General features: G+C 42.7%; 1 protein-coding gene, 3 non-coding genes and 1 pseudogene across 6 annotated transcripts; 1 reads left to right on the plus strand and 4 right to left on the minus strand.

Annotated features, from left to right (window-relative positions):
• The first annotated feature begins 194,983 nt into the window (after positions 1-194,983).
• Positions 194,984-826,918, plus strand: LOC124795068 (neural cell adhesion molecule 2). 3 transcript variants are annotated; one of them, XM_047258875.1, is made up of 14 exons: positions 194,984-195,116; positions 300,810-301,018; positions 426,771-426,881; positions 473,210-473,416; positions 524,012-524,163; positions 547,505-547,649; positions 553,166-553,296; positions 579,911-580,070; positions 628,672-628,965; positions 689,065-689,367; positions 746,587-746,726; positions 757,195-757,360; positions 818,895-819,163; positions 826,703-826,918. In XM_047258875.1, exons 1-14 carry the CDS (start codon positions 195,073-195,075, stop codon positions 826,823-826,825), a joined length of 2,454 nt encoding a protein of 817 aa, XP_047114831.1. In that variant the 5' UTR covers positions 194,984-195,072; the 3' UTR covers positions 826,826-826,918. The 3 variants fall into 3 exon arrangements, 2 of the variants coding, with proteins under 2 accessions (XP_047114831.1, XP_047114832.1); XR_007016641.1 differs by lacking the exon at positions 826,703-826,918 and having other exon boundaries at positions 757,208-757,360; positions 818,895-819,023; XM_047258876.1 differs by lacking the exon at positions 826,703-826,918 and having other exon boundaries at positions 818,899-819,062.
• Positions 202,636-202,719, minus strand: Trnas-gga. The gene is given in 2 exon segments: positions 202,636-202,670; positions 202,680-202,719. It is a non-coding gene; the product is annotated as a tRNA-Ser (tRNA).
• On the minus strand, positions 202,941-203,014 carry Trnat-ugu. Its single transcript has one exon. It is a non-coding gene; the product is annotated as a tRNA-Thr (tRNA).
• LOC124796503 lies at positions 506,192-506,309 on the minus strand (annotated as a pseudogene).
• Positions 780,908-780,982, minus strand: Trnaa-ugc. The gene has a single exon. It is a non-coding gene; the product is annotated as a tRNA-Ala (tRNA).
• Positions 826,919-1,153,433: the final 326,515 nt, after the last annotated feature.

The following is a 1,153,433-nucleotide window of genomic DNA, read 5'->3' on the forward strand; positions in this document are numbered from 1 at the left end:
TGCATAAGGCTGATATACATAAACTCACGTTTTTGTATTTGTTTACTAACAGCCGCTCATGCAGTTGCAGATGACATGATGTACGCCAAGAAAAGCGGCAACAGAAAAGCACAGGAAACATGCCGCAAACAGCGACAACAATCCTCAAACCATGCTGTTACGTATAGTAAATAAGGTATTGTGAATGTATTCACAGAAAACAACATTTAAAAACCATACATTACGTATGTAAAATTGGTTTACAATGTTTTATAAGTACGCTGTTTCTTCGTGTTGGAAGTAAAGAATCCACTGATGATGGCGGTATTTGTCGCTAAACTAGTTTGGGGAATAAATAAACAACAAAAGTTTCCCATCAAGATGGACACACAATTCCCATAGTATTGTGCAGTAAAGCGAATCGTCGCTGAACACAATACGACACAATGATTCCTGGTCATGCCACTACTCTAAAGGCTGTTGTTGGTGAGGTGAAACGTGGTTTGACCGGAGAATTAGCGACGAATATGCCTGCCCCTACGTTCCCGTACAGTACAACATCGGGCCACTGACATATTTGAATGCCCCAAAATCTGGATATTGTGCGATTCAACCAACCGGTCAAATGGAGGCCCCTTTTTCAACTATGTCTGGTGCTGATACCGCCGTCCCACACGAGTGCGCAGTATCTCCATGTCCCTCCTACTAGACCTGGTTACACCACTAAACGCGGCCACCGCTAGTGCACTCTGGTGGTCTTGATACCGCTCACAGAAAATTGGAACTCTAATCATAAATATGCCCGCCAAAGGCGTGTGCATGACAAAATGCACGTAAACGTTGCACATTTTTCACGTTACATATGGGTTTCATTCCTACGAGACTTGTATGTGTGTCTGCTATGGTTGCTTTTTCCACACACTGCTGTGAGGACCATTTATTGTTAAATATCGTATTAATGGTCAAGAGGTTGATATTAGCTAATTACTAAATAATAAAACAATGTTTGTTTCGAAATCAAAGAACAGCTTTGGTGGGAACATGATTTACTTTAAGAAATTTACGGGGCTGTGGACCCATACATAGAATGGACTAATGAAACAGTCGACTGAAATTCTAACCCAATAGAGAGAATACGTCAAAATTTAATAAAGTTTACATTAATTAACACACTGTACAACAGTCTTTCACTAAGAAGACTATTAATAGCCTGTTTATTATCAGTAGAGAGCGAGTGACATATCCTTCCCACGTGACTTAAGCAGTATGGGTGCAGGATCCCATACTTTGTTTAGGCTGCTGCCTCTGTTCCTCTTGATTAAATTTTCTGCCACTCTTTTTTTTTATTTGCCCCATATTATACAGTTCAACAAAGTCCTCACCTGCGTCACTACGATGATAAACTGGTTTTTAATTTATTCCTCACAGGTGAAGCAAAGTTGGGCGACAGCTGGTATACCGTGGTTTCCCTCAATTAGGGGTACAGCTTGTAGCCTTTAAGATCTTTGCTCAATAGTTAGTTCTTGTAGTCCAGTGAGACTGTCAGAAAAAAAGCCTGTACCTTGCAAAAGGTGGGGTAGAAGATTTTATTTTTTTAACTCGTTCATATTGTTGGAAAGGTTAGAAAACCAAGTTATGCCAACAAAATTTCTCTTGGGAAAACTTTATGCAGTCAAAAAACTTCGAAAAATTCGGAACTTTTTCAGTTTTTCAAAATAGAGCACAAAATTATCTACAAATTTGATTGTTACCATTTTTTTCTACTCCCAGTATCTAAGGCGCTACAGCGCGTCAAAAAATACCAATTTTTCAAATTTCGAGCAAAGAATAGTTGGTCACATTTTCCACGATGTAAAGTTCCGTAGAAATGATAAAGTTGTGACTCTACTTTCTGCGTTAAATTCTGTAAAAGCTGGGAGCACTAAAATTACTCCTGTTGATCCTTTTACTCTTTTCCAAAGGATTTGTTTAATGAAAGAAAGTGAAGAAGAGTTAAAAGCCTTTCTGAAATATGAACTTGCTCCTTACCCAATGTCCCTATTCTCAGAAAAAGGCATGCGAGAAGGAACAAAATCTACATTCTACGATGCCTTCGTTCCAGTGGAAGATGTGAAGTCAGGTGGACCGAGTAAATTTTTTGTCATTGATGGAGGGTACCTTATCCACAAAGTGACTTGGAGTCGAAATGTTTGCTTCAAGTCAATAGCCCAAAGCTATGTTTCTTACCTGCAACGTCACTTTGGATCTGAATTTGCTATTGTATTTGATGGGTATACATGTGAGGGAGACAAATGTAGCACAAAGAGTGCTGAGAGGATTCGTAGGTCCAAACAAGATTCTTCGGTTGACGTTGTGGTTGAGTCAGAGATGGTGAACCAGGTCCCTCAGGACAAGTTCTTGTACAACGAACGAAACAAGATGCGTTTGATCACACTTCTTGAAATCCAATTTCTGGAGTGTAGCATTGAAGTGCACCAGGCACAAGAAGATGCTGACGTTATAATTGTAACATCTGCCATTTCAAGAACCAAAGATTTTGGAAGTGTTGTCATTGTAGGAGAAGATGTTGACCTGCTTGTGCTCATGAACGGTTTTGGGCAAGGCATTGAAAACTTATCTTTCTTAAAGCCAAGAAGCGGAAATGCAGAAGACGAGTGGTTTTCCACTGCATCTTACAAGTTTGACATTGAATATATTCTGTTCACTCACGGCTTTAGCGGATGTGATACAACATCTGCATTTTTTGGTCTAGGAAAAATTAAGTGCTGCAATATTGTTGCGAAAAGCGAACACCTAACCTCAGCGCTTTGCACGTTCAATAAACCACATGCTACCCGTGAAGAAATAATAACAGCAGGAGAACAGGTTACTATCGCGTTGCCCGCATCTCGTGGTCGTGCGGTAGCGTTCTCGCTTCCCACGCCCGGGTTCCCGGGTTAGATTCCCGGCGGGGTCAGGGATTTTCTCTGCCTCGTGATGGCTGGGTGTTGTGTGCTGTCCTTAGGTTAGTTAGGTTTAAGTAGTTCTAAGTTCTAGGGGACTGATGACCGTCGATGTTAAGTCCCATAGTGCTCAGAGCCATTTTTACTATCGCATTGTATAGTGGAGCTGTCAGCAGCTCCCACACACTAGACCATTTGCGGTACCAGCTATTCGCCAAGTCTGCCACCAAAACCAAACTGAATCTTGCACGGTTGCCATCTACACAAGATGCTGCACAACATCATTCGTTGCGGACTTACCAACAAGTCCAAAGTTGGATGGGAAACTGGGAACCACCTGAGAAGTGGGGCTGGAATCACAGTGACCACGGTCCAATACCCGTTATAATGAGCCAAGATCCAGCACCTGAAGCACTTCTTCACATTGTTTCATGCTCATGCAAGCTGAACTGTGGCGGAGCGTGCTCCTGCAGAAAAGTGGGTTTGAAATGTTCTTCAATTTGCAAGAAATGTATTGGGGTCAACTGTGAAAACGTGCCAAAATTTTTATATGAAGACAGTGAAGAAGATGTTATGGAGGATGTTGAGGAAACCGCTGACGAAACCAACGAACTTGCTGAGGCTGACTCGCTGTTTAAAGAAGAGGTCAATCTGGGATCAACTCTATGTACAGCCCCTTAATTCGTAATTCAAGGTATTTCTGGTGACACTGAGGAACCTGGCCCATCAAAACGTTGGAAGTGATGCTCATATCTGTCTCAATTGCGCTTAAGTGCAATATTACAAGTATTACACACCCAGAACTGTCAACATTTTTTAGTAACAATGTATTTTAGTTGTAATAAAGCTACTTATGTTTAATGTCAACTGTGTGGCTTTTATACACAAGAATAATTACCTACCTAATTAGGTTGCCTATTGCAGCTAATAATAATTCAGATTCCTGAGACAACTTATTTTGTGTGTGTGTGTGTGTGTGTTTATGTCTCTTAATGATGTATTTTTATATTTATAGTTTTACAAATACCAGGGCTGAGGTGGCCCATAGTGAACTTCAGGTAGTGATGTAAGAATCACAATAGTTGGGTGCCCAGCAATCCTCATGTTGCATACAGAGAAATTGAATGCCTGAAAGTGAGGTGGTAAATTCCAACTTATAACATGATGTATAATGTATTTATACTACACAAACAGAAACTGAATAAATAATGTTCAAAAATTAGGTATCTTGCCACTATGCACAAAATTTGAAAAATTGGTATTTTTTTAGGAGCTGTAGCGCCTTAGATATTGGGAGTAGAAAAAAAATGGCAAGAATCAAATTTGTAGAGAATTTTGTGCTCTTTAAAAAAGAAACTAGACGCCAAAGCGATAGGAGCAAATGAAACTGAGATATTTTGAAAAAACTGAAAAAAGTCCAAATTTTTCGAAGTTTTTTGACTGCAGAAAGTTTTCCCAAGCGAAATTTTGTTGGCAAAACTCGGTTTTCTAATCTTTCCAACCATATGAACGAGTTGAAAAAATAAACTCTTCTACTCCAACCTTTGCAAGGTATATCTACTATTTGACTGCACTCACATTTTGGTTGGTGTCCACAGAGTGATCGCGGGAATTAGTCCCCTATGCTTGACGAAGGCATCTAGAGAAAGTTTCGAAATATCGATTAAAACTCAACGGCTAACACAATACTTGCAGACTACCAGTTTTGTAGAGAAACCCTGAAGTATCACAGACTGAAGATTATTCTTTTCGGATCCACTTCCATCTTCTGAAATACATCTTTCAAAAGTTTTGAGGTGTTTACTTATTCACTGAAGCTCTGTTCTTCCTGAAGTGTGTCGTGCGCAGAAACACTGTGATTAGGAAATGCCTCGGGCTCCGTTGTTTCTTTGTTCACTTGCTTCGGATGCCCAGCTAAATTCTGAAAAGGTCATGTCCACCTTTTTTCACTTTACATGTGTATGAACTCCATCTGCAGTGACCTAGTCGCCAGTGGGATGGTGAATCCGAACGTACCCTACTTAGGAACCAACTTAAAAAAAGGCAAGTTGTAACGCAGCCGTTGCGTTTTACGATGCCATCACATTTCCTGTTTAGGAGTATTGCCTGTAGGTAAACCGGACACCCAGCGAAATGTTAAAACACAAATTTCAAGCACACGTAGTTAGAGTGCTGTATCTTCACGCGTGTGTATTTGAAATGGAAGGACTCTGTAAAAATCGTATAATCAGTACTGTATCTTCACATGTGTGTGTCTGAAATGGAAGAACTCATTAAAATCGTATAATACAGCCAAATTGTCAAAGGTGTGATCAATAATATTTATAGTAAGAACAATCAGTGCTGCATTAACATAACAAATAACATGGTCACAGAAAAGCATTCAACCAAACACAGACAAGCACACCCACACTCACACCTACTCACTGACTGACTGACTGACTGACTCACTCACTCACTCACTCACACTACGTTATTATTAAGCATGCGTAAGAATAATTCAGATGCTGAAAACAAGGGAACTATCAAATTCAGCCGAGCGGTCTAGGGCGCTGCAGTCATGGACTCCTCGTGATGACTGGGTGTTGTGTGATGTCCTTAGGTTAGTTAGGTTTAAGTAGTTCTAAGTTCTAGGGGACTGATGACCATAGATGTTAAGTCCCATAGTGCTCAGAGCCAGTTGAACCAGTCATGGACTGTGCGGCTGGTACTGGCGGAGGTTCGAATCCTCCCTCGGGCATGGGTGTGTGTGTTTGCCCTTAGGATAATTTAGGTTAAGTAGTGCGTAAGCTTAGGGACTGATGACCTTATCAGTTAAGTCCCATAACATTTCACACACATCTGAACATCATCAAATTCACTTAGCCGGTAGTACAATGCTGAGAAATGGCAGTGATGCCTTTGCAATACGTAATGTTACGAAACTGTTTCGTGAAGCTAAAGTGAGTTTTATGTTAACTGATCCCTTTGTCACTTGTTGGTTTTACAGCTCATAAATATATATGAAAAGGTCATTGTTGAGTCAGTTCTACAGTATTAATATATTTTGTTAACCGATTTTCGACTTACAAGCCCATCGTCAGACTTTAACAATCGTCGCCAAATATGATAAAATATTACTGATCAACAGCTAAAATGATGTTGCACGCAAAGAATCAGGTACGAGCATAGAGTAAGTCACCTTTGACCGTCTACTGGCAATGCAATTAAAAATGTTAAACACAGTGGCAGGTATACATTCTGGGTGTTTAAATTCAGATGAACATCAGAGTGAGAAATTAATAGCATCTGATTTATAACATCTTTAAACAACATCAGCCACTGTCGATGATAATAATAATAACCGTAATAATTATAATATGCATAGCATCTCTGAAAAAAGAAAGACTTGCTTTTGTGGAATTTTGTTGTTTTGTATACAATTAAGTATAGTTTATGGGAAGAACGAAATAAAGTTTACGCTTTCGCTACTCTCCGTTTCACGTTGAAGTTTTCGTGCTTTTTTTTCCAGACGAATGTGTAGGATTCCTAATTCATGTATTAGTTAACGAGTTAACTTCTGGTCTGGAAATAAGGCATACTTACGCTGCACCGAAACAAAAATTTCGTTGTTAAATGTTAGCTTGTAGTCACGCTTATTTGATTTCGTCACTTTCCCAGAGAACGGATTTAGTGTGGAATGCCCTAATTTCTTTGCGAAATTGTCTGAATTTCGGCTTGTGAAGCATTGTCAGGTGAAACCACTTTAGATCAAGGCCGACTAACTTCACAAGCAAGCATTGCCTTGTAATAACACAGCAAATTCAATACACTGGCATAAAATTATTTTTTCTTTAAATTCTTTCTCAATTTATTATGTAAGTTCGTTTGAAACATCTCGGCCTATGCGTCTGCATCTGATAAAAGTAATAAATAGTGTCACCTGTTGTCAGTGTATGGAGATATTTCAATTTTTCTACTGTCTGTGCGAAATCGTAATTTTTTAATTATTTCTCAGTGATGCAAATAGTAGAGCGTATAATACGAGATACAGCAGACAGAATTACCCAAGGTCGGTCAAATTTGTTGATGAACAAGGATGCGAACAGGTAGCCGTTGTAAACGAATGGTTGTGTGTACCACGGCTGTGAGCAACAGAACAGAAATGACCCGATTACCGGTAAAGAGGAAAACGTTGAAAACGTTGAAAGCGTGGAAGATGCCGTTCGACGCCATGGAGTATTAGCCACACTGTTACAATGGAGACACTGCGAGAGAGAGAGAGAGAGAGAGAGAGAGAGAGAGAGAGAGAGAGATGCCAGTACGCCACTCAGATTACGATACCAACTTCGCCGGCCGAAGTGGCCGAGCGGTTCTAGGCACTTCAGTCTGGAACCGCGAGACCGCCACGGTCGCAGGTTCGAATCCTGCCTCGGACATGGATGTGTGTGATGTCCTTAAGTTACTTAGGTTTAAGTAGTTCTAAATTCTAGGGGACTGATGACCTCTGATGTTAAGTCCCATAGTGCTCAGAGCCATTTGAACCATTTTTTTGATACCAACTTCAACAATGCATACATTCAGCAACACAAATGAGTGTCACTAATTTTGTAATAGTGAGTTTTTGATATTTCCCAGACAATTTTAATTTGAAAAATAAATTATTGTGAGACAAAGTTAGGTGTAAACGTAAACGATTGTAGTTGTTTTCTTCTTTTCTTCTTTGGTGTTCTCCACTAGTCCTTTTTTTTGTTAGAGGCAATAAAATTCATTGCCTAAACCAACGGCTACACCCCTGTCCTATTTGACCACATCTTGCGTATGAAACAAAAATTAAAAATAACCTTCACCCCTTACTCTTCTATGGGCCTGTGCCATCTGCTGTTCCTTCCATTACTTGTCCCTACCGGGGATACGTATCACAGAGTGTAGACAAAATACTGAAATCCTGCAACTGTAGGATTTCCTAAAGACCCAATTACTAGCCAACAGTGGGATAAACAAAAATAGTCAACGTAATTGTAATGTGCATTATATTGGTCAATCAGGTAGAAACATAGCAACTAGGCTGGCTGAACATGAACACAGCTGAAGGATGCTGAATTATGACTCCAAGGTAGTTGAGTACGTACTGAGTAAGGACCACAACTACCAGCCAGTCCTATAACCTTCATGTAGCACAAAAAGGCCAAAAACGTAATTTGTTGAAAGTCCCGGAAATTGACAAATATCTGGTCCACTGTCCTTATTTAATATTAAAATGCAGCTCAACACTGGTTCTCTTCTAAACTTCACTTAATGTTCACGATTTTCCAATGCTTCCCACACTCAATTTCATTCTATTCCTCTGTTTTCCTGTACTTATTTATTTTACTATGGCTGTGTATGTACTCCTCATATTCTGTCACTTCAGTTGTGAGTTCTATCCATTATTCTGTCCCGTACCATTTCATATGTAAAACTTCTTCAAGTTGTTCTTATCACGGAGCAAGGTGGGACATTGGTTAGCACACACGACTCGCATTCGGCACGGCGACGGTTCAAGTCTCAGTCCGGCTATCCGGATTTAGGCTTTCCGCGATTCCCTGAAGGGTTCCAGGGAAATGTTGGGATGGTTCCTATGATAAAGACACGGCGAATGTCCTTCCCCACCCTTTCGTAATCCGAGCTTGTGCTCCGTCTTTAATGACAGCACTGTCCACAGGACGTTAAACTCTAATCTTCTTTCCTTCTTTTGTTCTTCGGCACTTTTTCCGTACTAATTTTATTTTACTAGAGTTGTTAATTTAATTTAAATTCTTAGATAGGCATCGGTCTTTCCTGTTTAGTGTTAATGTTTTTCTGGCTTGTTCTCTCCATATTTGTTTAGTGTTTAACCAGTGGCGGCTTCTGTGTAAGAGCACAAGAGCACGTGAACATCCTAACTTTTGACATCTTGGGGATTTATTGGTTATTTTTCTACAAATGCTGCTAAACGTAATGCAGATGCGGTAATCTCAAATACACGGCAGTAAGTCTACAGCACTGTGCTACGTATTGCTCCTTAGACTCGGTGGAACTTGGCATCAGAGTCGCGAGCACACCTTCGCTTGTACACGTTTTAAGGAGCTTCTGCACATGCGCAGATGGTGTGACATAATTGCCTTACTGGTCAAATACATACGGATGTGATAAATAATGTGCACGGTTCACAGGGTGCGCTACTAGTCTATCATTCAACTACAAGTTCAGGTCAATGCCACCAGGTGGTAGCACACTTCAGCGGACTTTTATCTACGTTCGTTTGGAATAAATCCCCCGCTAGGCGGCAGCACACTCCACAGATATGCGAATTAAAAAAAAAAAAAAAAAAAAAAAAAAAAATGGTTCAAATGGCTCTGAGCACTATGGGACTTAACTTCTGTGGTCATCAGTCCCCTGGAACTTAGAACTACTTAAACCTAACTAACCTAAGGACATCACACACATCCATGCCCAAAGCAGGATTCGAACCTGCGACCGTAGCGGTCGCGCGGTTCCAGACTGAAGCGCCTTTAATCGCACGGCCACTCCGGCCGGATATGCGAATTCACTCACTACGTTAAATTAGATCGGACATCAGCATATGTCATAGTTATTCTGACAGAAAAACCTATTTTGTGGGCTTCTCAATGAGATATAATGCATTAAGTTTGGGATTTTATCATAGACTGTGGGAGGAAATTTTGTTTCCTGTTAGTGCTTAATAGAGGTTCAACCGAGTTCATGTTGACACTTCACAGGAAAGCTGATTCCTGTACAGTAGACGACAAACAGCTCCAAACACTAGCTGCCGTTGGCGGAAATCTTATATACAAAAAGGAATTGTAGTAGTTGATCAGTTCTGAAACTGAGCTCTGGAATGGAAGGGAGTAAACAAGAAAGCGAGAATGTCTCTAAACATTCGTGGATCGAGCAGAAATGTTTCTCAGGAAGAGAGCTGACAAATAATATAGATAAACGATGTGATCGCATTGTTGGAAGTAGACTGTTCTCATGAATGTTCTCGTTTGCAGTAAATTCTTTTGTTGGTATAGTGAATAAAAAAGGAAGAAGTGACACCTCTTCAGAACAACAGCAAAATTACAAATAAAATATCCACATGTAGCTAATTTCGACTCTTACGCTGACAGTAGGAAATATTAAAAAGAACTGTCGATGAGCATGGACAATTTTTTTTTCTGTGGCAGTTAAGCCACAAAAAAAAGTATTGAGTCGAAGTAGCAGCTATAAGTGTGATAAGCAGCACCAAACAGCAAAGAATGACAAGAATGTAAGCTGTATAGAAAGAAAACTCTGTCGTGATGTCCGAAGACGAGAAAAGACTTCACCAGAAGAATCAAAAGTTCTTTAGGAAAACGTATCTAAATTGTGATATTGCTCTCCAACTGAGATTGAATTCACTGGAAATTCACAAAGGAAACGCAATACTACATTGAAATCAAAAGTGTGTAATTTTAAATAGCGAATCAATACACAAACATTTTGCTAGCTCTGCAAGGTTCGCAGAAGAGCTTCTGTGGAGTTTGGAAAGTGGGAGACGAAGTACTGGCAGAATTAAAGCTGTGAGGACGGGTCGTGAGTCGTGCTTAGGTAGCTGAGTTGGTAGCTCACTTGCCAGCGAAAGGCAAAGGTCCCGAGATCGAGTCTCGGTCAGGCACACAGTTTTAATCTGCCAGGAAGTTTCATATCAGCGCACACTCCGCTGCACAGTGGAAATCTCATCCTGGAAACGTCCCCTAGGCTGTGGCTAAGCAATGTCTCCGCAATATCCTTTCTTCCAGAAGTGCTAGTTCTGCAAGTTTCGCAGAAGAGCTTCTGTGTAGTTTGGAAAGTAGGTGACGAGGTACTGGCAGAATCGAAGCTGCGAGGAGGGGTCTTAAGTCATGCTTGGGTAGCTCAGATGGTAGAGCAATTGCCCGCGAAAGGCAAAGGTGCCGAGTTCGAGTCTCGGTCCGGCACACAGTTTTAATGTGCCAGGAAGTTTCATTTTGGAATATGTTTCCACAAAACGGATATAAAGCACAAAGCGAGAGGAAGATACGGTGATTGTTTTAGTTGGGGGCAACTATGTATGGCAAGCACACAATAGAGGAAGTAGGAACGACGCCGAAGTAAGTAGAAATGGGCCACAACTCTGAACGACTCGACCATGGTCTTGCCAAGGGGACCATCTCGCCATTCGCAGTAACCGAAATGGAGAACACGATGAGTCTAGATCTATGTCGAATGCTTGTCCTGTAATTTGACAACTGCACCACCTCATTCGATAGCGGAAAAGGGGCGCATTTGTGTAAACTGTCTTAAAGAATGCTTTGGTGTTCCTGGAAACAGTCGGTTTGAGAGACAAAAACAACCTGTAGAAGGACATGTGTTGAATCACCATCTGCCTTTATCAAATGCAAATGATGTTGCTAACTACACAAATGAAGTGTCGCTGTGCAGCGGAGATACCAACTGGTGAAGTCTCAGGATAGCTGTTGGGAACCTGATACGCATCTGCGACGCTAGTAAAAAAATTATTACAGTTCAGTTATTTATTCACAATGTTTAAGAGTCGTCGTTCTCCTGCAGCAGTGCTGGCAGTTGCTAATTCAGCTGCGAGGTGGATTCTAACTGACGTCCATAGAGTGAGTTCAGTGTTCGCATTCCCTGCAGGTGATGTCAGCGATCCTGGCGGCGTGGCGGCTGCCGGCGAACGGGACGGTGGCTGCCCAGTTCGAAGTGGTTCTCGCGCTGGCTGCGGAGTGCACTCGGTCCCACTCCAAACTCTACGATGACCCTTGATGACCCATCCGCGTTGTTCCTGCTTACGGTAGTCGTGTGGTTGGCTGATCTCCTCTCTATCCCTGATAGGTTGAACAGGAACGCCCTGGTTCCCGGGTTCGATTCCCGGCGGGGTCAGGGATTTTCTCTGCCTCGTGATGACTGGGTGTTATGTGATGTCCTTAGGTTAGTTAGGTTTAAGTAGTTCTAAGTTCTAGGGGGCTGATGACCATAGATGTTAAGTCCCATAGTGCTCAGAGGCATTTGAGGAACGTGAACCCAAAGAGGCCCTGTTGCTGGCTTCAGTATTGAGGTGCGGTACTGGCAGCACTCTGCTATGTGGTGGTGTCGGAAAACGGACAGTTTCTCCATCAGTAGATGGCACGCGGCGAGTAGCATGAAGTTCGTTCGGTGAAGGCCGTCATCTCGAGCGCATCTTCCGCTAACTGTGCATCAGCGTCTAGTACATAGTTTCACTACAGTATCGTATCGTGGAATAGGGTACTATTACTGTGAATGACGTCGATCTCATCGATCAACTTATGGAAAGAGCTGGAGAGCTGGAGTACTTAAAGGGAGCTATGACGCAAAGCTCGATTCACGACGACCGAATGTGTCCTCCTTATTCTGCTACATTCACTTAGCAGCCTGTTAACTGATGTTTCAGTCCCTCACTATGTGCTTTTATGAAGTAAGTATAGTTTCTTGCAACATATCTTACGAACTAACGAATACGCTTGTCTCGCTCTTTTGGTTTTCCGTCCTCTTTCTCCGTTGATTCACTCGCGACATAATGGTGAGCTTCATGCTTCAGCCTCTGTCTCTGGCATGCCTTGAATTTTTGAGGCTATGCGAGTGAGTTTGAATAAGTTTTTTTCTAATTTAGAACCCATAAAATTCTGTGCAATAACAGCTGGGTAGAAAGAAGTGGACGGTGCTAAACCAACTGGAGAAAGTATGAGATATAAATATATGTAGAAAACTTAATAGTAGATGTAGCCTTCCTTTCCTCCAATAATCTCGTCCCTTGAACAATTTCAAATCCATAGCGGTCTCAATGTGTTACTGTCTGCATGCAGTTATTTTCAGAAAAGTTGTTCTACCATTCTACCAACATAATTCTTCGGTAGCACACAGGGTGTATCATATTTAACGGCGAGAACTGACACTGATGCATGTTGGTTGGCTGATCTGGGGGAGGGGAACAAACAGCAAGGTCATCGGTCCCATGGGGTGAAGGACGAATGGGGCAGGAAATCAGCGCTTTTAAAGGTACCATCACGGCATTTGTGTGATACGATTTAGGGAACCCCGGTCACGGGTTTGAACCGTCGTTCTCCCGTGTGCTAACCATTGTGCCACCTCACTCGGTCGGACACACAAGTACGATGACAGGACCAAATTGCTGTAAACATGAGTCCACAGGCGAATCGTTAGTGAGATAACAACTGATGTGCAGCTACGAGCCGCAATTGACTTCATATATTGTCCTAGTTAGTATAAATGCAGCTCACATGTAATCGTGTCTAGGTGAACTGCTGTTTCTTCTGCTGTTAGTTTCAGTAGCTCTCTCAAAGAACCTTCATGCCTCCTGCTGTATCTTTCATCTCCTCAATGGCCTTCCTTGATTCTCCTGAAAGTACTGCTTTTGTGTTCGGGTTATCTGATAATGTTGGTTTTCCGCGGTTCCTTCTGTATCACTTACATCTAATTCCAATTTTCTTGTCCCAAGAGTGACACCGCCTTGTTCTTTTACTTCTGACAGGACTCATGCATTGCGGTTAATGCAGAGGGGACATTGAACTCTCATATTCTTGTGCTAAAAATCTGCCGTACATACAGGCCGGAAAAAACCATGATAGTACGGGCCAAGGGAGTCGAACCATGCAAAAATTTACAGACAACCGTACCGTGAAATGCACCGGTAAGAACAGCGGTTTTAGAAAGACACCAATTCAGTGATGAGCGCACAAAGTTTGGTCTACTAAGCAAACGTGTCTGAGTGGGTCTAGATGTGACAGCTGGTCGCAACATGCCAGGGACTTGCGCGAGTGAGCGCCAGTAATTTCTTTTGATTTTCCGGCGTTTTTGCTATCTGGTGACAGGAATATCGAGTATTTGCTATCAAACATAGATATGAGGAAAAGTGTTTACAACTTATTTTGTTTCCTTTTTCACCATTTTCGTAGTTTACAGGTACTGATCAGAACCACCTGCACATCTAATAGAGGACATCAAGGAGTTCACCATTTATGACGGCTGTAACTCTAATGGAGACTATTTCAGTGACGTGTCTCGATGTCTGCAGATGAATGTCAGCCCATTCTACCTCAAGAGTCAACAACAGGGAAGTGGTGCTATTGGATTCTGAAACGAAGTTGACGTTTTGACTCACCCCAGAGATGCTGAATTGGATTTCAGGAACGTTACTGTTTACAAACCATTTCTTCGCATATGCTGCTATTTAACAGGATGCACTGATATGCTATTGCAAACAATCATCGTCTCTGGACTTTTTCTCTGATGCTGTAGTGTGTGCTCATATCCTTCTGCCTTTATCGCTTTCTTTTGTGCAATGATGGGACCACACCCTAATCACGAAAATCATCCCCACGCCGTAACACCACTTCTTCCATACTTCATTGTTGGTACTACGCTTGATGGCAATTAAAGTTCTCCAGGCATTCGCCAAACCCAAACCGTTCTATCGGATTGTGGTAGAGCACCCAGTGTGATTCATCATTCCAAATCACTCAATTCCAGTCATCCACTGTCCAGCGGCATCGCTGTTTCTACCACGTCAACGAAAAATGTTCAAATGTGTGTGTGAAATCTTATGGGACTTAACTGCTAAGGTCATCAGTCCCTAAGCTCACACACTACTTAACCTAAATTATCCTAAGGACAAACACACACACCCACGCCCGAGGGAGGACTTGAACCTCCGCCGGGACCAGCCGCACAGTCCATGACTGCAGCGCCTAAGACCGCTCGGCTAATCCAGCGCGGCCACGTCAACGCTCAGCATTGGCCATAGAAATGTATGGCTTATGAGGAGTTGCTCAGTCGTTGCCTCTCGTTCTTTTTAACTCCGTACGCGCTGCCACTGTGCTAGCTGGACTACTGGTAGCCTTTCCAGCACACGATTGATTCGTTCCCCTGACTTTTAAAAACTACATTCCGCTATTCTCGATGTTCCCTGTCCTTCGGTAGATGGTCTTTTTTTCTTTTTTTTTAGATGTGGTTGCTCCTTCGCTTTCCCATCTCACAATCGCGTCACCAAAAGCAGACATATGCAGCTTTAGAAAGGCTGAAATTTGTTACTTAAGTGAAATCCAATGAAGAGTTCATCTTCGAAACCACTAAGCTCTCCTGACCGATACATTGACAGCACAACATTATTCGTCTTCTTTTATCCCGGCAGGTCCGTCTCTCGTGGCATTAGTAATTATATCCAGATACATTTTGAACGGATAGCATTCCTGTCTACTGCACTTATTATATGCAATATCTAAACCTTAAATATGGCTGCGAAACAGCAACTGTGTAATTCTGAACAGATTGAAAAATCTGCCAACCAGTTGCAAATAAAGGGTTATTATCCCTTGACTATGGTTTCGATTTGTGTAAAAATATGTTCTTCAGAAGCATTGAGAAGCATTGACCTTATTATATGATAAGATGCCACAATAGACTGGCTGAAGCCTAGCGGCTCTTGTCATAAACGAAATTGATGGAACGGATAGACGTTAAATAAAAATATGGCATTTCAGTCTTTGATCGCTATTTTTTATTTTCAATGACCAGTTTCAGTTATGACAGCGAACTGATAGTTTTGTACTGACGAGTTACTCTGTAAGGGCTATATATGATTTGAAGATGGGTAGCTCGCCTGAAACCGGTCATTGAAAATAAAAAATAGTGATCAAAGTCTGAAATGCCATATTTTTATTTAAGGAACGATCGCGGCAATCCCATTAAGACAATCATGTCTAGTTTTGATAAATGGATAGACGTTGACTGTGGATATAGTATCACAGGCACAGTCCCTTTGACTGTACAGATATGTCACTAAACCCGTCCAAAGATGTAAACAACTATGCATGAGCAGCGCCTATTGGACGGAGAGGGGGTGTCCGACAGCCCGTCAGTTCCAGTCATTCCACCACGAAGCAGGTATACGGCTAGTGCTGTCCGTAGTTCAACCATTCCTAGACGGGCAATACAGCGGTTCGATCGCGTCCGCATTGTTACTTTGTGCCAGGAAGGGCTTTCAACAAGGGAAGTGTCCATGCGTGTCGGAGTGAATCAAAGCGATGTTGTTCGTACATGGAGGAGATACAGAGAGACAGGAACTGACGATGATATGCCTCGCTCAGGCCGCCCAAGGGCTACCTACTACTGCAGTGGATAACCGCTACCTACGGATTATGGCTCGGAGGAACCCCGACAGCAACGCCACCATGTTGAATAATGCTATTCGTGCAGCCACAGGACGTCGTGTTACGACCCAAACTGTGCACAATAGGCTCCATGATGAGCAACTTCACTCCCGACGTCCATGAAGAGGTCCATCTTCGCAACCACGACTCTATACAGCGCGGTGCAGGTGGGCTCAACAACATGCCGAATGGACCGCTCAGAATTGGCATCACGTTCTCTTCACCGAAGAGTGCCTCATATGCCTTCAATCATACTATCGTCGGAGACGTGTTTGGAGGCAACACGGTCAGGCTGAACGCTTTAGACACACTGTCCACCTAGTGCAGCAAGATGGAGGTCCCCTGCTGTTTTGGGATGGCATTATGTGGGACAGACGTACGCCGCTGGTGTTCATGGAAGGTACCGTAACGGCTGTACGATACGTAAAGGCCATCCTCCAAACGATATTACGACCATATCGGCAGCATATTGGCGAGACATTCGTCTTCATGGGCGACAATTAGCGTCCCCATCGTGCACATCTTGAGACTGACCTCCCTCAGGATAACGAAATCGCTCGACTAGGGTGGCCAGCATCTTTTCCAGACATGAACCCTATCGAACATGCCTGGGATTGATTGAGAAGGGCTGGTTATGGACGACGTAACCCACCAACCACTCTGAGGGTTCTACGCCGAATCGCAGTTGAGGAGTAAGACAATCTGGACCCAGTACCTTGATGAACTTGTGCATAGTATGCCACTACGAATACTGGCATGCATCATCGCAGGAGGACGTGCTAGTGGGTAATAGAGGTACCGGTGTGTACAGCCATTTGGACCACATCCTCTGAAGGTCTCGTTGTGTGGTGGTACTACATGCAGTGTGTGTGTGATTTTCATGAGGAAGAAAAAAAGACGGAAATGGTGTTTACGTTGCTTTCTATTCCAATTTCCTGTACAGGTTCCTGAAGTCTCGGAACCGAGGTGTTGCAAACCTTATATATATATAAAAGAAAGTTTTGTAATACAAAAAGTACTGTTATTACATCACATGAGGCCACAATAGATTTAGATGAAACCGAGCGGTACTTGTCATAAACGAAAATTGATGAAATATGAGTTATTGTAAGTCAATAAGCCATGGCTGTATATATATCGTTTATGACATGAACCGCTTGGTTTCAGCTAATATATTGTGGCATCATGTGATTTAATAAGTCCAATGCTTCCGAAGAACATATTTTTACAAATACCGAAACCATGGTCAAGGGATAATAAATATTTATTTGCAAGTGTTTGGCTGATTTTTCAATCTGTTCAATAAAATTTCTTTCATGCTTCCTCAACATTAGAAAAAATTAAAACTATTGGACTTAAAATTTCATTTTTTTTCCTTTTTGAAAGGTATACCCACCATTTCACTTCACACCAAATCAAGTGAGAAGTCATGCTAATTGTCAATATATTGGCGTATTACATAAATGCTTTCGCATTTGCTTTTGACGAAAGTGATGTATGTAACCGAAGACACATGTTGTGACGATGACTTGTTGTCTACTGAAATTTAATGCGTTTTAATACTTATAGCACTTGATAATGGCCTAAGGCCGAAATGTAGATTGTGGGATAAAGCCTGTTGTAAAGTCAAAAAGTTTTATGTGACTGTGGCTCCACACAAAAGTAAAACCATGAATTAAATTTCATTGTTAAAGTAACTTCCAAATTCCAACAAACTTACTGCAATGCTGTTCCTGCATTACGTCGTCTTCTCTTATCAAAGAAATAGCAGTACCTTAATTTTAGCGTACTTTATTCATCTTCTCTTAACGAAGAAATAGCATTACGTTTCTTCCAGCGCACTTTATTCAGTAGTCTGCTAGGCCGAGTAAATACAACGTATACAGCTGTGGGTATCATTTAAAGTTTTCGTAGCTTTGACCTACTGAAACCATTATCTTCAGTTGATTTAATTAGTAACTGTAGTCTTTAGCATAAGAGTTATTAGTTGGGCCAAGTTCATTTAAATGCACACACTCTCATGCAGTCATCGCAGTTTGGCTGTCGTTCTGTGGCCTTAACTCCACAATAGTGCACTTACGACCTATGGTTATTTAGAAAATCTTTCTCGAATATCATCAGTTGGTTTTTCGCTACCCTGTATATTTCCGAGACTTTCACTACTTCTTCTTCTCATAATTATTTGTTACGATCGTTTCGTAGCAAGATATTTCAAACTCATTTAATCTACATCTCCATACACGTGATTACTCTGCTATTCACAATAAAGCGCCTGGCAGAGGGTTCAATCAACCACCTTCAAGCTGTCTCTCTTCCGTTCCACTCTCGAACAGCGAGGGAAAAACGAGCATTAAACTTTTCTGTGTGAGCCTGTTCATTGTTGTATTTATGACGTAAGTCCAAAAAATTTCGAGGCTACGGTAATTTAAAAAAAAAAAGAGGAACGCTAGGATGGTGGTTTTAATGCTTCAGGTGTTCTACATACTCTATTTCTACTCTGAGTACAATGTTCGAAAAGTTCATGCAAACATGTAAAACCGTCAGAAAAGTCTTATTGATTTCATTTTTTTAAATTTTGTTCAACTCGCACATCACATATTCTTGAATGTCGCTTTTGTCGTCAGAGCTTTTACCCTTTGTGTGAATATCTGTAATTTGTCTTTTTGTGGTACGTTCTTGTTGATAACACCAAGTCTTGTCACCTACAATGATTTTTTTCCAGGAAAGACCTGTCCGTGTTGTGTGTTCCAATCAAGAGCGGCAAGCATTCCCGTATCGTCGTTTGTGTTGGAGAGTCATGCTGTGCGGGCCAAACTTCGCAGATACTTTTCTCTTCTTCGAAATATAGTGGAAAATGTCTTGAAACACGATGTAGAGATGTTGGTCCACAGGAATTTGTGACACAACAAAGTTGAGAGCTGGTGTACAGTTGTCCACTATTTAGTTGACATAGGGCTGCATACCTGTCGTGACGTTCAATTTCTTGCTTCACATAGAAGAGGTGCTTCTATAGGCCCTTCTGATGATGTTGACGACTCTTCCTTTTCTGCCGGACGGAGTGGCCGTGCGGTTCTAGGCGCTTCAGTCTGGAACCGCGTGACCGCTACGGTCGCAGGTTCGAATCCTGCCTCGGGCATGGATGTGTGTGAGGTCCTTAGGTTAGTTAGATTTAAGTGGTTCTAAGTTCTAGGGGACTGATGACCTCAGAAGTTAAGTACCATAGCGTTCAGAGCCATTTGAACCATTTTCTTCCTTTCCTTACAATTTTTGGTGTAACGTTTGGTTCAGAATTTGAGAATTTGATGTATCGGTCTCGTAAACTGCCATACGGCCGGGAAGAAGGGTGTGCTGACCGCATGCCCCTCCACATCCACATCCATTGACGCTGGTGAGCCGGCCGGAGTGGCCGAGTGGTTGTAGGCGCTACAGTCTGGAACCGCGCGTCCGCTACGGTCGCAGGTTCGAATCCTGCCTCGGGCATGGATGTGTGTGATGTCCTTAGGTTAGTTAGGTCTAAGTAGTTGTAAGTTCTAGGGGACTGATGATCTCAGAAGTTAAGTCATATAGTACTCAGCGCTATTTGAACCATTTTGAACGCTGGTAGGCTCAAGATGAGACGGCGGCCGGTCGGTACAGTTACGCCTTCATGGGCTGTTCGAATGGAGTTTAGTTTTTAGATTTTATAGTACTCCGTATTGTTAGTTCAAATGGCTTTAAGCACTACGGCCTTGACATCTGAGGTCATTAGTCTCCTAGACTTAGAAATACTTAAACCTAACTAACCTAAGGACATCACACACATCCACGCCCGACGCAGGATTCGAACCTGCGACCGTAGCAGTAGCGCGGTTCCGGACTGAAGCACCTAGAATCACTCGGCTACAGTGGCCGGCTGTTAGTATGAAAGTGGGAAGAAAGACATTGTATGAAATGGCATAGCATGATGTGTAGCCTACAACTTTAACCATTTCTACGTAGGCTAGTAGAGTAAGAAATTTCCTAGCCACACTCTTCATTTCCGTCCACCTCGCCTGGACGATAAAAAAAAGGCACGAGTAGTTGCAAGGACGGGAATGATTGCGCCGAGGTAAGGAGCAGCAATTAAGCAGCTTAAGGCGGAACTTCGCGCAATACCAGGCCGCATTTGAATACAGCAGGGCAAAGTTATTCGCAGAACACGCCCCAGCTCTCCGGGTAATTGTACGTTTTCGTGGCTTAGCAGCGTCTGCGCGCGGAGCGCTGTTTAATACGGAGGACTCGTTAAAAGTCGTTCTTCGTTCGGTATGATAATCAGAAGATTACACCTAACTTTTATTCCAGCGCTTCATTTACACTGTAAATGTGGAGGAGGAGGCTGTGTAGCGGCGGACAGGTGGGAAGCACAGCGAGCGGGGCCCGTGCGGGCGACGCAGGCTCTTCGGCGCTGCTCGCGAACCGGTCGTGTGTTGGCGCGTTCGCGTCGCCCGCGATCGCAGGTGGCCGCACGGCGAAGGATTTACTGGTAAAACTATTTCATTTAAGGGCGGTAGTGGAGCTTTTACCCGAAAATTAGAGCGCTATAAACGTCGCACTGAAATAAAACCTGTTCTCAACCTGGTAGTCGGTGGCGGCGCCGAAGCAGTAGACTTAATCCCGGCCGAGATTAATCTGCGGAGCATGCAAATGTACAGTGGCCGCCGGGTCGCGTCCTACCCCCAACCCCGCCCCTCCGACCCGCCTACCAGAGCTCTCTGCCTAACACCGTGCCGCTATTTACAATCGTATCGCGACTCGCCTCGTCCGGGGCCATTCCACGCGTCGCAATCCGCAGCGCCAAGCCAGTCCGGCGGTGGGCCGCTGTTGCTCTGCAGGCCGGGATGCGCGGCAGGAATTTACCGGCAGTCCGTGATGGAAGGCAAAATAGCTCCACGTCGCGCGGTAATGAAGAAAGAGTTACGGCCGCCGGTCCGCCTACCCTGCACTACGGTGCAGTACTCCTGCACCGAACTCTTCTATTTTTGCTTTCCTTCTTTTATCCTCTTCCACAGGTTTCCGCACACATCTGAGCGTGAAATGTGCACTATGTTATTCGACTGATCGAACTCCATGGCAGTGATTTACTACCGAAGAAAGTACAAAACGTAGGTGCCCGAAGAGACCCAAGATTAGGTTGTACGAGACCGTCGTAGTTGTGGCCGAGCGGTTCTAGGCGCATCAGTCCGGAGCCGCGCTGCTGCTACGGACGCGGGTTCGAATCTTGCCTCGGGCGTGGATGTGTGTGATGTCCTTAGGTTAGTTAGGTTTAAGTATTTCTAAGTCTAGGGGACTGATGACCTCAGATGTTAAGTCTCATAGTGCTCAGAGCCATTTGAACCACTTTTAGACCGTCGTACCAAACGCTGAGAATAAAGCCTAGTTTACACGACGACATCAGATTGCGCCACTCGTCCCGTGGAAAGAGTTGCACGCAGATGGTATCATATTTGACAGTAGACACGGCGAAACCACTATATACTTCGGTTTCGTCGTTTTGTGGGTTCCTGAGTCGTGTCTGAAATGAACGTTTTGGCAGGTGCATGTCGCACGAGTTGTAAAGTTAAAGCTTTTTGCGTGGAATCGCTGCATAAGAAAAAAAAAATAAGAAATGTGTTTCCATACGTGAATGAATGAACAAAAGACGTCAGCTCGGTTGCTCAGCATCCGTGCTGAAATAATTTGAAATGGAAGACTCAAAATGTTCTTTTACGTATCTTAGAATGTCACCAGAACTGCCAGCCAGTGTGGCCGAACAGTTGTAGGCGCTTCAGTCTGAAACCGCGCGACAACTACGGACGCAGGTTCGAATCCAGCCTCGGGCATGGATGTGTGCGATGTCCTTAGAACTACTTAAACCTAACTAACCTAACTTCTAGGGGACTGATGACCTCAGATGTTAAGTCCTATAGTGCTCAGAGCCATTTGAACCATTTGAACCATTTGAACCATCACCAGAACTTAACATTTCTTCTAAAGAGGGTTAATTATGATTTAAGTAATAAAGATATTGTAATGCATGAAGCACTGTCGCCAGAACTGAAATTACATCTCACATTGCATGCATTACAATCGAAAACACTGGGCATGCTATAAGATGCGGTTTTAGTTGATGACGCATTTTCATTAACACCAATAATTATTAACAGTAATAATTATTAACATTAACAACAGTAATTATTCGAAGCTGGCCGCATTAAGAAGAGAATGGTTTGCAAACTGCTCTCTTGAAGATAGATCTTTGCAGTGGCAATATTTCAAAATTCAAACATTTATGAATGGAGAGCACTTCTGGGACGTTTTAAATAGATGAATATTGAATAAAGAATGTAGCTTCTTTATTCCTTAAAAAAAAAAGAGTGAGACAACTCGAACGATGGAATTTTAGTCTTGTAGACAAGAGTATTTCTACAGCTAGAATTAGATTTGCTTTTATTTTTCTTAATTCAGTTGTATATGTGCTCCTAATTCAATAAATTTTGCCCTACAACTCAGATGTTGCCAAACTATCTATGTTCTGATCGCACATGACGGTCCCAGGAGCAACAATATGTCAGTAGTGCGACCTCCAGATAGAAAGAAGAAAGCAGACCACAGCAAACTATCCCACGGAAGATGCCTTAGAGCAAAAGAAGGCGAAACGCGTCTAGAAAAAATAAATTAATTGCAACAGAAAAGGCGGCTTTATTTACAGAAGTATTTCTATGCTTGCTGCGGAGGATGGACACGCAAACAAACTTGTTTCCATTTTAATCTCATAAATTCGTACAACTTTGCTGGTTGAGAAAGGGATGTACAGTACTCACCATGTAAAGTCTCGAGACAGATACACAGGGGGGGTTGGACAAAAATATGGAAACACAGCGAGAAATGAATACTTTAGTATAAATGCGGATCCTGGCCAAATCTGCACGTTGCACTGCTACACTACTGGCCATTAAAATTGCTACACCAGGAAGATGACGTGCTCCAGACGCGAAATTTAACCGACAGAAATACGGTACTGTGATATGCAAATGATTAGCTTTCCAGAGCATTCACACAAGGGTGGCGCCGGTGGCGACACTTACAACGTGGTGACATGAGGAAAGCTTCCAACCGATTTCTCATACACAAACAGCTGTTCACCGGCGTTGCCTGGTGAAACGTTATTGTGATGCCTCGTGTAAGGAGGAGAAATGCGCACCATCACGTTTCCGACTTTGACAATGGTCGGATTGTAGCCTATCGCGATTGTGGTTTATCATATCGCGACATTGCTGCTCGCGTTGGTCGAGATCCAATGACTGTTAGCAGAATATGGAATCGGTGGGTTCAGGAGGGTAATACGGAACGCCGTGCTGGATCCCAACGGCCTCGCATCACTAGCAGTCGAGATGACAGGCGTCTTATCCGCATGGCTGTAACGGATCGTGCAGCCACGTCTCGATCACTGAGTCAACAGATGGGGACTTTTGCAAAACAACAACCATCTGCACGAACAGTTCGACGACGTTTGCAGCCTTACATTTTTCGTAGTTACGTTAAACATACCTCTAGTCAATGATGGCTGGACCATACAACAATCGTTCCGGGTCCGAAAGGAGGTCCTCTTCTATCTCCTTCAAGTCCACGGTTGTCCTGCTGGCCTCTTTGACAGTTGTCATCCACTACACTGCTCATTCTATACGATTTTCGTCCACTTTTGTGCAGAAGTTGAAACAAGCCGGTTCGATCTCAAGATCGAGCAATTTCATGATGTTCTTAATGCCTGTTACGCTGTCGCTAAAATTACATTTTGCCACGCTGGCTGCGATTTCGACTATTTATTCCCCACTGTAAGTGGTTATTACAAATCGCTTTGTAACTCGATAACGGAGTGGCTGGCGAATTTGAGACGATCACTGCAATAAAGTAGACATTCCGAAAAAAAACAATTTTTAGAAATTTTCAAAGAGGACTACTCCTCATTGATTCTTGAAATTTTCTAGCCGTAAGGAGTACTCGATGAAGTTTCGGAGCGGATCAATTCCATGGCCTTCCTGCAAAATGCCGTCAATATTTCGTCTAAATTAGGCAAAATCTTAAGTAAACATCATGTCAAAGTAATATTCCGCCCACTGCAAAGACTTGTACTCTTGTCGCTTCGGCAATGGACGACCTGGTATTGAGGAGGTTGTAATCTAGAGAATACCTTGCAAGAGTTGCGAAGTCTACGTTGGTTAGACAATGCGCACTATACGTGAAAGGTGTTTTGGACATGACCGCCACACTTGCCTTTCGCAGCCGAGCATTGAATCACCACAGGACATTCCATAGATTATTCTGCCACGGAAATCTTGGCCTATACGAATTTCTTCTGGGATTCAATAATTAAGGAGTCGGTGGAAATACGTTTGCCGGAAGATCTGATTAAGCGTGAATTTGGCTTTCAACTGGATAAGGCGTAAGACTCGGCGATTAATATTTTAAGAAAGAAAACATTTTACCACTACTGACAATTGTGTTATTAATCTGACATCTGTATTTTAGCTCTGCGAACCCACATTCTGACAGAGCATGTGCATTTATGCATGCGCCTGCTAGCCTTATGTGGATCAATAATCTAAGAAAAAATGGTTCAAATGGCTCTAAGAACTATGGGACTTAAAATCTCAGGTCATCAGTCCCCTAGAACTTAGAACTACATAAACCTAACTAACCTAAGGACATCACACACATCCATGCCCGAGGCAGGATTCGAACCTGCGACCGTAGCAGTAGCGCGGTTCCGGACTGAAGTGCCTAGAACCGCTAGGCCACAGCGGCCGGCAATAATCGAAGAGGGCGTGAATCTCGACAGAGGTCGCTCATGTAGCGGCTGCCTTTGCGCATGCGTCTCCGTGTCGGTTTTTTGTATACAGTTAGCGATGTAAACTAGAATTTCAACACATCTTCAACCAACTCCTTCTCCCAGGCAAATCGATCCGCTCCGATATTTATACCTCTTATCAAATTTAATCCTTTCCCACCAATCCCACTCCATATCAGGGGTTTTTCTCCCTCTACACCGAGCCCTATCCCTTACTTCTTGTGCCACTACTCTCCCCACACACAATTACCCCTCCTCACAGTCTGTCCTTCCCATTCTCGGCATTCCCACTACATCCTTCACCTCCTGCAAGTCATCTCCACAGTTTTCATACTTAACAGACCCCTACCTCCTTATCCACACTTCCCGAGCCTCTATGGAACATATTCTCTCCTCCCAGAACACTTTTCATCCAGTGGAGGTCCTTCAGATGTTAAGTGAAAGTGCAGTGCCCCGGTGTTTTTTCGTAGAAGAATTTCATCTCATTGCAACCGTGTTTTTGAATTATATATTCTATGTCATTTTAGCTGTGTGTCATTAATTTTTTTAACTTAAAATAGCTCTCGTATTTTTATTCTTCTGTAGCCTTTGTTATCTTTTTATGAATATTCTTGGCTAAGGAGTATTGTCCTTATGGGCCGTGGAGGATGAAATAAAAATAAAGAAAAAATTATTAGCATTCTACAATGCTTTACACTCGTCTGAAGGTGGTTAAATAGTTTTCGGGTAAAATATGGCTGCAAGAAGCTGACGTCATCCTGCCGGCCGGGCTGGCTGAGCAGTTCTAGGCGCTACAGTCTGGAACCGCGTGACCGCTACGGTCGCAGGTTCGAATCCTGCCTCGGGCCTGGATGTGTGTGATGTCCTTCCGTTAGTTAAGTTGAAGTACTTCAAAGCTGTAGGGGACTGATGACCTCAGAAGTTAAATCCCTTAGTGCTCAGAGCCATTTGAACCATTTTTTTTGACGTCATCCGGCTGCGGTCCGTAAACTTCATGGAATAGCACTGCCCCTTTAATCGCAAAAGCCTTAATGCAGCACTCGCCTCTCCGCACAGTAGTAGCGTACCCTCCATACCGACCAAGGAGGTTACAACTGACGGAGGAGACCGGTCACCCTGTGACCACGCTGTCGGCCGATGATATCGGGCGACCTCTGGCGACGGCATCTGGCGGTATCACTGTGATCGTTGTCTTGACAGATTCGGAAGCGCAGGAAAGAAGTCGTTGGTGAAATTACACTTTCCACATGCGACGTAGCAGCGACAGAAACAACTGGTGCGGCAGCATACATTGCGGCACGGCGTCACTCGGCAAGTGGCAGCGCTAGCGAGCGCCGTTTCGGGGGTCAAACCGCCTGGCTTGGTGGTGAGTGGGCTGCGGTATTGGCAGCGGCGCGGGCCTCGCCACCGCCTGACTCCGCACTAATTAACCCATGAAGCATTAAGGGCGCAGCCGGCCGGCGGCTCCACTTAGGCTGTTCCTCAACCCCTCCCAAACCCCCTCCCCCGCCGCCAACCCCTCCCACCTACCCCCCCTCCCCACTCCTATCCCCAACCCCTCCTCCTAACCTCCTGCGCCCCACCGGGCGCCGCTCACTGACTTGTGGCCTCCACTGTATTTACAGTTCGTGCCGACCAATTAATTCGCAGCGCCTAGTTCGTAATAGCTCGTGTAAACTAGCGCGGTCTAACGTGTTTACCGGCCGACGTTATGGATCCGCGGCGCCGTCTCGGATCAAGAGGGAAACGCGCAATTACTCCGTGAGGGCGCGCGGACTTCTCCGTGTGCAGGCGGCTAAGCACCTGGGCGAGCAGTCGCGCCGCGCCGAAATGATCGCGCTAATTGCACCTGCAGTCGACACTCACCTGTCGTTTCCTGTAATGGTGAAGCACATAACATTTTCATCTCAAACAGCTTTTGACACTGAAGATATGCGTGATGTCTTTCGTTGAAAGGAACTCATGAAAAAAAGGACCAGCAGCCTTTTCACAACTTCATTAATACCTAAGAAGGATGCATACACTGTGGTATTCTAAATAAACATTGGAATTAGGTAGTTACGAATTTTGCTTGCAACCACTCGCTATGATACGGAACGAGTCAGTTTTGCTTATGGTACATCCTCTCAGCCGGAAATTTGACCGTATGCTAAGCATTGACATGATTTATTAACTTTCTTAATTCTTATTTGTTTAGGTTTTCTTACATGCATTCGTTGATTAGAAGAGTGGAAATGGAAAACATTCTCAGTGCCAAATTTGAAGTTTGCCAGGAAAATGGAAAAAAATATATCTCTCATTATACGTAAATAATTGGTGCAGTAAAATTAGTTGGACAAAGGATTGTGGTGAATAGAAACGAAACTTCCAAAAACATTCTATGCTATAGTTTCGGAGGACAAATTGGGATATCATTTAAAGATTTGATTGTCTAGCGTGGTAGTGAATGAAACTAAAAGGAAAATTTGACTTGTAAATAACAGATTTCAGCTATCACTCGTCCTTTTGAAATATTATTGGCAGATCTAGATTTCAGTTAGAAACTAGCCATTCTCAATGTACTATCATTTTTGATCAATGCATGTAATGCCTGTTGGTCGGGCTTCATCCACAGTTTATTGAATACTCAGTACTTAATATTCAATAAATTGTGGATGAAGCCCGTCCAACAGGCATTACAGGCATTGATCCAATATGATAGTGTATTGAGAATGGCTAATTTCTAACTGAAATCCAGATCTGCCAATAAAATTTCAAAAGAACGACTAATGGGTGAAATCTATTATTTACAAGTCAGTATAACAGTCGCTGAGTGCAACAGCCTTCTGAATGGAGGGTAACCTGATGAAAAAGAAAATTATTTATTTCAAACTTGTCGACTCTGTCAGTTGATGTTTTGTTCAATCTATGTCAAAGATCGGATGTGGGGCTGAGTTTGCTTAACTTCCAACTTTATTTGTAAGTAACAATGTAAATTGTGTTGTTTTGACCACCTTATAAGCAAATTAGCAATTCTGTACCATTAACAAAAAGTTCAGTTTTAAAGTACATTTTAATCTGGCTTGTGTCTCGGCTAAGTGAAATGTAGGGCTGTGTTTTCGGAATTTGTGAGGTGAAGAGAAACAGTAACCGTCAGTGTTCCTTCAGTAAACGACCAAGAATTTGACGGAAACGAAGAACGATCTGGCACTCTTCCCAGTTCAGGAGTTTAAATAGTAATTAAAGGATACTGAAAAAATAAGGAGGCCTTTGGATTGTAAGCATGTAAAATTTGTTATCTAGAAGGCAATGGTTCTGATGGTACCTTAAGCGAAAAAAAGGGGGGAAGAAAAGCAAGACCAAATAGACACATTGAAACGCGTATGTATTCATTACCAGCGATGGCGAGGCATGACAGAATCTCTGGCCAGAGAGTTATTTATCGTTGCTAGTCTGCGCTTGACTGCGCGAGAGTGCAGTTGTAAGTTGTACTCAGTCGGTAGTTGTGTGTGAGGAGTCGGCGGGCGTCGACATGGGTCTCTGGTCACGGTTCGGGACGAGGTATATTGTTAAATAAGAAAGAAATGATGCGTGAAAGAAAGAAATTAAACAGAAATGGGAATTTCACCTTCGGAATGATCGAAAGAAGATGCAAACCTTGTGAGGAAGAGTAAACGGATCAGGATTAACAAGCATTAACAAGAATATACTATACACATCGTAGAATAGCAGTCTTAACTAATTTTTTCTTTCAGAATACAAGGCGATTGATGCAGGCTGTCAGACAGAACTACACATCTTAGTTTTAGTGATGGAATATGCTAGAGACAAGGAATAGTTATGTAATGAGTAATGAAGTGATTTTTTTTGCAGATGATAATGAATGCTGATGAATAATGATGAAGAATATGCTACTATGGATAATGAAGTTTTTCTTTACAGGTGATGATAATAATGGAGTTATTATAATATAGATAATGAAGTGATGGATGATGAAGTTTTTTCTTTACAGATGAGGATAATGTGGAAGTTATGTATTCATGCTATGTAGTTATTTAAGTATTCGTTGCAGTTCGCTTTGACAGCAGGTGTTATATTGCATAGTATAATGACTGGAGGTTTTGGAAAGGACAGCTATGGAACACATTTTTATACACATTTCACTACCTGTTAATTCGAAGTTCACTACTTTTCAGCATAAAATGCGTTTCTTCTATCAGCTTAATAATCCATTTTTTTATATATTTTTGCAGGAGAAATTATTTATGAAATTAATGTGCTATAAGCAGTTGTTCATTAAATCTATGTCATTTATGAATGTGATTACATATACTCTACTTGTTTCATAACCTTGCTACAGCTGACTCATGACGAATGACGTTACACATTTTCATTTACATGAACAACCCAGAAGCAAATTTTTTTTCTCTTCTTGCTTTCCCCTATAATTACCCAAAGCAATGCATTGCTAACAAAAAAAATGTATTACCAGTCCCAAATAATGATACCAGTTTAAGAGAGTTCTGAGTAATACTGATTAGCTCTGAATAGTATGTCACTTGAATAACGAATGCTACTAATTACTGTATGATGATGACCAATGATTAATTAATAATGCTTTGTAACTGAGAAATGAATGCTAATGCTACTGATTACTGTATTGGGATGACCATTGATTAATTAATAATGCTTTGTAACTGGGAAATGAATGCTACTGATTACTGTATTGGGATGACCAATGATTAATTAATAATGCTTTGTAACTGGGAAATGAATGCTACTGATTACTGTATTGAGATGACCAATGATTAATTAATAATATTTTGTAACTGGGAAATGAATGCTACTGATTACTGTATTGGGATGACCAATGTTTAATTAATAATGCTTTGTAACTTGGAAATGAATGCTACTGATTACTGTATTGAGATGGCTGATGATTAATTAATAATGCTTTGTAACTGGGAAATGAATGCTACTGATTACTGTATTGAGATGACCGATGATTAATTAAAAATGCTTTGTAACTGGGAAATGAATGCCACTGATTAATTAATAATGCTTTGTAACTGGGAAATGAATGCTACTGATTACTGTATTGGGATGACCAATGATTAATTATTAACATTATTCTGTAATACTATGTTATTGACTACCTCCTGTTTTAAGTAATGACTTCTGATGATTTGTAATTAGAGAATGAGTGCCAATGTTCTCTGTAAAACAATTAATGAACATTTTTCTGTGATACAACATAGATGGTACAGAAATGTTCAGTGACTGGGCTATGAATGCCGCAAACTACTAATGTAATTCCCAATGAAGACTAGTATGTGACTTAATGTCCTTCACCTTCTGACCTAACTACCCTGAATTACTGCAATATCCATTTGTCCTGTATATCCTCTTGATCATGGAGCACTCTATTTGGTCTTTGCACTAATTCTACGTTGGTGTGCCTTGAAAGAGCGTGGTGTTGACATGACATGCTGTCCACCACCGTGAGCGATGGAGACGTTATTATGGTCCCACTGTTTGGTGCAACTGATGTACTGGCAAAATGATAACATGGAATATTACTACGACATTTCAGTGTCTTGGGTACGCTGATAAATACTTCTGGGAAAAGAACTTCAGATTGTCTCACTTGGTGTTGTACTTCTGTGGAAAGATATGGACTTTCAGTGCAGCTGCGTGCAACCTAAAGTGCTACAACCATGATGCAATCCTTCCCTTTCCTATCCTAATTCTTGTAACATAGTGAAAATCAATTTTTGTTGCTAACATCATTTGTATTCATGGCCTATACATTTTTTTTTTGATTTGCTGATATATTCTGAACTTCAGTGCGTGTGCACTTTTGTCATTTTTCTAACATAATTTCTACTTATTGTATATACATTTCGTGATTTGCTGATATGTGCTGAACTATAGTACATGTGCACTTATGTCACTTGTCAACATGATTTTTTTTGCCATTACGTTTATTTGTTGTGGAAATGCTAAAGAGTTTTTCAGTGCGTATGCACTTTTGTCATTTTTCTAACATGATTTCTACTCATTGTATGTGCATTTTGATTTGCTGATATGTTCTGAACTACAGTACATGTGCACTTATGTCATTTGTCAATGAGATTTGCACTCATTATGTTTATTTGTTGTGAAAACGTTGAAGAATTTTTCAGTGCATGTTCACTTATGTCATTTGTTAATATGTTTTGTACTCACATTTTGTTATTGTCTAATATGTTTTGTACTCGGTGCATGTGCACCACATTTACTTCATGTTCTACATCTGTATATTCTGTGATTGTAAAGTTAATTAGTCAAGAAAAATTTGTTGCTCATGGCAAGTCCAAATGACTCACCATCGCTGCCAAATTTTTGCCCCCCCCCCCCCCCCCCCCCCGCAGTGGAGGGTTATGAAACGAGTATGTATTCATTACCAGCGATGGCGAGGCATGACAGAATCTCTGACCAGAGAGTTGTTTATCGTTGCTAGTCTGCGGTTGACTGCGCGAGAGTGCAGTTGTGGGTTGTACTCAGTCGGTAGTTGTGTGTGAGAAGTTGGCGGGCGTCGACATGGGTCTCTGGTCACGGTTCGGGACGAGGTATATTGTTAAATAAGGTAATGAATCAGCATTGCGCTCAGCCAATAACATCTGTTAATTGTAATTAATTTGTTCAAGAAATGCCCCAATAATAATTTTGTTTTCAAAGCAATCATTTTTAAGAAAAGAATCATTCCAATTGAAACAATATTTCCTATGCTTTCACTCCCAGAATCAATTTATCAGGTTAATTATTGCACAGGGCCTAAGGTCAGCGATGCTGCCCTATATTGTGGGTTTAAGGATTAATCTTCATTTCTTAATTTTTGTGTCGAGTTTACCTTTGGGTCATTATTATTCTATAATTCTTGTGGGGAGCAAACATTTGGCTCGTTTTCATTATCATAGAATTTTCTTTATTTCTGCTGGGAGGTTACGTTTTACAGCACGATGTCCATTCACATTTAACTATTTTCCATCATTTTTGTGGGGAGGTTACACTTGGCTGTATTCCGATTAACATTTAAATATTGTCATTTTCTTTAATTTTTTGTGGGGAGGTTACAACATTTATTTTAACAGATGGAAATGGAAATGAAGTCCCATGTTTCTTGACAGAGCGTAGGGGAACGATGCGGGAGACCCGCACCGCCGTACTAGGCAAGGTCCTAGTGGAAGTGGTTTGCCGTTGCATTCCTCCGACTATAATCAGGATGAAAGATGATGATGAAGACGACACAACAACACCCACTCATCTCTAAAAAAATCAACAGTGTTTTCAGCGCCAGTACGGACGTACCTGTTTCACGCCAGGAATTCCCACAACCACCAAGGAATGTAGATCTGATGATGATGTTGTCTGTAGCAGATCGATACCGGTCACCCACAAATAAAAAGGATAAACTTGTACGCGACCACGACTGTGTTTAGTAAGTAAAATAATTAAGATAATTGACAAATAATAAGTTCATAGAAAAAGGTGACGTTTTGAAAGAAATCTCACGTCAAAGAAATCTAGAAAAGGCGTGCACCAAAAATAGACTTTTGAAGATATTGCAAAACGGCTACATATACTGATAGATAATTAAATTGAGGATGCTGGAAGCACATTCCGATCAGAATCGTATTTACCATTCTCAGTTTACGACTCCTGCCAATTTGGAAAAAAGTTTCGAGAAACATGCGTTTAAAGTTTTGGGTACATTATTTTACAGTTAAGTTTAACATACCTCTAATCAGCGATCCCTGAACTATACAGTATTCATTCCACGTCCAAAAGGAGGTCCTCCTCTGTCTTCTCCTCTTCGGCAGTTTCTGTCATTCGTTGCCCTGCTCGCTCGATATTCTTTATGTCCGCTTTTGTCGACAAGTTGTAACACGTTGATCTGATCCCAAGTTCGAGCAATCGTAATTTCCATAACGACGTTAAGCAGTTGTTGAAATTACTTGCTGTCACAATGACTGCTTTGTCGACTATATTTTTCGGGTTGTGAATGGTTTCCGAAAACCTTTTTTCACAAATCGCCTCATAACTGAACAACGAATTTTTTGGCGACCTTGAGATGAACGCTACAATAAAGTAGACATCCCAGAGAATATTTTAAGCCGAAAAATTAACAGTTTTGAAATTTTCAAAGAGGACAATGACCTTAATAGAGACGCGGCGTGCTATCGAACGATGGCGAGACTGAAGCGGGCACAGCGAATGCTTAGTCAACAAACGAGTATGTCGATGCGGTGAGTACCAGTGACGTCACCGCCGCCATCCAGCGTATAGAAGTGTGTATAAGCTGTCCTTTACATGAAAATGGCCAGGGAGTGCTTGGTCGAAACCTTGTGGTATTTTAACCACTTGACGCAGCTGGAAAAGCAAGAACATGCTATTCGATCAGGTTTGTTTGTTATCACACTGAATGAGCTTGATCGCCGTGTGGTAACGACTAGATGATATCTAGTTTCGGTTGTCTTGAAACCACCTCCTGATCATGTTTACAGTACAGTTGGAAGCTAATGCAGCGTCAACAACAACAACATCGATACTACGCTTATACTGTCAACAGCTGAAGGCTTGCTCAAATGGCTCTGAGCACTATGGGACTTAACATTTGAGGTCATCAGTCCCCTAGAACTTAGAACTACTCAAACCTAACTAACCTACGGACATCACACACATCCATGCCCGAGGCAGGATTCGAACCTACGACCGTAGCGGTTGCGCGGTTCCTGACTGAAGCGCCTAGAACCGCTCGGCTACACCGGCCGGCGCTGAAGGCTGCTCGAAGCAAGACCGACAAGTTACGCATCGTAACGATGTTGCGATGATTAATACTGCATTAGATGCCAATTATAGTGGAATCGTGATCTGAAGATAGTTGTTACTCAACCTAAACCGGTTGTCATCTAGGTTTTATTGCTTTGAGTTGCGACCAAGACCAGTAATATTTATAGTAATTGATGAGGTTCGCTTTGAGAAGTGTCATAGATGAATCTTATAAATGTGCTAAAATTGAAAGCCAAGTATTTGCTTCCATAAAAGCTGTTCAAATAATTCAAACGGCTCTAAGCACTATGGGACTTAACATGTGAGGTCATCAGTCCCGTAGACTTAGAACTACTTAAACCTAAATAACCTAAGGACATCACCCACATCCAAGCCCGAGGCAGGATTCGAACCTGCGACCGTAGCAGCAGCGCGGTTCCGGACTGAAGCGCCGAAACTGCTCGGCCACAGCGGCCGGCAAAAGCTGTTCACTTCTACATGATACGCAAAAAGGCATTTGAAATAGCCCATCTTGAAATGCTAGAAGTTACTTACAGTTTGAGCTACAACAAACGTAGCAGACCTTAAATCTTTGTCATATAAAGTAGGGACATGAGGAATAATTTTTAACCTTATTAATTTAGACCTATATTCCTGCTGCACTTAACGTGTTTTTATGGCAGTTCACACAGAATTGCATTTCAGGATCTACCTTTCCTTCAAGGTGCAGTATCCAGATACAGTAGTGATATAGAACAACAGTACATAAACTGGTCGGCCGGTGCACTATCGCCACTTTGTAAGGTTTCAGTTGGAGATCATACACAGCACTATGAGGCTCTAACGGCTTTCCAGTCTGAAGCGCAAAATAGTGCAACGATTTGCCTGGACTTCTTTCCAAGGTCGCTACTAGCACATCTATTTTGTCTAAAACAGAAGTCCCATCTGCCAGAATTCCAAGAACGGGCCCAAGCTTACACAGCGATCACAGCCCGCCCCATAGTACTGGATCCCGTGTAACATCGGCCAGAGCTTGGTTCGCACGAGAAAAACCTCGTATACGCGACCTGATAAAAAAAAAAAAGTCACCCCTGTGTAATGCAGAAATTGACCACCAGATGTTAAACAGTAGAATGGGTCGTCCAGTAGATCTCACTGACTTCGAGCGTGGATTAGTCATGTCATGCCACCTGATTAACAGACACATAAAAGGCATTTCGATTCTTCTAAAGACGCCCAAATCGACTGCTGTTGATGTGGTTTTAAAGAGGAAACACGGCCGTAGTTAAATCACGACCACGTAGACTTCATGTATTGACGCTGAGGGACCGTCGAGCATTGTGGAGGCGATTGTAAAAAACGAATGAAATTAGTGGATGGAATCACTCGGGAGTCCCGAAATGCTACTAGCAGTCCATCTAGCACAGCGAATGTCAGAAGGGAGTTAAAATTAATGGTATGTAATGGTCAAGCAGTTCCTCATAAGCTACACATTTAGGTAGTCAATACTAAGCGATGCTTCTGCCTTATGATATGCCTGGAGAACATTATATGCCATGATGCGTAGTGCCAACAGCGAAGTGCGAAGAACGGTATTTTCCGTGGTTAGGATGTGGTCCCCGCATTGCCCTTAATAAAAAGCTAACTGCCGAAGAACACGAACACATTTTACATCATTGTACACTACGTACAACAGACGAACAGTTCAGAGACATTCATTATTTACGTATCGTACATCAGCGTGACAATGTGCCCTCTTATAAAGCTGCATTTGTAGTCAATGGTTTGTGGAATTCTTGAAAGAGACTGACCTGTCCAGAGTCCCGACCTGAACCCAATTAATACCTTTAGGATTAGTTAGAACGTCGACTTCACTCCATATCCAAAGAAGAGCGGCGCGTTTCGTCACTGGGTTATTTGGTAACCGTGATAGCGTTACGGAGATGTTTAATAAACTCAAGTGGCAGACTCTGCAAGAGAGGCGCTCTGCATCGCGGTGTAGCTTGCTCGCCAGGTTTCGAGAGGGTGCGTTTCTGGATGAGGTATCGAATATATTGCTTCCCCCTACTTATACTTCCCGAGGAGATCACGAATGTAAAATTAGAGAGATTAGAGCGCGCACGGAGGCTTTCAGACAGTCGTTCTTCCCGCGAACCATACGCGACTGGAACAGGAAAGGGAGGTAATGACAGTGGCACGTAAAGTGCCCTCCGCCACACACCGTTGGGTGGCTTGCGGAGTATCAATGTAGATGTAGATGTAGATGTAGATATTCCACGGTCCAATATCTCCCCTTGGTTTTGGGTCTTGAGGGAGAATGGGCTACCATTCCTCCACAGACATTCATACACCTCACAGAAAGCATGCCAAGCAGAATTCAAGCCGTCATATAGGCGGGCAGTGGACACACCTCGTATTAATATCCGATAGTCGGTATCATTATGCTTTTGTTCAGATTGTGTATTCCAAGCCAGCACACAAGATCAGTATAGAAGTCAAGACGGTTATGAATGAATGATAAACACTCGAGGAGAATGTAATTCAGTATTTAGGTAACAGGTTCATCCGAGCTTATTTCAAATTTTCACGAGATGGGGAGAATCACGTGCTCGTAGTTGCGGTGTGCGTTTACAACACACCACATAACACAGCCATGAATAACTAGCATTCGAAACTCTAACTTAAATGAGAATTCAACTTAAAGCAGTCGTCTATAGTAATATAATTATTTATAATGACGGTGCACATCTTTCCCAAGTTTAAAGATCCTCCGTAGTATTTCGAATGTGAATGCTTTCCGGTTGTGAAGAATGCAGTAGAAGCAACTAGCACCTATCTAAAGTGGTTACTCCTGATAACAATAAACGTCGTGAAACTACTTACCACATTCGCGAATTTGGGATGGAAACCACTCTGCGATTCATTGAATGGAGTCCAGCACACGAAGGATTTGAACATAATTCTCGTATGCGAATATACAGCAAACGTTGCGTCAATATTGTTTACTTCCTTATCATAATCGGATGGGCCAACATTTTCATGCAAGCGATGAGGCTCGTTGATTGGAATTTTGTCGATGGGTAATTGTTAATAGCTTGTTAATTCCATTCACACTGTTCAGTGATGAACCTACCTTCACCCGCAACAGTGAAAACAATGATATTTCTACTCCGTGCAGAACTAGTAATTTTAGTGGCCAGCGTACCACGTCCAAAATTACTGAGTTGGATTCTTATCTTTGACGACGGACGAAAAGTTAAAACTGCAAAGGAAGTAAACACAGAAGTTATTGCTCATTAAAATTTTAAACAATCCCGCTTCCCTTAAAATATAAGTAGCCCCTGGAAGAGCCACTCAGAATGTTGCAAAGGGAGCCACAAACTGTACTTAATAAGCTCATCTACTTAAACTGCTTTAAGTTTATGTGTCCTTCACATCAATCGCTGGCTTCAGTAACATGTTTGAATGTTCTTGTCCAATTTGTACGTCATTATACAGCTTTAATTTTTTTTACACAGAAAATTGGATACATGTTTATTGTCAGCCTAGAACAGCATGACACATTATCATGACTTACTATTTTCAGAGTTGTAATATTTTCGCTGGTGTATCAAATGAAATTAAACCAAAAGATCGTCTATAGTAATTTAAAAAGTACCACATATTCTCAGCAATAAAAGTTCAGAAAATACAACAGAGTCTGAGGCGAAACATAAGTTTCATGTTTTATAGTCCATCGTTTCACAGGAGATGCTACAAGACAACCTCAACAATTCTTGATAACATGGCTGCTGCGCGCCAGTAAACCACAAACATAAGGCTAACCCCTCGCCCACTAAGAGTTTGTGCTGTGTTCTGTCGCAAAGGATGTGGAAAATGGACTGGAGGCTCTTCGTGCATAATCCTCATCGCCCTAGGTTACCAATATTCAATAGCGCGGGTAATTTGTAGCACAGGAATTACTGAGAAACAGCACTTGTTGATTTTTCCGTTAAACTGTGTGGCCCCATGAGTCGATGACACACACTTCCCATCCACAAATTGGTACTGAGGGCAAAGCTGATATCTTGCTCGAGAAGATTCACCTGCCAAGTGGTTGTCCCTATAATTTTCCATCCCAATCTGTGTGAAGCCGGCTCCATCCGGAAATGAATGGCGGGCTGTGGATTGCGATTCTTCAGTGCTCCATCTTAGAATCCATTGTCCCGACTGTAACCTGGTTTGGCGGTCTTGTCGGCTGAGAGGCCGGATGAGCTGGAAGTTATGTAAAAAAGTAACAGCTCGAGTGGAATTGACCAGTGAAGAGCGTGGTTTATTCCTTCAGAACTTTCATTTCTTGGCATTGTCGTCTGTGCGAAGTTTGCCACGATTCATTGTCTTCGTTGCGATTCATCCCGCGTGCACAAGTCACTGGACTGGCGTACTGAGCATTTCTTTTTCCTTGATGTAGCAGGGAGTTGAGGATGTCGCTCGGTTTACGTAACACGTACCAGCAGACTATCTCGGTCAGTCAAACCTTAGCAGAATACCATGTGATACCACAACGGCTGACGAAGGAGACAGGTGTGAGCGCCACGTGTGACAACAGCATCACTGTCTAACAAGGGGACCGCAGCTACTCGCCACCACTTTTCCGCCATATTTATAGTATTCGCAAGGCCTGACCAGAAATGAAAGTGGCAGAAATGGAAGCTACATATGGGCAAGCGATGGGGCGATGCGCGGACCACTTTTGTTAGCGGAAGAGCACGGAACTATAAACCGAGGGTCGTGGGGTCGAGGCACAAAACGGGAACCTTTTGTTTCAATTTTTACGTGATTTACGCTTAAAATAAAACAAAATAATGTACAATAAATTGTTTTTAGTAATATTTTCATAAAAGATATGAAAAAGAAATGTAAACTAGAATTTAGGACTGTGGATTCAAGCAACGATGGATGAGTACGTGGCAAAGTACAGGAAGGTCGTCATTATTTCATCACAATCTGGGAAACCTACCACAGCCTCATTCAGAACTCGTTTGATTCTTGTGACGAAGGCCTAAGTTCAGGGGAAAAATTATTTTGCTAATTACTCCGTGGCGGGAACAGACATATCCACAATTATAGGATTGGATTTTTCGTGATGAATAAGGACTACCATCACGTAGTATTAACATCATTCCTCCCAAATGCTCTCCCCCCTGTGCAACCCCCGATGTCTGTTTTTATTGTCAGACAATGACATTTATCAAAAAGCTACAGAACTGCTCTCATCTCGTAAAGACGGAAAAAGATTGAATCAAAATACGTATCATTGTACATCACCAGGTATCCTCGCCAATATTTGGCGAAATGATCCGTTACGCATGGTTTGCTGCCAAACACTGCACTAAGTTCGTTTGTCTTTAGAAGTCTTTAAGCTATGAGGTATTTATAACAGATGTGAGATGGCGGGAAAACTGATACTTCCCTGTTTTTTTAGGATGAAGTCCTCTAGCATTCCTTACAGTTCCTTTTTGGAAATTTACTTCGAGTCCAAAATTTCTTTTGCCTTTTTTTCATGCCTTTCATGTAAATATTAACAATTATAATATTTTAACATTATTTCGATTTATTTGCTGTGTAACGTACAACGTAAAAAAATAATAAAAAAGTTTCCGCACAGGGACTCGACCCACCGACGCTCTGATTACTATTTAGAACGCTTTCCGCTGCGCCATCTCCTGCCTGGAAACTTCGATAACATAAGACGTCGCCCGACCCTCGCCAAAAATGTTATTTTTTCTAACTCTTGGCCATCGGGATCTCTCACTTCTGAAACTTTCAGTTCTGGCCATGCCCAGTATGTACCAAAATTTGGACGAAATCGGTGATGACTAGGCGCGGTCCTCTCGTAAGTACAGGGACAAACACAACCAATAAGGAGTGTCGAATGAATGTTGAAAGAGTACTGGTAATGCACGATAGAAGTAAAATGATAGGCCACAGCTCGTCAGCCGTTTCTTACAGTCATGCGTTTATCCTCTTTTCTCTTGTTTCGACATGTACCGGTGGCGGTTGTAAATTCCTGTAGGACTAAACTGCTGAGGTCATCGGTCCAGTCCATAGGCTTACACACTACTTAATCTAACTTAAACTAACTTACGCTAAGGACAACAAACACGCCCATGCCCGAGGGAGGACTCGAACCTCCGACGGGGAGGGGGGGGGGGGGGAGCCACCCGAACCGTGGCAAGACGCCCCTGACCGCGAGGCTACCCGCGTGGCAATAGGTACCATCTCAAGTAATAGTATGTGACACATTCATAAAGAAAAAAAAAAGAAAAATTCTGAAAAGAAACAGTGCTTATCTCATTTCCCCTACTGTTTCAACAGGATTTTAATAAAATGAAAATACTTTCTTTCCCTCATAGGCGTCCGCTAGGTGGGGCAAGAGACATCACTCTCCCGCTCCTGGGATCTGGGTGGTGGCTTTCTATTAATTACTGAATTCATTACAGTTTCTAGTAATGATTATCTGCTACGCTGCTGAACTGCAGATTAACATTGCCTGGAGCAACGGGAAATATCGTGACTTTACCAATGATTACCTATCTCGGGGATTTTTTTTTTCTATGTCGTTCATGAGAAGTTGCACTGATTCCTTGAGACCGTGGAAATCTCAGTGGTATTCTGCATTCAGGGTGAATGCGAACCTTGACAGAACAGTGCCAATGTAGTTTCACTGATGTTTTCTCTGTTTCTCCGTCATGATGCTCTTTTAGAGCCGGAGAAAGAAGCCGAGCAGACACCCTGAAGAACGGATTCCAGTACAGATCTAAGCATGGCAGCACTATACGTGTCTGTCATCCGTACACAACCTATTCAAGAACGCCTCCTCCATTTGTTCCAAATCGGAATCTCAGTAGTAGTTTATCGTTGTTCTATGGATGAAGTAGACCAGTTATGACTTGCAAATTCTACATTCAGTTTTACACGGCAATGCTTTTGCAGCAGACTCTGAAAAACGCAGATTTCTGTATTTTATCCAGGAGTCCAAATGCTTCAGTCGAAAAGGAAACTCTCATTTCATGCCTTAGTGGAGAGGGAAAGAATTTCAATTCCGAAATATGTCCTCGCCAGGAATTCGAAATTCGCAACTCTATTGAATGTAACACAGCACCAAGTGCTGACATAGACCTATGAATTCTTGGTTCGATTGGTGTGACTAAAATACTGCGGAAATCTGAAGAAGCGACGACTGTCTTGTTTCAGCCCTGCGATGTTAGAAGACGATTCTACCGGTTAATTTTAGGGTAGAAGTGGAAGATTTATCACGTTCAGCTTGTCAGATATTGGACCTAGGCTACATTTTAAGTCTCCAAGACAATAAATTTATTTTTCAAAACACTTTCATTTTGTTCAGTTTTGGTTATGACACTCAGTATCAAAAAGGAGGAAGCATGAAATGGATGACCTAAATCCACAGACGGCATTCAAAAAGTGTAGTAAGCGTAAGAAGTTTTATAGATGACTCAGAACAAAATAAGGCAACGGCCTTGCCACAGTGGATACACCGGTTCCCGTGAGATTACCGAAGTTAAGCGCTGTCGGGCGTGGCCGGCACTTGGATGGGTGACCATCCAGCCGCCATGCGCTGTTGCCATTTTTCGGGGTGCACTCAGCCTCATGATGCCAATTGAGGAGCTACTCGACCGAATAGTAGCGGCTCCGGTCAAAGAAAACCATCATAACGACTGGGAAAGCGGTGTGCTGACCACACGTCCCTCCTATCCGCATCCTCAACTGAGGATGACACGGCGGTCGGATGGTCCCTATGGGCCACTTGTGGCCTGAAGACGGAGTTCAGGACAAAATAAACCATTATTAAGAGTTTACAGCCTGTTCCTCCATTTCGAGTAGTATTAATGTTGGTTATTTTTTTTTGATATTCAATAGGATTCTTCGAGTCGTTCTGACCTTTATCTGTGTCAGATTTTTAATGTTCGCTTCATATCACATCATGCGCTTAAAAATAAATTTCCTGTAAAAAAATTTTTACGCCTTATTTCATATTTCGTTGAGTACGCTGGTCTTCGTCTATCTCGTCGAAAAGGTGCCTTTCATATTAATACTGATGAGTTTCCATATACTATTAAATATGTTTACCGTTAAGATACCAAACTATTTAATGCTAAAAATAATTCTTTGTTGAAGTAAAATAAGTTTCGTGTAACTCTTCCTAAATTTAATTCCTAGGGCACAACACGTTTTCTAACCCCGAATCAGTTACATTAAAAATGGCAATTTGAGAATTCTGCTCCTCTTGGAATAATTTGTACGAACGCCCATGCTTTCATTTCCTAGTTCCTTGGCGGAATCATTCCACTGTCATTTTGTATGTCAATTCACCTACAACGTAATGAACCAACAGCATCTCGCGGTGTGTTTGTCTCCGTAGTTCTTCAATCACCAAGCCTATGTGAGCAGATTAGATGTACCTTTTGTTCCATAGCAGACGGTATCGTTAAGGACGTGCGAAAAACAATAACACAAAGTACATATTTATAAAAAAAGGGAGATGCTAATGTTCCCTTCACGTATCCTAACTGAAAGGTCCTGATCGACTAGGAATAAGGTAAAACGTCTTAAACATACTTTCATTTAGGAAGCGTTTTTTAAGGTAGCTGTGTCGAATTGCTGTATGTTTTGTACTGCCAATTGAAATGGCATTATAACTTTTAAAGAAAATAAAGAAATTGATGTTGCCATCTACACATGAGTTTTCATTAAGAGCTTCTTTATCATTTATGATTTTACTTCCATTTCGTTAGGTATACAGGTGTTCTATTGCCATGTAATCAGTGTCTTTATTGCTCATCACCCAAATGAAGTGCTGGCTCATAGCGTGGATCGTACTGTCGCCGGAAGCAGTCAGATTCATTAAACCCACAACTTCGGAGTTCACCACTCTCGTGCCGGTTCCGTGTTTACAGCGATGTCAAGAGAGGCGAAGCAATTTTTATTTCGCGTCAAGACGTTTCCGCTATTCGTTGCGTTCTCTCCCAGATTTGACTTCTTAATTCGTTTCCCAATACCAATTTAGTAACAACAGCACGAAAGTAATTACTGTTCTTGAAAAGTTAATGAAACGTCATAGTAAGAAGAGGAGGGTGAGTCGCATTAGGAGAGAACATCGGCCTCATGAAAACAGGAAATGAGAAAGTCGCTCGAACTGTGCTCCCTCAGCAGCGAATGAAGGGCGCTGTAAGAAACCGAGCATTATTACCAAGGTCGTCCAGATTCCATCGCTGTATTATGGAGAATCTGACTTCGCTAATAAGGAGATGGGAGGAAGCTTAAACACCCCGTCGACGGCAACGTCATTACACGTGCAGCACAAGCACGGACAGCGTAAAGATGTGCAAGCAAATTGGCGGTGTACTTTTAAAAGGGTCCATTCCCAAGTGCACCTTCATCGGTGTACGGAAGTCACAGAAAACCGGGGATGACCAGGTTGAAGTTCGAACTATTCCTGAATGTTGAGTAGAGCGCGCTATCACTCCTAAGGGCTTTGCTTCAGTCTGTTACTAATTATATTGACGTCTGAGTCTCGAAATCGGTCTCAAAAAATGGTTCAAATGGCTCTGAGAAGTATGCGACTTAACTTCTGAGGTCATCAGTCCCCTAGAACTTAGAACTACTTAAACCTAACTAAGGACATAACTCACATCCATGCCCGAGGCAGGATTCGAATCTGCGACCGTAGCAGTCACGCGGTTCCAGACTGTAGCGCCTAGAACCGCTCGGCCACCCCGGCCGGCGAAATTGGTCTCCATCGCTAAGAAAAACATCCCGTAGATTTACAATCAGCTTTCAGGGCATAAACTAAGAACACTTTTCAGTTTTCAACGTGTCGATTCCGTAGAGATAGTGTTGGTCCATCTGGCAAACAACAATCCGCATTGAAGCATATATGCTAACATATATCCTAATGGAATGAAATGCAGAGAAAGCTAATCTCAGAACAAGGAATATCCTCCGCCATCCCCTTACAGTGTTTTGGAGCGTACAGATGTAACAATGTCGAGCCGGTCGTTCAGATTCGCATCTCGTGCTACATCCGCTCCGTATATTCAACTAAGGATATGAGAAAAACAATTTAATGTTCCATTTGCGGAAGGACAGTATCTGTTCCTTCCTGCGATTGTTATTATTGGTCAATGGTGTCCGATGAGACATTTCTCTTTCTCTAGATTTCATACCCAATTGGTGCAATTCACAACGGGTCGAAAATTTGTCTTATGGACCCCTGACATGTCTCGGACAATGACAATATTTCTTGAAGAATTCTAGACAGGAACAATTGTAAGAACCTTGTATACTTACAAAAAACGTACGTAATTTCACGAACTGCTGTATCACATCGAACACTAGCCTGTTACAAAATTCAAGACAAACAATGGAGTTCTTTAACTGTGCATTGCAAGACTTTTGGAAGATCTTACAAAGTTGTTTACGACATTTGTTCCTCTTCAGTAAACGATACGAGTGAAACCACAAACCACAGACGAACGTTTTGATATTTTGATACGTTCATTTTTATCATATATATAAAATAGTGTTCACACTTCATCTATTACTATGCAAGCAGAGACGTAAAACGGCAAAAAAAATTCCGTATATACAGGGTGAGTGACCTAACGTTACCGCTGGATATATTTCGTAAACCACATCAAATACTGACGAACCGATTCCACAGACCGAACGTGAGGAGAGGGGCTAGTGTAACTGGTTAATACAAACCATAAAAAAATGCACGGAAGTATGTTTTTTAACACAAACCTACGTTTTTTCTTAAATGGAACCACGTTAGTTTTGTTAGCACATCTGAACATATAAACAAATACGTAATCAGTGCCGTTTGTTGCATTGTAAAATGTTAATTACATCCGGAGATATTGTGACCTAAAGTTGACGCTTCAAACCTCCGACGTTCAGTTGCGTGTTGTAACAAACACGGGCCACTGTCGGCGAGCAGCATCTGCAGGGACATGTTTACGATGACGACCGTGTTTACGAGTGTGGCAGTAGTGCACTGTTGTGGTTTGGTCTAGCTGTCGCAGTGTCCGCATGTAGCTCTTGCTGCTATTGTTATTCTGCATTCGTTTCCGCACGCAGACCAACTGTAGTACACCGTGTTACCAGACGTCTGTGATAGTGTAGTGTTGTACGAACTGTGACCATGGTGTATTCGAACTCTGAAAAGGCGGAGATGGTACTTATCTATGGCGAGTGTCGACGAAATGCATCTGAAGCCTGCAGGGTGTATGCAGAACGGTACCCGGACAGAGAGCATCCAACATGCCGCACATTGCAAAACATCTACCGCCAACTGTATGCAACAGATATGGTCATAGCACGCAAACGGGTCCGTAACAGGACCGTCACAGGAGAAGCGGGTGCAGTTAGTGTGTTAGCTGCTGTTGCCATGAACCCACACATGAGTACACGGGACATTGCAAGAGCCGGTGGACTGAGTCGGAGTAGGGTCATGCGCATACTGCATCGTCACTGCTTTCACCCGTTTCATGTGTCGCTACATCAGCAATTACATGGTGATGACTTTAATCATCGAGTGCAATTCTGTCAATGGGCATTAACAGAGAAAGCGTTGCAGTTCTACCTGTTTACCGATGAAGCGGGTTTCACAAACCACGGGGCAGTGAATCTACGGAACGTGCATTTCTGGTCCGTGGACAATCCTCGGTGGCTCAGACAGGTAGAGCGACAGCGTCCGTGGACTGTAAATGTATGGTGTGGAATCACTGGCGACCACCTCAGTGGTCCTCACTTCATTGCAGGGGCCCAAACAGCTGCAACATACATCGCGTTATAATGAATTCTACTCTGTAAATGATGAAAGTCTATGTGAATGCAGCTTGCCGCTAACTTGGTGTAATGTTTTGACTGTACAGAAGTGTATCTGTCGCCTTTATCGCTCTTTCCCTTTCACACAGAAATCGGTACAATAAAGTCAGGGCTTCGTGTTTTCTAGTTAGGCTGATCCGTGAAAAGACAGACAAACAATTATGCTAATGGAGGATTCTGAGTAATTTCTCGAGTTCCATTCACTCTCTCTCTCTCTCTCTCTCTCTCTGTCCTTTATCTGTGTACAGTTTAAATATATTAATTACGTGAAATCAGCCTAGTAGAATCTCTGGTGGTGCCCTTCGTCTTAATGTTCAGCGGCTGGCTTGCTGGAAAAGATCTTTACATTTGTTATTATTATTAAGCGCTGCATTCAGTTGGGAAAATCGATCGTTTGAACAATTCGTTCAGTTTACGACAGATCTAAAATTTCAGATGTGGACGAAGCCTTTTTGGACGATTTATAAAAACTCAGGGATTGCAGGCTCTCTTCGTCACAGCTGAAACTTCCCAATCAATTACAGGGCCCAGACAATCATCAGTGATTCAGACAGAGAACTCATTCATCGTTCACTCTAGAATAAAATGTTCACAAACCTTATTTCTGAGGAAAATTGTATATTGAATCCATTTCCGTACATGTTCCGTTTTCTGTTAGTTCCAAGTCTCATGTAATTTTCTTTTACAGGTTTTTACTTCTCTTTATCGATCACGCTAGCGGCACAAACTTTCCTAGCTCGCTTTAGCGCGAAGAAGAGTAAATAAATCTCCTTTAGCAATCAGACAATCTTCCAACCGATACTTCCGAAGCTGTTTCTCTCTCTATAATAACCATGGAGCATACATTTCTGTACCTCTGTTGTTCCAAAGAATAAACGTACTAGAAAAATACCTTGGCGTCGACGAGCTGTCGGCGCATATATTACTAGAAAATCTGATCAGATACTTTTCAAACGTAAATAAATGTGGATGATTTGATTGACCATTATTAATTATTGCGTGGTAGAGGGTAATTTTCCGTGGGGAGGTTACAGCGTTTCTACAGAATGATCTGCCAACGTTGCTCGAAAATGTCCCACTGGAAACGCCTCGACGTATGTGGTACCAGCACGATGGTGCACCTGCACATTCCGCAATTAACACCAGGCTGACCCTTGACAGGATGTTCGACGGGCAATTCATAGGACGTGGAGGACGCATAAATTGGCCAGCCCGTTCTCCTGATCTTACACCTCTGGACTTCTTTCTGTGGGGTAGGTTAAAGGAGAATGTGTACCGTGATGTGTCTACAACCCCAGAGGATATGAAACAACGTATTGTGGCAGCCTGAGGCGATATTACACCAGATGTACTGCGGCGTGTACGACATCCATTACGCCAGAGATTGCAATTGTGTGCAGCAAATGATGGCCACCACATCGAACATCTATTGGCCTGACATGTCGGGACACACTCTATTCCACTCCGTAATTGAAAACGGAAACCACGTGTGTACGTGTACCTCACCCCTCATGGTAATGTACATGTGCGTCAGTGAAAAAGACCAATAAAAAGGTGTTAGCATGTGGACGTAATGTGCTGTTCCAGTCTCTTCTGTACCTAAGGTCCATCACCGTTCCCTTTGGATTCCTACGTAATTCGGTGCTCTCCGATACACACGATCGAACAGCGGAGGAGTGGTACTCAAGCGTCAACTTTAGGTTACAATATCTCCGGATGTAATTAACATTTTACAATGCAACAAACGGCACTGATTACGTATTTGTTTATATGTTCAGATGTGCTAACAAAACTAACGGGGTTCCATTTAAAAAAACGTAGGTTTGTGTTAAAAAACATACTTCCGTGCATTTTTGTATGGTTTGTATTAACCAATTACACTAGCCCCTCTCCTCACGTTCGGTCTGTGGAATCGATTCGTCAGTATTTGATGTGGTTTACGAAATACATCCAGCGGTAATGTTAGGTGACTCACCTTGTATAAACTGGGGTTTACTTAATTTTTTATACCGCAATTCTTATAAAATATTTCCCTTTCACCGTAGAATGCATCATTCAGATGCGACAGACGATGAGGGGAAACGAAATTTCATCTCTTAAGGGTGGTGTAGAGGCGGTGCAATTCACGAAGACATGGTCGTTGTACAATATTTACCTTGCATAAAATTTTTTCGTGAAATGCTGTTAACAGTCTGGGCTGCGCTACACATTTGCTCTGAAGACGATTTGCGTTACTCTCATTTCAACACACAAACTTCTTCTTTCCGTGTAGACACGTATTACTCGCCTCATTATCGGGCATGGATGTCTATTAACGTTCACTTGCAATGTTGACTTCATTTTAATGTTCGTACTATTAATCAGTTGCAAATTAGAACATATTTTTTGATACCAGCAAGTAAATACGATATGTGGTAGTAAAATTTCGTGTAGGCAGTGTTGGACAGTTTTAGAAATGTTAGGAATTGTGCTATTTAATATATAGCGGTACTAGTTTATATTTTATTGACAATAACATTAAATGTAGACGTAAGATCCCAAAAAATGGAAAGAAAGAAAGAAATAGAAGAGGTAACGTTTTCCTATTTTTCGATTTGTTTTGTTGCAATACGTTAAGAAATAATAAAAATGTTTTCGCACCGCAAAGAAACTCATCTCTGACAACTTTACAGGACTAACGACACCCCAACAGCAGCATTTTATATTACTTTTGCTAAACGTAGTCTCTAGAGCTGTCCTCCTTTCTGTTGTACTAGTTATTGATAGAATTTCGCATTCTAACTACACAGGTTGAACGTTCTGAAGTGAAACATCAGCTTATGATATCTGGAACCCGCAGGAACTAATCCAAATAAGACATAAATTAGAATGTCAGCTTCATATCTCATTTCCTAATACAAACACAAACTGTTACATAAGGTAGAAGAGCATACACATTACGTCACTACAAATAGCTGTTCCAGTTCAGACTTTGGTAATGTTAAAACTATGACAAAAGACGTCCTACCGCAAGTACCCATCTGGTTTCGAGCTAACGGATATTTACTCAAGGAGAGTAAATCTCAACAAAGTGTAGTTTAAGAAAATTGCCAGTTGATGACTGCTTAGGTAGCTTTAAGGTTTTTGGCTTTGTCGTTGGTAGTAAATTGTTTTGGGATCCACACATTAAATATGTTACTGAAACCTTTTCTAAAGTAGTATACTTGTTAAGAAATTCAAGCATTAATATACCTTTGGCTTACGTGAGATCTGCCTATTTTGCTATGTTTGATAGTATTATATCCCATGGGCTTTTATTTTGGGGCAATAGCACACATGTTCATGATATTTTGGTACTTCAAATGAAAGTTATTCGAACATCACAAACTATGAAAATCGTGCCCACTGCAGACAATTGTTTATTGACCTACAAATATTAATTGTAATAAAGTTATATAGCTACAGTATTCTCTTCTATACAAAGAACTACTTATCAGAATACCAGATTGGACAGTATCTGCATCCTCATTTCACTAGACATAATAGCTACACTGACATACTTTACTGCAGACTATTTAAACCATTAAACAGTTATGATGTGGATGGTATGAAAATGATCAATAATCTTTCTGTAGAATCAGTAGAATCTAAATTCGACTTATTTAAAAATATACGGTACAGTTGGTCATCCATTTATCCTTTTTACTAGTTAATGAACTTTGTTGTTGTTGTTGTGGTCTTTAGTCCAGAGAATTGTTTTATGCAGCTCTCCATGCTGCTCTATACTGTGCAAGCTTCTTCATCTCCCTGTACCTACTGCAACCTAGCTCCTTCTGAATCTGTTTAGTGTATTCATCTCTTGGTCTCCCTCTACGATTTGTACCCTCCATGCTGCCGTCCAATGCTAATCTTGTGATCACTTGATGCCTCAGAGCATATCCTACCAACCGATCACTTCTTCTAGTCAAGTTGTGCCACAAATTTCTTTTCTCCCCACTTCTACGCAATACCTCGTCATTAGTTATTTGATCTGCCCACCTAATCTTCAGCATTCTTCTGTAGCACCACATTTCGAAAGCTTCTTTTCTCTTTTTGTCCAAACTATTTATCGTCCAAGTTTCGCATTCATACATGGCTACACTCCATACAAATACTTTCAGAAAAGACTTCCTGACACTTAAATCTATACTCGATGTTAACAAATTTCTCTTCTTCAGAAACGCTTTCCTTGCCATTGCCAGTCTACATTTTATATCCTCTCTACTTCGAACATCATCAGTTACTTTGCTCCCCAAATAGTGAAACTCATTTACTACTTTAAGTGGCTCATTTCCTAATTTAACACCCGGAGCATCACCCGATTTAATTCGACTACATTCCATTGTCCTCGTTTTGCTTTTGTTGATGTTCATCTTATATCCTCGTTTCAAGACACTCTCCAATCCCTTCAGCTGCTCTTCCAGGTCCTTTGCTGTCTCTAAGAATTACAATGTCATCGGCGAACCTCAAAGTTTTTATTTCTTCTGCATGGATTTTAATTCCTACTCCGAATTTTTGTTTTGTTTCCTTTACTGCTTGCTCAATGTACAGATTGAATAACGTGGGGGATAAGCTACAACGCTTCCTAAACACAGCATCCCTTTCATGCCCCTCGACTCTTATAACTGCCATCTGGTTTCTGTACAAATTGTAAACAGCCTTTCGATCCCTGTATTTTACCCCTGCCACCTTCAGAATTTGAAAGAGAGTATTCCAGTCAACATTTTCAAAAGCTTTCTCTAAGTCTATAATGAACTTTATGGGTTTGAAAATGTCACAGCAGTGGTAATTGTTTGGAGAGTGTACCGTAATATCTTTAACGCTGTTAATTTACGACGATCTGTTGAAATAGTTTTAACTTAAGTGTCACACTTTATTGGAAATTTATAGAAATGTATTGCAGTTGTAACTTATACAAACCTTTTTGTGTATTGTAATGTATATGGTCAGGGAAGGGGGGGAGAAGGTTGTTCCATATGCCTCGTGACGATTGTGTGCAGGAGGTCGAGCGGTCAGCAGTTGAAACGGGGCATCTAGGACTGCCGTTAAATGACAGAACAGGAAATCAGGTACAATAAAGAAAATATATTTCAGTGTATGGCATACAACGGGCGCGCCTAGGGTCGGAAGTTACCAAGTATAGGTCAGTCTAGGAGGTCGAACAATTAACTGAAATGGGCATCGGAAGGGGAAGCGGTTCATGTTAACTTACGTTGGTGGCCGGTCGTGAAAAGCAGAGCCAGAGGATCTGCCTTCCGAAAAGGCGTCTGTTCTGCTCGAGGTTTGGATTACAAGAGACAGAGAGAGGCAACTTCCGCACCGCAGAACACTCTAACGTCTACGGACGTGACCTGTATCCCACGCACGCTATTGGCTAAAACCAATGGCCTGAACTCGCTAGCAGTTTCAGCAGAGGGCTCAGGGCGTCTCTTGTCAGCAGCTTTAACTGGACAGAACTGCCTCGGTTTTGAAAGAAAGGCAACTTGTATCACGTAGACACAGCGTAAGGTGCTCTAGGAGTAAACTTGTAAAGATTTGACTAGGCCTTTGAAATGAATTTCTTAAACCAATTCTGTAAAATATACCTTGACTGGCTGCCACCATGTATATAACTGGACGTTGCCTATTGCTGTAACAATTATTTATTTTATTTATTTAGATGGATTTAACATATTGGCGCAGAGCATATAAGCTACTGCAGATATCCGTAGTGGAAGGATCTGGTTGCGGCTATAGACTAAATTTGCAAAGTCAAAATTCCGCGTCAATAGAAACTAAAGACGAGTTTGCGTCCCAACCCAATCATCTACTTTAAAAACTTCAGCACGAAAGAAATCCGTGATTACTACAAGAAATATGGTATAATGGTGTTTCGGGTGACACTATAGTGTTTATAGAGTAAAAAAAAGAAAAAAAGTCTTAAATGCTCTATATCCCTGGCTTCAACGCCGGTAGCAATCAATCACTCTCACTACTGAATTAATTCGTGGCTCTTAAAAGGTTGAGCTGCTCGGAGTGCCACTTAGGCGAATGAAGATGTCTCGACGTTAATGCAGTTTACTTTGCGGCTTTCTACCGAAGTCCAGTCCGCCATTACCACAGATTTCAGAAACCAGTGTCAGTGCAGAAGTTAAGAAACTTACGAGCTGTCATTTACTTGTTTTCCCCAAAAAATAACGTGAACTACAGAATCATAACAAACGGAAAAGTGCTGTATCCGCTAAAGTGTCGTTATTAGCTCATACGTAATGTTTATAAAGTTATTTCACAAATCTTTATTGCTTAGTTATACATGACGACAATCACTGGCTCCATTGTTACAGTGACAGATGTGAGCTGTGATCGAAAATTCCAACAAAGCCAAATAAAAACAAAAATTGTAAAGTAATATTTATGAAGGGAACGACTGAAAGTAAGCTCAATGGAAAAAAGTTGACAGCTGATGGTTGTAGAGACAACATCGCTGTTACGGGTAGCCTGCGGAAACCAGTTACACATGTTGGCCACCGATGAGTTGTGTGTACAGATCGTGTTAACCCCCTCAGCATCAGTTAAGTCCTGAAGAAGGTGCACTGAAGCACCGAAACTGCTAGCGATATAACAAATAACATCTTCAGGACAGCTGTAGGTGTTCCATTTTATTATATGAAATATTTGCTACTCCATTCAAGGACTACTCTGGTTGCATTGGAGCGCTGTAGATGATACGGAACTGGTGCCCGCCGTAATGCGACCTTCCGTCGCTAAGTCATGGCAGTGTGTATGACCCAGTAAGTTGTCTGGAACAGCGCAGTAAAAATGAGTCGACGTGGAGGCGTGACAGGACGGCCGAATGAATGGATGGCTGTGCCCATGTCCACACTGTAAATGAAGTTACCCAATACACAGGGTGAACAATAATAAAACTGAACAACTGCAGGAACAGATTCTTGACTGGAAATCTAAGAAATAAGGTCATACGAAAATGTATTCGGAAACGGACGGTGTTCGTGCAACGACAACAAATCGTCCTGGAACACAGTACAAAGTTGTATCGCATCCACGTCCCAACAGATGCTACAAGTTGCCTTCAAGGGATGCAATGCAAGCGTTCACACATGCACCATGAATCGGCGCACGTTCCGGTCTCCCCCCGAAAAGCACCATAGGCGTCATGAACACACTATTGAAGGGCCCGCACATCAGGAACTGTTTCAGTATACACAACCCTTTCCAGATGTCCCCAGAGGCTTAAGTCTGATGATATACAACTTTCGGGGAAGATGTTGAGGTGTTGGTGAACTGTAGTGTGGAAGCGAGGAGGTGTTCCGTCGTGCAGAAAGCACATAATTTGTAGTATTGCCAAAGGCACATTCTGAAGCAGCCCAAGCAGAGTCGGCGCGTTGTGCAATAATGAGCGGTCCAAGTATGTGATCGCCACGAATCCCTTTGCACACATTTATCCCGAACCGACGGTGATGAGACGCTTCAACCACTCCCAAAAGAGTTTCTGTAGCCCACAGACGACAATTATTGATTGATGATGCCATTTCTGGTAGAGTTGGCTTCGTCGGTAAAGAGTACTGATGACGGATATCCCATAATTGTGATGGTCTGGCGGAAATGGCCATTGATAAAATCCTTCCCGTAGAGGGAAATCAGCTGCTGGTAGTCCTTTCACTCGTTGCGGGTGATAGGAATAATAGCGGTTATTCTGCAGAACACACGTAATCGTGCTTTTGGCTTACAACTTGTTGGCTGTCCATTTGCCTGGAACTTGTTCGAGGTTTCGTCTCAATATCCTGTAGATCCCGTCCCTCCAAATCTGCTGTACGCACAGTCGGCTGCCTCCCTGCACGTTCGTCAGGCTTAAAGGACCCATGACCGCACGAATCCCCAAAAAGAGCTTTAAATGTTGTGTGAAGGATACTTGTTTTGGTGTACCAGTGCTGCGTCTCGCCAGTATCTATCTGCTTCGCCGTACACAAACATATGTCGGCTTGTTCCAGACATGATTACCGGATCGTTCTCCTGCCCACAGTACTCTGCGCCAAACATAAAGCCTTCAACACACAAGGAACACACGGCATGTGGTCAGAGGAACTGTCATTCGTCAGCATCATCTACCGTGGCAACTATGCATTTTCGAAGACAAGTTCATAGAAACTTTTTTCCTCCATTTCCAGTCAGGAATCCGTCACTGCAGTTTGTCGGTTTTGTTAATGTTCAACCTGTATTGGTGTATTACCGTGGAATGTCCAATGAGTGTATTAAGAATGACGTAACATTTGTAAACGCGCGACATGTTAGAAGTCGTGCAAAGATCGGAGACGATTTTTATGCCTTATCAATAATAGTCGGTTTCAGACCAGACAGGAATTACCGCAGTCAGTGGATGCAAGTTCATCATTCCGAATTAAACTGCATGCAATGAAAATTTGGAATCGGACACCTCGAAAAAGGCCATTGTCCAAAAGGGAACATAGAGCTGCACGGTATCACCGTGCTAAGCAACACAGAAGCAGACAATATGGTGTATCGATAGCTACGATGCCACGGCGTAGGTGCAAGTTCGTAGGTTGGCGCTACGAAACCGACACCGACGGCAGCGCCCTCTAGCCGGCGCTGTGCAGCTCTACGAGCGCCGCTCCAGATTCAGCCCATTTGATTCCGAGTAGGCGACCAAGCAACATAGTTTATATTTCATAGTGGGCGAGCCAATACAGATTTTGCCTTTGTAACTTCTAGCCGGGGTTAGATTTGACTTATCTACAGCTTCGCACCTACGTGCTCATCTCAGCCAAAGTTAAGTATTATCAGTTGTATATGTTCATACACCAGTAAAACAGTTGTAACCTATACGTAGTACACAAGCATTTCACCGTTTCCTGCTCCTACTCACTTCCAACATCCAGCCGAACCTTCAGTTTACAGGAACAGACCCACGCGCCGCCTTCCAGGCGCGATACAAAACAATAGATGACTGGGGACGTGCAGTATCATCCGACGAGTAACGATTTTACCTCTTTTGGAATGATGCAAGGCTTCGAATACAACGACAGACCCACAGTGTGTAGAGGATAGAGTTCAGACTGCAGATGACTCTTTCGTATTTTCGTAGTTTTGGTACTATGACTTGCGTTCACTTATTAATGCCAACTTGACTATGATCCAGGATGATTATTTCAGCATTCTCAATGACTAAGTTTCACATTTCTTTTACGTCTTGTTGTTGATTACGCTATGGACACCCCTTTCTTCCTAGACGACAGTCACCCTGTGGCAGTTCGACTACCCCGCTAAACTAGAAATTTGGTAGCCCTACGGAATACAATAAATAGCGGGCTTCAGGTGCATATGGCATATCTGAAGAAACTCGTGGATGCCCTTACTCGAGCGCGCACGTATGTGTGTATGTGTTTATGAAATTAATTACGTCTTTTCTTGTCATTCAAGTTTTAATAATTTTCGAACTTTTACCAACACTTGTCTCAGGAAACATTCGCATGCGTCCTAAAGACCTTGCCATCATGCACCCACACCATCGCATCATCATCATCATCATCATCATTCAGCAGCCGAACTGAGGCCATTATGAAGGCTAGCGGCAGTGGAGTACGGTACTAGCATGAGGTTTCCTAGGGATGACGTATTATTTTACATCGGTGTGCTAATCATATCAGTATTTCACTAGAGGAACCTCGTAACGGAGATGTGCATGCACTGTGACACAGCTTAACGTATCGTGTAAAATAATTTCACATGATGTACTAGAGAATAACGCCTAACAAACTACGCTACTTAGCACTAAAAATGTTACATACATTGCCTGATAAAAGAAATGAAGCACCCACACGTTACATAGCGATGAGAGAGAGAAATTGAAGTGATGATAAGCGTTTCGTTGAGGAACGATCATTCTATCCCATTTGGCCGAGTATCCGCTCCAGAGCCCTTTTTTGTTTCTTGGATGGACAAAAGCGTCCTTTCCTTCCCTGTGTGAGGAAGTATCACTTTATAATAAACGTTTCCACGGAGGAGGATCATTCTGTCTCTTTAGAACTCTTAAACGCTGGTTAGGCGTACTGCCTTCTTGTGTGCACTTTTACAACTTTCTGCTGTTGAACTTGGCGTAATACTGACCTCTGATGTGTACCCCATCTCTCAGTGGTCTTAATCATTCGAAGATGTTAAACTAGTATAAAATATGTATAAAAAAGATTAAACAATTAATCCATCTTAAACTCAGCAGTGTTACTCAATTGTGGTTGTTATACTGTTCCATACACTCTTTGGAGTCCTTCAGTCATTCTCTCTTGATACTGAAACTCCCTCTAAAAGTTAGCGTAAATATTACGAAAATTACACTGAAAATTCTCGGAAATCGCAGTTATCAGTCTTTCGTTGTGTACCGCATAGCAGTTAAATAGGTGCACTCCTTCACACCAAAGACGTTTACTGAAATGCTAAAGAACGGATAAACTTTTCACTGATTTTCTGATCAACTTGTGAGAGGTGTGACTCACCCTACGCCATCGCGTTTGACCTGCAACAGTGTGGAGTCTATCAGTATTCGGCCAGTGTGTCAATTTATCGGAAGCTTCCAGCGGCGTGACGTCAGTAAATCTGGCAGACCTGTCGTTCTACCGGTCCCGCTGGGACCAGCTGGTCCGTGGAGAATTCACGAAAGCCCCTGCTTCGTCCGATGACCCGCAACGCTGTTCCCCACCGCAGGTAGCGCGTTAACCGGCGCTTGCGTTTTCTGCTACTAGCTGGAAATAGCGTCCCTATCCCGATAGCGACGAATGGACTGACCTGTCCGTTCCTCCGACTTAAACCGCATCGAGCACGTGTGGGATGCGTTGGGGATAAATATTACCCCAACGATCATCAAGCAGTTGTTTATCGCACTGTTTTAGGAATGTAAAGCTCTGTCACAAGAAGCCCTTACGCATTTCGAGTCCGGTAAGGAAGCACGTTGCAGAACGCGCCTTGCCATCCGTAGTAACCACAAATCCTATTAAGAACCATGTCCCACCTTTTGTTATGTCCAGGGGACCGTCATAAATCGGACTGATTTCAGTGTAATTATTGTCTGAATGAAAGTGACGTTTCTTATAGTCTCATTCAATATTTCGTTTAGTTACCTTCTTTATTAAGCTGAAGTAGTTATTTGTTTGTATGGTCCCAGTTTCATTGAGATGTGGTACTTGGAAGTGACTTGTCATGCGATTGTTACTTTCGTCCTTACGATTTGGACACCAGTTCTAATTTTACTAATTAGAAGGCCCGTTCTCACAAAAAGAAGTAATAGCTGCGGATATGGGCAGGTACGAAATAAATCTTCAATACAGGTTAATAAGAAACAAGGAGAGGAAAATGCGAGTGCATTATTCGTAATCCAAGCGTATTCATTATACCTCGTTTCTAACCAAACTAACGAAGTCTATCTTTCGCGCAAATCATGCATTAAAAAGAAAACAGAATTAATAACTGAAGTTACATGATACAAAATCTACAGATAACACTGTGTGGTGACGCTTCCGAATTGCTATTGCATTTTACGCATAATCTCTACGAAGGTTTCCCACAGTGAATAAAATAAAAACACCTAGAAACTGACTCAAATAACCGTAAATTCCAATGTTCACTTTGTAAATCTCTCACCGATCCTGGTATCATTAATCATTGTATGGTAAGACAAAGGATTTGGTGCTCGCTTACCACCTCGTAGTGAGCAAAGTCTCGAATTAACGAAGAATTTCCTTGTCAGCAACAGCATGGTAACTCGTAAAGAGTCGTGGCAGCTAACTCCAATCAACGCATTGAAACGCTAATTTACGAAAAATTGCATACACCGAAACATATCATAATAAAACATTGCAATGTCCCACATTTATGTAATAAATGAGCAATGAAATGTAAGGAGTAGTTGGCAAAGGCCATGTCGGAATAAGCCTCACTCGAGAAAATATTTTAACTATAAATTTCGGGAATTAATTTACATAATGACACAAATAATTTGACTGTGAGGATGTATGTTATGAGAGAAGCAATCGAAGATTAAATCTCTGTTTCTTGCACAACCTCAGCAAGATAAGAACATATAACCGAAATGTCCCAGCCGCAGTAACGACTATAGCATACAACGTCACTTACCCAAGTGTGACTGAGCCAGCTGCTCATAGTCCTTTACTTAGGACAAATCGTTTGCCTTTGGTCACATATCCATCTCATTTCGACAGTCACTTGCCTTATTGAACCACAGTTAAAGTGGTATTTTTGGCCGACACCAAAGCCAGAGTATGACCAAGAAATGTAAAACCCTTTATAGCATATGGGACGCTCTTTCTCTCTTCTCGCGCATAGCAGATACACACGGCTGGATAATGAAATTATATGAATAATAAATACAAGATAAAAATATAGTTATACACTGTTAGTGAGTCAGTCTCATACACTATGGCCTTTCAATTTTGGAAACAATTGTAATATTTAGTTTGGCGTCCCTGTTGCACATTTTTTAATACACGACACAGTTCGATCTCCATGGATCATTTTCAGATCTATGTAGTTGCATCATCAACCCGTCGTGGCTGTATCAGAACCATACCTCAGATTACTGTAAGAAACTACAGGTACACAGATTTGAAGATGATCCGAGATCGAAACACGTCTTGAATTAAAAAATGTGCAACTCTGACTGAAAAATAAACGACATCTTACAACTGTTTTGAATATGAACACAGTTGATGTTCTCTCGCGACGAATACGTCGGTCGTAGTGACCTTTCAAAGTGTTTGTTGAGCATTTTATGCTTCGCAGCTAATGTAAATGTTGACAAGAAGCGCCGCAGCTATACTACAGGTGCTCTTTTTATTTGGTCATCAGTCTACTGACTGGTTTGATGCGGCCCGCCACGAATTCCTCTCCTGTGCTAACCTCTTCATCTCAGAGTAGCACTTGCAACCTACGTCCTCAATTATTTGCTTGACGTATTCCAGTCTCTGTTTTCCTCTACAGTTTTTGCCCTCTCCAATTCCCTCTAGTACCATGGAAGTCATTCCCTCATGTCTTAGCAGATGTCCTATCATCCTGTCCCTTCTCCTTATCAGTGTTTTCCACATATTCCTTTCCTCTCCGATTCTGCGTAGAACCTCCTCATTCCTTACCTTATCAGTCCACCTAATTTTCAACATTCGTCTATAGCACCACATCTCAAATGCTTCGATTCTCTTCTGTTCCGGTTTTCCCACAGTCCATGTTTCACTCCCATACATTGCTGTACTCCAGACGTACATCCTCAGAAATTTCTTCCTCAAATTAAGGCCGGTATTTGATATTAGTAGACTTATCTTGGCCAGAAAAGCCTTTTTTGCCATAGCGAGTCTGCTTTTGATGTCCTCCTTGCTCCGTCCATCATTGGTTATTTTACTGCCTAGGTAGCAGAATTCCTTAACTTCATTGACTTCGTGACCATCAATCCTGATGTTAAGTTTCTCGCTGTTCTCATTTCTACTACTTCTCACTACCTTCGTCTTTCTCCGATTTACTCTCAAACCATACTGTGTACTCATTAGACTGTTCATTCCGTTCAGCAGATCATTTAATTCGTCTTCACTTTCACTCAAGATAGCAATGTCATCAGCGAATCGTATCATTGATATCCTTTCACCTTGTATTTTAATTCCACTCCTGAACCTTTCTTTTATTTCCATCATTGCTTCCTCGATGTACAGATTGAAGAGTGGGGGCGAAAGGCTTCAGCCTTGTCTTACACCCTTCTTAATACGAGCACTTCGTTCTTGATCGTCCACTCTTATTATTCCCTCTTGGTTGTTGTACATATTGTATATGACCCGTCTCTCCCTATAGCTTACCCCTACTTTTTCCAGAATCTCGAACAGCTTGCACCATTTTATATTGTCGAACGCTTTTTCCAGATCGACAAATCCTATAAAAGTGTCTTGATTTTTCTTTAGCCTTGCTTCCATTATTAGCCGTAACATCAGAATTGCCTCTCTCGTCCCTTTACTTTTCCTAAAGCCAAACTGATCGTCACCTAGCGCATTCTCAATATTCTTTTCCATTCTTCTGTATATTATTCTTGTAAGCAGCTTCGATGCATGAGCTGTTAAGCTGATTGTGCGATAATTCTCCGCTTGTCAGCTCTTGCCGTCTTCGGAATTGTGTGGATGATGCTTTTCCGAAAGTCAGACGGTATGTCGCCAGACTCATATATTCTACACACCAACGTGAATAGTCGTTTTGTTGCCACTTCCCTCAATGATTTTAGAAATTCTGATGGAATGTTATCTATCCCTTCTGCCTTTTTTGACCGTAAGTCCTCCAAAGCTCTTTTAAATTCCGATTCTAATACTGGATCCCCTATCTTTTCTATATCGACTCCTGTTTCTTCTTCTATCACATGAGACAAATCTTCACCATCATAGAGTCTTTCAATGTATTCTTTCCACCTATCTACTCTCTCCTCCGCATTTAACAGTGGAATTCCCGTTGCACTCTTAATTTTACCACCGTTGCTTTTAATGTCACCAAAAATTGTTTCGACTTTCCTGTATGCTGAGTCTGTCCTTCCGACAATCATATCTTTTCCGATGTATTCACATTTTTCCTGCAGCCATTTCGTCTTAGCTTCCCTGCACTTCCTATTTATTTCATTCCTCAGCGACTTGTATATCTGTATTCCTGATTTTCCCGGAACATGTTTGTACTTCCTCCTTTCATCAATCAACTGAAGTATTTCTTCGGTTATCCATGGTATCTTCGCAGCTACCTTCTTTGTACCTATGTTTTCCTTCCCAACTTCTCTGATGGCCCTTTTTTGAGATGTCCATTCCTCTTCAATTGTACTGCCTACTGCGCTATTCCTTATAGCTGTATCTATAGCGTTAGAGAGCTTCAAACGTATCTCGTCATTCCTTAGTACTTCCGTATCCCACTTCTTTGCGTATTGATTCTTCCTGACTAATGTCTTGAACTTCAGCCTACTCTTCATCACTACTATATTGTGATCTGAGTCTATATCTGCTCCTGGGTACGCCTTACAATCCAGTATCTGATTTCGGAATCTCTGTCTGACCATGATGTAATGTAATTGAAATCTTCCCGTATCTCCCGGCCTTTTCCAAGTATACCTCCTCCTCTTGTGATTCTTGAACAGGGTATTCGCTATTACTAACTGAAACTTGTTACAGAACTCAATTAGTCTTTCTCCTCTTTCATTCCTCGTCCCAAGCCCATATTCTCCTGTAACCTTTTCTTCTACTCCTTCCCCTACAACTGCATTCCAGTCGCCCATGACAGATTTTCGTCCCCCTTTACATACTGCATTACCCTTTCAATATCCTCATACACTTTCTCTATCTGTTCATCTTGAGCTTGCGACGTCGGCATGTATACCTGAACTATCGTTGTCGGTGTTGGTCTGCTGTCGACTCTGATTAGAACAACCCGGCCCTACCTTCCTATTCATAATGAATCCTACACCTGTTATACCATTTTCTGCTGCTGTTGATATTACCCGATACTCATCTGACCAGAAATCCTTGTCTTCCTTCCACTTCACTTCACTGACCCCTACTATATCTAGGTTGAGCCTTTGCATTTCCCTTTTCAGATTTTCTAGTTTCCCTACCACGTTCAAGCTTCTGACATTCCACGCCCCGACTCGTACAACGCTATCCTTTCGTTGATTATTCAATCTTTTTCTCATGGTAACCTCCCCCTTGGCAGTCCCCTCCCGGAGATCCGAATGGGGGACTATTCCGGAATCTTTTGCCAACGGAGAGAACATCATGACACTTCTTCAATTACAGGCCACATGTCCTCTGGATACACGTTACGTGTCTTTAATGCAGTGGTTTCCATTGCCTTCTGCATCCTCATGTCGTTGATCATTGCTGATTCTTCCGCCTTTAGGGACAATTTCCCACCCCTAGGACAAGAGAGTGCCCTGAACCTCTATCCGCTCCTCCGCCCTCTTTGACAAGGCCGTTGGCAGAATGAGGCTGACTTCTTATGCCGGAAGTCTTCGGCCGCCAATACTGATTATTTATCAAAATTTAGGTAGTGGCGGGGATCAAACCCGGGACCGAAGACGTTTTGATTATGAATCAAACACGCTACCTCTAGACCACGCGCTCTTATTATGCTACAACTGCTTTCGTTGTACGTGAACGTCTTCAGGTAATAGAAAATTCACCAAATGTCTTTGACTGGAATCCTCACGATATATTTTAGGAGGTGGTGCCCTGCAGCTCTCATATATTTGAAAAACGTTATACTAACGCATTAAGATGCTGGTAAAATACTTTATTTATACAACCAGCTTCAGTCTTCTGACCATCCTCAGCTTCTTTCGTGATCAGCTGGTGAGTCGTCTCTGTGTGGTATGATGATGTTCATAGTGTTAAGTCTCTTGCAATTTTAACACGAATAAGTACACTCCCTCGCACAGTTTTTATAGACTGACGCCTACCGGCTATAACAGACAATTTTCTATTTTTTGTGTCACACAAAGTGACAATTAGACATGTTTGAGTCATGAGAGTAGTAATTTATGCCACTTTGTGAGATTCAGTAAAAGTGAATATTGGGGAAATTTCGGTCACCGTAAGACGTACCTATCAAATGGTTCAAATGGCTCTGAGCACTATGGGACTTAACTTCTGGGGTCATCAGACCTCTAGAACTTAGAACTACTTAAACCTAACTAACCTAAGGACATCACACACAGCCATGCGCGAGGCAGGATTCGAACCTGCGACCGTAGCGGTCGTGAGGTTCCAAAGTGTAGTGCCTAGCCGCTCGGGATTAGCCGAGCGGTCGGAGGCGCTGCAGTCATGGACTGTGCGGCTGGTCCCGGCGGAGGTTCGAGTCCTCCCTTGGGCATGGGTGTGTGTGTTTGTCCTTAGGATAATTTAGGTTAAGTAGTGTGTATGCTTAGGGACTGTTGACCTTAGCAGTTAAGCGGATTTCACACACATTTGAACATTTTTCGTAGTGTCTAGAAACGCTCGGCCACCCCGGTCGGCGACGTACGTATCAACGAAATTAGTGCGGTTGAAATAAAGTAACGGTGGTTTTTACAAACATTTTTTAAAAAAGTTAGTGGATCGTACGTGGAAGAGTAGTATGAAGTTTTGTGGGTGTCACTCAGACGAATGTAGACACTATTAATCCCGTTGCGAAGTTTCGTCGGACTACTTCCCAACGCACAGGTGGATCTCCCCTGTAATACGGTAGCCACAGAGAGCACCGCTTTTAATCAATCGTCCAGTAGCTTCGCTGTGCGGCGGTCGGGACCACACAATGCCCACTAGTCGCGGCGGGAACGATACGCGCGCAATGGGCGAGGGTTCGGAGCCTCCACGGTAGTATCCGCACAAACAGACGCAATCAAGCGAGTCGGCGATAAGCCGGCGGGCGCGTCGCCCTCTAATTGTGGAATTGGCGGGCGTGTCCGCCGCCCGACGCTGTGGCCTGCCCGGTCCGGCGGTGGCCGCTGCCGCCGCTGCGGCCTTTCAGCGCCCCAGATTGTGCGCCGCTAACGACCCATTTAGCTTGCATTAACGCCGCGGCGCTCGGGCGCAAAGAGAGCCCCGCAGCGTAGCGCAGCCCGGCCCGGCGGAAGCGGAAGCCGCAGCGCGCCCGACAACACTGTGTGGCTGCCGACGGGGGGCGCGTCCGCCGCACCGGCTCAGCGCACTGCCGGCTACTGTGCGTTCTCTCCAGTTCGCACCAGGGCCTGTGCGACTCACAAAGGGACCTTCCGCACTGACGCTCTCCGGTTTCCTTCACACTTACAGGATCTGTTCAAATGTTCAAATGTGTGTGAAATCTTATGGGACTTAACTGCTAAGGTCATCAGTCCCTAAACTTACAGACCACTGAACCTAAATTTTCCTAAGGACAAACACACACCCACGTCCGAGGGAGTACTCGAACCTCCGCCGGGACCAGCCGCACAGTCAATGACTGCAGCGCCTTAAACCGCTCGGCTAATCGCGCGGCACTTACAGGATCTGAAGGCACGCGTGGTCGGCGGTTGAAGTCTGGGGAGATGGCTCTGAGCACTATGGGACTTAACATCTATGGTCATCAGTCCCCTAGAACTTAGAACTACTTAAACCTAACTAACCTAAGGACAGCACACAACACCCAGCCATCACGAGGCAGAGAAAATCCCTGACCCCGCCGGGAATCGAACCCGGGAACAAGGGCGTGGGAAGCGAGAACGCTACCGCACGACCACGAGTTGCGGGCGAAGTCTGGGGAGAGTCGTGGTTTATTTATTTCCCTTCCCTCACTTCCCCTTCCCCTCCTATCCCGACATAAATATATTCCACTGTCTGGTCTAAAGAATCCATAAACCAGTTAGTGAACGGAGGGAAGTGGCACAGTATTGTTGGCGCACTGGATTCTAATTCGGCAGTACTTGACACTTAATAACAATCCTTACTGTAATGATTCTCTTCCCAAAAATTACACTACTGGCCATTAAAATTGCTACACCATGAAGATGACGTGCTAAAGACGCGAAATTTAACCGACACGAAGAAGATGCTGTGATATGCAAATGATTAGCTTTTCAGAGCATTCACACACGGTTGGCGCCGGTAGCGTAACCTACAACGTGCTGACATGAGGAAAATTTCCAACCGATTTCTCATACACAAACTGCAGTTCACCGGTGTTGCCTGGTGAAACGTTGTTGTGATGCCTCGTGTAAGGAGGAGAAATGCGTAACATCACGTTTCCGGCTTGATAAAGGTCGGATTGTAGCCTATCGCGATTGCGGTTTCTCGTATCGCGACATTGCTGCTCGCGTTGGTCGAGATCCAATGACTGTTAGCAGAATATGGAATTGGTGGGCTCAAGAGGGTAATACGGAACGCCGTGCTGGATCCCAATGTCCTCGTATCACTAGCAGTCGAGAAGACAAGCATCTTATCCGCATGGCTGTAACGGATCGTGCAGCCACGTCTCGATCCCTGAGCCAACAGATGGGGACGTTTTCAAGACAACAACCATCTGCACGAACAGTTCGACGACGTTTGCAGCAGCATGGACTATCAGATCGGAGACTATGGCTGCGGTTACCCTTGACGCTGCATCATAGACAGGAGAGCCTGCGATGGTGTATTCGGTGCACGGATGGTAAAACGTCATTTGTTCGGATGAATCCAGGTTATGTTTACAGCATCATTATGGTCGTATCCGTGTTTGGCGACATCGCGGTGAACGCACATTGGAAGCGTGTATTCATCATCGCCATACTGGCGTATCACCCGGCTTGATGGTATGGGGTGCCATTGGTTAGACGTCTCGGTCACCTCTTGGTCGCATTGACGGCACTTTGAACAGTGGACTTTACGTGTCAGATGTGTTACGATCCGTGGCTCTACCCTTCATTCGATCCCTGCGAAACCCTACATTTCAGCAAGATAATGCACGACCGCATGTTGCAGGTCCTGTACGGACCTTTCTGAATACAGAAAATGTTCGACTGCTGCCCTGGCGAGCACGTTCTCCAGATCTTTCACCAATTGAAAACGTCTGGTAAATGGTGACCGAGCAACTGGCTTGTCACCATACGCCAGTCACCACTCTTGATTAACGGTGGTATCGTGTTGAAACTGCATGGGGAGCTGTACCTGTACACGCCATCCAAGCTCTGTTTGACTCAATGCCCAGGCATATCCAGGGCGTTATTACGGCCAGAGGTGGTTGTTCTGGGTACTGATTTCTCAGGAATTATGCACCCAGATTGCGTGAATATCTAATCACATGTCAGTTCTAGTATAATACATTTGTCCAATGAATACCCCTTTATCATCTCCATTTCTCCTTGGTGTAGCAATTTTAATGGCCAGTAGTGTACATAAGAAAACCTCTTGCGGTTCCTACCCTATTTCTGTACTCCTCTAGCATCAGGAATTGTTAATGTACTACAGTTTTTAAGTTCAAAGAAAAAGAAATCACTTCCTAAAAAGTTCGATGTATCCTTATGCATTATAGAAGTGGATGTATGTGTGTATGTGTGCTCCAGATCTCCTCTTAAATCACTTGATCGATTTCGACCAAACTTGGTACATACATCATTATCTGGAAGGAGCCACTGTGGGGGTAAGAAGCTCCTGCCTGTCAAAGGGATGGCGGTGAGGGTGAATAGAGAGCATAGCTCAGGAGACGCAAATATCCATACTTCATTCATGCAGTATTTGAGAATGAGCTCATTTAGTGACTTGCAACAAATTTTACACACGCAGTTTCAAACCTTTAGAGGGCCTTTCCATTGCTGACTGTGCTGGTGTAAGCTGTCGCCAGCACACTTGTCGGCGAAAACGTAGCTCGAAGATCGATAGTAGGCGCTGGATCAAGCACGCCTGTGACGAGAGAGGCCTGAGACACACCGTCAAGCAACGAGCCGCAACGCCCTTTCGACAGCATATATTTAGGTCGCCGCCGCTGACCGGATGGCCTCACTGACTCACTCTTCTAGTTTGGCGGGTATAGTTCATTGCAAGTTATAACAGTACGTATCAACCAGATTAGTGACCAAAGTGGAACTAGCAGTGATGCTGAAGTTTGTAATAGCAAGATTACCTCCCCAGTAACTGAGTGGTCAGCGTGACACAATGTCAGTCCTAAGGGTCTAGGATCGATTCCCAGCATGGTCGGAGATTTTCTCCGCTCAGGGACTGGGTGTTGTGTTAATCATCATCATTTCATCCCTATCGACGCACAAATCGCCAAAATGGCGTCACATCGAAAGACTAGCACCCGCCGAACGGTCTACCCGACGGGAGGCCCAAGTCACACGACATTTACATTTATTACCTTTATTGTCTGCAAGAGGACTATTACTGATGAATTTGTACCACAAAAAATGGACTCTATTGCAGTTAAGTAATACTGTCAGTTCTTGCAAACCCAGGTGTGCATTTGTGTTGTAGAGAAAGGATACCCGCCACTCATAACAACATCTTCTCCCTTGCATCCTTCGGCACGAGACTCTACAATGACACCCCTACAAAGTGAAGAATGGAAAACAACATCCTCGGCACTTTAACATTCCACTTAATTGTAGCAGTGCCTCCTTACGTCTCCTTCTCGTTACATTGGCAGTTGCATAGTATTTTGTTTACAGAACGCCTGAAACTGATCTCCATGATGAGATTGAAAATATCCATTTCAGTTGTTACTTTTTTGCATCATGAACACGAACGGTATACCTGAAAATAGGAATATAATTTTCCCGAAACCCGCCATGTTCATAATAAAACAAATTCACAAACGAATTGAATATTTTCCGTCTCACACAGCGGCAGTTGACGAAATAAATTTGATAAGAGCGCCTCCTATCTCTTTTGTCTACATACTCGTGGAGTATGTCTCTCGATGTGCTTGACTTAGTGACGTAATGTCGTAGAGGCATTGTGCGTCGTCCTGGGTGTGTACCTGATAGACACTGCCGTACGTTTCAGAGCTGCAGCATACTGGATGGAAAAGGGACGACAACACAAAGTGCAGGAAATAACTGAATAGACACAACTTAATGAATGACGAAATGACACCTGGCAGACCGAGTGGGACACTTCAGAGAAAGGACGCAGAGTACGCACATTGTTCCCGAATATCCGGAAACGAATGAGCATGAAGTATATAGATCCGACAAGTGGTATGGTCCACTTTCCTACAGTGCAAGGATCATACCCACAAAGTCTCCATCGTGTTGGACTAAGTGTTATAGACTTGTCCACATGTGGAGAAATCGGCACAGTGGGACACATCACATTATATTGCGACATGTTTAGACACGTACGACCACAACAGCACCACAGTGACGCCCGACAAAGGACAAGACAGCCGGATGATCGGTTAGAACTAAACACTATCTCAGACAAAATTCACAAACATTCTATACAGCATACAGACCGGAACGAGCATACGTGACATGGAGAACAGGGAATTACCCCACAAGACAACACAACACATGGACCGACCATGGAACAACCACTGACTCGGATGCCTCAACAAACTCAAAACAAGGTAACATGGATACATAGAACAATGTAAAAGTAAATATTAGAAAAAATGAAGAATCAAAAGTATATATAGAACATTAGCCAACGATAGAAAATGAATAAAGCTTGTAACTATAGATAAATGACACGTAAACAATTGTTAAGTTTAATTTCGTAACAGGTTACATTACAGAAATACATTGAGCTAAAATTTCCTGTGGAGGTGAGACTCGAGGAACCTCCGATGCTCCACTCCCACAGGAAAAGCCACATCATTGCTAGTAATTATTGAAGTATGTCATACTACTGTCAAATGTCAATTAAGCTGTTTGTTAAATTTCCCATTATAGATCACTTTCCACAATGAATTACTAGAAACTGCAGGATAACACTAAAATTAATATGAGAAATCTATGTTAATATAATTATTAGATATAATGAAAAATTTGTAAATAACATAATTCAATATAATTTGAACTTAGATCCAAGCAAACTTCTGCTCCAACAAGAACTGGCTCGAATTGCTCCTATGCCCTCCCACCTCGTCATATTCTAATGAAAACCTCCCCTATCATTTATTAGCTTCTTCTTAAATGAACAAATTTTTCGGTTTTCATTTCGTCATATTATGTTCATTTTATACCAATATTAGCTCATTATTTGTTACTCTATGTTTATTGCTAAAAACAAATTTTGTTAGAAATATGCAACAATGTACTGTAACATTTTTCCGTTTTCATTTCCTCATATTATGTTCATTTTATACCAGTATTAGCTCATTATTTGTTACTCTAGGTTTGTTGCTAAAAACAGATTTTGTTATAAATATGGAACAATGTACTGTAACATGTAAAACTGTAAAATATACGACCTGCTTTTTAAAACAGGCAGTAGGTTTTGAAATTTACGATAAGTAAAATAAAAAGAAGTGTTAGTGATGTTTCTTAGGACCGTCTTTGGGCTATAGTTATCTAATGATGATTTTCGTTTTATTTATTTTAATGTAATTTTCGTAGACTAGGTAAGTTGCAGAACAGTACTACATGTGAGGACTGTTGTGCCTGGTGTACAAACACAATTAGGTTATATTACAAACATTTATTTTCACAACAACTGGTGAGCTCGACCCCGTCTATTTCTTTCGGTTACACCTTTCACATGCCCTACTAAGTGAGAAAACAATAACATGTCCATTGTAAATAACAATCTAGTGCTTAATTGACAGGGACATCGTTCGGACAGTAGATTATGTTTAAATTGTATGCGAACATAAAATTCACTTGAGGATTGGTGTTGTGTGATCATTAAAGTCCATTTTATTATCTGTATTAAAGTGAACGTCCTAAATGTACACAGATGGACGTCATTTCCGTGCTTCGCCAAAATACATTATAACAGAGACTAAAAGGTCACGAGATTGCGGTACACACACAGCGTGCTTTCTTGCTTTCTTCCCTTCTCGCTCTCTCCTCTCTCTCTCTTTTATCCCCTTTCGTTGTTTCTTGTTTTATTTTGCAGCAGGATATATCTACCGTCACAACTGTAATTTACATTTTCATAAACATTGCAAAATAGTATTAAAGAAGGTACTTATGCAACTATTAACACAGTATGCTTTACTGCATTAGTTGTAATGAACAGAACAGAGGCAGCAACAGCCAGCTACACCGATTGCAGTTTGAATTCATAGCTGCGTTGATATGATACAGATGTGAGATGTCGCTCACTCGCATAGTTATTATTTACTTCCAATGGAAATTAATTTCATTAGGTAATTAACGTGCGCTTTGTACTTTGCTGTGTTCAGTGCAGTGCGTTTAAATGAGCCGGTAAATAATATCGCTACCGATATAAATTTTTCATTTCTGCAACGAATTAATTTCGTAGTGAAATTGGTCAAAGTTAGCTCACAGCAAATTTCATGGCGATCTGAATATAGGTGGTAATGAAGAAGCGTAGGCTTATGCAGGTTATGGATACCGACAGGGTTATTAATGGTACCTTAATTATACTCCACGAGTTAACTAGTTTCAAGAAAACCAAAGCAGAAATACCTACTGTCACTTCTACAGCCGTATCAGCAGGACACCATGTCGCTAAGGAAAATATGGGGGATGTCAGCAAAATATTGACTGTTCGTCCATTCGGAGCCGCCACACAACCAAGGAAAGTTAAGAAGAAAGTCTTGCACATCAAACTAGTGTTACGCTGTGCCGTGTCACTGATAGTATCCATGAAATCTTTTGCTTTAAAACATTCACTAGAAAAATAAGAAAATTATCCAAGAAGGAAGACAACGATGACATTCTCCTCACTTGTCAATTTAAACGCTACAAACATTTATATAAAAATTAGTTGAAAAGAACCAGGTCCGCTTAGTCTTTTCTTCCAGTTGTTCCGCGAACTGTAAAAAAATGTGCAATTATTTTATTACAACAGCCAACTTGATTGAATTGTGATGACATTAACTGCATTTGGTGATTCGATTTCGAGTGCAAAGACGAACAAGTATATTAGTTGTGTAATACGTGAACACAATATAGTTGCCCGTGCAAGAGACAAGAGCTTTTTAAATTCACTCCGCAAGCGGAAATTGAAATATTTTAATGCTGAATAGTAAGCTGAACGACCTGTATTCTTTGTTCGAATGCTGAGTTTACTCTCTCCTTTCCGGTCAATATTTCTGACTGTGATGTTCTTTAGAAGCTTTTTTGTGAGGTCATTGAGCGAACTTAAGAAATCTTTTGGGACGTTTACGCTTTCGTCGCGTTGTATTATTGTATCAGTGGATTCAAAAGCTGTTTCTTCTGCTGGTGTCATATTCTGTGCTCGAAGCATTGTCAGTTGAACCAGATCATTTTATTGTTTCTAAAATACTTCGCGCATGTAATCAGTTTTAGGTCATTCCTTTGTCTTTGCTGCATTGTACAGCTCATCGCTTTAGTCGATTTTGCCGGTGCACGGAGAAGTGCGATATGTGCCATTACGGAGTTGTTTTCTAGAGTATTCGATGTTATTATAGTTTTAGACCATACGAGAACATTTGCTAACATTAAAAAACAAGGTTATATATATATATATATATATATATATATATATATATATATATATATATATATATATATTCAACAGAAGACTTTCGATATTCTTCTATAGCGTTCTCGAACTTTATAGGTCTATATATGTGGGTGAGTTTGTGAGGAGTGTGTGTGTGTGTGTGTGTGTGTGTGTGGATGTGTGTGTGTGTGTGTGTGTGTGTGTGTGTGTAAGAGAGGGGGCTTAAAATTACATTGTTGTTGTTTGTAGTGTTAATATTGCAAAGATGACACAGGACACTGGAGCTTCATAAAATTTATCGTGATCTCTAACGTTTCAAAATCATGATTGAAATGCAATATGTGCCTGCGCTATTTTAGCTAATGAAGGGCCATCAACTTCGAGAAAAAACATTGATACTGAAATAAAGATTAACATAAATTCGTATTTTCTATATGTTGATACATTTCATGAAAGAAAAAACAGTGACCTACACATATATTTTAATGTTTATATTATACAGGGTGAATATATAACTAGGTGCGAAAATTACACGAGTAACATAAAATTCATAGATGAAAATTACCTTTTAGAGCGAGCCCGCGATCAGGAAGACTTGAGGAGATAGCAGCTCAAACCAATACTGTAGCTTATTTTACCCGTTATCTGGTATATTTTCGTTTCATTCATTTAATAACACGCCAAAACGTTGAGTATAGCATTCGCTGTTCTCTATAGACAGAAAGTTTCACAATTCCTATTACGGGCTTCTGCGAATTGCAGAGCGTTCTTTATGCATAAAGTTTAGATAAGAAACCCATGTTCGAAAATGTGCCATTTGGATGTAAAATGAGCTTTAGGATCGAATCCCTTTCAAACCTCCCGCTAATCGTAATAGTACGTAATGATAGAGCTGCGCAACGACAAGGTATTCCAGATTGACGTAGTCCATCACATCACGTTTTGTACAACTACAACAACGGCAGCGAGAAAATGGTACGTGGTAGATGGGTTGACTGAGGTGTTCCATGGGAGCTCACTAGGGTTTGTGGACCGTGTACATGAAAGCATGCGTCGCAGATGTGGATTGTGTAACCAGCAGCAGCAACGCCACGTGTAATAACTACTGTACAGCACACCGGTCAGTACATGCAGTGTGCGTACCGTGAAGCAACAGTTTTATAAGTGATCTCTTAGAAGTTGTTTTATCTGGAAATGGTACATTTTCGGACAATAGTTCCATATCGGAACTATGTCTGAGTCCACTATACAGTTCCTAGAAAACTGTAATAGGAATTTTGAACGCCTTGCACCTCTCTCAGTATTTCACATACTTCAGTATTAATTACTATATGAATGTACAGCGTTTCCACGTAAAACTGAGCGTCAAAGAAATTTATGGTTGTCATCTGTTATGCATGGTCATGATAGAAATTTTTCAAGTCGCAATTTCTTGACTTTTTTGAAAGAAGAACGGGATCCTTGAACGAGTTGAAATTGTCAGACATACAGGACTGAGACCGGGGCTACCTCCACCGAAATGGGAGGTGAACCATTGTGGAACGTGAAACGAACGAGTTACTGGTGGTACATTAATGGTATGACTCAGTTATGATTCAAAGTCGGATGGATCAACAGGTATTGAAAGGCTTGTGTCAGAAATTTCTACACTGTGAATATTTTTCAGCTCATCTATATCATTTGTAGCGGTGCAGAATATTCTCAGTGCACACTGGGAGAAGAAAGAGATTATGTAGGATACATGCTGGGAGAAAGGATAGGTAAACGGTAGATGTGCTATGTCATCCAGGAACATGTTGCTGGAAGGAGGAAGAGAGAACAATTATTGTTGGGACTGACGATGTTTAGAAAGCGCTAAACAAATGATCGAGAATATTGGAAGCTGTAGAGAGCTAGATACGAAAAGATTTTCACAATGTTGTAAACGGCGGAGGTCAAAGTAATACCTCAAGAAACACAGTTTATAGACGTACAGCAAAAGCTGACAGCGTTCAATCTTTTCATTCAGAGATTTGATTTTATTACACGGATACTGGTTTACGCTTAAAGCATACACATCGACACACATACCCCGCAAGCCACCATACGCTTCATGGCACTACCCACTCGTCACCACAACAGCCTTCTATTTTATGCAACTTTCTATTAATAATTTGGCAATTGCGCACAATGGCTACATCTTCACTTTGAAACAAATTCTTAGTGTGTTCCTGATTATATCTGCTACATAAGGATCACGTGATCATGGGAGAAGTTGTATGAAGTAGCGTTCAGAAATTGAAGTCGATTTCACGTATGAGGAGTACAAACATGAAATGCTGAAGTTAGTTGCTAAAAACTAAAAGAAGCACAAAATTAAAATTCCTTATCTCCTCAACTCACATTTTCAAATTAACAAGATAAGTAACGCAGTGAATTCTGCATCCAAGATGCACAAAGATTCGGAAAACTGCGAGCTGTTGCGAATATAGGTTCTGAGATATGAAACTGAACCTTATACTACAGCAGATGTGACACTTGCATCCTCAAACTGCACAGTCTGCTATAGCAGAAGTGATACTTGCATCCTCAAACTGCACCGTCAGCATGGGACGACAGACAAGAAGCTGATACTAGTAAACACAGAACTACTCCAAGGAAAGGAGCGATGAGAACAGAAAATTCTCCGTATTCAGCTCAAACGCTGAGGGGGAACGACTGTAGCCCAAAGTGATGAACCAGAAAGTGCCTCGATGCATAAAAACAGAGGGAAGAAACACTGTTGAGATGGTGGTAATTTTTGCCGTTTTATAAAAACGGAAAGGCAGGATTCTTGTTGACATCCATGTCATCACCATCATCATCATCATCATCGTTTCCAGCCTCTGGCCGGGTCTGTATGGAACATAGGCCTCTCCATCGTCTTCTGTCTTGCCACCATCTCTCCGTCTTCACCTTGGTTCAGTCTTCTCCTTCCTTCTGGACGCATTACTCTACTCCTTTCAGTCGTCTGTCTTTCGGTCTTCCTCTTGGTCTCTTTCCTTCCAGTTTCATATCGTGTATGCTCCTGTGTGTCCTCTTGCTGATGTTGACATCCATGTCGATAGATGATGAAGTATCCTCGGCTTATCAGTCAAGTGCGACAACATTTCGACAAGTTTTCTACTCGTCACCTTCAGGCGAAGTATCGAGTTCATGTCCAGTTCGTTACTTTATAGATGCTGGAACCCACGCTTCTCTCACTCATCTGCAACGGCTGGGCCAATCACACCGCTCCAGAAAAGGCGTCGGGGCCGTTGATACGGGAAAATCGTGTACGCCGGGAGTCCCCACTCCCTCCCCTCCGTCCACGATTTCCCTCCCTAAAGCCGTCCGCAGCACCCTTTCCGGAGGCGGGTGATTCAGCCGATCGTTGCAGGCGAGGTAGAGGAGCCTGCGTTCCAGCGTCTTTATACGAACTGCACATGAACCCGACAATTCGCCTGAAGATCTTGATTTCGAAACTTGTCGATACCTTGCCGCAGGATGACGCTTTCGCTGATATTCTGAGAAGTCTTCACTGTCAAAATTAACCGGGAAAGCCTCCATTCCCACATACTGATAGATATTCGTCACATCTGAAGTGGCCACCTGCGGCTAAGCCATCTTTGCGGCCTCACATCACTTATTACCTGCTGCACCAGACTTCCATCCAACTCGAAGCAAACTTTATCTGTCGCAATTCCACAACAAATGTGGGATGTCCAAGAAACCGCTTCCTTATGTGAGAGCTTTTGAGCCACCAATCAACAAATTATACGTATATAGGTATGGTGTCTGTTCTTTCGGACATGTCCGAAAGAACAGACACCATATCCATATAAGTATAGAGTTCTGGCAATACCGGCCATGACCTTCTTCTTCTGTGTAGATGCACACACATATTACCCGAACTCTTACGGGACTTGGTAAGAATGTCTTCCACGAGTAATGAGTGTGTTGGGTAGTGACACTACGAATGTAGTGTGTGGACGTATAAGGTGAGACCGTAGGTCTCGCGGGAGGCGTGCGTGAGATAGTCCCTGTAGTCGCACTATCCTCTGTGCCCTCGGTGGCTCAGATGGAGCCGGCACGGCGTGTTCGTTCAGAGGGTTATCTGCCCTCTGTAATAAAATAAATAAGAAAAAAACTGAGTTAATCGATGAACAACGAACTTAAACGGATATCTTACGACGTCCGCACTGAGCAGATACAACGAACGAAAGTGAACAAAATGAGGATAAAAAAAGATGGATAGAGCGTCTGCCATGTAAGCAGTCGATCCCGGGTTCTAGTCCCCGTCGGGGCACACATTTTCACCTGCCCCCGTTGATATACATCAACGCCCGTCAGCAGCTGAAGGTATTAATACATAATTCTAACCACCAAATTGTACTGCCTGCTTTTATTTAGGAAATGAGTGTAGGTGAACTGATACAAGGCACAAGATCTTTACCAGTTATGTTAAATCCTTTACACCAGAAAATGGAGCGAGCGAAAAACGGCTGTCCATATGCTTCCGTCTGAGACCTATTTTATCTTATTTTGTTTTCACAGTTCATACTCCATGTGTACCTTGTTAGATTTAGGATGGTTCTGCTTTCTGTAACAAATTTTCTCAACAACGTTTAGGGAAAAAGAACTACTCGTTCCCTTCAGGGGTTCTCATGCGAGCTTATGTAGCATTTCCGTATTACTCACGCTATTATCGATAATACTGGTAACGAACTAGCAGCATGACCCTGAACTGCTTCGATGTCACCATTTAATCCGATCTGATGGGGATCACTCGAGCAGTACTCGAGAATGAGTCACGAAAGTGCTCAGCACGAGGTATCCTTTACATATGAGCTTCACGTCCCTGCAATTCTCCCAATAAACCGAAATCAGGTTTCTCCTCCCCTCTATTTCATGTCGCATTGTAACGTTAAGCCTAGATATTTAATCGATGTGGCTGTGTTAAGCAGCACACCATTAATACTCTGTTCTAAAATTATAAGATGGTTTCTCCTACCCGTCTGCCTTAATACACACTTCTTTCACATTTAGAGCAAGCTGCCAGTCAACTCACTAAATACGAGTAGAAATTGTGTCAGACATCCCGTACCCTCCCACAGTCAGTTGAAGACTACAATGTCTCGCACACTACAGCTCATCAGGAGAGAGACGCAGACTCTAGTGAAACGAAATCTGAAGTTTTAAATTCCGCTCCGTGTTTAAGAAATCGTTCAGGCAAGAAGATAGTATAAACATACCGTCGTTTGACCACTGCACACAGTCCTGTATGGACGACATAGTAATCTTCATCTCTGACATAGAGAAACAACTCAAAGAGTTGGAAACAAATAGGTCGTCAGGCCCCCATGGGACCTCATTTCGGTTTTACAAAGGGAACTCTATGCCAGCAGCCCCATACTTAGCCTGCATTTATCTCGAGTCTCTCGCCCAGGGAATATCCCTAGCGACTGGAAAAATGCGCAGGTGACTGCTATATACACTCCTGGAAATGGAAAAAAGAACACATTGACACCGGTGTGTCAGACCCACCATACTTGCTCCGGACACTGCGAGAGGGCTGTACAAGCAATGATCACACGCACGGCACAGCGGACACACCAGGAACCGCGGTGTTGGCCGTCGAATGGCGTTAGCTGCGCAGCATTTGTGCACCGCCGCCGTCAGTGTCAGCCAGTTTGCCGTGGCATACGGAGCTCCATCGCAGTCTTTAACACTGGTAGCATGCCGCGACAGCGTGGACGTGAACCGTATGTGCAGTTGACGGACTTTGAGCGAGGGCGTATAATGGGGATGCGGGAGGCCGGGTGGACGTACCGCCGAATTGCTCAACACGTGGGGCGTGAGGTCTCCACAGTACGCCGATGTTGTCGCCAGTGGTCGGCGGAAGGTGCACGTGCCCGTCGACCTGGGACCGGACCGCAGCGACGCACGGATGCACGCCAAGACCGTAGGATCCTACGCAGTGCCGTAGGGGACCGCACCGCCACTTCCCAGCAAATTAGGGACACTGTTGCTCCTGGGGTATCGGCGAGGACCATTCGCAACCGTCTCCATGAAGCTGGGCTACGGTCCCGCACACCGTTAGGCCGTCTTCCGCTCACGCCCCAACATCGTGCAGCCCGCCTCCAGTGGTGTCGCGACAGGCGTGAATGGAGGGACGAATGGAGACGTGTCGTCTTCAGCGATCGCTTCTGCCTTGGTGCCAATGATGGTCGTATGCGTGTTTGGCGCCGTGCAGGTGAGCGCCACAATCAGGACTGCATACGACCGAGGCACACAGGGCCAACACCCGGCATCATGGTGTGGGGAGCGATCTCCTACACTGGCCGTACACCACTGGTGATCGTCGAGGGGACACTGAATAGTGCACGGTACATCCAAACCGTCATCGAATCCATCGTTCTACCATTCCTAGACCGGCAAGGGAACTTGCCGTTCCAACAGGACAATGCACGTCCGCATGTATCCCGTGCCACCCAACGTGCTCTAGAAGATGTAAGTCAACTATCCTGGCCAGCAAGATCTCCGGATCTGTCCCCCATTGAGCATGTTTGGGACTGAATGAAGCGTCGTCTCACGCGGTCTGCACGTCCAGCACGAACGCTGGTCCAACTGAGGCGCCAGGTGGAAATGGCATGGCAAGCCGTTCCACAGGACTACATCCAGCATCTCTACGATCGTCTCCATGGGAGAATAGCAGCCTGCATTGCTGCGAAAGGTGGATATACACTGTACTAGTGCCGACATTGTGCATGCTCTGTTGCCTGTGTCTATGTGCCTGTGGTTCTGTCAGTGTGATCATGTGATGTATCTGACCCCAGGAATGTGTCAATAAAGTTTCCCCTTCCTGGGACAATGAATTCACGGTGTTCTTATTTCAATTTCCAGGAGTGTATAAGAAGGTTAAAAGAACGGACCCGCAAAGTAACATACATCCTTAACATACGTTTGCTGCAGAATTATAGAATATATTCTAAGTTCGAATGTGATAAATTTTCCGGAGCCCCGAAAGCTTATGTCCATTACTCAGCGTGGTTTCAGATAGCATCGCTCATGTGAAACACAACTTGGCCTTCTCTCACATGATATACTGCGAACTGAGAGCGATGCCTGGCAAACCCCATATTTCTAGATTTCCGAAAAGGACTGACACGGTACCCGACTGTAGACTGTTAACGAAAGTGCGAGCGTACGGAATAAGTTCACAGATAAAGGAGTGCTTGAAGACTTGTTAAGTAGTAGAACCCAGTATGTGGTCCTGAATGACGATTATTGGAAAGAGACAAGGGTACCGTCAGGAGTGCCCCACGGAAGCGTGATAGGACCGATGTTATTTTCCATATACATAAATGATCTGGCGGAAAGGGTGGGCAGCAGTTTGCGGTTCCTTGCTGATGGTGCTGTGGTATACGGAAAGGTGTCGAAGATGAGTGACTGTATGACGAAACTTGGATAAAATTTCTAGTTGGTGTGGTGAATGGTATCTGGCTCTAAATGTAGAAAAATGTACATTAATGCTGGTGAGTAGGGAAAACAGACCTGTAATATTCGCATATAGCAAATGTAGTTTCCTACTTGACGTAGTCACGTTGTTTAAATATCTGGGCGTAACGTTGCAAAGCGAAGTGAAATGTAACGAGCATGTGAGGATTGTGGCAGAGAAGGTGAATGGTAGACTTAGGTTCATTGGCAAAATTTTAGGAAAGTGTGGTTCCTCTGTAAAGGAGACCGCAAATAAGACGCCAGTGGGACCTCTCCTTGAGAAGTGCTCGTGTCTTTGAGAAACACACCAGGTCGGTTTAAAAGAATACATGGAAGCAATTCAGAGGCAGGCTGCTAGAATTGTTAGCATTAGGTGTTGCGGCAATTCTTCGGGAACTAAAATGGTGGGAAGGCGACATCTTTTCGAGGAACGCTATTAAGAAAATTTAGAGAAGCAGCACTTGAATCTGACTGCAGAACGACCTCTGCCGCCAACGTAAGGACCACGTAGATAAGATGCTAGAAATTATGGCACATACGGAGCCATCTAGACAGTCGTTTTTGCCGCCTTCTATCCGCGAGTGTAACAGGAAAGGAAAAGACTGTTAATGATACTCTGCAACTCACCGTACGGTGGTTTGCGGGAGTATGTATGTAGGTGTAGATGCAGATTCCTGCTCACCCTATCCTTCATATGTTCATATAAACAGAGAACGAAAGTGTCCTTATCATACTTCTGTGGGCCACTCCTGACAATACTTCCATGTCCGATGAGCACTGGGTTCTATTACTTATAAATTTCAAGCCACTCATACATCCGAAAACCAAATCCCTTTCGTCGGACCTTCCTTTGCAGTGTGGCACTATCATAACTGCTTTCTTGAAGTGTAGGAATAAATAATAATAATAATAAATTACAATAATAATCAGAACAGGAGTACTTACTGACAAGCATGTCAGAAGGTGTATGAGATGGAACCAACAAGAAAATATTGACGTTACTGGAGACAGGAGGGAGGTTGCTGTTTTATTACGGTGGATGAGGTGAGCGTGTATGGTGCGCGGCCTAGGTGAAGGGCCGTCTGAGGCAGGTTTCCGTGAGGTGCAGTGCGGCGCGATGTGATCCTATCTGGGAGTGTAATTGAGTGCCGCAATCCATCAGGCGCGTCGAACACCGGCCGCGGGGGACGCTGTGCTGTCCTGCGCCGCGACGCAGGCGGGGTCACACGCCAGGTGAGCGCCAGCGTCGCCTCCCCCCTTCCCCACACACCCCTGTTCCTAGGGTCACTGCCCCTCGAGACCACGCGTGGTCGAGGACGCAGCGGACACCTCTCCCGATGCCGCTCATGCTGGCACTGACAACGCCAGCAAGTGAAAGTTATGCGTCATCCTAATGACTTGCATAGTTTGTTAATTAATTTAGAGAATCCGTTTCAGTTGATTAATTACTTATTGAAACCACGACCGGTTCCACGCTGTTAAAGTCCCATCTTCAGGTGTATGAAATTATTGTATTTGGTAACACATAATATGCCGTCGGCTCAGTCAGTGCAAGAGCTCCAAACACAGCATAATGTCAAATCAAACACTTACGGCCGACTAAAATTTCAAATTGTTATTTTATTGGGTTACGAGTTTCGGCCATATATTACACAGTCTTCGGGCTTCCTGACCAACGTGAGGGAAGGTATCGACCTTTGGTCCATTCAAAATAGCGGCCAGCATTCAAAGACTGGTATCAGTAAAACTGTAAATACACTACTGGCCATTAAAATTGCTACACCAAGAAGAAATGTAGATGAGAAAACGGTATTCTTTGGACAAATATATTATTCTAGAACTGACAAGTGATTACATTTTCACGCAATTTGGGTACATAGATCCTGAGAAATCAGTACCCAGAACAACCACCTCTGGCCGTAGTAAAGGCCTTCATACATCTGGGCATTGAGTCAAACAGAGCTTCGATGGCGTGTACAGGTACAGCTTCCCATGCAGCTTCAAGACGACACCACAGTTCATCAAGAGTAGTGACTGGCGTATGGTGACAAGCCAGTTGCTCGGCCACCATTTACCAGACGTTTCAATTGGTGAAAGATCTGGAGAATGTGCTGGCCAGGGCAGCAGTCGAACATTTTCTGTATCCAGAAAGGTCCGTGCAGGACCTGCAACATGCGGTCGTGCATTATCCTGCTGAAATGTAGGGTTTCGCAGGGATCGAATGAAGGGTAGAGCCACCGGTCGTAACACATCTGAAACGTAAAGCCCACTGTTCAAAGTGCCGTCAATGCGAACAAGAGGTGACCGAGACGTGTAACCAATGGCACCCCATACCATCACGCCGGGTGATACGCCAGTATGGCAATGACAGATACACGCTTCCAATGTGCGTTCACCGCGATGTCGCCAAACACGGATGCCACCATCATGATGCTGTAAACAGAACCCGGATGCATCCGAAAAAATGACGTTTTGCCATTCGTGCACCCACGTTCGTCGTAGAGTAAACTATCGCAGGCGTTCCTCTCTGTGATGCAGCGTCAAGAGTAACCGCAGCCATGGTTTCCGAGCTGATGGTCTATACTGCTGCAAGCGTCGTCGAACTGTTCGTGCAGATGGTTGTTGTCTTGCAAACGTCCCCATCAGTTGGCTCAGGGATCGAGACGTGACTGCACGATCCGTTACAGCCATGCGGATAAGATGCTTGTCATCTCGACTGCTAGTGATAAGAGGACATTGGGATCCAGCACGGCGTTCCGTATTACCCTCCTGAACCCACCGATTCCATATTCTGCTAACAGTCATTGGATCACGAAGAACGCGAGCAGCAATGTGGCGATACGATAAAGCGCAATCGCAATAGGCTACAATCCGACCTTTATCAAAGTCGGAAACGTGATGGTACGTATTTCCCCTCCTTACACGAGGCAACACAACAACGTTTCACCAGGCAACGCCGGCCAATTGCTGTTTGTGTATGAGAAATCGGTTGGGAATTCTCCTCATGTCAGCACGTTGTAGGTGTCGGCACCGGCGCCATCCTTGTGTGAATGCTCTGAAAAGCTGATCATTTGCATATCACAGCATCTTCTTCCTGTCGGTTAAATTTCGCGTCTGTAGCACGTCATCTTCGTGGTGTAGCAATTTTAATGGACGGTAGTGTATATTTCCGAAGGCCTCACTCTATCCAGATTCTACAAAGCAGTTTGAACAGTCGTTTGGTTTTAGAAATTCCGAAGGAACGTTGCCTATTCCTTCTGCTCAGAAACTGGCTACTACCCCGAAAACAAAACCGCGAGAGTTAATAATTAATTCAACAATCGGAAAATGTTTTTAAAAAATGTGTTTTATGTGAAATATACGAGTGAGTCCGTCAAGTTCAAGAAGTGCAAATTTCGGCGTCGACGCACAGTGCCGACTGGGAAAGCTTCGTCACCGCCCAGGTAGTTCTTAGCGAGAAGCCGGCAGCGCTCCCGCCTCCTCGGGACGGAGACAAATTTCTTCAGCTGTCCCGGCCGTTCCCGTAATCCGTCGAGGCCGACTGAGAGATCCCGCCTCGGCCCGCGGTTTGGTGGCGGCTCCTCCCGTCCGCCTCGGGAAGCAATATAAATTTTCGACCGGGCGCAGCGGCTATCAAAGTCCCGCCTCCTCCGCCCGGACCTCCGCCTCGCCTTTGCAAAGAAGACGTCCTACGCTCCGCCTAAAAGCGAGTCTTAATCGCATCAGCGGATAAGCACAACACGCCGCTGAACGGATTACACCGGATGAACGGAAAAGAGGACTCGGAAAACCTCTTTCGGTTTCTCGTGCTCCTATAAATAAATGCATGGCGCCCTGAGAAGGTGGCCGCTCCGCGCCGGGTCTTGCTGACGCCATAAGACGGACGCGGCGCTCAGCGCAAAAGAGGGAGCCACACTGTTCGTGCACGGCGAGTAATTCCACTTTTATCTGCGGCTCGGGAGTGGTCCGCCCGCGCCGCGTCAGGAACCCGTTCCGGCACGGGACTCAAAGACGTGCTGTCGAGCTTTCCTATCATTACAAGGATCTCATCCTTACAAATATTTGTTTTGTACACTACTGGCCATTAAAATTGCTACACCACGAAGATGACGTGCTACAGACGCGAAATTTAACCGACAGGAAGAAGATGCTGTGATAAGCAAAAGATTAGCTTTTCAGAGCATTCACACAAGGTTAGCGCCGGTGGCGACACCTACAACGTACTGACATGAGGAAAGTTTCCGACCGATTTCTCATACACAAACAGCAGTTGACCAGCGTTGCCTGGTCAAACGTTGCTGTGATGCCTCGTGTAAGGAGGGAAAGGCGTACCATCATGTTTCCGACTTTGATAAAGGACGGATTGTAGCCTATCGTGATTGCGGATTATCGTGTTGCGACATTACTGCTCGCGTTGGTCGAGATCCAATGACTGTTAGCAGAATATGGAATCAGTTGGTTCAGCAGGATAATACGGAACGTCGTGCTGGATCCCAACGACCTCGTATCACTAGCAGTCGAGATGACAGGCACCTTATCCGCATCGCTGTAACGGATCGTGCAGCCACGTCTCGATCCCTGAGTCAACAGATGGGGACGTTTGCAAGACAACAACCATCTGCACGAACAGTTCGACGACGTTTGCAGCAGCATGGACTATCAGCTCGGAGACCGTGGCTGCATCACAGAGAGGAGCGCCTGCGATGGTGTACTCAACGACGAACCTGGGTGCACGAATGGCAAAAGTCATTTTTTCGGATGAATCAAGCTCCTGTTTACAGCATCATGATGGTCCCATCCGTGTTTGGCGACATCGTGGTGAACGCACATTGTGAGCGTGTATTCGTCATCGCCATATTGGCGTTTTACCTGGTGTGATGGTATGGGGTGCCATTGGTTACACGACTCGGTCACCTCTTGTTCGCATTGACGGCACTTTGAACAGTGGACGTTACGTTTCAGATGTGTTACGACCCGTGGCTCTACCCTTCATTCGGTCCCTGCGAAACACTTCATTTCAGCAGGATATTGCACGACCGCATGTTACAGGTCCTGTACGAGCCTTTCTGGATACGGAAAATATTCGACTGCTGCCCGGGCCAGCACATTCTCCAGATCTCTCACCAATTGAAAACGTTTGGTCAATGGTGGCCGAGCAACTGGCTCGTCACAATACGCCAGTCATTACTCTTGATGAACTGTGGTATCGTGTTGAAGCTGCATGGGCAGCTGTACCTGTAAACGCCATCCAAGCCTTGCTTGACTCAACGCCCAGGCGTATCAAGGCCGTTATTACGGCCAGAGGTTGTTGTTCTGGGTACTGATTTCTCAGGATCTGTGCACCCAAATTGCGTGGAAATGTAATCACATGTCAGTTCTAGTATATATATTTGTCCAATGAAAACCCGTTTATCATCTGCGTTTCTTCTTGGTGTAGCAATTTTAATGGCCAGCAGTGTAAATAAAACTGCCTTTTCCTGCTGTTTGTTACTTTATTTATCCCATAGTCGTTTCGCCTTCTCCTGTTCTAAGGCATCATCAGTGGGATCTGTAACGATACAGTTTTGTTAGTTATAGATTATCAAACAGTACACTTCGCGATTTTTTGTAAAAAAAGTAATTACTTATGATTTGCTGATGTGCATTTCCTCAAATATGGTTTTTAGATCGCACTACCACTTCTGTTCAAATGGTTCAAGTGGCTCTGAGCACTATGGGACTTAACTTCAGAGGTCATCAGCCCCCCTAGAACGTAGAACTACTGAAACCTAAATAAGGACATCACACACATCCATGCCCGAGGCAGGATTCGAACCTGCGACCGTAGCGGTCGCGCGGTTCCAGACTGTTGCGCTTAGAACCGCTCGGCTACACCGGCCGGCACCACTTTTGTCACTGCCATATAATCACGTCTTTGTGTTCTCGCCTTCCACACACTGTTCACCATGTTTCTCACTATTTTTTGTGGTGGGCTATTGTTCTTTTTTCACTTGTAACGTTGCTCTTGGGGGGCGAAAATAAAAAGAATTGTTTTTTTTTTATGTTGAAAAAGTGAATATTTTAGTGGGCCACTAGGCAACAGAATCAGGGATTGATTACACTGTTATAATAACATACGTTGAGCATTAAATACCTGAATAAGAACAGCATAATGTTATATTTGAGGCCGTTCGGAAGAAACATTACCATTTCTGTGCATTTTTATAGTCGCGATGTAGTCACCCGGATCAACACTAAGGAACCAGAAGATTTATACACTTAAAAAAATACAACAGTACACAATTAAAAAAGAGTTGGTTCAGAAATAATAGGAAAACGATAATGTTTCTTCTGCCTCATGATGCGTTCGGCCCATCAGCGTGATCGTAATTTCTGGTGATAAAGTAACACAAAATAATTGTCATTCAGGTAAATAAGGAGATGGAAATCATCAAGGTTAATTTACTAAAATAAGCCCACTTATCTTTAACACACGTTTTTTAATGCTACGTACCTTTTCATATTAAATTACAATAGATGACCATTGTGGTTAAATACTTTATACATAACAGTCAAACTGTCCTCTTGATGCTGTCTGTTCGTAATCAGTTACAAGAAACTACATGTTTCCTGATTGGAAAAAATAACAATTAGCATATTGACTCAATATTTTCAGATAAAATATAAAATACAGTTGCGGATCGCAGCAAGTCCACGTCCGCCTTTCATAGAATAGAAACAGTAAAAGGTGAGGCGCCAAGTGCCTCGTTTGTCTTGAAACAACAGAATTCTTTTCTATACCATTAATCGATACATGTTCATAGAGATTTACAGGCTCCGCGCAAGAACGGCAAAGATAAAGAATAATAAGACTCTGTCGCTGCTATGCGAAATTACCGCCTTCTGCAGTTTAAGTGGTGTCAAGCGATAGCTCATTGGAGTGCAGGGTGGAGGTCCGTCGTGTTTTCTGATGAAGGCTGGTTCCGCATCGGTGCCAGAGATGGGAGTGTGTTGGTTAGAGTGGGGCCAGTTGAGGGCCTGAAACCATCGTGTCTGCTTGCTAGACACACTGGACCTACATCTTGAGCTATAGTCAGGAGTGCGATTTCGTAAGACAGCAGGAGCACTACCGTGGTCGTCCCACGCACCCTGACTACAAATTTGTACGTCAGTCTGGGGGTTTGATCTGTTGTGCTGCCATTCATCAGCAGCATTCCTGGTGGTGAAACTTCCTGGCAGATTAAAGCTGTGTGCCCGGTGCCGGACCGCGACTCGAGCTCGGGACCTGTGAGGAAGAGGGGGGGGGGGGGGGGGGGCGTGAGTCGTGCTTGGGTAGCTCAGTTGGTAGAGCACTTGCCCGCGAAAGGCAAAGTCCCGAGTTCGAGTCTCGGTCCGCCACACAGTTTTAATCTGCCAGGAAGTTTCATATGAGCGGATACTCCGCTGCAGAGTGAAAATCTCATTCTGATTCTTGGGGGTGTTTTCCAAAAGAATAACGGTGGTCCACATACCTCTCTTGTAATCCAACATGCTCTATTGTGTGTCTATTGGCCTGATCGATTACTTGATCTGTCTCCAGTCGAGAAGATAAGGGATATCATCGGACGACGAGCCCAGCGACATCCATAAACAGCAATAACCGTCGGTGCATTGACCGAACAAGTGCAACAGGCATGCTATTTCATTCCACAAACTGACATCCAGCACCTGTACAACAGGCACGTTTGCATGCTTGCATTCAACATTCTGGCAGTTACACCGGTTATTAATGTACCAGCAACTCACAGCTGCTGTGGTTTAACTCGCGCTTACATTAACCTGTGATGTTTCAATGCTAATCACTTACCTCTGTTATCTAGACTTATGTATTCCAGAAATTTAATTACTCTGCATTAATTATTTTGGGTCTTATGACCTTTTTCCTCATTGTAATTTAAGCAACAAGTCACCAGATCATTCTAGCGCCCTATTCGGCGTTGGCGTAAGTCTCCTCAAGTTAAAGGAAGACCTCAGCTGTGAACACTGGCAAGGGATAGTCGATGAGAAAAGTATTATTGCTCATAAAACATGGAAAATAATGCAGTTCATTCATGTTATTTCATACATCAGTTACACAGGTCTGTGACATAAAAATTGTTTAAAACTTATTAAGTGATTTGTATAGTGTTTTCAACGCTGATTTCGGGAAAAATAGCGAAAAAATTCTATTACGTACAGTTATTTCACAAACTGCCTGTCTAGGTTTAGCTTTCTTTCGATATTTCAGCATTCTAGTGACTTTGAATCTTGGTTTTTAGGATTACAAACAGTTATTTAACCGTTTTTATACTAGATATACGTAAAATAAAGAGTAATTAGGAGAAAGCAGCAGTATTTTCATGTCAGTGCCTGTCTGTCGCGCTGTCCCCCCCCCCCCCCCCCCCCCCCCACGCCATCACTAAGCAGTGAGCTTCTGCTATTGTCCTTCAGTGCACAGTACCTCTTCACTTTGTGATCTTCACGTCTTGTTGTTATGTTGTTATTAGTGCTTAAGTACTGACTGTTTTCTTGTGTTGTGAAGTTGTTTTATGGACAATGGAGAAGCCTACTAGAGGATGTATAAACTCGCCAGACTGCTTCTGCTACATTTGTGGTACCGGTAACTGTACCGTTAAAAAGCGTTTCACAGCTCCTTATACGAAAAAACAAGACAGAAATGACAATGTATTTCTTGAACGTAATGGCGAACTGTTGAAGACAACAATTTAATTTACTAGTCCACTGCGAAACAATGTAAAGCATGTTACTTGTTTGTTCTCCCGCAGTGTTAGATATTTTGAAGGACGTTATTACCTTACCGATGTCTGACAATATATGGGTCAATAACAGCAATACAATCATGTTTTCAGTGGTTCAGCTGCGCTAAAAGACTCTGCTCGCCTTGGAAAAGTATTATATGCGATTTCGCAGTGAACTTCCAGTTCCTGTTATAATCAGGTATTATCTCAACATGTTTCCAAGGAACAGCTCTGCATTCTCGGATAGTGATTAAATACAGTCTTACATCTCATAGAAATTTCTGTGTAAATGATGATTATAGGCTTTGTCTCATCGGAAATATGTGTTTCACTTCTTCAGTAATCTCGCGCTGTCATTCAAAAGTTTTGGGTACCGAAGCAAGCTTCACACAATATTTACACTGTCTATTACAATAGTCTTACGACTACTATTATCATCAGGATCTGCACACAGTTCCTCACACACCATATCGACAAGAAATGAAATGAGCGTGTGGTATTGTTGGCCGTTAAGGCCCCGTCTGGGGAAGTTCGGCCACCGAATGCAAATATTATTTCAGCCGACACCACATTGGGTGACTTACGTGCCTTTGATGAAGTAGAAGTGATGATAGGAACAACAAAACACCCAGTCCACGAGCGAATAAAATCTCGAACCCGGCTGGGAATCGAACCCAGGCTCGCTGCATGGAAGGCAATCACTTAACAACTTTTTTTATTTTTAATTTTTTAAAATTTTTTTAACAGTAAGGAACTGAAAACTAGTAAGTGCACTCGTTGCGCCGAGTTGTGGACGCACATAACTAAAAACATGCTAATAGTTGTAGAAAAAGGCATAAAGAATGAGAGCAAAGTGCGGGGCTAAGGGAACCATGAAACAAAACTGAAGGGTGGAATCCATACCACCATTAACCAGTGCTACATCTTGCACCGGATGGGAAACAAAAACTGCGAAGACCTTTCCGCACCGGGGACAAAAACAGGAAATGGGGCAAATACTGCCACAGAGTGTGAGGGTTCACGACGAAACTCTCAATCTGCTGTATCATCCAGGTACGACTTCTCGTAATGACCAAGGTAGATCCCATGTTGTACCGTGTAGTGTTCTATCATCGTCTTGTAATTTTAGCTTCTCTTACCCGTGATGTTCCAGCTACGTGGAGGGTCGTGGAACGCACTCCACAAATAATTGGAAAAACGCTGTCGATACTTTGGGTTACGGAGGATCTTGCAATGTCGTTCCTTGCAAATAGTTGCAAAAGTCTAAAGTGTCCTTAGCGCCGTCTTGAAACAAATCATGCACTACATGTCCACGAAGGCACGTCATTGCATTAGTTTTAGTGCGTGGATAATACGTCTCATCCGGGAATAAGATAGTCTTGGGGTCGATATGATTCGGCGTTACTCGAAGGAAGTATGCTGATATTTGCCTCACTAAGTGCCACACTGCTGCTGACTCGCCACAGCTAAGACGGTGTTCATCGTTGTCTTGAACGCCACAGCTCGTGCACGTGGGTGAGTCTACCACGTGGATCGCATGTAGTCTTGATCTGGTCACCTGCTTACCGTTGACAGTGATATACCACATCGCCGTGACGTCAGTGTTCAGTGTTAGAAGGTGAAATGTCCTCCACACTTCTCGCCAGTTGACGTTCGGGTGCTTCCTCTCCACGACGTTATCGGGTCGTCCACGTTGCAGGACCCGATAAACCGTCTTTGCCGTTGCCAGTTGAGTCGCTGGTAAGGCAAGTCGAACGTAATTAAGTTCGAGGTAAAAGACACCGACGTAGAAGAGCGAGGAGGGGACGTGGTGTATCGGCACAGGTGTCAACAGGGAGGGCGGTGCTAGTTCTTCTATTAACAAACTCGTCAGACTGTCCGGACGGCGGTGCCATAGTTTGACTAATGAGCTCACAAATAGGGCGATGCTCTGACATGAACGTGATAAAGGCCAAGCCTTCCCCGATCCGGGGGAAGGGTGAAAGTTTCATATTTTATCTTGAACAGCATTCCTGAACTCACGAAGGACCCAAAATGCCGCAAGTATACGGCGAGCTAACATCACCGATATAGGTAATATCTGGGCGATGTGCGGAATGCGCGACAATAACTGTGTGTTGACATACTGGGTCCTTCGGACGATGTCCAAGGCCTCATAGGCGGTTGTTGGCAATTCCAGTCCAAACATCTCGTAAAAGCCGTCGAAAGTTGTGAGCAGCGGTCCGTCGTATATCGTCTGCAAAATCAATGCCGAGACATTTCAAACTATCTCTGAGCTGTAAGGGGGTGACACTGTTCTCAGACAATCCGACCTCGATGTCCATCGCCACCGATTTTGCGACGTTGATACGGCTACCAGTGGCCATGCTATATTTCGCTATCCAATTCAGTGCGCTAGCGGTGTCGTCACCGTTGCGGATGACAATCACCAGATCGTCAGCGTACGCTTTACACCGGAAAGTGTGGCCTCGTAACGTCATACCCGTTAGTCGTTGGCTCAGGCCGCAGAGGAGTGGTTCCATGGCCACAGCGTAAAGTAAAGTGGACAGCGGGCAGCCTTGGCGTATCGATCGAGAGATGGTGAGGGGCTGCGTAGGTCGGCCGTTGACGATCACCTTGGACGTCGCGCCACGTAGTAGTCGCATGACGACAGTGACGAATGGCTGTGGGTACCGCATACGTTGGAGGACCGCTTCCAAATAGCCGTGGTCCACTCGGTCGAAAGCTTGACTAAAATCAATTGCCGCCAGTGCACCCTTCAGACGACATGGCCTTACCAGTGAGATCACGCCACGATATTCGCTGAGTGCTGTTTGAATATTAGTGTCGCCTCCTAATGACATTTGATCGGCTGAGATAACATTTCGTAAGGTCTGCCGTATCCGCGCCGCCAACAGTCGAGAAAAGATCATAAAGTCGCAGTTCAATAGCGTCAACGGTCGGTAGTCCTGGAGTCGTGAGCCACTGGACTGTTTGTGAATAGGAATAATCATCCCTTCCACAAGGGCCGCAGGGAGGGGCACTTCCGGGTATAGGAGTTCGCGACAGATGTCGGTCCATCAGGAGGCTAATAAATATTGAAAAGTCCGGTAAAATTCCAAGGGGAGGCCATCAGGACCCGGAGACTTGTTGACAGCTCCTTTTCTAATGGCGTCGATCGCTTCTTCTTCTGTAATTTCTTCCATCAAGGCCGCTTCCATTGCCGGGGTGACGGTGCCGTAAATCGTCTGAGAGACGTCCTCCAGTGCTGTCGGATCAGGGGTCTGAGCGGAATAGAGTTGGGAGTAATGATTGTAGAACGCTGTGTTTATGTCTTGTTGCGTGGTGAGGCGACGACCGTCCTCCGTGTCGATGAAGCGTATCAGCGCTCGTTGGCGTCGTTTACGTTCACAAAGGACTTGGAACACTGACGGGCGTTCGCTCGGTATCCGATCCTTATCCGATCCTGCGTCCTCGAGCGGATGACTACTCCCTCTAGGTGGCGTCGCATATGAGCGATGATCTGAGTATTAGCACGGTGGACCGCCGTTTGTCGTTCTGGAGACGGCGCCATAGCATCGCAGTCGCGCAGTACCCTGAAGTAAAAGACTATGTCTACGCCAAGTAGCGTGGTCGCGACCGTAGGTTATCAACGTTCGCCTCAGTACCGGTTTGGCGCAGTCCAACCACCAGCGGCTCGTTGTGAGATATGCACGGAGGCGATTTTCACACGAAGGCCACGTATACTCAACTGGTTGGCGGCAATGCCGGTACGACAGGTGAGCGATGTTTAATTTCCACGGGCTGCGGCTTCTCCACACTTGTTGCCACCGCAGGGTGACGGCATAAATGTAAGCGGAGTAGTCCGAGAAGGCTGCAGGCTACAGTTCCGCATCCTGTGTTCCAGTGGCGAGAGAGCGTGAAACATAAATCCGATCGATACGACTGGAAGAGTGACTTGTGAAGTGTGTGAATCCCGGTCGGTGGCCGTGAAGATGTTCCCAAGTGTCCACCATCTGCAGATCTCTAATTAGCGTCTCGAGTTCCGGGCACGGATTATGTCGTGGGAGTTGGTCTCTGGGCGCCAGTACGCAATTGTAGTCACTTCCAAGCACCAGATGGTCGTGGCGGCCTTGAAAGAGCGGGGCGACGTCTTCCGCAAAGAATCGTGAACGTTCGCGACGTTTGTCCGTCTCGAAACGTGCGTAGATATTGATAAGGCGGACACCCAGTACTGTGAGTGCCATTCCTCTTTCCCCAGCCGAAACAGGATATCGTCCGCCACTATCCCTTCCCGAAGAAGTACAGCGACACCGCTGCCTGTAGGGGAAGCTGGAGAGACGCAAGCATCGTAACCGTACATGCCTGGGAAGACGTCGACGTACACTTCCTGGAGAAGGGCTATATCGATGGGAGCAGAGTTCAACATATCCTCAAGCAAGGATAACTTAGCGCGCGTCCGTATAGTGTTGATGTTTATAGTTGCAACGCGATACGTTTGAGGTCTATCCATAGCACCCGTGTTGGCCATCAATACCCCTATAAGGCTGTCTTGTCACTGCATCTGATGGCGGGAAAGGATCAACACAGGTGGGATAAATTCTCTCGCGTGTCGTCCGACACGATGGGCAAGGAGTTTTCCTCACAGTCGTCCGCCCAGTCGCCATGAAATACCATCGGCTGTTGGTGGCTGTTAGTGGCTGCTGCGGCACTCGGCGCTGACTCCATCGGCTCTGCTGGCTGGGAATCGGCAGCGGATGTCTGCTTGTGATCCTGCTGTTCTGTGGGGTCGGAGGGGCTGAAGCCGACACCACGGCGGTCTGTTGAGTTTAATGTTACAGCGGCCTCTGTACCGCCGGTACCGTCGTCGGAGTGTCCACAGTCCATGCCAGACGATCGCTGCAAACACTCTTCCGATGGAGCACGCCGCCGTCTCTTGTGTTTTCGGGGGGAACGCTGTTTACGGACGTGTGTTTCAGTATCTGAATGTGGCTGGATTTCTTCAGCTGCTCCGGTGTCTCGAAGAAAAGCCTCTGTCGGCACAACTGGTGGGTCGATGTCCTGGCACCCACGCCTTCTTGCAAGGTCGGTCGGTGATTATCTTCAGGTGGGGGCGCCGTTGTAGAGGCCGGATCCTGTACTGCAGAATCCATTATGGTCTCGCTATCGGGGGCGGCTATCGGACTAATGTGGTCAGAATCGGAAAGGGTTGCTGCCCGTGCAACTTCGGCGTAATTGAGAGGAAGGGTCGTCACCTTAGAAGGAGTCATAGATTCACCTGTCGGTATTTGAGTAAGCCGTCGTCGGAGACAAACCGACCGGACGTGCCCTTCTTGGCCACAACCAGAGCAAGTGCGTGACTGGCCGTCATACATAATGATCGCCCCACATACGCCGATGACAAGATATGACGGTACATGTTTGGTCAGTTTAAATTTGATTTGTCGTACCCCGTTAAGAACGGGGTACGTTGTAAAGGTGGTCCATTTTTCGGCCATATGGCTGATCACTCTGCCGAAGGGCTGGAAATCCGCGGTGACTACGTCCGGTGGTACTTCGAAAGGGAGTTCGAAGACGCGTATCGTACGGAGGCCAAGCCCCGCATGATCGATAGAGTCTGCCCCAGTATGGCCATCAGAATGTTTGAATTTAAGATCGTTCGCATGTGCGCGCACGATTCTGTTGCGCACCTCGTCATGTACTAACCTGACGTAGACAACACTGCTCGTGATAGAGAGATGGATACCAATTATGTCTCGCGGTTCAATTTTAACGTCGTCACGTAGAAAACGTTCCACTTCAAAAGCTCGCGGTCGTGCATGATCGGGTTGAAAACTGATCTTGATGGTGGTTTGTCTGTATGAATGTGCCATGTTGCGTCGGTAGTGATGGACTCTAAACTAGCGACAACGCACCAGTAAACAACTACGGGCACTCGCCACCGCGCGGACGGGACGTAAACAAGACGTCCTCGCCGCAGCGCTGCGGAAATCGGACTGACAAGGGAACCTCCCCATCGCACCCCTCTCAGATTTAGTTATAAGTTGGCAGAGTGGATAGGCCTTGAAAAACTGAACAAAGATCAATCGAGAAAACAGGAAGAAGTTGTGTGGATGAAAAAAATAAGCAAAATATGCAAACTGAGTAGTCCATTTGCAAGATATGCAACTTCAAGGGTCATAAGCATGCAGGAGCGCCGTGGTCCTGTGGTTAGCGTGTGCAGCTGCGAAACGAGAGGTATTGGGTTCAAGTCCTTCCTCGAGTGAGAATTTTAACTTTTTGTTTTGAGACAATTATTATCTGTCCGTCCGATGCGATCACTTTTTCTGGAGTGATAATCACATTCACAAGAAAACCTAAATCAGGCAAGGTAGAAGAATCTTTTTACCCACTCGCCAAGTGTAGAAGTTAGGTGGGTCGACAACATATTACTGTCATGTGACGCACATGCCGTCACCAGTATCGTATAGAAAATATCAGACGTGTTTTCCTGTGGAGGAATCGGTTGACCTATGACCTTGCGATCAAATGTTTCGGTTCCCATTGGAGAGGCACGTCCTTTCGTCTACTAATCGCACGGTTTTGCGGTGCGGTCGCAAAACACAGACACTAAACTTATTACAGTGAACAGAGACGCCAATGAACGAACGGACAGATCATAACTTTGCGAAAATAAAGAAAGTAAATTTTTCACTCGACGGAGGACTTGAACCAAGGACCTCTCATTCTGCAGCTGCTCACGCTAACCACGGGACCACGGAGCTCCTGAACTCTTGCTGTCGCATATGTTCCACATGGACTACTCAGTTTGTATATTTTGCTCATTTTTTTCATAGTTCCACACAACTTCTTCCTGTTTTCTCGATTGATCTGTGTTCAGTTTTTCAAGGCCTATCCACTGTTCCAACTTATAACTAAATCTGAGGGGGGTGCGATGGGGAGGTTCCCTTGTGAGTACCACTCAGCTAAGCAGGCGGACACTATATCGATATTCAACAAGCATGACATACCATTTAATCGCCTGGCGAAGATGAAGAACTATATTCAAACACCATGGTAATACTTGCGGCATAAATCAGTTAACTGCGGAGCGTTTCTGTCCGTCGTCGAATTTTAGCTAAATTATTAAGTACTGTCCCCCACATTAGAATTTCGCGAAACCTCTGCCCAGTAAAATTGGTTTGAAAAGTGATGGCAGAACTGGTTTTCTATAAGCTAGAAACAAACTGAGCGCTAACATCATTTGTGCGTTCATTGCAAGCGTGAAAAGTGGAACAGAAAATCGTCTTGGTTTACAGTTGGACATTTGTTCGTAATCGTGAAGACGTAAGGCGATATTTCGCTGTAAAATTCTTGCATATACAACTACTACACAGGAAAGCTATCTACAAATTAAATCGATTGTTCTCGGTGACAGGATCAGTAGCTGGCTTACCACGCAATGTCCACCCTACTTCAGTAACTAATGAAGTAAGTCTGCAGCTCGTTGCAGTGGCGTTAGTTCACTCACCCAAGAAATCTATAAGAAGAGCTCCTTTCCAACAAAAGTTTAATGAGTTTGTTAAAAACTTTATTTCTGAAGCCTTATAAGGCGACATTACATATTACCTATACGAGTATGATTCTGATCGAAGACGTTGATTCTGTGAGTTTTATGTAGTCCACATTGAAACTGTTTGTAATCTTACAAAACAAACCTGTGATTTGATGAAGCATGTCTGAACTTAAATGGAAGATGTAACAAACGCAGTTGCGTGTATTGGTCATCTGAAAATTCGTTATTTATTATTGAAGTGGAGTTAAATGTTGCTGGAGTTAAGGTTTTGGCAGCAAAGGCGAGATAAGTCCTTATTTTTTCGATGCGATCGTGACTGCTGGAAGGTATCTTGAAATGTTAAGGGGAGTTAGATCGGAAAATTTCTTTTCACATTTTCGGACTTTTATTTCATTATAAAACTTGCAATTTTCCGTTTATAAACTCACATGGGAAGGGCTTTAGTTTAATTTTTTTAAATATAATCTATACCGGTTGAAAATGTTAAAATTTTTACGTGCATTACATCAAGATCTAATAAAATCGGGAATTTTTTATATAGGCGGCTGTTGGTTATTGTGTTATAAAGGTCATGTGCAGAAGAGGATGGGCACTAGGTTGAGGAAGTTGTAACAAAGTTTGAGAGACAAGAAACTTTCTGATAGTATGACCATAAGAGGGAGGCTGAGCGACAAAATGATTGATGAACTACAGCAGTATTATGGGATGGCCATTAGAAATGATACTGAGAATTTGTTGAAAATGAAGCAGGTCGTATGGGCTACCTTCTTCCATAGACTGTCAACTGATGAAAAACCAGTAGACCACCTTTGCCCTCCTGTACCTGATTCATGGAGCAATTACCGCGATGCCAAATACTCAAAGAGTTCATACAGCCTTAAACATTCCATCCCAGCAGCAGTCATGGATACCATAAAAGCTATTTACAGAGACCTGGCAAATCCTGAATTTCTGAAGAAGTGTCTGCATGGTCAGACTCAAAATCCCAATGAGTCCTTCAATAATCTTATATGGACTCGCTTACCAAAAAATGTTTTTTTTTGAATGAAGGCACAAAAGGAGGGGGGGTTCAGTGATGCTGTTATTGTTTATAATGATGGCAACGTTGATATGGTGAAAGTATGCCGCGTGTGGGAATTAATCTTGGAGCAAACTGCACCAGAGAACTTGGACAGATGGAAAAGGTTCGTATTGATAAAGCAGATTATGCAGCACAGTTGGCCACAGGAAGTCCAGAAAGAAGAAAAGAAGAAAAAAACTTGGAAAAAGATCAAGAGGATGGTATGCAGTATGATTCAGGGTGCTTCTGAGTGACTAAAAATAAAAAAAATTAAGCATGTATTAAGTGAGTTACAGTCTTTTGAAACTTTAGAATCCGTTCCTGAAAATCTACATTTTCTGTTGCATTTTCCCCTAAATCTCAGAAACCACATCGAGCACAGTATTCAAATTTTCAGGGAGTAGTAACATACATATCCTACATGTTCTGAACTAAAAGGAGAACGTAATATAATGTATAATTAAAATTATTTATGATAAAGTACAAAAAAGTACACAAAATTTTAACCGTGTAATTAAAAAATTGTAGTTCCGAAAGCAGTGGCTGAAATGCATTTATTTTAGTTCAGAAGACTCGGAACATACAGTTTAATGTCCTGTAAAAGTTTTATGTCAATGGCTAGTGTGGTTCCTGAAATACAGGGAAGCCAAGTCTTTTTTAACACTGTCAGGAGAGGGCGTTCCAACTCCCCTTAAGAGAAGTTACTATTGAATTAGACATTACCAGTGTACTTGAAGCTGCACGAAACATCATTTTATAGCAAGTCGGCGCTCCATCGCACTACGTATTTTGTGCATTTTTGAACAGTAAGGCGTGGTAAAGTCAAATAGCCTCCAAGATCACCGGACTTCACAGCCCGTGATTTTTCAGTGTGGGAAATATTGAAAGACTACGTTTGTGCCATAAAACCGTTGAACCTAGAGCACTTAAGGGATGTGATTAAAAAAATTTGAAAACAGTTTTGGTAATAATGGGGGGTTGTGCAACAAGTTACGTTTATCAGTATTTAAATGATATGTTAAAAGTCTACATAACAACGGATGACACATTGAACAATCTCAGGAGGATAAACTACTTTGTATAAAGCATTAAAGCTACACGACATAGTAGTGCATTTTCGCTTAACTGGCGTTTGCTGTAACCGTATATTATTATGCAATCGAGTCGTAGGTAGTTCCTGGCATAGTGGTGCCTAATTTCTTACAGAGTGGCTTCCTTTGAATCCTTTAAATCGGAAACTAAGGACTAAGAGGAACGGTGAAGATAAGTTTCACTAATTTTTGAGTCTCCTTAACATCGTTTTGTCATGAACATTTTTTTTCCATTTTTTTTTTTCATTTAACCACATGCGAAACCCACCGCCTTGATAACTAAGGTGGGTTGTTAGCTTACTGATTTCAGAATATATGCAGCAAGTCATGGTCTCTTAGCCGTTGCGGCCACTCACAAATGGTTTGTTTGCGAGTAACTGCACCGTTTCCGTCCCTAGCCACGAGTTGGCGGACCAGATCTGTGCTATCACATGCTGCATGCTGCGTGCGTGGTTTGGTGTTTCATTTACAAAGTATTACCATGTTAATAATATTTAGTATGAATATAAAACTAAATAAAATATGAAGAAGATAAGAACTTAGTGAGTTAGAACGGAACGATATTACTTTACACGAAGAAAAGAAGAAAGAAAAAATTTTAACATGGTGAACTACAAGGGAAAACGATATTACTTTACACGAATAGAATAAAAAAATATACATTTAGTGTGAGTTGCCTATATTTGCTTGCCCTTGTAGCTTAGAAGCTTGATTAAGAGCAAGTAAACATTTCTAACACAGACAGCTTTGTCTACTTCAATAAGGGGCAGAGGCACTACAGTATTATGATTGGTTTGCATTGGTCTACATACACCCTTGTCTTATATAATACTGTTTTAGAACATTTAAAGTAATACTTAATAATGTACTCATACTGGTATTAACCAAAGCCTGTCACACTCTCTTACGACTGATAAAACTAATAACATGTGAATATAAGGATGTATAAATTTTGAGATTGGTTATTGCAACTAGTTTCATGCAATTACTAATATTTACACAAGTTTACTGATAGTTATACAATTAGTCTTCTATAGAGCCCTGACCCCATCTAGTTAAAACTGCATTAAAAAGATAAAAAACATAAAAGGCTCTAAGCAGTGCAATTATATATAACACCCATAACAGCGGGCACAGGCCCTTCAAATGTATCTACTTTGGGATTATAGTTATTGCATACATCGTTTAAAGTATTTGCACTCCATTCCTGTTTTGGGGCATCACAAATGTAAACAAATTTACTGATAGTTATACAATTAGTCTTCTATAGGGTCCTGACCCCATCTAGTTAAAACTTTATTTAAAAGATATAAAACATTAAAGGCTCTAAACAGTACAATTATATATAACACCCATAACAGCAGGCACAGGCCCTTCAAATGTAGCTACTTTGGGATTGTAGTTACTGCACACATTATCCAAAGTATTTGCACTCCCTTCCTGTATTGGGGCACCACAAATTTACTGACAGTTATTCAATTTGTCTTCTATAGCGTCCTGACCCCATCTAATTAAAACTGCATTAAAGGATATAAAACATAAAAGGTTCTAAGCAGTATAATTATATATAACACCCATAAAAGCGGGCACAGGCCCTTCAAATGTAGCTACTTTGGGATTATAGTTATTGCACACATTTTCTAACGTATTTGCATTCCCTTCCTGTATTGGGGCATCACAAATTTACACAAATTTACTGATAGTTATGCAATTAGTCTTCTATAGGGTCCTGACCCCATCTAGTTAAAACTGCATTAAGAAGATACAAAACATAAAAGGCTCTAACAAGGGAACCTCCCCATCGCACCCCCCTCAGATTTAGTTATAAGTTGGAACAGTGGATAGGCCTTGATAAACTGAACACATATCTATTGAGAAAACAGGAAGAAGTTGTGTGGAACTGTGAAAAAATAAGCAAAATATACAAAGTGAGTAGTCCATGGGCCACATAGGCAACATCATGCACAATGTAAGCTCAGGAGCTCCGTGGTCCCGTGGTAGCGTGAGCAGCTGTGCAACCAGCGGTCATTGGTTCAAGTCTTCCCTGGAGTGAAAATTTTACTTTATTTATTTTTGCATAGTTATTATCTGTCCGTTCGTTCATTGACGTCTCTGTTCACTGTAATAAGTTTAGTGTCTGTGTTTTGCGACCGCATCGCAAAACCGTGCGATTAGTAGACGAAAGGACGTACCTCTCCAATGGGAACCGAAAACATTTGATCGCAAGGTCATAGGTCAACTGATTCCTCCACAGGAAAACACATCTGATATGTTCTATACGACACTGGTGACGGCATGTGCACCACATGACAGGAATATGTTGTCGACCCACCTAACTTGTACACTTGGCGATTCTTCTACCTTGCCCGATTCAGGTTTTCTTGTGGATGTGATAATCACTCCCAAAAAAGTGATGAAAACATAAGAGTTTGTCACATAAACTGAAAATAAAAATTAAAAATTTTCACTCAATGGATGATCTGAACCAAGGACCTTTCATTCCGCAGCTGCTCACGTTACCACAAGACCATGGCGCTCCTGCGAGCCTACCGTCCTTGATGTTGTATATGTTGGCATGAACTACTAAGTTTCTATATTTTGCTTATTTTTTCACAGTTCCACACAACTTCTTCCTGTTTTCTCAATTGATCTGTGTTCAGTTTTTCAAGGCCTATCCACTGTGCCAACTTAAAACTAAATCTGAGGGGGGTGCGATGGGGAGGTTCCCTTGTAAGCAGTACAATTATATATAATGCACATAGCAGCAGGCACAGGCCCTTCAAGTGTAGCTACTTTAGGATATAGTATAATTGCCAAGGGTGTAGTAGGTACTAACGACTACAGACATTTCCAGATCTCTGTTTTGTGTCTGATTCCAGTCATTTCTAGTGTGGAGTTTTCATATAGCTGAATAACCCTCATAATTACTACCAGGCTAGATACTTCAATTCAGTCTCATTCTAGATCCACTTCACTTTGTGTATCAATTTCAGAATTAGTATCAGTACTTGTTGTTGTAGTGTAGTTTAGGCCTTGTGTACCATGAAGTCCCTGCCTCCTACCATTGGGATTCTGCCTTCTAAAAAGGTCATACTTGTCTGTAGAGACCTTGTCTGTTATGTCATTGAGTGTGTTCCATGTGTCTTGGTTACGTATTTTTTGTTTTATATCTGTGTCATCTAGTACTTGCCGTACATGCGTAAGGGTGTTACACGTAAGTGCAACATGTTCAGGGGTCCCCAAGTCCCCACAGACACACATGTCACTCTCGACTAATCCAACACGTGTTAGATGTACTGGGTATGGCCCATGGCCCGTTGAAAAGTGGACCATCCCACGGCTTGGATCTACATGTGTCAACCTCAGCCTATCCTCAATATCCGGAAAGAAGGAGTAGACGCGACGACCCTTGTCCAAGGAGTCCCATTCCCTTTGCCACGTTACATTACGCCATTTTCTAAGTCCCAGTCTGTCCATGATCTCTTCCCCAGTAATCTCCCACCTTATCTCCTCTTCCTTTTTGACGCCAATAGGAGGCAGCCCTATATTTTATTGTGATGTCAATGGGGTAGATTCCCATGACCACACACAGAGCTTCCGCAGATGTTGTGCTGAAAGCACCAGTCATTCTCAATAGCGTGCTTCTCTGTCCTCTTCTAATAAGAGTTTTATTGGTCTGCAGCACGAATCGCTGTGCCCAGGTATTTGCTGCAAAGCATGCTATGGCCTCGAAGATTCCTATGTGATATGTCCGTAGTATCTTTAGAGGCAATCTGTACTGCTTCGAATTCGACCTGGCCACCTTATGCATGATTTTACTGGCGTTATCTATTGTGAGTTTCATGTGTTCACTGAAATCGTGTTTTTCATCTAAGTATAGGCCGAGGTAACGCGTAACCTGTTTCCTTTGTATGTTAACATCGTTTAGTTTCAGAATAGGATTTCTCTGCAGTACTCCTTTGAGTAGTACGTAAACTGTTTTGTTTGCAGCAATACGAAGTTTATTTTTCCTACACCAATCGTGGATTTTCATAAGGAGTTGCGTGTCGTTTTGTTCGAGTGCAGCCCGTGAGTTCGCCGACGTCAGAAGTAGGAGATCGTCAGCATAAGCAACCACACCTCTTACACGGTGATCTCTGGCCATAATATCCAAGAGGGGCTCAAAGACGATGTCCCAAAAAATCGGGCTGCATATCGAGCCTTGTGGGCAGCCTTTACTAATACGTTTAACTACCTCTCTCGTGCCTCCTCTCCGCTCCACTACTCTACTGCGACAATAGTCTAGTAGACTGTTATATAGAGATGTAGGTAGCTGGATCTCTCTGATGCGAGCAAAGAGTGATGGCCACCGTAGATTGTCAAAGGCTTCAGCTACATCAATAAGTATAGCCATCACGTACTTGTCAGGAGTGCTATTCCTAATTTGTAGTGCTTGATTGATAGCATCGTCTATGCACTTCTCCTCTCTGAAGCCATAGTGGAAGGGTGTAAGGCCGGTAACACGTCTTTGTGACTGTAGCCTATCACGCAATAGCCTTTCCTGGACCTTAGCCAGTGTGTTTAACAAGCATATAGGACGGTATGTTTTAGGATCAGTCGGGTCCTTGTCCTCAGACTTTTTTTATAATGACCGCCTCAGCTGTTTTCCACAAATGTGGGATTCTACCTAGGCTTAAAGCATCATTAAACAATTTTGTGAGAAATGGCGTAATTTGGGTGACTGCCTGTTTTATTGTTTCTGGAAAGATTTTATCTGGGCCAGGTGCTTTGCCACTCTTAAGGTTTTTGATTGCGACTTCTTCTTGTGAGAATGGCAAAGTTATTCTGTCACTTACATAATTTTCCCTCATTTTCCGTCTAAGATCTAAGTGACACTGTTCATCCTGCTAATGATCGTCATCTGGCAGCAGTCTGCTTAAAAGATACTCAGCCGAACTCCGCCACCCCTACGTCATGGTGCCATCAGATTGTTTTAATGTTGAGAGTACAGTCGGTGCCCTTAGGCGTTCTGACTGAATTTTATACGGCTGCCCCCATATGTCTTTTTCTAATTCCGTTTTAACAAAATTTGCCCAGTGATTGTTCCTGGTTTTGTGTAATTTCTCTTTATATTTCTGTCTTCCATTTCTGTAGAGTTGAAGCGTAATTTGTCTCTCCGGCGCCGTTTTCGCGGTCTGGTAGTGCTTTCTTTTGACCCTAGATTCCCTACGCAATCTGGTTAGTTCCGCTGACCATGGCAGCTGCTTTCCGCCCTTATCATGTATTTTTATCATGTACCGTAGGGATAGTTGCACGCTGCGCCTTCTGTAGGACACTTGTTATAACGTGTGTCCTGTAGTCTACGCTGCCATTGATTGTTGACAAAGATGCTGCCGTGACCATATCCCTGAGTTTTGGCCAATTTGCCTTACTCATCAATAAACGCTAATGTTGAGCGTCCCTATTTTGTATGGACCTAGAACGGTTTATCCCAATGATAATGGAATTATGGTCACTACATGTGGCTCGGTCCGTAACCTCCCAGGTGTTGATGAATGGTATGGACTTGGTGTTCGCTAGTGAAATGTCAATATTGGTTTCGCCTCCTGCATGCCCACGAAAAGTTGGTGGTTGTCCTGCTTTATTTAATATGATTAAGTTGCACTCATTAATTACATCTATCACTGTTTGTCCCCTCTCGTCCGTTCTACTCGAATGCCATAACGTCGACTTTGCATTTATATCTGCCACAATTAAAAGTTTTTTTCTCTTCCGATAATTGAGCTATGTCCCTTATTTTATCAACAAAAGGTTGGATATTGTAGGAAAATTGAGCATATATTGACGATATTATCCATATATCTTGGCCTATGGCTATTTCGGCGGTGGCCACATGGTCAGAACATAGCTGAGCGATCTTCGTAACTGCAATATTTTTATTTAATACTATTATGGCCGACTTCGCACCAGATGTGCCAGCAACTGTTATATAATTAGAGCGTAGCTCTGGGATCCTGCCACCACGCAAGAGAGGTTCCTGAACACAGAAGACGTCAGCTTTTACTTCGCCCAAGAACCTGCCTAGTTCCATACTAACTGTGGAACCCCTCATACAGTTCAGTTGGATCACCTTCAAGGCGGATTTTCCAGAAAAAGAAAACTCTTTGACACAGGCTGTTTAGGGTCGAAGGAGACTCGTCCATATATTCTAGCCAGATACATAGAGATTATATACAGGTAATGGGAAACTCCTCTGTGGACACATACAGGTCTGCTATCGTGAAATTTGTTGTTTAATACGATGCTCAACATTGAGACTGAGCTTCGCCTAACACTAGTTGTTCGCTGCAGAAACCCTAACACGTTACTTAATATTTTATGTTTGAGCCTACTTATATTGTACAACTCTACATCAAAAAGTTTATAAATTCTTACATGTGTTTTTAGGGGAGTTATTTTGGTGTGGCTACTATAGTTTCTTTCTTGGTTATTGTACGTTGTTAACGGTTTCATATTCTGTGCGCTCTATCTGCCTTTCATATAGCTGTCTATATGTCGGACACTCAGGGCCCCCCGCTTTATTACATACCCTGTTTCTATACATACATGGTATACATCCCACTGTAGTTTCCTCTTGGCAGTCCAATGGTTTATGGTCTGTTTTCGCACATTTACCACATACTGTAGGTTTTTCACAGCACTTCGGTGAGTGCCCAAGACCCCAGCATTTAGAGCATCTTTGAACAGCCACGTAATCTTCAATGTGAAGTGACTCAAACTGTATGTAGACTCTTTCTTTTTGTAAGAGAAGTAGTCTAACCCTTGGTGTTACTTCAAGAATATTATTGACAGTTCGTCTTCCCCTTATACCTTTTTAAATTTAATTTTGAACTCATTTTGAAACTCCTCCTTGTTTATATGCTCACTGAGATTTATTTCATACAGCTCCTCTAGGAACTCTTCATCTGTAAGGGATGTTCCTACTCTGTAAACTGAAAGGAGAGGTCTGAATTTCCTAGGTTCCTCACATCTAATTTTTTTTGCTGTGCCGTTTTTTCTATTAGCTTTTGTTTGTCCTGTTGTGTTTCGGTTTCTATTATTACTGTATTTGCTGTGGATCGTATTGCCTTAATTTTGAGCTTGTCTTGCTTGGGGTTTACACTCTTTCCTCACGTATGGCCCCGGCATCTTGATTTGTTTCGGATTTAAAGAAGAGAGTACTCGACTGTTTGAATTTTGCCTGCTGTATATGCTCCTGTACCCTGTTTAATGGTCTTGTGCTCGTGGCAGTTACAGCCCAAAGGACAATGGGAAGGATTTACTTTCATTTTTAAGTTTCTGATTTTCTAGCTTGAGCTCCATAATTTCCGCTTCTAATTTTTGTATTCGCTCCGATGAATCGGGAGCTGCAGCCGCCGCGAGTTCTTTACGAAGTTCTGAATTTTCCGATCGGAGCTCCTCATTTTGTCCATGCTGCTTGACTTACCCTAGCGCTAACGCCCATATCTTATCCCTTACTTGAGATGTGATTGTGGATGACACTTTTTTCTGCTTTAGTTCTTGTTGAAAGTCAGCTAGAATCTCGTCAACCGCCTGTATCATTCGCGATTCCATTTCAGATCTTTGCGGAATTGATTCAATTGGATATGTCCGCCTTATAGCGCCTGTGTTTCTGGCCACAGGCGTTCCATCACTACTTCACCTGCTGTTAGACGCAATGGTGATATTTGTACCACGAGCCTTAGCGGAAGCCAGCTCTGCCCAGCTAGTTTTCTCCGGTGTCCGAGTATTTCAGACAGACAGGAGTTTGAAAACTATGAGAATACTTCCCAAAGTGCTAAGCAAGATATGACAGAAGTAGCATAATGTACAGATTATATAATTAATAGTTATAAATTAGCTTATTAGTAGTCTTACAACTATCCAAAAGAAAAATGTATTGGTCCTCCACGTGGCTCTCGTATTGTGCCTTGTTTACGTTGGTTAGGGAAGGCAATGGTGCTCACACTGTGCTAACTGCAGCGCAGCACGACAGCCAATCGCGTAACTACGTGCACTAGCGAAAAGCTATTACGTGATAAATAGCTAACAGCGGCCGTCATATAAAATCTGACAACTTTACAGAAAACTGTTTTCCATTAAAAACTGAGTTTTAATTACCATAAATGCACAATAGAGACCTAACGCAATCTATAGTTGACCAAAAACAGAGTTTAATTATTGCTGTTCTCAGATAAACAAATGATCTTGGACCATTAAGAGAAGTTTTTCAATCACATGTTGTCCATTTCCAAATCTCAAACTTCACAGGAATTAAAATGACAATTACTATGAAAACAAACTGTTTTATGTTCTTATTTGTGTTTACTTTGAGAATTGATGGTTTATAGTTGGATTCCCATCTTCCTGGTTCTGAAGGTTTTCTTATTTGACAGGAATAGCTTGGAGTGTTGCGATTATTCTATATCTGCACTGAACACTCCAGTAGAAATTGATATCACTTTCATTGATATTACTTAAGAGTTGTGTAAAAGGGCCTATTTCCAGTACACAAAGTGTTAGCAAGGTTCCCATTAACCTATCGCTTGGGATATAGGTATCACATTTATGTTAGAAAAACAGTACTAAACCGCTTCTAAAGTTTCACACGCAAATCGTTAGTGTTACTTAAAAAGTTTCACTTACTTTTGTAGAGGTCCTTTTGCAACATTTAATCGCGCCCTACAACAGTTTCGAAGATACACATCCCTCACATCTGGAGGCACATTTTTCACACACGGAGAGTTGCACCAGGTGTTTAGAAGGTTTCAGCTCCCTGTTGAGATGACGTTGAATGACAGACAGCAGTATTATAGTCTTGCTTCTAGTAACGGCATTGTTTACTGCGTTTCCCCGCGGCTCGAAATGTTTACAAACGGAGGGCGCACAAAACACGTCTACTAGGCTCGACAGCTTGGTAGGGAACAGTTGAATATAAAGGATATTCAATAAGGTGAGGCTGAAGCGTCGAACTTACATGAATATTTTGTAGTCGACCCATCTGTCACAATGGCCCGTGTGACACTAATGAATTAGGCGTATTTAATCGTAACACGTGTGCCACCAGCTGCTAGAAAAAGATTTGTTTGCACCTTATGTATCAACAACGGAGGAGAGAGGCTCCATGCAGCAAGGAATCCGGAATATCCTGACAAATGATGCATCATCTGTCACTCCCATCCACATTCCTTCCTCACAAGCCCTGAGAAGTAAACACGCACGATGAAGTCCCACACACGCGGCTAGCGTTACAACACAACTCTCCAGAGCCAGCGACTTGTACATCGCATTCTGCAGAGTCTTTCTTTTATGAAGAGAGCTCTCAACTGCTGCAGTATCCACTGAATTTTATATACATGAAAATAAAAAGCAAGCATTTTATATAAAGAACTGCGTTATTGCATCAGTCATTTAGTGTCCTTCGAGAAGCTTATGACATGTAGAAATACTAGTAAATGCTGAAATATGCTCGAGGACAGTAGAATTTGATATGTCATTTATGTACTATTCATTGACGCCAGAGAACAGGAAAACAACGCAAAAAAAAGAGTTTCGCTTTTTTAGTCCTCCGCACAAATGAACGCCTGACATTTCTTTCATATTTTCCATTCATTGTTTTTCTGAGCTTTTTCGGATTATTCTGCAGCAAGTTTATCCTCTCCCACACTCCCTACCGTCTGACTAACTTTCCCTCTGTTTCTGGACTGTCTTTAAGCATGACTTCACAACTCTGATTTTTCCTCTGTTTCATTTCTCTGAATCAGCTTTTTCAGTGAAAGGTTTTACTTCAGTGAAACAGAGAAAGCTTCCTATTTCCACTGTACTCTTTTATTCCCGTAAATGCGAAACATTCAGTGCTTGTCGGCAATGCGCATGAATAAAGACCATGCCATCTTCTGCTCTGGCTGACACGCATTTATTTTCAGTAGCGTTACAGAAATGCAGAACAGTTCATACGAAACATCTGACTGACGTGCGTTAATTGTACGGTTTCTGTAAAGCAGTACTATGTGGTATCCGTGTGTGTGTGTGTGTGTGTGTGTGTGTGTGTGTGTGTGTGTGTGTGCATGTATGTATGTATGTGTGTGTGTGGGGGGGGGGGGGCAGGTCGGTTTCCTGCGTGGCCGGTCAAATACTATAAAAAAGTGCAAGCCCAATCTAAAGTCTAGATCCGGACATGTGGCCGTCATGGCGGTAGATCTCTATTGCTCATAGGTTGGCAAGGTGTCAGTTTCGCTAGTCAATGAGATGGTACTTTCACGTAACCAATCAGAAGCGAGAAAGGATGAATTTCTAGCTTCGAAACAAACCATTCTCTTCTCTACTGTCGTAACGAATATTTCACTGTCTTTTCCGAGTGTGTCATGAACAGTACAATTCCAGTTGCTGCGTGTGAAACGAGCGGCAGCTAAATTTATGAGCTTGTTGAAAACTGACGGTTTGGTGGTGAGTTGGCAAAGCCAACGAATGTGAAAGCTAAAAATACTGCCAGCTGATCTGCAGCCTAGCCAAATGTTTAGGTTAGACTGGAATGTGTTAGTTTCATATTCTACGGATCGTTTGCACAGTTAATCGTAAGGGTATGGAACAAGTAGTTTTACATTTACATTACACATTCATTTGTAAATATGGCAACATGCTGACCGTTTAAAAGCATTTTTTTTAAATATACGTCTCAGCTGTGCGACTAGCCGGCCGGTGTGGCCGAGTGGTTCTAGGCGCTTCAGTCTGGAACCGCGCGACCGCTACGGTCGCAGGTTCGAATCTTGCCTCGTGCATGGATGTGTGTGATGTCCTTAGGTTAGTTAGGTTTAAGTAATTCTAAGTTCTAGGGGACTGATGACCTCAGATGTTGAGTCCCATAGTGCTCAGTGCCATTTGAACCATTTGTGTGGCTGGATTTGTGATATACCCGCAGAAAAAGTTTCAGTTCGCAGTACATGAAGAAATGTCATCGAGTCAAACAGAAGTGGTATCTGATTTTTCACCAAGGAATTATTGTATGTCCTCTGCGGTTCTTAATTTATTCAATCGATTCAGCAGACAGTCAGAGTAGCCCTCTTTGTTTTCAGATAATCCTGTTATTTACCGTCTCATAAAGTCTTCAGATGATTAACAACAACAGCAATTTTGCATTGTGACTCTACATAACGAGAAGTGTGATGTAATCACCGCGAGTGCTAAAAGGAATCCGCTAAATTTCGGTTATGCGATGAACCACACAAATCTAAAGACCGGAAATTCAGCTAAATGCTAAGGGATTACAATTATTATTAACTTAAATTACAGTGATCACATTGAAAATGCTGTGAGGTAAGTTAGCCATACGCTTCGATATGGTGGCCTTGTACTCAAAAAATACAACACGTCTACTAAAGAGACTGCTTGCACAACCCTTTTCCGTCCTCTTTTCGAGTGCTGCTGCGCGGTGTAGGATACATATCGGGCAGGATTCACGGAGGGCATAAAAAACGTTCAAAGAAGAAAGCTCATTTTGCATTAACGCGAAACAGAGGAGAGAGTGTCACGAATACAATGAGCCAGTTGGAGTGGCACTTTTTAAAGCAAAGGAGTTTTTCGTTGCGGTAATATGTTTTCAGGACATTTCAATCGCCAACTTTTTCATCCGACTGCGAAAATATTTTATTGGCGCCCACCTCCACAGGGAGAAATGATCATTATAAGAAAATAAGAGAAACTTCGTAAAGCTTCAAGTGCCCGCGCTGTTCAAAAGGGGAACAGTAGAGAAATAGCTTACGAATCGTGTGGCAGGCACTTAATTCAGTACTGCAGAGTAGAAAATATATAGGTGTAGATGTAGATATTAGCAATTTCTACCCAAGATCTTTTGCACGTTACAATAATAGAAATTATTCTGCGAAAGAGAAGGAGTTATCGAGGAGGATGGATATTCTTCAGTTTGTTTTCTATTTTTCTTTTGCTGTCTCTCACATATTCTGTATCACACAAATTTTCCTTGCAGTATTGTGCACCCCTTTTTGTGCTAATAACAACCTAAATGTGGAGTAACGATGATGGCCTTTTCTTCTGATAATGCAATTGTGTATATCATTATTTTTTCATAACTTCCACGAACCATTTGTGACTAACTTCATTAGGGAACCAATATACTATGAAGCAGTAATCAAAATAAATAACTCGTAAATCATATATCTGTAAGATGATAGCGAGTGAACACCACTTATTATTCTTGCAGCTCGTTTTTGAGCATTGAGGACATTTTTTTAAAGATGAGTAGCGCCGGAAAATTGTTCCATATGACATTATTGAATGAAAATATGAAAAATAGTCAACTTAATGGTTTGCCTCTCCACAATATTTACAATGATTCGAAGTGAAAATGGGGCTAAGTAAGTTGTTTTAGGAGTTCCAAAACGTGCTATTTCCAGTATAAATTCTCGTCAAAGTGGACACCTAATGACTTTGGAATTCCGCACTGTTTATTATTTCTTTATCTTGTAATACACTTATCATTGATCCCGCACTTCTAGGTTTGTGAAACTGGGTATGTTGTGTCTTTTTGAAACTGCAAATGAGACCATTCGCAGAAAACTAATCAGTGATACTTATAAGGACATAGTTTCTATTTCTTCTGTTGCTGACATCCATAAAATGAACTAATTCGGCTTGTTGGATATTAGCCGGAGGATCGTTTACATATATGAGAAACCAAAGCGGACCTAAGATGTCAGTTTCGTTGTGAGACGGCGATGCTAAAAATATGTGAAAGCTAAAAAACCTAGATGTAGTGCCAGACATCTGCAGCTTACCCGGGGTTTATGTTAGGTTGGAATGTGACCACCTGGTTGAGAGTTGGTGAAGCTAAGGAATGTGACAGCTGAAAAACCTTGTTATGGCAGCAGGCTGAACTGTAGTTTAGCACCTGAAGCTAAGGAATGTGACAGCTGAAAAACCTTGTTATGGCAGCAGGCTGAACTGTAGTTTAGCACTATTGTAGTTGGAATACGACAGTTTTAGTTCAAAAAATTAAATTAATAATGTTTATTATCACATACATTTCTTTCTTCCGAATATGTCACGAATTACCAGGTTCTTTCGCTACCGCCTTTATCCCGCATTGTGCGCAGGGTCGGCAGGGTTAAGTACGAATTTGGCATGGTTAATTGGAAGGGGTGGCCAGATGCCCTTCCTGCCGCCACCCCATATCCTCTGGGGACGGAATTAGTGTACCCCAGCTGTCTGCGTCTAGTGTATATCGTGAAATAGTGTGAATGTGTGTCAAATGTCTGCGCATCGTGTAACTGAGGCGGGACGTGGGGAACAGCCCCTTATTCACCTGGTATGATGTGGAAAACCGCCTAAAAACCACATCCAGGCTGGCCAGCACACCGGCCGTCGTCGTTAATGCGCCATGCGGATTCGATATGGGGATGTGGCGCCTACCCGAGCCCTGGAAGCAGCGCGTTAGCGCTCTCGACTGCCCTCGCGGGTTTATGTTGTAGTCTAATGATACAGCTTAAATTAAATTAATAATCTTGGTTGTCAAAATATTTGCTGGTTCCATCAAAATGTGCTACAATTCCGGAGGCTATGAGAAAACTCCTTCGTCCTGTCTCCTCTCTCATTGGCTGCATAGATCTGGCGCTAATATACCGCATTTCCTAGCCTCAGGCCCTGATCTAGAATTTTACCGACCGCCCCTTATAAGTAACTAGAAGACGAGGTGTAGCTTGTATGACGGCCATATACGGCTAACTGCCGTTGTAAGGGGAGATTATAATCATGGGGGAATGAAACGATGCGATATGGGTAAGAACTGAAAAAGGGGTGTTTCGGGACTTGGTGGTAAGAGTGAGACTGGAGAAAAGCTGGTACTCTGCATTAAACTTCATTTAATAAAAGTATATCCTCAGAAAATGCTGGAGACACGGGAAGATACGAAGTGGAGAACACATGAAAATACCACCAAGATTACGAGGGTCGTTCAATAAGTAATGAAAGACGTTTTTATTTGAATGCGACGGCCTTACTCCACCCGTACGCCTGCATGGTACCACTCCATTGGTCGACATCGGAGCCAATGTCTTTCTGCATCAGTATCCTCCCCATCATTCATGAATAGCTTCCCGCGAATTGCTTCCCCCATTGGGCCAAACAAATGGTTCTCCATTGCTCTTTGTGGTCTTTGTGGCGCCGAGAAAGTCAGCGGGCACACACCTCTGAATATCGCTACTGGTGGGCAAGTGTCTGGGTACAACCAACATACATACGTGCATCTATGCAGCGAGATGCTTGTTTGTGATCTGGCCGTCACATCTAATGAGAGTGCCCGCAAGTTCCAACGTTGCAGGAGTCATGGTTGTGAATTATTTAAATGTTATACTTTTGCTATTGTAATATCTTCTAATTAGTAAGTATTGATCATAAATACCTCACGTTGTTGGCTAAAGAGCGACCAATTAATGCAATGCAAAGAAAGCTTCAAATATGAAGATGGGAACTTTTTCCCTACACGCTATCAAGGCAGTAAGAAGTTCATATCTGAAGCTTTCTTTACACAGAAATATTAATCGGTAGCCGGCCGGGGTGGCCGAATGGTTCTAGACGTTCAGTCTGAAACCGCGCGACCGCTATGGTCGCAGGTTCGAATCCTGCCTCGGGCATGGATGTGTGTGATGTCCTTAGGTTAGTTCGGTTTAAGTAGTTCTAAGTTCTAGTGGACTAATGACCTCAGAAGTTAAGTCCCATAGTGCCCAGTGCCATTTGATCAAATTTTTTTTTTTATTAACCGTTCTTTCCGCACTCTACCAAATAACAACCCAGTTCTCGTTTCCAGTATCTATCGGTGGTACAATGGAGATCCCATTTTATCAGACTTAGGTCTATTTGTTGTCGACTGCTACTTACTTGACTTCGTGAATGACACGGTACCTGCTGTTGGCTGAGTCTCTCACCTGTATGGCCAAAGTAACCGCCGTGTCGTTAACCTCAGTGCAGCTCCCACTAGTCTCGTATGATACTCTAGAGCGGCAGCTCAGCAGTGGGGTGGCTCCCATGCGACCCACGTGTCGACCGTGCGTGCCCAAGCACCGTGCCCTCCGAGATGACGGGCCCGGCTCGGTCCCATCCAGACAGGACACGCGCGTGCTCGCGCCTCCCATTAATCACGTGGTCAGGCGCGCTGCCGCCACTATTTCCATCACCGGCCACAATGGCGCTGTCGGCGCCGACGCTAGCACAAAGAGGCGGGCGCGCTGCAGCGGAAAAAAATACACTGTTTCTCTTTCCTGTCCGGCGGATTTCCAGCCGCGGTTTTTCACCCAGGCCTCCTTTCTCCCGTCTTCTCAGCGTCCCTTATCATCTCTGCACTTTCCCGCTCCCTCCCTGACACACACACATAAACACACACACACACACACACACACACACACACACACACACACTCACAGGTATGTACTGCTTTTTTCACCTTGCTGCTTTTCGTGTGTTATTACTTACCTGTTATGGGCCGAAGGAATTCCATTTTTCAAATGTTTCTGGAGAAGACAATCATTAATAAAAGAGTCACTTTTTTGATTGAAGAAACGGATGTGCTGTCTCTCGCGCCGAGGTGAACATTTTGATGTATGGTCCAATTTGAAGCGACGGCTTGTGTTTTATCTAGATGTGAGTTATGGCACCGTAACACCTTCTGCTCTTTCGTTTATACATAGGTTAGCTGAACCTAGTTAAATACATCGCGCATAATGACTGTCAATGCTATGTATATTAGAAGACAAACGAACCACTATAAACCGCTGTCCCGGAACAGAAACAACTGTAGGTTGCCCATCTAATGGCTCCCAGAGGCAACAAAAATCTGATTTTCAATATTTATCGTAATTACTGGATGACTTTAATAATTTATGATGCCATCATAATCTGCTAATTAACAGGCATAATCTTTTGATAGAAGTTCACTGGTGTGTTTTGCCTTGATTCAGCGTAACTGACGTCTGGCAAATACCCGTAATTTATTATCCAGTATTTGAGAATGGCAACAGTTAACGAATTCCAGCAAACTTTAAACATAATTTCAAACCAATATGTAACTTTTCTTCTTTAATCCCTCCCATAGAATGATAAAAGGAAAAGGTTTATAGTTTACTGCATTTTCGCTATTCGCTCAAGCAAACTTCAGCGTCTGGCTTTACCTTCAAATTTGTTACTCGTTAACGAAGTTTGCAGACAGTATTTACATGTACCACTGAGTGAATATGAAAAATTATAGTACTATATGGAACGCAGGTCAGGAGATATGACACTGAAGAAAAAAATTTAGATTCTTGAGAAACCATCTTTTGTTAAAAATGAAGGGCAAATTGTTCAGACTGTGTTCATCTAGTGTTTCATAATGAGAGCACTTAGCGGTTTGCAGTAGACGTTAAGCATAATTTCAGATTTTTCCTAAACTTTTCCTCGCTTAGAAAGTTAAAAATGAAATATTTAACTAATTAACTCTTTTGTAAATTATTCAGATATTTAAAGCTTTTTACACAGGGAAGTTCGACTCTTTAAAACTGAGGCTCACTGGTAGATTACTATAACGTTTGACATTCGTTATTTAGTGCCTGTCTGGAATGGGAAGGCAACCTTTTTGAGGTATGATGCATTTAAGAGCGCAGTCCTTAACAGAAGAATTGTGGTGTTACACTTGCCTGCTGAGCTTATTCTCTAAGAAATATCTCCCAATGAAGGGGATGCCATACCGAATGCCCTTGGGAGCATCTGACTCGATCCTACTTTCAGATGTCATATAGCAGTCACTTTGAACATTAATCAATAGAAACGACTCATTGTGATGAAGACGATAAAGAAGGGCAGTTTGTTGTGTGGTTCGAGTTATGTTGTAGGCTAAGTTAGCTTTCGTCGTGTCTGTGGGTCTTATTATCTATAATAATAATAACGGCAAGAGTCCTAATTCGACTCTGTAACTGAGGTTTATCTTGAATTCAGGATTTACAAAGAAACATGAAACCAATACTAAGCACGGAAATCGGGGACAAAGGGTGCACTAGTGTTCAATGTCAAGCTCAACGGTTGTCAAGCATCAGTTAAAACGAGTAGCAAAGATGCAATCAGTGAAGCATGTATGCGGCTGAGACGAGCGAGGGAGACAAATGTTGGCAACGAGAAACAACTTTTCTCTACGACACGGCTGAACAACTATCTCGTTCTCATCGCGAGCACACGCGCCTGCTCAGGCTCTCGCTCGCGAGCATAGCAACTGTGGCGCGGTTGGGAAGGAGGGGAAATGCGCACGCACCATTTGGTCGCGACAGCATGGAAGAAGCGCCAACCGTGGAATGGGGGAGGGCCAGTTTTGACAGCGGTACCATCTAATAGTAGGAATGTCGAGTCGGCATTGTATAACAACGACAATATAATCGCATTGCAATCCCCGTTGCATTGAATCTTATCATTTTACACACAAAAAAAAACAAACGGTTTCTCGATAATATTAGCACCGAGTACAATGCTACTACGTGTATTACCAGGTGAATGTAAGCGGAAACTTAGAATGTGAAGGATCTGAGTTTCTATAAGACATTTATGTATTAAGAAGCCATCTGAAGAGAAGGAAGTCCCGCCGACATGACTTCGGACACCAAGGAACCCACTGTGGACGCCACTCAAATGTTAACTAATAGAAGTCGGACGGCTAGTAAACAAACGTCCACTGTGGTAGTCCTGGCGGAACCGAACTTCGAACCGTTTCCGTCACTGTTGCAAGAACTAAAGATCCAAAGGACTGGGAACGGAAGATGCTGGAAGCTATACTGAAATCCGGCCGACATGCACATTACGGAACGCCTTACTCGGGAATTCAGCCGACGAGCGGTAGAATGGAGACCTGTTGGGAAGAGAAAGTGGCGCAATTTCTCCTCAACACCAAGGAAGAACGGCAACTTGTCCGACGACTCCGACAACCCACGGCTACTATGTACAGTTCTGACGGCCTTGTGTAAAATCGACTGGCGAAGCTAGAGCTTTATGCGTCTGTCTATGACTGGAAGATGTCGAATACAACCACCATCAAGACTAGCTCTGAGCACTATGGGACTTAACTTCTGAGGTCATCAGTCCCCTAGAACTTAGAACTACTTAAATCTAACTAACCTAAGGCCATCACACACATCCATGCCCGAGGCAGGATTCGAACCTGCGACCGTAGCGGTCGCGCGGTTCCAGACTGTAGCGCCTAGAACCGCTCGGCCACTCAGGCCGGCAGCAAGACTAGCCTAACAGCTTTATCAAGAATAGAACAGACTGCTGAAAGTAGTAACTGACTTCCGACCGCGACCGACGCAGGATCACCCTCTTCTGACAACGCCCCATGAGAACAAGAAAGTTATTCGTAAAACTAAGAACTACATCGCCTGTGCTGAACTGAAACATCTCCCGCGAAAGCTGCTGGTACTGCTTACGGAATTATTAACAGCTGTCTTTAGCTGGAGTACTTCCCGGACACATGGAAGATAGCTCATGTTATCCAGATTCAGAACCCTGGGAAAGATCGTTCTCAAGCGGGCAGTTATCGTACCATAAGCTGTTGCCTACTAAGGGGAAAGTGCTGGAACGAATTCTCCTTAACAGGATCACCGCTCAGCCTGAACAACACAACAATCCGCCCAAACTGGATTGGTTTCCAGGCAAAGCTGTCTGCAGATCTTCAGCTTATCCGGATCGCTGAATTTATGCAATATAATTTTTTCAAGCTCAGCTCTACCCTCTACGTCTTCGCAGATATAGACAAAGTGGACGATAAGGTTTGGTGCCTACAGTTCCTACAGAAGCTTATCACCATCACGCCTATTTAGGACTGCTACGTGAAGATTTTGGATAGCTTTCTACACGACCGACAACTCTTCGTTCACAGAATGAGATTTTCACTCTGCAGCGGAGTGTGTGCTGATATGAAACTTCCTGGAAGATTAAAACTGTATGCCCGACCGAGACACGAACTCGGGACCTTTGTCTTTCGCGGGCAAGTGCTCTACCATCTGAGCTACCGAAGCACGACTCACGCCCGGTACTCACAGCTTTACTTCTGCCAGTATCTCGTCTTCTACCTTCCAAACTTTACAGAAGCTCTCCTGCGAACCTTGCAGAACTTGAAACGAAGAAATGTGGCACGAAGCATCCCATCCATGGCATCCCTCAGGGCTCTGTCTTGTCGCCGTTGCTGTCTAATATTTATAGTAACGACAGGCCACTGGAACTCAACGTATCCACAAGTCTTTATGCCGATGACACGGCTTTCATAACCACGGGTAGTATTAAACCGCAGCTGACTGCCCGCATGCGGCGACAGTTTGATCGACTTGAAACATGGGCTTTCCAGTACAAAACAATCATTAACGCAATCCTAACTACACCAGTCTTATTATAGAAAAACGGCCGATACAGGACGCGGAGTTATTGATCAGTGTAGACAGGAGACGCTGGAAGACTCAAAAATGGTTCAAATGCCTCTGAGCACTATGGGACTCAACTGCTGAGGTCATTAGTCCCCTAGAATTTAGAACTAGTTAAACCTAACTAACCTAAGGACATCACAAACATCCATGCCCGAGACAGGATTCGAACCTGCGACCATAGCGGTCTTGCGGTTCCAGACTGCAGCGCCTTTAACCGCACGGCCACTTCGGCCGGCCTGGAAGACTCAGTTTGAGTTACTTACAAGGGAACCTCCCCATCGCACCCCCTTCAGATTTAGTTATAAGTTGGCACAGTGGATAGGTCTTGAAAAACTGAACACAGATCAATCGAGAAAACAGGAAGAAGTTGTGTGGAACTGTGAAAAAATAAGCAAAATATACAAACTGAGTAGTCCATGTGCAAGATAGGCAACAACAAGGAAACGGTACAGTTACGGTTGCCGTGGTCCCGTGGTTAGTGTGAGCAGCTGCGAAACGAGAGGTCCTTGGTTCAAGCCTTCAATTGGGTGAAAATTTTAACATTTTATTTTCAGTTTATGTGACATACGCTTATGTTTTCATCACTTTTTTAGGAGTGATTATTACATCCACAAGAAAACCTAAATCGGGCAAGGTAGAAGAACCTTTTTAACCCATTCGCCAAGTGTACAAGCTAGGTGAGTCGACAACATATTCCTGTATGTGACGCACATGCCGTCACCAGTGTCGTATAGAATATATCAGACGTTTTTTCCTGTGGTGGAATCGGTTGACCTATGACCTTGCGATCAAATGCTTTGGGTTCCCATTGGAGAGGCACGTCCTTTTGTCTACTAATCACACGGTTTTACGGTGCGGTCGCAAAACACAGACACTAAACTTATTACAGTGAACAGAGACGTCAATGAACGAACGGACAGATCATAACTTTGCTAAAATAAAGAAAGTAAAGTTCTCACCCGAGGGAAGACTTGAACCATGGACCTTTTATTCCACAGCTGCTTACGCTAACCACGAGACCATGGCGCTCCTTAGCTCACACCCTCCTTGACGTTGCCTATCTCGCACATGGACTACTCAGTTTGTATATTTTGCTTATTTTTTCATAGTTCCACACAACTTCTTCCTGTTTTCTCGTTTGATCTGTGTTTAGTTTTTCAAGGCCTATCGAATGAGCCAACTTATAACTAAATCTGAGGGGGGTGCGATGGGGAGGTTCCCTTGTTAGTGTAATTTGGTTTATGGTTTGACAGTGGACTTCTCTTCAAAACACATGTTAAGGAGACGAAAAAGACGACACTAAAGATGTTACATGCCCTGATAACGATGTTTCTCAGCAAAGATCTCAACACGGTAAAGAAGCTTAAAATCTTCAAGACGACAGTACAGGCCACTCGTCTATATGGCAGTGTCGCATACTGAACAAATGCCTGAAGTGGCATTTTGGTCTCCCATGATGGACAAGTACAAGAGCGATTCACAGGACCCTTTATGAAAAATATCTTTGCGAAAAGATTTGCGACGACACAACTACCGTCATCCAACTGGTAGACTCCTTACGACATGTTGTCCGGCAACGTGAACAGGTAGACACCGCCGAATCACGTTTGTGACATAAATACAAGGCCCCCCGACAACTGATGGACAGTTAACACAAGAATCTGTCCTGCCCTACGTTAGCCGAGATGTTCAGCTACTTTTAACCTTCGACATTTATGATTCCACGGGTGGAAAGAACCCTCTTGAGTGTCGACCCTCCTCTCAAATTGTCAAATAAAGAGAAAGTTTCCTTCTACCACCTACCCTAAAAGGAGAGACGGCGGTAAGACTTCAGTAGTACCACACAACACACACACACACACACACACACACACACACACACACACACACACACACTCACGCCGCACTCAGACACAAAAGAGAAAGAAGAGGAAAGAAATCAAGTGAGTGTCGTTCGATTGAGCTACAAACTTGCACCACTTTTAGCAAAGACTTCTTCCCTTTCAGAGACGTGATTTAATAAAAGAATATTTTGTAGCTGCAGCTAGACAGTAATGTACACTTCAGGTAGAACAGCTTACCGTGGTGCTGTTATCAAACATGACAATAGTCGCACATGGGTTATGGCAGACGACGTTCGGAATCAGCTTGCAAAACCTTCGTGAGGAGTTTATTGTGTATTCTTAAGCGCTCTGTGTGTAGATATTATAGGCACATGGGAAGATGTGACATTCTTAGCAGTGATCTCGTAAGATAGGGAATGTAAATAAAGCATGCAATTTATTAGTCTATATGCTTACAGACATAGCGCCAGTGATATTTCGAAAAAAAATCGGGATTCGTGGAGCAACTGAATGGGAAAACGAAAAAAATCTTCCAGTACCTGGTTTCAGCTGATCTGCAGCTTAATGTAACTGATTTACGAGAAAGGGGCAACAAGTAATGCAACACATTTTTTTCTCGACCAGTTTCAGTTGAAAAAATGCGGAAATTTTTGAAAGACATCGTGGAATGTTCCCGCGTCTGCCCCTATAGTTTGATGAAGTCTGGATACTTGGCGGCGCTGTACGTGTCTTCAAAGTTGTGGTCTGTAATGGCTCACAATCAGACACCTCCCTTCTGAATTGGACGTCTCTGTTGGTAGTGCCGGTACAATCGCAGGTCATTTAGGTTGCTCAAAGGTATGTGACCACTGCGTTCCGCCATATAACGGCAGGCCATAAAGAGCAACGAAGGACCATCTGTGCAGAATTGCTTGCGCATTACAAGGCTGATCGAATATCATCACAGCCGATGAAATATGGCAAACTGAAGAAACGACTTTAGCGTGTTTGTCACCATAAAAATGCAAACGAACTTAGCCTTCTCCATTACAACGCAGAGCCTCTCACAAGTCTGCGCATTCAAGAGGAGCTCACAGGAATTCATGGGACTGCTCTTGCTCGTCCAGTCTGTAACCCGGATCTCGCACCTTCCGACTTCCCTCGATTTAGGCTAGTGAAAGATGCACTCTGCGGGAAGCAGTGGTGTATGACGGAGAGATTATTGATGCAGCAAGACGTTGGCTGCGACGTCATCCAGTAGAGTGGTACAATGTGGGAACACAGTCCTCCCAATAAAGTGGTATAAAGCCCTCTCACTGAACGGAAATTATGTTGAAAAATTGGGTTTTGCAGTCAAAGGAGTGGGGAATAATATGATGTGTTGGATTCCAGAATAAAACTAACTTGCTTTCGGAAAAAAGTGTGCTCCTTTAGTTATCGAATGTCCTTCGTGATAAATGCCGACACCCGTAATACACGTAAAAAGTAGCGAAATGTTGGAGCCAGATATAATGAGCTCGATTTCCTGGATATTCCACTGATTGCTGTCTGTTAGGCAGCAGCGATACAGGAATTAAAGTATAAACTCAACAGTCTCCATTAGCCCGCGAAAAACCGATTATTTCTTCCATGACAATTACTACTTGCCGCTTTTAGGTTCTGCAGTAGTTTTCAGCTTACGTAATACAAATCCTAGGACACTTATCAACTACTTAGACGAGAGGAAACTTTTCAGACCTTAAACACATTGGCTAACGAGGTATCGCGAAAAGTTCTAACTGAATACTTAAGAGAGATAAACTAAACAACCAAGACAACAACCACTGATTGCGTCCAAAAGCCCTATTCCCATGCCACCTGTGCGTGGATTGGCCGACTTTTCATCTTGAATCCGCCACGCGCAGGATTAGGGGGAGTAGGGACCGATTGTGACACGCACCTGAAATGGCGTAGGGTAAGTTAGTTTGTATGACTTAGTTTTAGGAAACTACGTTAGGAACTGCAGCGAATTAACGTCGAGGCCTGCCCAGTGCCAGGGGCATGCTCTTCGGGATTAGCTCGAAGAGCAAGGCAATTAAAAGTAGGTTTATATCTTTTACTGGCACACATGTAGCGCTGCAGAATATAGGAATTAGTTGCAGGAATTAGATATAAACTGTAGATACTAGAAATTAGATGCCCATTGTTTGTTAAAAATCAAACTAGCTGCGAACTAAGTATAAATGTATAGGTATTATGACCGACTAATGAAATAAAGAAGTGGGTTAACTTTGTATAATTATAATGGTTTGTTAGGAACGTTCTTGTGTATTATACATATTTCGTAGCTTAAAAGTGGCGATGTCAGTACAACAACTGTAGTTCATAGATACGCACTTTCACTGGAATTACTCAACTTGGACCTTTACATCCCATTACAAATATCAAATAATGTTAACCATTTGGGAACTGTAATTACAGCAGCTCCATCTCAATTAGTTCTTCGTTTAATTAATCCGGCTCTGGTAACTGAAATTCGCCCAAGGGCGGCGACATTCGCGGTACACGAAGGCGCGCGCCTACACCGGAGTACGTGTACTCGCAGCACGGACGGACCTGCCTTTAATTCCATTCATTCGATCAGATGAAAATGCGGCTATTAGTCTCCGCCCCTATCTGCGGCCGTGTGAATGCAGCGGAGGCAGCGCGGCGTGGCGCGGCCGCTTGCAGGTCCTCCGGTGGCAGAGTAATTACCGAGCCCGCTTCCCGGGGTCCTCCTCCGGCTAATCCATCTCTTGTTAATTCCCTCGCACGTAATCCCAGGCCGCCCATCTCCCGGGCATCCATCAAGCCCGCTGCAGTCCGTTTTTATCTGCGTCTTGCCTGGCTCCGTTTTATCCCGCCGTCGGCCCTCCACCGACCGTTTTCGGCGCGCAGGCGCCCGGTGACGCGGAGGGGTGACGCGGTCTTTTTCTTCGCGCTCATCTCGCCAGGCACGTGACCGGGGCTCCAACACGTGTCCTTAGTTTCTCATCCACAACGACTCTCGTCGGCAGTTTTCTCATATACAACTTCTCAAGGGTTCGCGAACTGTTGCCGAGTGGCTTCCCGTAGAGAGGATATTGCTTGATTCGCACTGGAACTGCAAAGACTGAATTAAGAATTTAGCATTTGTAATGCATCCATACATGTTATAAACATGTTGGTGTGTATGTTGGTGTATGTTTGTATATACGAGGTGGTCCATTGACAGTGACCGAGTCAAATATCTCAGGAAATAAGCATCAAACGAAAAAACTACATAGAACGACACTTGTCTAGCTTTAAGGGGGAAACCAGATGGCGCTATGGTTGGCCTGCTAGATGCGCTGCCATAGGTCAAACGGATATCAACTGCGTTTTTTTTTAAATAGGAACCCCCATTTTTTATTACATATTCGTGTAGTACGTAAAGAAATGTGACTGTTTTAGTTGGACCACTTTTTTGCTTTGTGATAAATGGCGCTGTAATAGTCACAAACGTATAAGTACGTGGTATCACGTAACATTCCGCCAGTGCGGGCGGTATTTGCTTCGTGATACATTACTCGTGTTAAAATAGACCGTTTACCTATTGCGAAAAAGGTCGACATCGTGTTGATGTATGGCTATTGTGCTCAAAATGTCCACCGGGTGTGTGCTATGTATGCTGCTCGGTATCCTGGACCACATCGTCCAAGTGTCCGGACCGTTCGCCGGATAGTTACGTTATTTAACGAAACAGGACGTGTTCAGCCACATGTGAAACATCAACCACGACCAGCAACAAACGATGATGCCCAAGTAGGTGTTTTAGCTGATGTCGCGGCTAATTCGCGTGTCAGTAGCAGACAAATTGCGCGAGAATCGGGAATCTCAAAAATGTCGATGTTGAGAATGCTACATCAACAGCGATTGCACCCGTGCCATATTTCTATGCACCAGGAATTGCATGACGACGACTTTGAACGTCGTGTACAGTTCTGCCACTGGGCACAAGAGAAGTTACGGGACGATGACACATTTTTTGCACGCGTTCTATTTAGCGACGAAGCGTCTTTCACCAACAGCGGTAACGTAAACCGGCATAATATGCACTATTGGGCCACGGAAAATCCACGGTGGCTGCGACAAGTGGAACATCAGCGACCTTGGTGGATTAATGTATGGTGCGGCATTATGGGAGGAAGGATAATTGGCCCCCATTTTATCGATGGCAATCTAAATGGTCCACTGTATGTTGATTTCGTAGGTAATGTTCTACCGATGTTACTACAAGATGTTTCACTGCATGACAGAATGGCGACGTACTTCCAACATGATGGATGTCCAGCACATAGCTCGCCTGCGGTTCAAACGGTATTGAATAGTATATTTCGTGACCAGTGGATTGGTCGTCGAAGCACCATACCATGGCCCACACGTTCGTGGGATCTGACGTCCCCGGATATCTTTCTGCGGGGAAAGTTGAAGGATATTTGCTATCACGATAGTGACAACATGCGTCAGGGCATTGTGAATGCATGTGCGAACATTACGGAAGGCGAACTACTCGCTGTTAAGAGGAATGTCGTTACACGTATTGCCAAATGCATTGAGGTTGACGGACATCATTTTGAGCATTTATTGCATTAATGTGGTATTTACAGGTAATCACGCTGTAACAGCATGCGTTCTCGGAAATGATAAGTTCACAAAGGTACATGTATCACATTGGAACAACCGAAATAAAATGTTCAAACGTACCTACGTTCTGAATTTTAATTTAAAAAAATCTACCTGTTACCAACTGTTCGTCTAAAATTGGGAGCCATATGTTTGTGACTATTACAGCGCCATCTATCACAAAACGAAAAAAGTGGTCCAACTAAAACATTCATAATCCATTTCGTACTACACGAATATGTAATACAAACTGGGGGTTCCTATTTAAAAAGAAACGCAGTTGATATTCATTTGATTTTTGGCAGCGCCATCTAGCGGGCCAACCATAGCGCCATCTGGTTTCCCCCTTCAAGATAGACAAGTTTCGTTCTTGTAGTTTTTTCGTTTGCCGCTTATTTCGTGAGATATTTGGCCCGGTCACGTTCAATGGCCCACCCTGTATATGGGTACATATACGTCCCATTTATTCTCCTAAACGTATGGACCGACTTCAACCAAGTTTATTATACATATTTCTTACTGAAAGACAGAAATCGCTGTCGTGGTGACAATCACCTACGTATCATAGTCCATGAGATATGACGTCATAAACAATAAGATTATTGAAGAACTGCCACGTCTTACATGACGTTCAAATTTATTGCTTCTGTTATACTAACTGTATTCACAATCATTTCGTAGACAGTATCCACATAAAACGCGAAATGCACCTACAAAATTTCTATCGCGGTGCGACACAGAGTCAGGAGGTATGACTTCATAAACACTGAGATATCTGAAATACTGCCAGGTCATGCAAGACGTTTATTACTTTTTTGCGGGTAACTCTATTCGATACACATTTAGCAGACAATATATACATATTCTACTGAATGTACTTACAAAATTTACCATTAATAAAATATTTCGGGCTATCATGCTGTAAAGCCAGGAGACCACCACATTCATTTTGATAAGACTCAAGTGCTGGCAGCCTCAAACGGATACCACGAAAGGCTATACAGACAGGCCATAGACATTGTGAAACACACCAGGAATCTTAATAGGAACGAAGAGGACGTGAAATTGAATGGAATGGATTCCGGTGCTGAATAAGATGTGCGCCAGTCTTCCACCATGGGATGATAGAAAGAGCGGACGCCGGCGGCCGAACGACCAATTGCGTTCGCGTATTCAAAACCTGTGACGTCACGCCACTGCGCGGAAGCGGAATTTTGCTGTACTTTGCTGTACTCAGTAGTGAGACAGAGTGTGAATCGTACTCTCAACGAAGCTATCATCCCCCTTGAAAATTTCATCCGCAGTGGGGGACGAAACGTCGGGTTTTAAAGTGAAATCCCGTAGACAACGGCACAATAGCCCGAAATATTTTAGTAATTGTGTTAATTCCGGCCGTGAAAGTTTACATTTTACACTTACAAAATTATATGACATAATCAAAAGATATGACGTTATGAACACTGAGACGCATGAGAAACTGCCGCATAGTGTATGATGTTTAAATTTATTGCTTCTTCGCTACTAACTCTATTCGCAACACATTTTGCAGACAGTATCCACACACACCGCTGAATGTACGTACAGAATTATCTCATGGTGTTACACAGAGTTCAGGAGATATGACGTCATAAACACTGAGATGCGTGAAAAACTGCCACATCCTGCATGAAGTTTAAATTTACGAGGTATATGACAAAAGTAACGAGACCGACTACAATGCGAGTGATCTGGCAACGCTGTGTTGTTCTACATTTACTTCATACTCCACAAGCCACCTCATGGTGTGTGCGGAGGCTACTTTCGGTACCACTATGTGATCCCTCCAACTCTGTTCCACTCTCGAATAGCGCGCAGGAAGAATGATTGTCGGTAAGCCTCTGTATTGGCTCTAATTTCTCGAATTTTCTGCTCGTGGACAATACGCGAGATGTATGGGGAAGTAATATGTTGTCCGACTCCTCCTGAAAAGCGCTGACCAGAAATTTCAGTAGTAAATCTTTCCGTGATGCGCAACGCCTCTCTTGTAACGTCTGCCAGTAGACTTTGTTTAGCATCTCCGTAACGCTCTCTCGCCAGCTAAGCGATCCCGTGAGGAAACACGCCGCTCTTAGTTTGACCTTCTCCATCAGTCCTACCTGATAGGGATCCCAGAGACACGAACAATGCTCAAGAATCGGGCAAACAAGCGCCTTACAAGGCACATCTTTCGTGGATGAGTTACATTTCCTTAAGATTCTTCCAATGAATCTGAGTCTGGTATTTGCTTTTCCCACTATCTGTTTTATGTGGTCATTCCGCTTAAGGTCGGTTTGGATAGTTATGCCTGGATGTTTGACGGCAGACGCAGTCTCCAGATGTTTGTCATCAATAGTTAAGCTGTAAGGTAGTGGATTTCTTTTCTTATGTAGACTGGTGTGTTCATCCCTTCCAGATGCATTCCAAGTTTCAGCTCCGTACAGCCATCACGTGATTTGTAAGGGCGCCATCAGTGAAGTTCTCTTTTTGTTGTGTGTTACTAAAATGGAACAGCGATATTTAGAGCAGTGTTATGCAATCAATTTCTGTGTAAACTTGGGGAATCTGCGAGTGTGGCCTTTCAAAAGTTGAAACAGGCCTACAAGGAACTTTAGTTATTGGGAAAACAAGTTTCTCGCTGGCACAAATAATTTTTGGAATGAAGATGAACCTCGCTCAGGGCAACCTTCAATTTCAGAAACTGATGAAAACGTCTTATGTGTGTGTGTTCTTGTGAAATCAGACCGACGTTTAACAATAAGCACAAACTGCCAACAAAGTGATTTACAAAGATGTCCTTCAAAGGCCCAGGAAAGACTGAATCGAGTGAGACCGGACATTGCGTACGAGTGGCAGCTGCATTATGACAACGCCCCACGTTACACGCCCACTCCCATTACGGAATGTTTGATCTCAGAAGGTATTCTTGTTGTTTTATGCCCCTCTATTCACCTCACCTCAGTCCGTATGATATTTTTATTTCCCAGAAGTTGAAAAATGCCTCGATAGGACATCACTATGGGATGCTGGAGAACATTTAAAAGAATATGACCGATGTGTTAGAGGTCCTACCAGTTGAAACCTTTCAGACCTGCTACAAAGACTGGGAACTGCTTTGAAGGAGTAATGTTGTTGGCAAAAAATTAAAAAAAAACTTTGCTATGCAAAAACTCAATCTAATTACTTTCCTCACACACCTTGTATTACTACTTTAATAATAATCATCCTCGCGACATATTTCGCACACAGTATCCACATACGGCCCTGCAAGATTATACAAGTGTATAACTCATAAATAAGGAGATATGACGTCATAAACATTGGAATACGAGAAAAAAATGCCGCATCATGCATGAAGTTTTAATACATTTGTTCTTTACTTCTAAGACACTCCTATAGCCGAGTTAAATTCCGGAAATCCCTAACACCTGGCAGCGGTTTTGACGGCCTGTAGCTGTGAAGCGCTAACTGCTGTAGGCGAAAGCCATAGCCGTCTATAAAGCTACGAAGGGGTGTTACTATAGAGACGTCTACAAAATCGCGTTGTAGGCACGCGAAGCAGTTGTACCTATACATTTGTAGATTATACATATTTCTTTGTGTGACCCTTCCATAATTTCAAAGATGTTTTCAGGAATACAAGGAAATGAATTTTCTTTAGATATTATACTACAAACGCAGTTCATTTGTTAGTTTCCATTTCTAACAGAAAATTTGCAAAATGAATACTCGGAAAACTCCCGGTTTCTCAGCTACTAAGTTCCTTTGAACACTGGAACGAATCAGATTTAAAATCATCATATAAAATCGAAGAGCAGCCCAACTTGTAACTGGTTACTTCAATCAGCCGCAGATGTGGATCCAGCATATCTTTGCGAAGGTATCGCCACAGAAGAACGTTATGTTATCACTCGAAAATGACCTTACTGAGGACTGAAATCACTTGTTTTAGGTTTCTTTTTCTTCTTCTTCTTCTTCTCCTTCTCCTTCTTCGCCTTCTTCTTCTTCTTGTTTATCATTTTTATGAATGTTCATTGAGAATTATATTATAATTTGGGAGATACCGATTAAACATCATTCAGAATCTACTGTAAGAAAGTACTTTGAGGATTACATTGTGTGATCGAAAGTATCCGAACAACCCCAAAAACATACGTTTTTCGTATTAAGAGCGTTGTGCTGCCACCTACTGCCATGCACTCCACATCAGCGACCTGAACAGTCATTAGACATTGTGAGAGAGCAGAATGGGGTGGTCCGCGGAACTCATGGAATTCAAACGTGGTCAGATGACTGGGTGTCACTTGTGTCATACGTCTGTACGCGAGACTTCCGCACTCCAAAATATCTCTAGGTCCATTGTTTCCGATGTGATGGTGACGTGGAAACGTGAAGGGGCACGTACAGCACAAAAGTGTACAGGCCGATCTCGTCTGTTGACTGATAGAGACCGCCGACTGTTGAAGAGGTTCGTAAGGTGTAATAGACAGACATCTATCCAGACTATCATATAGGAATTCCAAACTACATCAGGGTCCACTGCAAGTACTACGATAGTTAGGAGGGAGGTGATAAAACTTGGAATGGTCGGTCGGCTGCTCATAAGCCACAAACCACGGTGGTAGATGCCAAACGATGCCTCGCTTGGTGTAAGGAGCGTAAACATTGGACGATTGAACAGTGGAAAAACGTTGTGTGAAGTGACGAATCACGGTGCACAATGTGGCGATTCGATTTCAGGGTGTGGATATGGCGAATGCCCTGTGACCGTCATCTGCCGGTGTGTGTAGTGCCAGCAGTAAAATTCGGAGGTATTATGGTGTGGTCGTGTTTTTCATGGAGGGGGCTTGCACCCCTTATGGTTTTTCTTGGTACTGTCACATGACGGGCATACATCGATGTTCTAAGTGCCTTATTGCTTCCCACTGTTGAAGAGCAATTCGGTGATGGCGATTGTATCTTTCCAAATGATCGAGCACCTGTTCATAATGCACGACCTGCGGTGGAGTGGTTACACGACAATAACATCCCTGTAATGGACTGGTCCCCACAGAGTCCTATAGAACATCTTTGGGATGTTTTGGAACGCCTACTTCATGACAAGCCACACCGACCGACATCGATTCCCCTCCTCAGTGCAGCGCTCCATGAAGAATGGGGTGCCATTCCCCAAGAAACCTTCCAGCATCTGACTGAACGTATTCCTACGAGAGTGGAAGCTGTCATTAAGGTTAAGGGTGGGCCAACACCGAACTGAATTCCAGCATTGCCGATGGGGGGCACCACGAGCTTGTAAGTCATTTTCAGCAAGGTTTCCGGATGTTTTTGATCACATAGTGTACCTAGTCTAAGTGCCAAAGCCTTTACCTCATGAAATGTTGCTATTTATAAAATTTAAGTCGAGGAGGTACAATTGCTTTCTTATATTCGCTCATGTTCGTAACAGAAAGAGAATTGGCCACAAGGACACAAACATTTAGACAAGACTACTCCACTATATGCTGACAGTAATAGAAGAAATGCTTTCGTTACATAATCGTTTGAATGAAAATCACTATTTAATATACCACGTTTTTAAATCGGACTGAAAAGTGTAAAATAATCTCTCCTTGTCCCGTACAGATTCGCAACATAATGTAAATAGTCCTGAGAATGTGTAATTCTGACTTTTTAAAACGAAAACCATGGGGCGCATGTAACAGATAACATCAAAGTCGTGAACGTCCATGCATCACTTAATAAATAGTGTAATAGCAAGGAGTTGTATTATTCATGCATCAGTTATGTATTGCATGCGCCCAACATTTTTCGTTTTCAATAGTGCAAGAATTTTCTGAGGTGTTAAAAATTTAGAATCACAAACTTTATGTCTATGGGGTAAAGGATGTACATGAGGCCAGGAGAAATCGTTTTATATTTGAGGATCTCTTAGCAGACAGTCAGTTTGGCTTTAGAAAGAGTAAAGCGACCAGAGAGGCAGTTGCGACGTTGCGGTTCAGAATGGAAGCAAGACTGAAGAAAAATCAAGACACGTTCATACGATTAGTCGACCTTGAAAAAGCGTTCGATAATGTAAAACGGTGTAATACGTTCGAGATTCTGAGGAAAATAGAAGTAAGCTACAGGGAGAGACGGGAAAAATGAAATATGTACGAAAAACAAGAGGGAAGAATAAGAGTGGAAGATGAAGACTATAGTGTTTGAATTAAAAATACTGTAAGAGAGGGAAGTAGTTTTTCGTACCCTACTGTTAAATCTATACATCGAAAAAAGCAGTGACGAAAATAAAATAAACATGGAAGAGTGAAATTAAAATTCAAGGTGAGAGGATAAGATTCGCTGATGACATTGCTGTTCTCAGTGGAGGTAAAGAAGAATTAAAAAATCTGATGAATGGGATGAACGATCTAATAAATACAGAATATGTATTGAGAGTAAGTCGAAGGAAGACGAAAGTAACGAGAAGTGAGAACAGCGAGAAACTAAACATTAGAATTGTTGATCACAAAGTGGATGAAGTTAAGTAATTATGGTACCTAGGCAGCAAAATAACACATGATGGATGGAGCAAAGAGGACTTAAAAAGCAGACTACTATCTGCAAAAGGCCAAGACAAGTCTACTAGTATCAAACACGTAAATTTGAGGAAGATGCTTCCGAGAATGGACGTTTACAGCATAGAATTGTATGGTAGTGAAACATAGTTTGGTGGAAACCAGGATCCAAAGCATCTGAGGTATGGAGCTACAGAAGAATGTTGAAGATTTGGCGGACTGCTAAGGTAACGTATGAGGAGGTTCTCCACAGAGTCGGCGAAAAAAGGACAGGATGGCAGCACATCCGATAAGGCATCAGGGAATTGCAGATGGTAAAAACTGTACGGAAAGACAGAGATTTGAGTAAATCCAATATATAACTGAAGAAGTAGGTTGCAAGTGCTACTCTGAGATGAAAAGGAATTCGTGGCGGGCTGCATCATACCAGTCAGAAGGTCGATGACTCAAAAAAAAAATGTCGAATTTAAAAACGAGTTTTATTAAAAGCTCATTTATTTAAATAATTATTTTCTGCTTTTTAGATTTGTGAGTGTGTAATATTTCAATCAATTGCAAAGATTCTGTTGAGATTACATACATGCGGTAAAAATTATGTTTATTTCAATTTCTCGTCACTTCAGTCAATTAATATGTGGCATCTTCTTGTGTACATCTCACAAAACGACCGTGAACTACAAAAAAATTAGAAAGGTTGAACGGCTTAGAATCACACTTTCATTCCGGAAATTATCCGCGACTGGAACAGGAAAAAGGTACACGAATTGTCCTCCGGCACACACCAGTCAAGAAAACGAGTTAATACTGCATTGTCCAGTATCAAGTCTCCAACTCATCGGAAAATTTAAAATCAATTGCAAAGTTTGTACCAGCGGGGCAGACACGCAAGAAAGCGACGTAATAAAAAGCGAAAACAATTGTTCACCAGTGATTGTTAACTTTTCTCATTTACGTGCACAAAAATTAACGAGAATAGAAGAATTTCGCAAAATAGAACATAGCAGCAACGTCCCATTTATAATTGAATTCTTGCTACTAATTTCTCCTCTGAGTTTACAGTCATAGAAAATACACTTCTATATTCATAGAGCCCCAGAGAAACCGTCTAATGGGGTGAGGTCGGGCGACTTTACTGGCCAACGTACATTTCCTTTCCGGCCTATCTGCCTATTGCCGAAAGTACGGGTTAATGCTGCAGGAGCTGGCTCTGCAAAATGCTCCGCGGCTCCATGATCCTTCAGCCACATGCTCTCTCTGATGCGCAGGTGTACGTCGGCAAGCTCCCTTTCACGTGTTTACTGCACATTGTCCCTTACGACCTGACATAACTGTTATACATGGGTTTTCATCTGCCCGTCGCCTTTGGCGTAACGATGTTTGAAGAGGACACTTTTCGTTTATATCCTACAACACGGGCACACTTACGCATACCTATCCCTTACTCAAATGCGTTTTCGACGTCTGGCTGCTTAATGAAATATATTTCCTTTTGTCTCCGTCGTAAAATTTCAAACTGTGGACACTGAATTTTTGAATTCTCTGTAAAGCTCTCTTAGAATAACGCCCGGGGTCATTTCTGAATTAACGCCTTGTCTGACGGAAGCCTGTGACCTTATAATATTCATATAATAATTTGTTACAAGAAGCTAGCTTATTTATTGCTACTATTCACACCACCGGTTTGTTCATAATGTTATTATTTTTACATTTGATCGTTAACCCACAAACATTTTCCACATACCACATAGCGAACATTATGAAAATGGTATAAATATGTAAAAACATATGCATCATAGCGTCACGTGGTGAAAGAGACTGAAAACATAATGAAGACTCTTCGTGGATTAAACCAGTAACATGAATATTTGTAGTAATGACTCAATCCTTGCGTAATATACTATTCTACACCCAGAACCACCGTGGTCCTGGTTTTTGAAAGGAAATGTGGCCATCACCGCGTTAGACATGTACACCACACCATGGAGGCTCATAGATTTGTCGCTTATGAAGCGATCTAACAAGGGGGTGTTGTTCTGTGGTTCAACTTCATTCCTCAATGCTCACTGCATCGTGAGATTGTTGAAAGGTGTCATGAATTATGCATGAAACGTAACCTTAATATTTATGTGCACTTCCACGGTTTGCGAAAGCGCTGATCCATCCAGGCTGCTACCTTCCATTCAGTGGATACTAACTAGGTAAGACATCATGAACGTAACGAATCTAATGGAGAATTGCAGTCGATACAAACGGACGACACAACCATGAAGTTTTAAAGCCATTCAGAATGTTTTCTCAGTCTATCTAAGATAACCGATTGAACACCAAGGCTTCTTCATAATCGGCAATGAGAACCAATTACTTGACACGCGACACTACTACCATATTCTTGAACTGTGGTCTCCATCAACTACACACATACTTTGTGAAGTGTGCCACACAGCGGTGAAATAAAAGTAAGACGTGTACGTAACAAACTCTAAATACTCATGAAAATATCTTTTCCAGTTTGTAATTGCATCGCAACTCACTTAGAAACAGATAAATGAACAAATTGAAAGCGTTACACAACAGTAACTACGTCAAGATTACTATAGCGCTATGCTCAGAGTTGTTATTATTATTGTTACTGTTATTACTATTATTATTATTATTATTATTATTATTATTATTATTACTATTATTAGAGGGCCGGCCGGTGTGGCCGAGCGGTTCTAGGCGCTTCAGTCTGGAACCGCGCGACCGCTACGGTCGCAGGCTCGAATCCTGCCTCGGGCATGGATGTGTGTGATGTCCTTAGGTTAGTTAGGTTAAAGTAGTTGTAAGTTCTAGGGGAGTGATGAACTCAGATGTTAAGACCCATAGTGCTCAGAGCCATTTCAACCATTATTAGAGGGGTCAGAGACCTATCATTGACAGCCTGAAGCCTCTCAATTTTTGCCAGTTCAGAAGTAAAAAGTGCAGAACTTTGGTGATTTACAGACGATTTACAGACAGTAAGTATAGTGCATATAATCTGATTTAATTAATTGCAGATGGAGGTGCAGGGTATGGGTAGAGCAAGTGCCGCTATGGTGAAGGGTAGTGAAAGATAAGCATGTTTTGTAACAAGTACCTACCTCTACTGCAGGTAGTTAGCTTTTTTATGTGAGAAGGAGTTGTAGGTGGCTTCACGGTGCACCGCGAATTACTTTGTCATTCGTTAAACACACACACACACACACACACGCACACACACACACACACACACATATATATATATATATATATATATATATATATATATATATATATATATATATATATAAAAGTGCGCGCATAGACACGGAAAACAAATGTCGGACTCAGGATTTATAGATGTGAAAGCTGATTTTTCATTATGACAGCAATGAAAATAGAGACAATGAACTCAATATATTTAGAGCATGATATATGACGTGCACTGTCTGAAAGCAACATAAATGTAAGGGGCGTTCAAAAAGAAAGAAGGCATAATTACAGAAACCAGAAGTATTGAACATGGCTGTTGAGACACTTGTCCCACTGTGACAGAAGTTCCTGGAGCTGCGATGTTAACCAGTTCCGCACATACAGCTGGACGTTGCCATCCGAGGTGAATCGTTTGCCCTTCAGAGTCTTTCAAAGGGGACCAAAACTTGATCCCATCTGATTCACTTCCTGCAGCACAGGGCAACAGTGAATCAAACCGACCAGGCAATCTCACCCCTGGGGCCATTATGCTCCACGACAACGCAAAGCCTCGTACGGCCAACGGCGTCGTGGCAATCCTGCAGAACCTCAAATGGGAGGTTCTCGACCACCCTCCATACAGTCGGGACCTCTCTCCCTGTGATTACGCCAGTTTTTGTTCCCTTAAAAAGGCTCTGAGGAGCAGACGATTCACGCCGGACGACGACCTCCAGTTATACGTCCGGAACTGGTTAACATCGGAGCCTTAGGAATTTCAAGAGACAGTCATTCCCCACATTGTGTCACAGTGGGACAAGTGTCTTAACAGCCAGGGTCAGTACTTCTAACATACAGGTACTGGTTTCTGTAATTATGCCTCCGGCTCGTCTCTTTTTCAACGCCCCTTCTATATAGAAAGTTGTTAGACATAATTAGTATCGACTACCTCTTAGTTAGTAGCTTAATAAAACAACCCCAGCAACAAATATCATTGATTTTTTATCATTTTAAAAATAAATGTGCTGAAAGAAAATTATTTCGCTAATGTTGGTGGTGGTGGGGAGAGCGGCGGCGGGCGGGATAGGAGATGGGAGGGGTGGGGTTCTAGCTAATATCTACTTATACTCAGGGGTAATGGTCCAAGAAAGGTCGGGAACCACTGCCCTACGTCTGGTATTGCTTTATGGCAGCTCACGGACTAGGTATGCATCTCATTAAACGGTAAATTACAGTAATTTGCAGTTATCTCGTGCTATTTAGCCAACTGATGGTTTAACGGCTAGAAACTCCATTACTCGTTTCTGCCTGCAAGGACAGAACATCCACCACCATGAAAATTGCAGTGCAACAAGCGGTTTATGCTTCCCTGTGCTTTTACATACGAACATAAAATATGTGTATTAAAACGCAGAGAGATGGATTTACTCATATTATCACTATTCAGAGAGCATAAGCGTCACTAGGACCCATACTCCACATAGCAGAAGACAAACAAGGAAAGAACACATAGCTATAATTTGTTGACCCATAGTATACAAGTAGTGTTTATTTGAACGCAAGATTAATGTAATTAATGTTTCGACTTCGACCAAACACATAGCTATAATCTGTTGACCCATAGTATAGAATTATTACAGCTGTACCACAGCTGTAATGAAAAGATAAAAACAGTAATACAGTGCAATTTTCAGAACCATTACATGCGGTATTAATCTATACTTTCGGCAATCAGTGGGTCAGCTGGGAAGAAACTGCACATTGGACAGTAAGCACCCGGGATCTCACCTCATTAGATTATTTTTTTCTCTGATGCTACGTGAAGGCTGAAGTATATTCTTGCAGAGTTCCCACACGTACAGAACACGCAACGATCAGTTACGTTGATACTCGTACTAGCTCTGCTCTGATGTTAATGGTACTCTTATTCAATATTTATTGCTGCAATGACCAGATCATTAAAATACTGATTGCATCAACTTCTGTTTCATTTTCAGTCACACTCATTGACTCCTTGACTGCACTCATGTAATATGCGTTTTGACACGTTTGTTCTTAATGTTACAGAATTATTTATCACCCTTTTTATGCTGCACATGCCTTCCTATTCTCTTGGAACATCTCTCGATATAGTTCTGAAGGTTCTTCCAGAGCAGCATGTTCCTCAGCCTCGAGATACAGTTTCCAATTCTCACACTTCACAAGTAACAATTTCCGGTAGCACAGCACTCCATTCGTATAACTTGAAACCTGACGCGTGAGACCAGTACATAGTTTTGGAATAAAAAATGTAAAAAACAAAAAAACTCGTTCTGTAGCCCCATTAACGTGCTTCTTTCTTTGTTTGTCTTGTGCTATGAGGAGTATGGGTCCTAGTGACGCTTATGGTCGAGCTCAGGAGGACACGAATGTGGAAAACAATTTTGCAGATTGACGTGAGGGACATGTATGAATAATTTCTTCATTCAACCTCAGTATCACCGCCTCCACAGAAGGGCCGTCCACCCACCCACACGCAGCCACCCCCCGCCCCCCCCCCCCCCCCACACACACACACACAGCGACAAACTACCGGACATCTGGAGTGTTCAGCTAAGCAGAAACACCAGAAGATCCTGAAAAATACCGAGCAAAGAGGCCCAAATGGTTCAAATGGCTCTGAGAATTATGGAACTTCACATCTGAGGTCATCATTCCCCTAGACTTAGAACTACTTATACCTAACTAACCTAAGGACATCACACACATCCATTCCCGAGGCAGGATTCGAAACTGCGACCGTAGCAGCAGCGCGGTTCCGGACTGAAAAGCCTAGAACAGCTAGGCCACAACTTCCGGCAAAGGGGTCCAAACGTCGATTGTCTAAGAAGAAATTAAAAATGGCTATGATGCAGCCTAACGATTTAGTTTTTTACTTTTATCTGGAATACTGTTCAGTAAGCTCTACAGAAAATTGTCTCTAGAATTTTTCATTTAGTTTGGGCAATACACCTGGTGTCGCTCCTGAGAGTCGCCAGGCGCATATTTCCTGGTGTTTTGTAAGATATTTCCAATGCAGATTTTGCACTGTGTAGCAGGAGCCAGACTAAATAATTACTGTCATCTCTCTCAGGCGAAGGCGAATGTCTACAGAAAGCGTCGGTTTGTTTCCCGTTACATACAAAATTATTTTCAAATCTGAATTTTTTGCGCCTATTCGATAGAGCGGCTCCAGATTAGTCTAGTCCGATAATCGCTTTATCAATATGTATTAACAGGGCTAGCAAAACACGAAGAATAAACAGCCGTCCACAGCTCGTGGTCGTGCGGTAGCGTTCTCGCTTCCCACGCCCGGGTTCCCGGGTTCGATTCCCGGCGGAGTCAGGGGTTTTCTCTGCCTCGTGATGACTAGGTGTTGTGTGCTGTCCTTAGGTTAGTTAGGTTTAAGTAGTTCTAAGTTCTAGGGGACTGATGACCTCAGAAGTTAAGTCCCATAGTGCTCAGAGCCAATAAACAGCCGTCCCGTAGTGACTCAGCAGCGCTGCATGCTTGGCGGTCGCACGGGCCAGGGCAGTGGCGTCGCTGCTGGAGTACTCGTTATTCTTCGTGGTTTACTTTCGTTGTCAACACATATCGATAAAACGAATATCGCAATAGATTAATCTGGAACCGCTCTCTCGAATGGACTCGTAAAATTCCACTTCAAGAATGATTTTCCTCGTAACGATAAACAAATCGACACTGTATGTCGACACTGGGCGTGCCATGAAAGACGCGATGAGTATTGTTTGTTTGGGTTGATTACAGCAACACAGTGCAAAAATGACACTGCTGTTATCTGCTCAAACACCAGAAAAAATGGTCTGACGGCTCTTAGGAGGGGCACTCTGTATAGGCTTTTGAATGGACCTTGTAGTCGCTTACAACTTACATACACCTCCTGTGTCTTTGATCCCCGGTGCCGTGAAATGGATCTTTATTGTCTATACAGCTGCCGGCCGGTGTGGCCGAGCGGTTCTAGGTGCTTCGGTCTGGAACCGCGCAACCGCTACGGTCGCAGGTTCGAATCCTGCCTCGGACATGGATGTGTGTGATGTCCTTAGGTTAGTTAGGTTTAAGTAGTTCTAAGTTCTAGGGGACTGATGACCATAGATGTTAAGTCCCACAGTGCTCAGAGCCATTTGAACCATTTTTGAACGAGAAAGAACCTTACGACCCAAACGTCCTATTCGAGGACCCTGCTTGACTCGAAAACCCCTCACAGCTCGCCTTGAAGTCTGTCGTTCCCATGTCAACTGGCTAGGTCGTCACTGCCGAAATTTGTTATTTAAAGACGAGTCCACGTTTCCTCTGACGCAAGGTGATGGCGGTGTTCGTGTGTGGAGGCACCGTGGTGAGCGCTACTTACCAAATTTTGTCCAGGAAATCGACAGATTTGGCTAAGGTTCTATTATGGTATAGGGAACCGAACGGATCTTGTGGTTTATGGCCACCTCTCCGCCAGGTCGTACATCGAACAGATCCTGTCGGACCATGTTGTGGCTGCCACATCCGGCGGTGGCCTTGGTTTCCTTCTCACGTAATACAGTACGGACTCCGAAGATAAACTACAGAAGAAATTCGGCTCTTGCATAAGGTAGCAAAGGATTACAATATGATAATAACTAAAGCTAAAACAAATGACATTCCATGGAAAGGAGCATTTAAAAGCAAACACGATTATTGATGATCAACCGCTAGAACAAATAAATACTTTTAAATAACTGGGATGTGAGGTCTCACATACCACAAACAATGAACAAGAATACACCAGCAAAAATTTCAGCAATTGGTAGATGCTGTAAATCACTAAAAAACAAAAGCTTAACTCCTCCCGAGCAGGCCATGAAGGCCCAAAGGTTCCGATCGGCCGCCGTGTCATCCTCAGCCCACAGGCGTCACTGGATGCGGTGCGGATATGGAGGGGCATATGGTCAGCACACCGCTCTCCCGGCCGTATGTCGGTTTCCGAGACAGGAGCCGCTACTTCTCAGTGAAGTAGCTCCTCAGTTTGCCTCACAAGAGCTGAGTGCACCCCGCTTGCCAACAGCGCTCGGTAGACTGGATGGTCACTAATCCAAGTGCTAACTATAAATCACACTCTCCTGTAAAAAGTTGGAAAGGAGACCGCACTAAAATTTTTAATGTGACGGCAGTACCAGTTCTAATGTATGGTTCAGAGACTTGGGAGGTAACCATCAATCAGAGGAGGAGAACTGAGGCAAGGAGTATTAGTCTAAAATGGTTCAAATGGCTCTGAGCACTATGCGACTTAACTTCTGAGGTCATCAGTGGCCTAGAACTTAGAACTAATTAAACCTAACTAACCTAAGGACATCACACACATCCAAGTCCGAGGCAAGATTCGAACCTGCGACCGTAGTGGTCGCTCGGTTCCAGACCGTAGCGCCTAGAACCGCACGGCCACTCCAATATGAGTCTCCTAGGACATCTAGCTGGTTACAAACTCGTAGATCAAATAAAAAATAATGAAATACGAAATCAATTGAATGTCAAAAGCATACTCCAGAAAGTAGATGAGTACAGAAAGAAATAGCATAAGCACATTCAGAGCATGTCAGAAGAACGAATACCTATATTAATATACAAAGAAAAGCAATGTTGGGCGTCGTAAGAAGAGATGGACAGATCAGCTGCTTTATACTTGAAATTGGAACAGGCAAGGCTGGCTAAACCGAAACTGGACAAGATGACGATGATGCACGGAAATACGTGGGCCTATGGCGCGGGAGTCGACAGGGATGTCTTTCAAAGGATAGATATTGAACTAATGGAAAGGCCAGCGGAGAGTCCCCATCTAGGCCCCATCGAGCATACGTGGGACATGCTTGACAGGCGTGTTCGAGCTCGTCCTGCTCCGCGACAGACTCTCCAAAACTCTGAAAAATCTCTCATTCAGGAGTGGGGGCGGCTACCATAGGGTAACCTCCGTTGACTTAAAAGGCGTATGCCACGTAGGTGTCAGAGACTTTCGGACAGTACATGCATTATTGGAGCTCTCAAAGTCCAATTGAAAGCACATTTCAGGTCTTGTTATGTAAGTGAAGGAGGATGTAATGATGTCTTGTTGTGTTTTTAATTTACGAGATATAAAGGATTAATTTGGTAACATACCCAGTCATCAGTTATTGCTCAAATGAGCATGGCAGTCGCCCAGAGTAACGTTCCCCTATTATGAGTTGTGGGTTTGCTCTCCCATGTCCAACCTTGATGCGCTGGTGCCTTACAGTAACCGTGGCGTTTTTAGTAAATCAGAGGTATTCCTTCTGCGAGGGAAAATCGAGAGAGCGCTATTCTCTACGAGCTCAAATGAGCATGGCAGTCGCCCAGAGTAACGTTCCCCTATTATGAGTTGTGGGTTTGCTCTCCCATGTCCAACCTTAATGCGCTGGTGCCCTACAGTAACCGTGGCGTTTTTAGTAAATCAGAGGTATTCCTTCTGCGAGGGAAAATCGAGAGAGCGCTATTCTCTGCGAGAAGACACACGTTTCCGGCGTCTGAGGGAAAAATCCGCGGCCGCATTATTACCAGACGCGGTGCCGGGGGCACGCAGCTAAATGCACGCGCCGAAGCGAACTTCCAGCCGAGGACACGCGAGCTGCCGGCACTTAATTAAGGCCCTGGCACCGCTGGTAATGAAAATCTCCAGCACTCCAGGTGGTAGCGAGTGGCGCGGAGGGGCGCGACGGCAGCGGCGCCAGCGGCTCAGCCGTGGCTGGAGCTGGAACACGCCCGCACATCGACGGCTGCCTGCTGTACTGCAGTAACCGTGGCACGCGTCGGGGCGGAGGCCGAGGGCTCAGGCAATCTTCCTGTCAGCGGGAGACAGCCTTCTGTTAGGGCTGCTAATCAGCCAGCGCCAAAGTGATTTCTCTCGTGAAGGAGTGTCACTTCCCATCTGAGCTAACAACGACTGCGGGACTCGCCTGTATACGTTACGCGTCCTCCAGCAAAACTGCATACAGAATTACTCATCACTGCGTCACTTTTAGTTACTGCCAAGGAAGAAAGACGACATTCAGTGGCTTCTTCGGGAAGCAGTTCTGCCGTCGCCCTTCTTCACTTACGCAATACACAAGAAAAATCAGGGGCTTTGTCGGTCTAGTACGTAGAAATTGGTATATACAATACTTTACTTTAACCAAGCGTGTGGCCAAATAGGCCACCAGTAAACCATCTCTGGACATTGGCCTCCCGGAGACTGATTTGCGAGCAATCTTACGCCGCAAAGTTTTCGAGATTTGGGACACTGAATGGCGCAACCTGACCACACCAAACAAACTCCGTCCTAACAAGGAGACGACGGATGTGTGGCGGTCATCCATGCGAACCACTCGCAGGTACTCAGTTGTCCTTTGTCGGCTCCGCATTGGCCACACCCGCTTGACACACAGCTATTTACTGCGCCGTGAGGACCCGCCTCTATGTCGCTGCGGGTCGGCTTTGACAGCGGTCCACATTTTGTTGGCCTGTCCTCTTTTAAATGTGCTCAGGCAGATGTTTGCGCTGCCTGATACGCTCCCTGCCCTTTTAACAGATGACACTGCTATGGCAGGCTTACTTTTGCGTTGTATTTAGGCAGGAGTTTTTCTATCACTTAATCTAAGTGTTTGTCGTTTTTTGTGTTGAGTCTGGCCTTTGGCCTACGATTTTAGACTGGGTTTTTTAGTGTGTTTCTAGGTGGTTGGTTTTTCCTTTTTTGTCTCTATGGTCGGCCAACCACTATCACACTCTGTGTGATTTTAATTCCTTTTGTCTGGTCTCTGTCTGAGTCTTTCTTGTCCTGTGTAGTCTGTTGTCATCTCCATTGTTCGTTTTTATTTTGTGTGGGTGTTTGAAGTTTTGGAAAAAGGGACCGATGACCGTAGCAGTCTGGTCCCTTCAATCCCATAAACCAACCAAGCAAACAAGCGTCACATGTCTTGTGGAATGATTTGTCTAAAAGTAAGAAATACACTGACATGACAAAAGTCATAGGACAGCGATATGCGCATCTACAGACCCCGGTAGCATCTCGTATAAAAGGGCGGTGCATTGGCGGAGCTGTCATTTGTACCCAGGTGACGCATATGAAAAGATTTCCGCCGTGATTACGGCCGCAGTGCGAGAATTAACAAACTTTGAACGCGGAGTGGGAGTTGTAGCTAGACGCGTAGGACGTTCCGTTTCAGAAATCTTTAGGGAATTCAATATTCTAAAGTTCTATAGCGTCAAGTGTGTGCCGAGAATAACAAATTCCAAGCATAACCTCCCACGACGGGCAACACAGTGACCGACGGCCTTTACTTAACAACCGAGAGCAGCGACATTTTCGTAGCGTTGTCAGTAATAACAGCCAAGCAACGCTGCATGGAATAACAGCAGAAGTCAATGTGGCACGTACGATGAACGTAGCCGTTGGTACAGTGCGGCGAAATCTGGTGTTAGAGGGCTGTGTCAAGAGAAGACCGATATGAATGCTTTTGCTAACAAAACGACATCGCCTGCAGCGCCTTTCCAAGGCTCGTGACCATATCGGTTGGATGACTGGAAAACCATGATGCCGATTTCGGTTGATAAGAGCCAATTGTAGGGTTCGAGTGTTGCGCTTACCCCATGTAGCCTTGGACTCAGTTTGTCAACAAGGCACTGTGCAGGCTGATGGTTTCTCCATAATGGTGGTCTTAGTCTTCTGGTCTAACTGAACCTGTCCTTGACTGAAAATGGTTATGTTCGGCTACTTCGAGACCATTTGGAGCCATTCATCGACTTAATATTCTAAAATTTTTATGGATCACAATTCGCAATGTCACCTTGCTACAGTTGTTTGCATTTGATTTGAAGAACATTCTGGATAACTCGACCGAATACTTTGGCGATTTATGGTATGTAATCGACAGGCCTGTTCTTGCAAGACGTCCTGCAGCGGCAACACTTCCTCAATTAACGATGGTTACAGAGGCGGGATGGCTCAATAGTTATACAGTAGACATCCAACGACTTGTTGAATCTATGCCACGTCGAGTTGCGGCGTTACGCCGTATAAAAAGAGATCTGACATGGTATTAGGACGTATCCCACGGGTTTTACCATCTCAGTGTAGAAATAGGTCAGAAAAAAATTTGACGTCTCTGAATTATGCCAGAAATAAAATAATCAAAAGAGATGCCGATTGAGAACTTAAGGGTAAATTTGTAACTTAGAATATTAACGAGTACGGAAGGACACTCAGTTGGCATGTGACTTCGAGCGTCATTCACAGACCCAACAAGATTTCAAATGTGTGTGAAATCTTGTGGGACTTAACTGCTAAGGTCATCAGTCCCTAAGCTTACACACTACACAACGTAAATTATCCTAAGAACAAACACATACACCCATGCCCGAGGGAGGACTCGAACGTCCGCCGGGACCAGTCGCACATACGCAACAAATGTTTCTGTGTTTTATCTCCGACTTTTAAACTAATTATTTTGTTATGACGTGATGAAACTACAATCTTACGGTCATAACTGTGCGTTCTGTGATTGCTCTGAGATAGATGATCGGAGTTACAACATATAAAACATTAGCTCACTTCATTACAAGAACGATAAGAAGAGTTACTTAGCTTTATGCAATCCATTGACACAGGAATGAACCGAATATTTACAATTGTCTTTAAACAATAAAGCATCACTTGAAGAACACTATTACAACATCTTCTCTTGAAGTAGAAGTTCAACATTTAGAAAAGTACAGTTCCATCTGAAACTTGAATAGCATTGGTCTCCTAACCCGATGACGACAGCTTCCTCGGATCTCACGAACTGGGCAGAGCGAGTCCATACTCGATTCTGTATTGACCTCTGTGCCATGGCGCTGCGATGCTGACAGAGAGGGTGTGTCTTCAGGAGTGCCTCCCATTCACGATACTGATTGCAGCAAGTCATCGTCAGTAGTATCTATGCGCATTTCAGACTTTGATGTGGCACTGCGATCTTTGGACGATACTACACTTTTCATAAGGCAAATGACCATTCTTTTTCAATTTCTGTGTTATTTTCGAGATATTCCTTTTTAAAGTAGACCAAATGCTGGTCAGTTTGTATCCATTCGTCCAGCCTTCGTTTGGCTTTGAAAATTAGGACAAAAAATTTGCCTCAAGTGACTAATTAAATTTTTCTTAACTACGCTCACTAATTTCAAGGAGCAAACTTTTTCTTTGCCGAGCAGGACCTCATGCAGGTCAGTTTGGTACTCATTTGTCCCACTCTTCGTTTTGCTACGAAAATTCAGACAAAAAACCATTGCGTAATTTCTGGTCAGTCTTATTCGCTGAATCATATGACCAGAAATGTGATCATCCGCAATGTTTACAAGTACTGAGAGCGACTAACGAGAATGACGTGCCAAGAGAAAAGTGCTCGGATTAACCCATTAATGCCCGTTAATTTTTTTCACAATTTTGTGTAATATGTCATTCTGTAACATGTTTTGGTGCTTATAAATGGTATTTATTGTTATTTTTAAAATAGCTTCTTAGTAAGTTTTTTTTACCATACCCTATGATACATTATACGGTTAGTAGCAGTGGTTAGAACGGTGTGAACGTGCAAGAAACTGTATATACTATACTTACTGCTCTTCTTATTCAATACAAACATTTAAATGTAGTAACAGGTAAATTGTGTGTGTGATTTAGAAACAAAGTTTTCCGTTTAAAATAGCATTTCCTTACTTAAGCTCTAATTTGAAGATTGTTACTTCACAAATATTTCTCAGGATATAATTTTACATTGCACTTTACACAGTGAAACTCAACACGCTTACCACAACATGAACAACGACTTTGGATGCCTTGCATTTCAAAAAGGTGTGCAATATGTTGACCGTTGCACTATTCAGGCAGAATCCAAAGTAAGTTGACTACCGCTTCTTTGACCTGATTAGACTGCTGTAATCGGCCCCGATGCTGATCTAAGATATTTACTCCTTCCATACCACGGTTCATTGTACCAATAATGAAAAATTTATGCTCCAGCGTAATGCGTAACAGAGTCAAAGAATTGATCTTGACTAGAAAAATGCAGCTCCCTGGCGGAACAATATTTATGCAAAGATTTTCAATGACTAGCGTGCCAAACACTTTTTCAGGAGCATCAAAAAAAATGTTCAAATGTGTGTGAAATCTTATGGGACTTAACTGCTAAGGTCATTAGTCCCTCAGCTTACACACTACTTAACCTAAATTATCCTAAGGACAAACACACACTCCCATGCCCGAGGGAGGACTCTAACCTCCGCCGGGACCAGCCGTCAGGAGCATCAATTTTTCCTGATTATAGTTAGAAGGTTACTAGCTAGGTTTTAAACGGAAGGCAGGAGTTTAATTCTACTTGTCTGCCATTTAGCCTGTGTGTCAGGGCAGCAATAAAAGCAGTAGTAGAGTGTTTCGGAAGTGGGACTAAAATTAATACTGAAAGGCTGTCAATGATTAGACTCGCAGAAAACGTTCTTACTCTCTACCAATGTGAAGAAGAATTGCAGCACCTGTTGAATAGGACGATAGGTGTACCTAGGACAGTGTGTGGATTGAGAGTGGACCGATGAAAGACGAAAATATTGACTGAAATGAGATTATCGATATACTAAACAAATTAATTGGAGATGAGGTAGTAGACGAACTGCTGCTTTGGAAGCAAATTAACGCCTGACGGACGAAGCAAGAAGGGCATTGGGGAAGTCAAAGAGGGAGTTCTTCCGTAAGATTCGACGAGTAAATTCCTTAGAAGGTATTCATGGAGCATACTGCTGTATGAAAGTTTTTCATAGTCTGTAAAAGAAAAATAATCTAAACAGGAGAGGGTCGAAGAATTTGAGATGTGGTGTTACGGTAGTTTTGAAAATTAAGTGAACTTGTAGGGTAAAATATTTAGTCATCCACCGCTTCAGCAAAGACGAAAACATATGAATAACACTGATTAGATGACGGTAGGATATGTATTCTTATTTAGCGTAGCCTATAGCAATATAGATGAAACACAAACATAAAATATAAAAGAAACACGAAAAAAATACAAATGATGCATTAAACTAATTAACAGTTGTTACATGTCCAGTCATGGCTCGACGGAGCATCCATGACAAAGTCTTACGATCACCGGCATAGTCCCTCAATTTACACTCCATGACAATGTGCCAGTTGACGTACTTTGCTGCTCCAAAATTGTAGCTTCGACTGGGCTGCTTTATCCCACTTACTCCGTTTCCAGTTCGAATGCGATTTACGTTTCTTCTTCCACTAATGTCATGAGAAGTCCTTGGATCCCTGTAGACTGTCAATAAGACGTCGAACTTCAGACAGAATATTCGTAGTAACAAGTAACACGCCAGTGAAAGTAAGTCCTTAAGCTGTTATCAGCAAGCTGTTTGACCAGTTCCAGGGGTGGGTTTCTGGAACGAAGTCGGTTTAGTGTCAACCTGGAAATATCTTCATTTATGGGAAGTTGGAATTTTCGTTCAATTTGGTTTCTTGCCTGCTGTATGGCTGTATGGCTGAGTGTTGGAAGCCAGTACATTGCAGTAGTTCTTGGGCACCCACAGATTGTCATAGTTGTATTGACCGGAGCGTATCTTACCTACGTGAGGGCTTCTCAGCTATTCTGTAGCACAATATTCGCAGCACAAGCTAAATGGAGTTCAAAAATTCTAAGCGTATTTGCCTGTACTCGCCAGTTATTTCTTCACAGTTTGTGAGGTTGTTTGGTGTGTTTATTTTCCAAGGAGTTTTTTGGAGACGCTTTCTGACATATAGTGTCCTATTAAGAGTAGTTCCAAGACTCTGGTAGGTGAAATACTTTCGTAGTTCGTTGAGTACATTCAGTTACAATGTTTTCAGCACCTCTGAACTCCTTATGCTAAACCGCACGTCGTAAGTAGCCAGCATATTCAAACTTTTTTGTGCTAGAGAAAACTGAATAGCCAAAATTGCAATGAGTACCATTTATCCCTGAGTATGGGTGTCAACAGTTAACACTGTCATCTTCTGATCATTAACGAGAATGAAACACATAAAGAATCATTATTTATATTTGCCACTAAAATGAGGAAATGCTGCGTTTTTACACGTTTAAAAGTATTTGTTGTTCCATTATGACTGTATCGCACATACCATGCTGACATTCTAGGGCTTATTATGTAGCACATTCCACACAGGTTTTTAAAATAAATATTAAAAATCACCTTCTGTAACTAACTATAACGCTGCACGCAACATTCCACTGATGCTCTCTAGATTTTGAACTGCCTAACAGTGCACATTTCTGCACTTTTTTTACATTTACATGACGCGTTAAATATGTCATGGATCCACATTCTTTGAAATATACGGTTCAACTAATTGACACTAAAGCGTAGTAGCTAAGGAATGTAAATAATAGCAGAAACTATGTGACTCTCACATATGTGTCTAAATACCAGATCTTTTAAATTCTTTGCGCTGGTTTGAGGTTTGTCAGAAATATAAAGTTTTAAGTTTTGACCTCTAAGATAGTCAGTTACGTAGTACCCTTTCTTTGCTTATGTGATTACCTGGGACTACTAGTAAGTACGTTTAAGATATGTGTAAAGCTGTCGTTGAATAAGTTTAATTTTTTTCTTGTAGACATAGTAAACAGCAAAAAAGTTGCAAATTGGAAGATTTATTAAAACCCCTTTATTACGGTTTCAAAATTTACTAATACGCCTTCTTCAGAAGTAAATATAGACCGCCGGCCGGGATGGCCGAGCGGTTCTAGGCGCTACAGTCGCAGGTTGGAATCCTGCCTCGGGCATGGATGTGTGTGATGTCCTTAGGTTAGTTAGGTTTAAGTAGTTCTAAGTTATAGTCAGTAGTTAAGTCCCATAGTGCTTAGAGCCATTTGAACCATGTGAAATATAGACCACTGGATGACATGTTGTGGCAGAGGTAAGTTAAAATAAAGTTGAAAGGCGTCATTCAAACATAAAATTTCACGTCCATTATAAATTAAAACATGCACAACTTGTTTGTCATATGATATTTCCTGACCCTAGCTACTGCACGTCGTACCTCTGCCACAACATATAATCCAGTTTGTATTTCCTTCTGAAGAAGGAGTTTTTATAAACGCTGAAGCATGGTAAAAGGATTTTAATAAATCTTCCAATTTGCAACTGATGGGCAGTTTAACATTTCATTCCATGTCGCTGCTCCAGACGTACAAAAAAATGGTTCAAATGGCTCTGAGCACTATAGGACTTGACTTCTAAGGTCATCAGTCCCCTGGAAACTTAGAAATACTTAAACCTAACTAACCTAAGAACATGACACACATCCATTCCCGAGGCAGGATTCGAACCTGCGACCATAGCGGTCACGCGGATCCAGACTGTAGCGCCCAGACGTACAAAAACATTTATAACTTTCATTGTAATAGAGCGAGCTGCAGAAGGCAAACATTTTAGAGGAAAACGAGACGAAATGTTCCACGCAGGAGAGGAGATAATCGATAGTCCCATCAAATCAGTTAGGGGACAAAAGACCCCCTCCTCTATTCTCCATTCGAAAAAGTAGTTTCTGGGAGTAAATTGTAAATTGCGTGCTGGACTGGAACTCATATTCGGACGCCATACTTCCGCAGTTTAACAACCCGGTCATGCATCAAGGAAACTGGATGTCTCATCTTTCACCTGGCTGCTATTAGTAAACATTCATTCCGTTGACCACAGCTACGGTGACGTGTGGTCTGTCCGAACATCGTCAGCAGCAGTATGGTCATGCAACTGCAAGGTTACCTGAGTAGTGCCACTTGCCCCTCCTGTCAACCTCCCCGCCACCCAACATACACACCGCAAGCGCAGGACACACACACACTCACACACACACACACACACACACACACACACACTCAGAACGGGCTATAAATTACTCAGAGCCGGCGCGCGGCGTCCGTTGTGAAAGGCTTTGACAATTTTGAGCTTGCGGCTACTTCAAAGCCAGCCAGCGTTACGCGGCGGCGGCGGCGGCGACGGTAGTGGTAGTGGTGGCAGCGCGTAGCCCGGAGCACGACACGCGTAGGACGCAGGCGCAGCCACTGTTGCCAACGCAACGCTAATCTGGGACGCTGCGGTCGGCGCCGCCCACCCGCCGAACTGGTGTTGTAATACGCGCGGCGGCGCCCGCCCGCTCTACCCAAACCACGGCCGCCCCTCGAAATCCAGCCCACCTCACCTCACCTCATCTCGCCTCACCTTCTGCCACCTCGCCGGCCCAATTCGCTCGCCGCCACCCCTCCCGCTTCACCGCTATCCCGGTGAAAATTGCTGGCGGGGTTGGCTCCTCTCGCGTAGGATATTCGTTTATTCGGTGCCTAAATTTATGCGCGGGGCTGTGGCGGCGGTATTATGAGAGGCCGCGGTGGTGGAAACGGCGGCTGCACGCTTTTGCCCGCCGCCGCAGGCGTTCCGACCTCCAGGCAGGTGAACGAGCGTGCCTGCCAGGCCCTCCCTCTCGGCTGCGCGGCAACTCCTTCCTCCGACCCACTACTCCGCCCGCACTCGGCACTCACGTGCGTGGCTGGAATTAATGGGGCGGTGGGGGAGGGGGCGGCAGAGAGGTCGTGTGATTCGCTTACGTCAGTGACATTTGGCAAATATTACTATGTCAATAGCTCTTACTACCCGGGCAGAAACCGAAACGCTTCTCTTAAAGGTGTTGTGTATGCTGGAGGCTTACCCTCTTTGACGACCAATACTTCCAGGATGAAACTAAAAAGCTAAACAGGCCATGCAGACCCAACGGGACCGACCGGCCGCCATGTCATCCTCAGTCCATAGGCGTCACTGGATGCGGATATGGAGGGGCATGTGGTCAACACACCGCTCTCGCGGCCGTATGTCAGCTTCCGAGACCGGAGCCGCTACTTCTCAGTCAAGTAGCTCCTCAGTTTGCCTCACAAGGGCTGAGTGCACCCCGCTTGTCAACAACGCTCGGTAGACCGGCTGGTCGCCCAACCAAGTACTAGCCCAGCCCGACAGCGCTTAACTTCCGGAACCGATGTTACCACTGCGGCAAGGCCGTTGGCTCCAGGATGAAAGGGTGAATGTAATTACCACGTATCTTTCTAAAATCTATAACTAACTAGGAGCGGAATCAGATACTTTACATTTAACAGTTTTTGTAAAATAACAGACCACAATAAAACGCTCGTTAAAGTTGTATAGATTAATTTCCGTCTTTTGCAAACTGTAATAAAAGTTTTACTAAGACCAGACGTATTTCGCTTTATGTTAAATCATCTTCAGTGGTCACTGATACAATATGGCTTTTCCTCTTATAATTTTGTTTCTATGATCATGAGCAGTTCTCTTGGTTTACTTACTACTATAAACAGATTTTATTCTTTATGTTACTCATGTTTTTTTTCGTTTATTTACTGCATTCATCTACTTCTTCTTCTTCCTTGTGTATGTGCTGAGTCTTTGCACACAGTACTTTCACATCACTTAATATATTCACATTTCTATGCCGATAAGTGTCACAGTCCTCTCGCCAATTCGTATGTTTTATTTTGCTAATGCGCGATGCATTTGTCTTTTGTTCGTTTTGTTAGCTGTGAAAGCGTTTATTACCGCTCTGAATCTTTATATTTTCCAACTAAAGAAAAGGAGCGTCTGTGTGTGTGTGTGTGTGTGTGTGTGTGTGTGTGTGTGTGTGTGTGTGTGTGCGTGTGAAGGGAGCTAACATATCCTAGCTACTGCGTGCGTGTTAAGTTATTGCTTTATTGTGGCACAGAGGTGAAAAGAATAGAAACTGTTTACATCTTTAAGTAAAGCATGCGAACTGTTCATAATCATAAGAAACAGAACTGTAACAGAAAACATATTGTTAAAGTGACCACTGAAGATCAAAATGGCTCTGAGCACTATGGGACTCAACTGCTGAGGTCATTAGTCCCCTAGAACTTAGAACTAGTTAAACCTAAATAACCTAAGGACATCACAAACATCCATGCCCGAGGCAGGATTCGAACCTGCGACCGTAGCGGTCTTGCGGTTCCAGACGGCAGCGCCTTTAACCGCACGGCCACTTCGACCGGGCACTGAAGATCCTTTGGAATAAAGCGAAGCGTGTCTGGTGTTACTAAGATTTTTATTACAGTTTCAAAAGACAGCAATTAACCTATACATCTTGTATACGTGAAACTATGGAAAAAAGAATGTGAAAAACAAAGAAGGCTTCTTAAAGGTGTAAAAAAATCACCTTGTAATATAACATGACGTATCGTACTTGAAAATTACTTAAACTTTGTGTTTTGTATTTTTTATATTTTTTTCAAAGACATGCTTGTATATTTCCTGTTCTGCCCACTCACAGGGCAGAATGGGATGAAGGAATTTTTTGTGAAATTATTGCTTAGACGTTGTAGTTATTGGGAATCTTATCTTAAAACTAAGACATAAACATTATTGAACAGTTTAGACTAATAAATATGGAGACAAATAAAAATCATTGACAATAAGGAAATATTTTAATGTCATATTCAATGATTAATACCAAATTACTGTAAGTGTTACTTTATTGCCGGCAGAAGTGGCCGTGCGGTTAACGGCGCTGCAGTCTGGAACCGCAAGACCGCTACGGTCGTAGGTTCGAATCCTGCCTCGGGCATGGATGTTTGTGATGTCGTTAGGTTAGTTAGGTTTAACTAGTTCTAAGTTCTAGGGGACTAATGACCTCAGCAGTTGAGTCCCATAGTGCTCAGAGCCATTTGAACCATTTGTTACTTTATTGAATCCCATAGCTTTTACACCAGATGTACTTTATGGCTTGCGAATAGACAACAGTACGTCTAATAATAAGTCCTATTGCACAGTACAGCTCAGACCGTCAACTTTCTTCCTCACTTCCGTGTTGTTAGCCATTTCGTTCTTCTGTATGACAAGCTAATGGTCTGACATTCAGATACTTCATCGTTGGACTAGAAAAGCCTGCTCTACAGTGACTTAAGGTATGCTTCCATTTCTCTTTTTGTTCTGCAGTGAACACAATTTGAAATTTCCCTGTTCATTTGTCAACACTGTGGTTGGAGCTATTCTTAGCCTTATGAAAGTATCTTTCTACAGTTGTTTTTGGTACGTCAAACTTCTTAGGTGCTTTAAAAACCCCCATTTCAGAAGATAATATGGCTGACACTGCCAGTTCCATTGATTTGATAACCACTTGCTCTCTACCTGTCTTTCTAACGTAAGCGCACCCTATCTGGAAAAGCAAAGCGGAAGAAAAGGAGAACGCAATTTGAAATGTAATTGCATCAAAAAAATGAAGGGCCTGGACGAATCACTGCCCTGTTCTTCCCCGTCTCGTTCCGTCTCAGAAGCCACTTCATGTGAACAAATTTTATGGAACACAATAACTTACAGCTTTAAACGCTTCATGAAACAGCGTATAGAGAATGACATGCACTTCAAAACTATGTGTCATTTCAGGATATACAATTAAAATTAACGGACTATCTTGCGTTTAACAAAAGCTAAAAAAGAAGAAATGGGAGCTCGAGGGGCAACCGTTCACTTACAAGTCGCATTCCATACCAAGTTAAATTGGCTGTCGCGCCTTTCCTTCCATTCAGAGACGTAGTTACATGTCACTAAAGTAGATTTCAGCATTCTCCAGACTAGAAGACAGCGCAGTGCCTTTACCCGCGCCACCTGCCCCTAGTTTCTCCATATCGTTCATTTTTCCGCCTAAGTTGCTCGTTTTTTTTTTTTTTTTTTTTTTTTTTTTTTTTTTTTTTTTTTTTTTTTTTTTTTTTACAGCTTCGGTTGTTTCGATCACACTGGATTGTCTTCAGATCTAAGCAGTTGCGTAAGCAAAGAATCGTGTCTATGCAGGATCTACGCATCCGAATTCTGATGTGTAGTTCTTGCATAGACACTCCGGATTGCTTGCTCGACGACATAGTCAGATTTTTAGTTCCTGTATACTTACTTCTAGTTTCTGCGTTGACTTCGCTAGACCACGAGGCTACACTAAAATAAATACCCACGAGCAGATAGCTGCGTTCTTCGGAGGACGCCCTCTCACAGAATCTAGAAAATATTGCTACCTGTACCACTCCCAACAAAGCCCACCACAAAGCCATGATCACAATTGGCTGTCCAACTGAGAGCGAAATCAATTCCTACAAAGCCCAAGGCAATTTTTTGTGTAATTTGTGTAAAAGAGAAGCGAACGTAAGTTGGACTGTTTCCTTCGAGAACTGTAGTGTCTTACGAAGGCATCTGTAGAAGAATCTATATTTTGACTCAGAATTTTAAGATCTCTGAAACTTGACTTTTTTTCTCGTGCACGTGACATCGTTAAATGTGAAAGTGGTATTAAGTAATGTTCGATCGAGTCAAACAACTTCGGATTTGTTTTTGTTACTTATTTTATTGCAGTTATCCGGCAAGAATATTAGGCAATCCGTCTCAGCCTTTCCATTTAACTCAAAATTTGACATTCCACTATTTATACCCCTTGAAAAATATAATTTCTCATTTCCAGATAACGAAAAGACCTTTTATCCATCTCTTTCGAACGCTCACTACCTACCTACTTAAATTTCTGTCTCTTTTCCAGCCGGTTTGGGATGATTCGTCATTTATGCCATGTGCCCACTTGATCTCATTTATAGTCTGTCAAGGTCTCCGTAGTTTAGTGATCAGTAAATGATGAAGTGGATTGTGCGGTTAACAAAGTTGTATATGATTGACACTTCGTCTGTCGTTGGGAGCGAACTGGAAGTTATATTATTGTTATTGAAAATCAAGTTTGCCAATATCGCTAACAAGCCTTTTGAAATAAAAAATAAAAAAACATTAAATAAAATGACCGTTAGGGCAGTTATCATCGGATGATGACAGCGTAGATCTGTCGAAATCGGTCACAGTAACAAAAAGAATTGCTAGCGGTCTTAGAAAACTCGATTCTTCAAGAATAATATAACAAAAGCATTCGTAATATCACTTTCATAAATTTCCATGGTACACTCCAAGTAAATACATGAAATGACATAAGCGTTATTATATTCCTAACTCTTTTAAAGATACCTAATTCAACTTTTCCAATTATTTTCATTCCGACTCGACGTAAATTCTTGAAGAAGTAATAACATTTTCGAGGGAGATCTAAAGACATAGCTGAAAGCAGTTATTTTTCCAAGGGCTCCTTAACCACCACTGTGTCTTATCTGTAATGATAACTGGTATTCAGCTCAAGCAAGGCTAGTGTGTACTGCAGTGGCTCTTTCGCTGTCCACGGTGAAACTCGTGTTTTAATGTGACCATGACTATTAAAAAAAGTACTTGCGTGTGCGGACGAAGAACCATAAACTTAGTGGACTTGTACTGAAGATTTATTGCAGTAATGACGTAATTTGAAGCAGTGGTACAAATGGTGAACATTAACGCGAAAAAAAGAGAAGGGAACTGCTCATAAAGGTTCCAACAGACGTTATATTAACGTACCAGTAGAACGTATACTCGCTGGAGCACTCTGAAGTATGTGTGACTTGCTGTAAAGATGCAATTCGGTTGTATGTCGACAGTTGTGGATGAAGATTTCGTGCGCGAATTGAGGAAATCCCTGCCCATTCTACGCTGATGCCGCTGTCAATAAATTATTGACTCTCGAATCGGAATAAGATTTAGCTGGTTTCTGCTGGGCAGGAACATCTGAATGCTGCTTCATCATATGCAGGCGTGGAACGAATGTCACTCCAATCAAGATTCTATTCTCGTAATAACGTTGAGATTTCTCGGCATTTACAAGCGCCTCTGATTTTTGGAAGGAAGTGGGACGGCGGAATTGAAGTAGATAGACTACACATGAAGGTCAGCAAGTGGAAAAGGTGAAGAGAAGCTCTCTCTACGCCTTAAACAGCTCCATTAGCGACCCATGTGAGATGATATTTCTTGTCATCAGAGAACAGAAACTGGATACATTAGCGAATTTGGAACGTATTTTTTCTGAAACTTTCTAATGTTAAATAATTATAAGAAGTGTAGGAAAGCCGAGAGTGTTAAATATATGTACAGTAGATATGGATAACGGTTAAGATTTGCCTTGATCCTCAGGAAGAGGCGAGAGTAATTTACAGTGTCGCGTGTTGCCATACGTCATACTCTCAAAGGCTACGTATTTCAAGTTTTAAACAAAAATCATACGACGTTTTCAGTTTCTTTCGCTTTTTTCTTTAAAAAACGAATCACACGTTAGTCGATTGTGTATCTCTGTGTATCAGGTGACAAAAATAGCACTGTTTTCTATTTATTTTAAGATAAATTTGGTTGAACCATTGTTTTATAAAATGTTCCGTATAATCACAAAGTTATTCATTTTTCGGACACACATTAGGCAAACTGACATGAACTTGTGATTATCCTTTTGCAACCTCAAGTGAAACTCGTGGTCTTTTTTGTAAATTGGCGGGAACAGTAGACGACCCATCGACAATAATGAAAATTTTTGGGGTGTGGCAGTACAGAAAAGCTTTCAGATGGTTACGGAAATACGAAATGTCAACTTTTTAAGTGTTGAATTTATCCACTGCTAAATAACAGGTCGCAGCTTAACGGTTATTAACGATTGGCCATCAAAGTACACTGCCCCCCTTTTCCCAGCAAAGATTTGTTACAGCCATCTGCAGTTGGAAAACAAATTTTAGTGATGTTTATTGTCCCCCGTAGATGTTCGTGGTGACGTAATCTGCAGATAGAACACCAAGTAATCAATGCCATTTTGTTCGCTACAGTTTTAACCCTCTACAGCCTCATTTTGAATCACAAAAGTTATTGCCTCATGTCTTTATACTTGTCCGATTATCCTGTCTTTCACATTGTCAGTGTTTCCTTTATGTTCCTTTCCTCGCCTATTCTGAGGAGAAATTTCTCATTTCTTATCATTAATCTTAACTCAATACCACATAACGCTGTGCCAAAAAGATAGAGTCTCAGAATGTTCTTCTTCAAATTAAATTCAATTTTTGTTATTGGATGACTTCTTTTGAGCAAGAACGGTTTGTCCTAGGGTGATTTTTATGCCCTTCTCGCTTTCCCTCGTCATGTGTTATTTTGTTTGCAAGATAGCAAAATTTCTTCGACTTCTTGGTCATTAACTCTGATGTAAAGTTTTTCGTTAGTATCATTTGTGAAACTTCTCATTACTTTTGTCTTTCTTCGGCTCATCCTCAATCCATATTCTGTACTCACTGGACTGTTCATTCCATTCAACATATCGTGTAGTTCTTCTTCACTTTCATTGAAGACAGCAGCATCATCCGCGAACGTATCATTGATATCCTTTCACAATGAATTTTAATCCCATTCTTGAATCTTTCCTTTACGTCATTGCTTCTTCTATGTGTAGATAGAACTGTGTGGGAGGGAAACTGCATCCTTGTCTTACACCCATTTAATGTCAGCACTTCGTTCTTGATCTTCGATTCTCATCGTTTCTTTTTCTTTTATGTGCCTTTGCACACTATTTTACTTGTCTTTTCCTGCAGCTTACACTTTCTTCCCTAAGAACTTCGAACATCTTGCACTATTTCATATTGTCGAATGTTTTTTCTCGGTTAACTATTCCTATGAAATCGTCTTAAATTTTCTTTTTTCCATAATCAGCGCAACGTTAGAACTGCCGCTCTGGTTTGTTTAACTTCCCGTGATAGTCAACTAACAGATCCTATATTTTCTTTTCCTTTCTCCTGTGCATCATCCTTATCAGTAACTTTCATGCATGAGCTGTTACACTGATTGTACGATAGAGTCTCACATATCTGTCCTTGCTGTCTCCAGAATTGTGTGGTCTCCCTCATAGCTCTGAGCGGAACGCAATGCGCCGGGTGCAATTGACGGAGACGCTATCGATACCTCAATATATATCTCAGTTTTAGGCTTTAGAAGGTTGGATAGACTTTGCATACCGTCCACATCAGGTGTATAATTCCTGGTGCTACAGTCTTCTCAACCCGTTACGTACATGAGTTCCACGGTGCCCTTTAACCCTTTAGTTAGCAATGTTGCTCTCCATAATCATCAACGCTGCGAACTGTTTTCTGTAACATGTTGCTAGTTTCATCCTTGGAAGGCCAACGCTGCTTGTAAGCAATGTCTAAGTCCTCCTACACGCCAATATTCTGTTGACTTTGGTGAAAAGTTTCTGAATGGTTTGCATCTTTAACAGACACTGCGCAAGGTTACGTGAGCATCAGTTAACGCTGTAGCAGTTCCGTCAATTTTTGTGGAGCTGTTTCTTCTTGTGCTACGAAAACTACTTATAGCAGGAAACATAAATTGTTGGAGGTGAGTTGTTATACAAATGTGTTGGCGAATTCCTGCCTGGGGCATTGTAAATGGATTTACCTTCTCTGGGAACAGAATTACTGATTTTGAAATTGGATGGACAACAAGCTCAGAAGAAGACGAAGAAGAAGACGAAAGCAACTCTTGTGCCGGAGAATGATGTACTGTATGACAGTTTTGGTCTTGAGACATACTATTTGCCAAAAGGGAGATGTAGCCACTGCCTTCAGGAGTATTCGACGGTAAAATGTGGAAGCAGTGGAACTATACTGTGTTCTGTAGCAAAAAAAGAATTTTTTTAAGACAATTCACAGGAAATAGCGTAAAACGTACCCATTCGCAGAAAATATTGTATTTATATCGTAGTACCCATGCCACTATTGTGAGCAACGATAATTACCGGAAAATTTTGTGTTTTCTAGTTGTTAGCGGTAGCAGGTTATGCAGAAACCCACGGCACACAACACGTTGTAAGTGCAGAAAAGTAGTTGAAATAAAGGCCGGATCAGGGTTTATAATTTCCTGATACAATTACGAAAACTCTTTTGCCTATAAAGACATGAAAGGGTTTATTTCTTTGTAACATCGTGCTGTTGTTATTGAACCAGACAGTGGAGTATTACTGGCACCTTTTTTTCTAGGTAAATACTACATTTCTCTCTTTGACAGGTTATCTGTTCTTCCTCACTTTTATAGATGGAGAATACTAAAAAGGAAATATGTGAGCCAATTTTACAAGAATATCGATAGAAGTGAGGCCTGCAGTGAAAAGGACGTCACAAGTGATCAGTGTGAAACACGTTTCAGGTATTTCTTGTCACCCTGCCACGATCGCTCACTTTGCTTCGAACGGGGGGGGGAGTCGTTTTGTTTCCAGATATCGGCCCTCCGCAGTCTCTCAAGAGGATGTCACAGCAAAGCAAAGTGATTGGCTCTCTCCGAGGACGCGGGCTTTCAGCCAATTGCTCGGCGAAACTCTTGGTTTGCTTTCGACGAAAAATAAGTGATGACACTCGTAATGTTTAAGTATTTTACCGTGCCAGCAATGTCGATGGAGTACACTTCTTCCCGTTTGCATTTGAATGATTATGTTAGGCAGCTTTTGCTTCGGGGGACACTCTTCCTTCGAGAATCTCCAGAATTTATTTTTACTTTAACTACGTATAAAACCTTGAAAATACTGATATAACGTAGTTAACATTTTTCGTCAAAAAAGAGATGTAAAACGAACTTAAATTCATGCTCAGTGTAAGATCCTTCGAAATGTGACGTTGACAGTTATCACTGTTACTGTCGAGGCTGCCTAACATACTCTTAATTGTACTGATAGCACTAGTTCCCAGGAAGGTTGGAGTAGGTCATTCAGATTATGATGTCACACTCTCTAAGTGTGGCGGAATTTAGTAACCAATTAAGATAATTAAAACTTTCGAGGCCAAAATTAAAACAGAAATTAGAATTTATTAATGAGCGCTTAAATTTTCTTATCCGGTATAAGTAGTATTTTTGGAAATTTGTGGTTAGTTCCTATGGGACCAAACTGCTGAGGTCATAGGTCCCTGGGCTTACACACTACTTAAGCTAAGTACAACAAGCAGACCCATGCCGCCAACCGTGGCAAGGTGCCTGAGATCACGCGGCTACCCCGTGCGGCTTTATGTAGTACAGCTGGTGATCACCCTGAGGTACATTTCCATAACTTTTGTGGATCGCTACTCCATTTCATTAAGAAAGTAATTTTCACCAAAATGGCGCGTCACGTTCAAAGTACGACGTTGTGGCAACTTAATGGTACCTCCTGAATGGAGATTTGTTTATTTTCACTAGCGAACTTTTCAATAACACTCAAAGGTAGTGGCCGGCATTCGCTTAACTGACTGATTTCCTACAAGTCACGAGTGTTTCCTTGGTTCGTACTGCCAACCTACGGACAGTCAACCTACAGGTTGAGCGGTACGTTTCTGTTGTTTACCTGAGGGCTCGCACCATTCTCAGATTTAGTGGTAAGATCGTCCAGTGGATAGTCCGTCAAAAACTGAGCACAGATGAAGCATGAAACAGCAAGAAGGTGCACTGAACAGTGAAAAAAGAAGCAAAATAGAGAGAGTGAACGGTCCAAGCACAAGATGTGCAACACTGAGAGAACTAGCAGAGACAATGAGTCGTAGTTATGCGGTCACATACGTGGAATACACAGTGGGAAATCCGTGTTCAAATCTCCCTCGTGTCACTTTTTTTTTCACAAAATTATGAACTGTCCGTCCGGTCATTGACGTGTCTGTCCGCTTTATTCAAATCTGTGTCTGTGTCATGGTGTAACTTTCATTTGCAACAGCAAGGTATTAGGAAGAGACCTATAATGAAAGTCGATTCTGCACATGTACTCTATTAGCAGCCGAAAGGAAGTGTCTCTCGAATGGGAACCGCACGCGTTTGAAGACAAGGTGACAAGTCAACACAGTCCTCCACCGGAGAACACGTCTGGTGTGTCATACACGGCATTAGTGGCAGTATGTGTGTCGTATACTGTAATCTCTTATCGACCAACCTAACTTGTACGCCTGATGAGTGAGTGAGATATGCCTCGGTGCCCAGTTTAGGTGTTTCTATGAATGTGAATGTGAATGTGATCACATTCAAAGAAAATAATGAAAATGCGGTAGTTTGTTGCATAAGCTGCAACAAATGAAGGCAACGGTTTCACACATACAGTTTTTCTTATGCTCTGTCAAAATATGTGTTCTTACTGTTTTTGAAGGTTTTAATTTTGAATTACTTCGTTGTAAAATACTTCTCACCCATTTATTTGTTGTTTTCATTTTTCTGAGAAGCTTATGCGGCATCTCGTCTGCTCTCTCTATTCATCACATTTACTTGCCATCATGTTACCTTCCATTAGGAACATGGGTACACTCAACTACTGTTTTATGACTTTCAAATGATAGAGCACAGCAATCAGTCGTCCTTTTCTTGCAGGTTTCATTCGGCAAATCTAGATTTCGGCTAGTGCCTAGCCAATATTAATGCACCACTTCATAGTATCAATGCATGTTCTAGTGCGTCAGTGCTCTGTTGCTCGGACTTCTGTCACTGTTGTATCATCACATTTACTTGCAACGGTAATATATTCTTACCACATTACTCATTCTATATCAGTGTATAGTACGAAAATTGCCAACACTACAGAAAGAGAACAAATACGTCAATGATCGGAAGATTCATAAATTTGTGAAAAACAAGTAAGAGGCTCGAGCGAAATTTGAGCACGGATCTCATACCTTATAGTCTAACATGGTGAACAAGTAAACACGACGCCGTGGTTCTTCCAGCCCTTTCGATTTTGTACGTCCTGAGGTTGGATCGCTCACTGTTTCTATTTTTCTTCATTATTCGCAGTACCGGGGTGCGTGGGGAGGGAGGAGAGGGGAGGGGGTGGGAGGCGTGAGATGGGGAGTTTCTCTAGGCGGAAGTTCTGGCAGAGCTGCTGGTTTTGTCGAGCAAAACTGTTTACATTCTTCTTCCGTGCCAGTGATGACATTTCGATGCATCATAACTATGTTGGGAACTTGCAGTTAAGACATAGGTAATATCAGCAGATATATTTCCTCCAGCTCGAAGTCTTTTTCGTGTTTGATTTCTGCAGTGGTATATGTTCTAAGATTTCTCGTGTGTGATTTTTCCTTAATAACCCAACGCTGTCAGCCGGTCGCCTAACCTCTAATGCTCTCTCAGTAATAGCACTAGGGCATCTCATTTCAGAATTCCATTCCTTTATAAGTTATTAAATGTTTGATTCTTCTTGGGAACGTTCTCATGGATCTCTATGAAACAATGTATCTAGATTTGTAGCCGACTATTATTTAAGTGTAGCTGTTTCACACCACCTGTTCATAATTTCAATCAACTTTCATCACCGTAACTGTAATTAAGAGTGACGCCAAGGCGAATTACGCCGGGAGTATTTAAATAATTTCCGCAGCTATCGGCACACCGACCTGGGATAATCGGATGCTCGTTTTAAGCCACGGTTCCTACAATGCCTACGAAATCTCCATTAATTTTTATGTTTCTTCCTTTCAACGAATTAGATACAGATCTACCTGACACGCAAATCTTCAAAAATCTTGAGATTGCATTCTTCCTGACTACACCACTATTCTTCTGCTATCAGTATTAGTCTCCAGTTTTATAATGGCATCTCTCGCACGGGCACATTGATGTTCCTGCTAGACTTTTTGACTGTCGGACTTGAATATCCGTATGGAAAACGGTTGAACCGTACGAGAACACCTTGCTGTGCTATATTTGCCGACCAAAGTAACTCGCATGATGTGTCACTGCCAAGAAACATTGCTAGATAAAACTTGTAGCATACATTGATAGAACTGCTATAGTACAAAAGTTAATGAAATACGAAACGAACAGTAATGACTCCTGTATTCAAAGACAATAGTTGCAATGACGTCACCGCGGTATATGATGGTCGCCTGAATATTAAAAAGACTGGCACGTGATTTTTATTAGGGTGTGTGAACACAACGCACGTCAATGCATCTTCTGCAGCATGTTCCCGCTACGAGGTTGTTAAGGAGTTGTCGTGGCAAGGCTTTCCCTCCCTGCCGGATGGTCGTTGGTGAATGAAGACGTACTACAGTACATCTGCCCAATGCATCGTGCATGCGGTCGATGGGTTTCACTCGAGGGAACGTGCAAGCTAGCCCATTATGCGAAAATCGTTTGGTTCTAAGAGTTACTCCATCTGCACTATTCAATACAGTTGCGTAGTGCATCCATGAAAAGAAGCACGTGTGGAAGGAGCACTGTGTCAGAGTAACGTTGATCGGAGAGTGACCCATGTTCAAAGATATGAGGACAGTATGCCCACACCACAACACAAAAATGGTAACGTTCAGCATATTCTGGGTGGTTAAGTGTTCGCGTATGTGTGTACGTCCAAACTGTTGAACATGATCATTTTGGTTGTCCAGGTGTTATGGTGGGGTCGTATAATGCTGCATCGGCGTACTGACCTCCAGTTGCATTTCCATACACGGTGAGGAACTCGCTATTAGTAATCATGCATCGTCTTTTGTGATGTCCAGGGGAACATCATAGACAGTGGTGTAAGTATTGTCTTCAAAGAAAAGTGTCATTACGTTCATATAACTGTAGCACGTCATCTTCGTGGTGTAGCAATTTTAATGGCCAGTAGTGTATATAGGAGACCGCGCATAGAACTCTACAGCGCCCGGTTCTTGAGTACTACTCGAGTGTTTGGAATCCCAAACAGTTCGAAGGCAGTTTGCTGGTAGGTTAGATCGACCCACAAGACGACCTTTTTCCAAAACAACGTTTAAAAATTTAGTGAACTGGTATCTGGGGCTGACTGTAGAATGAATCTATTGCAGCCAATGTACATTCACGTAAGGACCGCGAAGACAAGTGAAATTAGGGCTCTTATGGTGGAATTCAGATAGATGCTTTTCCCTCACTCTGTTTGCGAGTGGACAGTGAAAGGGAGCGACTAATGATGGTACATGGTCCACCCTGCAACGTATGGTGGCTTGCGGAGAGTGTACGTAGATGCAGACGTAAATGTAAATGAATAAATTTGTGGTGTTTAAAAGATATGGTTTTCTGTGGAGTTAACAGTTTCTTAAGCTTATGTAAATCACTGACCATGCCTATTTTATTTGACATAAGGGAACAGAGGATAGTTGTTTGGAGATACGACAGTTAATGAGGCCTCGATTAGACATTTTCTCCGCCATGGCTGACATGCTGTATGACAGCTGGCATTGCCATTTGGAACTGTGCGATGTTTTCGGCTGTTTTTCCTGATTTCATCAGTTACTTGTGGCAAACAAATCTTTTTATACATTGACATTAACTGTCGTTCGATCCTCGAAAGTTAGCTGTCCCAGGGCTATCCCATAGACCGCAGGTACTGCTACGGCCCCTCAGCTAGCAGGCTATAGGCCACCCGCATTCCGAGGTTGCGCTAGTGACATGGCCAACCCTGTCGGAGTGCACTTGGCCGGCGCAGTATTGCCGCATAGACTCGGGCCTGGCTGCCTCAATGCGAAGCAGCCTTCTGCGCACCATTGCCCACAAGTGTCCGTGGTTACCTGCCTGCCTGTTCGTCTGTGGGTATGTGAGCTGCAACAGCCTGCTCTAAAGCAGTGGGCACCACAGGTACAGTGTGACCAAAGACACAAGGACCGTGGTCATGGACGTTATTCGCGAACAAATAACTATTGTCAGACTTAGTTCATGTGGGAACAACCGAACTTATTTTTTTTTGATAATACGAATATATTTGACTTTCGTGTCCTTTTAGTATAATATATAACAATTTTGTCTTTAATATCTTCAACATTTCGCGGCCCTGTCAACAACTGTGTAAATATTAATTTTAATTTTAATAATTAACAGCCTAGTTGCACTGTTTGCCTAGAATTTACCTAGGTTTCAGTCGGGATAACCCAATCTTCAGAATAACAGGAACTCCCCTCTTTCCATAGTGGACATCGTGAAGCTGAAACTACAAATCCGTAAATTATCGTCAGAGTTTCAGTACAGCACTCGTGGCTGCCGCATTGCGGTTGAAAAGTGAGGCCGAGGCAGTTCTAGATAAGTTTCATAGTCTGACGATAATTTATGGATTTGTAGTTCACGATGTTTTCTATGGAAAGACGGTAATTACTGTTATTCTGAAGAAGGTTGGGTTATCCCTACTGAAACCTAGGTAAATTCTAGGCAAACAGTGCAACTGAGGCTGTTAATTATTAAACTTTAAATTTTGTCTTTCTTCAGCCGAATTGTTTGAATACTTCCTTACATTAACTGATACAAACCTATTATTGTGCTTCAGTCAAATAGTGAGGAATCCTCTGGAAACAGATCTTTTTCACAGCTAAATATTATTGCAGAACTGAAAATTCTGCTGTCTTGGATATACCTGTATCTCCAAGCAACTCAGACTGATCGTCTTCAGTCGTGTTGCCGGCCGCTGTGGCCGAGCGGTTCTAGGCGCTTCAGTCAAGAACCGCGCTGCTGCTACGGTCACACGTTCGAATCCTGCCTCGGGCATGGATGTATGTAATGTCCTTAGGTTAGTTAGGTTTAAGTAGTTCTAAGTCTAGGGGACTGATGACCTCAGATGGTAAGTCTCACAGTGCTTTAAGCCATCTGAACCATGTGTTAGGCACAACATCGACGGGGTTTGGAACAACAATCTATTTTTGTGAAACTCTTCATTGACGGAGGCCCGAACATAACGTAATTCAACAATTGAAACGTAAACAGTATTTTCTGAAGTTAGTCAGTTACCAACGATTGGTCGAAGCAGTTACATGCATTGTTGTTGTGTTAGGCTTTTACGAAAATTATAAGAAAATAATAAAAAAAATTTAAATTAAAAGTTTCAGTCATTTTCACAACAGTTTTCTCAAGCAGCTACAGTAAATAAACTGCTCTGGCAGTTTCTGAGCTGCTGGGGTTTTGACGGCATCAAATGACAGTTTTAGGTCAACAGTAATGTAGCATCTCAACAGCACCATCTGGTGGTCGTTTCTAAAAACAGAGGCCGACCTTCTCACGAGTAAGGAAGGAGTTGGTTGTCTTAAACAGTTCTTTAGGTGAAGGTGTAGTTTGATATGGTCCCACTGAATGCCTCTCTTGTGACTCAAAGCAGCTCTTACACCCTAATTCCTCAATTATTTACTGAGCGAGGTGGCGCAGTAGTTAGCACACTGGACTCGCATTCGAAAGGACGACCATTCAAATCCGCGTCCGGCTATCCTGATTTAGGTTTTCCGTGATTTCCTTAAATCGATTCAGGCAAATGCCGGGATGGTTCCTTTGAAAGGGCACGGCAGATTGCCTTCCCCATCCTTCCCTAATCCGAGCTTCTCTAGTGATCTCGTTAGCATATGCCATATTATCCAGTCCCTTCACATATTTATCACAGGTTTTGACGATAACTCTCCCATTTACTATCAGTCCACATTAATTTTCAGAGGTCCAAAACAGCATATTTCACATGTTTATTTTTTTTTGTTTTCAATTCCAGTTTTCCCACTGTCCATGATTCAACTATAAGACACGTTTCTTCAAAATTTATTTCTCAGAATTTTCTTCTTCAAATGAAGGTCTACGTTGGATACTATTAGACTTCTTTTAGCGAGGAATATCCTATTTCCCTGTTCTGGTCTGCTGGTTATATTGCCCTTGTTTTCTCTGTCAAGTGTTGCTTCCAAGATAGTATAATCACTCTGAGAGTGGTATTTGGGTGGTATTTGTGCTTTAGGTTGTGTAGGCATGGGCTTACTTTGACAAATAATATTTATTACACGAAAATATCTTTATCTGTAGAGAACAAAATGGAAGTTTAACAAACTAAATTCATATACGTGGCCGAGCTACAGTCCCTGAATCATTTGGCATTAGAAGAACACAGCAGACGAATTAATTTCTATCGTTTTGTCCATCATCAGTCTTCTTACTGGTTTTATGTGGTTCGCCACGAATTCCTCTGCTATGCCAAACATTTCCTCTCAAAGCAGCATTTGCAACCTATCTCCCCAGTTATTTGTTGGATGTATTCCACCTTCTCTGTTTCCTCTACAGTTTGTATCCTATATAGCTCCCTCTAATACCATGGAAGTTATTCTCTGTGTCTCAGCAGATGTCCTATTAGATTGTCCCGTCGTCTTGTCAGTGTTTTGCCGACATTACTTTCCTCGCCGATTCTGTGGAGAACCTCCTCATTCCAAATCCTACCAGTCCAACTAATTTTCAACATTCTTCTGTAGCACTACATGTCAAATGTTTCGATTGTCTTCTGGTCCGATTTTGCCACAGTCCGTGCTTCATTACGAAACATTTCTGCAGTCCAGACGCACGTTCTCAGAAATTTCTTCTTGAAATTAGGGCCTATGTTCGATAATAGTAGACTTACCCTGGGGAGTAATACCAGTTTTGCTAGTACTAGTCTGCTTTTTATGTCCTCCTTGCTGCATTCGTCATAGGTTATTTTGCTGCCTAGGTAGCTCAATTTGACATTACTATACCAGGCTATTTCCAAGTTCCACCGAAAGTATCGAGACCGGTATTTCGATAATGACAAAGGAACTTTATATTAAATGACCACATTCTAGCACGCAGTTAAATTAAGTGGGAGACAGCCGCTCAGAACTTTCAATCGTAGGCAGAAGGAACTGCAATCACCCTTGCGCGACGCATCAGCAGCCCCACCTGGTGGACCTGCCAGGAGACTACGGGAGGAATGCAGGCACACCCTGCAGATAGAGCGGTGGTGCCTTGGCGAGCCGCAGGTGGTCATAACTCATCGGTGGCACGCCCCCGCAACCTCCATAAAACAGGGGCCACCGCACCGCGCCGCGCCGCTGCAGATAAAACCTCCGCCCGCTTGCAGTCCCGTCCGGCGACTACGGGCAACCCCCTCGACCGTCGTCCTCACCGCCAGTGTCTCTCTGCCATCCCTCCCTCCCTGCCTCCCTCCCTCCCTCCCTCCCACCAAACCAACAACCGACGTCGGACGGGCAAAACCGCGGCGGCCGCCGGTCGCGCCTCCCGCCCTGCCCTGTCCTGCTGTCCCAGAGGCCACTCGGCGGAAAATCGCCCGCCGGGATTTGTGGTACTCGAGTAGGAAACGCCAGCCCTTTGTCAGTTTCGGAGATTAATGAAAGCCGCGAGTCAAACGTGAAATATGTCTCGTGCGCAATAAAAGCTGTAGCTGCTCCTCGTGCTCATACATTGAATACAGAGGTATATATCCGCATAGACAATTCTGCTACGCATTACCACGCCTACGATATACTCACTATCCCCTTTGCACGAAAAAAAAAACCTTGCTCGATTTCCCGTGAGTTATCACGCAAACTGTCATTACTGCAAAGTTCTTTCCTCCTTCATTTCTCGTATCAGCACATAACAAGAAATATCTAAGATTTGAATCAGGATAAATGCCTGTAGAATGCCCAAGGGCGTGTGATGGTTAAGAATATTGACAGTAATATTTCAGTCGGTTAACAAATGATTCAGTAGTCTCCCCAACAGTTACTTCTGCATGGACCTGAGGCAAGCGGCTTTTAGTCGCAAGCTACACGAATATATACACATCAAAGAAAGTTTTGCATCACCTTGGTGCCGAGAGTCCCGGAACCTGTACAGAATAGTGGAACAGAGATCAACATAAACATCATTTCCGCCCTTTTTATTGCTCATCAAAACTACACATTGCATGTTGTACCACCATAGAGCGAGACCTTCAGGGGTGGTGCTCCTCATTGCTGTACACTCCGGTACCTCTAATACCAAGTGCATTGATGTATGCCTGTATTCGTCGTGGCATACTATCCACAAGTTCAGCAAGGCATTGATGGTACAGTTTGTCCCACTCCTTAACGGCGATTCGGCATAAATCCCTCAGAGTGGTTGGTGGGATACGTCGTCCATAAACAGCCCTTTTCAATTTATCCCAGGCATGTTCGATAGGGGTCATGCCTGGAGAACATGCTGGCGGCTCTAATCAAGCAATGTCGTTATCTTGGAGGAAGTCATTCACAAGAGGTGCACGATAGGGGTGCGAATTGTCGTTCATGAAGACGAATGTCTCGTCAATATGCTGCCGACATGGTTGCATTATCCGTCGGAGGATGGCATTCACGTATCATACGACGTTACGGCGCCTTCTATGACCACCAGCGGCGTACGTTGGCCCCACATTATGCCACCCCAAAACAGCACCTTGCTGCTCTCGCTCAGGCGTTCAGCTCCTGAGATTGACTGGTTGAAGACATATGCGACACTTATATGTGAAGAGAACGTGATGCTAGTCCTGTGCGGGCCATTCGGCATGTTGTTGGGCCCATCTGTACCGCGCTGCATGGTCTCCTGGTTGCAAAGATGGACCTCACCATGGACGTCGGGAGTGGAGTTGCGCATCATGCAGCCTATTGCGCACAATTTGAGTCGTATCACGACGTCCTGTGACTGCACGAAAAGCATTATTCAACATGGCACGTTGCTGTCAGGGTTACTCCGAGCCAACATCCATAGGTGGCGGTCATGCACTGCAGTAGTAGCTCTTTGGCGGCCTGAGCGAGGCATGTCATCGACAGTTCCTCTCTCTCTCTCTGTATCTCCTTCATGTCCGAATATAGCTTTGGTTCCCTCCGAGAAGCCTGGACACTTCCCTTGTTGAGAGCCCTTCCTGGTCCAAAGTAACAGTGTGGACGCTATCGAACCGCGGTATTGACCGTCTAGACATGGTTGAACTACAGACAACACGAGCCGTGTACCTCCTTCCTGGTGGAATGACTGGAACTGGTGGGCTGTCGACCCCCTCTGTCAAATAGGCGCTGCTCATGCATAGTCGTTTACATCTTTTGGCGATTTTAGTGACATCTCTGAACAGTCAGAGGGACTGAGTCTGTGATGAAATATCCAAAGTCAACTTCTATCCTCAGGAGTTCTGGGAACCGTGGTGATGCAAAACTTTTTGTGATGTGTGTAGTTCCTATAGCAGTCTGGGCACGTTGTCGTTTTCAGTTTTCTGTAATCTTGAAATCAGCAGCTCCTAATATACGTAGTTTCTCTCATTTTCAGCTTTTGTCTATCATCTATGGTGACATCACATGTACACGTAACGGATCATCGAGATAAAACAAAGTAACAAGACGCACGGTTTTATTTTTAACATAGTTGCCTTCTGTGGCGCTTTTTGGCAGTGAATGAACTATAAAGTTAGACAAATATGCAAGTTCTGAGTTCAAAGTCTTGCAGAAACGTCGTCGTTTCTTCATCTTCATCGTCGTTGTAATTTTCGCAGCCTGTGTTACGCAGCGCGCCTGTGTACAACTGAACAAAGAATAAACAGTGACCTTAATGAAGGAACAGCATTCGACAGAAAACCAGTCGATTTCACTCTTTCTCTGGTGAAAGAAAACCGCCTTTTTTGTGACCACATTACATTTTTTATTTACTTTATCCACCCAGACTCGTTTCACCATATTTACAAGTCATCATTAGTAGCGGTCGTGAAATATTACACGATTTTTATCGTTTTCACAGAAACGGGCCATTGTGAAATAAAACAAAATACCAAGCAATGTTGGCTGCAAAAGACTTTCGTATTTACTTACTGTTTTTTGTTTTGCTATATGTGTGTTGACATAAGTTTGTGTATACTTTTTGTTTTATTGCTTATTAATTCATTTTTCTTTTTATTTATTTGTTATTAGTGTTTTTTTATCATTTATATACTTAGAATAGGAACGCAATTTGTGATCAGCTGTTGGAATTTTTGTCTATTATAAGATCAGTCAGTGTAAACAGTGGGTAATTTTGAAGTAGCTTCTTTCCAGACTTTGTTTTGTATATGCAATAATTTTCTTGTAAAGTTACGAGGTCCCTTCCATTAGTTGTTTTAACTGTTCTTTAACAACATGTCTTCAGGATGAACTTCGACATATTGTCACATAGACGAACCTGTTAGGCTTTGAGCACTATGCGACTTAACTTCTGAGGTCATCAGTCGCCTAGAACTTAGAACTAATTAATCCTAACTAACCTAAGGACATCACACACATCCATGCCCGAGGCAGGATTCGAACCTGCGACCGTAGCGGTACCCAGTTCCAGACTGTAGCGCCTAGAACCTATTAGAACTGAAACATTATCGTCTCTGTTACTGCAGGGAATTGTCGAAAGTTTTCCATAATAATGTTTACTTTCTTTCAGTTACAGAACATTTTCAGCTGAACAGTAATATCAAAGCAATCAGTTCCTGGTATTGAAGAAAGTATCCTTAACTCACGGCACCTTCTGTTCATGATACTCAAGACACCTTCTGTTCATGATACACCTGTTCCACTTTCTCTGCAGAATCCTTTGAAAGGATTTCACGCTTTCATTCACTAATCGGCTGCACATCAAAACTGCAACATTATGAAGGCGGAGTGAAACAAACTTTACATGATACGTACTTCATGTTAGTCTTTCCACTCAACTGCGCGAGTTACAAGGTGTAACGACATTTACGTTCTTTATATGTAGGTGTTAGTCGGAGACCAATGACTGTCATGTAAGTATGGAATCTTTATAAAGTTTTCAGCAAAATAACACAAAACCACATGTAGCCTGTACCATCCTGAGGGCGTTCGTTTTTTGCCCTGGCCAGCACATTCTCAAGATCTCTCATTTATGGAAAACATCATTCTTTTGAAGAATGGTGTATTTGTTAAGATATCTGATTTTGATGGTATTAGAGGGAGCTATAGAAGCTACAAACTACAGGGAATAAAAATATTGGAATATCTCGAACAAACGCTGGGTGATAGTGCTAGAGATGAAGAGGTTGATCTAGGAGAGGAAGTCATGGCAGGCCACATCAAACGAGTCTTTGCCACACTCAAATTACCTAAAAGCTTAATCATCCGGCAGTAAATTTGATTTCTGTACTTGCTAAATGGGTTGTACAAAAAGCAGTAGCAACACTATTATAACTCCTACCAGACTTCATTGACAGACACTCACTGTTTTACATGCCCTCAATACAAGGTGGAGAAAAATTGTGTCACGAAATTTTAATCCTGGATAGCTGATGCTAGTAGCAACCAAAATTATTAGTGTTGTGTAGGTCGACAACGCACCATTTTTAAACTACGGAAACCTAGCGCACGCACTCCAATTGGCCGTGAAATTGATCTGTGGCGTTCGTCGGTTGACGGGCAGCGCTATGGTTATCGGTTCTCACGTACGGACGTCCCTCCTCCCGTCACTGCCCCAACGTGATACCCACACTTGTCGAATAGGTCTCGCTGTTTGTGTCCACCTCACGTCAGAGGCATTCACATGTAAACTTCGCTTCGGAGCACACACAGGTCATCTGTGATTTAGTCGTACAGTAAGCATGGTGGCCCAGTATTCGTTTGAAGAACAACGAGATATGGTTTTTGTTTATAGACTAGCCGACGGTAACGCTCATGAAGCTCGACGGTTGCAAGAGGAACGGCACCCAGCAAGACGCCATCCACACCCGCATACTTTTACAGCATTTCACCGGCGACCAGGCGAAACAGGCTCTTTAGCAGGACATCATGGTGATGCTGGAAGACCTCGAACACGACGGGACGCTGCATTTGAAGAGACTGTTTTCAAGAGCTTCGAGGAAGCACCTACGACAAGTACTCGAGCGGTTGGACACGACATGGAGGTCACTAATCGGTTACTCTGGGAGGTTCTGAGGGATAACAGCCGGCATAAATTTAGTTTCCACCCTGTCCAAGACTTAAATCCTGTGGCGGACTTTGAACAGAGGCTAGGATTTCGCCGGTGGTTTATGCGAAGTGTTGCACGAGAACCCGACTTCCCCGCCGTTGTGTTGTTTACCGACGAGTGCACCTTCCATCGGGATGGCATTTACAACACTTACTAGGCAAGGAGAAATCCTTACATCACGTACGTCCACGGACACCAGAAACGAGTTTCGCTCAACATTAGGGCAGGCATTGTGTGTGACATCTGATTGGGCTGATCCACCTACCTCCTCGACTTACCGGGACAATTACTTTCACTTTTTGCAAGAAACTCTACCCGACCTGCTGGAAGATGTTCCCCTGGACATATGGGTACGCGTGTGGTTGCACGTAACAGTCGTGCTGTGCGCGGATATTTAAATGAACTGTTAGACGTTCGGGTAATTGGCAGAGGTGCTTGTAGGACTTGGTCTCCATCATCACCAGATTTCACACCATCAGACCTTTTCCTGTGCGGATTCTTCAAGGTTCTAGTTCACCCACCCGGACGCGAATCATCTAGAAACGAAGAGGAATTAATGCAACGCATTCAACATGCCGTCAATCACGTCGAGGTAATGTCAGGAATCTCTGAAAGAGTTCCGCGAAACACCGTTCGACGTTACCAAGCTTGTGTCGCGTTATGGGGTCGCCAGTTCGAGCACCTGCTTTAAGTAAACAATATCCTAGCTACAAAAAAAAGTTCCTTTTCATGGCCGACACAATTTATGAAAGACTTTCAGTACGCGAACTAACAGTTGTTGCCGGTTTCGTTCCCGGTACGTCTTATCACAAGACTACAATGGATGTGTCCGGGCCCCAGTGGATACGCCCCCAGGCCCCCAGAGTGGAAGGCTGGCGCGCTACCAGCGGGCGTGCGGGTCGCTTGGGATGCATCGCGACATCAGGCAAAGCATTCGCAGTTATGCGTTGTCCAGAGCATCCGGCAACAGCGTAATCCCGCGGCTAATCGGAGCGCGTGGCGCCAAGTTTCCGTAATTTAAAATTTGTGCATTGTCGACCTACACAACATTAGTAATTTTGGTTCCTACTGGCATCAGCTATTCAGGATTAAAATTTCGTGACACATCTTTTCTCCACCCTGTATAATCGCCCCGCACATCGATCACTTTGCCCCACACTAATGGAAGGACTTGTACACCACCAGCGTGTTCATCTCTGTCGATGTCTCTCATGAAACGCACTATGCCACTGATCTCTTGTGTTAGCCGGGCGGAGTGACCGAGCGGTTCTAGGCGCTTCAGTCTGGAACCGCGCGACCACTACGGTCGCAGGTTCGAATCCTGCCTCGGGCATGGATGTGTGTGATGGCCTTAGGTTTACATAGTTCTAAGTTCTAGAGGACTGATGACCTCAGATGTTAAGTCCCATAGTGCTCAGAGCCGTTTGAACCAATCTCTTGTGTTGTAGCACGTGCCATGAGGAGGTTCCAAAATTTTGGTGAGCTGGTCGTAATCGCATATACTCATATCGGCAAAGTTCTAGTATTCTCGCTTCTATGTACCCAGGGGCTTCCCATGGGGTTGGCACAGTGTCGTGGTGGGTAAAAATAGAGATGGGGCCCCTCCACGCCCGCACCAACGTGGTGACCAAACCAAAAGTTCTACTGTCACCTCCGTAAACATGTTAGTTGTCTAGTATGTGGATCACAGGATGCTGGGCTGTGACGTTGTCCGTGCGTCTGGGTAAGGCTACGCATTAACACGGTCCATCAGGTGATAGATAGTGGACGAAACGCGAGTGAGGGTAGCGATTTGAAGAGCAGAGGAAAAAAAGTGCCATGGCTCGTGCCGTGGGAAAAAAACCTCTGCGACAGTGGGATGGGTAGTAAGAGCAGTAGTGGCTTACTAGCTGCGATAGTTCATGCAAGGTTGGATTTGTTAGTATAGGTATCATGCATCATTACCATGACAAGCGATGGCGATGTGTCCCAGTTGTTGCTGCTGCTGCATTCCTGGAACAATCAAGATCGTTATACAGTAGTGGGAGATCGGCCATAGATCATCTCACTGTGTGGGGGATGTGTGGAGCTTGTTTGCATGCAGTGTACGGTACGGCTTCCCTGTGTGGTGCCAGTTATTCGGCAGTGTTCTCCAATCCAGCTGGATATCCAGTAATGGGTGTGATAAACAGGGGCTCGCCTGTGCCGTTATGTTTGCGTATGCTTGGCCATAGATGTTATGTCCTTACAAGTATGTCTTTTGGTCTTTTATGTTTCCATCTATGGTTGTGGTCGTAGTTCCCCAGATTCAGAATAAACGGGTTCTGCGAATGTCTGGAGTTTCTGTATAGTCTTGTGGTGAGTTTGTGGATTACCTCCGTGAGAGTCTCAAGTCGGTATTCCCGGTGAAGGTCCGCGATGCGTGTGTATCGTGGAGCATTGCTTATGATTTTGAGTACTTTGTTTTGTATGAGCTGCAGACGGCGCAGACGTGTAGGCGCAGCGTATCCCCAGACAGGAGCTGCGTACGTCATCAGGGGTCGGATAAGTGTCATGTACATGGACCTCGACACCCTTCTGTTCAGTGTGCTACGCCTGTTGAGCATAGGATAGAGCTGTTTGAGCCTCGCGCTAGCTCGGTTGGTCATGTGTTGTATGTGGTCCCCCCAGAGTAACTTCCGGTCCAGCCAGACACCGAGGTATTTGACTTTCTCGCGGAAACGTATTGGGCGTGCATGTAGAGTTATTGGTCTGCAGTAGCGGTGTTTGCGCAGTTGCTTCGGTCTTCTAGTGAACAGAACGGCTTCGCACTTGTCGACGTTTACTCTAACACGCCATTTCTCCAACCAAGGCTCGGCCACTCTGAGTGCAGTCTGTAGGCGTGACGTAATGTTTGATGGTTTCCAATCTTGCGCAAGGATGGCTGTGTCATCCGCGTAGATTGCCATCATTGTGTTGTGTGTGGTTGGAAGATCGTTTATGTAGAGGTTAAACAGCAGGGGCCCTAGGATGCTTCCCTGGGGTACTCCCGCGTGTATACCGTGTTGTGTTGATTGTTTTCCCTGCACGTCAGTGTTGAAACTCCTGTCTGTGAGGTATGAGTGTATTAGACGCAGCAGCCCGTCAGGGAATCCCGCGTCGCTGAGTTTGCGGATGAGGCCGTTGTGCCATAGACGGTCGAAAGCCTTTTCGATGTCCAGGAACACTGCCCCTGTAGCTTTGTTTATGTTGAAGCCATGTGTTATATGTTCAACGACCCGTAGGAGTTGTTGTGTTGTGGAGTGGTGATTCCTGAAGCCGAATTGCTCCGGTCTCAGGATGTTATTTGTTATGCAGTGCCTAGTGATGCGTTTGAGAATCACCTTCTCAACAATCTTACTGAGCGAACTCAGAAGGCTGATGGGTCGGTAATTTTGTGGGAGGCTGTGGTCTTTCCCCGGCTTCCTGAACATCAGGACCTTGGCCGTCTTCCAAAAGGCGGGGAAGTGTTGGTGTTTTAGTATGGCATTCGTTATGTGTGTTAGGTACTCAGTTGCTTTATCCGTGAACTCCTGGAGGACACGGTTTTGAATGCCATCATGACCAGGGGCTTTCCTAGCAGCGGAATGCATTATAGCCCAGGAGACTTCGGCTGTGCTAGCATGTCGAATGTCGTCGCGCGGTGGTTGGGCTAGAATGCGTGTAACCTCTTGGTCAGTAGCAAGTGTGAACACTGGATCTGATGGTACCAGGTTCGGTGTGAATGACGCTGCGAGTGTTCGAGCCATTAGTTCTGCTTTCTCTTCCGCTGAGTATGCAGGTCCGTCAGGCCCTTGAAGCGTTGGGGTGTATATTTTCTCCCTGGTGAAATGTCGGGCTAGCTGCCATACGCCAGGTCGTGCGGTGTCCAGCCCTTCGAGTTTTTGATTCCACTGTTGTGTTCTATGTGTTTGTATTTTATCGTGTATGATGCCCTGTAGTCTGTTAATGTGCCGTTTGAAGTACGGACGCCTGGTGCGCTGCCATTGTCTCCTGAGGCGATTCCTCATTGAGATTAGGCCCAGGATTTCCTGGGGCAGGGCCGCACTGCGTTGTTGTGAGGTGCGATCAGGTATGGTGCCTGCCATTGCGTCCCGGACGGCGTTAGTGAGGGTTTCCACTGCCTCGTCAATTTGTCCTGTTTCGTTAATTTCGTGTATAGGTGGGATGTGGCTATCAAGCGTTTGCTTGAACAATGTCCAATTCGCACGCCCGTAGTCCAACATCTTGCGTTGTTCTGTGTGCTGCAGTGTTTCCTCGATGTATAGTATTACAGGTTGGTGGTTTGAGGGCAGATCGTTTTCAACGGCAACGTTGAGTGTAGCTGTAATGCCCTTGATGAGGGCCATGTCTATCACGTCTGGCCTGTGTCCCCTCTGATAGGGAATGTGCGTCGGTTCAGCCGGCGCTAGTGTAATGTAGTTTCTACCTAGCGAATGTTCGTACAGTTTTTTGCCGTTGGGATTTCGTATGCGTGAGTTCCATTCTGGGTGTTTTGCGTTCAGATCTCCAGCGACTATTACTCGCGGTGAAATGTTGAGTAATGTGCTGATATCGCGTGTTGAGATGCCTACAGGGCTGTTGTATACCGATATCAGCGTGGTGTAGGCTCCGTTGAACTTGACTCTGACGGCCGTAGCCTCGATTTTTTCCAGTTCAGGGAGCTCTATGTTTGTGTGCTCAATGTCTTTGTGTATGACGATTGCAGTTCCACCTGCCACGGCGTCGCCCGGTCGGTCGGTACGATAGACACAATAGCCAGGAAAGTTTAATTGTTTGTGCGGTTTAAGTTTAGTCTCGCTCAGTAGCGCGACAAGGATTCCCTTGCGCTCCATGAACGCGGCAAATTCTGCCCTTTTGTTGTGGATCGAGTCTGCATTCCAGAACAGGATCCGTGATAGTGTATGCGGGTCTGCGTTATGGGCCGGGTGTGGTGTATTATTCATGTAAGAGTGTGAAAGAGTGTTGTGATGGCAGTGTGTATGACAGCCCAGTATTGCCCGGGTTCGGCGCTCATGAGCTGGGTGATGAGTGTAGTGACGGCCGTCAGCACCTTGGTAAGGATTTGAACGGTCGTGTGTCGGGGGAATAGTGTTTCCAGTATTCCCCCAGGTGGTGTGCTGGTGTTGGGTGTGGCAACCTGAGGTGCTGTTGTGGAGTTAGCGGCCGCTTGTGCGGGTATTGGTGTGTTGTTAGGAGCGGCATTTGTGCATTGTGGCAGAGGTTGTGGCGCCTGTGTTACTTCTGTGGTGAGGGGGATGGTAGTGTGAGTTACAGTCTCGGTGTCTTGTTGACTGTTTTCCTGTGTTTTGCTGTTCCGTTGTTGCTGTGTGGCCTGTTGTGGTGGTTTCGTGTTCCCCGCCCTGTGTTTGCGTGTGCGTCTATTCCTCCTCTGGGCTTGGGGTTCGGGGGGTTCTTGTGTGGGTGTGTTTTCTTGTATACGATGCGTTTCTTCGCAGCGCGTGATTTCCGGGAGTGGGGTCGTGTTGTTTGGGGGCATAGGTGTTGGTACCGATGCTTGCTGGGTTTCAGGTGTTGCCTGTGGTTGTTGTGTGGCTGTTGCAGCGGTTGTTTCACGTGTGTGTGTAGGGCGCTGAAGTTCCGCAGCCTGTGCCGTCCCGCCAGGGCGTGCGACCGTGGCAAACGCTACCAGCGTTCCGCAGCCAGTCGCCCGGCAGCGCCCGGGGAGTGCGCATCAGGCGCTCCCGGCGCAGCCGCCCAGCGGCAACCGGCCGAGTGCCGAAGGGTTGAGCCTACTCCCCTTCGACGCAAAGCCGCGCAACCAGTCGCGGACTGCCGCGAAAGAGCTTCGGCTCGCAGCTCCCGGTAGCCTCTGGTTACCCAACGCCCCCAACGTGATTCTCACGTTCTTCTAGGGACTCTGAGGCAGTACCAGGGCTCCTTCACGGGACCAAGCCCGCGTGCTGCAGGCCATTCTTCTTCCGCACCTCCTTTAGGTGCCGCGCTTGCACGAACAGCGCATGTTAGCGTAAGTAGGGACCACCCACTTCCATAGGGAACAAGTTACACTTCTCTCGCCTTTCGAGAAAAGTAAAATTGTCGTTTCCCCCTTCCCACCCAATAAACAATCCTAAGTGCGAAATGGCGGACGCTACTAGCACTTCCCCTGCTGTCACCCGCAGCAAGACTGCAACACAAGAGGCGCGAGGATCGGCTGCACCCGCCGAAACCCGCGCCCCGCCCGCTACCGAAGACAAGGGAGCGGCTGGCGACGCTCGACAGCTTGGCGCGAAAGCGCAAAAGCAGCTCGAGTCGCGTCGGCTAATCACCGAACTTTTCGGGGCGGACGTCTCTCCCACCAAGACAGCTACACTAAACATTACCTTACATTCCCCTGTCACTGGACAGTCATGCACCATTCTCCCACCGGCGCCGCAGCCACAAGAAACCGAGGCAGCGGCGGCGGATGAGGATACAGAAAACCACTACACTGAGCCCTGGCAGGTGGAGGGCCCAAAACGCAGACCCAAAAAAACACCAGCACAAACAAGCGAGCAACCAAACTCGCTAGGCAACCGAAAGGCGCTGTTGCCTACACCCACTAGCTCATCTCAGGCTAGCAACATTAACACAAAACAAAACGCAAACACAGCTGTGGCAAACAACAACAAAGCACACAAAGCCACAGCAGTGCCCACACAACACAAGACTGGTTTCCCCCCGGTTGTTATACAAAACTACGGGAACCTTAGTGCCCTTAACACTGCATTCGCGGAGAGGCACATAAACAGCACATTACATGCAAAGTACTCGGGGGATAGGGCCTCACTGTACGTTGCCACAGACAAAGAATATAAAGATCTTCTGACCTTCCTCAAAGATCGGAAGATTGAACATTACACGTACAGAACGCTGGACGAGAGAACCCAGCAGTACGTGATCAAGGGAGTGGACCCTAGCACCCCCAACGAGACAGTACATGCGGCTCTTTGTTATCTGGGGTTCGACTGCAAAAGTGCCTCCCGGATGACAGGGTTCCGTACACACGCACCGCTACCACACTACATGGTGAGTTAGCCGACACGGCTGATTCCCGCGCCATCCTGCAGATAAAGAGCTTTCTGCGGATGGACGTACGTGTAGAACACTATGAACCACCCAACGTCCCCCAACAATGCAACAACTGCCAGCGGTTCGGCCACTCGGCCCTCCGCTGCGGCCTGGCAACTCGCTGCCGCGGATGCGCTGGCAATCACAGATCCAACACATGTACACAAATACAACCAAACCAGCGACGCTGTGCCAACTGCGGTGGGCCCCATGCGGCAAACTTCAGGCAGTGCAACTCATACAAACAGGCGCTGAAGCGAAAGCGAGACATAAGTAGGGTACTGTACGACATACCACGTCCAAGGCCAGCGCCGAACCCAGTAAGGAACGGCGTAACCTCAAGAACCACCACTTTGGTACCGGCTGGTTCACGGAGCACTTTCTGCGGGCGAGGAGAACCAGGGCGTTGCCATTCACTGGGCCGACCCTGGATGACATCCCTGCCATCCTGAAACACTTTCACTCATTCCGCCGCCGTACTATACGGCAATGATGCATCACCAACAGACTACGTTCCAGTTAAGTCTTGACTAACATACGTTTTTCATGTTTCCTAAACATTCTGTTAGAGCGCTTGAACTGTCCTCCAGCACGTTCAGACAGTAAACACTGCAACTGACTAAAGCACAGTCGACGCCGCTCACTGTATTACTTCAACAGATCTGCTATCGGCTACATACAACGCTCATGCTGTTGGCTGCATATCCTCCACGTGTCACAACTTCTCATCCAGCCGTAGTATTCTTCCCAGTGCCGCAGTTTTAATAGCCCCCAGAGTACATCGATGAACTTGTTAAGTCAGAAATAAAGAATTTACTAAAACTGTAGGTGTATCTCTTATGAAGTAAACGCACATTTCATATTATCATACCGACAACTCTGGCACGTCATGGCAATAGGAAAGAAGGAGGGAAGATTAGAATTTAACGTAACGTCTTATACGCGGAGAACAGGGTCGGATTACAAAAGGATGGGGACGGATATCGGCTGTGGCGGTTTCAAAGGAACCATCTCGACATTTGCCTGGAGCAATTCAGGGATATCACGGAAAACCTAAAGCTGGATCTCTGGATTTGAACCGACGTCCTTCCGAATGTAAGTCTTTTTTTCCTTACCATTTGTATGGTTGTATGGTTCAAATTATCATACCGACACCTCTGGCACGCGTTACACAATGTGATCAAAAGCATCCGGACACCTGGCTGAAAATGACTTACAAGTTCGTTGCACCGTCCATTGATAATGATGGAATTCAATATGGTGTTGACCCACACTTAGACTCGACGACAGCTTCCACTCTCGCTTGAATACGTTCAGTCAGGTGCTGGAAGGTTTCTTGGGGAAGGCAGCCAATTCTTCACGGAGTGCTGCACTGAGGAGAGGTATCGATGTGAGCCCTACACCAAGTCGGCGTTCTAAAACATCCCAAAGGTGTTCTATAGGATTCAGGTCAGGACTCTGTGCAGGCCAGCCCATTACCGGGATGTTATTGTCTTGTAACCACTACGCCACAGGCCGTGCATTATGAACAGGTGCTCAATCGTGTTGAAAGATGCAATCGACATCCCCGAATCGCTCTTCAACTGTGGGAAGCAAGAAAGTGCTTAAAAAATCAATTTAGGTGTGTGCTGTGATAGTTTCACGCAAAACAACAAGGGGTGCAAGCCCCCTCCATGACAAACATGATCACACCATAACACCACCGCCTCCAAATTTTACTGTGGGCACTACACACGCTGACAGATGAAGTTCACTAGACATTCGCCATACCCACACCCTGCCATCTGGTCGCCACTTCGTGTACGGCGATTCGTTACTCCACACAACGTTTTTCCGCTGCTCAATCGTCTAATGTTTACGCTCCTTACTCCAAGGGAGGCATCGTTGTACTTTTACCGGCGTGATGTCTGGCTTATGAGCAGCCGCTCGACCATGAAATCCAAGTTTTCTAACCACCCGCCTAACTGTCGTAGTACGTGCAGTGGATCCTGGTGCAGTTTGGAATTCCTGTGTGATGGGCTGGATAGATGTCTGCGTATTAGACATTACGACCCTCTTCAACTGTCAGCGGTCTCTGTCAGTCAGCAGACGAGGTCGACCTGTAGGCTTTTGTGCTGTACATGTCCCATTACGTTTCCACTTCACTATCACATCGGAAACAGTGGACCTAGGGATATTTAGGAGTGTGGAAAGCTCGCGTACAGACATATGACACAAGTGTCATCCAGTCATTTGACCACGTTCGAAGTCCGTGAGTTCCGCAGAGTGCCCCAGTCTGCTCTCTCACGATGTCTAATGACTACAGAGTTCGCTGATATGGAGTAGATGGGAGAACGTGGCAGCACAATATACCTAATATGAAGAAATTATGTTTTTGGGGGTGTCCGGATACTTTTCATCAGATAGTGTATGTCTTCTGCCATTGCAAATAATTCACCGTCACTGTACTGGGACAGAGATGCGTGAACGAATTTCACGAGTAGTGGATAAGACTCTTGACCCTGTGTTTAATGTAATCTGTGGTGCGCATGCTTGCCAGTCAGTTGTGCAGCGCTGGAGCATTCCTATTAGAGGCACAGCAGCGAGCAGTTGGGTTTTAGAGACAATCTGATATTTGCGAATCTGGGAGAAATTTTTTGAATAGTTTATTATGGATACGAAAACTTGTTTATAAATCAATTTCATTGATAGGATTGACGGAGGAGACTTTTGGAGGAATATTTCAAGGTAATCCATGCACGCGCAAGCATATAATGTTTGTTTGTCAGAACTGACAATTGAAGGAAGTTTTTATCCCTTAGGTTACTAATAACATACATGATTTGTGTTAACGTAATCTCTTTGGCCGGCCGTAGTGGCCGAGTGGTTCTAGGCGCTACAGTCTGGAACCGCGTGTCCGCTACGGTCGCAGGTTCGAATCCCGCCTCGGGAATTGATGTGGGTGATGTCCTTAGGTTAGTTAGGTTTAAGTAGTTCTAAGTTCTAGGGGACTGATGACCTTAGAAGTTAAGTCCCATAGTGCTCAGAGCCATTTGAACCATTTGAACAACGACGTCTACCGCCAAATAAGAGGGCCCGCTGAGAGGCTTCTGAGAGGCTTCGCTTTAATGTCTGCAGCCCATCGAACACAACTGCCACGCACTTCTTTCTTTATGGCAATTCTCAGCCGCACTCTGCAGGGCAGTGAAGATTCTCTTGCAGCCTTTTCGATGGGAAGTGTTCGATCACCCACAACAAAGCCATAATTGGCTCGTCCTAAGTAACATTTCTGTTCACATGAAATGCTGGATACGAAGACAACACTTGGGCACAGGCTACATTCTATAGACCAGTCTAGAGGATTATCAGAAAGCACAGGTGGCTGCCTTCTATGACGATGGTGTTGGAAATTTCGTATAACGCTCCGACAAATGTCTACGTCGGAGCGGCGACTATATAGAGAAGTATCTGGAAAGTGTAGCTAACTCTTGCAAATAAGATGTTTCTGATTTTCACTATGGTTTCTATTTAGCGACCGAACGGAAATTGCATTCTGGACAACCCTCGTATTTTAAGTGAGACACTTAAAATTCATATTAGGTAACTTTCATAGAGTACTTCAGTAAAGCCTTTCAGTTAAATATTTTTCACTGAATACACAATTAGTTCCTTTTGGGATTTAATTTGATTTATTTTCATTATTTAAAATTCAAGTTTCACTAAGATTAAAGTTATGTTTCATGACACTGTTCATATGCAAAACACATAACCAACTAACACCCACTTTTGATCAGCAGCTTAATACCATATCTAAAGCACACGTTACGCGAGGAGAAAGTTATAGCACTGATGAGCCACAACATTATGACCACCAGCCTAATAGTCGTTAACAGGAATAACAGCGGCGAAGCGTCGTGGGATGGAAGCAATTAGGTCTTGGTAGGTCGCTGAAGGGAGTTGGCACCACATCTGCGCATAGAAGTCAGCTAATTCCCGTAAACTCCGTGGAGGGGTCGATGAGCTCTGACGCCACATTCACTCACGTTCCAGATGTGTTTCGTCAGTGAGATTGGGGGTGGGGGGGGGGGTGGGCAGCACATCAACTTGAGCTCGCCACTGTGTTCCTCGATCCACTCCAACACACTCCTGGCATTGTGACATGGCGCAATATCTTGTTGAAAAATTCCACTGCCGTCAGGAAACATGATCGTCATGAAGGGCTGTATGGGGTCTGCAACCAGTGTGCGATACTAACTGGCCCTCATCGTGCCTTGCTCGAGTTCCACTGGACCCATGGCTGCCAACGTGTGTTCGTGGTGTTAACATTGGCACATGCATGGGTCGTCGGTTGCGGAAGTCCATCGTTAGTAGTGTTCGATTCACTATGTGTACAGACACACTTGTGCTCTTCCCAGCATTTAAGTTTGATGTTACTTCCGCCATAGTTAGCCACCAGTCCTGTTTTACCAGTCTGCCCAACCTACAACGTCCGCCATCTGTAATAAGTACTTATATGTATATGGTGTCAGCATATCCATATAAGTAAATAGTTCTGGAAGTACCGGCCATGACCTTCTTCTTCTGTGCAGATGCACACGTATTCCCCGAACTCTTACGGGACTTGGAAAGAATTTCTTCCACGAGTAATGAGTGTGTTGGGGTGGGACACTGCATGCTCACTCGTGTTGTAGCATGTGCCGGCAGTGGACAAGACAACGAGAAAAAAAGTTTGTTGTAGGTGTCCATTGGGATAAAATTAATTGTTGGTAAGGCGGGTGCCAGGTTGAGATTCATTGGGCGAGTCCTTAGAAAATACAATCCATCAACAAAGGAGGTGACTTACAAAACACTCGTTCGACCTATACAAGGTGGACGTACAAGGTGAGAATGTGTGTCTCGCGCCGGCCGGAGTTGCCGTGCGGCTCTAGGCGTTACAGTCTGGAACCGAATGACCGCTACGGTCGCAGGTTCGAATCATGCCTCAGGCATGGATGTGTGTGATGTCCTTAGGTTAGTTAGGTTTAATTAGTTCTAAGTTCTAGGTGACTGATCACCTCAGAAGTTAAGTCGGATAGTGCTCAGAGCCATTTTGTGGGTCTCGCGGGAGGCGTGCGTGAGATAGTTCCTGCAGTTGCGCTATCCTCTGTGCCCTCGGTGCCTCAGATGGATAGAGCGTCTGCCATGTAAGAAGGAGATCCTGGGTTCGAGTCCCGGTCGGGGCACACACTTTCACCGGTTCCCGTTGATATATATATAAACGCCCGTCGGCAGCTGACGGTATTAATATGATTTTAATTTCTGTAATAAGTGGTGTTCGTCCAATACGACGACATTTGGACGTGGTTATCCTTGGTTTCGCTACGTTCCACGTTTTGAAGGCACTCATCACAGCACTCCTCGAACACCCAGCAAGTCGTGCAGTTTCCAAAATGCTCATGCAGAGCCTCTGGGCCATCACAATTTGCCCTCGGTGAAATTCAGATAGATCTCGCTCGTTCTCCATTCTACACACGGACAGCAGGCTCATTGATACTACATGCACTGTGAGTGTGTCTCACTAGCAGTCATTTCTCGCCAGGTGACGCTGCAATCGCCTGGGCGGGTTTATATCGATAGTAAGTCACTCGTCATAATATGCTGGCTGATCAATGCAGATAAACTGCATAGGAAGGGTAGCCGAGCGGTTCTAGGCGCTACAGACAGGAACCACGCGACCGCCACGGTCGCAGGTTCGAATCCTGCCTCGGGCATGGATGTGTGTGATGTCCTTAGGTTAATGAGGTTTAAGTAGTTCTAAGTTCTAGGGGACTGATGACCTCAGATGTTAAGTCCCATAGGGCTCAGAGCCATTTTTTCTTCTTTTTTTGCATAGGAAGCTTACACATTGCGCAGCGTCACTCGTGTTGTAGCATGTGCCGGCAGTGGACAAGACAACGAGAAAAGAGTTTGTTGTAGGTGTCCATCGGGATAAAATTAATTGTTGGTAAGGCGGGTAACAGGTTGAGATTCATTGGGAGAGTCCTTAGAAAATACAGTCCATCAACAAAGGAGGTGACTTACAAAACACTCGTTCGACCTATACTTGAGAATTGCTCATCAGTGTGGGATTCGTACCAGGTCGGGTTGACAGAGGAGATAGAGAAGATCCAAAGAAGAGTGGCGCGTTTCGTCACAGGGTTATCTGGTAAGCGTGATAGCGTTACGGAGATGTTTAGCAAACTCAAGTTGCAGACTCTGCAGGAGAGAAGTACTCTGCATCGCAGTGTAGCTTGCTGTCCAGGTTTCGAGAGGGTGCGTTTCAGGATGAGGTATCGTTTATATTGCTTCCCCCTACTTATACCTCCCGAGGAGATCACGAACGTAAAATTAGAGAGATTCGAGCGCGCACGGAGGCTTTCCGGCAGTCGTTCTTCCCGCGAACCATACGCGACTGGAACAGAAAAGTGAGGTAATGACAGTGGCACGTAAAGTGCCCTCCGCCACACACCGTTGGGTGGCTTGTGGAGTATAAATGTAGATGTAGATATCGTCTGAATTATTGATACAGTGTACTGCAGCCGAAAATGAGGGTGAAACATCCTTTGTCGGTCACCAGAAGGCGCGGCAGACCCTTGAGGAACAAGTGAGAATGGACAGGCATACAGTCTGCCGTCAGCCAGTGCTCCTGCCCAGTCCGTATGTGACGGCAGCGAAGGCGCCTCTGGCCGGTGCATTCATTACCGTGGCCTGTCAAAGCGGCCGGACGGCGGCGACGTCTGGGGAGGGCCGGGCAGTGCTGCGTGGGCGCTGGCGGTGGCGCTGGTGGCAGCGCGCCCCACTAATGAGGCCAGCCGCTCGCGCCGCTACACGCTAATTGGGACAGTCGCAGTAATGAGAGCGTGTAGCGGCCGAGCCACGCCGAGCCACGCCACGCGGGGCCACGCCACGCCACGCCACGCCTGCTGCCGCCCGGGGGCGCCCCAGAGGCCCTGGAGCTGACCAGCGCGCCGATGCGTGGTGCAAAGGCTGTGGACACAATAGTGTCGTCCTCAGCGTCAACCTGAAGTTCCGTCATACCGGGCGACAGGTAGGAGCAACATACAGTGTGAATAGTTATAGGGGACTTCCCAATATCGCGTCGAGGCGCCTTTTGCACGGCGTAGTACAGCGATGACGCATGGACGCTATTCCGTGGAAGTGCTCCGCACAAATAATGAGGCATGCTGCCTCTATAGCAGTCCATAATTGCGAAAGTGTTGACGGTGAAGGATGTCAGGCACGAACTAATCTCCCATAAACGATCCATTCATTTCAGGTAGTTTTGGTGGTCAAATTATTTGCTCAAATGGTCCAGAATTTTCTTCAGTCCAATCAGGAACAATTGCGGCCCGATGGCATAGCACACTGTCATTCATAAAAATCCAATCATTGAATGGTTAGGAATGGTCTCCAAGTAGCCGATCATAACCATTTCCAGTCAACGAGCTGTTCATTTGCACCAGAAGTCGCAATCTATGCCATGTAAATACAACACACACCATTACGCGGCCATCAGCTTGCACAGCTTGTCGCCAACCTAGCTTCGTGGGGTCTGCGCTACACTCGAACCCTACTACCAGTACTTACCAATACAAAATGGGATTCACCGTTTTGCAGTTGTCTAGTGTCCAACGAATATGGTCACGAGCCCAAGAGAGGCGCTGCTGGCATTGTAGTGCTGTTAGCAATGGTAGTCGCGTCTGTTGTCTTCTGTGGTAGTCCATTAACGCCAGATTTCGCCGTACTGTCCAAGCGGATACACTCGTCGTACGTCACACATTGATTTCAGCGGTTATTTCACCCAGTGTTGCTTGTCTGCTAGCACTGGCTACTCTATACAAACGACTTCGCTCTCGGTCATTAAGTGAAACCCTTTGGCCACTGCGTTGTCCGTAATAAGAGATATTGCCCCAAACTGGGTATTTTCGGCACACTCTTGACACTGAGAATCTCAGATTATAGAAGTTCCTGACTATTTCCAAATTGGAATGTCCCATTTCGCGTTTAAAATATATTAGTTCCTGTCGTGCGGCCGTTATCTTGTTGGAAACCTTTTCACATGAATCACCTGAGTACAAATCATAGCTCCGCCAATGCACTGTCCATTTATACCTTCTGTACGTGATACTACCGCTTTCTGTATGTTTGCATATCGCTATCCCAGAACTTAAGTCAGCTCAGTGTACATGCCTGGGCTTCGCTGCCAGAGTCGAAATACGGGTTATTCAGAAGTACTTCAACTGCTTCGGATTGCTGTGCCAAAACTACAGTCGCGCAGTAAATAGACGCGTTTCAGTGGGCAGAGAATATCTCCACCTTTCTCACATTACGAGTGCCAAATGTGGTCACTGCGTGAAATTCATTTAAGTCGTCCTTGAAGGCGCCTGGGAAAGCAGGCACTGTAGATATCGGTTCATTGGGCAGCCTATATGTCGACGTGAAGTAATCGAATGTGACAGTATGGAGCTGATGCGTTTTGACATGTTTCGATATGTCTACCTCCTAGGGGCGGCTCTGCTACTACACTATGGTGTGTGTTACATATCTAAACTTGGAGCAATGCCTTGTCCACTGATACCTATCATTTTTTCTGTAGGTCTCGTAATCTTCACGCGGTTGCCTTCTGACACCCCGAAGGTACTTATGAGTAATCCTGCGTAAGTTCTCTCAGCGTGGTGCTGTGAGACAAAGATGTACTCTTTCTCTTCTTACATCTCCATAAAAAACCATAATCTGGACTTGGCTTTTTTTTCTTATGGAGATCGAATGAAGCGTCATTTCAATTAAGCATGCTGTGTACAACTTGTGGTGACAGAGTGACTCCACACATATAATTAAGGTTCCCAGGTAGCACTAATACATAACCCATTATTACAATAAAACAGAAAATTTAGTCACTTATAAAGAGTGTCCTTCTGGACGCAATTCTAAATAGTATTATCGGACGTAAACTCTTACCATCCTGATTTTTGTCTTTTAGAAAGGAAACTGTAAGTCCCTGAGGTTATGAGATTGTTGGTGGTAACCAACAATAATGAAATTTTTCTGCTCGTAAACCAATAATAATACGATAAGACTTTTACGTGAGATAGATACAACTAATAATTATGAACTACAAATGATACGAACAACAGTAGATCATAGATACAAGGTATGAGTACATCAGGTCTATTAAGACAACTATGGAACACAGTGGCTTCAGTGTAACTGGATGCAGCAAACGTTCATGTTCAACGTCCAGGATATTATGTACATTTAGTAAGGAATCAAGAACAAAAAAGTACCATAAAAAGGATGTACTAGTGACGGTGTATAAAGATGTAGTCATAATGTATGAAAAATATATACAAAGTAATAGCAGAAATGACAATACTAGCCGTAATGTAAAATAGTTTAAGAAACTATTCTAACAGATTATATTGTACAAGGGACAACCGCAGCCGAAAGAGGACATCTTACATCTTGACTAATAACCGCTTGGCTGTACTTGTAAAAAAATAAAATAAAAATAAAATAAAACAAATAAAAAATAAAAAAATAGATAAAGTAAAATACAAGATTGGGTTTAACGTCCCGTCGACATCGAGGTCATTAGAGACGGAGCACAAGCTCGAATTTTATCAAGGATGGGGAAGGATATCGACCGTGCCCTTTCGAGGCAACCATCCCGGCATTTGCCTGGAGAGATTTAGGGAAACCACCGAAAACCTAAATCTGGATCGCCGGACACGGGTTTGAGCCGTTTTCCTCTCCGAAAGCGAGTCCAGTGTGCTAACCACTGCACCACCACGCTCGATGGCTGCACGACCGGATACGTAGCCTAGCAACCACATCATCAGGTTTATCTGTTAAATTAGAAAAAGAGTTCGCTACAGTTGTGATCGAGCTATAGCTACAATCAGTACAGAAAGACGTTAAAGCTACAGCATGGAAGGTACAGAACTTCCCTTGTCTATGAGTAAACGATTGTTAGGTAAACGGAAAGTCTGGGTCTATGGTTCTTCACCCGCGCAGTGCATCTGGAAAGGATGACAGTAGGCCGAGCACTATTCATCCAGAGAGCTATAAATAAGCCGGCCAGTGTGGCCGAACGATTCTAGGGGCTTCAGTTTGGAACCGCGCGACCACTACGTTCGCAGGTTCGAATTCTGCCTCGGGCATGGCTCTGTGTGATGTCCTTAGGTTAGTTAGGTTTAAGTAGTTCTAATTTCTGCTGTCGGCTTGTTAAGCTACTGTTGCGGTGATCTTACTCGGTTGGTGCTAGGGTTGGACCTGGCCACTTACGTGGAGGCTTGGCAGAATGGTGTTCGCACCGGTTCCTCCGGACATGTGACTGATAGAGGCAAGTAGCCACATGCATGTTGCACCACCTCCAGGCGTGCAGGTAATGTGGTCGGGACCGCAGCTCGTGGTCGTGCGGTAGCTTCTCGCTTCCCGCTCCCGGGTTCCTGGGTTCGATTCCCGGCGTGGTCAGGGATTTTCTCTGCCTCGTGATGACTGGGTGATGTGTGATGTCCTTAGGTTAGTTAGGATTAAGTAGTTCTAAGTCCTAGGGGACTGATTACCATAGATGTTAAGTCCCATAGTGCTCAGAGCCATTTGAACCATTTTTTGAATGTGGTCGGTGTAGTTAGCACCGCAAGATTCTGTCGTGTTTACCGAAATCTAACTCGGTAACAGACCGGCTTGTCTTGATCGGCGTTTGTGGTGAGAGAGAGCCCTGTTAGTGATGTGTAGCTGGCGAGGTACTTGAGTTACGGCAAACTGCCGGTTGCATGCGTACTTTGGGTAGACTGAGCTGTAGGAGATAGCACGGTTAAAGACAGGGAATTTGGTAATGTTTCTAAAAATATCTCTAAATAGTATTGCAAGCGCAATTTAGTTGCCAAATCTGTATAGAAGAACAAATGGCTCTGGGCACATGGGACATAACTTCTGAGGTCATCAGTCCCCTAGAACTTAGAACTACTTAAACCTAACTAACCTAAGGACATCACACACATCCATGCCCGAGGCAGGATTCGAAATTGCGACCGTAGTGGTCGCGCGGTTCCAGACTGTAGAACCCAGAACCGCTCGGCCACTTCGGTCAGCCAAAGAGGAACAGTGGCCGAAGGTATCATTAATACAACTTTATAGAATAGAGTACTATGAGGGTACAATACTGATGAGGTCTGCTGGCTCCACTTTCTGTTCTCGATGTCACAGTTTTCATGTATATACAGGCGAACGAAAAAGTCGCACTTCGTGGTCGTACGCGATTCCTCATCCCAGTCCTAGAGAGAAGTGTATCAAGCAAAAACTATATCTAGCAAAAACTATACGCACCAATAGGTTTAACAGGAATGCGATTTAAAAGGAGCTCTGGCAACGCTTTAATTGGGCACAGCGTGAGCAAGAATATGTGACGTGTACTGGGCGCTGTGCTGGACCTCTTCCATTAGCTTAGTGAGGTGAGGCACTATCATGTGGAACGGATATGCAGACTAGCCGATGTTCGAGTCACGTTCGTGCCAAAAATGTTTCTTTCGATTAAAACATCGAACTGTATCCAGTTTACTCCTCGAAAAATGTTGTATCTTGTGTATTTCTTTCTGTTTCTGTGCCCTTTATTTAAACATTAAAATATAACACGAACTTATTACACATATAAACGACCACGTTGTTTCGTTTATGACACAAATAAAGCGAGCGGAAATTAATAATGGATGTAGCAACATCGTCCATATCCAATAGCTAAGCTACACTAGATTGCACCTTATGCTATGCACAATAACTCGATTCTGTACGTTTGGCGTCCAAGCTTGTCTTACCAGAGTCGATATGTACACTAAGAGCAACGTTCACTTTACAAAAGGTGTTCAAACCGCTCACCTTTCATTTGCAAACAGTTCGCCAATCGCTGGATAATACTTTGCTAGACTATGAGCAGCTCACCTGTAATCACCATTGCCGAAGCGGCATGCGAGCGAGTTATTAGATGGTGTACACCCATGGGTGGAGTAATACAAACTTGTTCCTTCACATAAGCCCACAAACAAAGATCTAGTGGATTAAGGTCCGGGGAGGCCTTAACATTGGACCCAAACGACCAAACCATTCCCCTGGAAACACTTCATTTAAATAATTACGCACACCCATGCACTATCATGCTGAAACCATAGATGTCGCCGAACACCACGTGGAGCATTTTCTAGTGCATCAGGCAAAATATCGCAAAGAAATGTAGGACACAGGGGCGCATTCAACTTGTCCGCAATAGGTAAAGGCCCGAAAGCGCGCCTTCCACGATACCAGCGCACAGGTTTATGCCAAAGCGTGTCTGAAAGTTATGATCACGGATAACATGTGGACTGGTTTCCGACCAATAATGGCTGTTGTGGAGGTAGAACACACCTTCACGAGTGATTCTAGATTTGTCAGTCCGTATCGCGTTATTTATAAAACGTTCGTTGTCTTCTACTTGGAGCAAAGGCCATTCACAAAAATGCACTCGTCGAATAAGGTGGTGAGTTAATTGTAATGATATGGATAAGTTCTGCATCGTGTCTTGAATATGTCTACAACTGCTTTGCAATATCATGGATACTTCGCCGAGATGGTTGGTGAACGGTTTCAAGATTCGCGCCCTCTGTTTGTACACTACGTCTAGTCCTTGGACGGCATTTGTCCATTGCTCGTGGACGAATGTTACCACTTTCCCGAAGACGTTGCTTCAGATGAAGAAAAACATGCTTATCTTGATGGCGCCTTTGATGGTACCGTGCAGCCTACGCACGAGCAGCAGCAGCAGCTAGGTTGTGGGAGGCTCCCAGCCCCAAAATCATACCGACGTATTCATCGTTTGTATACTCCATCGGAAAGCCGCCCTACAGCAACTTGACGGCACCAGTTATGTAGCCGGCCGCTATGGCCGAGCGGTTGTAGGTGCTTCAGTCTTGAACTGCGCTGCTGCTACGGCCGCAGTTTCGAATCCTGTCTCAGGCATGGATGTGTGCGATGTCCTTAGATTAGTTAGGTTTAAGTAGTTCTAAGTTCTAGGAGATTGATGACCTCAGATGTTAAATCCCGTAGTGCTTAGAGCCATTTTGAACCAGTTATGTTTGTTTACTGTGCAATCGGTAGACACATGCATGCAGTTTAGTGGTCCCACCTCTCATGTGATATGCTATTACCATGCGACAAAATGTTGTCCTGCTTATAAACAACGAGAACTAAGGAATGGACATCCAAAAATAATAAAAAGCCTGATGAGCATTCGCACCATAGCTCTATGGCGTATGTGGGTTTCCTGTCCCAGCAGTCTACTCAGTAAGCTACGACTGCTAACACAGTAGTGCGGGGTGATGCGCTGCACGATGTGAGAGTGTTGCCAGCTCCTCGTTTTCATACATTTATTTTCAAAATAAAACCAACCTGAATTTGTTAGATGAGATTTTGTCTTGAATCTGGTTGAGGAATCGCATGCCAACCTCCAAGTGCAGTGCTTTTCCTTCGCCCTGCATATACTCCACAAGCCACTGCGAATGGCGGAGGGTAGATCGTACTTTCAGTTTCGATTTTCTGTCCCATTCTATCAGTGTTGCCAGCTAGGGGTAAATTAGACATCTGTATGCACCCGCACACGCCGTAACCCTTTTTTTCCCGCTCTCATTGTCCGTACCTGAGATACGTAGGGGGGGGCGGGGGCAATACAGTTTTTTTAGGGCTTTGCCAAGCTGTTAGGTAGCTTGCTGCACGGCTCTGAAATCATTCGATGACTATTATCACGTGTAGTTGACAAGGACTCCACGCACTGAAATTATGGAACTGCTCACATCGCCGTCTAGTATGCGATCTACTTTATGGACGAATTACTTTTTTCCAAACACTTCCAACAAATCGAACTCTTCCATTCGCTCCTTAATACTGATTTTACGTTATTGGCCCATTTCATGTCGCTTGCTGACATTACCCCTGAATACTTGATTTACACGAGGTGCTTATTTGTTCAACCCTTTAACTTTTAATCAAATAATGCCTTGTTCTCCATCTGACTGGAAGCGCCAGGGACGATCAAAAATTTTTCCGTTTGAATGCGTTGCTGCAGCGTGTATGCATCTCGCCGTGACTACTGTGAGGGAATGTAAGCAACGACATGTAGGCAAGTGGTTCGTGTCGCCTTGGAACGGAAATTTTTATGGCCGGTTCTTATGACTTACATTATCTACATTCAAAGAGAGCAGCATTTCATTGCATCAAGTAAAAATACATCCAAGTCTTTCTGCACTTCACGGTCTAAGGCGCTGCAGTCATGGACTGTGCGGCTGATCTCGGCGGAGGTTCGAGTCCTCCCTCGGGCATGGATGTGTGTATTTGTCCTTAGGATACTTTAGGTTAAGTAGCGTGTAAGCTTAGGGACTGATGACCTTAGCAGTTAAGTCCCATAAGAATTCACACACATCTGAACTTTATTTTTCTTTCTGCACTTCCGTACTTTCCTGTATTCAACATCGTAGTCAACGAACGGTCTTATAGTGAGGCTGGTCGTATGTGATAAATCATTTCGGTGACTGAGAACATGTTAGGTCCTATTATACTTCATTGCAGCAATCAGCGGCACTTTCATTTCTGTACAACATTCATCGTCCAAGCATGAAATATAGTCCCAGTTGCGAATATGAACCACCTCCAGCTGTGTAACGGAATACGTGCATGTCCGAACGAACACTGCATCATACGTGTTCACAATACAGGCACTGTTACTCCGTATTCGCCGTCCAGTATGTTGGATTATATTGGTAAACTATTCATCGAACCACTCACATATCTGCGAAGATACTCAGTATGATCGTAGCTTGATTAGTAATCCAAGATGTGGTACTGTTTCGAAAGTCAGTCGGAAATATAAGGAAAGAGTATCTATCTGTTAACCTGCAGCTATTGTCTGCAGGATGTCGTGTATTAACAAAACTTATTTTACACGAATGGTCTCTTTCGTGCTTATTCTTCCAGAGATACTTATTTTCCTGTAGTGAAGTTATTATATTTGTGTTGAAAATGTGCTGTAGGATACTGGAACACACGGACCACAGTGTTTCAGTGTGGCATACGTGTTTATCTTTTTCACCAAGAATTTATTACGAGGGAGGCGGCGCAGTGTTTAGCACCATGGACTCGCATTCCGGATGACGACGGTTCAAACCCGCGTCCTACCATCCTGGGGCCGGCCGAAATGGCCGAGCGGTTCTGGGCGCTTCAGTCTGGAACCGCGCGACCGCTACGATCGCAGGTTCGAATCCTGCCTCGGGCATGGATGTGTGTGATGTCCTTAGGTTTAAGTAGTTCTAAGTTCTAGGGGACTGATGACCTCAGCTGTTAAGTCCCATAGTGCTCAGATTTAGGTTTTCCGTGATTTCCCTAAATCGCTTCAGGTAAGTGCCTAAATGGTGCCTTTGAAAGGGCACGTCCAGCTTACTTCCCATTCCTTCTCTAATTCTATGGAACCGATGATCTCGCTGTTTGGTCCACTTCCCCAAATCAGTCAAGCAGTCAACCAAGAATTTATTCCTAAAGCGGTGTTACTGTCCCCCGTAGCCTGCACAGGCTGTGTTCTGTTTTCTCGTGTTCCTTTACCCAAGTAGACAGGAGAGAAGCTAGCGCTAAGTCCGGTGATGGAGCGACGTAGCGTAGTGGCTCATCCCGCTGGCTGCTGGACTCGAAGAGGTTAATCTGAGCTCGAGGCAGCGATCTTCTTCTGTCCGGGTGGTCTTGGTCAGACCTCGCTTTGGCACCCGTCACATCGCCGCTCCACCCCTCGGCGGATTAACTGTTTGCCGAGGCGCGTTGCAGCCCACAGGAGGCTACAATGATTTAATTTCTGAAATGGGTCGCTTGTCTTTGATGTCAAAAGAGATAGTTCCCCCTCGCCTGACCGTTTTCAGTTGCTCAAAATTAGGCAGCGTCTGCGCAGTAATGGTGTTTCACTTTGACTGTCGGCGTCATGTATTTATTACATTAAATACTTTCCACGCTCTTACTGTTACTGATAATGATGATAGCGCTGTACTCGTAAGAAGAACGGTGAACACAGTAAATTACTCGTGCTAAATGTAGTTTTGTGAAGTATGTTTACAAATCGAAGTAATTTAGCCATCACATTTCTGTACGTAAAACCACTGTCGAAGAGTGGGTACGATTACAGTGCCCAGAAGCTATTAAGCTTCACTCCAGAAATGAATAATCCCTTGGCGTTGTAACAAGCGTAAATTATTGAGGGTATCTTCTTGTGTGTCTACACTTTGTAGTTGACGCACTGTATCTGTCGAAGATACCTTTGACAGATATAATGTGTCAGTTATTAAGTGTGGAATTATCACCAAATGTGCACTATTTTAACTGTGCCAAGGCACAACGTGTTTATATGGACTATGTTAAGCCACACTATTATTAAAATTATTTATGTTCTACATTTGTATGGACCATATATGAAGGAAATGTATTGTTGAACCACTGATGTGCAGTGTGTAAGTATTCTGGTTTAAAAATGACCGTTTTTAATTCGTCCATTTGCTATGATTATTCTACAGTCGTTTCTTTGTATTTTTAGTCGTTTCTTTGTATTTTGTAGTTCTACCGTTGAAGATTATTGCAACAGCCGAAACCGGTGGAGGATAAACATAAAACTATGTAGCTTATGGCACAAATATGCTTTTCTTTCAACTTATTTAACAGCTGAAAACAATCATCTAGTGCCAATATTGAATGGGCAAATAAGTTTCTTCCTATTTCAGTCTCTGCTAACAACGATGGAAGATGGATTGACCTGTGGAAGCTTATAAAGAAGAGGCAAAAATTCCAGTGACCACATAAGAAACTTTACAAATAAAAGTTAAACGTGTGTGGTGAAAAATACTCTTTAATTTTACTAAGCTTAATGCGAAAAAATCAATAATAGTTCGTAGCACATTGTATTCAGGCTACCTGCTACTGTGTGAAAAACCCTCTGTGTACCGGCGAGTGGACAGTAGATTTCTATATAACAGTCGACACAAAGTGAAATCTATCACTATTACGTCTACTTGAAAATTATAATCAACTGTCTAGTTAGTCGATATTCAGAGTTCCTTCGACATTGTAGCAGTAAACCTGAACATAGAAAGTGTATTAAGATGACGTAAATGTGTTGACGAATTACGCTTTCAACAAATTTATCGTATTGAACTATTTCGTTTACACAAAAATTGAGCGCTCTATTACTAAATGTTACGTATTTTATTTTCAGTAACGCACAGTGGTTCTTATATTTCGATTTTATTCACGTCAGAGAATGACGATATACTGACTGCTATAAATAATTATAGGCATGTTGTAATTGTAATAGCTTCCTGAGCAGGTTCACCGTACACCGTTGCAATTAGACAGTGAAATGCAGGTCACGTGTTCTCTCCATTGCTATTAGTTTGCCAGATGAAAACGTTTTGATTGAAACTGGTAGCAAATAAAGGCTTATTTTACTAACAGCTGTTAGTCGTTCATAAACATAATCTTTGATTTATCCATGGGGTATACGAGGTCTTGGATGTTAAAAACAATGTTAAAATATAGGTTCTACCACCGTTTAGAACGGAAAAGATCTAAATTTCTTCTAGTGGTCGTACATTGTGAAAGGTGGCTGAGCCTACGTTTTAACGTCCACAAATATGACTTTCTTAAAATTTATAAAAATTATCTACTATTTTAAAACTTTTCCAGTTAATACACAGCTCTGTGGGTTAGAAGCTCTTTCAGACTAACATAAATGTATTTAGGCACCTGACGGAAATCTACACGACCAAAGATGTAATTCCTTTCTCTCTTTCCTTGTTGCAGTTCCCATCGTGGATGTCCAGGGTGTTCAGAACAAGAAAGTAGCACTTCCGTGTGATATCGAGCCACGCAACAAGGAGGACCAGGTCTACATGGTGCTCTGGTTCAAAGAGGCAGACGGTGAACCTTTGTACAGGTCTGTATACACAGCGTGGCAGTTTTGTCTACTACTGCATGCAAAAGCAATTGTGTGTGTGTGTGTGTGTGTGTGTGTGTGTGTCCCACCGCACTCAGTAAATGTTCTCAGCATGAAACTTCCTGGCAGATTAAAACTGTGTGCCCGACCGAGAGCTTCTGTAAAGTTTGGAAGGTAGGAGACGAGATACTGGCAGAAGTAAAGCTGTGAGCACCGGGCGTGAGTCGTGCTTCGGTAGCTCAGATGGTAGAGCACTTGCCCGCGAAAGGCAAAGGTCCCGAGTTCGAGTCTCGGTCGGGCACACAGTTTTAATCTGCCAGGAAGTTTCATATCAGCGTACACTCCACTGCAGAATGAAAATCTCATTCTGTTCTCAGCATGCTTTCATAGCTTCTTTTAACTATTCGTTTTCCCTTCAGATTGCATATTTTCAAGGAATACTTCATCGTAATTTTTCTTTTTGCTGTCCTTTATGATTCGAATTACACAATCGTAAAATGTTAATCTGAATAAATTGCGCTACACGTGTTATTATTTTCTTAAAGCTGAAGGAATATTTCAGTTAATAAATGGGATCTGTTATAAGAACGAAGTCTTTCGCGAGGACACTGTAGTATAAATCATCCTCGGACTTCTTTTCGCACCACTTTCAGACTAAAACCACGAACTTTACGAAGAAGATGGAAGTAATTGTCGAAAGCTCCTGGTTTTATCCTGAACTGACGCAGTAATAAGTCTGAGAATGTTTTATGCAGGATATGTTATGGAGTAAATTGAAGGAAAATAAATCTGGTGTCCCTCATCAGTGTAAATGCAGTACATCCTGGTAGGGAATCAAAAAATTAATCTTTTTAATCGCGTAAATTGGCAGTGTTGCTTTTTTTTCTTCCTGTCTCCCTCTCCAGCCTTAATTTTCTACCTCGACCCTGCTCGCTACTCTTTTTCAGTTTGTCTCATTCCCTCTCTCGTACTAACCAATCGTGCACAGAAGTAAGAACGACACGCACTTAAACACTTAACGGGGCGTCAGCGGACTATATTTCCTTTAACGACAGCATATAAAATAAATAATTAAAACGTACTGACATGATGTGATACCACTGGCTCGAGAGAGCGTTCATAAATTCATTTTTTTCCCACCGGAACACGATATTTTTTTGGACACAGTGTACTGGTCAAATTTTAAACAATGACTAAAGCCAGATGTGGCCTGATTCCTATGTGAACAAAAATGATGATATCAATAATTTCAGTCGCCTCCTGACAACTAACAACATACGGAATAATTTCCTGGTTAACAGTTTGCTAACAGGGATGTGAAGTTTTGCTGTGGTTTGGCTTGGTCTCAGGCGCTCTAGTAATTCGTCTCCATTTCCAGTAGTTTTACGCGTAACCAGTAATAACTGTAAGAGGGCTTGCGCTGAAGGATAGCTTTGTGCGCCTCCGAACCGACGGCCCTCGCAACACTTGATGGATGAACCCTGCGACAGAAGATTAACGAGATGGCTTGCACCTGAATGGGATTACCAGCAGTCGATTTGGACAATTGATCATTCACTTAATGTCCATCTGAACACGTCTCTGGGTTCCTGTTATATTACTACCGACAACTGACAATGTGAATGACTTCTTCTTCGTGTGACACTGCTATCCGGATATTTATGATCGGTTGTAATAACATACTACGTTATGTGTAATTCAGTAATTAGTGTCTACTTAGATTTTAATGTAAATTAGTGCTGTGCCAAACTTAATAGATCTTGAATGTATCAATTACATCGAGTCAGAAGAAGTACTGACTCTGTCTCTTGTATCGTTATTGTTTTTTTAAAAATGTACCTTCACTTTGTTTATTGCCTCTTTGTTGGACAAATGCATCAGAAGCTGCTATCTTCCGCGATGCGTATTACTCTGTTATTCTTTGACTAATGCTTTTGTTAGCACCAATTCATTTTTCTAAATCAAATAAACTATTGAATCTTGTTCTTCGTCTAGGTTCGATTTCTGAAACTGTCTAGAGACTAATGTGGCTGTGTTTCTCCCTCCATTTCCGAAAGGAAGGAACCAGAATCACAATTACAGTGCTTAGTGAGCTGGTGATGAAACGTCAGAAGATATCCAGGAATGAAGATCTTACTGTAAGTTTCCTTAAATCGTACCTCCAACCCTTATATTCACATCGTAGGTTTTAATCATTACGGTATAAAAGGATTTACCATCACGGAGACGAACTTAATCACTGATTTTATATCATGAAACAGATTAGATCAAGAGCCGTAGGTATCCAGTCCGGTGGAATAAGACCACAAAATAAGTCGTTATGAAACATAAGCAACTATGGAACCTATAATATTTGAGTAACAGGGATCACCCATTAAACTACTTTGTATGCAATAGTGTCAAATAGTTAAGCTTAACCAACAAACGAAAGCATTTTCGTGAACAGTTCTCCGATTTGGCAAGAGGCAGGGCATCCGGTCACTCTGTAGCAAGTGCCAAATCCTATCACAACGATGCCGATCACGTGTAGGCGAGGAATAAATGCAAGAGGAAAGAAGAACAGAAGAAGACATTATTTTTAGATTACAGGAGTGTCTAGTAGGCTCCCACATATTCTGAGATGTTCTGAAGCCAGAAAGGTCCACTTAAAAAGTAACAAAACCGGAAATACTCTTCCGCAAAAACAAAAAAATTGCTGTTATAAGTGGTTACCATTACCTGCCATACTAGTATGGCTTTGTCATGGCATGCATAGTCGGCAGCTAGTTAGTCAAGAATTGCAGTGGCAGTTTCTCATGACGATTTGTGTTTGGGCCTGGACAAGTCTTTGATGATGGTTGACGGGTAGCAATGTGTTTCCTCGCTATTAACAAGCAAATTCTCTAATGGGTTCACATCCGTATAACACGCTGTTCAGTTCATGCTTCCAATATTCTTGTCTGAGGGAAATTTGCCTACGACACAAGTTCGTTGCGAATGGTCTTTATCTTTCATGAGTAAGGGGGTTGTTATTCGTGTATTCTAGTTATTTGTGTTAGCATGTACTTACCGAAGTTGGAAAACTGCAACCGTTGTGGGTTGCTTCTTTACACTGTCTCCTGCTCTTGAAGTGCGGACAAACAGGGATGACCTAGTAGATCTCCCATTACTGCGACAATACGTACTGTACCGGTATTGGCCATTAAATTGTTGAGTAAATTACGTCGCTACACAACGGAGCCGTAATAGTGGCGAGACTCTTACTGAAGATGACATTGAGCGGTTAAGCTCTGACCTACAAGACTAAGGCCACAAACGCTTACAGCAGTTACGTAAATTACGTACTCATTTACTCCATTAACGTGTGAGTGTTTAACGAATAACGAAAGACTTACTAAATAGCTTTGCGTGTACGGAATAATTCCTTACCGAATGATCCACGGGCACTTTCTCTATTTTCCAGTATAGCGCAGCGTGTTGTTCCGTGCATGTACACTAGCCCTGCTGATGTTAGGCAGTCGGAGAAGCATTCCAGAACGTTATTTTTAGCGTTAGATGTGCTGAATCGTCATTTTTGATTCATGACACAGGCATATTTCTATCACTTTGTAAGAATTGTTGGTGAACTTTCGGTTTCAACTGAAGCTGTTCATTTAGAACGAAAGAATTTGTGGCGTAACAACCGTACCTGAAACACAGCTGTGGCGGTTGTTATCAACATTTAACTGATTCAGCTGCGGAGCGCACGATGTTATTTGCATTAAGCTCTGAACTTAACGTTCATGGTTCACTATAATCTGCTGCTTTTTGCCATTCAAGATCGTATGGCTAAGCAGTTTGATAGTAAACATTAGTCTTTCTTGAATAAAACTACGAGGCCTTAAGCAAACATATTTACTAACATATTTTGTAAATATGAATGGCACATATTATATTGTCCTTATTTCCTGTATGATAACGCAATATAAATTACGGAATTAGTTCATGTAATTTGTTATCTTTGTGAATCTCATTCGAAAGAAACCTTAGTCAAGAGCAATCGAGCGTCAAACCTGTTTCACCTGCAGAAACTAGTTGTTCATGCATCATCGATGTCGATATCGTTCCAGTTTTCGTATACCTAACGAAGAAGCGAGTATGTGAACCATCAGTCGACAAACAGCAGCACTGGCTCTGTGCATCCGTTCAGTAACTACGTTCAAACATATTTCGTAGGCTGGATGTAGAAAATATGAAATATAAGAAGCGAATGGATCGTAAGAACGTTTCATGAAGATTTGTGTCATTAATTATTGTGGATTGCATTAACTCGTGCAGCGAAGAAAGCTTCCGTTTCAAATTCTGTATAGCAGATTTTCCTTTTCCATTTACTTCGTGAGACAAACTAAGGGATACCTCTTCAGTCAGGTTTAGGACCTGACGCTGGCCTATAATTAATGGCTGTGCCAATATTTCACATGAAAGCCCTATAGCTGTTCTGAAGAGCACGTAATTACGATGGTGTGGATAGACCTGCAACCCCTTACTCACATCTCTAACGTACTGTTTATCCTCAGTAAGTGTTCCTATTAACTACACGCTGGTTTTAGAATTTTCCGCTGAGCGACTGTTAAATGTGTCGCGGGTCAGCTACTGTTAAGTGGTGTCACTGGTGTTCAAATGGCTCTAAGCACTATGGGACTTAACATCTGAGGTCATCAGCCCCTTGACTTAGAACTACGTAAACCTAACTAACCTAAGGACAGCACACAAATCCATGCCCGAGGCAGGATTCGAAGCTGCGACAGTAGCAGCCACGTGGTTCCGGGCTGAAGCGCCTAGAACCGGTCGGTCACAGCGGCCGGCGGTGTCACTGGCGTCTTACGCAAATAATGTGTACGGGTGTGCATGTGTTATTGTTCGAAGCGGCCTTCTGGTAGGCAATGTCAACTTAGAAGCATGCTTGTCATTAGTGATGTTTTGTATCATTCAAGGAGTGTAGTTTCTCTCACAACTTCTCGAAGTCTGGTCTCCATCAAAGAAAATGATTTTGGAAATATGTTTCTGATATTTTATGGTGTACAGATGGTAATCATTTCTTGAAATGCGATCTTTTTTCACTCTAGTGTTCAGCTGGTAGCAGTAGAGTTGAAGGTAACTTCACGCCTCAGCCCACTTCATTTTCCCCCTAAACTCGAACATCATTGCAGAGGCTCTCCAGCTGTATTGGAATAGCATCTCACCGTCGAATGAAGTGGGGATCCTACCCGAAACCCAGGTATAGGTGCTTTAATGGAATGAAACTGTATGGTATCAGAGACCTTCACACGTCGCAGCCATCTATGATGTATATATTCAGGCCGGCCGGTGTGGCCGAGCGGTTCTAGGCGCTACAGTCTGGAACCGCGCGACCGCTACGGTCGCAGGTTCGAATCCTGCCTCGGGCATGGATGTGTGTGATTTCCTTGGATTAGTTAGGTTTAAGTAGTTCTAAGTTCTAGGGGACTGATGACCGTAGATGTTAAGTCCCATAGTGCTCAGAGCCATCTGAACCATTATATATTCAGACTGAAGCCACGATAGAAAATTTGTACCGAGGCTAGGATTAGTATGCAGGTATCCGTCTCGGTACGCCGATACGCGTTTCTTTTGAGGCCGAGGTGCTATTTCAGAATGACTGAAGAGTCTCTTCAACGCTCTTCGATATAAGCGGGAATATCAAGTGAGCTGAAGCGTGACTGGTAACTTAGACGGACGAGGGAGGTGTCCTAGGGTAGTCCCTGCAGTTGTACAAAACAACTGTGCCAGGGTGGCTGAGTGTTTAGTGCATCTTGTAACGCGCCCGGGGGTACAAATGGGGGTGGGGTCCCCTAAACTGGTGTTATCATTTCTGGACCATTTATTGACCGTGCGCCCTGTCCACACCACGTACCTGATAATCCCGCGGTGGTCGTATTGTCCTGCTCCACACTGCTGTTGGCTTGCCTGAAATTATCTATCGAAATATACAGGCGGTTTAGGGGACCCACTCAACGTTAAAACACAACACTGTCCTATGTCTGGTATGAACATCTATAGTCTGAGACGATATGGAAACCACAGGTTGCACTGTTTACACTCTAAATCGTAAATGTTTATCCCAATTAACAATCTTGATGATTAACAGTCCAAAATATCAATTGGACGAGCGTAGGCGTAACCGACAGGACGCGGGTGATTGTTCACGATGCGGAAGCCGAATGATAGCACGACAGTTCTTACGCTCGTCACGCATACACAGATATCTGGTACCAGTCCTCCTTGACACTAGTAATGATATTTTAACACTGGTCGTATAGTTAGTTTTTCAGTTTCTTAGTTCTCACTTGTACGAGCGTGCGCGTAACCGTCGCGGCGCGGCTGATTGTTGATAATGCCGAAACGATGATCGAACGCACGTCCTCACGCTCGCTACAAATCACTGGAACTTGACTGCACTCTTTTATGGTAACTAATTTTTACTGATTCACATCAGTTCATTCTGGGAGACCGAACACGGCGCGGATGATTGATACAGTACTGTACGACACGCAACGATAGTATACACAATATACCATCGGCGGCACTGCTCTTTTTTAATTACTTCTTAACGCACTTTCCTCTGAACTATTTCCATATTTTATCACTTTAATATAACAGCCCTTGTAGCAACACTTCAACTTCCATACTAACAATGCCTCTCACATGCAGAGCTACACACTAAAAACATAACAGTTCCGTCTCCGGTGCTCGACCCTACAGACGCGACTGCCCGCAAAGGTAGTCCACAACTAAGCCAGCGATATGACAATACGCTTACGATCTGCCTAGCGAGTAGAAGATCCGTGTTAGAATCCTTGCTTGCTACAAATTTTCGTTCGTCGCTTCATTTTACATATATACTCTCTGTCTACCTCCCCACCACCCACGCCACACACTCACAAACGCACGCGCATTCGTATTGCAAACATATGGCAGAATCTATACAACTAATTTCCTTTAAAATAATTTATCTCCTAGAAGGCTATATTCATATGTTAATAGACACACTATTCGCTGTAAATAGTGTGTTAAGTCTGTTGCAAAATTGTTGTCCAGAAAGCATTAAGTACTGTCGTAACCGGGTTATCGTTTGTTACGGCACTGTGCTAACGAAAGTTATGTGGTCGATGTCCTGGCCGCACCACAGTCAGAGAGGGGTGAGTTAATCAGTTGTAGCCGATAGAAGTGCCGTCTGAACCTTCTGTGCTTAAATCGCGTAGCATGTTAATAACAACTCTATTACGGAGTTCACGTCCGCTCGATAAGTCTGTACCTCACATGCCAGTAAGTGAACCCCCCCCCACCCCCCTCCCTTCATCTCCCGTCACCATCGCATAACATGCAGACGCCTATAAGTAAACGACACCTTGAAGGTTTCAGAAGTGTTCAAAAATGGTTCGAATGGCTCTGAGCACTATGGGACTTAACTTCTAAGGTCATCAGTCCCCTAGAACTTAGAACTACTTAAACCTAACTAATCCAAGGAAATCACACACATCCATGCCCGAGGCAGGATTCGAACCTGCGACCGTAGCGGTCGCGCGGTTCCAGACTGTAGCGCCTAGAACCACTCGGCCACCCGGGCCAGCTTCAGAAGTGTCTTCAGTCACGTCTGAGTGGTGGTCCAGATCCTTCCCATGTTCATTGGAAAGGAAATAATGTATATTTACTAAGATGGTATCTTTTCTTTCGGACATGTCCGAAAGAACAGATACCATCGGTGACCAAGCAGCTCGTTAGAATAAAATTAGAATGAAATGAACACCCTTCGCTGCTTACAGGCGTTGACATACGTCAACGGGGACAGTCCCCGACCGGGACTCGAACCCGGGATCTCCTGCTTACATGGCAGACGCTCTATCCATCTGAGCCACCGAGGACACAGAGGATAGCTCGACTGCAGGGATTTATCTCTGGCACGCCTCCCGCGATACCCACATTCTCAACGTATTGTCCTGCACTACATTCATAGTGCCCCTGCCCATTATACTCATTATTCGCGGCGCGTTGCCGACTCCCGTAAGAGTTCGCGCACTGTTTGTGCATTCGCACAGAAGAAGAAGATGGTCAAGTGGCCGGTGTGCCTTAATTATATATATTTACTAAGATGGTATCTGTTCTTTCGGACAATACGTTGAGAATGTGGGTTTCGCGGGAGGTGTGCCAGAGATAAATCCCTGCAGTCGCGCTATCCTCTCTGTCCTCGGTGGGTCGGATGGATAGAAACGTCTGCCATGTAAGCAGGAGATCCCGGGTTCGAGTCCAGGTCGGGGCACACATCTTTCCCCGTTGACGTATGTAAACGCCTGTAAGCAGCTAAGGGTGTTCATTTCATGGAAATGTCTCTACAAGTTGCGGATGCAATGGCGTATGCCCTGATGGCGAATGCTCCTTGTCGTAGCTACAGCCTGCAAATTAACCTGAAGCGGGCCGGTGCTTCAGCAGGGGCGCGGTGAGTGGGTGTATATCGGAGCGGCTGCGTTCGACGTCCGGCGGTCGGTGCACAGTGCTGCCCGGCGCGGCGTGGGCGACAGCGCAGGCGCCGCCCAGCCGCCCAGCCGCCCAGCGTACGTGCTGCCGCAGCTGCCACGTGTGTAATCACATTACGGCCCGGACAGATTACCGGCATTAACCAGTGTACACAGAGATGCACTGCAGCCCGTCACGGCGCGCCAGCCGCCCTACGTTGTCCAGACCCACCACCGCGCCGCGCCGAACGGCTCTCTCTACTAACTCGTCGTGCTGCCGACACCGTGCTTGATGCTTTCAACGTTTATTGGGATCTCCCAAGCAAACGGCTCCAATCGGATGTCTAGCCCGATGCTTAGATACACCTTTAATGAGCGTCAAGGCCGATTAGGAAAACACCATCGTTACTATCTTTGTAAGTTTCCATCTCCTTTAATCCTATCGGAAGAAAAAGACATTCGCCGGATTTCACGATCGTTACTATCTTTGCAAGTCTCCATCTCCTTTAATCCTATCGGAAGAAAAAGACATTCTCCGGATTTCACGATCGTTTCATCGGCAGTCATTATGCTCTTTGCCGAGAGGACATCGAGACTCATACCAGTAGCTGCTACGAAGTTATTGACTTGATTCCAGAAAAACAAGCCGGCCGGAGTGGCCGAGAGGTTCTAGGCGCTACAGACTGGAACAGACTGGAACCGAGCGACTGCTACGGTCGCAGGTTCGAATACTGCCTCGGGCATGGATGTGTGTGATGTCCTTAGGTTAGTTAGGTTTAAGTAGTTCTAGGGGACTGATGACCTCAGAAGTTAAGTCCCATAGTGCTCAGAGCCATTTGAACCATTTGAACGAGGAAAACAAAAACTACGAAAAATAAAGTGATGTTCCAACATAATGGACGATAGGACCAGCCACTTGGGTATGATATATTTTTATTTTTTCCATTACCCGTCACAGTTACGATAATAGTCACTTCTTTATGGCGAATAGTTTCGGACCATCACGTCCATTCAAACCGAAGCCTTGAGCATAAATGTAATCACATAGTCCGTCAATGAACATATGTTCATATTCGTCGTTGGAAATCATTACGTGAATAAAAAAGGCCCAACTGTACCGACTTACTGTCGTTTCATCCTCAGCAACCACGCGTCACTGGATGCCGATAAGGAGGGTCATGTGGTCAGCACACCGCTTTGCCGGCAATTGTCAGTCTTCGTGACCGGAGTCGCTACGTATAAATCAAGTAGCTTCTCAGCTTCTCAGAGGAGCTGAGTGCAGCTCGCTTGCCGACGGGGCTCTGCAGACGCGAATCCAAATGCTAGCTAACCCCGACAGCGCTTAACATTGGTAATATGACAGCAATCAGTGTTATACTTCGGCAAACCTTGTGAGTATGTGATATGATTTCCTTCCAGTTGTCCGCCCCCGGCAGCTGAGTGGTCAGTTCGGCACTAGCGGCCGTGCGAAGCGGAGGTCCGATACTTCCGCCTGTGCGGCGTGTGCGAGTGTTTGTTTACTTGTGGACTTAGTCTGCACGCGGGCTAGTAACAACGATCATGGCGAACAAGTACAGGAAAACTACATTACGATTCAATTTCTGCAAAGACGACGAACGACCAAAGGCTTTAGCAGTGGAACGATTCATTCGAGAGGACAAGATACCGCCAAACGATATTATCGGAATTCACCTATTCATCGTTAGTCCCACGGTGTATGTTAAGATGGTAAATGACGCGGCGTGTGAGAGAATTCTACAGGCGACAAAAGCAGGTCTCCGATTTTGCCATAGTGACGGGAATGTCGGCACGGTAACTGTAGAACATGCTGGTCTGGGTATACGGACAATACGTGTTTTTGAGCTGCCATTTGAGCTCCCGGCTGACGAAGTTATCGGGGCTTTTAAGCCATACGGCACAGTACAAGGTCACACAGCAGAACGCTGGACACAATTCGCCACATACTCCGTTCTTAACGGAGTGCGGCAGATCACTATTGATCTTCAGAAGCATGTACCGTCCTATCTGACAATTGGTGGTTGTCGGGCGGTGGTGATTTACGATGGTCAACCACGTACATGTTCTGGATGTGGCCAGGATGGACACCTCAGGTAGAACTGTATGCAACGGCGGATTACGCAACTGCCTTCAGATGTGCGGGAGCCGTCGCCGGCTATGACAGTACTACCGATCACCTATGCCAAAGCCCTCACTGCGTCCGCTGATGACCGAAAGGACACAGCCCCGGTGGAAGATCAAGATGGCACTCTCCGAAACCTTGTAGCAGACGTCGGGATGACAGAGCATGCTGCTCCGTCGAGCATACAATCTACGGCGACAACACCAGATGAGACCGAACTCCCACCAAGCACACCGATAGTACAAGAAGCAGTTCCAGCCACTACGGATGCTGTTCCGTCTGAAACGCACTCTGAGACGACATCATTAGTTTCGACCGAACTCCGCCAAGTTCAACGATGGGACTCGAAACACTTCCAGTTCCTACGGATGCTTTTCTGTCGGGCAGCCGTGATTCCCTGCAATCTGAGGACACGGACGGAAGATCACGCAAACAGCGTTCCCCGAAAAGGAGGAAACGGCGGCGTCGCACGGCATCTCCTAGGGATGACTCCCCTTGCCCCGACGACGATGTGCCTGTGGACCAAGACGACACAACAGCCTCTACGAAACAGGATGAGGCACTGGGAACTGTTCGATCCGACCCACAGCGGTCTGTCACATTGACGGTACCGGGACGTGGTGATGCTGAAGAGGAATCACAGCGAGTTGGCTCTCCAGACGCAGATGCTGTGGATATGGACACGAATATATCACAGCCTGAAAAGATGTGGTATGACGATATTGAGGAGGCGCCGGACGTCATACAGAGGCAGCCGGCACTCACGAAGACGGCCTAATAATTGCTGAAGGTGAAGGGAGAGGGGCGAGAGAACGTCTTCTACCTCAGCCCCCGGCGCCGGTGCAGGGAGATGTTGTTGCGCCTCGACAGAGTGGGATTCAACGCCATGCGAACCGTATTGCGACATTAAATATCAATGACCTGCGTTCACCGGCCAAAATACACCTATTGAAGGAAACGGTTTGGGCATCTGATGTGGATATTGCTTTGCTGCAGGAAGTCCACATAGCTGCACTCCCATACATCCCAGGCTACCAATCCTATTCGTCTCATGGAGATCACAATGGGAATGGGGTGGCAGTTTACGTGCGAGATGGCTTCCCAGTGGAAAACGTGTGTTATCTTCCGTCGGCCAGGGGAATGGCTTTCACGACGTTTGGGACACGCATCATCAATCTTTATGCACCGTCGGGAAACAATCGGCGGCGGGAAAGGGCACGATTTTATGCAGAAGACATTGCTCCACTATTCCATGGACGTTCTGAATGTGTAATAATTGGTGGAGATTTCAACTGTGTTCTCAGCCAGAAAGACCAATGGCCGCAAGCAAACATCAGCCAGGAGTTGCGAATTGTTGTCAACGACCTTGTACTTAGTGACACGTGGGAATTACGACATGGAGCTGCACCGGGATACACCTATGTGACAAGTCATTCGGCGAGCAGATTAGATCGCATTTATATCTCACGGGCTCATGCAAATGATGTCCAGGACGCGGAACGCTGGCCATTGGCATTTTCCGATCACAGCCCATACATCTGTACGGTGCTTCTTCCCCGTAGAGAGGTGTGGAACAGTAAGGCCCCGTGGAAACTAAACATTCAACATCTACATGATCCTGAATGCCGTCAACGGATCCTTGAGACATGGACGATGTGCGAGCGAAGGGTTGGAAGGTATGCGACGATGCTTGATTGGTGGCTGACTTGTGCTAAACCGGCGCTTCGCCGTACGTTCATCTCATATAGCAGGGAAATGGCAGAATGGCGCCGCCGTACCACCGACTTTTATTTTGCAGCACTGCACGACCTGGATGATGGCCCGCCGGGACAGGACATCTGGATCGAACGCAAAAGGATAAAAGCTAAACTAGTGGCTTTAGCTCGGAAACATCTTCAGGGAACCATGGTGCGCGCCAGATGTCACGATACGATAAGGCACGAGATTCCTTCCATGCACCACGTCGTGAATGAACGAAAGCACCGACGACGCGTTTTGGTACGGGAGTTAATCACCCGCGAAGACCGAAGAGTGACGCGTCAAGCGGACATTGTCTCTGCATTCGTCGACCATTACCAACACATCTATCGGGAAGAAGCAGCCTCTTTCGATGACCTCGACCGTATAGCCACGTCCGTCTCCCGTACACTGACGGTGGAAGCCGCGGGAACCTTACTGGAAGCCATTAGCTGTGAGGAAGTACATGATGCGATCGCACAAGGTGCGTTGAATCGGTCCCCAGGCATTGATGGGCTTCCTGCTGAATTCTATCGCGAATTTTGCAACGAAATGGCACCGCGATGGACGGAAATGTACAACGAGATGTTAAATTCCGATGCGCCTATTCCACCGGATTTTATGGAAGGCCTTCTGGTGCCAGTACATAAACCGAAGCCAGGAATTACGGTCACACATTATCGCCCCATCACCCTGCTTAATGCCGACTATAAGATCTTTGCACGGTTGCTAGCGTCCCGATGTCGTATGTTAATTCGTAGCGTTCTCTCTCCGGAACAGACGACACCGGGTGGATCGGTGAATGTGCAAACAGCTACTGGCGAATGCCGTGATGTGATAGCGCTGGCGGAGGAGTGCCGGCTTAAAGCGGCGATGGTGGCGATTGATTTTGACAGTGCTTTTGATAAGGTGCGCCACAACTATCTGTATGCTGTACTGGAACAAATGGGTTTTCCAGTCCGTTTTACTGGTCTCATTAGAAGGATTTACGGGGCCGCACAATCCTTGGTACAGGTTAATGGGCGTATAGCAGGGCCCATTCAAATTCGACGATCCATTCGCCAGGGCTGCCCTCTTTCGATGCTGCTGTTCGCGATAGCGTTGGAACCATTAATTGGGAGGCTCACCAATTCTCTTTCTGGGATGGAACTACGGGGCTACACCTTCAAATGTCGTGCCTATGCGGACGACCTCCTGCTGTTCGTTCGTTCTGAGGAAGAGGTGAAGACGGTCCTTGAACTGTTGTTGGACCACAGTGTGACGGCGTGTGGTGCAGTGAACATGAACAAATCGGCGGCAATGCCGGTGGGAAGGGGCCTTACGCGGGAAGAAATCAGTCCGTTTCCTTATGTGCAACGATTCCGCTATCTCGGCATAGACTTTACCTCATCTGTAAAACATACTGCAGCAGTTAACTACCGACGTATTTTACAGACAACACGTACCATGGTCCGACAACATCTCCTACGGCGCCTTGATCCTTTGCAGCGAGTCGAGTACCTGAACACTTATGTGGTTTCTCGAATGGTGCATATTTCGCAGATCCTGCCCCTACCACACACGCTCGGACGTCGACTTCAATCAGCACTAGGCTATTTCGTGATGATTGGGTCGCCCCTCAAGGTGCGACACGAAACGCTCACTCTCCCTACGGACAAGGGGGGACTCGGACTTGCGAATGTTCACTGCCGTGCGACGGCGCTCCTTCTAGCCACAATGTATAAGCAATGGCGTAGCGGGCGTGATTCCCTTACATCCCGCCTACTGGATTTCCTGGTTCCAGCGTCCCTCACACCTCCGGTGGCGGTGGGCAACATTACGCCACATTCTGCGCATGTCTCAACATTTATCGTGGAACTTAGTTATATCAGAGACGAGCTTCCGCGCACGAGACCGCCATGCGCGAAGGATTTGTATGTTTGGCTGCTACGACGGCTAAGTTGTAATGTAATTGAACTGAAACACCCCAGGTTGCATTGGCCGAAGATTTGGAGACATGTGCACCAAAAATTCTTTCCTACCTTCGTTCGGGCACTGTGGTTCTCTGTCGCCTGTGGCAAGTTCAACACCCACCAACGGCTCCATGCAATTGGACTATTGGACACTCCACCATGCCCGAAATGTCACCAAGTGGATGACGACCATCACCGCTTAACTTGTATCGCGGGACGTGTGGCTCCTAGGAAGACGGATGGTGGCTTGCTACCTCCGTGTGACCCCGCAACATATTACACCTGCTTCCTTCTTACATCCGGAGAGTGACTACTTTCCGGCGACTAAATCACAGTCGATCATCTGGATCAAAGGTTGGACGATCGCGTACCTCTATGGGGATACTGCCATGTCGCGACTTGACTTTTGGTATTTCTTGCAGCAAGCCCACAATGAGGTTCATAGATGGTCACACTATCGGAAAACCTTTGCCAACTATCTTCAGGCAGTCTTCCTCGACCCCCCAAGCAGTTGGGATGTGCCGGGTGCAGTCGGTGTGCACATTTGACAGCTGATGATGAACCTCACGCTTCTCTCACCACTCAATATGTAATGCACATACTATACGATGAAATGGTCTATATGTTCCTTTTAACAGAGTGGTCATTATTGAAAATAAATAAATAAATAAATAAATAAAAACAAAAAAAAGAAGTGGTCAGCGCGACAGAATGTGAATCCTAAGGGTCCGGGTTCGATCCCCGGCTGGGGCGGAGATTTTCTCCGCTCAGGGACTGGGTGTTATGTTGTCCTAATCATCATCATTTCATCCTCATCCACGTGCAAGTCACCGAAGTGGCGTCAAATCGAAAGACTTGTACCCGGCTAACGGTCTACCCGACGGTAGGCCCCAGTCACACGACATCTATCTCTCCTTCCAGTTTGCTGCGTTCGACTGGAAGGAAACCATACTATACGCTCATATAAAGTTTACACTTTGTAGTCAGGTAATGATTTCTAATGACGACTATGAACGTTTGTTACTCACATCTGTGTGATTACACTTACTTTCAAGGCTGTGGTTTGAAAAAGGACGTGATAATCCGAAACTAGTCGCCAAAAACGAATGACTATTTCCGCAACTGTGACAGATATTGTAAACAATAAAAGTAGAAATAATGTGATCTATTCATCTAATTCTAATATACCGTGTTTCGAATCCAGATCGAACTGTATAATTAAACGAAAGTGGTGAGGAAGAGCGCGCACTAGGAAGAAGGGCAAGGGACTGTCATAAGCTCACCAAATGAAATAAGAAATCCGCCCTCCATAGGAGCTCTGTGGTCACTTTGGGGCGCTGTAAATGTTTAGAACGGCTACCTGGCGGTGTATGTGTGCCAGTCGCTTGTATGGAATCAGCGCTGTAAGGTGATTAGACATGACACAATGGCAGGAAAGACCTGTCGTGGCTGGATGAGCTTATGATTGTACAGTAAATTTGTTTGCCCCATTTGGCTGTCTCTCCACGCGAACTATCCAACGTGCCTACAACGAATTGCTTACCACTTACAACGGGCACAGGCCGGAGACGAGTCTCATGCCCGGACAATGGCAGCCGCTTCCAGACTAGACAACAGCGGCCGCTGTCAGTGAAACCTCCTCCTCTTCGGCCAGTTTCCGAGCGATTGCGAACAGAAATGCACGTAATAGAGTTCTGTCATCGGGTCCCTAGCGAAAGCCTATTGCTCACAGGCTCACATAAAACTGGACATCTTCATGGGTAGCGCAAGTCTTGCTAAATGACCAGACAACACAGAAACTGAATAGCAGCTGATTGAAAGCATGTAGTGTGGTCTGACGAGGTGCAATTTTGGTTCTTTCCAAATTTTCTGTGTACTGACAATGAGCTGCGACCTTAGGTGGAATGGTCTTATAATACAAATGGTAGGAAAAGCCGATGCTAGGCTGAGATTCATTCGGACAGTCTTAAGCAAATGTAGAATCCACTAAAGAAGTGGATTATAAAACATCGTTCTAACGGTTATTGATTCTAACGGTTATTGACTCTTGTTCATCGCTCTGGGATCCTTACCACGTAGAATTAACAGAAGAGCGGCAAGTTTCGCCACGGAATCGTTTAATAAATTCGAGAGCTTTATGGAGGTATTTAACTGACTACAGCGGCAGTAACTACAGGGGAGACTTCCTGTATCACAGAAGAGGTTACTCCTAAAATTCCGAGGGCTTGCGTTCGATGAAGAGTCCGGCAAGTTTTTTGAAATGACCATGCCATAAAAATCAGAGAAATTAGACCTCACGCTCAGCCTGACTGCCATTGTCCCAGTCAAAGTGACCACCATTACGCTGAATGCATGGTGAACACTTTTGGACTAATGGTGATCAGTTGTCATAGTGACTGTCATTATCCCGAACATGGTGAGATCCACTAGCTCGAAAGCTTGGTATTCTTGAACAGTTAGAAAAATTGATGCGCTGACCTTGCTCAGCTCAAATAGTAATGTAAGATATTCTGGAACCATAGATGAAGAGCACAGGCAGAGTCCATATTCCTAGATTTCCAGAAAGCTTTGGACACAGTGGTCCCATGCAGACTATAATGGAAGATCCGAGTGTACGGAATATATTCTCAGAAACGTAAGTGTCTAAAACACTTTTCAACTGATATGTCCAACAACTGTTCATCAAAGACAAGGGTATTGTCAGGAGTGTACCATGGAAGTACCTGTTTAACAGGATCGCTCTGGTTCTCCATATACGCAAACAATCTTTCCTATAGAGCGAGCATAAACATGCCATTGTTTGCTGATGAGGCTGTAGCGTATGGAAAAGTGTCATCGTTGAATGTAGGAGGATACAGGATAACTTGTTTAAAGAATTTCTGTTTGGTGTGATGAAAGGTAAGTTGCGATAAATGTGAAAAAAATGTAAGTTAATGCACATGACCACGAAATAGTCTTGTAACGTTTGAATACAGGATTATTAGTGTCGATTAAATATGTAAGAGCAATACTGCGAAGCAATATGTAATGGAAAGAGCACATTAGAATGGTAGGAGACAAGGCAAGTGATTGATTTCGACTTAATGGGAGAATTATGGTAACGTGTTGCTCATCTATAAAGGAGACCGCATACCGAACACTAGAGTAGGCATTCTTGAATTCTTCTCAAGAGTTTGGGACACCCATGAGGTCCGATTATAGGAAGACATAGAAGCAATTCAGAGGTATGCTGATAGATTTGTTACCGGTAAGTTCGATCAGTATATGAGTACTTCGGAAATGCTTTTTGAACTCAAAGAGGAATCCCTGGAGGGGAGCAGACACGCTGCTGAGAAAGGTTAGGGAACCAAAGATTGCTATAGACAGTAGAACGATCCTACTGCAACCAACGTTAATTCCACATATGGATCAAGGAAACAAATCAGGGCTGGTATAGAAGGAGATAGACGTTCATTTTGCTCTCACTCGATTTGCAAGAGGAACAAGAAATAGATAACTAACAGTGGTATAACCACCATGCACCTTACGTTGCCTCGTGGTGTATGTATATTATGGAGATGTAGATGCACGTAAATGTATATGTAAGAGAAAGTTTCAGAACAAAAATAAAGTGTTAAGTGGATCAGACTGAGGATAAAGTTCGCAGACGAAGCAGTCCGTCTGGAAACAACAGTTTATTAGAAAACTCTTGAATGGAATGAACAAAACACAGAGCTCACAGTAAAAGTTAGAGGTAGACAAACTAAAGACCAAAGTGTTGAAGGGTAATGAAAGAGTGCACGAAGTGCTAAATGTCAAAATTAGGGAATACAAGACACTGCAAAACAGTCACAGTAATGTGAGTTGCGCAAACAAAGAAAGAATTTGAAAGTTGTCATTTTGCTTTCCGCCGCTGGAAATTTACTTTGCAATTTCGAGATTAAGCCAATGTCAAGCTTTAAAATAGCAATCTTAAAATAAAATTCTAAGGGCTGAAAACAAAACGAGAACTTTTAAAAATTTATGGAAGCTATGGACGCATATTACAAGGAAATAAAGATTTCTTCAATAAAAGAGCTCCAATGGTATAAAATATTGACTTTGAACTAAGGAACGTCATTGATTGAAATCGAATCAGATGTCAGGGAAAAAAACCTAGAAGAAACAACTTATAACTGTACTCCACTTGTGTTTCAAAATCTGTCACAGCATTTTAAAATGCGTACTGAAGAAACACAAGTAATAATGAGGGAAAAGTGTGTTAAAACTAAATTAGTGAAATAGGAGCAAGTCACAGATACTTTTGCTATGGCGTACTAGAACAGTTTATCCGCCACTGTAAGGAATAAGGGGTACAAAGAATAATTAAATCATTTGAGGCCCATCTAGAGGGCTGTAGGTACGTCGATATGAAAAGTTGGTAAAAAAAGTTTCATTTGTTCCTGAGAGAAGTGCATTCTATTTCTCAAAAACTACGAGGAAACCATTTGGCAATATTAATATCACTGAATGAGAAATTACTTTCGGAAGCAATGCCCGTAAACAGATCGCGCTCATAAATCTTCATAAACCAAATACCGTATGTTTAAATCACTGAAAATGCAAGCTGTTACACGGCTGAAATTGTGAAATATGTTTCCATAGGCAATATAAACTCGGTAGCTGAAACTGCAAGTTAAACGAGCACACTTTTATACTCTGTAGTGCAGTGGAGACCAGGTTTTCCGAGCGTGCAAGGTCAGCCACTCGCTATTGGCAGCTGGACCATCGCGGAGTGAAATACTCGCTACGGGGATAATACTTGTTCCCCAAGCGATGAAACGTGCGCGCCGGCGGATATTATTTTCCGGTCTCCTAACTGCACCGGGAATTGTGGTGGTGTGGACGAGAACAGGGAAGGGGTGGAGGGAGGTGGGGTGAGGACGAGGAGTGGCAGACGGGTGTGGGGTTGGAGGCCTGCGCTGGCGGATAAAATATTCGCGCCGAGGCTGTGCGCAGCCGGACGGCGCGCTGGGGTGGCGCAGTTTTCAGCGGAGGCAGATTTAGGGCAGCGCCGGTCCCTGCAGACAAATGGCGGGCACCGGACCCGGTGCTCTTAATGTGTCGGCAGCGGTCGCGGTCGTGGTCGCGCTCGTGGTCGTCGCCGATGGGTAGCGACATCTTCCCAGGGCTTAGCCCGGCGACGGTGCTTGTCCGCCCTCCAACGGAGTCTGTTGCACACTCCTGATTCGTATGATGCTAATTACTGTCCAGCTTTATGAATTGCCGAAAAAAAAAGAGTGCACCTGGAAACACGACATCGATTTTGATCCGATGACGGCATGTTCCATCCGGGGAACTTAGATAGACTGATAAAGGTTTCAGTGTCGTTTACGAACAGCTAGCGTAGTGGCTTATCTACCAGAGCGCCATATGTGTTCACCCTTTAACTGAGAATGTTTACAGCCGGAAGGCTCAATGTGTTACAAACGTGTGTGGCCGGACGGAGTGGCCGAGCGGTTCTAGGCGCTACAGTCTGGAGCCGCGCGACCACAACGGACGCAGGTTCGAATCCTGCCTCGGGCATGGATGTGTGTGATGTCCTTAGGTTAGTTAGGTTTAAATAGTTCTTAGTTCTAGGGGACTGATGACCTCAAAAGTTAAGTCCCATAGTGATCAGAGCCATTTTTGAAAACGTGTGTGAAGGAAGCAGGCAACTATTCGACGGAGACGCACGAGTGCTTCCTAAAGCCAAGTGAGCGAATTTGAGAGGGGCCTTCCGAGTGGTGGGAGGGTCCTTTCGGACAACTGCCACACAAGGTGGACGTGCTGCGTCAGTCGTGAAACGATGCTGACGGTCACGTAAGCATTCTCACATCCGTAGATGATCTTCTGTATGTTCGAACCGCACGGATGCTCACCAGAATCGTCGTATTGTAATGGCAGCAGTGGCAGATTGTACAGTTACCACAGTCCAGGTAAGAGCTCAGACATGTCAAAAAGAGCTGTTGCGAACCGGTTATTAGCAGTAGGATTATGGGCACCTAGACCTCTATGTTGCAGTTGCACCACAACACCGACGTGCAGAGCTCGACTTGTGGCGTCAGAGGATCACTTGGGCGATATAGAATGGAGCGCCCTGGTCTTCATCGATAAAAGCAAGTGATGATCATTTGGGCGTACAACGTAGACCTGGTGAGCGCTATCTCGTAGAGTGCATTCGTTCAAGACACACTGGGGTGTGATAAGCTACAGCTCTCGTCCATCTTCTGGGTTATTAGGCCGCGTCATGTTTCTTCTAAAAAGTTCAACGTTTCGACCTCTCTGCTGGGATCTTCCTCAGGATCTCTCTTCTAGCAGTAGTGGACACCAAAAGATCCTGAGGAAGATGGAAAAAAAAGTTCAAATGTGTGTGAAACCTTATGCGACTTAACTGCTAAGGTCATCAGTCCCTAAGCTTACACACTACTTAACCTCAATTATCCTAAGGACAAACACACACACACACCCATGCCCGAGGGAGGACTCAAACCTCCGCCGGGACCAGCCGCACAGTCCATGACTGCAGCGCCTTAGACCGCTCAGCTAATCCCGCGCGGCTGAGGAAGATCCCAGCAGAGGGGTCGAAACGTCGAACATTTTAGGAGAAATATGACGCGGCCTAATAACCCAGAACGTTTTAACTTCAGTGACAACGGCCACGATAGCCTGCAGACGTACGTAACTCTCGTCCATCTTTTGTGTTTCTGGAGGGGATTGTAAACGGGACTCTGACTACGTGCAGAACGTTATAGACTTGTTCTTTTTCCTTCTTGCAACAGGAAGATGATGTGTCGCTCTAACCCGATAGTGCTCGCACACACATTACCCTTGAAACTCAATATGCTCTGCGATACGTGCAGTAAGTTCCCTGGAGAGCATTGCCTCCGGACTTGTCTCCAATCAATCACCTGTGGAGTATGCTGGGACGAGAAGAAACTCGTGCGACCCGTCAACGAACTCTTACAGAACTACGTGAACAGCTCGAGCAGTTGTGGCGTAACTTATCTCAGGACAGTATTCGCCATCTTGTACGATCGACTGGATGCCAGAGTCAGCGCCTGCGTTGCCTCCTGTGTTACACGTTTGTGATGAACGATAGGAAATCAGTGGTGGATCCACTACTGTTTGTCATGCACCGAGAGGTGAAATAATGAAAATACCACAACTCTTCTTTTTTAGTAGGCTACACTGCGAAACACAATTAAAGTGTCACTTTTTCGACACCTCGTAACTGTCATTCCTCTGTGGAGGTGCAAAAGCGTGAGGCCTGCGATGTCACACTCGGTCACTCCGTCACCTCTGTTGACGCACGTTACACGTCCCAAGCAGCCACTAGCACATGGCACAGTCATTTTATTCAGTATGTGTTAATCTTCAATGTCGCAATCTCCTCCCCCCCCCCCCCCCCCCCCACACACACACCCGTGATCACATTACAGGAGGGCGCGACGGAGAAGGGTTGGAAGAGCACAAACAGCTTTTTCTGCTTCTGCAGAAACTGGAGTCACATTGCACTCCATTGGCGTATTTAGTTTTTGTAGATCCGTCGTATAGATGTGGATGCGGGACTGTGGCTGCACAATAACTCATAGAAAAAGGATACCAACAGCCGTTATTCTTCCTAAAAATATCTTATTATTTAAGCAAGTAGTTTCGATGCTTCCTTAGAGCCGTCTTGGCACCTATCCGAAAAACGAATGGAAACATCCAAAGACTGGCGCATATAGAACAGGTACTATATATCGAACTAGATACCGTGGAATTTTATTTATTCGACGTGTACGCGAAAAACACACGACAACTGACGATGCCCCTATCATACTTGGTGATAATACTAAGCACGAACAAGACTGATGCACACTGGTTGACGGTACACCTGTCACAGAGAACTGAAACCATTTTCTCACCCGCCAATGGGGTACCTCTGTAGGAAGTTACATTGTCTTTCGTGAATATCTTCTGAGTGCTTGCCAGGCGGTGAAATTATGTTCCACAACAAGACTTATCTCGAATTTGTGTAGCGCCACTCATTCCCAAGATACAGGAATACGAATATTGTTAAGCTCGTATGGCTTTGCTTTATTATTCGGCTAGCTGACCCACAAAATCTGCAAGCTGCCTCTCTTCGAATGCAAACATGCACATTTTATAGACAGCATAACGTAAATGAATGTCGATTTACATACCAACTTAGATATTTATGCTGCTGCACACCATTCGACATACCCGAAGATCAGTAGATAATTGCTCCAATATTTGCGAAGAATTTTACCGTTCAGGCAGGGATAAACTTTTTTGAATCATTCATGTCACCGCTATGTCAACGGAAACTCTCAACCTTAAGTACGTTTCAACTCCATATTTTTTTGTCAAGTTTGTGAAATGGTAATGTCTTTAAATTTGGCTCTTCTTTGTTTTAAAAATAGGTATTCTATCTCTTGGAAAACAAAGAAACAAACTTACAAAGTTTGTGTCTTTATCATAGTCTACGAGAAAATTTTTGGCGAAATTTGCGTGACGATCAAAATAGCTTATCATTATCTTCAACGTATCGAGATTGATTGAGATACTGGTCATGCGTTTGTTAGTGACGTAATCGAGACGGTAGGCCATGGAATTACTCTTAAATTTAATATTTGTGATATTCTAGCTCAAAAGAGACGCAAACTAACGTGTATTCCGTTGGAAAACATTTGGTACAATCATTTTTCAGTTAGCTTAGCTTAAGTTGTGACTGAGATTCATTTAATAATTTCTGACGAAATGTGATTTTTCTGACGAAAGTTGATTTTGTATTGCGTCCTGTACGTGAACACCGAATATATGTTCCCTTGGGTTAAACTTTTTGTCTCTTGAAACGTTCTGGCAGTAGTTATCTAGCTGCTATAACTGGAACTGTTCCCATGGCATTCGTTTCACAACACTTCATTTAAATCTTCACACAGACAAAATATAAATTTAGCACCTCCTGTCTTGATGAACTCCGCCCCTGTAGCTGATGTTTGTTCCCTGGTACTGCTATAATAATACTGCTCAAAAGAAGAAATTAATGTTTTTAAGCTGGTAATAGTAAACTCGTAGTTCTTGAACTAGTGTGTTTAGTGTCTCTGTTTTTATGTCTGTGAAGCACAATATCCCGAGAGGCGTCGACTACTCCCACAGCGTACGTAATTTCGTACACGTAGACAAGTTACTCTCGGCTGCCGACTCCGACGGTTGCCTGTAAAATTTTTGAAATTTAAGAGGAAGAAAGTTTCTAGAGGATCTTCTCGAATTGGAATAATGCGATTCCTATTTGGTAATTAGATTATTTTCTATGCTTTTGACCTTGTTATTGAAGCAGGTTCTGCAGCAAACATCGACCACCAAATATTCGAAGTCCTATACAAGCTTGTCGTACATTGCAGTTCATCATAGAATGTTCTGATCAAAAATAAATACGTAAAATTACCTTTGAAATGCACCTGGCTGTATTATGGCTGTTACTAAACTCGATATTAACGTTACATACCGCTTCTGAACCTCAAAAAACACAAATTATACAATATGGCGGCTAACAATGACTGTTTCATTGCACACACCTCATACACGTCCTCTGGTTGTTCTGTTTCGCGACAAAGACTCGTCACTTTCCGATTTTCTTACTTTTATTCACTCGCCATGGAGCAACGCTTAGCCAAGGAATAAATATTACGCCCACGCAGGCGAAACGCGTCACCTCGCGATACATATTAACTTTAAACCGATCGGCTACTTCATATGAATTTTACTCGCTAGTACGGGGCAAGGGATTTTATACTGCCCTTGGTGAAAGGAACGGTATAGGGTGCACTCAGCCTCTTGCAGGTAATTGAGAAGCTAATTTTATGAGATGTAGTGGATCTAGAAATTGAGAAGTAGGCGAAACCACCAGGGGAGCAGTGCACCGACCACTTGCACGCTCATACCACATCTCCATGACGCCTCAAGGCAGAGGTTGACGTGGCGAATGGCCGAGACAACCCTTGAACTATAAAGGCCTGACGAGGAGCTCGTTTGTTTTAATGAAACATTTTACGGATTACTTATGTCAACAAATTAGTCTGATCAGGCAATTCTGTTCTGATAAACAAAATAATTGTTGCTGCCAAAACGAATTAGTTTTCATACATGTAATTAACGAAGATGACAAAACGGTCCTTCATCATTTTATGGGTATCTTGTAACTGTTTGCTCGGGTGAATGTAAAGAAGAAATATAGATAATGTTTCGAGACGCTTTTGGAGCGAAATCGTTGGGATATTCATCTCTTATGTTAACGACCCTTCGGTTTACACACATCAAACACACTTAATTCTTTTTTGAAAAGGAGACGAGTATGGGATTAAACATACGTCGACAAAGGAATTTATAAGTAAACTGGTGAAAATTTTCAAAACTAAATTTGGAAGCAGTTTGAAAATATTTGTTCTAGACAACTTCCGTTTTATGGATAAAAGTTTAGAAACTCGTACTACATGAAATACAGTAGGATTACATACCTACCAGTTAAAACATATTTTTACTGTTATGTGAAGTCATCTGTAAATGGTCAGCATGCAGATGCACTTTAATATGAATTAATTTAATTGCTTATACACGGTATTTCGCAGTTTCTGTTCTCCTAGGGTATGTAGAGGGAAGTTTGAACAGAAATTTTTGACAAGGAAATCATGCCCTTAACGCACTTTTGGCTATACAATAAGTCTGAAGATCGGATCGCTTTCAAATCTCCCGTCTCTAGGGTCACAGACGGGGATGACAGCGCCGTCCTCAGTCCCTGTTGTAATTATGGCACCACGTATCGTTTTCGTCCGTCTAAAACAACGGCTGCGAGAAACTGGTGCGTTCGCAGCTAGCAGGGTCGACTGCCGTGCTCCACAGATGCGCTGCACTCTCGACAACGAAGGACGCCTTTCGTCACATAGAAGGGAAGCGGACGACGAGTACTCGAAACACTGTCCACGCCACAGGTTACTGTGGAGAACGCAGGTCCAGGTTCTTTGGCTCCGTAGTGTGCGTGCCATTAGGTGGGAATTTTGAAAGTGATCATATTTTCAGACTTTCTATAGGAGACCGTTACATTAGAGACATCGATTATTTAGCAAAAGCTGTGTACCGAGGCTCCGTCTACAATCCCCCTCTACAGGCCCTAGAAACCTAAAGTGTATGAGTCATTTCATATCACTGTAATATATAGCACAAATCAGTACTTTGCCACATAGACGAAACTGATAGGAGGGTTAAACTGAAAGTCATGAGCAACCCATTGTTAAATTCCAATTCCAACAATGTAACGGACTTTCTTTTTTGAAAAGGAGACGAGTATGGGATTAAACATACGTCGACAAAGGAATTTATAAGTATGGACTTTCAACCTTATGGTGCCACATTGCGACGCCATTACCGTCTATCACTTGACCACAGGCAATACTTGCAAAATTTTGGACATTTGCGTTTCGTTTAGACAGTTTTTTGTCACTGAACTGCTTCTTAAAGAGGGAAAAACAGCTGCAACAGAGACGTCTGCTTGGGTGCTAGCAGTGTTAGGAGAGGGGTGAAGCATTTTTTCAAAGACGAAAAACAAGTGTCCAAGATCAGCCTCGCAGAGATTGGCCACGGGCTGCCTCATCGGAACGCAAGAAGGAGAGAGAGTCGGCGAGCTCATTAAAGACAGGTGTGTTGTGACAGTGAACGAAATCGCTGCTAACCTTACAGTAGGACACAGTGCACTGCAAGAAATAATTTCAGGGTTAGGTTGCAGAAAAGTTTGTGCTCGTTGGGTCTCACGTTCATTGACCGAAGACCTCAGACTTCAGAGAAGAATCATCAGTCATAACCTTCTTCAGAAATTTCAAAATGAAGGTGACGATTTTTGACGAGTGTTGTGACAGACGATGAAAGCTGTAAATGAACAGATGCAAGGCCAACAGTACGTCAGTGCATAGCGTTTGAGTGTTTGGTGGAAGCAACTATAGCAGATTAGCAATAGAGCTCCGACTGACAACGTTCCCTGGCACATCACTCACCTTGTGCCCCAGGCGTCGGACTTCGTCTCTTCTGCAGGTGTTTCGTTGCCTAGTAAGGAGCTGGTTTACAAATGGCTCTGAGCACTATGGGACTCAACTGCTGAGGTCATTAGTCCCCTAGAACTTAGAACTAGTTAAACCGAACTAACCTAAGGACATCACAAACATCCATGCCCGAGGCAGGATTCGAACCTGCGACCGTAGCGGTCTTGCGGTTCCAGACTGCAGCGCCTTTAACCGCACGGCCACTTCGGCCGGCGAGCTGGTTTACAAAAGGGACAATAGGGAAGCTGCATACAATGAAAGTCGGGGTAATTTGGCGAAACATATATTCAGAAATGAACACTTACATTCAGAGGTAGCCCTGTCACATAATCATACATTATTACACCGGGAATGTAGCCGCAGGGCAAGTATACTAGCTGTAGGATAAACTGATACATAAAGATCACTCACAAACCTGTCTTCAGTATGAAGACTAGTCCCCAGACAGAAATAACAGGTAATACTGTAACTAGAGAAACCATGGGTCACGCTGAGAGCAACAGGAGTCTGCCAAAGAGTTTATTACGCTACAACCCGGTCTTCAGCGCTAGTATCTTGCTGTGCAGACATAGCGCTAACGCAGTCGCAACCACCGTAATTACGGAGTGCTTTAGAAACAATGCAAGTGGTTCCCGGGCGACTGAACCCAGGGAAACGGGAACCGGTAGCTATTAAATAGCGGTAGCTGCCGTACACTGTACTTCAAGGTGCTGACTCCTCTAGCAACTGCAACGGAATGTTGCTGGATAACTGCTCTCCGGGTTACTTACAGACTCGGTCGATGAGCTACAGTGCACCTCCACGATACGCGGTAAGGTCCCCGTAGCCAACTTAACAGGTGTGAGAGGCGGAATCGTTCCTGCTGTTCTGGCCGCCTGGAGTGGTACCGTTGCACCTCTCACTATGGGTGCCCTAATCTGGCGAGAATTCTCAGAAAGCGGGAGAACCGTGTGTGCCTCCGCTACCACAAGACTCCAAAGGCGATTTGAAATAACGGACAGAACAGCAAGCCAGAGTTCGCTATTTTGGGCGTTTTTTATATTAATTAAACGAGGAATGCTAAAATTATCCTGCCCCCTATAACTCATGGTCCTCTATGCAGACAATACCTCGGTAGTGTCTCTGGACTTGGGAAAATTAATTTAGTGGTATAAACTGAATGATCAAGCCTGATGAATTGTTCATCAATTAGTCGATTGGTAGGAGGTATCAGTTTACTCTGAATTTTTTATGGAGTTGCAATCCGTGGCCGGCCGTTGTGGCCGAGCGGTTCAAGGCGCTTCAGTCAGGAACCGCGCGACCGCAACGGTCGCAGGTTCGAATCCTGCCTCGGGCATGGATGTGTGTGCTGCCCTTAGGATAGTTATGTTTAAGTACTTCTAAGTTCTAGAGGACTGATGACCTCAGATGTTAAGTCCCATGGTGCTCAGAGTCATTTGAACCACTTTTTGGAATCCGTGATCAGGATTAAAGGAATAATTTTCTTCTCTCTTCTTCTTTGTGCTGAGGATTGCTCTGGACAGATGGTGCGGCCTTGCCACGTGTTTGACAAAGCGACTGCGTGACAAGTGTCTTCGTGCAGGTGGACTGGAGGTCTATCGTAAGGATATTTTCAAACTTGCAGAATGAAGGGAAAAATATATGAAAGGAAATGGAGACTATGTTGAACAGCGAGAGAAAAGTCTGTAGATGTAGTTGGTTTCTCTAAATAACAAATACACTCCTGGAAATTGAAATAAGAACACCGTGAATTCATTGTCCCACGAAGGGAAAACTTTATTGACACATTCCTGGGGTCAGATACATCACATGATCACACTGACAGAACCACAGGCACATAGACACAGGCAACAGAGCATGCACAATGTCGGCACTAGTACAGTGTACATCCACCTTTCGCAGCAATGCAGGCTGCTATTGTCCCATGGAGACGATCGTAGAGATGCTGGATGTAGTCCTGTGGAACGGCTTGCCATGCCATTTCCACCTGGCGCCTCAGTTGGACCAGCGTTCGTGCTGGACGTGCAGACCGCCTGAGACGACGCTTCATCCAGTCCCAAACATGCTCAATGGGGGACAGATCCGGAGATCTTGCTGGCCAGGGTAGTTGACTTACACCTTCTAGAGCACGTTGGGTGGCACGGGATACATGCGGACGTGCATTGTCCTGTTGGAACAGCAAGTTCCCTTGCCGGTCTAGGAATGGTAGAACGATGGGTTCAATGACGGTTTGGATGTACCGTGCACTATTCAGTGTCCCCTCGACGATCACCAGTGGTGTACGGCCAGTGTAGGAGATCGCTCCCCACACCATGATGCCGGGTGTTGGCCATGTGTGCCTCGGTCGTATGCAGTCCTGATTGTGGCGCTCGCCTGCACGGCGCCAAACACGCATACGACCATCATTGGCACCAAGGCAGAAGCGACTCACATCGCTGAAGACGACACGTCTCCATTCGTCCCTCCATTCACGCCTGTCGCGACACCACTGGAGGCAGGCTGCACGATGTTGGGGCGTGAGCGGAAGACGGCCTAACGGTGTGCGGAACCGTAGCCCAGCTTCATGGAGACGGTTGCGAATGGTCCTCGCCGATACCCCAGGAGCAACAGTGTCCCTAATTTGCTGGGAAGTGGCGGTGCGGTCCCCTACGGCACTGCGTAGGATCCTACGGTCTTGGCGTGCATCCGTGCGTCGCTGCGGTCCGGTCCCAGGTCGACGGGCACGTGCACCTTCCGCCGACCACTGGCGACAACATCGATGTACTGTGGAGACCTCACGCCCCACGTGTTGAGCAATTCGGCGGTACGTCCACCCGGCCTCCCGCATGCCCACTATACGCCCTCGCTCAAAGTCCATCAACTGCACATACGGTTCACGTCCACGCTGTCGCGGCATGCTACCAGTGTTAAAGACTGCGATGGAGCTCCGTATGCCACGGCAAACTGGCTGACACTGACGGCGGCGGTGCGCAAATGCTGCGCAGCTAGCGCCATTCGACGGCCAACACCGCGGTTCCTGGTGTGTCCGCTGTGCCGTGCGTGTGATCATTGCTTGTACAGCCCTCTCGCAGTGTCCGGAGCAAGTATGGTGGGTCTGACGCACCGGTGTCAATGTGTTCTTTTTTCCATTTCCAGGAGTGTATTAAGAGATTTACAAACTGTTGCTCTCTACTTCTGTGTGACCCACTTATTTCATTTCGAATGTCTGTGCTCGAAGTTCGGCAGTACGGTGTTGGCGAAGGTGTTTGTCTAGCGGCAATGTGGACAGAGAAAGGATGTAGTCTGCGACGGATAGTGTGTGAATGACAAAGAGAGAGGGAGCTGCTTCTGCACCTTCTGTCAGGGGAAGTGCGGCCTGGCAGTGTTGTGGAGTAGGGGTCTGCATCTGACGTTTATGCTTGCTCAAATTTCTAGGTGTAATTTCCCTTAAGTACGACAGACGTTGATGCAGCCGCTCTGGGCTGGGAGCGCAGCTGCACTCGACATCCTTGACGCTCGTTAGAGAATTTCATGCTCGAACTGGCCGGCCATCTAGTATAGTTACCCGAGCTGCACTTACTCGCCTGCTGTAGGATCAAGCCGAGCGAACTTGACGTGAAGGAGAGTGCGAAAGTGAAATTTGATTCAAAAGGATATACCCTGACTGCGAAAGACAATGACTGGGAGAGATTTTCATTAGTGTCTGATGAGGATGTCGGCTATATGTATTGTCCCAAGTGCTCTGTTCTTCTTACAGATCCGCAAGCACACATCTGCAGAGTGTAAGTTCTGAAGCATTACGAGTTTAACTGAAAGCTACGGTAAGTGAAAATGTTCGTAAAAATGTGTGCCGAGACCTCCGTCGGTTTATATTAATATTGGGTGTAGGATTTAGCGCTTTATGTCAGGAGTTTGTGAAGATCGGTTCAGAATTGGGACATCTAGACGTCGCCAATATTTTGCCTTACATAACTGCGTAGGCTTACGCGGCCAGAGTCAGTCGACATAAAAGTTTTCTGCGTATGGTTCCGCGTCATAATGTAATAACTACTGCTGCTGGAGAAAAGAAGACCCAGAAGAAGGCCGCTGCAATCTTGGCCGAAACGTCGGTTTTTCTCCAGCAACAGTAGTTTTTTACATTATGACGCTGTACCATAACCAGAAAACTTTTATGTCGATTTTGCCTTATGTTATGGTAGTTGCACGAAAAACTGAAAGACAGACTCATAAAATTTGGACGAGTATGAAGCCCAGCATTATCCAGGCCATAGGCGTTAATTTATGTGGATGTGTGCCATATATATGGACCGAGTGATACTTGTCGGAAAAAATATGGTATTGCGCACTCTATTTATCAAGATTAGACACCGCGAAATATGATGTTGGTGACAACACTCTTTTGTGAGAAGAAAAAATTTGAGGAATTTGATTAGAAGCACAATGAGAGGAAATTATTCCAATTCTTAGGAGTAAATCCCAGCATTTTAATGTGATTTCATTTGTCACTGACCGAAGCGATGACATATGTAGGACACTGCGTTCTTTCAGCCTTACGCATGCATTACGCATGTTTTGGAAACACATTTTCGATGGTGTTTATTTGGAAAACGGGTTTTCAGCGGTTTATTCCACGAGTTATGCTACCAGAGGTACTGCATGTTTCATGAAGAAAACGTGACGTGAATTCGTTTCGATAAGACTGAAGCAACAAAACAAGAACAGCTAGTTGATGATTCAACGGTCTGTAGTTAGGCAGTGCAATAAAATCATGGAAATGTTTCCGAAGACCGGCGTCTCTTAAAAACTTACTGGCTACGACGACAACGCTGCAAAAGAACTCGTGAAAATTTTAGAGCCATTAAAAGATGGAACAGGAGTACTGGAAAGCGAGAAGTTTCCAGCAGGTCAGTTTTGTTTTGTTATGGAGGCACCAACTGAAAAGCCATTGTAGTGCAGGGCTTGAAGATTTAGAGTTATGCTTAAATTACTGTTGACGCAGGTTTCTTGTTTAATAGAAGTTGCTTGTCCAGAAAATGAAAATTGCTCTTAACTGCAGAACCACAGTTTCAGTATTACAGATATTTCGCAGGTATAGTACAACTGTCGTATTATCGTCTACCAACTATAGGTGCTACGAGCGCCAAAAAACCGCTCACTGCACCTTATTTAGGAGAAAGTGGCAATTCGTACGTTGCTCTGAATAGTAACATTTCTGTGATAGCCTTTCCGATTATTGAAATTGTCTATGTCTGATTGAGATGTGAAAATATGTACTGCGCCACAAATATGTGATGAAATATCAGTTTATCATAAGGTAGACAAAGATAATAACGTGGTAGTAATATCTTATTCCGTTTTTGAGATACCTGTAAATATTTATTAGGTCTGTTGAGCGAATGTCAGTCGCACTCAGCACCCAAAAAATGAAGTCTCTGTTTTCGGAGTGACTGTGGGCCATACAATACTCAATGTTCCGATGACGCTGAATTTTATTTAATTAGCATGGATAGTGATGACGACGATGATTGGTTTAAGAGGGGAAGCGCAACGGTAGTCTCTTTCCAAAGCTATGCAGTTTCGTGAGAAAAATGTTTTGTATACCACCATTAAATGTGACTAGCGAAAGAAATTTCAGTGCAACAAGGAACCTTATCTCTGACACTAGAAGCAAATAAAGCAAATATAGTCGGAAACGAGTCGATACATTATAATTAAGGTAACATGGAATAAAACTTCCTGGCAGATTAAAACTGTGTGCCGGACCGAGACTCGAAATCGGGACCTTTGCCTTTCGCGGACAAGTGCTCTACAATCTGAGCTACCCAAGCACAACTCACACCCCGTCCTCACAACTTCACTTCTGCCAGTACCCCGTCTCCTACCTTCCAAGCTTCACAGAAGCTCTCGCAGGAGACGAGATACTGGCAGAAGTAAAGCTGTGAGGACGGGGCGTGAGTCGTGCTTGGGTAGCTCAGATGGTAGAGCACTTGCCAGAGAAAGGCAACGGTCCCGAGTTTGAGTCTCGGTCCGGCACACAGTTTTAATCTGCCAGGAAGTTTCATATCAGCACACACTCCGCTGCAGAGTGAAAATCTCATTCTGGTAACATGGAATAATTTGGAGATAGTTTTGTTCCTGTTAGATTTCTAATTTCTAATTTCTTAGGTGGTTACTTTCGGATATATACATTTTAGTCAATAATGCAGATTGTGCTATAAAAACAGTAGTATGATTTTTAATTACCATCATTACAAAATTTGGCAGTTACAAAATTTCCCTGTGAAACTCCAATTAGTTTCCAGATTTTCGTTGTCGCATAAAGCAAGCTATTTTCTCTTACGGATGGCAGTGAAGTCGCAGTTATACACCACCGCCCAGAAATATACAACCTAAGTTAGTTGATCTGAGTGTGGTTCCTTCAGCTGGTGGGAGAGTGTCAGGGGGGGACACCCGCATGAAGACAAGCACAGCTGCCACTAAAACAATCGCAGCGACAGGGTGGCGAGCGCTGCTCCCCGTACAATGCCTCATTCGACGACCACAGCAGCTCGTGGTCCTGTAGTTAGTGTTGCTACCCTTGGATCATGGGGTCCCATGTTCGATTCCCGGCCGGCTAGGGGATTTTCTCCACCCGGGAACTAGCTGATGTGTTGTTATCATTTCACCATCATTCAGGAAACGGCGAGAATACAAAGTGAAAAGTTTGGGATTTAGTACAGGCGCTAATAACCACGCCGTTGAGTATCACACGAATCAAAATCATGAGCATCAGAATCGTTCGTCCACTGCCTGTCCACCTCGAGCCTTCGTTATCGGGCAAGCGATGCCAGAGCGCGATGGGCTGGAGTGAGGAAAACGCCCTATTTACAGACCTCTATTGTAGACGCCGTAGCTATAGCGTGGCCGCCGAAAAATTGGAATGCTCGCCTGCACGGTATCTGTTTACGACATAGTAAATTTGCTGCCCGGCGCGTCTAAGTCCATCCCGCTTTTTGCGGAATCCAGGGCGATTATTACAACAGCTGCTTGCCAAGAATCCTGAGAGCAGTCGTGAACCCCAAGGAATGCATGAACAAGCAAGGTGAACTGCTGAATTGGAGTAGGCCTGTAAGAAGCAATTGTGGGACGGCTACTCTGCTACCAGACTTGACAACAGAAAATTCTGGCAGCCGAGTAGTCGCCCTACAGTTGCTACTTACAGGGCTACCTCAATTCAGCAGCTGACAACAGAAAAGGGAAACGATAGTGGGCCAATTAAGTCAGAAACAGAAGTGGTACTGTGAATTGTTTTGTTTAGCCACTCGATCGGACTAAGATGATGTTTAAATTACATTCTTAAGGGTTGTTTAGTTTTAAAGAAACGTGTTAAAGTTATTGGTTTTGCTGACTGATGTTAATTAACAAGTAACTGTTAAAGGTATCATGTCCTTTCTCATAAAGTTACTAACATAATCTATTCAAGCTTTTCAGTTCTGAAAAGTCTAAATATCGTCCTGTGGTAGATATTAGGTATTGTTTTAATTGTAAAGAAAAATGACTTGTAGTTTGACAAACAGTTGTTAAGTTATTGCTTTTTTTAAAAACAAAGAATAAACTCTAAAACAAAAAAGAATGAACAATGAGGCATCACGAAGAAATTATCCGAATGGGATAGAAATCGGTAGATGTGATGTATTTTACACACAAGCAAGTGATTACAATTTCAGAAAATGTGGATGATTTATTCAAGAGAAGGAGTTTCACTAAGTGAACAAGTCATTGACGCGTTGATCAGCCGCTGGCCCTTATACAGCTTGTTACTCAGCTTGGGGCTGATTGACAAAGTTGCTGGATGTTCGCCACAGGGATATACTGCCAAATTCTGTCCAGATGGCATGTTAGATAGTCAAAATCCCAAGCTGGTTGGAGGGCCATGCCCTTAATGCTCCAAACGTTCTCAATTGGGGAGAGATTCGGCGAACACTGTGGCCAACAAAGGGTTTGGAAAGAACGATGACAAGCATCAGAAACTCTCGCCGTGTCTGGGCGATCATTATGTTGCCGAAATGTATGCCCAGGATGGCTTGCCTGGAGGGACAGAGTGTGGTATAGATTATCGTCGACGTAACGCTGTGCTGTAATGGTACCGCGGATGTTAATCAAAGGGCTCTTGCTGTGGAAAGATATGGTACCCCACACCATCAATCCTAGTTGTCTGGATCTGGAATGGCTCCAGGCAGGTCCTCGCTGGTCACCGAGGCTCTTCGAAGCAGGACTCATTACAGAAGAGCATCACTTGCAATATACGTCCCAAATTATTTGCTGGATTTATTCTAATCTCTGTCTTCCTCTACAGTTCCCTCTAGTACCATGGAAGTCATTCCCTTAAGGCTCAACAGATGTCTTATCATCCTGTAACCTTATCAGTGTTTTCCACATATTCTTTCCTCTAGGCGCTTCAGTTTGGCGCTTCAGTTCTAGGCGCTTCAGTTCTAGGCGCTTCAGTTTGGAATCGCGTGACCGCTACGGTCACAGGTTCGAATCCTGCCTCGGGCATGGATGTCCGTGATGTCTTTAGGTTAGTTAGGTTTCAGTAGTTTCTAAGTCTTGGGGACTGATGACTTCAGATGTTGAGTCCCACAGTGCTTAGAGCCATTTGAAACATCTCGCTGTTCTCCTGGGCTTACGTTTCAGCAAGATGATACCCGCCCGCTCAAGGAGAGAGTTTCCACTGCTTGTTTTCGTGCTTGTCGAACCGTATCTTGGCCAGAAGGTTCTCCGGATCTCTCCCCAACTGAGAATCTTTGGAGCACTACGGGCAGATCCCTCCAACGAGACCAGAATTTTATCGATCTAACTAGCCAATTGAACTGAATGTGGCACGATATCCCTCAGGATATCAAAAAACACGGTCAATCATTACCAAGCTGAATAACTGCATGCATAAGGACCGGAGTTGAACCAACGTGTTATCGACTTCCTCAATTTGTCAGCTCTTTCTTTTGCGTAAGTCATCCAATTTTTCTGAAATATTCATATGTGTTTGTCTGTACATGTACATCACATTTACCGATATCCGTCCCATTCGAATAATTTGTTCGTGGTGCGTCACTTTCTTGTATTAGTGTGTATTTTCCGTTTAGATATTTATTTTAAAGGTTTTAAGTTTTGCTGTAAATGTGTGTTTGTTTAATTAAATATTTTTATATTGCTCAAACTTCAGTTGTACATTCTGTTTTGCTCCACTCGAACATCGCAGTGAAATTAAGATCCAATCCATCTCAAGAGAGCTGTTAACCTCCATCTATCAGTGGTCCAGTTCCCGAAACGGTCCATGCAGCGCTGTTGTGATGGTAAATCCGTTCCCCAGGTGTTGTGGGATTCCGGGAGGCGCGGCCCCATTGCCTGCAAACTGTGTGGCCCTCCCCTCGCCTCGTCTCGCATTCGCATCCCTGCTGCCCCTCCCCGCCGGCGTGTAGGGCCAGCCGCGGCAGCGCGCGGCCGCCACTTCATTAGCACCTCGGCCGGGCCCTGCTCGGCGGACTTGCAGATGAGGTGCGGCCTGTGGCTGGCCGCTCCGTACCCACGTCCCCCCAGTACCAGCCTCGCCACACGTAGACTGCCCGTGGAACTAAGTCCTCGCTATTACCGAACGAGGCAGCCTACAAACTCGCCGAATAACACTGACACAATTCCATTACTGGAGGAAGCACCTCCACTGAAATCGCTTCGTAAGGTATAGAAACAAGAGTCGGATTACTGGAATAATAAATTTCCGTGTTGGCGTCTGTAAAGCGCCATATAAAACAAAGGGAGCTTGACAAGTCGGCCATAGCGGAGCATTGCCTAGAAAACGGACATAAAATACAGTTCGAAAATACAAGAGTGTTGGCTCATGCGTCTACATATTGGGACTCCGTTGTAAAGGAAGCGGCCGAGATTCACTTTAAACAACAACAACTGCAACAGAGATCAGGGATAGACACTCAGCGGGGCATGGGGACGGGCGTTGGACATCGAAAGAAAGCAGAGTGAGATGCGCGACGCGGGAGCGGCAGTTTCAAACGTGGCGCCTGCCCCTGGCGCCACCTGACGTCACCGGTGCTGCCACGGGCAATAGCTCCGCTAGCTGCGCGGGTCGACTTACGAGCACGCGCCACGTTGGATCGATTTGATTGGCTGCTGATGATGTCAACATGCCTATATAAGACCGTAATAGCCCCGGCAGTCAGTGAACTCCTGACGACGATGGCGAAGATGGCCATCGAAAGCTCGAGGATCTTATTCCAATTGACACGGCTGGAAAACCGACGACGTTTTATTCATGTATGACGTCGCGAAAGACTTCGAGGACACGTCTAATTCCTTTTGTTATTAAGATTAATAGCTTGAGGTGCAAAAATGGGTGAAACACGAGGAAATACACGGCCCCACAAAAAAAAAGGTGAAGCAAACGGAAGCCGTGGCCGGAGGTCTGTGTAACTTGGTACCCGTAGATACCATCAGCTTGTATGCAACCTAGCGGGGAAAAAAATCCCTAGAATGTTTTGCGCCAGATAAACGAAAGTTAGCGGCGTGTTTCTAAATCTAAAAAGTGACAGCTACTCATATTTCACTACAGTCACGTAGGAATGATGTCTTTGTTAACAGCAACCTGGAATTTGAACGAGGTCGTGCAACAGGGCTGTGAGGAGCTGGAGGTTCCTTCTGCGATTCTACGGAAACACTTTGCAGGAATGTAACCACTGTACGTGGCTGCTTGCAGCGGTGGTCACGCAAACACACGGTCATAAGTAGACTGGGATCCGGACAGCGACGTGGCACTGCAGAGAGGAAAGATTTTCGTACTGCATCTCAGCAGCAACTCGAACAGCAGTTGCTCAACGCAATCAACAACTACAAATTTGTTCTGCAAGGAAAGCCCCGAGCTACGCCGTTTGCGACTTTATTGATGCTAGGCGAGACTTCAGTGGTGGATGGGGTGGAGATCTGTTTTCTGATGAAAGCCGGTTCTGCCTGGGTTCCCGTGATGGCCGTGTGTCAGTTAAAAGAAGGCCAGGTGAAAGATAGCAACCATCCAGTCTGCGGCCTAGACACACTGGATCCGCATCTGGAGTTATGGTCTGGGGTGCGATTTCGTATGAGAGCGTGAAGACTCTTGTCAGTGCGGCGATCGACTGATGTACTGACATTTGCGAATAGCATTCCAACTCTCCCACATACCGCTGTTGTAACCACGGTCAATGAAATTACATACCACAATCTGCATGTACTCCACATCTTGCACCATTATTCATTCTGTTAAAGTTGTAGCTACTCATCTGTGTACCTCAGTCTCCGTATCTAATAACTTTGACGCTGCAGTACGTGAGAAGGTAATATAGCGGCGAATGTATGCTGGAAGTGCTTTTGTGTATGGTTACTACCCATCTGATAACACAGTGATTTTATTGTTCTTCATCATCTCGCCGAGATTTTGATTGAAGATGCTGAGAAAAACAAGTTCTTTGAAGTTGTGGAGAGCTCTTTCACCGTATATGCATCAAGCAGAAATGTCGCATATTTCTTAGCTGTCGACAACTGATTTTACATAAGGTTGTACCATCTTCAACATTTCATATAAATACGGAAGTTCAGTGTTTTTTCAATAAAGACACAGCAGCCAGGTGGGGCAACATGTCAGGATCCTCCATGAAGTTCTTAATACTGTTTGATTCTTTCTGAATGAAATGGGAAAATTACTGTCACAGAAGACATAGACTGGTGAGCCCTGTGCTGAGGAGTCCAAAGGGGCAGTAAGTTCATCCTGCCTGGCGACGAAGTCAGTGGTAATCAAAATGGTCCCTACTACCCACTACCGGGCGACCGAGTTTTCATCGTGGGTGGCTCAAAATGGTTCAAATGGCTCTGAGCTCTATGGAACTTAACATCTGAGGTCATTAGTCCCCTAGAACGTAGAACTGCGTAAACCTAACTAACCTAAGGACATCACACACATCCATGCCCGAGGCAGGATTCGAACCTGCGACCGTAGCGGTCGCGCGGTTCCAGACTGAAGCACCTAGAACTGCTCGGCCACAACGGCCGGCTATAGATGGTAGGTGGTAAGGGTTTTAAAAACATTTTCCTTATGTTTTCGTAAAATTTTGACATATAATATTTGAAAATTAATTATTGCTGTATAATTTAACTCACTTTAACTCTGCTTTACAAATTGTGTATAGTAAAGTTACTTCCCTACTTTATAAATAACCATTAATGTGGAACGGGTGGAGTCTTACAAAATTGCAGTACTAAGAGAGAGATGCAAAAGTGGACAATGGATAAAACAGGGTGACCACCGCTGGACTAAGAGATAAAGATACAACACATACTCGGGTTAGAGGAAGATGGGCCAATGCCTTTTGGGAAAGTGCTATCCCAGCATTCGCGTGTACAGATTTAGAAGGTACCTACAGCTGAACGCATGCAGTACTAGTGCATTACTTAAGCATCGCCTGTTATAGAAAGGAGTAATAGGGGGAGATGTTGTAGAACCATATGTGTCGATCATTCGGAAGAAGGGGAGAAATTGTAGAGACAGACACAGAATATAGAAAGAAAGTTGTTAATGATGCTGAGGGTGCCAGCTATACCGAGATGAAACGTTTATGACAAGTCAGAAAAAAAGCCAGTTGCAAGTGTCATGACTTAAAAGTTCCTTCGGTAGCAGATAAAGGCAGGTATGGCTGAGAGGGTGCCTCTTCCTTAGTTACTGCCCCAAATTTTCTTCCCAGATAAATCAGAACACCTTGGACATTTTGCCTGGGAAGGCGAATAAGAAACGTACCGACTACAATGAATAGCTTCGAAAATATTCAAGAAAAATGGATGCTAGATTTTTCTGAAAGATTAATCCTCAATGTGCCGTGGTAGGTGCACATACTGTAAGCTTGTTATGGGGCTTAGGACGTCAAGACGTAGATTCCGAGGCATCATTTTTTTCAAAGACATTTTGTTGACTACGTACGTACCGCTGTTTGAGCGGACTATCGTACACTGAAGGCAGAATTCATTTAAAACTGCTTGGTTATGACACTTCAATTCATAACGTAACTTATGTCAGACTAAATGAAAGATTCTCTTTTTTCAAAAGGTCAGACTGTGATTGATTCTAAAACAAATAACCTACATGTGCGGGGTCGGTTATCTACGGACACAGATATACCTATTCAGTTTTTAAAGAAACAGGTGTCGGAGCAGAAAAACTAATTTAGAAAACTGTGTGGTGGAGTAAAATTGGAAAATAATTAGAAGCACTTATAACAGGCATTCTTTCGTCCTGTAATATTATAGATAGGACTTAGTACACTTACTTCTGTGAATAACTGACGACCATCAGATAAAGATACAATGAGGAAGTGGCACTGACATGCAGACTATCGGAATAACGTTTTAATTAACATACATGGAAAGAGTGTTCGTTTTTATTTGTTGAAACAATGCACTTGCAGCAAAGTAAGTTTTGAAATCTAAAATTCAGATGCCTCATCCAGTTAAGTAAGTATCTTTTTTGGCTGATCTGAGGACACTAACGAGTTCCATCTTTGATATTATTATTAAGGTTTGGCTATAGGTGATGGAGGTCCGTTGTGTTGTAAAGAGGAGTTATTTTTCTTGTGCACAGCACCAGTAATATTACATTTACATCTACATATTACTCCGCAAGCCACCTAGTTGTGTGTGGCGGAGGGTACTTTTGTGCCACTTACTGAGCCCTCCAACTGTGTTCCACTAGCGAATAGCATGTAGGAAGAATGATTGTCGGTAAGCCTCTATATAGGTTCTAATTTCTCGATTTTTTGCCTCGTGGTCATTACGCGATGCGTATGTGGCGGGAAATGTTGTCCGATTTGGCCCAGAAAGTTCTCTCTAAAAATTTCAATAATAAATCTCTCCGTGATGCACAACGCCTCTGTTGTAGGGATCCCAGATAGAGATCCCAGATAGACGAGCTTTACTCAAGAACCGATCGAACAAGTACCTTATAAGCCACTTTCTTCGTGGATAAGTTACATTACCTGAAGATTCTTCGTGTGAATCTTAGACTGGCATCTGCTTTTCCGACTATTTGTTTTGTATGGTCATTCCATTTAAAGTCGCTCTGTATAGTTACTCTTAGATATTTTACGGTAGGTACTGTTTCCAGCGATTTTTCGTCAGTAGTGTAGCTGTTCCTATGTATGAGCAGTGTGTTACATTTACTTACTTTCAGGATCAACTGCAAGAGCCTGCACCATTCATCAATCTCTGGAGGTCATTCTGCAAATCATTACTCTCTCCTGGCCTTGTTACTTTGTTATAAAGAACCGCATCATCTGCGAAAGGCTTTAAAAAACATCAGACACTTTCTGCTAGATCATTTGTATGTATTTCAAACAATAAAAATCGTATCAAACTTCCTTGGGGAACTCCGGAAATTACATCTGTCGATTTTGTTCCGTTAAAGAGCGACGTGTTGAGTTCTGGCTGCAAGGAAGTCTTGAATCCGATCCCAAATCTGCTCCGATACTCAATAAGCTCGCATTTTTCAGTAAATGACAATGCGGGACGGTATCAAATGCCTTCCTAAAGTCAAAGAACACTACGTCAAACTGAGCGCTCTAATCTACGGCACTGTGAAACTCATGAAGGCTCAGGAGGAGCTGAGTTTCACAGGATCTCTGTTTACGTAATCCATGTTGATTTTTATACGGGAGATTTTCATTCTCCAAAAACGTCATAGTGCTTGAGCATAAAACATGTTCCATAATTCTACAACAGATCGGCGTCAACGGATTGATCCTATAATTGTGTGCATCGGTCCTATGGCCCTTCTTAAAAACTGGAATGATATGAGAAAGGTGTTTTGCATTTCAGCAGTTGTATGGACTTCAGACAAGAATGCTGTAACGGACTTCGTTATGGAGCAAGACGCCACGACTTTAAGACAAAATATGCAGTACTATCAAACGTATACTAAGAGGATCTTGTTTATCTGTATCTACATATCGCGCAGATATTGAGACAGAAGAAGCAGAAATGATTGCTTACAAACCCAGTGACTACAATTATAACAAGAAAGAAACTTGTGATCCAGGAATGCAGGAAACAGAGAAAAATGTATCAAAAAAGCGGCAGTTACCATCAGCGTCAGCGTTATGTTCGCTTGCTAAATCATTTGTCTTCTCAGATGTCGTCTTTGTCCCTTGCATGTGTGGACCATTAAGTTCAGAGATGTGATGAATAATGTCAGAAGTTTCGTTGCCGTGAAATTTGCGAGAATCAGTTCAGTCGCAGAATAGAAGGGCTGCATGAATGTAGGAGTAAGTGCACAGTTATCACTGGCATTCGGATGCTGAGTGTACTGGTACTAGAAAGCAAGATTTACTGCCTTAAGACCAATTTAAGATTGGCAGAAACGTTTACCGTTTATCCAGACCATATCGTTCTGGGCTCATCAGCACCACAATTAGCGGTGTAACGGTTGACGTCTGGCCGAAAACTGACACAAGACCTCACACCACAATCACGATTGTGTGTTTTTCCTGGTGAATAAACGCCGGGCGCTGGTTTATACACCTAGTGTATAGTAGAGTGTTTAATGATCTCTCCAAAAAGCTATGTCGCGATGGGCTTGCCGACTATACAAGACGTAGTGGCCTCTATACAGTGGGCGCACTGGACAGGTTGTTAGTCATCCGCTTAACCCTCGCAATACCAACACGGAGAGGGCGGGGTTTACATCCGCCTTTCAGAAATTTTATCTAGTCAGTGACTTTATATTTTACATTTTTGGAAAAAAAAGTATTTATTGTTTTTAAGGAACTCTTCTACCAGATCCTATAATTTACTGGCTCATTCTTGGAGACAAGGTAACAGGAAGTAGCCACTTTTGGTAATGCTGTATACTCACTTAAATAGCGCCATTACCGGTTTAGAACCAACATGTTCATCATCGGACGGCTTGTTCACGTTAAGATACAATTTTGTTGTAGTTTACATAATTTTTCACTTTTTCTTTCTTCCAGGTGGTGAAAATTCCTTGAGGTGGTACTGCCTTGCAAGAAAAATATGATTCGAGAAACTGACTAACTTTAATTACACCTCATAACGATTTCAAACGACATAAGCAAATTACTAAAGTGAAAATGTTTTAGTTACTTACGTCAAAATTACTGTAATGCTGACTGCTTATGTTCACGCAGTAGCGAAAACTATATGAAGCACTTTTTTGATAAATATTTACACACATAGTGGAAAGCGCCACCCACACGCACCAAAAAGTCTTGGCACATGGAAGGATCTATACGAAGATGGCAATATCACAACCATAATAATGCCAAAGAATTACTCTCTTATACATATTTCTATGTATACATTGTTGTGACAGTAGAAAATCAGAGAATGCAAACATTTCATTACCTAAATGAAAAGTGATTACAATTAAGGTAAATAAAGAAGCTTGTCTGTTACAAAATGTCATTACAATTACATTATATAAATATTAGGGTATACACTTTTATACACTCACAATAACAACATGCAGACACTAACCCAAAATGAAATAGTGCATAACATGTAACAGCTTGCCTAGTTGTACAATACCTTCAACTAGCTATTAAATTTTAATGTAATGCCCATTGTTGTAATATTTACGTAGTTCTATCCCTCATATTTACTTTGCTTTTCCTGCATACCACAATATTTACATGATGCCACTGCAGCAACATTTAATAAAAAAGCTAGATTCTTTATAAGTTTATATTAGTTGTAATTACTTCTTATTTAATATAAACTTTAATTATTGAACTGCTCTATTTATGTGAATAAACAGCATTATCAAAAGTGACTGGTTGCTGTTATGTTCGCTGCAAGAATCGACCCGTATTTTGTACACAGCCACTGTCTCACAATGTCTTTTCTCGACAAATAGCAGATTCTATAATTGTTTTAAATTTCTCAGTTAAATTTAACCAAGAACTCAAGTCGGAGTAGTACCTGTCACTTTCCGCAATTAATTCCATAATCAATAACTTCACATTCGGGAGCTTACGCACACATCAGTAGCTCTTGAAAAAGTTGCTTGTGAGTAAGTGTCAATAAAAGTTAACGAGACTTGTATTTTTTTATTTTGTGGTGGTCGTTAAGTAGCCCTCTTGACAGCATACGTGATTAAAAGAGCATAAGTATTGCCAAGATTGTGTTAAAAGATATTTTCAGATTCTTACAAATCAGCACCTCTTTAAAAAGTATGTTGTTAATGCAAGTCAACAACAATCAACTATTTTTTTCTTTTTTCTAAGGGTCTGCATAAAGTACACCCTTCTCTATTTGGTAATGTGTGTTGCGGTTAATGCGTTGGTATTACCAGAGTTAAAAGAGCACACTAGCAGATTTTGGAGCGCTCACGGTTGTTTGTAACACGAATGGTACCAGGCGGTCACGTGAACCATCACCGCTCGTGTAAGTTATGGCAGTGTTATAGCGTGTAGATGTCAGTCGGTTGAACGCAGTCAGCAAAGTAATATGGATCAACCTGGAGATGCGACGGAAGGGAGCTGTCTTCTTTGGCCTTTCCCATGACTAAACCGCGAATGAAGTTGCTAGTTTTGCTAATGTATCAACGTTTACTCTCCGTAACATGTATAATAAGCATGGTGTACCGATCGCAGCCATATAACGTGGTGTAAGATCTGTGGTCGTTAAAATGCCGTAATTGACAGGGAGCTGAGTCGAGTGTCATGCCATATCAGTGACAATTGGTTTTAAAACCGAGACGAATTGCTGCAGTTGGTGAATTGTGGTCCATTTCAATCAGTTATCGTATGAACAATGCTTGGATAGTTTCTTGTACATCTACATCTACATCTACATGGCTACTCTGCAATTCACACTTAGTGCCTTGCAGAGCATTCATCCAACCAGTTTCACATTATTTCTCTACAGTTCCGGTCTCGAACGGCACGTGGGAAATACGATTAGTTAAATCTTTCCGTGCGAGCACTGATTTCTCTTATTTTATTACGATGATCGTTTCTCCCTGTGTTGAAGGGCATCAGATAAATATCGTCGCATTCGGAGGAGAAGGTTACTGATTGAAATTACATGAAAAGATCTCGCTGCAACAAAAAAGTCTTCGTTTTGATGGTTCCCACTCCAAATCTTGTATTATATCCGCGAAACTCTCTCCACTACCTCGCGATGAAACGAAACGAGCTGTCGTTCTTTGACCTTTTTCGATGTCACTCTCATTAGATACGGATCCCACATCGCACAATAGTACTCTATCAGAGGACGGACAACCATAGTGTAGGCGGTCTGTCGTCTTTTTATATCATTTCTGTGCAGGCACTATGAACCATATGACGACGACAATATGTTGCATGCACCGTTATTTTGACATTCGCAAAAAAAAAAAAAAAGCGATAGCTATAACTTCTGAAGAAGTGGACTAATCGCCTGAAACCGGTTAAAGAAATAAAATTTCTTTATTGTTGCTGATTATTTCAACAAATACTGCTGCAGTTGCTGAATATGGATAAAATATTAATCTATGTTATGCTAATAGTATTTTAAATTAATATATTGCTTGCCACGAGGCAGTTTAGTAATTTTATGGAGTACACATTAAAACTTCGGTATTGTGACCTCTTGTCCCGTAATCTAGTGGGGAGAGATATATCTATACGTAGATTTCTAAGGGATGCCACCCACAGTTCTGAGTTGATGTTCAAGTAGGTCGTTAAGATTTCCAGAACTGTATTTTTGTGAAGGCTTTGATATGACATGACAACAATGAAAAGGTATGCCCGGTATTTGTTACTGTGAATTGTGAAGCTATGAATTGTGTTTACTATCAAACCAAGTACTTTAAATAGATGTTTTGACTTTTTACTTAATACGTGTAGCCGGCCGGGGTGGCCGAGATTCTAGGCGCTACAGTCTGGAGCCGCACGACCGCTACGGTCGCAGGTTGGAATCCTGCCTTGGGCATGGATGTTTGTGATGTCCTTAGGTTAGTTAGGTTTAAGTAGTTCTAAGTTCTAGGGCACTGATGACCTCAGAAGTTAAGTTCAAAATGGCTCTGAGCACTATGGGACTCAACTGCTGAGGTCATTAGTCCCCTAGAACTTAGAACTAGTTAAACCTAACTAACCTAAGGACAGCACAAACATCCATGCCCGAGGCAGGATTCGAACCTGCGACCGTAGCGGTCTTGCGGTTCCAGACTGCAGCGCCTTTAACAGCACGGCCACTTCGGCCGGCAGAAGTTAAGTCTCATAGCGCTCAGAGCCATTTGAACCATTTTTTAATACGTGTAACATACAACCTACAGACAAAATGAACTTTTGGACCAATCTCCTGGAGTGCACTGCAGCCAATTTAGTTTCATTGCTGTCAATGAAATCCATGATATGGATTTGTGGGGAAATTCATGAGGGCTCTGAATTTAACTGTTTTTAGACACAAAGTAATAGTTAAGTCCCCAATGTGAGGCAGTAGCGTTGTTATTGTTTTAGTACTTAATATAGTTCAAAACATATTATGTCGTTAATAACCTCAAAATCCTCTCAAATTCTACTAAAAATTATATTGTTCCTTTTGAAAGAGAATAGGTGACTATTTTGGCATCCCCAAACGCTATAAATTACTTGCGTAAGTTTGAAGTTTTGTAGCTTATCGAAAACTGTATATTTTCTGGTCCTGAATAACTTTTGGATGATACGTTACAGCTCATATGCTATACATTAAAATTATACATAACTTTAGGTATTTTGGATCAATTTTACATGCTACTTGTTACGTTCGAATGATCTTCCGCTGACAAGCATTTTACAGGTTATCTGATGTTTAGTTAGCTCGAGTATCTGGCATCAAACTTCACTCCCCGCTGTTGTCTACTGCCGGTAATAATGAATGTTCGAGAGTGCGAGTGACTAAACTGGAAAAATATCAGGAAAACAATGAAAGAATCGTCAGCCGAAATTCCAAATGGAAAGGCCATCAAACAGTGTATAACCGCACACGTTTCTTCTGGTAAGGGATCATAAATTCTCAGTAACGGATTATTCGTTGGCAGTCTGTTATTACTTTCTCTCTTGTTGACGTCTGTCTGTACATTCTTCAGAGAACAGTTTTTCTGTTGGAAACACTTTTTGTGTGCCTTTAAAACAGACATTTACAACGCAGTTTTAGCGGTCTCATTTTCCTTTTATTCTGAGCCGAGAGTCCGTTATTTCTGTGAACGATGAATGTCTTTGTTAGCCATTTACTCGATTCAGCGAGAGCTAACCGTAACGTATCTGTACCAGTATCACAGCGAAACAGTAACGTGAGCAAACGAACACAAAATGAAAAAGGCCGGCCGAAGAGTCCCTGTGGGAATTTTCTATGAAAGCCCTACTCACTCAGAGCAAACATACAGGGAATGCGAGTTGCGAATACGTTGAAAGGGGGAGGGGCCACAGAAAAGTAAAAAGGGGCGTACTGTTGGTTTAAGCTCAAGGATGGCTGCGGCGACCAGCGGACGGCGAAGCCGAAGAGTAAACACGTCTCGGTGCGGGCGTTGCTCTTCCGCTGCTGTTTCCGTTTACGATTTTGGAAGCCCTCTCTGAACAACACACTACTCGAAAGCCATTCCCCGTCGGCACAGATATCTTGGCCGTGAAGGAAGCTATTCTCCGAAAAAGGTTTTCAACGGAACGTCACCACAGTATCGGCGAAGTCGTTATTGAAGTCACAGTGTTCCGCTATAGCCATCCGTGATTGAGAACTGTGTTCTCAGTACTATACAGCTACATGTTGAAACGCATTTAATTATTCATGTTACTTCCCTAAAGTACAGCCGGCCGCTGTGGCCGAGCGGTTCTAGGCACTTCAGTCTGGAACCGCACGACCGCTACGGTCGCAGGTTCAAATCCTGCCTCGGGCATGGCTGTGTGTGATGTTCTTCGGTTAGTTAGGTTTAAGTAGTTGTAAGTTCTAGGGGACTGATGGCCTCAGATGTTAAGTCCCACAGTGCTCAGAGCTATTTGAACCATTTTTTGAACTAGCCGGCAAAAGAAAAAAAAATAGCAGAAAACATTTATATAACTGAAACAAATGTCCGAATCAATTTGGCAATTGGCAACTGAGCTCAAAACTTAACAGAAATACAGGTGCTAAGTAAGAGATGGTGGTAATGGAGAAACAAAAATAGTTGAGCGAATGACTGTCAATGACTATCAAGCATTTCCCAAAATCTCTCATTTCTGCTATCTACAGAGGAAATCATTCACTGCTTCGGAAAGACACGTAATTCAGTGGTAACGAATAACTGTGTATTATGCCCACAATATCACATCCACTTCTATACTGTCATTAGTATCGATTTCTGATTGTTTGTTCTATTTTTGGCTCAATCAGAGTATTTGGACCCTGTTTTGTCGAATACAGTTTTTATGCACTATGAAGTACTTGTGACACAGCTGTAGTGTTGGGAGAGCTGTATAGACAATAAAGATCCATTTCACGGCATCGGGGATCACAGATACCGGAGGTGTATGTAAGTTGTAGGCCACTACAAGGTCCACTCGAAAGCCCTTAGAGAGTGACCATCTGAAGAGTCGTCAAGCCCTTTTTTCTGGTGTTTCAGCAGATATTAGCAATTTTATTTTTGCACTGTGTTGCTGGAATAAACCCACACAAATAATACTCATCACGTCATTCAAGCCAAGCCCAGTGTCGACGCAAAGTGTCGGTTGGTTTCTCGTTACCCTCCACCACCACCACCACCACTTCTACGACTACCACTCGCTCGTGGTTGGTGCATAAGTTGAGACTGGTCTGTTAGTGCCTGGAAGTTATCTGAAACAAGGGAAAAGAAAGAAGCGATGCTGACTGGTACAACGCGAAGAGCAAATTCGTCCGTGTACAAAAGTTTTTCTTTCGCGGCGTTGCGTATTAGTACTCTGAATAAGTAGGAGTGTTGCGTAGGTCATTGGAGCAACAAAGCCTCCCAATCGTATGGATAGTTTCCGTTCTTAAGAAAAGTCGTCCGAGAGATATACGCAACTGTAGACTTGTATCACCCACGTATGTTGTTGAAATGGCTCTGAGCACTACGGGACTTAACATTCGAGATCATCAGTCCTCTAGAACTTAGAACTACTTAAAACTAACTAACCTAAGGACATCACACACATGTATGACCGAGGCAGGATTCGAACCTGCGACAGTAGCGGTCGCGTGGTTCCAGACTGAAGCGCCTAGAACCGCTCGGCCACACCGGCCAGCCTACGTCTGTTGTAAAATTATCAATAATGTATTATGCTTGAGTATATCGACCTTTTTGCCTAGCTTCCAAAATGGTTCAAATGGTTCAAATAGCTCTGAACACTATGCGACTTAACTTCTGAGGTCATCAGTAACCTAGAACTTAGAGTTAATTAAACCTAACTAACCTAAGGACATCACACACATCCATGCCCGAGGCAGGATTAGAACCTGCGACCGTAGCGGTCGCTCGGTTCCAGACTGTAGCGCCTAGAACCGCACGGCCACTCCGGCCGGCTTCCAACATGGATTCCGCAGAGACCTGCATCTTTGTCTGTGACCATACTCTACCAACCATTGTAAAGTACGTGGCAGACTGTGCGTCCCGTTGTGACATACGTTAAAGATTTCTTCCTGTTGCATTTGGAAATGTTTAAATACCTCTGTGCGCGCCATGATCAGCCTAATTTATCTTAATCATTCCAAAGGGAGCTATGCATAGGGCGCTGTAATATATTTCTTGACTCCTCAGTACTTGTTATTGTAACTCCTTAAGCAGACTTTCACACGATAGCTGGCCTCTATCTCTATACGAGATTGCAACTGGAAGAACTCTTAACATGTAGTACCACACTAAGCGCTCTCTGTCTACGGACGGGGTCATTATAAATAAACTTTTGCTACTTCAAACAGTGTAGACGGAAAATATTTTACCGTGTGGTTACCCAACTTTATAGGGATGATGCACAGTTTGTGCCCTGCAGGATTTGCATTGTTGGTAGTGTTTTTAGAGCTTTACTTATAAAGCTGTTTTCTCAAGGTCCCCTTTCTCCACTGCGGGTCAAGAACATTAGTCGGAAGTACAAATTAAAGGGAAATTTAGGGAACTGCTCCTGCGAGAGGCCGACGGCTAATTGCACCATAGATTTTTGAAGAAGTTACCGTTTCCATGGCTAAGAATGTTGGACGCAAAGTGTCATCTTCATACTAGGTTCCAAGCTGACGTGGATGAAGATGGTTATCAAACAGGGCAACGTTTGTAAGCTGGGACGTAAACATGTTATGAATTAACGAATGATCCACCTCCAGCGGAAATTAAAATGTGTTTGTTTCAATTGTTTATTTCTTTTTTCACTTCCGCATGACTTTACAAATTTTCTCACAAAGTTTCATTGTCCTACGATTATTCATTTTTCATGGGGCCTTCTCAAGTACCGGAAATTTAATAATAACTACGCAGTGTATGTAGATTAGTGAAAGACGAGCAGATCGCCCGTCGGTCCCCATTATGCCACTTACACGTATTACTTGACCAGTGCGTTTCACGTTGTATCGAGTCTCGGAGTGGTCAGAATTTCCTTACTCGACATTAAAATACACGCGGGCGCTCGGTAGCTCGTTGCCAACCTCCATGGCGGTGCAGACAGACGACGGAGAATTTTCCCGCAACCAGCTTCACGCAAGCTGTTGCCGCCCTGCACCTACAAGTCACTCTTGCAGGCTGGCCTCATAAAACATTCGCTAGCCGTCTAACGGGCGCCGTTGTTACAGCTGTCATTTATTACTTGTCGTATAACCTGAAGTTCTTACCTGGCTCACAACAGAGGAGGAAAAAGAAGGAAAAAAGAGCTGCCGGGAGATATTTATTGGGCGCGAGGCTTGTGAGTATTTATAACTTTCTCCAGACAAACAGCGTTGCAGTTTGTCTTCGTTAGGACAAACACTGAATCAGAAAAATGCCACTGGGGGATTTGTACAACCAGGGCTTTCCTTTCGAAATGCAAATGTTGATGGGGCTTCCTTAGAGACAACAGTATCGTCAGAAAACGCTACGCTCTCTGTTTATCTTGAGTTTGTACTCACGCATGCCATTTCAGATTGTTTTCTCGAGCTGCTGTAGTGTAGAGCAAAATGTGGAAGTTTCTCGTATAAGAATATTTATTTAGTTCGCCTTGGGCATGTATTTTTGTGTAAAATATTCCAAACTGAAATGCATAATTCCATATTTTGAGTTTTATATCTATATGAAGTTTAAGGTTTCCCGTGGATGATGATTGTTTACTTTCTTTTCAGCCGCTCAGTCCGTTTGGGCCCCTGGTTCCATTTTGAAACCATGACAACATTGTCCTGTTTCTCTGCAGTTCTTCTCGTCGATAATATCAATCTCCATGAACAGTTTGGTTTTCTCATCTCTGTGACAATGATAGTTCTATCTTCCCATCAGCGATGTAATGAAAGTTAACAACGCTTATTCGACGTTACACACGAAGAAATGACTATGCTCAGGATTGCTGGACAGTGGCTACTGTGATGCGTAGATATATTTGCACACGATTCAATATCAGTATCATTACTTGAGATCAACGGATGTTATCAGTCAAGCAGAAGATGTAAAATCCGCATGGAGCGTGTTAGTTATACAATAAGTGTCGGACAAAAGCTACATCGGAATAGTTCCTTTTTCTTTCTCAATAGAATAACTGGCTGCGGCAGAGCGTTTTATCCTATGTGCAAAGCATACAACATTGAGTCAGTTGCAATCGCAGAAACTTTTTACAGCGACAACAGAAACGGCATCTGTAACGTAAAAATGAAGCATATCCTATTCACCCAAAATTTTTCTCAGATTTGTAACGTAATGATATACCTTTTGGTGCTCTGGAAACAATATGTAAAATCTGAGATGAAAACCAGTGTTTTCTCTTCAAAACAATTAAACTACATTATGCTACATTCTCTATACAGGCGGTATAGGCATATTCACCAACTGCGACATAATCGCGTGTACAAACAGTGATCCAATACTGTAAAATGCTTTTTTATTCCAGTCTATGATCACAAACGAATTCTTTAGACGATGGCCGGTTTCAGTCTGTAATGACCATCCTCAGATCTTTTTTACACCACGTCCTAAAGTGATACGGCCATAATGGCATCGTCAAAACATATAAATATGCTATGATGATTATATTTATATGTTTTGACGATACCATTATGGCCGTATCATTTTAGGACATGGTGTAAAAAAGATCTGAGGATGGTCAATACAGATTAAAACCGATCATCGTCTAAAGAATTCATTTGTGATCATAGACTGGAATAAAAAAGCATTTTATTGTATAGACATATATACCACGTAGGTATTACATTTAGTCTTTCTAGTCACTACTAATTTGCAGTGCTACTTCCAGTACTTACCGGTAACACACACTTAATTTAATGGCAAATAATTAATGACAAATGGTAAGCAACCAGTGCATACTATATTTTGAGAGGTGAAGATCGTGTTTTTCGTACAATGTGATTGCAGTGGTTATATCTTACTTGTGGTGTCTCTAGTAAACTATCCTTAAACTAAACACATTTTTACAAACTTAGTATCTCGTAAATTCATTTTACGGCTTTAATATTGTTAATGAGCACTGCGTGCAGAGTATCGGAGAAGAGACAGTTTTTGTGTTTGCCTATACATATAAAAGTTTTAGTAGTAGCCATTTTCTTTCACACACAAAGCATTAACAGAACGTCGTCCATATAAAACTTTTCGCTCTATTATGATGTGCAATTCTATATGTTCTTAAAATTCTTCTCTCATATTATACTTCTACAAATCAGAAAGATACAGCTAAGAATTAACATAGCTATTACAGGAATGCTACATGAAACCATTTACCAGTTGATTATAGTGACGGCTTTTTCCGCTTTCCGTAATCCAGAGCGGCTTGATTTAGCAGTGTATTGCCATTTTCTTCGAGACTGCAGTTTGCAAAATGCATATATAATGACAGGAAAAAAAGCCACAACACCAAGAAGGAGTTGTGCGAAGTAAACGAAAGTTGGTAGGGCTGCTTCTACGTCTGGAAGATTATGTCTGTGCAGATTTCGTGCCAGTCGCATAAGAGTGGCGCTAGTAGATTTACTATGAGAATGCAGATCAGGTCTGCTTTAAATACATGCTATAACGGTCATGACCGTTAGCTGAAATCTACTCTGTAGGAATCAGCATGGGTTTCGAAAAAGACGGTGGTGTGAAACCCAGCTCGCGCTATTCGTCCACGAGACTCAGAGGGCCATAGACACGGGTTCACAGGTAGATGCAGTGTTTCTTGACTTCCACAAGGCGTTCGATACAGTTCCCCACAGTCGTTTAATGAACAAAGTAAGAGCATATGGACTATCAGACCAATTGTGTGACTGGATTGAAGAGTTCCTAGATAACAGAACGCAGCATGTCATTCTCAATGGAGAGAAGTCTTCCGAAGTAAGAGTGATTTCAGGTGTGCCGCAGGGGAGTGTCGTAGGACCGTTGCTATTCACAATATACATAAATGACCTTGTGGATGACATCGGAAGTTCACTGAGGCTTTTTACGGATGATACTGTGGTATATCGAGAGGTTTTAACAATGGAAAATTTTACTGAAATGCAGGAGGATCTGCAGCGAATTGACGCATGGTGCAGGGAATGGCAATTGAATCTCAATGTAGACAAGTGTAATATGCTGCGAATACATAGAAAGATAGATCTCTTATCATTTAGCTACAAAATAGCAGGCCAGCAACTGGAAGCAGTTAATTCCATAAATTATCTGGGAGTATGCATTAGGAGTGCTTTAAAATGGAATGATCACATAAAGTTGATCGCTGGTAAAGCAGATGCCAGACTGAAATTCATTGGAAGAATCCTAAGGAAATGCAATCCGAAAACAAAGGAAGTAGGTTACAGTACACTTGTTCGCCCCTGCTTGAATATTGCTCAGCAGTGTGGGATCCGTACCAGATAGGGTTGATAGAAGAGAGCAACGCGCTTCGTTACAGATCATTTAGTAATCGCGAAAGATAGATAAACTCCAGTGGAAGAATCTGCAGGAGAGACGCTCAGTAGCTCGGTACGGGCTTTTGTTGAAGTTTCGAGAACATACCTTCACCGAAGAGTCAAGCAGTATATTGCTCCCTTCTACGTATATCTCGCAAAGAGACAATGAGGATAAAATCAGAGAGATTAGAGCCCACACAGAAGCATACCGACAATCCTTATTTCCACGAACAATGCGAGACGAATAGAAGGGAGAACCGATAGAGGTACTCAAGGTACCCTCCGCCACACACCGTCAGGTGGATTGCGGAGTATGGATGTCGATGTAGATGATATCAGTCAAGAACGCCTTTAAGGCAACAAACACTGCACTGAGTTTGACCGAGGTCGTAAAACAGGGCTACGAGAACGATATTGCAGAAAGACTTGGCATGAATGTAGACACTCCTGGCAGCGGTGATCACTGGAATGTACGGCCGCGAGATGATCAGGTTCGGGAGGGCCACGTGGCGGTACAGAGAGAGAAAATCATCGCTGTTGGCGTACAGTTCTGTCACATCTGCATCTGAAGCAGTAATCTGAGTGGCGGTTGACACCACAGTGACATAACTAATTGTTACAAACCGGTTACTTCAAGTGTAGCTCCGAACCAAACGCCCTGTAGTGTCCGTCTCACTGACTCCAAAGCATTGCCATTTGTCACTTCAATGCGTCAAGCGAGAGCCCATTGGAGGGCAGGATGGAGGTCTGATGTGTTTTCCGATGAAATCTGGTTCTGCCTCGGTGCCAGTGATGGCCTTGCATTGGTTAGGAGGAGGCCAGTTGAGTGCTTGCAACCAACCTGGCAGCATGCTAGACGAACTGGACTTACCTGGAATTATGGTCTGGGATGCGATTTCGTATGACAACAGGAGCATTCTCGTGTTTATCTCGTCAACCCCGACCGCAAATTTGTGGGTCAATCTGGTGGTTCGACCTCTTGTGCTGCTGTTAATGAATGGCATTCCGAGGCCGTTTCCGAGCAGGATAACGCTCGCCTACATACCGGTGTTGTAACCCAGTATACTCCAAAGTGTGTCGCCATGTCGCCTAGGCCTGATCAGTCACTAGATCCGTCTCCCATCGAGCACGTATGGGAGGACATCTGACGACAACTCCAGCGTCATCCACTAACAGCATTCCCATTTTTACTTTGAGTCATCAGTTTGATGCGGCCCGCCACGGATTCCTCTCCTGTGCCAACCTCATCACCTCAGAATAGCACTTGTAATCTACGACCTCAGTTATTTGCTGTATGTATTTCAGTCTCTGTCTTCCTCTACAGTTTTTGCCCTCTACAGCTCTCTCAAGTACCATGGAAGTCATTTCGTGATGTATTAACAGATATTCTATCATCCTGTCATTTCTCCTTATCAGTGCTTTCTATTCCCTTCTTCTCCGATTCTGTGCGGAACCTCCACATTAATTACCTTATCAATCCACGTAATAGTCAACATTTGTCTGTAGCACCACATCTCAAATGTTTCTATTCTCATCTGTTCCGCTTTTCCCACAAGCCATGTTGCACTACTATACAGAGTGGTCCATTGATAGTGACCGGGCCACTATCTCACGAAATAAGACTCAAACGAAAAAACTACAAAAAACGAAACTCGTCTAGCTTGAAGGGGGAAACCAGATGGTGCTATGGTTGGCCCGCTAGATGGCGCTGCCATAGGTCAAACGGATATCAACTGCATTTTTTAAATAGGAACCCCTATTTTTATTACATATTCGTGCAGTACGTAAAGATATATGAAGGTTTTAGTTGGACCACTTTTTTCGCTTTGTGATAGATGGCACTGTAATAGTCACAAACGTATAAGTACGTGGTATCACGTAACATTCCGCCTGTGCGGAAGGTATTTGCTTTGTGATACATTACCCGTGTTAAAATGGACCTTTTACCAATTGCGGATAAGGTCGATATCGTGTTGATGTATGGCTATTGTGATCAAAATGCTCAACGTGCTTGTGCAATGTGTGCTGCTCGGTATCCTGGACGACATCATACAAGTGTCCGGATTGTTCGCCGGGTGGTTACGTTATTTAAGTAAACAGGAAGCGTTCAGCCACATGTGGAACGTCAAGCACGACCTGCAACCTATGATGATGCCCAAGTAGGTGTTTTAGCTGCTGTAGCGGCTAGTCTGCACATCAGTAGCAGACAAATTGCGCGAGAATCGGGAATCTCAAAAACGTCGCGTTGAGAATGCTATATCAACATCGAATACACGCGTACCATATTTCTATGCACCAGTAATTGCATGGCGACGACTCTGAACGTCGTGTACATTTCTGCCACGGGGCGCAAGAGAAATTACGGGACGATGACAGATTTTTTGCACGCATTCTATTTAGCGACAATGCGTCATTCAGCAACAGCGGTAACGTAAACCGGCATAATATGCACTATTGGGCAACGGAAAATCCACGATGGTTGCGACAAGTGGAACATCAACGACCTTGGCGGGTTAATGTATGGTGCGGCATTATGGGAGGAACGAAATTGGCCCCCATTTAATCGATGGCAATTTAAGTGGTGCAATGTATGCTGATTTCCTACGTAATGTTCTACCGATGTTACTACAAGATGTTTCACTGCATGACAGAATGGCGATGTACTTCCAACACGATGGATGTCCGGCACATAGCTCGCGTGCGGTTGAAGCGGTGTTGAATAGCATATTTTATGACAGGTGGACTGGTTGTCGAAGCGCCATACCATGGCCCACACGTTCATGGGATCTGACGTCCCGGGATTTCTTTCAGTGGGGAAAGTTGAAGGATATTTGCTGTCGTGATCTACCGACAACGCCTGACAACATGCGTCAGCGCATTGTGAATGCATGTGCGAACATTACGGAAGGCGAACTACTCAGGGTTGAGAATCTAGCCGGCCAACCATAGCGCCATCTGGTTTCCCCCATCAAGCTAGGCAAGTTTCGTTCTTTGTAGTTTTTTCATTTGACACTTATTTTGTGAGATATTTGGCCCGGTAACGATCAATGGGCCACCCTGTATAATGCTGTGCTCCAAACGTACATTCTCAGAATTTTCGTCGTCAAAGTAAGACCTGTGTTTGATATTAGAAGACTTTTCCTGTCCAGGAATGCGCTTTTTGTCAGTGCTAATCTGCTTTTGATTCCTAACTTCAACTACTTCGTGATCATCATTCCTGATGTTAAGTTTCTCGATTTCTCATTTCTGTTGCTTCTTATTACTTTCGTCTTTCTTCGTTGTACTCTCAGTCCACACTCTGTGCTCATTACAGCATTAACCGCTCCTGTATTGATCGACCAAGTGCAGCAGGCACGGAGCTCATTCCCATAACGTCCAGTACCTGTGCAACACATGCACGTTTACGTGCTTGCATTCAGCATTCAACACCGGCTATTAATGTAACAGGATTTCACGTTTGCAACGACTTATTTTGCGCTTACATTAACTTGTGATTTTGCAATGTTAACAACTTGAATGTGTTACCTAGAAGAATGTATTCCCGAAAGTTTCATTAATCAACATTAATTATTTTTAGATTTTGCGATATTTTTCTTTCAATGTATGTGATAAAATGAAAATTCTTTAGGTAGCGTCTCCCAGAATGTCAACTAAGCAAAAAGTATTCTGCGGTTTTAGTTGTGCGATACCAAACTTGTTCAAGAGTTTACCACTCATACTAAAAAGGTAAAGTTATCAACAACCTGAAGGATGGTTTGAAAACCACAGTGCTTCACTAGCAACTTTCCTACTGGAAGATGCATGCTCTTGCACTCCCCTGAACTGTCTCACCCAGCCGGTTATAGGGGGACTTACAGGTAACGTGGACTCTGAACCACTATTTAATTCGATATTTTTCACAGTAGCGCATTAACAGGGGAGAAAGAAGTAAGTAACATAATCATCCTAGGACTGCCCGTGATATGAACCCAATACATTTCCAATCGATGTTAGACAATCGGGAAAGTCTTTTACGATCGTTTGTCTTAACTGATGGTGAATTTTCCAGGATGCTTGGTCGTGGTCCACGAAATATTTTTGTTACAGACGTTTCATCCAGAGCTGCGCTAGATATTTTCAGTTCTCCAGTCAGCAAGACTTACAAGAGAATTGGCCAATCCGACGAGTCGAAACTAGTCCTGAAACAATTTGTACGAGAAAAATACAGCTAAAGAAATATAGTGTCAAAATTTTACTTCTAAAAAGCTCTATATTTTTTAAAATTTAAAATTGTCGATTTATGCATTCGTATACAGTTATTCCGAATGTTAATCTGGCTGATAAATTGGCTGGAAAGTTATGTATTGTGCTGTGAGAAGTTGGAGATGCTTCGCTGCCTAAGATTCTTTCTCGCATACGTGATCTTCCAAGGGCGATAGTGGATATTTACGTTACAGCAAGCGAGAATGGGAAAATGGGCGTAAGATAACTAAACTGTGGTATGAACACTGCTTTTGGTCAATGACAGGTAAAATAATCTGCTTTTGCTTGATTCCTGGTCTGCCCATAATAATAGTTTTTATTTAGAGCAAACTATTCCTCCTAGAAAGTGTGTGGCATTGCATTTTATATGACCTGCAACCACTGGACAAATTCAGCCTCTGGAAGTTATTTTTCCTTGCCTATAAATCCTATTATCGCACTGTCTGCAGTTACGCCTTAAAGGATAGCCGGTTTCTCCATAACTTCGACGACAGACTGTTTCGCATTAGGTTGCAAGCCATCGGATTTCAACAATGTTCATCACCCCGTTGAATCAATGTGATTCTATATGCATTCATTAAGAATAGATACCTAGTTGAACGTTCTGCTAGGTTTGTAACTTCCAAGCTCACTTTCGATCTTGATGGTGTGAACCTTGGTAATCACTGTGGAGTGCCATTCTTCATTCGGTGTTCAAGGTGGAAGTTAATGGTTTGTTTTGCACATTTCTTGAATGTCGATGAGCTTTTGTAAAGCGTGCTACATACATTCCAAGAAGCTTGGTCTCTGCGTCTCCCGACACCTGTCGCCTACGGAGTACACATGTTGAGTAGTTAGAAGCTAATATTTTTCCGACATAACTGTTAACACAACACTTTTAAATGAGCCTTACTAGTGACTGAACTTGTGACCTTGGATTCAAGCTGTTCCTCGAAAATCATCGAGCTACCCACTTATACACTACTGGCCATTAAAATTGCTACACCAAAAAGAAATGCTGATGATGAACGGGTATTGGTTGCACAAATATATTATACCGGAATTGACATGTGATTACATTTTCATGCAATTTGGGTTCATAGATCCTGAGAAATCAGTACCCAGAACAACCACCTCTGGCCGTAATAACGGCCTTGATACGCCTTGGCATTGAGTCAAACAGAGCTTGGATAGCGTGTAAAGGTACAGCTTCCAATGCAGCTTCAACACGATACTTCATCAAGAGTAGTGACTGGTGAATTGTGACGAGCCAGTTGCTCGGCCACCACTGATCAGACGTTTTCAATTGGTGAGAGATCTGGAGAATGTGCTGGCCAGAAAGGCCCGTACAGGACCTCCAACATGCGGACGTGCATTATCCTGCTGAAATGTAGGGTTTCGCAAGGATCGAATGAAGGGTAGAGACATGGGTCGTAACACATCTGAAATGTAACGTCTACTGTTACGTGCCGTCAGTGCGAATAAGAGATGACCGAAACGTGTAACCAATGGCACCCCATAACATCACGCCGGGTGGTACGCCAGTATGGCGATGACGAATACACGCTTCCAATGTGCCTTCACCGCAATGTCGCCAAACACGGATGCGACCATCATGATGCTGTAAACAGAACATGGATTCATCTGAGAAAATGACGTTTTGCCATTCGTGCACCCAGGTTCGTCGTTGAGTACACCATCGCAATTGCTCATGTATGTTATGCAGCGTCAAGGGTAACCGAAGCCATAGTCTCCGAGCTGATAGTACATGCTGCTGCAAACGTCGTCGAACTGTTCGTGCAGATGGTTGTTGTCTTGCAAACGTCCCCTTCTGTTGACTCAGGGATCGAGACGTGACTGCACGATCCGTTACAGCAATGCGGATAAGATGCCTGTCATCTCGATTGATAGTGATACGAGGCCGATGGGATCCAGCGCGGTGTTCCGTATTACCCTCCTGAACCCACCGATTCCATATTCTGCTAACAGTCATTGGATCTCGACCAACGCGAGCAGCAATGTCGCGATACGATAAACCGCAATCTCGATAGGCTGCAATCCGACCTTTATCAAGGTCGGAAACGTGATGGTACGCATTACTCCTCCTTACACGAGGTATCACAACAACGTTTCACCAGGCAACGCCGGTCAATTGCTGTTTGTGTATGAGAAATTGGTTGGGTACTTCCCTCATGTCAGCATGTTGTGTGTGTCGCCACCGGCGCCAACCTTGTGTGAATGCTCTGAAAAGCTAATCATTTGCATATCACAGCATCTTCTTCCTGTCGGCTAAATTTCGCGTCTGTAGCACGTCATCTTCGTGGTGTAGCAATTTTAATGGCTAGTAGTGTCTTATGCTTCGGCAAATACAGTAAGGACACTTGTCCAATGTAGCTCATATTAACTAAATACGGCTTCATATATGTCACAGGGAGCTCGAAGGTAGAACCATATGAACTTCTCTCGCAGTACATTAAAATGGTCTTGGTTTCCTGACTCAAACACGCCTTTGTTTCATTGTTATAGCAACTAGACTTCGGCCAGTCCCCGCTTTATTGAGATGGGTGCGTCGTCTCGAGGCAGGAACCGCGCACACATCAAAAGCAGACCGCGGAAGGTGCGCCCGCCTTCATTTCCCGCGCTCTGCCAGAGGCGGGAATGCCATTTATTAAAATACGCAGCTCGGCGCAGCGCGACCAACGTGGCTCCGTTCCCCACGACGCGCAGCGATCTACCTGCCTGCCTGCCTGGCCGCCGGTACGACGCGGGGCTTGCAGCGAGAGACGTCGCTCTTCCGACAGCCTGCGCTTTGATTAAATTCCTTCCCGGAGAAGCGCCATTATTCATTTCCGATCTCGCCTGCTCCCCGATATAAAAAAGTATTAATTACGAATGACAAGACGGGTCTTAATATCCGCACCGGGTAGGTTACAGCCGCTGAGTGATGCGTAACACGTTCTTTCTGTTCTTCGGGGAAAAGAGCATCTGCTGTTGACATTGCAGTGGTATTTACTGCAGTGTAGCTACTACAAGGGGTTCATGAGTTTTACTATTTTAGCAGTAAAGTAATTGCTGATGGTCGAAGTAGAGAAGATATAGTTTCTGTGAATTGAAGGTGGATAAGAGAGAAAGGAAAAGGAAGATTAGGAAACTACCATTGTCAGTTGCATCGGGACATTATGCGGAATCAGCTGGGACGAGTAAAAATTTGTGTTGGACCGGTATTCGATCCTAGGAAGTCCTGCTTTGTGGGCAGTTGCGTGAACGACTGTGCCATTAGAACACAATCTCGGGTAGCCTCGGGGTCGATCTAAATTCCCACCTAGCGGTACCTATCCACAGTCCCCAGGCACATGCGAAAGTGCAGAAACCACACATTCATCTAACTGACTTGCCTCGACGGGCAATGAATTCACCACCTTCAGTGCGGATGCACAGTTGCGTACGATCTCCTGAGGGAATTTCAAAGTAGCGAGCATGGAGGACATGGATCTCCATTCTTGCTACTTTGAGACCCCCGCAGGAGGTCAAACGTAATTGTGCATCCGCACGGAAGGACATGGAAGTAGCATGGATAGCTGCATGAAGCCGGTCTTCGGACTGAAGACCACAACAAGAATGTGACATCCGTAGCTAATGGGTGTCAAAGAGTGCCAACAGTTACCTCCTTTCGAGTCAACTAGAGCGAATTGTCAAAACTGGCCGTCTTATCTGCACGGACTTACCCGAAACTCTTATCTGTAGCAAATACACATTTTTTCGTCTGTAGACCTTTTTTCTGTTTTTACTTGTAATGCATAAATAAATGACAATAGGATTCTAGTTTTGTGCTTACAATAATAAAGAGCTAAAAATTGTATTACCATTAGAAACGCTGTAAGACCAATCATTTCTTGTAGTTACAGAGTAACAGTCTTCAAGGAACACTGTCAATTTCTCCGCCAAATATTGAAGCCAAACTCTTGTGCTGTCGCTGTATATTAAAATTTAAAGGACATTTGACTGGTGCAGAAAGCCTGTAGTTTAAATGAGCGCCCTCTACTCTTCTAACGGATTTAAAAATACAGTCTTGAAATAATTTGAACATAAAATTACTAGAGAATTGAACGTAAAAAATACAGAGGATTCCATAGGTTCGCAAACAAATTTTATGAAAAAGGGAAACAATCGAAATAACTTTTAAGAATGTGTCCACGTATTTTCCATTAAACAATTGTAGAAGGAGATGGGTAAATGCCAGGTCGAAAGTATGTTTTAGGTATAAATTATTACAATATTGCATTTTTAAATCCACTAGCACCGACAGAGGGAACGAATTAACACTACAGTTTTATTACACTAATCAAATTTATTTTAACCTTTGATATTAAGTGAATGCGTATAAGTTTAGCTTAATTATTGACAATTCCGATAAGAATGGTTGCTCTGTAGCTGAAACGAATGGTACATCATTCAACGTTTGTATTGTAAATAGTTAGAAATTTATTTTAGTTATCTAATACTTTGGATATAGGATTAGCACTCCACTGTCATTTATTTTTATACTGCTTAACATACCTAAAGGTGGGAGATACAACCCGAAACCGGCAATTTGCAGTACTGAGAACAGCGATCGACCACTCGAAAACAAGTATATTACCTATATAGCATTAATTAACTTCTTTACATACAATGCGCTGCGCATATCAAGTAGACTTTCTCTCAAGAACATTCAACACCTGAGAGGGGACTCCCGAATATCTGTCAGATACGCAGTACCTTGTAGTTGCCTCGTCTTTACCTTTACAAATTTCTCTACCCACAAATTCCTTTAAAGGTAAGGTAAAAGTTTTTACTTGTTGCCGAATATGGTAAGAAGGTGAAGGTTCCACTAATGCTTTACTTTTCAAAATGCTGAATCATTTGTAGGCAGTCGGATTCTCCTAAGAAAAATTCCTTTCCATCCAGGCCTCTCTTCTAGAAATCATTGGCAGAATCTGCCAGTTGTTTCTTTTCACCGACCGGAAGTTGATAAGAAAGATTCCACTCGCTTTCAACAAAGAAGATGGCAGCTTTCCCACCGGATGAAGTATTCTTTCATGCTGAACGATTCCGCTCACTACTTCAAATGTTAGTTCATTTCTGCAGTGAATTAGTGGTCACACGTCGATGCGTGCAGTACTTCATACACACTTTGTCGCCAATCGTTCTGTAATATATTGTGCATTTTTTCAATGTTTGAAGATGAAGCTGCAGTGCTTCATGTGGATAATCTTAAGGAGCCGTGTAGTCCATTTCTTAACAGCTGAAGTGAAAGAGCTGACGCTTTATGCAGTCTGGAAATTTTGGATGGCACAGTTGTTAGATCGGCTACTGCTGCTACAGTGGCAGGTTATCAAGATTTAAGTGAGTTTGTACGTCGTGTTATAGCCGGCGCAAGAGCGATGAGAAACAGCATCTCCGAGATAGCGATGAAGTGGGGATTAAAAGTATGATCATTTCAAAAGTGTACCGTGAATGTCAGGAATCCGGTAAAACATCAAATCTCTGACATCGCAGCTGCCGGAAAAAGATCCTGCAAGAACGGGACCAAAAACGACTGAGGAGAATCGTTCAACGTGACAAATGTACAACCGTTCCGTAAATTGCTGCAGATTTCAGTGCTGGGCCATCAACAAGTGCCAGCGTGCGAACCAATCAGTGAAACATCATCGATATGGGCTTTCGGAGCCGAAGGCCCACTCGTGTACGCATGGCGACAGCACGACAGAAAGCTTTACGCCTCGTATGGGCCCGTCAACACTGACATTGGACTGTTAATTAGTGGAAACTTGTTGTCAGGTCGGACGAGTCTCGGTTCAAATTGTATCGAGTGGATGGACGTGTACGGATATGGAGACGACTTCATGAATCCATGGACCTTGTATGTCACCAGGGGACTGTTCAAGCTGGTGGAGACACTGTAATGGTGTGGGGCGTGTGCAGCTGGACTGATATGGGACCCCTGATACGCCTAGATACTACTCTAACAGGTGACACGTACGTAAGCATCCTGTCTGATCACCTGCATCCATTCACGTCTATTGTGCATTCCGACGGACTTGGGAAATTCCAGCAGAACAACGCGACACCCCACACGTCCAGAATTGCTACAATGTGGCTCCCGGAACACTCTTCTGAGTTTAAGCACTTCCGCTGACCACCAGACTCTCCAGAAATAAACGTTATTGAGCATGTACGGGATGCCTTGCACGTGCTCCTGCAGATTTATGGACAGCCCTGCACGGTTCATGGTGTCAGTTCCTTCCAGAAATAGTTCACACATTAGTCGAGTTTATGCCACATCGTGTTGCGGCACTTCAGCTTGCTCGCCTGGGGCCCTACACAATTTAGGCAAGTGTACCAGTGTCATTGGCTCTTCAATGTAGTTCATTCATTAGAAGTAAACACATTATGTAACATGAGACTGTATTAAGAGAACTATTTGTCGGAATAGGTTGACGCCTGGTTTACATTTATACAAAGTCGGTAACAATAGAAAAGTTATTGTCTTCCATCGAAAACAATTCTCCTTGTATAAATGAAAAGCTGGATCCGAGTATCAAACGGGAGTTCATTCACACTTATTTAAGTTTTGTGAGTAGTAATAAGCAGAAATTCGTTGGCATTTGGTCAACATATGAAATAAGCTTGTGTAACAAAAATATAGTTGCTCACTGCCCGCAGAAGGCTTTTACCTAGATTCGAGTCCAAATCGGCCTCTGGTGTATGCCTCTAGCCTGTGACCTGCCTTGATTCAATGTAAGCGATTTAACTCTACTGTGGTTGATACTGAAAATGCGGACTACAAAGATGCAAACACCAAACTAGGTGCCGCGCGGAGTGGCCGCACGGTCTCAGGCTCCACGTCATGGATTGCGTGGCCCCTCCCACTGGAGGTTCGAGTACTCCCTCGGGCGTGGGTGTGTGTGTTGTTCTTAGCAGAAGTTTGTAAGTCTAGGGACCGATGACCTTAGCAGTTTGGTTCCTTAGGAACTCACACACATTTGAACATTTGAACCAAACTAGGTATGTTACGCCATACTGTACAGTGGGAGGATGAGCTGTTTAGCATGCTACAAGTCTAATCTCTCGTGTCCTATAGAGAAGGGAAGCTCACCATAACATCACGCAAATTTTAACGAAATATCAGATTAGTGCAACGGAGACGTGTTATTGAATAATAACTATCAGTCAAGGCCCTATCAGGCGCGAAAACATGAGTACTAAATCACATATGGATATATTAATGTCTGCAACAGAAATCAACGATCAATGTAAGAGTTAGGTTTATCACAGTAAGGCATCAACATATCGGTGATTCATCTGAATTACCCGCTCAGGTAAATAAATCAACATTTAATGAATGGACAAGGGATTATAGTTGTGAAATCTAAACTAGTACAGATGGATGAGCACAATAAAATCATCATCATGAGAATAAATCATAGATTCTGGAAATGGCTGGAACAAGAATTAGTGGTTTAAAGAAAGAACTTGGAAAAATAAGTACGAACAGCAGCTGAATAACCAATGCGATTTCTAAGCTGAGCCGCCTGTTGTTACTATCGCGTTGCAGAACCTATTTTGGAACCATACAGGATGAATAATCAAACCCACTGAAGTTATTTGTACTTTTAACAAAAACTGTAACATCAGGGAAGATTTCGAGATCAAAATGATACCACACCACCAACTCATTTACGGCGAGCCGTTTCAAAAACATAAGGCCCAACAGTGTAACCATAAGAGTTCCTGATAAAATGAGCACTAGGAATCCACCTTTTTTTCACAACAGAACACGAGAGCACTCTTGCTTAATTTACTTACTTGTATAATGTCATCAACGAGACATTCACAATATTCCAATCATCAACTAAATACTTACAATCAAAATTTGTTTCTTCATCATGATAGTGTGTTTCACACTAGACTGGAAACATCACCTTTTAAATCATTATCATGTCTTTGAAAACTGTGCTTATGTTCTAAGTATTTAATTACTACTCGAATGTGACATGGTATGAACACCAAGAGAGTTGTACACGTAATCCACTGCGAAATATCAGAAACATATTAGCAATGAATTTAAGATGTTATTGCGTCATCGAACTGCGAACGTCGTTCGAAGCACGCTGACAGAGAATACTCTGGGAGACTCACAAAAGCTGTCATTCTAATTTCTCGGAACGCACTGAGTATGGGATAATGGCTTGGCTACGTCGATAAGAAACTGTAATATTTATTAATACCAATAGTTGTCATTTATGATCTCAGTGATGTACTCTCCCAGTGAGTTCCAATGTGGTTTGGCATTTCTGTGAATATTTCGAGTAATATTATTTTTGTTGAATATTTTCATCTGAAATTCTCTTCGAGGCACTAATCCATTGGACTATTTTTTATATCGTCAAGCTTCCAAATTTCTTAAATTAAATTACTACGTTTTTAAGACCGCACAAGCAAGTTTTAGGCCAACGTAAAAACTGTTCATTGTTCTATAATTTAGTGCTAGAGGGATGGGTACAAGAAAACAGAAAACGGATATTGCACTTCATTTCCGCCGAAATTCCCGATAATAACAATTATTAAATCTGATCGTACAAATTTTATTTAATCGATATGCACATTCAGGAATTATATACATTATTTAGTCATGTTGTTTGGCTGTGGAGAGTGGGAGAAACCCTGTCGCGCATCTCAGTTCACGTCTGCTTCAGCCCTCTTAATTCCGCGGACCTCGGCCCTTTACATATTAAAATGAAGAGATTACCCGAATGTGTTTAGGTGCCCCAAGTTTCAAAGAGTCGGCTCAGAAGTTCTTTCTGTCTCCTGGCCCGGTGCGCCGCCCCTTTACCTGTGGTCTAATTAACCCTCCGCTGCTACCCACCCCCTCCTTCTCACTCATTTTTGTGGAGAACTTCAGGGCGCCGCTCCACTTCATTACTACGTTAAATAACGAAATATTAAAATTACATTTCACAGCCACCTCCGAATGTGCCGACTTGTTACATTACGGTGGAAGACTTAATCCAACCAAGTATTAAGATCTGACGTAGAAACTTTGTTGCTCGTCTAAATCGCGTAAATTTCTTGCGACAGACTATGAAGCCAGCAAGGAGAATATTTCGGTTAAACAGATTGGTGTGAGCAGATAAATAAGTAAGTCGCCCATCTTTCTCACCTGTTGTCTTCGTATTACAGAATTATTAGTAAAGGAACGCTATAGGATCGTTTTTACATTAAAAATTAAGGTATAAATATTCTTTATTCCTTAGATTCAAAGTATTGTAATAAGTATACATTTAACTGTCGTTACTGTGGGAAAGTTAAGATTTGTTCTCTTTTTCAATACTGAATGAATGTCGATACTAAGAGAATGTTCCTCTTCAAAAAGCTTAACATCGTCCTGTTCGAATCATGATGAAGAAACAAGTTTTGATTGTAAGTATTTAGTTGATGATTGGAATATTGTGAATTCTATATCAAGTTTTCGTCTTCCGTTAACGCTTACCTCTCTGACATATGTATGTGTCTCTTGATAGGTTACCAGAGAACCGATTGGAATTTGTTGCATGTTATTGCTGCTACGTATCAATGTTCCACTGGTAAAGGGAAGCCTGCAAATGATCACATCGCCCTAGCTCGTACCTTCAGACTGACAACCCAGTTAGCAGAAGCACAAAGCGGGCTGCCTTTCGTACTGTCCCAGACACGTCAAGCTGACGACTTGAATCCACGAAATGAGGCTTGCCACATCACAAACGAAGCCCATTTTGAGCACGTGAGTTACAAACTTGGAGAGATGGTTGAAATGGTTCAAATGGCTCTGAGCATATGGGACTTAACTTCTGAGGTCATCAGTCCTCTAGAACTTAGAACTACTTAAACCTAACTAACCTAAGGACATCACACACATCCATGCCCGAGGCAGGATTCGAACCTGCGACCGTAGCGGTCGCGCGGTTCAAGACTGTAGCTCCTAGAACCGCTCGGCCACTCCGGCCGACTTGGAGAGATGATCTGTCCACTGATGTACAGTATGTTTTCAATATGTCTTGCAGTTTTTAAACAATCGTCTTCAGAAACCCTGGAGTTACTTACGTACCCTCCATCCCCAAACCCCTTAAAATATTTTTCTCATATTCTTATTTCTGACTAAGATATTAATTGAAATAACCGTACATTAATGTCTTTGAAATAATATTGGTTGTCAAAGGGTTAAACTAGATATTACACTTCAACTGTTCTGGCTTCTTCTTCTAATGTATAATATAACTGAAACAAGCCAAGGTCATATGTGAATTGCATGTCAGCTTAGAAATGGTTCTGATTGGAGCTAGGGATGATTTGACAATGCTACTGTGACATTGCCACCCTTTAGTAGTGTCTGATTTAATTTGGAGCTTCTGTGATTTGAACTTTTATAATTAATAAGTAAAGAAAATTCTGCCGCTTAACTTCTTATAAGGAAAAGACGAGGTGTTCAAATGCACTATGTCATCAAAAGTATACGGACACCTGGCTGGAAATGACTTACTAGTTCGTAGCTCCCTCCATCGCTAATGCTGGAATTCAGTATGGTGTTGGCACACCCGTAGCTTTGATGACAGCTTCCACTCTCACAGGTATACGTTCAATCAGGTGGTGAAGATTTCATGGGAAATGGCAGCCCATTCTTCACGGAGTGCTGCACTGATGAGAGGTATCGATGTCGGTCGGTGAAGCCTGGCACAAAGTCGGCGTTCCAAAACATCCCAGAGGTGTTCTATAGGATTCAGGTCAGGACTCTGTGCAAGCCAGCCCATGACAGGGATGTTCTTGTCGTGTAACCACTCCGCCACAGGCCGTGCATTATGAACAGATGCTCGAACGTGTTGAAAGATGCAGTCGCCATCCCCAAATTGATCTTCAACAGTGGGAAAAAAGAAGGTGCTTAAAAAATCAATGTAGGTCTGTTCTGTGATAGTACCACGCAAAACAACAGGGGGTGCAAGCCTCCTCCATGAAAAACACGACCACACCATAACACCACCGCTTCCGAATTTTACTGTTGGCAGTACACACGCTGGCAGATGACGTTCACCGGGCATTTGCCATACCCATACCCTGCCATCGGATCGCCACATTGTCTACCGTGATTCGTCACTCCATACAACGTTTTTCCACTCCTTTCTCTCCTTACACCAAGTGAGGCGTCGTTTGGAATTTACTAGCGTGATGTGTGGCTTATGAGCAGCCGCTCGACGATGAAATCCAAATTCTCTCACCTCCCGCCTACCTGTCATAGTACTTGAAGTGGATCCTGATGCAATTTGGAATTCCTGTGTGATGGTTTGGATAGATGTTTGCCTATTACACATTACGACCCTCTTCAATTGTTGGCAATCTCTGTCAGCCAAGAGACGAGGTGGGCCTGTACGCTTTTGTGCTGTACGTCTCCCTTCACTTTTCCACTTCATTATCACATCGGAAACAGTGGACCTAGGGATGTTTAGGAGTGTGGAAATCTCGCGTACAGACGTATGACCCGAGTGACACCAAATCACCTGACCATGTTCGAAGTCCGTGAGTTGCGCAGACCGCCCCATTCTGCTCTCTCATGGTTTCTAGTTACTACTGAGGTCGCTGATATGGAGTACCTGGTAGTAGGTGGCAGCACGACGCACCAGTATGAATAACATATGTGTCCGGATACTTTCCATCACGTAGTGTATTTTATACAGGGTCCACACAGTAAATGTATAACACAATATCTAGATCAAGAAGACATCTTCGCGAAGTTTGTAGTTATATATTTCAGCAGATCATTTTTCTTTGTCTTTACCGAAAACAGTTTTTTGACTCTTGACGTCTTCCACATGTATAGAATATTCCATGAAATGAATAAACAGGCTTATTTCGTTTCAAGAAGTCGGTCAGAAAACAGCCTTGTCGATGGTGAAGGATTACAGCTGAAATATCGAAAGGGCTCGTATTGATGTCTTAGATACACGAAAATTAATGGAGTAAATGTCATTTGATTTTCTGACAATTGGATATTAACTGACAGACAAAATGTTTGAAGAATATGGTTGTGGAAAACAAAGGTAATCGGTCGATGTCAAATTCCTAAGAACGTCTTGTTGTTGGTGGTGCAGTGCACCACTTCAGAGACGTCAGCGCACGCAGAATGTTCATCACATGGTCATGACTGCCGATAATGGAGAAAGCCAACACAACTTAAAACTACTAAAGCCTACATTGCAGTAAGAGGTCTATTAGATGCAAATGAATACAGCTTATTAACCATAATATAGTTGTGACTTTTGTAATGACAAGAAAGGATTATTTTAATGCTGACGGTAGCGTTTGCTATTGACTCATACTTAAATCGCATAGTTAGTAAAATGTAGAATTTAATTCAGGGAAAGTAACAAACTTTCAGACTATGAATAATGCAACGGAAAATAATCGAATCCTTCGTTAATAGCGATAGTAACTTACAGCCAGTTCTTATTGGAGTGGTAACGGCAAGGGCATTTGAGAGATCTGCATGTTATAGTCTTAGGTGGAGATTTCAATTTACCAGATATAGACTGGGATACTGAGATGTTTAGGATGGGTGATAGAGCATCGAGTGACATTATACTGAGTGCACTATCCGAGAATTACCTCGAGCAATTAAACAGATAACCGACTCGTGGACATAACATCTTGGACCTACTGATAACAAACATACCCGAACTTTTCGACTCTGTATGTACAGAACAGGGAATCAGTGATCATAAGGCCGTTGCAGCATCCCTGAATATGGAAGTTAGTAGGAATATAAAAAAAGGGAGGAAGGTTTATCTGTTTAGCAAGAGTAATAGAAGGCAGATTTCAGACTACCTAACAGATTAAAACGAAAATTTCTGTTCCGACACTGACAATGTTGAGTGTTTATGGAAAAAGTTAAAGGCAATCGTAAAATGCGTTTTAGACAGGTACGTGCCGAGTAAAACTGTGAGGGACGGGAAAAATCCACCGTGGTACAACAACAAAGTTAGGAAACTACTGCGAAAGCAAAGAGAGTTTCACTCTAAGTTTAAACGCAGCCAAAACCTCTCAGACAAACAGAAGCTAAACGATGTCAAAGGCAGCGTAAGGAGGGCTATGCGTGAGCGTTCAGTGAATTCGAAAGTAAAATTCTATGTACCGACTTGACAGAAAATCCTAGGAAGTTCTGGTCTTACGTTTAATCAGTAAGTGGCTCGAAACAGCATATCCAGACACTCCGGGATGATGATGGCATTGAAACAGAGGATGACACGCGTAAAGCTGAAATACTAAACACCTTTTCCAAAGCTGTTTCACAGAGGAAGACCGCACTGCAGTTCCTTCTCTAAATCCTCGCACAAACGAAAAAATGGATGACATCGAAATAAGTGTCCAAGGAATAGAAAAGCAACTGGAATCACTCAACAGAGGAAAGTCCACTGGACCTGACGGGATACCAATTCGATTCTACACAGAGTACGCGGAAGAACTTGCCCCCCTTCTAACAGCCGTGTACCGCAAGTCTCTAGAGGAACGGAAGTTCCAAATGATTGGAAAAGGGCACAGGTAGTCCCAGTCTTCAAGAAGGGTCGTCGGGCAGATGCGCAAAACTATAGACCTATATCTCTGACGTCGATCTGTTGTAGAATTTTAGAACATGTTTTTTGCTCGAGTATCATGTTGTTTTTGGAAACCCACAATCTACTATGTAGGAATCAACATGGATTCCGGAAACAGCGATCGTGTGAGGCCCAACTCGCTTTATTTGTTCATGAGACCCAGAAAATATTAGATACAGGCTCCCAGGTAAATGTTATTTTTCTTGACTTCCGGAAGGCGTTCGATACAGTTCCGCACTGTCGCCTGATAAACAAAGTAAGAGCCTACGGAATATCAGACCAGCTGTGTGGCTGGATTGAAGAGTTTTTAGCAAACAGAACACAGCATGTTGTTATCAATGGAGAGACGTCTACAGACGTTAAAGTAACCTCTGGCGTGCCACAGGGGAGTGTTATGGGACCATTGCTTTTCACAATATATATAAATTACCTAGTAGATAGCGTCGGAAGTCCCATGCGGCTTTTCGCGGATGATGCTGTAGTATACAGAGAAGTTGCAGCATTAGAAAATTGTAGCGAAATGCAGGAAGATCTGCAGCGGATAGGCACTTGGTGCAGGGAGTGGCAACTGACCCTTAACATAGACAAATGTAATGTATTGCGAATACATAGAAAGAAGGATCCTTTATTGTATGATTATATGATAGCGGAACAAACACTGGTAGCAGTTACTTCTGTAAAATATCTGGGAGTATGCGTGCGGAACGATTTGAAGTGGAATGATCATATAAAATTAATTGTTGGTAAGGCGGGTAACAGGTTGAGATTCATTGGGAGAGTCCTTAGAAAATGTAGTCCAGCAACAAAGGAGGTGACTTACAAAACACTCGTTCGACCTATACTTGAGTATTGCTCATCAGTGTGGGATCCGTACCAGATCGGGTTGACGGAGGAGATAGAGAAGATCCAAAGAAGAGCGGCGCGTTTCGTCACAGGGTTATTTGGTAACCGTGATAGCGTTACGGAGATGTTTAACAAACTCAAGTGGCAGACTCTGCAAGAGAGGCGCTCTGCATCGCGGTGTAGCTTGCTCGCCAGGTTTCGAGAGGGTGCGTTTCTGGATGGGGTCTCGAATATATTGCTTCCCCCTACTTATACCTCCCGAGGAGATCACGAATGTAAAATTAGAGAGATTAGAGCGCGCACGGAGGCTTTCAGACAGTCGTTCTTCCCGCGAACCATACGCGACTGGAACAGAAATGGGAGGTAATGAGAGTGGCACGTAAAGTGCCCTCCGCCACACACCGTTGGGTGGCTTGCGGAGTATAAATGTAGATGTAGATGTAGATACGCTCCAATAAAGAGTTAAAAAAAACACATGCATAAATGCTGTTGATCGTTCTGACGGCTCTGACAGATCCACAACGATAATTTTATGTAGTTTGGCTTAGCTGACACCTCAGTTTGCACTATGTTTGTTTTATTACCTTATTTCAGATTATCGATTTCGGGATATCCTGTCCCATCATCAGATGTGCCTTAAAACTCTTCATTAGAATATAAGGAACCATATAAAACAGACTGGTTCTATGAATGGTGACAAGACCTATAGAGGGATTACTGAAGAAAATAATCTTATTTTTGGTAGGCGTACTTAGGTTTTTAGGTGCACATAATGGTAGAAAAGTATTTCCCTAACATCAAGAGCAGAGAGACGTAAAAACTAGATTTTTATTGTAAACGAGAAAAAGCAGGGAATAATCAAAAAGAAACAGTTCTACTTCTCTTCCAGTCAAAAGCAGGTGTTCCGTATGAAAATAACACGTTAAACTAGGTGCGTGCAGCGTTGTTAACCACTATTAAACAATTATTTATAAAAATGTCCCGGTACGTACTTATTTCAGTCTTCTATTAGTCCATCTCCTCCTTCCCTTCACTCTTTTCACATCCTCCTCGCCCTCATTGTCCACGTCTTCCTCACGTCTGCGTCCATCTCCCTCTTTTCTCTATCTTTTTGTTCATCCCCTTCTTCTCCATTGTCTACCCACGTTATCACCCCAACCGCAAAGGAGGTTGGTAGTTATTAGCAAACAGTATTTTTTTTCAGATCGTAACTAATATGCTTACCAAATTTGCTTGAAATTGTCCGAGGAGTTGAGAATTAGCTTCTTATCCTTGGCTTTGCTCGTGTAAGCACGTCTCAAATGTATTTCACTTGCATTTAATATATTTTAGATATATTTGTACACATTTTACACACGAATCTCTAGCGACTTTCGCCGTACAGTTTCATTTTCACGCAGCCCAGTATTTATGACATCGTATCTCCTAAACTACCCGTCGTAATGGTGGTTTGCTGGTACGACCAGTCGTGCACGTGAATACAGCCTGTAAATAGTGTGGTGAATACAATTCGTAGTCAAGAAGTAATAAACTGAAACCACATGGTGGGACAGGTTTACTTTATGAACATGAAAATGTAGTAAGTGATTAACTACACCACTGGCCATTAAAATTGCTACACCACGAAGGTGACGTGCTACAGACGCGAAATTTAACCGACAGGAAGAAGATGCTGTGATATGCAAATGATTAGCTTTTCAGAGCATTCACACAAGGTTGGCGCCGGTGGCGACACCTACAACATGCTGACATGAGGAAAGTTTCCAACCGATTTCTCATACACAAACAGCAGTTGACCGGCGTTGCCCGGTGAAACGTTGTTGTGATGCCTCGTGTAAGGAGGCGAAATGCATACCATCACGTTTCCGACGTTGATAAAGGTCGGATTGTAGCCTATCGCGATTGCGGATTGTCGTATCGCGACAGTGCTGCTCGCGTTGGTCGAGATCCAATGACTGTTAGCAGAATATGGAATCAGTGGGTTCAGGAGGGTAATACGGAACGCCGTGTTGGATCCCAACGGCCTCGTATCACCAGCAGTCGAGAGACAGGCATCTTATCCACATCACTGTAACGGATCGTGCAGCCACGTCTCGATCCCTGAGTCAACTGATGGGGATGTTTGCAAAACAACAACCACCTCCACGAACAGTTCGACGACGTTTGCAGCAGCAGTGACTATCAGCTGAGAGACCATGGCTGGGGTTACCCTTGACGCTGCATCACAGACAGGAGCGCCTGCGACGGTGTACTCAACGACCAGACTGGGTGAACGAATGGTAAAACGTCATTTTTTCGGATGAATCAATGTTCTGTTTACAGCACCACGATGGTCGCATCCGTGTTTGGTGATATCGCGGTGAACGCACGTTGGAAGCGTGTATTCTTCATCGCCATACTGGCGTATCACCTGGCGTAATGGTATGGGGTGCCATTCGTTACACGTCTCGGTCACCTCTTGCTCACATTGACGCTACTTTGAACAGTGGACGTTACATTTCAGATGTGTTGCGACCCCGCCGGCCGGAGTGGCCGTGCGTTTCTAGGCGCTACAGTCTGGAACCGAGCGACCGCTATGGTCGCAGGTTCGAATCCTGCCTCGGGCATGGATGTGTGTGATGTCCTTAGGTTTAATTAGTTCTAAGTTCTAGGCGACTGATGACCTCAGAAGTTAAGTCGCATAGTGCTCAGAGCCATTTTGTTACGACCCGTGGCACTACCCTCCATTCGATCCCTGCGAAACCTTACATTTCAGTAGGATAATGCACGGATGCATGCTGCAGGTCCTGTACGGGCCTTTCTGGATACAGAAAATGTTGACTGCTGTCCTGGCCAGCACATTGTCCAGATCTCTCACCAACTGAAAACGTCTGGTCAATGGTGGCTCGTCACAATACGCCAGTCACTACTCTTGATGAACTGTGGTATCGCGTTGAAGCTGCATGGCCAGGTGTACCCTTACAGGCTATCCAAGCTCTGTTTGACTCAATGCCCAGGCATATCAGGGTCGTTACTACGGCCAGAGGTGGCTGTGCTGGGTACCGATTTCTCGGGATCTATGCACCCAAATTGTTTGAAAATGTAATCACATGTCAGTTCTAGTATAATATATTTGTCCATTGAATACCCGTTTATCAACTGCATTTCTTTTTGGTGTTGCAATTTTAATGGCCAGTAGTGTATTTTCCCTTCATCATTTTGTGGGCTTGTCATCAAATAAATGTTTCGTAAAGGTTTGATATTATGAGGAAAGTTTCTTGCACGTCACTAGGTGTCATCATTCTCTAAAGCTGGAAGAATTAAGTACAGGTATTCGGGCTACATATGTTTTTCACCCCTCAACCCACCCCTTTGATAGGTAAATGAGGTAGCCTGTGTGTTAATTCATGGTATAAGATATCTCCATTCCAGATTTCATCCATTTCTTCGCGCGCATATACTGTAAGATCTGCACACAAGTTTCTTTTCTTTTCTTTAACGCAATTTGTATGTTATTCACAAGTTTCAACGTCTATCTTTGCACACTAATTAAGGCCATAGAAGCATGGTTTTCTCCGCATGTACGAGGGTTGAATGAAAAGTAATGCCTCCACCTTCGTTAAATGGATTTGGATGGGAAATTTTTAATACATAAAGCGCAGAAATATTCCTTAGAATGTGATCTTTAGTTACCAATAGTCACTTTTCGACATAATCACCAGCCAACTGGATGCATTTCTGTCAACGATGAAGAAGTTTTCTGAAGCCGTCACGGAAGAAACCAACACTCTGTTCCCGCAACCGCAGTTTCACAGTTCTCTCAACCTCTTCATCAGAAGCATAATGATGTCCACGTAGATCACCTGTCATTATCGGGAACAGATGGATGTCAGAGCGTGCTAAATCTTGACTTTATGGAGGATGCTGCACGGTGGTGAGATTCAGTCTATGAAGATCTGCTGTGGTGGCACGTGAAGTGTGTGGTTTGGCATTGTCATTCTACAGGAAAACATTTCCCTTTTCCTTTCGGACCCTTGTTAGCCGTCGTTTTAGAGTTTGTAGCGTAGTGATATAACGCTCTGAATTAATTGTTGTTCCTCGATCAAGAAAATTCACATGGATAACACCGTCTGCGTCCCAGAACACCGTGGCCATGGTTTTTCCAGCTGAGGGGTGCGTCTTAAAATTCTTTAACTGGGGTGAGTCTTTGTGTCGATATTCCATAGACTGACGTTTCGTCTCTGGATCTTAATGGTGTACCCTCGTTTCGTCTCCTGTCACAACAGAATGGAAAAAGTAGTCACCTTAATATTCTCGTAACGCGAGAGGAGTCCCTAGCAAATGTCAAGTCTGTGCGCTTTCTTGTCAGGAGTCAGCATCCAGGGTACACATCGTGCACAGATCTTCTCATAGCCAAGCAAAGCAATAATATGATCCCACGTTCTCGTGAAGTTCCGATTGTGCTTGCGATTTCTCTCTGAGTGATATAACGATCGTCCTGAATCAATCTGTTAACATTTTGCTTGTCACAGGACGTTCAACTCTTTGTTTGTCGCGGAGGTCATATGTTCCCGCCTCAATATCTATAAACTTACTCGCCCAACGACGCACGTACTCACATCAACATAATCACCATAAACTGCTTCCACTCTCTGATGAAACTCCTTTGTGGTGACACCTTCTGCTGTAAAGAATTCAATGACTGCACGTTGCTTAAATCGCATTGACCGACCGACTGCGCAGGGTTCCATACTTTATACTGTAACGACACAACCGTTCAATGCTGAGGCTTCCTGCCAACTGGAGCTGTAGAGAAGAGGCTACGGAACAAGCCAGTACCTGCCTCATACCAATACTGCCACCTGTTGAAGAGTTACGAAGGTAGAGGCATAACTTTTCAGTCAACTCTCGTACTTCTGACCAAAAAGCAATTCTGGTTGCTAATGTCGGAAGTCTTTGTTAACCGCGCCTTTTGAATTCTTTTGGTGATATTTTCATACAAATTTTCATCCTTATTTATAAGTCAAATACAAATTTTCATAGACTAAGCTTTAAAAATGTTTCGTGTAACAACAATTTTGTCCCCTAATTCACCCCCTAAACGTTTGAATTTCCAGAACAACACTGAAACAGGTATCTTTTATTTCTAACCCAAGAGCCAAATATAAATTTTCGAAGATTTAGTTTCAAAAATGCTTTTATAATGAAATATTTCCATAACAACTTTGATCCTCCATTTTACCGTCTTAGCTATTGAATTTCCAAAAACCTGGAAGTCAAATACCAGTTTTCATAGATGTCGCTTTAAATTGCCTTACTGGTACTTCAACGATTAACTACAATGGGGAAAGCTTTCAGTCACTATTTTACCCCCTTAAGCCCTAAGTTTCCAAAATGCTGAAACATGTATTTGTTTAGTTCTGTCCAAGAAGCGATATACTAGTTTTCGTAATTTGGTTTCAAGACTGCATTAATAGCGAATGATTTTAAAAAATTTTCATTATTTATTTCACCGTCATAGGGCTGGAATTTCGAAAAATCCTTTCTTAATAGATGCCTACAATATAGCATCAACACCCTCTCCACATTTCAAGTTTCTATCCTGAGCAGTTTGGAGTGGGCGACAATAAAAGTGCGTCAGTCTGACCCTATTGCGACGCCTTATGGATTGTATTTCCAAAGAACGGAATCACCCCAGTTTTAATTTCGAACGGAGCCGCAAATACAAGTTTTAGTCGATTTAGCTTCGAAAATACTTTCATAATGAAATATTTCCGTAAACGGTTTCATTCACTGTTTCACCCTGTTATGGGCCAAATTTCCATTATCACTAAAACACATTTCTTTTTACTTGTAACCGAGATGACAAATACTAATTTTCACAGATGCAGCTTTAAAAATTCCTTAGTAGTTCTTTAATAATGATTTATTAGAAAAGAGTCGACTGTTTCTCCCTCATAGTGGTTAAATTTCCCAACATTTTGGAATAAGTATTTCTTTATTTCTAACTGAAAAACCAAATACCAGTTTTCGTAGGTGTGTCTTCAAAATTGCCTTAATAGAAACAGACTTTCAAAAATCCTTTCATCCGCAGCTTCACTGCCTTAGCGGTGGAATTTCAAAAAATCGCTTTTTAAACGACGACTACGGTAGAAAGTCAACTCCTCTCAAAATTACTAGCTTCTGTTCTCAGCAGTTCAGGCTGGGCGATGATAGTCATCTGGTGCCACCTTGGTCATTATGCGAATTTTAACACTTGATGACTGTTCGACGTATTACTCCGGTAACGAGGTACATTCTTCTGATTCAGACTCGTCAGAGTCGGAGCCGGTAAACTGTTGTAAGTTTACTACAAGTGCACAATAAAATTATGAATAAACCAGTATTTTTTTAAACTCGATGGGGTGCTCCAGTTGGACAGAATCAAATTACATTGAAGTGTAAATAACCCGCCGGCAATGTCCGCACCGACAACCGTGAAGCTGATAATATCTACCTTCCAATGCGTTAGAGGGTGATGAGCAATACATGTGTGTTACTGAGCGTGATTTCACGCCTCGTGACATTAAAACACTCGTGTACCACGAGGGGAACAGTTCATGTTTTCATCAGAACTGCGGAGCTACCACATGTAAAGCGTGATACCGCCCACCGAATAACCGTGATGGCCAATTGAGAGCGTGGCAGGTGATGGCGACAGCGGCAAGAATGCCGGCGCTTTTTAACGCCGGCCGGTGGCCCGACAGGCGGACAATATGTGTCCGTCAGCGCGGCCTGCCGCCGGCGCTGACAAAGTGCGCTCCACAGGCGGGGACCCCGTTCGCAGCACTCGCCCGCTGCCACAACGTGTCACAAATTCCTGCTACTGACCGCTCGCCTCTCGTCACCCTTAACCGTTCTCTCCTCCGATAAAATCCCCTCCTGCCTAGGATGCTGCTCCTGCACTTTACGGACGATTTGTGAACTAGCAACTGACGTCATCTCTAACAATAGGTGAGTAGGGGAAAGTAGGTTACAACTTGTCTTTTAGTACACATAGAGTTCTAGCGGCTTTGTTCGCGAAGACTATATGGTCTGCACAGAATTTTCTTAAATCGAATTTTTATGTTGTTCACAAATGGCAATACCTAACCTTCTCACGCTAATTGAGGCCTTAGAAGCAAAGTCTTCTCCGAATGTATTTCTGACCAAAAAATCGATTCTGTCAGTTGGAGTCCAATGTTTCTGTTAACGCGGTAATACCGAATGTCACCAATACTATGCTAGTAATGGTAGGGTTAACTGTATTTGAGCGCCATTGCGGTTAGGTGCTGATACTGCATCAAGCTACTAACGCTTCTGACAAGTGCTAAGTTCTCCTGAATCTTTTGGGTACTTGTAAGGCTCAACGATTTTTGATCATCTGGAAATAGTCCAGAAATTTTAGAAATTTATTGAGGCATTAAGGGGTTAATGATGCCTTTAGTGTTCTCGCGGTGACATTTCCATAGAAACTTTCATCCCCTAACACATATTTCTTGATATCTAACCGAAAAGTGAAATAACGATTTTTATAGATTTAGCTTTAAGAATATTTTACAGTAACCTTATTTTCGTAAGAAAAGTTCACTCGCTATTTCATTTCCTTAGGCGTTGGACTTCCAAAAACAGTAAAACACGTATTTTTTCTAACAGAGAATCAAAAACACAAATTTCCATAGACTTTGCTCTAACAATGACTGCATACTTTTCATTCCGTATTTATTCCCCTTAGGGAGTTGATTTACAAAAACACTGAAAGAAAAATTCTTTTATTTCGAACCAAGAGGCTAAATACCAATTTTCATAGATGTAACTTTAAGAATGCTTTAGTATTCCTTCAATAATGATTTAATTAAATAAACTTTCAATCACTCTTTTGCCTTCTTAGGTGTTGAATTTCTAAAAATGCTGAAACGTGTATTTTTTTTCTGACTGAGAAACCAAATACCAGTTTTCGTAGTTCCAGCTTCAAAATTTCCTTAATAGTGACAGACTTTCAAAAATCCTTATGCCCAGCATTTCACCCTTTTATAAATGTAATTTCGAACAATCCCATCTTAAACGATGACTACACTATAAGATCCACACCCTCTCCAAATTTCAAATTTCTATCCTTTGCAGTTTGGGCTCGGCGGCAGTAAGTGTATCAGCGTGGCCTTGTTTCAGCTACTTAGGAGGTAAATTTCGAAAAAGAAACTGTGTAACATGGATTTTTTCATTTCTAACCAAGAAATCACACACTAGTTTTCAAAGATTTACCTTTAAAAATGCCTTCACAATGACATATTTTCGTAAGATATTTCAACCTCTATTCCACCTTCTTAGGGGTTGAATTTCTAAAATCAGGGAAATGTATATTTCTTTTTATTTCTAACAGAAAAGCCAAATACAAATTCCGATACATTTAGCTTCAAATGTGCTAACATAATGAAATATTTCCGTAAAAACTTTCAACCCCTTTCTGACTCCCTCAGTGCTTGAATTTTCGAAAGCTAAGTCTGTGCGGGGACTGCCAGTTGTAGCTGATTACGCTGTGGGAAATGCACGTAGCAGTATTGGAATCGTTAAAAAGTTAATCTTGCATACTGTGTTCACTTGTATGCCAGTTTACAACGATTCACGTAGCCCCACTTACGAATCACATGGAGACCAAAATGTTGAGTGATTCATTTACCGCTCCTTACTATATTCATTAACAGAACACTAGTCCTGTTTTTTTCCGACTTGAACTAAAACATTGCAACATAAAAAACTCTCTTTAACGAAGAATTTCAACAACTTAAAATATTTCACTAATGTGAGCAATGGTCTCAATAACAGGTCGCAATTAAAAAGCGAAAACATACCTATTAAGAAAAGAAATCATACACGAAGCAGCTTTTTCTTCCTCAGCAGTGGAACATTGTTCTTGAGACAGAAACTGGACCCATCTCCCCTTCGAAAAGGAGTCTGAGTATAGCCCATTACAAAATGTGCATGTTTCGCGAGGCTCTTCTTCGCCTGATGAAGTCGAGGAATCTTTCTTATTTTTTATATTTTAGATTTAATTTTGAAATTTTTTTGATATGGTACAGACCACCATCTGTCGCTTCTGCTACTGCAACGTTTTTGCCGCTAGACGCTTTTGTTTCTTCTCCATAAAAAGTTTTCGTTTTGCAGTTATCTTTTCTTCTTCACATTCACGGTTTTTTCTTTAGCTTCGGAATCATTTTTGTATGGAAACGAGGTCGGTATCACTGGTTTGTCCTTTCTCTTGTGGGTGGTTTCGTTGCGCTTTCTTCTAAGTGAAGCTTTGGAGGAGGTATAAGATGCTTTTACGAACACGGTTTTGCCTCTTCCGGTATATCCGATTTTGCCCCACAGTGTAAGATTGATCAAAATATGATGCTAGAAAGTTAACGTTCACATTATGCGGAGGTTACAGAACTTAAGTACACTGAAAAACATGCTTCATCGAATTAGTAACAAAATAATTTTTTGTCAGGTACTATTTCTCTTCAAGGGACTGCTCAAAGAAGCGCCAACATTGAAGAAAACTTCGGCAAAAATTTTAAAAATGTCGGCAGGAAAAGCAACAAGTGGCCGCTGATGACAGTTATTTACGACTCTCAGAATGACGATAGTTCTGAGAATTATTAGACTGATGTCAACGGTACTCAAGGAAATATGAAGCTATCCTGTTTGACCCATATAACCGCTTTTACCCTACGTTCCCCTACTGGAAATGAAAAAAGTGAAGATGTGAAGGATATGAAGAAATCTTGGAAGTATCTTCTTTACTGTCCCATAAACTGAACTCATAGAATTCCCTACGTGTGCCGTAATTTTTTGTCCTGCTTTACAACTAATTTTCCAACGCTTCAGTACACTATGAAAACTGCTTGAAATCCGCCTTTCTACTGATCATGATTATCCTCATCCTTTCCTGACCTTTCCTCTTCGTAACAATAATACGTGGTCCTTCCTAAGTACACCCTACATCAAATAGTACACTCTTCCACAAGTATTCCCACTTATCAAGCTCAAACTCCTCCACTGCCAGCCCTCAAGCTGCTGGACCATAAACCCTTTTACACCTGTCTTCTTTTCCAAATTACTCTTTTCCAAGTGGATCGTTCGTTTTGATTCAGGGAAGAATTTCGTCTTCATCATTTGAGCTTCAATCTTAATTTGTCTTTAAAGAAACACAGTTTCTTTCTCCATAATAATAAGAAATATAAATACATATCTTTTTAATATAATGAAACACTCCTTGTTTATTAAATGTTATTTTGGAGACTGGAAAACGTTCTACATCTATGTCTGTCGTTGGCGAGAGAATGAAATAACAGTTAAGTGGAAAAATATTATAGAGAAGTAAAACGAGATAAACGTGTATGATGCTCGGAAACGCGCTCGGGCTTGTTCGTTGGACTATTATCCATTTATTGTAGGGGAGAGTCTCGTACCTTGGAGCACTACTCAGACTTCCGCCTGTAGCCAGCACTGCAATAGAAATTTAACATATTTCCTTTTTCTATTTTTAAGCGATGGGAAGCACGTTTAATTCTATGGATACGTTTTCTGAAATTGCTCCGGAAAATTGATGTATTCCGATTGTGTAAATATGTTCCAAGGTATAGCATTACCATGTATCTAGCAGAAAATATTCCACTAAAATTTATAAGGGTTGCAATAGATAAAATTTTGTGAATAAATTACTTAGTTTTTGTTTGTTTAAATAGACATATTTTCAGTCGGAAGTAAGCGACTCGTATGGATGCTTATGTAATAATTTATTACGTCACGATTGCTTAGACGTATAAAAAGTACATTCACATTACCGGTTTCGGCAAGTAGTTGACATATTTTGATGTGCTTAATCTTCTGAAAAGGCTCATATGTATATAAAGATTAAACGAACAACTATATTTGTTAAATCTGTGAGAAGATTTTAATGGATTAAACTCATGTGAAGACGACAGTTATTATACTGTACTTAGGCGCCTATCTCTTACATTATTATTCTCCTACACACCAACAACCAGTAAGTAAAATCAAATCAAGAAGAAATATTAACAAAATCCAGTTACAAGTTAAATTCACTTTGAAACTGAAGCTACTGGAAATTAACACTGATTTCCATTCCCAAGGCAGGTAAAAATGTTCAGACATTAACGAAACTCAATTAATTTGCAAATATGACAAGTTCCTTAGTAAACGACTATCTTCTGTTTCAAGTAGCAAGATGACGCACGGCTGGCGAAGTACTCCTTAAGCGCACACACGTTACATAACTAGTTTCAAAATATAGAGCGATCCACAGAAACCTGAACTACTTCAGTGGGTCATAATTTCCCTCCGGAAGCTCGTATAATTGGGAAAGTTGTTTTAATGATCTCAGTAGCTCTTTGGAAATCAGAAGTACCGCCCGTTGTTGGAAAGTTGAATGTATTTCTCCGCATAAAGTCTTCTGTCCGGATTAACGACGCACTTGCTCGGCGCATGTAATTTGTAGCCACGTCGGTCGCGGCTTGCGATGTCTGTGTGCAGCAAATTAGTGATTCGTTCGCAGTCTTTACCTGATAGAAACATACAGTACACACTTCGAGAGCGGTTTCTTACTGCGAAAACAAATTAGGAGGCAGACTCATTGGTTACAACGGGCATTCCAGGGAGAATTCAGTGTGTGCGATGTCCAACAACTGTAACAACTTTATCTATTGTTAGGAGGCTGGAGATGACTGGTTTACTAAACGGTGGCAGTGCTAAACAAAGACCATCCCCGAGTGTAGAGGTTACTGATAAGGCTCTAAGACGCTTGGAGAACTCCCTAAGATAACCGTTGTGTCGGTTGACCTAGGAGACAGGCGTTTCGTATGGAACATGTCAAAGAGCTGCGAAGATATAGGCGTTACAACCATGCAGAGTGCACATGATCCAAGCGTTGCAAGAAACAGATCATGAGAAAAGAGAACGTTACCGTCGATGGTTTCAGGGGTTCCTTATTCAATATCCCGACACCCTCTCCACAACTTGGTTTACAAAGGTGGCACAGTTCCATCTGTCAAGTTACAGCTACACAAAAAACAGCAGGTTCTGGGCTGGTGTAAACCTTAATATCATCCACGAAACAACACTGCATGGCAAAAAGATTGGAATGTGGTGCGCGATGTCAGTTTCAGGGACTGTTGCGACTACGGTATATATGGGCATCTTCAATGCGTTTATAGATTATATATATGGCGTCGAAGCTGCAGAAATTTATTTCCAGCAAGATGGGGCAACGTGTCACACGTTTTACGCTTCCATGCCACATATAATATGTTTCTTTGGTGTCCGAATGATCTCAACGAGTTTGTGCTCAACCCTCGCCCGATCACATGACCTAACTCCCCCCCCCCCCCCACCTTATTTTTTCTTGTGGAGGTATCTTAAAAGCTGTGGTATAAGAATTGGCCATAGACAGCTGCAAAACTCCGTGAGGCCGTTACATACGAAATGAACAACGTTGGCGAAAATACACGTCACGGAACGTCGCTGAATATGATGAAACGAGTACAGTACTGCAACGATACTGGTGGAGGGCACTTCTAAGTTTTGCTGTGAGGACTTTGTGTTTATGTATGTAATCTCCAAATTGTGTATTATGGTCTTCAGAAATTGCAAATGTGTCCCTTTATTGGTTAAAATGTTACGAGTCATTATTGCAGCTGAGGTTTATATGGGCACACTCTATGTACTGTAGCATTTTATTTGTCACGAAAGTCTGTTAGTGAAGAATTAATAATAAACTCCAAGTTGCTTCAATGTATTTAGTGTTGTGTAGAACTCGAGTTATTTATAAATGCTGCACAAAACCCAGCCTCCCTGTTGATTCATTGTGGGTGCGAAACATCGGCTGGTCAAATTTTTGTTGTCAAGTCTTCGATGGAAACACTCGAAAAACGAATACATGGTATCCAGATGGCTGCAGTATGCAAGTATCGATATATCTATCTGACATGAAATGCATATGGGGCCTGAAGATGGCATTATTGAGATACCGAAACTGATTACCTAAATAAAGTAACTGCTCAAAATGCACAGATGTTTGGGGATTTTCCTTGGTAACCATGACGTCATTTCTAACAACAAAAAGTGTAGAAAATGGCGGAAATTGCTTATGACTGTCTTTAGTGCGCATTACTAGAATTAATTCTAAACTCAGTCACTATACTGAAGACTGACTAAAATACATAGTGTGTTCCTAGGTACAAGATTCCCCCTAACAGTTAACACAAAATATGGAAAACCCAAGTCATTCTGTCTGAAGTGACTACGTCCGCACCATCTTACGGTAATGATTGTTTATTTTCCACTTTTGGTCAGTTTCGGCTGTTATGCCAGTTGTAAGCGGCGATTGGCCTATATGAACACAATCCATGAGCGGGTTCCGCCACCAGGACGCAGCAGGCGAACAAATCTTACAAGTAGTCGTGCATACAGTTTCTATAAACACTGTTTCTGCTAATACTTATTTTTTTTTGTACAAGTTGTATAGTTGACCCCTTGCCGTAACTTCATGTTTTATACGCTATTATTTTTATACGTTATGTTCAAATGGATGAAATGGCTCTGAGCACTATGGGACTTAACATCTGAGGTCATCAGTCCCCTAGAACTTAGAACTACTTAAACCTAACTAACCTAAGGATATCACACACATCCATGGCCGAGGCAGGATTCGAACCTGCGACCGTGGCAGTCCTCGCGGTTCCAGAGTGAAGCGTCTAGAACCGCTCGGCCACACCGGCCGGCATAAGTTATGTGATCAATAGTATCCGAACATCTATTAGTGAACATTCATATGGTGTGTGTCCGCTCTTCGCCGTTATGGCGGTTTGAACTCTGCTGGGAACACTTTCTGCAGGGTGTCTGAATGTCTGTGGGGGAATGCAGCCCATAATTCTTCAAGATCCGAAGCCAGAGAAGATAGTGTTGGACGCCGTAGTATCAGCGAAGTCGACGTTGTAACTCTTCCCGAAGGTGTTCCTTTGCCATCAGGCTAGTCCGTGTTATTCTCCACAACCGTTGCCTCACAGACGCTGTTTTATGACAGGGTGCATTATCATGATGGTGGGTAGGATCATTGTCTTCAAAATGCTCCTCTACTGTGAGCAGTACACAATGCTGTAAAATGTATTATATTCTTCCACTTTTAGAGATTTCTGAAACACTATAATGGAAACACACACTAACTGAATACATAGCCCCATACCGTTACACAAAGTCCCCAGCATTTCACTGTAAGCACAGCACAGATGGCAGGTAACGTTGTGCAGGTATTTTCCAAACCCAAACGCTTCCTTCGGATTGCCACTCGGTTCAAGTCATCCACTGTCCTATGACGTCGCCCTTTACACCGCCTCGATCGTCAGAAATGCGTAGCCTATGAGGAGGTGCTTGACCACTGTAACGCAATCTTTCTGATTCACAGCGCACAGTCATTGCGGTACCTGGACTGATGTTACAACTTCGGAATGCTCGTCGGATCCTATTAGTGAGTACATGAGGTCCGCATGGTCTTGTTTCAGCAGTGGTTGTTCCTTCGTGTTTCCGCTTCACAATCACATTACCCAAAGTCGACTTGGACAGCTTAATAAATGTCCCTGATGGATTACTTACTCAGATAACATCTAATGTCTAGACCACTTCTGAAATAGCTGGGATGGCCACGGTGGCCGAGCGGTTCTAGGCGCTTCAGTCTGGAACCGCGCGATTGCTACGGTCACAGTTTCGAATCCTGCCTCGGGCATGGATGTGTGTATGTCCTTAGGTTAGTAAGTTTTAAGTAGTTCTAAGTTCTAGGGGACTGATGACCTCAGATGTTAAGTCCCATAGTGCTCAGAGCCATTTGAAATAACTGAGCTGTCCTGACCGACGGATTGACCTGTTGCTGCTTCTGTACTGACAATACTCTCCAGCTCCTATTTATACAGGCGGGTCAATTCTGCGTTACGTGGGCATGTCCGGATACCTCTGATTTGACAGTGCTTGCTAGTGACTGCACAACTTATGCCCGTGAATCGCAGCTTATAATTGGCATACCAGCCGAATTCGGATGACGGGGGATAATAAATAATACGGTCGATGTTGCCGTCTCAGCAATTTTGTCATGGTATCTACCCGAAGGAAAGTAAGTCGCAGAGGTTGGAGATTTGAGCGTAGTTCCTTCGCAGTACGAAACGAGTATGTTAACCATTAAACCATTTAACTTGATCATCTCTGTAAATGAGGGAATAAAATGTCGCAACGCCGATGGTCGAAGCATGACCCAGATACAGAACGTTTGCTTTATAGTAGTTCCGAAATTGGTGAACGTGTGGATAACGTTCTTAATGCTCGAGAAGATGCCATTGCTAATACAGTGTTGCATTTCAGATCTTACAGTTTAATAGTGAAAAGGAAGTGTGGAACTGAGTCGCGTCATCCTAGATGACATATTACTGTCAAAATCAAACAAGTTATCGATTTAAAAATATCAATTAGGCTGACATTACAGGAAATATCATTGATCTCGTTTCACGAAACTGCGCAGCCAATTGGAATGCTGATCATTCACATTCACAGTTTTGTGGATGAAACTTAAGTACTCGTAAATTATGCTCTTCGCACAGTCCAGTTTTCTTCACCAGTAGATATTACAACCGTTTACTTCCCTTCAGGCAACCGTCTAGTCGCCTCAAAAGCCACGGAAACACCTAATGTGACATACGCAACCTCAACACCATTTCATTCAAATGGGTAATGCTGAGATTATAAAAATTACGAGGACTGATATGAAATGATGAGCTACGCCGTAGAATTGTTGACGACAGGAATTCATTTAAAACTCCATGTAGAAACGGAAATAAAATGGTAGTACTTGTTGGGAAATTACAGAATAACTTCCACGGTGCTATACAGAGCTGAAGGGAGCAAATATAGTAGGAAAGATATAGATTGGAATACACCAAACTAAGAAATTAGTGCTGTTGGATGAACTGCTAAAGAACGAACTAAATTGGCCAATGAGATATTCTTAAGCACACGAAGGTACATAACTTGTTGACTGTAAGGCATAGTGACTGTAAGTTAAAAAAATTCGATTTAGAACCGCATTTGTCATTTTTCATTCTAACTTCTTGGGAGTAACAGGGTACTTGTTGCCCTGTGTGGCACTCTGCGTACGGTGTGCTTTTATTAAAATGTTTCAGGACATGAGCAATCCGAAAACTGAACGGCCAGAATGTGTTTCATATTTCCAGTCCTGTATTTAATTGAATTCGTTTCGTGCGCAAAACAGTACGTACCCTGCGAGGTTTAACTGGAATTTAATTTCAGCGTTCAACGCGGAACGAGATGTATTTTAACTGCAACACAGATTTGTTAATTGGTTTTTATGTTTGTGCATTTACTTCCACAGCCGTTACCCACGACCGTTCGTCGGGATAATCAGATAGATGCCGTGTGACATCACGCGCGAAATAACATAATACTTGGTCCTGTAACATTTAGTGACTTTCTGGCTCATAAGTTACTTTTTCGCACGTTTTTAATGAAAGTTCTGAGAAGCCACTCTGTAGATAACTCTCCAGGAACGTTGGTGCGCAGCTAAAATATAATTTAAGGGCCCCCGCGGTTTTATCGTTCTCCATAAATTTCCAAGGAAAGTTGTTAATTTGTCGCGTCAGCCATCTGATTTAGTACTTTCTGCGGGACAAAAAAGAGATTCAGTAAAAATAAGAAGTGAAACGCACAGAAGGAACAATATGCGATGGCATGTGAAAGAATGGTGTCTCATGTCATGAATATGCATAGGGAGAGCTTTTTGCGCATTCTAGATGAGGATTTTGTAATGTTTGTTACAGTGAGCATATACTTATTCAATTTTTTCACCAGATGTACTACTTTGTTTTAAATCAACAGCCTAAATATATTAAATGATATTGCGAACATGTTTAAAATATAATTGCATCCTCACAAGTTACTTGTTGAGCGAAATATGGCAGATATATCAGACAATATTGCTCATTTCCTTTCTAGTAATGCAATGCAACTAAACAAAATGAAACTGCGACGAAGATAGAATCCGGAAACTGTCTGGTATCCGAAATAAAATTGTATGCTCTATTTTGAGGTAATTTCAATGATTAATTCATTGTATCTGGCGTCCTGATGATTGCAAATGCAAGTGGTGCACATGTTGCGCTTCGTGCCTCCATGGTGCTGTAAATTACTTAGGATAAGTGACGAAGACAAAAAAAAGGAACGCATACTTGTGAGATGTTACTAAGAGAGGAACCGTTGTATATGCGTCTTAGTTACAACGAAAAAAAATGAAGTTTATGTTGTATAAGAACTGTAAAAAATAAGAAATAGGATTAATTGGAACTGTAAGATCTATGTGTTTACGTGATTGTCTATTATTTGATCGATATTGCACATTGCCTGAAATGCAATATTCTTTCCGCGATGAAGTCTGCATCACAGTGCTCTTCAGTGATAGATTTCCTCTCTTACCATAAAGTTTCAGCATCTTCAGTGTTTTTTAAATTTTATTTCGATTGTTAAACAACAGGAAAACTGTTCTTTACTACTTGTACACATATAAATCACAGTTTTAAGAAATTATTTACAAATCTGAGAAACATACAAGCTGTTGTATGTACACCTCGTTACTGCATTCTCTAGTTTTTCAGGTTGTTTTATGTTTTGCAGTACAATTGTTTTCCTGTCACAGATTTCATCTGTAACCATATAAACTAAGGTGGTAAAAGTAATGGGATAGCGATATCAACCTATAGATGGCGGTAGTATCGCGTTGTCATTTGTGCTGATTTGGCTCAAATGAAAAGGTTTCCGACGTGATTATGTCCGCAAGAGGGAATTAACTGACTATGAGTCCGGTATGGTAGTTGCAGCTAGACTCCTGCGACACTCCATTTCGGAAATTGGTAATTCAGTATTCCGAGATCCCACATTGTTGACAGTGTGCCGAGAATACCAAATTTCAGGCATTACGTTCCGCCACTGACAACGCAGTGGCCGACGGCCTTCACGTAACGATCGACAGCAGTGTCGTTTGCATAGAGTTGTCAGTGCTGAGACACAAGCAACACTGCGTGAAATAACCGCAATAATCAATGTGGGGCGTGCGACGAGCGTATCTGTTACGACAGTGCGGCGAAATTCTGCGTTAATGTTTTTGTATGTCAGAGCTTCTGATTGGAGGTTTGAGGGACTTCGGCCGCTCACTTACGTTATGAAATGGAACACTTGTAACCGTTCTTGCGATGTTAATTATTTTATGGCTCCAATTTTCGGTGCTTCAGTGTACCATGTTCAGACCTTCCCCGACGCACCGAAACTGGTAGCCATATAATAAATAACAGGCAAAGACTGATGTAGGTGTTCCATTTTATTACAATGGAGTTAATGGACTACGGCAGCAGACGTTGCTATCAACACGACATCGCTTGCAGCGCCCCTCCTGGGCTCGTGGCCATATCAGTTGGACCTGGAAAACCGTAGCCTAATCAGATGAGTCTCGATTTCAGTTGGTAACATATGATGATAGTGTTCGAGTGTGGCGCAGTCCCCACGAAGCCAATTGACCCAAGTTGTCCACAAGGCACTGTGCAGTCTCGTGGTGTCTCCAAAATGGTGTATTTACATGGAATGGGCTGAGTCCTCTCGTCCAACTGAACCTATCAGTGACTGGATATGGTGACGTTTGGCTACTTGGAAACCATTTGTAGCCCTTCATCTATTTCATATTCCTAAACAATGGTGGAGTTTTATGAATGACAGTGCCCCACATCGCTAGACCACAGTTGTTCGTCATTGATTTGAGAAACATTCATGACAATTCGAGAGAATGATTTGGCCACCCAGATCGCCCGATCTATGTTCCATCCAACGTTTATAGGACATAATCGAGAGGTCAGTTCGTGCACAAAGGCCTGAACCGGCAACATTTCAGCAATTATAAACTACTATAGGGGCAGCATGTCTCAGTACTTCCACTAGGTACTTCCAACAGCTTGAGTCCATGCTATCTCGAATTGCTGTACTACGCAGGACAAAAGAGGTTGACACAATATTAGTATCAATCTCATGACTTCTGTCACCTCAGTGTAGAAATTAGTATAAAAAAAGTTCTTTACCTCGAAATTTTTCGAATGGTATTGTTGTGGTTAGACCTAACATAAATTAATAATGTGGAAGATCGTGTGTGTTTGTGTGTGTCTGTGTGCGTTTGTGTCTGTGTATGCAGTATGTTCCCTTTTATCTTCACTTTGATAACTTTTCACGACCACTGTTTACAAACTATGAAAACTAATTGCCAGACAGTTGAACAGTTGAATGTTTTCTGCGTAGGAGTTTTGAACGCTGGTGAGGTCTGTGCGTGTGTGTGTGCGTCCGTGTGTGTGTGAGAGAGAGGGAGACTGTATGTGTGTGGGTGTTTGTGGGTTGGTATTATCTGATAGTTCTTTGAAGGCAGAGAACAGAGTTCCGTTTCAGAGAGCTGTGTATTCGTTTATAATTTTCCTTCTTTGAATGATGGCTTTTAGTATTTGGTAGTTTTCCTCAATTATTAGTTTTCTTTGGAAGGGGGGTCTGTTGCTGCACATTAGTTTTCTTTGGAAGGGGGGGGGGGGGGGAGGGGGTCTGTTGCTGCACATCAGAATTTTGAAGACGGTGTACGTTGGGCTGTGTTTCATGTCCATAAGACGTTCAGTGAATGTAGAATGACAGTTGTTACTTTTAGGTGCTCTGCTGTGTTCTGTGTATCTAGTATTAAAGCTTTTGCTTGTCTGTACAATATACTGTATTTATTGGCAGTCCTGACCAGGAACTACCTATTTCGAAATTATAATCACAGCACAGTGTAGATCACATATTTTAGTCGGTGTACAGAATGATTCCTTGATGATGTTGGAAACTTTCAGGTTAGATGTCACAGACAAGTGTATCAGGACTGTGAGATAGTAGGGTAGACAACTTTCCACTGCAAAGTCTTTGGTTTTCATATTTTTGGAGGAGCTAACATGGACCGAAATAAAAAAAATTCCAGCAAACATGGGGTCTAGAATGTATACCTACGAGCTATGGGAACTTGTTCAGTAGAAGAAATATGTTTCACATTAGCAAAGATGAACAAGTGCACAAAGCCCTTAAAGTAGGCCATTTATAGCCTATGCCGACTGAACATTTTTTTCTTGTTTGATCCATACTACAACTCGAAAATTTATTATCCTGCAATCTCAGCAGCAACAGCGGTACAGTAACACGGAGACTGCTAAGAGAGCAACGGAGAAAAATTTGAAAGGTATTGCTGGGCGAAACGTAGTTATATTCTGTCAGCTGAACATCTGTAGCCAATAAAAAGGTTACATATTGTTTTGGAATGTTTCATCCTAATTAATTTTTACTAGCATCTCTTAAATATAAACGCTTTTTCAGGTTCAAAATGGTTCAAATGGCTCTGAGCACTATGGGACTTAAATGGCCGGCCGGAGTGGCCGAGCGGTTAAAGGCGCTACAGTCTGGAACCGCACGACCACTACGGTCACAGGTTCGAATCCTGCCTCGGGCATTGATGTGTGTGATGTCCTTAGGTTAGTTAGGTTTAAGTAGTTCTAAGTTCTAGGGGACCTATGACCACAGCAGTTGAGTCCCATAGTGCTCAGAGCCATTTGAACCATTTTTTTTTTTTTTTTGGAATTAACTTCTGAGGTCATCTGTCCCCCAGAACTTAGAACTACTTAAACCTAACTAAGCTAAGGACATCACACACATCCATGCCCGAGGCAGGATTCGAGCCTGCGACCGTAGCAGTCGCGCGGATCCAGACTGTAGCGCCTAGAACCGCTGGGCCACTCTGGCCGGCGCTTTTTCTGGATTTCTGTGGTTTGATTAAAGTAGTCGCACCAGTGACTAGAAGAATAACGACTGTGAAGGCCACACAATCTACCTGTACTCCATTTTATTGCATTATTCTACACGGAAATTTCATTCGTAGTTATCATTCACTGGTCAACGTGAATCTACCGTACTAATGAAAATTGTACGTGACAAAACCTTTCGCTAGCAATCTGAAAGCAAGTGCTTTTAAATTCGGATTGCAGCATCGTCCTTGTATCTTGATCTAGAATAGCCTTTGAAACCCTACCTTTGAAAACGAACATTGAATATGTAAATTTCTTTTAATGTGTTTTCTGCCACTTGATTTATGCTGAATCTGACTAATAGTAAACAGAATTTGAATACCTAGAATGGTTGTGTAATATCCAGAATGGCTCGCTCATAAAACAATCAAAAAGCAGTTTCTAAACGTTGCATACTGAAAAATAACCTGTTAGAAAATGCATCTACTAAATTTATATGAAATCCTTGAAATAAAATGTGTTTCCAATTGAATGTTAGAAAATTCGTGTAGGCCCCACAATTGTTTCTCACCTTTACAACAGACAACTGGACTCTACTCTGTCCGCGTAATACGAAGATAAGAGGTGCTGAAATGCATGTACCCGAAAAAAGAAAAGAATCGCTGCGCGGAATATTCCGTATTTTGTTTTATTTCAAGCTGCTTTCTCAAATTACACTTTCCTTATATTTTTTAAAAACAAATGCAGTTGCAGTTGCGCAAGGCATGACTGTGCATATTTAACCAGGTTTGTTTCTTTTAACAGTGAGGAATTGGGTTAGTGAAATATTTGTAAGTGACTGAAAGGGATATTCTGAAATTGAAGTCCTTTTAACAGCACGGAAGTATCTCGATCTCACATGAATGATAACATTTCCTCGTCATCGTTGTACACAATAAAAATGGCTTTTATGGACACTGTTTACATTACGCAAAATTTAATGTGGAAGGAAGATAATTAGAATACTGAACACATGCCTAATAATTCATTTTGGATACCAACACGTAACTGTTTTTAAACACCATAAAATAATTACAATAATTAATCGGCAAGCGCTTGGCGCAAATAATACTTGCAAATTCCCTTTTTTCCAAATAAACACCTTTACATAAAACCTTCTTAAAAATCATCCTTGAACCTCAATTACACATCAGGGAGTGTAAAAAAGTCATTCCCTGTGCCGTAGGTACGCCGTTCAACTCCTCACTGTGCGACGAAAGAACTCTCTCTCTCTCTCTCTCTCTCTCTCTCTCTTTCTCTCCCCCCCCTCCCTCCCTCCCTCCCTCTCTCTACAACTGACTCACGCGCTCGCTCGAGCGCTACTGAATAATGCAACTTCTCTTAGCCAAAGAACAGATATCATCCATGTGTTGAGGCATGCAAAGATGCACATAGTGGAAAACATACCACACTGATATATCTGACGATATACAATCCTTTCACGCGTTCTAAGGCCACAGTTAGAGAACAGTGGGGAGTGCCCGCTGCTAACTACTGGTTTTCATTCTGAACGTTTCTCAAAGCTTTCCTCGGAACCCCTGGCCTTGGCTATCGTGTTGAACTCACAATCCATTTTACGTAATTTTATTGCTATTTAACGCAAATAGTGAAAAGCTCATTGTAAAACATTCTCACTTTACTTGAGTAGAAGGTGTTATGGACGAAAAGATGCAGCACCTGCTGTTTCAGAACTATGCGGATACACGTAATATTTCGGTCGCTCTCACAATGCCACATTTAGTCTTTTAGTTCATGGCAGCGGAAATAGGCACTCGCGACCTGGCGCAGATCCGCTAAAAGGGACGCCGAGTTCAACATTTGCTTTTAGTGATGAACACAGCCTACCGTCCGGGGTTTAGCGTAATGGACGCCGTGCGGCCTCATTTCCATAGAGAGCGCCGGTTCCATAGCGCCGGATTCCGAGGTGCGCGCTAGAAGTGGTGTGTGTGATCCTGCGGAACTACCCGACCTTTCAGAGCGCCGCAACTATCACTGCGGAGCGGGTCAGCGTCTTTAAGGGGTCGAACACTTATACTCTCAAGTAGCTGCCACTTTGCTACTGAATGAACGTAAGTTTCATGACGTTCCTCTACATCTCTCTCAGAATATATGATCCACACAATGAAAAAAAGGGTTTTCGTTTTGTTGTGTCTCAGTTGCCTGTAAGGAACTCCTATGGTAGTCGTTCCTGCTAACATACTGACGTAGTGCCTACATCTACTACCCACATTACAGTGATATATCGGATCAGTAGTTGACTGGTAGTGCCAGTAATTTATTTTCTAATTACTGTCTATTGCTCGTACCAGAGCCACAAATTTCATCTACATCTACATCAACACTAAATTCCCGAAGCCAACTAATGGTGTTTGTCTGAGGTTACTTTTTGCACCACTAAATGAGCCCTTCAAACCTTGTTTCACTCGCGGAGAAGCCTCCATATTGGCTCAAATTTCTCGAATTTTCTCCTTGTGTTTATTACGCAAGATGTATGAGGGGGGAAGTAATACACTGAAGAACCAACTGTTACACTTGCCTAATATCGTGTAGGGCGCCCGAGAGCAAGCAGAACTGCCGTAACGCGACGTGGCATTTAGTCGCAAATAGTGCTGGAGGAAACTGACACCATAAATCCTGCAGGTCTGTCCATAAAACGGTAAGACTGCAAGGAAGTGGAGATCTCTTCTGAACAGCACGTTGCAAAGCATTCTAGATATTCTCAAGCGGAAGTGTTTGAATTCAGAAGAGTGTTACTGGAACCACTCTCTAGCAATTCTTGACTTGTGGGGTGTCGCATTGTCGTGCTGGAATTTCTCAAGTCCGTCGGAATTCACAATGGACATGAATGGATGGAGGTTATCAGAAAGGGTGCTTACGTACGTGCCATCTGTCAGAGTCGTATCTAGACCTAGACGTACCAGAGGACTCATACCACTCGAACTGCACACGCCCCACACCATTACCGAGCCTCCACCTGCTTGAAGAGTCCCCTGCTAAAAAATAGGGTCCACAGATTCTCACTGTTGTCTCCATACCTGTACATGTCCATCCGCTCTATACAGTTTGAAACGAGACTCTCCAACCAGGAAACATATTTTCAGTCATCAACAATCCAATGTCGCTGTTGACGGGCTCTGGCGAGGTGTAAAGCTTTGTGTTGTGCAGTTATCAAGGGTACGCGAGTGGGCCTTCGGCTCCGAAAGCCCATATCGATGATGCTTCACTGAATTGTTCGACGCTGCACTTGTTGATGGCCCAGCATTGAAATGTGCAGAAATTTGCGGATGGGTTGAACTTCCGTCACGCTGAATGATCCTCTTCAGTCGTACTCGGTCACTTTATTGCAGGTTCTTTTTCCGCCGCAAAGATGTAGGAGATTTGATGCATTATCGTATTCCCGATATTCACTGTACACGGCACACTCGTTCGGGATAATCCCCACTTCATTGCTATTTCAGAGATGTTGTGTCTCATCGCTCGTGCGCCGACTATAACACCACGTTCAAACTCAGTTAAATATTGATAACCTGCCATTGTAGCAGAAGTAACCGATCGAACAACTGTGCCAGACACCTGTTTTCTTACATTGGCATTGCCGGCCCCAGCGCCGTATTCTGCCTGTTTACATATCTCTGTATTTCAATACGCGTGTCTACACAAGTTTCTTTGGCGCTTCAGTGCATGTTGTCCGACTCTTCCCAGAAATTACTTTCTCGTAATTTCAGTAGTAACTCTCTGCATGATGCACATAGTACGAGCTAACATCCCAAACATGTTCGAGCACACATGCAGTTCCTCTTCGTCGCAATGTCTTGGTTCAAACTCGTCTAGGTTTTGAACCGCACTTGTCGCTTTATACGCCATAAATTAGTTACTTGTGACCCTTTGTTTAGTATAGCTGGCTGATGGCAAGTTTTCGAAGTTGTTTGAAACATACAAAGTTAATATAACATATAAAACAGTAATAATAATATTGGGACTAAATTAACGACCCCTAAATGATGAAGACCACACAGTTGCGATTTGGTTAGAATAAAGTTTATTTAGAAAACAAATTATCAGCGAGAGTCGTCGTATTCAGAGTTACTGTTACACTCGAGCTCATATCCGTTTAACACAGTTCGATCACTCACAATCTCATTGCGAAATACATTTTTAGTACTCCACCGCGTTATGTACCCGAAAAGTTAGAGTTCATACCAGCCGCTCAGCTGCTCACCGCTCAGACACTACGTCCTGCGATACCACACAACGTGAAATTTTCTAAGTCGTTTCACTTCCTAGCTATCTAAAAGCCGACGGTCCGCTTTCGCATATCCACCAGCACTGTCCCTCTGCCCAACTCCGGCCGCTTCTCCCGTGTGCCGAACATCGTCGCTCAACAGAGTATTGTGGTTTCCTTCCCTGAAACCGTCCATCTAATTGGCTACAGCTTATTCTACATTATTTTATATTTTAACATATTTAAATAATCAAAGCTTGACCACTTTCACGTTCTAAATAAAGTAATAATAATACCCATTACATAATAAACATTAAATTCTTTTACATAAAACCAGTACAATTTCCTTCTTAACTTTGAATGTAACGGCCAGTAGCCTTGCACCAATGTGCTTTCTGATAAATAAATACAGAAGAAAAGTAACTATTATGCACTAAACTTTGCAACAAATATTCTGTTACCTAATGATTCAATAAGGTGTCACGCTGTCATCGTTCAATGTGTTTTGTGTGGAGAAAATGATGATCTGATGCTTAACTGAAAAACTTATAATTTAAATTTACTATATCTTTTAAACAAATGAAGTTACAGAGTTAATACTTACAAAATTTTTCATTTTAATGATTTGCTTTTATATGAAACGTCGATCGTTAAGAGCAACCAAAGCGTTCAGATTTTAGCATTCAGGTCTTTGTTACAAAACCTGTTAATTTCACTTTAACAGTAAAACCTAAACTATTATAGATATTATCAATATTCGAATTTTGTTGGGAACATCATGAAAATCTAAGAAAGATAGTAGATTAAAGTTACTGTGGCCTCATTCCCTGAATTACTACAGAATTAAATAGTTTTCATAAATATTTCCTTTTATGGCCGATCTTAGGTCCGCCATATTTAACACCGATACGCCTCCCTGGGCACAAAAACCTCCTACGGGGTTTCCTCATGATGTAGGCTCTCGTGTGTCACACTTGCACACTACAGCGCTTAGGCCTGATCAGCCCGGCCTCATTCAGTGCTAGAGACGCCTGTGAATTTCCCCATCTCGTGGAGAGCCTGTGCTCTTTATGGCACGAGGCCCTGAGCGACTGGATTCGTTTCACATTTCCTGGAAGGCTGTCTCTTTCGGCCATATATTTAAATGAGAGCGAAATGCTCGTTAACTCACAAACGCCTCACTTGTAACGGCTGCCAGTGGATTTTGCTTAGCATCTCCTTAACGCCCCCACACCGGCTAAACGATCCTGTGACGAAATGCGAACTCTTCGCTGGATCTTCTCTATCTCATATATCAGTCCTAACAGGTAGGGATTCCCAGACAGGTTAACAGTACTCGAGAATCAGTCGAACAAGTGCCTATTAATGTGATTGTGGCATCTGCTTTCCCCACTGTTAGTTTAATGTAGTCACTCCACATAAGGTCGCTCTGGATAGTTACTAATATTTTACGGTAGCTACTGTTACCTGTGGATTGCATCAGCAGTTCAGCTGTACAGTAGTGGATTTCTTTTTATATGTGTGTACATTATGCTATATTTATTTACGTTCACTCAACTGCTAGAGCCTGCATCATTCATCAATTCTCTGGAGGTCATTGTGTCTTTTGGCGTTGCTACTTTGCTGTAGACAGCCGTATCATCTGCGAATAGCCTTAAAGAGCATCCTACGCTATCCACTAGATCATTTACGTATCTAGAACACCGATCATATCACACTTCGATGGGGTACTCCGGAAATTACTTTTACATCTTTCGATTTTTTTCTTGTAAGAGCCACATGTCGGGTTCTACAAGCAAGAAAGTCTTGAATCCAGTCGCCAATCTGCTACAATACTATATAAGCTCGTAATTTTTTTTTCACTAAACGGTAGTGCGGGACGCTGTCAAAGTCTTCCTGTAATCAAGGAGCACGGTATTAATCTGTGCCGTGGGCATTAATCTGTGCCGTGGTCTATGGTGCTGTGGATCTCATGGAGGAACAGAGCGAGCTGCGTTTTGCGGGATCTCTGTTTGCCGAATCCCTGTTGATTTTTATAGAGAAGATTTTCATCCTCAAAAAACATCATAATGCTTGAGAAATGAACATGCTCCATAATTCTACAACAGACTGACGTCAAAGATGTAGCTCTATAATTTTGTACATCTGGCCTACGGCTCTTCTTAAAAACAGTAATGACATGCGCTTTTTTCCAGTCGCTACATACACTTCATTGCTAGAGCGATCTACGATAAATTACTGCTACAAGTGGAGAGAGCTCCTTCGTACAGTCTTTGTAGAATCTTACATGTACCTCATCTGGTCCTGAAACCTTTCCACTACTAAGCGATTGTAGTTGTTTTAGTATTCCGCGACCGGTTATCTCAGTATCTGCCATTTAGATGTTCGTACGACGATTGAAAGGAGGGGCCGTGTTACAATCTTCCGCTGTGAAACGATTTCGGAAGACCGAATTCAGTATTTCGGCCTACTCTCTGTTATCTTCAGTTTCGGTGCCAGTATGGATACTGAGTGAATGAACAGATGATTTTGACCCATTTACTGATATTACATACCACTAAAACTTCTTAAGCTTTTTCAAAGTCGATGAACGCTTCTCTCCTTGCTCTCCTTACGCTCATTTTTGCTTCGTTCAGATTCTGTTTATCAGCTAGGTTTTCACTTATCTTTAATCTGGGATGAAGTTCTCTTTATTTATTTAAAAGTTGTCTAACATGGCTATTAAACCATGGTGGGTCTTTCCCATCCCTTAAGAGCTTACTCGGAACATACTTGTCTGGGGCTTATTGCACGACGCTTTTGAATTTTTTTCTCCATTTGTTCTCTACGTTTTCGTCCTTATCACCGAATATCTGATGCTGACTTCTCAAATACTCTGAAATTTGTGTCCCGCCGCTCTTTTTAAGCAAATTTAATCGATTGTCAGTAAGTAGTGAATCAAAATCTCCGTTATTGACACATCAAAACAGAAGACGCTCCACTTTGTAGCAGTGCACAGACCCACTGAGTAACGATTAGTGGATTTGTCTTACACAGGGGTAGTCAACCCTTTTTACTTACTCTCCCCCCCCCCCCCCCCGCCACTTTTATATCTCTGTTAATAGCAAAATTTTCAGATCGCCCACCGGTTCTACAGTAATGGTGCTTTAATAAGTAGGGAAGTAATTTTACTTTCTAAAATTTGTAAAGCAGAGATACAGCAAGATTAATCATATAGTAAGAATTGCTTACAACTACTCTATTTCACAATTTTATGAATGCCTGTTCAGAATGTTTCTAAACCCACAGCCGCCTACCACTGATCTAAGGAATATTTTAATTTGCCCTAAACTTTTTACACTTTTGAAAGAACATCCGCTCGAGAGACACGGATGCCTTGAAGGTGCTGCTACTGTCCTCACACTCAGTTACCGAATACGAAAGCAAATTCAGAGACTAGCTTGTACTTAATATCTGTAGCAAAAGAGGTCAGGTGCCAAGACCACATTCATGGATGAGCTGCTCGCTCTTGCAATCGAAATATTGTGGCACGTCAACAACATAGTAACGGAAACACAACCAGTCATTTGGTCTCTTTACTCCCCAAACCAACCAATTAACAACCAGCCATCCGCACCGTGTTGCTTACCACTTTGACCGTTACGATGACAATTTTGCACATTATTTACACTTGTAATCTTGCGAGAACCAAGAAGTTTTCTGACCCTAGAGACCGACATATGTACTAACGAAGACGCTTCGCAAGCCACACAACACCCCCATACAGTGAATGCTACTGAAGTTAGTTGTACGTTACCGTGACGGCCTCACGCTTACTGAACTCGTGACGAAGCGCTCTTTTAACCTTATCACACTTGATAAGAATCCCATGCGGAGGAGCAGTATACAAGTGTCGATCGAATGACAGTTTTGTAAGGTATTTTCTTCGAGCGTGGACTTCGGATCCTGACAGTTCTTCTAACGGGTCTGTGTCTGACATCTGCCTCTCTTACGATTGGTTTTATTTGTATGTGTTCGGCCTCCGTAAATCGCTCCATACGTTAAAGCATAGGCATGCTCCCAGGTTAGTCGGAGGCTATCCAATGATTTTTCAGCAAAAAAAAAACTATAGCGTTTTATTCAGCCTATTTATGGTCAATACTTCAAATGTGTCATGCTTACGGTAACTGCCAATTTTTTCACCAAATTTTGATCCCCTGCCTGTCTTTCTACATTTCGGTATAAGTTTTTAGCGTTGCGTTGCAATCTCTGCATCGTATGCGACAGACAACTTCATCTAACTTCCGACTTTACCCTCCAACTCTTACTCTGAATCGCTTCTTATATACAGTAGCACTGCTGTTTAACGTAGAACGACGAAAAGATTTTAATTATTTCGAACTCAAAAAAAAAGGAACGTGCAGTACCCAGAGCTTACCATGTTACCCATTTTCCATTCAAAGACTTCTTACGTCAATTAAAAATTGAAGTCAGTTTCTCGTGGACAGAGGAATTGGAAATATCAACCGTGAATAAGTGAGAGTGTTTGTGGTAAGATCAACCCCACATACATATGTTTCCTTGGCTTCATAACATGTCAGTACAGCGTTCAGTTACCTCTAAAATCACTCGCATGAGATACAATCACGACAAGTTCCATCCTCATTTGCGTAGCTGAAGAGTAAGAAATTCAGACACTTGTGATTGCAATACTTCAGACATTAATCTTTGCTTGTTGCTACATAGAGGATATTATCTTTCAGAAATGACGAAACTTAAGGTACCATTTCCTACAAGCATGCCTGGTTTTCTAATAAAGAATGGTAAAGCAATTCTTAGACGCCTTACAACATTTAGTTTAGTTAGTAACTACACTCCTGGAAATGGAAAAAAGAACACATTGACACCGGTGTGTCAGACCCACCATACTTGCTCCGGTCACTGCGAGAGGGCTGTACAAGCAATGATCACACGCACAGCACAGCGGACACACCAGGAACCGCGGTGTTGGCCGTCGAATGGCGCTAGCTACGCAGCATTTGTGCACCGCCGCCGTCTGTGTCAGCCAGTTTGCTGTGGCATACGGAGATCCATCGCAGTCTTTAACACTGGTAGCATGCCGCGACAGCGTGGACGTGAACCGTATGTGCAGTTGACGGACTTTGAGCGAGGGCGTATAGTGGGCATGCGGGAGGCCGGGTGGACGTATCGCCGAATTGCTCAACACGTGGGGCGTGAGGTCTCCACAGTACATCGATATTGTCGCCAGTGGTCGGCGGAAGGTGCACGTGCCCGTCGACCTGGGACCGGACCCCAGCGACGCACGGATGCACGCCAAGACCGTAGGATCCTACGCAGTGCCGTAGGGGACCGCACCGCCACTTCCCAGCAAATTAGGGACACTGTTGCTCCTGGGGTATCGGCGAGGACCATTCGCAACCGTCTCCATGAAGCTAGGCTACGGTCCCGCACACCGTTAGGCCGTCTTCCGCTCACGCCCCAACATCGTGCAGCCCGCCTCCAGTGGTGTGGCGACAGGCGTGAATGGAGGGACGAATGGAGACGTGTCGTCTTCAGCGATGAGAGTCGCTTCTGCCTTGGTGCCAATGATGGTCGTATGCGTGTTTGGAGCCGTGCAGGTGAGCGCCACAATCAGGACTGCATACGACCGAGGCACACAGTGCCGACACCCGGCATCATGGTGTGGGGAGCGATCTCCTACACTCGCCGTACACCACTGGTGATCGTCGAGGGGACACTGAATAGTGCACGGTACATCCATACCGTCATCGAACCCATCGTTCTACCATTCCTAGACCGGTAAGGGAACTTGCTGTTCCAACAGGACAATGCACGTCCGCATGTATCCCGTGCCATCCAACGTGCTCTAGAAGCTGTAAGTCAACTACCCTGGCCAGCAAGATCTCCGGATCTGTCCCCCATTGAGCATGTTTGGGACTGGATGAAGCGTCGTCTCACGCGGTCTGCACGTCCAGCACGAACGCTGGTCCAACTGAGGCGCCAGGTGGAAATGGCATGGCAAGCCGTTCCACAGGACTACATCCAGCATCTCTACGATCGTCTCCATGGGAGAATAGCAGCCTGCATTGCTGCGAAAGGTGGATATACACTGTACTAGTGCCGACATTGTGCATGCTCTGTTGCCTGTGTCTATGTGCCTGTGGTTCTGTCAGTGTGGTCATGTGATGTATCTGACCCCAGGAATATGTCAATAAAGTTTCCCCTTCCTGGGACATGAATTCACGGTGTTCTTATTTCAATTTCCAGGAGTGTATAAAATCTAGCCACAGACCTCTAGAGATGGTGCAATCTCCGTTTTTAATAGTTCATTACGACATTGTTGGTCTCTCAAAGCGATATGACTTCAAACACTTGCCTGTAAACATTTTTGAACAGAAACGTTTAATCCTTACTTCTCTGTTAAGAAATTAACGGGCTTTTTCTTTCTTACTTATAGTAAATGAATATAGTACAATTACTCAGTGTAACATATTCACTTGTGGGATTCTTTATTGTTGAGAGCTAAATAGTGTAACTCTTTGTGGCTAAACAGGCTAGTCACACCGGAGGCCAAATAAAAAAAAATAAAAAATTAAGTGAAAAGCCAAGTCATTTATAAATATTGTAAACAGCAATGGTTCCAGCACAGTTGAAAGATACCTGCATTGTACGCTGAAACTGTGTTTAACAAAATTTCTCGCTAACAATCTGAAAACTGCCTGACTTCCAGAGTTCGACTACAGATTCAGGTCTAGAATCGAAATAGTTACCCTAGTTTTGAACATTAACTGATGTATGAAAATTAGTCTTCAGGAAATTGATGTTAATTAATCTGAAATGTATGTGACTATCTGTAAATTAGCTTTCATAAAAGAATGATTCACAAGAATATTCAAAATGAGTAACTGTTAAGTAATTTGAACGTGCCCTGTTACAGAAACTCGTATGTTGAACATACATGAAATTTCACTAACATTCTGTTGAAAATGTTCTTTTAGGTATTACAACAAATAATTATCTTGCAACAGATATCTTGCTTCTGCCCTAAGTGCACAGTAAATGATGATTTGAAATAAGTCACTGTGCTGCAATTTGTCTGCGCATTGTTATTTCTATTACGTTGTTGTTTCAGCAAATTAGTTACTTAGGTCTCTTTTCAAAATCCTTAATTATTGTTCAGGTAAAAGTGCAAGGCGTGACAATTCAATTATTATCAAACACGTTTGTTTAAACAGTGGCGTTATATTTTCTGAAATATTTGTAACTGACAGAAGGAAATGCTTTGAAATTGATTGCTTTTAATGGCACAAAAGCAAATTCCAACTAACAAGAATAATCAACATTCCCTGTCACAAAAAGTTGTTTACTTGGATTCGTAATGTAGTACCATTTAACTAATCCAAATGGGAGAGGGCTATTTAGAATACTGAATACAAGTCTGATAGTTCTTCCCGACCATCACTTAGATATCCTCCCACACAATAAAATCTTTGAACGGAAATAATTACTGACCTCGCGCTTGAAGCCAACAAACACGTAATAAGTTACCTTTTCCTGAGATGTTCGCTGTTTTTACAGTCATCTCAAAAGTTATCGGTCGTCCTCAGGTTACATATCATGGAACATCTCAAACAGAAATCTTTGTGCTATACCTCCGCTGTCCAAGCTTGATCCAGCACCACGATTCCACAACTACTACTGCGCAAGCCAGCGATTCGACTCGACTTTCATCTGTTTGCTTGCACGCGCTTTCTTTTAATAATAGAACCTCTGGGAATCAGAGACTATGTGTCGTTCATGGGTTCAGCATGCTAAGATATTTGAAATAATAATATTACTGACAAGCAGATAATTTTCATTAAAGTTAGATTTAAAGTGGCACGAAGAGATAACGCACAAAACTATGATTTAATATAATTTCATTTAATGTATAAACCTTCCACAGTCCCTTGGGGCATGAAAGAAATTACTGTTAGATTTATCTCCGTTAAAAATAAAAGTAGTCTCTTAAATTTAACCTTTCAAGGCCGAGGTAAAGTGCCATCAGGTGATTGTCTGACGTAGTATGTACAGGCCATCCTGTCTACCCCATTGCATACCGGGACCAATAACTGTGAGACCCTTTCTGTTTCATTCAGTAGACGTGGACGTGTTACACATCTGAACTGTAACCGTCCTACAACGGAAACGATAAGATTACGCATTCACTCCCTTCTATTAGTCACAGAAGATTGTAACGGGAGTTCCCCACCACTCTACCCGCTTGTAACTAGTCCCTCAGCAGTTGCGTAGTGTTGTCAGTGAACACGTCCAGGTCCTCTGGAATTCAGCGCCACGGTGCGGTGTTTTCTTTGCCCACAGCTTCGACGTACGCGGGCGCGAGTACGGCCAGGCCAAGACGTGGTCGGCGCCGCGTGCGTTCGGCTCGCGGGCCTTCTTCCGCACGGCGACGACGCCGGCGCAGCTGCTCGTCGACGACTTGGCGCTCTCCGACGAGGGCGTCTACCGCTGCCGCGTCGACTTCCGCGACTCGCCGACGAGGAACCTCAAGATCAACCTCACCGTCATCAGTGAGTCTCACTTCCTGTTCTGCTTCTCGCCATGCTCTCCTTATACAGCACTGGAACACTGCCCTTGCTGTTATTAGTTAACACCTTAATAAACCAACTAGCTGTCAAACCCGGCGATACATGGGTATTCATTTTGTCAATTTTCTACAAGAAATAGATACGAATATGAGCTATGTTTGCAGTGAGTATCGAAAAAATTTCATTTCTATGTACTCGTGAAAACATCTTTGAAATTGTGAAACAATTTACTCATGATGAGCTCGAAGGGGCGATCTGTAGTGATTACTTAGGAGAAGAACTTCTTAGCCGAGACCGCTACAAGAAACTTTACTGTAGATGACCGGTTTCGGTAAAACTAATTTACCATCTTGAGATCTTCACACAGGTTATTACAAATATCTTCTACCAGCTAAACACAAAATCTTTCCATATCATTTCCAGGCACATAAACGTGAAGTGAATGATGCGTTGGCACGTCAAAATTAAAATTACTATGTGTATCACAATCCACCGAAACATAACACGTCACGCCTACCAGGGCGCCAATAGACTGTCAAAAGCCAATGCACGAGACAAACAGAACACAAGCACAACAGATTTCGCTGCAGTACATAGAGTTCATCGGAAAAAGTCAAATACGTGATTTAACCAAGATTTCAAATATATATTATTAAATTAATGTAATTCAGTGAGTGAGCTTCCGTAGGTGTGTGAGTCAGAATTGCGTTTTGGTTTCTGATGTTCAGTATTATTTAGCTACATACGTCCATGTACTCTACCTAAGATGAGGACTGTGATTAATTTTGACGGTTTTCTGTTGTTATCCTATGTAGTATTCATGGCCTGATATAGGCTATCACATCACCCACTGTTTTGGTGCACTAAATATGTTGCGTTGTGCCCTATTGGTATAATTTTCAGATTGGTTACCCTAACTTCAGATATCCGTTTGAATAACGCTGTATTCTGATTTTAATAATTTACTATAAAAATCTTTTTAGCATACAGCCTAAGTTCGGTTCCTCATAATAATAAGTTTAAAAATAATTGCTTTTCTTCGATAACTATGCTTGTCGCTTTCTTAGCGAAATTGCAGAAAGAAGGTACTTGCAGTTTTGTAATGATATAACGAAAGTATCGTAAGTATGGTATGTAGCGTTTCTTAGCAGTATTTTGTCATGAAGAAATGACCAGAAGTATAAACATTTCAGAGTTTTTTCTATACGTATGTATATTAGGAATCACGGTTGTTTGACTTTTACTAATAGAACCTATGTACTGCGGCGACACCAGTTGTGCTTGTGGTCTGTTGGTTTCATGCATTGGCTATTGACAGTCAAGTGGCGCCCTGGTAGGCATGACGTGTTATGTTATGAGAAAGATATTTTGGCGGCTTGTGATGTACCTAGCAATTTTAATTTTTACGCCACAATGTGTCTTTCATTTCATATTTATGTTCCTAGAAACCCAGTGGAAACATTTTGTGTGTAACTGAAACAGGATGTTTGTAATAACTTTTATGTGGATCTGAAGATGGTAAAATACTTTTAACGAAACCGGTTATCTACGATAAAGCTTTTTACAGTGATCTCAGCTAAGAAGTTCTTTTCCTCCTAAGTAAAGAAATATTCATACTATACGAATGTATAATTAAGAAACATGATACCAAAGATTTTCTGTACGCTGAAAGTAGCTGCTTCGCATGTCTACAACGCTGTTTTGCAGACGTTTCAATGACAAAGCTTCTTCCTAGCACTATAACTGCTATCGTTTTCGCCCATAGCCGTTTGCACTTCGCAAATGAAAGCAGTCGAAAGCGCTACAAGATGTCAGATATTTCCTTTACTTGACTCTTCTGAGTAATGTCTTAGAAGTAAAGAATAAATTAATTAAAACTTTATGCATAATGTGGAATTTTTCACGTGCCTCAGTATTTACGACATCATATTTCTTGAATGATGTGTTGTACAGCGATGCAGTTGTGTAGGTACATTCAGCAGCACATGTCGATACTTTCAGCGAAATATGTTACGAACAGCGTTCGTAACAAAAAAGTGATAAATGTAGACGCTATGCATGATGCTGGCTTTTTTCACGCATGTCAGTCTTTATTATTTCATATCTACTGATCTATATATCATAAAATGATATAATTTTGCAGCTAGATTCAGCGGCATATCTGAACACTGTTTGTATAGTATGTTGCGAATGTTGTTGTTGTGATCTTCACTCCTGAGACTGGTTTGATGCAGCTCTCCATGCTACTCTATCCCGCGCAAGCTTCTTCATCTCCCAGTACCTACTGCAACCTACATCCTTCTGAATCTGCTTAGTGTATTCATCTCTTGGTCTCCCTCTACGATTTTTACCCTCCACGCTGCCCTCCAATGCTAAATTTGTGATCCCTTGATGCATCAAAACATGTCCTACCAACCGATACCTTCTTCTAGTCAAGTTGTGCCACAAACTTCTCTTCTCCCCAATCCTGTTCAATACCTCCTCAATAGTTACGTGATCTACCCATCTTATCTTCAGCATTCTTCTGTAGCACCACATTTCGAAAGCTTCTATTCTCTTCTTGTCCAAACTAGTTATCGTCCATGTTTCACTTCCATACATGGCTACACTCCATACAAATATTTTCAGAAACGACTTCCTGACTCTTAAATCTATACTCGATGTTAACAAATTTCTCTTCTTCAGCAACGATTTCCTTGCCATTGCCAGTCTACATTTTATATCCTCTCTACTTCGACCATAATCAGTTATTTTACTCCCTAAATAGCAAAATTCCTTTACTACTTTAAGTGTCTCATTTCCTAATCTAATTCCCTCAGCATCACCCGATTTAATTTGACTACATTCCATTATCCTTGTTTTGCTTTTGTTGATGTTCATCTTATATCCTCCTTTCAAGACACTGTCCATTCCATTCAACTGATCTTCCAAGTCCTTTGCTGTCTCTGACAGAATTACAATGTCATCGGCGAACCTCAAAGTTTTTGCTTGCTCAATATACAGATTGAATAACATCGGGGACAGCCTACAACCCTGTCTCACTCCTTTCCCAGCCACTGCTTCCCTTTCATGCCCCTCGACTCTTATAACTGCCATCTGGTTTCTGTACAAATAGTAAATAGCCTTTCGCTCCCTGTATTTTACCCCTGCCACCTTTAGAATTTGAAAGACAGTATTCCAGTTAACATTGTCAAAAGCTTTCTCTAAGTCTACAAATGCCAGAACCGTAGGGTTGCCTTTTCTTAATCTTTCTTCTAAGATAAGTCGTAAGGTTAGTATTGCCTCACATGTTCCAACATTCCAAACTGATCTTTCCCGAGGTCCGCTTCTACCAGTTTTTCCATTCGTCTGTAAAGAATTCGCCTTAGTATGTTGCAGCTGTGACTTATTAAACTGATAGTTCGGTAATTTTCACATCTGTCAACACCTGCTTTCTTTGGGATTGGAATTATTATATTCTCCTTGAAGTCTGAGGGTATTTCGCCTGTCTCATACATCTTGCTCACCAGATGGTAGAGTTTTGTCATGACTGGCTCTCCCAAGGCCATCAGTAGTTCTAATGGAATGTTGTCTACTCCCGGGGCCTTGTTTCGACTCAGGTCTTTCACTGCTCTGTCAAATTCTTCACGCAGTATCTTATCTCCCATTTCCTCTTCATCTACGTCCTCTTCCATTTCCATAATATTGTCCTCAAGTACATCGCCCTTGTATATACCCTCAATATACTCCTTCCACCTTTCTGCCTTCCCTTCTTTGCTTAGAACTGGGTTGCCATCTGAGCTCTTGATATTCATACAAGTGGTTCTCTTCTCTCCAAAGGTCTCTTTAATTTTCCTGTAGGCAGTATCTATCTTACCCCTAGTGAGACAAGCCTCTACATCCTTACATTTGTCCTCTAGCCATCCCTGCTTAGCCATTTTGCACTTCCTATCTATCTCATTTTTGAGACTTTTGTATTCCTTTTTGCCTGCTTCATTTACTGCATTTTTATATTTTCTCCTTTCATCAATTAAATTCAATATATCTTCTGTTACCCAAGGATTTCTATTAGCCCTCGTCTTTTTACCTACTTGATCGTCTGCTGCCTTCACTACTTCATCCCTCAGAGCTACCCATTCTTCTTCTACTGTATTTATTTCCCCCATTCCTGTCAATTGTTCCCTTATGCTCTCCCTCAAACTCTCTACAACCTCTGGTTCTTTCAGTTTATCTGGGTCCCATCTCCTTAAATTCCCACCTTTTTGCAGTTTCTTCAGTTTCAATCTGCGGTTCATAACCAATAGATTGTGGTCAGAATCCACATCTGCCCCTGGAAATGTCTTACAATTTAAAACCTGGTTCCTAAATCTCTGTCTTACCATTATACAATCTATCTGATACCTTTTAGTATCTCCAGGATCCTTCCAGGTGTACAACCTTCTTTTACGATTCTTGAACCAAGTGTTAGCTATGATTAAGTTATGCTCTGTGCAAAATTCTACAAGGCGGCTTCCTCTTTCATTTCTTCCCCCCAATCCATATTCACCTACTATGTTTCCTTCTCTCCCTTTTCCTACTGACGAATTCCAGTCACCCATGACTATTAAATTTTCGTCTCTCTTCACTACTTGAATAATTTCTTTTATCTCGTCATACATTTCATCAATTTCTTCATCATCTGCAGAGCTAGTTGGCATATAAATTTGTACTACTGTAGTAGGCATGGGCTTTGTGTCTATCTTGGCCACAATAATGCGTTCACTATGCTGTTTGTAGTAGCTTACCCGCACTCCTATTTTTTTATTCATTAGTAAACCGACTCCTGCATTACCCCTATTTGATTTTGTATTTATAACCCTGTAATCACCTGACCGAAAGTCTTGTTCCTCCTGCCACCGAACTTCACTAATTCCCACTATATCTAACTTTAACCTATCCATTTCCCTTTTTAAATTTTCTAACCTACCTGCCCGATTAAGGGATCTGACTTTCCACGCTCCGATCCGTAGAACGCCAGTTTTCTTTCTTCTGATAACGACGTCCTCTTGAGTAGTCCCCGCCCGGAGATCCGAATGGGGGACTATTTTATCTCCGGAATATTTTACCCAAGAGGACGCTATCATCATTTAATCATACAGTAAAGCTGCATGTCCTCGGGAAAAATTACGGCTGTAGTTTCCCCTTGCTTTCAGCCAGCACAGCAAAGCCGTTTTGGTTAATGTTACAAAGCCAGATCAGTCAATCATCCAGACTGTTGCCTATGCAACTATTGAAAACGCTGCTGCCTCTCTTCAGGAACCACACGTTTGTCTGGCCTCTCAACAGATACCCCTCCGTTGTGGTAGCACCTACGGTACGGCCATCTGTATCGCTGAGGCACGCAAGCCTCCCCACCAACGGCAAGGGCCATGGTTCATGTTGCGAATAGATTTACAAAAACATTGCGGCAGTTTTTCACGCATCTTTGTATTCATGACGTCGTATCTCCTGGACTATGAGTGGTATAAAGACATATTTTTGTCGGTCCACTAAGCTTTTCATGGCTGCTACTAAACTGAAATGGGCTATTTAACACAGTTCCCATGATATTTAAGAAGCTTGAAAGTTGTTGACGTGAGCAAGAGTACGTCCAGGACCAAGATAACCAAACCCAGTACTCTCAAATTACTGATTGTAATGCACCAATACCAATAATATTTAGTGCAACCAGTGCTGAAGGACAACAGAATTGAATCCTCCAAACTAAAATTATCACGAAGTCCCCTCTTTAGTCTTATTCTGCTTCACTGGACGCTTCAATGCAAAGTGGATATACATATAGCATCGCCTTCTGGCTAGCTTCCGTCGTACTGCATTTGGGATGGACAAAGTAACTCACACTGTTATGCACACTTAGAAAATCACAAAAATACACGGTGTCTCTCCCAAGAGTCGTCAGGAGAATTTTCTCTGATGTTTCAGCAGGTACTTGCAGATTTGTTTTTGATAAATGTTGCTGGAGTCATCCCAAAACAAAAACTGCTCTTCACATGTTTCACGTGACGCGCAGCGTCGTAGCAAAGCGTCAGTTCGTTTCCCGTTACAAACAAAATGATCTTTAAATCGGAACTACACGCGCGAATTGGACAGAGCGGTCCCAAATTAGTCTACTACGATATTCGTTTTATCCATATGTGGAAACAGGAACAGTAAAACACATAGAATAATCAGATAGCACCGCTCTGGCTATCCAGAACCACTACTCAGTCGCTGCTGGAATACTTGGTCATTCTACGTGTTTCAGTAGCGCTGTCCACACACTTTGTTTAAACGAATATCGCGCTAGACTCATCTGAGACCACTCCGTCGAATGGACACGTAAAATTACTATTTAAAAATCGTTTTGTTTGTGACGGTAAACAAATCGATACTTTCCGTCGAAATTGGGCGTCGCATGAGACATGCAATGAGCAATACTTGTTTGAGTCACTATATGTGTGTGAGTGTGTGTGTGTGTGTGTGTGTGTGTGTGTGAGTGTGTGTGTGTGTGTGTGGGCGCGCGCGCACGTGCGCGCGTGCGTGGGTCATAAATAACTCCGTTACGTAAAAGGTCAATGTTTACTATAGGAGACATCCTCGTGGAAAAGAACAGTTGTTACAGCAGATACGGTGAGAACAAGGAGCGAGTAAGTCACTGAGAATTACGAATGTAAACTGGTACATCGGTGCTGTGTAATGTATAAGAAATGAAGTATATAATAAACATTGGCTGTTAAAACATCTGACATTCTAGCGTTGAATGATGGAAGTTCTTCTGAATAAAATCTGATACTGGAAATGGCTAGTAAGTTAATGTTGTATACTTCTATTTGGTGCTGTACATCGCCGTACACTATATCTTTCATTTCGTTCTTGCTAAACAAAGGTGTATTGTTATTAACCTGTGGTACAAGTAAATTTATTTAGAAAGCAATTATTTCTGCATTCAGATAATTAGTTATTTCACCCTCACACAATTATTGTTATGGGTGTATAATGGCCAGTTCTAACAGCGAGATGGTTTCATGCTGATAATGAAATGGTATGCAACGAAATTCTGTTCGTTTCTTGTCTTACAGGAATGCAATATACAGTTCTTTACTTTATATCAACATCTGGACAACACAAGGACGTAGCCAGGATTTCTTAAAGATGACATCAAAAGACACATTTTTTCATTTACTCTGAAGATTTTCATAAAGAACCGTAAACCATTTTATTAGAAAATGATCTCGGAGTTTTCACCACGTGGAGATATAATCTCGTTAGTTAAGAGCGATACATGTTGCCAAACCGCTAAGAAGCAGTCGTGCTCCAATGTCCTTCGTCCTTCAAAGTCATTTTAGACTCTTCTTCTTTCAATCTGGATCTGGACGAGCGCAAATTTATTGTGGACACCGTGATTATTACCGACAAGGCTCTTGAAAGAGCTCTCTATTCGAAAAGAACTAAAACAACTTTTGGTGGCGAAAATGCAAAGGATGCGGAATTATTCAACTTAACACTTAAACAATTTTCTCATTTAAGTAAGCATGTCTCACTGCTTGCAATGTAAGAACGATCGTTTTCTGCATTAATGAATGTCCCAGCACACAAAATGGGCATAAATGAGGAAAATTTTGATTATTATTTATTTATCTTACGGATTTTAGTGTCGGGATCTCCTAAGAGACGCTCAGCTCTCCTTCGATACAGATTTCTTCAGTTAAGCAGAGGGGTGGCATCTTTAAGAGAACTGGAATCTGTCAGGAATTGGCTGTGGCTTATAGTAAGGGAAGAGCCCCGGCATTGCCTGAATTGAAAATGGGAAACCACAGAAACAAAGGTCGCCGGCAGATGAATTCAAACCTCTACGTCTCCCTAATCCGAAGATGGCTAGCTCAAGGGCTCAACACGCAGAACGGATCATGTCGATGGGGAATTTGAAAAAAAAAAAAAGCCGGCCTTTGTACATTGTCTTAAAATAAAATGAAATGCATAACAACATAAGATTGAATTCTGACATTGCATGGTTTTCCTTTGTGCACGTTTAGTCATCTTATAGTGCATGAATGCATCCATATTTTAAGACTTAAATGCGTTCAGTTATCTACATCTACGTGATTACTCTGCTATTCACAATAAAGTGCCTGGCAGAGAGTTCAATGAACCACCTTCAAGCCGTCTACATCTACATCTATACTCCGCGAGCCACCTTACGGTGTGTGGCGGAGGGTACTTATTGTACCACTATCTGATCCCCCCTTCCCTGTTCCATTCACGAATTGTGCGTGGGAAGAATGACTGCTTGTAAGTCTCCGTATTTGCTCTAATTTCTCGGATCTTTTCGTTGTGATCATTACGCGAGATATATGTGGGCGGTAGTAATATGTTGCCCATCTCTTCCCGGAATGTGCTCTCTCGTAATTTCGATAATAAACCTCTCCGTATTGCGTAACGCCTTTCTTGAAGTGTCCGCCACTGGAGTTTGTTCAGCATCTCCGTAACGCTCTCGCGCTGACTAAATGTCGCCATGACGAATCGCGCTGCTTTTCGCTGGATCATGTCTATCTCTTCTATCAATCCAACCTGGTAAGGGTCCCATACTGATGAGCAATACTCAAGAACTCTCTACCGTTACACTCTCGAACGGCGCGCGGGGAAACCCTGCACTTAAATTTTTCTGTACGAGCCCTGATTTCTCACATTTTATCGCGATGATCATTTCTTTCTATGTAGGTGGGTGCCCACAGAATGTTTTCGCAACCGGAGGAGAAAACTGGTGATTGAAATTTCATGAGAAGATCCCGTCGCAACAAAAAGCGCCTTTGTTTTAATTATTGCCATTCCAATTCACGTATCATGTATGTGGCACTATCTCCCCTATTTCGCGATAATGCAAAACGAGCTGCCCTTCTTTGCACTTTTTCGATTTCATCCATCAGTCCCATCTGATGTGGATCCCACCCTGCACTGCAGTGCTCCAGTCTAAGGCGAACAAGCATGGTGTAAGCAGTCTCTTTAGTAGATATGTTGCACCTTCTAAGTGTTCTGCCAATGAAGCGCAGTCTTTGGTTGACTCTAACCACAACATTATCTATGACGTAGTTCCTATTTAGGGTATTTGCAATTGTAATCCCTAAGCATTTAGTTGAATCTACAGGCTTCAGATTTGTGTGACTTACCGCGTAATCAAAATTTAGCGGGTTTCTTTTAGTACTGATGTGAATAACTTCACACTTTTCCTTATTCAGGGTCAATTGCCGCTTTTCGCACCATACAGATATCTTATCTAAATCATTTTGCAAGTCGTTTTGATCATCTGAGGACTTTATGAGACGGTAAACGACAGTATCGTCTGCAAACAATCTAAGACGGCTCCTCAGATTGTCTCCTATGTCGTTAATATTGATCAGGAACAATAGAGGGCCTATAACACTGCCTTGGGAAACGCCGGATATTATTTCTGTTTTACTCCATGAGTTTCCGTCTATTACTACGAACTGTGACCTTTCTGAGAGGAAATCACGAATCCAGTCGCACAACTGAGACTGTGTTCCATAGGCACGCAGTTTGGTTACAAAACGCTTGTGAGGAACGGTGTCGAAAGCCTTCTGGAAATAGAAGAATATGGAATCAATTTGACATCCCTTGTCGATAGCACTCATTACTTCATGAGTATAAAGAGCTAGTTGTGTTTCGCAAGATCGATATTTTCTGAATCCGTGCTGACTACATGTCAATAAATCGTTATTATAGTATTACAAAAGAATAAATAGATTTTTGAAGAAACGGGGTGGGAGGGAGGGATGCACGACACAGTCGACTCTACCAATTCAGGTAGCACGCTGCAAAAATCTTTCAGGAACCAATGTACTATTGCATGTGCTGTCATCACATACCCCTTACCTCTTCACAAACCCTTCCGCATCTCTCCTTATTGAAACTGGTTTTCATAATTGAGAACCGCCTAGGTGACCAGATTGGGTACATTTTATTGTTGGGACTACTAATGGCAGATGATTGAGAAGGTTTTTTAAAGAAATGTAACCATCTCCATTTGGGTGACATTTTGTTGAGCAATGCTCTTTTTGTACGAAAAAGACAAATTCAAGTGATTTTTATTCACTGATTTTAATTTAATGTTCTTTTTAATACTGTTTACCGCTTCGGTGGCTTGTGAAATACTGAAATATGAAACGTCTAAGTCCTACCAGCCTCCAAATAATGACTCCACTGCTAACATTAAATTGCTGTTGATAGGTAATTAGGCTGTTATACTAGTACGTACATGTTTTTATCTTAGCGTAACGCTAGCGGACGAATCAAAATCGGATTTCCTTTTCTTTCATGTTACAGACTTATCCATGATTAGAAATTATTACAACAGGAAACAGCACAAAAAATAAAAGGGTAGCCCTTACATTAAATTCAGCTGCAAGTAAGATCTGAGCTGATTAACAAAATAACGGGCCCAAGCATGGCCAACAACTGGTCTTGGGTAATATAGGGATAGGCAATAGCCGAAAGTGCTAAGGATGTATTGGTAGTTCTGATCCATCGTTGTCCTGCTGACTGTTGACTGTGCGTACCTCTTTTTAGTCGTACGATTGAAAATCAAAATATCCTTCAATTTCACTATACGAGAGCTAGGCCGTGAGTAATTTCATTTAGGTGAAAGGGGGATCTCCGGATCCCATGGACACCCCCCCTCCCCCCCACCGTTTCTCTAGTCCGTGTATGATAGTTAAAATGCTGTTGTCACACGTTATGACACAATTCATTGGCTTTGTTGAAACCACTGGCATATTTTGTCATCTCACCTGGTCCCCGAAGTGGATACTCTTTGATGCCGATGTGCTACAGCTGTTTTGACGATCTTTGGGCCACAGCAAGATAGGAGTTGCTATCCTGTCAACGCTAAAACGAATTAACAAAATGCAAATTAAATTTATGCTGCCATCTGATGCGTAACCTTGTCATAATACACATGTTGTAAAATTCTGAAACTGTTTCAGAGTGGGTTGCGTGACAGGATTATGTTAGACAGGTACTGCAGACAGTGTTTGGCACTCTCAACAATGGCGACTGCGTAATTATGCGCTTAAATTATGAACCGCCAGTTTTATTAATACACACCTTTGAAATATTATTTGCTTTCATGCTTACATTGATTAAGCCAAATTTTGAAAATGGTTCACAGTTCAGATCACAAATAAAAGTTGTCAGCTCCACCTGTAAAACAGTTCATAGAACAGTCAACAATCACAGTCTCTCTTCTGTTCAAAATAATACGGAAAATAGTTCGGTATGTTGCCAGGAGAAATCATTCTGGTTCTATGTAGGTCGTTGTATTAGCAGCTCTATCTCCCGAAGTTTTATGCGCTAGGCTTTGAAAATTCTTGTCTTGCTGATTTTTGGTTCTTGTTTTTCTTCTTTTCTTCCACGTCGTCACCTCATGCGATGTTCTCTTCTGGGTAGATTTTCCAGAATTAGTTCTCCTCTTGAAATTGTTGTAAACTATTGCATCAATCGAGGAGAATAATGTTCGTGAATGTTCTGAGTTCTTGTCGCCTGCTCATTTTATTAGTGTATTCCTGGTCTTCACACAGTATCCCTGTGAACCTGAACTACTTCGCCACAAAAACTGCTCTGCCTCCCAAAAAATAATTCATTTTTTCCTAGTTGACTCCACACTCATGATTTCTGTCGAAGCACTTCTGAGTCCCGGCTAAGAGACTATACTTCAAAGCCGGCCAGTGTGGCCGTGCGGTTCTAGGCGCTTCAGTCTGGAACCGCGTGACCGCTACGGTCGCAGGTTCGAATCCTGCCTCGGGCTTGGATGTGTGTGATGTCCTTAGGTTAGTTAGGTTTAAGTAGTTCTAAGTTCTAGGGGACTGATGACCACAGATGTTAAGTCCCATAGTGCTCAGAGCCATTTGAACTATACTTCAAAACTTCGTGTTCTTTTCTTCACAGTATTCTGTCCTTTCATTACTTGTTCTTACTAAATGTAATAGATCTTCCACTTATATCGACACACGCCATCTCTTTGTATCTCAACACTTCCAAGTCATATCTTCACCGTCTCTTTCACTAATTGCTTCTGCATATAAATTTTTTTCATAGATTAAACTCTCCATACGGGGGCAAAAGCTTAAGAATACAGAGAGGTAACGTATAATTGCATTGAAAGAATAATATTACAAATTCGTACAAAAATTTTCATTAAGAATAAGACATGAAATAAGTAAAGGAAAATGAAATTACAGAGTAAATACAAATTTACTACACATTTCTGATAAATATTGACTGATGGGATGCTGTTTTGTGATTAAAGAACGGGGTGGAAATATGCCGATTATATACTTTGTTTTATTTCGAATTCTTCTTCTGTCTGGACCTTCCTGATCGATAGTAGACAACCTCACCTAAGGGGTGTCGAAGGGATTGCCTGCGCTGAGACGCTAGAGCCGCCGCCAGGCACCACTCTGCTGAATGGGAAAAAAATTTGGAAATTTGTGGTAAGGACTATGGGACCAAACTGCTGCGGTCATCAGTTCCTAGGGTTACACATTAATTAAACTAACTTACGCTAAGGACAACACACACACACCCATAACCGAGGGAGGACTCGAACCTCTGACGGAGTGAGCCGCACGAACCGGTGTTGAAGTCTCAGACAATTTTTATCGTGCCTGACAAAGTTGCCTCGATGGCACCGAGGGTGTTGCCGAACTGTGGGTTCTTAGAGAGACACTTTGCCGTTTTGTTCACGCACATTTCTGTTGCATTTCTCAAACGTATTATCTACCATATTGAAAAGTTCTTCATAAATTATAAGGCACATAATTTCAATGATACAATGAGATAACTGTTCTTCTCTTCACATTTAGTATTTACCATTACATCACACAACTTTGTTGGAGTCAATCATTTGTTTACACGTTTACATTTTCTGGTCATTTTTTCCTCCAAAATGATAATATCCCACTTGTTTGTCATAAAAGCAGAGATTAAGCATAGTGTAGGATATTAGTACCATTTAACTAACTTGCTAGCATTGTTTGGTATTTTAGCGTTTCCAGACAAACTTGTTTGGAACTCTTAATGCAGAAACTAGCTTATGACCGTCTGTTAACGCAAACAGAAAATAACTTGAAAGTCACAACGAAGTCGCTAAACATCCGCCACTTTAGCTTGTGTGCTGAGAGCAGGAAACAGGATATAAATATTGGTCAACATGCCACGATGTGTTAAACGAGTAATCAACATTATTGTCATCTCAATTAACACTCTTCACTATCTCGTATGTAAAACTTGTGAGCACAAAACAGAGTACTGTACCATGAGTAGAATACGCTTATGTCGGTGCGTAGTATTTTAAATTTTGCCTGCATACCTAGATTAGGGAGCAGCATAAGTTTCACATTATTGTACTCGTATAAGCAGCACTCCTAAACTTGCTTACAGTTACGTTTACCAGTCGGGGAAGGGAAATACTGGCAACTAATATGAATAGTTTTATTTACATTAAGCGCTGTAGCTGCTTGACATACATACTGATAATTGCTCCTACACTTTGATAGACGCTGAGAAATCCTGAGGAAATAGCTGGACAAAGTACGAAATCATTTACTTCCTACTGTAAACCAGAAGAAGTAACTATGCACCACAGTGTACTTTTTTCTGAATTTTCTGGACAAATCAGATGTGTTATAGAGTTAAACCAAAAAGCTTACGTTCAATAGATGTAATGTGACTAGTTTATAAGACTGAGAAAAGAACCTTTAGAAAGGCCTATGTGGTCAATTATTAACTCAATGATTTGGGTTTGTGAGGCAGTATTAATATTAGCTAACTGTAGTTGATAAACGTTCCGTTGTTTAATTTAAACAACATCTTATATCACATAATCCTGATAGTAAAATCTATTCCAGAAAAGCGCTATAGCCTCGAACACGTTTAATAGAGGAGCTAGCCAATTAATTTTAAGTCTCCTACTAATTGCTTTGAGTAGTAAATTGCGAACCATGCTGCTCACGTCCATCCCTCGAAGAAGTGGGCTGTGTAAGCCCGCCCCAGACTTTATATTCACTAACTTTGTTTCCTTTCTTCGAACTAAGAGGATCGGCCGACGAAGTTTCAGCTGATCATTTTACCGTAATCCTGGCCTCTTGAGAGGAACTTTAATTACAAAAATCATCCTTAGGTGTTGACTCTTTAATTATTCATAACGCGCCTGTCTACAGTTTATAATAAAGTTCTTTCTAATTTATTCATATTTAAAGCACGTGGCCTGTAGGAAAAACTCTTAAGGATTGGAAGTACTGGAAATTGAAGTAAACTGGAAGTATTGGCATTATGAACATTTATCGATTCAACTGATAAGCTCCATCTTCGTACAGGTAAAGCAGGCGCCTGGCGTGCGTAAATAATAACTTCTTTTGCGTAGGCACACTACTAAGAAACGATGCAAGCTGGAAAGGCACTTCGAGGTATGAGAAAAAGATTCGCCAGAACATATTTCGTTGTTTGGAAAAGTAGCAGGGCGGTGAAAGTGAAGCTGTCCGTGCTCTGGTTGGGTCTTCGCAGTGCATTATCTGAATACACTGATCAACCAGAACGTTACGACCACCTACCTAATAGCCAGTGTGTCGACCTTTGACACAGATAGCAGCGGTGACGCGTCGTGGCATGGAAGCAATGAGGCCTTGGTAGGTCGCTGGAGTGAGCTGGCACCATATCTGCACACACGAGTCATCTGATTGCCGTAAATTCCGGGGAAGGGGGTGATGAGCTAGACGCCATGTTCAATTTGTACTTGACTTCTCTGTTAGAATCTAAAACATATTTGTTTCACTGTTTTTGGAAACTGGACTCCCCCTCCCAGGTGGTAAAATGCGGGATGAACAATTTTAAGAAAATATTTTCTTATATTACAAAAATTTTTAAAGTTACATCTATGAAAACTGGTATTTCACATCTCGGTTTCATATAAAGGAGTATGTTTTAGGGGATGATAGTTTCTAGGGAAATATCACCGTAAGAACGCGAAAGGCATGATTAACAAAAGCACTGGACTACAGCTACCAGAATCGCCTTTTGGTTTCAAGTACATTCAGGAAAGGCAATGCTCCTATGGCCTTAATTAATGTTGGCAAGGTACTGCAATTCGTGAACAACATAAAAATTCGATTAAAGAAAAAAAATGTGTGCAAATTATAGAGTCTACGCGATCCAAGTGGCCGGCGCTAAGCTAGACAGACATCAGTTTGGAGTTCGTGTGCCATTCCTACGTCCAAACTTTAAAACGACGTACTCGGATGACTGAGGAACGAATGTCAGACTTAAATGTTTATTTTAATTTTTCCTTAACTGACAGCGTATCTTGGTCTCGCCAGTAGTTGTCATCAGGGGCCCAAGCTTTTTGCTTGGACGAAAACCTTCTTTATATATTTATCTTTGTCCGACCAGCTTATCTGAGAGGTTACATAAAAAATTTCAGAATAAAACGAATTTATTTTCAGCAGTAGAAAACGAAACGTGAGAAATTTCTTCTGTATCAAGTAAGTTAAAACAACTTTTAAACTAAAATCGTAATGGTAACTATAGACTAAAAGTCATCTCGAAACACAAAATATTTTCTCAACCTAAATTATTTTCCAAATTAAATGCCTAGGAGTAAAGTATGACCTGAACTATTGGAGCAAATGAATGTTGCGTCTGAAGTCCTGAGACGAAGTAACGTGAACAGTTGGAGAAAAGGAATCTTATTGTTGCAATGCTAAGGCATACTAACGACCTAGAAAACAATGAATGAGACATATTAGGAAATAAGAGAGGGAAAGACAGGTCTAGGAAATTTACCTCACCGAAAACTACTGTCTCATTGAAGTTTGATAAAATCGGGTATGAGAAGAGCCCTGTGCAGAGAGAATTTTAGTCGCATTGAGGATGTGAAGAGGGTTTGTTGCGATTTTTGCTGAAGATAACATTAGTTTTCGAAGGGATTAAACAAACAAATTTTATTTTCTGATAAGACTAAAATAAAACTGGAGATATGCTCTCAACATGTCATGTGAGTATAACAAATTTTAATAGATGATGATACAAAAAAAAAAAAAAAAAAAAAAAATTACAGCCGGCGGCGGTGGCCGTGCGGTTCTGGCGCTGCAGTCCGGAACCGCGGGACTGCTATGGTGCTACGTTCGCAGGTTCGAATCCTGCCTCGGGCATGGGTGTGTGTGATGTCCTTAGGTTAGTTACGTTTAAGTAGTTCTAAGTTCTAGAGGACTTATGACCCAAGATGTTGAGTCCCATAGTGTTCAGAGCCATTTGAACCATTTTTGAATCCAAAGTTACATATTGTTCGATGTTAATAAAAAAATTAAGACAATAAATCTTTTCTCTGTGTGCGTGTCATACACACTAGGCATAAACATGACTTTGAGAGACCGGATTATGCAAAGACATAGTTTTCGTTGCTCGGTACTGCAGAGTATCAGATGAGTTTCGAATCTTATGCCCCGTATTGTGGTACACAGTAAAGAAAGTAGAGTGTATGCAATGGGGAAAAAACGGGCTTGCTTGCCATTTCAGCAGACAGTTCTCTAGGTTATAGTGTCATACCGATAATACAACCGCCAGACAACAGGGGTGCAGGTCATCACGTAAAGACAAAGATGAAAAATATTCGGCCTTACGGAAGACGACTTTTTTTAGATCAAAATTGCTCTTAGTCAATGAAATTTCTCTGACCTTTCTAAAATGGATAGATTCTACATCTCACGTGCAATTATGTATTGTCGGCTAATGCCTGCTGGAGGTGACTCCAAATTTTTCTCACCAGTGTATGTACTTAGACGTTGGAGTAAATGTGGTGAATGTGGTGGTTAATATAATAAGTAACTCATTCCATTTCTCAGTTTTCGCAATAGGAAAAACCTTCTATTGCCAAGGTTTCTTTCAATTAACGATCTAGTCTTTCTCTATTTTTCAGCTATTTAGAACAGAAGACGTCAGTTGCGTTCTACAGTAATTGCACTAACCCAGCACCCCTGTCGTAACTTAACTAGCAATGGCAGCAGACTTGACCTCCTTTGAGAAATTCAGTTTCGCATTTCCTTTTCGATCAGTATTCAACAAATATGTCAGACGCTTTTCACAATACCTTTTAACTGTTAATTATTTTCATTAGAAAGTTGGTAACTTTTTGCGTCCCTCTGGTTCCAGCTGTTTAATATGTGTAATCGCTGTTTAATCTTTACCAGACCATTATAACTGCGTAGGCTGTTGTTTTATTTAGAAACAAATAGTTATTTTTATTTTTCAGTAATAATCTAATTTTTTTGCCTTGGGAACTATCAAACTACATCACAGAAAAAAATTGATGTATGTATTATGATATATTCCACATATGCCTGTGGAGGAAGCAACACATGTTGTTATTCATAATAATGGTTTCACACAAACATGATAGCTAAGAACAGAACTATGGCAGATGAGAAATCCATATGAAAAACGGAAAAAACTCAACCCTTGGTTGAGTTTGTCACATTAAAATACATTGTGTAACTATCAACGTGAAAACACACATTACGGGTGAAACTTCCTGGCAGATTAAAACTGTGTGCCCGACCGATACTCGAACTCGAGTTCGAGTCTCGGTCGGGCACACAGTTTTAATCTGCCAGGAAGTTTCATATCAGCGCACACTCCACTGCAGAGTGAAAATCTCATTCTGGAAACATCCCCCAGGCTGTCGCTAAGCCATGTCTCCGCAATATCCTTTCTTTCAGGAGTGCTAGTTCTGCAAGGTTCGCAGGAGAGCTTCTGTAAAGTTTGGAAGGTAGGAGACGAGGTACTGGCAGAAGTAAAGCTGTGAGTACCGGGCGTGAGTCGTGCTTCGGTAGCTCAGTTGGTAGACCACTTGCCCCCGAAAGGCAAGGTCCCGAGTTCGAGTCTCGGTCGGGCACACAGTTTTAATCTGCCAGGAAGTTTCATATCAGCGCACACTCCGCTGCAGAGTGAAAATCTCATTCTGGACACATTACGGGTGGTCAGCATTTTAAAAATTTTACTAGTGGCCCTATCATATGTTACTTCCTCCACACGGATGTGTGGAATATATCACGCTATACAAACAACAACTTTTACTACGATGCAGCTCGATAATACCCAAGAGTGCGAAATCAGCTATTCGCTAAAATATAAAGTAACGAGAAGTGATGCTTTTCTTTAGGTTTAATTTATTTTATCTGACAGTTCTATCTGCTTATCACTATAGGATCCACAGGACTGATAGAAGAAGCAGGGAATATAAAAACAAAAGCAACTCGTTTTTTTATAGATTCATTTAGTAAGTGTGAAAGCATCATGGAGATATTCAGCCAACACAGTGGCAGATACTGCAAGAGAGGCGTTCTGTATCACGGTATGTGTTTCTGTTAAAGGTTCGAAAGAAGAGTCCACTAATACATTGCTTCCTCCTGTGTATATCATGCAAAAAGACTATGAAGGTAAAGTTAGAGAGATCAGAGGTAACACGGGGGCTTACTGGCATATCCTCCGCCACAAACTGTAACATGGCTTGTGAAGTATATCTGTATGTTGATGTGGATGTAAAGGATTTCTTTCAAAACAAAACTGTCACCTAGGCAAGAAAATGACTTTCTTCAATAAATTCACAACAGCTGTGTACATCCAAAAAAAGACTACTGAACATACAAAGGATTACTGTACTATACTGAACCAGATTTCTCTGTGTAAATACGTGAACTGCTGCAAGAATAATTCAGATACTTGAATTAGCTTCTTTGCAAGTTTCTCCCTGGGTGAACATATTAAGAATTTCAGTTAAACTACGATGAATGTGCATACCCGCACTTTTGACTGCGAAAATGCCGAAGTCTAGAAGTTTTTCTTTCGTCATCCGGGGACGAGTTCCTGTCTTTCCTCAGAAACTTGCCAAGTCTAGTCTCTTTCGTTCGAAAGTGTGCTATTATGTATCCCAAGAACAATGAGGAGGATTCATTTCCCCAACAATACTGTCCTCCTTTCTTTACCTGATTAATTATTTTCAATTTCGTGGTTAAATGAGGGTATTTGCTATAACTTCCGAGTTCCAGTTGTGAGAACTGCACTACGTCTTTAGTTCATCATCCTTTATTTAATTAATCACGACTTGGTTTTGGCCTTAGCATTAATTACGAAGAGGAGAGCGAATCCAGAATCACTCCTCAAGTTGAGTATCACCTCGCGCTTTCCCTGCAAAACATTTCGAATGTGTTCTCCATCCTTACAGAATAAAATGTCCAATGCCGTGAATATATTTTATTTTACACTATTTCGTGTTATATTAGATTACGATCATTTCAGGTGTGCGTGTACAGCAGTTTTGGAATCTTTCTCACTCCGATCATCAACTAGGAAATTTCGGAATATAGTAATTCAGCTAATCTTTTTCTACATACTACACGCTAGCTGTCATCCGCGCCTACACTCGCATATCTGCAGTTTTCTTACGATGAGTGGTGGTAAGTAAGTAATCTTTTGTACGTGCAATAACGTCAGCTGCTCCCACGTGTCTGCCTGTTCGAGTAAGCATAGCACGATGCATAAATGCGCCCGCCCATCCCCCCCTCCCCTCCCCCTTCCAACTACTACAACACACGACGACGTGACAAGCATAAAGCGTTGCTGCCGAGCGGTGCCTACGGACGGGCGTCAGCAGGTGCTAGCATCGTGCTATCGAAGTAGTTATGTATACATTATACAGTGTGTTCATTAGCAAGAAATTTATTTTTTTTGACATGGTTGATGCTCAGTGATGTAAAAATGTGTTCTATCCCCCTGCTTCACACTTTAAGTGTCCCCCTTTTTTTACTTCCTAAAGTAGACTAAGTTCTTCCTTAGGGGCCAAGCAATCTCCAAATCAAATTTCCTCGAAATTGGTTCAATGGTTTAATCGTGAGAACGCTACAGAGTGACTTTCACACATACTGTATTACAGGATGGATTAAACCCATTGAGGAATGTATATGCGTTATATTCATTACCTTGAATCGTGTTATGTAGAACACATCAATCAATAAATGCCGCCGGTCGGATTGGCCGAGAGGTTCTAGGCGCTTCAGTCTGGAACGGCGCGACCGCTACGATCGCAGGTTCGAATCCTGCCTCTGGCATGGATGTGTGTGATGTCCTTAGGTTAGTTAGATTTAAGTAGTTCTAAGTTCTAGGGAACTGATGACCTCAGCAGTTAAGTCCCATAGTGCTCAGAGCCATTTGAACCATTTTTGAATAAATGCCTATTCACAAACATGATGAACTTCAAAAGTCAAAGATCATATTTAAAAAAAATCGTTTTAAAATTCAATCTTGATCGCACCACCCATGGCATTCTTCGAAGATGGTAGTTGGAGCACTCTTCTCAGCTGCTGTGATGGTCTGATGATGGTCATGTGATATGACCGAAACCGGTCACCTATGTTCTTGTAGCATACGTGGTGCGATCAAGACTGAATTTTAAAAAGAAAATTTCCAAAAGTGTTTATTAAAAGTGTTCAAAGATAACAGTTGTTTCAAGGATTAAATACATTTCACTACGTGCGTAATACCCGCAAATCAATAAATACTTTGTACAACGCACTTTGTACGGCAGCCTACATTCTGCTTCGTCGTTCAAGCTATCTCCATACCAAAATTCATTAAAATCCATTCAGCGGTTTGGTCGTGAGTAGGTAACAAACACACTTTCGCATTTACAAAACTCTGACTTCCGATGGCTTCATTTCTCGTGGTCTGATTCTGACGAAATAAAATCTACATGTTGCTCCAAGCTACGCTCACGTCACCTGTGAATACCACGAAAATTCCGAAAGTAGACTTGAAGATTAACGTATTGAAACAGACAAAAGTTACACGTGATGGTTTTAGATAAGAGAGTAAATCACCATTATTTTTTCGTGTTCCGATTTCGATAAATCACATGGTTTGTATGTTGTCTCAAAGCTGCACTCAAAACAGACGTGAAAAATGTGTCTAGCAGTTCTGGAAATTAGCACGTCAAACAAACAGATAGGCTCAACAATGTAATAGTTAAATTGTTAGTATAGACAGATAGATATAGATAAAGGAGCAGTTTCTTTATAAACATCCAACAATTGTAAATTAAATTCCATTGCATATAAACCTGAAAGAAAGGGTTTTGCGATGCCATGAAGCTTCAGTCCATCTCCTCGAGCAAAGTAAGTACAAGTTCTTAAAGAAGCTGTAGAAACGAAACTATTTTGCAGTCAAGTTGTCTAGCACTACTTTGCACGTGACAGTGGATAATAAAATAATTTCGTCGATAGAATCGTCAGATCTGGCCAAGGAATTTTCACCTTGCCATTCGAAAATTTAGTGTAAAACTTTTGCCCAAGGTATCGCTAATTTAGAAGCACTTAAGTGCTAACCACGGTAGCAACCCGACCGAAATCTCCACCGTAACTGGAAGTATCTGGATGCGATGAAAATGGCTAGTTCAGAATTGACAAAGGAAAGGGCACGAGAGACCACCTGCTGCAGCTAACGCTGCTGCAGCCAGGTCCTCATGTCCTTCCTGCCCTTCGGCGCCCAGCTCTTTTGTGTTCCAAGAGCTCCTACACCCCACAGCCTCAATGACTCAGTGTCAAAGGGCGCTGCACTGGCCAGGTGGACAATTACACCGCGAAACGTTGCATTTTACCCGTCCTTTGTCACCCTGCACTCCACGTCCTTGTTTCAACAGGACCAAGGGCCATCGGCACAGAAACAACTGTCATTCCAACTGTGCCTTGCCAACTGGAGACTTTCCAGTTGAAATTGTCGTTTTTGCTTTGAAATTGTCGTTTTTTGTGATTCTAAGAGGAAAGGTGAATAGTGCCTTAGTCTGTATTTTATCGTTTCTGTTATTCATATGATCTGTAGAAACAATATATAATGAGGAGCGAGAGGTTTTTTCAACTGACCGACACGTGAACAGCGCTCTACGTTACTTGCAATGAAAGGAGAAAATGATAAAATCATAGTGTCCATCGAGTATTACCTCAGCTATATTGTTAGATACCTTATTTCCTGTCAGAACGGTTACACTTCATAGGAAGTTAAGGGAAGTCATCTAGTAAAACGAAAGTGATATCTTCAGGAGACAATCTGTGAAAACTTCTTAGATTGCTTGCAAATGTTTCCGTCGTTTACCGTGTAGTTAAATCAACAGAAGATCAGAATAAATTTGCAAAATGATGTAGGCAATATGCGAGTACCTTTATAATGCGAAAGGTGCCCATTGAACTAAATTACAAAAAGCGTAAGCTCTTTCACGTCAGTATCAAAGGATCCCGTTACAATTCGGTTACACAATAAGTTACAAAGAAATTGAAAGTTATCGATTCACCTAAAGTTATAAGGATTACATTTGTTAATAACTAAAACTGGAACAATTACATAGAAAATGGTGCGGGAAAGGCGAACCAATGACTGCGTTTTATTAACAGAATTCTTGGAATATTCAACAAATCTGTTTAAGAGGCTGCCTACACTACGCTTCTCCGTCCTTTTCTGACCTATAACTGTGTGGTATTAATTTGTGGCAGAGGATCCTTACCAGATGGAAATGGCGAAGGACATCGAAAAAGTTGAAAGAAGGGCAGCTCTTTTGGTATTATCGCGGAGCAGGAGAGAGAGTGTAATGAATATGATATGCAATTTGTGGTATTACTATCGAAATGAAAGCGTTTTTCGTTTTAGCGAGAAACAAGAAAAAAATTGCTAATAAACATGAGCTGTAAAATGCGTTTATTAAGAATTGTGCGCAGTCATTCATCTTCGATTCTGTGGACCACATCTCTGCTGCAAGCTCTTAGCTTCCCATATTTTGGGGTGTGTAGTATGGAACAAAGGAAAAACAGATGTTCTGTAAACCTGGGACACTGAAATTCATACCGGATGAGGTGTGGGGACTTGTTCAGTAGAAGTGCTTCACAGCAGCGAAGATGAACAAGTATTCAATGCTCTTATGGTACGCATATTAGAGCCCATTTTCACTAGTCATTTTTTCATATTTTGATCCGTACTACATCCTTCCAAAATAAAGAAAGCAAAGAGCTTAGAGTAGAAGGGATGTCTCTACAGTAGTGAAGATGAACAAATGCTCATGGCTTTTCATGTATGCGTTTTAGGTCCCACTGAAAGATTCCCATCAAACCTCCTTGCCTAGGGACGCCCGATGAAAGTTGATGTCGTCAAGCCCGGAATCAAAACTGCGCAACGGATAACTGGGGAGGGGAGCTTGAGAGCGCTACCTAAAGAGCGTGCCCTTTTCTGTACGATACTAGGCAAGGGGCTGGAGGGCTCACACGCTAATGTGTGTGGGTCCCTGCATTCTATATCTTTTATTTTAAATGAATTCCTTTAACTTCACTTCCTTGTGATTTTTAAGGTATGTTAAAGATTGATGACAATTGATTACCTATTTATTTTAAACATTATCACTCGACTTTACAGCGATTACAGCAATTGTTCCAGTTTACAGATATTACAATTTTACAACTTATAGCTCGGGTATATTATATACCAATCTGAACGCACATTTCTACGGGCAAGACGGAATTGCGTTGGCCAAATGTATCACCAAAGACTCCCAATATTTTACATAGGACATCCACATTGTGAGGACGATAACGGGCAAACTGGGGACCAGATACATTAACACAGGGGGTCAAATTTCCGAAATGAAACGAGAACATTCATTTCCTTACACAATCCGAAGCTGGAAATAAAAGAATTAGTACAAATATTCAAATACCTCTCTTCCACGCGTGAACATTGAGACAGACACACTGAGGGCACGTCTGCTCACTTACCCGTCTTCTGTAACACTCCTAGCATATGGCGGGCACCCGGAGGTCTTCCTGGGCCCCGGTGGAGGGGATGGTCGAACCACTTGGCCGTGACCAACCTCTCCACCCCAGATCTTATGACACTGGAACGTCTTTGACTTTTACCTGCCTGTGCTGTCTCTCTGATCCGCTACCGAGGAGTGAGGTTGGCACTACTATACTACAGAACTACTTCGCAACTAAGATTTGGCCACGCTTTACGGAAAAGTGTGAGGAGGATTAGGAAAGTTCATGTGCAGATTCACATTCACGTACAAGATATGCATACTACACGACACATATACATACCTATTATGAAGCCTGACACATTTATTTCCACCCGTCCACATGGGTTCTGTTTCACCCGCGGCCGGCCGCGTCGTGCAATAAACTTGGCGGTGGAGCCGCCTGTGTTTGTATTTCCCCGTGCGAGCGAGCAGCGAAACCTGCTGCTTATAGAACTTAAACTACTGTACCGTTTCACCACGTTTATTGACATTCGTATCTCGTTTTCGTCCAAATTACCACTTCTGAAAGTTTGTTGGTGGAGATCAGCTCCACGCTGTACATTATCTCAAAAATCTCCCTGAAGTGTATCCCAAATCCCAACAAATATTTGCGTTTGTCATAAGAACTGCTGACATTTTCAGAAAAGTTTAATGCAGTTGAGCTCTACAGCTTATAAATGGGCTGAAGCCTGGGTCCAACTCCTACATACTCGCCCCTCTATGGACTTTCACTCTCTATGACACTACGAGTTTTTTGAAGCTTTTTAACCTAAAGATAGGAAGCAAATTGACAACCAAATCAAGTTTTACATGTAAATAACGCTGTTAAAAATGTCATGTCATTCGAATTAATCGCTGTAATTATTACAGAATACTGTAATTTATTGCAGACTTTATGTCGAGAGCTTCGCCCCTTCTTGTGCCATTTGCTTAACACGGAGACAGTTTCTGGGACTTTATAATCGACACGTTAGCTCAGAATCATGACAATGTGTGTTGAACTTTACGCGAATGTCCCTGCTCGGCATAACTAACTGCATCACTTCTCATTGTTTCCAATATTAACTCCCACGAACTAGCTTGAAATAATTTCACAGCAACTTGTGTGATCCGCTTGACGGCCTTTCTACCACACTGGGAGAGAAGCTTCGACTACAGGGATATCTCTTTTGCACAGTTTATTGGAAGTTTATATCTAACGTAAATATTCTTCCACATTATTAAGGTCTTCAGAGAAAAGTGAAAGCAAAAGGAAGAAAGAAATTTGCAGACCGAAACGGATAAGACTGTGTCTGTGTATAGTGACGGATATTCATGGGATAGAATGGGAAGAATTGAAATTCGTTTTTCTGTTTGCAATGCATTATAAACACAACAGGTTTTGATTACAGAAACCCAAATTAATGTGAGTGACGCAGCCATGTTTTCCGTATTATATTCTTGTAACTCACAGGGCAGGTGATACATGAAATACGTCAAATATTGTCGGAAAATTCTTGTTTGTTGTGGATCTCCTGGCAAAAATAGTGAGTAATACTGAGCTCACTATAAAAATTTGCCACTTAAAACGTATGTTTCATTAAATTCTTAGCTTATGACTTTTGCACTTGACAGATTTTAACGCTATCTATTTTAAGCGTAAGTCTAGGCTGTGTAATGGCAGAACTTATTGAGTCTTAGGATGTCGTTGAAATAAGTACTGTGGATAAAGCGCTTGGTGAAAATCAGAGCCGGCCGTTGTGACCGAGCGGTTCTAGGTGCTTCAGTCGGGAACCGCGCTGCTGCTACGGTCGCAGGTTCGAATCCTGCCTCGGGAATGGATGTGTTTGATGTCCTTAGATTAGTTAGGTTTAAGAAGTTCTAACTCTAGTAGACTGATGACCTAAGATGTTAAGTCCTATAGTGCTTAGAGCCATTTGAACCATTTTGAAAAATCAGAGTGACTGTATAAAAAATTTAGAACTGCTTTGTTTACTTATACGAATGAGGCACGAAACAGATATTTAAAATTTGGAGAATCCTATGTCTTACGTTAGTGTTCCATGCCACCACGTAAAAATGAAAGTTACGGTGTTTTCATAGAAGAGTAACGACAGATCTTTGTGACTGTATACGGAGTGAACCATCTAAAACTTGCACCGCAGATATTGCGCAAATGGAAAGTGCTGCTCAGGTACGGGTTTCATAGAATGGACTGGTTGTCAGAGGTAGTATTGGTAGCCAACAAACAGATTTTATAATACTTAGGAAGTGTACCTTCTGTGAAAATATACACTTTTTTTTTAATTTAACAATGCCTACCGACACTAACAAACTAAATGTAATGTGAATTAGAATGTCAGTGGTGTTTGATGCAGGATTCCAGTTCGTTTACGAGGTACCGTATTTTGAAAAGTTTCTACAGTCGCAATTGTTTGTGCCATTCTGTCATTCAACCTGCGTAGTTGCTTGGTACGATGTTTATGTTTCTTACAATTTGCTTGTGTGTTCCTTGAGTGCATTCCGACTTGCTAATCAGTTGGTGTGTGCCAGTCTAAGCAGTAGGTAGTGGGTGGACGTTGGGATTTACCAACGCAGAAAAATCTGACATGCCTATGGTGTATGGAGAGCGTAGGAAGAATGCAGTTCGTTTTAGTGCGGTGTATGCGGTAATATATCCCAGTAAAAATCAACCATCACAGCAACCATTTATCAATCTTTTCAACCAGTTACGTGAAAGTTGTAGTGAACCACCTACACAAGGTAACAGAAGAGGGGGAGATTAATGTTATTGCTGTCGTTGCAGTTGATCCACGCGTTAGCCCCGGCGCAATTACACGAATAAAGTGGTACGAGTCAGGCAAGTGTCTTACTCATTCTCCAATTATAGTTGCATGGAAACGATTACAAAAGTCGTGTTATTTTCCGTACATGGGCGTTAAAACAGGAGGATCCCAGATGCATCATGTATATTGTTTAGTGATGAAGCCACATTTACCAATCATGGCCAGATAAAGTGCCGGAACATGCACTTTTGGTCTGGTAACAGCCCCTCTGGCTTCGTCAGGCGGCACGTCGGCGTCCATGGAATATAAACTTGTGGTGTGGTATAGTGAACCATCGGCTCGTAGACCTGTTTTTCATAGAGAGAACACACAAGTATCACTGCCTCCTAACAGACCGTTTTCCACAGATGCCAGTAGACGTTTCTCTACAGACTGGGAGAAATCTGTCCTACGAACTTAATGGCTGTCCAGCCCATAGTACACGAAGTACTATAGTATGCCTTCACGAATTGTTTCCAGACCTTTGGATTGGATACAGAGGAGCTGTACCTAGGCCGGTCCAGTCCCAGGATTTCAGCCTGTAAACTTTTTTTTTTTTTTTTTTTTTTTTTGCGAGGAAAGCCGAAAGACGCTGTCTACGAGGACATACCAATGATGACATGCACCGACGTATTACTGAAGCATGCTCGGACACATCCGCTGAAATGCTAGCACGTCTGCAGCAGTCGTTTCATACCAGACTGGAAACGTGTTGTGCCACTGTCGGTGGTCTCTGTACTGGTCAAGATCCACACAGCCAGTGCATGCACTGGTGTCGTCCGTCAGTGTGTGCTGCGAAAGGCACGTGCAAATGTCGGCGTGGGAACTTTTCAAAATACTATATCTCGTAAACGACACGCACTATAATCCTGCAACAAACAACACTGATATTCGAACTTACTGAAATTTTAGTTTCGTAATGCCAATAGAAATTGTTCTATTTAAAAAAAGTGTATGACTGCACACAAAATACACTTTCTAAGTATTATTTCAACTAGTTGTTTGGCAAACAATACGAACCCCTGACTAACAATCCATCCTGTAAAAATCGACATCAAAACACTCTCCATTCCCGCAATATTTTCGGTGCACGTTTCAAGTTATTCACTCTGAATAGTAGAAAACTGGCGAATCAATAACAAAAAATATGCAAAACTTCTGACGTAATCAAATATAATACTTTCAATGGCATTGAAAGCTTGGCAGATAAAACACACTTTACAGTTTCCCAGATGTCTATAGATTAACTGTTCCACAAGCTCACTACAATCTGGATTTCGATCTGGTAAAAGCTTTACCGGACTGATGTTAAATGTCACACACTTTATATTAGATGGTCTTGAAACTCTTGGAGAAGAAGTGGTATTTGCCAACTTACCAGCAACGTATGACATTGTCAGTGACCAGCTACTACTAGTCAACTGACCACTGATTTCAGCTTAGCTAGGCTCATTGCCACTCTTTCGTGGAAAAGTAGGTTCTTCACCGACTTGGAAGAACAGCGTAGCCAATGGAGAGTACAGTCACAGTCTACTACCACAAATTAAACGGCTTCCCGCAGGAAGTTTGCTTCCTCCAGTTGCGTTAAGTATGTACATGAATGACAAACCTATAAATCCAGAGCAGGAGCTACTTGCTTGCCGATGACATTGTTCTAGCCACTTCGAGCTCAGATTTTAAATCAGTGAGAATACGCTCATGAATGCCATTAAACACCTTTCACGGTACTACAGCACTACCTTATACCAAATTCCTCAAAGACAGCCGGCCGGAGTGGCCGAGCTGTTCTAGGCGCTACAGTCTGGAACCGCGCCATCCCTACGGTCGCAGGTTCGAATCCTGCATCGGGCATGGATGTGTGTGATGTCCTTAGGTTAGTTGGGTTTTTTATTTTATTTTATTATTTTTGGTCATCAGTCTACTGACTGGTTTGACGCGGCCCGCCACGAATTCCTTTCCTGTCCTAACCTCTTCATGTCAGAGTAGCACGTGCAACCTACGTCCTCAATTATTTGCTTGACGTATTACAATCTCTGTCTTCCTCTACAGTTTTTGCCCTATACAGCTCCCTCTAGTACCATGGAAGTAATTCCCTCATGTCCTAGCAGATGTCCTATCATCCTGTCCCTTCTCCTTATCAGTGTTTTCCACATATTCCTTTCCTCTCCGATTCTGCGTAGAACCTCCTCATTCCTTACCTTATCAGTCCACCTAATTTTCAACATTCGTCTATAGCACCACATCTCAAATGCTCCGATTCTCTTCTGTTCCGGTTTTCCCACAGTCCATGTTTCGCTACCATACAATGCTGTTCTCCAGACGTACATCCTCAGAAATTTCTTCCTCAAATTAAGGACGGTATTTGATATTAGTAGACTTCTCTTGGCCAGAAATGCCTTTTTTGCCATAGCGAGACTGCTTTTGATGTCCTCCTTGCTCCGTCCGCCATTGGTTATTTTACTGCCTAGGTAGCAGAATTCCTTAACTTCATTGACTTCGTGACCATCAATCCTGATTTTAAGTTTCTCGCTGTTCTCATTTCTACTACTTCTCATTACCTTCGTCTTTCTCCGATTTACTCTCAAACCATACTGTGTGCTCGTTAGACTGTTCATTCCGTTCAGCAGATCATTTAATTCTTCTTCACTTTCACTCAGGATAGCAGTGTCATCAGCGAATCGTATCATTGATATCCTTTCATCTTGTATTTTAAATCCACTCCTGAACCTTTCTTTTATTTCCATCATTGCTTCCTCGATGTACAGATTGAAGAGTAGGGGCGAAGGGCTACAGCCTTGTCTTATACCCTTCTTAATACGAGCACTTCGTTCTTGGTCGTCCACTCTTATTATTCCCTCTTGGTTGTTGTACATATTGTATATGACCCGTCTCTCCCTATAGCTTACCCCTACTTTTTTCAGAATCTCGAACAGCTTGCACCATTTTATATTGTCGAACGCTTTTTCCAGGTTGACAAATCCTATGAAAGTGTCTTGATTTTTCTTTAGCCTTGCTTCCATTACTAGCCGTAACGTCAGAATTGCCTCTCTCGTCCCTTTACTTTTCCTAAAGCCAAACTGATCGTCACCTAGCGCATTCTCAATTTTCTTTTCCATTCTTCTGTATATTATTCTTGTAAGCAGCTTCGATGCATGAGCTGTTAAGCTGATTGTGCGATAATTCTCGCACTTGTCAGCTCTTGCCGTCTTCGGAATTGTGTGGATGATGCTTTTCCGAAAGTCAGATGGTATATCGCCAGACTCATATATTCTACACACCAACGTGAATAGTCGTTTTGTTGCCACTTCCCCCAATGATTTTAGAAACTCTGATGGAATGTTATCTATCCCTTCTGCCTTATTTGACCGTAAGTCCTCCAAAGCTCTTTCAAATTCCGATTCTAATACTGGATCCCCTATCTCTTCTAAATCGACTCCTATTTCTTCTTCTACTACATCAGACAAATCTTCACCCTCATAGAGGCTTTCAATGTATTCTTTCCACCTATCTGCTCTCTCCTCTCCATTTGACAGTGGAATTCCCGTTGCAGTTTTAATGTTACCACCGTTGCTTTTAATGTCACCAAGGGTTGTTTTGACTTTCCTGTATGCTGAGTCTGTCCCTCCGACAATCATATCTTTTTCGATGTCTTCACATTTTTCCTGCAGCCGTTTCGTCTTAGCTTCCCTGCACTTCCTATTTATTTCATTCCTCAGCGACTTGTATTTCTGTATTCCTGATGTTTGTACTTCCTCCTTTCATCAATCAACTGAAGGATTTCTTCTGTTACCTATGGTTTCTTCGCAGCTACCTTCTTTGTACCTATGTTTTGCTTCCCAACTTCTGTGATGGCCCTTTTTAGAGATGTCCATTTCACTTCAACTGTACTGCCTACTGCGCTATTCCTTATTGCTGTATCTATAGCGTTAGAGAACCTCAAACGTATCTCGTCATTCCTTAGTACTTCCGATCCCACTTCTTTGCATATTGATTCTTCCTGACTAATGTCTTGAACGTCTGCCTACTCTTCATCACTACTATATTGTGATATGAGTCTATATCTGCTCCTGGGTACGCCTTACAATCCAGTATCTGATTTCGGAATTTCTGTCTGACCATGATGTAATCTAATTGAAATCTTCCCGTATCTCCCGGCCTTTTCCAAGTATACCTCCTCCTCTTGGGATTCTTGAACAGGGTATTAGCTATTACTAGCTGAAACTTGTTACAGAACTCAGTTAGTCTTTCTCCTCTTTCATTCCTTGTCCCAAGCCCATATTCTCCTGTAACCTTTTCTTCTACTCTTTCCCCTACAACTGCATTCCAGTCGCCCATGACTATTAGATTTTCGTCCCTCTTTACATACTGGATTACCCTTTCAATATCCTCATACACTTTCTCTATCTGTTCATCTTCAGCTTGCGACGTCGGCATGTATACCTGAACTATCGTTGTCGGTGTTGGTCTGCTGTCGATTCTGATTAGAACAACCTGGTCACTGTTAGGTTTAAGTAGTTCTAAATTCTAGGGGACTGATGACCTCAGAAGTTAATCCCCATAGTGCTCAGAGCCATTTTGAACCTCAAAGACACAGGTATGTGCTTTTTATTTGAGTAGTAGGTAAGCTAGTGGGAAACTAAAGATTGTATGACCAGGTGTTCGACCGGAACACTGTGAGATCCATAAAATATTTTGGAGCGACACATAGTAAGTCTCAAACTTCCAAGAAGCACTGCATGAATTGCCATTCAAACTTTTCCATCTCGACCAATCTTCTGCAGAAACTGGCAGGATATCATTGGTGGTAGTCAGGCAACCTGAAACTATACTAACTAGTTCAATGGTATGCATGTTCGGTTCGGTATAATTCAACACAATTCAATCGCACCTGAAAAATCATAAATAGTTTGCTTAACATCCACCTCAGTCGAATGGCCTTAGCACCTTGCAGGAGTAACACCACCTCGCGTTCGAAGCGAAATATCTACGAATGAGGAATACAGTGGAAGAGGAGAGAATCCATCATTTGTAAAGGCGTGAACCACACCCACAAAGACTGAAGCCCAGGAGGTGTTTCATTAGAACGTCAACACCACTTGGAACCACTGCTGAAAAAGCTAGGTTGTAACAACGTCTACGACCTATCTTCCCTCTGGCTGGGAAAGAGTTCCTAGGACCTAACCTTCTGGTTCTGATGAAATATGGACTGACTGACATCCCTTGTTGGCAAATTAAAAGTTAAATCGGCAAAATGGGACTACATTGATCAAGATGATAATGCGAGTGTGGCGAAGACCAGATTGTTCATCACATGATTCGATGCCGAATGTATCCAGTTCCTCAAGGAATGCAAGTGAAGCGCCCAAGTTTTGGGCAAGAGTGACATGATCAATTCTGTATCATATGTATGTTTCTTGCTCAAGAAATAAAAAATCTCACAGTATGTTGAATGGTTTAAATAATACGTTTCCCCTTTTCCTCAGCTATGTACAATAATTAAATATCGGTGTACATAAGAGACTAGTGACGTCTTCTCCCGTGAGCTGGTCGTCGGCTGGTAGGCTTTCTGCTACCGACGCCTTGACAAGGAAATATACAACGTTCGTCTTCTCTGCTGTCGCTTGGTGGCACGCAACAGACAAAATAAACACGGTTATGAGTTTTAATTTACTATTCCTATTCTAAAACATTGACTGAAAAGCGTTGCACCTCTAGTCACAAGAGGAAGAGGAAGGGAAATTATGTTCGTAGCAGACACACTGATAAAACATGTCTTCAGCGGCAGCCAAAACCACGCGCCATCGTGATAACTGCAACTGGCGGGGTATCTGAGGTTCGTTCCTTTAACACATTCGCTGGAGAAGTTACTTTACTGTTGCTTTCAAGTAATTGTTGTAAGTACACTCATGCTCATAAATTACGGATAATGCTGATACATGGTGAAGTAACGCTCTGGCGGGCGGTTTGCGGGTTAAATCACCTCGGGGTATGACCATGCGGTGCATTTGACCTGCGGTCTTCGCACAGTGGCGCTGGCAGCAGTCCACATACCAGCATTCAGAGTACGGTGCAGCGAGTAAATGTGCAGACGTTTTCAGACATGCTTATGGTACCTGTATGTTGCAAATTGCTCAAAGAACACACATTGACGACGTTATGAGGGGTAGAATACTAGGGCGACTTTAGGCTGGTCAAACACAGCATGTCGCAGCACGGACCCTTCGTGTGCCACAAAGTGTGATCTCAAGATTATGGCAACGATTCCAGCAGACAGGAAACGTGTCAGGGCGCTTCAGTACGGGACGTTCACAGTGTACAACACCGCATGAAGCCCGATATCTCACCATGAGTGCCCGCAGACGGCCACGGAGTACTGCAGGTAGCCTTGCTCGGGACCTTACCGCGGCCACTGGAACAGTTGTCTCCAGACACACAGTCTACTGACGACTGAACAGACATTATTCGCCCAGAGACCTGCAAGGCGCAGTCCACTCACAGGAGAGCCCGTAAAGCCTGGTGTCAAGAACACAGTACACGGTCATTGGAAAGATGTCCCAGGTTATGTTCACGGACGAGTCCAGGTATAGTCTGAACAGTGATTCTCGCCGGGTTTTCATCTGGCGTGAACCAGGAACCAGATACCAACCACTTAATGTCCTTGAAAGGGACCTGTATGGAAGTCGTGGTTTGTTGGTGTAGGATGGGATTATGATTGGTGAACGTACATCCCTGCATGTCTTTGACAGAGGAACCGTAACAGGTGTATCGGGACGTCATTTTGCACCACCTTTTCAGGGGATGGATGATAAAGCACGACCTCACAGAGCTGTCATCGTGAAGGAGTATCTTGAAACAGAAGATATCAGGTGAATTGAGCGACCTGCCTGTTCTCCAGACTTAAACCCCATCGAGCACGTCTGGAATGCTCTCGCTCGAAGTATCGCTGCACCTCTTCAAACCCCTACGACACTTCATGAGCTTCGACAGGCAGTGGTGGAAGAATGGGAGGCTATACCACAGTAGCTGCTCGACCACCTGATCCAGAGTATGCCAACCCGTTGTGCGGCCTGTGTACGTGTGCATTGTGATCATATCCCATATTGATTGCTGGGTACATGCGCAGGAAACAGTGGCGTTTTGTAACACATGTGTTTCGGGACGGTTTTCTCTACTTGTCACCAATATCGTGGACTTAAAGATCTGTGTCGTGTGTGTTCCCTACGTGTCTATGCTAATAGCTCCAGTTTTGTGTAGTGCCACGTTGTGTGGAACCACATTCTGCAATTATCCTTAATTTATGATCATGAGTGTATAACAATGTTTTACTGATTAGCTTTGCTCCATAATACAGGAAAGTAGCCCAGATACTTAAATAACGTGCTGAAGAAGCAGTTGTATCTTTTGTAGAGTATAACAGTGATGTAGGAAATAAATACAAATTATATCAAATGTACCTGTTCTCCTAAAGACTTTTTTAAAAGCAGAAATACACTCTCAGAAAAAAACCTCCGTTCAACGATGGAGTTACCCGAATGAGGCGGATAGCGGTGAAAGTGATGTACATCTACTAACAAACAAATGATTAAAATTTCAGAACAGTTGGATAATTTTTTCAAGAGATATAGGTTGACAAATTGAGCAAGTCAAGAACATATTGGCCCATCTCTGACTCTTACGCAAGCAGTTATTCGGGGATAGAATTGACTGATAGAATTGCTGGATGTCCTCCTGAGGGATATCTTGCCAAATCATTATTGGCGAGTGAGATCTTCCAAATTCAGAGCTGATAGAAGGGTCTTGCCCATAATGCTCCAAACCTTCTCAGTTGGGGAGAGATCCGGTGACCTTACTGGCCAAGATGGAATAGAGTAAGAACGGAGAGAAGCAATTGAAACTCTCGACGTCTCCGGCCGGACATTATCTTGTGAAATACCCGCCCAGGATGGCTTGCCGTGCAGGGCATCAAAACCGAGGATAGAATATCGTCGACTTACGGCTGTGCTCTACGGATGACAACCAAGGGGATCGTGCTATGAAAAGAAATGACGGCCCAGACCATCCCTCCTAGCTCTCGGACCGTATGGAGGGCAAGTCAGGTTGGTATCCCACTGCTATCCGCGGCCTGTTCAGTCAAGTCTCCTTCGCTGATCATCGGGGCTCAGTTCGAAGCGGGACTCAATACTGTAGACAATTTCACTCCCATTAATGAGATTCTAGGTGGAAGAAGTGGCTGGCGAGTCCCTGGGCAGGGGTGGAAAACTAACTTGGTTCAAATGTCTCTGAGCACTATGGGACTTAACATCTGGGGTCATCAGTCCCCTAGAACTTAGAACTACTTAAACCTAACCAACCTAAGGACATCACACACAGCCATTCCCGAGGCAAGATTCGAACCTGCGACCGTATCAGTCGCGCGGTTCCGGACTGAGGCACCTAGAACTGCTCGGCCACCGTGGCTGACGGGAAACTAGCTATATGGTCCGTCACACAAGAGTAATTGGCTGGGGTACAATTTCATTCCATAGCAGGAGCCCTCTAGTTGTCATCCCTTACAGCACATTAGTACGCGGACGATGTTCTACGTCCTGTTTATTTGCCCTTCATGACAACCCGTCCTGGGCGGCCGTTTTAGCAAGACAATGCCCTTCCGTACACGGCTGGAAAATCCACAGCTTGCCAAACGCTACCTTGGCCAGAGAGATCTCCGGCTCTCTCGCCAGTTGAGTACGGTTGGACTATTATGAACAGGGCTCTACTACTATCTCGGGATATTGACGAACTTACGAGCCAATCAGACAGAATTCAGCAAGATAATTTCTCAGGAGGACATCAACAATTCTACCAATCAGTGCCGAGTCGAATATCTGCTCGCATAATGGCCAGAGGTGGACCAACATGGTAACGACCTGCTCAATTTTTCAAGCTCTGCCTATTGATTGAGTTATCCAATTTTTCTGAAATTTTAAACATTTGCTTGTCTGTACATTTGCATCACGTCTGCAGATTTCAGTCCCTTACACATAATTCCTTAGTGGTGTAATGTTTTTTTAATTTTTATTTTATGTTTTCCCTTTTTTAGAGTGTAATAATTGAGAGAGAAATAAATTTTACTAAAATGCAGTATACATAAAAGAATAAAATTATAAAACAGAACATTACACACTGCAGTGCTTGTACGCTGGTGCCAGCTTGGCAGCATGTTCTGTTCCTGAAGCTAGATTTTACGCCGCAGTCAAAGTTTATAAGCCATTGAAGGATTCTGGCAGCTGCCATTATACTGGCGCAGGTGCTTCCATTCGACACAGAATTGGTCTTTCATGGCGGGTAATACTGCCTAATTCTAGAACGAGAACTTGTTCATTATTCGCAAACCGTTAAAGGTTTACCACTTCGAACAATTCTCTCTGTAAGTGGTGCTTTCGTAGCCCAGTGATTCGACAAGGACGCCGTTTACAAGCCGGAACGCCAGGGGCGCTACCTGTTTTGGACAAAGATGAGTGGTAATTAGACTGTATACCTCTTCAAATACAATAACGAGAACGTCCTCTTTTTGGACATGTCAAGTTGACTTCTAATTGTTCCTTTCGTTTTACAAAGAACATTCTGTCTCTTCGGTTGCAGTAATTTGTGAGAATACCAGCTTTCTGTTTTATTTTTATCTAGTATGTAACCCAGATCCGTTATTAACAGGTAGATTAACGCAAATATGTACCGACTGGGAATAATTACTTCGCACAACGTATTAGTGTCACTGCCATACCTGTTCTCCATGACACATTGCCATCTTGTGTGTCCACCTTCCTATGAATGATTTTTTGCAGGAGGAGGAGGAGGAAGAGGTCATTAGAGATGGAGCGCGAGCTGGGATTAGGGAGGAATGGACAAGGAAAGTGGCCGTGCCCTTTCCAAAGAACCATCCCGGCATTTGCCTTAAGAGATTTCGGGAAAACACGGAAAATCTAAATCAGGACCGCCGGAAGCGGGTTTGAACCGTCGTTCTCTCGAATACTTAAACCTAACTAACCTAAGGACAGCACACACATCCCTGGCGGAGGCAGGTTTCGAACCGGCGACCGTAGCAGCAGCACGAGAGTCCAGTGGGCTAACCACTTCTATACCCCGCTCGGTTGTTCCTGTACGTGAACTATGAACGTCTAATTTTTTGTGTGGAATAAACTAAATCTTTGGCAGAGACTATAACAATGGTGAAACACGTTTTCTGTTTTTGTGTCTTTCTTTATCATAGTTAAGGAAGCGAAAATGTGAGATTCAGATAAAGGGTAGTTGTAACACGCCAGTCGTAATTCCAATGATGTCAAATATTACTTTGAATAACTTAACTAATTATTACGACTGAAACTTATCATAAGACGCCTTAGAGCTCGTTACATTTAGTTTCAGTTTTCATTTAGGAGCTCTCCGTCCTATCAATTGTATATATGAGTTTCGTTTTCGAGTCGCAGAATGTTTGTAACGTCTACGCTCGGGCGTACGTTAACTCTTTAAAGCCTGTACTATGGTAAGTTGACGGGGTTCACCTTATAAGAAAGGATTTTAGTAAATATGTTGACCGCGTGTACCTGAATGGAGGCAAAATCAGACTTACTCCCACTCAGTAACAACAATGATACGTCAAGCAAGTCTAAAGTGCAACTACACGTTAGAACGGGCAAGAAACATACACAGCAGATGCTACCAATTGTTAATAATACGGTCGCCAGCCTGATTAGGCATTAAGTGAGTTTTTTCCTTGTACAAGTGGATGTACGTACAAGCATAACAACACGTAGCAATACTGCATTATATGGTAAATTTTAGAACCAGAAAAATCTACTGAACTAATATTTTCCCTTTCTGTACTAATTTGGACAAGCTATAAATACACAACATTACACTATAATGATTACTACAAACTGCGTTTTGTCTATTGATCCGACTGAAATCGGGCATAGGTTACCCTAGAAATAGCACTTTTGAAACACACATACAATGTCAATTTTAAGAAGGGTAAAACACTGATAAATTTAGGTTTTATATTGACTTTAACTTTGCTGGTCAAATCAGTTCAGTACACTTCAGAATTTAAATGAATAGAAAAGAAAAGGGGGGTTGGGGGGGGGGGGCTGAAACTGTAATTGTCACTGTATTGAAATTCTTTGACTATTGAACTCATTAAGCACTCAAGGTTTCCAATATATGAATTACTACTCTTTTTCTCTTTTTTGTCTTATTTCTTGCCTATTTAACTACCATTATATTTGTCTCAAATTAATTATACTTCATTACTAAATCAATTTCATCATTATCTTCCAACTTTGTCAGACCTATGTTCTTTACTTGTATATTCATTAACAATAAAGTTCCTTAAACATCATTCTAGCATAGATAGGTCTGCAGGTAATTCTTATTAACATAAACTTTAAATCTTCATTTCGGGACACTCAGATTGCACAACATGTGGAAAGGACCCTGTCTAGGTTAGTGATGAGGATAATTAAATGGTAGGACAATTCTGGTAACAGTTAAGTTGTTATTGAACAGTCAGGAACAAAAGTAACACTGGTCCACACGAATACAGTACTAAATGTTTCAACCTGTTCGTGTCGATGCGGCGGTTGGCGGGCGGCGAGATGGCGAGGCGCACCGCACACGTACAATCACAGCTATGGCTCTTGATTTATCGGCACTTTGCTTCTTCTTAGCGTCGCAATCCTTTTCCATTTAGTGCCTATGGAATATAGCCATGCTGTATAGTCGTCGGAAACAGCACATCCGAGGCTCAATGAAATCACGTTTTCCAGGAGAGCCTCCTCGATCCAGAACGTGTTGCTCAGATCAAAGCCCAACTCCGACTACTACTGCTGAGCCCGTTATGCCGCGCTCGCCTGCCTCCACCTTTTACCGCTCCCCTACGGACAGGGTATTCACCAAAGGTTTTACATTCCACATATCCTAATACATTGCCTACGTATGGACCAGGCGCACAATTACAATTTTAAACATGTTACAATAGATTCAACATGGGTTACACTTCAATTCTGTTATAGCATTGCTTGAAATGTGACATAAATATTAATATTCACATCGAAAGTTGCTTACAGTTTCTTTAACATAATGACATGAAAAGAAAAAGAAATGAAATCAAAACATCGCTTACACTAATTCATCGAAAATCAGAAGAAAAAATTATTATATGTACAGTTGTTGTTACACATGCCCCTGTTTCCAGTAAATTTTACTAAGTACAAATTTGATGGGAACACTAAATTTTACATTTATACAGTGGTTCTGAATCTTTATGTGAATTTCCCATCCAAAAAGAATTAATACCACAAGCTTCCTTTCACTCACATTATATAGATCTACACTTTTTAACATATCAAGAACATTTACTTATCATTTACTTAAGTGCCTTTGGCACAGTCCACTCTCCTATCACAACATTATTTAAATAACAAATTACTCATTTTTACTAAATTTCTCAAAGAAATAATTTCAAAATCTGGAACACAACCACTTAACTACAAAAGCAAACACAAATATCTATATACACTATAAGACAATTTGTTGCTGCTTGCATTGAATGGCAGTCCATTTCGTTATTTACTAAAAAAACACAATAATATTTAGAAAATTACTATTATTCAGATTTGGGCAGTCCTTTGCACTGCATATTGTCACATCTCCTGTATCACACTTACAATTCTCCTTTGACTATTTATTTGCCCTCTTTGGTGTTTGGCAGTCCTTTATATTATGGCTCATACACTACCCATTTTTATTTTTGACAGTCCCATCTTTTATCTGGCTGATTGCATTTATCCTTTCTTTTCAGCCCTTTTTCTCCATACCTCTTTACATTTATAGTACAATTGGTAATCTGAAACTCACATAATTACATTAGTACACTGACATTGGTCTACCTAAGTTACAAAGGTTTGTTACATTTGGCATAAATTAGCTTCAGCATAATACATAGCATATTTACTGTAAATTGTTTTCTGATTGTACTTAGTTCACTCACTTCAAGGAACATACAGTTTCACGTCCACAATATTTCTTACACCTAAAGGTCTTTTGGATTTTGGGTAGATCAGGTAGTAAGCATTATCGTGTGGAATGTTCTGTATTATACATGGTGCATTATAAATGTATTTAAATTTGGAAATTTCATGGTTCAGTTCACTAGACTTTTCGTGGGTTTTTAAAAAAACATAATCCCCAATTTTAAATTTTGAAACTTTCAGATTTTTATCATGTCTTTTAGATCTAGATTCAGCTTTTTGCATTGCCCTATTTCTGACTAATTCTTTCTTTTGACTCAACCCCAAGCTTGTACAAGGCGGAAACTCTAGTTTTTCCTCAATTAAACTTTTACTTCTGCTGCCTAAATAAATTTCTTCCGGTGGGAACCCAGTAGATTCATGATGTAAGGTGTTCATGACAGTCTCAAAGTCCGATATAAACTTGCCCCAGGCCCTATGGTTATGACTGCAGTACGTTCTACACAATCTTCCGATTTCTCGCATGTACCTTTCAACCGGGTTGCTAGCAGGATGATAAGCTGATATATATTTAACCTCCACACCATTTTGCTCCATTCCTTCTTTCCAAATTTTGGATATGAACTGGGGTCCATTGTCAGATAGTAATGCCTTGGGTTTCCCGATGGTTCTGAAGTATTCGACCATCCTATTAAATACAGCTTTTGCTGTTGCTCTTTTCAAGGGGTATAATTTCACAAACTTTGAGAATACTTCCAAAATTACTAAAATATATGCACAATTTCCCGAAGTCTTTGGGAGGGGACCATATAAATCTACCGATAATAATTCTAGGGTGTCTTCAGGTAATGTACTTTGCATTGGACCTCTATTAGTTCTGTTTGGTACTTTGGCCCTTTGACAGACATCACACGACTTAATTCGTTCCTTTACCCTCTTACTGACACTACCAGCAATCACTACTACATTATTCAGTTTATTCAAACATTTCTTTGGACCACTATGCCCCAATGCTAAATGAAAATAGTCTATGACCTCGGTATCGAACTGGTGTGGCCAACATACTCTCCATTCCTCAGTGGCTAATTCTTTCCTCCTATATAAAATGCCTTTAAAGATTTTGTAATACTTCTTAATTTGAGGATACTGCACACTGTCAAAATTTACTTTCACAGATTTCCATGTCAGATCCTCATTTTGATGGTATCTTGTATTTTTACATATTTGTTCAATTTCCCTTTTTCCTGAAACCTCTTTCATATACCTTATCTGAAAAGTACTCTCTTCACCATTTTCATTGGGCACTTCACTCATACCATTAGGAAATCGAGATAACGCTTCTGCCACATAATTCTCAGTACCCTTAACGTAGCAGATCTCGTAATCAAATTGTTTCAGGTACAAAGCCCAACGAGTTAGCCTGCCATTAAGTAAACGACAATCCTTAAGAAAAGTTAAAGCTTTGTGGTCAGTATGTTGATGAGTTTATGGCCCCACAAATAATTTCTGAATTTCTTTAACCCCCATATAATGGCTAAAGCTTCCTTTTCTGATATAGTGTAGTTTCTCTCGTATTTTGTTAGAGTTCTACTTGCAAATACGATAGTCCTGTGTTCGATTTCCTTGCCATCACAGATTTCTTGGAAAACTTCTATACCAATTCCATAAGCACTGCTGTCAGTACTCATATGGAAAGGTTTTGACAGTATGGGGTGATGCAAAATTTTGTCATTCAAAAGTTCACTTTTTAAATTTTCAAAATCTCTCGCGCACCCTTCGGTCCACACAAAAGCACTATTTTTCTTAAGTAGATTATTCAAATGAGGACTATTAAAAACTTGCCCCTTGACGAATTTTCTATAGAACCCACATAAACCCAAAAAGGCTTTCAACTGTTTTCTGTTTCTAGGAGCTGGACACTCTGCTATTGCACTTAACGTCTCCGGGTCCTTGCCAATACCGGTCGTAGTAATAATGTACCCCAGAAACTTTATCTCCGATTTCACAAATTCACATTTCTTCCACTTAAGCGTCATGCCACCTGCTTGTAGAGCAACGAAAACTTTATGGAATAATTCACAATGCTCTTGCCATTCTTCTGCAGCAATCAGTAAATCATCTACATAAATGGTTAGCCGGGAACTCAGTTCTCTCCCTAATACAAAGTACAGTGCCCTAATAAATACTGCCACCGAAGTGCTAAGCCCAAATGGTACTACTTTATACTGATAGCATTTCCCAGCAAATAGAAAAGCGGTATATTTACGGGATTCTTTACTCAAAGGAATTTGCCAGTATCCGGCTGTCATGTCCAGACTGGTTAAATACTTCACATTATAAAATTTTTGAAGCATTTCGTCCAGATTTTCAGGTCTGTCTATTTCCTTTTTTACAATTTTGTTCAAAGTCCTGGCGTCAATAACTACTCTTACGCCCCCATCCCTTTTGTTCACGATGATAAGGGGACTATTATATTCGCTGCTACTCCGTTCGATTACACCCCATTCTATCATTTTATCTATTTCCACTTGCACAGCCTGCCTCTTTGATATGGGCATCGAAAACGGTCTTACAAAGAAAGGTTTATGCTCTATTGTCTCAATCTGGTATTCAAAGTTCTTAACTAGGCCAGGTTTGTCCGAAAATACGGTGCTGTTACTTTCTAAAATATCAAGCATTTATGTTTTCTGTTCGGGAGATATTCCCTTCAAATTTTCCACCATTTCTTTAAAATCATGCCCCTGCTTGTCACTCTCATTTATTAACCTCTGGACATGGTACACCTCATACTTGTTTGTCAAACCATCATTCCCTTGGTCAATCTCCAACAATAAAGAATCAATTTCTGAATCGAACACCTTCCCATTTTCCTCAAATTTTACTTCTAAATTCCTAGATGTACTATAAATTTTGATCACTTCCTGGCTACAATCAATAATAACCTTTTCTTTATCCAACCAATCTATTCCCAGAATCATTTCAGTACTCAAGTCTGGCACAACCAAAAAATCGTGTTCAAAGTTTTGTCCTTTTATACTAAATTCAGCCAAAATCTGGTTCTTTCCCGGCTTGCTAGTCTTGCCAGTAGCACCAACAATTTTTACACCCGTCACTGACATAATTACTATTCCAGGCTCATCACAAATGTGTTCGAAAAACGACTGGGAGATTGCGTTTATCTGAGATCCCGTATCAAGAAGTACCTGCAATTTCACATTATAAATTTCAACTGGTATTACAGTTTGTTTCACCGTCGAATGTTTTTCATTGTTGTGATCTTCCCTAAGCAAATCCGGGTCGACGATAACATCGTCCCAAGATATGCTTTTAACATTCACCCCCACCTATATCTGGCGGTTTCTTTGGTTCCGGGAGTTCAAAGTCATTGATTACTTGAACTCTTTGTAAAATAGACCCTGAGTCGTCAGGTGGCTCTTTCTTTCTTTGTTCGGTCTCAACATCTGGGTTTTGTTTTGAAACTTCGTCATCATTAGGTACAATATCGCAATCAGCTGCATCCCCATTATTTTCACCAGTACCGAAATATTCGTCATTTGAACTATCGTCCGAATCCGACCATTCTGGATCGCTTTCAGGTTCTAACATAAAAGCTTTTCTGAGACAGGCACTAAGTTCTTCCCCTGCGTTTTCGTCAGGTTTAGATTTTAACTCAGTATCCTCTTTCGGCAAAACGTCCTCATTATCAGCTTTACTCACAGCTACTGTTAATTCATATTTCGTGTAATCCTCGTGGACTTCAATTACTTTCAGGTAATTACCTGCTCCTTCCTCACGGTGCTTTTCGGTAGCAGCTCGCACTGTTGGCGGATCGTTAACAGAAGTTACTTCCTCGTCAATGATTAGTATTTCATCCTCCAATTCCTTCCTATCTTTAATCATCGTCCTATCGGCAGCACGCGTACTCAGCGCGGCGCTGTTTACTCTCTCCTCTTCAACTTTGGGCCACGTCACCTTATCGACGTCCCTATTATCTCCTTTTTCACTGATCAACTTCCTTGCCTCATACTCCTTCTTAAAATCCTCCCACTCACATTGCTTTAGGCCCTTGTACAGATCGTCGATCTGCATACACCAGTCAGTTACTTCTGCTAGATCATTCTCGCCATTTACTTTTTTGCTAATACTGCTAACCGCGCCTCTGTGTCTCCACCGTTTCATCTACTATATCCTTCGCCACGGAATTACCACTCGTAATGTATGCACCAGTACTTACGGCAGTGCTCGTATCTAATGCTGCCGCATTGCTATCGGTTTCTCTCCGAACAGCTGTTGTGCTAGGCTGGGCCATTACCCTCTGATGCTCCACTCGCCTGTTAACATGTAGCGCTCTGCGCGGCAACGATGACTCATTTATGCCCGCACCTGACGCTTGCTTCGCAACAACACGTTGCGTCGTTCCACGCCTGTCTCATAACTTTACTGTCGGTCCGGTAACATTTCTTAAATCGGGGCCGATATGTACTGTCCGCTTCCGTTTGGCCCGCAACGTTCGCGGAAATCAGTTCCCGCGTCATTATCATCTTCCGCGGTATACCCTCTACCGCGACCTAGATAACTTCCCCTTCCTCTTCCTCTGCCTCTTCCTCTCTGTATCACGTTGACGCGAAACCCTTCGCCGTCATTTCTCTCGTCATTATTACGATTATTCCTGTTACCAATATTTTGATAATTGGCACGACTTTCGCGCCAGTGGTTTTCGTCTTCGACCCTTTCGAGAAACGCTTGGAAGCTGCGATGATTGCTTCCCACGTATCTCTTCGAATCTTCTGGAAGCTTTTTATATAACTCCCATATTATTTCAGAATCGGATCTTCTTCCTCTTAAATGCGTCAACTTCCGGTACCAATATTCGCAGAAATCTTTTAAAGAATTCCTGCCCCTGTTATCATGAAGTTTGGCCATGATAAACTCGCGCCACAAATGATCCTGTTTTTGTTCGGACCAATATTCTTCCGTAAACTTTTGTTTAAATTCTTCGAACGTCATTCGTTCGGTATTCAAATTAATTCCCCAGCGCTTAGCGTCACCTGCTAAGGCGCTAATTACTACGTTTATCTTTTCCTGATCAGACAAGTGTTCAGGAAATATTCTCTCGCAATTTTTGATGAAATCTAACGGATGCCATCCGTTATGTTTCTTGGCGGGATCGAAGCGTTCCTCACCTTCCAATAGCTTCGTAATTGGTGTGCCATTACAGACAACACCGGGCCTATCTTTAATTTTACCCTCAAGATCGAAAATTTTGCCTTGAATTTTCGAAGTATTTTGTTCACATTTTTGTACACATCCGGTAACTTTCTCACCTAAATCTCTTTCAGTGTCTGAAACTGCCTTTTTCAATCGTGAGATTCCGTGTTGACATTCGTTTACGATCTCAGTTTTAAGACCGAAAACTTTTTCGTCTACTTTCGTTTCAACTAGAGGCTCTACTTTCTCTTGGATGTTGAGAATTTCAACATCAAACCTACTGTTAATATTGTCAATTTCCCCCTGCATGGTATCCATATTTTTGTTGATTGTGTCAATTTCAAATTTCATAGTATTTACCACAGAACTTAAATTACCCACTTTTTGTTCTACCTGTTCTATTTGTGTACTAATTTTAATTCCTTGTTCTTCGACCTGTGCTTTAATCTGATTACTTTGTGTTTTAAGCTGCTCGTCAACGGGTGTTTTAAGCTGACTAACCCTTGTTTTAAGCTGATCATTCTGTGTTTTCAGCTGCTCTGCAACGTGTGTTTTCAGTTGATCATTCTGTGTTTTGAGCTGACTAACCTGATTACTGACTTGTTTTTGAAGTTGATCACTCTGTCCTACAATTTGTTTGGTTAATTGTTCAAATAAATCGTTCATGATAAAATTTTCATACTGTTTTGTTCTACGGAATCAGTGTGTTCCGATCCTACCTCAAAAGTTTCTTTCGGTTCTTTCTTTATCTGTGGAGAATCAAACATGTCAGTGGATTCGTTCACGTACCCACTATCGTCTACAAAGTCATCCCCTACTTCTTGTTTTATCTCTTGCTGTGTTCGAGGCAATCTCGACACTTCAATCTGTGCGTTAACATGTTCGTGATATTGTATGTACGCCAATTGTCTTCCGCTAACGCCATCTGTTATCTGGCTGCGTACACTCCTGTCATTGCCAGCCGCATTTTCCATTTCGCTCGGCACATCTACTGTTTCTACGTTCTTGTCCATACTGAATGCAAATTACACCCCACTCCACCGTACTTGACGTTCACTGCTATTTACTTAACTAAAAATTATTGCAATTCGTGCCACTGAACATCCACTGCTCGGTATTCACATTAATTTGTGACCGATAACAATTGGATGTCCTGTCACCGGGAAGCCACTTGTAACGTCTACGCTCGGGCGTACGTTAACTCTTTAAAGCCTGTACTATGGTAAGTTGACGGGCTTCACCTTATAAGAAAGGATTTTAGTAAATATGTTGACCGCGTGTACCTGAATGGAGGCAAAATCAGACTTACACCCACTCAGTAACAACAATGATACGTCAAGCAAGTCTAAAGTGCAACTACACGTTAGGACGGGCAAGAAACATACACAGCAGATGCTACCAATTGTTAATAATACGGTCGCCAGCCTGATTAGGCACTAAGTGAGTTTTTTTCCTGTACAAGTGGATGTACGTACAAGCATAACAACACGTAGCAATACTGCATTATATGGTAAATTTTAGAATCAGAAAAATCTACTGAACTAATATTTTCCCTTTCTGTACTAATTTGGACAAGCTATAAATACACAACATTACACTATAATGATTACTACAAACTGCGTTTTGTCTATTGATCCGACTGAAATCGGGCATAGGTTACCCTAGAAATAGCACTTTTGAAACACACATACAATGTCAATTTTAAGAAGGGTAAAACACTGATAAATTTAGGTTTTATATTGACTTTAACTTTGCTGATCAAATCAGTTCAGTACACTTCAGAATTTAAATGAATAGAAAAGAAAAGGGGGGTTGGGGGGAGGGGGGCTGAAACTGTAATTGTCACTGTATTGAAAGTCTTTGACTATTGAACTCATTAAGCACTCAAGGTTTCCAATATATGAATTACTACTCTATTTCTCTTTTTTGTCTTATTTCTTGCCTATTTAACTACCATTATTTTTGTCTAAAATTAATTATACTTCATTACTAAATCAATTTCAACATTATCTTCCAACTTTGTCAGACCTATGTTCTTTACTTGTACATTCATTAACAATAAAGTTCCTTAAACATCATTCTAGCATAGATAGGTCTGCAGGTAATTCTTATTAACATAAACTTTAAATCTTCATTTCGGGACACTCGGATTGCACAACATGTGGAAAGGACCCTGTCTAGGTTAGTGATGAGAATAATTAAATGATAGGACAATTCTGGTAACAGTTAAGTTGTTATTGAACAGTCAGGAACAAAAGTAACACTGGTCCACACGAATACAGTACTAAATGTTTCAACCTGTACAATCACAGCTATGGCTCTTGATTTATCGGCACTTTGCTTCTTCTTAGCGTCGCAATCCTTTTCCATTTAGTGCCTATGGAATATAGCCATGCTGTACAGTCGTCGGAAATAGCACATCCGAGGCTCAATGAAATCACATTTTCCAGGAGAGCCTCCTCGATCCAGAACGTGTTGCTCAGATCAAAGCCCAACTCCGACTACTACTGCTGAGCCCGTTATGCCGTGCCGCGCCCGTGTGCATTTTCCCGCGCTCGCCTGCCTCCACCTTTTACCGCTCCCCTACAGACAGTGTATTCAACAAAGGTTTTACATTCCACATATCCTAATACATTGCCTACGTATGGACCAGGCGCACAATTACAATTTTAAACATGTTACAATATATTCAACATGGGTTACACTTCAATTCTGTTATAGCATTGCTTGAAATTTGACATAAATATTAATATTCACATCGAAAGTTGCTTACAGTTTCTTTAACATAATGACACGAAAAGAAAAAGAAATGAAATCATAACATTGCTTACACTAATTTATCGAAAATCAGAAGGAAAAGTTATTATATGTACAGTTGTTACATGTTTCGCTCGATTTTTTATTTATTTCCTTAATTCCTCGATGTATGTTTTGTACAGTTTTAAATAACTCAATATCCTCATTATTCTCCATGAAAGGACTTCGGCCAGTGAATAAATTTCTGCATTATTCAACTGAGCGCGGTATCTACTAAGTTTGTTAATTTCACACTTTTTCAAGTTCTTCCATTTATACTCGACTCTGCATTAACACTATTGTTCAAAGGTCATTTTGTTTCTGCCACTGCACTCTGTTTTCAATGAATGGAGGCTAACAGCCTGTTCCAGAATTCTCATTACAAAAATTTTATAGGATATATACGCTGTCTCATTTAAAAAATTTCACACTAGTTCAAATCGTGACTGTTACAGTTTTCCCCATATATAAAGACAAAGGCTATGCCGATGACTTTTCTCAAATACTAACATTTGCGGCCAACCCATAGGAAACTCAACATCTTCATAAGTTGTACAGAACAGAAGACACGCATGTTATGATAATCAACGCACACGACCTCCGAGTAGGCAAATTAGACGTACGGGGTGGCGCAGAAGTGAGTGGACAAATCAGATGGTTCAAATGGCTCTAAGCACTATGGGACTTAACAGGTGAGCTCATCAGTCCCCTTAACCTAATGACATCACACACATCCATGCCCGAGACAGGATTCGAACCTAGGACGGTAACAGCAACGCGGCTCTGGACTGAAGCTTCTAGAACCGCTCTGTCACAGCGGCCGGCAGTGACTGGACACTCGGCACTGATTTGAACAAAAGATTGAATTTACGTTTCAATACAGATACAAACAGCACATACAACTACTTTTTATGTTAGAACTGTTTTCCGCCTTCATTAATACATTTTAAATACTCTGTGGCATAGAGTGTATCACTATCCAAATCATGAAGAGACACCCCATAGGAAAAAATCGAAGGGTGTTATATCTGATGAACGTAGAGGCATGTCAGTCCCTCCCCTTCGACCAATCACTAGTCTTTGGAAGGTTTCGTTTAAATAATCGCGGACGGCAGTTGCACAATGTGGTGGAGCGGCATCACGTCGGAAGTAAATTTCTTCAAACTTTTCAGCACACGTCATAAGTCGTGGTACCGTGTAATTCTGAAGCATATCCAAATAGTTCTCTCCTGTCACTATTTCTTCAGAAAAGTATGGTCGAAGTACGTCACATGACGATACTGCTCCCCAAACACTAATACCAGGTTGATTTAGTGGTTATTCTAAAAAAAGAATTTGATTGTCAGTATACCAGTAAGTGCAGTTACGTCTGTTAACGTGTCGGCTTAACTTCAATTGGGCTCTTTGGACCACACAGTTTTACTAAATAGGTTAGGATCGTGTTTCTGTTGGTCAAGCATCAATTCACAAAACTGAAGACGTCGATCTGGATCATTCTTAAGAAACCCATGTAGTAAACGCGGAATGTAAAATTTAAACTTCTCTTTGCGTAACATTCTTTGCACTGACCTTCGTGATAAATCCAGCTCGCTTGATAATCGTCTGGTTGATTTTCGTGCACTTTGAGTCACAGCCAAACATACCCGCAATTCATTTTCCCTCGTAGTTCTGGCGGTTCGTCGGCTGCCAGATCCATAACAAATCCATGTTCTTCAATGTTTGTACTGACAATCTGAATACCTCTGAAAATGATTCTAATTTCTTGGAAAGAGTGATAACATGTGACGGATCTTGGATTTTCACTTATGATTCAAGCACTGGGCGCCAGCCCACGCACCGGAATGCCCCAACTTCACTGAGAGCGAAAAATGATTGAAAGTGATAAAGATGTTTTTAAAGTATTCATGGAATCGTGTTTCTGAGCTTGTTTCGTGAAGGTCATGCAATTAATCGAAGTTACTACGTTGAGGTTCTTGCTCAACTTCATGAGAAAATAAGAAAGAATCGACCAGATTTATGGAAGTACACAACACACAGGCTCATACAGTATTGTCTGTTAAGAAATTTCTGGCGAAGCGCAGCATCCGGTGTTAGATCACCCACCGGGATTCGCTTGAGCTAGCAACATGTGAGTTTTATTTATTCTCCAAGGTCAAATCTGCATTAAAAGTAGCAAGATTTCAGTCCGTTGAAGTAATGAAAGGTAAAGCTGCTCGGGTCATCAAGGAGCTCACAGAGGAAGGCTTCCAGCACCGTTTCCATCACTGGAAACTTTGCATAGAGAAATGTACGGATTGAGGATGGCAATTACTAAATATGTGTGTTTTTGAAATAAAATGTTTTATAGCAACAGGCCCCTTATTTTATAGTGACAACTCGTGTTTACGTCTATTGTCTTTAAACTAGTTTAAATTAGCTCCTCGTCCAGCCGGTGAAGGCCCAAGGAATGTTGACCGGCCTACCGTGTTACACTCCGTCTTGCAGCGTTATGCGAATGTGGTATGGCGGGGAATGTGGTGAGCACGCCGCTCTCCCGGCCGTTTTATTGACGTTCCAGACCGTGGAGCCGCTACTACTCACTCGAGTAGCTCCTCAGTTTTCATCACGAGGCTGAGTGCACCCCAGTCCACCCACCAAGCAAAAGCTTTGGCAGTACCGGGAGTCGAACACGGATCTTCTGCATGGCAGCCATCTACACTGACCAGTTTTTGTATTTTTGTTCGTTGTTGATCGTTGGGTTTGGTCGTTGCGGACGTCACGTGACATCCGTTAAAGCTCGTTTGTTGATCCTTCCACTCAACTTTTTATTACAGAGGCCAGCCAGCTCCCAGACCGAACACGCTGAGGTACCGTGCCGGCAGTCCACTCGGTTACGGAGGCGAACTCGAACCCATTTAGTAGTGCGTAATAATGTGCTTATGTAAAATAAGAGTGATAGAAACTCTTCATTCTTCATACTAAATGAGGTGGCTGTGTCCACTCAGATCTAGTCAGTCAATGTTTAACATAGTCTGTGCTACATTATTAGACTTTACGAAAGATATGTAGGTGAAAACATTACGTCTGTTTTAGAACAATATGTATGCATTACATATATATGTTGTGGTCTTCAGTCCTGAGACTGGTTTGATGCAGCTCTCCATGCTACTCTATCCTGTGCAAGCTTTTTCATCTCCCAGTACCTACTGCAACCTACATCATTCTGAATCTGCTTAGTGTATTCATCTCTTGGTCTCACTCTACGATTTTTACCCTCCACGCTGCCCTCCAATACTAAATTGGTGATTCCTTGATGCCTCAGAACATGTCCTACCAACCGATCCCTTCTTCTGGTCAAGTTGTGCCACAAACTTCTCTTCTCCCCAATCCTATTCAATACGTCCTCATTAGTTATGTGATCTACCCATCTAATCTTCAGCATTCTTCTGTAGCACCACATTTCGAAAGCTTCTATTCTCTTCTTGTCCAAACTATTTATCGTCCTTGTTTCACTTCCATACATGGCTACACTCCATACGAATACTTTCAGAAATGACTTCCTGAGACTTAAATCTATACTCGATGTTAACAAATTTCTCTTCTTGAGAAACGCTTTCCTTGCCATTGCCAGCCCACATTTTATATCCTCTCTACTTCGACCATCATCAGTTATTTTGCTCCCCAAATAGCAAAACTCCTTTACTACTTTAAGTGCCTCATTTCCTAATCTAATTCCCTCAGCATCACCCGACTTGATTAGACTACATTCCATTATCCTTGTTTTGCTTTTGTTGATGTTCATCTTATATCCTCCTTTCAAGACACTGTCCATTCCATTCAACTGCTCTTCCAAGTCCTTTGCTGTCTCTGACAGAATTACAATGTCATCGGCGAACCTCAAAGTTTTTATTTCTTCTCCATGAATTTTAATACCTACTCCGAATTTTTCTTTTGTTTCCTTTACTGCTTGCTCAATATACAGATTGAACAACATCGGGGAGAGGCTACAACCCTGTCTTACTCCCTTCCCAACCACTGCTTCCCTTTCATGTCCCTCGACTCTTATAACTGCCATCTGGTTTCTGTACAAATTGTAAATAGCCTTTCGCTCCCTGTATTTTACCCCTGCCACCTTTAGAATTTGAAAGAGAGTATTCCAGTCAACATTGTCAAAAGCTTTCTCCAAGTCTACAAATGCTAGAAACGTAGGTTTGCCTTTCCTTAATCTTTCTTCTAAGATAAGTCGTAAGGTCAGTATTGCCTCACGTGTTCCAGTGTTTGTACGGAATCCAAACTGATCTTCCCCGAGGTTGGCTTCTACTAGTTTTTCCATTCGTCTGTAAAGAATTCGTGTTAGTATTTTGCAGCTGTGACTTATTAAGCTGATAGTTCGGTAATTTTCACATCTGTCAACACCTGCTTTCTTTGGTATTGGAATTATTATATTCTTCTTGAAGTCTGAGGGTATTTCGCCTGTTTCATACATCTTGCTCACCAGATGGTAAAGTTTTGTCAGGACTGGCTCTCCCACAGCCGTCAGTAGTTCCAATGGAATATTGTCTACTCCGGGGGCCTTGTTTCGACTCAGGTCTTTCAGTGCTCTGTCAAACTCTTCACGCAGTATCATATCTCCCATTTCATCTTCATCTACATCCTCTTCCATTTCCATAATATTGTCCTCAAGTACATCGCCCTTGTATAGACCCTCTATATACTCCTTCCACCTTTCTGCTTTCCCTTCTTTGCTTAGAACTGGGTTTCCATCTGAGCTCTTGATATTCATACAAGTCGTTCTCTTATCTCCAAAGGTCTCTTTAATTTTCCTGTAGGCGGTATCTATCTTACCCCTAGTGAGATAGGCCTCTACATCCTTACATTTGTCCTCTAGCCATCCCTGCTTAGCCATTTTGCACTTCCTGTCGATCTCATTTTTGAGACGTTTGTATTCCTTTTTGCCTGTTTCACTTACTGCATTTTTATATTTTCTCCTTTCATCAATTAAATTCAATATTTCTTCTGTTACCCAAGGATTTCTACTAGCCCTAGTCTTTTTACCTACTTGATCCTCTGCTGCCTTCACTACTTCATCCCTCAAAGCTACCCATTCTTCTTCTACTGTATTTATTTCCCCCATTCCTGTCAATTGCTCCCTTATGCTCTCCCTGAATCTCTGTACAACCTCTGGTTCTTTTAGTTTATCCAGGTCCCATCTCCTTAAATTCCCACCTTTTTGCAGTTTCTTCAGTTTTAATCTACAGGTCATAACCAATAGATTGTGGTCAGAGTCCATATCTGCCCCTGGAAATGTCTTACAATTTAAAACCTGGTTCCTAAATCTCTGTCTTACCATTATATAATCTATCTGATACCTTTTAGTATCTCCAGGGTTCTTCCAAGTATACAACCTTCTTTCATGATTCTTAAACCAAGTGTTAGTTATGATTATGTTGTGCTCTGTGCAAAATTCGACCAGGCGGCTTCCTCTTTCATTTCTGTCCCCCAATCCATATTCACCTACTACGTTTCCTTCTCTCCCTTTTCCTACACTCGAATTCCAGTCACCCATGACTATTAAATTTTCGTCTCCCTTCACAATCTGAATAATTTCTTTTATTTCATCATACATTTCTTCAATTTCTTCGTCATCTGCAGAGCTAGTTGGCATATAAACTTGTACTACTGTAGTAGGCGTGGGCTTCGTATCTATCTTGGCCACAATAATGCGTTCACTATGCTGTTTGTAGTAGCTTACCCGCATTCCTATTTTCCTATTCATTATTAAACCTACTCCTGCATTACCCCTATTTGATTTTGTGTTTATAACCTTGTAGTCACCTGACCAGAAGTCTTGTTCCTCCTGCCACCGAACTTCACTAATTCCCACTATATCTAACTTCAACCTATCCATTTCGTAATTTTATTCATTTATTTTTATACCAGTTCTGGGAGATAATGCGAGTCAAAGCATGTTGCTTCTCAAAATAATCAGTTCATAGTTTCCAGAATGCTGATTAGAAAATTTATGGGAAAAATTAAAAAGCCATAAAATGAAAAAAAGTGGTCTGAGAGGGTATGAGAATAAATAAAGCGTTACAGAGAAAGGGCTGCATCTACTATGGGGAACTTCTGTGAACAGAATGAGGGTCAGAAAAATTTTAATTTTGGTTTCAACAGTTGAGGTTATTTACTGAACTGTTTCACTTCTGCTGGGAACCTACAGAAAATTATTCTTGTTGAATAGCGCACGCTTTTCAGTACGCTGCTTCAGAAAATGTTATCTACTTCCATACCCTATTTCCGTCTAGTGTTCACTGAAGGAGTATTGTAGTTCCTCCTGAACAAGTCGATATTATCAACAACAAATCCATGATGGAATATGTGTACATAGATGGCAGAGCTGGTATTCGGAGACACTTGAACGATGGTTTACACGAATTTCACTAACTGACACCCCAGTATGACCGTCCTTTTCTGGTACTAAGAATGTTCTTCGTGAGAGCGCAGGGTTGCTGCAAAATACTTCATGCGACATAATGGCGTGAAAGTGAGCAAAGATAGCAGCATTCAGTTTCTGCACATGATCTTGAACGTGATACTTCCATGGCAACTTTCTATCTGTTCTCAGCCCGAACAGATTTAAATAATCTATTTTACTATTACAAGAGTTAAGTGAAAACATCCGAGTATGTCGGGGATCATCGAGACAGGAAAGAACGATTGCATACCACACCCAGCACCGATACTCCAACAACGTGGTCGCAAGCATTCCCGTTAGCTACTTCTGTCGTCTCAGTGCCAGCGGTTTGTTGCCGATCGGTCACGCCTGTCTGTTCTGTAATCCTTAGAAGTAGCGGCGTCCATAGAAAATCTCACCAAATCCGAACTGCGTTGTGTCAGTCGTTTTCTGAATGCACAATATGTTCGATCTATTAAATTTTATATACAAATAAAGCATGCTTGTGGTGATAGTGCAATGAACGAGTATTTGGTGACGTTGCATGTTGTCAGCAAAGATGTTTTTGATTCATGACAGCGAGCGGCCTCTCACATCAGCCTAAACACATCAAGATGCTCATCGTAAGTGGGAAATCCTCCTTACAGCCCTGACTTGCCACCAATTAATTTTATTTATTCCCGGAACTAAAAGAGTTTTTGAAAACAGTTCGCGGGCGGTGAAGTCCTGAAACAAGCAGTGACATCGTGGCACAAATCCTTGCGGTAGACGAGTGCAACATGGGAACTGATAAACTGATCCCATGTTACAGTAAGTGCCTTGACAGTTATGCCGACTATATTGATAAATAGAATAAGTTACTGTAACTTTATAAATGAATTGCTTTTTGACGAAATGTTCTGTAGTTTCTGGACGAACCTCGTATAATACTAATAATGAGTGATGGTTTGTATACTAGCAATTTTTAAATGTTTGGGTGTATAATGGTGTAGATATGTATGTATGTGTAAATGTATGAAGTGCCCATATATAGGTACATAATGATTGTGTTTCTATTATTTTGCCGTATGTCGAATCATTATAAAAGTAGTAAAACTACATTTTTTTTTCTTTCTTAGCAATTATTTTTTGCACGATCTTAACTCAATATAGTTCTATAAAGAACGTTTTTGGTCTTGCCTTATTTTGCAAGAACGTAAACATGTCGTGAGTTGAATCAACGTGAGCGTGCCATGTAGAATCGTTCATGAGAAAACAAATAGTGGCACTCTTCATTGTTTTTCCAATGGCTTTATTTATGGTAATTACAAGCACAATTTTAGTGAGATGTGCTACCTTTCAAATTGTTTAGGCAAATACCTCGGTGAAATAGGTATTCGTGGAACCAAAACATTTTCCTCCTTTAGCTAAAGGTAATAGCCCTAACGATTTGTATTTCGGTCCTTATGCGTAATTTGTAAGCGTGTACCGTTACACAATCTGATCGCATCAAATTTCGCCTTAGTAGGACCGGAACATCAACAATAGTTATGACAAGGCACTCATGACAGTTACATAGAGTTCAGAAACTCTGTAGTGAGGTTGTTACAGAAGCATAGAAATAAGTAAATGCTGAATAGTTACTCAGTTTAACAGAATTTTTGTAAAATTATAAGAAAGCAATTTTGTTTGCTTAACTTATTAACGAAGATCAGAGAAAAATAGACATTATAAACTGCTAAACAACTGTTTAATTTATGTCAGTATTATCAAAATTAAATTACATAAGAAATTTATAATTACATAGTATCAGCGATCTGCTGCAAAACGGATGTCTGTTTCAAGGAGTCAAATGGGCAATAAAATAAATTGTGGCTTTTCTGAAATAATTAAAAAGCGTTCAAGTGATGAAGAAAGGAAAATAAGTAATAAGTAATTATTAATTCACTGCAGCGCAAATTTAGTAACATTTGTATCTGAAGTAATGTAAGCTGACCTCGCATGTCTGTCTGTCCAGGCTTACGATGTACAGCTCCCCCTCCTTCCCGTCTCATACCCCCCCCCCCCCCCCACTCCTTTTAACTGCTTGAGCACACAACGACGCTGCAGTCGCATCACCGCTGCCGAACAGTAGAGGAGGCTGGGCAGGAACTTGCATGTATACATCGTGCTATCGAAGTAACTGAACACTGAATAATGCGTACATTACGCAACCAAATTTATTGTTTTTTATTATGGTTCACTGATGTAAAAATAGATGTTCCATTCCTTACTTCACGCTCATACAGATCATCTATCTTTTTTTCCCCCTCTTTACATTACCCAGTGTTCTTTCTCACTGTTCAAACTATGTCGAAATCTAATTTCATCAAAACTGGCTCAACAGTTCAGTCATGTAAGCGTTGCAGGTAGCGGCCAGAGTTATTTTCGCATTTATGATATTACTAGGAATCGCGAGCTTATATATTAGTTACCACTGTGTATTCGTAAACCTTCAAGTCAACAACTGATTTTAATCTCGTGATTACAGATACTGTAACTTCGATTCACATGATTACTGTCATTTCATGACACCCAAGAAATGTTTCGAGATTGACATCACGTACCTTGATGAAGAACATTTGAGAACTTGTCTGTAAATCGCTTTATTTTGCTGTCGGTGGCAAAGAGCTTCCCGCCCATATATTTTGTAAAGCAGCCGTGACAGCTGCCACAGCTCGTGATTGAAGGAAACAATATGAAACGTAAATCAGGATGGCCGTGCATAAATCATAGCAATACGACGCGCTCAGCCGCTTCTAGTAGCGAACGAGATTATTTATGCAGATACCAACTTGCACAAGCATTTATGTTATTTAAAAAAAAAAAAAGAGTAATGAGGACAGATTAGGACCTGGGTGAGAGATGACTTTGACATTCTATTAGTACTGAATGTGTACCACAGCAGTTTTGTTTCTATTAACATAAAACAATTCTTCTACCAATAAAGTAAAAATTCTTCAAATATATGTTATTTTAAACAGAGAAGAAAATAATAAGGAATGTGACATGAGTGACAATAGAAGACTCGTAGTTCTCCTTATACTTAGAAAGTCAATTCAGTACTGAGAAATATTTGGACAGTCACAGGTTTGTAGACCTGGACCTGTACACCGTATTTCAAAACAGTTAAGCAGAATTCTGAGGTGACTACTTCTGGTATGAGATAGCAGACCTGCTTGACATTACTATTAATCACAAAATACCTTAAGTAGGAAAAGTAGCAGCAGCAGTACAAGGAAAGAGGTACACTACATTCGCTTTTACTTCACACGATACAGGACTAATTTGAACTGAACTAAATGATATGGACAGACAGTCTTCCGCTGAACAGAATGGAAAATGGCAACGTTACTGAAGGGCAGCAAATAGTTGAAAAATGAGTACATATAAACGGAAAACTACTAAAATTATGGTAGATGAATGAAATATCAGATGTGCAAGCAGATTTATAGAAAAGGCCGAAAAAAGAATGAAAATAAGGTCTAGTTTTGAAATGATTCGCTAGGGTAGAAGTTTTGTAATGTTTATCCTTGGGATAGATGTAAGAAATGTACTTAACTATTAGTCAGAAGAAAATCTTTCCTGCAGTAGGATGGGTTATCAGAAGCCCCCCGTGAAAAAACGCTAAAAAACTAAAAGAAAATGAATGATCAAGTTTTACTGTTAAAAGCGAAGGGTAAATATGTCATTAACAATCAAAACAAAAAATTACTTTCCATAAGTAAAGTTCACAAGATGGCCATTTAAACGTAAGCATTCCTGGAAGCAAATAATGAGTTTCTTCATGGCCCTTTTAAACTCTTTGATGGGAATTGCAACGATTTCTAGTTGAGTCTTTCTTTTCAACTCAGTGATCGTCATTCGGCTAATTGTGTGGACATGCCCTTTGATGTGACTCCACAAACAATAATCACACACTAACAGATATGGTGATCTTGATATTCACTGAACGTCGCCAAGCCATGGAAATACGGAGTTACCATATAGCCATCGGAAGTCTGTCATTTGCTGCTGTGGCTATGATGTGCATGATCCATGTTGCTGAAATGATGGATTACCACGATCGCGAACATTTTACAATTGTTCATCGACAAAAGTTTTTATTAGATTCGAATACATTACCGTCATATTTTCTCTTGCATCCTCGAAAAAGCGACACGCTATCTGGCTTTCACATGATATAATAAACTGTAACCATCATGCAATGTACATTGAGCAACTAACAGTAGATAAACAGCAGCTATTTAATTAAAAAGGGGAGGCAGTAGATTATTTCAAAGTAGCAGCTTCTATGTAATTTACTCAATTAAATTCACGTCGCGTAAGTGTGAAAGCGTTAAGGAATCTAGTGAGAATTTGTGTTAAAGGAGTATACACATTAAATTTCTGTGCTGTCTTTCTCTACTCATGTACCTTCACGCATTCCGCATCACTGAAGATGCTCCTCCTTGATGGGACCTACAGAATAAAAGGAATGCATAAATGAATGAACGAATGACTGAATGGATGAATGTCTGACGAAAACTGTGAGATGCCTCCTCTCTCAGAGTGTGTTTATTTTTGTAAATGGTTCAAATGGCTTTCAGCACTATGGGACTCAACATCTTAGGTCATAAGTCCCCTGGAACTTAGAACTACTTAAACCAACTAACCTAAGGACATCACACACACCCATGCCCGAGGCAGGATTCGAACCTGCGACCGTAGCAGTCCCGCGGTTCCGGACTGCAGCGCCAGAACCGCTAGACCACCGCGGCCGGCTATTTTTGTAAATATTACGTTTACTAGAACTCGGTTAATAACAGAAGTCAGTTAGCTGCTTTAAGCAATGCTACAGAACAAGATGACAGAGGGTAGAAATCTGGTTCCCATGCAGGAAATGGTAATAACTGGACCATATGGTGCTGTAGTGAATCAAAGGAGTGAGAAGAGCCAAGTGAGCTTTGAAAACGGACCTTCCTCGGCACTCAGTACGTAGGGAAAGCGTGTTCTGCAGCGAAACGCCGATTTTGCTTTATTCTGCATTAATTGCTTGCGTCCACATTTGGTACAACTGGTACTAGGAAGAGCCTAAGGGTCATCAGAGCTTCACTGCAACAATAATACTGTGCCGTAAATCAGTAAATTCAGCAAACAAATGAATGTTGTTTACTTACTGAAGATGTACAAACGGCTGCGAAGTCTTACGATGTAAGCGAGAGGTTTTGAATGGCACCAATCTCACCATACAGTGGTGGGATGTATTAGTAAGTTGTTCTTATGTGATAGTCGCCTTTACCAACCTCTAGGATTTTATTAACTTTTTGAGAGGAATCGTTTCGTGATACTAAACTGTTACTATTTTACCGTGTTTGAAGAAACGCATTTTAATGGCATCCTGAGACTTATTTCATATAAATTATCTACCTACACACCCCTTAGAAACACACGTCGCCTGCTTGCGTCCTCTAAAGAGTCAAATGCGCTAGAAAAGCTACTTCGAGAGGAAACATGTACAAGAACTTCACAGAGAATGGGTAGAAGGGAATCCTACGAGCCGATTAATTAAGATAATCGATGAAAGGATAATTTTAACCAGGTCAGTCTCAGTTAGGAAGGTATGACCAGTAGACATTACATGACGTAGAGTACTTTCTACGGAATCGTGGCAGAACTGTGAAAATTGGATGGGACTTTGGTACCGCGAATGGATTTTGCAAAGTGTAATGTCTGTTCACGCAGTTGACGAGTTTCCACGTGCCCAATATCTGAATTTCTGCTTTCTTGTATACCTGCATCCACCATGAAAAGGTAACATTATAGCGGACGATGTTAATGTTTTTAATTCTTTCTTTCACAGAAGTGCTGTCGCGCCTTTTGTTATAATGACTTCAGTTTTTGTACAACTTGAATTTTGTTAAAGTGAAAAACATTAAATTACTGTGAAGTATTGGACTGTTCGTTGTTAAGTCTACTGCAGCTACATGTTTGCTTTCCGATCATCCATTGATACCCAAAATGCTTGACTGTTTTCTGGGATTCAGTGAATATTTTGACCTCCTGGCAAAATCCTCTTTAGAGCTAAACATATCTCTTCAAAATTCTCAGTCCATGTCTTGATTGTGAGTCTTGTTAATGAGACTATGAGACAATTGTAATTATGTCGGAATTTCTGCTATGTCCGCAAAGTGAAGAATGAGCAATGGTTTTGATGGGGCAGGTGGCCTTTCCCGGATGCCACAACTGCCATAAAATATCACTAAGAATCAGTTTCTCTTTTAGCAGTAGATTGCAGCGTATGATGATTTGTGTACATTCTGTTCGTGTGCTTTTGTTAGGATAGTTACATTAGTTAGTAATTTCTGTATTTTATGGTATTAACGCATCTAGTGGAAAACTATACTTGCTGGACACTGTATAGAAAGTAATTTCAGTCACGCCTCGGGAGGCTCGGTACAACACTGGAAAACAAACCTTGCTGGTGAGAAAGAATGGAGACTCGCCCGCTCGGTCTGCATTTTGCAGACAAACACTATTGCTGTAAAAACACTATTGCTGTAAAAAGACTTTATAATAGATGTACGTTATGGATCTGCCCATTGCTTCATGATTATAAAAAATCAAGGAGTTACACACTGAGAAAGAAGCCACGGTTCTACGAGCTCTTCAGCGCCGCCACTAATATTTTCAAAATTTGTTGTTTCCCTGTGCTGTCCTACACTTTCCCTGCCATCAAAATACCAGTACTCGACGTCCCTCTCTTTTGTTTCTAAAGATAAAGCATAAATTAAGAATGGTAGAAAGACTTGAGGGAACTCATTTTCCTGCGTACAATGTTCTTCCATTTTGAAATAACCAGTTTATTTCATAAGCTAGCGAATAGCTAATGTTACTACAGTGGGCCTTATGAGGCTACATCACAGTAAAAAGTCTGTAATGCACGTAGTATGATATTCGTAGTGGGCTGCGCACTAATACATACAAAAGACTATTGGCAGAAAGATTCATATTTACAGCTGAGATAGAGTACCACAAACATATACTTTCTTTGTATTGCACACATGCCTTCCAGCTTTGACTCAAAGAAACAAACAGTTTCACACATTCTTAGTATCTTTTCAAGCCATGTTTACGTATTTCGTCAGCCTTGTTGACACCTACACGTATCACGTAATACCTAGAGTTCCTGAGGCGGTGTTTATGTTCCTTCGATCATACGCCACCTTAGGGTTCGGTCTCGTAACTAGTTTCCGAGTTCTATCAGCGGTAATCAGCATCGCACTACTATCCCACATTTTCGCTTGCACAGCGATAATTACTCGAGGTGGTGATATTTTTTGCCGTATCTGTATAGGCACGAGAGAATCTTCTGCATTAGCGTTAGTGAAATTTCTTTAACGATTCACTACTGCATACTTTAAATTGAAGACTACAGGTACTTGGAATTAACTTGGCCGTCTCCCTCTATAGTATCGGTTAAGTTATATGGTGTGTCACGTCTCGTATTAATCGAATTCGATTAATTTCACTGTGTGAAACGAAGTTCACCAGCAGAACTGATATTGGCGTCACATTTTTCTTGTAAACATGCCCGTATTGCCGAGTCCGTTGACGAATGCTCAGAATTTGTCGGTATAGAGGACGAGTATCAAACAGGTGTGGTAAGACACACTTTGTTTTTCAAGACCACAAAGTTATGTTTTATCTAGAATACTGGTAACAGCGAAGACTTAAACTGCCACTGCATATCTACTGCATATCTCTCCCTATCTCTGAACGAATTGAAGATCTGGCCGAGCGGTTCTAGGCGCTACAATCTGGAACGGCGCGACCACTACGGTCGCAGGTTCGAATCCTGCCTCGGGCGTGGACGTGTGCGCTGTCCTTAGGTTCGTTAGGTTTAAGTAGTTCTAAGTTCTAGGGGACTGATGACCTTAGAAGTTAAGTCCCATAGTGCTCAGAGCCATTTGAACCAGTTGAATTGAGGATCTTGACGATGACGTGGCCCATTGAGGACAACCCGTCGCCGGAAGTCTTCCCCGGTTGTCAGCTCCACTCTTCACGTCTCGCTGAGGAACCAACGCAGCGACAGCTACGCCCATCTTCGTGTAGTACTGGGTGCTGCCTGTCCAGTCAACTCTGATTTCTCGGTAAAATCTAATGAAAGACACGTGAGCGTAGCGCTGAAGTAATAAAAATTCAAATGTTTACTTTCATAAAGTTATCGTTAGATAATTACTGTAAAGACCTTCTATGTTTTGTATCAGTCGAGATTATGCACTAATCAGTCAGAACATTATGATCACGTACCTAAGAGCCGGTATGTCCACCTCTGGCACGGATAACAGCGGCGACGAGTCGTGGCATGGAAGCAGTGAGGCTTTGATAGGTCGCTGGACGGAGTTGGCGCCATATCTGCACACTCGAGTCATCTAACTCGCGTAACCTCCTGGGAAGTGGCCGATAAGCTCTGACGCCACGTCCAGTCATATTCCAAATGTGTCCCATCGGGTTCTGAACTCTCAAGTTAGGGGAGCAGTACAGCAATTGATACTCGCTACTGTAGTCTTCGAAGCACTCCATCACACTCCTGGAATTGGCACATTATACTTGTTGAAAAAATGCCACTGCTGTCGGGAGATATGATCGTCGTGAAGAGGTGTAAGTGCTGTGCAGCCAGTTTACGATACTCCTTGGCCATCATTGCGCAGTGTATGAGTTCCACTAGAACCATGGACCTTCAAGTGTATGTTTCCCAGAGCATAATGAAGAAGCCGCCAGCTTGTCTCCGTCGCCCAGAACAGGTGTCAAGGAGCTGTTCCCCTTCAGGACGAGGAATTCGCGCCCTCCCATCGACATGATGAAGAAAGTTTCGGGACTCGTCAGGCATACAACGCTCTGCCACTACACCAATGTCCAGAACCCATTTCAGTCGCAGTTGCCAATATCGTGATGTTAACCTTGGCACATGCATGGGTCATCGGCTGCGGAGGTCCGTTGTTAGGAGTGTTCGGTGTGCTGTGTTCAGACACACTTGTACTCTGTTCAGCATTAAAATCTGATGTTAGTTCCTCCACAATTCACCGCATGTATTTTTTTTTATTAGTGTGCCCAAACTACGACGTCCGACACGTGTAAAGACGAGTGGCCGCTCAATCCGACGATGTCTGGACGTAATTTCACCTTGGTTTCGTCCGGTGTTGAAGACTCTCACCACAGCACTGCTCGAACACCCGCTAAGTCGTGCAGTTTCCAAACGTTCTTGCCGAGCCTCCGGGCCATCAGAAACAGCCTTTGATCAATCTCAGATAGATCGCACGCCTTCCCCCTTCTACATACGGAGAGCGACCGAAGGACCATTCGACGGTCGTTCCCACTCCAGTCTCTTTCCGTCGGACAGTACATGCGTTTCGCCAGCCGTCGGCGAGTACTGGCGATCCGGACCTGACTGGCGCTGCGTCCCGACTCAAACCCCGACACACGACGAGCCGGAAATACTAGCGGTCGCTTCAAAGATAATACGACAGTGCTGTTATCTATACGCGCTGCTGCTGCCACTCAAGGGCAGGCAAGCCAGCAACTTAGTGACGCCAGTAAATCGCATAAGAAACGAGGTGACAGTTCCGTAAAGAGAAGCTGTCAAGCAAGAAACGGCATGAACACGAGCCGCGCGTGGCTCTCCTGGTTTATCTGCCAGTCTGTCATTAACTAGGAGCGGTGTTTTGTTCGCTAGGAAGCATTTACTGCGAGCGCGTCCGGTATTTACTAGTGTATGATACAGAACTATATGGAAGGTTTTATGGTAGTTAAAAGGAAGCATCAATTTGATGTCCATGCAGTCGGTACTTACATAATTCGTACTGATCCTTACAGAGTAGTTGTTGCGTTTCCAAAAACTCATCATATGCCTTAACGACATATATTTCATTAATTCTACAGAAACTGAAGCCATTGATATGTGTCTGTAAATATACTTACGTAACAATCAAAGCACCAAGATTAAAAAGCAATGTCCTACAATTCCTCGCATTCTGGTTGAAAGTAGGTTACATAAATTAGTATAAATTTTCTTTAGGATTATTGTTTAGGTATTCCTTATATGTGTGTTCTTTTTAAGGCCTGAAGATATTTACGATCAACATAACTGTCTTTAGTTGGCTACATGGATAGTGAGAATTTTAACAATATCTTTGGAAAATTTACAAACAATAAAGAAATTTGGTATTTTGATAGATATTTAAAAATCCACTGATACCGATCATACAATATCAGTACAGATCAGAGTACATTAAGCTTTTTGGAAAAGTCAGTTGAATTAGATGTGATGTAGCAGATCTGTTCGAGCCTAAATTTATCCTACGCATACGCCCGTATCTCACCTGTCCTTTCTGCTAGGCCAGTTACATACGCGATGTCTTATTTATAGGTATCTGCTGGTAAAATCCGACAGTTTACCGTCAAAATACGAAAGATAAAAATGTCGCTGCCGTAGCAGCTCCTTATAAATATCATACAGTACGCGCCTTACGAACAATCCGACGGCCTGCTTTCTGATAATAAAAATAGGACACCGATGATATCTTCTGCATGCAAACACTGAAGTCAAGTTGCTTTTCTCTTTATGATAATTGAACCGAACGTATTCGACATCATAGCCAGAGTATGAAAATAGGAAAGTCTTAAGCGTAACTAGACATATCGCCATCACGAAAGTATGCAGCAACTCATTTATATTAGTGAAGGACGTGAAATACACTGACGGTAACATGAGAACTACGTCTATTCTACGAAAGCCAACACCACTGTAACGAAGCTCCAATACTAGAGAATAAACTGTCAGTATGGTGATTATCAGCGATATAGGATACCGAAAAGTTTCATTACTCCAGTCTTAGACGGCAATTTATATTGAACTACTTGTTCCCAGCCCAGCATTATTATGGTACAGTCTGGTTAAATGGGCGGGAAGAATAGAGAAAGCACAGTTTCTGGTATGTATGGGAACTGGATATACGTCCTAATCTCCCCCTCACCTGTCCATCTCCTTTATCCTCTTCCTCCCCCCCCCCTCTCTGTCCATCTTCTCGTCCCCCTATCTCCAGCTTCTCCGGCCCCCTCCTTTCCCCTCCCTTTACCCATCGCCTATTCCCTTCTTTCCATTTCCATCTTCTCTTCCCCTCCCAATCCTCTACCCATCTCACCTGCCTCCCACCTCCTCGCAGCACCCCCCCTCACCCCCCCCCCCCCCCCACGTAGTATCATACACTGAAGCTCTCCTGCTGTTATTGCAAAAACAGATTCAGCAGTAGTAATCTAATCAGCCAACGAGCCATGATTACAACTTTCTTGTTTACTAACAGTGTTTCACTGAAGATACATCCGAGTACTCATTAGATTACTGTGTGAAATTTTTGAAGTGGTTTTTGGTAATAATGTTTCCTCTCTGTATATTGCGTATTCATTTGTATATTAGAAATAGATATGTGCAAATATGCACCTATTCGAATTCAACTTTGTGTCAAAATTTCAGAGCAATACGTGAAGACCTTTCGGATGTTTAAGGTTTGGTGTATACGGACATTTTAATTTTTTTATACATTATGACCCATTTCACTCAGTGCGTAAAAGTTGATTAAGGGACTGTGCTGAAGCCATATCGTCGATGGGTGTAACATGGTACCAACTGTTAAGAAACGAAATACGTGAATCGTGATGGACACTACGTGATCAAAAGTATCCGGACATCCTGAAAATATATGTTTTTCATATTTGGTGCCTTGTGCTGCCAGCTACCGACAGGTACTACATATCAGCGACCTCAGTGGTTATTACACATCATGAGAGTGCAGAATGAGGTGGTCCGCGGAACTCACGGGCTTCGAACGTTGTCACTTGTGTCATACGTCTGTACGCGCGATTTCCACACCGCTAAACATCCATAGGTCCACTGTTTCCGCTGTGATAGTGAAGTGGAAACGTGAAGGGAAACGTACAGCACAAAAGCGTACAGGCCGACCTCGTGTGTTGATTGACGCAGAGCGCCGACAGTTGAAGAGGGTCGTAATGTGTAATAGGCGGATATCCATCCAGACCATCACACAGGAATTCTAAACTGCATCAGGTTTCACTGCAAGTACTGCGACAGTTAAGCGGGAGGTGAGAACACTTGGATTTCATGGTCAAGCGGCTGCTCGTAAGCCACACATCACGCCGGTAAATGCCAAACGACGCCTCGCTTGGTGTAAGGAGAGTAAGCATTGGACGATTGAATAGTGAAAAATGTTGTGTGGAGTAACGTATCGCGGTACACAATGTGGCGATCTGATGACAGGGTGTGAGTATGGCGAATGCGCGCTGACCATCATCTGCCAGGGTCTGTAGTGCCAACAGTAAAATTCGGAGGCGGTGGTGTTATGGTGTGGTCGTGTTTTTCATGGAGAGGGATTGCACCCCTTACTGTTTTGCATGGCACTATCACAGTACAGGCCTACATTGATGTTTTAAGCACCTTCTTGCTTCCCACTGTTGAAGAATAATTCGGGGATGGCGATTGCATCTTTCAACACGATCGAGCACGTGTTCATAATGCACGGTCTGCGGCGGAGTGGTTACACAACAATAACATCCCTGTAATGAACAGGGCCGGCCGAAGTGGCCGTGCGGTTAAAGGCGCTGCAGTCTGGAACCGCAAGACCGCTAAGGTCGCAGGTTCGAATCCTGCCTCGGGCATGGATGTTTGTGATGTCCTTAGGTTAGTTAGGTTTAATTAGTTCTAAGTTCTAGGGGACTAATGACCTCAGCAGTTGAGTCCCATAGTGCTCAGAGCCATTTGAACCATTTGTAATGTACAGGCGTACCAGGCCTTACCGACCAATATCGATACCTCTCCTCAGTGCAGCGCTCCGTGAAGAATGGGGTGGCGTTTCCTAAGAAACCTTCCAGCTTCTGATTGAACATATGCCTGCTAGAATGGGTGTCATCAGGGCTAAAGATGGGCCAACACCATAGTGAATTCCAGCATTACCGATGGAGGGCGCCATGAACTTGTAAGTCATTTTCAGCCAGGTGTCCGGATACTTCTGATCACATAGTGTACGTACAAGGTATTTTGTAATTACAGTCAACATCGACATTGATTACCATTGATGAAAATTTCAAGAGTAGAATGAACAACTATTTCAACGGTTAGAATATCTCTATCATATTTTGCGCTTCAACCGAGACAGCATCTACATTTCGATTATCACTTGATGACTCTCTTCCTTTTAAAGATAAAAAATACTGCTCTAATTCTGCAATTTCACATGTCATTTTTGACAAAATCATGGAAACTTCAGAGTGCTTAGCGATTAGTTTTTGGGGGAGCTGGGAGATATTTAGAAGTAATCACGTAGCCCACGGCACTGCCATATTTAGGGTTTACTTCCTACTCTGGCAGCTAAAAAAAAGGAGATAATTTTGTTTTCATGGCTCCACATTGAAACATTCCAATACAAATCATCAGTGGTCTTGAATATGAAACGTTATTGAATTTCCTTTTTTCCATCTCGAGTCTACAAATTACTTGATAAATGAGTTAGTAGATATTAATTACAGTGCACAATATTAATCGTAGACAACACTAATGTAACGGCCAAGTGTGCGATGATATTTTGTAACAGAAATCAATTGTGTGAGACACATTTAGGTAACCGTTTTGTGCCACAGCGTGACTTCAGGGGGAAATTGTTTCGAGCATCAGATATTAATCATAGACAATTATAACATATACCTAAAGAGTACCATGACTTTTGTAACAGAAATCAGTGTCGTCAGACCCATTTATTTAAACATTTTCTGACAGTGAGTGATTTTGGGACGATATTTTGTCACAATTATTTTTGTATTACGTTGATAAGACTATACCATCTTGGCTATAAATATTACCGATATCAGATTACGCGTTAGGATACTCCAGCAATGACCTGCATTCATATGGAGCACGCAATTCCGTTGCCAAGAGCTACATCACGATTTACGTTGAAAAAAGTAAAATTTAAATTGTGATGTGTTGACTATATCGCATGCATGAAATGAAATACTGCATGTTAATATTTCGCTGCGTACGTGCCAGGCGCCGCCATGCATAATAAGCAGGTAGTAAAATTACTTTTCCCGTATTTTATTTACAATCTAAAATATTATGCAACTGACAAGGAGAGATGTTCGTCACAGAATTTAGAGTGAGTTACCTCCTGTTTAAGTACTCAGTCAATTTCTTACAAAGAACACAGGTACTTACATTTGGCAGCTGGAAAGTGAAGTAGGCCTTAATGCTTAAAGAAAGGTTTGGCACTGTCAGAAGTACTACATATGCCGCTAGCAAGCACTGAGTTACTCTTCCGTCAAAACTGCTGAGTATGTTCACACCACCGATGGGAGAGATTTATTTCTGAGAAAACAAAGAACAAAAATATTGTCGCTCACTATGTCAGTAAGTATCGGTATTCTACTTCTATATATCTATTCGGCCGAGTTCTGATCTTGAAAACGCGATAACACACAAGGTGTTTAAGTTCATGTGTTTTTTTGTAACTAAAAAAAATGTGAAAGCATTATTATTAATATAAATATTCGTAACGGACATTATGTACTCTTTCTGCGAAGTTATGAACATAATTATCCTTCAGCTAGTTACAGCAATGAGTTATAACTTTTTTAAATAGAATATTATTATATCTATCACGTATATGATGCAATTAAACCAATTCTGTAATAATTAGTTTAAAGCAAATTTCTATCAATTTTATTTAGGGTACTCGAAAAAAATCAAAGTTGTGGGAGTGGATGCGACATGCCGCATACAATATAACTAGCACTGGCTGTATGCAAATGAGTGTTCTGATGGGGGAATGTTCATTTAATTGAGATCTTCAAACGACTGCTCACTTTGCTAAATGTACAGTTCAGTGCACCTTCTAAACTACCTGCGGACGAGATGTAAAAATTTTTCTGTCTGGTCTCACGTAAAGTTACTAAATTATTTAGAAATCGTCTATTCGATCGCTCAGTTACCGGAATGAAGGATGGGGTAGATAATGCCACCTTGAATAGCGAACCTCCAACGAGGATAATATTACGATTCATCCTTTGAATCTTCGCACGAAGGCCGAAACGAGTAAGGAGTAAGAATATCAACTAAAATCACTGAATAGACTAGAATGTGTTATAGTTAGAAATACCTTCTTCGACTTCCACGAAAGTTTCTCGAAGCTGCTAGAACAACGAAGCTTTAGCAGCGACTAGAAAAAAGACACAGAGTACTTCCTAATCCTAGAAGGGTCAGATACGTCAAACATATACTGTCACTGTCAGTATGGAATACATTTTAAGGAGACCGTAAGTTTCCTGTGTAGAATTTGACATAGATCAGACAAACAGCTATCTTCTAAAAGTAATAAGGAAATAGGTAGCTTTACTGCTTAGCTAAGACCTAGTAAACCGAATTCGAGATTTCGAAATCAGTTCTGTGGTTGATTTCGAAACTTCCTAGCAAATACTCTATCCAGTCAGACTAAAGTGACCACCTTTGAAAACCCTGAATAACGACTCTTGGAGCGTGGACTGCTGATAGTTGTGCAGGAACGCCGTCAATGAAGTTCTGGAAGGCCCCGCAGGGATATGAAGCCATGTCGACTCCCGAGGCCAGACAGCTGCACTAGGTTTCTCGGTTGAGGATTCATGGCACGAACAGCCAGTCAAGTTTCTCTCGCAGATTCTCTATCTGGCTTAAACCCGGGGAGTCTGCTGGCCAGTAGAGAACAATAAACCCGCCCTGGTTCTCTTCGAACAAAGCACATACACTGCAAGCGGTGTGACACGTTGTACTGTACTGCTGGTACGTGCCATCAAACTGCATGAAGGAGTAGACATTGTCCCCAAGAATAGGTGCAAACTTCTGTTGATACGCTGGCCTTAGAGAATCACGAGATCACCCATGGAATGCCACGAACACTTTCCCTAAACCACAACGCTCCCTCTCGTGGCCTGGACTCTTTGCTTTCTGAGGTTTTGCGCCGTACACGCCACCGGCAATCTGTACAATCTCCCGCCTTCGTTACCGATGAACAACAGTAAGCTTCGGTGCCGCGGAGGCCCTTACGCAGCAACGTTCGCTGAACGGTTGTTGAGGAAACAGTGCTGGCAGCCACTTGGTTCATTCTGGCGGTCAGTTGCTCAATATGTACACGTATTTTAGGTCGTACAAAACTCCGAAGCCGTCGTTCACCTCTATGGTGCACTGTAGTTGACTCGGCGCCGGTTTTGGATACTGTCATTTTGTCATGCACGGTGTACTTTAACCACGGCGGCGCACGATCAGCTTACGAACTTAACTGTTTCGTAATTGCTTCCATCGAAAGCCAATGGTCATGCCCTTTTGGACGTCATATAAATTGCTCCATTTTCGCACTACAACAACCACGGCACTGGTTTCCGCGTCGCCTCGAGGCGCATTGTATACCCTCAACTGCCAGTACTGCCATCTGCCGTCTGTCAGTGGTTGTTGCGCACTGACTCGAACGTTCGGTGGTCATATCAACGTGACATGACAGGGGATAATGCAGCAAACCTTTGTTAACGCATAAAAATAATTGGAAACGAAAGGGAGTGCTTTACTATGGTTACTGTTCACAATATACACCGTTGAGCCAAAACACTATCAGCATCGCCCACCGCGAGATTGAATACCGCCTTGTGGTGTTGGGAGCACGTGAAGTGGTAAGCAAAGTATACAGGCTATCGGGAAAATCTCGTTATAAATTTCTAGGACTTGTAGAGTGGAGTATGTACATAACATTTTGGATAGGAACCCATGACCGGCCTTTATATGTATTTATGTACAGCGTAATTCCGTGATGATGGTACAAACTTTAAAGCATGATGGATAAATACCTCTGATAGTGTAGTAAATGTACGGTTGTTGCTAAGACTGTAGGGTATGCAACTTTCAGAGGTGGTAGTATGGACCAAAAGAAGAAAAAAAATGTATAGGAAACATGGGCTCTAAAATGAGCACTTGTTCATTTTCGCTAGCGTGGAACACATCTCCTCTATTGAGCAAGTGCTCATAACTCTTAAGATATGCATTTCGAGCACAGGTTTTCAAGACATACCACCACCTCTGAAAGTTTCCTAACGTACAACAACAGTGCCGTTACCAGTCAGAGGTATCAGAGCTGTTTTCGCTTATCAAGTTATTACGGAGTTACACTGAGTATATGTACATTTACAGGCGCCGGAACCTATCAAAAAAATGGTTCAAATGGCTCTGAGCACTATGGGATTAACATCTATGGTCATCAGTCCCCTAGAACTTAGAACTACTTAAACCTAACTAACCTAAGGACATCAAACAACACCCAGCCATCATGAGGCAGAGAAAATCCCTGACCCCGCCGGGAATCGAACCCGGGAACCCGGGCGTGGGAAGCGAGAACGCTACCGCACAACCACGAGATGCGGGCGCCGGCACCTATCACATTGACGCTCTGTAGCGTTGTTGCGTGACATTTCCAGACTTGGGTTAATGTTGTTGTTGTTGTGGTCTTCAGTCCTGAGACTGGTTTGATGCAGCTCTCCATGCTACTCTATCCTGTGCAAGCTTCTTCATCTCCCAGTACCTACTGCAACCTACATCCTTCTGAATCTGCTTAGTGTATTGATCTCTTGGTCTCCCTCTACGATTTTTACCCTCCACGCTGCCCTCCAATGCTAAATTTGTGGTCCCTTGATGCCTCAAAACATGTCCTACCAACCGATCCCTTCTTCTAGTCAAGTTGTGCCACAAACTTCTCTTCTCCCCAATGCTATTCAATACATCCTCATTAGTTACGTGATCTACCCACCTTATCTTCAGCATTCTTCTGTAGCACCACATTTCGAAAGCTTCTATTCTCTTCTTGTCCAAACTAGTTATCGTCCATGTTTCACTTCCATACATGGCTACACTCCACACAAATACTTTCAGAAACGACTTCCTGACACTTAAATCTATACTCGATGTTAACAAATTTCTCTTCTTCAGAAACGCTTTCCTTGCCATTGCCAGTCTACATTTTATATCCTCTCTACTTCGACCATCATCGGTTATTTTACTCCCTAAATAGCAAAACTCCTTTACTACTTTAAGTGTCTCATTGCCTAATCTAATTCCCTCAGCATCACCCGACTCAATTTGACTACATTCCATTAGCCTCGTTTTGCTTTTGTTGACGTTCATCTTATATCCTCCTTTCAAGACACTGTCCTTTCCGTTCAACTGCTTTCCAAGTCCTTTGCTGTCTCTGACAGAATTACAATGTCATCGGCGAACCTCAAAGTTTTTACTTCTTCTCCATGAATTTTAATACCTACTCCGAATTTTTCTTTTGTTTCCTTTACTACTTGGGTTCATATTCAAAATATTATGTACTCATTTTCGTCTACAAGTGGTAGTAGTTTGTAATGGGAATCTCCGAACACCCTGTACAAGCAGAGCACAGACGAATGACGAGTCATTCTGCCGACGATATGGGCCACAAAGCGGAAATCCACTAACATAATCGACTTTGACAAAGGGCAGGTTGTTATGAGCTGGCGACTGGGAACGTGGATCACGGGAACGGCGAAGCTGCTCGGCTGCTCGCGTGTTACTGTCGTGAGTTTCTACGGAAAGTGGATAGGGACGCTAAAACCACAAGTGAACGAGAATGATGCGACTGTCCACGCCTCACAGAATGTTCAGTCGGAGGCTTGCTCTGTCTATAAACCAGGATCGGCGACGATCTACGGCAGACCTGTGACAGTATAACGTTGGTGCAGTCTCAATTATTTTGGAGCAGACCATTCAGTGCACATTGCTGAACACTCAGCTCATGAGCAGACCAAGATGATCCCCCCCCCCCCCCCCCCCCCCACTGATACACTGGCACTGTCCGTTAAGATTACAGATAGCAGAGGATCATCAAGTTTGGACTTTGAATCGATGATAATATATGTCGTTGTGGGATGAATCACATTCCTTATTATACGAGGTAGATGGGCCTTTCTGGACGTGGATCATCCAGAGGAATGGGTGTTCAAAATCTGTACCGTGTCACGGATGAAACCAATGGAGACAGTATCAAATGGTTCAAATGGCTCTGAGCACTGTGGGACTTAACATCTGAGGTCATCAGTCCCCTAGAACTTAGAACTACTTAAACCTAAATAACCTAATGACATCACACACATCCGTGTCCGAGGCAGGATTCGAACCTGCGACCGTAGCAGTTGCGCGGTTCTGGACTGAAACGCCTAGAACCGCTTGGCCACCGCGACCGGCCGGAGACAGTATCATGCTACGGCGGTCACTCACCTGTGCCTTCATGGGTGCACTCACTGAGGTCACAAGGCACCATGATAGCTAAATATTACTGCGGACGACCTGCGTCTCTTGATGTCTTTCTCGACGGTGATGGCATTTCAGCAGGATAACTGTTAGTGTCGCAAGGCCAGAAGCGTGATACAGTGGTTTGCCACAGTTCAACGGAAGTCGCTGAATCCACGTCACGTATCATCGCTCTTGTGTTGCAGTCTGAAGGTGTATCGAGTCGCTGTTAAGTAGGTGAGCACAGAGTTTTGGTTCATCAGTGTAAATATAAGTGGCCTTCAAAAGAAGACGAGACAGACGAGAAGAAAACAAAACTAAGTAAACCGTTTATTACTTTAACACATCGCCATAGTTGTTAATATTGTTAATTAGCTAGTTAGTTAGTTGCATGTTCCATAGAGCATTTGAACGGTTGTTTTATCGCAATGATATGGAACCAGTCGGTGTACAAGTTATGTATACAGGATTAATGTTAACATTAACGAACTCATAATTATTTTTAGTGCTTTTCATACAACCAGACTCAATGTTTTTTTTCCGATTACCAGTTTTTAAGTAGAAATTCGCCAACTGAATGTAAGGAGTTGTCCAGAAAATATAGTTTAAAATTAAATTTTAAGCTGGCTTCGCTATAGACATTTTATCTTATTGGGCCAATGGTCAAACATTTTTGTTGCTGCATAATGAACTCCTTTCTGAGCCACTGATAGCTTAAACAACGGGCAATAAAGGTCATTTTCCCCTCTAGAGTTGCACGTATAGATATCATTGTCCTTCTCCAACTGGATGGAATATTTACGACGCATTTCGTAAGTGAATACATGTACAGTGGCACCCACATGACGTCATATTATTCTTACTGCTCACTTTCATGCACTCAGTACTTACATTTTAAGTGTTGAGTTCCAACAAAATTAATCCGTAGTGCATTATTGAATAGAAACATGAAAAAATTTGTCAGGAGGTTGATACGTTTTTATCAAAGATTAGCAATTATACAAAGAGCAAACGTAGCAGAACTTCTGTTTGAGAAGCTCATATGCTTCTACCCTATCCACAGACTCATGCCCATGTGCTACACCACTTGTTGGTATGACTATTTGTTGTACAGAATTGAATGTAATATGTTGTTTTTTTTTTCAAAACTAAGGGAGAGTCCATTTTCAGAGAACCACTTAATAATTCTTTGGAAAATGTCATTCACCAGCTATTCTGTTGCTTTATAACACTAGTATCGTTTACAAGTACCAATTCTGCTTTTTGACTGTTAAGTGGAAGATCATTCACAATATAAGGAATAGATGTGGACCTAAAATTGAACGGTGTGAGACTCCCATTGTGACTCAGTTTTTCCGGTTTTTTTGTCCTCAGTCACTAAAATTTTCTGCCTTCGTGACATTGTCTGGGTTATTCAGCAATATCTTTTGCACTCCGTTTGTTAAGTATAATTCAAGCCAGCTGTGTGTAAAGCCATCAGTTCCATAAAACTGAGCTTTTTAAACAGAGTGGTACGACTTATACAATCAAACGCCTTGTCAAATCACAAAAAATACCAAATTGCGACATATCATTATTTACAGCTTGTTTTATTTGACGAGTAAACGTAAAATGTCATTCTCAGTCGAGCGACCCTTCTCGATTCCAATCTTTGATATGACAAGTAAATTGCTTCCATGTAAGTGTGCGAGTACTCTTGGGTACACTAGTTTTTCGAATACTTTCGAAAATTATGTTGGAAAAAGACATTTGCCGTGAGTCAAGATGGTCAAAGCGTTCGTGGATGTTTCATATGGATTCATGATTGTATCAAGGGTGCACCACATTGTCCAAAGCAAATCGACGGCCATGAATGTCTTTCTTGAGGACTCAAAAAAATGTAAATCGCGTGGGAGAGATCGGGCCTGTATGAAAGCTGTGCAGGGGCGTCCCAGCTAAACTTCTGTAGCATAGTCGAAGCAACCTTGGAAACGTTTGGGCCCACATACCAACTTTCAGATAACTACCAAAATCCTCAGAGACGCTCGCCCCCTCGTAACGAGATTCGCCGACCTTCTCCTGCTGATAAATTGGAACTGAGACCACAGTGGGAGCCCATCTTCCTGCAAAGATTTCCTCGCATTCAGTGCACTCAATAGAATAACTACGATATAGTGTCAGAAAGTGAAACAGTGTCTATGCTGTAGAAGTTTCGCTGGGAAGCCAGTACACATCCTCTATGCAGCTGCGATCTCTTCCCATACATTTCCATATGGTGGAAACCTGAAAAAAACATTCGTAGCTCACGATTTTACTGGGACGAAGAGGTGCACGCCTGTATGCAATCATGATTCCGTAAGCAACCGCAAAGATTCCTCCACGTAATTACTGACCATCTTGCCTCATAGTGCTATAAACGTACAAACAGTTATGGTGATTACTTTTGAAATAATAAACATTTTACTTACTTTTTTCCCTCTGTTTTGTTTTGATTTCACTGCCCCTCATAAATAATCTAATGCACAAAAACGTAAGGATCGTAATGTTGATCCTAGATGATGCTGTTTTACAGAGAGAGGTCGCACCGCCAAAGAATTGTGAGGACATTGTAGAGTCGGACTGGCAGTAACTTTCAACGAAGTAAATGTAGCTTACTGCTGAAAGGTAGATGGATTGCCCCATAATCGTCAGATTCTCACAACAGGTGAGTAATCTCTAAGAGAGGCACAGCTGCAAAAAGCCTAAGAGTGTGCATCCGTAGCAACGGGATGAGCAAGTAGAACAATACGTACCAACAGCAGAAAGCTACTGTTTATGAATTGCAGAGAAATTTGATTAACCCAAGATGGAAGTACCTAAGAACACTCATTTGCCTGTAGAGTGTTTCTGTCCAGTCTATGACCCTTACCAGGTGGAATCAGTGCCGTAGAGAGAAATGCAAAGAAAAGAATGCTGATTGTTACTGTGTCGTTTATTAAGCTTGAGACCTTTACAGATGCCTTTCCCTCTCCAGTGGCAGATGGCACAAGAGAAGTCCCATGTACCGGGGGGTGGTTTACTGTACAAGAACGATTAAGCCGGAATACATTTCGTGAAACGACCGTGATTCAGAATTAGAGGGAATACCGAATTTTACCGCTATTCGTTCTTATGCTCTCCATTTGCAAATGAAACATCAAAGAATGAAATGGCGGGAACACAGAGATTTCTCTGAATTCATAACATGTCTATTAGAGTGCAGATGTATTTTGTAACAGAACAAGTACCGAGAACAGCCGCTTCAGTGGCGAGCCCGTCACTGTACGTCAAAGCCTCACGCTCCTGCAGCAGCTTGTTATTACCTGTCGACTGCAGAAACTGCCACAGAAATGAGAGAGCCAGTTTCATTCGCGGTTGCGGAAAGCGGAAAACTTTGGCTATGGCATTTACTGTAACCTAAGATTTAGAACTTAATAAAATGGGAAAACATGTTTTTCATTACTTACAGTCTCCGCAGAGGTCTTTTGTTGGCATGCCGTAAAGATTAAATACCACGAACAAATTTTTTAAATTTCTCTGTGATAGATTTTTACCGATTAACAAACAATCACTTTGCGCCCTCATATTTTTGTTAGCAAAGTACTGTCCCCGAAAAGAAATTTAAGTGTGTAACGATTCCCACTGTTCTAATACAGCTTTTGGAAAGATTTCTCTGGGGTCAAATAAATGTCGTGGCTGGAAATCCTATCTCAAATAATTCCAACTGGGAACCTCTCAGACCCACTATCAGCTCATCTAGTATTTGCAGAAAGGAACTGTTTTCCACAATTGGCTGAAACTCAAATGACGCACACTTATCAGGCAATCAAAGAATGAAACATAAATATATATTGTTCGTATTTTTCTATTAAAACCAGCCATTGGTTGCCTAGGGCCTACCTTTGTGCGGGATTGTTTACACATCAGTCCTATAGTCTCAAGTAGCAGAGTTCTATTTAACATCACTGATACGGAGCAGAAGTACTTCTCCCCCCTTCCTCCAAGACAAAAAACAATACCTCAGCTGCGCCATACCAATACTAATGTTACAGGTGACAGTGCCTCTAAAACGGAAGTACTAAATAGGGTTTGCCGAAAATCCTTCACTAGACCAGACGAATTAAGTATTCCAGAATTCGAATCAAAACAGCTGCCAAAATAAGTAACTTAGAAGTAGATATCCAAGGTGTAGTGAAACAGCTTAAATAGAATAATAAAAGAAAGAGTACGCGTAAGGTATATATCAATTATATCCTTCCAGAGTACGCTGCAACGACAGCTCCGTACTTAGCAATCATATACGACCGCTTGCTCTACGATAGATCAATAACTAAACACTGGGAAAGTGCGCAGGTCACACTAACAGTAATCGCTGAAGTACGGTACCAAATCATTGACATCGAGCAGCAGTAGCACTTTTGGAACGTATCTGTGTTCGAACATTATGAATTACCTCGAAGGAAACGATTTATTGGCACATAGCACGGATTCAGAAAATACCCTTCTCTTGAAAAACAACTTGCTCTTTTTTCTATAGACAAGTGACCTCATACTTTCAGATTTTCAGAAGATTTTTCACTCTGTTCCTCAAAAGCAAATTCTAATCAAATTTTACGCTTATGGCGTATCGTGTCGGTTGTGCGACCGGATTTGTGACTTATTGGCAGAAAGGCCACACTTCGTAGTAATCTGAGGAAAGTCATTGAGTACAGCAGATGGTACTGAAGGAATCGTTACAGGCTCTCTGCTCTTCCTAATCTACTTATATATGGACGATTTAGGAGACAATCTGAGCAGAGCTATTAGATTGTTTGCAGATGATGCTGTCATTTACGGTCTAGTAAAGGTATCAGAAGATCAAAACGAATCGCAAAATGATTTAGATATGATGGTATGAAAAGTGGCAGTTGACCAAATCGGAAAAGTGTGAAGTCATCCGCATGAGTTCTAAAAGGAATGCATAAAATTCCGGTTACATAATAAACCATGCAAATCTAAATACTTAGGGACTATAAATACGAGTAACTTAAACTGGTATGATCACGTAGATGATGTTGTGGGGAAAATGAGACAAACACTGCGTTTTATTGGCAGAAGTATTAATGCACGGTATGGTATCCATATCAGATATCTGACGGAGAACTTCGGAAAAGTTGAAAGAATTGCAGTTCGTTTCGTATTACAGCGGAATAGGAGAAAGTGTGTCATGGATATACGAGTTTTGGAGGCACTCATTACAACAAAGGCATTTTTCATGGCGGCTACAGCTTTTCACAGAATTTTAGTCACCAACATTCTCCCCTCAATGCGAAAATATTTCGTTGACGGCAACCTACCAAGGGAGAAATAAACATAGTAGTAAAATAAGAGAAGTTAGTACTCGCACGGCAATATTTAAGTTTTCGTTTTTCTCTCGCACTGTTCGAGAGTGGAAAGGTAGGAAAGTAGTCTGAAAGCGTTTTGATGGTCCCCTGCTGGACACTTAAGTGTGAGTAGCAGAGTAGTACGTAAATGTAGGTCCAAGTGCACCGAGGGATGATGGAGCTAGTCACTTTTTCATGACCACCACGAGATGGTTACAAGGTTGTGTGTATGTGTTGGTTTTCAGATGTGTGTGTTCCCTAAGGGATCAAACTGCTGAGGTAATCGGTCCCTGAACTTACACGCTACTTAAACTAACTTAAATTAACTTACGCTGAGTACAACACACATACGCATGCCAAAGGGAGGACTCGAACCTCCGGCGGGAGGGGCCGCGTAATTCGTGACATAGAGCCTCGAACTGAGCGGCCACTCCGCGCGGCCTGTGTGTTGGAGACCATAGCTCTCGAAATATAACGCTCCCTCACGCCAATATTTCGATACCTCTCAAAGTCCATAAGGTAGCAGTAAGCCGCACCGGCACGTCCCCTTAGCATACTGTGTTACGATTTCCATTTGAAAATTTTCAGTAACGTTTGTCGAGCCCAGTAGCCATCATGCAAGCGCAGTATTCTTCATCTGTAGGAAATGCTGTCAATTAGGAAAAAAGTAGAACACGGAGAAAAAGTCTCTTATAAGAATGAAATTTCAACCAAAAAACCCAACAGGCATCGAAATTCTGGGTACCGGTTTCTTGGCGTTCGGTAAAGACGTTAATCGTATAGCACTTTCCTCGTCGTTGTAGTTGCAACGATCTTACTGCTGCGTCCTATGTTGCCATATACTGGCAGTCTCCACTGTGCAACACATTTAAAAGGTCTCTGCTTGGGATCTCTGTATTCGATATCAAAGAGTTGTCATCGGAATATACCACTGAAACTCTAACATATTGCAATGATGACATGATAGTATTAATCGAGCCCGAGGGTGACGCCATGCTTTTGCATAATTACAGAGAGAGCTTATACGCACGTTTGGGCGAAATTTAAAACTTTTGCGTCCCAATGAGAAACAATTGCGTGATTCCAAAGAAGAGACCCTTTACTCTTGTTACGAGGTGTATATTACTTAATCGCTATCCCAGATACAGTACGAGCTGAAGGTTGCCTATCTAACCGATTCCAGCGGCAACAAAAATTGTCTTTCAATACTACGCATAATTATAGACCATCTTTAAAATGCTGGCATAATCTACTCATTAAGAGGTGTATTCCGTGTGAAAGGTTCACCTTAGCAAGAAAATGTTTACAGTTATAAACTGTGTATATGTCGTGAGGTAGTGTAACATACGGCGAACATTTACCCCGTATGTAGTCAGCCAATATTTGAGAAAGAGAACTCCCTGACAGAACAGAAGAAATGAGTCAGGAGGAAATCAGTTTGGACTTGAAAGAGCGATGATTATCGCTAAGTCTATTAAATTATTGCGATAGACTATTAAAAATGGATGCCGCAGAACGCTCTACGCCTTTCTGTGCACGAGTCAATGAGGGACGATTCATATATATATATATAACCGCGTAGGCCTACAGAGAAAGTGAAAAACATCAAACGCTGAGTCACAACGTGGAAGAGAGTGTCTGTTAAGTCGTTGTGACAGACGGCTGTTGAAGAGCATTGTGACGGAAATTAAGAGAACGACAGTTGTAAATGACACTGCGGAAATAAAGTCGCACTGGCGAACCCTGCCCGCAAGAAAACAGACGCAAGGAATTTCAGGGCGAGGGGAATTCCAAAAATCAAAAGCTCATAACAGGGAATACGTGATGCCGAAGCCATAGAACCTGGGCTACGGAGCAATTGTAGAATGTCATTTGGTCGGATGAGTATGTTTTTATACTGTTTCTAACTTCTGCCTGAATTTACGCCCCAAGTGCGAAATGTTGAGGATGATCGGTGATGATTTGGGCAGCCATGTTGTGTTATTCAATGGATCTTTGAAATGTCGCATTATGTGATCAATTTGGCGAGTGATTTCGATGCCATGGAACAATGTTTGTTTCCCACTGGCCTAGCTGTGCTCCAAGATGACAGGTCTATGTTCACACAGCTCGCATCGTCCAGGACTGGTTCCCTGAGCACGAGGATGAATTGGCTACGAAGTCTTTCGCGACGTATTTCTTAAATAAAAATCTCTCGGTGTACATGCCGCGTCAATTCAGGATAAAACTCCAAACTTTAGACCACTACCTCCATGGTCGTCGTCAGGGCTAAAACTGACTCTGGTCGAAAGCTTGGAGTTTTATCCTGAATTGACGCGGCACGTACACTGAGAGATTTTTATTCACGAGGATGAATTGGGGTCTCCGCCGGTCACCATAGATCGCTTCCTGCCTCCATCACCCTTACCTGCACTTGCCACTATTTTGAAGGAAGAATGGTATGAGATTCGCTTGATAGCGATAAAGGACCTGTATCTATCCATTCCGAGACGACTGGAGGCTGTTTCGAATGCCAGCGGTTTTCTTACTCAGACTTAGGTATGGTAATGAATTGTGTTTTTGTGTTTCCAAATTTTTGTCCAGTCCCTGCAGTCATATTAGATGTCATGCCTTTTACATATATAAGAAACAACAGTGGTCTCAGCACTGACCTCTGAGGCACTCCCGCTTAACAGTGCCCCAGGTTGTGTACATGGAAGATTCCTGGAGATACTAAAAGGTATCAGATAGATTATATAATTGTAAGACAGAGATTTAGGAACCAATTTTAAATTGTAAGACATTTCCAGGAGTAGATGTGAACTCTGACCACAATCTATTGGTTATGAACTGTAGATTAAAACTGAAGAAACTGCAAAAAAGTGGGAATTTAAGGAGATGGGACCTGGATAAACTGAAAGAACCAGAGGTTGCACAGAGTTTCAGAGAGAGTATAAGGGAACAATTGACAGGAATGGTGAAAAGAAGTACAGTAGAAGAAGAATGGGCAGCTCTGACGGATGAAGTAGTGAAGGCAGCAGAGGATCTACTAGGTAAAATGGTGAGGGCTAGTAGAAATCCTTGGGTAACAGAAGAAATACTGAATTTAATTGATGAAAGGAGAAAATAAAAAATGCAGTAAATGAAGCAGGCAAAAAGGAATATCAAACCTCTCAAGAATGAAATCTACAGGAAGTGCAAAATGGCTAAGCAGGCATGGCTAGAGTACAAATGTAGGGATGTATAGGCTTATCTCACTAGGGGTAAGATAGATACTGCCTACAGGAAAATTAAAGAGACCATTGGAGAAAAGAGAACCACTTGCATGAATATCAAGAGCTCAGATGGAAACCCAGTTCTAAGCAAAGAAGGGAAAGCAGAAAGGTGGAAGGAGTATATAGAAGGTCTATACAAGGGCGATGTACTTGAGGACAATATAATGTTAATGGAAGAGGATGTAGATGAAGATGATATGGGAGATACGATACTCCGTGAAGAGATAGACAGAGCACTGAAAGACCTGAGTCGAAACAAGGCCCCCGGAGTAGACAACATTCCATTAGATTTACTGACGGCCTTGGGAGAGCCAGTCTTGACAAAACTCTACCATCTGGTGAGCAAGATGTATGAGACAGGCGAAATACCCGCAGACTTAAAGAAGAATATAATAATTCCAATCACAAAGATAGAAGGTGTTGACAGATGTGAAAATTACCGAACTATCAGTTTAATAAGTCACAGCTGCAAAATACTAACACGAATTCTTTACGGACGAATGGAAAAAACTGGTAGAAGCCGACCTCGGGGAAGATCAGTTCGGATTCCGTAGAAATATTGGTACACGTGAGGCAATACTGACCTTACGACTTGTCTTAGAAGAAGATTAAGGAAAGCCAAACCTCCGTTTCCAGTATTTGTAGACTTAGAGAAAGCTTTTGACAATGTTGACTGGAATACTCTCTTTCAAATTCTAAAGGTGGCAGGGGTAAAATACAGGGAGTGAAAGCCTATTTGCAATTTGTACAGAAACCAGATGGCGGTTATAAGAGTGGAGGGGCATGAAAGGGAAGTAGTGTTTGGGAAGGAAGTGAGACAGAGCTGTAGCCTCTTCCCGATGTTATTCAATCTGTATATTGAGCAAGAAGTAAAGGAAACAAAAGAAAAATTCGGAGTAGGTATTAAAATCCATGGAGAAGAAATAAAAACTTAGAGGTTCGCCAATGACATAGTAATTCTGTCAGAAACAGCAAAGGACTTGGAAGAGCAGTTGAACGGAATGGACAGTGTCTTGAAAGGAGGATATAAGATGAGCGTCAACAAAAGCAAAACGAGGATAATGGAATGCAGTCGAATTAAGTCGGGTGATACTGAGGAAATTAGATTAGGAAATGAGACACTTAAGGTAGTAAAGGAGTTTTGCTATTTGGGAAACAAAATAACTGATGATGGTCAAAGTAGAAAAGATATAAAATGTAGACTGGCAATGGCAAGGAAAGCGTTTCTGAAGAAGAGAAATCTGTTAACATCGAGTATAGATTTAAGTGTCAGGAAGTCGTTTCTGAAAGTATTTGTATGGAGTGTAGCCTTGTACGGAAGTGAAACATGGACGATTAAATAGTTCGGACAAGAAGAGAATAGAAGCTTTCGAAATGTGGTGCTACAGAAGAATGCTAAAGATTTGATGGGAAGATCACATAACTAATGAGGAGGTATTGAATAGAATTGGGAGAAGAGGAGTTTGTGGCACAACTTGACAAGAAGAAGGGACCGGTTGGTAGGACATTTTCTGAGGCATCAAGGGATCACAAATTTAGCATTGGAGGGCAGCGTGGAGGGTTAAAATCGTAGAGGGAGACCAAGAGATGAATACATTAAGCAGATTCAGAAGGATGCAGGATGCAGTAAGTACTAGGAGATGAAGAAGCTTGCACAGGATAGAGTAGCATGGAGAGCTGCATCAAACTAGTCTCATGACTGAAGGCCACAACAACAACAACTACAACAACAATGATACTCAATGTCACAGCCATTCTTATTACTGCAGAGAATGATTTCATTCTCTCTGTCTTGAAGTTCGTATGAGAGGCACAAACCGTGAGCTACTCCGTTTATTCCATAATGCTCCAACGTCTACAGTAATATTTTGAGATTAACACAATCACAGAGACACCTGATGTTGATAACTTTTTGTTTAATATCTTCAGTGATGCGCAGAAAAATGCTAATATAGAATTTTCTGCTGTTAAAACACTACTAAAGTCAAATTGTAATTTCTGTAGAAAAGTATAAGAACTAAAACGATCAATTAATCTTATTCGGGGTGTAACGGGTGTAAGTGCAGATATTTCTATTGGTGACTGTGGACGATCTACTGAAAAATGTTATATCAGTATTTATGTCGTCTGCAGACTAATAATTACAACCATTACATATGTTGTAGGTTGGTTAGTACCTCTACGTACATGTGGCAAGACCAGGTAATTGATGCTTACTTTGCCGTCGACAGCCGATCAGGTGTTAAAATGTGGATACGTGGATGCAAAACGGTTAATGTATATTGACAGGCATCGTCTTCTTGGTGCACGACGTCTGTGCAGAAGGCATCTCATCATAAAGTTTGTGATGCGATTGTGGGAAGGCTGTTCGATAAAGAGAAAGAACAGCCAACACACTGATGATGTGTGCATATTAAGGTACGTTACGTAATCACTGGCGAAACAGAGGTGGCCCACAAAGAGAGCATCCCAGAGAGCTACAACACAAAGATGAACCGTTTCTCAGCTTTTAGTAGGATCAATGTGTAGTACTTTTATTTTTTGGGAATGGTAAAAGGTTATTTGATATCTATAATAATGAGTTAATCACCAAGTTTAATAGTTTTACACGCAAGATCACCCTTGATCCATATACATTCGTCTTACTGTTCATTAATTTTACCATGATTCTTGGTCCTTGATACTAATGGCAAAGTAGATGTAAAGTAGGATTTACCAATTTCTCTGTTACATACCTCTCCAATCTGAAAAGTGCGATAGGCAATTACATCCCTACTATTAAAAGTCTCGAGTCCTGGAACTGTTTTAACTTTTTCGTCATTGTAGCGTACTACTGCAATAGTTATCCAACCTTTACCACACTGCGCAGCATCCACTTTGGTAACTGTGAAATTCAGTACATAACCACAAAAGACAGAGGGACGCTGGAATATAACTTGCGCACCACACCACTAGCTGTAGTAATCTCCAAATCGTCGATAGCCTTGTAATTTGACAGGCTTAGTCTTCGTGGTGTACGGTGTGCAGAAGACATCATATCATAAAGTTTGTGATGTGTTTGTGGGAAGGCTGTGAGATAAAGAGAAAAAACGGTCAACACACTGATGATACGTGCTTATTAACGTAACACATATAAAATCATCTGCGTTTATTCCAGTTACAACCTGTACATGTACATATACAGCTTTTTGAAAAACTTTTGTAAACACAAATGACGTAGAAACAGGTCTCAAACAGTCTACATTATCTCTTGCAATTTTTTTATAATGCGATTTCACGACGGAGTGCTTTTGTCATTCAGAAACTTACCATTCCCGAATGTAAAACTAACATATACAGAACAGTCATTTAGTTACGTGCTATATACCTCATCGTATATATTTGAGTCCTTAGTCTTAAGCGTTTTCATTATTCGGTCATTGCCCCTCCAGTTAGTTTCATGGAGGTGTATTTCAGATAAAAGTCGGAGAAAACCATTTTCCAAAGAGTTATCTGATTCGTTGTACAAGGCAAGTTTCACTTAATTCATCTCATGTATTCAGAAAGTGATTGTTGAATACTGTACGAACAATCAACTTATCAGTACCGGTAACAAAAATATTTTTGCTACCTTCGACCTTGTGCTGTTGATCAGACATTTCCTTCACGACCGACCATATTGTTTTACTTTAATCTATTCTCGGAACTTCACAGAAGCACTTCTTGGAAGAAAGGATACTGCGGAGACGTGGCTTAGCGACAGTCTGAAGGATGTTCCCAGAATGAAAAGTTAACTCTGCACTGGAGTGTGTAAAGATGTGGAACTTCCTAGAGTCCTTCCCCGCTGAAGGCAAAGGTCCCGGGTCCGAGTACCAGTCCGGCATACAATTCAAATCAGCGACGAAATTTCATATTAGCGCATACTATGGTGTTGAGTGAAAAGTTCATTCTGGAAACGGCCCCCAGGCTGTGGATTAGCCACTTCTTCGCTGTTTACTTTCTTCCAGGAGTGCTAGTCTGCATAATATGCAGGAGAACTTCTGAACTTACGTAAAATTAGGAGGATGGGAGATGAAGTACTGCCGGAAGTAAAGATGAGGGGGCGTATCATCAGTCATGTCTGGATAGCTCAGTCGGAACTTGCTTGCAATAGGCAGAGGTTGTGATTTAAAGTCCCTGTTCGGCTCATAGTTTTAATTTGCTAGGAAGTTTCAAACCAGAGCACACTCCGCTGCAGAGTGAAAATTTATTCAGTAGGTTATTAAATTAAATTATGACCTTCAAAAAACATAATTAAGTAATAATCTTTTTGTTCATTTGCGGGTACATGTACTAGTACACATAGTAATCCCGCGCCACACAGTACTGTAGCTTGCTGCTACAGGAGCCAAAACCAAAATAGCGCTGCCCATCTCCCATCCATCGATGACCTACACCTCGTAGACTCTGATAAAAAGTATCCGGACACCTCTATATAATGCGGAATTGATCACTAGATGTCACGAGAGGTGATCCTGACAGTGCAAAATGAGGTAGTATTGTGTAGGGACGCATTAGCAGCAGAACGAGTGACTCACGGGAGCCCAATGACTTCGAAGTAAGCTAGTCACTGGATGTCATCTGAGTAAAACAAATACATCAAGGGCATTTGAAGCCTCCTACAGTGGTTGAAGACTATTTCTTACGTGATTCTGAAGCGGAAATGCGTAGGATCAAGGAAAATGTGAAGGAACAACCACAACTAAACCAAGACATGGCAGGCATCTTGCACTGACCGACACGGACAGTCGAGCTCTGCGGAAGATGAGTGTAAAAAATTGCATTATATCAGTGAAAGGGATCACTTTCAGTTACAGAGTCGTACCAGGAGTTCAGCTGGTAACAAGACTGTGCGTAGGCAGTCATGGTACGTTGACTGCACCAGCTCCGCGTAAGCCACAAATTTCTGTACCACTTAACGTTGGATGCCGAATCGAGTGATTTCGAGCAGAGAATCATGCTGTACTCCTTGAAAGTTCTATGCAAGTCATTGGGATTAGCGGGTGCCTAGAGGAAGTTACCTGCCGTCATGTGTAGTGCCAACAGCGAAGTGCATGGGAGACGTTGTTACAATATGAGCGTGTTTTCCGGGGTTAAGGCGTGGTCCCTCTGTTTCATTTAAGAAAACGCCTAATTCGGAAGGATATGAACATATTTTACAGAACTATTAACTGTGCAAGGTAGAGCAACAGTTCGGAGATAATGATTATTTGTGTTTGCTTGACAATGGATCCTGTAACGAAGCAGCATCTCTGAAAGAGTGGCTTGTGGACTATGACTAGTCGCTGCAGGGTTTCGACCTGAAACTGAAACAGCCACACCCTCTCTGGTTTCGGATCTTGAGGGAGAAGAGAAGGCAACACTCCTTTCATAACAATTCCAGTGAACGCGACCTCATTTTGACGTCACGTGCAAAATCGACAACCACAGTAACCGCTGTCGACTTCCATTAGCGTTCGGTACAGACCTCTCTCGCATGGGTAACAGTTCACCCACATCGTTAGCCGTTGCGAGAAGTCTTGTGAGACGAGTGTTACACGTAAAATATTCGTGACAAGGATGAATATGTATGTTTGTGCTCATTGTTACACATGCAGCAGTTTAAGCTTTACACTTCCTGCCCAAGTACACACTCGGATTTCACCACGTATTTGGAAATAAACAGCCAACTATTTTCACAAGCTGCGACATCGTCGCGAAAAAACAGTGACCCGTATATGTAATATGTTTCCCTTAATTTACATCTATGGTCACAAACTTTTGTTAACAGATTACCGGTTTCGGTCTTTAATGACCATCATCAGATCTGTTTCATAAAAACAAAGTCCTAATGTACTGCAGCCATAGTGGCTTGTTTTTATGAAACAGATCTGATGACGGTCATTAAAGACCGAAACCGGTAATCTGTTAACAAAAGTTTGTGACCATAGACGTAAATTAAAGGACACATAGCCAATTATTTATCCGCTCCTCCGTTCTCTAAACAGACGGAAACGTTAATTGACATCTCATATTGGAGAACATACTTGTGTTTCATTCATAAGAAACTCTCAGAATATGATAACATCACTAAGATGATTAAAAAGCATGCAGCAGGATGCGTTCCTATTTCCTTCGACTCCGTATACCAAGAGATTATCCATTATACGAGGGCTTAGCCATGTGATTTTTCGTCTCATGTCTCGGTTCTCATACTGCCTCTTGTAGGCTTGTGTCATTGATACGTTATTCACTGGCATTTAATAAGAAGGATGACGGTTTATGACACATTTTCAGTGCACTACTGCTTTCATACGTCATACTTAAAGTTATAATACCAAACAACTGAACGTCGATATCCAGTGTTAGGTATTGTTAACATTGTATGTGACGTCATAATGACGTCACGTTTGCAGGAGGTGGTGTGAGATGAGTGTTACCCAGAGAATGGGATGCAGTTCCTCTACGAGCATCAGCCACTTCATTATGTCCCCAGTAGAGTTCAAGCCGTCAACGTGCGAGAAACTCCACATTAATGTCCGCTATTAGGTGTCCGGATACCTGTTGTCACTTAGTGTGCACCTAAAGCTTCATTGTGCCATTTTCCCACACTGAGCAGTGAGGGAAAGTACGGTATAAACTTGCGGTGCAGAGGGTGTGGAGTGACAGAAGACTGTAGGAGAGTGCGGTGGTAGGCGCGGCGACGCCAGGGCGCGGCCGGGTTGACGCATTAGGGCGCTGTCGGCGGCGACGCGCTGCGGCCGCGGCGGGCGCCGGCCGCCGCGGATTACGGCTGAGCTGACGCGCAGACCGCAGACCGCAAACACTGCCACGCCCAACCCCACCCACACCCCACCCCACCCCACCCCACCCCACCCCTACAGCATGGCTCCTGGGGGGGAAGACGGAGCAGAGACAAAGGTGGCGGGACTCTCGCCTCACCTTGACTCTGCGAAAGCCGTTTTCATGAAGTGGAGACAGGCACGCCCGGCGCTCTTAGTGTGAATACGAGCCGCTAGGAAAACGTTTCAACAGGTAAGTCAAGACAACCTTCTGTTACATTAAAAGTAAAATGTTTTCAGCCTGATGAGGATAAGAGGAATTCCACTGCTAAGTACAGAAGAGAGAGCAGAAAGATTGAAAAGAGTACACCGAAGCCCTGTACGAAGGGGGGTGGGGGTGGCGAGCAGAGGAACTGTGTAGTGACGTAACGAAGAAGAAACTGGAATCGATATTGAGGGCATGAAATCAGAAAAAACTCAACGGAGCTTTAGGTGACTTGCGATCAGCTAAGGCAGAAAGGGTAGACAACATTCCTTGGTATTCCTAAAATAATTGCGGGGAATTGCAACCAAACGACCATCCAGGTCATATATAATCAATGAATTTGGAGACGTACCATCAGATTTTCCGGAAAATCTACAAAATCCTCAGTACAGCAACAGCAGAAAAGAGCAGCAACTATCGCACAGTCAGCTTAAAAGCTAATATTTCTGACAAGAATAGTGTAAAGGGAAATGAAAATGAAACTGAGGATACTTCACATTACGGTCAGCTTCGCTTTCGGGAAGTTAAAGGCATCAGAAGTACTTTTCGCACTGCGATTGATAAAGGCTTCCAGACTTATGAAAAATCGAGGTACTTTCATAGCATTTATTGCGCTAAAAACAGTGTTCGACTATGTGAGGTGGTGTAAGGATTTCGAATTTTCAGTAAAACAGATGTACGATGTAAGCTAGAAGAAAATATAGGTAACATACAGTAATCATCCAGAACGTTTGTCCACCGACCTATTATCGACACAAATCGGTCGCTGAAATAGCAGTGTCATCTGGCAAGGAATGACTGCTAGTGACGGTGCTTGTAGTATCAGTGACCGTTATGTCCGTGTGTTGGATGAGGAAGGCGCGATCCATCTGAGTTTGACTGAGAGCAGATTGTGATGGCGGAAGGGCACGAAACGAGCCTTTCGGAAACTGCACGTCCAAGCTGGAATCACGTCCAGACGGCATGGGGCTGAGTAGCCATGTCTCATCACAGATGTCGGTCATCATATGCTGAGCAGACTGGTAAAACAGAACAGGCGGTGAAATGTGGAGGAACTGACATCATACTAATTCAAAAATGTTCAAATGTGTATGAATTCCTAAGGGACCAAACTGCTGAAGTCATCGGCCCCTAGACTTAGACACTACTTTAAACTAACTCAAACTAACTTACGCTAAGAACAACACACACACACACCCACGCCCGAGGAAGGACTCGAGTCGTCCGGAGTGTCCGAGCGGTTCTAGGCGCTACAGTCTGGAACAGCGCGACCGCTACGGTCGCAGATTCGAATCCTGCCTCGGCCATGGATGCGTGTGATGTCCTTAGGTTAGTTAGGTTTTAGTAGTTCTAAGTTCTAGGGTACTGATGATCTCAGCAGTTACGTCCCATAGTGCTCAGACCCATTTGAACCTTTTTAAGGACTCGAACCTCCTGCAGGAGGGGTCGAGCTATCCGTGATATGCCGCTTCAAACCACGAGGGCACTCTGCACGGATCACACTTTAATGCTGAGAAGATTACAAGTGTATCTAAACACACGATGGGTCTCCGTAGACGACGACCCATGCATGTGTCAATATTAACACCAAGACTCGGCAACTACGAATGAAATGGGCACGTTTCCATCGGTACTGGACAATGGCATATACCTTGTTCATCATGCCGACGGGAGGGCGCGAATCTGTCCTCTTCCAGGGGAACAGCTCCTTGACACCTGAACTGTGGGACGGAGACAAGCTGGCGGCGGATCCATTGTGCTCTGGGACACATTCACATGATCATCCACGGGTCTAGTGGAGCTCACGCAAGTTACCATGATGGCCAAGGAGTGTCGTACACGGGTTGCAGACAACGTACATCCCTTAATGAGGACCATGTTTCCCGACGGCATTGGAATTTCTCAACACTAAAATGGCACTCTCACAAGGCCAGAAGCGTAATGGACTGGTTCGAGGAACACTGTGGCGAGTCCTAGTTATGTACTGGCCCCCCAAAACGCCGGATCTGAATTCGATCGAACTCACGTGTAATGTGACTGGACGGGAATTTACGGGCGTTAGGTGACTTGTGTGTGCAGATGTGGTGCCAACTCCCTCCAGCGTCGTACCAAGGCCTCATGGCTTACATATCAGGACGCGTCGCCGCTGTTACCCCTGCCAAAGGTGGATACACGGGCTTTTAGGTCGGTGCTCATAATGTTCTGGTCGATCAATGTACAATATGTACAAGAAGTAAGGGGAAAAATTGGAGGACCAGGAACGAACTGCTTGGATTAGGAAGGACGTAACACAGTTATGTCATCTCGTACATCTACCGATCAGTCTGTCTATCGAAGAAACTGCACTGTCCTCAGTAAAAGAGCGGAACAATGGTAGGTCGTGTTGAATGGAATACAGTCCAGTGAACACACACTATGAAGAAGATGGAAGATATGAGAAGCAACCGAAATGAGATTCGTGATAAACATGATACGGTGGAAGGCTCAGCAGCTGCATAGGCCGTGTAGTGGAAGTGGTTAAAGTATGTTGGGGTACAAATACATTAGAATATTATGATGACTTATTACACAAGGAGAGAGAATAATAAAAATACGTGACTTTTAAACAAGAAAGATACCTAGTATTGTGAAAAACGCCAAAAAAGTAAAATATACTGAAAGGACTGTACACAAGGAAGGCGATTGGGCGTAAGAAACAAAATAAAATGTAAATGCTACAAGGAACCGGCAATTACATAACAGGAATAACGTATATAAACGGGAAAAAAACTTATCTTAAAAAAATGTAATGGAAGCAACGTTTTCGGTAGCATCAAGAGGAAATCAGCATTACACTGCACATACTGTGCTTATCAGTGAATCATGGTAGGATACACATCGACTGCTAGATAACATATTCAGATAACTTCAACTGAACTTCTGGAAAGAAAAGCAGCGTTTCATTTGCGAACTCATGTACAGAGTACACAGTACAAGGCACAGCCACTGCCCATACAGGGACCAATCCGACCGATACGATCCCGTCGGCACTTCCTCTGTAGTTGTACTGCTCACCTTGGGTTAAGATCCTAGTCAGACGGCTACAACGTCTCCCTGTTGTTCGGCCGTCCTCCTGCCCGATTCGCCCCTACCGAAATACCTAAAAAAATTTCGACAACACCTGCAGAGCCCGGGGGTGTCACAATTATGCGGCGATAATCACGGCGCAATCTAGACTTCAAAATTGGCGACCACGAAGTGAAGAATTTCTGCTACCTTGGATGCAAGGAATACATGGCAGATGATGCGAGGAGAACGTAAACCAAACTAGAAGAAGCAGAGATGATGAAACTTTCCAAAAGATGTCCATTAGCATCAAACATTACCCTTGTATCACGGAAGAAATTTATGAGAATCTGCGTTTGAGCACGTCTGAAAGAGAATCATGAACTGTGAGACAATAAGAAGAGAATCGAAGCGTTTGACTTCTTATACATAGATGTAGAAAATTGGATGAAGTGATAAGAGGGCCCGCCGCCGTGGCTGAGCGGTTCTAGGCGCTTCAGACCGGAACTGCGCGAATACTACGGTCGCAGGTTCGAATCCTGCCTCAGGCATGATTGTGTGTGATGCCCTTAGGTTAGTTAGGTTTAAGTAGTTCTAAGTTCTAGGGGGCTGATGACTTCAGATGTTAAGTCCCATAGTAATCAGAGCCATTTGAATCATTTGATAAGAAATGAGAACGTTTCTCTACGTAGTGGCGGGGAGAGGAACTTGTTGAAAAGATTGAATAGATGAAAGATTAGGACGACTGTACATTTGAGAAGACATCCAAACACCGTACTGGAAGATAGAGGTTGGAATATATTCAAAAATATTTGTGGACGTTGGATGTAAATGCTACTGTGAGATGAATAGTTTGACACAAAAACAAAACTCGTGGAGGGCTACGTCAGACCGTCAGAAGGCTAACGATTGATTACAATACCTCTCCAGTACTGCCGCTACCACGTAAAATAAACGGTAAGGTTTGCAAGTTGTGTAGGCCAGTCGCTATGACATTCAGTTAAGGAGGGACTTAGAGGCTAGCTACGGCTCCGAATCTACATCTACATACATAACATATTACGCCGTTGGCTAATGCTGCCGGCCGGGGTGGCCGTGCGGTTCTAGGCGCTTCAGTTTGTAACCGCGTGACCGCTACGGTCGCAGGGTCGAATCCTGTCTCGGGCATGGATGTGTGTGATGCCCTTAGGTTAGGTAGGTTTAAATAGTTCTAAGTTCTAGGGGACTGATGACCTCAGATGTTAAGTCCCATAGTGCTCAGAGCCATTTTTGGCTAATGCTCTGCACATATGTTTGTATGGCGGCGCTGGTCTTCTTGCCTAGAACAGTTCCAATTTGTACAGTTGTGTAGTTCGGATTCCTTCATCTGATTCTAAAATGACTCATTATACTGAAGTACCGATCAAAAAGCATCAGAGGATCTAGAAGAAGGCCACAGTAACCGTGGCCGAAACGTTGATTTCTCCAGTACAGTCTTTTACATTATGTCATTGTACAATACTCAGAAAACGTTTAAGTCAAAAAGCGCTACGTGCGTACACTGTTCTTTAGATGCAACTCTCTCCTCTATTATTGACTGTAGAATGGTTAGAAGCAGACGATACACGACATTCATTTTTTTCTGTTGATAAGCCGAATGGGCACACGACTCCGAGGTCAGATTTCCTGATAGTTCCAGGGCAAAGAGGCGGTCGCTGCCACTAGTGAAGTACCCATCTTCTCCGCCGTCGCTGCTCCTCGGCTTGTTCTCCCGGGTATGAGCTCGTTAAAGCGCCAGCAGCGCAGACAGTTAGCATAATAATTCAATGGTCCCCGGGGCACTGTGTCTTTATCTTAGCCGGATAGGGGAAACGGGGAAAGGAAGCAAGTGAGGAAGGAAGGGGGATTAAAGCGCGTACACCCTCTCCCCCTTTCCATCTCCCGCCCTCCGGAACCTTCAGGGAAGGCAAAGTTCGGTAAAGTTCCCTAAATCGTGCCTCACCCCGTAGACATTAACCTTCCACTTCCATAACATGCGAATCTTAAGTTCACCATTTGCATGGCTGCCCAGTAATGTTCTATCCATGACTTCGAATATCGAAGTTATCTTTTTTCGCCCTTATGCATAAAGTCACAAGTACACTCTTAATATTCCATTACCGATCAGGAAGGTAGTTGTTCTCGGACGAAAAATTGAGTTTCCCTTGAACTGTCACATATATTTGCTGTTCATTACAGTAAAATCGATTCATAAAGCAATTTTTAGCTGAGTTCATATCCTTTTTTACTGCATTTGTTCGATCAACTTAACCTTTGTTGTGTACTGATGCGAGTTAATTTCATTTTTACGTGTAAACACACACGTGAAAGACTGTAGCAGTTGTTAACAGAAAGTAAACTAATAGGCGTAGAATCATTGTGTCCAACATATCCCACAACAATATTTAAAATGTGTGCTTGCTATATCACATCGTAAATTGCATTTAGTTACGTGTGTGTGTGTGTTGCCGTTCACGTGGGCTAGCTATATGAAAACTACCGACAGAACTAGCATTTGACCCCATATACTGTTTCAATTACTATTTCACTGATGACAATGTTCTCGTGAAAATGTACTTCGAATCAGATTGAGAGCGAAGTTGATGAGAAGACATATGCAGATTTTTGCAGCTTCACACAGAACTTTAGATCGCACTGTCATTAGGGGACGCATTACTTTCATTAAAACGTGTGACAGCATTACTTGCGTACAAAAGCAGAATTTTATTTTCACTATTTCATTTTTTCTGAGTGATTCGTTCTCCTGACCGTTTCACTACACTACACTGCATAAGAATTTTATCGTGGCTTAAGTCGCAAAGATATAAACTAAATTGGTAAAGTGTTATTGTATAAATAATAACCACAAGATTTTAATTAGTAGGAGAACAATTACTTAAGCCATTTCCAAGTGAACTACTATTGGAATATTCAGTGTCAGTTGTTCATTACACTTCTTTAAATGGATATTTCATTGCATGTCGATATGGTGCAGGAAATTCGATGTTTCGCGGAGTCTTCCACGATCAACATTCCTCTTTCAAAGATAAGATTTTTTTTTTTACGATAATTGTCTTAGTGCTCACATTTTCTTTCATGTTCAAACAAGTCAATACTTTCAAATTTTCAAACACCTGACGGCCGCATCTGTCATATTGTTGCTTCTGATACATTTCTTTGCGCGCACATAAGTAGAAGAAATACTTCTCTGAATGTTGGTCACTTTATAAAATGTTTCAAATGGCTCTGACCACTGTGGGACCTAACTTCTGAGGTCATCAGTCCCATAGAACTTAAACTACTTAAACCAAACTAACCTAAGGACATCACACACATCGATGCCCGAGGCAGGATTCGAACCTGCGACCGTAGCAGTCGCGTGGTTCCAGACTTTAGGGCCTAGAACCGCTGGGCCACCCCTGCCGGCGGCACGTTATAAAATAGATCGGAAACACATTGAGAGATATATTTGAAATGCAGTTCCTTGAGTCGTAATAAACGTAACTTAAGACGAATATTCGTCGTTGACTTTATCAAGATTTGCAAGAGAACGAAACTCACAAGTTTCTCTCATGAATCTTGAGATGACAGAACAGTCAGCAGGGGTTTATGACGAGGGTTGAAAGTCACTAAAATTTTCCCCCTACAATATGTCAAAGAAACGTCACCAAGTAAACGTAATTCGGAAACTTGTTTGTTGTGCTTAACCCAAGAGCAGAATACGTGACATCGGGTGAACAGTATTCAAGGCGAAAATGAATTTTTGCATGGAGGACTTTTTGAAATATACGGAACATATCTGTCAATGTCGTTTCAATACGAGTTGTGAGTATCAAGAGCAATAAGGGGGGACATACAATGATACTGTATTAAAAGCAATGTGCTTCCCAAGAACATCTAACACAGCTTTATGCCGTTTAGGTCGGGAGATCGATCTGGTCTCTACATCGCTGCCACCAGAAAAAAACTGTTGTTGGCCAGGTCCGCATGGTCCATCGTGGCCTTCTTGCAAATTGAAATCATGAAATGGTCATACACAAATATCTCTGTAGACGTAGGTAGTCGAAGTGAAAGAGTTGAACAAATCAGTGACTACGTCTGTCAGTCCAGTGTTCTGCGACTCTACTGGATTGGAGTAACAGATCAATCCCTATGAGATCATCACATCCAATATGCTCGTGTCGCACTTCTTGGCCTTTCGACAGATAAATTTGATGTTAAGAGAAATAAAAAGGCAATATCTTTGGTTGAAACGTTTTAGATCTACCAATTATCATCGCACTTCTTACGGTAAGCGACACTCTGATATCGTAGCTGCTTTTTCTCGTTCTCACGTTCTGTGCTGGCTAGTTTGAAGCACTGCGAGTTTATGTTTGCCGTTGAAACATTATGCTGAAATGTTCTAGCAATTACTTCAAGTTCGTCTGTGCTCTTCTTTTATCGTGCTGCCGCGCAGAAGACCTCGTTTAAGGTCGCCCAAAACGAGAGAAGAGGAGCAGTAGTTAGCAACAAGGACTCGCTCGCATTCGGGAGGACAACGTTTCAAATCCCCGAGTTGCCATCCATGTTTAGATATCTGGTGATTACGCTAAATCGCTTAAAGTAAAAGCTGGGATAGTTCCTTTGAAGTATCACCGCAGATTTACTTCCCTGATCCGAGCTTATGCTCAGTCTCTAATGATGTCGTTGTCGATCAGACGTTAACCCCTACTCTTTCGTTGCCCACTTGCTTATTATAGATTGTTGAAAACCTCGCTACTCTATGAGAGATCCGTTGTGTGGCACTTGAAGGGATGTGGTTCACATCCATGGAAAACTGAATTAATGAAAATTACAATGATGGAAAGAAAATGAATTTAAAAACACCCTGTATTTTCAGCCAGACACATTGAATCCCGGAACATAACAACCGTGACAAAAGCGACGAGTTGTCACGAAGTGGGCATCAGAAAACACCAGAATCGTCATGAAACTATATCAAGCCTCACAAAGTGTCGCCCCCGAAACTGTAATCTATTCTGCCATGTTCACATATTTACGTCTTAAGGCTGTTTACAAATACCCTGCATAGTTACAAGACGCAGTTCGTAATTATACCACAGTGACAGACAGAAATCAGAAATTTAGCAACAGTCAAACAGTCTTGAAGGAGCAGAATCTTCCTCAAAGAAATTTAGGTGAGATCAATGTTACCGAGTCTCAGTGTAGTATCTCGTAACTGACCAAACCGAAAAAAGTTTTAAAAGTACCGTCAGTAGAGGTCTCAGCATTGCGGAAGTAGATCGTGTTTCTATCACAATGAGTATGTTATATTGTAGATCAGCTGTCATCACTAAAGTTACTTAAAGTGCCAATATGTCACATTTTCCCTTGTATAGCATGCCTGGTGTCAAACTTTAGATACGTCTCACCAAGATTAAGAGGTGAACAGACCTCACATGATGTGATCGTAGAGATGCTTAGAGAAGCGATACTGACTAGAAACACGGTGCCAAGTTCTTGCAAAAGGAAAATTCTCATAAGCAGCATTTGTGATCCACTGTGCGACAATATCATGGCATTATCGTATGAATATCAGAATGAAATAAATTATAGCTATAACGAAGTACGGAAATGAAAGGGATTCATCTACCATGCATTGTACAGCGGCTTATGAGTGTATATCTAGCTGTAGATGCAGACATATGAGTAAATGAAATATGAGTTGTGGTATGAACTTAAGCTCTCGTTTCGTTATTTTGCCAACTGTAAAAACCTTAGAAATACATGTCGCCTGTGTCACGGTCTCCCCTTTCATCGTGATGTATTTATCTGACATCGTATAAAAGAAAACATTAAATGTGACATGGAAAATGTGTATATGGTTATCAATTAGCTCGAATTCTGAGGTTTTGTTTTGGCAAATGAAAACTATGTGTCGGATCAGGACCCGGAATCTTGTCTATCGTAGACAGTGGTTCTACTGAGTGAACTGTCCAGACTCAGAGGCACTGGCAGAGGTGAAGCTGTGAAGGCAGATTTTGGGCCGCCTCTATTTTAGCTCAGTCACTAATTGCGTTGTCGGTGAAAGGTAGGAGGACGTGCTCAAAAGCAATGCCCCCGATTTTTTCATGTGAAAACTCTAAAAGTTTTTACAGCAGGAAACAAAGGTTTTTAACATTCTCCATCTGTATTCTTCATGTCTACACATTTATTTCACAACATAGTCTTCCATCGAGAGACAAGTTTGTTGATACCATCACTGCAGAATGTTTCACTTTGTTGACGTAGCCACAACCTCACCTCTGCTTGTACCGCTTCATCACTATCAAAGTGAAGTCCTCGAATGTGTTCTTTAAGACGTAGAAACAGATGGAAATCAGATGGTGTAAAATCGGGACAGTATGGAGGATGACCGATGAGAGTGAAGACTAGGCATCGGTTTGTTTCAGATGTCACATCGGTCGTATGTTATGTTATCTGGCATTGTCATGGTGAAGACGAGGGTGCCCCATATGTGAACTAAATCTTCGAATTCGTGCTTTCTGTTTTCCGAGGGTTTCTCAAGAACCAACATAGTTACATTACACATCGCCATGTTACACGAGGGCGGCAGAGGGCTGAAACTTGCTTAAGCGAAGCAGGAAAGTCGGCCGAGTAATATGTGGTGCATGTAACACGTCCGCCAACGTTGAGAACAGAATAAAAAAATTCAGAAGAATTTCTTTTCTGTACACCCTCGTAACCTTCTGGGTCTGCGACCTGTCCATATGGTCATAATATTGGTAGGATGAAAATTAAAGTAGCAAACAACTATATTTTCCGTCTGAATATCACGGTGCTATAGCAAAGAAGGTGGTAGAGAAGGTTCATATCCTCATTTTGTCTGACCTGTGAAATTTCTTTCCGTTTTAGTTAAATCTGATGTTCAATGTGGAATGCAACCAGCTCAGATATTTGGCATTTTCCGGATAATTGAAGCTTTGCCAGAGAAAATCAGTCTGTTTAAATTCCAGAAAGAATTTTACTTCCTTTCGCTTATCGAACATCGAACGACGTACCTATGTAGGTATTTTGGGGAGTAAAACCATCAAGTCCACACGAATCGTTTATTGAAGCATAATTACAGGCAAATAATCAGATTCAAGTGCGCCTGAGAGATGGAGCAATAATAATGTTGAAAGTTAAATATGTCCTCTTCGTTATAACATACATACACCGTACTAGTTGAGCAACAGCAGTGAAGGAAACCAAAAGCAGAGAGAGTAAAAAAAAATAAAAATAAAAAATAAAAAATGAAAAAATCTCATTATATTGCTCCACAGAGAGTTTAAAGAGCGATCAAAATGAGAACATCATATAATTTTTCTGTCAGAGAGGCATAAAAAGTGAATTAAACTGTCACAAAAGGCTGATACCATTTAATTAATTACTGGTAGAATACTGGAACTGTTAAAGAGTTGTAAATTCTGAGAATTTCGCTTAGAGTTCTGTATCCAAGAAAATAGATGTTACATTAAGTAATAGTTTAAGCTTTTGTTCATGTTATCACTCTGAAAACGAACAGTAATTTAATGAAATCCTGTGACAGCCATTTTTTCCCTTGCGAAAGGCTCGAGTTTAATTTCAAATTTCATTACACGCGTTTTATTGCTGCGTCTGTACGATTGAAAATACGCGCATTCAGCCAAAGCCGTGGAAAACGAATCAGAAAGTATTGCTGATGAGCCGCCGTCACTTTCTTTATTGAAACAACGTGTTCTTTAATAATTTTCTTGACGTGCTGAAGGAAGTCACGAAGGTAATTTTTTAGATGCTACTTGATGATAGAATTTGCGAGAACACTGTGATATTCTCATGTCGTTGGCAAGATCGAAGAGATACTTCTCGAACAAATTTAATTTGAAATCAGAAAACGTTGTTTTCTTTAGCTTTTTCTTCTCTTCTTCTTGTACGATTCCGCCTAGGAGTTTGCCGTTTTCGACCAACGTAGTCCTCTTTCGTTGTAGGCATCCGGTTTTAGATTTCTGTCTCCCATTGTTTGTTTTATGCATTTTTTCCCATCTTAGCGTTGGGCTTCCACTGTTACCTCTTCCGGGTGACTCCTGCATTAAAATTTTCCTTGCACACTTATACGAATTGGGGATTCTCTGTACGTGGCCGTACTGCTGAAGCACTCTGTTTTTGAAAGATTCTGTTACGGAGCATGTCTGGTCCCGGCGGAGGTTTGAGTCCTCCCTCGCGCATGTGTGTGTGTGTGTGTGTGTGTGTGTGTGTGTGTGTGTTTGTCCTTAGGATAATTTAGGTTAAGTAGTGAGTAAACTTAGAGACTGATGACCTTAGCAGTTGAGTCCCATAAGGTTTCAGACACATTTGAACATTTGAACGGAGCAGGTTATCTCCATGCGGCTCCATACGTCCTCATTTCGTGCCGTAAGTCGCCTCGATAACTGCACACATCTTCTCATGTAATTCCATTTTCATTGTTATAATTTGTGACTAATCTTTCTTGTACGGGACTACATCTCAGCACTATAGGTAACAATATTCTCCGCCACATTGAGGAATACCGTTTTCTTAGTGTCGTGTCCAGGGTTCAGTAGGTCTCTCCCCCATTGCTGTTTTGGAGCTAATGACTTTATCATTTGTGGAGCTAATAACTTTATCATTTGTACCGGAGTTACCTGTTATTGTTCCCAAATATTCGTAGCGTCTGCAGGATTTTCTTTCTCCCTCCTCCTTGTCAGGTTTCATCAAATCTTGTTCCATATATTATATACACTCCGGCTTGTCCACAATTATTTCCATACCTCATTTTCTACACTACTCCTCTACATTTCTCAACATGTATTCCATACGCGTATTTTCTTCATCTTGAGAGAATAACTCAGTCATTCGCAAATAAAAGAGAGTGAAGAGTATCGTCTCCAGTATTTATTACCATGCATGAACATTTCAAGTGTACACGTCATTCAGAGCCTGTTCTAAATTAATTTAAAGAAAAGTAGGTGACATTCCACAATATTTGCTCAGACATTTATTAACGACAATCATTCGGGTACCCTTGTTTCCAATTTTCATGATTACTTTCGTGTTCTTTTATGACTATTTAACAAGATTAATCCATTTTACTCTTATATTAACCTTGCTAATGTTTTCCTGCTAGTTACCCAAACGTTTGTCTCACTTATACAAAATTATGATAACAATTTCGTGAGTGTAATTATGTACCTCGCCAAAATTTAGTTATTGCGTTGCTCAGTACACTCAGTAGTTTCCGACTCCATTACGCCAACCGAATTTACATTTTTACAGCTGTACTTAAATTAGTTATGACAAATGCAGTATTATCCCCTTAACAGTGCTGCCTTTATTGTTGAATTTTTTCTGTCACCAACTTATTAATTAAAACCATGTTGACGAGAAGTAAAATATTGTGGAAAGTGGAATAAAATAAGGTGTAAAAGATGTCTTTAAATAATATGAGGTTTTCTCGGCATATTTGTGACTTGTAAAATTCTCGGATGTCCGGACGTCTTACGCCGTAATTACGATATTTCGGCCATCTTCAGCTGATCGTCAGTGACCACCTGAAGATGGGAACGATGATGTTTACCGAAATATCTTGCAGTAATTACTATGTGACCCTACTGGACACCCAAGTATTCTACAAACATTTCTTTATATGTAAGACACAGTCACATAATAGAATAATTCATTACGAGATTGAATTTTTCACTCTGCAGCGGAGTGTGCAATTATATGAACATTTGTCTTTCACGGGAAACTTCTGTCAAGCTTGGAAGGCAGGACATGAGTAAAGGTTGAGAGTCGTGTTTGAGTAGCTCAGTCGGCTGAACACTTCCCCGCGTAAAGTGCAAGGCCTGACTTCGAGTCTCGGTCGAGAGCACACTTTTAATTTATCAATAAGTTTCATAGCCATTATCAGTTTTGGCCATCCTTAGCCTCTATGTCATAAATCTGCTGAACGAAGTGTTCACTGCGCACGATGTCATGTTAAATCTCAGTGATGGAAAAATTTATTGGAAATGCGTACGCTTTGAGAAAAGTTAATATGAACAACTGAAAGCCTCCGACACCGAGAACATGTAAACAGCATAAAGCATTTGATAACTAATTGTCTCTACTGCTTCTTTGTTTTTCTAGTAGTCTATTGAATTACACAATACGATCCGTCATAACATTCACTGTTGGGCCTACCTCTTCGCATCAAATAAGCTGTTTACACTATTAACGGATAATTAACAGATAGTTCACTAATTACAGCTGCGTAGCCATTAAATGCCGCGGAGAGTAATGAACACTTAATTTTTGTATTGAACACTGCCCGTAGCTTTTTTGATCGAACCCTGCCAGTAGCTGTTTGATCAAGAAGCCCTGATAATAATCTCAGTCCTTCATACGAAAATCACTTGATGTCTCGTAATTTTCTATATTGAGCACGATTACCGCTGGATTCCATACATAAATACGTACAGTTAAGTGCTGTACACTCCTGGATGTTGTGAAGTGTGGGTCTTACTGCATTCATTTATAGAGGTGTATAGTGTATTTTTCTACTGATCCTTTTAGTTACATCTAAAAACAGATTATATGTGCGTTATGTACAGAATTATTTATAACACAACCACCATTGATTAATACCAAGGAAACAGTTATACAGAAATTGGATCAAGATTCCCGCTGTTTCTTTCTACGTGTGATAGTGTGGCAGAAATTTAGCACCTTGAGGCAATGACATAGCGATGCACCATATCTTGGATTATTTGATCAAAAAGCATTACGGAATGGAGTCAGGATGAAAAAATAAGCAGGAAACCCCAAATATCATTGGGTTGCGGGAACGATATAATGGTTTACCGTGAACAGATGTCAGTCTATGTATACGCTATTAAATCTGAGAATCCTGACTAGCAGTACATGCGAGATCAATTTTACAGGACACAATTACGTTTTCTGTTTGTGTCAATCAAAAAATCCACTTTAATAGCTGGGTCGACCGAGTGTTATACACACTGTACATGTTCGATTAAAATCCTTGTTTAGCAATCAAAATAAGATTTTCTATTGTTCCCGTAGATCACTGAAGGCAGTTCTCAGACTGGTCCCTTGAACAGATTATCGCCTATTTCCTTCCTCAGTCACGTCCGTTTCCAGTTTGCCTTCTGTTTGTAATGCCCCTGCCGTCGAAATAACACCTCAAGTTACCTACTTGATTTCCTTAAATGGAACAGCATTAAGTACTACATCGGCACAAAGGAAAATTAATTTCCTGGGAATTTCTGTGAAATCGGCATCAAGCACGTGCGAAATATTTGAATCTTCCTGTGTACAATTTTTACTGAATAAAGCGCACCTATCAAGCTGAGTAAGCGGTATGGCAATTGTCGTGTTTATGCTGAAGCCATTTCGTAGACTATAATACTATTTCAAAATTAATATATTTAAATGAAGCTACAAGAAAAATTATACGCTCTTTTACTGTTAAAACAGTTCCTATGTTCTAAATTTTTGTCACAAGGAGGAACAAGAGAAAGCGAGTAACATCAAAGTCACCTTCTGAAGCTGGGTCGTATCTTGAAATGGGGGCCGGATAGGGCAGGTTGAAACATACACGTGGACTTGCTTTTACTCTCTCTTCAGTCACCCACGTCCGATTTGTCTTCCAAACGCAGATGTAGGAAAAAAATGGGAACATGGCGAGTAATGTATGCTTGAACATAAATTGAGCCTTCAGGTAGCGCTGTTGTGTTTGATACCAAACGACATCTGTGCCAAATCCTCATACTCTGCATGTGTTAGTCGTAGTCAGAACAGTGCTCTCTTTAGTTGTGATTCAATATGTCAGGGCTAAGAGAATTCTAACGTGAACAAATTGTTGGTGCTCGTGTGAGTGGTTCTTCCTTAACCAATATAACCGAAGGTTTTAAGAGACCATATCGAATATTTACACTACATGCAGGGTAAGCGGTAAAACTTCATCCGGTAAGTCACAAGCGGGCCATAGTTTGTTTTGAGTGATCGTGATAGATGATCATTGAAGAAAATTGTGAATGTCGCACTGGCGAACGCTGTCAGCATCAAACCAATACGAAGGGAGTTGCCAAAGCACGGAATTGCAGAGCCAGTTGAAATTCCAAAACCTCTCAGTAGTGATGTACATACCGAAAAATGTGGTGTCGAAGACATGAAAATTGTAGCAATAGAAGGAACTCACTTGGCCGGATGAGTCTTTGTGGTCTACATTGCAGATAATGGGCGCCCACCTCCATAATCGTTATTTGCACGTGTCACAGTTTCCAGGAATAATAGTATAACGTCTCCTTGAAAACCATACGGCACCCGTATTATCCATTCAGAGCGGACTAGAGGCTGTATTGAATGACAACGCTTTTCCTACACCATATTAGGGATGGTAATGTGTTGTGCTTCAGGTGTTTCCAGCACCTGTAGCCTAACTACTGACGTTGTTCTTGTTCTTCTACCTAAATTCAGAAGGTGTTCAAATCTAGAAGATATCCAAAAGGGATCATCCAGTCTGCGAGATGTCTTGTTCCGGCTCTTTAAGACTTGATTATGCTCTTGTAGGCCGTTCACCCAGAGCGCTAGCGACGCGGCGAAAACTAGAAGGCATTTGTGTCTAAATAGTGGAAAATATGTATTGAGATTTACGTTTCTTCTGCTTTCCCCTGAAGCCATTTCCCGCGATACAAGATTATGTGTTAAGACTTTTCATTCCCTGGCCACTCTTGTCGGCTGGTGCTGGTCACTAAAGTGAACACCAGCGCCGGTTTTCCGATTTCCAGCGGACAGAGACTGTTCTACGGACTGGAGGTACTAGGCCGGTTTTGGCTTAATCTTCGTAAATGGATGGCAGTCCGTTCGTAGTGGCTCAAGACAAAAAAGACAATATAACTACTGTTGCAAGGGAAGAAATAACAAAAGAGCTCTAGTTGAAGAGTTGGCAGTCAGATAGTTGGCAACGAGATTGAGACAGCAGTGAAAAGGGCCAAGGGGTTAATATCACACTCCCCACCATCAGGGAGCTGTTAGAAATGAGACTTATTGACCCCAGCAGAGAGATGATTCACTTCCTGACCGGACATGGCACTTACGCAATGCAATATACCGCGTAGATTTCAGTAATCGGCAAGAAAGTATCTGTGGAGAGGAAGGTTCCAATGAGCATGTCGTAATACAAGGCACAATTTTACCACAGGCCAATTTACTGGAGCACATAGACGCGATTGGAAACGATACAGCGTGGAAAGAGAGAGATAGTGCAGCATACTCGATCTCAAAGTCCCTGCTCCTTCAGTATGCGAAAGAAAGACAAAATAGATGACAGACAACTCACAGGAATTTGGGAAACCGAACCAAGCGGCAATACATAGGTTGTTGATGAAACTTTCCTTGATCAAATCGCCTAATACATAAGCTGTGATGGTTTATTGTACACCGAGTCAAGTAAAACTTGCATACTGTAGTATAAATGAAATGGCTAGTTAGCAAGGTGCTTGTGGTGTGGTAGAAAAGGACCGTCAGATTAGCATCATAAATAAAAAACGAAAGATGTGCCACATACACTACAACTATAAATTCCGTCTGATGCCCGGTTAACTTTGTTTCATAATCATACGAATGTACCCAGGATAAACTTCATCCCAAGCCGAAACAAACAGTGAAACGTAATAATATAATATTTTAGAGGTCGGGCAACCCCAGCCAAAGTCGCACAGGGTGAATATAATCATCTACAATGGCTATTAAAATACAGTTATCAAACCGTCACGACCGGTTTCGCATTAGTAGAGATGAATTTTCGGATAATAAGTTCATTTCTCTAACAGTAACGGTGCGGCAAAGTGAATGCTACGAGCCAATTCCCACTGTTCGTCGGCAAGGTTAAACCAATAGCCCGCTAAAGGCATGTGAACAGTACTGGTTACGCCGACGCCGTGAGCACTTCTATGGCGTCTAAGTCACGGCACTTGCGTTCCCAGTCGGTTTGATCATAGACAACCACTTTTAGCCCGCTATTGACTTAATATTGACTATGAACCGTGGGAATTGGTTCGTAGCCTTCACTTTGCCGCGCCATGACTGTTAAATAAGGACACTTATCACCTGACGATGTATGTCCACTGATGCGGAACCGGTTGTTACTTTTTACAACTGAAAACATCATGTTGCTAGAAACTGCAACTTTTAGTACAAGCTTATTCTTCAGGCAACACAACGTTATGCATTTAAGAACAACTGTCAGTAGTCTCTCAGTAGCCTGGAAGTGAGCCATTTAAACTCGTAAAGACAAAGTTATCAACAAAAGTCGAGTGTCTGTTATACGGAATTCTTAGTTGGTCGTTCTTGATGAGGCGTAGATAATTAAACTTAATGTGTTGTCTCCTAAATTTCCAAAACTAGTTTCGCTTTGATTTCTTATTTTTTCGGCCATCGACATAGTAAGTTTTCTCACAGTCTAAAACATATTTTCAAATACAATTTGAAACGCTTTTAATTGAAGATTTTCGGGTAGTTTCAGAATAGCGGATTATGAAAGCACTGGTATTTCTGGCAGCCCTCCTCTATTAGTTGATACGTTATTCTTTATGTAACTGTCACAATGAACAGTGTGTATGAAACAGATACACCGCCTGAACCTGTTTTACGTCCCTTGCTGAATGCAAACCCGCTGACGGTATTCGCCGATGAGAATTTTCCAGCCAGTGTGCGAAATTCGTCGTTTTTCCTCTTCTCCCGCGTTCCACTTCCGCCAGCGCTGGCGACTTGTTGCAATAAAATTAGTGACGTTTATTGTCCCTAATAAATGTCTGGTTTGAATGACGTCCGTTTTGTCACACAATATAAATGTGTGCTGCTGAGTTCTCTCATTTTTATACAAAGCGGGACGTTCTGTCTACCTCGAGTGCCTCTGCCTTGACTTTTTTCCAACTCTGATGCAATCATACGCTGGAACTGTTTCCACTTTGTCTCTCTGCATACTGTAGTCTAACTTTGAAGTTGTGTAATACTTTCTGGCTACAAAGGAGAGATTACCCCAAAGTTAACAGTATGATACTTTATCGGTGTTTGTTGCAGTCAGTCTTGTGAGTTATTATTTTCTCGGTTTCGTGTCATTTCAAGTACAACATGTCGAGGCGGTTGTTATCTTTGCTTCTTCAGAGATTTCGTGGTAGATGTACTACTTCATAACATTATTATACTTTTCAATACAAGCAGGTACTCACCTCTGGGTCTGCCCGCATCTCGTGGTCGTGCGGTAGCGTTCTCGCTTCCCACGCCCGGGTTCGATTCCCGGCGGGGTCAGGGATTTTCTCTGCCTCGTGATGGCTGGGTGTTGTGTGCTGTCCTTAGGTTAGTTAGGTTTAAGTAGTTCTACGTTCTAGGGGACTGATGACCATAGATGTTAAGTCCCATAGTGCTCAGAGCCAACCTCTGGGTCTCACTGATCTGCTTTAGTTGGGAAGTGCGTTTCATTTCTTAGTGTTTCACATTAAAAGATGAGCAGGGAAACGTTATAAGTGTGCTGTTACCTTGAACTGAAAGTGGTAAAACCGTCTCCCTTCGCCGCGTTTGACATAAGTTCATTCCTGCAGTGACCAGACATGTTTACTTTAGGACCAATTGATCATGTATAGGTATCCGCGCGTGATTGCCTGAGCTGTCCAGCGTAAGCAGGACGGTATTCCTTATAAAAAGTGCACTCCCTTTCAATGTTTGGTGCTGTAATCCTTTTCCTTTAAGCAAGAAATACATGAGATCTGTATTTGTAACTAGGAGCAAAGCACGGCGAGAAACTACAGTCAGTGACGAGTAAAGAAGAATCAAAATTAATTGCTATCAGTGATACAACGAATATGTAAGAGAAATGTATTTTGTGCAGGTGGGACTCACAGCTCGCCAAAGTTTCAAAAATATATTTCGTAAGCAACAAGGACTATTGATAAAACTTATTTCACTTTATTCATCATTGATTTTGGTTTATCTGATCATCTTCATGTATCGTAAAATTACGCAACCCAATTTGGCAACGTTCTTACTGTCGGGTCGAATAAAATTTAGAACACTTTGCGTCTTTTCCGTCAGTAGTAAAGTACACAATGCTGCCAATAGCAAACTGTATTGACATAGTTGACTGATTTTCGCTTACAGTCACTCAACTGTAATCTTTTCCTGCGCAGTGTACTGTATCTGCACATATCCTCATGTATGGAGAATGCATTACACATGAGAAAGTGGATCCTGTCTATTAATGTACGAAACTGATAAATCTTTAAGTACGTGGGACACCTCCTAATAAGCCGGCCGGAGTGGACGAGCGGTTCTAGGCGCTACAGTCTGGAACCGCGCGACCGCTACGGTCGCAGGTTCGAATCCTGCCTCGGGCATGGATGTGTGTGATCTCCTTAGGTTAGTTAGGTTTGAGTAGTTCTAAGTTCTAGGCGACTGATGACCTCAGCAGTTAAGTCCCATAGTGCTCAGAGCCATTTGACCATTTGAACACCTCCTAATATCGGTTCACTTCGTTTCATAATCATACGAATGTACTCAGGATAAACTCCATCCCATGCCAAAAGAGACAGTGAAATGTAATAATATAATGTTTTAGAGGTCGGGCAACCGCAGCCCAAGTCGCACATGTTGAATATAATCTTCTACAATGTCTATTAAAATACGCTTATCAAAACGTCACGACCGGTTTCGCATCAGTAGAGATGAATCTTCGGGTAATGGCACGTCAAGATTAAGCCAATAGCCTGCTAAAAGCGTTTAAACAGTACTGGTTACGCCGAGGCCGTGAGCAGTTCTATGACGTCGAAGTCATGGCGCGTTGCGTTCCCAGTCGGCTTGATCATAGACAACCACTTTTAGCACGGTATTGATTTAATCTTGACTATGAACCGTGGGAATTGGCTAGTAGCCTCGCGTAGTGCAGCAATTGAACGTGGCATTGACTCAACAAGTCTTTTGAAGCTCCCTGCAGAAATATTGAGCCATGCTGCAAGATTTTGTGCGTGAACTGATATATCCATTATGCCCTATATGTGTTCGATGGGAGTCATATCGGCGATCTGGGTGGCCAAATCGTTCACTCGATGTGTCCAGAATGTTCTTCGAGCCAGTCGGGAACAATTGTGGCTCGGTGTCAGTTTCATGGCGGTTTGCGAGTATGAAGTCCAGGAAAAGCTGCAAATAGCCTCCAAGTAGCTGAAAAAAGAATTTCCAGTCAAGAATCGCTTCAACTGTATCAGAGGATCCGGTCAATTCCATGTAAAGGCAGCCAACTCTATTATGTAGCCACCACCAGCTTTATACAGGACCTTGTTGACGATTTGGATCCATGGCTTCCTGGGGCCTGCGCCACACTCAAACCCTACCATCAGCTCTTACCATCTGAAGTTGGGACTCATCTGACCAGGCCACGGTTTTCAAGTAGTCTAGGGTACAACCGAAATAGCACGAGCCCAGGAGGGCGGAACAGGCGATGTGGTATCAGCAAAAGCACACCCGTCGGTCGTCTACTGCCAAAGCCCATTAACGCCAAATTTGGCTGCACTGTCCTAACGGATACATTTGTCGTATGTCACACACTGATTTCTGCTGTTATTTCGTGCAGAGTTCCTTGTCAGTTAGCACTGATATCTCTACGCAAGCGCCACTGCTCACAGTCATTAAGCGAAGGCTGTCAGCTACTGCGTTGCCTCTGATGAGAGCTAATGCCGAAATCTGCTATTCTCAGTTCACTCCTTGTATTGTGGGTCTCGGAATAATGAATTTCCTAACGATTTCCGAAATGGAATGCGACGTGCGTCTACCTCCAATATAGCTCCTAGCGTTCAAAGTCAGTTAATTCCCGTCGCGCCGCCATAACAACGTCGAGAACTGTTCCGCGTGAATCACCTGAGTACAAATAACAGACCCAACAAACCACTGCCCTACTGTACCTTTTGTGCTTGATACTATCATCATCTTTACGAGCGCATATCGCTATCCTATGACTGTTGATAGATCAGCGTATTTCACAACTGACATGGGTTGGTTCTCATTTCGTTTCATTTGCATCCACAATTAGGACTTTGCCACGTAGGCTGCTGTGAAAAGATTTAACAAACTTGAAGGTCATCTAATTGAAACTGGTAGTAAATACATTAATTACGAGTTTTTCGCAAGTAATATGAACGCTTTTCTACTAAATCTCTTACTGAACTGGAGGAACTACGAGTGTGAGTCAAAGGAAAACCTTAAATATTTTTTTAATATTGTTTGTTGTGCAGAAATGGTACAAAGGTGTATCATTTTTTAACATAATAACCCCCACGCTCAATGCAAGTCCTCCAGCGCTTACAAAGTGCATAAATTCCTTTAGAAAAAAGTTCTTTTGGTAGTCCGCGCAACCACTCATGCACCGCGTGGCGTACCTCTTCATCAGAACGGAATTTCTTTCCTCCCATTGCGCCTTTGAGTGGTCCAAAAATATGGAAATCACTTGGGGCAAGGTCTGGTGAGTACGGTGGATGAGGAAGACACTCAAAATGCAGGTCTGTGATTGTTGCAACTGTTGTACGGGTAGTGTGGGGCCTTGCATTGTCATGTTGCAAAAGGACACCTGCTAACAGCAATCCACGTCGCTTTGATTTGATTGAAATCTGCAGATGATTTTTTATGAGATCTGTGTATGATGCACTGGTGACAGTGGTCCCTCTAGGCATGTAATGCTCCAAAATGACGCCTTTTTCGTCCCAAAAGAGAGTCAGCATAACCTTCCCTGCTGATGGTTCTGTTCGAAACTTCTTTGGTATTGGTGATGAGGAATGGCGCCATTCCTTGCTCGCTCTCTTCGTTTCCGGTTGTTGGAAGTGAACCCAGGTTTTGTCCCCAGTAACGATTCTTGCAAGGAAGCCATCACCTTCCCGTTCAAAGCGCCGAAGAAGTTCTTCACAAGCATCACCACGTCGTTTTCTCATTTCAGGAGTCAGCTGCCGTGGCGTGGCACCCACACTTTGTGAAACTGGAGCACATCATGCACAGTGTGATGTGCTGACCCATGACTAAACATGCTCCAATGTCATTCAGTGTCACTCGGCAGTTTTCCATCTCTATGGCTTCAACTGCTGCAATGTTCTGTGGAGTCACAACTCGTTGTGCCTGACCTGGACGAGGAGCATCTCCCACTGAAGTCACACCATTTGCGAACTTCCTACTCCATTCGTAGACTAACAAGCATCACCGTACCGAACCTTCATTCGTCGTGAATTTCAGTAGGTTTCACACCTACACTACGCAAAAACAAAATAACAGAGCGCTGCTCTTCCCTGGTGCATGTCGCAAGTGGGGCGGCCATCTTTATACTAATACTGCTACGGTATGTGTGCATCTGCACTATGCTGCCACCTACAGGCCATTCTGCACGCTGTTTGTAGCACGCTTACAAACTTACAGGATAACGGCGCGAAATTTTGATTTGTTATTAAAAAATTTAAGGTTTTCATTTGACTCACACTCGCGTATGGTTTTAAATATTTAATGCCTATGCAAAATACATAATTTCCTTCTTTTACACTTAAAATAATAATAATAATAATAATAATAATGACAATAATAATATTTTGTAAAAACAACAAGTTGGGCCAGTGATTTGTCTTCTTTGCGCTCTCACATGCTGTCTTATAATAATTTGCATTTTAATTTTTACTTAAATATTTTCTCGTGTGTTTTATTCTGTCAAGTAATTATGTTATTGAGTTATGCGTACTCTTTGTCTACATTTTCCTCTCTTAATCTGACTCGAGAATCACACGCAGGTAACTGTGCGCCTACGGCCCACAAATGGTTCTTAGATGATATTTAAAGCTCCAGTATTGCAAAGTGGGTAACTTCCTGTGTATCAATGCCCTCGAGTTTTGCGAGAGAGAGAGGTCAAGTGTCCAGCGAGATAAATACGTTGTGTTTTACGTCAGGGAAAAATTTCCAATCTGGTGGCAGAACCTGATCACAAAACCCAGTCGACGTGTACCTTATTTACGGCGATTATCGTGTTAATGGAGAGGTTTTTCTTGCCAAATTCCGAACACCAATCGTTTTCCTGCTTAGGTATATTTGTTTTATGATGGGATATACACTACACTCTTCGTATAAAGCTGAGGGATTCAGTTTGATTGTATATTCCTTAGCAAGAGCTGATTGGGTTTCGGTGGTGACATCTAACCACATAGCTCCAATATTTAAGGGTAAAATCTCTGCCTGCATATTTCTTCAAACTTATAAACAATTTGCGTGACTTTGTTTGCCTGACACAGGCTACTTCGTAACGTTTTGGACTAATTGCCGGTAGTCTCTTGCTGGAGATTTGTCAGTGTATCCTCTTCTAATTAGGTAACTTCTATGTCGCAGTTGTGGACATATCTGTAAATTTCGCGTTCTGGATCATTTTAAATCGGAGGCATTATATCGTAGGGTGGAATTATTTGAAAGGTTAGGAGGACTTTTTTTCATTTCCCTTAGATATCTTGCATATTTATTTAAAAATGATTGTTATGGAATGTGGATACGGATTTATCAACCTCAATCAGCAGTTGATACATGGGGTTGCTGTGCTGAGAAAAGGAAATGTGAACAAACTATACGTCCCTGTATACCACTCCGGAACTGAAAAGATTTGTCTAACGTATTTTTATAGTATAGGTAGGTCTGCATCTATATGACTGAGCTTGGACAATATATAAGCACTGATGTAATAAGCCATTTGTGGTTTCGCTCCTTAATGTCGTTTTGATTGATTGCTCCTTCTTCTACCAGTTGAGTTCTAATACGTGCGTGGCAGTCGCCATGATGATCACGCCCAAACGGTGTCTTTTTTAACAGTACGCAACTGCTGGTGCGGCCGATTTAGACAACTGGGTCCCATCCTCGATACAAACTGATTTATCCATGTTGATTCTGGTTCCACTGGATCTTTCTGGTGCAGTGTTTCTATTATTAGTGACACAAAGCCACTGATGTCCTTCAGTAACATCGTAACATTTGCAGGAACGAAGGAAATGGCAGGTCACATAGGGCGTGTATCACACACTCGAATACTATTGTTTCATCGCAACGTAGAATAGAAAAGAATCGTTTTGCTAGGTGTTAGCTACGACAACAATTTCCATTAAGGGACAGAACAAACGGTGTAAAATGAGAAAAGAGCTACTACATATATGAAACACAGAAATGGCGCGTTTAAGAATATTCGCTCAATTAGAGCATGAATTTTAATGCTGCTCGTAATTTAAGATCCCCACAGTGAACGAATTATACACCGCTCCTGCCTTTGAGTTTACCGTAAAAAAGAGCCATAAGCCGGCAGAGCCTATTATCCTCCGTCGCTCTTTCTTCCTTTGCGTACGAGCAAGTGGCTTTTTGCCACTCGGCAACGTGTTTAATTGATTCATTTATTTCAATTTAGGTCTTTGGTTTTCTCCTCTGGGAAGTAACGCACGCGGGACTTACAGCTTATTTATTTTTTTTTTTGTTCTCGCGGCCCTCCGTGGCTCTGGGCCGCCATTAACGGACCAGCGACTGTGTAAGCGCTGCAAGAAGCTCCGCAGGGAACCTGCAGCGTGGCAGAAGTGCGTATAACAGCCTACATTCTCTGGCTGCGAAACTGTGGCAGAACGAGCAGCAGACCAAGCAAACCGAAAATAGCATGGTGAAGTGTTCCTAACAGACACCCGCAAAAAGCCCTTCGCTTGCATCCACACATATGTAAGAAAAACTCACACTGAAATATTTATTTATTTGTTGCTTATTTAGCCAGACCAGATTAGATCATTAAAGTGTTTTCTTACATTTGACTACGAACAACATATACAAAAAATCAGCTAATAATCAAAGTAATAACAATATGCATTATTTGTAAAAAATTACATAGCAATCACAACAACAATATTTGGATTATTAATAAAAACAATAATTGGCACTAATAATAACAATAATAATAATAATAATAATATCTACACTAATAATGACGGTTCAAATGGCTCTGAGCACTATGTCCGAGGCAGGATTAGAACCTGCGACCGTAGCGGTCGCTCGGTTCCAGACAGTAGCGCCTAGAATCGCACGGCCACTCCGACCGGTAATAATGACGGAAAATATGGAGGAATTAAGGATGACATTAAGTAACTATTACGTAATAGACTCAATAATTATAATAATAATGATAATAATAAAAGTAACACTAACAAATATTAACAAAATAATGTAGGTATTAAACATATTGATTAGTTTAGCACTCTTGACGCATTGTTTGGTATTTGAGGAACTGGACGGAATAATGAAAGAGCAGAAATAGAAATGAAAGTGCCAATGATTGTTAGGAATGGATTTCGAAAGAGTACTCTTTAGACAAGGGAGAGAAAAGCGGTGGGGGAGGGAGGATTGGTGAGAGTGAACTGAAAGAAGAGATAGCTATTGTGATAGAAGGTAGGCGATTAGCAGTCTTTTAAAGTTTGAAAGGATTTTAATTTTTCTAATTTTTTGAGGAAAAGTGTTCTTAAGTCGAGTTCCCGCTACGTAAAATGAGTTAGTGAACATGACAGTGTTATGCTGTGGTGCACAGAGATTTTACTTTGTTGAGGACGAGTATTTCTGCTGTGTTGTTCAGATAGTAGCGTAAGGGTTGAAGTTAAATAGGAAGGAGTAAAATGATTGCGAAGGCGATACGCCAAGCATTGGGTGTGATAATCTCTATGCTTATCGGCACTTGGTCGTGATAACTGTTCATAGACACGAGTAATATGGTCGCATTAGCATACATCACAAATATTACCGAAGAATTCATCGACCACATTATTTTCACTTCCTATTAAATGACTAAGTATAAATTACCACATCATCCCATACTATCGCAACCTATTCATTCACTCTCCAACCACATGGGCCGGCCTGAGTGGCCGTGCAGTTCTAGGCGCGACAGCCTGGAACCACGTGACCGCTACGGTCGCAGGTTCGAATCCTGCCTTGGGCATGGATGTGTGTGATGTCCTTAGGTTGGTTAGGTTTAAGTAGTTCTAAGTTCTAGGGGACTGATGACCACAGCAGTTAAGTCCCATAGTGCTCAGAACCATTTGAACCATTTTGAATCAACCACATGGTTTGAGACCTGAGTTTCTCCTGGCGTATACAACTTTCAAATAACTTCCGGGAATTCAGCCAGGTAACACTTTCAGCGACCGCCGATATTTCGGCGGGAGAACACCCCGCCATTTTCAAGGCCTTGAAAATGGCGGGGTGTTCTCCCGCCGAAATATCGGCGGTCGCTGAAAGTGTTACCTGGCTGAATTCCCGGAAGTTATTTGAAACCACATGGTTATCATCTTCATTACCAGTACAAACAGGCACTTGAACATTAACTGTTGTGTAAGGGCCTCCTCTTTAATACTCAACAAATACTGATGCCTGTTTTCGAATGGGGATCTCAAGTTGATTCCACATACCTAGATTTTGAGAAGGCTTTTGTTCTGATACAGACTGTTTCTAATCAAATTATGTGCCCAGGAGGTCTCGTCTCAGTGAAGCGACTTTACTGCAAGAAAGGTCGTAGCTCGAAGTAACTGACGAAAAGTAATCTAATGACATCGAAGAGATAACCTGCCGTTCCCCAAGGAAATCTTACAGGCACTCTGCTATTCTTTATATAAAAGATTTAGGAGAAAATTTGTGAAACCCTCTAGATTGCTCTCAGATAATACTGTCGTTTAATTACTAGTAATGCCATCAGAAAATGAATTGCAAAATGATTCAGACACCGTACCTGTTCCGGACTAAAAGTAGCAAGAATTCGGGACTAAAAGTAGCAGTTGACTCCAAACAATAAAAAAGTGTAAGGTTCTCTCATGAATACTAAGAAATACCGTTAATTTAGGTTACACGATAAATAACACAAATTTAAAGAATTAAATTTAACTAAACACAATTACAAACAAATTAAATTGAAATCATCACACAGAAAATGTTATGAGGAAGGTGTACCAAGGACTGCGTTTTATTTGCAGAACACTTCGAAGGTTCAACTAGTCTGCCAAAGAGACCGCCAGAACACGCTTGCCTCTATTGTTATGGAGTATTGCTCCACGGTATGGGTTCGTTACCAGATAGAACCGATGGAAGGCTTCGGAAGGGTTAAAAATAAAATAAAAATAATGAAAGCTGCTCGCTATGTATTAACGCGAATGAGAAGAGAGAGTGTCACAAATACGATCAGCGAGTTGGGGTTGCCGCCATTATCCTTCGAATGTAAGAATATTTTGTGCACATAGCCATCTAAGGACAAGTGATCATCATAACAGCTCCCTTGAAGATAATTAGGTGTTTCATGTGTTTTTATAGAGTTTAACGGTCGAGAAACAGCCTGAAAGTCGTCGTAGAACCCTTTGCCAAACACTTAACTATGAATATTTTGTGAATGAAAACGCCTGGATCACTTAATATACTTCCTTATTATGCCGTTTCGGTCACTGCTATCAACAGTTTCAATTAAAATGGCAAAACAAGGTTCAGTGTTAGTATCAAAAACCTGTGCCTAAGCTGAGCGTCAACTCAAGTATAAGTTTTTAATACTAATAATGAGACTTATTTTGCAAGCTCTAAGCTTTCTACTATTGATAGCAGTGGACGAAACGACTCAGAGACTAATGTTTTAATAAATTTACAATCATATTTTTATCAACCGGAGCATGTTATACATAGGTCTTTATAGGTCTTCGATGACAAGAAATCGTGGTATCGCTGAACATGTCTGTTATTTGAATAAAATGTTTTATTCAACAGTATTGGCCAACTTCAATCACATGGCTGTTATCAAGTGACCTCGTAAATATTATAAAAGGCACTTACTAGGAGATATGATAATGGTCTTGTGACTGAAGTTAGTCACTACTTATAAGTAAAACATATTATTCCCGCAACCGATATCCTCCGTGAAACCACAATGTCTTTTAATCAGTGGTATATTTCTGTGTAAAATATACATGGTGTTTAAAAGACGTTGCAACAGACATTTAGGCTTGACAGATCACGTCATGGGGAATAATTTCTTCCGGCGACGTCAGACGCCGTTTTAATGAATTCGTGTGCACTGCGACGACGAGATTTCACCGGACCAGCAGTATCTACTGACCAGGTGTGCTCCATCTGCATACTACGTAACCCCGTGAACTGATAGAGCGATTTTCAACAAGAAAACCTTACGAATCAGTATCTCTAAGAGGAGGAATACATAAAGGCTTTGGGGAAAGTAAGGAACGATAGGGTGAGGACGATCAGTCGCGAAATGGAAACCACAGTGAAGATCCGATGAAGCGTGGCACATATGCGTTGGGAAGTGTTTCTAGTATGCCCGTAGATAGCGTTAACAGCGTTATGTCGCTCTTCTTACTGCTCAGCGCACAGTGAACGCATAAAGATGCCTAGAAAACAGAGTCTCGCGCCAAGCATGGGTCCCTGCCGAGAGTTCTCCTGATTTAATGCAATCCTACACAAGTGTCATACCAATCTTTCTTCCTAACAGTTCTTGGCCGCACACTGCAGGGTCAATCAGGACGCTCCTGCAGCGTTTCCGATGGGGTGCGTTTCCTCTCTGCTAAGATGAACCGCTAGCTATGAAGACAACATTTTGGCACAGACACCGAGTTACAGTCCAGCGTAGAAAACTGTCGGAAAGCACGGGAGGCTACGACAGGGTTATTGGAAAGTTGGTACAACGCTACGACAAAAGTCTGCGCAGGAGCGGTGACTGTATAGACAAGCAGCTAGAGGATGTAAGACTGTTGCAAATACACTACTGGCCATTAAAATTGCTACACCAAGAAGAAATGCAGATGATAATCGGGTATTCATTGGACAAATATATTATACTAGAACTGACATGTGATTGCATTTTCACGCAATTTGGGTGCATAGATCCTGAGAAATCAGTTCCCTGAACAACCAACTCTGGCCGTAATAATGGCCTTGATATGGCTGGGCATTGAGTCAAACAGAGCTTGGATGGCGTGTACAGATGCAGCTGCCCCTGTAGCTTCAACACGATACCACAGTTCATCAAGAGTAATGACTGGCGTATTGTGACGAGCCATTTGCTTGGCCACCATTGATCAGACGTTTTCAGTAGGTGAGAGATCTGGAGAATGTGCTGGCCAGGGCAGCAGTCGAACATTTTCTGTATCCAGAAAGGCCCGTACAGCAGCTGCAACATGCGGTTGTGCGTTATACTGCTGAAGTGTAGGGCTTCGCAGGGATCGAATGAAGGATAGAACCACGGGTCGTAACACATCTGAAATGTAACGTCCACTGTTCAAAGTGCCGTCAATGCGAACAAGAAGTGACCGAGACGTGTAACTGATGGCACCCTATACCGTCATGCTGGGTGGTACGCCAGTATGGTGATGACGAATACACGCTTCCAATGTGCGTTCACCGCGATGTCGCCAAACACGGATGCAACCATCATGATGCTGTAAACAGAACCTGGATTCATCCGAAAAAATGACGTTTTGCCATCCGTGCACCCAGGTTCGTCGTTGAGTACACCATTGCAGGCGCTCCTGTCTGTGGTGCAGCATCAAGGGTAACCGCAGCCGTGGTCTCCGAGCTGATAGTCCATGCTGCTGCACACGTCGTCCAACTGTTCGTGCATGTGGTTGTCGTCTTGCAAACGTCCCCATCTGTTGACTCAGGGATCGAGACGTGGCTGCACGATCCGTTACAGCCATGCGGATAAGATGCCTGTCATCTCGACTGCTAATGATACGACGCCGTTAGGATCCAGCACGGCGTTTCGTATTACCCTCCTGAACCCACCGATTGCATATTCTGCTAATAGTCATTGGATCTCGACCAACGCGAGCAGCAATGTCGCGATACGATAAACCGCAATCGCGACTGGCTACAATCCGACCTTTATCAAAGTCGGAAACGTGATGGTACGCATTTCTCCTCCTTACACGAGGCATCACAACAACGTTTCACCAGGCAACGCCGGTCAACTGCTGTTTGTGTATGAGAAATCGGTTGGAAACTTTCCTCATGTCAGCACGTTGCAGGTGTCACCACCGGTGCCACCCGTGTGTGAATGCTCTGAAAAGCTAATCATTTGCATATCACAGCACCTTTTTCCTGTCTGTTAAATTTCGCGTCTGTAGCACGTCATCTTCGAGGTGTAGCAATTTTAATGGCAAGTAGCGTAAAACATTTCTGATTTTCCCTATTAGAACCTCTGCCTGTCACCTTCCATATGGGCAGATGACTGGCTTATTGGCAACACACACTGGATACGAACACAACAGATTACATGTGTACTCAGTGACATAATCAATAATGAAGGGCGCCTAAAGCTACAGGGAAATGTGGACGAACGATTTGCCTGTAACAAACGTTGTACCCCCTAGACATTTGTCGGAAAGACTTTGAAACAACGTGTTTATTTTTTTAAAATGATCCAGTCCATTGATATACAGTATATTAATTCTCTGAATGTTTTCTTTGTCAAACGGCAAAGTCTTGCAATCTTCTTTCTTCACACTCCGAAAACGAAAAGTAGGAAGTCTCTTTCTAGACTGTACAATCTCCAGATTTTTCACTGAATTCACTACGCTTATCAACTGGGTCGTACAGCAAGCATTCCCATTTAAAGAAATTGAATAATTATTGCGTACAATTCCCGACAACATCCGAGCACAGTGGTCTGAAACGGAAAGTAACCTTACGTATTTTGCAATATTTCAGCGCAGCGGTGGCATCCAATAACCTTCATATTGCTGCTCCGTTCTTACGTCCTTTCGCCTTTTGTCTTCCTCCGAAATTGCTGAGCCGTGCGGAAGAGAGGCCGGTCTGCTCACGAGGCACGACTGATGGCCTCTGGCCGGCGTAGAGGGGGCTGGGAGGCTCGCTCTTCCAACAGGAATCGCTGCTCGCCCGCCAAGAGCGAAATAGAAACGCCAGGGACCCCCTCACATTTCGCTGTGGAATGTGTCAGAGTGTACTGTGCAATTCTTTTTTTATTATCTCTTTCCTTTCTTCTTCTCAGCTTTCCTTAGCTCTGCGGATGCGCTGGAGCTGTAAGGCGCACCGTTTTATGTATAAAGAATGTCCGAAATTGTATTTGACGGCATGGCGTTCTCTGTGTGGCAGGTACACCGGACCACGAAGTAGAAGGGTGGGGGTGGTGGTGGTGCAGGAGGAGAGATGAGCATATGCATAGGGGTAGAAACGAGAGGGTGAGGAAAATAGTGCGCGAGAGGAGATGGAAACCGGACGACCGTGTCTGGCGGAGTAGGGATAGAGGATGCGCGGAACGGCGCCGGCTGGAAGTGGAAATGCAAGATATCTTTCGGCGCGAAAGGGCCTGCTGCCATTCGCCTTGAGCCGTCGCCCCTCGAGGGGGCAGAGGTGGCCGGCGGTGGCGGTGGCCCTACCTACTGCGGGAGCGGCCGCCCTGGGGACCGCGGGGTAATCTGTGCTGCCGTCTCTCACCCCGCCTTAAAAATCTATAGAGCAGTTAAATGGAGGATGAAAACGGCGCTTTATTAAAAACAAACTTTCCTCTCTGAGTGTAAAGGTTTATTTCGAAACTGGGCTGTAGCCTTCTGTCTGTCTCTCTCTCTTTCTCTCTCTCTCCACGGAGCAGCGAGAACGCCACATCCCGTCGTGCTCGTTGCGCGCTAAATTTTTTCATAAATAGGCCGCGCTTGCTCTTTGTTTCAGCTCGATGCCCCCTTTTATCCCTACCAGAATGAGAGAGAGAGAGAGAGACAGAATCTCGATCTCGGAGCGCGCGCGCTATGGAAAACGGTGCTCAAAAGCAAGAAGTTGACTTATGAACAAAAAAGGTGTACCCAGTTTAAATACTTGACTGTCCCTCGAGGGAGAGACGTCCGGTAGAGGGGATTAATTAATCCTCCCCGGTCGTTGCACAGCTACTCGAGAGGTCGTCGTGACAATAATAAAACAGTAGACTAGTTCTTCGAGTTCTTCGAAGCGACTGACCTCGCACAGCACTCTCTACCCTTCGCGTTAAAGTACTTTCCCCGAAGAGTGGAGTACGTACGAGGGGTACTCAGAATGTAAGAAACGACCGGGCGCGAAATGGGAACCTCAGTGAAAATCCGATGAAGCCTTGCACAGATCTATTGGGCAGTATCTCTAGTACGCCAGTAGATAGCGTCACGTCTTTCTTCTCAATTCTAAGCGCAAAGTGAGCGCGTAAAGAAGCCTAGAAAATAGTATCTGCTGCCAAGTACGAGTGCCTGGCGTGGGATTCCACGCAACCCAACATAAAGTAACTGTCATGCAGCTCATTCTTCATGACAATTCTCGGCCGCACACAGCAGGGGCAATGAAGATACCCCTGCAGCGTTTTGGATAGGAAGGGTTTGATCACCAACCATAGTGCGGACTTGGTTCTCTCTGATTTTCAGCTCTGCTCACATGAACCGCTGACTTTCAAATCTTAAATACTAACTTCCAATTTTTATCGAAAATTCGGAGTCGATGCGAATTATATGTACGTGCTGTATCTAACACTTCCGTCGTTGCGAGATAGATGGCGCTGTAATCGACAAACTACACAACTGAGTTCCAAGACGGTGTTATCTCGACAAAAATGCGTTGTAACAAAAGGTAAAAAAAGACAGACGTGTTCATTCACTGCCATAAAAGCTTTCCTGAGGTGTTTCCTCTCACCTCTCACTGACGGGCTGGGCGTTTGAGCTGTGTCCTCGTATCTGTCACCAGGGTGCTCGATTGTACGAATTATTTCACAGTAAGAGCTCAGAAACGTCACCGCTCAGTATGTTGTTTGATATACGTGTTTAATGTTTGCACCGATTGTTCTTAATCATTATGTGTTCAGAAATGCTACCACTGAATCTCATAATCAATGTGTGATATTGTCAAACGGATCTGTTTCTGATCATGACCATTGGCATATACGCCTCCGACGGTCCTAGCTCAGGTCTGTTCGTGGTGGCATCTAACTTGAACGTAGCCGGACTGAATCCTGTTCGTGGATAAAATTCTAACTACTAGTATTTGATCGGCAAGGAGGCGAGAGCTTGTGGCATTCAGTTCCTGACCATCAGACTGCACCAGTATACAGAGTTAACGTTTTAAGATTCTCCGCAGTGTGTCATGGACTGAGCACACTGTTTTTGATGAAGTCATCACTGGGTGAGGTTTCCGAGGTGTTATTCGAGAGGAGTAGACTTTGTGTCGGAGCCGGGTTTCATGCTCTTCTTTTTTCATCATCACACAATACACACACAATTACTTCGCTACAGTCACCTACACTCAACAGAGGCTTCGTAAAGGAAAGGTCCCGTCTTCTGCGAAGCTAGAAAAACTTTTCTGAGTAGGCAGAGCCAAGTATGTCATACGACTTAGCTTTATCACTTAACATCTAGCCAAAACCACATACAGGATTTCTGTCCTGAATGCGATTAAGCGTAGACAGTGCAGCAGGTGCAAATACCATCTGCCTTTTAAAAGCGTATGTCAGGTTTCTCATCATATGATAGCGAATGGGGATTGGCCACTTGTCTCGTTCGAAGGTTGCTGAACAGGCAAATATGTTACTGTTTATGAGGAGTAGGACAGCATCTAGAATTAACACATATTACAAAAATGGGTGTATGTATATATGTGGACACTGTCTGCGAAACGTGGTACAAATAGAGTTGGTATCAAAGAAGTAAAAAATTTTATGGCATGAATAGTGAAAATGTAGTAAGCGTTAATCTTTTTTATTTCATCGTTTCGTAGCGAGTAAAAGCTTCGTAAAGATTTCAAATTGGATGTAAAGTTTGTTGGAAATCACAAAATACTCTCATTCTTAAATACTGGATTATAACGCATGATTCTTCACGCATCACGGGCTACACTTATTTTTCATGCTCTCCCCAACACCTCTGATAGGCAGGTGCTTCTTACTCCAACAGCGATTATTTTCAGGCAGTAAGTGATACGTGCACGAAGTCTGACTGTAATCGATTGAGTCCTCGGTTGATGAACGGAGGGATCCTGTAGTGTAAACCAGAGATTTACGAACTCGGTTATTTAATATTGGCTTCTGGTATGACTGCACACGAGATTGAACGTCTTCCAACTTACGTTGGTCAAGAAGACGGAGGGTGGTGTAATGGAACACCGAAACTGCGGTAATAAATTTAAATGAAAAGAAATGGCTGCAGGTGTTTGATATCGAACAGCCGAAGTTCTTGCAACCATCTGTTACAAGGATGGACGTACAAAGAGAGACTGAGTAGTTTCGTGCACTGCCGTCTACGCTATGACAACAATTGGCACGAATTGTATCTATCGGGCCTCTTCAACATGCGCGCGGAAGGGCCTGATTGGGTAACTTCAATGCTAGCTAGCTCAGAAACGGCGCCACATATCAAATTCTTTTCTTAACAATTATTTCTTAGCACAACGTACCCTGCACCATGCTTATAGTATTCCATTTTTTCAGACTGTTTGTGACCATTCTGCATGTAGGGTGAGGGTGATGACGAAAACCTCAAACACTTCACATAAGATTAAAAACGGAAACATACTCGTCCATGTTCAACATTTTAAAAAATGCTTATCTGTCGATAAAAATGCTGACCCGTACCCACCGCAAGGGGGATGGGTTGGGGGTCAACTTTAGAATCTCAAAGAGGAATATTGGATTTTAACTGTACATTCGGATTCTGCGGGGGAAAATACCTTCCTTTTATATGTAACACTTCTGTTGCGGAATAGGTGGCGCTGTAATCGACAAACAAAAGAATTCAATTATAAAACGGATTATATAGAGAAAAATGCGTTGAGCCAAAAACATGGAAGCAGATGCGTGTGACAAGTGACTTAGTATTTAGTAGTTTTCTGCGTGTAGTTATTTTGAAATACTCATTATGTGATTTGATCTCATTGTGTGCACATCGTCCATCATTTCTTAAATACGTTCATTCATAACCTGAATGCATTGTTAGTTCGAATGTATACTTTTACGACAGAAAATAAATCTGAAATGATTTACATTTCTGGAGAATGTGGTAGAAATGTCTATAATGCTGTAAACCCTTATGCTCAACGTTTCCACACGCTTCTTTTGTGGGGTTTTTTGACAGTTATGTATGGTAGGAACTACACAACCACGGAAACGGAACCGTCGAAGACCATTTGTGGGAGAGAATAACGAATCTGAGGTATATGCTGTGGTGAATCGTAAACCCTATACTAGAACCCGGCAATTAACCTGTGTGTCTGGTTTTAATCATACTACTGTTTGCCGAATTTTGAAACGAAAAAAGTCATCTGTTTGAAATTTCCCTCAATCAGAAACTTCATGGCAGTTAGTTACAAATACGGGAACATTTTGCCAGCGGTCCCTTCATCAAATACAGAGAGACACCAATTGTTTTGCTCGGCATTGTTCTGTAACGAATCGACCTTTACGAACCACGCTACGATTAATCGACAAATCATGCATTGCTGGAACGTAGAAAACACTGCACAAAAAAGGGCGATCATTCCACTTGGGACCTGTGGAATGGTGCATTAGCTTATTTGTTTTAGTTGTAAATATTTGTCATATATTGTTGTTTTTTGACATGTTCCACATCCTGGAGGACCTCCTCACTACGGATCAATTGGAATGAAAGTAAATCTAATCTATCAGCAGATTACATCGCTAACACTTTTGAGTTCTGTTGAATCATTCTATGTATAAAAAAGTACATTGACGCTGGATATAGGAAAACGCATCTTAATATGCCTCAAGATTTTCTAACTTAGTTCTTTTTATCATGATTATACATTAAGTGCTTGCAACTGAAACCAAGAGATGTTCGAATGCCTCTCCGTCTTGAATTAAATAATCACATAATGATCTGTAGAACGATGCGAGGAATAAGGTAGTTCTAAGATGTAAGGAATTTTGTCCAAGCGGTATTCAAAACTCCAAAGCTAGCGTAGCAGCATCGAGAGGTATAGGCGTTATTTGGCATTTTTCTATAGATAGTTTATCCTTTTTTTCATGATCCAGCACACACGTCGTACATATACAGTTCAGGGAGAAGGCACTCAAATTAAAAATAAATCAAATTAAATACAGTAGCAATAAAATATGTGACAGTTGTTTAGCTTATGTTTTATTTTTGGCAATGCTTTTATTGCTGCAATGTGTCCGATGCTGTATAAAGCTGCTTTTCTGACCTAAGGTCTCGAGAGACGCCAGATATTTTTGACTAGCAAAAAGTTATAAAATGGATATATGTAATACGCTGTAATATTTGTGCTATACTTTTTGCACAGTCGAATATTCAAAAGAAACCTCCATCTGAAAAGCGGCTAAAATATGTTTGTTTGCCTGTATCAAGTGCGGCTGTAATTTACACTGTTAATTGCCCCGCTGCAGAAAGCGGAAATTGCAGCGGAATTTTTTGTTCCAGTTCCGCCCCATGGGATCGTCATTTACGACGACAAGAGACGCGACCGCAGCCAGGTGAAGGAGGCGTACAACGAGGGCGCCGTCGTCAACCTCGTCTGCGAAGTCTCTGGCGGTAAGCGCTCTGTCTCTCCCTTCCTCTCTCGCCGTCTGCCTATCTCTCGCTCTCTCTCTCTCTCTCTCTCTCTGTTATATACTTGTCCAGCTCTCAGCTAAAACCTGCACTGAAGTGTATAAAGAAGAGTGAAAAAACTGGTGAAGACTGACCTAGGGGAAATTAATTTGGATTCCGAAGAAAAGTAGAAATACGCGAGGCAATATTGACCATACGACTTCTTTTAGAAGACAGGTTAAGAAAAAGCAAGTTTGTAGCATTTGTAGACTCAGAGACTGATTTTGACAATGTTGGCTGGAATACTCTCTTTGAAATTCTGTAGGTGGCAGAGGTAAAACACAGAGAGCGAAAAGCTATTTATATCTTGTGTAGAAACCCGATGGCGGTTATAACTGTCGAGGAGCATGAAAGGGAAGGGCTAGTGAATGGAGTGAGACAGGGTTTAACCTATCTCGTATGTTATTCAATCTGTACACTGAGCAAAAAATAAGGAAAGCCAAAGAAAAATTACGAGTAGGTGAAAGAAATAATGACTGAGGTTTGCCGATGGTATTATTATGTCAGGGACAGCAAAGGACTTGGAAGAGCAGTTTAATGGAATGGAAAGTGTCTTGAATGGAGGATATAAGACGAACATCATCAAATGCAAAACAAGGATAATGGAACGTAGTCGATTTAATTCAGGCGGTGCAGGGGGAAATACACTAAGAAACGAGATACTTAAAGCTGTAGATGAGTTTTCTATTTGGGCATCTAAATACCTGATAAAAAAGTGCCTGAAGTAGAGGGGATATAAATTGTAGACTGGTAATGGCTAGAAAAATGTTTCTGAAAGAGAGAAATTTGGTAAAATCAGATAGAGATTTAAGTGTTAGGACGTCTTTCCTGAAATAATTTGTACGTGTGTAGCCGTGTATGGGAGTGAAGCATGGACGATAAACAGTTTAGACGAGAGGAGATTAGAAGCTTTTGAACGTAGTGCTACATAAGAATTGTGAATATTAGGTGGGTAGGTCACGTAACTAATTAGGAGCCACTGAATAGAACAGGGGAGAAAAGAAATTCATTGGACTACCTGACTAGGAGAGGAAATAGGTTGATAGGGCCCTGAACGGATCGCCAATTGAGTACTGGAGAGAAGTGTGTGTTGGGGTGGGAGTGGGAGGATGGAAATCGTACAGAGAGACCAAGAGATGGATGCAGTAAGCAGACTGAGAAGGCTGTTCGTTGCAGCCGTTATTCGGAGATAAAGAGGCTTGAACAAGGTAGAGTAGCTTGGACAGCAGCATCAAATCAGTATCCGACTGAAGCGCACAACAACAAGCAGAATTCCATCCAAATTAAGCAAAAGGGCCACATTTATTTCAAGTAAAGAACACTATGTGACAGGAAGTTGCGGATACAACAGAAAGAACTAATGTAAACCTTTGACTCATTCGGAAAACCGTCCATTCTTCAACAGCATCTGTTTTTCTAAAATGTTTTCCGAGTATTGACTGGTGTGATACTTCATTCTGTCGTCAGATAAATAGCTGGAAAAGATTTTAAATTAACAGATGATGTTGAATAAAATACAGTTTTTGACAATTTTCATATGACATAGAAATATAACCTTTGATTTTTCCCCGTCAGTTTGTAGTAGATCTTACTGCCAGGAATAAACTAGGATATCATTTTATCCCCTATAAACAGGAATAAAAATGAGAGATCTAGAACGAAGTGCTCGGATTTCGAAGAGTTTAAGATAGAGATGTCTTTCGCCTGTGCTGCTCAAAACCGACGAGGCAACGACGAAAATAATAGAAAGGTTCAAGAGTGAGATTATAATTCACGGTGAAAGGTTATCAATGATAAAATTCGCTGAAGACTTTATATCTTCAGTGAAAGTGAGGAACAATTGCAGGACCTGTTGAATGGAATAAACAGCGTAATGGACACACTGTCTTGTATAACATACAACCGCTGCCGTAATCAGACATCTTCAATAATAACCGACTGACTGCTCTTGTAAATAATTATCACGATTTAACATAGCTTAACTGATTATTTGGCTCCTAGGCTACGAAACTGGTCATTAAAGAAATTTTTTACAACAGCAGCCAAGCGGTTATTATTTCAGAAGTATAAAGAACATATACTGAAAGAGTAAAAGGAATAAAATCGAAAGTAATGAGGAGTTGCAGAAATGACATTAACATTTAACTTAACATCAGGATTGAGAATCACGAAGTAGACGTACTGAGGGAATTACGCCACCTTCGAAGTGAAGTAAAACATGATTGAAGAAGGAAGGTGGACATGAAAATGGAACTAGCACAGGCAAAGAGCGAATTTCTGATCAAAAGAAGTTTACTAGCATCAAACGTCGGCCTTAAAGTGAGGAGGAAATTTCTGGTAATGCAGTTCGGAGCACTACACTGTATGGAAGTAAACTATGGAACGTAGGAAAATGAGAAACGAAGAGAATCTAAGCGTTTCAGAAGTGGTGCTGTAGACTTTTGTTGGAAATTAGGTGGACTGATAAGATAAGTATGGTGCAGGTCCTCACAGAAATACCGAGACTTGCAACGTGAGAAAAACAATAAAAAGAAGAGAGGGCAGAGGATAGGAGGTTGTTGAAAATTGTCGGTGAAAAGACAGGTAGGAATACATTCAGCAAAGAAGAGAAGAGTTACCCTGATATGCAGAGGTTTGCACAGTAGAGGAATTCGTGGCGGGCCGCATGAAACCAGCCAGGACACAAAAAATATGTTTACTAATATAAAATTCTCAACGAAATCATATGCACTAGTAAACTCATTTTAAATTTGTAATTATTTAGGTCATAGCGCTTCACTTTGTACCCACATTTGTTACAATATCCTTTAGCTCATTCGCGTCTGAGATTAAGTCCGACTAAAAACGAGGGATATAAATTTAGTAGAAAACTACGGTATGAATTTTATTTGTACGTTAACAATTACTATGAAAGAGGGATCGTAACATACCAATATAACATCTTGTGTTGTTTTCTATGTATCCAAAACATTCGGAAACAAGTATCACAATCAGTTGTAGAATCAACGAATAAATGCACGTACGCTTTGAGTTTTGTTTGATTTGAGACTAAGTGCTTAGCTTAGTCAGTGGTTACTATTGTAATTAGAGTACAGTACGAGATTTCTAATGCGAGTTCATCAGTCAGTCGCCGCAAGTAATGCGTTATTTAACTCCTGTGCTTTGCCTATAACGTGTGCGTTATGAGACACGTATATTTTGAAGAACTGAAGCTAGAGGTATGCGATCTGGAATATTATTTTCTGTTTACGGACGCTTTCTGATACGTTGACAGTTATTGTTTTAGTACGCTTATAAGCTACTGTGGTCAATTACACTGCCGATATATATTTTTTCTCTCTATCATTAAGTAAACTACAACATGGTCTAGATTTTAGCCTACTCGAGGTACCTATCCCTTTGCCCACAGAAGAACTGCAAATATTCTTGGCATTCTGGAAATAAGATTTTATAGTGTTCTTGGAGGTGTTGCGGTCCATCAAGTATATAAGTTATTCCATAGAAGTTGGCGTCAGTTTTCTGAGCTATCTCTCGGGTGCAGCCCATAAGAATTCAATGAGATTTAAGTTAGTTAACTGACTTGGCCAAATGATATTCTTCAGTTCCCAACATTTCTACTTTCTATTAACATACACTCTGCTCAATTCAGAAGCATATTTGCGATCTTTGCCCCGTTGCAGAACAAATCCACACCAATTAGTCTTTCTGAGCTATCTCTCTGAGCTATCTCTCGGGTGCAGCGCATAAGAATTCAATGAGATTTAAGTTAGTTAACTGACTTGGCCAAATGATATTCTTCAGTTCCCAACATTTCTACTTTCTATTAACATACACTCTGCTCAATTCAGAAGCATATTTGCGATCTTTGCCCCGTTGCAGAACAAATCCACACCAATTAGTCTTTCTGAGCTATCTCTCTGAGCTATCTCTCGGGTGCAGCCCATAAGAATTCAATGAGATTTAAGTTAGTTAACTGACTTGGCCAAATGATATTCTTCAGTTCCCAACATTTCTACTTTCTATTAACATACACTCTGCTCAATTCAGAAGCATATTTGCGATCTTTGCCCCGTTGCAGAACAAATCCACACCAATTAGTCTCTTGCCATATGGAATTTCAGTGCTGATCACTATCTCGTGATATCGCTCCTTCTTCAATGTTAAATTAATTCTCACTAGATCACCGACTTTATCACACGCAAAACATCGTCACACCATGACCGACATCCATCACGCTTCACCGTTGGCATCACACACAACTCTCCATACGTTCTCCATAAAGTCGACAAACGAACATTCGACGATGGCTTTCAAATGCTTCAGACTTAGATACGTCCATGAATAACTAATTGGATCATGGCTGCACGCTCTGGTTTTTATGTTTCTTTGCTCACTGAAATATTTCCATGCATTATAAAGGCTTTTTGGCCGCTATGCTCCCCTATAAACCTTGTTCGTGAAGACGGCGTTGTACTGTTGAGAGAGATTGAAGCTGCTCGCATACTATTTACTTCCCCGCAAATTTCAGGTGCAGTACGAGTGCTTTGACGCTTACTGTACACAGCTTTCAACTGACCCGTATAATATTGCTCTGGATCTTTCATATCGCGAAAAGCATTGACAAAAATTTTATTGAGCCGCTACAATATAGATTGTACTACGCAAACATTCGTTGCTTTTGTCTTACAAGAATAGTTTTCCTGAAGCAGGGCTAAAATTACAGCATGTTTTCCAGTTTCAGTGTCCTGCGTCCATCCCAGTAGGAAGTAATACAGTGCGAATCTGATCAGGCATACAAAAACACTGCTAGATGCGCACAGTGTACTGTAAAATATTGAGAACCGATAGCTACACAGACAGCTAAATGAATGGGGTCTATTAGAATGGAATCGTCATAGATAAACGCACTTCGGTGTTGCTGTGGATACTCATCAGTGTCACTCCATGCGAACAACCAGTCAAATACGCAACAGAGGCGCTTAGTCCTCACATGTTTATACTTGTTTTGTTATAAGGACAGGAATACGATTGAATATTGAAACTAAATCTCTGTTTTAACCACAAATCCATATTTCTAATAGGTGATCGAAAATTTTTGACCAGTAATGTATGTTAACAAAGTGTGCAGCCGAATTAGTAGACTCGTAAGGGAAAGCCATGTACCGTAGTTAATTCCTCTATAGACGCTATACTTTTATTAGTGACATCTCGCTGTTTAGATTTGTCTGGTGACAGCATACAAGTGTCTTTCTCTTCCTAACAATATTTCAGCTCTGTGAAAATAAGACTAATCAGGTCAAATGTAACACGTATTTAACAATATAATCTAGTATTCTGGCTCCAAGTAATTTCCATATAATTAATGATCACATTCTACAGGTTTAACTCTTTTTCTTTTTTTTTAAGATGCAAAGTAAAACTGTCCGTAGTTGTTCGTCTAAACAAAGCAGTGCTTTCAGAGAGATGTAATATAGGAGATGGTATCTCATTGCCATTCCATGGCCTTTGAACTCACCTATCCAGCCAGCTAACGAGGGCCCTGACTACGGTGCTACTTGTTATTTTTCGCATAAAAAGATATATTGCCAGAGGCAAGAGGAACAGAAAAAAGTACTTGGACGGACTGAGGAATGAAACCTGAACCGTTACATGTGTGGTCTGGCATTTATTCATCAAGGTAGCAGGCCGCAAGTTTACCAAAAACAAAAAAAAAACAAAAAAAAAAAAAAAAAAAAAAAAAAAAAAAAAGAATAAAATAAATATTAATCTCATCAAGCTTTCAAGACATCTCTCAAAGATTGTAGTGATTTCGGGAACTTGTATAATGATACAAGACTGTTGGAGAAATCCTGTGGGTATTATCTGAACTAGTTTCAAAAGAAGGAAATGAATTCCAGCTATTACGAAACGTTACGCATTACTATACCATTTGAAGACCCGACACAGAATCTCGATGAGAATAATGATTGGAATGGCTGACATGATAGACTCTCAAATACAATGTCCGATGTTGATGCTACTAACTTTAGGTAACAGGCAACACAGTGTTCAGTGCGTTTAAAATGTCAATAAATAAGATGATTTCTTAACATTTCATCGACCATTAACCAGGAGTGCCAGTATGACGACAGTCTGAAGAATATGTTCTCTGCTTGTTAACTTTGGCAGCAACCTTAACGCAATAAGTACCTGTAATTTTATTTAGACTTCCATTGATTCATCTACTCAGATCAGCCACGAAGCCTAGAGTAACTTTCAAGTGCGCGTATGGTAGTTACATTCACATTTTTTGTTCCATTGGGTTTGTTGCTGGTGTGACTGTTGTATAAAATGATTTACAACAAAGTCATAATGTAAAATACCACCTTGACGAAAGAGAGCTCAGGCAATTAGTAATGTATATTGTTCACTGAATATAACCCACCAGTAAACTTTGCAGATGATATGCACGTTTAATAAACATATTACGTTTCAGAAAAAGATGAGCGATCATCCATGATTATATTAATCATATTTTTTCTACTTTGACCATATGTTTATTTAACTTTTAGTGTACAATCTTATAGTGAGACTAACTGAGATACATTTAACATTCGTGTACAGAACTTTTAGCCAACATTTAGTTCTTCGTACAGTGGTTGACCATTTACTGATTTTGTTATTGGTCAGCCAGACACACATAAAAGGAAATATCTTTTAAGTTCTTTTCTCTGGTAATTCCCGTTTTGTTTAATTTGTGACTGTATTATAATTATATTAAGCACGAGAGAAGGATACGAACTGTCATTCGATATGCACGCTCCCATGTGTGGAATTTACCATCCATTTCAATATGTTAATGAACAGCCACTGTCCGTTTTGTCATTTCCAGGAAGTCTTTGAAGTCAATGGACCATTTCCAAAAGAAGATTGCTTACGAGTAATGTATTTTAAGCATTTATTTCGTGTTCTGCCAGACTGCTGGTAACCATGTCCCGACAACAAACCTAGATCGATTTGTCAGACGGAACTGTACTTTACCACTTCAGCGAAACATGTGTGCTGCTGTACTATGACAGTAATCACTGGACAGTTTTGCTTCATCAGCATGTTTACGTAAAAATAAAATATGAAGCACAATAAAAACATGACTACTAAAATTTCTGAGGGCTGTAATACAGGAAGTGAAAGGTTATATACAAATTGTGCTAGAAGCTGGCTGCGATTATGATTCGAAAGGTGTAAAAGTTATGGTGTTATTTATGTTTCCTCCCTCACTGCCGGACACCTTCCAGTGTGAGGGTTTCTTTGGCCCTGTTCCGAGACAAATGGAGATGCTGAAATAATACAAAGACCCCTAAATCACTGCACAGAAGGATTGCTACAAGAATGTATAACACAGAAAATTCTGACTAAAAAGTCAAAAACTAGCAACTAAATCAGTATACATTTAAGCAGAAATATGTGACCTTGGGTGCCACCGCACTTCCACAGAACCTAATAATCGGTAGGACGCGTGGTACTCCCGAGACACGGCCTTCGTGTCCTCATGCTCCTCTGTGAAATAGAAACTGTGTTTTTGACCAGACTGATCTCTCATCTGCAACTGATACCTTAGAAATTGGTCAGTGGGAGAGTACAGGTACCCATCCACGTGTCCGATCTCTTTGCTACCCGCAGCATCTCAGACTGGCACTTGCACCATATGTCCTTATTTATTTGTTGTTTTTCCTTACGCTATACTTAAAATTAATTTATTTCGTACGTAAGACATATGTCTCTCTTAATAACTGTCTGCCTTCAGCTGTTTTTGTTGTTATCAATTAAGTTAGATGGACTACCGTACATATGGTTTTAATATTTAGTGATTCACAATCCTGCAACTACGGCAGCCTGCAGCTTACCGCTCTTAAGAAACGTCCGTTAAACTTTCTCTGGGAAGAGTGCGGTGCGGTGGCTTGCCTGCCACACAAGGAACACTTCTCCAGGAAAAAACCGAAGGAAGGCGCCTGCCATTGTATTGCACTTCTATCAAGTGCCGCTGGTCACTACGCCTCTTAAAGAGTGTAGTGGTAGTGGAGACGTGAGGGAAACACTATTTTAGGCTACACTCGATGTCGCTGAGCACCTTGAAACCAATATCATTATCATCATCAATACCATCGTCATAATTACGAACATCACCATTATTTCTTAATGGAGGTCGTCTGCCTCTTTTACTGACCACAGAACGTTGCCTGGAAGAGTAGCTGATAGTTTTAATCGAATCACGGCGCGTTCACACACTCTAAACGATTACAATGAAATTTCATTCTTTTATTAAACACGAGTCCGTTGGGCAATTAGTCACAAGCACATTTAGATTCAATGCGATCTGTTCTCTGATTTCAGTTCCTGCCTTCCATCTGTTTTCTCCCACCTCTTGCTCCGCATCCAACAGCGCCGGATAAATCCGTGACGACGTAATTAATACTGTTCGAGAGCTTGGGAAGGGGTTGGGGGGGGGGGGGTAACAATAGGCTTTTCGCTTTCTCTTCCGGGCAGTAGGGAGGCGGTCCCCGGGTACTAATACGAGGCGGTGCTGTCGGGATCCCAGAGGTACAATACGCCGCCAGCTTACACACGGCTGCTAATTAGCATACTGAGGGGCGGCTAGCAGGCGACCGGCCGCGTTGCTGCGCTGCCTATATCCCGGCCGGGCCGCGCCTTTCGCCTGCGCAGGCGGCAACCCAACGCGCAGCACGGCGTGCTTTTTGCCGCAGAGCCGCTCTCGCAGGCGCTCATTAAACACCCCGCGCTGCTGGCCGGGCACGCTTTATGACAGTGCCTTTACAAGGGACGGCTTGTATGCTCTCCTTTTTTTACATTTACTCGGTTATTTTTGTTTCCTTTTAATCTGCTATGGCTTTTTTTCTCCCTCCTTCCTTCTTTGCATGCTCGCACTTTATTCGAGCAGAAGGATTCCGCGTCCAGCCTTGGAGGCGGAAGCAAATTTAGAACAAATTGTCAGCTAAAACTGCACTTTACCACTTATTCAGCGAGGCATGCGTGTTGTTGCACTACAACGGGAAATACTGGACAGTTACTATGTAGTTTCACGTCAGATTTTACATATAAATAAAATATGGTATACTGAAAAACCGCCACTCTTTGAAACTACAGGGAGCAGAAGGTAATCTAGAACTTGTATAGGAACTAGGTTGCAGTAATAAGAGGCAAAGGATATGAAAGAGAGGCAGTAGATAAGAAAGGCGGGAGATACTGTTGTATCAATGATTTTATAGAATATGCATACTGAGCAAAAATCTTCCAGGTTCACTTTAACGGAAAAGATAGTGCCTGCGTCATTAGGAAGAACGTTGCAGATTCTATAGCTGTTAGGAAAAACATCAGCCGGTCGGGGTGGCCGAGCGGCTCTAGCCGCTACAGTCTGGAACCGCGCGACCCTACGGTCGCAGGTTCGAATCGTGCCTCGGGCATGGATGTGTGTGACGACCTTAGGTTAGTTAGGTTTAAGTAGTTCTAAGTTCTAGGCGACTGATGACCTCAGAAGATAAGTCCCATAGTGCTCAGAGCCATTTGAACCATTTTTTTTTAAAAGAACATCAAATGTTTTCGCAGTTGCGAAAACGAACAACCGTCACCTGTATAAGGGAAAAACAACAATGGAAATTTGTGCCGGATCGGGAATCGAACCCAGATGTCTGCCATTTACGCTAGCGGTTGTCTTAAACGCTTTCGGTACACTATATCACAGTCAGATCCAAACTTCCATATGCCATCGTTCCTGTGTCACAAGCCGTACTCGTATACACATTATGTAACTCCCGTACAGGAAAGGACTTTTTAATTGAAGGTCGCTGCCTGATATTGGCGGATACATACGATGTTGCAGTGCCTGTGTTGCTAAGAAGAGCGATGCAGTGTTCCTTCGGACATGCGTGCATGATGGTTGTTCGTATTTTCAAATGAGAATACACTTCATGTATTTCATAATGGCTGCAGCTGCTGAAGTGGCTGTTTATCATCACATCGTTCCTCTTAACAACGCTTTGCAGTATCTTATTTATTCGGCGATACTAGGCAGCGACTTTCGACTAAAATGTCCTCTTTTGTATGGGAATTACATAATGTGTATATGAGTACAGGTTGTGAGGCAGAAACTACGTCAAATGGAAGTTTGGGTCTGGCCGTGAATCCTGCACGGCGAACTAAAGCCGGTTAAGGCAACCGGTCGCGTTAAGAGAGAAATATGGAGTCCCGACCTGGAACAAATTTTCGTTGTCCTCGTTCGCTTATACAGCTTACAGTTGTTCGTATTCTCAACTGCGTATAAATTTCAGGAGCAGATGGTGTCCTGAAACGTAGTGAGCCGCACGTGGTAGCCGCATGGCCTATGGCGCCTTGCCGCGGTTCGCGCGGTTCCCCTCGTCGGAGGTTCGAGTTCTCCCTCTGGCATGGGAGTGTGTATTCTCCTTGGCGTTAAGTCAGTTTTAGTTAGAGCTGGTAGTGTGTAAGCTTAGGGACCGATGATCTCAGCAGTTTGGTCACATAAGACCTTACCACAAATTTCCAAATTTCCAAACTTGGTTATAACTATCAACAAAAGTAAAGCATACGAGTAGCAATGTAGTCAAAATAGGTAAGGCGAGATGCAGGGAATCATATTAGGGTATGAGACACTAAAAGTAGCAGACAGGTTATTTTTTTTTAATTTAGGCAGAAAAATAGACAGATGATGGTGGTTGAAGCAAAGAGCATATAAAGACGGGGGACAAAAGCGTTTCTGAAGAATACAAATTTGTGAACATCAAATAAAATTTTATGTGTTAGGAAGTCCTTCCTGAAGGTACTTCTATGGAGTATATCCATGTACGGAAGTGGAACGTGAACGGTAAACAACTCAGGCAAGAGGAGAATGGAAGTTCTTAAAATGTATGGCTACAAAGGAGTTCTGAAGATTAGATGAGTGCATAGGATAAACAAAGAGGAGGCAATGAACATAAAAGGTGTTTATGGCACAGATTTCCTAAAAGATTGATTCGTTTGGTAGAATATATTCTGAGATGCCAAGGACTGGTTAATTTGATAATAGGGAAGCGAGTAGTTGTAGACAGAGGCTTGAGTCCAGTAGGTTCGAAGCTGAGCAGAGGCGAACTCGCTTGAAATGGATTGCTTGCCTAGCGTTCAGACTGAAGACAGCGCCACTAGAGACGACAGTCAAAGAATTCTGTTTGTATAACTCGGCCTTGTGCAAAACAGGCAATGGTTTTCCCTCCTCTTTATCACCCAGTTATGTTCTGGCATTTGTGGGTCATGCTCTGCAGGTCTAACTTTAGTTCTCTAAAAATAAGGTACATATTTCTGAACTTACGAAAGCTATTATTTTATACCTGAAACTATAACCTGTTCGTCTATTTTTGTTGCCGTTGGTTGCCTCACTTGAGCGCCATTCATGTCTCAAATGTGACACATTTTGCATTCTTTGATACACATTTGGCCTGAAAAAAAAACTATAGAATTGTGAAATACTGTACTTCTAACAGTTACATTTTTACGAAATATTATTCAACAGTAGTGTCTGTGCAGCAATTTCGTTTCATTTCCCTTCGATACTACACTGAAGTGCCATAGAAACTGGTATAGCCATGCGTATTCAAACACAGAAATATGTAAACAGGCAAAATACGGCGCTGCGGGCGCAACGCCTAAATAAGGCAAAAGTGTCTGGCGCAGTTGTCAGATCGGTTACTGCTGCTACAATTGCAGGTTATCAACATTTAAGTGAGTTTGACGTGGTGCTACGATCGGCTCACGAGCAATGGAACACAGCATCTCTGAGGTAGCGATGAAGTGAGGAGTTTCCCCTACGACGATTTCACGAGTGTACCGTGAATATCAGGAATCCGATAAAACATTAAATCTCCGATATCGCTGCGACCAGGAAAATATCCTTCTAGAGCAGGACCAACGGCGACTGAAGAGAATCCTTCAACGTGATAGAGTTGCAACCCTTCCACAAATTGCTGCAGATTCAATGCTGGTCCATCAGCGTTCGAACCATTCAAGGAATCATCATCAATATGGGCTTTCGGGGCAGAAAGCCCACTCGTGTACCCATTATGACTGCACGACACAAAGCTTTACGCCTCGACTGGGCCCGTCAGCACCAAAATTGGACTGTTGCTGACTGGAAACATGTCACGTATTCGGATGAGTCTCGTTTCAAATTGTATCGAGCGGATGGACGTGTACGGGTACGGAGAGAACCTTATGAATCAATGGACCTGCATGTCAGAAGGGGACTGTTCAACGTGGCGGAGGCTCTGTAATAGTGTCAGCCGTGCGCATTTGGAGTGATAACGAACCCCTGATGTGTCTAAATACGACTCCGACAGGTGACATGTACGTAAGCATGCTGTCTTATCACCTGCATCCATTCATGTCCATTGTGCATTCCCACGGGCCTGGGCAATTCCAGACCCCACAAGTCCAGAATTGCTACAGAGTGGCTCCAGGAACACTTTTCTAACTATAAACACTTCCGATAGCCCGAAACTTCCCAGACTGAACGTGATTGAGCATATCGGGAATGCCTTGAAGCGTGCTGTTCGGAAGAGATCTCCACCCCCTCGTCCTCCTGCGGATTTATGGACAGCCCTGCAGGGTTCATGGTGTCAGTTCTACTTCAGCACTACGTCACACATTAGTCGAGACCATGCCACATCGTGTTGCAACACTTCTGCGTGGTCGCGGGGGCCCTACATTGTATTAGGCTGGTTTACCATTTCTTTGGCTCTTCGGTGTATCTTGGCGTGTAACTAAAGAAGCTAAAATTATTTTTGGTCAGATACACCACAAATAAAATTTATTCTGCTAGCAGTCTATAAACACAATTTAAAAGAAGTTTCTTAAGGCTCCTCAAGACGACTACTGTAAACACGCTAAATAAAAGCGTTGCGATATGATACATATTCAGTCAAATTTCCAGTCACATTACTTGAAAATTTAGCAGTGCACAGCGGGAAAATATTGTGAAAATTGCAAAATAACGCTTTCTGGATCTCCTAAAATGTTCGTTCCTACTTGCATCAAGAAACAGGCGTCCTCGAGTGGTTATGTTTGGCACATAGCGTGCTGGACACGGACAGAGACAAACAGCGTTCTAGAGACATCAATACGGGGCTCTACGACCAACGAACTCAAAATGATTACCATAATTCTCGAGGTGATCTAATTAGAATTATTGGGTGTCTTGCTTTCTGTAGCTCTACACCTCAGAGATGGAAAGTGTACCGCCCAGACAGCCCAAGGAACCAAACAGAAGAAGATGCTTTAGGTAGTAAAGGAGATTCATGGTCTCTACTCCCCTGAAATTTACGGTACTCCTTGTCAGTTTGGTACGAACTGTACTGGTTACTCCATCTGTACAGCTGACATGAAGGTTTTCCGAGTATGGTACAGCGTCATACTGTAGAAAACTGTTAGTCTACTATTAATAGGTTTTTTACAATATGATGCGGTAAGTAAAACATTCTCGGTTTTCTTGCCGCGTCAATTCGGTATAAAATCTCGAGCTTTTGAGCCGTCCACGGGATATATAAGGCCATGACAGCAGCAGTGAAGGCAGTCAGTTGCTCCTGATGGTGACGATGGAGGCTATCCCCGAAAGCTCGAGATTTTGTCCCGAATTTACGCGGCAAGGAAAGCGAGTGCCGTCGCGAAACACTTTCTTCTGATGATGTGCTACCTTACCCAGAAAACTTTTGTGTCAACTGACCCTGGCCGCGAAAGACTGCGCATTTGTATCCATATATACAGTTTTGGAAAGTTGTGCAGATAGCAACCCCAAATTAAAAGTCGAAATTGGGAAAATTTTCGGTTTCTGAGTGCATTCACGCAAATAAAGGTAATACCATTTAATGATAATAAAAATCTTGACGAACGCGTCATCGTACTGAGACTCCCCTTAGCAACGAAACCGTGGAGATCGTAATGTGCAGCAGCGACGTTATCTAGGACAGCCGTCATAATCTTAATAGTCGGTTGAGGTGATCTCACGAGGTTGAAAGAATGCAGAGGATTTCGTCGTTTATATTTTAAAAGGACGTAGCATAACGCCCTCCACAGACGTCGACATGGCCTCGTATAGCAGGCTGGAATGTCAGGAAGACGAAAAGGGGCTCATCACACACGGACTAATGCACTCAAAAGTCTCCCCCCAGAGTAGTAGGGAAGGTAATCAACTGCTGTTGACTAAAAAAATGGAGGTAATCATAGACAGCAGAGACTTTTATTCTAATTTAACGCGGAAAGAAAACCTATAACATTTTATGGAGAAGTGTCGTAGAGGGAATCTTCGTTCCATTAGTCAAGATGTCTGCGGCAGGATTCCTGTTTATCACTGGAACTGATGACAGATAACTTACGCGATAATTGTTTCACACATTGGTTTACATGTATGAAATCTTGGCAGTGCATCTATTAATTAACGACAAAATATTCTGACGGAATCATTCCTAAAAACCATCAACTTCTTTATGCCCCCCTAGATATAAGATTATAGCGTCAATGTTTGTCTTCATCTTTTTTTAAATGCCTGGTAAATTCACTAAGATTTGTTATAGATTGGAGCGTAAAGAAAGAAAACAGCCCATACGGTAGCGATAAAAAATTACTTGCAGTATAATCCGTACTTTATTCCACTCTGTAATACTAAAACTCATAGTAATAAATACTGTAACTGAAGCTTTCCAAACGGGCACTGAGCATTGATGAATTGATTTGGTCAAGTTTAATTCAAATTCCACCCGAGGTTTCAGTCGTCGTGCCGTCAACTTTATGAGCATTTTGATGTTTTCACATCGGGAAATCCAGTTTTGGCAAGCATATGTGCCGTCTGTTTAACTGACGATGTAGCAAGACAGTTATGCCTATTTTTTGCTAGTGAATAAATGAAATAGAAATCGCCTATACGTCAAATAATTACCAAAGGTAGCATGAGAGTGAAACACAGTAGTTGCAATTCAGAGTACATTACGCCAACAAATACGAAATGCTTCCACCACAACAGAATCAATAAAAAAATCTCTTTTTTAAAAATGTTAAAACCATAGCATTTAACATTTTGTGCATGTAATTTTATGTTAATTGAAAGCTAATATGCATTTCATACAACCACTTAGCCTTATAAAATGGTCCATGAATTGAAAACAGGTTACAAAACGCGTACGGTCAAAAAAGACAGGTAATACTAATGTAGAGGTTGTACTTCAAATTCTCACAAAGAAAATTACCAACAAACTGAACCCGACATCGGCTTTGAGACTTCTCTGTGCAACTGAAACAACATTATAATATTGAGTCGCAAAGCTACATTTATTGGACACTATACATCGTTCATTTTCCACGTGAGTAACTTGAGCGATCCTTCACATTATATCTTCAGTGTACGCAGTTACTGCTCTTCATTGCGTGATCTCCTGATTTACTAACGTACGTACAAAAATGTTTGCTTTTGTAAATTCTTAAATTTCTTTTGCTCACTACTATTTGATGATGTATCGCGATTTTAAGTTTCTTGTTTAAGAAACAACCTGTTTTGCTTAGGCTTACGTTAATATCTCTCTCCACCCTGTGGACAGATTTCAAAATTTTATTGAAAGCACCAAGTGCGGAGTTTGCAACAACTGCTAGCTATACTAACAGATATGTAAATAACGTTCTCCTATTGTCTCGCGCAGAAAATATTTGTTGGAGTTCATAATGCATTACAATATCATTAAATAATTATCAGTTATTGCTTTTCCTTAGATTCATATATTGTGAGAAAGCAGTCAACAATCTGCAGGACAACCGTTCAGTAACAAGGTCTCGCTTCTACATTACTGTGTGCTGGCGATTATACAGTATGCCCATTTTAACTGAAGACATTGAAATATCTAGAAAACTATAAATCGGATCAAAAATGGTTATAATTTTAATTTGTATGTCTCGGAATGGTACATCAAAATATATCACACTCGATCCCCCGTCCCACAGTTCACGTGGTTGGCAAGGAGAAACTTTGAAATCTTCGATGGGAACTCCCGTCTTTATTATAGATTATGTTTCTACGGTAAAATCTGTATACGTTTTGTCTTAGGGATTTTCTTCGTTTCATCACAGATGACGCTGTAATCGGAGGAGTAGAAATAGGTACACAATCGTAATTTATGACATGGGAATATCCAATGCAACGTGGGACCCCACCTCGAGACTGCGAGGGTAGGGCAGGTCAGTATTTCTTAACTTATAATTGGAAACCCCATTCGCAATGTTATATTACTACGATATATCGAATAGGGGACTACTCGACGGGCCAGTATCGTCGTGGCTCGAAGCGAACGCTTCTGTAATGGTAAAAATGTTCAAACGTAGCACCGCAAACTTCAAAACAGTGATACGCTTTTGAAATGATTGTGCTCAGGACAGAAACTTATCTGCAGGAATGTGAGCACAGACGTTTCTGATGAAGTCGGTCACGTTTCCACGACCTGTTGGAATTTGCTGGTACACCTGATGTATCAAATATACCCACAGAAAGAAATCCAGATACATCAAATCCGGCCACCCCGGAGGACAATTAACAGGTCCAATTTTGCCGACATACCGACCAGTGTAAACACGGTGTAATGCCTTTGTACTTCAGTTGCGTAAAGTGTTGGGCAACCGTCACGCTGAAACAACATGCATTGTGGAACGTCCACAGAAACATCCGGCAGTAGTGCCGATATTTTTTGTTCCAAAAATATTCGATATTTGCGTCCATTCAACATGCCATCGATAAGATACGTACCAATGAAATTGTTCTCCATGATACACCATACTGTAACCGACCAAGGACTTAATGGTCAGCTTGCCGTAACCAGTGGGGATTGTCTACACACCAGTCATGTAAGTACATGTTGTGCCGGTAAACGCTACCCTGGTTTGTGAACGTAGACTCATCTGAAAATAGTACCTCGCCAAAGAACGTGGGGGACATTTGTATTTGTTGATGTCGCACAGAACATTACCCGCTTATAGAAATCGGTGCCACGAAATCCTTACTGCAGTGACACGTGGTACTGATGATACTTACGACGATGAAGTATTACGACAGTACTATCTACCGACAAACTGGAATCGCGGAGTAACTGTCGGACGCTTATCTGTTGATTGTGGAGCACTACCGCTAATACAGTTATTTAATTAGCTTCTCCTGTAACACACCTGCAGTGTTTCGTTTTGCCGGTCTGCACGCTGCCACCAGACATAAAGGCGTTCACAACCTTGTAAAATTGATGTGTCGGCAGCTGGGCCAACACCTTGTAGATCGAGATGGCTGAAAATGCACGCTAGACTAACGCAGACGGGCGTGAAGTACTGGAACAGGCTACGTAATTAATGCTATGAAGAAAAGCACGTAGCTGGATTAATACTTATCTTTAATCAATCATTGTGGTACATCGCTCTTGACTATACACAGGAGACTTTAATTACAATCACTGTAAGGCTAATGGCACCTTGCTAGTTCGTAGCCATTAACTTAGCTGAAGGCTATTCTGTCTCTCGGCTAATGAGAGAGAAAGGCTTCGTACATCTAGTCGCTAGCTAGGTCGTTCGTACAACTGGGGCGAGAGCTTGTTCTTATCACGAGACCTGCCTTGTGGTGGCGCTAGGTCTGCGATCACACAGTGGCGACACGCGGGTCCGACATGTACTAAATGGACCGCGGCCGATTTAATCTACCACCTAGCAAGTGTGGTGTCTGGCGGTGACACCACATTCCTCCCCCGCAAATCGGCGAACGGTCGTGTTATAAGGCTTCCGCCCGCCGTGGGGAGGACCCCATGTTGACGTATACGATGAGGTGGGGAGCCTAACAACAGGCGAGGCTGTGCCACCCGCACCCGGCCATTCGGTCCGAGGGGAGCTAGGAAACGTCTGAAAACCTAGTCCAGGGTGCACGTCAACATGCGGTGTATGCGCCCGTAATGAAACAGGAGGGGCCGAAGGGTCGACCTCCATTGCGTCGGGGTAGCCGACGCGCGATGACATCATGTGGTCCGGAGCGGGCGGGAGTTCCATGGCGGAGGACAGCTGGTCACGGGAAGCGATCGGCGGCGCGTGACCCTGGGAGGCGCTTGGCGGCTGCAGCGAAGCGTCGAATGCGGGCGGCGGCGGCCGGAGGACCGGCGGCTGCGGCGGCGGCGGCGGCGGCGGCTGCTGCGGCGGCGGCGCGTCGCCATGGGGCAAAATGGAAGGCATCGTCGGTAACACCTGGGGATGAGGCGAGCCAGTAGATGGATCCCCAGGGCGCTGACCGGACGGCACCGTCGCTGAAAGCAGACGGGGAGCGGCAGAACCCGTGCGACGACAGAGGCGCAGCTGATTGAGATGCCGACACACCTCACCAGAGGCCCTCAAAACCAAATACATCGCGCGGCCGAGGCAGCGAAGAATGCGCCCTGCGAGCCAACGCCGTGAACCTCGATAGTTGCGATAAAATACAACGTCGCCTGGAGCAAAAGCAGGAGTCCGCCGCTGCACAGGAACCTGATGCGGCGGATGCAGCAAAGACATCAAGGTGCGATGAGGACGACCATGGAGCAACTCAGCCGGTGAGCGACCATCGCGGGGCTGAGAGCGATACGAGGACAAAAAGAGCAACAACGCGTCCTCCCGAGAATGTGACTCTTTCAACTTCAACATCTGTTACTTGAAAGTCCGGACCAATCGTTCAGCGGCACCGTTTGACTGAGGCGAAAACGGCGCGGATGTCAGATGTTGAATACCATTGGCCTGGCAGAATGACTGAAATTCTGCGGACATGAATTGTGGGCCATTGTCGGAAACAATAGTCTGCGGAAGACCTTCAATGCAAAAGATAGTAGACAACGCTTGGATGGTGGCGGAGGACGTCGTGGAAGACATCCGGACAACAAAAGAAAAATTACTGAAGGTGTCGACCAGAACCAACCATCGAGCATTCCAGAATGGACCAGCAAAATCAACGTGCAAGCGTTGCCAAGGGGAAGTGGCTTCTGGCCATGCAAAGACTTTCCGCGGCGGTGCGGATTGTTGTTCGGCACACTCCATGCAAGAAGAACACATATTCGTAATCGCAGCATTGATTCTGAACCAAGTACAGTGCTGACGAGCAAGTTGTTTCGTTCGCACTATACCCCAATGTCCTTGGTGAAGAAGCCGTAAGACAGAGGACTGTAACGAACGTGGAAACACGACTCTGGACTGATCATTATCAGAACGCAACAACAAAACACCACGTCGAACAAAAAGTCTCTCCTTGTGAGCAAAAAATCTGCGAACCAACGGATCCTCAATCCGAGACTTTGACAAAGGCCATTGCGTAGCAACAAAACGTAAAACAGTAGCAAGGACAGGGTCAGAAGCTGTGGCGGTAGCGACACGACGAAAATCGATCGGAAACGATTCGACCACTTCATCGGTTTCCAAATCAATGAACATGCAAGCAAGTTCGGAAGAATCGAATGCTTTATCCTCAGCAACAGGCAAACGGGACAACGCATCAGCGTTGCCGTGCTTAGCAGTGGACCGATACAAGATATCGTAGCGGTACTGCTAGAGGAAAATAGACCAGCGAATGAATTTCTGCGCAGTACGCGGAGGTACAGGCTTGGTCGGATGAAAAAGCGATGTCAAAGGTTTGTGGTCTGTGACGATGGTGAAGTGACGACCATACAAGAAATCATGGAACTTAGTAACACCAAACACGAGAGCCAAAGCTTCTTTCTCTATCTGGGAATAATTTCTTTGCGCAGACGAGAGCAATTTGGACGCAAAGGCAATAGGGCGATCATGCGAGCCAACTTTGTGCGCAAGCACAGCACCGATCCCGAAATCCGATGCATCTACCATCAACAAAAGGGGTTTCTGGGGATCGAAGGGCGTGAGGCAAGTATTAGAAAGCAACGCCGATTTCAACTGGCGAAAGGCGCGTTCGCATTCCGTCGTCCAGACGAACGGAACACCTTTACGGCGTAAGCGATGAAGCGGAGCTGAAATGGAAGAGGCATTGCGCATATATTTGTGATAATAGTTAATTTTACCCAACACACTCTGTAGCTGTTTCACATTGCGAGGGGAAGGTAAATCTTGTATGGCACGGAGGTGCTCTGGACTCGGATGTATGCCTTGGGCATTGATGACATGGCCCAGGTATGGTAAGTCACGAGCAAAAAACACACATTTGTCCTTCCTCAAGCGAAGACCATTTTGTCGCAAGACCTGAAATAACGTTCGTAGGTTCGCAAGATGATCTGCTTCTGTCTGTCCGGAGATCACTATATCGTCCAGATAGTTTGCTGCAGTAGGGACCGACGCACAAATAGTTTGTAAATATTGCTGAAACAATGCAGGGGCGGATGCACACCCGAACGGCAGTCTTTTGAACCTGTACAATCCAAGATGCGTGTTAACCACCAATACGCGCTGGGATTCGTCGTCCACAGGTATTTGCAAGTACGCATCGGCTAAATCCAACTTCGAAAAATATTTTCCCGGGCACAGTTTTGCAAAAAGATCTTCCGGGCGGGGCAAAGGAAAAGTAGCAGTCACTAGTTGTGGATTCACTGTGGCCTTGAAGTCCACGCAAAGTCTCAATTTTCCGGAAGGTTTTGGCAAAATTACTAAGGGTGAGGCCCAGAGAGAAGCTTGCACACGTTCAATTACACCCTGTGATTCTAGATCGTTTAATGTTCTTGCGACCTCATCGCGCAATGCGTGGGGAACATTGCGCGCTCTGAAAAATTTCGGTTGCGCGTTGACCTTCAGTTCCAAATGTGCTTCATAGTTTTTAGCGCAACCTAAGCCTGGTGCAAAAATGTCTGCAAATTCGTCACATAAGCGAGAAACACTGTCTGAAGGCACAGTTTGATTCACTGATAGGACCTGATTTACAATAGACATGTTAAACAACTGAAATAAATCTAAACCAAACAAGTTCACTGCAGTAGAAGAACGAAGAACGTAAAATGACACAAGTTTTGTTTGTTCCTTAAATGTTGCAAGAAGAGTGCACTGTCCTAACACAGGAATTGTCTGTCCGGAATAACTTTTTAACTGAACATTTGCGGCACGCAACGGAGGTGCGCCCAGTTGTTTGTACGTGTCGTGATTGAGCAATGAAACTGCAGCTCCGGTATCGAGCTGGAATGGTATCACTTTGCCTTCAAAGTCTAAGTCCACAATAAGTTTATTGTTCTGCTGACGACAAGAGCGACTGTTTTGTGCAATTTGAACAGACACTGGTACAGAATCACTTGCTAATTGACGTGATTTCCGGCGACGTCGACGCACAGTTTTTGTGGGACGAACACAGTCACTGTTAGAGAAAGTGTCACTGGACGAAGTGGAATTAACTACATGAATGTCCATGGGCGAAGGTCCACGATCCTGAGTGTCCTTGGTTCGATTCCGGCGCGAAGCAAAAGGCCTGGAATGATTGTGATTGTCTGATCGGAGCTTTTTCTGGCAAACACTTTGAACATGTCCTTTCCTATTACAGAAAAAGCAAATAGCTTGGCGTGACGGGCAATGTTCACGCGAATGTCTAGTAGCACACCGCGGGCATGATTTCACTGCATTTGTGGGCTGGCGCGGCACACGTGGCTTAGCGCGCGGCGGCAGCTGCGTTTGTTTGTGCGATGGCAGTTGACCGGGCCGCGCAGCTCGCCCGGCGGGCCGGTTAATGTTACACACTGCTGGCGAAGTTTCAAAAGATTCCTGAGCACAGTCAAGTGTATCTTGTCTATCCAATATGTCTATTACTTGTTGAAGGGAGGGATTAACTAGTTTCAATATTTGCTCCCGTATGCGAACATCAGAAACGTTCTGTGCAATTGCATCACGTACCATTGTATCTGAATAAGAAAGGCCACAGTCACAGTCAAAGGCACAGTCCCTAGTAAGTCCTTGCAATGTTGCTACCCACTCCCTATTAGTTTGACTGGCCGTACGTTTTGTACGAAAAAACGTATACCGTTTGGCAACCACATTAACTGTTTCTTTGAAATAGGCATCTAAAGCAGACAAAATTTCCTCCTAGGACAGAGTTGCTACGTCGCGTCGGGGAAACAATTTCACTATCACACGGTAGGTGGACACACCGACACAAGAAAGCAAAAACGGCTGCCGCTCATTACCTTGAATTTTGTAGGCGGCGAGGTGGAAGGCAAACTGGCGGGACCATTCCCGCCAAGTCTCGTGGGTTTCATCAAAACTTCGAAATGGTGGTGCAACGGCAGGTTGTGGCTGCAGTACCGGTGAAGCGGCGGCGGCCGCATCGGTTTGAATGGCACGTTGACCCTGGACGAGCTGTCCAAGGGCATCCAATAACGCCTGCGTCTGCTGATTCTGCAAGCGATAAAATTCGGACAGTACATCTGGAGAATGTGGCGAAGCCATGACACAAATAAATTAGGGCAAAGTAAAACACAAGATCCTTTGTAGACTCATCACCATGTGATGTGTCGGCAGCTGGGCCAACACCTTGTAGATCGAGATGGCTGAAAATGTACGCTAGACTAACGCAGACGGGCGTGAAGTACTGGAACAGGCTACGTAATTAATGCTATGAAGAAAAGTACGTAGCTGGATTAATACTTATCTTTAATCAATCATTGTGGTACATCGCTCTTGACTATACACAGGAGACTTTAATTACAATCACTGTAAGGCTAATGGTGCCTTGCTAGTTCGTAGCCATTAACTTAGCTGAAGGCTATTCTGTCTCTCGGCTAATGAGAGAGAAAGGCTTCGTACATCTAGTCGCTAGCTAGGTCGTCCGTACAACTGGGGCGAGAGCTTGTTCGTATCACGAGACCTGCCTTGTGGTGGCGCTAGGTCTGCGATCACACAGTGGCGACACGCGGGTCCGACATGTACTAAATGGACCGCGGCCGATTTAATCTACCACCTAGCAAGTGTGGTGTCTGGCGGTGACACCACAAAAATAACGAAAGGGAGCGAGCTTTCTCCGGAAAACGCTCGGCATACAAGGTGACAGCAGCCTCAGTATTGCTCATACATTCTCCGTAAATCAGGATGATTTCAATTTTTTCTATTTTGGTTCCAACGTTCATCGTCCACTTGCAATTCTGTCCCCCAAATGATAGGTAGGTTTGCAGGAATAAGCACTGCTGAAGTATTGTAATGTTTAGAGCTGCTGTCTGTTCCACGTTTGCATGATACGTGGGCTCCGGTGGCAATGTACTGACTCTTTTGATACGTCGTAGTTCGCTGCACGACCACGGTGGTGCGTTGAGTAGTCCCCTGTTCGATATGTCGGAGGAATACAACGTTGCGAATGGGGCTTCCTATTAGAAGTGGTTAAATACTGGCGTGTCCCATCCTCACAGCATAGAGGTGGGGCTCCACGTGTCGTTGGATATTCAAGGGTCATTGAGAAGCAAGTAGTAAATTATGATTGTGTTCCCATTTCTATTCCTCCGATTACAGCACCATCTGCGTCGAAAAGAAGAAAATCCCTCAGACAAAATGTATGTAAATTTTGCCATAGAATCGCAATCTGCAATAAAGACGGGGGTTCCGATCGAAGATTTCAGAGTTGCCCATTGCCAACCACACACGGGGTGTTATATATTTTTATGTACCCTTCCGAGCCAAACAAACTGGAATTATAATTTTGTTTTGACCCGATGTGTAGTTTTCGAGATATGTCAGTGTCTTCAGTTAAAATGAGCACCCTGTATACATCAGTGCTACACATTTCATTTGTATTCGAACAGCTCAAAAACACCAACTAGAATACTAAATCATCAACAGTGCATATCTACACAATTACAATCATAACACAAGCAGCATCTTTGAAAATACTACTTTTGTGGACGAAGGTAGATTTATGGACGAACTGGAGGAAATTGAGACAAGAAGCGCCTTCGAAGACCAATCGAAATGAATGTGAGCAAAAGGAGCTGAGAAATACAGATTTTTGAACGCTTTAGGCATTTACTCTAATACCCTATAACTTCACTCTTTTAGGTATATAAACTCTTATGTACATTGGTCTCACCTTGTTGTCTTTGTCCCACGTTGACTGAATGGCTCTGAGCACTATGGGACTTAACATCTATGGTCATCAGTCCCCTAGAACTTAGAACTACTTAAACCTAACTAACCTAAGGACATCACACAACACCCAGTCATCACGAGGCAGAGAAAATCCCTGACCCCGCCGGGAATCGAACCCGGGAAGCCGGGCGTGGGAAGCGAGAACGCTACCGCACGTCCACGAGCTGCGGACTATGTTGACTGACATCACCGTACACGTAAATAACACAAATCTACATATTATGACACTCGTGTTATTGATAATAGCCGTTGGCTGTGTTAACGTCAATGGTGACAAAGCCCTACAAGGACGATGTTATTTTCAGTCTATTTCTATATAGTTATGTCATATCGAGTCTTGTATGTGAAAACTAGCAGACTGAAAATATGTTGTACGTACTATTGTTCTCGTGTTGTTTCTCTAATTAAGTTGTATTATGCCTTTATCTATGATTGAAAATGTCATATTGAAATGCAACATAATAATAATAAAAGGTCAGAAGCCGAAAATGCCGTCATTTGGAGTTCAATTAGATTACGTATCACGAGAACTATTTTCTTCAATGCTCGAAGAAGTCTGCCCACTCGTAAACAACTATAAGGCGCACCAGGCCGAACTTCATAATACTAGCGACTCTGCAGTTTTGGCTGCTTTCAGCACAATGCGGAAGAATTTAATAGCATAAGTTTGGAAGTAGGCCTCGAAATCAGTTGTAGTATCTCTAAAATAACGTAAAATCCTCACAATGAAAGAAACTTTGGTGTATTCAGTATGACGTTATGGAGCTAGTTGAAGAGATTTTACAGTTAAATCCTTTGAAGTCAAGAAGGAAGCAGAGAACAAAACAAATAGACAAGAGTGGACCAGCTGATGAGTTCTTATATTCAAGTCGGTGAAGAAAACAACGTAACAGATGGTAAAAGAAAGAAAAAAGAGCCCAGTAATGAAAGGAAACTGGGAAAATTAAGAATTTATTTGCGGAACCAGCTGAGGAGTATTTATATTGAAGTTGATTGAACACAATGAAGGAGCATGTAGCAACAGAAACAAAAAACAGCCCAGAAACGTCTTGGAATTCTTTTTGATAAACAGACATCTAAAATTAACCTTCGACTGTGTTTGAAATGGAAATTTCACATTGTGTGTTCCCAGTTTTGGCTTACGGCAACGAGATGTCGACTTTTATGGCAAAAACGAGTCTAAAGCTGAAAATTCGTCAGCGATCAATGGGAAGATGCGGGGTGGGAAATATCTGTCGAGATAGGAAAACAGGGAATTAATCAGAGTACAGTCTACCGAGTAACATTTTATTACAGCTATAGTAAAATGGGAGGTGAATGGGACATCCACCCAGGAGAATGTACAGCTCTTGCACGAATGAAGTTCTTTGCTGGAATACAAAAATGAGGAAAGTTCTAACAGAACGTGGATAGCTGACATTATAAAACATACAGGAGTTGCCCATGGAAAAGTCTACAGATGACCGTTATCCAGCACTGATTTCCAAATGGCTGGCAATGACTATCTAGTCATGAAACATATGTCTTCCTTCAGCAATTTCTCAGAAATGTATAAATTAAAATTTCTATAGGAAACTCCATGTCAATGAGATAAGTTACTTGAATAATGGATCACTTTTGGTCATGTGAAAATAAATAAAAATTCCTGGAAAATGAAATCTGTCAGTCGTGCTTGGATAGTTCGGTCGGTTGAGTGGTTTTAGGATCGAGTCACAATGGGGTACACCGTTTCAGTCTGCCGGAAAGTTTCAAATCGATGCACATTATACTGAAGAGTTACAATTATCAATTTGTATGGACGTGTCTCAAGAAATCGTAGAAATATAATTTTTGCTGAAGAAAACAGCGTACCAAGAAATTAGCTTCTAACGCAACTCCAGCTGGACGCTGTAGTGTCACTGGCAGCTAAGTTAAGAATTTTGTAACTTGTGTCTGAAGTTTGAAATATAAGACCTACTTTTATTTTGTGAATTGAAGCAGATAGGGAAACTGTGTACTCCTATCTGATGCAGAAAATATGCTCAACTCTGTAATTGCTTTTTATCCATCGGCTCCGACAGCTAACTCATTAACAGAAATGGTTTGGTCTAGAGTGTACTTGACAACTACGAACGACATGTGAATTAAGAACAGCGTATACTTCGAAACGAACTGACGGTGCAGTTTATTCAGAGACTCGACGAAGAAGTAATGCATCCTACTTCTCAATATGAGAAACAAGATTTAGATTTTCTATATCAAACATTAAATCGATCCTACCACTCATCTCCATTCCACTTATCAAAATACAGGACTTGATACATACGCTTTCTCTAGCGTATTTCACTTGCACAAGACGGAGTGCGTTATAAAACTTATGGCGAATATCTTAGGAGATGGTTGTATAGTCCGAATAAAACATTCCATGCGACATTGATTTAGTTTTTACTTGTTACAGAGATATAGATGATAAGGGAGCAAGTTTTCATTCTTATGTAGATACTCCAGACGATATGAGCTTACTGGCCGATTCTCACTGTATCCATTGTATCGTTTATACATGCGGTACATACAGATGCAGAGTATGCCTTGCGTATGGTATTGGTTTTCGGGTTTTGTAATGGACAAGCTGCTGCTGCTGCTGCTTGTAGAGAATAGGGTAGACGATTTCCTAACCTCGGAGTGGCAGATTCAACAATGTTTTCACTAAACTACGAGAGACTCGTGCTATGCCCAGTAGTCATACTTTATCTCAAAGTGAAAATGAAGCGAGTGTGGACGGATTAGCAGATATTATTCACTTCGTGGAACGTAGTCCAACTACATGCACACACAGAACTTTTACTCCTATCGGTGTGCCACATACGGGGATATGGCGGTTATTACATATGCGTGCCCTCTATATCAAACACAGTGGATTCAACACCATATAGATTGACATCGAGGCGGACTACTGGTGTTTGGTCGTTCACTGGTTGTAACGCGCTGAGTAATCCCATTGATATTATTTACTGTATTTACTGATGAAACCACTTTCACACGCGACGGTATCAGTAACACTCGTAGGTCACGCCGGTGATCCGACGAAATTCCATATGCCTTTGGGGAGGCATCTTTTCAGAAACGCTTCTCTGTAAATATATGATGTGGTATGAGAGAATACGAATAGTGGTGCCCTCACAAAGGAATTATGCACTTGGAGAGTTTCTCGTGGAATTGTCAATAGAAGTTTAAATAGCACAGATGACGAAAGTGGAATTTATGAAAATCTGTATTGAAGTAAACTATTTGCATTTGTTTAACATCTTCTGTATTATGCAGTACGGTTGTACTAAGTAGAATTTCGAGAAGGCTTCTTAATGTCGTTATTTTGCGAAATAGGTACAGTTATCGTCCATATATTTAGTGATATAATCACTTCGACAACAAGTATTACTTTGTTATAGAACATCATTGTACGAATTATACATTGAAATGCCAACGAAACTGGTGTAGGCATGCGTATTCAAATACACAGATATGTAAACAGGCAGAATACGGCGCTGAGGACGCCAACGCAAATATAAGACAAGAAGTGTCTGGCGCAGTTGTTATATCGGTTACTGCTGCTACAGTGGCAAGTTACCAAGATTTAAGTGAGTCTGAACGTCGTGTTACAGTCGGAGCATGAGCGATGCGACACAGCATCTTCGAGGTAGCGATGAAGTGGGGATTTTCCCGTACGACCATTTCACAAGTGTACCGTGAATATCAGGAGTCCGATAAAACACCACATCTCCGACATTGCTGCGGCCAGAGGAAGATCCTGCAAGAATGGGACCAATGGTGACTAATGAGAATCGTTCAGCGTGATAGAAGTGCCATCCTTCAGCAAATTGTTGCAGATTTCAATGCTGGGACATCAACAAGTGTCATCATGCGAACCATTCAACGGAACATCATCGATATGGGCTTTCGGAGCCGAAGGCGCATTCGTGTACCCTTGATGCCCTCATGACACAAAGCTTTACGCATCGCCTGGGCCCTAAACACTGACATTGGACTGTTGATGGATGGAAACATGTTGCGTGGTCGGATGAGGCTCGTTTCAAATTGTATCGAGAGGATGAATGTGTACTTGTATGGAGACAACCTCACGAATCCATGGACGGCACAGCAGGGCTGGTGGAGGTTCTGTAATAGTGTAGGGCGTTTGCAGCTGGAGTGATATGGGACCCCTGGCACGTCTAGTTATGACTCTGATAGACGAAACATACGTAAGCACCCTTCCTGATCACCTGCGTCCATTCATGTCCTTTGGGCATTCTGTTGGATAATTCCAGCATGACAATGCGACACTCTGCAGGTCCAGAATTGCTACAAAATGGCTCCAGGAACACTCTTCTGAGTTTAAACACTTCCTCCTCCACCAGCCTGAATACCTTCCCATACATGAACAGTACTGAGCATAACTGGGATGCCTTGCAAGGTACTGTTCAGAAGAGATTTCCGCCCCCTCGTACTCTTGCGGATTTATGGACAATCCTGCAGGATTCGTGGGGTCAGTTTGCTCCAGCACTACTTCGGACATTAGGCGAGTCCATGCCACGTCATGTTGAGGTACTTGTGCGTGCTCGCGGAGGCCCTACATGATATTGGGCAGGTTTAACCATTTCTTTGGCTCTTCAGTGTGTATTTGGATATGCATTCAGCTTCGTTGATTGATTGGGTTGCTCCAGTGGTTTGGGTAGCAGACCAGTTTGTACAGCAATACGTTTTAATACAGTTAGACATGTATTCAATACGTTTAGAGCCTGAAGTGGGGTGTTCCTACGGTTTTTATTGGAGACCGGTGTGTACTGCAGTACGTTGCAATAGAGCCAGTATGTTTTCGATAGAGAAATGGGCTAAATTGCACTAACGGCATCGCTGGGTTTTCTGTTGCGTGCTGCTGTTGGCAGTTCGTTATCGCTACAGGTATTCTATCCAATAATAGGATACTGTAGGCAATAAGAATCGCTCCATCTTACAATTTTGGTTATCACGGATACTTGACTGATGTTTTCCGAGTATCTTCAGATTTTCGGAGCTGTGGGGTGAAACTAGTAGTAATCATCTTAATAGTTGTCTTACCATTTCACAAAAATTTGGCTTTTTTCGAATATGTCGCGATTTCCGAGGGTGTGGTTAGGCAGGAACCAAAATCCATAGCTTAAACTGATGCAAAAAACAAAATATCAGCTGAGTAAACTGCTGCGAGTGAAACAAAATGTCAGGTAACTTAAAGTATGAAACAACGAGTATCTCATTAGCTATCTACACTTGACTGATGATTTGCCCTGTTGACTTGCCATCATTCTTCCTACAAATAGTTACCAACAGCAGCGCGAGGTGGAAATATACATATAAACGACCGCAAGCAAAGGTACACCCGTGTCCATGTAAAGCTGTGCGTACTCTCCTAAAGTGGAGATGTTGAATTCCCGCCAGCCATTCACATATGGAATAATGCAGTTCTTAAATCTTCCGTTGTAAGCTGCGCGGGCCTCCGATATATTCTGACTCGCATCGTAGTATGATAATGCATATCGGCGTATTTGCCAAAGGAATACCGATGACGCTACGTGGCACCACTAACAAGGGGAGGATACGACTTTTGGATCACAGATTTACTTCAAATTTTTAACGTCTTTAGTAGAGCATTAAAACAACATAATGAGCAAGTAGCAAGGTGCACTACTCTAGTAGTTCCTAGAAAATTCCTGCTAGTAAAGATGTGTTTTTCTTGGACTCTATTCCTTCTTCTGTTTTCATACTTATATGAAAAAAAAACATTTTGAAGTAAAGTTCATAAATTACGTGGTAGCGTATAAGACATTTCTTTACCAAAATGCTTATCCCGAGCTGTACAGCTAATTTCAGCAGGTGGATACTGAACACTTCTTCCACCTAATGGCTAATGGAAATAATAACAGCCGAAATACTAAATTGCTAGAAACTGAATACCTAGTAGACATTTAAAAACTCGTTAGAGTTTCTAGAGAGTAGATATGCACGACACTTAAACGTTTTGGAACAATAACAAAAATCTAATGGGACAGACAACAGTCCTAAAATTAACGACGACACAGTCGCAGAAATCCAATTTTGGAAGAGGGGACGTATTTAGTGGAATTAACGTCGTACTTGGAATAGGGAATCAGTATATATCAACAGAAAAAAGACAAAACAGAGGAAAAAGTAGAACAACCACATGTTCGATACTGAATCTCGGGCCGATCAAAACAGTTTCATGTTGTTAATTTGTGAAGTTTTGCCGTTGGATGTAGTCCTAGAAAACCTGAGTTCTGCATACGTAAGAGCAGAGAGGATCAGATTGTCGATAGAGGACATAAAAAATACTTTTTATCTTGCAGCTGTCCGGCCGCCCAAAGGGTGTTAGAAATGTCTTTGTCCCCCACCAATCTCGGACCGGAAAGCTGAAGCGCTCTTCTCTTCGGGAGAGTTATTTTGTCTCTGAGAATAAGTGTTGTTGAACGTGCTTTGCAAGCACCCCACGCAGTCCATGGATGCCGTTATCAGAGTGATACTGTTGAATAATGGTCTGTCATTTGTGTAGTTTCAGGGTATAGTTCGGAGTGTGCATATTTCGCAGTTTCCTTTCTCTCTATGTTTACAAAGCTATAATGTTTAGCACAAAGATATTTTGTGTGGCTTACGCTCTATTAGGTTGATTAGGTTAGCAGCTGCTCATGTCTCTAGCGATTTTCTTTGGGTTTTCGTTAGTGCGACACAATATATCCTCCGATTAAATTCAATTTCGTAACTAAAAGTAGCATTTGCCTCTATTATTGCGCCTGCACATGGGCCATAAACCACTGTTAGGTCCGATAGTTTGAATTCTGTTTCGTCTATTCGTGTTTTTATTTCCCCTGATCCTTCCGAAAATCATCCTCTTTTGTACCTTCAAGTTTTTATTAGAGTCGTTTTTTCCGAATGACTTGGTCATTTGTTCCAAATTTTCAGTAACCACGTGGTACTACTGTACCTCACTCGATATTCTTTCTCAAGATGCTCAGCAGGTTTACGCCCTCAGTATTTTTCCAAGGAAGTCTTTGTTATTATATAATTTTTATTAAGCGTACTGTTAAATATGATTATGCGCTGTAAATAGTTGACGAATAGAGATGACGAACCGCACGTGTCTCAGTGTTACTGGTCATGACCAATGTCCCCCTTGCAATGAAAAGTACGCTACATTCTACATCGAAAAAGCCCCTATACGATGACATAATTTGCTTTAATTGTGAAACTTGCCAGATTTGATGAGATTTCGCGAACTCCCCATGGTTAGTCGTGAGTCAAGGTTGTCTACCTCTGGTCAGCCTTTAACGTCCTCTCTCTCTCTCTCTCTCTCTCTCTCTCTCTCTCTTTCTCTCTCCCTCTCACGCACACACAGACCTACCCATCCATTCACACACACACACACACACACACACACACACACACACACACACACACGTTAGTGCTCGCGCATATCCTGTAATACTGTAAAGTGAATTTCTTGCTACTATTTCTGTTCGAATGTAAACGGAAAGCCGGCCGAAGTGGCCGAGCGTTACTAGGCGCTACAGTCTGGAACCGCGCGACCGCTCCAGTCGCAGGTTCGAATCCTGCCTCGGGCATGGATGTGTGTGATGTCCTTAGGTTAGTTAGTTTTAAGTAGTTCTAAGTTCTGGGGGACTGATGACCTCAGATGTTAAGTCCCATAGTGCTCAGAGCCATTTGAGCCATTTGTAAAGGGAATGAAGAGTGGATGTTCGCCTTCTGTAGTTCCTCCACCGGTGAACTGATCCTTCCCTTTCTCCAGCTCCGCGTACATAATTATCTTCAAGCGCTTATTTTTTATCTCCTTTTTGTATGTTGGACCTTGTACATCAGGAGCAGAAGTCCAATTCAGAAGGTGATGGAAAATATTAATTTTACTACATTCCCTCGCATGCCTTTTGAGCCACTGCGTTTTAAATTCTTCGTATGTTTTGTTAAAAACCATGAAATGATCGTTCCTTTTGTTGTAATAAATTAAGGTTCAAGAGGTAACGGTATTTCATTGTTTGGTCTTCATATCCAACTTCCATCGTCCTTCTGGTAATTCGTCAAAAAGCAATAGTAATGAGAATAGTGCGTAAGGGGCAGCCCAATTAAAATGAAACAGATGAAAAAAAGCAAGTAAACTGTTTAATATCACAAATTAATCGCCACAATTGTCAATACATTTATCCCACTTCGAGACAAGGCAAGACGGGACCGTACAGGGGATGTGTAAGGGCTTTCTAGCGAAACATCTGCAGCGTCCTCAAAATGACCTTGGTAACATCCAGACCCGTCCACATGTTGCCAAGGTTGTTTCGACTACGCTGTAGATGTTACGCTGGGGAGCCCTTACACATCCCCATCCTGTTGAGATTTCCACAATTTTCGAGCCCATAAGGAAGACATTCGTGATCGTCGATTTGCTTCGGACCAAGAGATGCGCAACTAGGAACAATCATGGTACCGTAGGCAATCTCAAATATCTTTCTATGAAGGTATGGACCATCTAGTCTTACAGTGGGATAAATTTATTAACAGTTAGAGCGATTACTTTCGAATTAATGAACAGTTTAGTTACTTGATTCCATCTGCCTCGTTTTCATTTGACTGCCCATAATAGTGCAGCAACCGCGTGCCTGAATGCCACCACCAGAAATACGACTATTTTCTTTCTCCCTGCGTTATCAGTTGCGCACACTGAATTTTACAAATATCTACTGCAGGATCACAACAGCGATATCTGTGATTTAATTTCTCTAGGCAAATCCGACCAAGAAAGAGGTAATAAGGAAGTGGAATCGTACCACGTTAGAAGGATTTAAAATAGAGCACAAGAAGAACGATTCCTTTCAATATAAATAGAACTGAAAGATGTCCTTGCGTAACAACTAGAACCACGCAGTATGACAAAACTAAGAAAGGAATGAGAAGCAGGTTGCTGCAAGTAAAGAATGTTTTAATTTTAAAAATAACTTTGCTGGTGTCATTAAATGAATTGAGGAAACAGTCTACGTTTGATACAGCGTTGTATGGACATGAAACAGCCGTGGTGGCATTCAGTTGCAAGGAGATGGAAGCATTCTAATTTTTTTTTATGAAATGGATGATGGTAATTGAGTGGATATGACGTGAAAGTGACGAAATACTTACCTTCTTCAAAGACATTTCGCGGTTAGCACTTAGTTGCAACTGTTTCACTGCTAGCACTGTTGGTTACATGTGGGATTTCAGTAATAAGACAGGGTACTCTTGGTTGAATATGTAATTTCAATACTAAGACGGCATATTGCTGCAAAACCATCTGCGCTGAATCTTGACTCCGCAACGTCGGTGTAATGTCTCCTAGAAATCAGTAATATTCACAGCATCCTTAAGGCGAAAGTACATTACACTCACTTTTCGCAGGTACCCTTCTCTCCTTTTTCTGAGATGAACACCTTTGACAAATCGTGCCTCCGCGCGCACAGACACACATACTCATATGCACAAAGAAAGATAGACGTGCTCTTTCCTCGTGCACACAGCTCGCTCCAGAAACGTTGAATGGCTATAAATATTGCATGTGACCTCTTGAGAGGGAGGTCCATGAATTTAAATGAAATAATTATGGTAAGCGTTGTAGTGTGGAACCCGGAAGCGTAGTAATGGTTCCTTTCGAGGTGGACATCAGAAAGAGGCGTGAATAAGTTTTCATTCTCCCGATGGTTCCCACTGTGAAGCGTGTTTTAGTGTTTTATCTGTGCAACTGAGGCAGGAAATCCCTCCGCATCGTGGAAAGGGAAAACATCCCGAAAGTTATAGCCGTGCTTGTTGCGTAGCCCTTGCTGCTATTTACACGCGTGCGTTGCCGAAAATAATGGCTGCTCGCTCATCTCCCTCTCCGACTGAGAAAACACAGCCGTTGGTTGATTCAGGGGTTGGGAAGCCTTACCAGGCTTTCATTGCTCCAAAGCGCTCACAGGGAAAGGCTATAAGCGAGAGGTTCTAGAGATTCGTATTCAATTTGTCTTTTAAGTGTAGCAATAATATTGTTAGAGCTGAGTACATGGTGCCAAAAACTTTGTCAGTACAACGTATACGAACATGCATATGTGCACAATTGCGCAACGTCCTTTTAAATGTAAAAGGTTTTATTTTTGACAGACTTATATGTAATGAGTTGCATTTTATCCACCATAATAACAACATGGCATGAGGTACTAATTCAAAACGGCAAAAAATATTTTGAACACATCAAAGTGATATTTACAACTGTCGAAACCGGTTGTCAACAGTAAAGAATTGACTATTGAAAGTTTTTTCCCATTTTTTGACTCGCTGTAACTCTGCTTTACGATTTTTATAAACTAAAATTTTCCGTAATTTATGAATAAACATTGTTGTGGAACTGATGGACGGTTAGAAGAAGAGATATAAAAGCTGGTGGGAGGTAAGAAAGATTGAATACTCCTGCTTTAAACAGATCAGACATTACGATTAAAGTATTCTACGTGCGGTGCTCGCAGTCTTTATTTCCTGGCAATAGTTTTCTGTATTTTATTGTTGGATCTGTGTTTTTGCACCTGTATGTATTCATTTATTCGTACACTTATCTCCCATTATACATTCTGTAATCAATCCCAAGAATTTTCTGTCATCTTGTAAAAGTTGCAAAATGTTATTCTGTTCAACTTTGACAGTCGTATATCAGGTTTTGTATGAAATGGCTCTTCGGTGTTGGCTGTCACAAAAACTTTTAGAGTAGTTTTTCCTCTTCTTTCAGGAAATGCTACTAAGAAATTAAAAAAAAATAAAACGAGGGAAATATTATCGAGACATCTTGTTGGTAGTAATGAGAAAGGTGGAAAATGAGGGATTAGCAATTCGTAAGGCTGCAGTTATCAAACCAATTATCGATAATTATCGATTGTAGGAAAATTTTCTAACCGAAACTGACGATGGAAAGACATTTCGGTCTTCCACATCACTGGTTATTTTCCAGATAAAAACTTTTATTCTGATCACGACGAGAAGGACTTTAAGCAACATATTCTTCAATAGCTGGTGTAACGCCAAAATAAATCAAAATTTCGGCTTATGATCTCTATATGGCAAATACAATTAAATCTCAAAGATGACTGGCTCGTTGATTAAAAAAAAAGTAAAAGAAAAGACACCCAACTCTTTCATTAAGAAATTCAGAGGCAACCTGTTAGCACGAGTTTCTAGTTTCAAGCGAATAAGTGAGCATCACGAAGTTTCGCATATGGACGGAACGGACATTACTTCAGAGCTACAGTAACGTGGAACCTATTGTAACAGTAAAACTAAGAACCAATGGAGCCACTGTACACAAAGTAACAAGTAGGCTCACGAATTATATAGATCAAGCCAAATAGCATTTGCACATACAAAAATTTTGAGAATGAGCTCGAAAGGACTAAGCTAATATGAGATAGTTTCATAAATATTTACTGAAATTACTATTTAGGTATCTAAATCGCTCTTTAAATTAGAACCAAATATTTACTACTGCTTTTTAAATATCAATGTTTGTCTTTTCTAAATTTATACAACATTTTTCAACAAAGAATTTTTTCTCGTCTAAATGCCGCGAGTGTCTGTGACACTGTGAAAGTAATGACAGGTTGTCACAAAAATTTACTCCTGCAGAATCATTTACAGGAAAACCGAAATGTTGCTATGGCTTCAAATTTGTGAAGCAATATTGCCAAGGATACATATTGCGAAACACACCAGTGTTAGAAAAGGAAACTGTTAATACTGCATCCTCAAAAATTAAAAATCATAAATCGTGACAACTTGACTTAGTCTCCCCTACAATAAAAAAAAGAAAAGCAGCACATCTTGTGTGCACTCCTGATTGGTAACGTCTGTTGCTTACAAATGGAGAAAACAAGATACATCAACGAAAGTTCCTGTAAGGCTAAAGTGTTAGAGGTGCGTGCTAGAAACAAAGAATAAATTAAGTGCTTTTTTCGGAGAAAACAGTGTTTCATACGAACAATCATCTCAGTGTAAATTTATTACCGCCGTGTGAAATCATGACAAATGTTGCCATCTTACGGAAAGAAAAATTAACAATACATGACTGGAGAAAATTTTGTTAGTACTCACTTATTAACGACGGCTCACTACAAAATGCTATCAGAAAAAAAAGATAGAACTTCATAAAATAGTGTTATTTCTCCAGATAGATAGGAGCCATCCTATTTGCTTCTGCTACATTTCTTCATTTCAAAACTGTTCAATACTCTTGCAGTTGCATTTATTGTATTTAGTTCTTCATCAGATAAAAAGTGAATGAAGCCTCATATCCAGTGATATCTCTACTGATTCTTGACAAATTGTATGACGGTGTGTGTATGCTGCGTTGTATAGAATAAACTGTTCATATTTACATGTTATTATGTCAACTTGACGGACATTTATAGGATCTGTTACAGAAGAAATCAGTTTTCCGTAAACAAGGGTTTGTATATGTCTGCCATCTAAGACACTATGGATTACAATGTTCGCATACAGAATAGTAACTTTCTTAACAAGGATTTGGTTCATTGATATTCAGAAAGTCTTAAATAGAATTTCCTACGTTTGCCTAATGATAAAAAGACAAAAGGGGGGCCGAGAAGACCTTGGGATAACACCATCATTGTCCAATCTGCAAAGAAATTATCAGCAAATATTCCATGTAGTCACTCACTTTCTTTATGCATTTGAGCCTACTCTCGCTACTACCTGTAGAAACAGAACTCGGATAAACTCTGCCAATATAGGGCAACAAACTATACGCATAATGCACGATGGAAGTCTGCGTCTTTCATCATAGTTGAGCCTTCAGAATTAATAAGAGTTTAAAACCAAATAATTTTGCTGCAGAAGGTGATAGTACGGAATCACTACGCATAACGAAAGAGGAATGAGGTGAAAACCGTCTTTCAAAACACAATAGGAAAGAGTTTTTCATTATTTGAATACGTCTGTCACGTTTTAAACGAATATTTAAAAAAAATTAATTCCATGTCGTAATTAATGGAACGAGTCGCTTGATTACTGGTTGCATAAAGCCACTCTCTTGCTCATACCACAAAAGGCTATTGATATTTCCTCTACAGAATGTCAGAGTCAAGCTGCGAGTGCGTCAGGAAACTGAAACAAAATTTCGATGGAAGGCATATTATACACTCCTTGAAATTGAAATAAGAACACCGTGAATTCATTGTCCCAGGAAGGGGAAACTTTATTGACACATTCCTGGGGTCAGATACATCACATGATCACACTGACAGAACCACAGGCACATAGACACAGGCAACAGAGCATGCACAATGTCGGCACTAGTACAGTGTATATCCACTTTTCGCAGCAATGCAGGCTGCTATTCTCCCATAGAGACGATCGTAGAGATGCTGGATGTAGTCCTGTGGAACAGCTTGCCATGCCATTTCCACCTGGCGCCTCAGTTGGACCAGCGTTCGTGCTGGACATGCAGACCGCGTGAGACGACGCTTCATCCAGTACCAAACATGCTCAATGGGGGACAGATCCGGAGATCTTGCTGGCCAGGGTAGTTGACTTACACCTTCTAGAGCACGTTGGGTGGCACGGGATACATGCGGACGTGCATTCTCCTGTTGGAACAGCAAGTTCCCTTGCCGGTCTAGGAATGGTAGAACGATGGCTTCGATGACGGTTTGGATGTACCGTGCACTATTCAGTGTCCCCTCGACGATCACCAGTGGTGTACGGCCAGTGTAGGAGATCGCTCCCCACACCATGATGCCGGGTGTTGGCCCTGTGTGCCTCGGTCGTATGCAGTCCTGATTGTGGCGCTCACCTGCACGGCGCCAAACACGCATACGACCATCATTGGCACCAAGGCAGAAGCGACTCTCATCGCTGAAGACGACACGTCTCCATTCGTCCCTCCATTCACGCCTGTCGCGACACCACTGGAGGCGGGCTGCACGATGTTGGGGCGTGAGCGGAAGACGGCCTAACGGTGTGCGGGACCGTAGCCCAGCTTCGTGGAGACGGTTGCGAATGGTCCTCGCCGATACCCCAGGAGCAACAGTGTCCCTAATTTGCTGGGAAGTGGCGGTGCGGTCCCCTACGGCACTGCGTAGGATCCTACGGTTTTGGCGTGCATCCGTGCGTCGCTGCGGTCCGGTCCCAGGTCGACGGGCATGTGCACCTTCCGCCGACCACTGGCGACAACATCGATGTACTGTGGAGACCTCACACCCCACGTGTTGAGCAATTCGGCAGTACGTCCACCCGGCCTCCCGCATGCCCACTATACGCCCTCGCTCAAAGTCCGTCAACTGCACATATGGTTCACGTCCACGTTGTCGCGGCATGCTACCAGTGTTAAAGACTGCGATGGAGCTCCGTATGCCACGGCAAACTGGCTGACACTGACGGCGGCGGTGCACAAATGCTGCGCAGCTAGCGCCATTCGACGGCCAACACCGCGGTTCTTGGTGAGTCCGCTGTGCCGTGCGTGTGATCATTGCTTGTACAGCCCTCTCGCAGTGTCCGGAGCAAGTATGGTGGGTCTGACACACCGGTGTCAATGTGTTCTTTTTTCCATTTCCAGGAGTGTATTTGGAACAGACGAATCTTTGATATACCCTTATGGCTGAAATTTAACGCCATTTTATATGTCGATACCCAAATTAAAACAACTGAATTAGTGTTATATTCACCAAATAGTTCTCACGTAGAATATAGAAGATAGCAGGAAGCGAACCCCTTATTACAGAGAAGTTGTTGCTCTATATAGGCGGCATGCTTGCTCGCTTGCAACTAGGCTGGTCACAGGGCGATTGTAAATTAAAACACAAATAACTTTCGCAACAACGTAAGTAACAAATAAGAATCATTCATTAAAATTAAGGGTTGTGACATAGTCACCGTAATTAGCCATACAAGGTTCGTTACAAATTACAAATTTTGAGTATCATTATGCCATACATACTGACACTTTAAGGAAACGGAGAATAGTGAGTACGATAGATGTAGCGGCTCCAAGGCCAAGGAAGCAGACAGTGCAGAGGACAGCGATGAGCTGAAGCCACGCCCCTGCAAACCTCATCCAGCGATGGCATCGGCAGAATGTGAGACGGTTCCGATTGTCCCATCAGGGCCAGAAAGCGGAGCTTTACTTGACTTAAACCCACTCTTTTCAAGTCTTTTTGTTCCTCGGTGAACGACACCCCTTTGGTTTCCTTGTTGATAAAGTGACGTAACATCCGATTGCTCAAACCTATGCGACTGCTACACGCAATACGGTCTTGGAAAGAAATTCAACTCTTACCAATGGTGTCTGTCATCTTTCCTACATGAATGTAGAGTTCATGGCTGTGTGTCTCCTGCGTTCACCATTTTCATCGATTGGGCCGAGGAATGTAATAAAGATCATTATTTTATCTCCTGCTTAGTAGTTATATATGTGGGAAACCAGTTCGTAGAAATATTTCTTCTGCTTAAGTAAATTCTCAGACTGTAATACTAACATTATTGTATTTACAGTCATCTAAGAAAGCTATTCGCATGTCGCACGACGATTTTCTTCAAGAGAATCCCAGATTTACGGTTTTCACATCTGTTGACGCTTCTGGCCTCTGCATTGTCCCCAAGAAAACCATTAGAATATCATGAAACTATATTGCAGTCCTCCATAAACTCGCTGTAAATTTCATGTAAATAATTGAACTACTTTCAAGTTATGCGGCCTTTTAACTTCAAGAGTCACCTCACCCAGTACCCATGCAGGCATTATCTCAGTAGTATAAGCTTTCATGTCATGGGATGCTGTGAATGGAAAAAGGTGAGTTCTCCCTTGTTCCTCGTGCCTCCAATTCTATCCTACGTAGCTATTCTCGATACTGCCATTTGTCTGAAATCTCAACCTGGCGTATACTTATGACATAATTTGTTTATTTTGTTTGTATACGAAGATCACATGAGGCTCTTACATCAGGCCCTCGCAAAACGAATGATGGAAGACATACTTTTCTTTTTTAGTCATCAGTTTGGCTCGTTTGATGTGGTCAACACTAATTAATCCTCTGTGTCAACCTCTTCATCACATAATAGCATTGGCACACTACGTTCTCAGTTTTTTTTGGACATACTCCAGTCTGTCTTTTCCAGCGGTCTTTATTGTCCATGGCTCTTTCCAGGACCAAGGAAACTTTGCGGAGAAATTCCTCATTACATGTCAGTCCACCTAATTGTAAACATCCTTATGTAGTACCGCAGCTCAAGAGTTTAGATTCAGTTCTTCTCCAGTTTTCCTGTAGTACATTATTCACTACCATAAAACGCTATGCTCTAGATGTATATTCTCAGAGCCGGCCGATGTGGCCGAGCGGTTCTAAGCACTTCATACCGGAACTGCGCTGCTGTTACGGTCGCAGGTTCTAATCCTGCCTCGGGCATGGATGTGTGTGATGTCCTTAGGTTAGCTAGGTTTAAGTAGTTCTAAGTCTAGGGGACTGATGACCTCAGATGTTAAGTCCCATAGTGCTCAGAGCCATTTGAACCATTTTATATTCTTAGAAATTTCTTCCTCACATAAAGGCTGAAGTTTGATAACAGCAGACGTCTCTTGCCCTGGGAAGAACTCTTATTCTGTGCTAATCCGCTTTTTATATCCTTCCTGCTTCGTCCGTCATGTGTTTTTGCCTTCCAAGGTAGAAGAATTCTTTAACTTTGTATACTTCATAAAACCTAATTTTAATTTTAAGTTTATCGCTAATCTCGTTTCTGCCATTCCTCATTACTTCCGTCTATCTTCGGCTTGCTCTCAATTTACACCAATCAACCAGGGCATTACAACCACCTTTGTAGCACCGGTTATGTCGACTTTTGGAACGAATAACAGTGGCGACGCGTCGCAGCATGGAACATGGAATCAATGAGACTTGGTAAGCCGATGGAGGGAGGTGGCACCACATCTGCACACACATTTAATTCCAGTAAATTCCGATGACGGGGTTATGAGCTATGACGCCACGTTCAATCTCATTCCAGATTCTCTCCGTCCCGCAATACAGGTTTCAAGGAGATGTTACCCTGGAAGACGGAAGATTAGCGCCTTCCCATAAGCATGATGAAGAAGGTATCGAGATTCATCAGACCATGCCACGCTCTGCCATTCTGCCAAAGTCCAGTGCGCATCATTAAGAGTGTTCGGGACTCTGTGCGTTCAGGGACACTTGTGCGCTGACCAACATTAAAGTGTAATGTTAGTTCCGCCCCAGTTCGCCGCCTGTCCTCTTTTTACCAGTCTGCCCAGCCTACGACGTCCAATATCTGTAACGAGTGGTGGCCGCCCAACCCAACGATGTCTGGATGTGGTTTCACCTTAGTTTCACCATACGTTACAGTCAGCCATCACCGCATTCCTCGAACAGCCGACAAGTCGTGCAATTTCGAAAATGCTCCCTCCGAGCCTCCGAGCCCTCACACATCTGCCTCGGTCAAACTCAGACACACTACTGGCCATTAAAATTGCTACACTACGAAGATGATGTTCTACAGACGCGAAATTTAACCGACAGGAAGAAGATGCTGTGATAGGGAAATGATTAGCTTTTCAGAGCATTCACACAAGGTTGGCACCGGTGGCGACACCTACAACGTGCTGACATGAGGAAAGTTTCCAACCTATTTCTCATACACAAACAGCAGTTGACCAGCGTTGCCTGGTGAAACGTTGTTGTGATGCCTCGTGTAAGGAGGAGAAATACGTACCATCACGTTTCCGACTTTGATAAAGGTCAGATTGTAGCCATCGCGATTGCGGTTTATCGTATCTCGACATTGCTGCCCGCGTTGGTCGAGGTCCTATGACTGTTAGCAGAATACGGAATCGGTGGGTTCAGGAGGGTAATACGGAACGCCGTGCTGGGTCTCAACGGCCTCGTATCACTAGCAGTCGAGATGACAGGCATCTTATCCACATGGCTGTAACGGATCGTGCAGCCACGTCTCGAACCCTGGGTCAACAGATGGGGACGTTTGCAAGGCAACAACGATCTGCACGAACAGCTCGATGACGTTCGCAGCAGCATGGACTATCAGCTCGGAGACCATGGATCCAGTTACCCTTGACGCTGCATGACAGACAGGAGCGCCTGCGATGATGTACTCAACGACGAACCTTGGTGCACGAATGGCAAAACGTCATTTTTTCGGATGAATCCAGGTTCTGTTTACAGCATCATGATGGTCGCATCCGTGTTTGGCGACATCGTGGTGAAAGCACATTGGAAGCGTGTATTCATCATCGCCATACTAGCGTATCACCCGGTGTGATGGTATGCGGTGCCATTGGTTACACGTCTCGGTCACCTCTTGTTCGCATTGACGGCACTTTGAACAGTGGACGTTACATTTCAGATGTGCTACGACCCGTGGCTCTACCCTTCATTCGATCCCTGCGAAACCGTACATTTCAGGAGGATAATGCACGACCGCATGTTGCAGGTCCTGTAAGGGCCTTACTGGATACAGAAAATGTTCGACTGCTGCCCTGGCCAGCACATTCTCCAGATCTCTCACCAATTGAAAACGTCTGGTCAATGGTGGCCGAGAAGCTGGTTCGTCACAATACGGCAGTCACTACTGTTGATGAGCTGTGGTATCGTGTTGAAGCTGCATGGGCATCTGTACCTGTACACGCCATCCAAACTCTGACTCAATGCGCAGGCGTCTCAAGGCCATTATTACGGACAGAGGTGGTCGTTCTGGGTACTGATTTCTCAGATTCTATGCACCCAAATTGCGTGAAAATGTACTTGGTGTAGCAGTTTTAATGGCCAGGAGTGTAGTTCGCGCGCCTTTCGCATTCTATTCATGGACAGCACGCTCACTGATACTACATGCAGTGTGCATGTTTCTGGCTAGCAGTCATTCCTCGCCAGGTGATGCTGCTATCGCGTGAACGGATTTATATCGATATTAGGTCAGTGGTCACAATATTCTAGCTGGTCAGTGTATATACTGTATTCAATAGACTTCATTCGTTTGAACACGCCCTGTAATTCTTCTTCACTTTCATAAGAAGAGCAATTTCATCAGTAAATCTTCTTATGGATATCCTTAAACGTTGAATTTTCATCCCGATCTTTGATCTTTCTTTTTATTTCCGTCATTGCTTCTTCGAAGTGTAGAGCACTGATCCGGAAAACTGCATTCCAGTCTTGCACCCATTTTAATAGAACCGCTGATGTCTAGGTATTCCGGTCTCATTGCACCCTCTTCGTTCTTGGGCACATTGTATACTACGCGTCTTTCCGAATAGTCTGTTACTACTTTTGTCAGAATTTTGAAGATCTTGCATTATTTTACATTGCCGAATGCTTTTTAGAGGTCGATAAATACAATGAACTAGTGTAGTTTCTTCTTTAGGTCTTGTTTCCATTACGAATCTTAACTTCAGCATTGAATCTCTCGTGTCTTTACCTTTCCGAAACCCAAACGGATCGTCATCTAACAAACCACAAATTCTCTTTTCCATTCTCTGTATATTACTCTTATCATCAGCTCGGATGCATGAGCCGTTAAAATGAACGTGCAGTAGTTCTCATTCTTACCTGTATGTCCTATCATCTGGATTGTGTACATAATATTTTTCGGAAAGTCTGATGGTATGTCTACAGAGACATAAATTACACACACAGTCTTGAATAAGCGTTTGGTTTCCGATTTAGAAATTCCGAAGTTATGTTTTCTGTCCAATTCTTTCCAATTTCTATTAGACACCGACACTAATGCTGGTTCATCTACGGCTCCCATATCTCCTACCATTGCTTCCTCAATTACGTAAGAGAAATTCTCCCGCTCTTAGAGGACTTCAGTGTACTCTTTCCATCTACCCGCTCTCTTTTCTGTGTTTGAAAGTGGAATTTCCATTGCTCTCTTGCTGTTGATGCTGTGGTTTCAATTTTACCGAAGGTTGTACATACTTTTCTATGTGCTGAAACGGTCCTTCTGATGTCTATTTCATTTTCCATTTCTTTACGTTTTTCCTGCAACCATTTTCGAAATATTTATTCTGTTTTCCAAGGTTTCTTCGCAGTTACCATCCTTCTGCCTATGTTCATTTGTTCAGCTTCAGTGACTATCCTTTTTACAGAGGTCCATTCCTCTTCAACGGCAATGCCTACTGAGCTATTCATTATCGCAGTATCTGTACCCTCTTTCCATGTAGCAGTTCTTTGAGCACTGATCCTTCCTGACTAGTCTGCTACACTTCAGGCTACTCTTCATCACTACCAAATTGTTACCTCAGTCTATATCTGCTCCTGGATACGCCTTACAATCCAATATCAAATTTCGGCGTCTCTGCCTGGCCATGGTGTAATCTGACTGGAATTTTCCTGCATCTCCCGGCATTTTTCAAGTATTCTCTTGTGATTCTTGAACAGACTGTTCGCTATCACAAGCTGAAATTTATTACCGAACTCAATTAATCTTTCTCCTCATTTGTTCCTATTACGAAACTCGTCGTGTCCCGTAAGCCTTCCTTCTTCCCCTACAATATCATCCCAGTACCCCGTGATTGTTGCATTTTCATCTTCCTTTACGTACTGGATTACCCTTTCAATATCGTCATACACTTTGCGTATCTCTTCATCTACTGCTCGCGACGTATTTATGTATACCTGAACTATTCTTATCGGCCGTAGTTCGCTGCCAAATTTGATGAGAACAACGCTGTCATTAAGCTATACACAGTAACTCAGTCAATGCACCACCTTCCTGTTCATTACTACTGGCGTTATAGCACTTTATGGTGCTGTTGATATTACCCTATACTCATCCGACTACAAATCCTTGCCTTCTTTCCATTTCACTTCGCTGATCAACATTATATACAGACTCTGCCTTTGGATTCCCCCTCCCAGGTTTTCTCATTTCTCAACCTCGTTGAAACGTGTGACATTTCACAGTCTGAACCGAAGCATGTTACCTATTCCCTGGTTATTGAATCCTTTCCTCGTCGTTACCTCCCTCTTGACAGTCCCATAATGGAGATCAGAATGTCATACTAAATCAGGATTAGTTTTTTGATGTTGCTAAACAACAGTCATAGAATAATTTTTAAATGAACACACCACCCTTTGACTGTATAGTTGTTTATTTAATAACGATCCAGGTTTCGGCCTTTTATGTCATTTTCAAGTGACTGAGTATATGTCATTAACATATATTGTACGACATCAAGCACATAATTGGCCGTAAACTAAGGAAAATATTCGTTCCCCACAAGATGATGGTTTCACATCTGGCATTTCACGATGGCCGAATATTTTTCTCAATTTATGGACAATCTTGAGCTTGATGTCCTGCAATAAATGTGAATGACATAAACTTAATCACTTGAATATGGCGTAAAAGGCCGAAGTCTAGGTCGTAATTAAATCAACAACAATACAGTCAAATGGCGGTGTATTAATTTAAAAAACAATCTGGAATATTTTGCCAACAGAGAATTCATGAAAGAACTGTTGTTAGCATGAGGAGGGTGACATACCAGAAATCTTCGGTTGACGTGGTTCACGGTTCTTGATCCAAATTAATGCAGTGTATGGTTTCGAACCGGAGAGTCTGGGATTTTCCACATTTATTCAGAGGCTCTACCCTTGTGCCGTGAGTTAATATACATTAACTGCATATGAACTTGGGTTTGCACCTGTGGGCTAGGAGTTAGTTATTTGACGGTAAGTACTTGATTAACTTGAGCCGGATATGACTGAGTGATATTGCCATCTCGTGAATGTAACAAAAAGAGGACAGAGAACTTCAAGGAAAAGGAGGCAAATTGTTGGCTGCCTCTAATTCAGGAATCCATCTTCCATTAAGGAATTACCATTTACAGGTGAACATCCATTGACATAAGTATATTAAGGTGTGGAAACATTAACAGTTACAAGTCTAGTTTTCTAGGAGATAAATTACGGTAAAAATAAACTTGTCAGTGCTACTTATTACCGTTGCAGAAACCAAAAAATGATAGAGTGTAAAGTAATGCGCCTCACCCCCCGCGCGCTCTGCTTGTGTCTTCCCAGGCCGCCCGATGCCGCGAGTCACGTGGTTCCTGGAGAACACGGTGATCGACGACTCGTTCGAGCAGCGGCCGGCTGACGGCCTCACCGTGAACCACCTGACGTTCCCCAACATCGGCCGCCAGCACCTGCACTCCCGTCTCATCTGCCAGGCGTCCAACACCAACATGGCACCGCCTGTCACCAAATTGGTCGTCCTCGACATCAACCGTAAGTACCACTTGTACTGCTGTAGCACTGTTTTCAGTGTTTCGTCACTGTACTGTTCCAGACTGACTCAGAAATGATGTTTATTGAGCGGGCTAGGGTGACTAGCCCGGTGAATCCACTTGTTTTCTGCCTCCTAAGGGAACTTGAGGTGTCCGTTGCGTGGACACTTTGGATTTAATGCCACTCTTCATTTCTTCATCGTACGATGTGCGCCAGATGGTACATTTGCAACGTGTAATAACACTATTACTACCTTTGTCTTCAGGGGAGCATTTGTAATGTTAATCGTGTGGTGAGCGAAATTTGCCATTTATGTATCAATTTTGTTTATTTTTTCACAATTTGACAGTAATCCCGTTACCTAAGCTGCAAGTGAGATACCGAACTTCTTTCAAATAAAGAATTATAGTAGTAAATACAAGCACCATGAGCCCCTCTCAAGTCACAGCCTATAAAGGAATTAATGAATTGTTTTATATCGCTGACGACAGAAGTGTAATAAGGCGTAAATCGTCGCTGTATTGTCAGGTAAGATGTGTCAATTATCAATTGTCAAAGTGGACACATACACTGTCGAAAAAAAATTAGTACTCCCTTCTAGAGGTTTCCAATTCACTCAAGATTCATTGTTGCAACAGGAGTACATGAAATGATTACATTTACAGATCAATAGCCGTTTTGAAGTACCAGGTACCGATTCATATTGAAACATACTTATTAGTACGTAGGGTAGCCTCCACGGGAGGCAATGCGGACGCTGACTCTGGTATCCAGTCAATCCTACAGACGGCGAGTACTGTCTCAGGTTACATTACGTCACGCCAGTTCGATCCCTTCACGCAGTTCTGTAAGTGTTGTTGGTTGACGTTTCGTACTATTGCTTCTCGTCCCATCATATTCCGCACGTGCTCTATTGGAGACAAGTCATGGGAACGTGCTCGCCATGTAAGTTGCTGCATATCTTGCAGAGCGCGTTGAGCTTAACGGGCAGTATGTGGGCGAGTATTATCCTGCTGGAACAACACATTGTCTTGTTCCTGCAAGAACGGCAAAAAACGGATCTAATAACATTCTGCACGTACAGAGCACTGCCTAGCACTCCCTCCAGATACACCAAAGTTGAACGAGAGTTGTAGCTTATCGCTTCCCAGATAATAAGGCACAGGATGGGGCCAGTGTGTCGTGAACGAATGCATTCTCCGAGGCAGGGGTCACCATGTCTACGCCATACGCGCAGACTACCATAACTTGCCTGCAGGCATAATCTGCTCTCATCGCACCAGTCGAGGAGTGAGTAGAAGACTGGCTAGAGGTATGCGTACCTGTGGAAAGAACAGATACCATGTTCATATAGTTAAGGCTCACCGGCCATTTGACCATCTTCTTCTGTGTGAATGCACAAACAGTGCCCGAACTCTTACGGGAATCGGCGGTAAAGCCGCGAGTAATGAGTATAATGGGCAAGGGCACTATGAATATAGTGCGGAACAATAAGCTGCGAATGTGGGTCTCACAGGAGACGTGCGAGAGATAAGTCCCTGCAGTCGCACTATCCTCTGTGTCCTCGGCTCGGTATGCTGGCACGGTAGCTCAGCGTGTTCGGTCAGAGAGCTGGCTGGCTTCTGTAATAAAAAAAACTGAGTGAAAGGATCAACAACGAACTTCAACGTATGCCATGTGACGTCCGCTACGACGAAATACAACGAACCATAACGAAAAAGAAAGATGGACAGAGCTTCTGCCATGTTGGAAGGACATCCCGGGTTCGAGTCCCGGACGGGGCACACATTTTCAACTGCCCCGTTGACTTACATCAACGCCTGTATGCAGCTAGGGGTATTCATTTCATTGTAATTTCAATGTGGTACATTTCCTCATTGCGTAGTTCAATAGTTATGAATCTGCAAAATGGTGTTTGGTGTTCTTTTATTTCTTTGTTTTTAGTAGGGTCAGCAAACGAAGAAAAGTATGCGATGTATGTCAAAAATCATTTTCAGTCAGAAGAAGCTCCCAACAAATCGGCAAGAACCTGTTTGCTAAAGTACCACTATTCTGCCGATGACAGTTCATTTATATCAGGGCTACGACATATGCCGAAAGTTTTACCCTACGATTTGCCTCATTATCATATCATGAGTGTAAAAGTTGTCAGGAAGGCGAATGTTGCAATACCGGATATCGCAAAATAGGTATTTGGCCGATATCTGTCTGCAGTTCCCGTTCCACGGACTGTGGCATGATTCATTTGCCAAGAAAGGCCAATGCGCCGATTGCTCAGTGGTAGCGGCATGTTTTAGAAACTGTCTATCTAATGAGTTTATTAATGAAAGTAACAGATAACAAACGCTAAGTATGTGTCTTGACAACATCGAATACCTATGGTACAAAATTAGTTGCTACTTTCACGGCCATATCCAAGGAGGCACTTGGGAAAGAAGGAAGTGCTACAGCATAGTTATATTTTCTTTGATTGAGACAACAAAAGAAATTTTAATGCTAAACGGTACATGAGTGTCGCCACCCATAAATTTTAGAAATTCTGAGTGTCGCCACCCATAAATTTTAGAAATTCTTCTGGACAGATTACACGGACTTCACATGTTCCCCGGTTTACTTTTAGTGTTAGTAGAGCGAATTCAAAATATCAGTGAAAAAATGAACCCGATCGCCAGTTTTTACTGTCCTGTAATATTAATGTGATAACCGCCTGTTTTCGATGTCAGTGTGCAGTGACGACTCACAGATGACAGGTGGCAGCACTAGCAGTACAGGGTATATAAAACGCGCCCGAGGGACACGGAAATCGCCCTTGTCGTAATATGGGGACGGAACGATGTATCTGACGTACAAAACAGCATGGTCATTGGATTTCGGGGCATGGTTGGAAGCATCTCCGAAACTCCTAACTTTGTGAATTTTTCGCATGCCGCTGTAGTTAAAGTATACCGTGCGTGGCAAAATATCGCAATCCAGTACTGGCGAAGATGTAACTTTGGTACACCACAGTCCACAGAAAACATTGGTGAACGACGGATGCAGAAATGTTGACAGGCGAATAGCCGAAGAATTGTTGAGCAACTGACAGCCCAGATAAATAAAGGGGCTACCAACAACGTCGCCTCAACGACCGCTCAGAGAACGCTGCTGCTCAAGGGTCTCCGCAGGCGCCTGGTCCGTGCACCCGTGCAGACCGCCGTTCATCGGCGATGAAGGCTGGAATTTGCACTCCAGTACCTCGCTTGACGTACACAGACAGATGGCGACAGATGGCTTTTTCAGCTGAATCACGTTTTATGCGGTGTCGCACAGATGGCCCTTGGCAGGTATGGTGTGAAACATCTGGAAGTAAAAACCCTTCAACAGTCGTCGAAGGGACCAGCCAGGACGAGGAATTGTGGACTGGGGAATGTTTACACGGCATTCCCTGGGTGATCTCCTCATTGTTGAAGGCCAATGGGTCAATAAAAGTATGCATCTATCCTTGAGGATCATGTTCACCCTTACATGCACTTTTGTGTTTTCGTCGGTACGATATCATCTACCAGCAGGACAATGCAACGTGTTACACAGTTTGCAGCGTTCGTACGTGGTTCGAAGAGCACTAGGATGAGTACACCGTACTCCTCTGGCAACCGAATTCACCGGATTAAAACGCAACCGAAAACCTATGCGACCATATCGATCGTATTGTACGCATCACGGATGTTCAACGGATAAACTTAGCGGATTTGACCACGGCAATGGAGTTGGCATGGCTTCACATCATTTCCAGAACCTCATCGACAATCTTCTTGCACGTACGCACTGCAAAAGGTGGTTATTCAAACTTTTGCTTGGTAGTCACATTTATGTGACTGGACTGCATACCTGCATTGCTGTTATTGTGTACCATTGATAGATTAATGTCGCTAAAAGTATGATCTGGAAATTAGCGTTTCTTTGAAGTAGACGTTACTGTAAGGTCATAGCCGTAGGCATGGTATCTGAGTAACTGCTCGATCCGACCCAATAGTTGAGCGCGTAAGCGCACAGCTTCCTGGATACGAGGAGGGGAGCATGACCCGAATCAAATTCGCCTCACGAATTAACGACGGGGCCAGCCTAGATGTGGTTTGTAGGTTGCATCCCGCATACCACGAGAATAATACTGGATTAAAGCGAACATGCAGGAAACGTTCTCACACTTGCTCATGAGATTTGCTCCATGCGCAGGAACATGGGAAACATAGTTTCCATGTTGGCAGGGAAGGGAGGCAGATTTTGAATAAGAAACTGTTGCCGTAGATATTGCGTCTCTTTTAACTCGTAATCATCATCATCATCATCATCATATGTTACCACTCGCAACTGTGTGGTGAAAGTATTTCTGGAAAAACAGGAATTAGTATTTTCTATCCACATTTTTTTAGCATGAACAGATTATTTTGACCTTTGTTTAGAACTTTGAAGTTATATGTAGAAGCTCCCCATCAGAAAATTATTAAAGTAAATATACACTGGTTGAAGAAAAAAGTTAGTACAAGGAGAAAGACGACGTTGAATTTGATCCGATGACGGCATTTGTCACCTGGGGGTTATTAGATATATTGAAAATAGTTTCAGCGCTGTCCGCCAATAGATAGCGTAGTGGCATAGCTACCCGAGCGCCATCTGTGACTAGCCTTTAATGGGAATGTTCACAGCTAGAAGGCTCAGTGTGGTGCAAACGAGTGAAGCGATCAGGCAACCATAAAACGGAGACGCTCTCGTGCTTCTTAAAGCGAACTGAGCGAGTTCCAAAGGGTTCGAAGGCTGGATGGTCCTTTCGCAGAATTGCTGGACCTGCTGTGTCGAATGTACAGCGATGCAGGTATCAGTGGTCACGTGAACATTCTCACACTCTTAGACGAGGTTCAAGACGTCCACGTAGCACAGACGCCAGGCAGGATCGTCGTATTGTAAGGGCAGCATTAGCACATCGTACAGCTACGACAACCCACATTACATTGCCTTCGTAGTCAGATAGATATGCCGCAACAAGAAACTGGATTGTAAACGCAAACTCACAAATAAATATATAGATTTACGACAACAGTAGACTAAAGATTAAGAGACTCGTATGCAAAAGTCAATGTGCTAATAAGTGAGATACTAATGTACTGAACTGCGATGAGATGTGTCTTAAATTCTCTAAGGTTATTTGATAACGCAATATTGGATATCACAGTAGGCGGTTCAGGTGAAGAAGCGTGACACCTCTAAAAAGTATAATCAGAGAAGATAGACGAAAACTTAAGTACAAGGAAGGTAACGCCGAAGTAACATTGAGTAACAGAATTCTTAAACTGATCGACGTCAGAAGACTCAAAAACGTTCATGGGAAGATAGGAATGCAGCCACAAAAATCTCTTAGGAATGAAATAAATGGAAAGTGCAGGGAAGCCAAGGCGCAATGGCTGAAGGATGAAATCTAAAAAGAAAAGGCCGTCTCAAGAACTAATTTAGTACATAGAAATGACAAAACTATCTTCAGGGAAATTAAAAGCAAGGGCGACAGCATTAAGAGTATAATTGCAACCCCATTGTTAAGAGCAGAAAGGAGAGCGGATGGATGGGAAACTACACTGAAAGTCTCTGCGAGGGAGAGGACTTTTCTGGTAACGTGATAGAAGTACAAATGTTATTCGAAATGGAAAACATAGGGGATGTAATAATAGAATTGAACAGATCTTTGGATGACTTGCGATATTATAAGGAAGGAGCGATAGACACCATTCCTGCAGAATTTGTGAAATCATTGTCGAAGAGGCAAGAAAGTGTCTGTTAAAGTTGGTGTATACTATCTCTGTGATTGGAGACATACAATCAGACTTTCGGAAAAATATTACCCACACAATGCCGAAGATGGCAGGGATAGGTAGGTGGGAGAATTATCGCACAATCGGCTTCACATCTCACACATCAAAATTACGGCAAGAATAATATACAGAAGAATAGAAAAACTGAAGATCTGTTAGATGTCGTTGAGCTTGACTGGTTTCATACAGCCCGCCCCGAATTCCTCTCCTCTGCCAAGTTCTTCATCTGAGAGTAGCACCTGGAAGCTACGTCCCCAATTATATGTGACTTGTTCCTTTACAGTTTTTAACCTCTACAGCTCCCTGTAGTACCATGGAAATTATTTCCTGATGTCTTAACAGATGTCCTACCATCCGGTCCCTTCTTCATGTCAATATTTTCCGTATATTCCGTTCCTCGCCGATTCTGTGGAGAACCCCACCATGTTATAGTTCTGGGTGAAGATTTTAATTTGCCGGATATAGACTGGGAGACTCAAACGTTCATAACGGGTGGCGGGCACAAAGAATCCAGTGAAATTTTTTTAAGTACTTTATCTGAAAACTACCTTGAGCAGTTAAACAGAGAACCGACTCGTGGCGATAACATATTAGACCTTCTGGTGACAAACAGACCCGAAATATTTGACACAGCTAACGCAGAACAGGGAATCAGCGATCATAAAGCGGTTACTGCATCGATGATTTCAGCCGTAAATAGACATATTAAAAAAGGTAGGAAGATTTTTCTGTTTAGCAAAAGTGACAAAAAGCAGATGACAGAGTACCTGACGGCTCAACACAAAAGTTTTGTCTCAAGTACAGATAGTGTTGAGGATCAGTGGACAAAGTTCAAAACCGTTATACAATATGCGTTAGATGAGTATGTGCCAAGCAAGATCGTGAGAGATGGAAAAGAACCACCGTGGTACAACAACCGCGTTAGAAAACTGCTGCGGAAGCAAAGGGAACTTCACAGCAAACATAAACAAAGCCAAAGCCTTGCAGACAAGCAAAAATTACTCGAAGCGAAATGTAGTGTGAGGAGGGCTATGCGAGAGGCGTTCAATGAATTCGAAAGTAAAGTTCTATGTACTGACTTTGCAGAAAATCCTAAGAAATTTTGGTCTTATGTCAAAGCGGATGGTGGATCAAGGTGGATCAAACCAAAATGTCCAGACACTCTGTGACCAAAATGGTACTGAAACAGAGGATGACAGACTAAAGGCCGAAATACTAAATGTGTTTTTCCAAAGCTGCTTCACAGAGGAAGACTGCACTGTAGTTCCTTCTCTAGATTGTCGCACAGATAACAAAATGGTAGATATAGAAATAGACGACAGAGGGATAGAGAAACAATTAAAATCGCTCAAAAGAGGAAAGGCCGCTGGACCTGATGGGATACCAGTTCGATTTTACACAGAGTACGCGAAGGAACTTGCCCCCCTTCTTGCAGCGGTGTACCGTAGGTCTCTAGAAGAGCGTAGCGTTCCAAAGGATTGGAAAAGGGCACAGGTCATCCCCGTTTTCAAAAAGGGACGTCGAACAGATGTGCAGAACTATAGACCTATATCTCTAACGTCGATCAGTTGTAGAATTTTGGAACACGTATTATGTTCGAGTATAATGACTTTTCTGGAGACTAGAAATCTACACAGTAGGAATCAGCGTGGGTTTCGAAAAAGACGGTCGTGTGAAACCCTATTCGTCCACGAGACTCAGAGGGCCATAGACACGGGTTCCCAGGTAGATGCCGTGTTTCTTGACTTCCGCAAGGCGTTCGATACAGTTCCCCACAGTCGTTTAATGAACAAAGTACTAGCATATGGACTATCAGACCAATTGTGTGATTGGATTGAAGAGATCCTAGATAACAGAACGCAGCATGTCATTCTCAATGGAGAGAAGTCTTCCGAAGTAAGAGTGATTTCAGGTGTGCCGCAGGGGAGTGTCGTAGGACCGTTGCTATTCTCAAACGACCTTGTGGATAACATTGGAAGTTCGCTGAGGCTTTTTGCGGATGATGCTGTAATATATCGAGAGGTTGTAACAACGGAAAATTGTACTGAAATGCAGGAGCATCTGCAACGAAGTGACGCATGGTGCAGGGAATGGCAATTGATCTCAATGTAGGCAAGTGTAATATGCTGCGAAAGCATAGAAAGAAAGATCCTTTATCATTTAGCTACAATATAGCGGGTAAGCAACTGGAAGTAGTCAATTCCATAAATTATCTGGGAGTAAGCATTAGGAGTTATTTAAAATGGAATGACCATATAAAAATTAATCGTCGGTAAAGCAGATGCCAGAGTGAGATTCATTGGAAGAATCCTAAGGAAATGCAATCCGAAAACAAAGGAAGTAGGTTACAGTACGCTTGTTCGCCCACTGCTTGAATACTGCTCAGCAGTGTGGGATCCGTACCAGATAGGGTTGATAGAAAAGATATAGAAGATCCAACGGAGAGCAGCGCGCTTCGTTACAGGATCATTTAGTAATCGTGAATGATTTACGGAGATGATAGATAAACTCCAGTGGAAGACTCTGCAGGAGAGACGCTCAGTAGCTCGGTAAGGGCTTTTGTTAAAGTTTCGAGAACATACCTTCACCGAAGGGTCAAGCAGTGTATTGCTCCCTCCTACGTATATCTCGCGAAGAGACCATGAGGAGAAAATCAGAGAGATTAGAGCCCACACAGAAGCATACCGACAATCCTTCTTTCCACGAACAATACGAGACTGGAATAGAAGGGAGAACCGATAGAGGTACTCTCAGGGTACCCTCCGTTACACACCGTCAGGTGGCTTGCGGAGTATGGATGTTGATGTAGCTGTAGAACCTACTCATTACTTATCAGTCCACCAAATTTTCAGCATTATTCTGTAGCACACTTCTATATTGTTTAGATTCTATTCTGTTCCGGTTTTTCCACAGTCCATGTATAACTACCATACAACGCTGTGCTCCGAATGACCATTCTCGGAAACTTCTTCCTCAAAGTAAAGTCTATGTTTGAGACTAGTCGACTTTTCTTGTCGAGGAATGCCCTTTTTGCCAGTGCTACACTGCATTTTATGTACTGCTTGCTCCGTCCGTCTAGGGTTGTTTTGCTGCCTAGACAGCAGAATTCCTTAACTTCATCTATTTTATTATCACCAATCCTAATTCCACGTTTCTCGCTGTTCTCACTTTTAATACTTCTCATTACTTTCATGTTTCTTCGATTGTTCGTTCCATTCAGCAGATAATGTAATTTTTCTTCACTTTAATGGAGGATGGTAATGTTAGCAGCGAATCATTGATATACCTTCACCTTGAATTTTATTTCCACTCTTCAGTATTTCTGTTATTTCAGTCATTGCTCCTTTGAGGTACAGATTGAACAGTAGGAGCGAAAGGCTACATCCTTGTGTTATACCCATCTTAATCCGAGCACTTCAGTCTTGGGCTTCTACTATTTTTATTCCCTCTTGGGTCTTGTTCATATTATATATCACCACTCTGTACCTGTAGCTTACGGTATTTTTCTTAGAATTTCGAACATTTTGCACCGTTTGACACTGTAGAACTCTTTTTCCAGGTAGACAAATCCTGCGAACTTGTCTTGACTTTTCTTCAGTCTTGCTTCCATTATCATTCGCCGTGTCAGAATTGCCTCTGTGGTGCCCTTGCCTTTTTAGAGCCAAACTGATCGCCATCTATACATCCTCACTTTTCTTTTCCATTCTTCCGTATATTTTTCTTGTCATCAGCCTAGATTCATGAGTTGTCAAGCTGATAGTGCGATAGTTCTCGCACTTGTCACCTCTTCCAGTTTTAGGAATTGTGTGGATGAATTTTCCCGAAAGTCAAATGGTATATGGCCCGACTCAAACATTCTACACACCAAAGTGAATAGTCTTTTTGTTGCCACTGCCTTCAATTCGTTCAGGCATTCTGACTGAATGTAATTTATCCCTTCTGTCTTATTTGATCCCATGTCTTCGAAACCTCTTTTAAAATCTGATTCTAATAATGGATTCCCTATCTCCTCTGTCGATTGCTGTTTCTTCTTCTATCATATCAGACAAGACCTCCAACTCACATCGGCCGTGAATGTACTCTTTCCAACTATATGCTCTCTCCTCTGTATTCAGTTTACTTCCCATTGCACTCTTAATGTTACCATCCTAGCTTTTAATTCCAAAGAAGGTTATTTTGACGTTTGTATATTCTGAGTCAGTCTTTCCGACAATCTTTTCTTTTCGATTTCTTCGCATTTTACATTTAACTATTTCGTCTTAATTTCCCTGCACTTCCGATATATTTCATCCCTAAGTGAATTTTTTGTCTTTGTTCCAGAATTTCCCCGAACATTTTTGCACTTTCTTCTTTCATCGGTCAACTAAGTATACCTCCTCACATCCACCGTTTCTTCACATTTAGCATCTTTGTGTGATTGCCTTTTTTACAGTTGTCCATTCCTCTTCAACTGAACTGCCTACTGACCTATTTATTATCGCTGTATCTACAGACTTAGAGAACTTAAAGCATTTCTCTTCATTTCTTAGTACTTCCGTATCTCACTTCTTTGCGCACTGATTGTTCCTGACTAATCTCTTGAACTTCAGCTTTCCAATTATCAGTACTACATTGTGATCTGAGTCTCTATCCGTTCCTGGATATCTGGATATAGACAAACCAGTATGTAATTTCGGAATCTCTGCCTGATCATGATGTAATTTAACTGAAGTCTTCGGGTATCTCCCGGCCTTTCCCAAGTATATATCCTCCTGTTGTGATTCTCGAACAGTGTATTCGCTGTTAGAAGCTGAAATTTATTGCAGAACTCAGTTAGTCTATCTTCTCTCTCATTCCTAGTACCAATCCCATATTCTCCAGTAAACCTTCCTTCTACTGCATCCTCTGCAACAGCATTCAAATAATCCTAGGATTATTAGATTTTCACCTGTTTTTAGGAACTGAATTACCCGTTTAATATCCTCATATATTTTCTATGTCTCTTCATCCTAGGCTTGAGATGTCGATGTGCATACCTGAACTATCATTGTCGGTGTTGGTTTGCTATCGGTTCTGATGAGAACAACTCTTTCACTGAACTGTCCACAATAACTCACTCTCTGCCTTACCTTGCCATTCATAGCGGATCCTACTCCCGTGATACCATTTTCTGCTGCTGTTCATGTTACCCTACACTCATCTGACCAGAATCCTTGTCTAATTTCCATTTCACATCACTGACCCACACTGTATCTAGACTGAGAGTTATCATTTTCCTTTTCACATTTTCCAGCTTCCCTACCACGTTCAGACATCTGATATTCCACGCCCCGACCAGCAGAATGTTATCTTTTCGTTGGCTTTTCAATATTTTTCTCATCGTCACCTCCCATTTGGCAGTCTCCTCCCCCTCTCCCGCCCCCCGCACTCCGGGAAACCGAATGGGGACTACTCTGGAATCTTTTGCCAATGGAGAGATCATCATGACACTTTTTTAATTACAGGTTACATGTACTCTGTTTACATATAATGTGTCTATAATGCGGTGGTTACCTTTGACTTCTGTATCCTCATGCCTTTCATCATTACTGATTCTAGGGGCAGTTTCCCAAACTAAGCGCATGAGAGTGTTCTGAAACTCTATCCACTCATCGGCTCTGTTTGACAAGGCCGTTGGCAGAGTGAGGATGACTTCTTGTGCCAGAAATCTTCGACCGCCTTTGCTGATGAATTTTATTCAACGTTGATACTGTGACGAGCTTGAAATCGAGGACGTTTTGATCATTCATCAAAAACTTTACCCCTAGAATAGGGATGCATTCGGCTTGGCTTTAGCAAATGTAAATGTACTAGAGAAGCAGCTGCGACGTAGCGCTTGGTAATTGAAACAAGAGTTCAGAAACTTCAAGACACATTTACTACACTTCTTGATATAGAAAACGCGTTCGACAGTGGGAAATGGATAATATTCAAAATTCTAGAAAGAATAGGAGTAAGCTGTAGGAAAAGACGGGTAATATAATCGTACAATATGTACAAGAACAGGAAGTCAAACATGACTCGAAGACCAGAAACGTCTTGTTCCGATTCAAGACAATGTAAGCCAGGGATGCTGTCATCCTCCTTTACGGTTGAGTCTGTACATTGAAGAGGCAATGATGAATGTAAACGAGAGGCCGAGGACAGGGTAAACATGGGATGAAAGAATAGCAATGATAAGACCTGCGGGAGACTTTGCTCTCCACAGTCAAAGCGATGAGGTATTTCACGACTTACTCAATGGAACAAAATGTCTACGGAGCACAGAGTACGGATTTAGGATATTCTGTGATCATTAGACCATTCATTCCGTTGGGTAAGTTCTGGAATTCTTCTTCGCGTTGACTGAGGAATGGCGGCCGAACACTTCTGGCACAATAAGCCACCCTCACTCTGCCAACGACCTTGTCAAAGAGTGCCGATGACCGGTTCAAATGGTTCTGAGCGATATAAGACTTAACATCTGAGGTCATGAGCCCTCTAGACATAGAACTACTTAAACCTAACTAACCTAAGGACATCACACACATCCATGTCCGAGGCAGGATTCGAACCTGAAACCGTAGCAGCCGCTTCGTTCCGGACTGAAGCGCCTAGAACTTCTTGGCCACAACGGCCAGCTCCGATGAGGGGACAGAGAGGTTTATACCACTCTCTTACCCATAGTGTGGGAAACTGCCGCTGAAGGTGCTTGAATCTGGAATGGTCGAAGGCATGAGGATGCAGAAGGCAATGAAAACCACTGCGTTATAGGCGCACTATATGTATCCAGAGTACATGTGACCTGTAACTGAAAAATTGTCATGATGATCGCTCCATTGGGAAAAGATACTGAACGAAGAAAGACAAACGTATTGAGAAGTATCAAACAGGGGATTAATGAGAAACATATCATCAAACTAGGGGACCACGAAGCTACTTCGGAAGCTAAACAACGTCTTACGGAGGAAGGAAGGAGGGTATAAAGCGTAGACTATCCCAGGCACAGAGGTTATTCTTGGCCTAAAGAAGCCTAATAGTATAAAAACATTGATCTTAATTTGAGGCAGGAATTTCTGGGATTGCACATCTGGAGCGTGTCATTGTGTGGAAGTGAATCACAGACTGTGGGAAATCCAGAAAAGGAGACAGACGAAGGGTGCTGTTTTATTCTACAGAAGGATAGTGGAAATTAGATGAACCTGTAAAGAATGAGGAGATGCTCTGCAGAATCTGAGGAGAAAGAAACGTACCGAAAAGAAGGGACGGGATGGTAGGACGTGTGTGAAGACATTAGGGATTAACACCCATGATGTTTGAGGGGGCTGTAGACGATAATTCTTAGCGGGCCACATCTAACCAATCAGAAGAATATATTTAAAAAGTCGAACTGAACAGGTGGTATAAAACGAAGGTAGCTCGAAGAAACAATAAATGATACAGGAGACATACTGTGTAACCTCCCCGCAAAATTTATAAATTGAAATTAAAACTATTATTATGGATAGCGATTCTAATTTTTGTGTGAGCTCAGAACAAAATTGGTTCCCATTTATAATCTCCGTGCACAAATGCATTCACATTTAATGTACCCACAAAATTCTTTTCTCATTTAAAGTAAGCTCGAAACAGAAAAATTCCTAAACCTCACAATAAAAATAAATTCAGTAACCTGGTAAAATTTGGACGACAGCAGTGCTGCGTCGTGGCCCTGTAAGATCATTATGAACAAAAGCAAAAATTCTTACCTCAATAAAAACGGCGAATATATCAGCTCTTACCTAACATTTTTCCGGCACAGCTCCATGCAATGCTGCCCTATACATTTGTGATTTGTGAAAGGAAGCAACTGATTTTTTTTTTAAATGAATGCTTTTTTTTAAAAAAAATACTTTATATTACCAAAATTATTATTAGGACATTTTTTTAAAACATTTGGATGACAGTTCAGATACATTACTAGATATGCGCGACGCTGCTTCTTTACCTTATACAAAAATACTCCATCTCCAGATTCCCGACCAGAGCAGACTGCAGACAAGCGCAGACAACCTCAGACAAGCGACAAGCAACGACAACTTCTACAGTTACACAGTTCATACTGCAGTTAACACTGCTCTCTGGTCAGCGATTCTCATATCGCAGACAGCGCATACCTCTTACATAACCCTCCACTGGGGGGGGGGGGGGGGGGGGCAAAAATTTGGCAGCGATGGTGAGTCAACATGCACTGAGTACAGAACATATCAAGCAATGACAAAATGTATACGCAACGAGTACAAAACATATTAACAAATGACATAAACTGCACACGCACTGTAGTACAGAACATATCAGGTAATGACAAAATTATACGCAATGAGCACAAATCATATTAACAAATGACATATAGTGCACACGCACTGTCAAGAACTAGGATAGGAAAGGGAAGGATTGCATCATGGTTGTAACACAGTAGGTTGCACGTAGCTGCACTGAAAGTCCATATCTTTCTACAGAAGCACAACACCAAGCGAGACAATCTGAAGTTCTCTTCCCTGAAGAATTAATATTCAATGTTATCATTTTGGTAGTGCATTACGTACACCAAACAGTGGGACCATAATAACATCTCCATCGCCCAAGGTGGTGGACAGCATGTCGTGTCAACACCACGTTCTTGTAAGGTACAACAACGTAGAATTAGTGCAAAAACGAAATATAGTGCTCCATGATCATGAGGATAGACAGGACAAACGGATATTGCAGTAATTCCTGGTAATTAGGTTAGAAGGTGAAGGACATTAAGTCTTACACCAGTCATCATTGAGAATTACACTAGTCTATCAACTGATTTGAGTAATTGGTGGCAGTGATCGCCTAGTTAATGAACATTTCTGTACTATGTATGAAGTATTACAGAATAATGTTCATAAGTCATCTGATTATAGTGAACATTGGCACTCATTGCCCAGTTACAAACCATTTTATGCATTATTCAAAAGTGATCATTCAACAAAAGTTAATTAATGGCATACCATTTATATAATTCAGCTAGTTATAGTAATCATTGGCACTCAATGGCCAGTTACAAACCATCAGAAGTCATCCTTCAAAACAGGAGCTAATGAGTGTAGCATCAAGCTACTAGTATACATATATATAGCATGTAAGTGACATAATACAAATATAAGAAACAGTGGCATTCATTGGCCAGTTACTACACATATAGCAAGTATTGAATATTACAAAACATTTTTCATCATTCAAGTGACATATGGCATATCTAAAATAATTATTGGCACTCATTGGCCAGTTACAAAACATCAGAAGTCATCCTTCAAAACAGGAGTTAAAGAATGTAGAGCATGTATGCATTATTACAAAATATCATTCACTATTACTCAGAACTCATCATTCAGGTGACATATGACATATTTAAAATGTAACACACTGTAACTATTACTCAAGGTATGTGATTAGAAAAACATCATTCAGTATTACTCAGAACTCTCTTAAACTGGTAGCATTATTTGGGACTGTTAATACATTTTTTTTATATACTAGCAATGCATTGCTTTGGGATCGATAATTAATTGCTGGGGCATAACAATATTTACTCTTGACTTATTGCTGCAAATGAGGATAGGTAACGTCATTCGTCATGAGTCATCTGTAGCAAGGTTATGAAACAAATAAAGTATATGTGATCACATTCATGAATGACACACACAAATGGGTAAAAAAATGCAAGTACTAGAACAGGTTTAATGACCAACTGCTTATAGCACATTAATTTCATGAATAGCTTCTCCTGGAAAAAAAATACAAACTGGACTATTAAGCTGAAAGAAGAAACGCATATTATGCTGAAAAGTAGTGAACTTCGAATTAACAGGTAATGAAATGTGTATTAAGTATATATGTTCTCTAGCTGTCCTTTCCAAAACCTTCAGTCATCATACCATGCGACATAAGACATACTGTCAAAACGAACTGCAACAAATACTTAAATAACTACATAGCATAAATACATAAACTTCATCATTGTCCTCATCTGCAAAGAAAAACTTAAAAGTGGTGCGTTTAGTGGCCATATAAAGTTTATCACTATCAACACCTGTAAACAAAAACTTCATTATTCATATCACCATAACTCCTTTATTATCATCACCTGTAAAGAAAAACTTCATAATTCATATTACTATATTCTTCATCACTGTTCATCACCATTCATTATCATCTGCAAAAAGACACTTCATCATACAACTATTCATAGTATATAGTTCCTTATTTCTAGCATATTTCATCACTAAAACTAAGATGTGTAGTTCTGTCTGACAGCCTGCATCAATCGCCTCGTATTCTGAAAGAAAAAATTTGTTATGACCGCTATCATACGATGTGTATAGTATATTCTTGTTAATGCTTGTTAATTCTGATCCATTTACTCTTCGTGACGAGGTATTGCATCCTCTTTCGTTCATTCCGAAGGTGAAATTCCCATTTCATAGTAATCCACTGTGGTTTCTTTAATTTATTTCTTTTACACGCTATTGCTTTCTGAAAATGATGAACAATGATTAATGTCTTGCATTTAAATCATATACCCATTAAATAAAAACTGGTTTCTAGTGATATAATTGAGCATACAGCATAGCATGACAGAAAACGTAATATGTCAAAAACATAGACAGTGTGCAGGTGCAAAAATGTACACAGAGTATTACAATGTAGCAGCAAAAAAAAAAAAAAAAAAAAAAATGTAAATAGTCACGATGTTGAGATATCATAAGGAAAAATGTCAAAGTCAACTGGTGTTTGCTGTATCTTAAATATTTCATAGTGAATACGAACAAAACAGGAAAACAATCATACATACATGAAGAATGGAAAATGTGCACGGTCTGATGTGTAACGACAAGAAATGCCTTTCTTTTTTCAGCTTGTATGTTGTGTAGTTGATGGAGGCGAGAGTTGAACACTTTAATGGAGAAAGAATTTGTTAAAATTAATATGTCACTAGATAGAATTGCATAATTGGTCATAAAATATGTAAGCTTATCTGGAAAAATATGCGCAGTCTGATGTGTAACGACAAGAAAAGCGACCTGCTAACCATACCTTGCCGGGTACTTGCCAAGAAAAAAATACGATAATCATTAGTAAGTGTTCAAATAAATATAATTGCATAAGTAGTCATAAAATATGTAAGTTTATCTGGAAAAATGTGCACGGTCTGATGTGTAACGACAAGAAAAGCGACCTGCTAACCTTACCTTGCCGGGCACTTGCCAAGAAAAAAATACGATAATCATCAGTAAGTAGTCACATAAATATAAATGCATCATTGGTCATATAAAAATCAGGAAATGGCATTACAGTGTGATAAATCATAAAGTATATTCATTTAATAAAGGGTTTAATATTGGAGACATGGTGATTGCCTTTACTTTTTCGACGTGTACCACATTGGGGTGAGGAATGCTGCGAATTCGATATGGACCTGCGTACAGAAGCCCAAATTTACTACACCTATTCTTTCCTCTGTTGGATAAATAATGTGTGCGTACTAATATCTTCTGTCCAATGTGTCACGGCGTGTACAAACCTGTCCCAGCTGTCTTCTCCGGCGCTCTGCGGCACGTTTGATGTTGTTCAGCGCAATGTCAATTATTTCATGGTGTCGTAGTCGACGAGGTGTAGGAAAGGTTACTAATTCTTTAATTTTGTTAGGTGGTTCAACATTTTTCAGTATAACAGTCGGAGATAGCATAGTAGATTCATTTGGTATGGAATTAATTACATCTTGGAATGAGAATATGTGTGTGTCCCAATCAATATGTTTTTTATGGCAGTATATTCTACATAGTTTACCAATTTCTTTCATTAGTCATTCACAAGGGTTCGAAGAAGCATGGTACCTGGATATATAGATCGGAGAAATGTTTCTAGGTCGTAACATACGTGTCCATATAGCAGATCGAAACTGTGATCCATTGTCGGAAATTACTTTCAATACATGCCCTACATGGAATAGAAAATGTTTTACAAATGCTTTCGAAACAGTTTTAGCAGTAGCTTTGCGTAACGGAGTGAAGGTAACAAATTTTGAAGTGAGTTCAACAGCGACAAAGATGTTGCAAAAACCTCTATTAGTTCTGGGAATCGGACCAAAAATATCTACTGCAGCCATGTGTCTCAATTTAACAGGTACAATGGGATGTAACGGAGGAATATGTGAAGTCGTATCTGACTTAGCTTTCTGGTAGATTTTACATGACGCTAAAACTCGTCGAATACGTTTCTCCATGTTGGTAAAATAACAGTTCTGTCTCAGTATAAGAAAACATTTTCTGGCTCCGTAATGTGCGTAACTTAAATGAGTATACCAAATTAATTTGTTAACAAGCTCGTCAGGAATACATAATAACCAATTGTTGCTGTCGGGGTGAGAGCGGCGAAACAGAATATTACTCCGTACAATGTAATGGTTTCTAATGGTAACATTATTCCTATCTTGCCAAAGGTGTTTAATTTCTGCTCTTGTGGTATGTCTTGTAATGACGACGAAATGAAGTTTTCAAATGCAACTTGTTGAATGTACATGACGCTGAAATTTGCTTTGCAGAAGTTGGTTGCGATTGTTGTTGACAGAACGGGATAGTGCGTCTGCTACAATATTTTGTGTGCCGGGAATGTGATCAATTGTAAAATTAAATTCCTGTAAATAAAGTTTCCATCTGCTTAATCTGTCGTGTGTGAATTTAGCGGAAAGTAAAAACTGTGTAAACGGTAGTGTGTCTTCCATAAAGAAAATGCCGAAATCTCGTAAATGCCCAAACAACACATAATGTTTCAAGTTCTGTAACAGAATAATTGCGTTCAGCAGGTGACAGAATGCGACTTGCAAAGGTAATGTTTTTAATTACTGTAGTACCATCTTCTTCAATCTCCTGAAAAATGTGTACGCCTAAAGCGGTGTTAGAATTGTCGGTGGAATAGAAAAATTTCTAGTAAGATCTGGGTATGATAAAAGAGGTGCATTCAACAAGGCATGTTTCAAATAACATTTTCGTGAACAAGATTCTGTGTATCAAAAGCATTGCTTGCGTTGCTGGAAGATGCAACCTGTACTGTATCTAGTCAAATTCTATCTGACGTGCTATTATTTTCGGGAGGATGCTGTGGCATTTCCACTATTTGTACTGTTCTGTTATTTCTTCCTGACGTATTACGTTCGGGATGATATCTACTGTCTCGTTCATTCATGATAATTTGTTGTTGCGGATGATTTTGCTGCTGGTAAGGCCGACTGTTATTAAACGTACGCTGAAAATTGTGCTCATTACTTTTACGTCTGTCATGATAGTCATTTCTATACGGTGCATTGCGATAGGAATTGAAATGGTGTGTTTTCTGTGCGTAATGATTCCCTTGTTGCTGTGCGTTACTATTTGTTGGAGTTGACGCTATACGTGTAGGCGGCGAAATATTAAAGCTTGGTTGACCTTGCAGACTGCATTGTTGGTTAGGTATGCTAACCGGCTGGCTTTCATGCTGTTGCAGTGAAAAACGTCTATTGTTACCAAAACGTGGTTCCTGTTGCTGAAAATTTTGTACATACTGATGATTAAAATTTTGTTTGTTATTATAATTACGGCAGTAGTTGTCATTTCGGGAGTGTCTAATGAAAACTGTCACTTTCGGTAAAACTTGTCATATCAGATTTTCTTTACACATTTCTAATACTAGATAGATCAATAGTTGAAGAGTTGTTTTGATAGATATAAAGGATAGTAGAAGAGAAGGCAGCAGTGCAGAAAACTAAAGATGAAATAGCACTACTACGGCCTGGGGCCCTGTGCGCGCTACGGCACATATTCATCGAAGCGTAATGAATCCCCTGAGGTCTATTATGCACTGCAAATAAATTTTAGCTTCTGCGTTACAGGCAATGCCGGTGAAAATTCAAAAAACAATTTGTTGTATCCAAGCCAATGTTAGTTTCTGCATTACAGGCCAAACTGATGAAAATACAAAAGCAAATTGTCGTATCCACTCAAAAGTGTGACTCTGTGTTCTGTCATTATTAAGTACCTTAGATTTTTTTACATAAAAATTGCTTATAATCGACGTTATCGTCTCTGAATGTGTGAACAGGTTCAGGTTTGTGTAACAGTCTGTTTGTCTGTGACTGCTCAGAGTCTAACTCACGTATTCTCTGTAAATTACCTAAGTTATACTGGCTGTGTGAGTGTAACAAATGTTCGGAACGTGGCGTATGCTGTGACGTGTTAGTGACTGAAACATTTTTCATTTCTGTCACTTTAATACGTTCGTCAATTTGGCTCATCTGTTGTTCACATTTCTTATCGACTTCCGTATCCAGAGTGTGTGAAAGTTCTGGTGACTTTAAATTAAACTCGTCGCGTATCTGTGTTGCGTTTTCTGAACATTGTTCAGTGACTGCATTAATTTCATCTCTAAGTGACTCTATTGTGGCTGGATGTGTATTACTTAATTCTTGTGCAACAGATCTAATTTCTTCACTACTGTTACTAGCACAAGCCTTCATTTCCTCACCTAATTGTTCTTTAGTATCATTACGTTGCACGGTAACGGCTGTAATCTGTTCACTAAGTTGTTTGTTATGTTCATTAAGGTTGTCGTGTTTTTCGTTCGACTGTTTGAAACTTTCATTAAATTGTTTGCACGATTCATTAAGTTGTTTAAAATTGTCGTCTTGTTCTTTCTTAAACTGTAGCAATACTGCCATAATTTGATCCAAGCTAAAATTAGCGACTCTTTTCTTTGTGCCGTGTGATGATGTATCTGTATGTGTCACGTTTTGTATAACCATTTGGTCATTCTGTGCTTCATAAAAAGGTTTGCAAATCGGATGTGCACTGTTGGTTACTACACCGGAATCAAATAAATCTGACGTATTCTGATTACACTGTTCATTTTCGTTAGAAAAATTTATCTGTTCGTTACGTAAATTTTGCAAACCGGGTGTGTCAAATTGGGCACCGTTCATTATAATGGAACGTGCCGCGTCATCAATTGTCGTTAAATTAACAGAGGACACAATTTAATTTGTTTGTTCATCATTAGCATTAAAATCGTTACTAGTGGTTGGTATGCACTCAATGTCTGTATTTGAAGGATTGTCATCGTATTTTTCATTGAGTTGTTTGCACGATTCATTAAGTTGTTTAAAATGGTTGTCGTGTTTTTCATTCAACTGTTTGGAATTTTCATTAAGGTTGTCTTGTTTTTCATTAAGTTGTTTGAAATTGTTGTTTAGTTTTTCATTCTACTGTCCGAGATTTTCATTACGTTGTTTGTACGATTCATTAATTCGTTTGAGATTTACATCTAGTTGTTTGTGCTCATTGTCTAGTTTTTCATTGAGTTGTTTTAATAATGCCATAACTTGATCCCAGCCAAAATTATCGGCTCTATTCTCTGTACTGTTTAATGGTGTATCTGTATGTGTCACGTTTTGTATAACCATTTGGTCATTCTGTGATTCGCAAAAAGGTTTGCCAATCGGATGTGCACTGTTGGTCACTATCTCGGAATCCAATAAATCTGACGCATTTTGACTACATTGTTCATCTTCGTGAAAAAAATTTATCTGTTCACTATTCAAATTTTGCAAACCGGGTGTGTCAAACTGCGCAGCGTTCATTGTATCGGAACATGCCGCGTCATCAATTGTTACATTTATGGTGCACATAGTTGAATTTGTTTGCTCATCATTAGCATTAAAATCATTACTAGTGATCGGTACGCACTGATTGTCTGTAAATGGAGGATTATCATTATTACACTGAGTGTCGCAAGTATTATCGGTCAAATTATTCGAGTCGGCTGTATCACTCATTACACATCGCGATGTACTGTTTACAGTTTTTCGCGGCATTTTCAACAAATCAAAATTAAGCACAAAAATGAAACAAAGATAAAGCAAAAATGAAACAAACACAATTACAACAAAGAGCAATAAATTGCCGATGATCTGTGAAAGAAAAAGTGACAAATTAGTAAATGCGTTGCGCCAGATGCAAACTACATTTAAGTAAATCAGAGCAGATATATGACTACTTCTCAGAGATTCACAAAGAAATACGATCCTGGCCGGATGTCGCCAAGTGTAACCTCCCCGCAAAATTTATAAATTGAAATTAAAACTATTATTATGGATAGCGATTCTAATTTTTGTGTGACCTCAGAACAAAATTGGTTCCCATTTATAATCTCCGTGCACAAATGCATTCACATTCAATGTACCCACAAAATTCTTTTCTCATTTAATGTAAGCTCTAAATAGAAAAATTCCTAAACCTCGTAATAAAAATAAATTCAGTAACCTGGTAAAATTTGGACGACAGCAGTGCTGCGTCGTGGCCCTGTAAGATCATTCTGAATAAAAGCAAAAATTCTTAAGTCAATAAAAACGGCGAATATATCTGCTCTTACCTAACATTTTTCTGGCACAGCTCCGTGCAATGCTGCCCTATACATCTGTGATTTGTGAAAGGAAGCAACTGATTTTTTTTAAATGAATGCTTTTTTTAAAAAAAATTACTTTATATTACCAAAATTATTATTAGGACATTTTTTAAAACATTTGGATGACAGTTCAGATACATTACTAGATATGCGCGACGCTGCTTCTTTACCTTATACAAAAATACTCCATCTCCAGATTCCCGACCAGAGCAGACTGCAGACAAGCGCAGACAACCTCAGACAAGCGACTAGCAACAACAACTGCTACAGTTACAAAGTTCGTACTGCAGTCAACACTGCTCTCTGGTCAGCGATTTTCATATCGCAGACAGCGCATACCTCTTACAACTGTTCGCTCACAAGGTACTCCTGCGCGAAACGTATCTGGGAGAAAGGGATGGGAGGCTTAAGAATACTGTCAACAGTATCCGAGTTGGACACGTACGCTGCAACTGACAAAATGTATTCCGTACTCAGTCACTAACGTTTGTCTCTGTTGAGTTTAATAAAGTAGAGGCCCACAACTCAGGTATGAAGTGCGTTAGGGGAAGGAAACATGTTACTAAAAAAACTGTTTCCATTGGTGTCGAACCTTAAGTCTCGTAATCTACTCGTTATTCGATAAGAAATACATATAATATGTAACAATGCTCCTCGTGGATGCAGGACGAAATCATAGTGTTATCCAGATGACACAGTCATATGTACAGCGGTGACAGGAGTCATGCTGTAGAGACATGGACATGTATAGATGGTGGAAGTATAACGTACACTCGGAATAAATGGATGGTACATTGGCGGAGCTGTCATTTGCACTTAGGTGATTAATTTGGAATGATTATGGCCACACGACGGGAACTAACAGACTTTGAACGCGGAATGGTTGTTTGAGGTAGACGCATGACTATTTCGGAAATAGTTTGGTAATCCAGTATTTCTGAGATCCACAATGTCAAACGTGTGCCGAGAATAAATTCAGACGTTACCTCTCACTCCACGTAACGACCGAGACGAGCGGCCTTTGCGCAGAGGCATCAGGATAACAGACAAGGATCGGATGAGTAGGAGTAGAGGTTCCAGTCTACTCCACGTAAACATAGTCCACACCATTATGGAGGCACCAACAGTTTGTACAGCGCCTTATTGACAGCCTGGGACCAGGGCTTCGTGGGGTCAACATCAAACTCGAAACCTTACCAACTGACCAGACCATGGTTTTCCAGTCGTCAAGGAACCACCGATATGGTCATGAGCCAAGAACAGGCGCTGCAGGCGATGTCGTGCTGTTAGCAAAGGCACTCACGACGATCGTCCATTAACGAAAAACTTCGCTGAACTGTCCAGCCGGCCGGAGTGGCCGAGCGGTTCTAGGCGCTTCAGTTTGGAACCGCGCGACCGCTAGGGTCGCAGGTTCGAATCCTGCCTCGGGCATGGATGTGTGTCATGTCCTTAGGTTAGTTCGGTTTAAGTAGTTCTAAGTTCTAGGGGACTGATGACCTCAGATGTTAAGTCCCATAGTGTTTAGAGCCATTTTTGAACTGTCCAAACGGATACATTCGTAGTCCATCCCACATTGATTTCTGTGGTTACTACAATAGTATGCGTTGCAACAAATCAGTCATTGAAGCTTAAAAATGAATAAAATCTTTACCGGATAAAATAAACTTCACAGGAAATTATGCATCTGTGCAGCGTCTTACCGAAGACCCGCAGCTTTTGCCATGAACTGCATGATGTTCACTCAATAATTGTTGCAAATTTATCACTAAGTTGAGTCTTCTGCATCGCATGATCGTACATTGTTGGTAATTACTTTTAATCTAAGCCAAAGTGACCTTTTTCAACAACGCATGCTTTTGAGAAGCCAAAGTTTCTAGCATTTTGCAGCAGATACTTCTGACTCACCGTTTCCATAATATGCTAGAATGCAATTACGTTACCTTGGAGTCTTCGGTCTTTGTTTCGGTGAATGGAGTAGTTGGCGCTAAATAATACTAGTACAGGTTTGTGCACCTTCGAAAAAATTGGAATAACACATTTCTCAATGACAAACTATATGGGGGAAGAGAATGTGGTTCGTTAATACGGACGTAAATTCTCAAGACAACAGCTCAAAGTCAGACTTCACATTTCTGGCCTGTTGTGTACTACACCTCCCCCGGCTCGAACCACCCTCTCAGGCGTTCCATTAACAGCTGGTTGCTGCCTGTAACAATAATTGCACTTGACTGAATTCTCATTTCACTCCGTTTACCTCGGAAGGAGATTAGCGCAAAGCAGGTTCCTCCTTGACCCGGTGTGGAGTTGCCACAAATTTCTCCGGTAAATATTATAGCGCGACATAGACGCAGCGAGGAGAGGTTCCGCTCTGGCGCAGAGCACGACGCGAATTTGTGAAACGAGATCAGGAGGGTTATTCGCAGCACGATGTCGGCAGTTTACGCGCTGGCGGGACGTCGTTAATTCGATGCAGGCTCGTTACGACACGCCACTTGCGGGGCGGGGCCCTTAACGAACTGACGGACGCCCGTGGCGGCGGGGCGGGGGCTGGGGCGGGGGTTGGGAGTGGCGAGGGCGGCGCGGGCGGCGCCTTCTGCGCGAATTAAAGACGAGCAGTCACACGCTTCCTCGCTCTACCGACAACCCTCTGTGCAGATCACTCAGGCCGTTCTAATCTCTGGTAATTCAATCAGATTACTGTAGTGGTTTCCTTCAGTTGGTTCCACTCTGGGCACAAAATACAGCAGTGATCGTCCTGCCCTTTCAGACATTTTAATAATTGTTAGATGCCCTACTGCTGATGGTAACCCATGATTATGAATAGACAGGACAAATGGAATGCAGCTGTTACGGAACCATGTACATTTAGAATCTTTTGTAATGTTCTGTGCCGCGGAATCTGTGCCTCGGTCCGTAAAAATGGAACCCTGAGGGGATCGCTTTTCTGTCCATCATCTGTCTGTCTGTCTGTCTGTCCGATTATTAAGAATCCTTTTTCTCACCAACGAGCTGTCGTATCACGTTCAAATTTGTGTCACATAGTAAGGTCAAAGACCCTTGGCGGCGTAAGGATTTTAAACTTCTAAGTAATTTCAATCAAAAAGAATACGAACATATTTTGATATTAGGAAACTCACTCAACAAAACCTGTAGGGTGTATTGTGTATTGAACCGCGGATCTAGAAACGACGGAGAGGCTTCGTCCCGCCTTAGCCCTCAGTGGTTCACAACCCCACAACAGGACGCAGCAGTCCACTCCACCGCCATCCCACACAGAACCTAGGGTTATTGTACGGTTCGGCCCCCAGTGGACCACCCCGGGTAACGTCTAATACCAGACAAGTGTAACCGCAAATGTTTGGGCGGTAGAGTAATTATGGTGTACGCGTACGTGGAGACAGTGTTTGCGCAGCAGTCACCGGCATAGACACCTATAGGCTATTTCCCATTGACCTAGAATCACGAAATTTCTCTTGAATTAAGATTTCACAGTACAAGTAAAGGAAAAAAATCAGAATTTGTTGATTTGTAATTAAATATGACGAAAAAAATTTTTTTTATTTGCAATACGATTTCAAACTTGAAATTACAACATTCTCGAAAGCCTTGGAATCCCTTGGACCTATATCTTATTAGTATCAATGTCGATAACAGGCAAAAAGCGTCAACAACCTTAATTCCTGGAATGGATAAACTATCTGTGTACATATTAAAGCTTGAAGAGAAGCCTCTGTGCGTTAGTCGCACTCGCTTCTGGCCAATTTTTCTTTTCTGTAAAATGAGACCTCGGGCATGGGTGTGTATGTTGTTCTTAGCATAAGTTAGTTTATGTAATGTGTAAGTCTAGGGACCAATGATCTCAGCAGTTTGGTCCCATTGGAATTTACACACATTTGAGTTTTTTGTTTGTTTGTTTGTAAAATATGAAAATGAGTCAACTGCTACGTCTCAGAGTACTTGGTCTGGTTTCCAGCGAGCAGATCACATCGTCCACATCGCTTGATTTGGTTACGAGGCTATAACACTCTTATGTAGTGTGCCGTCAGCTTTTCAGCGCTTCGCTGTGGCAGGAAGGGCCATTATCGGGCGAAGAAGTCGGGGCAACTGAAGGTCCTGCAAAAATCAGCGATAAACTAGCTAAGACAGAGAATAATAACTTCTTGCCCGCGTAGTCCTTCTTAATCTTTAAGTTTCCTTATTTTTGTACATTTTGGGGAACCTCGACCTTTTGAATGGCTCAAATGGTTCAAATGGCTCTGAGCACTATGGGACTTTACATCTGTGGTCATCAGTTCCCTAGAACTTAGAACTACTTAAACCTAACTAACCTAAGGACACCACACACATCCATGCCCGAGGCAGGATTCGAACCTGCGACCGTAGCAGCCGCGCGGTTCCGGACTGCGCGCCTAGAACCGCTAGACCACCGCGGCCGGCCGACCTTTTGATTTTACATGGAAGAAGCAATATGTTATTCTGACAGTTAAAGCTTGCAACTTCAATAAAGATATAACATCAGCATCTAAATATTACCATTGAGCTTTTCTGTCGGTTCAGAGGCCTCATATAAATTCTCAGGCAGTGAACATGGACTTTAACCAATATATTTTTAACTCAAGAAATGTTCATTCTTAATCTGAAACTTAAAGTAGCGATTTACGTGTCAATCCAGCATGTGAGGGCTCTTACATAAAAGCATGAAGGCGTATGGTAGTCAATAGTTGAAAATGGAGGATACATTCCGTGCCCCGCGATCGCAGTATAGAAACGTTTATTATTCCAAGATGACCGGAATTTTGCCATCATCTGAACTTCTGAAATTGTTAAACAAGTACCATGACACATTAAATGGAGCCAAAGTGCAAAATGCACTCTTCTTGTGTACATATGTTGATAAAAAGTAGATAAAAGACGCATGGTAGATAATATCCTCTTATTATCCGTGCATATCGGCATCGAACATGTCTCTTCGAAGCTTTCCAGTACAGTACTACGCTACAGCGCCTGGATTAGTTGTTTCAGTATCTGTTACGAATATAGGAAATTACTTCGAACTGCGTGGTTGCTTCAGCAAAACCACAACCACACTATTCACTCATCGTTTAACAATCATGTGCTGATGGTACGTTACCATACACTCTTCCTCTGTTTCTTGGAAAGACATTTTAATACATATTGTAGCCTTTTTGGACTCCAAACACAATTAGGCTGAAAATCTGGCTACAACCACACTACTTTCGAAAGGAAATCGGCGAACTTTTTTTAATGAGATTTATTCGAATGTCCAGTATAATTTCGATATCGCTACACCCAAGATTCGTAACGTACTCGTAGATAGCTACTCTCGTGAACATTGTTGATCGATTTGGAGGAATGTTCTTATGAAAGTTTCTGCGAAAGACAGGTAGATAGATAGACACAGGGAGAAATAGAGAGAGAGAGAGAGAGAGAGAGAGAGAGAGAGAGAGAGAGAGAGATATCTAATATTCAATTGACAAACACCTGTTGTCAGAACAGGTTTTTTTTTTTTAAGAAACGTATACATAAAATACATGTAATTAATGCTTTATCATGTTGGTCTACAAAATTACCTGAAATGCGCCACAAAGATGCAACAAACGAAGTGATTTGATAATGTGTAGAGATCCAGCATCAACCACATTCTCTGAAGTCTAAGAACCAGAACGAAAGTATTATTTTTGTATCAAATTTCTATTAATGATTGACATCTCTGCAGCGTTAAGAACGACTGAGAAACATATAAAGTACCATAAAAGTCATGTTTTACACCAAAAATGTTTCCTGAACCTATATTTATGACATTTTTCAACTCTTACGGAAACTTAAAGTAAAAATCCGTTTACATTCATAAATTCCACTCTGATACTGCAGCAGAGAATCGCCGGTGCTTATTTTATCAGCAACTTTTATTTCTTTTAAGTCTCTTTTGTTCAGTAGCCCCAAATTTAAACAGCCGTTCCTGCAATTTTTTGGTGTCCCGGTATTTAAATATTCAGGGTCGCCTATAGAGAAAGCCAAAGGTTAAACTCTTTTGCGTAAATGTTTCCTCTGATAAAAGAATAACTGCGGAGGCACCGGCCCTAGTTCACGAGGTGAATTTTCTTTTGGCGCAAACAACCGCATTAATCCTACCGCGGGCCGGTTAAATTTTCACAGGACTCCGCACCGGTGCACGCTCCGCTAAATCCTGGCGTCTGCCACGCATCCACACCCTACCACCACCCACCGACCCACCAGCTCACCTTGCCACTCCCAACATTCATAAAAGGGGGGAAAAAGAAATGAAAAACTGCAGAGGAAAAGAAGCGTAAGTTCCATCCGCAGAGTTCTTTTGGCAAGGCTTACATCAAGATGCTGCTTGCCGCTATTTAACAGTAAGTGCCAAGTGACGAAGTCTTACGCATTAGTCAGTAGTGTAAAGAGACTACTGCATGTTACCAGATGTGTTTGGGAAGACACTTCAGGGTTGAAGCAACTGATACTTGTAACCACACGGGAAGAGAAATACAACAGCAATACTTCGTGTATCAGGGTGAAAATAAATGGCAGTTAAGAAACTGAGAAAAGTATTGCATCCATCAGTTGTGCTTTTTTGGGTCTTGAGGGTAACACGGTTTGAGAGTGTGTTACACCAAGACGAGTTTCGCTTGTATTTACAAAGCATCATTAGTGGTGCTTTTGCAGAAATAGTGTACATAACATGTTTCACCATTTTTGTACTTACAGGTTAAAATAGTTTTGAAATTTCAATGACTTACAAACATCAGCTGTGTGCGGGACGTAGTAGGCAGGCGCTATGACCCCCCGCCCCCCTCACACTGTTTCTTCAATCTCATTTTGTTCTATATTGTTCGTTGGATTTGTTCGGGGCGGGCGTCCTATGACACCCGTTCCAGTTCATCGATGATCCGTTCACTCATTTCTATAGATTGCTGAGGGCAACTATCCCTCTGACTGAACACGCTGAGCTACCGTGCCGGCGTTTTGGCTGATGTAGTGTACAATTTACTTACAGCGTTTACATCTTTTTTTCACACGGTTTGAAGTCGGAAGGTATCAGACACCGTGTTCTTCTTTCTTACTACGTAAAATAGCTGTTGCGACAAATGTCAAATATTTCACACCATTTAGTCATAATTTTGTCCCCGTATGAATCTAATATAGTGGCATTTATAAGCACTGTCGGGCCCTTTCGTTACGTGGTAGGTCTAGTACAATGAGTTTTCCTTGGAACTTGTGTTTCAGTTTTATGTTTATTGGGAGATGTGCTTAATGTAATCGGGCCCCGTATTTACTACCAACTGTATATCCTCTTTTAACTTGTTATGGACTGCAGACTGTTGCAGAAAAGGAATCATTTCTGTTTTTCTGAAAATATAAACAAACTTGAACATGTATTTTAAAATCTGGACGTACTTGACTTTTACTTTTAATTGATTACTATTATGGTTCAAATGGCTCTGAGCACTATGGGACTTAACATCTGTGGTCATCAGTCTCCTAGAACTTAGAACTACTTAAACCTGACTAACCTAAGGACAGCACACACATCCATGCACAAGGCAGGATTCGAGCCTGCGACCGTAGCGGTCACGCGGTTCCAGACTGAAGCGCCTAGAACCGCAAGGCCATATCGGCCGGCGATTATTATTATTTAGACATTATTACTGCTTTCGTGGAAGTATGTCTGGCCGGCCAGAGTGGCCGAGCGGTTCTAGGCGCTTCAGTCTGGAACCGCGAGACGGCTAAGGTCGCAGGTTCGAATCCTGCCTCGGGCATGGATGTGTGTGCTGTCCTTAGGTTAGTTACGTTTAAGTAGTTCTAAGTTATAGGCGACTGATGACCTCAGATGTTAAGTCCCATAGTGCTCAGAGCCATTTGAACCATTTTTGAAGTATGTCTACGTTAAAATTGCAAAACTTGGCAAGATTTATAATTCCTCCAGCCGGCCGCGGTGGTCTTGCGGTTCTAGGCGCTGCAGTCCAGAACCGCGGGACTGCTACGGTCGCAGGTTCGAATCCAGCCTCGGGCATGCATGTGTGTGATGTCCTTAGGTTAGTTAGGTTTAAGTAGTTCTAAGTTCTAGGAGACTGATGACCTAAGATGTTAAGTCCCATAGTGCTCAGAGCCATGTGAACCATTTTTTGAATTCCTCCTAACTACAACTTAAAGTAAACTAAACTCCATGCGAACAGGCCTCGGAAGACACGACGGTACCTATCGACAGCCGTATTATCCTCAGCCTATAGGCGTCATTTGATGCAGGATATGAAAGGGCGAATGGGGAGGATACTGATCTTCCGGCCGTTGTCACCTTTCGCGACCGGAGCCTCTGTATTGAATCAGTTAGCTCCCCAGCAGGCTTCACAAGGGCTGGGTGCATCCTACTTGCCAACGGCTCTCGGAAGACTCTGACCGTCACCAATCCAAGGGTTAGAAAGCCCGACAACGCTTTACTTTAGTGATCTGACGGGAACCCATGTTACACTTGCGGCCAAGCCTTTGACGATTTTTCAGCTACAATTACGAAATAAGTGCTGCTGCACCACTGGAGCTTTATTTAGCAGAATTTGTACACTCGATGGGGTGGTATTAAGTCAAAATAAGTGTCTAACCACCCCACTTTCTAAAGTATGGTTACTCATCACAAAAAATAAATCAAAAATGAGTTTCAGCCCTACTTGGTAACACCAATTTTCAACCTACCAAAAACAAAACAAGCTTTTTCCTCTTCAGGCGTTGCCTTCTACCTATCATCAGAAATCTGCCAGTCTGAATCTTCACAGTTTCTTCCAGTCCTTATTAAACACTGGCTTGAGATATGCTACTATGACGCGAGGAGGCTGGCACTGGGCGGGAATTAGTGACGGCCTGTTGAAACCGGTCAGAAGACTGTTGATAAAATGGTGTCTTCCCTGACATGCTGTTGTTCGTTGGTTACCTGTGGCTTGTAGGTTTACGAACCGTCTCCGTTATGTTGTTGATAGGAGGTACGATCAGTCTGGCAATGCGCGTCCTTACTTGGTTAAAATGATACCGATCAGCCCGTAATTCTATCCACGTGAACAGACGCTCACGCAAGCAACTGAGAAACATCATGTCTTAAAAGTAACTTGTAATTTATAGAAAATTCCGTGCCCTCTTTGAGAGTCTTACTTGTCACGCTACTTTATGTTCCAAAAATTAACTGAGAAATTGGGGAACTTAAATGTGTGAAAATGTGGACACTTCTACTGAAATATGTTTTGATGAGGTCATTACCACCTCGACGCTATCTCTCCCCCTCCCCCCCCCCCCCACCCCTGGATACACGTGAAAAAAAGGAAGCCTTAAGTAGGTAGCAATACACAACACATGACAATTGTGCAAAGATTTTGGTTAACACTGCAGTTTTTGTTTCGTCGTTAGCAAGGTTAAAAGTCGCACAGAAACAGTTGTAGAAGATGTAAAGAACACCCACAGAAAAAAACTTCACTTCCAAAACCTCAGCGAATATCTACAAATTCATCTAGGTGATTACTCTTCAATTCATGATTACGTGCCCCGGCCGTAGTGGCCGAGCAGTTCTAGGCGCTACAGTCTGGAACCGCGTGACCGCTACGGTCGCAGGTTCGAATCCTGCCTCGGGCATGGATGTGTGACGTCCTTAGGTTAGTTAGGTTTAAGTAGTTCTAAGTTCTAGGAGACTGATGACCTCAGAAGTTAAGTCCTATAGTGCTCAGAGCCATTTGAACCATAATTACCTGCCTGTTAGAGGAAACCGCCTTCAAGCTATTTCTCTACTGTTCCACTCTCGTACAGAGTGCGGGAAATACGAACACTTAAATCTCTCCGTGCATAATATGATTTCTCCTATTTAATTATGATGATCAATGCTCCCAAAATCTTTTCACACTATAAGGAGAAAGTTGGTCACTGACATTTCATGAGAAGATCCTGCCGCAACGAAAAATACTCTCGTTTTAATGACTGCACCACATTTCGCGTATTATACCCGTGGCACACTCACCCCTTTCTCGCGATAGTAAAAAAAGAGCTGTCCTTTTTGCAATGCGCAACATGTAATATTACCCCAAACAACATCCAATCTTGAGGTACACATCAATGAACGACAGCTAAACCTCGACATACACTGCTTTCGCATTAGACAATAAGTTTCACAAAAGTGAAGTGAAGAACGCAGATTTTGCAAAGGCATAAAACTAAACTAAACTCCATCCTAACAGGCAATGAAGGCCCATCGGTACTTGCCGACTGTCATGTCATCCTCAGCCCACATTCGCCACTGGATGCGGATATGGAGGGGAATGTGGTCAGCACACTGCTCTCCCGACCGTATGTCAGTTTACGAGACCGGAGCTGCAACTTCTCGATCAAGTAGCTCCTCAGTTTGCCTCACAAGGGCTGAGTGGGCCCCACTTGCCAACAGTGCAAGGCAGACCAGATGGTCACCCATCCAAGTGCTAGCCCAGCCCGACAGCGCTTGACTTCGATGATCTGACGTGAACCGGTGTTACCACTGCGGCAAGGCCGTTGGCTATTGAAAAGTCATAAGGCTGAAAACTAACGAAGGAAGCAACTACGGAATTTGGACCTTCAAACAGACATATTTTATATAACATACAATTTCATTCATAGGTCTGACGTTGTCAAAGTCGGCCGGTGTGGCCGAGCGGTTCTAGGCGCTACAGTCTGGAACCGCGCGACCGCTACGGTCTCAGGTTCGAATCCTGCCTCGGGCATTGGTGTGTGATGTCCAGTGATATCCTTTGGTTAGTTAGGTTTAAGTAGTTCTAAGTTCTAGGGGGCTGATGACCTTAGAAGTTAAATCCCATAGTGCTCAGAGTCATTTGAACCATTTGACGTTGTCTAAAAATACATTCGAATTACGAATGTAAAACTATCGATATGAAATTATCCCTGCTCGTTGGAACAATTAAAAATCAAGAAATATGGAGATAGTAATCGTACAGCACTGGAATAAAAGAGCAAGTAAAAGATTTGAAGCTGCGCTCTAATACAGTTGTGATATGATGTGGGAATAAAAAACTCGATCACGATGGATATGGCAACTGTTGAAACGGAGAACTGGTCATGGTGACTGTCTGCATGAGACAACTAATTAGCTCGTCAATGAGGAAGATTTGGTTGTAATTTCAAACAGACTGTGTGGTGGATTCCTGCACCTGTAACAGTCAAATGACGCATACTAGTCACTTTATTACAATGTGCGGGACTATTAAAACAGCGACCGCACGCGTTATTTCTCATAGGTACCTGATTCCGTTTATACACTCCTGGAAATTGAAATAAGAACACCGTGAATTCATTGTCCCAGGAAGGGGAAACTTTATTGACACATTCCTGGGGTCAGATACATCACATGATCACACTGACAGAACCACAGGAACATAGACACATGCAAGAGAGCATGCACAATGTCGGCACTAGTACAGTGTATATCCACCTTTCGCAGCAATGCAGGCTGCTATTCTCCCATGGACACGATCGTAGAGATGCTGGATGTAGTCCTGTGGAACGGCTTGCCATGCCATTTCCACCTGGCGCCTCAGTTGGACCAGCGTTCCTGCTGGACGTGCAGACCGCGTGAGACGACGCTTCATCCAGTCCCAAACATGCTCAATGGGGGACAGATCCGGAGATCTTGCTGGCCAGGGTAGTTGACTTACACCTTCTAGAGCATGTTGGGTGGCACGGGATACACGCGGACGTGCATTGTCCTGTTGGAACAGCAAGTTCCCTTGCCGGTCTAGGAATGGTAGAACGATGGCTTCGATGACGGTTTGGATGTACCGTGCACTATTCAGTGTCCCCTCGACGATCACCAGTGGTGTACGGCCAGTGTAGGAGATCGCTCCCCACACCATGATGCCGGGTGTTGGCCCTGTGTGCCTCGGTCGTATGCAGTCCTGATTGTGGAGCTCACCTGCACGGCGCCAAACACGCATACGACCATCATTGGCACCAAGGCAGAAGCGACTCTCATCGCTGAAGACGACACGTCTCCATTCGTCCCTCCATTCACGCCTGTCGCGACACCACTGGAGGCGGGCTGCACGATGTTGGGGCGTGAGCGGAAGACGGCCTAACGGTGTGCGGGACCGTAGTCCAGCTTCATGGAGACGGTTGCGAATGGTCCTCGCCGATACCCCAGGAGCAACAGTGTCCCTAATTTGCTGGGAAGTGGCGGTGCGGTCCCCTACGGCACTGCGTAGGATCCTACGGTCTTGGCGTGCATCCGTGCGTCGCTGCGGTCCGGTCCCAGGTCGACGGGCACGTGCACCTTCCGCCGACCACTGGCGACAACATCGATGTACTGTGGAGACCTCACGCCCCACGTGTTGAGCAATTCGGCGGTACGTCCACCCGGCCTCCCGCATGCCCACTATACGCCCTCGCTCAAAGTCCGTCAACTGCACATACGGTTCACGTCCACGCTGTCGCGGCATGCTACCAGTGTTAAAGACTGCGATGGAGCTCCGTATGCCACGGCAAACTGGCTGACACTGACGGCGGCGGTGCACAAATGCTGCGCAGCTAGCGCCATTCGACGGCCAACACCGCGGTTCCTGGTGTGTCCGCTGTGCCGTGCGTGTGATCATTGCTTGTACAGCCCTCTCGCAGTGTCCGGAGCAAGTATGGTGGGTCTGACACACCGGTGTCAATGTGTTCTTTTTTCCATTTCCAGGAGTGTAGATCCACGACATTTTCGCTCGCTCGCCCTCTAATATGATTTTCGCTGTAAACAAATCATGATCAGTTTTATCAGCTTTTCCGCTTACACGTACAGATAATTGTACGAAATTTTCTCCTAGGAAGATTTGAAAACTATATGACAATTTTGATCTCACTCCCAGTATATTACAGTTCTGTCCCACGAGAAATGTGACCCATATTGCAGAAGACAGGAGGAACGACAGTAGCGTAAAAAAATTTTATTGTATTCCGTTTGTGTCTTTAGCTTCGACAACATAAACAAATCATTTCCATGAACGAATAGCGTACCTGCTTTTGTAGAGATGATTTCAATGTGGAATATGTAAATAGAATAGATAAGCGGAAATTAAAAATTTTAGGAGACTAATGACAGATTAAAAAATGGTCATAAGTCCCCTAGATTTAGAACTACTTAAATCTAACTAACCTAAGGACATCACACACATCCATGCCTGAGGAGGCAGGATTCGAACCTGCGACCGTAGCAGCAGCGCCGTTCTGGACTGAAGCACATAGAACCGCTCGGTCACAGCGGCCGGCTATGAAAGATTCCACTGACCGTTTTCTAAACGAAAATGGTGGTTCTTTATAGCACAAAACCTTCATTAAAACAAATATATCGATTGAAACTTATCTTGACCTTTGTATCATTTCCGGAACTCTCACTGTTCGTAAGACGGTGTATCGTTTCATATTTTTCATTCGGTTGACATATGTCCTTTCTAACTCTTAAATTTAGGCGCATAAGCTGATGTTCAGGACGGTAATGTGTGCAATCCGGAATGATTTCTATATAACTTGTTAGCGGTGGTGATTTACCGTCCACCTCTTCCAACCGGGTATTTTTGGATAGATATGATAGCCAGCGAATCTTTATTCTTGTTTGTATGGTAGTACATAAAAGCAGAATGAAAGTACTGTTCGTAAGACGGTGTATCGTTTCATATTTTTCATTCGGTTGACATATGTCCTTTCTAACTCTTAAATTTAGGCGCATAAGCTGATGTTCAGGACGGTAATGTGTGTAATCCGGAATGATTTCTATATAACTTGTTAGCAGTGGTGATTTACCGTCCACCTCTTCCAACCGGGTATTTTTGGATAGATGTGATAGCCAGCGGAACTTTATTCTTGTTTGTATGGTAGTACATAAAAGCAGAATGAAAGTACAAGATAGACAAATATTTTATTATTTCAATTTTCTTTTGCACAACGGTATATGACACGTCGCATTACAGATAACTAACAACAGGAAGCAACCTCACATAAAAGTACGTACTGTGGTACAGGTAGTGCGCTCTCCTGAGGAGACGGGCTACGCTTTATGTGGGCAACTAAAGGAAGAACAGCATAGAGTTTACTGTTTCCACCGATAATATATCAAATCAAATGTTTAGTAATTATTTTTACATGTCCTCTTAGAATTCAGCAAAAATTCTTTTATGCAGATAAGAGCGTTATTCTTTTCATATGGAATATTTCAGTATATATTTCCAATGGCAATAATTTACATTCTTAGATCCTTCTTTAGTAATTGGGCATTTTTCTCCTAAAAATTTGTAGAATTTCCTGGAATATTTCCATTCTGGTGTGCTAAATATTTTTCTTCGAAATGTTCCAAGTGTATTAGACAACCCTAAATGGTGTTCTTACATCTTATTATCAAGACAAAGGGTACAAAACCGGGACGTAGTTGCACGCTGTGATCATCAGAAACCGCACAGCTCATCTGACCCCCAAATCGCTGCCTAATTCTCACGACCTACATTTGAACCGACTTCCTCCAGACCAGAAGCCATTACATCACAATAGCATACCCTGCGATAGCATAGGTACGAAAGTAGGGCGGAGGGTGCCATACTGTGAACGGCTCAGTAATACGGCTGTTCTCATCAGATTTGACAGCAAACCATGCCGGCAACGGTAGTTAAGACATACAAGCCGACGTCGTCAGTAGAATATGAAGAGCTAGTGAATGTATATGAGGATACTGACAGAGTAATTGAGCCTGTAAAGGGAGATGGAAATTTAATAATCAGGGGAATAGGAACTCGGTTCTAGGGAAAGGAGTAGAGGAAAGGGTTACAAGAGGGGTAGGTATACTTGGTAAACACCCAGGGACACAGGAAGATCCTTACTGGATTACGACATGATCAGGCAGAAATTCCGAAATCAGATATTGGATTGTAAGGCGTACCCAGCAGCAGATACAGATTTAGATTATTATTTAGTAATGATGAAGAATAGACTGAAGCTTAAGAGAATCGTACGGAAGAAACAGTGTGGAAGGAAGTTGGATACTGAAGTAATAAGGAACTTTGAGAAGCGTTTGAATTTCGCTAAGAATGTGGATATTGCAGTAAGGAGTATGACAATAGGCAGTTCAGCTGAAGAGAAATGTTCACCTTTAAAAAGGGCAATCACAGATGTTGAATAGTCAGGCATAGGTACAAGGACAGTAACTCAGAAGATACCTTGGACAACAGACAAAAATTCAATTTATCGACGAAGGAAGTGCAAAAACGTTTAGGGAAAGACAGGAATACAACAATATAAATTCCTTTTGAATGAAACAGATGGGAAGTACATTGTAGCCAAGGAGAAATTGGTGCCAGAGTCGATAAGGAGCACATGGGGAGTCGAGTATTACAATCAAAATTTAAATGACCTCTGGAAGACTTGAGATCGAATGAAAGAGAAGGAATTTATGCGGAAAATTGTGGTAAGTTCCTATGGCACCAAGCTGCTGAAGTCATCGGTCCCTAGGTTTACACACTACTTAATCTAACTCAAACTAACGTGCGCTAAGGACTCGAACCTCCGTCGGGGGGAGCCGCGGTACCCTGGCAAGGCGCCCCAGACCGCGCAGCTACCCCGCGCGGCGAAGAGATTTATGACAATCCACTACCGGAATTTCTGTCAGCATGGCGGAAATTGCAGCCAAACGCCTGTTCGAGTTGGTGTGCAGAACCTGTGTCACTGGCGACGTACCAGCAGCCTTTCCGCACAAATCCGAAGATAGCAGGAGCAGATATGTGCGAAACTGTCACCAAATTAGCTTCATCTCATGAATCCAAACTGATAAGGTGAAAAATATAAATAATAATGCAAAACAAAATTTGGGTTCTGTTACATGACGATCAGTGCATCCTTAGGAAAAGTAAAGGCGCCAAATAGACAGTTCTGACTTTGCGTTTCATAGCTTTGACAAGACTGAAGAAAATTTGAAACCGGAGCAAGATTTGTCCATCTAGAAAAAGCATTCGACATTGTGAAATGGGGCGACAGGTTCTAAATTCTGAGCAAAATAGGAACAACGTTCAGGGAAAGGCGTATAATATAAATATGCACAAGAATCAAAGGAAAAGTAAGGCTGGAAGACCAAGAACGAAATGCTCGAACTGAAAAGGGTCTGAGACAGGAAATCAGCCTTTCGTCCCTACTGTTGATTCAATACGTCGAAGAAAGAATGATGAAAACACAGCAAAACTTCAACAATGTGATTTAAGTTCAGAGCGATGGGATATCAACTGTCATATTCGCTGATTAAATTGCAATCATCAGTGAAAGTGAAGAAGCTTTGTTGACCCGAACGATCGCTTTAAAAAGTACAGAATATGGACTGAGAGTAAATCGGAAAAAGACTGAAGTAATTAAAATTAGCAGAAATGAGAATATTGAGAAACTTAGCATCAAAACTGCTCGTCACAATGTACACGAAATTGAGAAATTCTGCTACCTTGGAAACAAAATAATCCATGACGGGCAAAGCAGGTGTACGCAAAGAGCAGAATAACACAGTCGCAGAGGGCATTCCTTGCCAAGAGAAATCTGCTAGTATGAAACATAGGCTTTAATTAGAGGAAGAAATTTCTGAGAATGTACGCTTGGGTTGGGGTTGTTTGGGGAAGGAGACCAGACAGCGAGGTCATCGGTCTCGTCGGATTAGGGAAGGACGGGGAAGGGAGTCGGCCGTACCCTTTCAAAGGAACCATCCAGGCATTAGCCTGGAGCGATTTAGGGAAATCACGGAAAATCTAAATGAGGATGGCCGGACGCGGGATTGAACCGTCGTCCTCCCGAATGCGAGTCCAGTGTCTAACCACTGTACCAACTCGATCGGTGTATGTTTGGAACGCAGAAATTTATAGTTGTGAATCATGGGCAGTGAGAAAACCGGAATAGGAGAAAATCGAAGAATTTGAGATATGATGCTATAGAACAATGTTGAAAATTAGGTGGCCTGGTAAGGTACGGAAAGATGAGGTTCTCAGCAGAATCGGTGAGGAAAGGTATATATAGAAAACAGCGACAAGAAGAAGGGCAGGATGGTAGGACACGTGATAGGGCATCAGGGATTAACGTCCATGATGTTAGAGGTAGAGGAAAAGACAGACAGTGGAATACACACAGCAATTAATAGAGGACGTAAGATGCAAGTGTTACTCTGAAATAAAGAGGTCGACCCTGAAGAGGAATTCGGGAAGGGTCGCTTCAGACTTGTCAGAAGACTGGCGATCATCCAGCCTATGATAACATTCAGCTTTCACATGCTTTTCAGTGATTACAATGTATTTACTAGAAACTCATTGGAACGTTAGTGCAGTAGCGACGTAACAATTTATATCGCTGTACATGAAATTGTTTGCTGCATTGCCAGCGCAGTTTCACGTAAACATCATTCTCTCATGACACAAGATGAGGGAAATACGTCGTCACCTACACAGCTCCTCGTGTTTATTGTGGTAAATATGTGGCATCAACAACAGGTCAGTAGAGAAAGCATTGGTTCTGTAGCTTACGCTTGTGACGAGTGTTTACTGTAGAACTTGACGTTCGAACGCAGAGAAAATAAAAACGAGTGGTACGTTTTAAAGATTTCCCTTAATGAGCTTCATTTGTAGAAAGGATGTTCTCTCTTCTGAGATGGTAAGACGGTAAAGGGGAGGGATGAACTGCAGGATGGAAGTCTTACTGGCTCGCCACAAAGTGGGACGCCTCGGGCTACACCGCTCCGTGTCTGGCGAGTTGTATGCTTGCTGTACTAAATCGCGAAGGCAAATAACGAGGCGAGCTAAGTAATGTGTAACTCCGGATATTGCGTGTCTTAACCGAAGCCACCGTCGTGAGAAGCAGAACTTTGCTCTCCGCCGCTGTGTTCTCTGCTCCTGCACCGTCTGCGCATGTACCTTTCAGTGTTTGCCACATCTGTCTGCTGCTCTCTCCGAATACGTCTCTCCCTCCCATCCCCCTTCTCTCCCCCCCCCCCCCCTCTCTCTCTCTCTCAAACACAACTCTAGAGAAAGATATAGAGACAGAGAAGAGCAACTGCCCGCGCGGGCCATAACACATTGTGAGACCGGATGCAAGTGTCGCAAGCATTTGTCTCTCTAAATTACCCCGCTGGTTAGCGTGCAAATAAGGGCTTGCAATTCTGCGTAGATCGCGGAAGCGCTGCAAATTGGGGAGATGTTGGGGAGGGTTGTCCTTCTGTCGTATCGCATGCCAGGTTCGCCGCTACCTTGTGGGACCGGATGCACCGCAGTGAGTACTGGGAGCATATATTTTCCATTACCTTCAGCAGCTGCGAGCGTAACGCTTCATTTATCACTACAAAAGCTGAGAAGAGGATGTCGTTTAATGTGTTGTAGGTTCCCAACTCCCACCAACCTGTCCTATTTCTGATGTTTATCATATCGTTATTCTCTACCTCAAAGGTCTTAGAATCTAGATTTAGAAACAGCCTTTCACGGTGTTGACAGGAATACACTCTTTGGATTTCTGAATGGAAGGAAACGTTATCTGCAGTTTGTCCAGATACCCCATCTGCAGTTACAGCAATCGCATCTGGAAGAGGTGAGATGAAGTAACAGTAATACTTGTGTTGTTGAACGTATACATAGAGGAAGAAGAAATAAACTAAAGTGATATTAGGAAACTAAATGACGTAAGCAATAAACTGAAAAAGTCGTTTGTACAGTTTCTGAATGAAATTTGGTGCTTGGGAAAAATTCTTGAAGAATTGAAACTAGCAATAATTATGAGTATAGACAAGAAACGAGATAAAAGAGAATGCTCAAATTGTAGTGGTGTATCCATTTTAAACCTAGCATTAGCTATACATTTGCACATTGCATGCTACCAGGGAGGGGAGCTAGTACGTTAAGACTATAGCAAAAAAAAATTTTGGAAAAATATAAATTCCTTTAATTGTTGTTAGTTTATTAACTTCCTTTTTAAATAGGTCCTGAACTTAAAACTATCTCTCAGCACAACATCAGCAATTCCAACGCATCTTCCGAAATGTGTACACAGACAGGAAGAGTACCTTACGACCACCACAAAAATATTTACAAGATCCTGAACTTGAAAATATATATAGACATTTGTTACGAAAAGTCACATCCACTGTTAATGCTTAAATTTTTGGGTTACGTTGTACGGAAAATTTCGAAACGGTTTCGGAATATGGTGTTGGAAATTGTAACGTTCTTTATAAAAGTGAAACAATAAACTTTACTATTACGTTGAATGAAGTCTTAACTGTGGAATGGATACAGAACTCAAGCTGTCGTGTTGCGTGTTGTAAATGCAAGTGGTGCGCTTACTCTGTCTTATTGTTAGCAAAACTTTACGAATCGATTGGGCAATACAACTGCCAATGCCAATAAAGAAATACAGTCACTGCAGAATACATCCAGCCCCTAAAGCACTGAATCCTAAGGCCCCGTTCGCATAACAAATAAAATAAATTGTCTTACCTCCAAAGCAGAAACGGTGGAACGCGATATATTCTGGTCTCTCATAAGAAAATGTAAATGCAAACTACAGGCTCAGCAGTGTACAATGTTGGCCATAATACTTCAAATGCACATGAAATTCATTTGGCTGATAATCGAGAACATTTAAGAAAATCCAGCTTCTTTGAAAAATTTATGACCTGGGCTGGGATGCGGTACTGATTATGGTGCATACTAACACTCAGTTGTTTTTAGCAAAATTAGATTGCAATTTAATTTTGGTTTTCCAAAAACATCTGTCAATTGAAGTTACATTCCTTACAATTGATTCACAAACAATGGGATTTAGTCAGAAAGTATTATCTAACTTCATTAATCGAACATAAAAGCAAACCATAAAATTACATATAGCTCTGTTAACAGATCTTAAAAGCACTACAGGAATGAAATATTTAACTAGTCTTTTTCTCAAAACATTTTACGTAAATTCTGGAGTTGTTCAAGAATTATAAATTATCAGCCAACTGATCTATAATACGCGCTAGCAAAAACAGAAACCATAATTTTTTAATATTTTTACCTTATTTGCCTGGGGACTTCTGCTCTCATGTTCAACAATATTGACTTACCTAAATTAATCTAACTCTTGGTGGCCTCACACAGCACACCACAGAAAGTGCCTACTCCATCGTCTTTCCCTGACAGAGAGCTACCTACGACTGTGCGCAAAGCGTTGTCTTACTCCAACACTAGCAGTACAGTATCTTTGCCCTGCGGTCGCGCACAGTCAGCGATCCGCATTATCGAGCCTAGCAGAGACATTCATCGTTTATAGTATACTAGTTTCATTTTAATGTATTAATATTCTTATCTTATTCTGGTGCCACGTACAAGTGTGCAACAGTATACTTCTTTCAAAATCGTTAAACAAGTTCGCTGATCACATTTTTTGGACCCCTCGGAATATGTATGATAAAGGATAGGTGAGATACCACACCCTTGTTTCAGTCCTTGGTTTACATTCAGTAACTCCTGATTTATATTTATTATTGTGTTATCATACAGTTATTTAACAGAATTCAACAAATATAGATGTACACTGCAGTTTCAGCTGAACATAGTTTTACAAATTCTTCGAATGGCTATACCTGCAAATAAAACAAAAATAAAGGCAATGGAAGGGAAACACGTAAGAAGAGCAGAAACAGAGGTAAACAATAAGATACGGAACAGATACATTTCTTTACATATCTCGGGAAGGGAGATCAATAAAGAAAACTAATGCAGATGTGGTTCAATATATTAAGAAATATGAAGCTATAAATGGTTGTACAATGAGGAATCTTGGCAAAACTATGAGCGAAGAGAGCTAAGAGAAAGAGAAGAACAAAGAACTGAAGCAGCTGAGATGAGGTTTTTGAGGTCACTTCTTGGTTAAACAGTAAGACACTGGATGACATCAAAACGTGGCCACCTGCACGCGTGCCACGGCAAGGATTACACTTTAACCAAATTGTGAGACGGGTTATAGGAAGACCAATGAAGAGTTGGAGATAACACTTTTGTTAAATTCTTTTGGTTTCGGAACGGGTCAACAGCCGCTCCTTGAAATGGAAGAAGAAGAAGAAGAAGAAGAAGAAGAAAAGTTCAAGGAGAAGATATTAAAGCTTTGAGGTTTGCCGATGACGTAGTGACATAGTATTTCTCTCACATACGGCAAAATACTTGGAAGATGAGTTGAACAGTGGATAGTGTTTCACATTTAGTTTATCCTACAGCTCTCAGGCTAAACGTTATTCTGTATTGTAGGGAGGGCTTTCAAAGGAAATCAGAGCCCATATTAATCATTCAGTTATACGCTGCTCTCTTCTGTTCTACATTTTGAAATGTATTTCTCGTTTTTTTTCTAGTGTTGTATTCAATGCTTGCATTAATCTCATCACCATTTAGAACTGTATTTCTCCTTACTTTCCTAGTGTTGTATCCAGCGCACGCATTAGTCACACTTCCCCACACATCGTGACTTGTGGAGTAAAGTTACAGGAGCATAATGCCAAATATGCCAAATTACTATTTATAAAACTAAAAACTAAACTCATTCAGGAAGGCCAAAGAGTACTGACCGGCCGCCGTGTCATCCTCAGCCTAGAGGCTTCACTGGATACGGATATGAGGGGAATGTGGTCAGCACACCGCTCTCCCGACCGTATGTCAGTTTACGAGACCGGAACCGCTACTTCTCAATCAAGTAGCTCCTCAGTTTGCCCCACAAGGGCTGCGTGTACCACCCTTGCCAACAGCGCTAGACAGACCGGATGGTCACCCATGCAAGCGCTAGCCCAGCCCGACAGCGCTTAACTCTGGTGATCTGACGGGAACCGATATTACCACTGCGTCAAGGCCGTTGGCCAATTACTAATTATAGACCAGATTATTTTTGTTTCGAAGACGCTTTCGCCCCTTCCTAACAATCTGTGTGTGCGTTACAAAACATTGTGGCGTTACAACAAAAGAGAGAGAGAGAGAGAGAGAGAGAGAGAGAGAGAGAGAGAGAGAGAGAGAGAGGAGATGGAGAGGAAGAGGGAGAGAGAGTGGGGACATTGAGGGATAGGCGACGATGAGAGAGAGAGAGATACGTTTGAAAAATACATGATTGAAAGATATTGATACAGTCATACCTGACTCAAATGACTTTTTGATGAAACGAAAGTAAGGCAGTTTTACACGCCAGATAATCACGTTTAACTAGGACTATATTATTACAACTTACTTTTTGATTCAATGTAGAGTTGTACTACTTACATTTTACAAAGAATAAATTTTAAATTTACGTTTTTATTTTAACATGGTTGCGTATAAATTTGTTTTTATTGATATTATGCCAAGGCTGTAGTTTTCTTCTCATAGGCATATTATTAATTTCTAACGTTCCGCAAGAAGTATTGTTAACGAAGCAGATATAAGATTTTCTGAAATATTAAGTTTTCTTTCTGTTCTTTCGTAAATATAAGACCAATTTGATATTAACGAAGAAAACACTTGATACTATCAAGTTCAAACTGTTAATGAGTTACTAGCATCGGTATTAACTATTTACTGATCGACCGGTTTCCTTTCTCATCGTATGGTGTTACTGCTCCATAATTCTGAGGAGATGTCATCTGCACACCAGTCTCCACCAAGAAGCGAGTTGTCGCATTGGTTCAGACACCGGTCTCACCCGCATTGCATGTGTTAAATGGTGTCTTCCTCTTTAAAAAAAGTAGTAGTCTATTCTGAATCTCATTAAACAAAACGGATGTTTCTGTTCACAGAAAAAGACATTCTGTTCAGCGCCTCCATAAGTGAAGTATACAAGAACTGATGGTAGATCAAAAATGGCTCTGAGCACTACGGGAGAAGGATATCACACACATCCATGGCCGAGGCAGGATTCGAACCTGCGACCGTAGCGGTCGCGCGGTTCCAGGCTGAAACGCCTAGAACCGCTCGGCCACACCGGCCGGCAACTGATGGTAGTGATGGTAGCTGTTTCAACTACAGATCTTGAAGAGTGTTTCATTAAATGCAGCCCAAATGATCATATGTTCACGGGAGCTTCTTTTTTTTATTTTTACTTTTTAAAGGAAGCACTTTGTAAATTCCATACACGCTATGAAAGTGAATGATCTTGTTCGCTATCCCTCGCGAATGTCTTGTGAGAACAGGCATTACCACTGGAATGCTTTCGAAACGGTTAGGTAAAGTGGGCTCATACAGCATGTTTATCACTTACAATAAAAGAGACCAGTTATTCCGAATCATCTATAGACGACCTTACACCTCTGACCATGGAATATACTTATTGGGAAAATCCTTTATTAATATCTGATTTCAATGAGTTTAGATTTACTATCAAAAACTGTAAAACAACAAAAAACAAAAGGACTTTAAAATCGCTAAGACCTATGTATATACATAGTCTACAAGATTCCACATGGTGCGTGACGCACTGTATCTTGTATCACTACTAACCACTCTCTTTCTTGTTCCACTCGGTAATAGAGCTACGGAAAAACAATTGTCTACGTGCCTCAGTACGGGACGTAAGTTATCCTATCTTGTCCTTGCGGTCCTTTCGTGAAATGTACTTTGGCGCCAGTGCAAACTTTTTGCAGTCAGCAGCAAATGCCTGTTCTTTGCATTTTCTTCAGCAGAACGTTGTTTTACTCCTAGGGATTCCCGTTTGAGATCACAGAGCGTTTCACTAATTAATGATGCTGGGAACTACCGGTAACAAATATGGAAGCGCGCCTCTGACTTGTTTCGAAGTCTTCCTTTTATCCGACCTGGCGGGGATCCCGAATACTCGAGCAGTGCTTAAAAATATGTCGCACTAGTGGACTATGCGCGTTCACTTTCATAGATTGGCTCACATTCGTATAATTATCCGAATAAACCAAAGTCGATTATTCGCCATCTTTTCTGCCGCGATTACATGCTCGTCCCGTTTCATATCGCTGTGCAACTTTACGTCTAGGTATTCAACCGATATGACTCCGTCAAGGAGGACACCTCTAATCCTGTATTGGAACGTTATAAGATTATTTCTCCTAGACATCTGCAAATTTTTGCACATTTAGAGCAAGCCAACATTCATCGCACCTAATAAAATTTCTGTCCAAGTGATTTTGTGTCCTCCTACAGTTACTCGATTACGACACTCTCTCTTACACTACGGAGTCATCAGCAAATAGTCACACATTGATGCTCACCCAATACGTCAGATTGTTTATGTATACAGAGAACAAGTGTGTTTCCTTAAAACTTTTGTGGAGCACTCTTGACGGTACCCTTGTCTCCGATGAACACTCTCCGTCAAAGACAACGTGTGGGTTTTATTACTTAAGAAGTCTTCGAGCCGCTCACATATCTGTCCTCGGACCTTCGCCAACAGTCTGCAGCTGGCCTGTCAAACGCTTTCCGGAAATTTAGGATTATGGAATCTGCCTGATGCCTTTCATCCAGATGTGCGGAAAACGCAAGCCGAGTTTCCCACGAGCGATTCCTTGTAAATCCGTGCTGATTTATGAACAGAAGCTTTTCTGTCCAAAGGAAACTTGGACTTGCTCAAGATTTCTGCAGCAAATCGATGTTAAGAACAGCGACTTCCTATTATGTAGGTCCATACATTTGCCTCTTCCTATACTCAGGGGTCACTTGCGCTTGAGGCCTTGGGCCGGGGCAGAGGTTCACGAAAAAGGAGCCATTGCCAGAGTGCACTCTTTGTAAACCCGAACTGGGATTACATCCGGACCTGGTGACTTATTTGTTGCCAACTCTCTCAGCTGCTTCTCAACGCCAGGGATGCCCATCACCATCTGTGCGACGGTCACGCGATGGCATGTCTGTACGATCCTCCTCTGAGAACGATTATTAAACGCGGAATTTAAAACTTTCTTTTTCTGACTTATGTTGTCGCACCAGATTAGCGCCAGCGAGTGACTGAATAGAAGCCTTCGGCCTCATCGTGGACCGGAATTTTATCGGGCTCTCGATAAGATCTCTCGTAAGATGGTGGAAGTTGTATGTTTCGCGCATAGCTCTTTTTCTTGATGCACGAATTTCTATTAACTTTCACCTGTTAACGTAATGAATGTATCTACACTGTGCTGATTTCAAAATACGTGCTTCTGAGGCGAACTGCGTTTTCTGCCTTAATTTGTCTAGTTGTAAAATTGTTTGTTGCTTACGATATTAAAACTGTTTAGTGTAGAGGTGGAGCCCCTCCATGCCCACACCGGCATGATGGCCAACACTAAAGGTCTACTGCCATCTCTGCAAGGTCTCGCAGGATGTGGGTACTGCGATGTTTTCGTACGTCTGGTTAAGAGTAACCATTAATACGCGCTCATCTAGAGATAGGTTGGGTCGAAAGTCGAACAAAGGGTAGTGGTAGGAAGGGCGGAGGGGAAAAAGTGCCAAGGTGAGAGCCAAGGCATTAAAACCGCTGCGATGGTTGAGTCGGGTTGTAAGAGCAGTAGCGGTTTTCTTGCTGCCTGAGACAGGTCATGCAACGGTAGGCTTCATTAGTAGTGGGTATATGGAGGTTGATACCTTAGACGTTGTGGTGCTGTTACTCGGCGGCTGCCGCTGGGTGCCGGTGTTGATTTCTCTGTCAGCGTCAGCATACCTGTAAGAACAGTTAGGTTCATCATCGTTTTGTGTCCGACAGGTCATTTATCAGACACACAGTGTAGGGTAACGTTGGCGATTTGTTTGTGCATCAGTGTGTGAGCTTGTCGGCCTCCCTGTTGCAGTCTCTCGGTCGGCTTTACTAGCAGCTGGCATATCCTGTCAACGTTGCTTACATGCTGCGGTTTGCTGACGTTTGTCGCTTGTGGGTGTATGTTAGCTTACCATAGGTGTATTTAGTGTACTAAAGCATACTATTTACAGGTTATTATATAGACAAGTATACTTCAAGTATTCAAATGTATATTTTCAAGATTTTTACACAGGATGTTGTTTTCCTGTGAGCATTCTCTACATGACATCCCTTTCTTGCCGTGCGTGCTTACGTATGTGTCTTATCTCGGTGGCAGGTAAATTCACCACATATTCATTGTATCTCACGTCAGGAGCCGTGCTTATGCTCTGTCCTTGTGCTGGACTACCGCCACCCTTCTGACACGCAGCACTTTTAAAATGAGCGCTCCTATTATAGTCCTCACCATTAGTTATTTTACACACTTCTCTATACATATCAATTAATTTATTGTTCAAAACTAGCAGTACTTAGGAGTGTATTAATCAGAAGCTTTAAATAAAATATTGTCGTCTTATGAGAAACAAAAACAAAAATAAGTAATCTGAACAGCAGATGATTAACCATTTAAATACATCTAACAACCAGGAGTGACTACATGGATAAAGGCACATCGAGATCTGTGTAAGGTTGCTTTCGCAATGAGAACATTATACCATATTTGATAACAGTTAATAAAATGCAGACGGTCTAATAGAAAAGGAAATATTGTCTTTCGTGTTTTGGTAACATACGTGCGCCGAATTTTAAGACAAAAGAGATTTTTCTCAGCTATTGATTAAAGCAGCAGCAGCATGCCGCCGCGTATCTGGATTTAAAAGAAGGGAAAAGAATATCTGGCCCTGAGCGAGGAAGGACGTAGCCCGGAGCTGAAGGCGAGGTATTAATAACGGTAGAAGGACTCCTTATAATTCTTCACCATTCAAAGACAAAGTTTCCTTGTTATTGGATCGAAGTTGAATCAGTTCTCTTGAGCCATGAAAGAAATTCGTGAGCAGAAAAAGTATTTAATTCCATGTAAACACAAGACTGACTATGTCAGTGGTGGCTGACGAACTCAAAAAAAATTCTCTGTGGTTCTTTCACATGCTTTATCGTCCTCTGTAGAGCGTGATAAGCTAAAAAAAAAAAACAGCCATTGGCAAACTAACTAATTAGAATCTGGAAGGAGATGAAGCATTCTCTCTTTTGTTACAATAATTACATTTGCCTACCACAATTCATGTACTTACTAAATCTCAGTGCATTCTTAGTGACAGGACTGGTCCTTTTGCGTTTGGAAGCTGAAGAACGTAATGATCGAATAGTTACGGTAAAACTAGATTCTGTCACTTTCTAAAAGTATTAAAGTGTTATGTCACAATAAATGATACCGAAACAATGTTACAAACACTATGTTTGAGGTACATTGGTTACTTATTACAAGAAATTCGTTTTCTTTTTCAAATATACTGTACTTATATTTGTCCAATAGCAGCCTTCAAAGCTTTAAGCCTTAGGGGGAAGATGAATTTCTCATTATTTGAGATAGGCTCTTCCACATTTTTTGGATTTTCGTGAAACAATTCAGTAGATTTCGTACAATCCCCTTTTCTCACTCATTGGTCAGTAATCAGTTCGTTTACGGCGTAGACGCGTCTCTATCGACTTTACAAGTGATCTTTCGGTTTCCGTGCTTCATTACTGCTTGACGTTACATTTACAGAAATATAATGTGAATTAATACAATCCTTGTATCATATTGCTGGCGAATGCACTATTCTATTTCTTTCCGGCGTCATAGAATTTATTATTTGTCTTTATTTCCCCGTACTTCAGAGTTTCGAAGTAAATAGTAAATAAAAACGACCTGTATCTCAAATAATGTACTACAAGAAAATAAAAAACCTTCGAAAAAAGCAAAAGTACGCTACTTGCGAAGAGTCCTCACCATTAACAATTTTATTTTTAAAAGTATGAAATTATTGTTATCGACCAAGAGACACATTTTTCGCGGTGCAACTTATAATAACATTTTACCAGAAGAATGGCATACCAGCTAAAATAGAAAAAAAAAGTATAAGCTTATTTTTTACTAAACAGCCCTGCAAGTGAACTGAATTTTCAAAGATTAACGGTAATCAGTATCCGGAATATCACTCTCAATCAAAAGTATGACAGTCAGTCACTGCATTATATTGCACCTCTATCTTTAACATTTTCTTTTTAGGTCAGCTGTTCAGACGCTCATTAAAATCGTCTCCCTTTTGTCACCCCAGATATTAACGGAAGACGGCGTTCAAAATAGTGTAGCAAATTAGAAGACCATAAAAAGTTGTTTGGTGCACCGAAGGATACTTACCAATAGAGCCAAGTGTCTCGCAACTTCCGTCCGGCGTTATTCCAGAAATTCATTCTACTCATAGTTCATGTGTGTACCATGCTAACATAGGAATCTTTTCATTGTCTGTTTCAGTTAAGCCAATTTCGGTGAACATACTGACGAGGGAGAAAGCTGTGTCTGCAGACCGTAGGTACGAGGTCGAATGCAAGTCTTCAGGGTCGCGACCTGAGGCCATCATAACCTGGTGGAAGGGTAGCCGCCAGATCAAGCGACACAATAAGAACGTAAGTACAGCGCTTCTGGCGCTGACTCACTCAGGCCTGTTACTCAGTTTATGTTGTACGTACTCGTAGACAGCACATTTACACCACTATTGCACACATCAGAAAAAGTTTTACATCACCTCGGTTCCGAGTGTTTCGGAACCTGTACAGAAAATTGGAATAGAGATCAACATAAACACCATTTCCGTCCTTTTTATTGCTCATGAAAACCACACACTGCATGTTGTGCCACGATACACCAAGACCTTCAGAGGTCGTGGCCCAGATTATTGTACACACCGCTACCACTAATATCCAATAGCACGTCCTCTTGCACTGATGCATGTCTGTATTCACATGGCATACTATCCGCAAGGCACTGTTGTTCCAGATTCTCCCACTCCTCAACGGCGATTCGGCGTAGATCCCTCAGAGTGGTTGGTGGGTCACGTCGTCCATAAACGGCCCTTTTCAATATATCCCAGGTGTGTGTTCGATAGGGTTCATATCTGGAGAACATGTTGACCACTCAAGTCGAAAGATGTCATTGTCCTGAAGGAAGGCATTCACAAGATGTGCACTATTGGGACGTGAATTGTCGTCCATGAAGACGAATGCCTCGCCTATATGCTGCCGATATGGTTGCACTGTCGATAGGAGGATGACATTCAGGGATCGTAGAGCCCTGATGAGGCCTTCCACCAGCGGCGTTCGTCGGACCCACGTAATTCCACCCCAAAACAGCAGGGAACTTGCTGCACTCGCTGGCCAGTGTGTCTAAGGCGTTCAGCCTGACCGGGTTGCCTTCAAAGACGTCTCTGACGATTGTCTGGTTGAAGGCATATGCGACACTCATTGGTGAAGAGAATGTCATGCCAATCCTGAGCGGTCCATTCGGCATGTTGTTGGTCCCATCTGTACCGCGCTGCATGGTGTCGTGGTTGCAAAGATGGACCTCGCTATGGACCTAGGGAGTGAAGTTGCGCACCATGCAGCCTAATGCGCACACTTTGAGTCGTAACACGAGCCCTGTGTCTGCACGAATGTTATTATTCGACATGGTGGCGTTGCTGTCAGGGTTCCTCCGAGCCATAATCCGCAGTCAGCGGTCATCCACTGCTGTGGTAGCCCTTGGGCGGCCTGAGCCAGGCACGTCATCGACAGTTCCTGTCTCTCTGTATCTCCTCCATGTCCGAACACATCGCTTAGGTTCACTCTTAGAAGCCTTGACATTTCCCTTGTTGAGAGCTCTTCCTACCACAAAGAAACAATGTGGGGGCGATCGAACTGCGGTATTGACCGTCTAGGCATGGTTGAACTACAGACAACATGAGCCGCGTACCTCCTTCCAACTGGAATGACTGGAACTAATCGGCTGTCGGATCCCCCCCTTCTAATAGGCGCTGCTCATGCATGGTTGTTTACATCTTTGGGCGGGTTTAGTGACATCTCTGAACAGTCAAAGGGACTGTGTCTGTGATACAATATCCACAGTCAACGTCCATCTTCAGGAGTTCTGGGATGACGCAAAAATTTTTTTGATGTGTGTCAATAGCCTCTTACAACGTAAATAATAAGAGTCTGAGTAAAAGTCTACACATGCCAACAGATTAGAAGAGGTGTTGTGACATTTGTTTCCTCCGACCTATGGAAGATGAATTCAAAGTGTAATTGTGCAGGGGTTGGACAAAATTATGGAAATACCATGAGAACTGTATGCTTCAACGTAAACGCCGATGCTAGCCAAACCTGCTGCTTGCGCTGTTGTATTTGACCACGAATGGCACCTGTGCAGCGATCTCAATAAGTTTGTAAGTCTCAGTCGCGGTCAGAACAGTGTTCTACGTGGCTGAGAATGCAAAATGTCGGAGCTGTATGCATTCAAATGTGGGAAAGATTTTGGTGCTCATGTGGTGGGTGATTCTATAGCCAAGGTAGCCGAAGTTTTCGGTGTTCCAAGAAACAGTGTATCGATGGTTTATACCGCATAATCTAAGTCACAACGCGGGCGAAATTATGGGTTAAGTGGTCGTGGCAGACGGTCATTGTAGAGGATCGCGACGAAAAGTAAGAGGACAGCAGCAGCAAAACTGTCGTACACGCGAACCCTGTTACCACCAAAACAACACAAAAGGTGCTCCATAAGCGTGGAATTACAGGGCGAGCTGGAATTCGAAAAGCACCGATTATTGAAACAAATGCCACAAAACCTGGACTATGGAGCAACGGAAGAAAGCCATTTAGTCAGATGATCGTTGTTTCACAACTTACAGACGAGTCCCAAACATGTCGGGGGTTCAAAGATGATTTGGACAGCCATATTGTGATTCCATGGGCCTCATAGTTACTCTGCACTGTCGCATTACTGTCAAGGATTGTATGAAAATTTTGGTTGATCAGATACATTTCATGGCACCACGTTTCTTGCCCAAAGGAGGGTCTGTGTTCCAAGACGACAGGGTCTCCGCTTTTTGAGCACGAGGGTAAACTGCAAATTCTCTGACGCTGACATTAGGGTTATCGTCAATTGCACGAAGAATTGCCTCGTCCATTGCAGGTGTCCTCGTCGTTGTAGGTCTTCCCCAGTCGCGAGTCATAGGCTGGAATGTTCCGTGCTCCCTACGACGCCGATCAATTGCTTCGGACGTCTTCCTGTCGGGACACCTTCGTTCTGGAAATCTGTCTCGATACAAACGTACCGCGCCACGGCTATTGCCCCGTGCTAATCCTGACATCAAATGGGCATCTGCCAACTCCGCATTTGTAAACATTGCACTGACTGCAAAACCACGTTCGTGATGAGCACTAACCTGTCGATGCTACGTATTGATGTGCTTGATGCTAGTACTGTAGAACAATGAGTCGCATGTCAACACAAGCACCGAAGTCAACATTACCTTCCTTCAATTGGGCCAACTGGCGGTGAATCGAGGAAGTACAGTACATACTGACGAAACTAAAATGAGCTCTAATATGGAAATTAAGCGTTTCCGGACACATGTCCACATAACATCTTTATTTGTGTGTGAGGAATGTTTCCTGAAAGTTTGGCCGTACCTTTTTGTAACACCCTGTACACTCAAATGGGAGTAGCAGTTACAACCAGCGTCCATAATTATTTACGTAAAAATACCATTGTCTGTGTTCCCTGACACGTTTTGTCCTCTTCAGCGTCCTTGGACACAACTGAATCTACTGCCCGATGTCTGTAACACTTGTTTCATAATTCCGTCCTTTCTTACAGTCAGTGTTTAATGTTTTCCATGTATTTCTTCTGCCAACAAGTCATTTTCTTTTTAAAAAAGTCTCTCCAATTTTCCCTGGCAGTAACCTCTGCATAGAACCTTCTCATTTCTTATGAACCCACTAACTGTTCAATGTTCTGCAACACAACGTCTCAAACGCTTCGGTATCTTACTTTCCCCGCAGTAGAATATAATACGGTACTAAAGATTTATTTATCCTTTTATAGTTTTTATTGTCATATAAGTAATCTATCCCATATACAGAATGGAAGTGAGAGCGTGTGGAAGCAAGTACATGTGTTTTAAATGGGAGTAAATTCAATGGCGAACTTAAATTTTCATCCTTGGATTCATGTAATCACTTCCAGAGTAGAGAATTCACGAAGCTGGACGCTGAACTACAGTCAAAGAATCGAATTAGACGCAGCATAAATAGTCTTTACATGAAAGATATGGACATTTCATCGTCAATGCGAATGAGGGATGTATTTTTCAATGATACAGAAACTCTTGGATATTAGCGTCTTTTATACCTCTTCTTTAAACAACTTAAATAGATTTAGTTATTAATGAACTTTATTCTGCACGAACTGCATTAAAGAACTACGCTACTTGTAACTTCACAACTGTGAACTTCGCTGTTTGATGGTAATAATTCCTCTGCTATTTCAGGTCATATAAAAAAAAGAAACACACACACATACACACGCGAGTGCTGTTGTTTACAGCATTTATATACAGAGTGTTACAAAGTCTTCATGACAAACGTCTAGGTGTGGTGGATCACGTCTTGGGGCACTACTTTTGTTACAGATAAAACATTTGCCGTCGCTTTTCGACAATGCTAGGCTTCTTTTAAGACTAGCTATGCCCCAGAAAGGCGGCATAGCGTAGGCACACTGCCGTGTTTGTTTGGAAAGTGTGTTGTCTACCATCCAGACATCTGCTCTGCGAGAAGGGCGGTAGGCCGAGCACAACTGAAGATGCTAGCTCGCTGCTAAGCTTTCTCCGCTTAGAGACTATCATTCTTATTGTTTTCCTGTTAAAAATCACTCCGTCATTTTACTGGGGCGGGCAGTATGTGAGAAACCTAGTACACTTTGCTAGCTATGTGAAATCTCGTGGTACCAGGGCAGGCGAATACTGAAGGACGCCTACGTTCCATGGGAAGCGTGAGCGAACGTTTTGTCTCTGACAGAAATAATTCATCATGACGTGATCTACCACCCGTAGACATTTTTCGTGATGATTTTGAGACAGCCCGTACGTCCACGAAGAGTCCTACTGTTTACAAAATTTCCTTCGTGTTCCCCAGTTGTTCGTCTTTATGTCATAGTAAAACAAAAAAATCACTACAACCACAAATCTTTTTAAGGTGAAAAATTTCGTCTCAACCTTCAATAATTGAATATGTTTTACCCAACAAATGACTTGGAAGAACAGTTGAACGAAATGGACAGTATCTTAAAAAGAGGATATAAGACGAAGATCAACAAAAGCAAAACGAGAATAATGAAATGCAGTCGAATTAAATCAGGTGATGCTGAGGGAATTAGAATAGGAAACGGGACACTTATAGTAGTAGATGAGTTTTGCTATTTGCGGAGCAAAGTAACTGATGACGGTCGAAGTAGGAAGGATATAAAATGTAGACTGACATTGGCAATAAAAGCATTTCTGAAAAAGAAAAATTTGTTAACATCGAATATAGATTTAAGTGTCGGGAAGTCCTTTCTGGCAGTATTTGCATGAATTGTAACCATGTATAAAAATCAAACTTGGACAATAAACAGTTTATAAAAGAAGAGAATAACAACGTTTAAAATGTGGTGCTACGGAAGAATACTCAAGATTAGATGGGTAGATCACGTAACAAGTGAGAAGGCACTGAACAGAATTGGGGAGAAGAGAAATTTGTGGCACAACCTGACGAGAAGAAGGGATCGGTTGGTAGGACATTTTCTGGGGCATCAAAGTATCACCAGTTTATTGCTGGAGGGAAGCATGGGGGTAAAAACTGTAGAGGGAGGCAAAGAGGTGAATACAGTAAGCAGATTCAGGAGGATATAGGTCGCAGTAGTTACTCGGAGATGAAGAGGCTTGCACAGGATAGAATACCGTGGAGAGCAGCATCGGCCGGCTGGTGTGTCCGAGCGGTTCTAGGCGATTCAGTGTGGAACCGCGCGACCACTACGGTCGCAGGTTCGAATCCTGCCTCGGGCATGGATGTGGGTGATGTCTTTAGGTTAGTTAGGTTTAAGTAGTTCTAAGTTCTAGGGGACTGATGACCTCAGATGTTGAGTCCCATAGTGCTCAGAGCCATTAGAGCAGCACCAAACCAGTCTTTGAACTGAAGACCGCAACAACAACATCCCACCTTAAATGATCATCTGAGCATTCTTCTAGAAACTACCATCTGTTTAAAGCATTATATTGCATCCTGCTTTTGTTCTTGTATGTTGTAAGCTCATCACATTAACCACCGTGGATCTGCTTTTACACTTTCACTATCTCTCTGGATCTTCTGTCGTACCAGATAGTTCCCACTGTGAATCATCTTCAGTTTAAAGACAGAAAGATCACTGCAAACAAAAGAGGCCTTGCTACCATTCTTCAACAAGCAAAGTTGGAATACCGATAATACTAGAACAATGATGAGCTAAAACAATATGAATACATCTCGTCGCAAGACTGAACGCCAACTGGTGACACTGCTCTTACGTTACATGTTAGAGAAAGTATATAACAAGCAGAGCAGGGACGACAGGTGGTGCAAATGGGGAAATCTGCTGACATACTTGACTCGGCGAAGGTGCTGTGGCCCGGCTCTTGAGTACGAGGAACTCGGAAATCCCGAACTGGTCGACTGTTCGCCTGTTGCTGTTGTGAGCATCTGTGGAACATCTGTGTGAAAATCTCTGGAAAGCGGCTGAAGTGTGGTGAAACAATAAGATATGCTGTTGGACCGCCAAACCTCATCACAGAATTTTCAGGTCGACGGTTTGACCAATCATTACAGCAGGATAGGCGCCTATCTGCGGCAGATCTAGGGATAATCTATAAAGTCTGTGGAGGCACAAGTTTTTCGGAGCACACTGTTCGGTGCACATTACTGAACTTGGAGCTCGGCAGTAATGGACTCCACGTTTTCTCATTTTTTTCAGTTCCAATTATACTGAGTACGAGATCAACGAAATTCGAATGTGGATCAATAGAACTGTGTCACTTGTTAGGATGAATCCCGTATGGTGCTACACCGTGTCAGTGGTCGAGTATGGCTTCGACGTCATGCAGACATGCTTCGCGCCTCGCATGCAAGCCGATGAGGGCAGAACTCGTATTACGCTGTTGGGGGCAGTGACCTGAGATTCCATGAGTAGCGACCCAAGGCGCGTGGGGCCGCTGAGGTGTAGAGATGGCGGAGTCACGGGTTGAGGACGAGGAGTAGGAAACTCCGCTGCATTTGATTAGAAACATAGAAGTAGATATCCTCGGTGTAACAAAGCAGCTTAAATCACTTAATAAAGGCAAGGCCTCCGGTCCAGACTGTATACCAGTCAGGTTCCTCTCAGAGTATGCTGATAAAATAGCTCCATATTTAGCAATTATATACAACCACTCGCTCACAGAAAGATACGTACCTGAAGACTGGAAAATTGCTCAAGTCACACCAATACCCAAAAAGGGTAGTAGGAGTAATCCTCTGAATTACAGGCCTATATCACTAACGTCGATTTACAGTAGGGTTTTAGAACATATACTGTATTCGAACATTATGACGTACCTCGAAGAAAACGATTTATTGACATATACTCACCACGGATTCAGAAAATATCGTACTTGTGAAACAGAACTAGCTGTTTATACTCACGAAGTAATAAGTGCTATCGACAGGGGATGTCAAATTGATTCCACATTTTTAGATTTCCAGAGGCTTTCGACACCGTTCCTCACAAGCATCTTCTAATCAAACTGCGTGCCTACGGAGTATCGCCTCAGTTGTGCGACTGGATTCGTGATTTCCTGTCAGAAAGGTCACAGTTCGTAGTAATAGACGGAAAGTCATCGAGTAAAACAGAATTAACATCCGGTGTTCCCCAAGGAAGTGTTATAGGCCCTCTATTGTGCCTGATCTATGTTAACGACATAGGAGACAATCTGAGTAGCCGTCTTAGATTGTTTGCAGACGATGCTGTCATTTACCGTCTTGTAAAGTCATCAGATGATCAAAACGACTTGCAAAATGATTTAGATGAGATATCTGTGTAGTGCGAAAAGTGGCATTTGACCTTGAATAAAGGAAAGTGCGAAGTTATTCACATGAGTACTAAAAGAAATCAGCTAAATTTCGATTACGCGATAAGTCACACAAATCTGAGGGCTGTAAAATCAACTAAATACTTAGGGATAATAATTATAAATAACCTACATTGGAACGATCATATAGATAATATTGTGGGTAGAGCAAACCAAAGACTGCGATTCATTGGCAGAACACTTAGAAGGTGCAACAGGTCTACCAAAGAGACTGCTTACATTACGCTTGTCCGCCCTATTCTGGAGTACTGCTGTGCGGTGTGGAATCCCCATCAGGTGCGACTGACGGATGACATCGAAAAAGTACAAAGAAGGGCAGGTCGTTTTGTATTATCGCGAAATAGGGGAGATAGTGTGACAGACATGATACGTGAATTGGAGTGGCAATCATTAAAACAAAGGCGTTTTTCGTTGAGACGGGATCTTCTCATGAAATTTCAATCACCATTTTTCTCCTCCGATTGCGAAAACATTCTGTAGGCACCCACCTACATAGGGAGATATGATCATCACGATAAAATAAGAGAAATCAGGGCTCGCACGGAAAAATTTAAGTGCTCGTTTTTCCCGCGTGCCGTTCGAGAGTGGAACGGTAGAGAGACAGTATGAAGGTGGTTCATTGAACCCTCTGCCAGGTATTTTATTGTGAATAGCAGAGTAATCACGTAGATGCAGATAAAACACATTTTATTCGTCTCGTATCAGAATGTCGGAGTGCTGCGACGCCCCTGCAAGGTTTACCTCACTCGATAGGAGTGCCTGAGCTAGCACTAAGTGGCCCTGAGCGAGCAGTGCCAGCGACCCTTATGTCCACTGAATATCCGTAGGCGGCCACGGATTCTGGGTTAGAAGCTCGCCCTTTTGCGTAAGGATAGCGAAAGTACCTGAACTGCTGCCCTCCAAGGCTGGAGTTCTTTGGTGATGTAGCGCCAGGCGGTCGGCATACCCATAGGGAAGGGATGATTTTATTGATGCCCTTTATGACATCTCGTGAGGCCTTTTCGTGTCGGTTCTGACGGGGGTGATTTTGAAATATTTTCCTCGGCCACTCATATGACCACCGCGTGATTTGAACTCTAGGTGTCGCTGAGGTGTCAGACGATAGGGAGAATGTGTGTAAATATCATATGACAGGTCCACAGTGGCGTTAGTCAGAATTATAGTGAAATTTGGGGCAAATGTGTCGTAATTAACCTACATTGCAGCTCACAACAACTTCCGAGCTCTAGCCTTTTATTTGCATGTGTCGAACCCTTGCTTTTTGAAGCGATGTCGAGCCAGAGGGTAGCGCTGCAGGATGCCACACACTTCAAGCGTTACAGAGCAACGTTTCCGGCACCTTTGAGCTGAATTTAAAACTTCTACTTCGCATCGGGGGACAATTACCGGGTTTCAAACAAGTGACCCCTTTTGCGCAACATATACATATTTTCTGTAATATTAATACATAACGCTATGCTTAGGCCCTTTGAAGTTTTTTGTTGGCATTGGTTTTAACAAACATTAAAGCGATGATCCTCGAAAATGAACACAACATTGTTTCCATTGATCTTGGGGGTATTAATAAGCCACTTCAGTTGCATTTAGCCCTTTATTATTGAATCACTACCGATATCGTGTCACTAAAAGCCACATCTTCAGGCGAACGTATAACTAAAATATTAGAATTGAAGATATCGGAACTTTGTTTCCAACATTTGTATTCCGTCAGAACAAAACATCGCTAAAGGCGGTATGTCATAGAATAAAACAGTTGCATTCCAACGTACTGGATAGGTCCGCTTCCCCGGTCTATACGGGGGACGCAGCTGCATGCTGTACCACATGAAAACGTGTGAAGACTATAGTGGGGAAGACAAATGGTCGACTTCTATTTATTGGGAGAATTTTAGGAAAAAAGTGAAAGGAGACCTCATATAGAACGCTGGTGCGACCTATTCTCGAGTACTACTCGACTGTTTTGGATCCGTGCCATGTCGGATTGAAGGAAGACATCGAATCAGTTCGGATGAGGACTACTACGTTTGTTACCGGTTCATGGGAACAAAACTTAAGTGTTACGGAGATGCTTCGGTGACTCAAATAAGAATCCCTGGAAGGAAGGAGGTGTTCTTTTCACGAAAGACTATTGAGGAAATTTAGAGAACTGTGATTTTAAGTTGACTGACGAACAATTCTGCATCCGCCAACATACATCGCGCGTAAGGGCCACGAAGATAAGTGTACCCTTCCGCCACGCACCTTACGTTGGCTTGTGGAGTAGATGTAGATGTAGAATGTTAACATCAGAAATATTTCGTGTGGCCCACCATACATACTGATGCGTTTTTCTGTGCCTTTAATTTTCATCATGAACCGCTTGAGTTTTTCTGCTCGAACATTTTTGTAGCAAAATAATTTACCAGGGAGACAAATTAAGTGTTTAATTCTAAGACCTGAAAATTTAATGAAGCGTCTTTATATACCGAACTCAATACCTCTCTGCAAGCAAGTAATAGGACGTTTCTTTCTCAGTTTTTTTTTTTTTTTTTTGGTCCCTCAGAAGGAATAAATGACAGAGCTGAGACGAAAAAAATACGACGAGATAAAATTAATACGATCACGGATCAGCAGCTACGATGAAACGGCTTTTATTAGCGAACAACGACTGTAATACACAAAGAATTCTCCAGTCCATCTCCCACCGAGAGAACCACTTGAGCAGCGTTTATCTTAACCCGCGGTCTTGGCGGCACTGGCCAAAAATCTCTTGAAAGATGGAAGAGAAAGAAGCAGTCTCTGTGGAAAGCGGAGCCATTCAGTAGACGCTTAAGCATATTAATAGAGCGGCACGATATTGTAACGAGCGAGAGGAAGCAAAGGCGGAAATATATATAGCTGCCCAACCAGAAAGTGGCAAATACAAAAAAGGACGAGGAAGAGGAGAAAGGAAAAAAATTAGACGCTGTTGATGGTAAAAAAGGGAAAGAGAAGGGATTGGGGAAGAAACAAAGAAAGAGAGAGTCAGAAAGAGAGAGAGAGATGACTGGTGAGATGATGAGTGTACAGAGATTCGCGTGAAGCGGAGAAAACGGCTAACGGAGCGAAGGGCCACCATTTAAGAAATTACTCGCCGGCCTGGGAGGGGTGCTAATAACTCATCAATTAAACTCGGGGCGAGTGGTGTTTGTCGGCTGCGCGGGCCTCATTGTGCAGTGGCGGGTGCGGGGGGAGGGAGGGGGAAGGGGCAGACCACGCCACCAGAGGGGACAAATTGCACGATTGTTCGGTCCGCTTCCTCGGCGCGCCGCCAGATGGCGCCTGCTGGGTCCTGGCGGGACGTCGACTTCCGGATTCGGCGAGGTTCCTGAATCAGAATTTGGTCCTACCCACATTGTGTCGTTCCGGAACAATGACCAGCACTCGTCGTACGTCGTTCTGAGGGCCGTTATGCATTCAGCTTCCCTCTGCTGCTGGTCCTGTTGTTATATCCGTACGCACGAGTTCCCACATACTTTTCTCTAAGCGCTGGAACAATTAAATTGTACCACCAGTAACAATGCACCTTGTGTGACTTGAAGCTTAGTAAATGAACCCGTGCCACTTTTCAGATATTCTAAGGGAAGCACTTTCTTTTGTAGTATAATCTTTAACGAACGCTCCAATGAGAGCGACGGATTACTTTGCATTGAATGATGTTCGTTGTGATAAAAAGCAAAAACTGCTCCCATAAGTAGTGATTACCAAGTCGTGAAACCTTGAAGCTATCCAAAATGTATAATTCTCATGCAAAAAAAGGAAAAAAAATGCTATCTTATCCTTAACGCTCGTAGGATTTTTCGACCTAGAGTGTTCGTTCGACAATGTAAAACAGTACAAGATGTTCGAAATTATGAGAGAAATATGGGAAAACAGGTGATATACAATATGTACAAGAACCAAGAGGGAGACATAAGAGCCGCGCGGGATAGCCGAGCGGTCTAGGGCGCTGCAGTCATGGACTGTGCGGCTGGTCCCGGCGGAGGTTCGAGTCCTCCCTCGGGCATGGGTGTCTGTGTTTGTCCTTAGGATTATTTAGGTTAAGTAATGTGTAAGCTTAGGGACTGATGACCTTAGCAGTTAAGTCCCGTAAGATTTCACATACATTTGAACATTTTTTGGAGTCATAAGACTAGAAAACCAACAAGGAAATGCTCTTATTACAGATGGTGTAAGACGGGTGCTCAATCTTTCATTCCTATTCCTCTATCTATACTGCGAATAATGAATGACGGAAATAAAGGAAAGGTTCAAGAGTGTGATTAAAATTCGGGGTGAAATGATATCAGTGATAAGATTCGCTGGTGATACTGCTATCCCGAGTGAAAGCCAAAGATTCAAAGAGATTTACGGGACCTGTTGGATGGAAGGAACAGTCTAATGAGTACAGAATATGGGCTGAGAGGAAGTATGAAAAAGATAAACGTAATGAGAAGTAGCAGAAATGTGAATAGTGAGAAACTTAGCATCAGAATTCATGGCCAAATAATAGACCAAGTTAAGAAATTCTACTAACTTTGAAGCAAAATAACCAAAGGCGAACGAAGCAAGGAAAACATAAAAAGCAGTATAGCACAGTAAAAGATGGCGTTCCTGGCCAAGAGAAGTCTACCACTATCGAATATAGGCCTTATTTGAGGAAGAATTTTGTGAAAATATACTGTCCGAGCTCAGCACTGTGCAGTAGTCAGTTGTGAGCAGTGGAAAACATCTGAGATGTGGTGCTACAGAAGAATGGTGAAAATCAGATGGACTAGTAAGGTAAGGATGAGGAGGTTCTCTGCAGGAGAAAGGAACATTTGCAAAAAACTTACAAGACGACGTTACAGGACATTGGGACATGTGTTGAGGCACCAGGGAGTAACCTTATCATTCCCGGCGGGTTCAAGGATTTTTCCTGCCTCGAGATGACTGGGTGTTGTTGTGTCGTTATCCCCATTACGGTCGGAGGAAGGCAATGGCAAACCACTTCCACTAGGACCTTGCTTAGTTCGGCGGTGCGGGTCTCCCGCATCGTTCCCCTACGCTCCGTCACGGAGAATGGAAATTCATCATCACCATACACAAGGTGACTTTTCGGTGTCAGTCGAAAATCAAACGCGATAGGGATAGTGCCGAAATTAATTGAAAAGTAGTGTAGCATTTTTCAGATAAGTCGATGTTTACAGAGCTATCGCTATTTTTCTGAAGCTTACAAAACGCTAGTCTTAAAAGCATAAGACTGACTAATTCGTATGTAAAATGATCATACTGCAATGACTCTGTGAAGCTGCTTCGTCTCCTTTCAGTAGTGAATCAAGCAAAATGGAATCGTAACTGCAGAAACACGGTACACTTACTCCAGGTTTGGCTGGCAGGACCACTTGGCGGAAGTCGTCGACCGAATGTGGCGTATTTTTCTCTGTCATATCTTCCACACGCGTTAAGACATCGAGGAATAACTTCCATGGTACTTTCTGTAGACAATAAAAACTATGAAAGAGACAGGGATTAAACTACACCCAAAAACTAACTAAGGACGTTTTGAACAAGTGCTGCTCTGAGAGGAAACATAAGCACAGGGGACGGATTCAAGAAGGAGCGCATCAAACCGCTCAGAAGACTGATGACGAGAAAAAAGTCTCCTTCTCATTGTCAATACCAACCAGTAAGTCTTCTGCTCAGGTCCTTTTTAGAACATTTGCGCCTGGTCTTCTGTTCCGATAAGAACAGATTAGCAAGAGTAGTTTCTATAAACAAAAGGGTTTTGCGTCTATTGTTGAGTAATAAGTTGGTGCAACAAATAAATGGAAATGGTACGCCCTTGCCCTCCTTAGGCATTTTAAATGAATTGCTCAGTATTTCTGAGGGACCTAAACCTTAACTTGTATTCCGAAACACGCTGTAAATTCTATTTTCTGACATCAGTAAATAATTTACAAAGTGAAACAAGGGAAGTTTCACAGGAAACGTCTTGGAATTATTGACGATTGAGTCCTAGAATTTTGAAATCACACTCTGACATCCACTTAGTCATCAAGCAACACTATGTAAATACTGCTACACCTATTACTGAAGAACATTGCTTTTGCTTTCTATGTATTTCGATCTCAGGTCATTCGGGCATTTAGGAGCGAGTCATTGCACTCAAAAATCCGCGCTGTCTGTCACTTAGTAATGCTTTCACTGCATCTAATATTCGAAGGGTTTCCCGCAACGATTTTCAAAAATTTAGTTTGTAGTTATTTTGAGTTTATCTGAATACAAGGTGCAGGTTTACGTTTTAACTTGGAAGTTATCACCAATGATGTTTTTACAAACATTTGCATTGTTTCCATGGTAACTGTCGATTTTATTAAAATACGTTGATTAATCAAACGTAAACAGACCGGCAGAGACACATGACGTTTGAAATACTATTATGGGCGTAAGTTAGTTAAGATATCCAAAATTATACCAGATACTCTTCATAATAGATTGATCCGGTTAGGGACAGTGTATTTGTGACAAGTACTGTATAAAGATGACCATTACATCCGATTCTGAAATATAGTCGTGGTCATTGCAGATCATGCATTAGGGTTAGTATATTAGTCTTCAGTGTAAGAGTGCTTACCAGTTGACTGTAGTTAGCGATTGACACTGACGCACTAGGGACAGGCAGATATTAATATTTGTTGGTTCTTAAAAAGGGATGTGATTTAATACAGAGAGAGCCCCTTCTCAAAACCCTGAAGGAATTATAAGTAGCTAGGAAAAATCTGGAAATAAGTAAACGACTTTTACAAATCCAGTATCGATAGTTAAGTCCCCTGGATCATCTTCTAGTCCCTTCCAACATGTATCAGGAATCGGAGACAGTTTGTCACCATTATTATTCATCTGTCAGCTGGAAAATATTATAAGAAAGTGGAAAACAGAGCAAGAAAAAAGAAAAAAGTTAACAACTACATGAAGTTGGGTAGTTCGAAAGAGGTAATAAATTGTTTGCCCGTTGTTGGCGATCTCGTGATAATAGATGAAACGTCAGAGAATGCAAAGGAAAGACTGAAGACAATAGCTGAGAAGATAGTCTACAAATATAGTTTGAAAAGATGAAATGCATTACTAATGAAAATAAGTTACCAAAGAATTCTGAAAACCAAGTGTGGCAACATCGAGGAAATAGACAAATTAAATATCTGATTGAACACATAAATATAAAAACTTGAAAAGAAGCAGTTAAAGCAAGGACTGAAAAAAATAAAAATAGCTTACATGAAAGTGAGAAATCTGGACAGTAAAAATAGTCTTCTTAAATGTTTTAAATTAAGGTATGTATTATAATACATTCGTAATACAGAAGTCTTCTGTGTGTCGGAAATACTACTTTTCTCCCGATGCAAAAGGGCATTAGAAGATTAGGAGAAGGTAGAAAGAATAATCCAGCGAAAAATATTAGGCCCAATCAAGAAAAAAGGTAGCAATTTAGTTTTGAGACCAAATAACGAAATATACTCCTTCCGCCTTAAAATAGCAGAGCCAGGGTAAGACATGTTACTCTTTATGGACACCTTGAGAAAATTAAGGAAGATAGATTAAGATAGAAGATTCACACTATCTTCCAAAGCGGAAAGACAGACAAATAAAATAAGTGATGAGGCAAAATAAAAAGTACTCAAAAGAAATGCAGATTAAAAAGAGACTTTACTCAACAGAGACAAATTCGAACTGGAAGTCAAAAGATTCGAAGATTTTCAGAAAGCTAAAACAAAAAGAAACGCGAACCAGGCGACGCAATGGTTGGCACACTGGTCCCTGGTCCCACAATCGGGAGGACGATGGTTCAAGGCCGCCTCCGGAAATCCTGATTTAGGTTTTCCGTAATTTCCCTAAATCGCTTCAGGCAATCAAAATGGTTCAAATGACTCTGAGCACTATGGGACTTAACTTCTAAGGTCATCAGTCCCCTAGAACTCAGAACTACTTAAACCTAACTAACCTAAGGACATCACACACATCCATGCCCGAGGCAGGATTCGAACCTGCGACCGTAGCGGTCGCGCGGTTCTAGACTGTAGCGCCTTTAACCGCTTGGCCACCCCGGCCGGCGCTTCAGGCAATCAGCGGGATGGTTCGTTTCAAAGGGCACGGCCGACTTACTTCCACATCCCTCTCTAATTCGCCGGGACCGATGACCTCGCTGTTTGGTTCTCTCCCCTGAATCAACCAACCAACCAAACAGAGAAAAAGACTTGTGTGAAATTTCGGATGAGAGGAAATGCGCTCATTGTGAGAAAAACAGGACATTTTGGAGAAAGGTGAAACGGAAGATAAATACACAGTTATCCTGAGGTAGTGCTTAGTGGACGTGTAACGATATAGAAATATATGTGTGATGTTGAACGTTTGTTCCGTTTTGGAGGAAGATGAAAGAAAATATAAATACGCAGTTATCCTGACGTAGTCCTTAGTAGACCTGTGACGCTATAAAAAAAAGTGTTTTTGTACGTTTCTTCCGTATGCACATGAAGATGGTCGTATACACCGCTGTCGCTAGTGAATAAAGCTGTCTAATTCACTAGCTGACGGTGTAAGGCAGAATGTTATTCTTGCAATATATCACAGGTGTGGATTGCAATTTATAACAATCTTGGAAACATTGTAATTTAGATTAGTTTTGACTTGTAGCCTGAACTCAATGCGAGACCACACTCGCGTCCATGTTTGTGTGGGCGAGCGTGCGCGCTTGCCTAGTGTATTAGAACAGCAGGTCCCGGGCAGTATAACGACTGTGGTCCGGAAGCACGGCAAGTGGCTACAGGACGTAGCAGCTTCACTCCAGGACGGCGGCAGCAGTACGTGCTCCCTGACCCGCACTGTAGAGGCAGCGGCGACCAACATGCGTTGAGCGGCCGAGAGCGCAACTATGTGGCCGTGGGCCTTATTGAAATACCAGCGACGGGCTGTCTGCTACCAGACAAGCTTTGGAATCCTATTGACGGTCTGTGGGGATAGCGGCGCTAAGGAACTTTCGGGAGCGTCCAGCCACAAAAGACGTAAGGGAAACCCTTTGAGTGGAAGAGCTCGGTTGGGCAGTACAAGAACTATATGAAGAATGATGAACATAAAAAATTTGTTAGAGAGCGTCATCTTTTCTCCTGCGGCCACCAGTAGTTTCAGATGCTATGCTTCATCGTTCATCGTTTCATATTTCCCACTCAATCACCTGATGTGCTCAGGTGCTCTCAGTTATCACTGTTTGGATGAAACGATACGCTTCTACCCTTTGTGACAGGGGGATATCTCAAAGAGCGAACCCGTGCTGCTGCTCCGTGATCCAGTTATGCTATTTCATCACGCCACTCGCAATCGGAGGACGTGGATAAGCCTCCTATACTCATCTGTGTTATTGAGTATGAGATGACGGTCGCCAGGGTAGTCACCGAATAAGACTGGTGATCGGGAGGAAGGCGGTTCAAGTCCCCGTCCGGCCAGTCAGATTAAGATTTCCCTTGATTTCCCGATCTTCTTCTTCTTCTTCTTCTTTTGCTACCGCCTTTGTCCCGCATCGCGTGCAGGGTCGGCAGGGTTAAGTACGGATTTGGAAGGGTCCCCTGATGCGTTCCTTTGATTTCCCGATGTATACGGAAAATCGAACGATGAGCATAGAACTCTGGAAGGAAAAGTTCTGTGACATTTTTCACACAAATCAGTAGTTATGGAGCTATCGCTAGCTATTAGTAGCCCTGAAACCACAGGAAAGATGAACGTAATGGTAACTCATACGTAAAATAATCATATTGTAAATATTTCATGGATCTGCTCCGTCTACAAGAAGGATGATGGCCATGAAACACACGAAATTTAGCAATCTTCAACTAAGCAAAAGAGGGTCGTAACTTTGGAAACTCTAAGCTTCGTAAGAAGCGGTGCGCTGTTACTTGTACGCGAGCATCAAGCTGGCTGCTTCAGACACCCGCGAATGCTTGTCACAGATGGTTGCTAAGGTCGTTACTGTAAAGAAAAAACTGTAACGCAAAACTTTCCTGTCTGTATCGCAAAGTATTTAATTCATATATGTGACTGGTTCCAGTGTCTTATGCACAATCAAACACAAAATTCATGGCTACGAGTAGCACATCAAAGGGAACTGCAGCACAATCCGAGCCACGAACTCTGAGAAGACTGAAGAAGTAGACAGCGAAAGTATGTGAATCAGATACTACAGAAGCAGCTTAAAAATTAAGGGGACAGATAAAGAACAAACTTATACTACAGTTCAAACTGTCGTGCTATTAGTAGCCAAGTATTTTATATCTGATGGTGATGCATAAGGCACTCTAAATGTTCATATCTCAACACAAATACTTTGAGATCGAGTCAAAAAAAAATTTTATATTACCAACAGTATTGCAATCACTAAGCCCCAGTGATGACGTCAACATTTCAAAAGAACTCGTCATGGTATATTCGTAAATGAGTAACACGTTGCACGTTCAGCCAGTGACAGTTGCAAATTGTCTATCTAACGACTTTAAAGGTCAACAAAAATTTAATTTTCAGTATTCATGTAATAACTGACCGAATTGAAAAATTAATAGGCTGTGATAATCTACTCAATAAACGGGATCAACTTACAGTACAACTTTAACACAGTTAGAGATTTTCTGCAGATAGAAACCCCGTATATTTCTTGGGGCAACATACTTCACGACGCACAAATTACCAAGTTATGTATATCCAGTCTTTGAGACTTGCAAGGATCTTTACACATATTTCGAAACTTTGTCGAAACTTTTTCTCGCTGCCACCTCCCCCTCCTCCTCACAAAATAATGAAAGGAAGAAAGGTTATCGCATACTACATGTTCGTGGTTCATGCAGTAAAATTTAATCATCAGACATAACGCTTTAATTTATTATTTTTTGCTACGAACTCTATTTGCAATATATTTTGTAGACAATATCCAGATATACCACGGAATATACCTACAAAATTCTGTCACTGTACGACACACAGTTCAGCAGACATAACGTCATAAACATTGATGCGTGAAAAAACTAAGTATTACTTGAAACGTAGCACAAATTACCGATGCTTTACTCGTCCAGTGATTGATAACGAGAGAACTTAGTGACTTCCAACAAGCTTTAAAGATAATTTCAAACATCTTCAAAATTTTTTCTCACTTCTATGCTTAACATCAGATATTTAATACATTCAATTAATGGTAAAGTAATCACAAGTTTGTAGAGTTTTGTACATGGGTGTTCGATTCTTAAGGAATCGGGTGTTTATTGATTATGAAGTAGACCAAAAACCGCAGAAGAATTTTCGTCTGTCATGGCAGATGGGACAGTTTAAAATGGTACACAGCTTACGATCGTGATAGCATGTGATGCCATATCACGAATAGAAACCATGTGGACAGAGTTGCCGATATACGAGCATCCTGCCCCTTCCTTTCAGTCGCCTGACTGGTTTGATGCTGCCCCCCCCCCCCCCCCCTCTCCCCAGATTCCTCTAGTATGCCTACCTCTTCGTCTCACAGCAGCACTTGAATCGAAGGTCGTCACCTAACTACAAAGTTTGGAAACAGAAGTCATTTACAGAACTCAGATTGCGTGTTGTGTCTCTGCTTTTTCATTAATTGCTGGTACTGCATTCTAAAATCTGAAAAAAACGACAGTAGAAACCTATCAATTTAAAATCAGAGACTAGGGTCAATATAAAAATAGTTTAGGAGGTCTACTCGACATCATTTAATAACTTAATCTCAGACCCATATGGGGAATAGTCTAAGGGAGAGTTCCAGCTAATTATCAATATTTTTAAGTTACACCTCGAAGGAATATTGTAGGGAATGAAATATTGTTTTAGATAAGGGATAAAAGTTCATGGAGAAACACCAAGAAACATTTTTACGACGCAAACCTTTATACTGTAAGAGAGGTGTTAATAGATGTGGATAATCTACACAGCCCAAGCTTTCAGTTAAGTATAAACAGGGGAGCAATGAGTAAAATTAACGGTAGAACAAAGGAGAATAGTATGTGGTTAAACGTAATATGCAAGAATTGACAGCAAAAGAAACGACGAGTTGCACAAGATGGCACTTGTTCAAAATATTCAAATGTGTGTGAAATCTTATGGGACTTAACTGCTAAGGTCATCAGTCCCTAAGCTTACAAACTAATTAACCTAAATTATCCTAAGGACAAACACACACACCCATGCCCGAGGGAGGACTCGAACCTCCGCCGGAACTAGCCGCACGATGACACTTGTTAAGAGAGACATTAGAAACAACCTGGCACAGGCAAAGAAATGATTATTCAGCTATGGTCATCTATAAATGACAAATAGTGAAATGGATTTGAAGGAATTGTTTCAGAAACTGCATAGCTGGGATAGGGAAGTGAAATATGAACTAATATACGAGAAATGTTACAAAATAATGTTTACAGATAAAGAAAAAATAACGTCGTACTATAAAAATTACGGTACGATTGATTTTAAGCAAAACCTGAGACGAAAAGGACTATTTAATGGGAAATGTGCCAAAATACGCAAAAGGTTCGTAGATGTCTCCGCACTGAAATAAGAAGCAAAGGACAGGGTTAATGCTGCAGGAAACTATCCAAGAAGTTAATTGTTCCACGAGAATGGTGATGATGACGTTAACACAAGACTTTTTCTGGTGATGTTTACGAAATACCTCGGTAAAGGTTTCCAGTCATCCGTAGTCTGAGCTAAAGACTTACTCCCGCGAACGCCTGTTAAAGGGAACAGCACGTGGGAGGCGTGCATGCTATACAGCTTTTGAGTCGGTGCTGAAATTAGTTCCATTACTCACATCGCTAATAGAAGTAGCTGCATAAAACTGTCAGTCAGCGGACGTTGAAGTACAGACTACTAACTCAGCACTTTGAGTCTAAATTGCTGTTGCTCCCGTTAGAAACACTTTGCCCCTGTACAAAACCGTCCTGCTTCAGCGTGCAGATCGCTTCTCTTTATTCTCACATAGCCTTTTCGGGCCAGTTGCCCGTCTTAAGATATGTCAGGCAAACATTAAATTACAGATGGTTCAAGACTTACGTCTCAAAGCATCGAACAGTCTATAAAAAATGTAATCAGTTACAGCACAAAAGTTGTCTAACACACCATTTGTTACAGTTATGGAGTAACTCGTCGACTGAAAAAGAAAACAGACTGATCATCAGGTGTGATACACTTTAGTGCTCATGTTAATGATTCCACATCTTTCATCCTCGTGTAACTAAATATGAGCATGCATATCGTAATAATGCTAAGGCTGAAGACATGACAGCTTTTGGAAATGTGGTATACGCTAAAAATGCAAAAATAGCTTTTCTGAGAAAGAGTTTTTTACGAAATTAGAGATAGTATTCTTATACAAACCGTAGCCTTAAGTAAATCAGAAACGGAAGACCTGAGTGAATTCTACGTAACTACAGTACTTGGACGCAAGTAACATGGCACGCATTAGAGTGGGATATTCATTTGAACGGATCGTCCTGCTTAGCCTCAATGTAAACATCCACATGTTCAGTCATAAATCGGTAGAAAAAGGTGAAAATAAAGGGATGCAAATGTTCCATGCACATTAGGCTTTCGGACGATGCAGTTGCTCTATTCACATTAGGCGATCCAATTGCATTTCCGAACAGAGAGCTGTTTCAGTCACCTATTGCCTATTGGCTAGCGCACTATGGATGCCGTTAGTGTTATCTGTGTTCTATTCAGTATACCACAGTAGTTTTCAAGCACAGTACATACATGAGACGTGCAGTTAAGTGAGTGTCACTGTGAGCAACGTTATTAAATTATCGCCGAAAGAGACAATTAGTGTACTGTTACATCGTGTAGTTGCCGCCAGCACTGGAAGAGATTTCCCCTTCCACCCTACCCCCACCCCCTCCCTCCCCTCCATTTCTCCATATTACCATTATCAGCACCACATCCTTTCAGATTGCACACGGATAATATTCTCCCTCTACTGCTAATTACGTTGTTGGTGAACTATGAATGAATATATCATAAATTTTACGAAATGGATTCACATTTGAGAATCTCGATTGACGTCAGTTGTTTGTGACACAGATATTTGTGCCGGACCGGGACTCGAAACCCCAATTTCCCGCTTACCGCTTTTTCACATACCAAAAATTGGAGACAGGAAGAAGTAGTAATTACGTAACTGAATATATAAATAAAACACATAAACGCTCTTCTTTCATGACAGAACAATAGCTGATCGCTGCCTCACCGATCCCTGGTGTTCCAGGTGATGGAGTCGAGGATCTCTTGAGATTGTGGAAACTGCTCCAATGCCATGGTCTATTACTATTCTAAATCAACGTATATACAGTATTAATTAAATTCTTCTAACAGGTATACCCCAACTGCGCGGTGATCTACCAAGGTACTTCCTAAAAAGTGAACGTAATAGAGTCTCTACCTTGAATTTTTGAAAAATAATGATAACGTTCCTGCAAAAGAGTCCTAAAATTAAATACATTACTATAGCCAACTTGGAAAAGAGAAAACACTATCATAACCCGAATAATCACTTCGACTACAGGGCAAACCTTCAGGACCGATCCAACGAACCACATGTGACGGAATCCACAACCTTTACCCATACATCACAAGTGTTAATCCTGAAAGTAAAATCAAATCTCAATCGCCAAGAATTACTTCTGTCATCAGGTTTAAGATGTAGTCTATAGAATGAAACGAAACAGAAAGGAAAGAAATGAGAAACACTCAGTTGATTCCTTACCTACTTCATACGTAATTTATTTTCGATTCGGTGTTGCAGTGCTTGTGATATTGTAAACTACGATACACAGTCCCGTTAGACACACATGCATGTCCAAGGGACAGGCATTACCGCTCTTACAGCCGTTATGATGAACATTAAATGTATTCGAAATTGTGAATATGGACAACCATCAGCTGTAGAATGGAATGACGATAGTGAAAATTTGTGCCGAACCGGGACTCAAGCCCAGATTTTCCGCTTATCGTTAGCGGTCGCCTTATCATTTGGCTATCCGTGCAAGACTCACGGCCATACACAAATTTCCATACGTCGTCAACGATGCCTCTAGAACCTGTACTCGTGCATACTTTATGTATATTCCCGTACTGGCGAGACATTTTACTCGGTGCATATCCAAAGGAACTTGGCTTCCTAATCCAGGATAACACAGGCACTCAATATCCGCTGACACCGGGAAAGCGACTTTCAAGTAAAATGTCTAACCTGAACGGGAATATAGATAACGGATGTACGCGTACAGGTTGTAGACGCTTGGTTGACGACATATGGACATTTGGATCTGGTTCTGAGTCATGACCGGGTAGACAAATTACAGGGACCGCTCGCTATAAGCGGGAAATCCGGGTTCGAGTCCAGGTCCGGCACAAATTTTCATTGTCGTCATTCCATTCTACAACTCATTATTGTCCATATTCGCAATTGCGAATACATTTAAAAATTATTTTACTCCTCACCACAGTTATATCGAACATCGGAAAACCAAAATGCAATTTTCAAAATATTTCTAAGCCGCGCAAGTGTGTGTGTGTGTGTGTGTGTGTGTGTGTGTGTGTGTGTGTGTGTGTGTTTGTGTTTGTGGAGAAAGAGACAGAGAAGAGAGAGAGAGAGAGAGAGAGAGAGAGAGAGAGGGTGAGAGGGAGAGGGGGAAGGGAGAGAGAGAGAGAGAGAGAGAGAGAGAGAGAGAGAGGGAGAGAGAGAGAAGAGAAGAATGTGGCACCCTTATGTGTTGCAGTTCTCGGAGGATAGCGGGGCGAGCCGGAGCATCCTCACGTTCATCCCGGTCATCGATGACGACGGCAAGTACCTGACGTGCCGGGCCGAGAACCCCTACATTCAGGACAGTGCCTTAGAAGACAAGTGGCGGCTCAACGTACACTGTGAGTATCCTAAACAGCTCCATTGTAACCGCTCTATAATTATTGCTATTGTTGTTGTAGTTGTGATCTTCAGTCCAGAGACTGCTTACATGCAGCTCTCCATGCTACTCTATCCTGTGCAAGCCTCTTCATCTCCAAGTAACTACTGCAACCTACATCTTTCAGAATCTGCTTAGTGTATTCACCTTTTGGTCTCCGTCTACGATTATCACCCTCCGCCCTGCCCTCCAGTGCTAAATTGGTGCCGGCCGCGGTGGTCTCGCGGTTAAGGTGCTCAGTCTGGAACCGCGCGACTGCTACGGTCGCAGGTTCGAATCCTGCCTCGGGCATGGATGCGTGTGATGTCCTTAGGTTAGTTAGGTTTACGTAGTTCTAAGTTCTAGGGGACTGATGACCACCGATGTTAAGTCCCATAGTGCTCAGAGCCATTTGAATCATTTTTGAACTAAATTGGTGATCCCTTGATGCCTCAGAACGTGTCCAGCTAACGGACCCCTTATTCTAGTCAAGTTGTGCCACAAATTCCTCTTCTCCCTGATTCTGTTCAGTACCTCCACATTAGTTACGTGATCTACCCATCTAATTTTCAGCATTCTCCTGTAGCCCCATGTTTCGAAAGCTTCTGTTCTCTTCTTGTCTAAACTATTTATCGTCCATGTGTCACTTCCACACATGGCTACACTCCATACAAATACTTTAAAAAAAGACTTCCTGACACTTAAATCTATAATCGACGTTAACAATCTTCTCTTCATCAGAAACGCTTTCCTTACCATAGTCAATCTACATTTTATATCCTGTCTACTTCGACCATCCTCAGTTATTTTTCTCCCCAAATAGCAAAACTCATCTACTTCTTTAAGTGTCTCATTTCCTAACCTAATTCCCTCAGCATCATCTGATTTAATGCGACTATATTCCATTATCCTCGTTTTGCTTTTGACGATGTTCATCTTATATTCTCCTTTCAAGACACTTTCCATTCCTTTCAACTGGTCTTCCAGGTCTTTTACTGTCTCTGACAGAATTACAGTGTCATCGGCAAACCTCAAAATTTTTATTTCTTCTCCATGGATTTTAATTCCGACTCTAAATTTTTCTTTTGTTTCCTTTACTGCTTGCTTAATCTATAGATTGAATGACTTCGGGGATAGGCTACAACCATGGTTCACTGTCTTCCTAACCACTGCTTCCCTTTCATGCCCCTCGACTCTTTAAATGCCATCTCGTTTCGGTACAAATTGTAAATAGCCTTTCGTCCCTGTATTTGACCCCTGCCATCTTCACAATTTGGAATAGAGTATTCCAGTCAATATTGTCAAAAGCTTTCTCTAAGTCTACACATGCTAGAAACGTAGGTTTGCCTTTCCTTGATTTATCTTCTAAGGTAAGTCATATGGTCAGTATTGCCTCACGTGTTCCAGCACTGTAATAGTTGCTCCGGGCAAAGCGCCTTTCGTATTCGCACCACTCATCGTAATTACCACAAAGATCTCCAGAAATGACTCCCAAAGAAAGAAATCGCAGTTGAGGAAGACGGAAAATCACTTGGGAAGAAAACTGCAAGTAGAAACCTACATTGCAATATGGGTTTAGCGATGAGAGAGTTTGCATGAAGGTGGACCTATAAATCCCATGTTGCCTTCAGACACTGATCAATAGGGAAAGGAGACAAGGTCTGTCATGATAGACATCGACATGCCGAAACGACGTGATCATGCAGGGGAAAATTAAGCTCGAAAGTAACTTTCGCATGATGTGTCACTACCGAGTACCGTAGCTTGATGAAATTGGGATTGCAAATAGAAAGAACTGCTACAGTATGGTACACAGGGTAGCTGAAAGAAATACGTTCGGAGAGAAACAGAAATGAAACTTTCATTCAAAGACAGTAATTACACTGCTTTCAGCGCTATTTATGATGGTCCCCCGCACATGACACAAGGTGGGACATAGTTCTTAATAGGATATGTAATCATTACGGGCAGCAATGAATGCTCTGTAACAAGTTCCCATGCTAGCCACAAGAGTCGTAAATAGTTCCTGTGGCAGGACTCTTCACTAGTGCAGTTGAGGACAGCTCCATGTTCGTTAGTGCATTTAGACGCGCTGCAATACGTTTCCCCTAACGCAGCCCACAAGTGCTCGATGGGATTAAATCGAGTGAACAGCATACCAGTCCGTTTGCCAACTATCCTCTCGTTCTAAGAAGTTCTCCACTTACACTTTTCGATGCGATCGTATATTGAGCCGATAAATATGAAGTCAAAGCCGAATGCACTCCTGAAAATACGGACATGGTGATGGAGTACAGTATAATACCAACGTTGACCGCTGATTATACCGTATTACAGGGTTTGGAGCGAAGTACGCCCATGCAACATTATGCCTCCGTATACCATATCACCTGGTCCACCAAAACGACCATACTCCACAGTATATTGATAACTTTTACTTATGGACTGTCTGACAGCAACTGCTGTTGCTGTCAGACGGTCCATAAGTAAAAGTTATCAATATACCGTAATATTACACGCAACTGAGGAAGACAGGACTACAAAAGTTGAAGATACTCCACAGTGTTCCTGGATGCATTATGTGTTCCTAACTCTCGCCATATGAGGGCACGTAATGCAACCAGTCGTTTTGGTAGGAAATTGTTTTGCTCTGGGGAGGCTTTATATTGCAAATTCTTGAACACAGTACACTCACTTCTCAGTATTATTATGACACTATTCTCCTTCCGTATGTGAGTTTTTGCAGGCGTGAATTCCACCGTGACTAAATTTTTATGGATCTAACAGCGCTGGTGGAGGAGCTTTTGGAAAGTCAGGATATTCGAAGAATGGACTGACCTGCCAGTTCCCATCGAGCAGGTGTGCAATGCGTTTGGGAGACGTATAGTAAGTAACACGTCCACATGCACCGACGATCAGCCAGCAGCTGGTGGATGAATGGAATTTCGTACCACAACAACTTCTTACCAACTTTGTGGCCAGCATGGGAGCACGTTGCAGAGCTTGTATTGTGCTGATTACAAACTCGATTATGAACCATGCACCGCATTTTGTAATTTCCAGGTTACCATCATAACTCGCGGTGAGTTTAGTGTAATTATTGTCTTTGAATAAAAGTGTCATTTCTGTTCGTTTCACTGCGCATTTCTTTGTTATACCATCTGTGCTGTACCGTAGCAGTTGTTTCTACGTGTGTTCCAAGTTTCATCGATCTACGTTACTTACTAGTTACACAGCACGCGGAAGTTACTTTCGACCTTAAGTTTTGCGCACCAGTGTACTCGCCGCACCGACCACATTCTGTTTTCTCACTTTTTCTCGAGTATCTTTACCTAAAGTATGCAATGCAAAAGAATGCAAACGCTATAGTGCACTTAGCTTTATCCGCTTGTTACAGAGGCTCTAACGAGAGTTATACTAAGGAGAATTGAAAAGAAAATTGAAGATAATACTGGGGAGGACCAGTTGGGGTACAGAAAGGGTAAAGAAACAGAGCTGCTACTGACTGTCTGATAGTGACTGAAGAAAGAATGATAGAAATCAAAAGGAGATGTACATTTGTTCTATAGACTGAGAGAAGACATTCGATACAGTCAACTGGAATATACTGCTGGGAATTTTAAAAGGTGTTGCAAGATACGAGGGCTAATCGGAAAGTATGGTCCGATCGTGTGGGAAATGGAAACCCCAGCGAAAATCCGATAAAGCTGTGCATAGATGTGTTGCGCAGTGTCTCTAATATGCCACTCGACAGCATCAAGTCAATCTTCTTAGTTTTGAGCTCACAGTCAGCGCTTAAAGCTGCCTAAAAAGTAGTGTCTCACCCCAAGTATGAAGTCATGCTGAGATACTTCGCCTGATGTCATGCGTCTGACGTAACTTAAGTGCCATGCGTTTCCATTTCTTCTTCACGACAATTCTAGACCGCAGTGAAGATGCTCCTGCAGCATTTTTGAAAGGAAGTGTTCGATGAAGCGCAATACGTCCCGTAAATGACTCCCCCTGAGTTTTATCTCTCCTTACATTAACCACTGGCAATGAAAACAAAATTTTGGCACCGGAAACTGGCTGTAGACTAGCGTAGAGAAATGTTGGCAAGCACAGGCAGTTGCCTTCTAGGATGAGGGTACTGGAAATGTCTAAGTCGGATCGGTGGCAGTATAGAGAAGTAGATGCAAGGTGTAGCTACCTATTGTAAATAAAAGATTGTTGGTTTTAAGGCGGTTTCCATTTCGAGACCGATTGGACCTTACTCTCTAAATCATCCTAGTCGAAGGCTTGCAAAGGAAATGTATACAACGATAAAAGTAACAGTGTAGTGTCTGAGAAGATGAAAGCAATTAGCTTAGGAAGTGATATATGTCAAGGACGCTGACTGTCGACGAAGCTGTTCGACACATGTGGAGAAGAACTAATGAGTGAAGCCATAGAGGACGGCACAGGCATTCTAATCGAAGGAGACAGAATAGAAACTATAGAGTACGCTGATGAACAAGTACAACTGCGAAATCAGAGGAGGAGCTACAACACATGTTGAATAATATTACAAAAGAAGTACGAGGAATATGGAAGATAAACATGGAAAAGTGAAATGTGATGAGAATACGCCAGAAGGAAGCGGCAGTTAACATCTTCTTGCTGTTAGTGGGAAATAATAACAAGTAATATCTTTCCTGAAAATACGAAATTTAATCACAAGGAACGGAAGCTGTAGAGAAGAAACAAAACGGAGAATATCCATAGGAAAGAGAGTATTCGTAAAGGTGAAGAAATTAGTAACAGCTAGAAGAACCAATGAAGATGAGGAAAAAATTTGCTAAATGCAATGTCTGAAACATTGTGTTAGACAGTAGTTAATCATGTGTTGGTAAAAGAAGGAAGGAATATATTTATTAAGTTTTGAAATTTGGCTATGGAAAAGAAGGTAAGGGACTGACAGACTGAAGAATGAAGAAGTGATGAATAAAATAGAGGAAGATAGAAGATTAAGAGAAGTAACCAGAAAAAGATAAAAAAACCTTTACTTGGACGCATTGTGTAGAAATTGTGTGCAAAAACCAATGAAAGGAAGGAATGAGAGAAAGAGGTAGTGAGTGAAGTAGAGCGATGGACGACATTAGAAACGAACGAACACACAACAAGATGAAGGAGGATTCTAAAGACAGAACACGATTGAGAGCCTTCGGTTGAAACCTGTCACAAGACAGAAACCCTAAAGAAGAAGAAGAGGAAGAAGAAAAATAAGGAGAAGAAGAAGATCTGTTAATCAGTGCTCACGTACGTAATAGTAGCAAAAAAGTAAGAAAATTTCTTGCTCCTGGAACGTATATAGCCCTTTTGACCAGCCTAATAGTCGCAATACCGAACAATTGCTTTAGAAAACAGAATAGCTTGAAATATAACAAAAATTACTAAGTTTTATTACATTCAGTTTAAGAAAAAACGATCTTGTTACTGTCTCTAAGCTAATTCCATTCTCCTGTGTTCGCTCCTCCGCAGACATGCCCGTTGTAACGCTCAAGATGGGGTCGAGTCTCAATCCAGATGACATCAAAGAAGGAGACGACGTATACTTCGAGTGCAATATTCGTGCCAACCCTAAAGCTTACCGGCTCGCCTGGTTCCACAATGTAAGTATGCTAGCTGTTTCTTATACCTGGAGTTGTTATTCATAACTGTTTTTAAAAGATAGTTTCATATCATGCTGCATGTAAGAACGTTCCAGCTGCGAACTTGTAGGAATTACGAAGAGAAAGCTATAGCCATGTTTTATGCCATTTCAGATCCAGGTGGGCGTCATAGAATGTAAAGTGATAAGCGAACTGCACATCTATTTTAATAGGCAATATGGACCATTTTAGAAAATTCTAACTAGTTTTTTTCATGGCCTCAAATGTCTCAGTCAACGATCCGTACATTGTAACGTGCGTTTTGAATCCAGTATCATCATTAGCATTCAAACATATTCTCGTGGAATGTAAATCGGAAAGGCAGATCAGATTCCATAGGAGGGGGGTGTTCACAGCTGTTGACAAAAATATTGTCTCTGTTGAGGTCGAAGTGGAGTGTGGCAGTGAAGTTATCAGGTCATGTATAACAAGTGTAAATGAAACCAAACTAATTGCTGGATGTTTTTACCGAGCACCCGATTTTGCTGCGACAGTTGACTCATTCAAAGGAAGTCTGCGGTCAATAGCGCGTAAATGCCCAAATCATGCAATATTGGTTGGAGGTGGCTTTAACCTATGAAGTATAGACCGGGATGTCTATGGATTCATTGTGGGGATTATAGGCAGACAGTCGTGCGAAATACTGTTGAGCATGTTTTCTATGTTGAGCAGCTATCTCGGAAGCCCGCACACAATGAAAATCTCTTATACCTTGTAGCTACAGACAAGCCGGATCTTATCGACACTGTCAGTATAGAAACGGGATTAGCGATCATGATATCACTGTAGCAACTATGGTGACGAAAGTTAGTATATAAATAAAGAAGGCTAGGAGAGTTTTTCTGCTATACAGAGCACTGGCGTCTCACTTAGAGGGTGAACTGTTCGTATTTAGTTCCAGTAAGATGGATGTAGAGGGATTATGGGCAAAGTTCAAGAAGGTTGTAAATCGTGATGTAGGGAGTTAGATCCCTAGTAAATGACTATATGATGGAAGAGACCCAACACGGTTTAATAACGATATTCGGAAGATGCTGTGGAAGGAGATGGTGTTGCACTTACGGTTCAAAAGAGAACACACAAATGACGACAAGCAAAGGTTGGTAGAGATTCGTGTGTCTGTGAAAATATCTCTGGGCGAAACATACAAGTACCACCGTCATATCTTAGCAAAAGATCTGGCAGAGAACCCGAGAAAATTCTGGTCCTATGTAAAATCCATAAGCGGGTCTAAGGCTTCCATTCAGTCCCTTGTTGAATAGTGTTGTGTAGCAGCTGAAGCATCTAGAACCGCTCGGCCAGAACGGCCGGCACCTGGTAATGAGCGTATGTTAGCCTGTGTACTTTGTCAAAACACATCAGTTCGGTGGCAGGTGACTAACTACTACAGGTGCGTTCTTGCACTCTATTTGCATGAAAAGACGACAGAGTTTCTGCTGAAAGACGACAAACTTCCTGCTATGCAGTCACACAAAAAGCGAACTGTACTAATGCTGCGATCAGCAGAAGAAGGGAATTATTATTATTATTACTATTATTATTATTGCTATCGTTGTTAATAGTGTTGTTGTTCTTTGTCTGTCCTCATATACTGCGTGTTACGACAGAACGCAACAACAGTGGTGTTGTAGACATTTCGTCGTCCGCCACTGAGCTGACTGATTTTGATGAAGCCTCACACAAACTAATAACACAGTTCAAGCCCGGAAAACAGTTGCGCTCAAGTACTCGAAGCCGGATACTGTTGCCAGCGTGGGAACAGTGTCGTGCGATTTCAACCAATATTCCGCCTACAGTCTTAAATATTGTATTGTTTCCTTTAGTGGAGTTATTTAACGTATGAGAGAAACTATTTCTTTTTGCGCCGTGTTAGGTAACGGCCGATTTGCTACTCCCGTTACCACATAGATATACAAAAATATCAAAGGCGGCTATAGCGACAAGACGTTGAATTCTAATGGAGATGTAACGACGGCTTGCGCTGACGCTGGAGTTAGTAATAAGGTCGTATTTAAGTTTTAAATTCGAAAATTACCTATTTAGGCCGAAACTAATCATCACATTTACATAAAGCGTAATCTAGACGTTGAATTCCAATGGAGGTCTAACGACTCACACTATCAGACGAATGTGTTAGTAAAAACGTATTTCAATTTTAAACCAGAAAATTATCTAATTAGGCCGAAACTAAACTTCACTATTACATAGAAGATAATATCGACTGTTTTGTCAGTATAATTAATTTTACGCCCGCATCTCGTGGTCGTGCGGTAGCGTTCTCGCTTCCCACGCCCGGGTTCCCGGGTTCGATTCCCGGCGGGGTCAGGGATTTTCTCTGCCTCGTGATGGCTGGGTGTTGTGTGCTGTCCTTAGGTTAGTTAGGTTTAAGTAGTTCTAAGTTCTCGGGGACTTATGACCACAGCAGTTGAGTCCCATAGTGCTCAGAGCCATTTGAACCAGCCATATAATTAATTTTGAAAAATGAATAAACCGCGCAACAGTAGCTTAAAACAGTCTTTTATTGTGTACATGACCGGTTGCAGAACACTTAAAGTTCCATCATCTGATGTGAAAAATATCGTCATGTAACCAAAGGTTCCGTGTCAGAAGGATAAAAGGGACATTAATTCCACAAAAAACCGGTCTTCCGTGACGCATGTCCAGGAACACAAACAGGAAAACTGGATAATAGTGACCTGTAGCATAGCGCGGGGGAACGTTTCTTATGGAATTTATGTTCCTTTCATCCACCTCACACGGAATCTTGGGTTCTAGGACGACATTGAGGTGAGAATGGTCTCAGATGGTTAAGAGATTTTATTTTTTACACCAGATGATGGGACTTTAAGTGATCAGAAACCGGCCGTGTACACAATTAAAGATTGTGCATTAAGCAACTGTTGTCCGGTTTCTTCATTTTACAAAATGGACTTATACAGTTGCCACAAACTCATAAGACTTCTTGTGTTCTGAGTTCAGTTTTTCACGAATGTTGTGGTTAAGAGGTAGAAAGCCTTCCCCACACCACGGCTTACCAGTTGCAGGACGAGGCAGAAGTGTAGTAACATCGAGTGTATTCGATGCTAAGAATTTTTAGCCAATGGTAGTAGTCAGGGAACTTCAAATGCCGAAAAGCATTGCATTATGATCATGCAAAGAGAGAAGAAACAATTGAACTACTGACAGCACGCAAAATCTAAACTCTGATTTAATTATTCATGCAGAAATTAAAATTCTCATACGTAAATTCAGGCCGGTGGAGGAGAGGGATTTGTCGCTGAAAGTGTAGCGTCGAATCGAGCCCGGTCTCAAGTTTCGGCTCCAGTGGACGAGAAAACTTGTAACCGGCAAAGCCACCGCTGGGGTCATCAATAATGTAAGCCTACTTTTGTGCCGAGGCGACGGGCGTAGCAGAAGTTCAGGAGGCTGGGACATGGACCCCGCACAGACTTCTTGCGCGCGAGATGAAGAAAGGGCTCAGGGGCGAAGAGGAGCCGACGTGAGCGCTCCAAGCGGCGGTGCAACGGGATTACGGCACGGTGATCCCGTCAAAAAAACCTGCTGTATTGTGCTTCCACTGCCAGAGTTCCATCTCACACGCAATTAGCCGCGATGCTAGCGCCGCTGAAAAAAAGAGAAAGCACGTAATTCCTTTAAGAGAATCTCTTCTAAAGATTTATATTTAATATAGCGAGCGACGAATCTTGTTTCTATTTTAATATTACAAAGTCCTGCAGACAACCGAGCTGACAATACGGGGTGCAAATTATCTCATGAAAAGCTTTGGCGATATACGGCGTTAATATCCTCTCGTATTTAATATTTACGCAGATATGAATTTTAATATCTGCTTCAGAAGCCTCAATGTGAATGGCTCCTGTGAAGGCGAAAACGTCGCGACTCGTTGTATGAAATTATAAATCTCGGAAAAGACAGCGGGGTAAGGCGGCTTTTTCGGCGTTTTATTAAAAAGTTTCACTGTTCACTAGACGAACTGACACTCTCTTCCGCGTCAATTCCACTTTGCTCGATACGTCGAAATTATGATCCTTGGTGCAAAAACCGACTGACAGCTTACGAACGGCTGCAGATGAGATCACAAAATTAAAATATTACATTCAGTTCTAGCTATCAGCAGAAAGAAGATTATCGATGTGAAAATTTATCGATGGTATATACGGACTCTTCCATGTGAGTAAAATTTACGTCTTACACTGATCTAAGATCTACTATGGGAAATTTCATTTGATGTATTCATTCTTTTAGGTTCTACTCCATTCGACTTGTTTGTCAGTAACAAGAGGTTGTGGAAGAAGTTATAGTTTATTCACAATGTTCAAATGCAAAAGTCAGAATATAAAAAGTTTGTACTACGAAAACCAAAATGTAAAGTAATGACAGTGGGGAAGAGAACAAATGGTTCAAATGGCTCTGAGCACTATGGGACTCAACACTGAGGTCATCAGTCCCCTAGAACTTAGAACTACTTAAGCCTAACTAACCTAAGGACATCACACACATCAGTGCCCGAGGCAGGATTCGAACCTGTGACCGTAGCAGTCACGCGGTTCCGGACTGAAGTGCCTAGAACTGCACGGCCACCACGGCTGGCGGGGAAGAGAACAGCAACCGATCGTGAAATCTGTCGTTTCATTACGGCAGATCTAGAGTTCAACTGTTACACAGTCACCTTCAGTTCTAAAAATGAATTGCAAAACAGGAAAAACAGGAAGAAGAATTAGATGGTTAACAACGTATCGTAAGTGCTAACACAATAACCACATTGTTCCGTACCATATAACAAAAGGTGACGTTAGTCCAAAGTATCACTTAATAAACAGTAATGGTTGATGTAGAACATACAAGAGTCTAACATGAACTGAAGCCGTTGGTTACATGGTTGAACGGGAAGAAAGATGTGACGTCAGAGACGTACGATGCCCTGTATTGAGACACCAGTGAATAAGTAAATAATAGTCAAGCTATCCAATTTTAAAAAGAAAATTAAAAATGCTCTCAATAATAAAAGCAGAAGTAATGGCTACACCATAGAAAACAAATCACATGTGTGAAGAAGTAAGTGTAGCCCGCTCAGTAACATTATGTACAGGATAGTGTGTCATGTATTTTTGTGTTACAGACTAGTGAAAAAAGATCCGCTTCTAATTCCATACAACAGCGAAAATTACAATGTTAAAATAATGTACGAAAATAATTAAAATATTAGGGAATGAAAATAACACAATAAAAAAGTGGCGTGCCCCCTCAGGGCATAAACTAAAATAAACTGTTTAATACGAGATACTTTGGACTAACGTCACCTGTTGTTGTATGGTATGTAACTGTGTGGCGCTCATGTTTGCACTTACGTTCGTTGTTAGTTATCTTACATTTTTTCCTGATGTCATGACCATAAGACGACCATGTAATACTTGAAATCTAGATCTGCTGTAATTAAACGACGAATTTCGCGACCGCTTGTTGTTCTTTTCTCTTCTGTCTATGTCCAACGATCGCTGCGAACAATGGGATCATATGGATTCCAATCTAATTAAAATAATGTTTCTAACCATAATGGAAACAAAGTTAATCAAACGATCCCCGACAACACGAAATGTAAAGTGATGATTCTCGATAAAATTTCGAAACCATTCGTAATAGAAAGACAAGTCAGGTTGGGAGACGGACCTTAAAGTGTTTCGGAAAAATCATCCAGTAATATGTCTAGGCACTGTATGATGCTGGAGTAAATCACTAACATGGGAAACTCCCCATCACGCTCCCCCTCCAAAACACACACACACACACACACACACACACACACACGCACGCACACATACACACCTCAGATGCAATGGGAAGAGGGTCCAGTGGATAGTCTGTCAAAAACTGAACACTCAAGCATGAAAACAGGAAGTACGTGTACTGAACGGCGAGAAAAAAAAGCAAAATAGAAACAGTGAACAGTCCAACTACAAGAAGTGTAACATAGAGCAACCAGAAAAAACCACAGCGTCATTGTTAAGTGGTCACGGTGTTGGACTGTAAAGGTCCTTCTCACGAATTTTTTTCCCCCAGTTGTTTTCTGTGTTCAAATTTGTGTCTGTGTCGTGGTGCAACGTCCGTTTGCAAACATGAGGTGTAAGGAAGGGACCTGTAACGAAAGTAGATTTTGCATAACTACTCTATTAGCAACGGAAAGGAAGTGGCTTTCGATTGGGAACCGAAAACGTTTGACAACAAGGCGACAAGTCACCCGAGTACTCCAGCGGAAAACACGTCTGTTGTGTGATACACCGCATTAGTGACAGTACGTGTGTCATATGACAGAAGTCTCGTATCGATGCAATTAATCTGTACGCCTTGTGAGTGAGTGAGGGAGATATGCCTCCCTGTCGAATTTATGTGTCCGTATGAATGTGAATGTGATCACTCCCAAGGAAATGATGAAAACATAATAGTTTGTCTCATAAGCTGCAACAAATGAACTCAATAGCTTCACAATCACACAGTTTCTCTGTGCTCTGTCAAAATGCATGTTTTTAAAGTTTTTGAAGTTACGTTCTTTATTCTTACCACATGACTCATGTTCTAGAGCCAAGCGATCAAACGTTTCAGTGGACGGACGGACAGTTCATAATGTTGTGCAAATATTAATAATAATAAGTGGCACGTGACAGGTTTGAACATACTCATCCGTTTTGCTTGTAACAGTCTGACCACTTAACCACGACGCCGTGGCTCTAGAATTTCGTCCGATGTTGCACTTGTCAAGCTTGGACCGTTCACTGTTTTTTATTTCGCTTTTTTTCACAGTTAGGTACACCTTCTTCTTGTTTTCATGCTTGATCTGTTTTCAGTTTTTGATGGGCTACACGCTGGATCATCGTACTAATAAATCTGAGAAGAGTGCGACGGGAAGTTTCTCCTGTAAGTAAACGGAGGACTAAGAAGTAACGGAGTCAAAACCTACAGATGACCTAAAAATAGCATTCTGAATGTTCCGAAATTACTAGTGGACTGATGGTTCAACAATAAAAACTAAAATCAGGGATTAAAAAAAAATGTGACGACCCTAAATACTGAGACTGTGTACCACTATCCAAAATATAAATCAGCTCTCAACGGTTTATTCAAAATAGAAGAAACAGCCGAAGTACAGAAAAAATTAATTCGAAAATTTCTGGGGCGAAGGCAGATGAAACTGGACATATACACTAAGACGCAACACAGATCTCTATAGGACACAACAAACAGTTTCATATGCAGTTTGGGGAAAAAACGTACTTCTATCTCTGGATGTATAAGAAAACGAAGGAAAGCAGGCAGAATAATGGAAGAAATATTACAACACTCCAACCAGAGACGGAAGAAATGTAATTCCATCAATTAAATGTGAAGACCTAAAAAAATGTTTCCTAACAAGATATCCAAAAAAGAGAAAACTTGAGAACTATTATTAATATGTTGAAGGACTTCAGTAAAGAAAAATGGCTGGAAGTAGTGGCGTACTTCTGTAATCCAAGCTTCTGGGAGGCCGTTGTGTGGGAGAGATCTGGAAAACTACTACAGATTCGGCCGTTCCACGAGCTCAGTAACGGCCGCGATGCCTTCCTCGAGCTCTGCAGATCGACAGATGACAGTGTGGAAATTTCGGCAAGCGGTGGCTAAGGGTTAAGAGAAGCCAAACGCACTAAACACAAGAAAGTCGGGAAACCGAAGCACACAACTCATAACGAAAAGATTGCGGAATGCAGTGCGAAAGGAAAACTTCGAGAAGACCAACTCTGAAGCCATCGGCGCGCTAGGAATTATTCCGCACAAGAAGCGATCATGTAGGAAGAGCGAGCCGAGGGTGTCGCTCGACCACACAATTTATGATGCTGTAGTATACAGAGAAGTTGCAGCATTAGAAAATTGTAAGGAAATGCAGGAAGATCTGCAGCGGATAGGCACTTGGTGCAGGGAGTGGCAACTGACCCTTAACATAGACAAATGTAATGTATTGCGAATACATAGAAAGAAGGATCCTTTATTGTATGATTATATGATAGCGGAACAAACACTGGTAGCAGTTACTTCTGTAAAATATCTGGGAGTATGCGTGCGGAACGATTTGAAGTGGAATGATCATATAAAATTAATTGTTGGTAAGGCGGGTACCAGGTTGAGATTCATTGGGAGAGTGCTTAGAAAATGTAGTCCATCAACAAAGGAGGTGGCTTACAAAACACTCGTTCGACCTATACTTGAGTATTGCTCATCAGTGTGGGATCCGTACCAGATCGGTCTGACGGAGGAGATAGAGAAGATCCAAAGAAGAGCGGCACGTTTCGTCACAGGGTTATTTGGTAACCGTGATAGCGTTACGGAGATGTTTAATAAACTCAAGTGGCAGACTCTGCAAGAGAGGCGCTCTGCATCGCGGTGTAGCTTGCTCGCCAGGTTTCGAGAGGGTGCGTTTCTGGATGAGGTATCGAATATATTGCTTCCCCCTACTTATACCTCCCGAGGAGATCACGAATGTAAAATTAGAGAGATTAGAGCGCGCACGGAGGCTTTCAGACAGTCGTTCTTCCCGCGAACCATACGCGACTGGAACAGGAAAGGGCGGTAATGACAGTGGCACGTAAAGTGCCCTCCGTCACACACCGTTGGGTGGCTTGCGGAGTATAAATGTAAATGTAGATGTAGATGCACGCGCCGAAGAATCTACGACGAGTAACTGTGGATTAAAAAATTTTGGGAACAAAGTAAAAAGGAAACGCCTCAGGAAACAAGAAGCCACAAACAATTCTAGTATGAGGTTCGTAGTAGGTAGGATTCGACACAGAGAGAGACATTAAGAAACAAGAGACTGGCATCGTCAAGCTATATACGTGCAATACATGGCCGAGCGGTTCTGGGCGCTTCAGTCGAGAACCGCGCTGCTGCTACTGTCGCAGGTTCGAATCCTGCCTCGGGCATAGACGTGTGTGATGTCCTTAGGTTACTAGTGTTTAAGTAGTCATAAGTCTAGGGGTAGCGGCTTTGATTCATAATCAAAACGTCTTCGCCCCCGGGTTCGATCCCCGCCACTGCCTAAATTTTGATAAATAATCAGCATTGGCGGCCGAAGTCTCCCGGCATAAGAAGTCAGCCTCATTCTGCCAACGGCCTTGTGAAAGAGGGCGGAGGAGCGGATAGAGGTTCAGGGCACTCTCTTGTCCTAGGGGTGGGAAATTGCCCCTAAAGGCGGAAGAATCAGCAATGATCAACGACATGAGGATGCAGAAGGCAATGGAAACCACTGCATTAAAGACACGTAACGTGTATCCACAGGACACGTGGTCTGTGATTGAAGAAGTGTCATGATGATCTCTCCATTGGCAAAAGATTCCGGAATAGTCCCCCATTCGGATCTTCGGGAGGGGACTGCCAAGGGGTAGGTTACCATGAGAAAAAGATTGAATAATCAACGAAAGGATAACGTTCTACGAGTCGGGGCGTGGAATGTCAGAAGCTTGAACGTGGTAGGGAAACTAGAAAATCTGAAAAGGGAAATGCAAAGGCTCAATCTAGATATAGTAGGGGTCAGTGAAGTGAAGTGGAAGGAAGACAAGGATTTCTGGTCAGATGAGTATCGGGTAATATCAACAGCAGCAGAAAATGGTATAACAGGTGTAGGATTCGTTATGAATAGGAAGGTAGGGCAGAGGGTGTGTTACTGTGAACAGTTCAGTGACCGGGTGGTTCTAATCAGAATCGATCGACAGCAGATCAACACCGACAACGATAGTTCAGGTATACATGCCGACGTCGCAAGCTGAAGATGAACAGATAAAGTGTATGAGGATATTGAAAGGGTAATGCAGTATGTAAAGGGGGACGAAAATCTAATAGTCATGGGCGACTGGAATGCAGTTGTAGGGGAAGGAGTAGAAGAAAAGGTTACAGGAGAATATGGGCTTGGGACAAGGAATGAAAGAGGAGAAAGACTAATTGAGTTCTACAACAAGTTTCAGCTAGTAATAGCGAATACCCTATTCAAGAATAACAAGAGCAGGAGGTATACTTGGAAAAGGCCGGGAGATACGGGAAGATTTCAATTAGATTACATCATGGTCAGACAGAGATTCCGAAATGAGATACTGGATTGTAAGGCGTACCCAGGAGCAGATATAGACTCAGATCACAATATAGTAGTGATGAAGAGTAGGCTGAAGTTCAAGACATTAGTCAGGAAGAATCAATACGCAAAGAAGTGGGATACGGAAGTACTAAGGAATGACGAGATACGTTTGAAGTTCTCTAACGCTATAGATACAGCAATAAGGAATAGCGCAGTAGGCAGTACAGCTGAAGAGGAATGGTAATCTCTAAAAGTGCCATCACAGAAGTTGGAAAGGAAAACATAGGTACAAAGAAGGTAATTGTGAAGAAACCATGGGTAACAGAAGAAATACTTCAGTTTATTGATGAAAGGAGGAAGTACAAACATGTTCCGGGAAAATCAGGAATACAGAAATACAAGTCGCTGAGGAATGAAATAAATAGGAAGTGCAGGGAAGCTAAGACGAAATGGCTGCAGGAAAAAGAAGACATCGAAAAAGATATGATTGTCGGAAAGACAGACACAGCATACAGGAAAGTCAAAACAACCTTTGGTGACATTAAAAGCAACGGTGGTAACATTAAGAGTGCAACGGGAATTCCACTGTTAAATGCAGAGGAGAGAGCAGATAGGTGGAAAGGATACATTGAAAGCCTCTATGAGGGTGAAGATTTGTCTGATGTGATAGAAGAAGTAACAGGAGTCGATTTAGAAGAGATAGGGGATCCAGTATTAGAATCGGAATTTAAAAGAGCTTTGGAGGACTTACGGTCAAATAAGGCAGAAGGGATAGATAACATTCCATCAGAATTTCTAAAATCATTGGGGGAAGTGGCAACAAAACGATTATTCACGTTGGTGTGTAGAATATATGAGTCTGGCGGTATACCATCTGACTTTCGGAAAAGCATCATCCACACAATTCCGAAGACGGCAAGAGCTGACAAGTGCGAGAATTATCGCACAATCAGCTTAACAGCTCATGTACCGAAGCTGCTTACAAGAATAATATACAGAAGACAGGAAAAGAAAATTGAGAATGCGTTAGGTGACGGTCAGTTTGGCTTTAGGAAAAGTAAATGGACGCGAGAGGCAATTCTGACGTTACGGATAATAATGGAAGCAAGGCTAAAGAAAAATCGAGACACTTTCATGGGATTTGTCGACCTGGAAAAAGCGTTCGACAATATAAAATGGTGCAAGCTGTTCGAGATTCTGAAAAAGTAGGGGTAAGCTATAGGGAGAGACAGGTCATATACAATATGTACAACAACCAAGAGCGAATAATAAGAGTGGACGATCAAGAAAGAAGTGCTCGTATTAAGAAGGGTGTAAGACAATGCTGTAGTCTTCTTTCGCCCCTACTCTTCAATCTGTACATCGAGGAAGCAATGATGGAAAAAGAAGAAAGGTTCAGGAGTGGAATTAAAATACAAGGTGAAAAGATATCAATGATACGATTCGCTGATGACATTTCTATCCTGAGTGAAACTGAAGAAGAATTAAATGATCTGCTGAACGGAATGAACAATCTAATGAGTACACAGTATGGTTTGAGAGTAAATCGGAGAAAGACGAAGGTAATGAGAAGTAGTAGAAATGAGAACAGCGAGAAACTTAACATCAGGATTGATGGTCAGGAAGTCAATGAAGTTAAGGAATTCTGCTACCTAGGCAGTAAAATAACCAATGACGGACGGAGCAAGGAGGACATCAAAAGCAGACTCGCTATGGCAAAAAAAGCATACCTGGCCAAGAGAAGTCTACTAATATCAAATACCGGCCGTAATTTGAGGAAGAAATTTCTGAGGATGTACGTCTGGAGTACAGCATTGTATGGTAGTGAAACATGGACTGTGGGAAAACCGGAACAGAAGAGAATAGAATCATTTGAGATGTGGTGCTATAGACGAATGTTGAAAATTAGGTGGACTGATAAGGTGAGGAATGAGGAGGTTCTCCGCAGAATCGGAGAGGAAAGGAATATGTGGAAAACGCAGATAAGGAGAAGGGACAGGATGATAGGACATCTGCTAAGACATGAGGGAATGACTTCCATGGTACTAGATGGAGCTGTAGAGGGCAAAAACTGTAGAGGAAGACAGAGATCGGAATACGTCAACCAAATAATTGAGGACGTAGGTTGCAAGTGATACTCTGAGATGAAGAGGTTAGCACAGGAAAGGAATTCGTGGCGGGCCGCATCAACCAGTCAGTAGACTGATGACAAAAAAAAAAAGTCTAGGGGACTGATGACCTCAAATGTTAAGTCCCATAGGGCTTAGAGCCATTTCAATCACTTTAATTAAATATATGTCCTCATATCTACGTCAAAAGAGGTGAAGAACATGCTGGATTCAAGAGGTTCGTAAAAATTTAACAAAGAAGCAGCATGAGGGAAGAGGGAACGATACAATTTCGGACCAGGAATGTCAGAGATGGAAACTTTATGAGACACTAAGTAACGTCGAAAACCGTGGAAAGAAATATAAACAAAAACTAATGATGTATGAAAACTGAATGGAAAGAAAGAGAAAATAACAGGGAAATAATGATCGCGTATTGTCTCTATCACTCGGTAATGTTTTTTAACTGCGAATCATTCAGATCTTCACGATAATTCATTATGTAGACTCTGAGGGCTTGGACTATGGAGTGAAAAAAGGACTATGTAGAGTATCAGTATTCTGTTACGCATGCTGTGGATAAACTTAAAGCAGGAAGATCGAGTTACCGAAAATATGTCGTACGGACGGAGGACGCGTATTTTGCCAAGTGGATCCTCGCCTATTTAAAGAATGCTTATTGCAATTGCTCAGTGAGTTTATAAGACAAAGACATGACATAATGGAAAAGACTAATTCTGCTTTTTCTGGACAATGACTGATCAAACACCTATCCCGGCTGAATTCGCTGATAAGCTCGGTTTAGCAGAGACTGTTGTACCAGCGAAGTGCATATACACTGCCAAAAAAAAAAAAAAAAATAATAATAATAAATAAATAAATTTGGAACACCCACTGAAAGTTTGTAAATCAGTTCAAATTTATTGTAGAAACAATACGTATGGAATCCATGGAGTTATTACATTACACATCAAAAGCAGTTCCGAAGTACCAATTACGGAGCACCCATATTTCTAAGGAATACAGTGGCTCCAAGAGTGACAATGCAGATGCTGACTGTGGCACGCAGTCGATCAAAAAGGAGTCGAATACTGCCATAGGATACGTTATTCCACACATGCTCGATCTGTTCGCGAATCGTACGAGTCTTGTCACCCAGCACTTCCCACGAGTGTTCGAGTAGAGAAAAATCTGGATATCTTGATGGCCAGCGAAGCTGCTACATGTCCTGCGGAGCACATTAAGTTTCAGGAACGGTGGGTTTAACTAGCATTATCCTGTTGGAACAGCACATCACTTTCGGCAGTTTGTCGAACAACATTCTACATGTATCGAGCGGTGGTCAGTGTTCCCTCCACAAACACCAAAAGTGTACAAGATGTGTAGCTTATAGAACACCACACTGCAGCAGCTCACCAACACTAAGGTGTACGCGCAAACGACCATCTACCGCTTAAAAGGAAATGCCCATGGCGTTACGTCTCAGTGCGGTGCATACGTGTTGAGCAAGCTGGCACCACGTCACGGAGACGCACTCGTGCTTCCTGCAACCAACTTAGCGAGGCTGAGAGAGGTCAAATCGTGACCTTTAGAATGGCGAGATGCTCGTTTCCGAGAACTGCCACACAAGTTGGATGTGCCACGTGAGTTGAGCAGCGATGCTGCGGACATTGAATACGTGAGCATTCTCACGCTCGTAGACGACGTTCTGCCCGCCAAGATAGTCGAAGGTAAGCAAGCAGGAAGAATCTGCGCACGTCGAGTCCTGTGAGTGGAAGACGTATCCAGGTGTGCGTATCTCCTTCGAGGTGCCAGTAACGGTTTCGCAACAATTTACGTTGTCACTTGTGGGGTCACATTTGCTTTTATATATGCTGTGCAAGCTGCACGATCTGTCCGTTTCATTTGCGCTGAACCTCGCTAAGCTGGCTGTAGGAAGCACTAATGCGTTTTCGCGGCATGACGCCAGCTTGTTCTGCCTCTATTGGCAACGGGGATTCCATTTGAATGCACAGAGACAGTTGCCACTCAGGTAGGTATGCCACTACGCCGTCTGTTGAGGCATGACGTTGAAAGCAATATCAGTACACCTGCCACGCCACTGATGGGAGTACGCGGTCATGTGATAAAAATCGAAATAGTCTTTCAAGGTGCTCTACTTTTTCCCGGCAGTATAAAATCTAACTAAAGCCTGTAGGTATCCCTGGTATTCAAGACAACAGTCAATAAACGGAATATGGTTCGACATTGACAGAAAAGCGAAGGATTTGTTACCAGTCATTCAGAGGTCAATAAACAAAGCAACAGTGAGGAGCGATAAGAAAACAAATGCCCCAGAGAAGAGCCATATACAATTTTAGAGCACAACACACGCTAGTAGTTTGTATGAAATGGGACTTGTAAGTCCCATGAAAATTGTAGCAAACCAATGAAATATGCACCTGTTCTTTTCAGACTGGATACTGAGGTTGTGTCATTCCTAAATGATAGATAATCTTAAGGTAGTGGTAATGATGCAGAACAGCAAAGCTACCTACGTAATGAAATGGAAGCTCGCTGTCAGGCTACGAAATAGTAGCCCCATCTAGAGAAGAAGAGTTGATATGAGTCACACTTATAAAACAGGAAGTTCCAGGTAGGGTTCCCAAATAAACAGAGATATTACAAGTACTGACCAGTTGGATTGGTCCATACGTCATGGAACTTTGCGTCCTCTTAGATAGTGTGGGTACACGTACACGGCAAACAGTCAGAGGAAGTAATTAGTTAGAATTTACTAGAAGATATATTTATTCAGTACATCAGATGAAATAGAGGAGGAACTATAATGCTATAGCTGAAAGAGTATAAAAACGTGATCAAGGTGAAAGAATTGCAGTTTTTGTCCTGAAAGGTAAATGCAAAAGCATTAAAACTGGTCAGCACTACACGGGAAATGTACACAATTTGAATAATATTAGGTAAAAACATAACGTCTTGTTTCCCAGACAAGAGAAAACAAATGCAAAAGAAACATTCACTTTAATATTGGGGACTATCCCAGAGAAATAAAGATAACGACTTTTTCCGACAACGGGGAAGAAAAATAAATAACTGAAGGATACCCACATGACTCTTTATTTGTACAAGAGTTTTGGAATATTGGCCCGGGAAATCTGCCAAAGAAAATGGGTGAAATACACCAAGCATCATCAGTCATTAGTTGATGATGGCATTACCAGGGAATTACAGAGGTAGGTTTCAAGGAAACAGCCCTAGTGCTACGAGAGTGCCTCACAATTAGTATTGTAATAAAATAAGTGTTATATTGCTTAATCTCTTTTAAAGCACAGATGAAAGCTGGCTTCATGTTGAAATGAATACATTCCTGTTGGGAAAAAGTAAATTAGAGATTCTGAAACTGAGGGAGGACGATTTATTCAATAACTTTTCACGATATAGGAACACATCATTGAATCCTAATCGGCAACATATTTATCTACAAAGACGACCCGAACTCCAACTACGACACAAAATTCGCTGTTACACTCATAACGCGGCATATGTTAGAAAAAATCTGTGAAAATCTTTCGTTTGCGTTGTTGATTTGCATTATATTATCACCACGCGGATCGCAGTAAAAAAATAGTACTTCCTTCTACGTTTTCGGTTTCTTGGACCCTCCAATCTAGTGAGACGGTGCATCGGTTAAGACACGGGAGTCACATTCGAGATAATCGGGGTTCGAATCCGTCTGCGGCCACTCCAGCAGATTTTCTGTGCTTTCCACGAACTGCTTAACATAAATGCCGGGACGGTTCACTGAAAATTACACTGCTGACTTCTTTCATCAACTTTGTCCGTTCCGAGCTTGCGCATGATCTGTAATGACTTCCTGTGATAAGGAACTTAAAAATATTGTCTTTATTCCCAGTGTTGTTTGACTCGTCCTATAACAGTACTTTCCGGAATGAACGAGTAACTAGAGCGTTCTAAGATTCGCGTCAAGGAATAGCATTGGTACTACACTATAAAATTAATTAGAAATCAACAATGAGCAACGCACACATGGGTATCTGCTGCGGGAGTAGTTTCTTCCGCAGCCCCTATGCCGCTTTTGACGCAGCGTCCGCCCCCACGCGGCCGCTCACATAGGCTAATCCTAACCGTGAGGCCAAACGATAGTTCTTGAGGTCCACACGGGAACAGCAGCTTCGCTGCTTCGCCCGTCTCATTCTTGGTAGATGTAACCAGAGATTTGCAGTGCAGTGCAGTGCAGTGCACACATGGGTAATTCACACGTTAAACTGCGGTGACATACCTTCCGCCGTGCGCACGGTTGCTCGGGATCATCAAAGTACACGCAAAAGTGTGAGTCTTCTTTTTTTAATTCTGAAGTTATGAACGATTGCCAATTATAGGAAGAAGGTAGCACGTACCACGTCACTTAAACTAATTTGCACTACTTTTTGCTCAAATTCCACTGGTAAATTCACGTGGGTATCACATTTTATTATATACAAGTCTTCACCTTCTCCTGATTCTGCATCATTATTTGCATCAGTATTCACAATATGTAGTAGTATTAGATTTTCACTTTGTTATGTCCTCAGCGGAGTTTTATATCCTATTCCGTAATGGCCACACCGTTTCCCTCACAAGTGATCGGTGCACTATCGGATCAAAAGTACCAGGACATCTATTTGTGGACATTATTATGGAGTTTGTCCCCCTTCTCCATATGACGGCTTGAACTCTGCTGGCCGGCCAGGGTGGCCGAGCGGTTCTAGGCGCTACAGTCTGGAACCGCGGTACCGCTACGGTTGCAGGTTCGAATCCTGCCTCGGGCATGGATGTGTGTGATGTCCTTAGGTTAGTTACGTTTAGGTAGTTATAAGTTCTAGGGGACTGATGACCTCAGATGTTAAGTCCCATAGTGCTCAGACCCATTTGAACCGTTTTGAACTCCGCTGGGTACTCTTTCAAATAGGTGTCTGAATGTCTGTAGAGGAATTGCAGCACATTCTTCATCAAGAGCCGTGTTGTGTCGGTATCTGGGCCGACACCGTGAAGTTGAGATGGCTGAAAAGGCAAGCTAGACTAACGCAGACGGGCGTGAAGTACTGGAACAGGATACGTAATTAATGTTAGGAAGAAAAGTACGGAGCAGGTTTAATACTTAACTTTAATTAATCCTTGTGGTACATCGATCTTGACGATACACAGGAGACTTTAAGTACAATCACTGTATGGCTAATGGCGCCTTGCTAGTTCGTAGCCATTAACTTAGCTGATGGCTATTCTGTCTCTCGGCTAATGAGAGAGAAAGGCTTCGTACATCTGGTCGGTAGCTAGGTTCTCGTACAACTGGGCGGTAGCTAGGTTCTCGTACAACTGGGCGGTATCTAGGTTCTCGTACAACTGGGGCGAGTGCTCTCTCGTATCACGAGACCTGCCTTGGTGGTGGCGCTAGGTCTGCGATTACACAGTGGCGACACGCGGGTCCGACATGTACTAAATGGACCGCGGCCGATTTAAGCTACCACCTAGCAAGTGTGGTGTCTGGCGGTGACACCACAAGCCGAAACCACAGAACGAAATGGTGTTGGCACCTGGCGTCTGGAGCGATGTCGACATTCTAATACACCCGCGAGGTGTGCCTTTGGATTCTGGTTGGGACCTTGGATTGTCTAGTCCATTTAAAGAATTCTATTGTCCACAAACTATTTCCTCAAAGATGCTGCTTTGTGATTGGGTAATTGCCATGCTTGTACAATCATCGACCCCGACTCTTGCTCTACTGTACCGAAGTACACAACTCTGCAAAATGTTTTCATATACTTTCACAGTTTACATTTTCTTAATCGCAACAACGACGAGAAACATATCCATACTGTTGACTCTACATGACGGCAGATAACATAACGTTTTCCAGGCATTCGCCAATCCCACACCCTTCCATCGGATTTCCACGGTATATCATGACTGACTACTAAAAATCAGTCGTTACCAGTCGTCAATTGTCCATTGCCGTCGCTCTTTACACCTCGTAGGTCTACAGAAACCCGGGTTCCCGGGTTCGATTCCCGGCGGGTTCAGGGTTTTTCTCTGCCTCGTGATGACTGGGTGTTGTGTGATGTTCTTAGGTTAGTTAGGATTAAGTAGTTCTAAGTTCTAGGGAACTGATGACCATAGATGTTAAGTCCCATAGTGCTCAGAGCCATTCTACAGAAATGTGTGGCTTACGACGAGCTGCTCGACAATTGTATTGCATTCTTTTTAGTACCACACGCACGGTGACTGTACTACCTGGTCTTCTGGTAGTACTTTGGAAGTCATGAGTGACTCCCTCCGCTGGTTTCTTGCAAGTTTTCTACAACCAACCGCCGTAATGCTCGGCGGTCCCTGTCCGACAGTTCATGCGATCTGCCTGGTTTTGGTTTAGCCGCAGTCATTTCTTTGCGTTTCCGCATTACAATCACAGCCCCAGTGGCCGACTTGGGCACGTTTAGAACGGTTGAAGTGACACTAATGGATGTGTTACTTGGTTTACATGACATGGCTAGTTCACGTTGGAAGTGACTGAAACCTCCTGCCCGACCATTTTGGTGTTACTGCTACTCCACTGACAGCACCACACTTCCCGCCCCCTCTTATACTGTCAGCTCCGCTTTTCGTCACACCCAATGATCAGTTCCACATTACACAGGGGTGCCCCGCGATGCTTACGATAAGATAGTGTAGATTTTTGTGTGCTGAAGCCGGCCGCTGTGGCCGAGCGGTTCTAGGCGCTTCAGTCCGGAACCGCGCGACTGCTACGGTCTCAGATTCAAATCCTGCCTCGGACATGGATGTTTGTGATGTCCTTAGGTCAGTTAAGTTTAACTAGTTTTAAGTTCTAGGGGACTGATGACCTCAGATGTTAAGTTTCACAGTCCTCAGAGCCATTTGAACCAGCCAGCCAGTGTGCTGAATTCACAAATTCCGCAAGTGTAAAGGCGGTTGCTCTTTCGCAAACAACTTCATTCTAATAATAAATCCCGAAACATTTTTTTTTAAATTATTTGGGGGAACTCGCCTATACACTAGCAATTTTCGCTGCCGAGTCTTGTCCATCTGAGGCATATCACCTCATTACGCATATTGTTTTGCTTTATACGATCAAAAACAACCAAGTTAGAATGTCTCATCTACCAGAACGTAACTACAGTGATATATCTGATTGTGAAAGGAGGGGAGGCAAATCGGCTGTTTTTCTTTCCTCTCCTTCGTAGACACTTCCATGACATTTGCTTAAGGAATTTAGAAAATCAGGTAGATCTTAAAACTGCGTAGTGGGACTGTGATGTAGGCCACTCTCCACACGAACGCGAGTCCATTTTTTTACCATTACACCACTTCCGACTTCCGTCGTTTTTTTTTTTCCTGAATCATGCACTTATAAAGTTTAACCACCCAGTTCGTAGTTTTACTTCTTCACTTGCAGATAACATATTCCATCCAGTGCTGTTATATTTGTTGTCATCCGCGTCCTTATCAAACATAATTTCAGCAGGAAATCACCTACTCTTTGATATTTTGATATTCACAGTAGCTCAGCTTTTCTCTTCGCTCTGTTAAGGATTAAATAGTAATCCTCGTGTTCCTCCTAGGAAAATGACTACGCGTAAATGCATCTTTCACATATTTTAAGCGACACTGTTAAAGATTTCTGTAGTGTTTCGGCGCGTATCAGAAGTTTGTGCGTTGCTTCGAAGAGTCCACCAAACTTTGTTAGGGAACACACGAACACCTAATTAAGCCTTAACCAGGCTCTCGTGAGTTTACTACCGAACTAGTAATGCTTTTATCTGCTCTGTTATTAGCTGAATTAACTCGTCTATCTTTATCGACATTCTCTCCAAATACTTGCCTCGCAAGTTCAGGAGTTCTTTTTTTTCTTTATCAAAAGTGGTATTTTCTGACTGATTTTCTTGTAATAAGCCGGAAACTTCCCTAATCTTATGTACTTAATACTATGCTACAGTAGCTCGCCAAAAAATCTTTTCTTTAGTTGAAGGTTAAGGACCTGTCTTTTAAGCAATACGAACTTCTTACATTTGCCTTCGTTATAAAGCTCTGGCTTCCACGAAATATTCTCTTCTGTAGTCATTTAAACTCATTTACAGTCACGTGTGAACAATATTCCTGTTGGTAACATCCCAACAGATTTGATGAGAACTTTCTTTCTGTGGTAGTTCTTGTTCCATATATGAATCCATTGACTGCCTTCCGTAAAATGACATTGCTTTAACTTATAATGAAATTTGACATATTTTAAACAAAATTTGCAAAACATAATTTAGTTGATCTTTTAACGCATTATTTTCCGGCAGTGATACACCTGCTTGCTAGGTCATGCGGATACTCTTCATCTTCCTTGTGATATAGCGAGTTTACAATGTTAGTTGAATTTATAGCAAGATAGCTAGGCTACTAGAATTTATGTAGACTTTGTACACTTCGACATTTTTTATGAAGCTAGAAGTCATATCACTTATTATTAGTATATATTTTTTCGTTATCTCCGCCTATTTCACACCTAGTACTTAATAATCCAAACTGCTTTTTAAGTAACTATAGACGTCACCCTGCCTATGATATTGCTGTATACCGAAGAACATTAATGGTGTACTTCCTCTCGCTAGTAGCACAATATACACTGAAGCGCCAAAGAAACTGGTGTAGGCATGCGTACGCAAATACCGATATATGTAAACAGGCAGAATACGGCGTTGCGATCGGCAACACCTTTATTAGACAACAAGTGTCTGGTGCAGCTGCTACAATGGCAGGTTATCAAGGTTATCAAAAATTAAGAGAGTTCGAACGTGGTGAAGTGGGGATTTTCCCGTACGACCATTTCACTAGTGTACCGTGAGTGTTAGGAACATGGTGAAACATATCTTCGACATCGTCGCAGCCGGAAAAAGATCCTGCAAGAACGGGATCAACGACGACTGAAGAGAATCGTTCAACATGAGGAAGTCCAACCCTTCCTCAAATTTCCGCATATTTCAGTGCTGGGCCATGAACAAATGTGATCGTGCGATCCATTCAACGAAACATCATCGATATGGGCTTTCGGAGCTGAAGGCCCACTCGTGTACCCTTCATGACTGCACCACACAAAGCTTGACGGCTCGCCTGGGTCCGTCAACACCGACGTTGGACTGTTGATGACTGGAAACTTGTTCCCTGGTCGGATGACTCTCGTTTCAAATTGTATCGAGCGGATGGACGTGTACGGTCATGGAGACAACCTTATGAACAATTGACGCTGCATGTCAGCAGGGGACTATTCAAGCTGATGGATGCTCTGTAATGGTGTGGGGTGTGTGCAGTTGGAGTGATGTGGGACCCCTGACATGACTAGGTAACGACTCGGACAGATGAAACGCATGTAAACATCCTGTCTGATCATCTCCGTCCATTCATGTCCATAGTGCATTCCTTCTGACTTGGGCAATTGCAGCAGGACAATGGGACATCCCACACGTCCATAATTTCTACAAATTGGGTCCAGGAACACTCTTCTGAGTTTAAATACTTCTGCTGGCCACCAAACTCTCCAGACATGAATATTATTGAGCACATTTGGGATGAATTGCAACGTGCCGTTTAGAAAAGATCTCCGCCCCCTCGTACTATTACGGATTTATGGACAGCCCTGCAGGATTCATGGTGTCAGTTCCCTCCAGCACTGCTTCAGACGTTAGTCGAGTCCATGCAACGTCCTGTTGAGGAACTTCTACGTGCTCTCAGAGCCATACTCGATATTAGGCTGGTGTTCTAGTTTATTTGGCTCTCCAGTGTAATTCAAGGCGGAAAGGCATTCGAACCTCTTTTGTTTTTAGTTAGAAGATGTTAATGTATAATCATGATAAAAAACTTGAGGCTTATTAAGATTCGTTTTCCTTTATTCAACATCTCAGCATGTTGTTCTTCGTCTTCGTATGAAGCATTTGTATAACGATTGGACTTCACGATATCAAGTGTTTTATGGCGCTGTACGGTAAGTTCGTTTATTTGGATGAAAGCATACGGGACCTGAAGAAGGGAAAATGAATTGCCGAAACCGTTTGCTTTCAGAATAAAATAAAAAATCTTAAAGTATACTGCTGTTGGTGACGCTTATTGACATTGAAAAGTAATTAATATTAGGTTTGTAAACGTCACAGTAGAATAAGAAGTGAGAACTGTCCTGTTCAGGAGGTACGATCACACAGGATAACCTAACCAAAAAACGATGTCAGAAACTGAGTAGCGCATGCGAAGAAATTCCTTCAGTAAAAGGCCTGTGCTGGTTTACTAGTGTCAAACAGTGGTACGAAATAGAGATAAAAATACCTGAAAGTGTATGTCGGAGCACAGAACTGTATGGAAGTGAAGTGTAAGCTATGGAGAGCGAGAAGTGGAGAAAATCTGGAGATTTTTATATGTGTTGGTATCAAAGAATATCAGAACTTGTCTTAATGGATAAAGTAGTGAAAGAGGACTATGGGAAACTGTTTCCTAAAGATGAGACACGTTAGTGCCTTGTCTGCTAGGGCATGCAGCAGTACATTGACTGGGGCTGAAAGAAAATGTAGATATGAAAAGCTCTGGGATCAGACAAAGACTAAAATACGGTAAGCAAGCGACGTCCTCCCTGCTACTGCGTACGCTAAACGTATGGCCCATCCCATAGCAAGCACCACAGTTTCTGAAAACGTCCACACGCCCTTTCCACGCGTGAGCGTGAGGTCCTGAAAGCCATGGACCAAGCAAACAGTAGTTGCATTATCTTTTGCCTTCCGAAAATCATATTACTCAGTACCACATCAATGCTTGTTACGGAAAGTACAATGATTTGGGGATTCCAACGAAATTTATAATTGATTGGGGAATTACGATTCAGCTATTTTGGGTAAAGAGTCATAGATAGAAGCAGATGAAACTTCATGCATGCCCAAGGGAAATGCACTGTGACCCGTACTGTTCACGTTGTATATACATGACCGGGCACAAAAGTAATTAAGTAAGTTCAGACTTTTTGCAGGTGATGTAGTTATCTATAATGTAGCTATTATAAAACCTGCAGAAGTAATCAGCCAGACTCTGATAAAATTACAGAGAGGTGCAAAGATTTGCAACTAACTTTAACGTTCAGAAATGTCAAATAATGCAATTCACAACGGGATAAAAAGTAAACTTTGAAGACAGTGGAGGTAACTCACAAATTACATTAGTCAACTCAGTTTGCAGGCGTACGAAATTAAATTATCACATACAATTAGTCGTAGGCGAAGACTTAGCTTCATTGGTAGGTTAATGGGAAAAGTATTCAACAAAGAACAAGGTAAAATCTTCAGGGTTACGAGGCCGCGTCACATTTCTTCCGAGCAATTGACTCTTCGACCGCTCTGCTGGGAAATTCTTCAGGACCTTGCGTTGTCCACGGTTCAGCTAACTGCAGACACCACAAGATCCTAAAGAAGATCGGAGCAGAGGGGTGGAAACGTATATTGCGTAGAAGAAATATAACGCGGCCGAACAACCCAGAAAATTTTACTTTCACTGTCAAAAGGTACAAAAGTATGCTGACTTACGTAGCAATGGACACTGCTTACAAATCGCCTGTAGCACCTTTTCTACAGTATTACCCAGCTGTGTGGATCTCTTAGCAAAAATGGCTGTCATGTGACAAAGAACGCAAACAAAAATGCACAGCATTGACTGACCTATGAGAGAGTCTCAAAGGGATAGTGAAAACTGTGAAATGGCAGACACTTGAAGAAAGATGACAACTGACTCGCGAAAGCCTACTCAACACGTTTCAGATACCAGCATTTAGAAATGTACTACAAACCCACACACGTCGCTCTAGTAGGAACCGCAAAGACAAGTTTAGGCTAATTACAGTGCGCACAGAGGCCTTTAAGCAGTCGTTCTTCTCGCGCTCTAGATGTGAATACAAAGGGAAGAATCCATAATAACCGACAGTACGGGAAGTAATCTCTGCCAAGCGCTCGACATCGAACTTGAGAGTATAGTAGTAGATGAAGACATATTATAGACGATGTTGAATGTATCAGTTATGTGGAAATAGAAATAACTGTGCAACGCTTGGAAGAGATGAACGAAAACTTCAAACCAATCGTAAAATTCCGTCGCATGAAGAATTACAGGGTGACTCAAAAGCCCGTTATGAAAATTCGTACTTCCCGGGATAGTGTAGATAGAGAGGTAAAAATTGACACAAATGCTTGAAATGACGTAGGGTTTTATTGAAAGCAGGGAAAAGTGCACAAAATGTGCACATATGAAAAAAGCAATAATTAACATAACAACTGATTTTTAGCGAAGACTATGGAGGCTCTTTAGAACAAATACTCAGCATTTTGGCAGCCATTCATTAACGTTACCTGTAACTGAGGGACAATGTTGTGAACAACACTATAAAAGGTGTCAGTGAGATTGGGGAGGAATTGCTGTTGGATGTTGTCTTTTAGCATCCCTAATGACGGCCGGAGATGGGGACAGACTTGCGACTTTAGGTAACCCCACCGGCAGTAATCACAAGGATGGAGGGCTGGGGATCTGGGAGGCCAAGCACGAGGGACGTGGTGGCTCAGCACGTGATCATCACCAAACGGTGTGCACAAGAGATCTTTCACACGTGCATCAGTATGGGATGGAGCGCCATCCTGGATAAAAGTCGTGTTTGGCAGTCAGATGATGCGATTCTGTAATATACCTCTTACCCGTCACGCTGAAAAGCAGCACCCAGCTCCGATCACAATTGATGTGGTAAATCCACACAACACCGTGACAATCGGGTTTGCGCGACAGTTCTAGAATTTTCGTTAGCCCAAATTCTGCAGTTGTAGGTGTTGACGAACCCTCTGAGTCTGGAGTGGACTCCGTCGATCGACAACATATTAAACTACCAATAGTCGTCTTCCCCCAATTTTTTGAAGTATTCCCAATGTAAACGCTATCCCCGTTACAAAATCTGAGGCTGAGAGTTCATGAAGATATTGGATTTTGTACGGATAGCATTGGAGGGTACGCCTCAGTGCACTCCAAACAGTAGTGTGTGTAATTTCCTCAGCAAGTGGAGATGAACAGGCTAAGCAGACAAAAAAATCATAAAAATGGCATTCCGGGTCAAGAAAAGTCTACTGGTATCATACATGGGCCCTAATTTGAGGGAGAAATTTCTGAAAATATTTGTTTGGAACACAACATTGTATGGTAGTGAAAGATGGACTGTGGGAAAATCGGAACGCAAGTGAATCGAGGCATTTGAGATGTGGTGCTATAGGGGAGTGTTGAAAATGAGGTGGACTGATAAGGTAAGGAATGTTGAGGTTGTGCTTAGAATCGGAGAGGAAAGCGGGAGGGACAGGATGATAGGACATCTGTTAAGATAGCAGGCAATTACTTCTATGATACTAGAGGGAGCTGTAGGGGCAAAAACTGTAGAGGAAGACAGAGATTGGAATACATCCAGCAAATAATTGAGGACGTAGGTTGCAAGTTCTACTCTGAGATGAAGAGATTGGCACAGGAGAGTAATTCGGGCGGGCCGCATCAAACCAGTCATCAGACTGATTACTCAAAGAAAAAAAAAGTCTCCATTTCTGCTTGAACTGCCTGAGCAGCAGAGCACTTGTGTCCGGTCGCCCATTACGGAGCCGATTGTCCAAACAAACCGTGGCTTCAAACTTCACGATTTTCTTCACAGCGACGATTGTCATGGGACATTTACCCGTTCTAATACTCCTCTTATCGCGATATTATTGTAAAGCTGCAGTAGTGTATCCTCCAGTGCGAGAGTAAAGATTCACCCGCAGTGTCTTTCCTGGCAAAGTCAACATGCTGCGACTGCTACCGAATCTTACTCCCTCTCTTACTATAGCTCATTTTATAAGCGATTCCCATTCGGAGTCACTGACGTGTTGCTGTCCAGCGTCATCTATTGGCCAGTTTTTGGCGTCGTCTTAGGTTTCGATAAAATTCCATGTCATTTCAGGGATGAGTGTGAAGGTTTACCTTCCTACCTATATTATTCTGCTAATTAGTGCGTTTTTAAGTGTTTGTGGACTTTTATGTCATCTTGTACCTATTCAATTTCGTCTACATTTGCAATTTCTCTTTCCTTGAGACTTATTTTTTCAGTCTGATATAACTTTCGGACGGCGGTGTGTTAATTGTTTTCTGAGTCAGATACGTAGTGGTTATTTCAGTCGCTCGTTAGTAAGGATGGTTCCCTTCAACACATTTTATTCTCAGATGTGCCAGTTACAGGTAGTTCCAAGACAGTGTTCGGTAACTGTGCTTCCTGTTGCAGGGCCGCGAGATGCACCACAACGTGACGGCGGGCATAATCCTAAGCGACCAGTCCCTGGTCCTTCAGGGAGTGACGCGGCTCAGCGCCGGCGATTACACCTGTCTGGCCGCCAACACCGAGGGCAAGGGCACCAGCAACCCGGTCACGCTACGCGTCATGTGTGAGTACACCGTCCAATCTGACACCCAGTTACTCTGACAAAATTCTGGAGATCGTTCAGGGCTATGTTGGCAGTATTTTGGTATCATCGTCATATCTCTATGACACTAGAAATATCTGCAAATGTGGACGACATGCTTTGTGTGTCTTATTTGGGAAGCTATGGCAGAAAAATTTCACTCTGACCATGTGGTGTCACCGCCAGACACCACACTTGCTAGGTGGTACCTTTTAAATCGGCCGCGGTTCGGTAGTATACGTAGGACCCGCGTGTCGCCACTGTCAGTGAGCGCAGACCGAGCGCCACCATGGCAGGTCTAGAGAAACGTACTAGCACTCGCCCAGTTGTACAGCCGACGTTCATAGCATTGGTTCACTCACAAATACGCTCTCATTTGCGGAGACGATAGTTAGCATAGCCTTCAGCTACATTTGCTACGACCTAGCAAGGCGCCGTATTCAATTGATATTTATTATATGAAGCGTGTATCATCAAGAGCGATGTTCTACAATTATGGATTAAAGTTAAGTATTCCAGAAGCTACGTACTTTTCTTTATAGCATTCATTACGTATCCTGTTTCAGACCTCACGCCAGCCTGCGTGAGTTTAAGCGCGAGCCTTTCGGCTTCCTCTCATTGTGTCTAGGCTGTCTTGTCTAGACACAACAGACCACCCAACGCAAACCTGGTAAGACGAAAAACAAAGGTCCATACTACCAGTCTCACACTTTGGCTGTTCTTACAGATGCTTGCGCATCAGTCTCTTCTTAAAGTCCCACCGTCACGCATTTACCAACGCAACCGCCAAATACGAAGTGACATCTTGTTCTTGTATTAGATTTTTAATTATCTCCGCCTCATGGAGTGTCCGAGTCAGAGACGATTTACAATCTTATTTTCTGCAATAGAGTGACACGAGTTAACAAAGCTTGAAAATTTTTTCTGTGGTAATGAATTCAAATTTGAATAACCCGCACTAAGACACGATAAAGTGGCGGTGGCGTCGTCTATTAATAGAGTGGAGAGTCCATCCCGTACACAGGTCAGTAATCACGTCGAACTGCTCGAAGCAATATCGTGCGTTCGTGGTGGAATGCTATTCTCGCTTCGGCGAATCTGCTGTGCGCGCGCAACGTGCCTTACGTAAGCATTTCAAGATTCAATCACGGTATCCAATTCCTGCTCGTGGAATAATACTCAGATGGGTTGGAAACTTCGGTGCATCTGCAAATGCATCGAATCGAAAGTCAACCGGGCTTCGGAGCACCGTCCGAATTCCTAAAACCATCAAACGTGTGCGTAGCACTAATTACGAAAATTGATTCCAACAAGACGGCGCGGCATGCCACACACCCAACAGGACCAAGTAAGTTCTCCGTAACGCGTTTGATAACCGCATAATTTCCAAACGCGTTTGCGTCCAATGGCCGCCTCGCTCGCCTGATTTAATCGTGCCAGACTCTTATCTATGGGGCTATTCGAAGGCGAGAGCTTACTCCGACAGGCCGAGAAGCTCGTAGTCGTTAAAAGAGCGAATTCACAATGAAAGTTCCGTAATTATTCTAGCAGTAATGGAAGATATGTTCAAAAACTGAGTGAAATGTCTCGAGTATTGTGTAGCCGCGAATGATCATTATTTGTGCTGTGTAGTATTTCGTAAGTAAACTTGAATAAATGTCGTACTTTGTGTAAAACGTTTAATTTTGTTTCGTGGTTAGTTGTATGTTATTCAAATTTGATATAGTTAATACACTGTGACGCATCCTGTACGTTCTTTTGATAGGATAAGTGAGGCTGAAGTTCATAATACTATCTTAAAACTGTGTGTCCGTAGTTGAATTGAATTCATTTTAACACAAATCGTATGATCTATTATCGCCGCATTACAAACGTGTATCGTTGTAGTAGCAACGATCCATATACCTATTTTTATCATAGTGCACATTAACGAAGGACGACATTCATTCGAAGAGACCAGACTAATACGAAGAACTAAAATTAAACCCTTGCTATTTTTACACTACAATTTCTTATAGAGATCGTTAAAAGAAAGGTGTCTGTTAGTAACGCCTACAAGTAAGGACATTCGTTTATGAATCTTTTTACTGTAGAGAGATGCCAATATCAGTAGCAAACACTTATGATATATAGATTAGATTAGATTAATTATTCATTCCGTAGACCCATAAAAGAGGGAATCCTCCTAGGTGTGGAACATGTCAGATAAACACATTACAAATGTAATTAGAAAAACTTAAGTTTCATTAATCTTAATGATTCTCAGTCAATAAACACTAAAATTATGTACATGAATTAAATTTAAACTTCTAATATTTACAGGTTTAATACTTACATCTGATTTCATTAAATCCATCATTCAGATATTTGTTAGTTTCTTAGCTATTACAACCAAGTATTGTCAAAAATTAAAGTATAATAAATTTTCATTAAAATGCTTTACTGGACTTGTTGAGAAACTCGTGGATGGAATAGAAGGAGTTGTCCACCAAAAATTCTTTTACATTATGTTTAAATTGTGCCTTTTCTGAAACTAAACTCTTAATGGTTGCTGGCAACTTATTGAAAATATGTGTTGCTGAATACTGGACTCCTTTCTGGGCAAGAGTAATTGATTTTAAATCTTTGTGTATATTGTTCTTATTCCTAGTATTGATACTGTGTACTAAGCAGTTAGTTGGAAAAAGAGATCTATTATTTACAACAAACTTCATTAAGGAATAAATATTGTGAGAAGATGTGGTTAATATGCCCAATTCTTTGAATAGGTTTCGACATGATATTCTTGGATTTACACTTCTCATTACTCTTATTATACTCTAAAAATTTTTCTCTGTTTGTAGAGATACCCCAAAATATGATACCATATGACATAAAGGAGTGAAAATAAGCAAAATATGCCAGTTTTTTATATTTATATCTTGTATGTGTGACACGATTCGCATTGCAAACACAGACTTGTTTAGGCGCTTTAGCAGTTCGTTAGTACGTTGCTCCCAACTGAATTTATTATCAAGTTGTAATCCCAAGAATTTTACACTCTCAACTTCTCCTATTTCCATGTCATCATATTTTATACACCCATCACAAGGAAATCTCTTGGAAGTTCTGAACTGCATATAGTGGGTCTTTTCGAAGTTTAATGACAGTGAATTGGCTATGAACCACTTATTAATGTCTGTAAAAATTTGATTAGCTGCCCTTTCTAAATTTATATTTGATTTACTATTTATTGCAAATCAATATAGAAGTTCGGTACACAATCCAATCTTAAAACAGAAAAGATGAATCGTTTACAATAGCCGAATTCCTAGCAGTGAAAAGAATTGCATTTTTACGCGATTCCACAAGACAGACAATACCGAGATTCTCAAGCTATGCCTAAGATAAATGTCCTACTTCTTTCGTTTCTTAGAAAACTGAAACTACGAGATATACCTTAGGCACTGCGGGAAAATCCCAGAGCTAAATCAAATCGTTCTTTGTTGCTTTTGTTTTAGGAGCCCTAAAAAGTTTACGTTTGAAGGCCGTACAATCGCGAATGCGTAAAAACAAGCCAACCAGGCAAAACAGCCGTAAGCACTGGGCCATTCATTCCACAGACGCACCAGGTTGAAAATACTCGTTCCGTTTGGTAAAACACCATCTGCTGCTGCGTGAGAAGTCCGCAACTGCCTGCTGCGCAGCCTCGTCCGATAGGAATCATCCGACCTTCACCTTCAAGGCCTTTTTTTCAGGGACCTAAAGCTTGATAATCCCATGGGGGAGGAGTGTGCTCGTGTGTCTGCAACTGGAACTGGCGTATGTGCCATCGGGCGTGCGTTTTCAATGAAGCACCCTCATCTCTCGTCGCGCACCATTCCGCAGGGGTGATTTTCGACATACATGCTGCCTCATACACGTTCTTCATTCTCCGATGAATGTCTACCTGCGTTTGTCACTCGGCAGCCCAGAAAAGAATGGCTGCACGTTGCTCCTGTCTGAACGCATTTGGTAATGACGTCGCCATATTTAACGTTTCAGTATTTACCGAACGCACTCCAGCAAGACACGAATGCCATCCTAACCCGTTGTCGACATGTCACTGCTTATATACACCCACATCGGTGTCACACTACGTTACATACACGCTGCAGCAACGCAGTCAAATTACACTTTTTGATTGCCCCTTACACCTCAAAATTTATTAAAGGCGTTATTGTGATTAGAACTCTTGTGAGGTACGATGTAAAAACTGCTGTATATTTCGTTATTTTCTGGTTCAGTGTCTCATTCTAATCTTTGATCATTTTTACTTGAATCCCTCCGTTTTCTGCGATACCCTACTCGTACCGCCCGCCTCTCTCCTAATGGCTCAAATGGTTCTGAGCATTATGAGACTTAACATCTTAGGTCATCAGTCCCCTATGACTTAGAACTACTTAAACCTATCCTAAGGACATCACACACATCCATGCCCGAGGCAAGATTCGAACCTGCGACCGTAGCAGTCCCGCGATTCCGGACTGCAGTGCCTAGAACCGCATGGCCACCGCGGCCGGCTCTCTCCTAATGTGTACCACCGCTTTTAACACAGTTATCCTTTCGATTTTCTGTTAAGGAAAAGGCCACATCTAATTCAGTATCATAAGTGTACAGAAACCGCAGTAACTACAATTACGTGATACTCTGCGTTGGATGGATGAAACTGTTCCAACTTCAAATTAACCAGCCCGACACAGGGTGGTCCTAGGACCCCAAATCAGATTCCTATTCCACACTGTTATTCAGCTGTGTCGACGCTGTTATCGTATGTGTCCGTCCTTGCTCATGAAGCTAATGAGGCACAAAATAAACTTTCATCAGTCAGGAAGCGAGCGTAACAGATGCAGTGATTGGAAGACCGTTGTTTATCGTTAAACAATATCTGCTGCTTGCTTCCACCTCGGCAGCTTTTCATTTCACAGAAGAGCCAGTTGATGAGAGAGATACACTACACGGGAGTCTGCTGCCCGCCATTTAAACTCGGCAATACAAACAGAGAGGTTCCCGCTTTATTTTCACGACTACAACCCCCCCCCCCCCCCCCCCCTGCACTTTATCAGTGGACGAACACTTCGTCTTTCTGTGTGGCGTCGGGAGCTCGCGAACCGATGCGAAACACAGGGAAAGAGCACGAAATAAATTGGCAGCGGAGCGGCGCACGCGAACAGTGAAAAAGAAAGGTCGTGGAGGACCTGTGTCTCGGTGTACGTCTTGTTAATTCATTCGGCACGTGCAGGTCGCCGTGGGCTGGGAAACCAAAGGGCGCCGGGTTGGGCGGCTGGCACAGCATAAATAGCACCCAATATCGACCCGGCGGCCATTAAGGGATCCCGGCTAGCAGCCCTTAACTGTGCCTCGCATTGCGCCCTGCACGATTTATTCAGGCGACCGCTGGAGCGCTCACGACTCTGATGTGTTTCCAGCCGGGTGCAGTACTATACGTACGTAGGAGCCACTCCTATACGTACGCAGGAGTCAATATGCAGCGTTTGTGCGTCTGACACCTGCTGCGATCTTACTTGAACCTATGACAGACTCCTTGCGTATACCCAATAGAAAATAGAAGAGCAACTGTTGGCTGGTTAGAATACAAACATGTGAAGTAGGAAATGTGCTCGCACCGAATAGGAAAATTTCATATCTGTGCTTTGCCTCACGCACTTGTAGGGTTCACATTATTCTCCCTGCGCAAGTACGTGAGGCAAAGCATGGATATGACATTTTTACCAAGTGTGTAAGAAAAGTAATGAAACTAATTTTTGATCTAGAAAAATTTTCCTTTTTCCAAACAACAATAACGTCCTCATCAGAATAATTCCCTTGGGCCGCTACACACCGGTGGAGTCGTTCCCAGTCTTGATACACTACTGGCAATTAAAATTGCTACACCAAGAAGAAATGCAGATGATAAACGGGTATTCATTGGACAAATATATTATACAAGAACTGACATATGATTACATTTTCACGCAATTGGGGTGCATAAATCCTGATAAATCAGTACCCAGAACAACACCTCTTGCCGTAATAACGGCCTTGATACGCTTGAGCATTGAGTCAAACAGAGCTTGAATGGCGTGTACAGGTACAGCTGGCCACGCAGCTTCAACACGATACCACAGTTCGTCAATAATAGTGACTGGCGTATTGTGACGAGCCAGTTGCTCGGCCACCATTGACCAGACGTTTTCAGTTGGTGAGAGGTCTGGAGAATGTGCTGATCAGGGCAGCAGTCGAACATTTTCTGTATCCAGAAAGGACCTGCAACCAGCGGTCGTGCATTATCCTGCTGAAATGTAGAGTTTCGCAGGGATCGAATGAAGGGTAGAACCACGGGTCATAACACATCTGAAAGGTAACGTCCACTGTTCAAAGTGCCGTCAATGCGATCAAGAGGTGACCGAGACGTGTAACCAATGGCACCCCATACCATCACGCCGGGCGATACGCCAGTATGACGATGACAAATACACGCTTCCAATGTGCGTTCACCGCGATGTCGCCAAACACGGATGCGACCATCATGATGCTGTAAACAGAACCATCGCAGGCGCTCCTGTCTGTGATGCAGCGTCAAGGGTAACTGCAGCCATGGTCTCCGAGCTGATAGTCCATGCTGCTGCAAACGTCGTCGAACTGTTCGTGCAGATGGTTGTTGTCTTACAAACGTCCCCATCTGTTGACTCAGGGAATGAGACGTGGCTACACGATCCGTTACAGCCATGTGGATAAGATGCCTGTCATCTCGACTGCTAGTGATACGAGGCCGTTGGAATCCATCGCGGCATTCCGTATAACCCTCCTGAACCCACCGATTCCATATTCTGCTAACAGTCATTGGATCTAGACCAACGCGAGCAGCAATGTCACGATACGATAAACCTTAATCGCGATAGACTACAATCCGACCTTTATCAAAGTCGGAAATGTGATGGTACGCATTTCTCCTCCTTAGACGAGGCATCCACTGTTCAAAGTGCCGTCAATGCGATCAGGCAACGCCGGGCAACTGCTTTTTGTGTATGAGAAATCCGTTGGTTCAAATGGTTCAAATGGCTCTGAGCACTATGGTACTTAACTACAGTGGTCATCAGTCCCCTAGAACTTAGAACTACTTAAACCTAACTAACCTAAGGACATCACACACATCCATGCCCGAGGCAGGATTCGAACCTGCGACCGTAGCAGTCGCGCGGTTCCGGACTGTGCGCCTAGAACCGCTAGACCACCGCGGCCGGCAGAATTCGGTTGGAGACTTCCCTCATGTCAGCACGTTGTAGGTGTCACCACCAGCGCCAACCTTGTGTGAATGCTTTGAAAAGCTAATTATTTGCACATCACAGCATCTTCTTCCTGTCGGCTAAATTTCGCGTTTGTAGCACGTCATCTTCGTGGTGTAGCAATTTTAATGGCCAGTAGTGTAGCAAAAATGATAGGTTTCAGCTAGTAGGGCGTGTAACATGTCGGTTACATTCTTTTGAATGCTCTCCGCAGTCCCAAAAAGACGTCTTATTAAAACCCTTTTAAATTTCTGGAAAAGAAAAGGGTGACAACAACTTGGATCAGGTGAACAGGAGAGCTCTGGATCAAAAGGAAGAGCTTTTGAAGTAAAAAATTGCATGAGGTTTTTGGCACCATTTTGGCATGAATATTTCGCATGCGCAAAACTTCGGTCATAATTTTGGTGCACAGTGAAAGTATTTAAGCTTAACAGGTTACCCATCATGCTTATTGTTAAACGTCGATCTGATCTCACAATAGCAATCATACATTCGACCTTTGAAATTGAAGGTCTGCCTGAGCGAGGTTCATCTTCAACGTTTCCACGGTCTTCCAAAAACAATTTGTGCTGGCGAACAACTCCTGTACTCTTGATAAGGCCTCCTTCGACTTTTGGAAGGCCACACTTATGGATTCCCCACGTTTAATACAAAACTTGAGGACACAAGTTGCTCTAAATTCCGCTGTTCCATTTTCAAAAAACGAACAAAAACACAACTTCGCTGATAGCGCTCTCAGAACTCATGTGATAGCTGTACGGAGCTGAAACACGGACTGAGCTTCTAGAAGGTACGAACACACCACTCTACACATGTAGAACAACACAGCGTTTGCCAGATCGTTTCCAGTGTTAGCAGTTTCATTACTTTTCTCATGTGCCCCGTAAGTGGTCAGTTACGTGGCATTCATTTTTTTCTTCTCCGGAGGGCCAGCTAATAAACATGCACCAGTTTCATTTCATTACTCGTCACTCTTTTATTTCTTCTCCTTCCAGTGCTCTCATCGGTTCACTGTGTTTCTCCTTCATTTTTTCCGACCTAATTAGACCAGTTTTTTTCATTCTCCTGTCATTTAATCCTCCCATATTAAGTACTTATTCCTAAACACTTCTGTCAACCGTTTCTACAGATTTATTATTATTTTTTCCGGAATCCCCTTTTAATTCGTAGACCCAGCTTGTTCTTGACTTCTTATCCCACAAATATTTGAACAATTTTTTGGATTATGTACTGCCTTGGATTTTCTCATTACTATTGACACTGGAACACGTGAGGCAATACTGACCTTACGACTTATCTTAGAAGAAAGATTAAGGAAAGGCAAACCTACGTTTCTAGCATTTGTAGACTTAGAGAAAGCTTTTGACAATGTTGACTGGAATACTCTCTTTCAAATTCTAAAGGTGGCAGGGGTAAAATACAGGGAGCGAAAGGCTATTTACAATTTGTACAGAAACCAGATGGCAGTTATAAGAGTCGAGGGACATGAAAGGGAAGCAGTGGTTGGGAAGGGAGTAAGACAGGGTTGTAGCCTCTCCCCGATGTTGTTCAATCTGTATATTGAGCAAGCAGTAAAGGAAACAAAAGAAAAATTCGGAGTAGGTATTAAAATTCATGGAGAAGAAATAAAAACTTTGAGGTTCGCCGATGACATTGTAATTCTGTCAGAGACAGCAAAGGACTTGGAAGAGCAGTTGAATGGAATGGACAGTGTCTTGAAAGGGGGATATAAGATGAACATCAACAAAAGCAAAACAAGGATAATGGAATGTAGTCTAATTAAGTCGGGTGATGCTGAGGGAATTAGCTTAGGAAATGAGGCACTTAAAGTAGTAAAGGAGTTTTGCTATTTGGGGAGCAAAATAACTGATGATGGTCGAAGTAGAGAGGATATAAAATGTAGGCTGGCAATGGCAAGGAAAGCGTTTCTGAAGAAGAGAAATTTGTTAACATCCAGTATAGATTTAAGTGTCAGGAAGTCATTTCTGAAAGTATTCGTATGGAGTGTAGCCATGTATGGAAGTGAAACATGGACGATAAATAGTTTGGACAAGAAGAGAATAGAAGCTTTCGAAATGTGGTGCTACAGAAGAATGCTGAAGATTAGATGGGTAGATCACATAACTAATGAGGAAGTATTGAATAGGATTGGGGAGAAGAGAAGTTTGTGGCACAACTTGACCAGAAGAAGGGATCGGTTGGTAGGACATGTTCTGAGGCATCAAGGGATCACCAATTTAGTATTGGAGGGCAGCGTGGAGGGTAAAAATCGTAGAGGGAGACCAAGAGATGAATACACTAAGCAGATTCAGAAGGATGTAGGTTGCAGTAGGTACTGGGAGATGAAAAAGCTTGCACAGGATAGAGTAGCATGGAGAGCTGCATCAAACCAGTCTCAGGACTGAAGACCACAACAACAACAACATTGAAATGTTTTCCATGTTTCGATAAATTTCATCGTTATTGCACAATTTCCAGCCCTCTGTAGATTTTCATGGTTACAACATTTTCCCAATGATTCTCCTTTCTAGTATTTCTAGTAAAACTTATCTAAATAATAGTTTAATTTCTTAAATTCATCATTTTTTTCATTCCGATGTCTCACTCTTTTTCTAGAACTGAATTAAAAATAACTGTGGATAAGCTGAAAAATGGTTAAAATGGCTCTAAGCGTTATGGGACTTTAACGTCTGAGGTCATGAGTCCCCTAGTCTTAGAACTACTTAAACCTAACTAACCTAAGAACATCACACACATCCATGCCTGAGGCAGGATTCGAACCTGCGACCGTAGCGGTCCCGTGGTTCATGACTGTAGCGCCTAGAACGGCTCGGCCACAGCGGCCAGCTGTGGATAAGCCATCACCGTGTCGTACACCAGTGTTTATTTCGAAGGGCTGAGAAATTTTTCCCATAAATTTCCCTGTAGATATTGTCTCTTAACTATTTCACGAATTAGATTTGTCGATTTAAGCTTTAAATGTCATTTCCATTTTCTTCTTCTTTTCTTTCTTGGTTCGCTGTCCTGCATCGGCGCAGATGGTTACAAACGGATCTGGCATGATTTACTGAAAGGGTAACCAGCAGTCCTTCCTCTCACTATCCTGTTACCCCCTTGGAACAGAATTGTGTACCCGAACTGTCTGCATGAGATATTATTCATGCGAAAAATGAGCGAATGTTTTCTAAATGTTCGCGAATCGTGTAACAGTCCAGTATTCACTGAGTGGGATGTGGAAAACCCCTAAAAATCTCATACAGCCTAGCCGGCACTCCATCCCTCATCCTTAATCCACCAGGCGCATACAATCTGGGGCCGGTGTACGTCACCCGTCCCAGATATCGTGCGCTTTTCCTTATGGCTATCTGGGTACGTATCTGCCATTTTATTTTATCACTTTATACAGGGTGAGAAGTATTTAAACCGACAAACTCTGGGAGATTGTATGGGACATCAAAGCAAATATTTTCCCCTAATGTCATTTTTTCCTACGAGGATCATTTAAACCTTTGGAGGCCGTATTACGCTCTTCAGTTGATAGGGGCCGTATTACGATCTTTAGTAGTTAAAGGGCGTATTACGCTCTTCAGTTGTAGGCATCTGCTGTCTACCAGTGTAGTAGTGCATTGTTTCTGTTTACTAATGGAGCGATACACCTGGAGTGAGTACACTGATATGGTTGGTGCGTACTACGTAGCGCACCACAACGGACGAGCTGTACAGCGGGTTTATCAACAACAATATCCTAATCGCCGTATCCCGCATCATACGACCTTTGATGCTGTGTACCAACGTCTGCTTGAGACCAAGTCATTTAGCAGATTACCTGGACAGGGATGCCGTCGCACGGTAAGAACGCTTCAATTTGTGGAACCTGTCTTGCAGCATGTGGAGCGGTATCCTTCATTTAGCACTCGTACAGTTACACGTAACATGGGGACGAATCAGACGAATGTAAGAACAGTCCTTCGAGAGCAACTATTACGTCCATTTCACTTACAGCACCTCCACAACCTGGAACCAGTTGATTATCCACCCAGAGCACAGTTTTCATAATGGTACCTGGAACAGTGTGAAATGCATCCTACATTTCCATCCTCTGTGTTATTTACCGATGAAGCAACGCTCGGGCTTGATGAAGTCTTCAACATGCACAATTCGCATGTTTGGAATGAGGATAACCCACATGCTACAGTTACTAGCGCTCATCATGTGCGGTTCTTCGTTAATGTGTGGGTCGGTGTTGTTGGAGTCTGTTTAATTGGGCCCTATCTGCTACCTAGTTGTTGTCTCTTGGTCATAAAAAAATGGAAAAGTGTTTGTTGGTTTAGTTAATTTGCCGCCAGAGAAATCTTCCTCTACCGGTTTAATGACTCCTCGTAGGAAAAAAAAAATGACATTTGGGAAAAATATTTGTTTTGATGTCCCCTACAACCTCCCAGAGTTTGCCGGTTTAAATACTTTTCACCCTGTATTTTAATGTTTAGGGACATGTTTGTTAATAATATTTTTTCCTCGGTGAAAACATTTTATTTTCCTATTTTTGTCAAACATGTTTCGGAGCTGCAGTTCCATTCTCAAGGATTAAAATAACGATTTTCGTGCGATACATCTGTTTCAGTTTATCAAAAATGGTTCAAATGGTTCTGAGCACTATTAGACTTAACATCTATGGTCATCAGTCCCCTAGAACTTAGAACTACTTAAACCTAACTAACCTAAGGACATCACACAACACCCAGTCATCACGAGGCAGAGAAAATCCCTGACCCCGCCGGGAATCGAACCCGGGAATCTGGCGCTGGAAGCGAGAACGCTACCGCACGACCACGAGCTGCGGACTTCAGTTTATCACCTACAAGTAAACAAACGACGAGTTTTACGCAAAAAGACATCCAACACGAGATAAATGATGCCTACCTCAGATCATAATGAACTAGAGGCGAGTGGGAGGACATAGGAGACGCGAAGACCAGACATTAAGTTAAACAGATTACAGATGAGATTACAGATGAGCTCTATGTTCTTAAGCTTTGGATACTGGAAAGGAATGTGCCACTATGTCATCAAAGGCTTCCATAACAAATCTGAGAATCTGTTCTTAATGACAAGTTCTAGAACTATTCACTATTCGTATCATGTGGAACTATAAAGAAGAAGAAATGAAGGAAGTCTGGTTGCATACGGATGTAAGCTGACAATCTCCTCGTGTTTGGAAAAACTGTGTACAAAATACTGGACGTTTGCGGGTGCGTGGGCAAAATGATTATTTGCATAATCATAATGGAGAGGGATTCCGTCACGATTTTCCGGACTCCTTCTACAGTGGCAAGGCTGTATCGTTTGAACGAGTACGTGTTTCATTGCTTATGGAGTAATGTGGAGTCGAGGCAAGAGAGAGACAAGAACCTCTTTCCAGCACACCACCTATAATTATCGAAACATCACCATCTTATGGAAGAACCACCATGAACATGACCTCGCTTGATGAGGCACTGTGGAAAATTGACAATCTGGTGTTGAGAACACTCGCATCTCTTTGTCGTTTAAGTGGTGATAAAAAGTATTCAAGCCGCTACTCGCGACATGTCTTTTGGTGGTGGTACCCTACAGTTGGTAAATATTTGAAGTCGTGTTTATGAGACGCCAAGGCTGCTACAATTGAAACGATTGTCACAAGGGAATGAAAAATTACTTACATTATCTTGTGAGGTATGATTCCTACTATGCCGCCAGTAAAATTAAAAATACATAATTGCATCACTACAGTTAAATTTTTATTTTAGTGTAGACGACTCGCAGGTTCGAATCCTGCCTCGGGCATGTATGTGTATGATGTCCTTAGCTTAGTTAGGTTTAAGTAGTTCTAAGTTCTAGGGGACTGATGACCTCAGATGTTAAGTCCCATAGTGCTCAGAGCCATTTGAGTGTAGACGACAGTGAAACAGTATAACTTTTTATTAGTATTGACGCTACAGTAAATATCGTACATACAGGCTCACGTAAATAGTTTTACCTCGCCTGATGGCGATCGTTTCTATCGGAATGTGTGGCGATTAAAGGTTTATGTCATGTGTGGCTCTTGATGGTTCAGAACTATGATTTTCTTCCGAGACCAGACCCATATCACTGGCGTCTATTGGGGAACTCGGGTATGGATGTGGGCAATGAAAGATGAGAGTTTCACGTGTCTTCAATATCGGAAAGGTGAAACAGGAGACTGGCGTGGAGAAGAATATCGGAGGTAATCATACGGAACTTTGTTAAGGAATCGTCTCAGCATTTTCCTTGCGTCATTTAAGGTAAAATAACGTTAGTCTCACATAGAGTAAAACAGTAATTTGACATGATGGGTGGGGGTGGGGCGAGAAGAGGGTGCTATGGTGTCGGCTAGCTGTAAGTATGCGATCCATGCAATCGCCTGTAATCTGCCTCACTTGGCAAGACCCTGCACGAACCTACAGAACAGTCAACAAAGCAAGCACGTGGAGGTCGAGAAACAGCTGCGACTGGTTGATGTCTACCCCTTCCACTCGACTCATTGAAATATCAACCCAGAAGCTATTTTAATCAAGGTATACTCCTGTGTATTACATGTTGAATCTAACCTGAGTGTCTTCCACCATATGGCTCGACAACCAGAAATCCGGGGTGACATTTCACTTCATAGCAGTGGCCCTTCGGATGTCATCCGGGGCATACTTACAGTACAGCGGTAAGTGGATGATATTGTACACCCTGTTTCGTTTACCTTCATGGTAAGCCGTCCAGGGCTTATACTTCATCAAGATAACTCCCGTCCCCACGCGGCGATGGATTCTACTGCCAGTCTTCTTGCTTGCTACCCCCAACTTGGCCAGCAAGACCTCCTGATTTGTACCCAGTTGACAAGGTCTGGAGCGTAATTGGTAAGGCTCTCCAACCATCTCGGAATTTTGCCGATCTAACGCGTGAATTGGACAGAATCTGACACGATATAACTCAGGAGGAAATTCAACAACTCTATCAATCAATGTCCAACCGAATAACTGCCTGCATAAGGGCCTGAGTTGGACCAAAGCGTTACTGACTTGCTCAATTTGTGAAGCTCTTTCTCTTGAAAAATTCATCCAGTTTTTTCTGAAATAGCAATCATTAGTTTCTGCATGATGTACATCACATCTAGTGATTTCCGACCCCATTCGGATAATTCCTTCGTGGTGAGCCGTTCTTGTTCTTTTCGCAACATAGATATTCCTCCTTTAAAGAAAGTGCCACACGGGCTTTTAAGTTTGAGAGACGACTCTTGACGATTAAGATTAGGAATTCTTAGTAAGCTTGGGTTAAGAATAAAGTTTGACGCAGAAAATAATCCTAGCCAAATTAACCTAACGTCCGTAGAGCTAACGTAACATACTGAAACACAGACGATCGACCATTTCCAGGGATGAGTAGAGGTAGTCCCACGTGATAAGTGCCTAGTGCAAAGTTGCGCCTGCGAGCACCACTCCCGCAGACCACACACAGAACAATGGCTGCAGACACGGCCGCGCACTACAGCACAGCACAGCGTTTCGCGGCGCTCCGGCGCTGTACTGGAATTTTATTTATAGCCGGTACACGTTACGGCCGCAGAGGGCGGCACCAGATGCGCCCCGGGCTCCCCGCAACAGCTCCGGCGTTGATCGTCGTTCGCAGCTGCTTTGCTTGCCTGCCATATGGCCGTCATAAATACTTCTCGCCGCGCTTCGCCTTTGCGCTCGTATAATTCTCGGGGATTGTTTGCCGAGTTCTTTTTGTCTTCTTTCCCGGAACGAGGTCGGCTCTTCGCCGAAGACTCGCTCGGATGTAAAAGAGCGCCGGAGCTATGCGGATTGTGATGGTTCCGTAGGGGATAGGCGTAAATATTGTTGTTGCCCGCCTTAGTGGCTCTTACGGTGCAGGGGGTAGGGCTTGTCTTGCTGCGCAAGGTGAAACACCGCTGTTTACCAGGCAAAACTTTACCGCAGCGAGCTCAGATAAAGACGGCATTTTGTGGAGGACGAAGGGTTACCGTATAGTCTTACATGTGGGGCTCTTATAGAAAAGAATACCGCACGTCTCTCATTCCTAGCTTTTATCCCGTCGTATGGTTATTTTTACCTTTGTGACCGGATACTCTGCTTGTCACCACAGTTTTCAGCTAACCTCTTTTTCTTCTTCTTGTTCATAATCTTCTTATGCTGTCGTGCGTTAGGCCTTCCCGGCCTGTTGCAACTAAATTTGATATCATCCTTCGATTTTTTAATTTTTTATTTTTTTGCTGATTTTCCTGAGCACGTTTACCTTGCGAAGTATACTGCGGAAAATGCAGTGATAATCTTGACTCCTCCATTGTCCCTTGTTTTGCATCTGTTTTTATCGTTCTCGTTTATATCAAATACTTTCAATTTCTTTGTAATATGTGTATTTCTTTTATAATCAGACATTTCGATCGGCCTATCTTGTTCAGGAATTTGGTTTCGCTGGTTTTTAATCTTACTTCTTCTTTTTAGGTTTCCGTATCTCGGTCGGTGAATGCGGAACCCCTTGTAGGATCACTTTGCTGTCTGACCGTTTGTTAAGGCTCCTCCAGGGCGTCTGTGATTCCTTGGCTGTGTAATAACTGTAAGCTTCTAAGTCAAAACAACAGAAAAATATGGCCATTTATCTCATATTTTGATACACGGAAAGTCTCTCATCAAATCCTGTAGGGTACTTTAAGTTGACGTAGAATCACGATATTACATACACAATGTGATCAGAAGTATCCGGACACCTGGCTGAAAATGACTTACAAGTTCGTGGCGGACTTCATCAGTAATTCTGTAATTCAATATGGTGTTGGCCCACCCTTAGCCTTGATGACAGCTTCCACTCTCGCAGGCAAACGTTCAGTCAGGTGCTGGAAGTTTTGTTGGGGAATGGCAGACATTCTTCACAGAGTACTGCACTGAGGAGAGGTATCGATGTCGGTCGGTGAGGCCTGGTACGAAATCGGCGTTCCAAAACATCCCAAAGATGTTCTATAAGATTCAGGTCAGGACATTGTGCAGCCCAGTCCCTTACAAGGATATCATTGCCGTGTAACCACTCCGCCACAGGCCGTGCACTATGAACAGGTGCTCGACCGTGTTGAAAGATGCAATCACCATCCCCAAATTGCTCTTCAACAGTGGGAAGCAAGAAGGTGCTTAAAACACCATTGTAGGCCTATGCTGTTATAGTGCCGCGCAAAACAACAAGGGGTGCAAGCCACTCCATGAAAAACGCGTCCTCACCATAACATCACCGCCTCCAAATTTTACAGTTGGCACTACACACGCTGGCAAATGACGTTCACCGGGCGTTCGCCATACCCACACCCTGACATCGGATCCGCACACTATACACAACGTTTTTCCACTGTTCAATCGTCCAATGCTTACTCTCCTTACATCGAGCGAGGCGTCGTTTGACATTTACCGCCATGATGTGTGGCTTATGAGCAGCCGCTCGACCATGAAATCCGTTTTTTCACCTCCTGCCTAACTGTCATAGTACTTGCAGTGAATCGCGATGCGCTTTGGAATTGCTGTGTGATGGTCTGGATAAATGTTTGCCTATTACACATAACGACCCTCTTCAACTGTCGGAGGTCTCTGTCAGTAACAGACGAGGTCGGCCTGTACGCTTTTGTGCTGTACGTATCGCTTCTCGTTTTCACTTCACTATCACATCGGAAACATGGATCAAGGGATGTTTAGGAGTGTAGAAATCTCGCGTGCAGACGTATGACACAAGAGAGACCCAATCATCTGACCACATTCTAAGTCCGTGAATTCCGTGGTTCACCCCATTCTGCTCTAACACGATATCTAATGACTTCTGAGGTCGCTGATGTGGAGTACCTGTCAGTAGGTGGCAGCACAGTGCACCTAATATGAAAAATGTATGTTTATGGAAGTGTCCGGATACTTTTGATCACATAGTGTAGATACATAATTAAATTTGTACAGAGCCCTCGGTGCGCGAGTCCTACTCTCACCTGGCATATTCATATCCCCCACCGCCTGTTTTTTCTTGTTGCCCAGTATCATTCCCCCTTACAGTAGTATTGGTGCCGACATAACTTAATAAAATTTAGGATAATTCCACTTTCTTTCCTCATTTTTGAGAGATCTTCTAATGGTACCGCCTTGGTAACTAAAGTTATTAATTTTTTCCTTTAGATCTAGGTCTCCCCTGCGCATTAGTATGACCCATAAAACTTAAACCTATGTTCTTGCACTAAGGCGGTTTTTGCCCTTATCTTGTTTTTCCCAACGTAAAGCCATGGCTTTCTTTTCTCGAACCGATAATGACATGTTACATACCTGACATACTTTGCGTCGTTCACAGGCAGCTCGCTGTAGTCCATCTTCACTGTTCACTTTTCTCTACATAAGAGAAAAGTGAGTTAACTTAAGGGAGGAAATTTGTGTCCACTACCTGCTTATCATAACGTATGCAGACTTCTGCGCTTAACTCATTTTTCGTGTTAACAAGTTTTCAAACTGAGCTCATTTTGGCAACATTTGAGTAATTGATGATGTAGTTCATTAAAATTATTTGCAGGGAAGCATATTATAAACTCAAAACAAATTTAGTTCATTAAAGGGCGTTGGGAATTCAGTTCGTGACTAATAACACCAAAGAAAAGCGTTTCTGCTGAAAGTAACCTCAAAATCTTATTTCAACGCCTCGAAGCAATGACTAGTGAACAACACAGAAAAATAATCCGCCTGAAAAATAGATACTGAAACTAAGCAATAATAAATCATGCATTCTAAGCCATGTACCATTTATAATCTTTCGCTGCAGTCTGGAACCGCGGGACCGCTACGGTCGCAGGTTCGAATCCTGCCTCGGGCATGGATGTGTGTGATGTCTTTAGGTTAGTTAGGTTTAACTAGTTCTAAGTTCTAGGGGACTAATGACCTCAGCAGTTGAGTCCCATAGTGCTCAGAGCCATTTGAACCATTTATAATCTTTCAATAATTAACAAAATTCTTGTTTTGTTAAAAGTTTTTGTTACTATTAGTTTTGTCACATTCAAACAATTCTGAACTGACTTCCTATGACAAGTGAATGAGTATTCTGGTTTACACTTGTAAACATCAAATTCTTTTACAAGTTACTAATATTTCATATAAATATGCGATTTCTTCATGCGATTTACAAATTATTTTCATTTTGTGAAATTTGTTGTTTCTCTTAATGCTTGTTAAATGTCCCATACATTCAGTAACTGCACATTACATGCAACCATTCAGGCTCCGTTTTGTATCATTTTCCTTACTTTTATATGGGGAATGGTAGTTTTATATCACTTAAAAAGTGAAGTAACAACCACTGAAATATTATTATTTTTATAGCTTATTAGTGTCACTAGATTCGATATTTAAGCACACAACGGAACAAAAATACTCAAATTATTAGCCGAATGTGGTGTCACCGCCAGACACCACACTTGCTAGGTGGTAGCCTTTAAATCGGCCGCGGTCCGTTAGTATACGTCGGACCCGCGTGTCGCCACTATCAGTGATTGCAGACCGAGCGCCGCCACACGGCAGGTCTAGAGAGACGTCCTAGCACTCGCCCCAGTTGTACAGCCGACTTTGCTAGCAATGGTTCACTGACGAATTACGCTCTCATTTGCCGAGACGATAGTTAGCATAGCCTTCAGCTACGTCATTTGCTACGACCTAGCAAGGCGCCATTATCATTTGCTATGTATCTTGTGATACATGTACCGTCAGACCGATGTTCACCAATTATGAATTAAAGTTAAGTATTCCAGTAGTTACTTACGTTCTTTGCTACTATAAATTCCCTTATCTGTTCCAGACCTCACGCCAGCCTTCGTGAGCTTAAACGCGTGCCTTTCGGCTTCCTCTCCTAGTGGCTTGGCTGTCTTGCCAAGTCACAACACCGAAAATGTTAATTCTCTATTGTAAATTTGATATTATTGCCAAAATACTGAAATGGCTAGTTAGAGGATCAACACAAACGCGTGTATCAGGTTCTTCGTTAAAAATATGCATCGAGTGATTCATTAATAGGAGTCTTAGGCGGTTACGTCTCCTGTAAATTTCGTTTTGTGGATAATCGCATAATACTGTTCGTGTAACTTTTTCTGAGGAGGAAATCCGGGCCCATACCAGATTTTACCTGATCGAGCACGGAAAACGACCTAAAAACCACCGGCTGATGTGTGCATCAACGAACGGTCGTTAATACAAAGCGCCTATTCGATCTGGGCCTGGGTCATCACACTCTCGCAAGGTAGACCGTCGCGCGTTATGTCATTCGAGAGATTATCGCATACGGATATGAAATTACATGAGGGTTCTTTTCACTCAGCAACAAAAAGCTTCTGTAAAATTTATTTCCTTCTGCGGACTGCTGTATAAGAAAACTAACGCAGCGCAAGACGTCTTCCATCGCATTATTTCTTTAATTTTCGAACTTCGTAATGTACCACATCAGTTATCTCTGTTGAGCTGACATTGGTAGACGATCTCAAAAAACTGTGGCTATAACCTATTTGGTTCTCTGAATTTGTTTGGCTTTCTTTGGTTTCGTTGAGGACCGTTAACGTTGCCATTCCACTGGCTGACGCTTTGCTTCTGGGCTATTACGTGTAACTGAGGTCTTGTCACCACTAGTTCGAAAACTCCTCGCCCTGTTTGCCGTCCCGCATGAAAAAAATCAGCGCAGTGCCCAATAGTTTTTGTTTTGTTTTTTTTCTTTTTTTTTGTATTGACGTATTAGAAGTCGGAGAACCCACATTATACACTCTTCTCTATAACGAAAATCACCCATAACGATTTGAGAACGACCTGATCGTGAAAGCCGGCCGTGGTGGCCGAGCGGTTCTAGGCGCTACAGTCTGGAACCGCGTGACCGCTACGGTGGCAGGTTCGAATCCTGCTTCGGGCATGGATGTGTGTGTTGTCCTTAGGTTAGTTAGGTTTAAGTAGTTCTAAGTTTAGGGGACTGATGACCTCAGAAGTTAAGTCCCAAAGTGCTCAGAGCCATTGTTTGATCGTGAAATTTTAGGAAAACACAAGCTCAACACAGAAACTGTTATCCCGTTGAATTCTTTTCTCGATGGTTGATGTGAGTTTCGTCAGTAACAGCTTAAGGTTATCCTGATTGTTCTTTGTCATAAATACTCGTTCGCCTGCCATTAAAAATGATGCGGCGTTTTCTAACTGAAACATCTTTAGTCAGATTTCGGTTACCTGTGCGTAAATTTCGGAAGGGTGAACTTGTTTTACATCCAGAAACCGTATTACACTACGAGTCTTCGAAAGATCGTTAATATCATCACATGTTTTAAACTCGCACAAACAAAGAGCACACGACCATTCCTGCCCACTGTTAGCTTTATACTGTCACCAACGGTTAGGAAGGTCTTCGACTCGACAGTAGGGGAGTGAGGAGAATTGCGCGGTTCCTGAGAAAACGAATGTTCTTTCGTTTTAGAATGACTGTCGTATATATTAGTTCGGTGTATTTGAGCAGCATAAATACACGCATGTTTCAGAAAAAACATAACATCGTGAAGGCTAGAGATAGGACGTTCATATTCATATCACATTAGTATGGTCTTCAGAAATGATTAGCGTTTGAACCATGTCGGCCCGCTCCTTAAAGGTCAACATCGATATCGTGGCGCAACAACACCAGCCGGTAAAATGTTCCTGTTGCTCTCGTTGTTGTTATAAATCGAAGGTAATGGATCAGTGTGACTTGAGCAGACATGTGGAATGCGTGGCAGATTCATGCGCGAACCGTACAGTCAAATCAGTGAGGTGCATTATTTGCTTGAGAGAATGTGATGCATCCATCCGGGAAACTGCTGCTCGTGTGGGACGAAGTGTTTCGGCAGTGCAACGGGTGTGTGCAGAATGGTTCACGGAAGGCCGTAGAACCGACGAGAAGGATCACGTCGCACCACCCAGACCACCCTCCGAGAAGATTGACACCTCATCGGAATCGCTTTGCAGGACAGATCTGCGTACACTATCAGCGGTGACAATCCGTCGCCTTTTATTACGGCAATGGTTACGAGGGTGTCGTCCGCTTCTGACCCTACCTTTGACGAACGTGAAGAAACATGCTACACGGCAATGGTGTATGGAACGACGTCACTGGGGACAGGAATGGCATCAAATGAAGGTTAATTGAAATTACTGAAACCAATCGCCTTTTGTTTTTTACTTCAATTTCTAGTATCCCATTAATCGTTTCGAACCGCATAATGATTCATCATCAGATAGGATGTATTTTTGATTGTCTGCAGCAGTGTGGTAGTCGTGTAGCTGTGGCAAGATGTTCATACCAAACACGTAAATACTGAGTGTGGCGAGAATTATTCACATTACGAACTCCATTTTGTTGCGTCACTTAATATTATTAGTATCCGTGGTCCAGAATGAGATTTTCACTCTGCAGCGGAGAGTGCGCTGATATGAAAATTCCTGGCAGATATAAACTGTGTGTCGGACCGAGGTACTGGCAGAAGTGAAGCTGTGAGGATGCGGCGTGAGTCGTCCTTGGGTAGCTCAGATGGTAGAGCGCTTGCCCGCGAAAGGCAAAGATCCCGAACTCGAGTCTCGGTCCGGCACACAGTTTTAATCTGCCAGGAAGTTTCAGTATCCGTGGTGTTTTTGGACGAATCCAGGTTCTGTTTTTTCGAAAACGATTGCCGCATTTTGGTTCGCCGAAGGCAGCGGGAGCATCAACACAGTGACTACATTCGCACAAGACATACAGCGCCAACTAAAGACCTTACGGTGTGCGGTGCTACTGGGTGTATCTACAAATAACAGTTGGTGTTTGTCCATTGCACTGTGACCAGTGCGATCTACGTCAATAACATCCTGCGTACCGTAGCCATACCCTTTCTGCACAACACTGCAGATACCATTTTTCAGCAAGACAACGCACGATCACTTACTGCTGCATGACCATGTGCCTCCTTGGTGTCACAGAATGACATAATTTTGCCTTGGTCCGCCAGATGACCAGAATTCTCGCAAATGAAAGCGTGTGGAATGTGGTGAAACAACAGCTGCAGCGTTGTGACCCAATGCCAACTACCACAGATGAACTTTGGAACCAGGTGAAAGCACCATGGATGGCTATACCACAGGACGTCATTCGCGCCTTATACTCGTCGATGGAACAGGTTATCTGGACCAATGGTTGACCCTGTGCCTACTAGACCACAGGACGGATGCTGACCTGAGGTCGGTTTCAAAATGGCATCTGTAGGTGATGTGCGTTACAAGCAACGTCGCGTAATTGAATTTCTCACTGCACAGAAAGAACCTAAGAGGAATATTCACAACCGCTTGTGCAAAGTCTATGAAGCATCTGCCGTCGGCAGAAGTACAGTTAGTCGCTGGGCACGGAGGGTGAAGTCATCAGAAGGTGGTTCGGCGGTGCTCCACGATTTGCAGCGGTCGGGGAGACCATCCACGGCTGTCAAACCTGACATGTTGCAGCGAGCTGATGTTGTCACACCATTGTCATGTCATTAAAGGATGCCATTCGTGGAAGACATTTTTGCGGACGATGGGGAGGTAATTCACACAGTGAAGCACTGACTCCGCCACCAGCACATGGATTGGTACCGACAGGACATACACGCCCTTGTTTCGCGCTGCAGGAAGGCCATAGAACGGGATGGAGGTTACGCGGAAAAATGAGATGAGTGGACAAAACACCATTTTTTCGTGTGTGTAATTCTCGTTATGTTCAATAAAAAACAGTTGAAGAAAAAAAGTGGTGCATTACATTCTGCTAGCCGGCCGGTGTGGCCGTGCGGTTCTAGGCGCTTCAGTCTGGAACCGCGAGACCGCTACGGTCGCAGGTACGAATCCTGCCTCAGGCATGGATGTGTGTGATGTCCTTAGGTTTGTTAGGTTTAAGTAGTTCTAAGTTCTAGGGGACTGATGACCACAGATGTTAAGTCCCATAGTGCTCAGAGCCGTTTGAACCATTTACTTTCTGCGCATCCCTCGTAACTCAAAACGGACAAAGCAGGGAGTGCATAAAAAGCGGACTAGCACAAGCAAAGAGGGATTTCCTGGCCAAGAGAAATCCATTGGTATCAAACATCATCCATCATTTGAGAAAGATTTCTGTGAGAATGCACGTTTGGAGCACAGCATAGTTTGTTAGTGAATCGTGGACAGTGGGAAACCCAATGTTCCAGCCCGCTGTTACTGGTAGAGTTCGCGCTAAGTAACGTGGCACTGGCGCATAAACGCATTCTCATCGTGAGCTCTGGGCGAGTGCAACTAATTGGTCCTAATGGACGAGCGCTTCATTCACTCTTTCTAACCGTGTTGCACACTTTAGGTGTTCTCGTTGCTGTCTCTGTACTACATAGCATGGCACTGCAGACATCACGCAGCACAGGTGCAGGAAAAGCTCTTCATAATCAAACTATGATTAAATGCAGTGCCATTAAATTTCTATTGGATAAGGCTATCGTGGGAGCAAAAATATCTGGGGACTGTAACGTAGTTTCAACGTGAAACATGTCACACGTGACATACCTGGCGTAGCCTCTTCGGACTTCTAGTGGTTTGCGCCATTAAAGGATACTATTCGTAGAAGACATTTTAAGGACGACGAGGAGGTGATTCATACAGTGGAGCACTCGCTCCGCCATCTGGACAAGGATTGGTAGCGACATGGTTTATACACCCTTCTTTCGAGCTGCAGGAAGGGCACAGAACGGGACGGAGATTATGCGGAAAAATAGGATGTGCAGATAAAAAACCATTCTTTCGTGTGTGTAATTCATATTATGATCTGTAAAGACACGTTGAAGAAAAAAATATACATGTCCGGTGAGTACGAACGTCCTATCTCTAGTCGATCAAGGTGTTCTGTTTCATCTTAACATAAGTGTACATACCAACAGGTATGTAGTACAATACTCCATACTTTTCTTCCCTGTTCCTTGTTGTTACGATTCCAAGAAATATACAAGTTTAGTTTAGTTTTGCAGCTTTTTCTAGTGGGAGAGAGAGGCATTAGAGCATGGACTTGCTGGCCACGCATTCGCCTCTCGGGTGTCTATTTACTGGGCCATTATTTACTTCTTATCGCGGCTCCCACACTCCGAAGGGGCCATCGCGCGCTTCGCATGGTTTTGTTCACGTGGTCGGCGTAATCTCGGTGCAGAACGGTGGCTCTCAGCCACTCGCGTGGTCGCTTATCAGAGCGCCGTGCAGATAGCGTGGCGACTACATGCTTGCGGAGACATCGAGTTTGCCCTAACAACCGTCTGACACGAAATCTGTTCGCCAGCACCTCGGCTTTTGCACGGAAGAGGTGAATCCTTTCCATTGTATACTGCGCGCTATGAACAATGCCAAACAATGCCAATGGACGGTCTGATGCTTCATACTGTTTACGTTTTATCTACATAAGCAGAGATCTAAAAAAGAATTGTGCATTGCTCGCAAAAGCAATGAAATATTCGTCGATATTCAGTTAATACTAGTGTGGAAGCATAGATTACTCTGACAACATTATAGTAACGATGGTCCTTTGGGTGCCTGACGTCCATATACTCAGCGGTCATACTAATAACAGATGAGACGAGTGTGGTGTGACGGGCGTAGGTAAGCATTTTGTTCAGGAAATTATCAGCTGTGGATACGTGCTGCTTGAGAAAATAATGAGACAGACAACACAGCGTGCGAGCTGGTAACTCTGTGTTGTGCTACTTGTGGATAGATAATTGCGTGTTTGGCCCTTTCAGATACTCAGTTTGAATTTCAGCTCTGTACAGCCATCACGTGAATTCTGAGAGTGCTATCAGTGAAGCTGATTTTTTGTTGTGTGCAACGAAAATGCCACTGCGAAAATTAGACCAATTATATGCTGTCAGAATATCAAATCAAACATCATTCAGCCGTCTAGTTCCTAAACTGCAATTTTATTGGTCTATAAGTTTCGGCGATATATTACGCCATCTTCAGGCCTCCTGAACGACGTGTAGGAAGATCCAACCTCAGTACTCGTCGCCGGTCGGAGTGGCTGTGCGGTTCTGGGCGCTACAATCTGGAGCCGAGCGACCGCTACGGTCGCAGGTTCGAATCCTGCTTCGGGCTTGGATGTGTGTGATGTCCTTAGGTTAGTTAGGTTTAAGTAGTTCTAAGTTCTAGGTGACTGATGACCTCAGAAGTTAAGTCACATAGTGCTCCGAGCCATTTGAATCAGTTCTTGTCAAAACAGGGGCCACGCCATCAAGTTTTGTGTTAATTCTGCCGAATCCGCAAGTGTGACCTTTTAAAAGTTGAAAGAGGCCTCTTGAACATTCCTTATCAAGATCACAAATTTTCGCTGGCACAAATCATTTTTGGAAGATCAAGGAGACGTTGAAGATGTACGTCGCTAAGAGAGACCTTCAACTTAAAAAACCGCTATGCGTGCTCTTGTGAAATCAGACCCATATTTGACAACAAGAATGACGGGTGACCTGTTAAACTTCTACACTTTCACTGTACATCCAAGGAAGTTTCATATCAGCGCACACTCCGCTGCAGAGTGAAAATCTCATTCTGGAAACATCCCCCAGGCTGTGGCTAAGCCATGTCTCCGCAATATCCGTTCTTTCGGGAGCGCTAGTTCTGCAAGGTTCGCAGGAGAGCTTCTGTAAAATTTGGAAGGTAGGAGACGAGATAATGGCAGAAGTAGAGCTGTGAGGACCGGGCGTGAGTCGTGCTTCGGTAGCTCAGATGGTAGAGCACTTGCCCGCGAAAGGCAAAGGTCCCGAGTTCGAGTCTCGGTCGGGCACACAGTTTTAGTCTGCCAGGAAGTTTCTTATCAGCGCACACTCCGCTGCAGAGTGAAAATCTCATTCAGGTCTTTATGCGTTTGTACGGGGTTTCATATACACTATTGTCTTCCTCAGAGAAAAAATCCAGAAGTGTAAGATCTGGCGATTGCGCTGGCCTTGGGGACCACCCCTTGGAACGCAAAGATGAGGGTTCGTGTTGTTCAAGTGTTCGTGGACATTAACATCAAATAGTGCTGGTGCACCATTGTGTTGAAACCTCTTACTTTCGTGAACAATTGGTGGTACGGTCTCCAAGGGCTGGAACACCAGGTAACATAGACCAGTCAAAGGGGAAAGCAGCAAGTAAGGTCCTATTAAGTGACTTTGCGCAGAGCCCGCCCATACATTGGTGGAGAATCATTGCTGGCACCCACCGATATCGGTGGCGTGGGGATTGTCCTCACTCCAGGCATGGGTGTTGCGGCTGTTGAAGACACATCATCCGTGAACAATACAAAGTGTAAGATGTTCGGTACTACAGCACTGCAGTGAATATTCCATTGACAAAATTGAATGTGGTGCTCAAAATCCATTGGTCCCAGTGCTTCCACATGTTCTTTATGATATTGATGTAACACGTTTTCCATCAGTACTCTGAACACTGTATCCTTCGAATTGTGCATTTCACGGGCCTTTTGATGTGTGCTTGTTTCTGGGTGGTCGGCCACTGATGTTCGGACATGACTTTGGCAGGTACCTTGGCTGGCTGTCTGTAGCGTGAACGACCACGTGTCTCGTAATCTGGTATCCGTAGAGATGACGCCTGTTGAGAAAGCATCTCTTCACATTCGTGCTGCTTTATGGGCTGCAGCACCATACATTAAACACAAGCCTGCCAATTGTCGAGAGGAGTAATCTTTGACTACGTGTCATGCACCATAAACAAAACACACCTCACCATGGAATTATCAGGAGCTCCTGATGCAAAGGACAACTGACACCTGCCATAGTAATGTGCATGTGGTACAGGTTCGTGCGCTGGGGCGATGCATGTAGTTGTTGCACTAGATACATGCTTTGAGCTATGCTGTGTATAGTGTCCTTGAGTTTTTTGATGGCAGAGGTGTGTGCTGGTTCATGGTAAGTTGTATTACTGTGTACAATGCGTGACACATAGTCGAAGACGGAACGTTATACATCACGAAATTGGTCAGGCATGCATTTTACGTATGGTGCGGACGGAGTTGGTACCCAGAATGCTTCGCAAATGTGCAGAGTACGCTTTCACAAAGAACCTCAGCCCAACTGGAGGAAGTTTGTCTCCGTCTCTCTTAAGGTGACGGAGTCGTTCACGTCACAGAGAGACAGCGAAGGTTCACGCCAAAGACATGTCCGAACACCAAATTTTGAGGAGATGATTTTGGATCGTATGGCCAAACACTCAACAATAAACACATTCAATTTGTCCGTGCAAAGCACACTTCGAAGGATTCACTGCAAACAGTACTGGTGGACTGGGGATTGCACCCCTGTCATAAACAACGTTCGCAAGAACTGGGACCGACCAGTGGAATTTTAGCCACATGTTCAGTTCTGTCAACGGAATATCTACCGTAGTGCTGTACAGTCCAACTCTGTGCAATTTATATTGGTCATGGATAAGGCCTCATTCATCCGTTATGGTGTTTTAACAGCCGCAACAGCCATCTCTAGAGTGAGGACAGCCCCACACCATCCACACCGCTCGCTATCAGCAACGATTCCCTGTCAACTTATGGGCGGTCTCTGCACAATGCCAGCTGATAGGGCCGTATCTGCTTCCTTTCCCTTTTATTGGTCCACATTATCTGGTGTTCCTGCAATATGTGCTGCCACAGTTCTTAGGCAGTGTACCCCTGTTTTCCACAAAGGGCTGTGGTTCCAACACTGTGGCGTACGAGGGACCTTTGATGCTTACGTCCGCTAGCATCTGAACAACACTTACCTCAGCGTTGGATTTCGAGAGGAAGTCCTGTCCCACGGCCACCGCGATCGCCGCATCTCACATCTCTGGACTTTTACGTCAAGACGTTAGTTTACGAAACCCCAGGAGAAACAAATCACCTGCTTGCTAGGATCCAAGCGCCGAATCTCCCTGTGAAAAAGACAACAGGGATTCTTGAGCGAGTGCGGCAGAATTTCATATGCCGTTGCCATGCATCCATTCAGACTGACAGTCGGCATTTAGAACAATTAAAGTGTGCTACGTTGTTGTTATACGGTACACGGTTCGTAAGTACGACTCACAGTACATATTCATTTCCGACCAATGTTTCGTTTTCTCAATGTAACCGTTTGTGGCCCCACAGTTTGACACTGTACGCAGTACCGCGCCTGTTAAAACTAGACGTGAGCAAAACGAGTGGACTATCGCTCACTTCTGTCACAGACAACTGTAGTTCTAGTACACTACTGGCCATTACAGTTGCTACACCACGAAGGTGACGTGCTACAGACACCAAAGTTAACAGACGGGAAGAAGATGCAAATGATTAGCTTTTCAGAGCATTCACACAAGGTTGGCGCCGGTGGCGACACCTACAACGTGCTGACATGAGGAAAGTTTCCAACCGATTTCTCATACACAAACAGCAGCTGACCGGCGTTTCCTGGTGAAACTTTGTTGTGATGCCTCGTGTAAGGAGGAGAAATGCGTGCCATCATGTTTCCGACTTTGATAAAGGTCGGATCGTAGCCTATCGCGATTGAGGTTTATCGTATCGCAACATTGCTGCTCGCGTTGGTCGAGATCCGATGAATGTTAGCTGAATATTGAATCGGTGGGTTCAGGAGGGTAATACGCAACGCCTTGCTGGATCCCAACGGCCTCGTATCAGTCGAGATGACAGTCATTTTATCCACATGACTGTAACGGATCGTGCAGCGACGTCTCAATCCCTAAGTCAACAGATGGGGACGTTTGCAAGACAACAACCATCTGCACGAACAGTTCGACGACGTTTGCAGCAGCATGGACTATCAGCTCGGAGACCATGGCAGTGGTTACCCTTGACGCTGCATCACAGACAGAAGCGCCTGCGATGGTCTACTCAACGACGAATCTGGGTGCACGAATGGCAAAACGTCATTTTTTCGGATGAATCCAGGTTCTGTTTACAGCATAATGATGGTCGCATCCGTGTTTGGCGACATCGCGGCGAACGCACATTGGAAGCGTGTATTCGTCATTGCCATACTGCCGTATAACCCAGCGTGATGGTATGAAGTACCATGCGTTACACGTCTCGGTTACCTCTTGTTCGCATTGACGGCGCTTTGAACAGTGGACGTTACGTTTCAGATGTGTTACGACCCGTGGTTCTACCCTTCATTCGATCCCTGCGAAACCCTACATTTCAGCAGGATAATGGACGACCGCATGTTGCAGGTCCTGTACGGGCCTTTCTGGATACAGGAAATGTTCGATGCTACCCTGGCCAGCACATTCTCCACATGTCTCACCAGTTGAAAACGTCTGGTCAATGGTGGCCGAGAAACTGGCTCGTCACAATACACCGGTCACTACTCTCGATGAACTGTGGTATCGTGTTGAGGCTGCATGGGTAGCTGTACCTATACACGCCATCCAAGCTCTGTTTTACTTAATGCCCAGTAGTATCAAGGCCGTAATTACGGCCAGAGTTGGTTGTTCTGGGCACTGATTCCTCAGGATCTATGCACCCAAATTGCGTGAAAATGTAATCACATGTCATTTCTAGTATAATATATTTGTCCAGTGAATATCCGTTTATCATCTGCATTTCTTCTTGGTGTAGCAATTTTAATGGCCAGTAGTATAATTTGCGTGTACTGTACTAGTTTGTAAGTGTGTGGAGCTACATTGACACCCCATCATGTCTCTTGATGTCAGGCATTGTATTTCGAACATCCGCGAGAAGCAGTCTGAAGTCCCACAGCTCGAAAGCAAAGAGCGCCCGGCTGACTGGAAACTGTGGCCGTCCGGAGAGAGATTCCGCGCAGCTGCTGCAGCCGACAACCCGGCGCGCGGTGGCGCGATTAGGACGCGGCGGCCGGATCCGCTTTGTGCCGGCACAGAGACCGTGACGGGCCGGCGCTGTCCATCGGCTCGCGCCACGCCGCGCCTCCCCGGCCGGCGGTGGTCCGACGCGCCTAATTATTTACGGGGCTCTCTTCGCGGCCGTCAATCTTTAATGGCAGCGCTCAGCGGATCCGGTTGGGCCTCTGTGGAGAACCAAAGGGACGGAGGGAGAGAAAGAGAGAGAGAGAGAGAGAAGGGCCGCGTCCGTGGAGTGATGAGAGGCGCAAGCTGACGCCTGCCTCCGCCCAGCGGAAGGCTTTGTCCGCTCACGCAGATTTGCGGCGCCACAGCTAGGGACGACATCGGCGCCGGCCTTCATGCGGCTGTCCTCTGCAGCCTCGAAACCGTAAGAGCAGCGCGGTCATTCCTGTCGAGCTTCTGAGCGCGTATGCATAAATCAAAGCGAACGCTACTTCTTCAGTATCGTAGACTCCAGTCCTACACTGTGCCCTTGGAGATTATTCCCTCTCCAAATGCGTGAGCAGAGTGAAATGTATGCAGCATCTGTCGCTTTCATTTTTATACAAATTGTGGTAAAAATTTTATCATCTCGAAAAAATGAATTTACGAAATTAATATTTTGTTTGCATAGAGGAACATGTCCACACAACGGTTACCTGTATGGCCTGGTTTCGATTTTGAATGGAAATATCAGTAGAATGTTTCTCAATGTTGTAAGCATGTGGAAATCCAGCTATCCGAGGCAGCAGTAAAAATTTTTTACATTTCTCAGACATATCAAATGGTTTCATTAACCATTGAGTGTTGGGTGTGTCACTAAGATCGCGAGACAAACTGGCGAAGAAAGGCAGTGGAACGATGTGGATCACAACCGCACAAAAACACGAATGCCCACCATCATCAGGTAAGTTGGTGTTGATTGTGGTTTGGGTTTCCCATGATATGTTGCCAACAGGTTATGCTCGGAAGGGGGCAAATTTTTACAGAGTACTACCTAAATCTCCTCTAGGCTGTCAAGTTGGTTAGTTGATTTGGGCAAGGGACCAAACAGCGAGCCGGCCGCTGTGGCCGTGCGGTTCTAGGCACTTCAGTCTGCAAGCGCGCTGCTGCTGCGGTCACAGATTCGAATCCTGCCTCGGGCATGGATGTGTGTGATGTCCGTAGGTTAGTTAGGTTTAAGTAGTTCTAAGTCTAGGGGACTGATGACCTCAAAAGTCCCACAGTGCTTAGAGCCATTTGAACCAAACAGCGAGGTCGTTGGTCCCATCGGATTAGAGAAGAATGGAGAAGCATTTTGGCCGTGCCCTTCCAAAGGAACCGTCCCGAAATTTGCCTGAAGCGATTTAGGAAAATTACGGGAAACCTAAATCAGGATGGTCGGACGCGGGTTCGAACCGTCGTCCTCCCGAATCCGAGTCCCGTGTGCTAACGACTGCGCCACCTCGCGCGGTAGGGTGTCAATACGACGAGTCGCGGGACCCAGTCCAAGGCAGAGTTTTGCTCCCGGCAATGCCCCGCTAATTCTGCGCAGGACACAGTCGCACATGTGCTTTCTTTGGGCTACCAAATTTTGCCTCACCTGCGGCATATTACTGACGTGATAACCCCGTAACTCTTTCCTCGAAGGAGATAGGGGGTTAGAGAGGGGGTTGTTTGGGGAAGGAGACCAGACAGCGAGGTCATCGGTCTCATCGGATTAGGGAAGGATGGGGAAGGAAGTCGTCCGTGCCCTTTCAAAGGAACCATCCCGGCATTTGCCTGGAGCGATTTAGGGAAATCACGGAAAACCTAAATCAGGATGGCTGGACGCGGGATTGAACCGTCGTCCTCCCGAATGCGAAGGAGATAGGCATTTGAGATAGGCATTTCCCTAATGATGACCAGTTTAGTTTCAGCCAAATACTGTCCTCTGTTACCAAAATTTCCGCCAAGTCATCTATGTTAGGAAAAAATGTTACATTGAATTGGGGATACATAGAGGTTTTGTCGGAGTCAATAACTATAACTTCATCCCTCTAATTCAGTATCGCTCATAAGTAACTAAAAAAACTACTATGTTGGAAAGGGAGACAGAGAGAGAGAGAGAGAGAGAGAGAGAGAGAGAGAGAAAGAGAGCTCTTCATGTTACTCTACTACTGCAACGTACATCTTCCTGAATCTGCATAATGTATTCATCTCTTGGTCTTCCTCTACGGCATTAATGGCCCAAACGTCCCGCCAATACTAAATTGATATCTCAGAATATGTTCTATCAACCGAAGCCTTCTTCTGCTCGAGTTGTGCCATAAATTTCTTGTCTCCCCAGTTTTATTCGGTACCTAGCCATTGTTACGTGATAGCCCCACCTAATCCTCAACAGTCTTCTGTTGCATCACATTTCGAAAGCTTGTATTCTCTTTTTGTCTAAACCGGTTTTGTCCATGTTTCACTTCCATACAAGGCTAAACACTAGTCAAGTACCTACGTGAGAGACTTCCTAACAACCGAGCGAGGTGGCGCAGTGGTTAGCACACTGGACTCGCCTTCGAGAGGACGACGGTTCAATCCCGTCTCCGGCCATCCTGATTTAGGTTTTCCGTGATTTCCCTAAATCGTTTCAGGCAAATGCTGGAATGGTTCCTTTGAAAGGGCACGGCCGATTTCCATCCCAATCCTTCCCTAACCCGAGCTTGCGCTCCGTCTCTAATGACCTCGTTGTCGACGGGACGTTAAACACTAACCACCACCACCACTTCCTAACAGTTACATCTATATTCGATGTTAACAAATTCCTCTTCTTTAGCAATGCTATTCTTACCATTGTTAGTTTACATTTTATATCCCCCTACCTCGGCCCTCATCATTTACTTAGCTGCCCAAATATCAAACTCATCTGCTGCTTTAAGTGTCTCCTTTCCTGTACCTAATTTCCTTGACCTTACCTGGTGTAATTCGACTATATTCCATTATCCGTGTTTACCTGTGTTGATGTTCATCTTATATCGTCCTTTCAAGACACTGTCCATTCTTTTCAACAGCTCTTCCAAGTCCATTTCTGTTTATGAGAGAATTACAATGCCATCAGCAAAGCTTCAAGTTTTTATTTCTTCTCCCTGAACTTTAATTTATCCTCTAGTTTTTGTCTTAGATTTCCTTTACTGCTTGTTCAGTGTACATATTGAATAACTTCTGGGATAGGCAACGACATTGTCTTACTCCCTTCTCTACCACTGCTTCCGTTTCATGCCCCTCGACTTTCATAACGGCCATTTGTTTTATGTAGAAGTTGTGAATAGCCTTTCGCTCCTTGCGTTTTACCCTTGCTACCTTCAGAATTTCAAAGAAAGTGTTCCAGTCAGCATTGTCAAATGCTTTCTCTATGTCTACAAATGATATAAACGTAGGTTTGTCTTTCCTTAACCAATCTTCTAAAATAAGTCGAAGGGTCAGCATTGCCTCACGTGCTCATACATTTCTGCAGAATCCAAACTTATCAACCCTGATGTCAACTTATAACAGTTTTTCCATTCTTCTGTAAGGAATTAGTGTTAGTATTTTGCAACCATGACTAGTTAAATTCGGTATTTTCACACCTGTCAGAAAATGCTTTCCTTGGAATTGGTATTACGACATTTTTCTTGAAGCCTGAGGTTGTTTCGTATGTCCCATACATCTTGCACACCAGGTGGAATAGTTTTGTCATGGATGTCTCTCCCAAGGCTATCAGTAATTCTAATGGAATATCGTCTATCCCCGGGCCCTTATTCCGGCTTAGATCTTTTAGAGTTCTGTCAAATTCTTCTCCCAACATCATATTTCCCATCTTATCTTCATCTACGTCCACTTTCCTTTCTATAATACTGCCTTCACATTTATCTCCCTTGTATAGATTCTCTATGCACTCCTTCCACGTTTCAACTTTCTCTTCTTTGCTTAGGACTGGTTTGCCAACTGAGCTGTTGATATTCATATAGCTGTTTCGATTTTCCCCGAAGGCCTCTTTAATTTTCTTGTAGGCGGGTCTGTCTTTCCCCCTTGTGAAATATGATTCTATGTCCTTACGTTTGTCCTCTAGCCATTCCTGCTTTGCCATTCTGCACTTCCTTTAAATCTCATTTCTTAAAAGTTTGCATTTCCTTTCACCTACTACATAAATCGTGGTCATAGTCCACATTTGCCCCTGGAGATGTTTATAATTTAAAATCTGGTTCCTAAATCTCTGTTGTACGATTATATAATCAGTCTGAAATCTTCTGGTATCTCAGGTGTCTTCTACGTATACAACATTCTTTTCTGATTACTAAGGCAAGTGTAAGTGATGTTTAAATTATGCTCTATGCAAACTAATTACTAATTGCCAAATTACAAGTAATGCCATATAAAACAAATCTCATTTATTCTTCAGTCTCAGTTGCACATTTTTAATTACATGATAACTTCCGTTCGCTCTAGGTCATCTTCCTCTGTGTCAGGACGTCCACCACAGTTCTCCGATACAAGTTTCTGACGCAGACAATACGGCTACTGAATCAACTATGTACATTGGAAAGATAATACAGAGAGATCGAAATATATCATCTATTTAAAAATGTCCAACTGAGACTGAAGAATAAATCAGTGTTTTAAATATCAATATTGTTGCTAATTCTCTGTGGGACCAATTTGACCTCTAAAGAACTAATGGAATTCTGTGACGCATCACGTGACATGGATATTTTTAGATTCTTAAACACTCTTTGGTGTGACAGCACACCTTTAAAATTATTAATTATTATGGTTGAAATTTATAAGTTGTTGGGGGTGGTGAGGGGGGGGGGGGGGTGAATTTTCATGGCAATCGTAAACCATATAGAAACTATACAGAAAAACTGCTAAAACTTTCGGTTTCAGCTAATTTACCCTAAGAATAACTGCCAACGTTATGGGCATTTACATCAGTAAAATTATTATATTTGGCATGATTTCATTCAGTGATGTAATACAGGTTAATGTCTTGGAGTAACTGCTCGCTTAGGTAAATACTGTGTATTGCACAACATAAAGTAATTAGAATCATGTATGGTGTTGCCACAGGAACACCTCGCAGTTGCTGGTTCCAGCATTTGTCAATCTTAACCACAGTCTCACAGGATATTTGTCCCGCTTGGAAACCACCAGGTCTCACCACCAGCTCGCCTGGCAATTGACTGAAAAAGTGACTCTACAATGGATCAGATGTCAGACAGCATGCACTCCTTCTTGAAGTAGTGTACGAAAAGTAAAATATTAAAAATGGAACTTCCATTCTTAAATGAAATTTGTAGTCACCAATCCATTACGGTTGTAGAATAAGAGAGAACAAGGGAACCTTACGTCCGTAGTTAAACATGTTACCTGCAGCTATTACCTCGGAGACAACTTATGGTGTTATTTATTTCGTTGATTACAAAAAGGATAGGAGATGCTGTCTGTGAACTTTAGAGAGAGTCGAGGCACAATGGTTCTGTATAGAACTCACAAGCCGCGACCACGCAGCTCTTTGACAATGTGCCAGTGGCAGTAAAACGTGTGACAGATAGCAAAAGTGTTGCTAATGTCAAGTTTCTTTTCTCCCTAACATTTATTTCTGTCCCATAGAAGAATTATTCATTAGAAATAAGTAGTCAATTACAAACCTTGTAAGTTACAAATCACTAGGTGTGTAGAACGACAACAACTGTGATGATACGTTTCAATCGATGAAACCATAGAAATCTGCGTCAAAACGATTCATCTATCACGACTAGTCTGATGACATTATAGTCACATCTTCAAATAACAAACTTTGACCTACAGAAGATACAATAACCATAATCAGAACAATCTTAACAAAACAGCGGAGTGACGTAACTCAGACTGACATGTGAGGTATACTGTCCTTTCAATATATAATGTCCTTTGAAACTCCATAAGGGTAAATAATAGAAGTCTCCTATCCTCCAACACAAAACTGCCATCACAATGCACGCAACTGTCATGGATAAAGTAGGCAGCGGAAGACGTAGATCTAGAAACAAGAGTCTGTTCTGTACTAATAATGCAACTGTAAAAGCATCGTGTCGGTCTGTTTGAACACGACAAACTCCAAACCTACTACACGAATTTCCATGGAATTTTCACAAGCAGCTTGAACGTAGTTTGTGGCAGCGTTTATGCTTTATTTCATCAAAATCAGGTCATAAAAGAAAGACATCGTAATTTAAAGTTTTATTTAAAACCGTGGTGTCTTTCTTTTTGTCTGTGTGAACACGCTAATCTCCCAAACTGCTAGACGAATTTTCAGGGGGTTGTCACAGTCAACTTCAGTGTATCTTGGGGCAACATATACACTTTATTTCACCAGAATCGTAACTCGGAGGAAAAGAGATCATAATTTAGAGTTTAATATGAAATCACCTGCTCATCTTAGTAGTTCGGATGTTTGAGCATCACGGCGTAGTATACCAAAGAACTAATAGGGACGCCGTTAGTTTCTTAGTCCATCAAAGAACCAACATATGGCGCTGTTAGATTATCTTATCTGTACGAATACAAACAAATAGCGAATTTCGTTGGGTAGTATATCTACATCTACATCTACATGACTACTCTGCAATTCACATTTAAGTGCTTGGCAGAGGGTTCATCGAACCACAATCATACTATCTCTCTACCATTCCACTCCCGAAGAGCGCGCGGGAAAAACGAACACCTAAACCTTTCTGTTCGAGCTCTGATTTCTCTTATTTTATTTTGATGACCTTTCCTACCTATGTAGGTTGGGCTCAACAAAATATTTTCGCATTCGGAAGAGAAAGTGGGCGACTGAAATTTCGTAAATAGATCTCGCCGCGACTTCCATCCCAACTCGCGTATCATATCTGCCACACTCTCTCCCCTATTACGTGATAATACAAAACGAGCTGCCCTTTTTTGCACCCTTTCGATGTCCTCCGTCAGTCCCACCTGGTAAGGATCCCACACTGCGCAGCAATATTCTAACAGAGGACGAACGAATGTAGTATAAGCTGTCTCTTTAGTGGACTTGTTGCATCCTCTAAGTGTCCTGCCAATGAAACGCAACCTTTGGCTCGTCTTCTCCACAATATTATCTATGTGGTCTTTCCAACTGAAGTTGTTCGTAATTTTAACACCCAGGTATTTAGTTGAATTGACAGCCTTGAGAATTGTACTAGTTATAGAGTAATCGAATTCCAACGGATTTCTTTTGGAAGTCATGTGGATCGCCTCACACTTTTCGTTATTTAGCGTCAACTGCCACATGCCACACCATACAGCAATATTTTCTAAATCGCTTTGCAACTGGTACTGGTCTTCGGATGACCTTACTAGACGGTAAATTACAGCATCATCTGCGAACAACCTAAGAGATTTGCTCTGATTGGCACTCAGGTCATTTACATAGATCAGGAACAGCAGAGGTCCCAGGACGCATCCCTGGGGAACACCTGATATCACTTCAGTTTTATGTGGCTTTACTGATTTCACTTCATGCATTACCTACTTAACGACGTTGCTTTGTTTTCTATTGGTTTTCTTTATTTTCTTTGCTAGGCGAAACGAATTTATTAAATTTGCTTTGTGACTTTGTTACCTACCCTAAATATTTTGACTTTGTTTTGCTTGCATACAAAAATTCATAGAAGGCGGCGGAGTCTTTGTGAATAGACCAGATCGGCTAAAAGCCTGGTACTGCGCTGTGTCTAGAATCCATTGATGATCGTGAGAGACGAGACTTGTGCCTCGAAAACAACAGGCTTTAATTCACTCTTGGGAAACTCCTTCCAAAAGCGAGGTGCAACGTAACTCTGGTCGAGATCGTAATGCATTATCTCGCTCATCGGAACTCTTCGCTCACAGAGGTTTCAATTTACGTCTCTTCAGTGTAATCTCTTGAGTGTAACATCATAGAAGAAGATATTTTGACAGGAAGGGACGCAGGTGAGCAAGTTTTTACAATTTTTATAACCTGAATCCGGCTTATTTCTAAGACTTTTCCATTTCGCTTTAAACGTATTTAATTCGTAGTAAACAAAGCAAAAGGCCAGACACTGAGTGTTGCAGGCTTGGATCTTAGTGTCAGCTGTTTTTTGACTCAGCCAGCTGTAAGTGCCTATCTCCCGTGTTAGAGAAGCAAATGAGCCCTTCATTTATGCCGCAATCACACTATTCAAGTGATGTATGGAGAGAAGCCTTGTAAGTCAAAATTGAATTCCAAACACAGCTGTAAACAAACCGCGGGGCAATGCCGGGTTTCATAGCGAGCAGTTCAATAAGAACCGGCACCCTAAACGTGGAACCAACCTCAACACGAAAAAAGCTTGCTGGAAATACGTAGGACGTCTTCTCAGGCAGCGATCAGCTACACTACTGTCACACAGACAGAATAAGCAAGTACCATCCTTGAAAGACAGCACAGTGGTGTGTGCGCTGCATCCAGGAGAAACGACATGGCGGGTCAACAGCCACCAAACCAACGCGAGAAGCAACGGTACAGTGCCAGACTAAACCCATATAAAACGGGAGTAGGCAGTAGAAGATATGGAACCCTGTACAAACCAATAAACAAGATAGCAGGTGTTAACAGCGTTTGAAGTATTAAGTAGATATTAAATTTATCTGACACAGTGTCATAAAAACACGACAAAAATCAACCGTATTTTTCAGATATTTTGTCTCAAGACAAAAAACTCACATATATGGTGTAGTCACAAACAGTTTGCAAAATTTGTAATACTACTGCACGATGGGCTGTGCTGAGAAACACCTATTAAGGAAAAAAATCGATCGTTGTGCCGTTTTCGAGTTAATTAGCATTGAAGTTAACTTATCAGGTAGTCGCGCGCGTAATTTAAGCGGCACCATTGGCGACGTCACTTGTGGCGGGGTGCTTGAATTTTCGGTCGCAATGGCCTGATTGGCTGGCTTCAATGTTAATTAACTCGGAAACGGCGCAACATATCGAATTTTTATCTCAACAATTATTTCTCAGCACGACCTACCCTGTAACAAGCTTACAATCTTTTCAGACTCTTTGTGATCATCCGCTACGCAGCCAAGTGATGACGTCAGTATGACAATCAGAATAAGTGTATGTGATCGTGGCAGGAACAACTCCTTTTTCCTTGGGTGACAGTCCTCAGTTTAAGGCTCCAAGACGTTACACCAAATACAGCCTTTAAAAATACGCAATGGATGTATGGAATATCAGGTGGACTGACTTAGTGCAAGCAGGATGTAACGCATTACGATAAAGCGAGGAGATGATACTCTTGCGTAGCCAGAAATTATTTCTTATTCTAGCGTCTTTGGTTCATATGCACAGATATAATGCAGTATAGTCCTGTGTTTAGCTGCAACGGCAGTCAGCGATTTGTGTTTGTCTACAGGAAAACTTTGTAGTCTATCCTCTCAACGGGTTTTTCCAAACATTAATTCTCTTCCCTTTCGTGGTGATTTTTCGAAAGTGATCCGTATAAATTCTCCATGTACACTGACATTAAAATGTAGGATTTGCTCTGCATGGTGCAAAGTGTGTTTCTGTTGTGGTTCATTTAATTAATTTATACGTTGTTTCTCTTTTAAATTTAACAAGCATCGACAGATATCCACAGCTTTTAGCAAAAACAGAAAGTTAATTGGTTTATTGATCAATAAATAAATGATATACGTATGAGTTTACATCCAAAACACAACTAATTATCAATGATTAACATGTTGTTTATAATAAAATGTATCGTTAATGTCAAGAGAGAAAAGTAATTTTCGCTTGTAGCTTCAGTAATGGCAGATACACTGTACAATAACACGTTATATAACCTCTCATGCGCCGCAAAAACGGTAATACTAATTAAATTTGATTAAATATGCATTTATGATTTTATTTTCTCCCTAACCAATGAGAGTCGGCGTAGCGATTAGGCGCTTACTATTTGCGTTCTGCCTTTAGCGTGTTCAGTAACAGTTTTATTTGAATACCTACCACAATTCAATACGCCTCCTCTGTTTTATACTATGCATAAAACTCTTTCATTGCTGATTTTACGCCTTTGTTCGTAGCGTACTGCTGTTGTTTCAGTTATATGTACTATGATACCACCTGGGTCTTATCTTAACGACTATGTCTGCTTGCCTTTGACTTACGACAATTCCACTGCAAAGCGGTTTTTTTTCTTTTTCTTTCTTTTAAGCGGTATATTCCTCAATCAGAAATATTCAACTTCATACTACCTGTTCGTTCGTTAGCCGGCCGCTGTGGCCGAGCGGTTCTAGGCGCTTCAGTCCGGAACCGCGCTGCTGCTACGGTCGTAGGTTCGAATCCTGCCTCGGGTACGGAAGTTTGTGATGACCTTACGTTAGTTAGGTTTAAGAAGTTCTAAGTCTAGGTGACGGATGACCTCAGATGCTAAGTCCCATAGTGCTTAGAGCCATTTGAACCATTTGGTCGGTTGTTTTTGTTTCTCTCTCATATTACGTGCTTGCTTTTAAGTTTACGAACTTACGTACATAACAAATTAATTCTGGCAGTATGGAATGAGCCATGATTTCAATAGTTGTTCGATGGTTTTCGGCTGTGGTGAATATCCCTGTAATGATGAAATAGGCATATCATATGTATCGAAGTTAGATTCGCCAGACGAACGTAAAAGACGTTTACATACGAGTAATAGCCTCCTAGAGCAGAAACCTAAATTGAGGTAGTACTGGAAGTATAAATGACGTGTATCTGAAATTACCACAGATTAGATAAATGACAACACACAGGAGTTTATGATTATTTCAAAAACATCGTATTTCAAATGTTGCTTTCATTTACCCGTCTGTCCTACCAAAATCTGTGTTTCTCCTTCTACGGTTATGGATCAAAGGATACCTTTTCATTTCAGCTACGAAAAATCGGTAGATATTAACGTCGTGATCTTTTGGTTTTTGGAACAACCAAGTATGTAAACTAAGTATCCAAATCGTTTAGACGAGAATATGAGCTGATTTTTCATTAGTCAAGTGAAACTGCTCCCTCTGCTTGTAAACAGGCGAGCGGATAAACATATTTATATCGGGCGGACATGCAACTACACTCAACATTTTACTCATGGGAAAGCTACAATCTGAATTATTTCGAATCTGTCTCAATGTAAATCCAACTATTGTTCCAAAAAATTTCGATGATGCTTATTTTAATAAGCAACGCCGAACGCGTCTGTAAGATAAGTTTATATCACACTCCAACAATAAAGAGCAGTCTGAATTTGAAGACCGAATATTTGTGACTTGCTGCAGAAAAAAGAGCACAACAATAAATTTGTCATGTCTTCTATTTCAGTAAGCCTAGTTTTGCTCTAGACAGTACCTAGAGTTCATCAGCCTATAGTCAAGACATGTCTTAAGTCATTCGGCGGAGGAATAATCTGCCGGTCGACAAGCGTGGAGGTATCTGAAATTAGCTAGCTCCACTCGGTGAGTAGGAAACTAAACCAGAAGAGTTAGTCCATTAAGAATCGGACCCTCCAAAGAGCACCACCTTTGGCTACCTGCAGTTACAGAGAACCGCCAATCAGCGTGTACGGTTAATGATGCAGAGGCGGTGCCGCTGAAACATCCTTTCGGTGACTGATTCTGTACCCACAAATCGTCCAGAACCACCCACTCTCGATATCAGCCTCTTACCTTGTTGCCACGTAACACACGATACTAACTATTTGTACTGACGAGGTAATTCTGCCCGTGTTTGAGTAATCACTTACGAGGACGCTATCACGTTTCCTCTACCGCATGTATCTACTGCCAACTAAGCCTGTTACCCCCATAGAATGACTGGGTGGTCCACATGTATGTGTTGCGGTAAACGCGCGCGGTCTGTTCGGGGACGTCGTTATGGCACTAAAGCAACAATGGATACTGTAAAATTCAGACACCTTCAACCTCTGGCACAGATCTATTATTCTCGTGTTTCTAAGATTACCCTGCGTTTACCGAGTCACTGCTTAAAAAGTATCCTTACCACATATCTTTACTATCGGCGTAAGCACGTCACCAATGTGCACAGGGTTCGGTCGTTCAAATACAGTAGTCTGCTCAGGAGTACCGTCCATGCTCTCAACGACTGCAGCGTACCACTGTACATGTATCCAGACATGTCAAACCACGTTTATTATACTGGATGCTTGTATCAGAATGGCTCTGCTCGGCTGAAGGCCACTCGTAATGTAGTGTCTCCCTATCAGTGGTTACTCTTAGAATCGCAGAGACAGTTTGTATGACATAACCTGAACTATGTTTCATGTAGTTAAGTCTTTCGACTCATTAGCCTATTTGAGTTCTAAGAAGAGTACTAAGTGGCATCGTAATAGAAGTCCATCAGCCATCACACATTCTTCGCTGACGGACTTCTACGAAGGATATCGTTGTAGAACCTGCTTAACATGTATATGGTTGATTTAGATCAGTAGCGGTGCCCAAGCAAAAGTTACATAATATGAGACAATATCGCGTAAATATAGGGAAACACGACGGGCACTTGCGTTCTTGTAATCGTTCAGTAGCTAATGATTCGTACTACGAAAGGAAAATGATTGTCAACAGTTACGTCGTGTCCCGCACAGAAGTATGCACCTGCAAAACGTTCTGCTCGTGTAATAGCCAATTTCATATTCTTACCTGGATCTTACACAGCGTGTATTATTGCAAGGATTTTACTCACCGAATATTTCTTTTCCAGTAGCTTACCACAGAGTAGCTTTATGAGGAGAATGGTAGCCTATCAAACTCGTAGACACACTAGTTGACAGGATCTTTCATCTTTCTCATTACAATATGTTTTTTTCTTGTGTTACCTAGTGTTTCAAATTTCTGTTGGGTCCATTTCTTCGTGTATTGGAACCTCATGACGTTTAAATTAATTTCTTTTCTTCCTTTACCTCTATTCACAACATTTTTTACAGACAGTATCCACTCGCGCCGCGATGTACCTACAAAATTACATCGTTCTATCACACACAGATCAACAGATACGACGTAATAACCACTGAGACGCATGAGAAACTGGAGCGTCATACATGATTTTTAAATTTATTACTTATTTGCCAGTAACTTCATTCAGAACGTATTTAGCTGACAGTATTCATAGATACTGCTGAATGTACCTATACAAATATATCATTTTACTACAAATAGTTTAGGAGACTTCATAAACAATGAGACGCGTGAAAAACTGTCGCATCATGCATGGAGTTTTAATACATTTTCCCTTTACTAATAAGCCACTCCTACAGTCCAGTTAACTTGAGGAAATGTAGCCGTCTATAGAGCTGTGATGTGGCATTGCGAAAGAGATATTTGTAAAATCGAGTTGTAGATTCGCGAAGCAGCTGCGTCCAGCGTACAGAAATACTACGTTTCTTAATTAGGATCCTGTACTTATATATTTGTACATTATGCACATTTCTTTTTACGACTGTTTCATAATTTCAAAGGTGTTGTCGCGAATACATGGAAAGGAAATTTTTCGATATTACACTACGAACACAGTTTATCTTTTGTTTCGATTCCTAACAGAAAATTGTCAAAATGAATATCAGGGCAATGCCGGGTTTCTGAGCTAGTAAATTTATAAAATATGAATACTAGGAGTCCCAAGCCCTATACTAAGTCAGCATCAGTGCAGGACTTATCAAGTAATGCTGCAATAGTAATTCTTGTCATGAACTCAAGTGCTTCTGTCGTACTAAGTGAGGCAGTTGTTTATATACTCTAATCGTATTTCGAAGCTTCATACCTTTGCTAGTATTTCCCAATATTGGTCTTCCGTTGCTTCCTCAAAACGCTCGAGATAAATATCGGAATATTTTTTGTTAGACGTAAACTGCTGATTTCCTTTCATATCTTTCCAAACCGAAGCTTGTATGCTGTTACTAATGATCTTGTCGTCGGCGGAAAGTTAAACTCCGAAGTTCTTAATTCTGTATAGTTGTGGTCTGGTCCAGGTGTAAACAGACGTCGTACAGAAAAGACTACTTCTGTCACTGTAGAAGTATAAATGTTTGTTCGCTACCAGTTCATAGAAGATAATATTCTAAAATGTTTGTAATAATTAAGCAAAGTTTATGATATAAATGACGGTTGCCTGACTCACGAAAGGTGTCGTGACGTGAACACACAACTCCCACTGACGTTACGAAATGTGATCAAAAAATAAAGGGAATTTTTCAATTTCGCTGGCCTTATACAAAAAAAAAAAAAAAAAAAAAAAAAAAAAAAAAATCCTGTTGGTACACATGTTCCTGATATATGTTTGCATTTTCTGCCGTTCTGAATATTTTGTTTATTGCCGACAGTCGCAAAGATAATATATGTTTTCGAGTACACGTTGAATTTTTGCTTTCAAATATGGTGTGTCAAAGAATGTGCATTAAAATTTGCTTGAAAAATGGAATAAAGTTCAGCACCGCATTCGAAATGTCACTTGTGGCTTTTGGTGAATCTAATATGAGCAAGACAAAAAGCTTACGAATGGTATAAAGTTTCAAAGTAGGTAGAGAAGACGTTGAAGACGACGATCGCTCTGGACTCCCTCGCGCCGACAGCGGTGGCCGAGCGGTTCTAGGCGCTTCTGTCGGGAACCATGCGGCTGCTACGATCGCAGGTTCTAATCCGGCCTCGGGCATGGATGTTTGTGATGCCCTTAGGTTACTTAGGTTCAAGTAGTTCTAAGTTTAGGGGACTGATGACCTCCGATGTTAAGTCCCATAGTTCTTACAGCCATTTGAGCCATTTCGGACTCCCTAGCACCTCAATTACTGATGCCAATGTGGAAGAAGTAAAGAAAATGGTTTTGAAAAATCCCCAAATTACCATCCAGAGGGCTTGCTGATGATGTCGGCATATCCTTGGGCTCATTCCAACCAATATTTTCGAATTTTTTCGGCATAGAACGTATAGGAACAAAGTTTACTGCGAAAATGTTTGATTTCAACCAAGAACGACGTCCCATAGACATTGCTCAGGAATTGCTCAGTGAAGTCGGCAACGATCCAGAAATTCTAAAGAAGATTATAACGGGTGACAAAATTTGGTTCTATGGGTATGACGTTGAAACCGTGACCCAGCCGTCTAAATGGAAACTGCTTGAAGAGCCAAAAAAAAAAAAAAAAAAATAAATAAATAAATAATTAAATAAATCTCAAGATCCATCACATCTGAAGGTTCTTCTCACCGTTTTCTTCAGTTACACTGGGGTAGTCCATCCTGAGTACCTGCCTTATTATTATATATTACCTGGAAGAAATGCGCCTTTTGCGTGAAGAAATGTGAAGAAAATGACCATAAGTGTGGCAAAGCCTCTCGTGGAAATTGCATCACTGTAATTGTCCCGCTCACTCCTCAATGCTTGATTGTGATCTTTTTACAAAAATCAAAACCATTGTATTGTCTCAGCCACCGTATTCGCCGGACATAACCCCCTGCAACTTCTTTGTATTCCCGAGGCTAAGGGAACGGTGAAAGGACGTAGTTTTTCCACCATTGATGAGATAAAAACAGAATCGCTGAAGTAGCTGAGCACCATAACGAAAAGTGAGTTCCAAAGAGATTTCAAGACTGGAAATAACGCTGGCACGAATGTATTACATCTGAGTTTGATTACTTCGAACAAAATTGATGTTGATAAATAAACTGAGATTCTGTAAGAAAAAAAATTCCCATTACTTTTCGATCACATCTCGTAACTTGCCTTAATTTCTGACAGAGATCAGATGCTTCTTGGCACGTTGTTCTGAGTCACGCAGGTTATCGTGGTAACACGCAGCAGTCGACACGCCAATAGCATATCGGCGGTCTGATGGTTGCTGCTGCGTGCTTTCAGCAGCATCATTTACCATGGCGATCGTTCTCTTCCTGCCACCAGCGTACACTACAGTTAGCACAGTTTCCCACAAATATGAAAATGTTCTGTTGGAAGAACGTAACTATGTCTTGTAATACGACAAATTCTTTTCTTTTAAATTGGTTTTTCACGTAACAGCAAAACTAGAATTATTTTATAACGGCTTCGAAATTTAAATTACTCCACAGCTTGCGACATATCATTTCCATAGCTGTAGATATGAGGATTCGTAGGAGAATTAACTCGATTTGGAATTTATGTGGGGTAGGGATTTTATGTTGTTTTGAATCTGGTGACCGACCGTGACTTGGGGATGTCTCATTGTCTGTCAGTGACCCAAGAACCGCTACCCCGTAATGAGCTACCGGTGGTGGCGATCATCTGCAGTCGATGGTTTTCCTTAATCTGGATAAGAGGAGCAGTAATGAAGGTTCGCAGTGCATGCTGACTATAAAGGTCCAAGACTGCAATGCTCGTTTAAAGGCTAGAAATTTTCCACTGCCGTCAGGTTTTCTCAAATTACCATTTAGTTGGATGCCAGAGACATGCTATTAACACCACTCATATTCATGAAGTGTTCTACGTTTGTCTGTCTTTACTTGTGCTGCTGTCACCTGATCCGCTACGACTGAAAGTGTCGACAGTCTTGCTAGTACGATAAGTGAAGTCTGTTGTCTCCTATGCTCATTGCCACCTATGCTCTCGTCGCTGCAAGTACTGTTTGTGCACAGCTCTGGGTATTATTTCTGAACAGATGCTGAGATCGGCCCACAAGTTAGCAGCAACTTAGCTTCCCGACTTATTGCACCACTCGAACGTAGCCATACAACTAAATACTCAAGACAATTTGAAAATAATCATACGCCGAGAAAATGTAAATTACACATACTTCCTACACTGAAGAGCCAAAGAAGCTGGTACACCGGCCTAACATTGTGTAGGGTACCGGGAGAACGCAGAAGTGCCACAACACGGAGTGAAAAGAACTCTACTAATTTCTGAAGTAGTGTTGGAGGCAATTGACACCATGTATTCTGCAGGGCTGTCGATAAATCAGTAAGAATACGAGGCGGTGGATGTCTCTTCTGAATAGCACGGTGCAAGGCATCCCAGATATGCTCAATAATGTTCGTGTCTGGGGAGTTTGTTGCCAGCGGAAGTGTTTAAACTCAGAAGAGTATTCCTGGAAGCACACTGTAGCAATTCCGCACATGTGGGGCATTGCTTTGTCCTGCTGAAGTTGTCCAAATCCGTCGTAAGTCACAACTGTCATGAATAGATGCAGGTGGTCAGACAGGATGCTTACGTAAGTGTCACCTGTAAGAGTCGTATCTAGACGTATCAGGGATTCCATATCATTCCAACTGACACGCCCTACACCATTACAGAGCCTTCACCAGCTAAAACAGTCCCGTGCTGACATGCAGGGTCCATGAATGGATGAAATTGTCTCTATACCCGTACACGCCTATCCATTCGATAAAATTTGAAACGAAACTCATCCGAACAGGAAATATGTTTCCGGGGGTCAACCATCCGATGTCGGTGTTGACGGGCCCAGGTGAGGCGTAAAGGTTTGTGTCGTGCAGTCATCAATGATGTTTCATTGAATTTTTTGCAGGTTGACACTTGTTGATGGCCCAACACTGAAATCTGCAGCGATTTGCGGAAGGGCTACACCTCTGTCACGATGATCGATTCTCTTCAATCGTCGTTGATCCCTTCTTGCAGGTCTTTTTCCGGCCGCAGCGATGTCGGAGATTTGATATTTTACCTGATTCCTGATATTCACAGTTGTTGCTGTTGTGGTCTTCAGTCCTGAGACTGGTTTGATGCAGCTCTCCATGCTACTCTATCCTGTGCAAGCTTCTTCATCTCCCAGTACCTACTGTAACCTACATCCTTCCGAATCTGTTTAGTGTACTCATCTCTTGGTCTCCCTCTACGATTTTTACCCTCCAAGCTGCCCTCCAATACTAAATTGGTGATTCTTTGATGCCTCAGAACATGTCCTATCAACCGATCCCTTCTTCTAGTCAAGTTCTGCCACAAACTTCTCTTATCCCCAATCCTATTCACAGTACACTCGTGAAATGGTCGTACCGGAAAATCCCACTTCATCGCTATCCCGGAGATGCTGTGCCCCATCGCCCGTGTGCTGGCTATAACACCACGCTCAAACTCACTTAAATCTTGATAATTGTAGCAGCAGTCACCGATCCAACAACTGCGCCAGACACTTGTTATATGGCGCTTCCGACCGCAGCGCCATATTCTGCCTGTTGACATATATGCCCGTATCTGAATTCGCATGCCTATACCTGTTTCTTTGGCGTTCAATGTATATTGTAGAACATATTCATGAAATCTTAGCGATAATTTCTGACGCTTATAGTCCGTAAGTTGATGCCTTTTTTTATTTTAATGCATACGAGGCTGCTCTCTGGTAATGACTCGATGGCCTGCAGAGATATGACTGTAATGCAAGACCCGTTGTGGTGTTGGGGCAGACGCGCCGACGTGCCGCGACGAGCGCGAGCAGCTGCTGGGCGCGCTGAAGCACGAGACTGTGGCGCTGCGCTGCGAGGTGGACGCCAGCCCGGCGCCGCTCGCCTTCCACTGGACCTTCAACAACTCGGGCGAGCTGGCCGAGGTGCCGCCGGCGCGCTACACCAGCCTTGGCGCCATCTCCTCCCTCAACTACACCCCCGTCTCCGATATGGACTACGGCACGCTTGCCTGCTGGGCCACCAACGCGGTCGGCAACCAGCGGGCGCCGTGCGTCTTCCAGGTAGTGGCCGCAGGTAAACGAGACCTCCCAAGCCGCCGACGGGCCGCACCGCCTTGCCTCGCCTGCACTGCTGCAGCGCTTTGCACCAGCCTCTCACTGCTGCACCGCTGCACAAGCGCGTGCCAGCCTGGCACATGTCTGTGATTTTTAAACTTCTATAGGTAGTGTCGTCTTGTACCAATACATCCCACTCCAGAACAGTAGCGGAAGATAGAAACTATTGTCCGTAGATACCGCTGTGTAAGTTTAATGAGTTCAAAGGATGGCTTAAAGGTTCCATCATTTCCTACTGTAATAAATATTTCCAAGCGACTAGTTACGGTCAAACGAATATCTTCAAAGCACTGATCAACACTGCATCGAGTTGAACGACCGTTTCTTACGAGGCAAACTCCCCATTGCACCCCTCTCAGATTTAGTGGGGAGAGGGTCCATTGGACAGCCCGTCACAAACTAAACGCAGTTCAAGCATGAATACTAGAAGTAGGTGTACTGGACTATGAAAGATAGCAAAATAGAAACACTGAATGGTCCAAGAACGTAAGTGCAATACAGGACAGCCGTGAAGAGAAATAGCGTCGTGGTTAAGTGGAACCGGCACGGTAGCTCAGTATGTTCGGTCAAAAGCTACCCTCTGCAGGAAAAAAACTGAGTGAATGTATCAACGTTGATCTCGAACTGGAGTCATGACACGTCCGCCCCGAACAAAGGCAATGAACAATGATCAAAATGAGATTTAAAAGAAAAATATGGTGACAGTGTTGGGCTACCGTGCGGACGAGCCGTGTTCAAATCTCTCTTGTGCCAAATTTCTTCCATTTTTTTTCCTGCTGTTCGCCTTATTCAAATTTGTGTCTTACTTTATGGTGTCACGTCCGTTTGCAACAGCTAGGTGACCTATAATGGCAGTTGATTCTGCACAACTACTCTATTAGCAGCCGAAATAAAGTGGCTTTCGAATGGCAACCGAAAACTTTTGATAACAAGGTGACAAATCAATCGAATCCTCCACCGGAGAACATGTTTGGTGTCTCATACACGGCAGTAGTGAAAGTACGTGTGTCATATGATAGGACTCTCTTACCGGCGCACCTAATTTGGGCACCTGGTCAGTGAGTGAGATTGCCTTCTTGCCAGATTTAGGTGTTCGTATGATTGTGAATGTGATCACTCCCAAGGAAATAATGAAAACATAACAGTTTGTCACATAAGCTGCAACAAATGAACGCAGCAGTTTCACAATCATACAATTTCTCTGTGCTCTGTCCAAATATATGTTTTTAACGTCTTTAAAGCTACGATCCGTTTTGAAAGTCTTGACTCTTGAATTCCTTTGTTGCCACATAGTTCACACCCGTTTATTTGCTATTTTTATTTCAGTCGTCCATAGGGTGTCTCATCTGCTCTCAGTATTCATCACATTCACTTGCAGGGGTAACGTATTCTTACCACATGTTTCATATCCTATAACCAATGTAAAGAATCACAACTGCCAAGACTACAGAAAGAACATTTCAATGATCGGACCGACACTTCATAATATTATGAAAAAACAAAAATAACACGAGAGAGTTTTGAATACGGTTCGCCCGCTTGTTACTCGAACACCATGGTCACTTACACACGACCCCATTGCTGTTGCACACTGCTCTTTATTCTTTTCCTTGCACAGTTCACTATTTTTATTTTGATGTTTTTTCCGCAGTTCAGTACACCTTCGCCCTGTTTTCATGCTTGATCTGTGTTCGGTCTTTGACAGGCTACCGACTGGGCCATCTTACCACTAACACTGATGGAGTGCGACGGCTAGTTTCCATTGTTGGCGTTATTTCCAGGATTTGCTTCTATTCGCACCGTAAGTGCATCTATTAGTTTACGCTGTCTGATCAGAAGTGACACAAGCCGCCCCCCCCCCCCCCCTCCGTGACCAGTATAAAAATTGATGGCGATTATTGTGTTGTCGATAGAGAATCAGTATCACAACAGGATGGGTCCGACAGGTTGGTTGGTTTGGGTGGGTTGAAGGGACCAGAATACAAAGCCCTTCGGTCTCCTTTTTCACAATCCTGAAAACCCACAAGGAATAAAAACAAGCAACAGAAGTAACAAAGGACGACACAGAGCAAGAAAGACACAGACAAAAACCAGAAAACAAGGAATTAAAAGCACACAGAGTTGTACAGTGGTTGGCCGACCACGGAAACAAAAAAGGAAAAGCCAACCACTGAGGGACACTAAAAACCCCAATCTAAAACCGCAGGCCGAAGGCCAGAGGCAACACACAAAAGGGACAAACCCTCAGATTGAGCCATAAAAGCCCCCTGCTTGAATAACACTCAAAACTAAGCCTGCCATGGCAGCGTCATCGGTTAAAAGAACAGGGAGCGTAACAGGCAGCGCAAACGTCTGTCTGAGCGCAGTTAAAAGCGGACTGTTCAAAATGTTCAAATGTGTGTGAAATTTTATGGGACTTAACTGCTAAGGTCATCAGTCCCTAAACTTGCACACTACTAAACCTAATCTATCCAAAGGACAAACACACACACCCATGCCCGAGGGAGGACTTGAACCCCCGCCGGGACCAGCCGCTAAAAGAGGACAGTCCAAAAAGATGTGGACCACTGTCACTGCTGACCCACAGCGACATAGAGGTTGGTTTTCGCAGCACAATAAATGATCATGCGTCAGCCAGGTGTGGCCAATGTATTGCCGGCAGAGAACAATGGAGTCCTTGTGAGAGGCTTGCATAGAGGATTTCCACATACCTGTAGTCTCCTTGATAACCCGAAGTTTGTTGGGTGAAGGTAGGGTTCGCCATTAATCACTCCAGGTACCAAGGACTTTCTGCCGCAATACTAACTGGAGATCACATTCCGAAAGGCCAATCTCCAGGGCCAGTTCACTGATAGCCCGTTTGGACAGACTGTCATCATGTTCATTACTTGGGATGCCAAAATAACCTCGGGTACACACAAACCACGGGGCAGCCGCAACGAGCAAGAGTGTGGATGGACTCCTGGATAGCCATCACCGGACGAGAGCGAGGAAAACACTGGTCGCTAGCTCGTAAAACGCTCAGGAAGTCACTACAGATGACAAAGGACTCACCTGCGGGTATCCTCTAGGGCGAGAGAGATGGATACCAGCTCTGCAGTGAAAAAACTGCAACCAGCCGGCAATGAGCATTATTTAGAATGATCCCCAAGAGTAATAGCATAACCAACTCGACCAACAACAATCGAACCGTCGGTATATACCTCGTCAGAGCCGTGAAACGCGGCAACAATGGAAAGAATGCAGCGGCAGAGGGCCTCAGGAGGGACTGAGTCATTCGGCCCCTGTGCCAGATCCAGCCAAAGCCATGGGCAGGAGACACACCACTGGGTATATGTAAATCGGCCCAGAAAAGTGGTAGGAGAGGGAAAAACTCAAGCCCAGAGAGAAGAGCCTGGATGTGAGCTGATATTATTCACCCTGACCAGAGCCGCTGTCAGGAAGATGGTCGACGGAGTTGGGGAACAGGAGACAATAATTTATATGCCCAGGCAAGCTACAAACATGTGCAGCGTAAGTTGATGCCGGATCCTCAATTGAGGGACACCAGCCTTCACAAGGATGCTGTTTAGAGGGCTTGTGTGGAAAGCTCCAGTTGCAAGTCGGACCCTGAAGTGAACTATGGGGTCAAGTGACGGCAACCTGGAAGGCGATGCTCAACCACAAGCCAGGCTCCCATAATCGAGATGGGACTAAATCAACGCCTGATACAGTCGTAGAAGTGTAGACTGATCGGCACCCCAGCTTGTGTAACTCGTGCAATGAAGAGTATTAAGATGGCACCAGCATGTTTGTTTAAGCTGCCGAATTCGAGGGAGCCAAGCCAACTGGGCAGCAAAAAGCAAGAACCGATGCTTCTCCACCACAGCAAGGGGATCACCGTCAAGATAAAGCCATGGCTCAGGGTGAACAGTGCAATGCCGCCAGAAATGCTTGACGCAGGCCTTGGCAGCTGAGAAATGGAAGCCTTGCGTGATGGCCCAAGACTGCGCCCTGTGGATAGTGCTCTGTAGCTGCCTTTCAGCAACCACAATGCTAGTGGAGCTATAGTACAGGCAAAAGTCATCAGCATACAACGAAGCCTATACGGACGTTCCCACAGCCGCAGCTAGTCCATTGATAGCAACTAAAAAGAGGCAGACACTCAAGACAGTGCTTTGCGGGACTCCATTCTCCTGGACTCGGGAGGAACTATGTGAGGGACCAACTTGCACTTGGAAGGGACGAAGAGACAGAAAATTTTGAATAAAAATCGGGAGCAGGCCGTGAACACCCCACCCATGAAGTGTGATGAGGATGTGATGCTGCCATGATGTATCATATGCCTTCAGCATGTCAAAAGGGACAGCAACCGGATGCTGACGATGGGAAAATGACATGAGGATGGCAGACTCCAGGCAGACCAGATTATTGGTGGCAGAGCATCCCTTGGGAACCCACCTTCGGACAGGGCCAGAAGGCCACAAGACTCAAGTAGTCAAGTCAACCTCTGGCTCACCATCCGTTCAAGCAACTTGTACAGAATGTTGGTGAAACTAATGAGGCGGTAGCTGTCCACCTCCAGTGGGTTCTCACCAGGTTTCAACATGGGGATGACAATGCTTTCCGACTATTGTGATGAGAACTCACCCTCAATCCAGATACGGTTGAAAAAGTCTAGGAGGCATCACTGGCAGTTCACTGAGAGGTGTTTGAGCATCTGATAGTGAATGTGATCCAGCCTGAGAGGCATATCAGGGCAAGTGGCTAGGGCAATTTGGAGCATTGTATGATTTGCGGTGGCGTATGTGGAATGAAAGTCTCCGACATTCCAACTGCTCTTTAAGGGAGCAGAAGGCTTCATAGAAGCGGAACGCTGAGCAAAATGCTCCACTAAGAGTTCTGCAATCGTATCGGTGTCAGTACAGCGCTCCTGTTTCCGTCAGTGAATAAGGCATTGGGCTCAGGCATGGAATCATTTAAAGGCAATGAGGTGGTCCAGTGACGGGTGCCACTTATGACATTGGAGGGCCTGCCTGCAATCACGAATCGCCTCAGCGATCTCTGGTGACCACCAAGGCACAGTCCTCTGGTGAGGGGACCCAGAAGAACAGGGAACTGCAAATTCCGCTGCAGAAACAATGCCGGTGGTGACCATGTGAACCACCGCCTCAATGGCGTCATGAGAATGAGGCTCAATAGTGGCAATGGAGGTGAATGCTTCCCAATCAGTTTCATTCAAAGCCCATCTGGGGAGGGACCTAGATGAGTGCCGCTGTGGAAATGACAGAAAGATTGGAAAGTGGTCACTATCGCACAAGTTCTCATGCACATGCCAGTGGATGGATGGTAGAAGGCCAGGTCTGCAGACCAAAAGGTCGATGGCTGAGCACATGCCATGCACCACACTGAAATGTGTGGAGGCACCATTATTTAAAAGAGAAAGGTCGAGCTGTGCCAACACTTGCTCAATGACAGTACCTCAGCCTGTTGCCACCAATCCACTCCACAATAGGTTATGGGCATTAAAGTCGCCCAATAACAGAAAAGGCGGCGGCAGTTGGGCTATCAGCGCAGCCAATATATGCTGCGGGACATCACCACCCGGTGGAAGATAGAGACTGCTGACAGTAATAGCCTGAGGCGTCCACACCTCAAAGCGACAGCCTCTAAAGGTGTTTGAAGTGGGACACACTCGCTTTAAAGAGAGTTAAAGACATAGACACAGACTCCACAAGATAACCTTTCATAAGACGCCCAATTCTTATAATAACCCTGATACACAGAGGGTGGGGGTTCACGTCGCCAGAAACCAAAATTTCTGGAGAGCAATGCAGAAGAAAGAGTGGTGGCTGAGTAGTTGTTGGAGCTCAGCAAGGTGGTGGAAAAAACGGCTGCAGTCATCTGACTGCAAAAGGAGGTCACGGTGGAAAATAACACCCTGGACCATATTAAGGCTTCTATGTGGCGTAATCGGGACAGGGATGTCACCCAGTTTGTCACAGGTGAGCAGGGCCCACTACTGGGCTGCGGAGGTTGCCTGGATCAAAATTGGCCTGCTGCGCATATGGAAAACACCACCACTTCCCCAAATCTATCCTCAAGATGGTCGACAAAAAACTGGGGCTTTTTTGCCTGAAAAGTCTCTTCATTAGTCGTGCTGCAAACGGGGTACTGAGGCGAATACAGCTCTCAAGACCTGGTCGCCTGATGGTCCTCGCAAGGTGTAGCCAGGGAGGGAAACGATCGGAAATCATAGGTCGCAGCATCAAAATCATTCCTGACATGCTTTGAGACTGCTGGGACCGAGCGACCACCAGCTTGATTAGATTTAACCCGTTTCACTGCGAGTCATCCGCCCAACGGCTCTCCTCACAGGCACCACCCATCGTCAGCAAGGCCACCTAGTGGGATGGCCATTGCAGGGAGTCCTGGTGCCCCAGAAGGATGGGAACTTGCTCCTTGGCAGACGTGGGGAGATCTCAGCTCTGACATCAGCATTGTGATCCCTGTGTTGTCAGGGGCTACCACCAAGAGGGTACATGACAACCCCACCACGATGACTGGCTACTGCGCTGGAATTGGGTGTCAAAATGGTCCAGAATTGTCGTGGGCGCGAAGGATGGTACAGTGCAGGAGACGAGAAGTAGGCAAGCCAGAAGACGTTGGGTGCAAAGTCCACCACAAGACAATAAGTAGCATGGAAGATCTTGGTGCATGATGGACAAACAAAAAACACCACATAAGGCGTTCTTCCCCAAATGGCACGCACTGGAAACAGAAATTTGGAAAAGGTGGATGTCAAACCCGAGAGGGGACCAACACGTAAAGACCGAAACATTGGAGGCTCATTTTAGTCGCCTCTTGCGATAGGCAGGAATACCGCTGTCCTATTCTAACCCCCAGACCATCAGGGGGTGGTCCGGCAGCAGAGCTCAGCAACTTGGATGTTACCTGAGTCGTTCAAAAAAGACAACACGGACATTTCAACTTCTCCAAAGCAGCCCAATTCTATTGTGGATGAAGTGATTGTGAAGTGGAAACGTGAAGGAACAACTACAGATACACCAAGAGCAGGTAGACCTTATCAAGCACTGCGGAAGCTCGTTGTAAAGCATTGCATGAAATTGGCTAAAGTTTTTCCATCAGTCCATCTTCCTCAAGGACTGGAAAGAATGGGGTACAATGGCCGAGCAGCTCCAAATAAGCCAAACATTTCTGTAAGTAAGCCTAGGTGGATCTTGACTTGTAAAGGGCGACGCCACTGTACATCGGATGACTGAAATCGACTGATTTGCAGCGATGAATCACGATATACGTTGTGGCAATCTGATGGAAGTGTTTGGCGAATGCCTAGAGAATGCTAGCAGCCATCTTGTATAGTGCCACCAATGAAGTATGGAAGAGACGGCGTTGCGGTGTGGAGGCATTTGTTTGTGACTAGAAAGTGGTCTCCTCACTTACGGAAGCGCTATATTCGGCAGGACATGAGCACGTTTTCAGGTATTTTGGACTGTGTACAGGAAACGAACATTCGGAGACGTTGACTGTTTATATCAGGATGACAATGTGCAGTGTTGTAAAGCAGCAACCGTGAAGCAGTGGTTTGTGGACAATAAGATTCTTGAAGTGGATTGGCCTGCCCAGAGTCTCGGCCGCGGTAGAAAACCTTTGGGGTGAGTAAGAAAGTCGACTTCGCTCCAGACCGCAGCCTCCAACATCAGTTGCGTCATACAGGTGAAGGCTGGACACACCCCATACTAAAATCCACCAATAAGTGTCTTGTTACATTTCACCAGATAGTGTATACGTGTCTTAGCAGCCATGAATAATACAAGAAACACGAGTGTATCTGACGGCCCCTTTAACTACTGCAGAAACCAATTGCGTATCTGAGACTAGGAACCTAGTTCCTAAATACTGTGATTTTTCCGAAACTGCTAATCGGATTTTGAAAAGCGGAAAGCCGTTAAATTCATCTCCTTCAGAACTAAAACTAATAAAGGAATAACTATAATTCCATTTGAAAAAGCGAAGTTTTTACCGACATTTCTGAGTCTAATACAGCTATGATTAGGATCTATACTTCTTTCAGTGGGGATTTGTCCACAGTTTGACTGAAAGCAGAATGACGACATCGTTAACGGTTCAGGAACTACATGAGGTGAACAGCATAGCTCAGTCATCCAGTAAGATTACAGACTACTCGTTTACATCTTCCATGACGTAGCGATCGAGGTCGAGAGATCGCAGCAACCGTGAACACTACATAGTCCCATGCAGTCATGTTTTCGTATTGCGAGAAGCAGACTGTCTACCGTGGAATCTAAATTTAGCTTTCACTGTAACGTACAATGAAGATTTAGAATTGGAAAAGATGATTTTTTTCCCTCAAAGAATTATGTCTTCATTATCTGGTCACTGTAAATGAGAAATTCCTTCGTTCTGCATCATGGATCTCGTCTAAGACATACTACTTACAGCGGCACCGGCGAGTAATAGCGTACAGTGATTTAACGTGATGAGATAACTCGTCATATAGTCTACGGTAAGTGACATGGGTGAAGGGACTTCGTACGCTATATGCTCTGTACATTTAGGGTCACATGACAGGTTTACAATACTTAGGAAGCTGTGTATCCATACCTTCATCCTCCTTCCCCCACATTTCCCCCACGCATCACTGTGGTGATACTGAAAGTAGACTTAATTCCAGTTTAAGACAAAAATAATTCACAATGGTCAAGCACTCGCCCATGTTCGAATCTATAGCTGAATATAGATTTTTTCTTCAAAGAAAAATTTTTCAAATAAAAATTTCAATAACTATGTGTTTAGCTTTAAGCCCATGTCTGAAGCAGACAATAAACACTGCTGGTTCTATTTTAAAGAACAGAGTAGTGTAGTAAATGCTCTACTGTAAGACGATCCAGTGTGAAATTACTGGATGACTATATCGGCGAAAAAAACATGTTTGAAAAACTCTTGAGTGATGTCTGAGTTAAACAGACCATAGTTTCCTCCTGAATATCTATGCAAATATCGATTTTAATAACAGTGTCGGCTGATTTTACACACACTGAATATGCTGATATGGGATCTGTTTATGGTTTATGTTACACACTCGGTCGCAGGTTCGAATCCTGCCTCGGACATAGATGTGTGTGATGTCCTTAGGTTAGTTAGGTTTACGTAGTTCTGTGTCTAGGGGACTGATGACCTCAGATGTTAAGTCCCATAGTGCTTAGAGCCATTTGAACCATTTTAGAACCGCTCGGTCACAGCGGCCGGCAGGTGACTCCGTGAGATATTTTCTCTGGAACTGGAAAGTAATCACAGACTAATTAGTCACACGCTTTTTAAATAGTGTCACCCTAATAAAAATATACCATCGCGTCCTCGGACAAGATACTCGAAGAGAGGTGAAAATCATACTGTAATCATTACTGGTCAGGATGAAATTTTGATCTAAGCTTTTACTGGCTGTTTATGTATTTATGCACCAACATATTATCTGCATGCCCTTCACAGAATAGTGAGCGTTTTTACACGCTCTCCGTTGAAATAGTTGAGAATTTATAAGATGAACTCTGTCCCTATTACCGTCTCGTGATATATTTAGTGTTTCAGCTGAAACACTCCGTGTGGAATTTTGTATTGACATTGTTTAACTTTTATGTTTTTGCATGCTGCCTCCGTAGTTCTGCAATTTTAAGTACCTGTACTGCATTAACGGCGGAATTTAGTTCGTTAGTCCTCGTTCCTGTGATAAAAGCGTTCGCAGTCAGTAAACAGTGGTGTGCGTTTTAGATACTGCCGTTTAATGCTTCCCATTTCTTAACCTTATGCCATATAACTACATTACCTGTCCACCTGCTTAGCTGGGTAGTAGCGTGCTCATCTCCCATGCAAGCGGGCCCTGGTTCGATTTCCGGCCGCGTTGGAGATTTTCTTCGCCCGGAGACTGGGTGTTGTGTTGTCCTCATTATCAATTCATTCTCATCACCGGCGTGCAACTCGCCCAATGTGGCGTAGAAAAATAAGACTAGCACCTGGCGGCCAAACTTCCCCGAATGGGACCTCCCGGCCAACGATACCTTACTCTCATTTCTATCAGATTACCTGAGGAGTGTAAAAAGTAACCTGTTCATTCTAGTCGGCGGTTTCAAATTATCATTTAACGTGAAAACCATGTATCAGCTTTGCGATTTCTGAAAGCTCTAGTTGCTGTATAATGAGATGTTCCTACCTTTTCCACGTACGTTAAGCATTGTCATAATGCCAAAAGACAACTTGTTTTGTACAGTCGTTGTTTTCGACTCATACTCTAAATCACTCTTTGTCTGGTAACGAATAAATTTTGAGGTATAAACAGCCATCGTGCGCTTCGTATTGTGCAGCGTCAACAGTCGAGCAAATAGCATCTAAAGGAAGATAGAGAAGTTTTGCAGTGAAACTTGGCCTCTAACTAGAGGTCGTGACTTTAGGGTCGTGAAGAAACTTTCTTTTCATGATCCCTTTTATAAAGTAAACTGAACGTATAGAAATGAAACCTCATAGTACTTACAATCAACGAAAAGGAAATGGAAATTACACTTCAATTGACGCATCGAATATTAACTACATAATCTGTTTAATTCCACTTAAAATTTTGCCATCAAGTGCGACGTTGGTTGGTTGATTCCGGGGAGGGGACCAAACAGCGAGATCATGTGTCCCATCGGATTAGGGAAGGTTGGGGATGGAGGTCGGCAGTGCCCTTTTAAAGGATCCATCAAGGAATTTTAACGAAGCGATTAAGGGAAATCACGAAAAACATAAATCTGTCTGGTCGGATGCGGGTTGGAACCATCATCCTCAAGAATGCAAGTCCAGTGTGCTAACCACAGCGTCACCTCGCTTGGTAAAGTGCGACGCGAACACAGTGTATTTGATTCCTATAAATGTATTCAATGAAAGAGGAGATTATCGAAAGCCCAAGGAAATATAGTAGTATGTGTGTGAAATAATACCATTTCATCATACTATTGACTACAGATGGGAAATGTTTTTACTGCCCACACTTCACAAAAATCTAGTTTAGGCCTTTAGTCATTATGAGATCTTCTCGACGAAACCTATCACAGAGTTAGTTTTAATGAAATATACCATGTGTAATGTGCAGGTGACTTCAGATAATGTCTTACTTGTGAAAATTGGAAAGGTATTTTTGTAAGCGCCCTTTCTCGTGAATGTACTAAATTTCATTTGTATTTTGCTGATAAATCCCCACTCGGGATCTGGCCTATCCATTGTTGGATTTATCTGGTCCTTCCATCATAAATAGCTCCATACTATTTTCTTCTTCTTCTGCTTGTGCCTTTTCCCTGCGGTTACGCAGGGTCGGCATGGTTAATCGGATTTGGCAAGGTTAATTAAAAGGGTGGCCAGATGCCCTTCTTGCTGTCACCTCGTACCCCCAGGGACAGAATGAGTGCACCCCAATTGTCTGCGTCTAGTGTAATCCATGAAATAATGCGAATGTGTTCAGAAATCTGGGAGCCGTGTATCAGAGGCGGGACATGGGGATCAGCCCAGTATTCACCTAATGGCACGTGGAAAACCGATAAAGACCATATCCAGCTGGCTGGCACACCAGCCAGGAGGATTCGATCTCGGGCTGGCGCGCTTATCCGAGTCCAGGAAGCAGTGCATTACCGTTGTCGGCTAACCTGGCGGGTAAATCATTCCATATGTATATTCGTAGATATTTGGTAGTTGTGACTGATTTTGTTGACTGGACGCTGATCGTACAGTGCCTGATAGAAAAAGTGAAGTATCAACATGACACGGTCGGATGTCAATGTTGCCTCACACACACACGCACCATCGGTGCTTGTATGAATGTTTACAGACGCGCAGGGTCGCCGCGTGGTCTAGGGCGCCTTTCCACGGTTCACGAGGCCCTCTACCGTCGGAGGTTCGAGTTCTCTCTCGGGCGTGGGTGCGTGTTTTGCCCTTAGCGTAAGTTAGTTTAAGTTAGATTAAGTAGTCAGTAAGCCTAGGAACCACTGGCCTCAGCAGTTTGGTCCCATAGGAACTTACCTCCACAACCACCACCATAAATATTTAGCTTCAAAATTTCACGTGATACGTAGAAGGGCCACCAGAGTGCATTAGTCCTGTTTGTGTTCAGTGTTATACAAGGGGCGTGAACAGCATCAGATGTTGAATGATCACTGTGAAGAACATGGAGATGGTACCTACTCCTGTAAGACAGCTCCATCAACATCTGACAGAGTAGAAAGGGGCCTTATTGTGGGTCTACATTTGGCCAGTGATCGAATCGTGCAGTGTCGAGATTTATGGAGTATTTTGATGTGTTAGCAGCTCAGTGTTACACAGCTTGTGAAAGTACTCGACGTTGCAGTCAATCACGGTTGACCATCAAAAGGGAGTCTCTTAGTATTTTGTGCCAGGCTTGTCGGAACCCCTTCGCATGTGTGACTACCATCAGAGAACAAGTACTGGACTTCCTACTACATACCGTGCCAACACTTACCGTTGGTCGCAGACTAACAGTAGCCGGACCATGGAATTACCGTCCCATGCGTATGCTGCCTTTAACACCAAACGGCTGTGTTTGGATGGTACCTTGACCAGGAAGCTCGGACGGCTAATGAATGGCATCGCATCGGGTTCAGCGACGAATTGCTGTTCTGCACCATCCAGGATGACCATGATCGGCGAGTATGGTGGTGACCTGAGAAGAATATAATATTCTGGAGAGGCACAACAGTGTCACTCCTAGGGTCATGATGTAGGGAACGGTAGGATATGACATCAGGTCACGGTGGGTAGTGATTTATGGAAGACTGATAGCACGTCACGGACATCCTTTGTCCCCAGTATGTTGCTTTTCATGCGATATTATCGTGGTGCCAGTTTTCAGAAGAACAAAGCTCGTCTCAGTGACTGTCTGCCCGATGTTCAGGTACTAGCGTTGTCAGTAAGATCCATAGTTCTGTCCCCAAAAGAACATGTGTGGAACTACCTTGCACTCAACTCACTCACAATATCTGTATTCAGTTTATCGAGGACCAGTTACAACAGTTATGGGTCAGCTTGGTTTTGAAAAGGAAATAATGGCTTTATGACACTCTTCCAGGTAGAATTTGTGCATACACCCAAACTATATGGGGTGCTACGTAGTGGACACATATTGCCAAGTTCTTTGTAAATTTGACCCGATTTTGCTATTATCGAAGTAACATTACATACCCTCACAACTCATGAAGTTTCATTTCGTTTCCACCTCCCCTTCTGGACACTACATAATTTTGTCATTCTTTCATAATCAAACGACGAGTCTATACGTCTTCGTTTCGGTTGACATGATTTACTCCGATGGCTGATCATTTTCCAGTCTTATAGCGTCTCGCATCTATTTGCTTACAACGCACACTCCCTGTGTGTAATTGCTTTGTGTCCAGTTGATATGCATTTAGCGCATCGCTAATTAATTCAGATTCTGCTCTGATGTCAACCTGGTAAGGATTCGAACGCTCGAACAACAGTAGAGTTGGATGTGATTTTCCAGGACCCTCCGAAAAAAATAAAGTGTGCTATTTGTCTTTCCTGCTACGATTTCTATTAGTGATACAATTTCATACCACTTCGTAGTATTTCCCAGTTTATTTAAACAAAAAAGTTTAACAAGGTTTTCCACGATTTCGTAATCGGATACTATCGGTATTACATGTCCATGATGGCTTTTGGATACCACAAGCTGCATGTAATTTCGAGTGAATCATAATCGCATCCGCATCAAATACCTATTTTTAACTCTACTAAGAATTTCGGTATTTCTTCCCATTTTCATGCGCATTACTTGGCGTCGGTTAAAGAAACTCTAACCATCATCACGATACAGTACCAACGGTGACGAAAGAAATGATTTGTTCAGCCGATGCCGTATGATATTCCACCACTTGGAAATGGAATAAGGCCCGAGTCCGGTAATGGAGCTAGAAATAAAACTATGTTGCTACTGAGGAGGTTCTATTAAAATAGTGATCACCTCCTGGGTACCACCGTCACGCCGGCCGTAGTGGCCAAGCGGTTAAAGGCGCTACAGTCCGGAACCGCGCGGCCGCTACGGTCGCAGGTTCGAATCCTGCCTCGGGCATGGATGTGTGTGATGTCCTTAGGTTAGATAGGTTTAAGTAGTTCTACGTTCTAGGGGACTGATGACCTTAGAAGTTAAGTCCCATAGTGCTCAGAGCCATTTGAGCCAACCACCGTCACCTTTCTCTTTGTTATGTGTATTTTTATCTTAAATTCATCCTCTCCTCTAGAGAGCTTGTTCTAAGTGGAAGCACTGTCTAAAATATCCTGTGATTTCATAAAATTACTCATCAACTATTCGTTCCTGTTGATAACAGCGTCGTTGTCCTTTATGGTAAACTGTGTACGTGTATTTAAAACATTAGAGATCCTACTTCACTTCCTCGGAAAATTCACGGTGTTCTATCCGCTTCTGTTCAGCGTCCGACGTACTGCATGACGTGGTATGTACGTATTTGTGAAGATACTTCATACGCTTCAGTGATGGTTATCAGTCTACTATGTAGTGTTGTATCGGACTCTTTTTGAAAATCTAGGCAGATGAGCTCCAATTGTTCACCTGGATCTACTATTTGCAAAATATCGTCTTTCAGAAGAATAACTTTTCCTGAATCCATGATGTTTTATTAAGGTAAGACTACTTTTCCTTTAGGAACTTCAGGAAGACAGAATTTTGAATCCACTTTAGCGTACTGCATCAGACGGACCTAAGAGGCATTGGTCTGAAATTTGGCCTTTCATTCTTTTATTGCGTTTGTAAGCACGTGCTGGCCGCGGTGGCATAGCGGTTCTAGGCGCTTCAGTCCGGAACCGCGCTACTGCTACGGTCGCAGGTTCAAATCCTGCCTCGGGCATGGATGTGTGTGGTGTCCTTAGGTTGGTTAGGTTTGAGTAGTTCTAAGTTCTAGGGGACTGATGACCTCAGATGTTAAGTCCCATAGTGCTCAGAGCCATTTTTGTAAGCTCGTGTATGTGACCTAGGCGCCTTTTTATTCAAGCTAGACTGAAGAACTTTTCGAGGAGATGCACGGAGATGGTTGGAAATTACCTAAGATCAATACTATGTGATATCTCTTGATTTGAATTTCACGATTGCCTGCAACCGATTTTTGAGGGCGTAACAGCAATTAAACTCCCCCCCCTCCCCCCGCGCCTCGGAATATTTCCTTAATGTGTTTTCTCTTATTATGTAAGTACATTAATTTGATTTTGTAACGAAACAGCTCTTGTAACTCAACGTAAACACAGCTGAGAGCTGATTTAAATGGGCAGAAACCAACCAGTCACTCGTTTGATCTTTCTTGTTTGTCTTGAGCGACGACACTGCAGTTGATAAGTACAAGGTTTCAAAATCGGCCTGATAATCACATGAAATACAACAGTAGTTGATAAACAGTCAAGTTCAGGCTCACAGGGCTGATATGTAATCTATGAGCAATGCCAGTAAACTCATTTCCCAAGCGTTGTTTCAAAATAATTTCGAGTAGCTCCTGTGGACACAGGAAGGGAAATAACTGAGCGAAACTAGTAATAAAATACCATTTACTGCCAGAAGATGGACCAATATTGATCGACCTGTTCAGAAGCATTAAACGGTGGCCACTGTGCGTCTTAGATTACAAATCTATAAATGGAATGCACCATGAAGACACATACTGAACACTGTTTCTTAGATGCCACATTGCTCCCGAACTATCATGTCACAAAACTTCTTTCAGTCTGGCCAAACTTCTGTTGTGGATGTTCCACCGCGATTGTAGTTGATGGTGAAGCTTATATTTCGTGATAAGTAGAGAATAAATTAAGTGCTCGTTTGCGAAAATACGTTAAGTCCTATCACGTTATAAAACAACTGACCTCTCGCTACCTCGGAACACCCCGCAACACCAATAGTACTTATTCATAGTCAGTAAGTTCTGCTACATTCAATATTTTCGTCAAACAAGAATAATTTTCCATTAATAAGATATTCAACGCAAAGACGCTATGAAACTTTATAATGCGAAATTCGTTATTGAGGCGAACCACTGCGATCTGGAATGGGGCGCCACCCTAATTTCTCGTACTATGTTGTGACTCGGAACGTTCGCAGCCGTTTCCAGTTCCCTAACAGGCTACGAAGAAAAATTACTGAGTAATGGGCGCGCGCTCTTATTTGCCGAAAGTTACAACGACTTTCATTTTAACGGCAAACACGACGACAAGCCTTTATCCTGGCAGACAACTTTCCAGTGCGACTCTTTAATTAACGCATCCCATTCACTGAAAGCTCAGCCACTGTTTAAGCTAATTTGTATGGCAGTTCCTTATTAAGTATGAGCACGGCTTTCGGCTAGCAAACTCCTACTTTACTGTAGCTCTTGTTTCTGCAACTGCGCTTTGCCCAATTCTAACGTAAAATATCCAAGTACTTATTTCATTAAAAATTAAATGAATCTTACCTAACGTTCAATTAAAACGGAATAAGAGAAACGATTCACTGCATTCTCGAATAAATTCTTGATGTTCTCCTTGCGTAATTAATGCCTTGTAAAGAAAACTTGAGCGAAAGATGGACCACGCTGAGGTTTCTAAACTGGTTTGATGACCTGAGTGGTCGACTTATCGAGCGACTCGTTTCGTGCCATCTCATCCACGGCTAAGAAATCCTAAGCATGTTTCCACTTCAGCGCACTCAGTATTTCTTAGGTATTATTTATAATTTCCCAACAAGTAGGTCTTACGAAGAACAGTAAGTTCCAGCAGTATCGCTTGCCTCATTAGCTACAACATGAGAAATGAGACAGTGAATCCTGGATTTTTCTCTTTTTATATAACCTGACGCAAATGATTCTACTTGATGCTATTAGTATAGATTTCTACATATTAATACCGATAGCCGAGCTGAGGATGTAAGCTAAATATCAGCAAAAACTAAGTCCTGCATACGCTTCCGACTAACTACATTGGGACACTAACACCTGACGAACATTATCTAAAGTGAAACTTCCTGGCAGATTAAAACTGTGTGCCCGACCGAGACTCGAACTCGGGACCTTTGCCTTTCGCGGGCAAGTGCTCTACCAACTGAGCTACCGAAGCACGACTCACGCCCGGTACTCACAGCTTTACTTCAGGCAGTACCTCGTCTCCAACCTTCCAAACTTTACAGAAGCTCTCCTGCGAACCTTGCAGAACTAGCACTCCTGAAAGAAAGGATATTGCGGAGACATGGCTTAGCCACAGCCTGGGGGATGTTTCCAGAATGAGATTTTCACTCTGCAGCGGAGTGTGCGCTGATATGAAACTTCCTGGCAGATTAAAACTGTGTGCCCGACCGAGACTCGAACTCGGGACCTTTGCCTTTCGCGGGCAAGTGCTCTACCAACGTTTTTTTTTGTTTTTTTTAATTTTTTTATGTGCGCTACTAATTGTTTTTAAGAAAACAAATAAAAACCTCTTGGGTATGAAAATAAAAGACGACGTTCTTCATAAATAACACAATATCCTTTGAAAACGTAAAGCATAAAAGGTAGCTATATTTCCGCAACGGTCTTCATTTGTATTTGTATGTTTTTTGGTAACGTAAATGAGTGTACAGTCTCACCATCGGCAGCATTTCTTTATTTGATTTATTTTATTTTTTTATTTTTTTATTTTATTTTTTTTGAGCAGAAGAGAAAGAAAACAAATAGGCTGCAGATAGAGAGCTATGTGTGAAAGGGATAAACATGTGTAAGGAGAAAAAAAAAACTTAGAAGTGGAGGAGAAAAGAGAACTGAAATAAAATAGGAATACTTCCCGCGCCATGCTCCACTTTGGCGCGCCAGCAGAACAAAATGCATTCTATCATTGACCATTGAAGGGGAACGTGGGATCGTCCAGCCTTGGCTGGCACGGTTCGTTGAGATTCCAGCTTTGAGGCGGGTTGGTGAAAATGCTCTGTAAATAGTTCGCGAAAGTGGCCCTATAGTGTCGATGCCGGCGAAGGGTGTGGTGATACACTTGGAGGCGTGTCCAAAAGTCCGCCGGATCGACGATGTCGTCTCGGAAGAGGTAGTCGACAGCCATGCCACTGATCCATGTGATGGCGTGCCACTTAGCCGATGGAAAGTAGGTCGTGTCGGGATATATCATCATAGTGGGAGAAACGTGATGTGGTGGTACTCGGAGGTAGAAAGCCACAATCTTCTGTACGAGGGTCCAGACAGCTGCTGCTGGCCCACACTCAAAACGATGTAAATCTGTATCTTCGACATTGTACTTGAGGCACAGGGGTGAGTCCACCAGTGCGATGCGATGCAGTTTCTGTCTTGTAGTATACTTGCCGTTGACGAGAAGGTACCACATAGAGGTGGTGTCAGTGGTGTGATATGGTTGGTGGATCGTTTTCCAAACTGTAGGCCATGAAACCTGGGGGTGACGTGTTTCGACGGGGTTGCGGGGTGGAGACTTTCGGAGAAGGCGGTAGATGTCGCGGGTGGTCGTCTTCCTGGTCCTTGGGAGCTCGGTGCATATGTAGCTGTACTCCAAAAAGAAACGGCCGATATGTGACATCGGAGGTGGGATGTGTGCCAAAGACGTCGGTGGGCGTCTCGAAACAGGCGCGAGCTCGGTGGTCAACATTCCAGTAAAACTAGCATTTTGGCTTTTCCATAACCGGAGCATAGTATTGGTGTAAAGTGCCGTTGTCCTGGCTTTCACATTAACCAGATCGAGGCCACCGTCCCGCTTCGGTAAGGTGAGAGCTTCATACTGGACTTTGAAGATGTGTCCAGAACAAATGAAATAGCCGAATGCCGCCTTTAACCTGGCCGCCATTGTCGCAGTGATGGGCAGAATCTGCGCTATATGGGGTATCCGAGCTGCCAGATGGGTATTGACGAAGGTGACTCTCTGGCACATATTCAGCGGGCGTAGTATGTGATTTTGTATGTTGGCCCGGATGCGTTGCAGCAGCGCACGAAAATTGATCGCCGAGGTGCGGCGAATGTCTCGCGTGTACACCAATCCGAGACAACGAATGGTGTCTACCAGTTGAAATGGAACTACGCTGTCTGCGGGAAGGCCGCGGCCGATCTTCATGGCGCATGATTTTGCCACATTCATAGCGCTCCCTGCCCCTGCACTGTAACGGGTAATCCACTGCATCGCAGCTTGTACTTCAGCCGCTGAACGTACGACGAGGGCCAAGTCGTCCGCGTAAGCTCGGCAGCGGAACATATGATCCCGGAGTGGAATACCTGTCAAACGGCGCCGTAATCCGCAAATGAGTGGTTCCATCGCAATGGCATAAAGTACCGTCGACAAAGGGCAACCCTGCCGTAGTGAGCGTTCAATCCGTATAGGTTCTGTAAGTCTGCCGTTGACGAGAAGTCTGGACGTTGCTCCACGAAGGAGCCGCATAATCACTTGCGTGAACGTCGGGGGAATTGCCATTCGGTCCATCACTGCGTTGAGGAATGCATGATTGACGCGGTCAAACGCTTGTTTGAAGTCGATGGAGATTAAAGCGCCTGGCAGTCGCGAGTGTGTTGCCACAGCGATCACATCTCGATATTCACTGAGGGCCGTCTGTATATTACGATCGCCGCCTAAGGATGTTTGTTCGTGGGAGACAATGTCCCGTAATACATGTTTGAGTCGCACTGCCAGAAGGCGGGTGAATCTTGAAGTCCGAATTGAGTAACGTGATCGGTCGATAACTGTCGAGTCGTGTTCCTCCTGCGGGTTTCGGGGCTGGTACAAGTAAGCCTTCCATGAACATTGGTGGCGGGTTCGCCGCGCCGGACAAAAGTTCCCAGTACATGTCCCTCCATCGTGGCATCATCAAATCTTGGAAGGTTCTGTAAAAATCGAGAGGTAAACCATCCGGGCCGGGAGATCGATTCAGAGACCCCTTGGCCACAGCGCCTTGGACGTCGTCGGTGGTCACTTCAGCAGTCAGGAGGGTTGCAGCTGCTGTGTTTAGAGTACCAAGTGTCTCATGGGCAACCTCAGCAATGGCCTCTGCACTGGCAGGTACTTCTTGATAGAAAAGTCTATAGTGCGTTGTGAATGCATCCGCAATGGTAGCTTGCGAAGTCAGCCGTCGTCCATCAGGTAAGTCTAAAGTAAAGCCTGTCGGCGTCGACGAATATTTTGAACAATATGATGCATAGAAGGTTCTTCACCATTAATCCTGTCTTGGCTGCGGGCTCGTACAATGGCTCCCTCTAGACGGCATCTGGTCAAGGATAGAATCTTTGCCTTGATGCGTTGAGCTTCTTTGAGGCGATCCGGGGATGGAGGATGATCCATGAGTTCACGTAGAGCGCTATAGTAGAAATCAGTTGTATGGTGATTCCACCTGGCTTTTGCTCTGCCATAGTGTGTCAATGTGCGTCGGATGGCCGGTTTGGCGCACAGCAACCACCACTGCAGTGTGGTCTCGTAACGCATAATGCGTTGAACACAGGTGTGCCACGTGTCGGTGACCTGTTGTCGACATTCAGGGTCCCGCAGTAGCGCTACATTGAGTTTCCAGGGTCCTGCACTGCGCCATATAGATTGTCGACGTAGGTTCATGGTACAGATATAGATGTCATGATCCGAAAAGGCAGACGGCCAACGTTCCGCGTCGAGGAGAACTGATTTTAGAGCGTTAGAGATGTATATTCTATCAAGTCGGCTGGCGGAGTGGCTCGTGATGTGTGTATACCCCGGGCGGTCGCCGTGTATCACTCGCCAAGTGTCGAGGAGACGAAGGCGGCGGACGAGGAAGCGAAGTTCGGGACATGTGGTGAAATGAGGGTATTGGTCTGTGCGCTCGAGAACACAGTTGAAATCTCCACCTACGATGAGATGATCGTATCGACCGAGGAATAAAGGCGTGATATCTTCTGCGTAGAACTGGGAGCGATCCCTCCGTTTATCAGTGCCCGATGGGGCGTAGATATTTATGATTTTGAGTCCTTCAACTGTTATGGCCACCCCTCGCGCTGTTGGGAGGTACGCGACATCGGAAACTGCAATTCCTTCTCGGAGGAGGATGGCTGCGCCTGTGTGTTCCATAGCTGCAGGGGCGGCGTACGTCTCATATCCATAACACCCAGTCCAAGTCGCTGTCCTCAGTTCTTGTAATAGGGCGATGTCGATGTCCGCTGCTCTTAGCGTGTCACGGAGCAGTTGAAGTTTAGCATGGGAGCCGATATTATTAGTATTGATAGTAGCGATTCGGTACGCCTGATGGGAGATGCGTGCTGTTGATAGGGTCGTACCTGGTGAAGATTGTTGTTGTGGATGCTGGAAGTCCATAGAAGTCGCAGGATTCGCCGTAGAAACTTCCCCCATTTTAGTTTTGGTCTAACGGAGAAACAGATCTCATTTCCGCATCAGATGGAGGTGGGAAATCCGTGTCATCCGCCCATGAAAGGTGTCCGACAGGTTTGACATCGGCGAGAGGTGGCAGCGCTGGCCGAGTCGGCTCAATGGCGTCGGTGACAACAGGCGTGCTATGTTCCATGGCTTCTGGGCGCGGGGCTTGCGCACGATCTCCGTTGGACGGTTCACCGTCTTGTGGATGACGTGTCTCCGTGGCAGAGGAGAAGGTGTTATCGTGTCCTCCGTCGGAGTGATGTGGCATCTCTTCATCCTGCGGAGGGGGCTCAATGGTCGAGTCTGATGTCTTGCGGCGTTTTTCTCGTCGTTTGGGCGACTTCTGCTTTCGGCAATGAGTTTCGGTGTCTGAGGAAGGAAGAGACTCACGTCGTTCCGGTACAAAAGCCGCGGGTGCTATGATGCGGTCTTCATTCTCCAGAACACTCTCATTGGTATCCTTGTGATCTTCTAGCGTGTGCGTGTCCGGCTGTTGGACATGTTCACGGGCGGCATCGCCGGTGTCAAGGTGCTGGGACGCCTCCGGGTGTATCGGACCAGAGAGACGCTCAGGAACGGCGCCTTGTGAGGGCTGGACGTGCAGTGTCGCCGCATAGGTGACTGGAAGGGTGGTCACGATTCTGTCGGTGTTCGTATCGTCGGGCCTTAGTTGTGTGATGCGGCGTTGCAGGCATTCATTACGGACGTGGCCTTCTTGGCCACAACCGGAACATGTTCGAGGTTGTCCGTCGTAAATGACCACCGCACGGCAGCCGCCGATAGAAATGTACGATGGAACGTGCCGTTTGAGATCGATTCGGACTTGTCTCACACCATTAAGCACCGGATACGTCGTAAACTGTGCCCATGTCTCGGCTACGTGGCTCTGGACTTTTCCGAACGGACTTAGCGCCGCGATGATTGCATCTTCAGTCACCTCGAAAGGCAGTTCGAATACACGGATCGTCCGAAGGCCAAGTCCTGCATGGTCGACATCCACAGGCCCGACGTTTCCGTCGGAGTGCCGAAATTTTAGTCCATGTCGCGTCCTTTGAATGATCTCGTTGCAGGCAGCGTCGGAAGTCATCTTAACATAAACGACGCTGCTAATGATCGATAGGTGTATGCCGATGAGTTCGTCACGCGGGATCTTCACGTCTTCGCGTAGGAAGCGTTCGACGGCCAGTGCTTTGGGTCGTGCGTATTCGTTTGAGAAGGTGAACTTAAGAGTGTTCTTCCTGTAAGAGTTGGCCATTACAGCTTGTTCGACTGAGAAGCGCTGTGGCGAAGAAGTAAACAAAACACTCCGCGCGCGCAGCGGCGTGGACGGCCGAGCGCGGTGCGCACTGCTGCCCTGGCGAACGCAGACTGCCAACTGAGCTACCGAAGCGCGACTCACGCCCGGTACTCACAGCTTTACTGCAGCCAGTACCTCGTCTCCTACCTTCCAAAACTTTACAGAAGCTCTCCTGCGAACCTTGCAGAACTAGCACTCCTGAAAGAAAGGATATTGCGGAGACATGGCTTAGCCACAGCCTGGGGGATGTTTCCAGAATGAGATTTTCACTCTGCAGCGGAGTGTGCTGTGAGTACTGGGCGTGAGTCGTGCTTCGGTAGCTCAGTTGGTAGAGCACTTGCCCGCGAAAGGCAAAGGTCCCGAGTTCGAGTCTCGGTCGGGCACACAGTTTTAATCTGCCAGGAAGTTTCATATCAGCGCACACTCCGCTGCAGAGTGAAAATCTCATTCTGATTATCTAAAGTCATGAAAACTTATTTTCAGAACTGTCATTGTCATAGTATGTAAAGAAAAATATCTTAATCGACGATATGAGGACTTCAACAGATTGCAGATAGGTGTCAGAAGGTCTGAAGGGTGATAATCGATCCAGCTAATCGACGAGAGTTTGATTGATCTCTGAATAATTTGAGCACGAGAAAATCTGTAGAACTCGACGAGATATCTTTAGAACCAATAAACTGAGCACCGAAATTGGTAAACAGAGCAAAAATAAATGAAAAGATGACGACAGAAACAGAAGAGCTTTACTGAACATCAGTACCTGAGAAGAGTGGCAGAATTGAAATAATTATGTTATCTAAGAAGCAATATTCACTTGGTACAACATAATATTTGTGAAGCACGGACATATTTGGTAATCCAATGAGCGCTACCGGCATGAATTATTTTCGTGATACTGAGGAAGAAGTTTTACGAGACTGTACATCTTCAAAGAAACATTGATGTGTAATTTGAACACTACCGAAACTTCTGAACTGTATAGTCGTAAGACTATTAGATCTGCATTCAAGTTGAGGTGGTCCTAGATTCCCCATTTCTCCATCTTGATTTAGGTTTTCCATGTGTTCGTTGAATTATATCACTCTAGTCCGTGGCCCGTGTCCTGCCACAAGGGCATCCCCAATCCTAATTATTCTGTCCTTAGCCTGTAATGAAAAAGTGTAGTAAGTGGCCAGACATAAATGAAAATAGAGCTACCAGAATGAGAATTTGTCGAAATAAGTTTATGGAAAATCCTTTGCCAGGATAATAGATATAATAGTTAAACATCAACTTATTGATCCTTCTTTCGTACTTAACTTGGCACGAGAGAGAAGCGAATTAAGCAAAATTGTAAGGTCGTGGCACTGGAAATAATACGTTTGTGTGAATGAAAAAATTAGTGCAAGATGTGTCGAAGGTGAGGACAGTATCAAATAATGGTAATATCGATGGTTGGAAAAATAACAAATCGTAATACGTCTCTCTAAATCAAGCACAAACTAAAAGGATCTAGAAACGATTATTTTCTTTCTTCAGCTAAATGACGAACATGTTTCATGGTAAGTACACTTGAACAGTGATGCGTAAATTCCTCCTTCGACTTGAGGAGGCTAGTCTATTCGCTACATAGATGGGGACGTCAGCTAGAGCCGTATTCAGCCTCATATTCATAAGTCAACGAGAGCTAAGTTGATACCTTTGAAGACAGTAATACATCAAAATCGGCAATGTGCAAGTAGCCCAACAGCCACTGTGTCACGTAGAGGAGGGGCCAAATACAGAGGTACGGAAGAGAAAGCGAGGTTGTCTTGAATGACAAACGATTTTCGTACCACGTCACTGCTGCTTGTGCGATTCAACAGATGTATCCCGAAACTGCCTTCGTATTTTCTTTATACATCATTCTGCTATAGTGGCTCCTAAAACTGCGTCAGCATATCTTTTTCCTCCTTCATAACCTGCACTCTTGCAGGTATAACTCCAGACAATCGTTCCTTTTGTGGATAACTGTAATCTATTTTCGACAGAGTAAATATACATGTCCACCTCCCAGCGCAGACAAAACCCACCCATGCTCTCTCTCTCTCTCCTTCCATCTTCTCTCTCTCTCTCTCTCTCTCTCTCTCCCTCTCCCTCTCCCTCTCTCTCTCACAGGTCGTGGGATAGCGTTAATGCACATATACAGAGGCTGTCAGTATCAGCCGGCCGGGGTGGCCGAGTGGTGCTAGGCGCTACAGTCTGGAACCGCGCGACCGCTACAGTTGCAGGTTCGAATCCTGCCTCGGGCAATGAGGTGTGTGATGTCCGTAGGTTAGTTAGGTTTAAGTAGTTCTAAGTTCTAGGGGACTGATGACCTCAGAAGTTAAGTCCCATAGCGCTCAGAGCCATTTGAACCATTTTTTTGTCAGTATCACGTACACAAGGGGAATGCATTGGCGCAGCTGTCATTTGTACTCATCTGATTCACGTGAAAAGATTTCCGACGTCATTACGACCGCACGACAAGAATTAACATATTTTGAAATCGAAGGGTCGTTAGAGGTAGACGCACGGGACATTCCATTTCGGAAAACGTTAGGGAATTCAAAATTTCGAGATCCACAGTGTCAAGACTGTGCCGAGATTACCAAAACGCTCACCCCGTACAAGGCAGTGGCCGACGGCTTTCACTTAACGACAGAGAGCAGCGGCGTTTGAGTGCTAAGAAACAAGCAACTCTGCGTCAAATAAGCACAGAAATCTATGTGGGACATACGACGAACGTATCCCTCAGAACAGCGCGGCGAAATCTGGCGTTAATGGACTATGACAGTAGACGACCGACTCGAGTACCTTTGCTAACAGCACGACGTCACTTGCTGCGCTTCTCCTGAGCTCGTGACCATATCGGTTGGGGCACGGAGTAGCCTTTCCATGGTCCTCGTGGCTCCCCCCCCCCCCCCCCCTCCGCCTCACCCCACGTTTCGGAGTTCGAGTCCTCCTTCGGACATGGATGCGTGTGTCGTCTCTTTAGCGTAAGTTAGTTTAAGTTAGATTAAGTAGTGCGTAAGCTTAGGGACCGATGACCTCAGTAGATTTGTCCCATAAGACCTTAACACAAATTTCCAAATTATTTACCATAACTGTTTGACCCCAGATGACTGGAAAACCATGGCCTGAGCAGATGAGACCCGATTTGAATTGGTAAGAGCTGACTGTAGCGTTAGAGTGTGACGCAGACACCTCAAAGCAGTGTGCCTTGTCGACAAGGCTCTGTGTAAGCTGGTGGTAGCTCCGTAAAGGTGTGGGCTGTGTTTGCATGGAATATTTGATCCTCTGGTCCAGTTAAACCCATCGTTGACCATGTGAAGCCATTCACGGTGTTCATGTTCCCAAACAACGATGGAATTTTTATGGATGACAGTGCACCATGCCACCGGGTTAAAATTGTTCATGATTGGTTAGAAGAACATTTTGGGCAATTGTAGTGAATGATTTGGCCACCCAGATCGCCCGCCATGAATCCCCTACAACATCTATGCGAGATAATCGAGAGGTCAGTTCATGAACAAAATCCTGCATCGACAACACTTCCGCGATTACGGACGGTTCAATACTTTTGCAGGGGAATTTCAACGGCTTGTTGAGTCCATACTACGTCGCTGGGCAAGAGGAGATCCGATGCGATATTAAGAGGTATCCCGTAACATTTGTCGCCTCAGTGCGCGCGCGCGCACACACACACACACACACACACACACACACACACACACACACACACACAATCAAACGCCCTAACATGTACGCAGACTCTCTTATACATCTTTACATTGTCTTTCGACTATGGACAACATTATTCCTGACAAATCCAAAATATTACGTTAGTTATTATCACTTTGGATCCGTGTAGTACTGAAGGCAATAAATTTTTCGTGTTATACGCGTTTTGCCCTTATTATCTGAAAGGATTCTTGAGTGACATGAAATGTATGGATATTTCTGTTTACATAGTATTATTTTACATGATGGATATTTTACAAATCTGGCACTTTCTAATTTTCTGTGGCTTCATCATAGTTTAAATTTGTAACACATTTTCACAGACACTGTGCCATATTGTTGTTGTTCCGGTTTTATAGCTGGTCTTTTGCTTTATTTGCAATCGAAATTTCATTTGCACAGCACTGTTGTTGTTGTTGTTGTTGTGGTCTTCAGTCCTGAGACTGGTTTGATGCAGCTCTCCATGCTACTCTATCCTGTGCAAGCTTTTTCATCTCCCAGTACCTACTGCAACCTACATCCTTCTGAATCTGCTTAGTGTATTCATCTCTTGGTCTCCCTCTACGATTTTTACCCTCCACGCTGCCCTCCAATACTAAATTGGTGATCCCTTGATGCCTCAGAACATGTCCTACCAACCGATCCCTTCTTCTGGTCAAGTTGTGCCACAAACTTCTCTTCTCCCCAATTCTATTCAATACTTCCTCATTAGTTATGTGATCTACCCATCTAATCTTCAGCATTCTTCTGTAGCACCACATTTCGAAAGCTTCTATTCTCTTCTTGTCCAAACTATTTATCGTCCATGTTTCACTTCCATACATGGCTACACTCCATACGAATACTTTCAGAAATGACTTCCTGACACTTAAATCTATACTGGATGTTAACAAATTTCTCTTCTTCAGAAACGCTTTCCTTGCCATTGCCAGCCTACATTTTATATCCTCTCTACTTCGACCATCATCAGTTATTTTGCTCCCCAAATAGCAAAACTCCTTTACTACTTTAAGTGCCTCATTTCCTAATCTAATTCCCTCAGCATCACCCGACTTAATTAGACTACATTCCATTATCCTTGTTTTGCTTTTGTTGATGTTCATCTTATATCCTCCTTTCAAGACACTGTCCATTCCATTCAACTGCTCTTCCAAGTCCTTTGCTGTCTCTGACAGAATTACAATGTCATCGGCGAACCTCAAAGTTTTTATTTCTTCTCCATGAATTTTAATACCTACTCCGAATTTTTCTTTTGTTTCCTTTACTGCTTGCTCAATATACAGATTGAACAACATCGGGGAGAGGCTACAACCCTGTCTTACTCCCTTCCCAACCACTGCTTCCCTTTCATGTCCCTCGACTCTTATAACTGCCATCTGGTTTCTGTACAAATTGTAAATAGCCTTTCGCTCCCTGTATTTTACCCCTGACACCTTTAGAATTTGAAAGAGAGTATTCCAGTCAACATTGTCAAAAGCTTTCTCTAAGTCTACAAATGCTAGAAACGTAGGTTTGCCTTTCCTTAATCTTTCTTCTAAGATAAGTCGTAAGGTCAGTATTGCCTCACGTGTTCCAGTGTTTCTACGGAATCCAAACTGATCTTCCCCGAGGTTGGCTTCTACTAGTTTTTCCATTCGTCTGTAAAGAATTCGTGTTAGTATTTTGCAGCTGTGACTTATTAAGCTGATAGTTCGGTAATTTTCACATCTGTCAACACCTGCTTTCTTTGGGATTGGAATTATTATATTCTTCTTGAAGTCTGTGGGTATTTCGCCTGTTTCATACATCTTGCTCACCAGATGGTAGAGTTTTGTCAGGACTGGCTCTCCCACGGCCGTCAGTAGTTCCAATGGAATATTGTCTACTCCGGGGGCCTTGTTTCGACTCAGGTCTTTCAGTGCTCTGTCAAACTCTTCACGCAGTATCATATCTCCCATTTCATCTTCATCTACATCCTCTTCCATTTCCATAATATTGTCCTCAAGTACATCGACCTTGTATAGACCCTCTATATACTCCTTCCACCTTTCTGCTTTCCCTTCTTTGCTTAGAACTGGGTTTCCATCTGAGGTCTTGATATTCATACAAGTCGTTCTCTTATCTCCAAAGGTCTCTTTAATTTTCCTGTAGGCGGTATCTATCTTACCCCTAGTGAGATAGGCCTCTACATCCTTACATTTGTCCTCTAGCCATCCCTGCTTAGCCATTTTGCACTTCCTGTCGATCTCATTTTTGAGACGTTTGTATTCCTTTTTGCCTGTTTCACTTACTGCATTTTTATATTTTCTCCTTTCATCAATTAAATTCAATATTTCTTCTGTTACCCAAGGATTTCTACTAGCCCTCGTCTTTTTACCTACTTGATCCTCTGCTGCCTTCACTACTTCATCCCTCAAAGCTACCCATTCTTCTTCTACTGTATTTATTTCCCCCATTCCTGTCAATTGCTCCCTTATGCTCTCCCTGAATCTCTGTACAACCTCTGGTTCTTTTAGTTTATCCAGGTCCCATCTCCTTAAATTCCCACCTTTTTGCAGTTTCTTCAGTTTTAATCTACAGGTCATAACCAATAGATTGTGGTCAGAGTCCACATCTGCCCCTGGAAATGCCTTACAATTTAAAACCTGGTTCCTAAATCTCTGTCTTACCATTATATAATCTATCTGATACCTTTTAGTATCGCCAGGGTTCTTCCATGTATACAACCTTCTTTCATGATTCTTAATCCAAGTGTTAGTTATGATTATGTTGTGCTCTGTGCAAAATTCGACCAGGCGGCTTCCTCTTTCATTTCTGTCCCCCAATCCATATTCACCTACTATGTTTCCTTCTCTCCCTTTTCCTACACTCGAATTCCAGTCACCCATGACTATTAAATTTTCATCTCCCTTCACAATCTGAATAATTTCTTTTGCTCTAGGAGATCAAAATTCAATTTCTTGTTGTTATCTTTTGTATGTTGTTGCGAACTGTCGAATGTTACAATTATCGCTCTTTGTTGTTGCTCGTAACTATCGTGTTTTTTTGTTTGCTATGGGTGTAGCGTTCCAGTAGTCAAGTACCGTAAAAATTAAATATGTGGTATGAAAAGTTCTTCGTATGATATATGGTTAGCAGTAATACATTTTTGGATAATGTGAAATGCATTTCGGGTATCAGAGTAAATTATAACATTTTACCTGCGTATACTTTCAGCGAGATATCGCGATGTTAAAAAATCTTCGTCTATAATTAGTTCTGGATTACGTCTGCCGAAAGATTATGAAACTTAAGACATAAAGAATTAGACTGAAGAATAAAATGTCAAACACACAATAGCTAGATAAATGGTACGTGATTATGACTTTGATCATAGTTCCTAAATAACACACCAGCGTCTTTAGCACCAGTTAATAGCAGAACACACTGAAAGCGACATGATAAACAGTACCAAAATGAACTTTTTTCTAAGTGCAGAAGCTTAAATGATGGATCCTAACGCCTTCACAAAAGGATTATTGGTAAACATGAGTAGCAAAAACCCGCCCAGGTAGCTGATTGGTCACCGTAAGGAATGTCATAGAAAGGGGCCCGGGCTCGATTCCCGGCTGGGTTGGAGATTTTCTCCGCTCATGGATTGGTTGTTGTGTTGTCATCATCATCATATGATCCCCATCGACACACAAGTCGCCAAAGTGGAGTCAACTCAAAAGATTTTTTCGGGCGACCGATATACACGGCGGAAGGTCTTAGCCTCACGACATTCCATTTCAGAAGTAAAAAGAATGAAATAGTTTCTGTAATTAAGATAAGACGTATGTGTGTGTAATTTCTCCATCATAAGCAAGTTTTCAGAGTCCTTATTTGAACTAGATAAACCCTTCATGGCAGACCTCGCGTGTACTTGAAATAAATAAAGTAAATAAAATATACTTCCTGAAATTTTCCGCCATGTTCTCAGCAACTGTCGTCCTTGGAATAGGCACAGGCTTTTGTCTGCACCGATTTTGTGTCCATCTTTCTGTCGGTCCACCTGTGTTTGACTTCGTTTGCATATTGTAATGTAGGATTTTACTGGGTAGTCTTTCATCTCTCATTTTGTTCACATTTTGCTTTTTACCATCTCTGTATTTAGTTATTCTCTCATTGGCAGCATGTACATTGAATGCATTCCGAAGTTTTTATTCAATTTCTTCTTGTGCACCTGCTGGATATGTCACCTTTCGCGCTCCCGTACATCTAGAAGGGCATCATCGTAGTTATATTAAATTTAATTTCTTATCTTTACCGGAAAAGGACACGTGAGAGATGGAAGAAATATAAAGAAGGGTTATGCAGGGCAGCGCGGGATGAGCCGAGCGGTCTCAGGCGCTGCAGTCATGGACTGTGCGGCTGGTCTCGGCGGAGGTTCGAGTCTTCCCTCGGGCATGGGTGTGTGTGTTTGTCCTTAGGATAATTTAGGTTAAGTAATGTGTAAGCTTAGCAGTTAAGTCCCATAAGATTTCACACACATTTGAACTTCGTTTTTTTATGCAGGGGATGTGAATTGGAAGACAGTTTTATAGAAACGGAAGAGGAAATGAAGATAATATGGGTGGTATGAAAGCGGGAGAAGAATTTGAAGCATCACTGGAAGACCTAAGTCAATACAAGGGCACTTGGGGAGACGACATTCCATGGGGATTTTCGAGATTCTTGAGGGAGCCAGCTATGTCCAAACTACTCCACCCGGTGTACAAGAAGTATGAGACACGCGAAATAATCCCAGACATAAAAAAAGAATGTTTCATTTCTTATTTTCCGGCGATGTATGTCCGGCGAGAGCGGAATGTTTCTTTCACCTGCAGGGCCGGTGCGGTAGGCGTCGCGCAGTACCCGGCTGTGAGGTAATTTGGCAGCGTCACGGGCAGGGAACCAGCAGTCAGGAAACGCGCTCTGTCAAAGTGTTGGGTGTCATTTAGCGGTCGCGGCGAGCACCGGTGCGGTCGCGACCTTCCGGAGAGCCGATGCGAGAGACAGTCTAATTAAACGGTTCCGGCGGCCGGATAAACAGCTAATCCGAAAACGAGCCCAGGGCACGGCGCGGGGCTGAAACCGGAGTGGCAGATTTATCGAGGTTATTAATTTCCATTTCGCTGCCGCAGCCTCTCTTCCCATGCTTGATACCCGGCGTAGCGGTGGTTCACCAGCAGCATTTCATTTGACAGATGTTACAATACCGCGCGTATCGTGCGCTACTGCAGTGTAAAGCGTGTTAAGGGTGTTATTTCTACCTGCTTTCAGGTTTACGGAAGATAGTGAGAAATGAGTGAGTAATGGAACGTCCACACGAATTTAATTCAGACAAGTCGATCCAGAAGCTCGTTTGGTTATGTGTCCGATTAATAATCGAGGAGATTGGTGTTGGATCATTGATTAGACGTCGCTTTTATATGTTGGTTTTCATTGAACTTACACAGATTCTTTACTCTCCTGTTCAGTATTGCGTAACAAATTTTTTTATTTCATTGCCTCACATTAATTTTGAATTTTGGAACACCGTGTGTCATAAGTTTTCAGTTCCTACAAATCGATTTCCTAGATATCTACCTCCAAGTTCTCTACATGATACAGCTCTGTGTGTACTACAGCTGTTGCTGGTTTCTTTCTTACTCATTCAGGTCGTCAGCTACCTTGAATTGTAGGAACCTTTCTGTATCTGTATCTGCATTAGTAAACTTCTTCCTGTCCGTAAAAGTACTAGACAACCTTCACATAACTTCTACAAAGTAATTTTCAATATCCGAACAAATCATCTAAATGTATGTACAAGGCGACAATTATTGAACCATGTGAAATAGAATCGGTATAACCTCTGAGCGGTTTGCCTTAGAACGTTGGCCGCGGGTCATGATTAGTTTCGCTTGTAAGATTTGGTTTAGCGACGAAACCCACTTTTATTTGAATGGCATCGTCAATAAGCGAAACTGGCGCATTTGAGAAACTGAGAATCCGCATTTCGCGATCGAGAAGTCTCTTCACCCTCACCGGGTGTGTGTGTGGTGTGTAGTGTACAGTCACGGAATAATGTGTGCGATATTCCTGGAGGGTACGATGACTACCGAACGATACGTGAAGGTTTTGGGCGATGATTTCATCCCCGTAATTGAAAGTGAGAATTTCGAGAGGATGTGGTTCATCCAAGACGGAGCTCGAGTCCACGGAAGCAGGAGAGAGTTTGATGTCCTGGAGGAGAACTCTGGGGATCGGATTCAGGCTCTAGGGTATCCAGAGGCCACTGGCATGCGCCCCGAATTGCCGCCATATTCTCTGGATCTGAATACATGCGACGTGTCTTCATGGGTCTATATTAAACACAACCGCAAAACCATTTCTGAGCTGCAAACCACCATAAAGGAGGTCATCGACAGCGTCGATATTCCGACACTTCAGGGCGACCTGCAGAAATTCGCTAGTCGTCTGCGCCTCATCATTGCCAATGATGGCAGGTATAGAGGACATGTCATAACCTAAAACCGAATATCTGTAGTGACTTTTGCCTGTTGAATAAATGAATTTGTAACTAATTTACGTTTTTTTCCATACAGTTCAATAATTGTCACCCTGCATGTATGTATACATGTACATTAAGTATTCACTTTCCACTTTTTATCCTAAACCACAGGACTGATTTAATTCAAATTTGCCACGCATATCGTTTACTGTCTGAAAAGAATCACTGACGCGGTAAGACCATCTACTTCACAAAGGTGCGGGGACGGGGTGAAAAGACAGTGTCGCCCACGATGTGAGAATACCCATATTTCTATCACCCAGTATTTAAGAATGACATCACTTAGAGGCTTGCAACGAAGTTTACATATAATGCCATAACCTTATGAAATCTTTACTCGCGAAAGACCCCCACAAAACGATGAATGGAAAAAAGTTTATCGATTACTACTGTTAGTGCAATAAAAGTGCCACATGAAACATGACGGTTTAATTAATTATTTATTTACTGCTAACTGTATTCGTGACACATTTTGCAGACAGTATTCACGTGTACCATCGTATGTACCAAAAAAATTGTATCATTGTAGGAGACTCGTTCAGCAGATAAGAAGTCAGAAACACTGAACGTGTAGCAAAGTATCCCTCATCTGTTAACTTTTAATTTATAATTTCTTTGCTACTAACTCTATTCGCAAATACATTTCTCATGACGGTATTTGTATATCTCGCTGAATAAACCTATAAAAACATATCATTGTATGGCACATAGTTGAGGCGATACACATAGTTGAAGCGCCAAAGAAATTGGTATAGGCAGGCGTATTCAAATACAGATAGATGTAAACTGGCAGAACATGGCGCTGCGGTCGCTAACGCCTATATAAGACAACTGTTGGTAGATCGTTAACTGCTGCTACAATGGCAGGTTATCAAGACTGAAGTGAGTTTAAACGTGGTGTTATAGTCGGCGCACGAGCGGTGGGACACAGCATCTCCGACGTAGCGATGAAGTGGGGATTTTCCTGTACGACCATTTCACAAGCGTACCGTGAATATCAGGAATCCGTTAAAACATCGAATCTCCGACAATGCTGCGGCCGGAAAAAGATCCTGCCAGAACGGAACCAACTACAACTGAAGAGAATCGTTCAACGTCACAGAAGTGCAACGGTTTTTCAAATTGCTGGATATTTCAATTCTTGGCCATCAGTAAGTGTCAGCCAGCGAATCATTCAACGAAAGATTGGTATGGGCTTTCGGAGCCCCAGCGACAATGGACTGGTGATAACTGGAAACATGTTGACTTGTCGGACGAGTCTCGTTTCAAATTATATCAAGTGGATGGAAGTGTACGGGCATAGAGACAATCTGATAAATCCATGGACCCTGAGTATCAGCAGGGGACTGTTCAAGCTGGTGGAGGCATTGTAATGGTGTGGGTCGTGACACGAATGTAAGCATCCTGTCCGGTCACCTTCATCCATTTGTGTCTATTGTGCATCACGACGGACTTGAGCAATTCCAGCAAGACAGTGCGACACTCCACACATCCAGAAAAGCTACAGAGTGGCTCCAGAAACAGTCTTCTGAGTTTAAATACTTCAGCTGGCCACCAAACTCCCCAGACCTGAACATCATTGACCATATCTGGGATGCCTTGTAGCGTGCTATTCAGAAGAGATTCTCCACCCCTCGTACTCTTACAGATTTATGGACAGCCCTACAGGATTCATGGTGTCAGTTCCCTCCAGCACTATCACAGACGTCATTCGAGTCCACGCCACGCCGTGCTGAGTCACTTCTCGGTGCTCGCCGGGTACCTACACAATATTAGACAGGTGTAGCAGTTTCTTTTGCTCTTCAGGGCATGACGTCATAAACACAGCGACGAGTGTGGAACTGCCGCGTCACGCATGACGTTTTAATTCATTATTTCTCTACTACTAATTCTATTCACAATACATTTCATAGATAGTAATCACATTTCCCACTGGATGTACTAGCAAAATTATATCATTGTATAGCACATACTTTAGGAGATGCGACGTCGTGAACATTAAGGAGTATGAAAATGAATCTGCAAGGCGAAATACGCATGACATACAGGCAAAATACGTGTTAAGTACGTTTGAAATATGTTAAATATATGTGAAATATATTTGAAATGTGCGCATGTGAACAAATCCAAGAGTAAAAATTCATCCTGAACTACTGGAACGATTTCAGTCTAATTTTTATAAAAATAGGAATCCCCATTTTTTTTTACATCACATTCATGTAGTACGTAAAGAAATATGAATGTTTTAGTTGGATCACTTTTTTCGCTTTGTGATAGATGGCGCTGTAATAATCACAAACGTAAAAGTACGTGGTATCAGGTAACATTCTGCCAGACGGTATTTGCTTTGTGATACATACCCGTGATAAAATGGACCGTTTACGAATTGCGGAAAAGGTCGGTATCGTCTTGATGTATGGCTATTGTGATCAAAATGCCCAACAGGCGTGTGCTATGTATGCTGCTCGGCTTCCTGGACGGCATCATCCAAGTGTCCGGACCGTTCGCCGGATAGTTACGTTATTTAAGGAAACAAGAAGTGTTCGGCCACGACCTGCAACAAATGATGATGCCTTAGTAGGTGCTTTAGCTGCTGTCGCGGCTAATCCGCACATCAGTAGCAGACAAATTGCGCGATAATCGGGAGTCTCAAAAACGTCGGTGTTGAGAATGCTACATCAACATCGATTGCACCCGTACCATATTTATATGCACCAGCAATTGCATGGCGACGAGTCTGAACGTCGTGTACAGTTCTGCCACTGGGCAAAAGAGAAATTACTGGACGATGATAGATTTTTTGCACGCGTTCGATTTAGCGACAAAGCGTCATTCACCAACAGCGGTAACGTAAACCGGCATAATATGCACTATTGGGCAACGGAAAATCCACGGTGGCTGCGACAAGTGGAACATCAGCGACCTTGGCGGGTTAATGTATGGTGCGGATTATGGGAGGAAGGATAATTGGCCACCATTTTATCGACGGCCATCTAAATGGTGCAATGTATGCTGATTTCCTACATAATGTTCTACCGATGTTACTACAAGATGTTTCACTGAATAACAGAATGGCCATGTACTTCCAACATGATGGATGTTCGGCGCATAGCTCGCGTGCTGTTGAAGCGGTATTGAATAGCATGTTTCATCACAGGTGGATTGGTCGTCGAAGTACCATACCATGGCCCGTACATTCACCGGATCTGACGTCCCCGGATTTCTTTCTGTGGGGAAAGTTGAACGATATTTGCTATCGTGATCCACCGAAAACGCCTGACATGCGTCAGCGCATTTCAATGCAAGTGCGAACATTACGGAATGTGAACTACTCGCTGTTGAGAGGAATGTCGTTACACGTATTGCCAAATGCATTGAGGTTCACGGACATCATTTTGAGCATTTATTGCATTAATGTGGTATTTACAGGTAATCACACTGTAACAGCATGCGTTCTCAGAAATGATAAGTGTAGCGTTGCTCTTGGGGGACGATTTTTTTTTTGAAAAATGTCGAAAAAGTGAATATTTTGGTGGGCCACTTGGCAACAGAATCAGGGATTGATTACACTATTATAATACGTTGAGCAATAAATACCTGAATAAGAGCAGCATATTGATATATATATTTGAGATCGTTCGGAAGAAACATTAGTCATATGCGGATCAACAGTAAGGGACCAGAAGATTTATAGACTTTAAAAGAAATGCAAGACTACACAAAAAAATTGGTTCAGAAATAATAGGAAAACGATAATGTTCCTTCTGCCTCATGCTGCGTTCGGCCCATCAGCGTGATCGTAATTTCTGGTGATGAAGTAACACAAAATAATTATCCTTCAGGTAAATAAGGAGATGGAAATCATCAAGGTTAATTTACTAAAATAAGCACACTTATCTGTAACACACTTTTTTTTTTTAATGCTACGTACCTTTTCATATTAAATTACAATAGATCACCATTGTGGTTACATACTTTATACATAACAGTCAAAATGTCCTCTTGATGCTGTCTGTTCGTAATCAGTTACAAGAAACTACATGTTTTCTGATTAAAAAAAATAACATTTAGCATATTCACTCAATATTTTCACATAAAATATAAAATACAGTTGCGGAACGCAGCAAGTCCGCGTCCGCCTTTCATAGAATACAAACAGTAAAAGGTGAGGCGCCAAAAGCCTCATTTATCTTGAAATAACAGAATTCTTTTTTATACCATTAATCGATACATGTACACAGAGATTTACAGGCACCGGGCAAGAACGGCAAAGATAACGAATAATAGACTCTGTCGCTGCTATGCGATGGTTCATTTCTTTTACTTTAGAATTGTTCGATAACTTTAGGCCATCAGGCATTTCTATTGAGCCTATATTAATGTTTGTGAGGCGAAAATTACTAATATTACATAAGTTAACAAAGGTACATGTATCACATTGGAACAACAGAAATAAAATGATCAAACGTACCTACATTCTGTATTTTAATTTTAAAAAAACCTACCTGTTATCAACTGTTCGTTTAAATTTGTGAGCCATATGTTTCTGACTATTACAGCGCCATCTATCACAAAGCGAAAAAAATGGTCCAACTAAAACATTCATATTTCACTACACGAATAGGTAATAAAAATGGGGGTTCCTATTTAAAAAAAAACGCAGTTGATATCCGTTTGACCTAAGACAGCGCCATCTTGTGGGCCAACCATAGCGCCACCTGGTTTCCCCCTTCAAGCTAGACAAGTTTCGTGCTTTGTAGTTTTTTTGTTTGACGCTTATTTCGTGAGATATTTGGCCCTGTCACTATCAATGGACCATCATGTATAAGGCACAGTACTTTTGAAAAGAGAGGATACAGGAAAAGTATGACCAACAGAAACGTGTGCAGTGAAATGGAACTTACAAGTTACTTACTTTGATGAACTGGTGTCTAGTACAATTTTATAACATAAGAACACAATAGATACATAAAGATCAGAATAACTTTTGAAACATCACCTTCACATATGAGCAACAAAACAGAACAGATAAATAATGTCTAAACATTTTTACAAAGTAAATAACATATTATTAATGCAAATTATATTTGAGGATAACAGTATCCCTCATCATAGTGAATGTAGCTGACTATTAGAAGAAGAAAAAAATTCTATGAAACTACACAGAGACAGAAAGAAAACAAATACACAAGGGTACACAAACACATAGTGGGATAACGCAAAAGGAAAGGACAGGGTTTGTTTTCAGTGTAACATTTGGTACTGCAGTCCAACCCAAAACTTCATTCCATAGGTCTTTCGTCTTATTTCAACCTTTGCTTCCACCAAAAAAATCCTATCCAAGCATGCTTTCTGTATTTATTTCACATATTTTTTACCTCATTATTTATTTCCAAGAAAATCCTACCTATACCTGCTTTCTGTACTCTTTTCGTATAACTTCTCAATGCATTTCTTCCAATTCATCACAACTCATTCTCTTCTATAGTCTACCCCCTCTTAAGCTATCTTAAATCTACTGAGCTCAGATGCTAAACTAAGGGACGAGGCAATGCAGCAGCACAAAACAATTAACACAAACATCAATGACAAAAAAATTCAATTGGCAAAGCAATTGCAATATTACAACTAATATAAGGCACTGTGCAGCAAACAAGAAAACTAAATCCGTAGTAAAACTGGCTTAACAGCGTAATACAAAGTCAAATTCTGTAACATTATGCCTGGCAAACAGCAGCAGCAAATAAAAAAAACATATATCTAAACATGACATAGCTCAAGCAGAAAAAATATTACACTAAAAATGGCCATGGCTAATACCTATGTCACATCTTAACACTGGAGTGATGCATCACAATTTATTCTACAAAAGAAATTACCAAGTACTTGAAAAGAAAATTATGAATGCAGTTCCTGTGAAGGTAAATGTCGTTTTGTGCTCCCTCATTTTTTTGAAAAAATTTATTATTTACTCGATCTGTAGAGAGAAAATATTTATATTAGTACATCTATAAAATTTTATTTTAACCAATGCTGCAGTGCAGCTAGAAACTAGATATTAAACAAAATGAGCAGTCTCTCAACTAGAAAGACAATGGATGTAAAATGTTTCTCATCATTTCATTAGGCATTTTAGTAAATATCATAAATTAAGAGCTCCACAGTGTAATCATATGTTTTCAAGTTCGAGCGTGTCGTATTTGCGATGCTTTCTACAAAGGAATATCAATAGCGAGGATTATGGCCTCCCTTTTTTTTTTTTTTTGCACCTAATCGCTTTCTTTTGTCAGACGTCTACCTCTCAGCTGGGTGCCCAAAACGCATTATGCCAAGGTCACTTACCTTTCTTGCTGAAATATTTACGACGCCAGTTTCCGCCACAGTGACAGTCTCATAAAAATTTCACAGGTCGAGAATTTGCGTTACAAATGTGTAGAAGCAAAATCCTGTAAATATAACAGTGTCCAAAAAATTTTCGTCGGCATTGTGGTCCATTCACACATTTACACACATTTCATAACTCTTAAAGTACGATTCTTCGTTTCCATCATACTTTTTCACAAGTCAGAGTCCCTAACCACTACTCATAATTCCTTACCTTATTACACATACACATATTCGTCGACACTTCAATGTTTCATCATAATAAATACATAGCATAATCAAATAACTCATATAGCATCAGCTTATTGATCATAAACATATGGCAACAGCACAATCCACATCATCATCGTAATAATAACATCATAAAACCTCAGCCAAATCACAAAATCGTTGTAGCTTCCTCCAATAGTTTCAAAACCTAAAAAAATTCTCTGCTCATGTCAAAAGTGTCATCTGCCTCAAACTTACTTTAAAAATCATGATCCCATACCAAATACATCATTCAAAGCTCTCATAGTATCACAATGGTTCCGAAAAAATATGAACAGTTTACAAAGAACAGACAAAATACAGTTTCATAAGTGCGAAGTTATCCAACTGTGTAATTGCGTAAACATCTGTCACTGATGTAGTAAAAAGAATGTTTGTTTCTCTGTCAAATAATCAGATTACAGCAATGGAATGAAATGTGTCACGGAAAACCTTTGTATCATTGTACTTCAAATATCTTTAAAAATAAATGATTTAAGTGCAAAATTAATCACTCAAATACGTGTCCTGTAGCGCTAAATGTGCGTCTTGCTGTAAGATAATCTCTGTGGAAGTGTCGTAGTTATTGTCCTCCGAAAGCTAAGTTCTGCAGAAGTCAATGTACTTACCTCATGATAAGCAAAAGTGAAATGCTTTGCGTATAGATATCTTAGTTATTACGCTTATTGCCATGATGAAGAAAGTACTGTGCTGTAACGTATTGTTGCCCTATGGAAAAGGCTGTCTCCTTGTAGCTATACCACAAAAGTTACTACTAAAACATGTTTTACTTTACAGAATAAAACAGGAAACTGTGCAGATATAAAACAGAAACACTGCAAAAGCAACATTGTAAATTGTCACTCATTAGTAGCGTCGTGATAAAATCGTGTAGCTGTCACATAAACTAACCACTGTGTCATCTGGTATCTCACTGAAAGTACTTTAAATCCAGAATATATTTTCAAGTAAACCAAAATGTTGCATTAAAATCTCATTAGCAGTACTGGTAAATGTTCTAATTATGTAAGCCTTATAGTCGTTCCATAATCGTGCAACTAACAAGCAAGAATGTACACACACAATAACACTGTGGCGTCTGTTCACTATAACAATGCATTCGTAATTTCTGTTTAAATAAGTTCTCTTGGTTCTTGATAGGATATTTAACTTCAAACATTGTTGCATATTAACAGATTCTAAGTCTGACAAAGCATACTAGTAATGTAAAGTGGAAAGTTATATGGCAAAGACAAAGTTAAAAAGTGGATTATCTTTCAATAAACGGTTTTACACGTGAAAAGTGGTGTAAAACTTTACTCTTCCTAGTACGCAGAGTTTCAACTCCAAAGCAATTATCATGTTGTATACATCGGTAAAGAATGCTAAAATTTTTTTCAAGGCTAGCGTCTTATGTTATTTTTCTCGGAGCCAGCGGGCGCACGCGGCTACCTGCTGTGCGAGTCATTGTCTGTCTCTTTGTTGGCGCGCGCCGTTATTGGGATTAGGAGACCTAACTTCTACAAATTCACTTTGACGAGAAGGCCCTGCCCTGGTTGAATCCCGCCAGTTCTGAAGCAATTCAGCTCTGTCGTTACAAATATATCGTCTGTCGTCATTTCGGTAGATTCCGTAGTTTCTTCCTTGTCCGTCACGTGGTGGAGAATTTCTCCCTGAATCGTAACTGTGCGCCGAACTGTTGCGTCTGAAGTTATTCTGCCTCCCTTGATAATAATTGTTTTGGTTTCCGTACTGTCTGTTTCTCTGATTGTCTCTGTGATAGTCATTATCGCCGAGAGGTGATCTTTCCCTGTAACTATTATTACTCTGCCAGTGGTTGTCATATGGGTGGTGTCTGTTTTGGTCACGATTTGCGTTGTAAGAATAGACTTGTCGTGTCCAGCTATTATTTCTGTCGTCACGGAATTGTGACGGATATGACCTGTAATTGTTGTGTTCCTGTTTCCGCTTTCCGCGATTGTCAGTGTCAATTTCTAATTCTTGTAAGAGTCCCTGAAAAGCTTCAATGTCGGCTTTGCAACGTCCTGCCAAAATAATATGTCGTAAATGTTCAGGCAATTTGAGTAAGCAAATGCGGATGAGTTCTGAGGGGCTGTATGGGTTTGAAAGATATTGATTCTTATGCAACATGTCTTCAAAATATTTGACAAGACTGGAAAATTCAGATTGTTCAAAGTGCTTCATCATCATGATGCTACGTTTTACTCAGTCTTGTGTAGCTTGAGACCAATATGCTTAGAGGAAGGCATGATAAAAATCTCCTTCACTGTGACAATCGTGAATGACCGATCGCATTCTTACAGCTGGTTCATTCTCCAAGTAGCCACACATAAATTCTAACCTGTGCTCCAATGACCAGTTGGGAGGAAAACAATGAGAAAATTGATGAAGCCATGCTTGTGGATGAATGTCGTTGTGAGAATTCTTAAATGTTTTAAATTTACGTGTGGTAATGAATAGCTTATAGTCGAAATCATCGTGTCGGTGAGTCGCACATCGCTCATTGTTACTTCGTTTCTGCGGTTCCATCTCAAAATCCAATGCGCCTAGCCAATTTCTTTCATAATTTCCGAAGTGTCCTGTGTTATTATTTTGTGGTTGTACCGTATTTCTATGTCCCTCTTCCTGTACTGGAGCACGAGTGTCCTCTGAAATACGTAATTCTTGTATTACCTGCGTCAACTGATCTTGTACTTCCCAGATTTCTCTTTGGTACTGTGTATTGATTTGATTTTGATTTTGTTTGAATTTTCCAATTTCTTCATACTCTTCTGTGTCAGTGAAGGCTACGGGTCTTGTGTCATTCAGATCATCATCTACCTTTGTAGGTGAGTTAGTGACCTGATCCGAAAGTTCGGCTCCTTTCTCCGATAGTGAACACATTTCCTCAGTGTGTTTTTCTGAACCAAGTTTCAGAGTGTCCATTTGTGTTGAAATGGAATCTACTGTGTCCTTTAAGTTTTCCTGAGTTTTTGCAAGTTGCGTAACCGAATCGGTAGATGCAACTGAGTCAATTTTAGCCCACAAGGTCTCATGATTTTCATGAACAATGGTTTGCAGTTCTTTTATGGCTGCTTCGTGATTCTGTAATGCCTTTTCATGCCGCGAAAAAATAGGTTGAAAATGCTCACAAATTTGTGTTTTTACGTCATTACAGACTATTTGATATTTCGATTCTATTTTATGTAACTCAGTAGTTAAATCTTCACGTGTTTGTTCAAGCGTGGTGTGAAGATTTTGTTCCATTGTGTCTAACTTTTTAAGATTTTGTTCCACTGTGTGTAACTGTTGCTGTGTTTGTCTCTGGTGTTGTTCCATTGTGTCTAACTTTTGAAGCCTTTGTCCCATTTGTCTCTGATTTTGTTCCATTTGTTGCATTAATTGCAATAATAATGTATTAGTGTCTGGAATCTGTTTTTCTATGCTTTTTGGCAGTGCATTTTCACTGGCAACATTCACATTTTGACAAGCAGAAAATGTGTCTTGACTCATTTGAGAAAACGGTGAGGACCCAAAACCTGAATCTACAGTATTTTCGAGATTGTTTCCTGTCATTTCGGATTCCTGAGGCGAGCTGTTGCCGAACGTACGATCGATAATGCTTCCCTGTTCACTAATTGTTTCACTGTGTACACCATTATTTGCAACCCGCTCCATCTCACTATGCGCAATTACCAAATTACTACTTCGAACATTAGTTAATTCATTACTCTGCGGCGCTAACACACTGCTTTCGTCATCACTGTCATTTCTTAGTTTACTTTGGAGCCTGGTATTACGTTTTTCACACGCCATAATTGACACAATATTTCACACGATAACACAGAAAAGCACAATTTGAAGAGCAAAATAAAATAACATAGCAATGGAAATAATGTCTACTTAATTGCAAGCGCAGCTGCGAAATACTTGGTGCAAATCTACATGCATGCCACAACTGTTTTACTGTACAACAATGAGAAACTACAACTACAATGGAAATTCTCTCTATAATTACGCGCTATCAATAAACAAAAGCTACACTAATTACACAAACTACAAGAAAAGAATCAGAAGATTCCAGTGAGGTATGAAACGTACCCTTTGAAAAATTGTACAAGACTGTGCTTAACCTGACACACAATATTTTTAGCGCAACGCAATCTGACTTTCAAAAATCCCTACAAAAGAATGGCCCTGACTAACATTAACCTATGCATTTCACCTTACCTCACAAAAATCTTGGTTACTCGAACTACTGCAATACAGCGAGCGCCACTACTGCCAGCTAAATAAAAGATTCAAACTACGGAAGGCACTAACTACTGATAGGCATAGTTAGCAAATGAAAGATTTTAATAGAGAACAAACAATGTATTTACCTTAACAGTCATAATATATATACCAGTTCATGACAAATTACAAAACTCCGCCATCTCTCTCCCCACATCCACCACTGCTGGCGGCTCACCTCCAACTGCGCAACGCTACGCGCTGTTCACATCCAGCTGCCGCTGCCCAACACTACAATGGCAGACAACAATGCAAACTAGCCACAGACTGCACACAGCACAGCCAGTGATTTTCATACAGACCGCTACATAACGTTGCCAATAAGAAAACATAAACAGCCTACTTACAAGGTTATCAAAACAATAACATAAATTAAGATGTGCTAGAAAATGCTACCTGCATCACAACTCCGTCCGCCGATGATGGATCCTAAAACATGATGAATGGGAAATTTAGCGGGGTTACAAGGAAAATTTGATTTCGTGTTTGATGGGGGCCATTTTAATCATAATTAATCAAACCATATGTCACATCTTTACTGATTGTTCAAATGGCTCTGAGCACTATGGGACTTAGCATCTATGGTCATCAGTCCCCTAGAACTTAGTACTACTTAAACCTAACTAACCTAAGGACATCACACAACACCCAGTCATCACGAGGCAGAGAAAATCCCTGACCCCCCGGGAATCGAACCCGGGAACCCGGGCACGGGAAGCGAAACCGCTACCGCACGACCACGAGCTGCGGACTTTACTGATTGTGTGCAGCACATTGGAATGACTGAGTGGTGGACACAGAAAGTAATATCAAACAGTTCATAAAAAAAGGTAAGCAAGAAACACCATTAATACATGGTCTCTCAGGGTGCAGAGAGAAAGCAGTGCGCGGTGGATGATAGACAGCTGTCGGAGACCGAATGGCTTGGTCCATCTTTGAAGGCCGAGAGGATTAACGCCTCAGTCTGCTGCTGATGACTATACGGCCAGCGCTTTCGCCTTTCATGTAGTTACGTTATGTGGGTGTCGCTCCTCAAACCGGTGGAGGAGGGGGGGGGGGGAATTTTTACATGTGGCCGGAATAAAGAGGTGGCAGCCAAGAAACGGAGGACGGGGTGTCATGTGAATGACTGTTTGGAAGCAGAATCTAAACTCGTATCTTTATTGGACTGCAACAGTAGCATTAGGTAAGAGGCAGAAGGCTGGCAAAAGAAAAGAAAAACAAAGTCGAATGCTCATGAGAAGAAACATCGGACTGCAATGAAAACCAGCAAAGAGTGGAATGAGAATCAGAACAACATGGAGGACAGCAAAGGCATTACAGGACTGGATCAGCAGCAAGAGCAAGTGCAGACCAAGTCTTGATATGAAGTAAAAGAACGAAGTCTCTCGACCGGGAAGTCGCCCACCGAAAGCGATCACCGAACCTCATCACGCTACCAAAAACAAGTATTTACACTCTCTTGTTCACTGATGTTTTCGTCCATGTCTTCCCCATTTTCAACTTGCTGATTGTGTAGTCGCATCATATCACTAGCAGCCGGTATACCAGTGCCAGCCAGTAGACGATTCCGCTCGGGCAGTTTTTCTGCTATTGTTTCGTCACTACCGGAGGCCAGGTTTTGACTGAAGTCTCACAGAAGTCTCTAAAATATTTCATTTGATGCCACTTGTTGTTTATGGACACGAACATGTGTCTAACAAGCGTCCTGACGGTTTATCCCCAGATGATGACAGCTTATTCCTTCGAGGAGCCTTCAGGAAGCTTCAGAGGGGTCGCTTACACTATGGCATGGGGTTTTAAACCGTCAACGTGGTGTTTCGGACCAAAAATATTTTACCCGTGGGTTTTTCTTCCTTCAAAGGAAGCCACAGCAATGGGGTCTGCTCTGTCGACCGTTTTGTATTACCGAGTGACAATTATTGAACTATAGTAAATAAAATCGTCATGACTTCTGAACGGTTTGCGTTAGGACGTTCAAATTGCACGGTTGGTCGAGGGGCATGATGGGAATTAGTCTAGTTAGTATGGTTCGGTTTAGCGACGAAGCCCACTTTCATTTGGATGTCTTCGTCAATAAGCAAAATTGGAGCATTTAGGCATTTAGGGGACTGAGAGCCCGCATTTCGCGATCGAGAAGTCCCTTCACCCTCTACGGGAGACTGTTGTAATCTCATCCCTCCTTCTTAATCCCAGTTATTGTCCATAATAAACAAAGTCTTTAAGATTAATTTGAGAGGAGCGAAGATTACTGTAAACTTTCTAGTTTACTTAGCTTTTCGTGTAGAGCTGGCTCCAGTTCTACTTGACTAGTGGTCAGATTCTTGAAGCTGAAATCCTGAAATTTTAGGTCCATATGATTGAACTGATCTAAATAAATTTGAAGATTATTGTTGCAGAAGCTTTTTGTTACGTTAAAATATTTTGTCTCATTTTAGTATATCACAGTCTTTTGAATTTTCACATTAACATAGCTGAAATTACATTGTTCGCCCAAAATACAAAACTACGCCCAAAATACAAAAATACGGACGATCACATTAGAGGCATCCTTACTAGTCCTCCCTCCGCAGAAATGATAATATTAGAAAGGGTTTAAAATTTTTTTTGACAAATGAGTTTCTATTAATTTCGATTATTATTTCATAAATGAATCAAGAAATAAACAAAGTAAACAGTTCTAGACTGCCTAATTAATAATAGAAATCTTAAGTGACCAAATAATTCGTAATTTCAAATGTTTCTGAAAAAAATTTTAACTGTTCATCCAGAGCTAGTACTTCTCGATTGTAACATCGAAAATAAAGTAATTCCCTTTCATAAATTTTAACTTTAAATATAGCAAATTGTGTATAAAATTGTATGAAAGTTTTCAGGAAAGCAGCTGACATAATACTGACCTATCCAAAATTCGAAAAATACTGGTATGGACACCTGCTGGTGAGGAAAACTCCTGTTTCACTGTGTGGTGTGCAACGTCCATTCAAGGAATAATCGGTGCAATAATCCTTGATGGCACGGTGACTACCGAAAGGTACTTGAAGACTTGCTGGCGGAGCTACCTCTGCTTGCATCACGTCATCACTGTCAAACCGAAGTCCCCGCAGGTGTTCTTTAAGTTTTGGCAATAGATGAAAATCAGATAATGCCAAGTCGGGATTGTATAGGAGATGGTCGATGGCAGTGAACCCAAGGGCGATGTCGCAGGGCTCGTGTGTGGTCAAGCATTGTAATGCAGAAGGAAAAGCGGCTCCATATGAGGAAGAATTCGAACCCGAAACTCGCTTACAACAAGCTGTTTCTCACGCAACGACATTGTTAAGTTAAACACCGTCATTTTACAGGCTACAATCCGGTTCCCTCTAGTGCAGAGGGCTGCAAATACTTATATGTGGACACGAAGAATAAAGATGTAGAATGCTAATAACGTTAGTTTTATTTAAAAAGCTTTAAAAATTTCTACTGAAAGAATTCGGAGGAATTACTTTTCAGAACGCCCTCATACCTTCAGTTAATTTTAAAATCTTATCGCTCAGTTGAATCTCCGAATTGGTATAAGTGTTCTGTGTTGTCCCGCTAACTTCACTCCCTGTTATACAAAATAAAGTCTTAGAATTCTCATAATGCAGCATACTTTAGGCAAAACTAAATCTTTATCTGCAACACTTAAGAAAGATCATTTTGGAGGTTAAAATGCGGCACCAGCTGTATTTATTTATTTTTTTTCGTTACCAGATTACAAGTTGTAAAGGACATTTGAAAGACATGTGAAGCAGAGAAAATTGTGCTCACGTAAATAAGTCATAAGAGCTGTGTAGCCAGGAACATGGAACCGAACATTCGTTGTCAGGTCAAACCAGTTAGCCGGTAAATGGGAGTTAGTCAATGAATCTAAATCAGCGGGACGTGGGGATGCAAGTCCAAAATAATGGCAGGAGCCTAACCACATTATATCGCGTCAATCCTCTGGTAAGATGAAGATAACTATAAACCGTGTAAAGACCTGATAAGCAGTTGGTTTAAAGAGAAGAGGAGTGCTTGCATCGAAGTTGCACAGTTGCCAAAACTTTTCATGTTAGTGGCTATTTTAGAGTCTATTACACTTTCACAATACATTTTTATACAGATGTCATAGGAAGAAGTGGTTTTCAGAGCCATGAAACCGGTTGTGATGTGATAATAAAAATATTAAATTCGGATGAATCGGCTTGTTAATCCTCAAGATGATCAGACACAGCTGTGGTTGCCCAGTCCACATGGTTTTCTGCAAACTACGGAAGGGTCGGAAATCCCACTTAGTCGCTCAGCTGCAAGAAATATGGTTCGCCTGTTATATTTCTCAAGATGGCACAGGTTTAAGGTAGGAACGTGTTTCCATAATATAGAAAGCCAGCTGGTGACGAGTCCCCTCTCTAAATCAGGAGCCTTTCGCAGTAAGGTAACGTTGCCACGTACGGACTGCCCGTCGCTCGAATTTCGAGGCCGGATTTCCATAAGCCACCAACAAGTACTTAGCGGTTCCTTAAATGCTTAAAGCCATTGGTTATAAGTCACGCTTTGTCTTTTATACTTTACCATTCACTGGAATAAATAATCCTGAAATCCGGCTACACGCTATTCTCTGGCTGTGTTCAACTTATCGTTATAGTACTATTATTAGGCCTATGCACAATTAGCTAAACGTCCACCATGCAAATGTACGAGCTGTTGAATTATGTGTCTCATTATTTGGCCCAGTGACTCAATGATATGTTCCTTGTCATAATAGACTCTCGTATATGTTCTCACGAGAATAAGTGTAAAACTAATCTTCGTGTTCTCGACCTGGAAACTACAGCACATACTAAATCTCGTAAATCGTAATACAAACGTATTGATGTTGTATTTTCGTTTACGTATACATGTGACTGCAACCATTCCGTAAAGCATATGTAAAACATTCTCGGTTTTCTTGCCTCATCAGTTCAATATAAAATCTCGAGCTATCGACGATAGCCTCCATCGTCATCGTCAGTTGCTCCTGACGATGACGGGGGAGGCTATGGTCGGAGCTCGAGATTTTGTCCCGAACTGACCCGGCAAGAAAACCGAGAATGTTTTACACATAAGTGCCGTCGCGAAAGTTTTCGATCTCATTCCGTAAAGCACATTGAAAGGAATAACAAGGTAACCAGTTTGAATCATTTAGCAAACAACGTATGTATTTCACATCTTTATAACAAGACCTACAGTAAATGTAAGAAGTTTAACGCAAACATTTTGGAGAACCATATTGAAAATTCTTCTAGGTAGAATGCAAGTAACTGTAGTTAATGATAATGCCACCAACACGCTACACGCTACGTCCGTTTACATTGAAAAGGCGTTTTACAAATTCTCTCGTCACAACATCGCACAGCGTAACTCTCTCGGCCATTAATTCGAAAGGGTTACCACAACTACAATATGTAAAACGCCACTATAGACGGTAATGATTAAACCATAGCTACATCGCCAACCATAGAAGTGGCTTTGCGGGTACTGTGACTCACTCATTTCGCAGTACGGAGATTGTTCAGAAAATGTTATCAACGGACGTGCGATGACTGCGGTTACTGCAGGCAAATAGTAACTTATGTAGACTAAGTAGTTATTAACCCAAAAGCGAAAGGATGTGGTGCTTTTGATGTGTTCATCAGTACTATTTCACGGAAAGTGTCTTTAGTTATACCAATATCTTTGTATAGATTGATTTAAAGTCTTACACAAACTCATTCCGCTTAAATATGTGACTAACATTCGCTACTGCCAGGAACAAGGGAATAACGTAGGCACACACAGCCCCAATAGACTATTGTTCCGCGATACAGGCTTTGTTAGACGACGGTATTGAATTTTCATGAATACGAAAACGCCTTTCAGTTTGATGCAGCTAGTCCTACTGTTATTCAGACGATTCATTCAACATTCTGGTAACAAATCCTCTTCCTAGATCACAGGCAGCAACGATAAAGCACCATTCACTAAACACTTAAAAATGTTATCATGAATACCCCTTACACTAACAAAAAAAAAAAACTGCTAAAAGTAGTAACTCTATAAATAGAAATTTCAGTCATCGAATGTTGCTAACGTAGCCACAGACTTAAAATGCACCATCAGTCAACGAAGGTGACAGTCAGTACCTCCGATTTCAATAGCACACAGTTTCAACGATGCATATCCATGCTGCTGTTGCAATTTTTCTGATGCCGTTAACGCATATTCCATTATGTTCTATTGATTTTTAATTATTCCCTGGAATTCTGTGAAAAATTGTTTACTTGGTCCATCTACCATCTATGTGCCTATTGTAAGTAAGCAGACAATGAAAACCCGAAAGGTGGAAAGAATTTATAGAGGGGCTACACAATGGAAGTTAACAATTAAAGCAACGCTACAGAGCGTGAAGAGGAAGTAGGTGAAGACAAGTTGGGAAATACGATACTGCGAGAAGAATTTGACACAAAGTTGAAAGAGCAGAACAATGCCCCTGGAGTAAGCGACATTAACTGAGAATTACTGAGATCCTTCAGGAACCAGACTAAACTTTCCACCTGATGTACGACTTACATGAGATAGGAATAATACCCTCGGACGTAAAAAATAATGTAATAATTTCAGTTCCGAAGAAAGCATGATCTGACAGGCGTGAAAGTTACAGAACTGTCAAGTTAATACGTCATAGTTGCAAAATATTGCCACGAATCGTTTACAAAAGAATGGAAAAACTGGGAGAAGCTGACCTTGGGAAATAACATTTTGGGTTCCGTAGGAATGTAGGAGCATGCGAGGCAATATTGACTCCAAGACTTATCTTAGGATATACGTTAATGAAAGGCAAAACTAAGTTAATGGATTGAGAGGAATTTTCTGATAAAGTTGTCTGGACAACATTGTTTGTAATTCTGAAGCTAAAAGGTGTAAAATACTGTGAGCCTGAAGCTGATGGGTACGAAACTCACCGGAGCGTTGTGACAAGACAACGCCATCTCTGAGCTGATCACCCGAGACTCACGGCTTAAGATTACTGATAACATGTACGGAAACCACATGAAATAAAAGCAAATGTTGGAGACGTATTGAGGCTAGTAGCCTGTCCCCGACGTTATTCTGTGTGAACACTGAGTAAACAAAAATGAAAGTCAAGGTGTAATTTGGAGACGGAATTAAAGTTCACAGGAAAGAAATAAAACGTTGAGTTATCCCGCCGACACTGTATTTCTTTTTGGAGACCGCAAAGAACTTGGAACAGTTGAATGGAAAGGATAGTCTCTTGAAAGGAGCTTATAAGTAAAAGTAAAGCACGGGTAATGGAATTTAACCGAATTAAATTACGTAATGCTGAAAAAATTGGATTAGGCACTAAAAGTAGTATATGAGGTTTGCTATTTGGGCAGAAAAATAACATGATAGCCGAAGTACAGGGGATATAAAGGCAGACTGGCAACACCAAAAGAAGCTTTTTGAAAAAGAGAATACTATTAACATATATTACTAATTATAAAGTGTTTTCCAAACTATTCTTCCAGTGTATGCCATTGCACAAATGTTAAACATAGACGATAAAGAGTTCAAGTAAGAAGAGGGCAGAAGCTTTTGAAATGTTGAGCTACATAAGAATGCTGATGATCAGATGGGTAGACAGAATAGAGAACAGAATTCGGGAAAAAGGAATTTACGGCACAGTTGATTCAAAGGAGGGGTCTGATGATAGGACATGTACTGAGCAGCCAGGAATCGTCAATTTGGCAGTGGAAGACAGAATTGGGGGGGGATAAAAAATTTGGAGGGAGATCAAGGCTTGAATACATCTACATCCACATCTACTTCATTACTTTGTAGGTCACAATTATGTGCTCGACAAATGATTTATCCAACCATCTTTAAGCTACTTCTCTGTAATTCCATTCTCGAAGAGAACGTGGGAAAAGCGAACAATTATATCTTCCCGTTCGAGCTCTGATGTCTCTTACTTTATTACGACAATCATTTCTCCCTGTGTAGGTAGGCACCAAGAAAATACTTTCACATTCTGAGGAGAAAGTTCGTGATTCAAATTTCATGAGAAGATACTGCCGCAGCGAAAAACACCTTTGTTTTTATGAATACCTCCCCAATTCATTTACATATCCGTGGTACTCTCTCTATTATTTCGCGATAGTAAAATACGATCTGACCTTCTTTGAAGTTTTTCGATGTCCTCCGTCAGTCGTATCTGATGAGTATCCCATACCGCACACCAATACTGCAGCAGGTGGCAGACAAGCGTATGTAAGCAGTCTCTTTAGCAGACATTTTACATTTTGTAAGCGTTCTGCCAGTAAATCACGGTCTGGGTTGCTTTCCCGACAATGTTATCGTATGTAAGCAGTCTCTTTAGTAGACCTGTTATATTTTCTAAGTGTTCTGCCGGTAAGTCACAGTCATTAGTTTGCTTTCCCCACAACCTTCAGTATGTGATCGTTCCAGTTCATGTTATCCGTAACTGTAATCCGTAAGTATTTAGTTGAGTTTACAGCCTTTATATTTGTGTGATTTATCCTACAGAAGAAATTTAGCGGATTCTTTTAGTGGTCATGTGGATGACTTCACACTTTTCAAAATTTACAGTCAAGTGCCACTTGTTGCACCATACAGTCTTGTTTTGCACTTCGTTTTGATCATCTGACGACTTAACATGACAGTAAATGACAGCTTCATCTGCAAACAATCTAAAAGGACTGCTTCGAATATTTCCTAAATCCTCTATGTAGATCAGTGCCAACAGAGGGGTTATAACTCTTCCTTGGATAACGTCAGATTGTAACCTCCCCTTCACTTATCGACCTTAATGACAGTGAAAAATTAAACCGCGTGTACCTAATGGAAATTTGGGAAAAGCAATCGTCACCGAAGTTAATCTGTCGGTAAAGAGGGAGGAAAGGGTTACATCTAAATGAAAGGGAAAATGCAAATGAAACTGGTGGAAATTAATTTTGAAAAGGGGTAAAGTTAATAAAGAAAGTAAATGTGCGGCCGTTACGTTAACAATCAACTAGCGGTAATTAGATATTTGAGATTTGAGGGAAATTACGGTCGCCAGTCCTAAGGACAATCACTATAGTAACTGAAAAAGAAAGGTAATTACACATATAATTAGCACTAGACGCGTGGCAACTGAAGGTTGACACGTGTAGTGTGAAAACTGAAAGTTTGTCAGAAGTAATAACTTTCGCTGCACTCTGACTTAATTTAGCAAAAGAATTAATAAAACCGGAAAACTGAAAGTTAATTTAGTGACTGAAATTAATAAGAAGCTATCTTTCTAAAGCACATCAAAATTCAGTAAATTACGGTTAGTCTTGGACTACCTTAACAATCATTTCAAAAGCTACTTGAATCTAGATTTAGCTTTGAACTTGAATTAAATGATTCTGAACAATTAACAATAGTAAAATTTAGTACGTACCAAGCTGAGCTGCAGTCACAGGTAAGCTAAAATATGGTAACAAAACTAGCACTCTTAATTTGTGCTTGTGTAATCTAAGTATTGTAGCCAGCTATGAATACTTTAACTGAACTTTGAAATTAAAGCACTGAAATGGAATTATGCTGGCGTTTGAATTTCAACGACACTCGGGTTCATTTCGTAAAGGAAGGGACCCTGCTTGGTAATGCAATTGGGACAATGAGCAACAAAAGTTCGTGCTAAGTTGCTGTAATTTTGCAAGGCAAATGGAAGAGTTTGAAAAGCTGAGGTCTGCCATACAGTTCTGAAACTTTACGTGCTTTTAGTCTTCCTTGTTGGTTGATTGAAGGTTTGAAGTCGTCGATCGAGGAGGTGGCGACAGTCACTCATTGTCGGCCGTCGCTGTTGCAGAAGCTGGATGATGGCGCGCCTTCTTCTCGACACGGTCACCAGACGAAACGGGCTCTTGATGTGCGCCAGCTAATGCTTCCCGTCCGCGACACCATGTCAGAAACTATCGTCGCAAGTCGAGCGCAATTACATGCTGCCAAACCCCGAAAGCGCGGCAACTCGCGGGAGCTTCGCACCACACACCTGCTCCACTGCACCACCCCAGCCAGACTCCCTCATGCTCTGCCCGCGCCCCACGCGGCCGAGTTAACACTACCAAAGATCCTACACACTTTGATTCTTCACACGACCTATCGATGTAATCGTTCGATAGCAGTTTTCCCTAGGCAAGACCCAGCGTAAAAATACAAATAATCTTTACACAACAAACCAATTATACATCGACATAAATGCATAAATATATATATAATCAAATAGTAAAACAATTACAATATGTAAAGACACAGAAATATCATATATTCAGGTAGCAAAAATAAGGAAAACAAATTATAGTACAATAGATGGAAATAGGAGGATATGCATTTCCGGCGTTACAAGATATTACTTCTGGTTTACTCCATGACTTCACGTCAGTTATTACGAACTGTGACCTTTCTGACAGGAAACCACGAATCCAGTCACACAACAGAGGCGATAGCCAATAGGTGGGCAGAAGGTGTCAAAATTCTTCTGGAAATCTAAAAATATGGAATCAGTTTGACGTCCTCTGCCCATAGAACTCCTTACTTCGTGAGAATAGATAGCTCCTTGTGTTTCACAAGAACGATATTTTCTGAATCCGCCTTAGCTTCTTGTCAGTTATCGTTTTCTTCGAGTTGATTTATAACGTTCGAACACAGTGTATGTTCCAAAATCCTATTGCAATTGGGCATTAGTACCAAGGGTCTGTAATTCAGCTGATTACTCCTGTGTCCTTTTTTTGGTGTCGGTATGAGTTGTGTAGCTTTCCAGTCTTTGGGGATCTTTCAACCAGCGAGTGGTTGTATATGATTGATAATTATTAAGCTATTGTATCAGTATACTTTGAAAGGAAACTGACATGTTTTAAGCTGTTTCACCACATTGGGGATATCTACTTCTAAGTTACTCATGTTGGCAGTTGTTATTGATTCTAATTCTGGAATATTTACAATGTCTTCTTTTGTGAAGGAATTTCGGAAAACTGTGTTAAGTAACTCTGCTTTAGTGGCACTGTCAGCAATGTCATCACGATTGTAATCACGCAGTGAAGGTATTGATTGCGTATTGCCATTGGCGTACTTTACATACGATCAGGATATCTATGGGTTATTATAGGGATTTCTAGATAGACTTTCGTTGTGGAAACCATTAAAAGTATCTCAAATTGAAGTTCGCGTTAAATTTCGTGCTTCTATAAAACTTATCGGGTCTTGGGTATTTTGCGTTCCTGTAAATCTGGCGTGCTTTTTTCATTGCTTTTGCAATTGTGTTCTGACCTGTTTTGTATACCAAGGGGGATCAGTACCATCTCTTATTAATTTTTTGCTATATATCTCTCTACTGCCGTCGATATTATATCTTTGAATCCAAACAGCATCCTATCTACGCTTACTCAGATTGGAAGAATGGAGACTGTGTTTCAGGAAGGAGTCAAGCGAATCTTTATCTGCTTTTCTTGAAGGTAGATGTATTTTGCGTTTATTTTTGATGGGTTTGGATGTTATGGTATTCAGTCTCGCTACAACGACCTTGTGGTCACTAAGCCCTGTATGTGTCGCGATGCAGCCTAGGCTTGGTCAGGGTTATATGTAGCTAAGAGGTCAAGTTTGTTTTCGCAACCATGTACACTTCTAATGGGCGCCTGAAAAAGTTGTTCAAAATATTTTTCTTAGAATGCGTTAACTACGGTTTCGGACTATGTTTTATGTCTACCATCGACTTTAAACATCTATTTTCGCTAACATATCGATGGTAGATTGACGTGACCACCAACTATAATTGTATAACAGAGCTACGACAGTTTACAACTACAGTATTCATTGTTCCTACGTCTACCCTCCTCCATGTTCACCCTGCACCCTTTGCGACTGAAGCCCTTACTGCACTTTCCCAAGACCCTCTAACTTAAGAAAACCTCTCAGTCCTCTTTACTCAACCCCCTTTATCAGTGTAGCCGATTCCTTGCGTGTTTGGACTCCACACTTATTTAGTGGAAACTGGAAACCCACCGCCCAGTGGCATAAGTCGAAGAATCCGCAACCTAAACGGCGATAGAACTGTCTGAGTCTCTGTTTCTGACGCTCCACTTGGCTCTGTACCAGAGGACGACAGGTGCTTCTTTCTCACAGTCAAGAATGGTACTCTTTACCAATTAATTTATCCACCAGAAACAGAGAGAATCTCTTCCAATGCAAAGCGACACACATCATTAGTTCTGACATGAGCTACCACCTACATTTGGTTGAACCTTGTACCCTTTATGGCATCTAGAAGCACCCATTCTACATCTGGGATGACTGCTCCTTGTACGTACACAAATGCACACTGGGTACCTTCCCCTCCTTCGCAGCCATATCCCTCTGGACTCCCAACAACCAGTAATCCCACCCTCTGAGAATGCCCAGACCATGCAGGGAGAGTATTCCTCTGAAACAGGGCGAACGACTTCATCTAGCTCAGGTGTTTTGTCAGCCACAGATACCGTCCCAATCTTTGTCAGACGAACCAGGGAGGCCCATATTCATTACCCTTTTCTCACACTTCAGACTCTGAAAGTCTGTCAGTTGAGTTCTGTCTCACTCTGTATATACAGGGTGATCCAAAAGTTTGTTAACGGTTGAAAATACACTAATGCATGGAACAATGTAGGTCGAGTGGTAAAAATTGACACATAGGCCTGAAATGACATGAGGTTTATTGAAACCAAAAACGAGTGCAAAAACTGGCCAACAGATGGCACTGGACAGCAACACGCCAGTGACGCCGCGTGAGGATCGTGCATACAATGAGCTCTAGAGAGAGAAAGAGTCAGATGCGCCAGCAGTCGCATCATACTGACATCACATAAAAACTCATTGTAAGTGGAGCTTTAATATCAGACTTGAGGATCCGCTACGCAGCTGTGCGATCCTATCTCCATAGGAAGAGTATCCGAACGGGTAAATATCCTGTGGCAAGTGCCATTGTGAAGAAAATTATCAAGAAGTTCGAAGCCATGGATTGTTTAGTCAATCTGCCCCATAGTGGACGACCACTTACATGTGCTACACCATCTCGGGCGGTTAAGGAAGAAATGGAGACATCAACGCGTTCATCTCCGCATGGTGGAGTCACGGCTTGTAAAATCGCACATGGCACTGTCATTCCATGCACTTCTGTTTGGGCCGGCCAGGGGTGGCCGAGCGGTTCTAGGCGCTACAGTCTGGAACCGCGCGACCGCTACGATCGCAGGTTCGAATCCTGCCTCGGGCATGGATGTCTGTGATGTCCTTAGGTTAGTTAGGTTAAATTAGTTCTAAGTTCTAGGGGACTGATAACCTCAGAAGTTAAGTCCCATAGTGCTCAGAGTCATTTGAACGAGCCACTACTGTTTGGAGAGCACTAAGGCATACTCTCCATAGCTAACAGTACAAAATCCACTGTTATCATCAACTGATACCCACCCACTATGTGATGCGGAGAACATTTGCGGTGCGACTGTTTCAAAAAATTGGGGAAGATGACGATTGGTTGCCTAACGTGCTATGGACAGACTAAGCCTATTTCATACCGCGAAGGCCAGTTACCATACAGCTGCAAAAATTGTCCACCGAAAATCCTGGAACTGTCGTGGAAACCTCGCTATATGACGAGAAAATGACGGTATTGTGTCGGTTTACTACTTAACCGTTTCTCTTCGAGGGAACTTAGAGTGCTGCATTTCAAACTGTCAGCGTGAACTTTGATAGGTACGATTACGCCGATATGTTATAGAACCTCGTCATCCCTAGGCTGATAGATAAACGCCTGCTGGAAGGCATGAATTTTGTGAATGATCGCTCTGCATCCCATATTGCTACATGTATCGCATATCGTTTGGTGAGGCTCACGTGTTGAGCAGCTACTTGGTCTCCCAGGTCCCCAGACATCAGTCCGTGCGAGTAATGGTTACCTGGTCATTATCGCGATCGATCGACCTCATTACGGCGCTAAAAGGCAGCATTCGACAGCAGTTTCTCACCATATCTACTGATATGCTGTGCAGTGCAGTTCATAACATCGTCTCTCGACTAGATGGATTGTTGATGAATGTCGGCCGACATGATAAGCCTTTATTATGAAGAACATCGTATTTGTTAAAATCAATTGCTATGTTAATTATTGCTTTTGTATCATTTAAAGCGCCGTCTTTAGGTCATTTTGTGCACTATTTTTGTTTCAATAAAACCAACATGTCATTTCAAAAATTTATGTCACTTTTTACCTCTCTGCCTACATTATTCCGTGAAGTATTGAGGTATCGAATGTTAACAGACTTTAGCGTTACTCTGAACAATGAGTTTAAACGATAACTGTTTACAACGAACAAACTGGTGAAGAACACTTGTCGTCTATCAAGCCGGGAAACGGTTTCAAATTGGCCTACAAAACCACCCAAGCTTCATTGCATGAACGATACGCAAGATTTTGACAAAAATCATCCTTGAATGTTAAAAACCACTTGTTCTTGTACACACAAGACGCAAAATAACGTTTGTATAAATCATACGTCGAAATATTATGAATTTAGAAACTGTAAAATTAATGAATAATTGTTCTGTTTGTATGGTCGTCTTACTATGAAACTACTGTGTTTGTCAGCCTTCATTTTGGATCTAACTATAAACCTAATTAATTATTAACATCTGAGGTCATCAGTCCCCTAGAACTTAGAACTACTTAAACCTAACTAACCTAAGGACGACGCACACATCCATGCCCGAGGCAGGATTCGAGCCTGAGACCGTAGCAGCCGCGTAGTTCCGGACTGAAGGGCCTAGAAACGTTCGGCCTTAACGGCCGGCCGGCTGGTTTACCCTCTTGCACGAATTCACTAGGCGTCTTTCGTCGGTGGCACCTGAAAGGTTCAGCTATTTCTCCCTTATCTGACTATTTTCTCTGAACACTGTGGAATTTAGAAGGCTGTCGACAGAAATAAACTTTGCCTTGTGTACTAACGTAGGGAGACATGAACTGAGCCGGCCGGAGTGGCTGAGCGGTTCTAGGCGCTTCAGTCAGGAACCGCGCGACCGCTACGGCCGCAGGTACGAATTCTGCCTTGGACATGGAGGGCATGGATGTGTGTGTCGTGCTTAGGTTGGTTAGGTTTAAGTAGTTCTAAGTTCTAGGGGACTGATGACCTCAGATGTTAAGTCCCATTGTGCTCAGAGCCATTTGAACCATTTGAACATGAACTGAGACCTGTGTTCCGTCCCGCCTCCAAGATAAGAGCTATGTAAAGGGTCGGAGCTGCTGAGAAGTTGCTCAACTTCTGTTCCGCCCATGAGTCACTCTGACCCTCTCTGGGAGATTCCAGACGCTGCCGTTACAGCTGTACTGCCAGAACACTTTGCCAGCCCCGACATTCAGCGGTTTTTAACTCCTGATGACGATGGTGGAGACATCTGTCGAAAGCTCGAGTGTTTTATTCTAAATGACGGGACTTGTAAACCGAGAATGCTTTACCGAAGCATGCCACTGCGAAACCAAGTCATCATGATATTATGCACTCACTTCGTCTTCAGGCCGCGACTGGCCTACCGGGACCATCCGACCGCCGTGTCATCCCCGGTGGAGGATGTGGATAGGAGGGGCACGAGGTCAGCACACCGCTCTCCCGGTCGTAAGAAGGTATTCTTGACCGAAGCCGCTACTATTCGGTCGAGTAGCTCCTCAATTGGCATTACGAGGCTGAATGCACCCCGAAAAATGGCAACAGCGCATGGCAGCCTGGATGGTTACCCATCCAAGTACCGACCACGACCGACAGCTCTTAACTTCAGTGATCTCACGGGAACCGGTGTATCAAAAGCGGCAAGGCCGTTGCCAAATCGTGATATTCTGCGCATAATGAAATTGTCAACTCTCGTAGAAACATATCCACTTTCAGGACATTCTGTACAGTTTCATGCTGACGTGTCTCGTCCCAGTTAGTAACTTTTCAGCACTCTTTATTTTCAGCCACAGAGGGCGCTAGTCAGCCCTTGCACGAACAGCGCAGGTGCAATTTTGAGGAAAGTTTGGTGTGCCGTGTAACGGGGTGTCTGCGTGTTTGACACAGGGCGACCGTTCCCGCTGGTGAACTGCACTGTGGTGAACCAGACGTCGGACTCTCTGCACGTGGAGTGCCTGGAGAGCTTCGACGGCGGGCTGCCGCAGAGCTTCCTCATGGAGGTGCTGGAGCTGCCGCAGCTGCAGCTGCGCCGCAACGCGACGGCGGGCCGCGCGCCGCCCGCCTTCGACGTCTTCGGCCTGGAGGCGGGCGCCAGCTACCAGGTGCGCCTGTACGCCGTCAACGCCAAGGGCCGCAGCGAGGCCTACGTCATCGACGCCGTCACGTTCAAGGGCGTCGCCAAGTTCACAGGTCGGTACCAGCGCGCACTCTGCACCTCGTGCCTTCGAATAACGCGAGCCGCATGACAGAGACCACACTTAGGGCCCGAAGATGGAGAGAGGGGTAGTTCAAGCAGTCAGGAAATACAGGGCGTAACCGAAAGATGTGGCCAGACTTTCAGGATAGATTCTGAGTCTGGTAATTGCGCCTAGGTTGGTACTATCAAATGCCGTTCAGTGGAAGGACTGGCCCTTGGGTAATCTACTCGTAAAACATCATTCACCATGTCCGCAGCTCGCGTTACTGCCTCTGCATCATGGGACCCGGGTTCGATTCCCGGGTGGGTTGGAGATTTTCTCTGCCCCAGGACTGGTTGTTTGTGTTGTCTTCATCGTTCCATCATCATCAATCATGACAGTGGCTAGATTGGATTGGGTAAAAAAAAATTGGACTGTGTACAAATTGGGACTTTGTTCGGGCGCTGATGACCGCGCAGTTGAGCGCTCCACAAACCAAACGTCATCATCATCTTCATCATTCACCATTAACAGTGCCGCCACTTTATAATATAATAAAATGATGGAATTGATGATAATAAAGTGTTGAAATGCGTGGCTTTTTAAAATGTATTGAATTAATGAGATTAATTTTTCGGCATGAATGACAAGCACAATAAGCTGAGCTATGCCTGGAAATAAGTTCGTATTAGTTCATATTATTTTGCAGGGCGAAGTAGTTTCTTTCTCCGCTGTAGATTTGTGCTCACCATTATTTATAATACTACGTCTGCTCGCCGTGTTCATCTTAGAGCTATGCCTGGAAATAAGTTCGTATTAGTTCATATTATTTTGCAGGGCGAAGTAGTTTCTTTCTCCGCTGTAGATTTGTGCTCACCATTCTTTATAATACTACGTCTGCTCGCCGTGTTCACCTTTGAAGTCTTGACCGTGTTCCCATTAAGCTTATCGGATCTTCGCAGTTTTCCAAAGTACACAGGTGGGCTTCAGTTTTTGTAATTATCGTACTATTTGAAATAACAACTCACACGATCTTTCTGTTAATAAAACAATACTGTATTTTTCCAAACGGTGCACATAAGAAATACATACTCCTCACTTATTCATAGCGACCCCAAATTGGCGGTCTACAATTACTTGCTAAAAATTGCGTGCTTCTCACTCGTTCACTAGCTGGGCGCGAATCCTTCCTCCTCCTACTGGTACCAGAAAAAATCCTCTGCTTTTAACAAATGTTGTTGCTGTTGTGGTCTTCAGTCCTGAGACTGGTTTGATGCAGCTCTCCATGCTACTCTATCCTGTGCAAGCTTCTTCATCTCCCAGTATCTACTGCAACCTACATCCTTCTGAATCTGCTTAGTGTATTCATCTCTTGGTCTCCCTCTACGATTTTTACCCTCCACGCTGCCCTCCAATGCTAAATTTGTGATCCCTTGATGCATCAAAACATGTCCTACCAACCGATCCCTTCTTCTAGTCAAGTTGTGCCACAAACTTCTCTTCTCCCCAATCCTATTCAATACCTCCTCATTAGTTACGTGATCTACCCACCTTATCTTCAGCATTCTTCTGTAGCACCACATTTCGAAAGCTTCTATTCTCTTCTTGTCCAAACTGGTTATCGTCCATGTTTCACTTCCATACATGGCTACACTCGATACAAATACTTTCAGAAACACCTTCCTGACACTTAAATCTATACTCTCTTCTTCAGAAACGATTTCTTTGCCATTGCCAGTCTACATTTTATATCCTCTCTACTTCGACCATCCTCAGTTATTTTGCTCCCTAAATAGCAAAACTACTTTACTACTTTAAGTGTCTCATTTCCTAATCTAATCCCCTCAGCATCACCCGATTTAATTTGACTACATTCCATTATCCTCGATTTACTTTTGTTGATGTTCATCTTATATCCTCCTTTCAAGACACTGTCCATTCCGTTCAACTGCTCTTCCAAGTCCTTTGCTGTCTCTGACAGAATTACAAAGTCATCGGCGAACCTCAAAGTTTTTACTTCTTCTCCATGAATTTTAATACCTACTCCGAATTTTTCTTTTGTTTCCTTTACTGCTTGCTCAGTATACAGATTGAATAACATCGGGGAGAGGCTACAACCTTGTCTCACTCCCTTCCCAACCACTGCTTCCCTTTCATGCCCCTCGACTCTTATAAGTGCCATCTGGTTTCTGTACAAATTGTAAACAGCCTTTCGCTCCCTGTATTTTCCCCCTGCCACCTTCAGAATTTGAAAGAGAATATTCCAGTTAACGTTGTCAAAAGCTTTCTCTAAGTCTACAAATGCTAGAAACGTAGGTTTGCCTTTTCTTAATCTTTCTTCTAAGATACGTCGTAAGGTTAGTATTGCCTCACGTGTTCCAACATTTCTACGGAATCCAAACTGATCTTCCCCGAGGTCCGCTTCTACCAGTTTTTCCATTCGTCTGCAAAGAATTCGCGTTAGTATTTTGCAGCTGTGACTTATTAAACTGATAGTTCGGTAATTTTCACATCTGTCAACACCTGCTTTCTTTGGGATTGGAATTATTATATTCTTCTTGAAGTCTGAGGGTATTTCGCCTGTCTCATACATCTTGCTCACCAGATGGTAGAGTTTTGTCATGACTGGCTCTCCCAAGGCCATCAGTAGTTCTAATGGAATGTTGTCTACTCCCGGGGCCTTGTTTCGACTCAGGTCTTTCAGTGCTCTGTCAAACTCTTCACGCAGTATCTTATCTCCCATTTCATCTTCATCTACATCCTCTTCCATTTCCATAATATTGTCCTCAAGTACATCGCCCTTGTATAAACCCTCTATATACTCCTTCCACCTTTCTGCCTTCCCTTCTTTGCTTAGAACTGGGTTGCCATCTGAGCTCTTGATATTCATAAAAGTGGTTCTCTTGTCTCCAAAGGTCTCTTTAATTTTCCTGTAGGCAGTATCTATCTTACCCCTAGTGAGACAAGCCTCTACATCCTTACATTTGTCCTCTAGCCATCCCTGCTTAGCCATTTTGCACTTCCTGTCAATCTCATTTTTGCCTGCTTCATTTACTGCATTTTTATATTTTCTCCTTTCATCAATTAAATTCAATATTTCTTCTGTTACCCAAGGATTTCTATTAGCCCTCTCTTTTTTATCTACTTGATCGTCTGCTGCCTTCACTACTTCATCCCTCAGCGCTACCCATTCTTCTTCTACTGTATTTCCTTCCCCCATTCCTGTCAATTATTCCCTTATGCTCTCCCTGAAACTCTCTACAACCTCTGGTTCTTTCAGTTTATCCAGGTTCCATATCCTTAAATTCCCACCTTTTTGCAGGTTCTTCAGTTTCAATCTGCAGTTCATAACCAATAGATTGTGGTCAGAATCCACATCTGCCCCTGGAAATGTCTTACAATTTAAAACCTGGTTCCTAAATTAGGAACCAGGTTTTAACAAATGGAAATCAAAAATACCTGACGGTAGGCATAGGCTCTATGATGGGCTACCTCTTCATCTTTTCTCTTCGCCTTTAAAGAAGACGAAAACATAAAAGAAATGCAAAAGGTTAATCACAACAGGAGCATCTTTATTTCGCACGCAGAATTTAAACCGATTGACAGTAACCATTTCGGACTTCAACAAAGTTAGAAGTTTCCTTTTTTACTTTACTGTCCAAGAAAACAGTGAGTGGACTCAAATTTTAGCAGCTTTAAATTACATGAGTACCTTTTTAACTTTCCAAGCGAGCAATAGGTGGCTTCAGATTTATAACAACTCGAAATCACACTTAACAATAACGTCCGAGGTAAAGCCACAGAAAAATAAATTGCCATTATTAAAGAATCAAAATACTTAACCCTGGAAAAACCACTCTTTAATATTAAAAAAATTAAGATAACCACAGAAACAGTAGTGAAAGTACAAGAGTTTTAAAATTAGAAAAAACAATTAATACCTTCTCTGGTCGTGACAACAGGGCAAATACTCCACAGAGAAACGGAGGTCCTGAACTAAACATTAAATGGTTTTCGCCAATCGCTACGGCGGATAAAAAGTAAAACGCAGTCGACAGCCCGCGCGTCGTTCACTAAAATGGCCGGTAACTCAGACGACAAACACAAATGATAACATAAGTGGACAAAAAAAAGGGTATTCCGTCAGGGAATGGGAGGCCGTCAAAGGTTGACTGCACCGAGAACAGTGTTGTCAGGGAGCATCACTTAACAAATGGCGATGGCTAAAAAGACGGTGTCCGATACGCAATCGAGAAAGCCGAGAGGCGGTCGTCCAAGCCGCTGGTAGAACCTTAATAACGCGGAGCTTGTTTCCATGAATGGAGAACCAGTGGTGATACCAAAGTGACACGACCTGCTGAGAGACGGCAACACTGAGATCATCGGAGGGAATGTAAGAACTAGCGGGCAGAGGTACGAGGTGTGCAGCTTTGGCAGCAGCTTCAGCGGCCTCGTTTCCTGTCGGATCGACGTGACCAGTTTAAACATCAAGGTGCTGGTCTAAACTGTCCTGGGGCACTGAACGCCTGCCGTGATTGCATAACAAAATCCAATGCTGAGATAGGTTAAAACACACCAACAGAATAACTTTACTCAAGTTTCTAAATAGTATGAGTATTCTCAGGCGCACCTTTAGTACGGATGAAAGATTATTAGTTAACGTATAATAATTATTCACTACCAGACTCGATAGGAATAGAGAGTAGATTTGGCAGGTTTCCAGACATTCAATTAAAGAAAGCTGCAAATAATGGAAATCAGTCAGTTTTAATATTTACTCCCTTACTTTAATCATTACTCTGACATTAGTTCATTAATAGGTTTCATAGTCGAATTAAGAGTAAATGTAGGTACCTATTAGGGTTGTCGTAAGTACAAGTTGCACCTTGAATCAGTTGTTAATGACACTTTTCAGCAGATAACTTACATGATATTAGTCCTCCTTAAAAATCTGTTGCCTAAGCGACAGTAAACCAACGACAGCCATTTCACATAATAGATAGTTATGCACCTTATTGGCGGCTTTCTAATCAAAAGATGTTCAAATGGCATCGGTCGGTAGGCTTAAACACTACTTAAACTAACTTAGGCTGAAAACAACACACAAACGCATCGCCAAACCGCGCGGCCACTGCGCGCAGCTAAAAAGATAGGTACTCAAGATAAATATTAGCGCTGCGAACTAGCATTAGCCTTCAGAGAAACTCAGACATCGAAACTGAAATAAGCGACACTTAAATTGTCAAAGGCGCAAGTAAGAGTGCTACGTTTAATATCAAAATTGCTTACAGTTTTCAACCTGCTTTTCTTGACCCAATACACGGGTAGGTACAAACGAACACATACCTAGAACGTCAGAAGCTGCAATCGGACCGTGTCTCAATACGCAACAACTCTAGCGGTGCTCGAAGGGCAACAACTAAAACACACTAACTATTAACATTAGGAAAAACGGAAAATGTTAGCACACTGTTTACTATCAGTACCATAGAAAGAGCTCCTTTCTGATCAAGATCAAGTTTACGACAGCCCAGAAAGCACCTTAAATATCACGCGCAAGGGAATAAGCTGTTTCTTTCCTTTCATTTTTTTGAACAAGATTTAAATAGAATATATTGAGGCCTAAACCTCATGCAACAGCTTAAAAGGCACTTTCTAAATGACACAATGAACAACATCGCAGTTAATAGCAGAAGTGATTGATAAGCATAGAGTGAGAGACTACCTTCACATAATCAGCCCGTATCCCAAAAAGAAACACATGACTTTCTAGCTAGCCAAGAAGTGAAACATTGACCAACACGAAGGAGGAACCAAAGCATATCTTCCTATGGCAACGCTCAAGAAGGCGCGACGACAGAACCACCACGAGCCTCTCCACATTACACTATGGCCAAGCGAACGCCAAATCCAACTGCTCGGCCGTACGGAGAAGCACTCCGTATCTCTGCTCATTTCGGGTCCTCTCTCTCTCTCTCTCTCTCTCTCTCTCTCTCTCTCTCATTAGCCGCCCGTGCTCGCCACTACACTCCCACGGTCGCCGCGCGCCACCTAGTCGATGCTAACAGCTGGATACCAAAGAGAACGCCTTCTATTTAAAACATGACCAGTACGAGCAACCACGGCTTAGAGGTTTCTCTCGTAGAGTAAGAAAATATATTGTACGGTAATGGGTCCGGAAAGGCTTGAGTTCCATGCTGGAGCTCAGTTTCAACGAATCTTGAACAACATTTGTCATGGGAAACACACAGGAAAAAAAGTTAGCACAATACGAAACACTTACCTAAATCAAATGTCCAAAATGCTGTCCGTTAGCAAGGATACCTGCGTCAATCCGCCGTCGCATTGAATCACTGATGCGCTGATGTTTCCTTCGAGAATATGTAATGTTCCATAGCCTTCCGCAGTGCGGGCACGAGAATTCTGTCCATCTTGTACCGAGGTTCTGTGCACAAGGGCTTTCAAATGCTCCTAGAAATAAACGTTTGGAAGGTTTAGGTGTGGGGAGCGTCTCGGCCAAGGAACTGCTCCACCTCTACATGTGTCACGGAATCTGTTACCTAGAAACCGACGAACATTAACATTGAAATGTGGAGCAATTAAGTCGTGCATGAAGTGCGTACTGGCAAAGGCATATGTTCTAGTGGATCAGGTAGAATATTCTGAAAGAAAGAATGGTAAGCTTCTGCGCTAAGCCTGGGTGGAAGTACTTCAAGCCCTAACAAAAGCCAGCTGCGGTGGACGAGCCGTTCTAGGCGCTTCAGTCCGGAACCACACGGCTGCTACGGTCGTATGTTCGAATCCTGCCTCGGGCATGGATGTGTGTGATGTCTTTAGATTAATTAGGTTTAGGAAGTTCTACGTTTAGGGACTGATGATCTCAGATGTTAAGTCCCCTAGTGCTTAGAGCAATTTGAACCCTAACAAACATTCACCAACAACGCCGGCCCAGTCGGTGAGAAAAAATCTTTGTTGATGACGTAATTGCACAATTCCGCGAAGATTCTGACAGTCCATGACGAGGGATAGGAGTAGGCGCAAATTGAACCTTTTTGGACTACCTTCGTGATTTATCGCGAGTCACGAAAAGTTTTTTTTTTTCCTTCCAACATTGTTTGAATTATTCAGTACAACATTTTGCGTTCTGTTTGTTAAGTACGGTTCAAACGAGCTGAGTTTCCCATGATTAAGGCGGTTATGAACAGAAGTAGAAATTGAGCTCTAATACGCGAATAAAGCGTTCCTGGACCCATGAACATATAATATATTTTATTCCTCTATGTATGAGCGATTTTTCCTGAAAGTTTGACCATACCTAATTGTTACAGGCTTAATAATGAAGAAAGATACCGTTGTGTCACTTAGTATGTACTTGTCCTTCTTTAGATGTTTGGATCTGAGGACGATCTACATCAAGGGCTGAAACTGATTATTCGAATGAAACACACTAAATAACTCAGACGGTGTCTTTCTTTAATATAATTACAAATATTCATAGCTGTTAAACAGCCTTTCTATAGATATGAAGCACTTGGGGACAACAATTCGAAGCAACAGATATCGCAACGAGCATTTGCGGCATGCGCTTGGACAGACTTCGAAGTTTAGTGCAATTTTTTTCTAGTTAACCATACGACTCGTTTGCCGTTGCTTCATCACCAGTAGAAAGGTTAAACAAATAAATTCGAAATGACCATCGTTGTCAAAATTTCCTTCATCAACGGTAATCACATGTCTTGAACTTTACTTACTTTCTGATGGCTTGCGTCTGTAAAAATATGTACATGTTCTGCTAATGCTAGTTTATTATAGGGCAATACAAACCATCAAGCATCCTTACGTTAGAGGTCAATACAACACAAAAATATGCAATCAACCGTTACAGATACCAACACTCAACAGAAACTCTTCTCTCACACAACGAGGAAAGAGAGCAAGGAGGAGAAGAGCGCTTTCTGATAAGCCGGCTGAACTTACCTGTCGTGGTCTTCCAGCTAACAATGCAGTACGACTCTTTCCTTCTTTATTTTCTTATTTCTTTCACTCTGATCTGTGTTAACGAAGTAAGAGTCGCCAGCAATATGAAGCGGTTTGCTGGGAAATCTCTGAATAATATTCTGTAACTCACTAGCAGTCTATAAAGACACAGCTTTGTCTGTTTCAAGCTTTCATAAATCTGAGTTTTGTACGATACAGTTACATATCTACCCATTCATTTAGATTTACTCTTCGCAAAGCACGGTGCAGCCTACAGATAGGTGAACAATGAGTAGAAGTGTAATCTGCCCTCCCTATTATGCTCACTGATGTTGCGTGGGAAACGATACTGTCCACATACTGCCGCTTTCTGATTTAGCTTAATTAAGCATTTTCAGAATGTCATTGATTCATGAGTTCTCGTGAAACATGATTATATTGATCTAGGGTCCCAATAATCGGTTTTCGAGTTGGCGTATCACACATGCGTTTGCACGATGAAATCTCGTGTAACGTAGTGCTGTGTTTTTAATGTTAGCAGTGGTTTCTGAACCCGAAAGGAAGGGAAACGCATAAATTCGAGAATAAGATCTCCTTCTGCCACAGAGGACATAAATCACCTCCCAGCAATTGCATCACAGCGAGCAGTTTCGAATGCCTCCAGTCTATCTGTTTGTATCTATGCCTCTGTGGAGATGTCCGGGATTCGACGCAGAATATTCGTCACGAACATCTGGTTCTCAGGAAGAACAGTTCATGAAGTATTCCTTTCTTAGAGATCATGTACTGTTGGTAAATTTGTGAGGCTTGTGCGCTACTTTGTGGTGTTTATACATGTGGTTTTGGTGCTTGTCTGTGATTCTGTCCTAAAGGTGCAACTAATTGTAAATTTCAAAAAACAAATAAGTTTCTGTTATCATTTTTATCTTATTACTGCTCACAAAGTAAAGGCGGATTTCGCGACATAATCGTAGCAGGTACCTTACGCAGAAAATCCACAGGTCGATTTCGAACCAGCAATTCTTCCCTCATAGTAAAACAAACCTAAATACACAATCCCGCACCTATTTCAACGGTCACACTAATGTGGTTACCAGTTTCCACAGACAAAAGTGATGATTCACTGTTAATAGAACGTGGATTGGTATAAAAAATTCTCAGCTGGTTTTGTGTATATGTCCATTACATTTTCATTATAGGACGAAGGAATGACTGAAACATAGTGCAGTCCGGATAAGTAAGTATGGCTGGTCAATGAATTTGCCGTCCATTCTGTGACTCAGTGTAGCACTACGTCTTTTTTCATCCCAACTACAGTACTTGCGGCGAATTAAATTATCGTTCTGCCGACAATATGTCTTCTAACACAAGCTTCAAACCTACCGCTTGTAGAAACACATGTTGAATGGTTATTATCAATTATCTTACGTCATCAGCAGGTTTATAATTCCATCCTGTTATGTGGTGTTGTTATAAGAACAGACCTAACATTAATGCATGTTTCACCAATTTCCCAAATATGTACGACGACAGTCTAACTTGCTATGAAAGACGTCAAGTTATCTTCAGAATTTCCTTCTACCCAATGACCAAATACTTGTCTTTCGACATGCGACATTGTCCTCCTGTAAACCACCATTGTTTTTGAGGTATATAAATTACATAAATAGATATACACGGGTCCTGAGTAGTAAAACAAGACTTTTTACATGAAGAGAAACTATAGTTCTTCATCTGCTGGCATGAAATCAGTCAGAAACTCCACGGAGTTACTACGAGTATGCTTCAAAACCAAACAATGCACTGATTCAACGGAATGACACATTGGGTCTATCTATCAAATGAGCCTCTCACTTACGTTCTATTTCGTATGTCTTTCATTATGTGTAAGTGATCATTAGCTTGTATATAGCAGTATTAAAGCCTTTACTCAGATGTAGATTCGACGTGGTAAATGGTAGGGTTACCGTAGTACTGGTAGCAGTCGTAGGGGAAGAAACATAAATGAAAGTGTGTGTGTGTGAGAGAGAAATTGGGAGCCGTTTGTTTATTACATAATTAGGACCGCACATGGTCTAGTGATAGTCCATTGTGTATTCTATACCACTACAAAATTTAAATTGCATTTTATAAGTAATAAAAATTAGTTGGCCGCGTAACTTCTACGCTTGTATGTAACAGCAGCAATTCTTTTGATGGAAGCACAGTTTATAAGCACAAACATAAAACTATATTTATTATTATTGTTCATATTTGTATTCAGTAGAATGTTCTTCATTATAATCAAAGACAAGAGTTTCCTGTTATTACTGAGAAGTGCGAGAGTTGTTTGTCAATAACTGAAAAACGTTTTATATAAGCTCTACGAAGTAATGAATCGTTGTTTGATGTGTCATTGTTTTTCAGTCTATTTTTATTTTGCCTATTTTTGAGGAAATTGCGTTTTCTAGGGCTATATAATAAATCCATATAGCTTTTTTAAAAAGTTTATCTCCAACAAGCTTCGGTTTCGTGAAACAAATGAACGATTTGTGAATAAAACCTGAATTAAATACTGACAGGTTCAATTGTGCTATGAAAATCGTTTAATTTTAAGTAACAGACAGGAGGATAACGATGAAGAACAAAAATGTTCCGTTGGTTACGCAGCCCTTTCTGTATCCTAACTCAGTTTCTAGAAGTTTCACATCTCCGGTTTCTAGAGGAATTTAGTATGGCACTGAACGTGTATGCAAACAAAGCCATTTATTTATTTATTGTGTCACCCAAAAGTACAGAAATTATATATATATACATAAGTTTTGACATAATTTTACACAAAAGAAATTGGACACGTCAAGTGCATTTGGTGTAGCTCTCATAAGGTCTTGCACAGTGCACAGTGCACAGTTGGTGATGAGGAACACTGAAGGAAATGGCTGTTAGTCTGTTCAACGCCAAACTGGCTAAGAAATGAGTACACAGAGAAACCCCAAGTCCGTAGACTGGTCTTGCATCTCATTGTGTTTGATTGTAATCTATTGAGAGACCTCCATATTGACCACTTCTCCGAATGCCCAGGGGGACGTTCTTCCTTTGGAACCATCTATTCTCCCAAATACCGACATTTCTCCCACCATCGCGAGGTCTTTGCCGTATGTGGATCCTCGATGAGAGCCTCAGTAGTTGTCAAGAAACTCTTTCTTGATTTCAGCCTAGGATGTGCAGGCTGACGACCATATAGTGGATGGGCTTCCTTCGTTGTGGCCTTACTTTTCTGATACCTCGCAGCTACTTCCCGTCTGGTTTCAGGATGAGCTATGCCAGCGAGGCAACGGAGTTTGTCCACAGGAGTAGGTAATAAGCAACCCATGATAATCCGCAAGACTTATTTAGAGCCACATCTACGTTCCTGGAATGACTGGACTTGTACCAAACCGAAAATGCATATTCAGCAGTGGAATAACATAGAGCAAGCGATAGAAATTAGGTAATGCCCTATAGGTATGCTACGCACTCAACGTACAGGCAAAGCAATTACAAGCCTAACCGACCAAAGCCACCAGGAAAACTACCGTTGTTTACCCTCACTTGTAACAGTCTGCAGTAGTCTACTGTAGTTTTACGACTCAGCTCAGATGACAACGATGTCGGTTATGCAACATTCTTTCAGTACATTAGAACATCCTACCTTTATAACTCTTATAGTAAGTAGACCAGTTTCCAATTGTTATAAAATGAATGTTTCTTTTGTCGATGTTCCTGAAGCAGAAACAGATTAATTCAGCCGGTGAACTATACACAGTGCAATGTGTGTCCCGTTATGGAAGTCGTCTTTCTCGTGCTGCACTCTCGTCCGCTGAACTGGCGTCTCCCTGTTATACCTGCGCCCTTCACCTGGAACCTTTATATAGGCACAGAATTGAAGTGTAACCTCACCAACATGGACAATTTATTACTCACTTAGTTCTTGAATCCAAATAATTCCTTGGTCAACATAGGCGTAAGCCTTCCTTCGCTTCCTTCTTACAATTTTTTGCACAGTTTTACACACAATTTCGTATATAAATCAAAATATTTTCAGACAGAACTCCATTCAAACTTACGGCCATCCAAAACAAAACAAGCCTAATAAGCATACATCTAGAGTTAATCACAGAGTAATGAAAAAGAATAAATATCTCATGGAGCGTCTGTAAGAGAGTCATTATATATCTGCTCAGTAAGTAATTTTACACTAGTACTTAATTACTGTGAATATTATTTTTATATGAATCTATATAAAAGGAGAGCTTGGTCACGGAAGGGTATAACATAACATTCTGAACACTGTGATCACAGAATGTCGGAAGTCCAAGAAATTTCCTAAGTCCTATGTTCCATGCCAGTTACTTCGTTCCGTACCCCGTAAATATCCTCGTGTTGTATTTACGGTAAAACTAAGCTGATATTCTTTATTTATTCCTATCTGTTGCATTGGATATATTCCTCCGTAGCTCAGCAGGTTAGTGTTTCTGGCTGCTGCGCAGAGGTCCCGATTCCATTTTCCGGTATTGTCAACTATTTTTCCTAGGCGGGAAGACTGGTACGGGGTGCACTCAGCCTTTTGAGGGAAGCTGAGGAGCTTCTTGAATGAGAAGTAGTGGCACCAATATCACGGAAGCCGAAAACGACTGGAAGGGCTATGTGCTGATCACACATCTGTCCTTACCGTATCCATCGACGCCGGTGGCAGAAGTCGACACGACGGTCCCGATTGACCCAGCAGGGCGGGAACACGGAGCTTTGCTTGCATTTAACTGTTCCACTGGTTACCTCCTTTACTTGGCTATTCGTCTTCGGCTTTCCACTTTCCAGTTTGGTTATGGTCTGAGAAGAGCCACTGAATTCACCTTACTTTTTTCTGGAAACCACCATTAAATTTACAAGTCTTCTAGTAATCATTCATACCACTGATAGGAATGTGACCACATATTTTCAAGTAGTGTAAACCGAAAATTAATACTCGTTATTTACCACAATTAAGTACTGGCTAATAGTAGAGGAAAACATCGGCCTTGCCGCATTGGATACATAGTTGGCCTTTGGCTGTGCTGCGGTGAGGACGCGCTGTTTGTGTTCCTGCCACGGAGCGAGCGCTCGTGTTGTTTACATAGTACTCGCCCGTTTCGCGCGTGCCGTACTCAGCATATAGATCACTATAGCGCACCAATACAGAAAATCGACGCTCAAATTTACGTTCCGCAACGAATTTTCACGGCCCAAAGCACTCGAAGTCGAACGATTTCTACGAGAAGAAGTTAAAATCCCGGCGACCGACATTCTCGGCATTCACTTGTCCATTGTGAGTAGTATCGTATATGTCAAGATCATCAACGACGCAACATGTAAACGGATCCTTCGGGACACGAAACAGGGTCTCCGTTTCTGCCATGCTGATGGCAATATGGGGAATGTGCACGTCGATTATTCTGGCATGGGACTTCCCACAATCACAATTTTCGAACTTCCTTTCGAACTACCGGCGGTGGACGTCGTGACAGCGCTGCGCCCCTACGGCACGGTCCATGATCATATTGCGGAAAAATGGACGCAATTCCAGACATATCCTCTGCTGAACGGCGTCCGCCAGGTTCGAATAGAACTTAAAAGACATGTACCTTCATATCTGAATATCGGTGGCTGCCGTGCCATCGTCATCTACGATGGGCAACCGAAGACCTGCTCTGGTTGTGGGAAGGAGGGACACCTCAGATCAGAATGTATGCAACGTCGCATCACTCAACTGCCGCCGGCTGAAGCGGACCCGCCATCGCAGCCGACGCTGCTTCCTGTGACTTATGCAGCAGCCCTCACGACAGCTACCACTTCACCACGACAGCCGACATCCACTGTTGGGTCGCGGCTCTATGCACTAATACAGGGCGATGATGACACACCCGTTCCACAAGATACGGATTCAACTCCGATGCCGCCGCCCCCGTCGACTGATAACAACATACATGACGATAGCATGGCCGTAGACTCGCTTATTGTGCCTACGGCTGCCTTTGTGCCGGAACGTCGTGAATCTTTGCCATCGTCTGACACAGAAGGACACACCAGGAAGCAACGCTCTCCGAAGCGACGGAAGCGGAGGCGTAGAGCAACTTCCGAACGGGATGCGACACAGCCTCCAGAGGATGACGATTCCACCTTCAATGGCGACGCTATCACAGAGGCAGCCGCCATTTGCTGCAGTGTGGCACCATCGAACGAAACTGAGGACAAACCACATGTATCTACAATGGCAAAATCGGATGCCGAGCTGCAGGACAGATGCTGCCCACCACCTTCTGGAATGCAAGCATCCATGCCGTGTCCTGAGGAAGCTAGGGAGGCCGATCTTACTTTCAGTTCCCCGACGTGGGCGGATGACCACGACGACAACGGAACCATGCAAGTTACGCCAACAGGGCCCACGCCGTTGGCGCCGGCTCTCTAGCAAGGACTGCCGGTGAGGTTTGGGGGGATGCGGAAGTGTCAATACAGTCAGAAGCGTCATAGGTAATTCCAGTCTTAATGGATAACTTAACACCTGCGGTTCGGCAACAAGCTTATCATATCGCCACGCTTAACCTCAACACGATACGAACGGCAGTGAAGATCCAGTTGCTGCGTGAGACGCTTCGTTCTTCGGATGTTGACATTGCCCTGTTGCAAGAAGTATATATAGCGGCCCTCCCCGTTTTCTACGGTTATGTGACATATGTGTCACCGGCGGACCGGAATGGCAGCGGTACGGCAATACTAGTGCGCGACGGAATTGCCATCGACGAAGTGACTTACCTTCCGTCAGGAAGGGGGCTGGCGATCACAGCACTGGGAACGCGCATCATTAACATTTACGCTCCATCAGGAACTGACCAACGCCGCGAACGATCGCTGTTCTACTCGGAGGATATCGCTCCCCTCTTTATTAGCCGCTTCGAGCAATATATCTTCGGGGCCGATTTTAACTGTGTGCTCCACCCCAAAGACCAAGTCCCACATTTCTCGATTTGTCAAGAACTTCGGCTCCTGGTTCGAGATCTGCTTCTCACCGACACGTGTGAGACAGTGCACGGTGAACGTCCCGGGCCGACATACCTTACTAGTCACTCCGCCAGTCGCCTAGACCGCATTTATGTATCACGAGCTCTAGCGCCGGGAGTATTGGACGCCGAACGTTAGCCGCTTGCCTTCTCCGATCATAGCGCTTTCATATGCACACTCACTCTACAACAGCAGCGGATATGGCGCAGCCGAGGACCGTGGAAGCTGAATGTGGCACATCTTCAAGCCCCGGAATGCCGTCAGATTATCGCCAACACATGGCTGGATTGCGAACGTCGTCTTCCCCGATACCCATCGACTCTAGCATGGTGGGTGGACTGTGCAAAACCAGCTTTTCGGCGTGTGCTAACACAATTCGGAAAAGATATCGCAGCTTGGCATCGTCACACATTGGACTTTTATTACACGATGCTTCGCGAACTCGACAACCAACCATCATCTCCAAACCGAAAAATGGAAAGCCGCCGAATTAAAGGTAAAATATTGTCTCTTACGAGGAAACGTTTGGAGGGGGTCGTAGTGCGATCGCGACGTCAAGACCGAGTGGAAGGAGAAAACCCGTCTATGCATCACATCGTGCTCGACAGCCGCCGACGCCGACAGCAGCTGATCACGGACCTCGTATTGCCAGGTGGTAAGGTCGTAATGACTCAGGCGGCAGTTACAGAAGCCTTCGCAGATCACTATCGCCGGTTTTACGACGAGTTGAATACAGAGGACGAGGGAGCGGACGTTCACGACATACTGCAGCACGTGTCGCACACCCTCGACAATGCAGCAGCGGCGACGCTGTTAGGTGGGATTACACGAGACGACATCGAGGACGCGCTTAACAAGGGAGCACTCAACAAATCTCCCGGGCCAGACGGACTGCCGCTCGAGTTTTATCGTGCTTTCCGCGATCTCATGATGCCCCGATGGATCATCATGTACCAAGAACTGATGACCCCCGGTTCTCACGTGCCACCTGCATTCGTGGAAGGTCTCCTAATACCGATACACAAGCCTTCCAGAGGTCGGACGGTCGAGGACTACAGGCCCATTACAATGCTCAACTCGAACTATAAAATCTTCGCCCGACTACTCGCCAGCCGCATGAAGACGGTTCTGCCCCTACTCCTCTCAATGGAGCAAACGACACAGGGAGGAGTGACCAACATGCAAACGGCAACCAGTGAATGCAGGGATTTAATAGCCATCGCCACATCCTGTCGCCTTCGAGCTGCTCTGATCTCCATTGATTTCGACCAGGCCTTCGATAGAGTTCACCACAAGTTCCTTCTGTCCGTTATGGCCCGCATGGGCTTCCCGCCTGACTTTCTCGACATCTTTCAGCGCCTTTTCCGTGGAGCTGCATCCCGTGTATTGGTGAATGGACGGATTGCGGGTCCCTTTCCGATCCGACGGTCACTTCGCCAAGGATGCCCTCTCTCCATGATCCTTTACGCGAACGCACTCGAACCACTTATCGGAGGGTTGAAAAACAGGCTCTCGGGCATGTCAATGAGGGATCACACCTTTCACTGCAGGATATATGCTGATGACCTTCTATTACTTGTCCGATCTGGTGACAAGGTACGCTCGGTGATACAATGGATCAATCGCTATGGTTTGGCAGCGGGCAGCCTCATAAATGTGGCCAAGTCGGCAGCGATGCCCATTGGGAGAGGTCTACAGGAGGACGCTTCAGCCCCACTCCCACTAGTTAACAAGATCCTGTTCTTGGGCATAACATTTACATAGGATGTGCGCCGCGCGGCTGCCATGAACTATGCACGATTACTACAGGCAATACGCACAGAAGTTCGCCGGAACTTACTTCGACGGATGGACCTCCTACAGCGTGTGGAATACCTCAACCTTCACGTGGCAACTAAGATGATCCACATGGCCCAGGTCCTACCAATACCGACAGCGATGGCACACAGACTGCAAGCAGCGTTTGGATATTACCTTACCGCCGGACACCTATTCAACGTCCGCTACGAAACACTCACCCTCCCTCCGCTTGATGGCGGACTGGGACTTATAAATGTACGAGCGAGGGCTACAGCATTATACTTGTGCACAATGATGAAATTGTGGACCCACAAAGATGCTTCCCTTACGGGTCGTCTGTTAGAGGAATTGCTGCCGGCGTCTCTTCTGCCACCTGTCACGGTTGCGCACATTACACCCTCACTCTCGCACCTCTCGGCATTTATTCTTGAGTATAGTTACGTGCACCCAGACCTTCCCAACACTCGCCCTCCCAAGGCGAGAGACTTTTACAGACTGCTGCTAAGGTCCATCCCTCGCAATGTGATTGAGAGGAAGAGCCCTACGACCCTATGGCCTGCAGTGTGGAGAGCGGTCCAGAAGTCGTTCCTCCCCACGCGGGTTCGAGCCGCGTATTACCAGGTGGTGAACGGGAAGGTTGTAACACGACAAAGGCTGCACGCTATTGGGATGGCGGATTCCCCCCTTTGTCCACATTGCCACCTCGTGGATACTGACGAACACCGCTTAATATGTGGATCGGCGTTAGATGTATGGCTGCTAGTGCAGAAGATCCCCGCCTACTACCTACGTATCGCGCCTCGCACAATGGAGCCACGGCTCGTCCTTTGTCCAGAGGATACTTATTTCCCGCCTGCGAAGACTCACGCTCTCACATGGTTTAAAGGCATGTCCATATACTACTTCTTTCGAGATGATGAGAAGATGGTGCTTGATTACTGGCAATTTCTCCAGGACAGTCATAGCACACTTGAGTGAACACCCCGATACCGACAACTATTTGCCAACTATTTACGCAGTGTCTTCGATATGCCCCCTCACAGTTGGGGAGTACCGGGCAGAGGATGACCGCCGTCATGGAGCTCCAAACGCTGCGAAATGTTGTACCAATTTGGAACATGGAATCTGTACGCAGATGGGCCATGCACATGGAATGGCGTGCGGGATTTGGTTACGTTTTTCTTTCTTTATTCTCTATCACCACACTATTGGTTTCAAATTCTCTTTCATAGTTTAGAAGAAACTCTTGTTCTGTTATTGCTACGGATGTACATTCTAATTTTGTTTGTCGTAACTGAAAGACGCCTTTTTCCATCTATATATAAAAAAAGGTTGGCAGAGGAAAAAAATAAAAAAAATAAAACAAAAAAAAATACAAAAAATAAAAATAAAATATAAAAAAGTAAAAAGAAAAAAATAGAAAAACTAAAAAAGTTGGTAGAGCACAAAAAAGTGGCCGTGCGGTTAAAGGAAAAAAAACAAAAACAAAAAAAAATGTGGCCGTGCGGTTAAAGGCTAAAAAAAAGTCCGGATCCGCGGAAAAAAAAGCGGTCTAGGGGAAAAAAAAGTGGTCAGCGCGACGGGCTGTCAATCTTAAGGGCCCGGATTCGATTCCCCGTTGGGTCTGAGATTTTTCTCCGCTCAGGGACTGGGTGTTGTGTTGTAAAAAAAAAAGTAAGAAAAAAAAAAGATACACCGGTTCCCTTCAGATCACCAAAGTTAAACGCTGTCGGTGGTGGCCGGCACTTCGATGGGTGACCATCCAGGGCTCTCTGCGTTGTTGGCATTTTTCTGGGTGCACTCAGCCTCGTGACCCAATTTAGCAGCTACTCGACCGAACAGTAGCTGTTCCGGTGAAAGGAAACCATCATAACGACCTGGACAGCGGTGTACTGACCACACGCCCCTCCTATCCGCATCCTCAATGAAAATGACACGGCGGTCGGATGGTCCCGATGGGTAACTTGTGACCTGAAGATGGAGTACATTTTAATATTAGAGGAAATCATTGTAATGCCAATCTGAAGCCAGACCTGCAGTGTCCCTCTCGTTCTTCGTCTGTCCTCCTCCTCCTTCTCATCATCATCACCACCTCCATCTTTTCCACGAATCACCATAACGTACTTAAGAAATTAAGTTTTTTTATTTTTATTTATTTATTTTTCAATAAAACATGAACGAAGAAGCCCTTGAAAATCTTTCGCTGTATTCTTTCAATCCCTCGAAATCGTTAGAATTTTTGCTGACAGTAGGGTAGCATTAAGAGTGTGAAATGAAGGAACTGTTGCTTTCATTATCTTACGTCTCTATCACACCATAAAGCTTCAAAATCAAATTTCTCTTCTGCTTTGTGTTAAAGTAGAATATTTGAAAAAAATTGATTTAATTGTCAACTATTTAGCTGGGAAACTAATGCCTGAATGCAACGAATAAATAACTGCACTCTGAATAACAGTTCTTTGGTGGAAAATGTGACAATTCCGGTAACAGAAGTACAGTTAGTCTTGTTATAACTTCCAATATGTTACAGGAATGTTAGACCAACATCGCATACTTAAAGTTCATCTTTCTCATTTTATGACGGTGAAATATACGTATTTTGTACTCGATTGTAATTTCAATAAACATGGTTTAGAATAAGTCTTTTATCTCGCTGGTATAAATAGCACTTTACTGAAGTTGTCTTATATACAGACGATAGGCTCTGTTCGTGTTCTGTACACTGACGTATTTATTTTACCACTAGTGAACTAAAAGTGATTGTATGAACAACGAAACTGTTTTTCAAGTTTTAATGATGTAAATTCTTTGCCGTGTAGGGAATTATAAAAGGAAATAGTAACAACTTTTTTAATTTTTTAAGGAAAAAAGTAGGAATTGTCGGAAGAGTCATTCGGAAGTTGTGTGTCTCTGCAAGCTTCTGCGAACTGAAAACGATTAACCTCGAAATATTCTCCTTCATACATTAACGTTACTCAGAAACTCACCACTAATTTCAGGCTTCAGAATTACTCTCGTCATTCTTTATTAAAATGGCGGCTACACACATCTCTACAACGTTCAGTTTATATTACAGTGTGCAGAGTAGCTACGGGTTCTTAATTGCATGCTTCAACAACATACTCTCCGTTTACATCAAGTACTTTACCTTTCCCTCTTGAAACCCTCGTTGAAATGAAATCGCGAGATTGGAATAACAAGGGAAACGCGTACTTTTTCATCTCTTCGAGCAACCCTTCCATTCATTCTCCTTCAGCCTCATCGATTCTTTGCTTAAGTGGAGCGTCTTTCTGCTCTAAAAAAAGTTTTCTCCGTTAATGGGCCGCTAATTTTGCCTCTTGCCGCAGATATACTTTAATTATGCTCTTCAAGTTCCCCTTCATGGCCTGTACGTTATCTCTCAGATTTTTCTTTTTTATCTCCATTCCTCGGCGGAATTTAATTATTTCAACTCTAAATTTTGGTGGCTTCGCGTGGGAGTACTATAAACTTCTTTAAAAACCAGCGAAAGTTAATCACGGCGGAGCCGCGAAGGCCCCAGGGCGCCATTCTCGTACGTCTTGTAACGCCGAGGCGAGCTCGAGAGCTGGAGTTACGTGACGTCATGGACAGTGTCGAGGCTATGGCCCGCCGAGGGTGCCACACGTCTGCGTTAGCCGGTCTACGTGGCGGCACGTAGCGCAATCGGCCGGAGTGCACCATTAGTACAGACAATGAGCGCCCCGGCTCCCACGGTGCTTCTTAGCGGCACACTTGAGTACCACCACGACCAAACAGGAGCCTGGCAGGAGGCCTTCCTGCCGAAATGAGCTCGGAGCAACAAACACTTCGACCTAAAAACACAGATACGCCCCACTTCCTTTCTGTTTTATATTGGTTTTTGAACAGGTTGACAGTGTCGAAACTGTTGTCTCTCTTTCGGCTGTGGCAGTAAAAGCCCGGATAAAGAATGTCTTATACTGCACTTGTGAAGCCTGCAGGCTATGCCGTGAACTCTGCACTTTCACCCGTGGAGAGTAAAAGTATAGGTGTAGCCGATGACGTTAACGTCTTCCATGAGGATATAAAATTCTTTAGGTAACAAAAAAGACCAATGATCATCATATTTTGTAGTACTAGTCCTCCGCATTGTTTACAAATATCTCAACTGAATAAAATTTAAACAACAACGCCGACAACGCTTCAAGTAAAATAACAAGCAGTTAAATTAGTCCTGCAGCACAAATATTAGTAAATTAAAAGAATAGGGCTCAAACCTGCCAAGCAAGAATGACAGTAATATAAAGAGGAAGAAACCCTTAGCAACATAGGTCACCCACGGGTAAAATATAAAATCAAAGTAGTTGAACCCTAAAACACCTAATATAAGAATCACAACGGATAGATGTAAATGTTCGTAACGTATTCACATACAACGCTAGTCAAATAAGTCCAGCGGTCGTCAACGAGTTCACTTAATCCAATTTGCCCGCGAATTCTGTAGACATAAATAGCAGACTGAGTTCCAAGGCCGTCATCCACCAAATCCGAGAGAACGTGTTTCTCAGACTTATAATTTTGTGGAATAGCGCCACCCTCTCGCTCAGATAATATTTTATTCCGGCAACTTCTCATAACATCCATGTCGCATAAGACTAGCAGCACTTACCTTTGGATGACCATACTCCGATAACTGGTGACAAACGAATGAGAGCGATGAATAATGGTAGTGAAAGGAATGGAAAGGAAACGGGATGGTGAAGAGATAGGAGGGAAATAACGACTTGAGCCTCACAGGGAGTTGTGGCAATGCAGTGGCAAGAGTTAAAAATTACTGTTGGTCCGAGACTCGAAGCCGGGAGTTCTGCTCCTCTAGAACTATTGCCGTAACCTTTTTTTTTTTTTTTTTTTCGCCATTGTTCGAGGCATTTGGTCCGAACGGAGTTCTCAAGACATCCATTCCAGTTCATCGCTGAATACTTCACTCAGTCTTTTTTTATTACAGGCTTCCGTGGCTTTTTCAGCATCACCTGGTGTCCACTGCACTCACATCTCGTACAAACATGTACATGTACTGTTTGACAACATACACTGAGGTAATAAGACATGGGATACCTCCTATAATCCTATCGGACCTCTTTTTGCCGGGAATAGTAAAGCAATACGACGTGGCATGGATTCAACAAGTCGTCGGAAGCCTTCTACAGAAATATTGAGCCGTACTGCCTCTATAGCCGTGCATAATTTGCGCAAGTGTTGCCGGTGTAGGATTTTGTGTACGAACTGATCTATCAGTTATGTCGCACAAATGTTCCTTGAGCTTCATGTAGGGCTACCTGGGTGACCAAATCATGCGCTCGAATAGTCCAGAATGTCCCTCAAACCAGTGTCGACAAATTGTGGCCCGGTGACTTGCCGTATTGTCATCCATAAAAATTTCATCATTGGTTGGTAACATGAAGTCCAAGAATGGCTACATATAGTTCCCAAGTATCCGAAAATAACCATTTTCAGTAACTGGTTAGTTCAGTTGGATCAGAGGACCTAGTCCATTCCATGTAAACACAGCCCACACCATTATGGAGCAACAACAACTTGCACAGTTCCTTGTTGACAACTTGGGTCCATGGCTTCGTGGGTTATGCTCCACACGTGAACTCTATCATCAGCTCTAACCAACTGAAAACTGTACTCATCTCACCAGGCCACGATTTTCCTGTCGTTTAAGGTCCAACCGATATGGTCACAAGCCCGGAAGATGCGCTGCAGGTGATGTGTTCTTATCAAAGATGCTCGCCATAGCCCGTTAACGCCAAATTTCGACGCACTTTCCTAACGGATAAGTTCGTCGTACGTCCCACATTGATTTATGCAGTTATTTCACGCAGCTGCTTATCTATTAGCGCTGATAACTCTACGCAAACGCAGCTGCTCTCTGTCGTTAAGCGAAGGCGGTCGGGCATTTCGTTGTCCTTAGTGAGAGGTAATGCCTGAAAATTGGTATTATCGGCAACATCATAGTAGTAGTAGCTTTATTCATCCGTAGATCTCTTTTTACAAGGATACAGAACATATCAAAGTATTTACAAGTTTAGACCAATTTAAAATAAACTAATTCGCATACACGTATATTTACAGACTTCTAGTTAGAGACAATCATTAGAGTTACTCCTGGTATACAATACTTTTTTTTACAAATAACTTATGAAATAATGTAATGCCACACTGTTCACTCACATTTCACTATCAGTCACTGGACACACTATACACACATTGGTGATCCCTGGGCAATTTTCTGTACCACAACTTCCCATTTGCTATCCTGAAAAACTGAGTCAGCATGAGTGAAATGTTGAGCTCAGAAAGAGGAAGAGGTGTTAGTAGTCTACAACGCATAGCTTGGGGATTAGTTTTCCTAGAAAAGGGAAAAAAGAGGGAAAAAACGTATTGTGGAGGTGTTATGTGGAATCTTGGATGTTTTATAATCATTAATATTATTATTTATTTGTATAACATTTTTTTACAAACCGCTATCTAAATAATCCTTCATAATCCTCCACTGTATAAAATGTATTGCGTAAGAGGTACATTTTAGCTGCCTTTTCAAATAAGTATATATTTGCAATTTCTTTTATCTCTTTTGGTAATTTATTGTACAGTTTTATTCCTTGGTGGACAACCTTTTTTTGAGTTTTATGTTTATTTTTTCTTGGCAAATTTAAGTTGACTCTAGCTCTTGTTCCATGGTCATGGACAGAAATGTTTGTGCAGTAATTACCAATGTTATTTTTGATGTGTACAACTGACTGGTAAATGTATTCACATGGAGCAGTTAAAATCCCCAGTGTTTTGAACAGATCTTTACAATGAGCTCGACTGCCATTTTTGGTTATGATTCTTACGGCTCTTTTCTGGAGTTTGAAAATTGTGTTCATATTTTGTGCATTTGTTCCCCAAATAGGTATGCCATAGCTAAGAATTGAGTGTACATGTGAATAGTATAAAAGAAACTGCATGTTACACACTGATGATAGGATTCTAAGGGCATAACATGCGGATGACATTCTGTTTGCAAGTACCTTTGTGTGTTCACATCACTTCAACTGAGAATCAATATTCATTCCTAGAAATATTACATTTGTTACACAGTCTATAGAGGTACCATCTACATTTAATTGAACATTGTATCTCTCCTCTTCGCACTGAAATTCATGGCGTTAGTTCTCTTTATGTTCAACGTTACTTTATTGCTTATTGACCAATAGTAAGCTTCTTTGAGAGCTTCATTTGCTTTCTCTGCAAGGTATTCTCTTGTTTTCTCAGTGATTATAATATTGAAGTCCTCATCGAAGAGAATTTTTTCACCATGAGTAACACTACTTTGAAAGCCATTGACGTGCATCAAGAATACTACTGGTGCTAATATGCTGCCTTGCGATCCCCTATTTTAATTTATTTTGGTTCTGATAAGTGTTTTACTAAATGTTTAGATAGATTTGAAGTATGTATTACATCTACTCTTTGCATCCTATCTGCTAGGTATGATCGAAACCAGTCATTAGCTACTCCTCTTATTCCTAATGCTTCTAATTTATTTAACAGAATATTGTGGTCGACTGTATCAAAGGACTTAGAAAGATCCAAAAATATGCCAGTGACACACCTATCTTTGTCAAGAGCATCAAGTGCAACCTTTGTTTATTCTACTATGGCTGACGCCGTATTCATGACACTGTGGAGCTCGGTATATTGAATTCCCTTACTATTTTCGAAGTGGAATGTCGGATGCGTCTAGCTCCAATTACTACTCAAAGTCTGTTATGAAACTTCCTGGCAGATTAAAACTGTGTGCCCGACCGAGACTCGAACTCGGGACCTTTGCCTTTCGTGGGCAAGTGCTCTATCATCTGAGCTACCGAAGCACGACTCACGCCCGGTACACACAGCATTACTTCTGCCAGTACCTCGTCTCCTACCTTCCAAACTTTACAGAAGCTCTCCTGCGAACCTTGCAGAACTAGCACTCCTGAAAGAAAGGATATTGCGGAGACATGGCTTAGCCACAGCCTGGGGGATGTTTCCAGAATGAGATTTTCACTCTGCAGTGGAGTGTGCGCTGATATGAATCTTCCTGGGAGATTAAAACTGTGTGTCCGACCGAGACTCGAACTCGGGACCTTTGCCTTTCGCGGGCAAGTGCTCTACCATCTGAGCTACCGAAGCACGACTCACGCCCGGTACCCACAGCTGTACTTCTGCCAGTACCTCGTCTCCTACCTTCCAAACTTTACAGAAGCTCTCCTGCGAACCTGTTATTTCCAGTCGTGCAGGTATAAATCACGTAGGAAATCTTTTCACGTGAATCACCTAAATATAAGTGACAGCTCCTCAAATGCACTGTCGTTTTATACCTAGCGTTCGCAACAAATACCGCTATCTATATTTGTCCACATCACTGTCGCATGGCTTTTGTCGCCACAGTGTATGTTTTATTAATCTTTTAAAGAATTTGATCCCATGATGGCAGCTTGACGAAAAGCGCAATCAAAAATAAGAAATAATAAAATGTTCCCAGTACAGGAAAATTTTGTGTGATCGTGAATGGTTATGGGTGCTGATTATACAAAGACACTATATCTGCTATTCTGGGAGAAAATAATAACCTCGTATGTCTTCTGAAATATATATTTCGGCACCGGTTTCTCGCAATCATACCCGATCAGTACGACAAAGAAAATCAAGCTGCATACTTAGAACTCAGAACACGACGGGAAATATTGAAGCTACATCAGTCTTTGTATGGTATGGGCATGTTTGATTGTGAAGCTGTAAACTAGAAAGGAAGTTTGCGTGGGACGGAGGCGGGTTCGTCAACGTCCTGTGGTCAAGGCGAACGTGACACTCTGCTGACTGTTCCCCAAACGGGATCCCTGATTGTCAGTCTGATGCTTCCTTGTGCAGCCCTCAGTGAACCTACAACATCTACGCTGTCGGAAACGTGACGATGGGAGCTGGTTTTAATAGCCAGGCATTTTACGTGATTTGGACGTGCACACATCAGGCACACGTCACTACCATTTTATACACTCGTTTACCGTCCCCATGTAGTTGTAACCCTTACACAGAAGATATCGCATTGGTAGCTCTCATCTTGACTGTATTGTGGATCGCTGCAAATTTCATGAGCTGTGTGGCTCGCAGGAATGTCTATTAAAATAATTTTTTATGGGTTCCGTGATAGTTTATATATGTGAAATTTGTTCAACTGGTAGTCTCTTGTTCTAGACAGCCAATGAGAGGCGAGAAAAAGTATTTCAGAGTTGTTTCACTTGATCAACCGTGAACCTAACGCATGATCATGACGAAGTATGTGTCGCCAAGCTGGGTTTATTCGATTTTACACATTAGTTTCCAAAGGCCGCAGAATTTGACTGGAATCACTGGCTTCCAATACATCAAGCTCATGTTTGAGATTTGACAGATCTCACAATAGAGAGAATCAGGGAAAACCATTACAAGCTGTGGAAAGGGGCAGCTCCAACAACATAGCGCTGGGATCCCGACACCATTCCCCCGCTACAGACCAACATGCAGTACACAGCCCAACATCCATCACTATATCCCTAAAGGACATCTGCTTCCCCTACTGCAAAATTTAATCATAGCAGTATTTTTACATATCTATAAAAGGGAGGAAAAATGTGCGGAACTGCTAAGTCGAAAAGATGTAGTCTCCGGAATTAGGACTTTCTCAATTTCTTTGCGGTGGAACACAGAGCAACATCCAGTGGTAGAGGTATAATTTCTGTAGTTCCATTAGCATTGAGACACAATAACATGTCAAATTGGGGAGTCTGGGAACATCTTTATTCAATTCTTGGCCGTTAAGAATCAGTTCTCTCGTATAATTTCAAGGTTGCTTTGGGTTCCTCTGCAAACAAACGATCCAAAAAAGTAGCTTTCACAACACATTTTGTACAACTTGAGTCACTCTGGTCAAAATTGAAAAATGTGTGTCGTGAAATAATGCAACAAATTAATTTACATCATCAGACGTTAATTTTCCTGAGCAAAAGTGTTGCAGATGGCGTCAGAACTTCTTGTTTTTCTATTTTGAGGAAAATTACTAAAAGGCATTTTTATGCTTATTTTTGCTGATATCCAACTGTTTTCTGTGAGTGTGATTTTTTTTCTGATTTGGATTTCTTATGTTCATTGTCAACCTAGAACTCTTGATACACGAATAAAAATAACTTTAGTGAACATTTTTTGTCTACATTTCCCAACCAAATGGATATATTGGATTTAATCATATGAAGATGTCATTTCCATGGTAAAATCAGAGATACGGCATACTTATTCATATTAAGAGTAGTAACCACTTTACATGTGTTAATGAAATATGCTTGCCATTTCGGTGTCAAACTAACATCACTTCAAATAAATAAAGACGAATTCTACAAAACCGTTCCTCAGAATAAGACTTGATTTACCTTGGCAATCTTTATTCTTGGTGCATGACTGTTTGTCATATACACCGAATGACGTATTAAAAATGACAGTTTAAGAATCTTGCCGCCTCTGTGATAAATTTCTGAAGACAGCCGTGGGCACCACACACAGCTGAGTGTGCCAACAAAGTAGTCTTCAGTCACTTATTTGGAATATTAACCCCTTAATTATGTTATTAACACCGTTTTGGTTGGTTCTGCCATCATGGTACAGCTCTTTTTCTGAACAGTAGTGTTTTTTCCACATTCAAAAGACAAATCAAAAATTCATCAGAAAAATAATGTAATACCTCCAGCAACCTAAAGACAGTTTTAAAAAACATGGCTGAACCAAAATTGATTAGAATCGGTCATACTGAGTGACTATATAGCCACTTTCTCCTTATCAATAAGAGATCTACCTCAGTTTCACATTAACCTATGTCTATCACTTAAAGGACCCTGTCGTTAGCACAGCTTCACACAACACCGCTTACTGTTGAGCACTCGAATGTGCTACGCCGCGCGAACCAAACAAATGGAAACGTCTCTTTGCATGCTGAACGTGAAGCACGAGTAAGGGCGTCCTCAACTCGAAAGCCTCTAATTGACCTCTAGGACTCGCGATTACCGGTTTTATCCGGCAGGGACGTAAATTCCACTGTGTTGGGTTAATGGGTCCGTAATCTGTCGGGTCCCCGCTACACAGCTTTCGTGTCATATTTTGCATGTGTTATCGAACGTTAAATCTCAGAGCAATCAACTGACACGGGCCAGTCGAAATTCTTGCTTGGATTGAGGGGAGCCATGTAGTTTCATGGTCCACTTACCGCACAGTCTGCGGACCCGTATCTTCCCAGCTCAGTGTAGGCGTAGAGATGTTATCCATTTTCCACATCTGGTCACGCCAGCTCCCAACAGCACGACATATTCGGTGATTTCCCTTTCCGGTCAATTTCGTGGTAAACGTTAATTGGACGAATACTTCTTCTTTTTTCCCAGCTGTGTTAGTGAAATTGCATGCGTGACGTTATTCATTCACTTTCACACAAAGCGGGCTATTTTTGTATTTGATTCCAGTACTTTTCCTTTCTTTTCAAACCAACACCCTATTATCCGACTGCCACAGTTCTCTATTTATTTCCTTGGAGTAAGTACCGTAGTTATTCTCACTGTCAATGGTATGAACAACCTCTTCATTCGAGAAAGTTTTGCTTCTGTGTCATAATAATTTATCCTAAGTGCCTTATCACGTGAAACACAACTCTTGTGTAAAGAGTTTCCCACAATTCTTCTATGTCGACGTTCCTAAATGCGATAAAGCCCAGAGAACCGCAAAGGGCAGATTAGCAGCCGTATCAGCTTCTGCCAAGGGCGTCCATTCACTTAAGCTCGTAGCTCTTCAAGCTTCTTCTCATTAAAGTAGCAACTATTTCTCCTGAATGTACACCATTTCTTGCCACAAATATCTGATTAATGTCTTTCTATATTGTATTCTACACGCTGACTTTATTACACGATTAAGTCACAGTAAAGTGACCACCACCTGCGTTCGACGTCAACGTACAGTAACCACTCACGGACAGCAGGTGGTAGCACTAGCAGTGGGTGGTACATAAAACGTGTCGGTAGGATGCGGAAAACAGTGCAGTCGTTGTCGTAACACAGAAACGGGAGCGTTTCTTGTGACGTCCGAAACGACATGATCTTTGGCTTTCAGGCCAAGGGTGGAATCATATCTGGAACTGTTAGCGCGTCGACATGCTTAAAGTATACCGTGCGTATCAAATGGGGCTATTAGAAACCGTCGGGGAAGCAGTTGGGAAGCTTCATGGGCCATAGATGACAGGGCTGAACGGCGGCTGCGAAGATGACTGCGGGGCAAATAGATGTGCAACTTGAAGCTGAAGCTCTTTTGTCTGTGTTTGCTTTAACAATACATGTTTTTGGATGGGGTCCGCCTTTAGCAAAACACAATTTTGTTTTTGTATCCCAAACATGTTTCACTGCAGTTGCAGCATCATAAGTGGTTTTTTTTATTTAATGGCTTTTTACCGCATGGCGTGGTTTTCCTCCTGCATTATGTTTCTACAGTGTCTGTTTTCTTTTACTGTTTGTCAGATACAGCATCATTCAGTGAAACAGTGACAGTGACAGCTCAATACACAGAACTCCACAGTGAAGAAGATGAGAAAAAAGAAAGCATGACAAACCGTAAAAGAAGCCAGACACTGTAAAAACATAAAATAGCAGGAAAACCACACTATGTGATGAAAATCCATAAAATAATAAAAAAACACTGATATGCTGCAACTGCAGTGAAACAGGTTTGGGATAAAAAACAAAATTGTCTTTTGCTAAAGTATGTGCAACTGTTGACTAACCGACCGCCAGATGAACCAAGGGGCTACCAACGGAGTCTCGGCAAGGACCGTTCAGCGAACGTTACTGTGTGTGGGGTTCCCCAACAGGCGCCTGGTTGGTAAACTCGTGCTTTCAGCTGTTATGGTCTGGGAATGTTTTCGTGGCACTTCTGGGGGACCTCGTCATTCCGGAAGGCACAGTGGATCAACAAAACTATGCCTCCTTGGAAACCACGCACACTCCTATATGTAGTTTGTTCGTAATCAACACGATGGCATCTACCAGTATGGCAACGCAACGTGTCAACAGCTCGCAGTGTTCAAAATGGTTCAAATGGCTCTGAGCACTATGAGACTTAACATCTGAGGTCATCAGTTCCCTAGAACGTAGAACTACTTAAACCTAACTAACCTAAGGACATCACACACATCCATGCCCGAGGCAGGATTCGAACCTGCGACCGCAGCGGCCGCGCAGTTCCAGACTAAAGCGCCTAGAACCGCTTGGCCATACCGGCCAGCGGCTCGCAGTGTACGTACGTTGTTCGAAGAACGCAAGGGTGAGTGTACCGTACTGCCATGCCCACCAAACTCCTCGGATTTATACCTGATCGGCTATATGTGGAACCACCTCGATTTGCCTGTTCACGTCAGGGACGCTCAGCCAAGATACCTAGCGCAGAAGGCCACGGCACTGGACTCAGTGTGATTCCACGGCCCTGTCGGTGACTTCCAGAACCTCACTGCCTCCCTCGCTGCACGTCTCGCAGCCGTCCGCGCTGATTATTCAGGTGTTTCAAGGGTGATCACATTAATGTGACTACATAGTGTATATCTCTTTCATCTTGGGTTTCTTCCAAACAGTTCTGATCCTCAGATAAATATTGTGTTGGAATCTTAATATTTACTTAATTACTTTGTATTTTCGAAACAAAGTAGATTTCTATATTTTTAACTACTCAGCCAATTTAGAACACGCTACTATTTAGAGAGCGATATCACCATGAACACAGATACTTGCCTTGTAATTGACAAGTTTTTTCTTATACCCAGATTAATACAATCAGAAAACTTGTAGAAGAAGTGGTTAATGAGGTATGTTTGATTTTCATTTGAATCGCTTATTTTATGCAACATGGGAATCTGTAAAATACCTTTACATAACTCCACAATGAATCCTGCTCATGAAGGCAAAGTACGTGGAAATTGTTGTTCTGTCTTGTATTCTGATTGTGCAGATATGAGAGCAGGTGAAACCAATTTTTATTACAAGCAACAAAAATCATTAGGAGTAAATGCACGGGAAAGTGAGTATAATAATTCCAAGTTCCTTAAAGAGATTTCTGTGAGATGTGCAGTTATCTGCTTCACACTATAGTATTACAATCCGCTCCTGCTGGAATAAATTAACTTAGTCGCCGGCCGTAGTGGCCGTGCGGTTCTAGGCGCTACAGTCTGGAGCCGAGCGACCGCTACGGTCGCAGGTTCGAATCCTGCCTCGGGCATGGATGTGTGTGATGTCCTTAGGTTAGTTAGGTTTAAGTAGTTCTAAGTTCTAGGGGACTGATGACCTCAGAAGTTAAGTCCCATAGTGCTCCCGGGTTCCCGGGTTCGATTCCCGGCGGGGCCAGGGATTTTCTCTGCCTCGTGATGGCTGGGTGTTGTGTGATGTCCTTAGGTTATTTAGGTTTAAGTAGTTCTAAGTTCTAGGGGACTGATAACCTAAGATGTTAAGTCCCATAGTGCTCAGAGCCATTTGAGCCCCATAGTGCTCAGAGCCAATTAACTTAGTCGCGCCGCTCCAGAAGGTAATTTCTGAAGACAATATTAAGTAAATACTGAAAAATAGGCCAACACTTTTGCTTTTAAGTTAAAACAACGACTCATTTCCTTTTTTTCTTTTTTTTTGTCACTAGCGACTGGTATGATGCGGCCCGCCATGAATTCCTCTCCTGTGTAAGCTTTTCATCTCAGAGCAGCAACTGCAGCCTATGTCCTCGGTTATTTGTTAGATGTATTCCAATCTCTGTCTCCCTATACAGTTTTTACCCTGTATAACTCCCTCTAGTACAATGAAAGTTAATCCCTGACGTGTTAACGTATGTCCTATCATCTTGTCCTCTTCTTGTCACTGTTTCCCATATATTCCTGTCCTCGCTGATCCTCCGTAAAACCTCCTCATTCTATACCTTATCAGTCCACATAATTTTCATTGTTCTGTAGCGCCACAATTCAAACACTTCGATTCTCTTCTGCTCCGGTTCACCCACATTCTATGTTCCACTACCATTCAACGCTGTGCTCAAAGCGTAAATTCCCTGAAATTTCTTCCTCAAATTAAGGCCTATGTTTAATACTAGTAGACTTATCTTGGGCAAGAATGACCCTTTTGCCGGTGCTATTGTCCTTTTCTCTCCTTCCATCATGGATTATTTTGGTGCCTAAGTAGCAGAATTCCTTTAGTTAGTCTACTCCGTGATCCGCAGTTCTGACGTTAAGTTTCTCGTTGTTCTTATTACTGCTAAGTCTCACTGTTTTCGTCTTTCTTCGACTAACTCTCACTACGTACTCTGTACTCATTAGGCTAGTCATCCCGTTCAACAGATCGTGTAATTCTTCTTCACTTTTACTGAGGATGACGATTGCATGGGCGAATCTAATCACTGACATACTTTCACCTTGGATTTTAATTCCACTCTTGAAAATGTCTTTTATTTCCGTCATTGCTTCATCGATGTATACCAGTAGATTCAACAGAAGCGGTAAAAGACTACTTGCCCGTATTACAATCTTTTTAGTCCAAGCACTTAGTGCTTTTTCTTCCATTCTTATTACAGGATAAGTCTCGTAAGACATAACACCCCTTTTATTTCTCGAACTGTTCCACATATCGCAACGCAGTTTTTCTACAAATGTTAGAGCGCCGATGAGCAGGTATATTTTTGTTTGGTTAATGTTTTTAGCTCTGGTATCAATGGAGATACCTAAGTAGGTACGTTTTCTTAAATAGAAGCGTGTGCTTTCTGTAACTGCATCCTATAGCTTTTGAGAAGACATTTGCAATCATGTAGCGCTTGTTAATGTTGACGTTGAAACCTGTTGTAACAAAATTCGCGGAATGTCCTAGAATGTGAGAAGGCTGTGGCCGGAAACGGCATTTGCGGTGCAAACACTGCCAAGAGGCGTCTCGGACCGGGCTGTGTACTTCTTTACCGTAAGGTAGGCCTGAGCTGCGACGATAAAGCGTTATTTCACCTTGAACCAACTTATGACCTAGATGCAGTTTCACCTGCGAATGTCGTATATGAAAATACGACATGGGCTAGAATGTAGAGTGCCACAAAGGGCTTAGGAGAACTATTTCACATTTGTGTATCCTCCAATATTTACGAAAGCTGAAACAGGGAAATGAAATCTCAATTCTTCAAAAATAAATGTTAGAAGGAAGATCAGGCCTATCTTTTCCTGTACCTATGTGCTTTAGACAACTGTCTCTACATTTTATAAAAATACATTGGTGACCACCTTTACACCGCAATATAAATATTCTTCTGCTGAACGTGGGAGTGTAATGACAGTGTTACAAGCTACGCGCAATACACGCTGTCGACCTATTGACATTGCAATGGAAGTTTGTACATACGAAAATGAAATAAAAAAATTACTAACAATGATTTGGCAACGAACCATATCATATAACGTAAATTTTATCTTAAATAAATATCGTTCATTTAAGCATTTGTTCGAACTGTTGATCGTGGACTGAAAGGCACGTGTGCAGTGTCATGCACTGGGGATTTGACGACACATATCGTCTGGCATAGCTGGGTTGGTTCAAATGGCTCTGAGCACTATGGGACTTAGCATCTGAGGTCATCAGTCCCCTAGAACTTACAACTACTTAAACCTAACTAACCTAAGGACATCACACACATCCATGCCCGAGGCAGGATTCGAACCTGCGGCCGTAGCGGTCTCGCAGTTCCAAACTGAAGCGCCTAGAACCGCTCGGCCACACTGGCCGGCGCGTGGCTGGGGCTTCGTCATATACTGCATCTTTGAGGGCTACTCAATGAAAGAAATCAAGAGGAGTCTAATCGGGGGACCTTGTTGGCCGATCGACAACAGAATCTCGACACATCCAACATCCAGGAAAGCTCTCATTCAGCATTTGCGTTCCAACAAGGGACGAGTGACCTGGACAACCGTCGTGTTGCAGGCACATACACTGCTGAATATCCAGTGGTACCTGTTCTAGAAGAAACGGTAGAATGTTGGTCAGAAAGTTTTCGTACGAATGTCCAGTTAGAAAGCCTGAGATCAAGTAAGGTCCACCAATGAAATTTCCTGTGATGATGCACCATACGTTGCGCTCCATGGCCTTTGATGTTGCACCTGACGAAACCAGTGTGGGTTTTAGGCTACACAGTAGTTCATGTTATGAAGATTTACATTAACGTGGTTAATAAACTTTGCTTCATCGCTAAAGAGCACAGGTTGGGAAAACGTACGATCGTCTCTCAGTTGCTGAAGGGAAAAGCAAAAGAATTATGTACGACATTCGAAATTACGACTGTCGAGTGAATGAAATAGTGACAGATGATAGGAATGGAAATGCTGTCGGTGCAAGGTGCGAAAGACACTCGTCTAGTTGATTCCAAATTCTTTCGTAATATGTCTCGTACGACTGTGTGAATTCATAAGTGTCGTAGCCAAAAAAGGTTCTTCGTGTTCTCTGTCAGTAGCAGTCTTCTTTCTCATTCTCTTTTTGACGTTCAAGTAGCCTGTCCGCACTAGCGTCTTAATAATTCGTACAATTGCTTCGGGCTTCGGACAATGGCGTCGCTGATAGATAGCCTTATGCCGCTGTACTCTTCATACGACATTTCTTTTACATTCACCATATAAAGGTAGTTTATCCAACTTCTCCTCATTAATATACATGTCTGTAAGCAACGAATGTTGGAGCAGGAATGAGTTGCCTGCAGTGCACACAAGTAGACAGACAAATGTGTTGACACTGTCACAGGGTAGCACGATATTCCTGCTTAGCCGTGTTTGCACCGCTAGAACCGATTCCGGCCACAGTGCTCTCGCATTCTAGGATATTGCTCGAACTTTTTACGACAGGTTTCAACGTCAACGTTCCCGAAAGTCAGATGGTTAATCACCAATCTGATGCGTTCTACACACGAACGTGAATAGTCTTTTGTTGCCATTTCCCCCAATGGTTTTATAAGTTCTGCAACAAAGTAATCTATCCCTTCTGTCGTCCAAAGCTTTGCTAAATTAAATGCATTCTGTCGACTACTGTTCCTTCTTTTATCATGTCATCAGATAAGACCCCCCCTCATAGAGGCCTTTAGTGTACTCTGTGCACTATCCCTTCCTTAAAAATGCGTAATGTGATTCTTTGTGAGATTAAGACTGAAAGTGTGTCTACATTTACATTCAGACTCTGTAAACCACCGTGTACCATGTGTCAGAGTTTCTTCCTGCTCCTCTGCATAGAAACAGTAGAAGGATAAGTGCTTAAATGCCTTTGCGGGTGTTGTAACGAATCAGTCTTCTTAGTCCCTACAGGAACGATAAGTTGGGGGCTGTACTGAGTCCCAACATTCCTCGCTAAATACTAATTTTTGAACTTCGTGGCGTAGTTTAATTCTGTCAGTCTGGGTACTTCGGGGTTCCGTAACGCTCTCCCGCGGCTGAAATGAACCTGTCGCCATTCATGCTATCCTTGTATACGCCCTATATCTGTTGGTCTTACTTGGTGTACAACAAAGCATTATTCTGGGATGTGCCGCACGAACTTTTAGGTGTTATCCCTTACAGACTTAACGCAGTTTTCCAATAAATCAGTTCTTTGGCACCTGCCTTACCTACGACTGAACGTATATGATCCTTCCATCCCCAATTCTTACACACAGATATTAGCAGGAGATGACTGATTGTGAAAGTCTTTCATTGATGTTATTGCCATAGTATTCTAGGCATTTAACTTTTGTGAATTACATAATTTTACATTTATGAGCATTTGAAGGAAGTTGCCTGTCTTTGCAGCACTTTGCAAATCATAACGTGACAAAGTGCTTGCTGTCTTACAGTAACCCATCACTCTAAATGCCATTCAAAATTGGTTCAAATGGCTCTGAGCACTATGGACTTAACTGCTGTGGTCATCACATCCCTACGACGTAGAACTACTTAAACCTAACTAACCTAAGGACATCACTCACATCCATGCCGGAGGCAGGATTCGAACCTGCGACCGAAACGGTCACGCGGTTCCAGACTGTAGCGCCTAGAACCGCTCGACCACTCCGGCCTAAATGCCATTCAATGCATTTCATCCGGGTAGGGTAGTGCATATTGTTGTACCGTCTTAGTTTCTTCTTGTGGTAATTACCATTTGATTATCTATCTCATTCCTGGAGAGCAATATTGCTGCACCAATAATAACAGAAAATAAGGAACTGTTACTTATTTACGTATCTCTGTATACAACAGGAAATGTGACTGACTGACTGACCGTTATTCAGTACTTTTGTAAATTTAACCACTAAGGGGGCGAAATTGTAGATGACTTTTTTAGAAATAATTCATTCTTAAAATAGTAATAAAGCTAGATCTATGAAGAAGGAACTTACCTTCTGTGTTAGAAATACCAAAAAAAGCACGTTTTTCAATGTTTCAGTAAATTCAACCCCTGAGGGGTGAAATAGGGAATGAAAATTAATATGAAGGCATTGCAGTACGAAATTATTTTTGAAACTAAATATCTGCCAAAACTGGTGTTTGGCCTCTAGGCTAGAAGTAACCAAATGCTTTTCAATTACCTTTTAATTTTTAAAGCTAAATCTATAAAAACTTGTAGTTGACTTTAAAGAAATATGTGTTAGGGGATGAAAGTGTCTCTGGAAATATATCTATAAGTACTCAAAAAGCAGGATTAAGACACTTTCGACTCCAGCTACCAGAAGCGCTTTTTCGTCAGAATTTCTTTCGTAAGAGAACGTGTTTCTTTGGCCTTAATTAGTGTGAAGATATTTAAACTTGAATAACATAAAAGCTCCACAGAATAAAACATTCAAAAAATCTGTGCATACCATTCAGTCTGCACAAGCGAAGCAGCGGGTCTAGGGCAAGTATAGTGTAATGGGTAAGGTACATTATTAAGCTGTCGGTGATTTGGATCCATGGAGAGTGAGAAGTATCGCACACATAGCTGTCAGTTCTAGCGACAACAACGTCTCTGACCTGGCTGGGGGTCGAGTCGAACTGAGCTTTGATGACAGACTCGGGTACGTAAGTCCACGCTTCTTCAGTTGTATGCCAGAGTTCATTATCGTAGTGACTGGAGGGTGGTAGGGCGCCACTCTCTCAGCAATGGGTCACCGGATGTTTTCAAGGCGTGAGAGAGCCTGAGAAAGTGGTGGTCAGGGTAATAGGCGAATACTTCCTGTACCGAGGTAAGTCAGGACAGCACGGGAAAAATACACTCTTGCGTTGTCTTGTTGAAAGACCTCGAATGTAGGCACAGCCACAACCCTTAACACGTTATAATTTAAAAAATCAGTCTTCATTGCTAAGCAGAAGATAATTTAATAGTAATGGCCGGTTTCAATCCATACTGATGATCCTTTACCCATAAGATATCTCGGAAAATTTGTCATATATTTTCTTAAAGGGAGATCAAAAGCTATTGAACATTTTAACACTAAACAAATAAGAGAATATAAATTACGATAAAATCCAAAATACCCTCTAAGACGGAGAAATGACTCGCCAAGAAGGAATTATAGGACTAGGACGGAAATTGGCAGATCTCTCTACATCTACGTACAAACAGATGATTCATTTTGAATAAAATGGATGTTTTATTCAGGAGAAAGAGCTCCACAAATTGAGCAAGTCAATAACGGGTTCGTCCACCTCTGGCCCTTACACTAGCAGTTACTAGCCTTGTGGTTGATTGATGTAGTTGTTGGATGTCCTCCTGAGGGATATAGTGCCAAATTCTGTTGAACTGGATCGTTAGAGCGTCAAAATCCAGAGATGGTTGAAGGGCGCTGCCCATAGTGCTCCAAACGTTCTCCATTGGGTGGTGATCTGGCGACCTTGCTGGCCAAGGTAGGGTTTGGCAAGCACGAAGACAAGCTGTAGAAACTCTCGCCATGTGCAGGCGGACATCATATTGCTGATACGTAAACCCAGAATGGCTTCCCATGAAAGGCAACCAAACGGGGTCTAGAATATCGTCGATGTACCGAATTTCTGCAAAGATACCGGTAGTGACTATCAAAGGGATCCCCTTATGAAATGAAATGGCACCCTAGATTGTCACTCCTTGTTGTCTGGCCTTATGATGGATGGCTGGCGACAGTCAAGTTAGTATCCCGCAGCTGTTCATGGTGTCTCCAGACACGTCTTCGTTGGTCATCGGGGCTCAGTTCCAAGCGGGACTCATCACTGAAGAGAATTCTATTCCAGTCAATGAGATTCCAGGCCGAATGTGCCCAACACCACTGCAGACGGGGTTGTTGCCGGTCAGAGGTCAACGGTGGTCGGTGGAAGGGCCACCGTGAGCTCAGCCCTCTTTGTGTGAGCCGCCTATTTGTCACTCAGCTACCAGCTGCACGTAGGATAGAAGATCCGGAGTTCTGAGTGCCTCTCTAACGACTGCTCGGTCCTCTCATTTGTCGTCTCTCTCTAGATCTAAAGCTTCCTTTTCGACGCTATGTTCAGCCATGGTTCCAAAATATCTGCCAACATCTTCGAATAGTGGTATCACTCTTATTCAAATTTCGAGCGATTCGCCGATTTCTCCAACCGGCTTCTTTGAGCTCAATACACGCCCTCTCCCAAATGCTGACATCTGCGTATATTGGTCATGCGCATGTCTGTGTGGCGTAGTTACTGACCAACTGAACACATGGCATGAAATTCACAAAGACTTTATGCCCTGGCGTAGCCATGTCGCATGTTTTACTCTCTTTGTCAGCTGCGAGATGAACTGCCAGAAGGCATATTCGTCAGCAATTGAAGCGCTATGAGTTATAACGGTGAATTTCCACCCACCGTCTAGTGCATGATCAGAATTACTCCCTATATCGGGTTAACGTCAGCGTCCAGTTATTTGAGTGCTGCAGGTACGTTACTACTCGTCAATCATTGCAGCCAGTGTGCCAACAGTATCTCCATCGTTCACAACGCATGAGAGCGCCCTGAACACCGACATAGTTTCGCCTCACGAAGTTTTAGCACTATTCCGCTCTCGCTACTTTTACACGCTGTAGTTGTTCTGTTGCTAATCTAATAGAACGGTTGCCAGGGAAGTAGGCGGTTTTAGCACAATTCAAATGGCCGAAGTTAGAATAAAAAAGCAATTACGTACACAGGCTCTTGGTCCTCTCTTGATATGAAATTACGTACAAGCGAGGGATATGTAATTTACAGTCGAGGTCGGCACCTTGAATTATGCGAGAGCACACGAAAAACTCCTTCCCATGCACGCTATCTACGATATGTCCGTCACCCTTACAATGATATTATCGTGAGCTTGTCACTCACAAGGAAACAACTGTGCACACGTTAGCGGTTATTGAGTAAAAGTAACGGAATTCAAGAACTCTGTATTTAACAAGCTTAAAACTGAGAAAAATCTAGAATGAATAATTGTACTGTCACACGGTTCTTTAATCTAAGCCTGTAATTGAAACTCGTGCTCTGTTGAATACGCAAAACGGAAGAAAGGAATCGGAACTTACACACGCGACCAGTCAGCCATCTGCGTGAACGAAAACCAAAGAAACATAAAAAATCACGCCAATGCGAAGCCATGTCGTAGAATTACGAGGGCTGTTCAATAAAGAATGATCATAATTTTTATGGTCGTAATTTCTCGATCTAAAATTTAATCTTAGGATATTCTGTTAGCTTAATGTGCAACAAACACGCCGTAGTAGTTTCATTGTAGGGAATCCTGGTTCCCGCCTGTCAGAGGCAGGCAAGGTCAGACATGTTCACTATCGCCTACCGCTGCAGTGGAGGTAACACGCGATGAACAATATGAGGCTTTGAAATTCTACTGTCGTCCCATCCGATCATAAGCTGAGGCCTATAAAATGTTACAGGAGGCCTGTGGAAAGTCTGTTCTTCCCTACAGCACAGCTCGAAGATGGTTTAAAATGTTTAAAGAATGGAGACAACCAGTTTCAAAGAAAGGAGGACCCGTTGCTTCAGTTAGTGATCTTACGGAAGAAAACATCAACAATGCTGCTGTAATTGTGAGAGAGGATCGACGAATTACCTTAAGATCACTTTCTGAAATACTGAACATTTCATTGGGTACCATCCGCTCGTTGGTGACAGAAAAATTAGACATGACAAGTGTTTGTTCGCGATGGGTTCCAAGACTGTTGGCTCCCGAACAAAAGGACATTCGTGTGCAGGTCTGCATGCAGTTAAAGTTGATGTTAGAGGAGGACCCAGAGTTTCTTTCAAATGTAATCACTGTTGATGAAACTTGGCTCCATCATTTTGATTCTGAGAGCAAATAGCAAAGCTCAGTGTCGAAATCTCCATCACCAATCCCCAAAAAAGCAAAAATTGTTGCTTCCGCTGGGAAAGTTATAGTCATCCCATTCTTTGATATTCAAGGAATGGTTTACCAGCATGTTATACCTGCACACATCAGTAACTGGACAGTACTAAAGGGATATCCTGGAAACATTGCAAGTCCACATCAGGCACAAAAGACCACAGTTCCGTGAAGCAGTCTGGATGTTGCACAACGATAATGCGCGGCCGCATATTGCAATGTTGTTGTTGAATGTCTTGCAAAAATCAACTTGGCATCCCTCAACCTCCATATAGACCGGATATATCCCCTGTGAATTTTTTCTGTTCCCTAACATGAAGAAACGCCTTCGTGGGAAGCATTATAAATTATCAGAAGCAGTGGTGAAGGCTGCGGAAGCGATTTTGAATGAACTCTCAAAAAATGATTTCCAGCATGTATTTGAAGACTGGCAGAAACCCAGGGACAGGTGTATCGCATTCATGGGAGACTACTTTGAGAAGACCGTTCAAAATTATGAGAATGAGTAATGGTATTGTATAAAAAAATATTTCATTATTGAACAGCCGTCGTAGTAACCCATCTCGATGCAGCAACATTTTGACTTAAGAAAGCGCTGTTTTAACTATCTTCACAATCAAAAATAGATCTTACACACCATGTCAAACGTTCATTACCCACACAACACGTTGCTTTCGTGTAGCTTGGCGTAGTAAATAAACTTAACCTGCTCCTTAACTACTTCCGACACTCGAGACAGTGACTGAAAAGCGTTACTACTTGTGGAAGTACTTTGTTAGCGCTGATGTTAACATGTCAGCAGATCATTCAGGTTTGCGATGTTATTCGGGTGAGATTAGGTTTCGAGTCCTAGTGGCGGGCATCAATGCCTGAGCTGGATCCTTCTCTATCTCGCGTCTGCTGCACTGTTTCTTCAGACAATATCAGTTTTATAAAAGAATGAATCGATAATATTTATCATAATTAAAATCACTCGGTTAGCCTTTGTCCTCTGTTCCCTGCTTGAGGTTGTTATTAATCCGAATAGTTATCACAGTGGAAGAAATATTTCGTGACGTCGGTAATATATCGATTTATCGCACGGCAGACCTATAGCGGAAATTTCCCTCCGCGAGACTAGTTCTGTATTATTTTCGCGCCATATACGGTCCCCATAAGCAAAGAATATTTTACAATAATCTTGATAAACGCTAGTTATCCCTGCGCCTGATAATGTCTTGAGATTAGCGGGCACGTGTGCTAGCAAATTTGTGCCGCACAATAGCGTCTCACCACCTTTTCTACGTCACGTTGCCTGCATAACATTTCTTCTGTTCTCTCTTACTTTAACACTTAACCTGTAGTGTTTACGTGAGATAATGTTTTATTGTAGGTCGCGTGCAGTATCACAGACGCCTACAGTTTTCTTACATTATGAGTGTATATTTCAATCTGTTCAAGTTTGTGAGTGTAAAAGTACTAATGAAAGATATGTATACATTCTCATTAATGTGGCCTATTTTAATTTTATGATTTTTAGGTACAAATGTATCCCACCAAAATGTTGATTGTTACATTACGCAATTTCTATTCCATTCAAGGCACAGGAGAAAAATCACCACAAAGTAGCATGTCTTATTCCAGTTCTTGATGGAAGCATTCCTATTTAATGTAGTGTACAACTTATAATAGATATAACTCATTTAGTCAACTGTACAATTAGCAGTCAGTGCATACTTGCTGTGCAAGTTCTAAACAAGGATATTTATTACAGTTCCGGCATCTATATTTGTTGAATCGGGTTTCTGAATGACCACATTCATAATATCTCTTTCTTTCTGAGCCTCGGTCCTCTTCTGTGGGTTGGACTACGCCTACATCCGCAGAAAGACTCTAGATATATCGTCTGAGATTTCTTGCCAACGGTGAACACAGAGATCGTCGACACAAGTACTCAGCTATTAGATTACGTGGAGGATGTTTAAGATATTCACTACGTCTGATGCTAGCATCATTATTATATGCAAGGTATACTATTTGTGCATTTACAGCTGCAGTATTTATCTGACTGTAAGAACCGCCACGGGTCATCTGTTGAGCTTTTCTGGACACGTCATATGTACAGCATAGCTGATCGAGAGCATCGACTCTTCATTTTTTTGTACTGTAGACGATTATTGTATCTGGCATCAGATGTGGCATCAGTTGCATCAGCATGACGCATTGCGGAGAGTATCAGAACCGCCTTTTTTTCTTGGCGACATGTAACATTTAAGTTGAGATTTTCTCAAACGCTAACATTGTTGTTCCCACTTCCCTGTTCTTTGACTGTGTACACTCTAGGGTGGGGGGTTGGGTAGGGGGTTGCTAAGATTTATTCTTCCTCGAAATTACAAGAAGACTAAAACTTTTCTGAAGCAAGTATTCAGTTAATTCTAAGGAGGTGAACAAAATGTGTAGAGCTGTATTACGCCCAGTTCCTGAGATAACAAAAGTAACACGTTTCACAATATCTTTTGGTTTCTTGTTAACTGCAAAGTCCTTCAGTCTTCAGTCTGAATAACAGCATGCATTTCCTCGTTAGCGTTGAAATACATCCTAGCATCCACCAAAGCAAATATTTTTAGCCCATACTTGTTTGGTTGGCTATGGATGTACCGTCTGAAGAAACAACTGCCCCTGAAAGTTTCTAGCTTTCCATCAGTAGCAGTGCTCCATAACTGAATAGACATTTTTGCAATATTCCAGAAAACAAGCAGATGTTTCTCTTGCTGAAGCTAAATCATCGACTTTCTTTCCCCTTGCGTATCCCTGTTGTTGAAACCATAGACAGTATAAGAGGAACCTAAATCGTCTTTGGGTCGTTACTGAAAGACATAACTTAATAATTCAGATTTTACTGAAGGCCCATATATCTTGGGTGTGTGTATCGTTGTTTCCTTTTCTTGCCGTACATAAATATAATATTCCTGACAGAGACTTTATTTCAGTCTCTTCTCTAAGATGAGCATCCCTTTGTCGAGAATAAGGTCATCAAATTCAAATACTGTCTTATTAGATTCCAATGTGAGATAGCATTCCTAATATTCCAGTGCTACTCGGGCGTTCTTCGCGGCACCTTTCGCTTCTGCTAAATGACTATCAATGTTTTAAACTGAATACGAATATGTTTTGGAGGGCACACCTTTGACAATTTTGTAGTAGTTTTATTCCGTGGAAAAATATCTTCAACATAATTATGACTGTCACAATTACTCTAGTCCACTACTTGGTCCGTATCCGTATTACTGTCTTGTTTCCACATCACCTTCTACTAAGTCACTATAAATACGAAAGTCATCACCCGATTCATCATCTTTCCCCAACAACCAGAGTGCATTTTTCCTGTCAAGTGCATTTTCCAGACTGTAGAACCTCTGGGGTGGGGTGGGGGGGGGGGGGGGGGGGGGAAACCTTCATACCTGTGTAGCAACACTTGTTGTTGTTGTGGTCTTCAGTCCTGAGACTTGTTTGATGCAGCTCTCCATGCTACGCTATCCTGTACAAGCCTCTTCATCTCCCAGTACCTACTGCAGCCTACATCCTTCTGAATCTGCTTAGTGTATTCATCTCTTGGTTTCCCTCTACGATTTTTACCCTCCACTCTGCCCTCCAATACTATATTGGTGATCCCCTCATGCCTCAGAACATGTCCTACCAACCGATCCCTTCTTCTAGTCAAGTTGTGCCACAAACTTCTCTTCTCTCCAATCATATTCAATACTTCCTCATTAGTTATATCATCTACCCATCTAATCTTCAGCATTCTTCTGTAGCACCACATTTCAAAAGCTTCTATTCTCTTCTTGTCCAAACTATTTATCGTCCATGTTTCACATCCATACATGGCTACACTCCATACAAATACTTTCAGAAACGACTTCCTGACACTTAAATCTATACTCAATGTTAACAAATTTCTCTTCTTCAGAAACGCTTTCCTTGCCATTGCTAGTCTACATTTTATATCCTCCCTACTTCGACCATCATCAGCTATTTTGCTCCCCAAATAGCAAAACTCCTTTACTACTTTAAGTGTCTCATTTCCTAATCTAATTCCCGCAGCATAGAGAAGAAATAAAAAGTTTGAGGTTCGTCGATGACATTGTAGCAACAATTAATACTAACAAATATTAAAAACTAGTAAAATCCTGTCCGAACAGGCCGTCTAAGGTCCAATGGTACCGCCCGACCCCATGTCATCCTCAGCCAACAGGCGTCACTGGATGCGGATACGGAGGCGCAGATGGTCAGCACGCCGCTCGACCAGCCGTTGTCAGATTTCGTGACAGGAGCCGCTATTTCTCATTCTGGCAGCTCTTCAGTTGCCCTCAAAAGGGGTGAGGGCATCCCGCTTGCCAGCAGTGCTCGGCTGACCCGGACGGTCACCCACTTAAGTGTAAGCCCAGCGAATGCGCTGAACTTCAGTGATCTGACGGGAACTGGTATTACCACGGCAACAAGAACGTTGGCTTTAAAAACTACTAGATTAAATAAAAAATAAAATACTTGCCTTTTATAACGGCAAAGGTCGTGTGACACCTGTTATACTCCAGGGTTGCAGGGACGGGAACAATCTTTTCCCTCCAATACTCAATTGAATCTAATGCGGTGTAGATGAGCACAATATGTTTGTATTTAGTTAACTCGAAGACTGATGCCCCAACAAGTCAGCCAGTGTATCAGTTGAACAATGGTCAGCATATAAAGTGCATTACAGACATTAGCTATGAGGGGGTATTGATTTAAATCAATGCGGAAAGTTGAAAATTTATGCCGGACTGGGATTGGAACGTGGGTGTCCTGTCCTGGCAGATGTCCTGATCACTGAACACCAGGCTCTAAATCCTACGGGAGTCGGCGAAAAGTGCCGTAGGTAATGTGGATAATGGGTAAGGGGTAGCAAGGGGTACAACTTTAGTAGCGTGTGGATGAGTTGAGAATTTGGATCTGATGGGAGGCGTGCTAAGATAGTTCGTGCAGTTAGGATGACCACTGTGTCCAGATGGCGCAGTGGTCAGCGCATCTGCCTAGTAAGCAGGTGACATGGGTTCTAATCCCGGTCCAGCAAAAATTATTAACATTCCCCACTGATTTAAACCGATACCTGCTCCCATCCGATGTCTATAATTTCTTAGTGTCTTAATTGGAGGGCTTATTTCAATAGTGGTACAAGTCCATTACCTCCACTTTTCTGCCTATAATGCTTCTGTAATTAATGATCCAAACAAACAGAAAGAAAGGTTCATCTCTAGCAAGAAGCCATATGCTTGAATATTTCTGGTATCTCAACTGCAGATTTTTCAGTGCTCATTTAACTTTAGGACTCTGTATCTCACAATGAAGAAAATGGACTTGTACCACTGTTGAAGTAAGCCCTTCAATTCATAGGGGCTGCTGATTCAAAATGAGACAGGTCCGAAAGAACAGACACCTCGTAAGTGCGCCTACCGTCTGTGAGACACTTTGTTGCCACTCCAGAGTTAATTCTAATAAAGTATGAGTTATGAAATAAATAGTCTTATCACGTCAACTTAAGGGTGGAGTTACTTTGTTTAAATCTAGGTGAAGGTTTGACTATTTTACTATTGATATGGATTATTAACTGTAGCTTGAAAATAAGAGAAACATAAGAAAGACAGGGAGAGATATTTACACAACACAACATAACGTATTTGCTACGCTACAGGTATATATAGCCAAGCGCACATTACACATGGTGCCAATTTGGCGTTTTTTGTATGCGTGCCTCCAAGGTGTTTCAACTTCAATAGCTAGCGATGAGCGTTTATCACACAGTGCAGCCCCTGATGGCTACTCGCGAACTCTCGGGGAGGGCTGAGGAGCCAGGACGCGACACGGCACGTTGCGCCCGCAGGCGCCGACGTCGCCGGCGCTTGTGGGGTCGGCGGGGCGCCGCGGCGCAGTAACGCCACAATAAGTCAGCGAGGCCGCGAGCCGCCGCATTTGGTATTCAGAGCGCGGCTTGTTGCGGAGTTTTCCAGCGGCGGCGTCGTTCGTAGCCGGAGGACGGGGCCCGCACCAGCGGTGTGGGGGCGGTGGGGACCGGGGTGGCCGCGGCGAAAGTTACCGCCCCTCTTTTCACACCGCCGCTCTTGGCGAGAAGCTCCGAGCGACACCAACACTACAGGCGTCAGTTTGTATCATAAAGCCAGCTCCGGCGTCCTTCTTAAATAACTTGATCTACTACTGGCGGCGCGGCCCTTGGCAAGGCGAGCGGGGAGCGGCGATGGGGGCCGCGGGGTGGTAGAGGGGGAGAGGGGGTGGATCCCGTAGCATGGGATATGACGGGAATAGAGCGCGGCGAGGAAGCGCAGGGGTGAGCGGCCGCGGCAAGTGCATGCAGCCGGGGTGAGGGATGCGTCGAAAATCGGGCGACGTCGGTGGGCGCCCGCGGCGGCTGAAGATGTCGACAAAGTGAATTATACATGAGTTGAACTAAAATATGGAAATTCGGGGTGACACGAAGTACGGCCTGGAAAAAGGCTAGCGTCCTTGCGCGCGCGTGTCCGAGGGAAAAGGGGGAGCAAAGTGGGTCACGTTCATAACCGTATGCTGACAGAAAACGAGACAGAGGGACAGAAGAGAGAGGGAGAGAGAGGCGAAAAGCGAGAGCGAGAGAAAGAGACGGGAAGGAAACGCTTCAGAGATCTGGAGGCAACTGACCAGTCCTGATGAAGTCTGGAGGGACCAAGAACGGACAATAGGAAAGGACAAGGTAGGAGAATGCGTTACTCTTGAGAAACTGACTCTCGCCGAATATTGATGATTTTTACGGTTACGATACGGGGCTGTAAAAAGCAAATATAAGCAGCACATAAACTACTTTTATAGCACAGGGACATGCTCGCTCGACCGCCTGCCGGTATATCCCTGGCCCGATCTTCGAAAAATTTGGGCTATGGGTAGGGGGTTAGGGGGGTGGGGGGAGGGGAAGGAACGGGTTGTAAAACATAAATATCGTATACTGTAAAATGTGTTAATATTCGGCTACTGCGGCCGGCTTACGAGGGCTTCCATCGGTTCTAATTCACTGGCTCAATATTTACATAGTCCGCTGTAATAATGATCGTGTAGTAGTCAAACAGTTTATACAGAATGACAATTATTGAACTATATGAAGGAAACGTACATTAATTACAGACTACAGCGTGCACACACTTTAACATGTAAACGACGCTACATATATTCGGATTTAGGTTATGACATGTTCGATATGCCTGCCATCCTTGGCGACGATTGGGTGCGGACGAACAGCAAAATTCTGCACGGCCCGCTGAAGTGTCGGAACCTCGATCCTGTCGATGACCTCCTGAACGGTCGTTTTCAGCTCAGCAGTAGTTTTGGGGTTGACTGCTGTGCGCCTTTTCTTTAATATAGTCCTACAAAAAGGTGTTGCGTGTGCTGAGATCGGGAGACTATGGCAGCCAATGGAGCCCCATGCCAGTGGCCTCTGGGTACTGCAGAGCCAGAATGCGGTCTCCAAAGTGCTACTCCAGGACATCAAACATACTCTTGCTTCGATGGATTCGAAATCCGTCTTGCATGAACCACATCGGGTCGAAATTACGATCACTTTACATAATGGGGATGAAGTCATCTTCCAAAATCTTCATGTATCTTTCGGTAGTTATCATGCCATTAAGGAGTAATGCACCGATCATTCCGTGATTTGACGTGGCACACCTTACAGTCAACCGTAGAGGGTGAAGAGACTTCTCAATCTCAAAATGTGGATTCTCAGTTCCCTAAATGTGGTAATTTTGCATATTGACGAACCCATCCAAATGAAAGAGGATTTCGTCACTAAACCAAACCACACAAGCGCATTCTAATTCCCATCATGACTCGCGACCAACCATCCAGTTTGAACGTCCTAAAGCAAACCGTTCAGAAGTTATGACAATTTTATTTCATATAGTTCAATAATTGTCACACTGTACTAAGCCTGATGTCCCAGAACAACAATACAAATCGAATTCTACATGAATTTTAAATAACCACATCGCTGGTGTAGCAACAAGGGAAGCTACTACAGAGATTTTCGTTTTGTATATGCTGCAAAATAAATAGTCGTGGAACTGAAGACTGTGACACCTTTCGAAAATCTCACAATGTATACTGCAGCTGACACCGAAGCTTAATCGGAATCTCGTCAACGAACTGAAGACGTTAATAGCACTGAGTCGCACGTCTTACTTCATATTCAGATAGTTGTTGTGATCACCTTCAGTCCGCAGATTGGTTTTATACAGCTCTCCATGCTACTCTAGCCCGTGGAAGCCCCTTCGACTCCGAATAACAACTGCAACCTATATCCATCTGAATTGCTTACTGTATTCACCTCTTCGTCTCCCTTTACATCTTTTACCTCCCACAGTTCCTTCCAATATTAAATTGGTGATCCGTTGATGTCTCGGAATGTGTCTTATCAACCGATCCCTTCTTATAGTCAGGTTGTGCCACAAAACTGTTTATCATCCATGTTTCACTGAAATCTGCAGTCGATATTAACACACCTGTTTTCTTTAAAAACGCTCTCCTTGCCATTCACAGTCTACATTTAATATCCTTTCTACTTTGGACATCATCAGTTATTCTGCTGCCCAAATAACAGAACTCTTCTACCACTTTAAGTATCTCGTTTCCTAGTCATATTCCTTCAGCATCACCTGACTTGATTCGACTCCTCGTTTTCCTTTAGTTGATGTTCATCTTATATTCTCCTTTCAAGACACTATCCATTTCGTTCAAGTGCTCTTCCAAGACTTTTGCTGCCTCTGAGAAAATTACACCTTCATCGGCAAATCTCAAAGATTACATTAGTTCTCTCTCCACTTTAATTTCTACTCCAAATTATTTTCTAGTTTCCTTCACTGCTCGGTCAATGTATTGATTGAATAACACCGGGGGCAGGCCAAAACCCTGTCTCACTCTCTTCTCAACTACTGCTCCCCTTTCATGCTCCTAGACTCTTGTAACTCCTGTCTGGTTTCTATACAAGTTGTAAATAGGCATTCTATCCTTGCATTTTATCCCTATTACCTTCAGAATTTCAAGGAAGTTTAAGTATTCCAGTCAACAGCTGCAAAAACTTTCTATAAGTTTAGTTAATTAACACTGCAACATTAAAATTTGATCAGTGCATCATTTAGATTATATATTTTCTAAATCTCCACTCATGTTTCCATCGTGGGTGTCGCAAGCTAAAGGTGGACCAAAACGTAATGCCTCCTGTGATATAAAAAATTTAATAATGAACGTATACTGGTGCATATTATAGCCTCAACAGTCTTTTACACAAAACTACCATTCAACATAGTCATCATGCATTTGCATACGATTGCGCCATCTTTGGACCCAGGCATCAAACCCAGTCTGGAAAAAAAGGCGGTTTTTGCTTCTTGACCCATGATATTAAAGCTCTTTTAACCTCAAACAAGAATAAAATATGTGGGTACGCTGCAATGGACACAGCAATATGCAGCTTTGGGTGAAGATATTCAGTAACGGAGATACGGACATTGCAAATAAAACGCGCAACGTCCAGACAACGACATCTGTAATGGGTGCAAATAGAGTACGTGCTGATGATGTGATTTGACGAGAAAGGCGCAATAGTGTTCGCAATAAACAGCCGAACCTTGTTCTTTAAGTCATGGTCAAGAATCAAAACCCTGAATTTTTGTAAACTAGGCTCAGACATGATGCAAATGTGTACAAATGAATTGAGTCTATGTTGAATGGCATTGCTGCATACAGTACAGTCCGAGCTATGATCTGTTCCAATTCCTCTGTGGTGTATTCGTTATTAATATTTTGTGGAACAACAGCATTACTTTTTGATCCATCCTTTTATTTCCCAATAACCTTCAGGTATACGATAGTGAGAGGTTTACTAGTACACAATACAAATAGGAAACTGGTAGTGAACATTTGATATCTAATTGCTTGGAGTAATCATGAATAATCGGAAGATTCTACGATACTTGATTGAGTGACAAGCTCTTGAAAATAACATAAAAATGCCCTACAACCATTTCACGATACTCTTTTTTTATGAATCCGGTAAACTACTTTAAACAATGAAGTGATGCAATAATTTTACCACTTCGTCAATGGTTTTACGAATTATCATATAGCCAAAGCATTCTCAACATGCCATCTAATAGCTTTAAAACTCGAAGTATTTCTCTTCTAAAATACGCAGCTTTACATTCACCAAATTTCTGTGAATCTTTTTGAGTACTCTTCTTCCCTACTAGAACTACTGCAAGTCTTCAGGTATTTGGTACTCTTAATCATGTGTCAAGTGAAGACATGTGTCGAAGACTACATTAAAAACAGCGTTGTGGCTGTAATGTAGCAACCGAAGATAACAGATGAAAGTAGCTGAGGAAATGTGTAGGCTACTTACCTGCACTAAGCAGCTTTCAGTTTTCTCTGGAGAGTTTGTTCATTGAAAAACTGAGCGGTCTAAAAATTTTACCTTCTTAACTAGTAGAACTGAGATTATTCTGTAATTCAGATAAATGTTGCTAAATTATTTTCTGCGCTTGTAGTACCACAGTCAGGATGAGAAGGTAATGTCTTTTATTTACAGCTGGCCGTGGTGGCCGCGCGGTTCTAGGCGCTTCAGTCCGGAACCGCACGATCGTTACGGTCGCAGGTACGAATTCTGCCTCGGGCATGGATGTGTGTGATGGCCTTAGGTTAGTTCGGTTTAAGTAGTTCTAAGTTCTAGGGGACTGATGACCTCAGATGTTAAGTCCCATAGTACTCAGAGCCATTTGAACCATTTTTTTTATTTACAGTTATCTTCATCGCGTTTGGTGGACTTGTAACAGCTCGCCGGTCCAACCTACAAGTCATCATTAGTGACGAAAATAACACGTTAAACAATCATCGTGTGCCTATGTTGCTAGTCTTTTATGGTAGTGATGCTGATCACTGAGACGTCGTTAAAAGTCCGTCAGTTGTGCTCAAACCAGTTGTGAATAAAGAAGTGTTTTCCAAAATAAATCTATTTGACAGTCGTCAAATATAAATGAACGTTAAGATCATCGTTTCCATCTCGGCTTTAATTACTTCATCTGCAAACATTTGTTCATTATAAATACACGACTGGCAAGCTATAGGCAGATGTAATCAGTGAGAGCTTGTAAACTCATGGTACTGACATTTTCAGTTTCTCTAGTAAAAGGTCGAATCGTCAAGCTTCACACTCGCGAATAGGTTATGAAATATGAAATATTTCAGGACATGATGAACGTCTCATGATTACTTTTAATCCTTTATAACCTTTTTCCTAGACTGCTATTGTAAACTGCTGACTAAATTGTACCTAAGAGAAACAGTGTACGCGACGTAGTGAATGAACATATCTTTGGTTGTAAAAAGGAAGTAGTATCGATGTTTAGTCGAAAGAATGGAAATTAAGAACAAACAGAAACCATTCTTGCCATTTCTTGAGCAAATAGAAATCTTCGAGGGAGAGAAATACGAAAACTGCTCGAAATACTAAGAACAGAAGGACAAAGCCACACGGGCATCATGCTCTGTCTACAAAAAACATACTAGGTATAATGTGGAAACTCGAAAATGCCAATGTGGTGTTATATTTTGTTGTAATTTCTATGTAACGAGAGTGTCAAAGAATTGAAAGTAGCTCTGAAAACATGTACGAAATAACAAGATACCCATGCCAAAGTTTGTAGACTAAACTTTTCTGTCGTAGATGTTTAAGACTCCGGGTAAACAAACCAAACCGCAAAGGGGAGTAGTGGAAAGCAGATTATCAACAAGCTAAATATATTATATTTGATCAGAAGTCCACGGGCACTTCTAAGTGATGGGGAATTTAAATGTCACGATCTCAATTTCGAAGAGCGAAGGATGAGAGATTTCAGTAGTAGCGGTGTAAACGCCGAACTCAAGGGGTTTTTCTGTATTGTTACTAGTCTGTTGCTAACATTGGACATACTTGCAGAGAATTTTTATCGTATATCCGCAGAACAGAATACGTTAGCCGAAATAATACAGTAATCTTTCGTAACAAATATATTCGTTGAAGGGCGTTAGGCTTGTTTGTACACAGGCGACTTGCCAAACACCAGGTGTATCGATTGGCTATGCCTCACTGCCTCCTCCTTCAGGAAAGCTATACTCGGAACCGAGAGCTGGACGAAACCCGAAGTAGAAAGCACCGAAATATTTAACAAGACAGAATCTTATATCGAAAAGACAGAACAGACGCCATAGGATGGGGAATGTTCATTGCAGATGACGAAAATATTGTCCATCGAGTCGAGCCTGACTTACGAAGTTATCTGGACCCGAGTAGCAGGCATAGGTGAACTGAGGCTAACTATAGCAAGTTTTTACCGGTCACCTGATCCACCGTACCAGTTGTGGAGTCATTCCAAGAAGCTGTGTGCTCAATACTTGGAAATGCTGAGATCATGCAGCCTTAACTGGAGACATTTTTGGCCTACCGACTACAAACTGCGACGTCCATGGATTCATTACAGATGGTGCATAGAGACATTCTTGTCCAAAAGTTCTGAACACGTTTTCCAAAAACTGTCCTATTTAGTTAGTTAGTATCTGATTCGATAACCCACACGAAATGAAAATACTTTAGCCGCAAACATGCCTGATTATTGACAATGTCAGCATAGAGACAAGGATTACAGATTATGACGTAATCATAACGACGGTCGTTACTAAAGTTAACAAAATTCATCAAGAGGACGGAAAGAGTACTTTGCTGAAATGAGGACATAAGAAGTTAGCGTCTTACTTAGACAATGAATGGACATCATCTAGTTCCAATGTGATGGACTTGGAGGAATTATGAACAAATTTTGAACTGACTGTAAATAGCACTCTGTAGAAATATGTTGACGAGCAGGTGACTTAAGAACAGATAAATGCGTCGTTGTTTATTTACAAAATCAGGAAAATGCTGTGGAATTAGAGACTGATGCACTCTCGGTTTAAGGCAAATGTTAGTTGATATTCCAGCTTCTATAGATATCGATGAGTGAAGCATATAACAACTTCTACCGTCATACCTTAGCGATATTTATTGATGAGAAACAGAGAAAATGCTGGCTCTACGCAAAGTCACTAAGCTGTTCCATGTCTTCTATCCAGTCACTCGACAACTAGCCTGGTACGGCAGTAGAAGATAGCAAAAGAAAAGCCGAACTTTTAAATTTCGCATTTAAGAAGGCATTCAAACAGGAAGATCGAAGAGACGTACCGTCTTTTGACGGTAGCACAGACTCTGACATAGGTAACGTAATAAGAGGTACCCCTGGCGTAGAGAAGCAGCTGAGAGCAACTGAAGTCGCCAGGTCCGATTACTCTACAATAATAGCACCATTTCATTTATCGTCAGTCTCTCGCCCAGAGCAAAATCCCAAGAGACTGAAAAAAAGAACCAACGATGGCGACTCTTGTACATAAGAAGGGTAAAAGATTTACCCAGAAAATTACAGGCGAATATCCTTAACACAGGTTTGCTGGATAATTCGTGAGTTCTTATATAATAAACTCCCTCGAGAAAGAAAAGCTTTTCTTCATAATTCAGCACGGATTTAGAAAGAATATCTTTTGAGAAACTCAGCTTTCCCTTTAGTCACAGCATATCATGCTAATAATGGGTAAGCGCAAAAGGCAGTTTCCATACTCCTAGACTTCAGAAAATCGTCTCACACGTTATCTCACGGCAGACTGTTAGCGAAGCTCCATGCATACGCAATAAGTTCCCAGGTATGAGAGTGGTTCGAAGACTTCCAAAGTAATACAATTCAGCACGTTGTCCTCGACGTCTAGTGTTCATCAGAGATCAGGATATGGCCAGGAGTGGCCAAGAGAAGTGCGATAGGACCGCTATTACTGTCTCTCTATATAAATTATTCGATGGATATGCTGAGCAGCAATATGAAGATGTTTGCTGATGACCCTGTAATATGCAGGAAAGCATTGTGGTCGAGTGACTACAGAAGGATACAGGGTGACTGAGATAAATCTGAATTTGGGGTGATTCATGCGGCTTGCTCTAAGTGTAGGAAAACGTAAGTTAATGCAGATGAGGAGGAAAAACAAATTTACATTTACATCTACATACATATTCCGCAACCCACCATAAAACTCCTCATTTCCTTTCCTAGTCCATTCTCAAATGGAGTGAGAGAAAAACGACGGTATATGTTTCTCCGTACGAGTCCTAATTTCTGTAATGTTCGAACGGAGTGCTGCTTGAAACAGTCACGTCGATTAAATATCCAGGCGTAACGTTACAAAGCGGTATGAAATGAAGTCAGCACGTAAGGTGAGAAATAGGGCTGGCGAATCGTCGACTTCGGTTAATTACGAGAACTATAGGAAAGTGTTACTCTTCTATAAGGGAGACCGCTTATAGAATATTGCTGCAAACCGTTCATGATTTCTGGTCGAGAGTTTGGGATACCCACCAGCCCGGATTAAAGGATGACCTCGCAGTAATCCTGGTAGATTTGCTACCGGTAGATTCGGCCAACAGGTGAGTATTACGGAGATGCTTTGTGATCTAAAATAGGAATACCTGTTGAGGTGGCAAATATGGAGGTGACTGCTGCCAACATAATTTAGTGTAAGGAACGCGAAATCAAGATAATAGAATTAAAGGGTTTTACAGAGGCATGTATACAATCTTTCTTAAGTCGCTCCATTTGCAAGTGGAACAGTAAAGGAGATGACAAATAGTGGTACAAGGTATTGTCCACCATGCACCATACGCTGACGTGCGCAGTGTGTATGCTGTTGCGACAGTCATGTCTGACCAAAATGAGGCTAGAATGAGATATTCACTCTGCAGCGGAGTGTGCACTGATATGAGACTTCCTGGCAGATTAAAACTGTGTGCCGGACCGAGACTCGAACTCGGGAACTTTGCCTTTGACGGGCAAGTGCTCTACCATCTGAGCTACCCAAGCACGACTCACGACCCGTCCTCACAGCTTTACTTCCTCCAGTACCTCGTCTCCTACCTTCCAAACTTTACAGAAGCTGTCCTGCGAACCTTGCAGAACTAACACCCCCGAAAAAAAGGATGTTACGGAGACATGGCTTGGCCACAGCCTTGGGGATGTTTCCAGAACGAGACATTCACTCTGCAGCGGAGTGTGCGCTGATATGAAACTTCCTGGCTGATTAAAACTGTGTGCCTGACCGAGACTCGAACTCGGGACCTTTGCCTTCCGCAGGCAAGTGCTCTACCATCAGAGCTACCCAAGCACGACTCACACTCCGTCCTCACAGCTTAACTTCTGCCAGTACCTCGTCTCCTACCCTCCAAAGTTCGAGTCTCGGTCTTGCACACAATTTTAATCTGCGAGGAAGTTCCAAGTGAGGCTGTAACTGCTCCAGGCTTAAAGAGCTGCGACCGTGCTCGCAATCGGGAGGACGGCGTATCAAACCAACACCGACTCAAAGGAAGGCCTCGGCGCTTGTTCGTGACGGCACGTCAGCTAGGCACGGCGAACGCCAGGTCTGTTGCAAGCATACTCATAATGGTGGTGTCTCCCTCTCTGACACAGGAAAATGTGAAACTATTGGCGGTAGTTGACCAACATACATTGTTCTGACAGATTTCTGCAATCAATTAATTGTGCAATTCATTACACTTCTTAACAAATAGTGTACTCCTGATCTTAAATTTCCATCTGTTCTAAGGATTGACATACGAAAACAACTTCATGGTCCAGCAGCCACAGAATTTGTGCTTCTTTACCCTATTTGTAAATCTGAGGATGTTACGTTTGTACCGGGTTGCTTTTACAAGAAACTGTGAACATATTGGTGCTCTTCTTTAGGTAATTTGGTTGACTATGGGGTGAGGAGCACTGAATGTTAATAAAATATCTTGCGATTATACACGTTTGGGGAGGGGGTGGGGGACAGAAGAAGAGGAAAAAGAGAGATACTTGTTTTATCAAATAATTTTTTTTATCTTATAAGGTTTCTCCTTTCAGTTGCAAGAGGGGAATATTTATCTTTTCTAATGTGTGCGTTTGAAAAAGTTTAAGCTCAGCAGTATTTTCGATATATGAAGCTATTTTGTTTCCAGTTTAGAATTTCTTTCGTTGAAAACGACTGTAATCTCATTACTGGCAACAGTTGGACATTTACACGTGTAAATTAGTTCACATTTCCAGTGACGATCTCAAACGAAAATAAATAAATAAATAAAAGAAACGAGTTCATTGTAAGGGGGTTGGGGTAAGTATCGATAGCAAAATGGATCAAGTAAATTTAGTTTCTTGAATGTAAAATTTCCGAAGCTTGCAATGGGGCAAAACATCTTCTCATATTGATGTACGTTTATTTCGACAGGATTCAGTAATAGAGAACTATGATCTTCATTTGTAGCTTTACTATAGTAAGAAAATCTTTCATCTAAGTATAACTGCAGAATCCAAAACAATGCCAAACAGTTTGTCCAAAAATAAGAGATTTATAGTGATAAGCACGCCCAGGCGTTTCTGCCTGCAACAGATCTGGCGTTCGCCGTGCCTAGCTGACGTGACGTCACCAACAAGCGCCGAGGCCTTCCTTTGAGTCGGTGTTGATCAAACCCGCGTCCGGCCATCCAGATTTAGCTTTTCCGTGATTTCTGTAAATCGCTATAAGCAAATGCCAGGATCGTTCCTTAGATTGAGTGCGGCCATCCTTGACACAATTCGAGTTTGTGCTCCATCTCTAAGGACAACGATGTCGACGTGACGTTAAATCCAACAGTCCGTCCTTCCTTTTTCCAGAGCTACCCTGGACCTAGACCCACATACAAGAGGCGGAGAAATTTACCACGCAGAATGGCGACCGTGTGTGGCTGGGAGCTCGTGGTGAGCCTCTATGTGTGTGTGTGTGCGTGTCCGCAGGGCCGTCGTCTGCGGCGCCGATGAACCCCGTCCTGACGGCGCTGGTGGCCACGGCGGCCGCGCTGCTCGCCGTCGTCTGCGCCGTCATCGTCGCCCTCTACCGCCGCCACCGGCACCGCCGCCAGCCGCGACACGACAAGGTCAGTAGCCGCCCTTAACAACCGCCTATGTGTGACGTAGTCGCCCTGCCGCCCCCCCCCCCTCCCCCAACCTCCTGTCACTTACATGTCACCTGCCTTTCAACGTCCAGTATGCTCTGCTACCGAAACGCCGCAATGCGTCTCGTCTCTTACACAGCCTGCTCAACTCGTTCTAAACAGTCGCATCTAGTGACTCCTGGTACCACAGTACATCTACAGATACACAACATTGCCGGATTTAGTATCTTAATTATGTGGTTTTACCTGTAAGAATATCTACGTCGCCGAAGTTGTTAACAGTGCGTAGGTGCTGGCTTCCGTCACGAACGTTGGCGGATGGAATTTTGTTTCACTTAAGGCGGGTAGGACGTCAAACGGGCCGACTTAGAGCAGGAGACGCACCACAGGACATTTTAATTTCCACTGTCTATACTTTTACAAGTAAATTCATAAAACTTTGTCAGCATGACCAGGAAGTATTCAGGATTCACACTCATAGCAGCGGAAGTTCAAAAAAATAACAAAATAAATTCTTTTACATGTGAAATTTCATCATTTTTCCACTTACAATTGGCTGCATTTGTTGCTATAGGTACACTTTTCTTCATAAGTAAGAGAGATTCTTCGGTGAATTTTGCACAGCATACAAACCATACTTACAGGTGTCTGAAACTCTAGAATCTATTTAACTTATGAAAAAATGAATAAGCTGTTACGTATTAAACTTTATGTTTAGACAAAAGTCAAATTTTGTAGATAATTATCTCAATCTTTACCACAGTTTTTAATAGATTTGGAAAATTCTAGAGTTTCATGTATCTGTAAGTATGGTTTGTATGCTGTGCAAAATTCATCAAAGAATCTCTCTTACTTGTGAAGAAAAATGTACCTATAGCAACAATTGCAGGCAACAGTAAGTGACAAAATGATGAAATTTCATATCTAAAAAAAATTATTTTGTTATGTTTTTCAACTTCCACTGTTATGAGTGAGAATCTTGAATCCTTCCTGGTCGTGCTGACAAAGCTTTATGAATTTATTTGTAAAAGTATAGGCACTGGGGATTAAAATGTCTACTGGTGCCTCTCCTGCACCAAGTCGGCACGTTTGACGTTCTACCCCCCTTAAACGCACCTTATTAGGCACCAGTAAATCAGGCCACAGGTAATCAGTCATATACGTAACAGCTCGAACTGAAGTGCACTGGTATGCAAACCTAATGACGAAAGTACCTTTCGCATGTTTTCCGCAGGATGTGTCAATTCCAAGTAACATAACTCGATCACACTTGTACCTTGCTTACAAAGAACTGCTGTAATAAAGTACAGAAGATAACTGAAATAAATATGCAGCGAGGCAAACAGACATAACATTACTGCATTTCGTGATAGTTCCCTTGGACATTACAAATGACGAGATATAGTTCATAATCGGGCGTGGGAGGGGGAGGGTTGGGGGTGATCACCATTGACACCAAAACATACTGTGTAAAGTACTCACATGGTAACCAGAAGGTTTGTAACGATTCCTTGTCGTAGGGAGTCCCATTACTCCTCCAGCACTGTTGACAACTGTGGATGGATGTCGGTGCATGTGGAAGTCATGCAGTACGTCTCCCCAGCGCATTCCACACATGCTCAATGGAATTTAAGTCGGAGGAAAGAGCAGGCCTCTCGTTGCTAGAGCTCCTGCACCGGTGCTGTTGGATGTCGTCGCGCAGTGTCATCTGTGTAGTGAAATAAAGATCGAATGCACCCTTCAAATAACGCACGTGAGGAATGAGTGCTGCGTCACAGTAATGGTGACCGGTGAGTGTACCATGTTCAAAGATTTGGAGATCAGTACGGATCTGGACCATCAAACCGATCATGTTCGACAATGTTGGACTTACCGTTACATGGTGAAAGGTGGGAATAATTTCGAAAATGATTGTTTTACTAGTTCATACGTTAAGTTGTCTGGAACCTCAATGTTGCAATAATGTACTGATACTAAAATGTAGCCGGCCGTAGTGGCCGTGCGTTTCTAGGCGCTACAGTCTGGAGCCGAGCGACCGCTACGGTCGCAGATGTGTGTGATGTCCTTAGGTTAGTTAGGTTTAATTAGTTCTAAGTTCTAGGCGACTGATGACCTCAGAAGTTAAGTCGCGTAGTGCTCAGAGCCATTTGAACCATTTTGAACTAAAAGGTAGACTTACACGGCCGGAAATGTCATGTCCATTATAATTATCCGGGCTGCTATGCCGTGGTCGGTTAATGACCCAGTAGCGAGCCAGTGGGTGTGTTGGACCCTCCATCGAGCTACAGACCCCCTTGAAGATGTCTCACGCAGACGGGGACGAAACGTTGGGAATTGACACAGAGTTCATCAACCGACCACGGCATAACAGTCCGGATAATTATAATGGACATGACAGTAATGTACTGACTTGCAAAGCTTTGAACACACTACAATCACCGACCTATTCCTACCAAATGATGGTCTTTTCAAGGGTGCATCCATCACTGACTTCATTTTTATGGATGACAATGAGCAACGCCATCGATCAGCGGAGGTGAAGCAGCTCTTAGAACTAGACGATACTTGCCGAACAGACTGGCCTGCACGTTCAGCCGACTTGAACCACATCGAGCACGTGTCGGATGGGTTGTGGAGACATACTTTAGACATCGACATGTAAGAGCGACCATCCAGCAGTTGTCAACAGCCCTGGCGAGGAATAGAGTTCCATACCAAATGAACTCCTTACGAATCTTGTGGCCAGCATGGGAGTACCTTGCAAAGCATGCACTGCCGTCCCCGGTGATCACACACCCAATTAAGAGCTATGACCCTCATTTTGTAATGTGCAGGGGAACACCATAAATCGCAGTGACTTCAGTGTAATTATTGTCTTTGAATAACAGTGTCATCTCTCCTCATCTTATTGCTTATTTCTTTCAGTTACCTACTGCACGATTCTATGGCAGTCCCTTTTATGTATGAACCAACTTCAATCGAGGTATGATACCTAGCAGTGATACATCAAGCGAAAGTTACTTTCGTCCTTGAGTTTTGCTCAACACTGTATCACCAGTTTTGTTATCTAACGTACTTGTGAAGCCACTACCCGGACATTGCGTACTATATGGGAGAGTCATCCACACGTGAAGCCACACTCACCCAGAAACATTTATAATGAAATTAGCAATCAGTATTTGGTTGAGAGCTGATACCGGCGGAGGTTCGAGTCCTCCCTCGGACATGGGTGTGTGTTTTTCCTTAGGATAATTTAGTTTAAGTAGTGTGTAAGCTTAGGGACTGATGACCTTAGCAGTTAAGTCGAATAAGATTTCACACACATTAGAACATTTGGTTGAGAAGAGAAGGAAAGTGAGGACGTAAATTTTCCATATTTTACGCCATTGTATGAAGTCTTATTAGCAACCTCTCTGAAAATCTTAGTTGCGTGAAGTGATGGGAAACGGTTAATTGTCATCCGACAGTCGAATGGGGACGTTACGCACGACTGTCTCATTGATACTTTCTGAGAAACACGCTGTGTGCAGTCACCGAGCTTCAAGCTCTCCCTTCTTACTAAAAATATGGGGAAAAGAAATCCGACTGCACAAGTACGGATCAGTTATCTACATATCGTAGCACATAATACGTCGGAACAACGCAGTACCTTACAGCCCCCATTCCTACCACTGCAAGGACGGTAATACATGATTCCTGTATCCATCTCCGCCATGTAGGTATAATAATGGGTGTAATCATGTCGTCACAAACTTGAAACCGACGTTCGCTGTGTCAGCTGCCTCAAACATTAGCTTGTGGTGGAGGTAGTTTGATCAGAAATCTTGTACCAAAAATGCCACCTTCTGTCATTTACGGTTAGAGTGCAAATTAATCACATTTGATTTGAAAGCGGACTCTTTCAACCGATAGTTTCTTTTCTCCAGGAAGGTCCATTGATAGTGACCGATAGGGACCGAACTACCGGGTCATCAGTCCCTTTTACAAGAGCTTGAAATTGTAACTGAAATAATGTGTGAAAAGCTGCAAGATAATATGCAGTAATAGAGAAAACTCAAAATCAAATATTGAATTTCAAATCATAACTCCACTATATTGCCATTTAAAAGAAATACAGGTTTATGTCTAAACCTGTCCTGAAGTGACGTATTTTTAAACGATGGACAAGATTTGGACGAGAACTTGATCTCATATTGTCCCTAGCCTTTCCAGTTACTACCCCATGCGAGTATAGGTAAATACGGATAACCGTAATCTGAACCGTCCAGCACGATTGGTTTATATATACACAATAAAGAAAATTAAGCGTAATCCCCAAACAATTTATGTTCTCCTTCTTTCTCCTCTTTCTTCCTCATTAACTCAATGATGAAGGGTCCGTAATCCCTTAACGTTCTTCTTATATTTGTTTTACTCAATTTGTTCATAGACAAGCTTCTAGCGGTACAGTTGAGTGAAACCTAATATAGGATAAACTTCCAACGGTCCTCTCTTTACACGTTTATTGAAAATAAGTTGCTTTATAATCAGAGAACAAGTAATTGACATAACAGTCGGTAAATGCAACACGGCACGCACAGATACTTGTTAATGACAAAGGCCGATCTGTTGATTTCTTTTACTGAAAATTATGGCTGACAACAAAAGGTATCTAGTCTGGGCAACCCAACAAAGATGCCAACAGGAAGATGCTTTCTTACCGCCTTTGCCAAAATACGAGAATCACAACAGCGGCGGTAAAGACAAGAGAGTGTTTTACTAAACCAACATAGACGACGTTTAAGAAACGATACATTGAAATTTGTAATTTTCGAGATCAGTTCAAACAGAATTTCACTTAAACTATCAATTAATGCAATTACTTACCTGACATAAAGAGCCACTTACAAAATGATGTCAAAATTGCTTCCTAAACAGTACGTGATTCCAACGACGTACTCCAAACGGAATATAATTCAAGGAGAGTACAGGAATGACTTTGCTGTAATGTGCCACGGTGTACACTTGTTGTACATCACAAGGAAAGATCCCTTCCCATATTGTTTCTTCAAACCCTTCAGAACATCGTATTCCGTGATTTTGTCGTAAAACAGTTGATAATCTCGTTATTCAGCTGAATTTTAAATTTTCTGTTAATTTGGTAAGAATTTATAACGTATTCTAATTTCATGTACTCTGTATTTAACGTAATGCTCATATACATTGACAAGCTTATGTTAGTAAATTGAATCAATCATTGAAACTATTCATTGTTTTCCCTAAAAATCTACTTGAGCATGCGATTTATGTATAAAGTAAACGTATTTGTAATTCAAATTATGTTCTCTGTTATTACTTAGAATTTGTCATATTTATTCTGTTGTAAATCGAATTGTCAGTGCATTGTAGAAATGTCCTCCACAGAAATTTCTAAATGTCTAGAATGTATTGTTTGAATCATCTTTTATTAACTACTTGAAAAGTGTGAAAGACTTCCATTTGGTCATTTTGAATAGTGATCGACTCATGTAAACAGCGTCGTTAGATAAATAAAATTTATAAACATGATAACAAATTACGTGGTTTGATAGCTTGATTATGCAAACTGAATGTGGCACACAAACTCTTTTATCGGCATCGAGTGGCAGTGACTTTTGTCGGTAGGAAGACTGATTTTAAATAGGTCAACAGAAAGTCAATGTTCCAGTTATTCCATGTTAAACGTGAACAAAATTGGTAATGTGCACTTTTAATTGTCGATAGGAGCTAAGAACAAAATTTCTCGTTATTAGTGACATCTAGTCCACTTTAAATTAAAATAATAATGGAAAAAGAAATACATTGGATAGATCTAAATTATATTTCTTTATTAATATGATTAATATGTTCCTAGAACGTTTCTTAAAGGACCAGCGAGGAAGAACGCTGGAAGTACCACTGCTGAAGAGAGACACGTGGCATATTATCACGAACAGTTCACTGCCTAAGGGCAAGGAAACTGTGCTTACGTTTGTGAAGAAACTCACTGAACGAGAAGCACGTATAACACGGCCCCCGACGGTTGTCAATAAACAGGGAAGGCTTAATTAACAAGACATTGGAAAGTTAACTAAACATCCTTGAATGGAAGTGCAACTTAGAAGCACCACAGAAGATATAAGATGTAAACAAGTGTGTAACATACTTTTCCGGTTGTCATCATGAAAGAACAACAGAAAAGCGAATAGGAAAAGGAAAAGATAGCACTTGGAGATCAAATGTTTACATGGTATCACGTAACAATTATATTTTTTCGAAAATAAATGTTTTGATTAGCTTCTCGTCAGTAGATGAAACAACTCCGAGTAGATCTATGATGAATATAGTTCTATGTCACTTACAATACAAACTTTAGATTGGAAATGTAAACGGTGTCGCCTACTGATAATTAATAATTCTCTTCGCGATGTGTTTCATGTCCTTAATTTTTCTCATGTGTAGAACATGCAAATAAATCTAGATTATTGTAAGTTAGTAAAGTTTATCTGTTTAGAATAATAGAAATGCCAGTCACAGACAAATCATTGCTCCCACAAACAAGTCTATAGAACGGTAATGGATGACTGCTAACTGGAACTAAACTTCTGAAACTCCTGTCAAGTAACTGGCGAAGTGTTGTTAAACAGGATCGCTAAAAGTTGAGCAGGTGTGGGTTTATTACAACGAAAATATCCTCTTAATGCCTCATTTCTTATTCACAATGGTCGATAAATAGCGTTGCAAAGGTTGTTAAAAGAAATCTTTCAATGTTGAAGAAATCCTAGAATACTACAACGAAAAGACAAAATATAAACCTATAAGTTTATTTTCTAAAGAGAAAAATATTATCCAAGCATACTGCAATCTTCAATAGATACAGAATGAAACAGCAGATACACTAATGGAATAAATTATAAAGTCATTACTAACCGATAGAAATGTACAAGAGAGAAAGAGATGTACGGGAATCTAGACTTAAAATGTGATAGATTCATTCCTCAAGACGATGACGAGTTTGTGAGTGAATGTTATCAACATTCCCCTTTTTCAAAACTCAGACAAAATCATTGTGGGCCAAAAAACCGATTCTTGGAAGTATTTCTGTCTGTCCGCGACAAAGTACCTGGAATGTTGGTGTTAAGAAAGATGGGAGCATAGCGAAGTAATGAGAGGTAACATCTTATGCGAGTACGAGATCTGCGGCATTATCTCATTGACTAACGTAGAGTTTGATAGAATAAGAAGTGCATAATGTTATATTAGCAGCAAAAGTACGCGGTAAGATCCATTCAGGAGAGACATCAGTAACACGTTTATGAAGTCTTCTCCAGATGAGAAGTTTTCTTAGTATACAACGTTGTAACAGAGAAGCTGCTTCTGGAAGAATACATCGGATGCGGAGGATAAAAGTGCGGTATAGACAACAGATACCCGAAGAAGCTAAAGCTGGAAGCATTTGAAGAACGACGATACATTATGTTAACATTTAAAAGGGAAACAGGTTGTGTACTGAAGAGGTAAAACAAAGAATAGATCAAGGCAGGTTTATGGTCAGTTCCTACCAAAGGATAGAACACCTTAATGCTATATCTGGCTTACCACACATAAAAAGTAAAATTAGCTCTGGAAAAAAAATGCAGAGAGGATATTTGGTTGGCTTGGGGGGAAGAAGAATGTACTGAAAGAATATAGCGGATTTTATGTGTACTAGACACGTAAAGATGGAAACAAAAAAAGACGTAGGCCTAACAGCCTAAATAATGCTGATATAGTATGTGACAAAATACTACCGACATACTTGGACGATTTGTAGGGCAATTTTTCAGGAACAAAATGAGGATAGCAACCAATGTACGTCCAGGGACGTTACAGTGACTTGAAGATACAACTGCGAAGGCCTGATCCTACGCCGCCAATTGGGCAGCAAATGTTAGATTGTACGTTAACTGATATCAAGCAGAACACTTTGCATCTCACAGCATTCGATTCGTTAGATGGCGTCGAACTTGTCACGTCTGTCACTACAATGAAGCTAGCGGTCCGTCAGGGTATAAACTCACGTTTTCGCAGAAGGGATGGGCTTGCGGCAGGCGTTGGCATGTGTACTTTATTGGATGTTTCTTCCTGGCTTGGTCTGGAAACCATTCCGACGACAGCTAATGAGAGTTGATATCTCTGCCACCATATCGGTCAGCAGGCTCTACAAAGTTGTGGTGATGGTGCTGATGCGTTCAGAGGAATCTAACGTGAAAAGAATGGTTTTTCAGAACCACCAAGTGCTGCTAATGGAATGTTGTTGTTGAGGTTTTCAGTCCAGAGACTGGTTTGATGCAGCTCTCCACGCTACTCTACCCTGTGCAAGCTTAGTCAAGTAACTACTGCACCCTACATCCTTCTGAATCTGCGTAGTGTACTCATTTATTGGCCTCCCTATACGATTTTTACCCTCCGCGCTGCCTTCCAGTACTAAATTAGTGATCCCTTGATGCCTCAGAACATGTCCTACAAAGCGATCCCTTCTTCTAGTCAAGTTGTGCCACAAATTTCATTTCTCCCCAATTCTATTCAATACCTCCTCGTTAGTTGTATGATCTACCCATCTAATTTTCAGCATTCTTCTGTAGCACAGCATTTCGAAAGCTTCTACTCTCTTCTTGTCTAAACTATTTATTGTCCATGTTTCACATCCATACATGGGTACACTCCATACAAATACTTTTAGAATAGTCTTCCTGGCACTTAAATCTATATTCGATGTTAACAAATTTCTGTCCTTCTTGTTATTGCCAGTCTACATTTTATATTGTCTCTACTTCGACCATCATCAGTTACTTTGCTCCCCAAATGTCAAAACGCATCTACTACTTTAAGTGTCTCATTTCCTAACCTAATTCCCTCGGCATCATCTGATTTAATGCGACTATATTCCATTATCCTCGTTTTGCTCTTGTTGATGTTCATCTTATACCCTCCTTTCAAGACACTGTGCATTCCGTTCAACCACTCTTCCAGGTCCTATGCTGTCTTTGACAGAATTACAATGTCACGGCAAACCTCAAAGTTTTTGTCTCTCCTCCATGGATTTTAATTCCTACTCTAAATTTTTCTTTTCTTTCTTTCACTGCTTGCTCAATATATTGATTGAATAACGTCGGGGATAGGCTACAACCTTGTCTCACTCCCTTCCAAACCACTGCTTCCTTTTCGTTCCCCTCTACTCTTATAACAGCTATCTGGTTTCTGTACAAATTGTAAATAGCTTTTCGCTCCCTGTATTTCACCTCTGCCGCCTTCATAATTTGAAAGAGAGTATTCCGGTCAACATCGTCAAAGGCTGTCTCTAAGTCTACAAATGCTACAAACGCGGCTTGAAAACCGAGAACGTGTTATTCACGCATGCCGTCGCGAAAGACTCCGAGGACGTAAGAACAGTTGCTATTAAGTCCCCGTTTCAGCCCGATTCTCTCTAATTTAATGTTTAACTCAGGTGCAGAGGGACTTTGCCAAATATCTGTGTTGTAATATCATCATAATGTTTGAAATCGATTGAAAAATTTGACAGACACAATACAAAAAAGCAGAAAATAGTTAGTTACATAAAAATCTTTTTCTTATAATTTTGTTTAAATCAGGCTAAGAAGCACAAAACAATTTCTGTTCGGCCAAAACAGATTCCTAAACCAATGCAAATAGCCTTGAAAACTGATGCCTGTGAATTTTTTTTTTAGCTATGATAATACTTGTAGAATTTAAAATTGACAACTAAGGGCACATGCAATAGATAATAGTAAGGGGGTGAATTATTCATGCACCCTGGAAACATACCCTAGGCTGTGGCTAAGCCATGTCTCCGCAATATCCTTTCTTTCAGGAGTGCTAGTTCTGCAAGGTTCGCAGGAGAGCTTCTGTAAAGTTTGGAAGGTACGATACGAGGACGGGGCGTGAGTCATGCTTGGGTAGCTCAGAGGTAGAGCACTTGCCCGCGAAAGGCAAAGGTCCCGAGTTCGAGTCTCGATCCGGCACGCAGTTTTAATCTGCCAGGAAGTTTTATTCATGCATCATTAATGCATTGCATACACCCCACGTCTTTAGTTGTAATTTCTACAAGTACTTTGATCGCTATTAAAAACTCACAAGTACATATTTTCAGGACTATCTGTATAGGCATAGGAATCTCTAAAATCATGTTGTATTAAGTTGTATTTTTTTATTTAGATAATCATTTGTATATAATTTCAAAATTCCTCTCCCTTCTATTTTTGACTCCCCCAGTAAGCTGTATGTACTAAGTATTGCTTCAGCGCGCACTGCATGCTTGTCACAGCAAATGCTACGTAGTAAACTGCATGGTTTGATCACAGTAGTGGACAGCTGCATGTTAGTTCCGTAGCTGTTGCCCGCCGCATCGTGGCTGCTCGGGTAGGCATTAAACGGCGTGTGTTCTATCCTAAAGCGTGGGCCCCCAGGGGCCAGCGGGGGTGCGGTGTCGACCCGGTCGTCGCTAGACGCGCTGCAGGAGGCGCACCTGGCTACGGCGCCGCTCACGCCGGGCATCGGACAGCCCGCCGGCGCGCTCGCCCAGGAGGACACCGACCCGGACCTCATCCCCAACAAGTACGGTGAGTACCACACGCCGCCCACAGCACTTGCTGTACCTCGTCCACGTACCTGGTCGCAACTCCTATGGCACCGGGCAATAGTCAGCCGGCCGGCACCATGGGACAGCAGGTCATTAACGGTGACATCACAACCAACTCGTAGGGTGAGTACCGTATTCCAGGACGGCACAGCGAACACTCTCAGAGGCTGTGAGCTTATCGCACCATTAATCGGTGACTCCACCAGCACCATAGTAACGGACGACGATCATCCTCACCTTATGTCTAAAATTTGGGGTTACGCTGATAGCAATTCCACCTATACAGTCCGCAAGCCGTCTTACGATGTATGGCGGAGTGTACTTTGTGTACCAGGTCACTTCCCCCGTTTCCTGTACCAGTCACGTATGGTTCGCAGAAAGACCGGGTGCTGGTAAGCCACCATGTGGGCTCGAATCTTCCTAACTTTATCAAATGGATCAAATGGCTCTGAGCACTATGGGACTTCTAAGGTCATCAGTCCCCTAGGACCTAAAACTACTTACATCTAACTAACCTAAGGACATCACACACATCCATGCCCGAGGCAGGATTGGAACCTGCGACCGTAGCGGTCGCGTGATTCCAGACTGTAGCAACTAGAACCGCTCGGCCACCCCAGCCGGCTCTAACTTCATCATCACGGTCTTCCCGCGAGAAGTACTTAGGAGGAAGCAACATATTGTTCTTCCCATCTAGGAATGTGCACTCTCGGAACTTTAGCAGTAGACCATAACGCGAAGCAGAACGCTTTTCTTGCCGCATCTGCCATTGGAGTTGTCTGAGAATCTCCGTGACGCTTTCGCACTTACTAGACGAACTTGTAACGAAACGTGGTGCTCTTCTATGGACTTTCTCAAGATCCTCTAGAGCTCCTATCTGGTTCGATCCCATAGTGAAGAGCAATATTTAGTTATTCGTCGAGCGAGGGTTTTGTAAGATATTTCATTTGTTGACGAACTACATTTCCTTCGGACTCCTGCTCTCAATCTCAGTCTGGCATTTGCCTTAAGCGTAATTACTTTTATGTGGTAGTTCCATTTCAGATCGCTGCATGGTCCTGTTCCTAGATATTTATGGACGCAACTGCTTCCAGTGGTTGTACTACGATTTTGTAATCATACAGTAAGGTATCGTACTGTCTAAGTATTCACAACACGTTACATACTTTCACAAAGTGTCTATCCTCTGCAATTCTTCCTGCATTTCTAGTGTCATGACTTCTCTGTTTACAGTAGCATCGTCCGCGAAAAGTATCATGGAACTTTGGGCGTTATCTGTCAGGTCATTATATATTTTTTGAAACGTAATGGTCCTGTGACAATCCCCTGTGGCACGCCCGGAGTTACTTTACGTCTACATCTACGTCCATACTCCGCAAGCCACCTGACGGTGTGTGGCGGAGGGTACCCTGAGTACCTCTATCGGTTCTCCCTCCTATTCCAGTCTCATATTGTTCGTGGAAAGAAGGATTGTCGGTATACTTCTGTGTGCGCTCTAATCTCTCTGATTTTATCCTCATGGTCTCTTCGCGAGATATACGTAGGCGGGAGCAATATACTGCTTGACTCTGCGGTGAAGGTATGTTCTCGAAACTTTAACAAAAGCCCGTACCCAGCTACTGAGCGTCTCTCCTGCAGAGACTTCCACAGGAGTTTATCTATCATCTCCGTACCGCTTTCGCGATTACTAAATGATCCGGTAACGAAGCGCGCTGCTCTCCGTTGGATCTTCTCTATCTCTTCTATCAACCATATCTGGTACGGATCCCACACTGCTGAGCAGTATTCAAGCTGTGGGCGAACAAGCGTACTGTAACCTACTTCCTTCGTTTTCGGATTGTATTTCCTTAGGATTCTTCCAATGAATCTCAGTCTGGCATCTGCTTTATCGACGATCAACTTTATATAATCATTCCATTTTAAATCACTCCTAATGCGTATTCCCAGATAATTTATTGAATTAACTGCTTCCAGCTGCTGACCTGCTATTTTGTAGCTAAATGATAAGGGATCTATCGTTCTATGTAATCGCAGCACATTGCACTTGTCTACATTGAGATTCAATTGCCATTCCCTGCACCATGCGTCAATTCGCTGCAGATCCTCTTGCATTTCAATACAATTTTCCATTGTTACAACCTCTCGATACACCACAGCATCATCTGCAAAATGCCTCAGTGAACTTCCGATGTCATCCACCAGGTTATTTATGTATATTGTGAATAGCAACAGTCCTATGACACTCCCCTGCGGCACACCTGAAATCACTCGTACTTCGGAAGACTTCTCTCCATTGAGAATGACATGCTGCGTTCTGTTATCTAGGAACTCCTCAATCCAATCACACAATTGGTCTGATAGTCCATATGCTAGTACTTTGTTCATTAAACGACTGTGGGGAACTGTATCGAACGCCTTGCGGAAGTCAAGAAACACGGCATCTACCAGTGAACCCGTGTCTATGGCCCTCTGAGTCTCGTGGACGAATAGCGCGAGCTGGGTTTCACACGACCGTGTTTTTCGAAACCCATGCTGATTCCTACATAGTAGATTTCTAGTCTCCAGAAAAGTCATTATACTCGAACATAATACGTGTTCCAAAATTCTACAACTGATCGACGTTAGAGATATAGGTCTATAGTTCGGCACAACTGTTCGACGTCCCTTCTTGAAAACGGGGATGACCTGTGCCCTTTTCCAATCCTTTGGAACGCTACGCTCTTCTATAGACCTACGGTACACCGCTGCAAGAAGGGGGGCAAGTTCCTTCGCGTACTCTGTGTAAAATGGAACTGGTATCCCATCAGGTCCAGCGGCCTTTCCTCTTTTAAGCGATTTTAATTGTTTCTCTATCCGTCTGTCGTCTATTTCGATATCTACCATTTTGTCATCTGTGCGACAATCTAGAGAAGGAACTACAGTGCAGTCTTCCTCTGTGAAACAGCTTTGGAGAAAGACATTTAGTATTTCGGACTTTAGTCTGTCATCCTCTGTTTCAGTACCATTTTGGTCACAGAGTGTCTGGACATTGCCGGCCGAAGTGGCCGTGCGGTTCTAGGCGCTGCAGTCTGGAACAGCGAGACCGCTACGGTCGCAGGTTCGAATCCTGCCTCGGGCATGGATGTGTGTGATGTCCTTAGATTAGTTAGTTCTAAGTTCTAGGGGACTAATGACCTCAGAAGTTGAGTCCCATAGTACTCAGAGCCATTTGAACCATTTTTTTGTCTGGACATTTTGTTTTGATTCACCTACCGCTGTGACATAAGACCAAAATCTCTTAGGATTTTTGCCTAGTCAGTACATAGAACTTTACTTTCGAATTCATTGAACGCCTCTCGCATAGCCCTCCTTACACTACATTTCGCTTCGCGTAATTTTTGTTTGTCTGCAAGGCTTTGGCTGTGTATATGTTTGCTATGAAGTTCCCTTTGCTTCCGCAGCAGTTTTCTAACTCGGTTGTTGTACCACGGTGGCTCTTTTCCATCTCTTACTCTCTTGCTTGGCACATACTCATCTAACGCATATTGTACGATGGTTTTGAACTTTGTCCACTGATCGTCAACACTATCTGTACTTGAGACAAAACTGTTGTGTTGAGCCGTCAGGTACTCTGTAATCTGCTTTTTGTCACTTTTGCTAAACAGAAAAATCTTCCTACCTTTTTTAATATTTCTATTTACGGCTGAAATCATCGGTGCCGTAACCGCTTTATGATCGCTGATTCCCTGTTCTGCGTTAACTGTTACAAATAGTTCGGGTCTGTTTGTCACCAGAAGGTCTAATACGTTATCGCCACGAGTCGGTTCTCTGTTTAACTGCTCAAGGTAGTTTTCGGATAAAGCACTTAAAAAAATTTCACTGGGTTCTTTGTTCCTGCCACCCGTAATGAACGTTTGAGTCTCCCAGTCTATATCCGGCAAATTAAAATCTCCACCTAGAACTATAACATGGTGGGGAAATCTACTCGAAATATTTTCCAAATTATCCTTCAGTTGCTCAGCCACAACAGCTGCTGAGCCAGGGGGCCTATAGAGACATCCAATTACCTTGCCTGAGCCTGCTTTAACCGTGACCTTCACCCAAATCATTTCACATTTCGGATCTCCGTCAATTTCCTTCGATACTATTGCACTTCTTATCGCTATAAACACGCCTCCCCCTTTACTGTCCAGCCTGTCTCTGCGGTATACATTCCAATCTGCGTTTAGGATTTCATTACTGTTTACGTCTGGTTTCAGCCAACTTTCTGTCCCTAGTACTATATGGGCGTTGTGACCGTTTTTTAATGAGAGCAGTTCTGGGACCTTTCTGTAGACGCTCCTGCAGTTTACTATTAGCACATTAATATTGTTATTCCCTGTTGCATTTTGCCTACTCCTACCTTGCCGCGTCTCAGGAGGCGTCTTGTCGGGCCTAGGGAGGGAATTCTCTAACCTAAAAAAACCCCATGTGCACTCCACACGTACTCCGCTACCCTTGTAGCCGCTTCCGGCGTGTAGTGCACGCCTGACCTATTCAGGGGGACCCTACATTTCTGCACCCGATAGCGGAGGTCGATAAATTTGCACCCCAGATCTCCGTAGAATCGTCTGAGCCTCTGGTTTAAGCCTTCCACTCGGCTCCAAACCAGAGGACCGCGATCGGTTCTGGGAACGATACTACAAATAGTTAGCTCTGATTCCATCCCGCGAGCGAGGCTTTCCGCCTTCACCAATTCCGCCAACCGCCTGTACGAACTGAGGATGATCTCTGAACCCAGACGGCAGGAGTCACTGGTGCCGACATGAGCAACAATTTGCGTCTGAAGACTTCTCTCCGTTCAGAATGATTTCCTTTGTTCTGTTGTCTAGAAACTCTTCAGTCCAGTCAACACTGCAGGTTTGATATTCTAAGTGCTCCTATTTTGTTCATTAGGCGCCCTTGTGGAACTGTATCGAACGTCTGTCGGAAGTAAAGAAATACGGTATCTACCTGAAGGCCCGTATGTATTGCTTTCTGTGTCTCGTGAACTAATAGAGCCAGCTGGGTTTCAAACGGCCGTAAATTACGGGATCCATGTTGGACCATACAGAGGAGTTTTTCGGTCTCCAGAAATATAAAAATGTTCGAGTATAAAACATGTTCCAAAATTCTAAAACGTACCGACGTGACGATATAGGCCCACAGTTTGCTGCGTCTGTTCGACGACCCTTATTGGAAGCGCTTATTTCCAAACAGTAGGGACGCTTCTTATTCCATACGGTACATATTACATGGCTTGTAATGATGGTCACCGTTGATGGTCGTTCCACTTACCACTATAATCACATGTCGTTTACTGGCTCAGCATTTAACTCCCCTTATTTCGCAATTTTCTTTATTTTATCTTATTTTGTACACTGTTTCACAGCACTAAGGAATCTCTTTCAAGCCCTTGAACTTTTTTCTTCTACATCTATACCAGGCAACCCACCTTAAGGAGTGTGGCAGGGAGTAGCCTATGTACTACAGTCTCTTTTGCCCGTTCCTGTTTCAGCAGGTCGGTAAACCTCAAACTGTGCTCGCATCTAGCTAATTTTACGTCCATGGTCTTTTCTCCAGATATACCTACTCTCTAGGAAAATTTGCTTACCGGTACTCTATTTTAACAGCAAACCACTACGTCAGGCTGAACATTATTATTGTCGTGTCTGCTACTGGAGTTACACGATCATCTACGTAACGCTTTCGAGCTTACAAAATGAGCCTGTGACGAAATGCACGGCTCTTCTTTGGATCTTCTCTATTTCTTCTAGGAACTTGCCTAGTACCGGACACAGGCCGACAACGAATATTCAAGCACTGGTCGAACAAGTGCATTGTAACCTACCTCCTTCGTGTTTGGACTACATTTCCTGAGTGTTACAGCTTCTAGAGCTTATTATGTTATGTGTGTAATCATACAGAAACCGATCTTTGCGTTTACATCCTAGTCATCTGATTGGGACCCAGAATTCTTTGCTGTAGAGAAGCGCAGGAATTGGAATGCATAACTATTAATTTTATTTTATTTTCCCCGCCTTATTCCTGAGGTCCTTTGTATGTTTCCACAAATATATCGGAATTATACGGTTGTTTCTATTCATCTTCTAGATAGCTTATTTGCTTTTCTTGTTGACTTCATGCCTAAATTCTACGGTTAGACCAACAGCATAAGTGAAATGACACAGTCTTAGAGACTTTACTGGCCACATACAGATATGATTTTACGTGCAGGGGTGACAGTGCGAAGTGGGATCGAGAAGGGAGTCGCGCCAGGCTAATTCCTGCATTTGTGTGAACCGCTATGCCAGCATGGCTTAGTGGTTAACGCACCTGCCTATTAAGCAGGGGACCTAGGTTCGATTCCCGGCCACGGTGCAAACTTTCACTTGCCATTTCAGTCTTCTTCTTCTTTTAGTGTTCAAACCTAAGGTTGGTTTGCAGCATAGCGTCATTCCTCTCCTGTGTCTGCCTTCCTCTTCATTTCCACGTATGTGTTACATTCAACGTCATTCATGATGTGTTCATTCATTTCAGTCTGTAAACACAAAAACAATGTAATTTGGCACAACTGCAACACACTGTTCTGTACCCACGCACTTAGCTTCTGTGCCTCTTAGCACGAGAGGAGGCTAGCTTGCTGGAAACCTGGCTCAGGAGTACACCAACTCTAACCCAGTCAATTCTGATATGTAACACATGCCGGCTTCACATCGCTAGAGCTACCACATACCTGACGTCTGCGCTCCTACGACACTAGCGGTCGGCTAGCCCACTGGACTCGGGAAAGGCAACACCGACCACGAACACATCACTAACAAAAACGGTGAGGCACAGAATGAATTTTTACTCTAGACAGGTGTGTGCAACGGTATGAAACTTCCTCACAGATTAAAACTGTGTGCCGGACCGGGACTCAAACTGGGGTCCTTTGCCTTTCGCGAACATGAGTCACGACCCGTCCTCACAGCTTTAATTCCGCCTGTACCTCATCTCTCACTTTCCGAATGTCACACAGATTCTCCTGTGTAATTTGCGGAACTAATACTCCTTGAAAAATGAAAATTGCAGGAACATGGCTTAGACACAGGGCTGGAGGATTGTTTCCAGAATGAATTAATTTCAGTTTGAGGCCCAGTCTGGTACACCGTTCTATTGTGCCAAGAAGTTTCACGGTGAGGACTATTTGCCAGGCTGGTATTTTTAGACAAACATGGCTGAAACCCGTGTCTCAAGAGAGACAAGCCAATTCACTAGCTCGATGAGATAGGAGAAGATTTACTCTGACATCCACGTGAGCTGTGTTGATTACCACGCAACAGACTGGTACTGCCTGTACTTTCTAATTTATCCTTATAGCAGGCGTCGGCCACGCTGGGGGCAGAAAAGCAATGTGAAGTGATCCCTCCTGTGCTAATAGTTAGTTTTTAATGTACTGATAAATTGTAAAGTATTCAAGGCAAGCATCCACTTCAACATCGACGAAACGAAATTTATTTCTCTTTTACGTTCATTGAGACATTTAAATGAATTTACTTTCTTAAGGTTTCTGAATTTTTTTTTTAATGTTTATGGTTCCAACGAAAAAGTACAGATTGACGATGTTGGTCGTGGGTGTGTTTGGTGACACGTTGTTATTTTAATACTCTCACATACATAAAATATTTTGTAAAAAATTATATTCACCCTTAAGTAAATAAGCGCCTAACGACAGAGCGCTAATGTCGCTCGATGGCGGCGCCACCAAACCATCCACTTCCAACTGAGATAAAACGACCAAAAAGAATCTCCATGATTCAGTTAGTATGACAGCAATAATAGATTAATTAGTAGTTGAAATAAAAATGTTTTAAGATTAAATACAACATTGTTACTCAAAAAAGTGCCTCTATACAATGAACCTACATCTTCTCTAATGGACGTCCAAAATGGGAAGAAGGATGGTAAAAAAAATTCTAAGAACGGTTATCTCTTACAAAAATAATTTTCTTTTGAAAGGACGATTGGTGTAAATTCAATGTAGTATATTTACTTTGCTCCCAAAAAGGACATTACACAATGTGTACTCTGCGTTATAAGTGTTACACAGTAGCTCACAAATATTAGTTTATACAATAATACTGTATGCATCAATGCTCCCCATGAGTAGGATTATGATAAAGAGACGCTGCAACGATGTTAAAACTTTTACGACTGCTGTCAGTAGGTTTGGTGATTTCGAAACTCCTTTGTATGAATTTCATCTTCACTATGCGTAACGGGAGTTGAATCATTGCCTTATGGGGTTGAATCTGAGGCCAATGGCATTTCAGAGTGTAGTCATGGAAGGAATTTTCACGTGAACGTTTGGGCTTCATCTTGAGGCACTTTCGTGTGGTAATCCATGCCGTGTACCTCATAAAGCATGTCGAATTATCGTAATCCAACATCCTCTGCTGTAGTTACTATGCGACTTGCAAGATCGTGAAGTTGATTCGAAATTTCCGGCGGTATAGTACCCGCAGCCACACCAAATGGTGTTGAATTAAGATAACCCGATTTACTTAACGAGATACATGATATCGACTGGCAAGATGAATTGCATGAAAGTGAATCCTTTAAGCTGCTAAATCGATCAGAAATAGACAGAAAAAAATCTAATTTGAAAGAAAACAATAAATAAATAAATCATTTTTATTCTCTACAAAAAAGATATGTCACAGCTGACGTCCCCATTTCTTCTAGCTTTATAAGAGAAACACCATTAAAATACAATATTTTTACAGACCGTTGGAGAGACTCTTAGTCATAAATTATGATAGTGTTGTTAGCGACGAAGGTATATGCGAAAACGATAGTGTTAACTTACTTACGTCTCTGATTGGTAAGACAACATCATAACTATAAATGAAAGTGAAAACGTAGATAATCCACAATTTTGACATGCCCATTTGTAATTATGAACTTGTTCTACCAAGCAGCAAAGGAGCAATCAACTAACACAGCTAACTGTGCCACCACAGAGCAGTTATCAATCTTTAATATTATATGACATCTACAATTTTGTGCTTCTCTTTTATAAGTTGCCATGTTGTACACGTTCACACTATATACGTCCAGTATTTAAACTGTTTTCTATCATCTGACGTAATTTTGCAATAAATACATACAGCAGTTATTATCTAGGAAGACATTGTACACGTCACACTGTACTTACATTTCTCTCTTAGGATGTTAAGATCGCTGTAGATAAGTGATAAATAAGATCGACTGTGCAGTTAAGTACCTCTTACATACAGAAAGTTTATGTAACTATCTTGGTATTTATACTGTTTTTGTCCAATATGTTTGTATGCACGCTGTACATGCACACGCATGGACACAAACACATTATTCGAAACATATATTTTTCCTCCGTTATCATTTGTTTATCTCAATTAGTTTATTGAGGTGTATTACTTTATGGTGCCTATTTCCTGTTTTCAAACGTATAGCAAACGTCTGCAGACGAAACATGTTATGGAAGTGGAAATCTTTTCCCGTATCGGTTGTACAAGCATGTAAAAGAATGTAATAAGGGCTCGAATCTGCAAACATTTTAATATACCTTCTTGCCAATTTGTCAATCAACTTGTCGCATCTTCTCGAAGTATTTATCATAGTGACCTATGCGTACGCCTCGAAGATCACACTATCTGCGGGGCGCAGACTTTATGCATTTTGGTCACGTAGTATATTACTGTATTCGAGGGCCAGTGGAAGTTGTTAAAATTTCAATTTCCTTCAATCCTATTCCATTTTCGCAATACCAGATATTGGTTCACATCAGTTCAGTGAATAGTATCACGCGTTTATAAACACGCCAGATGGCGCAAAGCGGACGCGGTCCCGAATGAGCATTTCCACCGACTCCTCACCCCAACCCCCCAACCCCTTTCCCACCCTCGTTCTCTCCTGCTGTGTTTGGGAATATATAAAGTCGAGCTTTCCAAAGACGCATATTGAGATTTCTGTTCCAGTTCGATAATGTGTGCGTACTTATACGCTCACGCGCAAGTGTATGTGTGTGTGTGCGTGTGTGTTTGTGTGTGTATGCGCACGCGCATGCGTACCGCGGTGTGCGTGCAGGCCTGCCGGTGCATTTTAAGCGCAGAGAAATCGCCGGCAACTATTCAGTTCCTGCACAGTAGCATGAATTTTACATTTATATGCTGATCGTTGCGTCGGATGTTGGCGGCGCTGTAATACCCCGCCTGGTCGATGCCGTATAGCGGAAAGACATCATCGTTCGCTACCTGAAAGGAAATCAAATGCAGGGGGAGGCATATCCTGATCTGCTGCTTGTTCGCCGCTGCCACTACACATTTCGGAAATGCGTTGCGCTGACATTAATTGAGCGGATCTGATAGCTACGTCAGCCTAGTGCCACTGCTGGCTCATGCTGGAATGCTCAGCCTTGCGTACCGGAGACCAAATCATGCGTACCTCTCCGGCTAATTTCACAATCTGCAGGCCCGGAGAAGTAGATGCCGAGACATTCAGCAGTCGACTCGTCGCAGACTGTAATATATACCGGGTGGTTATAATTAAAATGCAGCTACTCGCAGAGATCCAGTACATTCTGTAATCTACATATAGCGCGACACTTAGTAGATATTCCATTTCGTTAATCCGGAACCGATGTATGGTGCAAAAAAATTTGTTCTAATGTTGCTCACAAGGTGCAAATCTGGCGCTATGAATGCAAGAAAGACGTTTAGAAGTGTTTCCATATGTAACAGATAATGAACGGGACGCGGGCAGAAAAAGTCAAGCAAGTGAGAAAGGCGTAATATTTATATTATTATTAACCGCCACAGTCACAATTTGTTCAATATGAGCACCAAATACGTCGACGAGATTCTGCAGAGCGCCAGATTTGCACCTGGTGGTCAAAATTGAAACTTATTGTTTTCCAAAGAAAATCGGTTCCTCATAAGCGGATAAGCATATATAATAAGTTTCACTGCCATACGATAGTTACAGCCTACGCTGGACTTCTGTGAGTAGCTGTACTTTAATTTGAACCATCCGTTAGGCCATCGATAAATGACAGCAAGATCACCACAAAGGCAACTCATATACCATCACACTGTACTGTTCACTGGAGAGCCAAAACTGGGAACTATCAGATAATGGTGTGAACTGTATATTTACACTGATAACTCAAACGTTGTGACTACTGACCACTGTGTGACTCTGAAACCAATCTGCATTAGTAACCATTTCGTAACCTGCGAGTGCTATCCACTCGCCATCACAATAAACAGCATTGCATGTTATTCGACATGGCATAAATAATTTGGTCGCTGCGTGCAATGGAAACAAAGTCAGACTGAAGCAACGCCTAAGTGCATTCATGATTATATTTTTTAACGAAGGAGGGCCCTATCATATGAAGCAAGGTTTATAAGTGGGTGTTGGTTCCATAAATGACTATATTCAGATAAAAACCATACCGAATATTGCTCCGAAGCTACGCTTGGAAAACAAAAGCACACAAAATTAAAATGAATAACTGAAGCTAATAATGTGGGACTTTTATGGACATCGTTAGGGAGACTGACTAAATCTCAAGTGGGCACCCGAGGGCTGTAGCAACACTGCACCTGCGCATCAGGGATTGACTCCCGGAAGCAGAAACTTCAGAATGTGCCGAGCAAGCTTTGAGGATCACCCCAAAATTGCCATCCAACCTGAGCAAAGCCTTCATCCTGTAGCACTACAGTAGACCCAGGATGACCCGGAATTCGCATCTCTGTGTGAGAATTTTTCTGTCAAAACATGCATGCGCACGTGACGACGGAGCGAGTAAATGACGTGAGAGCGAGTACGTGCATGCATCGATTGTCCACTGCACTCTTTCGTGCTGAAAACAGAGAAATCCGTGTAGCGCGTTTCCTTATAGAGGAAGGAGCACGGGGAAAGGAAATTCAGCGAAGAAAAGGGCAAATATGCGGAGAACACTGCATATCGGTTGCGATTTCGACAATCAGGCCCAACCGAGGTGCAACGGCTGTCCCCGTTATTGCTGGTCTTCAATAATGAAGGCATACACATGACGGACAATGGTATCGGTTATGCGGCATGGTGGTGTGGCTTGCGTCGTCGGCCAGTGACATTCGTCCTTGAAGCGTTTGTGCCAAGCCTCAAACCTTGCAGTTTGTACTTCTATTTTACGTGTTAATGTTTTACTTCTTGACTGAAAGAAACTGTGGCACATCAATGTTCGAACTTCTACTCTCCAAATGACGAAGCGATTTGCGTGGTACAGAATCTCCTTAGGTTGTATGCTAGGTTGTAGAGCTTTCTTTATTGCCTCATTATTTATGAAACCTTGTGCTAAAACTTCAACTTTTTCATTTATTTTATTTTCATACAGAAAGATTTGCCGGATACCTTCAGTATGACGTGTCACTCTATGAGAGAAGGTAGTAATTGTGTTGCAGCGATGTTAGTTGATGTGACGCATTTATGCATTTGAGGGGGGTGTATGCTGCATGCTGCACTATTTTTGGCTGGTCAAAACTGTGTGCATAGTCAGAACATACACCCCGTTAAAGAGTATGGAAATATAATATCTGTTACCGTCCATGACACTACAACTCCCGCTTTGAGTCGTTAAAATTACGCGCCAGAGCCAAAAAAAAAAAAAACAAAGAACTGTTTTAACATAGACATCAGTGCTACAGCATTTTTGCACTTCATCCGGACACTGAAATTACACTGAGATATTCAGTACTGAAGAGGAGTACTCATAAGGGTATTCATTAAATTATTCTCAGCAGTCCTATATCAAATTGTATTGGTGTTTTACAACTCGCTACACAATTTCTTCCGTAATATCAGTTTAGAATTATTGTTGATATTGAAGTAATGGATCACAAGGTACCAACTCATCTGAAATAGATACAGCAAAAAAATCTACCTCACAAAACGGAAAATTACTACATAACGCAGTTGTTGAAACAGACGCTTTTTACACATCTTAAAACTCAGTAATTGTGCTAGATCTCAAAAATCATTTAAAAACAAAAAGGAGGAAATTGTCAGAAAAGTCATGGAACAAAATGATAAACTAGTGTTTGGGATGAAAAGAAATCACCGGAGGTCTATCAGCTCGTAGAAGAAAATCACAGACGCCATCCGACTGATGAAAACATGCTTACAAAGGAAACTTTACACTTAGCGCTGTCGATTAGAAAAGACAAGAAACGGCTGTCAGAAGTTAACGAAGACCTAAAGTCATAGGAAAGCGATATGCACATACATAGATGATAGAAAGGCAGTGAATTGATGGAGCTGTCATTTGTACACATGTGGTTTGTGCGAAAAGGTTTTCGACGCGATTATTGCCGCACGGCGGGAATGAACATACTTTGAAGGTGAAATGGTTGATGGAGGTAACGCATGAGACAGCCCGTTTCAGAATTGTCAGGAAATTCCGCCTTCCGAGATCCACACTGTCAAGGGTACGCCGACAATTCCAGATTTCAGGCATTGTCTCTCACCACGGACGACGCAGTGGCCGATGGCCCTCACTCAACGATCGAGAGTAGCGCGTTTGCTTATAATTGTCAGTGCTAATACAGAAGAAACTCTGCATGAAATAACCGCAGAAATCAATGTGGGAAGTACGCCGATAGTATGCGTTGGGACAGTGCTGCGAAATTTGGCGTTAATGAGCTATAGCTCAAATGGTTCAAATGGCTTTGAGCACTATGGGACTTAACATCTGAGGTCATCAGTCCCCTAGATCTTAGAACCACGTAAACCTAACTAACCTAAGGACATCACACACAGCCTTGCCCGAGGCAGGATTCGAACTTGCGACCGTAGCGGTCGCACGGTTTCAGACTGAAGCATCTAGAACCGCTCGGCCACAACGGCCGGCTGTGCTACAGCAGTAGACAACTAACGGAAACGGCGTTTCTGACAGTACGACATCGTCTGCAGCACGGTTTCTGGGCTCTTGATCATATCGGTGGCACCCTGGACTGGAAAACCGTGGACTGGTCAGATGAGCCACGATTTCACTTGATAAGAGCTGACAGTACGGTTTCAGTATGGTGCAGACCCCATGAAGCCAACTCGCCAAGAAGGCACCGTGAAAGCTGGTGGTGGCCCCACAGTGGTGTGAGCTGTGTTTACATGGAATGGACAGGGACTTCTCCTCCAACTGAATCGATCATTGACTGAAAATGGTTATGTTCGGACACATGGAGACCATTTGCAGCCATTCATGCAGACATCCCAAACAGCGATGGAATTTTTATGGAATACAACGCGCTAAGTCACTGGGCCACAACTGTTCACGATCGATTTTAAGAACATTCTCGACCATTCGAGGAAGTGAAATGAATCACATTGAGTATTTATGTGACATAAATTCGTGCACATTATCCAGCACCGGCGACACTCTGGCAATTACGGACTGATCAATATTTCTGCAGTGTACTTCCAACGACTTGCTGAGTCGCTGCCACGTATTGTTGCTGAACTACGCCGGGTAAAAGGATATCCGAAACGATATGAGCAGGTGTGTGTGTGTGTGTGTGTGTGTGTGTGTGTGTGTTTGTGTGTGTGTGTGAGTTTGTGTGTATTGTGTATTGAACTGGGCACCTAGAAAGGACGGAGAGGCTTCATCCCGCCGTAGCCCTCAGTGGTTCAGAACCCCACAACAGGCCACAGCAGTCCACCCACCTCACAGCTGCGCCATACCGAACCCAGGGTTATTGTCTGTTCGGCCCACAGTAGACACCCCCACCCCTCCCTCCCGGGAACTTGTCATACCAGACAACCCCAGTGTTTGCGTGGCAGAGTAATTATGGTATACGCGTAGGTGGAGACAGTGTTTGCGCAGCAATCGCCGACATATAAGGGCAACCAGCCCGCATTCGCCGAGGCAGATGGAAAACCACCTTAAAAAACCATCCACAGACTGATTGGCACAGTGGACCTCGACACTAATCCGACGTGCGAATTCGTGTCGGGGACCGGCACGCCTTGTCGCTCGGGAAGCAGCGCGTTAGACCGCGCGGCTAGCTGGGCGGTCTATATGAGAGGTACTCAACGACTTCTGTCAACTCGGTGTAAAGGAGACTGGCAGTCACTGAAAATACACTACGGGCCATTAAAATTGCTACACCACGACGATGACGCGCTACAGACGCGAAACTTAACCGACAGGAAGAAAATGCTGTGATATGCAAATGATTAGTTTTTCAGAGCATTCACACAAGGTTGGCGCCGGTGGCGACACCTACAACGTGCTGACGTGAGGAGAGTTTCCAACCGACTTCTCATACACAAACAGCAGTTGACCGGCGTTGCCTGGTGAAACGTTGTTGTGATGCCTCGTGTAAGGAGGAGAAATGCGTACCATCACGTTTCCGACTTTGATTAAGGTCGGTTTGTAGCCTATCGCGATTGCGGTTTGTCGTATAGCGACATCGCTGCTCACGTTTGTCGATATCCAATGACTGTTAGCAGAATATGGAATCGGTGGGTTCAGGAGGGTAATATGGATCGCCGTGCTGGATCCCAAAGGCCTCGTATCACTAGCAGTCGAGATGACAGGCATCTTATCCGCATGGCTGTAACGGATCGTGCATCCACGTCTCGATCCCTGAGTCAACAAATGGGGACGTTTGTAAGACAACAACCATCTGCACGAAAAGTTCGACGACGTTTGCAACAGCATGGACTATCATCTCGGAGGCCGTGGCTGCGGTTACCCTTGACGGTGCATCACAGACAAGAGCGCCTGCGATGGTGTACTCAACGACGAACCTGGGTGCACGAATGGCAAAACGTCATTTTTTCGGATGAATCCAGGTTCTGTTCACAGCATCATGACGGTCGCATCCGTGTTTGGTGACATCGCTGTGAACGCACATTGGAAGCGTGTATTCGTCATCACCATGCTGGGGTATCACAAGGCGTGATGGTATGGAGTGCCATTGGTTACACGTCTCGGTCACCTCTTCTTCGCATTGACGGCACTTTGAACAGTGGACGTTACATTTCAGATGTGTTATGACCCGTGGCTCTACCCTTAATTCGATCCCTTGGAAACTCTACATTTCAGCAGGATAATGCACGATCGCATGTTGCAGGTCCTGTACGGGCCTCTCTGGATACAGAAAATGTTCGACTGCTGCCCTGGCCAGCACATTCTCCAGATCTCTCACCAACTGAAAACGTCTGGTCAATGGTGGCCGAGCAACTGACTCGTCACAATACGCCAGTCACTACTTTTGATAAACGGTGGTATCGTGTTGAAGCTGTATGGGCAGCTGTACCTGTTTACGCCATCCAAGCTCTGTTTGACTCAATGCCCAGGCATATCAAGGCCGTTATTACGGCCAGAGATCTGGGTACTGATTTCTCAGGATCTATGCACCCAAATTGCGTGAAAATATAATCAGATATCAGTTCTAATATAATATATTTGTCGAATGAAGCTTACGGCAAATAATGGAAAAGTGTTACGAGTGGAACAGTGAAATGTATCTATGCTTTATAGATCTAGAAAAGGCATATGACCGGGTACCTAGGAGGACGTTCAGGGGCAAGACAAGGTTGCAACCTGTCTCCACTGTTGTTCATATTATTTATGGATCATATGTTGAAAACAATAAAATGGCTGGGTGTGATTAAGATATGTGAACACAAAATAAGCAGTCTCGCATATGCGGATGACTTAGTTGTGACGGCAGATTCGTTTGAAAGTTCGCAAAGTAATATTTCAGAGCAAGATCAGAAATGTAAGGACTGTGGTATGAAGATTAGAATCTCCAAAACGAAAGTAATGTCAGTGGGAAAGAAATATAAACGGATTGAGTGCCAAATAGGAGGAACAAATTTAGAACAGGTGGACGGTTTCAAGTACTCAGGATGCGTATTCTCCCAGGTTGGCAACATAGTGAAAGAACTGGAAGCGAGGTGTAGCAAAGCTGATGCAGTGAGAGCTCAGCTACGATCTATTCTCTTCTGCAACAAGGAAGTCAGTACCAAGACTAAGTTATCTGTGCACCGTTCAATCTTTCGACCAACTTTGTTGTATGGGAGCGAAAGCTGGTTGGATTCAGGTTACCTTATCAATAAGTTTGACGTTACGGATATGAAAGTAGCTAGGATGATTGCAGGTACTAGCAGATGGGAACAATGGCAGGAGGGTGTCCACAATGGGGAAATCAAAGAAAAACTGGGAATGAACTCTATAGATGTAGCAGTACGGGTGAACAGGCTTAGATGGTGGGGTCATGTTACACACATGGGAGAAGCAAGGTTACCCAAGAGACTCATCAGTTAAGCAGTAGAGGGTAGGAGGAGTCGGGGTAGACCAAGGAGAAGGTACCTGGATTCGGTTAAGAATGATATGGAGGATTTTTATAAGGGGGACTATGCTCCAGACTGAACGCTGAAAGGTATAATCAGTTTTAAATGATGATGATGATGATGAATACCCGTTTATCATTTGTATTTCACCTTGGTGTAGCAATTTTAATGGACAGTAGGGCAGCACGAAATTTTAAATCCTAATTCATAAGTTATTGAAAAACCATTATAGATTTTCTATGGAAATCGACGTTTAAAATAAGACAATTAGGAAACTACCCTGCTGAGAAGCATACCCGACAAGATTCGGCCTGGATAAATACCTTAAAAATAATCACAGCTAAAGAAAGGAGAGATACTCGGAGAAAAAGGAAAAAAGAGTGCTAAATAACTTCAAATGTGCTCTGTAGATGGGCTCAGCGAAGCAAAATAAAACAGCACGGGATAGGAATAGATTGATGGACTGGTTGTTGATTTCCGCCATGGCGCGGCGGCTGGCAGCAGCCGGTGTCGGCGGCCCGTTGCAGCAGCAGGCAGCAGGCAGCAGCGGCAGGCAGGTGTTAAAGAGCAGCGGCTCCTAATGGTCCGCCTGCTGACGCGCGCGCTGCTAAACGAGGTGCTTAAGAGCCAGCGGCAGCGGCAGCGCCCCAGTCACCTGGCTAAATGCGTGCCAACGCCTGCGCCTGCCCGCGCCAGCGGCTGCAACCCGCGCAGCACGGCACGGCTGCGGTTCGCGCGCGCCGAATCGCAGTCGCACGCTGAGTGCCTCCCAAAAAAACTCGCGCTCTGCTTTTGTTCGCTCCACCGCGCTCCGCATTGCGCTCACCTGTATGAAAGCGCAAAGCCTGACCCACAGCGGCCGCACGGACAAGTGGCTTCCACCGCAACGTCTGCGTATACCCTGCTGCTGAAATATAAGCGCGTGTGTCGTGGCTCGGCGAGAAGAACTCTAATTTTTCAAAATTAATTCCTGTGAGAAGAGTTTGAGTAACGCAATCAAACACACTATTATCTATATATACAAGGAACGGTGACCGTTTGATTCTTTGTTTGAATGTAATTCATTCAAACCTACGGCTTTATTCAGATTTCGATGAAATTTTTCACGCTTTACGTTCAATACTAGAGGAAGATCACAGTCTACATATGTTTGTTATATAGAAACGTCACCAAAAATCTCTAAAAGTTCTTGGCCGATTTACTTTTTCATGGCCGATTGACTTCAAATTTCTACACCATCCCCTAATGAACATTTGGGCAGACATACTACAAGAAAAGTCAACTGCCTAACAAACGAAATACCGGGTGATCAAAAAGTCAGTATAAATTTGAAAACTTAATAAACCACGGAATAATATAGATACAGAGGTAAAAATTGACACACATGATTGTAATCACACGAGGTCTTATTAGAACAAAAAAAAAGTATTGCGCGCGTCGTTTGGTGATGATCGTGTGCTTAGCCGCCACTTTCGTCATGCTTGGCCTCCCAGGTTCCCAGACCTCAGTCCGTGCGATTATTGGCTATGGGGTTACCTGAAGTCGCAAGTGTATCGTGATCGACCGACATTTTTAGGGATGCTGAAAGACAACATCCGACGCCAATGCCTCACCATAACTCTGGACATGCTTTACAGTGCTGTTCACAACATTATTCCTCGAGCATTTCCTGTAAAGAACATCACTTTTGCTTTGTCTTACTTTGTTATGCTAATTATTGCTATTCTGATCAGATGAAGCGCCATCTGTCGGACATTTTTTGAACTTTTGTATTTTTTTGGTTCTAATAAAACCTCATGTCATTCCAAGCATGTGTGTCAATTTGTACCTCTCTATCTACATTATTCCGTGATTTATTCAGTTTTCAAATTTATACTGACTTTTTGATTACCCGGTATACCGTAATGAACTGACTGTAATTCATACCGTCAGAATCGTACTCGTCTTGGAGATAACACTACCAGACATCACAAGTTAGCGAGACGAGCAAAAGCTCAAGAATTTTACAGGATCATGATTGAAAACTCGCATTTATTGATCAGTTGCCGTTGTTAAACGTGAAATGTGCCATAGAAGATATATTAGCCCGTGTTTCACAGCTATTTTTATTACTAAAATCCAAAGAGCCATATACAAGTTAAGGCTGGTCATTGATTCAGCACCAACAGAAGTCACTAGATGACGGGCCGGTGAAAAGGTCGGACAGAACCCTAAGTTGTCAGTACTGGACGTAAGCTTTTCGAACAATTCGAGTCGTGCTGAGACACAGACCTATTTGAAACCGTGAAATCTTAGCTGAAACAACAGAAAACGAATTCTGTAAAAACACAGTGATATACTTAGCGCAAAACGTAAGACACATTAAGTTTGCAAAAATTTGCTTGAAGAAATAAATTAAAAATGAAAATAGGCACAGGACCAATCACTTTGTGTGGCCGATATTAAAAATCACGGACAATTCCGGGCATTGCAGTTAGTGAAGCACAAGTTTTAAAAGAGCAGGACGGGGGGCCAGGAGGGACGATAAGAAAGTACAAAATAAAATAGTTGTTTTCGTAGGTTTCCCATTTGTATATAGCTACAGCAACGCACATTTATCTGAAACTATTTATCATAGTGAAACTATCTTTGGAGGCCAAAATACACCAGATGAAAGTTAAGTACTTTTGGTATATCACTAGGGCAGAAGATTCGCTAGAAAAAGCTTTAATGGTCGGAGTAACAGAACGTCAGAGGCGTAGAAGAACCATGGGGATATTTCTCATTTGTATATAGCTACAGCAACGTACATTTATCTGAAACTATTTATCATAGTGAAACTATCTTTGGAGGCCAAAATACACCAGATGAAAATTAAGTACTTTTGATATATCACTAGGGCAGAAGATTCGCTAGAAAAAGCTTTAAAGGTCGGAGTAACAGAAGGTCAGAGGCTTAGAAGAACCATGGGGATGTTGGATAGAGGACCCTGAAGAACTGGGGGACCGAATCAAAGTCCAGGTGTGCATGGAAGTGCGTCATTCATCACGTCACTCGGGATCGGAGACGGCTTGATATGTCACAGCAAGACATAAACCCCTACACACGCTTCCTTCCTTTACCAAACTGTTGATTAGTTGATGCTTGAGGATATGTTCTATCAACTAATGCATTACTTTAGTCGAGTTGTGTCACACATTTATTTTCTCCCCAATTCTATCTAATGCTTTGTCATTAGTTAACCGATCTACCCATCAGATCTTCAACATTCTTGCGAAGCGCCACAATTCAGAAGACACTTCAGTTCTTCATCAAACCATGTCCTCGGCAAATGTAATGGCTGTAGTTTGACTCTTCTTTCAGCCATTCACAGTACTAAAATAGATGTCAAAATAAGAAATATTTCTACATCTCTTCATCTCATGGCCCACACACTATATTTCTTTATTTTAATTTTTATTCTGATTGATCTTGGGCTCATTCCTCAGATTTTATCGTTTTTGTTGATAATAGAAAGCTATTCTTAAGTGTTTTGGATAGCTCTTTGGCTAGGAATCATTTCTACAACGAACACAGAACAACCACACAAAATAAAAAAATAACTATTGGATCAAGACAAGAACGAGATCAAATCTAATATGAAATGATACAAGGCATATTAGTTAGGAGACGGCGGAATTCACAAACCATTTATGTTCATATAGGAAAAGATAGTAAAAGTAACTTGAAGCTGAGCCAAGAAGAAACTGGAGCCAAACAAAGCTTAAAGATCGTAAGTCTTGGTCATGTTTTTAGAAAGGGTTTTGCAGCGCTGTGGCTCCTCTATAACAAGAGAGAAGTGACGGATAGTTTCACAAATTACATGCTACTTGAGTAAATCTGAAGCTAAAATTTCAAGAACTGTCAACACTGTGAATGTTCCTCCGAAACGAAGTTCATGTTGAGGTATTAAGAATCTTCGAGTATAGATTTCCCTTTACTTCAAATCGCACTTTTTCCATTAAAAAGCTACCTAAAGTATTTCGTAGAAACTGGTATACAGATCCAAAAGACAACCTTATGGATAAACCAGAATGATTGGATAGTTCTCAATTAAAACGATTGTGTGTAGTAATGCCAAATAATGTTTTAGCCCTTGTAGCATGAGCTTTGTCCTAACGGGTAACATTTCGACAGACGGTAAAGGTGGCCTAAGCGTTGTACAAAACAAAGTCTGGGACACTTCGGCTCAGGCTGCAGCGAATATTGGAATGGGAAGCAAGCTGGCAGAATGATTTTTTTCTGAAGCTTAGGTTGTACTCTGTGTTATATCTGTCAATAATATAAAAGCAACGACAAAGAGGAATGTACTTTTTGTCGAAAATTTATCTCTTACCGAAGTGTTATTTTCTCTCTCCCTCACAATTTTGTCAGTTACGAGTTCATATAGATATACGTGAGGTACTAATCCCGTGAAATACTTTTCCTGTGCAGTAAACGCAGAATGTTACAACTGCGAAAAGATACTGACGACACGAGAAACGAAATTACGCAACGAATTACCTGAAAGATTAAAAAAATTGAAATATGTGGAATTATAATATTGACATGTTTCAGCTCTTCGATGAGATTCCACACGAATCTCTGCAATTTCAAATGCGAGGCCAACTGCGAAAGCTATTTAATCACGGAGCAGAAAAAAAATGCAGCGTGATATTTCAAGTTCAGTCTGCTTGCAGTGTCCAACGTGTATTTATATTTACGAAGGTATTTGACTCACACGATAATACAAAACAAATAATTGTAAGAAGTGGTGTTATTTTTCTTAGGAAATTATTTTATCTAGTGACTTACCGCTACTGAGAATTTTAACAATAAACACAATAAATATTGTGTGTGTGAAATCTTATGGGATTTAACTGCTAAGGTCGCCAGTCCTTAAGCTTACACACTACTTAACCTAAATTATCCTAAGGACAAACACACACACACCCATGCCCGAGGGAGGACTCGAACCTCCGCCGTGACCAGCGGCACAGTCCATGACTGCAGCGCCTCAGGCCGCACGGCTAATCCCGCGCGGAAATAATAAATACTAGACATTACTAATCTTAGTTATAAATTCGTTTTGCATGCCGAAGTATTATGGTGAAGCTATTAAGATTCAGAATAGCAATAACGAGTGTATGTCAACTTGTGTTTCTAGAGACATTTCTTTAATCGGTGACCGTTTGTTTCTAATGTTGCTATCTGTAAGTCTCATTTCGATCTCTCAGAAAGAAATTTTCGTCTGATGTATAACTTTTTGCACTTCAAAAACTTTTCACGCTATTATAAAGTGAAAAAAGTGCTTTAAAACCTAACAAGGTGGTTGCGACACGTCCATTAATCACGCTTCTTTATCTTCCAACCGCCGGCCGCTGAGGCCGAGCGGTTCTAGGCACTTCAGTCTGGAACCTCCCGACCGCTACGGTCGCAGGATCGAATCCTGCCTCGGACATGGATGTTTGTGATGTCCTTAGGTTAGTTTGGTTTAAGTAGGTCTAAGTTCTAGGGGACTGATGACCCCAGATATTATGTCCCATAGTGCTCAGAGCCATTTTAACCATTTTGTCTTCCAACCCTGTTGCTCTATGAGACATTGTATTCATAGAATACTTGAGAGAGGTTTATTAACCGTTCCATCGTACTGGCAAAGTACCAGGATTAGTCATACGGTTTTAACTACAACCTCAAAAAAATCAAGTTGTGGCCACGAAATCTGGTGTTAGTCTGCCTCCACATATCCACACTTTACTGCAACATATTCTTCGCAACAATGAATCACTTTGCGAGAACCCAGGTTGCGGAAGTCTGCATTTTTGTTGTTCAGAAACGTTCCACGCGCAAGTAAGCTCATGTCTGCCACGAATGGTTTCCTCATCTGAGGAAAGAGGAAGCGATATATCCGTTTTCTCGGAGATATCCATTAAAGGTGCAGATAGTCACAGTAACTCAAGTTTATTTCTCCATCACAACATAACAAATTCCTCGTTGTGATATGGAAGTAAATTTATTGAAATTGAGATTAAACAAACTTGTCCCACTTGCGAACAAACAAGTAATAGTTCTTCAATAACAACAGACTTATAGTTAAATGATAATTAACTCAAAGCCCTAAGCTTTCGACAGGCGTTGGTATACATCTACGGGGACAGTTGAAAATGTGTGCCCCGACCGGGACTCGAACCCGGGATCTCCTGCTTGCATGACAGACGCTCTATCCATCTGAGCCACCGAGAGCACAAAGGAAAGTGAGACTGCAGGGATTTATCCCTTGCACGCTCCCCATGAGACCCACATTCCCCAGCTTAATATCCACACACTACGTTCGTAGTAACCCTGCCCATTACACTCATTACTCGCGGCAGACGATCTTTCCGAGTCCCGTAAGAGTTCGGGCAATGTGTGTGCATCCAACACAGAAGAAGGTAAATAGCCGCTTAGCCTTAACTATATGAAGATGGTATCTGCTCTTTCGGACAGCTTAGGGTCTTGATTTAATTATCGTTTCATTCTAAGAGAGGTGCATGGTCACCGATGGTATCTGTTCTTTCGACATGTCCGAAAGAACAGATACCATCTTCATATAGTTGAGGCTAACCGGCCATTGACCTAGTTCTTCTGTACTGGATGTACACACATCTCCCGAACTCTTTCAGGACTCAGTAACGTTGTCTGCCGCGAGTAATGAGTGTAATTGGCAGGGTCATTACGAATGTAGTGTGTGGACATTAAGTTGGGAATGCGGGCCTCACGGGGAGCGCGCAAGGGATAAATCCCTGCAGTCGTACTATCCTCTGTGCCCTCGGTGGTTCGATGTATAGAGCGTCTGCCATGTAAGCAGGAGATCCCGGGTTCGAGTCACGGTCGGAGCACACATTTTCAACTGTCCCCGTTGATGTGTATCAACGCCTGCTGACAGCTTAGGGTCTTGATTTAATTATCACTTCATTCTAAGAGAGCAGCTTGGTCACCGATGGTATCTGTTCTGTCGGACATGTCGGAAAGAACAGATACCACCTTCATAAACTTATAGTTCCTTAATCCCAAAAACATATAATTCAGTTCCTCAGTTCCGAAATTACAAAAAGAAAATCGGCACTCTGTGCTTAAGTCTTGGAAACCAAAACGCTTCAAAGTGTTGTTAACGGGATAAGTATCGGAGGTCAACACAGTTTAGGAAAATTTCTAAGTCCGACAAGAATAAAAGCACAAGCTCAAGTCTTAGCACCTTCTTGTCGGTGAACACAATAAAGAGTAGATGTTATACCAAGTCCCTGTTAGCACGTCACCGTCGCTTACAAAGGGAGATCAACCAATATTGGTCAACTTTTGCTGGTGCATTCTATATTGAAAATAAAGAGACAGGTGTTTCGGGTTTTTGCTACATGCTACCTAGTTTTTGAAAAAAATCCAGGTTGACTACCAAACAGCAGGTCTATGTTAGATAGTTGTTCGCGACGTTTTTACATTCGACATTTTTTCGGTGTACCTGATAACATTTTGAAAATGGGAACACATTCCTTCTTTTGAAATAAAAAAATAGTGAGGTGTGGTTAATGGTTATATAGGTATGTATAACGTACTGAAAGTTATTTTCACGATAACACGCTAGATAGGACTTCCGTAGATGGTAATGGTGAACCGACTTGCAACGAGACACTGATAACAACGAAATGTACGTCTACTTGTGAGCTGTGAGGCGACTGCATTTTCCGACAGGTAAAGAATTTCACGGTACGACTTAAAAACCATGTGACAGCAGAGGAAATAATTGCAAGATAGGGTAGATGTTATCAAAATTCTTGCGTTGGTCCATAATCAGTTGTCCAGGCCAGTCTTTCAAGACATCCTTTCATAAGGATGCTTGGTACGCATCCAAATTGATACCTGACAGATCTGTTGTTAGCGACGGGAATGTACCGGTGACCATGTCAATGCGGCGAGTTTTTCGTCAGTTGCGCGTGCTGCGGGAAATATTAATTTTTTGGCTGTTTTTACGATAAGCTGCACAGTAATGATCGCGAAAACGCTCACGAATAGATGATCAATTACACTACAGGCCATGAAAATTGCTACACCAAGAAGAAATGCAGATGAAAACGGGTATTCATTGGACAAATATATTATACTAGAACTAACACGCGATTACATTTTCACGCAATTTGGGTGCATAGATACTGAGAAATCAGTACCCAGAACAACCACCTCTGGCCGTAATAAAGGCCTTGATACGCCTGGACATTGAGTCAAACAGAGCTTGGATGGCATGTACATGTAGAGCTGCCCAAGCAGCTTCAACACGATACCACAGTTCGTCAAGAGTAGTGAAGGCGTATTGTGACGAGCCAGTTGCTCGGCCACCGTTGACCAGACGTTTTCAATTGGTGAGAGATCTGGAGAATGTGCTGGCCAGGGCATTAGTCAAACATTTTCTGTATCCAGTAAGGCCCTTACAGGACCTGCAACATGCGGTCGTGCATTATCCTGCTGAAATGTAGGGTTTCGCAGGGATCGAATGAAGAGTAGAGCCACGGGTCGTAACACATCTGAAATGTAACGTCCACTGTTCAAAGTACCGTCAATGCGAACAAGAGGTGACCGAGACGAGTAACCAATGGCACCCCATACCATCACGCAGGGTGAAACGCCAGTATGGCGATGACGAATACACGCTCCCAATGTGCGTTCACGGCTATGTCGTCAAACGCGGATGTGACCATCATGATGGTGTAAACAGAACCTGGATTCATCCGAAAAATGACGTTTTGCCATTCGTGCACCAAGTTTCTTCGTTGAGTACACCATCGCAGGCGCTGCTGTCTGTGATGCAGCGTCAACGGTAAGCGCAGCCATGGTCTGCGAGCTGATAGTCCATGCTGCTGCAAAACGTCGTCGACCTGTTCGTGCAGATGGTTGTTGTCTTACAAACGTCCCCATCTGTTGACTCAGGGATCGAGACGTGGCTGCACGATCCGTTACAGCCGTGCGGATAAGATGCCTGTCATCTCGACAGCTAGTGATATGAGTCCGTTGTGATCCAGCACGGCGTTCCGTATTACTCTCCTGAACCCACCGATTCCATATTCTGCTAACAGTCATTGGATCTCGACCACCGCGAGCATCAATGTCGCGATACGATAAACCGCAATCGCGATAAGCTACAATCCGAACTTTAAACGAAACGTGATGGTACGCATTTCTCCTCCTTACACGAGGCATCACAACGTTTCACCAGGCAACCCTGGTCAACTGCTGTTTGTGTATGAGAAATCGGTCGGAAACTTTCCATCACGTTGTAGGTGTCGCCACCGGCGCCAACCTTTTGTGAATTCTCTCAAAAGCTAATCATTTGCATATCACTGCATCTTCTTCCTGTCGGTTAAATTTCGGGTCTGTAGCACGTCATCTTCGTGGTGTAGCCACTTTAATGGCCAGTAGTGTATTATATTATATTTAGACGAACTTTCGATGTGTAGCATTGAAAACACGATTTTGCATTGTCATCCTTGACAATGATTCCTTTTCATATCTAGGGAGTGTAGCAAAGAGCCGAAACAAATGTCTTTATTTTCAATGTATAACGTCGTTGCAACACTCGACCAAACCTGGTGACCAACATGTCTGTTCCCATTCTTGCTAGTCCAGGCGGAGGAGGTCGCGTGCTGTCCCGGAAAATGGTGGCAGACTAGTGAGCGAGGCGCAACGGAGGTCTTGGCGGCTGCTCGTTGCCATTGTAGTGCTCTGTTAAGCTCGCGTGTCGGCCTAAATAGTTGCCTCGCGGCGGGAACCATGCGGGTCTATCTTCGGCGCGAGGCCGTGTGGATGCAGGGAAAGGTGCGGTACGTCACAGACCGCTATCATGGTCTGGCCGGAACGCTATTCACGCACCCCCGGAGTTGGCCACAGTGTTCCCGCGGCGTCTGTCCCTTAGCTGCGGAGCGTGCGGCAACCCAAACAGCATAGAAGTTGCGCGGAATGCCGTCGGCGCCTGATGTCTAGAGCGCCACGGAAGGAAGAAATCGTTTGGTGCCATGTCAGGAGAATATGGAAGGTGAGGCCAAATTTGGTAGCCCAAAGAAGCAGCAGCTGTGTCTGCGTCCAATACAGTGTGAGCTGGGGAGTGATCGTTGGCCAAGAGCACCTACTTGCCTGGCTTCCCGCAACGCTTTGTCCGGGCAACGTACCGCAACGTCGTTCAGGATGTTTCGATAATACACTCCTGTGACGATTTCTCTCCCGAGCAAAACCTTTAACACCACGTGACGCTACTTAAAAACCCTCTGTATGAACCTTCCTCGCGATAGTAAATCTACATGTTTACAGTGTTTGCATTGCTCGTTTGTCTCCCTGCGGTAGTGATACAGCTTGCAGCCGTTCATGATGATTAGGCTGCTAAAGAAGTCACGTGGAAATATCTTAAACAGCTACAGTATTTGCGCTGCCGCCTCGGTTCTGCCGGCATTATGAATGGGCGCAAGCAGCTGGGAAAGCTAGAGCGCAGTCGGCAATTATTGTCAGGTACAAAACGTTCTGCAAGATCCATGACTAATTTTCAGTTTCCAGCACCAGGGCCTCCACTTCTGTTAAGAAAATAGAAAAAATTGTCTACCGCTTCATTCTTCGACTTTTCAGGCTTGCTTGACACTCAAAAGCCTTGGAAGCGTCTGCGCCACCTAACCATTGTGGCACAAGTTTCTTCACGTTTGTGTCCACGGCCTCCACTCCATACCTCAACGCTTAAGGCGCTTACATGTCTTCTCAGGCTTCCGCACCTCAACCGGTGAACACGGAACATTTAGAGGATGGCTTTGATGCGCATCTGTTTTTCTGTCTGTCCCGTTGTTAAAAACTCTTTTTCTCAGGAACGAGTTGACATATCAAATTGAAATTTTTTCCACGTGCTGAGATCTACGGGGCCTCGGCGGTATAAAACACTGTAACTTGTAAGCCAATGCAACCAAAAGTTACGGCCATTTAGGCACATATTTGACTCTCGTGAACTTATTCATCAAAACCTAGAATCTCAAAATATGGAAGTATCAACGTTTCACAGTGCTGGCAAGGAAGAAATCCGAAATTGTTAATATGTAATTACATCGCAGGGAAAAAAAATGTTATTTTTTATTCAACTGTTTTTCCACCCGCCTCTATAGACGCCTTTTTCTCAATAACGGGTAGACGTATCAGGTCGAAATTTATGTCTATGGTCGTTTGGGTGTGTAAAACGTTATGTTTCTAAGGCATGCATTCGAGAGATACAGCAATTTATGTCACATATTTGATTCTCGCAAACTCATTCATTAAAACCATTGACCTAGAATCACCAGATTTGGAAGAAGCAAGGTTCCACAGTACAATTAAAGGAAAAATAAGAAAATTGTAGTTTTGTCATAATAACACGAAAAACAAATTTCTTTGTTATCTGACTTGAAAATTAAAATTTAAACGTTCTCGCAAGTCTTGGATATCCCAGGACCGATACCGTGGCAGTATCAATGTCGATAACAGGTAAAAATCGTCGAAATCCTCGATTTCCGATGAACTTTTTATACAATTAAGCTTACGTGAAACCCTCAGAGCATGAATCATACTCGCACCGGGCCAGTTTTGTTATACGTTTCTTCATTGCTCCATGTAGTATATTATAGGACAATTTCAGCATTTGGCCTCTTTCGAACGTAGCGGCGTCAGTGACATTTGCGTCATATTTAAAAACTGTATATTGCTATGTCTCTGTTCCAATTTACAAGCGTCGTATCAGTCAGAAAACTGTACCATAAGATAACGAACGCATCGTTTTAGACAAGATATCTTTGAAGGGAGATGCGGCCTTGTTGGCACTAACAGTTACAACTTGTCTTGGCCACCATTTTTTTTCTTTATTTTCAACTTTTTAACACAGGTTTCCGGTTAGCTTGTCATCAGATTTTTAACATAGATACATAGTTTCTTTCTACCAACACATATTCCATTACAACATCAGTGCCCAAACTCGCTTGTTGTAATGGCAAGTTTTTACGAGGGTCGCCCAGAAAGTAATGAACCCAATTTTTTTCTTTCTCCAATAGTTATGTACTGAACAAAGAGAAACGTATCCACAAGAAAGAATGATGTTTTTTCTACGCTTCTTATTTCTCTACGGGATCTGGGATCTCCTTTTCGTTCTGTACCCTTCTTCCAGCGAGACACAAGGGCGTGGATGCCCTGTCGGTACCACTTTCTGTTCTGGATACGAAGCCATTTTTTTACTGTGCGTACCAACCTCCACTAATGGCATCCTCCAATGCCCCAAGCAAATGGAAGTCCGAGAGAGCCACGTCAAGGCTGTAGGGTGTATGGGATAACATTGTCCAATCATGTTTAGTGAGGTGTTCCGAAGTCCTTAAACTTGCGTGAGGCCGAGGGTTATCATGCTGAATCAAACAATCACTATGGTTATTATGGCGTCGAAGTCACTGTAACCGCTTCTTCAGCTGGGTTAAGGTGTTCAGAAATGCTTCAGAATTAATGGCGCGGCCCCTTGGCATCACATCAGTGAGTATGACTCCCTAACAGTCCCAAAGCACACTGATCAATATCTTGCCGGCGCAAGCAGTTGCTCTGAATTTTTTTTCTTTTGTAGAGAGGGAGAATGATGCGATTCCCTCGGTTGTTATTTCGTTTCGGGCTCAAAATGGTGAAACCAGGTTTCATCACCTGTCAGAACCCGAGACTAGAAGGATTCCCCATCATCTTCAAAACGTTGCAGGAACACAGAACAAAGGGTTTTTTTCTGAAAGATTTGTGTTCCAGCTTTCATGGACGCACTTCTGAGTAATTAAGAGCACGGATGAACACATCCACACTTCATTTTATGATTGACAGCTTCGGCGCTAACTACCGAGTCTGTATGTGTCGGACCTCGCGAATGTGCACATCAGCAAGCTGCACCTCATCATGTGTGACAGCCGTAGTTGGCCTCCCCGAACGCTGCCAATTTTGTACCTCTGCCGAACGGCCTTCTCGTAATGTCCTCACCACCATTTCTCAGCGAATAACCGTACTTCTGTCGGCTGTAGGTGCTCCATAAAAACACACAAACATTTTTAAATGTTCCCAACAGTTCCTGTCTTCGCAGTGAGAAATTCAATGACAACGCACTGCTTGTAATGTACATTACTTATGGACGTCATTTTGAAACTCTGTAACAGGTGCGCTATATATCTACGGAAACGGGAAACTTGCAGGCGTACGCGGGAAACTTCAAATAATGCATTACTAACGTTGCACATTCTTACCGCTGCGGTCAGCTGAGGAAAAAAAAAAAAAATGTGGTGCGTTACTTTCGGGTCGATCTCGTAAATGACAAGATACAGTGATGATGGGGTAACCCGAAACGAGTTATGAGAAATTAAAAATAATGACAGTTTTTTTGTAATCAAGACATATGTACACTCCTGGAAATGGAAAAAAGAACACATTGACACCGGTGTGTCAGACCCACCATACTTGCTCCGGACACTGCGAGAGGGCTGTACAAGCAATGATCACACGCACGGCACAGCGGACACACCAGGAACCGCAGTGTTGGCCGTCGAATGGCGCTAGCTGCGCAGCATTTGTTCACCGCCGCCGTCAGTGTCAGCCAGTTTGCCGTGGCATACGGAGCTCCATCGCAGTCTTTAACACTGGTAGCATGCCGCGACAGCGTGGACGTGAACCGTATGTGCAGTTGACGGACTTTGAGCGAGGGCGTATAGTGGGCATGCGGGAGGCCGGGTGGACGTACCGCCGAATTGCTCAACACGTGGGGCGTGAGGTCTCCACAGTACATCGATGTTGTCGCCAGTGGTTGGCGGAAGGTGCACGTGCCCGTCGACCTGGGACCGGACCGCAGCGACGCACGGATGCACGCCAAGACCGTAGGATCCTACGCAGTGCCGTAGGGGGCCGCACCGCCACTTCCCAGCAAATTAGGGACACTGTTGCTCCTGGGGTATCGGCGAGGACCATTCGCAACCGTCTCCATGAAGCTGGGCTACGGTCCCGGACACCGTTAGGCCGTCTTCCGCTCACGCCCCAACATCGTGCAGCCCGCCTCCAGTGGTGTCGCGACAGGCGTGAATGGAGGGACGAATGGAGACGTGTCGTCTTCAGCGATGAGAGTCGCTTCTGCCTTGGTGCCAATGATGGTCGTATGCGTGTTTGGCGCCGTGCAGGTGAGCGCCACAATCAGGACTGCATACGACCGAGGCACACAGGGCCAACACCCGGCATCATGGTGTGGGGAGCGATCTCCTACACTGGCCGTACTCCACTGGTGATCGTCGAGGGGACACTGAATAGTGCACGGTACATCCAAACCGTCATCGAACCCATCGTTCTACCATTCCTAGACCGGCAAGGGAACTTGCTGTTCCAACAGGACAATGCACGTCCGCATGTATCCCGTGCCACCCAACGTGCTCTAGAAGGTGTAAGTCAACTACCCTGGCCAGCAAGATCTCCGGATCTGTCCCCCATTGAGCATGTTTGGGACTGGATGAAGCGTCGTCTCACGCGGTCTGCACGTCCAGCACGAACGCTGGTCCAACTGAGGCGCCAGGTGGAAATGGCATGGCAAGCCGTTCCACAGGACTACATCCAGCATCTCTACGATCGTCTCCACGGGAGAATAGCAGCCTGCATTGCTGCGAAAGGTTGATATACAGTGTACTAGTGCCGACATTGTGCATGCTCTGTTGCCTGTGTCTATGTGCCTGTGGTTCTGTCAGTGTGATCATGTGATGTATCTGACCCCAGGATTGTGTCAATAAAGTTTCCCCTTCCTGGGACAATGAATTCACGGTGTTCTTATTTCAATTTCCAGGAGTGTATAATACCCTTAGATGATGAATTGCTATCATACTCTATCGGAAAACGTAGCAACGTTGTTCCCCTTCAAATGCAGGAAACTAATTACTGCATCATACCACATTTATTTAAGTTCAATACGTAACTTCATTTCTGTGAGGTGATTATTAAATCTTTATCACTATCCGTCGGAAAATATAATTATGAAACAGCGAGATTCAGTTGGTTAAAATTCGTTCTTATTTTTCGATGAAATTAAGTTCTGTTGTATTTGCCTCACCTTAATTCGTCTGCTGTTTCGAATCCCTGTTATACATTTTTAAAAACTGAAGCGAAGACTGGGTGTAGGTAAAATACCGTGAGACAAAATATCGCCTTAGTGTCTGTTTTGAAGGTACCGGAGACAGAGTTTTACTAGTGTCGGCGGTGCAGCGGCCGCCGCGCTACGCCTGTTCCTTCTCCGGGGAAATTCGGCTTTTCGGAGTAAGCGGCTCGTTGGGCGAGCCCTCCGGAAGCCCATTCGCGTCCGATAGGCTCTGGCTGGACACGTAGGATTCCCCGGCAAGCGGCGGGGATCTGCCGGCCGCTGGGGCGTCCCCGTTCCGCAGGTGGACCACTCGCCAAATACGGCTCAGCTTAGCGCTTAAAGCGGACCACTTGTTCGACACCCGGCAGGGTCGATAAACTCGCTCCAGAACGTGTTACGGCCTCCTTCAGAAGGGGTCAACGTACAAAGGCAGTTAACATTCGTGGCTGTACGACGTAGAAATTAGAAGAGTGTTTCGTTTATCTGTGTTTTCCTGTCTTAGTATTTACTATCAACAAAGTATTATATTTCCATGCCTTCTTCACTTAATCCTTCCTGGCTGCCTGGACGTCATCGATATATAAAACTTTCTCCTAACAATTCGTCTCCTGCTGCGGGAGACATCTTCGGATATGAAGCGGCAAACTGCAGTCGGAATTCGAGGGAGAGCTGAATATTCTTGAAATCTTCTTAGTGCCTCACCACAACCTATTTCCTTTATAATCATGATTTTATGGACAGATTGACGGGGTGGCTATGGGCAGTCCTCTTAGTCCAGCTGCAGCCAATTTGTATATGAAGATTTCCGAACTGCCAGTAAATGATGCTTTCTTGATACACGTTAATAGCGTCAACCAAAAACTCCAATTTACTGTAGAAACAGAGAGTTTTCTGGAAGTGTCTGTCATCCAGCGAGGAAACAAGACGAGGGGAGATACTGACCGTTATCTTCAAAATGATTCTGACCGCTACCCAAGGCAGGAAAAGGAGTGTTATAAAAATCTTGGTAGGCTGCGCCAACAATGCTTGAGAACCGTTTTACTTACAAGACGAAGTTAAACATGTATGATCGACCTTTAAAAGGAATTGTTATTCCAACAAGGAGACAGATCGGGAACTTCGATCTAGGGAGAGAATTAGGATCAACAAACAACAATAGCCGCCCAGCGGGAAAAATTTTCTTCCGTTTATTAGTAAAATTACAGGTCCATTTGTGGAAGTGTTGGGCAAATAAGGAGTTGAAATTACTTCCAGATCTACAAGAAATGAAAAGAATAATATTAGCTTACAACGGGTGCGTATAAAATTCATTGTTGTTGTGGACTATTATAAATTGCCCAGAAGAAAACACACTTGGTTGCAATGTTGAAATTACTGTATATTTATTCATCAATGATGCTCGTTTCACCTAATTCAAGGCACCGTCAGACTGCCCGATAAATGTTGATAAGCGAGTTATGGATATCGATATGTATGTGTTTGCAGGATATAGATTGACGCTTCCAGCAAGTGTACCATTTGTCATATTGTACTCGCCTGATCCTGCCTTGTATTTACTGGACCATATGACCTGCTTTTAATACATGAGGGAGCATATATTTGCCTCGACTATTTTACTTGCACATGATATAGTTAATTAATTTTTGTGAATTTTTTTATCGTCGATATCCATAACTTACTTATTAACATTTATCGGCCAAACTGAAGATGCCTTGAATCAGGCAAAACGCACGTCATTGATGAGCAAATAAATAGTAATTTCAACATCACAGCCAATACTGTTTTCTTCTTTTCATACTACATACTGGCTGCTTTATCATCACACTATGGAATGGAAAACCTTTTAATATATATTGGCAACACGAAAAGAAGTGATAAAATCCCTTCAGCTGAACGGAGGAAATGCCGTCTGTGACATAAGGATAAATGGTCCGTAGCAGAACTTTTTTACCAAGAGTGTAATCACAAAGTAAAATTCATTGAGACGAGATACATATCGAAAACATGAAAATATCATTCGCGCCTGGACAAAGAGGCTGTTGTGATTTATAAACATCGCAATAATTTTAAGAGAAAAGACAAAGGTGTTGACTCTGCACTGACAGAAAGACGATCGATTACTTTCAAAAAGGAATGTTGACACTACCGGAGATATTGTCGTAGACGGCATTGTGTGATGGAATGTAATGCCCTTTATACTGTCTACATATTCGACATACTCTCCAGTTTTGATTGCAGTTCGCCGCTTCACCTCAGAAGATGTCTTCTGCAGTTGGAGACAAATGTTAGGGAAAAGATTTACATATCGACCATGGCCTGACTTCCCGGAATTCTTAGGTGAAGTTAGTAACATCTATGAAAGCGTGCATTGTCTGATCGTTTCTGCACCGTGTTTGTCACTTTAAGAGCTCAAGTATAGAAGAGACTTGTACCATATTAAGAATGTCATATACTATGCACACGTTACAAGAATGTTTTCAGAAGTTCGTGACCGATAGCTTGCAGATATGTGTTGTAAATTATGTTGTTTTATCGTCAGCTGCTACCAAAATGTTCATTATTATTGCCACTAGTTTCGATTACTGGAAACTGTTATCACACACCTGACTGAGCACCTATATCCTCCGTCCAATAACTTTCAAGACATTTTATTCCTGGCAGTAACGACGGTGGGCAGTTGAACCAACAACTGAAAACAACAGATCTATGTTCGACCAGTCAGTTATGAGCAGGGAGTGGACGTGCGCTCGTAGTGTGGCAGCGTTGTTGTGTCAGAAATCACAGTGGAGCTATGTCTCTAAATCAGATATTAAAAAAATTCTCTAGAATGTTTTGAAGAAGATAAAAATGCGTGCAAAGATTTTGCTGGACACCTTGACGCCCGAACAATAACATCGACCCGTGGAATCGAAGAACGAAAATCTGTTCCTATGAGCATTAGGACTACAATGCGTTTGTCGTGAGACGCAGGCATTGTACAAATATCGTCAGTAATTGAATAAAATGTGGTATCATTTATCTCTAAGCAAAATGCTATGACGAAGAATTTTTGCTGTGTCGATGGCAGTACCATGTACACGAGTGTTGTCCTGGCACTCGCAACTTTGGTCGCTCTCGTAATAACACATTTTGCAAACTCAGAAAGAAATTGAGTGCATGTGCATCTGATGCGAAGTTCAAGTTGGTAATTGGTCTACATGATTCTATTTTTGATCGTACTAATAGGAATGAGTGTGAAGAAGAACTTCACCGGAACCGTTATCCGTACAGGCAACAAATATTGTGTAGGATACTTGGAACAATCAATTGTCTTGTAATTGGTACAAGATCATGTGATCTTGATAGTGGTCCATCACGCCAAGTACGGACTCTTACCTTCCAGGAATGTATATTTTAAACTGTATGAAATAATTTAGGTGCGAGTGTATGAGTTGGCTGCGGAATCCATGTAGGTCACACTTTTAACTATCCCATTGTATATCATCAATTATTGGACTCAAATCAACGCAAATGGTATAGAAATCTCTGAGAGACAGATTCCCAACATGAGCAGAATTTTGGTTTCTTCACATGGCCGCTACCATGGCGACATTAGCTTCGTCCCTTTCGATCACAAAAGAGGCCACGTTTCAGTGAGATTGTATCATACGGTAAACGTACGTCATAATACTTAGAATAACAACACAGCACCGGGAAAGGAAATACATAGAACTGATTGTTCAAACTTTCTGAGTTTTCTTATTGATCAGAACACCAGCTGCAAATCACATATTATAGATCTTCTCTAGTGAAACATTTACTCAATATTTAATTGCTGGAATTTTCGAGAAAATTACTGGAAAGTTTCCTTAATTTGCATTCTTGTATTCTCTGATGTCGTAGGGAAAATGTTTTTTTGGGACTTCTACACAAAGCTACAATGTATTCGTTGGACAGAAATGAGATGTAAGGTTAACACCTGGTGTTCTTCACGTAGGTAACCGTTTAAAAATTAGACGTACTACTAAAGACTGCCAGATGATGCAGTACTGTCGATACTAATTGCTTAACGGTGAAGGTATACCTAAATTCAGACATTTAAAACAGCCGTTGAACACGCTTACTCCTTATGAAGTTCTTTGCGAAGTATGAGGCACGATATTAAAATAATAGCAGTATTCATAGATATTTCACTACTAACCACATCATTACTCATGAATACAGGGAGCAAAATAGGCAGACATAAATATTTGACCACCAGACAGCTACCCAACTCCATACGTGGATTTCAGAGTAGATAGTATATACATGGTTGAATTCCATTTGTCAAAATCTGTTGTAGATTAAGATTAAAAAAAAATTTCCAGTAATGTTTTCACAAAGAAAAATATATTTTATATATAAACCTAATGACTCGTTGCGCATCGTAACTGGTTGTCGTGAATATGACCCATGGATAAAGAACTAACCTCACAATCAGACGTTGACAGGTGGTAATCATCAGACTGTTATTGTTGCTAATCGTTAAGGATGATATGGAGTCAGTATATGATATGGACTATCCATGATCACATGATCGACAAATGCATGCTACCCCACAAACAGAATTGACTTTCTTCAAAGACACGGTGTCTAAAACACTGAAAATGCTATCCAATAAGTTCGTAGTGCCGGGGGGTTCGTGTATGACAGGATCTTTGAGTGCTTCAATTTAAATGTATGCTGGTTTCTGTAAAATATAGTATTTTTAGCATTGGCCGGACCAGTGTGTGTTTCTTTATTTACTCGTCATTGACCTGAAACAGTGTATCTTTAACGCCTAAGAAGCTGCTCAGCGTGGCCTAGGTTTCAAGAATAAATTTTCATTCTGCAGTGGTGTGTGCGCTGCTCTGAAACTTATCTGAAAGACTAAAAGCTGTGTGCTGGTCAAGGATTCGAAGGCGGGTCGTATGCCACTCGCGGGTAAGTGCTCCACTGACGGCAAGCACGACTCACAACCTGTCCTCACAAGGTTTATTTCCTCCGCTACCTCTCTCTTTCCTTCCAAACTTCACAGAAGTTCTCCTGCATGCCTTGCAGAACTTGCACTCGTGAAACAAACTGCAGTATGCTGTGGCGGGTTGTTAGTCGTGCTTGGATAGCTCAGTCGGTAGAGCACTAGCCCGCGGTCGGCAAGGGTACCGGACTCGACACTCGATCCAACACACTGTTTTCCAGGAATGTTTCAGGAGCCAGGCACTTACAAAGAGCTTCGCCGAACCATTTTAAGAGATTATTATCTGTTAACTTGAGACCACAGCCTGGAATATATTTTCCACTTGGACTGTTGTTAAACTTATTTATTCATCACGAAAACGATTTCAGCTTATTATCCATTTTCATGTGATAGAACAACATAAACTGCTTACAGACCAAATCAATTAGGAACACATTCTGCACTCAAAGTATGTTATAAAAATTAAATTGTTTACAAAAAATGAACTTCTTTTTATAGGAATATGAACGAAATCAATGCATTATTTCGTTTCAGAGGACACTGCCATCTTGACACTCATATTCTGCGTCTGCACCCATACACAATATCTGGTGGAGCGTATTTTAAGCACCACTGTCACTTCCCCGGCTCCTTTCCCAGACGCGGGAAGAACGGTTGCCAGTTAGCCTCTACGTGGGCTCCTATACATCTAATTTTATCTTCATGTCCTTTTCGCGAGATATACGTAGGGGGAAGCAATATATTTGTTCACTGTTCTAGGAATGTACGCTCTCGAAATTTTTACAGTAAACCATACTGTGATGCGAAACGCCTCTCGAACAGCGTATGCTACTGAAGTTGCTTAATCGTCTCGGTTAGGCTCTTGCGCTTCCCAAATGAATCTGTCACGAAACGCGCTGCTCTTATTTCGGTAGTCTCTGTTTCCTCTATCAATCCTACATGGAACAGTGGTCATCCTGACGGGCAGTATTCAGATGTGAGTCGAACGAGGGTTTTGTAAGTTACCTCCTTTGTAAACGGACTACATTTCCTGAGAATTCTTCCAATTCCGGCGTCTGCCTTCCCACTTTAAATCACTTCGTATGCAGACTCCTATATACACACATCAAAAAAAGAATTGCATCATACCGGTTCCCAGAACTCCTGAAGAGGGACGTTGACTGTGGATATTGCATCACAAACAGAGTCCCTTTGACTGTTCAGAGATGCCACTAAACCTGCCCAAAGGAGTAAACGACCACGCATGAGCATCGTCTTTTAGACGCAGGGGGTCCGACAGCCGATCAGTTCCAGTCATTCCACCAGGAAGGAGGAACACGGGTCGTGTTGTCTGTAGTTCAACCACGTCTAGACGGTCAATACCGCCGTTCGATCGCGTCCGCTTTGTTACTTTGTGCCAGGAGGGGCTCTCAGCAATGGAAATGTCCAGGCGTCTCGGAGTAAAACAAAGCGATGTTGTTCGGACATTGAGGAAATACAGAGAGACAGGAATTGTCGATGACATGCCTCCCCCACGCCGCCCAAGGGCTACTACTGCAGTGGATGACCGCTACCTACGGACTGTGGCTCGGCAGAACCCTGACAGCAACGCCACCATGCAGAATAATGCTTTTCGTGCAGTGTTGCGACTCAAACTGTGCGCATTAGGCTACAGGTTGCGCAACTTCACTTCTGACGTCCATGACGAGGACTATGTTTGCAAGCACGACACCACGCAGCGCGGTACAGATGGGCCCAACAACATGCCGAATTGACTGCTCAGAATTGGCATCACGTTTTCTTCACCGATGAGTGTCGCATATGCCTTCAACCAGACAATCGTCGGAGACGTGTTTGGAGGCAACCCGGTCAGGCTGAACCCCTTAGACACAATGTCCAGCGAGTGTAGCAAGGTGGAGGTTCCCTGCTGTTTTGGTGTGGCGTTATATGGGGACGATGTACGCCGCTGGTGGTCATGGAAGACGCCGTAACGGCGGTAAGATACGTGAATGCCATCCTCCTACCGATAGTGCATATCGGCAGCATATCTTCATGGACGACGTGACCCGCCAACCGCTCTGTGGGATCTAGGCCGAATCGCCGTTGAAGAGTGGGACAATGTGGATCGACAGTGCCTTGATGAAGAAGTGGATAGTATGCCATGACGAATACATACATCAATCCAAGAGAACGTGTTACTGGGTATTAGAGGTACCGGTGTGTATAGCAATCTGAACTACCACTTCTGAAGGTCTCGCTGTATGGTGGTACAACACGCAATGTGTGGTTTTCATGAAATAATGTTTATGTTGATCTCTATTCCAATTTTCTGTACAGGTTCCGGAACTCTCGGAACCGAGGTGGTGCAAAACTTTTTTTTTTTTTTATGTGTACATTTTATGAAAGTCAGTGCTTCCAGTGATTATCCTGCAGTCTTGTAATCATACGATAATGTGTCTTTCTGCCAATTTATACACAGTACGTTACATTTGTTTATGACGGGGCTCAAGTTCACTTCCTGCACCATGAATCGATACTCCGCATTTTCTCCTACATTTTGCTACGATTTTCTAGCCTTGCGACTTCTTTATGTACAAGAGCACCACTTGCCAAAAGTTTCGTGGAAGTTCTAATGTTGTCAACTATCTCATCTACGTAGGCAGCAAGAAAGATAATGGATCTGCAGCACTCCACTGGGCAAAACCCAAAGTAGCTTTTACGGCTGAAAACTTATCTCCGTTGAAAAAGACATGCTGTTTTGTGTTTCCCAGAAACATTGTAACTCAATCACACAGTTGGTCTGGTACTAATTACGATAGTATTTTGTTCATAAAAAGGCCGTGCGAATAGTATTGAACGCTTTACGGAAGTCGAGGAACACGGAATCAACCTGGGCGCTTGTATATCCTCCTTCCTGGGTCTTGCAGGCGAAAACAGCGAATTGGATTTAACACGATCTGTATTTTCGGAACACATGTTGATTCCTATTGAGGAGATTTTCGGTCTCTGAAATGTCACAATACGTGAGCATGAAACATTCTGGAAGAGAGAGGCACCGTTTTATGCATCTACAGTTTTTAGCGTCCGTTGGTTGACCCTTCTTGAAAACAGGAATGACGTGTGGTTTTTCTTCAGTCATCAGGAAGACTTCGCTCCTGCAGCGATTTACGCTACACTGTTGCTAGAAGAGGGGCGAGTCAGTCGGTATATCCTATGCAGAACGGAATTAATGGCCTGTCCTCTGTTGAGCATTTTCGGTTTCTTTTCTATTCCACGGTTTCGGAAAAACACATTTAGTATTTCGACCTTCTCTGTAGCTTTCTCTGTTTGAACGCCATTATGGTTATAGTGCTTAGACAGGTGGATTCGATGTGTTTATTGATTTAACGTAAGACCAAAAGTATTAGGATGTTCCGTCAAGTTGGTACATAGAATTTTACTTTCGAACGTTTTACACATGGCTCTCCTTAAAAATTTCGGTAGTATCACCAGACAGGAGTCTTGGTCTTTTACAGAAAAGTGAAGTTTACGTTCTTTTCCACAAATGACTGAGATTCCTCTTGACAAATTTCCTGCTTGATTCTGTTTCTGGTTCTTCGCCCGACGTTTGTTTGATGATTTTTCTGTCGTTTCGCCACCACGAGTGGTGGACATTGTCAAAGCTTCACTCTCCATTGCTGGTGATGAACTGGAGGCTGAAGCTCTAACAATACCAGACACTAGTGCTGGTGGAACTTCAGAAAAAAACATAAAACCAACGTCGGATGAAGAATCCGAAACAGAAGCCAACAGGCAATTAGTCAACAAGTGGTCACGAAAACCTTAACGACCTTGTAAAGATTCCTGTTTTATTATATCTGTGGTACGTGTAAACGTGAATGGCACGAAGAAGCTATCCATTTAAGAGAACGATCCTTTGACGCACTTCATATTGAGGTAGGAAGAGCTTTTTTAAGAAATTGTTTCTTGGTGCTGCGAGAAGAGAACGTATACCTTATTATTCTGGGCTTTAAGCAATTTATAAAGAGCTACCAAAAAGTATCCTTTGGAAAGTCACATTAACCCCTTTCCTACATTTCGGTGCATATGAAGGGCTTATTTCAATAATGGTACAGGTCCATTAACTCCACTTTTCTGCTTATAATGGTTCTGAAATTAATGATACAAACAAACAGAAAGAAAGGTTCATCTCTAGCAAGAAGCCATATGCTTGAATCTTTCTGGTATCTCAACTGCAGATTTTTCAGCGCTCTTTTAACTTTAGTACTCTGTATCTCGAAATGAACAAAAATGGACTTGCACCACTACTGAAATAAGCCCTTCATATATACCCGCATCAAAGTGGCGCTGCGTTGCACATACGCTGCAGCAAAGCACTCAAACAAAAACTTTTTGATCGCCCCTTATCTGCTGTTACAGCTATCACCTGATAACCACACACTGGCGATTGTGGTGAATAAATTAACAACAGTCTATTGGGAAATGTTGCCCTTTCCAACCATGTTAAGTTGTTACCACGCTAGCATTGATGCTTCTGGTGAATACTTTGTGCATTTGTAGTAATATGGCCGCTGTGCGTACTGTAATGCTGTAATAAGTAACTCAGAAACGTCACCTCGTGTGAAGCATTTTCAGATGGATATTTTGTTTTGACCGTCATAATCACCGTATGTCGACTACTGCAGATGCTGAGAAACACCCTGAAAAAGGTGCAAAAATATGGCGCAGTCTTTGACCTGTACAAGACGCAGAACGGTGGCTACACTGGATTGTCGACGTGATAATGGGACTATTGCCGTAAAACATTTTATTTTAGAAACATACATGGTTCGTTATTGTCATCCACAATATACTCCCCTGCTCTGTCCCTACAACGCTCTGTGTGAATTTGCCATCGATGACGCATGCCATTTTTTCTTTCACTGCTCCAACGGACCGAACTCTCTTTTCCTTTTACTACAGGTTTGACCTTGGGGAATAGATAAATGTCACATGGTGCTAGGTCGGGTGAAGTAGGTGGATGGTCTAACAATGGGATGCTGTAATTCGCTAGAAACCTTTTAACAGAAGGTGCAGTAAGGGCCGGTGAATTGTCTTGACGACATGTTCTTCAACAATTCGGGTTGTTTTTTTTCTTATTTTCACACGCAGTTTTGTAACAACCTCATGCTAGTAATGTTGATTAATCGTTCGACAGCTAGGAACCATGTGGAGACACACAATTCCATGAATATCGAAAAAAAAGAATTATCATTGCTTTGAATACATAATTGACATTCGAGTTTTATTGCTCTCGACGAAGTTGGGCACTTCCATTGCAAGGATTGGCGCTTGGTTTCTGGATCGAAAGTGTAAAACCGAGATTTGTAACCTGTTATTAGTCTCTCCAATAAATTGAGAACACTTTCGGTGGTGTTCTAAGCTAAACTAGAAACATTTTAACGAGCTTCTTTTTGTTCGGTCGTGAGCATTTTCGGCACCGCCCTCGCACACACTTTCATAATGTTGAAGTGGCTATGTTAAACTTGTCTTACGCAGTCTTTGTCAGTCCCTAAAATTTCAGCAAGCGATCGAGTAATCAATCGACTGTTATGTTGAATCAGATTTTCTAAGTTTTCGATATTTTCATCCTTTTCAGATGCTGAACGGTGTCTCTAGCGTGAGTAACCTTCAGGGTCTTGAAACTTGATGGCAGATGAAAACTGTGTGCCGGACCGAGACTCGAACTTCAGCGTCTTGTTGGCCATCGTGGAAACGCTTGAATCACTGACAAACTGGTGTACGTGATAAATAGTTCTCGCCTCACACTTCTTTCAGTAAATAATAGGTTTCAGTAAAAAAATTCCAAGTTTAGTGTAAAACGTCAGGAATATACATTGCTCTGTTATGACACTCAATATTCTTCCAGCAAAAATAAAATAACAGCTCTTTCACAAACGAAGGCCACGGTCACACTGATTTGTCTGCTGACACAAGAGATACCGAAGTTGACTTAGCAGACTTCACGCTTCACACCTAATGGCCGTTCATCTTTGGCGCATACGTACTTTGTGACAGCGTTAGTCCTGTTATTTGAAAGCCACACCTCGTACATTGATAACTCCATTGTACTACAACTCTACACCAAACGTGTGCTTCCAGACGCGGATCTCGTGAGAAGATAGGCCCGAAGAGACTGGTAAGGAGGTCAGCAGAGTTAGTTAATCGTCGGAGCGGAGCGTGGCTTGGCGCATGTCGGTGCTCCCATTCTTGCCGGCACTGGGCTCCTGGGAGCCTGCTGGAGGCTGCGAGCTCCTTATTAAAGACCGCCGCCAGACTGCGCCTCGCACCGTCGCCGTGGCAGCTGAAGCTTACGCGGCTGCTTGCTCGAGCCTACCTGCTCGGCAGCCACCGCTCGATGCTGTTGTGTGCTTGTAATTAAGTCGGTTGGCGGCTCCGCCCCCCCCCCCCCCCCCATTCCGCCACCTCCACCCTCGTCCACGCTGCCTGCTCTACTCTACTGTGCGCGCAGCAGGCCACGTCGCTCCAACTCCTCTCTGCCGCTGCTCGATAAAACGGATTGAGGACGAGTCCCGTCGAACGTAACGGCTCCAGCGGTTCGAAGCGCTGCCGGTGGCGGACACTGCGAAAGCACGGTGTCGAATGCCACTGTAGCTCCTGCTCCAAACGTGGACTCAATATTGTAACAGCACCTACTTCCTTCCTCTCGAAGACCTTACCAGTTATTGTCAAATAAATGTAACAGTTGAAAGCTGTGCGTGTGTTTAGAAAAACAGACTACTCCAGAAAGTACTGATAAGTAAGCCTCGTTACTTTCAAGACAGGCAGAACGTAGACTTTTGAAGACCCAGAAACCATTTGGAAACGCGGTCTCACTCTTCAATTGGATATCAGATACTAAGTTTCAGAGCCTGTGTAGATTAATGTACTTTGCAAGTACACCATTTTCCTTGGGGTGCTGATTTCCGCGCATTTCGCGAACGCGAACGACAGATGCGAAGAAAATGCCAGAGCTCAGAAGTTCACGTGAGATGTTAGGTGCGCTAATGAAGCATGTCTGAAGGAACGGACACAGCGGTGATCGGCAGCCCTATGAAATACCGGCTGGCTACAATTAACACCACAGTTGTGTCGTGAGCGAAATAGTGGTCAACGGCTGGCGACACCAGAGTGGTGTCGTGAGCATAGTACCGCACAGTGTACGGCGACAGCACATTAGGATCTTTTGCATTCTGTTGGTGTTATGTCTAGGTAACAATAAGTTACACACGTCAACAAGTGTTTTGTTTTTATAAGTAGTTGTGCCCCTTCATCATGACGGACAAAAGAGGCAATAGGATTATTTACGATGAATGCGCGGGCGTCTTGTCTGACGTTTCGGACGGCATGACTGATTGGGAAGATGAGAATGAAGATCAAAAAAATGAAAATGAAGCAGAATAGTAGGAAGATAGTGAAATACGTCCAAGAAGAATTCGTCGAACGCTACGGTTGCCAACTGATTCGGATGAACCAGTCGAAGAAGACAGTGCACAGTCGTCAGACTTTGATTAACCGAGGACCAATAATAAATATGAAGGTTCAAATGGCTCTGAACACTATGAGACTTAACATCTAAGGTCATCAGTCCCTTAGAACTTAGAACTACTTAAACCTAACCAACTTAAAGACATCATACACATCCATGCCCGAGGCAGGATTCGAACCTGAGACCGTAGCGGACGCGCGCTTCCAGACTGAAGCGCCTAGAGCCGCTCGGCCACATCGGCCGGCAAATATGAAGGATCCCCGGGTCCAAACATATTTCCCAAAGATACACAGAGCGTTCAGGATAACCTACAATTACATATTGGGAACGATCTGTTTGAATATATTACCAACGAAATCAAAAAGTCTACAGTCAAAATCGCAAGAGAAGGAAACTGGATTTAAAAAATGCCAAATTTGTTGACGTTACGGGACCCGAACTAAGAAAAAGGCTTGGGATTGCTATCCTTATGGGAATTGTAAAAGCAAGGATCAGTGATTATTGGCCAACGAATCCGCTGATACACACACCGATATATCGCAAAACGATGTCCCGCAACCGATTCAGACAAATATTATCATTTTTACATTTTTCCGACAGCAACAATAAACTGTATAGTGCCGACCAGCTTGTCAAAGTGCAATTCTTAATTTATTATATTTCCAAAAAGTTTAAAGAAACGTTTAATCTAAGTCAAATCATCTCAATTAATGAAGGAATGATACCGTGGCGTGGACGGTTAAATTTTAAAGTTTACAATCCGTCGAAAATTACGAAATACGTCATACTCATTCGGATGCTGTGTGGTTCGAGTACGGGATACATTTACTCATTCAAGATAGATTCCGGTGCTGCATAGCCTCTATTAGAAACAGTGATGAACGAATTGACACATTCTGATTGAATCACCTCTGCATAGATAATTATTAGAACAGTGTAGTATTTGCAGAGAAGCTACCTGAAAAGAAATTCGAGTTTGTGAAACGATACGGCAAAATAGAGGATTTCCGGAAAATTAAAGCGCACAAAGTCAATGTGTTTGAAGCTTTTCGTCAACGGAAAAGTGATAAGCGGCGGGCGACAAGCCAAGTAATCCGACTTAGCTCTGCCGGCGCCATCGAATAAATTTGTACGAGACGTGCGGACGGCAAAGTGTTAAACTGCTGTTACCCCACAAAGGTCCAATGTGGGCTGTAATTATGTATGACAACGAAACTTTGTAGATGTTCTAACACGTTAATGCGGAAGCGACTTCGGATGAAAAAATAAATAAATAAATAAATAAATTAGTATCATGTTTGGCCACCTGGTGCGAATCTGGCGCTGTGAATCTAAGAAAGACATAAAGAAATGTATCCATATGTGATGGGTTAGGATTGTAACGTAGCCAGAAAAAGCTCAAAAAAGACTGAGAAAAAATTCATATTGTTGATTTTAGACAAGACAATCACCGAAGGCGTCAACGAGATGTTGTACAAGCGAGGAGTATAGCCACATATCTTTCCATGTACGGTACTCATAGTTCATGTGTAAGTTTGGGATGTATGTATAAATATATATATGATAGCCCCACAACACACAACTTTTTTAAATTTATCTCAATAAAATGACATGAGCGTGCATATCTAGTGCTTGCACAATGCACAGTGAATATACACTCCTCAACACAATTAAGTGAGCACTTTTTTTGGAACCGCCTAACTGTCTCCCTTTGTTGTTGTTGTTGTGGTCGTCAGTCCTGAGACTGGTTTGATGCAGCTCTCCATGCTACTCTGTCCTGTGCAAGCTTCTTCATCTACCAGTACCTACTGCAACCTACATCATTTTGAATCTGCTTAGTGTATTCATCTCTTGGTCTCCCTCTACGATTTTTACCCTCCACGCTGCCCTCCAATACTAATTTGGTGATCCCTTGATCCCTCAACACATGTCCTACCAACCGATCCCTACTTCTAGTCAAGTTATGCCACAAACTTCTCTTCTCCCCAATCCTATTCAATACTTCCTCATTAGTTATGTCATTTACCCATCTAATCTTCAGCATTCTTCTGTAGCACCACATTTCGAAAGCTTCTATTCTCTCCTTGTCCAAACTAGTTATCGTCCATGTTTCACTTCCATACATGGCCACACTCCATACAAATACTTTCAGAAATGACTTCCTGACACTTAAATCTATACTCGATGTTAACAAATTTCTCTTCTTCAGAAACGCTTTCCTTGCCATTGCCAGTCTACATTTTATATCCTCTCTACTTCGACCATCATCAGTTATTTTGCTCCCCAAACAGCAAAACTCTTTTACTACTTTAAGTGTCACATTTCCTAATCTAATTCCCTCAGCATCACCCGACTTAATTCGACTACATTCCCTTATCCTCGTTTTGCTTCTGTTGATGTTCATCTTATATCCTCCTTTCAAGACACTATCCATTCCGTTCAACTGCTCTTCCAAGTCCTTTGCTGTCTCTGACGGAATTACAATGTCATCGGCAAACCTCAAAGTTTTTATTACTTCTCCATGGACTTTAATACCTACACCGAATTTTTCTTTTGTTTCTTTCACTGCTTGCTAAATATACAGATTGAATAACATTGGGGGTAGGCTACAACCCTGTCTCACTCCATTCCCAACCACTGCTTCCCTTTCATGCCGCTCGACTCTTATAACTGCCATCTGGTTTCTGTACAAATTGTAAATAGCCTTTCGCTCCCTGTATTTTACCCCTGCCACCTTCAGAATTTGAAAGAGAGTATTCCACTCAACATTGTCAAACGCTTTCTCTAAGTCTACAAATGCTAGAAACGTAGGTTTGCCTTTCCTTAATCTAGCTTCTAAGATAAGTCGTAGGGTCAGTATTGCCTCACGTGTTCCAATATTTCTACGGAATTCAAACTGATCTTCCCCGAGGTCGGCTTCTACCAGTTTTTCCATTCGTCTGTAAAGAATTCGCTTTAGTATTTTGCAGCTGTGGCTTATTAAACTGATTGTTCGGTAATTTTCACATCTGTCAACATCTGCTTTCTTTGGGATTGCAATTATAATATTCTTCTTGAAGTCTGAAGGTATTTCACCTGTCTCATACATCTTGCTCACCAGATGGTAGAGTTTCGACAGGACTAGCTCTCCCAAGACTGTCAGTAGTTCTAATGGAATGTTGTCTACTCCTGGGGCCTTGTTTCGACTCAGATCTTTCAGTGCTCTGTCAAACTCTTCACGCAGTATCATATCTCCCATTTCATCTTCTCTCTGCCTTTGCGACGCCTAAATTTGAAATTTAACACTCTAATAGTGAAAAAGCGTGGCACCCTGCGACGTCACACGCGGGTTCAGTGACGCTTGAAACAGCAAGGTGTCGACAGATTCGAGGGAAAAACCAGAGCTCAGAAGTTCACGTGAGATATAAGGTAGGTTGATGATATCGCTTATGCGCCAAATTTCATCACAACTCTGCCCAACGCCACCGTGGACGTGTCACACGATGGGAAATTCGCCACATCACCTCTCACTCACATTTCTTCCCTTCAGAACCGAGAAGCCCAGCTTTAAAATCACACAGTTTTTTTGAGAGCGAGCGGGGCAATCGTTCCAGAAACATCACCACTCAGAATCTACACGAAAAGGCCTTAGACGGTGGTGTATAAGGCGTCAAACAAACCAACCGTTTCTTTGGGTCGTTGATTCCCACACAACTGGCGGTCGAAAACGACAGTTCGGAGTGTGACGAGAAACAGGAGAGCTGAAAAAGCATAAGGACCATTTTCTGCTTCGGATCCTGTTTATATCTCGTTCAACGATTATGAACCGTTCATAGTGGCCCCACACTGTACACCACAGCATGAATTAAGCTCGCAGTGACGACACTCCCTGGATAATTCAGTTCTTCTGTGTCATGTCTATTAGGCTTTTATTGGGCTGCTACTTGCCTGTTAAGGCTTACCCCCAGGTGACGGAAGCTGTTCACATTCTCCACCACTTTATCTTCAACTGTCTGGTTCGTTTAGACTTCCGTTTTATTGCGCGACGTCTTAAGACCGGTTTTTACTACAACTACAGCAATATCTTTCAGCGCCACTTTTCTATTTTCTTCGTTCTCATGTACCAATACCATTTCATCGGTAAAGGCTAGGCAGTCTGCTATGCTGTCATGTTTTAGTTTACACCTATGGTAGCCATAGTTTTGTTCACCAGTTACCACTGTTGGGTCACTTTACTCACCTACAAGTTGAACAGAATCAATGATAACCCCTCTCCTTTGCTTAACTCTTTATTTCAAGTCTTTCCGACATTCGGTAGTTAACAATAGCGGTTGCATCTTTCAAGGTATCCCGTAACAGTTAGGGTGTTACTTCACCCAGTTCTCTGGTATGAAGGACGTTCAACAACAGTCATCCCTGCATAATCGTAAGCTTCGGCAGAAAACACGGTGGTCACTACAGTGTTTTTATCTTCCCTGTGATGGTTTTCTGAAATCCTTCTGAGTCGAAAAACCCTAACGGTACAGTTCCTCCCTTTTTGGAAACCAGCCTCATAGTCTCCAATGCTTGCCTCGAATTCTCCTCCACCCTCCTTACCAATAGTCTACTGAGTATCTTGTACCTTATGTTCTGTATTGCGATCCATATGCAGCCATCCTGTATTTCTTGCCATTTTTTATGTAGTGGAATGCTAATGGTTTCTTTCCAGTCTTTCGGTGTCTTTCTTTTCATGCAGATGTCTAATATTTTGTACATAGCCTACCCCATGTATTTCCTCAGCGCAAATGCCTCGATTTCCTGCAACCCTATTTTTCTCGAGAGCCTTAATTGCTTTCATTACTTCCATTCTGGTGGATATATGATCTCTGTAGTTTTCCCTGTAGTCTTTCCATAGATGTTCCAATACACACCAGATCTTAGAAGTAACTTACTCATTCCTCACACTCATATTTCTCTCCTACTTTCAATTCATTATCATCCCCGTTCACAAAGGGCTCTTTCTTTCTTCCTAGCCCTTTATTCGGTCCACCCCCACAAAGAAGGCTCGTCTCATATTTTTTTAATGCATCATCGGCTTCTTCCAAATTCGGTCCACCCCACAAAGAAGGCTCGTCTCATATTTTTTTAATGCATCATCGGCTTCTTCCAAATTTTCATTTCACTTCTTTCTTTTGGCGTTTCTTAACAGTTGACGGGTTTTTATCCTCAATGTTCGGTAGATTTTCAAATCCTTTCGTTCCTGACTTGTCTAGCTCCGAAACTACACGCTTTTCTTCTAGTTTCAACAGCTTGACGATCATCATTGCACTACTCCCTCTCTTCCCCCGTTACTTGTGCCCGGATTTTACTTTTATCATGTCCATCACTTTATCAGTATTCTTAAACTAATGTTTCTTGCAGTTTCACCCTTGTGTCTGTTCAAAAATTAAATTAACCCTACGTGCTCCTTAATTTCTTTTATCGATTTCTGTTCTCATTTACTTTCGGTGAAATAATGATCAGATTCCGTCCAACTGTTTGTGTTTGTAGAGTTCATAAATTTCCTGTGGTTATTTTCTCCGAACACTACATGCGGTTTAGTTGTCTTCCAGAAATCCTGTTATCTGTAGTCACCTGTGTTGTCTTTAGTCGTTTTGCCTTTGTAGTGACATTTCATGATTCTCATCTTGCCCTCTTGGTCAGATCTACTAGCGCCTCTCCATTCTTGCTGGTTTTCTTGTGTGTCTTGTATTCTCCTGCAGCGCCGTGTATTCTCCAGCAAGTCCTCTGAATATATTCTCCTGTAATGGTGGTAGTGTGAGTGGTATGACTGGGTTGACCTGAGAGTGAAAATATTGTTTTTAACAATTTACTTACTAACCACATCTGAGGTTTCAAATTTTTTCAAACAATTTTAATTTTGAATCAGTGACGTGTGTATCTAAGACAACATCTAGTGTTTGTATACAATATATCGGTTCCACATCAGAAACCATCTCTAATAGACAATAGTAAGTAATTTAAATCATGATGAATACGCAACAGCGAAGAAAAAAAGCAGAAATAACAAAAATATTAAAATCGGATAATCAATTTACGGTATTTAGTGAGGGAATGTAAAGAAAACAGAAAACCAAACAAAATTTCACTGAACAAAATATAAAATACACAGTAATAATTAAAACATTAAAATTACAAAAATAAATTTATACTGTTACATTAAATACAAATGAAAGTAGTAAACCAAATAAAATTAGCCTATAGAATAAATATGAAGTTCAGCATAAAGAAATAGGACCCACACCCCTGAGGTATTACACACTGGGTGTTAAATCACCACTAAATCTGATGTATGTCGAACAGTCTATTATTCAGGTACGTGCTCAAAAGCAAGACAAAAACAATTTAATTCACTGAGCATCGTTAGGTATACGCACGATTCAACTTAAAGCTTATGCTCGAGACTAGTTCCTTAAAAATTTAACGGTAGTGAAAATTAATATAGGTAGTAAAACTGAGGCAGCGAGATTGCATGCATCCACTGTACAGTTCTGTCTTCTGCTTCCTGAAAGTACGGCACCATCGGTGCAACAGGCAGACTCACGCCAGGTGCCAGAGCATGTAGAGAGCTGCATGAAAAGGATGCATATTTATATATATATATATATATATATATATATATATATATATATATATATATATATAACCCAAGTTCTCAGACTCCAGTAAGCGCACACCCCAAACTCCTTTACTGAAACCAAGCTGGCATGTGCTTACTTCCATCAGACAACACGCTCTTATTCTCAGCCGTCCGCCAGACAACAATTACTCATGTCTCTTTATGAATGGGTCCTATGTGACTCTTGCGCTCTGCCTTCTGGAGGTCAACATTCTTGGCTCTGTCTTAATCGATCTTCCGCCTCTGGTACTAAGCATTCTGTCTCTAGTACTGTAGGTGTCGCCCACTGACGGGCTGGAAACCCCTACTGTTTTCTCAGGGTGAAGGCCGAGAACTGTGCGGCGTTGTTAGACGCAATAAAACAGTATTCAAAATTATTCCATTTATTACTCAGAAGTCTCTGCCACGTCACGTAATCCGAAGAGTAATCTACCGAATCCAACGATGCTCTCACGGCTGCCATGGGCTCTGCATCAGCTGGGACCGTATTTCGATGACTCTATGGTGCTTGCAAGGCAAGCAAGCTCCGGGGTAGGTCTGCTTGTAGATATCGGTGTCCGCGTCTTGAGTGTTTTATTCACACGCCGTTTCGAGTACTCAATCCCTCCCAGATCACTGCCTGCATTGTCCCCTCAGTTGGATCGCCATGCGGATATCGTAATGTCGTGCTGAATGCTGAACCTGGCCCACCGGTACACTAGGTCGTCAGACTAGTGCGACGCTCGAGCTTTGGGTAGCTTCTGCCCTGGACCAGAGCCGTGTTGGTAAGCGCCTGGACTACCCTTCAGTGCCGGCTGCTGTGCTGCAGGAATGGATGCTGGGCTTTATTATCCGCGGCTACGAACCGTGAGGCAACAAGTGCAAGACCATCACTAGAATAATCTCACATACGAGACATTACCATAACAAAACCAAATAATCTAGTGGGACGCCATGAACGTCATCATGACTACTGATCGAATGCTCTAAAGTAACGGGTATGGAGTACTTACGTCGTCGAGGAGAGACACCGCTCTGCGACGTCTTCTCGAGTAGTCAGTGGTCTCACATTTTCTTAATGTATTTGTTATAAGGTATTTATTGCTTAGTGAAACTCTTACAAGTCTATGTTACGTCCTGCTAAAAAGATCGCAGGAATGCTTTTTATTAACCACCGACAAAGTATTTGCTTGGAATGTGTAATTTAAATGCTTTTTACATAAAGAAATGAAAATGCTGAATCCATTTAACTGAAAATTAAAATGTTACTTAACAGCGTAGAAAAGTGAGTTAGTTGTTATTACTACTTATCTGGCCCAAAGAAAAGAGCGTAAGCTATCCAAAAACTTGAGTTTAGCTAGCCTTTTTCTATAGTAAATTTATAATACTTGGATATCACAGTCGTAGTAGATCCGTAGAGCTGAAAGCAAAAAAATAGTGGAACCCGAAGATTTTCTTTTGCTCAGCGCTATTGCGGGTATTAAATTCCTAGACAGCTGGAACTTCAGATCTTGTTATTGAAGATTTACGACAGACAAGCCGGGGCCACGTAGCTAGGTGCTACGTAATGCCGTCCAGTAAATATTGAATACTGACTTCGGACTGAGAAAAAGCTTTATTATTTAAAGACAGTTCCATTGAAAACGGATCTACTTCGTTAGTACTGGACTTTGCTCAGGCTCTAATCGGCAATCAGTCCTCACTGGAGTCGGCTGTCTATGCAAGTACTTGTAGATTCTTAAACACATCGCTGTCATTTAAAAAGAAAAAAAAGATAAGTCTTCTCACCTTATACCGAGCGAGGTAGCGCAGTGGCTAGCACACTGGACTCGCATTCGGGAGGACGACGGTTCAATCCCGCGTCCGACCATCCTGATTTAGGTTTTCCGTGATTTCCCTAAATTACTGCAGGCAAATGCCGGGATGGTTCCTTTGAAAGGGCACGGCCGACTTCCTTCCCCTTTCTTCCCCAATCAGATGAGACCGATGACCTCGTTGTCTGGTCTGCTCCCCCCCCAAAACAACCAACCGACAAATCTTTTCACCTTTTGACACAAGTTGTTTATTTGAACCTTTTAGTATTATCTTCGACCATTAGCATTTAAATAATTTGTTTTCGGATTGCATTTCCTTAGGACTCTTCCAATGAATCTCAGTCTGGCATCTGCTTTACCGACGATCAACTTTATATCATTATTCCATTTTAAATCACTCCTAATGCGTACTCCCAGATAATTTATGGAATTAACTGCTTCCAGTTGCTTACATGCTATATTGCAGCTAAATGATAAAGGGTCTATGTGTACATCTACTATCCACAGATGCATGTGCTATCATCGGATTTTTCCCGGCGTATATATTCATCTCCGTTTGAGAGACACAAGTGAGGTGAACGACCGCCAGTGTAGTAACACATGTTCGTCGTCCTGTAGCGCAGAAACCGACGTGAGGTGCTCGGAGATCCCTAGAGATATTGCAGAAATACCTGCTGCCTATCCAAAATATACAGTGCCGAAGCTGCGGACTCTAATGGGAGCTTGAGACACCTGTCAGTAATTTCCAGGCACTTGGGAGAACGTGACACCCGCACAGGGCGGGCTCGTTATTTCGCCGTCAGTCGCGACCCGGCAGCCCGTCCGCCTACCTCTACCTGGCTGGCTGCCGCGTGTAATAATGTATTAGCGCGCGCCGCTGGCTGCCGGCCGCCGCAACTAATCCCGTCTTCATTACGCGCGCCACCGCCGCCGCCACCGCCAGCGCCAGCGCCACTGTTTGGTAAGCCGGACCTCCTCCGGGGCAGGTCGCCGCGGCTTTGAATAAGCAGAGAAACACGCCGAGAATGTGCGCGCCGCGGTTGTCCAGAGTTCCTGTTGCATTTACCCGGCGATAAATTAATATTTGATACTGGAAGTGTGTGTGTGTGTGTGTGTGTGTGTGTGTGTGTGTGTGTGTGTGTGTGCGCGCACACGACAGTTGTCCGCAAAGTAAGTTACCAACACTCCCGAAATATAGCGAACCATGCTCTGCGAAAGTCGAGTGTACATACGCGAGTCAGTATACAGAGCGATTCAGCTGCCTCTACCGATGTCGTTTTATGCAGCCCACAATTCTGTATCTGACTTTCAAAACCCACGTCCACGATTTTCACATTCTCTCGCTCTCTAAGCGCAAACTATTAGCCATCCAGAAGAAGGTTAACACGACGTTTCTGTAGAAAATTTAACGAAGCTAAGTTTTGTACTGCGACCGCAGTTTTTGAGTTATTCAAGAAACACATACAAAAGAAACCTTCAGACACACCTCCAACTCTCGCGCTCAGCCCCCACCGGTCATGATTTCTAGTATGTTCTTCATCTCACTTCCTCCTACAAGTATACAAAAAATTGCGACTCCACTAATTATTTCCCCATCTTCGACATGTTTTAATCTTGATCTACTGACGTTATTACGCCATCGGCTTAATCGAGCACTTACATCTTGTAAAACTGCGTTTCAGTAAACTTTACCCAACAGTTTTGAGAATTCTAACAGCATAAAGCAAAAAATTACATCGTTGTATTCGTCAGGCCTTCTGATTACGAAACTAGTGTCCTTGTAAGGGTTAAGTTCGGATCGAATTGTCGATGTAATTAGTTTTAGCATAACGTATACAAAAGTCGTTCTTTCTTCATTACCTCCAAAGTCACGTTTAAATTAATGATGTTAACAAGATAGCCGACTGTGCTTGTGGCGTAATAGCCCAAATAATGGAGACCAAAAAAGATCGAAAATCAAGAATAGTTCGTGCAGTTTGAAATTTTTGTACAACATACGAGAAATCCTGACTGGTAAGGGATGAGTTTACGGGCAGGCGGAGGGTGAAGATGGGTTTGAAGTTGATTTTTGTACGTTTTCCTTGAATAACTCGAAAACGGTGCCCTACAGCGGAAACATATCGCAGTACAAAATTTAAATGAATTGAATTTGACACAAAAGTGTCCGGTTCATTTTTTCTGTTGTTTTAATAGGGTGCACGTATCGAGCAAGAGAATATGAAAATCTCGCGTGTGGTTTTTGAAAGCTACATTTAACATTGCGGGTTGCATAAAAAGTCATTGATAGGTGCAACTGAATCATCACCGTATGATTATACACTATTTGTCAAACTTTTCTTCATCAACAGGCTCCACTCATGTAGCTGTTCATTGTGGAGCAGTACGACGGAAAGCATCGCATACATTGCTCATTGCAGGTAATATAAGTGCACTGTGTTTTTTTCCGGCACTCAGGACAGAAGTAGCGACAAGGATAGTAACGTACGTATACCTAAATTTCCCTTCAGAGGTTTTTATTGACACGTTTCTCTTCAATGAGGGTACATACACTATCTGATCTAAAGTATCTGGAAAGCGTCATGTAATTCAGAATTGACAACGAGATCCCATGAGAGGTGAAACTGCCAGTGTTAAACGAAGCAGGGAGTACTCAGTTGTCACTAAAGAAGAAGTAACAGCAGAAATGATAGGTCAGGAGGGCTCGGTGCCTACGATTGTGGACTAATCACTGGATGTCACCTGAGTAACAAATCCGTCAGGGTCAGTTCAACCTTTCTAAAGTTGTTCAGCTCAACTGATGGTGAGGATTTTGTGAGGCCGAAACGCGAAGGAACGACCACAGCTATAGCAAGACCATGCAAACCTTATGTAGAGGCAGACAGGTACTGTAGACAGGGACGAATACAGCGGAAGGAATCACTCCTCAGTTCCAAAGTGCTGCCAGCAGATAATCTAGCAGAATGACTGGGCGTAGGAAGTTAAAACAGTTGGGTGACGGTCAATCAGCTCTTCATAAGCCACGCGTTTCTTTACTCAATGCTAAACGAAGCTTGAGGTGGTGTGATGAGCGATGGCGTGAAGAGAGGTGCCACTAGACAGCGGATGACTGGAATCGAGTGGTTTGGAACGACAACTCACACTTTACCCTGTAACCATCAGTTGGACGAAAGGAGTCAGTTGGACGAAACTCGGTTTTTGTACCCTTCTGACTGGAGGTTTGAGGGACTTAGGCCGTTCACGTATATAATAAAATGGAACACCTACAACCGTCCTTTCGATCTTATTTATTGTATGGCTACCAGTGTTGTTGATTCAGTATACCATCTCCAGGCCTTAACTGACGCTGAGGTGATTAACTCCAACTGGTAATCGATAGCTGGAGACACAACATCGTCGTTACGGCCTACGGAAGACAGTTCATAGATGTTGACCACTGATCTAATCGTGTATACGATTGTTGTTAAGCCCCTCAGCGTACAGTAGAGGAAAAGTTTAGAGACGGCGATTGTATTAGCATGATAATGCACCCTGCCGTAAAGCACCTTCTCTAGAGACCCCAGAGTCCAACATCACTGAATTCTCTGATTTCGACTCTAGAGCAAGAATGGGCTGCTACTCCTCAATAGACATTCAGACACCTCACTGAAAGTGTCCCCAGCAGTGGTCAAGCCGTCATACAGATGAAGGATGGACGCATCTCATGTTTAAAGATATCCGGACGCTTTTGATCGTACAGCGTATTGGTTCAGATTACGTGACAGCTTCAAAAAGTAGCATCCTGCGACGTCATTAAGTACCTAATACCCGCGTTTTCATTCCTTTTTTAAGAAATCTCTTCCGAGAAAATCTGAGTTAATCAAATCGTGCCCTGAGATTGTAAAGTTTTAAAACCATGCATCACGACGCAATATCATTTTCATTGCAACTCTAAGTAATACGTTAGAAAACAGTATTGTTGTTAGAACTGTTGAAAATGATACCGTCGCGTTTCTGTGGAATTATTTTTGGCATTGTGTGTAATGCTATAGTGTAGACAAGGAGTTTAGTACCCTACTTACCGAAATTCTAGTATTAGCTCACGTAGGTGAGCTGCAATGTTGTGTGATATTATGAGTGCGTGAACAGTGGATAGTAGGAGTCTTTGAGGTTTTAAGCCACTACTCCAGAAGATATTCAGTGGTTGTCCGTTAAATATGCGACACATACAAAATGGTTCAAATGGCTCTCAGCGCTATGCGACTTAACTTCTGAGGTCATCAGTCGCCTGGAACTTACAACTAAGTAAACCTAACTAACCTAAGGACATCACACACATCCATGCCCGAGGCAGGATTCGAACCTGCGACCGTAGCGGTCGCTCGGTTCCAGACTGTAGCGCCTAGAACCGCACGGCCACTCCGGCCGGCTGCGACACATACATATAATAACTATGCAAAATAATGGTTATTGTTATCAAACTTGCATCTATCAGATTGTTGGAGGTAAACCAGCATATGCAATCAGAAAAATAAAAATTGGCTAACCTAAGATCAACACAAATCCCTGAGATGGATCACATATTCCTTCAGCATGAAGAATGAAGCACTACAAATCATAGCTTTAAGTATCTGCCGTGAAGCGCCTAATTGCTTCATCACGAATCATCCAACTTAAATATGACTGACGTCCAGCGCTGTAAGTGTCGATGCACAAACGTTTTTCCTCCCTGTGTGTCCCTGATCATTCCCAAGTTGAAATGTATTATATGAAAAGTCTCATTCTTTAACAAACTTTAGAAGAATTATTCAACTCAATCAACATCAGTGGCCCTTTTGAGCAGGTGAAGTATCAGTAACTCAGCTTTTTGTGCGGTGTTTAAAGCTCAACAACTCTCGACAGGCGAAGTTCAATCAATAAGTTCCCAAAATAAGGATCACAAAGCACCTCGATTAGACACACAGGGGCGGCGTGAGACCAGCCGACGAAATAACGCAATTCAGTTCAAGGAAGAAAGTGCAACCAGAAATATATTTGACACATAGCATATTGAAGAGGAAATCTATCAAGCATTAATTCATGCATGCTGTAATTATGTGAGAGACAATAAAGATGTGATAAATGGTCTATGCCCTTTTCTCAGGAACGTTGGCTGTGGTTTAACTCCTGAAGTCTTCAGACTAGTACACATATATCGACTCAAAATTATGGAGCACCATCAAGAAAAGTACAACATATGATATTCGACAGCTACAACTTCATAACGACTCGATTTGTGACTGTTTTAATTATATAAAATGGCGGCACTCATTTTATTTCCATCTAACTGCAAGTGTAGGGCCTCGATGGAGCTTTTAGATTCACATTAACTCAATCAAGCTTATGCGATAGAGGTCGTGAGCAAACAGATTCTATGATGCTGCTGCAACAGTTTTCCAAATACTTTATAGCAAAAAAATGGTTCGTTCTATTAGGGTCAGGAACATGAATCTCTCTGCCTTCCTCGAACAAATTTCTGAAAGATTTTACCTTAAATGACAACGGCCATGAAAGCCTCTAGACTTACAAAACAAAGAACTCTGCTATCTACAGCCTTCTGGATCACACGAAGAAGCAGAACAAATTGAACCCACACAGTCCACGCTTGCGCAACCTATGATGATTCCTAAAAAGGCTTTCCTCGATCGACATACGCTCATCATACGCGAGACAAAATATGTTCCATAATTGTGAGTTCAATATGACAAGTCTACTGCTCTTGCGCATCTGTCCTGTGACGTACGTGACGACTGCTGTACCACCTTGCTTAGTATAGCATGGAGTTACAGATACAAAAGTCAGTCCCCACAGAACCATCTTGAGAACTAAAAATCTTACTTATAAGGGTTATTATGGGGGATCAAGGTTAGCATTTCTGTGTCAGACATTTTCCGAATAGATCTGGAGTCATACTCTTTGGAAATGTGGTGACATTGATGGTACCAACATCAGTACTATGGATAGCGCAAATATACTTTAAATGCGCAGCACACCGATCCACATGAGGGCGAGCATAGGTAATGAATCATTACTACAAATACCTCTTGAACTACTCACTATGTATCACAGTACTGGTCAACGTTCACCCATTCGCTCCCGGGCCGGAAGTCAGAATAATACAGTTCATGTCCCAGAAGTGTCGCGAACCGTCGCATGTAAAACCCTCAATCGTCCTATTCTTTGAGTGGTGTTCGTAAGTCTGACGTCATTATCTGGTGTGCCCCACCTTACCAGCATTTTGTTGTTGAGTCAAGATTAAGGTACTTGGGTTCTTGATACGTATCACAGTACAATCAACGAAATGATATGGAAAAGCGTTTCCTGTGCTACTGGTAAATCAGGTTTATCAAAATGTAGGTAATTTATGGAGCAGATTTATTTTTTGGTATTAAATACTTTGTACACACTGACAGAGGGAGAGGTGCTAGTTACATCTCTTTTCAACCCTGGCTCTAGTTGCTCACTGTTAACCAGGTTACGTGTTGTTCTACTTGTTCACTAAAAATCTCGTTTTGAACATAATAAGAAAAGTGTCATCTACCGTTTCTGCTTCAGTCTCATGAACTAAATTACTTGGTTTTATATGAGCAATCCGTGCACTCAGTCGATTCATGAAACAGCATGGTCGTACTAACTTGGTGAGACGAGTGGGATTCCTCCATTTGTTGTAAAAGGATAACATGAATTCAAACAGTGGTACTTGTCAGCAGTCAACTCCTTTGTTCGATGACAGTGGCGGCGGTTTCGGTTATGTTTGTTGGCTACGGTACCATCTCAGGACCCTGCAAGCCCTCTAGTGGCTTTTTCCGCCCTTACATTCGAATCTGTCACCGGTTCTGTCAGTTCTATTTTTGTCATATTAAGAGATCTGAAATAGTAGCTTTCAACTGCAGGCAGTCTAGTTAGTTCAGGCCTTACCATTTCTGCTCGTAGCTGCTCAGTTGTGTCTGGCCCTTGATTGTCCACCAACTGAGACACTTGCATTGTGCTTTTAGAAAGAGGAAATAAAACTTTGGTATTATCGATTCTTCGCACGGATATTAAACTCTTTTCATCTGATATGAAACTTCCTGGCAGATTAAAACTGTGTGCCCGACCGAGACTCGAGCTCGGGACCTTTGTGTTTCGCGGGCAAGTGCTCTACCAACTGAGCTACCGAAGCACGACTCACGCCCGGTACTCACAGCTTTACTTCTGCCAGTACCTCGTCTCCCGCCTTCCAAACTTTACAGAATCTCTCCTGCGAACCTTGCAGAACTAGCACTCCTGAAAGAAAGGATATTGCAGAGACATTGCTTAGACACAGCCTGGGGGATGTTTCCAGAATGAGAATTTCACTCTGCAGCGGAGTGTGCGCTGATATGAAACTTCCTGGCAGATTAAAACTGTGTGCCCGACCGAGACTAGAACTCCGCTGCAGAGTGAAAATCTCATTCTTTTCATCTGATGTCTTAATTTTGAAAGAATACGTGATAGTATCGCTCCCTGACAAAGACAAGACACATTGCTTCGTTGATGGAATACTGTTTACTTTATGTATTCCAGTCATTTAAACCTATACAAGCATTTTTGTTAACCAATTCGTAAACATTAAGTTTACAGAATTTCATGTACAAAACAAAGGCACAGAGTTCGAGGAAATTTTTCTTTAAGTTTTCACTTGATCCCATGTATTAACAGTATTTTTGAAACTAGAGATACTATATGAAGATGCATCACAATTGAACTACAGGTTCACTATTGGGAGCCCTTGACATGTGTCAGCCTATTTTTTTGAGGTACAAGATCGGAGAAATTTTTACGATACGAATGCAACAATCTGCATGAGGATCTATTGCGCCAGGTGCTAGAAGCATATTTTATTTATTTAGCTCTAGAGAGAACTATTCCCGTCATAGGATCCCTCTCCTATTTATTTTAGCTCTGAGCTACTGTAAAATATCTGGAATAGTGGTGTATGTACATTATGAACCAACCCACTCGGAAAACTGCCTAGGTTTCATTTCTGAAGTGCTTGTAATAGGATATAAAGACGTCGTCTCACATTCTAATTACAAAAGTATGCATTTGGCTGTGTGCTCTAGAAAGACGGCCGATCAAGGGCTTCATGAAGATGTACAAGACGCCTCCGCAACGACGACGGAAAAAGAGCGTCAGTGGAGCGTGCGACGGCGGCGACGATGACGACGACGACGGCGACGGCTGCTGTACGGAGGCAGCCCTCGTGGGGACTGTGTCAGCGGGCACTGGCCTGGGGGGCGCGCAGCACCGCGGCGGGGGCGGGGGCGGGGGCGGAACCCTGCACAGGCTTCTCGCCTGCAAGGATGCGACCGCCCTCGCGAACTGCAACAGCGTGAGTATCCGAGCTGCCCTGCATTCCACATTCTACTATCCCTGTAAAGTGATGTGACCTACCTGAAATTATCATGCGGATTTAACAGTGTACATTGATATAGTAAGAAGGCATCGCGCAAGGCTCGTTACAGAGACCAAAATTCTAAGATCTCTATAGTGAAATAACGCAAGAGATTATTTATGGCAATAAAACAATCGTTGAAACGTGTACTGTTGCAATCCGATATCTACGAACATTGTTAGATTGCGGCAGCGAAGAATCTACAGTTGTCTGTACAGTAACCGTTTTGTGAGCAGTCATCTATTATTGAAATTCGAACCGGATATCGTATTATCGACCGCTTTGACACTAATAATAAGTAAGACGCACAATTTGGCAATATTGAATGTAATCTTTGAATTCTTAATCAGGGAACGAATAGAAATTTCGTTGCCAGGACCACCACAAAATATCGTGTATTCACCATATGCCCACTGGACCTATCAGTGTATCGTCTGTTTGCGTAATCAGAGTATAAGCTATATGCACTTGATAATGATATTGTAGTCGAAATTGGACAATCGCACAACAAAGAAATTACCGTTTGAGATGAGATACAGATGTTTTATGCACATAAGTTTTTCCTTGTCGTGAAGTTACTAGCAAGACATTTATTGTAACTAAGTCGAACACATACAGGGTGAAAAGTATTTAAACCGAGAAACTCTGGGAGATTGTAGGAGACATCAATACAGATATTTTTCCCTAATGTCATTTTTCCCTATGAGGAGTATTTAAACAAAATTAATTAAACCAACAAACACTTCTCCGTTAGTAATGACCAAGAGACAACACATTAACACAACTCAATTTCAATTACAGTAGATTTCCAAAAATGCCTCCACTGACACTTAAACAAAGGTTACACCATCGGATCATGTTCTGTCTGACACGGGCAAAAACTCCAGGAGTATCCTAAATTGTTCCTGCTGCTGCTACTATCCAGGCAACCAGATCCTCTTCTGATGCAACAGGAGTTGCGTAAACAAGGTTGCGCATCTCTCCCCACACAAAAAGTCCAGAGGGGACATATCTGGGGATCGAGCAGGCCATGGTTCAGGACCACCTCTGCCAATCCACAGTTCTGAGAACCGTCTGTGCAGGAATCGACGCACACGACGACTGAAATGTACCGGCACCCCGTCATGTTGGATCCACGTGCGTCGTCTTGTAGGGAGCGGAACGTCTTCCAGCAATTCCGCCAATGCTCTGGCGATAAAATTATAATAGTGCCTAGGTAGCAGATACGGCCCAATCAACAGTTCCCAACAACACCGACCCACATATTAACGAAGAACCGCACTTGATGAGCGCTAGTATCTGTGGCATGTGGGTTATCCTCACTCCAAACATGCGAACTGTGCATGTTGAAGACTCCATCACGCCCGAACGTTGCTTCATTGGTAAACAATACAGAGGATGGAAATGTAATATGCATTTCACACTGTTCCAGGTTCCACTGCGAAACTGTGCTCTGGGTGGATAATCAACTGGTTCCAGGTTGTGGACACGCTGTAAGTGAAATGGATGTAACCCTCGAAGGACTGTTCTTACATTCGTCTGATTCGTCCCCATGTTACGTGCAATTGCACGAGTGCTGATTGAAGGATCCCGCTCCACATGCTACAAGACAGCTTCCTCAAATTGCAGCGTTCTTACCGTGCGTTGGCGTCCCTGTCCAGGTAATCTGCTAAATGACCCGGTCTCACGCAGACGTTGGTACACAGCAGCAATGGTCGTATGATGCGGGATACGGCGATTAGGATATTGTTGTTGATAAACCCGCTGTGCAGCTCGTCCGTTGTGGTGAGCTACGTAGTACGCACCAACCATATCAGTGTACTCACTCCAGGTGTATCGCCCCATTAGTAAACAGAGAAATGCACTACTACACTGGTGGACAGCAGTTGCCTACAACTGAAGAGCGTAATACGGCCTCCACCGTTTTAAATAATACTCATAGGAAAAATGACATTAGGGAAAAATATTTGTTTTGATGTCCCCTACAACCTCCCAGAGTTTGTCGGTTTAAATACTTTTCACCCTGTACAGGCCTCGTGAACGAAGCGAAGGGCGTAAGAAAAGAGCGTAAACACTCTTAGCGCGATCAGTATGACAGCTAATGAAGACCACGTCAGCCACAGTTGTGGAGTTATCCTGTCTGACTGGCTCTCGTGTGGTGTCTTTATAAACTGCAAAGAGAGATCAAGAATCTGGTACTGTGAAGAATCCAAGATAGCTCGAACCAGTTGGAAGCATAGATGCTTTAACATCACTTTAGATAATTTAGAAACCGTAAAACGCGGACTCTTCTTATAGTACGCATTGCACATAGTGACTTATATAATAGCTAAAATAGCACGCACTCTCGTGTTTTCTACAGTTTGTATTGCAGTAACACCTAAGCTGATTATGAGGTCACTTGTTATAAACTTTTACTTTGTCACACAAACGAAAGAAATTAATAAAAAAAGGAAACAGGCAACGTCACACTGACGTCAAAAGTAACCTTACATTATATTAACGTGCGTTATGCGATCTTGGGCTATGCATTCGAAAATATTGAAACGGAACTGTCAGCCTGTCTTCCACGTAATTTTGTGTTTTTATAATATTGTTGATTTATCAAGCTCTGCAGAGTGTCTTATCTCTGCCTACGCTTTCCAATTTCTCCATGCCAGGGAGGAAGATTACGATGAGAACCGAAACAGATTGTGTTTTATTTCCACTTATATTACATTTGCCTTCCAGCATACCATGTACTTGTAACCACCTGTTTCGTTGTTGTCCCCAATGTCACCTCTGGTCTGTAACGTTCATGATTCCTTTATTTCTTCCACAGTCAGCTGATTTACTGGAAAAGGCAGTGATGATTAATGTTGAAAATTCGGGTTTTGCTACAGAATTAACGCGACGTGTGCGCCGGGAACAGTTTATACAAGAAATGCGTTGCGAAAATATTTCTCATTTATGATTGTCATTCGTTAGAGAGAGACTGAAAACAAATGTCACAGGTGCTGACTTGCAACACTCTGTTGGAAGTGCGTGCTTTATTTGCCATTGTGTTAGGTGGTAATAAAACACTGGTCTTTGTGATACTAGTTCATAGGGAAAGTCTCTCGTTGTAGTGTTTCATTGATATTCTTTGAGTGGAATCACCTAACAACAGGCGTTACTTCGTTTTTTTATTTCATACGGAAGTAGTAAACGTCGTTCGCCACATGTGCAAGGGTCGCACTGAACTGTAATTAAATGAGAAATGTCAAGTTCTGATTTCTGAGAACGATGTGTCAATGAGGAAACGCAACGGGAAACTCACGTGATTCGGTATTAGGTGAGCTTTCGTAGCATAATCAACAAATTTTGGTTATCTGTATTAAAGAGGAAGCATGATTTAGGTCGGCAATAAATCATGTAACAACGGGGTATTTTCAATGCAGTAGACGATATACAAAAATATTGCTAGTCGTTGCCGTCTGCTGAAAATATTCTGTGTCACACGACACCATAGTTCTCAGTATCTAACAAAATAGCTCGTTAATGAAAGAAGACAGACATTCAGTGTCCATCGACATTATAATCTACGCGGAATCACGTCAACCCATAAAATGCAAGGAATGTTACTTTCGTTCTGTCAACACAGGACGGGACTAAAAAAATAACTTAATATTTTGAAGCACTGGCAGAGCAAATGGGTACGACAGCTCCATAGTCACGCGCCTGTGTGTGTGTGTGTGTGTGTGTGTGTGTGTGTGTGTGTGTGTGTGTGAAAATCAAATAAAACTACAAAGGAGGAAGAACTAACAAATTAAATTAGAAACTTAAGTACGTCAGCATGACGTTGCACTGCCTAACATTGCCAAAACTGAGAAGTATTTACGTACTTCAATATTAATACTTGCCTTCAAAAAAGAAAATACCCTATCACAGAACGTTTGCCAAAATAGTTTACGGGAAAAGAATTACGAACTACACATAGGAATAAATTTAGAGAACACTGTGTATGGAGTGCAGCTATCTGGTGTTATATTTAGGTTAAAATCAACAGGCGAGATAGCAATAATATTTGATTATTTATCGGGTCGGTTTATGTTAAAGTCATCCTCAGAAACCGGTAAATGAAGAAATGTTGTTGCGATCTCGGCAGTGGATTTTAACCTAAATACACTTAGAAATTTTGAGGAACTTGTAACGAAAGCCAAAAACGATGTATTGGAGAGACAGAAAGTGTTCTCAAAGTCCTACGTGTTGCATGTTCTATAGAACACTCTCACGCATAAAATAAAACCACACCAAGCACACATATGTCAACGTGCAACCGCACACTCTCGAATGTGGACACAAACACAGAGATGGAGAAGCCTGAAATATACTGTGCGAGAAGAAAAGAACCAGACAAGGTTTTGGATGAGCAGGAATAGTTTTCACAGAATGCCTGTTTTAAAACATACTATGACATGATTTACTAAATCTAGGATGCCTGGTGTATGTCTTCCTGCTTCTGTAATCGTAACCAAGGCTGTTTTTCGTGTGAGCTCCGCGACCGGCAGGCTGCTTGGACACACGTAATTACCATACTTTACCTTCAACTTAGTGCAGGTGTTTCATCCTTGTGATTACCTTTATTTGTCCATTAAATATGTACAGTGTATAACAATTACATGTAGCAGCTATAAGTGTTTTATGTACTTTTAATCTTTATTTTGTTAGGTTTTACTTCACAGTGTTAACTTAGGCCAAAGGTGCCTATTACTCTATGGGGACACTGGGGTATATTGCCAGCCAGTGATAGTGTGTATACGTGCGTCATGCTGCAGTTTGAGCAATCTGAATGTTCATTTATTAGATATTGTGTCTCTAATGATGTACGTACCTTGTAGATATTTGTCGTATGCGTAGAATTGAAGGTATTCATGCCCACACTGATAAATTATAAAATATGGTACTTCATTGTTTTATGTTAAAGTCGCAGTGTTCCTCTGGGTATGAGCGCTGGCACATGCTTTGTCAGCTCTAACAGAAATGACCTACGTAGTTCAATTTTGATTATCAAGGTTGCTCTCTCTCTCTCTCTCTCTCTCTCTCTCTCTCCCTCTCTCTCTCTCTCTCTCTCTGTCATCGGCCTTCCGTCTGGTTTGATGCAGCCCGGTACAAATTTCTCTCCTTTCCTGCACCAATCTCTCTACATCTCATACTAGCACTTGCACCCTACTTCCTCAATCACTTGCTGCATGTATTCCAATCCCGTTCACCCTCTGTCGTTTTTTCCCTTAGGTCTTAACACATGTCGTATCATCCTGTACCTTCTTGTCAGCGTCTTCCTTTCTTCACCGAATCTGCGGAGAATCACCTCATTCCTAACTTTATCAGTCAGCCCAATTTTCAAGATTCTTTTGAAGCATCACATCTCAGACTCTTCGACTCTCTTCTGTTCGCGTTTTCTCACTATACATCGTTCTTTTCTGTGCTCCGAACGTGTATTCTCAACAATGTCTTCCTCAAATTAATCCTATTTTCGATACTTTTAGACTTCTCTTCGCCAAGAATTCCCTCTTTGCCCGTGTTAGCCTGCTGTTTACCGCTTCCTTGCTTCGTCTGTCATCAGTTATTATGCTGCCTAGGTACAAGAATTCCTTAACATCGTTTGCTTTGTGATCAATTTTGATGTTAAATTACTAGCTGTTCTCATTACTTCTCTCTTAGAACGTTGCAGAGATGTCTCTCTATAACAACCCACTCGCCATGACTCAGTAATATATCTCTTACCAAGAAACAGGAGGCAGAAGAACAGAGATAGCACAGTATTGTAAGCTGATAGTCTACGCATTTGTATAGCTGGCGACAAAAGCATTTAAATTTACATTATACAAGTTATATTGCAAAATTTATTGAAAACATTGCTGTAAACAACTCAAAAATATTAACTTATTTATTTTCACTACGAAATTCATGAATTTAAGTAAAACGAAAGCCGTAACTTGCAAGGTATATCATTTACATTGAGATCGAATTAATAGTTACACTTTTGCATTAGGCCTGATTACATAAGAGCACATCCCGTAATTTAACTATATCTATGTTCTAATGGCAAAGTGATACTTGCAGTATTTAGAATGAATTGTCTTATAATGGCTTATTTGTATAGTATCATTGTGTTTATTTTTATGTTACACGACCAGCTTTGTACGATTTAATGCTTTTCTCTGTTATTGAAATTGGATCTGAAGATCACCTGTCACAAAGATTGAAACCGATAACCCAAATAAAAATAAAACGTGATCCAGACGTTCTTTCTCTATAAGTGTTGTCTGTCCTTTTGGGCAAACAGACAGAACAGAGACCATTTTGATCCAGCAGCCACTATGAATCGAGACACAAAGGAATTAACATTATCTTCTAGTAGGCATTGATTTAAATCAGTTGGGAAAGTTGCAAATATGCACTAGACTGTAATTAGAATCTGGATCTCCTGCTTACTGGGCAGATACGTTGATCACTGCGCCATCTTGTTTTGCTGATATTTTGTTCGTTATTGCTCTTTACTTTTGTTCGGAGTGGAAGTCCCACGACACCTGTTCAACTGCATCGCTGACCTATTCACTCAGGTTTATTTTATTTTATTTATTTTTTTATTTTTATTTTTTTAAATACCGAAAACGGCTAACACTCTGACCGAACACGCTGAGCTACCGTCCCGGCTACGCCATCCGGACACTGTGATCACGGTACTTGCACGGACTACACTAGCACACATTTCTACACACCCAAATTCTCAACTTATCCGTAGATTGCTGATGTAATGCGCCTTGGCCATTGTCCTCATTTCTCGCGGCGTTTCACTGATACCTGTAAGAGATCGAGAGTAGTGAACATCCGCACTGAAGTGGTCATTGATCATCCTCGCCTTAATTGTACATCTGTTGTGTCTGTTTTTTCAGACATGCGTGAATAAGTTGAGAAGTTGGGTCTGACAGGAGGTGTGCTAGAGTAGTCCATTCAGTGGCGCTGACTGGTGTGTCTGGATGGCGCAGTGGATAGCCGGCACGGTAGCTCAGCGTGTTCGGTCAGAGGTTTAGCTGTCCTCTGTAATTAAAAAAAAAAAAAAAATTGAGTTAATGGATCAACGACGAACTGAAACGGATGTCTTGCGACGTCCACCCCGAGCGGATGAAACGAACAAAAACGATAAAATGAGATTTAAATATTAATAATAATAATAATAATAATAATAATGTCAGAGCATCTGCCTAGTAGGCAGGTGACTTGGGTTCGAATTCTGGTTCGGCACAAATTTTTAACTTTCCCCGTTGATTTATATCACTGCCCACTGACAGGAAATGTCATTAATTCATTCGCGTCTGGTTTATTTCTTCATTATGTTGAATGTGATCAGCGTTCCCATCAGGCATTGTATCCGCTATTACATTTCGTTAACGTATTGTACGGTCCACGTTCCGCGCCCCTCGCTGTGTGATCTCTGACTGCGACCTGTGGCAGGTGTCTCCCGGCCTGCGCTCGGCGGCGACGTCTCCGTCGGGCGGCGCCGCGACGCTGCCGCCGCTGCTGTCCGGACCCGAAGTCGTCACGGCGTCGCACCGCATCCAGGAGAGCTGTATATAGCCACGTCACACACAATCACACACACTGCCCGCTCATCCGAATCAATACTCTTTATATTGTAAATACCAAGACTAATAAAAGCATTAATATGTACGAATACTGTTTGGTGTTTCTTCAGTCACCCAGCCATCCACCCGGCCCTTCGTATTTACGACGCAGAGCGAGGCAACCGGCGTAACAGACGGAGAGGAAGACCTACAGCCTTTTTCCAAGCAATTACGTCAGTAAATTCCTCAGAATTTTATTCTCTTTGGAGCATAATCCTTCGTTTCGGAGAGTCATGAATAACTATGAGAGTAAGCTAATTTTAATGGCGGCGGAAGCAATTTGCCTCCGGGAACAGCTTGGAAATTAAGAGATTACGCGCGAGTGGTGGCTGGCCGAGGTTCTACCACTCGCTGAAAATCGCAAATGCGTAGCGATCGGTTCATTCTCATTCCCTTTCTTTTCTCTTTCGTGCCTTTCTTTCCCTCAGGTAAATGGTTGAAAATTTTACTGAAGCGGAGAGAACTTTGCGGACAAGGTTTGTAGCGTTCCTCAGTAATAATTACTATGTACAAAAATATAATTAATTATTAGTTAAGTTATATGGTCTTGACATGCTTAGAATTTCCTAAATGGCTCAAGATACTGAAGACTTCTAGCAAGCGGTAGCATTTAATGGGTGAATAGTTTGCAGTCTCCTATGCATATTAATTACAAAACAAATTTAAACTTTTTCTGCATCTGTCTTATAGATGGTTGGATTTGCCTAATGTTGGTATGCTGAAGTCACTGGTTTCTTTCAATCACGTCACATTTCCTTGATACAGAGCGTAATAAAAAAACAATACATGCGAACATTAACAGAATTAAAACAAATAAGAAATACGAGTACATGTTAATAACTTCACAACTTAATACTGTTTAGTATGTATGTACGAAAATATCGCCAGTGAAAGTTTTAAATTATGTCGCAACATATTTTCAACTTAAACGTCCTTTGGTATTCGCAAAACGTGACCACTTTCCCTGAGAAGACTTCAGCAGTAATCGCTTATCATGTAAGCCTTTCAGTGAAGCTGATAACAGTGTTCCATCGTATGAATGTCTTGATGAAAGAGTTCGCTCTGCTCAGCGCTTATGGCTCCAAAATTTTCCAGAAATAAATCACGGGGGACATGTCAAAACTGAATTTTAAAAGGTATTCTACGTCCCATCTTGTTGCAACTGTCTAACAGATCATTCACTAATGGGTACATAGTTATGGAAACATAGTTATAATCTCTTCTGTTGGCCAAACAAGCTATACTTGTAAGTTTGGTAACAATAATTGGTTCTTTCATCAATTTTCTTATTTGTCGTCCAACAAATATACCTGCTTTCCGCTTTGCTTCATTGAGTTTAGAACAATTTCTTTCAGTTGACTGACAGCACGGCAGTAAAAAAAATCATCTTTAAAAACTCAAAAATCTTCTGTGCTAGAACATTTTGAAAGATAATTCGAAATCTGCATACGAAAATACATAATGATTGAGATATTTTATGCCGGATGCAAAATTGCTCTTGGCTAGTGTTATTTATGGAAGTACCGAAGCTACTACTTTTGTGTGAAACATAACTGCGCATCATGTGGAAAGAAGGATGGAAAACCACGACATGTTAGTGCTCGTAGTGAAACTCATTTCAAAACATCCCATTAATTATCTACTTATTTTACCGCAATGTGCCATTGAAACTGCTAAATTCCAGCACAGGTTGGTATTACATTGGTACATTCAACTACTTGTTGAAATCAGCTATACAGGGTGTATTTAGATATTTATGATACTGCACTCCTCCTCTAGATACATGCTAAAAGCTAGCTGCATCTACAATGTAAAAAAATAGAAACGGTAGCTTCAAAATCACAAAAGGTTAAGAAAGTCATAAACAGTGCTCGTTTGTGGCTTAAGAAATCTTATTGTCATCCAAACGCACTTTGTAGATTCTGAGCTGCGTCGACTGATTAGAAACTAATTCCGTAATTAACACACATTACATATATACTGAATAGCCAAAAAAACCGATATAGCTGCCTAATATCGCGTAGGGCCCCCGTGAGCACGCAGAAGCGCCACGACGTGGCATGGACTCACCTAATATCTGAATATATAGCACGACGGGCTGGAGATCTCTTCTGAACAGCACGTTGCAAGGGATCCCAGACATTCTGAATAACGTTCATGTCTGGGGAGTTTGGTAGCCATCGGCATTGTCTGAAATCAGAGGAGTGTTCCTGGAGCCACTGTGTAGAAATTCGGGATGTGTGGGGTGTCGGATTGTCCTGCTGGAATTTCCTAGGTCCGTCGGAATGCACAATTGACATGAATGGATGCATATGATCACACAGGGTGTTTACGTACGTGTCACCTGTCAGATGGGACATATCAGGGGTCCCATATCACTCCAGCTGTACACGTCCTTCACCATTCCAGAGCCTCCACCAGCTTGAGCAGTCCCCTGCTGCATGCAGGGTCCATGGATTCATGGGGTTGTGTCCATTCCCGTAGACGTCCATCCGCTCGATACAATTTGAAACGCAATTCATCTGACCAGGCATCATGTTTCCACTCATCAACAGTCCAATATCAGTGTTGAAGGGCCCAGGCGAGATATGAAGCTTTGTGTCGTGCGGTTATCAAGGGTACACGAGTGGGCCTTCGGCTCCGAAAGCCAGTGTCGATGTTTCGTCGAATGGTTCGCATGCTGACAAGTGTTGATGGCCCGGCATTGAAATCTGCAGAAATTTGCGGAAGAGTTGCACTACTGCCACGTGAACGATTCTCTTCAATCATCGTTGGTCCCGTTCTTGCAGGATCTTTTTCCGGCTGCAGCGATGTCGGAGATTTGATGTTTTTCTTACCGGATTCCTGATATTCACGGTACGCACGTGAAATGGTCGTACGGGAAAATCCCCACTTCATCGGTGATGCTGCGTCCCATCGCTCGTGCTCCGACTAAATCACCACGTTCAGACCCACTTGAATCTTAATAACCTGGCAGTGTAGCAGCAGTAACCGATCTAACAACTGCACCAGACACTTATTGCCTTATATAGGCGTTGCCGACCGCAATGGCGTTCTGCCTGTTTACATATCTCTGTATTTGAATACGCGTGCCTGCACTAGTTTCTTTGGTGCTTCACAGTACATATCCACACGTTGGTTAAGGAACACTGTTTTTGAAAGACTATCTCATTTTTGCTGCAGATACATGAACACAACCTCTAAAAATGTAAATTAGCAAAATGATTTTACATTTCCAATAATATTAAGCTATAAAATCCTGAAGTTTACGCTTATTATACAGCTGTTACAAATGACTAAATCACAATCCAAAAAGGTCACTCAAAAATTGCAATGAAAGAAAATGAATAAAAAATGAAAAATTGATATAAATTAACCTACAGCTATAGCAGTATATCCTATGACGCAGATTCCGACTAACCATTAAGGCTGTGATGTTCTGGAAAAACAAAATCTTCTCGTTCGTCCGCAGGCGCCTTACTACAGAATTAACTCCTACCGTCAGTATATTCTATAACAACCAGTAACTTTAGAATTGTTTCCAATAAACTTTTCAAGACAAGTTTGCACCAACTCCATGGCATACAATGTTTTTTTTCCCCACATGGAATTCTCTTAACTGCAGAAAATCGTTACTACAGCTACATGAATGCAACATTTTGGTTTGCTTTCGGTGTTCAATCTCCTTGCTTTCAGTAAAACTCTTCTGGATAGTAGTAAAATTGAAGTTGCATAATTTTCCAACGTTTCGGCCATTCGTAATACTGGCCGAAATATTGTGACATTTTACAGCATGACGTGGTCTATAACTAAAAATATTTTTTTTTTAATTTCATACTAGCCTCGAAAGCCCTTTAAGTTACTGTTCGGTATCTCTACATTCCTCGAAGTATCAGTTGAAGCTGACACCGTGCGCACATTGTTACTTCATCACAAGAATGGTTATCATAAGAGTAACCGCCGATTTGGCATACACGACAGCGACTTCACTTGAACATCAACCGCAGTTGCGAATCACAAATCACTGGACATTTCTCTCACTGTGGTCGTCCGCTGCTTACACTACCAGAAAATGACCGTCGGCTACGTAAGTCATGTTGGTATATACGAGAAGAATCTACATCTACATCTGCACCTAAACTCTACAAATCACTCTGAAATGCACGGCAGAAACCATGCTCCATACCACTAGTTATTAGGGTATTTTCCCGCTCCATTTGCGTATGAATCGCAGGAAGAATGACTGTTTAAATGCCTCCGCGAATGCATGTAATTAGACTAAGCTTGTCCTCACGATAACTACAATATCTGTAAGTAGGGGATGCATTATATTCCTAAGGCCATCTTTTAAAGTCGGTTCCTGAAACTTGTAAGTAGGCCTTCGCAGGATAGTTTACGTCTGTCTTCAAGAGTTTGTCAGTTTCACCAGCATCTCTGACACTCTCTGTGGGCCAAACAAACACTTGATCATTCGTACGATGCCTATCTGTCTGTGCTCAATATCCCCAATTAATTCCACTTGGTAAATCTTCCTGTTACCTCAGAAATATTCTGCGATAGGTCACACGAACATTATGTAAGCTATCTATTTTGTAGACTGATTTAATTTTTTCAGTATTCTACCAATAAAGCGAAGTCTGCCAGCAACATAATCTACGACTGAGACGTTCCACTTCATGTACCTCCTCAGTGTTAGAGTGATATATCTGTATGACTTGCCAGATCCCAACTATAACACATTGATATTATAGTCGTAAGACAGAGGAGACACTTTTCACCCCTACTGACACTTGAAAGGGTTCCAATCGAGAAAATCTTGTTAGTACTGTATTTAGACGTCCACCTGTTACATAATTACTGTTCTATACACCAACAATCAGTAAATGAAATAAAATTAAGCGTAAGTACTATAAAAAAACTGTTTCAAGTAAATACACTTTCAAAGAGAAGCTACTGGAAACTAACACAAATTTCTACTTTCACGACAGGTAAAATTCTTGAGACATTCAGGAGACTCAGTTTTTGCAAGTATCACATGTTCCATCGAAAGAGACCTTCTGTTTCAAAGTGCAAGGTGCTGCAGAACCGACGAAATATGGCTTATCAGTCCACATGTCATACAGGATAAATGTTTCAAAAAATATGATACATTGCTCTCACCATAAAATTATGCAGCTCAAGAACCAACAATATATTCTAAATAGCTTTAACATATTATACAGCACTTATATATCGAAAACACGAAACATTTACAAATGCCACACAAAACACATCCTTATGTCTAACAACAAAAAGAAGTTTGGGGAAACCGCTTATAACGGTCTCTAGTGTGCATTCCTTCACACGATTCTAAAATCAGTCACGACTGAAGATCTGACCAAAAAGCATCATAAGTTCCTAGGTTCTCTATCCTCTAGTTACAACACGCTTACCCACTTAACATTTTAGTATCGTAAATTGCACACATTTCTGTATCTGTAAATTTAAAGCAAGTTACCACTCTTTTTCACCATTTTGAATTCTTGTCAAGCTCTGATTGAATGTCTGTGTAGCTTCCTTCAAACAGAACTTCAATATAGATAACTCCATCATCTACGAAAATTCTGAAGTTACTGTTAACATTGTCCACAAGGTCAGTAATATACGACATGAACAGCAAGGAACGCATCACACTTCCCTGGGATAAACCCAAAGCTACTTCTACATCTTTCGATGAATCTACATCCAAAATGACTTGTTGCGTCTTCCAAACCAAAAGAAATCCTTAGTCCAGTTACAAATTTCGCTTGGTATTCCATACCATCGGACTTTTGACAATAAGCCTTGATGTGGTGCTGAATCTAATGCTTTTGGGGACTCGGGAAATACTGTCCCTACCTGACTCTGCCTTGATTCAACGCTTCCAGTATGACATGTGAGAAAAGTTCGAATAGGGATTCACATGATCACTGTTTTCGGAATCCATGCTGGTCGGCTCATAGAAGGCACACAAGAGATCTGGGTGATGCAACTGGGAGGGTTATGTGAGCTAAAAGTACAAATTTGGTCTTTAGGCGCCGCTACGAACAACAGCAGAAACCTCCTGCATCTAGGTGGACGAAGGAGGTGGGCAAGGGAATGTATTGCTTGGAACCATAGGAAATGGCGTCGGGTTCTCTTCATGAACGAGTGCAGAATTTGCTGACGCGTGATGATCTGAGGCCGAAAGTACCCAGTTGCCGATGCAAGTCACAATCAGGTAGTCCTTCACGTACAGCAGAAAGGTGAAACAATATCGAGATGACAGTGTGGAAAACTGTATTTCCCACCAAAGGTAATCTCGGAGCTGTGCCGTATCCAGATAGGATCCTCCAAACTAATGTGCAGCCCTACAGCCAACATTTCAGCGAGAGGTTCATTTTTCAAGATAACGCACAAGGACACCGCTCCAACCACATGAACGCGTTCTTACAGAATGCAACAATCAACCAAGGGAATGCTGGGATGAACCAGACTGAGCATCAACGGGACCAACTAAAACTAACAGTATATCGTCTATGATCCTACCCGACATAGTAAATGACCTCACGTGTGAAGCCATCGAAAAGCAGGACAAACTCACGAAGCAGCTTCCCAGTCACGTTGTGGAGATCATGCGGAGGAAGAGTCAAGGATGTTACAATGCGACAGGTTTGAGCTGTATGGTATTTATTTCACAGATGTACACTTTCGAACAGAAAGCATTTATCTTAGTTATTAAGTTTTTATTTCACTCAGTGCTGTTCTTGGCAACATAAAACCGATTTTCGTACTCCTTTAACCCCTTGCATCTATCTGACAGACGTTCAAGATTTTTAACAGTTTACTACGAATTATTGTTTCTCGTATCTGGCATCTCACAGCATGTTACTTGCATATATACATTGCTCGAACACTACTGAATCAAAAGCTGTATCCTACATGGGTGTTGCTCCGATAGAACGGATGATATTTAACATCGACCACATTCATTGTAGTGATCGTCAACTGTGCAAAACCTATCAAACACACATGACAAATGTTAATGTTACATGTATCACTGAAACTGCGTCGGTCACTTAGTATCGTACTCCTGTAAGGTTGTCAATCCTCTTGAAAGAGCACCTGGGTGTTTATGCAAGACTATGATCATGGTTCCTGCCCGGAAATATGCTCTCTGGCACTGAATTTGACACGTTAATCACACAATCTGTTTTAAGTTTTGGAGACGGAAAAACTTACAAAAAACGCCACGAAATGGTAGGTTGCTGTAAAGTAACAGAACTAAGTTTTGACTTAATAAATAAACCGCAAATATCATACTCTACCACAAGAAGTGTGTAAAAACAGGAATTACAGGCCGAGCTTGTGCAGGATAAATATTTTGATCATTTGTCCCCTTCACTACCTAACAACCTGAAAACGGAGAGCTTGTGATGTGGAAATAATAATTTATGATGACCCCGTCTCTGCAGCGGCATATCTCGAAGACTTACATTAGCGATACACGACATTAGTCACTGAAAAGTACTTACGGAAGATAGAGACAAGCGATGTTAGCGTATGTAGCGCATCAGCTGACCAAATTGCAATGTAAGCAGATGAAGCAGTTTTGCTTGAGGCAACTCTTAAATATCCACACATGGAACTATGGTAGGCGTGGTGGAATTTGTGAGCAAAGTAAAAGGTGTAAGATAAGAAATCCGCGAAGATCAGTCGTATGATAAATCCAGTATAATGTACCAGTAAGTAAGCTACACAAAATTAACTATCATAAATGAACACAAGCATCGGAAGAAAGCATCCAACATCCACTCCGAACATCACAGAAAAAGAATACATAAAAATAAATTTACGTGCTTCTCAAAAATAGCTTCATTAGAAGGAAAATCTGTAAGTTATTTGCATTCATGGATTGTTAACTCGGAAATGGACACTGAACACAACATGGTTTGAGGAGATCAAAATAGTGAATAAAGGCGTAACATTTACAATGGTATAACATTTTCTGCTCCAAGTGTGAGTTCAAAACAGCCACGATTTTCACTCATGAGAATGTGACCAGGAGCTCCTAACTTGATGAAAGTAGCCGGTCAAATGCGACCTTATCAAATGCGCAAGGCAAGAGTCTGAATCACTTCTCCTCGATATGCTGCCAGGAAGTGAGTGCTTTGCGCTGTTGAGTTGCTGAGTGCAATTGTGCGGAGCTCCACTGGGCAGAATCGGGCAGTGACGGATCGTCTGTAAGTTAAGATACTAAAAGGGAAATACGCACAGTCAATAATATGTTCAAACTGTCAATATTTTGACAGCCTAAGGGTGCATGTTGACGTATTGTCAATACTAGAAATATTGGTGAGCGGTATTGATCGACCTCAAAATATTCTCAGTACTGTCAACACGTACTGAGCATGTGAGGCCAAACATTGACGGTGTGACAATGTTCTCCATTCAGATCTTGACAGAGGTACAGGAACCAGCCACGCGCATTAGTGTGCACTGTTTACTCTTTTCATAACACTGTTGTGTATATCATACTTCAAAGGAGTCTTAACACACAAGAATTTTAATGGGCCTTTGCAAGGGTAATCACTGTATATACCACTTTAAGATGGTTCTCCATGACACTGCTTCTCTCATTAATTTGAAAATATTGTATAGGTAGTTTTGTTACCTAACAGTGTTGAAAAACGCTCAGATTTCGACTTACAAGAGGTCTGCGAAATGCATGTCATTTTCACCAAATTATTAGAAAGCGTAAAAAAAAAGATATTTCCTGAACAGGTCCTCGCCAGGCAGATATAACTGCTTTATAGAATTCCCTAGAATTTTACTACTTGCGTTTACTAATGTTACAGAACTACACTTCGAGCATTAGAATGACCTGTGCGTCACCAGGCATCTCAAAATTACTCCTGATGTCATGTAGAATGCAGTTCCTCTCTCATTAACGTATGTTGCTTGTCTGTTTTATCTCGCCTCAACACTTATAACTTGTCGTACGGTGCTGAACTCGTCGGAAAATATATAAAATCTTTCGGTTCCATAGTTCTGATTTCAGTCAGTAAATTAACATGTGACCAATCACTCCGTTTTTTAACTAATCTCGGTCCCATTACCTCTTTTTCGTTTTTTTAATTCTAAGCTATAGCTGATACAATTGCAGAATACTATTTCTTTTGGGTGTTCGACAACATAACCTTGTAACATCGCTTTTCCAACTGACAATGTTTGTCAATGTTATCGATAATGTGATGTCGCTTCACTATACTGAATGTTTGGCAAACTAGTACTGTCAATAAATATTAAATGTGTGCAGGCCACTTATACACGGTATGCCAGTGCGCAATTTATGAAAGGTACTCGCGATGCAGTACCCACTTCAGTCCGTACTCGAAAATCTTGAGATCACGACCTCTAGTGTGTCTTGTTATATCTCACAGCTCTGCCTGCAACACAATGGCACTCATCGGTCAGCTAAGCTGATGTCAAGTCTATTACGGCTGTACAGCAGCCATTCGAACAATATGTGGATATGTCAGTCCGCATACTTCCGTCGTCATTGTCAATGAAGATAAAATCTTCTAGGTTGATAGGTCACATCATGCGCTTCTTTGATAGCTTCTTACACAACCGACGTTTCGATCCCTCTGCTTGGATCTTCTTCAGGATCCTCCTCCTCATCGGATGTATCCCATTCCCATTATTGACATTAAGCCCCTAACAATCCTTTATTTGGATCTTGGACATTACAACTGCAGGGTGATTTCACCTCAAATCATACTAGTCATATCAACTCGTGATTATGAAATTCTCTGGGAAAAATATGTGTTAGACCTCTGTATCATAACTGTTGTGACTTGGAAAGACAGCCAAGCAACTATGAGGTAGCCGAAAGACACGCGTTTAAGCTCACGCAGGCTGGCGTGAGGTCTGGAACAGTTAAAGGAGTTGAGTCTAGTAAAAAAAAAAGTACGTAGCTTCTGGAATACTTAACTTTAATCCATAATTGGTGAACATCTGTCTGACGGTACATGCATCACAAGATAAATAGCAATTGATAATGGCGCCTTGCTAGGTCGTAGCAAATGACGTAGCTGAAGGCTAAGCTAACTATCGTCTCGACAAATGAGAGCGTAATTTGTCAGTGAACCATCGCTAGCAAAGTCGGCTGTACAACTGGGGCGAGTGCTAGGAAGTCTCTCTAGACCTGCCGTGTGGCGGCGCACGGTTTGCAATCACCGATAGTGGTGACACGCGGGTCCGACGTATACTAACGGACGGCGGCCGATTTAAAGGCTACCACCTAGCAAGTGTGGTGTCTGGCGGTGACACCACAATAAGTATTAAGAAATAATGTAATCTCGTTTTATCTAAATTTCTGTAAATGGCGCCGCCACTTTTAAAAGGAAGATTTTGTAAATAACTCTCAAAACACTGGAGAACAAGAAAATATAATTAATAAACCAAAAGTACTGAAGACCTGGCAGATGTTTTCAGTTAAAGCTACTTATTGGTGTATTGAAACTTAGTTGACATCCACACGCTAATTGGCTTCCTGTAACTTACAAATTTCAGACGAAAATCAGAAATTTAAGTTAATTTTTCAGCTAAAAAATTTGTTTTTCTAATTTGGGAAGTCACGGAACCCTATCATTTCTGTCATATTACAAGATACATTCAAGCGCCAAAGCGTATTCAAACAGGCAGAATACGGCGCTGCGGTCGGCAACGCCTATGTAAGTCAACAAGTGTCTGGCGCGGCTGTTAGATCGCATACTGCTGCTTCGATGGCAGGTTATCAAGATGTAAGTGGATTTGAAAGTGGTGTTTTAGTAGGCGCACGAGCGATGGGACACCGTATCTCCAAGGCAGCGATGAAGTGAGGATTTTCCTGTACGACCGTTTTACGTGCGAACCGTATACTCGTATATCAGGAATCCGGTAGGTAAAACATCAAATATCAGAAGTCGCTGCGGCCGGAAAAAGATCCTGTAAGAACGGGACCAACGAAGACTAAAGAGAATCGTTCAACGTGGCAGAAGTGCAACCCTTCCGAAAATTGCTGCAGATTTCAAAACTGGGCCGTCAACACGTGTCAGCGTGCGAACCATTCGAGAAACCATCGACATGGGCTTTCGGAGCCGAAGGCTCACTCGTGTACCCTTGATGACTACGACACAAAGCTTTACACCTCGTCTGGGCCTTTCAGCACCGACACTGGAGTGTTGATGACTGCAAACACGTTGCCGGATCGGACGAGTCTCGTTTCAAATTGTATCGTGCGAATGGACGTGTACGGATTTTGAAACAACCTCATGAATCCATGGACCCTGCATGTCAGCAGGGGATTGTTAAAGTTGGTGGAGGCTCTGGAATGGTGAAGGTTGTGTGAAGTTGGAGTGACATGGGACCCCTGACTTGTCTACTTACGACTCTGACACGTACGTAAGCATCGTGCCTGTTTACCTGCATCCATTCATGTTGATTGTGCATTCCGACAGACTTTGACAATTCCAGCAGGCCAATGCGACAGCCCACAAGTCCAGAATTGCTACAGAGTGGCTCCAGGAACATTATTCTGGGTTTAAACACTTGCGCTGGCCACTAACATCCCAGACATCAACATTATAGAGTATATCTGGGATGCCTTGCAACATGCTGTGCTCCACCCTCTCAGACTCTTATGGATTTATGGATAGCCCTGGACGATTCATAGCGTCAGTTCCCTCCAGCACTACTTCAGACATTAGTCGAGTCCATGCCACGTTGAGCTGCGGCACGTCTGTGTGCTCGCGGGACCTTACACGATATTACGCAGGCGTACCAGTTTCTCGGCTCTTCAGTCTACTACTGATGGTAATTATAAACAGTATATTCTCCGCTCCAGCTGTCTGTACCATGCAAATCTTTGTTATTAAAAATGTAAGAAAATCGCTTTTTTACGAGTTTTACGAATTATTTTCCTCGAATACTCCATCCGAGTACTTTTAAGAATTACGCAAAATTTTATTTGGTGCCACACTCCACAATGGATCTACTTGAGGAGGGATCTGCAGGATTTCAACTACCTTTTACAACTTGGAGGTCATTAAACCGGCTGCGCACTGGAGTAACTGGGTGCAAATCAAACCTATTTAAATGGGGTTACAGTGATGGCGACAGGTGTGAATGCGGAGCAATACAGGACTTGGACCACCTACTGATCTGCCCAGATATGTCTATGACATGCACTAAAGATGATATTTTGAAAGTCAATGACAAAGCAATCTACGTTGCTAATTTCTGGGAAGGGAAGATATAATTGGTGCATCCGGACACGGAAGAAGAAGAAGAATTTGGTTTATATGTTACTAGTCAGTGCAAACACAGTGGGCAATATTTTTCTGTATACAGTGTTAAAAATATTTCAACATTCTGCATATTTCGCATCACTGAATTTCTAGTGTAAACTATGCATGTTGGCAACTCTGTTTCCAGCGCTCTTCTGTTTACAAGAAGCTACTCGTTTTGCAATCGAACCATTCTGCATCGAGTTTTGTTTTCGGTTTGAACTTCTTGCTAGGTACAATGTCAGTTAGGGAGTACAGTAGTGAAAGAGTGAGATGTGTGGACTATGAAGAAAGACAGAAGAGCGCAATGTTTAATAAATGTGAGAAACACTTCACAATAGTTGTAAGTCTCTCAGAGATTTTGCAGAAATATCTTGGTCTTCAGATAGCGGTATTAACATCACATACATTGTGCAGGAATTGCTGCACTCACTACAAGAAGAAATTTAGTGACAACGCACCTGAACGATCATCATCATCCGAATGTGAAAGTGAAGAAGAAAGTGCAGATGTTTTGTTATTGGGTGTGACGTTGTTGATACGTTGAATGTCAGGATTTCTGCTGTAGCCCCTACTGTTTCCCCCCCTTAAACGCCCAGGAAAGTTAAGAAGTACAGGAAGAAAACAGTGTGTGAATAGAAAGGTGCAAGAAATTGAAATAAGTTTTACAGAAGCACCATCTTCAAATCTTTGTGAACTGTATAATGCAGATGCACTTGATGCACAAACTGAATATAGTAATATGTCCACGAAATGTGATAGGTGGTTTCGAAGTTGCTGTCTCAGCAGCCACCTATACTGAGAAGGTGCAGTTTCTTACACTGGTACCAGGTGGATACTCTAATCAGCATATACATAAATACATACCCACTTCCTCACATTATGTGATTTCAAAAGCTCATAAAATAAAGAACGAGGAAGGCATTTGAGCATGCCCCAATTCTTACTGTGGGCATCCGTTGCGAGATAACAAGCGTACTGTTGCTCTTGAATATCAAATCACGAAGATTGCAGCAGGCAACGTCCTAATCAGGCTGATGTTATCTGTTAATGAAAATGGTGAAAAAGTTAAAAAGATAAGAAGATATATGACAACATCAATACGAGAAGCGTATCTCCTAATGAAAAGAGAGCACCCGAATTTAAAAATTGGTCTCACAAAATTCTATTCCTTAGGAACAAAATGGGTGAATTACCAGCCAGTGAAGGAAGTATACTGCATTAATTTGTAACTTATTTGTTTCTTATAACGAGTGTCGTAGGAAAGAAGTACACAGAGATGGACATGATACTTCTGTGTATACGTCAGGAGCCGTAAGATAAATGTTGGTTGCAGGAGAGTGCAATATGTCCTGGTGCAGAAGTAATGACTGTTGAAGCATTTCCCCTTCAGGATACTGACAATGACGTAAAATATACATTGTGGGAAGGAGGAGAGTTGGTGAAGAAGACAGCAGAGCCGGAGCAGTTTGTTACAGAGGCTACGCACTGGGGCATGAAAGGAGAAGCTCACCATCATATCCAGAGGATTGAGGGACAGACCATATCAGAAGTAAAACCAGCCACATGCCTGAATACTGACACATTAGTTTTTGATTTCCACTTTGCTGAGAACTGGTCTATTGCTTTTCAGTACGAAATTCATAGTTACCACTGGCACACATCACAGTTATCAATATTCACATGTGTTGGAACATCACACTGTTTTGGTATTGTCAGTGATTATCTCATTAATGAAAGTGGACATTCATGCTACACTGTCAGCATGGTATGTCATGACAGAGCATCTAGAGGCCATCCATTTCCTAAACATGTGATGTGACTGATGGTGCAGCATCTCATTTTAAAAACCACTTTCAGTTTTATGAGCTTGGTCAACACTGTAGTACAGGAATTACCACAAAAAACTGGTATTTTTAGCAACGCATCTTGAAAGAAGTGTGGGGTAGGAGGTCTCTGTAAACATCTTGCAGCAAGATTTAATCTCCAGCATGTATCAGTAGATGCCGTAAGACGCTACTGGATTTATACACACCACATCAACATTAGTAACGAATATGTAACTCTTAATTCTAAATGCTAAATAAAAGTCCTTTAAGGGAATTCTATTTAAATAATAGAGAAGAGTGGTCTGCTATGAAGCCTGTGGTAGAATTCAATCAAGTCACTATTGGGTTGCATTCCGGACTGGCACATACATTGCAAGAACAGTTCTCTACGAATTACAGCCTGTTACTCTGTGTGAAATGCACAGACCACAGTAGACATTAGAAGACTTTGTAGTGAGCCACTTCACTTCTAGTGTGTATGACGATCAGTGGTGGGTGGGACACATAACAAGTGTGTCTCATGAGCTACAAGATAACCGTCTCTTTAGTGACACCTCATCTTTCTGCTAACGCTTTCAAATGCCCACTTTCAAAAGATCTGTGTGCAATTCCTCTTTCCCAAGTTCAATGAGAAGCAGATGAAAAAAAAAAGACCTGTTTTCAATAGAGCAGTGTCGATTGCTACATTCTAGGCAATTTTAATTCATGGAAAGTCGTGAAGATATAAAACCATTAAAACAATAATAATTTGTGAGTAATATCATAAAAGGAAGAATGGGTCTAAATATTATATATGTCATTTTTGTTGTAAAATGCTTTCGATCAAAATTGTGAATTGTTTTCCCACAGTAATTATTTTGATTCAGAAATGCCAGTTTGCAAGACACTTACATAAAATCAGCGATCAATTTAAATACTTAAGTGTCCATGATTTTTGGACCTTGAAAATAGAGCTACGTCTACCAAAAAATTCTCAAATTTTGTGGAGGCAAGTATTGCGCACTCTGATTGTACATTACCTAAGTAAAATGACGAACTAAGGTACCATGAAACTTTTACAACGTTTCGGATGGTAGTTTTGGAGATTGTAGTTTCTAAATAACGAAAATATTTCATATTCTTTCATCTTTATGTACAAATATTTTGACAGTTCAATAATTTCACTCTGTAATGTCATACGTGACAGTTAGCAGTGTTTCCACTAAGACAGCTAACATCCTGTGGCTATTCATATTTTCAAAACATAATTTTTAAATTAATCAAAAGATACAAATTTGATAGTTTATTTTTCTAAAAAAAAGAAGAAAAAAGCTCAGGAGTGTGCGCGTATTAATCATGTCTCATAGTATTGGGAACAAAGTATTTATTGAAAATACATTCAGATCGCTATCTCTTTTGGCTTCTTTATTACAATTTTTAAATTTTTCCTTTCGTTACGACATTTTCAGAAATACTCTCATTTAAAGATGTCTGTAGCGTTTTAACAAATCAAAATATTACAGTTTTGGATGGGTATAATGCGGAACTTCAACATATATTTTTTCAGCAAACTTTGTAATAGTGATGCAACACATTCACTCTTGACCTCTATGATTTGAGATGAAATAGCCCTGCAGCGAATTTTATTCATCATAATCAATATTTTGAAATATTGGAGAGCTACAAACGTTCAGTTACTATTGCTTGAGGCAATATTATGTAAATAATTGAGCTGACAGTTTTAGGATGGATATTCTGATAGCCGAATGTAAATTTAAGCGATGTGTTGAAACGTGTGACTTGTTTTCTGGAGACACAACTCAGGGCACTCTCTAAACACCCCACGGACAAGATGTAAGGTTGCTGATGTCACCGTGCGACAGGTTTCCTTGATGCGTTGTTTGAAGCCATCTTGGGCTGTGCATCCGGTTACGTGATCACGATTCTCTGGATACCCTCACAGAAAGATAGTGCCGACCATTACTGAGCACTACGGTGTCCCAGACATGTTCCATGAAATCTATCGTTCAGTTCGTGCACAATGTCAATCATAGTATGGACTGGCTGATCACCTTGCTGCATCCACATTGGCCTCTAGATTAATATATTCATCCACTGATCTGTCACACCATTGCGCAGTATACCACAAATTAATGGATAAATTTCTTCGACGACAGACATGACGCACCTGCGTAAATTTTTCTGTGACCTAGTAAGTCATGTTATGAGGTTTAACTACACCAAAATTTTTGAACGTGGATTCATCAGCGAACGTAACACTTTGTAATGCACCCAGAGTGAAATTATTCGCGGCCCATTCGCAGAAAGCAACTGGCCGGTTGAAATCGTTACCATGGAGCTCTTGTGTCTGTGGCAGGCTGCACGGATGAAACTTATAGCCGTGAACTATTCGCCACACAGATACCATTGACTGCAGCAACTCTCGTAAGCTGACAGTAGAATCTCGATGAAATGCAGCTGAAACGAACACTTTTTTGTTCTTTTGGTCCGGTGGGAAATATTGTCTTTGTAAGATTTTGTGGAAAGAGAAGGACAAGTGAATATGAACTGTGTTATTCGAGACCCCGAAGTGTGAATGTGGATAGGAGGGGCAAGTCTCGTTATAAGTAGAAAAAAAATTGTTATATTTTGTAAGAAACAGTGTTTTCATGTTTTAATCGATAAATGGAATAACGAGGAGAAGAGAATACGAAGATTTGAAGTATATTGGTCTGTGCTGGGAGTCGATCAAGTAGTGAAGGTAGTCATGAACCTGGAATTAATTAATCAAAGTTAGAATTTTTTGGGACAGAACTAATTTTCATTTTGGCGTCGATTGGAGGAATTTAAAAAGGGAAATATTTCACTGAGAGGACGACGCAGTACAAGCGTGTGGAAACGGACGGGACACAGTTTTCAGAAAATTAGTGCATTGACACTGTTGCTGCAAACGCTAAAATTTCGAGTAGAGATTTATATATAAAATTTAATTAAAGAAGCGGAATTACAAGAGGAGGACATTTAGAACAAAGATGAAAGGAAGAAACAAGATTTTCGAGACGTAACATTCATCCAGAAATCAGTATACAAGACAAGGTGAGGGAAGATTAACAACATGTCAGGAAGAAGGGAAGCAGAAGTAGATTCATCTAGAGAACGTGAGTATATTTTGATTGCACTGTGGCAGTGTACTGAACAGTATCAGTTTAGTTTAGACTGAGCAGAGACTGAATTACGAAAGACTAAGACTGCATTATGAAGTGTGACTTACTAGTTACCGGGTGCACTAAATGGCCGAACTGTGAACATACTTGGTAAAATTAATTTATTTTTTGCGAGAGTAGAAATGTACTGTAAGTTAATTTTGAAAGTAAAACCTAAAGTAGTAACTACACTCCCTTTAAATATATCTTTGTATGTTCATTATTTATAGCACGTTAAAACTACATACATATTTAATCGCGCAAAAATTCAATCCATATCTTCTCCAAAATAATTATACAGTTTAACAGTGGAAGTTTCACTCCTTGTCTATGGATCGAAATGAAGGCAGAAGTTTATTTGGTATGTTTTCTCGAAGTAATTTGCCATCTTGTCGTGTTCCCACTAATCGTCATACTTCTGCAACATGGTAACACCAAAGATTCCTTGCAGCAGTGGCGGCAACCAGATGGGACGAGTAATCATTCCAGTAATGTTTCTTCGGTGCCAGATATCGTCTTGTATTTCAGTTAATATAATGTCATAGCACACTCACACATAGGCGTTTGCACATTACAGAAGGAAGTAAATATTAAATCAAGAGATCGTGAAACTATTTAATACACTTTATTTCACTATTAGATTAAACCTTTTTCGTCGTTTAAATTTTTACGGCACAACCTTAGTGGCCTACGGAAGTATAGATACCTGTTTCATTGCAAAATACCACGCTGTAGTGTTAACAAAACATTCATTCATTCATTTCATGTGGTCTTCAGTCCTGAGACTGCTTTGATGCAGCTCTCCATGCTAATCTATGCTGTGCAAGCTTCTTCATCTCCCAGTACCTACTGCAACCTACATCCTTCTCAATCTGCTTAGGGTATTCATCTCTTGGTCTCCCTCTACGATTTTTACCCTCCACGCTGCTCTCCAATACTAAATTGGTGATCCCTTGATGCCTCAACACATGTCCTACCACCCGATCCTTACTTCTAGTCAAGTTGTGCCACAAACTTCTATTCTCCCCAATCCTATTAAATACTTCCTCATTAGTTATGTGATCTACCCATCTAATCTTCAGCATTCTTCTGTAGCACCACATTTCAAAAGCTTCTATTCTCTTCCTGTCCAAACTATTTATCGTCCATGTTTCACTTCCACACAGGGCTACACTCCATACAAATACTTTCAGAAATGACTTCCTGACACTTAAATCTATACTCGATGTTAACAAATTTCTCTTCTTCAGAAACGCTTTCCTTGCCATTGCCAATCTACATTTTATATCCTCTCTACTTCGACCATCATCAGTTATTTTGCTCCCCAAATAGCAGAATTCCTTTACTACTTTAAGTGTCTCATTTCCTAATCTAATTCCCTCAGCATCACCCGACTTAATTCGACTACATTCCATTATCTTCGTTTTGCTTTTGTTGATGTTCATCTTATACCCTCCTTTCAAGACACTATCCATTCCATTCAACTGCTCTTCCAAGTCCTTTGCTATCTCTGACAGAATTACAATGTCATCGGCGAACCCCAAAGTTTTTATTTCTTCTCGATGGATTTTAATACCTACTCCGAATTTTTCTTTTGTTTCCTTCACTGCTTGCTCAATATACAGATTGAATAACATCGGGGAGAGACTACAACCCTGTCTCACTCCCTTCCCAACCACTGCTTCCCTTTCATGTCCCTCGACTCTTATAACTGCCATCTGGTTTCTGTACAAATTGTAAATAGCCTTTCGCTCCCTGTATTTTACCCCTGCCACCTTCAGAAATTGAAAGAGCGTATTCCAGTCAACATTGTCAAAAGCTTTCTTTAAGTCTACAAATGCTAGAAACGTAGGTTTGCCTGTCCTTAATCTAGCTTCTAAGATAAGTCGTAGGGTCAGTATTGCCTCAAGTGTTCCAACATTTCTACGGAATCCAAACTGATCTTCCCCGAGGTCGGCTTCTACTAGTTTTTCCATTCGTCTGTAAAGAATCCGCGTTAGTATTTTGCAGCCGTGACTTATTAAACTGATAGTTCGGTAATTTTCACATTTGTTAACACCTGCTTTCTTTGGGATTGGATTTATTATATTCTTCTTGAAGTCTGAGGGGATTTCGCCTGTTACATACATCTTCCTCACCAGATGGTAGAGTTTCGTCAGGACTGGCTCTCCCAAGGCTGTCAGTAGTTCTAATGGAATGTTGTCTACTCCCGGGGCCTTGTTTCGACTCAGGTCTTTCAGTGCTCTGTCAAACTCTTCACGAAGTATTATACCTCCCATTTCATCTTCATCAACGTCCTCTTCCATTTCCATAATATTGTCCTCAAGTACATCGCCCTTGTATAGACCCTCTATATACTCCTTCCACCTTTCTGCATTCCCTTCTTTGCTTAGAACTGGGTTTCCATCTGAGCTTTTGATATTCATACAAGTGGCTCTCTTTTCTCCAAAGGTCTCTTTAATTTTCCTGTAGGCTGTATCTGTCTTACCCCTAGTGAGATAAGCCTCTACATCCTTACATTTGTCCACTAGCCATCCCTGCTTAGCCATTTTGCACTTCCTGTCGATTTCATTTTTGAGACGATTGTATTCCTTTTTGCCTGCTTCATTTACTGCGTTTTTATATTTTCTCCTTTCATCAATTAAATTCAGTATTTCTTCTGTCACCCAAGGATTTCTACTAGCCCTCGTCATTTTACCTACTTGATCCTCAGCTGCCTTCACTACTTCATTCCTCAAAGCTACCCATTCTTCTTCTACTGTATTTCTTTCCCCCATTCCTGTCAATTGTTCCCTTATGTTCTCCCTCAAACTCTTACAACCTCTGGCTTTGTCAGTTTATCCAGGTCCCATCTCCTTAAATTCCCACCTTTTTGCAGTTTCTTCAGTTTTAATCTACAGGTCGTAACCAATAGATTGTGGTCAGAATCCACATCTGCCCCTGGTAATGTCTTACAATTTAAAACCTGGTTCCTAAATCTCTGTCTTACCATTATATAATCTATTTGATACCTTTTAGTCTCTCCAGGGTTTTTCCATGTATACCACCTTCTTTCATGATTCTTGAACCAAGTGTTAGCTATGTGATTCTTGAGTTTCTCCCGGCGTATTTGATAGTCAAAATATCCACGGGTGTGCAGCACACCCGTGGATAATTTGACTAAGTGTTAGCTATGATTAATTTGTACTCTGTACAAAATACTACCAGGCAGCTTCCTCTTTCATTTCTTACCCCCAATCCATATTCACCTACTACGTTTCCTTCTCTCCCTTTTCCTACTGCCGAATTCCAGCCACCTATGAATATTAAATTTTCGTCTCCCTTCACAATCTGAATAATTTCTTTTATTTCATCATACATTTCTTCAATATCTTCATCATCTGCGGAGCTAGTTGGCATATAAACTTGTACTACTGTAGTAGGCGTGGGCTTCGTATCTATCTTAGCCACAATAATGCGTTCACTATGCTGTCTGTAGTAGCTTTCCCGCATTCCTGTTTACCTATTCATTATTAAACCTACTCCTGCATTACCCCTATTTGATTTCGTGTTTATAACCCTGTAGTCACCTGACCAGAAGTCTTGTTCCTCCTTCCACCGAACTTCACTAATCCCCACTAAATCTATCTTTAATCTATCCATTTCCCTTTTTAAATTTTCTAACCTACCTGCCCGATCAAGGGATCTGACATTCCACGCTCCGATCCGTAGAATGCCAGTTTTCTTTCTCCAGATAACGACGTCCTCAAGAGTAGTCCCCGCCCGGAGATCCGAATGGGGGACTATTTTACCTCCGGAATATTTTACCCAAGAGGACGCCATCATTATTTAACCATACAGTAAAGCTGCATGCCCTCGGGTAAAATTACGGCCGTAGTTTCCCCTTGCTTTCATTTCACTTGTAATTATGGGGTTGTTCATTTCTCTATGTTCATTTGCAATAGCTTAAGTTGACTGATACTTATTGAGAACAGGATTAAAAGCTTTCCAGTAGCATAGCATATGACGGAATTTTCATAACATCCCTTTACGTTGCTCGTCACTTGAGCTTCAAATGTTATATGGACGTTGCTCAAGAAGTTTCTTCCGTGCTTGTTTATACATCAGTGACTTTTCTCTAGCAGAACTGTGTACATTCATACAAAACCATTATTTCGACAGACAGCCTTTATTGCTAATCTCAGTCAGAATATTTCGTAACATAGAGATTAATCGGTATACACTAATACTGACTTCGTTTACATACTCTTTAGCACCACATCTTCAAGCATATACTTACACATTACAACATTTTTCAAAATAATCTAGGAAAAGGCTTATCGGTGAGATAGTTGTACATACATAACTCATTCTGGCTTCACATTTGTTCTTATTTCTGTTTTCATGTGAGTGTGCATTTGTGTGTGTGTGTGTGACAGTGTGTGTGTGTGCGTATGTGTGTGTGGTAGTGTCTTACATCACCGATCTTAGACCAACGTAGCGGTGAGGTAAGTAGCGAATATACCCCTTAGAAGCGAATGTCTATCATTATTTTCTGACGCAGATGCAGGCAAAGGGGTGTGCCGTTCCCATTTGTTGCAGTCAATATTGTCGTATACATCAAGGATGTTCAAATGTACGAATCAGTAGTGCCACGTTCATAGACAATTAGACAGTAGCGGCATGTTGTCAAATCATATTATCGAAGTAACGTACAAAATTTCATACTATTTTAGACTGCTAAGGTCGTCTCGAGTTGGTAGCCAGATCCTGTGGTGTTAGAATGGACTATTGGCGACCGCCTCGTGGAACCTGTCATCCTTACAAAACGCTTGACAGGCGAAGCATATGCAGAGTGTTCAAAACTTTTTGAGTCAAAATGAGTCAGGTGATAGTGGTCCACAGCCGATTATTTTGAGATAGGGGACCAATGCCCGGAAACATATATTTGTCGTGTTATGAGCATATGCAGTGTGCACCGCATAACACAGTAACTGTTCAGTCACAATACGTGTACTGTAAATGCACATGCAGTTCTGTTGCAAAAAAATGGTTCAAATGGCTCTGAGCACTATGGGACTTAACATCTGAGGTCATCAGTCCCCTAGAACTTCGAACTACTTAAACCTAACTAACCTAAGGACATCACACACACCCATGCCCGAGGCAGGATTCGAACCTGCGACCGTAGCGGTCGCGCGGTTCCAGACTGAAGCGCCTAGAACCGATCGGCCACAGTTCTGTTGCCCTAAGGCAAAGATCCCAGGTGTCTGTTGTACACTGGAACAGGCAACGAATGATAAACAACATACACACCTGACCATCATGCGTACTGGTATATTAATCTCTGCTGCACGCACACGTCTATCCCTGGTGTCAATTGTTCATTGCATTAGACAACTTGTGATGCGTGCATGGTGAGGTATGCTACTGTGTACTGTGCATGACGCGTAGTCAAATATGGAACGTCATTCATCACGAGAATCGGAAGACATTCATTTAACGTACAGTGTACAGGGACCGTAGGTCAGCACGAATGTACAGAGAGTGCTTTCCCAGCAGGCGTCATCTTAATTGGAAACTTATCTCCGGGGACATCAACTTATGAGAGATAGGATCGTTCACATCACAGAAAGCTGGCCAAGGTTCCCGTCAATGACATAGTCCAACTCAAGTCTTTGAGGAGACGGTGTTGGATCGCTTTGCCGACCATCACCCAGCAACGAGCACACGCTATCATGCCTCCGACAATTTCCCGTGAAACGGACACGTCGAAGGATACAGTGTGGAGAGTACTGATGGTACAGGCGTTACTCCCCTACCATAAAGAACGTGTGCAGGCACTAGGAGCAATGGTTTTGAAGCCCGCTTTCATTTCGTTCAATTGATTATCCACCACAGTGTTGTAGTGCTGGGCTCCGTATAGTTTGTATTGTTCATCGAGGACGCCTCATTGACCCATAATGGTGGTCTGAACATCTTTAGCAGCCATGTCTGGAGTGAGAACAATTCCCAAGGCACCCAATAGGCGTCCACCAATAACAATTCTCCGTCAACCTAAAAGTAACTTTTTTGCTGCCTCCCCGTTTAACTGACCCACGTTAACTGGTACTGCGAGATGTTCTGTCACAGTTCTTTGAGACTGTAAGTCGTGTTGTCCGCGAAAGGACTGGTTTCGGCTCGACGGTGAGCCAGCCCACTTCGATGTTAATGGCTGTGAGTACCTGAGCATCACGTACCCACAACATTGGATGGGAACTTGATGTCCTTTCCCATGACTGGTGCGATTTCCGGATCTCACACATCTGGAATTTTTGTTCTGGGGCCATCTCAAGACGTTTGTGTATGAAAGCTCCGTAGAAAAGGATGGAGATCTGCTTGCTAGAGTCCTAGCTGCCACAACAGACACCAATGATCATTGAGAGAGTACTGTAGAATTTCATGCGCCATTGTCATGCACACATTGAGACTGGAGGTCGTTACTTTAAACAGTTGCTATGAGTTATGTTGTTGTTATAGTGCGTGTGCTGTGCACGTCCATAACACAGTAAATATGCATTTCCGACCATAGTTTTCCTATTTCAATGTAATCGGTTGTGAACCCACTACCACGTGTTTCAGCTTGACCCACAGTGTTTGAGACACCCAGCATTCAGTTTCTGCGAGCGACCCTGCCTCCCTTCTGGTAAGTGTGCTTTGTGTGGTAGTTAGTGTAATATAGCTAAGGCATGGTTGTACTCCAGTTCATTTCCGAATTTCTCTGCGGAGGCATCTCCCCAGTGTTTGCCGGATCAGATGTCGAGGTTGAATCGGTGCTGATTGTTACCTGCCACCACTTTACTAAAGCAATATCACAGACAGTGCAATCCCGGTTTCCTGGTGTGTAATCATGCATGTTTTCAACTACTGAAGTGAAGTCTGTCAGATATCTTCGCCTTCAGGTGGGAACGCATTCCTGACCATCGGTACATATGATCATTCTTTGATCCTCATAGTCTCAAGGATGGTCTCCTACAGTTTGTTTCCATTTAGCAAAATCACTCTTTATAATAGCGAAGAGATCGATGTTTTCTCAGTAGTAACGACGCACACCAGCTGACGTCAAAGGCTCCAGTTGAGTTCTCTTTTATGTAACCTGGTAGATACATTTACTTATTCATCACTTTCATATACTATAGCTTACATGATAGCGAAAATATAATGTTTTATTTTTTCCTTACTCCACTATTAAATATGAAGATGGCGTAATACAGAAGAAGCCGATCATAATGAAACCTGATCTGACTTCAAATCATTAAAACAAAGGCTTTTTTTGTTGCTGCATAATCGTTTCACTAAATTATGTGGGAACATGCGACTGCAGTCATAAAGCAAGAGAAATGTTTGTTTTCTCAGCCACATTAAGATTTCTGTCTGTCCCACCTGCTATTCGAGAGTGGAACGGTCGAGAAACAATGAAAGTGGTTTAATGAATTCTTCGTTGACGTGTACTATATTCCTCGTAAGGTGATGAAACACGATCATTCACGTCCGTTCCAACAAGAATCTACTTTTCTCTAAATTTACCTTCTTTTTTCAAACCTATTAAGAAAACTATCGCAGAAGTAAACATCGCAAGAAACGTCGTAAAATATAACGCATTTGGATAAAGTAAAATGGCCGAAGTAGAAACGGAAATAATAAAATTAAAATGACAGTGTGATTAAAAAAAAACTTGCGTAAATCCAAACAGCGCCCCAGAATATACAAAGGTTAACACAATGAACAATTCAGTAGCACCACAAATTACTAAACAATTGAAATAGGTTATTCCAAATTATTAGCTGAATTCTAATCTCATGACATCAGCTGCAACGTGTATAGATGTATTACCAAAGTGTGACATATGAAAATTAGTGCCTAACCGCGATATAACCATAAAAAATTGTTTCTATTAATTCTGCTGGTGTCATTCTGCATAAACGGAAGTCAAGAAATATTGCGAGTTCAAAGGGAGATGTACATAAGATTACGACGTGAAGACGTGGACTGTGGCAAATAAAGGTTTGGTCAGGCTGGAAAGTGTGCACAGCTAGACGATGTGCTCAAGGCCACCGCTCGCAATAATCTTTGTTTCCTGGTCCGGCACAAATTTTCATAAGGCGCATTTGGGTAATATATCTATATACATTTCAGCTGATGTCATGAAATTCGCCTTCAGCGAATAATTTGGAATAATATATCATACAGCTGCTGATAGTCAAATCATTTGTATAAAGCAGGTTATGTAAATCTAATAAGAAACAGTTATATATGATAAAAGACCAAATAAATATCGAATCCCTTAAACTGGGCCTAAAGGTATCCATCGGAAATGCATTTCTCTTCATTTGGAGTGAGTAGAAACAACAATTATCCATAACCTACATATAATTTTAATCAGAAGACAAAAGGGCATCTCAATCTAAACAAGAATTTTACTAAATGTGTTGAAACAAATGGGGTTCAGGCAGCTCTTATGTTATGATACATAACAATGTTAACTTCTCTAGAGAAGAACTAAGCCTTATTAACAAAGGCCGAAAATGTAAACGAAGCTGTTAACTAATCTGTTAAGAAAACGATCGTAGAAGGAAACGTCTAAACGTCGAAAGGTACAGCGGTTTTTAATAAATTAAAATAGTCTTTAAGGTAAAAATGCGATAAATCTCGAAAAGAAGAAAATCTGAGGTTATAACGACTTATAACTAAGCAATAAATAAAAATCTCTAAACTCATAAGGTAATCATTACATAACTGGACAAGAGTAATGCGATTGTTACTATTTTACGATTCAGCAGTATACCGAACGCAGACACCTTTTTCAATTAGAATGGGATGAAAGATATTTTAAATTATCTAATTATAAAACCTCAAACACGTAGACGATATGATCGATAGCAAATGCTTTCTTTTTAATGAAGAAAGGGAAATTAAGGGTCATGAACACTTTAATTACAGCTCTTCGGGCGCAAGTTAATATTCATAAAGACAACGAGTTAGTCCATCTGACAGTAACATCGATGCTCAAACCCGAAAGGAATGTAAAGAACTCAGAACGAAACTGAAGGTACTGCATACGTGCGACCATTCATACATCACAGAAAAAGATTTTACTAATTACACCAAAGCATTTGAGATTCCAATAGGTCCTACTTTCGACGAAAGCAAAACCCTGATATCCACCTTCCAGCGATAGAGAGGGGCCAACGTTTAACTAACAACCGGCTAATGAATGGATGGGTTGAATGCCACCCAGAATAAGGTTAAAGAGCACTTACTAAGTGACAACATTCCCCTAGGAGGGCGAATGAGTAGATATACAGAAGGGCACTATCTTGAATTTGCACTAGGAAATTGTTCCTAAAGGCGGAAGAGCCACGAGATGGCCAAACATCAAAGGATGGAGAAGGCAACCACTCTATTAAAAACACCATTTGGTATCCCATGTATTAACAGCTCAAAACTGAAGGCTCGTTGGTTAAATGTTTTGGAAGTAAAAGAGACTCGCAAACTTAAAGGCTTTCATCTAAGAAGAGTGGCAACGTGGATCATTGACATCCATAGGGTAAATTGGAAAATATGAAACTCTAAATGGAAATAATTACAACTGATGTATTAGGAATGTTAGATGTAAGATGGCCAAACCCTTTTGACTTTGGGACAGGCTATTACAGAGACATAACGAAACAACACAAGACAAACCCGTGAGTGCTGGATTTCGAATTATTGTCAACAAGGATCTGGGAATGAGACTAAATTTATGTGCAATATAACTAAAGAATAAGTCTCTCCGGACTAGAAACAAAAGAGATACAATCTTAATGTAGGTGTATATGAAAACTGAATTAGTTATGAAGGGGATGACATGTACGTAAAGTACGGATGTACTCTCACCTCAGAGAGATGGCACGAAGACTTATAGGAGATGTACAAGAGATTTGGAGGTGGTCGTTGGTCAGGCAACGGAAGTAGAGTTGACTCAGGAATTTAGATCGCGAATAAGGATAGAGGAGGATAAAAATTTGTAGAATTCTGCCAAATACCCAACTTCGGATTGAAATAACCCTTCCTCAGCCATCACCCAATAAGGAGATATACGTGGAAAGTGACTGGTGAAATTAATAGGTATCAAATCTATTTACAAATGGTCTTGCAAAGGTTTACAAACCCAGTTAAGAACATTATGTTTCACCGACAATGTTATGTAGGATCATACAGATTACGAGAATTAAAAATAGATTCAGAGAAAAAAAAATATATTGAGTTATAATGACACTGAAAAATTATGAGATATTGTTGAAACTGGTATATTAGAGGTAGCCGGAGAAATAATAGAAAAAGAAGGGGTAGACAAAAAGAAGGAGAGTTGATTACTGCAGAGCTTCTGAATATTATAAAGAGAGTAGAAGACTAACCATTTCAAACGAAGGACAACAGTCTCCATAGAGAGTAAACGCAAGAAAAATAGTACTGAGATTCAGTTTAAGGTAACATGGAAAGGGGAAACATTGACAAAAGCCGCACACCAGGAAAGAACTGCTAGGAAACACTATTGACGTGGAAGCTGAAATATACGTAAACAGCCTGGGTGAATCTATGTTGAATGATGAATTTTGAATCAGCTCTGAAGAAACTGAAAAACAGCAAACTTCCTGATATTTACAACATAAACTTAAATCAAGAAGAACGAAAATCAAGCAATATATATTTAGTTTTGTGTACAATATATATTAAGAGCGAGTGATGGCCACGAACTTTGAGGAAAATATTATAATTCGCATCTCCAATAAAAAAATTGCCATGAAATGTGAAAAGTACAGGACTGAGTCTAAATATTCATGCATGTAAAATGATAACCAAAATTGTCCTAAGCCAAACAGAGAAAAAAATGAAGTTACCCTATCAAAAGGTCTGATTGGATTCCGGAAACCTGACAAACAGTACTACTTCTAAAGTTAGATGTAGAGAACTGACTGGATAGGACCTTCCATGTGTACGAAAAACCTTTGATAATGTCAAATGGGACGAAATATTTCAAGGAAACAGCAGAAATAAGCAAATAAGATGGCAGAATGGTATGCAACATTAACAGAATTGAGACAGCTGATTTTGATGGAAGTAGAAATCAACATGAATTAGAGATACAAGAAGGCGTCCAATAGAGCTGTGTATAATCGCACATGACAACCTATAAATAGTACTGCACTCACGAAAATCAGACGACTGATAGGTATTACAAGTCTACTAAGACATGACCAAACAATGTATGACATATACCGATGATGAAGATGTTCTAACTGAAACTGAGGAAGGGGAACAGCGAAACGTCCGGTACTAACAACAACATTGACCTGTGACATCAAGATGAGAAAGCCATATCATCAGCATGAGCCACATCATTAATATGACGACCATAGCGTAACAATTTGGAGAACATGAAACTAACAGGACACAAGGAAATTAGGTGGTTTGAGCGGGATTCTTAACCACACATATGCACCCAAAAAAATTACGAAAAAATCAATAACGCCAACATTACATAAAAGGCACGAAAGAGACCATACAGTTTTGTATCGTTCCTCTCAATTAATCCATTTAGGTAAATGCATCTGCACGACAGTATCAAACGAGTAAAAAATTACCAACCAGGGATAAAAATATCACAGTAAAAACTGTATTCGAAAACTTTACATGTCTTCTATTGTTACACTGATATCAAGAAACCCAACTTACTTCCAAAACTGGAACGGATAACGCAACGCGTGAAGAAACAAATAAGAACAAAACAGAAGTGACGATATGTGATAAGGAAGAGAAAGGCAAAGTCAGAATTTACGTAGATAATGAGCTACTTCAGCAAGACGATTCATTTACTTATAAAGGAAGTAACATTTGTTTTTTGATTTCAGATGAGATTTGCAGACTGCACGACTTACAACATGGAGACACCTTATTTTGGACAGAGAAACTATAACATCTCAAATGAGGGACTTAAGGATGACTGAATTTCTTGCAACATTCAGAAAATGCTGTCCAAGAATCAATAAATGACTCGAAATAGATTTACGTAGATTGCTTCATTGATTTTTCCCAAAAAATTGCAAAAGTCGCTTATTTTATAAGCTGAGTGAGTTGATTGGATCCTTAAACTGACTCAGGTGAGCTCTTCTTTGTTATTGGGATGATCCCGGATCAGATGATGCACAGGAATAACTCCTTAAAAAACTTTTAATGCTCCAGAAAACGGGTAACAATTTGTTGGTTATCTTCGGTTGGCCCTTACTTTCAGCCCAGAAACTTTTAAGTAAAATTCATTCCCGATTTTCAAAGTAACGGGGCGTCTGCTCTTACTGTAATCTTCCGCTACCCTAAAGTGCGCCAGGCGGATGTTATTTTTGTGGCTTTCGTTCCTCCAAATCTCTTGCTATTGTTGTCTTCGGGTGGAAGATCATTTACGGAAAATAAATTGAATAAGGCTCGAGTTAATCTAAAACGAGAACGATAATTTGTTGGTTGCAGTACCATGGTTCATGTACTACCGTATTAGAGGCTGACTTAATCCAATCTAGTGTCTCATCCCACTCGGTTTGCGAGCACCCACTACACACACCGTTCGGTCACATTAATGTGACCACCTGTCAAAATCATGAATAACCTGTTTCTCCAGCGCGAGACGTGCTAGAGTGATATTGGGGTTCTGGAAGGGACCAACGGAGATGCCTACTCCAGTGCCGTAGCCACCTGTGCTAGGTTCTCGGGTGAGGATCCATGGCCCCGACAGTCCGATAGAGGTGGCACCACAGGTTCTCGGCTATGTTTAAATCCGGCTGTTTTGTGACAAGTGGCGTACAGTATCCTGGTGCTCTTCGCACCACACACGTACAATGCGAGCTGCATGACACAATGTTTTGTCCTGCTGGTAGATAACTTCGTGCTGAGGAAATACAAACTGCGTGCAGTGGCGGACACGATCCCCAAAGTTAGATGGGTACCTATGTTGATCCAGTTGTGAGCATCCAGAATGACTAGATCACCCAAGGATTGCCGTGAAAACATTCCTCAGACCATAACTCCACCCTCGATTGTTTCATTGGTGTTTTCTAACAGACGATTCGAACCGTATACGCCAATGGCCATCTGTCAGATGGAGCATAAAACGTGAATTATCTGAAAAGGCTACGCATCACCCCTCGTGAACGTCCAGTTGCGGTATCGGCGTGCAACTTCCAGCCTTCCGCGACTAACAGCAGTCAGGATGGGTGCGGAGGCTCACACTGTAAGTAGGCTGTTTAGGTTTATGTTGGTAACGCCACTAAGCGCTCTGTATGAAAATCACTGACTGTGCTGTGTGCAGTCTGTGGTTGATTTGCATTGTTGGAATATTTGCTATTGTAGTGTTGGACAGTTGGATGTGAACAGCGCGTAGCGCTGCGCAGTTGGAGGTGAGCCACCAGCAGTGGTGAATGTAGGGAAGAGAGAGGGCAGAATTTTGAGAGCGGACGATCTGGACGTGTGTCCGTCAGAAAAAGGAAATTTGTAAGACTGGATGTCATGAACTGATATATAAATAATCTGACTTTTGAACACTATTAAGGTAAATACATTGTTTGTTCACCATCAAAATCTTTCATTTGCTAACTATGCCTATCAGTCGTTAGTTCCTTCACTAGTTAGAATTTTTAGCTGGCAGTATTGGCGATCGCTGTATTACAGTAGTTCGAGTAACGAAGATTTTTGTGAAGTAAGTGATTCATGAAAGGTATCGGTTATTGTTAGTCAGGGCCATTCTTCTGTAGGGATTATTGTAAGTCAGACTGCGTTGCGCTATAAATATTGTGTCAATTTAGTGATGATCAGAATAAATAAAGAGAGAAATGTCTTAGTACGTTCAGTTTTGCTCAGCTGCTTGAAAATCAAATAACGTAAGAGGTTTACCAGCGCAGTAATTCATAAATTTTTCGAAGGGGATGTTTCAATATGCAACAACACTCACTGAGCGGCCTTTCAGGAGACACAATTGAGGAGACTGTTGATTCATCTGGGCAGTCAGTTACTCAACAACTGCATGTCTATTCGCTCGTACTCATCTCTATGGCCATCGTTCACTGTTCTCATCTTTAGCCCGTGTTGCACAATTGCCTTTGCACCGCTTTTGCCGTGTACTATTTACCACGGGGACACATGAACAGTTTAGAAACTTAACTTACAAGATTTCAAGCTTATCGTAGGAAATCTCCAGAAAGGCAATGATCCTACCCCTTTCAGTCGTCAGATAAATCACTCCGTCCCCACGTTACGATAACGATTGCATGTTTTCTTCATTTCCCAACCCGCTTTATACACCTCCGCTCCCCGTGCTGCTACCTGCCGTCTGTGAGATTACTGCACGTTGACGTCAAACGTAGGCGTGGACACGTTAATGCGGGTGGACAGTGTATGATTTAAGGTTGATTTTAAATTCGTGTTTATCAGCTCAGCAAACGAAGGCTGGAAAGGGTACGGTATGGTGGTGACACTCGAAACTACCCTATTACGGTAAAATCTTTTTAATTGCTTCTGTACTAATATTGGAGCACTGTTGATAACAAATGTCTTCAGCTCTCCCAATTTCGCAAGTATCTTGCTTAGGTGTATAAGAGTCACACCGGCTGTGGTACACCTAGTGGCAATCAGCTTTAAAAAACTGTGTGAAAGCGTCCACTACAATCATGATACAGTAGTTACTTGCTTAAAGCGGGTAAGGGGCGTAATATCTATGAACACTTTATCCAAGGAACGTTCTTCTCTATTCGAACCAAATTTTTCTCTTCGAGAATTAGGGTTCAGTTTCGTCATTTTACATTACCTGTACTCTTCCAACAGCTTTCTTATATCACGGTACAGAGTCGACCATTTTAAATGCTCCTTTATTTTCACGCTGAATTATGAAAATATTTAAACACTGGCAGAGTTAACTCCGCAGGTAAATATATCTTTTCCATTTTGTCCTGGCGAGCTCTGTAGCACAAGAGAGCCACCTGGAGGGAATATCCAGCTACTTCAACTTCTCACTCAGTCTGTTTAATTTGCGCTAACTTATGATCACACTCCTGTTTCTTGTGTGTTGCCCAAGAGCCCTGCAATTTCCCCCAGGGTCACCAACATACACAATTCCTCCTCCACCTCCTGCGGGGTGCTCAAACTTCTGGGTTCCTCTTGGAAAATTCGACTGAGCATACCGGCAATTCGATTTTCAGCACCCTTAATGTGTATTACTTGAAACCTGAAAGCCGAAATTCTAACGGCCCATCGCGCTATCTTTGCGGCTTTCCTATGACGTGCCAGTACCCATGTAATTGATGGTTATCAGTTTCCATTTGAACACATTGTGCCCAAGTAAAAATGGAACTTTTCCAAACCAAACAATACGGTAAGAGCCTCCAACTCTTATATGATTTCTTTTCGCGTGTCAATAAGGACCTCGAGGTCTCGCTTATGTTCCCACAATAATACGGTCACCACCAGTGAATTTCAATTGTCTGTAAATTAAACTCCCGCTGAATGTCAGGAACTGCCAGGACTGGTCCACTGCCTGAACCGTGTTGTAACCCGTTGAATGCGGCATATTGTCCATTTAAACGGTTGCCCTTCGCGCCATAACTGGTTTCAGGGTATAGCCAACTCTGCAGCATTAGACGTAAACTTTCGGAAAAGTTGATCATTTCAATGAAGCGTATTTTCCCATTTTTATCCTTTGGTGGAGGGAACTGATGAATGCCTTGATACTTTCAGAATCTACCCTTATACCTTTAGCTGTAACAATGTGGCACGAGAAAGTTTCTTCCCTGTGGGGTAAATCTACTTTAGCTGGTTTAATATAATCCATTATGGAGTCGAGGTAGCAGTTGTCGTTATACTGGTTATCACTGTTAGCATTCAACCGCGATTCTTATACATATTTTAACAACGCGTTTCGAGAGACAATGCTCTCATCATCAGGTTGTAAAGTCTATGTCATGAAATTAAACGGACTAAAAAGACAAAATACCATCACAAATAGTTGGGAAGTCCATAGAGTAAAACAGAATTAAAAGTATATTGGACTGTGGGTCTTCGTCTTACATTGAAGTTGTTGACACAAGTCAATGGCCGTCCCATAGCTACCAGATATGCTGTCGCAATGCGCCGGCTCGGGAGCTGTTGTGGACTGACGTGCCTAGGTGTTGTGGCGTGGTTACAGCCGTGTGCTTGACGGTAACGCTATGCTATTGGGCGCCTGATTTCCTTATTCCATTGGTCGAAGTAGTCCAGCATGTAAAATAACGAAAATGTTGGACCGAATTCTGAAAAAGACTTACGTGTATAAAAATAATTATTCGGTGCGTGGTAGTATGACCATGATAGGTGAAATTAAAGATACGCCAGTCACTGACACTTCCCGTTTGGTTTCGTTGGATGTTAAGAACTTATACTCCAGTGTTCAGGTTAACGAAACTATAGAAATCATTAAGAGAAATTTCCTTAAATACGGTAAAATTTCAACGCAAGAGACAATTGAATTTATTGAACTCCTACAGCTCATTACAAGTTTTAATTATTTTACGTTTAATAACAAATTTTATATTCAGGACGATGGGTTAGCCATGGGGTCCAGTATTTCAGGAACTATGGCGGACAATTTTATCAATGACCTTGAAGATAATGTTCTAAATTCTGACTATAACATTATGGATAAATTTGTTTATTACAAACGTTGACGACATTGAGGAAATAGTAAAAAAGTTCAACGACGCACATAATAAAATAGAATTTACCATGGAGTATGAAACTGACAATTGTTTACAGTTCCTGTACCTGAATATAAAAAAGCAGGGCAACAAACATGCGTTCTCAGTTTACAGAAAACAAACTACGACTGATGCCGTGATCCCGAATGATTCATGCCATCCGTAGGCTTATAAAGAAGCTGCTTTCCGTAGTCTCGTGCATAGGGCAGTCAATATACCTATGAGTGAAAAAGATAGGGAGACTGAAATTAATACCTTTAAGAGAATAGCGATGAATAACGGTTACAAAATAGAAACTCACTGACGGAGTTGCGAGAGGCTAACGATGGCAGACCAATGCAATAAGGAAATCAGGCGCCCAATAGCATAGCGTTACCGTCAAGCACACGGCTGTAACCACGCCACAACACCTAGGCACGTCAGTCCACAACAGCTCCCGAGCCGGCGCAGTGCGACAGCATATCTGGTAGCTATGGGACGGCCATTGACTTGTGTCAACAACTTCAATGTAAGACGAGGACCCACAGTCCAATATACTTTTAATTCTGTTTTACTCTATGGACTTCCCAACTATTTGTGATGGTATTTTGTCTTTTTAGTCCGTTTAATTTCATGACATAGACTTTACAACCTGATGATGAGAGCATTGTCTCTTGAAACGCGTTGTTAAAATATGTATAAGAATCGCGGTTGAATGCTAACAGTGATAACCAGTACTTTAGCTGGTTTTACTATTAGGCCTGCGTCACGAAAACGACTTAACACTTGATTCAGATGTTCATCGAAAGTATGACTATAGATGACAACATCAAGATAATTGCAGACGCAGTTGAATTTTATATCGCACAACACCTAATCCAACGTTCTAGACGACACTGCGGCACAAGTTGCAAGCCTGAATGGAACCATTGTCATTGAACAATTTGCAATCGGAATTGTTGTCAGTGCTTTAGATTCCTCAGCCAAAGGTACCTGTGACTAGGCCTGGTTCAAATGAAGGATAGTAAAAAACTGAGGAATAACACGCCGGGATAGTGAACTGAGCCCATGATAACTTTCTGCTGCAACAGGCGATAATCGACATGGTGTCGATACCTCTTCGTAACTGACTTAGAAACCAAGAAATGAGGGGCAGCATAAGGGGCACTAGATGGCGGAGGAGCGGACACAGTATCAGGGCACTTTTGTCCTTGGAGTGGGAAACTGCCCCTCAAGGCGGAAGAATCAGTAAGGATCAACTGAATAAGGATGCAGAAGGTAATGGAACCCACTGCATTAAAGACATGTGTATCGACAGCACAGTGTCATAATGATCTCTCCATTGACACAGAATTCCAGAATAGTCCCCCATTCGGACCTCCGGAAGGCGAATGCCAAGGGGGAAGTGACCATGGGAAAAAGGTTGAATAACAGATTAAATGATAACATTTTACGAGTCGGGGCGTGGAATGTCAGAAGCCTGAACGTGGTAGGGAAGCTAGAAAATCCGGAAAGGGAAATGCAAAGGCTCAATCTAGAGATAGCAGAGATCAGTGAAGTGAAATCGAAAGAAGATATACATTTCTGGTCTGATAAATACAAGATAATTTCAACAGCAGCAGAAAATGGCATTATCACTCGTTACGAATAGGAAGGTTCGAATGGCTCCAAGCACTATGGGACGTAACATCTGAGGTCATCAGTCCTATAGACTTAGAACTATTTAAACCTAACTAACCTAAGGACACCACACACATCCATGCCCGAGGCGGGATTCGAACGTGCGACCGTAGCAGTAGCTTGGATCCAGACTGATGCGCCTAGAACCGCTCGGCCACGTCGACCGGCTGAATGGGAAGGTAGGGCAGAGAGTGTGTTACAGTTAACGCTTCAGTGATAGGGTTGATCTTAACAGAATCGACAGCAAACCAGCACTGACAACGATAGTTCAGGTATACACGCCGACGATGGAAGCTGAAAACGAAGAGAGGGAGCAAGTATATGAGGATACTGAAAGGGAAATACAGTACGTAAAGGGAGAAGAAAAGTTAATAGTCATTGGAGGCTGGAATGCAGTTGTACGGAAGGAGTAGAAGAAAGGGTTATGGGATAATATGGGCTTTGACAAGAAATGAGAGAGGAGAAAGACTGAGGTCTGTAATAAATTTGAGCTAGCAATAGCGAATACTCTGTTCAAGAATCACAAGAACAGTAGGTACGCTTAGAAAAGGCGGGTGATACGGGAAGATTTCAGTTAGATTACATCGTGGTCAGATACTGGATTGTAAAGCAGACTCATGAGCAGATATATACCCGGATACAATGTAGTAGTGATGAAGAATAGGCTGAGTTTAAGAGATTAGTCAGGAAGAATCAATACGCCAAGAAGTGGGATATGGAAGTACTAAGGATTGAGGACATACGCTTGAAGATATCTAAGGCTATAGCTACAGCAATAAGGAATAGCTCAGTAGGCACTGCACTTGAAGAGGAACTGACATCTCTAAAAAGGGCGATCACAGAAGTTATAATGAATAACATAGGCACAAAGAAGATAGCTGCGAAGAAACCATGGGTAACAGAAGAAATACTTCAGTTGATCTATGAAAGCAGTAAGTACAAAAAATGTTCAGGGAAATTTAAGAATACAGAAATACAAGTCACTGAGGAATGAAACAAATAGGAAGTGCATGGAAGCTAAGACGAAATGGTAGCAGGAAAAATGTGAAGACATCGGAAAAGAAATGATTGTCGGAAGGACAGACTCAGTGTACACGAAAGTCAAAACAACCTTCGGTGACATTAAAAGCAACACTGATAACTATGGCCCAGATTTCAATGCCAAGTCATATTTTTTCTGAACTATAGGGTTAATTTTAGAACAATTTATACACAAATCTAGGCATTTTAGTGTCGAAAAATTTATTTTGATTGTGCATGTAAAGTCATATTTCAACACATTTTAGTAATAGGTCATATTGCAGCTAACTTTTAATATAATAGGTCATATTTCCGTCAACGTTGCCAAAAATGCATATACCGTTTCCCTCGTATCTTACGGGACACACGATAAGAAAATGAATATGTTGCTCAAAAGACAATATTTAACGTGCTATTATGAAAGATAAACAGATAAATTAGTACACAGCTTTATTTCTCAGGACTGTAGCAGAATATCGGAGCACCACAACAGCCGTTTTCCGAACATAAAACATTGTTGAGCAGAGTCGACAATACGCTATCAGAGCCAACAAAGGCGGCTTCTACTGTAATAGTCATCGCACTCGCACAGGTGTTCCCAGTAACCGGTTTGAATAGAGTCTTTGCCTTTTTCAACACGCCTAAAGCAAAGTGTTCCGACAGCGTGAAGTTGCGAGGATATGTTCGAGAAGTTGGAGAGAAGTTCTTTAGTACTGATGGGAAAATATTATTTTGTAAACTGTGTGAAGTTATAGTTAGTGCAGAAAGCGCTTTAACGTGCAACAACACTGTAATACCGCTAAACACGGCAGCTGTGTGAATAGAAAAAAATGGCTCTGAGCACTATGCGACTTAACTTCTGAGGTCATCAGTCGCCTAGAACTTAGAACTAATTAAACCTAACTAACCTAAGGACATCACACACATCCATGCCCGAGGCAGGATTCGAACCTGCGACCGTAGCGGTCACGCGGTTCCAGACTGAAGCGCCTTTAACCGCACGGCCACACCGGCCGGCTGTGTGAATAGAAGTGCTGAAAATAACAGCAGGCAAACGCTGTTATTTGAACAGACAGGTCAGTCGTCAACCGTGCAATCATTCTGCAAGGATTTGTGTGAGATCATGGTGTCCTGCAACATCCCATTGGAAAAGCTGAAGAATCCACGCTTAAAACGGTTCTTGGAGAAGTACACAACACATCCAGTTCCAGATGAATCTACACTGAGAAAGAACTATTTATCCATATGCTACAACGATGTGTTCAACAAAATACGAATTACTATTGCTGAGCAAAAGATCTGGCTGTCGATAGATGAAACTACGGATATTAGTGGGCGATATATTGCAAATGTTGTTGTTGGTGTTCTATAAGTTGATGGTCCTGGAGATATGCTCCTACTAACGTGTGAAGCTCTCGATAGAATAAACAATTCGACAACTGCTATTTTGTTTGACAACTCTCTGAAGCTATTGTGGCCGGATGGTGTGAAAAGAGACAACGTTTTGCTGCTTGTGACAGATGGTGCTTCATATACTGCTAAAGCAGTCAGAGGGCTTAAGATTCTCCACCCCAGTGTGGTGTACGCCACTTGCCTTGCACATGTGTTGCACAGGGTTGCTGAAGAGGTGCGATCAAATTACCCTGACATGGACAAATTAATTTCCTGTGGCAAGAAAATCTATGCGAAGGCTCCGCTACGAGTGCAGAAATTCAAGGAACAGGCACCTTCAACGCCCCTCCCACCTAAACCTGTTCTTACACGATGGGGTTCTTGTCTTAATGCTGCTGAGTGTTACTGCACCAACTACATCCCAATAAAGACAATCTTCTGTGAGCTTGATAGCGATGAATGAAGTGCTATCAAAATCGTGAAAGAAGTTTTTACAGATCTCGAAACTTGGCATACATCAACGCCAATTTTTCAGTGATATCAAAAACCATCAAAGGACTGGAAGCTGTTGGCAGTCAGCTATGTGAGGCCCTGAGTATTGTGCAACATGTGCAGAGTGAGTTGGGTCGAGCTCGTGGACATGTGGCTGACAAAGTGAAAACCAAATTGCAAAGTGTTCTCCACTGGAATCCTGGATATTCTACACTGTGCAAAATCAGTGACAGTCTTTCAGGGAATGCCGCAACATTTGAAGATACTGAAACAAAGCTGAACTCCAGTGACCTGGCTGCCTTCAAATACGCTCCAATGGCGTCTTGTGAAGTGGAGAGGAGCTTTTCCAGGTACAGCACTATCCTCAGCGACAACCGTAGATCTTTGACAATGGAAAACCTGAAAATGTACCTTGTGATCCAGTGCAACTTTGCAGATACTGAAGATTGACATACGGTATTAAATAATGTGAAACGCTTTATATACTATGTAGAAATAAAAACATTGTTTTACTGTTTCGATATATGATCTTTTCACTGTACTTTGTATTTAGAAAATGAAACATTCAGACATTCAAAAAATAGGTGCAAATTAGTCACAAACCCTACAGAAAGAAAGAACTATACTTACAATATTTGGAGAAGTGAATTTTGTACTACTTTATGGTCAATAAAAAATTAAATAAACAAGAATGCTTTAAATAAACTTCTAATGAGTCATATTTCATTTTTAAGGTCATATTTACGTAAGTTTTAGGTCATAAGTGCTAACATATTTCACTGTTTTTTAGGTAATTAAAATCCGGGCCCTAGTGATAACATGAAGAGTCCAACGGGAATTCCACTGTTAAATGCAGAGGAGAGAGCGGATAGGTGGAAGCTTCTGTGAGGGAGATGATTTGTCTTCTGTGATAGAAGAAGAAACAGGAGTCGATTTAGAAAAGATAGGGGATCCAGCATTAGAATGAGAACTTAACAGAGCTTTGGACGACCTAAGATCATATAAAGCAGAAGGGATAGACAACATTTCATCAGAATTTCTAGAAACAATATCGGGAAGTGGTAACAAAACGACTATTCACATTGGCTTTTAGAGTGTATGAGTCAGGCGACATATTATCTGACTTTCGGAAAAATATCATCCACACAGTTCCGACCACTGCAAGAGCTGACAAGTGCGTGAAAGGCTGCTAAAGAGCTAATGCATCCAAGTTGTTGAAAAGAAAAATATAGAGAAGATTGAAAAAGAAAATTGAGAATGCATTAAATGACAATCAGTTTGGATTTAGGAAAGGTAAAATACCAGAGAGGGTATTCTTATATTGCGATTGATAATGGAAGCAAGAGTAAAGAAAAATCTGGACTCGTTCATAGACACTCCAGCACCCGCGCCATAGTCTTGATCTCTCCCGATGTGATTATAACGCCTTCGGTGCCTTAAAAAGGCCTTGAAAGGTCAACGAGTCCTGTCGAACGAGGATTTGCGGCAGACAGTTACAGATTTCTTCACACGGCAGGAAACGCTGTTTTATCAATGGGTATCTCAGCAAAAGGGAGATTGTCTTTACAGTGTTGCTGGCCAATGTAGCAGGTCGGCTATTGACAGGTAAGAGGATCGCTGTAGCGAGTCGTGCCATGGGCTACGGTAGCGGCAGTCGGCAGTGCACCCTGTCCTTTTGCAAGCAACATCGATACGGCGAGAGAATTTCAGTGACGTTATAAGTGTACTTAGAATATCCACTAAAAACAGTAAACTAGTTCCACAACAGCTACAGTAAATCTGATTTCATCTTTGAATACGTAATAAAACGACGATCCCAATAACATTCTCACTACCCACTTAATACCAATACTAGTAAAGTTTTTAATGTTTATATGTAAATTATTTATTGAAAAAGTGTTCGAAGCTATACACAAAACTGCAGTGACAAACGAAAGAGAATGAAATTAGCATCAATGAAAGAGAATAAAATTAGCTGTTGGATTAGTTTATGTGACATAAGATTAAACAAAGGAGAAACTGCTTATGGTTACTTATCAGAGAAAAGAGTTCTCCACCGATAGGCAAAATTTTTAGCCACTGCGGGAATTGTTTATGCTGTTGCTTTTTATTGTTATGTGCATTAGTATTACAATACTATAAATGCGCCATTTGACTTAAGCAACAACGGAGGAGGACGAAATAAGTTGTGAATCGACTAGGTTCCGGCAGTTCATCTATGTACAAAATTAATCATTGTAAAAGTGGGATGCAAGTGAATTGTAAATATATATCTTGTTTGTTGAATATGAAAAAGTTTGAAATTTATAAACAATTTCAAATGGTGATCTAAAAGTTAAGCGTTTATGTGGCTGCAGTAGTATTTTCGAGACAGAATTGAGGAAGTAGCGAGCAGACCGTAGTTAGCGTCTTTCGTCGCCTTCTTGGTTCTGGGTAAGTGCTTTCAAGGCCTCGGAGATAACTTGGTGTGCAGTACTCACACTTTGAACTCAGTCATCTGACTGCAAGAGTTCGAAATTCTGGAAATACGTTTTTATTGTGTGTTAGTGTGAAAAGTCGTATTGAACTTAATTTTGAAAATCAATTTTTCAATAGACTTCAGTGGGCTAACTAGGTATCGAGAACTTGCTTAGATTAATAAATCAGTCGTGGACAATGCGGCTGGAGAAAATTAAATGTTGCCTGTGTACGCTGGATTCACTAAAGTTGCACTACTGTTACTGTATATATCATCAATTTTTCCGAGGCCACAGTTCCATATAACTTGATTTCGAGATTGAAATAAAACTAATACTGAACAGAATTCTGATGTCACGGTACATCCTAGTCCTAAGGGACTATTCTCATTTCATTTATTTAATATTTCGTATTTATTTGTGCTCTCCATCCTATGCATTGACTGTTGTTATTATAACTAGTTTATTACTGTTTAAAGAATTTTTCGTTGTCACAGCACACAAAAAGTCGCCTACTCAGCAAATGAACCACTAAATGTATTAAACGGTTCTGTGCTGGCCCACCGGTTGTTAGCTACCAGCAGATTAGTTCATCTAATGATTAACTTAACTATACATCGAGGCGACAAAAGTCTTGGGATACCTCCAAATACTGCGTCGGACATCCTCTTGCCCGCCGTAGTGGAGCAGCCCTACGTCCGTGGATTCAACAAGTCGTTGGAAGTCTCGTGAAGAAATATTGACCCGTACTGCTTCTATAGTTGTACACAATTGTGAAAGTGTAGCCGATATAGGATTTTATGCACGAACTGACCTCTCAATTATATCCCACAAATGTACGATACGATTCACATCGCCTGATATGGATGGTGGTCAGATCATTCGCTCTTACTGTCTGGAATGTTCATGAAACCAAACTATTGTGGCCTGGTGAGAAGATGTATTGCCATTCATAAAAATACCGTCGCTGTTGGGGAACGTGAAGTCCATGGATGGCTGCAAATGATCACCAACTAGCCGAATATAACCGTTTCCAGTCAGTGATGGGTTCAGCTGGACCAGAGGACCCAGTTCATTCCATGCAAACACATCACACACCATTATGGATACATCACCAGCTTTTACTACCCGGATCCATGGCTGCTGAAATCGGGACTCATCTGATCGGAGACCCTGGTTTTCCAGCCGTCTAGGGTTCAAAAATGGCTGTAAGCACTATGGGACTTAACAGCTGAGGTCATCAGTCCCCTAGAACTAAGAACTAGTTAAACCTAACTAACCTAAGGACATCACACACATCCATGCCTGAGGCAGGAAGCCGTCTAGGGATCAACCAATATGGTCACGAGCCAAGGAAAGGTGCTGCAGGTCATGCCATGCTCTTTGCAAAGGCATTCGTGTCGATCATCCGCTGCCACAACCTATTAACGCCAGATTTCACCGCACTGCCCTAACGGATACGTTCGTTGTACGTCCCATATTGATTTCTGCAATTATTTTACGCAGTGTTACTTGTCTGCTAGCACTGACAATTCTACGTAAACGCCTCTGCTCTCGGTGTTAATGCCGTTAGCTACTACGTTGTCCGTGGTGAGAGGTAATACCTGAAATTGGGGGTTCTCGACCCACTCTTGACACTATAGATCTCGGAATACTGAATTTCCTAACAATACCCGAAACGAAATGTCCCATACGTCTAGCTCCATCTACCATTCCGTTTACAAAGTCGTTCGGCCATAATCATGTCGGAAATATTTTTCACATGAATAACCTGAATATAAATGTCAGTTCCGTCAATGCATTGCCATTTTATATCTTGTGCAATCGATATTACCATCATCTGTATGTGTGTATATCGCTATTCCATGACTCTTGTCACCTCAATGTGCACTGTTGCTTTTAACGAACTGGTACGCTACAGTTGGTTACCTTTTGTCAGAAAATAAAACGCCAGTTTTTAGGCGTCACGTTGCATACTTTCCATAGTCATAACTTGCACACTTATCGTGAAGCTCACTAGTAAGCAGTCAACATTTCTAACTTACACCTCACGATTTTGTGCTTCCAACGTACAGTAATGATTTTTCAGTCACCTGTTAATACCATTTCCCTACTTTTTTAAAAATTATTTTCTTGCTTCAATCTCTAGAAATTCAAATCTTATCTTATATCTTCTCTCTCCATATATCCGTGCAATAGTATTTCACTGATAGTTCTATACATAATCATGTACTTATATTTACCATGAAAAAACAAAGAAGATACTCAAAGCGGCATTTTCTGTCAGGAATTAAAATTGTCTGATAAACTGTTCATGGAGATGAAAGAGATTACTAAAGCATCTGCATCTATTTGAAAAGGCAGTTGAAACATAATTCATCAGTCATGCGTTTTAGACAAGTAGATATTCCTTAGAGAACTCAGCGTAGGTGTCAATAACCAAAGCGGAAAACTACAACTCCTGTCTCATTACAAGACATAACCACAATGTGAGGTTTCTTACAACACGTATCCAAGACCTATAGTGCATAATAATAATGTATTGCCATTTTCTTGATCTCAGCATGTCACCCATCTTGGAAGGATGCTACTAAGTTTTGCAGACAGACTGAAATGAGGACATGTTATTGTGCATGGGGAATACTAGCATATCTATGGTCCCAGGGATAGTTTTCTGGACATACTGAAGAGAGTGCAAGGGGCATAGCAGCAGGTTCATAGCCCTGAAGTCACCAGCGGGTGTCCGTAGTGTGAGGAGCTATAGTGTAGTGTGATACGAACCAGTGTAAAATAATTTTTTTATGTTTTGTGCAAATTGCGTATGAACAAGAGAAGGTGGTATTGTACAATAGGGACCGACTAACTGTGGCAGTTTTTAAGATAATGGCCTCATCTTTGGAAGGAAGGAATTTTCTCTGCCGATTACACTGGTTTAGGATTTCCGTAGTTTGTGCCAGCCATTTCTGGCAAATGTTGGCCTGGTTGCTTCAGAAAGGCCACTTCCTTGTACAAATATCCTTACACCGTTTGAGTTTACACATCGTCATTTTGTCATTTGCAGCTAGCGAGTGGAACCGTGGGCGCTAGAAAATAGTGTGTCAGGTGGAGGAACTGGAAAATTTCTGACAAAATCTTCTGGTTGATTCTAGAATGAAATTTTCACTCTACAGCGGAGTGTGCACTGATATGAAACTTCCTGGCAGATTAAAACTGTATGCCGGACCGAGACTCGAACTCGGAACCTTTGCCTTTCGCGGACAAGTGCTCTACGAACTTTTTTTTTTTTTTGCCTTTCGCGGGCAAGTGCTGTACCAACTTTTTTTTGTGCTAACCATTGCGCCCTTTCGTTTTCTTATTTTTTTTATTTTTTGTTTTTTTAAGTGCTCTACGATTTTTAAGAAAACAAATAAAAAACCTCTTGGGTACGAAAATAAAAGACGACGTTCTTCATAAAATAACACAATATCCTTCGAAAACGTAAAACATAAAAGGTAGCTATATTTCCGCAACGACCTTCTTTTGTATTTTTATGTTTTGTGTTAACATAAATGAGTATACAGTCTCACCATCAGCAGCATTTTCTTTCTTTCTTTTTTTTGTGGGGGAGCACAAGAGAAAGAAAAGAAACAGGCTGCAGATAGAGAGCTATGTGTGAAAAGGATAAACATGTGTAAGGAGAAAAAAAAAACTTAGAAGAGGAGGAGAAAAGAGAAGTGAAATCAAATAGGAATACTTTCCGCGCCATGCTCCACTTTGGCGCGTCAGCAGAACAAAAGGCATTCTATCATTGACCATTTAACGGGAACGTGGGATCGTCCAGTCTTGGGTGGCACGGTTCGTTGAGATTCCAGCTTTGAGGCGGGTTGGTGAAAATGCTCTGTAAATAGTTCGCAAAAGTGGCCCGATAGTGTCGATGCCGGCGAAGGGTGTGGTGATGTACTTGGAGGCGTGTCCAAAAGTCCGCCGGATCGACGATGTCGTCCCGGAAGAGGTAGTTGACAGCCATGCCACTGATCCATATGATGGCGTGCCACTTAGCCGATGGAAAGTAGGTCGTGTCGGGATATATCATCATAGTGGGAGAAACGTGATGTGGTGGTACTCGGAGGTAGAAAGCCACAAACTTCTGTACGAGGGTCCAGACAGCTGCTGCTGGCCCACACTCAAAACGATGTAAATCTGTATCTTCGACATTGCACTTGAGGCACAGGGGCGAGTCCACCAGTGCGATGCGATGCAGTTTCTGTCTTGTAGTATACTTGCCGTTGACGAGAAGGTACCACATAGAGATGGTGTCAGTGGTGTGATATGGTTGGTGGATCGTTTTCCAAACTGTTGGCCATGAAACCTGGGGGTGACGTGTTTCGACGGGGTTGCGGGGTGGAGACGTTCGGAGAAGGCGGTAGATGTCGCGGGTGGTCGTCTTCCTGGTCCTGGGGAGCTCGGTGCATATGTAGCTGTACTCCAAAAAGAAACGGCCGATATGTGACATCGGAGGTGGGATGTGTGCCAAAGACGTCGGTGGGCGTCTCGAAACAGGTGCGAGCTCGGTGGTCAACATTCTAGTAAAACTAGCATTTTGGCTTTTCCATAACCGGAGCGTAGTATTGGTGTAAAGTGCCGTAGTCCTGGCTCGGACATTAGCCAGATCGAGGCCACCATCCCGCTTCGGTAAGGTGAGAGCTTCATACTGGACTTTGAAGATGTGTCCAGAACAAATGAAATAGCCGAATGCCGCCTGTAACCTGGCCGCCATTGTCGCAGTGATGGGCAGAATCTGCGCTATATGGGGTATCCGAGCTGCCAGATGGGTGTTGACGAAGGTGACTCTCTGGCACATATTCAGCGGGCATAGTATGTGATTTTGTATGTTGGCCCGGATACGTTGCAGCAGCGCCCGAAAATTGATCGCCGAGGTGCGGCGAATGTCTCGCGTGTGCACCAATCCGAGACAACGAAGCGTGTCCACCAGTTGAAACGGAACTACGCTGTCTGCGGGAAGGCCGCGGCCGATCTTCATGGCGCTTGATTTTGCCACGTTCATAGCGCTCCCTGCCCCTGCACTGTAACGGGTAATCCACTGCATCGCAGCTTGTACGTCAGCCGCTGAACGTACGACGAGGGCCAAGTCGTCCGCGTAAGCTCGGCAGCGGAACATACCGTATAGGTTCTGTAAGTCTGCCGTTGACGAGAAGTCTGGTCGTTGCTCCACGAAGGAGCCGCATAATCACTTGCGTGAAATTCGGGGGAATTGCCATTCGGTCCATCACTGCGTTGAGGAATGCATGATTGACGCGGTCAAACGCTTGTTTGAAGTCGATGGAGATTAAAGCGCCTGGCAGTCGCGAGTGTGATGCCACAGCGATCACATCTCGATATTCACTGAGGGCTGTCTGTGTATTACGATCGCCGCCTAAGGATGTTTGTTCGTGGGAAACAATGTCCCGTAAGACACGTTTGAGTTACACTGCTAGAAGGCGTGTGAAAATCTTGAAGTCTGAATTGAGTAACGTGATCGGCCGATAACTGTCGAGTCGTGTTCCTCCTGCGGGTTTCGGGACTGGTACAAGTAAGCCTTCCATGAACATTGGTGGCGGGTTCGCCGCGCCGGACAGAAGTTCCCAGTACATGTCCCTCCATCGTGGCATCATCAAATCTTGGAAGGTTCTGTAAAATTCGAGAGGTAAACCATCCGGGCCGGGAGATCGATTCAGAGACCCCTTGGCCACAGCGCCTTGGACGTCGTCGGTGGTCACTTCAGCAGTCAGGAGGGTTGCAGCTGCTGCGTTTAGAGTACCAAGTGTCTCCTGGGCAACCTCAGCAATGGCCTCTGCACCGGCAGGTACTTCTTGATAGAAAAGTCTATTGTGTGATGTGAATGCATCCGCAATGGTAGCTTGCGAAGTCAGCCGTCGTCCATCAGGTAAGTCTCTTCACCGTTAATCCTGTCTTGGCTGCGGGCTCGTACAATGGCTCCCTCTAGACGGCATCTGGTCGAGGATAAAATCTTTGCCTTGATGCGTTGAGCTTCTTTGAGGCGATCCGGGGATGGAGGATGATCCATGAGTTCACGTAGAGCGCTGTAGTAGAAATCAGTTGTATGGTGATTCCACCTGGCTTTGGCTCCGCCATAGTGTGTCAATGTTCGTCGGATGGCCGGTTTGGCGCACAGCAACCACCACTGCAGTGTGGTCTCGTAGCGCATAATGCGTTGAACACAGGTGTGCCACGTGTCGGTGACCTGTTGTCGACATTCAGGGTCCCGCAGTAGCGCGACATTGAGTTTCCAAGGTCCTGCACTGCGCCATATAGATTGTCGACGTAGGTTCATGGTACAGATATAGATGTCATGATCCGAAAAGGGAGACGGCCAACGTTCCGCGTCGAGGAGAACTGATTTTAGAGCGTTAGAGATGTATATTCTATCAAGTCGGCTGGCGGAGTGGCTCGTGATGTGTGTATACCCCGGGCGGTCGCCGTGTATCACTCGCCAAGTGTCGAGGAGACGAAGGCGGCGGACGAGGAAGCGAAGTTCGGGACATGTGGTGAAATGGGGGTATTGGTCTGTGCGCTCGAGAACACAGTTGAAATCGCCACTTACGTGGAGCGCCCCGGTAGCTGAGTGGTCAGCCTGACAGACTGTGAATCCTAAGGGCCCGGGTTCGATTCCCGGCTGGGTCGGAAATTTTCTCCGCTCAGGGAGTGGGTGTTGTGTTGTCGTAATCATTATCATTTCATCCCCATCGACGCGCAGGTCGCCGAAGTGGCGTCAAATCGAAAGACCTGCACCAGGCGAACGGTCTACCCGACGGGAGGCCCTAGCCACACGACATTTCCATTTTTTATCTTCGGCGTAGAACTGAGAGCGTACCCTCCGTTTATCAGTGCCCGATGGGGCGTAGAGATTTATGATTTTGAGTCCTTCAACTGTTATGGCCACCCCTCGCGCTGTTGGGAGGTATGCGACATCGGAAACTGCAATTCCTTCTCGGAGGAGGATGGCAGCGCCTGTGTGTTCCATAGCTGCAGGGGCGGCGTGCGTCTCATATCCATAACACCCAGTCCAAGTCTCTGTCTTCAGTTCTTGTAACAGGGCGATGTCGATGTCCGCTGCTCTTAACGTGTCACGGAGCAGTTGAAGTTTAGCGTGGGAGCCGATATTATTAGTATTGATAGTAGCTATTCGGTACGCCTGATGGGAGATCCGTGCTGCCGATAGGTTCGTAGCTGGTGAAGATTGTTGTGGTGGATGCTGGAAGTCCATAGAAGTCGCAGGAGTCGCCGTAGAAACTTCCCCCATTTTAGTTTTGGTCTAACGGAGAAACAGATCTCATTTCCGCATCAGATGGAGGTGGGAAATCCGTGTCATCCGCCCATGAAAGGTGTCCGACAGGTTTGACATCGGCGAGAGGTGGCAGCGCTGGCCGAGTCGGCTCAATGGCGTCGGTGACAACAGGCGTGCTATGTTCCATGGCTTCTGGGAGCGGGGCTTGCGCACGATCTCTGTTGGACGGTTCACCGTCTTGTGGATGACGCGTCTCCGTGGCAGAGGAGAAAGTGTTATCGTGTTCTCCGTCGGAGTGGTGTGGCATCTCGTCGTCCTGCCGAGGGGGCTCAATGGTCGAGTCTGATGTCTTGCGGCGTTTTTTTCGTCGTTTGGGCCATTTCTGCTTTCGGCAATGAGTTTCGGTGTCGGAGGAAGGAAGAGATTCACGTCGTTCCGGTACAAAAGCCGCGGGTGCTATGATGCGGTCTTCATTCTGCAGAACACTCTTATTGGTATCCTTGTGATCTTCTAGCGTGGGTGTGTCCGGCTGTTGGACATGTTCACGGGCGGCATCGCCGGTTTCAAGGTGCTGGGACGCCTCCGGGTGTATCGGACCAGAGAGACGCTCATGAACGGCGCCTTGTGAAGGCTGGACGTGCAGTGTCGCCGCATTGGTGACTGGAAGGGTGGTCGTGGTTCTTTCGGTGTTCGTATCGTCGGGCCTTAGTTGTGTGATGCGGCGTTGCAGGCATTCATTACGGACGTGGCCTTCTTTGCCACAACCGGAACATGTTCGAGGTTGTCCGTCGTAAATGACGACCGCACGGCAGCCGCCGATAGAAATGTACGATGGAACGTGCCGTTTGAGATCGATTCGGAGTTGTCTCACACCATTAAGCACCGGATACGTCGTAAACTGCGCCCATGTCTCGGCTACGTGGCTCTGGACTCTCCCGAACGGGCTTAGCGCTGTGATGACTTCATCTTCAGTCACCTCGAAAGGCAGTTCGAATACACGGATCGTCCGAAGGCCAAGTCCTGGATGGTCGACATCCACAGGCCCGACGTTTCCGTCGGAGTGCCGAAATTTTAGTTCATGTCGCGTCCTTTGAATGATCTCGTTGCAGGCAGCGTCGGAAGTCATCTTAACATAAACGACGCTGGTAATGATCGATAGGTGTATGCCGATGAGTTCGTCACGCAGGATCTTCACGTCTTCGCGTAGGAAGCGTTCGACGGCCAGTGCTTTGGGTCGTGCGTATTCGTTTGAGAAGGTGAACTTAAGAGTGTTCTTCCTGTAAGAGTTGGCCATTATAGCTTGTTCGACTGAGAAGCGCAGTGACGAGGAAGTAAACAAAACACTCCACGCACGCAGCGGCGTGGACGGCCTAGCGCGGTGCGCACTGCTGCCCTGCCGAACGCAGACTGCACCAACTGAGCTACCCAAGCACAACTCACGCCCCGTCCTCACAGCTTTACTTCTGCCAGTACCTCGTCTCCCACCTTCCAGAAACATCTTCTAGAAACATCCCCCAGGCTGTGGCTAAGCCATGTCTCCGCAATATCCTTTCTTTCAGGAGTTCTAGTTCTGCAAGGTTCGTAGGAGAGCTTCTGCAAAGTTTGGAAGGTAGGAGACAAGGTACTGGCAGAAGTAAAGCTGTGAGGACGGGACGTGAGTCGTGCTTGGGTAGCTCAGTTGGTAGAGAACTTGCCCACGAAAGGCAAAGGTCCCGAGTTCGAGTGTCGGTCCGGCACACAGTTTTAATCCGCCAGGAAGTTTCGTCTGGTTGAGTTCATTATATGTGTGATAGCAGCAGACACAGTCAGAAACATTTGCGTCGTCTGTGGAGACAATATCATTTTACAGAGTATGGCAAGAAAACTGATTTCTCGTTTTAAGAAGAATCCTTCTGACATTAGTGACTCCAGACGTTCATGAAGATTTTTCGAAGTTTGATGAATATCGTTCAAATGCATTAATCCAGAATGATCCACGTCAAAGTACTCGAGAACTGGAAAATGTGATGAACTGTGACCATTCCACCGTAGTGCGACATTTACATGCAATGGGGGAAGGTACAAAAATCCAGTGTGTATGGGCACCGCATGCTCTAAGCCAAAATCATAAAAATCAACCGGTAGCTATGTCTATGCTTGCTTCCTCTTGTGTATCGTTACTGGTGACGAGATATAGTGCCTTTCTGTAAACATAAGGAAAAGAAAGGAATGGATGATCCTAATATAAAGCATCAATTCCTCGTATAAAGATTTTTGTGCATCAAAAAAAGATACTATGCATCTGTTGGAACAGTGACGCTTTGGTGTACTATGAATAATTTTCTCGATTTGTAACCAACATTACTGACATTTATTGTCAACAACTGAGACGTCTTGCAGACGTAGTCCAAGAACAATGACCAGCAAGACTGCATGGAATTTTCTCTGCCCGAATATACTGGTTTAGGATTTTCATAATTTGTGCCAGTCATTTCTGGGATATGTTGGGCTGGTTGCCTCATCAAGGCCACTTTCTTGTACAAATATCCTTACACCGTTTGAGTTTACATATCGTCATTTTGGAGATAGTGAGTGGAGCTGTGGACGCTAGAAAATAGTGTCAGGTGGAGGAATTGGAAAATTTCCGACAAAATCTTCTGGTTGAGTTCAGTAGATTTGTGACAACAGCGGACACAGAAACATTTGCGTCGTCTGTGGAGACAATGCCATTGGACAGAGCATGGCAAGAAAACGGGTTTCTCGTTCTAAGAAGAATCCTTTTGACATTAGTGACTCCAGACGTTCATGAAGATTTTCATGGCTTGATGAACATAGTTCAAATGCATTAATCCACAATGATGATGAACTGTGATCATTCCACCATAGTGCGACATTTGAATGCTATGGGGGAAGGTACAAAAATCAAATGTATATGGGTACCGCATGCTCTAAGCCAAAATCATAAAAATCAACCGGTAGCTATGTCTCTGCTTGCTTCTTGTTGCGTATCGTTACTGGTGACGAGATAGTGCATTTCTGGAAACATAAGGAAAAAGAAAAGAATGGATCATCCTAAGAAAAGCATCAATTCCTCGTATAAAGATCTTCGTGCATCCACGAAAGGTAATATGCATCTGTTGGAACAGTGACGCTGTGGTGTACTACGAATTGTTTCCCCCATTTGTAACCACCGTTATTGACATTTTACTGCCGGGCGGAGTAGCCGAGCGGTTCTAGGCGCTACAGTCTGGAACCGCGCTGCCGCTACGGTCGCAGGTTCGAATCCTGCCTCGGTCATGGATGTGTCCTTAGGTTAGTTAGGTTTAAGTAGTTCTAAGTTCTAGGGGACTATTGACCTCAGCAGTTTAGTCCCATAGTGCTCAGAGCCTTTTTTTTTTTACATTTATTGTTAACAACTGAGACGTCTTGCAGACGCAGTCCAAGAACAACGACCAGGAAGACTGCATGAAGTGATGTTACTTCACGATAACGCCAACCCGCATTCTGCTAGACTACGAAAGAATGCTATTGACGAGTTGGGAAGTCATTCCACGCCCATCTTATATACCTGATCTTGCGCTCTCAGATTTTCACCTTTTCTGCTCTCTACCGAACAATCTTCAAAGGAACTTCTTTCCGGATGAAAAATGCGCTCTCGACGAGTTCTTCGCCCGAAAACCAAGTGATTTCTACAGTCGCGGAATCTAAAAGTTACCCTGGCATTGGCAGACAGTTGTAAGTAGCGAAGGAGAGTATATTATTGATGAATAAAGTCCCCGTTATGTATCTGTTTTCCTTTTAACTTATGGATAAACGTAACGAACGTAGACACCAACTCATCATTAAGATGACAATCTGTTTATCGTTCTCAGATGATCCCAGGGTGAATAAATAAATAACTGAAAAATAAATTCAGACGTATAATATTGGACAGCTGGGTACGCTTAAGCTTGAGTTGCTTAAAGGTTTGAAGCATGTCAAAATCATAGAGAAAAAGCTGCAGTCGACTATATCGTATCGTCATTGCTGTATCGTGCCATTGCACAACCCGAGCAGTGCACATAGGACAGGTAAGAGTAGGCAGTGGCAGAAGCGACCCGGGGCACGGGGAGGCCAGTGACCGGCCGGGGCCGAGGGTGCTGAGGAAATGTCCCGGCGACTAATGCGTCGTGAAACGAGGCAATTGCAGCGGCGCTACGCAGCGTGAACGGCCGACCGCAAATGAAATGCCCTGCCAGCGGCGACCTATGCTGAGCGGGCCTGTCTTTCTCACTCTGGATGCGAGCAAAACCAGTATACCGGTTGCTACTTGTCTGTTTCCTTACACACTTTAAGCACCCTTATGCAAACACGCACACACGCATACATACGCACACGCACGCACACACACACACAAACATTACTTACTATCATTATCATCATTAGCAATTTTTCTTCCTCTGTGACCCAAAAGCCGGGGATCCATCCTAACTCTAATATGCACCTTATTTTACCTCAAGAAACACACGTATTAACTACACTTACATGTTAACTTTTCAAGTGAAAATACAATGAGTTATCAATTTAATTGTAAGCTCAGTTCAATCACCTTTCTTCATCGTATCTCTGACTAGTTGGATGTGGTCATTTTTAGAGATTCCAGTTTAGCAGAGCTACACTACTGGCCATTAAAATTGCTACACCACGAAGCTGACGTGCTACAGACGCGAAATTTAACCGACTGGAAGAAGATGCTCTGATATGTAAATGATTAGCTTTTCACAGCATTCACACAAAGTTGGCGCCGGTGGCGACACCTACAACGTGCTGACATGAGGAAAGTTTCCGACCGATTTCTCATACACAAACAGCAGTTGACCGGGGTTGCTCGGTGAAACGTTGTTGTAATGCCTCGTGTAAGTAGGAGAAATGCGAACCATCTCGTTTCCGACTTCGATAAAGATCGGATTGTAGCCTATCGCGATTGCGGTTTATCGTATCGCGACATTGCTGCTCGCGTGGGTCGAGATCCAATTACTGTTAGCAGAATATGGAATCGGAGGGGTTCACGAGGGTAATACGGAACGCCGTGCTGGATCCCAACGGCCTCGTATCACTAGCAGTCGAGATGACAGGCATCCGCATGGCTCTAACGGATCGTGCAGCCACGTCTCGATCCCTCAACCAGCAGATGGGGATATTTGCAAGACAACAACCATCTGCACGAACAGTTCGACGACGTTTGCAGCAGTATGGACTATCAGCTCGGAGACCATGGCTGCGGTTACCCTTGACGCTGAATCACAGACAGTAGTGCCTGCGATGGTGTACTCAACGACGAACCTTTGTGCAAGAATGGCGAAACGTCATATTTTCGAATGAATCCATGTTCTGTTTACAGCATAATGATGGTTGCATCCGTGTTTGGCGACATCGCTGTGAACGCACATTGGAAGCGTGTGTTCGTCATCGTCATACTGGTGTATCACACGGCGTGATGGTATTACACGTCTCGGTCACCTCTTGTTCGCATTGACAGCACTTTGAACAGTGCATGTTACATTTCAGATGTGTTACGACCCGTGGCTCTACCCTTCATTCGATCCCTGCGAAACCCTACATTTCAGCAGGATAATGCACGACCGCATGTTGCAGGTCCTGCAGGGGCCTTTCTGGATACAGAAAACGTTCGACTGCTGCCCTGGCCAGCACAATCTCCAGATCTCTCACCAATTGAAAACGTCTGGTCAATGGTGGCCGAGCTACTGGCTCGTCACAATACGCCACTAACTACTCTTGATGAACTGTGGTATCGTGTTGAAGCTGCATGGGCAGCCGTACCTGTACACGCCATCCAAATTCTGTTTGACGCAATGCCCAGGCGTATCAAGGCCGTTATTACGGCCAAAGGTGGTTGTTCTGGGTACTGATTTCTCAGGACCTATGCACCCAAATTGCGTGAAAATGTAATCACATGTCAGTTCTAGTATAATGTGTTTGTCCAATGAATACCCGTTTATCATCTGCGTTTCTTCTTAGTGTAGCTATTTTAATGGTCAGTATTTCAGAGTTTATAGCCTCAGAGAACGTCATACGAACGTCCTCATACCTCATTATTCCTCTGTCTCACTTTTTTCTACGCCTATCCCTCCTAACGATTCTTCATCATACTTTTCGTCATTATTGAATTGTGGTTGAGTTTACATCTGTCTGATTTCGCACTCGGTATCTCAAGGATCATCCTATTGAGGTTTTTCAACAGTGTATTTGCTTATTACGAGTTTGAAGTTGAGAGCACAACTCTAGCAGTCTTTCTCATTTCTGCTATCAGGCCCATATTATCCTGTGACGCCGTCAATTCCTTGCTCTACCACGGCGTTCCAATCCCTCATTATAATTAGATTGTCATCCCAATTTACATAATGAGCTACCCGTTCAGGTGCTCTGGCATACTCTCTGCATCACTTCATCATTGCTTGTGACATCGGGATATAAACCTGAATAATAGCTGCTGGCGTTGGTACGCTGTAGATTATGTTGAGAGTAATCCTTTAACCCAACTGTTCAATATAACTTATCTCCTGAACTACCTTCTCATTCATAATCATCCTACTCCCGTTATATCGTTTTTTGCTGCATCTGTCTGACCAGAAATTCTTATTTTCTTTCCATTCCAGTTCAATGACCATTGTTACGAGTATATCTAGACTAGTCCTTTCCAGTCCTCGTTTTAAGATATTCTAGGTTCGCCCTATACTCAGACTTCTGCCATTCCACGCTCTGACTCTAGACTGTTAGCATGTCGCTGTTTTTCCATATTTCTCTGATGATTTTTTCTGATAATTACCTCCATCTTGGCAGTTCCTTCGCGGAGATTTGAATTATCTGAATCAGGAACTAAACCGGAGTCTTTTGCCAATGAAGAAATTATAACAAAACTTCTCCAAGTACGCGCCCCATGTCCTGCGGATCCCCTATTTTTGTCTTTAATGCAGTGCCTCGACCCCAAGGAAAGTTGGCGCAGAAACCGGTCCACTGCAAGGCTCTTGGCCAAATGATGGAGATTCCTTAAACCGGAAGTCTTCGATTGCCATCACTGATGATGACTGTGACTGTGATCGATTCAGAGACCCAGGAAGATAATTGTCGGTTAAAGATGCCACCCCTAATCCATGATGATCTCAAATTTATAATCAAATTAATATTTATCACGTGAAACTGAAGCATCGCCCGGCAATCGAATTTTCAGATAGCTTACGTGAATGCACCCAGGTAACGTCCTCGACAGCAGCTGATATATTGACACCACGTCATATTTTAGGTACAAATGAAACTTGAGCTGCTGTGCATGGGAACTTACACCTTCGGAGGGCGCACCTGCATCAACAAGGGATGAAAGATGACGAATCCCTTTCATGGACACAGTTTTCTGAGTTTATTATAGGTGACAGTTCGTTGTTCACTGACTTCCTATGAACCGCCTGTACCATACCATGGAAAAACTAAAAAAAATTGGCACCCATTTTTTTGGAAATTTGTGTGGGAATGTGGCTTCCACGAACCATAAGATGGTACTATAATTTTTTTCAGGATTTTTTTTAATCATAAGAATTGACGCTCCATATCAACATAAAAAATATGTGTGGTTGCTAGATTGTCTTTTACCCACAAAATATTAACGAAAATTTGATTACTGGATGTTATGGAACAGTCTGAAACATGGTTCTACACACAAAGCGCCATTGAATTGAGACATATTATTCTTGTTATTTTTTCTTCTTTTTTTATACTGCGCATACAACAACGTCTATACTTCACAGTTTTCTTCGAGAGATGTTCCAACGTATGAAAGTCTAAGTTCACAATGATGTCTGCTTTTTTCTAAATGAATACAGGTGGACGCCCACGTCGTTTCCTTGATGAGAATCCTGACAGTAATTCCCTTGCTAACTGTAAACTGAATGTTAGCTACTCTCCATTTTCTGTGACTGCTGCGTGCATTATAAACGCTTTCAAAATGCAAGCATCAACTAGAAAATAAAACATTTTTTTCCACCATTATAATGACCGCCGTCCAACTTCATATCGTTCTGGCTTCTGATCGAAGAGATTCACACCTCTCATTACACTATTGTAAAAACGTATGGCACTTGGACAAGCTATGCTAAACATGGAACCATTTCTTCCTTTTCTGGAAAGGAATTTTACATCCTTGGGAGACGTTACTGTTGACAGAGAAGTTACTGTAATTGCGTTCTGCCACTTTATCACAACTACCGAAACTTTTCCCTGTGCTTTGAACTCGCTTTGTGGAAGTTTGTCATTTTTCTTCATCTTCTTTGGAAGACCTCTGTTGACTCCGACAGTACCTACAGAATATATTCCATTATCCAAAGTGTTTTCATTAGGGAGTCCGAAAGGAAATAGTTCTCAAATGCATCAATATATTTCCTATTTTTCAAAGCCGAACCCAATTCAGTACAACCCTTTCATCAAGAGGAATATTGGCATTATTATCTTCCCCTTTTCCACACTACATCTGGAACTTTAGTGGACAGATTTCGCATCAGCCAGGCACCAGACCTTGTACCCTCTTTTTATAGGCTTCACGGGCATATATTGTTTTATGCTCGATCTGCTCAGGAAAGGTAGCGTAGCTTCATCAACGGATAATCTGGCTGAATGATTATGTGCTTCTAAGAAATTACTATTTAGGGCGTCATTTAGCGGCCTCACTTTATATAATTTATCATATTCAGGAGCACATTTCCCCACTGCTTTCGAATTGTCATTGACATGAAAGTTTTTTAATTTTTTTTTTGAAGAATTTAGAGTTATTACTTTCGACACTGATTCAACATGCAAAAGAGGATCTGAACTCCAGTAAATTGGTAAATGTGCCAGTTTATGGATAGCCATAATTATGAGCAACCCAATAAATGCTTTGATTTCAGAGTGTGCTGTGTCCACCCAGTTCTGGTTGTCACAGGTGTTCCAGAGCTCGTTTAAAAATTTTGTCGTTCTTGGGATGCATACAAGTTTGTTTGTTCACCAATATTTGGAATGATACTTTCGTTGAAGATATCAAGAAAATACTAGTATGGACGATTCGTTTTAGAGAATGCTTTCTTTGGCAATGCTGGACTTTCTTTAACAGGATCTACGTCTAAACACTGAGGCAGTGTTTCATCCCCGCCAGTTTCTTGGCTCTCATCGCTGTCACTCAGAACTGGAATTTTTGTCTGTGGAATACCCTGCAGATACCGAAAACACTCAATGGACTGAAACATTGTCTACTTCTGAGGGCACTTTTTGCAGAAAAGTAGCAGGAGACTGTCATTGTATGTTCAGCATATTATTATTTTCGTCATCTGTTGATAAATCGCCTGATTCAATGCCGGAAATTGACTCCTCCTCAGGAAATGAGAAGAGATACTCCAGCACGTCTTCCTTCCCGGTGAAGTAGCTCTTTAATGAAATACCTCGGATAAGTGAATATGCCTAATAACACTTCAATAAACAGGTATACTGTCTACACTAAAAGTGTGAAACACTGCTAAAAGTGTGGCCAACTTGGACCGTGGAAACAAATATTTCCACATGTTTGAAACATATTTTTGATGTGTTAGAATGGTCTAGAAATTTTCTTTCATGCGTTAAAATCAATGAAATTGCATGAAACACCACTGTCCACAGATAAACAAACAAAACAACGAAATAAGACCAAAACAACATCTTTCTGTCACCAGGCTGAGCACAACAAATAAACAACACTCCGTCAATTGTTGCCAGTGCTACTGCTGGCAATGCCGGTAATTTTCCTTCTAATCTACAGATGAAAACACCAGCAAGACATGGGAATATCGAGTCCCTTGAACCTTTGGGGACATTAAAGTATGTGGGAAGATACCTTCCCATAGCCTATGAAAGGAGTATGCTGAATGTCAGTACAGTCCGCAAACAAGTAGCGCGAACATACAAACCAAAGACACCAAATGGCAGATATTATCGACAGTGAAACATTAATCCTTGGGCAAACAGCTGAGGTAAAATTTTTCGGAGTTATCGAAGATTCATATAAAAATGGTAAAACTGTCGAGAGAAAGTTTACCACTTTTAGGAAATAATTTGTGCTTTTATTTCTTGATGTCCTGATTCTCATAATGATTCGGGTTTGAAGATGGAAGATTGTGCTTTTGAAACTTGTTAATTTTATTGTGATAAATTTTAACGTGATTAACTTTGTAAATGCGGTTGAGTAGACATATCACTTAAATTTTTAAATTGCAAACAGACTTCCATTGAACTACGGATAATTTTTTTTAATAAATGAGTTATATGACAACGTCTCCTCTAGGATATGATGCTAATGATGAGACTTAAGACTTTGTTTCTTTTTTCCTTTGCAACTCGAAACAAACTACAGTTCCATCGTTCCTCTTGTTTCAAGTAAGCATAATTTTGTTGCGATTATATGGAAACAATAACACGAACTAAAGAAAGTGAAAAAGTAGGAAAACTACAGAAAATTAAAACAGTGTTGAGTAACATTGATGGGAAACAGAAAATGCAGTACACTGTGTAAAATATACCAGGGCAGAAAACGCCACGTATGTGCATAAAGAACTTCGTTTCCACCGGACTGTAATTTTAAAATAGTGTTTTATTACGGGCTACAAACAAACTTTATGACAGAACTCTCGCACCATTGACAAATCTGCGTAGCATGTTCATCAGTGTATACAATCTCTGCCGTAACTGCGCAGGTATATGATTTCTATTTTATGCTGTTTACAAGGATGCGGAATCCACATGCATCGTGCACTCGAAAGTGAGCAACGCTCGAAACGATTATTGTTTGACAAAGTAGGGGGAGTGCTGTAGGTGTAAGTACATTTTTCACACTTTCATTTCCAGCTAGCCTTGTGATAGAAGTTTAGTATGTATTATTATCCTGCTTTTAAACGATGACACTCACCTTTTAGGTGCCTTTTTCTGAAAATTACAAAAATCACTCCGGAAAATTAAGTTTTATCCATATATGAAAAGTTCTTCCCAAATACGAAATGGGTTTGTACCTAAGAACAAATATTCGACTGAAATTTAAAAGTATTGCAATAAGTAAATGAAATTAAACTAAGCAAAAGTATTATCAAAAACCAGTTACAAATTAAGCACGTTTTGCAATAGGAACTATTGTAAACAAGAACAGACTTCCATATTCAAGAAATTTTTTCACACATTGAAGGAACTCAGTTCATTTGCAGGTGTCACATGTTTCATAGTAAAAGATCTTCCATTTACAAGTTCAAGAAGATACACGATCGACGAAATATGACTTAATTGTCCACATGTTATATACACTGTCCTAAAACTGAATACAGCATTTAACTTACCACAAAATTCTGTACATGCACAGTTAGCTTTGTAAAAACGATAGAAACCGGACGAGAGTGCTTATAGCGGCCAAACAGTATCGCTTGTTCCAACGTGCACTATGGTCTACGTTCAACATGCTCTCCTACTCTTTTAAAACAAAATAATGAGGGTAACTACGTCTTTCTTTAAATTTATTGAGTCTGTGGCACCCACCTAGAAGTCAATAATTGATAAATTAAAAAAAAAAAAAACGTGCAGCACGTAGGGAAAGAGAGAATAGTGGTGCTACATTGAGGCTCCGTTGGTTTCACTCGGAAAGAACACAGAGTCCTGCTCTCGAGAAACGGCCAATTGTTCTTTGTATAATTTTACAATTCTAACGTCACAGATTTTGCTGCAGCCTTCGCAGGACACAAAGCTGTGACGCTCCTGATGGAACGTATTTTTATGGAAATTGATGGTTGGTTGATTTGGGGGAGGGGCCAAACAACGAGGTTATCGGCCCCATCGGGCTAGGGAAGGATGGGGAAGGAAGTCAGCCATGCCCTTCAAATGAACCATGCCAGAACTTCCCTGAATCGATTTAAGGAAATCACGAAAAACCTAAATCAGGACGACCGGACGAGGGTTTGAACCGTCCTTCTCCCGAATGCGAGTCCACTGTGATAGCCGCTGCGCCACCTCGCTCGGTATGGGAATAAATGTATCTGCGCCACTTATATTACTAATATAGTAGTTAATTTTCCGCTCTGTCGCTAAGATACAACTAATAACATGAGCTTTAAGATTTAGTACAAAATCCTTCCTATAGCTAGCATGACATTGAAACCGGCTGAGATAAGCCGCGGCTTTTCTAATGACCAGCTTTTGTGACGACCAGTACCAACAAAACCGAAGATATGACAACGAGGTTGGGAGAGAAGTCTCGTCTTTTTGCTCAGCAACGACTACACTGGCAGGGGCAATAAACATTGACTGTTTAGCCCTCCAAGGTGCGCGAATAGTCTCCATGTTTCTGTCGAGATGTAGAACTTTCTCAATTGTCAATACAGATCCAGTCGCCACATCTCGCAAGAGAAATTATTTTGAGGTTTCTGTTATGGACGTTTCGATAATAGTGGCAACGGCAGTGGTACCATGATATGCGTTTCCTAATTCTCCGCATTCGCTGGTGCCTTCGATGCTCAGCTGATGCGTTAAGTAAGGTGGGGAGGTGGGGACGGGGGGGGGGGGGGGGGGGTGTAAAACAGAGTATAATGTGTTGCTGTTAAAAAAATTAAGAATTTTAAATGGTCTTGGATGTGAAAGACGGTCATGTACAATCATCGAACCTAGGCACAGCTATTACACTCTGGTTACCAGGTATCCAACTTTTGGTTTTTCAACTAGACATTATAATTATTATTCCACTGCATTTTCTATCCTGTAGGTATCCAGTACAATGAAGCAAGACAATGTGACTGGAGACTATTTCACAGAAATTAAGGACAACGAGCAATAAAATTTCTGAATGCAATATGGCCTCTTTGATCTTTGGAGGGCATTGGTGAAAACAATACCTAAATAAATCCTAGCGTTAACGTTCTTGGAGACAAAGATTGAGAAGGTTACGATTTGTTGAAAATACACATTTTGAGCGTCTAGTAACACTGGCTTCAATATTTGTGTTATAAAAGACGAATAAATTATTGTGAAATGTGATACTGACATGAAAGTATTCGAAACAAGTCCTGTCCATGCAAATTAATTGATATAAGCGGGATTTGTTGTGCATTTTGCAACAAAAAGAATAATTTCTATTAAGGTATTGTTATGTCATATCACCTTCCGATGCAATGTGGAGAAAAAGAATTACTCTTTCTTTCTGTATTATGACAATTATGGCATTTTTATATTCTGCTCTTTGGTATTTTACTCGAATTTTTTTGTAAGCACGGATGCTAATGTGGGAAAATGCAGTTTTGATACAAACAACTAAATCTTTTCGATTCTTGCCAATCGCGATTCGGCTGCTCGTTTGTGCACATACCTCATATAATCCCTCCGGCAAAAGCCACCTCGCCACGCGCGCAAATACACTGTATGAATAATTGCTGGCATTCGCTCGTTATGGGCAGTTTTTCGGTCAGCCACGAGCAATCCATCACTCACTTAACCCCGATCAAACTCCCTGAATAAAACATATCCTGTGGACAAAACATTCCATTCATCACTCAGCGGTGCTAGATATACGTTAAGAGTATGTGTTGCAAGGCCCTAGAGCTGCTATGAAAGCGAACGGGGCTGCAACTAGCGATATTCCTTTTACTGCATGTGTTTTTTAGATGGGACGGCTCACGATGTATGGAACGATTCAGATGCTGACAGACATTAGTTCCTCTGAAAAATGTCATGAGTGTGAAATGAAAAGAACGAATATTTTTCGCACGTAACGAACTCACACTTGCCTAATCTATCATGTACGTCCTCTTCTTTGTTGCTAACATTAATGTCAAGTGAACTTTGTGTGTAGGAGGTGTCACATCAAATGCGTGCTTTGAATGCGAAACACTGAGAAAAATACGCAAAGAGACGGAATCTCTGTTTTATACAGCAGCAGTGTTATCCCAGACTATTATCGAACTGCTGTGTATGGAACTGTGATGCGAACATGATAGCTTTGGTGACAATAGCACGTGTCGAAACTTCGTCCAGAAACAATACGCTAAAGAATGGCGTTAAATCCTTGCAAAGTGTGGTATTGCATTCTGTGTATTTTTTCAGCTGTGGAAGTAAGCAGCTTGTGATATTCCTTTTGCTGGACGTTTTTTTCAGGCGGGACGGCTGTCCGTATATGAAAAGATTCACACGCTGACAGGCATGAATCAAGCTGGTGTTTTTCGTGTGCGATATCTGAGTGGATAATTAGGAAACACATAGCAAATATACTGTTTCATCGCCTTCATTTGTAGGGGTTGCATTACTTTTCTGACCTGAATAGCGTTTTATTTTGTAAAAACTACTTGATGAACATTTTCTTCTAATTGTATCATTCCCAACAGCAGGCAAGACTTGCTCCTTCGTCAGTACAGCTTGGTACACTGACCTTCACCCTACAAGAAAACAGAAAATTTAACTCAACTGGTGCGTGAAATTGACGATGAACTCAGGATCTTCAATTCACACGAAATATTTTATCTTTCGGGAATAACTGACTTGATTTCTTATTTTCCGCGACCGTGTCAGCTTTGAATATCTCTAACATTGTTCGCCCTAGCAAATCTGACTTCGTAAAATTAATTAACTAGTATGTCCTGAATAATTACTACAGTTCACTGTGATATCAGTGAGACAGGCATAATGGCGGATAAACAGAGTTCGCTCAAGCCGGTTATTAGCGTTCATACAACGGGACTCATCCACATGTCCACTTGGGTACCTGTCAATAACATATAAGGGAGATTAATGGTAATAAATAACAAGGCACGCGTCAATATTTGAGCGAAAATAAATATCTATTCTCACTTATATCACTGTATAATGGTAAACACGTCTTAACAGGCCAAGACCCAGGATAAAAAATGAATAGGGAAGTAACAAAAGGAGACTATCAGACAAATGACAGAGGGTATATCACAATTTCGACTTTTTATTGTAAATTGTAAACTACTATGTCTACATGTTTTACATATAAGACTCGTTTATCGTCAGTATCACAGTGTACCATTAGCTCACTTTATTGAGAAAAAGAAACTAATTTTGCTAGCACAAGGAGAACAAGAAAGATAGTAATATGTTGTTACACAGCCCTCTTTAACTGAGGCAAGGAAATAATATTTATTTGACAAAATGAAACTTAAAAGTATTCCATTAACTCCAAAAGTACATTAAACAGATAAAAAGTTCAAATAAGTGTATATTTGTTTTCAGAAGTTAAGTATTTCATAATTTTCTTCATCACGCCCACGCATTGTACAATTACATGCAAATAAAACATAAAACTCTCTTTCATCATAATCAAGCTTCAGTGGGTTCAATAGTCTTAAATTTCATAAAGTCGCAGTAGTAGGGTTATTATCACGAAGAACAGTTTTAAACTACACTTAATTCCTCTGATTATTTAACACGTAACATCAAAACACAAATGGTTCAGTTCCTTTTTAGTTCTTTCTTTAAAAGATTTGCATAAAATCTGGTTAGTCACGTTAGTCATCAAAATTTTAAAGAGGAGTTTCAGCTGGGCAGGAGTTTTGACGTGGGCATTCCAGGGACGTACGACTGCAGACGGGATGGCGTGATGTTCCAAACCGGTCATTGAAGCCAGGACTATCCAGGGAGGTTATTCGGAATTAGTGGACAGGACACCTCGAGGCCGTTCAGGACAGGATTCCACGGAGATTATGACGACATCCAAATTGTTTAGATTACATGAAAGGACACATAGGCGTGAATTAGGTTATTTACACACAAAATATTCTTGCGTGTACGACAAGAAAAGTCTATTTTCAAGTGTAGATAATTTGCTTTCTTTTCACTTAACATTAATCATTGTCGTGTGCATCAACGATTATTGACAATGAATTCTTCTGAATACAAATTTGGCATCGCTGTATATTTGCACGACTGTGTCAGTCTTATTTTAGTACAGCTTATTTACGGGGTATTGTAGGTAGTTCGTAGATCATGTTTATTAGAAAATGTTCCGTCTCGGTATCACTAAACACAATAGTAGCAAGCAATATCTTTGTGCATCTTTTCATCACCACTGCTAAGTGAAACGTACTTTTGTATTCACCCAGTTTAGGTTGACTGTGACAGTCACTACACCGCCACCTATCACCGTTTCACTTTTTGTCCAACATAAACAGTACAAACAGTCTTAGATGCACATGACACAATTAGTCCCGAAGACTGAACAAAAAAATTTATTCTTTCCTCCCTTCCTTACTTACTGAACATTCGATATGTGTTTTGATCTCACTCACTAGCTGTTAACTACTGTTTAGCCAAGAGTTCATCTGATACTTCTACGTTGTATTACGGAATTTTATTCATGTACAACTTTCTTTCTCGGTGACTGGAGATCATTTGAGTGATATGAATATTAATGTTTAGTTCTTCTGTTCTGGACAGACAGGAACACAGTTTAGTACACATAGTGTCCTCGCCAACTGTACTTAGCAAGACAATATCACTGACTCATTCATTGAAAAGTGAATAAATTGCCAATATGTGAACGAACTAGTTATAAGCACCAACGTTTGTAAAAATTGGTCTATTAAAAAGACACAAAGAAAGAAAACACTAACCATAGAACTTACAGCAAGATAAAGCTGAAGTAAAGCTTATTTATTTGAGACTGTACATAGGATTCTATAGCACCTCTGATCTTGTTTATTCACACATATAATTCTGCCATATTAGTGTACATTTCTTATTTATATGGTTAACTACAGTTTGCAGTTCAGGCAGTGTTGGCTTCGGTCACACAGCTTGAGGCTTTTGCCAATGGGCATCACTGTGGGGGTCCAGACAGGGGTTTGTCGGGGACGGCCTGCTCGTCCGACGCATCCCCCGATCGGACTACGGCTGCGGCTGCCCGGGATACTGCCCACATTAAGGCTGACTCCTCAACCGTGGTAGAGTGGGAGGTCGTCTCGAGGTGTGGCAGGGGGCGAAAGACATTCCGGAGGGCTGAATGGAAGGCTCTCCAGTTTATCTGACGAACCGGTGCCAGGCTCTGTCTCCGGCTGATACTGATCTTCGGCCGGACATTTCTGCATGTCCTGTTCCAGAGGTCTCCCCTCAGTCTGCAAGATCCGGGCGGTCGCAGAGGGTGGGCTTACTGGTAGTTGGGAGCTCCAACGTCAGGCGGGAAATGGGGCCCCGTAGGGATATGGCTGCAAGGGAGGGGAAGAAAACCAACGTGCACTCCGCGTGCATACCAGGGGGGGAATCATTCCAGATGTGGAAAGGGCCCTTCCGGATGCCATGAAGGGTACAGGGTGCACCCATCTGCAGGTGGTCGCTCATGTTGGCACCAATGATGTGTGTCACTATGGATGGGAGGAAATCCTCTCTGGCTTCCGGCGGCTATCTGATTTGGTGAAGACTGTCATTCTCGCTAGCGGGATGAGAGCAGAGCTCACCATCTACAGCATCGTCGACAGGACTGACTGCGGACCTTTGGTACAGAGCCGAGTGGAGGGTCTGAATCAGAGGCTGAGACTGTTCTGCGACCGTGTGGGCTGCAGATTCCTCGACTTGCGCCATTGGGTGGTGGGATTTCGGGTTCCATTGGATAGGTCAGGAGTCCACTACACACAGCAGGCGGCTACACGGGTAGCAGGGGTTGTGTGTCGTGGACTGGGCGGTTCTTTAGGTTAGATGGCCTCGGGCAAGTACAGAAAGGGCAACAGCCTCAAAGGGTGTGGGGCAAAATCAGGACATGCGGGGACCCAGCAGCAATCAGTATTGTAATTGTAAACTGTGGAAGCTGCGTTGGTAAAGTCCCGGAACTTCAAACGCTGATAGAAAGCACCGAAGCTGAAATCGTCATAGGTATGGAAAGCTGGCTGAAGCCAGAGATAAATTCTGCAGAAATTTTTGCAAAGGCACAGACGGTGTTTAGAAAATATAGATTGCATGCAACCGATGGTGGCGTGTTTGTCGCTGTTAGTAGTAGTTTATCCTGTAGTGAAGTAGAAGTGGATAGTTCCTGTGAATTATTATGGGTGGAGGCTACCCTCAACAATCGATCTAGGTTAATAATTGGCTCCTTTTACCGACCTCCCGACTCAGCAGAATTAGTGGCAGAACAACTGAGAGAAAATCTGGAATACATTTCACATAAATGTTCTCAGCATGTTATAGTCTTAAGTGGAGATTTCAATTTACCAGATATAGACTGGGACACTCAGATGTTTAGGACGGGTGGTAGGGACAGAGCATCGAGTGACATTACACTGAGTGCACTATCCGAAAATTACCTCGAGCAATTAAACAGAGAACCGACTTGTGGAGATAACATCTTGGACCTACTGATAACAAACAGACCCGAACTTTTCGACTCTGTAAGCGCAGAACAGGGAATCAGTGATGATAAGGCCGTTGCAGCATCCCTGAATATGGAAGTAAGTAGGAATATAAAAAAAAGGGAGGAAGGTTTATATGTTTAGCAAGAGTAATAAGAGGCAGATTTCAGGCTACCTAACAGATCAAAACGAAAATTTCTGTTCGGACACTGACAATGTTGAGTGTTTATGGTAAAAGTTTAAGACAATCGTAAAATGCGTTTTAGACAGGTACGTGCCAAATAAAACTGTGAGGGACGGGAAGAACCCACCGTGGTTAAACAACAAAGTTAGGAAACTACTACGAAAGCAAAGAGAGCTTCACTCCAAGTTTAAACGCAGCCAAAACCTCTCAGACAAACAGAAGCTAAACGATGTCAAAGTTAGCGTAAGGAGGGCTATGCGTGAAGCGTTCAGTGAATTCGAAAGTAAAATTCTATGTACCGACTTGACCGAAAATCCTAGGAAGTTCTGGTCTTACGATAAATCAGTAAGTGGATCGAAACAGCATATCCAGACACTCTGGGATGATGATGCCATTGAAACAAACGATGACCCGCGTAAAGCTGAAGTACTAAACACCTTTTTCCAAAGCTGTTTCACAGAGGAAGACCGCACTGTAGTTCCTTCTCTAAACCTCGCACGAACGAAAAACTGGCTGACATCGAAATAAGCGTCCAAGGAATAGAAAAGCAACTGAAATCACTGAACATAGGAAAGTCCACTGGACCTTACGGGGTACCAGTTCGCTTCTGCACAAAGTACGTGAAAGAACTAGCCCCCCTTCTAGCACCCGGATACCGCAAGTCTCTAGAGGAACGGAAGGTTCCAAATGATTGGAAAAAAGCGCAGTAGTCCCATTTTCAAGAAGGGTCGTCGAGAAGATGCGCAAAATTATAGGCCTATATCTCTCACATCGATCTGTTGTAGAATTTTAGAAAATGTTTTTTTGCTGGCGTATCATGTTATTTCTGGCTACTCTGTAGGAAGCAACATGGATTCCGGAAACAGCGATCGTGTGAGACCCAACTCGTTTTATTTGTTCATGAGACCCAGAAAATATTAGACAAGGCTCTCAGGTAGATGCCATTTTCCTTGACTTCCGGAAGGCGTTCGATACAGTTCCGCACTGTCGCCATATAAATAAAGTAAGAGCCTACGGAATATCAGGCCAGCTGTGTGGCTGGATTGAAGAGTTTTTAGCAAACAGAACACAGCATGTTGTTCTCAATGGAGAGACGTCTACAGACATTAAAGTAACCTCTGGCCTGCCACAGGGGAATGTTGTGGAACCATTGCTTTTCACAATATATATAAATGACCTACTAGATAGTGTCGGAAGTTATATGCGGCTTTCCGCGGATGATACTGTAGTATACAGAGAAGTTGCAGCATTAGAAAATTGCAGCGAAGTGCAGGAAGATCTGCAGCATCTGGTGCAGAGAATGGCAACTGACCCTTAACATAGATAAATGTAATGTATTGCGAATACATAGAAAGAAGGATCCTTTATTGTACGATTATATGATAGCGTGCGGAACGATTTGAAGTGCAATGATCATATAAAATTAATTGTTGGTAAGGCAGGTGCCAGGCTGAGATTCATTGGGAGAGTCCTTAGAAAATGTAGTCCATCAAGAAAGGAGGTGGGTTACAAAACACTCGTTCGACCTATGCTTGGGTATTGCTCATCAGTGTGGGATCCGTACCAGGTCGGGTTGACAGAGGAGACAGAGAAGATCCAAAGAAGAGCGGCGCGTTTCGTCACAGTGTTATTTGGTAAGCGTGATAGCGTTACGGAGATGTTTAGCAAACTCAAGTGGCAGACTCTGCAAGAGAGGGGCTCTGCATCGCAGTGTAGCTTGCTATCCAGGTTTCGTGAGGGTGCGTTTCTGGATGCGGTATCGATTATATTTCTTCTCCCTACTTATACCTCCCGAGGAGATCACTAATGTAAAATTAGAGAGATTCGAGCGCGCACGGAGGCTTTCCGGCAGTCGTTCTTCCCGCGAACCATAAGCGACTGGAGCAGGAAAGGGAGATAATGACAGTGGCACGTAAAGTGCCCTCCGCCACACACCGTTGGGTGGCTTGCGGAGTATAAATGTAGATGTAGATAACTTCGTTCCATTCACATGTCAGATAATATCTTAATAACTATTCTGGTATGCCACTACTCACTATCTGCAAATAGGTTTACACATACAAAAGTTCAAGGAAATAGGGAAAATAGTCCAGTTATCTTGCGCTATTCAAAACTCCGCACTTGCTTCCAATTTTAGTCAGAAGAATCTTTGTAACACACCAGGAATCATATTATTATCCACTAATTAACATTAATTGACAAACTTCTTATCACTTAGGACATAAGATTAAATTACCCACTCAAGGTATCCCTGTATTATTTCATCAGACCGTTTTGTGGCTAATATTTTCACTATGATACCGTCATTTTAAGTTCATAGCATAAAGTTCTGTATTTTTATCCTTATAGAGAGAATAAGCTCATTACCAGTGATCCAGCTAAGTGAATTCTCTTTACATTCTTGATTACATTACCACCACAAATAGTTCCGTGTCAGCTTTCACAGCTTTTATTTGTCATCTTGAGGTAGTAACTTATACATATCAGAGAAAGTGATCCCCATATCACTACAAGACTGCATTACATTGATTACTCTCTCTGAACTTGGTTGAGTATTCTTATCATTATGTGCTGAGTAGCTAACTTGTATCTATGAAGTACAAATGGAATATTTTTCGCAAAATAATGTAAGTGGAAAATAATCAAGTTGGCAGATTAAAATATTCATGCTTATTTTACTAATTAGCGCAGTTAAATTTCTGTGTTCATAGGCGTTTCCCACTGCATTACTTATTCATTCAGATCTCTGAGAACACTACTATTTGTTTTCTACCATCAGCTCCATCTAATAAATATTACACAAAATTCTTAAACATTTGCTTACTACGCCCTGCTTCTCTTCAAAAATTCCATACTTCCGACCAAACTGTCTCTAACATTCATTTGGGCTGTGCCAACTGACTCCGATTCCCTTTTATGAAACTAAACTAAGACTACAGTGGCCATTATACTTGTCTTCGTTCGCCATAAGAAGTGCGTATCTTCTGAATAACAGTAACTAACCACTAATGTGTCCCTACGTACTAACAAAACAGCAGTAATATTAATACAGTGAAACATGACCAAACTATCTCAAAGAAAAATAGGATATTATTCATTTCATACTGTTAGTCAATAGCTGTTCTCTTTTATTTTATCTTAGTTCAGTCTTAGTTTGAAATTATTCAGTGGTGCCTAAATGAGCAGATAACAAAGCGCACTTCCTGAGCCTGTCGTTTGTTTCTCAATTTTAATGGCTTACATGTGTTAGGGGAAACTATTCCTTAAGATCTCGGTGTGAATAGAGTCCTTTAACCCTTTCAGAAGTTGGGAATGTGTGCAAGTCACTGGTATAGAATTAAATTGTGTCCACCCATTCTGGTGGTCTGTTGTTCGTGTAAATATGTTGTTATACCTTGAGCACTATGTTACGTTCACAGTGTTGTGTCATATCCTAGAGGACGGTAACCGTTTTGGTTTCCATCAATCTCGTTTTACAGATACAAGGCGGGCGGTGCTTTGCATGGCGTTTGTAACGTAGTGGACACATCATCGCTTGGGTCACTGAATTTACGCCTCCGTCTTGTGGCATAGCGCGCCAACAGAACCTTACATGCAGCTGTGAGAAATAATTCGCACCGCCAGTGTTACTGTAGTTTATATCATTGTCATTATTACTGCGTGTCATAAGGTGAACATTTCAAGCTGTTTGCGTTTCAGTAGACCTTTGTCTAATAAAATGGAAGAAGGTATAGGTTCTGCCCCCATACTCGCACTTACGTGGTTCTATGACAACCTACAATGCAGTTCATCAGCATCAGTGAGTTCATGGGATATTCGACTATGACAATCAACACAGGCCTCTACTACCTGAGTTGCTTACGGTTGTCATTCCCAAACTGTTTCTCTACCACGTGTAATTCTTTCTCTATGTTCCTATCTGATCATTAAGGTGAGTTTGAACATCTTTTTGCCGTTTAGGCAAATCTCATGCTAAAGCTTATTGTATAACTCCTAATTCACCTGCAGCCAACTGTGCAGAGGTGCTCTGTTCGGAATACAGTTTGGTAATAGTTTGCTCCACCACTTTCTGTAGTCTGATTCTAACTTGCCTGTAATTTTTTCATCCTTTTCCTTTAAAAATTCATCTTTCTCCTTCATGATCAATTTAGAGATTCTCTACTTGTGTTATTATCTGCTGAAGGGTGGATTTCGAAGTTTCTTCCTCTCTCTGGAAAGAACTAAAGTTTTCAGTCAATTTTTCTACAGATTCAGGAATACCTCAAAGGAATGTTTTCACGTCTGAGATCTCGTTCTGTATGGTTTCTGTATCAGCACACATCTCGTTGATTATGGGACTGGCTTCTTAGAACTGCTCATTCTGATTTTTTACCTGTTCATTAATTTGTGCGACCTTAGTAGACAAATTGTCTTGCTGCTGCTTCATACGTTCCTGTCTCATTCGGAGTGAGTTATTACTAGACATATTTTCTAGTCTTCGAATCAACGTGTCTACTGCAATTTTTAATTCTTGTAAAATTAACGTAATAGGATCTGGTGCGACAGTAACAGGTTAACCAACAGTCTCGTCTGGAGGCGGCGACGTAATTTCACTCGTCGCACTTATTATGTTATTTAAATTTTCAGTGATGAATTCGACCTCTGGTACCTGATTAGACTCGGTCTTTGGATGTGAAGAAGCCATCATTCTGAATCGCTATCGGGTTATCGCAGTACTAACGTGCCATACGGTTAATCGAATCTATCACTTACTGCAATACAGATAACATGTAAACAATTCACAAATTGTATGTGCACACAGTGGATCATCACAGGTAAACAAACATTTTTTCGGTTTAAGACAAGCTACACGCCAACGTGTTTCCTTCATATTGTGGCTATTTCACAAAACGTAAAAATTGCAAAGTTTGTAAACGACTAAGCCTCAAATAAACAAATTTTGTAGCTACAAGAAGCAGAACTAGACGGAATGAGCTGTATCTTGTCTTATCTCATATTGTAGCCGCTAACAAGAATGATTTATTACTTGAATTATTTCCCTATTTTATATTCCTTCTTTTAACTTCTCTCCAAATTGGAACGAAATATCGTTCACTTTTAATTTTTATAAGCTTTTCAATATTAATGTGTACATCTTGTTGAGTTACATGGAAAAGAAACAAACTGTCGCGAAATATACATATTTTGAAGTAAAATTAGATATACGGCACATTAATGACCTATTTTGATTGTCCTACAGTCGATCACCAGTTTAACTCTGCTGGAGGTTTTAACTGATACTGATGATGAACTAAGATGTTGCTATAAAGAGGATCCAGAACTCGGACCTTGAAAGGTCACAGTTTATTATTTTCTACCCTCATTCAGTCACTCCCAAATACAAAAATATAGCTTCCCGACACAGCTACCTTTAACATGCTGCTACACTAACTTTTAACATGACTCATGTGCCTATAACTTTAGTAATAATAATAAAATATGTATAACTGTAGTAAAAATGATCATAACAGTATAGCTCTTAAAATATCTTTTTCATATCTCGCTTTAGTTCAGACGAATGCATAATTTGGAAAGCATTAACCTGAAAAGTTGAATTTTATATGTGTCATGCAACTGATTTAACAAATATAATATCTATAAACTGTCGTAAGTTTAACAACGTCATAAAGAACAAGACAAAACATCCAAATGCGCACACGTGATTATCAGTGTTTCGCTCAGGACTACAACTGTGAACGTATGTCTGCGAACGATGGATATGCGAGCGGGTAAACGATGGAGAATATTATTGCTTTCTTTCGTTTTGGCATACATTTGGGAAAGCCAGGCTTCATTACTTTTTTTTTCTCCTTGCTTTACTCAGCTTCCTGTGATGCGCCGGTTTTGCCTGTGGGCTCACGGAGCGTATCGAGTTTGTTGCTGTTTGTGAGCAGGCCCCCAGGCAAGCAGCTGCGAAGTATCTTGTGTTAAACAAAGCTTATAATGTTATTAAGTTCATTTACAGTTTAAAGACTCTGTTTTCATGCAACTTTTATCTCTATAAGCTGGCTGAGAAATTTGGAAATTGATATATGTAAAGATACAAACGTTTTTTTGTCAAATTTTCTTTGATGTCCCGTAAAACCCACCCCCGGGGGCCACCCACCGCCCTCTTCATCTTTATCTTCCCTTGGGTCCGCGACTGGAAGAAAAACATTCTAAGGAAATATTTGTAATCGATTTTCTAGCAACAATACTCATGCTCTCTCACTGTATATGACACATTTGCAGGTTGTTTACCTATCGAACACCACAGCCGCCATATTTGGCATTCCTAGAGCTGTGAAAAGGCACCGTCTCCCCAGAATTATACGAGAATGAATTACACTGACTTTCTGATAAAACCAGCAATTAAAAAAATTATAGAACCATTTATATACACAGTAGACACCTACAGATGCATTACCGTCTAACGAAACGCCTCCACGCTCTGGGGATTAAAGTTTATCTCTAGATTCATTTAGCGGCTGTGACCAGTGTTTTCAAACTGAGAGACTTGAGAGTCTACTATATTAGAACTGGATTGCTCAAAGGCCATCATAGTTTATAGCAAGAGGAGTACGATAAAAGAAGAATGGTGAGTTGTATATCTTCCCCACTCGACACCTACATCCACATCCACACTCTCCACAACCACTGTGTAGCGCGTGGTAGATGGTAATTTCGACAGTACCACTTACTAGGGTTTCATAGCACTCCTTTCACTTCTGTAACACGGGAAAAATGATTGGTTAAATGCCTATGTGCAGCCGTAATTCGTCTAGCCTTCTCTTCACAATCCCTGCTTGAATAATGCGTAGGGGGTTGTAGTACAGGATGATTATAATTAAAGTTAAACTTTCAGACCGCTGTAGAAATAAGAAGTCGTGCGGATTAAGATCAGGTGAATAGAAGGACCAGGCTGTAGGGAAATGGCGCCTGATAATTATAGCATTTCCGTAATGGCGCCTCAGCAGCTACTTAACTGGATTTGCAATGTGTGGAGGTGCGCCAACTTGCATACAAACGATCCTATCCACATATGCACGCTGTTGGAGATCTTGAATGACGTGGTTGCTCCAAAGAAATTCATAGCGCTTACCAGGGACGCTATAGGTAACAGCACCTGTCTCTTCAAGAAAATATGGCCATCTGATAAATGATTCCGTAAACCCGTACCACACAGTGACCTTTTCAGGATGAAGTGGTACTGGTTGATTTGTGTGTGAATTTTCCGTTGATCATATTCGACAATTTTGTGTATTGATATGTTCTGTCTGATAGAAGTGGGCTTCGTCTGTCCACAAAATCTTCCACAGCCAATCATTGTCCACTTCCATGTGAGCAAGAAATTCTACAGCGAAGGTCTCTCTTGCTGGTGGGTCAACAGCAAGCAACTCGTGCACATGGGTAATTTTGAATGGATAGCAAAGAAAGATGTTTCGTAGGATTTTACGCAACGTGCTGTCCAATGATCGGGCAATTCTCCGTGCACAACACATTTGCGTACCACCACTCGTCTTCTCCTGCATTGCTGTGGCCACTGCTTCCACTGACGTCGAATCAATTTGTTTCCTTTCTCTATAAGGTTAAATGGCTCTGAGCACTATGGGACTTAACATCTGAGGTCATCAGTCCCCTAGAACATAGAACTACTTAAATCTAACTAACTTAAGGACATCACACACATCCATGCCCGAGGCAGGATTTGAACCTGCGACCGTAGTGGTCGCGCGGTTCCAGACTGAAGCGCCTAGAACCACTCGGCCACTCCGGCCGGCTCACTACAAGGTTACACACGAAAAGAAGCCGTCTTTTTGAATTTCCGAATAATTTCCTCCTGACCCATGGCAGTCATCGGACCAACGCCTTTTTTCAAACCCTTCAGTGTCCGGAACTTCTGCAGAGCGACGTGCGCACAGTCATCATTCTTGTAATATTGCTTTACAAGCAGAGCGCGATCCTGCTTTGAGAAAGTCATGACGAACGTCGCAGACGCGAAAGGAGGAAAAGCTGTGTACCCGGCGTGCTTATAACAACTTCAATGGATCGTGCTCATTACAGGTGTTTTCATTTACGTATTCTGAAACGTACAGCGCCATCTATTGATCAATTTTCACACTGTGATTCTTCAATTTCTCCAGGCATATTTTATGACGAAATACATCTCGGGTGAACAGCCTGGATGACTGTGCATGCACACTCATAAATATCTAGTACACGTTCCATTTGCTTGGTCCATATTGCTTCTTTTAAATATAAAGCCCTGTGATCACATCTGTTGCTAGCATGTAAGGCAGCTAACATGCACAGCAATAATTTTTATGTAATAGGCGTTTAACTTGTTTTCTGCTCCTTGGAAATTGTTTTTTTTATGCATGTAACAGGAAACCGAAAAATACTACCTCAATGTGACTGCTTCGATCCGTGGCTTTCAGGACTCGTGTGAGAAAGTGTGAGCTGGATTTCACATTATCGAAGCTTTCAGATTTTCTCCTGCAAAGGCAAGAAGGATGTCATTATCTTTCAGGTACTTCATTTGAGTGCGGAATATGTTATCAGATTCTACAACAAACAACGTCAAGTCTATCGCTTCCGCCACCCTTCTGGTAGATGCATGTGACCCGTGCTTTCTTCCAGCTACTGGGTTCTGCGGTATATTACGGTTTAGCAGTGTGACCTCGTTGTTCCCTCACACAGAGAATCATGAATATCAAATAAATTATTAATTTGATTCACATTATTGAGCATAGAAACGGTTGCGGAGAAGCACTTGATAGTCACCTTAAGTCAGGAACGAATAATATGGTTCAAATGACTCTAAGCACTATGGTACTTAACATCTGATATCATCAGTCCCCTAACCTAAGGACATCACACACATCCATGCCCGAGGCAGGATTGGAATCTGCGACCGTAGCAGCCGCACGGTTCCGGACTGAAGCGCCTACAACCGCACGGTCACAGCGGCCGGCGAACGAATAATAATTTTGTATTTTGTACAGAAAAGAGCATGCCTGCTAGGGAGTGGCTGCTTGATGGCGTTCATTTTCGTATCGTCACGTATCTTCATTAGCCGACGGTATATTGTTGGCTGGCTTCATAACAAATGTAATAATTGCGATTTATTAGTTTTTCTGTGGATTTACATACATTGTCCATAACTCTTCTGGGAAACGAATTTACTGTGTCATGTAAGGAGTGATCTGTTCGCCGATCAAAATGGGTGGGGAACTGCTCTGTGACATACATGCTTTCCTTGTTAAAAAATGAACTACTTCTCCTAACGATACCGTGGCAAATCCCTTGGTTTACACATCAATCTGCGAATCTCGGCTTTGCAACATTTTCGAAGGCAATCTAGGTTAGGTTTAAAATCCAGGTATAAATTAAAATGCATCGTAACTGTCGCATGTAACGTACCTCTATCTTACCATTGACAACGTGAATTTCTGAAGTGTAGCCGTCACATATACCGATCTGATTAATCATTGTGAGTGAATAAGACCTAACTAACTGAGAAAGTAAACAGGTTTACTCCAGTCTCATTGGAAGCCTTAAAATAAAGCACAAACCTGAAAGTAAGTGCCAGTGTGCCTCGTCTACTACAAATGGAGCCGTGTTAGCCTGCGCTTGGTTTAGAACTGGCAAAACGCTTTGCCATATTAGGGCACTTCGTTTAATTCATGCTGCTACAACAATGACGTGTGTACGCGGTGTAACGAATCAGTAATCTCCCTGACATTAGTTTAACCAGAGATTAGATTAGATTAGATTAGATTAATACTAGTTCCATGGATCATGAATACGATATTTCGTAATGATGTCGAACGAGTCAAATTTTCCAATACATGACATAATTAAGTTAATTTAACAACATAATTAAGATAATATAACAACTTTTTTGTTTTTCTTTTAATTTTTTTATAATTTATTTTTTTGTTTGTTTTTTTCCCTTAATTTATATCTAAAAATTCCTCTATGGAGTAGAAGGAGTTGTCATTCAGAAAGTCTTTTAATTTCTTCTTAAATACTTGTTGGTTATCTGTCAGACTTTTGATACTATTTGGTAAGTGACCAAAGACTTTAGTCGAAGTATAATTCACCCCTTTCCGTGCCAATGTTAGATTTAATCTTGAATAGTGAAGATCATCCTTTCTCCTAGTATTGTAGTTATGCACACTGCTATTACTTTTGAATTGGGTTTGGTTGTTAATAACAAATTTCATAAAAGAGTATATATACTGAGAAGCTACTGTGAATATCCCTAGATCCTTAAATAAATGTCTGCAGGATGATCTTGGGTGGACTCCAGCTATTATTCTGATTACACACTTTTGTACAATAAATACTTCATTCCTCAGTGATGAATTACCCCAAAATACGATGCCATATACAAGCAATGAGTGAAAATAGGCGTAGTAAGCTAATTTACTAAGATTTTTATCACCAAAATTTGCAATGACCCTTATTGCATAAGTAGCTGAACTCAAAAATTTAGTTACGAAATATGCGGTCTTTCAAACTGTAGAGGGATTTAATCCAAATATACTGAAAGTGGAAGAAAACTGGAAAGTTTCTGTGTGTACATAGATTCTGCAGTAAGTAAGACCAAAAAGTTTCCTTGTTCTCAGGATTAAGTAAAAGTTTTGCATACTCAGAGCAAACCGATTGCTAATATTCATGTAACAAATAAGTAAGACCTCACAGTGGCTTTGGAATACAATAGAAAGACGAATATTGATGTGTAAAAAAATGATATGAAACATGCATCTCTAAGATTCACGCGTTCTGAATACTTCACAATCTAATTTAACCTACTCTTTCCTGACAAAGCTAAACAGCTATCTTAATGGCGGACGTTATAGGGAAAGCGTATTTTCAGCAGCACATTGCATTTTAAACGACACGGAACGCGACGTGTAATTTGAATAAACATAAAATATGCAGTAAATATTGCAACAATACCAGAAGAGAAAATGCTCACAAGGTATAGTATTACGCTATAAAAAGAATTATTTTCAGTTTAACATTCTTAATTTACTAAAAGTGTGGCCTAGCATGCCTAGGATTTAAGATGACATAAGCTGTAACAATGAGATGACGTCAACTTCAGCGCAAATGGTACGTTTATTAAAAAGTTATTTCTGGCACTTGTCTCCGACAGAAGAGCTTTCTATCTTATATACTGTCCTCTGATTAATCACTTAGCTGAGCTCATCAGCGTGTCGTCGCCCCGTGCTAGAGGAACACAAAGCAGCATTGCTACCCTAATTAATAGTTGCAGCTGTAATGGCCCTCTTTCCCCTGACTGTTCATCTAATAAATGCTGATGGAAAGTCCGTTATATACAATATCCTCATTGATCAAAGTATCTGCAGTCAATGATGTAGTTTGAACATGCACCACTACGCAAACACGTGATGTTTGCTGAGGTCACAGCGCTTGTTAATCATTTCTCCCACACTCTGAACTTCGTAGTTTCTTATCAAATTACGGCGAGAAGCAGTTCATACATTACAGCCTGCGACATGCCTCCGAAACCATTCACTTGTCAAACACGTAGCTTTACAGCCCAGCCATTACAGTGTTCCGATTACTAATTCGTGAAACATTAGTTCCCGCCAAAAACCTAATTTTTTACTCAGTGTCACAGTCTGCACTATTCATAAAAATCATTCAGATCGGTACAGTTATCTCTTGATTGTTCCGATTAATAGCTTTCAGATTGTTAGGTTACATCACAACAAGTTACAATGAAATCTTTCTAATCAGAATGTTGATTAAGTTCACAATTCACTAGACTGAGAAAAAAAAAGCCACACGGCAAACCCGCTGCTCCACTGTTCACAGATCGTACCTTTCAAATTCAGTTTGTGATTTGTCATTCTACGATGCTAGAGTGCTATAATTTTTCACTTTTAAATTTGCAGCCCATGAATTGCATCGAAACAGTTCGTGCTATGCAGATCGAAAAACCATGCACTCCGCGACCCACGTGACCCCACTAACGGCACGTCGTATTTTTCAAATTTATTTTTCATGATATTAGTCCACGCTCTAAAGCACTGCAATATATTTAGCTTTTAGCTTTTTCGTCTGCGGTGTGTACAGAAACCGTACTTCTGGAACGACATGATTGTTTGCATAGCAACCTTTCACAGCGTCAATTATAATTAGTATTTGCGTCTAACTTTATAACAATTTAGGAGAGTTTTCCAGCGGACGCGTTACACTTTTATTTACAAAGCATCTTCAGTAGTCATTTTGGAAATAATATAACTCCGGCAGTTTGATATTTGTAGGTTAGAAAGACATTTCTTTACAATCATGGCGTACAATTTACTTACCTCTAATTACCTGTTTTTGCGTTATGTCTAAATATTCTGATGTGCACTGCCTGTTCCAGGTCGTTAGCGGTGAAGTCACTTGCGCAATTTCTCGACCTCTATAAAACAGATTTTTTTTTTTTTTTGCCTTGCCTTTGGGTTTTTTCCACTTCACCTCACTTTCGTAAATTTCATAAGAGAAGTAGCTCTACAGTTTCATATGTTCCGTACTCATTACAATATTTTTTGGTTTATTCGTTTTCCCTCGGGAGAGCCTGTAACTCCTAGAGGGCGCGTCCCCAGGTGGCGGATCGGGGAACGCCTCCCAGATATGGGTGGTAGGAGGGAAATCAAATACCTCCCGCGGACCAACAGGCCGGGCAGAGCAAGTTCGTTAGCTGAAGTGAAAGCAACTGCTCTAGGGGTAGGCATCCCCGAAATCAAGACCCTGGTCCTCCAGGTTGGGGGTTGTGCTTAGGGCCAGCGACCCTATCACAGGATCCTGTAGGAGAAAATGGATTGCTACGAATCAGAATGACAAGAATGCTGGGCCACCAAACTTGATGACGAACTTGCAAAATTTAAAGGTTATGAATATGGGAACATGGAATGTATTAAGTCTCTATAGATCAGGATCACTGATAAATGTCATACAGGAACTTGAAAGGTATAAAATGGATTTAGTTGCAGTACAAGAAACCAGATGGACGGGTAATGGAAGTATAAACAAAAATAAGTATACAATAATGTATGGGGGAAATGATACACAAATACATGCACTAGGGACAGGATTTATAATAAACAACAAATTGTTACCTTTTATTAGGAAATTTGAGGCAGTGAATGAAAGGATATCTCACATTACGATTCAATGCAAATATAAGACTTTAAATGTTATAAATTGCCATGCTCCAACAGAGGATAAAGAGGACAATATTAAAGAAGAATTTTACAACAAATTGGAACAGGTATATGATACATTCTCGAAAAATTCAATTAAAATAATTCTAGGAGATTTCAATGCCAAGTTAGGACATGAAAATCATTATAAACCTACAATTGGACCTCATAGTCTACATCAGCAGAGTAATGAAAACGGAACAAAACTTATTAGCTTTGCCACTTCCAAAAACATGTTGATCAAAAGTACATATTTTGCACATAAAGATATACATAAACAAACATGGGCTTCAAGAGATGGCATCACAAAAAATCAAATTGATCATGTATTAATCGAAAAACAACATCATAAATGCATACATGATATCAGAAGTCAAAGGGGAGCAGACTGTGATTCGGATCACTTTCTTGTAAAAGCCAAGTTCAAGATCTCACTCTCAAGACATAAATGGTCTAAATTAAATGGTGTTCCTAGGTTTAATACAATGAAACTGAAAAACCCAAACATTCTCAACCAGTACATTAGAGAATTAGAAACACACAAACCTGAAGTGGAAAGTAAAATTAACAATGATGATACTAATCAAGCCTGGAACGCTCTGAAAGAAAATATCACACGAGCAACTACCTCAGTTTTGGGACATTTTACTACAACTAAGAACCCCTGGTTTGATGCCGAGTGCTCGAACGCTATCGAAGATAGAAAATTAGCAAGGGAAAAATTCCTACAAAAACCAATAACACAAAACAAACTTATTTTTGAAGAGAAACAGAAACTTGCCAGGAAACTCATTAGGAAAAAGAAAAGGGATTTTATGAATTACAAATTAAAAAGAGCTGAGAATGACCGTACCACAGACTCCAGAGGATTTTTCAAGAGCATAAATATGTTTAAAAGTGGGAATATAAAAAATTATGGACAGTTCATAACAGACCCAGATGGCTCCTTGCTAACAGAAAGAAGTGACATTGCTAACAGATGGAAGGAATATTTTAATGAGTTACTAAATGCTCCAACTATAAGCGTCTCTCAGGAAGATGACAATGAATATCTTACTGCTGACCCATCGGACGAAGAGCCCAGCTTAGCAGAAATTAAAGAAAGCATCAAGAAGCTGAAGAGACATAAAGCTCCTGGAAGTGATGGTATAGACACAGATATATGGAAGCTCAGTAAATTTCCTTTTGTAAACTGCTTACACAAAATCATCACCAACATCTGGAAGCAGGAACAGGTCCCACATGATTGGAAAGAAGTAGTTGTGTGCCCTATATACAAGAAGGGGGACCCAACAAACTGTTCAAACTACAGAGGAATTGCGTTACTAAACACAACATATAAAATTCTGACAAATATACTGTTAGCAAGGATAAGCCCTTACGTTGAAGACTCCCTAGATGATGCCCAATGTGGATTTAGACCTAACAGATCGACTATTGACAATATATATGTCCTAAGGATGTTGGGTGAAAAGAAATATGAATTCAATCAAAATGTACATATGCTTTTCATTGATTTTAAAAAAGCTTTTGACAGTATCAACAGGGAATATTTATGGAAGTGCATGAGGCAGATTGGCATCCCTAACAAATTGATAAATTTAATAAAATCTTGCACTTTAAACTCAAAATACAAAATAAAAGTAGCTAGCAAACTTTCTGAAGACTTTGAGGTTAAAACTGGAGTCAAACAAGGGGATTCACTCTCACCAGTTCTTTTTAACATAGTAATCAATAGAATAATCCAAAAAGTAAAGCTACTACAAATTGGAGCACAACTGGAAAGCAAAATTAACATTGTAGCATACGCTGATGACATTGCATTATTATCTGACAGTGAGAATGATTTGAAGCTTCTTACAGCACAATTAATTAAAGCCACAAATGGCACAGGCCTCCAGCTGAATACAGACAAAACAATGTACTTTATCTTATCCCGCTATCCATCAAATAATAATGTACTGCAAATTAATAACACAGCTTTCACAAAGACAAATGAATTTAATTACCTTGGTACAATAGTAACCTCTGACAACTCCATAAAAATTGAAATAGAATCACGAATTCAGAAGGCTAACAAATGCTACTATAGTCTCTTGAGAGTTTTCAAAAGGAAGTTAATTTCTAGGAACACCAAACTACAAGTATACAAATCATTGATTATACCAGTACTCACCTATGGATCTGAAACCTGGACTCTCACAAAAAAAGAGGAAAACAGATTAAGAGTATTTGAACGAAAAATTTTGAGAAAAATATTTGGACCCATAAGTGATAGGATCAGTGATGAATGGAGATTGCTAAATAACAATGAAATTTACAAATTATATAAAGACTCCGATATAGTGGCCAAAATTAAAGCCAAAAGACTGAAATGGATAGGGCATGTCATCAGAGCACCACCAAACAGGACCATCAAGAAAGTGACTGAAGAGATGCCCACCGGAAGACGACCTCTTGGACGCCCACGCATGAGATACTTGGACAATATTCAAGACGATCTCAGAAAACTAGGACATGACAGACAGTGGCAAATTACTTGTAAAGACAGAGCAAAGTGGTTCAACATTGTCCATTCTGCAGCAAAAAGCCTTCATGGATTGTAATGCTTAATAATAATAATAATAATAATAATTCGTTTGTTTTCTGTGTTGGTTGTGAACATTGCTAACTTTTTTTCCCACGCCTGTGTCTCTGGTGGTAATTTTATGTTGCTGTTGGTGTAATTGCTTGCCAAAAATTGAGTGATGTGTTTCGAACTTATGTGTTCTTACAAGCTCTTTGCGTCTGGTGTCAAATGACCTCCTGGTTTGTCCTATATACCTTCCATCAATTGTATTGTATTTAGTTGGTAGATTCCTGATTTCTGATATAGATCTGCTCTTTCTACAGCTTTTGTCAACTATTTCTGAATTTAATTATTGATTTGGAAGCCATTTTTATCCCTTGTTTCCGGGAAATATTAGGAACTCGTTTATATTTGTTGCTGAATGTAATTATAATCTACATTTTGTTTTCTTCTCTTTCTAACTCTTTTTTGATCCTATTCTTGTGCCATGCTTGTTTGCGTGTGTGGGATTCTGTCCTTGGATAGGTGCTAGCTGAGTGTTTGCTCTTTTTTTGGCTTCTTGATTTTATTGTTAATCTTTGTTATTAGTTTTCTTTGTATCCAATATTTGTGGCTATTTGAGCTATGGTATGCATTTCGTTTTGGTAATTGTCTGTGTCTAGTGTGTCTGTGTATAGTCAGTGGGGTATTTATCCAGGTGCTGCTCACTTGGATGGTTTAATTTCTAGTGTGTTATTGTATCAGTTGCTGTGAGTTTTCCATATGTGTCGAATATGTGTTGGTTGTTCTGAACCTTCGCGGTAATGTAAAACAAATTGCAACATAGAATAACCAGTAACACTTAATCTCGAAATAATGTTCTGGGTCAACATACAGCAAAGCCTATACCCAATAGGGCTTCAGCAAATTTTTAGCTTTGTTTCAGACGAGTGAAACAAATGAAGGTAATGATGGCAATCTGCAAAACAAATGACAAACTGATATATGGTGAGTGACCTATACACAATTTGATTCGTGAATATATCTGTGGTTTTCGCAGGTAATTCTGGCTTGTAGAATTCTCAAGTGTCTGCCAAGGTCATGTAAGTTCTCCTCGATATTTCTACGATATACCATCTGAAGATGGCTAAGAGTCTGCTTGCAAAATATCATGAAGACCTTACGACATAAATTGGGCCGTCACCCCAGAATTCTGCAAATGATTCGCAAATGTTCACAGTCACTGTTCACTCATTCCTATAATTTATTTATCTTATCAACAAATATATCACAGTCTTTTTAGGACAGATTCTCCAAATCATCAAGTTTGCTTACAAATAAAGCTTCTTAAAATGGTCTCGGGTAAGAAAACTTTAATGACAGCTGTACGGGAGAGCCTTGAAGACAGTGTACCTAGAAAAACATGACGTTTCATCGACTGCTTTTCTGTCTAGTGACCGAGTTCAAAATTATATGAAGGAACGCACTCCGCGGACAGCCGTAAGCAGTTTCAAGCATCTTGAGATTGTATTATGTGCATCGTTCGTAAAAATTACGACTTCTATACATTTAAGGTTATAAGAGTATATTAAATCTATGTCAGGACACTGTTCATTTTTGAGTTACAGAATCTTATTGTCAGAAAATTCAGTATATTTTTAAAACTGGTTACATACCGCCAAGACGGTTAACCCATACTGAGCCCATCTTGCACTATCTTGTACCTTGAAACAGAAAGTCTCTTTACCATGGAACACAGCGTTTCTTTAATGTCTTTACAATTTTCCCTGACTCGTAAATGGAAATTAGCGCTAATTGCCAATATCTTCTATTTCAGAACGTTCTTAACGTTCGTTTTTTGATAACACCTCTTCTTAATTTGATTCCGTTTACTGATTACTGTTTTCTAGCAGACTATTAATATAAAAAGTAGACTATTAAATACAGTGTTGAAATGATTTTCTCGACTGCAGTACTTTTAAATTTGAATACAGTATTTCTTCCTAGGTATCTGCCAATGTTCTACCAGTCAGAAAAATATTGCAGCACACTTAAGGATAAGAAAATATATTAATCCACTGTTAGAAGTCTGGCTAAAGGCGAAAGTCTGAAAAGCATTCCAAGGTACAACACTCTCCCCTATATGACAGACATATTCTTTAATAGACCCTAGTTCCGAGAACTGCTTACCAGGTACAACTATGTAATCTATATTTTTTGTAATAAAAGTATTTTATTCTACCTATTTTTCCCCAGCGAAGGGAAGGTGTGTTTGGAAAGGGAGTGAGACAGTGTCGTTGCCTATTATCGATGTTATTCAGTCTGTATATTGAACAAGCAGTAAAGGAAACTAAAGAAAAAAATTGGAGGAGGTATTTACGTTCACGGAGAAGAAATGAAAACTTTAAGGTTTACCGATGGCATTGTAATTCTGTGAGAGACACCAAAGGACTTGGAAGAGTAGTTAAACGGAATGAACATTGTTTTGAAAGAAGGAATGTAAGATGAACATAAACAAAATCAAAACGAGGGTAATGGAATATAGTGGAATTAAATCATGTGGTGCTGACATATTTAAAATAGGAAATGAGACACTTGACGTAATAGATGAGTTTTGCTAATTAGGCAGCAAAGGAACTGATGATGGCCGAAGAAGAGAGGATACGCAATGTAGACTGACAATGGCAAGGAAGGCATTACAGAAGAAGAGAACGTTTGTTGACACCGAATATAGATTTAAGTGTCAGGAAGTCTTTCCTGTAGGTATTTGTGTGGACTGTACCCATGTATCTTAATGAAACATGGACAATGAACAGTTTAGACAAAAAGAGAATAGAAGCTTTCGAAACGTGGTGCTACAGAAGAATGCTGAAAATCGGTGGGTAGATCTCGTAACTAATGAGGAGGCACTGAATATAATTGAAGGAACAAGTAATTTGTGGCACAATTTGACCAAAGGAAGTGATTGATTGACAGGACACATTCTGTGACATCAAGGAATCAATCACCAGTTTAGTATTGGAGGGAAATGTGGGGGGTGAAATTCATTGAGGGAGACCGAGACATGAATACAGTAAGCAGATTATAGGATGTGGATTCCAGTAGTTATGTGGACATGAACCGTCTTACATAGTATAGAGTAGCATGGTGAGCTGCCTCAAAGCAGTCTTCAGACTATTTGCTGTCAGCTTTATAGCTCAGCTAGTATTCTCCGTACAGAAACTGTAGTCATTGCAGATCATTGATACGTTACCGTCTCTCAAGAAACCAAGGGAGGCGACAACGTCATGAGAGGCTGAGAGGCTCGACATAAATAAGCAGCTGTTTCTACAGAACATACATTCTTTGACACTGGCGTGCTACATAAATATTAAGCAACTACAGGTGGAAAAGAATCAGCTTCCTCCTACTTGTTTTATCGTCATCCACAGTTATTGTATGCACAAAGAGAAAATGGCAAAATTAAATGAAACTGTAAATTGACCTGAGACTGGCGCACAAGATGTATTATAATGTGGGCATTCAGCTACAAATTTACTTAAGGTTCTCTGGTACACAAAGGGCTGCCAGAGCAGAAATCACGATATGTGCCACAAAAAACTCTCAAGCCGTTATGTGCCACAAGAAACTCTCAGAGGCTGGTCGGGATTGAAACCCGGTGGTTGCTTTCGTCGTAGACACTTATACAATTACCAAGAAAACCGTAGTCCTTGTTAATGCAATCCACAGAAATACTGTCAGTTCGCCCACCAGTGATCAAATGTAACCTAGTTTCACGTCCTCGAAAGTTCTCAGTGACTGACATGGGGCGGTGATAAAACACTGAATGAACTCATATGCGAGGGTGTGAGCACGGTGGTTCATATTTAGGTGATTTCTCTGCATCCCTTCCCTTTGAAACGGCAGGTCGATTTCTTCAGCAATCTGACCTTTGATAACCTAGCCGTAGACGGGGCGTTAAAAAGTAATCTTCCTTCCTGCCTTTGGTTTTCACCTTAATTTTTGGATCTACAAAACAAGGCGTGCGAGTGAATTAAGGAAAGATGAAATCCTCTCTATATATTTCCATAATGATTTTAGAATTTGTTACGTTTATTTCTACTCTAATAATCACTTGTTGTTATGCAACATATTTCATATCTAAATCGAGTACGAGACGATTCTACACTGTTGCAATAAGCTTCCAACCTCTCTTTTATGGGGCATCATGTGGCAGAATTTGTGATATTGCAGTTGCGGCTGTTATGCCAGTTTCGCACCCTTCAACTGAAGAAAGATCCGTCAAAACATGCGTTAGTGGAATTGCACAAGATCGTAATGAAAGTGATGTACAGTCATTTTGAGAAGTTGTGGGTACTCAGAGAAATAATCGGTCGAAGTGTTTTTTTTTTTTTCAATAGGAAGTCTGGTGGATCAAAAAAGAACGAGGAGGAGTTTTATTGGATGATGATACGCCCCTCTTCGCATGTGGTGAATCTCTCTGTTGGTCTCTAGTAGAGTTCCTTGTCACCGATTACGCTTGTTTGACGACCTGAAATTATTGTATGAATTACAGTCGCTAAATTACTGTAACTCTACGAGAGGAGTAGATATACTTAGAGAAAATCAAGAGAGGCGAAAAGATTGCAGATGGATTACATCATAGTCAGACAGAGATTGCGATATCAGATGCTGGAGTGTAACACAAACCCAGGAGGAGATATTCAATCTGATAATAAATTAATAATAATGGAGAGCAGACTGAAGTTTAAGAGAACTGTACAGAAGAATCAGAGTGAAAGGAAGTTGGATACTACAGTACTAAGGAATGATGAGACGCTGTTGAAGTTCGCTAAGAATGTGATACTGCTGTAAGGAATATCATAGTAGGCTCTTCAGCTGAAAGGAGTGGTCACTACCAAAAGGGCCAATCACGGATGTCGAAAGAGTCAGACGTAGATCAAGGAAAGTAAATCCGGAGAAACCTTAGTCAACAAAAAAGATTACTTCACTTTGTAAACGAAAGGTGGAAGTACAAAATTGTTCAGGGGAAGTAAGGAATACAAGAACATAAATTAGTTAAGAATGAAACAAATAAGATGTACAGTGCAGCCAAGCCGAAATAGTTGCAGAAAGATGTGAAGATGTGAAGAAATCGAAAAAGAAACGATTGTTGGAAGGACTCAGCTTACAGAAAAGTCAAAACAGTGCTCGGAGAAATGGAAAGCAAGGATGGCATCGTTAAGAAATGCTCTGGGAATTTCACTGTTAAACGCAAAAAAAGAGCTGATGGTTGAGAAGAGTACATTGAAGGTCTCTGTGAGTGCGAGGGCTTGTCTGAAGACATGCAAGAAAAAAAATTGAGTCGATATGGTTCACATAGGGAACCAAGTATTAATGTCAGAATTTAATATATCTCCGGAAGACCTGAGATCAAATAGGTCACAAGGGATAGCTAACATTTGATCGGAATTTCTAAAATCGCTAGGGGAAATGGCAAACAAACGACTATTCAAGATTGTGTGTAGAAACTGAGAATGGTGACGTTATCAGACTTTCCAAAACACATCATCCACACAATTCCGAAGATAGTAGAGGAAGATTGGTGCGAAACTATTGCACAATCAGCTTAACATCTCATCCATTCACGTAGCTGACAAGAATAATTAAAAAGAATGGAAAAGAAAAATGAGGATTTGTTATATGACGATCTGCTTGTCTATAAGAAAGGTAAAGGCACCAGAGAGGTAGTACTGTCTTCGCGCTTGATAATGGAAGAAAGACTGAAGAAACATCTAGATCGCTCATAGGATCTGTAGATCTATCAAAAACGTTCGACAGTGTGAAATGGTGCAAGATATTTCGAATACTGAGGAAAATAGGAGGAAGCTACAGGAAAGAGGGGCGATATAGAACATGTACAAGAACCAAGAGGGAACAATAAGATTGGAGGATCAAGAACGAAGTGCTCGGATTAGAAAGGATGTAAGACAGGGATGCAGTCTTCCCCCTCACTGTTCAATCTACGCGTCACAGATGCAGTGACAGAAATAAGAGAAAGATTCGGGTGTGTGATTTAACTTCAGGGTAAAGGATATCAGTCGCTGACGACAGTTTTGTCCTTGGTGACATTCAACAAGAATTACAGAATATTCTTAATGGAATGAATATTCTAACGAGTACAGAATATGGACTGAGAGTAAAACGGAATAGGGCGAAAGTAATGAGAAGCTGCAGGAATGAGAAAGCGAGAAACTTAACCTCAAACTTGCTGTCACTAAGTTTAGGAATTCTGCTACCTTTGAAGCAAAATAACCCATGACGAATCAGGGGTGGCATAAAATGCAGACTAGCATAGGCAAAGAGGCCAAGAGAAGTTTACTGGTTTCAAACTATATGCCATAACCTGAGGAATAAATATGGAGTACAGTATCGTATGTAGTGAATCACTGACAGAGACGAAAAACTCGGAATAGAACAGAATCGAAGTGTTTGAGAAGTGGGCTACAGAAGAATATTGAAAATCGGGTTAACTGATAAGGAATATTGGACAGCAAAATTGTGACCGTGGGTCGATTCCACGGCTAGAAAATGGTTAACGATAGTAACACAGATCCTAAGGTGCTGCCACCAGTGGCGATGATTATCATTCTTCGGCGCCGGATATACCAGGTCTGGAACAGAAATCAAGGAGAAATCTTCTGCTGAAACCAGGTGAGCCTTGCGAAGGCACACTTGCTTCAGTTGCTTGTGGCAGAGGTTTGATTAGTAAATGTAACCTAATGCCTATAAACGAGCGAAAATCCCCGTTAATGTACGAGTAGAATATAAACGCCCAGTCTTTGGAAGCGGTAACATCCGTCAAGTATCTGGGTGTGACTGTTTGAAATGATCTCAAATGGAACGATTAGATTACACAAGTAACGGGTAAGGCGAACTCTAGATTGCGGTTTATTGGTATAATCCTGAAGCGATGAAGCGATTCCTTCAAAAAAGGAAATTGCTTACAGTACTTTAGTTCGTCTGTATGGGACGCTTACCAGTTGGGTCTGATTCAAGAGAATGAGAAGGTCCAAAGAAGAGCGGCAACATTCGTGGCTGGTACATTTAGTCATCACGAGAGCGTTACAAATCTCATAGAAAGTTTAAAGTGGGACACACTTGCAGACAGACGACGTGCTAAACGTAAGTCGCTGCTCACTAAATTCCAACATCCGATCTTCGCCGAGGATGTAGACCGTATATTACAACCACGGACTTTCAAATCGCGCAATGATCACAATTCAAAGATAAGGGAAATTAGAGCTCGTACTGTGGCGCTCAGACAGTCGTCTTTCCCTGGCGCGATCTACGCGTGGAACAGAGAGGGGAGAAGGGAGGGGGGATATGACTTAAGCGCGAATAATGCCCTCCGCCATACACCGGTTGGAGGCTAGCGGAGTATATATGTAGATGTAGAAATGTCGATGTAGACCCTGGCCCCACAGAGGAGATTGGTAATGCAAGCGAGCATCTTTACGTGACCACGAAGAAATTAGCGACTGCGTGGTGGCCATCGGATGGAGGAGTATTTTTGAAAAGATGGACAGTGGAGAGCTGTAACTCTTCATGTCAAACATGCAGTTCCATCCTGCGGAGCACGACGATAGGAAGCGGGTAACAAAGTAGCATCCTGATCGAAAGTATAATGTTGACGTAAATTTTCCATTTGGATTTTAAAAGTACGTTGGAAGCCAGATGGAATAGTGACGCATCATTCTGCCGATGTGGATTGAGACCCGTTGTCCTCTACTGTGGTTCCCATTAAGCCTTCAGTAGAAAGAATAAGTGATGAGCCTGGTCTGGTTTTTATCTATGAAGTCAGATGCGAGGAAACTTGCTTCCATCATCGACCAGAAGCCTCCAAGAGCACTCAAAAAAGGCACAGTGAAATCCAGATGAATCCGAGATCAAGGGAACGTTGCTTATAGCCATGGAAATATCGACGGGCCAAGACTGTTCGATGTCTTTGTAGACTCCCTTCCAAACTACGTGTTGTCGAGCCAATGGTTTGGTCATGACCATCCTCCATTGACCCTGGTGAAGCAACGTCAGTAACTAGAGTAGAAAAGCTCGGGGTGTGATGAGCCTGGTGTGGTAATTGTCACCGTACAGAGAAGATATCGATGAGAATTCGCCTACGGTGCCTGTATTCCCGAAATTCGATGTGCTGGATGTGTTTGCGATCGATCAACCACCTGTGATTGGCAAATGTGATATCATGAAGGACAGGACTATCTGGATTGTCTTATGGCTTCTACAGGCAAGCGTGCAATCACAGCCTCTGATTATGAGTATCTATGGAGACAGACTTCCAGCACAGCATCAAAGTCGGGATCCTGCCACATCAGGTGATGGGATAAAGCATGCAATTTTTCACGTTGTGCTGTTTGGCAATGAGTGTCCTAGCAGTATCGAGAGAGAATGCCCAACGTTGCAGGTGCTGGGCAGTCAGTGCAGGCATGTTAGTGTGAGAGTTAAACAATAGCAGAAGCGGCTTAAGATGTGTTAAAAGAACAAATCATTTTCCATACATACAGGCATGAAACTTTTTGAGAGCAAAGATGATGGTCCAAACTTCTTTTTCTATTTGACTGTAATTGCGTTGTACAGTTGTCACAGATTTTGAGGCAAATACAGTTGGGCGTTCCATTCTGTTGACTGTGTAAGAAAGAACAGCTGCAAGTCCACAGTCTGACACATCTGCCACAACAATCAGTAATTTTATAGGGTCGTAACCCATGAAGCATGTTGGCAGATAGAGTGCCTGTTGTAAGTCCCGAGAAACTGTATAGGAAGAGGGGATCAATGCCATGTAACATTTTTATGAAGTAGCTAATGTAGCGGTTCGGCGATTGCCGCTGCATATCGAGTGAGTTTTCAGTAGTTGTTCAACTGACTCAACAAAGATTTTAGTTGTGTAGTTCGCCTTGGAAACTGCATCTTTCGTATTGCTTCTACATAGTGCACAGCGAAATGTACGCTTTAAGCACTGTAAATGTGCCCTAGATATTGGACCTGCGGCACGACAAAGTAGCATTTGTATTTGTTACATTTATTTGAATGCGCAGTGTCTGTCCTTTCAGACATGTCCGAAAGAATAGACACCACGCAGAATCCGCAGCTGTTATACATTACATGTAAACTGAAGGTGGAGAGGAGAAGAAAGGGAAGGGAAGAGAGGGGATCAATTCTGTCAGCTGTATCGTGAAATTTCGGAGAATCAGTAGCGGTGGGTGAATATGTGTGCCGGATTGGGACTTGAACCTGGATAATCCTGCTCACTAGGCAGGTCCATTAATCACTGTGCCCTCCAGGACACAGCATTATGGTTACTGCATGGGCTATCTCGGCATACCTCACAGCCGATTCACATTCCCACCCAATGGACAAGGACTATGAATAGGTGGCGCTCGATGGGAATGTGAATTGGCCTTGAGGCATGCTGAGATAGTCTGCGGAGTTGCGATAATGCTGTGTCCTGGATGACACAGTAGTTAACACACCTGCCTAGTAAGCAGGGGATCCAGGGTTCGAATCCTGATCTGGTACACATTTTCACTCGTATATTTTTATAATTGTGAAATTTTGAGCTGATTGCTGGCCAGATAAACTTTGTTTGAATCAATATTTTGTTTATCAAAGGTATATTTTTAGTCAATAAATGTTTCAAGTTGAATTCTCCACATTATCCATCCAGACTTCGCTCCATGTAACCCATTTGTACACCATGTAAACCGGAAGGAAGGGTTGTTGGTAGGGGGGGGGGGGGAGGGTAGCAGCAAGATCAATCCTTGGTCTTGCGTATGGGCTGTGTATGATATACTTGTGACCAGCCATGCAGGGCCACGTAGGACTGGACTGACACCTCAAATGAGTGGGAGGCAAGTTGCTAAAAATGGGTAATATAATTTGAGAAAGTCATCCTACAATACCTCATATTTTGAATGAACTAGAATCATGTCCTTGATCAGTGATGAGATGTATGGCTGTTTGCACTTAGCATTGGACCACTGGAAACAGAAATCGCAGGAAAGTCCCTGCAATTGAGTTATCCACTCCCAGTTGTACTATCCATTGCGTTTTTGAAGACGAAAAAATTTATTTCTAGCAGCTGCCACATCAATCTGTGAATCAAAATATTCAAACAAGATCGTTTTCAGTTCCTCGTAGTACTGTTCTGTATTATCCCGCTGCAAGTGGCGACAGATATCATACCCTATGTAAACAAACACAAAAGCGCGTTACTAGGTTTCACCAGACATCCAGAGGGCGATGAGATTATCTTCTACGTGGGCAGTGTCGTTGTCCCTTGGTTCTGCTTTCCTGTCCAATACTGGGACCACATGTGGCGACGTCTTAAAGCCTTTCATCGCAGAGTGGATGCGAGGCAATTGACTGGAAGCCTCAGGTGACGTGGTCATGGCTTTCTTCAATACCAGTTGCTGCTCGTGTTGCAGGTTTTGCGAAAGCAACAATACGTGGGTAATCACATCCTTTGCGACCTTGCACAGGCTGAACTAGAGATCTGATGTAACCACACAAAGTATGTGGGGCACAGCGCAAGGGTTCAACCAAAATTCACAAAAAACCTTATCACCAATTATCTTGCTGCAGAGGGCGGAAGAACTTACACTCAGGTAGATAACAACCATTAGATAAGTTCACTCTTATCCTTTCTGGAGCTTGAATGAACAAGAACACAAAACGGTTCTACAGTCAAAGTAACGGTCTTAGTTTAAGACGTTCAGTGGAATAACCAAAGGCTAGATAACCTCCCTAAAAATTTGTTGTTTACAGAATGTCTATGTCTTAAGGACCACACTAAGAGATAAATGTCAGAACAATCACAATAACTAACTTCGAGACTAAAGTTCGGAAGGGCAAGCGATGAGAGACCAAGTCTCAGCGTAGCGGGAGACAAAGACTGCTGTTGGCTATACATAGCTCTGGTATTGGTGCTCAGTTATTGGTGAGCTGGCTTCAGTAGCAGCACTAGGGCCACGCAATGGCTTTAATACCGGCTGGCATATGAACTGGTTGTGGACTATTTATTGTCATGTGATGTGAAGGAAGCAAATAGGTCCACACTAGCTGTGCCTTGGATGAGCGAGTCTGTTTCTGCTGGCCAGTGAGACAAGCGCCATGAGTCACCTCTATAACACGCCTGGTGTTGTTCTTCTTCTTCTGCATACATGCAATGTTTGTACTATCATTCTTGTTGTGATATCACATATCGATATTCTCACCATGGTATATCAAGGTTGTTAATGGAACAGCAGGTCTTCAATACCAGTAGCACAGGATCTGGTGAACCTAGTGGTGAGTCGCACTTCCAAAAGCTTTGTGATACGAGTGCTCTCTCTTGTAATATAGGACGGTCAGCGGCAGCCACTCAGCCCAATTGAGCGTGGAGCCACTTTCCTGGAGGAGGCTACGTAGACAGTGCTTAGTCGCTGCACCGATATCAGTGGTCGTGCTTTAGTACAGTACGACTCATAGTTCTTGACATTGTTATAGGTGGACTCTGTTTCTTGGGGTATTATTTGTAATTAGTTTTAGTTCTCTTGAAGAAATAAAAGTTAAGTAAATCACCTGTTTATTGTGTTAACCCGTTCAAAAGACGTTTCTACTTCTGTCGAGCTTCCCTACTATGACAGTTACTGTACCCCGCCTCTCCTTACTATTGTGTACAAAGGCGTGCACAAAAAACGCTGGCGATGAGAGTGGGATGGGCCCCACTTTCTGGCATCTGTCCAATGTGCTGCCTTGGTTCACTCGGCAGTCATCGAGATAACTTCAACTTTGTTTGCTGCTCTGCTTCTGGATGTGGATGCTTGCCTTCTGCCACTTTTTGGCTGGTGTTCCCACGCAGGCTCAGGTCATATGCTGGGGCACTGACACGAGCTCAGCATCAGCTTCAGCCCGTCTCCACATTGCCACCTGCATCGATTCTCTCCCCACCGCCTTTCACGTATCTACACTACACGATGATGGTGAAGAGATATTGATGGAGAGAGATACGATATCACCCATGGTATACCAAGTTTGGTAACGGAATGGCAAACTTCCTTCTGATACCGATAGTGGTCATATGCGTCTGGCGGACCCAGTAGTGTGCATCCACTGAGCTACACCTGCAGCAGCTTCGTGCTAAGAGCACACTCTGCCAACGCAATATAGAACGGCCAGCTGTAGCGACTCAGCCCACTTGCGCTTGGAACCACTTCACCATGGGAGGCTGAGGAGGCGCCGCATAGTCGGAGCACTGACATCGACGGTCGTGATTTAGTACAGAGAGACTCATTCTTGTTGACTTTGCACAGCTGGACTCTGTTCCCTGCTGCATCATTTATAATAAGTAAGTTAAGTAAATCATATGCTTGTGGCGTCAACTTGTTCACTAATCATTTCTGCTTCTGCCCAGCTTTCCGACAATGGCAGTGGCTGCATTACTCCGTAGCCCATGCCTCCTTACAATTGTACAGGAAGTCACACGCTACAGTTGTGGCCCCTGCGCTCTCATGTGCGGGCAACCCATGGTGCTGTTTTGTTTTGTTGGTGAGTTATACGACAGAAATAGCGAAAAGAAGATTAAAAACTTACACCATCTTCATAACAGAGTTGTTATTGTGATGAACATTAAATTACCTAGAGATGAACAGCCATGTTTGACAAAGGACTATAATATAATATCAGTCCCCAAATTATCAAAACCCAGACTAAAGAGTTAACAACAGAAATAAAAGTTGCCACAAGTCGGTTGCAATGAATAAATCAACGTTAAAAACACTATATCACTAACCGAAGACATTAATATTTTCAGAAATAATGCTGTGCAAATTCTAAATAATGTAAACATACAACTAAGAAGGAAGAAAGCTATTATCAATAAAGCTGAGAAAGTCAACATGGCTGTTACGCATGATAGTAAATACAGATACAAAATAGAGAAATTTTACATTGGAAATGACTTTGCAGAAGTGAAGAAAGCTACAACAAAAATATGAGTAATAATCTATTCAGAAAAAAATGATACTATAAATTTTCTACTCTCAGAGTCTGAAAAAGTGTCTTGTAACGTAATGAACTCACACATTCCAGAACTGAGATTCCAGATTAAAATCCACAAGCAAGAGAAACCTAATTTTAGTAATCAAAGCCATGATTTTAGTAATCAAAGCCATGATTCCATTTACGTTGTTTGTTTTTATTTGTAGATGGCCATTTTCGATCAGATCTTACATTCCGTTATGACTGTAGAAACCATTGGGGTGGAGCAGGTCTTTCTGTGGAAGTGCGGAGAAGACTATGTTACAAAAAGTGTTAAGAGAGATCTGTCCACCCTATGTGAATAAGGTCACAGTCCAAGTTATAAGCTTGCAAGCTTTTGAATAACAAGCTAAAAAGTGCAAGTAAGCGTTCAGCGCAAAAAAATTGCTAAAGCAATCGAGAACGTAAAAATTCCAGGTGATGCAATGTTAGCATCTCTAGTCACAGCAGATTCATGTTCCAGTGAAAGCTTCCAATGAAATCGTAAAACGGAATTTATAAATAGACAGAAATATGATTATCAAAGATATAATTTAAGTAACTGAGCTTTTACAATTGGTTTTACCTTTTAACTGTTTCACCTTTAATGGTAAAATATATCACCAGAAACGGGGTCGAGGAACACCTTAGCTTCCACACTGGGAGAAATAAATATTCATCTGTGGTCAGAAGAATAAGTAATTTGAGAAATGCGATTTTCTTAAACAGAAAACAGTGCATTATCAACAGCATGATATGGTTCTCTTCTGTAAAGGCAGTGTCGCAGACACAAGTTGCTTTGTATAAACTACGAGTTCCCTGCACCGTAAAATCCCTTCCACTCTTGAATCAGAGCATGATAACTGCATTAACTTTCTGGACTTGTAACCGGGCTACAGGATAAACAATTCAGGTCATTTTCCTCAACTTTATGGTACACTGTCTAGTAAACCTGCATTGCAACAAAGTGAATTAAATAAGTAACTCAGTATGCTGAACCAAAGTGCTGAAACGAGTGGTTATAAAACCACCGATGTTGCAAACATTTACAGAAAAATCAAGAAAAAATATGAATCACGTGTAGGTAAACTGGTCATGAATGAGGGCCAGAAACCAAAAAGTAACTACACTGCAATGATATCAAACGCCAAACATCGCAGAAAAGTGAGGCGACGTTTCAAATATCAAAAGTTACAATACGTTTTCTAAAAACGATAGTTTGAGATTACATCTCTGTCATAAAACTGAAGCTGAGCGTGGGAAATTCCTGAATTTAGGTGTGTAGAAAATTAACTGGAGTGATTGTGATCATTATTACTTACGTCAAGCGGGACACTCATTTAAAACATGTTTTAAAGTGCATACATATTCCAAAAAGAAAATTGCTTCCGTTACGTACATTATTGGAAGTAAAAATTCCAGAACAAACATAGAACAGAATACAAAAGCTCTACATACAGCGGCTAATAAAAGAGCTGCAACCTTTGGTAGCAAAAAGTGCTGTCCAGAATTAATTTCAAATGGACAATGTTTTGTTAATCAGAGAGAGTACTTTAACATTTTTTGAGAAGGTGCTTTAGTGATCGGATACTCTGATATCGTGTATTAAAATGTGATACTATTATAAGCAAGAACAAGAGTGATTCTGACTCTTATTGCCTCGTGTGAGGACGCATGGCCCATCTGAACATGTGCATGGTGCACCTGCAGCTGAGGGGCAAAAACAGGCACACAGTTTTTCAGAGTGATATAAATTTTAACACTGTGATTTCAAAAACGTATGTATCGATTGAACTTTTTTAGGTCAAGTGTTTGAAAGTGACCTAACGAGCGAAACTGTAGTACGAGAAATAAAGGTTACAAGTTCAGCCACTTGTAGTACCACGTTGACATTTAGAAATTACATAGTGGCTGAGGACCCACAATCTATGAAATTATTCAGCCTCTAGCAGCTCATGTGTTGCATAAGCTAGAATTCTGATGAGAAGTGCGATGCCACCTAACGACTGCATCCCCGGCAGCAGCTTGCCCAGGCTAGGTTGCCTCTCCCTCCCCCCTCCCACCTGTGCGACAAACCGGGTCCTCGACACTGTTTGCCAGGGCGACCGCACTGTGGCGCGAGTAGTGCTTCCGCCGGAAGCAGCCGCTGCTCCGCTGTTAATGGCGGAAAGGGTAGCGCGGTGCTTGCCCCTGGGATCCGGTAAGGGACGGGTAAAGGAGGGGTGGAGCAGGCTGGACTTGGATGCCCGTGGGAAGGTGGGTGCCGGCAGTGGCGCAAGGGGACGACGGGGTGGGAGTGAGTGAGTATGAGCAGACCTGAAACGTCAGAGCTCCCCAGAGAATCGCGTCCAATTAGAAGATAATCCCAGTGTTTCAGGCCTCCGGCGACACAAAGGGACACGTTGACTCAGGATCAGAAGGCACAAGCGACTGGTGAAACAGCACGGGGAAACACAGTGACTCACATTAAAAGCGTCTGGTGAAATGCCGATCAAGGCAAATGTCAGATAGCGCTCGTCTGACAATAGTGTGCTAGTCACACAGGGATGATTTTATTCTAGGGACGAACCACTTATCTTCTTGGGGAGCTGAATTAGGGAGGAATGGGATAGTAAGCTAAATTGTTAGCCAAAAATTTAGAAAATTTGGCAAATTAGTTTTTCTGTCAGTTTCTAACGAATTTGCTTCCTGACCAGCAAATAAAATAGATCTACCTTTGCAGTCACACAAACATTAACTACACACGACCATATTCAATGCTAATGTGCTCCAGTCGACAACGCCCTAAATGCAAGAGATAAACGATTACTGGAACTCTCCTACTTCTCATCACCTCACACTTCTGAGGAGGCGTCTTGTCATGGTCCAGGCAGCTAACCTCCTCGGAGGTTTGAGGCCTCTCTCGGGTATGGGTGTGTGTGTGTGTGTGTGTGTGTGTGTGTGTGTTGTCTTCAGCGTAAGTTAGTTTAAGTTAGATTAAGAAGTGGGTAAGCTTAGGGACTGATGACCTCAGCAGTTTGGTCCCATAAGACCTTACCACAAATTTTCAAATTTTTACTTCTTAGGATGCAACAGGAAAATAAAGCAAGCAATACTGTGTTGAAATAAACATGAAAAGAGGTAGCATTGTGACGCTTCCCCCTTTGCGAATGTATCCCCTCGTAATAAAGATGAAACTTGCCTGATTCATGCAGTACTTTATCAGTGATTTTTGCTGTTTGTTCACAAAATAATGACAATGTCAGAGGTAGAAAGGACGCAAATACAGAATAATTTTCGACCTCTCCTTCATTGGGGACCACAGGAATATAAAATTTTTCCATAGATATTTCCGCCGTTTTACTGTTTACTGTTCATTGATTTTACACAGATATGATTGGGCCTATGGCCATTGTTCAGTACATACTGAACTGAAAATTAATAAAGCATACCTATCATACAGTGCAGGGCATAGGAACAGGCGGCTACTACGTATATGAAAAATTACTTAAATGTGAAAATATATCTGACTGTGTCTGGCATCTCATCATTGATAAAACATATTTCTGGCCTTATAGGTTGTTGTCGTGTTACAGGAGATGAATACATATCGAAGACACATAACACGGCTGACACTATGCACAATGAAAAACCATTAACACGCAGTAAAGCGTAATTAACATCCAGTATGTTCCTGTGACCTCGTGACGTGCATTAGTCACCTCTGTTCATCAACTATTCTTTTTTTTTTCTTCGTCTTCATATTCTCTTGCTTCCAGTGTCGCTCCGAATACACAACGGCTCACTGCCGATGGTGTGCCTCCCTGTGCTCGGACCAACATCGAAACCAAGACTGGCTCATGCAGATGTTCTTGACAGACGCGAACGGAACGCTGTGTTATCTAGCAGATCCAAGAAGACCTCAGCACAATAGCAGGAAAAAAAATTTTTTAAAAATAAATTTCAGCTATTTGACTGTTAAATGTTCATTTATTTTACACAGTCGTGGTTTCGGTTTTACAACCATTCTCCAGTGCATGTTGAACTGAAAATTAATAAAGTATACATATCATACAGCGAAGAGCATAGGAAAAAGCGTTTATTACGTATTTGAGAACATTATTTACATGCTAAAATACGTCTGACCTGTCTGAAACAAGTCATCGTCGAAAAAACAAGTTCTGGGGTTGTCGTATTACAGGATATGAGCACATATCGAAGAGTACGTACACGCCTTGAAAAACCATTAACACGCAGTAAAGGGTAATTAACACCGTATATATTTCTGTGACCTTCTGGCGTGCATTCGTAACGTCTGCTCATCAACTTTTTTTTTTCTTTTCTGCGCTCTACACCTCCCTCTTGTACCATGAAAGTTATTCCGTGACATCTTAATAGATGTCGTACCATCCTGTCGCTTCTTCTTGTCAATGTTTTTCATATACAATATTCTTTCTTTGCCGACTCTGCAGAGAACCTCCTTATTCTTTATCTTATCAGTCCACTGTATTTTCAACATTCTTCTGTAGCACAGCATCTCGTATGCTTAGATTCTGTTCTGTTCCAGTTTTTTCACAGTCCATCTCACACTAACATGCGATGTTGTGCTCTACATGTACATTCTCACAAATTTTTACGTCAGTTCAAGACCTGTGTTTGATGCTGGAAGACTTCTCTTGACCATGAATTTCCTTTCCACCAGTGCCAGTCTGCTGTCTATATTTTCCTTGCTTCATCTGTCATCTGTTATTTTGCTGCCTAGGTAGCAGAATTTCTGAACTTCATCTATTTCGTGATCAAGGTATAATGTTAAGTATATCGCTGTTCTCGTTCTGATACTTCTCAGTGCTTTCTTCCTGTTTCGGTTTACTCTCAGTCCATATTCTAAACTCTCTAGACTATTCCATTCAATAGTTTCTATAATTTTTCTCCACTTTCCCTGAGAACAACAATGATATCATCGAATCTTACAACACTGAAATCGTTCCACCTTGAATTTTAATTCTTAATGCAGTATTTCGTTCTTAGTCTTCCATTCCTATTGTTCCATTATGGCCTTCTATTCGTAAGTATTGTATATTAACCAGCCTTCCCCTTAGCTTGGCCCTATTGTTCTCAGAGTTTCGAACATCTTGCACCATTTTACATTGTCGAATGCTTTTTCCATGTCGACAGATCCTGTGAAAGTGTCTCGATGTTTCTTCGGTCTTGCTTACTTTATCAACAGCAACGTCAGAAGCGCCTCTCTGGTGTCTTTATCTTTTCCAAAGCCAAACTAATAGTCATCTAACAGATCCTCAGTTTCCTTTTCCATTTTTCTGTTTATTTATCTTGTGAACATCTTGGCTGCATGAGCTGTCCGATAATTCTCTTATATATCTGCTCTTGCAATCTTCTGAATTGTGTGGGTGACACTTTTCTGAAAGTCTTGATACATCGCCGGTCTCATACATTCTACATACCAACCTGAATAATCTTTTCTTCCAATATTCCACAATGATTTTAGAAATTCCGACGAAATGTTAGTTATCCCTTCTGCCTTATTTGATTTTAAGTCTTCCAGGGCTCTTCTAAACTCTGATTTAAATCCTGGATCCACTAACTCTTCCCAATCGATTCTTGTTTCTTCTACTATCATGTCATCAGGTAAGTCCTCCCCCTCATAGAGGGCTTCATTGCACTCCTTCCACCTATCTGCTCTCTCCTCTGCTTTAACAGTGTATTTCCCATTGCACTCTTAATGTTACTAATCTTGCTCTCGATTTATCGGAAGGTTGTTTTGACTTTTCTATATCCTGAGTCAGTCCTTCAAATTCTACACGTTTTTCATGCAGACATTTCGCCATGTGTTTCCTGCACTTTCCATTATTTCATTCCTAAGCGACTCGTATTTCTATATTTTTGATTTGCTCTAAACATTTTTGTACGCCCTACTTTCTTTGATCAGCTGAAGTAATTCTTGAGTTACCCATGGTTTCTTAGCAGTTACCTTCTTGTACCTACATTTTTCTTTCCAACTTCTGTGATTGTCCTTTTTAGAGATCTCCATTCCTCTTCAACTGAACTGTCTTCTGAGCTATCCATTATCGCAGTATCTATAGGTTCAGAGAACTTCAGTCATACCGCTTCATTTCTTAGCACTTCCGTGCCTCACTTCTTTGCGCGTTGACGTCCTGACTAGTCTCTTAAACGTCAGCCTTCTATTCTTCATTACTACGTTATCTATATCCCTCCCTGAGTACGCCTGCCATTCAAAAATCTGATATTGGAATCTCTGCTTGACATGGCGTAATCTGACTGAAATCTTCCTGTATCTCCCGCACTTTGCCAAGTATAACTCCTCTTGTTTTTATTCTGGAACGGCGTATTTTCTATTACCACGCCAATCTTATTGCAGAACTCGATTAGTCTTTTTCCTCTCTCATTTACTACCAAACCCATACTCTCTCATAACCTTGTTTTCTACTCCTTCCCCTACAACCGCATTGGAATCCCCCATGACTATTAGATTTTTTCTGCCTCTGTCCGTTCAGTATTCTCATATGCCTTTAACATTTCATCTTCTGCTAGTGACGTAGGAATGAAATATTGTTGTCGGTGTTGGTTTGTTGTCGATTCTGATGAGAACAACCGTTTCACTGAACTGTTCAGTTACTCACTCTCTGTCCTACCTTGCTATTCATAACGAATCCTACTCTGGTTATAGCAGTTTCTGCTGCTGATGGTAGTACCTTACAGTAGTCTGACCAGTGTCCACTTCATTTTATTCATCCCCACTAGATATGAATTGAGCATTAGTTATTTTCCTTTTCAGTTTTTCTAATTTCATTAGCACGTTCAAACTTCTGATATTCCACGCCCGACATATAGAAAGTTATCCCGTCGTTGGTTATTCCATCTTTTCCTCATGGTCATCACGTCATGCTTGGCAGTCCCCCCCCGGAGACCCGAATTGGAATTATTCTGGAATCTTTTGCAGTGGACAGATCATTATGCCACTTTCTTAATTACAGGACGTGTGGCCCATACGTCTTTAATTCAGTGGTTTCAATTGCCTTCTGCATCCTAATGCCGTTGATCATAGCTGATTCTTCCGCCTTTTTCGGTCAATTTTTCACCCCAAGGGTAAAAAAGGGTCCTATACCTCTATTCCCTCCTTCACCCTCCTTGAGAAGGTCGTTGACAGAATGAGGTTGACTTCTTATACTGGAAGCCTTCGGCCGCCATTGCTGCTGATTTTCATTCAAAATGGAAGCTGTGGCAAGGTTCGAACTTGGGACCGATCACTTTTTAATTACTGATCGAAGACACTACCTGTCTTTTCACGCAGGTTCTCTGCTTCCCAGCCAGATGCATCTTCTTCCCTCGCTCACTTTTCTGATCGTAAAGGAACCTACGAAAATGAGGTCTTTTTGGCACCGGCACTTTGACCCTAAAGAAAGATATCTGCACCATCTAAATTGTTGGACCATAGCTACGCCTATCCCAACAGTGCTACCTAAACTAAGAGAGGCGGGAATGAAAGGGGAGAAAGGGTATCAAATGTGTGTAACAGAGAAGGAGTCTTCGAACTCGGATCTGCTATGGTGTGAAGTCCAAGCAAACCACTCGTAGTTGTAGAAGAATCCGTGAACGTCTTCTCGAAACAAAGGCGAATACTGTTAGGGATCATAGTATCAAAAATAGTGCATCAGATCAACTGCTCATTGCAGGGGCATTCCTACTATTGTGATGGGCCATAGAAAGCACTCCAAACGAAGTTAAAGTATTGCCTGTATTTCGGATTACCAGAATGGCGCAATGTCGTTAGTTTGTTTATCGTATGTCGTATCGATAATACTGTTCTCACCGGTGGCAAAAACATACCGAACTGCAAGGCTGCATAACCAATTCACAGATTGAGTTTCCATTTGCAAGTAATATACGTCATCCGGAAACATCATCGATTGCCTTGTTTCTCAGGAATGGCACGTTGGAGGAAGGCCAGAATTCGTTGGACCAATCGCCAGACATCTACTGCCGGACCACAAACTAAGTGATGATCGTCCGAGTCCGGCAACCCGTATGCGATGCAAAGTGGGATGTCAGCGATATGAACTTGTTTTCTGTTAATGGTGACGTACCGTGCAGATCATGCAGCAGTGTCAAGAGAAAGAGAGCTCACCGCCCACCACATATTGCGCTACCTGTAGCGCGGCAGCAAAGAGGCGGAAAATGGCTGTGCTCCAGAAAAAATAGTTCGATGTGGTAAAAGGGCGCTGAGATGTCCGATAACGTCACCAGATAGGTCAATGAGGCCGCCCCATCGTCGACTGTGAGCTGATGACAAAGGGCCCATGGCCTATTCGGAACGTAGTACAGACCCATACACCCATGAGCCTGGGGAAGGGTGAGGGACTCAAAAGCGGACTTTGAAGATCATCCCCTGGCTAACAAGGAATTCACTGTATGTAACATGCATCGAGCCAGGATATACTGGAGAAGAAGAGTTTGCGCCACATGAGGGATCCGCGATACTATGTGTGTGTTAGCATAGCGCGTACTTCGCAAGAGGTCAAGGGAGCAGAGGCGATGTTTAACGATCCAAACCTGAACCGCTACAGCAGCAGTATGCAAAAATGGTTCAAATGGCACTATGAGACTTAACACCTGAGGTCATCAGTCCCCTAGACTTAGAACTGCCTAAACCTAACTAATCTAAGGACATCACACACATCCATGCCCGAGGCAGGATTCGAACCTGCGACCACAGCAGCAGCGCGGTTCCGGACTGAAGCGCATAGAACCGCTCGACCACATCGGCCGGCCCAGCCGAAGGCAGCTGAGGACCGCAGAGTGCCGTAGGTCGGCCGTTAAATCGATGCCAAGGCAGCTTAAGGTATCGATCACGCTGAGCGAGTCAAAACTCTCCTGAGGCAGGCCTATGGCGATTTACGTACATTAAGGGTAAACGCCTCGGCACAGGTCGTCACCCACGCAAGTGCCCCTCGGGTAACTTCGAAGGACCGAATCTTCCACATAGGAGACGCAGCAAAATCGATGCCCACCTAGCGACATCCCCGACAGTCGTCGTCGTAGGGCGTACAGTAGCGGTTCTAGGGCGAAGGCGTTCATCGTACATTGCTGAACATGGAGTTCCGCAGCAGACCATTCTACGTGTTCACATATTGATCCAAAGACACCGTCAGTTACGATTTCAGTGCGCATGGGACCATCGGGATTCGATTGTTGATCAATGGAAACGTGTCAACTCTTCGTACGATACTTTCGCTACACTAGGTCGATGGTCGTCTCCGCAAACGCCGTCATTGAGGTGAACAGGGGTTCGAAACATGCAGCGCACCACGGAGCAGACTGTGGTGGCAGCATTATGCTATAGGAGATATTCTCCTGCGCTCTCATGGGACCTATGATTGTAATATAAACAGCTGACAGCTGCGAACCACCTGCGTCCCTTCATGCTTGATGTCTTCCTCGATGGTGGTTGTCATCTTTCAGCAATATAGTTGTCCGTGTCACGGAGCTGCAATCCTTCTAAAGTGGTTTGAGGAGTATTATAGTGACCTCACGTCGAAGGTTCCGTAACAATTTATCTGGGTCGCTCTCGAGTGCCATCACCACTTACGCTAATCAGCAGTCCGTCACGCGAGTTATATGACCTCTGCATATATGTTTGATGCCAGATACCTTCACAAACCTACAAACAAACTGTCGGATCCCTGACATGCAGAATCCGTGATGTATTTCGATCCGAAGACGGGGACAACCTTGCCGGAAGGCAGATGGTCATCACGTTTTGGGTGATCAGTGTAAAAGCGATCAAGCCTACTGTAACAATGTTCACTGTAATGCTTGAACTGGGGCGATCGCCTTGAATGTATTCCCAAGTGTCTACAAATCAGAGACGGTCGACGATCGTGGAAAGCTCTGCGAAAGGCGAATGAAGCCGCAGATGATCTTTGGGGTGGAGGGTGGAATTAAAATCACCAACACATCGTCCCACGCCACGAAAAGTGGTAAGAAAGTCTCCACAAAGAAGGCAGGGCTTACCCCACGCCTCCCCGATCCTGAAGGAGCGCACATCTTAATAATTCTTACACTGAAGAGTGCTTCTCGCATCTGGAAAACATTGGATGTCGTCGGAGGGTAACCCTTCAGGGCTGGGGATTACCATACTGCTACCAGTATTCGACATATGGGAAACGAAAGGCATATACTAAAACGGGTTAAGAAACCATCGATATGCACTCCTTGTAAGAGGGACACGTCTATGTCCTTTGCACTAAGTGTGGAACATCGCAAGTTTTTCTGGGATGCGAATAGCATTGACAGTACATTGACACTAACTATAGCTAGGCTATATGTCTCTTCCGTTACTGATGCTGTCGAACCATGAGGTCCATCAGTGGCATCTAGCTGGGCAGACCGCACAAGACATTCTAAGGCGCAGCTTGAACTATGATAAGGTAGCGGGGGACACAACCGGTGGAACCCAATGACCCACAGTATTCACAGGTTATTCCGATTCCTCCTCTACGTCGTCAGCCCAAGAAACAGAAGCAGCAACAGTCTATTGTCCAGGGGTAGAATCATCAGGACGCCGTCCCATGTCGGTGACTTCCAGAGGCTGCTTGTCAGCAGAGGGAGCAGACGGCGGAGGGAAAGTGTCACAGACTGTGGAGGACAAACAACTGAGGTAGGTGCGTCGTCCAGCGCCAGCCCCCCTGACTACAGCCTGCTCAAGTTCACGGCTGACCGTCGTACATCACGAAAGCCCTCACACCCCCAATCATCAAATATGAAGGCACGTTCTTTCTTAGTTCATGACTGATCTAACGCACGCCCCTTAAGATGTGGCAGGTCTCGAGGATCTGCCATTTTTCTGCGATGTGACTGATGACATTTCCGTAAGGCCGAAAGACAGACACGACCACGTCTTGCGGTACCTCAAAAAGATGTTCGAAAACGCGTAGGATGCGGACAACGCACCCTGTGTGATCAACCGAAACACCTCCGACGTAGCCATGTGGGTGCTTGAATTGTAGTCCTTGAGTGGAACGCCGCACAACATTAGTGCAAATTTTTTCGGTCCGTAGTTGGATATACACCACGCTGCTAGTGACGGAGAAGCGAATTCCTACATCATCTTGTGGTGCGAGATGAAATTCGTCATTTATGAACAGTGAACTGTGTCGCTTAATAGCACTCGTCCTTATTTATCTGGGCAGCGCCTGCGGAAGTGATGCTTTCGGTGTAGATCCAATGATCAATTGGTGCAGGAATATCCTGTTGAGCGTACATCAAGACCTAATAGTTGATCCCATCAGATAAAGGGGTGCCCCGTTCGCGGAGTTGTCCAGCCGTTTGTGCCCGCATCATTGCTGCTAAGGGTTCTCCGTACCGCTTTACTTGTGCTAGTCTGAATCAAGAGACTATTTGTGCCTTGTTAGTTGTAGAATTTCATCTCGCACCTTGTGAGCGCTGTTTCCTTCCTTAATTACAGTTGGTATTTAGAGTTCAGGAGGATTTGTGAACTCTCTCCAGTACAAGATAAATCATATGCTTCGCCAGGGTGTCATTAGATCACCCACCTCTTCTTACGCCTTTACCATCTTTTTCGTTCCTAAGAACCGAGTAAATTACAGACCATTTATTGATTATCTTTCCCTTAATAAGAAAGCAGTTTTAGAGTCAGTGCCACTTTCTTACATTTCACAGTGCCAGATTTAAAACAGGCGTATTATCAGATACCTCTTACAGAAGATCCCAAGGCAGCCATCGCCTTCTGTACTGGTTAGAACCTGTACAGATTAAACAAGTTTCCTTTTGGTTTGTCCGCTAGTGCTGCTGTTCTGTCCCAGTTGTTGGATCACGTGTTGTGGGATTTAGAGTTTCGTTGCGTCTCTAACTACGTAGATGATGTGGTCATTTATAATCGTTCGTTCAGCGAACATCTTGAACATCTTCGTAGGTTCTGTTTACATTGTGAAGGGCTTGCCTGACCTTTAAACCATCGAAGTTACTTTGGCCAGGCGCCAAGTATCATTTTTGGAACAGCAGAATTTGCACTAATGTTGTGCGACGTTCCACTCAAGGACTGCAATTCAAGCACCCACATGGCTACGTCGGAGGTGTTTCGGTTGATCACACAGGGTGCGTTGTCCGCACCCTACGCGTTTTCGAATTAGAGCCGACGACAGTTATTGATTCTCGGGGTAAAATTTCCAAATTAGTTTCAGAATTTCGTCCATGGTGCAGTTATTAACTGTTTACTTCATCGACGAATTCTTGTTCACTTGGTTCGTGCACTCAAGCCTAGAAAACGACCTTTTGCTAACCACGTGCATACTGGTGTAGTTTCTCCTTACTCTTATATTTGTTCCAAATCTCTATGATATTTGTATATGTGTATGAATGCCGCCATTCAGATATTCCTCTGACTTTTTTATAATTAATGATAACTCCTGCTGGGGTCACCATGACGGAGTTGAAAATATAATTTCGTAACGCAGCCGAGAGTGTTATGAAGAACGGCAATAATCAGTCATTTATTAGTTGTCTAGTTTATTATTTCTTCACTTCAGTAAATGTGATATTTTTACCAGAGCACATGCTTACGTATGCCCTCGCAAACTTCCATTTTCAAGTCTTACTGGTATCCGCTGTGCAACAGGTGAATATGGTCAACTTATCTGTTTAATATTTATTCGGCTGTCATAAGTGTGCAGACCCGGCAACTCGGTTCATTTAAAAATCAAAGATTTTTCGTTCATCTATATCTTAATACTGTCTTCCCACCTTAATAGATACCTCACTCTTATGGACACTTCCGTCAGGAGCATCGATTCCCAACCAGATCCTTCACATATAGATACCCTTCAAGACGAACTTCATGCGAAACATTAACCCTCTCGAGGGTTCGGCAGGAGCTGCCTCTAATAAATTCACCCTCCTGTCTTTCGTTATCCACCAAGGTGACGTAGCCTCCTCGCTCGCTACGGAATCTCTCTTTAAGTTAAGTTCTTAGTCTTTATGGCATTCGGACTTAAGTTTAAATCAAAGTTTCCGTTAACCTAAGCCATCCTAGTCAAGCCTTGTCTTCACCAGACCGCCTTGTCTTGATATTGCTACCTTACCGTTTCCTTGATCTGAAGATCTTTCAAACCTTAATTGTGGATTGCTGTAAATTTTAAAAAGGTTGATATCTTGTGTTACAAAATTGTTAGTACCCAAAGGACGACCCATATCTTTCATCGTAATCCTAGAGCTGTAAATTTTTAAAATAATGTTAAATGCTGAACTTGTAAAATTTTGAATATTGTTACCTTCCTGTTTGAAAAATTGCTAATGTCAAAGAGCTCGTCCAGCTTCGTGGAACGCTGAACCTTTAAAAAAAAAAAAAAGAGAATTACACTTCGGCTTCTAAATTGCTAGCGCCAAAAGCTCCCTCAAGTTATTTTAGTAGTAATCGTGAATTTGTAAAATTCTTCTAAATGAGAGCCATCTTCGTTGTTTGAAGTTTACTATCTAATGAGTGGTTCTCAACTGTTAAGGTAATGCTCTTTCTGTAATTGCAGAAAAGTCACAATTCCCTGGTTGAAATTTTACGGTGCCAAAAGGGCTCTCGAGTTGTATTTTAATGTAAGTTGAGCTTGTTTTTTTAAAGAGGCATTACATGTCCTAAAAAAGAAAAAAAAGGTTTATTGTAAGTGGTCTTTCTGGTTTGTCGTTCTAGATTCAATCTCAAACATTTTGTAGAGATTTATATGTTATTGATGTTCGAAGTAAGTCTTGATAAATATGCGATTACCAACTACTGTGAAGTAACAAAGGGTTTCCTGCAAACTCAGCCTGCATCTTCCTCCCGCCTGTTAAGCTGTTGCATCTTTGGCCGACCTCTGAGATCTCAAACTGTTCTACCTCGTGTTCTTGAGATCGTGCGTGTTCCACTTGCAGTACATAACCTGAAGGAGTATAGCGATGTAGCACCGAACCCTAACGAGTAAACAACAGCACGGCCGCGGAGCGCTGTTCTGATCGGTGTGCACGTCCACCTCGTGACACGACTATGAGGCGACTGTGAATTAACACATGTCAAAACAGTGGTCGAGATCGTAACAAGTCGGCACCACTGTGTGAGCCACATGATCTTTGCTTTACCAGAGGTATTACCACGAAAGAGAAGGTGCATATTTATTTCGCCAATACGTAACCTGTTCCTGTAATACATGTTCATAACAGTCTCAAGCAGGTATAAATTGTAGCACTCAGAGCGTAAATATAATCATTTTAGATTCACAATAAAATTTTGGTCTCACAGGGATCATGTCGCTGCAGTATTATAAAATCATACGTCACTGATCCATGGACACTTCCATAAAAGGCGCCACACCTGAGCAACTGCACACTCTTCAAATACAAAAGTCCCCAAAATAGAAAACAGCTATTCAGTAGAGGGAGAGCGAGGAAGGGGAGGGGGGGGGAAGTGGGCGATAATGCAGAGGGGAGAGGGACAGGGTGTTAGGGTTATGTGGAGGCGGGGAGTAGAAGAGGACAGTTTGGGTTGCTGAAAGATGGAACAGATTTAGGGGGTGTGCATGGTGAGAGGTAGTGACGGAGTGTAGGGAGAGCGTGATACATCTGTGAGCCTTATTATATACCTGACCATGTACTTTAGTATTACATGACTTTTCATTGAATTCGTCTTGATGTACTGTGATGTACTCCCAATACCAACAGCATATGAAGACCTGAACGAAACATAATAGGTTCTATAGGTTACAAGATGGTAACTCTGTGTACTATATCATGTAATATTACATGATTATTATTAATTATTTATTGATGTAGTGTTAATATTTAAAGCATCAGCAGACTGGAACCAAACATAATGGGCTGTACACACATTTTCAAGGTGATATACCTCTATATTCCTTTTAGAAATAATTAGGAGCTATTAAAATTCTAAAATTACCTTATGCTGTTAGAGAATTGGAGGGGGGGGGGGGGGGGGGGGAAGGGGTGCTTGTTCACAATCGTTAAAAGTACGAGTATAATGTACTTAACCATATATACAATGACATCCACGTTTATGCATATTTATTAAGCTACATGTTACTGTAAGCCCAATATAGCTACAAAGTAGTACACTGTAGTGTATTATATAGAAAGGAGGGGCTGTACATACTCATAAAATATCATATTACCTTAAGTATCATATTAATGGAAAGTACGATACTGATGTGAGCTTGATGATATCTGAAGGGTACAAAACTTGTTCCACAAACATTTTAAATTTTTAAAGTTCACCATAATTATATTCATTTTAGAACAGGTAAGTAAGAGAAGTATTAAAATCATCAAATATAATTAAAAGATTATGAATTCATGAGAAAATTAGTAGCACTCTTATAAGGTCTTATAGGTCACATGGCAGCGTAATGGAGGTACTAGGTTAGTATTAATTTTTCGTATATGGTCCTACTAGATTCTCGCATATAGTCACAAGATCAGTGGCACTATTATTTAGATAGAATGGACCTTAAACTACAATATAATAGACTTTTTAGCCCAATGATTATTACTATTCTGCCATTGCACTGACGTATTTTAACATTAGCTGCTAAACAGAATGACGAATGCGGGTCACAGGAATATATTATCTGTTAAATGAGCCAAACTAAGTGTTAATGATTTTTCACTGTATCTCATATGTACTCATATTCTGTAACGCAACAACTGCTCTCTAAGACAAGAAACATGTTTTTTCGACAATGACATGTTACAGACAGGTCATACATGTTTTAACATATAAGTAATGTTCTCAGGTACGTAAAAACCTCTTGTTGCTGTGCCCTGCACTGTATGATATGCACACGTTATTAATTTTCACTTCGACATGCACTGGAGGATAGCTTTAAGTCGAAATCACGACTGTGTAACACATAGGAACGGTTAACAATCAAATGGCGGAAATTTCTTTCAATAAATTTTTTCGGGGTATTGTGCTGAGGTCTTCTTGGAACTGTTACATAACACAGCGTTTCGTCCCCAACTGTTGAGGACATCTGCAAGAAGAAGTCTTAGTTTCGATGTTGGTCCGAGCACAGGGCGGCATGCCACTGACAGTGAGCTGTCGTGTACTCGGAGCGACTCCGAAATCGAAGCAACGTGCCATAATATGTCTACCGCGGATGGGGACGAAGCGATGCGTTACGTATGATCCGGGAAGACTACGATAAAATATCCCTTGAGAATTTTAGGAATTTTAAACTGACCAGTCATGAACTTTGCGCTTAAAAAGAAAAGATAATAGTTAACATCGAACATAAATTTAAATGCTCGGAAATATTTTCTGATTGAATTAAACTTACCTACAAGTTAGATTTGGTGGTGGTTAATAGTGAAGTCAAAGGGAGAACTGAAACGTTTTGATGTGCCATTCGACAGAAGAAGGCTGAGGAATAAACTACTAGATCGTCGAATTATTGAATAGTGGTTCAATTAATAGGAGAGAAAACAAATTTATGGGCTTAAAAGAAGAACGACATTCACAGGATACACACTGATTTGCACCGCTTAGACGAACTTGGCCGCTATGTAAATAAGTTTCAGAACAAATTTGAGACTGAAGTCATAAACAACAGCAACGAAGATACGGAATGCTGTTTACTGTGGGGAAATAAAATTTGTGAATCACTCTGAAGAATGGTAGCATATTTACAGGATCATTTCAATCAAACTTTCGCTATTTTAGATGATCCTCGTGAGACACGAGTGACAGTAGGACAATGAAACATTGTGGAAACATTTTTAAGGAGATGCGGAAGATAAATAACGAATAAAAAACTAAAAGAAACAAATTTTAATTTCCCTTTGAGATGATTCAAATCTGGCAATCTTCATGGCCACACAGTTTGAAACGATCGACCTACGATTTGCCTTTCCCCATATGTGTTACGGAGTAACCGTGTGATTTCAATCAAAGTGTGGTGAAGCTCCATGCATGATAACTATTGAGTCCGAAGCAGCTCTTTCCCGTGGAGGAGGAGTCACGTGTTAGCAAAGTACATCACAGTAACGTGCGCCGTTCACGCTGGATGTCGTTGGTCCTTGGGGTCTAAGGCCCTTAAAACAACAAAAATAAAAGAAAGTGACACTCTCCAAACACGACAATTGTGAGTGTTCACTGCCCCAGAGTGCGTAAAGGGTGATTCATCACTCCACAAAATGTACAGAAGATAACACAATCCCCATAATCGTTTCGTTGCAGCTCTTGACGGAGGGAGATGTGATAGGGATGGAACCTATGTCGATGGAGAATGCGTAGGCCACTTGCCTGATTCATACCACTTCCTCTTGCGGTTGGGTGGGAGATAATTTGCAGATCAACTGTAACAGCAGCAAGAACATTAATTTCCTAATCTTCTATCATCATTCGTTCCCTTGTGTTATGTAGTCTAGGAGTTTCACGTAACTGGTTGAGGAGGATGACAAATAACTACAGAGATGGTTGTCGTCTATTGGCATATCTTGCCACGTACTGGATACAAGGAAGAACTGCATTTTTCCTACACTCTCCGTATACCATGAAGTGTCAGCTTTCTCTGCATTGATAAATTTTATCGTCCACTCACGATATACTGCTTGGAATGTCACTCACTAACTGATTAGCAAGTCGCAGTGCACTCAAGGGAAAATGAGTAGCCGGCCGAAGTGGTCGAGCGGTTCTAGGCGCTACAGTCTGGAACCGCGCGACGCTGCGGTCGCAGGTTCGAATACTGCCTCGGGCATGCATGTGTGTGATGTCCTTAGGTTAGTTAGGTTTAAGTAGTTTTAAGTTCTAGGGGACTGATGACCACAGCAGTTAAGTCCCATAGTGCTCAGAGCCACTTGAACCATTTGAAAAATGAGCAGACTGTAAGCAAGCATAACATCATCGTACCTAATAACTACGCAGATTAAATGGCATAAGCAAGTGGCGCTGTGGACAGTTTTCAAAATACGACATCTCAAGCATGACTGACACTATAATCATGCTACAAACACCACTTCTTTTCCAGTTTATTTCCTTAATATCAACAGGCATTGCTCGATTTAAAAAAGTGTATGTTTGCACAAAAAATACGCTTGCCAAGTATTATTTCCATCTCTTTATTGGTTAACAGTAGGAGCATCTAACTACCAATCCATTCTGTGAAAACCGCAAACCGCACTTCAATAGCATTTACCATTGGCGCAATATTTGCGGCGCAAGTTGTAGGTGATTCACCTTATATTATAAACAATGTTCACTGCTAACCGATTATTCATTGTATTGGTATACAATAATCGTCATGACCAAGGGTTGAGTACAGATTGGCAATGCTGGGAGTCATCGGTTTTACCTGCTAACTCGTAGTGTAGTCCACTTGTACCCAACAGCAAAATGATGACATTTCAGTTAAATGGGACAACGGCGCTGACTGACGAGTGTGGCCTCCAAACGTACGGAGACGGCGACTTCGGAGATAAAGTAATACGACACGCTGGTGTTTTTAAAGACAGTACATAGAGCTCAATTCTGGTCTTTAGTGCTAATAACTATATTAATGTTGCTTACTCATGGAAGAATCACCTTTAATGGTTACAGTTCGTTTATTTTGACGGGATTATAGTGCAGGCACGTCGTGAGTTGGGCTTGAGACGCTGCGCCTGGTAATAACTCGGCAGCGACACGCCTAAATACCTTTCATACTGTCGTGTAGAACCCCTTCTCGCCATGACGACAGTGGCGATATGCTGTGATAGTCTCTGCTTGAGATACTATTCGTTGCTGAACCATCCTGATCCACGAGTCCTCAGCCACTGCCAACAAATGAATATTTTATAATTCGCGCCATTTCGCGGGATCTGTGACCTCTCTTGTTATCATAAATGAAAAAAGGGCGTCTGGATCACAGTTTCTTTTGTTACCGACTAACTGTTTGTAGCTGCTCAGAAAATCATCCTCAGGCCTGGTGCTGCATGGTGCAGGTTGTCAGCTGTTGATAATTAGCGTCTTGTGGCGCCAGATCTGAGTGTGATCTGCAGAGTTCTTTGAAATAAATTGTGATCCAGACCGTGTTTCCTTCAGGTATTATCAAGGACATTTGTTACAACTTGATTCAATAGTCGCTCTCCATGCTCCATAGCTTCTCAGATATGTTCAGCATTGATTTCAGGCGAGAGGCGAAAGGAAGGTTTCAGAATCACCTAGGTGCCCGTGGAGGGCTCCTGAAACCATTGCATGAAACCTGGGAGCGATGCTAAGGTGCATTGTTTTGCTGGAAGTATCGATCACCTGCGATGCGTTGGAACCGAACGAAATGGTTGCACTTCCTCTCACAGTAGAAGTATTTAAACTTACCATTATTGACGGAACATCGAGAACGTAGTCGAATGAGAGTAGGGCCTACAGATTAATTTACTTTAGATGGCAGTTAAATTATCGCTTTATTACACCGCTACCAATGTCAAGGCTTCAAATCTCTGCTTCAGATGTACCTACTCACACTAAAGACGTCAAAGGAGAAGGATAGTGGGATAGGGAAATTCCTTACGTATAAATTGCCGGAAACTTCTAAATAATGCTGGAAAACTAAAAAGCAGCTCATTTGTGTGAAGAGGAAAATCCAAGTCGGCAGGCCTGGGAATTTGGTCGCTGCATAGAGTGTCGTATAGGTCCACGAATCAAAGATGCGGACGTGAGGGTACAAGTGCTGTTTTGAATCCATCTGTGTCAATGTCACTTTCATCCGGGATTGCGATCTACAGCAAAAGCTGAAACCAGTGACTTATTATACTTCTCACCTAATTAATTATCTTGGCTATTCCGATGGCAGTGCAGAGGAAAAAGTTGCCAACAGATAGTTCTTTAGGTGCAGATGGTGTCTTTGTGTCAACAGCCCGACCCATCAAACTATGGCATGTCTCCTCACATTCAGTACACCAAGGCCGTCTCCTCCTACAGGCTAGTGTGAACAGTATGCTGTGTGCAGGCGGTAGGCCTTCAACCGTATGCAATGTTTAGCGACAGCACAAAGACCGCGAGGCACTCTAGAAGGAACACAGACCGAGAGCAAACCCTCCTTGAACAGAGTCAGTAAACGCTGCGTTACACAGCTGTCAGAGCATGTTGTGCCCCGCCGCCAGAGACAAATCCGCTTTCACCATCTACAGACATCTACAGCTACATCTACATGGATACTCTACTAATCACATTTAAGTGCCTCGCAGAGGGTTCATCGAACCACCTTCACAGTTCTCTATAATTCTTATCTCGTATAGCGCGCAGAAAGAATGAACACCTATATCTTTCCGTACGAGCTCTGATTTCCCTTATTTTATCGTGGTGATCGTTCCGCCCTATGTAGGTCGGTGTCAACAAAATATTTTCACATTCGGAGGGCAAAGTTGGTGACTGGAATTTCGTGAGAAGATACCGTCGCAACGAAAAACGCCTTTCTCTTAATAATGTCCACCCCAAATCCTGTATCATTTCTGTGACACTGTCTCCCATATTTCGCGATAATACAAAACGTACTGCCCTTCTTTGAACTTTTTCTATGTACTCCGTCAGTCGTATCTGGTAAGGATACTACACCTCCCATATTTCGTGATAGCCGGCCGGTGTGGCCGTGCGGTTCTAGGCGCTTCAGTCTGGAACCGCGTGACCGCTACGGTCGCAGGTTCGAATCCTGCCTCGGGCATGGATGTGTGTGATGTCCTTAGGTTAGTTAGGTTTAAGTAGTTCTAAGTTCTAGGGGACTGATGACCACAGATGTTAAGTCCTATAGTACTCAGAGCCATTTCGCGATAACACAAAACGTACTGCCCTTCTTTGAACTTTTTCGATGTACTGCGTCAGTCCTATCTGGTAAGGATACTACAACGCGCAGCAGTATTCTAAAAGAGAAGGGACAAGCGTAATGTCGGTAGTCTCCTTAGTAGGTCTGTTACATTTTCTAAGTGTCCTGTCAATGAAACGCAGTCTTTGGCTACCCTTCCAACAACATTTTCTATGTGTTCTTTCTAATTTAATTTGTTCGTAATGGTAATACCTAGGTATTTAGTTGCATTTACGGCTTTTAGATTAGACTGATTTGTCGTGTAACCGAAGTTTAACGAGTTCCTTTTAGCACTCATGTGGATGACCACACACTTTTCGTTATTTAGGGTCAAATGCCACTTTTCGTACCATTCAGATATCTTTTATAAATCGTTTTGCAATTTGTTTTGATCTTCCGATAACTTTATTGGTCGATAAACGACAGCGTCATCTGCAAACAACCGAAGACGGCTGCTCAGTTTGTTTCCCAAATTGTTTATATAAGGAACAGCAAAGGGCATATAACACTACCTTGGTGACCGCCAGATATCGCTTCTGTTTTACTCGATGACTTTCCGTTGATTACTGCGAACTGTGACCTCTCTGATAGGAAATCACATATCCAGTCACATAACTGAGACGATAATCTATAAGCACGCAATTTCACTAGGAGCCACTTGTGTGGTACAGTGTCAAAAGCCTTCCGAAAATCCAGAAATACGGAATTGAACTGAAATCCCTTGTCAATAGCACTCAACACTTCATGTGAATAAAGAGCTAGATGTGTTTCATTGGAACTATGTTTTCTAAATCCATGTAGACTGTGTGTCAATAGACCGTTTTCTTTGAAGTAATTCATAATGTACGAATGTACGAATGTTCCAAAATCCTGCTGCATATCGACGTTAACGATACGGGTCTTTAATGAAGTAGATTACTCCCACAGGCCGCAAGTCCGCACGCTGTGTGTCAAGAGACGTCGAAAGGGGTACGCGTCGCACTTCATCACGATTCGCACCTGACGACTCAGTAGGCCAGCGACCAACTGCGAGCTTCTTTCTCGGTTAGGAGCCCAGTATGGAATCGCTGCACAGCAGCAGTTGACGCTGCTGTCTTCACACGTAGAACAGGATGCGTCGTCCTACTTTCACTAGTGTGTGTCGCATCTTGCACGATGTTTTTGTCACTGTGCCACGCTGAAACGGGACAATAAAATTTGTTTCGTATCTGTCAAGTGCCTGTGGCAAGTATGTCTATGACACTCGATGAATTACAGCTTCCTGCTGCCTTTGTGGTCGAGAATTTGCGCCTTCAGATTCGGCATATTTCTCATTTCCACTGTTTCGGTTTGGGATGGCCTGATACCAGAATTTACTATACAGCCAAGGATCGGATTAGAAAGAAAACAGTGAGCACTTTCCGTTATGTATGACAAATACTGTTTGTGATTCGCGAAAACCCCTGTTCTTTTAGCGTGGCCTCGGTTGAGATTACTGTTAATTCTTTTCAATTATTTTCACGGAGGAGGCAAATTTTCTGTGGACGGGCATTGTTCTTAATTTTCTGGCATTAATTCGCATACTGAATGTAACTTCCAGTGACTTGCTTTGTACAATTTTGAAAACAGATTAAGTTATGTTTGCCTAAGTACGCTGTTCAGGTTTCATGAGCAGCTTTATTCGCAGTGTGTTTTATCGTCTTGTTATTCACATCCTGATACCTACATGGTGCGTTTTCGGGGGTCTTGGTGGAGTTTTCTTAGTGGCTAATAGTTCAAAGTTCTGGCGCTTAGTCAATCATGTGCCAATTGCTTGGAGATTATTGATGAATGACATTGCTTTAACGGTAGAATACAAAGTCCCGCGGCGGATTCGTGCCTGGGACCGGCACGCTTTCCCGCTCAAGAAGCAGTGCGTTAGACTGCACGGTTACCCGGGCGGACATAAGACAAGGTAGTTGAGTATTGCAAAAGTGTAACCAGTATATCAGTTTTCGTGATACTAATAGATTGGTGGGCGGGTGGGATATCAATTTACAAGCAAGGTGTTTCTTGGTGAGCTTGCACGAAATCATTTACTGATGAATGCTGACATGGCTCTTTCAACAAGGGCACTTATTTTTGACAGGCATGGTTGCGAGTGTAAAGACATGAGCAGTCTGCTAGTTTGCAGGACATTGAAATACGTTCGACTGTAGTTACACTTCGAAATATTTTTGGCAATCATCGAACTTTGAGTTATTCTTGGTCATGGTACTCTCATTTTATAAATAAAACAATGAAATATTTCAGTCAATTCTCAGGTTTGGAATATGGTGGGATATTGATTGATTGATTCATGTCTTGATCAGCAGTGACTCACATTGTGCGACAGCGTTGAGGAACTAATAAATGCAGAGGACTGACAAGGCTGTAGCACCATAAAGACTATATGACACATCTCCAAATTGGTGACAAATAGCCCATGTTACAGCAAAAAGTGTAACTTTTTACCCCACATTTCATAAATATTGTAACAAAATGTCTCACGTCAGAGCAAAACTGTAATAAAACATCACATGGTCACAGTAAAATTCTAACAAAATACCTCACGTTTCAGTAGAAATGTAACGTGTGAGGTGGGTGTGTAAAGTAATGTCCATTTTGTTGCAAACCAAAAATACGAGTATGCATAGAAAATTATTATATACAAGCAGAAACCACAGCTTTTTGATATTTGCACCTTAAGCATCATTTAAATTTAAGTATTTTTCACAGACTTTCACTGTGGCGTCTGTTCTTTTAGACATTGTCAGCTTAGTTACTATTTAAATTGAAAATATTTTTCATACATTTCACTAATTTACAAATTCTATGTATGGTGTTTTTTCTTTCAGACATGGCTGAAAGAACAGACACAATTTCGATCCCATGGTCACTATGAATCAAAGGAATTAATGACAATATCTTCCCTATTGTACAAATAAAAATACAAAAATATAAAATATTAGATACAAGCTTTCTACGGCGAGGCTTGTATCTGTTTTCCCAGCTATCTCGCTGGTAATCAAGAACGTTGCTAAGAAATTTTCATACCAATCCTTGTATTTGCGTAGATTAACAGTTCTGTATGTCCGCCTGGCAAGTAAAAAATCCAGTACGTTCGTATCTGTATCACGGTATATGTGGTGGACTCTCACATCCGTGAACCACGTCATCGCGTTCGTCTTATGACGGGGAAATCACGTGTTCTCTAGAAAAAACAGTATGTCGGAAGAGATTTCTGTATGTACAGTGCGCCGCATGTACGCTATTATCTTTCTTGTCTGAGTCCAAACCTACAACGCAGCGCCATAGACCAATCAGTGGTCGTACGCAAGTATGCAAAATCGTTGACACATTGGCGAATCCACTGAATGAATGGCATACTTTGTCATTCGTCGGGTACTTCCGGTTCACCTCAAAGATCCGTGTCGACCTGTCTGATGTAAGTAGATGGGGTGGTGAACCGTGCGCCACAACACTCTCCAATTAATCGCAGGATGTTTCTGTTCTGCTTTATTCCGGGCGATCTGTCGACGAAGCAGACTGCACACGTCCTTCGACGTCGGCGGTTGGTAAACGCGTGTGAACGTAACTGTGTTCAACGACGAACGTCCGCACTTACTTTAATGGAGGCGATGTGAGTCCGGATGACCGCACGACCGCACGTACGTTAACGGAGGCGACATATGTCCAATACCGGCCGGAGTAAGACACGATGGCGGTACCAGCTCTTCGATGAGCAACTCCGTAAGGAACAGATATCTGTTGCGCCATCGTTTATACATACATGGTGTCAGTATACATGGCCAGTACACATCCCCACCTCGTGCTATGATGGTAAGTGTGTCGTCCTGTACTTTAAAGAGCTGTCCCAAGCTTGCGTACTACTAAAAAGCCGCCTGAATCCTCTTAGCTATCGTACGCTTCATAAGGACAAGGCTTGTTGGGTGGAACATCACGGGACCGAGATAAAGATTGACGAGTGACACTCGTTGCAGCATATCCAACGACCGTACGACTTTTAATCGCGCAGACGTGCGAATTGTACCCAATTATCGGCGGAAGTTGTCGGCAGCCATTCCCGCCGTCTCCTTATGAAAAGCGACACCTGAACGTTTCAGGAGTTGAACCACAGGTAAGGGTCCTTCCGTTCCTGGTTATAGTTCACGCCTCGCGTGCACGTATCGTGAATTTCGGAAGTTTACTCCGCTGCCAGCTGCCATCCCACACGCCTGTAGCCAATCTAGTGCTGAGCGGTTCTTCTCCTCAGTGCGGACGAGGAATACAACATCATCTGCATATGCTCTACATTTGAATAATAAATGCCTTAGGGAGGTCCCACTTACCTGAATATCTACGAGGCACGGTTCTAAGGCTACAGCATACAGGAGGATCGACAAGAAGTCTTGGCTCTTAAAGAACTCCGTTCTCCCACCGTTCAGTTGCCGATCTGTCACAATGCAACAGCCACATCACTGCAGCGGCGAGTAAAGGAGGGACACCCATCCTGTTCATCACCGCCCCGAGGTACGCATGCTCCATCCGCTCAGAGGCAAGTCGAAACCTATGGCGACCAATGCCCGCAGAGGCATAATGTCGCCGCATGGGGAACGATGTCACAATAGCCCCCAAGGCTGTAAGGTACTACTTGTACTGACAAGACACGTATACGATCCGTTAACGCCGTTTGCATACAAGCGCTCTGTATCCGCATAAATATCTTAGTAAGCATTAAGGACGATCAAGAGCCGGTTTATTACATGGTCATTTGCCGCCACGTGGCCTGGGTATCGGGTCACGAGCCCTTCCGCGAATTCAATGGAAACCGGGAGTTCCTATTTCAAAAGTTCATTAGACATGCCGAATCACGTCTATGTCATAAGGGTCACAACGACACGGTAAAATTCCAGCTGAAACCCGTTAGGCTCTGGAGACTTGTTGTTGGGGTCCCCTCGTGTAATCGCTTCAGCCAGCTCCTCACTCGTAATTTAAGATAAGACGTCTGCCTCCCCGTTCACATATGTCACATCTGGGATCTCTTCGAGGACGGTCCCCTCCTCCCTCTGGCCCTCCACAATGTTCCAATTTTTTTTTTTTTAAATCGTCAGTCGTCTGACCGGTTTGATGTGGCCATTCACGAATTCATCTCAGAGTAGCACTTGCTGGATGTATTCCAGTCTCTGTGTTCCTCTATGGTATTTACTCTCTAAAGCTCCCTGTAATATCATGGAAGTTCTTCCCTGGTGTTTTAATAGATGTCCGATCATCCTGTCCCTTCTTCTTGTCAGTGTTTTCCATACAATCCTTTTCCCTCCGATTCTGTGCAGTACTTCCTCATCCCTTACCTTGTCAGTCCATCCAATTTCCATTTCTCCCACAGAATATGCTAAAATTAGCCTTCAATACCTGTGCTATGTCCCTTTGTGTTGTAAAACAAGGGGCTTCGTCCCAATCGATCTCTTGGTTAACATCCTGCACCTGCGTCATTTTCCCCGTACCATATGATGGATCGAGGGTCCTACGCAGGGCAGGTAGTCCCGCGACATCAGGCATACCACTGTACCCGCCATCCTTAGTGTTGGATGTTGTATCACCTTCGCTTTGACTCGGTGGACGGCTATCTGATGTTCTGGTGAAGGCGGATAAGGGGACAGTTCCCGAAGGACTGTAAAAAGTAAGAGATGGTGCGCTGCCATCGAGGAGCCTGCTTCCCATCAGCTATAGACGTACTCCCTAAGGCTGGCTTCGCGCACTCAATCCACAACAGTATGATGGAGCCGTAGGCATTTCTTTGTCGGAGGCATCCGTGTCATGTGCCATCCACCAAGCGGCAGCAACCAGCGTCATGCAGATGGGAAACGTTCATCGTGCAATGATCTCTTCTTCTCGATACCTGCTGTCTGGCAAGAGTAACCGTACAAATGTGTGCCTCATTGTTTATAGCGCCGTCGTCCAAATTTCTGTGGTGTGTAAATATCGATCGAGCGCACGCCGGCAATGGTAAATGCCGTATCGCGGTCCGAGCGCAGATACTCTACGACGTCTGAACGTATCCCTTCCATCAGTAGTATCGCTGTTCCGATGTCGCTCTCGTACAAGGGGAACAGTAAATATTAAAACCGTAAGAAATCCTAGGAGAGCAGCATCCGAACTTCGCGTAATAGATTTATGTCTATGTCCGCAGCCCTTAACATGTCGCTGAGCATCTTAATCTTCACAGGCATCCTAATGCTACTGTTGTTAACGGACCCTACCCGACACGCTTATTACATGGCTATCACCTCGGGCAGGGCTGCGCTCTCCTATCGCCCCCTGCCATGCCCTCATGTAGTCTGCCGTTACTCACCGCAACCTTCTGGTCTTACATCGGGAGTGTCTGGGGTAGCAGCTTCTCCAGCTACATCTGGTCCCTTCTGGGACGAGTCTTGCGACCAGTCCCCAAAGGTCCCAACGTTGTCGTGCGTTGCAGGCGCAATAGCTTTCCCGGTGTCCTGGTGCCGTCTGTCGCAATCCTCTGCTTCCTCCGGGGCGTCGTCGCTGCAAAAACGTGTCGCAATTCCGCCGGCAAGGCCAGCATCCACACTAGGAAGTTCTTTTGTATCCACGGACCGCTGATCTGTTCCCAGAAACGCCTCAGAATTCCCTTGTTGATCGTTCTCCATCGGACTATTGCTTCGTCCAACTGTGTCCGTAATTACCGTATCCGAGGAGTCGCGAGTGGCACTGATGACATGGCGTCTTGCGACCGCTGTGGGATGTCCGGCGTGGCCTCATACTTCCCTGTTTCGCCGTGGTCCGCTACAAGTCCATTCGTTTCGGTATGTTTCCGTCGCGTGTCCTATTTCATTGTGTGATGCCGAAGAAAAGGTCACGGGGAGCACCGTCGGTTACAGTTGGAGTAGGGTATCACCCCGTGGTAGACGTAACAACCTTCTCCGAATACAGTGTAAATGCCTGTGTTCCTCCTTTCCACGTTCGTGGTTGTCCGTCACAGATGACATTTGCACACTGCCAGCGATGTACAGGTACGACGGGACACATTTTCCTAGTTCGATACGTATTTGTCTGACGCCACTGAGAACAGGATATGTTGTGAACCTCTCCCATTTTTCAGCCATATGGGTTAGAACCGTTCCGTAAGGACCCAAAGCGTAGATCACCAGTTGTTCTGGCACTTCGAAAGGGGGCTCAAATACTCGGATCGTTCGTAGTCCCATGCTGGCGTGTTCAACTGTAACCGTTTCAGCATTCCCGTCCAAATGACAGAAACGAAGCCCTTCTCTGTGCGGAGTAGTATTTCGTCGCTCGCCACGTCATCAAAGAGCTTGACATAGCCCACGCTACTGACTATGGATAAGTGTATTCCCTCTAGAACGTCAGGTTCGATTTTTACCTTCTCCTGTAAATAACGTTGCATCTCGAATGCCTTCGGTAAAGCATATCCGTTAGTAAAATTATATTTCAGTGTCGATTTGCGTAACGACTTAACGTAATCAGCTCACATGTAATATGTGCAGTAGGGTTGTAAATACCGTCAGAGCCGCTGCACCGCCGAGGGCACACAGTGACAATCACGACTCACGACGCCTCACAGCTGGCATTCCTTTGTTGCAGGTGCGCTAGTCTTGCAAGGTTCGCAGGAGAACTTCTTTGATGTTTGGAGAGTAGGAGACTCGCTACTGGCGGAAATAAAGCTGTGAGGACGGATCGTAAGTCGTACTTGGGTAACTCAGTCAGTAACTCACTTGCCTGCGAAAGGAAAAGGTATTCCACTGAAGAGTGATAATTTCATTCTGGAATAACAATAAGCATAATAATAAACGTTAAGAGGGGTTAAATTTGAGTCCAACTACGCAAGCCTCTTTTCTATTCCACTTGAGGTCTGTTGATCTCTGATGATATTCAAGCTTACAGTATGGGTCATTGAACATGTCTGTCAAAGCTCCCGGATGAGTTGATGGTGGACAGAAGTGATGAGGGTAAGCGGCTGCAGCGCCACGAAAATCGGAAGAACGTTTTTGGGACTAACAACATCGCAGGCAACAGCTGTATCCCAGGTCAGCCATTTAGTATGAAATCTGATTTTTGCGAGCTAGATATCTGATGGAATGTGCGTTTGTTTTAACATGCCGAAGCAGGTTACTTCCTTTATGGTGACGGCACTGAAATACCGTTTCCCAACTGTGTGGTATTGTGCCACATTCTTGACATGTGAATAACATGTTTGCAGATGTGAAGTACTGTTGAAGAAAGTAAGTCAGCTGTAAAGAGTTGACAGGCTAGTACCTGAACAGTAACGGCATATCAGAGAGTACTCAAAAAATAGCATATATTTTTGTTGACGTTTTCTCTGCGGATCTAATATTCTATATTTTTTTCAGGAGTGCATCAGAGATATTATAAGATCTTGTAATGATATTTCGGCTGACACCCATTCAGTCGTTTCAAGGTGAGTCCCTTCCTAGACTTTCAAAGCACCTTCACACTGAATAGCTTTGGTACCATATATCGCGTTTCTAAACGTTAATTTCAAAACTGAGAACACTGCATGCTATTCTCGGTGTTGTATTTTTCACTGTTCTCCGGTAGTTCCTCATACATACAGGGTGGTCAGAAAAAGTCTGAAAACATGCAAGTGTGTTGCAATGCGCCGTTTATGGGTCATCGAAATTAGCCAACTGCATAGGCCAATTCAAGTGGCCTGCCAGTCTTTTGCATAGCGTCAATGATAGCGCACGAGACTGCTCAGCTACTCACTTCAGCGCTATCCTCACTTCCGTCCCATTTCCCGTTTTTGGATCGTGCTCTTTTTCTGTCACATCTGGTGACACCATCTCTGGTGGGGTGCTTGAGTTTGCATGCATAACACCCTGACTGTCTAACATCAACCACAATTAACTAAGAAACAGTGCAACGTATCGAATTATTTCAGGCGTGGCTTAGATGTTCTCAAAGTATTGTAAATTGTTAAACATCTTTCTCGAAATGATGGCCTCATTCTTAATGAGCAACTATAATTACGTAATAGTTCTTCAACGTCATAAAGCCGTTACTTGACATTTTATTTCGTGTTCCCTCGTGCAGTTAGCGAAATATTTTTCTATCTAAGTCGATTCATAATTGACTAGAAGAGGGGATCGATTGGTAGGACATGTTCTGAGGCATCAAGGGATCACCAATTTAGTATTTGAGGGCAGCGTGGAGGGTAAAAGTCGTAGAGGGAGACCACGAGATGAATACACTAAGCAAATTCAGAAGGATGTAGGTTGCAGTAGTTACTCAGAGATGAAGAAACTTGCGCAGAATAGAGTAGCATGGAGAGCTGCATCAAACCGGTCTCTGGACGGAAGACCACAACAACAAGCAACAAGTCTATTCATATTTTTTTGTTAATTAAATGGTTTATATAACTACATTTCATGTTATTATATTAACTACATTTCATGTTATACCGTTTTTCTACTCTCTCAGTTATTCAGCTTCCTTTCTAATTCTGTAATGGCGATTTCAGCCTTTAAACTCTACTTCTATGCTCTTATGTAGACAAACTGTTACCATATCTGGTGCTGATAGATACAATATTGCCTCTCACTTCATATATTAAATAACGCTCATCACAATATCCGTCTGTCTATAATTCGAATGTTATGTAGCCTGTTTGTATTTGCGGCTTCTAGATGGCACTCTTGGTGTAACGTTCACCTGCCAGCATTTGCTAACGAGGGCGCCTCAGTCTGATGCTGCCGCAGCCCGACATGTGTGAGCAGCCCACTTTCTATTTTAAAATTCTGTGACTAAAGCGTTATCGTTTGATGTTTATTTTATACGTTACATGCAAGTACTATGACTTTTCTTTTTATTCTGCTGGTCAGTACCTACACCTTTAAAAAAATCCTAAAACTTTGTACTTATGTTATAGGCCAGTTAAAATGTTTTATTTCTGATGACGACACTCTTAGAAGTAACCGAAACCTAGACCTCATTTTGCGACCGTGGGCTGTTCATTGCTTTAATTATACGTTGCAACGGTCGCTGACAACGCGGCCATGTTCAAAACTTGAATCCCAGTGTATACCAGACTCTGTGACTTCTCCGAATCGCTACCAATTTTAAAAAAGTTTTCTTTACTTAGAAGCAATTTAATGATATCCTTTTTATTTATTTATTTTTTTACACATACGGCTAAAAATTATAACCTAAAGTTATCTTTGTTTGCTACGCATCCTCTTATAAATGCGCCTACAATAGAGAAATCTTGCAGGCTTTCTTTACTGTATATCACCCATATTGCACGAAAGCAAATGTCTGTCGAGTACTTCCGACTTTTTCGCTCCTTCGTGGTGAAGTAATGATCAACGCCATCATTCTTCGGCAATTTGCATGTACCATGGGCATTTTATTATTATATAAGGTTACGTTTATCATTTCGACCTCACCTTCAACAAGAAAGAATATATTCATTTCTTGTGATGTATATACATATTTCTGAGAAGGAATGGGAGTTATTTGGCAATGAATTCCTGAATGATATTCTTTAAAAAGATGTACGGACGGGATTTTGAATCTGAAGAATGAACCATCGCCAGAAATTAGCATTAATGTGAAGTCTTATCTTTGTTTCGTTTTTCCTTACAACAGCATACTAGCTCTCAAATCATTTATGACTCGTAGTGAGTTATATCGATATAAATACTCAAAACAAACGTCGCGTGTACTAATAAGTCACTTTTATGGCCATAGCCTCTCACTGAACGCTTGTCAAAAAGCAAACTCGTTATGAACATCTTCCTCCACAACCAGTTTTTTTATTATACAGCAGGCAGTGGAAGCGATATAATTAAATCTGAGCGATGAAAGCAGTTTAATTACGTTATGTTTTCATCATGACGGCTTACGGATTTGTTGGCCGGTTTTGTTCCTCAAAGCTTCTGCCAGCACGTTCTGGACTAATTAAACGAATATAGCATAAAGAAGTAATCTCGAATACATTAATAAATGGTATTTAAATTGTTTCTTTTTCTACAATGTCTCAGTTGCTGCTGATGCTATTACTGGCAGAATTTTTTCTACGCGTCGTTTTTATTTTGGTGTTTCAGTTATACATTTTGTCATATTTACTGAAGGAAAGACGGAGTTAGGCAAATAAGTTAAAAAGCTCGTAAAATACTTTCCAGAATACTTTCGTTGTATCTAACATTTCGCCTTGAAGTAGTTGGCACTGTTTTCTTTACAGTAATTGAAATCAGTAGTTGAAAATGTGTCCGTTAAGCACCTACACGAATAAAAAAATCGCCTAAAATGATGTACACAGCAGTGACAATTTTCTCTTCTGATTTATTTTGTGTGGACAGCTATAAAGGTCTTCTCGAACATCATATTTCCTTTCATGACAATAAAAGACTAGCATAGTGTTAAGCTTCAAATATGATTAACTCTGGAAATATCTCTGTATATTTTTTTCTTTTTTGGCTTTCTACTCTTGTCTCTTCGTTCGTTATCTGTCCTCCTCCTAGCGTCTAACGACGGTTGTAACTATGTAAATTAATTTAGATAGTAACAACTATCATCAAACAGATTTATTACATTGCATCCATATTCTTGACACTAATAGTGTATATGTATTTTGAACAGCCTATCCTTTGGAGGCGTCAGTGAGTTTGTTTCACGATCAGAATCAGCCGGCATGGACGTGATCTCTTTAGCCGCCATTAGGGCTGTCTCATTGAGATAACTGCTAACTGCTTATTTTCTAATTGCGAAATCCGATGCTCCAATGTGAACAACATTAGTGTACTTCAAATATTTAAAATTCATGGTGTCAGAGTAGTTAACAGACAGATACTTCTGAAACACAATACAGAACGCGGAAACAAATGAATTTTTTACGTCGATAATAGTCATATCAGCTTGAATTTTATTATTAACGATAAATTAAACTAAGTCAAACACACATTAACCTGTGTTCTCTAATTTTTCAAGTCTGAATAGCCTTCACAACTTGTTTCTTGCAAGTAGAGGAATATTTGTGGACGATCACATTTCCCGTTTAGCAGAACTGTGTCTTCTGAACAACGCCCATCACAATAGTGCAAATATATTTGTTCTAAGAGGTTTACCTCTTGCATAACTCACAATTACCTTGTTCGGTGCACGTGAAACTCACAACCAAGCAGTTTCTTTTAAACAAACTACTTGTCAGATACGCCCATTTAATGACAGTTGTTAACACTAAAGTAAAAATCCAAAGAGCCAAGAAACATCGTCCCTCTATAGGACAGTTTGATCTTATTTTCTACCTCACTGCCGACAATGAAACTGACATGACCTCAGGTCGCCAGTGACAAGTACAGAGGGAAGAAAAGAAACTTGTTATGTATGGATCCTCAACAGCAACTGCAGTACAGTCATGTCAACTGTTGTTGTTGTGGTCTGCAGGCCAGAGACTGGTTTGATGCAGCTCTCCATGCTACTCTATTCTGTGCAAGCTTCTTCATCTCCCAGTACTTACTGCAACCTACATCCTTCTGAATCTGCTTAGTGTATTCATCTCCTGGTCTCCCTCTACGATTTTTACCCTCCACGCTGCCCTCCAATACTAAATTGGTGATCCCTTGATGCCTCAGAACATGTCCTACCAACCGATCCCTTCTTCTTGTCAAGTTGTGCCACAAATTTCTCTTCTCTCCAATTCTATTCCATATCTCCTCATTAGTTATGTGATCTACACATCTAATCTTCAACATTCTTCTGTACATGTCAACTATGGAAGAAAAAACGATTAGTATTTAGAGTCACGCCGATGACGAGGTCATTAGAGATGGAGCACAAAGTAGCCTTTGCTAAGGATGGGCTATGAAAATTTTCATATCCTTTCACACGAACGTTCGTAACATCAGTTTTCTGCAGAAACCTTGGACATATTCTCAGTTCGAACATAATAAATTTCCTTGAGAGGGGAAAGCTTCTGTCCACAGATCATCACGGTTTTAGAAAGCATCGCTCGTGCAAAAGTCAGCTTGTGCTTTTCTCACGTGATATATCGCGAAATGTGAGTGAAGGGTAACAGGCGGATTCCACATTCATAGATTTCCGTAGAACTCCCGACGCGGGACGGAGGTATGAACATATAACAGATTCCTAGAAAAGTGAGTGGCTCGAATATTTATTGAGTAACGGAACCCAGTATGTTTTCCTCGTGGCGAATATTCATCAGAGACAGAAGTGCCCCAGGGAAGTGTGATAGGAGCGCAGTTATTTCATATATACATAAATGATCTGCGGACAGGCGAAGCAGAAGTCTGCGGCTGTTTGCTGATGATGCTGTGGCGGATTGATGTCGACTTTGTACGACTGTATGAGAATGCAAGGTGACTTACGACGAACCCCAACAGTGCGAAGTCACAAGTTAAATTTTTAGTAGAGCTCGCTTGGAAGTGTTGTGTTAACAGCTATGACAGGAAAATGTTAGCTGCAGGTGGCTAACCATAGGCATCATGAGGACGACAGAAAATAAGTATGCTGGAGGTGCAGACATGAACCTTATATGGGATGTATGTATTACACTTCACAAAATGGACATCGTCGCCAATCAAGAAATGTGCAAAACAAACCAACGAGCACCGAATGAAAAGTGGCCACAAAGGTTCGCACCAGAAAGCCGAGCAGGCCGCTGAGTTAGGTATCCACTCCTGAAGAATGCATAGAGAATCACTGGGGGAAGTGGGAACCAAGCGACTACTCTAGGTGCTGTGTACAATGTATGAGTCTGGCGACATACAACCTGACTTTCGGAAAAATATCATCCACTCAATTCCGAAGACTGCAAGAGCTGACGAGAACGAAAATTACCGGACAATCAGCTTAACAGCTAATGCATCCAAGTTGCTGACAAGAATAGTATACAGAAGAATGAAAAAGAATATTGAGGATTTGTTAGGTAAAGATCAGTTTGGCTTTAGGAAACTTATAGACACCAGAGAGGCAGTTCTGAGGTTGCAGTTGATAACGGAAGCAGACTGAAGAAAAATTAAGCCACGTTCTATAATTTCAGGACGATTCCAAAGTCTGTTCTGCATCGTCAACACTTTATTTGGCCCGTTTAAAGGTACACTATAACAATACCCTGACTCGTGCGCGGCTCATGTTTATGTCGTTTCTTGCTTGGCAGCTTCTCTTTACGGAACTGTCGCCTCATTTCTTATTCGATTTACTGGCGTCACTAAGTTGCTGGCTTTCCAGCTCGTGAGTGGCAGCAGCAGCGTGTATCGAAAAGAGCACTGTCGTATTATCTTTGAAGCGACCGCTAGTATTTCCGGCTCGTCGTGTTTCGGGAGTTCAGTCGGGATGCAGCGCCAGTGAGGTCCGGACAACCAGTACTCATCGACCGCTTGCGACACAAATGCACTGTTCAACGGAAGGAGACTGGAGCAGGAACGACCGTTCGTTGGTCCTTCGGTCGGTTGTCTCATCGGGCGACGTGTATTTGGTCTTTTGACCGTTTCTGGGACTCGTCAGTTGGTCATCTTGCCGGACGTGTGTCGGTTCCTTCCTTGTGCAGAGATGTTGGGTGGCCAATGGGCAAGTGTTACCTTTGCATGGTTGGGTCCGAGGCAGTGTGGCCGGTTCGCCTTGTCTCCGAGCTCCGAACAGACATGGAATTGAGTCGGGATGGAGCTGCAGTGAGGTCCGAACAGCCAAGACTCGCTCGACTGTTGCTGACACACACGACTTGTGTGACGACGACCTTGGTTAGTCGTTCGATCGGACATCTCATCGGACGATGCACATTTGTTCCACAGTGATTGCTTCTACAATTGTTCTAGTTCTTGTGGAAGTGTTTTTGTGGTACTGTGTCTAGCTTGTGTAATTTAGACTGGGCAGTTATGTTAATGCTGTCCGTGTACTGGAGTAGGCAGTCAGTCCGTTGCGACAGAGCAGAGAGGAAGCCTCTGTGGCACAAGGTCAGGCTGGGACCACTGGCGGCGTGCATGTGCGGTCGGATTTGTGAGGCACTAGCTGCGAGAGCTGCGTAGTTCGTCGCCCACCGAACCTGGATACTGGAGCTGAGTAATCAGTTAACCTGTTATGAAACCTCAACTCTGCGACATCTCTTCGTTCATTTCCGGTTGTTGCTTCCTGGGCTGTTCCCACAAGCAGCAGCGTATGATGTGCTGGAGTCGTCAAAATTTTGGAGCCGTCTTCCTGTATGGAGTTTAACTATTGAATTGATTTAACTTATTAGTTAAGTGCACCAGCGGCATCTTCCGCCTTGTGGGCGTTATTTTTTTGAGTGGTTATTGCCTTGACTGTATTTAGACGCCAATTGTCAAGACATAGGCTGCTGGTATCTTCGTCCCCGCTGATATTTTCTGTTATCGTGCCGTTGATCGGGTGGAAGGGAATTGATTATGTTGTTGGTTGGTTCTTCAGCCGTCCCTAGGTCGTGTTACCATCCGATTATTTAGGGTTACGCTTGGCTGCCTGTCTCACCTAAACTTATATTAGGGTTTTCTCCCCAGGCCGACTCTTGGAACACTTCTGAACACCACTGTTCTGTCGTTTTGGATTGTGATTTTCTTTTAGTCTCAAGTACAGTGCGAGGCCTTCAGCCATGTATTAATTTAGTTTGTTTCAGTTTTCAGTATGTGGCCTTCAGCCAAACATCTACATAAAATATTTTAAGATAGAGCCTTCAGCCATCTTAAAATTGGAAAGGTCATTTGTTGAAAATCTTTTAAATTTATCTGACTGCAGTTCTTGTTATCCAGGCCTTAAGCCCTCAGTTCTTCTCTTTTGTAATTAAGGTCTTCGGCCGTGTGTATTCCTTAAGGCAATTTTAATAACTTGTGTTCTGGCCTTCAACTGTATTGTTTCTGAATTCTTTTAAGGGCACGTATGATTAAGTGTTTTATCAAAATGAAGTTTGTATGTTTGTACAACTAGCAGCAACTGATTTGGGCCCCTTTCCACAACCTGATCCGCTCTGTATTCCGAAATCAGATTTCAACCCTTTCCACTTCCTTCATTTATCACACCACAATAGCATAATAGCACGGCACACTGACACCAGCCGGTAAACTTCATTTAAATAAAATGCAAGAACTCTGACAATATATTGTATTTATTGTTCGGAGCCCGAACGATTAAGCTGTAAAATATAATACACAATAACTAAAAGCGTAAATTCTTTTAAAAAAATTGAATGTTTATCTATGAATGCTTCAATGTAAAGCAAAATGACTTCTACACACGCCTAGTGAAATTATATCTCAACAGAACTTAAACTTCAGATTCAGATATCACAATTCCACAAAATATTAATTTTCATAAGAATACAACCAATTCCATGTGAAGGGGCCTTTAAGAAAGAACAATTTTACAGCACTGAATCACTTATTTCAGAAAAAAATGGAAAAAAGTACAAAATGGTTCAAACAGCTACTTTAGTTTGTCTGTTCTGCAGGTTCTTCTTCCTCTTCTGCAGCCTCTACTTGCTCTTACTCAAAATAGCATGATTTACAATTTAAAAAATTTTTTCAAAGAAAGAACTTTCTCATTAACGTTGTGTTGTTGCACTTAGACACCCTTGAGAGAGTGCCCAACGGCGGCATCAGCTAAGGCAGCCTCGGACACGACACACACAAACAAGTTGCACCCCGGAACATATGGAAAAACCAGTAAATTTATAGCCAAGCGTTGTGACTTTTGTGAAGGAGTGACAATTTTAAGCAGCACTAATTTAACATAGCAAACACTGTATTAACCTTTCCGCGATATCAATTAGTTCGGTAAACATGAAGACAGCTCGCATTGTGGCACATATAGAGCAAAGTTAAGACAAGAAAGTGAAAATTAATAATGACTACAGGGTTCCTACCTTTCTTCCTTAGGTAACCACAGTGCAAACTGTCAGCATATTAGTATTCAATTATACAACACAAGTTATAGAAGCACTGAGCGATTAATAGTCTTAACTAACAAAGTAACTTAAATAACAACGAATACCAGTAACGTTCAGCAGAAAGATTTGAAACTTACAGTGTTTATAACAATACCTACCAGACTGAATGCAGTTTAAGAATAACAGAACCACAGATGCTTCGTATTTTTCACTGGCTTCGCATTAAAGTATTTTAAATGGTAGGTGCCTGGAAAAACCATGTAAACATATTTTTAAGGCACAATCGTTAACATAGGCAACACTAACATTTACAAAAAACTTATTTACATGTAAATACCAGTATAGAAAAGGCACAATTCTGGCACTGCTAAGCCAGAAGATAAAGTAGTGCAGTCACATGGTACACAACAGAAAAATAGCCGTCAGCTACTTGGTATTTCGGAACATAGAACTTAAATCGGCTCACCTGCTAGAAATGAGGTCGTCGGTAACAGCAAGATGGTTGAAGATACTGCGTGATGTCACAGGACAGGACACAGCCACACACAGACCTAAATCGCCCACTAAAAGCAAAGGCTTCCACGGCGGACCCTGCTAACTCCAGTTCCGCCAGGCCAACATGACCTCCTCAAAAATGCCTCTGAGCACTATGCGACTTAACTTCTGAGGTCATCAGTCGCCTACAACTTAGAACTAATTAAACCTAACTAACCTGAGAACATCACACACATCCATGCCCGAGGCAGGATTCGAACCTGCGAACGTAGCGGTCGCTCGGTTCCACACTGTAGCGCCTAGAACCACACGGCCACTCCGGCCGGCGTGTCCTCCTCGCAACGACCCATTCAGCTGTGCCGCTCCACTGCGTCGCGCCGAGACATCAGCGGCTTCGCACTATTTTAGAGCTGGCAGCTGGCTGCGATTGCCGTAGCCGTGCCACCCTCGGTGTGGAAGAATGGTGCCCTGTCCTGGACGAACTCTGAACTCCCACCAACCTCATTGGAAACCGACCTGGCAGCCAGACTTCTTTTTCTTCATTGTAATTTCTCTGCCCTCAGGCAAACAAAAACATGCAAATATAAAACAAAAACTTTTGAAAAAAATGACAAGGAATAAAATGTAAAAAACATAGAGAATGTAAATGGGGAATATTGTCACAAGTTAAAACCACAGAAAGCTAGATAAAAACCACCCATGGACGAAGACATTGTAAAATCACCGGCGGCACTTAAAACACGAGGTAAACGTGGGTCACAGCACGAAATCCACACTGCACAAACACGTCGCAAAACACTGTTGTTGTAGCGTAACGCCAGTAGAAATCACGAAGCACTTCATGAGTTAAAACGAGAAGGACCTGCCAAAGGGTGGGGGGGGGGGGGCTGGAGGGAGTGAGAAGAGGAGGGAGATGAGAAGGGATTACTTCTTAAGTACGTTGTCCTCGATGGTGAGTGTTCAACGGAGGTGTGTGTATCATCTGGAGTGCCCCAGGGAAGTGTGGTAGGTCCGCTGTTGTTTTCTGTCTACATAAATGATTTTGGGATAGGGTGGATAGCAATGTGCGGCTATTTGCTGATGATTCTGTGGTGTACAGGAAGGTGTCGTCGTTGAGTGACTGTAGGAGGATACAAGATGACTTGGACAGGATTTGTGATTGGTGAAAAGAATGGCAGCTAACTCTAAATATAGATAAATGTAAATTAATGCAGATGAATAGGAAAAAGAATCCTGTAATGTTTGAATACTCCATTAGTAGTGTAGCGCTTGACACAGTCACGTCTTTGGGGTAGGACATGAATGGTGTGGAGGTGAAGGGTGGGTGTGATGCAGCAGTCTGGCGTGGTAGCGGACGGGGGTTGGAGAAGAGATAACGCACCAGGGGGTGGAGAGGTCCTGTTTGCAGATGGTATAGAGGATGCAGATGTGTTCCAGATAAGTGAGGAGATGTGGGAAGGTGATTAGTTCATACAGGATCCTCATGGGGGACAGATACAGAAGGTGATGTGGAACGTATGGCGCTCAAAGATCCAGAGGGCTTTATAGAATTTAAGAGGGGCAGAGATGTAGGTAACACTGACATAACAGAGGGTGACAGATCAAGGATTTGCAATCCCCAAACCTGACCAGATAGGAGTTTCAGAAGTCTGACTCTATTGCAAGCTTTGAGTAGATGGTAAGGTGATTGGGAGTTCAGGGGAGCTGGCAGTCAGTGGTGAGGCTAAGGTATTTCAATATCGAAGTAAGATCGACAGGACAGTCATATATGCTAAGGTAGAAATCAAAGAGATGGAAGGGAGGGGTTGTGCCACCTATGATGATTACCTGGGTTTTGGAAGGGTTTGTCTGAAGGAGCCACATTACACCAAGTGGTGAACTGGTTTAGGTGGGTTTGAAGGGAGTGCAGGGAGCGTTGAAGAGTAGGATAGAGAGCAAGGAAGGCAGTGTCATCAGCATATTGAAGGAGATGAACAATGCAGAGAGAAGATGGTTTGGGCATGTTGGCAGCATGCAGGAGATAAAGGAGAACGATGGATCCTTAGGGCACACCTGTAGTGAAATAGAAGATGTGTTAATTGGTGTTATAGATGGCGACGTAGGAAGGATGGTATGAGAGGAAGGACATGATGAGATAGACATAGTTAATAGCAAGGGCATTGGTCTGAAGTTTGAAGAGACCAGAATGTCACTCATGGTTATAGGCATTCTAAACGTCTAGGGAAACAAAAATGGTCAAGCAATGGGAGTTATGTTGCAGGTTAAGGAACTGTTTTTTGGCAGAGAAGGAGGGCCAGAAGCGACACTGTGCACTAGGAAGCTGTGTTGATGTAGGTGGTGATGTAGATGGATTCGAAAACCTTGCTGAACACTAAGGTGAGCCAGATGGTACAGTAGGAAGAAGTGTCAGAAGAGAGTTTGTTGCGTCTAAGGAACATCAGGATGAAAGAGGTCTCCCACGGGCCAGAATAAAAGCCAGTGGAGAGAGTAGTGTACAGAGTGGCAAGGGCAGGGAGGAAGGAGGGAGAACATTCCTTCAGGTGGCGGTAGGGTGTGCGATTGTGTCCAGGAGCAGTGTTGCATTTGGTGTGGAGTACGAGATGAATGTCATGTGCTGTGATGACAGTTGTTGATTCTGTCCATTGTATATTGTCCATGTACGGGAAGCTAGGAGTAAGTGGATGGGCAGTGCTATCAGTACATTCATGGACAGTGGGAAAGCAAGAGTTAAAATGAGGATTGTCAGTGGTGGAGAAGACACCAGAGAGGTGGGATGCAAAATGATTAGCCTTACTTAGGTTATCAGGGAAGAGGCAGTTGTCACAGAGCAGTGGGTAATGCAATGTGGCGTTGTAGCCAGTAAGGTGATGGAAGGCAGACCAGTACTTGGAGAAGTTGCAGGGAGGGTGGCATTGAGTCAGGTACATCTATACTGCCAATCCCAGAGTTTCATTGCTGTCAAGAGGTGGCGAAGGAATATATCCCAGTCACGAATGTGGAGGAAGGAAAAGTAAAGGTGGTGGGATTCGCAGAGAAAGAGTACAGTCCAGGGCAGAAGCGTAGGGCGATGTAGATGAGTGGTTTGAAGGAATGTGGGCTGCCAAAGCGGCAGACAGGGTCTTCTGGAGAAAGGACAAAGCATGAGTGACGTCATCAGGATTTTGGAATGTGAGAGGTTGACTTCCGACCTGGATGTCAGTTGCGTCCTGGTAGGCATTCCAGTCGGCCCACCATCAACCACGAATGACTGGGAGTGTTAAGAGGCCGAGTGGTGAAACAGAGAGTGAGGAGGATGGGGAGGTGATCACTGACAGTTGTATTGAGTGCTTGCACACTAACGCATCGTAGTAGGTTGAGGGAAGGTCGCCATGGGGGGTCGTGTTATTATGGGACAGGTGTGCTGGAACCGGGGGGCAAGATCGCCTTGGATAGAATCAATATACCAACGCCAGCGCCAGAAGTCTGCAGGGCCATGGCTATGAATGCTGACATCTGTGGCAAGTGCATAGGTCAAGAAGGTGCAATCAGCAAGGGCCAGGAAGTTATAAGGGATGGGAGTTGCTGCACGAATGTAGGTGGTGGTGCAGGGGATAGCCAGGGCAGCGAGATAGACCCTGAGGGTAAGGTGATCGGTAGAGTTGTTAAGCAGGGGTTCCACTTCAGGTGAAATGAAATGTCGTGTGGCTAGGGCCTCCCGTCGGGTAGACCGTTCGCCTGGTGCAAGTCTTTCGATTTGACGCCACTTCGGCGACTTGCGCGTCGATGGGGATGAAATGATGATGAGTAGGACAACACAACACCCAGTCCCTGAGCGGAGAAAATCTCCGACCCAGCCGGGAATCGAACCTGGGCTCTTAGGATTGACAGTCCGTCGCGCTGAACACTCAGCTACCGGGGGCGGACTCCACTTCAGGTGGCCAATAGCAACACCACCTCGCACAAAGGGACAGGGATTATCAGCACTGCAGATGAGGTGCAGATAACATGGTACGTTTGAGAGAACATTTCATTGAGGATGAAGGCATTGATGTAGTGTTGGGACAGGGTGTGTGTGAAGAGGGGCTTGTTAGCAGGGAAAGGGCAGATGTTTTGGTGAAGGATACTATACTGCTGTTGCGCCATGAAGGAGGAGTGGATGAGAAGGATCAGATGAGTGTGTCAAGATGGGTGAGGACGAAGTGTACTTTATTGTGGGAGCAGATGGCGTAAGTGGTAAAGTGGAATACACAACAGACGGGAAATCTGCTGGCGGGTGTGTGGGTGCTGGAAGTGGTCTTTTGGTGATGGTGGGCGAGGGATGGGGTTGAGTGGGAGGTGGTTGATGAAATTTCAATCAGCAGCTTTCTCATAAGCGCCCATCTACATAGGGCGAAATGGTCACCATAAAAAAATAAGAGAAATCAGAGCTCACGCGGGAAGATTTAAGTGTTCGTTTTTCCCTGAGCTGTTTTAGAGTCGAATCGTAGAGAGAGAGCTATAAGGTGGTTCGATGAACCGTCTGACAGGCACTTAATTGTGAATTGCAAAGTAATCGTGCAGATATAAATGTAGATGAATGCCCACTAAGATTAGAGAAACTAGGGCTCGTATGAAGGCATATACACACTCGTTCTTCCCTCAATCTATTTGCGAGTGGAACAGGAAAGAAAATAGCTAGTAGTGCTACATGGTATCCTTTGCATGCAGGACACGGTGCCTTGCGGGGTACATCAAGAAAAAGTTTAGCATCACCTCGGTTCCAAGAGTTCCGGAACCTCTAGAGAAAAAAAGAATGGAGATCAACATTAACAACATTTCCCCCCTTTTTATTGCTCATGAAAACCATACATTGCATGTTGTACCACCATACAGAAAGACCTTCAGATGTGGTAGTCCAGACTGCTGTACACACCGGTATCTCTAATACCCAGTAGCACGTCCTCTGGCATTGATGCATGCTCCTATCCGTCGTGGATTGCTGTCCACAAGTTCATCGAGGCACTGTTGGTCCAGATTGTCGCACTCCTCAACGGCGATTCGGCGTAGATCCCTCAGAGTAGTTGGTGAGTCACATCGTCCATCAACAGCCTTTTCAATCTATCTCAGGCGTGTTCGATAGGGTTCATGTCTCGAGAACATGCTGGCTACTCTAATCGTGCGATATCGTTATCCTGAAAGAAGTCATTCACAAGATGTGCTCAATGGAGGTGCGAATTGTCGTCCATGAATTATTTAGTTTATAAGATTTGTCTTGTGATTTTTATTTTCTTTTTTGAAATACCCAACAATCAGTTTTACTTCCCAATGGGCTTCAGCGTGGTGTTGTGGAGTTGTATGTAGCAATTCGCCCCAGTTTGCAACACTATACATCGTTACAACATACCCTTCCTATCGAGTGTTGTCCGTAATCCAGATGGAATGTACTGCACGTGACACTTTTCGAACCTGATGATGATGGATCAACTAGCGTTTTCTTTGTGGTGGAAGGACTGTGTTACGGAAATTTATATATTCATATTTATTATAGCAATAAAAGAATGTGTTATGAGTATAAAGATTTATGCATAACATACCCAAAATACGACACTCAAAATACAGCACGAAAGGCAATTTTGTGCATGCTTCAATCATTTTTATCTTTTACATCTTTCGCAGACCACTAGCAAATACGGTTTCTGCTCGTCAGGTATCTTATGTAGAATTTTCCCTACGTCGTTTCTTTTTTTGTATTGGAACACGTCCACTATGTGCTTTTTTATCTGGAAGATCTGCCTTATATTCTTCTTTGAGCAGTTGAAATAGAAAAGCAGTAAGTCCATCAACGAAAGATCTGGTTTTAATAATTCCAGAAGGATCACTACGGAAAATGAAATGGCTATATGTAGAGACTTGAAATTTCACTTTTGTTTTACTTCCATGCGAGCGCAATAAGGCAACATCCCTTTTGTAGTGGTTAGGTCACCTGGTCTTAATCCCAGTGTATCTTCTGCTTCCACGTTTATGACGCAAAAGTCCTGTTTATAAGTCGACGAACGTATCAAAGTTTCATACTCCTCTCGAGTCATCTACAGACATGGCACCTTCCCTAGCTCAATACCCACCTAACGAGTACTCCTGTTAATGGGACATGAACCGCTGCTACACAAAAACGATGCGCATTGATATAAATATTAGGTACTAGCGGGGAACGTAGTTTGGAAAAAAAAGGAAATGACCTGTTTTCCAGTTCAGGGATTCAGCTTTATTTCCTGTGAGCAATGCTAATTCTTTGTTAGGTTTCACAACTTGTCCAAAATATGTGGTAATCAATATCCAAGCTGTTTATCCCATTGCTTATCGACTCATGGCCATTAATTCGAATGTATGATTACGTATCTGTCTTTTGTACGTGCACTGTCATGTTACGTCATGTGGTCCGTTGAAGGGCATTTGTATTCATTCTCCGGTCAATGCATACATGCTTCTCCAACATTCATATAACTGGCATTCTTATGAAATAATTTTCCACTCCTCATAAGTGCTCACTTAAAAACTTCGCTCACAAGATAGTTACATTCAGTTTCATTAAGATTCAAAGTCAAAGCGAACGAACTGTCTCCAGCAGTGAGAATATTTTTAAATGTACTGCCCAGCTAACAAGGTAAGTGCTTGGGAACGCGGCTGCAGTGACGAGGAACGTCAATACTTAGTTACCACACAAGCTCATTTCAGTTTCTTAGGTGTTGTAGGATACAGTGTGCAATTCCATTTGCAATGCACGAATTATTCCTACAAGGAATGATCCATGAACACAGATAGGAAGCAGCTACATGAGGTATTTTGTAAAGGTTTTACTTTCAAATTAAATGGGGTTTAGCTTAAGTTACTCCCCCTTTCACTGATCCGTTGCACTACGTGAAAGTTGTTGGTCACTAGAGAATTTAAGGTACATTTAGTTAGATCGCGTTGTTGTTCACTTACCGGTCAAGTTTCATTTAAGGGGGGTGGGGGGGGGGGTGTTTCAGGTCATGAGTACTGGGATTAGCGTGTCTCCTGAACTCACATGTTAAAACTGAATACAGCAATCAGGTTTCAAGCTAAATGTATGTGAGTGGCCTGGGGTTTGAACCGTCATCCTTCTGCAGAACTAAGTATACAGATCTTAAGCCACTAGAGGGCAGTATAACTATTTTTGTCGAGCGATGACTCTGCAGTGGCAGTGCCATCTCCCCAATAAAAAGAACTGACGCGTCACAGGTTTCTCAATCCAATAACAAAGGAAAGAAGAAAAGGGAGGAAGCATAAATGGTACCAACGAAACGTCGATTACCTGATTACATTTTAATGGACTAAATAAAAAGAAACTCTACCTTTTAGCACGCGGAAGACCTTGCGCAAGCCTCCAGAAGACTCATTTTAAGTCTTTTGATGTTTTCGGGTTAAAGTGTTTTAAACATTGCAGATGTAACGACCCAAGTGGATAGATGGCTAAAGTGGAGCGGCTATCCCTGTAAATAATGCATACAGTTTGTTGACATTCCCCTACCTTGCTTAAGTACAAGGAAGTTTCAGTCAAAAGAAACTGCCAAGAAAATGTTAGAAATAAATGTTTCAAGTACTTTTAAAATTTTTTTAATCGTTAGACAGATCCCCTAGTCATTCGTCATTATCGACATTTTGATGAACTCAGTATACACTGTAGCTCCCAACTAACCAACGGATGAAACTGTTGAGTCGTTCAATTGGAAGGAATTTATTTTCTAATTATGGAATCCGGCATTTATTTCAGCACTCACAGAAGATTGTGATCCGACATCTAACTCTACTGTATTGTACCCTGATATCCGTAGTCCCTACTCAGTATAGCAAGCTGATTAGCTACAGTGGAGTGACAGTTTACTCACCAGGCCCTTCATGTCACGCGGAACAGTACCCGAAATAAATTCGTGGAAAAGAGGGCTCAGTAAGGAAGCCGCTTTGCGGCGAAGTAGTCGATTTCGAATATCGAGGATCCATGCAAAATGTGTCGATCGGACTACGAAAGCAACTACTCGGATCGCTAAAACTTTCAACCCACAGGCGTGATAAACCAGCAGACAACAGTGTATAATGAACAAGTTATGTCCAAAACTTACCGTAAGGTCATGCTTACGCGACGCTGTGTTATTCTATCATTTTCGTTTCATGTTTATGTCCTGGGAAACTTATTTCATGTAAGAAAGAAAGATCAAGCATCCTGTCCATGGCGAAGTCTATAGAGACAGAGCACAAACATGGAAGAGACGGAGAGTTTTTGGCCACACCCTTGCTAGGAAACTATCTCGTAATTTTGCATATCCAGCATTCTGGGATTGGAATGCATCCACATCTTTTTGTGATTAAAAAAAAAAAAAGACCTCATGAAAACAGTCTTAAAATCATACATACACACACACACACACACACACACACACACACACACACACACACACACCATACAATACCATCATTCACAAAACAAATATTATTAAAGCATATCCAGCATTCTGGGATTGGAATGCATCCACATCTTTTTTGTGATTTAAAAAAAAAAAAGACCTCATGAAAACAGTCTTAAGTTGCACAGTTTTGGACTGATTGTCCAATACCAAATCAGTCTAAGAGTTGTTACAGTATACAGAATTAAGGCTTACAAAATTGCGTTACTATAGCAACTTAGGCTCTACAACACTAATACTGTTCAAAAATAGATGACATACCAGAAATGTATCTCTTATGTTACAGCAGTCATACAAGTGGAGAATGCGGACACAATCTTTCCGTCACAAATGATGGCATTTTATCAATAATTTGTAAATTACCTGCAATAAAATATCCAGAGCTTTAGACGTGGCGTTGCTACACGATGATTTTGGAAGGCGCCGTTTGTGGCGTCACTGGAGCTTGGTGTACTTATATTTTATTTATATTTTATAGGTTTTAGTTCTGCACTTGACAAGAGAGAATTTCATTATTTTTTATAATTTTAATAAATAAATGAAAAGCACCAGTTTGCTTTTGTTCTACAGTATTAATTTTATTGTTAACTGATGTCTGAAGATGATCTTGTAAGCCGAAAACCGGTTAACAATAAAAGTAATACTGTAGAACAGAAGCAAAGTGGTGCTTTTCATTTATTATAATGTTGTTCTGCCAAGAACCGACGAAAGATTCTGTTAACATTTTATAATTTTGTTATCTACTGTTTATAAATTCTGTTATGCAGTCATACTGCCTGATGTTGTGAAATACAGCGTATGTGGTCTCACCTTACCTGATATTTAGGGATTCCACTTCATGTTTTATATGTTTGAATTCCATGAACAATTTGTCAAAAACGTATTTTGTAAACCTTGTTTCGGTTATGAAAAAATGTGCCAGTCCTTGGGTGTACGCCGCCACTACCGACCTCCCAGGTCACATGGACGCCTTTGTCACCTCTTAGAGCAATTGTCGTTTAGACAGTTATTTGGAGCCCACATTATCTGTATCACACTTATTAATTTTATGGCCAATCTTCCACTTGTAAGACTGGTGAAACGCAAGAGTTGTATTTATGATATGCCGTCTATTTTTGAACAGTATTAGTGTTGTAGAGCCTAAATTGATATTGTAATGCAATTTTGTAAACCGGATTGCTATATTCTATAACATCTCCTTTATTTCATCTCTGGGGCTAATCCGATAATAGACAAGGAGCCCAAAATCAGCCATCTCTAAATAAAGGTTCTCGCTGTGCAGATTAAAACGAGTTTCATAACGATTATCGTAAACATTTCGTAATTTCTCTTAAGAGATTTAGAGACACCACCACGACGGCATCCTCCAGCAGAATAACTGTCCGCTCCACGAGGCCACAATTGTGTTACGTTGACGTATTATCCAAAAAAATCGCCTGATCTGGATAGAACACATATGGGATGGTATCGAGGGCCAGCTCTGCATCAAGGAAACAACTGGCTCAAAAGGTGTGCGTCGATATCTGGTGTCTTATACCTCCAGAAACCTACCAAGACTTGTCGAATCAGTGCCACGTAGATCTGGCGATATATGGCGTTTCAGATGTGGACCAACATGCTATTAAGTGGGGTGGGGGGTCATAAATTATTTCCGAAACGTGGGACACACGCTCAAGGATACTTCAACTCAATAAAGACAAGGCAATAATTACCAATCAAACACAAATTCTGGCTTGTAATTTCCAACAGATTTTATTTAACAATTGCATGACAACAGCAAACTGCTGTTACACCAGAATAATGTACATAATGTCCCTACTTGGATTAATCTCTTTTCCAGAGTGTGCTTTTTATTTACTTACCAACTGGCTCCTGGCAGTTTTCTTTTCAAAGATGCAAGTCCACTTACTCACTTGGTAATACTACATTCTATTTATACATAGAACGGCAATCTTCTCTTTATAATAGATGACCTTATAAATTTTGTATGACTCCACAATTCTTCATTACGTCTTAAGCATTGCACTGTAGTTATAAAGTTTCAGTACTGTTGTTTTTCTTCTTTTGTTTGGCAACAAGGCTTTAATTTGGCTTCAATGCCAAGACTCTTCTCGCTATAGAAGACTTCCATGAGCTACTAATTTCTCTCTAATTTTAATTAATAATTACTAACTTCATGACATCTTTGATATTTTTATAGTACTCATACTTTTTAAGTATCATTAAAGTTTGTCATACGTTTTGGTTATTCGAAGGAAACGTTCTAACCAATTGTGTCGGGTAGTTTCTTTCGACATGAGAATTCTTTAAGTGTTACGAAGTTGTTACAAATCTTTGGAAACCAACCGACTAATACTGGCAGCAAGGCCGTCTGATGTGATCTCTAAAAACTTGGAAAACACAGAAGGAACGTTGCAGTATTGCAACTCTGGGACTTTCCTATTTCGAGAGGAAGCGTTTATCGAGAAATTAATAGACAGTAGCACAGCTACATCATGGTGAAAATCAATATGTTATTTTTCTAGGCTGTTAATTTCTCTATTCTAAGAAGCATATCTGAAACAAAATCCAGAGAATTCATTAGCCAGCACCACCTCAAGCAGTTCACAACTTCTTGTAGCCAATGGCTCCTAAAGATGAAGCCCTCAAAAAATGTAAGGAATGAACGTAAGATAAATCACCTGCAGTTGCTTCTCTCAAGACATACCTAATAATTTATGATGGTGGTTACAGCTAACACTTTAATACGGAAAGCTAACGTGGCAATCCCACTTAGTAAAAAATTTACAGGAAGCCCACAATTGACAAAAACTGTTAAGTGTTGAGTGACTTCCTGTGAAAATTTCAGTGTTAGCTTTGTTCTCATGAGAATCGACAGCAAACCAGTGCCGACCACAATATTTCACGTACAGATGCCGACTTTGCAGGCAGAAGACGAAGACATAGAGAAAGTATATGAAGATATGGAACGGGCAATTCAGTACATAAAGAGAGATGAAAATCTAATAATCGTGGGGACTGGAATGCGGCTGTATGGGAAGGAGCAGAAGGAAGAGTTGCAGGAGATTATAAGCTTGGTAGCAGGAACTAGAGAGACTGAGAGACTGAGAGACTGAGAGACTGAGAGACTGAGTCCCACAAAAAATTTCAGCTAGTAACAGTGAATACACTGCTCAAGTACGATATACATGGAAATTGCCTGGAGACACGGGAAGATTCCAGCTGGATTACATCATGGTCAGACACAGACTCCGAAATTAAATATTGGATTTCATGGCCTACCTAGGTGCGGGCATAAACTCATATTACAAATTAGTACTGATGAAGAGTAGACTGAAGTTAAACAGCATCGTACTGTAGAATATACAGGCATCAGAAAGGTAAGTGAAAATTGGGTAACAGAAAACATACTTCAATCGATCGACGAAAGAAGGAAGTACAAAAATGTTCAGGGAAATGCTGAAATACGTCAATATAAGTCACTTAGAAATGGAATAAAAAGGAAGTGCAGGGGAAACAAAGCGAAATGGCTGCAGGAAAAATGTAAAGAAACAGAAAAAGAAATTTGCTTTGCGAAAGAAAACTCGGTCCGTAATTGACTGTAACATAAGCGTTCGTAATTTAAATACTGCGAATAGGCAATGTCGACTGTAAGCCGTTTTCAAGCACATGTTTGATATTACATATTATGTATTCCAGTTATCAAATTCTTTTCCTTTACGCTTTTAAAACCAGACGCCGTATCCCTTAATTACATCAGGAACGAAACCAAAACGTTACAACCTCACGTCACGTATTGGTAACTGTACTCGAAGTGCTTTGTGCTTGAATACTATGTATTTAGAGTACCGTTACCAATATGTGATATGGACCGTTACCAATATGTGGTATGGAGTATCAAACATGAGCTTGAAAATGAATTACAGTCGACATAGCTAATCGGAAGATTTAAGTAAAGAACGTTTACGTTACAGCCTACTAAGGACCATGTTTTTTTTATATATAGAGGCTAAGGGAGAGAAAAAAATAAAAGAAAAAAATACCAAGGAATGACTCAGCATATAGAAAAATCAATTCAACTAAAATTTCACCGTTAAACGAAGACGAGAGAGTGGACAGGTGGAAAAAGTATACTGAAGGCCTTTGAGTAGAAGGAATTTTCTAATGACGTGACAGAAGAAGATATTGAAGTCGATATGGGAGAGAATTGGAATTTAAGAGTTTTGGAAGTCCTAAGGTCAAATAAGGCGCATCGGAATTTCTAAAGTAATTGGGGATGTGACAACCAAATGATTACTCAAATTGGTTTTGGAGAATCTATGAGACTAACGACATACCATCAGAGTTTCTGAAAAACGTCGCCCACACAATTCCGAAGAGAGCGGAGTAGGTAAGTGAAACATTTACGTCACAATCAGCTTGACTTGAAGGAAGTTAAATGCACAACAGGGGCATTTCGGAAGCTGCGCTTGATAATGGAAGGAAGACTGAAGAAAAATCAAGACACGTTTATACGATTTATCGAGCGGGATAAGTGTAAAATGGTTCCAGATTCTCAGAAAAATAAGAGCAAGCAATGGGGAAGACGGGTAAAATACCATGTGCACAGAAACTGAGAGCGACAATAAGATTACAACACCACGGTCGAAGTGCTCGGATTCAAAGTACTCGGATACAAAAAGCTGTAAGACAGGGTTGCCACCTTTCGACCCTGCTGCTCATCCAAGAGGCCATGATGGAAATAAAGGAAGGGTTCAAGAGATGAATTAAAATTCAGGAAGAATATCATTGATAATATTCGGCGATGACACCACTGTCCTGTGTGACGATGAAGAAGAATTACAGGATATGTTGAAAAGAATGAACAATCTAACTATACAGAAAGTGATTTTAGAGAAAATCGAAGAAAGACGAAAGTGATGAGATGTTGCGTAAATGAGAATAGCGGAAAACAGAAAAACGGGTGGCGACGAAGTACACGACGTTAAGTATTTCTGCTGCCTTGAAAACCAAATAACCTACGGCAGATGAAACAAGGACATCAAAAGCAAAGTAGCACAAACATAAACGGCGCTCCTGGCCAAGATAAGTCTAATAAAGTCAAACATAGTCCTTAATTTAAGGAAAAAAATCTTAACATGTACATTCGGAGCACAGCATTTTATCGTGGTGAATCATGGACTATAGCAAAACCGGAACAGAAGGGGACTGAAGAATTTGAGAGGTAGTGCTATAAAAGAATATTGAAATTTAGGTGGACAGATCATATAAAGAGTCGCAAAGAAAGAAATATACGGAGAACACTTACCAGAAGAAGTGGCATGATGATGGAAATACGTAAAGACATCAGGGAATACTTTCCATGGTACTAGAGGGAGCTGTAGAGGGTAAAAGTTGTAGAAAATGACAGAGATATAAAACAATAATGGGGGACATAGGTTCCAAGTCCCACTCTGAGATGAACAGTTTGGTACAGAAGAGAAATTCGTCGTTGGTGGCGGGTGTTTAATACATTACAGCCACCTGCATTCGTGAAAACAACTTTGATACATTCCTTACACAGGGCCAGTCTTGACATCCGGACGTTGACAGCCGAACAGAGCACTACAACCAGCATTGCAAATGTTCGTGTAAATTTGATTCACCGGCAGAAAAAAAGAGAAATAAGTTCTGCTGCAACTTATCATTTGTGGCAGCAGAACTTGGGATGAACAATGCACCCGCGCGGCAAACAGACAAAGCTAATAAGAAAGGTGCTGCTAAAAGCGCCTCTCTGTCCCCAAAATCCAAGCAGAGGACGGTAAACAATGGAGCGAAACTTATCAGAATCTAAACCATCAGACTATTTGACTTTGATCCTTCCTGATGAATCAGACGATGGGGGGCACCAACGATGGTTCGGGCGTCTATCCTTTATGGATATTTTAATGCACACAACGTGGTTTTTGGCTCGGAACAGGGGTAGGACAACCGGGAGCCTTCTGACGTCATCGCATTCATGTCAGTTGAACATGACGCAGAGCACATACTTCAACTCTACAACAGGGTCGTTCCCTACTAATGACCCATCGCCACCGTCTCGAGAACTCGCATGTACTGTTCAGCGAGAAGTACACTGTGTGATCAAAAGTATCGGGATACCTGGCTGAAAATGACGTACTAGTTCGTGGCGCCCTCCATCGGTAATGCTGGAATTCGTGTTGGCCCAACCTTAGTCTTGATGACAGCTTCCACTCTCGCAGGCATACTTTCAATCAGGTGCTGAAAGGTTTCTTGGGGAATGGCAGCCCCTTCTTCACGGAATGCTGCGCTGAGGAGAGGTATCGATGTTGGTCGGTGAGGCCTGGCACGAAGTCGGCGTTCCAAAACATTCCAAAGGTGTTCTGTAGGATTCAGGTCAGGACTCTATGCAGGCCAGTCGATTACAGGGATTACTTTTGAATACATTATGGGAGTGCCAGTCATCAATATGTTACAAATATTTACTATTAAAAACAGTCTTGATCACAACTTATTTAGTACGGCGACCGGTTTCGACCACTACTGTGGTCATCCTCAGACCAATTAGTAAAAACCTCCTTCTGCTAGAGAATCATTACTGTAGTGATACTCTGATACTGTAGTGATTCTCTAGCAGAAGGAGGTTCTTACTCATTGGTCTGAAGGTGACCACAGAGGTGGTCGAAACCGGTCACCGTACTACATAAATTGTGATCAAGACTGTTTTTAATAGTAAATAAAGTAAACGTTACAGGGATGTTATTGTCGTGTAACTACTCCGCCACAGGCCGTGCATTATGAACAGGTGCTCCATCGTGATGAAAGATGCAATCGCCACCCTCAAATTACTCTTCAACAGTGGGAAGCAAGAAGGTGCTTAAAACATCAATGTAGGCCTATGCTGTGATAGTGCCACGAAAAACGAAGGGTGCAAGCCCCCTCCGTGATAAACACGACCACACCAAACCGCCTCCGAATTTTACTTTTGGCACTACACACAGATGATGTTCACCAGGCATTCACCATGCCCTCACCCTGCCATCGGATCGCCACATTGTGTGCCGTGATTCGTCACTCCACACAACGTTTTTACGCTGTTCAATCGTCCAATGTTTGCGCTCCTTACACCAAGCGAGGCGTCGCTTGGCGTTTACCGTCGTAATGTGTGGCTTATGAGCACCCGCTCGACCATGACATCAAAGTTTTCTCACCTCCCACCTGTCATAGTACCTGTAACGAATCCTGATGCAGTTAGTAATTCTTGTGTAATGGTGTGGATAGATGTCTTCCTATTACACATTAAGACTCTCTTCAACTGTTGACGGTCTCTGTCAGTCAACAGACGAGGTCGGCCTGCACGCTTTTGTGTAGCACGTGTCCCTTCACGTTTCCACTTTACTATCACATCGGAAACAGTGAACGTGGAGGTGTTTATGATTGTGGAAAAATCAGGTAGAGACGTTTGACGCAAGTGACACCCAATCACCTGACCACGTTCGAAGTCCGTGAGTTCCGCGATGCCTAATGACTACTGAGGTCGCTGATATGCAGTACATGGCAGTAAGTGGCAGCACAATGCTCCTAATGTGAAAATCGTATGTTTTTATGGGTGTCCGGATACTTTTGATCACCTAATGTAGTTGATGACTTGCACTCAAATTATCAGTTGCAAATCTGTATTCAGTTGTTACACAGAGCGGCTTCCGAAAGAAATCTGTCATTATGAATGGTCAGTATGGCGAACTGGATGTTTTACAACCAGTGTCCTGCGTTTGAACTCCGTGATAGCATTCAGGAATGGTTGTATCATTTTACTACAATGATCCACCAGGCCGCTGAATCATCTGTTTCACAGTCTTCAGGCCAGTTGCAACGAAAGACCGTTTCTTGTTGGAGTGGCGACAACCGCTAAACAATCCAGGCCAGGCAGGCGGCTCTGCATACGTTAAAGAGCTGAGCACCTGCAGAAGACCATACAGCCTTTCGCACAGCGAAGACGAAAAAAAAAAAAGGTTCAAATGGCTCTGAGCACTATGGGACTTAACATCTGAGGTCATCAGTCCCCTAGAACTTAGAACTACTTAAACCTAACTAACATAAGGGCATCACACACATCCATGCCCGAGGCAGGATTCGAACCTGCGACCGTAGCGGTCTCGCGGTTCCAGACTGACGCGCCTAGAACCGCTCGGCCACACAGGCCGGCCGAAGACGAAATGCCTTGCGATTATTAGAGAGCAATAATTCGTGGAAATAGCGACTGAATATCCTCAATCGTACTAAAAGTACAATCGTATGGGAGGCCTTCAGGAGGACTTCCCGGGAAGTAGCTACATTAATGCGAACTGAAAGTCTCCATCCAGCGAGACATTGCCCGGATAGTGGTTGAATATTTCGCCAGCGTTGCCGCCACAGCTACTTCCAATCAGGATCCAACTTTCCGACGATATAGAATGGCAGTTTAGTTGGGACTTCAGTTCGATCTGCGACGTAGAATTTGACCACCTTATCCAGGTGAGAGCTGTATTCCTTTCTATACGGGGCTCGTTATACTTCACCTGTCCACGACAGGGCCCATTATAGCATGTTATGGTACTTCACGGCCGAATTAAACAAAATGTTCTTGCCTTATTTAACTTCATGTGGTCGTCAGAAAGTTTTCCTCACTCTTGGAGAAATCAGCTGCTCTACTAAAACTCGGGAAACGTCCTATATGCGCGAGTAGTTATCCTGGTGTTGTTCTCACTACCTGAATGGCGAGGACTTTGGCACGGGAAGTCAACCGACATCTGGGCCTGTAAATTAGACATGGTGTCAAGGAGGATTCCGCTCATAGCTGGTAAAACTGTTGTTTATTAAAACAAGACCGGTTTCGCAGCTTTAAATGGCATCGTCTGATAAACAATGTTACAAGATCGTAGGCATACCCATCGCTCCTAACTTCTGACTGGGAGCAATGGGTAGTCCTATGATCTTTTAACATTGTTCACCTGATGATGCGGTAGTGTTTTAATAAACAACAATTTTACGAGCTGTGAACGGAATTCTTCCCGACATCGTGCCTTTCAACAGCTGCGGTTACTCGGAATGTAAAATTGTTTGGAAATTAGATTTCAGACAGCTCCTCCATTGCTTTCAGTGTTTAAGGAGGTATCCCTCCATCTTTGAAAATCTAGCCGTCGATGGAAGCCGCTGTGCAACTCACTGCGGAATAGGGTTTCTTCTGCAGACATCAGCAAATATAAATTTTTTGCTATAGAGAAGGCCTATGACGCGATACCGTTTGACAGGTTCACAATAGGGCCTCCGAGGACCTCTTCCCGTTTTTGTATGGACCATCGTCTTGCCTCGTTATTTTAAATATGGAGACGGTGGCGTCCCATATGATCCCTTCGTACAGCAGAAGGTTGTCTCTCAAGGTATTGTTTTGTGTGAGACTATCTTTTCCATACTTATTGACAGAATAATGGCGGGAAAGTCCTGTCCAGTGTTCTTTTCTTGTGGATGACTTCTCCGAAAGTCGGAAGGAATGGGCGTTTTTACTTCCCGTACCGAGAAGTTTGTGTGTTCTTTACACGCGTTTATGTTCGGTTTTTAACTTTCCTGAGGTAACGCTGAGGGAAATTATTCTCAATCTCAAAGAATCGGTGTGGTGTCTGGGCCTCAAATTTGAGTTTAAACTTTGCCGGTCGCCACACCTTAGAGACTTGAAAGCTTTATCCCTGAATCCACTCAATATTTCAAACCCATCTGCCCCAATTTTACAGAAACTCCGTGAGACCTATGGGTGCACGGGGTGTGAGTCTTCAAGACCTTCCTAAGTAAAACTGCTTTACACGGTGCACCATAAAGGACTTTAACTTCCTTGGCTACTAAGAAAGTCCAGCATATTTTATGTCTGACAAATTTTATCAAAGATGACACTGCACGTCTTACTTTTCGGTCTTAGTTTCACAACATTTCGAACAGGCAACACAATTTTCATATAGTGTACACGGCTCGAAACCAATTGACTCTCTTCGCTATTCAATCGGAATTCACTTTCCCAAAGAATACATCTTGTTTATCGCAGAGTGGTGTGTGATCCTGAAGGCACTGCAGCAGATGAGGCGTCTTCAGAGCAAAATGTTTGCTCAGTTTCCGTTAGTGCCCTAAAAGCGTTGCAACAAGTGTACACAGCAGAGAAAATGAAGCCAGCCGTTGTGGCCGAGCGGTTCTAGGCGCTTCAGTCTAGAATCGCGCGACCGCTACGGTCGCAGGTTCGAATCCTGCCTCGGGCATGGATGTGTGTGATGTCCTTAGGTTAGTTAGGTTTAAGTAGTTCTAAGTTCTAGGGGACTGATGACCTCAGATGTTAAGTCCCATAGTGCTCAGAGCCATTTGCACCATTTGAGAGGAAATAAGCCAGTTAACGCAACAAAAACTGCTCTTCCTGCTACAACAGGGGAAGCACATACTAGGTACCAAGGCAGGTGAGTACCTGGGGAAACGAGGAAGCAGACACGGCATCAAGGAGACCCTCGTGGTGTACAACGTGACACAATGTTGTCATTTCGCAGTTGAAACAGATAACGATGAAACGGTGGAAGGAGGAGCGGCTGGCAGCGAATGACAAGAGTCTGCGGTCAGTGAAGCCAACCATCCGACCGTGGTATTTCTCATCTGCTCCTTCAGGCTGGACGAAGGCACTGTCTCCTAACACATGGCTTCGTGAAGGACACTCCAGCAGTGATGCCTGTGACGTACAAATCCCTACATGCTACGCTTTACCCCAAGTGCATCTTGTAATGGAGGCCAGAAGCAATTTTAGGATCTGCTCTCCGTTTTAGCTGATGACAGATGTGGTGAATCTTTTAAAACAGACACCGGCAGCCTTCGGTGATCCGCGAGCCTGATTTTCATCCTTATATTACATTAGACTCAGTTTTCGTTCCATAGACAAAAAAATTAGATGATTCTCGTACGAGTGGAACAAGTCAGAAAGTACGTATAACACAAGAAACGAAAGACATTTGAATATGATACTCATTTACTCTCTACCCTGATCATTTGTTACGAGATTGTCAAAATATATGAATTCATTACAGTAAATTGGGTTTTGATTCCCAGCGATTGAAGTCAAGAAAGAATTTCCTTAGAACATCAAAGGTACTTACTACTACTGCTGAAAATGCCAGGGTACAACTTTGGAGAGATAATACTTCCCTTCTCCCCGGTGGGAAAAGAGTTTCTGAAATTCTTCGCCGGCCGGAGTGGCCGAGTGGTTTTAGGCGCTTCAGTCTGGAACCGCGAGACCGCTACGGTCGCAGGTTCGAATCCTGCATCGGGCGTGGATGTGTGTGATGTCCTTAGGTTAGTTAGGTTTAAGTAGTTCTAAGTTCTAGGGGACTGATGACCTCAGATGTTAAGTCCCATAGTGCTCAGAGCCATTTTTGAAATTCTTCCCCCAGGACATAACGATGAATCGCTGACCTGGAAGTCTTTGAACAGGCCGAAACCAGGAGTGGGTAAATCAAGGTTTAGTCCGGCAAGATGGGACTACAGTGCAGTAAACAATATTAAGTGTGATTGTGGATAAGCCAAGACCGTCCATCAAATGCTTCAGTGTCGACTGTGTCTCTCCTGTATAGCAGATGATCTCCATCGACCGACAGAAAATGGACCGGAAGTGGCGAAATTTTGGTCAAAGATTCTATAACGTGTTAACTGTGCACTTATGTATGTTTCTGACACCATGATAATACTAATAATAATAAGTAAACGGAACTTCTAATATTTACAGAATTAATGCACTGTCAAAATGAAGCAAATTAAAGCACTTTTAAGAAATTTGTCACGCACAAAATACCTAATCTTGACTATATGTGCGAAGGATCAGATACCATCTTCACATAGTCAAGATTAGGTATTTTGTGTAGGTCCGGAAGAACATATACGTTTGGAATCTTGCAGCTCTCGAAGAATGAAATCACAATGAAATCCAGACCTTCAGCTGCTGACTGGCGTGGATAAATATCAACGGCGACAGTTAAAATGTGTGCTCCAAACGGGACTCGAACGCGGGATCTGCTGCTTACATGGCGGACGCTCTATCTGAGCCACCGAGGACACAGAAGATAGTGCGACTGCAGGGACGTCTCTGACACGCTCTCTGTGAGACCCACATCTTCAACGTACTGTCCACACACTACATTTGTAGTGCCCCTGCCCACTATACTCATTACTCGTGGCATTCAATCTACCGATTCCCGTAAGAGTTCGGGAAATGTGAGTGCATCAGCACAGAAGATCATTATCTATGTGAAGATGGTATCTGTTGTTTCAGACACGTCAGGCATGAGGTTCTTAAATTTGCATCACAAATGAGTCTTATTACACGCTTTTGTACGCTGAAAGCTTTTGCTCGATTTAACGAGTTATCCTAGAAAATTTGGAAATTTGTGGTACGTTCCTATGTGACCAAACGTTGATGTCATCGGTCCCTAGGCTTACAAACTACTTAATCGGACTTAAAACTAACTTACGGTAAGGACAACACACACACCCATGCCCGAGGGAGGAGTCGAACCTCCGACAGGGAGAGCTGTGCGAACCGCGGCAAGGCGCCTTAAACCACGCGGCGATTACCCCAGAATATGATTCCATATGACATACTAGAATGAAAGTGAGTAAAGTTTGAAAGATTTTTTTATATCTCTTACATGTGACATCATTCTCACTGCAAATACAGATTTTCTTAGTCTGACTTACTTAATCTCGCAGGCAGCCTCAACACGTGACTGGACAGCGTCGCTTATAGCGCAAAAAAATCAAAATTACAGCGGCCATGACGTTAATGTTGGTGTGGTGAACCGATATGAACGTCACGCCTTTCTCGACACGAAATGTCAACGAACTATGACTCAAGACGTGTGTTTCCTAGTGAACACTCATTTTATGTTCACCGCATCGTCTGAGGTTCGTATTTACGAGCATTTACGTGTCGTGAACATTGTATCTTAAATTTACATTTTACAACAGCTATCTTAAAAACTTCCCTTACAGATTCCTGCAATGCCGCTGAAAAATGAAAGTGAACGTCTGAATATTGGTTACCAGATTCCTTGAAACGTGTTCGTAGAAAAATAAACACCCATGAAAGCAACTGGCTGCAGGCTTATTAATTATAAATTACCTTCAATTTCAACAGTAGTGTTCTAATACGTCCACAATGGACAAAAAATGTTCACTAACTAGCTGACTGCCCTACGTTGCCCCGGGATGTATTTATTTCAATTCTATTAGTCCACCTATACCCCCCCCCCTCCCGCAACCCTCTCTCAATATCCTCTGCCCCGCTCCCTTTCTCATCCTTTCTAATCTAACCACCTCCTCCACTCACACATACTGTCCACCTCCTTCTCTCATTCTCTTTCGATCTCCTCCTCTTGCCTTCCTATATCCATTTCCCTCCTCCGCAACTCCTCTTCCCTTTCTCTGTCCATCTCCTCTCCCATACGTCTGCATCGCCTAGCACATACAAACCAATAAAATCATTGTCACAAATATGGTAAAGTTCAAAAGTCAAAGATTAAATAGTTTTTTCAAATAGTAGTTTTTTTCTCTGAGTCGTATAATATTGTACAAATCAGTTAGTATCCTGTACTGTCTGAAGTAGCCTACGATTTTCCGCAGGATTAAAGTCACCTCCTTACCAAATTTCATTGATCTTGTTTAAGAGGGTTAGTAATTATAAATTTAAACGTCATGCATAGTACGGTACTTTTTCACTGTCTCAATGTTTATGACATCATACATCGCAAAATTTATGTCGTACAGTGACATAATTTTGCAGGGGCATTCAGTGATTTATGTAAGCACTGTCTGCAAAACATGTCACGAATACAATTAGTGGTAAAGAACTAATAAATTAAAATGTCATGCCTGAATGTAAATGAACAGGAAAAATGTAGTAAGCGATAAACATTTTTTCTTTCGTCATACCGTAGGTGTTCTAAGGGAGAAAACGTTTCGTCAAGGTTTGACATTATGCATATAGTTAGTTGCAAGTCACTAAGGGCTCTTGTACTCAGATACTGAGTGAATAAAATAAGGGTAATTACGCGCGGTGACCTACACTTATTTTTTACCGCCGCCCCAACCACTATGAAAGATGGGTGGCTATTAGCTCAACGGCGATACTTTCCAGACTGTAAGTAATATGTGTACCAAGTTTGACCGAATACTATCCATTGGCTTCGGAGGAGATGTGGAACATCCATATAGAAACACATTTTTATAACATATATGGATATATTTTTGCTCATATAAAACCTATACCATGCCCCAGTTTGTACTCAGGTTACATGCGAAAACCCAGTGAAAATTCGTCTGGTTGTTTTCGAAATTAGCGAGTTCAAAGGCAGACAGACAAAACTGCTTTACGGATTTGTTATTAGTTATAGACGTTAATACGAGAAGGAATAGAAAAACAAAATCTGGCAGGGAGTCCCACTATAGAAACAATTAGGTGTAACTTTGCGAATTGTTGTAGTGTGCTGCAGACTGCCTACCTAATCCTTTTCATTCCAAAGATCAGCGAGCCACAGCTGTCTGCTCTACTATTTTAATCCTTTTCACTGAGTTTCTCTTTCTATTGTACATTTTAGAAATTAGTAAATACATTATTTGCATATTTCTTTGTGCACGTGGCATATATATATATATATATATATATATATATATATATATATATATATATATATATATATTCCTGGAAATTGAAATAAGAACATCGTGAATTCATTGTCCCAGGAAGGGGAAACTTTATTGACACATTCCTGGGGTCAGATACATCACATGATCACACTCACAAAACCACAGGCACATAGACACAGGCAACAGATCATACACAATGTCAGCACTAGTACAGTGTATATCCACCTTTCGCAGCAACGCAGGCTGCTATTCTCCCATGGAGACGATCGTAGAGATGCTGGATGTAGTCCTGTGGAACGGCTTGCCATGCCATTTCCACCTGGCGCCTCAGTTGGACCAGCGTTCGTGCTGGACGTGCAGACCGCGTGAGACGACGCTTCATCCAGTCCCAAACATGCTCAATGGGGGACAGATCCGGAGATCTTGCTGGCCAGGGTAGTTGACTTACACCTTCTAGAGCACGTTGGGTGGCACGGGATACATGCGGACGTGCATTGTCCTGTTGGAACAACAAGTTCCCTTGCCGGTCTAGGAATGGTAGAACGATGGGTTCGATGACGGTTTGGATGTACCGTGCACTATTCAGTGTCCCCTCGACGATCACCAGTGGTGTACGGCCAGTGTAGGAGATCGCTCCCCACACCATGATGCCGGGTGTTGGCCCTGTGTGCCTCGGTCGTATGCAGTCCTGATCGTGGCGCTCACCTCCACGGCGCCAAACACGCATACGACCATCATTGGCACCAAGGCAGAAGCGACTCTCATCGCTGAAGACGACACGTCTCCATTCGTCCCTCCATTCACGCCTGTCGCGACACCACTGGAGGCGGGCTGCACGATGTTGGGGCGTGAGCGGAAAACGGCCTAACGGTGTGCGGGACCGTAGCCCAGCTTCATGGAGACGGTTGCGAATGGTCCTCGCCGATACCCTAGGAGCAACAGTGTCCCTAATTTGCTGGGAAGTGGCGGTGCGGTCCCCTACGGCACTGCGTAGGATCCTACGGTCTTGGCGTGCATCCGTGCGTCGCTGCGGTCCAGTCCCAGGTCGACGGGCACGTGCACCTTCCGCCGACAACTGGCGACAACATCGATGTACTGTGGAGACCTCACGCCCCACGTGATGAGCAATTCGGCGGTACGTCTACCCGGCCTCCCGCATGCCCACTATACGCCCTCGCTCAAAGTCCGTCAACTGCACATACGGTTCACGTCCACGCTGTCGCGGCATGCTACCAGTGTTAAAGACTGCGATGGCGCTCCGTATGCCACGGCAAACTGGCTGACACTGACGGCGGCGGTGCACAAATGCTGCGCAGCTAGCGCCATTCGACGGCCAACACCGCGGTTCCTGGTGTGTCCGCTGTGCCGTGCGTGTGATCATTGCTTGTACAGCCCTCTCGCAGTGTCCGGAGCAAGTATGGTGGGTCTGACACACCGGTGTCAATGTGTTCTTTTTTCCATTTCCAGGAGTATATATATATATATATATATATATATATATATATATATATATATATATATGTGTGTGTGTATGTGTGTGTGTGTGTGTGTGTGTGTGTGTGGTAAGGGTATGAAAGACCTCGAAGTTGCGTGCTCAAAGCACATTATGGCCGTAATTATCACCTTCAAGTAAATACGAGGTAGACGATATTTTGCTTGTCCAACTACACTTCGATGTAAGATAGGTCATGTAGGCCCCAATGCGAGCAGGTTAAATAACAGAATAAAATAAAATAAGTCTGATAACATAGTAAGTCCTACGTGGCACCTTCAGACACAGAGGAGTCTGAGGAAATGCAGCGCACCACGTTTGAATGTCCCCTGTCAGCATAAAACCTCGGTCCTCTGCGGTCATTCTGCAACACAGCATGCAGTGCTTACCAGTAGCGTAATTGTAACTGGAGGTGCTTCTCGGGTAGAGGGCTCTCCAGAAGGCCAATAGCCGGTCTTGGGAAGTAAAGGAAATGCCGGGGGCGGCTCCAGAGCCCAGTAAAGGACCGCCGGGAGACCGCGCGCTCCCAAAGCTCCGGAAACCCGCCGACACAGTGCACACTGCCTCTTTCTCCCTCCCCTTCCCCTCCTACCCCCTTCTCCCTTCGCTCTCTCTTTCTGGAGCAGTGTTTCACTGAGAGCAAAGAGACGCACGACCCTTTCCGTGCCGCTGGTCTCGTTATTATACGGGCGGTCCGCAGCGCGGATTTCCGATAATTGCGTGTACCCCGAACGTCGCCAATCGCCTTAATGTCGACTCGGCCCCTGCCCCTCCCCGCCATCCCCCACTCGCCGACAGAGTTGCGACCGCAGGACACGGCCGGCGATACTGTTTCCGTGTCACGGACTCTCATTTAAAAGACTTACGCTTTGCCCTCTGCATACTTCCAGATTCCCCTTGTCGTCTTCTCCCGACGAAGATAAACCTCTTGATTGAACTGATTGAATCATCTCCTCACTTTATCTCCTTGCACGTTATGCAAATGCTGTAATAATATTCCAGCGTGGTTTTCTTTTCTGGTCTGTCGGCCACCCACAGCGCCGTTTACTATTCCATCCATTCGATAAAACAGACGAATCCAATCTTAACACGAAATAACAAAGTCTTTGGAGCATTATCGTTTACTACATTATATAAAATCTTTGACCGGGAACCTGTTCACTGTGCAAAATTTGCAGTGACAACGTTCTTGCTGTTGACGTAAGGTGACAATCACCTTGCCCTGTCCTTGTAATCCCGAGTCTAACGATCTCCACAAACTGTCAACAATCTATGACTTGGCAGTATTTTCAGGAAGTGTTGTTATCTGCTCGAACTATTTGCTTTACTGAAACTTCTAATGATCGAAAGACGCAATTTAAATGCAAACAGAGGTGTTTGACACAAATCTGTTTGTTAAAAAAATCACATGTCACCCAAGAAGAAACCGTCCCTTGAACACAAATAACGTCTTTTTACAATACTGTGAGCACGCGCTGTTATGCCGGCAACATGGGACGGTTTCCTCATGGGTGATATAATGAGTCATTGACAGTAGCTATCTGCCTGTTACCTCCCAGTTGTATAGGACTCTTAATTACCTTCGGCGCCTCTGTCACGATTAGCGATAATTTTTATCAGTCGTCTGATGACGCCTAGAACAGCCGAAACCCATCACCTGTGAAGATATATAAATGTATCTTGTGCAACCAAGACTTTTTATGTTCTAAATTTCATTCGATTTTGGCGACAGAGTTCATGATCAAGAGTTTTCCTTCCACGTGGCTGATGGCTGATGTATGACGGCGGCCGAAGGCTGCTGTCTACTGCCCAAAGATTTTGTTCTGCGTTGCACTTTGCCACAGCTATACGCAGTGTGTAGGTACGATCAATTTGGAAAGCAAAAATCCTTAAATATACCCACGAAAAACAAAGTGAACACCGTGTAATTACTAAAGCCACGTCTCAACTGATCAGACAACACATGGTGCAAGAAACATTGAAGTATTTAATCTATTTTCACTATTAAAGCGTACATGAGAAAATCAGATAGGTGCATGATTTCGTAGTTTTGAACTCTAGGAAGGGGAAGGGGAGGGTGAATTTCGTTGGCAATAAGGTGTCTTCTTGTTTATTTAAAGTGCTAGCACTGTTCTTGAGATTACTAACTGAATTTTATATATCTGACGGACCGCATTTTGTAATAGATTTTAAAAATACTGAAGCGGAACAAGCCTATCACTAGCTACACACTTCTCAATTTTGGCTTGACACAGATGTGAAGGCAGCGTGTGAGTAATGACAAAGAGGGTCGGATGATTTTGATGTGACATTGTCTCCATGTTTGGATTTTGGTAAATAAAATGAAAATGTAGTGTGACTAGGGCCTCCCGTCTGGTAGACCGCTCGCCGGGTGCAAGTCTTTCGATTTAACGCCACTTCGGCGACTTGCGCCTCGATGGGGATGAAATGATGATGATTAGGACAACAGAACACCCCGTCCCTGGGCGGAGAAAATCTCCAGCCCAGCAGGGAAACGGACCCGGGCCCGTAGTATTGACATTCTTTCGTGCTGACCATTCAGCTACCGGGGTCGGACTGGATTTTGATGAAGGTGGCTTGAACGGTTGAATCGTGATCCAAATAATGACATGTATCTTCGGTAATGATCAGAACGAGAAAATTTTAGAAATTCAGACTTATGCAAATGGGTATTCCTACGTAACAGCGTGACGCACCATCCCCCACGCGCTGTGGTATGGCTTTCCCAGATGTTGGTTCAAATGGTTCAAATGGCTCTGAGCACTATGGGACGTAACTGCTGTGGTCATCAGTCCCCTAGAACTTAGAACTACTTAAACCTAACTAACCTAAAGACATCACACAAATCCATACCCGAGGCAGGATTAGAACCTGCGACCGTAGCGGTCGCGAGGTTCCAGACTGCAGCGCCTAGAACCGCTCGGTCACTCCGGCCGGCACAAATGTTGGTGTTGACCACCTTGTCCCTTTTCATTCCATCTAGTTCCACAATAACTAAAGCACAATGCTACACTGGCGTTCGAAAAGCGTAAATTTAATGCCCTACATATTGTTAACAGATTAAAAGTTATTTTCGTCGAAACTGCTTCAAGAAGCAGATGGCCGTTGGTTTGGTCGAACAGTTATCCCAGCTACAGATCGAAGGTGTATGAATGTTATTCATCAAGGACTTTGTCGAAACTGGTGTTATCACCGTGGTAATCATGATACACTTTCTCTAGTACTTGTAAATCATCAACGACAGAGGGTATAGGTAGTATGCGTTAAGTACCGTTCCATATGGCACTAGAAAATTTTGGATAAGAAGGCAGCTTGCTGAATTGTTACATCATTGGTGCAGCAGGATCATTTGTTTGTTACAAAAATAAAAGAAAATGAAATCATTCTATTGTACTTTGCATGACTCGAAGGTATTTACATCTGTTTGAAGAGTTACTATACCACACATTGTTAGTAGCGTTGTGTGGTGTGTTACAATAAGTACTCAATACATTTTAAAACACGCTGTGTTTAAGAATAATACCATCAAGAGCGAAAATGCCACCAGTTGAAATTTATTATAAGTACAAGGTGTCCCAGAAATATTGCGAGAAATTCCAGGCGCTGGTGCTTGCCACTAGGCCACACCCTCTGGAGCAAACGTGAATTTGTACGCTGATACATTGTAAGCGGAATGTCTCACAATGTTGTCATTAAGTGATCAAGACTGATTGCCACGACTGCCAGTGACGAAGGTGAAGCTAGCTGCTGCGTAGAAACGCCTTTTCTCCTATGAATTCGATGTTCTGTTGCCTCGGTGGATGACGCTTTAGGACACGGTTTCTATCTGCTGTGTGTTTTCTGGTGGAATCTTTCAAAATTTCCAGTGTTTTTCGGTTTACAGGAGAAAAATAAACTGCACACTAAAACCTGTGTCCGAAAGAGCATCACATTCATAGCAGACAGCTTGAATACGCAGCAGCTAGCTCCATCTTCGCCGTGGCGATCGTGGCAATCAGTAGCAACCAGTGATTAACAAACACATTGCGAGATGTTCCGCCTACGGGCTGTGCCTGTACAAAATCACGTTTGATGCCAGAGGGGTCACCTAGTGCGAGGTGTCGGCGTCTATAACTTCAACGCTCTGTAACGTTGTTGGATGACGTTTGCGGACACAGATTTCTATCCTGAATTTTTACCTCCAGATGCCCGATACGACCCCTTGAAGTTCGTCATAAAATTGCTGGGACACTCTGTGTATGATGGTGCACCCAGGCTTCTGCTTGACTCAAACTGAACACATATTCCTGAACACATGATTCCTTTTACTGTACTCACAGCTACAATCTGCAATGTAGTTGATAATCTTGTCTTCCAGTCGTCTGAGAAGGAGGTCTTACATTGAGTTCGAGAACCTGTAACACTAACACTGGTTAGTGATATTGTGATATCTGTATTATGTAATTTCTTTGACTTGAAAAGGATTTAAACAATTTTTCTCTTTCTGAAACTTTATGTAAGCTGAAATATTTTTAGAAATTTCTTTTTTAAAGTTACGTTATTTTATGTTACGTATATACTACACTGTAACGTTTGTAGCTGGTTCATGCTTAGGAAATGTAGAACTGTACGAGATAGAAAAGCTGGAGGAAAGGTTTAGGAGGGACTATGAAATGTGGATAGCCGCGAAATTGTTTCAGCAGCCTTTATGGCTTTAGGCTGCTGTTAGCCTTCAATCAGTCAACATTCTGAGTGTTCGTTGAGGTAATGATTTCTGCAAAAGTGCATTAAATATGCGACGTATGTAAATTGCTATTATTCTTAATCTCACAGCATTTATCGGAAGGCAAGAGCAAATATTCAGAGCACAATGCGTCAAGTGTCATGATTGCTTAGTACGTCATTGCTCTATCGGCATAGGAGATCGCCATTACTTCCATCTACAGCTAACGTAATGCTTTGTTTCCTATATAGTTTCATGGACTGGTGTTTACTGAAGGGTTGACGTTATACCGCTTTACGTGAATTTTGTGTCATGAACCTTAATTTTTTCTATGTCACTCACATTGATCCTGCTCCTCGCCCAACAGGATTCCGAGTTTTAAAACAAGGGTATAGGGAGGAAATGAGTAATTACAGTAACTGAAAGAAGTGTTATCTGTCGTGGAGCAATCGTTTTTGGTTTAGCAAGTAGTCTTTTGTGTGAACTTCTATATGTGGTAGCTAAAGATCAGAAGTTCAAAACATGGTAAAAGAATATTTCATTAACCTTTCAGTAAAAACAGTCAACTTTCACGAACCACTGAAATCATTTCCCAGAACATGAAATTTTCTGAAAAAAGTGATTTCATGTCAGTACTTGGCCATAACAGGTGAAAGGCCCACAACAGTTCTACTTGTGTAATAGGTCTGCAATTGTCCTTTTGCTTATTTATATTTATGTGTAAATTTTGTTATATCTGACTGTTGAAGGCTCGTACTGAGGCGTTCAGACTGTCGCTTTTCCCTTGTGTGATCCGCGAGTGGAACAGGGGGAGGGAATATGACTTTGGTGCGAATTGTGCCCTCCACCACACACCGCATGGTGGCTAGTGTAGTACATATGTAGATGTAGCAAGTGTTACTCAAAAGGCCAGCTGGTAGAAAATCAGTTTCAAGCCCCTCCCCCCACCCCTTAATTTATTTAGTGTGTTAGTAATTCTACGTTGAAAGTTTGGGTAAAGCTCAGTAAATATTCTTGAAACATTTGCGCACTTAAAACTATCAGTTGCCACAATTTCATCTAGCTGAAACAGCTTCAAGGCCCCGTGTCCTACTCACGCCCTGTGAATTACTAACGTCTGTCAGTGAGCAACCATTAAACTCCATGCTCAAATTACTTAAAACAAGTGCTTGGGAATTATTTCAAAATCAGTGATTATCAGTAGAGAAGATTCGCGGCCAACGCATCTCACACACATTAGTACTTTTGCCTTTTTAAGTGGCATATTACGTTTAGCATTATCCTGTACACACTTAAGGAAGTAGTGTATGTTAACATGAAATACTGTAGTTTAGTGCCACTATATTTAAACAGATATTTTCATTTATATCTAATTACCTTGCTGGTAAATGTTGATGTTTCCTGTGTCTCATTACTTTGGGGTATACTGAAATAGATTTAGGGTTCCCGTACACTATTCATGCTTTGAGTATTACAAACGTCTACCAGCAAGCTGTGATTAAACTCTGTGTCCACGTTATGATGGTTCAGGTCATATAAGTGCTTAGTAAGTATTTCAAGATCAATGTTTACGAGTTGAGAAGTTTCAGAGCCATAGCATGTCAGATACCTTAGCACTTTTCCTCAGTTATGTGCCTTAGTGTAATTAACTTTATTGTTTACACCCTAAGTCAAGTTAGTGTGAAGTATTTGGTTGCTATTGTACTTAGGGAGATAACAACATCACTTATGTCTGATTACCTTTCTTGTGCCTGTTGAAGTTTTTCATGTCCGATTACTATACACATTTCAAACATAAGTGAGGTTTAATTCAGCAGTTTGTTTAATTAGTTTGCTGCACATTTGCTTGAAATCACTTTTCCGTAATTAGGCTGACGACCGCCTTTATATTGTATGACTACAGCTTTTACTTCTTAATAACAGTACCTTTCATTCTATTCCCATTCAGATGACGTTGCATCATGTCAGTGCATACTTCAGGAGATGAATTCTAGTCCGATTAATTCTCATTAGCGTATGAGATCACAGCCAAAATCCTATTAAGGGTAACATTTTAGTGAGGAATCACTGGTATTAATAATTAGTATCCACCTGGAGTATTAAATATGTTGCTGCGTGACAGGACGTTCTTTAACTTGTACTGTAGTAACAGACTTCCTGTGTGACTTATAACTGCAGTATAACCAAATAACAACTACTGATGGCCCAGTGATACATACTGAAAAGAAAAGCAATAGTAATTATCACAGGTGTTTTAGGAAGTAAGTTGTAAGTCATATTTTGTAACACAACTGATGCGAGAAAATTAGAAGATCGTAGTGAGCACAACAGGAAAGTACATGATGTGGAGAGGAATGTAATGGAGGATGCTAGTAGTTATGGAGATGAACAAATAGATTATCCCACGCTATGTCAACTAGTGTACATTGAGTACTGTGAATATGTGAACCAGCATTTTCAGATGTTGAACACATCACAAATAAAGAAAAGTTCAATAATACAAATAAATGATGAAACTTACAAGAAATACCATAAATAGCATATGATTCTACTGAAATTTAGAGCCCATTACACATGAAACACGAACCAATGAAAGTAAATGATTCATAAATGGATAATGAGGATGTTTTAGAGCAGATAGCGGAAAACCATTGAATATGAAAGATTTATTAAAACTTTTGACTAAACAAATTTAAGTACAGAGTCACAGACCAATAATTAAATGAAGGCACAAGCTAGCAGCATTAATAGCCCTGATAATCAGTGTAAAGCGTAGGCTATCAGCCTCAGAGCACAAAACAGTACCCTCAAGAATGAAATAAAAACACAGGGTGTTAAAATTACTCGAGGGATCGGCAATAAGACAAAAAAATTGGTGTGCTGAAAATTAAGATCGAGGATATGAACGTGTAATGCACAGCATAAACATTATCGGTGCTACTATGCAAGAACAAATTAACGATATTAACTAAAATTTTAATTCTTTCCTTGAAACGAGACAGGAAAATGTAGAGAATGTTGTGGAAACGAAAGTAGGGGAAAACGTTTCTGATTTTAAAACGGAAATTGTTGATGAATGTATGATAGAAATCCCACATTACTAAAAAAACACATGTACGATTCAGAAAAGGAATTAAGTGTACAAATAATAGTTGTCAACTGAAGTGTAATCAAAACACTTCTCACATTCAAGGCAAGTTTGTGGTCTTGAAAAAAAGTTTACATACAAAATTATAACGTGACTGGACGAGTAGTTAATATCAAATTTTTCGTCGGTGAAGAAAAATTTGATCCAGCTGAGGACACAATGGTTATCGTCCATAAGATTTCTTGAAAAATTGCGAAAGAATTTTTCCTGTAGGCATGACAGACCAAGGAGGATTAATGTGGCAATCATTTAATTAACAGAGGATGCCAAAATATGAGGTCTGAATTTAGATAGATGTGAAATGACTTTCGGTGACTTTAAGCAAAAATTTACTGAGGAATACTTCTTACGACAGAAAGAAGAGTGTTTACTAGGAGAATTCGTGATGGCCTGAATATACGATAACGAAAGCAGGAATTCTGTGAATGATTCCTGAGAATATGGGTATAGGAAGTTTATCCATTTAAGAAGTAGGTATTCCGAATAGGAAATCATTTGGTGGCTTTGGAGAAACTCCCAGGAGTTTCAAAGATTTGTGTGTGGAAAGTAATAACAAATTTTCTCCATCTGTTGAAGATGATGATCACTGTGAAGGGAATTGTGATTACCGTGACGCTAATAATAGCAGAAATAAGCAGCAAACTGCTGGACGAAATCACAATGAGAGATATCGCATCTATATTATGCGAAGAGGGCAAGCTAGAGGACAATTTAATTCAGCCACTAGCTGTGTAGTTTTTGCGCCACGAAACATCAACGCCCATAATGATGCGTTTGTTCTACTTCAGATTAACGTCGAAAGATTTCCACGGCCAAGGATTAGGAATATGAACGTGACAGACGTTATAAATTACATGCGCAGCATAGTAACTGCGAAGTGTTGTAACACGCTGCCAACGTAGCAACAGATGTGCATTAAGATGAATCACAGCAGGCAGCCAGTAAGGTCAGTGTGAAGTTATGGGCTGCAATGCCATTAGCCACAGATTGAGCAGAATAATCAGCTGTCTATGCGAATACAGTAGCTCTGGCGGTAGAGCAGAGTAGTGACGTCGCAGCAGTGAGCAACGAACCTGCTTCGGTAGTTAATGAAATTGTAACAGACGTAAGTACGAATAAGCTTGTAAGCAAGGAATTGTCAAAAACCACTAACTAGTGTGAACATCTTGCCGATTTGTATAAGGGATTCAACCAATGCGGGTGGGACGATATCAAAAATGGTTATGCGGCCAGAAACTTGAATAGAGGTGAAGGAAGAAAGAAAGACGTCCAAAGTAATACATTACCTACAAAGAGGTGAATTTTAATTAATAAATAAAGCCGAATAGCGCCACACAGAGATTGAGGCCAGCTGATATCGAGAATGTTGTAGGTATGTAAGAAGTGGCGTGTTGAATACACGAGCTGCCAATGAAATTAAAATTAGTGACAGAGAAATGTTTAATGTTGTAGACAGGAGGAGAATGACAGAAGATGAAATCACTATCATTGAGGACAAAATGTTCTTGAATGATGCAACATTAATGGAACAAACTGTTATAAAAAAGCAAGATGGGTTTGACATAGCTGATTATTTATTAATTATTGAAGTACATGATGGTTACATGGGTATGAGGTAAAAGGATATGTTAGAGCTGATGAAAAATACTGCTCAGATGAAGAGAGTTATTAGCATTATGTAAATACCATAACTCTTCATGTCCGAATTATGATAAAAGATTAAAGTATTTATTGTGCTAGAGACAGCATTAATTGCGTTGGAACCAATCAGTGACCCTGGGCGGACAAATTTAGACCACAGTTCTGATAAAGAATATGGCGAAGTGACCATTATAAATAATCTCAGTTTTCAATATGGAATGCAACCATAAAATTGAAATTCTTTCGGTGCAAAAACCAGAAATAGAGAATCAAAAAGAAAAAAAAAGAAAAACTGCAGATGATACTATACTCTGTCAAAACCGATTCAGGTTGTGAAAGACTTTAAAAACCCAAAACCGAAGGAGCTTCTGGACGGTATAATACATTGGCGGCAAATGGTTTAGTCTGTAAAAGAAGAAGAAATACAAAATCGTAAAACTTTCTGATTCAAAACTCAAAGAAACCTTCACATTTAGGCAATGTATATGCAGACAAAATTCCTTGCAGTCAAATTAGGGCTCTTTAATACTCGTTGTGGAAAGATTAGGAAGATGTTACGAATAAAACAGCACAATAAAAGTAAGTTGTGTAGCGCAAAATGTCACCATAATTATAAGATTCAATTTACAATCACCTGTTTGCAGTGAAGAGAAATCTTCGCGCTAACGCTTACTGTCTGGTGTATCTAAACTCCAAGAAACCTTTAGGTATTTAATATTTAGAGGACTTAAAAACCGTATGCCCCTAGAACAGAATAAGAAATACTGTTGAATAAATGCGTGAACAAAGTATTGTGTATCATGTTATAAAATGTATATTCTTCTAAATATTAGTGTATTGTCACGATGAATAACTATTATAGTCATGAAAATTAAGTAACTGCTGTAGTACAAAATAAATAAACTGATGAAACTTACTTCCATTATTCAATACAATGAAAATATTCACTAAATAATATTGTATGTAATGAATTATAAAAAATTGTGTCTTGTATAATTTTAATAATGGTTACATGTATACAAAGTGTCTGTTTATATTTTACCCAAAACTTTCTGTGATACTGAAACACCTTTCTGTGATCATATGTAAAATATAACTGATGATATTTGTTTGAAAATTTAATGTAATCATATTCTTTGTATTATGAAACATCTAAAATTTAACTGTATTTGGCAAAATTTACATGTGGTTGTGCCCAGCCGTGTGTTAAGAATTATAGATCTTTACCAGAAAAGATCCTGAAACATTGAGGATATGTAACACTTATTTGATTACCATATTTTATAGTCTGTATTATGGAATGTCCTTGACTTGTGATGCATGTAAATACGTTTTCTCAACCTGTAACTATAAGTAATCAAAAATATTTTTTAGATTTCTTTTCTAAAGAGATGTTATTTTATATAAGGTATCTACTAAATAGTAATATGTGTAACTGGTTCATCTTGGGAAATGCACAACTGTATGGGATAGAAAATATGGAGGGAGCTCCCTCTGCAACAGAAAGGTTTAGGTGGGCAATGTGGCACGAGGGGTCTCTGTGTTACGGTTAATCTGTTGTTAGCCCTCGATGCGTTAACATCCTGAGTCTTTATTACTCACATTGTACTGTTATACATCAACTTTGTGTCACGAACCTTAATCCATCCTACGTCACTCACCTTAATAGGATTCTTTTCTTTGTCCAACAGGATTTAGAGTTTTCAAACGAAGTTAAAGTGGCTAATGAATAACGGCAACAATTGGAAGAAGTGGTAATATTCGTGAGGTAATAGGTTTTCTTTAGCAACTAGTCTTTTATGTGACCTGGCCACATGGTAGCTAAATATTGTTAGTTCAGCACACAGTAAAACAATATTTCATTATTTCCACAAAGGGAATTAACTTTCAAGAACCATTACAATCGTTTCTCAGAATATGAAATTTCCAAAATACAATGACTACAAATCAGTACTAAGTTATAAGAGTTTAAGAGCTTACAGCATTCCATACTGTGTGATAGGTTTGTAGCAGTGCTTTTGTGTATTTATATTGAAGTCTATATGTTGTTAGTGCCATATGTTGAAAGCGTTAATTAAAAGATCAGTTAGAAGACAAAACTTTTCTGAGGCCCATTAATTTAGTGCGTTAACAATTCTAAAATGAAAGTTTGTGCAAGGCTCAGGTTTGTGTTTTTAAAATTGTCAGTTGCCATAACTTCTTCCAGATGAAACAATTCAGGGTCCCCATGTACTGCTCGCACCCTCTGTATTACGAAGGTCTATCAGTGAACTATCATTAAATTCTATGTTCAGGTTACTTAAAAAAACTGCTTGGTAACTATCTCAAAATCAGTGTTATCAGTAGAGAAGTGTTCAGTGCCATGGCATGTCGAACACATTAGTACTTTTACCCTGCTACGAGACATGTTACATTTAGTACTTTTCTTTACACACTGAAGCCAGTAGTTTATGTTAGCATTAAGTACTATAGTTTTGTGCAACTACCTATTTAAACAGATGACAGCTTCGTTCATATCTGATTATCTTGGTGATAAATGTTGATGTATTCCTTGTCTGATTAATAACAGATTTCTGATTGAAGTGAAGTTTAATTCAGCAGTTAGGTTACACTGTTTGCCGCACATTTACTTGAAGTTACTTTTTTTATGCTAGCACGACCATAGCTTTTACTTTTGAGTTACAATACCGTCAGTTTGCTGTGAATAATTTTACATGACCTTCCTGGAGACGAATTATAGTGTGATTGATTTTCATTAGTGTATACCGCAACTTAAAACACAGGTAAAGAGATATCACTTTTTGGTGAAATCGCCATTATTAGTATCCCCCTACAATAGGAGTTCTCAAACTATTTCTGTGACACAATGATTTGAGAATCCTGGAACTTTGATGGTATACCCTGTTTACTTTAGGGGTTAACAGAATTAAAAAGAAAGAGAGAAAAACTTGTCTTTTCAGTGATTACTTCAATTCTAAGTCATAATTAATAACACAGAGGTCATAATTAAATTTTGCAAAATGGCCAGGTGCGAGTAGCATTCGCATTCTGAAGAATCTGTACTATCGTAATTGTGTGTGTAGACAGTTCATCAAACCCAGGAATCGAGAATCTGGATGACTTTCTCCCTTCATCGACATTGATGCTGGCAAGATGTCGCTCCCGGAAAATGCAAGACTCGAGAATGTTTTAATTTTAAGTATGAAGTGATATAATTAATGACAAAAATATTTTCTGTGTGTTATAATTAAAATTAACACTTTTCGGATCTTTCCCTTTAAATGTACTGTGAAACCTTGCTTCTTACCAATTGTCACCATTGTACGTCGACGGGAAGCACCCTATAGGTTATGATGAGTTTGAGAGTATCAAAATATCTGATATAAATGGCTATATCTCTGATTACGTTGACTTAGAAGCTTACATTTATTACACCGTCAAGAGTAACCACATACATCAGTATGTGACATAAATTTCAATTGGAATCGTGTAGCCATTCCTTAGAAAAAGGCGTCTCAACGGAAGGACAGACAGACTGAGAGTCGGTTAACAAATGACTAAATTTCTTTTTCGTGTTGCACAAATACAAATGAAACATTTTCGAATTTTTTCCTTATGTGAACTGTGAGGTCTTGCGTCTTGCAAATTTTATGATTCTATGTCATAGGGAAGTATCGTATAGGTATTGTTGGCTGAGTTTGAGAGTTTAGAACATGTGACATAAATAGCCGTACCTTTTGACTTCATCGACTTAGAGTCTTCTGTTTTCTATAGTTGCGAGGTACCGTGGATCTTAGTATGTGACAAAAACTTCATCTTGATACATTGAGTCGCTTCTGAGGAGTGACAAAAACTTCATGTTGATACATTGAGTCGCTTCTGAGGAAAAAGGTTTTAACCAATTTGAAACACAGATAGACAGACAGATAACAATGTGGTACTGTAATAGTGCTCTTTTTATCGACTGATGTAACGAACTGTAAAAAAAAGGTATTTTGAAAATATCTAAAAAAGACGTCATACAGTCGATAATTTTTCGTGGAGCACTTATTTGTTTCCCGCAGAGTTCTGTTTGGGAAATCTAGCCCTACTTATAATCCTACGTAGACGATTATAACCAGTCACAGGTGCAACGTTGGGTCTGAGGGAGGAAGTGGGGACGGAGAGATTATCACTCTTTCTTACTTTCTCCTCCCCCTCCCGCCCCAATATAACTTGTTGCTAATTCCACTTTCAGTATAATAACAAGTTCGTTACAATAATGCCAAGTGCATCGCCATACATTTACCCTAACTAACAAAGAAGTATGTACACGACGTAAAATTGAAGACTGCACTGAACATTATTACAGCTTCATTTAGAGCTAAGATTGTGAGACGTGTTAGCAGACTACGGCAATTAAGAGGAATGATTCCAGAATGAGATTTTCACTCTGCAGCGGAGTGTGCGCTGATATGAAACTTCCTGGCAGATTAAAACTGTGTGCCCGACCGAGACTCGAACTCGGGACCTTTGCCTTTCGCGGGCAAGTGCTCTACCAACTGAGCTACCGAAGCACGACTCACGCCCGGTACTCACAGCTTTACTTCTGCCAGTACCTCGTCTCTTTACAGAAGCTCTCCTGCGAACCTTGCAGAACTAGCACTCCTCGGGCACACAGTTTTAATCTGCCAGGAAGTTTCAAGAGGAATGATGTTTCTCTTAGACGTTTCCGCCTATGATCGGGTCAGTCAGTGTTTGTTATTTTTTGTTTGTTAGAGCGCCTTCCCCTTTCCATCTTACCGTACCTTACTCAACTACCTGCGGACTTAAGAACCATGTTCGACTTTTTATTAGCAGCATCAGCGGTCGGCCTGCCTATGAAGAACTTTACTTGGCTGGAATGTTCTCTGCAGATGGCCAGCCGCAAGCCTATGCACTGTGTGCTAGCGCTCAATCGAGCAACTGAAAAGTGTCCAGCGTTAAGCATAGTCTGTAACTTTCTAGAACTAGTTGCTATGGCTAGACTGTTTTCGTGTTACCTTATCGACAAATTATGTAATAACCTTGGAAATTGGCATGTAAAAACATGGACGCTTTTTTATACTTTTTTTTTTGGTGTGGTAGTGGATGGGGTGTGGGGTGGTTTCATGACCAGCATGACACCGAGGTGGAGTAAAACCACCTGGACACAATAAGTGCCGTTGTGTGAACGGCATACTATGCGACTGAAAAGACGACATATTTTACAAGTCGCCTTTATATTGGCGATAATGTTGGCGATCATAGAATAGAAGCATACCACACAAATGAGAAAATTGAAGTTTTCGTATCAAGTACCAATTCCAGTACATGAACATTAAGAGCCCTTCTCTATGGGACACAGCTTCACCATATTTTCCAAAATCAGATATCCAGTACCGGATAGCAACAGAAATTAACTACATTTTCGGAGAAACATATTCCCTTTTTTTATAAAAATTATAGTGAAATGCGGTTTTGTAGACGAATAAGAGACAGCGCACCATGACTGGTGTCTAGATAGCAGTAGGTAGAGCACTGCAGCAGCTAGTCTTAAGAAGAAACATGAGATTTAGTGCTAGCCGAATAGCACTGTTAACTAACATGTATGATTTTGCTCGCATATGACAAAAGGTTACCCTAACTCGAACTGTGTAGAAATATAGCCATTGATGTACGACGTTCAAGTTCGGTACCAGCCTCTGATTATAAAGAAAGGCTAATCAGTCGTCATCAGAACATGAAAATGAACCCAAAATCTCTGAAAATAGTATGTGCAAAATGTTATTCTTAAGCAAAATAGTAATTTACTTTCTTCCTTTCTACACCAAACAAAACAATGAGAAGTATTAGCTACTGCAATAAACTGTTATTCAATCACACAATTGTTTTATTGGTGATATTTTGTCCTATGTTCGATTTCAAAGTTATACAATTTTATCTTCAGTCGTGCTTGGACTGATTAACCCAATCGAATTATTGAGTACATAAGTTCATCCAAAAGCAGCCGCATGCAAAATCAGTAGCGCTACTGCAAGTATAAAATATGTCAGTTAATGTGTGCATCGCCGGCTGGAGTGGCCGAGCGGTTCTAGGCGCTACAATCTGGAACCACGCGACCGATATGGTCGCAGGTTCGAATCCTGCCTCGGGCACGGATGTGTGTGATGTCCTTAGGTTAGTTAGATTTAAGTAGTTCTAAGTTCTAGGAGACTGATGACCTCAGAAGTTAAATCCCATAGTGCTCAGAGCCATTTGAACCATTTTAATGTGTGAATCAACTGTAAAAGCCAAACGTATTTTAGATTCTGTATGAATCGTCATTAAATCTGGCGGTTTTTGCTGAACGGCATTGTATTTCTTTGTAGGAGTGGTGTTTCTTTTTTTTTTTTTTTTTATAGCAAACATGAATTGCTAATTTTAATATTATACTTCAGGAAACGAACATATATATGAACTGTCTTTTACTGCAGTGGCGAGTGACACTTTTCGGTTTTGGGTAGTGGTAACGACTATAGACACCCCTTTCACAGTGGCATATAACAAAAAAATAAGTTTAAAAAATTTAATAAACCCTCTAAGCATCTATGTGGCAGTAAAGAATAGCTGGTAACACTGTTGATGACTGTAAATAGTCTCAAAATCCATTACGTAAAATTCTTATTAAGAAAATTAACGGCAAGTACGCAAATCTGTGGTCACATGACTGTAGTTCCCTCTGTCACCCTTAACTTTGACTGTCCACAAAATGACATATCTAGGTATAGTTTTTGGATAACGTATATTTCCCATGTTTTTGTAACATATATTTTTATGACGAGAATGGAAAAGGACATGTTGTGCCGTTAAATGAAGTTCTGCTTTTAGTTACACGATATGTTTTATAATGTGTGCTTGGAAGCAGGTTGTTATATGCAAGACCATATACACACATCAACAAAAGTTCTGCATCACCCCAGTTTCCAGAACTCCTGAAGATAGACGTTGACTGTGGGTTTTGTATCACAGTCCCGTTGACTGTTCAGAGATGTCACTAAATCCGCCCAAAGATGTAAACAACCACGCCTGAACAGAGTTTATTAGACGGAGAGGGTCCGACAATGCAGCACGGTACAGATTGGCCCAACAACATGCGGAATGGACCGCTCAGGATTGGCATCACGTTCTCTTCACCGATAAATGTTGCATATGCCTTCTCTGAGACGTGTTTGTAGGTGACCCGGTCAGGCTGAAAGCCTTAGACACACTGGCCAGCGAGTGCAGCAAGGTGGAGGTTCCCTGCTGTTTTGGGGTGGCATTATGTGGAGCCGACGTACGCCGCTGGTGGTCATGGAAGGCGCCGTAATGTCTGTACGATACGTGAATGCCGTCCTCCGACCGATAGTGCAACCATATCGGCAGCGTACTGGCGAGGCATTCGTCTTCATGGACGACAATTCGCGCCGCATCGTGCACATCTTGTGAATGACTTCCTTCAGGATAACGACATCGTTCGACTAGAATGACCATCATGTTCTCCAGACATGAACCCTATCGAACATGCCTGGGATGAATTGGAAAGGGTTGTTTATGGACGACGTGAGTCACCAACCACTCTGAGGGATCTACGCCGAATCGAGTTTGAGGAGTGGGACAATCTGGACCAACAGTCCCTAGATGAACTTGTGGATAGTATACCAAGACGCATTCTGGCATGCATCAATGCAAGAGGACGTGCTACTGAGTATCAGAGGTACCGGTGTGTACAGCAATCTGGACCACCAACCCTGAAGGTCTCGCTGTATGTTGGAACAACATGCAATGTGTGGTTTTCATTAACAATAAAAAGGGCGGAAATGATATTTTTGTTGATCTCTATTCCAATTTTCTGTAAAGGTTCCGGAACTCTCTTAACCGAGGTGTTGCAAACCGTTTTTTGATGTGTGTATTATAATACAAGTTGCTTGTTAGGAGGGATCGTGTTCATTGAGCACAAAGACTCCAGTCTTACATTCTTGGCTGTGTGGATACGGAGAATATATATAGTGTATGCTGTTTCTCTAACATTATACGATTGTCTCATGGTACTAATTAAAGCTGCGAATGAAATATTGGATGCACAGTCACACTTAATTTACCATGTGCTTCTCGATGTTCTTAGAGGTCGACATTTTGAACTCATTTCATATTGTACTACACGGAGCTTTCTTAACGAAATGTGGAACATCGACAATCACCAAATGGGTATCATTTTGTAATTTCATTGTTCCACAGTGTCCCAACTATGAATTTGAGGCCGAGTTCTGTCTCTAAAACTGGCCAGCTTACCATCTCACAGAACGTACTAAGCGTTGACGGGATACACTTTATACAGTAAAGAAAAGTATTTTAAAAGTATATGAACCATACTCTGCGAAGTGATCTTAGTTAACTATTGGACTCGTTGCCCAACTTGCCAATGTCATGTCGAACTATATTCAGGCAAAGCGCAAGAAGAGTCCTTGTAGCTGCATATTTAGGGTATTGAAAAATTGTGTTCATTGACGGTAAACGACAAGGCAATGCTGTTTGATGTGTGGATAACGATTCGAGCCATGTGTGAAACGTCACAGGACCAACTGTGATTCATTTTCAACAATATACGTTTCTGTATAACTTATCTGCCCTTCTTACGCATATTTATTCAAAAATTCGTGTTCTCTCCCTAGATTATCAGCAGAATATACGTGATGCTGACAACAAAATTAATGAAACCAGAACTCTAAGAAAAAGAAAGAAAATATAGTAAATACCACGGTGAAAAAAATGTGGTACAAAGGTTAGATACATTCTTAAAAATGGAACGTAATATCATTCTCTTTTTAATCCAGAAAACGATTGTACACAACAAGGTGTGGCGTGATGAAAATGTTTCGTGACTTCTAATACTTAGTTTCTCGTGCCAAGCGTAGCTTGCCGGAATTGAATGTAAACCTAGCGTTTCTGCGCGAAACCATCGATTGATACGTCACGACGCATTCAATTTTTAATACTGGTCAATGTCGTACTACACGCGATAAGGAATTGCGTGTGAGTCGCACGTGTTCAGCGTTCTGTCCGCGCCACAAAAAGTCATTTTACGGAGTATGCCAACAACACTTCCCGGTTTACGTGTGAAGAACGTCACTTTTCAGTCATGGATCTGCTTTTTACCCAAATTTAAATTTTTTATGTCCTATTTCAGGGTCTCAGCTGCACATTAATTTTTATGATGACTAATTTTGATCAATATTTGATGATCTTCAGATCTATGTAGTTGCACAAGGAACCTGTCGTATTCATTCGGAACTATACAACAGAATACTGTATTCTGCCTCTAATTTGATCTATAGTTGCGTGTGACCACTACGGATTGCAAATGGTAATCGAAACTATCTATTACAAAAGTAAATGTGCGACCGAGACGTGAAAAATGGGACGTAAAAAGGTTTTATGGGACATAAATCGTTAAATTCGCGTAAACGTTTGGCTTTGTCCAGACCACGTTTGTGTTGGAAACAACTGAAAAACAAGGAATTCCAATATAGTGACGGTATCTCTTGTGTGTATTAATCGCCACTACTTACTTTTTAAGGCATATGTATCGTAAGAAGTTTCACAAACGCGGTAAATACACAGAGCGGTTTTGGACATTGGTATCGTAAGACAGTTTCATAAACTCAGTTAATATACAGAAAGAGTGTGAAAAGCTTTTAAGGGTGCTGTAAGGTAGAATGTACTGAGAAATAAGACAGAAATGCAAGACAATTCCACAAATTTCACTAACTCTCTATCTCGCTCTCAGACACACACACACACACATACACACACACACAATAAAAATAAAAAAGCAGTAGTATCAGAGGTTGGCAACACTCACAACGTGAACGGAAACAGATGAACAGACACAAATACTGTTGCAGTCCGGAATGAGAAACCGTTTAAGAAAGTAAAATGTAAATAACACAGCAATAGAAATACTGCAGAATGGCAAAAAGTGCAAAGTGGAAATGTGAAACGAAGTCTTTCGAAGCCAAGCACTGCTAGCAAGGAGGGAAGGAGCAGAATATGTAAGGAAACACCGTAAGTAACTTGCACACCAACGTTATAAACAAAACGCTGTTTTCAACCTAAAACAATCAAAAATGTACAAACGTATGTATTCAAATTTTCAGAATAACCACGGAAGATACTTTATAAATAAAAGCGAAACGCGTCTGGTTTACGTCTTTTTAATTAAATTGCAGTCAGCTCAAGACGGATAACCTATAGTAACAGAATATCTACTAGTTTAGAATTTTGTGTCATACGGCAATAACAATGAAAAATCCGACCGACGAATGATTGCTTTAAGATAGAGTGTAGTGTTCGGTTGCTTGGTCGTTTTATTATTCCCAGTGTCGATTCCACCAGCTAAATGGTATCAGTTCACTGCACTGTCTGCATTCCAAGTCCTGATACGTCCAATATTCCTGTCTGCAGATATGCTACCATTGTACACTTGGTTTTATTTTTCAGCCATATGTCCGTAGAGGAAGATATTTAGTAACGTGCGTGGAAAAGTATGCTGCATGCAAGAGGATACTAAAATTTGTTCCATAACTGTTGGATTACCTACTGTTTTGATGTTCCAGGCTGTTTTACTCCTGTCCTACGCCTAATACATCTGCCCGATTGTAAACATTATTTCTGTTTACATGAACAAAGCGCATTCCTTTCCATTTCTCCATTCGACTGCATAACTTTAACTTTCATAGCCTCTTCTGCTATATTTTCCCCTATTATTTCTCGATGTTCTCACGCGAAGTGATAAATTCTGCTCCCGATTTGATTCCTTCGATTTTTGTGCTAAGTCTCTCTGTCAGCATGTCATTACTCTTCTTTACTGAGATTAATATTATATGTGACGTGACTTACTTGTTGCAGTAGTAATGAATTGAGATTATTGTAATAAACATGCTAAATGCTGTAACTATTTCCTTTATTAGTGTTATTTGTAATTAATTTTCCTTACATATTCATATCTTAACAGTACAGAGAATCGAAGGATTGCTAGGTAGTTTCAGGAGAGGCCCTGGGGGCTACAATCTCCCCAGGTAAAATACATGCATTATATTTATATATTTCTTTATGTCTTTATTCGAATCATTTTGCCATCTCAGCTTGTTTTGATCGAGACACATGCTTTGTTTTCTGAGATGTTGGTACGACATCTCAAATGTATGTTCTCGTTTCTATAAATATACTTCTGTTTCCGTAATGACACACACTAACATACCGTAAAGATATGTTAAAAAGCTACGATTATTCTGGCACTGAGATTCCGCTCTTACATCATTGACACTTCTATTTCCGTTATTAGACAACAGATATTAGACCAGGAATACCTTGTATCAGCTGTTCCATTTTACGAAGACAGAACAACAATCTAATCTCGTGTTTCTCGTTCCGAGTGTTTCCCGTCTTTGTCAAACTACAAGTGTAAATGCCTGTAGATATGAATTACGTTTTTCTCTTTTATCTGTAGTACCAGGACACGTCCAGTATCATCGTTAAAGAGATCCATGCATGAATGAAACGAATACTATTACTACACAACAAATCTCATTCATATATGAAGCACTTTTGTTAACGACGAGACTGAACTACTGATTAACATCGCTGATTAACATAGCAAGCTCTGAATTTCTATCCAGAATTACTGAAGATACCAATGTGTGCTATTTGGGCAGCTTAGGAGAGAGAAAATATATTTTTCAAACGTTATCCCGTGATTTCTCGGCGTTACCTTGGTTATTCCGTACAAGGGCAACACGCAGGGTTTTACATGATCTTTGGTAATTCTTCGGAGATACTCTGGTGACATGTGGACATGTCAACGATGTCAAGTTTTTCCAGCATCTTTTTTTTTCATCTTTCGACATACGAAAGTTTGCCCAAGGAATCTCTGAACTGGCTGTTTTACTATAAGTTGCGTACGTGGACGGCATTATTATATGTCACTGACGTCAGAACGATGTAGTGTTGTTCTGTGGAATACTGTTTTCTCTAACGAAGACCAAACGAAAATGACTGCATCACTTTCCGCCATAGAGATCTAAGCAAGATATGAATACCGATCTTCACAATGTAACAGTTTGAGTCCACAATGGATGAATTTTTGTACGACAACCAAACTCTTTGAGTATATTTAATGATTACTTTGTAAGGAACATATGGTTCCCTTCTTCATCAACGTTATGCACTGCCGATTAAACCTGCACACTATATAGCCTTCGTGCAGCTAAGCCACATTGGTTACAATTAATATTGTGTGAAAATGGCTTGGTATCGTATTTTTCACCATCAGCTGATTAAGATAAGCATTTACCACCTTCAGACGTTTGAGAAGAGTGTATATCCATGTTATCTTCTTTACTTTTTGGCCTTTATTCCGTAGTTGTACAGGCTATATAGATTAATACACTCTTTTGAAACTGTAATAAAATTTTTATTTAGACCATACGCACTTCGCTTTATTTTAACGCATTTTCCGTGATCATCGTTGTAGTGACCACTGAAGATGCTTTGGAATAAAGCAAACTGCTTGGGGTTTGAGTAGGCCTTTTATAACAGTCGCGAAAGACGGTAACAAACTATATAAAGAGTATATACGACAAGTGTGATACTAACAAATGCCAAGTATAAACCTTAAAAAACTAAACATCAAATGCCTAATACTTCCGATACCTTGCGAGTACCAATTAAATCAAATAGAACGCGTCTCAAGTGTCTCAATTACGCAAACAGGGACAATAAACATGTCAGGATCTCCTCAACATCTCGAAGTCAGTCCCCTTAGCTACAAATACATTCTCTTTCTTCTGCCTTTCTCTCATAACGGAGCCGGGTCTAAATGTTAACTAATGGATGTTCAAATGGCTCTGAGCACTATGGGACTTAACATCTCAGGTCATCAGTCCCCTAGAACTTAGAACTACTTACACCTAACTAACCTAAGGACATCACACACATCCATGCCCGAGGCAGGATTCGAACATGCGAGCGTAGCAGTCCCGCGGTTCCGGACTGCAGCGCCTAGAACCACACGGCCACCGCGGACGGCCTAATGGATGTGATATGGTTAATCTACGTGACGGATCTATTTCCTTTCGCCATCCCACTACGTCAGCGCCGAAATCTGTATGCGCCAGCTGTCTGCAAGTTCATTTGAAAGTGAGCAGAACTTTTCTTTTAAGTGTTTCGAATTGTGTATCTGAGGCGGGACTTGGATACTAGCCCAGTACTCATCTAGTCGGATGTGGGAAACCGCCTAAAAGCCGTATCCACGCTCACCGGTGGGCCAGCCCAAGACGCCATTTCGTCGGGCGCACATTCTTGTCGCGGAAGCGACACTTTAACACATACACAGCTATACCGACGCGTCCGCTACATAGTAATATAGAGGTCAGAATATCAGTTGTCTGTTAGCACACTGGATTCCCTCGGGATGTGAATATCTGTGAAAGGCTCCACCAAGACTTGAATGAACAAAATAAATAGTGGCAGGCAGATGTAAACTGTCCGAATGATGGCAAATCGAGAAGCCTGCACCCGGCACAGTGCGATATTGTACAAAACAGTTTCAGTAAATGCAAATTACATAAAAGCGGAAGTACTTCACATAGCCCAGAGTCTACATTTGTCGAACAAACAGACCTTTAGTACACGCTGAAGTGAAAAAAATTCATGGAATACCTCGCAGTATCATATCGGACCTTATTCGCCCGGCGTATTGCATAAAATCGACGTGGCGTGGGCTCAACAAGTCGCTATAAGTCCCCTGCAGAAATATACAGCCATGCTGCTTCTACTGTATAGTCGTCCACACTTGTGTTGCCGGTGCAGGAGTTTGTGCACGAACTGACGTCTCGATTATGACACATAAATGTTAGATGGGATGAATGTCGAGTGATGTGGCCATATCATTCTCTCAGATTGTCCAGAATGCTCTTGCAACCGATCACGAACAGTTGTCGCCTTATGACATGGCTTATTGCCATCCATAAAAATCGTTGTTTGGGAACGTGAAGTCTATGGATGGTTGCAGATAGTCTCCAGGTAGCCGTACATAACCATTTCCAGTCAATGATCGTTTCAGTAGGTCCAGAGGACCCAGTCCGTACGATGTAAAAGCATCCCACATCATTATGGAGTCGCTAACACCTTGCGCAATACCTTGGGTCTATGGCTTCGTTGACTCTGCGGCACATTCGAACAGTGTCATCAGTCCTTACGAAGAGAAATCGGGACTCTTACTAAGCCACGATTTTCCGGTCGGCCCAACTGATATGGTCACGAGCACAGGAGAGTCCTTTCAGGCATTATCGTGCTGTTAGCAAAGGCAGTCACGTCGCACGTCTGCAGCCATAGCCCATTAACGCCAAATTTCGCCACCCTGTCCTTACAGACACGTTCGTCCTTCGTCGTACATTGATTTCAGCGGTTATTGAAGGAAGTGTTGCTTGACTATTGGCACTGAAAGCTCTACGCAAACGCTGCTGCTATTGGTCGTTAAGTGAAGGGCGTCGGCCACTGCGTTGCCCTTGATAACAGGTAATGTATCAAATTTAGTATTCTCGGAACATTCTTTACACTGTGGATCGTGGAATATTGATCTTCATAGGGAAGCAGTGGTTGGGAAGGGAGTAAGACAGGGTTGTAGCCTCTCCCCGATGTTATTCAATCTGTATATTGAGCAAGCAGTAAAGGAAACAAAAGAAAAATTCGGAGTAGGTATTAAAATCCATGGAGAAGAAATAAAAATGTTGCGGTTCGCCGATGACATTGTAATTCTGTCAGAGACAGCAAAGGACTTGGAAGACAAGTTGAACGGAATGGATGGTGTCTTGAAGGGAGGATATAAGATGAACATCAACAAAAGCAAAACGAGGGTAATGGAATGTAGTCGAATTAAGTCGGGTGATGTTGAGGGTATTAGATTAGGAAATGAGACACTTAAAGTAGTAAAGGAGTTTTGCTATTTGGGGAGCAAAATAACTGATGATGGTCGAAGTAGAGAGGATATAAAATGTAGACTGGCAATGGCAAGGAAAGCGTTTCTGAAGAAGAGAAATTTATTAACATCGAGTATAGATTTAAGTGCCAGGAAGTCATTTCTGAAAGTATTTGTATGGAGTGTAGCCATGTATGGAAGTGAAACATGGACGGTAAATAGTCTGGACAAGAAGAGAATAGAAGCTTTCGAAATGTGGTGCTACAGAAGAATGCTGAAGATTAGATGGGTAGATCACATAACTAATGAGGAAGTATTGAATAGGATTGGGGAGAAGAGAAGTTTGTGGCACAACTTGACCAGAAGAAGGGATCGGTTGGTAGGACATGTGTTGAGACATCAAGGGATCACCAATTTAGTATTGGAGGGCAGCGTGGAGGGTAAAAATCGTAGGGGGAGGCCAAGAGATGTATACACTAAGCAGATTCAGAAGGATGTAGGTTGCAGTAGGTACTGGGAGATGAAGAACCTTGCACAGGATAGAGTAGCATGGAGAGCTGCATCAAACCAGTCTCAGGACTGAAGACCACATCAACAACAACGATTTCTTAAATGGAATGTCGCATGTGCCTAGGTCAAATTACCATTCCGAGTTTAAAGTCTTTCAATTCCCATCTTACGACCATACGACAGTTCCGCCAATGCACTGCCCTTTTATACCTTTTGGACGCGATGCTGACATCTGTGTATGTGCATATCTCTATCTCATGACATTTGTCACCTCTGTGTATGTTACGAGCAATCCAGTTTAGACATTTTCAGCCTGTTTTCGGCTTTTCGAAGTTAATGCTACTATTCTTAGGGCCTCCGGGCAAGACATTCTGCTAAAACTGATTGAATAACTAGTTTAATTATTCTATATCCCCGAAGTTTCTTTCGAAGGACTACATGATGCAGCGAATGAATGTTCTTTATTCGAAGCAATGTGTATCTAGGGTGATTCTATCTGACAAATGAAAAATATAAGCTTGACCAGTGAAACCTGGTTCGTAGGTACTCAAGAGAGCTCACAGGATAAGATTACGATCGTGTATGGTGCTGTAAACAGTTACTGTGAGTTACACAATCAAACACACAACTTTATTTTTCGAAGAACCACTTATTTACACATTGCTTTAAAAGATCATAACTAGACAATGCGGCTGAAGGCCTAGTTAAAGAAAACTTGAGATGCTTTTCGGTTGAAGGCCCAAAACCACACCAAAACAAGAACAGCTGAAGGCCTGACTTAGAAATCAAAAGCTATTAAAAATAGAAGGTAAAAATTTTAAAAAATAATTGCAATTGAAAACAATTAACAGCTGAATGCCTACACTACACGTCTGAAGGACAATTATAATTAAATCACATTAATTAACAATTTTTTAACCAAGAAATTTCTTTTTAAACTTACAACAGAATGGCTGAAAGCCTAATTAAAGAAATATTAATTTATTGCATGGCTGAAGGCCACAAACGAATTTGAAACAACGGCTGAAGGCCTGAACAACAAGTCAGACAAACAATTTAAAATAAACCCCTTCCTTCTTATAAAAAAAATTTCCTTTAAATAATACTCATGGCTGAAGGCCTTATTAAAAGGGGTTCACGTAAATCCTCGGTTGAAGTCCACAGATAACACATCGAACAATTAACGCCTTAGGGCATGAATTACAAACAATTTCAGATAGAACAAATTTTAAGGAAAAAAATTAAGTAAAATCAATCTTCAAATTTTAATTTAAAATGTCTGAAGGCCTTTATGGAAAATTTAAAAAGAACTGAATTAATAAATGGCCGAAAGCCTCACACAATACTTCTAAAACAAACAGAATAAATGGTGCTCAGAAGTGTTACATGTGTCAGCCTGAGCAGATAGCTGAAACGTAAGGTGAGGTGAGACATACAGCCAAGAGTTGAAGGTAAATAATCGGATGGCAACCCGAACTAGGGATGGCCCAAACACCGACCAAAAATTTAACCAATTCCCTTACATCTGACCAATGGCACAACGTGTAAGATGTCGGGCAAATCCAACAACTTCCATGAAAACCCTGACATTATAGCAAATCCGGCAGTATGTCACATAGCCCCGAATAAATCCTGACATTAAATTAACCAAAGAAATACGATGAACGAGTGAGCAAATGGAATACCACAGACTAACACAAGAACGCCTAAATACATGTCATACGTTCCCACCGTGAAACAGACGCAGTTCCGTGGGGAGAAACGAGAACAGAAGCCGAGAGCAGAGCCGTGTAGGCTAGAAGGCCCTACGATAAGGGACACCCACGTCACCGGCCGACCGCCAAGAGCAACCTTCTAGCCCATGTTAAAAGATAGAGCCCTCCAGAAGAACAGTATAGATCTTACGGTAACACTAAAAGGGCCACACCAGCTGCAAGTTTTAGCGTGAGACTATACGCGTCTCTGTTACGTAGCAAACATTAAAAACATTGCCCCACCATGAAAAGTATAACGTTTCTCATCGGATGCACAGAATTTTTGTAGGCGGAGCTTAAGGTTAACATTGAGACCCTAATTGGTCAGATGAAAACACAGCCAGATACCTTTTCTTAAACCCACTTTGGTAAATTGTACTAAGGAGAAGTTCGAGAGGGTTGCTGCCAAGACGGTGAGGTGTGTGGAGCTGCGCCGCCTGCCGATCCTGACGCTGCCTAAACACCGACAAGGTAATGAACGCACGCAATGTCGCATAAGAGCGCATAAAGCTTCACTCAGAAATGCAGGTCTCATCTGTTACATCCCCCTTTTACGTAATACCAGTGTCGATCGTCAATTAAACTTCATGATAGTCACATTTGCTACTTGAGGTTAAAATCTGAAACGCGATGATTTTTCTGTTATATAATTATTGAGAAGCAACATCAGTCACTGTAATTTACGACAAGTTACATAAGTAATTAAAGATAATTGAGGGTCACTGTAGACCATTTTTGGTAGTTTTCTCTTTTATGAAACTTAATTTAAACCTAGATTATAGATGTCATCCTTAGATCCATTATAGAACTTGGAAACCCATTCAGGGAATATTCGTTCACATTTTTGTTGAACGTAGTTGATTTTTATCATCCTGTATTAAAATATATCCTTTTATCAATAGTACAATTTATAAACAATGTTTTGTGAGTAGAATAAAAATTCCACTGGTAAACTTAACTGCTTTTTCGACGTTATTTTACCAGCTAACTAAAAATAGGAAAGCCTTGAACCGCTTCCACTAACTTTAGTTAGAATTAAGATTCTTTTACTGGGAGTGCAGTGGAGCTGATGCTGAAATCATTAAGTATTTGATTATATCAATCGCTAGTCTCACTGAACTCTTCTGAACTCTACATGTCATGTGTGGTCTTGCGTCTCCTTACCAGCAGCAGGTCCCAGGTTCAAACTAGTCAATTCCCTAAAAAACACACTCAGAGCGTCGTTGCTCGAAAGTGGTAGGGAGATATGACTTAGAACAAACAGACAACACGCAGAATGTTAGAAACGATGGACAATATCGGCCGAGAACGAGGATAAAAACAGCACTACATCTTCAGAAATTGGCGTCTAAAACAGCCAAGGGAAAAATAACCACTCTAAGCAAAATATGAACCAAACAACTTAAAAGGCTGTTGAACTACACGCCATGCTGGACAACATAACGAGGAAAGGCACACTGCCAGAAAAGTAAGCTAACGACCAGGGCAGGTAACTGAGGCGTTAACGGCCACAGGGCAGAAAATACCGCTGTGCACTTCACTGGTAAGTAACAGTCAATTTAATAATTAATCACAATATAGGAAGATGGCTGCAAGATTTCGCTGACCCCAACACATCATACGTTGATGCTATCCCGAAGGGCACAGGGAGCAACAACCCGTAAATGAACGAAGAGATGTCATAATAGTTGAGGCTTCATAACAAGTTAACTGATCACTCAACTTCAGCGTCCAGGTTCTGTGGGCAACGAACTTTGTCGCTCCCGCAGCTAGCGCCTCACGATCCGACAAGTGCACGCTACCAGCGGTCCCGGCCTGGCCTTACACCACGGAGACTTCCTCACTGCTCCATCCCAACCGACTGACTACATGCAGCACACAGACAGTATTAAAATAGCTGCTCATTCAAAACCGCACAAGCTACACACAGTTCCACAAAAACACTTCTACAAACAACTTGAACAATACTAAAACCGGTGACTGTGGAACATCAAGGACGAATCACAAGTAAACACACACTGAGAACCCAGAATCGGTCAATGACCAAATACACGTTGCCCGATGAGACGACCGACTGAAAGACCGACCAAAGTCGTCCCCACTCAAGTCATGTGTGTCGGCAACGGTCGGGCGAGTCATAGCAGTCTGGACCTCACTCCTACTCTGTCCCGACTCAACTGCCAACGCACGACGACCCAGAAATACTAGCGGTCGCTCCAAAGATAGTACGACAGTGCTCTTCCCGACAAGCTCTGCTGCTGCCACTAACAGGCAGGCAAGCCAGGAATTTAGTGACGCCAGTAAATCGAACAAGAAACGGGATGGCAGCACTACAAAGACAAAATGTCAAGCAATATACGGCACAAACACAAGATGTGCACGGCTCAACCAGGAAACAAGCTCTCATCCATCTCTTTTTCGTAAGGAGTGCGTTAACGATTACCCAGTCCGAACATGCCTTACGAACAGGTGCATAGCTTAGGTGTGGGAAGTGGAGGGGACCATAAGAAACTGAAGATCTGAAAAAAAGATTATGATTTAAGATTCCGTCGTCGTAGAGACAATTACAGTCGGATCAAGAGCTTGGATTGGAGGAAAAATGGTAAAAAAAAGGTCTATGTCCTTCCCAAAAGAACCAGCTGGGAATTTCCCTTAAGCGAATTAGGGAACCCGAAACATAGGTGCCAAGATGCTGACTTGAACCACTGTCCTCCTGAATCGAAATTCTGAGAGTGTACTAGAGACGTGCCCCAATGGCGTGACTGGGAGAACATGGCCCACGAAAATGGGGGCTCTGGATTAAAATCTTTACCCACTGCTGCATTTGAACGCTAAAAGTGTTATCGTCTGCTTGATAAATATTGGGATGGGAAAAAATGGAAACACCACAAAAACGACATGTTACCATGCATCAAGTCGTCTCGGAACAGATAAATACAAGTTCTGTACGGTTTTAAAGAGAATCTTATACCATTCTTCCCTCAAAGTAGTGACGGTAACGAAGATGGAGGCGGATAGCGATCATGCAACAGATTTTAAAAGCAGCTGTGGAAGATGGCGATGCATACAAACGTATTATATTAGATATTCGGCAAAATTAATAACTTGACGAAGATTTTTCTACCTTTTTTTTACATGAAAATAATTTCTACTTTTCTGAATTGAACATAGGCTGGAGGACTATTACTTACCTATTGTGACAGCCTGTTCTTCGGATTTGGTTGGTCATCCAGGGTCATGCCGGCTATCTGCCCTATCATTATCAAACAAAAAAAAATGTGCATCTATCAATTTCGAGATACAGCAGTTTATACATCCCACTACGCTTTATTTGTATGTCTTTTTCGTGTCGTCGGACTACAAACTGGCAAAACTGATGAGATATGTGTATAATGATCAAGATTTGAAGAACCAATTAACTATGAGGACAGCTCGATACATTGAAATATTTACATCTATGTATTTTCCCTATATTCAATTCGATACACCTGAACTGAAACGAGATCAGCGCTATATTGTGGTTACCAGTTGAATTTAAAGGGATCAATGAAGACGTTTGGGACTACACATGGAAATATGTAGTTTGGGGTTGAACCGAAGAACATTTGTGTAGGGTAGATGTTCTCACTTTTTATTTCCATGTAATGATCTTTCAGTGGACTTGCAGTGTGTGCAGGAGCTACTGAGTTGACAAAATATAGGAAGGTTATGCTGCGAAGAAATAGGTGAGTTTTGCGCTCACCTTTACTTATGGTTCATTTAGTGAGGTAATGAGCACCAGCCTCATTACTGTTCAAAGTTGTTTCGTACGGCTTGGTAACGTACAAGAATCTTCAAGTGGCCAAGATTAATATGGCTCAGTAGAGATATCAATTTCATTGTTTCGAAATAAGCCATATAGTTGTAATGATAGCATTCAACATAATTTTGTTGGAAGAAATTAACGTCTTTGAACAGAATTGCACGGTTTCAAGAAATAGCACTTCGTTCGGATATATTGATCATTTTAACTTGAATAAACAGTCGTCGATAAATGAAACTAAATGTATCTCAGCTAGTGCTAAGTACACTACTGGCCATTAAAAATGCTACATCACCAAGATAACGTACTACAAATGGGAAATTTAACCGACAAGAAGCAGATGCTGTGATATAAAAATGATTAGCTTTCCAGAGCATTCACCCAAGGTTGGCGCCGGTGGTGACACCTACAACGTGCTGACATGAGGAAAGTTTCCAACCGTTCCAACCGTTCATACACAAACAGTAGTTGACCGGCGTTGCCTGGTGCAATGTTCTTGTTATGCCTCGTGTAAGGAGGAGAAATGCGTACCATCATGTTTCCGACTTTGATAAAGGTCGGATTGTAGCCTATCGTGATTGCGGTTTATCGTATAGCGACATTGCTGCTCGCGTTGGTCGAGATCAAATGACTGTTAGCAGAATATGGAATCGGTGGGTTCAGGAGGGTAATACAGAACGCCGTGCTGGATCCCAACGGCCTCGTATCACTAGCAGTCGAGATGACAGGCATCTTATCCGCATGGCTGTAACGGATCGTGCAGCCACGTCTCGATCCCTGAGTCAACAGATGGGGACGTTTGCAAGACAACAACCATCTGCACGAACAGTTCGATGACGTTTTCAGCAGCATGGACTATCAGCTCGGAGACCATGGCTGCGGTTACCCTGAACGCTGCATCACAGACAGGAGCGCCTGCGATGGTGTACTCAATGACGAACCTGGGTGCACGAATGGCAAAACGTCATTTTTAAGGATGAATCCAGGTTCTGTTTACAGCATCATGATGGTTGCATCCGTGTTTGGCGACATCGCGGTGAACGCACATTGGAAGCGCGTTTTCGTCATCGCCATACTGGCGTATTACACGGCGTGTTGGTATGGGGTGCCATTGGTTACACGTCTCGGTCACCTCTTGTTCGCATTGATGGCACTTTGAAGAGTGGGCGTTACGTTTCAGTTGTGTTACGACCCCGGTTCTACCCTTCATTCGATCCCTGCGAAACCCTAAATTTCAGCAGGATAATACACGACGGCATGTTGGAGGTCCTGTACAGGCCTTTCTGGATACAGAAAATGTTCGATTCCTTCCCTTGCCAGAACATTCTCCAGATCTCTCACCAATTCAAAAAGTCTGGTCAATGGTGGCCGAGCAACTGTCTCGTCACAATACGCCAGTCACTACTCTTGATGAACTGTGGTATTGTGTTGAAGCTGCATGGGCATCTGTACGTGTACACACCATCCAAGCTCTGTTTGACTCAATACCCAGGCGTATCAAAGCCGTTATCACGGCCGGAGGTGGTTGTTCTGGGTACTGATTTCTCAGGATCTATGCACCAAAATTGCGTGGAAATGTAATCTCATGTCAGTTCCAGTATAACATATTTGTCCAATGAATGCATGTTTATCATCTGCATTTCTTCTTGGTGTAGCAATTTTAATGGCCAGTAGGGTATGTGTTTATTTCCAAGTTGCAAAGAAAATCCGTTGCCAACATTATGCTGTTAGAGAAATCCGCTACTTCTGTTGGACGTTCAAAGTCAGTGGTTTGACATAATCACGAGGCATTTGAGAAACCGAATAAATTTTCTTTTGCAGCCGCATAAAGTCAGAGAAGCGGGGAGAGGGATGGTGATTGCAAAATAGTCTGTAGTTGAAGGCAGGTGACTAGGCAGGAGTAGTGGCTGTACTGGACGTGAAAAATCACACCAAAATCACAAGTAGACAGAAAAATATTAATCGTACTATTTCACTTTGTTCCTTATAGTGATACGTAGACACACTGACTTCTGCTGGTAGTGTTTCGTTCTGCTTCATTGTGGCCACCACACAGTAAGTTACAGAGCTGTTTATACGTACACAATATGCAACTCAATTATGCTCTACAATATATAAACATTCAAGTTGTTGCACGTGTTATCCAAGTACAGAGCATCGCTAAGCCATTACAGACACAAAAATTGAAAATTTGTGGTAAGTTCTTATGGGACCAGACTGCTGAGGTCAGCGGTCCCTAGGCTTACACACTACTTAATGTAACTTAAACTAACTTACGCTAAGGACAACACACACACCCATGCTCGAATCACCAATACGGAGGGGGGGGGGGGGGGGGGGAAGCGCGTGAATCGTGGCAAGGTACCCAGACCACACGGCTAACCAGCACGTCACTACAAACACACTACAGAGAACAGATTGCAAATGTAATACAGCTTTACCAAAGACATCTGTAGCCCCATGTGTTTCTTTGGAGCGTAGTCTTACATGGAAGTGAAATGTGGACGTTAGACGGTTAAGACAAAAAAAGAATATAAATACGATGTTCCAGACGACTGCTGGTGGTTACACGTGTCGATCGAGTAACTAATGAACAGCTAGTAAACCTGATTCTCTCGAAAATAGCCTTATGGCACAACTTAAAGTTATAGGTTCATAGGACATATACTGTGGGATAATGGGATAGTAAATGGAGTCGGGGGCGCTGAAAAATGTATAAGAGTGCATAATTTTGCGAGCTATTACCCTTTACATTGTTCTGACTAGTTATCTTTTTTTGATATAACATGTCTGATTATGCACTTCATGGAATATACTTTTGTCTTTTGTTAGGTTTTCATATCTAGCTGACACTATGCAGTATGGAATTGCGGTCTGAGGTACGTCCACAAGATATGAGAATCCCATGTGTTTAGTGGACAATAATTAATAGGTATTACTTTTACTATCAGACTGCTTCTATAGCCGCTGCTTCGGTACGGTACCACCACCACCGCCTAAATTGTAGGAGGCGGTGCACTCGTGAGATATCACGCAGAGCAGGACAAGGTTGGCGGGGCACTGTGCTGACAGAATCGAAGCGCTCGTCCTCCAGTCTATCTGAAACGATCTTAAGGGATCTATTCGGTAAAAAAATAATTTCTACGTTACTTATAGGATCATATGTCAGCTTCATGGTGAAGTGTCCATTACTCCGTTAATGGCCTTATTTATTGTTATATATCACTTGGAAATAGGTCATTCGAAAACATTGCAATAAAGAACAGGGGTCGCTGTGAATTTGATTTTTCTGGACATTAGACCATATGTTGCTGTATATGAAACATAGCTAACATTTCGAAATTTTCTTTAAACTTGAGAGAGAAACAGTGTCTCCAGTGTCGAGAAAATGGATTTTGTGTAGAACGTCCACTTCCAATCGCACGAGTGCGAGAATGAACCGTTTCAGATCTTGAAATGAGATTTTAGAAAATTATAGAATGCGAAGAGGGCAGTATTTTTCCATAAGGATAACATACGGAACTATCTCATACACTGCAACGCAAAGCTACAGTTTTTGTTTTATATTTTTTCAAGTCAGTACCGTAATTTTTTAAGTCATTGACAGCGAGTGGAAAGAGAATTTGCTAGTAGTTACTGTATACCGACGCAATGAGATTTACCAAAGTGTTATCTTTCTACATTGCGGTTATCTTGAATTAAGATAAATAACGTACAATTTTTCTGTTCCTGTCCCTGCACAAAGTGAGTGAGTGTATCTCCTTCCTGTAAATATCTCTTAATTCATCAATAGTTGACGAATAGTTGGCTAGGTTATGCAAGTCGTCAGTGTGTTCGCAGGGTCAGAGTTACAAAGACGTTTATTGGGTCAGTTCTAGTCTGCAGAAAAAATTTAGATTTGTCTTACAACAAATAAAAAAATTGATGCCTGTTTCTCTGTGGCTCACGTAAAGGTATCAGCGCTAATATCTAAGGAGCAACAGTAGGTATTGACAAACGACTTTGACAGGCATGAATGTAAAGCAGGAGCTCATAAAAGCAAATGTTAAGAGACAGTCTAAGACGTAAGCAAAAATTATTCTCATCACAAACTTACGTTTTTTTAATGGACACCCCGTGTTATTTCTTAAGCAATCAATAACATGAAAAATCTCAAAAAGAATGGCTTTTTTGCGTTAATTGCAGAACTAAGTTAACACTTGAAATCAACGAACTGCGCCGCTTTTGCACATCCAGAGATGCAAACGTGATCTGCACGTAGCACGTAATCGCGATGTGCGCGTACATAACCTTACTTTCACTGTTGTCACGGGGGCTGAGAGTACATATTAATACTGTTTCGTGCAACAAACATTGACCATACCTAACGGTTTCACTCTTACGCCTTGTATTTATCTATGTACACATTGTGGAACAGTGCTGGTCAGTGTACGCCGACCCGTTATACTACGCAGTACAACCCATGCCTCTGGAGTTGTGTACTGGAATGGCCCACAATCGGCAACAGCTCATGAAACTGGTTGATCTGTATAGAGACAGTCTAAGTAAATGGCACAGGTATACTGTACACTGAAATTGGTATGAATGTTGTTAACGTGATATTAATTTGCCAGTAAATCCGTTCTAGGTACTCTGCGTGGTTTCCACAAAAGAAGAAATGGCTGACGCTATAGTACTTTACGGAGACTGCCACCAAAATGACACACGAGTGGCGCAACTGTATGCCATTGTTATTCTAGTAAACTTGATCCGAGCTGCCCTACCTTCTCGAATATTGTTATAATCCTTCAAGTGACAGGATGTACGTCTCCATGAACGCGGGTCCGGAGCAAAAGAGTAATACCTGAAGCAGCAGAAGTAGCTATTCTGGGAGCCGCTGCAATAAACCCTCATGCCAGTTTCGTAAAATGAAAAGACTGGTGGGTATCCCTCGAACAGAAGTGCTGCACGTTCTTCGTAGGCATAAATGACACCCGTACCACACGTAGCTACATCAAGGGCTTCATGGCAATGACTTTCAAATCCCCCTGGAATACTGTCAATCTGTTCTGCAGCTGCGCTATAACTTTGTGCTTAGGGTAGGTCTACTGTTTACTAATGGAGTCACGTTAATGAAACATGGGAACATCAACTTACACAATACGCACTGCTGGTCGCCGGAAAACCAACATCGGCTTGTTCAGGTAGAACACCAACATAAGTAGAATATCGATGTATGGTGGTTATTATAAGACAACACATCATTGACCCATATTTCAATGATGGCATTCTTAACGAGCTACAGTATTGGTGGTTCTTGAGATGAACCTTACCCGATGGAAGACCGAGCTTTTCATTTCCATCAAATAATGTAGTATCGGCATGATGGACGCCTTGCAGAGAATGCCACGGTGGGAAGAAATGCACTAAATTCATTTTCTCGAGACTGGAGAGAGATATTGATCCCCATCAAATTTAAAAAAAATTCTAAATGTTAGCTATATTCCACACACAACAATATATAGTCTAATGTGTACCAAATTCTTATTCACAGCAACCCTTATTTTTTATAGCAACGTTTCCGAATTTCGTGTATATATGTAAAATATCACGATAACTGTGACCATTAATGAAATAAAGGGCACTTCTCCATGAAGCTGATATATAAAACAACGATAAAGCAACAAGTAACGAAGAAAGAATTTTTTTACCGAATAGATTCCGTAAAATAGTTCGAGTAAGATTGCAGGGCGTGCACATCGATTCTGTTAGCGCAGCGCCTCGCCAGCACTGGCCCACCCTGTGTGACGTCACATGAACGCTTCGTCGTATAACCCTGTTTCGAGTTCCAGTATACTGTCGAATTTTTTTTATTTCATGCAATCTATAGCTCGGTCCACTCAGCCTCATAAGACCAAATGACGAGCTGCTTTAATAGAGAAGCAGTGGCATCATCCAGGTCCATGTGTGGGCGGTAACAGTTGGAAGGATTGGCGACATGTTGGTCTTATGTCCCACAGTCATAGATCAAACCTTGTACATTCTGCCTAGTAGACAGCAGCCAACCGTTGGTAACACATCTAAGATCAAATCTTTAAGTTGTGTTTACGTTTATTTCTATAAGCCGTAATAACATTTTTAGCAGTCTTTCGTCTATAAACTAAGTTTTATGGATTTTCAGTGTTATATTAAACGGGTACAACTTTGTGAGCTGCTTGCTGTCAGTTATGATTAATCAAATTAACACAAAACAGTCTATTCGTAAGTAATTCCCAGTGAAGATCGCAGCTGCATTTTATCCAGCAATTGCTTGTTTAGAGGTGTCTCGATCGGAAAGACATACTGAAGAACGGATTAATCAGTCGTATGAGGCAAAATCAATAACACACTTACTAATGATAGTTTAATTGCTGTTCTGTTTCCCGGTTCCGTTCTGTGTCAAAGTACTGGAGCGAGGCATTCATGATCACGCATGCATAAAATGCCTATTGTCCATCCAACGGTATGATGTGACGCAGTTATTTATGGGTTATGCTTCCGGTACGATCAGATTAATGTACTCTTCTTTTTCGACAAGATGTCTGCAATGGATGTTTCAAGGCAAATGTAGAGTTTATTCTGAAGACACAGCGAAGTGTGTTAACCATACTTCTCCTTCACAAATATTCACTTGCGTGGACGGGGCAGATAGTTTCCTGATCTGACAGTTTGTGGACGAGCAGTATTACATAGAACATCACTGTTGAATAAATTTCTTTCATGATTAACTACACTTAATTTATGAATGGCTCTACTGTGTACGAAATTTCAAAATATAAATGTGTGCTGGGATTGTCCACTGGGATACACATTAGATATTCCTCGGCCTAAATTGAAATAATTTGTCTTAATCGCACTCAATTTATACATTGCGAGTGGCACTGTCGGCTGGAATTTCCCACAGACAATTCTTTAAGTATCGTGTCTTAAGTGTGACTTGTTTGTTGCAACTATGATTTCTGGATGATAGTTAAAGGGAAGAAAGTGTGTAATCAGGTCTCAGAAAGTAGTGTAGTCCTTTCTAAATGTAACAAGGCTGCTGCCAAGCTTAACTCCCTAGTCCGATGGATGGATAACCATCAAATTGTCACCTGCTCAGGGAAATAGCGATGACAAACGTGCGGTAACAGAGCTGAAACAACATGAGGAGGAGTCAATGTCTAAGACATGGTCCATCACATCAGTGTGAACATTACTTATATTCGTCGTCAATGTACAATAAGCTCTCACATACGGCAGGCAGTAGCACTAGCAGTGGAGGGATTAAAAAGTTTGGGGGGGGGGGGGGGAGTGAGGAGGGAACGCTGAGAACAGTGCAGGCGTTGTAACACAGAAACGGAGTGCTGTGTCTGACGTCCAAAAAGGAATGATCATTAGCTTTCTGGCCAAGGGTGGGAGCACGTCCAAAACAGCTACGTTTGTAAACTGTTCACGTGCCGCCATCGTTAACGTATATCGAACATGGCAAAATGGTGCAATCCAGAACTGGCGCCGAGGTATCTGTGATGCACCATGGGCCGTAGATGAAAGTGGTGAACGACGGCTGCGGAGTTGTGTATGGGCGAATAGACTCGTAAGTGTTGAGCAACTGACCACCCAGATGAACCAAGGGACTGGCAACAGTGTCGCTCAATGAAAGTTCAGCGAATTTTGCTGTGTATTAGTCTCCGCAGCAAGCGCCCGGTTCATTCATCAATGCTGACTGCTGTTCATTGACGTGGAAGGCTGGAATTCTCACGCCAATACCGCAGCTGGACGTCCACTGAGTGGAGACAAATGGTCTTTCCAGATGAACCACGTTTTATGCTCCATTGGACAGTTGGCTGTTGGCGCATATGGCGAGGAAAGTTTGAAAACAAACATCCCACAAATATCGTTGGAAGTTTCGATGGTGGAAAAGGGAGCGTTATGTTTCCGGGAATGTTTCCGTGCAATTTCCCTAGCGACTCGGGGACGCAGAATGGATCAACACAAGAATGCGTTTATCCTTGGGGGCCACTTCTACTCCTACATGAAGTCTGTTTCTCCTCGGCACAGTGTTATCTACAAGCAGAACAATATAATGTGTCCCGTAGTTCTCAGTTTACGTGCGTGGTTCTAAGAGCACCAGATGAAGTGCCATGGTTGGCCGTGTGTTGGATAGGAGCACGCCAGTTGCAAGACACAACGGACCTACACCTGGTATGGTCCAGGACGCGATTTCGTACGACAGAAGGAGCACTCCCATGGCTGTCCCAAGCACTCTGACTGCAAATATGTACATCAGTCTGATGATTCGACTTGTTGTGCTGCCATTCAAGAACAGCATTCCAGTGGGTGTTTATGAACAGGATAAAGCTCGCCTACATACCGCTGTCGTAGCCCAGCATGCTGTACATGATGTTAACATGTTCCCTTGGCCCTCTCGATCACCAGAGCTGTCTCCAATCAAATACACATGTGGTCCTTGTATTGACCGACCAAGTGCAACAAGAATAGAACACCATATCACAAACTGACGTCCGTCACATGTATAAAGCAATCCATGCGCATTTGCACGTTTTAATTCAACATTATGGCGGTTACAGCGCTTATTAACGTACAATCATTTAATATTTGCAGTGTCTTATCTCCCGCTTACATTAACCTGTGATCGTTCACTGTTAATCACTTAAAAATGTTACCTAGACAAATTCATTCCGAAATTTCATTACTCTACATTAATTTTTCCATCAGTCTATAATATTCAGTAACTAATACAAGATCTCATATTTGATGTGCAAGCTCAATTCAACGGACCCTGTATCCTTATTTTACCATTCGTATACGCTACGCAAAAGAAAATAACCACATATCGCCATTAACACTCGAAATTCTAGCATTATTTGATGAACGGAAAAGCAATTAGCTAAGAAACTTAAAAACTCACGATTTTGCAGTGCCCGTGTTGTTTGGAAATACGACGCAACGTTCCTTCTGACAGACACCGGGGATAGCCTGATGTGAAGGCTAACGCTCGTGATAAGCGTTTCGAGTCATTCCATTAAAAAGCTGGTGGTTGTCCATATCCGCAGCTGCCAATACGTTTCATATACTTGGTAACTTGTTGACCGAAATAAAATTGGATTTTGATTCCAGGTGTTCTTAATAGCTGATTGGACAAAAAAGACCTTACATTCCTTACGTTGACCCCGACTGCTAGAAAAAAAATGTATTCCGGAAAGAAATCGGTTGCTGTATCATCTTAAAGTTACGTAACATATGATCATGTAAATGCAACGCAAGTTAGCGAGCCAGAAACCATTTCACCACGATCCAGAAAAAAGTCAGCTTCATATCTTCAACAGAATATAAAACAAAGCGTCTGTAGTACATAGAAGATCAGCACATTCTCGCGGCAACAGGTGGAAGAACAGAGCCCCTCTTTGTCTACCGGCCATGCGGCCTCGTGAACCGCCAAGCGTCCCTATTTGCGCAGTCCCGTCAGTGCCTGTATGGCCCACCGTGACGTATCCCATAGATTCTACCCAAAGGTTTAACACCCAGGCAGATAAAAAGGAGACTACAGATTCTTTCACGCAGACAAGTGCCATCCACGCCGGTGCGAATACGAGACTTGAATGGTGTCTAATGGCAGACTACTTTAAAGTTTACATTATGTTAACAGCTGACTAACAATTGAGACATTTGAACTTTTAATGCTATGTCCATTCAAAAACTGAGGTTTGCTCAGCAAAGGATGTTAAGATTTTCTAGGAGAGATAGGAAAATAGATAAATCAGGGCACAGACTTGAATGAAATACGTAATTATGCCTCTAGTGAATATCAAATGGAGACATTTCGCCGTAGAATGTTGATACATTCACGAGGTCTGAAGATGGATCATATAATACAACTACTTCGCTCTGGAGGTACCTTGTCACAACATTTTGGTGTAGACACATGAAATAGGCGTTTCGTGGATCATTTTAATTGCCTTCATCCCAGTATCAAGTTCTCGATGGAGTTCGAAAAGGATAGAAAGTTTCCGTTTCTTTTGTGGGCAAATGCTCTACCGACTGAGTTATTCAAGCACGATTCACGCCACCCTCTCACATATTTACTTCTTCCGGCCTCCCTCAGCCAGGTTCGAGTCACGGTCTGGTACACAGGTTTTATCTGACAGGAAAGTTCAAACCTTAAGATCGTGATCTGTATCTACAGGACTATTCTGTAATTCAGGCTTAAGTGCGCGGCAGAGGGCACTCTCATATTATTTCTGTAGCGTTACCCTCTCGAGCATCGCACGGGAAAAGAAAACATCGAAATCCTTCCCCACGAGCTCTTATTTCTCTTATTTTTATTATGATGATCTCGTCTATCTATGCAGGATGGCGTCAATAGAATTATTTTCGCATTCCGAGGAGAAAGCTGGTGATTGAAAGTTCATGAAAAGTCCTCAAAGCATCAAAAGAAGCCTTTTTTTAATGATTTTCATCCCGATTCGGATATCGTATCCGTGACACACTCTCCCCTATTTTGCGATAATACAAAATGACCTATCTTTCTTCGAACTCTCCTGGTGTCCTCCGTCGATCCTATCTGGTAAGAGCCTCATAACGCACAACCATACTCTAGCAGAGGACGGACAAGCGTATCATCTTTGATGGATCTGTTGCATCTTCTAAGTTTTCTGCCCATAAAACGCAGTTTTTGGTTCGCTTTCACCACAACATTATCTATGTGATCTTTCCAAATTAACTTCTTCTTAATTTTCATCCCTATGCCTTTGATTTAATTGGCTGCCTTTAGATATATATGTGATTTATCGTGCGACAGAAAAGTAATGGATTCTTTTTAGTGCTCATTCAAATTTTCATAATTTAGAGCCAGGTGCCACTATTCTCACCATACAGATATCTTCTCTAAATAATTCTGCAGTTGTTTTTAATCTTCTGAAGACTTTCCTAGACGGAAAATGACAGTATCATCTGCAAACAACCTAAGATGGCTGCTCAGCTTGTCTCCCAAGGTTCTAGGCGCTACAGTCTGGAATCGCGTGACCACTACGGTCGCAGGTTCGAATCCTGCCTCGGGCATGGATGTGTGTAATGTCTTTAGGTTAGTTAGGTTTAAGTAGTTTTAAGTTCTAGGGGACTGATGACCTCAGAAGTTAAGCCCCATAGTGCTCAGAGCCATTTGAACCACTTTTTGTCTCCTAAGTCATTTATACAGATGTGGGAACAGCACAGTGCTTATAACATTTCCTTGTTGAACGCCAGTTTTCACTTCTATTTCAGTTAGTGAATTACCATCAGTTACTACAAACTGAAACCTTTCTTACAGGGGAGCTCGAATCCAACAACGCAACTGAGACGTTGTCCACAGGCACGCAGATTGAGTAGAAGCCGCTTGAGACGAAAAGGTATTAAAAGCTTTCTGGAAATGTAGAAATATGGGATCAATTTGAGAACCCTTGTCGATAACATTCATAGCCTTATGAGAATAAAGAGCTAGTTGCGTTGCACAAGAACGACATTTTCTGAATCTGCACTAAACGTCAATAGGTCGTTTTTTTCGAGGTAATTCATAATGTAGTATATGTACCAGAATCCCACTGCAAATCGATATCAGTGATATGGGTCTGTAATTCAGCGGGTTACTCGCATTTTATTCTTGAGTACTGGATTTCCAATCCTTATGTGTTGATCTTCCGTCAAACTAGTAGTTATTTACAATTGTTAAGCATGAAAGAATTGTATCAGCAGACTCTGAAAGGAATTTAATTGGTATACGCTCTTGACTGGAAGACTTGCCATTATTAAGCTACAGAGACAGATCCTTCATGCGTTCGTGTTTGCAGGTTCACCGGAAATAGTATAAGGTATAGGTATATCGGTGAATTTCCTAAAATAGGAAAGATTTAAAATTATATTAAAAGTATGTTCCGGCCTCCAGCAAACATTACAGCACTCCTTGGTTTAGTGAAAGATGAACAAGGGTTGTGTTGTAAGGCCAGTGTCTTGTAAAACGCCTTTTCACTTGGGTAATAGTACGTATATTGACCATACAGTTGGCACCATTGACGACAGATGTATTAAGTATCATAGCCACACGTTTGTTGCAGCCTGAGAACTCTGCGGTAGCAGAGGGCTTTCTTAGCGAGGGACAGGGCTTGTTATATGATGAGATGGTTACCCTTGTGCTTTATAGGAATCATTCGACTGGCAGACAGCATTATGCAGACAAGGGTTACCGTTTAAGTAAGGTGGGGTTGTTATATGAGGAGATGGTTACCTTTGTGCTTTATAGGAATCATTCGACTGGCAGACAGCATTATGTAGACAAGGGTTACCGTTTAAGTAAGGTTTGAAATCTTGTTTTATCGATCTCATTAATATCAATTACAAAAAAACTGTTGTTGACTCGGCCGGCTGTGACATCCAAAGGGGTCCTGCTATGAAAAGAAATGGCGTCCGAGACAATCACTCCTGTTTGTCAGGCCGCATGGCGGGTGACGGTCAAGTTGGTATGCAACCGCTGTACGGGTCTTCTCCAGACACGTCGCCTTTGGTCAACGAGGCTCATTTCGGACCGGGACTTATCACTGAAGATAACAATACTCCAGTAAATGAGAATCGAAGCCGAATTATCTGGAGACGCCTCGGACAGCGGTGGGGTAGCAACGCGACTGTCGCACACTATACGGCCCGTCAACCGGGAGTGATGGACTGCAGTGTCATTTCTTTTCATAACAGCACTTCTTTGGTTGTCATCCGCGGCATCCTGACAGCACAGCGGTACGTCGACGATATTCTGCACTCCGTTTTGTTGCTGTTCATGGCAAGGCACCTTGGCTTAGATTTCAGCGCGATAAAGTCCACGTGCACAAGGCGAACCTTCCTACTGCTTGCCTTCGTACTTGCCAAACTCTGCCTTGTCCAGCAAGGTCGCCGGATATCTCCGTAAATGAGAATTTCAGGAGCATTAGGACAGGCACATCCAACCACCTCAGGATTTAGTGATCTAACACACCAATTTGACAAAATTTCGCACAACATCTCCCAAGAGGGCAGCCAGCAACACTGTCGATGAATACCAAGCCGAATAACTGCTTGAATACATGGCGCATCACATCCATTACATCTACTGATTTCCGTCCCATTCGGATAATTCGTTCGTAGTGTGTCCCTTTTTTTGTGTCTTTTGTATAGATGATTTACTATCAGGCAGCAGACCCGACGAGAATATTATCAATTAATACGAAGCCTAAGCGAGCTACTGAAGACCGTAATCGACAAGAAAGTCCTCTCTTCCAAGAAATAACTGTCACCCATGTAGGATACGGAAGTGTATTCGTTCTTATAAACTGTATAACTAATGACAGAGTTTTCCCTCATTAATCGGATGTCACTGCTTTTCTTTTTCCATCTCTGCCTAACCAACGAAAGAAGTTCGTTTCTTGCTGTCTGACAGCTTGACATAAGTATTAATTACGCCTCCTCTGACAGATTGTCAACACACCTCTTGGAACCCTAAGCGTGTTTCGCGCGCTATAAACGCACCAAGTCAGCAAGAAGAGAGCCCGGCTGCGCTTTATCTCTGCCCAGCCTAACGACAGAAGCAAGCCCGCCTTGACAGACTTCCCGAGCGCAGAGCAAGATCAATGGTCACAGTCACGCCATCCAGGAACCACGCCGGCACCCACCGACGCGCCAGTTCTAGAATCTTCAGGTTGCTTCAGTGTACCACTGCAGTAGCACAAACAGTATTTGTGCACGGAGCACAAACAGTTTCTGCGGGTGGGGATCGTCACCCTCCTCGCCATGCACTATTATAGGAAACTTCGTCATAGGTAAATATTCACATATCAAAAGTTAAATTTAGCAGACTACTGATATACACAGGTACGAATTTACGAACAGATGAAGTACGACCAGACCCTTGACAGCAAAACACAAACGTTAGAGTGATAAAGAGATAGAAAGAGACAAAGAGCAGGCGGAGGAGGATGGGAAAATGAGAAAGGGGGGGGGGGGCGACAGGAGTAACTGGGTGAGATGATCAGTGGCACATTTTGATAACTGAGATGCAAAGGTCTGTATGAATCTACGTAAAATGAAGATGGTTACACCTCCAGAAACTTTTTTTCATTACCACTCGACAAATTATCTGAGGTGTTTTCGTCAGTACTACATAAGACGTCCGTGTACAAAGGTAAAGCAAATACAGAGCTTACGTTGTAACAAAGAGTTGTAAGTTGGTGCTTGTTTTCATATGAGTGTCCCAGGAGAGCCGGCCGTGGTGGCCGAGCGGTTCTAGGCGCTACAGTCTGGAACCGCGATACTGCTACGGCCACAGGTTCGAATCCTGACTCGGGCATGGATGTGTGTGATGTCCTTAGGCTAGTTAGGTTTAAGTAGTTCTAAGTTCTAGGAGACTGATGACCTCAGATGTTGAGTCCCATAGTGCTCAGAGCCATTTTTTTGTTCCAGGTGACCACAGATGGCAGCACTGTGCACAAACGCAAACTCAGGCAGAGGTGTAGTGTAAACTTCTCTACACACTAGCAACTTGTACCACTGACAAGGAGGGTTGGGTTTCTCAGTTTTTGCGAACTTAATATGTGACATAAAAAGTCATCGTGGCATCAAAATGCAGCATAATAATCCACGTTTGTCACGCAACAATTTTGTGAATGAGTCGGAAATTCACAGTGTTACTAACTTGTCAGGTCGCCTGCCCGGTTGGCCGTACGGTCTAACGCACGGCTTTCCGGAGTGGGAAGGAGAGCCTGGTCCTCGGGACGAATCCGCCCGGCGGACTTGTGTCGAGGTCCGGTGAGCCGGCCAGTCTGTGGATGATTTTTAGGCGGTTTTCCATCTGCCACAGCGAATGCGGGCTGGTTCCCCATTTTCCGCCTCAGCTACACCATGTCGGCGATGGCTGCGCAAACAAGTTCTCCACTTACGCGTGCACCACCATTACTTTACCACTCAAACATAGGGGTTACACTCGTCTGGTGTAACACGTTCCCTGGGGGTGGGGGGGGGGGGGCGACTGGGGCCGAACCGCACAATAACCCTGGGTTCGGTGTGGGACGGCGAAGGGGTGAAGTGGCGTGCGGTAGCCGTCGTGGGGTTATGGATCACTACGGCTGCGGCGGGGACGGAGCCTCTCCGTCGTTTCTAGGCCCCCGGTTAACATACAATACATACATACAATACAACTTGTCAGGTCAGCCACATCGCATTCTGTTTGCAGAAATCACTGAATCCATTGAACCTATCGTGATGGGAAATGGCTAACAGTAAGTGATATCGCAGCAGCTGTAAACACTGATCACGGTTCAGTACACCAGTTTGTGCATGGTTTGCTCTAATTGCACACAGTGGCTACAATATAGGTGCCGCAGAATGTTACTCGCGAACTGGAACAGTGGCGTATTGATCTCTATGAACTTACGCTACATCTCGAACTAGTTGATCGGTTTATTGCAAAAATCGATCGGTTTTGCTGCAGAGGTATGATACCGGATTCCTTAATCACACCTCACTTACACACCACATCTTAAATACCATAAAAGAGGAAGCTGGATGGAATCATGTTTGGTAGTCACACTTTATGATTAAGACAATTTATTGACATTACGCCTTTAAAAAAAATGGAATTACAAATTGTGGACGAGCCACTAGATAAAGCTTTGCAAATACAGTTAGAAATCCAACGTACTCAGTACCCAAACAGTCCCTTACTAAGAAAACAGAATTACTGACAAACTTCAGAAATTCAAACTCCCGTCCGCAGCTCGTGGTCGTGCGGTAGCGTTCTCGCTTCCCGCGCCCGGGTTCCCGGGTTCGATTCCCGGCGGGGTCAGGGATTTTCTCTGCCTCGTGATGACTGGATGTTGTGTGATGTCCTTAGGTTAGTTAGGTTTAAGTAGTTCCAAGTTGTAGGGGACTGATGACCATAGATGTTAAGTCCCATAGTGCTCAGAGCCATTTCAAACTCCCATATAGGATTTCCCTGAAAATACATATAACAAAACAATTAGAAGTAAAGGGTGACTCAGTGACACTTGAACATTAGTGCCAAGCTAAGATTCAATTACATAACATGACAGAACCACTTAAAAAGAAACTACAGCAGAAATATTGATCTTTAAAAATAAACGTTCACGTACTCAGACGTGTTAATAAAAAAAATTACTAGAAAAGGCTGCACAATGAACTCAACAGATGCTATGCAGTTCAAAGTTTAGCCAGTTACCAGTCCCTAATATTGAAGGAAACAACTTCATGCACGAATAGGTTACGTACAATATGTATTTATACATCCACCAGTTTAAACCGCCTTGGGAGGAAGACAAATACTAAACTTTGGAAGGCGATATGTGAACAACTCCCAGTAGTGGCCAGGTTCTTAAACACTGCCATACCAAGACCTCGGATGACATTTCACTCTCCGCCAAGGCGCTGTCACAATCAAAAGTTTCTGCCCAAATCACAAAGACATTCTAATAACTCTGAAACATAGAAACACTTCGCAGAACCTTTGACTCACTTACCCGCGGACAACTGTATTAATAGAGTGCAGGCTTTAAAAACGTCAGCATGAAACCATTTGATTGCAAGAGACACAAAGCACTAGTAAAACTTCTGAGAAAACTTTCAAATAACAGCCACCAGTTACCTAGGCCAACTGAACTCTTCCAAAACGTCTTAAGGTTCGACTATGAAAGTCTTACCATAATAATAAAGTTTAAATGGCTCTGAGTGCGTCGGCGAACAAACACAATTACGACGACTTACTTCAGATCAGGTATACAATACGAGGGAGCGGGTTCCACAGCTTCACCGCTCCCCTTCAAATTTTGTTCCCAGCGAAGTCACTGAACTTGTATCTCCAAGCTGCCCATGTCGGCAAAACGCCCAACCAGTTTCACACCACAACATGTAACGGTCATCACGCTCGTTCGGCAGCCGTTGACACTCGTCTCCCCGCGAATGTCACGAGATTTAGAGGGTCACCCGTCGAAGGCTCACAACCAACTCGCTTCGCCCACCAACCCGGAAGATAAGACACGCGAAAAGCAAAGATAACTTTGCTCAACCACAATCGATCTCAACGATACATGAACACAATAACACTGGCGCCAGCTCGCCACGGCACAAGGTACATCACATAGTGCACGACTGGCTTCACTTGCTCATTTCCAGCGGAAAGCGCCAATGAACTTTAATCTATCTTTGTTTAATATGACAAAATAGATAAAAATATTAAAAAATATTCACATTTTCTCATATTCTGCGCTTTATTTTATAAGTAATTGGTAAGGCTTGTAGCTTTGCAACAAGCTGATGTAGCCGCAGAGTAGAACAACAAACCTGCCACCTTGTTTCGGTCTCAATGACTTTGTACACATCAACAAACATACGCATAGCAGGAGTTATGCAGAAAAAAAATTAAGGATAATTATAATTAAACTTGCTATGCTTAAGACGGCCCCCATGGAAAACGAGTGATCGTAGGACAATGAAACTTCGTGGAAACATTTGTAAGGACATACGGAAGAGAAATAATGAATAAAGCGTTGAGAATACATTTTATTTCCCCAGAGGAGGGGTAGAATTTGTTAATTGCCTACAATATTTAGGCTCCTGGTTAAAAACATTCCTCATTGTAGCGACCATCTGCATTCACGATAGTCTGGATATACCGTTTCACAAATATTTTTAGAACTTTTCGAAAGGTGGACCATGGAGTGGTCAGCTGCCGTGCCACAGTTCTTGCACTGCTTGAAATATTCCCAGCCATGACAATAGTAACTTCTTCAACAGTTTTTTACCGCAATTCATCGTCAGCCTCTCCAAGGAGCAATTCCGAAATCGCCAATTAATTCGAATTTCCGAATCACGTTCTTCAATCTCGGCACCGAAAGAGGACCTCCCAGTATTTTAAAGTATGTCGATATTCAAGAAGAGCAGCAGCACTTTTGTTGCTATTTTTATAAAACAGCTGTACAGTCAAGCCCTGCTCACCTTAGTTGACTGTCTGCAGTTTCAATGTGGACTAATGCTTGTGTTTCAACCCTACGTCGCCGTACCAGTAGCGGCGCCTAGGTCAAGTCACGGCACTAACATTATTACAACGCAAATCCTGCAGCGCACAGTCTGAGCACCATTCCTATAGAGTTGGGTACCCATACGGAAAATAGTTTTCCGTCTATACTGGCTCAAGTAGTTAGTTCAGTTATATCCACGCTGTCTTTGCCTGTCCTCGTTGCCGTATGTGGAGAAATCCTCTTTCGTTATCGAGAAATACCCCAAATACCTGTTTTCGGGTACCGAAACCCTGCCACCGATTCCGAGACGGCCATGCACAGCGAATGGCTGTAATTTGTAAGGTGTATTCCTAAGATCTGCATCTCGAACAAATTTGAAAATTGTCTTCTTTATCCGTTTACACGATACAGGGGTTCAAATTTAGACGACCTGTACACATCAGATACGCATGTAAGATCCGTTGTTAGGCGAAAACATGGTATTTAAAGTGAATATGCTGTAACGTGTCTCCGTTATCATCTGGGAATCCGATGTTGTGGTACTGAAGCACATGCAAAAATTTTTTGCACGTAAAAACTAGTCTGAGATGCAAAATTAGTTTTGCGTTATTTCAATTTCACATAAGCAATCTATCTAAATTTTGCTGAACAATACATTTTGTTTCATATTATATGAATTACATGCGCCGCTGCAGCAGGAACAGAGGGGAACCAGCGGAAAAAAGCTCATATGACAGCATAAAAATGAGAATATATACCTGTTTATTCAAAAGACTGACTGGAAAGTAGGGCACCAGCTGCCTCATTCTACTTTCCTCAGCACGTATAAAAGTTTTCCCGAAACTTTGGCATGCGAACATATTTGCGCTTTTTTATGTTGGGAGAGAAGAAGCAAGTGGCAGTAGCAAAGAGCTGCAGAATTAATAGATAGAGGAAGACAATAGACAGTGGTTGCGTTATGGAAAGAGCGAAGGAGACGTGGCAGTGCGAGAGTAAGAGTGAGAAGCTCCGGCAACGGAACATAGTTGACAGTGATAGACAAAAGAAGAGTGAAGGAGACAGTACCGGCTGGGGGTGGAGAAGGAAAGTAGATGAGGGTGAGCGCCAGTGATAATGAGAGACAGAGTACTTGACAATGACAACGAGGAAGAGAGAGATAGTGAGAGTGGGAACAGACAGCAGCAGTAAGAAGGAAGCAATGTTAGCAATAAGAGTGAGCAAGAGGGGAACAGTTACAGTGAGAGACTCTGTTACAGGAGACAGTGACAAGGAGTCACAAAATGATAATGACAATGAGTTGAGCTGAATGAGTGAATGAGAAGGGCAGTTGCGAATGGACGAGTATGAGAGGCTAAAGGTACGTTGTCCAAGACGCGACGCACACTAGCGACAGCGACGGGTCGCTACGTGACGTCAGAAGTTGCCTGCTGGCGCATGCGCAGTTCGAGTTCGGGATGCGACGCGCGACTGTTGCGGCAGCTGCCGCAGCACTGCACCAGTGAGCAGTGTTGCGACGGAAGTCGGACGACACAAAAGACGTACGGCTGCCAGAAAGATGTCGAGGCAGTCAAGGAAAACTGAAATGAGCCACTCACAGGATGTGATGATCTGTGAGCTGGTCTCGCAACATCCTTTTTGAGGTGCTGAGGAAGGTAGAATGAGGCAGTTGGTACGCCACTTTTCAGTCAGGTCTTTTAAATAAATAGAAACATATTCGCATTTTTTGTGCTCCAATAGGACTATTTTTCTGCGAATAGCTTTGTGTTTCACCACAGGTAATGCTGACTAGCGATAAATGTAACTGCTCGTTTTGACATGTCTTGCTGACGCTTAGCATAAACAGTTTATTTGAAGTTTAACGAGCTTAATGAGCACATAACTGTTTACTAAGATTAACTTCACGAAAATTAACGATGGAGTTTGTTTCCGGTACGGTAACAGCTCCGTACATTAGTCTTTTCATGACAAGGTATCATTTTCAAAATCAGAAAAAAATAATGACCTGAAGACATGGGGAAACCAACTTCACACAGCTACTACACTGACCAGATGTAACCACCATAGAGTTTACAATGCTAGATCAGTCATCACAAGAGTACTAATCGTTAATGTGAATCCTATTTCACATAGGGTTTAACCTGAGGTATATGCATTGTATAAATCCTTCTATTTTTGTAGTTCTTCACCAAAAAAGTGACTAGTCTGACGAAACGCTAAATTCAAGCAGTTACATACAGCCTGCGCGAAAGCTTTCCCAAAATTTTATGTGCCCCACGACTTGACGCCCCAGAGCTTTTTACGCAAAACTGATGCCCTGGTTACAGCGAGATTGGTCGTCTCTCAGTAGTATAACGTGTTTCCACTTTCTCATGGACCCACAAGTTATTACAGGCACGCTTCAAAGTAGCTCAGATCTATTCAGCGTCCCCCCTCTCCGGACGCAACTACACTAGTGGTGAATAAAGTTTAAATGCAGACATCAGGGTAGTTGGTGAAGCCTTGTACCTTCATGCATGACGGTATTGAAGGCATACACTAGTCAAGGTAGGGAACCATCCCACTGGGCATGGTTGTAATATGAGCCACCCCTACTTCGAAGCAAAAATTACGGAATATGGCTGATTTAGAGCATGCAGTGGTATCGAAAACCATCATGTGACAAGGCCCGAAGAACACAAATACACAATGAAACACATTAGAGACGCTTGGTCGGTAATATTACGAGCGGGAAGCATATGCGCCATCGCAGTGCGCTCCCGCGGCAGTTGTCAGCTGTATCTGGCTGCCAAATCACACCGTTTACAAAATGAATGCGAGTAAATTTCCTACGTTGGTCTATTAAAACGCATATTTCCTCCATTAAACTAATAAGAAAATATCGGAACCTTAAAAATGCGAACCTGCAACGCATCCCACTCCTCCTTACGAATCTGTGACGCTACTTTTTTAGCTACACCGATTACGAATCTTTGATGACCATACATAGTATCTTACCATCTCTTGTAACTTTAATCGTATCTGTATTACTAACTGAAATTTAATTATAACAAACTGTACCAAGAACAATGCGTCTTTGATGGATCGTCAATGAGCTGTTCAATTCAAAGGGCATACTTTCATAATGCGCAAGTTACAATAATTCTTTAACGACCAATACGACTTTACTCGTCATTTTATTGCAATGAATCATACAATTAACGATGGTTTTTCGAGACATTCTCAATTTTCTGGTGCTCAGAAAAGGCATATATACTTATAGGCTTCACTTGAAAGCCAATATGGCGTCTCACAACTCTATACTCAAGGGATATGGCGTGCACGGGATGTTGGTGCCTTTCGGTCGTCTCATTGGACACAATCAAACGCACGTTCACAATATCTTACCAAAGTGCTGTTCCACTCTATGATGTCAGAAAAAGCAGCACGATCAATGCTCAAAGTACGGATGCACCGTCCATTTACCGTTGGCTTTAACGGTTATCGTCTCTGGAATGTGGCAGTGACCCCACGTAATCAACATAATTTTTTTTGTCTAGGTTCAGTTACTACATCAAGAGACAGAAACCCTCGTCACCTAACCACCATTGGTTTGTGGACTCCACATGTCTTGCACCCTAGCCCCAGCTCCTTGATTTGTTTATTCGTGCCGCTCCATAGAAATTTTTCTAGAATTTTGAGGTACATTTTGAACACTCCTAAGTGATCTCCAGCCGGGTTTCATAGCTACACTTGAACACCAAAGAAGAATGGTCTCCCAGCAGCATGAGTTGCCGAAACATGATCGGCCCATAACCCAGAGCTCGATGGATCGAAACCACGGCCTGCTTCTACTGCTTCTAATTTGTAACACTACTATTGAGTCGAATGGCTAGTTTGATGTGGATATGACATTAATTTAAAACGCATTAACATCGTTAAAAATAGGAGTGCTGGTAAGCTCTCCTACAAGCAGCATAGTGAACGCACTATTGTGGCCAAGATAGACACGAAGTTCATGCCTACTACAGTAATACAAGTTTATATGCCAACTTTCTCTGCCGATAATGAAGAAATGGATGAAACGTATGATGAGATAAAAGAAATTATTCAGGTAGTGAAGGGAGACGAAAATTTAATAGTCATGGGTGACTGGAATTCGATAGTAGGCAACGGGAGAGAAGGAAACATAGTAGGTAAATATGAATTGGGGGTAAGAAATGAAAGAGGAAGCCGTCTGGTAGAATTTTGCACAGAGCATAACTTAATCATAGCTAACACTTGGTTCAAGAATCATAAAACAAGGTTGTATACATGGAAGAAGCCTGGAGATAATAGACGATATCAGATAGATTATATAATGGTAAGACAGAGATTTAAGAACCAAGTTTTAAATTGTAAGACATTTCCAGGGGCAGATGTGGACTCTGACCACAATATATTGGTTATGACCTGTAGATTAAAACTGAATAAACTGCAAAAACTCGTGAATTTAAGGAGATGGGAGCTAGATAAACTGACTAAACAGAGGTTGTACAGAGTTTCAGGGAGAGCATAAAGGAACAATTGACGGGAATGGGGGAAAGAAATACAGTAGAAGAAGAATGGGTAGCTTTGAGGGATGAAGTAGTAAAGGCAGCAGAGGATTAAGAAGGTAATAAGACGGGGGCTAGTAGAATTCCGTGGGTAACGGAAGAAAAATATTGAGTTTAATTGATGGAAGGAGAAATATAAAAATGTAAAGAAGCAGGCAAAAAGGGATAGAAACGTCTCAAAAATTAGATCGACAGGAAGTGCAAAATGGCGAAGCAGGGATGGCTAGAGGACAAATGTAAGGATGTAGAGGCTTATCTCACTAAGGCTAAGATAGATACTGCCTACAGGAAAATTAAAGAGACCTTTGGAGAAATAAGAACCACTTGTATGAATATCAAGGGCTCAGATGGAAACCCAGTTCTAAGCTAGGAAGGGAAAGGAGAAAGGTGGAAGGAGTATATAGAGGGTCAGTACAGGGGCGATGTACTTGAGGACAATATTGTGAAAATGGAACAGAATGTGGATAAAGATGAAATGGGAAATATGATACTGCGTGAAGAGTTTGACAGAGCACTGAAAGATATGAGTCGAAACAAGGCCCCCGGAGTAGACAACATTCTATTAGAACCACTGACAGCCTTGGGAGAGCCAGTCCCGACAAAACTCTACCATCTGGTGAGCAAGATGTATGAGACAGGTGAAATACCCTCAGACTTCAGTAAAAGTATATTAATTCCAATCCGAAAGAAAGCAGATGTTGACAGATATGAAAATTACCGAACTATCAGTTTAGTAAGTCACAGCTGCAAAATACTAACCCGAATCCTTTACAGACGAATGGAAAAAACTGGTAGAAGCCGACCTCGGGGAAGATCAGTTTGGATACTGTAGAAATATTGGAACACGTGAGGTAATAGTGACCATACGGCTTATCTCAGAAGAAAGATTAAGGAAAGGCAAACCTACGTTCCTAGCATTTGTAGACTTCGAGAAAGCTTTTGACAATGTTGACTTGAATACTCTCCTTCAAATTCTAAAGGTGGCAGGGGTAAAATACAGGGAGAGAAAGGCTATTTACAATTTGTACAGAAACCAGATGGCAATTATAAGAGTCGAGGGACATAAAAGGGGAGTAGTGGTTGAAAAGGGATTGAGACAGGGCTATAGCCTCTCGCCGATGTTATTCAATCTGCATATGGAAACAAAAGAAAAATTCGGAGTAGGAATTAAAATCCATGGAGAAGAAATAAAAACTTTGAGGTTCGCCGATTACATTGTAATTCTGTCAGAGACAGCAAAGGACTTGGAAGAGCAGTTGAATGGAATAGACAGTGTCTTGAGAGGAGTATATAAGATAAACATCAACAAAAGCAAAATGAGGATAATGGAATGTGGTAGAATTAAGTCGGGTGATGCTGAGGGAATTAGATTAGGAAATGAGACACTTAAAGTAGTAAAGGAGTTTTCCTATTTGGGGAGCAAATTAACTGATGATGGTCGAAGTAGAGAGGATATAAAATATAGACTGACAATGGCAAGGAAAGCGTTTCTGAAGAAGAGAAATTTGTTAACATCGAGTATAGATTTAAGTCTTAGGAAGTCGTTTCTGAAAGCATTTGTATGGAGTGTAGTCATGTATGGAAGTGGAACATGGACGATAAATAGTTTGGACAAGAAGAGAATAGAAGTTTTCGAAATGTGGTGCTACAGAAGAATGCTGAAGATTAGATGGGTAGATCGCATAACTAATGAGGAGGTATTGAAAAGAATTGAGGAGAAGAAGGGATCGGTTGGTAAGAGATGTTAAGAGGCATCAAGGGATCACCAATTTAATATTGGAGGGCGGCGTGTAGGGTAAAAATCATAGAGGGAGACCAAGAGATGAATACACTAAGCAGATTCAGAAGGATGTAGGTTGCAGTAGGTACTGAGAGATGAAGAAGCTAGCACAAGATAGAGTAGCATGGAGAGCTGCATGAAACCAGTCTCAGGACTGAAGACCACAACAACAACAACCTTCGCTACAGTTCCGACATCCAACAAACACATTATGTTTACATAATTTGCAAGCCCCCTTAACAATTTCTTTATTACAATTTTCAGTTCATAAATTCCCCGTGAACTACAATGATTTGTCACACATTCTCCGTTAGTTGAGTTCACTGAAATATAGACTTCAGTTAAAATATTTCAGAGTGAAAAGCGTGAATTCTCTAAAATCGATTGTGTTTGTTCCTAGATTATGGAAAACAAGTCATAAAATTATACCAAAGTTATCAACTGCAATTAAATGTTTTAAAAAAATTGTCTCTTATAATTATGTGACAAATCATTGTAGTTTACTGGGGATTTTATGAATTGAAAATTGTAATAAAGAAATATTTGTGGGGGCTTGCAAATTATGTAAACGAAATGTGTTTGTTGGATGTCGGAACTGTAACGAAGGTAATGCATTTTAAATGAATGTCATACTCACATCAACCTAGCCCTTCCACTCACCAGTGTTGTTATCCATTAGTAGCAAGGCGTGGTTTCGATCCATCGAGCTCTCGGTTGGCTTCATTAGACTTCTGAATTGACTCACCGTACCAGTTGTAGTGGAACCTACTGTTTGACGTGGATTTCGAATCACGGAACAGCTCCTTATTTTTCACGTCAACAAACAGTGCAAGAGCTGAAAGAAACGATAGTTAACAGACAAAACTCCTAAAATTGGCGGGAATCGTACCTGAGAGCTATTGATTTGTAGTCTGGCACTTTTCCGCTTTTTTAACCATGTGCTTATGAAACTCATCGTTTACTCGTTTTTTCTTCTTTTCTTTAAAGTAATGGGTCACGGGCAGGAGTTTGTAGGAGTCGTGATTAGACGCCTGGCCATGGTCTTCCCGTCTCCTGACAGGATAAGCGAGAGGCAGTGAGAAGGAAACATTGTACCTTTATTTAATAGTTTTCTTTACATTCCAGTCAAAAAAAGTTTTTTCTTGTAGAATTTGAATCGACAAAAATGACCGTCCGCTACGGAAGGACGCAATGTGCGACCCCTGGTAAAACGTCCCAGTCGCATCCGAAAAAGAAAGAAACAAAAGAAGGGCGGAAATGACAGTTGCATTATGCGGCGTTGTACGCACTCGGAGCAGGTATGTCCTTTTCCATCGAAGCCAGGACACGTCCGCTGATAGCTGTCGTAAATCACAACAGTTTGACATCCTTCATTACAAATGAAGGGATATGTTAAGGACGATCCACACCTGCGGGACACCGTTTAGGAAACGGTAGGTGCTATAGCTCGCCCAGGGCTTAGGTGTATGGCTGAGCACTAGCCCATGTGGTTCAAAAGGCTCTAAGCTCTATGACACTTAACATCTGAGGTCATCAGTCCCCTAGAACTTAGAACTACTTAAACCTAACTAACCTAAGGACATCACACACAGCCATGCCCGAGGCAGGATTGAAACCTGCGACCGTAACAGCCGCGCGGTTCCGGACTGAAGCCCGTAGAACCTCTCGGATTCAGCGACCGGCGGCTCATACGGTCGTGCGATTCAGTAACCATCAATTCTGGTACCTCAAACGGCAATTCAAAGACCTGATTGACCCTCAGTCCTAAGCCTGAAGGAGCCACTGTTACATCGCTGATGTGGTCATCAGAGAGACAAAATTTAAAGCCCCTTCCAGCAGCGGCGACATTTCTTTCACGTACAGCATCATTAGTCATCAATATTGTGCTACTTACTGTGGATAACTATATATGTCATAAATGAGGTCTGTAGCAGGTAAACGAACTTCATCACTCAAAAAACACTCTATTTCAAAAGTTTTTGGCCTAGCATATGCGTTGTCAAACGTAAATAGGATCGTAGTCGTTCTCAAATCCTGTGTCGTGTCAGTGTATTCAGACTACAATACGCGCGAGTAACAGCTGCGTAAACACTTCCCTTTGCACGCGCGCTCGCTGCATTGGGAAGACTGTCCGCTGAGCCGCCGCCCGGCGCCTGAATCAGAAAGGAGTCATTCAGACGCGTTTCGTAAAATGTCTCCAAGTGCGAGCACACGAAAAATTAAACTCCACCTTTTATTTACTTTAGAAGCAGCATGAGTGAATGAGAAAGGGCAATTGGGAATGGATATGAGCGACTTACCGTGATGGACTAGTGGGTGTGAGTGACTTACAGTTAGGGACACTTGGGGAACTTTGATGTGAATGGCTTATTAAAAGCAAGCGCGAATACATACGCATGCAAAAACTTTTGGAGAAATTTTTGAAGGTTCTGAGGAAGGTAGAATGAGGCAGTTGGTACGCCACTTTTCAGAGTCTTTTAAATAAACAGAAACATATTCACATTTTTTTGTGCTCCAATAGAGTAATTTTCCTCGGGTTGCGTTATGTTTCACCTCAGGTACTGTTGACTTGCGATACACGTAACTGCTCGCCGGCCGCAGTGGCCGAGTGGTTCTAGGCGATACAGCATGGAACCGCGCAACCGCTACGGTCGCAGGTTCGAATCCTGCCTCGGGCATGGATGTGTGTGATGTCCTTAGATTTGTTAGGTTGAAGTAGTTCTAAGTTCTGTTTTTTTGGGGACTGATGACCTCATAAGTTAAGTCCCATAGTGCTCAGAGCCATTTTTTTCTTAAGAGGGCGAGTATCAGGAGTGTGGATGCAAAGAGTGTGGTGTTGTGAGTAAAAGTGAATAGTATAACAGATTGTGGTTATATTGTGGATCGGCTGCACTTTTCCTCTAACTTTGAATGAGAGTGAACTTTGTAAGCGAGAGTGGAGTTTATTACGTTGGTGCCATTTGTTACTATGTATTGTGGTGTCACCGCCAGACACCACACTTGCTGGGTGGTAGCTTTTAAATCGGCCGCGGTCCGCTAGTATACGTCGGACCCGCGTGTCGCCACTATCAGTGATTGCAGACCGAGCGCCACCACACGGCAGGTCTAGAGAGACTTACTAGCACTCGCCCCAGTTGTACAGCCGACGTTGCTAGGAAAGGTTCACTGAGAATAACGCTCTCATTTGCCGAGACGATAGTTAGCATAGTCTTCAGCTAAGTCAATTGCTACGACCTAGCAAGGCGCCATTTATCCTTTGCTATGTATCTAATGAAGCATGTACAGTAACAAGACCAATGTTCACCAATTGTGGATTAAAGTTAAGTATTCCAGCAGCTACGTACTTTTCTTTATAGCATTCATTACGTATCCTGTTTCAGACCTCACGCCAGCCTGCGTGAGTTAAACGCTTGTCTTTCGGCTACCCGTCACTGTGGATTGGCTGTCTTGCCAGTCCACAACATATATATTATATTTTTATTTTTAATTCAACAGCATGAATTTTTCTTTTGTTAGAGCATAATTCTTTCTCTCAGGGATATGATCTTTTCTTATCACTTTTACTTACGTGCATAAGTAAATATGATACGGGTTCTTGAATGGCCGCTGTTATTCATGTACCAACTTTAGTTTTTGAATGTGATGACTAAAATATAGTTGCCGTTAACTGAATTTAATCTAGTTTTGTTAATTTCTAGTTATTGATTGCAAAGGCAGGCTCGAGAGAATTTCGATTGTTGCCATGGAGCGGCCCAGATAAAACTTCCTGAACTCATGGAATCTGTTAAATTTAAAAAATGAAGTTTAAAGAAAATTAATTATCTGTTGCAATTTAGAATGGTTCTCACAACGAAATCTCCCGCATTTAGAGTTACTGTTAACATTTTGAAAAATAAATTAATACTTCGGCGTGTAATGGCCGGCCAGAGGCTGCATCGGAAGATAAGCTTCCCACAGCGCAAATTACTGAAAAAAATGCTTATTAAAAATAATTAGCCGCTACAATCATTTGAGGTGACAACTATTAAAAAGAAATTCATTTTGTCGTAACAATAATTAGTTTATTTTAGCAGAATACAGAATAACTTACATAAAATATGTGTAGCCGCTCAATGGTTGCCTTCCGTATCGCGAAACAGAACAGTGTGTGTACCATAAATTACGTCCTTCCTCCTCGGCCATACAATCGCGTCTCTTTATGATCCTTTTTTATTTTCATAGACATCTTGTAAATAAAGATGTTAATCTTAATTTATCGCTGCATATCAGTTGTTTCAAGACCATTAACTGTATCTTTTATACTAATTAAGCCGGCCGGTGTGGCCGAGTGGTTCTAGGCGCTACAGTCTTGAACCGCGCGACCGCTACGGTCGCAGGTTCGAATCCTGCCTCGGGCATGGATGTGTGTGATGTCCTTAGTTAGGTTTAAGTAGTTCTAAGTTCTAGGGGAATGATGACCTCTGATGTTAAGTACCATAGTGCTCAGAGCCATTTTTATACTAATTATATTCATAAAATACGTTAACTACGGTTTACAACCGATAAAAACGTCAATATTTATGTGACTACCGTCATAACTTGAGTCGTATAGCCCAGTTCTGTAAGGGCATGTCTGTGTAGCATATATGCCTCAAGAAACATTCATTGTTTGGTGCACGATACTACATAAAGTATTTAGTCGCTCCCACTCCTGTACCGTTCACGTTTGAAACCAAGGAAAATTTATTTTCTTTAAGCCTGTGCATGCACCCTCTGGTCTGTTGTATGATTCTTCATGTGTCCGCACATGATATATGCATGAAAATAGGCTGTCTGTGAAACTAGTTTCCTCTTCCATATAAATTCCTTATGCAGAACGATTGTGAATAGCGGCAGCGGCAAACAAGTTTTGCTGTGTGTGACGAGCGATGAATGAACATATCAGCAAATCGCTGTCCTCTGCGTTAATACGAATAACTTGACAATTTAGTTGGCGTGGCCTAAATCTTTTTGTCAGCAGCAGGTCGCTTCGCTTATCCGTCTCACTGCGTGAGTTGACAAATCACGCCAGAGTCGGTGGTGCAGAAATCAATTGTAGCACTCGACTAACGACAGACGGAATGCCTGGCATTTCAAACGAACGGCCAGTCACAAAAGCGCCAGCGGCGGGCGACGTCGGAGGCGGCGCGAAGACCGATGGAGGAAGTCACGCCAGGCGTCCGCCAATTGAAGCTAATCCCTCGATCGCGTGTTGCGTCCACCCCAGCGGCCACAGCAGGAACGGCGACCAGGGACGCGACGATAGCGGCCATCTCGGCCGAGATACCGATGCACGTGCCAGACGACACACACACACACACAATGTGGGACGAATTTACGTTTAACTTTGTTTGGTATCAGGTACAAGCCATCCACCACTCAGCGCCAGCTTTCTAGGTCAGTGTGTGCGTCATTCCTCGTCCGATTTAGCTGGGGCTAAATTAGGGGTAATATGAAGCTTACAGAACACAGTTCAAGCTTATAGTAACAATAATAATAACAACTTGCTTGCTTACCCCAGAAATCCTACCGGGGAAAGGTAACCTACAGTTTTACGTGGAATCAGAACCACGTGTCGTTACTGGCGAATCTCCACATCGTTGAGGCTAGGTTAAATGCGGGCTGAAAATATCTGCAGTCCAACTGTGATTCCATCCCACGATCTTTCACTTTCTAGACCAAAACTTTACCACTATACCGCCAGGTACGACGGCTCAATATTAACATCGAAGAATCAGAGGAAAAGTAATAACGTAATGTTATTTCATCTTACGAAGTGAGTAAATTGCGTCTCCAGTATGAAGAAGATATTCATAGACCTTATGACCTATAACACAGTTCTACATCTACATCTCCATCTACATGGTTACTCTGCAGTTCACACTTAATTGCCTGGCAGAGGGTTCATCCAACCATTTTCATACTACTTCTCTACCATTCCACTCTCGAATGGAGCATGGGAAAATGGAACACTTAAATCTTTCCCTTCGAGCTCAGTATTCTCTTACTTTTTTATTTTAAATCTTATGGGACTTAACTGCTAAGGTCATCAGTCCCTAAGCTTACATACTACTTAAACTAAATTATCCTAAGGACAAACACATAGGCCCATGCCCGAGGGAGGACTCGAACCTCCACCAGGACCAGCCGCACAGTCCATGACTGCAGCGCCCTAGACCGCTCGGCTAATCCCGCGCGGCTCTTATTTTATTATGATGATTATTTCTCCCTACGTAGGTGGTTGTCAACAAAATATTTTCGCCTTCGGAAGAGAAAGTTGGTGATTGAAATTTCGGAAATAAATCTCACCGCAACGAAAACCTCCTTTGTTTCAGTTATTGCCACTCCAACTCGCGTATGATATCAGTGACACTTTCACTTCTATTGCGCAATAACACGAAACGAGCATCCCTTCTTTGCGCTTTTTCGATGTCCTCCGTCAATCCTACCTCGTAGGGATCCCATACCGAACACCAACATTCCAGCAGAGGACGGGCAAGTGTAATGTAGGCAGTCTCTTTAGTGGGTTTGTTGCATCGTCTAAGTGTTCTGCCAACAAAGCACAGTCTTTGTTTCGCCTTTCTCACAGTATTATCTATGTGGTCTTTCCAATTTAAGTTGCTCGTAATTGTAATTCGTAGGTTTTTTGTCGAATTGACAGCCCTTAGATTTGTGTATTTATCGTAGACCCAAAATTTATCGGATTTCTTTTAGTACCCATGTGGATGACCTCGCACTTTTCTTTGTTTAGTGCCACTTGCCACCTTTTCGCACCATAAAGAAATTCTCTCTAGATCATTTCGTAATTGGAATTGATCGTCTGATGATTTTACTAGACGGTTAATTAAATCGTCATCTGCAAACAATCTAAGGGGGCTGCTCAGATTATCACCTAGATTATTCATGTAAATCAGGGACAGCAGACGTCCTATGACACTACCTTACGGAACGCCAGATATCACTTCTGTTCTACTCGATGATTTACCATCTATCACTACGAACTGTGACCTCTCTGTGAGGAAATCACGAATCCAGTCACATAACTCAGACGATATTCCATATGCACGCAATTTGGTTAATAGTCGCTTGTGAGGAACGGTATCAAAATCCTTCTGGAAATTTAGGAATACGGATCGATCTGAGATCCCTTGTCGACAGCACTCATTACTTCATTCGAATAAAGAGCTAGTTGTGCTGCACGAGAACTATATTTTTTGAATCCGTGTTGGCTACGTGTCAATAAGTCATTTTCTTCAAGGTGATTCACATGTTCGAGTACAGTATATGCTCCAAAATCCTACTGCAAATTGAAGTCAGTGATATGGGTCTGTAATTCAATGCGTTACTGGTATTTCCTTTCTTGAATATTGGTGTGACCTGTGCTACTTTCTAGTCTTTAGGAACAGACCTTTCGTCAAGTGAGTGGTTGTATATGATTGCTAAGAAAGGCGCTATTGTGTCTGCTTACTCTGAAAGGAACCTGACTGTTATACCATCTGGACCGGAAGACTTGCCTTTCTTAAGTGATTTGAGTGATTAAGTGGTATAATATCACCAGACTGATATACACATAGCTTCTTCCCATATTGTCGTTTTTTCGTTCATTCCCTTCGCTAATTGATTTAGTGAGACGACGACGTTCCATTAAATAGTTTGTACAAGGCATCGATATCTCAGTGTGACAGTAACACATGCTTTGACTCAGCCGTCGATAATGTCACAGTGCAATAACTGACGTATGCACAGCGTCCCGCTCTAGAAGGTGCTTGGAGGATAGCGCGGTCCGCGCTAGGAAGCGCATACTACAAATGGTTCAAATGGCTCTGAGCACTATGGGACTCAACATCTGTGGTCATCAGTCCCCTAGAACTACTTAAACCTAACTAACCTAAGGACATCACACACAGCCATGCCCGAGGCAGGATTCGAACCTGCGACCGTAGCAGTTGCGCGGTTTCGGACTGAAGTGCCTAGAACCGCTCGGCCACCGCGGCCGGCCCGCATACTACAGCTCAAGTGCCCCGTACGTAGAAACCCGCACAGGCCATGCATGGACACAACAGACCATCAAGCAGCTAGTAACATCGTCTGAACTGATGGAGGAAACTGGCCGTTTCCTGTGGGCTTGGATACGTACAAGGTTACTACACACGGGGACTTTACAGTTGCCTAGATTCCTTTAACATTTTGGTTAAACCATCTTATTCTGATTTGGGCTCTGACTCGGTACGGCCACGTTATATACTGTATTTTGTGTTAGCAGAAGAGCCAACACCGGGTTAGGAGTGGAGGCCGAAATGCACGCGTCTTAGCTCACGCAGGCTGGCGTGAGAAGGGAAGAACTATACTGACGTGAGGTCTGGAACATGACAAGGAATGAGAATTCAGAAAGTGGACATAATTAGTTTGATACTTAACTTTAATCCATTAATGATGAACGTCGCTTTTGACGGTACATGATTCACAATATTATCTGTTCAGAATACATTCTTGAAGTAATTATAGTAACTGAATATGGCTCCTTGCTAGGTCATAGCAAATGACGTAGCTGAAGGCTATGCTAAACTGTCGTATCTGCAACGAGAGCGTATGTAGACAGTGAACCATCACTAGCAAAGTCGGCTGTACAACTGGGGCGAGTGCTAGGGAGTCTCTCTAGACTAGACCTGCCGTGTGGCGGCGCTCGGTCTGCAATCACTGGTAGTGGCGACACGCGGGTCCGACGTATACTAACGGACCGCGGCCGATTTAAAGGCTACCACGTAGCAAGTGTGGTGTCTGGCGGTGACACCACACTGTACTGCTTGACAATTGCTACGGAACAGAGACGTTGCTGGATAGAATAATCACAGGCAAAGATGGACGACATGAAATAAAGTACATAATCATACATGTGGAGTGATGTGTTTATAACGAAAAATAATACAGATTTCATCACATGAGACGCAGGATAACAGAGATTAAAACGTTCGTGTCTGACACAGGTCAGACTTACAACATAAAGGTCGACATCGGATCCTCAGTAACGAGTACGCCTATTTTTGACACTAATGCACATTTTGCACGTGTTATTCATGCCTGGTACCACACTGTTACGAGTCTTTCGGGGATATTGCCCCACTCCTCTCTCTAGGTGGTTTTCAGTCATTGCACTGTTCGGAGAGGGGTGTTCGTAGAGAAACACGACCACCGAAAGCACCCCGGAGATGCTCTACGTGGTTTAGGCTATTCTATACGTTCAATATTTTCAATTTCCAATATGTCCGACATCTCGGCGGTCCTGTGTGGGCGGGCATTGCCGTCTATAAATAGAACGTCGGCACCTACCGCACCCCTAAGCAGACGCATATGATCCAGAATAATGTCCGTGCAGTATCACTGTGCTGTAACGGTGCCTCGCGCTAAGATATGCAGCGGCGTTCGGCCACTGTGCATAATGGCTGCCCACACCATAACGCTCACGTCACACTGATAACTTTCGTTAATATTGTATGGTATGTAACGGCTTCCTCTCTCTCTCAATACTAACTGGTGCCCGTAATCAATTTCTCAGTATAGCGGGATCATTGAGAAAATAACTTTGGATCACTGTTCCTGACCCCAAGCAACACGCTCCATACACTAACGAACACTTTCTCGTCGATAGCATGGTCGAAGTGGGATGGTTTGAATGGGCTTCCGAGCATACAAGCCAACCTGATTTAATCGCCGCGATATTGTTCTGATAGAGACTCGTGTACCGGTATCGGATAATGGTCTGCAGCGGTCTGCATCGGAATTAGACGTTTGCTCCTTTCCGCCACTAGGGCTACGTATGGATCCTCTTGCTGCGATGTGGTCCATCTGCGACTACCAGCATGCTTTCACATAGCACTTCCAGCTTCAGCGTCCTTTCTTTCATAGCGAGGTGACACTTTTTGTCACGTTCATTACTGAGGCCAATGTAGTGACACTTGGCCAGTTTGGAGCCGTCAAGCAGCTCGTCCATGATCTTAATAGTTCAAATGATGTCCTGCAGACAGGTTACCATTGCACATGGAATGTCGCACTAATCGGTTCCACCAAAACTTTCGTCAAACACCGTACTGCGACAACTGTCGAATGCATGCAGAACGTTCGTGCATGGGCTTCGCTGCAGTTAACACGTCCCACCCTCTACATTTCCTTTTACTGCCATTTGTCTTGTGTTCCGTAGCAACTGTCAGTGTTCCGTCACAATTGGCAGTTTTTCCTTAGCAAGTGTCATCTGCTCCCAAGCAGGTGTCAAGCAGTGTACTTCACAGCCGAGACTGTATTGAATAAATCAGCCTATTTGTCAATTTCAGTATCTAATAGTTCAATATCCCCCATATACAGGGTGAAAAGTATTTAAACCGACAAACTCTTGGAGGTTGTATGTTGTTGTTGTGGTCTTCAGTCCTGAGACTGGTTTGATGCAGCTCTCCATGCTACTCTATCCTGTGCAAGGTTCTTCATCTCCCACTACCTACTTCAACCTACATCCTTCTGAATCTGCTTAGTGTATTCATCTCTTGGTCTCCCTCTACGATTTTTACCCTCCACGCTGCCCTCCAATGCTAAATTTGTGATCCCTTGATGCCTCAAAACATGTCCTACCAACCGATCCCTTCTTCTGGTCAAGTTGTGCCGCAAACTTCTCTTCTCCCCAATCCTATTCAATACTTCCTCATTAGTTATGTGACCTACCCATCCAATCTTCAGCATTCTTCTGTAGCACCACATTTCGAAAGCTTCTATTCTCCTCTTGTCCAAACTATTTATCGTCCATATTTCACTTCCATACATGGCTACACTCCATACAAATACTTTCAGTTATGACTTCCTGACACTTAAATCTATACTCGATGTTAACAAATTTCTCTTCTTCAGAAACGCTTTCCTTGCCATTGTCAGTCTATATTTTATATCCTCTCTACTTCGACCATCATCAGTTAATTTGCTCCCCAAATAGCAAAACTCCTTTACTACTTTAAGTGTCTCATTTCCTAATCTAATTCCCTCAGCATCACCCGACTTAATTCTACCACATTCCATTATCCTCATTTTGCTTTTGTTGATGTTTATCTTATATACTCCTCTCAAGACACTGTCTATTCCATTCAACTGCTCTTCCAAGTCCTTTACTGTCTCTGACAGAATTACAATGTCATCGACGAACCTCAAACTTTTTACTTCTTCTCCATAGATTTTAATACCTACTCCGAATTTTTCTTTTGTTTCCTTTACTGCTTGCTCAATATACAGATTGAATAACATCGGGGAGAGGCTACAACCCTGTCTTACTCCCTTCTCAACCACTGCTTCCCTTTCATGCCCCTCGACTCTTATAACTGCTATCAGGTTTCTGCACAAAATGTAAATAGCCTTTCGCTCCCTGTATTTTACCCCTGCCACCTTTAGAATTTGAAAGAGAGTATTCCAGTCAACATTGTCAAAAGCTTTCTCTAAGTCTACAAATGCTAGAAACGTAGGTTTGCCTTTCCTTAATCTTTCTTCTAAGATAAGTCGTAAGGTCAGTATTGCCTCACGTGTTCCAGTATTTCTACGAAATCCAAACTGATCTTCCCCGAGGTCGGCTTCTACTAGTTTTTCCATTCGTCTATAAAGAAGTCGTGTTAGTATTTTGCAGCTGTGGCTTATTAAACTGATAGTTCGTTAATTTTCACATCTGTCAACACCTGATTTCTTTGGGATTGGAATTATTATATTCTTCTTGAAGTCTGAGGTTATTTCGCCTGTTTCATATATCTTCCTCACCAGATGGTAGACTTTTGTCAGGACTGGCTCTCCCAAGGCCGTCAGTAGTTCCAATGGTATGCTGTCTACTCCGGGGGCCTTGTTTCCACTCAGGTCTTTCAGTGCTCTGTCAAACTCTTCACGCAGTATCGTATCTCCCATTTCATCTTCATCTACATCCTCTTCCATTTCCATAATATTGTCCTGAAGTAGATCGCCCTTGTATAGATCCTCTATATACTCCTTCCACCTTTCTGCTTTCCCTTCTTTGCTTAGACCTGGGTATCCATCGGAGCTCTTGATGTTCATACAAGTGGTTCTCCTGTCTCCAAAGGTCTCTTTAATTCTCCTGTAGGCAGTATCTACCTTACCCCTAGTGAGATAAGCCTCTAGATCCTTACATTTGTCCTCTAGCCATCCCTGCTTAGCCATTTTGCACTTCCTGTCGATATCATTTTTGAGACGTTTGTATTCCTTTTTGCCTGCTTCATTTATTGCATTTTTATATTTTATCCTTTCATCAATTAAATTCAATATCTCTTCTGTTACCCAAGGATTTCTCCTAGCCCTCGTCTTTTTACCTACTTGATCCTCTGCTGCCTTCACTACTTCATCCCTCAAAGCTACCCATTCTTCTTCTACTGTATTTCTTTCCCCCATTCCTGTCAATTGTTCCCTTATGCTCTCCCTGAAACTCTGTACAACCTCTGGTTCTTTCAGTTTATCCAGGTCCCATCTCCTTAAATTCCCACTTTTTTGCAGTTTCTTCAGTTTCAATCTACAGGTCATAACCAATAGATTGTGGTCAGAGTCCACATCTGCCCCTGGAAATGTCTTACAATTTAAAACCTGGTTCCTAAATCTCTGTCTTACCATTATATAATCTATCTGATACCTTTTAGTATCTCCAGGATTCTTCCATGTATACAACCTTCTTTCATGATTCTTAAACAAAGTGTTAGTTATGATTAAGTTGTGCTCTGCGCAAAATTCTACCAGGCGGCTTCCTCTTTCATTTCTTAGTCCCAATCCATATCCACCTACTACGTTTCCTTCTCTCCCTTTTCCTACACTCGAATTCCAGTCACCCATGACTATTAAATTTTCGTCTCCCTTCACTATCTGAATAATTTCTTTTATTTCATCATACATTTCTTCAATTTCTTCGCCATCTGCAGAGCTAGTTGGCATATAAACTTGCACTACTGTAGTAGGTGTGGGCTTCGTATCTATCTTGGCCACAATAATGCATTCACTATGCTGTTTGTAGTAGCTCACCCGCATTCCTATTTTCCTATTCATTATTAAACCTACTCCTGCATTACCCCTATTTGATTTTGTGTTTATAACCCTGTAGTCACCTGACCAGAAGTCTTGTTCCTCCTGCCACCGAACTTCACTAATTCGCACTGTATCTAACTTTAACCTATCCATTTCCCTTTTTAAATTTTCTAACCTACCTGCCCGGTTAAGGGATCTGACATTCCACGCTCCGATCCGTAGAACGCCAGTTTTCTTTCTCCTGATAACGACATCCTCTTGAGTAGTCCCCGCCCGGAGATCCGAATGGGGGACTATTTCACTTTCGGAATATTTTATCCAAGAGGACGCCATCATCATTTAATCATACAGTAAAGCTGCATGCCCTCGGGAAAAATTACGGCCGTAGTTTCCCCTTGCTTTCAGCCGTTCGCAGTACCAGCACAGCAAGGCCGTTTTGGTTATTGTTACAAGGCCAGATCAGTCAATCATCCAGACTGTTGCCCTTGCAACTACTGAAAAGGCTGCTGCCCCTCTTCAGGAACCGTATGTTTGTCTTGCCTCTCAACAGATACTCCTCCGTTGTGGTTGTACCTACGGTACGGCTATAGGTTGTAGGGGACATCAAAACAAATATTTTTCCCTAATGACATTTTTTCCTATGAGGAGTGTTTAAACCGGTAGAGGAAGATTTCTCTGGCGGCAAATTAATTAGAGAAACACACGCTTTTCCATTTTTTTATGACCAATAGACAACACATTAACACAACCCAATTTCAGTTACAGTAGATTTTCAAAAATGCCTCCATTGACACGTAAACAAAGGTTACACTGTCGGATCATGTTCTGACACGGGCAAAAACCCCAGGAGTATCCTGAATTTTTCCTGCTGCTACTATCCGGGCAACCAGATCCTCTTCTGATGCAACAGGAGTTGCGTAAACGAGGTTGCGCATCTGTCCCCACACACAGAAGTTCAGAGGTGACATATCTGGGGATCGAGCAGGCCATGGTACAGAACCACCTCTGCCAATCCACGTTTCTGGGAACCGTCGGTCCAGGAATCGACGCACACGACGGCTGAAGTGTGCCGGCGTCCCGTCATGTTGGAACCACATGAGTTGTCTTGTAGGGAGCGGGACGTCTTCCAGCAATTCTGGCAATGCTCTGGCGAGAAAATTGTAATAGTGCCTGCCATTTAATGGCCTAGGTAGCAGATACGGCCCAATTATACAGCCCCTACACCACCTACCCACACATAACGAAGTACCGCACTTGATGATCGCTAGTAACTGTGGCATGTGGGTTACGCTCACTCCAAAGATGCGAATCGTACATGTTGAAGACTCCATTACACCCGAACGTTGTTTCATCGGTAAACAACACAGAGGATGGAAGTGGTGCCTGTTCCAGGTGCTACTGCGAAAACTGTGTTCTGGGTGGAAAATCAACTGGTTCCAGGTTGTGGACACGCTGTAAGTGAAGTGGACGTAACAATTGCTCTCGAAGGACTGTTCTTACATTCGTCTGATTCGTCCCCATGTTACGTGCAATTGCACGAGTGCTGATTGAAGGATCCCGCTCCACATGCTGCTAGACAAATTCCTAAAATTGCAGCGTTCTTACCGTGCGACGGCGTCCCTGTCCAGGTAATCTGCTAAATGACCCGGTCTCACGCAGATGTTGGTACACGACAGCAAAGGTCGTATGATACGGGATACGGCGATTACGATATTGTTGTTGATAAACCCGCTGTGCAGCTCGTCCGTTGTGGTGCGCTACGTAATACGCACCAACCATATCAGTGTACTCACTCCAGGTGTATCACTCCATTAGTAAACACAGAAAATGCACCACTACACTGGTGGACAGCAGTTGCCTACAACTGAAGAGCGTAATACGCCCTCTAACAACTGAAGATCGTAATACGACCTCTAACAAATGAAGAGCGTAATACGGTCTCCTCCGGTTTAAATAACCCTCATAGGAAGAAATGACATTAGGGAAAACTATTTGCTTTGATGTCCCCTACAACCTCCCAGAGTTTGTCGGTTTAAATACTTTTCACCCTATATAACGTTCTTAAATGTGCCCTTTTTTGTATAAGCCACGAACAATGCTGTGTTCAGAACAAACAGTTCTTTTCATAACACATTATCGTTAGATTATTATTCACTTTTCAGTTTGTCTTCCAATCTTACAAATAACTCGAAAAAAAATGGCTGTGAGCACTATGGGACTCAACTGCAGACGTCATTAGTCCCCTAGAACTTAGAACTAGTTAAAACTAACTAACCTAAGGACATCACAAACATCCATGCCCGAGGCAGGATTCGAACCTGCGACCGTAGCGGTCTTGCGGTTCCAGACTGCAGCGCCTTTAACCGCACGGCCACTTCGGCCGGCTACAAATAACTCACTTCAGTGGCTTGTCGGTATTAGAAAGCAAGTGCGTCCTAAAAGGTATTGAGTTACCCACTTATACTCATTCTGAAAACATACAAATGATGTGAATTTACGGTCAGCTGTGCTTGGTTTTAGGAACAAGACATCTATCTTTCAACGCCAGCTTTCTATATCAGTATGTCCGTCATTCCTCGTAGATTTAGTGCAGTCTACGTGATGGGTACCGATACACTTATGAAAAGCCGATTAATAGTAACATCGACTAACGACCGAAAATGTCATCTATCCGAAATCAGAGATTATGTCTGTATTGTGCATGCAAAATGAGGAACAATTCGTTCGTAGTTTAGTCCTACATTACAAGCTGGGAAATAGCATCACTGGACTGTTTTATGAATGAAGGTTCATTTTTTGTTATTTCTTTCATTTCCTTCGTTATTTTAGACAACGAGTTCTTGATGCCCTCACCTACTGTCAAATTGCTTTATGTATCCCTAAAGGTAGAGCTTTTAAATGGGACCTTTTTTATCAGCTATAGGCAATACCAATATACTACAGTGTTCCGTCCATTCTTTCAGCTCACAGCTCTGTTAAGGTTGCGAGATATGGTTATAGGTGGCCCCACTCTAGACACCCAGACGTCTGGTCAGAAATTAGAAAGCCCTTAGCGACACATTGTTGAAACATCTTGTGACGGACAGTGGGCTGATGAAAGACACGGTTAATGTTAATTCAAGTAAAATATTTCAGGTTCAACAACAGCCGTTGGTCTGGACATAATTATAATTCCCTCAGCGACAAGACAGTAGCCTCGAATCACTTTTTCTCTAAACGTTTCCACTAGTGATTTATTTCTCTAGGGCTCATGTACGCGCTAGTTTTTTCATGATTAGCTTTTAATCCATATCTTGTATATGTACTGCTATTGCGCAGATATAATAGAAATCTAGCGCTATTACACTTGATCATCAAACTAATTCTCTCTCTCTAGCATCTATTATTGATTACCGCTCTTCTTATTGTTACCCACACCTAGGTGCGGCGTCGAAGAAAGAAGAAAGATAAGAAACTAACGTCACGGCCACATCGACGTCATTAGAGACGGAGAAAAAGCACGGTTTGTGCGAAGGTTGGAGAAGGAAACCGGCCGTTCGCTGTCAAAGGAACCAGCCCAGTATTTACTTAGAGTGATTTAGCGAAATAACGGAAAACCTAAATGTGAGCTATTGGATGCGGATTTGAACCACCGTTCTTCCCAATGCGAGTCCAGTCTGGCATTAGTTCTCTCTCGGGAAGCTGTTTTGTCACTGGTGCGTCCGAAGAAGAGGTTATTTTCGTAATGCTCCGTGCATTACTGAACTTGCGAACGAGAGACAGTTGCTTTGCCTAACTATTGGGCTTGATTACGGTGGTCTTTCAAAACGTCTGAGGCGGCAGAGGACGATTCGTACTATCCTAGCCTGCACTGGACTTGTTATTCTCACTGTCCCACTGGACTGTGAGAGGAAAAGTCCGTGATAGGTGTGGTATTGCTTTCAACACCTTGAGACGTAATGCCTGGCTTAGTAAACCATAGCCGCCCACTTACCACGCTCCCACCATCCAACCATGCCTACCCGTCTTGCCTGGCCCCGATAAGGTTTCCTGCACGACCGTACCATGTGCCGTGGATGGCGCTTGCAGCAGCACCTACAGCTGCTAAAATTTACTGCAAATCAGTACGCTTTTCTCAGCTGGCTTAGTATAACGGTTTATCTCCACCATTCTGTGACGTCTCCTGGCAAGACGTTTGTAAAATCTGTGTAATATATGCAAAAAACATTTATCTGTGTTCTTATATTTAATTTCTGTATGAACAGCTATCGACTATGTGGATTCTGTATAAAAGAAAAATCATTTTGCATTTTATCAAAAATGGTTCAAATGGCTCTGAACACTATGGGACTTAACTTCTGAGGTCATCAGTCCCCTAGAACTTAGAACTACTTAAACCTAACTAACCTAAGGACGTCACACACATCCATGCCCCGAGGCAGGATTCGAACCTGCGATCGGAGCGGTCGCGTGGTTCCAGACTGTAGCGCCTAGAACTGCTCGCCCACCCAGGCCGGCTGCATTTTTATGTTTGTATAAAATTATGTATGCCAATTTTGCAAATAATGTCTGTGGTCGGCGAGTGTGGATGCCGATGAGACAATAATAATTATAAATGTAACAAAGATATATATTAGCGTATTAAATTGCTTATAAATAGCGGAGGCTTCGACATTACTGTCTCTGTCCTCCCGTAGCCGTGAAGGTTGTAAGAGCCTGTGACGCTCTCTCGAACGCTTAGTTCGCTTTCAACTGTTTTTTGATCGAGAAAGACGCCATTGGACACTGATGTATAAAAAAAGGTGTGTACTTTCAATTTTGTGTTAATTCTGAATATAGAAATTGTTACGAATACTTGTAATAATTTGTAGCTAGCTTTCCCAGTGTTTCATCCAACATTAACCCGTTTCGGCGAATTTAGAAATTTTTGCGACGCAGTGCTGCGCCACGCTCGCGGGAGCCGCTGCCGCGGCAAATTCAAACTATAATCGAATGAAAGCAGTTTCCCCGCAAATAACCGGGCAGGTAATTGTACATTAAAATTATTTCTTTCAGCTTCCTGGAGATCGCAGAGGAGAATTGCATATTTTGTTATGTCATTATCAGATAGACATGGGCAATTGCTAGTACCATATTAGTGACGTAAATAATTTACGTTAATCAGAGAGTTAAAACTTTACTTGTGTGAGATCAAAGACTGCTGTTCTGAAATCTGTTCTGGCTAATAATATTAAAATGATTTTCATTTTTAGTTTCGTGCTCTCGTGTTAGCCGTGGCAATCTATATTAAAAAATTCCACTGCAGCTTTTATGTTTGCCAAACACTGCATACTGTAATTTTCAGTGCTTTTCGAAGACTAAAGTAGAGAAAGACATGTTTAATTAAGTAATCAGTTACAGTAATGCTACTGTGTTTCATTACTAACAAGCCAGATCAGAGTTACAAGAACACAGTTTTGCAAATTAAAGATCATACATTCACATCATGGAATCTTTTAGTGTTTCGCGTATCCTCTCATAATAGATCAGAGTGCACAAAATTAAATTTTCAACTGCAGATACCAGCAGTGATAACTGCATTTTATCTTTTGTGTTTGCAACGATAATCAACATATGGTTTATTTAAAGTGCTATGCCATATAAACTTTATTACAGCCAAAGGTTCAATCCATGATTGTATTACTACCAAGCAAATGAATAACATTCTTTTACATTCAATCAAACTGTATGTAAAAATCTAAGTGCACGGGGATACGTAACAACTCCCGCCTTTGACAGGCCTATATTCAAGCATTGGCCAGCCCACACAACCTCGTTAGATTTTACCTCCCAGTTTGAAACAACAGAGACCGTCGAATCTTGGTTCAGGTTCTCACTCACAGTGGTCTTCACTCCAGGACAACATGCCTAGTTTTAATTTGGAATCCATTCTTGCGCCCATCAGACGCAAACATCATACGATAATTGGGAAGTAGTACGAATGGGTAGCCTTTTATCTGAGGAACTCGCTTGTGTCGTACACCTCCTGCACATGATTTACAAGTTATTTCGATTTTTCGGGGGGTTAATTTTAGACCACGAATTCGTGAGGCAGCCACATGAGAGAGATCCTAATATTCTGTTCCTCAAAGCACAGATGTGTTTTAAAATGACTAATGTATGGTACGTAGCTATTTGCGGTATCGACATGACTGAATTACTTCCATAATCACGTTACAAAAATTTGTCCTCTTAATCTGCTAGTTCCAATTTCAAGAAAACTGACGCATATAAAGATCTTTTGATGAGAAGACATCCTCAAATTAAGCATTTTCTAAATAACACTCTGTTTATTGTACAAGTATTGTCACGTTGTAACCACAATAAAAACTAAACCCGAAAGCGGGGCCGTCTCTGAAGTATGACAGTACTGAAAGCACGTTTGTTACGTATACCAGCGTACAGCCAGAACAAAACTATAGACCTGGATACACAGTGCTACTGTTTATAATATCTTATTTTCCAGAATATATGCAAATTACAAACATAACAAGTTACGAGGTCCTTTCAGAAATAAAAATATTCAATAATTAAAGGAATTCTGGTGACGGAATTTGAACTCGCGACTCGCAGCCGCCAGCCAGTGACGCTAACCACTATACCACACTGCACGCAACGCAATTCGCCCGAATATCTTAAGTTCGTGAAATTATTCTTATGTCGATCTTAAGTTCGCTAAGATAACATGCATACTCACACCATCCAAATTTTCAACTAAGTTACCCACTGCTGTTTTAGATGATCCAGTCACAGTATTTGACTACTGCTTATGTTCGACGTCGACGTGCATTAACCACTCACATACGGCAGGTGGCAGCACTAGCACTAGACGGTATATAAATCATGTAGGGGAGGCACGGAAAATAAGGCTGGCGCTACCTTATTGCGTAATCATTGGCTTTCGGGCCAGAATGGAAGTATTTCGGAAATGGTGCCACCGTGGTTAAAGTACAGTACTGGCCATTAAAATTGCTACACCAAGAAGAAATGCAGTAGATAAACGGGTATTCCTTGGACAAATATATTATACTAGAACTGACATGTGATTACATTTTCACGCTATTTGGGTGCATAGATCCTGAGAAATCAGTACCCAGAACAACCACCTCTGGTCGTAATAACGGCCTTGATACGCCTGGACATTGAGCCCATGCAGCTTCAAAACGATACCACAGTTCATCATCTGGCGTATTGTGACGAGCCATTTCCTCGGCCACCATTGACCAAACGTTTTCAATTGTGAGAGATCTGGAGACATTTTCTGAATCCAGAAATGCCCGTACAGGACCAGCAACATGCGGTCGTGCATTATCCTGCTGAAATGTAGGGTTTCGCAGGGATCGAATGAAGGGTAGAGCCACAGATCGTAACACATCTGAAATGTAACGTCCACTGTTCAAAGTGCCGTCAATGCGATCAAGAGGTGACCGAGACGTGTAACCAATGGCACCCCATGCCATCACGCCGGGTGATACGCCAGTATGGCGATGACGAATACACGCTTCCAATGTGCGTTCACCGCAATGTCACCAAACATAGATGCGGCCATCATGATGCTGTAAACAGAACCTGGATTCATCCGAAAAAATGACGTTTTGCCATTCGTGCACCCAGGTTCGTCGTTGAGTACTCCATCGCAGGCGCTCCTGTCTGTGATGCAGCGTCAAGGGTAACCGCAGCCATGGTCTCCGAGCTGATAGTCCATGCTGCTGAAAACGTCGTTGAACTGTTCGTGCAGATGGTTGTTGTCTTGCAAACGTCCCCATCTGTTGACTCAGGGATCGAGACGTGGCTGCACGAACCGTTACAGCCATGCGGATAAAATGGCTGTCATCTCGACTGATAGTGATACGAGGCCGTTGGGATCCAGCATGGCGTTCCGTGTTACCTTCCTGAAACCATTGATTCCATATTCTGCTATCAGTCATTGGATATCGACCAACGCGAGCAGCAATGTCGCTATACGATAAACCTCAATCGCGATAGGCTACAATCCGACCTTCATCAAAGTCGGAAACGTGATGGTATGCATTTATCCTCCTTACACGAGGCATCACAACAACGTTTCACCAGCCACTGCTGTTTGTATATGAGAAATCGGTTGGAAACTTTCCTCATGTCAGCACGTTGTAGGTGTCGCCACCGGTGCCAACCTTGTATGAATGCTCTGAAAAACTAATCAATTGCATATTACAGCATCTACTTCTTGTCGGTTAAATTTCGCGTGTGTAGCCAGTCATCTACGTGGTGTAGCAATTTTAGTGGCCAGTAGTGTATAAAGTGCAAAGAAAAATGGTGCTATCTAAAACTGGCGCCGAGGCAACAACGGTCTACCATGGGCCATAGTTGTCAAGGTTTAACGACAGCTGCGGCGAATAGAAGTGCAACAGTTGAGCAAATGCCCATCCAGATGAACCTAGGGGCTACCAATAGTGTCTCCTCAACGATCATTCAGAAAACGTTGCTGCGAATGGGCCTCTGCAGTAGGTGCCTGTTTCATTCACCCATGAGGACTGCTGTTCATCGGCAACGAATGCTGGAATATGCACGCCAATACCGCAACTGGACGCCCATTGATGACGACAGTGGACCTTTTGAGATGAATCACGTTTTATGCTCCATCAGACGGAAAGAAAATACGTTGCAACAATCGCCGGAAGGATCAAGGCCAGGGGATGGACCGTTGTGGTCTTGGATATGTGTTCCTGGCATTCCCTGGATGATTTCGTCGTTCTACAAGGTAGAATGAATCGGCAAAACTACACTGAAGAGCCAAAAACACTGATACAGGCATGCGTATTCAAAGCAGAATACGACACTGCGGTCTGAAACGCCTATATAAGACAACAAGTGTCTGGCGCAGTTGTTGGATCTGTTACTTCTGCTACAATGGGAGGTTATCAAGATTTAAGTGAGTATGAACGTTGTGTTATAGACGGCGCACGAGTGATGGAACACTCCACCTGCGACGTAGCGACGGAGCGGGGATTTTTCCGTACGACCGTTTCACGAGTGGACTGTGAGTATCAGGAATCTGGTAAAACATCAAATCCCCGACATCGCTGCCGCCGGAAGAAGATCCTGCAAGAACGGAACCAACGACGACTAAAGAGAATAGTTCAGCTTGACAGAAGTGCAACCGTTCCGCAAATTGGTGCAGATTTCAGTGCTGGGTCATCAACAAGCGTCAGCGTACGAACCGTTCAACGAAACATGATCAATATGGGCTTTCGGAGCCGAAGACCCACTCTGCCGTTGTAGGCTGCACGACACAAAGCTTTCCACTTCGCCTGCGCCCGTCAACGACGACATTGGACTGCTGATGACTGGAAACATTTTGCCTGGACGGACGAGTCTCTTTTCAAATTGTACCGAGCGAATGGACGAGTACGGGTATGGAGTCAACCTCATAAATCCATGGGCCTTGCATATCAGCAGGGGATTATACAAGTTGGTGAAGGATCTGTAATGGTGTGGGGCGTGTGCAGTTGGAGTGATATGGGATCCCTGACACGTCTAGATACTACTCTGGCAGGTGACAAATACGTAAGCATCGTGTCTGATCACCTGCATCCATTCATGTCCAGTGTGCATTCCGACGGATGTGGGCAGTTCCAGCAGGACAATTGCTCCAGGAGCACTGTTTATGAGTTTAAACACTTCCACTGACCACCAAGCTCCCCAGACATGAACATTATTGAGCAAATCTGGGATGCCTTGAAACGTGCTGTTCAGAAGAGATCTCCCTGACCTCGTACTCTTACGGATTTATGGACAGCCTGAAGAATTCATGGAGTCAATTCCTTTCAGCACTGCTTCAGATATGTCACACCGTGTTGTGGCAATTCTGCGTGCTCGCGGGGTCCCTACGCGATATTAGGGAGATGTACCAGTTTCTTTGGCTCTTCAGTATATATAACTATCCTTGGGGAGCATGTCCACCCCGACATGCATTTTGTTTTCCCTCAGTACTAGCGCATCTACCACCAGGACAACTCAACATGTCTCACAGCTCGCAGTATACATGCGTATTTCATAGAGCTCCAGGATGAGTTACATCTCTGATCATCAGACTACTCGGATTTAAATCCAGTCTAGATTCTCCGTCGATCTGCTCCTGCCATGGATTATCAACCGAGAAATCAAGCGCAACTGGACACGTCACTTAAGTGGGTTTGGATCTACATCCTTCCAGAACCTCATTAACCCTCTGTCTGCACGTCTCACAGTTGTACGAACTGCAAAAGGTGGCTATTCATACTTTTGACAGGTGGGCACATTAATTTGAGTGTACAGTGTAAATTCTGTTGAATCGCGGTAACGAGAGACTTAGAGTGCCGTATTACACGAAAATAGTTACAAAATAAATGTTTCACACCCCTTTTCGCACCAGCGTTGGAACCGAGCCCAGATCCGTTCATTCCGTGAGTCGACAGCACAGACTTCGCATTTTTTGTGCAGGTGTCGAAAGCTAACACCGTTCCCGAGATTAGGCAGCATTCCCACACACTCTGTGATGTTGGGAGCAGCAGAGACGGGTTACAATAAATTTCGATAAGTAGTATTGATATCGATATCTGTACCCTTCAGATAGTGTAACAGTTGTTTGACCTGCACGTTTGTAGGCCCAATGCGAGGCGTATTCCGAAAGTAAGGTCCGATCGGTCACGAAATGGAAACCACAGGGCAAATCTATTAACGCTTTCCATAGGTGTGTTGGACAGTGTCTCTAGTAGGCAAGTTGATCGCGTCACGTCTATCTTTTCAGTTCTGAGGGCGTAGTGAGAAAGTAAAGATTTCTCCTGCCAATTATGTGTGCGCATGAGAGATTTCGCCTGATTTGGTGCAGTCCACACAACATAAGTCTCATGAATTTCCTCTTCATGACAGTTCTCGGCTGCATTCTGCAGAGGCAATGAGAACGCCCCTGCAGCGTTTTCGATGGGAAGTGTTTGATCGCTCTCCATACAGCACTTTGCTCCCTTTGATTTTCGTCTCTGCTGACATGAACCGCTGGTTATAAAGTCAACGTTTTGGCACAGACAACGAACTGCAGACCAGCGTAGAGAATCGGAGAAAAGTGTCTTCGATGACTAGGGTATTGGAAAGTTGGTACAACGCTACGTCAGATGTCTCAGACGGAGCGGCGACTATGTAGTGACCTTGCTGGAAGGTGTTGCTAACTGTCGCAAATAAAACACCTTTGATTTTCACTGTGGTTTCCATTTCGCGACCTATCGGACCTTACAGAAATTGAGTTAGGGGCACCTTCTTGATGAGCCACTACCGCCGCCTTGATGACAGGGGTAGTGCTCCTGAAATGGTTGTTCACCGGCGCTACCCCTCTTATCAGTCCATTCTGACAGCGCCGACATTTCCATTTCGATATACTAACGGCACACCTTTGACACGCTGGCAGTTAAAATTACAAGTGCTTCCCATTATTGATGTGGCATATGCGTCGGGCACCCGAGATACAACCGCGATGAAAGGATCTCGTGTCACGAATACTCATAGTGAAGGTAACAATGTAGTTGACGTGTCTATGCTAACAGTGGGGGAAAGCACGTTCGCATCTTACAAGCACTGTAACCTGAAAGTAGGTCCAAAACTATTCATAACCGAGTTTGCTACTAAATTCTGAAAGATTATGTGATCTTGTTACGCGATACTTACGTTAAGTGTCAGCGTGTCCCGGTATACGATTTCGTGTTGCATACGCTGTCATTAGATGACTGACCTACTTCTGCAGAGATTTAAAGGCGGCATGCTGGATTACAGTCATCAGCTGAGTATTAGCAGGCGGCTGCATGGTGCGTTTTGCCTTCGCCTCCGCCAGCCCGCTACCCCCGCGCGCCTGCTCGCATGCTCCCCGCCTTGCTCTAGCGTGCTGACTAGCGCACGTGACGGAAGATCGCAATCGGGGGGAATTACAGCAATCTTTCGCACTATCAGAATTTCTTCTTCTTCTTTCTTCCAGACTTTATGAGTTAATAACTCTTTTGTTGTTGAGCAATAACTTCCGCTCTCGTAACAGGAAAGAAATTGCTGAGCAGCTATCTCTGTTCTCATTTTGGCGGTTGGTGGACGGTCACTTATGTATATTAATGGACAACCTAGAAGTCATCGCCATCAGTGTCTCGTGTGTGTGACGTCGTTTTGTGTTTTTAGCGTCCGCCGTCACGCTTCTACGTTCACTTGTGCCGTGGAATTCATCAGTGTTATGTGCGCCGTGTCAACGTGTTTTCAGTGTCGTTATCGTCGAGTGTGAACGGCTCCGTGTTTTTTGTGTATCTGTGACCACTATTTTTTGCCCGTCACTATGTTCTTTCTAATTCTCCATTCTGTGTACTGTTATTGTTACCACTATGGCTGAAGAGCGTCGTAGCATGCCGCTGACAGCCTACCTGATTGTTCAGGTATTAAAATAACAATAAAGGGAAAAAAACCTAGAAGTCACGTATTAATTGAGTTGCTGTACATTTATTCGCGTTGCAATGATGTTGTTCCCTTCGTGGTAGCACTTCGAGAAATATTTCAAGGATTAAGCTTGAAAATCTGGCTTACCGCAGTATTCTTGTAAGGCGAAACGGGGAAGAAATCTCTTTTCACTTAACAACGTATTGCTTTTGAGAGGTAGTGGAATACTGCGTAGATTTCCGCTGACATTTATTGCCGGTCTAGATATGTTGGATGGGACACGGTAAGGTACAACTGCACTATTATTACTTCCTTTATCTGCGTCCAGCGAAATTTGTATACAGATAACTCAAAAGCAGAGTTAACTGGTTATTCCGTCACTTATTTGTAGAAAATCTTCACAATTACGAATTAAAAGCACAGTACTGTTTATAAGGTGTTTCGTCTGTTTTTTCGCCATGTCCGACATCACAGATACCACACATGTTGTTGTGGTCTGCAGTCCGAGAACTGGTTTGATGCAGCTCTTCCTACTGCTCTGTCCTGTGGCTTCAGCACATATATAAATATATACGGCCAGAGGGCCATTAAGATCATTTCGCCGATGATGTACTCTCTCTCTCTCCTGAACTCTTTCAGGAATCCAGTATGGTGCGGAAAGGGAGTAAGGTGGACATGGAGCACTGCGTAATAAGCGCACGACAAGATGGGAATTTGGATCGGACGGATAGGTTGCTTGGATAGCCAAACCGGTGAAGGTGATCGCCAGCGTAAAGCAGGATATCTGGGTTGAGTCGTGCTCCAGCAAAAATTTTTACTTGTCGCCGCTGAATTCATTTCAACGCCCAATCGTGGCCGATGTCAGAAATTATTTCATTTCATAATGCAAGACAGAAAGGAATTACAGACAGATTAACTCTTTTTTTTCTGTCCGAGACTCGAACTCAGAACCACTGCCTCTAACAGGGAAGTTCTCTACTAACTATTTTTTATAGAAAAAACTAGTTATTTACAGGATCACCTTGAAATTACTGAAATAACTAAATAACTGTTCGGAATTTTACAATACACAAGTTTACACTTACGCAATCATTACTGGCCTTTAAATTTGCTACACCAAGAAGAAATGCAGATGATAAACGGGTATTCATTCGACAGATATATTATACTAGAACTGACATGTGATTACATTTTCACGCTATTTGGGTGCATAACGGCCTTCCTACGCCTGGGCATTGAGTCAAACAGAGCTTGGATGGCGTGTACAGGTACAGCTGCCCACGCAGCTTCAACACGATACCACAGTTCATCAAGAGTAGTGACTAGCGTATTGTGACGAGCCAGTTGCTCGGCCACCATTGGCCAGACGTATTCAGTTGGTGAGAGATCTGGAGAATGTGCTGGCCAGGCCAGCAGTCGAACATTTTCTGTATCCAGAAAGGCCTGTATAGGACCTGCAACATGCGGTCGTGCATTATCCTGCTGAAATGTAGGGTTTCGCAGGGATCGAATGAAGGGTAGAGCCACGGGTCGTAACACATCGTAAATGTAACGTCCACTGTTCAAAGTGCCGCCAATGCGAACAAGTGCTTGTAACCTTCCCACAATAAAAATAAAATGAATATTATTGGGTTAATGATTCTAATTTAAGTGTAACGTCCCCACAAAATTCATTCCTTTCACATTTGTAACCTCCCTGCAGAAATTCATTCACATTTAACCTCCACACAAAATTTGTTTCCCATTTAATGTAAGCTCGAAACAGAAAAATTCCTAAACCTCCTAATAAAAAATAAATTCAGTAACCTGGTGGAATTTGGACGACAGCAGCGCTGCGTCATGGCCCTGTAAGATCATTCCGAATAAAAAAAAGGAAAAATACTTACCTGAATAAAAACGGCGAATATATCTGCTCTTATATAAAAAATTTTCCAGGACAGCTCTGTGCAGTGCTGGTTTATACATTTGTTATTTATGAAAGGAAGCAAATGATTTTTCTTTTGCAACAATCGGAAAGATCATGCATTAAAAAAAATTAAATTCTTTAAATTGAAATGAATGCTTGTTAGAAATTAGACAAAGATTATTATTAGGACATTTTTAAAAGATTTACATGTGAGTTTACTTAATGTTACTAGATATGCGCGAGGCTGCTTTTTTACCTTATACAATAATACTCAGGCTCCGGCATCGCTGCACCGCGACCGACCCAGCCAACATGATACACCAAACAGGACTGACCAGCGCAGACAGGCGACTGCCCGCTAGCAACAACTTACTGCTACTGCTACACAGATCGTACTGCAGTCAACACTGCTCTTTGGTCTCAGATTCTCTTATAGCTTACATATCGTGGGCAACACATACCTCTTACATAATCCTCCACTGGGGGGGCAAAAATTTGTCAGCGATGGTGAGTCAATTGGACTTGCCATGAGCAACAAATTTTTCTAAAATCTACTTAATGAACTAAGTTGACAGTCACAGAGTATATACATATATATAAGTGCATAACATGAATTGAAATATAGTTCACATGCACTAAGTACAGAACATATCAAGCAATGACAAAATGTATACGCAATGAGTACAAATCATATTAACAAACGACATAAAGTGCATACACACTGTAGTACAGAACATATCAAGCAATGACAAAATGTGTACGCAATGAGTACAAAGCATATTAACAAATGACAAAAAGTGCATACACACTGTAGTATGTTTGTGTTACCATTTTGCTAGAACTAGGATAGGAAAGGGAAGGATTGCATCATGGTTGTAGCACATTAGGTTCCACGTAGCTGCACTGAAAGTCCATATCTTTCTACAGAAGCACAACACCAAGTGAGACAATCTGAAGTTCTCTTCCCTGAAGTATTAATCAGTGTAGCCAAGACACTGAAATGTCGTATTAATATTCCATGTTACCATTTTGGTAGTACATTAGGTACACCAAACAGTGGAACCATAATAACATCTCCATTGTTCCATTGTGGCCACCATGATGTGTCAACACCACACTCATTCACTACCGTAGAATTAGTGCAGAAACCAAATATTGTGCTCCATGATCATAAGGATAGACAGGACAAACGTATATTGCAGTAATTTCTGGTAATTAGGTCAGAAGGTGAAGGACATTAAGTCTCATGCTAGCCATCATTGAGAATTACACTAGTCTATCAACCGATTTGACTAATTGTTGGCACTCATCGCCTAGTTACTGAACACTTCTGTACTAGGTATGAAGTATTACAGAATAATGTTCATAAATCATCTGATTACAGTGAACATTGGCACTCATTGGCCAGTTACAAACCATTTTTATACATTATTTAAAAGTGATCATTCAAAACAGGAGCTAATGAATGGCATAGTATTAACATAATTCACCTAGTCATAGTAATCATTGGCACTCATTGGCCAGTTACAAACCATCAGAAGTCATCATTCAAAACAGGAGCTAATGAATGTAGCATCAAGCTACTGGTATTCATATATAATAGCATGTAGGTGACATAATACAAAATTAAAATAAGAAACAGGGTACTAATTGGCCAGTTACTAAACATATAGCAAGTATTGAATAGTACAAAACATTTTTCATCATTCAAGTGACATACGACATATTTAAAATAATTATTGGCACTCATTGGTCAGTTACAAAGTATTCTTATATTTTTATAAAACCTTATTCAGTATTATTCAGAAGTTATCATTCAAAATGAGAGTTAATTATTGGCATAGCATTTATCGAGTATAACAAAAATCTTATTTACAGAAATTATTGGTATAGTATTTATGCATTATTACAAAGCATCATTCAGTATTACTTAGAACTCATCATTCAAGTGACATAGGACATATTGAAAATGTAACACACTGTCTATTACTCAAGGTCTGTGATTAGAAAACATCATTCAGTATTACTCAGAATTCTCTTAAACTGGTAGTATTATTTGGGACTGGTAATTACATTTTTTTTTTTTTTTTTTTTTTTTTGCTAGCAATGCATTGCGTTGGGATCGATAATTAGTTGCTGGGGCATGAAAATATTTGCTTTTGACTTATTGCTGCAAATGAGGATAGGTAACATCATTCGTCATGAGTCAGCTGTAGCAAGGTTATGAAACAAGTAGAGTATATGTGATCACATTCATGAATGACACACACAAATGGGTAAAAAAATGCAAGTACTAGAACGGGTTTAATGATTAACTGCTTATAGCATATTAATTACGTGAATAGCTTCTCCTAGAAAAAATACAAAATGGATTATTAAGCTGAAAGAAGAAACGCATATTATGCTGAAAAGTAGTGAACATCGAATTAACAGGTAATGAAATGTGTACTCAATATATATGTACTCTAGCTATCCTTTCCAAAACCTTCAGTCATTATACCATGCGACATAAGACATACTGTCAAAACGAACTGCAACTAATACTTAAATAAATACATAGCATTTCTTAACTAACAGTAAATATATAAACTTCATCATTATTCTCATCCGCAAAGAAAAACTTAAAAGTGGTGCGTTTAGTGGCCATATAAAATTTATCGCTATCATCACCTATAAACAAAAACTTCATTATTCATATCACCATAACTTCATTATTATCATCACCTGCAAAGAAAAACTTCATTATTCATATTACCATTTTCTTCATCACTATTCATCATCATTCATTACCATCTGCAAAAAGACACTTCATTATTCATATTACCTTTTACTTCATATAACTATTCATAGTATAGAGTTCCTTATTTCTAGCATATTTCATCACCAAAAACTAAGATGTGTAGTTCTGTCTGACAGCCTGCATCAATCGCCTCGTATTCTGAAATAAAAAATTAATTAAGATTGCTATCACACGATGTGTATAGTATATTCATGTTAATGTTTGTTAATTCTGATCCATTTACTCTTCGTGACGAGGTATTGCATCTTCTTTCGTTCATTCCGATGGTGAAATTCCCATTTCATAGTAATCCACTGTGGTTTGTTTTCATTTATTTCTTTTATACGTTATTGCTTTCTGAAAATGATGAACAATGATTAATGTCTTGCATTTAAATCATATACCCATTAAATAGAAACTGGTTTCTAGTGATATAATTAAGCATACAGCATAGCATGACGGAAAACGCAATATGTCAAAAACACTGACAGCGTGCAGGTGAAAAAATGTACACAGAGTATCATAATGTAGTAGCAAAAAAATGTAAAATAGTCACGATGTTGGGATATCATAAGGCAAAAATGTCAAAGTCAACTAGTGTTTGTTATATCTTAAAGATATCATAGTGCATACAGTCCGCCCCGGTAGCTGAATGGTCAGCGTGACAGACTGTCAATCCTAAGGGCCCGGGTTCGATTCCCGGCTGGGTCGGAGATTTTTCTCCGCTCAGGGACTGGGTGTTGTGTTGTCCTAATCATCATCATTTCATCCCCATCGACGCGCAGGTCGCCGAAGTGGCGTCAAATCGAAAGACCTGCACCAGGCTAACGGTCTACCCGACGGGAGGCCCTAGCCACACGACATTTCCATTTATATAGTGCATACAAAGAAACAGGAAAACAATCATACATACATAAAAAAATGGAAAATGTGCACGGTCTGATATATAACGACAAGAAATGACTTTCTTTGTGTTCAGCTTGTATGTTGTGTAGTTGATAGAGGCGAGAGTTGAAGACTTTAATGAAGAGAGAATTTGGTAAAATTAATATGTCACTAGATAGAATTGCATAAGTGGTCATAAAATGTGTAAGTTTACCTGGATAAATGGGCACGGTCTGGTGTGTAACGTCAAGAAAAGCGACCTGCTAACCTTACCTTGCCGGGCACTTGCCAAGAAAAAATATAATAATCAACAGTAAGTGTTCATATAAATAATTGCATCATTGGTCACATAAAAATCAAGAAAAGGCATTACAGTGTGATAAATCATAAAGTATGTTCATTAAATAAAGGGTTTAATATTGGAGACATGGTGATTGCCTTTACTTTTTCTGGGTCTCGGAGTTTCGACGTGTACTACATTGGGGTGAGGAATGCTGCGAATTCTATATGTACCTGCGCATAGAAGCTCAAATTTACTACATCTACTCTTTCCTCTGTTAGATAAATAGTGTGTACGCACTAATATCTTCTGTCCAATGTCAAAGTCAAGGCGTGTACAAACCTGTTTTTGCTGTCTTCTCCGGCGCTCTGCGGCACGTTTGATGTTGTTCAGCGCAATGTCAATTATTTCATGGTGTCGTAGTCGACGAGCTGTAGGAAAGGATACTAATTCTTTAATTTTGTTAGGTGGTTCAACATTTTTCAGTATAACAGTCGGAGATAGCATAGTAGATTCATTTGGTATGGAATTAATTACATCCTGGAATGAGAGTATTTGTGTGTCCCAGTCAATATGTTTTTTATGGCAGTATATTCTACATAGTTTACCAATTTCTTTCATTAATCGTTCACAAGGGTTCGAAGAAGCATGATACTTGGATATATAGATCGGAGAAATGTTTCTTGTTCGTAACATATGTGTCCATATAGCAGATCGAAATTGTGGTCCATTGTCGGAAATTACTTTCAATACATGCCCTACATGAAATAAAAAATGTTTTACGAATGCATTCGAAACAGATTTAGCAGTAGCTTTGTGTAACGGAGTGAAGGTAACAAATTTTGAAGTGAGTTCAACAGCGACAAAGATGTAGCAAAAACCTCTATTAGTTCTGGGAATCGGACCAAAAAGTCTACAGCGGACATGTGTCCCAATTTAACAGGTACAATGGGATGTAACGGAGGAATATGTAAAGTCGTGCCTGACTTAGCTTTCTGGCAGATTTTACATGACGCTAAAACTTGTCGAATACGTTTCTCCATGTTGGTAAAATAACAGTTCTGTCTCAGTATTGGAAAACATTTTCTGGCTCCATAATGTGCGTAACTTAAATGAGTATACCAAATTAATTTGTTAACAAGCTCGTCAGGAATGCATAGTTGTTGCTGTCAGGGTCAGCGCCGAAACAGAATATTATTGCGTACTGTGTAATGGTTTATAATGGTAACATTATTCCTATCTTGCCAAAGGTGTTTTATTTCTTTCCATACGTTGTCTTTACTCTGCTCTTGTGCTATGTCTCGTAATGACGACGTAATGAAATTTTCAAATGCAACTTGTTGAATATACATGACGCTGAAATTTGCTTTGCAGAAATTGGTTACGATGTCTTGCTGATTGTTGCTGAGAGAAGAACGGGGTAGTGCGTCTGCTACAATATTTTGTGTACCCGGAATGTGAACAATTGTAAAATTAAATTCTTGTAAATAAAGTTTCCATCTGCTTAATCTGTCGTGTGTAAATTTAGCGGAAAGTAAAAACTGTATAGCTCTGTGAACTATGTAAACGGTAGTGTGTCTTCCATAAAGAAAATGCCTAAATCTCGTAAATGCCCATACAACACATAATGTTTCAAGTTCTGTAGCAGAATAATTGCGTTCAGCAGGTGACAGAATGCGACTCGCAAAGGCGATGTTTTTAATTACTGTAGTGCCATGTTCTTCAATTTCCTGAAAAAAGTGTACGCCTAAAGCGGTGTTAGAACTGTCGGTAGCAATGGAAAAATTTCTAGTAAGATCTGGATGTGATAAAAGTGGTGCATTCAACAAAGCTTCTTTCAGATTCACAAATTCAGAATGTGCTTGGCTATCCCAGGACCAAATAGTGTTTTTACCCGTCAATTGACATAATCTAAGGGTGTCTAAAGCAGAGTAATGAATAAATTTACGGAAAAGTTAATTAATCCCAGAAAGCCGCGTAATTGTTTCTTCGTCGTAGGAACAGTAATGTCACGTAAAGCTTGAAGTTTTTCCGGGTCAGGCGCAATGCCTTCTGCTGAAATTACATGTCCAAGAAATTTTATAGAAGTTTTGCCAAAGTGCGATTTGCTAAGATTAACTGTGAGTCCTTGTGCACGTAAAGTTCGTAACAGTTGTTCGAGAATCAGATTGTGTTCAGACCAGTTAGCTTCTGCAATAAGAATGTCGTCTACATACGTTGTGATTCTGTCTTTAAGTTCTGTCGTAAGTATACTATTCAAACCGCGAATAAATGCTGCTGAAGAAATAGTTAAACCGAACGGTAATTTACGAAACTGATAACAGTCACCAAAACAGAGAAAAGCTGTGTATTTTCTGCAGTTCGGATAGAGCTGAATTTGCCAAAATCCCGATTTCAAATCTAACGTGGAATACATAGCAGTACCATGAAATTTCTGTAGAAGTTCTTCTAGTGTCTGTGGGCGATCTGTTTCATTAATAATAATGTCGTTGGTGTGACGCGAATCAAGTACGAGACGAAGTGAACCATCCTTTTTCTTAACAATATGAAGTGGGTTTATGTACGGACTAACTGCCGGTTCAATAATTCCTTAGTCAAGCACAGCTTGCAATTCTTTCTTAACTGGTTCTCTGTGAATATACGGAATGGGATAATGTTTGGCTTTAAATGTGTCGTGCTGTTTAACTTGAAATTCATACATAAAACCGGACATAGTACCAGGGACGTTGTCAAAAGCTGGAGCTTGCTGTAAAAGAATTTTACGTAGTTGCGTGCGTTCGTCGTCTGTATTTGCACTGCTCTGTTTAACTTTATCAGAAATCATTTGTATAACGTCATAGTCGGCTTCGTCTGGAGTATTATAGTTGTGTACGTACGTATCTGTGAACAATGTGGAATGACAGTCTACGTTACGTGATGCGGAAATGACCTCTGTAAATTAATTGTTTGTTCTTCTACAGATAAAGAGTGCTGAAATTCTAAAGCCAGTTGTACCTTTTCATCCTTTAACATTAAATAGGAGTTTTGAAAGTCAATAATTGCGTCGTGTTGTACCAGAAAATTCGTACCTAAAATAACGTCTGTTGTCAATAACGGAACAATCCAAAAATTTGATTGAAATACATTACCTGCAATACAAAATGATAAATGTGTCTGTAATTTTACATCTACTCCTTTACCAGATACTGCTCCTTTTACTTTAGTTTTGCCTAATGGTAATATAGGATAGGTATTCTCTTTGTCACATTCGTTGAAAGTTTCCCCATTTATAACTGACATAGGTGATCCAGAATCGATCACTGCCGAAAATTTGGATGATCCAATCTTTACCTCAATGACAGGGTGGGAAATGGTTTTTTGAATAACTGGTCTTTCCTGCAAGAGAGTGTCTCGGATTTCGTCAAAAGTAATAACATTTTCGTTAACGAGATTCTGCGTGTCAAAAGTATTGCTTGCGTTGCTGGAAGATTCATTCTGCACTGTATCTAGTCAAATTCTTTCTGACGTGCTGTTATTGACGGGAGGATGCTGTGGCATTTCAACTATTTGTACTGTTCTGTTATTTCTTCCTGACGTATTACGTTCGGGATGATATCTACTGTCTGGTTCATTCATGATATTCTGTTGTTGCGGGTGATTTTGTTGCTGGTAAGACCGACTGTTATTAAACGTACGCTGAAAATTGTGACCATTATATTTACGTCTGTCATGATAGTCATTGCTATATGGCGCGTTGCGATATGAGTTGAAATGATGTGTCTTCAGTACGTAGTGATTTCCTTATTGCTGTGCGTTGCTATTTTGTGTGGCCGACGCTATACGTGTAGGCGGCGAAACATTAAGGCTTGGTTGTCCTTGCACATTACATTGTTGGTTAAGTATGCTAACCGGTTGGTTTTGTTGCTGTTGTTGGGAGAAACCTCTATTGTTACCAAAATGTGTTTCCTGTTGCTGATAATTTTACACATACTGATGATTAAATTTGTCTGCTATTAAAGTTCTCGTGGTTGTCATTTCTGGAGCGTCTAATGAAAATTGTCACTTTTGGTAAAACTTGTCTTATCGGGTTTTCTTTACTCATTCCTAATTCCAGATAGAACGATAGTTGAAGAGCTGTTTTGATAGATATAAAGGATTGTAGAAGAGAAGGCAGCAGTGCAGAAAACTAAAGATGAAATAGCACTACTACGGCACATATTCATCGAAGTGTAATGAATTCCCTGAGGTCTATTACGCGCTACAACTAAATTTTAGTTTCTGCGTTACAGGCAATCCCGGTGAAAATTCAAATACAAATTGTCGTATCCAGTCCAATGCTAGTTTCTGCATCACAGGCCAAGCTGATGAAAATACAAAAGCAGATTGTCGTATCCAGTCCAAAGTGTGAATCTGTGTTCTGTCATTATTAAGTACCTTAAATTTTTTCACGGATAAAAATTGCTTGTAATCAACGTTATCGTCTCTGAATGTGTGAACAGGTTCAGGATTGCATGGGAATCTATTTGTCCGTGTCTGTTCGGATTCTAAGTCACGTAGTCTCTGTACATTACCTAAGTTACACTGGCTGTGTGAGTGTGACAAATGTTCGGAATGTGACGTATGCTGTGATGTGTTAAAGGCTGAAATATTTTTCATTTCTGTCACTTCTTGCTCTAAAGTTGACAATTTTCTACGTAATGTATTATTGGACGAACCTGTCTCACTGATCGTCTGCTGTAAATTTTGAAATTCTGGTGTTTGATTAAACGAAACAGGTGACGGATCGTCTGATTTTGTGTCATTATTACTTTCGATAACATCAACACGACTGGCCAATTCATCATATTTTTCAGTCAGTGCTTTTACCTGATCATCGTTTTTATTATCAAAAGCATGAATTTGTTTTTGTATTTTACGTGTGGTTTCGTTCAATTTTTTAACGTCTGCTTTGATGGCATCGGGATCCTGTATTAGTTCTAATCGCTCAAGTCTGTCGGTCATTGTCTGAAAGTCTAATGTGTGTGTGTCTGTTTTTGATTTAAGCTCGGAAATTTCATCACGCAATTCGGTGTTCAACTGTTTTATAGTATTAATTTCGTCTGATATTGTAGCAATATTGTTGTCTACGTATGTTTTTGCTTTCGTAAACAATTTACGCTTATCTTCCTGTCTCTGTGCAGTAATTGTTTCCATGACATGTCGCTTTACTTTATTCTGTTCCTGTATAAATTTACGGTAACGCGTTTCTTTATTTTGTAGGTGGTGATTAAAACGTTCGTTAATTTGGCTGTTCTGTTGATCAAATTTCGTATCTACTTTCGCGTCCAGCGTGTGTGTAAGTTCTGCTGACATTAATTTAAACTCATCCCGTAACTGTGTTGCGTTTTCAGAGCATTGTTTAGCGACTGCACTAATTTCGTCTCGAAGTATTTTAGTTGTGGCTGCATGTGTATTATTTAATTCTTCTGCCACAGATATAATTTCTTCACTACTGTTCCTAGCACAAGCCTTAATTTCCTCACGTAATTGTTCTTTAGTATCATGACATTGTACGGCAACGGCTGTAATCTGTTCACTAAGTTGTTTGTTCTGTTCATTAAGTTGTGTGGAATTGTTGTCTAGTTTTTCATTAATTTCATTAATTGTTGTTTGAGATTTTCACTAAGTTCTTTGTGATTGTTGGCTTGTTCTTTCTTCAACTGTTTGAAATTTTCATTAAGGTTGTCTTGTTTTTCATTCGAAAATAGCAATACTGCCATAATTTGATCCAAGCCAAAATTAGCGACTCTATTTTCTATGCTGTGTGATGGTGTATCTACATGTGTCACATTTTGTGCAACCATTTGGTCATCCTCTGATTCTTGAAAAGGTTTGCTACTCAGATGTGCACTATTGGTCACTAAATCGGAATCAAATAAATCTGACGTATTTTAGCTACATTGTTCATCTTCGTGAGAAAAATTTATCTGTTCACTATGCAAATTTTGCAAACCGGGTGTGTCAAACTGAGCAACGTTCATTGTATCGGAACGTACCGCGTCATCAATTGTTACATTTACTCTGGACATAATTGCATTTGTTCGCTCATCATTAGCATTAAAATCATTACTAGTGATCGGTATGCACTGATTGTCTGTAAATGGAGGATTATCGCCATTACACTGCGTGTCGCAAGTATTATCGGTCAAATTAATCGAGTGGGCAATTTCACTCATTGCACATCGCGATATACTGTTAAGAGTTTTTCGCAGCATATTTTCACAAATCAAAATCAAGCACAAATGAAACAAAGACAAAGCGAAATGAAACAAACAATTACATGAAAGAGCAATAAATTGCCGATGATCTGTGAAAGAAAGAGTGACAAATTAGAAAATGCGTTGCGCCAGATGCAAACTACATTTAAATAAATAAGATCAGATATCTGACTACTTCTCAGAGATTCACAAAGAAATACGATCCTGGCCGGTTGTCGCCAAGTGTAACCTCACCACATTAAAAATGAAATGAATGTTATTGGGTTAATGATTCTAATTTAAGTGTAACGTCCCCACAAAATTCATTCCTTTCACATTTGTAACCTCCCTACAGAAATTCATTCACATTTAACCTCCACACAAATTTTTTTTCCCATTTAATGTAAGCTCGAAACAGAAAAATTCCTAAACCTCCCAATAAAAAATACATTCCGTAACCTGGTAGTATTTGGACGACAGCAGCGCTGCGTCATGGCCCTGTAAGATCATTCTGAATAAAAAAGGAAAAATTCTTACCTCAATAAAAACGGTGAAAATGTCTGCTCTTATGTAAAAAATTTTCCGGGACAGCTCTGTGGAATGCTGGCCTATGCATTTGTTATTTATGAAAGGAATCAAATGATTCTTCTTTTGCAACAATCGGAAAGATCATGCATTAAAAAAAATATTAAATTCTTTAAATTGAAGTGAATGCTTGTTAGAAATTAGACAAAGATTATTATTAGGACGTTTTTAAAAGATTTACATCTGAGTTTACATAATACTACTAGATATGCGCGAGGTTGCTTTTTTACCTTATGCAATAATACTCAGGCTCCGGCATCGCTGCACCGCGACCGACCCAGCCAACATGATACACCAAACAGGACTGACCAGCGCAAACAGGCGACTGCCCGCTAGCAACAACTTAACAGCTACTGCTACACAGATCGTACTGCAGTCAACACTGCTCTTTGGTCTCAGATTCTCTTATAGCTTACATATCGCAGGCAGCACATACCTCTTACAAGCTGACCGAGACGTGTAACCAATGGCACCCCATACCATCACGCCGGGTGATACGCCAGTATGGCGATGACGAATACACGTTTCCAATGTGCGTTCACCGCAATGTCGCCAAACACGGATGCGACCATCATGATGCTGTAAACAGAACCTGGATTCATTCGAAAAATGTTTTGTCATTCGTGGACCCAGTTTCGTCTTGGTACACCATCGCAGGCGCTCCTGTCTGTGATTCAGCGTCAAATGTAACCGCAGCCATGGTCTCCGAGCTGATAGTCCATGCTGCTGCAAACGTCGTCGAACTGTTCGTGCAGATGGTTGCTGTCTTGCAAACGTCCCGATCTGTTGACTCAGGGATCGAGACGTGACTGCACGATCCGTTACAGGCATGCGGATAAGATGCCTGTCATCTCGACTGCTAGTGATACTAAACTGCTCTTGCCTGTCGTTAACGGATCACCAGAAGTTCTTCAAACGCTTCCAGTAGAAAACTTTTAAGACTGACTCTTTGACCAATGTACTGCATTTCTCTTCATTCTCAGTTATGTGATGTCGTCAGGCTCAATTAAAGACTTCATAGAAATCGCATGTGGCGCGGTGCGTTGGCTGAAGGCCAGAAGGCGGCAGAACAGTTGCCACACGTCCCCTGTAGCCCTGTAGAACAGGTGGTGGAGTGTGTACCATGCATGTAGAGGTCTGGCACAAGGGCGCTCCCGCTAGACGGATGTTGTGCAGAGGTGGCTGCGTCGTTTGTTTACCATTCACATAATGATACCATGTAGTCCGCCCGAACGTCCATAAGTCTGGATGGTGTACATTACATCAGACTGCATTCTAATCAACCGTAGGATATTTCCTTTCGGCCACGTTTCGCTGTTGACGCAACAAGAGGGTGACGTACACCCTGCGGACTGCGGGCAGACGTCAACGCGCAGCATCATCCTCAGGTAACTGTATTCTAGCAGAAAAGTACGACAGTGAGATAATACTGTGGGGAAGTAAGAATACGTATCGGCGGATTCAGGTTAGGTGACACAATCTGCGGAAGGAGGAATGAGATGATACGGCTGTCGTGGCGTTTCGATTGCCTTAACGTAGGGTCGCACGAATAACGCCAAAGCCTTGAGGTACACACCGGTGAGTTGTAGGCCGCCACCAATGACCGGAAAAGTGAACTTTGTGTAGCATACATTTAAGACATGCCCTTAGTTCACGTAACGTCCGAAACCTACTTGGAAACTGTCCGCTGTTGGTCGCGGCATGGGAAAGGTTCTTGTCAATTACGTGAACTTAGACACCACGTTGTTCAGGTGGTGTTTGTAGTTGAGAGCGCTCGTCCGTCGTGTTATCTTAGGGCGAACCACCGCAAAAAATTTCATCTCACTAACCGCTCTGGTGCGCCCTTCCGGTTGCGCAGATAACCGGCGACTAGTGTTAATGTTTCCCGATTGTCGGCTGTTCATTTGTGCACCAGCCGCTTTTCCATAATTTTCAATCAGGAACTGTCCCATGGAAATCTCTTCGTGCGAACGTACTAAAAGGACCAAATCTAGATAAGCATGCATACTCAGCAAATCACACTTTAAGTGCCTGGCGGAGGGTTCATCGAACCACCTTCTCAATAATTCTCTGTTATTTCAGTCTCGAACAGCGCGCGGAAAATAACGCACACCTATATCTTTCTGTGCGAGCTCCGATTTCCTTTAGTCTACTATGATGGTCGTTTCTCCCTATGTAGGTTGGCGTCAACAAAAAAATTTTCGCATTCGGAGGAGAAAGTTGGTGATTGAAATTTCATGAGAAGTTTCCTCCGCAACGGAAAGCGCCTTTGTTCTAATGATGTCCACCGCGAATCTTGTACGATGCCAGTAACACTCTCTCCCCGATTCCTCGATAGTACAAAACGTGCTGCTCTTCTTTGAACTTTTTCGATGTATTCCGTTAATTCTATCTGGCAAGGATCCCACAACGCGCAGCAGTACTTCAAAAGAAAATGGACAAACAAACATGCATGGTACACACTCCACCACCTGGTCTACAGGGCTACAGGGGACGTGTGGCAACTGTTCTGCCGCCTTCTGGCCTTCAGCCAACGCACCGCGCCACATGCGATTTCTATGGAGTCTTTAATTGAGCCTGACGACATCACATAACTGAGAATGAAGAGAAATGCAGTACATTGGTCAAAGAGCCAGTCTTAAAAATTTTCTACTGGAAGCGTTTGAAGAATTTCTGGTGATCCGTTGACGACAGGCAAGAGCAGTTTGGTATCACTAGCAGTCAAGATGACAGGCATCTTATCCGCATGCCTGTAACGGATCGTGCAGTCCCTTTTCAGTAGATGTGTTGCATCTTCTAAGTGTTATGTTAATAAAACGCAGTCTTTGTTTCGTTTTCCCCACAACATTTTCTATGTGGTTTTTCTAATTTCTACTTTTCGAAATTGTGATTCCTAGTTATTTAGTTGAATTTACGGACTTCAGATTTGGCTGATTTATTGTGTAACTGAAAATACGGATTAATTTTAGCACTCATGTTAATGACCTCACACTTTTGATTGTTTAGAGTCAATTCCTAATTTTCGCACCATGTAGATATCTTTACTAAATCGTTTTGCAAATTGTTTTCATTTTCTGATGACTTTAGTAGACGATAAATGACAGCATCATCTGCAAGCAACCTAAGACGGCTGCTCAGCTTATCTCCTAAATCATTTATATAGGTAAGCGACAGCAGAGGGCTTATAAGCACTACCTTAGGGAACGCCATAAATCAGCTGTGTTTAACTCGATGACTTCCCGTCAGTTACTACGAACTGTGAAACCGCTGACAGGAAATCACGAATCCAGTCACATAACTGAGGTGATATGCCACGAACACGCAATTTGACTACAAGCCGCTTGTGAGGTACAGTGTCAGAAGCCTTCTGAAAATCCAGAAATACGGAATCAATTTGTAATCTCTTGTCAACAACAGTCAACACTTCGTGTTAGTAGAGACCTAGTTGTGTTCCCCAAGAATGATGTTTTCTATATTTGGGTTGATTGTGTGTCAATAGACCAGTCTTTTCGAGGTAATACATAATGTTCGAACACAATATATGTTCAAAATCCTGCTGCCTTTCTACGTTAATGATGTGGGCCTGTAAGTTAGTGGATTACTTCTTGAATATTGATGTGACCTGTGCAACTTTTCAGTCTTTGGGTATGGATCTTTCGTCGAGTGAGCGGTTGTGCGGACTGTGGAGCTATTGCATAGCATACTCTGACTTGAACTTAATGGGTATACCGCCTGAACCGAATAACTTGTTTTTATTAAGTCGCTTCACTACTCCGAGGGTATCTGCTTCTAAGTTAACTTCTAAGTTACTCATGCTGGCAGCTCTAGGTACAAATTCTGGAACGTTTAATTCGTCTTCTTTGTGAAGGAATTTCGGAAGGCTTTGTTTAGTAACTCTGCTTTAGCAGCACTCTCATAGATAGTATTCTGAAGCACCAAAGAAACTGGTACAGACATGCGGATTCAAATGCCGAAATATACAAACAGACAGAATAGGGCGCTGCGGTCGGCGTCGCCCATGTAAGACACCAAGTGCCTGGCGCAGTTGTCACATCGGTTACTTTTGCTTCAATGGCAGGTTATCAAGATTTAAGTGAGTTTGAATTAGAGATGAGCAAACTCGTTCATCTTTGGGAACTAGTTCACCGGTAATCGCTCTTGTTTGGGAACCGTTCATTTTTACTCGTTCACCGTTCATTTGTGAGTGGTAAATGGTTCTTATGAAAAATTGAAAATTAGGAGCATAAGTGACGCAAGATGGAAGGAGCCAGGAGGGGCACTCGCCTCCTCCCTGGAGTATAGAGTTTTTATTGATTACAGAATTCTCACATACTTGTAGAAGTAATTTTCGTGATTCCGCAAAACCTCTCGTTCAGCCAACTGTAGCGTTATGTGGCTGATATGAATGAAGTAATATAAGGTGGCGCACGAAAAATCAGCCCTGAGTACAGACTGCTCGCCAATTACGCATGATTTGTTGACCGCTACGAGCAGAATAGATAAACACGTAATAATTAGGCAGTAAACAAATAATAAATAACCTAATGTAAACAACAACTTCGAAACAATAGATGACGATTGATGGGCGGCAGTTAGCAGTCTTGTACTCGGTGACGATTTTTCGTGCGCCACCCTTTTCACTGAAATAATACTGTAGATGTTATCATATTCTCTTTACAAAACGTGACACCAGACACCTGATTATGGAGCGCAGGATCATATGTAATAACAGAAAAACTTGTCTTTTTAGAAGTATATCTTCTGCTGCTTATCGAAACAGTGAAGTAAGCTGATACGACCTTTTGTTACCTGAAAACATGTATGTATTACATACAACGTAATTTTTATGTAAATTACGTAACTATAAGATACATTTTAATTACCGGTCGTGGACGCTGAATAGTATACGAAAAGAACCAGAAGTCCATAGTTCATAAAAGGTTCGAAACAGATCTAGAATGGGCGTGCGCAGCCAACGAAACGTAAAACAACTCGATACTGAACTATTTAGGAGTACTCGGCAGTGGAACTGCGGCGAGTGGCCAAGCGAAGAAGGACGAGTCGCGCCGAGGGAGACCGAGACAGATGGGAACGGGACCGAGGCTGGAACGAGACCGGCCGACGTGCCGTTGCGGGAACGAGATCGACCGTTTCCCGTTCCCGAGCGAGAGCTATAAGTAGAAACCCGCAACTGAAGTGAACTATGAAAGACCGTTCCTTATAATTCGTTCCTCGCTCCTTCCGTTCATCTTGGTGAACCCGTCCCTTGACCCGTTCGTTCACGAACGACCCACCTCTAGTTTGAACTTGGTGTTACAATCGGCGCATGATCGATGCTACACAGAATCTCCGAGGTAGCAATGAAGTGGGAATTTTCCCGTACGGCCATTTCAAGAGTGTGCCGTGAATATTAGGAATCCGGTAAAACATCAAATCTCCGACATCGCTGCGGCCGGAGAAACATCCTGCAAGAACGGGACCATCAACAAGTGTCGGCGTGCTAACCATTCAACGAAACGTCATCGATATGGACTTTCGCCATAACGTTATGGCCTCATCACTTTAGGACATGGTGTAAAAAAGATCTGGGGATGATCATTACGGACTGAAACCGGTCATCGTCTAAAGAATTCATATTGTGATCAAAGACTGGAATAAAAAACATTTGATGTATTTTCGGTAACTAATTGAGAACAAATTGAAGTGACTACCAACTATGAAAATACTCGTATGAGTACGGCATGTGTTTCAAATCGGGCTAAATTTTTCTTTGAACCTTTCAGCAACTGTATAATCTTAGCTGGGAGGGTGATAAAAGTATCCAGATATTATTTTATTCCGTTTGCAAAGAATGACTTCTACCCATACCAACTCACAGGAGTTATCGACTTCAATTTAGCTTTAAGATGAACCTGTTCTAATAGCATAGAACACGTCACGCACTATGCATTTAGCCTGTCCTTCCTGATCACCATTAGGCACTTCGCAAAAGTTTCGGCTGAGCTTACTTCCGGCTTTACTCAGCTTTCACTTTCTATAACGATTTCGGCATCAGTACTTTCTATTAGCGCTTGGAGCTCTCATACTTTTGCAACACAGCTACGACAATTTGCAACTGTTATACTAATGATTCCTGGATCTACGTTCCACCTGTGTTCGACCTGCACCCTTTGAGACTGAAATCATTTTTGTGTTTCAGCGAGACCCTCTAACCTAAGAAAACCGCCCAGTCCACCCCACACAGCCCCTGCTACCCGTGTAGCCACCTGCTGTCTTAGTGGAGTTCTGATCATACCATCCACGCACGCCCGGTACACAATTATATCTCCACGGACATTGACGTCCCATAGCGTTTAGTGGAGTTGCATCAACAGTGGCTCAATCGCGAGGGCTAACAGGCCCAGGGATAGCGGACGTTCCTGTCTGACAGAGAAGTGTATTGATTTCTTCAATAGTCCGTTCACTAGGTCAATTGTGTGCTATCCACGAAGAAGCCACGTTATTGTCGTGATGAACCGTTGTGGTATATTTACCACTGCCATCGCTGCGCGCAGGTACTCATAGCCGACTGCGTGGAGGGCTTTCTCTAAGTCGACTGCAAGCTTCGCGTCATGAATTCTGCATGCTTCTGAGATGGCTATCAGATCGCGCTAGACGCATAATGCCATGTGAATAGCGCGGCTGTCACTGACTACTATCCTTTTCTCGTCAACACTATAAGAGATGGTTTTAAACCAAATACCAAAAGTCTCTCTAAAAGTTTGTAATCGCTGTTGAGAAGCGTCAGTCGCCGGAGTTAATACACCAAGTATCCTGATGATGTCTTCGGAACGGCGATGATGAGACCTTGCACAAAGTCGCGAGGTACGGTTACTTCGAGGTGAGTAACTCCTGGAACAGCTGTCACAAGGTCGGCGTTAGCATATCTTGAAATTACCTATAGAATTCTATGGGCAGTCCGTCGGATGCAGGGGATTTGTTCCTACCACACTTCGTCATAGTCGTCGTCACCTACTCTTCCGTCAGGGTTCATTGAATCTCATCAGCAGTCTCGTGGTCCAGTTGGCGCGACAGTGCCGTGAGAATTTGGACGAGTGCCGCCCCATCTGTGAGTACAATCGAGTGCAGTAATCCGCAAACACCTTCTGTAACTTCCCTTCATTTGTTAACAGCTGGTCGTCCTCTGTCCGAAGTGTCGTGACGAGTTTCTTCTTGGACTGCTTCATCCCACTTACTGTGTGGTTGAAAGAGGTTTGTTCATGCGTGACACCATATCCGTGACCTGCTCCAATGACCGTACCATCCACCTTTTGGAACATGAGCTGCAGCAGCCTGGCTTTAACACGATCGATTTCTACAAGACGGATCGTTGCTGTTCTTGACTGTGATACAGATCACGGAGGACACTAAAGTAGAATTTCTCTAAGTTGTTATACCATTGCATTCTATATCAGAGGCTGTTCGCAGAGTACACCTCAAAGCCAGTTCGAATCCTGTCTCGGGAATGGATGTGTGTGATGTACTTAGGTTAGTTAGGTTTAAGTAGTTCTAAGTTCTAGGGGACTGATGACCTCAGAAGTCAAGTCTCATAGTGCTCAGAGCCATTTGAACCATTTTTCAAAGCCAGTTTTACGTACGTATCCACCACAGGAGCACTGACTAATATGCATGTTTTCGTCGTAAGCATTTTGTCCAGGTTACGGCGTCTACCTCACGATAATCTCGATCCTTCAGAACGGCTACATTCAGTTTCCACATCCCCCTGCCGTGATAGGTTGTCTCGTGCACCAGGGTTACTGTGCAGATACCAGCCATGTGGTCTGGAAAGATCGTCGACTAGAGTTACGACTGCTGAAGATTACTACGAAGCTCGCATGGTGTATATGCGGTCCAGACGACTCACTGGCGTGGCCGTAAGGTAAGTGAACCTAGATGTGTCCCCTTGTAAGCAGGTCCATGTATCCGACAAGGCACGCCACGTACGATGGTGGATAGCCCTGGGCTCGTACTGTAATTCGGTGTCTCATCTCGTGGTGATAGTATGTGATTGAAGTCACTTCCAGGAACGACAAGACTGTACCTGCCCGCGTGCAGGGGCATTGTCTCAGTCCGATAGAATTCGGAGCTGGCGCGTCTCTTGATGGAGCCAGATGGGGCGTATACACTCATGATCCGGACGTTGACGAGCGAAAGCGCTGTTTCTCTCATCGAAGGTAAAAACTCGACATCCGTAAATTCGATACCCTCTCTGGCTAGGATTGAAGCGCACAGCTCTTGTGGTACCTGGGTGGTTATGAGCAGTATAAGCGCAACAGTCTCGTCGGCGTCAATGGGCACGACAAGTTGTTTCTTCCGCTTTTTTTGTTGGTGTCTTATCAGCTGTTTGAGACTGTTCATTGGCTGTTTGTCAATCGCCCCCTATCTCGTGCTTCGCGTCATTGACCACACCCATTCCTTCCGTTCGTATGGGATCAACACGCACCGAGACAGCGTGATTTGGGGTGTCGTCCACAGTTCTCACTGGTTGATTCGCTGCTGGTCCATCCTGCTGAACTGCTGTCTCCCGTAGTTTATTGATAGACCCTTGTGCAGCTGAGAGCAGCGTCGTAGTTCCTCGTACCGCCTAGGCGTACTGTATTTAAGGGGCCATCCGTGGGAACCTTAAGAGTTTCTCTCACGGGCAGTTGCGCAATTCGTCGTTATAAGCACTCTGATCGTACGTGACCTTCCTTGTCACAACCGGAGCATGTGCGAGGTTGCTCCTCATACATAACTACTGTGCGTCAGCCACGAAAGCATACACAGGAGTGGAGATACATTCTGACTTAACGCGTACCACTGAGGATAGGATATCTCTCAAAGTTTATCCATTTTTCTACCGTACGGGCGCTGACCGTCCCGTATTGCTGCAGTGCCAACGTGTACCGTCACTTCAAATGGTAGCTCAAAAACGTACCGCTGTTACTACTGAAAAATGAAAAAAAAAAGATTTTAACTTGTAGTGCATTTTTTCCAGCAAATCGGTTTTCAATTTGTGGCCTGCACAATCGATTTCCGAAGAGTAGCCATGTGAAAAATGTCCGTGTACTATGAACACTCCGCTGCTGAGTCACTATACTCGCCGCTTCCTCTGAGCTTATTGTCATGGCTAGGACGTAAATAATATGTTCCGCTTCACGGCCTTTCAATACCGACTGACCACTGAGCCATCCTAACACAGTGGTCACTCCATCTGCACAGACTACCCTAGCGCGCCTCCCGTCAAAGGCAAACTCTCAACTTACCCGTAAACTACCAATACAGTGCCCCTCGCCCATAATGCTGGCTACGCAACCATTGTCTGTATTTCCTTTGTGTCTTATTTCATAATGGCAGCTGAATCAGCCCAACCCAACCAGGCGATAAGAGGGTCATCTGGCGAGAACTGACTGCTAGTCAGAAACATGCGCAATGCATGCAGTGTCAGTGAGAATGCTGTCCGTGTGCAGTATGGTTAAGGCGCGCGATCTATCTGAATTTGACCAGAGACCAGTCACAATCATTTCGGCATTGCATGGCTTGTCGGCTGTTCGAGGGGGACCATCGGCACTGGACATTAGAAAAGTGGCAGAGCGCTGCATGGTCTCCATCGGGATCCATTATTCCGATACTTCTTCATCATGCCGATGGAAGGACGCGAATCAATCATCTTCCAGGAGAACAGCTCTTTGACACCTGTACTATGGGACGGAGACAAGCTAGCGGCGGTCCATTATCCTTTGGTCAACATTCACATTGGCATCCCCGAATCCAGTGTACATCGTGCAAGGTACCATGATGGCCAAGGAGTATCGCACACTGGTTGCAGACCAAGTACACCTCTTCATTACGGTCGTGTTTCCCGACGGGAGTGACACTTTTCGTTAGGGTAATGCATCCAATATCCATGATCTAGGAATAGCGTCTTTGATTAGTAATCAAAACGTCCTCGGTCCCGCGTTCGAAACACACCACCGCTTAAAATTTGATTAATCGCCAGCTTTGGTGGCCGAAGACTTCCGGCATAATAAGTCACCCTCATTATGTTAATAGCCTTATCAAAGATGGCGGAAGAGCGGAGAGAGATTCAGGACACTGTATTGGCCTTGTGGAGGGAAACGCCCCTAAAGGCGAATTAATCAGCAGTGTCTAACGGCATGAGGATGCAGAAGGCAATGGAAATCACCTCATTAAAGACGCATAATGTGTATCCACAGGACATGTGGCCTTTAGCTAAAAATGTGTGATGATGATCTCTCCATTAGCAAAAGATTGTGGAATAGTTCCCCAATCGGATCTCTGGGAAAGGAGGCATGTAACTCATGAGAAAAATATTGAATAACGTTCCACGAATCGGGGATTGATATGTCAGAAGCATGAACGAGGTAAGGAAGCTAGAAAATCTGAAAAGTAAAATTCGAAAGCTCAATCTAGATACAGCAGGAGCCAGTGAGTGAAATTGAAAGATGACAAGGGTTTCTGGTCACAAGTGTATAGGCTAATACCAGCAGCAGTAGAAAATGGTATAGTGGGAGTTATATTTGTTATGAACAGAAGGTAGGACAAAAAGTGTATTACTGTGAACAGTTGAGTGACAGGATTTTCCTTATCAGAACCAACAGCAAACCAACGCCGAAGACGATAGTTCAGGTATACGTGCAGATGTCGCAGGCTGAAGATGAAGACATAGAGAAAGTGTATAAGGATACTGAGAAGGTAACAAAGAAAGTAAAGGGAGATGAAAATCTTACAGTCATGGTGGACGGGAACGCAGTTATAGGGGAAGGAGTAGCAGAAATGGTTCTAGGAGAATGTGGGCTTGTGACAGGGAATGAGAGAGGAGGAAGACTAATTGAGATCCGTAACACATTTTAGCTATTAATAGTGAATTCTCTGTTCAAGAATCACAAGACGAGGAGTTATACTTGGAAAAGAACGGGTGATATGTGAAGATTTCACTTAGATTACATTATGGTCAGCCAGAGATCCTGAAATCAGATACTGCATTGTAAGGCGTACCCAGGAGCAGATACAGACTCAGATCACAAGATAGTAGTGATGAAGAGTAGGCTGAAGTTTAAGAGATTAGTCAAGAAGAATGAATACGCAAATAACTGGGACAGAGAACTACTAAGGAATGAAGAGATATCCTGGAACTTCTCCAAGGTTGTAGATACAGAAATAAGGAGTAGGTCAGTAGGCAGTACAGTTGGAGAAGAATGTACATCTCTAAAACGGGCAATCACAGAATTTGGAAAGCAAAACATAGGTATAAAGAAAAGCACTGCGAAGAAACCATGGGTAACAGAAGAAATACTTCAGTTGATCGACGAAAGGAGGAAGTACACAAATGTTCGGGATAATTCAGGAATACAGAAACACGGGACGCTGAGGAATGAAATAAATAGGAAGTTCAGGGAAGCTAAGAAGAAATGGCTGTATGAAAAATGTGAAGAAATCGAAAAAGAAATGACTGTCGGGAGGGCCAACTCATCATATAGGAAAGTCAAAACAACCTTTACTGAAATTAAAATCAAGGCTGGTAACATTACGAGTTCAACTGGAATTCCACTGTTAAATGCGGACGAGAGAGCGGATAAGTGGAGAGAGTACAATGAAGGCCTGTATGAAAGAGATATTTTGTCTGATGTGATACAAGAAGAAACCTAAGTCGACTGAGAAGAGACAGGGGATACAGCACTAGAATCAGAATGCAGGAGGACTTAAGCTCCAAAAGGCAGAAAGGATAGATAACATACCATCAGAATTTCTAAAATCATTCTGGGAAGTGGCAACAAAACGACTATTCTCATTGGTGTGTAGAATATATGGGTCGGGCGATATACCATATGACTTTCGGAAAAATATCATCTACACTATTCCGAAGACTGCAAGAGCTTACAAGTGTGAAAATTATCGCACAGTCAGCTTAACAGCTCGTGCATCCAAGTTCCTGACAGCAAAAATATACAGAACGATGAAAAAGAAAAATGAGTATGTGATAGAGGACAATCAGTTTTTCTTTAGGAAAGGCAAAGGCACTAGAGAGTAAATTCTGACATTTATGTTGATAATGGAAGCAAGATTAAAGATAAGTCAAGAAACCTTAATAGGATTTATAGAGATTTGTTGACCTGGAAAAAGTGTTCGACAATGCAAAATGGTGCAAGATGTTCGAAATTCTGAGAAAAATTGGGGTAAGCTATTGAAAGAGACGTATAATACGTACTATGTACAAGAGTCGAGAGGGAATAAGAAGACTGGACGACCAAGAACGAAGTGTTCGGATTGGAAAGGGTATAAAATGGGGATGTAGTCTTTCGCTTCCTACTATTCAGTCTGAACATCTAAGAAGCAATGATGAAAAAGAAGAAAGGTTCAGGAGGGCGATTAAAATTCAAAGTGACAGGATATCAATGATATTGGTGATGACGTTGCTATCCTGAGTGAAAGTGAAGAAGAATTACATTATCTGCTGAATGGAATGAACAGTCTAATCAGTACAGCATATGGATTGAGAGTAAATCGAAGAAAGACGAAAATAATGAGCAGTAGCAGAAATGAGAACAGCAAGAAGGTTTGATGGTCACGAAGCATATGACGTTAAAGAATTCCACTACCAAGGCAGTAAAATAACCAATGACGGACGAAGCAAGGAGGACATCAAAAGCAGAGTAGCACCGGCATGAAGGGCATTCCTGGCCAAGAGAAGTCTACTAATATCAGACATAGGCCTTAATTTGAGGAAGAAATTTCTGAGAATGTACATCTGGAGCGCAGCATTGTATGGCATTGAAAAATGGACTATGAGAAAACGGGAACAGAAAAGAATCGAAGCAATTGAGATATGGTGCTACAGATGGATGTTGAAATTTAGGGGACTGATAGGGTAGGGTATGAGGGTGTTTTGCCCAGAAGCGAGGAGGAAAAGAGGAAGAGAAAAACGCTGACAAAAAGGGACAGGATGATAGGTCATCTGTTAAGACATCATGGGTCGACTTCCACGGTACTAGAGGTTGCTGTAGAGGGCAAAAACTGTAGAAGAAGACAGAGATTGTAACACATCCCGCAAATAATTGTGGACATAGGTTACTAGTGCTACTCTCAGATGAAGAGATTGGTACAGTAGAGGAATTTGTGCACATCAAACCAGTCAAAAGACGGATGATTCAAAAAAATAATAATACGCGTAATGTCACAGGACCAGGAATATTGTGGAGTGGTTCGAGGAACACAGTAGCGAGTTCCAGTTGATGTGATGGCCCTTCAGCTCGCGACTTCTGAACCCGATCGAACATACCTGGGATGTGATTGAACGTGGAGTCAGAGCTCATCGCCCCCCTCCCCGGAATTTACATGTACAGATGTGTCACTTCCCTCCAGACACCTACCAAGGCCTCATTGGTTCCGTACTATGACGTGTCACTGTACACCGAGGGTGTACATACTGGTAGGTAGGGGATCATAACGTTCTGGCCAATCAGTACACACACATACACACATATGTGTACAGAAATATATGTAATTAAGGCGCGATGGCCAATGGTATCTCCAGTGTAACTGCACACAGGCACAGACACTTACGGGAATCGGCAAAATGTCGAAATGTGTAAGCATGAATCAGTGGCCAGAGCACCTGCCTAGTAAGCAGGAAACTCGGTTCGATACATAGTACGACACAAATTTTGGACGTTCCCCATTTACTTTCATTCAGTGCCTACTTGCAGCCACTAAATTCCTTTGCGTCTTATTTCATAATGGCTGCTGGAGCAAAATGATGTCGGACATTACCGCATTCATATATATATCAATCATGTATATGCCCAGCTGCTGAAGACACCACACAAATACAAACATGCACTACCCGACAGCACTTGATGAGGCTATACTAGTGCAGATGCACTGCCTCTGCTGAATTCTTGGGGGAATACACCGTGATGTGGCGAGTAATGTGGATGATGGATAGGAGGCACTAAGCAAGTAGTGTGCGCCAGGTTGGGAACTTGGTTCGCACGGGAAGCGTGCTCAGCTTGCCGAAACAGAGAAGGCTACCGGTCGCATAAAGCGAGAATTCCGCTGTCTGTCACAAATCATCGCTTGCAACCATTGAATCCGTTTCACTGCCTATTTACAGTCGATGCCAGAATGTTTCCAACTTCATCACAATGCTGTAAATCTATTTCCTCACGTAATGGATATAACCCCGCCCTGATTGACCACTTCTGGCCCAGAAAACAAAAATTGAAACTATATCCCTCCTCTGTGTTCTTCCGTATTTTCCAATGTTTGTGGGAAGTGGTGTATAAGCTAGAACCGTGGATGTAGAATGTAGCCAAACACTCAAATCTTGGCGCTATATGATTTCCTATTATACGAGGAACACAGCCCAGTGTATTTTTAAAAGTAGAGGCAAGACCCAGTTACGAGCCAACAGTGGGGTATTCATAATTATTTGCTGTGATGATGATAAGTTTTGCATTGGTCATTCAGGCAGAGGCACAGCAAACATATTGGCTGAACATGAACACAGCTGGAATTTGTAGAGTTATGACCCCACAGCTACCAGTTCCATTTAGATTTCACTGGTAACACAAAACGCAGTAAACAAAACCCAAAAGAGCGATGGCATGACAAAATAAGGAATAATTAAAAACAATCTGTTTGCATTTAGGCACTGCTCTTACGAAATACAGTCAACTATGGGCAAACCAAGTGCAAGGTGCCCGAATTCAGTGCCGTTACAGTCCCTGACATTAAAGAAATCGTGGCGGAGGGGGAGGGGGGGGGGGAGGAGGAGGGCGCTGCCACATCAAAAGAATGAAGAGTTTACAATAGGACTAGCTTCCCATACTTATTATAAAACTTGGCAAAGTTTAAAAATATTGTACACTGTTAAAACAAGGGGTACCAAACTGCCATAAAATAGCTGACCGCTCAGGCCCTTAGAATGAGAAAAACAGCAGTTACATGAAAGAGATATTAAATTACAATAGCGAGCGGTGACCTCCACTGACCAAATGGGCTCAATATCTGAGGTCATCAGTCCCCTAGAACTTAGTACTACTTAAACCTAACTAACCTAAGGACATGACACACACGCATGCCCGAGGCAAGATTCGAACCTGCGACCGTAGCGGTCGCGCGTTTCCAGACTGCAGCGACTAGAAGCGCTCTGCCACACCAGCCGGCCCTCCACTGACCACTTAGGCCTTTAGAATGAGGAAAGCATCAGTTACGTGAAACAGTTTATAGATTACAGTTACATAACTTAGCGAGAAAAGACCTCCTCGGCGAAGATGGTGCAGGCCGGTGTGGTGTGTATAAGACAGCTGCAAAGACACTGCGGTCCAAAAGTCACATAAGGTGGCATGCCACACTGCTCGCGATGCTTGGACAGACCAAAGACGCACCTAAGACCAGGCCATCCCTCCGTCCTCAACACTGCCGCAGTTACACCACTCGGAGATATGGGTAAAGCTGAGTACACGAGTTATAGCACACACGCACTGTGAGTATCACAAAACAAGAAGGTAGAATAGAAAAATAATTCCAAAAGTACTGCCGAGCATGGACTAAGGAACCTAAACAGCCAGAAATTTGCAACTCAGATCGTCACCTCTCTGCTCCACAAAGGGCCTCCCGGAAACGAGTCAGGCGGGGTAGTGAGACTCCTATATGGCTGGAACAATTGCACTCACTTGCATAAGTTCGATCTACGCTTTCCGATAAGAAGTGGGTTTCTCAGAGCCAAAATTCACACTAGGCAAACCAGCAACAAGGGGGCTTAATTCTGCGGCCGGAATCAGCTACCATGCGCAATTAGATTACCACGCAGCAAATTAATTAATTCAGGAAGACTTGTGCAACCTCTACACTAAGAAATGGCCAGACCGCAGAAAGCCATTGAACACACACAAACTTCCCAATACCGGAGTCAGTATGCCTCGCCGTGACTTGGAGCCGCCTGACCCTCTTGACACAAAGATAGGAGGATGTCGCCGCCCAAGTACAACAGGCCCCAGCTGACTACTTCTCGTAGCAACGCCAAGCTCGCCAGATCGCGACACCACCATCATGCCTCCTAGATGAACATCGTACTCTATGCTGCTCCTGTGAACTCCTACGGACGAGACGGGCAATGTGTAAAGGGAAAGGGAGCTGACACGGTCTAATTACCAATGAAGTGTCAAAGATTACATTTATATCCATACATCACTATTGATGAGTATTATTTCAACGTAATTTCCGATGTTGTGCCTTCTTTGACGACGATAGTGTGGTGATGACTCTGTAAGCTGAAAACCGGCCACTTAAAATAAATTAGTATGTAGAACATACAAGATAATGTATTAAAAGCAGGAGATAAAGTTCAACATTGTTTTTCATATTATATATACACTGGTACGCAAAACCTAATGACGAAAGGAGCTTTCGTACGATGTGTCGCTATAAGTGACACACCTCAATAAAAAAACATATAAAGAAAGAACTGCTATCGTATAGTACATCTGTTAACAGAAAAAATGAGCATTAGATAAACAGAAATAACACTCTTATTGAAAGACAATAATTACACTGAAGTGACCACAATTCGTTATTGTTCCTAGGCCATTACGAACCGTAAGACATGCTTCTTAACCCTTTAACTGCTTTGGTCGTGTTAACGCGCGAGCCTTTGTACCTGTCCCTATGTGCTCTGAACGTGTTTACGCGTTCCACCTGTCCTTTTACCTGGCACTCTGAGTATGTCTGTGCATAGACACGTTCAGAGTACCAGGTAGAAGTGGCGCACGTAAACACGTTCAGAGAACACAGGGACAGGTACAATGGCGCGCGCGTTAACACGTCCAAAGCAGTTAAAGGGTTAACAGAGAGTGTGATCACCCCAGAAGACAGTGCATGCTCAATAACGTTCTCTCATGCTGTCCACAAAGTTGGTGAGGATTCATATGATGGGTTGTTCCATTCCTCCCACACCGCAGTTAAGAATTGCTGGATCGTCCCTCACATGCTCGAAGGGATTTAAGCCGGAGGAATGGGTACTCCAGTCCACCTGCCGGATATCCTCTAGCTCAAAGATTTCCTCCACCTGCACTGTTCCATGCGGCCGCGCATTGTCACCCTTAAAATGGAGTCGGAACTGATATCACATCTGAAAACATGCACACTGGGAAGGAGTAGAGTGTCTCAATAGCACTCACCAATGAGTGTGCCGTGTTAAAAGGTTTTGGGGTCAATAGGCTCAAGCAGCACAACGCATCTGCATACTGTAACACCTAGTCAGCAAAACGATCATATTCGACAATGTCCCTTGGAGCATTATGTGTTTCCGCCTCTTGTTGTACGAGCTTACGTTCGGGATCACTACTGAGACTGAATCTACTCTTATCTAAGTAGATCGCCCGACCCACTCCGTGTTGTTCCAATCCCTCTTGCCACCGTCATAAACGTTGACGTCGACGCGCAGGTGACAACAGAACACAACGTGTTGATCATCGGGCAAGAGACCACCTCCATGCAGTCGGCATGCCACTGTGGAATGTGAGTCCTTGCAATCTTGATACAAGGGGTTACAGTTGTATCCGTTTCTTGATGGGGTCCCTTCTTGCCTGTTGCACAATGTACACTACTGGCCATTAAAATTACTACACCACAAAAATGACATGCTTCAGACGCGAAATGTAACTGACAGGAAGAAGATGCTGTGATATGCTAATGATTAGCTTTTTAGAGCATTCACACAAGGTTGGCACCGGTGGCAACACCTACAACGTGCTGACATGAGGAAAGCTTCCAACCGATTTCTCATACACAAACAGCAGTTGACCGGCGTTGCCTGGTGAAACGTTGTTGTGATGCCTCGTGCAAGGAGGATAAATGCGTACCATCACGTTTCCGACTTTGATAAAGGTCGGATTCTAGCCTATCGCGATTGCGGTTTATCGTATCGCGACATTATTGCTCGCATTGGTCGAGATCCAATGCCTGTTAGCAGGATATGGAATCGATGGGTTCAGGAGGGTAATACGGAACGCTGTGCTGGATCCCAACGGCCTCGTATCACTAGCAGTCGAGATGACAGGCATCTTATCCGCGTGGCTGTAACGGATCGTGCAGCCACGTCTCGATCCCTGAGTCAACAGTTGGGGACGTTTGCAAGACAACAACCATCTGCACGAACAGTTCGATGACTTTTGCAGCAGCATGGACTATCAGCTCGGAGACCATGGCTGTGGTTACCCTTGACGCTGGATCACACACAGGAGCGCCTGTGATGGTGTACTCAACGACGAACCTGGGTGCACGAATGGCAGAACATCATTTTTTCGGATGAATCCAGGTTCTGTTTACAGCATCATGATGGTTGCATCCGTGTTTGGCGACATCGCGGTGAACGCACATTGGAAGCGTGTATTCGTCATCCCATACTGGCGTATCACCCGGCGTGATGGTACGGGGTGCCATTTATTAGACGTCTCGGTTACATCTTGTTCGCATTGATGGCACTCTGAACAGTGGATGTTACATTTCAGATGTGTTGCGACCCGTGGCTCTACCCTTCATTCAATCCCAGCGAAACCCTACATTTCAGCAGGATAGTGCACGACCGCATGTTGCAGATTCTGTACGGGCCTTTCTGCATACAGAAAATGTTCGGCTGCTGGCCTGGCCAGCACTTTCTCCAGATCTCTCACCAATTGAAAACGTCTGGTCAATGGTGGATGAGCAACTGACCCGTCACAATACGCCAGTCACTACTCTTGATGAACTGTGGTATCGTGGTGTAGCTGCATGGGCAGCTGTAGCTGTACACTTCATCAAAGCTCTGTTTGACTCAACGCCCAGGCGTATCAAGGCTGTTATTACGGCCAGAGGTGGTTGTTCTTGGTACTGATTTCTCAGGATCTATACACTCAAATTGGGCGAAAATGTAATCACATGTCAGTTCTAGTATAATATATTTGTCCAATGAATACCCGTTCATCAATTGCATTTCTTCTTGGTGTAGCAGTTTTAATGCCGCTGCAGTTGACTGTGTATACCACTTCCTCTCTTTCTGGCAGCAGTCCATGTGGTTCGAAACGCTGCCTATGTACGTGAAACAAAGCTGTGAGCAATAACAAGCTTTCCTACACTCGTCACACTTCGTCTTCCTTCCAGTTTCTACATGATTCTTCCCTATGTGAAGTCATCCAAGTGTTGTCTCCATGCTATTTTGTAATGAGGAACACCATTACAAATGTAGTGACACTGGTAAACTTGTGGAATAAATTTAGGTTTAGCTCAGATCTGAAACACGTTATATAAGGACCCCTACGGCGCAGAGGGTAGCTCAAATTACAATTTACACAGTTCGAACGCTATGTACTCACCCAATGGGTCCAATCACGACTCAGTAAATCGTGAATTCTATAGAAAAAAATAACCAATCAAATGCCAATGACGTTTACCATCAAATATGAGGGACATCCTTCTCGGGTGTATGAGTTTGCATCACATGCAGTCATACAACGGCTCCAGATGACATGTAATCTTGGCAAATGCTCATGATGCCCATCTCCCGGATGACTATAATCACTTGCCCTTGGATGGTCATTCTCTTGCAAAAGTGTAAAATTAAGCTCTCAATATATATATATATATATATATATATATATATATATATATATATATATATATATATATATATATATATTGAGAGCATAATTTTACACTTTTGCACCTATTGCCGAGCAACCACCTAATATATATATATATATATATATATATATATATATATATATATACACTCCTGGAAATGGAAAAAAGAACACATTGACACCGGTGTGTCAGACCCACCATACTTGCTCCGGACACTGCGAGAGGGCTGTACAAGCAATGATCACACGCACGGCACAGCGGACACACCAGGAACCGCGGTGTTGGCCGTCGAATGGCGCTAGCTGCGCAGCATTTGTGCAACGCCGCCGTCAGTGTCAGCCAGTTTGCCGTGGCATACGGAGCTCCATCGCAGTCTTTAACACTGCTAGCATGCCGCGACAGCGTGGACGTGAACCGTATGTGCAGTTGACGGACTTTGAGCGAGGGCGTATAGTGGGCATGCGGGAGGCCGGGTGGACGTACCGCCGAATTGCTCATCACGTGGGGCGTGAGGTCTCCACAGTACATCGATGTTGTCGCCAGTGGTCGGTGGAAGGTGCACGTGCCCGTCGACCTGGGACCGGACCGCAGCGACGCACGGATGCACGCCAAGACCGTAGGATCCTACACAGTGCCGTAGGGGACCGCACCGCCACTTCCCAGCAAATTAGGGACACTGTTGCTCCTGGGGTATCGGCGAGGACCATTCGCAACCGTCTCCATGAAGCTGGGCTACGGTCCCGCACACCGTTAGGTCGTCTTTCGCTCACGCCCCAACATCGTGCAGCCCGCCTCCAGTGGTGTCGCGACAGGTGTGAATGGAGGGACGAATGGAGACGTGTCGTCTTCAGCGATGAGAGTCGCTTCTGCCTTGGTGCCAATGATGGTCGTATGCGTGTTTGGTGCCGTGCGGGTGAGCGCCACAATCAGGACTGCATACGACCGAGGCACACAGGGCCAACACCCGGCATCATGGTGTGGGGAGCGATCTCCTACACTGGCCGTACACCACTGGTGATCGTCGAGGGGACACTGAATAGTGCACGGTACATCCAAACCGTCATCGAACCCATCGTTCTACCATTCCTAGACCGGCAAGGGAACTTGCTGTTCCTACAGGACAATGCACGTCCGCATGTATCCCATGCCACCCAACGTGCTCTAGAAGGTGTAAGTCAACTATCCTGGCCAGCAAGATCTCCGGATCTGTCCCCCATTGAGCATGTTTGGGACTGGATGAAGCGTCGTCTCACGCGGTCTGCACGTCCAGCACGAACGCTGGTCCAACTGAGGCGCCAGGTGGAAATGGCATGGCAAGCCGTTCCACAGGACTACATCCAGCATCTCTACGATCGTCTCCATGGGAGAATAGCAGCCTGCATTGCTGCCAAAGGTGGATATACACTGTACTAGTGCCGACATTGTGCATGCTCTGTTGCCTGTGTCTATGTGCCTGTGGTTCTGTCAGTGTGATCATGTGATGTATCTGACCGCAGGAATGTGTCAATAAAGTTTCCCCTTCCTGGGACAATGAATTCACGGTGTTCTTATTTCAATTTCCAGGAGTATATATATATATATATATATATATATATATATATATATATATATATATATATATATATATATATTACAGAAGCGCCACGTGGCTCAAATACGAATTCTGCGTTTGCTCGGTCGTGTTACTCCAACTGCCTCGTCCTACATCCTACTTCGTTCAAATTGAGCGAAATCCTTTGGGAACAGGGCCTTAATGCAACTGAATACTCGTATATATTCGAATATATTGCTGTGTTCGATAGGCCAATGGACGATACTGTGTCACTGTATGTCACAAGCTTCTTCAATCAAGTTACGCAGAACGGAAATTGGTTTACCTTCGCCAAATTTGTCGCTGACGGTAGCACGACAAGGACGATATTCTGCCAACTGATTTCAGGCGGTCTTTTCTGAAGACAGTTGATTGTCAGAAGTTGTACGAAGCAGTTCGAGGCACTGTAGAGTTGGTCCTGACATAAATAGTAAGAAGGCGCCAAAAATTTCAATTTTTTCACTGGAATGTTTATTTGAACTCTCAATGTAAAGTAACTGCTTGGCCAGTTTCGTATTTATCACTGTTCCGACAACTGCAGATGGCAAATATTAAATCAATGACGCCTGTGGGCTGTGGATGACACGGCGGCCGGTTGGTACAGTTGGGTCTTCATGGCCTGTTCGGGCGGAGTTCAGTTTTTAAATATGAAATCAGCAGTAACGTCAACCTGTATCTCAGTACCACCATCTAGTGGACGATTATAATAGTTTAAAACGTGGCATTCTGAGATTGTCGATCAGAATGATTTTAAAAATTAAAACATATTTCAGAAATGCATAAGAATTAATTTAGGTAATATAAAAACAGATAAGATAACAAGAAATCAAGGAGTCAGACAGGTATGTAGCGTGGCACGGGATCTTTTTAACATCTAAATTGAATACCTCATATGAAATTGAAAGGAGAAAGTCCACCAAAGTACACAGATGGAAAGGAACTATGATCTAAATTCCGTGCTGAATGCATGTATTTCAAAATAAAGAGGTAGACTTACAAGACTCTATGTCTAAATAACATGAGTTTGGAAGGAAACATTACGCGTGAAAAATGTTTGCCACTAAAACAAATGTTATGAACAACTACTGAAAATTTCCAATCCGAACTTATATTGTTGTGGAAAACAAGGTAATTGTGCAAGTCTCCAGTTTCAATTATTTAGGCAGTGAAATAATTCTTGACATAGACAAATTGAGAAGAAATATAAGTAACTTTAACATATGGGTGGAGTTATAAACAAAATTTTGAGAAATGTAATTAGCAAAACCACAAAATTGAAACTACAGGGTGGTCCATTGATAGTGACCGGGCCAAACATCTCACGAAATAAGCATCAAACGGAAAAACTCCAAAGAACGAAACTCGTTTAGCTTGAAGGAGGAAACCAGGTGGCGCTATGGTTGGTTCGCTAGATGGCGTTGCCATAGGTCAAACGGATATCAACTGCGTTTTTTTTTTAAATAGGAACCCCCATTTTTATTACATATTCGTGTTGCACGTAAAGAAATATGAATGTTTTAGTTGGACCACTTTTTTCGCTTTGTGATAGATGGCGCTGTAATAGTCACAAACGTATAACTACGTGGTATCACGTAACATTCCGATAGTGCGAACGGTATTTGCTTCGTGATACATTACCCGTGTTCAAATGGAACGTTTACCAATAACGGAAAAGGTCGATATCGTGTTGATGTATGGCTATTGTGAGTAAATCCCCGACGGGCTTGTGCTATGCATGCTGCTCGGTATCCTGGACAACATCATCCAAGTGTCCGGGCCGTTTGCCGGGTAGTTACGTTATTTAAGGAAACAGGAAGTGTTCAGCCTCATGTGAAACGTCAACCACGACCTGCAACAAATGATGATGCCCAACTAGGTGCTTTAGCTGCTGTCGCGGCTAATCCGCACATCAGTAGTAGACAAATTGGGCGAGAATCTGGAATCTCAAAAACGACTGCACCCGTACCATATTTCTATGCACCAGGAATTGCATGGCGACGGCTTTGAACGTCGTGTTCAGTTCTGCCACTGGACACAAGAGAAATTACGGGCCAATGATAGATTTTTTGCACGCGTTCTATTTAGTGACGAAGCGTCATTCACCAACAGCGGTAACGTAAACCAGCATAATATGCACTATTGGGCAACTAAAAAATCCACGATGGCTACGACAAGTGGAACATTAGCGACCTTGGCGGGTTAATGTATGGTACGTATTTCTCAATGCATTGAGGCTGACGGACATCATTTTGAGCATTTATTGCATGAATGTGGTATTTACAAGTAATCACGCTGTAACAACATGCATTCACAGAAATCATAAGTTCAGAAAGGTACATGTATCACACTGGAACAACCGAAATAAAATGTTCAAACGTACAAACGTTCTGTATTTTAATTTAAAAAACCTACCTGTTACCAACTGTTCGTCTAAAATTGTGAGCCCTGTGTTTGTGACTATTACAGCGCCATCTATCACAAAGCGAAAAAGTGGTCCAACTAAAACATTCATATTTCATTACGTACTACACGAATATGTAATAACAAATTGGGGTTCCTATTTAAAAAAAAACGCCGTTGATGTCCGTTTGACCTATGGCAGCGCCATCTAGCGGGCCAACCGTAGCGCCATCTGGTTTCCCCCTTCAAGCTAGACAAGTTTCGTTCGTTGCAGTCTTTTCGTTTGACGCTTATTTCGTGAGATATTTGGCCCGGTCATGATCAATGGACCACCCTGTGCATAAAACAACGGCAGTGCCTGTTGTTCTTTATGGCAGCGAACCCTGTATTAAGAGAAAAGGAGGTAAAAATAACGTACAGTCAGCAGAAACGAAATTCTGTGAAGCGTTTCTCAAAGAGGTATTGCATAAAAAATGGCGACATACACACAGAATTGGAAATTTATAATTTAAATGAGAAGATTTAAGAGTACGGGATTAATGGAGACAACACATCACACGGATGGATGAAGACGGAATTCCAGTCGTTGTAAACTCATACAAGCCTTCAGGAAGTAAAAATGTAGGACATCCAAGAAAGAGATGAATATGTGAAGTCGGAACAGGCACTTTGCCAACGCCTTGAAGTGCAGAAGAAGAAGAACGATAAGAACAAGAAAAACAGGAAACGACCATCGAACTAGTCGGAAGGCGGCTTACTAAAAATATCTGTACAGAAAATGTGAACTGGAAATAAACACTTCTCAGGGACTTCAGTTCACTGTTACAGCTTTCAGCGCCGTCCCCGTCGAAGCAGCGGAGTGCGTCTAGGCGAACCACAACGTGAAACCACACCGACTGGGTCGAGTAGCCCCCCGCTGTGTCGCTGTAGTCATATATAAAACACGGTCCTTATATATATATATATATATATATATATATATATATATATATATATATAGATGGGTAGAGGGGCGGACGTCCACTTGGCCCGCCCACCGTATCGCCCGAGCTGCCGCAGAAAACTCCGGCCGACAGAAAGTTCACCGTTTCGCCTTATGGGCGCGCGGCATTGACTTGCCGCAGCGCCGGCCAGGCCAGGGCGTTTAAATTACACGGTCAACCGGTCGTGAAATAACGAAACTTTGTTCCCGGTCGCGCGGTCCGTGTAGCCAGCGGACGCGGCGCTCGCCGCTGACGTTTTAAATTAGGGGCAGGCTACGCGAGGCGCCGCTTCCCGGCGAGCGGTGGGCCCCTGGGGTGAGGCGGCGCCACCAGCCGCACGTAGCGCTTTCTCTGCAGTTCACGTCTCGCGGTGCGACGGCGAACCGATCCCGGAACTGAACTACGAACAGCGTGGGCCCTTTCTAAGCTTAGTTGGCTGTGAAATTTTTTACCGAATTTTATTACCCGAACATATCTCTGTTCTACGTATTGTGCCAGTCTTCCGTAAAAGAAGATGCGAGAAGCAATGTCGAAAATAAGTAATATGATGATAAGGCAACTTCGTCTAGACAAATCGTGTTGAATGCTAAAACATCGTGCAGTTGAAACCACCTCGATCAAAAAAATCTGCAAACGTATTGTTTTCACACAGCACTTATAAACAGTATTGCACTCTAAGACAGAAAAAACGACGCACCACAAAGGAATTAACCCTAAACGGTCAGATATCGATGGATGTGATGTAAATGTACAGACAAACAAATGATTACACTACCGGCCATTAAAATTGCTACACCACGAAGATGACGTGCTCCAGACACGAAATTTAACCGAAAGGGAGAAGAGGCTGTGATATGCAAATGATTAGCTTTTCAGAGCATTCACACAAGGATGGCGACGGTGGCGACACCTACAGCGTGCTGACATGAGGAAATTTCCCAACCGATTTCTCATACACAAACAGCACTTGACCAGCGTTGCCTGGTGAAACGCTGTTGTGATGCCTCGTGTAAGGAGGAGAAATGCGTACCATCACGTTTCCGACTTTGATGAAGGTCGGTTTGTAGCCTATCGCGATTGCGGTTTATCATATCGCGACATTGCTACTCGCATTATTCGATATCCAATGATTGTTAGCAGAATATGGCATCGTTGGGTTCAGGAAGGGAATACGTAACGCCGTGCTGGATTCCAACGGCCTCGTATCACTAGCAGTCGAGACGACAGGCATCTTATCCGCATGGCTGTAAGGTATCGTGCAGCCACGTCTCGATCCCTGAGTCAACAGATGGGGACGTTTGCAAGACAACAACCATCTGCACGAACAGTTCGACGAAGTTTGCAGCAGTATGGATTATCAGATCGGAGACCATGGCTGCGGTTATCCTTGACGCTGCACCACAGACAGGAGCGACTGCGATGGTGTACTCAACGACGAACCTGGGTGCACGAATGGGAAAACGTCATTTTTTCGGATGAATCCAGGCTCTGTTTACAGCATCATGATGGTCGCATCCGTGTTTGGCGACATAGCGGTGAATGATCATTGGAAGCGTGTATTCGTTAACGCCATACTAGCGTATCACCCGGTGTGATAGTATGTGGTGCCATTGGTTAGACTTCTCGGTCACCTCTTGTTCGCATTGACGGCACTTTGAACAGTAGACGTTACATTTCAGATGAGTTACGACCCGTGGCTGTATCCCTCACTCCATCCCTGCGAAACCCTACATTTCAGCAGGATAATACATGACCTCATGTTGCAGGTCCTGTACGGGCATTTCTGGATACAGAATATGTTCGACTGCTGGCCTGGCCAGCACATTCTCCAGATCTCTCACCAATTGAAAACGTCTGGTCAATGGTGGCCGAGCAACTGACCCGTCACAATACGCCAGTCACTACTCTTGATGAACTGTGGTATCGTGTTGAAGCTGCATGGGCAGCTGTACCTGTGAACGCTATTCAAGCTCTGACTCAATGCCCAGGCGTATGAAGACCGTTATTACGGCCAGAGGTGGTTGTTGCTCAGGATCTATGCACCCAAATTGCGTGAAAATGTAATCACATGTCAGTTCTAGCATAATATATCTGTCCAATGAATACCCGTTTATCGCCGCGAGGGATTAGCCGAGCGGTCTGAGACGCTGCAGTCATGGACTGTTCGGCTGGTCCCGGCGCAGGTTCGAGTCCTCCCTCGGGCATGGGTGTGTGTGTGTGTTTGTCCTTAGTATAATTTAGGTTAAGTTGTGTGTAAGCTTAGGGACTGATGACCTTAGCAGTTAAGTCCCACAAGATTTCACACACATTTGAACATTTTGAAACCGTTTATCATCCGCATTTTTTCTTGGTGTAACAACTTTAATGGCCAGTCGCGTATAATTTCAGAAAAAAGTATGGATGATTTGTTAAAGAGAAAGACCTTTAGAAATTGAAGGAAAATCAATAAAGCCCTGGCCTACCTCTGGCTCTTATGAATGCAGTTATTCAGCTTGGCACTGGTGTTTTTAGATGTTCTCCTAAGAGGTATCGTGCCAGATTCTGTCCAATTGGAGCGTTAGATAGTCAAAATTTCGAGCTGGTTGGAGAGTCGTGAGCATGAAGCTCCAAATGTTCTCAGTCGGAGAGAGATCCAGTGACCGTGGTGGCCATGGTAGGATTTAGCAAGCACGAACACAAGCTGTAGTCTCATTGTGCAAGAGCACTAAGATTCCACGCTGAAGACGCGTCTCGAGTACAGAGTCTCTCAAACAGTGATTTCCTATCAACTAATTGATAAGCCATCTCGAAGTGACAAGAGAGATTACGAAATTCGTAGATCTTTTCAGACACACTGTTATTGACTTTCGTTTGAGAATTTGCTTTCGACAAGATCTACTCTTTATAAAATCACATTGATGCTCAGTTGTGCCGCCTTAGCTAATAACACTTTTCGTAAGATTTTGTAGGTAATGGGTAGGGGAGAAATGCCTCTGTTGTTGTTCACATCGGTTTTTTCACCAGCTTTGTGCGGGGGTGGATCAGAGCTGTCATCCAGTCTTCAGTCTTTTTCTACCTGAACTTTAATTCCCTTTCCAAATTTCTCTTTGGTTTCCAGTACTACTTCCTCAATGTACAGTCGTGGAAAAAACGAGCGAGACCCTTCGCCTTTTCGTTATGCTGATCCGCACAGCTTTAAAGTCTGTTACACAGCATAACAAGCAAGGCGACGAAGTGCTACCAACATTCTATGCACAGGCGCGAAATTGACAAACTATCTGAACTTCTAAGTTCTAGGCGACTGATGACCGTAGATGTTAAGTCCCATAGTGCTCAGAGCCATTTGAACCATTTTTTTGGCAAAATGATCTGCAGTTTCTGTTGCACAGAGCTTTCTGGACTCAAAAACATAAATTTTCTACCTTTATGTCACCGCTTACGTGACAATCTTTAGGGATGTTTATCGAAATAACAAAATACTGTTATTAGAGAGTAAATTTAGTGGGATAATTCTGCACCACCCCAGGAAATAAACGGCTACATAGCTGCCAAACGTATTCTACACTGTTTCGAATTCTCCACTAGACTCGCCATAGCCAGAAAACGTTCATTAGCCGAAGTATTTCTTAAGCTAGCTAGTAATGGGAACGTTCGCACTTCTAAAACGCGGTGGCATTTATACTGGGATGTGAATTACGACGTGTGTAGGCAAATAGATTCTATTTGCATTCCTGTAAACGTGATTTGGATCGAAAGCGTAGCTACGATTAATATGCTGATGTATCGACTGCAACTAGCACATTTCGAATAAAGAATAGGGGGTGTTATTTATGTGGTCCTTATCTTCAGTAACTGTCGTAGCTGTTTTCGTTGTTAGGATTTCGTCACCTACGCCGGTAAAAACGGAACCCTACTAGTCTCACTTTCTTGACCGTCTATCGGTCTACCCAACCCTTAAAACCCGTTTACTTCCAGAACGGGTGGACATAATAAGCGGAAATGTATCGCACTTCTTGCGGTAACCGGTCGCTTGGTGGTGTATAAAAGTGAGCTTCTATGTCAAAGCAATCTAAAGATACGGCCGTTTATGTAAAGAAAATTTACGTGAAAGGTCAAAAAATGGCTTCAAGAACTATGCGAACAAACTGCTTAGGTCATCAGCCCCTAGTCCTAGAACTACTTAAACCTAGTTAGCCTAAGGACATCACAGACATCTATGCCCGAGGTATGATACCAACCTGCGACTGAAGCAGCCATGCGGTTCGTGACTGAAGCACCAGGAACCGCTCGGCCACCGCACCCGGCGAAACCCTATTCACCTCATGTATAATGATAACATATACTGTCTAGTGAGAATAAACTGTATTCGCCAGCAACTCAGATCGTTTGATCACGTAACTTTTACGAAGCTACATTCAAACTGTGGTGTCACCGCCAGACACCACACTTGCTAGGTGGTAGATTAAATCGGCCGCGGTCCATTTAGTACATGTCGGACCCGCGTGTCGCCACTGTGTGATCGCAGACCTAGCGCCACCACAAGGCAGGTCTCGATATACGAACAAGCACTCGTCCCAGTTGTACTGACGACCTAGCTAGCGACTAGATGTATGAAGCCTTTCTCTCTCATCAGCCGAGAGACAGAATAGCCTTCAGCTAGGCTAATGGCGCCTTGCTAGTTCGTTGCCATTAACTTAGCTGAAGGCTATTCTGTCTCTCGGCTAATGAGAGAGAAAGGCTTCGTACATCTAGTCGCTAGCTAGGTCGTCAGTACAACTAGGACGAGTGCTTGTTCGTATATCGAGACCTGCCTTGTGGTGGCGCTAGGTCTGCGATCACACAGTGGCGACACGCGGGTCCGACATGTACTAAATGGACCGCGGCCGATTTAATCTACCACCTAGCAAGTGTGGTGTCTGGCGGTGACACCACATTCCTCCCCCGCAAATCGTCGAACGGTCGTGAGATAAGGCTTCCGCCCGCCGTGGGGAGGACCCCATGTTGACGTATGCGATGAGGTGGGGAGCCTAACAACAGGCGAGGCTGTGCCACCCGCACCCGGCCATTCGGTCCGAAGGGAGCTAGGAAACGCCTGAAAACCTAGTCCAGGGTGCACGTCAACATGCGGTGTATGCGCCCGTAAAGAGACAGGAGAGGCCGATGGGTCGACCTCCATTGCGTCGGGGTAGCCGACGCGCGATGACATCATGTGGTCCGGAGCGGGCAAGAGTTCCATGGCGGAGGACAGCTGGTCACGGGAAGCGATCGGCGGCGCGTGACCCTGGGAGGCGCTTGGCGGCTGCAGCGAAGCGTCGAATGCGGGCGGCGCCGGCCGGAGGACCGGCGGCTGCGGCGGCGGCGGCGGCGGCGGCTGCAGCTGCGGCGGCGCGTCGCCATGGGGCAAAATGGAAGGCATCGTCGGTAACACCTGGGGATGAGGCGAGCCAGTAGATGGGTCCCCAGGGCGCTGACCGGACGGCACCGTCGCTGAAAGCAGACGGGGAGCGGCAGAACCCGTGCGACGACAGAGGCGCAGCTGATTGAGATGCCGACACGCCGCACCAGAGGCCCCCAAAACCAAATACATCGCGCGGCCGAGGCAGCGAAGAATGCGCCCTGCGAGCCAACGCCGTGAACCTCGATAGTTGCGATAAAATACAACGTCGCCTCGAGCAAAAGCAGGAGTCTGCCGCTGCAAAGGAACCTGATGCGGCGGATGCAGCAAAGACATCAAGGTGCGATGAGGACGACCATGGAGCAACTCAGCCGGCGAGGGACCATCGCGGGGCTGAGAGCGATACGAGGACAAAAAGAGCAACAACGCGTCCTCCCGAGAATGCGACTCTTTCAATTTCAACATCTGTGACTTGAAAGTCCGGACCAATCGTTCAGCGGCACCGTTTGACTGAGGCGAAAACGGCGCGGATGTCAGATGTTGAATACCATTGGCCTGGCAGAAAGACTGAAATTCTGCGGACATGAATTGTGGGCCATTGTCGGAAACAATAGTCTGCGGAAGACCTTCAATGCAAAAGATAGCAGACAACGCTTGGATGGTGGCGGAGGACGTCGTGGAAGACATCCGGACAACAAAAGGAAAATTACTGAAGGCGTCGACCAGAACCAACCATCGAGCATTCCAGAATGGACCAGCAAAATCAATGTGCAAGCGTTGCCAAGGGGAAGTGGCTTTCGGCCATGCAAAGACTTTCCGCGGCGGTGCGGATTGTTGTGCGGCACACGCCATGCAAGAAGAACACATATTCGTAATCGCAGCATCGATTCCGAACCAAGTACAGTGCTGACGAGCAAGTTGTTCCGTTCGCACTGTACCCCAATGTCCTTGGTGAAGAAGCCGTAAAACAGAGGACTGTAACGAACGTGGGACCACGACTCTGGACTGATCATTATCAGAACGCAACAACAAAACACCACGTCGAACAAAAAGTCTCTCCATGTGAGCAAAAAATCGGCGAACCAACGGATCCGCGATCCGAGACTTTGACAACGGCCATTGCGTAGCAACAAAACGTAAAACAGTAGCAAGGACAGGGTCAGCAGCTGTGGCTGTAGCTACACGACGAAAATCAATCGGAAACGATTCGACCACTTCATCGGTTTCCGAATCAATGAACATGCAAGCAAGTTCGGAAGAATCGAATGCTTTATCCTCAGCAACAGGCAAACGGGACAACGCATCGGCGTTTCCGTGCTTAGCAGTGGACCGATACAAGATATCGTAGCGGTACTGCGAGAGAAAAATAGACCAGCGAATGAATTTCTGCGCTGTACGCGGAGGCACAGGCTTGTTCGGATTAAAAAGCGATGTCAAAGGTTTGTGGTCTGTGATGATGGTAAAATGACGACCATACAAGAAATCATGGAACTTAGTAACACCAAACACGAGAGCCAAAGCTTCTTTCTCTATCTGGGAATAATTTCTTTGCGCAGATGAGAGCAATTTTGACGCAAAGGCAATAGGGCGATCATGGGAGCCAACTTTGTGCGCAAGCACAGCACCGATCTCGAAATCCGATGCATCTACCATCAACAAAAGGGGTTTCTGGGGATCGAATGGCGTAAGGCAAGTATCAGAAAGCAACGCCGATTTCAACTGGCGAAAGGCGCGTTCGCATTCCGTCGTCCAGACGAACGGAACACCTGCACGGCGTACGCGATGAAGCGGAGCTGAAAGAGAAGAGGCATTGCGCACATTCACTCACACCTTGCGATTCGAAATCTTTCAATGTTCGTGCGACCTCATCACGCAATGCGTGAGTAACATTGCGCGCTCTGAAAAAGTTCGGTTGCGCGTCGACTTTCAGGTCCAAATGTGCTTCATAGTTTTTAGCGCAACCTAAGCCCGGCACAATAATGTCTGCAAATTCTTCACATACTCTAGAAACACTGTCCGTAGGTACAGTTTGATTCACTGATAGCACCTGATTTACAATAGCCATGTTAAACAACTGAAATAAATCTAAACCAAACAAGTTCACTGCAGAAGAAGAACGAAGAACGTAAAATGACACAAGTTTTGTTTGTCCCTTATATGTTGCAAAAAGAGTGCACTGTCCTAACACAGGAATTGGCTGTCCGGAATAACTTTTTAACTGAACATTTGCGGCACGCAACGGAGGTGCGCCCAGTTTTTGTACGTGTCGTGATTGAGCAATGAAACTGCAGCTCCGGTATCGAGCTGGAATGGTATCACTTTGCCGTCAAAGTCTAAGTCCACAAAAAGTTTATTGTCCCGCTGCCGACAAGAGCGACTGTTTTGTGCAATTTGAACAGACACTGGTACAGAATCACTTGCTAATTGACGTGATTTCCGGCGACGTCGACGCACAGTTTTTGTGGGACGAACACAATCACTGTTAGAGAAAGTGGCACTGGACGAATCGGAATTAACTACATGAATGTCCATGGGCGAAGGTCCACGATCCTGAGTGTCCTTGGTTCGATTCCGGCGCGAAGCAAAGGGCCTGGAATGATTGTGATTGTCTGATCGGAGCTTTTTCTGGCAAACACTTTGAACATGTCCTTTCCTATTACAGAAAAAGCAAATAGCTTGGCGTGACGGGCAATGTTCACGCGAATGTCTAGTAGCACACCGCGGGCATGATTTCACTGCATTTGTGGGCTGGCGCGGCACACCTGGTTTAAAGCGCGGCGCCAGCTGCGTTTGTTTGCGCGAGGGCAGTTGACCGGGCCGCGCAGCTCGCCCGGCGGGCCGGTTAATGTTACACACTGCTGGCGAAGTTTCAAAAGATTCCTGAGCACAGTCAAGTGTGTCTTGTCTATCTAATATGTCCATCACTTGTTGAAGGGAGGGATTAACTAGTTTCAAAATGTGCTCCCATATGCGAACATCAGAAACGTTCTGTGCAATTGCATCACGCACCATTGTATCTGAATAAGAAAGACCACAGTCACAGTCAAAGGCACAGTCCCTAGTAAGTCCTTGCAATGTTGCTACCCACTCCCTATTAGTGTGACCGGCTGTACGTTTTGTACGAAAAAACGTATACCGTTTGGCAACCACATTAACTGTTTCTTTGAAATAGGCATCTAAAGCAGACAAAATTTCTTCGTAGGACAGAGTTGCTACGTCGCGTCCGGGAAACAATTTCACTATCACACGGTAGGTGGGCACACCGACACAAGAAAGCAAAAACGGCTGTCACTCATTACCTTGAATTCTGTAGGCAGCGAGGTGGAAGGCAAACCGGCGGGACCATTCCCGCCAAGTCTCGTGGTTCGGGTCGTAGTGCCTAAAAGGCGGTGCAACTGCGAGTTGTGGCTACGGTAGCGGTGAAGCGGCGGCGGCCGCATCGGTTTGAATGGCACGTTGACCCTGGACGAGCTGTCCAAGGGCATCCAATAACGCCTGCGTCTGCTGATTCTGCAAGCGATAAAATTCGGACAGTACATCTGGAGAATGTGGCGAAGCCATGACACAAATAAATTAGGGCAAAGTAAAACACAAGATCCTTTGTAGACTCGTCGCCATGTGATGTGTCGGCAGCTGGGCCAACACCTTGTAGTTCGAGATGGCTGAAAATGCACGCTAGACTAACGCAGATGGGCGTGAAGTACTGGAACAGGCTACGTAATTAACGCTATGAAGAAAAGTACGTAGCTGGATTAATACTTATCTTTAATCAATCATTGTGGTACATCGCTCTTGACTATACACAGGAGACTTTAATTACAATCACTGTAAGGCTAATGGCGCCTTGCTAGTTCGTTGCCATTAACTTAGCTGAAGGCTATTCTGTCTCTCGGCTAATGAGAGAGAAAGGCTTCGTACATCTAGTCACTAGCTAGGTCGTCAGTACAACTGGGACGAGTGCTTGTTCGTATATCAAGACCTGCCGTGTGGTGGTGCTAGGTCTGTGATCACACAGTGGCGACACGCGGGTCCGACATGTACTAAATGGACCGCGGCCGATTTAATCTACCACCTAGCAAGTGTGGTGTCTGGCGGTGACACCACACAAACTTTGTTCGAAGTCGTCTGAAATATCCATTTATAACACCCTAGGAACGTCGTATGCGATATCCACTTCTGAAGACGCTGGCAGATAGTGCAGTACTATAACAAGTAGGTAAGAATTTATTGTTATTGGTCAATGCACGACACTTGATTTCTATATCAATTTAACGCTCCTAGGTGTTCGTATATGGCTGAAAATAAAGCACAAAAAGTAAATAAACAGCAAACAACTTCGATGTTCAAATCAAATGAATGTCACATGTCGCAATTACAACATAATTTCGTTGTTACATCTACATGACTACATCAACAGGATTTCTTTGCAATCCAGACTTACGTGCCTGGCAGAAGGTTCGGACTATTTCTCTACCGTCCCACTCATTAACAGTGTGCGGGAAAAAGGACCACTTAAATCTTTTCTTGCGAGCCTTGAATTACATTATTACTATTGTTTCTTCCTGTGTAAGTTCCCGAGGAAATAATGTTTTGGCATTCAGAACAGATGTTGGTAATTGAAATTTCGTGAAAAGATTTTGCGGCAACGAAAAACGCTTTTGTTTTCATGAATGTTACCCAAACTCGATTATCAAATCTGGGACCCTCTCTCCCCTGTTTCGTGACATTGCAAATCGTGCTACCGTTCCTTGGACGTTTTTGCGTGCACAGTCAATCACGTCTGTCAAGGATATTATAGCAGTGGACGGACAATCGTAGTGTAGGCAGTGTTTTGAGTTGGCCTGTTGCGTATTCTTAGTGTGCGGCCAATAAAACGCAGTCATTCGTTTGCCTTTCCCACAAAAGTATGTTTTCGATCGTTCCAGTTTGAGTTTTACTGGGTACTGAGATGAACTGACAGTGCTTCGACTTGTGTTTTGTCATGTAACCGAAAGTTAATTATTGTTACTGGACGCAGCTTTCGTGTTAAATGTATTCCTCATTCAACAGAGTACACTACTCGTACACCACACATAACTCTGCAAAGTATTAAATTGTTACTGATGTTACCAAGTTGCAGTGGTCATCTTAACTTGCCGTTTATAAAAAAAGGAAAATATTATAGCAAAATGTAGCAACTAAGAAGCGGAGTATCCAAATAAACAAACATTTCCGTTTTAAGTAGTTGCAGTAGGTCTACTACACAGTAACGTAAATTAGGAGCAAAGTCCATTAGTAGATCGTTATCAGGAAATCCAGCCCTCATAATGCAAAGTGCCACTACAAGATCGAAAGTTTCCAAACACGTCAATGAGTAGTCGAGGAAAGTGGACGCATTCTGTCTACTGAATCCCAACGCACGCCACTTACGAGGGGACACGCCAAGTGTCATACCCCGATCTTGCTGAAACTTCGCTCAGTGAAACAGGGGACAAAATAAGCGAACACGTGTCTCGGCTTATCTGCTTACGCTCTACCCCTTCTGAGAAAACGGCGGTCAAAGTTTTCAATGCGCTGTTGCCATAGTGTAGATACCTTTTAGCGGGTAAGGATTCAACTGGAGCGGTGGCTCTGCGGCTACCATAGCCACTTCGGAACTTTGCGCTGCGTGTTCGAAACCCGGTTTATCCTTTTTACTCCCCCTCACTCTCTGAATTATCTACGAATGTTTATTCCAGTTTATGTTGAAACACTGTTGTCGTTATTCGTCAGTTAATTTACTGTGTAAAGAAATAAGTTAAAAAGGGGACGCATAGTGCGTAGTGGGGTGATCACTCTGTTGAAGAAATAATTCAGAGGCCAAGATCGCTTAAATACTGTTTACTGGATAACCGGTTTCAACACACTAAAGGTGCCATCATCGGATCTGAATGTAGATTAACATTTATAAACCATTTGGATATAACGATACATAAGACAGACCAGATGATTTTAGATCAGCTTGTCTCATTCGTTTATTATTTTTTTAATTCATCAATTACACATTAAGTTAATCGGCGAATAATGACAACATTATTTCAACACAAATTAGAAAAAAAAACATTCGTAGATACTTCTGATAGAGAGGCAGGAAAAAATAATAATACAAAAACACAATATGGTCTCGAACACGGGAATCAAAGTTAAGAAGGAACGACGGTAGCCACTGAGACACCGCTTCAATTGCGTTCTCGGCTGCAGAAGGTATCTACACTATAGCAACAGCGCGTTGATAACTTTGACCATCGTTTTATCGGAAACGGTCGAGTGTCTGCTTATTTTGTCCTCTCCTTCACTGAGCAAAGTTTCCGGACAATCAACCTATGACACCTGGCGAGTTCCCCTCGTTAGTCGAGTCGCTTCTTACGCCCGGCGAGATTTATGTATGCCTCAGAGTAAACTGCACCCTTTGGAAACACGGCGAGTGGGGATAAACATGCTTTCCTTCTTATAAGGCAACATTCTACAGCTAAAATTCACGAAGTGTTCTTCAGGTTGCCTCAGATATTTCAGAAATGTTTCTTGCGTTAGGTCTGCCGCATATGCAAAACGTAAACATTTCATTTCATGGCCGGCCGCGGTGGCCGTGCGGTTCTAGGCGCTCCAGTCCGGAGCCGCGCTGCTGCTACGGTCGCAGGTTCGAATCCTGCCCCGGGCATGGGTGTGTGTGATGTCCTTAGGTTAGTTAGGTTTAGGTAGTTCTACGTTCTAGGGGACTAATGACCACAGCAGTTGAGTCCCATAGTGCTCAGAGCCATTTGAGCCATTTCATGTAATATTTATCAGCAAAAGACATGACAAGAGTGGACGAGTCCCTTCTGAGAAAAATTACAGGTTCTAAGTTCCTCCCCTATGTAATGACACGGGTACGGGCTTCAGATCTCTCGTTTATGCCATCGATTTCCGTGTTGCACATACTTGGCCACTGCGTTGTGGCTGCCATCTTGGAGGAGGCAGTCTGTTTCCTGCTAGCGCTGTTTCCACAGCAGGTATTAACCGCGACGAATCATTCAGTCAACGCTAAATGGCCCATCTGGCTGAGGAAGACAAGGGCGCTATAATAGCACTCCATGCAGAGGGATCTTCCAATGGCTATGTAGCAAGAACTATGGGTCTTCGCAAGTCGACGGTAGCCAGGTGGATCAGGCGACAGGAAGAGAGTGTTAACCTGAATGGGAGGCCTCATGGCCGTCGCTGCAAAACAACAGCAGCTCAGGATCAGCAGATACGCCGTTTCAGTGAGAACCACCCATTTGTCAACGCACGACAAATTCAGCAAACTTTGGGTCTCAATGTTAGCAGTAAGACCGTCACTCGTCGTCTAAGGGAAGGTAGACTGAGAGCAAGAAGCGCTGCTGTGAAAGAGACATTGACTGTTTCCCACAGAGAAGCTCGCCTTGCTTTTGCTGCTGAAAATGTCGTCAAACCTCTCTAGTTTTGGAGGCGAGTGATTTTCACGGACGAAAAAGTTTTCTCTACGGCATCAACCGGAAAAGTACTTGTTTACCAGCCTAAAGGTGCTAGGTATAATCGATAATATATTTACAGTTGCCGAAGGGAGTCGGTAACGGTATGGGCATGGATATCGGCCGAAGGGTGTGGGCTCCTGTGGGAAGTGGAAGGAAGATTCGATGCGCGCAGTTACATATCAGTTCTGGAGAACGTGATGTTGCCTTCTGTCCTTCTGTGACAGCAAGATTTGGCGTTGATCAGATCATGTTCCAACAAGATCGCTCGCCTATTCATATGACACGAGTGCTTAAGAGATGGTTCGACGACCATAGTAATATTACTGCAATGAAATGGCCACCTAAAGGAGCTGACATGAATCCCACTGAGAAAATTTGGGCAGAAATGGTCAGAGTAATACGAGAAGCCGACAGCTTTCTGATGTGATTCATGACGCTTGGAATGAGTTACTTGAATCTCCCAGTTATGTGGCTCGAGTTGTGGGCTCAATGCCCAACAGACTTCGAGCTGTTGTGGAAGCCGAAGGAGGCTAACGCGATACTAATCAACATCAGCAGAGGTTTTTTTTTTTCAGCCCTTCACCAATCGGCTGCAACAGCTGTTTCCAGATTTTTTTTTTTTTTTTTTTTTTACAGACGTATATTTTATATATTTTCCAGGAAACGCAGTAAGCGACATGTGGACAAACAAATTAATTCACAGCAAGATATGTAATATTTAATTTGATAAGAGAAGAAATACTCACCTTATATATTCATGCAGTCTAAAAAATACATGACTCACGTGTATATGGAAGATGGGTACAAGACAATTCAGCACAAATGAAAAATATTGAGTAGAAGCTCGCCGATGAAGGCGTAATTGGCGAACAAAGGTTGGGCTAGAAGGAGAGGTAAGGAGGCCAGAAAAAGAAGAGAAAAATCAAATACCCAATAGACTTTGAGTCGTTGTCGCAGCAGAGGGCGGTTGGTATATGCGATTCGGAGCTGCAGTGGAAGGATAGTTTTATTTACTGGTTTTTGAGGCTTTATTTTGTGACGGCTAAACAGTGCTGCATCATGAGACCCACTATTTGTCCACATGTGACTAAACATCAGAGGTGTAAAAAAAATTGAGTGGTGCCGAAGTTCTCTGGAAGAGTAACGTGTTTTAGACAAGAAGATGATTTTTAGTTCATTTCATTTTAACCATTCACACTATGCTTTGACATTCTAATCTTTGATTTCATTTTATTATTATGTATCTTTTCTTCAGTGAAAGTCAACGGTAGTAAGTTTCAAGATATGAAGAATAACTGGAAGTTTTTAATTTGTGGAATAGCGTATTTAACAGTTAATATTTTCAACAAATCTGTGGTTATAGGACATACTAAGAAGCAAATCAAAAATGGCATTGTGGAAAGATCAGGTTGGTCTCTAAAGGGTAACGACGGTAAAATAGCAAATACGAAACTATGGGTAACAACTATTGTTGATGGTGAGGAGCCATAATCGATATGCCACTATTCTGTAATTGTATTTCTGAAGTTTATCGTCAGTCCTAGCATTGAAACCGATACTCTGTTTTACGTAAAGAATATAACCTTCAAAATTTATTTAGCAGCGCAGAATATTAAATCATAGTTTACAGATCAGGAACCTAATCCAACTCCCTTTAATTTTATTCTCACGGATCACATTGAGACAGTAAGTAACAAGAGAAATAACAAAACTCTCAGAATCAATATAGAGAATTCAAGTCTCCAGTGGATTCAAAACTTTGCTATAATAGCGAATAATTGCTTTTACTGACTCCTTCATGCCTACGTTTTCTGTTTGAAACTAGGACTAGCTAGGTAAACAATTTTTCCAGTACCTATTGCAGCCTACATCCTTCTGAATCTGCTTAGTGTATTCATCTCTTGACCTCCCTCTACGATTTTTACCCTCCACGCTGCCCTCCAATGCTAAATTTGTGATCCCTTGATGCCTCAGAACGTGTCCTACCAACCGATCCCTTCTTCTAGTCAAGTTGTGTCACAGCTCCTCATCTCCCCAATCCTATTCAATACCTCCTCATTAGTTACGTGATCTACCCATCTAATCTTCAACTTTCTTCTGTAGCACCACATTTCGATAGCTTCTATTCTCTTCTTGTCCAAACTATTTATCGTCCATGTTTCACTTCCATACATGGCTACCCCCCATACAAATACTTTCAGAAACGACTTCCTGACACTTAAATCTATATTCGATGTTAACAAATTTCTCTTCTTCAGAAACGCTTTCCTTGCCATTGCCAGTCTACATTTTATATCCTCTCTACTTCGACCATCATCAGTTATTTTGCTCCTCAAACAGCAAAATTCCTTAACTACTTTAATTGTCTCATTTCCTAATCTAATGCAAGGTTTCATTGTCAGTTAGTCGTCGTTCTTGAAGAGCAAGGATGAGAATTTTTTGTCGGTCTATTTCTTTTGTGAGATTATTTAGTTTTCGTGTTTGGATCAATGTATTGATGATTACTTTTAAATGCATGTTTCTTGCTTGTAGGGCAATTTACCAGAGATCTTCGATATTCTCTGCCGTGCTAACCTGGACTCTTCAGAATCCGAAAATCCAACTGCCGCCTGTGGACAGCCGGGTTGTGTACCACCTGGGGTAAAGTTGACTTTGCTTGCATAGGTCATGTTTGCTTGTGTTTCATTGGTTTGGCTTGGGTGATACCAGCACCGGACAGGACCAGAGGGTGTTGAAGCCTTTGAAAGCAAATATTTTCAGCCAAGCTCATTGAGCTAACAGACGGTGTCCAGAGTAGCGGTGATTTTCACTCAGACGTGTCCGGATTTTGGGTTCAACGGATTGAGTAGCCGTTCAGGATTGTGTTAGCATTTGGTTCACCCATAGTATTTGATTTCCTCGGTACCACCCATATGGGGGAGGGTTGCCCCTATCCGCCACACGCGATTATTATTATTAATATTATTATTATTATTATTATTATGTCATCAGCAAATCCGATGTGGTGTATCTTCCCACCACTGAAATAGATGTGTATTGTTCGATTCAGTATTTCCATCACATATATGTGGGTTATAATTACGCTACATTGCTGCTAATAGACATATTTCTCACGTTTTATTAGACAGTTGCTACCTGTTACTCCATCATAGGAATTTATGTGCGCAGCATTGCTGCAATACAGAAGTTCAAATTATCCGATTTCTGTAATTTCATTTCGATACCAGATGGTTCTAGTCGGTTACAGACAAGCAGTCTTAATGTGGATATCCGACTACGACTCTCATCATATGATAGACTGGGTAAACCACATTCTTAAACGGATTGTTGAATATAGATCACTAATCTATGACAGGGCCTGAATTCTTAAACACTGTGGAAAATAATAATCCAATGTGCTTATTACAAATACGTTATTTAAATACAAATATATGAACTAACGAGATAACAGGTTATTTACAGGAGCAGAGCCTCATCCATCATAGCAGAGCAGTGCGAGATTCGTTTCAGAGAATATGTGGGCAGAGGTAACAAGGCCATTGCCACGTGGATCTACAAAAGCAAGCGACCTTTGGACAAATATAGAAAACATATGTTGGGAAGTAAACCATCACGCTACACCGTCGACGACTTAATGAAATCAATTCCCCTACGCCTTCGAGAAATCTTACGTGGGTTGGTTACTAAAAGTATAAAAAAATGTTCAAATGTGTGTGAAATCTTATGGGACTTAACTGTTAAGGTAATCAGTACCTAAGCCTACACACTACTTAACCTAAATTATCCTAAGGACAAACACACATACCCATGCCCGAGGGAGGACTCGAACCTCCGCCGGGATCAGCCACGCAGCCCATGACTGCAGCGCCCAAGACCGCTCGGCTAATCCCGCGTGTCTACTAAAAGTATACTCGTCCACAAAACCCATGTGGACAATTATCTGATAATCGGTCAAGCTTTGCTCTGTCGCAGCTCTTTAGCATACAAGTCCATTTACTTTCAGGCTCCTCCTTACAATTCTTGCAATGCAAGGTAATTGAAAAAACTCTTCCAGTCGTCGCCAACTGAGGAACTGACTGGTGCATGTGTTGTTCAAAATACAGTAGTTGTCACACTCACTGGAATGAATGACTGTGTGTGTGTGTGTGTGTGTGTGTGTGTGTGTGTGTGTGTGTGTGTGCGAGTGTGTCTGTGTGTGTGTGTGAGTGTGTGTGTGTGTGTGTGTGTGTGTGTGTGTATGTGTGAGGGTGTGTGTGTGTGTGTGTGTGTTTTCATGTTCACGCACAATCTGAATCAATACTATTAACATTAGAGAGAGACAACCAACAATAAATATTGCATCAAATATGACTGTAAAGTATTTTAATGCGATGGGAAGTTACAAACTAAATTTTAACTCAACCCACATCCTGCATATTACGTTAAGTAAGATGTATTAACTCCATAGTATCGTTAGCAGAGACAGTGCGCTCTTGTTGTCGAGGCTCGCGACAAACTCAGCGATCAGCAGTGCCCAATGCCGCCGCGATTTGTTTATGCTGGCTGAGCGTGGACACTGCAGCAGACGCTTCGCCATAAACAGAAAGAAATCACCTTGGCTCTGACTGCACGTGAGCGGATATCACTGCATGCGTGTTCTTATAGTAACCAACATGAGACTCTACTCACAGGTGCCATGGAGCAATTGCAACGGGTATCATGTCATTAGTCATCAGAATATTAACCAGTGATGAAATGGCCACCCTATTTGAATCCCAAGAAAATAGGAACCTTCTCACAAAGGAATGTGAGGTGATATCAAAATTTATCCAACATACAAAAATTAACTGCAGGGCTTTTATGTATGCAGTAGTAGCACACAAGGAAATATTATGTCTTGGAAGCGTATATTTCATTTCCTCTTCTCATATTAACGCCCTTGTTTTAGTAGGAAGTGGGAAAATAAACACGAAAAACTTAAGTTCCTGAGAAGTATATAAGTCATTTCCTCTTCTCATATCATAACTTTTGTTTTAGTATGAGGTAAAAAGATAAACAGTTTAGGGTTCTGAAACATAATATGACACCAGATTCTTATCGTAGGCGCTATCGGAAACACAAAACGCAGGGAGCTATCCATTCTTTTGTCCAAAAGTCTGTTTCCTTTCACGCATTACTCACGCTAGGAGATTCTTACTTAAGGACTTTTGGGCTTCAAGTTCTTCAGCAGAACAAGCCTTATGTTATTGCGCTAATTACGGTATGGAAAAATGCAACAAAGACGAGTTCCCCTGGAGCAGTGAGGATATTTGCACATGTCTGTATTCAGCAATGACTGCCAGCTGCCACAACACTTCACAGAATCCTTGCGGCAGGCAACACAACTGTGCGTGCACTTCAGACTTCATTAAGACGTCAGGAGATGGATGGAAACGTCAAATTAACATTGCTTTCCGAGTCGTATTCAGTCCAGAATGAGATGTTATTAAGGTAGTTGAACGTTCTAGCAATTACACTTCTATAATTCCCAAATGAGTATTCCGATAGCCAAAAAGACCCGTTAGTGTGAAACCATCAGGAACTGCATTAACATGAAACTGCAAGACCTTGAGACAATACGTGGACTCTTCTCTTCGCTAGGTGACCTTTTACTGATATTTAGGATTCTCTCCGTCCTAGGCGTAATGGAAATGGAACTTCAGAGGCGCTTTCCGCTGTTCTTGACAAACATGAGAAACTTGTAATCACTGCGAGTTACACCTGCGTGACGATAATGGTTCAGGTTGTCAGTAGATGTGGTGATGTTATGCTGTCAAACTGCTTACAGTAACGTTAATGGTGGCTCACATAATATAGCACTGACTACCTACTTAAGAAAAGATAGTGTTGTAGCGTCGTCGCTTGTCATTATTTGGCCTCAGCTTGAGTAATCCGATTTAATGAACATAGTACTACCTTCGCGGGCTGCTAATGATACAGTATGACTACAGAGGTCATCGTGCGGGTATTACATAAATTCTGTAATGAATTGCTTAAAAAATATTACCTTCTGCTATGCAGCTGGAATTACTCATCACAGGTACTCTATGTTGCACTTGGTTAAGTGATCAGTTCGCTGCAATGCTGCTTCTACTGTTTGTAAATACTTGTATACTTCAAAAATGGTTCAAATGGCTCTGAGCGCTATGGGACTTAACGTCTGAGGTCATCAGTCCGCTAGAACGTAGAACTACTTAAACCTAACTAACCTAAGGACATCAGACACATCCACACCCGAGACTGGGGTCGAACCTGAGACCGTGGCTGTCGCGCGGTTCCCGACTGTAGCACCTAGAACCGCTCGGCCACCCTGGCTGGCATACTTGTACACTGACCATTGGTTATTTGACTAAACATGAACTACAATCTAATTTGCATGTATATGACATGGGTTAGCGCCGGCACAAAGGTATGACTAAGGATTGGATGCCGTTGGAGTCCAGTTATTTTGATGTCAAGACAAATGTTCGCAAATCACCTCTATTGCCTCAAAAAACAATCGCATCTTAAATATCGAAGGACCGACGTCCACACTGTCGCAGCGCGTTAAAATACAGTAACGACGGCAGATGAAAATTTGGGACCGACTGAGCTTCGAACCCAGACCTCCTGCTTACTAGAAAGACGTGCTAGCACTTTGAGAAGACTTTCAGCACCAGGTAGGCGGATGCAAAGAGGGCAGGGGTCGAAATTCCGAGGCATGGCCACAATGCCTCCCCCATACCTGTCACTGAGCTGCTGCATTATTCTCATTTATTCCATGTTTGCACTCATATATTCCTTTAAATTGTAGAACAAAATTGAAGAATTAATTAAGGTAAAATAAAATACAGATTGTCGCCTTGTGAAACATATCTTAAAACAGTGAACAGGGTGACGGAAAAATAAATAACAAACATTCATTCAGAAATATATTCACAATTTAAGTTATTATGCACTGGATGCATATGAGGTCTGTAAGGAAGCCATATATTTTTCAACAAATGGAAGAAGTTTCGGAGCCTGAGGGGTTTTGCCAAATTAGAACAGTTCTGATTTTAGAACCAACGTAAAACAATATTCCAGGAATAAAAAAAATGTGAAAGAATAGTATTCTGCTTCTAATCAATAAAACTGTCCACCTCTTTGTAGCCCACATAAAGCAATAGATAAAAAATTTTTAAACCATTCCTTATACACTCCTGGAAATTGAAATAAGGACACCGTGAATTCATTGTCCCAGGAAGGGGAAACTTTATTGACACATTCCTGGGGTCAGATACATCACATGATCACACTGACAGAACCACAGGCACATAGACACAGGCAACAGAGCATGCACAATGTCGGCACTAGTACAGTGTATATCCACCTTTCGCAGCAATGCAGGCTGCTATTCTCCCATGGACACGATCGTAGAGATGCTGGATGTAGTCCTGTGGAACGGCTTGCCATGCCATTTCCACCTGGCGCCTCAGTGGGACCAGCGTTCGTGCTGGACGTGCAGACCGCGTGAGGCGACGCTTCATCCAGTCCCAAACATGCTCAATGGGGGACAGATCCGGAGATCTTGCTGGCCAGGGTAGTTGACTTACACCTTCTAGAGCACGTTGGGTGGCACGGGATACATGCGGACGTGCATTGTCCTGTTGGAACAGCAAGTTCCCTTGCCGGTCTAGGAATGGTAGAACGATGGGTTCGATGACGGTTTGGATGTACCGTGCACTATTCAGTGTCCCCTCGACGATCACCAGTGGTGTACGGCCAGTGTAGGAGATCGGTCCCCACACCATGATGCCGGGTGTTGGCCCTGTGTGCCTCGGTCGTATGCAGTCCTAATTGTGGCGCTCACCTGCACGGCGCCAAACACGCATACGACCATCATTGGCACCAAGGCAGAAGCGACTCTCATCGCTGAAGACGACACGTCTCCATTCGTCCCTCCATTCACGCCTGTCGCGACACCACTGGAGGCGGGCTGCACGATGTTGGGGCGTGAGCGGAAGACGGCCTAACGGTGTGCGGGACCGTAGCCCAGCTTCATGGAGACGGTTGCGAATGGTCCTCGCCGATACCCCAGGAGCAACAGTGTCTCTAATTTGCTGGGAAGTGGCGGTGCGGTCCCCTACGGCACTGCGTAGGATCCTACGGTCTTGGCGTGCATCTGTGCGTCGCTGCGGTCCGGTCCCAGGTCGACGGGCACGTGCACCTTCCGCCGACCACTGGCGACAACATCGATGTACTGTGGAGACCTCACGCCCCACGTGTTGAGCAATTCGGCGGTACGTCCACCCGGCCTCCCGCATGCCCACTATACGCTCTCGCTCAAAGTCCGTCAACTGCACATACGGTTCACGTCGACGCTGTCGCGGCATGCTACCAGTGTTAAAGACTGCGATGGAGCTCCGTATGGCACGGCAAACTGGCTGACACTGACGGCGGCGGTGCACAAATGTTGCGCAGCTAGCGCCATTCGACGGCCAACACCGCGGTTCCTGGTGTGTCCGCTGTGCCGTGCGTGTGATCATTGCTTGTACAGCCCTCTCGCAGTGTCCGGAGCACCGGTGTCAATGTGTTCTTTTTTCCATTTCCAGGAGTGTATTTGTTATTCTACTTCAGCTTAAAATGTTCTTCTGCAATACAAAGCATGCACTCTTCTAAGTTCCAAGTTTTGTTTCTTGCGACGTAAAACACAAACTGTCCCAGAAGCCACGAATAACTGTTATTCTTTGCGGACGGGCAACATTTCCAGTCGGGTTGTAAAGCTTCAGTTATCGGTATATGACTTTCTGCGGTTCTGTTGATTGTGCTAATTTCTTCCTAGTCCAATTCCAAATTCTGATTCTATTTTCACATAAGAAGGTGTGCGCTACAGTTTCTACAAGCTCACATTTGTCGCAGTATGGAGATGGTCTCAATTTGATTTTTCATAATCGTTCCGCTGTGGGTATGGTTTCGTTTTCAACGTCACACCATACGGCACTGACCCTAGTTGGTATAATTTTATTGTTGATATTTTTCCAGACCTTCCTCCAGATTTTTGTAGGTTAATTTACCGGAACTGGTTTGTGTAGACGATGTCTGGTAATATGATCATAGACGGTTCTAGTGTTGGTTTGTGCTGGTGGAAGTCTTATACAACTCCAATCGCCATCGTACCTTCGGATGTAATGTCGGCTGGCGTGCTACATTAACAGGAGCGTTCCTATCCCCAGGATCTAACGAGAGGCACAGAAGTTTCGTGATGCTTGTCGTAGTGGCGTGTATTAGTTTAAAAGCACGTCTTTATTTCCAAGTCCTCTGTTTTGCCTCTGCAATGTGGCCGTGTGGAAGAATACTTTGAAGATATTTTGTTTCCACGCATACCAACAGGCTACAGCTAATATTTTATGTGCAGTGACCTGCAGTATCGGTAAGACTGCTGCGACATGATAAATTTTGCTAAGTATGTATGTATTTATAAACTGAACTTTCTGCAGTCAGTCTAACGATCGCAAGTCATGGTCCTTCAACAAGGTTCCGATGACATTAAGTTTCCGCTCCCAATTGTTCGTGGCCATTCGCTTGGGATTCGCTCTTAATCACAATCCGAGTTGGAGCCTCTCTTCAGTTACATCCAACCAGTGCGCACCTATTGCAGTATTGTAAGAACCGAGATGCAGTGTTTTGGAGTTAAAATTTTGTAAATTTGTGGTAAGAACTTATGGGACCAAGTTGCTTAGGTCATTGGTCCCTAAGCTTACACACTACTTAATCTAACTTAAACTATGGACAACGCAAACACCCATGCCGGAAGGAGGACTCGATGCTCCGTCGGTGGGGACTGTCGGGTCACAGCAACCAACCTCTCTGCAGCACCTCTCTACACACGCTCCTCATCAGACGCGAATACCCATCTTTGCCGCATACCACATGCGCGGTACCCCCCCCCCCCCCCCTTTCAACCCCCCCCCCCCCCCCGGTCATTATTCCAATCGCTCGTGGAGATGGTAGCATAGACAAATTGCAGAACTAATTATATATAACATGTCTCCAATTTTTATTGAACATACATGTAGCGGGGTTGTAGTGTATCTAGAGGTCGCCCTGGATTGGAAAATATTATGAACACCTCACATAGAGAATGTGTTCCACTGCGAAAGACAGTCTTATAAGCACTAGAAGCTGCTGTAGGGTAAACTGGGGTCTAAACCCAGTACTTACTGGATACACACCTCTGCAAAAAGACCATTGATAATTTATAGGCTTATAATATGATCAAAGTCGGACAGAAGGTGGCTGCTAGGGAATCTGGCAAAGTGCAGAGACTGATCTGCTTTCACAAACAGGTGGAGTTAGCAGGACATCCACTCTTGGGATTGATATTACGCTAGACATGCCCGCCTTACACCTGTGGCTTAAAATGGAGGCAGCGGCAGGGACATAAAGGCTAAATATTGGAAATAGCTCGATATAGTTAGAATATACGGAATCCCAAATCCTTATGGCGATGGCTCGGGAAATGCCGACTAACTATACAATAACTTCTAGCTGTTTCAATAAACCTTGCCATGTAACAGTTGGAAGCAGGGAGCAGTGGAAGAACGAACCGCTACACCGTGCAGGAGACATAATATAGTGGTTTACTGACAGGTCGAAAGCAGATGAAAGTACCGGGTCTGGTGTACTGCCTATAATCTCTTTAGGGAAGATGGCCACAGTATTACATGACATCTTCTATCGGCATGTGCACGGAGGAGAATTAGAATAGACCCTACAAAAATCGTAGCATCTACTTTTATTCAGACAGCCAAGCAGCTCTGAAATCTGTATTAGCCCGTACAACTAGATCGAAGGTCGTTGCAGAATGCCATGAAGCATTTTCATTCGGACATGTCCGAAAGAACAGACAAAAGAAAATGGGTTCAAATGGGTCTGAGCACTATGGGACTTAACTTCTAAGGTCATCAGTCCCCTAGAACTTAGAACTACTTAAACCTAACTAAGGACATCATTCACATCCATGCCAGAGGCAAGATTCGAACCTGCGACCGTAGCGGTCGCGCGGTTCCAGACTGTAGCGCCTAGAACCGCTCGGCCACCCTGGCCGGCAAAAATGGCTCTGAGCACTATGGGACTTAACATCTCTGGTCATCAGTCACCTGGAACTTAGAACTACTTATACCTAACTAACCTAAGTACATCACACAACACCCAGTCATCACGAGGCAGAGAAAATCCCTGACCCCGCCGGGAATCGAACCCGGGAAACCGGGCGCGGGGAACAGACACCACACACATATCCATATACAGGGTGTTTCAGGAGGAATAGTAGATATTTTAGCAGGTGGTAGTACAGACGAATTGCATAAAAAAATTCCATATAAATGCGTCCACTTTTTATTGAGGACAGAGATACAGCTATTAGTGCGTAACCCTAACAAACTCAAATCAAAGGCAAATGAGGACCTTCAAAGTTGATTTCCCAAAATTCCCCCACCAACGTCAACGCACATTTGACTTCTCTTGATAACACCACGTGTAGTTCTTCAGAGGTCGTCTTTGCGTTCTTTTATGAGGGCTGCACTATTCATAAACCGAATTATCAAATCGGCTCTTGAGTTTACTTTTTCTTTGTAGACTTCGTCTTTAACCATCCCAGGAGGCAAAACTCCAAAGAGAGAACGTCCAGGGACCTTGAAGGCCAAGAAAAGTGTCCATATCTAATGATCCATCTTCCAGAAAATGTTGGGTTTGGATAATGTGTCACCTGACGACTAGAATTTGCGGGAGCCAGCCCCGTCATGTTGGAGGAACGTAGGCATTCCTGTACCCAAATGAACCTCTTCTAATAACGCTGGTAGTCATTTTCAAGGAAGTGTAGACAACTGGGTACTGTAAGGACCAACATACGAAACGGAAATGCATTGAACCCAGCTGTATGTACGAACTAAAATTTGGACACATGTTATATGGCATTTCTTCCGCAATTTGTCTATACTACCACCTTCTATAATATTTACTATTCCTCCTGAAACATCTTGTATAATTATTTGGGTCTCGGCGGCTCATCTAAAGTTTTCAGTGCTAGACGCACGACATCGTCCGAACCCACGCGGGAAAACAGTGTGGGGGTGAGCGAGTGGAATAATGGCCGAGGGGCTTGGTCTCATAAGTTCTTAACACAAATTTACAAAATCTTAAATCCAAAGTACTGCATCTCGGTTCTTACAATAGTGCAATAGGTGCGCACTGGTTGGGTGTAACTGAAGAGAGGCTCCAACTCGGATTGTGATTAAGGGCGAATCAGAAGCGCATGGCCACGAACAATTGGGAGCGGAAACTTAATGTCATCGGAACCTTGTTGAAGGCCCATCACTTGCGATCGTTAGACTGACAGCAGAAAGTTCAGTTTATAAATACATACATACCTAGCAAAATTTATCATGTCGCAGCAGTCTTACCGATACTTCAGGTCACTGCACATAAAATAGTAGCTGTTGCCTGTTGGTATGTGTGGAAACCAAATATCTTTAAAGTATTCTTCCACACGGCCACTTTGCAGAGGCAAAACAGAGGACTTGGAAATAAGGACGTGCTTTTAAACTAATACACGCCACTACGACAAGCATCACGAAACTTCTGTGCCTCTCGTTAGATCCTGGGGATAGGAACGCTCCTGTTAATGTAGCACGCCAGCCTACATTACGTCCGAAGGTACGATGGCGATTGGAGTTGTATAAGGCTTCCACCAGCACAAACCAACACTAGAACCGTCTATGATCATATTACCAGACATCGTCTACACAAACCAGTTTCGGTAAATTAACCTACAAAAAACGGGAGGAATGTCTGGAAAAATAACAACAATAAAATTATGCCAACTAGGGTCAGTGCCGTATGGTGCGACGTTGTAAACGAAACCATACCCACAGCGGAACGATTATGAAAATTCAAATTGAGACCATCTCCATACTGCGACAAATGTGAGCTTGTAGAAACTGTAGCGCACACCTTCTTATGTGAATACAGAATCAGAATTTGGAATTGGACTAGGAAGAAATTAGCACTATCAACAGAACCGCAGAAAGTCATATACCGATAACTGAAGCTTTACAACCCGGCTGGAAATGTTACCCGTCCGCAAAGAATAACAGTCATTCGTAGCTTCTGGGACAGTTTGTGTTTTACGTCGTAAGGAAAAAAACTTAGAACTTAGAAGAGCGCATGTTTTATATTGCAGAAGAACATTTTAAGCAGAAGAAGAATAACAAATATAAGGAATGGTTTAAAAATTTTTTATCTATTGCTTTATGTGGGCTACAAAGAGGTGGATAGTTATATTGATTAGAAGCAGAATACTATTCTTTCACTTTTTTTATTCCTGGATTATTGTTTTACGTTGGTTCTAAAATCAGAACTGTTCTAATTTGGCAAAACCCCTCAGGCTCCGAAACTTCTTCCATTTGTTGAAAAACATATGGCTTCCTTACAGACCTCATATGCATGCAGTGCATAATAACTTAAATTGTGAATATATTTCTGAATGAATGTTTGTTATTTATTTTTCCGTCACCCTGTTCACTGTTTTAAGTTATGTTCCACAAGGAACGCACGCCATTGGAGGCAACAATCTGTAACTTATTTTACCTTAATTACTACTTCAATTTTGTCCTACATTTTAAAGGAATATATGAGTGCAAACATGGAATAAATGTGATTAAAGCAGTTTCTCAGTGACCGGTACTGTGGCCAGGCCTCGGATTTTCGACCCCTGTCCTCTTTGCCTCCGCCTACCTGGTGCTGAAAGTCTTCTCAAACTTAAAAAAAAAAAATAGTGGAGTGCTCAGCACGTCTGTCTGCTAAGCAGAAGGTCTAGGTTCGAAGCTCAGTCGGCCACAAATTTTCATCTGCCGTCGTTACTGTATTTTAACGCGCTGTGACAGTGTGGACGTCGGTCCTTCGATATTTAAGATGCGATTGTTTTTTGAGGCAATAGAGGTGATTTGTGAACATTTGTCTTGATATCAAAATAACGGGACTCCAACGGCATCCAATCCTTAGTCATACCTTTGTGCCGGCGCTAACCCATGTCATATACATGCGAATTAGATTGTAGTTCATATTTAGTCAAATAACGAACGGTCAGCCATACAAGTATGCCGGCCAGGGTGGCCGAGCGGTTCTAGGTGCTACAGTCGGGAACCGCGCGACAGCCACGGTCTCAGGATCGACCCCAGTCTCGGGTGTGGATGTGTCTGATGTCCTTAGGTTAGTTAGGTTTAAGTAGTTCTACGTTCTAGCGGACTGATGACCTCAGACGTTAAGTCCCATAGCGCTCAGAGCCATTTGAACCATTTTTGAAGTATACAAGTATTTACAAACAGTAGAAGCAGCATTGCAGCGAACTGATCACTTAACCAAGTGCAACATAGAGTACCTGTGATGAGTCATTCCAGCTGCATAGCAGAAGGTAATATTTTTTAAGCAATTCATTACAGAATTAATGTAATACCCGCACGATGACCTCTGTAGTCATACTGTATCATTAGCAGCCCGCGAAGGTAGTACTATGTTCATTAAATCGGATTACTCAAGCTGAGGCCAAATAAAGACAAGCGACGACGCCACAACACTATCTTTTCTTAAGTAGGTAGTCAGTGCTATATTATGTGAGCCACCATTAACGTTACTGTAAGCAGTTTGACAGCATAACAACACCACATCTACTGACAACCTGAACCATTATCGTCACGCAGGTGTAACTCGCAGTGATTACAAGTTTCTCATGTTTGTCAAGAACAGCGGAAAGCGCCTCTGAAGTTCCATTTCCATTACGCCTAGGACGGAGAGAATCCTAAATATCAGTAAAAGGTCACCTAGCGAAGAGAAGAGTCCACGTATTGTCTCAAGGTCTTGCAGTTTCATGTTAATGCAGTTCCTGATGGTTTCACACTAACGGGTCTTTTTGGCTATCGGAATACTCATTTGGGAATTATAGAAGTGTAATTGCTAGAACGTTCAACTACCTTAATAACATCTCATTCTGGACTGAATACGACTCGGAAAGCAACGTTAATTTGACGTTTCCATCCATCTCCTGACGTCTTAATGAAGTCTGAAGTGCACGCACAGCTGTGTTGCCTGCCGCAAGGATTCTGTGAAGTGTTGTGGCAGCTGGCAGTCATTGCTGAATACAGACATGTGCAAATATCCTCACTGCTCCAGGGGAACTCGTCTTTGTTGTATTTTTCCATACCGTAATTAGCGCAATAACATAAGGCTTGTTCTGCTGAAGAACTTGAAGCCCAAAAGTCCTTAAGTAAGAATCTCCTAGCGTGAGTAATGCGTGAAAGGAAACAGACATTTGGACAAAAGAATGGATAGCTCCCTGCGTTTTGTGTTTCCGACAGCGCCTACGATAAGAATCTGGTGTCATATTATGTTTCAGAACCCTAAACTGTTTATCTTTTTACCTCATACTAAAACAAAAGTTATGAGAAGAGGAAATGACTTATATACTTCTCAGGAACTTAAGTTTTCTTGTTTATTTTTCCACTTCATACTAAAACAAGGGCGTTAATATGAGAAGAGGAAATGAAATATACGCTTCCAAGACATAATATTTCCTTGTGTGCTACTACTGCATACATAAAAGTCCTGCAGTTAATTTTTGTATGTTGGATAAATTTTGATATCACCTCACATTCCTTTGTGAAAAGGTTCCTGTTTTCTTGGGATTCAAATAGAGTGGCCATTTCATCACTGGTTAATATTCTGATGACTAATGACATGATACCCGTTGCAATTGCTCCATGACACCTGTGAGTAGAGTCTCATGTTGGTTACAATAAGAACACGCAGGCGGTGATATCCGCTCACGTGCAGTCAGAGCCAAGGTGATTTCTTTCTGTTTATGGCGAAGCGTCTGCTGCAGTGTCCACGCTCAGCCAGCATAAACAAATCGCGGCGGCATTGGGCACTGCTGATCGCTGAGTTTGTCGCGAGCCTCGACAACAAGAGCGCACTGTCTCTGCTAACGATACTATGGAGTTAATACATCTTACTTAACGTAATATGCAGGATGTGGGTTGAGTTAAAATTTAGTTTGTAACTTCCCATCGCATTAAAATACTTTACAGTCATATTTGATGCAATATTTATTGTTGGTTGTCTCTCTCTAATGTTAATAGTATTGATTCAGATTGTGCGTGAACATGAAAACACACACACACACACACACCCTCACACAGACACACACCCACCCACCCACCCACACACACACACACACACACACACACACACACACACACACACACACACACACGCACACACACAGTCATTGATTCCAGTGAGGGTGACAACTACTGTATTTTGAACAACACATGCACCAGTCAGTTCCTCAGTTGGCGACGACTGGAAGAGTGTTTTCAATTACCTTGCATTGCAAGAATTGTAGGAGGAGCCTGAAAGTAAATGGACTTGTATGCTAAAGAGCTGCGACAGAGCAAAGCTTCACCGATTATCAGATAATTGTCCACATGAGTTTTGTGGACGAGTATACTTTTAGTAGACACGCGGGATTAGCCGAGCGGTCTTGGGCGCTGCAGTCATGGGCTGCGTGGCTGATCCCGGCGGAGGTTCGAGTCCTCCCTCGGGCATGGGTATGTGCGTTTGTCCTTAGGATAATTACGTTAAGTAGTGTGTAGGCTTAGGTACTGATGACCTTAGCAGTTAAGTCCCGTAAGATTTCACACACATTTGAACATTTTTTTATACTTTTAGTAACCAACCCATCCACCATCATTACGTAAGATTTCTCGAAGGCGTAGGGGAATTGATTTCATTAAGTCGTCGACGGTGTAGCGTGATGGTTTACTTCCCAACATATGTTTTCTATATTTGTCCAAAGGTCGCTTGCTTTTGTAGATCCACGTGGCAATGGCCTTGTTACCTCTGACCACATATTCTCTATCTGGTTGATGTTTGGTGATCGTGGAACAAACGGCAACAGCTTTATCCTCTGTTGGCCCTGAAACGAATCTCGCACTGCTCTGCTATGATGGATGAGGCTCTGCTCCTGTAAATAACCTGTTATCTCGTTAGTTCATATATTTATATTTAAATAACGTATTTGTAATAAGCACATTGGATTATTATTTTCCACAGTGTTTAAGAATTCAGGCTCTGTCATAGATTAGTGATCTATATTCAACAATCCGTTTAAGAATGTAGTTTACCCAGTCTATCATATGATGAGAGTCGTAGTCGGATATCCACATTAAGACTGCCTTGCTGAATCCGGTTAGAACGATCTGGTATCGAAATGAAATTACAGAAATCGGATAATTTGATCGTCTGTATTGCAGCAATGCTGCGCACATAAATTCCTATGATGGAATCTAACATCATAAATATAGAGAGGGAAATGTATTAGGCGTCCTTCGTCTTCCGTAACATCAAATATATTTTAGTTATTCTATCTTAAAGGAACTGCGCAGAAAATCATTCAGTAGAAGTAAATAACTTGTTAGCAACATCAGATGATATTAACAGCTTGCCGGCGCGGGTTAGCCGTGTTTTCAACGGCGTCATATCGCGGATCGCACGGCTCCTTGCGCCGTCAGTTCGAATCCTTCCCCTGGCATGGATGTGTGTTAGGGTAGGTTGGTTTAAGTAGTTCTAAGTCTAGGGGCTGATGACATAAGCATTTTGGTCGCATAGTTCTTGGTGCCATTTTATGACTTTTCACGTAAATTTTCTGTACATAATCGTCCATATCTTTAGATTGCTTTGACATAGAAGTTCACTTTTTTACACCACCAAGGGACCGGATAATATTTTGCCAATTCGTAACGGTCTCGGGTTCTTTGTCTTACTTAAACAGTTATGTTATGTCGATAAGTTGAAATTCTTTTTTTTTTGGTACAATTCATACCAATTAGCGTTTCTTCTTTCAGTTCTGTCTTATATTTACGTGTTGCGTTTAACACACTAATCAGCATTAATATAGTCTTACAAATTATTGAAAACAGCCTAAAAAAGTTCAGATAGTTTGTCAATTTCACGCCTGTGCATAGTATGTTGGTAGCACTTCGTCGCCTTGCCTGTTATGCTGTGTAGCAGACTTTAAAGCCGTGCGGATCAGCATAAAGAAAAGGCGAGGGGTCTCGCTCGTTTTGTCCACGACTGTACATGGGTTGTACATAAAGTCCGGAACAATTCCAATTGTTTATTGCACAAGAACCAAGCAATGTACAGATATCATACGTACGTCGTTTTGAAGAGAAACCCTGAAAGTTTTTTTTTTTTTTTCATTTATACCACCACAGCGTAGTTTGTTAATTTGCCGATAGTTAGCGCTACTCGCAAACATCGCGAGTTCAGGTGCGGAGCGAGCTTTCTGTGTGTTGGAGTTCGACAAAAATAAGTGTGCTACAGCTGTTCAACGGATGTTTGGAACCAAGTACGGTAGGAAGCCACCAACTAGGAAAGCCGTTTACCACTGGTACAACAAATTCGTTACTTCGCGTTCCTTGTGCGCTGCAACGAGAAGCAGACGTCCCACTGTGAGAGACTTGAATGTGGAGCGCGTGCGAGAGACATTCATAAGGAGTCCAAAGAAATCGGTGCGTCGTGCATCCCGTGAACTCTAAATGGCTCCAATGACAGTGTGGGAAGTCCAGCGACAGAAGCTGTCTATGAAACCATTCAAATTGAAGCTGATGCAGAAGCTCAGTGACGACGACAATGACAAGTGTTTTGAGTTTTGTTCTCAGTTGCAACAGTTGAATGATGATGGGGATGGCATTGTTGATCCCCTAATTTTTAGCGATGAAGCCACTTTTCACACTAATGGGAAAGTGAAGAGGCATAATCGTCGATTATGGGTTACAAAGCGTCCCCACTAATGCACTGAATTAGAGCGTGATTCCCTAAAGGTAAGACTTTTTTGTGCCTTGTCACGTCGAAAACTGTACGGACCAGTCTTCTTCGCCAGGAGTACTATCGCTGGATATTCCTACTCGGACATGTTGCAGTAATGGCTGATGCCTCAAATGCAATCGGACTCTCCGTTCATCTTTCAGCAGAATGGGGCTCCACTCCATTTTCATTGTGAAGTTCGTCGGTACCTGAACACGGCGCTGCTTCATCGATGGATCGGCCATGCTACTCGTACAGAAGGGGACAGCTGTTTCATGAAATGGCCTACCCGATCGCCAGATCTGACTCCGTGTCGCTTTGTTCTGTAGGGATATGTTAAAGATCTGGTGTATGTGCCGCCTCTACCACGTGACGTAGCACAGCTCCGGGAGAGAACACGGGAATCGACTGCCACAGTCGACGATGCCATGCTGTTATGGCTATGGCAAGAATTCGATTACCTTATTGACATCTGCCGGTTCACTCATCGTTCACATACCTCATGTTTGTAAAAAAAGACTTTCAGAGTTTCTCTTCAAAATGCAGTATGTATGACATCCGTACAATGTTTAGTTCTTGTGCAATAAATAATTGAAAGGATTCCCAGACTTAATGTAAGCCCTATACTTCTCAATGTATGGCTAGTGATTCATTGATACAGGTGGAGGCTATAGCACTGTCTCACTCCCTCCTCAACCACTGATTCCCTTTCATATCCTTCTACTCCTATAGCTGCGTTCTGGTTTCTGTATAACTTGCAGAAAATTTTTCGCTCCCTGACTTTCATCCCCGCTACCTTCATAATTTCAAATACTGTATTCCAGTCAAAATTATCAAATGAAATGTGTAAATAACTAACAAACTAATTATCTCTTCCTATAGTTTAAAGTAAAAAGTGCAGTTGCTGGAGGGCTCAGTGGAAACACTGCTGCCAATGAAGAAGGCTTCTATTCAATCTCTGTACAAGTTTCGTAGTGGCTCAGCGATGACAGACATGCCTCACTCTGTTGACCAAGGCTGACACAGATATAAGCCGTGGTGAGAGGATTCTGAGTAGGTTCCCCATAGTGCTGATGGCAAGCCTGCAGGCGGCATCAGTAGGCTAAGGTCGCGACACGTCAGTAGCGCGCTGTTGCTTTGTCGATGATGGCCCCGGGGACAGTACTTCAGGTCCGGCGGCAGCCACTGCAGCGGGTGTGGAGACTGCTGTATGTAGGATTCGTCCCACTATTCCCTGGCAGGAGTGGGAAGGCGGCTGGCGATGTGGCACTAAGTCCCGGAAAGGAATGGCAGGTGCAGACGACAGGTGGGCTGTGCTAAAGCACAAAGTCCCGTAAGGTACTTAGTCTGGTGGCAGCATGTACAGGCCAGCCTCGTGCCTAAGGTTGCTGCTGGTGATGGCCAATCGTGTCGCTGTCTGGCGTCACCCTGGTGTTGTGGTGGTGCTGTTGGATTCCTGCGCCGAGAATGCTTTTGCCTAAAAATTTAGGCACATTTGCATCACTGTGGAATGCGTGCGTTTTATGATGACCTGGCACACAGTTACATCGCCAAAACAGGAGACTTCTTCAGTGTGGTGACATCGCTCCGCCCACGACGGTCATTACCGCTGTGCGGTGAAGTTTTCCACTGAGTACGGCTGACCTAGTCTCACAATCCCTTTACGTGTGTGTTAGTCTGACACACATGGCGCCTAACTGCGGCTACCGGCCTGTGACTGACACTCCTCTGGTTTTCTTATTACTTCTTCTAAAGGACTTATTGCTGTGGCCTTCTCCACCTGCGCCTACAGTATCAGCAACCAAACTGACAGCCTGCAGCCGCGGGTTGCCCGCGTCGCGGGCACGCCGAAGCACTACACAACCGACATGCAATATTGATGAACGGCCACAGCAACAACCACAACAACAACACCACAGCAAAGATACCAGCGGCCACCAGGGGCCACTACCGGCCCACATAAACATAAGGAAGAGGTCGCTGCATATCCCGCAACTATTTTCAAACGTCAAACCACGTGATGGAAAATAGTTCCGAGGTACTCATTCGCTGAAGAAATATAAAGGCCGGCGCTCCGCCGCACATGGGCACTTCATCGACCGACAGCGTACTTGGGTAGCTGCCGCCCCGGCAGCCCGCCTTGGATCTTCTCGCTGATCTCTGGATTAGGCTTGGTATATGGGAGAAAGTGGGAAATTATTTCAGTTGTTTTCTATCTTATTCTTGTATGTAGTTGTGATTCGAAGACGGATCACTGTTTTGTGTTGGTGTTATACTTGGAGAATTTGTTTTGGTTAAATGAACAGTCCAATAAATTGTTTTCGGACTTTGGTCGTTAGTTTCTTCTGCTTACACAGACATATTACTTACAGGGTGTTTTAAAAATGACCGGTATATTTGAAACGGCAATAAAAACTAAACGAGCAGCGATAGAAATACACCGTTTGTTGCAATATGCTTGGGACAACAGTACATTTTCAGGCAGACAAACTTTCGAAATTACAGTAGTTACAATTTTCAACAACAGATGGCGCTGCGGTCTGGGAAACTCTATAGTACGATATTTTCCACATATCCACCATGCGTAGCAATAATATGGCGTAGTCTCTGAATGAAATTACCCGAAACCTTTGACAACGTGTCTGGCGGAATGGCTTCACATGCAGATGAGATGTACTGCTTCAGCTGTTCAATTGTTTCTGGATTCTGGCGGTACACCTGGTCTTTGAAGTGTCCCCACAGAAAGAAGTCACAGGGGTTCATGTCTGGCGAATAGGGAGGCCAATCCACGCCGCCTCCTGTATGTTTCGGATAGCCCAAAGCAATCACACGATCATCGAAATATTCATTCAGGAAATTAAAGACGTCGGCCGTGCGATGTGGCCGGGTACCATCTTGCATAAACCACGAGGTGTTCGCAGTGTCGTCTAAGGCAGTTTGTACCGCCACAAATTCACGAAGAATGTCCAGATAGCGTGATGCAGTAATCGTTTCGGATCTGAAAAATGGGCCAATGATTCCTTTGGAAGAAATGGCGGGCCAGACCAGTACTTTTTGAGGATGAAGGGACGATGGGACTGCAACATGGGGCTTTTCGGTTCCTCATATGCGCCAGTTCTGTTTATTGACGAAGCCGTCCAGGTAAAAATAAGCTTCGTCAGTAAACCAAATGCTGCCCACATCGCCGTCATCAATCCTGTGCACTATATCGTTAGCGAATGTCTCTCGTGCAGCAATGGTAGTGGCGCTGAGGGGTTGCCGCGTTTGAATTTTGTATGGATAGAGGTGTAAACTCTGGCGCATGAGACGATACGTGGACGTTGGCGTCATATGGACCGCAGCTGCAACACGGCGAACGGAAACCCGAGGCCGCTGTTGGATCACCTGCTGCACTAGCTGCGCGTTGCCCTCTGTGGTTGCCGTACGCGGTCGCCCTACCTTTCCAGCACGTTCATCCGTCACGTTCCCAGTCCGTTGAAATTTTTCAAATAGATCCTTTATTGTATCGGTTTTCGGTCCTTTGGTTACATTAAACCTCCGTTGAAAACTTCGTCTTGTTGCAACAACGCTGTGTTCTAGGCGGTGGAATTCCAACACCAGAAAAATCCTCTGTTCTAAGGAATAAACCATGTTGTCTACAGCACACTTGCACGTTGTGAACAGCACACGCTTACAGCAGAAAGACGACGTACAGAATGGCGCACCCACAAACTGCGTTGTCTTCTATATCTTTCACATCACTTGCAGCGCCATCTGTTGTTGAAAATTGTAACTACTGTAATTTCGAAAGTTTGTCCGCCTGAAAATGTACTGTTGTCCCAAGCATATTGCAACGAACGGTGTATTTATATCGCTGCTCGTTTAGTTTTTATTGCCGTTTCAAATATACCGGTCATTTTTGAAACACCCTGTATTACTTTTGCTAAAAGACTGGGTAGCAACACTACAAAGCACATTCAGCCTATCAGATAGTTTAGTCACCTTTATTCAACAGAGCACATAATTAAGAAATTAACTAACTGGGCCAATGTACCTCAGCACCCTGCTGGGAATCTGTGCTCTCAAACGTGTTGAGAACGTTCTGAGATTCGCCACGTACAGTCAGCTCAAACAGAGCAGCCGAGGCAGGAGAACAAAGATTACAGCGGCAAGAAATTCAGTATTTAACTCCCGACGGCGCCACAGAGCACAGTTCAGTGTGGAAACAGATATTAACGAGTCTGCGAGGAAGGGGGGTGGTTCGAGAAACAGTATATTCCTACGGCGTAATTGGAGAGTAACTGTCTATGTGCAACCGAGTGGTAAAGGTGAAAAATATATCAGGAGGAGACGAGTCCGGGGTTCTAATTAGCGAAATTAGACGGTGCGCCGGCTAACAAGGATCGCCTGGAGGCGGCAGCGGCGTCGGCAGCGCTCGCTCGCCCGGCTCGTCGATAGGACTGGGCGGCAACAGGCGGCGAGGGCCGCGCAGCGGGGAGGCGCGGCTAACGAGGCGGGCCACTGCCTGGTGCCTGGCCGGGTCAAGTGTCGGGTGTAGGAGGTGCGGGAGGGCAAAGGCTGGCAGGCCGCGGCACTTGCTCCACACTGTCAACATGTCACACCTCGCTCTGTCGCTTGTCAGAGCTAAAGACGCGACTGCGTAATCTGTTGCGGTCTCATCCATGTTTTAAACGAAACCTTTGTAACCTTCCATCTACTTACAAATTTTGCAGATTTTTTTTTTTCTGTAAGCTAAGTGGAAGGTACAGATACAGCGTCTGTATGCAAAACGGCTGTCTGGAGTGGCTCCTAGAAAAGCTACAGCCACCAAAAGTACTACCCTCAATCGCTCCCACTAGTTTCGTTGTACGAGTCTTCGAGTAGAGTGACGCTCTAATGCAGCCCATCCACAGACCAACGTGTTGTCCAGTCCCTCTCCTGAGCGGGTCGCCGACTGTCGTGTTGGTACGTTGTGGCTGTGTGAGTGACCTTACAAGCGCCCATTCACATGGCACTTTTCAGCATCCAAAACATGGCCAGAGTGTGGGGTGTGTGGAGTAGCGGATAGCAGGTAGCGTTGCGCCGGTTGAGCTGACGCACCAGGACCGTGGACTCGGCCGCTGTAGAATCATACACCACAAAGGCCAACATGTCGGGTTAGACCAACTTGGCACTCTTCCATGGTGATTGGCCGACTGGTCTGCTTGTGAATGGCTATCTTAACCTGCAAAACTCGCCCAATTACCTTCACTTTATGAGGTCTTCCGATATTACACATCTCCTAGTGACACAATCTTACAATCCGATAAAATAAACTGGTCTGCATGTGAGTGTCTACATGAGAATATGTTTAACCTCATCTTATTATCTCAGACAACTGAACTTATGTCGCAGTTAATAAATACCCCCTGCTATGGAAAAGAGAGAGCAGCTGAACGTGTTCATATCACCCACAGGTTACAGCGGATTGTGTTCATATCTGTGGTATCACATATCGATGCCACCCCAAAGGTGTCAAATCTGGCAAATTTCTATCACATATCGATAGTGGCCATGCAGGTTGTAGCGGACCAAATGGAGCACGCCCGCCGAGCCAAACATCAAGCGCCTTTGGACTACAAGGGCCCTTTGCCGCCGAGATATAGGATGACTGGCGGCAGCCACATGTCCCACTCGCACTTCACCACTCTTCGCAACATGATGCTGTCAAATGTGACCTAGTCACAGATCCGATACTATTGTTTATGCTGTAGTTCAGAGAGCCTCATCCTTGTTGACACTGAAAGCTCGACTCTAATCCCTCCTGCATTGTTTATTCAAGTCTTCGCACACTTGAATAAATACAAGTTAAGTCAATCTTCTGTTTATTGTGTTGACATGTTCGCTAATTATTTCTGCTCCTGTCCAGATTTCATACAACGAAAGTTTGCGCACCACTCTGCAGCCCACCCCTCCTGACCATTATGAAGAAAGTCATACACCACAATATCAACCACAGTTTACACATTTTTATTATTTCAGACTAAACTTGTCTGCTACTTGAACTATTCAGACGCACTTGTTCAAAGTCCATTAACTGTTGCTATTTCTCTGACTCCCACACTCATGTCTGCAATCCCTAAGTGCCGTATTCTACTGTACCCCTCAGAGCCCCACACTCATGTCTACAGTGTCTCAGTGCCATATTCCACTGCACCTGACCTTTCCTTTCCCTCCTGGAATAATAATGCTATGTAAATAACAATGGGAGTAAGGTTGGCTGCTACTGTGACAGTGTGGCAACTTTAATAGCTGCTTGGTGAGTAGCAAAAAGGTTTCTGTTTGCTGTGGTCGAACCTTTTGTGCAGACTGGCGCAACACACTTTGCATGCTCTTTGGTCATTTCCACTGGGAGGATAAACTCCGATTTTGTGAGGGAAGGTCGTCACTGTCCTCTGGGTGTTTGGTAAGATCGATTGCTCGTAAGCACCTCTCCTCGATAGTTTAACTAATGTTTGAATTAGTGTTTAAGTCTAACTGAAGCCCTAGCTCTCTTCACCTATAGTCTATTTGTTCATGTAACTAATTCTATTTAAATATCGAGAGTGCTGAATACTCTCAAATTTAGATGATTTCGTGAGCTATTGTTTGTTTCAACTAGTCACCTAAACACGTTGAGATGTACTGAATGGGGATTCAGATCAGTGAGCTTGTCTTTTGGCTAACCGTCAGTACATGTGCATTAGACTGGATGAGTTACTAACTACTTCCACCTAGAATAACTCTGGAAGTATGATAGTAGCTGAAACGTTTGTGAGACAAATGTTGCATGGGACAATAGCCGCCATAATATGACGTGTTTTTTCGTTGCTAGGTGGGGTCGCGTCAGAGATATGAAGGTCAAGTATGCTTTTTTTTTTAATGGGATGCTCTAATTTGGTACTTATTTTCTGATAGCGGCTATCGAGATAAATCAAATGATGTGTGACAGTAAGCCCTTTGAAGGTCAACGAAGGTCAAAAAGGTGGCATGAATGTCCATTTACAGAAGGTGTTCGAAGTGATGACCATTGGTATCAATACAGTGCTGCAATCTTCTTATCGTAAATTGGGCGGTGTTACTTATCACTTCGGCACTTATCGAAGCACATGCTCTGACAATTCTCTCTCGTATATCGTGCAATTAGTAAATATTCGCCGAATACGGCGTATCCATCTGACATGCCATTGACATGTAAACACCATTCGACGGTTTCGCAATACGATAATAGTAGGAACGGTAAGACTAGTATCATCGAATCAAACGAATGTGAATGATGTATTCCTTCGAAATACAAATCGATATGCTTCTCATTTACGAAGAATGCCAACGAAATTCAGTGAGAGCCAGAGACTTATACGCTGAAAGATATCCTCAACGTACTCACCCTACACGTCGTACATTTAAATACGTGTACGATAAATTGAGAACAACTGGATCTTCGACGCATCGGAACCATATCCGGCAAAGGAAAGTTACTAACAAGGAAACGGAAATTGGTTCTCTTATCACTGTGGTTCGAGATCCTTGTGTTAGTTCACGTCTAATCTCAAGTGAATCTGATATGAGCCAGAGTAGTGTTGCTCGTGTTCTGCATCGCCATAAATATCATCCTTACCATATTAGTCTCCACCAAGAATTAACTGGTTTAAGAGCCTTTTGTGGTGTAGCGTCTGTAATCTTCCTCTTACACTATGCATTTAAATTATGGGTCGCACTAAATTCTAGCGATGAGCTCAAATTCAGATTCAGAGGGATGACATTTATTACTATGATTTTATTTACTGACGAGCCTACATTCACGAACCATGGAAATTTGAATATCATGTATTATTGGTCAACTGAAAACCCATGTTGGCTGTGGCAAGTTGGTGTGCAACTTGCACACCAAAAACCGTGATCTGTGAATGTAAGATGTGGGATTCTGGAGGACAAAATTATAGGCCCCCATTTCATCGTAGGAAATCTTAATGGTAGGAACTACACCACATTCCTGCAAGAAACATTAGCTTATTGGAAGAAATACCTTTAAGAACATGGAACAGAATGTGGTATCAACACTATGGGTATCCGGCACATTTTTCGCTGATGTCTAAAAGTGAGTTGCAGAGACAATTCCCAAATCGTTGGATTGGACGCGGAGGTGATGTGTTGTGGCCAGCTCGTTCGCCAAACTTGACGCCTCTGGATTTTTTCTTGTGGAGATTCGTAAAGGACATAGTTTACAAATTCGTTCCTACTACACCTGAAGATATGCGAGAGAGAATTGTCAGAGCATGAGCTTCGATAAGTGCCGAAGTGATGAGGAATACCACACAATCCATGACAAAAAGATTGAGTACTGCTTTGATACCAATGGTCATCACTTCGAATTGGACTTTCATGCCGCCTTTGTGACCGTCGTTCAGCTTAAAAAACCTTACTGTTACACATCATTGGATTCGTCTCGATAGCTGCTGTCAGAAAATAAGTACCAAACTATAGTATCCCTTTTAAAAATCCAAAGTTGACCATCATATCTCTGACCTGACCCCACCTAGCAACAAAAAACCACGTCATATTATGGCCCCCGTTGTCCCATGGAACTATTGTCCGACAAACTTTTCAGTTCCTATCATACTTTAGAAGTTATTCTTGGTGAAAATAGTTAGTGACCCATCCTGTATGATAGCACTCTGATTTTTATACTGATTTTTCAATCTGTTTTATTCTCTACCTCCACATGTTTGGTACTTGGTTCCTTCCTTATCACCATGTGTTAGTGTTCATGTCTAAGAGCCTTCAGCTCTCACATTAAGTTACCTTGCGATAAATTCGTTGCAGTTCTAGTGCGTTTATCCTGAAATACTTACTTTTTCAGTACTTACCTTTCATCGTCACCAGCACATGGTCGCGTTCTGGTTTAAGAGGCCTTTGTGGTATAGCGTCTGTAATCTTCCTCTTACACCAGGCATTTAAATTAATTGTGTTTCTTAGCTCATGTTTTGACCATCGTTTCTGTATTCCAATGGTGGATTTACATATTCATTCCATGGGTTAAAATCAAGGGAGCAGCCTGTTTTGTGAGCCACAGGTAGTCATGGTGGAGAGCCTTCTTTCCTTCCTTTCTCTTTTGTGTAAACCTCATCAACTGCATGACGGCGTATGATTAACCAATCACGCTCTCTCTCTCTCTCTCTCTCTCTCTCTCTCTCTCTCTCTCTCTTACACACACACACACACACACACACACACACACACACACACACACACACACCGAAACACAGAAATGGGCATGCTAGCAGCTAGTCTCCAGGCAACCAGCTGAGCTGCAAACAACACCACGACTACCCCTGTATTCTAAGAGTCTGCCTGAGGGGTGAGGGAGGCGGAGAGAAAGTGCTGCAAAGGTGCCAACTGAGAGCTCTTTCATCCCTCAGGGGGTTGGTTGTCAAGGACCAAGATAGCGAAGGTCAGTCATTTATGACACTGTAATATTTTGGAACGCAGACACCAAAGATTCTTTCACCCAGGCAAAGCTAAGCTCAACAAACAGCCATCTCTGTTTACTAGAACGCTGTTAGTGACCAGAGTTGTCATTAGTCAAGTCCAAAATGTATAATGTGTGTCACACATAAAAAACTCAGGTGAGCCTCTCCTTTTGTCTGATGTACTTCAGTGGTTGGACCTGGCATGGACTCAACAAGTCACTGCAGAAATGTCGAGACAGGCTGCCCTATAACCGTCCATAATTGCGAATGCAACCTGGAGGATTTTGTGCACAAACTGACCTCTCGATTATGTTCCCTAAATATTCGATTCTTTTTGTGCAATCTGGGTGGCCAAATCATTCACTCAAATTGTCCAGAAAGGGACCTGGTTACATGGTGGATTGTCATCCATAAAAATTCCATAGTTGTTTGGAAAGATGAAGTTCATGAATGGATGCAGTGCTCTCCAACTAGCCACACATAACCATTTCCTGTATATGATCGGTCAGTTGGACTAGAGCAGACAGTTCATTCCATGTAAACAAAGCCCACACCAAAATGAAGCCACCACCAGCTTTCACAGTGCCCTTTGCACAGCTTGGGTTTAACTTCATTCAGTCTGTGCCACACTCGAACCCTACCATTTGCTTTTACCAACTGAATGGACTCAACTGACCAGGCCACGGTTTTCCAGTTATCTAACGTCCAGCCGATATGGTAACGAGCCCAGGAGAGGCGTTGCAGGGGATGCTGGGCTGTTAGCAAAGGCACTCGCGTTGGTCGTATGCTGCTGTAGCCCATTAACAAACAAATTTCGCCACATTGTCCTTACGGATACGTTCGACATACGTCCCACACTGAATCCTATTGTTATTTCACTGACAACTATACAACAAAGCAGCTGCTCTCGGTCGTTAAGTGAAGGTCGTCGACCACTGCGTCGTCGGTGTTGAGAGGCAGTCCCTGAAATTTGGTATTCTCGGCACACTCTTGACACTGAAGATCTCTGTATATTGAATTCCTTAACGATTTCCGAAATGCTATATCCACGCGTCTAGCTTCAATTACCATTCTGCATTCAAAGTCTGTTAATTTTCACATGAATCATCTGAGTACACATGACTGCTCCCCCATTGCACGGCCCATTTATACCTGGTGTAGGTGATACTACCGACATCTTTGTATGTGCATATCCCTATCGCACGACTTCTGTCACCTCAGTACATATATACATACTATTACCCAATACTACGATCTAGTTTCTATAGAAATCTAGTCTCTTGTACGTTAAGACACATTCAACAACTGACAAACATGATAGTCTGGACAGCTCTGAAACCAAATCAGAAAAACTTTTCAGGAACCTGAAAAGGTCTGCTGTGTCCCCCCTTATTCTTTAAAACGTAAACCAAACCTGGGATCTTAGGTCTCTACATTTGGGTACGTTCCTATGTGTCTGGACAGAATACATCACAGGATTTCACAATCTCCCTTAAAACCACCCAGAAAGAGACAAGCGGCTTCACACCATAGTGAAGCTATATACATGAAGTTGCGTTACACATTCACTAGATTTTCACTATGTTGCCCCACAAAATAAAGTGCATAGCATAGCCAGATGAAGTTAAGGCACCTTTCTCGATACCGCAAGAAGCCACGTTTGTGGGTCAGGCCACAACAGTCATGCGAAATTTCACAAGGGAATGACTGTTGATGTAGCGGTGCGGTTGCTTCACACTGTCACAAAGCCGAGTTACTTGGGACGCAGAATTAAGGGACACAGTAGAAACATAGAGCGTCCACATTGCGAAAATTACGTAATGCACAAGTAGAGGTTAACAGCAATAAGTCAGTACCATAGCAAAACAAGCACAGGCGAGGCCCATATAAATATTCCTCACTTCCAGGTAGAGGTATCTGAGTGTGCCGGCATCCAACTGCAAGGCGTGTGCAATGGTGGTGCGCAATCTTTACGACTACTGACGTTTGAATTCCATGGACCTAAACGTCGTGTGCTGTGGACGTGGACGCTAGTAGCCATGGTGTTGTGCTCATACCATGTCCGCCACGGGGGACTTGGTCCTCTACAGCTCTGGGCCTCCTGGTGGCCCTTAGTTTCTGACTGGGAGCGTGCAGCTGCTAGTCCGCTCCTGGTTGTGTGGGCAAACTGCTTGCTGCCTCCACTTTTCACATGGGCAGACTCCGTCATTGGGTGGCTATGCAGTCTATATCGTGATTCTGCTCGTCCTAGTCGCCTCTTCCTGAGGCTGCTAGAGCCAGTGGACCGTGTGGGTGATGCAGCGACTTGGCGTCCTGGCGACTTGACATTCTGTTTTTACTGTACTACAACCTCCTTATGTTAAGTTCAGTTACTGGTGTCGCTGAGTTGCTGCTTTGCCTGCAAGTGAGCGGCAGCAGCGGCGCTTATCGATATAGTCCCTGCCGTATCATCTTCGCCGACTGCTATTACTTCCCGGTTGTCGTGTGTTCGGGATTAGTGGGGGATCTGCCAGTGAGTTGGGAGGCGCTAGCAGTGCAGTTCGGACCTGGTAGTGTTTGACTTAACGACGCGGCAGAATCAGTCGGGGCGCGGCTGCAGTGAAGTCCGGACTTCCATGACCCCCCCGACGGTTGTCGATACAAATCACTTAAGTGCGGACTGCCGTGTTTGGTCGTCGGTCTGTCGTCTTGTCGAACGACGTGTATGTTGGCCGACGGTCGCTTATGGGTTGCCTGCGAGTGCCGACTCTTGATTTGTCCTTGTTATTGCACATTGGCTGCCGTTAGTATTGTCTAGTCCTTCGTGCAAGTGTTAGTGAAACTGTGTGTAGCTTGTAATGTCTACTGCTCAGTTATTTTAGTGCTGTCTCCGTGCTGATGTGTGGCAGTCGGTCGGTTGGTGTGGATCAGCCAGGAAATCTCCGTGCGGCGCAGTGGGCCGGGCCCACTGGCGGTCTCTACGCAGTGTAGGAGTGTATGAGAGCTGTTCCGATTGCTACGAATTACGTGGCTCACCGTCCCAGAACATCAAAGCTCAGTGGTGATTTAATTACCGAAGCCAGTCTGTTCACATTGTTCCATTGGTTTTCATCGTTGGCTGTTGGGGATATTACAGTGAGCAACAGCGAGTGTTCGAGTTAGCGAAAGTTTGGCCACCATCTGGTGGAGTTTAACTGTATTTCGGTTATTTGAAGTCCAAGTGTACCAGTGGAATTTTCTGGCTTGTGGCCGTTAGCGTTCCGGTTACGTGCCCTGGCACCTCACGTAAAATTCAGGTAGTGTCCTTTCCTCACCGTGTTGTCGCTGTCCAACACGTGTGTGTATTTTTGACAGCTTATGCCTACCTGGTTGTGGACGGCTACGCTTTTTATGTTTTGGCTTTGTAGTTCCTTGTGTACTGGTCGGGTGGAAAGCAAGTCGTCTTGTCAGTGAGTCCGTTCACTGTCTCGTGGTTGGGTTGCCAGCGGATCGGATATAGTTGGGCCGACTACCTGACTCCCCTAAGCGAACGTTAATATTTCAAGTCCAAACCGACCACCGGAAACTTCTGAGCGCCCTGGCTGTACTGCCTTTTCTTATTGGTGTTTCACTGTGTATTTTAATGGCTCATAGTCGATGGTTTGAATTTGTATGCTTTTAGTTGGGTTTTAAATAATAGGCTTTCAGCCGTTTTAAAAATTAAAGAGGTTGTGCCCTTAAGTCATAAGATCGTGTGACATATTAAGTCGATAGTTAAGCTCGGAAAATTGCGCAGTAATGTTTGGGAAACTAAATAAAGTTATATGTGTTCGAATGTAATTGACGGCCGCTCATTTTTGGCCCCTTTCCACATTTCCAACTATCTGTTCTAACCTGAGGATTTAACTAGGCGTTTCACTGGTAGCAGAGTGTGGTTACGTTTGTGTTTGCCATTCTAGTTGTTGTTAGGTTCACTCTTGTTTCTGTTTCTATTTGGTGGTACCATATTGTTTTGGATGTTACTTGTTTCAGGTGCTTATCGTAATGGCAGTCAGACTGACAGCTGCTCATTTTTGGCCCCTTTCCACGATTCCAACTACCTGTTCTCACCTGCGGATTTAACCATGCGTTTCAGCGTTGTTACTGACGTCTCAGCTCTCATCTAACCAGTATTCACTCATCTCACCGTTGCTCACCCACGCCATGTGGTAGCGGTACATTAATCTCCTGATCTTGATCGACCCTACGCCGCCACCCACCCAAACGGCCGGCCAGTCATATCTTTGCAGATAGCTAGTAAAAAATGGAATACAAGTAATTTCTAAATATGAGCTCGACCCGCCAGGTTAGCCGAGAGTGCTAATGCGCTGCTTCCTGGACTCGGGTAGGCGCGTCGGTCCCGTGTACCGACCAGCCTTGATGTGGTTTTTAGGCGGCTTTCCACATCCCACTAGGTGAATATCGGGCTGGTTCCCACGTCCCGCCTCAGTTACACGACTCGCAAACATTTGTCACATGTTTGCAGTATTTCAAGTTTTACACTAGTCATAGACAGCTGGGGTACACAGTTTACGTCTCTTGTGTGGGGGGGGGGGGGGGAAGGGGGGGAGGAGACAGGGTGGCAGCAGAAAGGGCATACGGCCACCCCTTGACATTAACCACGCCAAATCCGATTCTAACCCTGCCGACCCTGAGAAAACTGCCGGACAAGGCAGTAGCAAAAGAACAAGACTAAATATTAGCTCGCTTGCTCATTGAACTGGCTTTGCAATGTCCGAGACTGCCGAGCGGTTCTAGGCGCTTCAGTCTGGAACCGCACAACCGCTACGGTCGCAGGTTCGAATCCTGCCTCGAGCATGAATGTGTGTGATGTCCTTAGGTTAATTAGGTTTAAGTAGTTCCAAATTCTATGGGACTGATGACCTCAGATGTTAAGTCCCATAGTGCTCAGAGCCATTTGAACCATTTTTGTCCGGGACTATAACATGTGCAATTTGTTCAGGTTTTATAAGTTACTGGGAAGTGGCACAAACGGGTTTGAGTCACTGATATGCAGGTATGTAGATTTTGTTGGGATCCACGTCGAAATTAACCCGTCGTGTTCGAGCACGGGACCGGAACAGTCGAATTTGCCCACTGACGAAAACCACCCATTTTGGGATGAGCAACCACATGACTGGGTTTCAGCTATACCTAGTTTTGATCTGCATGAGTACCAATAGCATGGGATGATATTATGGCTGAATTCAAGGACTCAGTCTTTCAGCAATCAACATTGTCTAATATCTACAGACTAGATTTAAATTGGTCAAATCAGCAGACGCCAAAATGCTTCTACACTCGCGTGACAGAGCATCTCATTTCTTCCTGTTGGCACCAGTTCAGCAGAAATATGATACGTAAGAACTGAATCGGTATCTGTAGCCTTTTGTACGGTATTGAACTGGGGACCTGGAAACGACGGAGAGGCTTCATCCCCGCCGTAGCCCTCAGTGGTTCACAAATCCACAACAGGCTGCAGCAGTCCACTCACCCACCGCCGCCCCACACCGAATCCAGAGTTATTGTGCGGTTCGGCCCCCAGTGGACCCCACACCCCTCCCCCCGGGAACGTCACACACCAGACGAGTGTAACCTCAAATGTTCGCGTGGTCGAGTGATGAAGGTGATAGCGTACGCGCAGCAATCGCCGACATGTGTAACTGAGGCGGACTAATGGAAACCAGCTTGCATTCACCAAGGCAGATGGAATACCACCTTAAAAACAATCCGAAGACTGGCCAGTACACCGGACCTCGACACTAATCCGCCGGGCGTGTTCGTGCCTGGGACCTGCACGCCTTCCCGTCCGGAAAACAGTGCGTTAGACCGCACGGCTAGCCAGGCAGCTCTGTAACCTTACTGACACGTTCGTATCGACACAGCGCCAAGACGGAACTCGATTTCTGTTAAGGCTTCGTCATTGCACAGTCAGTTTTGTGGAGTTTTTTTTATATAGAGTTAATTATTTGCAAGTTCATGGGCAGTAAACTGTCCGAAACAACAGACACACTCATATAGGCATACAGGGTAATTTTTTTCCATCATGTACAAACTATAGGGATTAATCGATGAGACGACAGGGAAAAAATGGTTTAATGAACTTATGTCCAGAAGTGCATGTTTTCCATGCGGGCGACCATTTATTCAACCATACATGGTTACAGAGACTGCAGTCTAATAGGTGCTGTACCATGCAGCCACAGTTTCCTCCTACAGGATGGAATTGTTCCTCATACGTCATGCGCTTGCGCCCTCTCCTCCCATAGTAACTGGTAAAACATGGTTCAAATGGATCTAAGCACTGTGGGACTTAACATCTGAGGTCATCAGTCCCCTAAGAACTAATTAAACCTGACTAGCCTAAGGACATCACACACAGCCATGCCCGAGGCAGAATTCGAACCTGCTACCGTAGCAGCAGCGCGGTCCCGTACTGATGCGCCTAGAACCGCTCAGCCACAGCGGCCAACTAGTAACTGGTAATGTTGTGTGCGATTCACTTCTCTTGCCGATTCACCTTTAGTGGATGTGATACTGCGTCGTACACAATGGTTCTGCATTCGATTCAAGAGCTTCCCGACATAGTGTTTCGTTTTGGAAAAGTAAATTGCAATGGGCGATGGCAGCAACGTTGTATCAGGAGACCTATCCCCGCCGCAGCATTCAATATTTGCAACAGTGTTTTCCCGTTTACCTGAGACAGAGACGTTTCAGGAAGCAGGAAATCATGAAGGATGAACCCGAAATGTTCAGACAGCACACTTGGAGGAAACTGTGATTAACACAGCGGAAGTCGATCGCCTTGCCATTACCAGGCAGTTGGCGCGCCGGTACGGGGTAAGCCTGACGGCCATGTGGAACATTCTCCAGGACAGCGAGTGCAGGGTATGCTAGTGACAGACATTCCGCATCAGGGGCAGTTTTATCACTGGTTTCTTCACCAGGCAACCAAGATTTCGAGATTTCTGTCATCCATCCTATTCACAGACGAGGCAACCTGTACACCGAGTGGTACCTTCAACTTTCGTAACATTCATATGTGAAATAGTACGCAGAACTACATGGTATGGTGACAATGAATCATCAGCATCGGTACAGCCAGAATGTGTGGGCCGGGATAATTGGCGACCGTATTTTGGAGCAGTCTTACTTCGGCGTCGCATAACCGGCCGGAACTATAGCATTTCTAGTGAGTGACTTTGCCCCCGCTGCTGGAAGAAGCGCCATTGATGATTCTAAGGGTTATGTGGCTGCAACTTAATTGTGCTGAAGCTCACTTCGCCGTTAAGTTCTGGACGCATCTCAATCGTGCCTTCCCTGGTCGATGGACTGGGTGAGGAGGTCCACTTGCATGGCCTGCTCCTTCACCGGATCTCAAATCATGCGACTTCTGGTTAAGGGACCATCTCAAAAGTACCGTGTAGGCAGAGCACCTTCCAGATATGGAGAGACTGGAGCAGCGCCTTTTGGAAACCATTTTCAACACATACTGTAACTGTGACTCTCCAAGCTTCCCTGCGGATGACGTTGCGCAGATTCCACAATACTTCCTCGGAACAACTGTCTGACATCTTCTGATGGTTGAAGCTGGCTGTTGGCTAGCTTTGACTGACGGTATCCGCACGTCAACGCGGAAATCACGCAAGCGCCATGATTTGCAGATAGATGCAGCCATACTCAAACACCCTCTGTCGAAAACCGTAGTGTGACCCTCCTGCCCGTGCGCTGAACTCTATGTTTACTAACAGTGCTACCAGACGTTACTCACTAAAAAAACAAACTAGACAAATATTACGACGGGTTGTTGTTGTTGTTGTGATCTTCAGTCCTGAGACTGGTTTGATGCAGCTCTCCATGCTACTCTATCCTGTGCAAGCTTCTTCATCTCCCCGTACCTACTGCAGCCTGCATCCTTCTGAATCTGCTTAGTGTATTCATCTCTTGGTCTCCCTCTACGATTCCTACCCTCCACGCTGCCCTCCAGTACTAAATTGGTGATCCATTGATGCCTCAGAACATGTCCTACCAACCGATCCCGTCTTCTAGTCAAGTTGTGCTACAAATTTCTCTTCTCCTCATTTATATTCAGTACCTCCTCATTAGTTATGTGATCTACCCATCTAATCTTCAGCATTCCTCTGTAGCACCACATTTAGAAAGCTTCTATTCTCTTCTTGTCTAAACTACGAGTATTTATCGTCAGTGTTTCACTTCCATACATGGCTACACTCTATACAAATACTTTTCAGAAACGACTTCAATACTCGATGTTAACAAATTTCTCTTCTTCAGAAACGCTTTCCTTGCCATTGCCAGTCTACATTTTATATCCTCTCTACTTCGACCATCATCAGTTATTTTGCTCCCCGTATAGCAAAACACCTTTACTACTTTATCTGTCTCATTTCCTAATCTAATTCCCTCAGCATCGCCCGACTTAATTCGACTACATTCCATTATCTTCGTTTTGCTTTTGTTGATGTTCATCTTATACCCTCCTTTCAAGACACTGTCCATTCCGTTCAACTGCTCTTCCAGGTCCTTTGCTGTCTCTGACAGAATTACAATGTCATCGGCGAACCTCAAAGTTTTTATTTCTTCTCCATGGATTTTAATACCTACTCTGAATTTTTCTTTTGTTTCCTTTACTGCTTGACCAGTATACAGATTGAGTACCATCGGGGATAGGCTACAACCCTGCCTCACTCCTTTCCCAACCACTGCTTCCGTTTCATTCCCCTCGGCTCTTATAACTGCCATCTGCTTTCTGTACAAATTGTAAATAGCCTTTCGCTCCCTGTATTTTACCCCTGCCACCTTCAGAATTTGAAAGAGAGTATTCCAGTCAGCATTGTCAAAAGCTTTCTCTAAGTCTACAATTGCTAGAAACGTTGGTTTGCCTTTCCTTAATCGAGCTTCTAAGATAAGTCGTAAGGT

The sequence above is a fragment of the Schistocerca piceifrons genome, chromosome 4, assembly GCF_021461385.2.
Source record: "Schistocerca piceifrons isolate TAMUIC-IGC-003096 chromosome 4, iqSchPice1.1, whole genome shotgun sequence".
Classification (NCBI taxonomy): Eukaryota; Metazoa; Arthropoda; class Insecta; order Orthoptera; family Acrididae; genus Schistocerca; species Schistocerca piceifrons.

What these genes read in the sequence shown, in the direction of transcription:
- LOC124795068 (XM_047258875.1), top strand. Translation starts at nt 195,073, where the DNA reads ATGGTGCTCTGGTTCAAAGAGGCAGACGGTGAACCTTTGTACAG. An exon ending in GTGGCGGCTCAACGTACACT is followed by an intron (nt 547,650 to 553,165) that starts GTGAGTATCCTA and finishes GCTCCTCCGCAG; the next exon opens with ACATGCCCGTTGTAACGCTC. An exon ending in CTTCCAGGTAGTGGCCGCAG is followed by an intron (nt 628,966 to 689,064) that starts GTAAACGAGACC and finishes TGTTTGACACAG; the next exon opens with GGCGACCGTTCCCGCTGGTG.